Source organism: Misgurnus anguillicaudatus, chromosome 22 (assembly GCF_027580225.2).
Source record: "Misgurnus anguillicaudatus chromosome 22, ASM2758022v2, whole genome shotgun sequence".
Lineage (NCBI taxonomy): Eukaryota > Metazoa > Chordata > Actinopteri > Cypriniformes > Cobitidae > Misgurnus > Misgurnus anguillicaudatus.
The window spans coordinates 46,838,794-47,992,226 of NC_073358.2; the positions used below are offsets into that span (position 1 = coordinate 46,838,794).

A 1,153,433-nucleotide genomic window follows, 5' to 3' on the forward strand; every position below is an offset into this window, starting at 1 on the left:
GCGCAAATTTGCATGCACTTCGCAATTGTCAACGAGCCATTAACCCTCTTCTTGTCGCTCTCATGCAATGGTTAATATATAGCCCATGCTCTTGTTTTTGCACGAGTTGCACGTGCTGTCCTTTGTGTCCATGTGATCTCTCGAATGCGAAACTTTGAAAACACACACACACACGTAAGCTATACGTGTTCATGTACACAAAAGTTTATATTTAAAAAAAAGACATAGCCTATATTTATAACATTATTACATATTTATAAAATTGAACCACTGAATGATCAGGAAAATTTTAAGAAAAACGAATATGTTTACATTTGAAATAGTTTGAATTAAATCAGGTTTTAAATTTCAAATAACTTTTGCCTCAGTAAGAAGATCTTTAAAAAATAATTTTGCTTGACAAAATATTTGGGCAAAATGTAAACTTTATTAGAAAATGTATTTCGCATTTTTACAAGTTTATACAACTAAACGTTATCTCTTATTCTTTATTACACCTATCTAAATGTTGCATGTGCTTTCTTGCCGAAGAAAAAAATAGAAATAGTTTCCCAGTAAAATCTCCGCCTCTGTAGTGACCATGTGACGCTGCTCAAACGGTGTTAGCCACGCCCACAGCCAAGAAAAGGAAAAAACTCATATAAGTTTGGAAAGGGGTAATTTGCACATGTGCTTCTGTTTGTTCACACGGCTTTGAAAATGTTGTTTTAATGTTTAAATGTCTTTACCATACCACTTAGTCTTCGAAGTCTTTTTATAAAAACTATTTATGGAAAGTTATTTTAAATATGTACATAAATACTGCACATCTATAGGGCCAAAAACGTACACTCCCTATTTAAAAAAATAATAATAATTTGTTGATTAACACCTAATAATTTTCTACACATTGACAGTTGCCTGTTCAACCAAACATAGTTGAATCCTTAAAAATTTTGATTGGTTTAATTCGAAATTTAACTAAAATGCTTGTTTAAAACAAACGTAAAAATCATTTTAATCTTTTATGGTTTATGAGTATTTTGTGATTAACAATTTAGCTGTTATTTACAAAGAAATATTAACTGCACAAAGGATAAGTCATATAAGTTAAATAATTCAAACACTTTAATTTCTATATAGAGAGTGTGTGAAATCTATATTATTACATTGCTTCTTTGGCCAGCTGTTAAGAGTATAAATATAAGAAATCAGCTTAAAATTAGACACCAAAAATTTAAAGGTAAATATAAAGTGTCAAACCAGGGGAATTACATAAAAGGTAAACAAAAAGTCTTTAAACCAGGGGAATTCAACACTTTTTATAAACAAAATGATTCTTGTAGAAATGTCTAGAATATGTTTAATCTCACCATAAGTTTTAATTATTGATATCTTCATTTAAGTTTCACTTCTACCTTTTATTGAAATGCAACACAGTTAAATATTAATTTTTCATGTTAGAATTAGCATGTCTTAATTTCAATTAAATAAAAGGATATTTTATTTAACATGTCTGATTTAAATCATCATCTTAAGATATTCATGAACATGTTTTATAAAAACAGACACACAAAATAGTGAGTGGTGTCCTCAGCACTGAAATTGAATTGTAAAAATGTATTCCAAAAAACATCCCACAAACGAAACAATCACATTTTCAGTGAGCCATGAAAACATTTTTACATTTTTAGTGTGAACATTACTCTTTGCAATTTGATATAACATAAAGATGTTTAATTTCATCTTGTTTTTTTTTTGTAAAAGCTTCGTACATTCATTTCACTGCGACAGTTCTGACTTGTCAGTATTTAACGTGTTTCCCTTCCTCTTTGATTCATACATTTCCTTCTGTTTGGTAATGTAGCATGTGACTCTCCCCCCAGTCTTCCGTCCCCTCTCCCCCCCTCTGGTATCTTTCCTGGAAAGGGGGCTATTGACTGGGGACCAATTCCAACTGATGGGTATTGATGACTGTGAAGGGAAAGTAACTGTGGTTTAGCCGTGTGAGGTTGTGAGAAGGCTGTATATACGTCTCCTCACCTCGTCTGTTTTTCTGAAGGTCCCCTCCACCTCTTCCTTTATTTCCACCCCCTCTTACTGACTCTTCAGGCAGCCTACAGATCCTCGCCGTACCCCCACCCCCAGTTCCAGCCCCCGACCCAGCCCCCCAGCTCCTGCTACAATCTCTCCTAATTGCATGCATGACATTCCAGCTGGGTGGGTGGCATGGAGCCTTCTGCACACTGTATGGTGTTATAACAGGAAATAGAAGGCTTTTTAGAGTTGAGTGACATGCAAACATAGGTACATTAATGCACTTTCACCATATCTTAACCCGCAAACATCACTCGTACGGGTCACGCTGTGCATCTCTCCCTTTGATCACTTCCTTTAAATATTCAAAGTATTTATGATGCTACAGAGATCAATTCTTTCACAATTTCAGTTTAGCATCACAAAAGCTTTAGTAATGAAGTATGTTCAATTGTTTTGTGGCTAAGTGAAAAAAAGAAAAGAGTAGAGGTTGTTTTTTTTTGTAATAAGAAAACAAACATGTTGTGTCTTTACATTCAGGGCTCTCGTGTTCATCACAAAACATGTTAAAGATTTGCAGGTTTTTAAACTATAACATTTATGTAAGAAATTGATAGCATTTTTCTTTTCTCTGTAAAATAATTTCATTAATCGTTTTCTAGAACATTCTGTGAAAATATAACCTTGATATCTTTAATATTGACTGAGTAAGGTCATGTAAAAGATTGAAGGTTGAAGTGAAATCAATAATTGAAATCAAATTTTAATGCTTTAAATCTCATCATTAGATTGAGACTTTAGCTTGGTTTTCACAGACAGGCTCACAATTAAATATTTTAATGTTGTGTCAATGCTGAAAAATGTTAGCTTTATGCATTCTCTTTTTACGCCCAAATTTCAAGCACATTTTATTAGCTACATATTTTTTGATTGATAATGACAACCTTTCCCATCTGCTATGGGTTTGGTGCTGTCAAAGAGCGAACAAACGTTCTGAATCAAAACGTTATGAGCGTTCAATCACGTCCCCTCTCCGCAACCTCTCAGGAACGTACATACACTTAACACACATGGACACACACACAGATGTAAGCTCTCACAGGACGCTCAATCTCTCCTTTCACCAAGGTACAGGAAATGCTTCCTTGAATGGAAATGTAAATAATAAGAAATCCGCCATTATTGCCAGATGTGGACTGGGGCATCATCAACTTTTCTCCTTCCTCCCTTCAAACCAGTCAATAACCCTCTTATGGTCGACGTGCTCTCTCTCCCCTCTCTTTCTCTCTCTCTCGCCATCTCAAAAAGGAAACTGTTGGACTCCCAGATGACCTCTGACCCTAAGAGGTCACCATCCACAGAATTCCCAGATGTCAGAGTTCAGAGCCACTGCTCGAGGTCTCAGGTTTCGTGCATATCCATGTGGCGCCAGGCCGCGGCTCTGCTCTGTACATACCACCCAGATCCCCCTACATACCTGCTCAATATCAGTGGTGCTGCCTATCGGAGCGAAGATTTGTAGAATGAACAAAAGACGGCCATTTTGATAAAGGTTGTGACACCAACAAAAGGGTAGATGGATCATTTATTGTTCAATAAATTGATTTGATGGATTATGTGTGTGTGTGTGTGTGTGTGTGTGTGTGTGTGTGTGTGTGTTTATTAATCTTTAATCTTGAATTTACATTATTTATTCTTTTGCATTTGAGTTATAGCTTTGATTCTTTTATAACTTTCATGTTTTGTAAGTTAAAAGGCGAATGTAAGCTATATGCCAAGTGCAATTTTAATGTTAGTTTAGATAAAACAAAACAAAACTATTAGCCTACTTTACGTATATATGGTTGAAGAGCAATGTAAACTTATAAATTCATCTGTCCCTTCCTATCTGAATTGAGAATAGACATTTTTTTTCATTTGAAATCAGTTAAAACCATTTACTAATGCTTTTCATTATTGTTACTGTCTACTAAACAAAATAAGATAAATAATTTTACAAGATCTTTGACAGGTAATGAAATTATTTTATATTGATTTTACTAAATCTGTAATACTTCATTACACATACAATTGTCACATTACCACAATATTTTGCCTTGTAACAAAAACATTTAATTATTTTGCACATTAAAGTTGTATTTAATGTTACAAAATTATTTTTATGTTGTTGTCTTTGCTTGTTGTTTAAGATATTATATTAAGTTGTGGACTTAAAAACAATATAAAACAAGCTTGTGTTCTTTTTTCAAATGTGAAACTTCTTTAAATCTAGTTGTTTTCATCAACATATAAAATTTGTTATCTACCATAAAGTGTTTTATGAACAGCTTTCATTAAGTTTCTACTCTGTCTTTCTTAACAACTGCATGTGTTTATGAATGAACCCTATTGAGACGTAAAACTGACGGTTCATTCATGTAAAACTATTGGGGCTCATCTTTAAAAGCGATTAAAGGTCACAGAGATGTCTAACATTCCTCAGTGTGTGCTGTGTGTGTGTGTGTTGTGAAGGGGCGTGTCTATTTAAAGTGCTCGTTTGTTGTCACATCTTTAAAAACTCAACCGCGCTACCTTTGCTCGACATCAAATCGAAACGCAACTCATTTATTCGTTCGTTTGTAACAAGTTGTCGATTTTAAAACTGATTTCATTCGTCGATATTTAATAATAACACTTTAACAAGTACAAATATGCGTTCTTTGTGACAAAAGTTTATTTATTGCGTAAGCTGTAAACGAAATATCTTTATGTTTTAAATCGTACTTATAAAACTGCATTAACACGTTTTTCAAGTCATTTAGTAGATGGATATCTGAATTATTTTGTTTATTTGTCAATCAATCTGTTTGTTTTAACGAATATGTGATTAATTCTGAATTTAATTTGTTTATTAAATCAATAGCATAATTTCTGTGCATAAAACAAAAGTCTATTTAATCGAATTGCAAAATATCTGTCTTTTTAGAATGAAAATTAAACGAATGAAATTATTCTTATTGTTACAGATCAGTCTGTTTAGCAGTTTTGTTAGGAACTTTTTAATATGTTAATGATTTGTATTCAAACAAGTTTGTTTTTCTTCAGATTTAAGCAGTTTAAGCATTAGTTTTTTTTTAAATTCAGCTTCACTTTTTAATTCAGAACACTTAGACTGAAATTTGACATACATTTTGATATATTACTGCTCTAAGTGAATTTTATAGAATAACTAGTCAGTGTAAGATAAAAGTTATAAACATATATCATTCTTGATCACAATCATAAATAAAAGTTGTATTCTTTTCTTTATTTGCTTGGGCAAAACAATTGCAAAATGCTATTTATGATTACTTTATAACTTCAACTTTTATACATTTACTACATAAAAAACACATTTAACATATAAAGGTCTTCATGTTCTTTAAGTTTTTATTTTTAAGTCCAATTAGAACTATTATATCTACAGCTTTATGTCACAAGAAAACCTTTTTCAGTTCCACAAAGAACCTTTTGTTTTTCAGAAAAACATCTATTGGTGCTTTAAATAATCCAGAAACCAATAAAGTGATTTGAATAATCTATAGTTTGACTTAAGAATCATTGATAGTACAAATACTTTGATCTTTGTATTTAATATAAAATGCTAAAATAAAAAAGAGTGTTATTTATTAAATCACTGACACTTTAGTTAGTTGCGTTGTCATGTTTTTTAGTTTGTTAATTTTGTGACTTCATAACAGAAGTTTGTTCACTGTATGTGACGTTATATGAAACAACACTAGATGTGAGGATGATGGGAAAAACACAATGATACCAGAGAAAACCAGTAACATGTGAGTGATCAATCATTGCTCTGATTGAAGCATCTCATGATGAATGACTACTGGTCAGAGTTTGTATCAGTATGATCTCCTGTTAAACTGAGCAAACAGGTCTTCGTAACCTGATCATGTTTGTGGTGGCTTTAAAATAAGTCAACAAGAATGAAGATTTCATGCAAATGCTACAAAAAGAGTGGCCATCGTACTGTTTCTGTGTAAGGTTGAGGGTTCAGCACATAGAGGAGGACTCCTGTTTTTCTGCATGCATGTGATGAAGTTCCTGAACATGTTGTTTTCTCCAAGTTCCCGGCCCCTCGGTGGTCCTCACTGGTGTGTGTGCGTGTACCTCATTTTAGTTTGTGTGTTAGCGCTCAGGTTTGACTTCAGACGCATTCCAGCTCTTTGAGGTCTTTCTGCACATACCTATTGCAGGAGAGGTCAGAGGGCAATAGCCCCTAGCTAAAGGCATGGCCTTGATGTGAGGACCCTGTTCAAACAATCCTGGGATCGCAAAGTTCTCAGCTACAGGAGAGTGAATGGGTGGAGGAGGGAATCAGTTGGCAGTGGGGTGGGAGCTAGGGAGGTGTACATTTACAATCAAATAATCTGTTAGTATAGAGTACAACATATTTTATTGATTTGTTACAATTATTATATAATTTTGGAAAAGAAAAACAACTTTTGTGTAGCTCTAAAACACATACAAACATGGAGAAAGACTAAGCAAGTAAAAGATAAAATCCTCACATTTCATTGATATCTTTATCAATGATATCTTTATCAATTCTCTCTTTGCACATTTAGCTGAATATTAAAGTTAGGAAAGTTGCAATGTATCTACTAAAATAATCTGATCATGTACTTACTAAATTAATCTGATCTTTAATCTGATACTTTAATAAGTACATGTGGATCCTATTAGTTTGAACAGAAGTTAAGATCTATCATCTTTTAAACTAGATCACGCTTTAACTATCCTGGTTTATTTATTGCAAAAGACCAAAACATGTTTTTATTGTTTATATCTGGAACAAATCGAATTATTTATTGTTAAACTTCATAAAACTTAATTAATACTTTCTTTTTATAAGTTTTTATTTAACTGAAAACCTATTAAAAAATTGTAAACAACGAAAGAAAACATATTTTATAAGTAAGTGCAGTAGTTTGTAAAATAAATCAATCTTATTGATTTTAACAATACATAAATATAATAAACTCCTTCATTTTCAGCATACTGTAGGTTATTTCTAATTTTAGCAGAGATAAATTCTGAGAACACTTTAACCATGTAAGGTGTTCATACCATTCTTTCAGGAAAACATAAATGGTTTATGTCTGGAAAAAATTAACATGATTTATTGCAAGAACAAATACAAGTGATTTATTTCAAGCTGATGACATCATAACCTGATCATGCTGTTGTTCATGATTTTTAAGGTTTTCATTAGATAATAAACTTTATTTTTAAAAGCATCTAAATGCACCTAAAATCTATTTTTTATTATCAAAATTTTTGTTTCTTTGCTCTTGATTCATAATGTTTTATTTAGGGATAATCATTCTTCATTATAAATTCTTTTGTTCTATGTTTCTTTCTTTCTTTTTTGAATTCTTAATTAATCAGAGTCTTTTTCACAAGCATTATAAATATGCACACCACTAAGCAAAACAATCTCAGACATACAGCTACTGAACATCTACACACCGCTATCTTAAACTACTTTCTTTTTAAAATCATCCGCCCATCTTTCTCTCTACCTTATAATGTCCTTCAGATTCCTCACAGCAGAGTGCCAAAATGCTTTATACTCCCTGCATATCTCATAGATGTGTGAAGATGAAAGAGGGGGAGACTGATGACAGGAAACATAGAGAAGGAAGAGGTTTGATGATGATGATGATGATATTGATGAAGTACATGACATGGGCTGGGACAGGCATTGGTGCTCATGATTACAGTAATGGTGTATGAGGACTATAATTTTGTTGAGTGTTATTTTGCTAAAAAAAACTACTACCTATTAAACAGACAGTAAAACATGCTAATTCACTTATTTTCTTTTTATTTTCCTTCTCTAAAATAGTGACCAAGCACCTTTTACACAGCACGAGTCTTGCTTTTCCCTCCATCCCAACACACACTCTTCTAAACATGAGAAATATGTGAGGGGGTTTTAGTGTACATATATCATCAACACATTTACACAAACAAATAGAGAATGTCTGCGTTTATCTACATTTATATTATCCATAAAACCCTGATCATATCTTATTGATTTAAAACATCTACTTTGCTTTAAAAAGCTTGCATTTAATTTAGTTCAAGCGCAGTGCATACTTACAACTTTAGCATATGAATGATCTTTTTAAAAAACTCTAATCTTTACTTTATTCATAATGCAGCCGACTGTAAAGAAGAACTTTTTAATTTCTCACAGTTTGCTTTTTATATCATGCGATTATGTTTCATTTATTGATCTTTTTTTTCTAAGATGTTTCTTTTGTAATTTGGACAAATAAAAATAGATGGAAATGCAGTAAGAGTATAGAGGTGTAAAGTTTAAATAGCATAACTCATAAAATTTGGCTTGGAAAAATGTTATATGAAATTTTCATGTTGAAATCTTTTGAAAACACATCTTTTTGGGGACACATGAGAGACCTAGCTAAGATATTAAAGATATTTTTCTTTCATTGCACTTTCATTCGAGTTTGCATTACTCAGGAGATTAATTGAAGTATCAATTTTAATGTTTCTTCTGTAATTCATTTGGACAAATAAAAGTACAGCTGGAAATTGGTGTACGATTTGTATAGCTCAGATAGTTTAGGTTAGGAAAATTTGATGATAAACGTTCATGTTGAAATCTTTGATTGCAACTTTTGTTATATTAGTTAAACTGAGTACCGTTGGACAAATTGATAAGATCCCTTCTGAATCTCTGAAGAAGACATATGAGAGAAATAACTGAGATATTCAAGATATTTTCTTTGCAATAAGTGTGATGTGAAAGCACTTCCATTTTTTAAAGTTTGCATTTTTGTAGCTCAAAAGATGTAACAGAGACTCCTTTAATGTTTCATTGAAGTATCAGTTTTGATATTTTCTCTGTAATTCATTTGGACAAAGAGTTGGAAAATGCAGTAAGGGTTTAGAGGTGTTTGATGAGAAATGTTTAAATGTTAAAATCTTTTGATTTCACCTTCGTAACTGGTTGAAGACATTGATGAGATCTTTTGAAGATACAAGTGAGAGAAATAACTGAGATATTAGAGATTGTTGTCTTTGTTGAATGATCAGTTTTGATGTTTCTTCTGCACTGTAAAAAATACTTTGCTGCCTTAAATTTTGTTGAATCAACTCGGATTTACAAGTCATTTCAACTTCATATTATTTATCTTGGCTAGAGATGAGTTGTTGTAACTACAAGTGAGTTGTTACAACTCATAAATTAAGTTGACTTTTCTCAACTATATTTTTTAAGTTGTGACAACTCATCTCTGTTGACATGACTTGTAAATCTGAGTTAATTTAACAAAAAATCTTAAGATAGCAAAGTATTTTTTACAGTGTGTAATTCATTTGGACAAATAAAAATACAGCTGGAATAGGGTGTACAATTTGTATCAGATAGTTAAGGTTAGGAAAAATTTGATGATAAATGTTCATGTTGAAATGTTTGATTGCAACTTTTGTTGTATTGGTTAAACTGAGATATTCAAGATATTTTCTTTGCAAAAAGTGTGATGTGAAAGCACTTCCATACCCTAAAGTGTGCATTTTTTTAGCTCATAAGATGTAACGGAGACCCCAGTAATGTTTTATTGAATTATCAGTTTTGATGATTCGTTTGTAATTCATTTGGACAAATAAATATACAGCTGGAAAATGCAGTAAAGCAATTTGTATAGCTCAGATAGTTCAGGTTAGGAAACATTTTATGATAAATGTTCATGTTGAAATTCCTGAGGACATTTAGACACATTAAGGTCTCTTGAAATATTTGGATTTTACTTTTGTTGTCTCTTGTAAAACAACTGGTTGGACACATTGATGAGATCTCTCTTGAATCTCTAAAGGAGAAAGAGTTAGACAAAGAACTTAGATATTAGAATCTTAAAGTGTGATGTGAAAGCACTTCTACTACCAAGAGTTTGCATTTACATTAAAGTATCAGATTTAAGGTTTCGTCTGTAATTTATTTGGACAAATAAAAATACAGTTGGAATATGCAGAAGTTGCTTCATGATGCCATTGAAGAAGCATTTTTGGCTTTGTGGTTTTATAATGAAACTTTAACGTCTAAAGAAACATTTTGTTTCAAATAAGATTCTCTGTAGTGAAAAAAGGTTCCTTAGATTAAAAAAAGCTATGCACTGTTAACCCAGATATTGTCTTTACTTAAATATTAAGTGATGTACTTCATTGTTTGTTTTTTGCACATATATATGTAAATCTTAGTTCATTTAACTTTTAAGCATATAAACCCATTAAACTAAAACATTGAACATGAAAAAATTATCAAGGAATAGCCATTTTGTGCCTGAATATTTTGATTATTTAAGCTTTTTTCAGAGAATAAAAACTTTAACTACTTAAATATCTGTTAATAAAATGTAATAGAGCTCTTATATTATTATTGTTGTTTTGTTGTAAATGATCATTTTGTGAAGTCATCGTTCAGGTGATTAGTGTTTACATGAACCCTGTTCAGCACATTTTTATTGTAGTTATTTCCACAGCAGGGGCGTAGCTAGAACTTTATTTTTGGAGGGTTCCATCTTAAAATGAGGGGGCAATAGCTTAACACCTATAAATAAAACAGCTTGTACACCTGTACACATTGAAAACAGCATATTTACTTCACTGTTTCAAAAGAACATGAAGTAGACTCAGATTATGTAGATGGCACATTTTCTCCTTCTCGCTTATCGTTCCGTGCTTTTTTGAAAAAGCGTAATATTGTACTTTGCGCGCCAGCTGTCATTAGTCACCAAATATTAATGAACTCTCATGCGAAGATGACAGCGTAAGTTACGCATAATAACACATGACATGAGCTAAATGCATTTACCGTGCAGCATTTTGATTGGTCAATCTATCAATCAGACTAAGAAATCAACATTTTCTTATTTTATTTATTTTAAGCAATTGGAAATCTGAGGGGGCGGACATGTAAATGAGGGGGCCAAGGCCCACCCAGGCCCCCTCGTGGCTACGCCCCTGCTCCACAGTACTGACAATTCATTTCAAAAACGCAATTTGTGTATGTTTATGAGGAAAATCAAGTTTTTTTCAAAAGTAACTTGGTTAACTTAATGAAGATGTTGGACAGAGCAATTGATATTACAAACTATTTCAAGTTAAATCAACTTAAGATGAAGTTTACTGAACTTGCTGAATTAAGTTAAAATTACTAGAAATTAAGTGTATAGTTCACATTACTTGCAACAACTTTCCTCCATTTTTTTTTAATAAATTCAACTTGTCTGGGTTTAGATTAAGAACCTTTTTAAGAACCTTTTTTTAAGAACCTTTGACTGAACGGTTATTTGAGGAACCAAAAATGGTTCTTCTGTGGCATCGCTGTGAACCACCTTTATTTTTAAGGGTGTACGAGATGTACAACTTAAATTGCAAAAAAATTGGGCTTTTAAAACATATAAAACTTTTAATATGAAAGGTACATGTTGAAATCTCATTCTTAAAAAAATGGAGGACAGTTGGACACATTGTTGAGATTTCTTTAAAATCTCTGATGGAGACACGTGAACTGAGATATAAGTGATATTTATCTTTCATAAGTGATGTGAAAGACATCACTCCAATTCATGCTGATTTGATACGGAAAGATTATCAAAAATAAAGAGGGGTGGCAGAAAATGATAAAAATATTTGAAAAGATGTCCTCCTTGCAGCACCAATAGTAGCCTAAGCCTGAGCTCCTGTTTGAGTAATGATCACCTCAATTTAAAAAAAAACATCACCAACGGTTTTCAGTTCCAGATTTTAACCTTCATAGTGTGAAACAGCTTCAGCTCGCTGGTTACATGAGTCACCCATGTTTACTGGAAGCCATTCTAATGGGTAAGCGGTTCATTTCCCCCATCCTGCCAGTCATTTCCCTGCTATCTGTTTATGTGTCTCTCAAACTCAAACTTTCATCACAGATACACAGTATTGTGCCGATATTTATATTGTACAACTGGGATCCATCAAAACCCCTTTAAATTTAAGGAGAGAAAACGAATCAGTGGGAGAAGAAAAGAGGAGAGAGACTGTGAGAGGAAAATAAGCATGTTTGTTCATCCATGTCTGTAATTTCATCCATCCTTCGCCCTGTAATTATTCACTTGTTTCTTTTTGTCGGCTGCTCTCCTTCAAGGTGGTGCATGTTTTTATGATCTTAAACACAGCTTTTGCCTTATTTCACTTCTTTGCACTGGGTAGCATTTGTGTAGCCTGTATGCAGAATAAGAGAGAAATGTAAGAGAAGAGGGGAAGAGAAAATGATGAAAACCAACCAATTTATGACTCATTTTACACAGTCAGTGTTACACACACACATGAAAGCTTCCTGTCATTAATCATATATGTGCAACAGACCAACATCAAACAGGATCATTTCATCAGATTATTTGTGCCGTCACGTCATTTGTGTGCATATAAACGCCTGTGTGTCTATATCCATGTGCTGTGACAGTCCAGATGAGTCAATACATGGGGAGACAGGCATTGTGGGGTTGGATGGGTTTAATTGATCACTCTGCTGAAGGAGACAAACTCAGCTCCACCCTCCTCCTGCCATCTGTGGGGTCACAAACACATGCACACATAACACGCTGACTTCACCAATAAAACCTACTGATGCTTCTTTCACGTTTTTCTGTATTCTTCCCCTTTCTCACTCATATTGATGACATTTATAAAAAAAAGCAATTCATCGGATGCTTGACTAAACCAATTGGCTGAACATATTGAACTAGGTCCAATACTGGATTTATTTTTTAATTGGCAAAGATTTATGAACAGTTGCAATCAGTCATTTGAAGTCAGATGCTGCAGCAATCTGTTTGAGGAGTCGAGAGAATCCTTTGATGGGACGTCGCCATCTAGTGGTGGCTTGCGATTGGTCGCCTCATCACTACTTATTGTATGTGATGGTGTGATGGGCAGGTTTTTAAACATGTTTTTTGGAACATGTTTGTTTACACCTGGTATTATAGAGGGCATGTGATTTATTTTATCAAATTTCTAATCTAACCAGTCAGATTGCTGAATTGGGTTTAGGCTTAAAGTTAGATTTAAGATTTAAGCTTCTAACCATTTGGATTTCAGCCTCCTAGTCCAAAAAAAAAAACAGTTTTTATCTGTTGTAACTTCCCGAAAACAAATAAATACGCTTGTGAGCGCAAATACATCGTAGTACAGCAGGGACTTTTATTTTGACAGAATATAAACGCACCGGAAGTTAACCTGTTTGAGTGTGTGGTGGCTCTATGTACACCGGCGCGTATTCATATCTATTGCTTCTGTGATAAGTCAGATAATTTATTTATTTTTTTATTTCATGTGAGATTTCTAAATCGACGTGTTTTCATTTATGAGCAAGTTTGGTTGGTAAGCGCCAGATATGAGGACTGTGTTAATGGTGGCAGAGAAACCCTCTCTCGCCCAGTCCATCGCCAAAATTCTCTCTAAAGGTGAGTTTATAACATAATGCTTTAAAAAGTTAAAGTCTTCCTGAATTGTTTGTTTTTTACTATGGTGCTGTCAGGATATTCTTTAAAATAACTTTCAGTAACAATAGCTATAGCTCATCAGAGATGTAGTGAAGTACCAGGTATTACCACCATATGATGCTTTTAGTTTACTGGTTGTACAAGATTAACTTGCAGTGCTGCATTCATACTGTATTTCACTTATATTGTTATGAATTGTTGAATTTATGGACCTGACTATTAATATTAACTTTCGTATCCTATCCTATTTAAACGTAAGCAGTCAGACAGGTTGCCTCGTGTACCTTGATGTCTGGGTGATTTTTTTCCCACCAGACATTGAAAAACAAAGTCTGGAGTAAATGGGAACATTAATTTAAAAACTTTTACTTATCATTGAACACTTTTTGTAACATAATTTAAAAAATTAGTCCTAAAAAATCTCATTACCGCAACAGTCAGAAAACATCAACAATGACATATTTTCAAAATGACATGACAAACCTGAAAGAACATAATTTGGAGATTCTGCACATGCATTTAAAATCAAAGTATTATGCTTCTATTAATTAAATTAACATTTAATAAGCATCTGTTGCGGTAATGATAATCAAAATGTCGTGTAAGCATTCTGACAAGACAATATTTCAAATTAACTGTAAAAAAATGATCTTACCTGGTAGCCATCTTGAAGTAACTGGTCCATGTGCTTGGTCACTCAAAATCAAACTTTATTAAAATTCTGTATGTGTGCTTAAACTGTTCTCAAAAAGTGTTGCGGAGGATGAGAACATCAGGCATGGACACATCATTTTCCTAATTTTTCTTCATTATTATTATACATGAATATTCAGTAAATATTTTTTCTGTCATCTAAAGTAGTCTAGCAAAACATCCATTTATTTTTTTTCTTAATATTTTGTGTTAATTTGATTAAATTACAACATAACGCATGTTCAAACACAGCCGGACACATTGCGGTAATGAGAATTTGAGCAGAAAATGAGATAAAATTTACAATTATAAATTCTTATGTTGAAATCACACATTGTGCAAGGTAGAACACAGTATTGTGTTAATTCTGATGCTTTTTAATGTTACTATATTACACATTTTAAAGCTAAAATCATTAGTGCCGTGGTGTTTCAATGGTTTCGTGAGAATCACCCGTCTACATTTAATTGTTTACTGTAAAACTGTAGGAGGAAACAACACTAGTCAAGTAATTGGACAAAACAAATATTAGGGTGTATTGACCTAATATAATGGTCAGCATTTGAAGTGGATCAAAACCTTTCATAAAAGTTGTCTTAAAGGTGCAGTGTGTAAATTTTAGTGGCATCTAGTGGTGAGGTTACGAATTTCAACCAACGTTTCAGTCCACTGTTTTCCAATACGCATCAGGGTTTCCCGCAGAAAATTGTTAGTTAACCTCTTAAACCCTGAGGACCCAGTCCCGGGTACAAAATTTCGTATTTTGACTCAAATAAAATATTCTTTTAATCTTTAATGGTCCATCATGGACCCCAGTAACACATATGAGATACTGTTTGAAAGCTTAGACTCTCTACTTTCTCCAGATATGCATCACTTTGAGAAATCTTTTACTGTAAGAAAGTTATTTACACTTAATTTACACTATCACCCCCCCCATAATTTTTTATATGATTTAATATTCACATATTTCATATTTTTCAAATATGACAAACATGGGCAAGTCTTATATCAAATGAAAGCTCTCACTCTCAGGAATAAGGCTACAGCGTTATTTTTGTTCTATTATCAACACATATCCAACAATAGTTGAATGAATAATAAGGTAAAAAATCGTCTTTTGTAAACATATGGGAAAATTGAGTGTGGACTGCCTCAGATAGCACATATAGCCACAAATGATACACCATCTTTTCTCTTAGGTCCTACTCTAAAAAATGAGTCCATTCACAGCATTTTCTTTGGTTGTGTGCATGAATAATCCCTTGCTATTTATTATATGTCCAAAACAAAAAATTAATATTTATATGAAAAATGTATTTTCGGACACTTCAGTAAAATGAAAATAACTTTTGAATGCGACATGCTAAAGAGATCATTCTTTTTTTGGGTGTTTACTGTCTGCTGCTGGTAACAACCAGAACTGTCTGCAGTCTGCTAGAGCACCCAGAACCAGAGTTATACACTATCAGAGGCAGTATTTACAACATATAAAAAGAAAATTTGGTGTTTCATCATATGAAAAACAACATAAATAACACTATTTGTCACAAACAGCAGCTTTTTATGTAACTTCAAAGGGTTTTCTTTAAAATGATATAAAGCAATTGCATTTATTCCACTGTATGTGGTTATGGGAGCACTTCAAATGTTTTTAGGCAGAAATTGTATACAAAAAGGGTATTATTCCTCCCATCAGTTGGAGTAAAATAACTTTTGCATAGATTATGATAGAGAAAAAAATCTTTTTTCTTCTGTAAGCTGGCAATTGCTGGAATCAAACAAAACTGTCTGCAGGGAGCTGAGGCACTCAGGGCCAGAGTTATACACTTTTAAATAAAAACTTTAAAAAAAAAACATCAAAAAGCGCCTATTTATTTTTGTGTTTATTAGAGGACTGACATCACATACAACCATGTTTAGCACTTTCAACAGTGTTTTATGTAATTTCAAAGGGTTTCCTGTAAAATGATACCAAACATTTGTATGTAAACCTCTGCATGTGGGTATGGGAAGCTTTTGAAATTTGGTAGGCCAAATCCAGGCGAAAATCCCCAAAATAGCTTCAGGGTGGAAGAAGTTAAGGTGGTGGCGTGGCAATCAAAGGGGCGGGGCGTATGCGTCATGATGAAAATTAAAATATTTTAATAAAATAAATAAATAAAATATTTATTTTTAAAACACTCAAATAAAACTTAATTTTGAAGAAAGTATGACAAAAATGAACACATACTAGATTATTAATGAATTTAATGTTTTTACCTCTAATGGGAATAGCTGTGTGATGAAGTAAAACTAAAGGGTTAATAAACACAAACTGAAGCAGATGTTGTAGAACGTCTGCCGAACGATGATAGATAGTGCAAAGATTGTGAAAACTGATTATTTCCCACTATTAATTACATTATCTTAAAGGAGTGTAACTACTGTAGCATGTAAATAATGCACATAAATAACGTGAGCAAGAGCGCTCAACAATTATATCTAATCAACAGGCATGTGAAACAGGTTGCTAGCAGGTTGCTCAAACAACAAAATCACCAGCTAACTTACTTTTTTTGCAAGAACTATAGACTAATACAATAACAGGCTGGCTTAAATAACCCCAAAACATAAGTCCACTTACAGTTCTTGCGGACCCGCATTTTATCAACTGGCTATTCTCCAGACATGACGGACCACGTCTTATCTCATTTCGGCCGTGTGGTGCGCGTGCACGCTCGTGGTGTGAAGTGCGTCTGCGCTATTCTCCGAGATGTCTTACCAACTGGCTAGTTATCCTCCAGACAGTGACGGTCTGGACCACGTCTTTCTAATTTCGGCCGTGTGGTGCGCGTGCACGCTCGCGGTGTGAAGCGCATCTGTGCTATTCTCCGAGATGTTTTATCAACTGGCTAGTTATCCTCCAGACAGTGACGTCCTGACCACTTCTTTCTCATTTCGGCCGTGTGGCGCACGTTCTCGCTCGCGGTGTGATGCGCGTATGCGCTATTCTCCGAGATGCACTTGACGGCCTTTTGAATTTTTTTGGCCGACCTAGTTAAGGCGGTAGGGTTTCCAAGCTTAGGCGGGCCACCTTAACTGTAATATGCTGCGGGAAACCCTGCGCATAGAGAAGCTACGGTAACCGCCACCAGACAAACATGTCATCTTCGGAGACAACTTAGTAAAAAAAACGTTTTTCCATTAAGGGCTTCTGTAGAAACATGGCGGCACAAAATGGCGACTTCCATGTAAGGGGACCCTCTGTGTATGTAGATAAAAACGTCTCTTCTAAGGTAATAAAAACATAACAGTTCATAGTAAAAGGTCTTTATACACCACAGAAAATTTAGTTATGTATTTTATATTGCATTTCTGTCAAAAGATCCTTATAAAATCTGCACCTTTAAAATCAATACCTGTTCTTGTCGTAGGAGAACTTTGATTAACTTTTTTGATCAAATGTAAATATTAAGTAAATATTTCAATAATCCAATATCACATTTGCATGTTTAACTTCAAAAACTTAAACTTTAAAACATAACTTTTTTCATCAAAAAAAGTTTTTCATCAGTAGTATTTTACTTTTATTGGACCTCCATCTGGAATTTTTTTATTGGTACAAAAAATGTATCTGTCCATTTGTAGTGTTTTGTAATGGTCACATGACATGCAGATTAAACAAATAAAATAATTAATAAAAAATACATGCATACACATATATATATATATATATATATATATATTTTTTTTTTTTTATTCTAAAATTATTTATTTATGTTTTATAATCATAAAATCATTTTATGATTTATAATTTTTTAATAAACTTACGACCCCCCTGCAATTCCCTCAGTTTGGATAACCCTGCATAACAGCTTTCAACAAACCAACATTTTCTGACATTTTATGTCTCTTTTTATACTATATCCAGTAGGGATGCACCGATAGGATTTTTTTGGGCCGATACCGATTTAAACAAAAAACTTCTGGCCGATACCGATGCCGATATTAAACACTTGTATACAATACTATATAGTTGGTCTATTTGCTAGTTTATTTCTGCATCAAATTATTTTTGCTGAACATGGATTGGATCTAATTAACATTCAACTGACCAACATAATAAGAGAGGCACAAATTAAGCTAAAACAAATATAATAAGACAGCATGACAACCTTCAAAGGTCTTTTTTGCTATTCAGCATTTATTTTATTAACAACATTAACTTGTTTTTTACATATAATGGATTTCTTTATGCAGTTAATTAATAAACAATCGGTATTGGCCTTTCTCGTGCTATTGCCGATATGCCGATGGTTTCAAATTCATAAAAAATCGGCCAATAAATATCGGTGGCCGATACATCGGTGCATCACTAATAGCCAGTATACCATTGGGTTTTTTTCAGTCAAAAATCAGCAGATAAATATTGGTGGCCGATGCATTGATGCAAAGAAAAATGGCAACTTTTTTTTTTACAAATCCTGTTTATTATTTCACAGAGACAAGCATTGGGCAACTTAAGACATCCATATTTGTTCCTGTAGTATCTGCGTTGTGATTATATGTTTTTAGATAGTTTTTTTGTTGACTTCTTTGTGGTAGACATGAACTTTAACACAAACATGACATGTAATACTGATAATTAATTATGAATCTAGTAGATCTTAGGCTTGGCTCTAGTTCTGTCGGGATGTTGCACATATACAGGCTATGTTGACATCCTCAAATTCCAGTGCGTAAGTCGGGCATCTTGGGTTTTTCCGGAGAAATGGCATTCTGATTGCGATGGGGATGCTCTCCAGACTTGAAGAGTCTTCGATGCCCTTACAGAAGTGATTGTTAAGGCATTTGGCTTCATAGATAATCTGTGGCACACGATCCAGGTCAATATTCTCTCTGATGTAGAAAAAACACAATCAGTTTATGACTTTAAGTAGATTTTGCAACTACAAAAACTTTTTAAATCTAATAAATGTGACCCTGTATGTGAAATCCAGGCTAATCTCTCCTAATCTAATTATAAGATTGGGAGCATCAGGGTTTGATGTCAATCTTTGTCATGAACTTACTCATTTAATATCGAAGATTTCGAGATTGTATTTCACAGAATGTTCTTTACATTATAACAAAATAATGGCTGGGTTTTCACAGTCACAAATGGTTAAAAAGCATATAAAGATAGTGATAAATCTGGGATTGGAAAGTCTTCTAAGCATTAGTTTAACTCACACATAGCTCCATGCAGAAACACTTCTCTCATTGATTCTGCTGGGTAGGTTGATCAGTTGTGTGTGATATTCTTTCAGTGTGGATGAGCAGTAGGTGTGCTCCACACACTGAGTTGGGATTGAACTGCATTGGCTGGGATCCCACGCCAGCAGAAAAACACTTAAAAGTCCAAGAATCTGAAGAAGAGAATGAGAATTATTTAACAAATTTGGCTTAACAACAGGGCTGTCACAATGATTAAATAATCATCTCATCGCAATTGTTTGACCTCATCGCGAAGATTTCAGATCACCACAATGATTGCACATCTCTCTAAAAAACACAAGGGGAGCTGCAGCAGCTGTATAAATGAGACCGTATCTGATGGTGCTCCTTAACTGACGGTGTAATGCGATACAAAGCCATTCAATACAGTGAAAGCATTTAAAGAAATGCTGCAAAACTTTGATAAGCAGTATGAACTGCCAGGTAAAACATACATTTTCAAAACCGCAATTCCAAATTTAAGGAAGTGAAGGATGCTATTCTTAAGGATCTGTAAGGAATTGATTTTATATTTTGTATATCAGTATATTTTGATCACATTTTTATTTTCAGGTATTTTTTAGACACTTTATTGTGTTTATTCTGTTTAATTTTTGAGAAAGATATATTCATAAAGTAATTACTTTTTTAAATATGTGTTGTGTATTAAAGGATAATTCCGGTATTTAACACTTTGAGTCTCATTTCTGGTTTGTTTTGGATGAAGTAAAGTGATGGACACTGAAATTTTGACAATGGGTCGTGTCTTGACTTTTTGACTCGTTTAGAAGCGTCTCTTGACTGCTTCAGAATGGAAGTCAAGGGCCATGCACAAACATGTAGTTAAAAAAACACTTAACGTTCATTTTCAAAACTGTGCTACTCACCGAGTGGTTTGTGGTGTTCGTTGATGATTAAAAACAAGTAGTGTAGCGAAATACAGTTTCTGTCGTGTTTTATTTGGCATTTTGTAAAAGTCAAATATAGGGCCGAAGTATATACGCGGTTGTGAGGTATCTGAAAAAATAGATCCACTATAGACGGTTTCATCGGACGCACGTGATACACGTCTGGATCCGAACCTTACTTCCGGTTTCGTTTTTTTAATGGTCTGACTAGTTGCTAAACTGATCTCTTGAACAAATGCCTCGTCGAAAATAACAAATGTTTTGGTTTTCTTGGTAATCTATGGGTTTTTTTTGCTTGTTATATAAATAAACTACGTTTAAAGTACTTTGTTGTTATTTATTATTAGCGGAGTTTACCGGAAGTTACGTGCGGACCGCGACAGCTGCTTGTTTATATTGTTACTGCTGAAACCGTGTATAGCAAATAACACGGATTGAAATCATAAATTGCGCCGATATATTTGTTTTTAATAATTTAAATAAATATTGTGGAAAAAATGTTTTTTTGAAATTTAGCAATTTTGAGCATGTCTCATTTTTGACCCTGGACCACAAAAAAGTCATAAGCTGCACGGGTATATAGACAAAATTACATTGTACGAGTAAAAAATATTAAAATGTATTGCCAAATGCCAAAAATCTTTAGGATACTAAGTACTACTAAGTTTCCTACTGTAAATATATACAAATTTATTTATCATTAGCAGTATGTGTTGCTTAGCGTTGCTTTGACATCTTGGCGATTTTCTCAATATTTAAATTTTTTTTGCTTGGCCAAATATTGTCAAATCCTAATAAACCATATATTGGTGGAAAGCTTATTTATTCAGCAAGTTTGGTGGTCCATTTGTTATAGTTTAATTGCATGTTTATTATTAAGTGTATGTATCATCAGCAATATCTCAGCCATCTGCTTCACTGCTCTTCAGGTATCAGCATTAATATCTACCATCAAAAACTCATATTGTACATTGACTTGTATGTAATTGGTAAATGCTTTTATCCAAAGTATGTATGTTACCTGGGACCAAACTTTTGCGCTATTAATTGAACTATAGAAACATGCTTTTTTAATAACAAATGCCAACATCTAGAGACAAGGTTTTAAAATGCAGATATTTATGTATACAAATGTAATGTGCTCCTGGTAGAGCATTTACGTTAGTAGCACAATGTACATAATGTAATGCACTCACTTTGCAAAAAATTGCAGCATGTTAAAACAACTTGGTTGTGCAAGTCAATTTAACCTACTATTTTAAGTTATGACTTAAAAAAGTTGACATGACTTATAAAAACAAGTTGAAATTGTAAGTTAAAGTAACATAAAAATATATGTTGATTTAACAAAAGTGCTGCATTTTTACGGTGCTTTAAGTCGCTTTGAATAAAAGCATCTGCCAAGTGCATAAATGTTAATGTACACACAAACATGCAAGTGATATTATCATCTGTTGAGTTTGAGTTAGGGCTGGACGATATATCGGAGGGGATTGTCATGCGCATCTCATCAGCAAAGCCGGTTCTGTGATTATGGGTTGTAAATCGCCATCACCTGCTTTTAAATGACGCGCCATTTACTTCACTGAATAGCTAGGCAATATCGCGTTTATTATCACAGGCGATCCGCAATAACGAATGTGAAATTGCCACCATTGTCAGTGAATTACAGCTTTGTGTAGTAAATGCCGCTCCATCTACAGCAGGTGATGGCAATTTACTACTAATCGCGGGACCGGCTGAGATGCGCATGACAATCCCATCCGATATATCGCCCAGCACTCGAGTATGTGATATTCACTTAATATTTACTTATAATATTTAAAACAAAATTTTCAGTGCTATAGTCGAATAGTTATAGTCCAATTCAAATCTGAGTCAAGACCAAGACCAGAGATAAAGTGTCGAATTTGAGTACACATCCAACTTTATCTTGACTTTGACTCGACGTTTGATCTCTGGTCTTGGTCTTGACTCAGACTTGAGTTGGACTCGACTACAACAACGAAAATTTGTCTATTTTCCACTGTCTGGTACTACGTTTCTAATGTGAATAAGTCTTAGCGAGGCATGCTCAGTGTTTGGGACTCACCTGTAGCTGTTGCATGATGTATCGTGGAGATGCAGTGGCGACCGGTGCAGGCTGGAGGTTTGGCTTGTCTGGAGTGGGTAAAGCTGCTGGTCCAAATGTGTCCATCCTCTCTTCTCAGGCTTATATTTATGTACCCTCATCTCAATGGAGTTCAGCCTTGAAAATGGTGTACCATTAGCTCACGGTAACTATGAGCGTCATTCATGTTTTAGACTAGCACTTAATGGAGAGAAAGAACGAATGGAAAAGATGGACTTCATAATTAGCTTCATATTCAAGATTGCATAATTAGGATTGTTAAAATTCATATGAAGTAACTTCAATTCAAATTGATTGCATAACCCCTCCTGCAACGGTTGCGCTGCAGACATGAATGATTCTTGACGTGCAGAAGGTTAAAGGTCACATAGCACATGCTCTTTCTGCTAATCTCATGTTAATCTTAAGTACTTGAGTAGTATTGCATCCTTCATATCTCTGACGAGTCTTTAGTTTTATCAGATTTATAAAAGACAGATCAGCTGTACCGTTACGTTCTCCTGTACCGAGCTCCTGGAGGCGTACCGCAGATGGAGTGAGTCATGAGCAGGCAAAACATTACCCCACCATCCCTGGATAACTCACGATTCACTACGTTTGTGTCTTTTTTTATTTTTTATTATTTAACCTTGCTAGAAAGGTTCCCTTTGTATTAAGATAGGGCCTAATGGATGTTATGATACATCAAACAGACCATCAATGAGAAGTTTGTAGTTGTCTGTTCAAGAGATTTCCTGGCAAAGTGCGCTCTAATATTATATTTGCTTGTCTTTGACTGACAGGTAGCTGTTCGAGTCGAAAAGGCCTAAATGGAGCATGTTCGGTCCACGAATACACAGCAAACTTTATGGGCCAAAACATGAGGTTCAAAATGACATCGGTGTGCGGACACGTCATGAGTCTGGACTTCATTGGCAAGTGTCTCTCGTCTTCCACACAGAGCTGACGTTTGGGTCTTCTCAGCTCAGCCAATAAAAATATCGATTCAATTTATGAAATCCTTTTCAATTCAGTCAAATTGTTTCTTTGTATTCACAACCTCAATGTTAAACAGGAAAATATAACAACTGGGATAAAGTTGATCCAGCCGAACTGTTCAGTAAAGCACCGACTGAAAAGAAGGAAGCAAACCCCAAACTAAACATGGTCAAATTTCTTCAGGTGACTCTAGGTTTACTTTTCATTTTTTTTCTGCTATTGGTTGTTTCTGTTTTTCTATGGATAATTTAGATCTTTTTCTCTATAACTTTGGATGCTTTGAAACAGCAATTTTTTTACATACTTTATTAAAGCCGGAATATAGTTTTTTTACATGTATGCGAACGTACGCACGCGATTGAATGCACGGCCTTGCATACATGTACACCAGTGATGCGCAGGTCAATTTATAAACAACCTGTACCCTACCGACGTTTTCAACGAACCCGCCCGCAACTCGGACCGCAAAAAAATTTTACCCGGCCCGCCTCCTGGCCCAGATTTTTTAAAAGTAGTAATTGTTTAAAATAGTTAATTGGCATCTTTATTTCAAACGGCCCAACCGATCCGAAAATCATTAAAAAAATTTTTAGATCAACCCGCGCATCACTGGTGTACACAGACGTATGACGCATGTGCATTGCGATAAATGCAATTCATTCTTTTGCACGCATATGCGCGACCTAGGTTAAAAAAGTATGCATGGTTACAAAAATCTGGCGGTGCACGTACAATACTGTGTGTGGACCTTCGCTTATGCATAAAAACTGAGCTATACTTTTGGCTTTAGTGTGAGCTGAAAAGTTTAAGACCCTTTCAATGCCAAAGTGGACCAAAATCCTCTTTATAACCCTGTGAAAAATTAAGCTCCTAATATATAATAACAATTGTTGTTGTTGACAGGTTGAAGCTAAAGGTTGTGATTATGTCGTCCTATGGTTGGATTGTGATAAAGAAGGGGAAAACATTTGTTTTGAGGTGAGTCTAAACCTCAGGGTATTTACACAAATGTGTTAAGGACAAAGCCAGCAGTGGTAATTTTGGTCCATCTTTTCAAAGTATTTTTTTCTCTGTTGTACTCTGTTGTCTTATCCAGGTCTTGGATGCCATTCAGCCAGTGATGAATAAGCCGTACGGTAATGACCGTACGGTTTACCGGGCCAAGTTCAGCTCCATCACAGACACTGATATCTGCAATGCTATGAACCGGCTCGGGGAACCCAACAAGAACGAAGCTTTGTCTGTAGATGCTCGGCAAGAACTGGACCTCCGAATTGGTTGCGCTTTTACGCGGTATGAAAGTGGTCATTTGTTTACCACAGGTTTCGTTTTGACTTGAATTAAGCATTTTTTATTACTCGTATATTACTGATGCAACACATCTTTCATGGATGCACCGAAATGAAAATTCTTGGCCGAAACCGAAAACCGAAAAAAGCAAACCAAGGCCGAAAAACCCGAAACACCGAAAGAAATTATTATGCCAATTATTAGTACAATTGCATTTATGGCTATCACTGTGTACTAACTAGGGGTGTGTGACGGATCAAAAAACTCACAGTTCGGATAACATAACAGTTTTTGAGGCCCAGATCAGATTATTTTTCCGATCAGCAAAAAGCGTGTGGGAAAAATCTAATAAACAATAAATAAATTGCAAACATTTATAAAAAAGAACAAAGTTGTACATTAATAAGGTCTGAAATTAGCATTAGGTACAGAAATCAAATTAAATGAATCATAACACAATAAATTAAATATCTTATTATTTTTAGAGCTATTTGTTTCTTTGTCATGGGTGGTTTGATTATCATTAATGACACAATCTGACTGTAATCTATACATACACTTAAGACATAAACAAATGTTTTTATTAGAAAAAGAATACTGTGGAGATAATTTTGTTTATATGTGCCCTGTCAATAACAGGGAGATTTTATGTTTGCTTGTTTTTGTTTTAACGCGTCTCTCTCATATGTGCACTATTAAGGGCCCTTATACGCGCGCGCACACACAGAGAATGAGGGTGAATCTCAAACAGCGCAACAGTCGCTCCACATAAAAACGTTTAGTTGTGTTTCGTTGCTTTATTAGCCAAATGTATGTTAATAGATTACAGTATGAGACACATTTGCGCAACTTTCTCTAAAGTTTACACATCAAGACATGCTTAATCTTTGCAGACGCGTGCAAACAGCTCGACCGTGAGTGAAACCTGCTTGAGCACAAAGGGGAGGGGTGGGTGACGACTGATCACGTGAGGTAAAGCCAAGCGCTAGCGCACAGATGGGAGGGGCGCAGTTGACATTCATTTTCGGTTGACATTTTCGGCTGGATTTTTTATTTTGGCCCGAAACCGATAATGCAATTTTCGGCGACCGAAATTTCGGTGCACCCCTACATCTTTCTTTAGCTAAAGGTGTAATCCTTAACTTTTTGTGTTAATAATGAACAAAAAACTGTTTTTGTTCAAGTACATAAACAATTTCCATATCACAACAGTAAGCTTATCCATCACGTCAGATTTCATGGGAATTGTCTTAAAGCAACACTATGTAGTTTTTTTACCTTTAAATAATGTCTCTAAAATTATTTCAGTGATAGAACAACTTTTAACTGGACAATTTGTAATGTTGCTGCAACCTGAGCAGCCTCCTAGCTGCTACAAGCACACTCTGAAAGTGGCGGTGGAGGGTAGGAAACACAGCACCGCCCCTTCCCCTGCCTGCAGAGGAGTGTCTGATACCAGGCACTGTTGCGCTTTTCAACCACATGGGGGAGCTGTAAGTCATTTTTACATGAAAACTACATAGTGTTGCTTTAAGTACGTAACATAACCTGCAGTTTTATTATTCAAGCAGAGATGGCGATAGAGAGGCAAAAGTTGCAGACTGTAGCTTTAACCCCTTACAAATACATTGCAGTTTGGCGTTATTATATCAAATGATTCAAATGTTTGTCTGATGGGTCATTGGTCGAACATAATCATTGTCTCTGAATTTTAGTTTCCAGACCAAATACTTCCAGGGTAAATATGGGAATTTGGACTCTTCTTTGATTTCCTTTGGCCCCTGTCAGACTCCCACACTGGGCTTTTGTGTGGAACGTCATGATAAGATCCAGTCCTTTACACCGGAGTTGTACTGGGTTGTCCAGGCAAAGGTCAGTAATCCAGTACCACCAGTTAAACACAGTTTTTCATTACATTACAATTATTTTACATTTAGGGATAGCATGCTTACAAAAGTGAGGTCTTTATTATTCTACATTATTTAAGAAAAATCGCTGCAGATTTTCTGTATTTCTTGATATTTTGTGCACACAGGTTTTTAAAGGGAAGGACAGCCCACTCACATTGGACTGGGACCGCGTGCGAGTTTTTGATCGTGATATTGGTCAGATGTTTGTCAATATGGCAAGAACTGCTAAGGAGGCTAAGGTGTGTCTTGTGTCCCAGTTCAGATTGTTTTTAAATTGCGGTTAATGTGACTTTGAATGCGTTACAGTATTTAATTGTGTACCTACATAAGTTTTGTTGTGTGTCTCTTTCGCAGGTTGACTCTGTGACTAAGAAGGAAAAAGCCAAGCAGAGACCTCTTGCATTAAACACAGTGGAGATGTTAAGAGTCGCCAGCTCTGCTTTAGGTTTGCAGCTTATAAAATCACATATTTTTGGAGTGAATGAATAGAGAATTAAATGAAAGTACAACTTAAAAGCTTGGTAAATACAGCTTAGTTAATTCAGAAACATCAATATAGACATACAAACAACTCATACCAGTAGAGACATATTTTTGTAGGCCAACCTGGAAGTTAGCTTCACATGGGCACGCATTGAAAAAAGATGGGTATGCATTAATTCATCCAAGTTGAGGCAAGAACATAGGAAAATATTGAAAAACTGTGCTGTTTTCTTTTAAAGAAGAGCATTTATTGGAAGGCATTAAACTTTCATGAAAATCATATAAAATGCTGGCACTGACTGGCAACTTAAAAAAAAAAAATGCTGGTGGGGAAAGAGTTAACCAAAAACAGAAATGATATCATTATTTTGGGGAAATTGCTCCATTTTGAAGTGAACAACATCAGTTATGACCGAAGATAACAGTTATGGGTATCTTCCTGCTGTGTGAAGCTTAAATATGCAGATGAATAATTTGATTTAATGTGTTAATAAACAGGTTTGTATGTTTGTGTTTATCAGGAATCGGTCCCCAGCATACAATGCAGATAGCGGAGCGTCTTTACACGCAGGGTTACATCAGCTACCCTCGTACAGAGACCACACACTACCCTGAAAACTTTGACCTCAAAGGGACACTCAAACAACAGGCCAACAGCTCATTCTGGGGTGAAACGGTGAGAAGGACCTCCTTTCTTTAACCGGCAATATCTCAATAACTACCAATACATTGTTTGTGTCTGTAAGAGCTCTTGTGCTTTTTAATCAAGTCATGTTTAAAGGGCACATATTATGCCCATTTTCACAAGATGTAATATAAGTCTTAGGTGTGCCCAAAATGTGTCTATGAAGTTTCTGCTCATAGATTATTTGTTATAGCATGTCCAAAATGCCTTTATTTGGGCAGGAGCCAAAAAGTCGTTTTCATGTGTGTACCTTTAAATGCAAATGGGCTACAGCTTTTGTTAAAAATAGATCTGATTCCTGTGAATACAGTCTGGGACAATAGTATATTTAGTTGCATTAGTGCTACAACATGCTGACAAACACATTAAGAAAAGCTTTTGGGTAAAGTTAACCAATCAGTCGATGGCTGTGGGTGGAGCTTTGTTAGTGTGACATCATATTGACAAGAGAGTCAAAACAGCATGTCTAATGACACGGCTTTGGTTTAATGGGGATTAAAAAAGTGGATTTTTTTTATTGTAGGGTTGTTATGTTCACACACTGCTAACACACATTTATGTCCAATTTTGCATAATACGGGCCCTTTAAGAAAGCTTATGCATGTTTGTGTGTGTAGGTTAGAGCTTTGCTCTCAGAAGGCATTAACAGGCCGAGGAAAGGAGCAGATGCTGGAGATCACCCACCGATCACACCCATGAGAGCAGCTTCAGAGAGTGAGCTGGGTACGTGTGTCACCATTAATTATTTGTTCTTCACGTAAAATTTATATGTGGCACGTATTGGCTGGTATGGGTAGTATAGATTGCATTCTATATATCATATACTACCATTCAGAATTATTGAAACACTTCACTGAAATGTTTCTCGTTCTGAAATGGTTTCTCGATCTTAAAAATCTTTTAATTTGAAGATGCGTGCTTGAATGTTTTAAATTACTTTTGTAGAGAAAATATAATTATTTATTTTATTAGAAAACAATTATTTATTTAAATATATATGTTTTTTATATATGTTCTAAGTTTACGAAGTTTGTGGAACAGATAAGTCAGTAAGTTGGTCTGTATCATTTCTGAGGGTGTCTGATTTGTTTTGTAGGCAGTGATGGTTGGCGTCTGTACGATTACATCACACGGCACTTCATAGCGACAGTCAGCCCCGACTGTAAATATCTCCAGACCACTATATCTTTTAGCATCGCCACAGAGACCTTCACATGCACCGGGAAGACCCTTATTTCTGCCGGTATGTACTTTCACCAAAGTCAATGGTTTGGTTGTGTCAGACTGCATAAGTATTAAAATTTCACAAGAGTCATTTATTTTGTCATTTTCTTGTTCTCTGTCTCAGGATACACTGAGGTGATGCCCTGGCAGGGTATTCCACAGGAAGAAGCTTTACCGGTGTGTGAGAGAGGAGATGTATTCACAGTGGATGAGATCAAACTGCTGGAGAAACAGACCAATCCACCAGACTACCTCACTGAGGCCGAGCTTATCACATTGATGGAGAAACACGGCATTGGTGAGAAAGACCTGCTAGTTGTTTCTTCATCTTTAAAACTTGAAGATTTATATTGGCCAAATATGATACCTTCAATTTGATTTGATGTTATGTACACTATGGGGTGCTTATCCTAGTCTAGTGGCTCTCAAACTGGGGGGGTGAGATAGTACCGGCACGCCGAAAAGTTTAAGAACTGGTGTCTTGCACTGACATATCTTAACATATATCAATGCCATTCTTTTGTCTCAGGATTTGTCTCAACATCAGTTTTTTGTATGGTATGTTTGTAAAAACTACTCAAATGTTCTAATATAACTAAGATTCGTCCTGAATAAATCTAAACCCTGTCTGGAAAACCGCCATCCTAATGACGTCATAAATTTACTGTATGTTGCAATAGAATAATACTTTTCCAGGTTTATAACGAATGTAATAAAACATTTGCTTTTCAAAAGTTAAAATATTCTTAAAGGGATTTTTACCGCTTTGGAATCCATTTAGCTGATCTCTGGGTCTGGCGGTATCACTATTAGCATAGCTTAGCATAATTCATTGAATCTGATTAGACCATTAGCATCGTGCTAAAAAATAACCAAAGAGTTTCGATATTTTTCCTATTTAAAACTTGACTCTCCTGTAGTAACATCGTGTACTAAGACCGAAGGAAAATTAAAAGTTGCGATTTTCTAGGCCGATATGGCTAGGAACTATACTCTCATTCTGGCGTAGTCATCAAGGACTTTGCTGCCGTAACATGGCTGCAGCAGGCACAATGATATTACGCAGTGCCCGAAAATAGTCCCCTGCTATTGAAAGTAACCAAGGGGACTATTTTCGGGCAGTGCGTAATATCACTACGCCTGCAGCAGCCATGTTACAACTGCAAAAGTCCTTATTACGCCAGAATGATGGTATAGTTCCTAGACATATCAGCCTAGCGAATCGCAACTTTTAATTTTCAGGCGATCTAAGTACACAATGTAACTACAGGAGAGTCAAGTTTTAAATAGGAACAATATCGAAACTCTTTGGATATTTTTGAGCATGATGCTAATGGTCTAATCGGATTCAATGGATTATGCTAAGCTATGCTAAAAGTCGTACCGCCAGACCCAGAGATCGGCTTAATGGATTCCAAAACGGTAAAAATCAAATGTTTAACTGAGAGCTGGAAAATGAGCATATTTTCAAAAAAAGTGGAGTGTCCCTTTAACTCTTTTGCCGTCAGCGTTTAAAAAAAAAAAGTTGCCAGCCAGCGCCAGCGTTTTTCATGATTTTCACAAAAGTTTAACGCCTTCCAGAAAATGTTGTTCTTTAAATATATAGACATACAATATATCAAATGAAAGAAACCTCTGCTTTCAAAAAAAAAAAAACGTTTCATCCTACCTTCAGTAGTTCTTTTGTAATCAGCTTTTGAATATGGGTAGGTTTCTGCAAAAACACCACATTTTGAGCAAAAGCAAAGATAATTCCATTTTTGTGACAGACTTTTCATAGAGATCCCATTCAGAGCGATCCTTAAAACAGACATGCAGCTGCTTGCCATAGGGCAATACTTCCAGGTTTAAAAAGTTGCGGAAAGACGGAAATACTCGTCATTGGCGAGCGTTATCTCTTGATTGACGAGATATCTCGTCAATGGCGGCGAAAGAGTTAATATATTGACCACATTTGTTAAAAAAATCAAAGTAATGTAGGTTTTATATAATGACCCCTTTAGTCATGAACTTATAATATATGCAGTTGTGTAAAACTGCTCTGTTTTCAGGTACGGACGCCAGCATCCCTGTCCACATTAACAACATCTGCCAGAGGAACTATGTGACTGTTGAAAGTGGCCGTAAACTCAAACCCACCAACCTGGGAATTGTTCTGGTTCATGGTTACTATAAAATTGGTAAGAGATGGATATGCCAACAACAGTAAATAATGCACTTAAGTTAATTGGTGCCTGTGTGTATCGTCGGTTGTGGTATTTGTGAAAAGTTGTAGGTTTCAACCACACAAGGTGCAATGTGGGACTTTTAAAAGTATTTCTTGACAGAAATGCAATATAATATGCATAACTATATTATCAGTGGTGTATAAAGACCTTACATAATGAACTGTGTTGTTTTATTACCTTATAATGAGCTGTTTTTATTTACAATTACAGGGATGTTGCCTTCATGTAGCCCTAAATGGACAAACAGAGCAGGTTTCATCACTACGTTGTCTCACGATGTCATGTTTGTCCAGTGGCGGCTACCGTAGCTTTACTATGCTGAACCGTTGGTTGCAATTCACAGTCTTACCGCTAAAGATGCTGCTAAAAGTCCCACATTGCACCTTTAAAGCATCACCATTGAACCCACGGGTTACTCCAGTAGTTAACCCCAATTGAAAACTTCAATGATGATTGGCTTTTTTTCTGGACAGCGGTCATACTGATGGTTGCACTTTTCCCCATTCATAGTATTAGAACTACAGTGTCTTGTAAATATCTAGACCTTGGCTAAATAGCTATTTTGCATGTTTTCATTTGTTCATCTGTAGATGCAGATTTAGTTTTGCCAACTATCCGGAGCGCTGTGGAAAAGCAGCTGAATCTGATCTCTTTAGGGAAAGCGAACTTTCAACAGGTCTTACAGCACACACTGGACATATTCAAGAGGAAGTTTCACTACTTTGTGGACTCGATCGCTGGTAATGCCTAAACATTTGGTCAATGTTCATATTTAGAAACTCACGCCATCAAAGTATATTCAAGTCTTGTGCTAAGCTATAAATTATAAAATAAGTATTACTAATAACCACACTGTCAGAAAAAATGGCCAAAACGTGGTCCTTAGCTGTCACTGGGGCGGTACTCTTTCAAAAAGTACACCTTTGCATCTAAAGAGATCATATTAATACAAATTGGTACCAAAGGGGGCATATTAGTAGCTGAAAGGTACATATTATTACCAGATGTACACACATCTGTACCTAAATTGTACATATAAGGATCTTTTTAATGAGTACTACCACAGTGACAGCTTGGGACCATTATTTTACCTTTTTTTTTTAATACAGTGTATTATTAACTTTGTTTGAACCAGGCACAACATGAGGACAAGTTTCTTATGACAAAGCTGTTGTTTCAGATTTGCTTTGAGGCCATATATGCTGTAAATCATTATTTTTAACAGGTATGGATGAACTAATGGAGGTGTCGTTCTCTCCGATCGCTGCTACGGGGAAGCCACTTTCTCGTTGTGGCAAATGCCATCGCTTCATGAAATACATTCAGGTCTGTGAGAACTCGTATCAAACTGTCTTTCTAAATATTTGATCTCTAAACAAACTATCATAGTATTTTGTAGGGTGATTGTTTTATTTAATACAGTGTATGTTTTAGATAAGAGTAAGTGGAGAACGAAGCAGTTTTTTCATTTTAGGAGACATGCACACAAAAATAGCACTATTTCTTGCACACCCAAAAATGCAAGATTCCCACGGGTCCTTGAAATCCTTGAAAGTTTGTGAATCTGGGGGAAAATATTCAAGGCCCTGGGAAGTTTTTGAAAATATACATACATCAGCTTGAATCTATTTTATGCGAGAAGTTTTCTAGGAAAAAAAATCCATATTATTCCCTGTGTAGTGTAGGATAATATCATTAAATTTCTAGGCATTTTAAGCACACGTGCTAAACTGTTCACTTTAAATGCTTATATTTCTTTTGTATGCGAATGTTGATTCATACCAAAATGCGTTTTTGCATAGTTTTGTTTGACACATGAAAACGTTTCGGGTTACGTATGTAACTGTAGTTCCCTGAGAAGGGAAACAAGACGCTGCGTCTCCCTTGCCATACTTCATGCCTCCCTGTAACGCAGTCTTTGGCAATATTTCAGATAGCGATATACTTACTACACCCTGTCTTTGTCGTTAAGCCTCACCATTGGTTGAATTTGATGTACACATTCAGACGCACTTACCACTGGAGGCGTCCCCAAAGTGTCACCGCAGTGACGCAGCGCGAATTCCCTCGAAAAGGGAACTGTAACAATGTATCTTTAAAGGTAACACAATGTAACCTTGCGCTCACTTGAAATATGTCCCCACAGTTACCGTAGTTCTTGAATTTGAGGGTATTGGACCTGGAAGGTCCTTGAAAGGTCCTTAAATTTGAAGTTAACCAAGATGTGGAAACAGGTATTTGGACCTGAAACTACACAGGCACATTCTGGGCACACCTGAGACTAAAATCACATCTTGAAAAATTGCCATATTAGCTAACCTTTAAGTTCAGCATTGATCCCTAACCCTAAACCATTGATCTCTACTGCTGACCTTTCATTAAATTGGTCTGTTAGTTTTCATTTCTGATTGTCTTAGAAACAGGAGCTTTTAACCTGTGACCTTCCCATTGCAAGCTATTACGTGAACCATTAACCATTGGTTGCTGATGACTATTGTACTTTGTACTATTTGTACATTAGAAATTCCTCTTTTAAAGCTGTGATGTCAGGTTGAGGTCACGAGGATGTTGATTATGCGCACTGACTAACATAGGCTAATTTGACTTGGGGGCTTTTGTTGAGTCACACAATACACAAACTGATCGTGAGGTCATCTGTATAGACACATCATTCGTTCCTTAATAACATACACATGGCCACTTTCTGTCTGATCAAGTCTCTCTCTCTCTTTGTCCATCCCTGTTTATCTTAAAGTGACCTTCAACATTGAAGTTTTTTAAATAAATGTGAATATTTTAAATCCAGAATGATCTCTCACAGATTAGTCATAAATGTCACTTCACATTAAATGCGCATCCTTCATATTTAATTATTGGCTGTTGATTTAATGAACCTATAAATCATGTCTGGACCAAAGTTACTCATACTGGAGTGAGATGAAGATAGATGTACTAAATGAACTCTTTGCTAAATTTTAATCTTTGCTTATATAACTTTATATTAAATATTAATGCACTGAGTATACGTGCAATTTAAGCAAAACTTAAATATATTAATAATTAATTTTTGAATGTTTTCTTTTTAAGTAATTTCAATTGAGCACATAAACATTTCAAGTTTCAAATTATTAATGTACAGCTTAAAATCACAATGTAATAGTTGACTTTTCTATAGTAACAAATGCAAATATTTTTAACCACTCTTGTGTCTTTTCTTTGTCTCCCCAGGCTAAACCCAGTCGCCTGCATTGCTCGCATTGTGACGAGACCTACAGTTTACCCCAGAACGGAGCTATTAAACTATACAAAGAGCTGAAATGTCCTCTGGATGAGTTTGAGCTGGTGCTCTGGACCTCAGGATCTCGAGGCAAAAGTTACCCCGTGTGTCCGTACTGCTTCGGCAACCCCCCCTTTAGAGACATGAAGAAAGGTAAGACGGATCTGAAATCAACACGTTCATGCATTATTCATTTTTTTTTTTGTGCCACTTGATATCTTGAATCTTCTTTTAAACAATTTTAAAAGTGTTAAAGGGGACATATCATGAAAATCTGACTTTTTCCATGTTTAAGTGCTAAAAGGGGATCTTATTTTAATAATAAAAATAATGACAGTTTCAACAAACCACTATTATGGCGCATATTGCATGGGTAACATTCGTAAATGCATTAGATAACATAAACTAGCAATATAGTTTTTCAGCATTTATAATCTTTGTATTAATGCAAGTGCTGATTGTTCATGTTAGTTCATTCATATTTAATTTACCTTGTATTAAGTTGCTATTGTATTATATTTTCTATATATTGTCATTTTGTTAATGACACCTATTTCATCTCCATCCTCAGGAATGGGCTGTAATGAGTGCACCCACCCGTCCTGCCAACACTCCCTAAACTCTCTTGGCATCGGTCAGTGTGTCGAATGCGAGACGGGCGTCCTCGTCTTCGATCCCACCTCTGGCCCAAAGTGGCGCATGGCCTGCAACAAATGCAACGTGGTGGTGCATTTCTTTGAACACGCCCATAAAGTGCAGGTGTCCCAGGACAGCTGCGAGTCCTGCGAAGCCTCTCTGGTTATCGTAGACTTCAATAAGGCACGCTCACCATTGCCTGATGGTGAAACGCAGCACACCGGCTGTGTGTTTTGCGATTCTGTGTTTCAAGACCTCGTGGAGCTGAAACATGCGACCATGCGGCATCCTATGCACCGGGCCGGAGGGGCCCGGAGAGGGAGGGGGAAGGGACGAGGAAGGAGACCGGCTGGGAGAGGGAATGCTAAGAAACCCAAGGATAAAATGGCAGCGTTAGCAGCGTATTTTGTATAGAATGTATTTGTAGAGCATTTGCTGTGAAGTAAAACTCAAAGCCAAGTTAACAGAACAAAGGTGCGAATGGAAAATAATGGCAATAAAGTTTGTGTATCAGAATCGGTGCTGTGCTCTCATCTGTGTTATTTGTATGGCTTATAGTGGATTTAGCATATATTCAATGTGTTGTTTGAAAAATATTTTTACCATGGGGTTGTTCATACTACAAATCAGTAAAAATGACCTATGTTCATATACATATACATATGACTCTGCAAAAACTAAAGGACATTAAACATGCACTAAGAATGTAATTATTTCGCATTATGTCTTTAAAGTATTATTTTTAAGTATATAAATAAAATAATTACAATAATCAGTGGCCAAATTACATATAACGCCGCCTACACGGGCAAATCGATCCGGCAACTAAATGGATTGTCCTCATCTAAGTCTGACCAAAGACTATTTATGGAAGTCTCCGCACTCGGCCGCCATATTTGCTACGCAATCGGGCAGTTATTTCATTCAGCCAAGTCTTATCTAATTGAATATGAGAATATCCTAGTAAGTTCAAAATAAAACAACATATTTGCAATATAAAAAAGTAATTATTTTAAGCTCAATTTCGCTACAAAAACTTTCATCGTTGCTTCAGCTACTGCGCATGCGCAAAGCATTTCCTTCGCTAGGCTAGCGCATAGTGATAGCAATGCGGCGACTTGTTTATATGCAAGTCTTTGGCCTCACGCTTCTTTATCCTTATGTCATACACATCGCTTATGTTTGTGTTTCCTGTTTGACTTCCGGAGATTTGTTGGCTTTTGTGTGTTGTGTTTTCTGTCTGAAAGGGCGTGCGTTCATGCACGAGCTCTGCAAACCGCACGCACCGTTACGGAAAAAGGGAGTGTCGGTGCATAAAGCGGGACCAGACACCAGTAAAGGTATATATAGCTCGTTTACACACGTCTATGTTGTCTTTGTTTTTGTGTTGTTAGGTAATTAGGGACTGTTTATAGTTCAAGGCCTGTTGCTCGCTTTCACACGGCGATACTGTGTCAGTTTTGTCAGTGTCATGCTTTACTAACGTTATGAATCTTAAGTTAATGCAGAAAGGCATTAAACCATATACGTCTTGCATGCAGTACAATGCAGGTTGTAAAGTTTGCAAACATGGCATGGGTGTTTGTATGCAGGATGTTTGACTATTATGTACTGTGACGAATATAAGAATGTAATTAAACTAAAATTTTACATAGTAACTTAAATAGCAATACAAAAAGGCTGGATTTGAATTGAGAAAGACTATGTATCACTTGTCATTTAATAACCGCACTGTGTGTTATTGTCTGTATGTTTTGCACCCGTATATGAATTTGTTTTAAATACGATTTAACAAACGATTAGCTACGCCCCCAAACGCACATTATTGGTGAAGGTTGCAAAGGCCCGCCTTCATGTGTTATTTTTATTTTTTATTTTTTTGCATTCATGTGTTATGATTAGGCTTGTTCGACTTCACGTGGCGCTGCAAGAAACCACTGTACCGCGAGAGCGATTCCTCCGTATGGTTTTTATTCGCTCTCGCGGTATTTTGACGTCATCTGCCTGTCGGTTCTCTCGGCGCCACATAAAGTCAAACAAGCCTATTTGCTCTGATTTGTGAGCTCTACCTGCGGTTCCACATTGACTTTATCTTTTGGTTTCAAGCAGGGTTTGGAGAAGTAACTCCTATATTTTATATTTTAGGCTCCTATGTGGATATTTCATTAAAGTGTACTCTGGGTGTCCCTGAATTGCTATCGTGTTTCAACCCCGTTCCAAAATGAGTTGCACGGATCAAGGTGATGCCAAGAAGTTTCTCCATAGTTTTTTGGAGGAGTTTCCGAACCCGCTGGGCACAGAAGACCCCCTTCCGGTCAGTCCACTCAGCCGTAAAGTGACTTTGCATGAGGTGAAAGGAGAGAGTTTGGATTTTGGTCTGCGACTCCTCTCAGCCAGGTATGTTCATTTTTCATTTTTACCTGTGCTTTTCTCAGTAAGTTATGATGAATAAAGGTTTATACATGTTTTTTACATTTAAAACTCAAGCATGTCTTTATATGATAACAAGTGTGTTGGAAATGTTGCGACACACCTGTTCTCTTAAACCAGAGGAGGAGCGTGCAGACATTCCTGTCATTCTTGCCACTTTACCCCACTTTGTGTTCTCTCTCTCTCTCTCTCTCTCTCTCTCTCTCTCTCTCTCTCTCTCTCTCTCTCTCTCTCTCTCTCTCTCTCTCTCTCTCTCTCTCTCTCTCTCTCTCTCTCTCTCTCTCTCTCTCTCTCTCTCTCTGTTCGCTTTAAATGCTTATATCTTCTGTATGCACATGTTGATTCATATCAAAATGCTTTTTAGCATAGTTGTGTTTGAAACATGAAAACGTCTCGGGTTACGTATGTAACTGTTGTTCCCTGATAAGGGAACGAGACGCTGCGTCTCCCTTCCCATACTTCTTGCGTCCCTGTAACACCGTCTTTGGCAATATTTCAGATAGCGATATTCTTCCTGGCTCCCGCGTCACTCTGTCTTTAGCTAAGTTTCCATCCACTTGTCAATCGAATTATCTGAAGTTCGGTTAAAAAACTTATGCGAATAAAGCTGGTGAAAGTGTGTTTCCATCCAACGGCTTTAAAGCGAATAAAAACCTGTGCGTAATGACGTCACATGCTGGTTTGCGATCAAATTGGTATATCGAATTGATTTGAGACATTTGAAGGTGTTTCCATTCATTTTCGCACTGAATCGCACAATATTCAAGCAAACATTTGCGAACAAAGTTTTGCTAGACAAATTTGCGGCATTTCACAAGTTATAAGTGCTTATGTGCCAGCTGAGCTGATAGCGACATATCAAGCTATAATAATAAGAAAATTACGTTAACATCAAATTGCTATGATGATGCAGATGCATGTAAATGCCCAACGACAACGGAGGCATTAACGTGAAATGATAGTCCGGATCAATTCTTAACGTAAATGAGAACGAAAAAATATCTTTAGAGTTGTTAATAAGCCAATAAAGCTACGAGGGTTCTTTGGCCGAGGATCCATCTCATCAAGGTCGAATTTGCTTTTATTTTCCCTCCGGCACCGTTGCGAGATAACTCTCTTTTTTGAAACGCGTATCGCTGTTTGAGCGCCTCATTTACTCCGGAGGACGTCCCACGTCTTGTCATAACCATTGTTGGACATTTCCTTTGCGAGTTCCTGATAAATTATGGCATTTCTTAGATTTTTGCTATCTAAAATAGAGCTGTAATCGAACCCGAAAGTACATTTAGATTGACAGCTTTTTAAAAGCCCGAACCCGTTTACAGCCATACATTATTTAAATTTGCGCACGCAAACAGCTTTTATCAAGAATGAGTAATTTACACAGGTTTTAACATTATTTATTAATGACTAACTGGGCTACACGTCACTTGGAAGTTTAAAAAAATAAAAAAAATAAGTCATCACATCGTAACATCTCGTTCTAAATAGGCATATGCAAAACATTATAGGCCAACATGCCAATAAAAACAATTATTTCTTAACGAATTAAATTAAGATAATACATTCTGAATAAGATGGTTATTTGGGAATAACGAAATTAGGATAAAGGTTCTGTGGTATTTGCTTCGGCACTTTCTTTACATTAATGCCAACATTAGTCTATATCCTCTGTCTAAATTATGTATTTAAGACTAAGTAATATTTAGTTATACATTAAAAAACTTTTACTCACCAAGATTAGGCATTTTTTGTTGAGGAAATTATTAAATCCACTGTAAATGGCTTCAGCGTGGTCCTGCGCTTACTGATAGGGCATTCAGCAGCATTGAACTTGACCGCTCATTTACCGTGCAAAGGCGGAGCACGAGCCCGTGTAAAATGTTAGAAATGAAGCCCGAATCCGACCGGGTTCGGGCAAAGATCTTCAGCTCTATAAGCCGTTATTTTCTTTGCTAAATTAAATTTAAAATGAATCTCGTCTCGTCGTTTGTCCACTTACATCTGACTTTGTTGACACACGCCATTTGTGCCACCAGAGCGGAAATGACCTAAAACTTTTTCTTCTTGTTTTGTGTGTGGGTTGCAACCATAAAAGGACCTAAACCTTAATCGCAAATCATTATTTATTCGGCAAATAACGTTTCCATCAGCGTTTATCGCATAAGCCATATATCGATCAAGATAAAATCCGATGAGATCGAACGTATTTCTTTTGAGTCGATATTCATGAAATTCAATCGAATTTTACTGTTTCCATAACGCATTTTTCATTCGATATCACTTAATTCGGATTAAAACATGTGGATGGAAACATGGCTTTTGTCGTTAAGTAGGGATGTGCCCGAAGCCAAATACGTTATTCGGAAGGGCACGGATAATGGCTTCAAAACGAATAACGAATTCATCTGACTAACAGAAAAAATATTTGTCCAAACACGATCACGTTTTGCTGGAACAGCCCTAATTTATAAACCCCTTAAAGCACGAATAATGTGTGTGAAGTGAATGAGTGCAATCTATGAAATGACATGAATGAGATTTCGCTTATTTAGAAATCTAAGCTTTTTGGAATTAATTTAAAAATCTTAAAAACGCTGCTAATATCAAACTTCTTTTAACCCAACTGTAAAAAAAATTACCCTTTTCGTTTTATTTAATTACACAAGACCAGACCAGGGCTTGATAAAATGCTGCACTCTGATAACAAAATATTCGTTAATAATTACAGACTACGGAAATATGTCCCCACCTTTGGTCCTTGAATTTGAGGGTATTGGACCTAGAAAGTCCTTGAAAGGTCCTTGAATTTGAAGTTAACGAAGGTGTGGGAACCCTGAGTTTTGTGGTTCTAGTGACACACTTTACTGTTATTTAAAAGCACCAAAGTTTTACAGTTTAAATAAATATATAAATTCGTTTTTCTCATTTTCTCCCCTCTTCTCCGACACACGTCTCTGGGCAGATTTCCGGTATGTGGAATCACTATTGTTATACCCACTTCCTGACATTTAGAGTCATTTCCTCTTTGCTGGAAGTTGGGCTGGATTCACTGCAGATTTGTCACGTTTAACCCTTGTTAGTCCTAGAAATAGGTCAGATGCACATAACATCATTCAAGTAGGACAAAAGGAGGTTTCTTGGCCAACATCTTGCTGTTATGTCATAAGATTGAAATCTATTGCGTGTCAGTTTTTATTGAGAAACGCTGCAAATGCTTGCCCGCAAGCGCTTAAAAAACAAGTTGCCAGTCAGCACCAGCATTTTTAACAAAAGTTTTAATGGATTCCAGAATTATTTTTCTTTTAATGGTAGTTAACCCAAAAATTAAAACTCTCTTATCATTTACTCACTCTCATGTTGTTACAAACCTATATAAATTTGTTCTGATGAACATGAAGAAAAATATTTTGAGCAATGATTGCAACCAAACCATTCATGAGCCCCATTCACTTCCATAGTATTCTTTTTCCTACTATGGAAGTGAATGGGACTCATGATCAGTTTGAATGGAGTGTTTGCATTTGGTCACGTTATGCATTTTTACTTAAAAAAAAACTGGTTCTGCCTAAATGCATAAATTTAAATCATAGACGAGCAATTAAAGGTGCTAACTTGCGCAAACTCTCATAGACGGTTTCAGCAGCAAGAACATGTTTTATGTATGCTTACAATTTCAGTCATCATGTTGTTGCGTCTCCATTCGCTCAACACCATAGTTAAATAAGGTATGTTGCATTATATTTTTGCTATTTGTGACTTACATTATTTTATCTATGTTTAAGGAACGCCCCCTCCTGGCTAAGTGCAGCGATGTGTAAAGAAGCTGTCAATGAATTGCTTAAAGATGACCTTTCACCTCACTACTGCTGCTCAGATCCTGAACAGACACAGGAAGATGAACGACAAGAACAAGAAGTTTGTAAGCATTACTACTTCATTACATATTTTTTTGCATTTTTAAGATACTTAAAAACAACAGCGTAAGTTAAACTTTAGCCATAACTTACATGTCATTGTGTTTATGGCTTTCTTCAGTGTTACAGTCTGAGCCATTGCAGCGTGTTTTTTTAAATAAATTGAGAGAAGTGGGTGTGGCCTGGCAAAAACAGATGCCCAATCCCGGGGCTTCGTCTTCAAAGAGCCACAGCTGTTCCGTACATGCCATTCGAAACACCCGCAGGAAGATGGAGGACCGTCATGTGATCCTGAAAGAGTTTAACCAGCTTCTAGGGCTGCAGGTGAGAACCTGAACATTGACTTGTATTAGGTAGATCAGTGACAATATACCGTATTTTTCTGTCTATAAGCCGCGTTTTTTTTCATATCTTGGCTGGTGCTGCGTCTTACAGTCAGGTGTAAGTCAGTATGAATTAATTTTGACACTTATGAGGCAAGAGACAACATTACCGTCTACAGCCGCGAGAGTCCGCCATATGCTGCTTCTGTATTTATATTATTCAATGGATTCAGTAATGTCGAATGACGAGTATGCGAACTTCACGCTAGTTGGCTTGTTTGGTTAATATTGCCTATTCAAACTTCCAGGTAAGTTCTGTATGCTATGGTTTATCGTTTAAATAACTGATAATATTACTTTTAACGTACAGAGATATATTCAGCTTGCTTAAATGTCTGTTCTTCGGCTTGGATTTTGTGAAATAATTTTCTAAATAAACGCGACGTATAGTCCACTGTGACTTATATATGTTATTTCGTCTTAATGACACATTTTTGAATGATGCGGCTTATAGTCCAGAAAGTACGGTACAGGAGTATGGTTTGCACACAGCATTGTAAATTATGCATATATTGATGAGACAAAATATGATTAAAAAGAAGAATGAAATGGCATTTGTGAATGCATTTCAGTGTATTTAAGAAAAATCTAACCCTATGCATTAAAGCGACACCATGTAATTTTTCAACCTTTATAATACATTTTCAAGACCCTTGTGATAGTACATCGATTTTAAATAGGTTGAATGACATGTCTACCATAGCCTGACAGGGTCTGTATCACTTTTACTCGTATTTTAAAACTTAGGGTTTCGGGTAGTAACCAGAGCACAAAAAAAATACAAAATTCGACTGCTTTAAGGCATACGTCACTTTCTCTACAAATTTTTTTAACGTGAATTTTGCTGGAGGTTAGTTAAGGAGTGTAGAGAGCAACTTCTATTATGTGATTGGTGTCACGGACCTATGACACGGGTGACCCGGGTTCGATTCCCCTTTAAGGCAATTTTTTATATAAACTCACGATCTTGATTCATACATAAATGCGATCTTCTTTATAAATGACGGCGATTATCTTGCATATAGTTCCCTGTATTCAGATGCTGCATTCACGTGTTCACATATTTACCTTTCTTTTACTGTCTGTATTTACATTACATTCCAGGATGCTATAGCAGTCAAAATTCCTCAAACTAACACAGTGTCAAACCAAACCCTATTCATTCACCAATCAGATCCGAGCGTTTCTCTCTTCCTCATTTGCTGCGTTCCGCTGTCACTCGCGTGACGTATTACAAAGCGGCAGACCTAAACACATCGGTTTACTTGGATTTGGAGCAACAATTTTCACACACAAGAGAGGAAAAACAAGCGCCATTGCGGAAAATCCTGGTGGCGAGGGAGAGAGAGAGACGATGCAACAATATTTGTTTAGAAAAAGGCAAGGAAATACTTCTGGTCGTTTTTCAATTGGAAGGCTGCAGCCTCCGGAGGTCAAATATGCAGGCTGCATACGTCATCAAGCCTGGTTTATTAAGGTAAACTGAGCATTACATTCGCAAGTCATAAGCATACTGCAACAATTTACGATTAACTAAGTATAATAGTCAACTTTATAATTGTTAATATTCTGAAATAAGACAGTCTTGATGACGTATGCAGCTTAGAAATACGACATCCGGAGGCGGCAACCTTCAGATTGAGTAATGGCTTCTGCCACGAGTTCCTCATCAGAAAGTTGTAACATGACTGCGTTTCTCCCTGATGCCTCAAAATGTTGATCGTTTAGCGTTTTAAAGGTTTAGTTTTTAGTTTAGTTTTAAGGTTGGCCAGTTATTTTCCTTTGCGACAGTGCTGCGCCGCTTGTGGCCTCTAGGGGCGCTAGGCGTGAAAAATACATGTTTAGCGCCCCCTAGTGGGCAAAAGGTTCGGCGGCGTGCCTTTAAACATTAGCTCATTCCTGCACTACAGACACAACTGATATCTTAAATTGGTTACCGGTTTCAAGGTATACCAATGTTTTAAAGTGTCTCCAATATATGAGCTGTGTTTACACAAAATTAAATAAAACATTATGGGGGGGTTTCCCGGACAGGGATTAGACTAGTCCTAGACTAAATTAAACGTTAGAGCTGTCTAAACTGAAAACCACTTGCACTGACATATCTTAAAATACATCCGTGCCGTTTGTTTTGTTATGCTTTTTAGGAAGGCATGTTTGTTAAAACTAGTTATATATCATAATAAAACTAAGGCCTAGTCCTGGCTTAAGCTTATCCCTTTCCGGGAAACCACCCCCAAGTCATGTAATTGATTTGAGGTTTACATTTTAATATACATTACAAAATATATATTTTAAAGAATATTTTAATTTAAAGGCTTTATTTTTACCTGGCATACATGTTGTATGTTGTTTAAAAATAAAATGTAATGTGTCTAGTTAAAAAAGTTGTTGTTTAGATACACATTTTAGTGTTTGCAATGGCAACACAGTAAAACCGTGGTATTTTTCCTTAAGGTTACTGCCAAAATCTCATATCGGTCCATGCCTATTAAGGAATCTGGGTTTTATTATATACAAAAAACATAAAGCTCACAAGTAAAGGGCATACATTGACTACAATTTCATCTGTTGTTAAAGCTCACGTAACACACGCTGTTTCTGCATTTCTGATATTAATCTGGAGTACCTATGGAGTAGTATGACATCCTTTATATCTCTGAAGAGTCTTTAGTTTAATCAGATTTATAAAAGAAAGATTAGCTTTAACGAATCTTTCCGATAACGTACGAAAAAATGAAGAAGGAGGAGTTATAACACGGGAGGAGCGAGTAGGAGTCATACAACACTATACAACACTTATAACGTATGATTCACTACATGTTCGTGTGATTTATATAATATACACGCGCCTATTTCCAACATAAGACAGAAGTCTTACTTACCACGTGTAACTCGTCATGACCCGGTTCTGAAAATCCACCGCATCAAACGCACACGCAAAACTCCGCTGCTAATCCGGATAATAAACTATATCCATTGTTTCCATAAGGCTGGATGTCTTCTCCTTACATCCAAAAACACACTTCTTCTTGTGCCATTGTTGACTTTTGAAATTAAACAAGGCTGAGTGGCGTGATAAGCTGTTAGCAAGCTCTAGCGTCTCCCGCTGACTGACGGCTGGGCGGGGTTTTCCGGGGGAAGTTTTCTGGCGGAAGCCCATATAAAGAAGTGATACGTATCGAAAACCCCTGAAATGTCAGTTAGAACCGTAATCGAAAAAAATTAGCCGAAACTTGTACGAACCCTGGCGAAGTGCATTCGGCACAGAAATACTCTGAAACACGCCCAACTGCATTTTTGACACTTTGCCTACGTTTAGCATGAGGAAACAACTCTATAACTGTGTTAATAAGTCAGAATGCTTGAAATACCATTAAACCCCCCCTTTAATGTTTCTTGGTCCTCCTCTTTAGTTGTAATATTTTGTAGTCATTGTTCTGGACTCTCTTTATAAACTTTGTAATTGTTGTATGTAATTTTTTGCCAAGCCTCCTTAAATTCTTCTCAAAGCTGAGCTTAACCTCTTAAACCCTAAGGACCCAGTCCCGGGTACAAAATTTCGTATTTTGACTCAATATAAAATATTCTTTTAATCTTTAATGGTCCGTCCTGGACCCCAGTAACACATATGAGATACTGTTTGAAAGCTTAGAGTCTCTACTTTCTGCAGATATGCATCACTTTGAGAAATCTTTTACTGTAAGAAAGTTATTTACACTTAATTTACACTATCACCCCCCCCCATAATTTTGTATATGATTTAATATTCACATATTTCATATTTTTCAAATATGACAAACATGGGCAAGTCTTATATCAAATGAAAGCTCTCATTCTCAGGAATAAGGCTACAGCGTTGTTTTTGTTCTATTATCAACACATATCCAACAATCGTCGAATGAATAATAAGGTAAAAAATTGTCTTTTGTAAACATATGGGAAACTTGAGTGTGGACTGCCTCAGATAGCACATATAGCCACAAATGATACACCATCTTTCCTCTTAGGTCCTACTGTAAAAAATGAGTCCATTCACAGCATTTTCTTTGGTTATGTGCATGAATAATCCCTTGCTATTTATTATGTGTGCAAAACAAAAAATTAATATTTATATGAAAAATGTATTTTCGCACCCTTCAGTAAAATGAGAATAACTTTTGAATGCAACATGCTAAAGAAGTCATTCTTTTTTTGGGTATTTACTGTCTGCTGTTGGTAACAACCAGAACTGTTTGCAGTCTGCTAGAGCAACCAGAACCAGAGTTATACACTATCAAAGGCAGTATTTACATAATAAAAAAAGAAAATTTGGTGTTTCATCCTATGAAAAACAACATAAATAACAATATTTGTCACAAACAGCAGCTTTTTATGTAACTTCAAAGGGTTTTCTGCAAAATTATATAAAGATATTGCATTTATTCCACTCTATGTGGTTATGGGAGCACTTCAAATATTTTTAGGTGGAAATTAAATACAAAAAGGGTATTATTCCTCCCATCAGTTGGAGTAAAATAACTTTTGAATAGATAATGATAGAGAAAAAAATCCTTTTTCCTCTGTAAGCTGGCAATTGCTGGAATCAAACAAAACTGTCTGCAGGGAGCTGAGGCACTCAGGGCCAGAGTTATACACTTTCAAATAAAAATTTTAGAAAAAAAACATCAAAAAGCGCCTATTTATTTTTGTGTTTATTAGAGGACTGACAACACATACAACCATGTTTAGCACTTTCAACAGTGTTTTATGTAATTTCAAAGGCTTTCCTGTAAAATGATATCAAACATTTGTATGTAAACCTCTGCATGTGGGTATGGGAAGCTTTTGAAATTGGGTAGGCCAAATCCAGCCGAAAATCCCCAAAATAGCTTCAGGGTGGAAGAAGTTAAGTTTATACCCCAAACATACCAATGCAACATTTATATAAAAGTATTAATGCATCTTTCACGAAATGTTTGAATTAAGAGCGAATATGTCAATTATTTAAAGTTTGGACATCACTTTTGGCCACTACTAGAATGAAAATATTATTTTATTGCTACTATATTATTACCAAGAGAAACCATTAAAACAAGTTTTGCATGGCAGGCACTTTTTTCCCAGAAAGTACAGTTGCTTAATATTATTAATTAATTAATTTGTATATTAATATTATAATTTTAAAGGCTGAGAAAGGTTTATATATTATACATTTATTAGCATAAACGGTAACACTTTACAATATGGTTGTATTTGTTAACAATTAGTTAATGCATTTGCTAACATGAAATATCGATGAACAACACTTCTGCAGTCTTAGTTAATTTTAGCATTTACTAATATATAATATCAAAATGTTAACCTTAGTTAATGCACCATGAACTTAACATAACTGTATTGACATTAACAAGGATTAATAAATGCTGAAAAACGTTTGTTCATGTTACTTAATGCATTTATTAATGTTTACTAATACAACCTTATTGTAAAGTGTTACCACATAAATAAATATTTATAATAGATTATGAAAACATAATTTCAAATTGTTCTCCTTATCATTTACACACAGCCAAAATTATAAAATTAGTGAGAAGAATAAATGAGTACAGTGCATTCACAGGTGGTATATATTTTATCATTTCGTATGTGCTCTAAAAAACAAACCCATGATTTTGGTGTTGTTTACCACTTTGGTCTGCCCACTGAGTGACAGAAAAGTAAATGGGGTCAATTGTGTTTTCATGTCTTCAAGATGATTTACTTCACTTTTGTCATCTTCAGGATGGTGTTGAGCGAGAGTATTACGCTGTGTTTGATGGTCATGGAGGGATGGACGCTGCCACATATGCAGCCACTCACCTGCATGTTGTACTGAGCCAGCAGGAGGCGCTAAAAAGTGATGTTACCACTGCCTTCAAAAACTCCTTTACACAAACAGATGACATGTTCAAGTTAAAAGCCAAGAGAGAGGTAAATAAGACATAAATACATTGAAAATTATATCATCAGCATAACAATTTGAGTGTTACATTTCATATTAAAATGAATATGAAACTTCTTAGCATTCATATGTTTAAAATATTGACTGCATGCACTAATGCTGCCATGGATAATGGTTTGTGATAAACCTGGTCAGTGTGCAAATTTGCTTACATTTACATTTACGCACTGGACAGACGCCTTTATCCAAAGCGATTTACATATTTATTAATTTTCCATCAAACAATTTGTGTTTGTTTAAATGTTACATTTCCAAACTTTCTGTAAAATCATAAAAGAGTATTACCACATTTACATTTTAAAGGCTTACTGCATTTTACTTTATCAACACATCTAGTTTTGAAAACACTGTGCACAGTTAGGTTATCTTTGAGCATATTTATCAAGATGCTGCATGTGGAAATTCACAGTGGAAAGAAATATTTTCATATATGTGTCTAATCTTCCTACGCTACAACAAACACCGGCAAAAAAATGTCTGCGTTGACCTTGTGGTTAAATTCATGATATGCAAACAGTGCAGTGTTGTTGCATGGCTCTGTCTGCCTCCACAGGTACAGATATGAGTAAGCACTTTCTGTTTCTCTTATATCACAAGCAATATACAAGAATTCAGTTAACTTTCTGTAATTGAAACTTTTTGTCATCTGCAGCGTTTGCGCAGCGGCAGCACTGGCGTTGCACTTTTGCTGACTTCTGATTGGCTCACCGTTGCCTGGCTGGGTGACTCTCAAGCTATGTTGGTCAGACAGGGAGAACCGGTGACCCTAATGGACCCGCACAAACCTGAGAGAGAGGTACGACAGACGGCCAAACAGTTAGAGACTGCGGCACGCTGCTGTATCAGATTCTTATCTGTTCTCTGTAAGCAGCTGAAATGCGAGACAGAGGAACCCACTGCTGACCACAGGCCCAATCAATATTAGCGATGTATACTGCATAGTTATTACAGAAACCAAATACCATCAGAAGAGTTGTTGGAGAGGCACAGTTCACATCAGCATTCCTGACGGGACAAAATATGTTACGCTATATGCAAAACAAATTAATGTAGTGAAACAACACAGCGAGTTTGAATGTGTACAGGAAAAGTAATTCAATGCAATAAATTTTACTCTGCGTTTATAGGTATTAAAGGGACACTTCACATTTTTGAAAATATGCTCTTTTTTCAGCTCCCCTAGAGTGAAACATTTCATTTTTACCGTTTTGGAATCCAATCAGCTTATCTCCGGGTCTGGTGGTACCACTTTTAGCATAGCTTAGCATCTGATTAGACCATTAGCATCATGCTAAAAAAATAACGAAAGAGTTTCGATATTTTTCGATACTTTGCTGCTGTAACACGGCTGCAGCAAGCATAGTGATATTACGCAGTGCCCGAAAATAGTCCCCTTAGTAACTTTCAATGGCAGGGGACTGTTTTTGGGCAGTGTGTAATATCACTACGCCAGCTGCAGCCAGGTTACAGCTGCAAAGTCCTTAATTATTACGCCAGAATGAGAGTGTAGTTCCTAGACATATCTGCCTAGAAAATCCTAACTTTTAATTTTCCGTCTGTCTTAGTACACGATGTAACTACAGAAGAGTCAAGTTTTAAATAGGAAAATTATCGAAACTCTTTGGTTATTTTTAGCGCAATGCTAATGGTCTAATCAGATTCAATGGATTATGCTAAGCTATGCTAAAAGTGGTACCGCCAGATAAAAAAAGGTAAAACGGTAAAAAAAAGGTTGTGCTAAAAGGTGAAAATTTTATTATGTGTCTGTGCAGGATGAGAAGAAAAGGATTGAGGATCTGGGTGGATGCATCGCTTTCATGGGATGCTGGCGCGTGAATGGCACGTACGCAGTTTCCAGAGCAATAGGTGAATATATTGCATCATTGTAAAAAATATGACCAGACAAAGTAAGTTTGATTTATTTCTGTCAGTCAGTCCACACTAGGGCTGTGCAAAAAAATTGATTTTTTTGATTCATCGTTTTTTTCTGGGGTTGATTCAAAATCGATTCTCACAGGCCAGGAATCGATTTTTTCCTCATTTTATTTCCGCAAACATTGAACGTAAGATTAACGTTAATCTAATTACTAGTCTTCTCCACCTTTTTTTTGCCTTGCGCGATGTTACCAAGGAGTGATAGGCAAGCATGTCATTCATTCATTCAGTCTATAATGTAATATATTATAATATAATATAATATATTCTATATAATCTATATTTATTGAGTTGTATTATGTTATGCTATCTGTCGAATTTTCTTTGTTTTTCCCTGCTTCTATTAATGTAAAGCTGCTTTAAAACAATTTCAAATTGTGAAAAGCGCTATATAAATAAAATTTAATTGAATTGAGTTGAATCGAGAATTGGGTATTAAAATCAAGTCGAGAATCGGAATTGAAAATTGGATCGAGAATCGAAATCGAATCAATTTGATAGCTTGTGAATCGAAATCAAATCGATCTGGAACATCTGAATCGATACCCAGCCCTAGTCCACACTGCCCATTTCTGATTTGTTTCCCTCCTCACTCAGTTTTTACTCTCTTACCCATTTTCCTCCGGGCTGGCACCAGAGTACAAACCGGTAATCTGGAACCAAAAAAAACTGGGTCTATGCCCTGATCCTGGTTCAGACACAGCCCTAAAATCTTGCTGATCTCAAACCAGAAAACCTGTGACATCAATAGAGGAGGAGTTTCCACTTCAGACCACAGTTTGAAAGACATATGACGAGTTTGGTTCCAAAACGCAATAAATCCACTTTGACTAATTTGAGTAAAAATTTGTTTTTTTATACCAAGAAAGTGACAAGATGAAAAACACTATTTTCTGTTACAAACTTTCACATAGCATCTTTAGGTTATAAAACATAAAAAATTCAAATCAATAATTTGATTTTCAAAGATTTATTATAAAAACTGATTATTTTGTTCTGCAAAATGCAATAAATCCATTACAAGTTTTTTCAAAATGCGTTAAATCTATTGAATCAATATATAAATGTACATTCATCTTTGCCATGTTATATTCATTTAGTTGACTAGTGGTATACACTGATAAAAATAAACATTAATGGCATTAATCAAAACACTTACTTTGTCATATTAAGAACACTGTCATTGCTGCTGTCATCCTTAGGACGTCGTCGCTGAACTTATTTTGACAGAGATCAGCTGTAAAATGTTTTGGTCCTGCTCGATTTTCATTGACTTTGCGTAAAATAATGTAAAGTTTTTCATAAGATCCATGTGTTAGCATGACAGAAGCTTGATGCTGTCGGGAGAACAAGCAACAGCCGGCATTTTTCCTTTGCCCGAGTGCCTCTCCTGTAAATTATTTGATTTTGATGGCTTACGTTTCTTCCCCATCACAGAAAACCACCACAGGTTTATCAATGCCATCAAAGTATTATTTTGTATGTTTGTTAATCACGAAGTAGATGAAGAAAACTAGGATTCCCTGTGTATTCAACCCGCGCCGCCATTATTGTTTACTATGAGTGGAATGGTGTGCTGTTATTTTTTTAAGCGGATTTATTGCATTCTGCAGAAAAGGAGGAGTGCCGTTTATTGCGTTTTGGGAAAAAAGGGAGATAAAATGACAGAATAACACTGCGGATATCGGATTTTGTGTACTGAACTGAACGAGTAGCAGGTCTGGCCGAGCATTCGCTTCAGTTTCCGTGCCGACACAGAGCCAGCCCTGGTGGAAAAAGTGTTATTGAAGTTCCTATGCTCTGTGCATTTCAATGGTAAAGTGTTTAACAAGGTTTTTTTGTCCCTCAACAGGTGACTTTGATCAGAAGCCATACGTCTCTAATGATGCAGATTGCTCCTCAGTAAAGCTGAATGGCAATGAAGACTACATCCTTTTGGCTTGTGATGGTTTCTTCGACGTGATTCAGCCCGGAGACGTCCCGGGATTGGTCCTGGAGGCTCTGAGCTCCGGTGAGGATGTAGCTCAAAGTCTGGTGGCCCAAGCCAAAGCTGCCGGTTCCAGTGATAACATCACAGTTCTAGTGGTGTTCCTTAAAGAACCGGAGAAAATCTTGACCTGCAATACGAGTTCTGAATCTGCCGAGGATTTCAAAAATGTCTTAAGTTTTAAGTGTTAACTTGCCTTCATTCACCAAGACAAGTCTGTCTTTTAAAAAGTTGCCTGGTAACAGCTTATCTCATTTACTGGTGCTTAAATTATCTTACAGAATGTAATACCTTTCAGACATGTGCAAAAGAAAGGTGACCAATGCCTGTTACAGGGAAGATAATACAGGTCTTAATAATCTTTACAGATGTGGCATCGCATTTCGGACCACACTGGCATCTCGATGATCTTTCATAATAACTGATCAATATCTTAATAACTTTCCTCTAATGCTATTTTAGCATTTGTGCTAACCCAGTGTTGTAGGTTTAAGACTGTTATTTATTTCATAAAAGTATTTATAGCTTAACTGTACTGTGTAAACAAGTTCCTTCACGTGCCAAAACTGTATGTGGGTGTCTAACTTTGCCAAAACCACTTCTCTTTAGCTACTGCAAATTTTGAAAAGCAGTTTTTGAAAAGTGCTCCCATTCGGTAAACCTCAACCGACTATTTATTCATAAACGTGCTTTAGTTTTTACCACAGTGCCTTTTTTGTTATCAGTGTTAATACTGGCTTGTGCGTAGTGGGGTGTTATATTATCTTAGCTAGATATTCTGCCCAGCGAACCACACGTCCTGCATGCCGCAAGACTTCTCGTGTTACAGCCGATTAATATTTTGAAAGCCTTGTGACAAGTAGCTGATATAGTTGCACAGGGCCCAGAATAGAGCTAACCTACTGGATACTGCATGAGGACGGTGAAGACAGGACCATGATATGTCGATTTGGTTAATAAATGGGTTTGTTGGCTTAGTTTGTCCATTCTGAGTAATTGCTTCAACCCTTTATGTGCCTATTTAAAGTTTTTCATGTTGTACAGTAGAGAAAGTCTGAGATCACATTGAAAATCTGTTAGTAAAAGAGGATTTATGATATTATGAAATTCACTTCAATTGAATTGTTACACTGGAAAAGAAAAGTGCTGGGTTACTTTAAAGACCCCATGAAATCAAAACTGACTCTTCTTATATTTTAATATATTGCAGTGTTTATTATCATTCATGTGCAAACTTCAGTCAAAATCCCTCTTGTGGTGATCATTCTCTCATGATGTCAGCTGGACTGGTTGGGTGGGACTATTCTTTAACTCCGCCCCCTCCAATTGGCAGTCTGCTGCAAGTTTCATTTCTGAATCAAATGCCTACTTTTCTTTATCCAATCAAAGCACAGTGGGGAACACAAGCCACTCCCACTATTTTCCTCGTATATTTCACTTCACTTGGAATGCGTCACAACACAGAAGTAAAGTCGTCTTCCATTTAAAGGGACATTTCACTTTTTAAAAAAATATGCAAATTTTCCAGCTCTCCTAAATTTAAACATTTGATTTCTGCCGTTTTGGAGTCCATTCAGCTGATCTACGGCACTTTTGGCATGGCTTAGCATAATCCATTGAATCTGATTGGCCATTTGGCATCGCGCTAAAAATTAGCCAAAGAGTTTCGATATTTTTTTCTATTTGAGGCTTGACTCTTCTGTAGTTGCATTGTGTACTAAGACCGACGGAAAATTATAAGTTGCGATATTTATTTATTTTTTTAGGCAGTTATGGCTGGGAACTACACTGTCATTCTGGCGTGGTGATCAGGGACTTTGCTGCTGTGGCATGGCTGTTGCAGGAGTAGTGATATTGCGCACTGCCCGAAAATAGTCCCCTGCATTTAAAATTACTAAGGGGACTATTTTCGGCTGCTGCGTGGTGTCATTGCGCCCCCTGCAGCCATGTTGCAGCGGCGGGGTCCTTGATTGTTGCGGCAGAGTGGGGGTGTGGTTCCTAGTCATATCTACCTAGAAAATCGCAACTTTTACTTTCCGGTCGGTCTTAGTTGGTGCACGATGTAGCTACAGAGGAGTCAAGTTTTGGATGGGAAAAATGTCCAAACTCTTTGGTTGTTTTTTAGCGCGATGCTAATAGTCTTAAGATTCAGTGGATTGTGCTAAGCTATGCTAAAAGTGGTAGCACCAGACCCGGGGATCGGCTGAATGGTTTCCAAAACGGTAAAAATCAAATGTTTAACTCTGGAAAATGAGCATATAAAAAAAAGTGGAATATCCCTTTAACAGGACTTTAAACATTAGGGCAAAAGGGATGAACCCAACCCATTGGGTTGTAATTTGACCTATGTTGGGTTGTTTTATAATATCGTTGGTTCAAATATAAACACTTTCTGTCTGGGTTTGTCCCTTTTTGACCCAATGCTGGGTGAAAAACACATGTTGGGTTATAAATAAACCTATTATGGGATGTTTTTCACCCAACCTTGAGTTGAAACAACCCAGCATAGGTTTATTGAATAACCCCAGCACTGGGGTTAAAAATAATCCAGCAGAATTAAGAGTGATTTAATTAAAAAAAAACATAATTAATTATAAAAATGCTAAATATTATGTTTGCTCAAACTCTTTTTTTGGGTTATTTATGACCCAGCGTTGGGCCAACAAGGGATGAACCCAGCCGTTGGGTTAAAATAACCCCAAAACTTTTAATGTTTGAACCAACAATGGGTTAAAACAACCCAGCATTTTAGGTTTAATTACAACCCAACAGGTGGGCTTTGTCCATTTTTGACTCAACGCTGAGTTAAAAATAACCCAGCTTTTTTGGGTGTAGCAATTGTGCCAAACCAAATTTAATATAGGATGAAAATGTACATTCTCTACAATATAGTGTTGATTTTTTTCCCCATATGTTTTCATCTCTTAAATCTATGCATGCCATCACATACTGGCTTATTAGGAAATGTGACATGTTGACCTTTGTGACATTGGAAATGATCACCAATAATGTGTTAAATGCCTTACTTTAACTTATGTCCACAGTTGTGCCAAAAATAACTTGGCACTTTTTTTAACATGTATGTGTCAGTGTTGACTTAAATATTAAATGCATTTTTGTACTTTGTATTATAACTTTGAAAAGTGCAGCACTGAATTATGTGTGTTTGAAGCAGAGAGTAAAGCTGATGAAGTCATTAGATTTTATGCTGGTATGCATTTTTGTAGAGTAGTTTTTGTCTGCAGTATTTTCACAGGACATTTTGTAATTGTTGCTGTTTGTATTACTACTAAAGAGTGAACATAAATATCATGGGAACAGATGGCTGATGTGTAACACGCTCCCACAGTACATGATAAAGTGCCTTATCTTATTTTAATTATCTAATGTTGCATATCATTTACCTCTACTGCTGATGTTGTGTACAAGTAACATTTCGTAAAGTTTTCTACTGAATAAAATAATATAGATTTCACATTGAGTGTACTATGGTGAAACTTGTATCTTGACCAATGTTCTTGCATGTTGTAATGTTCGATGTCAGCATCTGTCTGTTAAAACATAATAGCTGCACATGTCAGTATATTTTCTTGTGGGCTTTTTATGCAGTATTAAAAACCATTCACGTGCCTCTTTTTCATGATTTGAAACAAACATTTGGCTATAATCAGACATAATGTGAATAAATTGTATTTCACTTCACATTCGGTATCTGATGTCTCTCATTATCTCTATATTAGTGGTTGTAATAAGTTGAACGAGTAAACCCATTCCCTCAATTGAGTAGCGGGTCTCCCCATTAAGTTCACTTAAAATGTACCCAGAAGCCCTTGCAGTTTATGGATTTTGTAAGTTAAGCGAACTAAGATTGTTAAGTTATGGAAAATTTTAAGTAATGTTTAGTCATGATTACTTGATCGTTTAAGTACAAACAACATAGGGCTTACAGTGTCACAAATGTACTAGACAAAAATAAAAACACAAGAGGAACTATATTATTATATACTATATTTTATTACATCCAGTATTTTATTACTTTAAGTGGGTGATGTATTAAATCCTTTCATAGTCTATCACATTATGTCAGCTAAATTTTACTCAAAATCAATCTTTATGGACAACAGTTGTCCTTATGTCATTACATTTGTACCCCATTACATGTTTCAGCATGAATCAAAGCTTTATGTAACAATTTCTAACTTAAGTGCACTTATCGTGCACTTAAAGTGCTTTACCGTTTTTTTTACAGATTTTTTTACAGTGTTAATGTAAAATTACAGAAAAACTGTATTTTTGTATCACAGAAAATTTCTGTAATTTTTTGTGCCCGTTATTTTACGGTATTTTTCCGGTACCCCGCTGCCAGATTTTTAATGTGTTTTTTTACAGATTTTTTTTACAGTGTTAATGTAAAATTACAGAAAAAAACTGTATTTTTGTATCATGGAAAATATCTGTTATTTTTTGTGCCCATTATATTACGGTATTTTTCTGGTATCCCAGCTGCCGGAATTTTACTTTTTTTGCGGATTTTTTACAGTGTTAATGTAAAATTACAGGAAAAACCTGTATTTTTGTATCACGGAAAATTTCTGTAATTTTTTGTGCCCGTTATTTTACAGTATTTTACCCCAGCTGGCAGATTTTTAGTGTTTTTTTACAGATTTTTTTACAGTGCACAGTAAAAATGTGGCAGCTGGGGTACCTGAAAAATACCGTAAAATAACTGTAAAAATTTTTCCTGTAATTTTACATGAGGATGTACCTTATGAAATATTTTTATACTTTATATAATTCATAAACGTCCTGTTTTTAAGGATCCCCCCCCCCATTTCTACTGTGTTTTTAGTGTTGTTTTTCCTTACTGTATACATTAGTATTCAGAATAGTAAACTAGTAAAATTCTTCCTGCTTCTATAGTGTTTTCGTAAAGATTATAGTAAATATTACTGTAAATGTTTATATTCATGTAGCCTACAGTATTTACAACTGTTTATCAATTCAACATTAGGGTCTCCAACTTTTTTGTGTGCTAGGGCACAATGGATAAAACAATCTGGCAGGCTACTCTTTATTTGTTTTACTTGATTTTATTTTATTTTACTTGTTTATATGTTTTATCAATGTATGTTTAAAATGGTAATATACATAAAAAAACAAACTAATATATAAAAAATATCTAATTAATAAATATTAAAAATGGAGGCTTTAGTGGGCAACTCACAAACTCTGTGCGGGCACCATATTTGAAGACCACTACATAATACTGTACCCTATACTAACAGTATATACTACAATTTACTAGTAGATACTGAAGTAACTTATTTTTTTTTTCATGTAAGTTAGGATATATGTTTGTAAAGCTGCCTTGCAATAAGGCAAAATTGTAAAAAGTACAAACAAAAAATGTATTTCAATTGAATTACTCTGAACTAACACAATATCGCTTTTTCAACAGGTTTAAGTGAAGCATCTTAAACCCCTCGAGGCGTAACTTCAATCGCCATAGCAACCACTCTCCGCTCCCGGCCACGTGACCTCCTCCGTTATTTCCTGCGGCAACGCTCTCGCGCTCCGCCGCCCGCAGTCCGTCTCAGCACGCGCACGCTACTATCACTATATATATGCCAAGCGTCAAGATTTCAGCCGCTCTTTTTGTTTCGCACCGACCACGAGACGTCTGTTCGCGTTCAACGTTGTAGTCAACCCCTGCTCTTTGGATACAAAACCGCGTTTGTTGTGCGCGAAAAGGCAGTCCGTTTTCTCAGCAATGGCGACAGCGGCGGTATCTGCCCCGAACCCCGGATCCGGTGCCGAGCTGGTCCGCGGTCAAGCTTTTGACGTCGGCCCGCGTTACAGCAACCTCTCGTACATCGGAGAGGGCGCTTACGGCATGGTTTGGTAAGACGCATTTATACTTATAACGTGCTTCCGCATTGTTGCCTTTTGTATTGTTTTTTATTGTATTTTCTGCCTGTTGTTTATGTTCATTAAATCACTGCGCAGTGTACCACTGCATTCTTTTATTTCATCTTTGACGTCTGGATTTTTTTTCTTTGACAAACCTGTGGCTCGGTTGCCAGAGCATTGCGAAGGTCGGGGGTTCGATTCCCAGGGAACGCACAGTATTAACAACGTATGTAAGTTACGTCAGTTTGGATAAAAGCGTCAGGTTAATGCGTAAATGTAGTGTAAATGAAGTGCATGCACGTATTAAACCGATTTTTGTAGTCAACTTCTCGAGTATTTTCCCATCGGCTTTAAATAGACAGTGACAGTAAGTTGGGCATTGCCAAGTTTAAGGAGAGTACGACTTTTGAGAATTGCTTTTTGATCGTGATCAGTTACTATTGAAAATGCATTATGTAACCGGTTTGTATTGCGAATTTTGTTTTTTCTTTCTGTAGCTCAGCTGGTAGACCATTGCATTAACAGTGCAAAGGTTGTGGGTTCGAATCCCATACGCACTCAAAAAAAGGTTCCTTCAAGCTATGTTGGGTTGTGTTTCCATAATGCAAAAGAAAGATTATGTGGATGATAAAATAATACACTAAATAATAAATGTTTCTTTTAGGAACCTTTGCCTTGTATGTTTAAAGTGCATACATTTTCATATCAGTACAGTCGCTTTGAATAAAAGCGTCTGGCAAATGCAAACATGTAAAATTTTGTGTTTTACAAGTTTGCTTAAGTGTCATTTTAGTGTATAATGGCATTTTTATTCAGTTCAGTATACAAATGAGATTCTTGTATTGAGTCTGCACTGCGCTGTTTGCAGGCACTTGAAAATTGCCCAATATTATAAGAATTTGGTGCATCTCGAAGCAGCTCCAGTGTGTAAACACAAAGATATCAGGCAGTTTAGTATTTAAGCCTGGATCAAAACAACTTAATAGAGGTGTAGGAGTATGTTGATGTAAAATTTGCGCAGTGCTTTTTCAGAGATGTCAAGGTGTCTGGGCTCTCCAAGCAGACATTAGTGCAGATTAGTTCCCAGTGGTTAAGAAAAGCTGGGAGAAACAAGATGCCTTCCGATGCTTTTCGCTACGTGTGCCCTTGAAATACTCAGAGTTGATCTTGATGTTACACAAATGTGAGATGCAATAGCATGCTAAATAATGCTGCATTACAGTATTTCTTGTTCTTAAAATATATGTATAGAAATCTGTAAAACCAACATATGTTTCATATTTCAGAAAAAAAAGAAAGCATTACAAAAACTTCTAAAAATGAACAGCCATGTTTTACTGTTGCATTAAACAAATCAGACATTTTAACAAATAAAATAAATATCATCACTATCATGCATATCCCAACCACATGCATGCCCATACCAGATACTATATTATCCAATTCGACCTAAAACTTTGACTTTTTTAGAATTATTAAAATTAGTTCCATATGCGTATCGCGATGCGCACATTTGCGATCATTCCTGGTTAACAAGCATAAATACAAATACAAATGTATACAGCTTTGCCAGACACTAAGATTCTCTTAAAACCATGTTTGATGTTCCTCGATTGCTATTGTGCTGTTTGTCAATCAATCAATTACAAAAATGCATACACAAAAGTGTAGAAATTGTATACCAGAGAAGAATTGTTGTGGGTCAGTTTCAAGCTAGGTCTGTGTGCACAGTTGAGAGACTCCTGGCTCGAAATTGCAGTCTGATCGCCCATCTGTTCTGGTGAGAGAAGTCCGCTGGCTAAACGAATGAGCTCATTGTTGGCAGGCCTGGTTTTGCTCTTCTCGCACGGATGAATGAATGGTTCACACCCACTCCAAAAGCTACAGAGTAGAACAAGCCACCCCGGGTTTACAGTCATATGGAGGTTTAGGCCTGTAACACGTCGTGCTGAACATGCTGTAACAGTACCAAAGCCTTTATGCAGCGCTAGTTTAAACAGACGAGAGCTTTGTTGATTTTCGCTTTAAGTGAAAGGAATTTGAGCTGAAGGAAGGATGTGGTTTAATACTTTACCAATCAAAAGAGCACATTACCTTATCTTATTGGAGGAAAAATCAGGAGGACCAGCATGCATGTGACTTTTAGCTTAAAGTAAAAAAAAGGGGTTTTACCGTACAAAATGTTTAGTAAGTTTGATCGAATGTTTATTGTCTTGGAATTTCAAAACTAGGGTGTCATGATTAATCGTGCAAATGTGCGTTTTCTCAATGAATGAATTTTAATGAATTACGGTGAAATCCCAGCACATCCCAAAGCCAGGGGGCGCTCTCGTGCAGAAACTCCCTTTGTGCCACAGAAGAAGTAGCATTACAAACGCTATTCCAGGAAATGTCAATAGAGGGTATGCATATCATGTCACCGCCGGCGAGAGGGACTGCGGATACGCCCACTGAGTGGCACAAGACAGAGCGGCAGCATTTGAGTACAACGTGACATCGGCGAAAACATGGTGAAAACGTGTCGAAATGGGAAAAGATGTTGTGCGATAGACTGTACTAACAGATTAACAAAAATTCAGAGCTATCGTTTTACAGACTGCCAAAAAACACTGAAAGGAGAAGTAAATTGATCGTTCATGCCAGCGTCCACGGACCACAAGTGGGTTGATAAGTTGCTAGGGTCACTATCAAGCAGAGGTTTTACTTTCTACTTAAAAGTATTTTTTTAAGTATTTGTATTTTATCCGTGTTTTTCTTTGGAAAACACATTCCAAAGCATATTATCATAATTTTTACTCCATTACATTTCATAAATAATATGTTTTTGTTTTACATTTAATATTTAAGTACATTAACGTACTTTTCCTCAAGAATTTTAATGTTATTAGGTATTAAATAAACTTTAATATACCGCCGAGCTTCCATTGGAAACAATTAAAAACATGCGCCGGCCGTGGGCGTGAAAGCATTGGTGTGCACGCCCCCTTAGACTTTCTAATAGATTTTGCATTCTGCATTGCACCTCTTTCACTATACTGAAACCAATTTTGACCCACTGTTGCACATTATGCAAATCAAGATATGCCGCAACCGTTGGTGGTTGTTATGTAAAGTAACACGAGTCATTTAAAATAATTTTATTTCCTCGAATCCTGGAATACAATGCTCTATTTATTACTTTGGTCATCTAGCCTTGCCAAACCTTTAACGTAAAAGCTGAAACTGATGTCAAATATGCCATCAAAACACTGATCTAGGATCCGTTTTCTCTACTCACTTGCATCTCTAACCTCCAAACTTTTCCAGTAACCACAGGTCACTTTTTTCCAATAGCATTCACCGGTACAGCGCTCGAGGCACCCTGTGATGTAATAAGTGGAGAATGTTGAATTTAGCTGTGTTACGTAGTGAACAGCCTGGGTTTCAGTTTAAAATCCGAAAGCGAGTGAATGAAGAGAGGCAGGGCACAGGGGAGGGGTGGCTAAGTGGATTTAAGACTAGAGAAATCGAAGCGTTAGCCCGTAGTCCATTTTGTTGTTCTGTCTCAGTGAAGCGTTAATTCCCGTAACTCTTTATGTACAACAGCAATTTTGTCCATTGTACAACAGGGTGTAATTACAGGAGGTGACGTCCTCTGGGATTTAGACAGCAAGTGTAATTAGGCTGTGATACTGAGATCTACATTGTGCTTTCAGTGTTTTATGTATAAATTAATGTAGGCATAGTTCACCTATTAATAACAACTCTAATCACTCCTGTTCTTTCAAACCTGTATTCATGTCTGTGAAACCGATTGTTTTTTGTGAGACATCCTAGTTGCTCGTTTCTGTATAATTAAATTGAATGGGGACTGGGACTGGGAAAAGGACATTCAGTTTATGTTTAAAGGTGCCATAAGGAATAGACGAATAATAAGAGTTCTGTACATGGTAATGACATATCGTGAGCCTCAAACACAATTTTTTAACGTAAACCTTGTGCATGCAAAAGACCGCTGGAAAACAGGCCAATCTTAACATAACACCGACTGTGACGTTAGTCAACATTAAATTACACATTACATTAATAACAATGTTGTTACAATGCTAAAAACAAAATTGTGACTGCTGAGTAAAGGGCGATGTATAGTCGTGCGTAGGTTCTACGCCGTAGCTACGGCTTAGGCTATCCATAGCCTGTGCGTAGCTCTGCGTAGCCTGACGCGCACCTCGTAAAATTTTTAACAGCGCGTCAGTTCTACGCGGACCGCAAGCGCTGTGATTGGTCCACCAGAACCCCTCCCGTCAGGTAAAAAAAACTGCGTCATAGGTATTTCCGTTTGCGACGGTGAAAACAAAGAATGGGCAAGTTAAGGAGTGATTTAACTCAAACTGCAACAAAAGTCGCTGTTTATTTACATCCATCATTGCTGGTCTTCTCAAATCATACACAACAAGTTGCTGTTTCTTCTTCGTTTGTGGCTTAACTTGCAAAGCAACTTCTTCTTTGGCGTTCGTGCTGCTACTGTGGTTACACGCCTGGTTACTGCCTACCAGCGGCCTGCGCGCGTGTTTGCACGTCGACACGGATGACAATGCAAAAGTATAAATGAAAACCGACGCGGAACCTACGCCGTAGGACCTACGCACGACTATAACGAGCCCTTTAGCGATATATGCTAGTTAAAGGGGCCATGGCATAAAAATCTCACTTTTTCCATGTTTAAGTGCTATGATTGGGTCCCCAGTGCTTCTATCAACCTAGAAAATGTGAAAAAGATCAACCCAGTAACTTAGTTTGGGTAAACCATTCTCTACAAGCACATGAAAGAACAGGTCATTGAAATTTGGCTCTCCTTATGATGTCATAGGGAGCTCTTATTATAATAATACCACCCCCCAATCACAGCACTGCCATTTAGTGCAGAGAAAAAGAGGGAGAGAAAATAATTTACAGCACAATTGAGTTTCAATTGCAGCAAACCGCTGATTTGCATTTTAAAGGACACACCCAAAACGGCACATTTTTGCACACACCTACAAAGTGGCAATTTTAAAATATTATAATAAATTATTTATATGGTATTTTGAGCTAAACTTCAAATATGTGCTCTGGGGACACCAAAGATTTATTTGACATCTTAAAAAAGTCTTGTGCCATGGCCCCTTTAATGCTATATGCTAGGCTAGCACAGTGTTTCTCAACCTTTTTTGGAGTATTGGACTCCCATAATATTTGAAACCAGCCTCATGTACCCCCTATTCCAGTTCTCACCCGCCATCCGCTGTTTTCTTTCCAATCACAATGATTTTCACAGTTATGAATGCAATATGAGTGCATGCAATTTAATTATTTTTTTTAATGACTGGCAACTAGAATTGCGTCTAGCCATTTAATTTGATTGCATTGAAGTGGCACAACACATTACACAATCAATCACAATAACATTGTCAGTTCCAGAACAACTTTCTGCTGCATCCTGTAAATTAAAACTATTTATACCACCGTTGTAATGTAAACCACCGTTTACATTAAAATCCATTAATATTTAACAACGTCCATTAGAAATGTACATTCTTTTGTAAAATTTACACTTTTAATACTACAATTTCATTCAGCTGCATTGAAATTACACAACATATGCTTCAAAAACAACCAATTCTCTGAAACAACAGTCTCTTAAATTTGGCATTAACTTTTTAACGTGTCTATCTGAATGTTATGTTACTTGAATCTTTTGTTTAACACTTACTCAAATAGGGCCATTTTGGATATGCTATAATCAGGGGGCGTCATGCACCAATTTTTTTCAAGGGGGCACAGTGTGCACAGCTCACAGACATTTGTGCAAACACAGACATCAAACGAAATATATTATAGAGCTTTCAGTCTTTTCAATGACACCTACATTTCTAACAATCTGAGCGCCCCTGCCTTCATGCAAAAACCTCCAAAATAAAAGTGTTGACTAACTTTTATATCAAATACTATTCAATCGGAATAATATCATATTGGCATCATATTTACATCTGAAACGGCATGTTTTGTTTATGTACGTTTTGTTTATGTACGTTTTGTTTATGTACGTTTTGTTTATTTACGTTTTGTTTATTTACGTTTTGTTTATTTACGTTTTGTTTATTTACGTTTTGTTTATTTACGTTTTGTTTATTTACGTTTTGTTTATTTACGTTTTGTTTATTTACGTTTTGTTTATTTACGTTTTGTTTCTTTACGTTTTGTTTTTTACGTTTTGTTTATTTACGTTTTGTTTTGTTTGTTTTGTTTATTTACGTTTTGTTTATTTATGTTTTGTTTAATTATGTTTTGTTTAATGACTTGTTTAATTGTGTCATTAATGCATTTTGCACAACAACTGTATTATCCTATGAAATTCATGTAATTTTAAATCCATAAAGTATATAAACAATGAAAATGAAATAAGCTATAGCCACGTGATTGATTTTAATGTCCAATAATGATTTTAAAAAATATGTTTAGATAAAATTATTAGAGGAACGAATTTTTTCTTTAAATTTGACCTCATATGTGAGCATGAGTGATTCCGCGCCCCCGTGAACTCTGACGAACTTTGGCGTTGTACCAAGAAGATGAATCTAGAAATCTCTACTAATATAACGTCGAGACGGTCACATTTTAAACTATACATTTTCTGCACAGAAGAGGTTAACTGCACATTACTGTACTGGGGTTTGAAAATGTTGTTAGCATTTCTTAAACGATTTAATTCCTCAGATAGCAAAATGCAGCAGCAACAGCAAAGGTCATGAGCGCGCTCAGACGCTGACGACTGAAACGCCTACCGCCAGAATAAAGCAATGTAACATGATCAAAACACTATCAAAACGGTAAAAATCTCTGAAAAGTGACAAGGATGCAGCACAAAATTGATACAACTGTGCATATTAAACAGATTAAAAGAAAGTAACAGATTAATGGACGCTTCTTTGATTTTGATGTTGCATGCAAAATCCATTTGGCTCAAAAAACCGAGGGGGCACGCGCCGCCTCAGTTTCAATGGGCATGACGCCTCTGGCTATAATAAATGATCTGGGGGTTATTTTGAACTAAAACTTCACAGATGCATTTTGGGCACACCTGAGACTTATATTACATCTTGTAAAAATGGGCATAATAAGTACCCTTTAAATTGCGGCAAAAATAAAAACACACATGAGGTCATTTATAATTTCAACATTAATTCTGGTTTTAGTAATGCTAAAAAATTCTAATACATAATAAAAAAAGTAAGATAATTAAAAATTAGGGCTGTCAAAAGATTAATCGCGATTAATCGCATCCAAAATAAAAGTTTGTGTTTACATAACATATGTGTGTGTACTGTGTGTAAATATTATGTATATATAAATACACACACATTCAGGTATATATTTAAGAAATATTTGCATTTATATACTGTATATACATTTATATAATTTATATTATATATAAATATAAATATTTTATATATAAATATATAAAAAAATTCTTAAATATATACATGATTGGGTGTGTTTTTATATATAAATAATAATTATACATGGTACACACACATATGTTATGTAAACACAAACTTTTATTTTGGATGCGATTAATCGCGATTAATCTTTTGACAGCCCTATTAAAAATATATATTTTTAAATAGTTTTACGACCCCCTTCCTTTACGCCATGGACCATTAGGGGTCCGCGTACCCCCGTTTGAGATGCACTGTGCTAGCGTTTAGGCTGAAGTTCTACTATAGAAGTTACAGTTATGTTTTGCAGGTCCATACTGAAAAAGACACAAACTTACCCCTCAGAAACTTCAATTAACAATCTCCAAGCAATTGATTATTCCTCAAATTCCGTATACAGGCTCAAACATAAGGTCTGTTTACACACACACAGAGCTACTGAACTTGGAGCTGCTTTTAGAGCCAATCAGAGCAGTGCTCCACGTTATTATTCATGACCTATTCAAATAAGGTAATAATAGCCCATTGTATTCTGAGTACAAATCCTGTAGTTGTAAAACTTTGGATAATTTTTGCACTTAATAAAGTCACATAACCTCTATGTAGATATGAGAGACCAATGTTACATATTGTATAAATGCACTTTTTTGCAAAGAATTTGCATTATGTTTTATACAAGAAATAAAAAGTCATGTAGTTGACTCTGCAGAGATGTGTTGTTGGGTTACTTGCCCGTTTTAATTTCCAGCAGTCTTGCGACACAGTGGTGTCATATTATTGCAGAAGTGGCTCAACGGCTCTCTGTATCAAGAGGAGGAATGTTGCAGGTTTGATTCCCAGTTACATTTCCTCTATTAGTGTTCACATTAGAGGGCATGACCCCATCTCTGATTCTGTTAGGTGCTGAATGCCTCAAGGGCACTAGGGCCTTAAAGCTTAAGGACAAGCAAATGCATCTTAATTGCTTTGGCTTGATGTCTAGATGTAATATCAGACAAACATCTAGTTGTGTGAAACAGCTTTGCTCATAGTATTTTGTTGTTTTCACATCTGTGGCAAACGGTCGCGAAGTTGCTCGTGACCAAACAACATTGCGTTAGGCGGCGTCAAACGGAACCTGCGCGTTTGCACATTAGGCTTCACAGATGGTGTGCTAAGGACGTCGGCAATTTGGCAATTAGATGGTAAGCTGTTTTTAACAACTTTGGTGAAGAAATGTGGATGTTAACTTCAGGTGTGCTCGACTTTTAAGCAACATGTGTGTGGAAACGTCCGTAAACAGTCTGGGGGAAACCGCGTCACCTGTATAAAAAACTTTCTGATTGGCCCGCCCGATCTGTCAGCGCGGTCTGACGTCATCTAAATGCCGGTAATGCTATATTTTTCGTTCACACACAACGCTTACCGGCAAATTACCGTTAATCTTACAACCTGTCTTACTGGTAAATTGGGAGCACTGATTTACCGGAAAGGTTCTGTTCACACATGACATGTTAACTGCAATTTACCAGTAAATTACCAGTAAAGACTGTATGTGTGAAAGGGACTATTTATGACGATTTAATTGGTTGTTTTATTGCTTTGACATTTAATTCTCATACATTTTTTGTTTATGAAAATATTTTTTTGCAAATTGTTGTGATTATTTAAATTAAATCTTTTTTGCAAGGTTTATCTGGCAGTAAATATTAATACACATAACACCTATCTGATACGGTCTCATTTATACAGGCGCTGCAGCTCCCCCTTGTGTTTTTTAGAGAGATGCGCAATCATCGCGGTGATCTGAAATCATCGTTTTTTTTTCATGAGGTCAGACAATTCCAATGAGACGATTATTTAATCATTGTGACAGCCCTACTCCCGACCGTTAATCTACAGCTGCATTAATTTAATGCCATACCCGCCCAGAAATGTTATCCGTTTTACATAAATATGGCAACCCCCGGACCACCGTGCTGATTCCTGCCCTGTCTCCGCAAATGACACGTTGATATTTATTCCACCAGTTCACCCGCCCGTGTGCGGGACTGTTCAAGGGTGCGTTTTCCAAACAACCACAAAACTCGCTGCTAGTACGATGCATAGTTGGAAAAACTAACTAGCTTGTTTCCTGAAAACATAGTTACTTTGTCGCACATCCGTTGTTTGAACCATGTTAGTTTAACAATGTATTTGACGATGTCACATGGGGGTGGAGTACTAATTAATCAGATTGATTTAATGTCAGATTATTGCTGTAAATAACGTACATTGCATCTAAAGACAGCTTTTGTTGTCGTGTTATTGTTCTCTGTTGTTTTATTTCAAGATATTTCATTAATTCACAAGTTTCCTTGTACGTCACTCATCCCAGGGATTCCCCAGAGTCTCTACACACATGTGCAGGTTTCAAATACAGCACTTTAATTTGTTTACAAACTAAAATACATGAAATGGACTAATGTCAGTTAGATGACTGCGTTTACGAGCACTTCGTTTGAGATCTTTACATTAGGGATGCATATCAATTAATCGCGATTAATCTATAGCAGAATAAAAGTTTTTGTTTACATCATATATGTGTGTGTACTGTGTATAATAATAACTTTGTATAGTTAAATGCACACACATGCATGTATATATTTAAGCAATGTTTACATGTGTATATACATTTGTATATTTATGTATAATTTATATTATATATAAATATAAATACTTAATATATAAATATATTTTTTTCTTAAAATTATACATGCATGTGTGCATATTTATATATACATGGTTATTGTGCACAGTTCACACACATGTGTGATGTAGACAGGGGCTTTTGTTCTGCTATAGATTAATCGCGATTAATTGATATGCATCCCTACTTTACATGATCTTCTTTCATTTGAAATGTATTGCAGTTTGGGTGAAAGTGCAATGTTTAATCATTTCTTTTTATAATGAAAAATGCCTATATGCTGTCAATTATAGTTCTTGGAAAGAAAATCGGAATCAGCAGATATCGCAATCGTAGCGTCTCTACTTCCAATGACACAATGCTGTGTTTTTTCCACATTATTTTTTCTTAAATCTACCTTCATTTGAAGCAGCTTTTGGTTTAGCCAAGTAGCTCATGTATTACTTTAATTTGTGAAATTACATTATTTCTTTTGTTTGATTAGCTTTCTTCCTCGTAATATTTCTGTTCTATTAAACTAAGCATCCATTAAAGCGCCTGCATATAGTTTCATGTAACTTGGTTGGTAGAGTTTTGCAGTCAGGAGTACGATTTTTGGCTGTGTAGGATACGTATTGTGATGCTGGCTTTTTCGATACGCTACAACGCTGTGAGTGAGGTGATATATTGGGGTATTTTGTGTGTGTGTGTGTGTGTGTGGGGGGGGGGGGGGGTTAGGAATAGAATATGATATAATTTTAGTAAAGCCGCATCAAGAAAAAAATTATTTAATGTTGATGTTGATGTTGGCATTTTAAGACCATTTTAAGACCACGACTTTTGTGCCTTGTCTGTAACCAAAGCTGAAATTATGCCACACTTCAGCTTTGTACATTGAAGCGGGAGCTGGAACAATAATTTTATCCTCCATTACACGCTAATTTCAGTAACGCACCCCATGCAAGTATTTTCTGTCACTTTTAAAGTCTAGAGATAAGACGACTGCTATCTAACAGATGTAAATTCAAAGCGAAACAACTGCCATGAATCTTGGAAAAATGTTATTGTGTTTTTGAGAATCGATACAGTATCTGTAAACAAAATATGCCTATACACATGTCTGTCTGTATTTTCTTACACTTCTATTCGGCTCCCTGGGAACACACATACTGATAAAATGTATAGCTTGAATGCAATAGTCGCTTTGGATGAAAGCATCTGCGCTGTGTGTAAATGTTAAATGTATACCATTTATCCTATACATATATATCCACATTGATTTGTTGTGTCTAGTCATTCGTGTGTGCACTTGTAAGGGAATTTGCTTTGATAAAGTGAATTCTTGATGGATCAACAGTTGCATAATATTTTCAATAGGCAGTTATTGCACTTTGTCTTCTTTACAAATCATAAATTTGTGCAAATGGCTGTAAAAAAAGTCTGTGTGAATTTATTACACCTACACGTAGTGCCACATTCTGACAAATGTACAAATTGATTCATTCTTGATGTATTTTATTATCAATGTTTGCCGGGGAAATGAAACTGTGTAATTTTTACATTAAATTAAATGTAAAGAGATAAGTGTTAGATATGTTCCAGATACATTGTGCTTTTCTTGCCACCACTCTTCTGCTTATTAGATAATTATACTAATTTTCTGACATTGTTTGAGTTTTCTAAAGCTAAGATCATTAAATGTGTCACTAAGATTTTGTTGAAGCTTATCTCTCTCTATGGCTGTTTGCTTTAGCTGTTTGACTCACTTGTCTTGTATGGCCTCATTTTGAACAGCACCTCTTCATTATCGCTTAGATTACATTAATAATCACTGTAATGATGACCGTTTGTTCCTTGAGTTTGGGTTTAGTAAATAGATTCAGTGTGTGCTGTTGTTTGTACAAGAGTTATCTGTACAAATGTTTTGTACACTGTCATCAAAAATGGTCAAAAAATGGTGCAGGCTGTCACTGAGGTGGTACCATTTTTTCTGACAGTGTATAGAATTTTAAATATCGCAGACTGCATTTTTTTTAAGCACTTGAGTTATAATTTGCCAACTTAAAAATCGTGCTTGTTTTAAAGAAAGCACAGAGAAAATCTTATTTATAAATAAATTCAAAGACTTCATAAAATATTTGAGTGTGCTATTTGTTAGTTTGACAAATTTTAAAGGACAAGTTCGGTATTTTACACTTAAAGCCCGGTAGGGGTGGGCAATAAACCGGTATGATAGTAATTACCGGTATTGTGTCACGCCATGATATGGATTTTGCAAAATCGTTGATACCAGGGTTACATATTTTAAATTCTATTTTTGCACTTATCAGGGTTCCCGCGGGGTGTTAAAAAAACTAACCTTCAGAAAGTTATATCTATGGCCTTAAAATGCCCAGATCTTCATCCTAGGACTTAAATGTAACTTTATGAACCCCGCGGGAGTTTACCCAAGTCTTAAGTCATACCTCCGTTCCCGAGATGCGCTGTCCACAGAAACACAAAACGAAAAGCTCCGATCGCACTTCAATCCATTTTTAATCATAATTTTTTTAAGAGGATGCACATCATAGTCCACGCAAGTAGTTGTATGGGACCACTATCTGTCAAAATTTGATTGATTTATGACCCCCTTTGACAGGGGGCGGGACAATCAATCAAAAGGTGTACAATCTGTCCAGTTTCTGGACTGTCGTATATCAAGGGCTTTAGACAGCGAGTATCCTGCGCGTGTTTTACGATGTGTCAATCAGCTCGTTGTTATTCCTGTGTGTGTGTTTTATGTCAAGCCTATGCTGTCATGTTTATTGCTGTCAAAAAATAAAGTTTATAGTTTTAGACTGCGTAGTTTCACAAGCGGTCCTGTGCTGTCAGCGATCTCTCTCTCTCTCTCTCGCCCCCACTGTGCGTCTCGCCCCAGCGCGTCTCACAGCGTGTGTGTGTGTGTTGTATAAATGGGTGTTATAAGATAGGCTTGTTTAAAACAGGTTATATTTTTTAAGTTTATGAAAAGACTTTGGTTGTGTATTAACCGTTAAAGAATGGCTGGCGCATTTAATTCCCCTCCGGCTTCTGGTATGGTGATGGATGTAGATGTGACTTTTGCGGACAAGAGGGGTGTGGGGCATCGTGTGCGTTTGACAGAGTTTTTACATGATTCGGAAGACATGGTTAAATATGAATTTCTAATGGCGGACAAGCGTTTGGGGTACTACGAGTTTGACAAGAAATTGCGCACTGTAAAGCTTTACAGTGTGGAGTCTGGTGAGAAACAAACATACGGAGATCCATGCCTTTTTCTCCCTGCTAAAGACTGGTCCTTGTTCTACAAACGTATCTGGAAAGATGTGCAAGAGTTTTGTGATCGACCGTTGTACGTTGGTGAGTGGAATGGTGTGACCCGGGGGATGCACTATCGTGTTGTCGCCAACCAGTGTAAAAAGAAACTTGATGATTGTGTCTACATTTTCACCTGTAGAGACGTATCAAAGATTTCTGAGTATACATGGCCTATCCCGGAGGATGAGCACAACAACCACTACGATCTGCAATTCATTTTCCAGTGGCGCGATGTTCGTGTGCTTGGAGATGTTTTTGCACACATTGACAAAATGTTTAGATGGTGCAAGATGCGTGACCAATACAATGCCGTAAGGGTTAAATTGTTTGACCCCCGTGGAAGCATGGCGGGGACCGGCGAGATGCCGTCTCCGCCCACTTACTACAAACATTAAAAGACCCCGGACCACAGACCCCAGACACATTGATTCAACATGTCTCAAGACTTTGAAACTCCTTACCACACCGTCATAGATACACCCGATACCATGGATGCTCCCCCGCCAAGTGCTGGAGACACCGCGGCTATTAACAGCTGGCTGGATGAGTTCTGCAGAGAACTGGGGTATCACAACCTGACTTTCCTCACTACGCGTAGCTGTAACATCGCCGCAGCCGCGCACGGAGCATCAGAGGACGGCGTGGACGGCTGTATCGGCGTCGCTGGCTTTAAGCTAATAAAGGCCATTGTTGCGTCCGTTCTGGGAAGCGCCGTCGGGGCAAAGATGAAGCGTGAATGCTACGGCTGCAAGGTGAACCACCCAAGCCAAATACAACACGGATGCCTTTACGAACCCACGCCCTATTACTTTGAATTTAATTATGAAGATTTCACCAGTACGTTGTTTAAACCGGAGTTTAAACACATCATCGTACAAGCTCTGAACCAGATCGGCCTGAAATCTCATCCCATGAGGATCCAAGGTGCTGTGGACGCTATTCTGTGTGAATTAAGGTCTGAGCCTTACGTTGTGTCTAAGCTGAAAGAAATCACAGATGATCTAGTAGATGATAAATGTGAAAAACTTGTCAACGATTGTGTGGACTCCTGGAGTAAAATCTGCTGAGTTTGAATTGACATCGCCTTTCAAATGGGGAACCTGTGCTTTACCGGACTGATTAAAAATATGTTTAAAAACCATTATAAACATGAACTGGTTAATCTCTTATGTAGCGTGATATCTCTTGAAACTGACTATGATTTCAAACCTGATGCTTGTGAAAGCAGCAAACGTGTGACCAGTCTCAAACAACAAATGTCTGATGTGCGAGATATTGCTACGTCATGGGATACCATGGTCCAGATGTGTGTTAATGCCGAAGAGCAACCTTGTATTTTTATTAAAAAAACTCTAGATTTGATGTATAAAAGTCATGATGATTTTTACATAGGAGATGTAATCACAATGTCTACATACGTAATTGATTTATGCATTGCTATGATTTTAAAGAATCCACAATTTAATGTGTGTGAAGTTGTCGCAACAGCTGCTGAATATATGATTGATAAAAAAATTGTTTCATGTATACACTTTTTATGGTATTTAGACACCCTGTAATGGCTTTCTGTATTATCGTTGTTGTGTGAAAATAAAAAAAGACTATTTACCCAAATCTCACGCATTACTTATTTGTGGTCTGATGAGACGACATCATGTCGGCAGAACTCATGAGTAAGGTTTATTACACACCCTCCAACCCGGGGTCCTTAGGTGGTAAAAATCGTTTAAAACAAGCTGTTTTAAAAGATTACGATGTACGTTTAAATGACGAGGAAGTTTCAGAATGGGTCTCCTCACAGGATGCCTACACGTTACATAGACAGGCTCCTCTTAAATTCAAAAGAAACAGAGTGATTGTTTATGGGATAGACATGCAGTTTCAAGCTGATTTGGTCGATATGTCTGCATATTCCAAGGAAAATGACGACACAAAATTTTTACTCACATGCATAGATGTGTTTAGTAAATATGCATGGACTCGGGTCTTAAAGAACAAAAGCGGCCTTGAGGTCGCTAAGGCTTTTGAGTCAATACTTGGGGAAGGCCGGGTGCCTCAAAAAATACAGACGGATCAGGGGAAAGAATTTTTTAACAAACATTTTCAAGAAGTTGTTAAAAAATATAATATTCATCATTTTGCCGTCGCATCGGATTTAAAAGCTTCTGTGGTTGAAAGGTTTAATCGTAGCCTCAAAAACTTGATGTGGCGTTTTTTAACAGCCACAAACTCCAGGAGATATATTGACGTGTTACAAGATATCACGCGGGGCTACAACACCAGTTATCACAGGAGTATTAAGATGAGACCCGTGGATGTCAACAAAGATATTGAACACGTTGTGTTTGAAAATCTGTATGGACCTGCAGGAGTGCGACGAGACAAACCCGCGTGTTTTAAATACAAGATCGGTGATGTTGTTAGAATCTCCAAAGTTAGGGGTCCATTCGCGAAAGGTTATGAACAGAATTACACAGAAGAGTATTTTACAATCGCAGAGTGTATACCCAGGGATCCGCCGGTCTACAAACTACATGATTATGACAACGATGTTATTGATGGTCGGTTTTACGAACAAGAATTACAAAAAATATCTGTGTGTGAAAACAAAGCATTTAAGGTAGAAAAAATCTTAGACAAGAAAAAACGTGGCAAAAAAATACTGGTTTTAGTGAAATGGCTCGGATGGCCTGATAAATTTAATAGTTGGGTCGAAGAAAAAGATGTGGTCGATATACAGAATCCTTAAAAAGGAGGAACTCACGTAGAATAAAGGCAGTCCAATAAAAAATAGACATGGGTGAGGGTGGCTTTTATGTTACATTACCATGCAACGCATCTTCTGGTGTCTACACCAACAATACTATCTCAAATTATAGGACCGTATTAGGCAATCCTATAAACCTGAGGGGTAAATGGGAGGTGGGGATTGTTGAAATTGAATATCCTAGAACATGGTACACATTTAGTACCGAAGACGCATTTTTTGATTTAAATACAGAAGTAGGAGCGTCCAATATTTTCAACGACAGCAAGCGACACTTTATAAAAGCTGGATATTATGAAAATGTCACATCGGTGGTTAGTGAAATAAATAAGGCTCTAAACCCTAACGGATTCATGGGGTATGATAACATAAGAAACAAGGTATTTTTAAAAGCACCGCCCGGTATCTCGTTAATGTTTACCGGCAAGTTGGCTGTCATTTTAGGGCTGCGACCTAATGTGCCTATAGGGATAGCCATGCGAGCACCTGCCCCTCCTGAGCCTATAAAGGATGTTGTGACGAGAGCGCCGTATCAGGCAGACATAAACGGTGGATTCTATACGCTCTATATCTATACTGACATTATCGAATATCAGTCAGTAGGTGATGCATATGTACCGCTCCTAGGATGTGTACATATAACTGGTGAAAACAACAACATCGTCAGTATTAGATACGACAAACCTCATTACGTACCTACAAACAAGTCCGTTATCACAGAAATTGCTATTGAAGTAAAGGACGATCAAAACAAAGACGTTGCGTTTTCTTACGGTAAAGTGTGTGTTAAACTACATTTTAGACCCGTGAAGCAGTCATCCTTTTAATATTCAGTAATGGCTTATTTTAATAATAATTATAACGCAAACCCCGAGCGCTACGTGACATATTATACAAACCAGGCTGGAAATGGACTGCCTGGGTATGCGGGTGGTGGGGTCATGTACGGCAATGGGCTGGGAGGCCTTTTCAGAGGACTGTTTAGATTCGCTATGCCCTTGTTGAAGCGTGGTTTTAACATAGCCAAACCGCATCTTAAATCTGCTGCGAAAAACATATTTAGTGATGTCGTTAGCAATACGATGTCAGGCTCTTTCAACAACCACGATCAAGACGGTTCGGGTTTGATGGTTATGTCTCGCAAACGCACGTATAGGCCGCCGGGCGCCAAAAGGAGTGGCCACAAACCAAAGAAAGCACATGGTACAGTCAAGAAATCATCAGTTGCAAAGCGTAAGCGCAAGGTACCAGCAAAAAAACCACCGGCAAAGAGAGTTAAAACAATCTTCTAGATCATGGCTCTGCTACACAATATGTCAGAAGAGTGTATTAAATCCGAACTGGATTTATTCACGGTACCTCTGACTCAGACATCTATTGAAAAAAATACATATGTAGAAATACCTCCTTTATCCGCGCTATCAGACACAGCCCCGTTGGAATTTTTTATAGCAGGAACCGGGGAGGATTAGATCGATTTAAATAACACATTGCTGTTTTTGAGGGTGAAAATTACTAATCCTAACGGTACGGACATTGCCGCCGGAGCGCCTGTTGGGTTAGTGAATTATCCTATTGGAAGTTTGTTTGCCCAAACGGACGTGTCGCTCGGGGACCGATTAATTTCGCAGAGTTCCAGCACGCATCCTTATCGTTGCATCATAGAGTGTCTGTTAAACTATGGAACAGACGCTCTCGAGACGACGTTCTCCTCTGGACTATATTATAAAGATTCTCCGGGGCATATGGATGCGACAGATCCAGCTGCCGGAAATAGAGGTCTAACAAAGAGAGCAGCCTTTACAGAGTCCAGCAATATCGTTGAGCTATTAGGACCCATTCACAGCGATATATTCTTTCAAGAAAAATTGTTGCTTAACGGAGTAGATGTTAAAATCCGTATGACTAGGGCCAAAGATGAGTTTTGTTTGATGAGAAACGATAATGTAAACTACAGAATAAACATTGTTTCAGCATCTCTGTTTGTTAAAAAAGTATCAGTGTCACCAGCTGTGAGACTGGGCCACGCTCAGGCTCTGTTATCAGCAACAGCAAAATATCCTATCGACAGAGTGTGTTTGAAAAACTTCTCCATACCCGCTGGTTCCCGCGTATGTAACCAAGAAAACTTATTTTTAGGAACCCTACCCAAATCCATCGTTCTGGCGATGGTTGATAATGACGCCTTTACAGGCGCTTATAATAAAAACCCATTTGCATTTAAAAACTACGACCTGGAATTCTTAGCGGTCTATACAGACGGCGTTCAGACACCTTCAAAGCCTTTCCAGCCTGACTTTGGCAGCGGTTCTGCTGTAAGGGAGTTTTACCAACTAGCATTGGCTTCGGGAAAACATTTGAAAAATCAAGCTCTGTCTATCGATAGAGAGGCCTTTCTGCACGGATATACACTCTACGCGTTCAACCTCACACCAGATGAAGAATGCGGGCGTCACGTGTCACTAGTCAAATCCGGCAATATCAGATTAGAACTTCGTTTTAGGCAGCCTCTCCAAAATACGATAACGCTGATAGTGTATGCGATTTATGATTCAATTCTGGAAATATCTAATCGTCGGCAGGTTATGATTGATTACTATTAATCATGAACACCTTGCAACTAACGAGCCTGATGGATAAAATTTCATGCAACACACATTTCCTAGGAGTGGTGCCGTGTGACCATTTACCAGTCGACCCTTTAAGAACATTGCCGGCCATGGTCATAATCAACACCCACCCGTCCGGACTCCCCGGGGAACACTGGTTAGCTATTTACATAAACAAATACGGTGTGGGTTGTTTTTTTGACAGTTTTGGCAACAGGCCGGATCATTACCGTTTTCCCCATCAAATCAATGACTTTTTAAATCTCAATTCTGTAACGATGCAATACTCTGCCAAGCAAGTACAAGACTTCTCAGCAGATACCTGTGGTCAGCATTGTGTTTTTTTCCTGTATCATATGTGCATGAATCGTGAATATGAAAATGTTTTAAAAAAGTATACAGATGATCTGATTAAAAACGATAATATGGTATCGTGTTTTGTGAAAAAACTAAAACCCTCTGATTGTTATAAAAATGTGTTTAAATGTGTTCAGTGTGTGCAAACGGGTGACATGTTTGTGTAATGTTTTTTGTTTAATCAATAAAAACACTATTAGTCAAGACAAGATTCTTCAGAATTTTTTTTATTTATGAATACAACCATTCAACAACAACAACAACAACAACAATGTAAAACATTAGAAACGTAACCATTTGTTATAATCTAGTTTGGGTGATTTAAACAGGGGTTCATCCGGCAGAATAACAGATGCCCGAGCCCGAGATCGGCGTTTTTTACTTTTTCCATAATGAGCCGACACACCAGGTGATGTCCCCGATTTAAAAGACTGAACAGCCTGTCTAACGGCATGGTTTGGTAGTATAGAATAAGGCAAATTCAACAACGAGATCGCCTCTAAAAACTCTGACCAACCTACAGGTCTGTGTTCGTCTCTGATCTTATGCGATGCGGTAACGCTTTTCACCAAATCAAACAAATGGGACCCATGTATAGGACTTCCCCTAAACACAAATTCCCCTGAACCTGTCCATGAAGTTACATCTTTAGCTTTAGACATTTTATCTAAAATGTACCTGATGTTTTTTAAACTTTTTTGCGGTGCGTTGTTTAACACATCAGCCACAACATCGTCTGGGGCATTATCCTTAACATCCAAAGTAGTTTGTTCCTTATCTGTGTGATCAGATGGGGGAAGGCTTAATGTTAAAGTGTTGACTTCCCGGTCTCTGTGTTTGGCGATTGTTAAAAATCTCTGTAAGGCGTTCGAGTACAACTTTGCCTTTTCATAAGCGTCCAAATCATTTCTGTGCAAAATATTTCGTATAGATTCATCCATGTCGCTCTCGACATTCTGTTGAATAGACTCGCGAGGCGATTCGGTCTTTAGTTTATCCAGTTGATGCTGTGGGACTAGATACATTTTCTCCGCAAATTCCATTCTCTGGTCTTTATCTAGAGGCAATCAGGCTTGTAATAAAAGGGATAGCGACGCTTAGGAGGGGAAGAAGGAAACCCCCCTGCTGGTTTATCAAACGTCTCTTTCTTCCGACACTAATCTTCTTGTCCGCAACGATTTTTAACTCACGTTTCTTCTTTTTCAATTTTTGGTACTGTACATGTTTTAGGGGTATATGTCCGTGTAATAAATTAAGAGCTAGTTCGCACAATGCTACGACGAGATCATCCGTAGCAGATTGTAGAATAACGCGTCTCTGTTTGGGTGTTGATTTTAATAGAAGTTTTAAAAGAGGGAGGTTTCTACAAAGTCTATCAGACATGTTCAAGTTCTCTGTTTTCTTTTCCGGACGTACACCACTGGATACGGTGAAAGCAAATCTGTTCTGAGACGATACAGCTCCGGTGTTTTGGCTTTATAGTCAATCATAAGATAACCAAAAGGCTGACTGGTGGCGTCTTTGTAAGCCTCCATAAAATATTTTGTTTCTCCGGGGTACATCTGTCTGGCTAGAACCATGACCTGATTTGTGTCTCTGGGGTTTTTAAAAAGAATTAGATAATTTGTGTTCAAAGCTATTGTCCTGCTCGACTTTCCCTGGCAAAATAAATTCTGTACAATATAAATAACGCTCAAGTTTCTGTGGTGTACATACTGAGTGAATGCCTTTTCCACTTCGATGTTTCCAGAAGCATCACGCATGACATCGTCTAGAATTAGCAGAGATGTTTTATTAACAGGAAACAAATGATCGTCATTCAGAGTCTGCGGTATCCCTTCAATGAATTTAATTTTGTACATTTTTGATATTTCTTCATACATTTTTTGCCAACATTCATATATAATTACAATATTCTCAATCTTTTCAGAAATCAAATTTACAGCATTTTCCAACAACATCTTAACAAAGATTGATTTCCCACTGTTGGATGGACCTGCTACAATTAAAGAGAAGGGATGCTGTAGCCTAAAGTCATGGCCTTTAGCATCCCGTACACCTTTATGCCCAAAAACGATATCAAAATCCAAACGGAAAGGTAGTCAATACGTTTTTGTTTATTACTCGCTTGTTGAATAAGAGCTTAAACTTCTTAACAACTGTATAGTTGTGGAGCTTGAGGTGTATTTTCTTCATCACAATGCTGTCAGCAGAGGCTAGCACGTGTCTGTCAGGATCACCCTCATTAACATAATCACGGACAAGATCAACCAGTGTGTCTAATGTGATAATTTGGGAGTTTGTATAATTTTGCACGATGCCTTTGGCCTTTAGGACCGTGCGCCCCTTTGCGGTGCGGTAGGCGTATGTTTTTGGCCCGCACGACACAAACTCGACCGCAAAATCATCATCCCCAATTTCATCAGTCAAATTACCTAGATACGGCCCCAACGGAGGATCCCAGTCGCCGTCTTTAGACGTGAAAATCACGCTGTCTGTATCGCTGTAAAGCACACGCTCATTGAGCCTGTCCATAAGATCATACAATTCTAGACGCTCGTTGGCTGTAGTAAAGGCGCCGAGAAATATGTTTATGTCACGCGTGCGCGCGCCTTTGCCGTCCGGATGGATCCATTGCACTAGAGCTACCTTGTCTGACACAAACGAAAAGTGTTTAATCTCGTACGCCATGCCAAAAATGTATCTCGTAAACTCTTCCGGATCTGAGAGCAACACAGTGTTGGGGAGATTTTCTCGCATAGAAAATCGACCCCACAAACTGTTTAGCAACAACTTATTGATAGAACGCCTCGCGGGGTTAAGGCTTATCTTATCAGGATTCATTTGTATCCCCTCTTTCTCAAAGTAATCAGCAATGTATGCCTGTTTGTCCTGATCTGTCACTACGTGTGCGGGGTACCCGCTGGCCTCTTGCTTGTATTGTAAAAATGTTTTGACATATTCACAAAACAAGGTCTCTGAGGATTGGGGAAAATGCCACACTTCATCCACTTTTGTCACGACGTAACCCTTCTCGATAGCCTTTAACAGCTCGAGACTGACCCAACACCCTGAAAGCATTCGCTTCTCATCTGTGTGATCGCAGGGGGTCGTCTGATTCTGCTCCTCACAGCAGGTTGCGCAGAGAGGGAAATTCAGTTTATTATTGGCTCTGTATGGGAGCACGGGGTGCAACAGTTTTCTTGGGGGTAACACTGATGCTTTGATAAGTCCGTAATAATTTTCAAGGGGTTCAAAATCCTTTAAAATTATCTGGGGATGCCCTATCGGGTAGCACTTCTTGGCCTGACAGAAGGGGTACAGACTTGTAAAATCGACATATCTGATTTTCTCACCTTCAGCGGCTTTATGATAGAGTTTGTACGCGTTAGTACGACCGCCAAATAGAGCGTCGCGGGGTTTCAGTCTCTCGGGGTGCGTGTAAGTGGCCATAAAGGCGATTACGTCAGGATCAGTCCGCTTAGCAGCGTTCCATTCACACTCCCACATCACCTCGACATTCAACCCATACGCCTTCTCCAAAACCTCCATTTTGGCCTCATGCTGTCTTCTGTGTACAGCGTGCGTCAATTTTGTCACAGGATGAATGTAATATTCTTTAAATTTGCAAGAGTGACTGTGCCACATACAACAAAGGAATTACAGATCGTGTCTTTCATTATTATTGTTATGAATATGATTTTGGTTTTGATTTTGGCAGTTATTGACGTAATAACCGTCCAGATGGTAGGATCCGAACGACATCTCGCCACGATTTAACGCGTGCTGGACATCGACCCCACGCGAATGGCTGACATATTCAAGCCATTCGATGGAGGCATTTGAATAGGCTTTGTTTTTAGTCAGGTAGGCGCCGTTGTGCGTCAACGCTAGTGTGTCTCTCTGCAGGTAATGGGTCTTGTACACTGCCATGCAGCACGATGCCAGAGTTGTGTATCTGAAGGGGTCAAGTGCTGTGCATTGTATAAACTCATCACGATATTTCATGCATGCCTCTCTCAACAAAACAACATCGTTCTTGCCGTAAAGAGCCAGCTCTTTTTTAAAGTCAAAGACTTCACCCTCTACGGTCTTGTACCATTCATCAAACTGTTCCCTCTCCTTCTCTGACATTGTGTCATATCCGTACATTTTTTTGTCCGGATATGGTCCTATGTAGTTTTCATTCTCCACCCGGTTAAAGTGATGTGGAAAATACCCCTTCTCTGCACAGGTCAGATTCATGGCAGATGCAGTCTTGGCTAGACGCATTGGGAGAAATGAGAAACTATCGAGAAATCTTTGCTTGTAGCTTTCGTCAAACATTAATATCAAACGACATCCTTGCATCGTGATTTTAAGAGCGAGCCCCACCTTTGTGAAATATTCCAAAAGAATAAAATTGTCAAAACCAGAAGCGTTGTGGGCTATCCACGTGTAGTTGGTGTACCTAGGGTGTCTGAATCTCTGTACGAGTTGTGCGACGCAGTCGGGGCCCTCTGCTGTGAATTCTTCACCCGCAAAAGTGATGGCGCAAACAAAGTTTGCAACATGCTTACCACCCTCGTAACGAGTCTCGAAATCATAGAAGATGTATTTCTCACTGGGTTTCTCGAGCCTTAAGGGCTGAATAAAACATTGATGATCCCCATCGGGTATCATCTCCATGCCACAATGCAGGCACTTCTCCGGCATGCATTTGTGCGGTTTTGGTTTATCACCGCTAATGTAATAGCATCGATTACATGTCGGACAGTATTTGGTCACGTCACACTGGGCAAACTGCTGACTCAGTGCTGGTTTTTTATGCATCTCATAACAGTATTCTGATTTGCAGTACCTCAAACAATCACCACAGTGTATCGTCTTCGCGGGGTGTTTGTAGCAGTCGGGGGCATTGCATATGTCACATGCGTAAATGCATCTATGATTCCTTTTATTTGAAAAGCCGTTGTAGCAATAGTCGCAGACGTATTTACACCCGATAAAACCCCTCAAATTTTTTATCATGAAATAATGACTATCGGACAGATAGAGAAACACCGTCTTGTGGTGGGGCTTGTCTTTGGTCATGTGTTTTTCCGGGGCACCCGTGCTTGATCTGTGGAGGACTACGGTTTTGATGTTTGGCAGTCTCTCAAGCGGTGCGACGTCATTGAAGCGTGTCATGTCTTGGATTGGGGGTCCAGCGGCATTTTGAGTGGAGGCGGCTATGGGCACTGGTTCGGGGTCTGTTTTTTGGGGATTCAAAAAGTGTGCCAGACAAAGTGCAAAGCATAGCTTGTCAGACATATTAGCGGGGGAAAAAAGATTCATTCTATTTCTTTTTATAACCTCGTTGTGTGCTAGATCACGGAATTTTCTGCGAGCGCCGCCGTTTTTGCTTCTGACAATAGACACCTTTAACATTAGATTGTCATCAACGCACACGTCTGCGTTGCTCTGCATGATATTTTCAAGCTGATCTGTGAACGCGGAGACGCTATAATCGTTGGCGGCGGTAAGCAACGCATTTACGTCGGATGTTAAAGTTTCTCCACTTAATAATACATGTATTACTCCCCCATCGCCCGCAAATATTCTAGATATTGAGACTATTTCATTCAGAACACCATCCAGAAATAGAACGTACGAGGCCATATCTGTAGAAGCTATTGACCTCAGATTTAAACTCCTAAGTATTTCCAGACTGTTAAATCTTGTACGAGGAACGATGGTGTAGCCATTAAATTCACCTCCGTCTCTCACAAGCCTCTCAACATCGTCGGGGGTTAGACCCATATCAGCCATTTCAGAATTATGATGGGGGTCGTCCGACCCCTCACCACCGTGTTGAACATGTAAATTCTCGGATGCCCCATCGAGAACCTGCTGATCGTTTAGATCAGAACCTGGAACCTGTGGTTCAATTTGATTATTGATAAAAGCAGTATCTGAAGTTCCAGGTTCAATCTGTTGATTTATAAAACCATCTTCTGGAATCTCAAAAACCTGATGCGTATTTAAAACATCAGGATCTAAGACCATACTCGGCTCTGGAGGGGGCTGTGAACGGGGATCGACCATACTTATCAAGTCTGCGAATCCGTCTACATTACTTTGATTTCCATTCATGGCTCTGACAGTTTCTATCAGTATTTGCATTCCCAATTCATAATCAAATATATCAAACGTGGATTGATCGCGCCTTATAATTTTATTCGCCTGGTCACAACCAGAGTCGGAATAACGTTTTTGGGCCATTTTACCACAATATTCGGAAACACTGTGAAACCCCAAAATATTCAAATAATCAAACAATGTAAACACAATAAAACTAAACCAAAAAATATAACGAGTATAAAATATCAAAAACAAACAATATATAAAACAGCGAAAAAACTCTACAAATGAGTATAAAAACGGATTATATAAACGATGAAAAATAAAACAAATAGGTATTAAGAACATAAGTTTAAAACAACAGCAAAACAATTTATAATAGTCACTTACCCATGTGATTTTAAAAAGCGACCAGCTCTGTGGACAAATCAACACAGGTATCCAGTATCCGAAATGTTTTAAATCCAATATGTCACAAAATGTTTAAAGTGTTCGAAGTCAAGTCCATAAAGTCTCTGATTTTTCTCTTTTTTAAAGACACGTCCAAAGCGTTGTGGTCTGTATCCTAGTCTGTAAACAGATAAAAACACGTTATTAGGATAAATATCTAAATAAGCCATATTTGTTTAAAACTTTTTCTAATGCAGTATAAGCGTACCGTGGAGATCCGCTATATATTTTGCAACGATATCCAAACTTTGCCTCTGATATCCAAACTGTTAACAGATAACATCTGATATTAGAAGATATTATGCAGAACTCATCCAGCCAGCTGTTAATAGCCGCGGTGTCTCCAGCACTTGGCGGGGGAGCATCCATGGTATCGGGTGTATCTATGACGGTGTGGTAAGGAGTTTCAAAGTCTTGAGACATGTTGAATCAATGTGTCTGGGGTCTGTGGTCCGGGGTCTTTTAATGTTTGTAGTAAGTGGGCGGAGACGGCATCTCGCCGGTCCCCGCCATGCTTCCACGGGGGTCAAACAATTTAACTCTTACGGCATTGTATTGGTCACGCATCTTGCACCATCTAAACATTTTGTCAATGTGTGCAAAAACATCTCCAAGCACACGAACATCGCGCCACTGGAAAATGAATTGCAGATCGTAGTGGTTGTTGTGCTCATCCTCCGGGATAGGCCATGTATACTCAGAAATCTTTGATACGTCTCTACAGGTGAAAATGTAGACACAATCATCAAGTTTCTTTTTACACTGGTTGGCGACAACACGATAGTGCATCCCCCGGGTCACACCATTCCACTCTCCAACGTACAACGGTCGATCACAAAACTCTTGCACATCTTTCCAGATACGTTTGTAGAACAAGGACCAGTCTTTAGCAGGGAGAAAAAGGCATGGATCTCCGTATGTTTGTTTCTCACCAGATTCCACACTGTAAAGCTTTACAGTGCGCAATTTCTTGTCAAACTCGTAGTACCCCAAACGTTTGTCAGCCATTAGAAATTCATATTTTACCATGTCTTCCGAATCATGTAAAAACTCGGTCAAACGCACACGATGCCCCACACCCCTCTTGGGCGCAAAAGTCACATCTTCATCCATCTCCATACCAGAAGCCGGAGGGGTATTAAATGCGCCAGCCATTGTTTAACGGTTAAGACAGAACCAAAGTCTTTTCATTCACTGAAAACCTATAACCTGTTTTAAACAAGCCTATCTTATAACACCCATTTATACAACACACACACACGCTGTGAGACGCGCTGGGGCGAGACGCGCAGTGGGGGCGAGAGAGAGAGAGAGATCGCTGACAGCACTGGACCGCTTGTGAAACTACGCAGTCTAAAACTATAAACTTTATTTTTTGACAGCAATAAACATGACAGCATAGGCTTGACATAAAACACACACACAGGAACAACAACGAGCCGATTGACACATCGCAAAACACGCGCAGGATACTCGCTGTCTAAAGCCCCCGATACACGACAGTCCAGAAACTGGACAGACTGCACAGCCCTTGACCGACTGTCCCGCCCCCTGTCAAAGGGGGTCATAAATCAATCAAATTTTGACAGATAGTGGTCCCATACAACTACTCACGCAAATCCTGCCAAAGACTATATTTCAGGTGTTGTGATCTGTACAACGAGTTTGGCGAGAAACAAACCCGTGGCTTACCTAAGCATTAAGTTACCAGGTTCAGAAACAGGACCCAGAAGCGAACAAAATCAACACTGCTTTATTGAAAATCAACTTAAACAGTCGGGCTGTCGAGTCCCAAGGCACCAACAGCGCGTCAACAGTGTTATACATTTAGGAGGCTTTTTTTTTACCTCACTGCTTCAAAGTCGTTTAACGGTGTTACTCCCTTTTCACTCAGATCTGCTCTCTGCTGCGCCCTGCACGCGCTCTCCAGGTAAGCGATTGGAGGATGGAAAGCAAGAAATTACCGTAATAAACCATAATTTGCCAAAAAGTGCAATTTATCTTCTTTTAGCAACCATTCCTTTTTTGATAGCGCAAATGGTCGAGGAGTTACGGTTAAATGAATAGCGCTTTCCGAGTCCTTTAGCGGATAACGTAAACAAAATACCAAACATATTAAAAACAGCCTTTAATGGTAAATTTCGTTTTCTTAATGCAGATTTATTAATTAGAGAGGCTATTAAACAATACAACGTATGAGTGGAGTGTTTTTGGCAATGTGAATCTGCTGGTTAATTAAATTAATTGCAATAAATACATTTATTAATATAACTAACTTGTATTAATAAACTGCATTCATTAATGCGTTCAGGGATTAATACTAATTTAAAGTGAGATGGCATCTCCCATCAGATGTTCATATTAACAACAAAAAGAAAATCTTGTTCTTTGTATATTTATAAATCAAACAGACACAAGATATACACAGCACAAAGCTTTAAAGTTGTTGGATGTAGCGTAAAACATTGTAATAAGGCACATAGCCTGCCAGCAAATGATCATACTAATTTCCATACTTTCATACTTCCCATATTAGTGACAATATGCATAAGAAGATGAGTCCACCCATCCACACAATGGCACTTTTAAAGGAAAAAATGGGAAAAGATAAAAAATCATGTCTATGTCCAATCCCTCACTTATTAGTAACATAAGGTTAAAAATACTAATTTTGTCCGTAATTTAACTAAGGTTTACTATAGTGTGACTCCAAAATGTTTTATCTCATATGGCAACATACCGTAATACCGTTATACCGGCTGAAGAGTGAAAAATACCTTGATATTAATTTTTGCTCATACCGCCCACCCCTAAAGCCCGGTTTTCAGATTGTTTATGATGAAATAGAATGATTTTGACTGAAATTTCGACATATGCGGCTGCCCCGAGAATTTTCGGGTGTTTGTTGTTTCACCTCCCACCTCTACAATGGCTGAATAGGTGCACTGGAACAATCCTTCCTAAAATGCATTAAACTTTCGTTTACAAAGACCGTAAGATGTGAAACTCACCGAGTGGTCAGGGGTGTTCACTGATATGCTCACACAAAAATCGCTGCAAAAGATGCTTTCCAACAGGTTTTTTAGCATTCGTTGTAAACTTGTGGACCCATTTTTCCAAATGCCTCACTCCCGTATATTCTTCCGTTGAGAGCTTGTAAAATAGACACTCCAGCCCAGTTGGTGGCGCTCATCTGCCTTTGCCAATTGCAAGAATACAAACAACGTTACCGGCAGTGAAGTAATACCGTACACAGCACATCTAATACAAGTCAATGGAGTAGGAAAAAAACTACGATAAAACCTGTTGGAGGGCATCTTTTGCAGCGATTTTTGTGTGAGCGTGTCGGTGAACGCCCCTGGCCACTCGGTGGGTTTCACGTCTTTGTAGACGGAAGTTTGGTGCATTTTGGGGGGGATTGTTCCAGTGCACCTATGCAGCCATTGTAGAGGTGGGAGGTGATACAACAAACACCCGAAAATTCTCGGGCCAGCATCATATGTCCAAATTTTAGTCAAAACCGTTCTATTTCATCATAAACAATCTGAAAACAGGACTTTAAGTGTAAAATACCAAACTTGTCCTTTAATGTATTTGGAGAATCTAAATTAATCAAACTGTTTTGGTTTTGAATTAGGCCAGATTAGAAATCTGTAAAGCTTTCTACAGCATCAGAGACTTCAGACAGTGGTAAAATCATAATTTGGAGTATTTTGCAGTATGGTAGCATTTTTCATACATACAAGTTGTATTTGTTAAAGTGACAGTGTGTAGGATTGTGGCCAAAACTGGTATTGCAATCACAAAACTTGTGGCTAAAACTGAGTATTCCTTTGATTTCAAATTTCTTGACTATGTTGCTTTAAGTTCAAAAAAATAAAATTTAAGCAATTAAACATACAATTTAGCAACTCCTCACTAGTCAAGAAATTAATTGTAAATAGAAACTTTGAAATTGAAGTGCAACAAGGAATTTTTTACAGTGTAATATGAATAAATGCTCTAGATTCTAGAAGTATTGTATAAACTAATGTTAACAAATACAACCTTATTGTAAAGTATAAAGTAGTTAAATCACAGTAAGTTTGTTATATATGTGGCCTTGACTATTTTAAAACCAAGCCTGATTGGTCACATTATGTGTGGATAATTGTATGTTCTTTTGTACGCCTCCATATGCATGTGCACATACACGTAAATCAGTCAATAAATATACACAAGCTCTCACATGCCTGCGCAAACGCACTTGTGGCTACTGTCTGGGTTTTGCCTCCATGCCAAATTCTGCCACAGTGCTAGTCTCCATGGCAACGCTTCTGCCAAGGATGTCAATCTATCCTCACGCAAACCAGCCGCACTGAGTGGAGTGTGAAAGAGAGAGAGCAGAAGAAAGAAAAAGAAAATAAGACTGCCTGTTTTATTTTTTTGCATGTTTTTTAATTGTTGTGGACTTTGTCAAGGCATGCCAGAAAAGAGCTGAAAGAGGGTGAAAAATAACACTGCTTTAGTCTTGTAATATAAGTAGGAATGCTTGTTGGGATTGGCAGGCTTGATGGTAGAGGAAAGATGTTGGCAAGCATCACTATTACTACTGGTCAGGTTGAAGTCCCCATGAAATCAAAATTAAATTTTTATTGTTTTTTAGTATGAACATGCCATACATGTGCATTGACAAAATACGATAAAGGCATTCAAAACTTTCAGTCTGACACTTCTCTCAATTCAGAACAATGATTTTTATGACATCATTCATGATAAGTAAATTAAAAGGGGAGGAGCTGCCCAATATGCCCTGCCCTTATTTCCTGTTTTGGTGAAAATGATGTCAGTGCATGCCATCAAACAAAGCTGTGCATTTTAAAGGAATAGTCCATTTTCTTAAAAGAAAAATCCAGATAATTTACTCACCACCATGTCATCCAAAATGTTGATTTCTTTCTTTGTTCAGTCCAGAAGAAGTTAGTTTTTTGAGGAAAACATTGCAGGATTTTTCTCACTTTAATGGACACCAACACTTAAAACTTAACTCAACACTTAACAGTTTTTTCAACGGAGTATCAAAGGACTCTAAACGATCCCAAATGAGGCCTAAGGGTCTTATATAGCGAAACGATTGTCATTTTTGACAAGAAAAATAAAAAATAGGCGCTTTTAAACTACAACTTCTTATATTCCTCCGGTCCTGAAAGCATCAGCGTGACCTCACGCAATACGTCATGACGTCAAGAGGTCACAGAGGACGAACGCGAAACTCCGCCCCAGTGTTTACAAGTGTGTTGAGAAAGAAGACCGTTCCGACGTTGTTGTATGTGGATTGATTTTGGAATGATACTATTTAATGTCTTTGTGTCGGTGTATTGTTTATAATGGTCCGCAAATGTGCGTTTTATATATGTAACACGTGACCTCCCTACGTCACTACGCATTTACGTTAGGTCGCGCTGGACCGGATCTAGACGAGAAGTTGTGCTTTAAAAGTGCATATTTTTATTTTTCTTGACAATCGTTTCGCTAGATAAGACCCTTATGCCTCGTTTGGGATCGTTCATAGTCCTTTGAAACTGTTTTACGTGTTGAGTTAAGTGTTGGTGTCCATTAAAGTCCACTAAAACGAGAAAAATCCTGGAATGTCCTCCCCAAAAAACATAACTTCCTCTCGACTGAACAAAGACATCAACACCCCGGATGGCATGGTGGTGAGCAAATTATCTGGATTTTTCTTTTAAGAAAATGGACTAATCCTTTAAGACACATAAGTGGGTCTTTAAGGATTTAACAAACTTTGTATTCAACTTTATTTAGGAGCCACCAACTGAATTTGAGGAACCAAAAATGGTTCCTGTATGGCATCGCTGAACCTTTGTAGCACCTTTATTTTTAATAGTTAAGTTCTTTTGTAAATTCTTTAGTAATGAGCCATGTCAAACACCCTAGCAACAGCTTACCAACGTTATAAAAAACCCTCAAGATCCACCCACAACACCGCAGCACCCAAAATCTAGTTTGTGAAATTAATGATCTATCGGTGAGAACATTTTGATCTCCTCCTTCAGTCTCCAAAGACTGGTGAAGGCGTTCAGTCTAGTTAACGTCCTGATGATTTTCTGGTTTGTTGAATGTGAAAAGCTTCTTACTGGCACAGCTGTAAATGTGGAGGCTTTCTGGATTCAGAACAGAAAGAAAAGGATTAGCCACACTTGTGGTGTCTCAACCTCATTTAGAGAAGTCTAAGATGCTTCCGCCCTCAAAAAGGTGAATTTATACGAAACATGTCAGGTTTATTTAGTGTGTGGACTTTAAGGAACCTTGCACAGGGTGATCTTTTATAAATGCTCACGTAAAGCACACACATAAAACATATAAATGTGGCGAAACCAATCAAGAGCTTTCCTGGACACATTTCGTTGCAAAATAAAAAAGCACCTATTTCTTGGCTAAAAACAATGTTATTTTGTGTATTTGGTATAATACAATGTGTTTGCATGTTTTATGGTTAAAAAAACACATTATTTTCCACATACTGTACATTTTTGTGGCTTCAGATTTCACTACTCTGATTGGCCAGCTAATCTGTACGCTGTGATTGGCCTGAATATTCTGAATATCAGCAGGAAATGTGACGCTCCTTACCATGTTTGAAAGATTCGTTCACAATGCAATGCTAACAGGAGTTAACTTACAGGCCGAAGCGGGGGGGATTATGATAATGTCGGTCTTGTCTTTACGTTGGAGACGATAACTCGCGTCATCGTTTACTTTGGGGATTTGTACCTTTTGCATATTGTTAACATACACATGTACACACCAAAGGAAATGTAAAATTGTGAATCGGATCATTGGTGCTCTTTAAGGTTTATTGTATTGCGACATTTAGTTGACATGCACTCCCATTCTGTTTTCTTTAATGATGTTGTTGACACAGGTTGGTTGTGCAATATCCAGTTTCATTGTGTTTTATGCAAATTCATTGTGCTTGCATAATGACAATTGAAAAAGTTCTGGATTCTTCTTTGATGGGATTTTTCATTTAGGGCTGCATAACAACTAATCGCTAAAACTTTTAGTCTTTTATTGAACTTTTATTTTTTATTTTTTATTGCTACATAAAATGTAGCTCAGTTTTATGATATAATGTACTGTTGTGGAATGGTCACATGATAGATAAATAAATTTATAAATAAATATAAATTATATATAAATAAAAGTATTAAGATATTTATTAACTCTTTTACCGCCAGCATTTTTAAAAAAGTTACCAGCCAGCGTTTTTCATGATTTTCACCAAAGTTTAATGCCTTCCAGAAAATGTTCTTCTTCAGATATATAAACAAACAATATACCAAATGAAAGAACAGGCCCTCTGCTTTCAAACAAAAAAAAAAAACGTTTCATCCTACCTTCAGTAGTTCTTTTGTAATCAGCTTTTGAATATGGGTAGGTTTCTGCAAAAACACCACATTTTGAGCAAAAAGCAGAGATAATTCCATTTTTGTGACGGACTTTTCATAGAGATCCCATTCAGAGCGATCTTTAAAACAGACACGGGCATGCAGACACAGGCGCCACCTGGTGGATAATAGCGGTATTGCGGAAAGACGGAAAATCTCGTCATTGGCGGGGAAGCGTTTTCTCTTAATTGACGAGATATCTCGTCAATAGCGGGGAAAGAGTTAAGATATAATTATTTTATTATTTAATTGTAACTCACGAATCCCCTGCACTTACCACCAGTTGTTCCCTGATGTATACTGACAATGGCCCTGTCCAAATGGCGCACTTCATGTGGACTTTCGTGGCTTTAAAGGTGCAGTGTGTTAATTAACAGCAACTAGTGGTTAGGTTGTGAATTGCATTCCACTTCTCAGTCCACTGCTCACCCCTCGCTTTTGAAACGCGCAGAGAAGCTATGGTAGCCGTCACCCGAAAACATGTCATCGTCGGAGACGCCTTAGTAAAAAAAGTTTGTCCGTTAAGGGCTTCTGAAGAAACATGGTGGCACAAAATGGCGACTTCCACGTAAAGGGACCCTCTGTGTATGTAGATAAAAACGTCTCATTCTAGGGCAGTGTTTCCCAATCCTGGTCCTCGAGGCCCCCCTCCCAGAAAGTTTTAGATGTCTCCTTATTTAACACACCTGATTTAGCTCATCAGCTTGTTAGGGAGACATGTTTACCATTTTTGAAGTAGGCTGATTAGTTGAATCAGGTGTTTTAAATAAGGAGACATCTAAAACTTTCTGGCAGGGGGGCCTCGAGGACCAGGATTGGGAAACACTGTTCTAGGGTAATAAAAACATAACGGTTCATTATAAAAAGGTCTTTATACACCCCTGATAATGTAGTTTTGTATATTATTTTGCATTTCTGTCAAGAAATCCTTCTAAAAATTACACATTGCATCTTTAAATTGCACATGCTCGCTTACCATGGGTTCACACCAGCCGAGTTTGAGGCGTCAAATTCGCATCTACCGCATCTAGTTTTCCGCTTGAACATTTGCAGTTTACTCGCTTCATTCGCGTGTGAAATTCTAGTCATCGAGACATTCATGTGGAAATTCGCTTCATGGGAGGGGCTTCTGCGACTCCGCTCGCATCTCGTAATCACGTCACTACTACAGCAAGCTCCTGATTGGTTTAACGCGGCGTGTTTTTCCGCGCTAACCGCCTTATTCGCGCCGCGAGACCTCCAGACGCACATCAACGCGTCTTCACATTGACTTAACATTGCAATCACTCGTGCTTGACGCCTCTACCGTGGCTGGTGTGAACGCGGCATTAGTCTATGAGTCCGTAGTGTGTCACATCTGGCATTTTTACGCTTTGAAGTGTGCTTATCAGCGCCCCCTTTGCACCCTTGATCCGGTCTTCAGCGAAGCCCGCACTGATGCAGGCTCCACACACTTTACCAACCCAAAAGAGCAATCAGACAACAGATCACACCACTTCTCTTCCTATTTCCGGTGTGATGCTTGAGTCCCAAAATATGACTCTGGTGTACCCTTGTGGACTTGCGTTAAGGGTCCCTAAGGTCTGCATGATGTCATTAAAGTGTGGCCTCTGAGGACGTCCACAAGTCCAGAGTGTGCCATTTGGGACAGGGCCAATTTGTGATGTTGCACCAAGGCTTCATTCTTTTCATGTAACATTTTTTTGGTAAATTTTTTAAGTAAAACATGAAAGACATGTTCCTGAAAGGTTTAGTGGGGTTAACTTAAATCATACAGCGTTTAGAGAATAATTTTGCCATTGTGCCAACCGAAAGCCATAGTTTAAACTCAGGTGATACCCTCAATTACAGGTAGTGTCTATTTTAATATAAAGGGGTCATTTAAGACACCTAAACATACTTATTTTGTGGAGAGCACATCCCTCTTGCTTTACACTGAAACCCTGTTGTGATCTTTACATTTGTTTATCTTCAGCTCCAAAATCAAGATTCACAGTTTGCATTCAGATCCGACTTATTTATAGACATCCTTATTATTTGGTGGCTTGATGGTACACCATCATCTCCCTCGCTTGCTCTCTCTCTCTTCCCTTCCCTTTTTTTCTTGTAGACCAAGGGTATCTGGCATTGTGACAGCTTTGTGTAAATTCACTACGAATGTTCTGCTTGTCTCCACCCCCTCCCCACCTTCACATTACCATGGCAACGGCCTGTTGCATAACTCTAACCGCAAAGTCTCGCCTGTCCGTCTCCGTGGAAACCATGCCTCTCTCTTTTTCTCTGTTCTGTGCTGTCTTGCGGTATCCCTCTATCTTTACCTCTTTCTCTCATTGTCTATACACGCTTCTGTCCCTTAAAGCGTGTGTGCGCATTGCAGGTGCTGTAGCCATGAGTTTAGTTCGGTTCCAGTGCAGAACGGTTTTTCAGCCGTGATGGTGTAAAACTGCTATCAAAACAAATATAGTATGTTTGGTGATGAAAGCACATTATCAGAGCCGTGGCCTAGATTAGAAAACATGATTCAGACATGTTGAGCTTTGGTGTTTATGTTGGAGACGCGGGTTCACATCAAAGTCTTTTTAAGGAAGTCGCGTCATGCAACATGCTGTCGGCAGAAACTGTCGCAAAGAACAGGCGTGTCTATACAAAGCTCCTCCCTCAGAGGATGTTATTTCGTTAACAGTTAACGATTGACTTTTTTCCGAACGCACCATTAGAATGCAGCCTTCGGAGGTCGCAGCCTTCGGAGGTCGCAGCCTTCGGAGGTCGCAGCCTTCGGAGGTCGCAGCCTTCGGAGGTCGCAGCCTTCGGAGGTCGCAGCCTTCGGAGGTCGCAGCCTTCGGAGGTCGCAGCCTTCGGAGGTCGCAGCCTTCGGAGGTCGCAGCCTTCGGAGGTCGCAGCCTTCGGAGGTCGCAGCCTTCGGAGGTCGCAGCCTTCGAATTGGGACACTGCTCTTGTCACCGTGGGGTGCCTGTCTCTTTTCATGAGGTCGTTTAGAAGGTGTTCCTAATTCTGTTTGTCCTATTAAGGATTATAAACAAATGAGTAGCCATCCTCTCAGTAAATTGAAAACTGAAAGACGAATGACGTGAACTTAATTGCTTCACTCCCATTGGCAGTCGCTCCGAAAGTCCGTCCTCATTTGCATGAAGTTGAAATTTTCTTTTCGCTTTTGACGCCGAAAGTCACCAAGCTTCCACTAATATGAACGAGATCGCATCGCTTTGCCATTACTAGTCGGTGGTGGTGTGCACTGTGCACGCAGCTTAACAGTCCGTTATGGAAATTAACCATGGTTCACCACAGTTGAAACCAAAAACTAGTTGACTATAGTACTACAGTTACAAAATAATATTTTGCTACTAAAACTAACCCAATGGTTAAACTAAGGTTACTGTATAGTAAAACTTAGTTTTTTTTATGGTAATCAATACACCAACAAACCATGGTTACTAAAAGCATGGTTAATTTTTTAAAAGGTATGTCTGCAGCCTGCAGCCGTCCTGATGCAAATTAGGGTTTGGCATTGACGTTATGTTTGTAAATGTCTTTGCATTCATGTCTAAAGAGTCACAAAGACCAAGCATGAAGAAACCGCTAAAGGTTTGGCACCTCAGTTTGTCCAGTTTTGTATTTTTGTGTTAAAACCACTGTATACACTGTTTTTAAAGGGATAGTTCACCCAAACATGAAAATTCGGTCATTATTTTAGGCCCTCCAGAAAAATGTGATTATGCGATCGCATGATTCAATGCATAATCAGCCAAAGGCCGCATTTTTTTAAATACGCAGCACGTTCGCCGCATAAATTGCAGATTTCTGCTCGCAAAATATGCAAGCTTGCTTGATTTCATAATCCCCGCATTTTCGTAGCAAAAAGTCATATATGTCTTGGCAGAAAGTTAAAAAATGTTGCATTTACTTCACACATGCGCAGCCATGTCCCCTGTTGTCATGGGAATGTTAGGAAGTGACGTAATTATGCAACGTGAACATCAATGAAAAGCTGAAAAAGCTGCAAACAGTTTTGGCAAAGTTCACGCAGTTTTCGCAAAGTTCACGCAGTTTTCGCAAAGTTCACGCAGTTTTCGCAAAGTTCACGCAGTTTTCGCAAAGTTCACGCAGTTTTCGCAAAGTTCACGCAGTTTTCGCAAAGTTCACGCAGTTTTGGCAAGTTCACGCAGTTTTGGCAAGTTCACGCAGTTTTCGCAAAGTTCACGCAGTTTTCGCAAAGTTCACGCAGTTTTCGCAAAGTTCACGCAGTTTTGGCAAGTTCACGCAGTTTTGGCAAGTTCACGCAGATTTGGCAAGTTCACGCAGATTTGGCAAGTTCACGCAGATTTGGCAAGTTCACGCAGTTTACGCAGATTTGGCAAGTTCACGCAGTTTACGCAGATTTGGCAAGTTCACGCAGTTTACGCAGATTTGGCAAGTTCACGCAGTTTACGCAGATTTGGCAAGTTCACGCAGTTTACGCAGATTTGGCAAGTTCACGCAGTTTACGCAGATTTGGCAAGTTCACGCAGTTTACGCAGATTTGGCAAGTTCACGCAGTTTACGCAGATTTGGCAAGTTCACGCAGTTTACGCAGATTTGGCAAGTTCACGCAGTTTACGCAGATTTGGCAAGTTCACGCAGTTTACGCAGATTTGGCAAGTTCACGCAGTTTACGCAGATTTGGCAAGTTCACGCAGTTTACGCAGATTTGGCAAGTTCACGCAGTTTACGCAGATTTGGCAAGTTCACGCAGTTTTGGCAAGTTTACGCAGTTTTGGCAAGTTCACGCAGTTTACGCAGTTTTGGCAAGTTCACGCAGTTTACGCAGATTTGGCAAGTTCACGCAGTTTACGCAGATTTGGCAAGTGCACGCAGTTTACGCAGATTTGGCAAGTGCACGCAGTTTACGCAAATTTGGCAAGTGCACGCAGTTTACGCAGATTTGGCAAGTTCACGCAGTTTACGCAGATTTGGCAAGTTCACGCAGTTTACGCAGATTTGGCAAGTTCACGCAGTTTACGCAGATTTGGCAAGTTCACGCAGTTTACGCAGATTTGGCAAGTTCACGCAGTTTCATCACATTTTTTTTAAGAAAACGTGCTGCAATATCAAGGATTTTTGCCCACAACAATCACAAAAAAACTCTATGAATAATCTAGAATACTATGGAACTCAATGGGGTTTTGGTCGGTTTGGTTACAAACATTCCTCAAATTATCTTCCTTCATGTTCATCGGAACAAAGAAATTAATACAGGCTTGTAACAACATGAGGATGAGTACAAAAATTATTTTTGGGTGAACTATCCCTTTAACACTTTTTTTTCTGTACTTATATTAACTTTGAAAGTTGAAAGCTCAAGCATTGGTTGAAGACCTAATGTATAAATTGTTATCTGACATCTGTACACATGACAAATTTAAACTTGAAACAAACCCTAACAATTTGGCTTTGGCTAAATGGAAGCTGAGCCAAAGTACTTTAATTGCATTTACTTTAATGTAACCAGAATAAGGATGCTTGAACTGACCGTCTGTTATTTTATCTCCTCCTTTTGCTTCTCTCCAGCTCGGCGTACAATCGGGACAATAAAGTGCGAGTGGCCATAAAGAAGATCAGCCCGTTCGAACACCAGACGTACTGTCAGCGGACACTCCGCGAGATTAAAATCCTGCTCCGCTTCAAACATGAGAACATCATCGGCATCAACGACATCATCCGCGCCCCCACCATCGACCAAATGAAAGATGTGTATCCTTTTATTCCGGCCAACAAACAGACACACGATGTATAAAAAGCTTCCAGATGCACACACTGTTGGTTCGATGCATTAGCGGTCATGTTTTGAAAGCAAGCACGCTGTACATGCCAAGCTAATGCATCTCTAGCATGATGTAATGATAATGATGTCATCAGCCTCCCGTGTCAATAGACCTAATAAGATTTCTTTCAATCAGGAGGAAATGGATCGCTAAATTGGGTTTGACCGTTTCGGAAAAAGGTTTTCTATATCTAAATGTTCATGTTAAGACTGAAAACCCTGGCTCAGACACACATTGCTCTCGTTTCCTGATGCGTAGGCAGATATGGTGCAAATTTCTGTAGTAAAGAGTTAATTTTAGGTCAGGAATCAATAGTCGGTGGGCGTGTGGAGAGTATGAGTAGTTTGCATGATCTAAGTACTGTATTGCTTTAGTCGGTTCATGCTGCTTAATAAGCTGATGTATGGGATAGTTCACGCAAAAATGAAAATTGTGTCATCATTTACTCACCCTCATGTTGTTACAAACCTGTATGAGTTTCATCATAACACATGACCATTAAGTTATTTGAGTTATTAAAATTGCAGAGTCATTTTTGATTATATTTGCAGTTTTAAAATGAATTTGGTCTTGCATAAACTGCAAAAACCGACTGCAACTCTTATTTAAAAATATCAGATGGGTAATTTCAGGCTGCATTTAAAGAAGTGTAGGATGAAAGTGAGAGTGTGGATAATGTGGAAATGTGATTTTGAAGTATTTGAGTATAGAGGTAGGAGGAAACAGACTAGCTCTTTCAAGAGCCCTAAAGAAGATTCACGGATAAAACGTAATGTGGGTTTCTTAAAATATCTGATGCTGAAATCTCGACTGTAAGCGAGTGTACTTCAACAAGGTTATGTCAGAACGCTTTCCTGAACGCAAAGCTTTGTTTAACCTTAACGCTGCCACAACACAGCTATATCGTACAGGACCTGATGGAGACAGACTTGTACAAGCTGTTAAAGACGCAGCATTTGAGCAATGACCACATCTGTTACTTCTTGTACCAGATCTTGCGCGGTCTGAAGTACATACACTCGGCGAATGTTCTCCACCGAGACCTGAAACCTTCAAACCTGTTGCTCAACACTACCTGTGACCTCAAGGTAAGGCAGAGGTTCACCTCATTACTCCATTTATGAACCACAATATCATTTTTTGGGCACATCATTCATCCGATTTGTCCGAAACTACTCTATTATTCGTTTTGTCAGGTGTGATTTTAGCTACACTACTATTATATAAATCGTCTAATAGTACTTTTTTTTACCCTATATTTTCAGATCTGTGATTTTGGGCTTGCCCGGGTGGCGGATCCAGACCACGACCACACTGGGTTCCTGACGGAGTACGTAGCCACACGTTGGTATCGAGCACCAGAGATTATGCTCAATTCAAAGGTGAGGTATTCATTTCATGAATTATTAGTCTAATGCTTCAAATACATGTTTAAGGTATATGTCCCTTACTCTGGCTAATGACATTATTGTCTATGGGGCCATTCAAGTTCGTTATTTCAAATGTGGACGTGCACGTGGTGCGACGCGCTCGTTTTTTCGAGTTAAAAAGATCTCAACTTTTCAGAATGCCGCATGCGATGTGACAGAAACCTACGCGCCTAGCATTTTTCACGCGTTTTTAGGCGCGACCCCTAAGGTCACTTTACATGACATTTTCAACCAAAAAGCTGGAAACGTTTTATGCGTTTTAAGTCTTTCCTCACTAGTGTTTTTTAAAAAATGCTAGTCAGCGGCAGCATTTTTTATGATTTTCAAGCTTTCCTGAAAATCTTTCTTTTTTAAATATATAAAATATATCAAAAATACAATATTTTGAGCAAAAAGCTGAGATAATTCCAAAAAAGAGTTAAAATGACCAGATTTTTTAAATGAAAAGGAGGAACATTTCTAAGTTCAATGGACAAAATATCATTAAAATCTTAGTTGTTATTATATCTATGAATTAAAAAACTGGTAATGTTTTCATCTTTTTCTTGTTGTGAGTTTGTGGAGAACAGAACACCAAAAAACGGGACTGGTCACCTTATATTACCGTATTTTCCGGACTATAAGTCGCACTTTTTTTCATAGTTCGGCTGGTCCTGCTACTTATAGTCAGGTGCGACTTATATGTCAAAATTAATTCATACTGACTAAAGCCCGGAATACACTGCACGATTTTTGTCCTCTTATAAGATCATTACCTTATCACACTGTGCGACATGTATAGTTTAAACTCGGGTACGAGAGGCGTGTAGACTGTACGATGATGACACGGAAGCTTCGGCGGCTGCGTCACACGTTGCGTAACGTCACCAGCATGCGCTCGTGGTAAACAAATACCGGCGCGCAGGTCGTAGCAGCAAACACACTGTGCGATGATCATGCCGAATTTCTGACACTGCCAGAAAACTATCGTAGGCTATCTTTGGACGCAAGACCGGGAAAACGGCCGTCTTTGAACCTCTCTCACTGTACGACATAGGACCACCGATGGAGAGCCACGATCACAGAAATCGCGACGATAGTTTCACGATGGCAATCTTTCATCTGGGACAGCCAATTATCGTGCAGTGTATCCCGGGCTTAACATAAACCAAAAGAAAACATTACTGTCTACAGCCACGAGAGGGCGCTATATGTTGCTCCTGTAGCCTTCCCCTGAAAAAAAAAAACTGTTAACTAAAACATTAACTTACACACAATGGAGAAAGACTTAACAAACAAAATGCCCCCCAAAAGAATAACAATTTTCTAAATAAATGCGACTTATAGTCCAGTGCGACATATATGTTTTTTACTCTTCGTGACGCATTTTTTGACTGGTGCGACTTATACTCCGGAGCGACTTATAGTCCGGAAAATACGGTACATGATGGCCATAACAATAGTGGCGGCCTACAGGACTGTGTTTGTGCTACTCAAGATACGGAGTATATTAAAGGGGACATACCATGAAAATGTGACCTTTTCATGTTTAAGTGCTATAATTGGGTCCCCAGTGCTTTTATCAACCTAGAAAATGTGTAAAAGAACAATCCTGCAACTTAATTTTGGTAAACCAATTTTCTCAAGCATGTAAAAAATAGGTCATTGAAATTTGGCTCCTCTGGTGATGTCAAAAGGGGATAATACCATCCCTTAATCTACACTATCCAACCACGGCACTGCCATTTAGTGCAGAGATCAGCTCATTTGCATTTAAAAGGACACACCCAAAAACGCCACATTTACTTGCTACAATGAATTATCTATATGATATTTTGAGCTAAAACTTCACATATGTACTCTGGGGACACCAAAGATTTATTTGACATCTTAAAGTCTTGTGAAATGTCCGCTTTCTCTTCTTCACACTTGTGTTACCACTTTTTTTTTTCGTTTTATAGTCCAGGGTCATTTGTAGTAATAAATCTACCTCATCATTCGTACAAACAAAATTGCTTGATGCTTACACCATCATAACGCTCTGTAGAAGAGTGCGTATCTGAGCTGGCTCATAGTGTTTCTTTATAAAGTAACATCGCCAACTACTGGTATGTTATGCTTAATACAGCATTTTTAGTCATTTTGCAGATAAATGTGAACAGGGATCATTTTTACTACGTTGTGGTGTGTATGTGAAATATTCCTGTACGCGTTCTTTTTTGGTACAATAGTTGTCGTGTAAATGTAGCTTAAAATATTTGTTTTAATAAAGTAGTTTGCTACTAAGTGATTACCGTATTCATATACTATGGAGCTTACATTGCACATTAAAAATGTACTCTGACATTACCATGTTGTATTTAGATTAGATATGAACATAGAAATTACAAAATGATATATTAATAAAGATTGTGTTACTGCAGCTGTTTAAAACACATTTTCTCTTTGTCTTTTTTTAGGGTTACACTAAGTCTATTGATATCTGGTCAGTTGGTTGCATTCTGGCTGAGATGCTTTCAAACAGACCCATCTTTCCTGGGAAACACTACCTGGATCAGCTAAACCACATTTTAGGTGAATTTAGGTTTTTCATTTTCTGGATTTATTTTGCTATTTCTTGCTTTCTTTATTTCGTTCTTTTTTTCTGTGTCATTTTATTTCTTTCTCTATTATTCTTTCTGTCTGATTCCTTATTTCTCGGTTTCTTTCTTGCTTTCTTCCTTTTTTTGTCTGCATAATCATTTGTTTGTTCAATCTTTGTCTTTCTTCTCTTTCTTTCTCACTCTTTTTTCTTTCTTTCTTTCTTTCTTTCTTTCTTTCTTTCTTTCATTCTTTCTTTCTTTCTTTCTTTCCCTTTGTCATTTTCATGATTTTTTTGCTTTCTTTATTTCATTCTTTAATTCTGTGTCATTCTCTTTCTTTCTCTATTATTCTCTTTGTTTGATTCTTTATTTCTCAGTTTCTTTCTTTTGTTCTTTTTTAGTTTTTATTCTTCATTTGTTCGTTCAATCTTAATTTGTCTTTCTCTTTATTTCTTTCATTCTTTTTCCATGCCTTTTCTCTCTCGCTCTTTCTCATTTATTACATTTTTTCTTTCTTTTTCTTTCTCATTTTCTTTCTTTTTTTTGCTTTCTATATTTTGTTCTTTTTTATTTTTGTTATTTCTGTGTCATTCTCTTTCTATTATTCTTTTTGTCTGTATCTTTATTTCTCTGTTTCTTTCTTGCCTTCATTCTTTGTTTGTTTGTTTGTTTGTTCGTATGTTCGTATGGTCATTTGTTTGTTCAATCGTCTTTTCCCTTCTTTCTTTCGTTCTTTCTTTCTTTCTTTCTTTCTTTCTTTCGTTTTTTCTTTCTTACGTTCTTTCTTTCGTTTTTTCTCATTTTCTTTCTTTCTTTCTCATTTTCTTGATTTATTTTTTTTGCTTTCTAGATTTCTCTGTTTTTTTCTTGCCTTCGTCCTTTGTTTGTTTGTTTGTTTGTTTGTTTGTTTGTTCGTATGTTCGTATGGTCATTTGTTTGTTCAATCGTCTTTTCCCTTCTTTCTTTCTTTCTTTCTTTCTTTCTTTCTTTTCTTTCTTTCCTTTATTCTTTCTTTCCTTCTTTCTTTCTTTCCTTCTTTCTTTCGTTTTTTCTCATTTTCTTTCTTTTTCATTTTCTTGATTTATTTTTTTGCTTACTAGATTTCTCTGTTTCTTTCTTGCCTTCGTCCTTTGTTTGTTTGTTTGTTTGTTTGTTCGTATGTTCGTATGGTCATTTGTTTGTTCAATCGTCTTTTCCCTTCTTTCTTTCTTTCGTTCTTTCTTTCTTTCGTTCTTTCTTTCTTTCTTTCGTTCTTTCTTTCGTTTTTTCTCATTTTCTTTCTTTCTTTCTCATTTTCTTGATTTATTTTTTTGCTTTCTAGATTTCTCTGTTTCTTTCTTGCCTTCGTCCTTTGTTTGTTTGTTTGTTTGTTCGTATGGTCATTTGTTTGTTCAATCGTCTTTTCCCTTTTTTCTTTCTTTCTTTCTTTCTTTCGTTCTTTCTTTCTTTCGTTCTTTCTTTCTTTCGTTCTTTCTTTCGTTTTTTCTCATTTTCTTTCTTTCTTTCTCATTTTCTTGATTTATTTTTTTGCTTTCTAGGTTTCTCTGTTTCTTTCTTGCCTTCGTCCTTTGTTTGTTTGTTTGTTTGTTTGTTTGTTCGTATGGTCATTTGTTTGTTCAATCGTCTTTTCCCTTATTCTTTCTTTCTTTCTTTCTTATTTCTTAATGTCTTTCTTTCTTTTTTCTCATTTTCTTGATTTATTTTTTTGCTTTCTAGATTTCATTCTTTAATTCTGTTTCATTCTCTTTCTTTCTCTATTATTTCTTTTTGTCTGTTTCTTCATTTCTCTGTTTCTTTCATGCTTTCGTTCTTTTTGTTTGTAAATGTAAATGGTAATTTCATTTGTTGGTTCAATCTTTGTCTTTCCCCTTATTCTTTTGTTCGTTCTTTTTGCTTATCTCTTTCTTTCTATAACATTTTTACGTTTTTTTCTTTCTTTCTTTTTCTTTATCATTTTCTGGATTTTTTTTTCTTTTATTTTTCTCTTTCTGTCTTGCTTTCGTCCTTTGTTTGTTTGTATGGTCATTTGGTTAGGGTTAGGGCTTTTTTTCTTTTTTCTCTTTCTTTCTCTCGCTTTTTTCACATTTATTTCATTTCTATTTTTCTTTTTCAGCAGCTCTATATTTAATTGGTCGATTGTAATTTGCAAATATATAACATTTGTTGTTATTATATATTATTATTACAGAGAGGTAATTATGCCATATCTTGCCTAAGGCATGCGATCACCAGCTCAACTTCAGAATTCTGTTTACAAAGGCAAACGCGTTTTTCTCTCAGCTGAATAATTGATGCATATCGAGCGCTCTTCAAAAGCTCTATAGGTGATTCATCCATGACTGAAATATGATATAGATGGTCAGTTTTGCAGTGTTAGGACTAAGAAAGATAAGCTGGATGTTATCATCTAAAAATGCTGAATCGGCATGTCCGTCGTAAGCAGAAGAACATCAGATGTTGGTTGATTTCCCTTCTCTTGGTTTACCTCACCTCTTGCTCTCTCTCTCTCTCTCCGTCTCACACTCTCTCTTCTGTTACATCAGTGTGAAAACTTAGTGTTTCCTGTCAGAGATGATGTTGATTTTGACCTAATCTAATTAGATTCATAACCTTGTGTATGTCTAAGGGTGTGAGTTTCCTAGTTGTTTCTAGGTTCAGAAAGACAAATAATCACAAGCAACAGGTTTTCCTCCACTACCACACGTCTCTTTGGCTTGTCTGGCCTGTAGAAGCAGATGTTTCCCTGTTAACTCCACTCATTTCCTTGTTCTGTGTGTGTGTGTGTGTGTGTGTGTGTGTGTGTGTGTGTGTGCGTGTGCGTGCGTGCGCGTTTGTCATTATCATGGTGTACTGAGATGTATCAAACACAAAATATAATTCACTTCAAATATAATAAAAAACATTAAAGCCCATTTAGGCAGATGGGCTACAACAGCAGAAGACCTCACCGGGTACCCATCGGTTCCACTACAAATAGGAAAATAGGCTAGAATTTGCACGAGCTCACCAAAATTGCAAAGTTGAAGACTGGAAAAATGTTGCCTGGTTTGATGAGTCTCGATTTCTTTTGAGACATTCAGATGGTAGAGTCAGAATTTGGCGTAAACAGAATGAGAACATGGATCCATCATGCCTTGTTACCACTGTGCAAGCTGCTGGTGGTGGTGTAATTGTGTGGGCAATGTTTTCTTGGCGCACTTTAGGCCCCTTAGTGCCAATTGGGCATCGTTTAAATACCACGGCCTACCTGAGCATTGTTTCTGACCATGTCCATCCCTTTATGGCCACCATGTACCCATCCTCTGATGGCTACTTCCAGCAGGATAATGCACCATGTCACAAAACTCGACTCATTTCAAATTGGTTTCTTGAACATGACAATGAGTTCACTGTACTAAAATGGCCCCCACAGTCACCAGATCTCAACCCAATAGAGCATCTTTGGGATGTGGTGGAATGGGAGTTTCGTGCCCTGAATGTGCACTATATCCTATCAATATGGGCCAACATTTCTAAAGAATGCTTTCAGCACCTTGTTGAATCAATGCCACAGAGAGATTTAGGCCGTTTTGAAGGCGAAAGGGGGTCAAACACAGTATTAGTATGGTGTTCCTAATAATCCTTTAGGTGAGTTTATGTATAAACTCACCTAAAGGATTATGCCCAATGCCCATTTTTACATGTAAATTAGCTTAATTGCTATTATTTACCAATTAAGTTATTTAAATGTGTATAGTGCTTTTGATTACTGCTGAAAGCTGCTTTACAAAAAATATTAATTAGATTTTTTTTCTGAAGTGGCCATTATTCACAATGCTTAAACATGTGTGTGTGTGTGTGTGTGTGAGTGTGTGTGTGTGTGTGTGTGTGTGTGTGTGTGTATGTGTGTGTGTGTGTGTGTGTGTATAGCATAGCTTTCTACATGTAAATGGAACGTGTCACATAAAACATCAAAGAGTTTGAAGTCATTGTGTTCTGCCAGGATGGCAAAGAGCGGAGCAACAGACACCCAACTGAAATGAGATAATGGCTCTTTTTACTTTCTTATTATGCTTTTCTTCTTTTGGTTGTCCTCACTTTTCCTTTATCCGCTTTCATTTCCTTTCTCCTTATTTCCTGCCCTCCTTCCAGTCCTCTAATCCTCTTTCTGTGTGTTTGTTTCTCCTGCAGGTATTTTGGGCTCTCCGTCTCAGGAGGATCTCAACTGCATCATCAACATCAAGGCGAGAAATTACCTGCTGTCTCTTCCTCTCCGATGCAAAGTGCCCTGGAATCGCCTCTTTCCTAACGCAGACCCTAAAGGTCAGAGTTCAACTCCATGCAGATTGAAGCATTCATATTTTAATGCTTAATCATCCTTAAGGACATCTTTCAGGGTGTGATTCACTCCATCAGATTTTTGCCTCCTTAAATTGATAATATGATTTCCAGTAGTTGTTTTATTTACTAGATAGATTCAGTACTGTTTTGTTCTTGTAGCGCTGGATCTGCTGGATAAGATGTTGACCTTTAACCCTCATAAGAGGATCGAGGTGGAGGAGGCGCTGGCTCACCCGTACCTGGAGCAGTACTATGACCCCACAGACGAGGTCAGTGTCCTTCTTCATAATGAAAAACATGAATAATCTTACACTTTTTTTATATAAAAAACATTTATTGGTTTGTTCTGAGCGCTGTTGTTACTTAAACATTTATTGTGATGTATTTGTAAACAATACTAATGAATATTATAATTTATTGACCAGCTGACTGTACATTATCCCATTTATTAAAATGCAGCTTCCCATATAAATCAGTAAATAAAAAATATTGATTTAAGTTTTTAATTATGTATGAAGAGATTGTGGAGTGATACGAGACATGTAAAGTTAGCACAGCTCTGAAGAAAATCTGTCAAGCAGTCAATTAAATAGTTTTACAGTCATCATACAAAATATATGACCAATAAACCCTGCAATTGATCAATTGGAATCACATCTTCCAGGCATCCTTAAATGAGTACATACAACCATATAATGTGGGCATGACTATCGTGCTTTTGCACACCTTTAGAGTTTATGGTGATCAAAGTTTGAGAGCATTTCCTTTGACCTACTGAGGTGTATCTATTTGAATGTGATTGGTAGTTTTAACATAAGAATGGAAGATTACTGTCACATGATTTATAGCATTTACGCAACAATTGGTTACTAGTTACAAAACTACAGACTGGTTGCATAACTAAGCATAAGCGAAGCATTCATATAACAACTCTGTACTGATTGTTATAGTAAATGCATCATTCAGGAATTCAACCTGCGCAAGCATCTTTTCTACAATAAATGTGTAGATGGAAGGAAATTGTAGTAAAATGCATCATTATTTCCTTTCTACAGCCTGTTGCTGAGGCTCCATTTAAATTCGATATGGAGCTGGATGACTTGCCCAAAGAGACTTTAAAGGAGCTGATTTTTGCAGAAACTGCACGCTTCCAGCCAGGATATAGACCATAGTCTACTGTACAGGTAAATTACAAACTATAGCTTACTGCACAGGTAAATCACAGTCTATTGTCTACTGCATAGGTAAATCACAGTCATTGGTCTACGGCACAGGTAAACCAGTCCATAATTTATTGCACAGGTAAATCACAGTCCATAGTCTACTGCACGGGTAGATCACAGTCAATAGTCTACTGCACAGGTAGATCACAGTCCATAGTCTTCTGCACAGGTAAATCATAATCCATTGTCTACTGCACATGTAAATCACAGTCCATAGGCTACTGCAAAGGTAAATCACAGTCCAAAGTCTACTGCACTGGTAAATCACAGTCCATTGTTTACTGCACATGTAAATCACAGTCCATAGGCTACTGCAAAGGTAAATCACAGTCCATAGTCTACTGCACATGTAAATTACAGTCCATAGGCTACTGCAAAGGTAAATTACAGTCCATAGGCTACTGCAAAGGTAAATCACAGGCCAGAGTCTACTGCACAGGTAAACTAGACTATAGGCTACTGCACAGGTTAATCACAGTCCATAGGCTACTGCAAAGGTAAATCACAGTCCATAGTCTACTGCACAGGTTAATCACAGTCCATAGGCTACTGCACAGGTTAATCACAGTCCATAGGCTACTGCAAAGGTAAATCACAGTCCATAGTCTACTGCACAGGTAAACAAGACAATAGTCAAGTCCACAGGTTAATCACAGTCCATAGTCTACTGCACAGGTTAATCACAGTCCATAGGCTACTGCACAGGTTAATCACAGTCCATAGGCTACTGCACAGGTTAATCACAGTCCATAGGCTACTGCACAGGTTAATCACAGTCCATAGGCTACTGCACAGGTAATTCACAGTCCATAGGCTACTGCACAGGTAATTCACAGTCCATAGGCTACTGAACAGGTAAATCACAGTCCATAGGCTACTGAACAAATAAATCACAGTCCATAGTCTACTGCACAGGTAAATCACAGTCCATAGTCTACTGCACAGGTAAATCACAGTCCACAGTCTACTGCACAGGTACATCACAGTCCATAGGCTACTGCACAGGTAAATCACAGTCCATAGGCTACTGCACAGGTAAATCGCAGTCCATAGGCTACTGCACAGGTAAATCGCAGTCCATAGGCTACTGCACAGGTAAATCGCAGCCCATAGTCTACTGCACAGGTAAATCACAGTCCACAGTCTACTGCACAGGTAAATCACAGTCCATAGTCTACTGCACAGGTAAATCACAGTCCATAGGCTACTGCAAAGGTAAATCACAGTCCATAGTCTACTGCACAGGTAAATCACAGTCCATAGTCTACTGCACAGGTAAATCACAGTCCATAGTCTACTGCACAGGTAAATCACAGTCCATAGTCTACTGCATAGGTAAATCACAGTCCATAGTCTACTGCATGGGTAGATCACAGTCAATAGTCTACTGCACAGGTAAATCACAGTCCATAGGCTACTGCAAAGGTAAATCACAGTCCATAGTCTACTGCAAAGGTAAATCAAAGTCCATAGTCTACTGCACAGGTAAATCACAGTCCATAGTCTACTGCACAGGTAAATCACAGTCCATAGGCTACTGCAAAGGTAAATCAAAGTCCATAGTCTACTGCAAAGGTAAATCAAAGTCCATAGTCTACTGCACAGGTTAATCACAGTCCATAGGCTACTGCAAAGGTAAATCACAGTCCATAGTCTACTGCACAGGTAAATCACAGTCCATAGGCTACTGCAAAGGTAAATCACAGTCCATAGTCTACTGCACAGGTAAATCAAAGTCCATAGTCTACTGCACAGGTAAATCACAGTCCATAGTCTACTGCACAGGTAAATCACAGTCCATAGGCTACTGCAAAGGTAAATCAAAGTCCATAGTCTACTGCAAAGGTAAATCAAAGTCCATAGTCTACTGCACAGGTTAATCACAGTCCATAGGCTACTGCAAAGGTAAATCACAGTCCATAGTCTACTGCACAGGTAAACTAGACTATAGTCAACTGCACAGGTTAATCACAGTCCATAGGCTACTGCACAGGTTAATCACAGTCCATAGGCTACTGCACAGGTTAATCACAGTCCATAGGCTACTGCACAGGTTAATCACAGTCCATAGGCTACTGCACAGGTAAATCACAGTCCATAGTCAACTGCACGGGTAAATCACAGTCCATAGTCTACTGCACAGGTAAATCAAAGTCCATAGTCTACTGCACAGGTAAATCACAGTCCATAGTCTACTGCACAGGTAAATCACAGTCCATAGGCTACTGCAAAGGTAAATCAAAGTCCATAGTCTACTGCAAAGGTAAATCAAAGTCCATAGTCTACTGCACAGGTTAATCACAGTCCATAGGCTACTGCAAAGGTAAATCACAGTCCATAGTCTACTGCACAGGTAAATCACAGTCCATAGGCTACTGCAAAGGTAAATCACAGTCCATAGTCTACTGCACAGGTAAATCAAAGTCCATAGTCTACTGCACAGGTAAATCACAGTCCATAGTCTACTGCACAGGTAAATCACAGTCCATAGGCTACTGCAAAGGTAAATCAAAGTCCATAGTCTACTGCAAAGGTAAATCAAAGTCCATAGTCTACTGCACAGGTTAATCACAGTCCATAGGCTACTGCAAAGGTAAATCACAGTCCATAGTCTACTGCACAGGTAAATCACAGTCCATAGGCTACTGCAAAGGTAAATCACAGTCCATAGTCTACTGCACAGGTAAATCAAAGTCCATAGTCTACTGCACAGGTAAATCACAGTCCATAGTCTACTGCACAGGTAAATCACAGTCCATAGGCTACTGCAAAGGTAAATCAAAGTCCATAGTCTACTGCAAAGGTAAATCAAAGTCCATAGTCTACTGCACAGGTTAATCACAGTCCATAGGCTACTGCAAAGGTAAATCACAGTCCATAGTCTACTGCACAGGTAAACTAGACTATAGTCAACTGCACAGGTTAATCACAGTCCATAGGCTACTGCACAGGTTAATCACAGTCCATAGGCTACTGCACAGGGAAATCACAGTCCATAGGCTACTGTACAGGTAAATCACAGTCCATAAGCTACTGCACAGGTAAATCAAAGTCCATAGTCTACTGCACAGGTAAATCACAGTCCATAGTCTACTGCACAGGTAAATCACAGTCCATAGTCTACTGCACAGGTTAATCACAGTCCATAGGCTACTGCAAAGGTAAATCAAAGTCCATAGTCTACTGCAAAGGTAAATCAAAGTCCATAGTCTACTGCACAGGTTAATCACAGTCCATAGGCTACTGCAAAGGTAAATCACAGTCCATAGTCTACTGCACAGGTAAACTAGACTATAGTCAACTGCACAGGTTAATCACAGTCCATAGGCTACTGCACAGGTTAATCACAGTCCATAGGCTACTGCACAGGTTAATCACAGTCCATAGGCTACTGCACAGGTTAATCACAGTCCATAGGCTACTGCACAGGTTAATCACAGTCCATAGGCTACTGCACAGGTTAATCACAGTCCATAGGCTACTGCACAGGTAATTCACAGTCCATAGGCTACTGCACAGGTAATTCACAGTCCATAGGCTACTGAACAGGTAAATCACAGTCCATAGGCTACTGAACAAATAAATCACAGTCCATAGTCTACTGCACAGGTAAATCACAGTCCATAATCTACTGCACAGGTAAATCAAAGTCCACAGTCTACTGCACAGGTACATCACAGTCTATAGGCTACTGCACAGGTAAATCACAGTCCATAGGCTACTGCACAGGTAAATCGCAGTCCATAGGCTACTGCACAGGTAAATCGCAGTCCATAGTCTACCGCACAGGTAAATCAAAGTCCATAGTTTACTGCACAGGTAAATCAAAGTCCATAGTCTACTGCACAGGTAAATCACAGTCCATAGTCTACTGCACAGGTAAATCACAGTCATTGGTCTACGGCACAGGTAAATCACAGTCAATAGTCTACTGCACGGGGAGATCACAGTCCATAGTCTACTGCACAGGTAGATCACAGTCCATTGTCTACTGCACAGGTAAATCACAGTCCATAGGCTACTGCAAAGGTAAATCAAAGTCCATAGTCTACTGCAAAGGTAAATCAAAGTCCATAGTCTACTGCACAGGTTAATCACAGTCCATAGGCTACTGCAAAGGTAAATCACAGTCCATAGGCTACTGCACAGGTAAACTAGACTATAGTCAACTGCACAGGTTAATCACAGTCCATAGGCTACTGCACAGGTTAATCACAGTCCATAGGCTACTGCACAGGTTAATCAAAGTCCATAGTCTACTGCACAGGTAAATCACAGTCCATAGGCTACTGCACAGGTAAACTAGACTATAGTCAACTGCACAGGTTAATCACAGTCCATAGGCTACTGCACAGGTTAATCACAGTCCATAGGCTACTGCACAGGTTAATCACAGTCCATAGGCTACTGCACAGGTTAATCACAGTCCATAGGCTACTGCACAGGTTAATCACAGTCCATAGGCTACTGCACATGTAATTCACAGTCCATAGGCTACTGCACAGGTAATTCACAGTCCATAGGCTACTGAACAGGTAAATCACAGTCCATAGGCTACTGAACAAATAAATCACAGTCCATAGTCTACTGCACAGGTAAATCACAGTCCATAATCTACTGCACAGGTAAATCAAAGTCCACAGTCTACTGCACAGGTACATCACAGTCTATAGGCTACTGCACATGTATATCACAGTACATAGGCTACTGCACAGGTAAATCAAAGTCCTTTGGCTACTGCACAGGTAAATCACAGTCCAAAGTCTACTGCACAGGTAAATCACAGTCCATAGTTTACTGCACAGGTAAATCACAGTCCATAGGCTACTGCACAGGTAAATCAAAGTCCATAGTCTACTGCACAGGTAAATCACAGTCCATAGTTTGCTGCACAGGTAAATCAAAGTCCACAGTCTACTGCACAGGTAAATCACAGTCCATAGGCTACTGCACAGGTAAATCACAGTCCATAGGCTACTGCACAGGTAAATCACAGTCCATAGGCTACTGCACAGGTAAATCACAGTACATAGGCTACTGCACAGGTAAATCACAGTCCATAGGCTACTGCACAGGTCAATCACAGTCCATAATCTACTGCACAGGTAAATCTTAGTCCATAGTTTACTGCACAAGTAAATCAAAATCCGTAGTCTACTGCACAGGTAAATCACAGTCCATAGGCTACTGCACAGGTAAATCACAGTCCATAGTTTACTGCACAGGTAAATCACAGTCAATAGTCTACTGCACGGGGAGATCACAGTCCATAGTCTACTGCACGGGTAGATCACAGTCCATTGTCTACTGCACAGGTAAATCACAGTCCATAGGCTACTGCACAGGTAATTCACAGTCCATAGGCTACTGCACAGGGAAATCACAGTCCATAGGCTACTGCACAGGTTAATCACAGTCCATAGGCTACTGCACAGGTTAATCACAGTCCATAGGCTACTGCACATGTAATTCACAGTCCATAGGCTACTGCACAGGTAATTCACAGTCCATAGGCTACTGAACAGGTAAATCACAGTCCATAGGCTACTGAACAAATAAATCACAGTCCATAGTCTACTGCACAGGTAAATCACAGTCCATAATCTACTGCACAGGTAAATCACAGTCCACAGTCTACTGCACAGGTACATCACAGTCTATAGGCTACTGCACAGGTAAATCACAGTCCATAGGCTACTGCACAGGTAAATCACAGTCCATAGTTTACTGCACAGGTAAATCAAAGTCCATAGTCTACTGCACAGGTAAATCACAGTCCATAGGCTACTGAACAGGTAAATCACAGTCCATAGGCTACTGCACAGGTAAATCACAGTCCATAATCTACTGCACAGGTAAATAACAGTCCATAGTCTACTGCACAGGGAAATCACAGTCCATAGGCTACTGCACAGGTAAATCACAGTCCATAGTCTACTGCACAGGTAAATCACAGTCCATAGGCTACTGCACAGGTAAATCACAGTCCATAGTTTACTGCACAGGTAAATCACAGTCCATAGGCTACTGCACGGGTAGATCACAGTCAATAGTCTACTGCACGGGTAGATCACAGTCCATAGGCTACTGCACAGGTAATTCACAGTCCATAGGCTACTGCACATGTAATTCACAGTCCATAGGCTACTGCACAGGTAATTCACAGTCCATAGGCTACTGAACAGGTAAATCACAGTCCATAGGCTACTGAACAAATAAATCACAGTCCATAGTCTACTGCACAGGTAAATCACAGTCCATAATCTACTGCACAGGTAAATCACAGTCCACAGTCTACTGCACAGGTACATCACAGTCTATAGGCTACTGCACAGGTAAATCACAGTCCATAGGCTACTGCACAGGTAAATCAAAGTCCATAGTCTACTGCACAGGTAAATCACAGTCCATAGTTTACTGCACAGGTAAATCAAAGTCCACAGTCTACTGCACAGGTAAATCACAGTCCATAGGCTACTGCACAGGTAAATCACAGTCCATAGGCTACTGCACAGGTAAATCACAGTCAATAGTCTACTGCACGGGTAGATCACAGTCCATAATCTACTGCACAGGTAAATCACAGTCCATAGTTTACTGCACAGGTAAATCTTAGTCCATAGTTTACTGCACAGGTAAATCAAAATCAGTAGTCTACTGCACAGGTAAATCACAGTCCATAGTCTACTGCACAGGTAAATCAAAGTCCATAATGTACTGCACAGGTAAATCAAATTCAATAGTCTACTGCACAGGTAAATCACAGTCCATAGTCTACTGCACAGGTAAATCACAGTCCATAGGCTACTGCACAGGTAAATCACAGTCCATAATCTACTGCACAGGTAATTCACAGTCCATAGGCTACTGCACAGGTTAATCACAGTCCATAGGCTACTGCACAGGTTAATCACAGTCCATAGGCTACTGCACAGGTTAATCACAGTCCATAGGCTACTGCACAGGTTAATCACAGTCCATAGGCTACTGCACATGTAATTCACAGTCCATAGGCTACTGCACAGGTAATTCACAGTCCATAGGCTACTGAACAGGTAAATCACAGTCCATAGGCTACTGAACAAATAAATCACAGTCCATAGTCTACTGCACAGGTAAATCACAGTCCATAATCTACTGCACAGGTAAATCAAAGTCCACAGTCTACTGCACAGGTACATCACAGTCTATAGGCTACTGCACAGGTAAATCACAGTCCACAGTCTACTGCACAGGTAAATCACAGTCCATAGGCTACTGCACAGGTAAATCGCAGTCCATAGTCTACTGCACAGGTAAATCACAGTCCATAATCTACTGCACAGGTAAAAACAAAGTCCATAGTCTACTGCACAGGTAAATCACAGTCCATAGTCTACTGCACAGGTAGATCACAGTCCATTGTCTACTGCACAGGTAAATCACAGTCCATAGGCTACTGCACAGGTAATTCACAGTCCATAGGCTACTGCACAGGTAAATCACAGTCCATAGGCTACTGCACAGGTAAATCACAGTCCATAGGCTACTGCACAGGTAAATCACAGTCCATAATCTACTGCACAGGTAAATCTTAGTCCATAGTTTACTGCACAGGTAAATCAAAATCTGTAGTCTACTGCACAGGTAAATCACAGTCCATAGGCTACTGCACAGGTAAATCACAGTCCATAGTTTACTGCACAGGTAAATCAAAGTCCATAGTCTACTGCACAGGTAAATCACAGTCCATAGGCTACTGCACAGGTAAATCACAGTCCATAGTCTACTGCACAGGTAAATCACAGTCCATAGTCTACTGCACAGGTAAATCACAGTTCATAGTCTACTGCACAGGTAAATCACAGTTCATAGTCTACTGCACAGGTAAATCACAGTCCATAGTTTACTGCACAGGTAAATCAAAGTTCATAGTCTACTGCACAGGTAAATCACAGTCCATAGGCTACTGCACAGGTAAATCACAGTCCACAGTCTATAGTTAATTGCACAGATAAACCAGACCAGTGTTTATTGCACAGGTAAATCACAGTACAGAGCCTCAGATCTATAGAATAATCTATTAAAAATGTACCGCAGTAGTGTAAAGACATGTCATGTTTCCTGTGCGTTTCCATGTTTAATGTTCTTTGAAGGCAGAAGCTGTTTAGTGGAAGTTCCTGTTGTACTTCCTGGATTACAAAGCAGTGCCAAGAACATTGCTATTCTTAGAAAACTAAAAATGCATAAATCTCCACATAGCTTATCATAGTATTTTACTAGCAGGACAATTTCATACTTGATGGCAATCCATTGAAATGGATTGAATGTAAAATCTTCAACAACACGAATTGGCTCTTTGCCTGTAGGTGTCTTTATAACAGCTGTGTATAATAAATGAAAGCTGCATACTACTTGAAATGGGTTGTTTAGAAAAATAAACATTTAGCAGTCAGACTGTAGACTGAGCTGTTGGTTGCAATTCATAATCTCACCACTAGATTCTGCTAAAAATCTAAACTGTGGATCTTTAATAAAGATTACAAATTTTATTTACACCGCAAAGCCGTTTTTACCTGCATTTGGCGGTTGCCAAGTGTTAGTTTTGAAAAACGTGTTTGTTTTTTGTGTTAATGTCCATGCCATGGTTTAACAGTAGCTGATTTTGTTTTATTCTTGTTTGTAGGCAGCATTCTGGATTTGATCGTGCTGATGTTTCGGTCTCCACCCCACTGTGTGCTGTGGTCCTATTTCGGACTTCATCGCCAGCATCATCTTATCTCCTCCTAAACCCCAAAACTACAAAAGCCCTCAAAGTTCATCCAAGCCTAACATCCAGTCTCCAGCAGAAAACATCCACCTCTTCTACAGTTTCAATCTCTCATTCCTTCACATCATAATGGAAGCGTAGAGCATCTCCCTCACTCTTTCTTCATCTTCTCATTCTTCTACCTACTTGCTTATCTGTGTGTCTGTGGATGTTTTGGATCTGAGATGAGCTTGTGAAGATTACAGATTAACTTTTTTTTTCTCTTGGTCTAAACTCTCTTGTACACTTATACAGTAAAAAAGTCTATGATTGTGTTATTGTTGTGCTTCTTTCTAGCCTCCTGTTAATCTTTCCAACAAGCTGCTTCTCTGAGCTGTCTGTAAGCCATTTTTTAAGTCCCACAAAGGTCGAACTAAGGACAGGGAGAAAATTAGGGCTCAGATTTTCTCTATTCGTGTATATATATATATAGATATATGCAGTGGACACTTATTACTCAACATTGTGCATCGCCAATCTCCTCAAAGTGCACAGAGATCTAAATTGCCAAGGTGCCATTTGAAACTTTTAATAAAGGTATTTTCATACATAAACATGTATTGCTAATGGCCCCTTTAACTCATCACATCTCTCAAAGATGTGCCTTTAGGCAATCAAGGGACATTTTGTATTATTAAAACAACCATAATTTACATTATTTTTACCGTTGATTCTCAATTGTAAACCCTTAATGATTCTTCATCTAAAAGATGCTTAAGCACCAAAGAAAAGACCAATTTTGACACCTTGGAAAAATGTGTACTTGTGTCCACATTATTAAACATTTAAAAGCCCTTATACCACTTGCAAAAAGAGGCGAATGCTTAAATGCATGCAGGTGAATACCACCTCTTTGCTGTGCAGGTGTACAGTATGTATATCTGTAAATCAGATCTTTTTAAATCTAATGCACACTTAAAAACTTTAGCTAGGTAGAAACTACTAAGTAGTAAGTTTTCATGAAATTGGAATATTTTGAATTATTAAGAAGACTTATTAAGAAAATGACAGTGCCTCCTCATCTGTATTCATTCTTTCCTGTTTGTATATATATATTTTTTGCTTTCTCTGCAACCCCTCCCCAACCGCCTTGTATCAATAAGACTGTGCCCTTGCATGACTGTTAAAAGCTTCTATACAAAGACAATGGAAGTGCCACACAGCTGGGGATTTTGCTATTGGTCTCTCAGGTTTTTGTTATATCTTACCTTTCGTGGTCTCGCATCTCTTCTATAACGAGTTAAAAAAGACAAAAAATCTTATTTCGCTTGCACGTGAGAAATTTGAGCTTTTTTGGAGAATTTAATAAGACCGCTCAACCAGAATGTCAAGTTTAATCCCAGGTGGAAATAAAGAGACATGTCAGGCATTCAGTTTTACTATAATTTCAACCACACAGTGGGGCAGTTTCCTGGACAGGGCTTACACTAAAATGTATGTTTGAGCCGTTTTAATTTAATACATCTTACACGTCTTAACATATATCAGTGCCATTGTTTTGTCTGAAGGTGCACACTTGGACTAATCTAAACCTTGTCCGGGAAACCACCCTAGTGAGTTTTCTGGTGGTGCTCCCAAAAAAAAAACCGGGAAAGTGAAAGTCCACCTGGCAATTTTTTTAACAATACACTTCGTATGCTAAATTGTACAGTTAAGTTATTGACACTGATATATGCATACAGTATGTGCATGGCTAAAGCGAGATGTTTTTTCCCACATTGGCCTTCGTATTTGGTTTACCGGCCCTTTATTACTTTCGCCTGGGTATGCAGCAAGACGCCACCTAGTGATTACTTGGCCTGGTAGCAAGGAGAGAATGGGTTATTCTTTAAAATAAAACGAAAAAATGACTTTGTAAGATAGCTTCTGCCGAATCAGTGTGCAGTCTGTCTGTTTCTGTGTGCCTTTATGCGTCACGAATAACAAACTTTATTGTGCAGCTTTTTGTTGGGGATCAGTTGTGACTTTTTGCGGTATACTCTTAAAATTATATATAATATATATTTAAAAATAACTACGAAAACAAAAAATCTAAATTCTTTATGTAATTTTAAGTCCTATTTGTCACAGCTTTTGTGATTTTGTGAATGTTTTGAGGAAATAAAGAATAAGCGTTTATTTCTGCCCTCCCCTGTTTGACCTGGTTGCATTTAGCCGCCTTTGGTTTTTTTGAAAGTTTTGTGCACACCTGTTTTTTATTGTAAAAAATGAATGTCTAGTGATTATATTATTAATCTTGTAAAAAATGTCTTTAATTTTGTTAGCAATGGCAAAATTTTGTTGTGAATTTTACTTGCAAGCTTCAAATACCCCAGCCTGTGACCCCTCGTTGTGTTTTTTGGGGTATCTGTAACATTGCTGGGGAAATGTATGATTACAAACATCTGAAATCTATTCAAATCCTTCGAATCTATATTGGATAAAAAGTGGCATTATGTTTCAGAGGTTTGTCTTCTTTACTACTGAAAAGACGGACAGTTTTAATTACCAGTATTGATCTCTGCATCTGCTAAGTCATGTAACCTATAAAAACAACAAAATAAAACCAATTGTATTGTTTTCGCCTCTAACTGTGTCTCTTTTATTATAATATTAGTCCTGTTAGGCTGTGCGTGGTGGACTTGTCTCCTCACCAAATGGATCAAATAGGCGTATCTTTCAAAAATCAGCCGCAACTCAAGATATGCTTTGGTATTGTCGAGTCCGGCTGTAGGGTAAAGACGCAATGCTCTGATTCTATTGTGCTGTCTTGGTTGTCAAGGCAACAGAAGTACTCGTCTTTCATTCTCCATTGAGTGAACAAGAATAGGTAAAATGCATTTATGTATTAATAGCTTGAGCATGAAGCTGATTTAGTTTATTATGATCACAGCTCCTGTTTCCTTTAGAGCCTGCCATCCATGACCATATCTGCAACTTTAAGAACGGATGATGTTTATGCATTTAATAGAAATGGAAAGATGACACTTTTTCTTGCACTGGTAAAATCCTACACAATAATAAAGATAGCCAACACAATAATGCCCTGTAAATAATGCAAATATTTTCTTCAACTTCTTGTAGCCTAACAAATAGATGGGATTGGATTGAAGGGTCACATTTTATTCCAAGGAATATTTCTTGGGAGAAGTTTATTTTAATATTTTGACATTAAGTAAAGGTAGCTCTGTTTTATAGTGCTCTTAATTATAGTTTTTACCATAGTGCATTCCATAGAGTGTGATATTATTTTCCAATATTTATTAATAAATAATCTGCCTTAATTTTGAAATCACACTGTCTTTTCAAACCTCTTATGTTTTCACAACCTTTGAAATTTTCTTTAAAGGGACAGTTCACCCAAAAATGAAAATTCTGTCATCATTTACTCACTCTCACGTTGTACAAATCTGTATAAATTTCGTTGTTCTGATGAACACAAAGGAAGATATTTTGAGAAATGCTTGTAACCAAAGCGTTTGTTGACCCCATTTACTTCCATAGTATTATTTTTTCCTACTATAGAAGTGAATGGGGTCCACGAGCGTTTTGGTTACAAACATTTCTCTTTGTGTTCATCAGAACAAAGAAATGTATACAGGTTTGTAACAACATGAGTGTGAGTAAATGATGACAGAATTTTCATTTTTGGGTGAACTGTCCCTTTAAGACTTAATACTTATTGAGAGAGTGTGTGACAAATAGCCCCACATAAATGCATTTATATATAGATTATTGTCTAAATAACACAATAGCTGCTTAAACTAAAATTGATCAGTCTAGTTAGTTGGCTTTAACCAATAAGTAAAATACCTGGAAATAGTGTGATTTTAACATGCCTGTTAGGTGTGGAGCAATTGCAATTTTAGTGCAGAAGATGGCGACAGAGTGTAACACAACACGACGTGCATCTTATTGGGCCTTATTCATAATGCACTTCTTTTCTTTTCTTTTCTTTTCTTTTCTTTCTTTCTTTCGGTAAGTGTTGAGTAGAGAAAGAAATCTAGTTGGTAGTTTTTAATCATGGGGTCGTTTGCTTATTTTACCGTTTTAACAACAGCTACTAACATAATTATTCGAATCAAGACGGTATTCACTACAATAAAAACGATTGAAACGTCGCCATAACTAATATTTCAATCGTTACAGATGACTTTGGTCTGTTGTTTTTAGAATAAAAATAGCAACAACATCCGGGCATTTACGCTGTTTACCTTAACCACGTGTTATGGCGACAAGGGTGCGCGCCGCCGCCCTGACTTTGGCACGTGTCCTGATCGGTAACGCGCATTATCAAAAACAAGCGAAATGCCGTGAGCGCGGGTTCTGCGTTTGTCTAGAGCACAAAGTCCGCTGAGATTGGCTCTTTGGGCGATCTCTCTCTGCTTCTGATTGGCTAGTCACCAATAACCTCAACCTGATTGGTTGCCATGTCTGTGGAAGGGAATGTCGTCACACTAACCCATATTTTTCTTCAACATGTTCGATGAAAACGTTGATGCGGATATCAAAACAAATCTCGGGAAGCTCAGCGAGCGTCATTGTTGAATTTAGTTGCCAAAATTTCGCTAATAATCTACTTAGTTTTACATAGCGCGGATTATTACAGTTGCTTAAATTTGAAATACATAAACTTTATAATCGTAATTTTAATTATATTAACGAGGTGTGAAAACTCTAAATTCGTTGAGCTTTTTGAAATTGCTGTTTGGAAATTGCATAAAAACATAAGTAGGCTATGATTTATGTATTTTTTGTTGATTCGTTAGAAATTCCTAATTTGGGAAAGTGACACACCATATTCTTGCGTAGACTGCAAAGTATTTGTGAATGAAAACCGGACCGATCTCAATGTTAGTGCGTGGGGCGCACGCTAATAGCGACCTCCGCCTCGACGTGACCTAATCTCAGTCTCATTCAAAAAATCCGCAGAGTAGCAGAAGAAATATGAATAGCTAAGTCTGAACAACAGCATCATCCTGTACCATCGTGAGACATGCGGGCATCACAGCAGCGCTCCTGAATGAGAAACCCTGCAGTGGGGAGAACAGTTTATCCACGTCCACCCAAAAGGTATTGCATTGTGCATAGTACAACATTTGATATGGTTTCTTTTCAGATATTATAATTCAGATATTGTAAACGCAAAACAAATGTTTGTTTTGATTGGGACATATGGTGTATTTGTCTGAGTGCTACAGCGAAGGTCACATTGGAGTGCTGTGTTTTTAAATTATACACAACCTTAACCTAAAAATCACGACGCAGTTAAGCGTAAAATCAGTTCATGTTTTTCTCTTTTTTTATTGTGTGTCCTTGGTAATAATTGACTAGTGTTAGTGCTGGTTGCCAAGGCGCGGAGAAAGTGTTATAAAATGGGACGCAGAATAAAAACATATGACATCATCAGGACAGTGGCGGAGGCGACGCGACAGACTTCCTTATTTAGCCAAAGACTTCAACATATTCAACGCCTTCGCTTCTGAAACTATTGATTATTGTTAGATCGTTTGCGTCCATCAGCAGGTAACACTTTCCTTGTTTTTAAAACGCGTAGCAGATGCTCTCTGACGCATAAAGATGAGGCCATTTCTTTAGTGGTGTCACTGATGTATTCAGCCATCCTGTGCATCATTCTGCATTGCTCTAAAACTGTCACTTTTGTGACGTTGACATGAATTACATTTGTTTGAATAGGTATTTTTATGTGTATTGTGTACTAAAATACATATTTGACATTCTGTGACATAAACTTTCATTACAGTTGGAATTCGAAAATTAGATTTGACTGCAATTAATTAATGCCAAAACTATTTAAAGATTACTCAATTTTTTAAATCTACTATAGCATCACTTTTCAAATTAAATCCATTTTAAACAGACAATATAGCCCTTTTTGTATTGGAACAAGATGAAAAATATTAAGCCTCATAATCTTGAGGTTACCTTGTATTTATTTACACATCCGGGATTGTTTTCGCTTTGCCGCTAGCCCCTCCCTCAAAGCGCACCTATTTGCTAGTTTGCACGCCCATCAATCGACGCTCCGCCCTTCTGCCGACGTCCGTGTCACAAAGCACCAAATCTATCACAAACACAAAGAGTGCAACAAAGGCTAGAGAAATGTACAGCTTAACCGATACACAAAATTGACAGTATTGAGGTCTCACGCGGAATCAACACCGAGACGAGACGACAGAAACCAAAAACAATTCACAAATCATACTTTGAAGAAAAACATTCTGCTTCCCTATATAAAATCTATGCCAAACTTCGTATTGAGATCCAGTCCAGGTGGTAAGTTGAGCTATTCTGTTGGTTATATACTCATATGTTTGATATATGAAAACATTGCTTTACAAGGCTTGTTTGTAAATTAACAACCACGATCAATACAACGTATACCGTCATCAAATAGCTGTTTATGCTGCCTATTGTGTGCAAAAAACAAAATACTGTGTTTTGGCAATGAAAATAAACACTATTTTAATGTTGACATGGATGTTTGCAGAAATCACAACTCAATTTCGTTTCTATCACTCTGCGCTTCCTGGTTTTATAACAAAGCGCGTGCAGAGTCTTTGTTTTGTATCCACGTTGGTCGCAGTTTCTTTGTTGTTCCCTCTGAAAGGTCTCGCTGACAAGAATCAGTTTGCAGCTTTTGTCACTGGTGGCTTATTGTTGTCTTACACGAACTACTAAATCCCTTCTGATAATGTCTTACTTTGTTGTTTGTCACTTTATAGAGAAGTAAAGAAAGGGAACAAATTGATGCTTATGCGGAAAAAGTTGCGTTTAACAACTGACACGATAATGTTGTTACATGACTGACCAGCAACTTTAACGTGTGTAAGGTTTTTAAAAGCAAGAATTATAAGAGTTATTGTTTGCTAAACCTTAATCCGACCACACAGTCGTCACTTTACCTCATGATTAGCTGTATCCGTTCAGGTTAACACGCGCTCGTGAACCTCTTTTGTCTGATTGGTGAACGTTTTTCACATTTATTATTTTCCTGATTTACCTTGTGATTTATACGCTTAATTTATTCCCATTTGGTTAAAGTAGCCACATAACAGATTGAACGATAACTTAATATGTTAACATGATTTTTGTAATTGAATGTTTAATATGTATACCTTTTTAAATGAATTTCCCTATTATTAAACTTTAGACTATTGAAACGCGATGTAGCTATAACTGGTTTCATTTGTATAAAACTCATATTTCATACACAATTTGTTTGCGTTCACAATACAATTCGCCTTAATGAATCTCATTGGTAACTAATTACTGGTAGATATTACTAATCTTTTGTGTTCTGAATACGAATTTGTGATATTTATATAAGGATCGTGTGCTCTTATAGCTGCAGTATTTACAGGTAAACAAGCCCTCATTTTCACCGTGACGCGGGCCACATTGCGCGTCCTGCTCGTGTGCGCGCGCGCGCCACAGCAGAGCGCGCGCTTTGTTGGCAGGTTTGCGCTTCCTGTGCTATGGCGGAAGTGTCTGTGTTTTTCTATCGCGTTGTGTTGTTGGTCTCCTCGTTAGCGCATCATATGAGTTTCCTGTTATTTGGTGATTTGTGTGCGTAAAATGATAAACGCTTAAAAGTAGGCAATGCAAAACCACACATTTGCATGTGTAAAAGTGGCTCATTACTTTACATTCTCTAAAAATGAGCTAGTAATAATGTTTGCAAAGTTTGTGTCTTCCAACTAAAGTTTGTTTTGTTAACACTGTTAGTGGGTATTGTATATTTTTAGTGCTGAACTTTTTGCCCCCTCCGCAAAAAGTACTGTGACGTAACAGAATCACGTGGTAATAGAATGGTACTTTGTTAAATACAGTGGTACTGTGTAAAATCATGCTTTTTCGATAAGTGCCAATGTAAGAATTAACCTAACACAAATAATTCAATACTTGAGAAGTGTTTTGGCCATCTAGGAATAAAAAGTCTTATCTAGTAAAATGCAAATGTTGTCTACAGTGGCATTAAAGTGAATGTAAGCATGGTCCTCTTGGTGCACAGGCCATCTAAACAACTGCCTAAACAACGATTGTTGGCTTAAAGTCAAATATGCATTTTTTAAAGGGGATATATCATGAAAATCTGACTTTTTTCATGTTTAAGTGCTATAATTCTATCAAGTGCAGTGATATAATTCTATCAACCTAGAAAATGTGAAAAAAACCGTTTTGGTAAAAAAAACTTTGCAAGCATGTGGAAAAAAATAGGTCATTGAAATTTGGCTCTGCTTATGATGTCAGAAGGGGATAATACCGCCCCTTAATCTGCACTATCCAACCACGGCACTGCCATTTATGTCATTTGGATTTTAAAGGACACACCCAAAAATGACAAATTTTTGCTCACATCTACAAAGTGGCAGTTTTAACATTTTATAATAAATTATCTATATGGTATTTTGAGCTAGAGTTTCACATATGTATTCTGGTGACACCAAATATTTATTTGACATCTTAAAAAAGTCTTGTGAAATGTCCCCTTTAACTTGAGGGAAAATTGTTTTTCACACTTCATCAGTCACACAGTGCCTCGCAGGCTGATATAAGGCTTAACCCATCAAGAATAAATAAGAAAATAATTGTTTTTGTTAATATCTGATTTCATCCCTCATTTGCTCATGCTTTGTATTTTTGCAATCTTAATGACTGTTTCTAAAGCTTTACCTTTATTTTTAAAATTAGCCGGCTACCCATGAATAAGCTCTTTGTCTCCCCCCGTCTTATTGCAGGTCGTATTTTCTCCCGTGGTGTTTGTGTGGAGCGTGCCACACACCCACTCCACAACAACGACGGCTTTTGCTTGCATCTTCCAGTGTTTCTTCTGTCAGCAAGTTCAGCGGAGCTGCAACTCGTCCAGCGCCAGCCCTGAAGAAACCAGCGAGGAGCATCACGACTGTGAGATGGTGAAGATGACAAAGTCCAAGACTTTCCAGGCTTACCTGCCCAACTGTCACAGAACCTACAGCTGCATCCACTGCCGGGCGCACCTCGCCAATCACGATGAGCTCATCTCAAAGGTCAGTAGCTAAATGGTTAAACATAACAATGCTACAAACATTCTTTTTTTTTCAAAAGTCGCTTTTACACTAACAAACTATGTTTATATCAAGTAGTGATGTTAGCTGCTAAGACCTTTGTTGCTATTTATATCTATATGCTGTAGGGCTGTGCAAATATATTGTTTTAGCATCAACACCACAATATGTACATCCACAATAATTGCAGAACATGCTATGTAGTAAGGCAAACATATATCAGTCTACAATATTCATATATTTACATAACTATTTTTCTAAAGTTGCAGAAGAGGACTTAGTTTGCAGCACTTCGATCTCCGGTGCAGTAATATTGACAGAAGTTTGAGCGAGAGGTGGAGTAGTCAGACGTGATGAAGCAAACTAAGTGCTCTTCCGCCATACAATATAGTTCTCATTTTTAATCTGCTGAAAAAATCACTACATTTTATTTTGTGCCACCATACTTACTCGTGTAAATCCTCATGTATCAGTCTTTAAATAGAGAAAACATGGAAGTGTTTGGTAGCTTCTAAATTCATCCCTGTTTGGATCCTAAGGAATGAATGGGGCTAGGCTAAATGCTAACACATTCACGACACGCTGTCAAAGATTAAGTGCACGCATTGAAAAAAATAGGTATGCATTAATTTGTCTAAGTTGAGATAAGAACATAGGAAAATATTAAAAAACGGTGGTGTTTTCCTTTAAGTATAATCGATTCTTTTCAAATAGAGCTATTCAAGACATCTGATAAACCCACCTACATCCAAATCATCGTAATATATCGCAGGAAAACGAAAATATCGCAGTGCAAGGTTTCCCACAGTACAGACACATCAATAAAGTTACCAAGCACTGGTGTTTAATCATTATTTAACGACATAGTAATGTCAAGTTTCAATAGCTTAAATGTAACAAGCAACTTTTCGGTTTGTAATATGTAGATCACAACTTAAGTGTCATTTTACTGCTTTAAATTGTGCAGCTCACCCACACACACATCTCTAACTGTGGGTTCACACCAGCCGCGTTTGAGGCGTCAAATTTATGTCTACCGCGTCTAGTTTGCCGCTCAAACATTTTGAGTTTTCTCACTTCATTCACACGTAAAAGCCATGAAATTCTAGTCATTGAGACATTCACGCAGAAATTCATTTCATGGGAGGGGCTTCTGCGACTGTAATCCTGTAATCACGTCACTACTAAAGCAAGCCTCTTATTGGTTAACATGCCGCATTTTTCCGCCAAAGTTACAACTCGCGTGTTTCCTGCTGCAATTCTCAATTTGCGGCGTTCGCGTGAACTAGACGCACAATTGAGACCAAATCGCATCTACTGCACTGCACTAAACGCCTCATTTGCGCGTAAGACGCATCTTCACATTGACTTAACATTGAAATCACTTGCGCTTGACGCCTCTACCGTGGCTGGTGTGAACGCAGCATTACAGCGTCTTTGGAAACGTTTTCACAACTAAATAAAGTTTTTTGAATATCGCCCTGTTGGCCTGCTACATGCTATCAGTCACGTCCTTGCTTAATCCTGTATTGTATCCCCTGACGGCACCCATAATAGGTTTACCAGCTTAACTGAGGTGTGCGTTCTTGTTTATGGTATACAGTGAAACCACACAAGACGCTTTGCATCTCATTCGGTGGATAGAGCAGGATGTGTTCACACAGGGCACACGTGCCTCTCGCCCAGATGGCTAAGCTGTTAACGCCACTGCAAGAGATGATCCATTTCCCAGTGTGCACAGCACCTGTCAGGATCATTCACACCCTCTTGTAGCTCAGACAGGATCTTGTGGTTAAGAACAGGTGTTTAAGTTTACCTGTTTTGGTTTCTTGTTTTTCGAGGAATTAAATCTGGATTATTTGGATTTTCATTTTCACAAAGCAGTAGCATCGCGTAGCTTATTAATGTGTCATAAATCCAATGTTGTCCTGTAAGTTTTTATTAGTTGCTAAGTGATCCAGTGATGTTTTATGGATCGCAGTGGAATGTTGGTTAACTTGTATTTCCATTATTTATTTAGTGCCTGTCTGTTGTTATTTTAAGTTCATGGATCGCCTTAATGTACAGTGATGCAATATTTAAGCCTTCTCTGATAATAGGAAGATTACATTGGCTTCCAATTGGTCATTAGTCCACCCAAACAAACAAAAAATACAAAAATCCAACCCAACACGTTTCCATGTCTTTAGAATCTACTGTACATTTTTAGAAAGCTATGACGTGCAATGATGATAGAGTATAAATACACACACAGACTAAAAAAAGATGTTTGGAGGTCAGCTAAAAGTTCCTGACTTTTTTTGCACACAGATTAATTGACTTGGCCATGCCATGTGTACTCCACTTAGACGTCCACTTTTGGACATGAAGGTAGGCCAAGGGCAAACTTAAAGGGATAGTTGACCCCAAAATGAATATTTTGTCATGGTCTACTCAAGTTATTTTCCATGGGACACGAAAGATTCGGTTTCATTTCAACTGTTTAGTCAGCTGTCACTCACTAATATTTTGAATATTATCTCCTGTTTGCGTTCCACGGAAGAAAGGTAGTCATACGGGTTTGGATCGGCATAAGGGTGGGACGAATTTTTGTGTTTCAGCTTCCCTGAAACCTTCATAAAAGTCTCCTCCGCATCGGCCATCATCCATGGATAGGATTGTTTGTGTCCGAGTAAAATCATCAATGCTCTTAGCTCTTAAAAAATACCACATGCTCCAGGGATGTGTGTCACTAAGGGTGGGAAAAGGTTTGGCTACGGCTGCACTGTCCTGTCCTGTATACTTATTTCTCTGTGTCATCACAGTGCCAAGAATTGCCTGTTAAGCTAATTATGTCATTTGGGAAGGGTGATAGTGTGGATACAGCATTTTTTCAGAGGGTACTGCAAACTAAGTGTTCCTATTATGGCACACATCTTCATTTCATTAACAAATGGGCCTACTCAATGCCAGGTCGTATATTATGAAAGACACACTGTTTCAACTGGAAATTGCATAAAGGGGTTGAATAGGCATATTTTGTAGATATCCTGACATTAAGTTGGTACCTTGTGTAAAAGGTGACCCACTTTTTTATAGAATGGGCAGCTTTGTTAGTTCTTGAAAGAGGAAAATAGTTGTGGCCTTTGGTTTTAAAAGTTAAAAAATAGGTCAATTCAATTACAACACTCTTTCATTTTTTCCAGGTTGCCATCATCATGGCTAAAAGGCATCTTTGGGTGTCTACTTGTTGTTTTTGTTGCGCACTCAAATGATTTATTAATTATGGCGAATGCCCTATTGATGAAAGAGGGTGTGTGTCAGCCTACCAATGCCTTAGCCATTTTTTATAAACATAGAGGAAAGGTATCAAGGTGTCTTGCATTATGTTTTCTGAAACGTGCCAAGAATTGGAGCAACATTTGCAGGGATTAGCACACCCAAAGCAAGCCAACGAAAGCCAGGACCCTCATGCTGAATTATTGGATCAGCTTCAGACATGACTGATGGTATGCAGACAGTATTGTGGAAAGACTAAGCTAAGGGTCTGCTGCAGTAAGTCATTGTGGGGCACCCCACTGGCTCACAGATTGATAACCCATCTGCTCCAGAGATCTGATATTGGGCTGTAACTCACTACATCCAGATCTTCAGGAACAGTCTTAAATATTTGTACGGCACAGTGAGGAAGTTTTTACATGGTTCACCTCCAAAATATATTTATTGGTGGATGACGGGCATATTTGCTCTGTTACACTTTTGACACAAGGCTGTTTCAAAAGATTGGCACCAAATCATGCTGCCTTCTGAGTTATCTTCTTTTGGCCAGATTCTAAGGCCGGTAAAGATAAGGCAATCCCAGAATGCATTGTGCCAGTTGAATGGAAAAATAAATCCATGATGTGGACAAAGTGTACCTATTTCATTGTTAAAAAAGTTATTTTGTGTATTTGGTATAATACAATGTGTTTGCGTGGTTTATGTTAAAAAACATTATTTTCCACATACCGTACATTTTTTTACTTGACGGTAGGGGGTTCTAGTAGACCAATCACAGCGCTTGCGGTCCGTGTAGAACTGACGCACTGTTAAAAATTTGGCGAATTGCACGTCAGGCTACGGATAACCTATGGCGCAGCTACGGCATAGACTATTACTATAGAGTATAAATTGGACTTTAGGTTTTGTAGCAGAGCCCTCATCTGCACCTGTTTGTTGACATGGTTTCTGTAAGTTATTTACTTCTTCTGTCTTACTAAATTGGATTAACTCACCCTTCGATCAGCTCTTAACCGCTCAGGTAATGATTGAAGAGAATTAGAACAAGCCCGGCATTGACTGTGACTTGTCTCAGAGCCAGTTGACTTTGATAAGAGCAGAAAATGACCCACTTGTTCTGTTTTAACAACAGTAATCTCAGGTTACATTAGTAGAAAAGTTCAGAGCAGCAGGAGAAACAAAATAGTTTGACTGTCAGCTGTGCCTGTCTGTAGCCAATAGATAAATGAAGAAAGACGTAGATGCATGACAGAATGGGTGGTTTTGTTTTTAATCCAGCAGACATTTTGAATAAAGGTCTTCTCTTTGATGTTCAGGGTCATGAGAGAATAATTCACTTTGAAGTGGGTCGATAATACTGGTTAATGATGCAGTAATGAACCAATACCATAAACCTCCTGACCTGTTATAAAAGGTTCACGCATTAATGCCACACTCAAATTCTTGTGACTGAGGTAAATGTAGTAATATTTGACTGGCCCTGGATTAGAGCTGGGCAAAAAATTGTCTGTGATTCTCATGCGTATCTCATCAGTCAAACCGGTCGGTGATTAGTAGTAAATCATCATCACCTGCTTTTAGATGGAGCGGCATTTACTACACAAAGCCGTATTTTACAGAGAAGATAGGAAAAATTCCTACAATTATGAACGTGATTTTGCGATCTTCTCTGTGAAATTCGTCTTTGTGTAGTAAATGGCGCTCCAGCTGAAAGCAGGTGATGGCGTTTTACTACTAATCACCAAACCGGCTTTACTGATGAGATGCTCATGAGAATCGCAGGCGATTTTTTTTCCTGGATTTTTTTAATTAATATACTTTATATATGAGATAACTGCATTTTTAAAATGTTTGTCAAAACATGTTTATTATTATGTCATCATGTTTTTATTGTGCAACTTAGCTGTATTTTTTCATTTATAAAAGGCTTAAAGGCTTAAAAAAAATCCAGATAATTTACTCACCACCATGTCATCCAAAATGTTGATGCCTTTCTTTGTTCATTCGAGAAGAAATTATGTTTTTTGAGGAAAACATTACAGGATTTTTCTCATTTTAATGGACTTTAATAGAGCCCAACACTTAATACTTAACTCAACACTTAACAGTTTTTTCAACGGAGTTTCAAAGGACTCTAAACGATCCCAAACGCGGCATAAGGGTCTTATCTAGCAAAACGATTGTCATTTTTGACAAGAAAAATAAAAAATATGCACTTTTAAACCACAACTTCTCGTCTAGGTTCGGTCCTGTGATGCGCCAGCGCGACCTCACGCAATACATCATTACGTCAAGAGGTCACAGAGGACAAACGCGAAACTCCGCCCCAGTGTTTACAAGTGTGGAGAAAGAGGACTGTTCCAACATTGTTGTATGCGGAATGTTACTAATTAATATCATTGTGTCAGTTTATTGTTTAAAATGGTCCGCAAATGTGCATTTCATATATGTAACACGTGACCTCTCTACGCATTTACGTGAGGTCGCGTTGGCGCTTTTCAGGACCGGACCTAGACGAGAAGTTGTGGTTTAAAAGTGCATTTTTTTCTTGTCAAAAATGACAATTGTTTCGCTAGATAAGACCCTTATGCCTTGTTTGGGATCGTTTAGAGTCCTTTGATACTCCGTTGAAAAAAACTGTTAAGTGTTGCGTTAAGCATTAAGTGTTGGGCTCTATTAAAGTCCATTAAAATGAGAAAAATCCCGCAATGCCCCCCCCAAAAAACACAATTTCCTCTCGACCGAACAAAGAAAGACATCAACATTTTGGATGACATGGTGGTGAGTAAATTATCTGGATTTATTTTTAAGAAAATTGACTAATCCTTTAAATCAAAACAAACCAACTTATTGTCATCTTTACATGAAATTCTTATTTTCAGTTTAATAGACGTACAATAATGGATCCATACTTCATTGCATCTGAAAGTTCACCTAAATAGCATCATCATAATGAAGAAAGTTAAAGGATCATTAATTTCTTTAAAGTGGGATGTATCCCCTGGCAAATATGAGCGAAATGCCAAATCTCAGTGTTTCCTTCATGATTCCAGTAGCTCGAGCATGCAACACTTGCCGAATTATCCTCAAGCCATGTCAAGAACCTGGAAGAAACAAATTATTCAGGACAGTAGAGATGAAATTTTGTTGCAAAAAAGGATTGAACGTTAAAATGTGCAATGTGTACGATTCACATTGTACAAAATGTATCCACGTTACAATACTTGCACATAACACGTATTAAACACAGTGCTATGCAGTTGTTATTCGACCTGAATGTTTCCCAGCACCATGGCATGCAGCTTCTGTCATTATGACATAATAACAGAGGCAGATCTGTAATTAAATCTCATTGATCTGGCTCTTATGCATTCTCTGATTCCTCTCCCCTTATTGCATTGTGCACTTACCACTATTATTGTAGCCACAGCCAGATTTACTTGTCCCACAATGTAAAACGCCACAGGGGGAGGCCTTTCATTGTGTCAGTGTGACTATAAAATTACCAGTTTGCATTCAGTCCTTGCTGGTTAAATACTGCTCGCCGAGTGCAGACAGTCACTGTGGGCTTTAACGCTCTTTATTAGGCTTGTTGTTCTGAACTCGGGTCATCACAGTGGAAAAGTAAAGCCGATTCACTCATGTCTCAGCTCTGGTGAGCAGCTGGTTAAAAGGATCGTGCATGCTGTAAACCAAATGCTTGCTTTAAAAACAAAAATGCATTTGTGCAATTCAATAAAATGCATGCAAATGTGCATATTTGGAAAACTAGCTGCCTACTTCATATGCGTCTATCAACAGCTTTTCTACTTTAATATGCTTTTGCTAAAAACAGACTGACTTTTCATGACTGAGTGCCCTAATGTATATTTTCAAAGTCTCCACTGTGTATTATTACTTTCTCTTTTTGCAAACGCAAGCTCATTGCTCATACTTGGAGATGAAATCTTAAAGTATTAAACTTGGGTACGCATCTGGTGCTAGGGCTGTCATAGATTTTTTTTGTTTGTTCATGAAATAATTTTGTTAACACGTTGTAATTATTTAAATTAAATCTTTTGCAAGATTAAAAACTTAAAATCAGTAAAAAACAGGCTCATATTAGGACTGGACCATGTCTGTAGTGACTGCAAAAAAATCTATTCCTTACAGATCTTGAAGAATAGCATCTTTCACTTCCCTAAATTTGGAATTGCTGTTTTGGAAATTTATGTTTTACCTGGCAATTCATACTGCTTATCAAAGTTTTGCTGCATTTCTTTAAATGCTGTTTTTTCACTGTATTAAATGGCTTTGCAATCAGTCAAGGAGCGCCATCAGATACGGTCTATGTTATACAGGCGCTGCAGCTCCCCCTTGTGTTTATTAGAGAGCTATGCAATCATTGCGGTGATCTGAAATCATTGTGATAAAGTCAAACAATCACAATGAAATGATTATTTAATAATTGTGACAGCCCTGGTGCCGTACCTTAAATCTGACAGCTTGTTGTGAGGTGTGATAAAACATTTACAAGCAACTAGACTTATGACCTGCAGTACTAAGTCTCATAAACTTGAAGTGAATAAAGGGGGACCTAAGGTGTATTTAAAGATCAGAATTTTTGTGACTTGGCCTGTTTTGTCTTGGGCCAGTAAGCAGCCACATAGTTGCATTGCAGAACCCTGACAACTACCCACAAAACTTCAGCACTGCGACAACAGCTTTTGCATGGACATGAACCCAAGAGGGTCTAGCTGCAGTAGTTGCACTTTAATTCTCAGACTTGCACTCTCAGACACATGCACTTATTGACAGTGATGTCACATTCTTTGATGCACTTGTTGATGTTGCAACATCAATGTATTGTTGTCAATATATGCCTTTTACATTTTGTTAAAAAATTTTAATTTCTATATTATACTGGTCTACGAATTGCAGATTTCGTGTTTAAACATTAGACTATTTAAAATAATTGTGGTATTACAGTATAACTTGCCAACCATGAAAGCATTTTGTCCATATTTTTTCTTTTTTTGCAGTGAAAGTGGAGATGATAATGCTGTTGATCTATATAGCTATGTTAATGTATTGATGTACTTAACGGAATACTCTACTTTCATAAGAAAAAAATCCCAATAATTTTCTCACCCTCATGTCATCCAATATGTTTTTGTCTTTTTTTGTTCAGTCGAGAATAAATTAAGTTTTTTGAGGAAAACATTCCAGGATTTTTCTCCATAAAGTGGACTTTAGTGGACCTCATCAGTTTACAGTTTTAATGCAGTTCAAAATTAAAATTTTCAAGGAAGCTTTAAAGGGCTCTAAATGATCCCAACTGAGGCACAAGGGTCCAATCTAGCATCATTTTTGCCAAAAAACAAAAAGCACTTCTCTTCTTGCACTAGCAGTGTAACATGCCAGTGCGACATTGTCACAGTCCTTCACGGGTCCATTTTTGAAGACACGCTTCTGCCTGTACCTGCAAATTTCAGCACCAGATCCAACCCGTCACCCGTGATGATATCAAAATTAAATCCGCATTTGCCTGGACCCGTTAATATTTGGCCCATAACCTGACCCGCACACGCAATTAAAGTGCTTTATTTTTTATCTCGTACCTCTCTCAACATCACAACAGCGCCATGAATGGGCTAATGAAACAGGCTAAAGTGTGCTTTGTTTTGCGCCATTCAAGTAGCCTACCATCGGCACCTAAATATGCTATAGAACCTGATAACTATACACAAATAGACCTATTTATGAAAAAAAACAAAAAAAAAATACAAATTGCTGTGCTCATAAGTCTCGTCTCGAAATGCTTTCTAATGCTGCGTTTACACCAGCTGCGGTAGAGGCGACAAAAACGCGCTATTGAGTTTACTCGCTTCATTTGAGCGTGAAAGCCGCGTGTGAAATTCTAGTCATTCGAGACATTCACGTGGAAATTTGCGTCATGGAAGGGGCTTCTGCGACTCTGCTGAGACTCTGCTCGCTTCCTGTAATCACGTCACTACTACAGTAAGGTCCTGATTGGTTAACACGGCGCGGAAATCCGCCGAAGTTCAGATTTTTCAACTCGTGTGTTTCCGGCAGCACTACTACCCGCCCGCATGGGTTAATTATCCGCCCGCATTTCCGCACGTAAATTTTAGGAATGTCACAATCCACTCGTTTTAGAAACTTTTATGCCCGTTGCAGGACTCTCCATTACGTAATCACGTCAAAAGGTCACGCATTACATATGTAAAACACACAATTTTAAACAATAAACTGACACAAAGACATTAATTATTATCCCTCCACATACAACAACGGCGGAACGGTCCTCTTTCTCCACACTTGTAAACACTGTAGTGGTAGTTTAGCATACGTCACCTTTTGACTTGATTACGTAATACATGAGGTCACGCTGGCGCATTACACGGCTAGTGCAAGACGAGAACTTGTGGTTTAAAAGTACTTTTTTTGGGCGAAAATTGCTAGATTGCAAATCCCTTATGCCTCGGTTGGGAACGTTTAGAGCCCTTTTAAACTGCATCGAAATGGTAAACTGTTGTGGTCCATTTAAAGTAAAAAAAAGTGGAATATTCCTTTTAAATGAAATTACCATTAAATTAAGTGTCTGTCTTTTGTCCTGTTCCTTACAGATGCACAAATCAATTTTATTACTTTCTGAAAATTCCTTTTTGAGTGTTAATAAGATTGCTTTTAAGCTGGTTATAAGATACTATTAAAAGGGAGTGTGTTGACTTGATTTGTGTGTTTGTGATTGAGTCAAATGGGAAAATTTGACTCAAGAGACTCTACAGAGACTATTCTTCTGTCAGCGTTCAGTTTAGATTCATCTCAGTTTTTATTATGAGGAACAGAAAAGCACCTCTGTTTCTTTCCACTTAGCTGCTCGGTTAAATGCTTGCAGCTTATAAAGTAGAGCCTCCACATGCACACTGAATAAAACACTGTTATTACTTTAGGAAATACTCATGTTGGCATGAAACCAAAGAGCTATGTTCTCAAAGTACACTGTGTTTTAGACAAACTTTCCATAAACGTCAGTGTACATAGATGAACACAGCGATAACCATAAAAGCATACTGAGTTTCTTTGTGTGTGTGTGGAGAGTTTGAAAATTCTTGTCTTAATTTTATTATTTATATAATATTTTGTTTCCTTCCAGTCATTCCAAGGCAGCCAGGGACGAGCCTACCTCTTTAATTCAGTGTAAGTATTAACCATTCATTCACTGTAGTACATTGACATGAACAATCTATTACATATTTAATGGGCACCTATTATGCAAAATCCACTTTTACAAGGTGTTTGGACATAAATGTGTGTTGGCTGTGTGTGAAAACAACAAACCTACAATGAAAAATATTCACCCACTCCTTTATTTAATCAGAATTAAACCAAAGCAGTCTAATTATACATGCCGTTTTGATTCTCTTGTTAATGTGACGTCACACTGATAAAGCCCCACCCACAGCCACTGATTGACAGTCCTGCATTACCATAGTTTCCACCCTCAGCGAGTTGTATGCTGTCTGCCATATCAAAACAGTGAGATACTATAGTCTAGAGCTGCAATTAACAACTATTTCTTCTGTCGACTAATCTAGCGATTATTTTTCTGATTAGTCGACTACTCTAACGACTATTTTTTATTATTAATATAGTGTTCTTTTTTTTATTAGCTATTTAATCTGTTGGATAATCTGTTTTTCTACTCTCTGTCTGATCTGACAGTCATTGTTTGTTTTATTGTATTTTAACACAACTGAATGCTATTTTCACATATTATCTGTTCTGTTGTCAGACATATAGGGGCGGTTTCCCAGACAGGGATTAGACTAGTCCTAGACGAAAATAAATATAAGAGCTCTCCAAACCGAAAACATCTTGCACTGACATATCTTAAAATACATCAGTGCCTTTAGTTTGTCCTCAAAATGCACACAAGTAATGTTTTTAGTAAGGCATGTTTGTTAAACTAATTATATTTCCTAATTAAACTAAGGTCTAGTCCTGGCTTAAGCTAATCTCTGTCCAGGAAACCGCCCCAAAGACTATTAAAATAGTGACTAAACATGACCCAATAACCTTGTGTTTAATCCAACCAGCTGTTACCTTAACTACTAAGTTACTAAAATCTTGATTTATAAACGCGACATTGCAGACAATTCGGCGCAAATAAAAAAATTGCCATTACACAGAGTTACTACAGAAGGCATGCGCGGGCATAGGAGAGAAAGAGCTCGCGCACAAGCACATAGAGAACCAGTGTGTGTGGGAAAACACTGCTAACCTTTCATGATAACCTCGAATCAGTCGTCTTCTCTGCCAGTAACATCTGACGTTTACGTGAAAATGCAAGTACACAGAGGAATCCGCATGGAAAACACATCCAACTTTTAATTCTTTCACTCAGTGTCATGTATGAGAGGCGCTGTCTAGGGGTTTCACACAGAGAGAGAGAGAGAGGGAAAGCGCGCGCACAAGAGAGGCACCACCGAGCGCTCACAACAATAAATGATGCCGTTTTAAATGAAAATAAAAATTGCGGCCATTGTTGATTTTGTGGCGCACCCAAACAAATCAATGTATGGAAAACACTGTCAGGAGCAGAAGACGCCATTACGCGAGATGAATGTAAACAGTGTGACGCGTCGACGCATTTAACGCATGTCAACGTATTTTCGTAGTCGACGTAATCGATGACGTTGACGCGTTGTTGCAGCACTACTATAGTCTCAGACTATATTGACAGGAATCAGATCGATTTTAACTAAAAGCGCTTAATGACTCTTTGTAAGGGAGTTAGGAGCTGTAGCTCATTTGCATTTACAAGTACATAGGGGCATTTAAGTCATGTTATAACAAATGATCTGTGGGTTTTTTTGAGCTAAAACTTCACAGACACATTCTGGGCACACCCAAGACTTGTATTACATCTTGTAAAAATTTGCATAATAGGTGTCCTTTAATATTTAGAATTAAAGCTTAGCCAGCATAATTTCTTTATAATTAAAGTAATAAAAAAGCAGAGAAAAAGCTAAACAGTAAAAGCATGTTTGTGATGTTTATTGGCATCTATATAGCAATGTGCCTACTTAAATAAGCAAATTGGTGACGCTTACTCATTCAAACATTATCATTTACTCAAAATTCACAAATCAGTATCACTTTGTGTTTGGATCCACTGATTTCAAGTGAAAATAAAATCAAAACAACCGTTTATAAGCTCTGTTTATTCATATCATGCAGTTAAAGGAATAGTCTACTCATTTTCAATATTAAAATATGTTATTACCTTAACTAAGAATTGTTGATACATCCCTCTATCATCTGTGTGCGTGCACGTAAGCGCTGGAGCGCGCTGCGACGCTTCGATAGCATTTAGCTTAGCCCCATTCATTCAATGGTACCATTTAGAGATAAAGTTAGAAGTGACCAAACACATCAACGTTTTTCCTATTTAAGACGAGTAGTTATACGAGCAAGTTTGGTGGTACAAAATAAAACATAGCACTTTTCTAAGCGGATTTAAAAGAGGAACTATATTTTATGGCGTAATAGCACTTTTGGGAGTAGTCTGGTCATTTGGGATTTCATTATTGAGAGAGATTAGGATCGTGATATGAGGGCTCCAGCCTAACTTTTTTCCCTAGGTGCACAGTGGCCCCCAACTGAAAATTTTAGGGGCGCAACCAAAAAATTTAGGGGCACACACCGTAAATCAACATGCTAATTAAATAATGACATTTCTACAAATTTCCACTGTATTACTAATACATACTTTGATAATAGATGCAGAACGTACAATGTGCTGTTTCAAATTCAGTGTCACATCACAAAAAAAAGGTCAAATTTACTGGTCGCACATGTGCGACTGGATGTAAAATTCAGTGGCACACTCTCAATTTTTGGTGGCAAAATGCCACCATTTGGTGGCAGTCTGGAGCCCTGGATATGTTTTTGTCATTTTTAAGCCCTCCGTGAGTGTATATTAGCATTTTTTTGATAAAGCATTTGGACCCGGAAGCGGTGCCGTGTGTCGTCAGACTTAACAAGCGTATTGGTCTGTTGTCAGAGACCATTTTAAAGTGCAATGTGACCCTAAATTAAGTGCCATCGGTTACTTCTAGCATAGGTGCGATGTCCTTCAGTTGGCATAGATTTGTTGGGTAGAGCTGCTCTTCAGTGGTCAACCAGTAAACCTTAACCACATTGACTTTCAGATTTGTCATATGACTCATGGTTGTGACCACAGATTGCCCTTTTTTCTCCTCAGTGTGAATGTGGGATGTGGTCCAGCCGAGGAGCGAGTTCTCCTTACAGGTTTACACGCTGTGGCAGACATCTACTGTGAAAACTGTAAAACCACTCTGGGCTGGAAATATGTAAGTTTGCACTTTTTATTCTTGCATAATTTTCTTAAAATTACATTAGCAATGCAAAAGTTGTAGATTAGGTACCCAGGGAACACACATACTGATAAACATTGTACACTTGGAGTGCACTATAAGTCACTTTGGATAGGTGTCTGTCAAATGCATAAATGTAAAATGATAGAGGGGTTTGCTGAAGGATAGTTGCGTGAGTGTTTGTTGTATGGTCGTTGTAGTTGCTGTGACAGCAGTTGGTTAATTTGAGCCTTGTGTGTGTTTATTTTTGTGCACTGCTATCATGTTACTTAGCTGAGGTTCAGTTGGACGGTCAGTATTAACATTATATATATTTATGTATATAAAACGTTTAGTTTCAGTCCTTGATTTTGATTGGTCAATAACTGTGTTTTTTGTTGTTGTTATAAAACAGCTATGACCACTTCACCTAACAGTTCTGCACCCTTTAGCAACGTAAACGCTTTACTTCTTGAACGTTGCATTGATACATAATCTTTGCTTTAATATTTGTATTGTGTGGTAACGGTTTTATAAAAGCAAAAAGTACGAGATGTTGTGCTGTATAAGTCACGCTGAAGGGGTTGCGTTGACTCGTGCCTAACAACGCCTCTAAACTGTGACTTATTCACGATACAGAACAGTCATACCTTATTGCTTACATTTATAGCAATAAATATAGCTTCATTGATAAGTCATTAGCAAACACTACACCATATAATGCTTTGTGAATTGTTGTTTATGTGCCTTGACTGTGTTAGTATTCACAATATTGCCAAAGCGTTTAAAATTTAAAGCAGGAGGTTAAAGATAAAATGTGGGAAAAGGTGCATTTAAAGTAATAAATCACTCATAAAAGTAATGCTTGCCCTTAATAGTATATAAATAAATAATGCATTGAATAAATTAATTATTAAATAATCTATAAATAATAAATGGACTGGTGGTGTGTGTTGACATACTGGTTTTAAGGAAGATCTGTCTATCTATTTGTGTTTGTCTGCCTGTCTATGTACATGTATGTATGTATGTCTGTCTGTCTGTCTGTCCGTCTGTCATTCTAGTTGTCTATCTACCTTTGTATCTCCTTTTCTGTCTGTCTGTCTTTCTATTTTTCTGTCTGGTTGCCTGTCTGTCTGTCTGTCTGTGTATGCATCTGTCCAATTATATGTCTGTCTATGTATCTGTTTGTCAATCTATCTGTCTGTCTGTCTATCTTTCTATTTGTCTGTCTGTCTATCTATCTGTCTGTCTGTGTATTTATCTGTCTACCTGTCTGTTTACCTGTCTGTCTGTATTATCTTTCTGTCTGTATGTGTATCTGTCTATTTATCTGTCTGCCTATCTATCTATATGTCTGTCTGTATGTGTATTTGTCTATCTATCCATCTGTCTATTTATCTGTCTGCCTATCTATATGACTGTCTGTCTATCCATCTGTCTATTTTTCTGAATATCTATCTATCTATCTGACTGTCTATCTATCTGTCTACCTGTCTGTGTATCTCTCTATCTGACTGCCTATCTATCTGTCTACCTGTCTGTCTGTGTATCTCTCTATCTGACTGTCTATCTATATGTCTACCTGTCTGTCTGTGTATCTGATTGTCTATCTATCTGTCTGTCTGTGTATCTCTCTATCTGACTGTTTATCTATCTGTCTGTCTGTCTGTCTGTGTATCTCTATATCTGACTGTCTATCTATCTATCTGTCTACCTGTCTGTCTGTGTATCTCTCTATCTGATTGTCTGTCTATCTGTGTATCTCTCTATCTGACTGTCTATCTATCTGTCTCCCTGGTGTGTATCTCTCTATCTGTCAGTCTATCTTATCTGTCTACCTGTCTGTCTGTGTATCTATCTATCTGTCTGTCTATCTATCTGTCTACCTGTCTGTCTGTGAATATCTCTATCTGATTGACATTCTATCTGTCTTACTGTCTGAGTATCTATCTATCTGACTGTCTATCTATCTGTCTACCTGTCTGTGTATCTCTCTATCTTACTGTCTATCTATCTGTCTCCCTGTCTGTCTGTGTATCTCTCTATCTGACTGTCTATCTATCTGTCTACCTGTCTGTGTATCTCTCTATCTGATTGTCTGTCTGTCTGTGTATCTCTCTATCTGACTGTCTATCTATCTGTCTCCCTGGTGTGTATCTCTCTATCTGACTGACTATCTTATCTGTCTACCTGTCTGTCTGTGTATCTATCTATCTGTCTGTCTATCTATCTGTCTACCTGCCTGCCTGTGTATCTCTCTATCTGTCTGTCTGTCTGTCTGTGTATCTCTCTATCTGACTGTCTATCTATCTGTCTCCCTGGTGTGTATCTCTCTATCTGACTGACTATCTATCTGTCTACCTGTCTGTCTGTGTATCCCTCTATCTGACTGTCTATCTATCTGTCTAGCTGTCTGTCTGTGTATCTGATTGTCCGGCTATCTGTCTGTCTGTGTATCTCTCTACCTGTCTGTCTGTCTGTCTGTCTGTCTGTCTATCTATTCATATGTCTGTGTATCTATCTGTCGGTTTATATGAATATTTATCTATCTGTCTATCTTACTGTTTGTCTGTGTATCTCTCTATCTGATTGTCTATCTATCCGTCTATCTATATTTCTGTCTACCTGTCTTTCTGTCTACTAGTCTATTTGTGTATCTATCTATAGTCTTATGTGGCTGGTTCTCTCTTCCTGCTAAACAAACACTCTAACAGCATCTTAAGAGAGATTTTGCGCCCGTGTCTTAATCTTGTTAGTTTCCAGGTCTCCTAATGCTTCATTACAGAGCCTTTAGATTGAAGTCGCTCCGGTGTGAGCACTGATCCCAAACCATTTTACTTCCGCATCTCTCGTTATAGTGATGGGTAACTCTGCTGTAGCAGGAACAGTGTTTAAGAGCAGATCCTATTTCACGCTGACCGAATGAAAGCAGGAATTGTTGCAGGCAGAGTGACACGCCGCTGCTCAAATGGACCGATCGAGGCCAGATGAGTCATGATCCGCTGTAAGAGGAGATTCACACAGTCCACAGGGCTTTAAATCACATTAGTTAAACCAACCGTACAGCAGGTATTTTTATAATGTGAAATAGTATCATGAGAGAACAGTCATAGGCTGATTTGGTTGGGGTCATTATGATTTTTAAATGCATAGTAGTTGCCATTACACGTGTCATTGCGTTGTATATTGACGTTTTTTGTTTTCGTTTCAGGAACACGCTTTCGAGAGCAGCCAGAAATACAAAGAAGGCAAGTTCATCATCGAACTGGCTCACATGATCAAAGATAACGGTTGGGAGTGACCCTCACCTGATTCCTCTCTGCTCAGTGACCTTCGGGCTACTCTGTCGTGGACTTTGCCGAGTGACACCGCACACCCACATGCACACGAACGAGAAACGCACAGACACGCAAACACGCACCGCATCGTCTACCTTGACACATCCAGACATCTCTACTGGGACATTGCGAAACTCGAAGGCAGAGCGCTGGAAAATAAACTGAGACATCTACGGTCACTAAGAGACTCTGGGACCTTTTTCACTTTGGGATTCAAACCCTCTCCCTTTACGTTGAACTGGTTTAGGTGTGCTCGGCCCTTGTGTGTAACTGTTAACGGTATCCAGATGACACGATCTCACTTTTTTCTTTACTTTATCTTTGTGAACAAGCAGGATGAGGTGTGCGTGTGTGTACTCTTCCTTTTGGTGGGAATCTCAAATCCCTACCGGTGGACTGATGTTACTGGTTAACGTTTATCTCCCCGAGTCGGTTCTCTGATTGTACTCTTTCTTGTCACATAGCATCAGACATTATCAGTTTTTAACATGTTAAAAGGGTTTAGGCTATGTAGCAGCATCTTGAATCCTATTGGCTTGGGAGGAGGAAAGGGGTTTGCGGCGGGGATGCGGCATGACATTTTGTATTTACGATATCCCCTTACGATATTTCTTCCTCGGATGACTTCACTGTGCAATTCACGGGACGCTCTGGTACAGCGGTAGCGTCTGAACCCTGCGGGAGCTTTAGTTGTCTCTGGTGCTTTTGGTGAGATTACACAAACATCCTTTTTAGGATTGAGTTGGCATTTGTGGCAGGTTCCATTTTTGCAAACATACTATAGACAAGTCGTTCGGACGCTGGGGAAAACATGCGCGTTAAGTTTTCAACCCCTTCACGCCAAATGAGTCGAGATTTTACAAAAAGAAAACATTTTATACAAAAAAACCATTCTTGTTGTTATTACAATCATGTGTTCATGTTCATTAATATGTGTAATTTATATGTTCAACCACGTTTGAACATGCGCACGCATGTTAGCTCTGTTTTTTTTCGCATTATGTTTATGGCATACTTGAATACAGTTACGTTGTTTGCACTTTGGAGAGGCCTTGATCATGGGTTTAGAGGCAAAAGTCTGTCCATTTATGGCCTTTTCGTTGCTTATCGAACGATTGTATTAAGATGCTTCGAATGAATGCTGGGTTCGGGTGATTGCTGGCTTAATCATCTCCCTCTAGTAAAAAAATAAACGAAAAAAAATCAGCTGCTCTTGACCGCGAACGCAAACGTTCGCAAAAATGGTTTCAGATTGGACACATTTTCGATGCGACATCACGCAATTCTTTTGCTGCTAATATAGACAAATGCAATCCAGACGCTTTCACTTCTGCACTTTATCGGACTGCCTGAGATCACGCAACTTGTAGTCTTTTCACAACTTTGCCTCTAAGCAGCATGAATCTTGTGCCTCTTCAAAAACAGAAAGTAACCTCCTTGTCCTCTGTTGTGCGGCGCATGACTCCGAGACCCCTTCACGTCAGCTTGAAGCGACTGAGGCTTCATATCGATCTCAAACCAACATGACCTAATGAAAACAACCTCACAGAACCTCGATCCACTCGAAATCTATAAAGAATCGTAATATAATCCAGTATTTTTCATATTTCAAAGAGGTTGTATTCTGCGAAGTATAAATAGGTGGGGCTTTTAGAGTGGGAGGGGGTGGAGCTTACTTCCTTTAGAGGAAAAAGGGTGGAGCTTGCTTCCTTTAGAGGCCATTTAACGTAGAATTTTATGGGAAAAATATATCGAACCATATTGAGGTTTGATGCGTTTAGGGGCGGGTGGGACGGCGGGTGTTATAATATATTATTATAAGGAGTGGCGAACCCTCAGTTAGCATTTATCGCCAATAAAGGTCAGTCAGGTCACATGACCTTTGAATCAGTCAAAGACAATGCAAACAATAGTTGTAGAAATATCTTACTTGAAAGAAGAGACAGCGTTACAGACAATTGTCCCTCTCACACAGTTTTGTATATAAAGTAAACATATTTAAAGTTTTATACATATTTCTACTGGGTTAGTTTCTCTACTTCCCTGACTTGAAGCACTTTTGTTCACTGTACCTCTGGCTTTATGTATATGTGTGTGTGTGAATGAGAAAAGAAAGTGTGTGTTTGTGAGCGTGTGGATGCATGCGTGTTCCCATTGTTTATTTGTAGTTGTTTTTGCTGTCGTTCACTAGTTCTTGTGTACCGTTTGCTTTCGACACTTCTTTCGCTGTCTCACGCAGCGTGTTTGACGTGCTTTCTTAGCTTGACGATAACAAGATTTGTATTTTTTCCTTTGATCTTATTAAAGTTCATTTTTGTCCCTCTGTAGTTTTCTGACGAGCGTTTAATAGCTCCTGGTTGTGTTTTTGAATCGGTGAGCTGGATTCACCTGCCGAAATTTCACATAAGAAACACAGACCAAGACTTTTTGAAGCAGATTGAGACTGGAGGCCAGTGTCACTTTTACGTGCACCAAAAAAGGATGTAAACTCAAATATTTGAGCTGGGAGCTTTGTCTTTTTTGTCTGCTGGAAACATAATGATGCGGTCAAACCAAAAAGCAAGTTTGTGGCCTCGCCGACTAGCGAGTGGGAAATTACGTTATTAAAATTGTGTTTTGATTATTATTTACAGCAACTTAATAAGGTGTTTGTTTTTGATATTGGCTATTGAAAGATTGTTTACTGGTTTCTATTGGTGACACTGGTTTAAAAAAAAATAATAGATGAGATTTGTCATTTAAAAAAAACATTTAGTTTAAGGTGACAAAGGTATGCAAAGGAAATGATTGTACATTTTCGAGAGTTATTTTTATTAGGACTGTTAAAAGATTAGGTCTAAAGCATGTTGTATTTATAATGGCGATATTAAGTCGTGCCTGGTTTTCTTTTCCTTTAAAGCAAAAAATGCTTTTATTTCTTTCTATTTGATTACATTGCTTCACATTTTGTCCTAGTAAAGAAGTCACATTTGTCTGTTTTCACTGTATTGTAAACTATCAGATATCACAATAAAGCTTCAATGGTATTTTGTTTTTGTTGCGTTTTTTTATCTAATTGGATATATGGTATTTGTTGGTTCAACAACAGAGATGAGGTCAGATTTTTGAATGTCAGGATTTACTCTGCCATGATCATCGGCTTTTTCTAAACAATCGGCCAATGTTCAATAGTAGGAAAAATCTTTTATCTGCCGATAAAAGATTATAGGCAGATATATCAGTGCATTCCCTAATGTATGTTTACATGTTTATCCAAACACTAAACAGGCATTGCATGATGCCAATTGTATCTTCTATTCATGTCACTATATATGTCTATAGGCAGACATATAGGGGTGATTCTCATGAAATCCAGATAAAGAAGGGGTCCAGCATCAGAATTTTTAAAAAGCTCTTGAAGCCATTTTTTTTGCATATATAAGATTAAGGTCTGAACTTACTATAACCATTATTTTTAGAGGATTTAAAAATATTTCCTATAGAATTATTTACATTTTTTTAGATTATCATTATCAAAAATTATCATTACCGCAACATGATATTACAATAAATATATGCATTTACAACCTTGTGTTTCGGTAATGAGAACTAAAAAGTTGTCTAGGTACTATGACAAACAAAGTTTAACTTTTGTCTGGAGAGAAAAAATAAGAACTGCTTACATGGTAGCCATCTTGAGTGGCACAGTCAATTATGTACCTTACAACAAATTTTTTTTGAAAATGGTAGTTTCTTGAGGCATTAAACAATGATTGAAAATTGTTGCGGAGGATGAGAAAATTGGTCTTGGACAGATTTATATTCCTTATTATTGTCCCTTCATTTACCAATGATCACTAAATACCACATGTTTCTTTACTGTAAATGTTTATAGTATAACATGCACTGAAGCTTTTTATTTTGTAGATTTTTAATTATAAATATGTCAAAGAACCCAAATCCAGTCATGGACACGTTGCGGTAATGAAAATTTTTACCTTAAATGTGGAAAAAACAACAAATTTTTTTTAATGATGTCATTAGAAATCATGTGCAAAATATTACGTGAAGCGATGTTTGTAACTGTATGCTTCTTATTTTGATACTCTTACTTTGCTTTTTTTAATATTTCATGACACCTCATAAGTCTAATTTCGCGAGAATCACCCATAGACAAACTCCAGTCAATGCAGGGCCGGCCCGAGGCATAAGCGAACTAAGCGGCTGCTTAGGGCCCCTTGGCCACCAAGGGGCCCCCAATCATTTTTTTTACAATTAAATAACTTATACAAGTAACATAAATTAATGAATGTATGTGTCATACTGTAGTCCATTAACATACATTTGAGGAATAGAGGACTAAAAAACAGCGTAATTTTTTTTATGCTGTGCCGTTTGTAAATCGTCCTCCGTCTGTGTGCGCACGCGCTTAAGTGCACTCAGTAGTGCACACATGTGGAGACGCGTTTCAGCAAGGCAAAAAAAAGCAAGCGGGCATAAAATCTTTCTGTTCTTGACAGGGCACATACAAACAAAATGATCTCCACAGTACTCTTTTTCCAATAAAACATTTGTTAATGTCTTAGGTTTATGTATAGATTAGGCAGAAACCAGGTCTACTCTGTGCTTCTCTTAAAGAGACAGTAACCTCAATTAACCTACTTAAGTCTTTGTCATTAATGTTAATGAAACAATCCCAGACAACAAGAAAATCACTTTTGTAGCTCTAAAAAATAATAATTGTATTTAATTCATACAATAAAGACAGTGTTATGATTCATTTGATTTGATTTGATTTCTGAACCTAATGCTAGTTTTAGACCTTACTTAATGTGCAACTTTGTTATTTTTATAAATGTTTGTAATTTCTTTATTTTTTTTTATTAAAAAATGTGGTGGGAGGGGGCCCCCAAACAAATTCTGCATAGGGCCCCTAAGAGGCTCGGGCCGGCACTGAGTCAATGCATTCGACATACGCTTTTATCCCAAGTAACTTGCAGTGCTCTGCATGATATACATTTCATCAGTATGCATGATCCCTAGGAAATCAAACCCATGACTTTTGCAGCGCTTATGCAGTACTCCACCAACTTAACTACAGGAGCATTGGCATCAAGCCCTATGTTCACCACATATTTGCTACACCCTCTCGTTTCACTTACTAAACAAGATCATTTGCAAATAATTATTTAAACTGACTCAACCTTAAACCAACCTTATCTAAAGAAAGCAGAACTTTCCTCTTTCTTTGTGTTACGTAATACTTTTATCTTTAACAGACATCTGTTCTGCAACATCGAGGTCAACTGAACATAAGATTGTAAAGTTGGGTTAGTGTTAGTGTTTATGTCTGATAAATATGTATGGCAGGAAGCCTGTTGTTTGACAATGGGTCAGGTATGTCATTGTTACTGATTCAGTTTACCTTTAACCCAACTGTATTGATCATATCCTGCCATACAGGGGGAATGCCAAAATACAATTAAAATTAAGTTTGAACTGCCTGATCTCACAGGTATTGTAGGTAATTTACAAGTTGACTCGTATTAAGTGAATCATAACAATTACTAGAAAAAAAACAATAATGAAACCTCATCCCTAACCGCAACGTCACGGGGTGACAGCATATCATACAAAAACTGAATTAAAGAATTAGCCATGTCGTAAAATACACACGAATTGCCAGGAGATTGTTGTTTTGAAACAATATGAAAGTGAGTGCAGATAACAGAGCACCATGTGTAAACCTAATTATGTAGCTCAGTTGGTAAAAGATTGCGATCTGCCAACACAAGTCATGGGTTTGATCCCAGGGTCATGCAGATGAAATGTATACCTTGTAAATCACTTTAAGAGCATCAGCCAAATGCATAAATGTAGGCCTAGATTAAAATATAGGCAAACAATAAAGGGCCCAGGAGGGCCCTATGAGGTCTTCATGTCGCCTTTGTCTCATCAACTGTTGGCCGAACGCCAGACTGGGTAACAAGGAACAGCGATTGCCGTCTGGTTAAAGCAGATAAGATTTGATTCTCTCTCCTTCACTTGTTAACCGTTGAGGACGCTCAACCTATCTCTCTTTCTCTCGCTCGCTCTTTATTTGTTCTAAGAATATTCTGTGGTTTCCTAGCGACTGCCGTTTTATTGCCGTGTGGCTTAGAGGCCATTTAAGTGTTTTTAGTTACAGACTAACACACTCGCCAGTGTTTTAATAAAGACAGGTGATGAGGTGGACCGGTAACTCGAAACAGTTCATCTAACTTGTACACTCAAGTATGAACTCATTCTGGGGGTAAAGCCAAGCGTTTTGCATCTATGTGCATTCTGGGTAAAGAAAGGTCTCTTTTCATGGCCGCTGCCTGTAATGAAATGAAGCTCTGTTCTTTGTGAGCGTGGGTCTTTGTGTACCAGGTGTGATTCAAGCTCACTGTTTCCAATTTCAGCTTTGAATGATTTATTATCAGGCCCACGTGCAAACGCTCATGCATTTACATGCATTCGGATGCAGGCTAAAGTTTTGACATCGTCAGCTATAGTGAGGGGGAGAGAGTAGCTTTAAAATAACATCTGATTTGTTCTAGCCTCCTTACTGCATTAGCAACAGAGGCTTATCATCGTAAAAGGGATCCGTTTGATGCCTTGCTACACAGTGTGGTGTTTCCATGGTAACCCTGAAAAACCAAAATAATGCAATCATGAAATAGGGTTTCTTGTTTCAAAGCTTTGGGGTAAAGCAATCATGCAAGTTTCTAATGCTAACGTAATACATAAGAGAGGTGTTTTGCTTTTTTAATATCTGTGCACATTTTTATGCAAAGTTATTTGGTTTAATCGGTTTAAATGTTTGTGTGGCTCAGTTGTGCTATGCAAACACGGTTCGATCTCAGAGAGCACACATACATGGGCTACGGATAAAAACTATTTATAGATTGAATGCACGGTAAATAGCTTTGGATAAAAGTGTTATGACATTTCATTATTAAGTTAAAATAACATGTAGGCTACAGCCAAATTGATTTTATGTAACCCCGACTGTGAAATCCAGATTGAAGTCTCATAAGCTAATTTTATGTGGAAAAAAAAGAGTAAATCACAAAAACATGATTTTAGCTGGGTTTCACAGACAGGGTCACACCATAGACTGTAAAAAAGATGGATGCGACGCTGCTTTCTTTCATTTTAATAAACTGGATGAAAATGTCCGACGATGGGCTGGTGCTGACTTGTTATGCAAAAATGTCAGTTTGGAGCCTGGGCATGCGCGGCAGGAATCGTCCGTGGAGCCGCGGTATAAAACTTCCGCCCAAATGCTAGCGTGCCCAATTCAACCACGCCCCTTAAACGTCTCATTTGACTGACTTGCTAAAATAAGGTAAGTTAAATATAGCATTTTGTTTGTGTGAAATAACACAGAAATAGAAAATTAATAGTTAGTTATATTTTCAATCTTCCCTCGAGGTCCCAGAATCCGCTCAGAGAAGCTATCAATCACAAATGTCAATCATAACGTCATGCCCTGTTTTTATAGAATCAAATTACTAGCTAAAATGAAACTTTTCACAAAAATGAACAATTGAATAGTGTTGGGGGTAACGCATTACAAGTAACGTGCATCACGTAATATTACTTTTCTGAAGTAAAGTAACGCATTACTTTATAAATGTACACATTAATATTGCTGTTTTAAAAAAGTAATGCGAGTTACTTTTTGGTTTAATTAATTTGATTTAAAAAATTCATTGAATTAAACTGAACGTAGTCACATAGAATTGCGCACTTTTGCGTGCCTGAGCAGGAACAGCTTGAGTGAGAAACAGAGATGACAGGCAAGAGCTTGACATTTTTGCGATAGAAGTATGCAATTTCTGAAGGCAGAACTGATCAGTCATAAAACACCTGCAAGGCCTGAAAGAGATCAAGCCTCAGCCAAATAACAAAAATAAACTTTAAAGTAACGTAAGCATTATTTCCCATAAAAAGTAACGCAATTAGTTACTTTTTTGGGAAGTAACTTAATATTGTAATGGATTACTTTTAAAAGTAACTTTCCGCAACACTGCAATTGAACATATAGACCTAGCAGTAACCATAGATATGTATAAAGGCTAGATGGCTCAAGGCGGAGTCCCTAACGGCATCACCTGGCGGCCATCTTAGGACAGGGCGCTCGCTCACTCGTAGCATTGAGTTTTTATGGTGCAGGTACTTTTAAATGACCATAAGTTGCTCAATTTTCTACCGATTTTCAAACGGTTTGGGTTTTTACAAACGTTATTAACGTGGCTATAATTCTGGATGCTTTAACATGTTTCATGAATTTATTTTTTATTTTTAGTATAGGTATGCAGTGTCATAGGTACAACTTTGACGTTTAAAACAAACCAAACCGTTTGAAAATCGGTAAAAAATTAAGCAAGTTGTGGTCATTTGGAAGTACCTGCATCATTGGGGCTCGGTGCTTAGAGTAAGCGAGCGCCCTGTCGTAAGATGGCCGCCAAAATGCGGACGTTGCACTCAATTGGCCAGCAGCGCGGACGAGCCATCTAGCCTTTATATACATATCTATGGCAGTAACAACATAAACAAACGGTTTTCGAGGAACAAACGTAAACTCTGCAAAGAATGAATAACAACAGATTCCTTGAAGAGTAGTTTATTTCTGATAACAGGCAAAATAAATAACAAGTAGATTACGTTAGTATATATATACACTGAAAAAAACAACTTGTAAAATTTGTAAAATCCTCGTAACAATTTGCACAAACTTTTTTTAAGTAAAATTTACTGCTTTTTATAAGTAAAACTTACCTACTAAAATCAAATAAAATTTACTTGAAATTGCATGATAAAACATATGTTAAATAATTTATTAAATGTTACTTAATTATTTTATTTAGAAGTTAGATTTATTTTAATCGTTTAGGTAAAGTCTATTAGTTTTTTTTTGAAAATTAAAGCATTGCTGTCCTAATAATATTAACAACCCTATAACTGTCACTGTCCCACAGGTGGGACGTTTGGCATTACATATTTAAAACAATAATTACATAGTCTAAACCTACACCAATCTTGACAAACTATATACCGTTGGAAAGCTCTAAGAATGTAGTTTTAATATATCAACACTATTTTGAAAAAAAAAGTATGTAGTAAGAATCATTTTCTAAAATGTCGCAGACCAACAGTTGGGCCCAAAATGTTATTACATATTTATTTGTAAATATCCCATTAACCTGAAATAACCTCGACAAACTATATATTGTTGGAAAGCTCAGGGAATGTAGTTTTCATATTTCAAGGCCATTTGATGATAGAATTTGTGTAGGGACAGTTATTTTGTTAAATGTCACTCACCCCATAGGAATACATATAAATGATTATAAATTTATAACACTAATACCCTATAAACTTGAAATAATCTTGACAAACTATATATTGTTGGAAAGCTCTAGGAATGTAGTTTTCATATTTCAAGGCCATTTGATGATGGAAATTTAGTAGGGACATTCATTTTGTTATTTGTCACTGACCCAGTAGGAGTCCATATGAATTCGTATATATTCATAATTCTAATATTCTTCAAAATGAATATATGAATCTTCAAAAATCTTGACAAACTATATATCGTTGGAAAGCTCTAAGAATGTAGTTTTCATATTTCAAAACCTTTTTGCATTAAACACAATGCAGAGACAGTAATTTATCAACTTTTGACAAGATATTGCAACTAACCGTTGACACCTAGTGGCCTTGGTTGGTAAAACCACTAAAAGTGTGACAGAAACTTCATTTTTTGTTATTTTCACCTAAAATTTGGTTCAGAACTAGTTGAGACTTGTGTCTTTATTGGTGTGGTGTTTTGAGAGTAAAACATTTTAATTTTTATATACATTTGATTAGAGAGTATATACTTTATTGCATTATTTTTATTATTGAAAATAAATTTAAACGGGTATAACTTTTTTGTCATTTAATATTTACAACTTCAAACACCACCTGTAAAACTATAAATTGTCTTCTTAAAAAAGAGACCAAGATTTTGCTTCTAAACCAAAGAATGCCAGAGTTATAGTCATTTTAACGTGCAGATCACCTTTTTACCCCCCCCACTCAAAAGAGGCAGTGACAGTTATAGGGTTAAATAAATCGTATTTTCTGTTTGTTATTTTCTTTAACATATTCCTATGGACCTAGTTATTTTTAGTGTTATAAATGGCATTATAACACAAAATTCATGACTGACAACAAGTCAGTCATTGAATAAACTTGATTCGGAACAGAAACGCACACACACTGTGTTTCTGACATGCATTATCAGCACTGTGGAGAGAATTACAATACACTGTTCTGAACAGGGTTCATGCAGAGAAACACTGATCACCTGAACGGTGACTTCACAAAAGTATTATTTACAACAAAACAACATCAATAATATAAGAGCTTAAACCTTTATGACATTTTGCTAACAAATATTTAAGTAGTTAAAGTTCTTATCAGTTCTTATTCTGTGATAAAGCTTAAAAAATAAAAATATTCAGGCGCAAAGAATTGTGGGTATTCCTTACAACATGTGCAAATAAATGTAAGTAAATTTTACTTAGATTTTTTAGTTTAATGGATTTAATATTTTTAAGTAAAATGATCTACGATTTTTTACTTGAATCTGCTAAAGTTTTTGATTAAAATTTACTTAATTATTTTAGGACTATGTGCAGTGACTATAAAACAGTTAAAAAATACAAGAAAATATCTAATAAGACTTACTATTCCCACACAGTTCATTTTTTACATAAATTAATTGTGTATTTATCATCATTTTACTAAATGAAATCATTTAATAAATATTTATTACTACACCAAAATGTTCGTTTTTTCAGTGTATGTATATATATATATATAATAGCTAAAGTGTATCAAAAACAACAGTGAGCTAACATTATTGTATAAAATGTGTACTATATAATGTATACAATAAAATCGGCTGCCAAACCTCTCTTCACATAGCGGCTATTCCATGATCGCTGTCTCCCCTCGTCTTTAGGAAACCAAAACATTTGTTATTTTTGAAGAGGTATTTGTTTTAGAGTTGAGTTTGGGCACTAGCCAGACCATTAAACAAACAGAGACCGGAAGTAAAGTTCGTCTCAGACGCGTAATAGCCGATGATAATGTGTATAGCAGTGTGATAACAACTACCTTAAATAACCAAAACGGTCTTTTGGAAATTTTTATTGTAAGTGAAATCATCTTTTTTATTTTGACCCGAGTTTCGTTTGTTTACATGGAGAGGGCGGGGTTTATGACTTGTACTGCAGCCGGCCACCATAGGGCGATCAAAGAGCCAACAGCTTCATTTTTCAAGGGTCACACATTTTAATGCAGCAACAGTTCAAATTTTGTACATGTGGTTTTAACACAACAGTGTAAACATGATTGGCGCGTGTTTTGATAACACCTCGTGTTCATCTGAATGTCCTGTGATCACACACCAGTGTCATGCTGTTTTTTGCTCTGACATCACATCTGTCCCTTCTTACTCTAACTTCTTAGTCACTGTGTCATTTTTAAGTAGATTTATTTAAAGCAAAGAAATAATAGATTTGTTTTTGTGTGTTAATTGTTAAAGACTATATGGAGATCCAGCTCTTCCTTCAACAATACATTTAATTTGAACAGACATTATAATATCATATTACAAAATTCTTATTGTTTATATGGGTTTGTATCTAATTTCAGCTTCCTCTCCGCTCTGGTGTCGCTAAACTGAAGAGGAAATTGTGAAATGTTTGGCACAAGCTCAATCCATTGTGATTCTATTCTTTTAGTGTGTTACTTATAACACAAACTTGGTAACGTGAAAACAGAAACATTGCTTGGCGTCCCAAATGATCTATCCTATATGTGACCCTGGACCACAAAACCATTCATAAGTTGCACGGGTATATTTGTAGCAATAGCCAAAATACATTGTATGAGTCAGAGTGATCTTTTTTAGGCCAAAAAGCATTATTTTTATATTAAGTAAAGATCATGTTCTATGAAGATATTTTGTAAATCTTCTATCATATATCAAAAAATATTTATCATTAGTAATACGTGAGACAGCGCTGATACTTAAAACCATTTAGAGCTCCACTAATAACATTCGTCTCTTGGTTTGTGTTTTGTTAATCAGTGTATTGAAAATTGTGTGTGTCTGTGTGTGTATTCTGTACAGCGGGCAGAGCTGAAGGTCAGAGCAAAACCGATCAATGAGACCTTGCCTGCCATCAATACAGCATTGACACTGGACATATACACTTACAACAGCAGCGTACAAACCATCACGTCCATAACTTTGCTTCAAATGTCACGGTCCTATAAACAACAGGGCTGCTTCCTGAAAAGCTATAGATTGCAGAAAAAATAACCATGCACAGGTTTCGTTTATGTCTCAGAAATATCTTTTAACACCGTAAAAAAAAAGCAGCAAAAGTTAACAACTTGGTTTTGCAATTTTAATTTTTGGCTTATGAAAAGTTGACATAACTTATAAAATCAAGTTTTTAAAGGGGACATTTTACAAGACTTTTTTTAAGATGTCAAATAAATCTTTGGTGTCCCCAGAGTATGTGTGTGAAGTTTTAGCTCAAATACCATATAGATAATTTATTATAACATGTTAAAATTGCCACTTTATAGGTGTAAGGAAACGTGGCGTTTTGGGTGTGTCCTTTAAAATGCAAATGAGTTGATCTCTGCACTAAATGGAAGTGCCGTGGTTGAATAGTGCAGATTAAGGGGCCGTATTATGCCCTTATGACATCACAAGGAGAGCCAAATTTCAGTGACCTATTTTTTCACATGCTTGCAGAGAATGGTTTACCAAGACTAAGTTACTGGGTTGATCTTATTCACAATTGCATCCAATTATAGCACTTAAACATGGAAAAAGTCAGATTTTCATAATATGTCCCTTTAAAGGTGCAGTGTGTACATTTTTGCGGCATCTAGTGGTGAGGTTGCGCATTGCAACCAACGGCTCAGTCCAATGCTCAACCCTCGCTTTTAAAACGCATAGAGGAGCTACGTCTTGAGCGCATGGTAACTTTTACGGTAAAGTGATTTCTATTAAGCCAGAATCCCGAACAATGACATTACCTTCATTTTGTACACTCCACTTTCATTGAAAATATGCTAATTTTCCAGCTACCCTCGAGTTAAAGATTTGATTTGTACCTTTTTGGAATCCATTCAGCTGATCTACACGGTCTGGCGCTAGCACTTTTAGCATAGCTTAGCATACTCCATTGAATCTGATAAGACCATTAGCATCGCGCTAAAAAAATTACCAAAGAGTTTCGATATTTTTCCTATTTAAAACTTGACTCTTCTGTAGTTACAGACAGAAAACTCTCATTCTGGCGTAATAATCAAGGACTTTGCTGCCGTAACATGGCTGCAGGAGGAGCAATGATATTGCGCAGCATCCAAAAATAGTCCCCTTAGTAACTTTCAGTGGTGGGGGACTATTTTCGGGCAGTGAGTAATATCACTACGCCTGCTGCCGCCATTTTACAGCAGCAAAGTCATTGATTATTATGCCGGAATGAGAGTACAGTTCCTAGCCATATCTGCCTAGAAAATTACAACTTAAAATTTTCCGTCGGTCTTAGTACACGATATTACTACATAAGAGTCAAGTTTTAAATATGAAAAATATTCAAACTCTTATTTTTTAGCGCAATGCTAATGGTCTAATCAGATTCAATGGATTATGCTAAGCTATGCTAAAAGTGGTACCGCCAGACCTGGAGTTCAACTGAATGGATTCCAAAACGGTGAAAATCAAATGTTTAACTCTAGGGAGCTGGAAAATTAGTATATTTAAAAAAAAGTGGAATGTCCCTTAAGGACCTATTGTGTACATTTTAAGAAACAATTAAATGTTTTGTACCCCTAATATTTAACAAAATTGGTCCTTAAAAGTATACAATAGGTAACGTCCGCGTGACAGAAAAGGAAGAGTTTTATATATTTTTCTGACAGTGTATAAGTAATGAAAATCGCATTAAAGTGAATCCTCATGTAGATTTGCTGGTGTTAAAACTCATTTTCTGTTAAATCATTAAATGTTGTGTAGCATTAATGTCAAAGAAATGGCCGTTTCTAGACCCAGGGGACCCATTATGACACATTTAGTCCATCCGAAAGACTTTTTTATTTTTATTTCTTTAAACATCACTCATGTATGTGTGTGATATCATCGTGTAGATTTGCTGGTGTTAAAACACATTTTCACTTCAGATTACATCTTAGTGCAACATCTTTAAATCTCTATGTGTGTTTTCTTGTCTTTAAGAGTGTTTTTGTAAAAAGCAGAGGTTCTGCGTGTAACGGTTATGCAGTGTAGCCGAAGAGAGACTCATTTTTAATCCTAGTAAATGTCAAAAATGATGAATGACTCTCACAGTACATGTAGACACTGAATTGCTATTCCTGACATTCACAGATCGACACGCCTCCTGGTCCATTTGTTTTCATTCATAAAATATTTCTATGTAATGAAAAAATGAAATAATTTAGATAGACTGCGTATATATTTATATTTTACATATGTATATATTTTAGAGAGCGAGAGAGAGACAGAGTGAGAGGCATAAAGAGAGAGAATGCGGAAAGCATTTATTTAACTCTAGGGGATTATAAATCCAGCCATGTTTCCCTTACCTGGAGGAAATCACAGCAATGACTCACTAGACAGAATAAAGAGATTGCTGGATTTGCCAAAGTTTGTGGGGTTTTCTGCTATGACATTTTTAAGTTGTATTTGAAACATTTAGTGATATTTATTACACATCAGCCCAACAATCGTAGCAGACTTTCGGAAACCCCCTACACATCTACCCCAGAGACTTTTTAAATGCTGCAGCTCCGACTTAGTTTAAAAACTCCGGGAATGTTTCAGTGTAGACATAAACGTTCGAAAACAAAGTTATCAGGTTCATTAAGGTCAATGAGGGTCTTCTGGATCATTGTGTATCCTTATAGCTCCCGTTCTTTCTGTGTTTTTGAAGCTTTGATTGTGTTTACAGTGCGCAATTTAACATGTGTTCATGTTTCATGTGTAAAAATACCCGCATTATGTTTCACACAATTGACTTATCTGTATAGCGCTGTTTTCACTGTCCTAAAAACAGACTAATGTCTTTCTTGTTCTATGAAGTCCCTCCTTCAGAAATACGTATCGAGTTCTGATTGTGTAGCTTGTTTAGTGTATTGTGATTCGATAGCAGCTTAGCTTGCGTTAGCTTAGTTGGCGACTGACGTATTCCTGTGGGCGGAGTTTAGTCAAAAAACTGTTCTAGTGACATCATTAAAGCAGCAAGTAGAGGGCTGTAGTCCAAACCGGCCGTTCGCTGTAGGCTTTAAAGGTGAATTCTGTTAAAGAAAATATATCACCTGGCAGTCAACTTTGAGATTTAGCATTTTACAGGTATTATTTATGCTGTTATAGCAACATTACACACTAACTAGAGTTTGAAAAATGGGATCTGGAAGAATGTGACCTTTAACTAATTCATCAAGTCTCTATCATATGACCTATCATATACCTACCCAGTCTCACGAAATTACGTACCTATAGTCACATAATTTTTTGATTATTTTTCGTGATACTGTCACGAATTTCCACGTTTTTTCGTGATTGTATCACGTATGTCATTTTATGTAAATCTAACCCTAAACCGAAGCGAAAATGGTAAGAAATTAGGACAAAACAGTTGAGTAACCAATACGTGACAATGACACATTAACAGAAATTCGTGATATGATCACGAAAAAAACGTGGAAATTCGTGACAGTATCACGAAAAATAATCAAAAAATTATGTGACTATAGGTACGTAATTTCGTGTGACTGAGCTGCATATACGCATGAGTCAAGTATTTGGCTGTTTTATATTTGTACCCCAATGCGTGCATAAATGGGTGACATGTTTTTTGTTTATTTTGGGGATATGTGGACAAAGATAACCCCAAAATAAAAAAGGATCGATTTCATTTGTAAATGCATTAAAACAAAAATGCACTAATGTAAACGTAGCCTATCGGCTTTAAGCAGTTATAATGTGGGCTGTATTTTATGCCGAAAGTCTTAGGTTTAACTAGACATCTCTTCCATTCACCATCATCTCATCTATTCATTTATTCCAAGAACTGGGAATTTCCCTGCAGTCTCCTTTCATATTCTTTCATCTCTATGCGGCTGCTTTGTATTTCCCTCTCAACATGCTGACCTATGATTTTATTTCCATGTTTTCTTTCTGGAGTGCTTGAAGAGATGACGTATCCAGAGTGTTTGGCTCTCACCAGAGTTCAGTATCACTGCTATTCTGGGTAATGACATCATAGGGAGGACCAGCAACTAGCTGCATAATGCATTGCCGTGACTCACAACCCGATACACACGCACGCACACAATTAACAAGACATCATCATCCTGATACTATCCTGGCAATTGTACACATGTTAGGTGTTGTTTTTTTAAGAAACAGTTCACATAAGTAAAAAAATATATAGCCTACCCTCCAAATGTACCATTGCAAATCTGTATGGCTGTATTTCATTACATGCTATAAGATACTGTACCCAAACCGAAAGGCAAACACTTGAAAAACATTTATTTTTGTCCTTTTGATGCTTTTACACATCACTTTGAAAAATTCTGGGTTATTTTCATACCAGCGTTGGATCAAAAAGCAACCAACCCAGTCGCTGGGTTGAAGTAACACAGAAAATGTGTGTTTATATTTGATCCAACAATGAGTTAAAGCAACCCAGCATATACTGTAGGTTACAGTAATTACAAGCCGTTACCCAACAGGTCAGGTTTATCACTTTTTGGGTTTAGCCCGAAGCCGTCTGCTGTCTGGGATACAGTAAAATATCTGTATTGCATAACTAAAAGTCAGTGTTGGGGGTAACGCATTACAAGTACACTGAAAAAAATTATTCATTCAATTTAATTAATTTTTTTAAGGGAAGTGGTTGCAATTTATTTAAGCTACATTTAAACAAAAAAGATTAGTAAAGTAAAATAAAAAAACTTTTGTTTAAATGTAGCTTAAATAAATTGATTGCAACCACTTACCTTAAAAAAATTTAGTAAATTGAATGAATAATTTTTTCAGTGTAAGGTGCATTATGTAATATTACTACTTTTCTGAAGTAACAAGTAAAGGAACCCATTACATTTTAATTGTACACATTCATATTTGAGTTACTTTTTTAGTTTAATTAATTTGATTAAAAAAGTATGTACTGAATTAAACTAAACGTATCACATTATGCACTCTATGCGCACACACCTGTGTGGGAACCGTTGAGTCAGAAACTGAGATGGCAGGCCAAAGCTGGACATTTTTGTGATGAAATATGCAATTTCTGAATGCAGAACTTTTCAGTCATAAAAACACCTGCAAGGCCTGAAAGACATCAAGCCTCAGTCACGAAAAGGTAACGGAACAGTAACTAAAATTTAACGTAACGTAAGCATGAAAAGTAACTAAGTAATGCAATTAGCTACTTTTTTTGGGAGTAACTTAATATTGTAATGCATTACTTTTAAAAGTAACTTTCCCCAACACTGCTAACAGTCATCAAATTTATGTAAATATTAACCATTACACATCCATAAAACAATATTGCTTCATCCTTAAAGAAAAGCAGCAATGATCATGTATTTCTTAAATGGTCATGATCATAGCCTCATGTGAATCTTACAGTTTATATAACTCGGTTGTTTGTGTTTTTGATTTCGACCTGTACTTGGACAGGAAGTTGTGTTCCTCTATGATGTCACTGCACTTCAGCATCCTACGCACTTCACTCAGTCCAGCACTCCACATCTATTGTTACCATGGCGACAATGCTGACACACGTACTTGTCCTGTCTCCCGCACCACACGTTTTCTGTATCATTTAATACTTGAATTAGGTTTACGCCCTCGAGCCAAGAAGCAGAGGTTATTGTTTAATAAGAAATGTCTTGCGTAGCTGTAATGTTATTGAATGAGAAGGGGATGCTGTTAAACTGTACAGGGAAAGTGAAAAATTCAGTTTGAAAGCAGCTGGTGGGTCTCTTCTCTAATTCACCCACCCAGATTACACACAATACATGTTTCCTTTCCCAAAGACAACCATTTTAAAGCTTTCATTTTTTTCTCCAATAAAAGACTACCAAAAAGTACACTGTAAAAAAAGCTTAAAAAGTAAGCTACCTGGTTGACTTAAAATTTTGAGTTTATTCAACTCAAAAATATTAGATTTTAGATGACACAACAATTTTTAATACAACTTTTTAGTTGAGTAATATTTTTAAATTGAATGAACTCAAAATGTTAAGGCAACCAGGGAACTTGTGTTTTTAAGTTGAAACAACAAATCTTTTTAACAGTGTCCTGTGGTAATATGATTTTTGGACTTGTATTGTGATATTAATAGCCATTTTGATACTACTTTAAGCATTTATTATAGTAATGCCATGTTTCTTTTGAACAATAATTATTGTATAACCATGCTGTTCTGACATGCACTTAATTTTGTATCATAGAAAATTTCTGTAATTTATTGTGCCGATTATTTTACGGTATTTTTCCGGCACCCCAGCTGCCGGAATTTTACAGTTTTTTACAGTGTATGGTAAAATGAAGGTTTGGTACTACCATATTGTTTTTGAGCATGTATCATGGTTAAAAGATGTTTTTGAACAATTAATTTTGTATTATCATGATTTTTTGCATTATTGTGCTATGCATTATTTATAAATACCTTACTGTTTTGGAGCAGTTGTCATTGTATTACGATGATTTTTGGACATGTGTTATGGTACAACTTTGCATTGTGATACTCCAATACTGTTTTTGACCATGGTTTTTGGATAAGTACAATGGTACTACTAGGCCTTTTTAGAAGTACCTTACTGGGTTTTTGGATAAGTACTATGGTACTACTAGGCCTTTTTAGAAGTACCTGACTGGGTGTTTTTGGGTAAGTACTATGGTACTAGGCCTTTTTAGAAGTACCTTACTGGGTTTTTGGATAAGTACTATGGTACTACTAGGCCTTTTTAGAAGTACCTGACTGGGTTTTTGGATAAGTACTATGGTACTACTAGGCCTTTTTAGAAGTACCTGACTGGGTTTTTGGATAAGTACTATGGTACTACTAGGCCTTTTTAGAAGTACCTTACTGGGTTTTTGGATAAGTACTATGGTACTACTAGGCCTTTTTAGAAGTACCTGACTGGGTTTTTGGATAAGTACTATGGTACTACTAGGCCTTTTTAGAAGTACCTGACTGGGTTTTTGGATAAGTACTATGGTACTACTAGGCCTTTTTAGAAGTACCTGACTGGGTGTTTTTGGGTAAGTACTATGGTACTAGGCCTTTTTAGAAGTACCTTACTGGGTTTTTGGATAAGTACTATGGTACTACTAGGCCTTTTTAGAAGTACCTGACTGGGTTTTTGGATAAGTACTATGGTACTACTAGGCCTTTTTAGAAGTACCTGACTGGGTTTTTGGATAAGTACTATGGTACTACTAGGCCTTTTTAGAAGTACCTGACTGGGTTTTTGGATAAGTACAATGGTACTACTAGGCCTTTTTAGAAGTACCTTACTGGGTTTTTGGATAAGTACTATGGTACTACTAGGCCTTTTTAGAAGTACCTGACTGGGTGTTTTTGGGTAAGTACTATGGTACTACTAGGCCTTTTTAGAAGTACCTGACTGGGTTTTTGGATAAGTACTATGGTACTACTAGGCCTTTTTAGAAGTACCTGACTGGGTTTTTGGATAAGTACTATGGTACTACTAGGCCTTTTTAGAAGTACCTGACTGGGTTTTTGGATAAGTACTATGGTACTACTAGGCCTTTTTAGAAGTACCTGACTGGGTGTTTTTGGGTAAGTACTATGGTACTAGGCCTTTTTAGAAGTACCTTACTGGGTTTTTGGATAAGTACTATGGTACTACTAGGCCTTTTTAGAAGTACCTGACTGGGTTTTTGGATAAGTACTATGGTACTACTAGGCCTTTTTAGAAGTACCTGACTGGGTTTTTGGATAAGTACTATGGTACTACTAGGCCTTTTTAGAAGTACCTGACTGGGTGTTTTTGGGTAAGTACTATGGTACTAGGCCTTTTTAGAAGTACCTTACTGGGTTTTTGGATAAGTACTATGGTACTACTAGGCCTTTTTAGAAGTACCTGACTGGGTGTTTTTGGGTAAGTACTATGGTACTAGGCCTTTTTAGAAGTACCTTACTGGGTTTTTGGATAAGTACTATGGTACTACTAGGCCTTTTTAGAAGTACCTGACTGGGTTTTTGGATAAGTACTATGGTACTACTAGGCCTTTTTAGAAGTACCTGACTGGGTTTTTGGATAAGTACTATGGTACTACTAGGCCTTTTTAGAAGTACCTGACTGGGTTTTTGGATAAGTACTATGGTACAACTAGGCCTTTTTAGAAGTACCTGACTGGGTTTTTGGATAAGTCCTATGGTACTACTAGGCCTTTTTAGAAGTACCTGACTGGGTTTTTGGATAAGTACAATGGTACTACTAGGCCTTTTTAGAAGTACCTGACTGGGTTTTTGGATAAGTACTATGGTACTACTAGGCCTTTTTAGAAGTACCTGACTGGGTTTTTGGATAAGTCCTATGGTACTACTAGGCCTTTTTAGAAGTACCTGACTGGGTTTTTGGATAAGTACTATGGTACTACTAGGCCTTTTTAGAAGTACCTGACTGGGTTTTTGGATAAGTACTATGGTACTACTTGGCCTTTTTAGAAGTACCTTACTGGGTTTTTGGATAAGTACTATGGTACTACTAGGCCTTTTTAGAAGTACCTTACTGGGTTTTTGGATAAGTACTATGGTACTACCAGGCCTTTTTAGAAGTACCTTACTGGGTTTTTGGATAAGTACTATGGTACTACCTGGCCTTTTTAGAAGTACCTTACTGGGTTTTTGGATAAGTACTATGGTACTACCAGGGCTTTTTAGAAGTACTAGGCCTTTTTAGAAGTACCTGACTGGGTTTTTGGATAAGTACTATGGTACAACTAGGCCTTTTTAGAAGTACCTGACTGGGTTTTTGGATAAGTACTATGGTACTACTAGGCCTTTTTAGAAGTACCTGACTGGGTGTTTTTGGGTAAGTACTATGGTACTAGGCCTTTTTAGAAGTACCTTACTGGGTTTTTGGATAAGTACTATGGTACTACTAGGCCTTTTTAGAAGTACCTGACTGGGTTTTTGGATAAGTACTATGGTACTACTAGGCCTTTTTAGAAGTACCTGACTGGGTTTTTGGATAAGTACTATGGTACTACTAGGCCTTTTTAGAAGTACCTGACTGGGTTTTTGGATAAGTACAATGGTACTACTAGGCCTTTTTAGAAGTACCTTACTGGGTTTTTGGATAAGTACTATGGTACTACCAGGGCTTTTTAGAAGTACTAGGCCTTTTTAGAAGTACCTGACTGGGTTTTTGGATAAGTACTATGGTACTACTAGGCCTTTTTAGAAGTACCTGACTGGGTTTTTGGATAAGTACTATGGTACTACTAGGCCTTTTTAGAAGTACCTGACTGGGTTTTTGGATAAGTACTATGGTACTACTAGGCCTTTTTAGAAGTACCTGACTGGGTTTTTGGATAAGTACAATGGTACTACTAGGCCTTTTTAGAAGTACCTTACTGGGTTTTTGGATAAGTACTATGGTACTACTAGGCCTTTTTAGAAGTACCTGACTGGGTGTTTTTGGGTAAGTACTATGGTACTAGGCCTTTTTAGAAGTACCTTACTGGGTTTTTGGATAAGTACTATGGTACTACTAGGCCTTTTTAGAAGTACCTGACTGGGTTTTTGGATAAGTACTATGGTACTACTAGGCCTTTTTAGAAGTACCTGACTGGGTTTTTGGATAAGTACTATGGTACTACTAGGCCTTTTTAGAAGTACCTGACTGGGTGTTTTTGGGTAAGTACTATGGTACTAGGCCTTTTTAGAAGTACCTTACTGGGTTTTTGGATAAGTACTATGGTACTACTAGGCCTTTTTAGAAGTACCTTACTGGGTTTTTGGATAAGTACTATGGTACTACTAGGCCTTTTTAGAAGTACCTGACTGGGTGTTTTTGGGTAAGTACTATGGTACTAGGCCTTTTTAGAAGTACCTTACTGGGTTTTTGGATAAGTACTATGGTACTACTAGGCCTTTTTAGAAGTACCTTACTGGGTTTTTGGATAAGTACTATGGTACTAGGCCTTTTTAGAAGTACCTTACTGGGTTTTTGGATAAGTACTATGGTACTACTAGGCCTTTTTAGAAGTACCTGACTGGGTTTTTGGATAAGTACTATGGTACTACTAGGCCTTTTTAGAAGTACCTGACTGGGTTTTTGGATAAGTACTATGGTACTACTAGGCCTTTTTAGAAGTACCTGACTGGGTGTTTTTGGGTAAGTACTATGGTACTAGGCCTTTTTAGAAGTACCTTACTGGGTTTTTGGATAAGTACTATGGTACTACTAGGCCTTTTTAGAAGTACCTGACTGGGTGTTTTTGGGTAAGTACTATGGTACTAGGCCTTTTTAGAAGTACCTTACTGGGTTTTTGGATAAGTACTATGGTACTACTAGGCCTTTTTAGAAGTACCTGACTGGGTTTTTGGATAAGTACTATGGTACTACTAGGCCTTTTTAGAAGTACCTGACTGGGTTTTTGGATAAGTACTATGGTACTACTAGGCCTTTTTAGAAGTACCTGACTGGGTTTTTGGATAAGTACTATGGTACTACTAGGCCTTTTTAGAAGTACCTGACTGGGTTTTTGGATAAGTCCTATGGTACTACTAGGCCTTTTTAGAAGTACCTGACTGGGTTTTTGGATAAGTACTATGGTACTACTAGGCCTTTTTAGAAGTACCTGACTGGGTTTTTGGATAAGTACTATGGTACTACTAGGCCTTTTTAGAAGTACCTGACTGGGTTTTTGGATAAGTCCTATGGTACTACTAGGCCTTTTTAGAAGTACCTGACTGGGTTTTTGGATAAGTACTATGGTACTACCAGGCCTTTTTAGAAGTACCTGACTGGGTTTTTGGATAAGTACTATGGTACTACCAGGCCTTTTTAGAAGTACCTGGCTGGGTTTTTGGATAAGTACTATGGTACTACCAGGCCTGTGTAGAAGTACCTTACTGGGTTTTTGGATAAGTACTATGGTACTACCAGGCCTTTTTAGAAGTACCTTACTGGGTTTTTGGATAAGTACTATGGTACTACCAGGCCTTTTTAGAAGTACCTTACTGGGTTTTTGGATAAGTACTATGGTACTACCAGGGCTTTTTAGAAGTACTAGGCCTTTTTAGAAGTACCTGACTGGGTTTTTGGATAAGTACTATGGTACTACTAGGCCTTTTTAGAAGTACCTGACTGGGTTTTTGGATAAGTACTATGGTACTACTAGGCCTTTTTAGAAGTACCTTACTGGGTTTTTGGATAAGTACTATGGTACTACCAGGCCTTTTTAGAAGTACTAGGCCTTTTTAGAAGTACCTTACTGGGTTTTTGGATAAGTACTATGGTACTACTAGGCCTTTTTAGAAGTACCTTACTGGGTTTTTGGATAAGCACTATGGTACTACTAGGCCTTTTTAGAAGTACCTTACTGGGTTTTTGGATAAGCACTATGGTACTACTAGGCCTTTTTAGAAGTACCTTACTGGGTGTTTTTGGATAAGTACTATGGTACTAGTAGGCCTTTCTAGAGTACCTTACTGTTTTTGCCCATTTAATATAGCTATACCATGGTTTTTGGACAAGTACTATGGTACTACTATAGACAATTTTAAAAGTACTTCACTGTTTTTGGCCATTTATCATGGTAATAACATGTTTTGGGAAAATTAGAATTGTATTACCGTTTCTGGAGAAGTACTAAAGTAGGTACTATATTGCATATTTTGGTCCTAACTTACTGTTTGTGGGCATTTATTGTGGCAAAATTATGTTTTATGGACAATTTTATCATGCCATTTATCTTGGCTTCGATGTTTTTTGGAAAGATTTCATTGTATTGTCATGGCTTTGGACCACTACTATAAAACTACTCTGTATTTTTGGTACCATCTTACTGTTTTTGGCTTTTTTTATTAATGTACTATGGATTAAAGGCGGAGTCCATGATGTTTGAAAAACGCGTTGGAAAAGGAGACGGGCTGACTACCAAAACACACTTACAGCCAATCAAATCAAATCAAATGCCGGGTTGCGTATGTGTGGAGCGAGTCTATCAACAGAAGGTCCAGATTCTATTGGGGTAGGGGCGTGTTTGTTTAGGTGATTTCAAATATCAACATTGGCTTTCAAACATCATGGACTCCGCCTTTAATTTAAGGGAATATTTGTACCATGTATATACTATATCACTAGTACCATCCAATCCACCCATTTAGACCAGAGTGAAATTCGCACAAACGCACACACCTGACACACACACACACACACACACACACACACACACACACTGTCTGTTCAGTATCAGGACAGAAGCCTGTGCTCCATTCAAGCCATGCTACTGGCATCATTCCAGCTCCACAACACAAACACACATCCCTAAACCTTCACTGTGTTAGCTGAAAGACCAAACCAAAGAAAAAAAACTGTTAGAGGAAAATAAGTGAAGCTAAACAAACATTCACTGCCTCCCTGTACAGATCTGCACCGTATGAAGTCAGACGGGCGTCTCAGCGCTGCATTAGTGATCCATTAGAAGTCACTGGCTGCCTCCGGGGTCAGTGCTAAATTTAACCCAGTGTTTATTTCTGGAGCAGCGGGTGGGCCGCACACACATAAAGAGATGTACTGATGGGGTACAGGTCTCTCCTGCGGTAAAGAAAATATATCATTTGACTTTCTAACTGTGCCTCATTCCATAACACAGAGAGCTGATGACAAGTCCATCTATATACAGTCATACAGGGGATATTTTGTCCCATTGGGCCCTCGGGGCCTGAATTCAGTCTCTGGATTTTAATCACGACCATTCAGTAAAACCTAACATAGGTTTTTAAAGAAAAATTATTTTACAACAACATAAAACAAAGGTCCATATATCTTTATATTTTCTGTGGTGGTTGCTTGGGGCAATCATTCATTCCCATCACAGTGACCCCAATTTCTCCCATGTGTTTGAATGGCACATGTGTGACAGACAGGAAAGCAGACAGACAGATAGTGACAGCAGTGGTGACTCATGGCTTCATAAAGATAACAACAGATGATGGAGGAGACGATCAAAGAACCGTACGCAAGTGACCGACACCCAGACAGGGGCTCTTTGGAACGAAATGTTCAATGTCTTTCTATCATTTCATTACAACATCACAGATTTGTGCTGGAGAATATGAGCGTGGGATTGGTCTAAACACATTAGCATTGCTGGTTTAGGATTAATATATAATAATATATAATATAATATAGGGCTATTGATATTATTTAAATGCACTTCTTTTGTACAAACAATTAGTCTTACGTTTTACTTAGAGCACCCAAAGCTGCGTGCACACTGTACACATGGAGTAGCAATGGCGGTGCCAATTTCCAGTGACACAGGCAACAGTGACCGTTGGTGACAGGAAGTGTCCGCATATGTAACACGTGACCTTTCGACGTCATTACGCAATTACGTGAGATCGCGCTGACGCGTCACACAGCCGGAGGAAGAAGAAAAGTTGTGGTTTAAAAGTGCATATTTTTTATTTTTCTTGCCAAAAATGACAATTTCGCTAGATAAGACCCTTATGCCTCATTTGAGATCGTTTAGAGTCCTTTGAAGCTGCAATGAAACTGCAATTTTAAACTGCATTAAAACTGTTAAGTGTTGGGGTCCATTAAAGTCCATTAAAATGAGAAAAAATCCTGGAATGTTTTCCTCAAAAAACATAATTTCTTCTCCACTGAACAAAGAAAGACATCAACATTTTGGATGACATGGGGGTGAGTAAATTATCTGGATTTATTCATGAAAGTGGAGTAATTATTTAAGGTAAATAAGAATTGATTTCAGCTCCGCAAACATACGTTGGAGACATACGTCAAAATCTTGGCTTGCCTTTTTTTACAACTATTAGCTGTCACTTGACACGTAATATTTGCCCAACTTTTGTGATGCTCTCCGCCACTCCCCTATTAGCACCACGTGAGTGTAGCGCTCAACTTCCATATGAATTAATTGAAAATTTTGGCTACACAACGCAACACTAATCGCCAGTGGACTGGACACGTTACGGGTAGGATTAGTAGAATAAGTTGCCATGTAGTTGCACAGAATGTCTGTTAGTGGATCATAACAATGAAGTTTTGGCAGATATTAGGAAGCAACAAGACGGTTTACTTACTCTCTAATGACTGGCGGTTGACAAGATGTTGCAAAGTTATTTAGTTAGTAAAACAAACTCTGGCTAACAAATTGACAGAGTCTAAGGATATTACTGGAACAGGTGGGACAAACTGTCAGGTATGCAGCAGCACGGGGAAGTTAGTTTGGAGACGCCCATGGTTGTTTTTGTTGAACGTTTGTTAAAAATGACTGACATGTGTCTCCAAGAAGAGCCGAGAGACACACGAGTGATATGCATGCCCACATATTGGGCCTGAGGCATTTTTTACAGCTGATACCACAAATGACAGCTGGGCTCACACAACTATATCTGTCTGTTTCCATCTCTCTCTCTCTCTCTATTAAATAAAGACACAGTTCATATGATGTGTACGTGAGCATGATCACTTGTTAGCTCAGGCTCCTCCTGATTCATGATCATTTTGTTTAACCTATACGCTGTACTGTAAAAAAAATGTGTTGGTTTAACTTAAAAAAGTACGTTTTTAAATTTTCAACTTAAAAATATTATTTGAATGAACTCAATTTTAAAGTGATAGTTCACCCCAAAATAAAAATAATGTCATTAATGACACCCTCATGTCGTTCCAAACTCATAAGACCTCCGTTCATTTTCGGAACACAGTTTAAGATTTTATTTTTATATTTAGTCCGAGCGCTTGTTGACCCTTCATTGAAAATCTACGTACGGTATACTGTCCATGTCCAGAAAGGTCATAAAAACATCATCAAAGTAGTCCATGTGACATCAGTGGGTCAGTTAGAATGTGTTGAAGCATCCAAAATACATTTTGGTCCAAAAATAAGAAAACTTACGACTTTATTCAGCATTGTCTTCTCTTCCGCATCTGTTGTGAAGTGCATGCGCGAGACTAAAGTCACGTGACTGCAGTGACACAGATGACGTGTTATCCTCAGACATGTTTGGAAAGGTTTTTTTCCAAACTTACAGCGTGCGTCTCCCTCAGATTGAAACAAAGCCCGGGCACTAAAAAAAAACAGCTGGGGCGCACCAGATAACACGTCAGCCACGTCACTGCAGTCACGTGACTTTAGTCTCGCTCATGCACTTCACAACAGACGCGGAAGAGAAGACAATGCTGAATAAAGTGGTATTTTTTAAATTTTTGGACCAAAATGCATTTTCGATGCTTCAACACATTCTAACTGACCCACTGATGTCACATGGACTACTTTGATGATGTTTTTATTACCTTTCTGGACATGGACAGTATACCGTACGTAGATTTTCAATGAAGGGTCAACAAGCTCTCGGACTAAACATAAAACATCTTAAACTGTGTTCTGAAGATGAACGGAGCTCTTTTTTTGGGTGACCTATCCCTTTAAGGCAACCAGGTAACTTTAAGCTAACCAACTTTTTTTACAGTGTGCCTACCCAGATAATGTTTAGGACATCATGAGCACATCTGAGATTTTACTGAGAACATTTAAATGTTCCAGCAATATGTTAAGTCTGTATTGATTTTTGGCATGAAAAACACGGCAAACACTGTACCTTTGTATAACCAAAGCTGTTTAAAGTATAACAATTCATAAAATATATATATCTATGCTGTATAGTCTCTCTCTCAGTGTAATGATACAAAGCTCTCGAACTTCAGGGTAATGATGCGAGTTAAATACATTACATCGCTACAGCTCTTACAGATGCAAGTAAACTGATGCAGTGCTGAAGGTTTGGTATTGGTGGTGTGGCATGACGTCAGACAGGACTGGAACGTTCCCAATTGTCAACAGCAGCTCTTGCCATTGTCACCACATCTGTCAGCAAAACAGGGTGAATACACACAAACACACAACTGAACCAGTTTCCCTGATCAGCTGATTTCAGGTTTGCCCGAGGCTCTCCAAACATTTACAAACACGAGGAACAACTGGTTCATTAGTTTTCACTGAACAGTTGTATCTATTGGATCCATCCACTGATGCAAACGATGACATCATCAAGACCGTGGTACAGCCAGTTTGCACTGCTGACACAGAGATGCTCAACATAAGAGATTTAAAGGGACTGTTTGTCCAAAAATCAGTCAACACAAAAATACACTATATGTTTAGCAGATTGTTCATAAAAGCATCATACACATACAAAAATGTATTTTTAAAGGTGCACAATAGGTCCTTAAGGTACAACATTATATTATGTTATGTATACCTGTAAATGGGTGATTCTCGCGAAATTAGACTTTTAGGTGTCATGAAACATTTTGATAAAGTAAATGCAAAGTAAGAGTATCAAAATAAGAAGCAAACATCTCTTCGTATATTATTTTGCACATGATTTAAATGACATCATACAAATAGTTTTTTCCACATTTAAGGGGAAATTTTCATTACAGCAATGTCCATGACTGGATTTAGGTTTTTTGACATGGAAATATTTATGATTAAAAAATCTAAAAAATAAAAAGCTTCAGTTCATGTTATACTATAAACATTTACAGTAAAGAAACATGTGGTATTTGGTGATCATTGGTAAATGTAGAGACAATAGTAAGGAATATAAATGTGTTTATCATCCTCCGCAACAATTTTCAATCATTGTTTAAGCCCTCAAGGAACTAACATTTAAAAAAAATATTTGTTGGAAGGGACATAATTGACTGTGACACTCAAGATGGCTACCAGGTAAGCAGTTCTTATTTTTAATATCATGTTGCGGTAATGATCATTTTTTATAATGATAATCTTAAAAATGTAAATAATTCTATAGGAAATATGTTTTAAATCCTCTAAAAATAATGGTTATAGTAAGTTCAGACCTTAATCTTATATGTGCAAAAAAAGAACATCAAGGGTTTTTAAAAATTCTGATGCTGGACACCTTCTAAATCTGGATTTCGTGAGAATCACTCAAATGTACAAAATGGAACCTTAGGGTACCCCCCGAGTGACAGAAAAGGTACAGTTTTGTACATGTTGGTCTCTCTTGTTTGAGTAACAGAAGAGTTATTATGCCATCAGATGATAAATATGAAGCTGTGTTCACTGACACTGCCTCACCAAAGAAAAGAAACACAAATTGGGCATTCTGTAGGAAATGTAATAACACTGTCATGTATCAGTCTCTCTCACTGAATGAGGTGAAAAGTACTTTTTAAATTGGTTTAGGAACATGTAACACTATTACATATATTAATAATACTATGTACAAAACATTTTAACAATTTTTGCTTTAAGAATTTCCTTGTGTTTGCTATTTGTGTAATGTGGCGTAATAAATGATGAAGCGAGGTCCTTTGCCGATCCCATACCCCTCTCTTCACCCTGTACTTTCCTGTCGTCTCTTAATTACTGTCTATCAAATAAAGGCAAAATGGCGCTCCCAAAAAAATTTAAAAAATGCAGTTCTCTATAAGCTACACAATCAGTTTGTGTGGAAAAAAAACCCATTAGGGACACATGAAGGTCAGAAGACCATCATTACAGCATAAATCCTCCAGCAAAACGGTCCTTTTGGTACGCAATGACAGATTTTTGGTGTACAGCCCTGGCAATTATTTTCTTGTTGCACTTTGACACTAAAGAGATGATGCTTGCCTAATAGCAGTGTGATGCTGTAGTCACACCATCTGTGTCATGAAAGACTGTGAGAATGATACAAATAACACATTAAACAGAGGAGAAACGATCTGTGATCACTGCAGACACAGCAGCGGGTCACACAGAAGACAGATGAGGTGTTGTGTAATCTCGGAGATGTACACATCATCTGCCTGTATCACTTACACATCTCATCAGCCACTGGACAAACTGTTCTTCATACTGATTGACCTTTTAGAAAGTTCATTTGTAGGTTGTTATTATTTGAGTTCATGGGTGATTCTCACGAAAACTTGGTTTTAAAAATGTCAAGCATGAAAATGTAAAAATTGCTTAAATTTACTTTTTTTCCCACCAGACATTGAAAAACAAAGTCTGGAGTAAATGGGAACATTAATTTAAAAACTTTTACTTATCATTTGACACTTTTTGTAACAATTTAAAAAATTAGTCCTAAAAAAAATCTCATTACAGCAACAGTCAGAAAACATCAACACTGACATATTTTCAAAATGACATGACAAACCTGAAAGAACATAATTTGGAGATTCTGCACATGCATTTAAAATCAAAGTATTATGCTTCTATTAATTAAATTAACATTTAATAAGCATCTGTTGCGGTAATGATAATCAAAATGTTGTGTAAGCATTCTGACAAGACAATATTTCAAATTAACTGTAAAAAAATGATCTTACCTGGTAGCCATCTTGAAGTAACTGGTCCATGTGCTTGGACACTCAAAATCAAACTTTATTAAAATTCTGTATGTGTGCTTAAACTGTTCTCAAAAAGTGTTGCGGAGGATGAGAACATCAGGCATGGACACATCATTTTCCACATTTTTCTTCATTATTATTATACATGAATATTCAGTAAATATTTTTTCTGTCATCTAAAGTAGTCTAGCAAAACATCCATTTATTTTTTTTCCTAATATTTTTGTGTTAATGTGATTAAATAACAACATAATGCATGTTCAAACACAGCCGGACACACCGCGGCAATGAGAACCCCAGCAGAAAACGAGACAAAACTCCCAATCACAAATTCCCATGTTGAAATCACACATTGTGCAAGGTAGAACACAGTATATGCTTTTTATTGTTACTATATTACACATTTTAAAGCCAAATTAATTAGTGCCGTGGTGTTTCAATGGTTTCGTGAGAATCACCCTCATACAGAATTAATAACACAAGACGTATACTTTAAAAGAAATGCTGGGTTGTTTTAACCAGTGGTTGCATAAAAAAGGGTAAAAAATACCCTTAAGCTATCACTGGGGCAGTATCCATTATAATGGTCCCCATTTAAGTACAGATATGTACATTGGGTACCTATATATACCTCTGAGGTACTAATATGAATTCATTAGTTTCAAAGGTGTAGGATAATGCCCCAGTGAAAGCCAGAGACCATTTTTCTGACAAAAAAATTATGCCGTTAATGAATGACACATTTCACAGCTGTGAGAGCACAGATGCCTGAACAAAAACACTGAATCATAAATTAATTTTATAACAAAATGCATTTATTACCAGAGAGATGACGTCATATCACATTGCCGAAAATGACTAGCTTTATTTACAGGGTGTAGTAATTGTTTTAAACTTAAGGAATCTCTGAAACTGAATCATCTTAAAATCTGTCATCACTCAAATACAAAAAGAAACATAGGATGGAAAAACAGACACTGCACAGTGATGTGATCTGTCCAATACCTCATATTTAACCCAGAAACCTGTGCGCCTCAAGGTTTCACCAGGAACTGAAGTCTCCAAAACTTGTTCTGCCTTTGGGTTTCTTGGCAGGTGCTTCACTGGTGGAGGGTTTTTCACTGTCTGGGTGTGAATGTTTCCTGAGGAAGGAGAATGAATGAGATGGTCAAGTTTACTGTGGTGACGTGAAAAGTTCCACATTGCACCTTTAAAGGGGAAATCTGACTTTTTCCATGTTTAAGTGCTATAATTGGGTCCCCTGTGCTTCTATCAACCTAGTAACATCACAGTAGCTTAGTTTTGACAAAGCATTCTCTGCAAGGGGATCTTATTATAATAATACTGTCCCTTAACTCTTTCCCCGCCATTGACGAGATATCTCGTCAATCAAGAGAAAACGCTTCCCCGCTAATGACGAGTATTTCCGTCTTTCCGCAATACCGCTATTATCCACTAGGTGGCTTCCGCAACTTTTTAAAACCGGAAGTATTGCCCTATGGCAAGCTGCTGCATGTCCGTGGCTGTTTTAAAGATCGCTCTGAATGGGATCTCTATGAAAATTCCGTCACAAAAACGGAATTATCTCAGCTTTTTGCTCAAAATGTGGTGTTTTTGCAGAAACCTACCCATATTCAAAAGCTGATTACAAAAGAACTACTCAAGGTAGGATAAAAACGGTTTTTTTTTTTTGTTTGAAAGCAGAGGGTCTGTTCTTTCATTTGGTATATTGTATGTTTATATATTTGAAGAAGAACATTTTCTGGAAGGCATTAAACTTTTGTGAAAATCATGCAAAAAAACGCTGGCGCTGGTTGGCAACTTTTTTTTAAAAAACGCTGGCGGCGAAAGAGTTAATCTGCATCATCCAACCACGGCACTGCCATTTAGTGCAGCGAGAGAGAGAAAAATAATTGACAGCACAATAGAGTTTTAATTTCAACCAACTACCATCATGGCGATCAGTGTGTGCATTTCATCAGCTCATTTGCATTTTAAAGGACACACCCCAAAAACCCACATTTTTGCTCACACCTATACAAAGTGGCAATTTTAACATGCTATAATAACTTATCTATGGGGAAGTTTGAGCTAAAACTTCACATACGCACTCTCGGGACACCAAAGATTTATTTTACATCTTAAGAAAGTCTTATAATATGACCCCTTTAATACTTTAAAAAAGTTTGATAAGATGGATGCAGATAGCAGAAAAACTGGCAACACAAAAACAGTGACACTTTATTTTCCAGAAAGAATGTGAAATCAAATGTATGCTGGTTATATAATTCTACGTTTAAAAAAATTATAATTTCATTTGATTTTACAAACTTAAAGGGACACTCCACTTTTTTGTAAATATGCTCATTTTCCAGCTCCCCTAGAGTTAAACATTTGATTTTTACAGTTTTGGAATCCATTCCGCCGATATCCAGGTCTGGCGGCACCACCCCCAGCATAGCTTAGCATAATCCATTGAATCTGATTAGACTATTAGTATCGCGCTAAAAAATAACAAAAGAGTTTCAATATTTTTCCTATTTAAAACTTTACTTTTCTGTAGTTACATCGTGTACTAAGACCAACGAAAAATTAAAAGTTGCGATTTTCTAGGCCGATATAGCTAGGAACTATACTTTGATGCCGTACCATGGAATGCACAATGATATTATGCAGTGCCTGAAAAAAGTCATCTGCTATTGAAAGTAACCAAGGGGACTATTTCCGGGCGCTGCGTAATATCATCGCGCCTGCTGCAGCCATGGTACGGCACCAAAGTCCTTGATTATTATGCCGGAATGAGATTCAATGGATTATGCTAAGCTATGCTAAAAGTGGTATCGCCAGACCCGGAGATCAGCTGAATGTATTCAAAAACAGTAAAAATCAAATGTTTAACTCTAGGGGAGCTGGAAAATTAGCATATTTTCAAAAAAAGTGAAGTGTCCCTTTAAAGCATTTTCATAGCGCATATCACATATATTGCATTTTCTTCAATATCGTGCAGCCCTACTGCATAGATACAAAATATCAAAACAAGCAAATAAACACTTCTAGACTACACTCATAACTTCCTAAGCCTTTCCGCAGTTACATTTAACTCTTTCTCCGCCACTGACGAGTTATCTCGTCAATTAAGAGAAAAAATTTCCCTGCCAATGACGCTTTCCTGACGAGTTTTTACTGTAATTCTGCTATTATTCACTAGATGGCCCTCATACCCAATTTCTAAAAAAAATGAAGCTAATAAAAACAAATTTTACAAATTTTAAACTACGTGTATGTTTTGATAATCGTTCTGAAATTGATCTCTAGCAAAAGCCCTTCACAAAAATGCATTTCAGCTTTTTGCACAAAATTTGGTATTTTAGAAGAAACCTACCCATATTTACGAGGTTATAAAGAGAAAACAAATGAAGATGGGATGAAACGTTTTTTCCCCAGTTTTGTTTGTTTGTTTGAAAGCGGAGTGTCTGTTCTTTTATTTGATATATTTAATATATAAATATATAGAAGAAAATTTTCCTGGAAGACATTTTGTGAAACTTTTGTGAGAATCACAAAAAATGCTGTTGGGTAACTTAAAAAAAAAGGCTGGCAGGGAATGAGTTATCAATTTACATTTTTAGTGAATACAATTTCCAGCAAGCTTACACAACCCTAAAGGTCCACTGCAGCATTTAGTGGTGAGATTGTGAATTGCAACCAACGGTTAAGGTTTACAGCTATCCCCTCCCTTTCGAAACACATAGTGAAGCTACGGTAGCCGCCACAGGACAAACATGTCAATGTCTAAGACAACGTAGTGACAAAACGCGCTCTTTAGTCCAGTTTGTCCATTTAGGGCTACTGTAAAAACATGACAGCGACTTCCATGTAAGTGTATGTAGATAAAAACGGCTCATTCTAAGTTAATAAAACAATACAGTTCATTATGTAAGATCTTTATACACCACTGATAATATAGTTATTAGGGGTGTAAAGATTAATCGATTCGTATCGATGCATCGATTATACAGGCGCCGATTCGATGCATCGATGCGTCCGCAAGAGGATCGATTATTAATGTGTTTATTTTGCCGCCTGTCTGCTCGCCTGTCTATTTTCAGCATTCGCTCAGACAGATGCGTACAACCAACTATTAAGCTGCGCGTGTCGCTCACTAACCTCATTGTTATCTTCTATGTCACACCGCTTCACACGCGTTATTTACGTTTCACAGTCTGTTGTTCACGCACATTGCTGAGTCTTTTAAAAGCGATGGAACCGTCAGCGCAACACGCAATTTCAGTTTGAGCCTTTGTCTAGCCCACAGCTGGATGAATTGAGACGCAGCAAGTGACCCGCGCTGTCTAGATGAGTAGGAGGTTTTTATAAAACTAAGAACATTAAGCTCTCATCTAGCGAATCCAATGCTCTAAATGGTCATTAAACATCTAAAATAATCCTTATCTGTACGTTTTCTGAGAAGTGTATACCATCCCAAATCCATAATCTAAAGCAAAGATGCGTCTTCATTCACTTTCGTTTTTAAAGCATGCAGAAATGACAGAAAATACATTGCTTGATGTTAAAATAATTATTAAAAGAGATAAAGTTCTGGACCTGATTGATGTTAAAAGAGTTATTAAGAGTGACTCAAAAGCTATCTTCCAGACGCTGTCACACAAACGCGGGAGTGCGTGACCCATATAGACATTTAAAATTACAGTTTTAAAAATATCTGTTTTGACAAGAATTCACGCAGGTATGACATATAATCTGTTTTATCTTAAGTGAATGTTTGGTTAACTGTTGAGGAAAAGTATCTGTTGTGTAACATTAGGCTATATTAAACCCTTGCATTAGCCTACATCTTAAAGTGGTCTGTCTTATGTCAAATTTAAACAATACAAAAAACCATAAATTTAACACATAGTAATATTGTTTTTGCTTGCGTGAACAGGTGTAGTTCTCTCATGTTTTGTCAGATTCTAACAAATCATGCATTGTTTTGAAGTTTTTTAATGTTAAATGTTTGTTAAATGTTAACTAATTTAAGAAAATTTGCTCATCCCAACTCAATTTGCAAGCACAGGTCACAAATGATGCAGCAGCAAACAAAAAAGGAGAAAGAACAAGGTCTTCTAAAAAAAAATTAAATATAAAACTATGACTGATGGTTCTGTTGAAAATGTAAACAGGCTGTTGTAAACATACATTTGCATACAGCATAAATATTTGTCCAAATCCATGTTGATTAGAGCATTAAAAACTTGAAAAGTGTTAAATTAGGGTAAATTTAGAACAGATAATTTTTTTTTATCTTTTGACAGCCCTAAAAAATATCTAGAATTGAATCGGATCGAATCGGATCACGGCGAATTCTGAAGAATTGAAAAGAATCGAATCGTTGACCTAAGAAATCAGTATCGGATTTAATCGTCATGAAGGCTCCGATTTACACCCCTAATAGTTATGTATATTAAATTACATTTCTGTCAAGAGATCTTTCTAAAAATTACACACTGCACCTTTAACCTACACTCCAGGCTCCATGAAGTTGACAATCAGAAACCTGGAGGTGTCCAGATCATTTTTAGGCTCACTACATACTGAACCCAACAACAAACAGGCAACCTCCACAAAAATGTCAATGTTTATGTGTTAAAAGGTTTGGAGTTAATATGATTAACATACCAAAATTTTAAAGGTAAAGTAGCAAGAACAGGATTTTATGAGAAAATATAAGCGGTGGTGTTTGTGTGATCTAGAACTGTTTTTGGATTTGCATGTGTATTCCTCTCTCCACCAGTCTTATAAATGTGTAGAAACAGTGGGCTTATGAGGGATAATTATAATGAACTCCTGCGGTTCTCTGTATGTGTTTCTCATATCCTGATCCCTGCTGTGCCAAGGTACAAACCTGCAACGCTGACACCCACAAACACCCGGAATTACCATGATGAGATTTCAGCCTTTAGTTTCACAACCATCCTGCCATTGAAGTTTAAAATCTAATTCACATAAGCAGTGAGAAACTCTTTTGGCTAGAAATAAACATTTTTGCAACAAAAAAATATGAATTTCACAATGCATACCACAAACATTGTGCATTCAGTATGGCGTGCAATTCACTTATGAGTTAAATGTGTTACTTCACCATTTATTAAGCATTAATTGCTTTTGCATTATTATATTATTATGCAGTTGGCAGATACTTTTATTCAAATTGACTTGTAATGCATTTAGGCTTTAGGTTGTCGTTTAAAAATGGTTTCATCGTGAATAAATGTGAGCACTCACGTGGCCGCCATGTTGACGTATTTGCCCACTCCTGATCTGAAGGTTTTCGGCGGAGCTTCTGTTTTTGCTTTGCTGGTGGAAGCGGACGCTTGTGCTTTCTCTTCTTCCTCTTTCTTTATTTCTTTCTCCCGCTCAGCTGCGATCTAAAATGCACACAGCATCAAGAACCACATGCTTTCAAAAACTAAACAAATCCACTGACTTCACTACATATGCATAAACTCACCTGAGCGTCTGCTTCTTCATAGGGATCCACGAATACTGAAGCAGTCAGCAGCTTTATCTCAGACTGAGAGAGTGAAGAAGAAACGTAAAGGAAGACTAGAAATGTAGTTTTGCATTTTGATTATATACTGATGTACATTAACAAACATGAGGTACTACATGAGTCCCAATAATACATGCACGACCCTTCTTCCAATCACATGGCAGATATCTGACGCTACATAAAGAGATAGAAACAGCTTTAGCACCTTGGGTTTGTCTGTCTTAGGATCACTTTCAACATTCTCCATTGCCGTCAGGGTCTCAAAACCACCAACCACTCTAGAAGAGAGAAAGAAAGTTGGAGATAGAGAAAGAAAGAGAGAGAGTTAAAGTCGCCCTGTAGTCAACAATTATATCACTTAAAAATCATCTTCGGCATCATTATAGCATATGGGTGATTCTCACGAAACCATTGAAACACCACGGCACTAATGATTTTAGCTTTAAAATGTGTAATATAGTAACATTAAAAAGCATCAGAATTAACACAATACTGTGTTCTACCTTGCACAATGTGTGATTTCAATATAAGAATTGATAATTGGAAATTTTATCTCATTTTCTGCTGAAATTCTCATTACCGCAATGTGTCCGGCTGTGTTTGAAGATGTGTTATGTTGTAATTTAATCAAATTAACACAAAAATATTAAGAAAAAAAATAAATGGATGTTTTGCTAGACTACTTTAGATGACAGAAAAAAATTTACTGAATATTCATGTATAATAATAATGAAGAAAAATTAGGAAAATGATGTGTCCATGCCTGATGTTCTCATCCTCCGCAACACTTTTTGAGAACAGTTTAAGCACACATACAGACTTTTAATAAAGTTTGAATTTGAGTGACCAAGCACATGGACCAGTTACTTCAAGATGGCTACCAGGTAAGATCATTTTTTTTACAGTTAATTTGAAATATTGTCTTGTCAGAATGCTTAGACGACATTTTGATTATCATTACCGCAACAGATGCTTATTAAATGTTAATTTAATTAATAGAAGCATAATACTTTGATTTTAAATGCATGTGCAGAATCTCCAAATTATGTTCTTTCAGGTTTGTCATGTCATTTTGAAAATATGTCAGTGTTGATGTTTTCTGACTGTTGCGGTAATGAGATTTTTTAGGACTAATTTTTTTAAATTATGTTACAAAAAGTGTCAAATGATAAGTAAAAGTTTTTAAATTAATGTTCCCATTTACTCCAGACTTTGTTTTTCAATGTCTGGTGGGAAAAAAAGTAAATTTAAGCAATTTTTACATTTTCATGCTTGAATTTTTAAAACCAAGTTTTCGTGAGAATCACCCAAATATAAAAAGTTTTACCCATCACAGTAATTTCTTTATGCCTTAACTCTTTCCCCACCAATGACGAGTTAACTCGTCAATTAAGAAAAAACACTTCCCTGCCAATGACGAGTGTTTCTAGAAAACCGTATTTCCGTTAATATCCACCAGGTGGCGCTTCTACCCAACTTGTAAAACCTGGAAGTATCCCCTTTGGGCAAACTCTGTGTATGTTTTGATCATTGCTCTGAATCTGATCTCTATAAAAAGTCTTTCACAAAAACACATTTCTCAGCAAAATCTCAACTTTTTGCTCAAAACTCGGTATTTTTAAGAGGTGATAAAAGAGAACAAATAAAGGTCTGTTCTTTCATTTTATATATAGCGACAGAGCGCAGCGCGTCATAACCTGAAAACCACGCCCACCGGGGGGGGGGGGCAATTCATCTGTCTCCATTGACTTTGCATTGCGAGAGGCTGCCTCCTTGTCATTTCTGGCTTATAACAAAAAACAGAATAATGTCTAAAAGCTGCTGTGTGACAGAATGTACAGCTAACAAGCCAAAAAACCCAGAAATAAGTTTGTATAAGCTGTTGACCCCAAAAAAGGAGCGTTTAAAGACACAAAAGTGGAAACAGGCAACTTTTCATAGTACTAGTATTAATAGAACTGTGCCCACTAGAGGGAAATGATCCACTTTTTTCTCCTTAAAGGCTGAGTTTTATGGCTCGACAGCTTATACAAACTTATTTCTGGGTTTTTTGGGTTGTTAGCTGTACACCTTGTCACACAGCAGCTTTTAGACATTATTTTGTTTTTGTTATAAGCCAGAAATGACAAGGCGGCGGCCTCATTCAATACAAATTCAAAGGAGACGGTTGGATTGTTTTCCCCCGGTGGGCGTGGTTTTCAAATTTGCATAACTGCACTGTGTCTCTATTGTATGTTCATATATTTAAAGAAGAACATTTTCCGAAGGCATTAAACTTGCACTGGCTGGCAACTTTTTTTTTAAACGCTGGTGGGGAAAGAGTTAAAACTTCTTTATGCTTGAATGTAACTCTACACCCTTGCCTCATTTAGCATACGCAGAACTATGAATAGGCTATTTAGTCCCCGCCTCTACTCAATCACACAGCTCGGACCATAGATATGAATATGCAAATTAGCTCCCGCCTCCACTCTTGGGCATCACCTGGGACCATAGACATATGTAAATAGATGCTGCATTCCACAATTTTAAACACATAACTGCTAGTCTGGTTTCAAACAATGCTAGGGCTGCAACTATTGATTATTTTCATCATCGATTAATCGGGCGATTATTTTGTCGATTAATCGGCTAATCAGATAAAACCTAAATATTTATTATATTAGAATTTTCACTTATTATAGCTAAATGAGGCATTAAATTAGGTTATTCATGTGTTAAAGTGTACTTTCAAAAGTGCAAAAAGTGACACACACTAACACAGAGTTTTACTAATATAATCTTTTTGACTTTGATATTTTATGCCTTATATAAAAAGTTTGTGGATCTTTTAAATAGTAAAACACTTTTAAATGTCAAAATAATAATAAACAAAACGTCTACAGGGATGTACTGGTGAATACATTTAGCCACAGATTAATTTCAATCTTTAACTTTAGACCTTGATGAGTATTAACATAATTCATTATTAACAAAATAAATAAGCCATAGGATATGAAAGTGATATAGCCTACATTGTTGCATCTTTACAGTAATAAAAACCTGGCTTTCCCCCTTACTTTAAAACGAAGGCTTAGTTTGTCATTCATTACTATTTTTATGAAAACCTCAACAACAATTAAAGAAATAAAAACTCACTTATATTAAAGGAAGAAATGAAACCTTTATTAACCAGCGTATTTTTGCCCTTTTGCTTCCATCATTATCCCTTCAGTGTTGCCAGATTCAAGTAACAAAACCAGTCCAATGGCCTCTCAAAACTAGTCCCAAAAGCATGCCAATGACTCTTCAAATACCAGCCAAATGAACCAATGAAACAAATCCTTCAAATCTCTAACCATCAGAAAAACATCAACCTGCTGAAACCGTTTAAAGAACCCAAATTCAGAACTCCACCGAAAGACGCAGGCCTGGCAACACAGATGGGCTGGCCATGCGTTACACAATACATACGTTAACCAGGCTTTTGCATGCAGCACTAAACGGAGTTAGAAAAAATGTATATTTGACCCACTAATGGGTTAAAACAACCAAGCATAAAGTGTAAGAAACAGACCAAAACGTAAGTTCATTGAAAATGTTTAGCTCCAAATATCATTTGCAATATCATAATCAAACTGCGTGTCAAGAAGTTAACCACATGAGGATGAATAAATGATTTCTGGGTGTAAACGATTTCTCTAAAACTACAATATGTAATTACAAACACTTTATCATTCACTGCCAAAATGTTGTCATATTTATAAGACTGGATCAAACGTTGTCACTACACCCAGTAGCCTTCAAACCATTTGTAACTTTGATTGACAGCACATCTATAAAAAACGATGAAGTAAATCAAGACAATTTTTCAGGTTTGTTTTGTCACATCTACATGCACACGTGTTTATTCTTCACATCATTCCCGATTTAATCGACATGTTAAATTTCCTCTTAAATAGGGTTCCTCATAGGTTGAGGATTGGGTGTGTTTGTACTGCACATGCTCAGTAAGTACACATAAATCTGCTGTGAGGTTGGTAAGGGTGAGTGTTTGGTAAAGACTTATGATGACAAGTCTCTGAATTCCACAGCTCAAGACCAAGGATTTCAACTCGATGCCAAATACACAAGACTTACCCTTAGTGTTAAAGTCTGTGTGTATTCTGGAATGATCTGAATCAACAGAAGAAATACTTTCTCTTACAAAGTGCTAGAAATCTGACCAAACAAGAAATGTACCATTGCATTAAAAACATCCATCCACCAGACTCCCCACTAAACTGTAAACTAAATCCAGGATTCCAGGTAGCATAATTCATGTCCATTTACTTACTTTTTTGGGAAGCTGTTTTAACTGTGTAATAAGACAGGTCCGGATCAGGTTTTCGAAACGAGTTTGGAATAAAAAACATAATCCCTAACATATACAAGCACATACTAATACAAACAAACGTGTTGGTTTCAATGCAAACACAAAAAACAAACCCTTAGAGAGACAGGTACAGCATTTGTGATTGTTTATCCGTTCATTGCTGTCCTTTGGTTCAGTTTAGAAACTAAATAAGCGAATAAACTCTGAATAAACCGAGCTGCACTGAGTTTGAGGGATATACAAATCATGTAGAGATGTAAAAATGTTTCAGAAAGAACTGTAAATTAAGATTTACCTTCCAAACACAGTATGTTTCCGGTCCAGGTATGTGCATGAGCGAAATGTTATGAAGCTGAAAGGAAACAGAAGGTGAAGTTTTTAGTTTTCATTTGCATTTCCTTAAGGAAATATCATCATTAGCGCTGGCAGACATACAAGGCAAACAAACTTTTCTTACAAAATATAGATTAAATAAATTACAGTTATATTTGTTTACCTGAATGTTAATAAATAAATAAAATAAATAAACACACATATAAAAATATAAATAAATAAACAAGCTTATATTTATAACAACAACAAGCATATATCAGACTGAAAATCACCTAAACGTTTAAGAGTCAGTGACAAAAGTTTGGCAAGACGAGAAATTCAAAAATAATTTTAAAAAACTTGTTTTAAAAGCATGCAGCAGGTTTATTTCAATGCACAGAGTGTATTTATGTTAATTTTATGCAATAAAAAATTACATTTGCACCATTTTTATGAAAGTTAAGACTGAATGGACCTGAAAATGTCAAATGGTGTAACTGTCAATTGTGCCAAAGAATGAGAAATTTTAAATTTTTTGATGGCAGGTAAGCGTAATCATCATCACAAAAAAATTATAATTTTAAAATATAATTTTATAAGTTATTATTAAATGTAAATTTATAAATGCGTAAATTTGTAAATGCGTTTTTGTAATATTTGTCCTGACATATGCAAAAATAGCTGTTTTCTAAATAATCTTTTACATAAAATGACATAAAAAATGTAAAATAAATAAATAAATAAATAAAAAATCATATTACACTAAACTTTTCACATTTTTTATGAATATATTTATATTTTCAATTAAAAACATACTAGTTACACCAATTGACATAGACGGTTGACATGCAGTTACACCACATTTATGCAATTATCCCCCAAAAATTCTTTCAAAATTAAATAAAACCAGAAATTTTAGACTTGATCCTCTAAAAAGAGAATGTATGCAAGCAGTCTGCATATTTATTTTGAAATTTTAACCATGAGTATCGTCCTCAGAGATAGTAGTTAAAGGAACAGTATGTAGGATTGTGGCCAAAACTGGTACTGCAATCACAAAACTTGTGGCTAAAACTGGTACTGCAATCACACAACTGGTGGCCAATACACAACATGACAACATAAACATCAGTTGAGGGCTGCAACTCCACTTTTTAAATGTCAATATCCTGGCCGGACCACTGTTGTAAGTGATATAAGTATTTGAAATGAACATGATTTCTTAATGTCTAGTGACATATCAGGGCCATTTTATGATTAATTGATATAAATTTCTTACATACTGTTCCTTTAAGTGTCATTTGTATTTTTAAGTTTTTTTTTTATTTTTTATTCACTTATTCTTATTACCCACTGTTAACCTTTCTATTGATGCGCATGAGCATAATGTATGTGGGTTGTTATGAATAGGTTGCATATGGTATGAATATGCATGGTCATACGTATGAATGTATGAATATATGGGGTGTGTAATGGTATGTAAGGCGTATGTATACATGTATGATTATGTAGGTATATGCAGTGTTTTTTAAATGTAGGAGTTAGGGCTGTCACTTTTTATTCGATATTCGAATATGCATTCGAACATGACGTGAAATATCCGTATTCGAACTATAAATAAACCATCCGGTTTTTAAAATGACATGTTTAGCGCATTTTTTACAGTAACACCTCGTAATAGGAAGGAAGAGTGAGAGTGAGACCGACGGCAACTGTGCACAAGAGAGGGAGTCAAATTGGACCAACATGAACCTAATGTGCATGTCAAGATAGAATTATAGTTTGTATATAAAATTACATTATTATAGTGTTAAATATTATAGCAGAATAAAAAGCTTGTGTTAATACGCTAGCATTATGAAATTAGCGCGTATGAAGATAATTTCATCATGTTTACAACGCAATGTAAACTTTATATTAAACTACAACAGCATTTGTCTTGTAAAGGGATTTTAAATGATCATGTGCTGACTGTCGCGTGAGTCAAGTGAGCTCTGCTTAACTCATCGGTAAGTTTTATTTCATCTCAAATATCAAATGGTTTGCGCTCTCTATCATTAAAAACGGGCAAGCAAACAGCACGCGCAGAGATAATGCACTTGTCAATGACGGCTCACAAACACGCGAGATAGTCTATATATGTGTGCTTGTTGTCAATGAGATATCTTCTCACAAACAGGCTCAAGCGTGGGATATGTGTGCTTGTCAATGAATGGCATTATATCCGCGGAATTCAGCGGAGTTTTCCGCCGAAATCTGCGGGCGCTGATTTCGTTTGGGCTTTGCTATATGCCTTACTCCTGCTGCTGTTTAAGTTGTCACCTGTTCTGAGTCGTTGTTATTCATAAGTTGATAACCTGCTGTTTCAAACATTAAGTAAAAAAAGTAATGCAGACAGCCCTGTTTATGACTGTCACTGTTAATAAATTGAATCTCCATTACGTTGTTGTTTTTTTTATACGCGCGGGTGCACCTAGATATTCGAATATATTCGGATACATTGCATGATATTCGATATCCGTTCGAATTAGATTTTTCTCAAAAGTGACAGCCCTAGTAGGAGTATATTCAGGTATGATACATAGCATTTGTATACACTATCAAAGTCATTTATATCTATATCTGTTTCCTCCTATGTTTAAATATTCATGTATTTACGCGGACAATCATACACTCATTTTTTTTTATATATATATTATATATTTTCTATTTAAATTTTTTTTTTATTCCAGATATTTATTATTTTTGACACTTATAATTGAACAGGTTGTGTTTGTTAATGTTTCCCTGTTTATGAAAAGCCAAAAAAAAAAAAAAAAAATTTTAACCCTTGAACCATACGGAAACAAACGTCACATCATTAACCCTTAAACAGTTTGCACAGCGAAAAAAGTTTGTTTATTGAACTAATCTTAAACTTGAATTAAGCTTCTTTTTCTTAACCCACTGACAGATTTTTTTTGTTTTGAACACGGTCACTTGACTTTTTAAAATGAATTTTTGAATTAAAAAAGACTTGATATCAGCGATGCACTGATATATTAGCAAAAAAGCGTGTTACAAAACATGATATTTTTTGTAATCGTATTGATGGCTCAATCGGATTGAAAAGCCTTCGTGTTAACACCTTAATCAATGCGATCGAGGTCGATCGGACGCAAATTTCAATCGTATTGATAGGGGTGGTGTAGTCTGATCTGTGATCCGATCAGCAAGAGAAAGTATGCATGTAAATGCATGAATCGTAGTATTTTCTCAATTGGATGCAAAAATATCTGGGATTTAAATATTAACAAGAATGTTTGAGGAATATTTATATAGTGCTGTCTTGCAAGTATCATAATAAGCAGATACAAACACTCACAATTGGGATTTATTTGTGTTGGGTCCCGAATTAGCCATACTCAGAATACCCCGACCTGTGTGGGACAGATTGGGTCTGAACTCATCCTTAAACGGCTTCCCCCAAAAAGATTCACCGCCTGCACAGAACAACAGAGAGATAATTGAAAGGAGGAAGACAAGTATTTGAAAACAATGAGGTGCATTTAAGATTAAGAGTGAAATCACAGCACACGGCCAATATAAAAAAGGACTGCAGTACGGATCATCACCTCTGCATTGGAAAAACAAATCAGCAATTCATCTCATGAAAATAATATTTACACAACAGCACCGCATACAGAAACACATTTAAAAAAAAGAAGAAAGTTTAAAACCAAATGGGATTACAAAAGTAAACAGATTTTTATATTTTCTTTAGAAAGCTAGGGTTTGCCCAACTGTGCAAAAGTTGACTAGTAATTAAAAGTTGAATAAATTAAAAATGTATTAAAAGTTTAACTCTTACAATGTCCACACAAACAAATGACTGACACCGAATGCTTCTTAATCAGGTAGACTAATTAACACCTCATCACATTCAATTAAAACACTGATGGATGCACCACACGTGGCGTGTATGTGCACAGATTGATGATGTAAGGCACATCTGAAAACATATCTGCAGATGGTGATGTGAGTCACCTGTGGCTACTGAATTCTCAGATTTATAACAATACGTTATAAAAAAATGCATAATACCAGTTACAGCAGTAAGGTGATATCCAACTTAGAACTGTGGCTTTACTATGTGCTTTATTAAACTCATGCACCCTCATAAACGCTCCCCGAGTGACATTTCTGCATCATTTATAATCATGCTGACATTTTCTTCCCACCCCTTCCCACCCCATGCTACTGTGTGATTAAAAGAAAAAGGTTATAATGAATAAGGATTAAAGTATTACAGTGTTTATGTGCATTTATAATTATATATAAAAATACACAAAATACACATAAATATATATATAAATATAAATAAATAAATATAAAATAAATATATATATTAAAAATGAATATATAAATATAAATAAATGTAAAATATATAAATATAAAATATATAAATATAAATATAAAATAGATTAATATAAAATATATTATTACAATATTTTAATCCTTATTCATAATATGTACTCGTTCTTTATTTATATATTTTTTCCACATTACAGAATAATAATAAACTCTTCCAAACTATTGCATAACACAAATGTAACGCAAATGTAAATGTTATATTTTATGTAGGGCTGTCAAAAGATTAAATACAAAATAAAAGTTTGTTTTGATTTAATATATGTGTGTGCACTATGTATAATTATTTTGCAAATACACACACACACGCGCATATATGTATTTGAGAAAAATGTACATGCATTTAGATTTTATATATATATATATATATATATATATATATATATATATATATATATATATATATATACATATATATATATATATATATATATATATATATATATATATATATATATATATATATATATATATATATATATATATATATACATATATATATATATATATACATATATATATATATATATATATACATATACATACATATATATATATATATACATATATATATATATATACATATACATACATATATATATATATACATACATATACATATATATATGCATACATGTACATATATATATATACATACATATACATATATATATACATACATATATATATATATATATATACATACATTTTTTTAAATTTTACTATGACTATACTAGAAAAGTGCATGCTTATAGTTAGTCACTTACTATTTTATAATACTTTTTGCTAAAAATGTGAAAATTACGAAAAAGCTGCTGTAAAATAGTGCGTTACAGGAGTTCAAAAAAGCAGTGAAAGACTCATTTAGATCCAGCCAAATTGCATGCAAATCGTCCCATGCATTACGTCTCGCACTGTTTTTCGAGCGACTGACCACAAGACAGCTTTGCACATCCCTAACATACACAAATGCAACATGGACACTATTTCTTTATTTCCCACATGCAGGTAAACAATCACATACTAAGCACATGTTTCAGACAGTTTGCATTTATGCAAATTCTCCCGCTTCAATTTGCATCTATTTTTAGGTCAGCTGTCAAGCTCGTCTCAGTGTGCATGTTAACCAAACTGTGAGAAGATTCAAGTCGCTTCTGGCCTGAAGTCTAAAACCGAATGCTTCAAATTCACTCTCTGTTCGTGAAAAACATTTTGTTTGTCTTTAACTCTCCATCAATTCTCACACCAAGGTGAAAGCCTTAGGTAAGGGTGGTGCATTTTTTATGAGATTGAATTTTAGAGATGCACACTTCTCTATTCGAGGCTCTTTAGCCGTTCGGTTCTTCAGCTAAATTTGCAGCTTTTAAAACCCATGACCACAGAGCACAGACCTCACAAAAAAACATTAAGTTTGTATTTTAGGAAATGCTTAATTTGTTTAAGCTCAAACAAACTTTCTACTTTTCAGGAGTGGACCTTAGTGAGGACAGATGCCATGTTTAAACTAACACAACTGAAGATGAGGCTGTATACACTGATGCACAAATGTAACTTGTTGTGGTTTAATGAGAAAGATTATGTAAAATATACAGTTACTATCAATCCAAACAAACTTTCCTAAACAAATCAAATGCAAAAAAGTTAATGGAGTTGGATCATAACAGTACAGACGAGTGACTGAATTTGTTATTGATAATCTAGAATTGAAGTAAAAATGATTACCTGTACCCGTGCCTGTGGGGTCTCCTCCTTGAATCTGAAACAAGTAATAACAATATAACTAATAAAATCATAAAAATAAAACACGTTATTATTATGGATTTTTTACAATTTTATGCTGCGTTCACACCAGCCGTGGTAGAGGCGTCAAGCGCGAGTGATTTCAATGTTAAGTCAATGTAAAGACGCGTTGAAATGCGCGAGTTGAAAAATTTTGCGGGAAAACGCGGTGCATTAACCAATCAGGAACTTGCTCTAGTAGTGACGTGATTACAGGAAGCAGGCAGAGTCGCAGAAGCCCCTCCCATTATGTGAATTTCCACGTCTGGTGTGAACCCAACATAAGATATTTACATTTATGCATAATGGCCATTTCACACTGTACGCGGCAAGCGAAGGAATCGACTACAACTTTTCTCGTGGAGTGGAAACGTTTTTTGCATTATTTAGTACAAATACATTTATTTTCCATATTCGTGGAAAGGGCAGGATTTTGGGTACACGAGAAAGGCGTGCGGGAACGACTCCGCTCCACTTCTGTAACCGCCCACGTTTTGCCGCTTTCCACACGTCTCCTATTGTAAATAAACTAGACACTCCCAAATGCCGCGTATTGTGTGAAACGCCCATTATGCATTTAAAAAAAATACATTTAATCAGTATGTGTGTTTCCTAGGAATCAAACCTATGACCTCTGCGCTGCTAATGTAACGCTCTACCACTTGTGCTACAGGAACAAGATATCTAGAAGTTAACCATCATGCACACATTAACAGATAAACAATAAATCATAGTGTCCTGATGGGAATTATCAGGTTAAGAAATAAAATATTAAGTGAAATAAATCTTTTTTTAAATTTACATGCTCTACTACTTGTTTTAGCAAAAATCCACGTTCTCATGAACATTCATGATTCTCCGGTTCTTGCAGAAATCCAAAAAGTGAAATGCATTTATTTGAAGGACATGTTTGTGTTGATGAATAAACTAAAGAGTACACATGATAACATCTATTAGGAGGATGGGTGATATATTTTACAAAGAAAAGGTGTGAGAAATTTGCCTGCAACCTACTGAAATATCAAGCTTCATCTAGAGCTGTTACACACAGCTGACACCCACAGTTTGGTTTTTAATATGACATGAGGGCGAGTAAATGATGACAGAATTGTCATTTTTGTGTGAACTATCGCTTTAAGCAAATATGCACATCAAATTTTCACAAGGTTTATATTAGTGATACTAACTGTAACAATAATTGTCTGCAAGTCAGCTGTAATTGAAAATTTAATATTAGTAGTGCTGTTAAGAAAATATGCGTATACATTTTTTATAAGAAGAAATTAGCCATACTAATAGCCATTTAAAAATAGTGTTAAGACTTCAATAATAATAGTTAAAGACACAACTTCAGAAACACTTGCACGAACAAACAGGAGCCATGTGTACTTTAATCAAAAGGTTAATGTTAATGAAACATTTTTAAGAGGAAATTGACAAACCATGAAATTTCGAATAGAGCGGTGGAAGACTGTGCCGTCGTAATATCCTTTCTTGCACAGTTTAATGAAGTTTTCTCCAGCCTTAGGGACCTGAAAAGAGAATAACAAATGTCAGTCTTAAATGTCACAAAATGTGATTTATTCAAACTAGTTTTCTTAACCATAACAACAAAGTTGCTGTCTACTGAAATGAAAAACAACTTTATGATCTCTCATAAAGTGCATTCACAATTGTATAAAATAAAGTACAATCTATAAAATAGACACTTCGCAACTCTCGACCCGTGCGACACTCGAACTATATTTTGTGCAAAGTGATTTACAAATGAGGTAACAATAGAAGCAATTAGAGCAACACAAGAACAGCAATACATAAGTGCACAAGAACTCATAGTCTCATCAAGTCTAACACATTATACATAGCCATGGGTACGTTTTAAGAAAGAGAATGTAAAGCTAAAGATAGAAAAAACAAGATATTAGCAGGTGAGGTGTTCGCGGAATAAATTAGTTTTTAGCTCATTCTTAAAGACTGTTACAAGGTCAGCAGATTTTGTCGCAACCGGTAGATCATTCCAAAGATGAGGAACAGAACCAGAGAAGGTACGAGATTGTGATTTTTTCCCTTTTTGAGACGGCACCACAATTCGTGGCTCTGTGGTAGAGCGCAGGGATTTAGAAGGTAAGTTTGTATAAACAATTAAAACTAGGGGGACCCAGTGGTGGTTTTAAAGGTCAGGAGCAGAGCTTTGAATTTGATGCGAGCTGCTATAGAAAGCCAGTGTAACCTGACGAAGAGAGGAGTGATGTGCACCCACTTTGGCTCATTAAGGACCACTCTTGTCGCAGCATTTTGAATCATCTGTAGGGGTTCGTTTGAGCAGGCTAAGAGTCTGGCAAATAATGCACTGCAATAGTAACAGTCTTGACCGGACGAGAGCCTGGACTTGGACTTGTGTAGCATGCTCCGATAGGAAAGGTTTAATTGTCCTAATGCTGTAGAGGATGAATCTACAAGTGCGGACGGAGCTGGCAACAGTTGTGCGTCATCTGCATAGCAGTGGTAAGAAAATCCATGTTTCTGAATGACAGATGTCATGTATATAGAAAAGAGCAATGGTCCAAGCACTGAGCCTTGAGGTACCCCATTACTGAGACATTGGGGTTAGAAGATGTCCCCTCTCCAGGATACTCAAAAGGACCTACCTGAGAGGTAAGACCTGTACCACAGTAGTGCTGTTCCAGAGACACCCATAGCCTTGAGGGTCGACAGGAGGATGTGGTTATTGACCGTGTCAAAAGCAGCAGATACATTTTTTATCGTTGCATGTGTTTGTTTGTTATTTCTCAATTCAAATAAAACCTTCATAAAATGTGCTCTCAGATATTGACTGCTGTACTCTGAGATGCAGAAGCAAATTTCACATAGATGTTTTATCCTAAAAAAAGGAGGTCAAGCATGTCAAGATTTAAAATAAATTTAGGTCTTGATGGCACAAACTCTCAGCCCAAAAGAAAAGCTGAAAATGAAGTTGATCTCAATCCGACAGCGTTACATAACTGCCAACAGTGACATTTCACTCGATTTAAATGCTATAGAGGAGAAAAAATATAACATGGCAAAAATAACAAATTTGTGATAACGGAGGGCGCTTTGATTTGATTTTGAAATTTTTGAAACACTTTGATTGTTTGCAATTGGTGTATATAATGTAAACAACACGAACATATAGCTGTGCTGTAATCGTAACTCAAGTTTATCATGTTTCTACTCCCAACAGTTTTTTTACGAAAAAAAAAAAACGGAAAAGCTGCTCTGTCTTTTATAAATTTGACAACACGAAAGATGTTTTAGACATATGAAGGATGAAATACTACTCTATAGGTAGTACCCAAGATTAACAGGAGATTGGCAGAAACTGTGTGTATTATGTGATCTTTAATATTGCAATATTTACATTATTTTTTGTGTATAAGTTATTTTGAAATATGTATACAGCTTTGTTCCCAATATGAACGTTCTTATAGTAAAAAAAATCAATTACTAATCTGTTAACCGTGAGAAACAAAATCTTTGTAAATATGGGGAGAGAGAGAGTAAGATAGAAAGCGAGAGAGACAGACAGAGATAGAGACATCTACTCCATGTAACCACTTATCTTCAACCTGATTTGACAAACACACAGCTAATAAAAAGAAACAAAAATAGCATCCGGTTGCCAAGACTGTAAAGTTCACAAAGTGCTGTTTCTATGTCCGACAGGCAGAGTTTATCTCAGTTCCCAAGTGACACAAACCCAGAGAGACATGACACAGATGTGAGGATGTGTTTGCCTTTATAATCCCTGAGAGAGAGAGACAGATGGGGGGTTGATTTGACCCTTAAAAGTGTGCATACTGCTATTAAAACATCTTTGCTGTGGTTCTTTGTTTGCAGAGAGGGGAGTGTTTAAAATCCATTACCAAAAATGATTACTTGAGATTACTGACTGAACAAATGACGATTAAAGAACAGAGCATCTATAACGGAGCAGAACAGAAGTTTCGATTACATTTCAAAAAAAGCAACACGCAAATGGTTTAAGAAATTGCTTTTGTATAGACCATTTCAAAAGATGTAAACAACACTGGTCCAGAAACACTTCCTGTTACAGTTTGTGACAGTATTTTTTTTATTTCACATATATTATTATATTTAAGATGTTTGTTTAACTTCAGTAAATTCAGTTCTATATGTTCTGTTGGTTTATTTTATCCCAACGTTTATATAGTGTTAAAAAACTGAAACAGGAAGTGCTTCTGGACCAGTGTTGTTTACATCTCTTGAAATGGTCTATAGAAGAAAGTATTTTAACATCAAAAATTAGAAGTTATATATCTTAAAATTAAAGATTATAATGGGATTGCATTATGGCCGCATTTACACAGCATGGTTCTTACACGTGCTACAGATCGGATTTAAACCACGAACGTGCAAGCAGGAAAAAGTGCATGGATTCTGATATTCTCAGATCGGTTTACACGTGGAAATAAATCGGATACGTGCAATCGCATCTGAAATGGAATCGGACTGATCGGATATTCCCGCTGCAAAACGTGCCATTCGTCATTAAAAAAAATGTAATATTCAATTTGCAGGGCTCAACGCAAATCATTTTTTATACTGGGCCGGTCGGGCCATTGGTTCAGGTTTTCACTTGCCCTGCCGAAATTTTCACTGGCCCCAATAAAAAAAAATGTCAGTGTCACATATTAAAAAAATAATAATTCAAAAGTCAAATAAAATTGTATACATATACAACAGAAATGTTCCAAAGAAAAAAGGCTTCCAACTTTTCTGCTTTACCTCTAAACTGACAGCAAATTGTGCAAAAAATTTCATATTTTTTTTCGTCGTGTTTTACCCAAGTAAATGTTTGCTTCCAAGATGTTATATAATATACATTGATGAAAATATATTTTAGTGACTGAGGGTGAAGCACTGGCCCGATCGGGCAAGTGACACTACTTTTTACTGGCCCAAACGTCTCTCACGCTTGCCCCGGACCACCGGGAAGTCCTTTATGTTGAGCCCTGAATTTGTGAAAGGAATCCACACGCATTTCACCGGGAAAGCAAGACCTAAGGATTATCCAAACAGTTAGTTAGCTAGATATGCTGTTAGTTGCTCTTTTGTAGAAAAACTTTGCTAAAGGCAGGGTTCCCACACCTTGGTTAACTTCAAATTCAAGGACTTTCAAGGCCTTTCCAATACCCTCAAATTCAAGGACTTAATGTGGGGACACATTTTAAGTGAGAGCAAAGTTACATTGTGTTACCTTGTAAGATACATTGTTACAGTTTTCATGTGTCAAATATAGCTATGCAAAAAAGCATTTTGTTACGGATCAAAATTCGCAAACAGTAACTAACAGTTTAACATGTGCGCTAAAAAGTCTAGAATTTTTATGACGTCACACTACAGAGGGAAAAATATGGATTTTTTTCCAAGAAAGATTCTTACACAAAATATATTCAAGCACTTTCAATAACCTGTATATATTTATGTTTATTTTTTAAAACTTTCCAGGGCTTTGAATTATTTTCCCAGATTCACAAACTTTTAAGGATTTCAAGTACCCGTGGGAACCCTGTAAAATGGTGTAAAAGTTGCTAAATCTAGCAATAAAGTTGCTAAGTGAAAAGAACAAAGCGAACTTGAGCATTAATAAAAGCATTTTTTACATTTGCCCTTTACTTGTAATATTGGCAGTCTTGCCTCGAGGTTGACGCGAAAATGAAATGTCAAATCATCAAATGCATTTTATTTTTCAATTTGAAAGGAAAGATGCATTATCACCTTGAAAACTAAAATAAAATTATTTAATTTAATTTTGGCACATACTTTGCGTACAGTTTGCCATAATGAAACGGAAATCTGGTTTTAATTTTAATTTTTATTATTAAATTAATTTATTCAAATTTTGCAACCTTCGATACACTTAGTGGAGTAATGGTAAAGTTTTATGTCTTAGAGAAATAAAGATGTATAATCTTGTATATAAATCTTGTTATAATTTTGTCGACGTCCATTGCATATCATGAATAATCATTGCATAACCTTCCGTCAGGGTTCCCACACCTCAGTTAACTTCAAATTCAAGGACCTTTGAAGGACTTTCCAAGTCCAATACCCTCAAATTCAAGGACTAAATGTGGAGATACATTTCAAGTGAGAGCAAGGTTACATCGTGTTATCTTTTAAGATACATTTTTACAGCTCCCTTTCAAGGGAACTCACGCTGCGTCAATGCGGTGACAATTTAAGGGTAAGTGCGTCTGAATGTGTATATCAAATTCAATGGTGAGGCTTTACGACAAAGACAGGGTGACGCGGGAGCCAGGAAGTATATCGCTATCTGAAATATTGCAAAAGATGGCGTTACAGGGACGCAGGAAGTATGGCAAGGGAGACGCAGCGTCTTGTTCCCTTCTCAGGGAACAACAGTTACATACATAACCCGAGACGTTTTCAGCTGTCAAACACACCTATGCAAAAAAGCATTTTGGTATGAATCAACATTTGTATACAGAAGATATAAGCATTTAAAGCAAACAGTTTAGCACGTGCGCTTAAAGGAACATGCCTAGATTTTGGGAATTTAGCTTACTCAACTCAATGCCCTGTATCTATGTATGTATATTTTCAAAAACTTCCCAGGGCCTTGAATTCCCCCCCAGATTCACAAACTTTCAAGGATTTTAAGGACCCTGCTTCCATTCACTGTTCCTGCTCAATAAGTCTACCTTGAATTATTTTGCCATGTGTTTAGTATAAATGCACATATCGGATACAAGTCGCTTATAAAAGATGAAGTAAGAGGGTTATAAAAAACTCAACAAATCGGAATAGGGCATCAAGACTTGCAGTGTAACTGCAGCATATGACACCAGCGAGCACCAAAAAAATGGGATAAAACAATAAATATGAAGAGATTTACATGCACATGAACTTATATATGTAATTTAAATAATTCAAAGTTCACCACACATATTAAATGGAAACACAAACATAGTGAATCAAGTGTGGTTTCATCTCTGGAGCGACTGTCAGGACACTCATAAATATCAACAGGGTCCCTGTATTCACCCAGACGAGGACAGAGAATTGTGGGTAAGGTTTAGGCCAGCTCAAGGCCATAAACAACACAATTTTCCCAGGGAAGCGTTTTATGGCAGGGATGATTTTACAAGCTCCGTAGGATACAGAGTGAGCCAAAGGAAAAAGTGCGGGGGAAAACAGTCAGAATAAAATGTGACAAAAACAACCTTTAGACAGGTACATCTACCTCCCTACAAATGCAAAACATTTTTAACAAACTGAGTTTAGGTCTCTGATCTGTCCTGTGTGCCCAACTACATTCTGTGTATATTTTTATTACCCTCCACGCCCATGTTGCAAACTGGTTTAAGCATTTCACTTTTTTACCTTATCACAATGTAACTCCAGATTCAAATCTCCTTTGTTGGTGTGCATGCGAACGTAGCCTTTCTTCTTAACATACTGGTATCGAACGGCATCATCGGCAATAGCATCTGAAAACACAAAGACAAGCATTATCACTATTTGCGCTAAGAAATGTCTGTGCTGTGGACAACATTGACATGTTAATCGTTACAGCCCTACAAAAAAAATAAAACAGGTATTTGAGACCCTTGACAGCTGCTCTGACAGCCAATTGATTTCCTGCAGTATAATGAATTTTTTCATGGCTCCAAGTCAGGGTTTCAGGTATTGGAATGATGCAACAATATGAAATGCAGGCAGCTTTCTTCATAGAATCAACAATAGGGAAAATTCTGCAATTTGTTGCGTGTCAACAGTCATACCCTGACACCAATGCTGTGTTTATTATAAGAAATAAATAACCATGTGCAGACTTTTTGCGACCACTTCAGGGTGGAAAACACAGAAGTTGATTCACATATTGGACTTAGAAATTAGGAATAAAAGGAATCAACTTAGGGACAAGTTTGTGATTTGAGTTGTTTACATGTAAACCGAAAAATCAGAAGACAGGCTAAAAAAAACTCACAATTGTATCAGATCTCGGACAGAATAAGGAGCGATGTGGAACAGACTTTACGCTGGTAATCATAACTTTGGTTATCTAGTACTGAGCAACTCTGTTACCTGCTTCATGGATGGTGGCTGGAGCCATAGCTGTGGATGTGAAAGAGGCAGAAACTCGTCCTGTGGAATAGTGAGCCTAGAGCGAGAGAGAAAAATTTTAAAAACTTTATTTACAGTGTAATGTAGCCATTGTTTCTTTTTACACATTTTTAAAACAAGGCCTAAACATGTGACCAATCACAACAGAGTGGGCCAGCTTGACCAATCAGAGCCTACAGAAAGAAGTGGCTTCAAAAAGTAATGTCAATGTGATTTTGAACAATTTAAGGTCCATGTAATGTCCGATATTAAATGTGTTTGTCGCACCACAGAAAAATTGGTATTAACCACCAGCCAATTTTAAAAAAACGTAAAAAAGGACATAAAATAAGTTTTTAAAATCAGGCAGGATTCTCTATTTCAAACGCTGGGGGCGTGTCCACTGTGTGTGCTGAAACCACGCCCACATGCGGGAAAGCTGCTGTCTCTTTAAACTTTAACTCCTTAAGTGGCGCTGTCCCGCTCACGGGACACCTAAGTTTACGTCAATATTTTCCATATAAATTTTATGTATATCACAACAAACTATATATTTTTGGAAAGGTCTAAGCCTCTAGAATACATATATCAACAGTGTTTTTTTAAAATAAATTATGTAGGGAGAGTAATTGATTCAATTTTAAAGAGAGTGCGCCTCAAAACATTTATATCCTGATAAATGTCACTGTCCCGCCAGAGGGACCCCAACATTTACTTCAGTGTTTTGCATGTGAATTCTCATTCAATCATGACAAACTATATATCATTTGAAAGCTCTAAGAGTGTAGATTTCATTTATTACCACAATTTTGGTAAAGAAATGACATAGTGAGAGCTATTTTCTAAAATGCCACGGGTATACAGGTGGGCCCACGTTGTTGTTATATATTTGTAACACTAATACCCTGTTCCAAACCTAAACAATCATGACAAACTATATATCACTGGAAAGCTCTAAGAGTGTAGTTTTCATATTGCATCACCATTTTGGGAAAATAATGATGTAGTGAGAGTCAGTTTCTAAAATGTCACACTGCCACAGTTGGACTCAATTTGTTTTTGCATATGTATAGCACTAATACCCTGTTCTAAACCTAAACAATCTTGACAAACTATATATTGTTGGAAAGCTCTAGGTGTGTAGTTTTCATATTTCAATGCCATTTTGGGAGAATTATGACGTAATGAGAGTCAGTTTCAAAAATGTCACGGGGCCACAGGTAGGCCTAATTTGATTTTACGTATTTATAAGACTAAAACCCTACTCTAAACCTAAAAAATCATGACAAACTATATATCACGGGAAGGCTCTCAGAATGTAGTTTTCATATTTCAAAGTCATTTGATGATAGAAATAATGTAGTGACAGTTTTTAGTAACATGACCCCACCCCCCATAGGAATGCATATTAATTTTATATATTCATAATTCTAATATCATAATACAAATCTTCAAAAATGTTGACAAACTATATATTGTTGGAAAGCTCTAAGAATGTAGTTTTCATATTTCAAAACATTTTTGCAGTAATAATAATGCAGTGATAGTAATTGAATAATTTGTGACAAGTGTATGCTGCAAACCGTTGACATCTAGTGGCCGTTGTTGGCAAAACCACTAAAAGTGTGACACACACCTAATTTTTTGTGATTTTAACTTGAAATTTGGATCAGAACTACTTGAGACTTATGGCTTCATGTTTGCATTATTACTTTTGTGAAACATTTACATTTTTATAATTTTATTTATAAATATAATATGTTATAGAATTATTTTTATTTATTAAAACAAATGTAAACTGCTATAACAATTCAATTATTTAATATTTTCACCTCCTTTCACCTCTGTGAAGACCCCCAAGGTGTCTTCTTTAAAACAAGACCAAAAAATGCCAGAGTTATATTAATTTGAAGACGTATATCACAATTTCACCCCCCACTCTAAAGGTATTTGCGCCACTTAAGGGGTTCAATACCGCTACATCCTGAATGGATGTTTTCGATTGTGTTACGGGGCAATGCAAAGATGCGAATAGACTCAGGTTGATGCGAATGCGGCACGATTGCTGTGAAAACGCCTGTTATTCACCTAAAACACACTTAATGCAAGTTGAAAATATTCAGTTTAAGCAAAAAAATTAGCATGACAAAGTTAAATCCAACTAGTAATCTAGAGCGAGGACACGATGCTTCGCATTTGGTGTGTACACAGCATTAAGGGCGGGGCCATGCTCGGTGGCTCCATTGCATCATCAAGCCACTTTTTTAGCCCTGCCCAAATAATCTTGATTTACAGAAATGTGGAAAAACTGTTTAAAGGGGCAGTAAGTAGGATTTTAAATGTTTTATTAATCAAAATCAATGTCTTTATTCATAAATATGTCCTCGTTGGTGTCAAATGACCTCTGCCAGTGATCTGACTTTTCTTTGTAAACTTAGAATTTCTCCTCTTTACTTACATTGAACGGGTAAGTCCAAGGAGGCATCCATATCATTCCAGCGTATTGATAAACTATAATAGCAGAGAGGGACAAAAAGCACGTTTCCACAACGCGTTTTCATTCAGAACACGTGAACCAGCTGCAACGGACAAGGAGATCAGCGATTACATAACGGCTACCGTAGTTGCAACACGCATTTGGAAAGGGGAGGCGCTAGAAAGCACTGTTCGTTTGAATGCAAAATACAATTCCACCACTAGATGGGGTAAATCCTACTTATTGCCTCTTTAACTATGTAACTCCACAATTCAGTACTATATAGTAGAGGTCTTCACGGTTCCACTTAGATCCAAAAACCCGAGGTCCGACCCAAGCGGGTTAGGGTATAAAAGTATAATAACAGTGGTATCGGGTCTTGGGTAATTTTTTAATTAATGTGTTTTTGCATCAAGTGCTTTTCCAACCCCCTTTCTGTTAGCCAAGGGCACTTGCGACATCGTGTGGTTGGCGGTAGGTTAGTTTTCATTGATACAGACCTGTCAATCAATTTTTGAATGTACATTTTAGTGGTTATCTTGGTGTCATCTTCAGGTAACAAAGTACAATAAATGGAGAAGCGGGTCAAATTGGTTTGCGAGGCCACTGGGTTTTTTTTCTGTCTGACTGGTCAGTGTGGGGCTGCAGACTGCACATACAGCGAGGAAGTATTTGACACATCAGCATTTTTATCTGTAAGGGGATTTCTAAGTGGGCTATTGACACAACATTTCCACCAGATGTAGCCATCAAGCCAAATATTGAATTCATACAAAGAAATCAGAACATTTAAGTATACAAGTTGAGTCATAATAAATAAAGTGAAATGACACAGGGAATAAGTATTGCACACACTTTATTTAATAATTTGTAGAAAAGCCTTTGTTGGTGATTACAGCTTCTAGACGCCTCTTGTATTTAGAGACCAGTCGTCAAATAGTTATTTTCCTCGCTGTATGTCAGTGCCGTTTACATTCAGGTAAAAAAAATTGCCACTTGCATGGGTTGGACTCGGGTTTGTCTCTGGTTGGGTCTTTCTTTAAAAAAAAATTATTTATGCATGTCGGGTTTGGGTAAAAAGTCAGGTACATTTCTTTGGACCAGAGAAGACCTCTACTACACAGTTCACAGTCTTTGCAACGTGTTTCAGCAATATTTCTAGCATTTATAATGCGTTTAGAAACAATTCACTGAAATGACTTTACATGGACTTCAAGCCAATTCTAGTAGACCACAAAAACATAATTTAAACATGATAATAATACGACCTGCTTTAAAAAACATTCACAATGTAGCCTCCTATGTAAACATACATATTTTCAGAAAAACCCTAACATTAGGATATTACAGTCATCTTAGCGCGATACAGAAATACCACAGCTAAATAAAAAAATGTACACTGGGTGCCAAGCTATTTCAATGTCACAATGCCAAGCTAGCACGGATAAGACTGGAATAGACTGGCATTCATGTGAAAATCAAGGCAATTAAACTCAATGCCTGCATTGAGAACGGGCTGAGCAAGCAAAGCTAATACAGCTGAAAGCACAGGGGCAGATATTCTTCAACCTGGGGTAAAAGTCGTCTTGGGACACGGCCAGAGATGCATTTAGAAGCACTGCAGAGCAATTATAGATGAAAACTCACTGTGTATAAATATGGTATTTGTATTTGTGGGGATGTTTTTTTTTTTTTAAGAAGTATGCACTAGGACTGCTATTTAAATTTATACTGTGACATGGCATTTTGAAGAATTTAGGAGAGTGCCGCTTTCGTGCGTGTATGTGAGTGGTTGAGGATCCTGCAAAGCGACTTCCCTTCTGCCCCAGTTGCTGTGTGATGGTGGTAGAGACTGAGAGGCAAATTACCACATGATGCACTGACACTTCCTCACATGCACTGAATAAAGACTTTACACTGGAAGCTAACCAAACACAATGGCGATACGCGATTTTATTGGTTTCTATTTCTGCCCACAAATAGATCTCATTCGATTAGAGTTCTGTGTAATGAACATTAACATAGATAATAGATATAACAAGATTGGGTACCAAAGATACTGAATATAACAAAATTGGGTGCCAAAAATACTGAATATAATAAGATTGAGCACTTCTATTACTATATAGACAGTTTCAGCAGTAACAACATAAAACATGCAGCTTTCGTGGTCATCACGTAATTTCCGGTAAACTATGCGAAGAATAAATAACAACAAAGTCCTTTTAAAGTAGTTTATTTATATAACAAGCAAAATAAGCAACACGTAGATTACCTAGGAAACCAAAACATTTGTTATTTTCAACGAGGTATTTGTTTAAGAGTTCAGTTTAGCAACTAGTCAGACCATTAAAAAAACTGAAACCGGAATTAAAGTTCGGACCAGACGCTTATCGCGTGACTCGTCACCGCACGTGCACCCGATGAAACGGTCTATAGGGGACAATGCAATGCTCAATATGACCGCTCAGGCAACGTTCAAGTTAAAAGAACCAATCATCAATCAATAAAGACAATGGATACGCTTTGTCAGAAAAAATATTAAAAGACTTACAGCATTGAGTTTGTCTGTTTTCTTGGTTTCTGGCTCTTTCATGGTGGAAGCCAACAGCTGATCTCCTTTATAATCCCTGTAGAGCTCTGCTAGGGTTTCTCTAGTCTCTAGATTGGTGCTTTTCAGATGGTACGCTGGGTCCTGTTTGGCTTTCTCCTCATCTATAAAGAAAGAAAACCAATAAAAGTCAATATTTTTACATATATTACTTAAATTTATTAGACCATCTTTCTATCCAGCACCATGAAATGTTTTAAAGTGGACACATCATGAAAATTTGACTTTTTCCATGTTTAAGTGCTATAATTGGGTCCCCAGTGCTTCTTTTAAACTAGAAAATGTGAAACAGATCAACCCAGTAACTTAGTTTTGGTAAACCATTCTCTGCAAGCATTTGAAAAAATAGGGCATTGAGATTTGGCTCCCCTTGTGATGTCAGAAGGGGATAATACTATTTTTGTGGACACCTACAAAGTGGCAATTTTAACATGCTATAATAAATTATCTATATGATATTTTGAGCTAGAACTTCACATACGTACTCTAGGGACACCAAAGATTTATTTGACATCTTAAAAAAGTCAGCACAGTGAAATGTCCCCTTTAATATGGGCTCGTTCTTTTTCAGAGAGTTTTTGATGTTTCACCATTTTTAACAGGAGTGATAAATGTCAAACCGAATTTACATTTTTATACCCAAATTTAACTTCTCTCAGAAGTCAAAAATTAAGTTGTTTTGGGTTTTCTGAAAACGTTTTTGAAAAAAAGTCAGCACCAGCATTTTTCATGATTTTCACAAAAGTTTAATGCCTTCCAGAAAATGTTCTTCTTAAAATATAGACCTTTTCATCGGGCGCACGTGCGGTGACGCGATAAGCGTCTGGTTCGAACTTTACTTCCGGTTTCTGTTTGTTCGATGGTCTGACTAGTTGCTGAAACGGAACTCTTAAACAAATACCTTGTTGAAAATAACAAATGTTTTGGGTTCCTATGTTGTTTATTTTGCTTGTTAAACTACTTTAAAAGGACTTTGCTGTTACTCATCCTTCGCAGAGTTTACCGGAAGTTACGTGATGACCACGAAAGCTGCGTATTACAATGATCCAGTCACTGCCAGCGCGTTCTCGTCTCCCTCCTTCATTTTACAGTTGAATGGTGACTAGAACGTTTCCAGGTTCAAAGGTCAATACGTAATGGATTAATCTGCGGTTTTTTTTACGCATTCTTTTTTCTCCGATTAATTAAGATCTTTTCTCAGATGAATGCGTTATTTTGACAGCCCTAATAAACATATAATATATCAAATGAAAGAACAGACCCTCTGCTTTAAAAAAAAACATTTCATCCTACCTTCATTTGTTCTCTATACCACCTCTCAAATATGGGTAGGTTTCTTCAAAAACACCAAATTTTGAGCAAAAGGCTGAGATAATTCATTTTTTGTGAAGGACTTTTGACAGAGATCAGATTTAGAGTGATCCTCAAAACATTTACGGACATACAGCTTTTTTCCTCTTCTGGGATTTAAAAGTCGCGGCAGATCGCCCCTTCGTGGATAATAGCGGTATTGCGGAAAGCCAGAAAAACTTGTCATTGGCAGGGAAGCATTTTTCTTAATTGACGAGTTTACTTGTTAATGGCGGAGAAAGAGTTAAGCGTCAAAAGGACCCAAAAGTGTTCAATAAATGACTCCACTCGACTTGTGTGTCATATATTTTAAGTGTCCTGAAGACATTTATTCCTCTATATTCTTGTTGTTAATATCACTGTTGTTCCAGTTGTTAAAAGTAAACATCCTAAACTGCATAAAACCAATTTAGACACACAAAACGTGCAATGAAAGAGAGGTACATGTCAATACATTTAATCAAATAATGGATCATATATAGTTTGTTTTTCATCAAAGCCTATGCCTTCAGGAAACTTTAAATATATGACGAGTCAAGTGGAGTTATCTGTTTAACAATTATGTGCCCACCATCCACTATCATAGTAACCAGAAAACCCAAAATAACACTTTTAAAAATCTGCATTTGGTTTTCTTTGAAGACATTGGGGATCAAACAAGTAAATAATGACAAATTTCTGGGTGAACTATCCCTCCAATACATCATGTACAGGACTTCAGTACCCCCCTAAATCTTGTTTATTTTGCAAAATGAGTCCTCAGTGAATCGTGCTGGTTTCTACCTCATCACCCAATTAATTTACTAAAATCATTATGGTTGGGCTAATGCATGTAATGTGATTATGTAATGACATTCAATGCGAAAACAGCACACCTGAGCCTGGAGCTGATTGACTCTCACAGGTAAAGTCTGATTGACATGTTTAATCAAATAGATGTTAAAGGGATTTCAGTAACATACTACGCATAGCATCCATACTAAATACTGCAAAAACAGTGATAATATGCCATTGCAAACACTTTCAATCTGTGTCTAAAATTAACTTCATAACTTTACTTTGAATTGTATTCAAACACAATAACTCATCAGGGTCAAGGACTTTCAGATTGTTTTTAACATGGAAAAAGTTGGAGACATTGAATTTATCCAGATTTGTCGGATCCTGGAATGTGAAGAAAGAAAACGAGACGTTACATGATATCAAACTATTTATAAACCGGTTACATACTCATTGCAGGACTTCATTAATGTTATAAAACTGCTGGCATGACATTTTTCCTAAACAGAAAGACCCTAATGGATTTGTTTTGGCAAGGTTTTATCAGTTTAGTGGGAAAGTTGCTGGCTCCAGAGTTTGGGGGATTGCCCATTGAAACATACACACAGAGACAGGAAAGTTCAGGACCTTGTTCCTCCCTCTCTCTATGCATGTTCACCAACCCACTGTAGTATCCGTTCCAAATAGGTCAGACAGTGAAACCATAGCCCAGTAGGGTAGTTCAGGTCCCTCGTCCCTTCTTTGTCAGCTAAACTTGAACTCAACCACCCCGTCATCTAAAAAATACTATTCCTATCTGAACGCTGTTTAAAACGAACCATATCGCACCCAAAATAGCATCTGTGCCTCTCTCAAAAACTCTTTAACTCTACCGCCAACAGCTGGCCTTCTCTCCAGCTTCATGGATGGATGAATCCGCACCTCCTACTCTGACCCATTCGGTTTAATCTCACCCTAAAATAACTCCAGGTCCCTTTCTCAGAACAAACTCATAACACCCATCTACAGTCTCCATGAGCTAAAATAAACCGGTCAAGGACATAACAGGGCAGATCTCTTTGTAACAACCCCATTATTTTTTAGATTACTGGATAGTGTAGGTTAAACATACACATACAGAATGCAGATTCAGTATACAGTCGCAGACATACCACATATTACTGTAGTTTATAAATAAAGCTAACTTATACATTTATTTAGAAAGAAAGAAAGATGGTGACGGCAGGAATCAATGATTTTCTATGATAATCAACCGTGACACAAGTTCAACTTGAATTGGGTTCCCAAAATCAACCCTTTTAACCTGAACCAAACTCGCTGAACCCTGAGCATTCCTGGCTGACCGGCTGTCAATCATCAGGCATCCTGAACTGATCAAGGACCAGACTGACCGTCTCTAGCTGCAATCAATCTAGTAAGTTTAAACAGTGTGTACATTCAACCTGACACTTGACAACACACTAACCTTACAGAAAGCACATTGTGGTCGGGCCCAACACACGGACATGCGGTCAAACATGCTTAACTTATAGGCTGTACCACAAAACCTGACAAATTCTGTAAATTTTTATATATAATTATTTACATTTTTCATAACAAAAAAATTAAATACACTTATAATTCCTAATGCTGGTATGCAATCAACAAGGTTTTATATGCTGCCATACAAAAATACTGTATAATAAAATAGGGATAGTTTAGTCAAAAAAGAAAAATTGCTGTTTATTTAATGCCCTTAAGTGACGATGCATGGGAAATTAATGATTATACTGAAACGCAAGCTTTCTGTCGCATAATGACGTAAGCGCGGTGGTAATAGTTCACATGTGATTTTGCTGCTGCGTATACGCCGTTATATGACAGAAACGGCATTGGTGGAATTGCATTTTATGAAACACCAAGGACCATGGTTATACTGAAGACAACAGGATGAATTAATAGCAAATTAAAATTTTGGGGTAAACTATCCCTTTAGCTACATATTCCCATTTAAAACAAGCAAACTTTATGTGAAGCACCTGCAGCGTGATGAGGTCCTGCCGTTTGAAGGGTTCATCAGTTAGCAGATCTTTATAACTCTTTGTCTTGATGTTAAGCTGTTCAACTGCCTGGACAGAAGATAAGAACAGAATATAATGATTAAGTGTGTGTTTGCTTGTTTTAATAGCTTAAAAAAAGGTGTTACAAAGATTATGCGTTTATTTTAAGTTATGGGGGTCAATAATATTATACAGATGCAAAAACTCTCTCTAAAAAACAAACAAAATGGAATTAGCATAATATTAAATCGCATATCTCATTGGAAAATGTGATAATTATTGTGTAAATACACTACTTAGCTCTAATGTATGTTATTTTTTTCCTGTTTGGAGACTGACTTTATGCTGCATGAAAAATGTTATGGCTGACATTTAGGGGTGGTTTCCTGAACAGGGATTAGTCTAGTCTTAGACTAAAACATTTTTAAGAGCTGTCCAAACTAAAAACAACTTGCACTGACATCTTAAAATACAGCAGGGCCCTTTGTTTTGCCTTAAAATGCACACAGGTAATATTTTTAGTAAGGTATGTTTGTTAAAACTAGTTATATTTCCTAATTAAAGGAAGCTAAGGATTAAGGATTAAGCTAAACCTTGTCTGGGAAAATGCCCATTAATGATGAAAGATAGTAATAGACTTAAAGGAAAACACCACCGTTTTTTAACTATTTTTCTATGTTCTTACCTCAACTTAGACAAATTAATACATCCCTATCATTTTTCAATGATGCACTTAATCCTTGTACATCATGTTGTGAATGTGTTAGCATTTATCCTAGCCCCATTTATTCCTTAGGATCCAAACAGGGATTAATTTAGAAGCCACGTTTTGTTTTATTTTATGCCACCATACTTACTCGTGTAACTACTCATGTATCAGTCTTTAAATAGAGAAAACATGGAAGTGTTTGGTAGCTTCTAAATTCATCCCTGTTTGGATCCTAAGGAATAATTGGGGATAGGCTAAATGCTAATGAAAGATTTTAACAGACATTTAAATCAGATCACCACAGATTTGGTGGGAGAAACTTTGACCAGATTAATGAGATTACATTGCAAAAACACAAACATACAAAGATGTCTGAAACATTTGGTATGTGTGGTGGTTTACCTCGTATGAGAAAACATTGCCTGTAACTTTGTTGGCAACAATGTGAGAGTTGTTTGTGAAGACGTTGTACAGCACAGGACAGTGGTACTTCCCTAAAGTACAAAAGAGAGACAGTAAACATCAACTTCAGTCCATTATTTGTATCTATTTACACATTGTCATTTAGTTAGTCCAGTTAAGAGGATCATGTATGTGCACAAACACATATTTACCATCATTGTTCTTGCTGAAGTTAAGCTTGATAAGGGACTTGGCTTCAAGTTTCTGCACAGAGAAAAAGAGTGAAAGAGGGAGAGAGAGAGAGAGAAAGAGAGAAAAAGAGTTAGTGATTGTCTAAGCTTAGTTCACAAACACATTTGTAATTACAACATAATTATACTCTGTAAATGTCTAATTGTACTAAATTATTTAGCATGACTTGGCTGAATCATATGACCTGTCTGGAAAGTGATATGACCAGACACTATTAGCACTTATTTTAAACACCAAGCAATCCCACCATGCTGTCCAGCTAGTATGTTTTTTTAAGAAATTAAAAGGTAAATTGCTATACTTAATAATGCATAGTTGAGGTCAGACCACATGCTTTAGTTTATTGGTTAAACAGCTTAAAGGAAAACACCACCGTTTTCAATATTTTATTATGTTCTTACCTCAACTTAGACAAATTAATACTATTTTTCATTTTTTTCCAATGCATACAGTTAATCTTTCTGTAGCGCGTTGTGAATGTGTTAGCATTTAGCCTAGCCCCATTCATTCCTTAGGATCCAAACAGGGATGAATTTAGAAGCCACCAAACACTTCCATGTTTTCCCTATTTAAAGACTTTTACAGGAGTGGTTACAAGAATAAGTATGGTGGCACAAAATAAAACGTGGTGATTTTAGGCGGATAAAAAATGAGAACTATAATGTATGGCAGACGAGCACTTAGTTTGCAGCACTTTGACCTCAGGTGCAGTAATATCATCACTCCTGACTACTCCCCCTATCACTCAAACTTCCCTCAATATTACTGCACGCCGAGGTCGAAGATCTGCAAAGATTAAGTGCACTCATTGAAAAAAAGATAGGTGTGTATGTATTAATTTGTCTAAGTTGAGGTAAGAATATAGTTTTCCTTTTTTTTTTTTAAATGTAGCGATGTTCTTTTATTAGAATTAAGATGGGCCATTCAAAAGAATATTGCACAAATGGTAATATAGTATTTTCACAGAATGCTCTTTACATTATGATTAAATGTAGAAATGAATAAATCACAAAAAAATGGTTTTCACAGACTGGATCACGTACAGTATAAAGAAATAGTGATGCACCGATATATCGGCCGCCGATATTTATCGGACGATTTTTTATGAATTTGAAACCATCGGCATATCGGCAATAGCACGAGAAAGGCCGATACCGATTGTTTATTATTAATCGCATAAAGGCAATGAGTTGCATGTCTGTTGTTCAATTAAAATAATTTAATGTTCCGTTGTGCACTATACTTAAGCACCGAAAGAATACCTTTTGTTGAGCTGGCTCAAATGTCTTGGACAATAAAAGAAACAAACTGCACTTTAGTGGGGGAAAAGAAGTCCAACTTTTTTTGAAGTAGCAATATTTATATGGTCAGTTGAATGTTAATGTCCAATCCATGTTCAGTAAAAATAATTTGTTGCAGAAATTAATATCTGTATCGGCCAGAAGTTGTCTGTTTAAATCGGTATCGGCCCTAAAAAATCCTATCTGTGAATCTCTATAAAGAAAATATATTACCTTGGACCACAAAACCAGTCATTTGTAGCAATAGCCACCAATACATTGTATGAATCAAACTAAGCTATTTTATACGACAAAAATCATTAGGATATTAAGTAAAGATCATGTTACATTAAGATATTTTGTACATTTCCTATAAAACTCTCTCAAAAAATTATTAGTAATATGTGTTGCAAAAGACTTTATTTGGACAACTTAAAAGGCGAATTTGGATTTTTGCACCGTCAGATTCCAGATTTTCAAATAGTTGTACTTATATCGGCCACATTTTTTCCTATCCAAACAAACCATACATCATCAAATGCAATGTAACTGGTATTAATAATATGTAAATACTGTAATTGATGTTATTAGTAAATTTCATATTTTCATAGGCCAATTAACTCATTCCCTACCATTGACGAGTTATTTCGTCAATATATTTACGAGTTATCTCGCCAATTAAGAGAAAACATTTGCATAAAAAAAACTGTTCCTGGTGAGTTTTTATGGTAATCTGTAATACCACGATTATCCACTAGATGGATCTTACCCAATTTATAAAAAACTGAACCAAAAAAAGGATTTATGAATTCACAAAAATGCAATTATTTTAGATTTTACTAAACATATTTAAGAGTTTATAAACAAAGAAAAAAATAAAGATTTTTTTTCCCCATTTTGTTTGTATATTTGAACACAGAGGGTCTGTTTTTAATTTGATATATTTGTATGTCGATATATTTCTAGAAGAAAATTTACCTGGAAGGCATTTTGTGAAAATCACAAAAAAAAAATGCTGGCGGGCAACTTTTCAAAAAAGGCTCGCGGGGCATAAGTCAAGTTTACATCAAAACAGACATTTTCTGTAAAATGAACTGCATTCATGCTTTTTTAACATTAAGACGAGCTTCATTTATTACGTAAACGTGACCCAGTCTGTGAAAATCCACCTAGATTAAGTTGGTTTTGTCATTTACAGTTTTCTACATAAAACCATATTACATAATGTGAAAATACAACTTTGATCCCTTTAATATGATGGAGTAAGGTCACACCCATGACTGAAATCAAACTTTAATGCTCCCAATCTCAGTATTAGATTATGAGACTTTGGCCTAGATTTCACAAACAGGCTTTGATTTCATGTTTTGGTGACACGAATGCAAACATTGATATCTCAAAACAGCGAATTGATAACCCATCACAACATAGATCTAACACGTGCATCTGTTTATACACACATTGAACACACATGAACAGCAGACTACATGAGAACATGCTGTCCTGACAGGAGAACAAGTCCTGACATGTCTAAAACAACCAAATAACAATCCTACTATCAAACATACTAAAATAACTAGTAAGGACAGTCCATTGGTTTTATACCAGGCTAAGGATCAGGGCATTGCTAGGGTCAGATGGGATGGGGGGGCTTAGCACCCTTAGAACATGACCCCAAAAACACAGCTAATATTTTTTGATGAAATTAATTGTAATGAGAACATAAAACTAAATAAAGCTGTAAAAAACTGTTCACAGTGCTTTAGTTGCCTGTATTTTATTTTTGGTAGTTGTCTTAATGTTATGTTAATATTTTGATGTTTTCCTCTGACTTCTGTTCATCATTTCCTCTGTCATTTCCTTGTTGATCAACTCTTCCTTTGTGTCTGTTCTTTTTTAATCCTGTTTACTCTATATCCTGCTGATTGGCTGACTATTTCAAACTGGAAAAATGTTAGCTTGTAAAAAAATGGCATTACTCTAAATGTGCATTTACAAGCTGTATTTTTCACAGGCCTTCATTTTATTGATTAAAAAATTATTTCATTTTTAAATACATACACATTGTAGCTGTAAGCTTTAAGTTATTAAGCTTTAAAGGTATTTAGAAATAAGTTGTTTATTTGGCGAAAAAGTCGTTTTATTTTTACCTGATGAAAGACGATGTTCACTGACTGACTGCGTGTTGTCAACAGTGCCACCTGCAGGCGGGAACAGATACTGCACTACTAACAACTAGACACAACGACGAGCTTTTACAGCTGCTTTAAAGAGATATTTTTTTATTTTTGGTGAACTATGTCATTATTTACTCATCCTCATGTTGTTCTAAACCTGTATGACTTTTTTATATTTTGATAAATGATGGGTAAGCACACAGCTAATTGTAACCATTGACTTCTATAGTAGGATAAATGATGAAGACATTTTCATTAACAATAGTAAGCACACAATTGACGGTACCCATTGAATTCCATCAGATTCAGTTTTTCCTACTATGGAAGTCAATGGTTACAATCAGCTGTGTGCTCACCATCATCCACCAAAATATCTTCTTTTGTGTTCATCAGAAAAAATAAATGATTCAGGTTTATAATATCATGAGGATGAGGAAATGACGACAATTTTTTTTCCCTTTAAATGGAAGAAATGACGCATAAAATAAGCACTGATCTACCGTGAAAAGACAGAATTTGTGCACTAAGAAATCACATTAGAAACAAAATCAATTAAAGGGACACCATGAAACTTTTGGCCACTAGGGGGTGCTAGACACGTATTTTTCACTTCTAGCGCCCCTAGAGCCCACAAGCGCCGCAGCACTGTCGCAAAGGAAAGGAACTGGCCAACCTTAAAACTAAACTAAAAACTAAACATTTAAAATGCTAAACGATCAACATTTTGAGACAACAGGGAGAAACGCAGTCATGTTACAACTTTCTGATGAGGAACTCGTCGTGGCAGAAGCCATTTCTCAATCTGAAGGTTGCAGCCTCCGGATGTCGTATTTCTAATACGTCATCAAGACTGTCTTATTTCACAATATTAACAATTTCAAAGTTGACTATTATACTTAGTTAATCGTAAATTGTTGCAGTATGCTTATGACTTGCGAATGTAATGCTCAGTTTACCTTAATAAACCAGGCTTGATGACGTGTGCAGCCTGCATATTTGACCTCCGGAGGCTGCAGCCTTCCAATTCAGAAACGACCAGACGTATTTCCTTGCCTTTTTCCAAACAAATATTGTTGCATCGTCTCTCTCTCCCTCGCCACCAGGAATTTCCGCAATGGCGCTCGTTATTCCTCTTTTTTGTGTGAAAATCGCTCCAAATCCAAGTAAACCGATGCGTTTAGGTCTGCCGCTTTGTAATACGTCACGCGAGTGACAGTGGAACGCAGCAAATGAGGAAGAGAGAAGAGAGAAACGCTCGGATCTGATTGGTGAATGAATAGGGTTTGGTTTTACACTGTGAGCAAGTTTGAGTGCTATAGCATCCTGGATTGTAATGTAAATATCATAGACACAGTAAAAAGAAAGGTAAATACGTGAACACAGCATCTGAATACAGGGAACTATATGCAATATAATCGCCGTAATTTATAAAGAACATCGCATTTATGTATGAATCAACAGTTATATAAAAAATTGCCTTAAAGGGGAATCGAACCCGGGTCGCCCGTGTCATAGGTCTGTGACACTAAAGACTGTGCCACAGAGTCACATAATAGAAACTGCTCTCTACACTCCTTAAGTAGCCTCCAGCAAAATTCACGTTAAAAACAAATTGTGTGGAGGAAGTGACGTATGCCGTAAAGCAGTCGAATTTTGTAGTTTTTTTTGTGCTCTGGTTACTACCACAAACCCTAAGTTTTAAAATACGAGTAAAAGTGATACAGACCCCGTCAGGCTATGGTAGACATGTCATTCAACCTATTTAAAGTCGATGTACTATCACAAGGGTCTTGAAAATGTATTATGAAGGTTGAAAAATTACATGGTGTCACTTTAAGCTTGTGAACTAAAACGTTTTCAATCCTCAAAATATCAGAGGCTTTTGCCGAAACATAAGGATATTTTCTTATGCTTAGGATATTTTTTATCATCTAAGCCTAAGCTAACCATCTGTTTTTAAATTAGTTTTTTTTAGTTAAGACAAAAAATTCAATTTTTGACAAACCTGTACACTCGCACCCACACAGAAAATTGTCCCATGTGAATCCACCACTTACACCCCTTCTGCCCATCGACTGATCTGTCAATCATCAATACTTCCAAGAACATTCAAACTATACACTGCTTGTCAAGACATGTCCTCAAGTTCACATAAACATGAAGCTTTCTGGACGAATTATGGATTGACAGCCTTGTGCTTAAGCAGACATTGAGAGTGAATGTCAAAAGCACAGAGTTAACAAATACAGCACATCCTACCTCACACATTTGAGAAATATGCTGTACTGTCACAAGCATTGCTGATGCGTCTGCAAACTGATTACGCATGCAACACGCGCACGCAGAGATCCTATAACTCTTAATCCATAAATTAAGAGTTAAGTAATGGTGCACGTGTAAAGAGAAGTGATTATTCAGCTATTTACATCCATATTCAGCACTGGCACACACTTTTAGCCACTGTCAGGTCAGCAGGCCTAGACAAAATCGTTATAGTCTCGATGTTTTAAGAATGAGTACAATATGTTTTTTGCCCAGTAAGCAACAAGCGACTGAATTTATCCAGCTTAACCACACTCATTAACATAAAATAAATCTATCGACAAAGTAAAAGATATTAAAGGCACAGCAGGCGAATGTGTGAAGCATAAGAGCATAAAATGCTTGTCCAATCATTGCATTTGGTCCCAATGCAATGATAGGATGTCCTACCTGCCTATCAAAATATATAGAGTTCAGATGCAAAACACTCTATCAGACTTTAAATGAATTTTGCCAACAAAGCAGTATTTCTGAATGGCCTCAGGTCGGGTTAAGTGGATTTGATACACACTGCGTACCCTATCTTCTTACATACATTAAGTGTGCTTTGAATTATACTTTAGAAGGTATCAAAAGATTTACACATTATAGATAGACCTACCAATAAATTGTTCTAGAAGTGAGATTGTTTGACCGACCCAGCTCCTTTATAGCTCAATGATAAAGCATTGCATTAGGAGGGCAAAACGTCATGTTTCGAACCCAATGAAAACACATATTGATAAAAAAAATAGTCGTTTGTAATGCACTGTATGTTGCTTTGGATCAAGGCATTTGCTGAATGCATAAATGCTGTGGTTTACTTGTTAACACGACAATTTAGCTTTTTATGGATTGTTGGTTATTTTCTTTTGTGGAGTTTATCGCCCTCTAGTGTTTGAATTGTGCAAGTGTTTTAAGAAAATGGAAAGAAAACACTCTCACTGTGAAATAAGAAATGCATGTGAAATGTGAAATTATTGAAATACCTCTCCAGTAATGGGGTTGGTGCCATACTTCTTAATCCAGGGCACTATGCTCCTAAAAATAAAGAGAAGATCAGTTGCTGGATTGGTTTGGTTGCTTTAAGTACAGCAACAGATACATACGAAAAAATCAAATGCCAGCTTAAATAGGACATTGTTATACTGTGGTACACTGCTGCTGGTGTAAGTAATATACTTACATTAAATCAAACACCACTCCCTCTTCTGTACACATAGGATACTCAAAGGGCTGAAGAGACAGACTGTGTATGGGATTAAAATATAACGATTAAAAGATAAACATCATTCAAACAACTGTGTCACTAGAGATAACAGATCAATAGAGTTATGAAAGCATAATGACTAAAATAATGACTATGGTTAACTTTTAACTTATTAAAAAAGTATAATTATGATCTGTTGTTTATCTTACCTGCAATGATCAAAGGGCAGTCGTCTGAAATTGCCTTGAGGTATTACTATGAACAAAATAGATGAATACATAGACATAAACATAAAAGACCGAAATGTTATTAGTCTATAAAACACAGACATTCGAATAACACTTAAAAATATGTGAATGTAATGCATTAGGTTTTAAATTGAATATAGCACGGGTTTATGTTTTGTTTAAGAGTCAGTGTGTGCAGTTGTTTAACATTCTGTTTGTAATGCTTGTAATAACACACATTTTAAAGTTTTTCATGACTTTTAAGAGTCACTATGGTTTAAAACATGTAAGTCAATGTACAGTACGTTACCTGTTTTCTTCCCTCCGTAAAACTCCGTGTACTCTGCACATGTAATGTACCTGTAACACAGCGGTATGCAGAAAACGTTGATAACGCAAATTAAACATTAAATCATAAAATGAGAATGAAAACGGCAGCACTTCATTAGTACAGAAACAAAAACAATAACTTAAACGACATAATAATGACGTGTATCATATCCACAACATGCGTGTTGTTTTTTTGAACTTACATTTTATCTTTTTGATGCTGTCTTTTACCCATTTTGAGTGCGAAGAGGTTACAAATAAGCGATTAAAATGTATACGAAACGTATAAACAAACAACACTCCAAACGCGACTGTTTAAAACACACACTTCCGGTCTGTGTTTGGTACGACAGTGAAATGTGTCCGGTGTGAAACAGCAAGCATTATCTACGTAGTTTGATTTTGTCAGCATTTTTGTGTTTAAGTACATTTGCTCTTATGTTCAACAAATGATGCGTCTACACAGTGTATTAGATATAGGAAATACGAAGTCTGTTTGTCACAGTATGTAACAAGTTATGTAGTTAATAGTATGTTTCTTTATTAATAAAGCTATATTTTAAGCGATCCACAGGATGATAAAAAAAGTTTTGCTCTTGGTTTTATTCGGAACATAGTCCATCAAATTTTAAGACGCCTTAAACCACGTGGGATTTCATTTATTTGTCCAGTATTTCATTTATTTGTTATTGATTAACGTAAAGGCTTCTCTCCATTTTAAATTAAACGTGCATAGAGTAAGCCACTAGAAGGCGCTAGATAGCCATCTCAATGCGTCATGATGGTACCCATTAACTTATATAGTAGGAAAAACAAATACTGTGGAAGTCAATGGGTACTGTGTGCTTAGAATAGAATGGAATAGAATAGAATAGAATAGAATAGAATAGAATAGAATAGAATAGAATAGAATAGAATAGAATAGAATATATTTATTGTCACTGTACAGCTGTACAGTGCACATGCATACAAAACCATAATACAAGACAAAAAACATTGTCTCTTACCATCATTTATCAAAATATCTTCTTTTGAGTTTAACAGAATAAAGAAACTCATGCAGGACAAGATGAAGGTGTGTAAATGATGACAAAATTTAAATTTTGGGTGAACTATCCATTTAACTACAAAAAAGTTTGATAGTATTGTTTGTTTCTAACATTCATACCCATACAGAAATCTTTTTTTATATATATTTAAAATATACCAAAATATATTTGCTTTTTCACCAATATATTTTTGACCATTTTTAAAATATATATTAAAAAAAACATTTGAAATCCCTTTAACTAAAAGTTTGATTGTTTTGTTTGTATCTAATATTCATACCCATATGGAATTTTTTTTTTCATTTTTAATGATATTTTTTAAATATATTAAAAAATATACCAAAAATATATTTGCTGAAATATATTTTGGAATATGTTTACAAAAATATATTTTTCATCAATACATTTTTTAACAATTTTTTAAAATATATTAAAAAAATACATTTTAAATCCCTTTAACTTCAAAAAGTTTGATTGTTTGTTTGTACCTAATATTCATACCCATATCAGTTTTTTTTTATTGTTAATTATATTTTTTAAATCTACTTAAAAATATACCAAAAATATATTTGCTGAAATATACTTTGGAATATGTTTACAAAAATATATTTTTCACCAATATATTTTTTGACCATTTTATAAATATATATATATATATATATATATATATATATATATATATATATATATAAATTAAATCCCTTTAACTACGAAAAAGTTTGATTGTTTTGACTGTTTCTAATATTCATACCCATATGGCAAAAAATCTATTTTTAATTATATTTTTTAAATATATTAAAAAATATACCAAAAATATATTTGCTGAAGTATATATTTGGAATACACTGAAAAAAATGATTCATTGAATTTAATAAAATTTTTTAAGGTAAGTGGTTGCAATCAATTTATTTAAGCAACATTTAAACAAAAAAGATTAGTAACGTAAAATAAAATATAAAACTTTTGTTTAAATGTAGCTTAAATAAATTGATTGCAACCACTTACCTTAAAAAAATTTATTAAATTCAATGAATCATTTTTTTCAGTGTATGTTTACAAAAATATAGACATTTTTAATATATATTTAAAAAAATAAACACAGTTTAAAGCAATAAAAATATATATTTTAGCCCTCCATATATTTCTTTTGCTTTTGAAAGAAAAACTTTGTCTATGTTATGAACCTGTAAACATAACAGTTAAAAATGTAAAAATTAAATGTATTTTCAACTTTAAAAATAAAATGAACTTGTATTTAGCATATATTTAAAATATTTTTTTTGGTAAAGAATACATTTTTGTCATATGTAAAATTAGAATTTTTTGCTTGCCCTTGAAATACATTTTGAAATATATGTTGATATATGAAGGTTAAAACTAAATAAAAAAATATATACATTCAATTGAGCATTAATTTCTACAAAATGTATGTAGCATATATTTAAAATATATTTTTGGACAGAGAAATTTATTTTTTTGGCAGTATGGGTTTTTACCCATTTTTTCATGAAATATTTATTATTTGTGTGTACTACTTTCATCAGCATTAATGCACATTGATATAAGACATTGATATAAGATAAAGGTGCAAAGATAATCACATATGATGATTTGGGTATAACCACACCATAATTGAGCTTTTAAAAGAGTCATATTATGAGATTTTTTAAAGATGTAAAATAACTATTTGGTGTCCCCAGAGTGCGTATGTGAAGTTTTAGCTCAGATAATTTATTATAGCATGTTAAAATTGCCACTTTGTAGGTGCGAGCAAAAATGTGCCGTTTTGTGTGTGTCCTTTAAAATGCAAAAGTTGATGAAATGCACACACTTATCGCAATGATGGTGGTTGGTTGAAATTTAAACCCAATTGGGCTGTCAATTATTTTTTTCCCTTTCTTTCTCTCTGCACTAAATGCCAGTGCCGTAGCTGGATAGTGCAGATTTAGGGGCGGTATTATTATGATAAGATCTATTTTACACAACAGGTGAAATTTGAATTACCTAAATTTCTTCGGTTGTGTTTTTTTTCACTTTTTCTATGTTGATAGAAGCACTGGGGACCCAATTATAGTACTTGGAATTTTTAATGATATGACCTTTTTAAAGAATTCATTGCTTTCTCATAATGTCAATGATTATTACGGCTACAATGCTTGTGACCATGGACTAAACCTCTTTGTTTTCCTTTTACCAAAGATTTGTCCCACCGATACTGTAAGTCTGTAATCTGAGATGGTAATTTTAAGTAACACTGGCCATTGTGCTATATTCATGCTGTTATCTTTTTGTTATGTATTTTTGCGTAGATCCATTTCTTTCATTAGACATATGAGTCAAAGAGAGGAATCATGGTGCATTATGAAACCGCACAATTGCAATTCCCCGAAGGCTTCCCAACAAGAGAGTTTATCCCGGGTCAATCCATTTAATATCACACATCCACTCTATATCTGTGACTTATATCTCTGGGAGTATGTGTGCATGTTCTCACGCAACATTGTAAAAAAATGATAGAATAAAAGAATTCATTCATGTTCGATTATGTGGGCGAAACAGGAACGAGACACGTGTACATTAAGATTTTATTTTTCAAATTCCAGGACTGGAGTGGACTGAGCTTTAGCAAGCCTTATGTCATCACATTTTAGCTTTGATGAGCACCGTTTCACTTAAGATTGTGAACAGAGTTATTCATCAGATGATAAGCTGTAACAATAACAACTGTGGGTTCCCACAGTATCAGATATAAGAAAATTATTGCTATTGCCATTGGCACCAACAATTAGAACAAAAATGAGGTCACGTAACAACAACAAGTGTGGTTGATTCATATTTTTATGATTGACTCAAGCACTCGAACACTTTGCAACAACGTATTATTTCTTTCTGACACAGAAAAGGTTTTAGGTCTGTCTGTTACTGTAAAAACGCGGCATTAAGAGCTACCAGTGAATGATTTCTCTTATGTGACCCCACAGTCTTGTTATCCACAGGTTGACGCCCATATCAGTAAGGTATTGCAACTCTGGGGTGAGCATTTTCCTACAGAGCTTTCGATGTGCTTTGTCAATGTTCTTTTTCAGATTGTACCCCAAAATCGACTTTTCACCGATGGGTTGCCACGGCTGCATGGAGGTCTCAAGAATGTTGCCTGCATCGACAGCATGGCCTCCCTCAATGCAAACGGAGGCCATTTCAGCGTTCCTGCGACGCAGCTCCGCCACATCCTTAGCCATGCGTTCGGAGCCATAAGCGTCCACTTTGCGCCAGAAAGTGGCGTTGAAATACTGGTAAAGTTTCCAATCGATAGCGTTCCACTCCAGCGCCTTGGCTCGGAGGTTTGGGGCGAGTCTAGAAACGGTCGAAACTTTCCTCGCATTGAGTTTGAAAAACAGCAAGTCGTCCATTTCCCAGCAGAGCACATCCTTAAGCAAGATGAGAGACTCTTCGAAATGCTCCACCAGCATCACCAGCTGGAAACGTTGGGCGATGGCATCGATGGCCACGTCCACCCTTGGGTCGTTAGGATCCATGTTATTATCCTCCCCAAAGTCGAAGAAAAGCAAGTTTTTCAGATAAAACGAATTAAAGCCCTCGGGATCGTAGTAAAGCTCAGGATTGTTCAGGAATTCTCCGAGCTTATCCTCCCCTGAAAGTTTCCACGTCATGGGTACCACACGTCCAAAATAGTGGAAGGAGGACTCGGCGAGGTCAGCCGGGTCACGGAGGATTGTGATGTACGAGGCGTCGGCCGGAAGCACCTTGGCCACCTCGGCAGCATTGAAACGCATGTGATTGCAGATGATATTGAAACACATTCCCGGTCTGTAGTCTTGCACCTGCGAGCGATGGAAAGGAGACGGGTAAAAGAAGTCATTGCGGCTGTTGGGGAAGGCAAATTTCAGGTTGTGCTTTTCGCCGAAACGAAAGAGTATGTTGAGAAACGTGCTGCTGGCTGTTTTATGGGTTTTCATGAACATTACGTCCACTTTGGGAGTGCAGGGTCTCTGCTCTGATGCATCATGGGATCTGTTTGAGATTGAGGAGTGGACGGGAGATGGCCGATGAGCACAGGAGTAAGGCACTGGGACCCTGTAAACAAAAATGAATATAAATATTTTATTGTAAATTTTATTTATCTATATTTGCCTTTTAAAGTGTACACTACCCCCGGGCCATCCCAAAACAGTACATGACTTACTCCTGCAGGCTGAAGTGGACCTCTGGGGCGGACAGACAGTACAGAAGAATCATGCATGTGGTCAACAGAGCGCCCAAAATCAGACCCTTACAGACGGACCTCCACTGTCTCGCCGGTTTTCCAACCATCATAACTGCCTGGTTGGAACCTGAAACAGAACCCTAATACAAAGAGAAAAAATAAAACTGTTGAATATATTTGATGCAAATCTGTGGCTCACAACTGTGTTTCTAAACAGCATTTAAATAAATCCAGTATAAATGTGCTGCGCTATGCACTCTGCCTACACATGCAGAGTCCTCTAGTGCCGTTAACTTTTGATTACCCGGCCATTTCTAAGGGATTTTCGTCACCATTTCCTCAAGTGCCCAATTATTTGGAACACCGCTGCTCACTCAATTGCTTTTCCCCTATGAGTCGTGCCATATAAACGTACCTCTGCTCACACGGTGTGTTGGGATTTGTTATGTTTCTTATTGTGACTTCAATTCATGTGTTACAAAAAGGCCAACGCAATGGGGATTATTCAGAAAACATATTGGTCAATTCAGGTCATTTTTAAAACCTTTTGCAAATTGATACCATGCAAATGGAATCTAGAATTTGGGATGAAATTAAATAGTATATATGGTATACATAACCATTTTCACCATTTTAGCTTTTATTTAATCAATACTAGTGCATTTCATGGTCATGCCATGTACGTTGTCTTCCATAAGGCCTGAAAAGTTCTTTATAAAAGTTTGATATAATAGGAAAAAAAGATATTTAAAAAAAATGGTATTAAAACCGTAAGGACACTTTGGATTAGTTATAGACTGGTATATTGCAGTGATTGATATTTCGGCAGATGCCATTAAAGGAATATTCCATTTTCTTAAAAGAAAAATCCAGATAATTTACTCACCACCATGTCATCCAAAATGTTGATGTCTTTCTTTGTTCAGTCCAGAAGAAATTATGTTTTTTGAAGAAAACATTGCAGAATTTTTCTAATTTTAATGGACTTTAATAGAGCCCAACATTTAATACTTAACTCAACACTTAACAGTTTTTTTCAACGGAGTTTCAAAGGACTATAAACAATCCCAAACGAGGCATAAGGGTCTTATCTAGCAAAACGATTGTCATTTTTGACAAGAAAAATAAAAAATATGTACTTTTAAACCACAACTTTTCGTCTAGGTCCGGTCCAGCGCGACCTAAGGTAAATGCGTGGTGACGTAGGGAGGTCACGTGTTACATATATAAAACGCACATTTGCGGACCATTTTAAACAATAAACTGCCACAAAGACATTAATTAGTATCAGTTGACATACAACAACGTAGGAACGGTCCTCTTTCAACACACTTGTAAACACTGGGGCGAAGTTTCGCATTCATCCTCTGTGACCTCTTGACGTCATGACGTATTGCGGTGACGTAGTGGGGTCAGCTGACGCATCACGACCGGATCTTCACGACGAGAAGTTGTGCTTTAAAAGTGTATATTTGTTTTTTTTATTGTCAAAAATGACAATCGTTTCGCCAGACAAGACCCCCATGCCTCATTTAGGATTGTCCACAGTCCTCTGAAACTCCGTTGAAAAAAACCGCCAAGCGTTAAGTATTAAATGCTGGGCTCCATCAAAGTCCATCAAAATCAGAAAAACTCTGCAATGTTTTCCTCAAAAAACACAATTCCCTCCGGACCGAACAAAGAAAGACATCAACATTCCGGATGACATGATGGTGAGTAAATTATCTGGATTTTTCTTTTAAGAAAATGGACTAATCCTTTAACAAAAAATCTTTTGTCTTTTATTATGCCAGAAAACGCTTGTATAAAAGTTTGATATAATAAGTAAATGTAATATCTTTAAAGCTCCCATAACACATGCTGTTTCTGCTCATCTCATGTTAATCTTGAGTATGTATAGAGTAGTATTACATCCTTCATATCTCCGAAGAGTCTTTATTTTTATCAGATTTATAAAAGACAGATCAGCCCTAGTGAATGTTTCAGGAAAAACACGACCCTCTCGAGGCTTCCAGTGGGAGGAGCGAGTCACGAGCAAGCAACACACAAAACATTGGCTGTTTCTCAATTCCAGGTACGCAAATAACAGACTTGCGTTCTCGTGGAGAACGGTCTTGGAAGAATGAACTTAGAAGGTCGCGAGAACACACAACGCACCTGTGAGAATTGAGATGTGTGCGGTCTTCCTGTTGGTCACCTGACCTCCGCCATTGTTTTGCCGCAATGACTTCTGGGGTGTACAGCGATTTCAGCGCGCAAGTCTGCACTCGATGCATCCTCGATATCAAGAACACATCCAGGTATTTTCATGAGTCCTCAGTACTTGCGTTCTTGAGAATTGGAATTGAACTTTGATGGTTAATGATGACGTAGAGCGAGAACACAAAGACGCAAGATCGCTGAAGCACGCATATTGAGAAACAGCCATTATCCCACTATCTCTGGAAAACTTATTATTCACTACATGTTCGTGTCGTTTACATTATACGACTATTATTATATGACTTTTTAACGAAATCCAGCGTTAAACAAACACACGCAAATCTCCACTGCTACAACGGATAAACAAACTATATCCATTGTTTCCATAAGGCTGGCTTACTTGGAAAGCTAAACAAGGCTTTCTTCTTCTTACATCCAAAAACACACTTCTTCTTTCGTGCCATTGTTGAGTCTTAAAGTAAAAGAAAGCTGTCGTGTGCAGTGATGCTTATGATTTCTACTCGAAGGAATAATGTTAATATGCATCCTCGTAGTTTTCGCTCTCACTCTGATTGACGTGTGGGCGTGCTTTCCCGGGGGAAGTGGCCATAAAAGGAATATGATACGTAACATTGTAGGAAAGAAGAGGCGTGAGTTTGGCCCTGAAATACTCACTTAGCATGAGGATTACAACTCTTAAACTGTGTTGTTAAGTCAAAATGCATGAAATAGCATTAACCCCCCCCCCCTTTAAAATAAGAAAAAAAGTGTTAAAAAATGGAGGACACTTTGTATTTGTGATAAACCGGTATATTGCAGTGACCGATATATCGGCCGATATTTTAACTTTTTAGTTTTGGGACAATAAATCTTTCTGTTCTCTTAAATTTGTGGACACACAGATGTAAAGCCTAGGGGGTGGTTTACATTTCGTGTCTAGAAACGCATGAAAAACGTTACCGCACCGCTTCCTCTCCTTCCTTCCAACGCGCTTTCGAAGCGGCATTCTGAAAAGTATTTAAAAACTGGCTACGGCCACACCACGCATGGAAAATAGCGACCGTGTTGCTCTCTATTTGAGCGTGCTTGCTGCGTGACTACATTCAAAATATGGTATTATGTGAATCGCCCCCAAGTCTGGAAGACAGTAAAATTACCAATTAACTCCTTCCCCGCCAGCGTTTTTAAAAAAAGTTTCCAGCCAGCACCAGCATTTTTCATAATTTTCACAAAAGTTTAATGCCTTCCAGAAAATGTTCTTCTTTAAATATATAAACAAACAATATATCAGATGAAAGAACAGACGCTCTGCTTTAAAAAAAAAAGAACGTTTCATCCTACCTTCATTAGTTCTCTTGTAATCACCTCTCAAACATGGGTAGGTTTCTTCAAAAACACCCAATTTTGAGCAAAAAGCTGAGATAATTCCATTTTTGTGAAGGACTTTTGATCAGATGCAGAGTGATCTTTACAACATACACGGAGTTCTTTCTCTTTCACGTGAGGCGCTGCTTCAGGGTTGTATAAGTTGCGGAAGTGCGCCACCTGGTGGATAATAGCGGAAAGACGGAAAATCTCGTCATTGGCGGGGAAGCGTTTTCTCTAAATTGACGAGATATCTCGTCAATGGCGGCGAAAGAGTTAATATTCACTTTTTAACGTGACAGACAATATTTTGCTATGCAGCAAGCAGTGGCGGCTCATGACTGCTCATTCGAGGGGCGCAAATTCAAAATAAGCTCAAAGTGTCATGTGTGTTGCTTGTGTTTTCAAAATATGTGTTTGTTGCGTCATGTGAACCACGTGCATCGCGTGTTTTGTCAAAATAAGTGCCTGCTCACGTTCACAAAATACACGCAAGACATACATGTTGTGACAAACTTCACATGGAGCGCCCTCGAAAAAAGAAGTCACCGGCCACCACTGGCAGCAAGGTCTTATTCAAACAGTAGCATGAGGTGTCAGATCTTCAATAGCTTTATATCTTGTAAATATGTTTCAGGTAGCTACTTAAGAGTATATTTTTTAATATTATGCGTAACAAATTTGTGTCACTTATTTACTGTAATAATTACATTTGTTATATCGGCCTTATTGCTTTCTCAATATCGCTATCGGCCATTGATAAACCCAAAGTGGTCGACCACTACTCTGCATAAATTCGCCAAAAGTTTCAAATGTGCTCGGTGCAAAGTTCATTTTGAGACCCTGGTGTCCAGTACACGAATTATGCATGCAGAAGAAAAGTGATACTGTCTGCATCTCTTCATGCCTCATAGACCAGGATCACATATCTGCATCGCAAAGCCACAGGTGTCAATCTTGGAAGCTCTGACTAGTGACTACAACAACCATATGCTGCTGAACCGTATCCCAAATACAGAGATGAACAGAGCAGCCTCTAAAAACTAGAAATCTAGAAAGGGCAGAAGTCATCTGAAGGGACCCATTGTTCTTATGTGTGGCAGTCTTACCCTGCATTTTTCAATGTCAGCCTTTGTTGACAGCAAACACTATAACAACATCATCTTTGTTATGCTGATGGTCACAAATAATGAGGATTTTTCAGAACCAAAAAGAATTACTGCTGGAACCGTCTCCGGCTTTAATTTAGGATAAAACTTGTCCATTACAAATGCAACTTAGCAATTACAGGAATTTAATTTTAAATGCTCATGAGTCCAAAAACTGGGAGCGATTACTTAGTTTGAATAATGGTCTGATGGGTCAATAAAAATTATTTACCCAGTGGAAGTGGATTTTGTGACTGTTAGGTGTAAAAGTGCATTCAATTGTAATGTGATCATACATATAAACATATAAAACCCAGCTAAAGTCATTTTTATGTTACTGTTTTCAACATAAAATCATCCTACATAACTAGCCATTAGGGTGAATTATATGAATACATTTTTATATATTTACAGTAGGAAATCTACTAAATATCTTCATGGATCATTACCTTAACTTAATATCCTAATGATTTTTGGCATAAAAGAAAATTCAATAATTAAATTTTGACCCATACAATGTATTGTTGGCTATTGCTACAAATATACCCGTGCTACTTATGACTGGTTTTGTGGTCCAGGGTCATTGAACCTTGATATCTTTTAAATTGACTGAATGTCTTGTCAAAGATGTAAAATCAGTGATTGAAATCAAACTTTGATGCCCCTAATCTTCTGGGTTTTAACAGACAGGGTCACATATCCAGAAAGCCACAGCATTTTTGTCAAATCAAAACATATTTTAATGTTACTTTAACTTAAAAAATTAAGTTAAACAATTTCAACTTGAATTTATAAGTTATGTCAACTTTTTCTAGCCAAAAGTTAAAATAGTTGAATTGACTTGCAAAACCAAGTTGTTTTATCTTTGTGCTGTATTTTTTCAGTGGGATACAAATAGTAGATTTGTATTCAAAGCTAGTATTTGTTAACTAGTGAATAGTTTTTTCTTTTGCATTTGCTATGTCCCTGTTTAGTTTCAATGACAGCATGCACTCCAGTTGGAGGGTGCAAAACCTCTCAATCTGTGTTAACCCAGCATGATCTGAGAATATTGAGAATCTTGTAAGCTGAAAAACAATAAAATTACATTTGGTTATCAGCCACACAAAAACACTGTGGTATAATTTGGCTTTACTAGTAAATTGTAGTATACAGCAATATTACAGTATTACTACACTTTATTAACGTATAAAACTATATAAAAACAGTACCCCTTGCTTAATGGATAGAGGAGAGGACCCCCAGTACATAACTAAGACTAGATTCACATTCTTTGTTATGATGGTTACGTTACTTACAAAGACATTTACATTTTTTTGGTATACACAGTAACACTGTTAACTTATTACATAACTTGTTACATTTATTATTAGCCAATTAATGCCTAATTTAATAAAAAAAAAAAATTCAAACTATATTTGGAGGAGCCACAATAATACCACCATGGACCCCGAGAGGTCCCTGACGCCTGCTAAAGACCCATGTTATACATTATTCATTATGCAGAATACTGGAATTATACAGTGAGTAAGTAAATACCAATTTACATTATACAGTGAATTGATAAACTGTAGCAGACTGTTAGTACCTAGGAGTTTTACTACACTAAATCCTAAAGTACACAAAAGTATATTTTTGGCATGGTCACACTTTGCTTAAAATTATATAGTGACCAAGACACTTCCAGATTTCTTCATTGTACTTCTTCAGGAGCCAACATCCCAGGATGAACGAAACTAAACTTTCTGGGTAACGTTATTTGTGTAAAAAACCTTGATTTTTCCTCAGAGTTAGGCTATGTAAGTTAATGAACTTTCATCATTTATACATAAACAATAAGCTGTTATAACTTACCGAGTCATGTAGACATTCTTTTTACTTGGCTGACAGAGAGACAGACGCATCTGAAGAGGAAAAATAACATTTTGTGAACATCAAAGATGCAGCGTCAAGTCTGTGAATCGTGTAACAGCGGCAGTTAACTGTCCACGCGCGCACACTAATCTAACGTTCATCTTCCGTAAAATATCCACGCGATCATTCACCTCTCTCTCTCTCTCTCTCTCTCTCTCTCTCTCTCCCTCTCTCTCTCTGTGTGTTTGTGTGTACGCGCACCTGATGGTTTTACAGCCCCTTCTCCAGTCGTTGGCTGTCTGCTGAGCTAAGCTGAGCTGACTGAACAGCATACAGACGAGGCTCGCGCTCGCCGTGACGCATGAGAGCCGGTGTCCAGGGACCCGCGTGCCTGTTTGAAAGACACAGAAGAAACAGAAAAGATAAAGAAAGGGTGATTGAAAAGTGGACAAGAGGTAGTCAGAGACATTGAGCACAAGAGAGAGGGAAAATTACAGAAGAATGGGTTAAATGGATCTTTTTGAGATGAAAAGTTGATGGTTTACATTCACAACGTTCAGTGCATTGGCTATAATTTTTTTTGACAGTATGTGTGTTCCCATGGGAATCAAACCCATGACCTTTACTTTGCTAGCACAATGATCTACCAATTAAGCTGCAGGCACAGCAGGCTTGAAGCGGGAAGTTGCTGGGAATGGTAGATGCATTAAGAAAAATTCCTGTTTAGCTGTAAATAAAATAAAAGTTGTCTTTTCTCTCTGGGTTCAAAGTGGCAAAGCTAAGGATTCATTGCTCAAGACAACCAAACCAAGATCTCTGCAGAACATCTGCACGAGGGGTCTCCAACATTTTTGTGAGCAAGGGCTACCACTACATCAGTATTTTTATATTGTCTACTCAAAACATTTTTGTTGTTTTTTTTTTATTTGTTTATATGTTTTGTCATTGTTTAAAATGTTAAAATACATACAAGAAGCCAAGCTAATATAAAAAATATGTGCTTTGGTGGGCAACTCACAGACGCCTCACAAACCATGTTTGAGACCACTGATCTACATTCACAAAATGTTGGGTTGTTTCAACCTATGGTTGGGTCAAATGTAGACATTTTCTAGATTCCTTGCTTCGGATTGTTTATTTTACCCAACCATAGATTGAAACAACCCATGTGTAAAAATCCTGATGTCCCAATGATGTCATCATTACTAGGCTATCTCCACCATCTTTTTCGGCTCACCCTCAAAGTGTTACCATCTCCCTGCCTTCTTGATGGTTGTGCAAAGACAACTAAACAATTAAGAAATTTTATTTATGGGTTTTTCTCTTTGCAGTAGTCCTGGTCCAGTATAATGAACTAGCCGATAAAGAAAATATAGTATATTTTACATCAGTAAAACAGCACATTGCATGCATGAGTTCGTTTATAATATATTTATGTATTTTTCTTGTAAAGATAGTTTAAATATAGCAACGGTAGTGATTGGTAGGCACATATCTGTGCATAATCTCCCACAGAAACCTATGAAAAGATTGAGAAAATAAAGGAGTATTCCCACTGGCCCCCAAAGTCACCAGGTACATTTCAGAGTACACACCCAGAATTGAATTCATGATGAATTAAACAATATAACACACATTATCCAGCAAGTTGTCATAGTAGGGATGCACCGATACCAAATTTCTGTGCCGATACCAAAATTTGGTAGCTTAGAATGACATCTATCTATACTGATGGATACAGAAAGTTACTGATCATCCAACCCAGTATCACGTAATTATGTTACTATAATTAGGTAAATTTGTGATTCTTTTCCGTGACACTGTCATGTTTTTCCGTGACCATCAATAACCGTGTCATTGTCACGTATTGATTACTCATGTTTTGTCCTATTTTCTTACCATTGTTGCTTCAGTTTAGAGTTAGATTTACATAAAATGACGTCCTTACCCAAACCCAACTCTAACCCTAACGCCAGGCGACAATGGTTTAAAAATCAGAAAATATAAAACAAAATCATAAAAAATAGTATAAACCAATACTTAAAGTGACATCCTAATGCAAACACCAAATCTAACCCTAAACCGAAGCGACTATGGTTTGAAAATAGGAAAAAGCAGTTGAGTAACCAATACGTGACAATGACACGTAAACAGAAATAAGTGATACGGTAATGGAAAAGATTAAACATTTAATGTCTATAGGAACGTAATTTCGTGATGCATGGTTGGATCATCGGATGTTTTAAAGAGCACCAATGGTCCGATTCATGATTTTACATTTCCTTTGATGTGTAAGTGTGTATTAGTGCATGTTAACGATATGCAAAAGGTACAAACCCCAAAGTAAACGATGACGCGAGTTATCGTCTCCAACGTAAATCTCTTTTCTTGGACACGGATTGTAGGGAACAGTTTACTTCCTGGGATTGGTGATGTAGAGAAGACCGACATTATCATAATTCCTCTTGCTTGGACTCACAGTCTGTAAGTTAACTCCTGTTAGCATTGCATTGTGCACAAATCTTTTAAACATAGTAAGGAGCGTCACATTTCCGGCTGGCGTCAGATGTAATCAGGGCAGTCACAACGTACAAGTTAGCTATAAAAGTACACATTTCTGAGAAATTGGTACCTTATATAGGGGAGGGGCTTCCATCCCATATTTCAGCCCCAGGCAGCAATGATTCCTTGATCCTGTGTAAAGCTTATCTGTTAGTCTTTGATCATTCGATAGCCGACTTAAAATTGATATAATGCAATAAGACAGTTTACGTGCCCTTATTTGCCTACGGGTTTAGCAAACTGATATTTCAAGGTGCGGTGAGCATGCCTACCATATAAGTCTTTTTAATCTTTCCAGTCCTCTTCAACCAACTCAATTCATTCTCTTTATTTTTCTCATGTTTCAATCTTCTACTGTCCAGCAAATGATGGGCTGTTCATTCTTTTCACATTTTGACCGGCCTCAACACTCGGCTCATTGTCCGAGCTACCACATACAGAAGGTCATACCAGTGCCAGGCAGCATATAAGTGACATGGGTGGAATGCAGATGGCTATGTAACACTGCATGATTGTGTGTTTGAACACGAACGAGAGTCAAGAATGGCATGAATTGCCTGGCCTGTAGCCCACTGGGGTTATGCAGCGTAAGTGAGGCCAAAAGAACCAAGTCACAACTTCCCACAATAACAAGATAAGCATGCTTACGCATACGCATACCAATGAGAAAGCTGCTACCTTGGACATGTGGGTTGGAAAAAGCAAGCCAGCATAATGATTGGCCCTCTGGCTTCGACATGTTGATATAGACACGTAACACATGCTTACAAAATAAGAAGCATTGCGGATTTACACACACACACACACACACATATGAACGTCCAACCTGCCCTCAATTGTGTACGGCAGTAAAGCACCTCATATAGTCACAAGAGACTGAAATGGACACTGGAAGCATTCAAAGCTGAATAATTCAGCCTGCCACCCTAAACCAGGAGAACTTGACCCCACAATGAGGAATTCATTGCAATCTGAAACTACGGCTCAATGAACAAGCTCTCTCCTGTTAATGGTGCTCTGTGAATTTTAGAAGCACATACAACCCAAACTACATTTAACCAACACAAATCTGAAAAATAAAGGTGCGACATGATGCCGTCAAAGAATTATTTCTGTTTTTGTCATGAAAAAGAAAAGGTTTGACTGAATGGTTCTTTCAGAAACCAAAAGGGGTTTATATGGGATCGCTGTGAAAAACCTTATAGGCATCTTTAGTTTTAAACGTGTACAGGTCTTTCCAAATAAAGAAAGACGTTGGCACTGTCAAAACAAAGTATGACATTAAAGGCGGGGTGCACGATTTATGAAAAAAGCTTTTGGGCCGAGTACAAAAACACACTTGCAGCCAATCAGCAATAAGGGGCATGTCGACTAACCGACATCGTTGCCTGGGTTGCTTATGCAGGTCTATCAAAAGAAGGTCTAGATTCGATTGGGGTAGGGGTGTGTTTGTTTAGGTGATTTCAAACATTCAACAACATTGGCTTTCAGAGATCGTGCACCCTGCCTTTAACACGAAATGCATGAAATATAAACAAGCAGCCATGATAAGTTACATGCCATATTTGCTATATAAAGTCATAAATACTTTTTAAAAAGTTTAGTTTTTAGTTCCAGTCCTTAATTTCGATTGGTCAATAGTTATGTTTTATTTGCGATAATTCGATGTATCACTGCGGAGCACCCTTACGGTACATTCACACTGGTCGAAAACGGGGCAAACAGCCAATCACAGTGGCCGCAACACATGCTCCGGTCTTCCATAAACGTAATTGGTTGGTTTTGCCTAGGTTATTTGCATAAGGCGATCTGATTGGCTGACGCACGCGTTGCTGCTTAAAAAGTTGAGAAATGTTAAACTTCTGCGAGCATTTCAGTTCGGCAACGCATGACATCACCCATTAAAAGTGAATGGGAAGCATTAAAGGCGCTCTAAGCGAATCTGCGAGACGTCAGTTTTTGTTGATGTTTGAATTGTTTTCAAACAGACGGAGCGTAGCTAACTCCTCCCCCTCCCTTACGTGCTTTCATGAACGCGCCCAACCCCCACCCCCAAATCCTTCTTGTCGTTTATTGGTTGGAACACTTTGTTTTGTTTCGTGGTGCTAGGTTTGGCCACTGTGTTTATATTGAAGTTTGTGTAGCCTGGGCTGTCTACAGAGATCACGTTTTTTTACAGTTTGATCAGCGGACAGGCAGTGAGGAGATGTTTGCTATATGTAACAAAAAATGTAATATGGTCTAAAACGCGTGAATTCGCTTAGAGCACCTTTAACGCTTTCGCCTCGTGTGAACGTACCGTTACACGGGGCAAAAGCGTTAACGCTTGATGGAAGGCTTGTCTGAAACAAGGTCAACAGCCAACCACAGTGGTCGCAACACATGCTCTTGCATAAACGTAATTGGCTGGCTCTGCACTAGGTTATTTGCATAAGGCGATCTGATTGGCTGACGTACACGCTGGCGTTTGAAAAGTTGAGAAATTTTCAACTTCTGCCACGAGCAATGGAAGTGACGGATTTACAATTCAGTTCGGCAACGCATGACATCACCTATTAAAAGTAAATGAGAAGCGTTAACGCTTTCGCCCCGTTAGCAACATAAACATGTGAAACATTCTGTTGCTGTTCAGTCGGTCAGGGACTATTTTTTCCAGCAGAAGGAAGACTTTTAGTGATTTTACTTCATGAAAGTTGCACTCATACATATTTTTGCTTCAATGTTTTATTTGTATTGTGTGATATCTATTTTATTAAAGCAATAGGGTATATGGCCATAAGTTAGGGAAGCCCTTTCTAAAAGGTTTGGAAGGCATTCCTAAATAAAACCCTGGATGTACTTGATCAGAAAGACCATTTTATGAGTAGTGCCAACATTTTCACCCATTATAAGATGTTTTGTAGACATTATGGTGTCAATAAGCCATAATTTCAGTTTGATGGGTTTAACAAACTTTGCAGGTAGTGCTGTGTTTTTAAACACTGACATTGCACCAAGCAAATACATTGTTCATCCCCATGCATACATACAATTGTGGCTCGGTCCCATTGTGTAATAGTTAACAGTCTAAACTGCACTGTATTTTACAGGACATTTGAACCCAGCAGTCTTAGATCAAATCTTGTTGCTTTTGGTGCACAACAGAGGTTTTGGAAAGCTGTTATGAATGTGAATTGGGCTCCTCCTCACAACAAAGGATGTTTTTTTGCTGTTTTTAGAAAAAAGCCTGTATTGTATTACTATAACATAATGAGGCTGAGAAAGGAGGAGAATGGTATGGTGACCCCGAAGAACATTTACTGCTAATTCCATCTGAAACAAATCTTAAACAATGCAAAACACACAGGCTAATAATACAATCTATATTTGCTTTGAACATTGGTGCCTGTTACGTAATTGTATAAATATGTAGCACGTATTAACTTTTGTCATCAGCTTCCAACATTCAGCCTTGTTACCCACATTCTTTTTTTTTTTGTAACACTTTACTTGAAGGGTTGTTCATAAGACTGACATGACACGTGTCATAAACATGAAGGAGATTTTATGCACGTTTATGACAAGTGTCATTTGTTTAATTATGTCATTTTTAATGCAAAGATGACATTGTTTGAGATGTCTTTGTTATGACAACTTGACATTAACCAATACATCATAACTTGTCATGACAACCTGACATTACCACTTTTTACCAGTGATACAAATTGAAATTGTCATTAAAATGTCATTAAGTGTTAATACTTTGTCAAATAGTTTTATAAAAGCATCATGAATATTTTTCTTGACCTCAGCTACAGTGGTACAAATATAATTTGTCATTAAAATGTCATTTATATGTTAATACGATGACTAATATTTTTATAACAGCATCATGAATATTCTTATTTTTTGTAAATTTATTTTTTGTAAATTTCCTCCTGTGAATATTAGTAATGTGTTTGTTAGGACTTCATTTGGACAACTTTAAAGGGATAGGACAAAAATAAAATTCTGTTATCATTTACTCACTGTCATGTATGTTGTTCTAAACCTGTATGAATTTCTTTTTTTCTGATGAACATAAAAGAAGATATTTTGATAAATGATGGTAAGCACCCAGGTGATTGTAACCATTGACTTCCATAGTAGGAAACACAAATATGATGGAATTTAATGTGTACCATCAACAGTGTGCTTACCATCATTTATCAAAATATCTTCTTTATCATTTATCACAATACTTCCATTATATTTGTTTTCTTACTATGGAAGTCAATGGTTGAAATAAGCTGTGTGCTTACCATCATTCATCAAAATATCTTCCTTTGTGTTCATCAAAATAAAAACACTCATACCATCAATGGTTTATTTATTCAGCTTATTCATTATTATTTAAAAAAATAACCCTTATGACTGGTTTTGTGGTCCAGCCCAGGGTCAAATATTATTAAACAAGTTTGCAACACTGACATTTCTGTATAGTTGTAAATTTATTAAAATTTTTTTTTCAGAACTTGCACATGAAAAATGCACACAAAATACATGACAAGCCATTACATTGACTATGGTTCTTTTCATTAGATGTTTATTAGAAACGTGTCAAATAACGTTACAAGCGACACAAATAAGGACAAGAAATGCAGGATGAAAACTTTTTTATGCCACAGAAAATCTGTAAAAACGAATCGCGTTCAGGGAATCACATACAATCTTAACCCTAACAAGAAAATCATGTCACACAGCCTCTTTTTATTACAAACTCATTTTTACTTTCTCATGTGGAGCACAAAACGTTATGGACAGACCGCCTCAGTTAGCATTCACGTTTATTGCATCATCTTCCCAATAAAAGAAAAAAGGGAAGTTGAGCCGCCACAGTTGCTAAAATTCTGCCTTACATCTTCATTCATGTCCATCACCTTAAACAATTATTGTGTTATGCAAAACAAAACATTTGCATTCAACACGCACTCCCATCAGTCCATCAGCACTTCTTCTTTTTCTTCTTTTTGTCTGCTTTGCTGGCCTCATCGTGGGCTTTTCTCTTAGCCGCTAGCTTGTTAGCCTGTAAGAAAGTGTGCGTTAGATTAACAAACAGTAAAGTCAATTAAGGCCACTGGAGCTTAAATAAAAAGCCGATAATGGATCAAGAACCTTAAACAGATCCTGATTCCCACTCCTATAGTACTGAATAAAGACAATGTTTACACGTTTAATCATTAACCAAAGTACACATTACCAACACCATTCTCCACTGAGACTAAACCAATACAAACCCAACTAAGAAACAATGGAGCGCATTATTCTGGTTAAACATTACTATGAAATGTAACATATATATATATATATTCAAAATTTGCAAAAAAAAAAAAAAAAAGACGAACAACAAAAGAAACACAGGCTTACCTCTCTGATGTTCCTCTTCTTGCCAAACATGATCTTGTCGTAAAGGTATTTCTCTTTTTTCTTCATCATCATGATGGCGAGCCTCTTCTCCTCAGCTTTCTCCTCTTCTTCCAGTCTCGTACGGTTCTCCGGTTTCACTTTACCAGGGGTCACCTTGACAGGCAAGCTCTGAAGAGGAACCAGCACATGACATCACTACACACAAACTCTACCCTTATTTTGTTATGCAAGATCACACATTTACAATCAACACAAACCCCTATAACGCTCTGCAAAATATTAATTAACGACACTATCCACTAAATGCCTCTAATCCCTTTGTGTGGTTAATACCTTGCTGCACTTTGTGATAAAAATGTTGCCTTTTGTATTTATTGTCCGTTTTGGTGTTTTGTCTGCAATTTGTGTCATGTGTCAACAAACAGAATTGCAAAAAATGTTTTTGGGCAGTTTTTCGGACATTTCCCAAACTGCTAACTTTTTTTCCGGGTTGCAAATGGGCGGAAAGTTTCCGGTAAATTTCCAGAAACTCTCCATGGGAGCTTCATCTGGCAAATTTTGAAAACAGTTCACAGGAATTTATAAGAATTATTTGGAAATTTAGGAAAATGTATATAAACTATATCATATACAAACACAAATAAAAATTTTTTTGGTCATAAGCAGACATGCATGCAAAGTAAAAATGACGTAAAAAAAAGAATAGAATAAAAATGTACCCCAAACTTTTAATCGATAGTGTGTATTGTTATGCAGGGTTCACACCAGACGCAGTAGAGGCGGCAAGGGCGAGTGATTTACATGTTAAGTCAATGCAAGGATGTGAATATGCATCCTGTGGCACGGAAGGGGTGGCGCGCATGGTGCGGAACGCGCGGCACGGATGGCAGGCTCCGCGCAAATTGAGCGTTGCCGCAAGAAACACGCAAGTTAAAAATCTGAACTTTGGCAGATTTCGGTGCCGCGTTAACCAATCAAGACCTTGCTGTAGTTGGACATGATTACAGAAAGCAAGCGGAGTCGCAGAAGAGTTGCAGAAGCCCCTCCCTTGACGCGAATTTCCGTGTGAATGTCTTGAATTGTAAATTCAAAATAGCGCGGTTTTGCCACGCTAAATCCCTAATTACTAATTTCCCTAGTATTTTTGTCTTGTTTTCAGTAAAAATATCTACAAATTCTTAAATCAAGATCTATTTTCTTGATGAGGAAAATAAGTATAGTTTTTAGACAAAAATATCAAATTTAAACACTGCAAAAAATGATTTTCAAGAAAACACTTCCTCAGTATTTCTGTCTTGTTTTCAGGAAAAATATCAAAATATTCTTAAAATATGATGCTTTTTCTTGATGAGCAAAACGACCCAAGAAAATATGTCTAGTTTTTAGACCAAAAATATCAAATTTAAGTAATTTTGTGCATAAAACAAGCAAAAAAATCTGCCAATGGGGTAAGCAAATTTTTCTTGTATTTAGTGTTTATTAAAAGAAATGTTCAAGATTTTTTGCTTACCCCATTGGCAGATTTTGTTGCTTGTTTTATGCACAAAATCACTTAAATTTGATATTTTTGGTCTAAAAACTAGACTTATTTTCTTGGGTCATTTTGCTCATCAAGAAAAAGCCTCCTTTTTTTGATATTTTTACTGAAAACAAGACAGAAATACTAAGAATTTTTTTCTTGAAAATCATTTTCGCACAAATTCACTTAAATTTGATATTTTGTATAAAAAATATACTTATTTCCAGAAAACACATCTTGATTTAAGAATTTTTATATATTCTTACTAAAAACAAGACAAAAATATTGAGAAATATAGTCTTTCATTTTTGCAGTGCACAGCTGGCATTGGTCGCCATCTTTTAACATAATGGAAGTGAATGCGATTGGGTCTATAAAGCACCACACCAGCATTGTTTTTGTAATTTATGGTTTTCTACATGAAGCCATCATTGATATCTTTAATATTGACTGAGAAAGATCATGTTAAGATTGAAATCAATGATTTATATCAAACTTTAATGCTCCAAATCTTATAATATGAGATTTCACAGACAGGGTCACATATTTCAAGTCATATTAGAGTTAGTTCACAACATGAGCAGTAGATCAGGGGGGAATAAATAAAAGGGACCCTTTAAAACCCATTGACCTCTGTTCAAACTGTCCTACCTTTCCTTTAGATCTCATCTCTTCCATTTTCGCTAGATTTGCTTCATCTTCAGACTCGTCTTCCTCACTCTGATCATCCTCCTCCTCCTCCTCGTCTTCTTCCTCCTCGTCATCTTCTTCTTCCTCCTCGTCATCATCTTCTGTAAAAAGTTAGTTTGTCAAGTCAACCAACAATTCAATCGTATACACATCAATACAAACTATGGTCAAATCTCTCACGTGATTTTTCTCCTCTCTGGAGAGCCAGAAGTTTGATCTTCTCAGGTGGCACATAATCTCCTTCTTTCTCCTCCACGAACGGTGACAGGTGGGGTGGCATGGTCACACCCAGGAAATAATCCTCTACAGGTAACAGGATCTTTGCATTTACTGAATCATACACCCATTGGGGCTGGATGTAGTACCTGCAGGGGTAATGAGAACATTCATACGAATAAATAAAAGGCTTCTGTAACAGCATAGTGCATAAAATGAAATTACTCTGTTGAATATGGTACAGTATGACCATATGATGTAGGATGATTTTATGTAGAAAACAGTAAATCTAAAAAATGTTTAGTGAAAAAATAACCTTGATCTCTTTAATATTGACTGAGTAAGATCATGTCAAAGATCAAAACCAATGTGAAATCAAACGAGACTTTAACCTAGATTTCACAGACAGGTGTCAGCTACTCATATAACTAACAGACCCCCGGTTACAGCCAGTATGCTTAAATAAATAGAAAAGCTTTTAAAGTGCACAGAGTGGATCTCTTCGGGTCAATAGCAAATGCAAACACAGAGTTCAGGTACCGTTTTATAATAAAGTAAACACACTATACAAACAATGACAAAAAGTGAGTTTGATTCTGACCTGTTGATGTATTGCTTGTCTATGCTGGGTCTGTCCACAATGTGATGCGTGATTGTTTCGTCTGTGACATCATACGTACTGCCGATGCACAGTGACTTATCCCAGGAAACCTGCCCACCGAAACACCTGCAAACATGGAAGACATGTACACAGTTGTAATGAAACTATACGCACAAAAAAATACCATTTGCAACACTAAAAGTTACCTGTAGAGAGTATAAACCTAAAGCCAAACATTGTAAACATAAATATATCCTTTCATAACCGGGATACAAAATAAGGCTTAAAACTTTGTACTTTAGAAAATAAATTAAATATTAAACTCCATTCTGATTAATTTTACGATAAACAATTTTTTTTTTGATACAGTACGGTATCACTCTCAAGGTCCCACACCTTAGTTAACTTCAAATTCAAAGACCTTTCAAAGACTTTCCAGGTCCAATACCCTCAAATTCAAGGACTAAATGTGGGGACACATTTCAAGTAAGAGCAAGGTTACATCGTGTTACCTTTTAAGATACATTGTTACAGTTCCCTTTCAAGGGAACTCGCGCTGGGTCACTGCGGCGACATTTTGGGGACGCCTCCAGGGGTAAGTGCGTCTGAATGTGTATATAAAATTCAACCAATGGTGAGGTTTAACGACAAAGACAGGGTGATGCGAGAGCCAGGTAGTATATCGCTATCTGAAATATTGCCAAAGACGACGTTACAGGGACGCAAGAACTATGGCAAGGGAGATGCAGCGTCTCGTTCCCTTCTCAGGGAACAACAGTTACATACGTAACCGGAGACGTTTTCATGTGTCAAACAAAACTATGCAAAAAGCATTTTGGTATAAATCAACATTCGCATACAGAAGATAAAAGCATTTCAAGCGAATAGTTAAGCACGTGTGCTTAAAGTCTAGAAATTGTATGATATTATCCTACACTACACAGGGAATAATATGGATATGGATTTAAGCACTTTCAATGACCAGTATCTATGTATGTATATTTTCAAAAACTTCCTAGGGCCTTGAATTTTTTATCCCAGATTCACAAACTTTCAAGGATCCGTGGGAACCCTGTGGGAATCAAACCCATGACCTTTGTGGTGGTGACACAATGCTACATCCATTTAGCTCCAGGAACACAAGTGAACAGATGACTTCTTATATGAAATAATTCCCCTCTAAAGATCACAGATGTGTTGACTCAACTGCTTTATATTAAAGTACGGGACACCCATATTATGTTTCATTTACCGGATCACAAAAGCCAGTGACTCTCTGGGGACCTCTCTGTTGAGAAAAATCTTCAGCCCTTCAAAGAGTTTCTTCTGTGTGTCCCTCTCCAGCTCCGCCTTTTCCCTGGCCTCCATCTTCTCCAGATCCTCCTGGAAGCACGAGTGCATATAAATTTAAAGATCACATTGATTCATAAGGACAAATGTCACCTGCATTCTGACGACCGTTTCATCATATGATGTTGTTTTAACACCTCCACTTGGTAACCATAGCAACAGCCTCCCTCAGTGAACGTGAGAGGCGAGGCCACGAGTTTGGTCCAAAACAAAAAATAATAAAAGAATGAGCTGCTCTTGGAGTTTAACGCTTCATTGACTTGCGGTTTTGCATGACTAAAATAGCTCGGTGACACTCGTGACTCTTTACGCCTGAACTGTGGAAAGTCTTTGTAAAGTCGCATATCTGCATTTATTACAGAGGCTCACATGACTTTAGTGACAGAAAAAAAAATCACATAGCACATCGCTGGGAGTTAAAATGGGAGGCTTCAGATTATTTAATTCCACTTTAATTATAAAAATTTTAATAATTGCATGATATATTCTTTATTATGTAGCATAAATACACAAATTATGCACAAAAGGTTATTTTATTAATCAATAAACTGGCAAGCTTTAAAATGCATAACATTTTTGTTTCATATCTCACACAGATGTCTAAAGTTTCACTTTTTTACCCAAAGCCCTACAACAGTATTACTATGTGAATTTGGGAATTGTCTTGTCACAAAAAAAACCAAAACAAGGTTGTACACTTTTCTGATACAATAACATCGCGGTGCACGTTATGACAAAAATCATAAGTGTCAATAGTCCCTTTCACACATACAGTCTTTACTGGTAATTTACTGGTAAATTGCAGGTAACATGTCATGTGTGAACAGAACCTTTCCGGTAAATCAGTGCTCCCAATTTACCAGTAAGACAGGTTGTAAGATTACCAGTAATTTACCGGTAAGCGCTGTGTGTGAACGAAAAATGTAGCATTACCGGCATTTAGAACGGACGACGCCAGACCGCGCTGACAGATCGGGCCAATCAGAAAGTTTTTTATACAGGTGACACGGTTTCCCCCAGACTGTTTACGGACGTTTCCACACACGTTGCTTAAAAGTCGAGCACACCTGAAGTTAATATCCACATTTCTTCACCAAAGTTGTTTAAAACAGCTTACCCTCTAATTGCCAAATTGCCGGCGTCCTTAGCACACCATCTGTGAAGCCTAATGTGCAAACGCGCAGGTTCTGTTTGACGCCGCCTAACGCAATGTTGTTTGGTCACGAGCAACTTCGCGACCGTTTGCCACAGATGTGAAAACAACAAAATACGGACTGTGGATATTAAGTCATAACCCGTTGTTTACAAACACGACACGGACGGAGCTCGCCGGCCGCGCGCCACAGGTAACTTCCGCTTTCTCTCCGAGTTTACCGGTATTTTGATACTGATGTGTGAATGATGTCTTACTGGTAAAAAGACGGAACGTCACTGCATGTGTGAACAGCACATTTTTGTATTTACTGGTAAATTCATTCTGGTAAATTCATGGTAATTTACCAGAAAAAAATTATTGGCACTTTATAAACTTTAAATTAAAGTTTTGAATATTTTATAATTTTCTGTGAAGCAGCTGCATGGTAAATTTTACACATCCAAAATTAAACAATATAGATGAAAAAACAGTGTTTGTAAAAAAATTCAAAACGAATGGCTAATGGACAAGTCAACTTTTGGGCGATTATGTTATTTTTCATCCGTAATTGTAATCCCGATTAGTTTTCCATCGCTTGTGCAGCCCTACATTCACAAACAATGCGATATAACTTTCTATCTAATGCGATTTTTCGCTATGCGATACGATAATGCTTTACGTTTGTAAATCCCATTTGAACTATAATAACTATATTTTTTTTAAACTGCAACTTATAACAAACATAAATCTTTCACATTCTTATTTTAGATGATCCTCTTCTGTACCGTATGCACAAGCACTAACATTCACAGTCCCTCTGCTATCTGCATTGACCAAAAACGTTGACTATAGGTAACTTCAGTTGAGTTATTGCAAGCGCCTCGGTGTGAATATTTATATATGAATATTGTAATATGAATCCCCCCAACTTTGGGTATGTTTTGGGGCCCATTTCATGTATTGGGCACATGTTTTTATCAAAGGCAATATATTTTAGATATACCTTAGTAGTATGAGCAAGCTTGGAAGTCAAATCCATGACCTTAGGATTACAAGTGCTATGCTTCAGGCCACACCCACTAAACCACATATTATTTTTGTAAATCACGAATGTTTCTCTTCTCACCCCTTCAACAGGAAAATGATCAAGCGCTGCTTCTTCTTCTTCTACTGTTGGAACCGTACGGGCCAGACTGGCACTCAACGCTGACAGTTTCTAAAGAACAGGTGCAAGCAGATGATCAGACACATTGACACCTACATTAACAATGCATTGATGTTAATAAAGAAGAAAGAAGATGAGAGGGGTAAATGAACAAGATGGTACCTCTGAATAGCTTTCTGAATCCAGGGCGTAATCTTCATCACACTCTGATTTGAGACCGACTTCTCCTTGGCCATCAAGCTAAAATGCCCAATCAAAGAAAAAGAGATTCGATTCTTCAGAACAAATTAAAAAGATTGACCTACACCTACGACTATGGTGTGGTACAAGAGCACATTAACAAGTTTTTAAGTGTGTGATACCTTGGGTGGGTAGAGGAGGTTGAGAGTCTGGTAAAGGCGGAAGTTGACAAAGCCGAGCAGTGTTGTGTAGAGTTCTGTAAATGTGGCCATAACTCTGTAGTCCACATCTGTAGGGTGCTGGCAAACAATATAAAAAGTTACACAAAAAATATACTTATTTACCAAAACATAATTCATTCTTTTATATGTGTAGTCAAGTGTTCTCGTGTGTACTGAACTTGCAAGTAATCTAGTAGAACAAGCCAGTGATCTAGTGTTTGCTGTGCTAGCCAGTGATCTAGTGCTGGTTGTACTAGCCAGTGATTTACTGTTTGCTAAACAAGTCAGAGTATACTAGCAACTTGATTACATATTTCCTGGTTTAGCCAGTGATCTTGTGTGTGCTGAACTAGTCAGAGATATAGTGTGCTAGCCAGTGATCTAGTGCTGGTTGTACTAGCCAGTGATTTACTGTTTGCTAAACAAGTCAGAGTATACTAGCAACTTGATTACATATTTCCTGGTTTAGCCAGTGATCTTGTGTGTGCTGAACTAGTCAGAGATATAGTGTGCTAGCCAGTGATCTAGTGCTGGTTGTACTAGCCAGTGATTTACTGTTTGCTAAACAAGTCAGAGATTACTAGCAACTTGATTACATATTTCCTGGTGTAGCCAGTGATCTTGTGTGTGCCAAACTAGTCAGAGATATAGTAGAACAAACTAGTGATCTACTGTTCGCAGAACTAGCCAGTAATCTATTATAACCAGCCAGTGATCTAGTAGAACTAGCTCGTGATTAAGAAAAGTGATCTAGTGTTCCCTAAACTAGTCAGAGATCTAGTAGAACAAACTAGTGATTGGGTGTTGGCTGAACTAGCCAGTGATCTAGTAGAACTAACCAGTAATCTAGAAAAACAAGCATGTGATCTAATATTTTTGCGAAACTAGTGTTCACGGAACTAGACAGTGATCTAGTAGAACTAGCTAATGATCTTGTGTGTGCTGAACTAGAACGTAATCTAGTAGAACAACAAGTGATCTAGTAGAACCAGCCAGTGATCTACTGTTTGCTAAACTATTTGGAGATCTAGAAGAACAAACTTGTGATCTAGTGTTTGCGGAACTAGCCAGAGATCTAGTATAACAAACTAGTAATCTAGTGTTCACCGAACTAGCCAGTGATCTATTATAACCAGCCAGTGATCTAGTAGAACTAGCTAGTGATCTTGTGTGTGATAAACTAGAAAGTAATCTAGTAGACCAAGCAAGTGATTAAGAGAACCAGCCAGTGATCTAGTGTTACCTAAACTAGTCAGAGATCTAGTAGAACAAATAGCGATTGAGTGTTCGCTGAACTAGCCAGTGATCTATCATAACCAGCCAGTGATCTAGCAGAACCAGCAAGTGATCTAGTAGAACCAGCCAGTGATCTAGTAGAACCAGCCAGTGATCTAGAACAGTGTTTCCCAACCCTGGTCCTCGGGCACCCCCTCCCAGAAAGTTTTAGATGTCTCCTTATTTAAAACACCTGATTCGACTCATCAGCCTCCTTCTAAAATGGTAAAGACGTGTCCCTAACAAGCTGATGAGTTGAATCAGGTGTGTTTAATAAGGAGACATCTAAAACTTTCTGGGAGGGGGTGCCCGAGGACCAGGGTTGGGAAACACTGATCTAGAACAACCAGCCAGTGATCTAGAACAACCAGCCAGTGATCTAGAACAACCAGCCAGTGATCTAGAACAACCAGCCAGTGATCTAGAACAACCAGCCAGTCATCTAGTAGAACCAGCCAGTGATCTAGTAGAACCAGACAGTGATCTAGTAGAACTAGCAAGTGATCTAGTAGAACCAACTTGTGATCTAGTGTTCATGGAACTAGCTAGTGATGTAGTTGAACTAGCTAGTGATCTTGTGTGCGCTGAACTAGAACGTAATTTAGTAGTACAAGCAAGTGATCTACTAGAACCAGCCAGTGATCTAGTGTTTGTTAAACTATTTAGAGATCTAGTAGAACCAACTAGTGATCTAGTGTTCGCGGAACTAGCTAGTGATGTAGTAGAACTAGCCAGTGATCTAGCAGAACTAGCCAGTGATCTAGCAGAACTAGCCAGTGATCTAGCAGAACTAGCCAGTGATCTAGCAGAACTAGCCAGTGATCTAGCAGAACTAGCCAGTGATCTAGCAGAACTAGCCAGTGATCTAGCAGAACTAGCCAGTGATCTAGCAGAACTAGCCAGTGATCTAGCAGAACTAGCCAGTGATCTAGCAGAACTAGCCAGTGATCTAGCAGAACTAGCCAGTGATCTAGCAGAACTAGCCAGTGATCTAGCAGAACTAGCCAGTGATCTAGCAGAACTAGCCAGTGATCTAGCAGAACTAGCCAGTGATCTAGCAGAACTAGCCAGTGATCTAGCAGAACTAGCCAGTGATCTAGCAGAACTAGCCAGTGATCTAGCAGAACTAGCCAGTGATCTAGCAGAACTAGCCAGTGATCTAGTAGAACTAGCCAGTGATCTAGTAGAACTAGCCAGTGATCTAGTAGAACTAGCCAGTGATCTAGCAGAACTAGCCAGTGATCTAGTAGAACTAGCCAGTGATCTAGTAGAACTAGCCAGTGATCTAGTAAAACTAGCCAGTGATCTAGTAGAACTAGCGAGTGATCTAGTAGAACTAGCTAGTGATCTAGTAGAACTAGCCAGTGATCTAGTAGAACTAGCTAGTGATCTAGTAGAACTAGCCAGTGATCTAGTAGAACTAGCGAGTGATCTAGTAGAACTAGCTAGTGATCTAGCAGAACTAGCCAGTGATCTAGTAGAACTAGCCAGTGATCTAGTAGAACTAGCCAGTGATCTAGCAGAACTAGCCAGTGATCTAGCAGAACTAGCCAGTGATCTAGTAGAACTAGCCAGTGATCTAGTAGAACTAGCCAGTGATCTAGTAAAACTAGCCAGTGATCTAGCAGAACTAGCCAGTGATCTAGTAAAACTAGCCAGTGATCTAGTAGAACTAGCCAGTGATCTAGTAAAACTAGCCAGTGATCTAGCAGAACTAGCCAGTGATCTAGTAAAACTAGCCAGTGATCTAGTAGAACTAGCCAGTGATCTAGTAGAACTAGCCAGTGATCTAGTAGAACTAGCCAGTGATCTAGCAGAACTAGCCAGTGATCTAGTAGAACTAGCCAGTGATCTAGTAGAACTAGCCAGTGATCTAGTAAAACTAGCCAGTGATCTAGTAGAACTAGCGAGTGATCTAGTAGAACTAGCTAGTGATCTAGTAGAACTAGCCAGTGATCTAGTAGAACTAGCTAGTGATCTAGTAGAACTAGCCAGTGATCTAGTAGAACTAGCGAGTGATCTAGTAGAACTAGCTAGTGATCTAGCAGAACTAGCCAGTGATCTAGTAGAACTAGCCAGTGATCTAGTAGAACTAGCCAGTGATCTAGTAGAAATAGCCAGTGATCTAGTAGAACTAGCCAGTGATCTAGTAGAACTAGCCAGTAATTTTGTTTGTGCTGAACTAGCCAGTAATCTAGCAAAACAAGCAAGTGATCTAATAGAACCAGCCAGTGATCAAGTAGTAGTCAGTGATCAAGTGTTCACAGAACTAGATGATCAAGGGCTCAAATAACACAATTTAGACTCACATCATGGGCAAACTGATATGGCACAATCCATGTGATCGTTTGTCCCAGGACCTCTGCCTGGTAATAAATCCCCTTAATTGATAGAAAAACCTATGAGGGGAAACAACATTAGTAACGCAGACAATACAGTACATCATCATCTGGAAAAACACAAAAATATATATTCGTATTTATAAGTAATTGCTCTTTTCACCAATAGGGTTTTTGATCTTCAAAATGCTGAAGACCTCTGTTCTACTTTCTAAGCATTAGATTAGATTAGTGCATGTTCACAATACCTTTCTCAATGAGCGTGAGGTGATGATGTAGTTCATCCACTCAACACTGAGTCTTCTGCACAGCTGAATAGTCTGGACGTGACATTTTCCCGTACGAGCGAATGTAGAGAACAGGAAGCACATGGACAGAGAGTCATCGACGTCTCGCAGAGCATCGATGAATGTTGGGTATCTGATAATAACAAACATATTTCAGAGACAAACACTCATACAACAATCTACAAGTGTAATGCAACTATAAAAATAAAGTAATAAAATACAATTATCTTTTTGGTAGTGTGTGACATACTGATTTGTACAATACAAACATATCTAGCACGTCTAACTAGAGCATGTTTGCGTGTTTATTATTACTACTGACAGTAGCTGTCTTTTTCACATTTAAATACAGTTTATCATAAGTCTAAGTCTCTGATAATACAGTCAAGTCAAAACACAAGAGCACCCCCGACAATTACAGTATCATATTTCCTCATGTTTTAGTTGTGAAAAGCCCTACCAGTATCATAAAAGTGTTGACACATACAAATAATTCGCTTATCATACAACACTGTCTAGACAAACAAAACAAAACAAACTTTATATAAAGTATTTACTAAGTAAAGGTAAAGAGCGCCCTCTATTGTTTGCAGACTCACCTCTCTTTGATGATGTGGTCAAGTTTATAACAGGGCTTTCTCTCTTTAAGCCTCTGCACTCCACTCCATTCAGCTTTGCCATATGCTTTACGCAGTTTACGCACAAAAATCTATATAAAACAATATACATGTAGTTCTAACATTATCACATGATCTATAAAAAAAGGACATCACATTTAAATAACGCAAACTAAAGCAGCCAGCTCTCACCTTGTACTCTCTGAATTTGCCAACGATGGGCTCGTGGAGGAGAAAGCGAATGTCTTTAAGCAGGTAGAAGGTTCTCGGTGCTGTCGAGCCCTTGTTGACCTTCTTTTTGTGCTTGGGTTCATGTGGATAGATTCCTTTCAATATGCACAACCGCCTATAAAGTGTAAGGAAAAGGTTTTTTATACTAACCTGAACCAAACAAAAAATAAACACATAGTAGAAGCTATATATAAACATCTTGGTGGTTTTAATGGGGCGTATACAACAGCTATTTACAGGCTAGTATTTTAATATTACTAGAAATATAACAGGTGGGGTCAGGTCCCCCATCTAAGGTTTGTCCCTCATAAAATTATCATACAAAAATATATGCGTAATATAAAAGATGTATACTTTAAATAAGTAAAAAATACAAATACAAACTGGGCAGAAAAAAATGCCTTTTAAGTTTAGTAACGCTGAGTCCCCCTCCCTTGCCTGACAATGGTTTGGTCCACTGCCTGCTTTAGCGATTCAAACAATACCTAGCTTAGTCATTAAGTTTAAAATTAAGTTAAATTTCATTGGTGCCTTGAAAGTAAACAACATTACAATACATAAATGGTATTTCTCTGTGTACACATTTTACAAGTACAAGTACAATTTTGGCGTTTATATTTATGTTAATTGTCCCCCCTACTGTAAGATGAAATTTACCTTACGTCCATGATAATACTATAAATTATATTATGTATACATTTAAGACTACATTTACATACTACATTTACTGTTTATATTTGAAGAATTTGGTTCCAAAACGCGATAAACGCCTTTTTTTTAAACGAGTTACCGCCAAAATCAATATCATATCAGGACAGTATTAAAAAGTAAATTCTTAATTTTAGGCAATATCCGCCGTGTTACTCTGTCATTTTTCTCAATTTTTACCCAAAACGCAATAAACGCCAGTCCTCCTTCACTCCAGAATGCAATAAAACCGCTCAACAAATCACAGCGCACCATTCCACGCATTGTAAACAATAATGGTGGCACGTTGAATACACAAAATACTAGTTTTCCTCATCTTGTACTTCGTGATTAACAAACAAACAAAAACATAATAATACTTTGATGGCATTGATAAACCTGTGGTGGTTTTCTGTGACGGGAAAGAAATGTAAGCCATCAAAATCTTACGCGAGAGGCACTCGGAAGACGAAAAAATGCCGGTTGTTTGTTCTCCCGACAGCATCAAGCTTCTGTCATGCTAACACATTGATCAGGGGATCTTATGAAAAACTTTCCATTATTTTACCCGAAGCCAACAAAAACCGAGCAGGACCAAAACATTTTACAGCTGATCGCTGTCAAAAAAGCTCAGTGACAACGTCACAAGGATGACAGCAGCAATGACAGTGTTCTTAATATGACAAAGTAAGTGTTTTGTTTAATGACATTAATGTTTTTTTAATCAGTGTATAGCACTAGTCAACTTAATGAATATTACATGGCAAAGATGAATGCACATTTATATATTGATTCAGATTTACAGCATTTTAAAAAAAACTTTTAATGGATTTATTGCATATTGTGGAAAAAATTATCAGTTTTTATAATAAATCTTTGAAAATCAATTCATTGATTTGAATTTTTTTTATGTTTTTATAACCTAAAGATGCTATGTGAAAGTTTGTAATAGAAAGGTTTTCATCTTGTCACTTTCTTGATATAAAACACATTTTTACCGAAATTTGTCAAAATGGATTTATTGCGTTTTGGAAACAACTCTTTAAAAACTGCTTTGAAGCAATGAAACATTGTAAAAAAATGCTATACAAATGTAAAATAGGGCAACAGTTCAGAACCAGTATATTACATAAAGACATTTTAATTTATAAATTAAATGCACAAAGCACGTAATACATAAATAAAGCAAAGCAGATATATATTTTTGGGAAAAGTGATGCATTTAAGTTACTCAGTGAACCAACCTGAAATCAGCCAGACTCAGACTCAGCTTCTTGCGAGCTCTGTTTCTAGTGATGTAGTTCGTGACTGCTCCACTCTCATACTACAAGATGAAAAATGACAAATTACGTATACGAAAATATTTTTACACAAAAACAACTATTTAACATTGTCCCTCACTCCCTCCTATGTTTAAGACGAATTACATTTAACAACTCCCCCTAATGACATCAATCAAACCGAGAAAATCTTTAATATTTTAAAGAGACTAGTTTACAGTAAACCGGGTTATGTAGCCATTTAAAGATATAACTACTGTTAACACCGATAACGTTGCACTTGCTTCTAAGCAATCGAGCTGACTAATAATCACGTACACGTATTTAATAACGTACATGTGTACAGTACATAAATGTCTATAATAAATGAACACATGTATGCATGGGCCCTGATCAGAAATAATATATATTATCGTTGTTATAAAACACTCCCGTACCTTCTTTTTCTGGAGACCGCCCATCACAGCGGATCGTGTCTTTTCTTAAATGACAAAGCTATAAATTAAAGAGATTAAACCCAATAACAAGCAATCTTCAAGCACACACAGCACGAACGCACTGCTTCCGAACACACGTGTTGTGTGTGACGTCAGTCAGCAGAGAACGTAGGACCCTTGTTTCGTGGTGCCCAGCGAATGCCTGCATAGAAAATATATGTATGTAACGCAGTGGACACTATTGGAAATCTCAACACACTCACAATTTAGCCTAATAAAATATTCTAGAGCTTGGTATAAGTACTGAAAGATGTATGTTTTTAATCAAAATAACAAAACACTTAAAATACCTTGATAGCTTATTTTACTGCTTGTTTTCTTTAAAAAAAAAAAAACATTACTAATGTAATCAAATCTCCAAAACACACAAAACACTTTTCTTTAATAAAACCATGGTTAACACCGCACACTGAAAAAATGTTATGTTGAATTGACTTAATTTTATTATGGCAAGAAGATAAATTAATTTATCTATTTTTTAATTTGAGTGTACTTATAATTTATCAATTGAGTGTACTTATATTTTATAAGTAACTTCAGATGTTATATATTTATAATTATTTTGAGTAGAATTTACTAAATTTTTTATGTTCAGTACACTAAAATTAATTATGTTCAACCAGATCAATTTAATCGTTTAATTTCTACATACTAAAATGAAGTTTAATCTAATCGTTATTTAATCTCTTATTCTATTTTAACTTTCCACATTTAACGGCCACATTATGTTGAGCAAGTAAGAAGAGACAGCAGGTCCCAGTACTGGCATAAACCCAGATTTTGGGTTTAAAGCACACTTTCTAATTATAAGAATTTTTTTAATATAGTCTACCGGTGACATGATTTACCTTTTAAATGGCAATTTACATTTATGCATTTGGCGGATGCTTTTATCCAAAGTGACTTACAGTGCATTACAAGGTATACATTTTCATAAATATGTGTGTTCCCTTTATCAGTATGTTCAATCCCATAACCTTTTGCACTGTTAACGCAATCCTCTACCACTGAGCTATACATGTTAATATAAACAGTACATGCATGGATCCGGAACCATCCCTGCATTAATTCACCTGTCTTAATGCATAAAGCGGCGGTTTCCCGGGCAGTACTAGGCCTTATTTATATTAGGAAACAAATTTTACAAAACAATGTTGATATATGTTACGATATGTCAGTGCAAGGTGTTTTTAAATTAAGGCAGTTCAAAAATGCATTTTAGTCTGGGACAAGGATGAGACCTGTCTGGAAAATTGGCCTTAAATGTATTAGCATTTCATAACCTTTGTATTTAAATAATTATTTTGTTTTTATTAAAATTATGTTTTATTTTTCTGTCTGTGTGGCTTTATTTTATTGAGAGCAAACATGAGAGAGAGAGAGAGAGAGAGAGAAACAGCGTGCGTGTGTGTGAGAGAGAGAGAGAGATGTAGTACAGAACTTGGTGTCAGCATACACATCAGTTCAGTGGTGAAGATAAGGACATACATTCTGCAGGAAAAACAATATTTTAATTTTAAAATGGGTTGCCTAGAATTCCTCAAAGACTTTTTCTTAGGATTTTGGGATTATGAGACTCCAAAGGTTATGGTGGTGAAGGATAGAAAACTTGGAGTCATATACCGAGCCGTACAGTTCTTAGTCATCACATATTTTATTTGGTAAGTTTTTCCAACATATTTTCTTATATCATAATAACTTAATAATATTTTTTTAAACAATCCTTTCCTTTTGTGACGTCAGTACAGGCATCCTTCAATTACAAAATAGAAAATATTTGCCATTGTGAATATACATTATTGTAAATAATCATGACTTCTGTCAGTAATATAGCTGTGGTTCTCATAGAAATGAATTTCAGAACAATACCACTGAAATATGAAACCAGTGAAGTCATTTCATAATCTCTGTCTCTGATGGTACTGCAAAAACCACAGAAATGCTTTAGCAGTAGTTTTGACAACAACAACATTTCTTTAATACGACATAAAAACTGCAGTACTCTTAAAGAAGTGATGATAGCTGATACAGCACAAAAGTATAGTATTACATTGACAAACCTGACTCAAACACTTGGGATGTTAATATAGTTATCTTTATCTGAAGCGGTTTCCTGTTTCTAATGTATGAAATCCAATCAAAACCATAATTATGACACATTTGCAACAATCTGGCTCTAGATTGATAGTGCTGACATTAATATTCTGTCTATATTTAACACTTTTCTCTCTATTGTATACTCGTATTTTATTTCTACATATACTATGCTTTTGTATAAGGGATGATAAACATCTTTGTCATCATATGCGTAGTCGTAAACCCATGAAAAAACATTTTAAATAGTAATGACCATTTTATTTATTTTTTAACTGTTCCTTTAAGTAATAGAGGTGACGGATACCTTTAAATAAGAGAGAGATGTACCAATATATCGGCCAATAATCGGTATCGATCGATAAACGGCATTTTTCATACTATCGGCAGATAGTTTAAAAACAGCCGATAGTCATGGCTGATAAATCCTGTCAATCAAAAGAGAACAGGACCAGGCAATACATTTTAATCTTCAGAATTTAGTTAATGCAAGTTAATTAAATTAATTTGTATCGGCATCGGTGGAAACATTTAACATCGGTGCATCTCTAATTTATATAGTATTTTATCTATGCAGGTATGTATTTATCATTCAAAAAGCATACCAGGAGACGGAGGACCGTCCAGATAGCTCAGTCTATACGGAGATGAGAGGTGTGGCCATGCTGGGAGACAACATTCTAGACACGACAGAATATGTCCAACCTTCTGAGGTGACACTGTATAGAAAAATCCATTAGCATCTTTCACCCGCCAAGGGTTTTCTTTAGAGTTAAATCCAAAAATACAAATCCATTTCAGCATGAATTGTTAAAAGTGGTAACAAAGTTTGTTTTTTACCACTCAGAAGCTATTTATACCTGAGCTTCACTCGATAAATGCTGGGTTATTGCTGGGTTAATAAGGGACAAACCTAGCGATTGGGCAAAATTCACCCAGAACGTGTTTATATTTGACTCAACAATGGGATAAACCAACCCAGCATGTGTTGAATTACCCAAATTACCCTTTTTGACCCAACATTGGGTTGAAATTAACCGAGCATTTTTTGAGTGCAACCTTTTCAAATGACCTTTTCGGCATGAGCAATTTGAAGCAGTAAAATGACATGTTTTACTTAAACCAGGTAGTATAGTTTTTAACGCACAAGCCCTGTTTTTAGAATGCCTGTAGGCAGTGTTGTAATACTCGAGACTCTGTCTTGGACTCGGTCTCGAGACCATATTTTAATGGTCTTGGTCTTGTCATGGACTCGTGAGCATTTTGACTCGGTCTCGACTCGTACTCAAATAGATTTGGAACCGGACTTATTCTCGAGTCCACATGAGTCCCTTTTAATATATATATATATATATTACTTTTTCTTTAAACTGATGAAAAATTTACACAAACAGTGATTGGTGATTTTTTGCGAGCATCAGACTGACGCGAGGTAAGATGGTCAGACCTGAGGAGGTTTTTGCATTGCCATGACTTTTACCTCATGGCAGTGCAATAAAACGCACCCGTTTTATTGCACTGCATTAGATAAGCCGCTGTTACCCAAAATGATAAGACGGTGGCGCCAAAACACAGAGTGGCACTACACATATTTTTCTCAGACCCAACTTTATGTGCACTCGGTCTTGACTCGGACTCAACCTTTCTGGTCTTGGTCTTGACTCGGACTCAACCCTCTCTGAACTCGATCTTGACTCGGACTCAACCCTCTCTGGACTCGGTCTTGACTCGGACTCAACCCTCTCTGGACTCGGTCTTGACTCGGACTCAACCCTCTCTGGACTCGGTCTTGACTCGGACTCAACCCTCTCTGGACTCGGTCTTGACTCGGACTCAACCCTCTCTAGACTCGGTCTTGACTCGGACTCAACCCTCTCTGGAATAGGTCTTGACTCGGACTCAACCCTCTCTTGACTCGGACTCGACCCTCTCTGGGCTCGGTCTTGACTCGGACTCAACCCTCTCTGGACTCGGTCTTGACTCGGACTCAACCCTCTCTGGACTCGGTCTTGACTCGGACTCGACCCTCTCTGGACTCAGTCTTGACTCAGACTCAACCCTCTCTGGACTCTGTGTTGACTCAGACTCAACACTCTCTGGAATCTGTGTTGACTCAGACTCAACCCTATCTGGATCTTGCTCAGACTCAACCCTCTCTGGACTCTTTGTTGACTCAGACTCAACCCTCTCTGGACTCTGTGTTGACTCAGACTCAACCCTATCTGGACTCGGTCTTGACTGGGACTCAACCCTCTCTGGACTCGTTCTTGACTCGGACTCACTCAACCCTCTCTGGACTCGTTCTTGACTCGGACTCACTCAACCCTCTCTGGACTCGTTCTTGACTCGGACTCAACCCTCTCTGGACTCGGACTCACTCAACCCTCTCTGGACTCGGTCTTGACTCGGACTCAACCCTCTCTGGACTCGGTCTTGACACGGACACAACCCACTCTGGACTCGGTCTTGACTTGGACTCACTCAACCCTCTCTGGACTCGGTCTTGACTCGGACTCAACCCTCTCTGGACTCGGTCTTGACTCGGACTCATCCCTCTCTGGACTCGGTCTTGACTCGGACTCAACCCACTCTGGCCTCGGTCTTGACTGGGACTCAACCCTATCTGGACTCGTTCTTGAATCGGACTCACTCAACCCTCTCTGGACTCGTTCTTGACTCGGACTCACTCAACCCTCTCTGGACTCGGTCTTGACTCGGACTCAACCCTCTCTGGACTCAGTCTTGACTCGGACTCAACCCTCTCTGGACTCGGTCTTGACTTGGACTCAACCCTCTCTGGACTCGGTCTTGACTCGGACTCAACCCGCTCTGGACTCGGTCTTGACTGGGACTCACTCACCCCTCTCTGGACTCGGTCTTGACTGGGACTCAACCCTCTGTGGACTTGGTCTTGACTGGGACTCAACCCTCTCTGGACTCGTTCTTGACCCGGACTCACTCAACCCTCTCTGGACTCGGTCTTGATTCGGAATCAACCCTCTCTGGACTCGGTCTTGACTCGGACTCAACCCTCTGTGGACTCGGTCTTGACTCGGACTCAACCCTCTGTGGACTCGGTCTTGACTCGGACTCAACCCTCTGTGGACTCGGTCTTGACTCGGACTCAACCCTCTGTGGACTCGGTCTTGACTGGGACTCAACCCTCTCTGGACTAGGTATTGACTCTGACTCAACCCTCTCTGGACTAGGTCTTAGGTCTTGACTCGGACTCAACCCTCTCTTGACTCGGACTCAAACCTCTCTGGACTCAGTCTCGACTCGGACTCAACCCTCTCTGGACTAGGTCTTGAATCTGACTCAACCCTCTCTGGACTAGGTCTTAGGTCTTGACTCGGACTCAACCCTCTCTTGACTCAGACTCAACCCTCTCTGGACTCTGTCTTGACTCGGACTCAAGCCTCTCTGGACTCGGTCTTGACTCGGACTCAACCCTCTGTGGACTCGGTCTTGACTGGGACTCAACCCTCTCTGGACTCGGTCTTGACTGGGACTCAACCCTCTGTGGACTCGGTCTTGACTGGGACTCAACCCTCTCTGGACTCGTTCTTGACTCGGACTCACTCAACCCTCTCTGGACTCGGTCTTGATTCGGAATCAACCCTCTCTGGACTCGGTCTTGACTCGGACTCAACCCTCTGTGGACTCGGTCTTGACTCGGACTCAACCCTCTGTGGACTCGGTCTTGACTCGGACTCAACCCTCTGTGGACTCGGTCTTGACTCGGACTCAACCCTCTGTGGACTCGGTCTTGACTGGGACTCAACCCTCTCTGGACTAGGTATTGACTCTGACTCAACCCTCTCTGGACTAGGTCTTAGGTCTTGACTCGGACTCAACCCTCTCTTGACTCGGACTCAAACCTCTCTGGACTCAGTCTCGACTCGGACTCAACCCTCTCTGGACTAGGTCTTGAATCTGACTCAACCCTCTCTGGACTAGGTCTTAGGTCTTGACTCGGACTCAACCCTCTCTTGACTCAGACTCAACCCTCTCTGGACTCAGACTCAACCCTCTCTGGACTCAGACTCAACCCTCTCTGGACTCAGACTCAACCCTCTCTGGACTCAGACTCAACCCTCTCTGGACTCTGTCTTGACTCGGACTCGACCCTCTCTGGACTCGGCCTCGACCCTCTCTGGACTCGGACTCAACCCTCTCTGGACTCGGTATTGACTCGGACTCGAATGAGCTGGTCTTGAATACCACACTGCCTGTAGGGGGCCTTTGATAGATCAGAATATGACTTTTTGCATCGTCATCAGTAGGACTGGGTATCGATTCAGATGTTCCAGATTGTTTCGATTTCGATTCACAAGCTATCAAATCGATTCGATTTTTTGGTTCCGATTGTCGGAACTATTTTTATATTCAATTCTCGATTCAACTCGATTAACATAGATTTACTACTTATATTTATAAAAAAGAACAGTAAACATAAGTTTACATGGGTAATTAATTAATAAAAAGAAATTAAGAGCCACAAACCTGTATATTAGAAGACTAGAATTAGATCAACGTTAATCTTAGGGTCAATGTTTGTGGAAATAAATATGAAAAAAAAAATCGATTCGTGGCCTTTGAGAATAAATTTTGAATCGACCACATAAAAAAAGATGAATCGAAAAATCACTTTTTTTGCACAGTCCTAGTCATCAGTGTGTGTGTTTCCTGGGTATTGAACCCATGACTAGGCATGGGCCGGTTACCTGTTTCAAAGTATACCGAGGTTTTAAACAGTCAAGGTTTCAAAACTAAAATGTTCTGTGATACCGTATGAGCTGTGTTTATACAAAATGTATGTGATTGATTTGATGTTTACATTTAATAAACATGAAAATATTATATATTTTTTGAAAGCATAGTACAATTTAAAGGCTTTACATGGCATTTGAAAATAACACATTTTAGTGTTGCAATGGCAATACCTCAACACCGTGAAACCATGTTTTTTTTGCTAAAGGTTAACATACCACCAGAATCTTATACCAGCCCATGCCTACCCATGACCTTGTGGTTCTTATGAAATGCTCTACCAATTGAGCTATACCCAGGAACACACCATAGTCACTATTGTGTGCCTACAAAACAAACTACATCCTTTTCAACCCTGTTTGGTTTTGATGTGCAGGGTGGTGATGTCATCAGCACCATACTTAGAAGAGAAGTGACACATAATCAGAGACAGGGCACGTGTGCTGAGGTGAGCACTGAATACGAAACAGCTTTATATCTTTACATAAAGACATTTACTTTGATTTGTAAAAGCTATAAGCTTACGTGTCCATTTTTTTTTTCCAGCATTATGCTGTCCCCAATGCAAAGTGCAATAAGGATTCTGACTGTGTTCGAGGGCAAATTGATTTTGGTGGTCATGGTGAGGTTTACATTTATAATGCATATGTACAGGCATGGCAAAATCACTTTTGGTTTACACAATATGGTATTATATCAACCCTGTTTTTTGGACAGGTCAGAGGACTGGACGATGTGTACCCTACTACAACTACACATTTAAGACCTGTGAGATTAAAACATGGTGTCCCATTGCGGAATATGCTGTTATTAGGTACTGGGGTTTTACTGATTGTTAAAAAACAAAAACACAAATGCACTAAAAAGTGTTTTCTGTTTCTTTAGGGAACCAGCTTTGGAACAAGCGATTAATTTCACGGTGTTCATAAAAAACGCCATCCATTTTCCCAAGTTTAAAGTTCTCAGGTTTGTTCGCAAGTCTTTGTACATTTCACATGTATAATTAATGCTGGCATGAATTAATTCTAAAATTACATTTATGGATTTGGAAAATATTTCAAGGTATCAGAACATTACAAGGCATACATTTTTGTTCCTTTGGATCAAACCCATCACCTCTTGCGCTGCTAACACAATGCCGTACTATAACTTTCGTTTTTATGTGGTTTTAATTGATATATGTGCCCCTGGACCACAAAACCATTTATTTATCATGGAAATGGATGTTTATGAGTCCAAAAACTGGGAGATTTTAAAGCGAATACTTCGTTTAAATAATGGTCTGATGGGTCTATGTAATAAAAGGTGCGGGCAAATGTGCCATTATTGGGTGTGTCCTTTAAAATGCTAATGAGCTGATTTCTGCCCTAGATGGCAGTGCCATGGTTGGATAATGCAGATTAAGGGGCGGTATTATCCCCTTCTGACATCACAAGGGGAGCCAAATTTCAATTACCTATTTTTTCCACATGCTTACAAAGAATTGTTTACCAAATCTAAGTTACTGTGTTGTTCTTTTACACATTTTCTAGGTTTAATAGAAAGGCTGTGTACAAAAATATAGCACTCTTAAAGCTTGTCCCCTTTAATATCCTAATAATTTTTGGCATAAAAAAAAATCTATAATTTTGACCCATACAATGTATTGTTAGCCATTGACAAAGATTTACCTGTGCGACTTATGACTGGTTTTGTGGTCCAGGGGCACATACAGTGCAGGCATTTTTAAATGTTTAAACATTTTTATATACAAAATTAAATGTGGTTGAGTTGATTTGTATATACAAGTGGTTCTCAAAGTTTTTTGGTGCCCCCTCTTGTGTATGGTTTACCTTGGCGCAGCCCCCCCAAAAGGAAATGTGTGACAAAAATATTATGCTATGTATCGCTGTTGGTTAGTAGCCTTATTTTTCTGAGGTTTAATTAATCAGAATTTATGAAAAATGTATATATTTTCTAAAAAATGTAATAAAACTGTGTCCCCCCGGCACCATCTGTCCCCCAGTTTGAGAACCACTGATATATACGGGTGATTCTCACGAAAACTTGGTTTTAAAAATGTCAAGCATGAAAATGTAAAAATTGCTTAAATTAACTTTTTTTCCCACCAGACATTGAAAAACAAAGTCTGGAGTAAATGGGAACATTAATTTAAAAACTTTTACTTATCATTTAACACTTTTTGTAACATAATTAAAAAAATTAGTCCTAAAAAATCTCATTACCGCAACAGTCAGAAAACATCAACACTGACATATTTTCAAAATGACATGACAAACCTAAAAGAACATAATTTGGAGATTCTGCACATGCATTTAAAATCAAAGTATTATGCTTCTATTCATTAAATTAACATTTAATAAGCATCTGTTGCGGTAATGATAATCAAAATGTCGTGTAAGCATTCTGACAAACAATATTTCAAATTAACTGTAAAAAAATTATCTTACCTGGTAGCCATCTTGAAGTAACTGGTCCATGTGCTTGGTCACTCAAAATCAAACTTTATTAAAATTCTGTATGTGTGCTTAAACTGTTCTCAAAAAGTGTTGCGGAGGATGAGAAGATCAGGCATGGACACATTATTTTCCTAATTTTTCTTCATTATTATTATACATGAATATTCAGTAAATATTTTTTCTGTCATCTAAAGTAGTCTAGCAAAACATCCATTTATTTTTTTTTCTTAATATTTTTGTGTTAATTTGTTTAAATTACAACATAACGCATGTTCAAACACAGCCGGACACATTGCGGTAATGAGAATTTCAGCAGAAAATGAGATAAAATTTACAATTATAAATTCTTATGTTGAAATCACACATTGTGCAAGGTAGAACACAGTATTGTGTTAATTCTGATGCTTTTTAATGTTACTATATTACACATTTTAAAGCTAAAATCATTAGTGCCGTGGTGTTTCAATGGTTTCGTGGGAATCCCCCATACAGTCTGCTTCTTGCCGATAAGGTGACCCCCCATATCTCCTTTGTGTTGTTTTATTCTGTTGATGACTTGATTATTATTATTATAGACGGTTTCATCGGACGCACGTGATACACGTCTGGATCCTAACTTTACTTCCGGTTTCGTTTTTTTAATGGTCTGACTAGTTGCTAAACGGATCTCTTGAACATATGCCTCGTCGAAAATAACACATGTTTTGGTGTCCTAGGTAATCTATGTGTTGTTGTTTTTTTGCTTGTTATATAAATAAACTACATTTGAAGTACCTTTGTGGTTATTTATTCTTAGCGGACAGCCGCTTCTTTATGTTGTTACTGCTGAAACCGTCTATACAATTTGCAAGAATATTACCGAATGTGCAGATGTGTTTTAAACTTTGACTGCCTGTTATGCTTCATCTAAATAGTCCATAATTTCATCCACAGGGGAAACATCAAACCAAACAAGCCAAAGAAACTGACACGGTGCCATTATCACCCAGAGACCAACCCTTATTGTCCCGTGTTCAGTCTCGGCTTTATCGCAGAGCAGGCCAGAGAGAAATTCAGTGAACTTTGCAGAACTGTACGTACAGTAAGCAAGCTTTCGTTCATTTTTAACAGCTACTTTCTGCATTCGAAGAATTAATATATGTGTTTTTAAATGTCTATATTGTCAGGGTGGAATAATCGGAGTGTTTATTAATTGGAAGTGTGATTTTGATTCGGATCCTTCTGAATGCAAACCAACATATTCGTTCAGAAGACTGGATCTGAGAAAAGACCTGCCAACCTCAGGCTACTACTACAGGTAAATGGGTTACAGCAGGGATGAATTTCCAGTAAAACTTGTCTTTTATAATGACGTTCAATTTATAAATATGCAGAACAGTCCTTCCAGCTGAGTTGTTTTGTGATTGTTGCGAGCAAAAATCCTTGATCTTGATGCATGTTTTCTTAAAAAATTAGATGGAATATGCAGGATATTTATGCAAATTTATGAGATGAAATTGCGGAAACTTGCAAAAATAATGGCGGGGAACTTGCAAAAATAATGGCGGGGAACTTGCAAAAATAATGGCGGGGAACTTGCAAAAATAATGGCGGGGAACTTGCAAAAATAATGGCGGGGAACTTGCAAAAATAATGGCGGGGAACTTGCAAAAATAATGGCGGGGAACTTGCAAAAATAATGGCGGGGAACTTGCAAAAATAATGGCGGGGAACTTGCAAAAATAATGGCGGGGAACTTGCAAAAATAATGGCGGGGAACTTGCAAAAATAATGGCGGGGAACTTGCAAAAATAATGGCGGGGAGCTTGCAAAAATAATGGCGGGGAACTTGCAAAAATAATGGCGGGGAGCTTGCAAAAATAATGGCGGGGAACTTGCAAAAAATGTCTGCAGCTTTTCAATGATTTTCACGTCACATAATCACGTCACTTCATAACGTTCCCATGGCAATGGGGGACATGGCTGCGCTTGTGTTAAGTAAATCCAAAATTTTTCAACTTTCTGCTAAGATATACATGAATTTTGCTACGAAAATGCAGGGATTATGAAATCATGCAAGCCCCACATGTTTTGCGCACGGAAAATGACCATTTATGCTGCAAAAGTACGCTGTATTTGAAAAAATGCAGCCCCCGCATAAATATGCGGCTGATTATGTGTTGAATGCGATCGCATAACCATGTTTTTCTGAGGGGACTGATTTATAGTCTAATGGACCATTTTAATATAAAAATACTGTACTGTAAGTATTTTTTGAATTTAATGCTTTTACATTAATTTCATTTTTGTTTAAATAACAATAATTTACTACTAATAATCTGAATAGATCATAATATTTATAAAAATGAACCAATTGTTTAATCATTAAAACATTAAGTCACAGCCAACCATTATTACAGAATACATTTCAATAATTTTATCACAAAAAACAAGCAAGTATTGTTTATCAGGTTTAAAAAATAGATTTTGTCATACAATGTATATTTATTATGTTTTAAAGTGACACCTAAATATGCCGTACTTTATTTTGACTCTTGAGTATCAGTCTACTGAAGGATTTATCTTTATGCTCAGGTTTGCAAAGTACTACAATAAGGATGGCGTAGAGTACAGATCACTCATTAAAGCTTTTGGGATTCGCCTGGATGTTATTGTACATGGACATGTAAGATCATACAGGAAGTACAATAATCGTCTATTGACATAATGACTCTCTCTATAAATCTTTTATTGAATCAGTACGTTCTCTTTACAGGCGGGAAGATTTAGTTTAATTCCAACCATCATCAACACGGTCACGGCTATGACATCAGTCGGAATCGTAAGTTGTAGTGTATGAATGTGTATTAAAAACATGGTTATTTTGGGTTAATGATGAAGCCATTTTAAGACTTCGATGACAGATATAGACATCTCACAAATTGCATTATGGGAGGGATCTCAGATTTCCTTGGGCAGTGCTTGATCTAACGTAACCCAGATTGAAAGAGGTATTTGAGGGCCCATAGTTCATCTTGAATCAAACGATTTTGTCCTGATTGTCACTACTAAACACATCTGAGCTATACTGTGCGACAAGAAATGGTCCTTGGTTAAAGGCAAAAGAAATGTAAAATTGACTCCATTGACTTTCGTAATACACACTTTGGGTCTTACACAAATGATTCATTGTTGAATGTTATTGTAAGAAAGATGCAATTCTCTCAAGAGTTTTGCAGAGTAAGATGTAAATCCTAAAATGTTTTTATGGAGGAGCAGAAGTGCCACTCACTTACACATAAAAATGGCTCATCAGTTGAATGCATTTTAATTATGTGGCAAATTTCCACAAATTTTTATTATAATAGCGTTGGAGGGGGGGTGTTTTAAAAAATGAGTCGAAAGTTTATTGGATGCCTCACATGTAAACAGTCCAATGGCATTTTTTTTACTCAAAAAAGTAAAGTATATGGAAAAACAAAAAAGAAACACAATTACCAAATGCTTTTAATGCAATTAAATAAAGAATAAATTTTTTTTACTACATTTTAAAACATGAATAAAAAGTTTTAAAATGTCTATTCATTTTAAAAATTGAATTATTTACATTTTTATGTTTGAATCATTACATTGATCCTTCATTTAAATTTTAACTGTCACTCCTATTTCTCGATATGTTTTGTGTTGATTTTAACTTGAATCTAACATTGTCTCCCTTTTTCTCATCTAGTGCTCAATCATCTGTGATTGGATCTTGCTGACGTTTATTGATAAAAATGAAGTTTTTAGTGAGCATAAGTTTGATGATGTGAGTAGAGCAGAATGGAAAACAATATTTGTGATTAGAAAGTTATTACTATGAGGGCCATTTGTGATTTTCGAAAGATTTTTCGCTAATATCCGTTACAACAAGGTTTAATTTTTCATTTTCAAACAGAATGTAACGTTAAAGGACAAGTTCGGTATTTTACACTTAAAGCCGTTTTCAGATTGTTTATGATGAAATAGAACGGTTTTGACTGAAATTTCGACATTTGCGGCTGCCCCGAGAATTTTTGGGTGTTTGTGTTTCAGCCTGCTTTTTGTTTTCTTTGGTCTGTTTTATGGTGAAGAAAAGGCTTAGCTTCGGAATTACAGGATTTGACCTATTTTTCCAAACGCCCCACACCCGTACATTCTTCCGCTGAGAGCTTGAATAATAGACACTCCAGCCCAGTTGGTGGCGCTAATCCGCCATTGCCAATTGCAAGAATAGAAAACAAAGTTCCCGACGCGGAGTAATACCATACCTCACAGCACATCTAATACAAGTCAATGGAGTTGGCAAAAACTACGATAAAACCTGTTGGAATGCGTATTTTGCAGTGATTTTTGTGTGAGCATATCAGTGAACACCCCTGACCACTCAGTGAGTTTCACGTCTTTGTAAACGAAAGTTTAATGCATTTTAGGAAGGATTGTTCTAGTGCACCATTAAACCCATTGGAAAGGTAGGAGCTGAAACACAAACACCCAAAAATTCTCTGGGCAGCCGCATATGTCGAAATTTCAGTCAAAACCGTTCTACTTCATCATAAACAATCTGAAAACAGGGCTTTAAGTGTGAAATACCGAACTTGTCCTTTAAAGGAACACTCCACTTTTTAGAAAATATGCTAATTTTTCAGCTTCACTAGAGTTAAACATTTGATTTTTACCGTTTTGGAATCCATTCAGCTGATCTCCGGGTCTGGCGGTAGAACTTTTAGCATAGCTTAGCATAATTCATTGAATCTGATTAGACCATTAGCATTGTGCTAAAAATAACCAAAGAGTTTGAATATTTTATCTATTTAAAACTTGACTCTTCTGTAGTTAGATTGTGTATTAAGACAGACAGAAAATTAAAAGTTGCGATTTTCTAGGCAGATATGGTTAGGAATTATACTCTCATTCTGGCGTAATAATCAGTGACTTTGCTGCCGTAACATGGCTGCAGCAGGCGTATTGATATTACGCACTGCCCGAAAATAGTCCCCTTGGTTACTTTCAATAGCAGGGGACTATTTCCTGTTTTTCCTGCAGCAAAGTCCTTGATTATTACGCCAAAATGAGACTATAGTTCCTACCCATATCTGCCTAGAAAATTGCAACTTTTAATTTTTCCGTCGGTCTTAGTACATGATGTAACTACAAAAGAGTCAAGTTTTAAATAGGAAAAATATTGAAACTCTTTGGTTATTTTTAGCACAATGCTAATGGTCTAATCAGATTCAATGAATTATGCTAAGCTATGCTAAAAGATCAGCTGAATGGATTCCAAAACGGTAAAAATCAAATGTTTGACTCTGGGGGACCTGGAAAATGAGCATATTTTCTAAAAAAAAAAGAAGTGTCCCTTTTACGCTATATTCTATTAACATTAAGTAATGCACAATGAACTTACATGAACAAACAATAAACAATTTTGTATATATATATATATATATATATATATATATATATATATATTCTTCATTGTTAGTTCATGATACCCAATACATTAAATTATGTTAAAGGAATATTCCATTTTCTCAAAAGAAAAATCCAGATAATCTACTCACCACCATGTCATCCAAAATATCGATGTCTTTCTTTGTTCAGTCCAGAAGAAATTGTGTTTTTTGAAGAAAACATTGCAGAATTTTTCTAATTTTGATGGACTTTAATAGAACCCAACATTTAATACTTGACTCAGGATGTAGCGGTTTTTTTCAACGGAGTTTCAAAGGACTATAACAATCCCAAACGAGGCATAAGGGTCTTATCTAGCGAAACGATTGTCATTTTTGACAAGAAAAATAAAAAATATATACTTTTAAACCACAATTTTTCGTCAAGGTCCGGTCCAGCCCGATCTAACGTAAATGCGTAGTGACGTAGGGAGCTCACGTGTTACATATATAAAACGCACATTTGCGGACCATTTTAAACAATAAACTGCCACAAAGATATTAATTAGTATCAGTTGACATACAACAACGTAGGAACGGTTCTCTTTCTCAACACATGTAAACACTGGGGCGGAGTTTCGCGTTCGTCCTCTGTGACCTCTTGACGTGATGACGTATTGCGGTGACGTAGTGGGGTCAGCTGGCGCATCACGACCGGATCTACACGACGAGAAGTTGTGCTTTAAAAGTGTATATTTGTTATTTTTATTGTCAAAAATGACAATCGTTTCGCTAGATAAGACCCTTATGCCTCGTTTGGGATTGTTTATAGTCCTTTGAAACTCCGTTGAAAAAAACTGTTAAGTATTGAATTAAGTATTAAATGTTGGGCTCTATTAAAGTCCATTAAAATTAGAAAAATTCTGCAATGTTTTCTTCAAAAAACATAATTTATTCTCGACTGAACAAAGAAAGACATCAACATTTTGGATGACATGGTGGTGAGTAAATTATCTGGATTTTTCTTTTAAGAAAATGGACTAATCCTTTAATGAATGAGTCTGAAAAAACATAGAAGTTTTTAAGATCACAATTGTGCATTCGGTCTTTTCACTGCTGTTGTATTAATATCATGCAAATTAAATTATTTTTTTGTGTTTTTTCAGATATCTAAACAATCCAGCCCACCAATAACAACCAGCCTGACGCTTACATCCTATGGCTCCACCCACTCTGACCTCTCAGATGGCGTGCCTTTGTAAAGCACCACCTCCCACAACCGAAACTACTTTACTGACGCCACGCAATGCCAAGATGAGTAAAACTTAAAGCGTAACTAAACCCCTGGTCAGAGGCTGACTCCACCCACTGGCAATATTTGAAAAAATGCAAGAAAAGTGGGCAGATCCCAATGGAGATAGAGGGGACGAACTAAGCTCGTACCAAGCATGTGGTGAGATCGTAACAAGGGCGTGCTGAGCTTGAACCTGCTTACGTCACGAGTTACTTTTTGGACCCAACATCCAATAGGAAAATTCAACTGCAGTAGCCACCGTTCAACCTGAAGAGGGCAGCACTCCGACGTTTTTACACCATATATTGTAGTATTGAAACACTTTATATCCAAATGTCAAAAAACTTACTAAAATCAATGAACAGCACTAATAAAGCATCATTCTTACAGATCATTAACTAAAAAAAGTTGGTTAAGGGTTTAGTTACTCTTTAAAGAATATTTTTACATAAAAGACTTGGTCTGAGGAACAAGCATGTGTGGAATAGTCATCTACAACACAAAATGTCACATTGTTCAGTTCAGCTTCAGACTCGCAACATTCAAACCACTCATCTGTTAATCAAAGCTTCAATAAATATTAAAGCAATACGTGTATTGTTTTTTTTTTACTATATGCACCTAGTTTGCTTCTCAAAGCATGTTACATCTTTAAACAAAACGGTAACACCGCTATCACAAAATACCAAGGAGAAAAATGTATTAAGGCTATTTTGAATTTTGTGGTGACAGAAAAACATTTCTGAGAAATGCTTCACGTATCACACACCATCTGAAAGAGGATGAGGCTTCTTCAAAGAGAACCACTCAACACTGCTAACCTGATAACAGCTCCTCCTCTGATATTGGTTACAGTAATGAGATTTAGGGAAAGAGAGACTGTGTCTGCCCAGCCCTAAATGTGATTAATAGAAACATATTGATTTTTGCAGCTTACACTTTTGAGGTTTATGGATCAGCCTTTAAGTAAAGATAGAGGGTGTGTATAAGACCTCATCTCCCCAGACAGGACAAGAGAGAGACTGAAATTAGATGCTAAAGAAAGTGGAGCGCTGATGCACTTTACTGCAGTACCGTGTAGCTGCTTATCTGTATAAGACAACATAGTCTTATCTAAATGCCTTTTAACACCTTTTATTTCCGTTGCAAACCATTAAGACAATGTTAACTCATAATTACGAACCAACCATTGATCTCATCTCTTAACTGATGGCTGGAGACTATGATCATTTTTAAGGAGACAGTATGGCGTCTTTGATCCCATCTTTATTTCATTGCGAGCAGATAATTATTTCATTTAGCGTCCATATATTCATCAAGCTCAACTTTCAATACCCTTTCCAGGAAATGAATCACAAATCAACCCGTAACTTATTCCCTGGGTAGATTTGATTGTTTTGATAGAGTGAATTTAGTTTATTGCTAATAACTGGGGTTTTGAACTATAATGAAACGTAAACAACGGAAACGTAAAGTTTAGCATATACTCGGGTAAACATTTTTGGTAGGTTAAGACCATTTGCTTACAAAACGGAAAACAAAACCACTTATAAGTCGCACAGGTATATTTTCAGCAATAGCTAAAAATACACTGTATGGGTCAAAATAGTTTTTTTATCCTAAAAATTATTAGGGTATTACGTGAAGTTCATGTTCCTTGAAGATATTTTGTAAATTTCCTACTGTAAATATATTAAAATGTTATTTTTTAACAAATCCAGTTACTAAGGACTTCATTTTAAAGGAATAGTCTACCCTTTTGCCATATTAAACTATGTTATTACCTCAACCTAGACGAATTAATACATACCTATCTTTTTTCAATGCGTGCACTGTACAGCGCGTTGTGAATGTGTTAGCATTTAGCCTAGCCCCATTCATTCCTATGGTACCCAAAAAAAAAAGTTTTGTTTTGTGGCACCATACTTACTGGTATAACTCCTCACGTAACAGTCTTTGAATAGGGAAAACACGGAAGTGTTTGGTGGCTTCCCTGTTTGGTACCATAGGAATAAATGGGTCTAGGCTAAATGCTAACACATTCACGACACACTTTACAGTGCACGCATTGAAAAAAAGATAGATATGTATTAATTTGTCTCAGTTGAGGTAATAACATAGTTTAATATGACAAAAGGGTAGACTATTCCTTTAACAACTTTAAATGCAATTTTCTTATCGATTAATCGCGATTAATCTATAGCAGAATAAAAGTTTTTGTTTACATTATTTATGTATGTGAACTGTGTATAATAATTATGTATATATAAATATGCACACATTATACACAGTTCACACATATATATGATGTAAACAAAAACTTTTATTCTGTTATAGATTATTCGCGATTATTCGTCATGCATCCCTAACCCACAGATTCCAGATTTTCAAGTAGTTGTATCTCAGCCAAATATTGTAATATCTTAACAAACCATAAATCAATGGAAAGTTTATTTATTAAACTATTCAAATGGTCTATAAATTTGTCTATGACTGGTTTTGTGGTCCAGGGTCACATATTATTGATCCTTTTAATTAGGGCTGTTAAAAGATTAATCACGATTTATTGCATACAAAATAAAAGTTTGTTTTTGCATAATATGGGTGTGTGTGCGCACTGTGTGTAATTATTTTGTGTGTATATAGACCAGTTCAAAAGATGTAAACAACACTGGTCCAGAAGCACTTCCTGGATGGATGGATGGATGGATGGATGGATGGACGGACGGACGGACGGATGGATGGATGATATCGTTAGGTGGGGGGTATTTACATTTTTTTTATTATTCGTTATTATATCATTATTATTCGTTATTTTACTTAAGAAAAGTTGTGCACTTTTTACTTTAATATATATCTTTACATAAATACTTTTTTGTACTTAAAAGATATAATTTCGTTCTTTTACTAACCCAACTAATGACTCTTTCCAATAGGATGCACATAAAGGGAAAAAGTAGCTTTATTCCACTTAAGAAGAGTTGTGCACTTTTTTTAAATATCTCTTTACATAATTTTTTCCCCTCTATTTAAAAGCTATAATTCGTTATTTTACTAACCAAATGACTCCTCCGCGCTTTCCAATAGGTTGCACATAAATATCTGTGCATATGTGCCGTACTCCATCAGAGCGGGGAGCAGCCAGTTATATTTTTTATTTAATTTATACACCAACTCCTGCAAAGATTTTAGGTTAACTGTAGTCTACAGAAGAGATTTAGTGTGTGTCGACTTGCAGCGGAGTGGGGCGGGGGTGTGGCATCACGATGATGTCTCTCGATGATATCGGCACAACCCTAATATAAATACACAAACATGCATGTACAGTACTGTGCAAAAGTCTTAGGCCACCATCACCAGCTTTGTTGTTTTAGCAAAGTTTTAATGTCCATCCATATTTATTTTTTCACTCTTTTTTTTAAGATACAAACAGAAAATACAGGAAATATGTATACAAAATTCAAAACAAAACAATTTTCAGAACTAATTGTCCTCTTCAGGCATCAGTCAGTATTTAGTGTGACCTCTGTTGGCACGAAACACATCTTGAGCTTTTTGAGAAGACTGAAGTCCTGAAGTCATTTGATTAAAATTAGAAATTAGGATTTATTTCATTTAGGTTTAAGAGATCCTGCAGCTGCCTGCTCTTGCTGAAGTGGAAGGGGACTTTACCCTAAATACTTAACACTTCAGCTTATACTTTTATACTGTTTTTAATACTACATACACATTTCTTGTATTTTCTGGTTGTATTCTAATAAAAAGTCTAAGAAATAATTATATATGATCACTATACAATTGCAAAAACAACCTAAAAAACAAAAAAAACATCTAATGGTAGGCATGGTGGCCAAAGACTTTTGGACAGTACTGTATGTATTTAAAAAACACAAACTTTTATTTTGTATGCGATTAATCTTTTGTCAGCCCTACTTCTAATATATCCATGCTCTTCTAATCTCAGTTAAACTGGGTAATTATTGGTTAATTCACCTTAAAATACTCCCATATGCAGTTACTTCACCTAAAGTCTATATTTTTTTAATTTAATATCATAAATGATCTAAAAAAAATCTATACTCAATTGGACTACAGCCATAAAATTAATTGCATGCCACTATGAACAACAGCTTTTACTGTAAATATCTCTCAAATCAATTAGAAACCATAAAGATAAAAATCAGCTTTTCCATTCAGTGACTGGGAATAATGACGGAAAACAATTTACAATAATGGATTCTTCATATACAGAAATATTTATTAAACACAAAAATATAAAAAGCACTTTACGGTTTTGAGAAACACAATCTCTCTCAGTTATGTTTCAAGCATTCCAAATAACCACATATTTTATCAATAACATTGCTGTACTATACACGCTTTCAAATTCGTTTTGGAATATACAAATAGTAATAAACTATTTCAGTTTATCAGGTGTCTATGTGTTCATACCAAGTACCCAGTCAATAGTTTCCAGCAGAAAGTTCATGTTATAGTGAGCGGCGATGTTCCTGAACACCTCCACCTGCTCGGAGAAGCTCTGTACACACAAAGACCAAACAAACAAAAGATTTGTAAGTTCACAATGCATTTTCAATATTTTCGGTTTGTTTTGCTGTAAGACCGTGTATCTGCTAAAGGTGAATAGCGTCAACATTTAAAAGATGGGCGTAGTGTCTGTGATGTCACCCATAGGTTTGTGACGAGCTTTTCTGAAGCCAATTGAGGGTATGCATTGACGTCACTTTTCCACGTGACCACCCGAGAGATCGCCCGGTTGAGTGGCAAAACGTGCAACAAAATGGCTGTTTTTTATAGGGGCTGCTGCGAAAATACCATTAAAACTGACTATTATCAACTTAAATTGAATTTTTTTGGACTTGATAGCAGAGGTGGACAATACTTAATTACATTAATTACATTTTTCAAGCATCTGTGCTTTATTAGGATGTTTGTATTGGGAAAAAATTTACGTCACTACATTCTAAAGCATAGAATCATACTGTGTATTCTTTTATATTGCATATTAAAATTTATTTAATACCTAATTACATTAAAATTGTGTAAATTTTACTTGAGTAAAAGTATGTTAATGTACTTACATATTAAATGTAAAACAAAAACGTGTATTTATGAAATGTAAAATAGTAAAATGATGATAATATGCTTTGGAATGTATGTTTTCCAAAGAAAAACACTGATAAAATACAAATACTTGAAAAATACTTTTAAGTAGAAATTAAAACCTCTGTTTGATAGTGACCCTAGCAACTTATCAACCCACCTGTGGTCTGTGGACTTGGCATGAACAATTTTATGCTGAACTATTTATTTCTCCTTTCGGTGTTTTTTTGGCAGTCTGTAAAACGATAGCTCTGAAATCTTGTTAAGCGGTTAAGTACAGTCTATGGCACAACAGCCGTTTCTCATTTCGACGCATTTTCGTTGATGTCACGCTGTACTTAAATGCTGCCGCTCTGTCTTTTGCCACTCAGTGGGCGTAACCGCAGTCCCTCTCGCCGACGGTAATGTCATATGCATACCCTCTATAGTTAGCGGGGGCTGCCATCGCCATCTTGGCAGCGGGTCACTGCGCATTACTAGCGAATAGCCAAAAATGGGTAAAGAGAGGGGACGTGGGTGAAGCTGAAGTGATTAGTTGCTGAAACTACGCTGCGTACCTAGACAATAGTGACAGCAGTGGCAGTTCACCCGTCACTCAAGTGGCCACACCCTTAATTATGCAGAACTTTAACTCTTTCCCCGCCATTGACGAGTTATCTTGTTAATTAAGAGAAAACGCTTTTCTGCCAATGACGAGAATTTCAGATTTTCCGCAACACCGCTATTATGCAACTTATACAACCTGGAAGTAATGCCTCACGTGAAAGAGACAGAACTCGGTGTATGTGTTAAAGATCGCTCTGCATCTGATATCATTCAAAAGTCCTTCACAAAAATATAATTATCTCAGCTTTTTGATCTAAATTTGGTGTTTTTGAAGAAATCTACCCATATTTGAGAGGTGATAAAAACAGAACTAATGAAGGTAAGATTAAACTTTTTTTTTAAAGCAGAAGGTCTGTTCTTTAATTTAATATATCGTTTGTTTATATATTTGAAGAAGAACATTTTCTGGAAAGCATTAAACTTTTGTGAAAATCATGAAAAATGCTGGCGCTGGCTGGCAACGTTTGTTAAAAACACTGGCGGGGAAAGAGTTAAGGCTTAATTTAAACAGGCATAATTTAAACGGATGACGAGTTACAAAATATTCCCCTTACAGTTGTCATGAAGGAAAAAAATTTGGACCAAAAACGCTTTTTGTACCAGGCTGTAAATATTTATTTCTGCTGTAAAGTTGGGCATTTTAACATGGGGGATCTATGAGATTCAAGGACTAAATGTGGAGACACATTTCAAGTGAGAGCAAGGTTACATTATGTTACCTTTTAAGATACATTGTTACAGTTCCCCTTCGAGGGAACTCGCCCTGCTTCACTGCGGTGACACTTTGGAGACACCTCCAGGGGTAAGTGCGTCTGAATGTCTATATCAAATTCAACCAATGGTGAGGCTTAATGACAAAGACAGGGTGATGTGGGTGCCAGAAAGTATATCGCTATCTTAAATATCGCCAAAGATGGCGTTACAGGGACGCAGGAAGTATGGCAGGGGAGACGCAGCATCTCGTTCCCTTCTCAGGGAACAACAGTTACATACGTAACCCGAGATGTTTTCATGTGCCAAACACAACTATGCAAAAAAGCATTTTGGTATGAATCAACATTTGCATACAGAAGATATAAGTATTTAAAGAGAACAGTTTAGCACGTGTGCTTAAAAAGTCTAGAATTTTTATGATATTATCCTACACTATACAGGGAATAATTTGGATTTTTTCCAGAAAACTTGCATAAAATAGATTCAAGCACTTTCAATGACCTGTATCTATGTATGCATATTTTTAAAAACTTCCCAGGGCCTTGAATTTTCTCCCCCAAATTCACAAACTTTCAAGGCCCCGTAGGAACCCTGTCTTAAAAGCAGCTCAGTTACCTTTGTGGTGAAGGTGAGAGTAAAATCCCCAGCACATCTGCAGTACAGCGTCATGTTTGCTTCTTTCACCCCTTTGCATTTGGTACATTCCTAAAAAAAAGAGAGGAGTTAAAATGAACTGTGGGTCCGTGGTCACAGCACATGTTGACATGAATAAAGAGACATGTATATAAAGTGTGTCCTTTGTGCAAGCCCAAATGGCAAAAATTATGTTTCCAAACAGTTCCTGTGATCAGCCAAACGCAGGCGGTTCGAACCAACAGAGCAATGTCCCGATTGTTTGGAGTGTCGGACTTTCAATTCACAGTACACATCAGATAGATACACATGAATGCTTTGTAATAAAAATAGTTTTTTTCCCCCCAAAACATAACATGTCATAGCCTCAGTTATTAATTAAATGCTGTTCAAGAGCATCCATTAAATAAAGACTCCTCACCAGGTCTTGTAGCGTGTAACTCATGAGTTTCTTCTGTAGCGCCTCCACCAGGGCCATTTCTATAGACTCGGTTTCATACTGGGCCTGACAATTCGAACAAAACCACTGAGGAAGAACCGAACCATCCTGCATGGAAATTGAGAGACATTATTATAAAACATATTTATTCATTGATTGTGGTTAATCACATGACAGCAAAAGCCAGAACATATGTAAAGGTTCAAATGTAACAACAACATTTCAAATTAAGAGTTGTGGACATACCTGGGCTACCGCAGGGTCTTTGCAGAGGTCGAGGTCACGGCAGAAGTTACACTGGTGGCAGATGACCTCAGGTAGGACGTAAGACTTGCAGGGATCACGAAACTGTGCGTCCTCTGAGAATTCTCCAACGTCGACCAATCGCAATAGATCACGCTTCAACTTGTTAACCTGGTTGACGATGTTAGCATCCAGAGAAAGCACCTGTGTGTGATGTAAAACAAGTGTAAGATCTTCAGACAGGGACATTTCATAAGACTTTTTTAAGATGTTAAATAAATCTTTTGGTGTCCCCCTTTACGTTTGTGAAGTTGTAGCTCAAAATACAATATAGATAATTTATTAGCATGTTAAAATTGTCACTTTGTAGATATGAGCAAAAATCTGCCGTTTTGGGTGTTTCCTTTAACATGCAAATGAGCTTATCCCTGCACTAAATAGCGTTAGTTGGATAGTGCAGATTAAGAGATAATTATCCCCTTCTGACCTCACAAGGGGAGCCAAATTTTTTCACATGCTTGCAGAGAATGGTTTTCGAAAACTAAGTTACTGGGTTGATCTTTTTCAAATTTTCTAGGTTGATAGAGGCACCGGGGACCCAATTATAGCACTTACACATGGAAAAAGTCCGATTTTCATAATATGTCCCGGTCCCCATTATGGCAACACCTGAGCGACTTGTATATGCACTCACCTGGCAGACGTATTTGATGAACTCCAGCGCGGGGTTATTAAGGAGCAGGTGGGAACCAGGAAGAACGGGAAACATCTCAGATGGGAGAGTGACACTTCGGGTGCTCGACACCTTCTTCTGAATCTTCTGCGTGATGGTGAAGAAGTTCTGTGTCAGTTCGCTTGACACGTACTCCTGGGAGAACGTAATTAAACCTGACATAGCGACAGAGACAAGAAACCAAGTATATGTTAATACAGTGTAATACAGAGATTTATAAGCTATTCAAAACAATCGTTTCAGTATAATGGCTATGTCTTTCAAATTTCTATACAACATAAAATGTATATTCAGGGCTCAAAATTAACTTTTTTATTTGGTAGCACTGGTGCTCCCAACTTTAAAGAGTTAGGAGCACCAGCAAAAATGTAGGCACATCCATCAAAAATTTAAAAGCACCACAACTACAATGTAAATGTTAATAGATTTATTTTATTAAAAATAAAACACCACCACCGGGCTTTACACGTCCTATGGCCAGCATTTAAAAGTTGGTCTTCTATTTTTTTTTTTTGCTGCATAAATTCCTAAATTAATACCCAAATGCTGTTGAAATAGTATTGCAGCAATAATAATTTAACAATTACAGGTAACATGATTAAGATTACATAGAAAATCTAGCAAACACGTAAAACACTGATTAATTGTGACATTACAAAAGTGACCCTAATATAGAAGGCTAATATATATTGGTATTGATAACTGCATTACCAGGATGCTTTTACTACTAAATAGGCAATGTTTTAAAAAATACAACAAAAACCATCAGCATTGTCGTATTCCACAGCAACATGGACCACAAGGATGTTTGTCGAATGTCCATTCACCAGCGCATGCGCACATACACCATCAAACACACTTTGACAGACAGCTCGGTGTCTCCATCAATAATAAACACATTTGTCATGACACGTCTTGTGTTTTTGGCACTTTCGCCATGTTTAAGCAAGGTACGTCTGGCGCTTAAAATGTTTTGATTCCACCATTAACGCCGTTTTACAGGATTTACAGTAAACACAGTAAGTTACATTTTCATAGCGGAGACACTCGAAATCTTTAAGCCACTCTCTCTCAAAGGTTTAACGTCAACTCGTATTTTCCGGTGGTGGAGTTACATTTGAATCAGGATCGTCGTCAAAAAATACAGTATTAAACCTTGGCTGTAATCGGCTCGCTCTCGTCATGCTCGCGACGCGTTCGTCTTTTCACATTTCCGCGCTTCACGGCAACAAGGAATGACTGACGCTCAAATTAGCCAATCTGCGGTCTTCATTAAACGCAAGAACCTAATGGTGAAATTTGATTGGTTATGTATCGTTGGAGAGAACACTGAACCTGGGACAGCGCCAGCATGCAGGATCACAATCAACTCGTGTCACAACAAAATGGGCAGTCGCACAAATGCTCCCAAATATATTTTAAGGTCGCACAGATTAAATTTCGGTCGCATATGCGACCAAAATGGTCGCAATTTCGAGCCCTGTATATTTGAACCCTATCATTAAATTATTTTATTTATCATTTATACGTTTTATGTGGTAATTTGATTTGTGTAAAAGTCAAAGCAAAATAAGTCTTTTAACGTCTTACCAGGAAGTGCACTGACATCCCCAGTGGGCTGTTGGGATACCTGGGACCCACCCCGCCTCTTTATGGGCGTGGCACCAGGGGCGTTCCTCCGAAGCTCCTGCCTCATGCTATGATAGACAGCAGCAATATAGGCTGCAAGTAAACAATTTTAACAGAGAGCAATGAACTATTGTTTCAACCGTTTTAAAGTACATGTTAACAACAACAGTGAGAAGTTGGCACAAACTTTAAGACAACAGGGTTTAGATTAAAAGGATAACACCACCGCTTTTCAATATTTTACTATGTTCTTACCTCAACTTATATGAATTAATACATACCCATCTTTTTTCAATGCGTGCATTTGTAATCTTTGTACAGTGCTTCGTGAATATGTTAGCATTTAGCCTAGCCTCATTCATTCCTATGGCTCCAAACAGGGATGAATTTAGAAGCCACCAAACACTTCCATGTTTTCCCTATTTAAAGACTGTTACATGAGTAGTTACACAAGTAAGTATTATGGCACAAAATAAAACTTTTGTTTGGAGCCATATGAATGAATGGGGCTAGGCTAAATGCTAACACATTTACGAGGCGTTGTACAAAGATGAAGTGCACAAATTTAAAAAAGATATTTATGTATTAATTCATCTAAGTTAAGGTAAGAACGTAGTAAAATATAAAAAAATGGTGGTGTTTTCCTTTAAACCAAAAGTAGTCCTTAGCTATTTTCGGCCATTTAAGTTGTTTTTACAAGCATACCTTACAAAAAGCATTACTGGTATGCATTTGAGACAAAACAATGGCCATGATGTGTTCAAAATCATCTCAGTGCAAGCTCTTTTCAATTAAAGTCAACTCAAATACGCATTTTAGTCTGGGACTAGACTTAAACACTGTCCGGAAAACCACCCCTAAATGTTTAATAGTAAAAACAACAAGCAAAACCACAAGTCATTACCCGAGATGATCATGAGGAAGTATTTCTGACAAGACGCTGTCTGAGGAAGGTACTGCATGATGTTCCAGTTACTTTCAATCAAGTCTTCGACATCTTCTCCGTCACCATCCTGTTCCTCATCTTCTCCCTTGTTTTCTTCTTCATCATCCTCATCCTCGCTTCCATCATCTTCCGCTCTAGCTTTCTTTTTGCTTGTTTCATTGCCATCCTAAATCGGGTGTAAAAGTTTCAGTGAAACAGGAATGATTCAAATGAAGCCATACGTCTAATTCCCAACAACCAGTTTCACCTCTCCGTAGTGAAGACTTGAAGGCAGTTTCCCCTTCACTCCTCCACAGTTAGCGGGATCCATCCACAGCAGAAATTCCCAACAGCGTGAGAATGTGATGGACAGAGAGTGAAAGATCTCCCGTGAGTGTATGCTACCAGACACAAGACAGACAGATTGAGAGATGAATCCTAGTAATCTAATACACAAGATCAAATATTGAATAAAGGAGCCTTCATTTGTAAAAAAAAAAAATGTAATTGCATTGACACCATACAACTGACCTGTTAGTGATGTACTCCACGTATGCAATGGCGTCATTAATGCTTCGTTTCTTGGTGCAGAGAATGAGACGATTGAAGTTTCCATAGATCACAGACGATCCCAGACGCTTGAACTCTGCCACAAGCCTGAAGGGTTTCAAACACGTTAAGGTGTAAAAATATAAAGTGTATCTTTTTTTGTCCTCTTAAAGGGATAGTTCACTGAACCGAGCAGATATGGGGCACACATTGAGTGCGTTTACATGCACAGAATAAACAGATAACTAGCAAAAACTTGCTTATTGTAGAAAACTGTTTTCATGCGTTTACATGCAAATCAATAAGCCGGCTATGCAGACAACTGCGTTTACATGGGACTTGGAGAATTGTCAGGTATCTCGCAGGCAGTGACGTCACCGCCTACAGTCGTTCAAAAAGCTGACGGCATATATGTCTAAAGCTATACTGTTGTATCTCTTCTCGTGTCTGCAGAACCTGTAAATGTAACATGAGCTTCTATTTTCCCAGTTTCTCTGCCAACTGCTTTGATCGAACGGAGACTTTTATGCGTTACATTGCGCTTACTTCGGTGTGTGACATTTATCTTTCACAATCGGAGATATGCGCACATGGACGAAACCGTGAGAAAGCCGGTTAAGATGTTAACATGCCACGCCAAATTGGGGTAATGAGCAAAAAACTACCTGTGCCGATCGTTTTTTTTGCTTACGCCGTTTATGGGCTTTCCCAGAAAAAAGAAAAAGTTTTACGTGTTTACATGACCCCACGTGCTATCAGTTTATTAAGCATAATCAGTGCAAGACTGTGAATGTAAACGCACTCATTGACTTCCATTGTAAGAAAAAATAATACTATGGAAGTGAATGGTGCCTCAGATCTGTTATGTAGATATCTTCATTTGTGTCCAGCAAAGCAATGAAATTTAGACAGGGTTAGAACAACAAAAAGGGTGAGAAAATAATGACAGAATTCTCATTTTTCTAAAAAAAAATAAATAAATTAAGCAACACATAAGAATGTATTTATAAACTTGGTTCTTATCCATGACTTGCCCAGCTCCAAATGTTTGTAGACTAAAAAACTTTCAATAAACCACTGATATGACTTGGGTTGCAATCTCATTTGAAATGAACACATTTGTTACAAGGATTATACTTTTTTTAAAGAAACACTCCACTTTAAAAAAAAAAATATGCTCATTTTTCAGCTCTCCTAGAGTTAAATATTTAATTTTTATCGTTTTGGAATCCATTCAGCTGATCTCCGGGTTTGGCGGTACCACTTTTAGCATAGCTTAGCATAATCCATTGAATCTGATTAGACCATTAGCATCGTGCTAAAAATAAATATAAGAGTTTCGATATTTTTCCTATTTAAAACTTGACTCTTCTGTAGTTACATCGTGTACTAAGACAGAGGGAATATTAAAAGTTGGGATTTTCCAGGATGATATGGCTTGGAACTATACTCTCATTCCAACGTAATAATCAAGGACTTTGCTGCCGTAACATGGCTGTAGGAGACACAGTTATATTACGTAGCTCCCAAAAAATAGTCCCCTGCTATTGAAAGTTACCAAGGGGACTACTTTCAGGCGCTACGTAATATCATTGCGCCTGCTGCAGCCATGATGTTAAGACAGCAAAGTCCTTGATTATTACACCAGAATGAGAGTATAGTTCCTAACCATATCTGCCTAGAAAATAGCAACTTTTAATTTTCTGTCTGTCTTAGTAGACCATGTAACTACAGAAGAGTCAAGTTTTAAATAGAAAAAATATCGAAACTCTTTGGTTATTTTTGAGCGCGATGCTAATGGTCTAATCCGATTCAATGGATTGTGCTAAGCTAAGCTAATAGTGGTAGCGCCAGACCTGGAGAGAAGCTAAATGGATTCCAAAACTGTAAAAATCAAATGTTTAACTCTAGGGGAGCTGGAAAATGAGCATATTTTTTAAAAAAGTGGAGTGTCCCTTTAAAGTAAGTAGTTATGTAAGCCCCACTCACTGTAAAAAGATTTTCTTCATCATGTTGAGAAGGGTGCGATGCAGCGCCGGGTCGTACAGTAGTGAACTCGGAGATCGCAGCCAGCGGTAAAAATGCATGACCTGATTATCAGCGTAGACGTTATGATACTGCGTGATCTCTCGAACCCATCCCACAACCATGCTCTTCAGAATCCTGCATGCGGATGGAGAATTCAGAGGAAACGTTTGCATTGAATGACTTTAAGTCAGTGTGCATATACCATCTTGTTTATTCTGTATACCTGAACGTGTTAGAGCAGAGCGCGGTCTCGTCATAGCTGGCCACTGCATTTGCTGTCTGATTTCCTGACATCATTTCCTCCAGTGACGCGTGCTGAATGACATCAAAGCTGACGCCCATGCTGGCCCCGCCCTCCATGTCGTTCACATGCTGGGACTGCAGAATGGTGTTGACCGCCAAACTCTGAATATCCAACTCCACACATACTGGAAAAACCAACAGGAACCAATAACTATGAAATCCAGGCGGTCTTATAATATAATAATGAATGTTCTTTACATTATGTAGGATAACTTTATATAGAAGTGTCATTAAAAGGTTTTTAAAGACTGGGTCATAAATCTTTTTGCAATAAATACAGTATTGTCGTACACAGTCTCTACATGTCTGATCTCGTACATCATTGTACTCGACTGATTTTGCTTACCTGTAGAGTAGCAGCCCTGACTGTTGATCTCCATGGACCCTCTCTCATCACTCTCCATCACCAGTCTGCTGTCGTCAGCCTCTTTCCCCCCGAGGTCCGGCCGTGCCGTAGGTGACAGCCACAGCAGGTGGTTGTGCTTTCTCAAATGACGTGCGAGAAATAGATCCGACCCAAATATAGAAACGTCCTGAGGCAGGTTTCCTACAGGTAAGTGATAATACCTGAAAACAAACACAGGCCATTTCAGGGCACAGAGGTCAAATTGATTATGCTTTAAAGCCAATCAAATCTTTGAGTGCAATCAGTGCATGCTTTCATATTATAAAACACTGATTTGTTCTTGATGTTTCAAAATGCTGAATGATGTAAAATATTTTGCAATTTTCAGATGCAACTTATACTGTATGTATACACAAAACCAGTCTTAAGCCAACAATACATTGTATGGGTCAAAACTAGGGCTGGGTATCGATTCAGATGTTCCTAATCGATTCAATTTCGATTCACAAGCTATCGAATCGATTCAATTTCGATTTTCGATTACGATTCTCGGGCCGGTTTTTATTCTCGATTCAACTCAATGAATATAGATTAAATACGAATACTATATTAATAAAAAATGACAGTGAACAGAAGTTTACAAGTGGGTAATTAATAAAAAGACATTTAAAGCCACAACACTAACGTTGTCATCTTGCTTGCGAAATCTAAAATGCTTCCATCCCTCTTACTTTTTATGTGAAGGTGGCATGAAGCACCTAAAACCGCCATTTTAAGCACTGAATGAAAGAATAACAGGCTCCTTGGTAAAATTGCGCAAGGCAAAAAGAGGGTGACATCTAGTGAAGAAGACTAGTAATTTGATTAACGTTAATCTTACGTTCAATGTTTGCAGAAAAAAATATGTAATATTCTGCTCTCGATTCTGAATTGACCACGTTTAAAAACCCGATTAATCGAAAAATAAATTTTTTTGCCCAGCTCTAGTCAAAACTATACATTTTTCTTTTATGATAAAAACTTTTGGATTTTAACCCTCATAAGCCCCCATTTTCCTGTATACTTTAAGTTCCTCAGTGGTAAAAATGACCCCAGAAATTAAAAGAGTGATTACAAAAATATATACATTTTTAATGATACAAATAATATATCATTTTTTGTTTACTTCCCATCTATACATTATCTGTGTTTTGGGAGATATGAAGTACTTTTGTACCCGTTAACCACTAAATTCATCAACTACACCATTAGCTTGCATGTAAAATATTAATTTTTTATGAAAAATTCACAAATTATGATCCAAATTTGATTTAAATTGTTTTTAGTTATACCACGGGTCTGTCGAATGCTGCATTCTGATTGGCTGAGAAATGTTCTATGGGTGTTGATTATTTTTCTGTAAACCGCACACCTAACTTTTCAAATGTCTTAAAAATAGGCACCAGAGCAATGTTTGTGGTAACCGTGGTATAAGAGGAATAATTGACTCCGGTCCCTTGAATTATTTGAAAATAATGCACACCTGCGGTGTAACGGCACTCCGCTTCGCGTCGTGCCGCATTACCACCTTGGTGTGCATTATTTTCTTATAATTCAATGGCCCGTCGTCAACCATTCCTTACATATTGATCTAGATGTTGTGTGTTGAATTCAGCTATCTGGTGTTTAGAAAAAAATATATAAAAGAATTACAGTTTAGGAAATAAATCATTTCGACCAGCAGATGCCCATAAAGACTCGTTCATTTCACTGGATGTGGCCAACTGCTCACATCACTACTTTAGTGAAACATTCTACGAATTTATGTATATATAAACATTAGAAAGGACATTAAACATAAATATTATTTCAAATAGTAGATTTTTTTGTAGTTTTTGATGCATTTTGAAATGCCCTTTTTACAAAATGCCATAGAAATTTGACTGAATGCAAGTGTGTGTGTCTGTGCACGTGTTTGTGTGTGACTGTCTTTGTGTGCGTGTCTGGCTGTTTTTTGCCAAATTCTATAAAAAAATGCAGTCATACCTTTGTGTGTTGGTGTATGCGCGTGCATGAATGTGTGTTTATTTCTTTATGTTTATTAAAATGTTTTTACACATCTACATCTTCAGTCTTTTAAATATGAATATTGACAAAGTCTAGAAAAGTCACAAAATCTTATTCCACTGAGATGAAATGTTTGTAATGTGCAATTTTACTTGAACATTTTAATTTGTACAGCACTTTGGTCAACCCTAGGTTGTTTTTAAATTTGATTTTATAAATAAATAAATGAATGAAGGGAACCATTTTTTTAACTAAAGAAAAGTGGCTTGGGGGTCAGATTAACCCCAAGGGACTTATTAGGGATAAGTAACGATTAAGTTCCATTTTTGTATCCTCAGATTCCAGATTTTAAAATAGTTGTATCTCTGCCAAATATTTTCCTATCCTAACAAGCCACACATTAATGGAAAGCTTATGTACTGTATATACTAAATCTCAATCTAAAAAAAATGTCCCTTATGACCAGGGTCACATATTAGTTTAAGTATGCATCAAAACTAAGCCGTAAAACTGCCTGTTCAAACCTCTGAAATGTTCAGACAGTTCATTTAAACATGAACAGCCACATTTTCTTGTTAATGATGCTTATTTGATGATCAAAAATGTTGCTTGCCCAGTCACAGTAAAGCTAAAAGGATAAATAATATACATTAAGATAAAACATTTCTAAACAACATAAAAGGCACAAAGAACCAGCCTAATTATTTTAGGGCTCTAAGGGCACCCAACTTTCCTGATCCAGATTAAAAGCATCTGCTAAATGCCCTTATATAATCAACTGTGGTTTACTTCCGGATCGAAAAGTAATCATATTAGGGTTAATACTCCGGTTGCAAATGGTCTTTGCTGTACCTGGCCATATCAAAAGCCTGTGAGAGGCAGCTGTCCAGATTAAGGTAGTGTTTGATCATACGACGAGCCCCGTGGCGCTGCCAGTCCAGAACATTGTAGCTTATCTCATCCATAACGTGAACCGGCACCACCGGAAACTCCTCCAGGACAGTCATACCCGCAGCCAGTCGCCGGCGATCCCAGTTAGACTGAACAGCAATCAGGGTCGGCCCACGACGTTCCTCCTGTACACAAGTTCAGAAGCCAGGCTGTTATTCATCATCTGTTGTGTTTATTGCTCATTAAACAGCATGTCAATAGTCCCTTTCACACATACAGTCTTTACTGGTAATTTACTGGTAAATTGCAGTTAACATGTCATGTGTGAACAGAACCTTTCCGGTAAATCAGTGCTCCCAATTTACCAGTAAGACAGGTTGTAAGATTAACGGTAATTTGCCGGTAAGCGCTGTGTGTGAACGAAAAATATAGCATTACCGGCATTTAGATGACGTCAGACCGCGCTGACAGATCGGGCGGGCCAATCAGAAAGTTTTTTATACAGGTGACGCGGTTTCCCCCAGACTGTTTACGGACGTTTCCACACATATGTTGCTTAAAAGTCGAGCACACCTGAAGTTAACATCCACATTTCTTCACCAAAGTTGTTTAAAACAGCTTACCATCTAATTGCCAAATTGCAGATGTCCTTAGCACACCATCTGTGAAGCCTGTTGTGCAAACGCGCATCCGTTTGACGCCGCCTAACGCAATGTTGTTTGGTCACGAGCAACTTCGCGACCGCTTGCCACAGATGTGAAAACAACAAAATACGGACCGTGGATATTAAGTCATAACCCGCCGTTTACAAATACGACACAGACGAAGCTCGCCGCCGCGCGCCACAGGTAACTTCCGCTTTCTCTCCGAGTTTACCGGTATTTTGATACTGATGTGTGAATGATGTCTTACTGGTAAAAAGACGGAACGTCACTGCATGTGTGAACAGCACATTTTTGTATTTACTGGTAAATCCATTCTGGTAAATTCATGGTAATTTACCAGAATTACTGTGTGAAAGAGGCTAATGACGTACCTTGTAGTTTAACAGAATGCGTTGCAGCGCACGGTAAATCGCTTTTATGTCGTTTTCAGCACGGACTTCAAACAGATGTTTTTCAGGAGGCAGAAGGTCTTCTGTGGTCTTCTCCAGCAATGCGGTGCGCTCCGTGCTGTACAGCGTATTCAGGTTTGGCATCTGATTACTACGCACCTACGGCCATAATGAACAACAGGATTATACAGCTGCCATTTAATCGGAAAAAAAAAACACAATTTGGCCTTGTTACTACACTTAAACTTACATTTATGGATTCGGTAGATGCTTTATCCAAAGCAACTTACAGTGCATTACAAGGTAAACATTTTTATCAGTATGTGTGTCCCCTGGGTTCAAACCCACAATCTTTTGCAGTAACACAATGCTCTACCACTGAGCAATATAGGGGGACTTAATAAAGGGTCTTGATTTAATTAAATAAACATAGATTACGTGCGCCACAGTTTTTAAAGAAATAAGCAATTCTAGTCATCTTTTGGTTCCCCTTCATTGTTGTTTAAACATCTCTGATCGGTTTAGGCCACCTCCACACGAAGCCAGAGCTTTCCCTATTCGTAAAGTTCGTAAACATGGCGTTGTCTCAAAAAACAAAAAAATTATCTGCATACACACAAAACCACTGGAACCGACTCAAATCCATGTAGTCAACATGCCAGACCCGTATGTGGTGCTGTCATTCTGCAACTGAGATACACTAAAAACAGAGAAGACTTGGAGTATGACTTGGAACATGTAGTGCAGCATTGTTGTCGCTGATGCTGTTACGCAATGTCTGACTAGGGTCGAGACGTGGGGTGATGACATCATTGTATCACAAAATATATACACACAAAACCATAAGGGTGTCATGCTCAGATTTATCCACTCTGGGACCCGCTTTCAGTCTCCCAAAATGGCAAATCTGTCTGGATGAAACACCGATACGATACAAACTTTTTACGCATACAGGGTCTCCATGTGGACGGCCTCATAGAGATGACAGATTTTTACAGTGGAGATGTCACTTACCGTGTCTAGAACAAAGATGCTGGCTTTGCGTTGGGAGGGTATGAACAGACCAAACAAAGCTTTATGACCCTGACTGTGATGGTACAAGTAGATGTGCCTTACGCTGCCTGTAACGGACAACACAACATGTTATGAACGACCATGAAACACATCCATCACTAAACAGCATTAAATCAATTCAAATTAGTTTTATAGTGCTTTTCACCATTCTATATTGTATCAAAGCAAGCGTTAGAGTAAATACAGAAAAGTACAGGGATATAAAAGAGATGTGCATGAAATATATAAAATGTATTACAAAATACAAGTACATTAGCAGTAGCAACTAGGGGTGTAAAAAAATTAAAAATTATTATTATTCTTACAACAGCTTTCCCAAAAATGAAGAGTTTGGTTCCAAAACGCAATAAATCCATTTTGACAAATTTCGGTAAAAACGTGTTTTCTATACCAAGAAAGTGACAGGATGAAAAACACAATTCTATTTCATCCCTACTGACCGCCAGAGGCGGTGCTTAAGCACTGAATGATCCATCTCGCGCATGCGCAGGTCGAGTGTTTATACCAACAAAGTCACCCGTGACCCCTGATGCCTACGGAGAGTCTATAACTTCCGGTGACATCAGAGGATCTGTTCCTTTTCATCTTCTCGCTTCGCAGGTTGTTTTTTCCGCGCTAGCAAAAAGACTAGGATATTGTGTTTCATTCGTTGCTGGTGGCCTTGTGACATTTTATTGTCGGAGCAGCGAGTTGCTCGCCCTCCAAAGGCCGCAACGAAATCCACCGACAGGTGAGTTACAAACTTTTTATATAACTGCTCGTTTGGTGCATTTGTTGGTGACGGCTGTGTTTTCGCTCCCTCTCCCGACATTTGTAATCTAACGTTAACAGTTACCTTTGTATTATTGATTCATCTGCGATTTATTGTTGTAACACGGACGCGTTTTTGGTTGATTGTTCAGCTGCGCTCGTGTAGTTACTTTGTGCCAACTCGGTTGTGCCGGTTTATTTTGTTAAACGTCTTTTTGCGCTTTAACTGCGCTTTGTGTATTTAGTACCAACTCGGTTGTGTCGGTTTTGTTAAACGTTCGGCGCTTAACTGCGCTTGTGTATTCGTGCCAACTCGGTTGTGCCAGCTTTTTGTTAATCATTCGGCGCTTAACTGCGCTTTGTGTATTTTGCAACAACTCGGTTGTGCCAGTTTTTTGTTAATCGTTTCGGCGCTTAACGGCGCTTTGTGTATTCGTGCCAACTCGGTTGTGCCGGTTTTTGTTAATAGCGCTTACCCTTAACTGGCTTCACAACGTTTGCGGTGACGGTTGTGCTTTCGCTCCCGGCACCGGTACTGCGGTTAGTGTCTTATTTTTTCGTTACCCTAAGCTGGTGAAGGCAGTGCTTTCGCTCCCGTTCCCAGCATATTTGTACCTCAGTGACTAGATTGGTGGCAGTGTTCCCGCTGAAGCTAATCTTTTTTCTTTTTTGCTACATTTGTTGGTGAAGGTTGTGCTTTCGCTCCCTCTCCCGGCATCTGTACTGCATTCTGTGTCTATTTTTTTCGTTGGGATAGTTTACCCTTAGCTGGTGAAGGCAGTGTTTTCGCTCCCGCTCCCAGCATAGGCGTGCCCCTGTGACTGACTGGTGGCAGCGTTTCCGCCGAGGCTACCTTTTTTCTCAGTTGCCAGCATGGTTGGCAACCACTCCTGCTCGGCCTGTATGGCTCCTCTGCAGCTTGAGGATGGCCATGATTTATGTCCCTCATGTCTTGGCTTCGAACATTTAAAGGAGGGTCTTTCTGACGACCCACCTGATGAGGCCTTGAGGCCGGATGCTAGGTGCCCTCGTCCCCAGTGCCGGGTTACAGATGACCTGCTCTGTAAGGCCTATGATGCAGCGGCCCGCATGGGACGCATCGGTAACTCCATGTCCCACCTGATGCTCGCTTTGTCAACTTCCCTGCAGGAAACTGAGTTGGATGCCTCTGTCCACAATTTTAGTGATGCTTCACTACAGGCATTCGCTTTGATGTCTAGGGAATTGGGGCGGTTGATGTCTACTCTTGTGCAGGCTCGCCACCAGGTATGGTTGGCACAATCTCCTCTCACTGAGGCCTGTAGGAGAACCCTCCGCAGTGTTCCGGTGAAACCAGGGGAGCTGTTTGGTTCCGCAGCTCTGGAAGCGCTTGAGCGCACGGTCCAAGCCGGACGGACTCGACAGCAGCTGTCCGGGCTTCAAAGAAGCGTTCCGCCTCCTAGCAGGCCTAGAGGTCCTCCAGCTGCCCCACAGCGCAGCCCTTGTCCACAGGCTCACCCCAGGGGCTACCTAAGGTCTCTGCGCCCACGTCCACAGCCTGCTCAGCAGCAGGCACCGACCTTTCGGGTGCCTGACCGGCTGCCCTCAGGACAACCTCAGTCCTTTCCAACCCGTCGTGCCTCTGGAACCTTTAGAGGCCGGGGACCCCGGCGCTGAAGCCCGGGGGTCGGCCGTCGGCTGTTTTTCCCAGCAGCAGCTCAGCTATTGGGCTGCCTCCACCAGGGACCCATGGGTGCTCTCAACCTTAACCCACGGGTACAAACTTCAGTTCCGACGCCGGCCCCCAGCCCATGGCCGGGTCAAGATGACCATCATAAGCGACCCGGCAAAAGCCCAAGCCCTCACCCAGGAGTTGTCCGCCCTCCTGGACAAGGGTGCCATCGAGCCAGTAGATCCCCTGTTGCACCCCGGGGGGTTCTACTCAACTTACTTTCTGGTAGCAAAGAAAGATGGCGGACTCCGTCCTATCCTCGACCTGAGGGGTCTCAACAGGTTCCTGAAGGTTCTGAGGTTCCACATGCTGACCACTGCAGAGGTTCTACGTACAATTGCCAAAGGAGAGTGGTTTACGTCAGTAGACCTGAAGGATGCCTACTTCCACATCCCTATAGCTCCACACCATCGGCAGTTTCTGCGGTTTGCCTTTCAAGGGCGCCATTTCCAGTTCCGAGTGCTCCCATTCGGTCTCTCCCTCTCCCCTCGGGTGTTCACCAGGTGTGTGACGGCAGCCCTTTCGCACTTGCAGTCGCAGGGCATGAAGATTCTCCCATATCTGGATGACTGGCTCATCTGTGCGCCATCCCAGTCTCAAGTGGCACTGGACACGTCGTGTCTTCTCTCCCATGTGGCCCGCCTGGGCCTCCGGGTGAATTTTACAAAGAGTTGCCTGGTTCCATCGCAGGGCACGGTTTTTCTCGGGATGACTCTCGACGCAATCACCATGAAGGCTCTCCCATCACCACAGCGGGTGGACGACATCCTCCGCCGCCTCCTCCTGTTTCGGGGGGGCAGGCAGTTATGCTATGTGGAGTTTTGGCGCCTCTTAGGGAAACTCACAGCTGCCGCTACCGTGAGTCCTCTAGGACTGCTGTCGCTGCGTCCCCTCCAGAGGTGGTTGCACGGCTTTCATCTAGATGTCAAGTGGCACCGGCACAGGAAACTCAAGGTGTCACGTCGTTGCCTTCTTGCTCTGGCCCCATGGAGAGTAAGGTCATTTCTCCTGCAGGGCATGCCCTTGGGTTCCATCGCATCTCGTCGGGAAATCCTCACAACAGATGCTTCCCTCTCAGGATGGGGTGCTGTGTGGCAGAATCGAACAGCTCAGGGGCTGTGGTCTGTGCAGGAGCGCTCACAGCACATCAATGTCCTGGAACTGCGGGCTGTGCACAGGGCATTGCAGGTTTTCCTTCCCTTCCTGGGAGGCCGGCATGTGCTTGTGCGATCAGACAATGTCTCGACTGTGTCTCACATAAACCACCACGGAGGCACCAAGTCTGCACCACTGCTGCAGGCATCCCAGGATCTCCTGCTGTGGGCAGGGCCACACCTGGCCAGCCTGAGGGCGATGTATTTGCCTGGGGAGCAGAATCAGGCGGCAGACTTACTCTCCCGTTGCAAGCCTCCGCCGGGGGAGTGGCGGCTTCATCCGGATGTGGTCCTCAGCATCTGGGACATCTTCGGCAGGGCAGGGGTGGATCTCTTTGCCTCAGAGGAATCGACCCATTGTCCCCTTTGGTTCTCCTGGACGGAGAAGAGCAGCCCTCTGGGCCAGGATGCTCTCGCACACGATTGGCCAGAGGTTCTCCTCTATGCCTTTCCACCAATCCCTCTGATTCTTCCAACACTGCAGAGAGTCCTCCAACACGGTCACAGGCTACTGTTGGTAGCCCCCTTCTGGCCGGGAAGAACATGGTTTCCACTGTTGTACAGTCTCTGCAACGGTTCACCGTGGCGCCTCCCAGACAGGAGGGATCTCCTGTCTCAGTTACGGGGCCAAATCTGGCATCCCGATCCTCACCGCCTGCAGCTGTGGGTCTGGTCACTGCAGGGCCCGACCCGCTGCTGACTGAGTGTTCAGATGGCGTCTGCAATACCATATTGAATGCAAGGGCGCCTTCTACCCGGGCGCAGTATGAGAACAGGTGGCGGCTGTTTACTACATGGTGCTCAGACAGGAATGTGGACCCTGTGCACTGTTCAGTTCCAAAGATTCTAGAGTTTCTCCAGTCACTCTTGGATGGCGGCCGGTCCCCGGCTACCTTGAGGGTATATGTGGCAGCCATTTCCTCTCGACATGCTCGGGTGGACAACGACACGGTGGGGTGTCACAGATTGGTGTCCCTTTTTCTGAAGGGTGCATGGCGGTTACGCCCCCCACGAGCACAACGCGCTCCAGCCTGGGATCTACACCTGGTGCTCGATTCCCTATGTTCACCTCCCTTTGAACCCCTGGCTCAGGCAGAGCTGAAGTGGGTCTCTATTAAGACTGCCTTTCTCCTTGCTATCACGTCAGCGAAACGTGTTGGGGAACTTCATGCGCTCTCTGTGAGTGACTCATGTTTGAGGTGGAACTCCAATGGCTCGGGGGTTACCCTGTGGCCGAATTCAGCTTTTCTTCCGAAGGTTTTGTCATCAACCAACCTTGACCAACCTATCCACCTGGCACAATTTGCTCCCCCAGAAGGGGAGGACAGATTACAGCTGCTGTGTCCCGTACGGGCCCTCAGAGCCTACGTTGTCGCGACTGCGAGTATAAGGCAGTCAGACCAGCTCTTCCTCTGCTATGGTGGTCCTAGGAGGGGCTGTGCTCTCTCCAAACAGCGGTTGTCTCATTGGGTGGTGGATGTAATCACCCAGGCATATAAACGAGGTGGTCACCCCCTGCCATCCGGGGTGAGGTGCCACTCTACCAGGGCAGTCTCAACTTCATGGGCGGCCCTGCGCAGCGTGCCCCTGGAGCGCATCTGTGAGGCGGCATCTTGGGCATCCCCAAGTACCTTCTCAAGGTTCTACCGGGTGAATGTCGCCACCCCCCATCCACTGGAGGTGGTCCTGTTGCCGGACTCTGCGCTCTCCTCTCAATAAGGTACGTGCTAAATTCCTCGTGACTTTTCTGGTATGTGTCATCCAGTGCTTAAGCACCGCCTCTGGCGGTCAGTAGGGATGAAATAGAACGAGAGTTACGTATGTAACTACGGTTCTATGAATCCCGGATGACCGCCAGAGCGTTCTGTCACTCAGAATTCCCGTGTACTCGCGAGAAGATTCTGTAGGAACAGATCCTCTGATGTCACCGGAAGTTATAGACTCTCCGTAGGCATCAGGGGTCACGGGTGACTTTGTTGGTATAAACACTCGACCTGCGCATGCGCGAGATGGATCATTCAGTGCTTAAGCACCGCCTCTGGCGGTCATCCGGGATTCATAGAACCGTAGTTACATACGTAACTCTCGTTTTCTGTTATAAATTCACATAACATCTTTACGTTATAAAAACATAAAAAATTCAGATCCATAACTTGATTTTCAAAGATTTATTATAAAAATGAATTATTTTTTCCACAAAATGCAATAAATCCATGACAAGTTTTTTTTCCAAAATGCTATAAATCTATTGAATCTATGTGCATTCATCTTTGTCATGATATATTTATTTAGTAAAATAATGGAAAGTTTTTCATAAGATCCCCCCTGGGGTCAATGTGTTAGAATCAAAAACAAGAAGAACATTTTCCGGAAGGCATTAAACTTTGGTGAAAATCATGAAAAACGCTGGCTGGCAACTTTTTTCAAAAATGCTGCCGGTGAAAGAGTTAAAGTATTATTTTGCTTTTGTTTATTTGTTGATCACGAAGTACAAAGTAGATGAGGAAAACTAGGATTTCGTGTACTCAACATGCCGCCATTGTTTGTTTACATTGCGTGGAATGGTGCGCTGTAATATGTGGAGCGGATTTATTGCATTCTGTAGAAGAGAAAGAGTGGCGTTTATCGCGTTTTGGGAAAAAAGGGAGAAAAGACGACAGAATAACACTGCGGATATTGGATTTTGCGTAAAATTAAGAATTTACTTTTAAATACTGACCTGATATAATACTGATTTTGGCAGTAACTCATTTAAAAAAAAAAAGGCGTTTATTGCGTTTTGGAACCAAACTCTTCAAATATCCTATTATATTCCCAAAAGACGAAATATCCCAATATCTCAACTCGCTTCACAGTATTGCAACATTCGGCACAGCAACCCCTGTATCGGGATGCGTATCGTTTCGCGAGATTCTTGCTGATTCTTACAAAGCCGTAGTAGCAACCGGGAAATCAATCCGACTGTCATATTCTAGGGGTGGCACGGTTCATAAAGTCCACGGTTTGGTTCGTATCACGGTTTTAGGGTCACAGTTTTCGGTTCTTTGTGGTTCTTGTTGTTTTTTTCTTTTAAACGTTAACACTCCAGAAATTTACTTCAGCATATGATATGTAGCTTAATTGTACACAATTTAGCATACAGTATTAACAAAATTGTTATATCATGTAATCATACACAAACTGAATTTGACTTGACTTTAAGCACATTGTTGGGACCATCTCTGAAGAAAGCTAGGTGAGATTTTGATACAGCAAGAGAGAAGAAATTGATGACATGCTTTTTATTTACTTGGCAAAAAAGGGTGAATGTGTTTAAGCCTTGTTTTATACTCGACGCGTGGTAGATGGGAGTGGGCGGTAGTACGCGTTGAGTGCGAGACACCCGATTTCGCTTGGCGGTGTGCACGTCAAATTTTGCGCGCGGCTCCACAAACCAAGATGGACAAGTTGTAGGCGAATCTAGCAGAGCGTGACGTCTCATTACGCGGGCACCCAGTCTGTGCGTCGAGTATAAACACCTACCCAAATGGAGGCTCGCGCTGTGGAGCCAGACAAAAGTATACAAGGCTTCAGGTAACATACGGGCATGAGACTACATTGCACATGCGTCTAACCGTGCGACACACACACACACACACACGCTCCGAACCGAGACAAGCAAACCGAAAGGTTCGGATGTTTTTTCATGTACCGTGCCACCCCTATCATATTCACGGCTATCAAACAAGCCACTGTATTACATTTTTTTATTAGATGTACATATTAGCAAAACTAACTGTAGAAAAGTTATTCACGTTGCATTTGTGATCATCCGTTTATTAATCACCTGGCTCAAGGTAGCTGAACTGGGCCAGAGATCTCATCTCTAGATGTTCCAGATCGAACGTATCTGCCTCTCTGCCAGCCAGGTCTCTGACCACCTGTTTGTTGACCATACACATGCAGCCAAGCTGGACCAGTGACCGGAAAAGCAGTGGAACCTACGGATCACAGACGGAGAGAAATAACATCTTGATACTTAACAGTAAGGTCATTGTAGAACAATCACCTCTCATTTATTTTGGATACAAATACATTTGGGAGTCTAACTCACCTGAGTCTCATAGACACCCTCAATATCAGGTGCAGAGAGTTCAGCGTTGATCTCATTGATGTGTTCCTGGTACATGTCCTCAGGAACCGTGTACTGGTACAGAAAATACACCACGCTTGACCGTGGAAGTATCCGGTTTACCTGGTAAACAAATAGGTGTTAATAAGAACTAAATTACATACACAACAATCATGAATGAATTGCACAATGCGCATCTTTTTATAACAAGCTGAACTGACAGGATATTTCCTTTAGAGGAAGTTGCACCAATGGGCAGCCATGTTTGCAAGACTTAAGGCGCTTTACCATTGCATAGTACCCCACGGTTTAGTTTTGTTTGGGTCGGGTCAGCTCACCTCACTTTGGCGTGGTGAGCTTTTCCATTGAGTTTAGTAACACTTCGCAGTGGGAGGGATTATAGGCGTGTCGTTATATTTGCGCTACCTACAGCTGTGACATCATACAAGTGAGCGGAGAGCATAGTTGTGCATTCCCATTCAGTCCGCCACAAAATTAAAATTGGCCACCACAAATAGATATTTGCACATCGCGTTTATCACTACCTCTGTATCACATGACAGTTTCTGTTCAAACACCCGTGGCATCAGCCGACGGCCTCCGCTGAGCCTCACTGAAGTTGCATTTAAGCATATAATGCTGACGTGCTCATCGCGAATGTTCCGCCACAAACTGCAAGTCTGGAAAAAACTGTTATGGTGTCCCTGATACTCAGCCTGTGGATGTTTTTCATCGCTAAATGGGAGTTTGGGAACTTATAGCAGAGCACAGATGACAACATGTTTGCTCGAGACAGCGCAAGCTAGCACTAAAGGTAAGCTAACATTATAGCGATGACGCTTAGTGATGTTCCTTTCAGACCAATCAGTGATCTACAGTGTTGTCGCGTCACGTTTGGTATCAGCTCGGGTCGCTTGGAACCCCAACCGAGGTGGTACAAAAAAAAGTATTGGGTACCACGTACTGCACCGAATGGAAAAGCTCCCAAAAGTAGGCTGACCCGACCCAAACTAAACCAAACCGTGACGTACTATGCAATGGAAAAGCGCCATAAAGTCCCATCTATTTGACAGATTTATGTCAATCTGGTTTTACATTGAGCGTTGCATTGTCCCCTATTCAAAGTAATAGGTGTGCTTAATCTTTTTTATATCCAATATAATTGCTTGTAGTCATGGATGTGTTTGGGAAATCACACCTTTTTGCAGGTAGCCGTCTCTTCTTGCTTGGGCACTCTTTGGTTGACATAAAACACTCGTGGGATGTTGAGTTTCATGCAGTGGAGATCACTGCCAATGACGGCCCATAACTTAAACAGGCCCGGGTGATTGGTCTCTGCAATCTAAAGTGGGAGTGGTTAGAGAAACCATATACATTGTGAAAGTAACATTATACATGTTTAATATTTAAAAAGATCGAGAATACTTAACAGGGTTCCCACACCTTAGTTAATTTCAAATTCAATGACCTTTCAAGGACTTTCCAGGTCCAATACCCATAAATTCAAGGACTAAATGTGGGGACACATTTCAAGTGAGAGCAAAGTTACATTGTGTTGCCTTTTAAAATACATTGTTACAGTTCCTTTTCGAGGGAACTCGTGCTGCGTCACTGCGGTGACACTTTGAGGACGCCTCCAAGGGTAAGTGTGTCTGAATATTTTTTATCAAATTTAACCAATGGTGAATCTTAAAGGATAATTCCGGTATTTAACACTTTGAGTCTCATTTCTGGTTTGTTTTGGATGAACTACAGTGATGGACACAGAAATTTTGACAATGGGTTGTGTCTTGAGTTTTTGACTCGTTTAGAAAGGAAGTCAATGGCCATGCACAAACATATCATTAAAACAACACTTAACGTTCATTTTCAAAACTGTGCTACTCACCGAGTGGTTCGTGGTGTTCGTTGATAATTAAAAACAAGTTGTGCAGCGAAATACAGTTTCTGACGTGTTTTATTTGGCATTTTGTAAAATTCCATTGACTTCTCTTGGAAGACTCTTTGCTCGCTGATATATCACTCTGCCGCCGGGAAACAGAAAAGGGTCTGTTTACATGTGGTTGTAGTTTTTTCGCTCGATTTCTCTCAGAAGAAATTTTTCCCATATTTGTAGGGCTGGACCAGAATATTCGAATATTCGTTCGGTGGGTTGACATTCGATTTTCAGTTTTGAGATTCGAATATATATATAAATATTTTACAGCGTTAATGCAGAGCTTTTGCCAAGCAGGAAGTGCGCTTCACCCTCCCGCTCTATAGGTGGCGCAGAAAGACCAACATCCATAGCCACAGCCACCGAAACGGCACCAGTGGAAGAGATCGCCTTGAAGCGCGCTTCCTGCTTTGGCATTTACGCTAATAGTGTTGTAAATAACGTTCAGTTTCTTGCAAAAACTGATTGATTTGCTTCACAAGACGTCAATATGTCACATGGAGTTATGGGGGATTACTGTTGTATTGGATATATATGCTTTAGCTCTTAAAGTGTGCAGATCTGTTGACTTGCATGACTGAGCACTGGGGTTTCTGCAAAATATCTTCTTTATTGTTCTGCTGATGAAAAAAAACATATTGGATGGTGTAAGTGTTATAAATAAACTTGATTTTGAAAGTATGGTACCGTTTTATTACAGTTTGTTGGACTACGTTCATTCATGCTTCAGACTCAAATATAGAGCGGAAGTATATACGCGGTTGTGAGGTATCTGAAAAAATAGTTCCACTATAGCAAATAACACGGATTGAAATCATACATTGTGCCAATATATTTGTTTTTAATCATCAACGAACACCACGAACCACTCGGTGAGTAGTACAGTTTTGAAAATGAACGTTAAGTGTTGTTTTAATGACATGTTTGTGCATGGTCATTGACTTCCATTCTGAAGCAGTCAAGAGACGCTTCTAAATGAGTCGAAAAGTCAAGACACGACCTATTGTCAAAATTTCTGTGTCCATCACTGTAGTTCATCCAAAACAAACCAGAAATGAGACTCAAAGTGTTAAATACCGGAATTATCCTTTAACTAAAAAGACAGGGTGACGCGGGAGCCAGGAAGTATATCGCTATTTGAAATACTGCCAAAGACGGCGTTACAGGGACGCAGGAAGTATGGCAAGGGAGACGCAGCTTCTCTTTCCCTTCTCAGGGAACAACAGCTACGTAACCGGAGACGTTTTCATGTGTCAAACACAACTATGCAAAAAAGCATGTATGGTATGAATGAACATTCGCATACAGAAGATATAAGCATTTAAAGCGAACAGTTTAGCATGTGTGCTTAAGAATTTTTATGATATTATTCTACACTACACAGGAAATAATATGGATTTTTTCCCCCTAGGAGCACTTTCAATGACCGGTATTTATGTATATATATTTTCAAAAACTTCCAAGGGCCTTGAATTTTTTTTAACCCAAATTCACAAACTTTCAATGATTTCAAGGACCCGTGGGAACCCTGACTTAAGCAAATAGGTTTGAAGCCAATCTCTGATTTACCTGAACAATTTGCCAGGGCATGTCTAGAATACTGCGGGCGGTTCTTCGCAAAAAGCTACCGAGCCCCGTTGTCGGTCCATCACGGATTACGCCGCCTCCTGTTGGCTGAGATTCTCCATCAACCAACCGTCGTCGCTTACGACGTTCCTTTCTCTGCCGAAGCTGCAGCTCCCATTTTTTCTTATGGTAACGGAGCCAGACAAGAATTTCCTCCTGTTCACATATACACATGTAACATCATTTAAAATAAATCCTCAACATTCTTTCATAAGTTGAAAGTTTCACGACGTTACACTTTCTGCATTACCCGACTGTTACCCATCGATGGCGGTGATCCAAGTATTTCTCTCCAAGACTGAGTGAGCTCCTGCTCTTGAGACTCGGCCTGACTGTCCCCTCCCTGAGAAATCCTCTTCCTCTTAGTGCTGATGAGTATGGCGGGCTGCAGGGGGCGCTGAGGAGCCCCAAAATCCTCCATATCAGGAGTATCACCTGCTGTAAGAGTTTGCTGAGCCACCTAAAACAGAAAGAAAAACCATCAGGTGTGTGCACAGACTCTGGAAGATGGAAAGCGAGTGTATGAATAGCTCTGATGGTACCTGTCTCTTTCCTTCGCTGGTAAAAAGCTCGCTGATCTTCTTCTGCTTGTAGATGTCATTCTTTTCCAGAAGTTTCTTATGAAGCCAGTCTGGATGGCGAACTCTGGGTACGGGGTTTTTAACCTGAACAAAAAACAACTGTGAGCTAAACACATGGTAAGATATGAAGGGCTCCCACACCTTAGTTAAATTCAAATTCAAGGACCTTTCAAGGACTTTCCAGGTCCAATACCCTTAAATTCAAAGACTAAAAGTGGGGACACATTTCAAGTGAGAGAAATCGTGTTATCTTTTAAGATCCATTGTTACAGTTCCCTTTTGAGGGAACTCGTGCTGCGTCACTGCGGTGACACTTTGGAAACGCTTCCAGGGGTAAGTGCGTCTGAATGTGTATATCAAATTCAACCAATGGTGAGGCTTAATGACAAAGACAGGGTGACGCAGGAGTCAGGAAGTATATCGCTAACTGAGTTATTGCCAAAGACGGCGTTACAGGGACGCAGGAAGTATGACAAGAGAGACGCAGCGTCTCGTTCCCTTCTCATGGAACAACAGTTACATACGTAACCCAAGACATTTCATGTGTCAAACACATCTATCGAAAAAAGCATTTTGGTATGAATCAACATTCGCATACAGAAGATATAAGCATTTAAAGTGAACAGTTTAGCACTTGTGCTTAAAGGTCTAGAATGTTTATGATATTATCCTACACTACACAGGGAATAATATGGATTTTTTCCAGAAAACGTCTTGTCTTGAATAAAATAGATTCAAGCACTTTCAATGACCTGTATCTATGTATTTATATTTTCAAAAACTTCCCAGGGCCTTGAATTATTTTCCCTAGATTCACAAACTTTCAAGGATTTCAAGAACCCGTGGGAACCCTGGTTATGACAAATCTTTGTTTGAAGGGCTATCTGGCCCTTCCCCTACCCCTCCACATAAAAGAAAACTGAGACATCTCTAGCCCTTCACGTAAATGTGCTAAACTAAGCGGTAGGGGAAAATGTACGGGTAAGGAGTAGAAATAGGATTGGGCCCAAGTGACTAACAAGTAAGTGACAAGTCTGACTGTTTGTCACTTCAACCCAACCATTGGTTTGAATGGTTGGTAAATAAAGAGACTTCAAATTACCTGTTGAAGAGCTGCAGGGATAGTGATAATCTTTTGAATGGCACTACCTAATCGCTCAATGTAGTAACTCCAGTCCAGAATCTAAAACAGTAGAGGAAGAAAAATAATAAATATGAATAAATTATATACCATTTAAACATAAAAACAAAAATAAAGCATTCCAGCTGAAAACAAGTTGGTTTATGCTTTTGGCACATGCTTTTATCCATGATTTGGAATTGATTTACAAAAAACATTCAGAGTACTCACAGATCTAATGTCCAGATCATGAAGGCTGGGCATCTTCAGCCATTTGCGAAGAAAATGCTTTTTAACACTTTCCTCAGCCTGGAAAATGGCCAAAGGGATCGCCCTGCATAAGCAAACACAGCAAGAATTGAAGTCAGAAGGGATACGGACTACTGGCACATCCGGGAACTTGACTGTAAATTTCGTCACCGCCCCTATTTGGGGGATAAAAAAGCAGCCCTTCCATTGACTTCCATTCAAAATAGCCGAACAAAGCAACGTTTTTACACAGCCGGCAGGCGTAAATAACTTATGAAATCACTCAGATTAAACATGTCGAGTATTTATCTGTCCACCCTGCCTGCCATAGAGCCCGAAAGATACATTAACACATTTAATTTGGTCAATATAAAAACATGTCCCTTTCATTCTCACAGCGTCAGACTCGATGGAAAACTGCACTCATTACTCTAAATATAAAGACATAATAAATAAATACTAAGTAACTTTCAAATACGAAGTAAAATCATTCACTGTCTTCCCTGTTGACTCGATGAGGTACGAGTAAATGTCTGGGTAAGACACCTCTGGCCAATAGGGAGCGTTGTTACACAAATTTGATGCTGGGAGAATGAAAGGGACATGTTTTTATATTGACCAAAATCAAATGTGTCAATGGATCTTTTGCGCTCTATGGCAGGCAGGGTGGACAGATAATTACTCGACATGTTTAATCTGAGTGATTTCATAAGTTATTTACGCCTGCTGGCTGTGTACGAAGGTTGCTTTGTTCCGCTATTATGAATGGAAGCCAACGGAAGGTCTAGTCTGATTTCCCCCAAAAGTGGGCGTGAACCTGTTCAGAGACATTCTATGACGTTGCGCCGGTTGTGCGTATTAAAGTATAAAAATTTTTTTACTTTCATCATTATTATTATTTTTGGACCCTGGTATAATACATGATGTCATCTGACGTCCATTCACCTCTCTGTAACAGGCGAGCCCTCTGGCTTGCGAGAGATGACATATCGACAGCTGAGGCCGGCGTCTTTAACCATCTGATCTCCGAGAAACTCTGCAAGACGCTTGGCCGTACTGATAGACGTGGATTTCTGTTCACCGTAATCTTCCAGTTTACGGGACATTGAGCGGTTTTCCGAAATGAGCTCGAACAACTCGGCATCTGGCATGTTAGCAGCCTTGGAGAGAACACACATTAGCATTTGTTAATATTCAAACTTTACGTAAAAGCACATGATTACATCCGAGGAAAGCAAGTATTGGGTTATATTTTATTATACCTTGCTGTACAGTACATCGAGCCAGTAGTCGGCCACTTTAGCCACAGACGCGTACACCTCTTCTAGCGTTGTGCCTTTCAGAAAAGCCTCAAACACAGAAGACTGAAAGATCTTGATGAGCTGAAGTTCACCTCTTCTCTTCACCTCAAAACCCTTCAGTTCAGCCAGCGATCCATCCTCATTAAACACTGCGTATCTGAGGAAAGGTAACAAATGAATGAAGCAAAGAGATAAAATGCATAAATCATTCATGAGTTATTTTGTCGATGCTGGTATCCAATGCAACATGAAGTACACTCATTGCACAGATTTCCCCAGCAAGCTTCGAAGTCGAACCAGTAATGTTTCAATTGCCAGTGCACCCCCCTACATCACATAACTGGTCAACATATGAACTGGTCCATATGATATGATGTGCTTACATACTGTATATGCAATTAATGCTTTAATAAAGGTCCTTTCAACAATGTGAATGCATAGATTGTTTCTTCTCGCACCTCTTCTTCAGCTTCTTGCCTTCTTCTTTAGAGGCAGGTAGGATCATAGCCAGGTATGGCCCATCGACCTCAAAGAAGATGCTGTTCTCAGCTCTGGTCTCATATGTTAGAGATGCTGAGTCCACCAGCTCCTGGTATTGATGATTGGTAAAGCCCTCCTAATTCAAGAAAGTTTAAAACAGGATGTTTTGTTGTTCTTGCATTTAAAACCACTTTTAACAATCTTTTCATCTATTACCTATCTTTCAAATTAAATATAAGGAAACTTGCAAATATTGGCGCTTTACCATTGCATAGTACCCCACGGTTTGGGTCAGGTCGGGTCAGCTCACCTCACTTTGGCATGGTTAATTTTTCCACCGAGTTTAGTAACACTTCGAAGTGGGAGGGATTATAGGCGTGTCATTATATTTGCGCTACCTACTGCTGCGACATCATACAAGTGAGAGCGTCGTTGTACATTTCCATACATTCATTTATTTCTCAGTCCGCCACAAATTAAAATTGACCACCACAAATAGATGTTTGCACATCTCGTTTATCACTACAGCTGTCTCACATGATGTTTTTGTACAAACACCCGTGGCGTCGGTCGAGCCGCTCCGCTGAGCCTCATTTGAGTTGCATTTAAGCAAATATGCGGACGTGCGCGTCGCAAATGTGCCACCACAAACTGCAAGTCTGGAAAAAAAATGTTGTGTGTTCCTGATTCACAACCTGTGGATGTTTTTCCATCGCTAAAAGGGAGTTTGGAAACTTACAGCAAAGCACAGATGACAACAGGTTTACTCGAGACAGCGCAAGCTAGCATGCAGGTAAAGCTAATCTTTTACATTATAGCGATGACGCTGGTAGTGACGATTCTCTCAGACCAATCAGTGATCTACAGTTTTTTTCACGTCACGTTTTGTTTTAGCTCCGGTCGCTTGGAACCCCGACTGAAGTGGTACAAAAAAAAAAAAAGTATTGATACTACAACTGAACCCAGTGAAAAAGCTCCCAAAAGTAAGCTGACCCGACCCAAACCAAACCATGGGGTACTATGCTATGGAAAAGGCCCATATGTGACCCTGGACCACAAAACCATCATAAGTTTCACGGGTATATCTCTAGCAATAGCGAACAATACATTGTATGATTCAAAATTATAATTTTTTCTTTTCTGCGAAAAATTTGGTATCAAGTAAAGATCATGTTTCGTAATATTTTGTACATTTCCTACCGTAAATATATAAAAACTGTTTTTTTGTATGCAGCAAAATCATGAGCAAAATTGTCCAGAAACTCGCCTACAAACTACTCATTGGTAGCAGCTGAGATTTCCCATTCAAGTTTGGTTTTTATGTAAAAGCTTACAAGTTCCCCATTCAGTCCACAACGTCATTACAGTGGTGAGCCAATAGAGAGCGCTAAAAATCAACCTTTTCATTAGTAATAACGCGTTGTGAAGGACATTATTTGGACTTTAAATTCAATTTTAAAAATGTAGATCAGATTCCAGATCTTTGTATCTCAGCCAAATATCTGTCCTACACCCTAGCACACATCAATGGAAAGCTTATTTATTTAGCTTACGGATGATGTACCTCAATAAAAAAAAGGATCCTTACGACTGTTTTTGTGGTCCAGGGTCACATATGGCATATACTGAAGCTGACCGCCTAAAAATAATGCACAATAATTCACCTTGACCATGATATTGAGCATGGCTCCTGGATAACTAATGGTCACTTTAGGTTTCTTCTCATTGGTAGACTTGATGACAAAATTCTCAGGAAAGGTGTTGGGAAGGACGCACCAGATACCATCAGTGTCCAGCTCCAGAGGTCTCCTAGAGAAGCAAAGGATCAGATTAACCGATAAAATACTGGAGTGTAAATAAAACAACTCTGGAATATTTTTATGGGCTTGAAAGGTAATGTATAAGTCTAACCCGATCTGCTCAATTAACTCTCTGGCCTGAGTGATAATGTTGGCTCCAGTGAAACACACGATCCCTGCCATCTCCATCGAGTACCAGCGAGCCCTGAGGAACACAGAATGAGACATCAGGTTAAACAGGAATAAGGAACCAATCAAAGACTCAAATTAGTCGAATTAGATGATAAAGTACATAAAAGGATTAAGAAGCTGATAGTTCTGTACCCTTTTCTCATGACGTATCCGTAGAAAGAGTTAAGAATGCATTTGTGTGCCAGTTGCAGAGACTCGTAGAGAATCTCCATGTTCTTACAGCGCTTCACCTCTGCTGCGTCACCGCTATCCTGAGCTGAAGACAGCTTCTTCTTCCAGACCTGCGCCAAGAAGAGAGAGACAAATGAGTTAAACTGAACTCAATTGAGTAGGGCAACCTATTAACCGTCTTACGGCATTGCCCTGAAGTCCAGTGAGAGGGGCACAATTATATTTAAGCATGGGTCTCCAACCCAGTTCCTTTAAGTCATGTTAGAAAAAAATTTATCAGAGTGAATACATAGTTGCATCATGCTTGGCATATGTTTGATTGTAAAAACTGGAAATCCTCTAGAACAGAGGTCCCCAACCACCGGGTCGCGACCCAGTACTGGGTCGTGGACAAGTTGCCACCGGGTCGCAAGAACGTCCCGAAAAAAATTTGTATAATAGCCACGTGATAGCTTAATCAGGTATTTTGTACTTTAAGAGCCGACTACAAATAACATCGATCATTTCCACTTTTGTACAGAGCCGCGCCTCTCTCTTTTTCTCCGCCTCTCTCTCTCTCTCTACCAGTGCATCAGCGATCACATTGCTGTCATTAGAGTTTGAGCATACAGTACTTCTAAAACACAATCGATCAAAGAATTGCGGAGGTATGACTTTATGAATCATTTGCAAATGTACGTCGCAATGATGTACATATGCGGAGACGTTCAACTGTGTGACAGCGCAAATGACTGAAAAGTAATTATTTTATTCTTCTTTAAAACAACTTCAGAATTATCCATCGATCGTACCACCATGATCAAAATAAACTATTAGGGTAATAATATTTTAACAGCTACACTTTAAACGTAAGTTTGAAAGGAACTTAAACTTGTCAATCATCATTAATCATGGTAAACGTGAGTCTCCGTGCCTCTGCGCCCAGCCGAAATTCTTCTGGCACTCTCCTCCTTCACTGCATTTTTCTTCTCTTCTGTTACTTGGAATTGGGTCTCGAGCCCGACCAAGATTCGAGCTGCCTTCGAGAACCGCAAGCCAAGTTCGTTTAGGTTCCATTAATTATTAAGACTAAATGGGCAGACAAACTAAAACAATGAAAGTAAAAAACAATCCGCCAAAATATGGTTTTACACATCTATAGAAAATATACTATAGCCTAAATAAAGCAATTATTAATTTTCCTAATGCATGGTTGTTATCTTTACTTCCGTTTAAAACGTACATTTCGAAAAGGAGGATTTTCAGCACGGTTGAACAGCAACTCAGCGACACCAACCCCCCACACACAATCTCACCCCCCCCCAGTCCGCGAATTTTTTTAAAAGCTGAAACCGGTCTGTGGTGAAAAAAAGGTTGGTGACCCCTGCTCTAGAAAGCCTCTGATTTTTAAGTGGAATTTAGGGCAGGGGCCAGAGCCCTAGAAAAACTCTACCAATCTTTTATTAGGGATGCATATCAATTAATCGCGATTAATCTATAGCAGAATAAAAGTTTTTGTTTACATCATCATATATGAGTGTGAATTGTGTATAATAACTTTGTATAAATAAATGCACACACATGCATGTATATACTTAAGAAATGTTTACATGTGTATATACATTTGTATATTTATGTATCATTTATATTATATTTAAATTCTTAATATATAAATATTATATATTAATAATTTTTTAAATATATACATTAATGTGTTTGCATTTATCTATACAAAGTTATTATACGCAGTTCACACACATATAGGATGATGTTAACAAAAACTTTTATTCTGCTATAGATTAATCACGAACAATTGATATGCATCCCTAGGTATAATACAATGCGTTCGCGTGGTTTATGATTCAAAAATGTGACGGCAGAAATGTGATGCTCCTTACCATGTTAGAAAGATTCGCTCACAATGCAATACTAACAGGAGTTAACTTACAAGCTGAGTCCAAAGTGAGAAGAATTATTATAATTATCGGTCTTGTCTACATCACCAATCCCAGGAAGTAAATTGTTGCCTACAATCTGTGTGTTTGTTGTAGTCCAAGAAAAGAGATTTACGTTGGAGATGATAACTTGCGTCATGGTTTACTTTGGGTGTTATACCTTTTGCATATCGTTAACATGTACTAATATACACTTATAGACCAGTTCAAAAGATGCAAACAACACTGGTCCAGAAGCACTTCCTGTTTCCGTTTTTTAACACTAGATAAACGTTGGGATAAAATAAACCAACAGAACATATAAACCTGAATTAACTGAAGTTAAACAAACATCTTAAAGATAATAATATATGTAAAATAAAAAAATAACTGTCACAAACTGTAACAGGAAGTGTTTCTGGACCACTGTTGTTTACATCATTTGAACTGGTCTATACACCAAACGAAATGTCCAAATAGCCACACATATTACTAATTATGAAATACATTTTTGATATATTTACGGTAGGAAATTCACAAAATATCTTCATGGAACATGATCTTTAATTAATATCAAAAAGTTTTTGCCATTAAAATATACCCGTGCTATGACTATGTCCAGGGTCATAAATGGCAAAAAGAAAACATACTTTAGCCAAATATGCACATTGTAAGCCCTGATGAATTAACAGCTTTACTATAAAGGGCTCCTTCTATCATACTGTACTGAATCCAGTACCTTGTGAAGTCCTTTGAACTCATATCGCCGGTCTCTGAAAGCTCGAACCGTGTCGACGTAAAATGAGTTCTCTCTTTGACAGATGGTAGTGACTCTTTCCTCCAGTCTGGTCAGATGAACTTTCTTGTACGCTTTTCTGCAGTAGTCTAGGAAAACAGACGACACAGTGAGACAAAGGCCATTCATCAAACAGCTGTCCTCTCAATTTTTGTTAAATTTATAACTATTCCTGATATACAAAAATTTCGAAGTTCAGAGTAAATCAAGACCTAGTTCCTTGCAAAAAGTTTGCTTACCTCCCAATCGCTTCTTTTCATGTCGTGCCTGTTCCTCTCGATTGAGCGCGTGGAAAGCACGGGGAGGACCGTTAGGAAAGAGAGGTGGGAATTTCTCAGACTCCAGCTGTTGCTGAATGCGATGAAACTCACTCCGACTGGCTGGCACTAATAGGAAAGTAAGTTCATTAATACACATTTCATAACTTAAAGTGCTTTACAAAACCATGTATGGTGGGTAAATAATTATCATAATTCTTATATTAAAACAGATTTAAAGGGGACATTTCACAAGACTTTAAGATGTCAAATAAATCTTCGGTGTCCCCAGAGTACGTATGTGAAGTTCTAGCTAAAAATACCATATAGATAGTTTATTATATCATGTTAAAATTGCCACTTTGTAGGTTTGAATAAAAATGTGCCGTTTTGGGGTGTGACCTTTTAAATGCAAATGAGCTGATCTCTGCACAAAATTGCAGTGCCATGGTTGGATAGTGCTTAAGGGGTGGTATTATCCCCTACTGACATCACAAGGGGAGCCAAATTTAAATGACCTATTTTTTCACATGCTTGCAGAGAATGGTTTACCAAAACTAAGTTACTGGGTTGTTCTTTTTCACATGTTTTAGGACGATTAAAGCACTGGGGACCCAATTATAGCACTTAAACTGGGAAAAAGCCAGATTTTCATGATATGTCCCCTTTAATGTTTGTTACACATGTATTAACACAACCCAAAAAAGATGACACAAAATTAAAATGACATACTTATCTCGCCTCTCCACTGCCATGTCATTCTGCGCTGACAGTTTGCACCCGGCTTATTAAAATCACAAGCAGCACACGTCGCTTCATCCACCATTGCAGAGGGCTGGACAGACAAAAGAAAACTAATTAGCATTAGCCTAACTTCATTTATTAACAGAGCTCAAGTGGAAAAACATGGCACTAGCAATATGGATTACAGTATGAACTATTTTAGAAACTAAAATGAATGTACCTGTAGCCTGTTGGTGAGGATGATATTGGGGTACATGGCCCCTACATCCAGATGGTAAATAAGAGGGCACTCGATTCTGTTGGGCACTTCCTTTAGAGATATCAGCTTCCTCTTTATCTCCTCACACACCTAAACAAATAACATTATGTCGCATAAGTGTCGCATGACACTTTATGACAACCCATCTGTGTATTCACAGAAAATTGCACATAAACATTACACAAATGACTCGGACTGACCTCATTAAAGTTGGTGACCTGCTCGAGAGGAATATTCTCCTCTTCCTCAATGGCGTGACGAAGAGTTCTCTCCACCCTCTGAAGCAAGAAGTCAAATGCAGCTGGATTCTGTCGAAAAAACATTTGGTACAAACATCATGCATAAACAACAGTTTAAACTAAATGAAACTATTTTGAGCTAGTTACCATTTTAAAACGGCAGGGAATGTCGCTGCGGAAAACTCCAGATTCCAGAGCCTCTACGTGGCCGCCAACGTACGTCTCAGAGTCGAGAACATGACCGTCCTCTGTCAGCTTGTTAAACACCTGCTCCTGTTTGTTTGGGAAGACGATGTTGACGTGGAACGCCTGAACCATCAGCAGGGCTTCACACAGGGTCCCAGAACCTTTCCGCAATACCTGGTTTGTGAACACATTTGCATGTCCACACAACGAAATACAATTTTTTGTATTATTTATTTTTCTGGTCTGGTAATAATAAACTGAACAGGATTTAGCAGTAATACAAACCTCATCAGGTTCCATAGGTATAATGGTGCAAAGGGCAAAAATGAAGGGATGAACATATTTCATGTAAAGGTAATATGTGGCCACAGCGTCAGACACAGAGTAGGTGGCCAGAGTCTGCAGAAAAAAATAATAATAAAAGTTAAAACATTTGCACAATAAAATTTCTTTAAATTCTAATGTTACATCTTTCCAGGCGCACCTATTAATATTCAGCAGGAGATACGGCAATGCAAGGTGGAATATTTATTTATTCATCAGGATTTGATTGGAGCACAAAAAAATTAACACTTTCCCCACCATTGACGAGTTAACTTGTCAATCAAGAGAAAATGATTCCCTGCCAATGACGAGTTTTTCCAGCAAACCATATTTCTGCTATTATCTACCAGATGGCGCTCTTATCCAACTTATAAAACCTTATTTAAAAAAATTGATGAACCCCTAAGGTCAAACAGTTCAAACTACGTGTATGTATCGCTCTGAATCGGATCTCTATCAAAAGACCTTTACAAAAATGCAATTATCTCAGCTTTTTTCAAAATTTGGTATTTTTAAAGAAACCTACCTATATTTGAGAGGTGATAAAAAGAGAACAAATGAAGGTAGAATTAAACTTTTTTTGTTTGAAAGCAGAGGGTCTGTTCTTTCATTTGATATATTGTATGTTTATATATTTAATTAACATTTTCTGGAAAGCATTAAACTTTTGTGAAAATCATAAAAATGCCGGTGTTGGCTGCCAACTTTTTTTAAAACGCTGGTGGGGAAAGAATTAATTATGATTTAATTGGTTTTTCCCCACTTGTTCAGACTTGGTTACACAGCAGCAATTAACATTTTTCAATGACTTATATGATACTTTTAATTCTGTTGCCAAAATCTACTTTTGAAAGAAATATGCCAAAATTATATATTGACACAGTTATTAAATATTGTTGATAAAGGGTCAGATTTACAAAACAGGATGAATTAGTTTTAAGCAATTACAAAAAACACGCCAATAGGAGTGGAAATTTATGCTGATGCAAATTAAAAAACACAGGCACAACATCTCATTTCCATAATGACCAATGTCATTTAAGACACACATTTTTGGGGGCGTTACACAATAGTGCACGTACCAGTAAATTGGCGAGCGCAAATGTTAGTAAATCATGTTGTGTAATTCATTTAAATACGCTCCTCCGATAAATTTTGCATCTGAAAGGGAAACTCCTACAAATGCACATGCAATAAGATTAGTTTCATAAATAACTGTCCGTGTTAATTTTTCCCTGCATGTCTTTAGTAAATCCTGACAATAGTTTTTAAATGGCAAAAGGCGCATGTTAGTAAATCTGTCCCAAGTGTTTGATATAAAAAGATGTCAGTAGAAAGAACTGATGAGTGTGAAAGTCACCTGCGGTTCTTCAGTAGCCATGCGGCACATCTCCTCTGGGTCCAGCTCAACGGGGTCATAACTTAACTTGGCTTTCGCTGCAGCCTTCAGATTATGACTTCCTACAGGCAGGTAACTGTCTCTTTTTACCCACCTGAGTCAGAGAGAGGATGAGACAGGAGTACGATTACTAATGTACAGATGTATAGTCATTAAAACCCATACAAAGGGCAAAGGGTCTATTTGTTTAGACACACATATTTTATTAATATAGCTGTGAATACAATCTACAAATTATAACCTTATATACATTTAAAGGTGCACTGTGTAACTTTTAGGAAGATCTCTTAACAGAAATGCAATATAACATACATAACTATATTATCAGTGGTGTATAAAGACCTTAGAAAATGAACTGTATTGTTTCTATGACCTTAGAATGAGCCGTTTTTATCTACATACACTGTTTGTCCCCTTATATGGAAGTTGCCATTTTGCACCGCTAGGTTTCTACAGTATCCCTAAATGGACAAACTGCTCTACAGTGCCATTTCGTCACTACATTGTCTCAGGTGACATCATGTTTGTCCTTTGGTGGCTACCGTAGCATCACTTTGTGTTTTGAAAGGGAGGGGTGAGCTGTGGACTGAGCCATTTGTTGTTTTTTCTTCCAGTACCTTCTGTTTTGTAATAAAATTTTTCTGTACAGCTGCTTTGCAACTTTGCAAAATCTTAAAAGCGCTATAAAAATAAATAATTGAATATATTACACACTGAATTAAATTTATTTTAGGTTTTTATGGAACATAGGGTTAATGGATATTTAATTGCCAGTGTTGACATCTACATAGCCTATAGACCCCTTCACGGTTCACGTCACAGGCTGTTCCCACTGCGCATGTCGGGGTCAGAAAAGTCATTACAGCAGATTGAGTTGCGTATTATTCGTTATCGTCAAAAATGCCTACTTACGTCGTGGGCTGTGAAAATCGCACGAGGTCTTCCGTTAAGTTTTCGCGATTCATGCAGAATCTCAAAAACAAAAAAATACAACATCTGCGTCTGCAAGCAATTAACGTGCAGACTGGGACAATGCAAAGATCAAAGAGGCTTGTGTTTGTAGTGCTCACTTCATTTGAGGTAAGTCATCATTTTTCAGCACTGTTAGATTAAATTATAAAGCCTAAATGGTATAAACAGTTCGACCCCGTGCTGCGCGCGCACCCGATTGTCATTCAATGTTTACAAACCTTGAAGGGGTCTATTGCCCATATCAGACCTGCCAACCTTGGAAATTTTTTTTGAGTAGCAACTTACCGCAGCGGCGCGGCGCGAGGTCAGGCACATTTGCTGATCAGTAGTGATTGAGTTCACATGCTTACTTATGACTTATTACTACAACTTATTACTAAGCAAATTGTTCCCACTCACCACCATATCTAGTCTTTCAACATACAAGTAGTATGAAGAACTCATTTAATGAAAAGGCAACCTCCAAAAATATGCCTATTAAACAATATGCTTATGGCATATGTCTTAAATACATGGGACATTATAAATAACAAAGAATCAACAAATAGCATGCTATGTCCTTGCTTTATATTCCAGCAGGCACGTTGACATGAACCTCTAATGGGGCACAGCAGGCCTACCACTACTTTTTCTTTAACATACCTAACATGAACAGTATTAAAAATTTTAATGCATAAATGCCATGTTCGCAAATGTGCATTCTACAGTACTGATGATAATGAGTCTTTTACACAAATTTACAATAACATTACTTAGCTGCTACTACAATAAAAAACATATGTGGATGATCCTTTTGTGTATTTTATCAGCATAGTGTTTAAACCTGCTGAAAAAACAGCATAAACCAGCATGATTCCCATGCTGGTTTAGCTGGTGGACACCAGCATACAGCACCAAAACACAACATGGTCTTGGTGGTGCTGGTATGTATGCTGATGATGACCACCAGCCAAACCAGCACCAAATCATCATGAGAATTAAGCTGGTCCATGCTGGTCACCAGCAAACCAGCAACAAAACACAACATATGCTGGTCTTGCTGGTATACTGCTTTTTTTTCAGCAGTGATGCCAACTGTTTATGTAGTGTCCTAAAGTAGATCTAGTGAACTAAACAGTAATGTCATATCTGACAATACAGAACAGTACACAAACATTGATTTTCTCAGCAATAATGCAAACCTCTATACTTGGTTTTGACTGGCTGAGCATATAGTTTGTTTTACCTCCCTCATCATCTATACTTTCTGCTTCTATTTCCCTGCTCTGCAGGAGCCAGTAACAATCGAGTAAGAATAAGATTGATATTATTTAGAAACGTACTTTTGTTTTGTCATGTTTTCTCGCGTGCCTCACATCACATGCTCTTCTGAGTGAGCGGCGGCAGAGTGCTACAAAAAGTAAACACAGAGGCTCCGCTCGCGCCAGTTTGTCTTGTGGGACTGCAACGTGTTTACAAGCGTGAATTACGGTTCATATAGCTCAGTTTTTTGGCGCTATTAACAATGTAAATGAATATACTGGCAAATAAAGTAAAAACTTAAACTTGAGGCACAACATAGGACACTGGGTACAACAGATTTACACTGGGGCACGTACAAGAGTAAAAGGCGTCTAGACGCCCCTGGTTGGCAGGCTTATTACAATGGATCCAATTCACAATTCCCATACCCTGCCCATTTACCTTTAAAAACGGTGTTTAGAACCATCCTCCCTTGTAAAACAAGTCACAGTATGAAGATGGACTGGGATGAAAAACAATTTCGTTATTTTCGTTATTCGCTTCGACGGCTCCCCGCTCTCCGCTTTGAAGAGTTTAAAACTAGCGCTATGATTGGTCGACGTCGTCTTTTACCAACAGGTTGCTGCCCAATGCGGTTACACAGATAGACGAGTTGCCTAGTGCGCAAATGCACAGACAGTTTAACTCAAAGCCACCAAAGCCTTTTCGCGTATTTTGAAGTGACAAATCGTAGCAGCGTAGTTTGATGTCTAAATGCGTATCTGTTACGCAAAATGCGTAAAGGTTGGCAGGTCTGCCATATACATAGGTCATATATTTGCCAATTATTCAGACAGGCCAAAAATGACATTTTAACTGTAAGAGCACATTTTAGCTACTGTTACCTGAGGCAGTCCATATGAATGGCCTGGCTGGCTTTATACTCCCCCTGATTGTCCTTCTGGAAGCCAATCTCTCGATACATATTCAGGCCGTGCTGGGCCGCCCGAGTCTCCACAAAAGGCCTGAGGACAATGAGTCACAAATTAACCACAGCACAAACTATTCGTAGATACATAAGGATAAAATGAAGGCTGCCAAAAAAAAAATTAATACGCCATTATTAAAGGCAATTTAACAAATCACATCCTACCAGTCAAAGAAGTCTCCATTGTAAGTGACAAAGATGGTGGGCTTGGTCTCATGGATGTGTTCAAACCATCTCTGGATGAGAGATGCCTGGAGGAAGACAGAAAGATTAGGGCTACTACAGGAACACCAATATTTACTAAACTAAAGAAGCTCGGTACCAAAAACCAAACACAGGAAAAATAAAACAAGGCAAGCTCCCTTAAACCAATAAAAGTATAGAGATTTTTTTTAAATATAACATTACACGCAAAATAAAAAGATATACATGCTTTTTGAAACTAACCTCATCAGGTTCATTAAATATAGTGAAGGGACCCTCATACTCAGGTTTTGGGGTGAACTCAAAATCTTCAATGTCCTCTGAGACAATTTCTCTGTTTGTGATGAGAAAGCCCTGGAAAAATACATAAATGTACACTATAAACCAGACTATGTATTAAACATAATAAAGCTGATGCACAAATATTGTTACAGCTATAGTATGTCATGATTAACCCTCACCAGGCAAACAAATAGCTGCATATAGTACAAAAAAAGCCATGTGCACTACCTGTCCATCTATCATGTATGAGATCATCATGATCTGGTCCGTTTCAGCATCAGGGAACTTTAGTGGAAGCTTGGTGGTCTCAATATCGAAGGCCAAAACAACAGGATCCTTAGAGATGAAGAAAACATTGTCATGTCATTATTCATAATAAATCCCATAAAAAAGTTCTTCCCTGTCTCTTTGAAGGACTCAGAAAAGCGTCTGATAATATACTTACAGGTCTTTCCACAAGATCATCCCTGCGCACAATCTCAGGAGGATAAGCACTTCCTCTGTACCGTACATTATACCAGTGAGCCTATAAATAAATAAAATACAAATCAACACAACCGATTTAATTGTAATTAAAATGTAAAAAACTTCATGATCAGTCCAGAATCCTCACCACATGAATCTTAAGGTCAATGGCTACACGAACGTGATAAGGCACATCATATTCTCGCATATCTACGATGTTGTCGAGCTGCTCAGTCATCTTCTTTGAGGAAACAACTTCATCCTCCGTCACAACACTCCCACCAACCAGAGCACTGTGATATGAAGAAGAGACGCAAAGTTGATTTTGTGATCAAATCACACACGATTTACAGCTCAATGTTCAATTACTGTACTACCGATAACGATAGATACCGATAGTTTTGCTCTTAGCGATAGATTTAAAGTATTATGTTCTTAAATCTCGCAACTGCTAAGCATACCAAAGAAGCCAATGATCGACAGTGAGAAAAATTGCTTTATCTGCCGATACCGATTTTAGACCGATATATCGGTGCATCCATCACATTACTCCGACCTACCAGAGCACTGTGATATGTAAAAGAGACCCCAAGCTGCTTTTGTGATCAAAGTACACCTGATCAACAGCTTAATATTCACTTAGAATAACATCTACTAATACCAAGTTTAGATTTTACTGCTTGTTTCAAATTATTATGTTCTGAAATCCTAGAACTACACAGCTTACAAACGATACAAGCCAATGACCGATAGAGAGAAAAATTGCTTTATCTGCCGGTACCGATTATAGGCCGATATATCAATGCATCCATCACATCACTTCCATCAACCAGAGCACTGTGATATGTAGAAGAGAACCCAAGCGGTTTTTGAGATCAAAGTACACCTGATTAACAGCTCAATATTCACTTAGAATAACATCTACTAATACCAAGTTTAGATTTTACTGCTTGTTTCAAATTATTATGTTCTGAAATCCTAGAACTACACAGCTTACAAACGATACAAGCCAATGACCGATAGAGAGAAAAATTGCTTTATCTGCCGGTACCGATTATAGGCCGATATATCGGTGCATCCATCACATCACTTCCATCAACCAGAGCACTGTGATATGTAGAAGAGAACCCAAGCGGTTTTTGAGATCAAAGTACACCTGATTAACAGCTCAATATTCACTTAGAGTAACATCTACCGATACCGATAATTTAGATTTTACTGCTTGTTTCAAATTATGATGTTCTGAAATCATAGAACTGCACAACTTACAAAGGATACCAATGTCCAATAGTGGGGATTTTTTTTTTTTTAATCTGCTGATACAGATTAAAAGGCAGATGCATCCCTAAATATAATAATAATAGTTTCACACTCAACACTAAACTTAAAAGTCGCCATGAAACGGGAGTGGCGATTGTCTTATTGTCCCTTTAGTGACGTATATCCGACTGAAGCGGCTTCTGAAATGAAAAAAGGTAGGGCTGGACTTGAATTCATGCTTCGGGAACTGATTGTATCGATTGTATCGAGTTGGGACATGTTGCTATTTGTTAATCGGTGCAATCTTTTCCCGGACACTGCTCACCTGCCATACCATATGACCGGAAGTAAAAAGAGGAGGGTAGGAGAGTTGCGTTTTTGATTAAAGATTATGAGGCCACAATTGACACAAGTCATTTGTAAAAAAAAAAATACCACAATATTCCACAACAAATGACAGTTTTTCATTTCAATTTCATTGCAACTTTAACCAGACACAGTAAATACCTGGATAACATGCTGGTATAAGCATCATTGGACTTCTCTCTTTCCCTGTTCTTACGGACAGCAGGCGAGATCTCTCGTTTCACTTTCATGAGGTCATCCAGTGTGTTGAAGGACAGTTTGATGTAGTTTCTCTTCAGTCCCACAAGATGATTTGGCTTTGAACACGCACAGAAACAAGATTGACCAAATGAAGTCATGCATGCATTGATACAGACATTGTTATAAGTCATGGTAATGAATTATTTAATAGTTTTAACACATGACAACTTTTCTTACCAAATCTAAATCTTCCTTAGGGACAATTTCGAGCTTTGCCACTTTCCCTTGGAACTTCTTTGACAGGAAGGAGATGACCTCTCTCTCACAGTTCTTTCCCAAACATATAAATAGATATTTAATCCATCTATTTGTCTATACTCAAAAATGTTTCCGTAAAAAACCTTAAAACTTACCTTTTTAGTTGCTACATAAAAATATGGCTTATAGGGTAGGGCAACCTGTGAGGACAAAAAGGTATTATATTTAAGTGGAAGAAATAAACACAATTCAATATTCTATTAAATTTGCCAAAATGATTTATTGCACAGTAAACAAATAATATGCCGTACTTTGTTTATAACCATTTTAAAAAGGGTATAATACAGCATTACACTTGCTCCTGTATCACTCAGTATTAGTGCATTGAATTAACAGTGCAAAAGGACATGGGTTTGAATACAGGGAACACACATGCTAATGAATAAACATGTATATCTTGTAATGCACTGTAAATCGCTTTGTATAAAAGCGTACACCAACTGCACAAATGTAAATGTAAGAAATTAAAGACTTGTTTTATGGCAACCTTAAATCTGTTTCCATCCTCCTGTATGAAGTAATAGTCAACAGCGCTGATCATTCTCTTGTCATCGTCCAGAATTTCAGTCTGGGAAGAAATGCAAATACTCTTATGGTCTGTGTGCCAAAAAGCACATCACATTGAAAGGAATCTGAATAGGATTAGTCTTACTGGGTGCATGTTGATCAGCCAGCCGGTCTTCTCACCGGGCTCCTTCATTCGTTCAAAGCCGAAGCGCTCGTCCATTGTATCGGTGAACTGACTGCGCTCCAGCCGCTTGACAGCGGACATGGCCGATGCATCATCCCTAAAGTTATAACAAATATAATTAAACTGACTCCCACAAGGCCTGAATTATCAACATTAAACAATAAGTTCAGCTGCAAAGACAAAAGTGATATAGTGTAGCCTAGACACCCATCTAGTTACATATCTGGGTTTAGTGCTGCCTCACGATTAGTCGTATATATGTGTACTGTGTATAATAATTATGAATACACTAGTGCTGCACAATTAATCGCATCGCAATTGCAATCGCGATGTCAGCCTGTGCAATTATATGACAGCAAAATGTTGCAATTATATTAAATAAATTGTGTGGACTTGTTAACACAAACTTACTGATAACAGTTTGATGATTTTCCTTGCTGTTTAAAAAAAGAAAGAAAAATGAACAAAAAAGGCAGTGCACGTGTGGCATGCACGTGTGTGGTGTGCGTCGTCACTTATACCAGAGCGAAGATGGATGCAGAGGAGGTTGACAGTGATCTGGTAGCTAAAAAAACCTCTATGTCTGTTGTATGGCGGTATTTTGGATTTAGGATTACTGACACTGAGCAGTTGCTACATCACATTTGCATGCATATATACACGTTTATATTTATATATAATTTATATTATATATAAATATAAATATTTATTATATAAATATATTTTTCTTAAAATTATACATGTATGTGTGTATATTTATATAGACATAATTATTATACACAGTACACACATACATTATGTAAACAAAAACTTGTATTCTGCAAACTAATTCTGACTAATCGTGATGCAGCACTATCTGGGTTTACAAAATGTCATAACCCTACGGTGTGCAATGAATATGTCTATAAAGTTTCAGCTCGGTCAGTCGTCGTGGGTGGAGCTCTATCTGTGTGACGTCATATTAACAAGAGTATATCAAAACGGAATGTCTAATGGGGCGTACACACTTAATGCGACTTCAAGTAGATTACATACAAAGTCAATGCAAAGACACGAATAGAAGCAAGTGGATTTTGCATATAAGAGGTAATATCTATTATATTATAGAAACATATAATATATTTTGCATATATTATATATATATATTATAATGCTAACATGAACTAACAAAAAGGAGCAATTTATTTTCACAACATTTATTAAACTTTGTTAATTGAAGTTCACACAACTTTCATTGTGTGTTCATGTTAGTTCATTGTGCAATAACTAACGTTAAAAGATAATCCAACATTTAACTTTAAAATTGTTTAAAAAAATTCTTTAACATGAACTAGGATTATTAAGTGATATAACAGAAGTGTTATCAAAATCAACTAACCAAAGACTGACTATTAGACAACAACATTGACAGACTTTGTTACTTCTCTGTTTAATTAACCATGAGCAAGTAAATTAAAAAAAATAGTGTTTCTGAACTTTAACATAACAAATGTACAGTATTTACTACGGTTTATCAATTAATTATAGTTAATACTTTACAACACTAGCATACATTAGCAAAATGTATTGACTGCTATAACAGTTCATCTCCTAAAGTATACTTCCATTTACTAGTTTACTATAGCAAATAAAAAAGTATACTGCAGTATATGTTACGTTGCAGACTTACTGCTGGTTGTCCTGATCTCCTCCTCCTCGGTCTGATTTATATCGTCCACTGTTTTGTAAAACCATAGCTGACAAGAATATCAAAGCTCCTCAAAACTGATGATTAGTTACAGTCAACAATGTGACCAGTCTCCACTTTTAGGCGATATTAAACCTACTCCGATAATATACCATTAAAGTACTGTCGATAAAAATAAAACAAAATTGTAGGTCCTTGCAAGTTTACACACATCCATTGACGACGTGATAGTGGATATTATTATAGTTATTTATTTCCGATGTTGATCCTTTGACAACATGAACTAGAAATTTGGCGCGTTTTGTGTCGTTGCCGCGAGCTCCAGTTCCACTTCCGGCTTTGTTCAAGCCCCGTTTGTGAGATGAAGTAATAAAATACAAGTTCTATCTTATAAAAAATATTTATTTATAATAATACATTTAATAAAACATTATTTATATTTACATTTAAAATTATAATTATGTTAAATATAAATAATATATTTATAGATAAAATGTGTATAATCGTAGATTTTCAAACATTTATAAAAAATATATAATATTTACATTAACAATCTAATAATTTATTTTACAAATTATAAAGATTTGTATGTAGATTAATGTTTTTGTTGTGTACTTTGTAAGACAAATTAAATCTTATTTAACGTTTATTTTTTATAACTTTACGTGAACATGTTTGTTGTCACTGCACTGATATGCGTCGACAAATTAAAAATAACATCAATTAAAATAAAATAAAAGCCATCAAATTCTTTTGTTACGTGACTTTTATTACGTAAACCAATGAAAACCGTGCGTGTGCGCATGTGAAGAAGTCTCGTCTCCTCCCTGGACGTGCAGATAAACAGAGGCTAGAAGAAGATTTTTCAATTGTATGATAATATTTTTATTTCCCGCATTTATTTTCACGTCGCACATATACTGCGGTTGTTAGGCCTTCTATTAAACGTTTATATGAATACAAAACATGGTAAATTATCATACACACACTTGTAGCTAGCTAGCTAGATTTCAGGTAACGTTAAGCTAACATTAGCTTTTTAAAACATGACTAACATGATCCAGATAAAACAGTCAGACAACCTGCAAACAAATTAGATTAATTTTGAGTCTTGTTTCTTCGGCTGGACAAAGCTTTGTCACGTCTAACTTGAATGTCATGGTTTCCTGGAGCCATGTCTTGTAAGTCTAAAGTGGCACCCAGTGTTGACTTTGATCACAGCTGCTCGGACAGTGTTGAGTATTTGACACTCAACTTTGGTCCTTTCGAGACTGTACACCGATGGAGGAGACTGCCACCATGTGATGAGTTCGTGGGTGCAAGGTATTGTCTCTTTTAAAAAGTTGATCTCCATCATAGCTGGATGTTTTATATAATAATGCATTTTCTTGTGTTTCCTTGCAGGCGTAGCAAACATACTGTTGTGGCATACAGGGATGCTATCTATGTCTTTGGAGGAGATAATTTGTGAGTGTTTTGTGTTTTTTTTTTTTTTTTGCAAACAAATCAAAAGATATGGATCACAATCTTGTTATGCTTTCCTTCAGGAAGAACATGCTTAATGATCTATTGCGGTTTGATGTAAAGGACTGCTCATGGTGTCGGTAAGTGTATATTTGTGAAATACATGTGGATTTTTTAAGGACTGCAAAACGATTAATCGCCATTTGCGACGAATCGTTTGCAGAATAAAAGTTTTTGTTTACTTCATATATGTATGTGTACTGTGTATAATATAATTATACATAACAATATATAAATTACATTTAAATATAAAAATATAAAACCCCTTTTATTCTGCAAACGTTTAATCACGATTAATCGCGATTAATCGTTTTGTAGCCCTTATTTTTTATGTTTACCATGGCATCTAACAATTATTAATGTTATTGAATAGGGCATTTACTACCGGTACCCCACCTGCACCAAGATATCATCATTCTGCCGTTGTGTATGGAAGCAGCATGTTTGTTTTCGGTAGGTTAACCTTACAGGTACACATGTCCTTTGATGCTGCATACTCTCTTCCTTCCTATGCACGTAATGTTTTATTTGTTAAATTATAGGTGGCTACACCGGAGACATATATTCAAACTCTAACTTGAAAAATAAAAATGATCTGTTTGAGTACAAGTTCGCCACCGGGCAGTGGACAGAATGGAAGGTGGAGGGACGGTAAATCATATTGAAGTTTCTCATCATCTCTGATATGATATATAGAGTATAATCATCTTTTTTTTTGTATCATTGTTTGTCTGAAAGATGTTTATGCTTTTTGTTTTAGCTTGGTTGCCAGATCTGCCCATGGAGCCACAGTCTATAATGACAAACTCTGGATTTTTGCTGGATATGATGGAAATGCCAGGTTAATGTTATTTCTGCCCTTTACAATGCACAACTTACCACTCAATCAATAACAAACAAATGTATTGCAAATCAAAATGTTGAGATAAAATTTTACTATTTGTTAATAGGCATAAATAATTTAATTCTTTTAAATAGGCTGAATGATATGTGGACCATAAGTCTTCAGGACCGTGAGCAGGCATACTGGGAAGAGGTGACTATGATTTATACAAAGTTGAATTATATTAGTGTTAGATTATATTTGCATTTAGGTTTTTAGAAGTTGCTTTTATTTGAAGCGAGAAAACAAGCCATTCGTCTGCATTAATATGAGAAGTGTTGTACAAAGTTACTTTCTGCTTCCGCTTTGTAACATTAACACAAACTTCTGCCAGTGAAAATATATTATACTGTGTCTTATGTATTGCTTTTTTGTCACTTAGATTGAACAAAGTGGTGAAATTCCCCCCTCCTGCTGTAACTTCCCTGTAGCCGTATGTCGGGATAAGATGTTTGTCTTTTCCGGCCAGAGTGGAGCCAAGATCACCAACAACCTCTTTCAGTTTGAATTCAAAGGCCACATGTAAGTATAGCAGTGACAGTGTTATCACATGAAATTTGGTATTGTATGCCAGCGGTTTTCAAAGTGGAACAGTATGTAGGATTGTGGCCAAAACTGGTATTGCAATCACAAAACTTGTGGCTAAAACTGGTACTGCAATCACACAACTGGTGGCCAATACACAAAATGACAACATAAACATCAGTTGAGGGCTGCAACTCCACTTTTTAAATGACAATATCCTGGCAAGAACACTGTTGTCAGTGATATAAGTATTTAAAATGAAATTGATTTCTTAATGTCTTGTGACATATCAGGGCCATTTTATGATTAATTGATATAAATTTCTTACATACGGTTCCTTTAATGCGGCGCAGCTGAAATGCACAGGTTTTGAATCACTTTCATGATACTTTGATGTCATACGCTGATCGGTCTACACAGCGCCATACGAAGTCAAACACACCTATAGTCTTCTCTGCTCAGTGAGGAAAAACGTTTAGCGGGTGGCTCCAATGTGTATGTTGTGTCAAAAGGACGGCCCACTGTCTTTGACTTTGAATACCCCTGCTGTATGTAATGTGTACATGTGTATGTGAGTAGAGGTGTAATATTTGTAGTCAGCTGATTACTGTTTTATATTTTGAAGATGGACCCGTATCCCAACTGAGCACTTGCTACGTGGATCCCCTCCACCACCCCAGAGGCGCTATGGACACACAATGGTGGCGTTTGACCGTCACCTGTATGTGTTTGGAGGGGCGGCCGACAACACATTGCCCAATGAACTTCACTGCTATGACGTGGACTCGCAGACTTGGGAGGTCATTCAGCCCAGCACAGATAGTGAGGTATAGAAGAACATTAAAGAATTACAGAAAGACACCAGACAATATGTTTATTACATACATTTCGGAGGAGTCAAGAAGGAAGAAGTCTTCCATTTTGTTTGTTTTTTTCTAATCGTCATGTCAATTACTCTCAGATGCCCAGTGGGAGGCTGTTTCATGCAGCGGCTGTTATCCACGATGCCATGTACATCTTTGGGGGGACCGTGGACAATAACGTCCGAAGTGGAGAAATGTACAGATTTCAGGTGAGATAAATTATAGAACATATAAAATTTAAAGGACAAGTTCGCTATTTTACACTTAAAGCCCTGTTTTCAGATTGTTTTTGATGAAATAGAACGGTTTTGACTGAAATTTGGACATATGATGCTGGCCCGAGAATTTTCGGGTGTTTGTTGTTTCACCTCCCACCTCTACAATGGCTGCACAGGTGCACTGGAACAATCCCTCCCAAAATGCATTAAACTTTTGTTTACAAAGACGTTAACTCACAGAGTGGTCAGGGGTGTTCACTGATATGCTCACACAAAAGTTGCTGCAAAAGATGCTTTCCAACAGGTTTTATCGTAGTTTTTGTCCAACTCCATTGACTTGTATTAGATGTGCTGTGAGGTACGGTATTACTTCGACGCCGGGAACGTTGTTTGTATTCTTGCAATTGGCAAAGGCGGATGAGTGCCACCAACTGGGCTGGAGTGTCTATTATTCAAGCTCTCAACGGAAGAATATACGGATGTGAGGCGTTTGGAAAAATACATCCACAAGTTTACAACAAATGCTAAAACACCTGTTAGAAAGCAAAAAGCGATTTTTGTGTGAGCATGTCAGTGCGCACCTGACCGCTCGGTGAGTTTTACGTCTTTGTGAACGAAGGTTTAATGCATTTTAGGAAGGATTGTTCCAGTGCACCTATACAGCCATTGTAGAGGTAGTGGGGTGATACAACAGAAACCGAAAATTCTCGGGCCGGCATCGTGTGTCCAGATTTCAGTCGGAGCCGTTCTATTTCATCATAAACAATCTGAAAACAGGGCTTTAAGTGTAAAATACCGAACTTGTCCTTTAAGTATAAAAATAATGAACAAATTGTCTAAACAGTTAAAATGACTTTATTTTTGTTTTAGTTTTCTTGCTATCCAAAGTGCACACTTCATGAGGACTATGGGAAGCTGTGGGAAAACCGTCAGTTCTGTGATGTAGAGTTTATCTTGGGGGAGGTTAGTTTTAATATATGCATTTAAATGAATCCCCTAAAATGCATTTGAAATTATTAATTTTATGTTGTTCTAAATAACTGCCTACAATATTTGTGACCCTGGACCACAAAACCAGTCATAAGTCGCACAGGTATATTTGTAGCAATAGCCAACAATACTTTCTATGGGTCAACATTATAGATTTTTATGCCAAAAATCATCAGGATATTAAGTGAAGATCATGTTTCATGAAGATATTTTGTAAATGTCCTACATAAATGTATAAAAATGTATTTAGCATTAGTAATATGTGTAGCTAAGGACTTGATCTGGACAACTTTTAAGGAGATCTTCTCAATATTTAGATTTTTTTGCACCCTCAGATTTTCAAATAGTTGTATCTCGGCCAAATATTGTCCTATACTAACAGCTTATTTATTCATCTTTGGATTATATATGAACCTTAATTTTAGGGATGCACCGATACTGGTATCGGCCTCGATACCACATTTTCTTAAGTACTCGATACCGGGGTTTATTAAGTACTCGGTATCGGCAAGTACTGAAATGCAAGTATTCGTACTCGTATTCCAAAAAGGTGGTATCGGTGCATCCTTACTTAATTTTAAAAACCCTTGTGACTGGTATTGTTGTCCAGGGCCACATGTTATTATTAAATTACTCTGACTGTCCAAAATGCCATTTGTGCTCACAGAGGGAGGAAAAGGTTCTTGGTCACATTGCCATAGTAACAGCTCGCTGTAAGTGGCTCCGAAAGAAAATCCTACAGGCGAGAGATCGACAGAAACAGGTTTATTTTCCTTTTTGAAACATGCATGTACATAATCATGTAAAATAAACCGAACACTAGTGAGAAATTTAAAAGAAATTACATTATTTAATGACATACAGTATATAAACATTTGGTATTGCTTTTTTTTTTTATAGAGTTTTGATTTGTTATTTGGCTGGTTTAACTATTTTTGTAGAGGATTAAACAGGAAGGCAACGAGGAGGGTGAGGAGTCCGTCGGTCAGAAGCAAAGCTCTGGGAGTAGGCGGTCCTCCAGAGGACCTCCTTTATTAGAAGTGTCAATCAGAGAGGCTGACGCTCAACCGTTTGAGGTTTTGATGCAGTTCCTGTACACAGACAAAATACAATATCCACGCAGAGGTGTGTTTCTTTGTTAACTGTACAATCCTTATTGATGCAGTGCGTGTCCCACATCTGCTGTACATGTCGTGTACTTGTCATGGCTCTCTGCAGGTCATGTCCAGGATGTGCTGTTGATCATGGACGTTTATAAACTTGCTCTGAGTTTTAAACTGTCCAGACTGGAACAGCTCTGTGTTCAGTACATTGAAGCATCGGTCGACCTGCAGAACGTCTTGAGTGTTTGTGAAAACGCAAACAAACTTCAGCTGGACCAGCTTAAGGTAAAGACACATGGGGCGCTTCATCCATCCATGACCTTGTATTAAGATGCGTTTTGGTCATGATAAGAGAGACTCATTCCCACTCAGTCCCTCTGCTGTCATTAAAATGGCTGTGCGCACTAATATTATGTCAGAGGACATCCCTGATCCCATTTCCCTGTTTAACTCCGTCACAGTCACACAAATCATTTTGTCACACCCCTTTTAAATAGCATCTTATAGCTTAAACCAAACATACTGTAAAACACTTAAAAGTACATCAGCGTGATAAGAAATAACAATCTTTGGGAAAAATTCACGAACAAAAAAAATCTAATTGTCTTCTGTCTCTCTTGTTTCTGTCTTTAAGGAACATTGTCTTAATTTTGTCGTGAAGGAGAGTCACTTTAACCAGGTTATCATGACTAAGGAGTTTGAACATCTGTCCACTCCACTGATTGTGGAGATAGTAAGACGCAAACAGCAGCCACCGCCGAGAATATATTCTGATCAGCCAGTGGATATAGGTATAAATAAACATGATCTCTGCCCTTTCCCTGCGAACACACATGCAGTTATGCTCAGATTGCTTTAAAAATCATTTTGGTGTTTTCTTTACGTTTTAGGCACATCTCTTGTGCAAGACATGAAGGCTTGTCTAGAGGGGGCGGGGCATGAGTTCTGTGACATCATCCTTTTGCTTGACGGTCATCCTCGCCCCGCACACAAGGCCATACTGGCTGCCCGCTCCAGGTGACTCAATACTTTGGTGTAATGACTTCAACAGCAAGTCAAAAAACCTATTTTACAATAAAAACAGTACCTTGGTTAACCAGTTGATTTTTTTCTTTTCAGTTATTTTGAGGCAATGTTCCGCTCCTTCATGCCAGAAGATGGGCAGGTGAATATTTCCATAGGAGAGATGGTTCCCAGCACGCAGGCTTTTGAATCCATGCTACGCTATATATATTATGGAGACGTGAACATGCCTCCGGAAGACTCGCTATATCTTTTCACACAATCTCTGGACTTTCCAACCTCAATTTATAATGCTGTGTTTATTTAATAAAGTATTTTGTCTGTATTTTTCTGCATGTAATCGAGCTCAAAGATCTTACATTTCGTGTCTTTTGCCTGCACAAATACGTTATTTTGAATCACAGCCAGTTGAAATACTTCAACTTTTCAGAATGCCACGTTGGAAAGAAGGAGGAAAGTGACACGGTCACGTTTTCCGTGCAGTTAGGTGTGCAATGTGAACCGCCCCTTATGCTGCGTGCACACCGCCAGTGACTTTGTTGTTATGTGTCGCCCGCCTTTTTCAAAGAGGCTATTAGGAGGTGTTCCTAATTCTGGTTGTCCAAGTTATAATGCAGGGTTCACACCAGACAAAGTAGAGGCGGCAAGTGTGAGTGATTTACATGTTAAGTCAATGCAAAGACTCAATTAGGCATCCTGCGGCGCGGAATGCACGGTAGGCGCGACGCGAATGGCGTGTTGCTGCGGGAAACGCACACATTGAAAAATCTGAACTTCGGCGGATTTCCGTGCCGCGTTAACCAATCAGGACCTTGTTGTAGTAGTGACATGATTACAGGAAGTCTCAGCAGTCACTCCCATGTGAATGGTTATGGTAAATGGACTGCATTTATATAGCGCTTTCATAGACCAATGGCCATCCAAAGCGCATTACAATTTTCCCTCACATTCACCCATTCACTCACACATTCATACACGGACGGCGGTGTCAGCCATGCAAGGTGCCATCCAGCTCATCGGGAGCATCTGGGGTTAGGTGTCTTGCTCAAGGACATCTCGGCGCTTGGTCAGGTGGAGCGGGGGATTGAACCACCAACCTTCTGATTTGTAGACTACCTACATGAACCACTGAGCCACTGCCCCCCCCCCCTTTATGTCTCGAATGACTAGAATTTCACGCGCGAATGAAACGAGTAAACTAAAAATGTTCAAGTGTCCAACTACGCGCGATTAGCACATTTTTGCCGCCTCTGCCGCGGCTGGTGTGAATGCAAAATGACTACTAACAAAATGCAACATTACTACTAACAAATAAGTAAAAGTCCTCTCAGTAACTAATGAAAGATTGATGATGTGAACTTTACTCTCATTAGCTGTGTTTCCATCACACTGATTTAATGCGCATTTTGAAGTATTGCATAAGAAACCAGTGATGGAAACGGCAAATAAAAAAAATCCCTTAAACGTTTTTATGCTCGCTTGAGGTGGTTGTTGACTCATGCGAAAAATAATAAATGCGAATAATGGGAGATGGAAACGCATTTGCCGGAAAAATTCTGACGTAGCATACATTCAACCCACGTGACTGATTGTCTAGCTGTATCAGCTGACGTTGTCTTTCCCATATATGGTGCTCTTAAAATCGTCGCAATGCCCTTGCAGCTAGTGCCTGCATCAACAATTTTGCATTTCTTTTTCTGTGCACAGCATTCAGTTTGGAAATGACAAGCTGCACTGCTAGTAAATTTATAACTTTCTAAATCGTAGCTAAATGCGGTCCTGTCTCCATTTTCTAAACTAGCCTCGTTTTATTTACTAATGGTTACTGGGTTACCTATACCACGTCCAGTGTTAGGGGTAACGCATTAAAAGTAACGTCCATTACTTTATAATATTACTTTTTTGAAGTAACGAGTAAAGAAACACATTACTTTTTAAATGTACACATTAATATTTGAGTTACTTTTTTTAAGTAATGCAAGTTACATTTCAGTTTAATTATTTTGATTAAAAAAAATAATGTACTGAATTAAACTGAACGTAGTCATATAGAATTATGCACACTATGCGTACACGCCTGTGTGGGAACAGTTTGAGTCAGAAACTGAGATGGCAGGCCAGAGCTTGACATTTTTGTGATGAAATATGCAATTTCTGAATGCAGAACTTTTCAGTCATAAAACACCTGCAAGGCCTGAAAGAGATAAAGGCCGTTTCTCAATGTCAAGGATACTTTCTTGGCAGGACTAGTCCTTACAAGTCACTTTCTTCAGAGGCTAGGGGAGGCTCCTCTTAAGCATTCGGAGAACACGTAAATGGAACAGGCTAGCAAGTGCATGTCATTACGTCAATGAAAAGGTGTGCTTTTGTCACTTTGCGCATAGGATTGTGGGTCATTTTAGTGCGTGAAGGATACACATATGCATCCTTTCCTGTATATGAGATATTTCTCGAACGAAGGACTCAGTCCTTGGTTGAAATTCCGAGGATCCTCGACATTGAAACAGTCCTTCGACAGATGTCGATGACGTAGCATCCTCGAAATTCTGGCTTCCGAGTATCCTTCCTTGACATTGAGAAACGGCTAAAGTCTCAGCCACGAAAAAGTAACTAGTAGCATTACTCTCCATGAAAAGTAACTAAGTATTGCAATAAGTTACTTTTTTGGAGTAACTTGATATTGTAATGCATTACTTTTAAAATTAACTTTCCCCAACACTGCCACCGTCATTCGCTCAAACAACTTGATGGAAATGCAGCTAATTTGCATTAGTTTGTTTTTCTTTTTTTGCGAATTTTGAAAAGATTTGCTTCACGTTTCTATCCCAGCTTTTGGTAGCTGCTCCCGAAAGTCACTTGTCATGTGCATAAAGTTGAATTTTTTCGTGTAGCTGCTGGACACGCCCTCTTCCTGTCACCAATGGTCACTGTTGGTCGCGTTGCCGGTAGTTAAGCTTTCATTGAAATTAACGATTAAAGATCGTGTCGCTCCACCGTAGCTAGTCGCTGGCTGAGTGCACGGCACGCAGCATTATTGTACAGACTCTATTCAAATTCGAATTGTAGAAGTGCTATGCATCTTCTTTGTTTATAAACTTTATACATACTTTTGTTGAAAGACCAACTGAAGTTCCCTGTGTTGATGTAAGTTCCATCGAAACAGGAAGTAAGGGCGGGTCATATTGTGTTTTTACATCACAGATGGGGATCTGATAGGAAGCTGAGGTGCAGAATGATGTCATAAAATCGTTGATCCTTATTGGTGGAAGTGAGGGACTCTCAATGCTTTTGCTTTCGAAATGCACATTTTCCAAATGTTTTGATGCACACTACTTTCTTTATAGATATCTTTAAGTCTGAGTTCATACTAAAAGCCAAAAAACTTACATTTTGATTTCAAGGGCACTTTAAATGTTCAAAATCTACTTGCCAGTGATGATATATAATATTTGTTTTCCTGAACTATAGCACAGATATCTTTTCGCAGCACCTTATTACTACGGTTTCTCCAACAACAGACTTCAGGCCTACTGCAAGCAGAACCTGGAGATGAATGTTACTGTAGAAAATGTCTTACAGGTGCGTGTGTGTGTGTGTGTGTGTGTGTGTGTGTGTGTGTGTGTGTGTTTACATCAACATTTAACCCTATAATAAAGTACAGCAGTCACATGATTTTTTTTCTTCGCTCTCAGATCTTGGAGGCCGCCGATAAGACTCAGGCTCTAGATATGAAGAAACACTGCCTGCACATAATCGTCCATCAGTTCACCAAGGTGGGTGTGCTATTGACCACAGCTTTAAGCGTGTGCTGGCTACCTCGCTAACATACGTCCTCAAGACGACCAGTGTGATGTGAAGAACCACTGCGAACTCTTGACTTTAGCATGTATAACAGACTATGGTTGTAACTACATTAAATATGTAAGGACTGTTTCACACGTAGCGAAGGTTTTGGTGTTCACACTGTCCACACGATAGGGCAGCAGTGAAAGTGGAGTTGGATTGAGTGGCACGTGATTGGCTGCTTTATAAAGCCGAATCTTTTGTCATAGCCCGAAACTATAAATGTAATGGTCAAAAATCTTTTAATTAGCAAGTTTGTACGTTTTTATTTAAATGGCCCATTTTATAACTTCGTAATTTGCTCAAGTTGACATTAAACCAATCTTCTGGTTTCGTTTTTATATTTAAAGACCTTTAACATTGAGTGAAAAGACGCCAAATCATTGTAGTATTTTATAAATGCCAGCGAGTGCCTTTCATGGAAGTTATTTACATAAAATATTTCATATTCTGGTGCTGTTAGCCTCTCAGCTTTTTTTGGCTGTTTATTTTTTGTGTTCTCTTGCATGGCCTTTGTTGTTTACCATTTATTTCCTCGGTTCTCCTTCCTTCCCTAAAGGTGTCCAAGCTTCCCAACCTGCGATCGCTCAGCCAGCCACTGCTGTTGGACATCATTGACTCCCTGGCATCCCACATATCAGACAAACAGTGCACTGAGATGAGTTCTGATATATAGTATTTCCTTCCCTCTCCCATCCCTTCCCATTAACTTGAACTCATTTAATCCTTCTCTACGTTCCGTTTTATATGTCTTATACGTCTTACCACTCCATCCAGTACATATAATTTTGCCTCATACCCCTCCATGATGAGATTGCATGTTGGATATTTTTTAACACCTTTAATGCTTTGTGCATATCAAATTAGAATCTAATTTTAGTTGTCTGTTCGAAACATTATTTAATACGCCATGCATTAAATTTTTATGTATTGTGTGTCCAGGTCACATTTTATCACAATATCAAAAGAAATTGTACTTGTTTGCATTACAGACCAAAATGGGGGATTCATTTTTTTCCGTATAAAATATTTCTTTTTTATTTATATATTGAAAATCCTCTGGACATTTTTTTTTTAGTGAGATGGAGTCTTGACTGAGGTGGTGTCTTGACTGACAGTCGTAACTTTAACATCATATAACAACAATTAGTGATGGATTGTATTAACCCTGTGAATTCTGTTTTATATGATATCCTGCACTTTATGAATATAGTAGTACAGACTTATTTATTCCTAAACCTTGTAGTAATGTTGCTATTGTTAAGCCGTGTAACGCCAGCACTCATCTTTACAGTGTAAGAGTATAATAATGTGTATCAATACAGCTGTCAACATCAAAACTCTTGTATACCATAACCATGAAAATAAATCCAAGTTATCTGTTTTCCATGTGGGAACTATGCCTTTAATAAATTGTGCAACATTTACAGGCTAGTTAATGGTCTGATTTCATGTCATATATAAGGAAAATTTTAAGGATGCATGCTTTATTGTTTTCTGAATGATCTCTCATTGTAAGTCACTTCAGCTTTTTAGGGCTTATTGTTAAGTTAGAGGACCGTACCAAATCTCTGAGCACAAGAGAAATTTCTACATGTGATGTTTAAACTGTAGAATATTCTTTGACCTTCGGTCTTACATTGACTCAAATTTAACATGCTGATCCGGTTACATTAGATAAGAGAAGCTTAGCCTGCTTAATAAAATCTTCAATGAGCAATGTCACTTAGGTTCATGAAAACACTTTGCAGAAATTCAGAATCTTGCATACGAAAAGTGTCATTTGTTGTAAAGTGTTTGCTGCTGTGTTTATTGACATGCTGTATCTACTTTAAACACAGAGCAAAACGAAACTAACAAAAAAGTAGTTTCAAATAAGACAAAAATAAACAACGATTCCTGTAACGGCTGAATATAACTGCTGGATATTTTAAAATAAACAACTAAAACCTTTGGTGGGAGCGTACATCAGGGTCCTCCGCTAGACCGTCTCATTTCAGTTCTTTTTGCGTACTTGGAAAGCTGTCACATTCAAAGAAGGCGAGTCCTTCTGAAGTCGCGTCCTTAGAAGGTCGCAGCCCTTGAATTGGGACACAGCTAATGTCAAAAAATTCTGATCTTTCATGTCTTTATTAAGAAAAACCAAAAAAATCATAATGCTTGTGGAGAAAGTATGTGAACCCCGGGCCAGCTTCTCTTGATTGTGGAGTACCTCAGGGTTCAATTCTGGGTCCTATTCTTTTTTCCTTATTTTTGTTGCCTTTAGGCCAAATTTTTAAGAAATATGGTATATTTTATCACCTATATGCCGACGACATTCAGATTTACTTACCGATTGGAGCTGGAGGATCAAGCCCTACTTTATCCCTGGTTGCTTGTTTAAAGGAGGTGACTACTTGGTTAGAGCAAAATTGCCTGCAGTTAAATGCAAGCAAGTCTGAGGTCATGGTGTATGGGATGAAGAAGGACGACATTGGTTTAACCGATTTTATAGGTATATGGGAAACATATGTTCAGCCTAAAATAAGAAATTTAGGTGTAATTTTTTACTCGGCATTTATGTTTGACCATCAGATTAAAAATGTGGTAAAATAGTTTTTTTTTCAGTTAAGGACTATTGCGAAATTAAAATCTTTTTTGTCTGTTCCTGATCTGGATACGGTGATTCACGCATTCATTTCCTCACGCTTGGATTACTGTAATGCTTTATAAGGCATCAGTCAATCTCTTATTTCAAAATTGCAGCTGGTTCAAAACGCTGCAGCGAGGCTTCTTACTGGTACTAAGAAAAGGGAGCATATTACACCAGTTCTGAAAAGGCTCCATTGGCTCCCTGTGAAATATCAGATACAGTATAAGGTTTGGTTATATGTTTACAAAGCTGGTTATGAGTTGGCCCCGGAATATATCAAGGATTTGGTGGTTAAAAACTCTGGTAGATCTCAAAGGTCTTTTAATTGCTTACTACTCTATGTTCCAAGAACTCGTCTTAAGACGAAAGGGGATCGAGCGTTTTCAGTCGTTGGCCCTAGGTTGTGGAATGCTTTGCCTCCTGATATTAGATCTGCACTGTCAGTTGATGTTTTTAAAATTCGTGTGAAAACTTATTTGTATTCTGTCTCTTTTAATTCTTGATTCTCTATTGTATATTGTATTTTTGTATGCTTTTTTTTGTTTTTAGTTGTACAGTCCTTTGGTCTACGTTGTAGTGGAAAGGGCTACATAAATAAATGAGACTTGAGACTTGAACCGTTGAGTTCATGACCTCAAAAAGCTAATTGGAGTCGTGTTTTAGCACAGTCTTGGAGGTGTGGACCAGAAAAAAACCCTCAAACTTTTGACGTTTGCTCTGCAAGAAAAGAACACGCTTATGTGAGCCATGCTTCACCAAAAAGAGCCTTCAGAGGAGCTATGATCAAGAATTGTTGCTTTACATAAAGCCTGAAAGGGTTACAAAGTTATTTCAACAACTTAAAAATTCGCCAGTCTACAGCAAACACAAATCTACAAATGGATACGCTTTGGGATTGTTGCTACTTTACCAAGAAGTGGGCATGCAGTCAAAATAACAAGAGCACAGCGAAGCCTCGTTAGTGATGTAAAGAAACAACCCCAAATGACAGCCAAAGATTTAAAGGCATCATAGGAACTTGCTAACATCTGTTTATGAGTCTACAATACATAACACACTGAACAAGCAGGGTGTCCACGGCAGGACAACACGAAGAACATTGCTGCACGCCTGAAGTTTGCAAAAGAGCACATTGACAATCCACAGCGGTATTGGCAAAATGTTTAGTGAACTGATGAAACTTAGATTGAACATTTTGGAAAAACACACAACGCTACATCTAGCATAGAAATGGCATGGCATATCACCATGAAAACATCCCAACTGTAAAGTATGGTGGAGGAAACATCATGATTTTGGCCTGCTTTGCTGCATCAGGGCCTGGCCAGCTTGTAATCATTGAGGAGAAGATGAATTTCCAAGTATATCAGACAATTCTTCAGGATAATGTGAGAATCAGCACATACTGAAACTGTGTAGAAGGTGGGTGATGCAACAGGACAACGACCCAAAACACCAGAGCAAGTCCACAACAGAATGGCTTTAGAAAAACAAAATCCACCTTTTGGAGTGGCCAAGTCAGAGCCAAGACCTCAATCCAATAGAGATGCTACGGATTGACTTGAAGAGGGCCAAACACATGAGACGTCCAAAGAATATGACAGAGCTAAAGCAGTTGAGCTGTGTTTTGGAGGAGGTGTGACTTTGGATAGTGATTAGTGCTAGTAGGCTAAAGTTAGCATTTTTCAAAATCAGATACCCTGCCTTTAAAGTAAATTAATAAAAAATTACTGAATTAAATAAAAGTTAGACTCTTTTTTTTTTAAACAAACACCAAGCATGACCTAGATGCAATTTTATACATATTTGGCGGGTTTCTGATGGTTTTTAATTTGATTGTATGGGTAAAAATGGGTTGGGATCAGTTTGGTGGGTTTTATACAGTTACAGATAAGTTAATGAGTAAAGAAAACCAAAGTGTGCATGTACTTTCAATACTGTGCAATCATGGCGCCTGCCATCCGGTAGCGTCTGCCGTGCAACCATAAGTTGTCCATATGTTCAGAATCAGAAATGCGTCTACCTGCATTATTCTTCATTTAGTGATCTCCTTAAAATTAGCCACAGGAATGTTTACTGCCTTTCCAGATTATTTGTTTTTCAAATAAATCCTTTTTTGCTTCTCACAAATGTGGGTGAAATGCTCTATCGAGCCCTGTAAAATTAAATAAATGCACTCAACTGAGTAATTTTTATGTATCTACACATGCTATGAAGTCAAAAAATCATCTAAAGAAAGAGGCCCAAAATTCTGTCTCGCATACCCCCTTAAAACCCTTCATTGCGCCCCTGACTACAACTTTATCCTTTTCAAGTAAAAAAATAGCCTGCCATCTTCAAAACTATTTTACATGAAGGTAAGGAAATCTATATCCAGTGTTCAAGGACAAATGTTGAGGTATGAATAAGCTCAGACCTGTGACAATGTGTCTATTTTCATTTCACAGGTACGCAAAAATCTGAGTAGCTAAAGTCACACGTAGCAAAGTACTGTTTATTGCTACCTGACACTTTGCAAAGTATCTAAAACTCTTTAGTATCTCTTCTGAGCTAGTGTTAGCTAAAATGAATTTTATAAAGGCGTGTTTGTCCTCTTATTAAGGATTTTACTTTGAAGTTCTCCATCTCTCTCATTTTTGTTTCATACTGTTCAGGTTTCTTTTTTCTAGACTTAAACTAGACATATCAAATTTCCTCTTTAAAAAGCAGTTATTGTCCTTGTAAAGATATTCATCAGTTGGGGAAACAGGCCCTCCGTTGTGAAGGGCTGCAGGATTATCCTGAGTGAACAGATGAGGTTTTATTAAAGAAAAGGAGGAGCCATTCCACCCCAGATCTCTTGTTGCTGAAGAAGACCGAGTTGAGAGACTCAGAAGGTCTTGCGAGGGTGAGAGAACAGTGTTAATATGGTGCTCCTCACCCCAAAGTTTGTCCAAAGAGTATCACTCTTTGTGTCTTTCGGAGGTTTGATCTCAACATTTGTCACAACCTTTCTGCCACTATGGAAGACGATGAACTCTGACCTAAATGAGATGGAGAACTGGTACGAGGGTCTTTGGCACATGTGCATCTACACCGAAGAAGTCGGGATACACTGCAAAGCCTTCGAATCTTTTTTAGCTCTACCACCAGATACTCTGGCATCACGGGTGTTCATGTGCATCTCAATCGTAACGGGATTACTCGGTGTGCTCGCTGCATTTTTCGGACTCGAGGGTGTGGAGATAGGAGCTGGACGAGAGAGGATGAAGAGAACGCTGCTCATCCTGGGTGGAGTGTTGATATGGGTTTCAGGGATAACGACTCTGGCGGCCGTTTCGTTGATGGCGTACATAATGGTGGTGAAGTTCTGGGATGAGAACCTTCCAGATGTGATGCCACGATGGGAATTTGGAGAGGCCATGTTTTCTGCCTGGTTCTGTGGACTTCTGCTGGTCGTCGGTGGGACATTTCTCTTCGTTGCGGTGTGCATGGGAGACCACGAAGCAAAACACCAAAGTCAAATCCTGGCTAGCAATCAAGAACATCGGCCGAGAACACAACATTACAGAAAAACTGAAATCCTATAGCTTTGATGCTGTCTTCAATTATAACAAATAATGCAAACAATACAGTTTTCTCAGCTTACAATAAACACACATGGAGACGTTGTTGTGTAAAAAGAACAACTGAATTTGTTTAAATCGTGGTTGTAATTGCAAGAAAGAAGTGGTTTATTTTACATGGCTACATGGATCCGGATTTGACAGTGAATGACCTTCATATTTAATTAACCATTTGAATGTGTAAGCTATCATACTAAAAAAGCAATACAAATCTCATTCTGTGTCCGAAATAGCCATTCACTTTTTCCTAAATTAGTTCCACTTGATAAGTGAATGAAAAGCTGTCATCTTTTCTTTTACAACAATGGAATTAATCTTTTTTTTTTTTTTTGGCTGATTCTGATGCAATGTTGTATAACTTGACAATTCATCAGGGTATAAGAAGTCTCTTTTCCACGTGTTTACTGGATAGAATGGTAAAACATGAAATGCTTCATGCATATATTTGAGGGAAGTGGTGGGCAATTGCAGCTGACCATACCAACGTTGGCCCAACGTTGTATTTCAGTCAGATAGGTTGGGCCAACGTAACCAACCAATATTGACGTTGGCCCAACGTCTGTTTGCTACCTGGGGAGTGCGCCGGAAGCGCTGCGGGCGCCATCTTGTGTCGAGAGGCGGGAGTTCATTTGGCACGCGCCTCACAGTGACGAGTGGGTAGCCGTTGAGCGTACATCATCGGTTGTACGCTCGTTATTGTGGAGCATTATGAGAATACAGTAAGTGCACTCGATAATGTTCACTATAATTTCGGACACCACTACAAAATGTCTGTCCCCTAAAATAGTGCACTGCTAAGGATAGAGAGCTTTTTCGGACACAGCCTCATATGTTTTGTCAGGGTGGGCAGCTGTTAAATTTGCACGGATCGGTTAGAGAATACGCACAAAACGGATTAAAGCTTTTTTATACTTCTAGTTATCATTTAAAGTGCATCAAAACCTCTCATAAAAGTTGTGAACAATACCCGTTCTTGTCAGGACAACTTTAATCAACTTTTTGGATCCACATTAAATGCTGACTAACGTTAACTGTAATTCTGAGGTAACACAAGTTACGTTTTTAACATACCATTAAACATGGCTCATGTAGTCTATAACTTAGATAACAAATGATTTAGAAGCAAATTTTCATTTTTTTAATTATATTTTATATAATCAGTATTGATAGTAGTGAAATGATTTTTGTGATGTAGCCTACCTGTTTTTACTGTCATTATATACAAAAAATAGAAATTTAATTAATTTGGGGAAATTTTTATGATTAAGAAAAAATTACATTATATTTCATATTTACATTCATGCATTTGGCAGATGCTTTTTTATCTAAACCTACTTGGATCATTGCAGGATTTGTTTAATGAGTATGTGTGTTTCCTGGGTTCAAACCCATGACCTTTTGCACTGCTAACACAATGCTTTACTGAGCTATACAGTAGCAGATTGTCAGTAGCTATTTAATGTTATTGTGTCAAAGTTTATTTCTCAAATATAGTATGAAGCATGTGACTTTGAAAAGCAAAATACAAATAATGATGATCCATAAAACTTGTGTATTTTTTATGTGTCTTATTTTACAGAAAATAAACCCACCTTCACTCTAATTAAAAGGCTATTTTTAATAATGAATAATACATAGATGAATGTGAATAAATAAATAAATGTGAAATTTGATGACAGTTTAAAAAAAATTTAATCTGATGCTTTTTTTCTAAAGTGACTTACAATCAGAGAGGCAACAAATAAGGTTAGTCTACAAAGCTATGTTTACAAGTGTCAATGTTATTATATTATGGGAATATGATATGAATATTAATAATGGCATTATTTTATATTGGGGTGATGCCGTAACATTGCATATATACACTGTCAGAAAAAGGTACAAAACTGTACCTTTTCACTGGTGGTACCCTAAGGTTTCGTTTTGTACTTTTTCTCTAAAAACAAACGGTGCTATATAGCACCAAAAGTGGTTCTTTGCTCGTAATCATAGAAGAACTGTTTTTAGTGCCATATAGCACCGTTGAAGCACCTTTATAGCACCTGTGTAGAACCATAAAGGGGCCATATAGCACCACATATGGTTCTACATAGCATTATACACAGGTGCTTCACCGGTGCTATATGGCACTAAAACAGTTCTTCTATGTTTACGAGCAAAGAACCACTTTTGTTTTTAGAGAAAAAGTACAAAACGAAACCTTAGGGTACCACCCAGTGTACAGGTATACAAAATATAATACAATGTTGTGTACATTACTGTACCTTAAGGACCTATTGTGTACATTTAAAGGTACAGTTAAATCTTTTGATCCCTAACATTGTTTAACATTTTAAAGGTACATAACAGGTCCTTAGGGTATAATATTGTACTCAAAAAGTACACCATTTCAATATGTTGTATACCCATAAAGGTACAAAAATGAACACTCGAAAGTAGCACTCCAGTGATAGAAAAGGTTCAGTTTTATACTTTGTTTTCTGGTAACTTAATACACTGTCAGAAATCAAGGTACAAAAGCTGTCACTGACACTTTGGAATGTAATATGCACCTTTGAGGAACTAATATGCACCCTATAGGTACAAAGGTGTACTTTCTAAAAGGGTAAGACATCTTGCATGGTGTGTGGCCGGTCAAATAATCAATGTCATTCATAACACTTCATGCTGTTAAACCTTTCAATATTCAGATCAAAATCTGATCGTATATTTTGTTAAAAAGGTGAATTAAAAAGATCCATTCAAGATGCATACTAGTAATCATTTATTTTTGCATCCTGTCATGTACTGTACTAACTTAAATAAGTTAATGTGTCCTTCAGCATTTAAAGCTATTGATTAGGCCATTTACTATCTCCACAGCAGTAGGTGGGACATCTCCACAGGAAGAAGACATTAATATTCATGTCAGAAAATAACACCCAATTCATAATTTACTAGACCTCTAGTTTTCTTCATAATATGTTCATATGGCACTTTGCACTGGGACAGGTAATGCAGTACAAAGACACTGGATCATTCAAAAATGATGTAATCCATTTGTCCTTGCGTCCTTGAAGTGAAGATTAACCTTCTACTCTTATCCTCATCATTGAAATCTTTTGTGACATGCAGTTCTCTTCATTGTCAGGAGAGGGCTCCATATTCTGTATATACAGTATTTTACAGTAGCTTCAAGCCATATGTTACAAATATATCAAAGATTCACTCTCTAATTCATTGGTTGTTATATGCTGCAAATGTAACTGGGATGTGTTGTGAGATCATGACTTTTCTTTTTACACATACTTACAGGTACAAGTTTGCACCAGTGGAGGATAACTTCACCAGTCCTAATGGGTTGGCATCATGTTGTCAGCAAAATGCCAAAAGATGCATTCAGGGCAAACAGACGCAGGTTTGTTTTATTGTATTAGTAAGGACATCTTAGAGACGTCTACTGTTTTCATATCAAGCTAATGATAAGTTCCTGCAGCTCTCACACAAATGCATTGACATTCAATGCATTGACATTCAATGCAAATCATAATTTGACCAATTTCTAATTGATAAACACTAAAGAAACTTTAAATGCATTTAAGCTATTCATTCTGTATAAGTGTCATCTTACAGTGTCAATATTTGGCTTTCAAACTAACAAACACACTTATTTAAAGGTGCAGTGTGTAATTTTTAGAAGGATCTCTTGACAGAAATGCAAAATAATATACAAAACTATATTATCAGTGGTGTATAAAGACCTTTCATAATGAACCGTTATGTTTTTATTATCTTAGAATGAGACATTTTTATCTACATACTCAAAGGGCCATTTTGTGCCGCCATGTTTTTTACAGAAGCTCTTTTTTACTAAGTTATCTTCAACAGTGATATGTTTGTCCTGTGGCTGCTACTGTAGCTTCTTTATGCATTTCAAAAGCGAAGGGTGAGCTGTAAACTTTGCAACCTCACCACTAAAAGTTACACACTGCACCTTTATTTAACTAGATATGGACAAAAAATCATAGCAAAACTTTTGCATGGTAGAATTATGACAATCATACAATTTTTTAAATACATTTATAATACAAAAATTGTCCCAAGCTGTCACTGGGGCAGTACCCTTTATAATAGTTCTAATATAATTTAGGTACAGATATGTATATCATTTGGTACCAATATGTACCTCTGATGTACTAACACCTGGATGAACTATTTGGGTGCAGTTTTTGAAAGGGTACCGTCCCAGTGATAGTTACCATTTTTGACCATTGAGCAATGGGATGAAAAACCAAGCTGTGTGTCAGACACATCGTTTAGTAGACAGAAGCTGAGCGAGAACATGGTAGATGAATGCAAGGGAAACAAAGAGGAACAGTGTGATTTAGACAGTGTTTAGCTAAAGGAAGGAGATTGATAGGTTAGGTTATGGCGGTGATAAATAAGGAGGTTGGGGCTTGGGGAGAGCGAAAGAGAAAGTGGAGCGCTGGGAAAATTCATGCTGTGTTAGCATCCCTGAGTAACTCCATCAATGCTGCATACAGCTGAGTTACTGGCAAGAGTCCCGCTGCTGCAACCCCAGCCTCCGCTAGAGAGGGAGAGAGAGAAAGAAAGAGAGCGAGAGAGAGAGAGAGGGTTTTGTAAAAGACTAAATAAGCACAAAAGGGGGAGAGAGCAAGAGAGAGAGAGAGGAAAAGAGTTAGCGATTCTTACAAGCACCTCTGCTTACTGCTATTGGTTTATGTGTGTGTGTGTTTTAGAGGCTTGTGGTGGGACTCTGCCTTGATCCTGGGTTACTGCAGAGGACGGACTGCTGAGCTGTGGAATTCTCTACAGGAAAGAGGAATAACGGCGATTCGGCCCTAAAGATAAGATCACACTGGATACCTGCAGTTAAACATCACCTGGATCCGGACCTCTGGCCTTATGCAGAGCACAGAGTTTGGCACACCTGATTTTCACACGGCCAGGTAAGTTCAAGAGTATTATGTAATACAGATTGTAATCTGTTAGTGGTGCTGGTTTAGTTGGGGCATGCGACTCTTATCAGATTAAATGAACTTTTGCAGCACAGATAGCAGTCAGTGTGTGAGAGGGCTCAGGTTGAATTTTGCATTTTGTTGCAGTTTGGTTAAAAAAAGGAAAAGATCAGCGCAGAATTACACAGTTTCGGAAGATCATAGTGTGGTGCATTGGGGTCTCTCTCTCTCTCTCTCTCTCTCTCTCTCTCTCTCTCTCTCTCTATCTCTCTCTTCCAAATGATTAATGAACTTGTATAAACTTTAGATTTCTTGTCTATGCCTGGATCAATTATTTAAATGGGTGATAACCCTATAGCATCTCTCTTCTTTATATTTTATAGATTTTTATTTTATTTTTATTTTATTTTTTATTTGCTAGAATTATTAGAAGTATTTACATACAGTAGGCTATGTACTAGAAACATACAGTACATATACAACAACACAAATTAATTGTTCAGACAATGTCTTGAATAGCAAAGAGAGAAAACATTGAATAAAATTGTTACTGTATCATCCAAATAAATTGGATTATCACATTTTAAAAAATTCTTGACAAACACCCTTAGCTTCTAATGTAAATGTATGTGGGAATAACAAAGCTAGAAACTTAATATAAATGAAATAAAAGCACAAAAGCTGTCACTGTGATGGTACCATTTCAAAAAGTACACGTTGTGCATATTAGTACCTCAAAGATACATATTGGTTCCCTTAAAAGTACATATCTGTATATAAAGGATTTTTTTGTGATAGCTTTAGTACCTTTATTTCTGATTTGCACCTTTTAGGTACCAATATGCACCCTTTAAGTTCAAAGGAGAATTTTTTGAAAGGGTACTGCTTTTCTAATGCTATGTACACACCAAACGCGGGGCATTGCGTTACTCGCTCTAGATTACTCGCAGGAAGACGCGTTTAAGGGGAATATTGCGTCATTTGCATCTGCCCACGCGAGGACCCGTCTGAATGCGTTTTTGCATTGTTGCGTCTTTGCTTCGTTGAACTCACGTCTGGTGTGAACCCACAGTAATGCTACGTACACACCAAACGCGGGACATCGCTCTAGATTACTCGCGGGATTTAACTTTGTGTCGTGCGGATTTTTCGCTCGAGTTGAATATTTTCAACTTGGGCAAAGACGCGTTTGAGGCGAATAGCGCGTGTTTTCGGGGCAAATGCTTTGCTCATAACGCGTCATTAGCATCGCCCCAGATGAGGATGCGTCTGATTGCATCTTTGCATTGACTTTGTATGTAATCTACTCGGGCAAATCGTTAAACTCGTCTCTGGTGTGAACCATAGACAGTAAAAGAAATGGACACAGCAACCCCATTGGATTCAACGGAGACAAGTGAGTGAAGTCAATTAGAAGCACGCACTTCCTGGGTGTCGAGCGTACTGCGCAGACTCAAACTGAGCTTAATGACGTAGATGTCACGTGAGCAACCTGTCTGACAATTGTAAGTCTTCTAATAGCCGTGCCACGGGAAATCTGAATCACCCACCAAATCTTGCAGAAACGGCAAGCGTGAACAGGAGCAAATTTTGGTTAGTATTCTGATTAATAATCTCCCTTGACTTTATGTCTTCACGTCCACCCGATGGCCTCATAGTCAGTAAAAGATTGCCTGTGAGCTTCTCTCCCAGTCCATACGGTAATTTCTCTACTGTGCGACAGAGAGTCGCAGGTTATGACGCAATCGTTAGCCTATTTTTACAAAAACTGCTTCTACTGGGCCATAACGTAAGATACATGGTAATGGAGACTTTTATACATTTTCGTGTTTCTTTAGAAATAATTAATGGACACATGGAGTCTTTAAACGCCTCAGATGTAAAGTTATTTGCTGTCAAAGTGACGCCAAAATGAATGGGAGTCAATGGGATGCTAACAGCAGATGGGTGTTCGCTAAGCAATGGCGGCGTCCAGGGAAGCTTCAATAAAATATGAAACCCTGCCCCCCTGGTGTGAACCCACAGTAATGCTACGTACACACCAAACGCAGGGCATCGCGTTACTCACTCTAGATTACTCGCGGGATTTAACTTCGTGTCATGCGGATTTATTGCTCGAGTTGAATATTTACAATTTTGGCGAAGACGCGCTTGAGGCGAATAGCGTGTGTTTTCGCGGCAAACGCTCCGCTCATATCGCGTCATTCGCATCGCCCCAGGCAAGGACGTGTCTGATCGCGTCTTTGCATTGACTTTGTTTGTAATCAACTCGCGCAAATCGTTGAATTCGCGTCTGGTTTGAACCCACAGTAAGAGTGTACAGACTATAAAAAGAAATGGTTCTCAATTGCTCTCTGGGAACCCTAAAATAGTTCTTCTATGGCATCGATTCAATGAACCCTTTATAGCACCTTTGTTTTAAAGGGATAGTTCACCGATAAATAAAATTCTTTCATAATTTACTTAAGTCCAAGTTATAGTCGTGAGTAAGGTCTATAGTCGTAGCTATGCCGTAGGTTATTCCTAGCCTTATCCGTTGCCCGACGTGCACCTCGTCAAATTTTTAACAACGCGTCAGTTCTACGCGGGCCGCAAAAGCTGTGAGAGACGCTGTCCGACGCGGACGACGACGCAGAAGTATATATAAAAACCGACGTGTATCCTACGCCGTAGGACATATGCACAACTATAATGAGCCCTTTACCCTTAAGTTGTTCCGAACTGGTATGAATTTCTTTGTTTTGCGGAACACACATTTTTTTTATTCTGAAAAATGTTAATAACAAAACAGATCTGAGGCACCTTTCAGTTCCATAGTATTATTTCTTTTTCCACTAAGGAAGTCAATGATGCCCCAGATCTGCTTGGTTACAAACATTCTACACAATATAATCCTTTGTATTTAGCAAAATAAAGAAACTTATAAAAGTGAGGGTAAGTAAATGACAGAATTTTCTTTTTTTTGTTAACTATACCTTTAAAGACTGTATAATGTGGCCCCTAAACTGTAATGTATAAAGGTTTGTGTCTGAATTCCACAACCAGATCAACATTGAACTCAAGTAAACTGTGATTATAAAAACTGAGCAGCACAGAGAGTCACACACCTGTACTTAAGCTGTACTTAAGGAGCACGCGTTAAACACTTTGTGACTTTACAACAGGGTAAATACTATAAGCACTACTGTATGTTCATGATGATCAGAGGCGGCAATGAGGAATCTGATTAAGCCAATATTTAGTGTAAGCCAATATTTGATTTCATTTGCATTGAAGAAATCCTGCGGGCGCTCTCAGTGATAAACTCTGGTCAAACAAAAGCCTCTTTCCATCCCACTACAACTCAAGCTCATTTAGTTTTGGGGATTACCAAAAGGAAAATGTTATTGCTTACACGTTGTCCCTCTATAGCCGTGTTTTGTTAAGGCATCAGACGTTTCTTCATAAATTCCCACAGGGACATAAAATTGGACATTAATGGGTAAATGATTGACCTACAGAGTGCAATGTTAAAGACACCTCAGAGTCATGGTCTAGTTCACTACAGAAATATTTATGAATCGCTGAAGATATAAGCTATCATTTATATGCACATTTTATAAATCAATATAATCAGCACATATCAGTGTGTTGTTTCCTAACACTTTAGCCTCTGAATGACAACACATTGGTGTTTGCTAAAATATCTACAATGCATCCGCCTCAAAATACAGGAATTGTTTACAGTACCAGGCCCCCCTGACCAATGGCACATGAAAATGTATGCGTTTGTTCAGGGATAAACAATCAAACAATACCCTGATGCTTTGCCTGTATTCCTCCGGTATGTTGAACAAACAGTTAAGCTGGAGTGTAACCTGTGACTGCTGTGTTGTTTAATGAAACCAGAGAGTAATAGCAGAGCTGTGGTAATGTTATCAAGCATTAAGAGCGGTTCTGCTTTGTTTTAAGTGTTCCACTCTGATTTATCAGGCTTAGATCAGGCCACGTTTTATCTACTTTAGTGCGAGCGGCCTAATGTTTAACCAGAAGCACAATCTCAGGGACTGCCGTTGGTAAGACAACATCTGTGATCTGATCATTTCTTTTTTTAGAAATCACTGTCTTTTATCTAGGTGTCAAATCTACCTTAGGGGATTTTAACTCGCCGGTCAATAAAACTTTATCTAACATCAGGGACTGCCGCTTGAGTTTACACTCTAAATATGTCAAATGACCAGAGGAAAATGTCAAAGCTCAGAGGTTAGTCTCTCGTTACTTAGGACATTTCATTAGGTTCTCAGTTGTGTTTTCTTGAAGTATCAAGACTGAAATTACTAACGAGTGAAATATAGTAGATACCAATGTGATAAATTAATGAATAAGGTAATGGATAAATGAATAGATAAATGAGGGAATGGATAAACGAATAGATACATGAATTGGTAAATGAAAAAAATTAATGAGGGAATGAATTGGTGAATGAATAAATGTATGGATGAACGAATGAACGAGGTAATGGATAAATAGATAAATGAATGAATGAATGAATGAATGAATGAATGGGGAATGAGTAAATTAATGGATGAATGAATGGGTAAATAGATGAATGAATGGATAAATGAATGGATGAATGAATGGGTTAATGAATGGATGAATTAATGGATGAATGAATGGGTAAATAGATGAATGAATGGATAAATGAATGAATTGGTAACTGGATGAATGAATGGATAAATTAATGGATGAATGACTAAGCAAGTAAATGGATGAATGAATGGATAAATTAATGGATGAATGAATGAGCGAGTAAATGGATAAATGATTGGGATTGGGAAGTGAATGGATACATGGATAAGGGAATTAGTAAATGAATGGATGGATGAATGGATAAATGAATAGATGATATAATTAGGGAATGAGTAAATGAATAGATGAATGTGAAAATTAATGAATAAGGGAAGGGCCAAATGAACAGATAAATGAATGAGGGAATGGGTAAATTATTTGATGAATAAATGAGGGAATGTGTAGATGAAAGGACAAATGAATAGGTGAATGGATAAGTGAATAAGGGAGTGGATAAATGAATAGGTGAATGGATACATGGATAAGGGAATTAGTGAATGAATGAATGAATGAATGAATTAGGGAATGAGTAAATTAATAGATGAAGGTGAAAATGAATGAATGATGGAATGGCTAAATTAACAGATAAATGAATGAGGGAATAGGTAAATTAATAGATGAATGAATAAGGGAATGTGTAGATGAATGGACAAATGAATAGGTAAATGGATAAGTGAATAAGGGAGTGGATAAATGAATAGGTGAATGGATACATGGATATGGGAATGAATGAATGAACGAACGAACGAACTAACAAATTAGGAAATGAGTAAATGAATAGATGAATGTGAAAATTAATGAATGATGGAATGGCTAAATTAACAGATAAATGAATGAGGGAATAGGTAAATTAATAGATGAATGAATGAGGGAATGTGTAGATGAATGGACAAATGAATAGGTAAATGGATAAGTGAATAAGGGAGTGGATAAATAAATAGGTGAATGGATAAGGGAATTAGTGAATGAATGAATGAATGAATGAATGAATGAATGAATGGACAAATGAATAGGTAAATGGATAAATGAATAAGGGAGTGGATAAACGAATAGGTGAATGGATACATGGATAAGGGAATGAATGAATGAATGAATGAATGAACGAACGAACGAACTAACAAATTAGGAAATGAGTAAATGAATAGAAGAATGTGAAAATTAGTGAATGATGGAATGGCTAAATTAACAGATAAATGAATGAGGGAATAGGTAAATTATTAGATGAATAAATGAGGGAATGTGTAGATGAAAGGACAAATGAATAGGTAAATGGATAAGTGAATAAGGGAGTGGATAAATGAATAGGTGAATGGATACATGGATATGGGAATGAATGAATGAATGAATGAACGAACGAACGAACTAACAAATTAGGAAATGAGTAAATGAATAGATGAATGTGAAAATTAATGAATGATGGAATGGCTAAATTAACAGATAAATGAATGAGGGAATAGGTAAATTAATAGATGAATGAATGAGGGAATGTGTAGATGAATGGACAAATGAATAGGTAAATGGATAAGTGAATAAGGGAGTGGATAAATGAATAGGTGAATGGATAAGGGAATTAGTGAATGAATGAATGAATGAATGAATGAACGAATGGACAAATGAATAGGTAAATGGATAAATGAATAAGGGAGTGGATAAATGAATAGGTGAATGGATACATGGATAAGGGAATGAATGAATGAATGAATGAATGAACGAACGAACGAACTAACAAATTAGGAAATGAGTAAATGAATAGAACAATGTGAAAATTAGTGAATGATGGAATGGCTAAATTAACAGATAAATGAATGAGGGAATAGGTAAATTATTAGATGAATAAATGAGGGAATGTGTAGATGAAAGGACAAATGAATAGGTAAATGGATAAGTGAATAAGGGAGTGGATAAATGAATAGGTGAATGGATACATGGATATGGGAATGAATGAATGAATGAATGAACGAACGAACGAACTAACAAATTAAGAAATGAGTAAATGAATAGATGAATGTGAAAATTAATGAATGATGGAATGGCTAAATTAACAGATAAATGAATGAGGGAATAGGTAAATTAATAGATGAATGAATGAGGGAATGTGTAGATGAATGGACAAATGAATAGGTAAATGGATAAGTGAATAAGGGAGTGGATAAATGAATAGGTGAATGGATAAGGGAATTAGTGAATGAATGAATGAATGAATGAATGAACGAATGGACAAATGAATAGGTAAATGGATAAATGAATAAGGGAGTGGATAAATGAATAGGTGAATGGATACATGGATAAGGGAATGAATGAATGAATGAATGAATGAACGAACGAACGAACTAACAAATTAGGAAATGAGTAAATGAATAGAAGAATGTGAAAATTAGTGAATGATGGAATGGCTAAATTAACAGATAAATGAATGAGGGAATAGGTAAATTATTAGATGAATAAATGAGGGAATGTGTAGATGAAAGGACAAATGAATAGGTAAATGGATAAGTGAATAAGGGAGTGGATAAATGAATAGGTGAATGGATACATGGATATGGGAATGAATGAATGAATGAATGAACGAACGAACGAACTAACAAATTAGGAAATGAGTAAATGAATAGATGAATGTGAAAATTAATGAATGATGGAATGGCTAAATTAACAGATAAATGAATGAGGGAATAGGTAAATTAATAGATGAATGAATGAGGGAATGTGTAGATGAATGGACAAATGAATAGGTAAATGGATAAGTGAATAAGGGAGTGGATAAATGAATAGGTGAATGGATAAGGGAATTAGTGAATGAATGAATGAATGAATGAATGAATGAATGGACAAATGAATAGGTAAATGGATAAATGAATAAGGGAGTGGATAAATGAATAGGTGAATGGATACATGGATAAGGGAATGAATGAATGAATGAATGAACGAACGAACGAACTAACAAATTAGGAAATGAGTAAATGAATAGAAGAATGTGAAAATTAGTGAATGATGGAATGGCTAAATTAACAGATAAATGAATGAGGGAATAGGTAAATTATTAGATGAATAAATGAGGGAATGTGTAGATGAAAGGACAAATGAATAGGTGAATGGATAAGTGAATAAGGGAGTGGATAAATTAATAGGTGAATGGATACATGGATAAGGGAATTAGGGAATGAATGAATGAATGAATGAATGAATGAATAGATGATAGAATTAGGGAATGAGTAAATGAATAGATGAATGTGAAAATTAATGAATGATGGAATGGCTAAATTAACAGATAAATGAATGAGGGAATAGGTAAATGAATAGATGAATGAATGAGGGAATGTGTAGATGAATGGACAAATGAATAGGTAAATGGATAAGTGAATAAGGGAGTGGATAAATGAATAGGTGAATGGATACATCAATAAGGGAATTAGTGAATGAATGAATGAATGAATGAATGAATGAATGAATGAATGAATGAATGAATGAATGAATGAATGAATGAATGAATGATAGAATTAGGGAATGAGTAAATGAATAGATGAATGTGAAAATTAATGAATGATGGAATGGCTAAATTAACAGATAAATGAATGAGGGAATAGGTAAATTAATAGATGAATGAATGAGGGAATGTGTAGATGAATGGACAAATGAATAGGTAAATGGATAAGTGAATAAGGGAGTGGATAAATGAATAGGTGAATGGATACATCGATAAGGGAATTAGTGAATGAATGAATGAATGAATGAATGAATAGATGTTAGAATTAGGGAATGAGTAAATGAATAGATGAATGTGAAAATTAATGAATGACGGAATGGTTAAATTAACAAATAAATGAATGAGGGAATAGGTAAATTAATAGATGAATGAATGAGGGAATGTGTAGATGAATGGACAAATGAATAGGTAAATGGATAAGTGAATAAGGGAGTGGATAAATGAATAGGTGAATGGATACATCGATAAGGGAATTAGTGAATGAATGAATGAATGAATGAATGAATGAATGAATGAATGAATGAATGAATGAATAGATGATAGAATTAGGAATGAGTAAATTAATAGATGAATGTGAAAATTAATGAATGATGGAATGGCTAAATTAACAGATAAATGAATGAGGGAATAGGTAAATTAATAGATGAATGAATGAGGGAATGTGTAGATTAATGGACAAATGAATAGGTAAATGGATAAGGGAATTAGTAAATGAATTGATGAATGAATAGATGATAGAATTAGGGAATGAGTAAATTAATGGATAAATGAGGGAATGGCTAAATGAACAGATAAATGATTGAGAGAATGGCCAAATGAACAGATATATGAATGAGGAAGCTAAATGAACAGATAAATGAATGAGGACGCTAAATGAACAGATACATGAATGAGGGGAAGAGTAATAAATAGATGAATTAATGTCATAAAATCAGTGTTGTAATGTCTCTACAGAGTGAATGCTGACACAGCTGTGGAATCTCACCGTACCTGAACTCATTCACTGCATGTGTCATATATTTCACTCTTATGTTACTCTTACATGTGGAGTGCTGCTTTGTACGTGCTGTATGCCAGAGTCCAGGTTATAAACTCTGTGTGTGTGTGTGTGTGTGTGTGTGTGTTGTTGGTGGGTGTGAGAAGGGGACAACCCCTGTAAGACCAGTGAAATATTTCAAAACCAAACTTGCTGGACAACATGTGAGGACAGCTTCACTGTCTGCTGGCAGCAGATGAGATGGATGGATGAGAGCGAAGCGTGCTACAGTAGGTGATTGTTTTCTGTCTGTCATATACTGTTTTCTTTATTACCATTTGCATTGCAGTATTTGTGAGTAGCCTAAAGCAGTAACTTGCAACAGTTACAACAATTTACACTGTAAAGGTGAGAGGGTTGCAGGGTGGAAAATGAAAGTCCGTAAGTTCAATAAAGATAAAAAAAACCCCGGCTCATCCTTCTTGAAGATTTACATACAGTGTATTGCTCTTGAGACGTTTCCTAAGTTATGTTTTACCAAATTATCAAATTATCTTACCCAATTGCAAACTTTTGTATTAGCAGTAGAAAGTTTTGCTTTCCTCCGCTATCAATTATATTTTGCTGTCATAAACCCATCAAGAACTATAGCCTGTAATTTATAGGCTATATTGTCTGGGGGGCTTGCACTACTAAGCCTGTTTGCATTTACAGTAGTGCTATTGAGGGTAACAATCTGCCCCCCCCCAAATAGTGTTTTCCGGCTTTAGGACAGACTGAGGAGTAAATGAGGAGACCTGTGTTGTGAAAATTTTAAGACTGAAACATTATGGATTTGGTGGGACCCAAGATCTGACAAAAATGCAAAATCAAAAATAAGAGATTATATTGCGTATGAAGAATGAACAGCAAGATGTTTTGCTAAGTGACAATTATGCTCCCCACATACATCATGGTAGGATTTATTTTACTGCTTTTTTGCTAATTAAAAACGGCACATGCTTCATTTTCTTTATGCAAAAATAATTTATTTTGGCGAGGTGAAATAATATTTTTTGTGAGTTTCACAATAGTATTGTTATTAAGTGCTATTAATATTGTTTTTCCTTTTGTGGGCGAGTGGAAGTCACTTTATTTTTCTACCGTCACATAACCCAAAATCCAATTCTTTGTGTAAAGCTTTTGTGAACAAATTCACAGTTGCTATGGAGATTTTCATAAATTCTTCAGGAATAGCAATTCTGCCAGTGGGAAGAGGGAGGTGGTGTATTTTTGCTGTTTGTTACATGCTCTTTATTTTGGTTAGATGTTTTTTGGGATTGTTACTGTAACTGAAGGTACTGTATGTTTCATACTGGTGTCTCTCTTTTCCATAAACTGCAACACTACAATAGAAATACTTAAAAATAAAGAATGAAAGGAGAAATAAGATGCAAAAAAGTAACAGAATAACAGCAGTTTTATCATGTGCATTATAACTAAAAGATGAATATGTTTAAAGTGGTGGCTCTTAATACTTGGATTTTTAAGGTTCCCAAAGTTTGGTACTTCTGTTCCTGGTTTATTCATGGAACATTTCCTTTCCTTTATTAAGGCAAACTTTTGTTTTTTACTCGCCACTTCACAGACCTTTGGGTGTGATGTGAATATCAAGTGGCTTTTGAGTTGAGACCCTGCAAAGATGCTCGATAATTTAATCTCATGTTAAATTAAACTAAAACCAGTGATGTTCATGGAGTCTGGATGATCGCACACCTAAAGAAGGCAAATTTAGTTGTAATGTAAACAGTACATCATATATTAATAAAAGTATGCCGATTAAATGAATTGAATGAAACAATAAAGCTAGCTCAGATAAGAATTTAATGAAGGTAATGGTTAACAATGGAAATTAGGACTGGAATAAGATTTAAGCAGGACACAGAAAACAACTGAAGTTATGTTTAGGATGCATGGACATGTAAAAACAATCTTGTCCTGCGTACACCCAATTTTGCCCATTTTTAAGAAGTTGGGGTGCCAATATAACATCTTAAACAAGAGCCAGTCCATTCCTGTCCTTCCGGCTGTATTCATTTCAATAAGGAAACCTTTCGTTTTGCTGTCTCCGTATGACATCATGTATCTATGTAATACGTGTAATGACCTTGATTTTTATTAGGTCAGCACAACAAATTACGTATATTAAGATATCAAGTGTGCTGTACTCAAGGCCAGTTTGCAATAAAATGATAGCAGGGTGCTATGGACTGCTTGACCTAATGTTGCATTGTGTTTCCTGGAATAGTTCCCATTATCTGTGTGTTAACAGCATTTGCATTTAATCAGCATTGACAAATAAACAAACACATATAAGGGTGTTTTCACAATAGTTGCTTCAAAGAAAAGGTATAGTAATATCTGGCAATGAATAAGCACGTTTGTATATTTCTCTGTTTAAACCTGTATGTTGGATTTTGCATAAACCCAAGTTTTGTAATGCACCATAAAATCCTGTTTTGTTTATATTAGCACCACTTGTATGGTGAAAAGTTTCAAAATTTGGTGTGATGGTTGGGTGTGGTGTGAAAACAACTTAAACCAGTTTGCATTGACATGTTGGACCAGTTCTGTTTGTCAGTGATTGTGGATGACCTAATGGTTGTGCTGGTGGCCATGTATGCTGGTATTTCAGACCCTAAAGCAATGCAGTTATCTATCATAAATCACCTCTCTATTCATCTGTTCATTTGTAAATGATAGTGAATTTAAGAGAAAAATCTCTTAGTTGCTGACAAACATAAGCACAATTTTTGTTGGTTTTGTTTCTCAGGCTGTGTATGATGTACAGTAGCTGATTCCTGAGATGGCTGTGTGGGCCCGACAGGCCCGAATTTTCCCCCTCCAGTGTTGCATTCACCTTCTTCAGGCCCGGTGGCCCACCCTGAGCGTCTGAATCTGCCCACCCTTCTACCACCCAACCTGGGCATCCCTCTCATCGGGCCACCTGGCTTCACTCCGGGCCCACCATGGGAGGATGCTTCTCCAAACCCAAAGAAGGTGACGAAAAAATACACGTATAAATAAAACCCTTGGTCCATTTAATGCTGCTGCTGTCTTTGAGGAACAGTTCACCCCAAAAATGAATTTGATCTCTATTTCACTATTTGGGCAGAAATTTCATTTTTGGGTGAACTGTCTCTGCATTAAAGCCAGTTATAATTTGGATTTGGGTCTCCAACTATATAGGTCAGTAAATGTGGACCCTGAGTGCTGTTGTGATGTGGCTTTCCTTTAGTGCTGGAGGAATTTTAATGCTCTTAATTGCTGTGTGTGTTCAAGAGGATTAGACAGCAGAATACGAGTCGAATGTTTCACAATGTGTCGCTGTTTCTCTCATATGGTGCCCGTGGAAGGGAGCACTACAGTACAACTACAAAGCTTTCATGTCAGAAGACTAACAGTTGTGAAAGTGTGACTGTAGGAGTTGGATTTCAGAGGGTATGGAGAGAGGCCAAGCGATCTGAGTTAAAGCCCAGGACCCTTGTCTTTTGAAGTCACTATGTCTGAAAAGTAATAGTATATTGTTTTTTAGCATAATGGAGACATGGCTGAATTTTTGATAAAAATATTTTGTCAAACAGATTTAATAATGTGACAACCCTGTTAGAGAATTACTCCACTTTCTAAAAAAAAATCCCACTAATTTTCCTCCCCCTATATCATCTAAGAAGTTTATGTCTTTCTTTGTTCAGTTCTCGTCTTGCACTAGCCGTGTGACGCGCCAGCGTTACCTTACATCTTACATTATCACGTCGAAAGGTCACATTTGACTTGTGCGAAACTGTAGGACTGTTGACGCGTTAATAACGCGTTAACACAAATTAATTTTAACGCCACTAATTTTATTAACACGATTAACGCAACACGCAATTTCTGTTTGACCCACTCCAGCCCATAGTTGATGCAGAAAAAATGTTACCCTGTCTATGAGTCGAAGGTTTTCATAGAAATAAGAACATTAAGCAAATCGTCTAGCAAATCCAATGCTCTAAATGCTTGTTGGACATCTGAAATGATCTTTATTTATACGTCTGAGAGGTGTAACGTTACCGTCCTCCTAATGCTTAATCTAATACAAAGATGCGTCTCAATTCATTTTGGTTTTGCTTTTAAGCATGACTTAGAAAATAGACTGCAGGACTTGCTTGATGTTAAAAGGGTTATTAAGAGAGATAAAGTTCGGTACCTGATTAATGTTAAAGAGTTATTAAGAGCGACAAGACTCAAAAGCGATCTTCCACGCTGACTGACATCTGAAGCGCACACAGACGCGCGAGTGCGCGACCCGGATATATAGACATCTACACAAAATTACAGTTTTAAAAATATCTGTTTTGATAAGAATTCAAGCAGGAAGGATCTATAATCTGTTATGTCTTAAGTAAATGTTTGGTTAACTGTTGGGTAAAAATATCTGATATGTAACATTATATTAGATCACTTAGATTTTAAGCAGTCTGTCTCAATGTCAATCAAACAATAAAAGAAAAAAGTTTAACATAATTGATGATGTTTTTGCTTTGTGTGTGCTAAATCTATTAGTTTTACCAGTGATTTTAAGGTATGGATGTGGTAATTTATTGTATGGATGTGGTCATTTTGTGGTAATTTAACTTGCTGACTCTTTCAACTTCAAACACGTGTAGTTCTGTCATATTTTGTTATATTCCAACAAATCATGCATTGTTCTATGTTTTAATAGAGAATGTCAAAATATGACTACTATTTTTTGAAAATTAGCTAATTCTGACTCAACTTGCCAGCACAGGTCACCAATGATGCAGCAGCAAACAAAAATGGAGAATGAAAAATTTTCTTAAAGGAAAATTCATATACAAAACAATTGCTTAATGGTTCTGTTAAAAATGTAAACAGGCTGTTCTTAACATACATTTGCATAAAGCATCTATATATGTATATATGATTAGAGTATTAAAAACCTGAAAAGTGTTAAATTAGGGTAAATTTAGAATGGATAAAAATGTGCGATTAATTTGCGATTAATTGCGAGTTAACTCATAAATCATGCGATTAATCTAGATTAATTTTTTTAATCTATTGACAGCCCTAGTTTAAAATAATTCGAAAGTGTTCGTTTGACAAATGTAACGTGTGACCTTTTGACGTGATTACGTAATACGTAAGGTCGGATTGGCGCTTCACACGGCTAGTGCAAGGCGAGAAGTTCACGGGTCTGTTGAATGCTGTATTCTGATTGGTTGAGAAATGTTCCATGGGTATGCATTATTTTTCGATAACCCCACACCTAACTTTTCAAATGTCTTAAAAATAGGCATCAGAGCAATGTTTGTGGTAACCGTGATATAAGTGGAATAATTGACTTCGGTCCTTTGAATTATTTAAAAGTAATAATGCACTCCGCGTCTGGCCGCATAACCACCTTGGGTGTGCATTATTTTCTTATAATTCAATGGCCCGTCGTCAATTATTCCTTACTCGATGAATACATGTTAATTACAGAAGATAAGACACTTATGCATTGGTTGGGATTGTTTAGAGTCCTTTGTAGCTGCATTGAAACTGTAAACTGTTGAGGTTCACTATAGAAATATCCTGGAATGTTTTTCTCAAAAAACTTAATTTCTTCGCGACTGAACAAAGAAAGACATAAACATCTTAGAAGACATGGGGGTGAATAAATTAAAAGATTGTTTGTATAAAGGTAAAATATGAATTTAAAGCTGCAATCTGTAACTTTTGCCTCTCTATCGCCATCTCTGTTTGAAACATAAAATTGCAGTTATTTGTGGAGTCATTTTTTGTACATACATTGTGCTTCGCTACTATATGCAAATGAATCTGATTTCTGTGATCACGGCATCAGAGCGGATCTGTCATTATCGCCCTGACACTTAAGGGGGTCGCACACCAGATGAGAAGCGCCGCATCGCACCATGAATCTAAAAACAGAACACATTATTTTCTATGAATGTACGCATAGCGGCGGCTGTCGGTGGCTGTCCGCTGTGACTGTGAACACTACTCAAATCCCTGTCGCGCCACTCACATAGTTTAACATTAAATAACATCATATTTGACCTATGGCTAAGCCACGCCCCCTCCACTCACTCGGACAAAAAATCAACATTCGGTGATAGGTGCTATGGCAGCTGTCACAGTAGGAGACATTTCACAGGAGCCAATTGATGATTTTTGGAGACAGTAAGACTATATATCATCTCGAAGTTACCAAAAGGGTCTTAAAGGATAATTCCGGTATTTAACACTTTGAGTCTCATTTCTGGTTTGTTTTGGATGAACTACAGTGATGGACACAGAAATTTTGACAATAGGTCGTGTCTTGACTTTTCGACTCATTTAGAAGCGTCTCTTGACTGCTTCAGAATGGAAGTCAATGGCCATGCACAAAATGTCATTAAAACAACACTTAACGTTCATTTTCAAAACTGTACTACTCACCGAGTGGTTCATGGTGTTCGTTGATGATTAAAAACAAATATATTGGCGCAATGTATGATTTCAATCCGTGTTATTTGCTATAGTGGAACTATTTTTTCAGATACCTCACAACCGCTTATATACTTCCGCTCTATATTTGAGTCTGAAGCATGAATGAACGTAGTCCAACAAACTGTAATAAAACGGTAGCATACTTTCAAAATCAAGTTTATTTATAACACTTACACCATCCGATATGTTTTTTTCATCAGCAGAACAATAAAGAAGATATTTTGCAGAAACCCCAGTGCTCCGTCATGCAAGTCAACCGATCCGCACCGTGTGACATATTGACGTCTTGTGAAGCAAATCAATCAGTTTTTGCAAGAAACTGAATGTTATTTACAACATTATTAGCGTGAATGTCAAAGCAGGAAGCGCGTTTTCCGTTTGAGGCGATCTCTTCCACTGGTGTGCGTTTGGTGGCTGTTGGCTATGGATGTTGGTCTCTCTGCGCCACCTATAGAGCGGGAGCGTGAAGCGCACTTCCTGCTTGGCAAAAGCTCTGCATTAACGCTGTAAAATATTTATATATATATTCGAATCCCAAAACTGAAATACGGAACGAATATTCGAATATTCTGGTCCAGCCCTACAAATATGGGAAAAATTTATTCTGAGAGAAACCGAGCTAAAAAACAACAACCACATGTAAACAGTCCCCTTTCCTTTTCCGGCGGCGGAGTGATATATCAGCGAGCAATGAGTCTTCCAGAGAAGTCAATGGAATTTTACAAAATGCCAAATAAAACACGACAGAAACTGTATTTCGCTGCACAACTTGTTTTTAATCATCAACTAACACCACGAACCACTCGGTGAGTAGCACAGTTTTGAAAATGAACGTTAAGTGTTGTTTTAATGACATGTTTGTGCATGGCCATTGACTTCCATTCTGAAGCAGTCAAGAGACGCTTCTAAACGAGTCAAAAACTCAAGACACGACCCATTGTCAAAATTTCTGTGTCCATCACTGTAGTTCATCCAAAACAAACCAGAAATGAGACTCAAAGTGTTAAATACCGGAATTATCCTTTAACTATGCATTGGAGGGTTATATTATAAATTTTATTGTTGAGAAGGTCGATGAAAAGCTTCACAGGTAAACGCGATAAACCGCATCTCGTTGCCATCATGATCAAATTGAATATGTACTATTTACATGAATCATTCAACACAACATTGCAATGCATCCTGCAATGCATTTCAATGGACGTGTAAGCAGAGAATGTCTGAGTGTATTGGGTTAGCTATGCGCACTGTGATTGGCTTATTTTGTTTGGGGGGCGTGGCTTAGCCATAGGTCAATTATGATGTTATTTAATGTTAAACTATGTGAGCGGTGCTCTGCTAACATATTTTTTGCATTTTGAAGTAGACGCTATCTGACTAAACTCGCGCTATTTAATGTGCACTTCCGGTCTACGATACCTCTGAGTTGTCCTAGACGTGAAGCGGCATTCTCGTCCGGTGAGCAACCCCCTTTAGAAGTACATCCTAAAAGCAACCTGATCTCACGAATTTCCAGGTTATAGTCACGGAATATTATAGCTCATTTTTCCGTGTACGTACCACTGACTTTCTTTTCCATGTCAGTTTTATGTATTGGTTACTCAATTGTTTTTACCTATTTTCTTACCATTGTCGCGTGGTTTTGGGGTTAGAACGACTTTCTGTTACATAAAATGACATCCCAACCCAAACCCAACTCTAACCCTAACGTCAGGCGACAATTGTTTTAAAAATCCGGAAAAAAATTGTATAAACCAACAATTAAAGTGACACCCTAAACCAAACCCCAAATCTTACCCCAAACGCACATGAAAATGGTTTAAAAATAGGAAAAACAATTAAGTAACCAATACGTGAAACTGACACGGAAAAGAAAGTCTGTGGTACGGACAATGACACAAATAAATGATTAAAATATTTTGTGACTGTACCACATAACTTTTTGAGATCATGTTGCCTAAAAGTCATAATCTGAAATATAAACAATATATTTTGCTGATGTCTAAACTGGTCAGAGGATAAAGCCATCTCTGCTCCAGTATTTAATCTCTTCAGATGTTAAAAAGTCCTCTATTAACTCTTGTCTTAGCACAAGCTCTGTCGCATTCAAAGTAAAAAAAGTTTACTTTTATAAACCATTGCGAATTATAAATCATTGCGAATCATTGTGCATCGGAGATTTTCTATGTATTTATTCCAAAACTGATTTTAGTTTATTTTAAATTTAAAAAAAGTTACAGATTGCAGCTTCAATTAAGAGTGATTCCTGCTAATTCCTGTTTGGAGACAAACCTTGCGTTTGAAACCACCTACAGTAGTTCCCTACTATATAGTATTCGTACAGTAGGTGAAAAGTACTTCATCTAATTCAGTACGTACTGCCACAGTATGCGGTTTCGACCACAGGAAAAGTTTCTTTGTCTCTTTTGTCTTTTTTGCAAAGAGACAGTGTTTCTTCATTTCAGTAGAAGTTAGACCTGGCTCTCAAATCGGGTATAAACCTTTTCTTCTATCCATAAATAAACCAGTGTCTAATAAATTTTCCTAGTTCTGCCACTAAAATCAAGGGCTTTGAAGGCAAGTTTTCTCTGTCCTCTGTTGGCTCAGTCATCTTGCATGATTTTCCATTGATTTTAATTAAGCTTCGCTCAGCAGGTGAGAATTCCTGTGTGATTAAAGGCATTAGAAATCCTCAGCACATTCTTTTAACTGGAGACCGAAGAGTAAAATCAGACCATAAGAGAAACACATTGCACAATCACCTTTTGACTAAAGGGTTATACATTTATAAAGTTCAACAAAATATGAAAATCCTCTCATAATTTTCTCACCCTCATGCCATCCCAGATGTATATGACTTCCTTTCTTCAGCAAAGATTTTTTAAAATTAAAATTGAGTCATGCTATGTTTTTATAGTATATTGGGGTCGTGCACAAACATCCATTATTAAAGTTATCTAGTGGGTTAATATGTTGAGAGAAAACAGTTATTATGTTGAGCTTATTTGGTGATTGATGCGTCATAAATGAAAACACACACAGATTAATGCAGTGCTTTAAATATGGTGGCACGTCAGTAACATCAAATTTTATTGGTTCTTGCATTTCTTGTAACTAGTTGTGATACTGTATACTTGTTTCATCATGGGACATGCAAAAACCAGTTACATTTGACATTATTGATGCGCCTCAAAGCTGTTTGAAGGTGCAATGTGTAAATTTTAACGTCATCTAGCGGTTAGGTTCAGTCCATGGCTCGCCCCTCCTTTAAAAGCACATAGAGAAGCTACAGTGGCTGACACAGGACAAACATGTCGTCGTTTGAGACAGCAGAGAGTAGCCAGTAGCAAGTTAGTTAATGTAGTGACGAAACACTCTCTGTAGAGCAGTTTAGGGCTACGGTAGAAATCGCGTAAGGGGACCCGCGGTGTATGTAAATAAAAACAACTTATTGTAAGGTAATAAAAACAATGCAGTTTATTATGTAGGGTCTTTATACACCACTGATAATATAGATCCTCCAGAAATTTACACACTGTACCTTTAATTAGCTAAAAAAATAGTTTTTTGAAAATCTTACAATAAAAATTCACTGTAAAAAAGGGACAAACCCAGCTGTTGTGTTAAATTTACCCAGAAATGTTTATATTTGACCCAACAAAGGGTTAAATCAACCCACAGTAGATTAAATGGATTTCTTCCTTTTTTGACCAAACGGCGGGTTGAAAATAACCCAGCATTTTTTAGAGCGAAACCTATATGACTTTCCAGTTGTGTACGCTTTCTGTTGTCTACAAGCTTTATATCATCTTACACTCTTTTTTTATTTCTGTACGACTTTTTTGTAGTAGAGGTCAAAGTTGAGCTCGCTCTTTTGGAGAAAGAGAAGGAAGTCGACCTGTTGTCTCCTAACGGAAAGGCCAGTCCGTTTTCAGAATGCAGACCTAACGGATCGCTGGGACATTGTTCGGACGAGGACGCCGTGACTCTGCAGCCACAGCGCAAACACAGAGACTACATAGAGGCGTCTGTTTGTCACGTCAGAGACCTTGAAAATGGGCAGTGAGTGCTTCTTACTGTCAGTTAGACAATACTGAAATACAGTGCAAAGTTTGTGGGTTTAAAGGAATATTCCACTTTCATAAAAAATTCTGATGGTTTACTCGCCCCCTTGTCATCCGGGACGTTTAAAGGAGCACTCCACTTTTTTTGAAAGTATGCTAGTTTTCCGGCTCCCCTAGAGTTGAACATTTGATTTTTGCAGTTTTTGAATCAATTCAGCAGACCTCCGGGAGTGGCACTACCACTTTTAGCATAGCTTGGCATGGTCCATTGAGTCTGATTGGACCAGTGGCATCGCGTTCAGGGGTGACCAAGGGGTTTCGATGTTTTTCCTATTTAAAACTTGACTCTTCTGTAGTTACATTGTGTACTAAGACCGACAGAAAATTAAAAGTTGCGATTTTCTAGGCAGATATGGCTAGTAACTTTTCTCTAATTCTGGCGTAATAATCAAGGACTCTGCTTCCGTACCATGGCTGCACCAGGCCAGTGGCGCCCCCAAGGGGGGGCCAGGGGGGCCGGGGCCAAACAGAATGAGATTTTTATTTTTTATGAGATGAGATTTTTATATTTAAATAATAGTAGTAATATGTATTCATTAAAATGTACATCAAAAGCACTTTGTAAAAAAATAAAATACATTTGTATAATGTGTTAAATAGAATATGATCTTAACCCTTCCCCTTTCCTTTACCGGCAAAGCCGCGATTACGCGCAGCCGCACAACCATCCATGTGACGTGCACGTGACGTCCTGTTTGCTCCTGTTCAGCATTGCATGTATTAAAGAAGTAGAAAGTTGGAGATGAAACTCACAAACTAGTAAGTAAAACTCAGTTAATTATAGGTTATATAAAGCATATTGTTTCAAGCTAAGATAATCACTGTCAGTGTTTTTAAGCCAACTGGATTTTGCATGCAACCTCAAAATCAAAGAAGCATCCATTAATCTGTTACTTGTCTATTAATCTGTTTAATATGCACAATATCATCAATTCTGTGCTGCATTCTTGTCACTTTTCTGAGATTTTGAGGTTTTGATCATGTTACATTACTTTTATTCTGGCGTCATCAGCGTCTGAACGCGCTCAGAAGCTTTGCTGTTGCTGCTGCATTTGGCTATCTGAGGAATTAAAACATCTAAGAAACACTCACAACATTACATTTCCAAACCCCAGTACGGTAATGTGCAGTTAACTTCCTCTGTGTAGAAAATATATGGTTTAAAATGTGACCGCCTCAACGTTATATTAGTAGAGATTTGTAGATTCATCTTCTTGGTCCAACGCCAAAGTTCGCCAGAGTTCACAGGGGTGTGGAATCACACATGCTCACATACGAGGTAACATTTAATGCAAAAGTCTGTTACTCTAATAATTTTATCTAAACATTTTTTTTTTAATCATTATGAACATTAAACTCAATCACGTGACTATACCTTATGTCATTTTCGTTGTTTATATACTTTATGGATTTAAAATTACATTAATTTCATAGGATAATGCAGTTGTTTTGCAAAATGCATTAATCAATTAATCAATCATCAATTAAACAAGTCATTAAACAAAACGTAAATAAACAAAACATGCCGTTTCAGATGTAAATATGCCAATATGTCATTATTCCGATTGAATAGTATTTGATATAAAAGTTAGTCTACACTTTGATTTTGGAGGTTTTTCACACTGTGCCCCCTTAAAAAAAATTGGTGCATGACGCCCCTGCCCGGCACATAGGCTGAAGGTCTCACTCTACTCTTGCCAGTGTACCCGCTGCGCTTGTGCGTGTGCACTCGCTGCCTGCTGTGGTGCGTTCACTGACGCGAAGGGAATAATGGGGCATGCTCACCAAACGATTTGCGCAAGTAGATTACATACAAAGTCAATTGCAAAGACGCAATCAGACGCGTCCTCCGCAAGGGGCGATGTGAATGACGCGCAATTGGGCTGTGCAATTGGGCGGCGCAATTGCCGAAAACACGCGCTTTTCCCTTTAAACGCGTCTTCGCGCAAGTTGAAAATATGCAGCTCAAACAAATACTCAGAACTTCAAGAGCGCGCACGCAGGATCATTTGACATTGTAGAGATTTGTGTGTGTGTGTGTGTGTGTGTGTGTGTGAGAGAGAGAGAGAGAGAGAGAGAGAGAGAGAGAGAGACTGTTGACCATTAGATTCAGGCATAATACATTTTTAAATTGTGCCACCCTAAGATTTGTACTGGCCCCTTTGTGCCCCCCCATGAAAACAATCCTGGGGGCGCCACTGCACCAGGCGCAATGATATTACGCAGCGCCTAAAAGTAGTCCCCTTGGTAACATTCAATAGCAGTAGTAGTAGTAGCAATAGTACATGATTTAATTACAGAAGACTCGAGTCAAGTTTTAAATAGGAAAGATTTTGAAACTATTTGGTCATTTTTGCGCGTGTTGCTAATGGTCTAATCAAATTCAGTGGATTATGCTAAGCTAAGTTAAAGTGGAGATCAGCTGAATGGATTCCAGAATAGTAAAAATCAAATGTTTAAATCTAGGGGAGCTGGAAAATGAGCATATTATATATATAAAAAAAGTGGAGTATCCCTTTAAAGGCGGAGTCCATGATGTTTGAAAGCCAATGTTGATATTTGAAATCACCTAAACAAACACGCCCCTACCCCAATAGAATCTGGACCTTCTGTTGATAGACCCGCCCCACACATACGCAACCCGGCATTTGATTTGATTTGATTGGCTATAAGTGTGTTTTGGTAGTCAGCCCGTCTCCTTTTCCAACGCGTTTTTTAAACATCGTGGACTCCGCCTTTAAGTCTTTCTTTGTTTAGTCGAGAAGAAATTATGTTTTTTGATAAATACATTCCAGGTTTTTTCTCTTTTTTTGCAAAAAAATGATGATTGTTTTGCTAGATAAAACCGTTTTGCCTCTGTTGCGATCGTTTAGAGCCCTTTGAAGCTGCATTGAAACTGTTGAGGTCCATTAAAGTCCACTATATGGAGAAAAATCTTAAAATATTTTCCTCAAAAAACTTCTTCTCTACTGAACAAAGAAAGACATAAACATCTTGGATTACATGGGGGTGAGTAAATTATCAGCATTTTTTTATGAAAGTGGGGTAATCCTTTAAATCGCCGGAATGAAACATACTTATAAAATGTGTATCTTCAATGCACTGTAAGTTGCTTTGGATAAAAGCATATCCAAATGCATACATTTAATCTAAGAAAAAAATAAGAACTTTTAACAATATAGTCAGTTTCATCAGAATTAAAGTGTCTGTTGAGCCGTACTGATCTGATATGTTATATTTGTCAGAATGCGTGAAGTCGATTTGGGAACAGGCCGAGCTCTGCTTATAAAGAAACACGGAGAGTATTTTGCCATGGGACATAAATGCCCACATTATGGTGCTCCACTGGTTAAAGGTAAGTTCATGCTGGTCTTATTTCATCCATATTTTGGGTTTAGCACATTCACAGCTGTCTATTAATGTCAGAGGTAAACCTTTAGGACTGATTGTGTTACAGAAAAGATCTTTTAGAAACATTGTCTATTTCAAAACAGGTGTGCTGTCGAAAGGGCGCGTGAGATGTCCATGGCACGGGGCGTGCTTTAACATCGCTACGGGTGATATTGAGGATTTTCCTGGGTTAGACAGTTTGCCCACCTTCCAGGTAACATCTTTATGAGATTTCTAGTCATGTTTCCAATTATAACATTTAGAGCAAAACATCAGATCAAGTTTCGTACAAATTTGACTGAGGTCATACAAGTTCATCCAAGGAGATCAAATGAATTTCAGTATTTGTCATCTCTAAGCAGTAAGTGAGTTTTCATAACAATTTTACTTCTCACTATTTTAGGTTAGAGTTGAAAAGGAGAAGGTGATTGTAAGAGCAAACAAGCAGGTAACGCTCTCATTGTCATTTGGTGAAGTACTGTATGTGGAAAGTTTTGAATTTAACCCCAGTTGTAAATGGTGATGTGACGATGGGACTTATTTGTTTCTTGATAGGCCCTTCAAACCCAGCGGCGGACAAAGGCCATGTCAAAGTGTTCTGCTGTCATTAATTCCAGCAGTGGATTCAGTCATGTTCTCATCATTGGATCAGGTTACAATCATAATGTTATAACAATACACTGACACACACAGAAATATAGCTCATCTGAACATTTCGTTTGATATGTAAAGTACAGTACAATGTAATGAATACACGAGGAACAGAATTTCTTCATTTGTAACAGGCTAGACGGGTCCAAAGGTTAATGCATGTCATCTCTAAACATCACACGATGTCATTAAAGGTTGTTAAAGATAGTAAGAGATAACATTGGTTAAAATCAGGCATTTATAGTCATTTTTCTATCTTGGCCATGCAGTCAATTACAGTTTGGCTAGTTTTTGATTGGGACTCATTCACAAAATCAGCAATGTTTGAGTGCTTGCTTAATTTGCATTTGATCTCCAGTATGAACAAATACTGTAGTATTCTTTAGTGTTTACTATAGTAAACTGTTGAAAAATCTTAGCCATAGTAAATAATAAAGTATATTACAGTATTTATCAGTGTTGTAGTCAACACCTAGTACTACAACACTAGTATATACTACAATTGATCAATTCTCTATAGTTAGAACCACAAAATACTGTAGTATACATTAACAAAGTGCAATAAAGTACTACAATATGCAACAATTTACTACAGTTTACTATAGTAAAGTATACTGAAGTATTTACTAAAGTTTATAAATTAACCATAGTTTATACTAAAGAATACTACAGCAAATACCAACAAAGTGTAGTAATTACTACAACATACTACAGTATACAACAATTTACTATAGTAAACACTACAGAATACTGTAGTGTTCATTAACCAAGTGTACTAATTACTATGATATACTACAGTATTAATTACAGTTTACTATAGTAAATATTGAAGTATACTCCAGCATTTACGGCAGTTTATCAATTTGCTATAATTAATAATACAGAATAATATATTGTACATAAACCAAGTGTACTAATTGCTATAATATACTACTATACACTACACTACAGTATTCTTTATTTTAATACAGTTTACTATAGTAAATAATAAAGTATAGTTCAGCAATTACTACAGATTATCATTTTGCTTTAGTTATTAATACAGAGTATTATAGTCTACATAAACCAAGTGTACTAATTACTGTAATATACAACAGTATACTCTACACTACACTACAATACAATACTATGGTATACTACAATTTACTACAGTAATACTAAAGTATACTACAATATTTACTATAGTTTATCAATTTTCTATAGTTAACAATACAGAATACTATATTGTTCTAAAACCACGTATACTAATTGCTATAATATACTACTATATTTTGTTGGAAACAATTGCTGTTATATAAACTAATTTGTTATTGTGGTAACGCCACCGTGATATATATATATATATTTTTTTTCAATCTGAGAGCACAGTAAATATGAAGCCTAAATATTAATTACAAATGGTGACGTAGGGGTGGGATTAAATAAGTTGTCTTCTTCCCACTCCCTTTCAGGCAGAATATGATTATTATATCTGTATATTTGAATATTGTATATTTGTTTGATTGTTATTTTTTCTTTTCTCGTCGTTTTTTTGCACTATATGATTTACCATATTGTCTACTGCCTGGAATAAAAAAATCTAATCTAATCTAATCTATATACAATATACACTACACTACAGTACTGTATACTTTATTTTAATACAGTTTACTATAGTAAATATTAAAGTATACTCCAGCATTTACTACAGTTTATCAGTTTGCTATAGTTATAAATACAGATTACTATAGTGTACATTAACCAAGTTTACTAATTACTATAATATACTAAAGTATACCCTACACTACAGTAATATGGTATACTAAAATTTACTACAGCTAACTGGAGTAAATACTAAAGTATACGACAGTATTTACCACCACAATTTATCAATTTGCTATAGTTAATACTACAGAATACTATAGTGTTCATTATCCAAGTGTACTAATTACTATAATATACTACAGTAAACTATAATTTACTACAGTTTACTATAGTATATATTAAAGTATACTTCAGTATTTACTAAAGTTTATCAATTTGCTATAGTTAATAATATAGAATACTATAAAGTTCATTAACCAAGTGTACTAATTACTATAATATACTACAGTATACTCTACAGTACTAGGATATACTAAAGTTTACTATAGTAAATACTAAAGTATACTACAGTATTTACTACTACAATTTACTAATTTGCTATAGTTAATACTACAGAATACTATAGTGTTCATTATCCAAGTGTACTAATTACTTTAATATACTATAGTATATTATAATTTACTACAGTTTACTATAGTATATATTAAAGTATACTTCAGTATTTACTAAACTTTATCAATTTGCTATAGTTAATAATACAGAATACTATAAAGTTAATTAACCAAATGTACTAATTACTATAATATACTACAGTATACTCTACACTACAGTATTAAGGTATACTACAGTTTACTATAGTAAATACTAAAGTATGCTACAGTATTTCTACTACAATTTATCAATTTGCTATAGTTAATACTACAGAATACTATAGTGTTCATTATCCAAGTGTACTAATTACTTTAATATACTATAGTATATTATAATTTACTACAGTTTACTATAGTAAATATTAAAGTATACTTCAGTATTTACTAAAGTTTATAAATGTTCTATAGTTAATAATATAGAATACTATAGAGTTCATTAACCAAGTTTACTAATTACTATAATATACTTCAGAATACTACAATTTATTACACACTACTAGTAAATATTATAGTATAAACAATGCTTTGATTTATCACAATAATATCCCTGACATTAAGCTGCTGGCTGCCAAAAAAATGCCCTTATATCACCCCTTATATGGCTTTAGCCAAGAAATTTGATTTATTTTGGATATTCAAACCTACCCTTCAGTGATTTTGACAAGTAGGACGAGATCAACATCCTTGTCGGTGCTGGAACAACAGTTAATATATTCACACAAGCACCTCTTAATGTCACGTAACTCTTGCTGTCTTTTCTCATGCTCTCTTTCAGGTCCTGCTGCTCTGGTGTGCGCTGAGACTCTGAGGCAGGAGGGTTTTACCGATCGTGTTGTGATTTGCACCACGGACAAACATCCACCATACGACAGGCCTAAACTGAGTAAGGTTTGTACACAGAACAGTCCACAGAACAGTTGAAGAACACCGCTTTACCATACAACAATACCAGTGCTTTTAATGTTGACCACACGTAAGTCTGTGACCATATTTTCCTCAGTCTTTGGAGAGCACAGCCGAGCAGCTACAGATGAGATCCTCTGAGTTTTTTCAGACGTATGATATTGAGCTACTGTTAGAAAAAGAGGTGAGACGTGATCTGATTTCAGTGGTATATACTGTATTTTGATCACGAAGGCCTAAATATTTGTTATAATTGTAAATAGAGCGTAAGCATGAGCTGTACTCTGGTTATTTGTAGGCTGTCTCTGTCGATGTAAAATCCAAGACTGTGTTGTTTCGGGATGGTTTTAAAATGGAGTATCGAAAACTCTTAATCGCCACAGGCAGCAGGTAACAGTCACACATATTGGTTTAAAATTCTAGTCTATTTATAACATTTAATGAAGACTATAGTCTCTTTAAATCCCATATACAGTATGAACGAAGAATTGATCCATTCTCTTTTTTTCACCTTTACAGACCAAAACCTTTAAGCTACAAAGGGAAAGATGTGGGAAATGTGTTTCATCTCAGAACACCAGAAGATGCCAACAGCATCGCTGCCCTCGCCAGCAATAAGAATGCCGTCATTGTGGGAACTTCATTTATTGGTGAGAGCGTACAGGCATTTGTTCCCTTTAAGGTACCATTTGAATTATTCTTGTGTGCCACTATAAAGTATTTGGACTCTAAGCCACATGCATAAACTGCATTAGATAAAAAACTTCAAGCAAGGCCATGGCAGGAGTGAAGACTTTTGCCGAATTATGCACATTACAGAGGATAGCAATAGATTCTGCCGCAAGGAACTAGGGAGAACCATGTAGCAGATCTAGGCAGGTGGTGCTGGGGGAGGAGATGGGCTAGAAATAATCCCAATGCGCATTGCATTGAAGCTGACATAACATAAGACGTTTTTACCAATCTAATGTTAATCTTGTTTATATATAGAGTAATATTTCATCATTCATATGTCCAAAGAGTCTTTCGTTTTGTCAGATTTATAAAAGAAAAAACAGCCTTTCCGATTTTTGCCGTAAAAGGTCGAACACTTGAAGGCGTGCGGTAGGCGGAGCTGAAGAGTTACGAGTACGCGCAGCTTCGGATACTACTTTTGGATTTACTGCCGCCATAGATGGAAATCAAACTTTAAATTTTTTTTTTTTTAAATAACCAGCCTTACATTATACATATGATCCAGAATCGGATAATTAGTCAGTAATGGACGAACAGGAACAATAGCAGCAACGATTACAACACGACGTCTCTATCAGGTAATTAATCCTTGCTTGTTTATCCGCTATTTTAATAAAAAAGCAACATAATCCAGTTTTTAAACTGCTTTTGCCCGTTTTAAAAGGTGTAAATGATGTAAATGCAGTACAAAGTGCTGTTGTTGGTGTTGTTTACATTACATGCACGTATGCGCGATTGCAAACAAAACACGTGAGATTTTGAATTACTTGCGCCTGTGGTTGTGACTCCTAAACGGGGTCTTTTAAAGTTTTGGCCGCTCCAATAGTTGTAAAAAAGTGGAAAATCCGTTGTCAAACTGAGCCTTGTTTGTAAAGCAATTCTCTCCGAAATACAGCCAGGGAACAAACAAACCCATTCGCAATTATTTTGCTGTCCGGGAAAAACGAACTGCATCCACTGTTGTCTTAATTAAGACAGGGAAAGCTAATTAAGGTTTTCTTCTCCTTACATCCAAAAACACACTTCTTTTGTCGAACCATCTTAATAAAACAAACTTGTCGCGTGCTGTGCCGACTTCTGCTCGACGGAGCAATGCTAATGCAGGCGTGCTTTTCTGGAGGCAAAGGCCCATTAAAGGAATATGGGGTCAATCAGACATAATGGATACCCCAATTTGAAAAAAACTTTCCGAAACTTGTAGGAAAAAGGAGGGGTGAGTTTGGCTCAGAAATACTCTTTTACAAGCTCAACTGCTTTTTTGACACTTTGCTTATGTTTAGCATGAGGACTACAACTCTTAAACTGTGTTTATAAGTCAGAATGCATGAAATAGCATTAAACCTCCCCTTTGAGACACAAATGAAATAGGTCACTTGGATAGGAAAGGGAAGATCGATTGGCTGTGCTGCAAGCTTTATGAGAACTAATCAGCTGCACGGAAAAGTTTCATGACTGATGTTGGTATTTGGCAGACAATTTAATCTAACTTAAAGTGCATTACAAGCTTTACATTTTATCACTACACTATGGAATGGTACAAAAGCTATTACTGCGATTATATCCTTTCATTAAAAGGTCCTAATACAGTATGTACCATTTAGGTACCACCAGTATGTATGTTAACGCAATGCTCTACCATCTCTACAGGAACAGTAATGATGTCTGTTTGTTGCATGACTATTTGTTTGTCCAGATATTTGATACTTTACTTTATTATTTTAATTATTTGGTTTGGTGAAACGCATTATTTTTGCAGTTCTGTTTTTTTATTGAGAAACTTATAGTATTATGATATGTATTTGGGTTATGTACATGACTGATATATATTTCATTTGATGCGTTCAGGTATGGAGGTGGCCGCGGCTCTGACAGATAAAGCTCATTCGGTCTCTGTCATCGGTATAGATGCGGTGCCATTCCGGAAAGCACTTGGAGAAAAAGTTGGGAAAGTCTTGATGAAGGTTAGAGGAGGACAGATATAATTTACATAATACATTACTCGTAATCACATTGTATCTTAAAGGATTAGTCCATTTTCTTAAAAGAAAAATCCAGATAATTTACTCACCAGCATGTCATCCAAAATGTTGATGTCTTTCTTTGTTCAGTCGAGAAGAAATTATGTTTTTTGAGGAAAACATTGCAGGATTTTTCTAATTTTAATGGACTTTAATAGAGCCCAACATTTAATACTTAACTCAACACTTATCAGTTTTTTTCAACGGAGTTTCAAAGGACCACAAACAATCCCAAACGAGGCACAAGGGTCCCACCCAGCAAAACGACCGTCACCCTTGACAACAAAAACAACAAACATACACTTTTAAAGCACAACTTCTCGTCATGTAGATCCGGTCGTGATGCGCCAGCTGACCCCACGCAATACGCCATGACGTCAAGAGGTCACAGACGATTAACGCGAAACTCCGCCCCAGTGTTTACAAGCGTCTTGAAAGAGGACCGTTCCTACATTGTTGTATGTCAACTGATACTAATTAATGTCTTTGTGGCAGTTTATTGTTTAAAATGGTCCGCAAATGTGCGTTTTATATATGTAACACGTGACCTCCCTACGTCACCACGCATTTACGCTAGGTCGCGCTGGACCGGACCTAGACGAAAAGTTGTGGTCCAAAAGTACACATTTCCCATTTTTCCTGTCAAAAATGACAATCGCTTCGCCAGACAAGACCCTTATGCATCGTTTGGGATTGTTTATAGTCCTTTGAAACTCCGTTGAAAAAAACTGTTAAGTGTTGAGTTAAGTGTTAGTGTTGGTGTCCATTAAAGTCCATTAAAATGAAAAAAATCCTGCAATGTTTTCCTCAAAAAACATAATTTCTTCTCTACTGAACAAAGAAAGACATCAACATTTTGGATGACATGGTGGTGAGTAAATTATCTGGATTTTTCTTTTAAGAAAATGGACTAATCCTTTAATGTTGTATCAATTTGTAACTGTTTTTGTTTGTTTCCCTCATTTTTTCAGCTGTTTGAATTAAACAGAGTGAAGTTTTACATGTTGAATGAGGTGTGGGAGATGAGAGGCCATAATGGACAGGTATCATTAAAGTGAGAGGATTTCAGTGAAATGCGGGCTGCTTCTCTTTCTTTCTCTCTCTCTCTCTCTCTCTCTCTCTCTCTTTCTCTCTCTCTGTAATAAATAACAGCTGCTCTGACTGTGACATTGCTTAGCTTTCCAAATATTTTAGCAGAGTTACTGCAGCAATGAATTGCCCCTGGGCTAAAATTCAAGAAATCAGAAAATGGGTAGAAACAGTCAAAGTAAATGTATCTTTCAGAATAAGCTAAACTGTGATGTATTATGAGATTACATGTTTCATAAATGGGTCAGTGACAAAAACGGTTTGGCAAGATCTTTTAAAAAAATCTTTAAAAAAAACTTGTTTCAAAAGCATGCATCAGGTTTATTTCAATGCACATAGTGTAATTATGTTAATTTTATGCAATAAAAAAAAATACATTTGCACCATTTTTATGAAATTTAAGACTGAATGGACCTGAAAATGTCAAATGGTGTAACCGCCAATTGTGCCAAAGAATGAGAAATATTACATATTTTATCCAACTTGATGGCATGTACGCATAATCATAAAAAAAAATTCTTCTTCTTCCTTTATTTCTTTACGCCATAAAAAATCATTTTAAAATAAATTTTACTAGTTATTTCTTAATGTAAATTTTAATGCGTTTTTGTAATTTTTGTCCGGACATATGCTAAACAGCTCTGTTTTCTAAATAGTCGTTGATAAATGATGTAAAAATGTATGTAAAAAAATCATTAAACTAAACTAGATGATTATATTTTATCCCCCAAATATTGTGTTAAAATGAAATAAAACCAAAAATGTTATGTATGCAAGTAATCTGCAAACTTATTTTGAAATTTTAACTCTTTTACTTTTAATCGAACCATACGGACACAAAATAATTCATGTCACGTTATTGACCCAAAAATGTCATTCTCAAAATACTTTTGTAAGAGAATATCAGCTAAGTTAGTGTTTCTCAACCATAGGGGCCGAGACCCATGGGAGGTGGGAGTCTCAAAATAATTCAGAATAAGCCAAACAAAAATCTAAATATTTTTATTTTATTGTTTGGTTATTTTTTAGGGCTGGGAAAAGATGAATCGCGATTAATCGCATACAAAATAAAAGTGATTTTTGGCATAATATATGAGTGTGTGCTGTGTGTAATTATAAATACACACACATTCATGTATGTATTTAAGAAACATTTACATGTATATATATATTTATGCATATTTTTATATATTCTATATTATATATACATTTAAAAAAAATTATATATAAATTTAAAAAAATCTGACATGAATATATGTATGTGTGTGTGTGGTTAAATATACACAATAATTACACACAGTACACACACATATATTATGGAAAAATAACTTTTATTTTGCATGCGATTAATCTTTTCCCAGCCCTATACTTTTTTGGTGGATATTGCGGGTAGGGGGCTTTATATATTGTTGTGGCCAATAGGGAGAACCACGGGGCAAAGTGCATAATTGTGACCCCTGCCTGTGAAACCCATTTTAAAATAATGTTTTGTGTTTTTCTGTTTTCTGCATAAAATCATCTTACATAATGTAAAGAACATTGTGTGAAAATATAACCTTGATATCTTTAATATTGACTGAGTAAGATCATATCAAAGATTGAAATCAAAGACTGAAATCAAACTTAAATGATCATTAGATTTGGCAGATGTGAAATATTCTTATTTTATTATACATATATTTTCTATATTTTAATAGTTAAAAGAAGTGGTTCTGAAAAGTGGCAAAGTCTTACGAGCAGATGTCTGTGTTATTGGTACAGGTGAGAAATTTGCTATCATTTTCATATTTCTGGCAAAAACTGCAAATTTGCAAATCCTTAAATCCTAAAATATTAAATTATTCTGTTTATTTATAGGGAATTCAAATACCCATGTTATCGTTTTGACGAATGGATTTTAATTAATTTAATAGTCATTACCCAACCCGTACGTGAATTGCGTAACCAGAGACTTGTTTGTTTTTGTGTATGCGTGTAGGCTCAAGTCCAGCCACTGCATTTCTTAAGCAAAGTGGGATTCACATGGACTCCAAGGGCTTCATCCCAGTTAATAAGGTGCAATCTATTAACAATATAATACATATAAAGTTTTATATGTACTCTACATCTGTTACAGTATCTATTATAACGTCATCTATACTGATCTGTTCAGCTAACATTTTCTGTTTGTGTTTATATGGTGTCACTGCTAAGCTTTTGTTTTACTATAGTAAGTCTTCTGGTTCATATATGTAAGCTAGGCTGCTACAAAGCATGTCATATAAATCTATAAACTGACCTTATAGCTTTAACCCTTTCAGACCATGCACACCAACATGGACGGGGTATTTGCCGCAGGCGATGTGGTAACATTTCCCCTGGCTCTACGCAGCAATAAGAAGGTGAACATTCCCCACTGGCAGATGGCACATGTACACGGTAGGAGTCTGACCCGTCTCCTATATCTGTGTCAAATATGGTATAGTACTGTATATCCACTATACATTAAAATAACTGCTTTAAAACACATTTCAATACATTTTCCTGCCTAACTCTACAGGGAGGGTGGCCGCTCTTAGCATGATGGGAAAGCCCTCAGAAATTAAAGCGGTGCCTTATTTCTGGACAGCCATGTTTGGGAAAAGCATACGATATGCAGGTAAGAAATAATCCAGTAGCAACCATATGTTCATAAAATATGCTATTGAAAAATATACATAAATGCCAACGTTGATTCCGCATTAATGTTCATCTGATGCACTTAAAACGTTGTTGTCAAGGTTACGGCGATGGCTTCGATGACGTCGTCATCCAGGGAGATTTGGATGAGCTAAAATTTGTGGCATTTTACACAAAGTGAGTGCATTAGATTCTTATGCAATTTAACTGAACTTGAAAGGCTGAGATTTGAGTTCAGGAAATGCTATTTGGAATTAATTGCATTATTCAGATTTTCCTAAAAGAGACTTAAAGGCGGGGTGCATGATCTCTGAAAGCCAATGTTGACATTTGAAATCACTCTGCCCCAATAGAATCTGGACCTTCTTTTAATAGATCCGCCCCACACATACGCAACCCAGGCAACGATGTCGGTTAGTAGACACGCCCCTTACTGCTGATTGGCCACAAGAGTTTTGGTACTGGGCACTACTCCCTTTTCCAAAGTGTTTTTTAAAAAATCATGCAGCCTGCTTTTAAGGTTTACAAGGCTCTTTTGACAGAAATGCAATATAATCTACATAACTATATTATCAGTGGTGTATAAAGACCGTAGAAAATGAACTGTATTGTTTTTATTAACTTAGAATGAGCCATTTTATTTACATACGCCATGGGTCCCCTTATATGGAAGACGCCATTTTGCCCCCCCATGTTTCTATAGTAGTCCAAAATGGATCAACTTTACTATGCTGTCTCAGACAAGGACATGTTTGTCCTGTCCTGTCCACAAATGTAGTTATGTGCTTCGAAAGGGAGCGTGGACTGAGCAATTCACAGTCTTACCTGTAGATCAGTGTTGTTTTCATCAACGATGACGATAACGAAATGATTTCGTTGACGCACCTATTTTTTATGACGCTAACGCGACGATGACTAGCTAAAAATGTCTCTAAGGTGACGAAAACATGACGAGACTCTTTTTCGAGTTTTTGTTGACGAGACGAGACGAGACGGAACGAAAATTATTATAAGTCTGACGTTAATAATGCATGTCATTTCTGCATATTTTGCGTGAAATCCGCTTCCTATCCTTGTTTTGGGTCAACACAGTCTCAGTCTCACTCACGCCCACCACCCGGCTGCCGCGTGCACCAGATTTCAAACAACAACAACAACACACCTGCGGCTGTCGTGAGTTCGAAGGACCGTAGCGGTGACGCCAATAAACGGAAACAACAAGATGATTTATGAACATACTTTCAGTATAATCCATCAGACAGAAGAACGGAATGCATATTGGGAGACGACGGTAAATGTGGCCACAAACTAGGTGGGAAGATTACCACCAACCTCAAGCGGCACCTGAAGGCTTATCACGCTAATATTTTTTTAAAGTAACTAACAAGTCACGCTGTTAACATATCATATACATTTAATTTTACTCGACATTCGGCTTGTGACACATTTCATGGTAAGCTTAAGGTTTTACAAGCTTAAGGCCCATTTCCAATACTTTTTGTGGTGTATTTAAATAACAAGGCAAGGCAGGCGTTTCTCAACTTTATAAGTGAGGTCTCAGCGTAACACAAACTGAACATGAGGGTATATCAGGCTCAACTTTTTGTTATGACATGCGCAGAAGGCACAACGACTAAAACAACGGCAAGCCCTCAGGGACAACCTTAATGCACATTTTAATAGAATTAAATACACCACACTTTTAACCTAAATTAATTTGTTAAAAAATACTTTTTACCAAAAGTGACTTAAACTTGACTAAAACCTTTTTGCGTTTTCATCGACTAAAACTTGACTAAAACCTTTTTGTGTTTTCGTCGACTAAAACTAACAATTTTATAAGTGACTAAAATGTGACTAAAACTAAAAGCATTTTCGCACAAAAGACTGACTAAAACTAAAACTAAAAGGGCTGCCAAAAACAACACTGCTGTAGATGACGCTAAAAATCTACACACTGGTCCTTTAATGACTCAGTTCTGCTGAAGTGACCATGGGTTACAGTGGTAATTCATCTTCAGCTCCTGCGGGATGTTTCTTGTACCTTCCTCAGCCAATCAGAACAGCCAGATAAGTTTAAAAAAATAATAACTTGTTTTATTTCATTATGTTTATTATTTTTAGATTTTAAAGAACACTGATTTTATGTTACGCCGGTGGCCGTATGTTTTTTAATAGTTTTTAACAAAAACGCCACTCTGCGCTTTTTCCGCACAATAGCGCTGAGCGCCGAGAGTTGAAAAATTTTCTATTTGGGTCGTCAATTACCTCGGATGTTTAATTACAGTGGAGGAGGGGCAGGGCAAATATCACAACAACTAACCGGCGCATCATTTAAAGGAACAGTATGTAGGATTGTGGCCAAAAGTGGTATTGCAATCACAAAACTTGTGGCTAAACCTGGTACTGCAATCACACAACTGGTGGCCAATACACAAAATGACAACATAAACATCAGTTGAGGGCTGCAACTCCACTTTTTAAATGACAATATCCTGGCCGGACCACTGTTGTCAGTGAGATAAGTATTTGAAATGAAAATGATTTCTTAATGTCTAGTGACATATAAGAGCCATTTTATGATTAATTGATATAAATTTCTTACATACTTTTCCTTTAACGACTGATAAACAAAGCAGAAGTATCATAGCATCCAGTGATGCGCGGGTCAATGTATAAACAACCCGCACTTGACTGACCTTTTCATCTAACTTGCCCGCAACTCTGAGCGCAAAAAACGGCCCGACCGACCGCAACCCAAATATCATAAAATATATTTTTGGATGACTCGTAACCGTCATTTTTGATCAATCCGCGCATCACTGATAGTTATTATTGTAATATTTTATAATAAAATGTGTTATTATGGGATTTATTTATTATATTGAACTGACGTTAGCTCCGTGTTGTGTGGTTTAATGGCAGGAGTGAAGAGGTGGTAGCGGTGGCCAGTATGAACTACGACCCCATTGTGTCACGGGTTGCTGAAGTCTTCGGCTCTGGAAAGACGATTAGGAAACGTGATGTGGAGTAAGTACATTTTGTAGCCTTAACCACACATGCTGTAGTACGTTTATCATGGGTAAAAGCGATAGTTCACACAAAATTTTTATTCTATTATTTACACACCCTCATTGTGTTAATTCTAAAAGAAGATATTTTATTAAATGATGGCAACACAAAGTTGACGGTACCCCGCCAGCTGTCCCATGACCTACATTATATTGTGTCCTATAGTATACATTTAGGCATTTGGTAAACACTTTTATCCAATTTGACCAAATTTTCATTATATGTGGTTCCTGGGATCACATCTCATTTAAATTTTTGTAAAAATTGATTAATGTCTCTCCATATTTAAACATACTGTTTGTTTAATCTTTGTGCAGGACAGGAGACATGTCGTGGCTGATCGAGAAAGGCCCACAGTGAAGATGGTATTCCTCCTCTGTGCCAAACCTGTGTACAAACTCCTTAAACAGACCTAGTCTTAGCATCACAGCTGGTTAAAACGGGACACTAGATAGGAGATACATGCTGTGAGCACCTGGGCCGTGCCTGGTTTATGTGCTGAAGACCTCATCCCCATGAGGTCCAACATCTCCGGACCTGGATCCGTTCACAGTGCTAACAAACGAGCCATAACTGGTATCGAACCCTCTGTCCTAGATGGGACGTCTCTCTCTCTCTCTCTTCTGTGGGTTGGTTGACCTCTGCTTTAGCATGAAGCATTTTTCTGTATGCAGTGGTCAAAGGGGAATTATCTTATTTTATTTTGTACATGATAAACCGTGTAAAGCTGTTACCCAAAGATGCATTTAAGCATCTAGACGGCACTTTTTCTACCGATTAGCCTGGCATGAGACCTCATGTATGGATCGCATCACATTATGCGGTCCCATGCGCCTTTGCCTGCGGCAGTTTATGAGAATCATGTAGGAAATTTGGTTCGTAGCTGTAGACAGCAGATGCATGATAATTCATATGCATACGTATTATTTTTCATTAAAGGAAAACACCAACGTTTTTCAATATTTTACTATTTCCTAACCTCAACTTGGATGAATTAATACATCCCTATCTTTTTTCAATTCATGCACTTTGATCTTTGTACAGCGCTTTGTACAGCGTTGGCATTTAGTCTGGCCCCATTCACTCCTATGGCTCCAAATAAAAGCTTTATTTTGTGTCACCATACTTACTCGTGTAACTACTCATGTAAGAGTCTTTAAATAGGGAAAACCATAGATATGTATAAGGGCTAGATGTGTTACGGCGGAGTCTCTAACGTCATCGCCTGCCGGTGTCATGAGCAATTGGGTCCCCACGAGCAATTCGGTCTCCCCTAGGACCCCGATTGGTACCTAGCACTAATGCCTGCTCAAAAATTTGTCATTGCGATATCTCGTCTGCGTACACGGCTAGCAAGCTAATTATGTTGTACAAAATAGAAGCATACATTTTTTTAAAAATAAAAGTTAACAAAAAAATAATATAATAAACTAATATTCACGTTGCAGACACGTCAGTACTTTTGTGTCATCATCTGCTTTACCAAAACAATACTTTTATTTTTTGTAAATTATTAACATACCTTATGGAATATATTTTTTAATAGTAAAAGTGAAGTAAGCATGGCTTATAATTATAATTTAAATGTGTGATTCAACTATGTAGTAATCATGTTTTGTATAAGTAATTAATGAGTAAGTCATTGTATAAGTAGACATTCAAAAGTGGAAATGGTACAGTATAATAATCTAAATAATAAAATGACACAAGCAATGTGTAGATATATTTATATAGCCTACTGTCTACAAACATTAATAATATTAACATTACTATACATCGTTTAAAAGGTCTACGGGTTTAGCATCAGTGTATGCTCTCTGTTTTGAGATACAGATGCTCTAGCATCATAAATGTAGTATTTTGTTACAGAAGTCCAGATGACAACATGCTAAATATAAACGGGACTCCTTGCCTTTGTGTTAATATAACGATCGCGAATCGAATCCAGTCTGTTTCAGATGTGTAAATAACTCTTTAAAATCGCCTTATAGAATACATCCAATGACCATTTTTGTCCACAAATGCGTATAATACGTGAAATATAAATATATTGCCCATTGTTTACATCAGATTTCGCATGAACGGTTTGTAATAGAATATAATCTGAGGATTATGTACATCGTAATATTGTATATGAGATTACACTTGCGTTCAAACTTTGTTTTAAAAAGTAGACGGGAGTATAATTCATATCCAAACAGAGCTGTCAAATATTTTGACTTCATCTGGCTCGCTTGTTCCTCCAATGACTTCATGGAAAATATTGATAGACACAACGTGTAGCCAATTAGATAACGAATCCAACGATCTTTGTGTGACGTTTTATTTCCTGGTGTGGAAACGGCATTTTATATGCTAACATAAGGATAAATAATAATAAGAATGAACGTGAATGCATGTAAACAAAAGACTTTTATTTTGGGTCTGACTGGCACTTAGAAAAGGCACTAGTCTTAGAAAAACCCTTGCAAGAACCTCATTTTGGGCCTATTGACTTCAAACGTGAAACATAACTTCTTCAGACTTGTGGCTAAGGCATCATTGCATTTCTGGGTTTCACACACATATTTATCATTAAGATTTTTAGTATTAAACAAGATGGTATGCATTTTTTTGATTACAATGTACTTCAGCCTCTCTAACTTTTTAAATTTTTATCTTAAAATAATTTTGAAACCTGGAAATTGAAGCTCAAAGTGACTTCGTTCTAATGATAACATAGTTATGCTTATACTCTAAACGGTTTAGTAAAGTAGGTATTTTCATGGTTTGGGCCAGAGTGGGGGTGCTTTTCAAGAGGTTAAGTATGCAGTGTCACAGGTACATCTCTGACGTTTATAACAAACCAAACAGTTTAAAAATTGGTAGAAAATTGAGCAAGCTATGATCATTTAAAAGTACATGCTCCATTAAACACAATGGTACGAGTGAGCGAGCGCCCTGTCGTAAGATGGCCGCCAAATGCGGACGTTCCACTCAATTGGCCAGCAGCGCGGGCGAGACATCTAGCCTTTATACATATCTATGGGAAACATGAAAGTGTTTGGTGGCTTCTAAATTCATCCCTGTTTGGAGCCATGGGAATGAATGGGGCTAGGCTAAATGCTGGCATTTTCATGAGGCGCTGTATGGGGCTTACAGGTGCATGCATTGAGGAGGGATGGTTATGTGTTGATTCGTCTGGGTTGAGGTGGGAACATAGTAAAATATTGAAAAAACGGTGGTGTTTTCCTTTAAGGCTTTCCCAATGGATCTTCAGAAGTGATCATTATTCAGGGAAGGTGACAGGATCCGTTATATCGTTGTCTATTGAAAATGCTGCATTACCTGTCGAATGTAACGTATGATATAGTGTGCCATGTATCACAATTAACAGGTAAATGTAGAATCAAAACCCAAAATATGAATTAGGGTGGTAGATTTGGATGCTTTTGGACATTGAGATCTACCTGAATTCACCCTAAAGAAAGTCAATTTGTAAGAAGACATTTTTATGATAATTAAGCACGTTACCCTATTCATACTGTTAAAAATCATTCATTTTAATATTTAAATTGTACAGGACTATATTTACACATCATGGTATTATGCTGTAGTACTGTCTTTATGTTTAAAGGGATAGTACACCCAAAAATTAAAATTGTAATTAATGACCCTCATGTTGTTCCAAACCCGTAAGACCTCCGTTCATCTTCGGAACACAGTTTAAGATTTTTACAGTTTATGACCCTCCATTGAAAACCTATGTACGGTATACTGTCCATGTCCAGAAAGGTAATAAAACATCATCAAAGTAGTCCATGTGACATCAGTGGGTCAGTTAAAATTTGTTGATGCATCGAAGATACATTTTGCTCCAAAAATCACCACTTGATTCAGCATTGTCTTCTCTTCCGGGTCTGTATACCGTACATAGATTTTCAATGGAGGCAATCCACTAAAATTAAAATACTGAGGTACAAAATACTGAGTCACTAGGGCGGTACCTCGTCAAAAAGTATACATTTGAACCTAAACAGTGCATATTAGTTCCTCAAAGGAACATATCTGTACCTAATGGTACATACTAGGCCCCCAGTAACAGCTGAGATTGTAGAAAATGCCAGACACATAACAAGGATTTTTGCGGGAACGTGCTTATTTGTCTCAATATATATTTTTTATTTTGGGGTTGACATGACTCAGATACATTTTGTTCAAATGCACAAAAATCCAAAATATACGCTGAATATTCCTTCTCTTCAGTATTCTTTGGTCAGATATTCATAGCAATGAAGTAACACCGATGGACATTTTGAATGTTCCCACCCCGAACGGAAGCATGACCCGTGCGCCGTCCCGAACACGCTGACCGTTGACAATATACCTCTCGCTAATGGGAACTTTGGTTGCCCTGCTAGTAAATTGCACAAAACACAAATATTTAAAGCTATAACTTTATCTATAGAAATGCTCGTACTATAAGACTCGAGGCTTGTATTTTCTGAGTAATCATAAAATGATTTATTGATAAATAATTGATTGATTGATTATTGATTGTATTTTTAGATCGAACGCAATAATGTCGAATGTCTTTCTGGTAGCTCTGACCTCCTACAGTCTTTCTTTGGTACTAACTCAGGGATTGGAGGTTTCAGTCATATGGGACACATTGTGGTGGAATAAAACAATGAATAAATTTGTTGCTATAACATTTTATTGCCTTGTTTTTTTTCTTCAAGGTTTTAATGCCAGCATACAATTTTCTTTGCTAACATATAAGACAGCTGCATGTAAAGTTTAGATTGAAGTTGAGATTTTTAAAACAACATACATTTCTCTAAAAGACAGCAGTGCTTAAAGACTTCACAGTACAAACATTTAAAAGCATTACATTGAAAATGGTTGAGAATTATTAATAATACTTGGAGCAACAAAAAAACACACCCTAAAACTATGTTGTTACAACACTGAGGTAAATCTACTTATATTTCCTAAAAGCAGAGAAGTGCTACTGTTTCTTCAAACAACATTAAATAAAGTTTCACTGACAATAAAAAAAATCAGTGCCCTGAACCCCAGTCTGTATGCATTATGAATGGACGGTACAAAAGACTGGCTCCAAAACTGTGCTTTTCCAAAATGTGTCACAGATGATGCAAGTTCAACATAATAAAACTTTAAAAGTAAAAGATTTGAAATGATCACTGCAGTCGGCATCATTTTAGATTGCTGTCACACAAAACAAACAATCTTTCTACAATCACATATCGACAACAAATACACAAACATATGAATGAAGGAAGACTTCATGATGAGTTTGATATAAAGTCACACTACAGTGCCAGCGGAAGAAAAAAATATATAGAAATGTCACTTTTAGGGCCCTATTTTAATAATCTAAGCGCATGGTCTAAAGCACACGGCGCAAGTGCACTTAAGGCGTGTCCAAATCCTCTTTTGCTAGGTTAATGATGGGAAAAATGGTTTGTGCGCCTGGCACACAGTCTAAAAGGGTTGTTCTTATTCTCGTAAGGAGTTATGGGTGTGTTCTGGGCGTAATGTGAAATAAACCAATGAGAGTCTCAGCCAGTTGCGCTCAGCCATGCCGATTTTGTATTTAAAAGGCGGAGTTTGTAAGCAGAAAAACTGTAAGCGGAGGAAGAAGAGCACCAGTTTAAGACTGATGTTAAAAATTTGCATTGTTTTATTTATTGAAATGGTTATTTGTGTAATTAAAGCTTTGGTTCTCTTTAAAGTCATTATTTCAGTCATGGAGTATTAAGTATAATAAGCTGATAAAGTATGATGCGTGATCACTGTAATCTCAAAAAGGTTTTTATAAGAATAATTTACAAAAAGGTTTGCATAAGTAAAATACTTTATATTTGTAACAAACAAGAAATAAAGAATTTACAAACGCATGGAGAGGCGTTTCAGCATTCGGACAGTGCCGTGTTTTGAAAAGCATTACTTAAAAAAAAAGGTTTTTATCTCACCATATCAAAAGTACGAAGTCATCATATACAATAAATCTGTGGGGTAGAATTTAAAAACATTTAAAAATAAATGCAATATTTTCACACAAAAAAATCAGCTTACAGGTTAAGCAGCTCTTCACGCCTTTTTAAACTCCTGTAATCTTTCCTCATTTATGTTCAAGAGACTCAATAATAATCTTTTACATTTTAATTCTTAAATTTGTCATATTTAAAAATGTTTGTGTGCTGCTGCGCGTCCATGTCTGCATATTAAACACAGTGTACGTGCGTTATCGTCCTGTTTATAGGCGCATATTACTAATGCGATCTTTAAATGACAACAAAATATTGCACCATTGAGTTTAGACCAGGTTTTAGTTGGTCAGTGGCGTAGTCTATTTTAGTTTCCTCAAAATAGCAACGCCCAACAATGCGCCTATACAAATTTCGTTTTCTGATCCGGAACGCCCATTGGCGCGCACAAATGGGCGCAAATGCATTTGCTATACAAATAACATGGCACTTTTTATTGAAAATGATAATGGCAACGAGTTAAAACTAGTAAAAAACACTTGCGTCGCACCTTCCGCCGGGTGTATGATAGGGCCCTTACATTGTAAACACTTAAACAAACCCACGTTAGAAAGTTTGTACGGTTAAGTTTGCAGGGTGTGTTTAACTTTTGGTTTGGTTTACAGTGCTACAAAATATAGATCAAAATAAGGCCACATAAATTATGTATCAGGATTAGCGATGCACTTATATATCGGCCAATAATCGGTATCGGAAGTTAATTTTCACACTATCTGCTATAAGAGTTGATAGTCATGGCCGGTATATCCTGTCAATCAAAAGAGAAAAGGAAAATGCAATGAATTGGAGCACTGTGTATAGAAAATGTAAAGAAACATGTTCAATAGTAATGGTTATTATATGAAAAAATAACAAATTTAATCTTCAGAATTTAGTTAATATAACCACCAAACTATCGGTATCGGCAGATATCAGTTTGAATAATCAGCTATTGGTAGAAAATAATATTTTAATATCATTTAATATCAGTGCATCTCTAATCAGGATCATCAAAAACTTATAAACTTAATAATAATAATAATAATAATAATAATAATAATATAGTGATAATGGAGCTTATTGACTGTAAACAGGCATATGTCTGATTATTAAAAATACTATAGATAAAAACTAGCTGGTGTGAAATAATATTGAGGTCATGTTTGTTTATCACATTTAAAATTGTTCACTTTATAAATTATTCACAAAAAAGGCACTGGCTTGTCTTATTATTCACTTCATCAATATCTGTAATGTAAGGACGTGCTTCATATAATAATTTGTACTGTTCTGATACGACAAAGAGGCGACTTGCTGGATGTCTTCAGAAATCGTATTCTGCCGCACATTGTTGAAGATACTCCTCGTAAAGTTTCCGCTAGAGAAGTAATGCCAAATATTACAAGATTAGAAGATAAACATATATGAATTTGTCATTATAAATGGTTATATTTGACATGCAAGGCTCAGGTTTTAGCTAAATGTGGCCTGCGCTGGTTAGCTAGTCTCCTAGCCAGACCTCACTAGTTAAACTGGTATGTTTTAGTGGTTTCAGAGGGGTTTTGGACACTGATTAGCTTGTCAGGCTAGGAGACCAGCTAACTGTCCAATTAAAAGCCAGACTGGGAGACCAGCAAACTGCTATAAGCATGTTTCTTTCTGTATATAAATTGCGCTGCTGTAATGCAAATCATACCTTCTTGGCTTTGACGCCATCTTGGATATAATCACTGTACTCTATCAGCTTCTTCTTCTCTTTCTTAGTCAGCGTCTTGTTGCTTTGGCTGGAAAATAACATTAAGGCGCTGTTGAACTGATGACGTGACTCTTAAACACATGCATCATTACATTTGGGGAGATTTGCTGTATCCCAGATGGTACACCAACAGATGGTATTCTGGCATATACAATTATGAATATTCTGTGTACATAATGCAAAATAAAACAAAATATACTGTACTGAGAATATAACGCAGTAAATTGAGTGACGGTGCCCTCTTGTGACTACAAAAGGAACTAAAACATGTTGCATACCGTGCAAAATACTTGGCCAGAAAGAATAAAAGGTAGCAGAAAGCACCGAAGATGATCACAAACAATATCTGCCAATCTTCCGGGATCCACTCCCACAGATACACAACTATTCCCTAAAGAAACAAGAGCAGAGCACCCGGGATTACAACATCAGCTTGCGTGAAACTGGAACAAATGTTGCGTAATTTTGCGTAATTCTTACTGTAGATAAGAAGAGTGTTTTGGCGAGTCCCTCGCCTACGAGAGTGTCCAGTTCCTCTGGAGCGAAAGTGTTGACGATGAAGCTGAGGATGAGGAGTGATGGGAGGAAGATTCCCAGAAGTCCACACAGGAAGGAATTAAAGCGATTGCTTTTATTACAGCTCGCATTTACCCTAAAAAAAAACCAACATACACAACAAACTGATAAATATTACACTATGGCCTGGTTTTATAGACAATGCTTAGCTAAAGCCAGGACTAGGCCTCTTAGTTAAATTAAGATGTTTAAGCATCTTTTATAAACATGTCTTTAGAAAAAGAAGTTACAGGTGTGTATGTTGCGACAAATCAATGGCACAGGCATATTTTAAGATCTATGAGTGCAAATTGTGTTCAGTTGAAACAGCTCAACTGAACATAAGTGTTTTAGTCTAGGCCTTAAGCCTTGTTTGTGAAACCAGGGTTATGAGTTTTACAAAATTATTATATTACCATGCATGTACATTACAAAGACACGTTCAGACTGACTGAATCGCATGCAGACAGACTGACTGACTGGTTGAGTGTACATGCGGACAGACTGATAGATTGATAGACAAAATTACTGACAGACACAAAGAAAGACAGACACGTGCGCGCACACATTGACTGACAGACAGGAAGGCAGTTTAGAATGACAGACAGACTCACAAGACTGACTGATAAATTGACACAGACATACTGATAAACTGACAGACAGAGAAACAGACTGATTGACACACACACACACACACACACACACACACACACACACACACACACACACACACACACACACACACACACACACAGATTGACAGACACACACACAGACAAATTGTAAATTCACAGACAGACAGATAGATAAATAGATTGACAGACAGCCGATTTTACAGACACAAAGACAGATTGAAATTGACAGACAAGTAGACAAACAGACTGACAAACAAATTGATTGACACACAGAAAGACAGATAAACAGACATACTAATTGACAGACACACAGAAAAACTGATAGACTGACAGACTCACAGTGAAACTCACAGACTAATACAGTGGTTCCCAAACTTTTTCAGCGTGCGGCCCCCCTTGTGTACGGTGCATTCCTTCCCGGCTCCCCAAAGAAAACTTGTGACAAAAACTGTTCTAAAACTTAACATTTTAATAAAAAAAACATTAAATTATACAAAAAAAGTAGTGCTTTTGGTTAGTAGCCTTATTTTTTTAAGGTTTAATTACACAGAATTCATGATAAATTAATGTATTTCATAAAATGTCATAAAACTGGGGCCCCCCTGGCACCATCTCGCGGCCCCCAGTTTGAAAACCACTGGACTAATAGATTGATACACAGACAGACAAAATATCGACAGAGACAGACAGACAGATAGACTGATTGACAGACACAGACTAATAAATTGACAGAGACATAGACAAACAGACAGACAGACAAACAGAATGATAGATTGACAAACAGACTGACGGATCGACAAACAGACAGACTAATAAATTGACACACACACACACACACACACACACACACACACACACACACACACACACACACACACACACACACACACACACACACACACACACACACAGAGAGAGACTGACAAACAGATTGACAGACACACAGACTAATAAATTGATAGACACATAGACAAACAGACTGACAGACAGACAGATATTCAAACAGACTGACAGACAGACAGATAGACAAACAGACTGACAGAATAATAGACAAACAGACTGACAGACAAAATGACAGACACACAGACTAATAAATTGACAGAGACGTAGACAAACAGACAGACAGACAAACAAACAGACTGACAGATCGACAAACAGACTGACAAACGGATTGACAGACACACAGACTAATAAATGGATAGAGACATAGACAAACAGACTGACAGACAGATCGACCAACAGACTGACAGACAGATAGACAAACAGACAGACAGACAGACAGACTGACAAACAGACTGACAGACAGACAGACAGATAGACAAACAGACTGACAGACAGATTGACAGACACACAGACTAATAAATTGACAGAGAAATAGACAAACAGACAGATTGACAAACAGACTGATAGACAGACAGACAGACAGATAGACAAACAGACTGACAGACAAACAGACAGACTGACAGACAGACAGACAGATAGATCGACAAACAGACAGACAGACAGACAGACAGATAGACAAACAGACAGATTGACAAACAGACTGACAGACAGATTGACAGACACACAGACTAATAAATGGATAGAGACATAGACAAACAGACTGACAGATAGACAAAAAGACTGACAGACAGACAGACACACAGACTAAAAAATTGATAGAGACATAGACAAACCGACAGACAGACAGATAGACAAACAGACAGATTGACAGACAGATTGACAAACACACAGACTAATAAATTGACAGAGACATAGACAAACAGACTGACAGACAGATCGACCAACAGACTGACAGACAGATAGACAAACAGACAGACAGACAGACAGACAGACAGACAGACAGACAGACAGATAGACAAACAGACAAACAGACTGACAGACAGATTGACAGACACACAGACTAATAAATTGACAGAGAAATAGACAAACAGACAGACAGACACACAGACTAATAAATTGACAGAGACATAGACAAACAGACTGACAGACAGACAGACAGATCGACAAACAGACAGACAGACAGATAGACAAACAAACAGACAGACAGACAGATTGACAACAGACTGACAGACAGACAGACAGACAGATAGACAAACAGACAGACAGACAGATTGACAGACACACAGACTAATAAATTGACATAGATAAACAGACTGACAGACAGACAGACAGATCGACAAACAGACTGACAGACAGACAGATAGACAAACAGACAGACAGACAGATTGACAAACAGACTGACAGACAGACAGACAGACAGATAGACAGACAGATTGACAGACACACAGACTAATAAATTGACAGAGACATAGACAAACAGACTGACAGACATGCATACATACATACATCCATTACATTTAAGACAGACAAACAGGTAGATTGAAAAACACCCAAACTGACTGATACACTAACAGACAGACAGATAGCGTACCGGTCCTGGTCCAGTGTATTATTGATGGTAGCGATAATGAGGTTACAGTCTTTCTCCAGCTGGTCCAGTGTTTTCTGCACTGCCTGGTTTATGCTCTTCTCAATGGTCTCACACACTTCATCAATCTGGTTGATACACCTGCTGGGCTGCACACAACACACATAAGAGTCACAATACAGAGCCTGGAGAAATAAACCCACCATATAAAACACATCTCTGTATTTAAAGCATCTGTAAGCTGGAACATCTGAAATAACATATTTGTACTATTATATTATTATTAATGAAAGTTCCTTAAAGGCGGGGTGCATGATCTCTGAAAGCCAATGTTGACATTTGAAATCACCTAAACAAACACGGCCCTACCCCAATAAAATCTGGCCCTTCTTTTGATAGACCTGTCCCACACATACGCAACCCAGGCAACGATGTCGGTTAGTAGAAACGCCCCTTACTGCTGAATGGCTACAAGTGTGTTTGGTACTCGGCCCGACTCCCTTTTCCAAAGTGTTTTTCAAAAATCACGCACCCCGCCTTTAACTTAAATTTGGAAGATGTGAAAACAGTAGTTTGTAGGTTTGCTAAATATTCCCACATTTGTAGTTAGTTTTTTAATTTTTTTTAGTTTGGCTTTTAAGAAAAGCGTCTCACTCCTGTAAATGAATCAATCTAAATACTACAGAGAGACATAAATCCATTTCCACTGACAGAACTGTGTGCCGGCGCACAGACCTACAATTACTCGCGTCTGATTCCAGATCAATGGAGATGAACGCTATAACTCTGCATCTGGCACATTGCTGAAAAGTCTCATTAAAATCTGTCCTTCAGGAAAGAAACCCTGAACATTTCTTCAGCAAAGCAATTTGAAACTTGTGAATGCGTTTTCTTACTTTTTGAGGGTTGGGGATGTATATGGTGGGCATTTCAAAGCCACATTTGTTGAGTCCAGGTCTTCTGCACAGCTCTTGAACGATCTGCATCATCACTCGCTGTGAGAATTAAAATGCGAGACATCAAATGATTTTAACACAGCAGATCTGTGGCACCATTGACTTTTATATAGTATGGAAAAAATTATATTATGAAAGTGAATGGTGCCCCTGATTTTTTGGTTACAATCATTATTCAAATGATCTTTCTTTGTATTCAACAGAACAAAAAAAATGTATATAGATTTGTTACAACTTATTTTTCAGTGAACTATCCTTTTAAAAGTGTCTCTGTCACCTGTCTGTCTGTTTCTCGTCCTGCCTCATCAGCTTTGCTCAAGTAAAAGCGCAGTTTGTCTCCACACTTTTCACTGAGCTTCTCAACAATGTTCAGCGTCCGCTTGCACAGCGCCTGCCCCATCGGATCGAAAAACACGAAGATGAGGTCCGCCTGCTCGCCTGAAGACAGATACGACAAATGAATGGAAAGCAAAAAGTTGTTTTATTACATTCATACAAACAGAAAGTTGCAGAAAACGATCAGATACAGTCCTACCGAAAGAAGTGATGGCATTGTTGACGTCAAACGGGTACACCATATCTCCATCCACCAAACCTGGGGTGTCGACGAACGTCACCAAGTTGAACTTCTTTTGTTTGGAGGTGGAAATCTCAGCGCTCAAGTAGTCCGTCACACCTACAATATAACTACAGGCATGTATAAAACTGCGCTGACATTAGAAATAAGAGTCATCATTAGTGTGGATTTATCATGACTAATGGGTGTACACACCAAACGTGAATTCAACGATTTGTGCATGTAAATTACATACAAATTCAATGCAAAGATGCAAAAAAAGGCAAATAAACACGAATATACGCGAATAAACGAGAATGGATGCAAACTCGCACGAGGGGGCGATGCGAATGACACAAATTGGGCGGCGCGTTTGCAGGTAAAACATGCACTATTTGCCTGAAATGCATCTTTGTGCAAGTTGAAAATATTCGACTCAAGCAAAACATTCGCATGACACAGTTAAATCCCACGAGTAATCTAGATCAAACACAAACTCGCGTAGGGCAATGCGAATAACGTGAACTGGGCGGTGAGATTGCAATGAAGACACGCACTATTAGCCTCAAATGCATTTTCGCATAAGATGAAAATATTCAACTCAAGCTAAAAATTTGCATGCCACGCAGTTAAATCTCGCGAGTAATCTAGAGCGAGAAACGCAATGCTTCGTGTTTGGTGTGTACGCAGCATAATAGGGTGCGCACACTAAATGCGAATTCAATGATTTGCGTGAGTAGATTACATACAAAGTCAATGCAAAGACGTGAATAGACCCTAATAGACGGGAAAAGAGACGCAAACTCGCACAGGGCAATGCGAATAACGTGAATTGGGTGGCAAGATTGCCATAAAGACAATCACTAATCGCCTCAAATGCATCTTTTCTGAAGATGAAAATTTTATCTCAAGCTAAAAATTTGCATGCCACGCAGTTAAATCTCGCGAGTAATCTAGAGCGAGAAACGCAATGCTTCGTGTTTGGTGTGTACGCAGCATAATAGGGCACGCACACTAAACGCAAATTCAATGATTTGCGTGAGTAGATTACATACAAAGTCAATGCAAAGACGTGAATAGACCCAAATAGACGCGAAAAGAGACACAAACTCGCACAGGGCAATGCGAATAACGTAAATTGGGTGGCAAGATTGCCATGAAGACACGCACTAATCGCCTCAAATGCATCTTTGCTGAAGATGAAAATTTTAACTCAAGCTTAAAATGCGCATGCCATGCAGTTAAATCCAGCGAGTAATCTAGAGCGAGAAACGCGATGCTTCGCGTTTGGTGTGTACGCAGCATAATAGGGCGTACACACTAAACGCAAATTCAACGATTTGCGCGAGTAAAACAATACAAAGTCAATGCAAAGATGCCAAATAGACGCGAATAGAGATGCGAACTCATACGGGGCGATGCGAATGATACGAATTGGGCGGTGCAATTTCAGCGAAAACATGCACTATTCGACTCAAACGCGTCTTTGTGCAAGTTAAAAATATTCAACTCAAGCGAAAAATTTGCATGCCACGCAGTTAAATCTCGCGAGTAATCTAGAGCGAGAAACGCAATGCTTCGTGTTTGGTGTGTACGCAGCATATAGGGCGTGCACACTAAACGCAAATTCAATGATTTGCGTGAGTAGATTACATACAAAGTCAATGCAAAGACGTGAATAGACCCAAATAGACGCGAAAAGAGACACAAACTCGCACAGGGCAATGCGAATAACGTAAATTGGGTGGCAAGATTGCCATGAAGACACGCACTAATCGCCTCAAATGCATCTTTGCTGAAGATGAAAATTTTAACTCAAGCTAAAAATTCGCATGCCACGCAGTTAAATCCAGCGAGTAATCTAGAGCGAGAAACGCGATGCTTCGCGTTTGGTGTGTACGCAGCATAATAGGGCGTACACACTAAACACAAATTCAACGATTTGCGTGAGTAAAACAATACAAAGTCAATGCAAAGATGCCAAATAGACGCGAATAGAGATGCGAACTCATACGGGCGATGCGAATGATACGAATTGGGCGGTGCAATTGCAGCGAAAACATACACTATTCGACTCAAACGCGTCTTTGTGCAAGTTAAAAATATTTAACTCAAGCGAAAAATTTGCATGCCACGCAGTTAAATCTCGCGAGTAATCTAGAGCGAGAAACGCAATGCTTCGTGTTTGGTGTGTACGCAGCATATAGGGCGTGCACACTAAACGCAAATTCAATGATTTGCGTGAGTAGATTACATACAAAGTCAATGCAAAGACGTCAATAGACCTTAATAGGCGCGAAAAGAGACGCAAACTCGCACAGGGCAATGCGAATGACGTGAATTGGGTGGCAAGATTGCCATGAAGACACGCACTAATCGCCTCAAATGCATCTTTGCTGAAGATGAAAATTTTAACTCAAGCTAAAAATTCGCATGCCATGCAGTTAAATCCAGCGAGTAATCTAGAGCGAGAAACGCGATGCTTCGCGTTTGGTGTGTACGCAGCATAATAGGGCGTACACACTAAACGCGAATTCAATGATTTGCGCGAGTAAAACAATACAAAGTCAATGCAAAGATGCCAAATAGACGCGAATAGAGATGCGAACTCATACGGGCGATGCGAATGATACGAATTGGGCGGTGCAATTGCAGCGAAAACATGCACAATTCAACTCAAACGCCTCTTTGTGCAAGTTAAAAATATTTAACTCAAGCAAAAAATTTGCATGCCACGCAGTTAAATACGGCAAATAATTTTGAGCGAGAAACTCGATGCTTCGCATTTGGTGTGTACGCAGCATAGTAGGGTGTACACACTAAACGCAAATTCAACGATTTGCGCGAGTAGATTACATACAAAGTCAATGCAAAGACACCAATAGACCCAATTAGACGCGAATAGACGCAAACTCGTGCGGGGCGATGCGAATGACACAAATTGGGTGGTGCGATTGCAGCATAAACATAGTTTAAAAAGTTAAAAATATTCAACTTTAGCGAAAAATTCGCATGACACAAAGTTAAATCTCGCGAGTAAACCAGAGCAAGAAACGCGAACTCGCACAGGGCAATGCGAATGACACGAATTGGGCGGTGAGAAAAACACGCACTATTTGTCTCAAACGCATCATCGCGGAAGTTGAAAATATTAAACTCAAGCAAAACATTTGCATTACACGCATTTAAATCCCGCGAGTAATCGAGAAACGCGATGCTTCGGGTTTGGTGTGTATGCAGCATAATAGGGCATACACACCAAACGCGAATTCAACAATTACAATTACTGTAGATTACATACAAAGTCGATGCAAAGACACAAATAAATGCAAACTCTCGCAGGGTTGATGCGAATGACACGAGTTGGGCTGTTAAGAAGTTAAAAATCACGGAAGTTGAAAATATTCAACTCAAGCTAAAAATCTGCATGACATGCAGTTAATTCCCGTGGGTAATCTAGAGCGAGAAACGCAAAGCATAATAGGGGATACACACCAAATGCGAATTCAACGATTTGCGCGAGTAGATTACATACAAAGGCAATGCAAAGACGCAAATAGACGCAAAGTCGCGCGGGGTGATGCGAATGACACGAATTGGGTGACATGATTGCAGCGAAAAGATGCACTATTTGCCTCAAACACGTCTTTGTGCAAGTTGAAAATATTCAACTCAAGTGAAAAATTAGCATGACACAAAGTTAAATCCCGCTAGTAATCTAAAGCGAGAAACTTGAGGCTTCGCATTTGGTGTGTATGCAGCATAATTGGGCATACACACCAAATGCGAAATCAACGATTTGCGTGACTAGTTTACATACGAAGGCAATGCAAAGACACAAATAGATGTAAACTCGCGCAGCGTGATACGAATGACATGAGTTGGGCTGTTAGGAAGGTAAAAATGTAACTGACTGTGTTATGACAGTAGGAGCTCACTGAATCATTTGACCAACATGAAACTAGCATAGCTGTGTAGAAAATCGGCATAGAAATCGCATCTGAAAGCTTTTAGAGTAAATCTTAGAAATATCCTTATAAAAAGATCAAATAATATTTGATCTAATATAATATACACTAATATAATGCCATGATTGATCAATCAGAATCATGTATTTCAAAGAGCAGCATTATAATCAAATATAATCTATAAAAATATTTATATAAATATATCGAAAAGAAATTAACAACATTTCCTTTAACATTTCAATGTAACAAGTATTTGACAAGTAAGTCGTCCGGCATATTGGAATGGTCCAAGGCAGTACATTAACCAGTGTTGCCAAGTATGCGGTATGCGGCTATTTAAAACTTGACTCTTCTGTAGTTACATCGTGTACCAAGATCGACGGAAAACCAAAAGTTGCGACTCCCTCAGGCAGATAAGGCCAGAAACCATACTCCCACTCTGGCGCAAGAACCAAGGACCTTGCCGCTGTAACATGGCTGCATCAGGCGCAATGACATTACGCAGCGCCTGAAAAAATAGTCCCCTGCTATTGAAAGTAACCAAGGGGAATTTTTCGGGCAGTGCGTAATATCACTACGCCTGCTGCAGCAAAGTCCTTGATTATTACGCCAGAATGAGAGTATAGTTCCTAGCCATATCTGCCTAAAAAATCACAACTTTTAATTTTCTGTCAGTCATAGTACACGATGTAACTACAGAAGAGTCAAGTTTCAAATAGGAAAAATATTGAAACTCTTTGGTTATTTTTGAGTGCGATGCTAATGGTCTAATCAGATTCAATGGATTATGCTAAGCTATGCTAAAAGTGGTACCGCCAGACACGGAGATCAGCTGAATGGATTCCAAAACGATAACGATTTTCACTCGGTTATTACAATTATTTTATGCTCTCCTGACCACACCCATCTGGTTGTCTGTTGTTATGGTTACCCACAACAGCTCTTCAACTGGCAGCTTTAAGGTAGAGCCAAATAAAGCTAGCCAGTGAAGAACGACTGTGAGGTAACGCCAGCCAGCCAATCCCCAATACTGTACCCCAGTCAAAACTAAAGTCTTGTGACAATGAAAACTGCTATGGTGTTTTAAATAGCTTTGGTGTGTTCCTATGCAGTTGCAAGAGCGTTTGGGGTGGATGCTTAAAATCAAAGTAAAAACTAAAACCCAGTCACAGATTAATACATATTTTGCAAGGTCCGATATGTCATGTTCCTTAATAAAGTCAGACGTTTCCGATCTTTCCTCGACACATCTGCAGTGGACACTAAAGCTCTTTCAGCGACTGCAAGTAGTCACAATCTCACACAGACCGCTCTTGTTCTTACTCATCAACATTCACTATAGATGCATCAACACACCCTTGAATCTCTCCATTCACATCTCTGTTCATTACACTAATTTCACAAAACTAGGTTTGCTTCTCAACAATATGTCTGCTAAATGTGTCTCAACTGGTAGAGGAATGCATCAGCATAGGGCTGGACAATAATTCAATATTAATATATTTCGTGGTATATTTTTTTTAATAATGGTGATATGGTTTCTAAACGGGTGATTCTCACGAAACCATTGAAACACCACGGCACTAATGATTTTAGCTTTAAAATGTGTAATATAGGAACATTAAAAAGCATCAGAATTAACACAATACTGTGTTCTACCTTGCACAATGTGTGATTTCAACATAAGAATTTATAATTGTAAATTTTGTCTCATTTTCTGCTGAAATTCTCATTACCGCAATGTGTCCGGCTGTGTTTGAACATGCGTTATGTTGTAATTTAATCAAATTAACACAAAAATATTAAGAAAAAAAATTAATGGATGTTTTGCTAGACTACTTTAGATGACAGAAAAAATATTTACTGAATATTCAGGTATAATAATAATGAAGAAAAATTAGGAAAATGATGTGTCCATGCCTGATGTTCTCATCCTCCGCAACACTTTTTGAGAACAGTTTAAGCACACATACAGAATTTTAATAAAGTTTGATTTTGAGTGACCAAGCACATGGACCAGTTACTTCAAGATGGCTACCAGGTAAGATCATTTTTTTACAGTTAATTTGAAATATTGTCTTGTCAGAATGCTTACACGACATTTTGATTATCATTACCGCAACAGATGCTTATTAAATGTTAATTTAATTAATAGAAGCATAATACTTTGATTTTAAATGCATGTGCAGAATCTCCAAATTATGTTCTTTCAGGTTTGTCATGTCATTTTGAAAATATGTCAGTGTTGATGTTTTCTGACTGTTGCAGTAATGAGATTTTTTAGGACTAATTTTTTAAAATTATGTTACAAAAAGGTGTTAAATGATAAGTAAAAGTTTTTAAATTAATGTTCCCATTTACTCCAGACTTTGTTTTTCAATGTCTGGTGGGTAAAAAAGTAAATTTAAGCAATTTTTACATTTTCATGCTTGACATTTTTAAAACCAAGTTTTCGTGAGAATCACCCAAACACATTTACGATATTTCGACATACACTAGCGTCCCATAGCCGTTCACATGTCATGTTTAAAAATGCATGTTAAGGCGCTTCTCCTTCCAAAGAGCGCTCCTATGACGTCTTTCGTAGTCAAGCAACCATGAACCGTGCTCTCCGGGACGGCTTGGAAATGGAATGCCTGATCATATTTAAATCGCTCATCTGTACCTCGTATCAAATCATATCAATGTCGCCATGCGATCAATTAATCTGGTTGGGACTTTGGAGTGTTTGCCCAGAGAAGAGCTGTCCCAGCTTCCGATGTTGACACCATATAGGGAGGGAAAATGCAACAAAAACTAAATTACGGATGAAAAAACGGGCTTAAGCCATCAGGTGCCCAGGTTAGAAAAGAGGAAATATGACACTAGTCTTGTTATAAGGTATAGTATGTATATAATGTAGTATGCTAGTACCTAATATATCATTAAGTTGCTTGCTTTGCAATTACAAATAGAGCTTTAATATTCATTTTTCTGTCCAACTAAAAGTTTTAGGGTCCCTTTCACTTATTTATTAATATTTTTCCACATATTACTATAATAGCAAATTGTTCAAAACTATGGAGCTATGAAAGTGAATACTGTGACTGAAGAAATCCATTTGTTTGATACCCTTGCATTACAGCATTTATCACTGACTGACGTTCAGGTGTACCTTATTAATATTAAAGGTGAGCCAAAGTCTTATGTTTATTTGACAGTGAGTTTAGATTTAATTTTGTATGAAGGCTAAATACAAATTAAAAGATGAACATCAATTTATTAATACTTTTAAAAAAAAATTTAAATATCATATTGTTTTATTGGAGGAGGCTTAATAGACTTGGTGAATTTATTCGTCATGTGAGCATTCTTTGCAGTTTATCCCAAGGCTTTTTTAAAGGGGACATATCATGAAAATCTGACTTTTTCCATGTTTAAGTGCTATAATTGGGTTCCCAGTGCTTCTATCAACCTAGAAAATATGAAAAAGATCAACCCAGTAACTTAGTTTTGGTAAACCATTCTCTTGCAAGCATGTGAACAATAGATCATTGAAATTGGTCTCCCCTTGTGATGTCAAAAGGGGATCTAATTATAATAACACCGCTCCTTAATCTGTGCTATCCAACCACGGCACTGCCATTTAGTGCAGAGAGAAAAAGAAAATAATTGACAGCACAATTGAGATTCAATTTCTACAAACCGTCATTATGGTGATCAGTGTTTGCATTACACCAGCCCATTTGCATTTAAATGGATCCAAAAACAGCACATTTTGCTCACACCTAAAAAGTGGCGATTTTAACATACTATAATAAATTATCCATATGGTATTTTGAGCTAAAACCTCACATACGTACTCTGGGGACACCAAAGATTTATTTTACATCTTAAAAAAGTCCTCTTTAACATTCATAACACCATACGTATATAATATCACCCAAAATTTAGAAGTATATCGACTATAGAAATTTTGGCCATATCGTCCAGCCCTACATTAGCAGTGCAAAAGGTCATGGGTTCAATCTCATCAAATACTAATAACTAATAAAAGAGCTAATGCACTTTAAGTCACTTGGATAAAAGCATCCGCTAAATGCATAAATGTAATTGATCAAGGGCAAGATTTGGAAATAAAAAAGACATAAATAAGACATAATCATTGAGTGAGCCCACGCTGAATGATTTGAGCCTCTTTGTATGTGAAGGTAACCGGAGAGACGCGTCTTATCTGGCTGACATTACTGCTAAAGGGTGCAAGGAGATACCGAAAGATCTGGTCCAGTGGAGAAAAGTCAAAGGTCAAGAAACCGCCGAGTCATTTTCAAACTGCAAAGCAGCATTACTGCGGAGTCATGACTATGAAGTCAAACTTCGACAAGCCACACCCAAACAATGCACCAATCTGAATATCGAAGACATAAAAGTATCTATAAATTAACATTTTTAACATCTCAAATGTTTATCCTACACAGCAACTGTGCAAATGCAAATGTACCCGTTTGAATAAGAATGTAAAAAGGGATCTCAACATCACAAACATACACGCTACCAATAATATGTCTATAATAGACTCAAGTGTATCTATGATGTACACTGAAAAAAAAATATTAATTCAATTTACTCAATTTTACTCAAGGTAAGTGGTTGCAATCAATTTGCAATCACACGTTTTTTGTTTTGTTTTGCCTTTCTAATTTTTTTTATTAAATGTAGCTTAAATAAATTGATTGCAACCACTTACCTTAAAAAAATTGAGTAAATAATTTTTTCAGTGTATGTGTACTTGTGCAGCAATTATTAATCTTACAAAATGTATAAAACATCCAAAACAAAGTTGACGCTTAAATGAGACACAAGCAAGAACTTCTTTAGGTATCCAGAGCTTCAAAAAGCAAACCTCTGAGCTATAAATTTACAAGGCGAGATGGTACGATGTTAAAACTAATGCAAGTCGAATATTAAATGACCTAAAAAACAACAACTTTCAAGATGATATGGCAAACCCGTGTCGTAAAGACAAACAAACGATTCATCGTATAATTCTGACGAAATGCTTCAAACTAAAAAATATCATGCACTTTTTCTCATTCCACTTGTGCATTTTGGGTCGCCTACATACGCTCCTGTTCAGCAGTAACGTGGGAAGATTTTTCTGTCTCCACGTATCCCATGATGCTGCACTGTTGTCAATGTGAATGACTCATGCTCACTGCACTTGCAGAACCCACGCTGCCCGTCGAACCAAACTGCACAATCAGGGTGCAGCAACGATGCCCTCCGACACGCCCAACATGCATCCACCTATACCAACGACCCCATTAAAGTTCAAGTAAAAAAGACAAGATTGTATATACTATTGTATAAACACAGTGGAAGTGAATGCGTTTCTATGCGTCTCGTACGATCGCATGACTCAAGCTCTTAGTCAGAGCCGTGGACGCACCTGTCTGGACTGCACACGCACCATCAAGAAACCATTTAGTGAAGGAAATGAAAAGATACTACAAATAACATTCAAATAGATAAGACCTTGCGTGTGTCATGTTTATTCAAACAAGTTACCTGTTACTTAAATCCTGCATACATTGACCAACCATGGTTGCATCTGTGATTTTTGTCTCTATTTTTATATATGCACACCATTTATTTATATAAAAAATATGAAAGAAGGAAAATCCAAGCACATAAATGACTGCATACACACATTGTAATATTCCACTTTAAAAATGCTGGCTAACCTTTACATATATTTAAGATATATTACATAGACAGATTAACATATCAGATAACGCAAGAGTCCTACCTTTAAACTCCAGCAATGGTCTGAAATGTGGATAAAGATGTAACGTCGCATTTCCCTGTCAGAAAAACAAGCAAAATTTTTTAAAAAATTAGACAAATAAAAGACTGTAAAAGCAGAGTATTTTATGTAAAGTCAGAAGCCAGGCCCATCTGTAGGGAGTCTCCCTGCTCTCTCTCTCTCTCTGTGTCTCTCTGTGTCTCTCTCCCTCTCTCTCTGCAGGCTTGATGCCGGTGTGAAACTGTTGGCTATGGTGCAGATCTCTTCCTGTTCTGCTCCTCGTCTCCTTCCTGTATAATCCTTTCGTATCACTCCTTCAGTATTATTACATTACGCACGTTAAGCTCTGCACAGAGATACTGAATCGGAAAGACTGAAGGAAAGCGAGCTCGAGAGAGAGCTCTATATGCTCCAAAAGGGACGCTGCATCTTTAAGACAACCCCTTTGCTTCCAGAACGAACCATTGACTAAGCTATCATATAGTCGAGTCTATCATCTCCTGTACACACATGCAATGTCCCCTCTCCCCCCTTTAAAGGTGCCAAACAAGGCATTGATAATATGTTACATTGTTCTTTGATAAATTTATTTGTGCAAAAATGATGTCCATTTACAACCCTAGGATAATAATTTGGAGATTGTTAAGAAACGTTTCTGAGTAGCAAGTTTTTTTTTTAGTATGGACCTGCAAAACATAACTGTAATGCCAATAGTAGAACTTGGCAGCTAAACGCTAGCATACAGCATTAACTAGCATATAGCGCTAACTCAGCTAAGTCACAATTTTGATTTTAGCATTGTACGTTAACAACTAGGGCTGTCGCAATGATTAAATAATTGTCTCATCGCGATTGTTTGATCTCATCACAATCACCGCAATGATTGCACATCTCTTTAAAAAACACAAGGGGGAGCTGCAGCGCCTGTATAAACGAGATTATATCAGATGGCGCTCCATAACTAAAGGGGATCGCACACCGGCCGCGCCACACAGCGCCACTCACATAGTTTAACATTAAATAACGTCATATTTGTCCCAAATCATTAACGATTAACATTAGCTGCTAACGTATATTTTGCATTTTGAAGTAGACGGTATCTGACGAAGCTCGCGCTATTTAATGTGCACTTTCGGTTTACAATACCTCCGAGTTGTCCTAGACGCGACTCGGCGCGGCACGGTGTGCGATCCCCTTAACAGTGTAACGCGATACATTGCAAAGCCATTCAATACAGTGAAAAAAAACTAATTTAAAGAAATGCTGCAAAACTTTGATAAGCAGTATGAACTGCCAAGTAAAACATTTATTTCTAAAACAGCAATTCCAAATTAAGGGAAGTAAAGGATGCTATTTTTAAGGATCTGTAAGGAATTGATTTTGTGGTTCAGTATTGGTATAGTCTGATTGCATTTTTATTTTGTTATTTTTTCAGACACTTTATGGTGTTTATTTCTTAGTTTTTAAAAAATATATTCATTAAATAATTACTTTTAAATATGTGTTATGTGTATTAATATTTACTGCCAGGTAAACCTTGCAAAAGATTTAATTAAATAATCACGACGTGTAAAAATAATTTCATGAACAAACAAAAAATGTATGAGAATTAAATATCAAAGCAAAAAAAGCAATCGTCATAATCAGCAAAGTCCTAAAATAAATGTTTCTTAAATACATACATGCATGTGTGTGTATTTATATATACAAAATAACTACACACAATATAAACACAAATATATTATGCAAACACAAACTTTTATTTTGTATGCGATTAATCGCGATTAATCTTTTGACAGGCCATCTGGGAATGCCTTTTATAGATCTTTCTTTAAATCACACTTATATAATTTTTTTGCATTTGTGATTTGAATATAAAATTGTTGGGAAATACTAAACAATGTGTCATATTATTTTTGATAATGATAATAGGGGGTGAGAGTTGAACTTTAAAAAATTTTTTTGACCTATTATAAGAACCACCCTAGTCTGCATTCGTTAAAAATGAGCAAATAAAATATTTCAAATCAATATTTAATGTTCCTTACCCTACTTTTGAGGTAAATAGATGTGTAATAACTGGGATAATGTTATCGCAGAAATAACCCCGACAGTGTGATCAGGATCAAACTTATTTCGCGATAACACCCGGCTGCCTATACATTATCCCATACTTAACACCATTCCAGCATCTAAAGCTATATTCATCGTGAGAACTAGTTTATCCATAGACAAGTTAATCCACACAAATTGGGTAAACCCAAGGTAAACCTTTGCTGACATAAGGAGAACATGCAAACTCCACACAGAAAGGCCACCTGACCTAGCTGGGTCTCGAATGTGATGCTGTGATTCAACAGTGCTACCCACTGAGCCACTGTGCCGCCCAAGCACACTGCATATGAAACAAATTACAAATGAACTTTAACCAAGTAGCATCTGCAAAAAACACAATACAGGACAATTGAACTTTTTTACCAGCCGATCCTGAGGTCATTTTAAGTCAATATATAGTTTCCTTTAGGTTTACACAGCTGTCATAGCACACACATGCAGCTCAGAACAATAATTGCAAACATATTTCACTCATGTGACCTCATCTGTGAAATCCAGGCTAAGGTTTTATTCATTATTAAATACCCAGGAATCAATGGCACGGTTTTATACTATACAGTCAGTGCACTTATGTAGTAATGACATATTTACATACATGTTTTTATGCATTGATATCAGTCATCTAGCAAATATTTTTATTCAAATCAACTTAAGTGCACATCGATGGTGGTTTATAGATAAAGTAGATCCTTCCTGGGATCAAAACTGCAACCTTGTGTTTTATCAGCCCCAAGCATCAACCATTTAGACCGACATAGTTCATACTCACGGTTAGTGACTCTCGTTTCCTGCCACTGGTAATAAATGTGAAGCCTTGTGTCTCTATGGCAACACCTGTCTTCTGTATGTGCTCCTCCACATACCTTAAAAAAAAACACGGATAACCGGACGGTTTTGCTATGTTATTGTTATATATGTAATATAACTTTATATTAAATATATATATATATATATATATATGTATATATATATATATATATATATATATATATACACACACACACACACACACACATATATATATATATATATATCATGTCATGATGTGTAGATACACAGATATACAATCCATTAACTAAAAAAAAATATTGCGATAGAGTAACAATGTTAACTTACCAGTTAATAAAGGAGCTTTTCCCAGCCGAGTGGTTTCCCATAATCATAACTATAATCTTTTTCCGAGGAGGTAAGAGATGGACTCCCAAACTCTCTGCTATTTTCACTAATCCTTTAACAAACATACAGCACAGACACACAAAAGGCTTCATTATCAAAAATAATATGACACATTGTTTACTATTTCCCAATAATTTTTTTATATAAGTGTGATTAAAAAAAATCTATAAAGGACAGTAATGACAATTCCCAGTTAGGGCTGCCAAAAGATTAATCGCGATAAAAGTTGTCTTTGCATAATATATGTGTGTGCACTGTGCGTTATTATTTGTATATATACAAATATATTTTTATATATTTATATATTTGGATATATATAGTGCTGGGCAAGGATTAATCACACATAAAAAATAGAAGTGACTTTTTGCTGGGCAAAGATTAATCGCGATTAATCGCATACAAAATAAAAGTGATTTTTGCATAATATATAAGTGTGTACTGTGTGTAATTAGTATGTATATTTAAACACACACACATACATATATTCATTTCAGAATTTTTTAATTTACATATCAATTTTTTAATTTATATATAATATAGAATATATAAATATATACATACATACACTATATATATATATATATATATATATATATATATATATATATATATATATATATATATACACACACATGTAAATGCTTCTTAAATACATATATGAATATGTGTGTGTATTAATATACATAATAATTACACATGGCACACACTCATATATTATGCAAAAATCACTTTTATTTTATATGCGATTAATTACGATGCCTAGCACTAAATCTTTTATATTATATATAAATAAATAAATAGAAATATATAGATAAATGACATTTTCTTAAATTTATACATGTATGTGTGTATTTAGATATACATAATAATTGCACACAATACACACACAAATATATTACGCAAACATAAACTTTTATTTTGTATGCGATTAATCACGATTAATCTTTTGACAGCCCTATTCCCAGTTATGTGCCATGTTGTTATGTTGCGTAAGGGTCATGGGTTTGGTTAAAAGTGTCTGCCAAATGCATAAATGTAAATTTCCATATGTAATTGTTATTGTACATACCACGAAAAGGCACCTTAGATCTGCCATGTAAGAAACCTTTCTTCTTACTTAAAATAAAACTAAATAAACTAAAATATTTTGTTTACATTTTACTGTATGGCCCACAGACTGTAAGCCGGTGACATGGAGAAACAGCTGGTCAACATGGCTGCGCCTAAAAACTGTAGTGCTCCCTATCTAGACAGCATTTTTAGGCATGACATTCATTGTGCAAAAATGATGCCTTACAAGTCAGCATCTTTAGTAAGCATAAAACGTGATATGTAGCCTATTAGGAACATAGCATGATGATGCCGTAAAGGACAGGTAGGCAGCTCCCTAAGTTTTGAAACACCGCCAGGGACTTAACTTTTGAATGAGCAACTAACGGTTAGTCTTTCTAAAAAATGAAATCAAGTAGACTGCAGCAAAACAAATAAGGGCAATGACTAAATATTTCGCAGGTTTTATGATTTAACTTTTTGAAGATTTACAAGAAGAAACAATGTCCCACAAATGTTTCAGATCATAAACTTACACTGCCTGCCGACGGCAGGTAAATGTTTACATATGATTATGTTTTTTATTTAACGTTAAGTTTTTACCGTTCTCGTTGTCGATATATAAGTTGTGGCATTCTTTTAGGATTCTTTCGCTCGGTGTTGTAATGGTCGATTCGAGTGGATTTGCCACAGATCGCGGCTTCTTAAAGCCTGACATTTTGACAGCGTGTAGGACTGATTATTATCGGAACCAATGTGTGGGGGAAACAAAATAAAGTTACACACATAGAAATGTGAAGCCTTTTGGTTCCCTCTAGCGGACTAAAGGTGAATTTGGCAAAATCTGTACATTCAAAGGCTCTAAAAACATTTAATGCTCTTAAATCTGTTATAAGGCATATTTAATTGAATTTTATATATTCTGTAAAGTGTATTGTCCGTCTATCCCCTGTTATGATGTATTGATGTACTGATGTATTTAGATTATTTGCAAAAAATAATAATAAATGAATTTGATTGTGCACTGGCATTGTCAAACAAACAAAAATATAACATTTTCTAACATTAAAAATAACTCATATCCCTATGGAAGCCCGTTTCCGCCACATAAGAAAAAAATAGGTAAATCATAATTATTAGATAAAAGTCGAAATTATGACTTTAAAAGTCAAAATTAAGATTTAAAAAAAGTCAAAATTATGACTTTAAAAATCAAAATTATGAATTATGACTTTGACAGTTTTTCCCCATAATTTTAATCTTAGAATTATGACTTTTAAAGTCATAATTTCGACTTTTATCTTAAAATTTTGACTTTAAAAGTCATAATTTCGACTACATTTTGAAGAGCTTGGTTCCAAAACGAGATATTATTGTGCATTCCAATTAATATCAATCAAACTGCAGTTGGTTTGTTTTGATTTAAGCCTTCATAACTAAAAAAATACAGCTAAGTAACACAATAAAAACATGATAACATAACAATAAACGTTTTGAGAAAATATGTAAAACTCTTCATATATTGTACTTTAGTTTTTCAACCAACCAATATGGTATTATTCCAAGTGCCATAAAGATAAAGTGCCATTGAAAAAAATATAGATAAACGTGAAGGTAGAAATGATTTATACAATTGATAAATAAAAACACCTTGGTATTACAATAAAAATCTGTCGAAACTACATAAGTGGCTACATAAAAATCTATTAACATAAGTTTTTACATAGCTCATCATAATACGCTTTTAAGTCTGGCCTTTGAATTCAGAATACGTTTTCTACGTGTTATTATTTCGCCTATAAAGTGGACTTTGAAAGACGTTTAAGAAATGTAGGTACTGTTTCTTTAAGAAGACAGGTGAAGGGTGTGGTCACGCAGCAAATTCAAAGTTTCCGGGTAAACAGGTAGAATGGGGACATAAATCGAGATTAACTCAAAAATATACAGCAGTCAAAGAGTAAGAACGAAACATTTAAAATGGACACAAATTAATCATATGATAGTTTTGATGCTTTTTTTAAATATTAGAAAAGGCGCGAAGCGTTTTTTTTGTCCGCCAACAAAAGCAAACGCGATCGAAAAGGATTACAAAAGGATTTAAATCCGTATTTTTTTTATTGGACGAACTGAAACTACACTCAGTATGAAAATAATCATACTATCTGTTTATCTACTACTTCTGTCACATCAAACAGGTGCGTTGGCCTATAACTTTATTTTGGTTTCGTTTTTAAGAGACATTATTTATAATTGAAATAATAATTATGTTATTTAATTGTCGTTGTTATGTTTTGCTCTGTATAAATGTTGTTACATATCGTCATACAAAATGATTACCATATACATCATGGTGTGTACATGCTGCCGCTTAGAATGGTAACTTACATGTGTCTTATTAAGCTGTAACTTAGTATTGACTTGGTGTTATATAAAACATACAGATATACCATGATAAAACATTTAGGAAACTCGTTATAGTATTGTGTTTAACCATTTATTTGTTCTGTGACTGCAGTGACAGAGGAACAGGTGCAACATGTTATTGGAGAGAAAGGTGAAGACACTACACTGCAATGCAGCTCGCCCCCAATTAATGTGTCTTCTCTCTATCAGTGGAAGAAAAATGGAGTTGTTGTTGCATCACAAATCCCCCCTGAGCCATCGGACCGTCTTTCCATTTTAAACGACGGATCTCTAAAGATCAGCGGACTTCAGTACATTGACGGAGGCCAATATCAATGTGAATCTCAACCAGAGGGTTTCGGCACATGGCAAGCTCATTCTAACCTTCTGCTTCAAGTCGCTGGTATAGTGCTGAATACCGTATGAATGTGAAAAGCTTTTATATGCAAAAGGTGGCTGCAGTTTCTGTAGGATAGGGAGGCTTAACTTCTAACAGGTTTTTCTGGTTAGACTTCTATGCGTGAACTTTGAAAATGTGACACCCTCCATGTGACAAAGATGTACTGTAGGAAGCTACATAACCTTGTGAAGAGAACAAATAAGCATACAGTTTAGTTTGTCAAGTGTAGAGAAACAACTGAAATAACAAAAGTTTTATTTGATAGTTTTGTCCTTGTATAATATTCAAGGAAATTATAACATGTTGTGGTAAGACTTTACAATAAAGTTGTTTTTGTTAACATTAGTTAATGCATTAGCTATCAAAGAGCAATATAGCTTTTATTAATCTTAGGTGAATTTCAGCATTTACTATAACTGTTAACATTAAACACAATAAACTAACATGAACAATTGTATTATTGGCATTAACTAACATAAACAAAGATTAATAAATGCTAAAAACTATATTGCAAATTGTGAGTTCATTAGTAAATGCATTTACTTATGCAACCTTATTTTACAATATGCTAAATAAATACATTTGCTTTTCTTTCCAAGGACGGTAGAGATGAGATATGGTTTGTTAGAGTTCTGTAAATAATTTTTGATGTTTATGCATTTCCATTTTATTTTTTACAGGTGGTCCAACTAACATAGTGCTGAACATAACTCAAGCAACTGCACTGAAGAATGGAACGCTATTTGTCAAAAAAGGCTCGGATGTCTTTTTCAATTGCTCTAGCGAGTCTGTACCTTCACAAAACCTGACGTGGAAGTTTGAAAATTCGGCGTCTACCGGAGCTGTCGATAAGGCCTTTGGGAGCAAATCGACCCTTGGGTTTTTTATAAGTGACATCCAGCCAGCCGATCAAGGGAACTATACGTGTGTATCCCAGAATACCCTCTCCATGAGAACAGAGAACAAGAGCCAGGAACTCCTAGTTTACTGTAAGAAAATATAATTTCATACACATGGTTTGGATATTTTTTTTTAAAAAGATTAAAAGTACATTCTTAAACATAAAGGGATGGATCCCCGGGGAGGGTTTTGATTAATCCATGACTAGGTCTTAGTTATTTTAGGACATTTAAGTAGTTTTTGTACAAAAAACAATACTGGTGTGCATCTTGTGACTAAACCATGATACTGATATATGTTAACTTTTTCCCCGCCAGCATTTTTAAAAAAAGTTCCCAGCCAGCGCCAGCATTTTTTATGATTTTCACAAAAGTTTAATGCTTTCTAGAAAATTAATGCTTTTTCTTAAAATATATAAACATACAATATGAAGAGTTTGGTTCCAAAACGCGATAAACGTCATTTTTGAAAGAAATGAGTTACTGCCAAAATCAGTATTATATCAGGTCAGTAGTTAAAAGTAAATTCTTAATTTTACGCAAAATCCAATACCCGCCGTGATATTCTGTCATCTTTTCTCCCTTTTTTCCCAAAATGCGACAAACGCCACTCCTCCTTTGTTACAGAACGCAATAAATCCATTTCTGATATTACAGCCCACCAGTCACGCAATGTAAACAAACAATGGCGGCGCGCTGAGTACACGGAGTCCTAGTTTTCCTCATCTACTTTGTACTTTGTGATCAACAAACAAAACAAAATTATACTTTAATTGCATTGCTAAACCTGTGATGGTTTTCTGTGACGGGAAAGAAACGTAAGCCATCAACATCTAATAATTTCCGCGAGAGGCACTCGGGAGACGGTTGCTTGTTCTCCCGACAGCATCAAGCTTCTCATGCTAAAACATTGACCCCAGGGGATCTTATGAAAACTTTACATTATTTTACTCAAAGTCAACGAAAATCGAGCGGGACCAAAACATTTTACAGCTGATCGCTGTCAAAATGTAAAGAGACGACGTCAAGTATAACCGCAGCAATGTGTTCTTAATATAACAAAGTAAGTGTTTTGGTTACTGCCATTAATGTTTATTTTTTAATCATTGTATACCACTAGTCAACTAAATAAATATAAAATGGTAAAGATGAATGCACATTTATACATTGATTTAATAGATTTATAGCATTTTGAAATAAAAAACTTTCATGGATTTATTGCATTTTGTGGAAAAAATAATTAGTTTATAATAAATCTTTGAAAATCAAGTTATGGATTTGAATTTTTTATGTTTTTATAACCTAAAGATGCTATGTGAAAGTTTGTAACAGAAAATAGTGGTTTTCATCTTGTCACTTTCTTAGTATAGAAAACACGTTTTTACCGAAATTTGTCAAAATGGATTTATTGCGTTTTGGAACCAAACTCTTCATATATCAAATGAAAGAACAGACTCTCTGCTTTCAAACAAAATAAACCGTTTCATTCTACCTTCATTAGTTTTCTTTTTATCACCTCTCAAATGGGTAGGTTTCTTCAAAAACACATAATTTTAAGCAAAATAATTCCATTTTTGTGAAGGACTTTTGATAGAGATCAGATTCAGAGCGATCCTCAAAATATACACGGACATACAGCTGTTTGCCCTAAGGTGATACTTCCGGGTTTTATAAGTTGCCAACTGGTGGATAATATTGTGGAAAGCCGAATTTACTCATCATTGGCAGGGAAGCGTTTTCTCTTAATTGATGAGTTAACTCGTCAATGGCGGCAAAAGAGTTAAAATATGTCAGTGCAAGGTGTTTTGAAATTGAAGAGAAACCAGGCAAGTCTGCGTAATATTTCTCTACGAGCTCCCCCTAGTGTCTGAAAGTAAATGCTTTATAACACACTGTCGTAAAAACGAGCTGTTGTCCCTCCCCCCTCGGAACCAAGTTTATCAGCTTATTTCCAATCCAGTTATGTTTTCCTTCCGTCAAGGGTTTTCGATGGTTCTTCCTTGGCTCTGCCATTTGCAACAATCCCTAGCCGTGTTTAGCTCGCCTGCCTCTGTGTTGTTTGCCGTAAATTGATCCTGCTTCTCGCGATATCTGAGACTTTGCGAGACTGAAGGACACCGGGTCGGATACAGCGAACTTGCAGGTGGGGTATTCTTCCTACAGACGGTAGGGGCGGGCGAGAGAGTCTTCATTCGTCCGGTAATGAGTCATTTAACCATATACTGACTTACGAAGATGATTTATTAACATAAAAATGCTGCTTTGTGTCCCTTTAAAGCAGCTCGAACATGCATTGTAGTCTGGGACTATAGGATAAGCCCTGTCTGGAGAACTGCCCCAAAGATTCTTAAAGGGATGGTGTGGCCAAGAATTACATTGAACTCATGATTTGCTCACCCCCAGGCCGTCCGAGATGCATATGTCCATCATTTTTCGGACGAACACATTTTCAGTTGTTTTGGAGGATGTCTTGGATTTTTGGGTTGATTAAATGTAGAGTTGCGGGGTCTTGTCCTTCAGGTCCGGAGGATGTGCATTTGTCCTTCCACAAAGAAATCCAAACGGCTTCATGATGATAAACAAAGGCCTTCTGAGGGTAATCCGTGCTGTGTTGTTGTAAAAATATCCATATTTAAAACTTTATAACCGAAAATTACTATCTTCCGGTAACAACACCATCTTAGTTGCATCCGCATTCAAGATGAGAGCGTACGCAGTTTACGGAGGTATCTCTGCTGCTGCTTTGTGCCCCCGCCCTCCATATTTGTCATACGCCCCTAAGAAAAGTGCGTACACTACGCTAATACTTTCTCCTGAATACAGAGAAGTTAAATATGGCGGCGTTGCCGGAAGCTAGTTATTTTTGTTTATGGGGTTTTGGATGTGGATATTTCTACAACAACACCGCACAAATTACAATCAAAAGGCCTTTGTTTATCATCCTGGAGCCGTTCGGATTTTTTTGGGAAAGGATAAATGCAAATTTTTTTGGACTTGTAGGGGTGGACCCCGTAACTTTACAAATGATTAACTGAAAGATCCAAGACATTTACTAAAGTAACCGGAAATGTGTTTGTCTGAAAAATGATGGACATATGCATCTCGAATGGCTTGGCTGTGAGTAATCATGAGTTTAATATAATTTTTGGCCGAACTATCCCTTTAAATCAGTGGTTCTCAATCCTGGTCCTGGAGGCCCACTGCTCTGCACATTTTGTATGTCTCTCTTATCTGACGGACAATGAGATCTCAGCTGTGTTAAACAAGGGAGACATACAAAAAAGTGCAGAACAGTGGGCCTCCAGGACCAGGATTGAGAACCACTGCTTTAAATGATCCTTGAGTGTCAAGTACGTCAACCAAGTTCAACCCAGCAAGCAATTTTGCATTTAAAAAATGTCTAATAGCCATCCAAAAACAGGATAGACTTCTAGTTGACCCAAAAATGTAACTTCTGTCATCTTTTATTCTTTATGAAGTTTATTTAACTAAGTTCAAGAGGAGCATGATCATGTAATCCAACCAATCAGTGTAAAGAAGAGGTGTCTATATACAGCCGTCCCTGACCTCTGACAGTTTTTGCAGCATCCCACCTCCACCCATCACCTCACTCTCAGCTAGTACATCTATCCCAGTTAAAGAGGGGGGGGGGGTACTCTGAGTTCGAGCTAAAATTCCAAATTCGGACAGCACACCAAATATGCTTTATCTCATTGCCTATTGATTGCATGTTAATGCGAACTCGTGAACTTCTGTAAAACACAAAAGAAGGTATTTCGATAAATTATGGTAACCACACACAATAGTTGACGGTACCCATTGACTTCTATAGTAGGAAAAAACAATACTACTTTTTAACACCAATTCCTCTTTCCAACTTCTCCACTTTATTTTTTGAGTTTTTAATTTGTTAGTTTTACTTTGGTGTTCATAAAGTGTACACCAAAAATTCATGATCAGCTGTCAATTGAATGAACTTGATTCTCCACAAAAAACACATACGACATCCAAAACATTTGGGTTTACAGTGTATTAAAAAAATATTTTACAGAATCATTTTCTCTCTATATAGTTTTTCTAGGCCCTCTTTTTTTGCATATACGAAGCCAGCTGTTGGGTTAAATTATTTTAGAAAAAATCAAATAAACCCATTAAATTAACCCAGACCCAACCATGAATTAAACCAACCCAGAATTTGGGGTTAAAACAACCTAGCATAGGTTAGCATAAAGGTTTTTCCCTTGAAAATAACCCAGCATTTTTTTTGTGTGTATAAGCAGGAAAACTTTTATGTAAATTGTAACTAGTGGTTTTGCAAATGATTTGCACAGGAATTTATTGTGTTTGTGTTTCATGAGCGAGGTTGCTAGATTTCATTATTTGTAGAGTTTATGAAGCTAAGCATATCATTATTATTCTTATTGGTGGTTGCTAAACCACTGTTTGTATTATAGACATGAATATAGCTTGGTGATAATACATGCTTGTCCCATTGTTACTTGTCTAAGGGGGCGTGCACACCAAAGCTTTTACGCCGGCGCATGTCTTCAATTGTTTCCAATGGAAGCTCAGCGTTTTTCACATAAGCCAGCAGCTAAAAGTTATGTGTGCATGCCCCCTTAGGGTGGGCTCTATTGACTTGGGTTACTAAGCAGTTATCCAGAACATCATACTGTAACATCAAGTCAAGCATCACTCACATTTTCCTTCAGAAATGTAAAAATGTAATTTGAGTTTGTTCTCTGAATGATCTTCAGAGTTTGCTTTCTAAGCTTAATCACAAATTTTAAATCTATTTCCAGATGCTCCGGAGAGACACCCAGAATGCAGCTGGGAAAAGGGAAACCAGGGTCCATCTGATTTTTTGTTTATATGTACCTGGCATGAAGGCTACCCGGTGCCCACTCTGGAATGGCATGAGGTTTTAAAACCGCCTGTGATAGCGAAGGGTCCCACGATCAACTCCACATCCCAGGAGACGGAGCGTTTGGAGGTGCATGTGAACAGATTTATATTGACCGATGGAGAGGAGGTGAAGTGTGTGGCCAGACACGTAACTGGGGAGCAGAACAACTGTTCTTTCACACTTAGTAAGACCATCATTCATTTGGTTATGTAGTTAATCATGTATTATTGCAGTAGGAAATGCTGACAATTATATATATATTGAGTATTGACTAATCAGTACGCCTTCTTTTTATTACTGTCATCTTCTTAAATCTACATATTTATGTCTTTTGTATTTCAGAGATCCCATATCCGACAGGAAACCCTATGGTCACCGCTCTGGAGGGCACGAGTGTCAAGCTTCAATGTAGTGAGACCAACTCTCTCCCTCCAGCTACAACCGTATGGAAGAAAAACGACACGGTCATCAATAACACGTCTAAATACGTTCTGTCTGAAAATGATCTCCAATACACGCTTACTATAGTCAATGTGACTGAAGAGGATGAGGGCATCTATAAGTGCTATAGTGAAAATCCTCTTGGTGTGAAAGAGCTGGATGTTATTCTAACTGTAAAAAGTAAGTGTGCCAAATCTTACGCATGTGTGGAATTTGCAGCAGATGATGAATGTTACTAGACGACATGTTTCAAATGTTTCTCTGTCCAACACAAAAGTGTGAAGTTTCTTCCTCTCTTAAGTGCTTGACATTTTTTTATTTTTATAGCCACATCAGGTGGAGGGGTCGTGGTTGGGATCTTTGTCTCTGTTTTAATAATCATGATCGGAATCGTCATTGGTGTGACAGCATATACGAAGCGTGACAGAATTTGCATTGGTACGTATGATTTGATACTCGCACCTACAGTACAGTAAAAAAGTTATTTTAATATCCAGGAAATGGTTTCATAACTTTAGTTTTATGCTATAATCAATAAAAAGTATTGTTAGTAAAGTACAATATTAACTGCACTGTTTTTATCTCTTTTTCCCAGGTTTAGGATTTGGGTAAGTATAAGCAGCATATTTCTGCGTATAAATGCAATATCTTCCCACATTAAGCACATGACACAATGCTGATGTGGTCTCATATGTTTTTCAGTAGCTCATCGGAGGACAGAGGGGACATTTTTAGTTTGGTGGACTCGGAAGACGAGGAGATTTTCCACGATGCCGTTCCTCGACTGCCACCGCTGACCAATGGACACGCAACCACACTCGTAGAGATTCACAGAATACCGTCCAGTAAGAGTCTAGGATTATTAATTTGATTTAATTAGGGTTTTATTGTAATAGAGATATTGGGGTCATCGAATGATTAATCGCGATAAATCGTATACAAAATAAAAGTTTGTTTTTGCATAATATATATGTGTGCACTGCAGTAGCGGCTCGTGACTGTTCTTCCGAGGGGCACAAATTCAAAATATGTGTTCGGAGTGGCATGTCTGTGGCTCGTGTTTTCAAAATATGTGTTTGTTGTGTCATGTGAACCATGTGCATCACGTGTTTTGTCAAAATAAGTGCATTTTGATAAGAGAGACACTCACGTTCAATAAATACATGCAAGACACTCCCTTAACAATAAACTCTGATTACACATGTGATTATGCGAGTATCTAGCAAATGCGAGTGTCTCTTTAATCATAAACCCTTTAGACGGGTCTGCAGTAGGCACTTATTTTGACAAGACAAGTGATGCACATATGCAATTCACTTGATGCGCTGAACACATATTTTGAAATTACAAGCCACACACATGACGGCCTACATACATGTTGTGACGAATTTCGCATTGTGCACCCCCCGAAAAATAAGTCAACGGCTGCCACTGGTGCACTGTGTGTAATTATTTTGTATATATAAATACACACACGCATGTATGTATTTAAGAAATCTATATATATTCATTTAGATTTTGATATATTTTAAATTGTATGTATAAATTCAAGAAAAAATGTATTTGTGTATTAAAGGGACACTCCACTTTTTTGAAAAATGCTAATTTTCCAGCTTCCATAGAGTTAAACATTAGATTTTTTACCATTTTGAAATCCATTCAGCTGATCTTCGGGTCTGGCGGTACCACTTTCAGCATAGCTTAGCATAATCAATTGAATCTGAAAGAGTTTTGATATTTTTTTTATTTAAAACTTGACTCTTCTGTAGTTACATTGTGTACTAAGACCGACAGAAAATTAAAAATTAAAAGGTAAAAATTAAAAATGAAACTTTTAATTTTCTGTTGCTCTTAGTACATAATGTAACTACAGAAGAGTCAGGTTTTAAATAGGAAAAATATTGATAATATTATATAATAAATAATTAAACACACTAATATATTATGTAAACACAAACTTTTATTTTGTATGCGATTAATCTTTTGACAGAAATGGACTGAAAAGTTTCTAAGCAAACTTTCTAATTTGATTTACAGATGAAGATGCTGCAGACAGTTCTGAATACACAGATCAAATACGTACGGATCAAACAGAACCAGAGCAATAGACTAAATCCAGTTTACCATCTGGTTTGTATGTACAGGAAACGCAATGGCCAACATGGACTGTGTTAAATTATTAAATTGTCTGATATTGTGCTTGTAAAATATTCCAGTTACCTGTGAAAAGTATACATAGAAAATAGGCCCTGTTTTTATTTTCAGTGTTAGGTTTTAATTTACTGCCTCAAATAGTGACATTAAACTTCAAATATTCATACTTTGTCAATGAGCTGTTTTAATGTTTTGAATGGATTGCTTTCAATAGTAATAATTGGTAAAAAAACCTGTTGTGTTTTTTTAACCCCAGATCAAAAGATATTATATGATAATAGATGATATAAAAAACAATAGATTATATAATAATTGTAATAGAAAATGAAGCAGCTACTGTATAACTGAGATTTTAATTGTGGTCTCGCTTTTTTCTCGATTATTTTATTAATGTTAGAGACTAAGCATACATACACTGAACTGTTACTGTGATAATTTACTGTATTTTACTGTAAATGTAAATAATTTACAATAAACTAGGTTCATATTGTTTTAAAATAACAGATTTACACGCAGTAAAATCACCTGACGGGGACATGAGATTGCAATGACATTCTTGGGAACAGCAAGCATTCAACACACCTTAAATATGTACTGCACACTGTAAATATTCATACCTATGCATTATACTCATACAGTACATAAAGTTAAAGGTAAGTGCTTGAGCCAATCACGTGACGCATACTGTAGACCCGCCTCTGCCGCACCTCGTTGGCCACGCCCCCAGTCAAACAACAGCGTTGTGTAGGTGAAAAGACGTTTCATCTATTTATGACTCGACAGGTAATATGTGTACCGCGTTTCGATGTTCAGCTGTTGTTAAAGGTAAGACGAATCAGATCCTTTAGATGAAATATAACAATTTGTAATAGCTATATAAGACACAATATTTTATATTATATTTCAAGTAAACGTAGCATTTCCTTATGTTCGAGTAACAGCAAAGAAAAACCAATTTAGTCTCAATAATATGAAGGGGAAAAGTGCAACGCAGTAAAAAGAGCAAATCAATCGCTAAAGTCTGACGATTACTATATATGTTGGCGGAGCTTCTTTTGGGAAGCGATTGCCAACCATCGCGCAGTAGCTGGAGCAACCTAGAAAAGGGTTCTGGCAAGATGGGATTCAGCTACGGCCAAATCTCGCGAGATGTTTGGTTTAGGGGTAGGATTAGGATGAAAAACAGCGGTTCTGGCTGGATACGATACAGCTACAGCCTATATTTCATCAAATTTTTATGGTTTTAATGGTTATTTATGGTCGCTAAAACAGCGCTTATCCGGCGAGATTATGGCCGTAGCTGTATCCCTTCTAGCCACAACCCTAGAAAAGGATGTTTCATAACGGAATTTAAATGTAAGAAATACAGTATGGTACTGTCCTTGTCAACCTTAATTGTTGGTCGAAAATTCGTTGTTTTATTTTGAGCTTAGCTAACGATTTTAGAGATTTCTGCCCTTCCCTATTCAAGTAGATAGGACTTGGTCTTGTATAACTGAAACGCTGCCTGGAGGCGTTGCAATCATGACCGCCGCGTGACGCGGCTTTCCTTTGGGACTTTTATGCGAGTGACAGGTGTGTGGCTTTAAATGCAAACAGAACCGGATGATTTGGTTATGGAGCTGAAGCCCTCTCTGCATCATGACCCGAACCGGACCGGGAGGCACTGCGAGACCTGGAGCGTCCGCTTCTCACCCGGAGGATCTTATTTCGCCTGGTCAATGGGCTTCGGCATGGTCAAGATTCTCTCCTGGCCGCTGACACCCAAAGAGTGCGTCTGTATTTACATCATTGTGTAACTATGTAACACCATTATAATTTTTTCAAGTGAATAAAACAATCACATAGCCTATTTTGTAATGGTTATAATGGGAATTGTATGCTATTTTTATGGAAACTATAACCTCCACTGTGCATTCTTGGCAGTGTTGAAGATGGAAACAGTAAGAGCAGGACACTAAACTGTAAGCAGGCCGTTTGGGCTCTGGCCTTTGGACCCTGCACGTCTACCCCAGCGGATCAGAACAGACATGAACGTGACCTTCTCCTGGCCACCGGTCTGAACAACGGTCAGATCCAAGTCTGGGTCGTCTCATCTGGTATGATTTTAAAATAAACTTCAAGAATCTTATCGAATAAATCTACATTGGTGTAATATTAACAGGACAATGTTTGTGTTGTGTTATGTCCTCAGGAAGCCTGCTATATACTCTAACTGGACATCAGGCTCTTGTCAGAGATTTGGTCTTCGCTCCAAATGGAAGTCTCACTCTTGTGTCGGCCTCTCGAGACAAAACTTTAAGGATATGGGACTTGGCAAAGAAAGGTCAAAGTATCTCGTGTGGAAGCCACATTACACATTTATTCATGGGCGCCGGAAGCCAAAAAAAAATGTGTGTGGGTCCAAAATATTTACTGGAGTAGATGCCATTTTCTCGTGTTCTGGTGCCTTTTAATTAAACAATTGCTTTTAGTCTAAAAACTTGGTTTACCAAGTTCTGTCACAGCCTAGAGTGCATGGCAGGCGAAAGTATAGTGAATTTTTTGAAAACACGTAATGGAGTTTAAATTATATGGACTCTAAATGAGGCAAGTGGAATGGATTTGAGGAAGCAGAATCGTAGAAGTCAAGGCTGTAGCTAAAACGCGGAGTTTAATTTATTAGGGCATTCCTCTAGCACAGGGGTGTCCAAAGTCGGTCCTGGAGGGCCGGTGTCCTGCAGAGTTTAGTCTGCCTAGTAAGACCTTGATTAGCTGGATCAGGTGTGTTTGATTAGGGTTGGAACTCGGAACAAAACTCTGCAGACACCAGCCCTCCAAGAGCAGGATTGGACACCAGCGGAATGGATTTGACTGACAGCGCTCTAACGTGCAACTTATGCCGTGTAAGAAAGAGTCTCTCCACGTCTGTAATTCTGATAAAGCACCTCACACCATCACATGCTGCAACACAATTAGTGGTTTCGCTTTAGTGTCCAAGTCATTAATTTAACAAATTTAATATTGGGGGCATCCAAGTTATTTGAAATATTTTAACTTTTTAAAGTAATGCAATAGTTACTTTCTCTGGTAATTAGTTACTTTTTTAATGATGTAACGCAATTACTAACTCAGTTACTATTTTTGAGAAGTAACTAGTAACTATAACTAATTACTTTTTTTAAATAACGTTGCCAACACTTGCGCTCTGGCATATGCGCTAAATTAGAGAAAAAATTAGTGGGTCCAATATCATTATAGCAAATTTTTCCCTTCATGACAACTGTAAGGGGGGTTTAATTTTTTGTAACTTATCCATTTAAATGATATTAAGCCTTATGCTGCGTTCAGACCACTGGTCTATATAAATGACTGGATTGCGCATAGAACGCTTAACGTAACAGCATGAGTTCGAGCCGCCATCTTGGTATACCCAACCGGCAGACGGCGTCATTGACTTCCATTCAAAATCATGTTTTAAATTCACCCGCTTTACAGCGTATCAGTCACGCAAGATTATTTTTAGGATATGTGTACGCAAATTAACTGTTAGTTCTGGTGTTATTGGCAATGTTTATGATTTAATCGGGCAAGAAAATGGATTTATAAAAAAAATGTTAAGGTGAGTGTGTCTGCTGCGTTCTGTTAATGACACGGGTATAAATAAAGTTTTTTTTGACATTCAGCTAAAACCAGCAAATTATTGCATGCACATACGGTACAAAGTATGATTATTTATTTAGATTTCAGAATGAGCACGTTTGTCATTAATACTAAATATGCTGCGGTCTGTCTGCTGATCTGATACTGTAATGAAGATGAATGTATAATAACTGATTAAAAACTAAAATGTACAACTTTCAGTAAATATCTATGTACATGCTTAGGACGTTTGTGTTGTAATAATGTACAGGGTAACTTCAGATATAAAAACAAAGACTAGTAAAGTGATGTTTTATCATTAAAATCTGATCGCGTCCATAGATTTAATAGAATGTTTGGGTATACCAACATTCGGCGCGGTGGCTTCACAGTTGTGACGTCATGCGCAATCCAGTCATTTATATAGATCAGTGGTTCAGACCAGCCACGGTAGAGGCGTCATGTGCGAGTGATGTGAATGTTAAGTCAATGTAAAGACACGTTGACACACGTCTGGAGGTGTCGCGGCGCAAGTGAGGGGTTTAGCGCGGCAGACGCGATTCCGCCTCATTCGCGCGTAATGAGCGTTGCCGTGAGTTGAAAAATGTGAACTTTTTGCGTTAACCAATCAGGAGCTTGCTCTAGAAGTGACGTGATTACAGGAAGCGAGCGGAGTCGTAGAAGCCCCTCCCATGACGCGAATTTCCGTTTGAATGTCACAATGACTAGAATTTCATGCGCGAATGAATCGAGTAAACTCAAAATGTTCAAGCGGCAAACTATACACGGTAGATGCGAATTTGACGCCTCAAATGCAGCTGGTGTGAACCCACGGTTAAAGTTCTGCATAATTAAGGGCATGGACACTTGAGTGAGGGATACACTGCAATTGCTATCGAGCTAGGCAGGCATGGTTTTAGCAACCACCTCAGCTTCACCCATGTACCATCTCTTTACCCATTTTTGGTTATAGACCGTTTCAGCAGTAACAACATAAACAAGCAGCTGTCACGGTCCACACATAACTTCCGGTAAACTCCGCTAATAATAAATAACAACAAAGTACTTTAAACTTAGTTTATTTACATAACAAACAAAAAAACAACACATTGATTACCTAGGACAGTGGTTTTCAAACTGGGGGCCTCGAGATGGTGCCAGTGGGGCCCCAGTTTTAAGACATTTTATGAAATACATTAATTTATCATGAATTCTGTGTAATTAAACCTAAAAAAATAAGGCTACTAACCAAAACCACTACTTTTTTGTATAATTTAATGTTTTTTTTATTAAAATGTTGAGTTTTAGAACAGTTTTTGTCACAAATTTTCTTTGAGGGCCGCGAAGGAATGCACCGTACACAAGGGGGGCCACACGCTGAAAAAGTTTGGGAACCACTGACCTAGGAAACCAAAACATTTGTTATTTTCGACGAGGCATTTGTTCAAGAGATCAGTGTAGCAACTAGTCAGACCATTATAAAAACGTAACCGGAAGTAAAGTTCGGATCCAGACGTGTATCAGGTGCGTCTGATGAAACCGTCTATACAGGAGTGATGCGCGGTGACGCCCGGCCAAGATGGCGACGGCAGGCACCGCCTACTTTAGGCTTCACAAACCTATGGGTGATGTCACGGACACTACGTCCATATTTTTTACAGTCTATGGTCGGGACCCACTAGGGGGGCCTCAGGATGACTTAAAAGTATTAAAAATTGGACAAAACAAGCATTAAAATTAGCTAAAACAAGCAAAAATCAAGATGTTTCTTATTTTTTTGGCCATTTTAGTAGCCAATATACATCTGTCTAGTCATTCCAAGTTCTATTTATTTTAATGTAGGCTACAGTAGGAAAAAGTTGAGTGATTGGGGGGCCTTTTGTGGGCAACTAGGAAGTGAAAAAGGTTGGAAACCACTGCACTAGGGGGTCACACAGTGGGATCAGGTGGGTCACTTGGTTGTTGTAGTGAATGATACATGTCCTATTAATGGCAATGGCTTTGATATCAGTTTTTTTGGGATTGTAATTAAACTTACATTTAGTCCATACAATGACAATGAAAATATAAACTACTATCTTCTAAAAGAAAACAAATTTCATTATGTTTTTTTTCTGCATATTTTGGTGGGTCCTGAAATATATTATATAAGAACTGCATGATATCATGATTTTTTTTAATGGTTACTATTTCGGTGTTGGTATTTCTGAGTTTGGTGTTGGAATGAGAAAACGTGATTACATAATCATACTTAACATACCAACATAGACTTAATCATACTAAATCTAACAATAGATAGATTACTTCATTTATTTTGTGTCTGCCCTTCTGTTGTCCTCACAAACGCTGATGTTGTGTGCTGTGCCTCAATTTACAGCGATGACATAGATGAACCATTTTTGGTTCCTTAAAGAACAATTCAGTCAACGTTCTAAGGATAACCATTTTTTATAACTTTTAACAATCTAAAAAACCTTCACTTCAATGTAAAACATAAAGGGGCGGTTTTCCAGACAGGGCTTATCAAAGTCCCAGACCAAAATGCATGCTTGAGCTGCCTTCATTTAAAAACACCTTTTACTAACATAACTTAACATATATCAGTGCCGTTGTTTTGTCTAAAAAAAAGCACACCAGTATTGTTTTTTGTAAAGTTTGTTAGTAAAATCTACTTAAATGTCCTTCCTTATATAACTAAGGCCTAGTCCTGGATTAACCTAAACCCTGGCCGGGAAACTGTCCAAATGGGTTTTTGATGTTAAAGATTTTTATGGAACCATTTAGCCAAAAATGGTTCTTAAGGCATTGTGAAGCACTTTTTTTAATGAATATCCTACGTGAATATATATTTAGTAAATTTGCACATAGTTTTCACCTATGGACTGTGTCTGTGTATATAACATATTATTAAATTGTTTATTTGTGCAGGAGGTAATCCACATGTACTGAAAGGTCCAAACCACTGGGTGTTCAGATGTTCAATATCACCTGACAGCAGTATGATCGCTTCACTGTGCAACTTTGACTCGGTAAGTTTCATTTTCCATGTAGGTGAGCGGGGCACAAACTAACGCAGGTTAAATGTAAAAGTTTTACATGGTTACACAGGGCAGAGCAATGTGCACTTTTGTTTCTTTCCTGTTATTGTCAGAAGATGATCTCCTGTAAGTTTGTAAAAAGTTTTGATGATGTTTGTTTGTTTTTGTTAAGATACTGGACAAAGAGTGTTGTGTAAATTTCTTCATCTTTTGTGTTTTTGATATCTTAGTTGGGTGTTTTCTATATTAAATCCCATAAATTATATGAAAGCTGGTCTCCAAAAGCTTGAGTCGTCGTCTTTTCAGTGCAAGAAACTATCTCACTGAGACATGCAGATAAAATCAAAACATGTTGCTTTTGATGTTGCATCATTGTTAAACCGTGCACATTGTTTGAATCTCGTCCTTCAAACAGAAGCTGTATTTGTGGAGTATGCGCTCCTACACCTTTATGAGACACCTGACCTACGACCACGAGCGCACCATGGTGTCATGTGACTTTTCTCCAGATGGAGCGTTGCTTGCTGTTGCTTCGTATAATACATCTACAGGCTGGTGGTTGGACCTGTGGGATCCTTACACAGCAGACCTTCTGACTAGAGTCGAGTATGTGGAACAAACCCAATCATTATTTATCTTATATAATTTAGTTGCCCCAAAAATAACAAATCAGATTTTTTTTTATTTCTGTAGCTTAATTTGCAGGCCCTTGCATTAGCAGCCCAAGTCATGGGTTTGATTCTCAGGGAACACACATACTGATAAAATGTATAGCTTGAATGTACTGCAAGTTGCTTTGGATAAAAGCATCTGTTAAATGCATGAATATAAAGGTATTTTTTTCTCACCCCTTGTGTTCCAAACAAGCCACTCCAAACTCAATGCTTATAAGAGAAATGTATCCAGTCTGTGATTATAAATGATTTTAAATACCTCAATTTAACTCTTACCTATCCAGAAACTGTGAGTTGTGCGGAGACAGAAGCGAATCTCTACCGACCAATCTGAGTTTCTCGCCTGTCGGCCTGCTATTGGCTTTCAAAGACTACAGGTGAGAAATTCTCATATTCTTTCCGAGATGTCTTCAGTTTTACATTATTGAATGTCATTTGACCTCACAGCCGCCCGCGTACTTTCCCTGTTGTTACCAGTGACCTTTAATGTGTTGCAGGGCATTACAAATCTGGGATGTGGAACGAGATGAGTTAGTTACAGATACAGATCACAACCGTGCCGGTGGGCTGTGCTGCGCTTTCCATCCACACGGGTGCATCATTGCTACAGGGTACAAGTCATGACATCATTGAATATTCAGTAGCTACCACCAGGTTTATTTTTTTTTAATTTAAGGATGAAATATGCGGTTAATGTGTGTTCACAGTCGTATAAAAAACGTGGGAACACTGAAAGTACCAAAATTTGACTGCTTGGCTAATAAGTCAGTTTATAGGAATAATTGACCCAAAAATGAAAATTCTGTCATCATTTACTTACCCTCATGTTGTTCTAAACCTTTACAAGTTTCTTTATTCTGTTAAAGGGACACGATTTTTACCGTTTTGGAATCCATTCAGCCGATCTCCGGGTCTGGGGGTACCACTTTTAGCATAGCTTAGCATAATCCATTAAATCTGATTAGACCATTAGCATCACGCTAAAAATAACCAAAAAGTTTCTATATTTTTAGTTACATTGTGTACTAAGACCGACGGAAAATTAAAAGTTGTGTGATTTTGTTTTTGGCCGATATGGCTAGGAACTTGCTGCCATACCATGGCTGCGGCGGGTGCAGTGATGTTACGCAGTGCCCGACAATAGTCCCTTTGGTAACTTTTAATAACAGAGGACTATTTTCGGGCACTGTGTTATATTGTTGCGCCTCCTGCAGCCATGGTACGGCAGTAAAGTCCTTGATTATTACGCCAGAATTAAAGTATAGTACCTAGCCATATCGGCCTAAAAAAAAACAACTTTTATATGTCGATTAAGTACACGATGTAACTACAGAAGAGTCAAGTTTTAAATAGGAAAAATCGAAACTCTGGTCATTTTAGAGGGCAATGCTAATGGTCTAATCAGATTCAATGGATTATGCTAAGCTATGCTAAAAGTGGTATCGCCAGACCCGGAGATCGGCTGAATGGGTTCCAAAACGGTAAAAACAAATGTTTAACTCTATGCTCATTTTCCAGCTCCCCTATTTTCAAAAAAAGTGGAGTGTCCCTTTAAACACAAAAGAAGATATTTTGATGGTTAACACACATTGATATGGAAGTGATTACCCTAATTTTTTTCAAAATATCTGCTTAGCATACAGGTTTAGAACAACACAAGAGTTAATGATGACAGAATTTATATTTTTAGGTAAACTATCCCTTTAAAGTCAGACATTTGTTTGTAGGTGCAGAAACGGACAGGTGAAATTCTGGAGAGTACCTCGCCGTGTGCCGAGCCTCAAGCATCTGTGCCGGTCTGCCCTGAGGTTCTCCGTTTCAACCTATCAGGTGGAAGCGCTTCCTCTGCCGAAGAAAATTCTGGAATTTCTCACTTACAGGGACGTTCAGAAGCAAAAGATCTTATGTTGTAAAAAGCATTGGAGCTGAGGAATATGGCTATTAGATGCAACAGATTTTTCACTTTATAAACTGTAATGTAATTTTGCCAGGATGCCTAACTTTTCTAGATTTTAAATTATGTAATGTAATTTTACCTGGATGCCTTTTACTTCTCCAGATCTTAAATTATACATTTGTAAATACACTTTAAATGATTAAGTTACACTTAAACTATTTATTAAAATACTTTATTTTTTACATGTTTTAATTTCTTTTTATTTATTATAAGATAACCATACAAATGAACATGCAAAAGGGTTCTGAGCAGATTTGTTTTTGTAGTCAAAATCGCTGTCAACAGTGACTGAGCAGTACAACACGTCCTCATTTATCCATTTCACACCTTCAAAGTGTGGATCATGAGCCTATCCATCGCTGACTACTATGTCTCGAACTGCCTGGAAAGCAGCGACCATTGAGCTGAGCTGGATCTTCTCATTGGTTCCAGAGGCCAGACGATACCTTGTAGTTAAAAACAGGTTAATTTGTACTGTAACACTAATCAACCAATCATATGCAGATTAAAATGAAAGGATTGCACTCACTCAATATCTGCAAGTTTTATAAGCAAGCCCATACGAATGGATGGTGGGAAGTCCACTAGAAAGTGAGACACAAATGAATAAAGAAAAGTCACCAATAACTCACTTTCAATTTCAACAATTTGTTGCTGTCAGTCGCTTTTTGTAAAAACAATTTGTAATTTTATACAAAATATATACTTTTTTTAAATTTTAGTACCTACAGAAAACCCTAAAATGCTTTCATATTTTTTGGTTTACCTGTGATTGGACTATAAAAATACCAAATATGCACATATGTACTTTTGTTTGAAGTGTGTGAAGCACGCTACACACTGCCATTTCGAACAGGCGTCATTTAATAATGTGAACAACCAGTTTTCATGACAACCACAAGAGGATCTCCACGGAAACAAGGGCTGGGAATACGTTTTAAATTGTGTTGGGCTGAGTGTTGGTAGGCCTCAAACAATTCTGCACCTATCCGAGACTGATTTCGTATATTATATCTGCAAGTTTTCGCCAGTGTCTTACCGCGATGAATGAGAAGATGAACCTCAGTTAAAATGTCATGGAGTGCAAGACCTTTCAGAGTTTTGAGGTGGAGAATTTCTGTTGAACCGTGCGCTAAGGACAAACATCTCGATGATATTTGGACAGACTAAACAGACACATCATTGATGACATCACAACAGCAGACCAAATCAAACTTTTCAGAATTAATATTGTTGTATATATATATATATGTTCAGTCATTTAACTTTAAAGGGACACTCCACTTTTTTTTGAACATTTTTTTTGAATATTTTCCAGCTCCCCTAGAGTTAAACACTTAATTTTTACCTTTTTGGAATCCATTCAACTGATCTCCGGGTATGGCGCTACCACTTTTAGCATAGCTTAGCATAATCCATTGAATCTGATTAGACCATTAGCATCGTGCTAAAAAATAACCAAAGAGTTTGGATAATTTTCCCATTTAAAACTTGACTCTTTTGTAGTTACATCGTGCACCAAGACCGACAGAAAACTAAAACTTGCGATTTTCTAGGCAGATATGATTAGGAACTATACTCTTAATTTTGGCGTAATAAAATCTCAACTTTGAATTTTCTGTCGGTCCCAGTACACAATGTAACTACAAAAGAGTCAAGTTTCAAATGGGAAAATTATCCAAACTCTTTGGTTATTTTTTAGCACGATGCTAATGGTCTAATCAGATTCAATGGATTATGCTAAGCTATGCTAAAAGTGCTAGCGCCAGACCTGGGGCCTCATGTATAAAACTGTGCGTAGGATCCTTACTAAAAGTCTACGTACGCACAAAAGCCAAAAATGGCATACACCAAAAATTATGAAGACTTCTAAAACAAAGCAGTGTTCCCTTTATAAATCACAGATCACCTGCAAGTGTGCGTACATGAATCATCCTAATATCCCACCCTGCAAGCCCATTCTCCCATCAAGTTTGTTTTTTAATAAATCACAACCTTTGCGTGGGAACTGGCGTACGCACGTTTCCAGCCCCATTTTGTGCGTACGCACGCTTTATACATAAGGCCCCTGGAGATCAGCTGAATGGATTCCAAAACAGTAAAAATCAAATGTTTAACACCAGGGGAGCTGGAAAATGAGCATATTTTCCAAAAAAGGGGAGTGTCGCTTTAATGCTAATTTTTCTTTCACTTTAATTCTAATGAAAACGTTAATAGTCAATAAATGAAACGCTTTGAATAAAAGCATCTCATGAATGCATAAATGTCAAATAAAATTATAATCTATTTAACATTGATGTTAAATAATAAAGCTTGGACCAAACCACTACAGTTAAATTTGTAGTCAGGATACGATTATATGCCGTAGTGAAGTCTTTATTAAGGGCCCAGTCCAGTATGTTGGCGATGTCTGATCTCAGCGGATGTCCAGTACACGTGTAGACAGTCTCCTCCGTCACCTTCCCATAGGCCATATGAGTACTCTTCATATAAAAACATTAAGGTATAGATTTGCTCATGAGTACAAATGCATGTATCTACAATAAAAAAAACGGTCAATATTACAATTAAGAATATTATTAAAACTTAATATTACAATTTATCATAAATGAAAACCATCAGTCTTATAAAACATGTATAATGGTTGCTAAATGCATGTAATTCCAAGCAAACTTTACATCTATCAGGATGTTTACAGCACACACACGATACACACCTGTAAAATGTTCAACGATCGTCTCATATCTCCTGTCGAGAGGGTCACAATGGCCTTCATGCCATCTGGAGTGATGTCAATGCTAGCAAAAAAAAGGCAGTGCACAAAACAGATTTTTAAATATTTATGAATTCATGCTCATAAAACACAGTGCTCGCTTTTATGTGCTCAAACTTGTCGATGCTGTCCTGTGCCGGAGGGGATGTTAAACGTGTTTGTGTGTGAAGGTTTTTCGTAATCAGATGGTCTGTAGGGTTGGGTCGTGTCTGTTGTGTTCAGGGTCTTGTGGGTGGACTCATTTCAGATGTGACCAAAAAATCTGGATAAAACTATAAACTGAATGGGGTGTACACACCAAACACGAATTCTACGATTAGAGAGGGTGTAGATTACATACAAAGTCAATGTAAATACACGAATAGACGTGAATTTGCGCAGTGCGTTTGGAAATTTAAAATCAATGAGTTCAGTATGAAAGCACAGTTATCTTAGCCTATACTACTGCAAAGGGCTTTATTAGCCACTCTCTTATAAAACAGTACTAACGCATGAGAAGAAACACGACAAAGATTTGCATGTGAAAAGTGCACGTCTAAAGAAGAGATACAGAGCTACTTCAAACTATAACCGTCACATTAATAATCTGATTTCTATTAAATAGTATTAAGTCTGACTGCATGTTTATAGATATATTCATAGATATAGAATAATGAGAGACAAATATAATGCCTAGAGTAAAGCACCATCTTTGTAAAACTGCTTTTAAAAAAAACATGGTTAAGTACTAACTCTGGGATTTTAAGTATTTCTATGAGTTACCCCAAAAGCTAATAAATGCATGGCAAAAACACAACTGTTACAACACTGCTTATTCAATGTACAATAAACAGATAATAATAATACTAATGTTACTAAATTCTGAACAAAAAATGTAATTCAAAATAGTCTTGTATCGTAATGCGTATCGGGATATTGTTGGCGATACACAGCCCTAGCGTACACACCAACCGCGAATTCAACGATTTGCACAAGTAGATTACATACCAAGTCAAAACAAATATGCAAATAGGCGTAGACTCACGGGGGTAATGCGAATGACACAAATTGGGTGGCGCCATTGCCGCAAAAAAAGTTATTTCGACGACTGCGTCACAGCAATGCGACTGAATCAGTAAGGCTGCCGGCTTACAATGTGACCTCATGCTGCGTTCAGACCAGCCGCGGTAGAGACGTCAAGCATGAGTGATTTCAATGTTAAGTCAATGTTAAGACGCGTTGACATGCGTCTGGAGGTCTCGTGGCGCGAATAAGGTGTTTAGCGTGGCAAATTTGAACTTTGGCGGAAAAACACACCGCGTTAACCAATCAAAAGCTTGCTCTAGTAGTGACGTGATTACAGGAAGCGAGCGGGGTCGCAGAAGCCCCTCCCATGACGCGAATTTCCGCGTTAATGTCTCGATGACTAGAATTTCACGCGCGAATGAAGCGAGTAAACTCAAAATGTTTAAGCGGCAAACTAGATGCGGTAGACTCGAACTGAACACCTCAAATGCGGCTGGTGTGAACCCACGGTCAACATGCTGGGAAGGAAATAAAACCAATGGATCCTTCACAGCGTAGGCTATCCCGAGATTTATTGCGCACCTGTTACGGCTGAGTATTAAAGGCTGAATATTTTAAAATAAACATTTAAAACCTTTGATAAATAAAAGTGAAAAAGTTTCTTGTCATTGTTTTAGTATTATGCGGTGTGTTTTGTATTAATTTTATTCTGTATATGTTGCGTATATTTCTAAGGTTGATTAATTGGATATACTATTGGTTAGTTTAATCTACATCAATGCGTTATATTTTCTAAAATAAATGAATATTTTTCTGGTTCCATATAAATTAATATTTTCTGGTTCCATTTTTTTAATTTGTCAGAAATATCTCCGCTGTGTCCCGTTGACAGGCGTGGTGGGCGCGTATAGCAGGTGACGCAACTTATAGATCCTCCAAAGGTTAGACCGTCTCATTTCAGTTCTCTTCTCGAGGCCGTGACCTTCAAAAGAACGACTCCTCGCTTTCGAGGACACAACCTTCAAAGGATCCTTCGAATTAGGTCACAGCTTTTGAAAAACATAACCAAATTATTCCATGCAATGGAGTTGCTGTGTGGTTGCTATGGAAACCTGGATATTGCTAGGCTCAGTTTAATGATCAGGAGCATTAAAGTTTCATTTCAATCATTAATTCACATTGATTTCAATCTTTGACATGACTTTAGGCAGTCAATATTAAAGATATCAGCGTTGTATTTTCACAGAATGTTCTTTACATTATGTAGGATCACATTTATGTCTGCAGCACAGATGACATTATGCCCCGAAGGTTCGTTTAAATGAATGTACGCATGGATGTATGTTTATGCCGTTTTTGCTTTAGAAAGCACCACTAATAAAATGGACGTTCTTTCAGAATGAAATCAGTTTAACCTAATTCACAAATACTCAGCAGTGCTCACACGAAAAACATCTGATTAATATCCACTTGTCCTGAAATGGGAAGGACGAGAGCTCTCACCTCTCCTGCTGTATGACGTGCTCCAGTCGGGGAATCATCTGGTTCTGAGAGAGCGGCCCGAACCGGAAGCGCGTACAGCGAGACTGCAGCGCAGGTATGATCTTAGACAGGTAGTTACCGATGAGACAGAAACGTGTGTTTTCTGTAAACTTCTCAATGACTGAGAGAGAGAGTGAGAGAGATAGAGAGAATATAAGGTGTGCATCAAGAACTGCAAATAATGAACTAACCTTAACCCTAACACTATTAAAATGATAATAATGTAACACCAATTACATTATGAAACAAAAAAAATACAAAAACTTATTAAATAAATAAAAATAAGGTTATGATAATACCCAGCCATAGTTCATACATTAGAGGGATAAAAGCTATTTAACAAACACCAAGAAAATGTGACCCTGTCTGTGAAAACCCAGCTAAAGTTATTTTTGTGATTTAGTGTTTTCTACACAAGATCATCCTACATAATGCAAAGAACACTGTGTGAAAATATAACCTTGACATCTTTAACTGTTTCTCTGCCATTGACAAGTTATCTCGTCAATTAAGAGAAAACATTTGCATAAAAAAAAAAAAAACGTGTTCCTGATGAATTTTATGTTAATCTGCAATACTGCGATTTATGAAATTTATGAAAAAACTGATGCCAAAACGTTATTTACAAATTTTAAACTCCCTGTATGTTTTTGATAATCGTTCTGATCTCTAACAAAATTCCTTCACAAAAATGCAATTATTTCAACTTTTTGCGCCTAGTTTGCCGCTTGAACAGTTTGAGTTTACTCGCTTCATTCATGCGTAAAATTCTAGTAATCTAGTCAATTCTAGTGCGAAATTCACACGGAAATTCGCACCATGGGAGGGGCTTCCACTCACTTCCTGTAATCATGTTACTACTAGAGCAAGCTCCTGATTGATTAACGCTCCACGTTTTTTCGCCAGATGTCAAATTATTCAACTTGCGCGTTTGCACTGCAATTCGCGCGACCTAGACGCTGAAATGAGGCGAAATCGTGTCTACCACGCCGCGCTAAACCCTTATGCTACGTACACACCAAACACGTAGCATCGCGTTACTCCCTGTAGATTACTCGCAGGATTTATCTTCGTGCCATGCGAATTTTTCGCTCAAGTTGAATATTTTCAACTTGGGCGAAGACGCGTTTGAGGCGAATAGCGCGTGTTTTCGCTGCAAACGTGCCGCCCATATCGCGTCATTCACATCGCCCCACGCCAGGACACATCTGATCGCGTCTTTGCATTGACTTTGTATGTAATCTACTCTCGCAAATCGTTGAACTCGAATCTGGTGTGAAGCCACAGTTATTTGCGCCATTAGACCTCCAGAGGCGCATCAACGCGTCTTCATATTGACTTAACATTGAAATCACTCGTGCTTGACGCCTCTACCGCGGCTGGTGTGAATGCAGCATAAGAGTTTATATATAGCCGTTCTTTCATTTGATATATTTGTATGATAGGGGTGTAACGGTTCAAATTACTCACTGTTCGGTTCGTATCACGGTTTAAGGGTCACGGTTCGGTGCGTTTCGTTAAACTTTGGTTACAACAGGCTTCTTTACAAAAATTTAAACCCAAGCCGTTTTTAACTATTATACTATATGTAGCCTACCGGCTTTATAGTAACTTCAAAATGCACATAAAATAGCTTAGAACACTGGGTTACTTTTTATATTTAATGCCACTATCTTCAGGTTTTTTCGCAAGAAGATCAGTTTGTTAACATTTAAACATGAAGGCAATGTGTGCTGTTTCTGTCTCACCTGTGATCGCGTGTAATCAAGAAAACCCTGCGATGACGGCGTAATAAGCGACTCTTCATATTAGATGTATTGCCTTGAGCATACGGCACTCACAAATTTTACATTTTTATCCACGTTTTCTTGAGCATCGCTGCTGCAGTAGACTTAAATGAAGCTGCCGGTGCCTCAATTAGCGTCTTTTCTCCTTGGCTTGCCGTGTTAAACGGTCCGTGCCACACACACACACAAACGCACACACCAACACGTGAGGAGGAACTGTGAGGTTGGCAACAGATTTGCATAGCATACTATGAGTTGATTGGATAGGTACTCTCACGTAAACACCACAGAGCTTATTCAGAACCATACATTAGCAGTTTTATGCGTTGTTTTTTAACCAAACTATATTAGAAATGCGTGGTCGAATCAAACACGGTGCACCGTGGTGCACGTGTGTCCCGAACCGCGAGAGGATGACGGGACGATTCGATTATTTACCGAGAACCGTTACACCCCTATTGTATGATTGTATATTTTTAGAAAAAAAATTCCTGGAAGACATTTTGTGAAACTTTTGTGAAAATCTCAAAAAATGCTGGCGGGCAACTTAAAAAAAAAAAACTGCTGGCAGCAAATGAGTTAATACTGACTGAGTAGAGCCACGCCAAAGACTGAAATCAATGCGAAGTCAATGACTGAAATCAAACTTTGATGCTCCTGATCTCATCATTAGATTATCAGACTGAATTTTACAAACAGGGTCACATATAATCACACTACTCTCATAAATGTGTTATAGTGGACATTGAAATGGCAGAACCCAGTTCTTTGCCATAGGGCCATTTGGGACCCCAGCAGGGGAACTGATGTAGGGGCAGATGGTACCTCTCCTTAAAGCGTTCTGTGCATCCTGGGTCATAGCGTCCGCCTCATCCAGGATCACCAACTTAAAGCCCTTCTTAAAGCACACATTTGGTCAATGGGAAAACATGTTAGATGAAATCATACAACATATAAGAACATAATGTGAAGAAAAAAGTGCATTGGACGAGCTGCTCTTCTTAAAAATGGTCCGCGTGCTGGCAAAGCTTAGGATCGGCCCCCTTACCACATCTATACCGCGGTCATCTGACGCATTAAGCTGATGAATTCAGATTAGTAATAAATCAAAACAAGCATATTTAACATCTTTACAAGCACAAATCCTATCTATTTATCTACAGCTGGTATGTCTCTCTGTAGCATATCAATATCGCATAATATCAGGTATCATCTTCATTACCTCCAGGACCATGGAGTTGAACTCTTTATCTTTGTAAAGCTGTTTAGCACACGCGAGTATAGTAGAGGTCTTTCCTGTTCCCGGAGGGCCGTAGAAAAGCAGATGAGGCAATCTCTCTTCACTGATAAACTTCTGAACTGTAAAGCAATGCCGTCACATCAGTACATCAGCAAAAATATATATAGTCCCAATATCTCCTGTTTGATTAAATATTATCCTACACATGTATTGGGTACCATAAATATCAGTACGTACTTGTGCTTAGTATGTCTTGGTGAGAGATCAAGTCATCCAGTGTCTGAGGTCTGTACTTTTCAACCCTGAAATAAAAACAAAACATTAGATATGGTAACAACGTTTGTGTGCTTATAATCATTTGAGTTCATTGACTACTTAGTACAGACGATCTTATTATTACATTAGCAGTCATGCCAGCTAAATGTGGTGAATAATAAGCAATATACAATTAAAGATTATCCAGAATGTTTTGCTGTGAACTGATTCCACTTCAGCCATCAGTTATAATACTGTATGTCAACTATCCTAATATAGTGCAGGCAAAAGCAACAACATGTCTGTCATATCAGATATTTTGCATGTATTGCATTGTTTACAAATATACTGCAATGCATGCTTCGTATTTTTACTAACGCTACACATTAACGTTAGCCTGCTTGTTTATAACATGGATTTGAAAGAAAACTTACAACGGTATGTAAATACAGGCTAATACAAGTGAAACACGTACATCCAATCTACAAAAAACATGTTTGCTAAAGTATGCATGCAATAATATCGCATGCTCAATGTTTTGGAAGTCTACAAACGTTTCAGAACACAAAATAAAAAGTCGTACTAGTAAATGCAACCATTACCATGGTAAATTTCTTGTCTGGTTCTGCGACTTACTCGTTGATGCCATATTTTTTATTTTTGCTACATTAACAACACGATGTGTGTTCGCGCGTTTTTCTGACTAGACGTAAAGGATTCAGTCTGTGGTTTGTTTGTGACAGCGTCTTGACCAATCAGAATGCCGTTTCTATCGTAAAGGCGGGGCTTAATGAGGAAGCGTCTTACTGTGATTTTAAAATAAGAGTTCACAACCGTTTACAAAACTCGTCCTTGCTGAAAGTACTTTTGTTTTTTTAGGCGCACTTACATATATACATATAAAATAATATAAAGCGTATACAAATTTAGCAGTGCAGTTTGCTAGTGTTAGTGTAAATCATAAAAGGAACAGTACAATTGGACCCTCAAAATCTCAAACTATTTTGTATCAGTTACAACCTTCACAAATAACCAACAGGGCAAAAAATTTGGGAAAAAAAACTAACAGAAATTCTAGTTTAAATTAATCGTAGCAACATTACAAACCTAAATTACGACTTACGCTTTTAAGCAGAAATTCAGGAATTGTTTAAACTACTAAAAAATAAACAAATAAATAACTATTACAAAGACGAACCAGAAACTTTGCAAAAAGTCTAAAATGTATAGTTAATCAATAAACAAAAGCATCACTTTTATAAAAAAGTCTTGCACCTGACCTGCAGGTTGTTTACAGCTATAAATTTTAAACAGGTGCAGCCTGATTTTGTCAATCCCACATCATTCTATAGAAATGCAGTACAACAGTCGATTTTAACACTTGATATAAAACAGTGGATTGATTTTTCAAAGGTCCTTTGAGTTCTACAGTGAGCTCACCGCATTGATGCTTATCTCGCGAGAACTCTCATCCCTGCTCGTGTCGGCGATGCGATGCTGGTGCTGTTGCTGCGAATTTGATTGACGCGAACATGTCGGTGTGGTGGGGGAGCGCCGGGATGCAGCTGATGATGGTGATCCAGGGGAGTACATGCAGTCAAATCAAACGTTATCGTTAAGAAATATCACCTGCCGTTATCTTTACGTTGTGGGTTTTCCTTTATCATCTGTGATGTCTCAATCTGTGTTGCACTTCACGAGCGCGCAATGGATCTAGCCGATGCCGCCGCAGCGAGGATCTGATTTTATTTGGTTCTTTCCTTCACAATCTGTGTATTATGTATTATCAGGATATCCAAGAAATGACAACGATGGAATCGCCGTACACGTAGTCTAGTTTTCATGACCACACACACGAGTGTCGCTTAAATGTAATTGACGCTCACCTGTTTGTGCTTTCACGAACGCACCATCAAAGTGATTTCGTATTGAGGAAAAAAGTAGTGTGCACTAGAGGGAACGACCACTGCTCACAAATTATGGACGAGGAGAACATGACCAAAAGCGACGAGCATCTTCTGAGTTTGCAGAAAGCCTTGCAGCAGTGCGAACTGGTGCAGAACATGATTGACATCAGCATCTCCAGCCTGGAGGGTTTGAGGACCAAATGTGCCACATCCAACGACTTGACACAGAAAGAAATCCGAACCCTGGAGGTAAGCCTGCATCTTTTTTGCCAGATACGTGAATGTTGCACAGACCACCCCTGCATTTCTACAAATATCACGAGAGCGTGTGCGTCTGCGTGTGTGCCTGCACAATAAACATTTCTGCGTCTTGCAGATTTGTGTAAACATAAAGGTGCATCTCGGGGAATCACAGTATTGGATTTATACGTGTTCGCGTGCGGCGTAATAGATGAAGTAGCTTGCGCTGCGGCGCGAGTTTGCGCATTCTGCAGGTGGTGAGAGGAAGGTGGCTCGTGCGCTGCTAACATGGACACCGAAAAGCGGCCTAATGTTGACATCAATTTATCCTCATCCTATTTAAATCATCCGCGCCAGGAACCTGTGGGATGTACTTTTTTCAGATGCATCGTTGTAAATTGCATAATGTAGCAGTAACAGTCCCAGATATGTAGTTGTGATGTGATGCCAGTTTGTGTTTTTATAAACTAGTGCTCTTTTTTTATATCTAGAGAGCTGGGTAACCGATGCCAGAAATAATACAATACATAATGCATTTTAATCAGAGCAGATGGGAAAACACACTGTTGCAGAAATAAACACAGTTGTTTTCCCATAATATTTACCTGAAAATATGTTTATTTTTATATTGACGCTGTACGGCAGAGTTTAGGGCTATGACAACTTTTCACGAGGAAATCACTTTTATTGGGTAATGCACGTCATCGTATACAGTATTGATGTATAAATAAACGTCCTGGCAGATATATCAATCTTTCACAGTGCAGGTCTCAACTTTTTTGACTTCAAGGCATCCCTATTGTCTACAAAAATATTTGAAGGCCCCCACAATCACAGTTTCTACCCAATAAAATGTTGTAGAGCTTACTAAAATATATTTGTTAAATAACCAAACACTAAGAAATATTCAATCCAAACGCATTACTATAAACTCAAAGCCTCAGCTAATATAATGTTTCTGATAATTCCCATAACTAACGTTAGGTTGCAAGAAGTTCACATCCAATAGCAACATTTTTGTGTTTTAGTTCTTATCGCTCGACGCTTGAAGTTTCAACATCCCTAGACCCCAGTCTTTAACTATTCCTTTTTATTGAATTGCTTTGGCAAGAAGTCCTAATGATTATGAAGTTGCTTTAGATATAAATTTTTAAAGGGGCCATGGCATCAAAATCTGACTTTTTCCAAGTTTAAGTGCTATGATTGGGTTCCCAGTGCTTCTATCAACCTAGAAAATGTGAAAAGATCAACCCAGTAACTTAGTTTTGGTAAACCATTCTCTACAAACACATGAAAAAAACAGGTCGTTGAAATTTGGCTCTCCTTATGATGTCATAAGGAGCTCTTATTATAATAATACCACCCCTTAATCTGCACTATCCAATCACAGCACTGCCATTTAGTGCAGAGAAAAGCACAATTGAGTTTTAATTTCAACAAACCACCATCATTGTGATCAGTGTTTGAATTTCATCAGCTCATTTGCATTTTAAAGGACACACCCAAAACGGCAAATTTTTGCTACAAAGTGGCAACTTTAACATGCTATAATAAATTATTTATATGGTATTTTGAGCTAAAACTTCAGATATGTGCTCTGGGGACACCAGAGATTTATTTGACATCTTAAAAAAGTGCCATGGCCCCTTTAAAATCCAGTATCTTTCAAATGTGTTCTCTTTTTATTTCTCATTTAAAAGTTTGGTTAAAAATCAGACTCAGATGGCGACGCCCATATTCATTGAATAAATTAAACAACACTTTAATATGTTTAATTTGTTATTTAAAATGTTAGAAGGAAATATATTTGAAGTCTATCCAGAATGGACTGACAGATGTGTCCTGTGCTGTCTGGTTGGACTATGTCCTCTTTGCAGAATAAACAGATGCAAGAAATCGTAAAAGCGGTCTTTGCTTAAGGGCTTATATAGATATTACCGTGTAGTGTTTTTATACTGTCCGTAAAGTGTTTTTATACAGTTATTCTTCTGATTATGATTTTATGTTGTCTCACACAATATTTCCCATGAGACTATGACATTATTGACAATATTTCCCATTCTCTATGACATTGTTTTGGCTGTGGTTTGAGTAACAACGTGTGACATAAAAGGTGATCTTGCATGCTGGCAAAGCTTCCAGTCATTTGAATTCTTCTGCCAGACCGTCTGCTTATTAAAAGCCGTGTAGTATTTCTGCACTGACGTGGGGAAGCCCGGTATCCACTGGCTGTTGTGTGCAGCCGTCACCGGGTGTCAGTATGTCACAATGAAGCACTTTGTTTGTTCATGTTGATGGAATAATAATTATAAACATTAGACATTATCTCGCTGCTTGTTTATCTGGTGATGGACGTGCATTACCATGCTGTGTTTGCTTGGTACTACAGTAGCCGTGTACTAAATGCAATGGCATTTCATTACAGTTGACTCTTCTTTAACTACTGTGCTGTTGATATCCCAAATATGATAACAATATTAGGTTTAATATAATAAAAATAACTCTGATATGGAATTTAGGATTAGGAATGTCAGAATATAATTTATGTTTTACAGTTACGATGCAAAACTGATATTTTGGGAATCGAAAATTTATTTCAATTCTGGAATCGGATTCTTAAGATCAGAAATCGGATCCTTACTATAAACCTTAAAAACGTTTCTCATATCAACTCCTTCATGTGCATGTTAATATAGCCAAGGAAGGTGTTTTATTCAGTTCATCTGTGAAGACCTGACCCATGACAGTTTACTCGAAGATCTTTACATCAATTTTTAATTTTCATGTAAGTCAAGTGAATCTCATTTAATACTTGATTGCATTAAAAAAATCTAGCACTTAATTACTTTTAAGTTTTACTTAATTATTAATAAGAAATATTTTAATGTACTTAAGTATTAAAGATAAAAAACAACTTTTATGAAATGTAGTGGAGTAAAATATACTAGTATTGTGTATCAGAATGTAGTGAAGTAAATGTTTGCCAAAGAAAAACACTTTGATAAAGTTCACACAGCAGTGAGTAAAAATACTTCAATACTTTACATCTCATAAAGCCAACATTATGCTAAGTGTTGCCAGTTTGAAAACAACAAGTTGTCTTTATAATATCACAATTATTATATATATAACAAAGTTTATATGTTATTTATTCATTAAAATAAATGTGACCCTGGACCACAAAACCTTCTTAAGTTTTAAGTAACATGGTTATATTTGTAGCAATTTCCAAAAATACATTGTATGGGTCAAAATTATAGATTTTTTTATGCCAAAACCCATTATCCTAAGTAAAGATTATGTTCCATGAAGATATTTTGTAAATTTTCTACCATAAATATAGCAAAACTTTATTTATCTTTAGTAACTTTAAAAAATGTAGCTATATTCTCAAATTTTTTATTTATTCCCCCCAGATTTTCCAATAGTTGTACAGTATCTCGGGCAAATATTGTCCTATCCTAAGAAACCTTGGCAATTTCCCCATAGCCCTTTCCAGCCTTGTGGACAATTTTGTCTCTTGTGTCTTTGGACAGCTCTTTGGTCTTGGCCATGTTAGGCCCTGGCCCAAATGGCACACTCCAGACTTGTGGTCCTCCTCAGAGTCCACACTTTGATGACATCACGTAGTCCAGACTTTAGGGACCCTTGAGTCCACGTGGGTGCACTGGAGTCATATTTTGGGACAGACTCGAGCATCACACCGGAAATAGGTAGCGAAGTTGCCCGTCAGTGTGAACTCCTCCCTTCCTTCGTCTGATTGGTCTGATTGACCTTTCGCAAGGACTTCTGGGTTGGTAAAGTGCGTGAAGCGTACTGCAGTGCGGGTTTCGCTGAAGGCCGCATCAAGGGGGCAAAGGAGGACTAAGCGAGAACGCACAATTTAAGGCCACGAGACCGAAAGTCTACATGAAGTGCGCCATTTGGGACAGGGCTTTTGTAGTTGGATTCTTACTGATTGTTTGGGGTGGACAGGTGTCTTTATGCAACTAACAACCTCAAACAGGTGCATCTAGTTTAGGATAATAGTGGAGGTGGACATTTTAAAGGCAGACTAACAGGTCTTTGAGGGTCAGAATTCTAGCTGATAGACAGGTGTTCAAATACTTATTTGCAGCTGTATCATACAAATAAATAGTAAAAAAATCATATATTGTGATTTCTGGATTTTTTTAGTTAATAATTTTATATCAACATATGATATTGGACCCACAGTTTTTCTCTAATTTAGCACATTTGTCTGTTCACTTGTCTGAGCACCATCAATAAAATCTATTCTTCTTGACTTGAGGAATTCCCTAATCAAAATAAATCAATTTCTCGTTTTAGCTACAGCCTTGATTTCCACACTACTGCTTCATCAGATCCATTCCACTTGCCTCATTCTGAGTCCATATATTTAAACTCCATTTCGTGTTTTCACTACTTTCACCCCTCTTTGTACTCCCACTATACAGCAGGCCAAGGTAAACAAAACTTTTAGGCTATAAAAGCAATTATTTAATTTGTAGGCACCAGAATACAAAAAATGGCATCTTCTCCAGTAAATGTTTGTTTTTTTGGGGGACCCGACCCACCCACATTTTTGACGCCCATTTGTGCACTGTCTGAAGCCTTTGAGGATTTCTGGGCACTGGCTTTTGACAAAAAATTGATAACCTTTTGTGACTATGCAGCACTGGCTAGATCGGTCCGTTAAAGGCGTTAAAAATGTTAACATGTTATTTTCCCTTGAATTAATTAATTTATTAATCAAATAACTGATTTTTAATTAATTAATTAGTTAACAGCCCATATATATATATATATATATATAAATATATCCATCACAAAAGGTTCATGTGACATCATATTTATGGTCTTGGCATCATAGGGGTGGTTTCCCGGACAGGGATTAGCTTAAACCAGGACTAGTTATCTAATAATTGTCTGTGTGTCTGTCTGTCTGTCTCCACACTGTTTTAGGATTCGGGTCAGTCCGGTTTCAGCTGCGAAATCATACAGTATTTAGTCCAGTGTGTGAATTGAAAATGTACATGAATTTGAAAAGCGTCCCTCGGCTTTAATCTTTGAATTTCAGGTGACCCTCAACCCCTGGAACCCACAGACAATGTGCTTTGTTTGCCCAACATTCAGGAAACAGCGTTGCCATGGGAGAACAACTCGACCCAAATGAAACAGACTGAATATAAGGATGGACACTGTTCAGTAAATTGAAAATGATGAAAAAAAAATAACTGATTTTTATTCTTAAAAAGTAACCACATTTGGGTGACATCCCATTGCTGAATAAGTTGTCTACCATCGGTTTTCTTGCTTGCTTAACGTGTAGGACGTTTCTCAAGCAGATAATCAAATTACACTGAAAAAAAGTCTCTGGGGCAATACCCTTTAAAAATTTCCTAATATATATATACAGATATACATTTACTACGTCTGAGGTACTAATAGGAACTCTTCAGGTGCAAATGTCTTGAAAGGGTCATTTTTTGACTCTTTTTTCAGTTTGACATGTTCCTGTTTGCTGCATACTGAGCTTTTATATGTCCATTTATCACATGAATATTGATGTTTTAGGATTATCTATTTAATTTACAGTGTTTTATCATAAATCCATACATTTTATACATTTTTTAATGTTGATATACATTTTTGTGTAGTACTAACAGTTTCATTAGAAATAAGGTCACTAACACATCAAACACATTCTGCATGCTGGTAGAAACATTGTGGATTTTTTGTAATATTGCTAAATCCAGGCCTGAAAACCACACAAAGACATTACTTAAAGACACAAAGAAAGAGTTTTACATTATCTGAAAGTTGAATATTTATAGTAGGAAATATATTCATGAAATATCTTCATGGAACATGATCTTTACTTAACCCATTTGTGCCTGATGCTGCGCGCCGAAAACATTACATCTACCACCGGTTACTTTTATATCATGTTTCTAAGTGCTACAGAGGCTTAAATATTAAGTTTTTGGTAGACGTTGACAATTCTTAGTATTTTTTCTGAAAACACTTAGCAGATAAGGGTATTTTTTCTAGAATAGCATAGATTTTAGGCGTTTTAGGAGTAAATGGGTATTGTTTGCTATTACTACAACCTGTGCATGACTGGTTTTTGATCCAGGTTCACATATGTGTGTGATGAAGACTGAATGATGCAGTATATGATATGTGTTACGATAATGTTTTAAGTGTGTAAAATCTATTTAAATTTAATAAAATATTTTTTCAAAATGAAAATTATATAACCAACGTACATATTACACTTTTTTTTGAGAATATAAAGCATCACTCTTCATTTCTGCTATCTAGATCGACTTAAAACTTTCATTACACATAACAATACTATTAAAATCATTCAGTTTTTGCTTCCCATCATGATATTGTAAAACTGCAATTTGCACATTTAAAATATTTCGATCATTTCTATATATCTTGCAGCAATAATGAACGGGTTACACTTTACAATAAAGTTCAATTTTTACATTGCTTAACAAATAAATGTAATGAATATTTTTCTTTTAATCAAAAGTTGTATTTGTTAAAGAAACAGTATGTAAGAAATTTATATCAATTAATCATAAAATGTCCCTGATATGTCACTAGACATTAAGAAATCATTTTCATTTGAAATACTTATAACACTGACAACAGTGGTCCGGCCAGGATATTATCATTTAAAAAGTGGAGATGCAGCCCTCAACTGATGTTTATGTTGTCATTTTGTGTATTGGCCACCAGTTGTGTAATTGCAGTACCAGTTTTAGCCACAAGTTTTGTGATTGCAATATCAGTTTTGGCCACAATCCTACATACTGTTCCTTTAACACTGGTTAATGCACAATGAGTTAACATATTGATCCATTATTCACTAACATTACTAAAAATGAATAAATGCTGTAAACTTCCTCATTGTTAGCTCATGTTAGTTAATCCATTGACATTGAAAAAGGTTCTTCACACAGCATGCAATAGAACAAAAACATTTGAGTTTTTTCAAAGAGTCTTTTAGGTTCTTAAAAGAACCATAATGAACCTTTTTAACCTTTATGCAGTGTTTTTGGAGTGGTTGCTATTTGATTCTTTGCCCAGATCAAAAGAGCTGTGTCTATGATATTCTAGACTCGTCTCTAAATGTGACTTATTAGTGTCTATAAAATAGTTTTGGACAATATATTTTATTGTTTGTTCAAACCCCTTACCATATAAAAGGTCATGGGTTTGACCCAAGGAACATACATATTGATAAAATGTATACCTTGTAATGCAATGTAAGTCTGCCTAATGCGTAAATGTAAATAAGCATGTTGTTGCTTACCCAGCCCAGTCTCCTGAAGATGCGTATAAATAGCACGAAGTGTAAAACTCGTGCAATACATACGCTAAATTCCACTTTGGCTTGCATATGATACGCCAGTCCTTCCCATTCACTTAAACGGTGCATCTTTTTTTGTCGTTTTATTTATTGGTTTCTCAATTTTTTTGCTTTTTTTTTACCATTTTCACTTGGGTTTAGGGTTCGAACAACTTTTTGTTATATAAAAATGACATCCTAACCCAAACACCAACTCTAACCCCAACTCCATGCGACCATGGCTTGAATATGGACAAAAACATGAAGAAACCTGTATATTAAATAACCTCATTAAGCAAATTTAAAATCTAAACCCAAGCGAAAATGGTTTAAAAAAAATTGAGAAACCAATAAATAAAACGACAAAAAAAGATGCACCGTTTAAGTGAATGGGAAGGACTGGCGTATCATATGCACGCCAAAGTGGAATTTGGCGTATGTATTGCACGAGTTTTACACTTCGTGCTATTTATACGCATCCTCAGGAGACTGGGTAGGCTTACCTTAGCAAACTCCACTAATTTGTACTAAAAATAAAAATGTATTGCATTTATTTGGCAGTACATTCATGTCAGTTCTTACTGTACCTATGCTCTTTATTCATTTAAATTAATTTCTTGTTTTCTCTCAGCAAACACTGCAATGACATCACTGTTTTGGAAAATTTGTCTAATTTAGAATTAGTCGTGTTTTTGCATCAAAAAGATCATTAAAAATATTGAATGACAAAAAGAACAGATATGAATGGCAAATATTGCAATATTGCATGTAAGTGCATTGCATTTACTTATGACTGCATATTAATGCATATAGAACCCATCGATCATTTCAACATGTTACCCTATGCCCAATTATGGTAACTTTATTTCACAAGTTCGCATTAACATGTAATTACCTATGACATAAAGCATATTTGACGTGCTGTCCGAGTGGAGGGCTTTGAGTTCGTAATATTAGCCCGGACCCTTAGTACACCCCCCCCCCCCTAAACTGGGATAGATACACTGTAAAAAATGTCTGTAGAAATGACAGTATTAATGGGCATTACTGGCAACTAGCTGCCAGTAACTTAATGTAGATTTTACATTTATGTTATTTACTGGCAACATTTTGTTCAAAGTTAAATGAACATGAAACGTTTTTTGACTTTATCTTCTACAGTAAGTTACTGGCAACCAGCTGCAAAATTACAGCAAATTTTTTAGAGTGTACCCATAGACATTATATACGTAGACACCTCATGACGTGCTGGAACGCATCAAGCGTCGGCGCTATATTGGATGGGTCTCCTCACTGTACGCTAGCACCAGAGTCAATGGGAGTTAACGGAAAGAAAGCCATACTATGGCCGTATTTTGTGCAGCTTACGGTTGCAATAACCGGCGCAGTATTGATTCCAGATCACATGGGATTACATTTCACAAGTAAGATTGAACAATCATTTTGGTTATTTTACGTTATTATTTATAATATTATGTCAATGTTCAGCAGGAACTGGTACTCTCTCTCATGATCTCTCGCTGTTTTTTCTTAACATTTGAAGGTTTCCCAGTGATACAGGCATGAGGAGGCAATGGGAAGTTGCTATAAAACGGGAGGGTTTTGTTGTGACAGAGTCGTCAAAGCTCTGTAGCAAACAGTATAGAAGAACAAGAGGGGAAACTCTGATTCGTTTTTATCAACAGCCACTAGATGGCGCTTCAGTAGCGCGGCCGTCATTTAGGAATGAAAATTCGCACAGGCAATTCATTCTCAATTCATTCATATTAAAATAAATTTACTACCTAATTACATAAAATACCTAATTACGTAAAAATTACATAAAAAGTACTGTAGTACACAATTTTTAAGTAAAAGTAAAAAAGTAGATGTTTAATGTACTTAAATATAAACCAAAAACTTGAAATTATGAAATGTAGTGGAGTAAAAATTATGATAATATGCTTTGGAATATAAGTTTTCCAAAGAAAAACACTGATAAAATACAGATACTTGAAAATTTACTTTTATGTAAAAAGTAAAATACTTAAGTAGTGTCTGCCTCTGTCAATATGCCATACTTAAAGAGCATAATACAAAGTATTTTAGCATGAAAGCAGTATTTTTCAATGTGTGACAGCGTCCTGTATCATAACTAAACCTCTGCCGCTTATAACAACTCAAACCGTGTGAAAATCCGGTAAAAATTAGGGGAGTTATGATTATTCCTCATTAGAAATGAATGCAAGGGAGCCCACTGGAGACCCATCCAAGATGGCGGCCGCGAGATACGTCAGCTCCAATAGGCAGCTCAGTCTATGAGGTGTCTACGTATATAATGTCTATGTAGATACCAACAGAGAGTAAGGGGATGGGGTGGAGGAGGGATTCTGCAAAAACTGTCACGGGACAAAGACGAGGGACGGCCATAAACGGTTGTATTTCAAAGATAAAATGATCATTTATGTTTCATTCGGTCAACTACAGACAGCATTTCTGCTGAATTCTTAATACAAATGATGCACTGAAAAAATTAATTAAATTTACTTAATTTTTTGGTTGCAATCAATTTATTTAAGCTACATTTATACAAAAGTTTTTTGTTTTGTTTTGATTCTCTAATTTTTATGTTTAAATGTAGTTTAAATAAATTGATTGCAACCACTTACCTTAAAAAAATTGAGTAAATTCAATGAATCATTTTTTTAGTGTGTTTTTATTTGCATCTATTTACTGAAAATGGGAAAACAAGATCAAAATAACAAATCAATTTTCAATACTGCAGAGAAAACAAGTTTAAATTCCTTTCTAAACAACAAAATACTAATGTTTTTACATGTATTTTATGGGAAGAAGTGATTTTTAGTCTTGGGTCATGCTCTCTGCCTTTTACATTTGCTGTTGGGAGACTTAAGGTCACTCCCGAGGTTTGCTTTTGATGAAATTCAACAGACACTGGACTGAAGTGGTCATAATACATCTAGAAATGATGATTAAAGTCATAACTGGAGTGTATAGAAACCTCTTCGTGCTGATTGGTTGGATTACAGGACCATGCTTCTCCTGAACTTAGTTAAATAAACTTAATGTTGAATGGTCATGAGGAATATTTTGCAAACTGCTCTGTGACTATTGCTTCCTATTTGTTCATATTATGAACATCAAGAAATTGATATCGGTGTTCAGTCATGTGGTGATTATTGCATATTAAAGCCCAACGAAGGGGGAAAGTCAATTAATAACCTGTGACAATGGTTATAGTTTAAAGGTGCATTGTGTAACTTTTAGAAGGATCTCTTGACAGAAGTGCAACATAATATACATAACAGTGATGTTAAAGATCTTAGTTACATAATGAACTGTATTGTTTTTATTACCTGGGAATGAGCCGTTTTTATCTCTGCGGGTCCCCTTACATGAAAGTCGTCATCATGTTTCTACAGTAGCCGTAAATGGACAAACTGCTCTACAGAGTGCGTTTCGTCCCTACGTTACCTCAGACAATGACATGTTTGTTTTGTGGCTGCATATGCGTTTTGCTGTTGGTTGCAATTCGCAATCTCACCACTAGATGTCGCTAAAGTTAACACACACAACCTTAAGTAGTCATTAAACAAAAAGTAGCTTTTAAAAAGGTTCTACTATTTACTTAGGTACCATTACATGTATACATTTGGTATCAGTATGTACCTCTGAGGTACTAATATGAACTTTTTAGATGCTATATGCTCGGTGTACTTTTTGAAAGGGTACTGCCTCATGACAGCTAGGGACCATAATCATGTATTTCATAGCATAATAATGAGTAATATATGTGTTATATAGTGTCCATGTTTTACTTATCCTTTTTTCGTTTTTTCTTTCTTTCTTCCTTTCAGGGTAAACTGGTGAAATATTTCAGTCGGCAGCTCTCTTACAAGCGTAAAGTGTCCTTACAGGAGAGGAATGTTGAGCTGGATGAATTCCCTCGACTTGAACACTGGTTTCGCATTGTTAACATGAGGAAAGAGGTTATTATGGTATGAAATTACGTATGTTTGTGTACATATGTTGCTCCAATGGACTCAAACTATTGACAGTATACTGTTTATTATCACAATCCTAAATTAATTATTGCTAAATGCTGAAGTGTTCAAGTAGCTTTGAGATTACTGCTGTTAGTTTTTAGTTTTTTTTTATTTTTTATAAAAAGGGATAGTTCTCCCAAAAATAAAATAAAAATAAATATTCTGTCATCATTTACTTACTCTCACTCTCAAATTTTGCTGAACACAAATGAAGATATTTTGAGGAATGTTTGTAATTGTAACCAAACTGACCATGGGCCCCATTCACTTCCATAGGAAAAAAGAATACAGTGGAAGTGAATGTGGCTCATGAACGGTTTGGTTACAAACATTCCTCAAAATATCTTCCTTCGTGTTTAACAAAACAAAGAAATTTATACAGGTTTGTAACAACACGAGAGTAAGTAAATGATGACATGATTTTTATTTTTGGGTGAACTATCCCTTTAATGCTGAAGCCTTGCTGCTGTCTGGTGTGAAGATGGAAATTACAGATATACTCAATGGCCCATATATATGTATTTAAAAACCGATATTCTACATATTTTAGTCTTAAAATATTTTTTTTTATTCTCAGATATTCTGTTGTCTTGCTTTTATGTATTTTTTATGATTAAAGCTTAGTTTTTGCACAGTAGTGAGGTTGTTGAAGTTAATCTTGTTTCCTCAGGTTGCTCCAGGCCAATTGTGTCTGAAAAAATTGCATTGCAAGTTACTTTATTTGACAATAGCAAATTATTTATTGTATGTTTTGTGTGTCTACGGCTTTGTATCAGGAAATCACCCCGGGTGAGCTGACACTGGAGGCTCTATTGGAGATGTCGGATGAACTGGTGTGTGAGACACTACAGAAATTCGGAGCAAACGACGACGAGTGTGCTCGTCTCAATGCCTCGCTCACGTGTTTACGGTCAGCCCACAAATCAGGTAAGTTCACAGTTATTTTTTAATTTGAGAAGGTTTGTGCTTCGATCCACTGTTATGATCCAATGTTGTAGTAGCAGAGAACTTCCAGCAGAGGTCACCACAACCCTGCACTTAGTTTATGTCCACCAGGAAAAAGAAGTTACCTAATGTAATTTGTACTGAATATTGACTATTTTAAAAATAAGAAGTACAACAGAAAGAATAATATGCATAATATGTATAATGGATATCACTGAATCATCTTCTTCAGCAGTTCAAAGTGTTGCATATGTTATAGCCATCATCACAATGAAGTGAAACAAGTTCTTCTGTATTGTAATTCATTACATAAACGTATTGTCTTTTATTGCTGGTTGTTATGATCTTGTTATCAGTACTATCAGCAAAGTCCCTTTAAGGAAGTCCCGCCACCTTGCAAAAAAAAAAAAAAAAAAAAAAAAAAAAAAAAAAAAAAAAAAGTCCCGCCACCTTGCGTCTATCTTTGCAATGCCTACGGACAGTTATTTCAGTAATGGAAGACTTAAGTATTAACGTGATAAAATCAAATTAAACAACATATTTTTGACCAACAATTATAACTGTACCAAAACGTTTGTTTCTTAAGCTCACATTTTGTAAAAAAAAAAAACCCAAAACATTTATTAGAAGTCGTTTCGGCTGCTGCGCCTGCGCACAGGTTGGCAAGCGCCTCACGCGACTCTTTACAAAGCCCCTCCTCCAGAGTCTTTATCGATTGATGATTGGTCCTTTAACTGGAAGGCGGGACTTCGGTCGCATGAGTGGCCATAATTAAACATTACATTTCGCCCCATTCATAGTAGTAGATATTAATAATCAGTAGTTTTAGTTGCCTTTACACTATAAAAAATTTAAAAGGGATAATGTAAGTATGTGTAAACAAAATATAAATATATACACGCATATTGTGTCTTGAATACTAATTTGCTGTGTTGCTTGTGGCCAGAGAAAGCCAAAAGCGCCTACCAATATAGTAGTATACACGTATACAGTACACAGCAGCTCATGGTTCAAAATATTATTTTTTATGCTTATTTAACGTTGCTTTTGTTTTTTGTTTGCTCAGAAAAACTAGTAGATTCAGCTGTATTACTCGGACCCTCGTCATTCAATCGTTTCGCCACTGGGGGGCACTGTAGTATCACAATTATAAATGCAGCACTGTTTGATAACAATGTTAGGTAACGTTACACTTTGAACTGTTACAAAAGCTCTTTTCAGCACTGTTTGTTCTCTGCTTTCGCAGCAGAAGATGATGGTGGCTGTAAAAGTAACTGAATTAATGTTTAATTGAATGAAATGGTGCTGTAGATGTTCAACTCTTCGCTGCTGTGTGATGAAGTTTGTCGAGGGACTGATGGTCGAATCCTTTGAAGGACTGCAGCAGCATTCTGCTTTATGGGCTCTTAATTCAATCATCAAGCTTAACCTAACAATTAAATGCATGCACACGTCGTTTAGATTTTACACCAATGCATGCAAGTTAATGTTAACACTGAATATCTTCAGCAATTTTAAAGTTTTGCATATGAGCAAATCCATGCAAATGTCAACCTTACTATAAAAAGGTTTCTACCAATAGTTTTCAACTGTACTGATATCTCAGATGTCAATATTTGGTAGCTTAAATACCCATGCAAGGTCTCCGTTTAAGTTTGCAAGGATTTTTTTTGCAGAATGACTGGTGATATACTACAATACCCATAAGCAAAGTCAACCCTTTTGTACTCTCTAAACTTTTTTTGAACAATTTTCAGAAAAAGCTTTAAAGAAAATAAATGGAAAATATATTCGCTGAATCAATTTAGCCTAAAAAACTGGACAATCAGTCACCCTTGCAGTATCGCTTTAATATTTACTTATGGCGCTTTCGTTTCATATTTGATTTATAATGTTAACAATGCCGTGAGCTCATTTAGCTATCAACAGATTTTTTTTTATTTAGATACAATCTCAATTTTGTTCAAGAAATTCCTCTTTGAGAAACGTGTCATAATAAAATTGGTCAACAGAGGGCAGCCAAGCCCCATCTGACACATATAGTATGATTTTAAAGGGACAGTTCACCCAAAAATGTAAATTCTGTCATCATTTTCTCATCCTCATGTTGTTCTAAACCTGTATGAATTTCTTTTTTTCTGATGAACACAAAAGAATATATTTTGAGAAATGATTGTAAGCACACAGCTGCCGTAACCATTGACTTCCATAGTAGGAAAACAAATATGATGGAAGTGTTATGATAAATGATAAATATATATTGATAAATAATGGTAAGCACACAATTAACAGTACCCATTGTATTACATCGTATTTGTTTTTTCTGTGTTTATCAGAAAAAAGAAATTCATACAGATTTTAAACAACACGAGGATTGGAAAACGATCACAGTATTTTCATTTTTGGGTGAACTATTCCTTTAAAGGAACACGCCGACTTTTTGGGACTTAAGCTTATTAACCGTATCCCCCAGAGATAGATAAGCCCATATACATACCATTTTCATCTCTGTGCGTCCCGTAACTCTGTCTGACGCACCCACTGCTAGCCTAGCTTAGCACAAAGACTGGAAGTAAATGGCTCCAGCTAGCATACTGCTTTCAATAAGTAACAAAATAATGGCAACCGCTACTTGGGCGAAGTGATTAGCGCAACACTTAAGGGGGTCGCACACCGGCCGCGCAGCTCAGCGTTGCGCCGCGTCGAGTCGCGTATAGGTCAACTTGGAGGTATCGTAAACCGTAAGTGCACATTAAATAGCGCGAGCTTCGTCAGTTAGCGTCTACTTCAAAATGCAAAATATACGTTAGCAGCCAATGTTAATCGTTAAAGATTTGGGACAAATATGATGTTATTTAATGCTAAACTATGTGAGTGGCACTGTGTGGCGCGACAGGTGCCACCTGGCGGCGCCGGTGTGCGTATACGCATAGAAAACAATGTGTTCGATTTGGCCGGTGTGCGATCCCCTGTAGGCAAACTCTCTGCCTCTAACTACGGGGCTTCTCAGATGCTGCGAGCAAATCGCTCCGCCCAAGTAGCAGTGCTTCGCCTTCTGAGAATATAGTTCCCAGTATGTATACGGTTAAAAGATGGCTGTGTTATATGACCTTGTTATTTGTACACGCTGTGACTATACAAATCACAACATATAAATAGGAAAATGTTGGTGGTATTTTGTCACTTATTGGAAGCGGTATGCTGGCTGGAGCCATTTGCTTCCAGTCTTTGTGCTCTGCTGGCTAGCGGTGGGTGCGACAGAGTAATGCTGCGTTTACACCAACTACGCCTAGTTTGCCGCTTGAACAGTTTAAATGCATTCGCGCGTGTAGAGCGAAGTAGACGCGCGGAAAAAGCAAGCGTTTGACGCGTGTCAGAGGCAAAATCCGCTGCTTGTGGGAGGGGCAAGTGCTATGCGGTTGTCTGTTTGCAAGATGGCTGATATTGATTGTGCATTTATCGAGAGAGTTACCGGTTTGTATTTGGTCACCTTACTATAGGGAAAAAAAAAACGCGGCGCGGGTCGATAAACGTCACATGACTCAAAAGTGAAATGTGTATTTACAACTTACCAGGTTCCCGATGTCCTCACTGACACTCTTCCAAGCGAGCTCCTTTTTATTCCTGTCTCCTCTATAGAAATAAGAACTTGTGTCGTATAGCTCCGGGTGACTGCTTACGACAATATCAAGCGTTCCTTCAGGTTGAATGAGTGACTCCGGGCGGGGCTGCCGCCACAGCAACAAGCAGGCTCCTGATTGGTTAACGCGGCGCGAAATTCCGCCAAAGTTCAAACTTTTCAACTCGGTCATCAACCGGCAATTCGCGTTAAACGCAAAATGCACAAAAAGCACCATTCGCTTTTATCGCGCGTACCGCGCCAGGCGCTCATTTCGCGGCATTCGCGCGAAGTAGATGCGCAAATGAGGCGTAATTGCGTCTTCCGAGCCAAACACCTCATCTGCGGCGCGAGACCTCCAGACGCGCGTCAACATGTCTGCACATTTACTTAACATTGAACTCACTAGCGCTTCACGTCTCTACCGAGGCTGGTGTTAAAGCAGCTTATTACATGGCTCTCTGGAATGCTTGATTCTGATTGGTCAGTTGAGACATTTGCAGGTTCGTTCTTTTCAAATAATAATCGCTCCAAAGTAATAACACATAGCCGGTACTACTTATATGTTTTAAATCCCTCCGCGCCAACAAAGATTACTGTTTGGCGCCATCTTGTGACAAACACTGGACAATCGCAATTAAGAATGAAAAATTTTGACATTAATTTTAACATGTACGGAAAAAACTAAACATTTAAACAGTGGATAGAAGAACGAACGAGAACGAGAAAATAGAGGATGACAGCTACGAAGCCAACACACAAAAAAATACAGAATGGGCATTAAAACTTCTCAAAGACTGGCTAAAAGAGAAAAAAATGGAGACAAACAAGTATGAAGCAGAGGAATAAGGTATTACGATCATTTTATGCATCCGTGCAAAGTTTCGCGGAACGATAACTACAGGCTGCCTCTACATTATCCCTTACATAACAGCACGCACAGAGATGAAAAATGTATGTATGGACTTATCTAACTTTGGGGGATATGGTGAATAAGCTAAAGTCCCAAAAAGTCAGCGTGTTCCTTTAATAACAGCCTTGAAATAAATTAATATTACCACATTTTTTGTAGCAGATGAATTATATCACATACTGAGTTTTTCCAAGTCTCATGCTTTTTTTTTTTTAAATGAAGCTTCTCGATGTTGCCTGATCTGCAAATAGAGACCACTGAAGTGATCACATGTAATGCAGTTTGGATTTTCTCAAACCCGGATCCCCCGCAGCGTTGGTCTTTAGACAGCGTGTTAACCCCTGGCTGCACGATGTAAAGTGTGATCATAGCGGATTGCTTTGTTTAAATAATGGCTTAAAGATTCTGCTCTTTCTTTTAAGATGCTTGAAGCTTGCTGGGGACCCAGCACGAGTTTATTCAGTGTCCAACAGAGAAACTTCACAGCGACTGGGGTTTCCAGTCACCGGGGAGAGCGTGGTGTATAATTTAGAAATCACACCTGTCTTTATTTTGATTTCTCTCTCTTCTCTCTGCATGTCTTTGCTGGTACATTTAAATTCACCTTTCCTAGCTCTCATTTTCCTTCACAACAGGCTGTCTCTCTCTCTCTCTCTCTCTCTCTCTCTCTCTCTCTCTCTCTTAAAGCTACTAATGGGAATCTTGGAAGCACTTTGGGGGGATACCTAAGTGAATTTGTGTTTTTAATTTTCTTTGCATATGACACCTCACACCTCACAGATCTCCAGTGCAAAGAAAATAATCCAATTAAACTGGACATCATGTAGGAAGAGCAAACCCAACACCGGGGAATCACTTATCTCTCTAATGCGACTGTGAATTCACAATCTCCTGAGCTGTCGTCTCACTGAAGATGGACGGTTTAGGTTTTAAAAATGTTCAATCGTATCATTTTTTTTTTCGTCAAACAACCTAGACTGGGGGGACTTGTTTGAGAACCACTGACTTTGTGGTTTCTTCGCCATATCTGTATGTCTTTTTAAACAGGCAGTTCATGTTTTATTATCATATGAGCTAGTGTAAGTTGTACTGTCATGTGTTCAAGCAGAATAGATGCTTGGTATAATTGGCATAAAATGTCTTTTCAAAGGGAAAAATAAATCGGAGCGCTGCTTTCAATTACATTTTAAACACAACTGCTGGCAAGACCTTGTGGAGAAATGTATTCACTTTCAGTCTCTCATAGACATTTAATCATGGATCTATGCGTGAATAGGAGAATAAATCACGTTGGGGTTTGTCCGTGTCTGTCCTCAGATATTTATCAACTTAGTTGACTAAGCTATTATTAATAGTTTCAAATAAAAAAAAGCCTAAAAAATGAATACAGAGTAAAGATCTGCATCTGCTCACATGTTGTGGGTAAAGCGGTGTAGTGTCAAGTCAATGTGGTGTTAAACACTTCCCACAGGATGGTTATTTTGTTAAAATATGCAAACTGTAAAAATTACTTACCCAAACCTTGACATTTTCATTTGTCACTGTCTGGCTTTAAGGGTAAAGTTCAGATTCTTCCGCCTATTTGTAAATAAGGTAAAAACACGGTTGAAGCAATATCTCTCAAAGGAGATAAAAAAGCTCAAGAAAATCAAGCTCAGAAGATTTGGCTACATAATAGCAGAAGGTACAGTACACAAAGTAATGGGACACTCAATTTGAAGAATGACAAAGCCAGTTTGAGGGCACCATAGATTAGAGAGGATTTTAGTAAATAGAATAAAATACATATAAACGGTTTCATCGGACGCACGTGCGGTGATGAGATACGCGTCTGATCTGGACTTTACTTCCGGTTTCAGTTTTTTTAATGGTCCGACTAGTTGCTAAACTAAACTTTTGAACAAATACTTCGTCGAAAATAACAAATATTTTGGTTTCCTAGGGAATCTATGTGTTGTTTATTTTGCTTGTTTTATAAATATACTACGTTTAAATTTCTTTGTTGTTATTTATTCTTGTTGGAGTTTACCGGAAATTACGCATTGACTACTAAAGCCGCTTGTTTATGTTGTTACTGCTGAAACCATCTATAGAATATAAAATATAGAAAATATAGAAAAGAATAGAATATAAATTAATAGATATAGAATAGAATAGATATAGAACAGAACAGAATATAATAAATATAGAACAGAATAGATATAACATCTAGAATAGTATAGATCTAGAACAGAATAGAATAAATAAAGAGTTTCGTTGGAAAACGAGATATCTCCGTTTTTATAATTTTTCTGAAATCTTGTTTTTTGGTTGTGCATTCCAATTAATATCAATTCAACTGCAGTTGGTTTGTTTTGATTTAAACCTTCATAACTTAAAAAATACAGCTAAGTAGCACCATAAAACAAAATAATAACATGATAACATAATAATAAAATTGTTTTGACAAAAATGTTAAAAACGGATTTATGTCGGTTTCATCTGACCCACGTGATACACGTCTGGATCCGAACTTTACTTCCGGTTTTAGGTTTTTTAATGGTCCGACTAGATGCTAAACTAAACTCTTGAACAAATACTTCGTCGAAAATAACAAATATTTTGGTTTCCTAGGTAAACTATGTGTTGTTTATTTTGCTTGTTTTATAAATATACTACGTTTAAATTTCTTTGTTGTTATTTATTCTTGGTGGAGTTTACCGGAAGTTACGCATTGACCATTAAAGCCGCTGGTTTATGTTGTTACCGCTGAAACCATCTATAGAATAGAAAATATATAAAATATAGAAAAGAATAGAATATAAATAAATAGATATAGTATAGAGTAGAATAGAACAGATATAGAACAGAACAGAAGAGAATATAATAAATATAGAACAGAATAGACATAGAAGATAATAGATCTAGAATAGTATAGATCTAGAACAGAACAGAATAGAATAGATAAAGAGTTTCGTTGGAAAACGAGATATCTCTGTTTTTTAACTGTTTAGAAATCTCGTTTTTTGGTTGTACATTCCAATTAATATCAATTCAACTGCAATTGGTTTGTTTTGATTTAAACCTTCATAACTTAAAAAATACAGCTAAGTAGCACCATAAAACAAAATAATAACATGAAAACATAATAATAATCATGTTTTGACAAAAATGTTTAAAACGGATTTATCTCGTTTTGCAACGAAACTCTTCAGATATAGAATAAATATTAAAAAAATATAGAATAGAATAGATATAGAATAGAATAGAAATTAATAGATATATAGAATAGAATAGAATAGAAATTAATAGATATTTAGAATAAAATAGAATAGATATAGAATAGAACAGAATAGATATAGAATAGACATAAAATAGAATAGAATGCAATAGAATACAAAATAATAGATATAGAATAGACATAAATATATATATATAAAATAGATATAAAACAGAATAGATTAGATAAAAATATATATAGAATAGATATAGCATAGATATATACACTAGATGTCGCCTTGGGGTTCTAAGCATGCGTCAAAACCGCCGCCATCTTGGAACAGGGGTCTTGTCACTAGAAGTATCTAGGTAAAGCTGTTATGTCTGCCTGTACTTTGAATTCATGGACGACGCTGGACTTTTGTGCTGCGTATGGATGTTAGGCCTACTAACACTATGCATTATAGTTAGAAAAAGTAGATTTTCATAATATCAAAACTTAAATTTTTTTTCTGGACTCAATGCTAAATACATGTCTGGCTGTTGACACGAACCAAAAGAAAACCAAGAAAATCACACTCATGATGATTTATGGTGATTTTATTTCCGTTACACCATTGCCTACAATGACGCTGATGCGGGCTCCCCTGTTTCAAGATGGCGGCTCTATTTGACGCATTCGGTCCATTGAACTGCCGTAGCCAAGGCGACATCTAGTGTACATATTTATGTAGATATAGAACAGAATAGATATAGAATACACATAGAATAAAATATATATAGACATAGAACAGATATAGAATAGATATAGAACTGAATAGAACAGGTATAGAATAAAATAATAGAATAGATATAGAACAGAATAGAATTGATACAGGACGTGATAGAATAGATATGGAATAGATATAGAATTTAATAGAATAGACATAGAACTGAATAGATATAGAACACACACACACACACACACACACACACACACACACACACACACACACACACACACACACACACACACACACACACACACACATATAGAATAGAATAGAATAGAATAGAATAGATTATAACAGATTAGAATAGAAATAGAAATAAAATAAACATAGAACAGAATAGATATAGAACATAATAGAATTGATACAGAACTGAATAAAATAGATATATAATAGATATATAATAGTTTTAAATAAGCTTTACATTGATGTATGGTTTGTTTGGATTGACAGTATTTCTGTCTCATTATGTAATGCGGTTAGAGACCGTATACTGTAAAAATAGATGACACATCTCCAAAAACATCCATTGTTAAAAAACTGAAGCCAAAATCACGCAAAAATGACTACTACTTATCTTGCGCCAATGACATCTTTTGGAGCCAGAGTTGGCAGTAGTGATCGTGAAGTGGACCCGCTGTATTAAAGTCCCGCCCATTTTCCCATTTGACCCAATCACAGACACACAAATCATGTCCTCAAACCCCTTTTTAATAGCATATTATAATATTTAAGTGTACATTTTACGTTAAATGTAGATTTGGCATGGGTGGGGTTAATGATCTATATAGCAGCCAGCCACTAGGTGGCGATCGAAATGTTCTTGCTTTTGCGAAACAAGCGATGCTCAAAACCTGCCCAACGATAGACAGTAGGCTTGGTGTGTACCTTTCTGTTAAGCTTTATGTTTGCGCGCCTCTCTAACTGTCAAAAACTCGATGAAGTGTGTTGAGTCCAGTCTTCAAAGGTTAGTTAAGTGTGTCACCAGCTTTCGAAAAATATCTCGAATATGACATTGACCCGTCTCCAAGTATCACTTGGTATCTGTCTCTCTGGACTGTGGAGAGCTCATATAATAAACACTGTCTTGACACAAGGATCACTATGAAGTCATTATCATTTGGTCACAAAGACATATATAGCTGTATCGTTTAAGCAAAATCACATTAACCACATTGCTGTATTGTTTGAGCAAAACCTCATTAACCACGTTGGGAACTTATTATTGTTGTAATTGGGTGTATGTGCATGTGCGATTCTTCTTGACACCTGTGTTGAGTTGTTTTCTGACAGTATTTTGGACGAGTGAATGATAATGGGGTCGTAATAGACAAACACATGCGACACTCTTTGTAGTGGTTGTGTAAGACACTGTTGCCAGGCAATAGCTGCGAGTGCAAATGCATTGTTTGAGAAACACTGTTTACATGTTCTTATTAGGATTTGGTAGATCATTATCGACTGCGTTTCCCTCTTAGTTTTGTTCGGTAGCTTGGACATTATATCATTAGAGCTGTACGGCATTAGCATTGCTGGACAAACCCCAAACCTGAAGTATTACAATTTGGTGTGAAACTCATCACAGGTACGAATGCCAACCCAAATTGTGGTGCTATTGCTTTGATGAGTAGTCAGTTTATTATCTGGTAGATGATAATACAGCCGATAAAATTTATTTGATTTACTAAATAATGTGTTCATTTAGAATAACTCGCTTTTTTGTGTTATTTTTACTCACATTTGGTTAAAAACAAGACTTATTTTTCTTAAATAGAATTCACTAATTTTATTTAGTTAAATTAACTAAGCCACAAAAAAAATTTTTACAGTGAAGAATCACTGTAAAAAGATTGCTTTTTCAACTTAAAAAATAAATGTTAAAATTTTTGGTAAAATCAACTTAATAATATTAGTTGAAATTTTTATTTAGTATTTTTAAGTTCTATTAACTCAAAATTTTAAGACTGCACAAAATTGTTTTTTTAAGTTGAAACAAATTTTACAGCATACTTGTTTGTAATAATAATAATAATAGTAATACATATTCCCCTCTTCAAATAAAAGGAAAAATAAAATGCACACGTATGACATCCGCTGTACTCGTTTAAAACAGATTTGGTGTTTTACGAGATCAACCACTGAGGAATTATTTACAACGGTAGCAAAACCGCAATCTATTACACATCAGACAGGTTTATTCGCACCTCTCTGCTGCAAGAAAGGTGAATCCTGGGGTCGAAAATTGATGATAGACAAGACCATCATGGGGCTGGGGAGAGGAAAATGTTAAGAAACGTACACACAACAGCCTTTTAAATCTATTTCTATTTGCAGTAAAAAAAAACTTAAATGTTTAATAATTTATATCAACATATTACTTTAAATTTGTTGTTACAAACCTTTTTACAGAAAGATATTATTAATAAAACGGGAAACAGACACATTTACATAAAATTACATCTTTACCAAAACCCAACTCTAACCTTAACGCTAGGCGACAATGATTTAAAAATCAGAAAATATAAAAAAATCACAAAAATAATATAAACCAATACTTAAAGTGACATCCTAACGCAAACACCAAATCTAACCTTAAACCGAAGCGACAATGGTTTGAAAAAAAAGGAAAAAGCTGTTGAGTAACTCATACGTGACAATGACACCTAAACAGAAATTTGTGATACGATCACGAAAAAACACGGAAATTCATGGTTTAACGAAAAAGAATTAAAAAAATGATGTGACTATAGGTACATAATTTTGTGAGACTGGGTAGGGTAAATGATGACAGAATTAAATTTTTTGGTGAGTTATACCTTTAATGTGATGTATATTTGTGTTTGACTATCTCGGAAATGTTTATTTGTATGTCAGCTTCTAAACTTGCCGCGCTCACTGAATATGAAATGTTATTTGGTGTTTGTCTGGCGCCATGCTACCGAGCCCCTAAGGTGACATTGGAGTAAAAAAATCTAAAGTTTAGTTTCATGTGCTCACGTGAAACTTTCATGTGCAGAATTTAAAAAAAAAGTTTAGTTTCGCGCACGCACGTGAAACTAAACACGATAGTTTTACGTGCGCACGCGATACTAAGCTTTATTAAATTTTTGCTCCATGTCCCCTTAGCATTCAGATGACCTAATAGTTATAGATCTCTCCATCATGTAAACAACTAGACATCACATCTCGAGTTGAGCAGGTCGAGCATGGGCCGTGTTTGAGACTTTTAAACTTTGAGTAGCTTGTTTGTCATCTCTGCTGTAATTAAAATGCTCATTTCAGCGTCTCCCATACCTTTAGAAAACCATCAGAAGTGTCCTCCAGCCATGCCCAGGGGTCTCGTCCTTAGGACTACCAAACACTTGAGGACTACCATCCTAATCAAAGAGTGAGAATGTCCCCGATAGAGTGACCGTGCATGTGTGTGTGTGTGTGTGTGTGTGTGTGTGTGTGTGTGTGTGTGTGTGTGTGTGTGTGTGTGTGTGTGTGTGTGTGTGTGTGCGTGCGTGCGTGTGTGTGCGTGTGTGTGTGTGAAGAGCTCTTGGCCTCAATTGTGCCCACAGCATCTTAGTTCAGGTTAAAACCACAGGAGGGGGAGTTAGTTTTTTATTTGTTGTGTTATGAATTCCATTTGAATGTATCATGAGATGAGGTGTTTACTTTGACTATAATGTGTAGTATTAAAATTATTTACTTTAAAATGTGTTTACTTTAACACTAACTTGTAAGTATTGAAGCATTGTTCTGTATTATGTTGCACTGTGTGGGTTCTTGTTCATGTTCCTGTCTATCAGCTGTTCTAAATAAAGACGCCATCAATCAAATGTCAACAGCCTACCTGATCTTCAAAGACTAATAGACATTTTCTACAGTTTAATTACTGGGATATTTTCAAAAGATTCTAAGATTTAGCCATGTTTTATCTGAAAAAGTTGGATCATTGTTTGCCTTGTCGTTGTTTGTGAGAGAGAGGATGAGAGGGGAAAACTGAAAGACATGTGACCCCGGACAGGGCCGGCCCGCGGGTTTGTGGGGCCCTGGGCAAGATCACGAAGATGGGCCCCAATAGTAGCACTGTATTTCTGTAATGATTATTTTCAATGAATTGTCATTTGTGGATTAATCTTATTCTAAAATTAAACCTTTGTGGGGTTTTTCTGCAGGTCTGGTCAGCCACGTGGTTACAATTTTTACATGCCCTGCAAAAAATTTTTTACTGGCTGCACCACAAAAATGAAAAATAATAAACTAGCCTAAATTTGATACATTTTATATATTGTTATATTTGACATATATGGTGAGTAAAAAAGTGTAAAAAAAATCAGTAGAAAAAATTACAGTGTAACTTGCCGGTAACTTACGGTAGATTTAAATTTATGTTATTTAAGTCTTTGTCTTTACAGATTAAAACTAAAATAACAGCCTCATGCAAAGCATTCAGGGAACCAGAAATCATCATCAACCTTTTTCTGTTTTTTGTTCAGATTTTGTTACCATTAGATATTTTTTTCTTTATTCATGTGCATTTTTTTTTAATAACAATTACTTTGTGTGTTTTTTTAGAACAACTGGAGGACGACAAGTTCCAGAGTAATGGAGGTGAGATGTTTTTATCACTCAGTCTGTTTTAGTGATCATTACATTAAGACATTTCAATTTACTTTACTCTCAATCACTCTCATCTTTCTCTATCTGTTTGACATGATAGATGGAGTCTGAGTCTCTTCACTGTTGACATCACTCATCTGGTACTTGGTACTTTTCTCATCTCGTCCCCCTTTTGTCTTCTCTTTTCATCTTGTCCCTTTTCATTATGTCTTTTCTTATCTCCCTTTACTTCTTTTTCACTTCTCTCTTCACAACTTTTTTCTCTTCTTTTTATCTCATCCCTATTTTTATGCTTCCTTTTATGTTTCTTCTTGTCTCATCTCTTGTCTTCTACCTGTCTCTTTTCTTTTCTTGTCCCTTCTTTTTTTCTTTTTTCTTTTGCATCTAATTTTCTTTTTGTCTCGTCTCTTCTTTATATTACTTTCCTCTCTCTTATTTTCTTGTCTCCCCTTTTTGTATCTATCTTTTCAATGTCTTTTTTCTTCTCTTCCCTTTATTTCCCATTTTCTCTTTATCTTTCCATCTCTCTTTATTTGTTTTTTCTGCTGTTTTCTTCACAACTCTCCTATGCCCTCCCCTCCTCCTCCTCCTCCTTCTCTTCTCCTGTCTTCTTCTGTTTCTGCTCCTCCTCTCCTCTTCCTGCTCCTACTCCTCCTCTCTTTTCTTCCTTCTCCTCTTCTTTTCCTGCTTCTACTCCTCATCTCCTTTTCCTGCTCCTACTCCGCCTCTCCTCTTCCTGCTCCTCCACTCTTTTCTTCCTGCTCCTCTTCTCTTCCTGCTCTTACTCCTCCTCTCCTCTTCCTGCTCCTACTCCTCCTCTCTTTTCTTCCTTCTCCTCTTCTTTTCCTGCTTCTACTCCTCCTCTCCTCTTCCTGCTCCTACTCCTCCTCTCTTTTCTTCCTTCTCCTCTTCTTTTCCTGCTTCTACTCCTCATCTCCTCTTCCTGCTCCTACTCCGGCTCTCCTCTTCCTGCTCCTCCACTGTTTTCTTCCTGCTCCTCTTCTCTTCCTACTCTTACTCCTCCTCTCCTCTTCCTGCTCCTCTCCTCTTCCTGCTCATCTCATCTTCTCTTCCTGCTTCTACTCATCCTCTCCTCTTCCTGCTCCTCCACTCTTTTCTTCCTGCTCATCTTCTCTTCCTGCTCTTACTCCTCCTCTCCTTTTCCTGCTCCTAATCCTCCTCTCTTTTCTTTCTTTTCCTCTTCTTTTTTCTGCTTCTACTCCTCCTCTCTTCTTCCTGCTCCTCCTCTCTTTTCTTCCTGCTCATCTTCTCTTTTCTTCCTGCTCCTCTTCTTTTCCTGCTCCTACCCCTCATCTCTTTTCTTCCTTCTCTTCTTTTTCTGCTTCTACTCCTCTTCTCCTCTTCCTGCTCATACTCCTCCTCTCCTCTTCCTGCTCATCTCCTCTTCTCTTCCTGCTCCTGCTTCTCCCCTCCTCTTCCTGCTCCTCCTCTCTTTTCTTCCTGCTCATCTCCTCTTCTCTTCCTGCTCCTGCTCCTCCTCTCCTCTTCCTGCTCCTCCTTTCTTTTCTTTCTGCTCCTCTCCTCTTCTTTTCCTGCTCCTAATCCTCTATTTTGTTCCTGCTCCTCTCCTCTTCCTGCTCCCTCTCTCTTTTCTTTCTGCTCCTCTTCTCTTCCTGCTCCTCCTCTTGCTTCTCATCCTGCTCCTACTCTTCCTGCTCCTACTCATGCTTCTCTTCCTCCTCCTACTCCTCCTCTTCCTGATCCTACTCTCCTGTTCTTGCTTCTACTCTTCCTCTTCCTGTTCCTACTCCGCCTCTTCTCTTTCTACTCCTGCTCCCGCTTCTCTTTCTGCTCCTACTCCTTCTCTTCCTCTTCTTGATCCTTCTCCTCTCATCTTCTTTTCTCTTGTCCTCTTCCTGCTCCTACTCCGCCTATTCTCTTTCTACTCCTACTCCTGCTCCTGCTTCTCTTTCTGCTCCTACTCCTTCTCTTCCTCTTCTTGATCCTTCTCCTCTCATCTTTTTTTCTCTTGTCCTCTTTCTGCTCCTAGTCCTCCTCTTCCTGCTACTACTCCTCCTTTCTTCTCTTCCTGCTTCTACTTCTACCCCTAATCCTCCTAACCTCTTCTGTCTTTTACTCCTTCTTTCAACTTTTCTCTTTTCCTTTTCCTGTTCTTACTCCTTGTCTCCTCTTCCTGCTCCTATCCTCCATTGGTCTTCTGTTTTTTTAACTTTTCTTTTCCTCTCTTTTCGCGTCCCTTTCTGGCTTCTCTTCTCACATCTCGTTCCTTATGCTGTACCCATTTATACTGCTCTTGAAGTAAACACGCACCTCCCACATTGTCTGTCCACAGGATCCAGCGGTACCCAGCCCAAGCAGGACTGGTCCATTCAATGGCCTACTTCTGAATCGGGTAAAGAAAACACCCCAGTGGGTCCAGCGGACCACAGTCAATGGGTTCGTCTACAGCTCTCCCAGAGTCCTAAACTGCACTCCCGTTATAGCCAGCACTTATGTCAGAGCCCCCAGGCGCTGGCGCCCCCCTTTTACTCTCCTCATCTACAGTCTCAGGCGGACCGGCTAACCGTGGACGCTCACTGCGGCCTGTTTCCGTCTCCTCTGGATACAGGACATCACTCTCTTCCTCCCTCCCCCAGACAGAGGCACTTTGCTCACACACCTCCGCGGACTCCTTTAGTAGTGAACACCATGACCCCTCCGGGCACTCCACAGGTCAAGCGCAGGAATAAACTAAAGGCTCCAGGAACGCCGCCGCCTGCCAACCGGAAGCTCATTCATCTTCTTCCGGGGTTCACATCTCTGCACCGCAGTAAATCTCATGAATTCCAGCTGGGAAACCGAATAGACGACGCACAGACGCCCAAGTGAGTCAAACCACATTATACACTATAATAAAAGTCTGTATTTAGTGTGACCTCTCTTGGCACTAGAAGTCCTAAAGTCATTAGATTAGAAATTAGGCTTTCATTTAATTCAGGTTTAAGAGTGTCTATATGGAAGAAAAGAGATTCAATGCATCCTCAGATCAGTAAACTGAATTCAATGGCATTAGGGTCATTATGCTGTGATATGATCCAGACCCACTTCATGTCCCTTTAATAAGAGTCTGGCCAGCAAATAGGGAAATCCAATCAGGACAAAACTGTGCTTATACCTCCACCAGACCTGATTTGGGACCTGTATTGTCCATTTGGGATTATCTAGGGCAGTTTGTGATCAGGCACTGATATGTTTAGTTTTAACAAAGAGGTCATCTGTTGTGTTATGTAGCAGTAAATGTAAGCGTGCACATGTATGGTATACCAAAAACAGCTTGTGTCTTCTTTGTAAATTTGGTACTGCATGCTCATTTGGTTGTTAAAGCCCTTAAGCGAATCAGTTATGAATCTATTTCGGCAACATTTCATGTCCGCTATGGCATCTCACCAGGGTGTTGATGTATTTGTTTGTAAATCAGCGTGTAGCAAACAGTGCTCATGTAAATCAGATATGAATCCAGTTCTGCAACATTTTGACAAGTTTCATTTACGAGAGGACCATCCACAGTCTCTTGTTTGTTTGGAGTTAATAGATTATGTTTTAATCTATGAAATGTTGTAGGTTACATACAATGCTTACTAGAGCTAAGACTTGCGTATGGCCAAAACTAATATGCAAAACTCTGTATCTGACATGTTGTTGTTGTTTTTTTGCATTTTTTTATCAGGCGCTTATATTTAGGTTCAGTATTTTTACTATAATGGCAATGAAAGGTTATTATTCAATAATTGAAATGCCTAATTTCACAAATGTCATTTTCATCATGATTTCACAAGATCTTTCGCTTCAAAACCCTTTAAGTACATGCAAGGTTTTTTGGAAAAACCCTCTTCTTCTAAAAAAAATCCACTTTTTTGGACTAAAAACATTGCAAATGAATTTGAGAATTCAAAATGTTGTCGGTGCCGATAGACCTGTGGTTAGTTCACCCAATTTCGATTTCCGTTTCAGAGGTACTTTTCTGATCCCGCTCCCCTATATCTCCACCCAACACTTTCCCATCACTTCTCTACTATTTTATAGGGGCAAAAAAGTCCTTAAAACATAAACTTTCAGAAAAAAGGTACAAAAGTTGTCACGGTACTTGAGGTACCAGTATGTATCTCTAATGGGGCTTTTCCATTGCATAGTACCCCACGGTTTGGTTTAGGTCAGCTCGCGTCACGTTTGGTATCAGCTCGGATTGCTTGGAACCCCAACCTAGGTGGTACGAAAAAAGTATCGGGTACTATGTTCTGCACCCAATGGAAAAGCTCCCAAAAGTAAGCTGACCCGACCCAAACTAAACCAAACCGTGGGGTACTATGCAATGGAAATGGCCATAAGGTACTAATGAGTACCTTTGAGGTACCAATATGCACACTTTAGGTTTAAAAGTGTATTTTTTGGAGAGGTACCACCCCCGTGGGAGCGCTGTGAAGCGAAAGTATTTGATGAATGCATAATATGTGCCGAGAACATCCGGTCGATATCATTGGGTGCTATTTAATATGCTTCCTCGCCTCCTCGCTCCAACGTCCCACATCCTATGACCTGGAAACCGTTCGAGCTTCGCCATCATGTAGGACATCTCAATTCTTTAACTCTTTACCTGCCATTGATGAGTTATCTTGCAATTAAGATAAAACATTTGCATAAAAAATGGATTTCTTAAGAATTTTTATGTTAATCTGCAATACAGCCATTTTCACTAGATTACTTACCAAATTTATGAAAAAACTGAAGCCAAAATGTTATTTACTAATTTTAAACTCTGTGTATGTTTTGATTATCATCCTGATTCTGATCTTTAACAAAATTCCTTCACAAAAATGCAATTATTTCAGCTTTTTGGTCAAAAAATTTAAATTTATAATTTATTGATGAGCAAAACGACCCAAGAAAATAAGTCTAGTTTCTAGACCAACATATCAAATTTAAGTGATTTTGTGCATAAAACAAGCAAAAAAAATCAGAATTTTTCTTGAATTTAGTGTTTAAGAAAAATGTTCAAGATTTTTTTGCTTACCCCATTGGCAGATTTTTTTGCTTGTTTTATGCACAAAATCACTTAAATTTTATATTTTGGGTCGAAAAACTAGACTTATTTTCTTGAGTCGTTTTGCTCATCAAGAAAAAAGCATCTTAATTTAAAAATATTTGGATATTTTTACTGAAAACAACAAAAATACTAAGAAATTTTTTTCTTGAAAATAATTTTTTGCAGTGTATAAGCAGAGAAAAAATATATATAGGATAAAGCGTTTCCCCCCCCCATTTTGTTTGTTTGTTTGTTTGTTTATTTTTCATTTAAAAGCAGAGGGTCTGTTCTTTCATTTGATATATTTGTATGTTTATATATTTTTAGAAGAAAAATTTTCTGAAAATTTGTGAAAATCACAAAAAAAATTCTGGGGGGCAACTTTTCAAAAAATGGCTGGTGGGGAATTAGTTAATTGTACCGCGAGGAACGAGGAGGCTTCTTGAGGAATTATGGGCAAGGATACACAAGTGTTTCTTATGTGAAAGTGTTTTATCAACTAAACCTGACGCACATATAAATCCCCTCCCCTTCATATCATCACGTCTTTAAAGACGCATAAATCTTGGTATTAATTTATTGTAAATGTAGACTCGTTTTCAGACAGTTTATTTAATATTTATGTATAGATCACCAAACTATAAATGATCAGTGGTATAGTGGTATATATGTATATATACATATATTAATTTTACAGCAATTTTCAGAATGTCTTTATTTTAGGCCAAATTTATTTAACTTGATTTTTCTTGTTAAATATTTTAATGTTTTTAATGCACTTGATAATAGAGAATAAACTACAGAGAGTGAGGAATGAGGATATGCCATTTCACTTAATGCTTCGTCTTCTCCGTCCTCGTGTCTTTCCTCGCTTGCATCCTAGGAGGGTGGAAAGGAAACAAGGATGCACAAATAAGAATTGGGAAGCACCCATCATTTCATTTTTGACCCTTTATTTGTGGCGTTTAGCGGCTTCATTATCTTCTGCCTATAACTCTCTAAAAAGCTAAAATTTCCATAATAATGACAGTTAATGGAGACTTATATTGTGCTATATTTGCGGTTAACTTGTCTGTTAAAGCTACATTGTTTCCCTGCTATTGTTAAAGTGTAAATTAAGTATAAAGCTTTAGTAAAAAGACTTCATAATGGTTTGTTTCATCAGCAGTCGCAGACGTTTTCACCATAATTGGGCCGTTACCTGATGTTTGCTTAAGCTTATTGGGAAACACCATATTTTCGGTTCTCTTCCCATTTCAGTTAATGATGAGTTGGTGCTACATGTATCTCATTAGAGCAGCTGTTTCATAATAAATCACAAAATAATGAAACATTGTGGAGAATTGCTACTCTCAGGGAAATTAATAAGTTATGCAACTAATTCATCTGAATCACAATGGGACGATTTTCTATCAATTTGACGCCGTTGAAATGTGTTCAACTCGTATGCAGCGTTTTCATGGACAGGTGAAATTATTATGATTACGAATGACAAGATCTGAATGAGAGCCGCTATTGACAAATGAATCATACATTGGAAAAAATCCGAATAGGAGGTTCAGGAAGCAATCAAGGACGTGTTAATAACACGCACTTGATTATCTACATTTACATGTATGCATTTGCCATTGTGTTCCCTGGGATTTAAACCCATGACCTTTGCATTGAGAATTATAAATTGCATGTGACTTTTACACAATTTGCTATTTAAGTTAACATTGTGTTTGACCCAAATACTGTCCTTGGTACAAAGAGTGGTCTCTTTGAGGGCCACCTGAACCAAAACCACGTGGTTCTGGATTCTTTTAGATGGTAGGCAAAAGCTTTAGATCTCGATGGGAAGAAGCGTCCAGCGCTCGCCATGTTTCTCCTTCATAATTACAGACCTATTGACAGCTCACATTAACCCGTGACCTCTCGCACACACTCAAGAATTCCTAATGAGAGATTTTTAATGAGAGAGAGCCGAGGAATTCTCCCGGCATTCATAAGCGCGTCCGGCGCGCCGTTCCGTTTGCATATTTGAAAAGAATCTTCATTACGGAGGCTGTGAGAATGCGTCTGTTTGTCTTTCAGACCTTTCACAGAGTGGCAACGTAAATGTCATTTTTCTCTGGTCGTCACTCAACGGTCGCACGAGAAGCGTAGCATTCTTTCTGTTTGCCGTGGTTTCGTTTCTGCGATGAGTGCGAGGGGAGATATTTTCGAAGGGGTCTGGCATGTGAAATGCTTGACAGCTGTTTTATCATATTTGGCAGGTTTGAAGGGGGAACTGCTGGAACGGAAAAGCAGAAGATGATGAAATTAGCGCCGTTTGATTTGCATGTCATCTGATTCTGTAACTTTACCTTCTTGATTGGATCGTAACTGGATCTGATTTTTAGACTAAACTGTTGAATATATTTGGTGATGCTTTTCTGTTTCGGTTCCCATTGCTCAACTGGAAGAGCATTACGTTAGCGCGCAAAAGGTTGTGGGTTCAATTCCCAGGGGAATTTAACATACTGATCAAAATATTTTTTTCTCTCTCTCTTAAATACGCTGCATAAAAGCAACAGCCAAATGCATAAATGTAAATTTAGGTGGAGATAAGTTACAGGGTTCCGACAGGTTCTTGAAATTCTTGAAAGTTTGTGAATCTGGGGGAAATAATTCAATTTCAATTTTTGAAAATATACATATATAGATACAGGTCATTGAAAGTGCTTGAATCTATTTTATGCAAGAAGTTTTCTGGAAAAAAATCCATATTATTCCCTGTGTAGTGTAGGATAATATCATCAAATTTCTAGCCTTTTTTACGCACACGTGCTAAACTATTTGCTTTAAATGCTTATATCTCCTGTATGCGAATGTTGATTCTTAGTTGTGTTTGACACATGAAAACGTCTCGGGTTATGTATGTAACTGTTGTTCCCCGAGAAGGGAACGAGACACTGCGTCTCTCTTGCCATACTTCCTGCGTCCCTGTAACGCCGTCTTTGGCAATATTTCGCATCACCCTGTCTTTGTCGCTAAGCCTCACCATTGGTTGAATTTGATATACGCACTTACTACTGGAAGCGTTCCCAAAGTGTCACCGCAGTGACGCAGCGCGAGTTCCCTCGAAAGGGAACTGTAACAATGTATCTTAAAAGGTAACACGATATAACCTTGCTCTCACTTGAAATGTGTCCCCACATCTAGTCTTTGGATTTAAGGGTATTGGACCTGTAAAGTCCTTGAAAGGTCCTTGAATTTGAAGTTAACTAAGGTGTGTTAACCCTGAAGTTTATGCATTCTGATATATTGCCTGATATGTGGCTGAAATGAATTGATCTCATTGGCCGATATCTGTGCAAATACACGTGACACTCGGTGGTCATCGTATTCTCTCTGGCTAATTGAAAACACGCTTTTGTCACCTCTTTTTAATGTGGAGTGGATGGCTATTCATTTTGCTTATGGTCCCGGACCACCTCTCATCGTCTCTGCCCTTCTCGAGCTAAGTGCCGTTCTTCACTGTAGAGATAATTAGCAAGGGTTATTTGCTATGCTAATGAACGGCAACATGTATCTGTATTAGGTTGGTGTCTCTCCAGGCCTTAGTGCGAGCTATCTGATCTGATCTCAAACTGTAGCATAAACAAATGTTTTAGCCATCTTGTTCACCAAAGAGTTTAAACGCACCTGAAAACGCCAGCCGGACGCCGACTAGTGGGCGCTTGCCAGCCAAGCGCTTTGGTTGCTATAATACTTTTGCTTTGTTTATCAGTTGTTGTTGAACGATACGGCGGTTCACAGCAAAACATTAATTTTTTACTTAGTATTTTTGTCTTGTTTTCAGTAAAAAATATCTAAAATTTCTTACAAATTAAGATGTATTTTCTTGATGAGCAAAATAACCTAGGAAAATAATTCTAGTTTTTAGACAAAAAATATAAAATTTAAGCGAATTTGTGCTTAAAACAAGCAAAAAATAAAATAAATCTGCCAATGGAATAAGAAAATTTTTCTTGAATTCAGTGTTTATGAAAAAAGTAAACTTATTTCAAGAAACGTTTTCTTATTCCATTGGCAGATTTTTTTTTGCTTGTTTTAAGCACTAATTTACTTTGTCTAAAAACTAGACTTATTTTCCTAGGTCATTTTGCTCTATTCAATAAAATACATCTTAATCTAAGAATTTTTAGATATTTTTACTGAAAACAAGACAAAAATACTAAGTAAGAAAGTCATTTTTTGCAGTGTTGCACTGCAAATAATTATTTTCAATAAAAAAAATTCTGCCCTGCAAAAAAATCTGCCAATGGGGGAAGCAAAAAATCTTTTAACATTTTTCTTAAAAATTCAAGAAAAATTTGCTTAACCCATTGGCAGATTTTTTGCTTGTTTTATGCACAAAATCACTTACATTTTATATTTTTGGTCTAAAAACTAGACTTATTTTCTTGGGTCATTTTGCCCTTCCTCCACTGTGATTGGACGGCTGAATGAAAAGTGACATTGACGAGCTAAGCGTTTCACACAAAGTTGAAAAATGTTCAACTCTGGGCACTCTGTGATGACTGCCAAAAAAAATGGCGAGGGCCAGCTGCTGGCATTTAGGAAAAGTGCGGCACTTCCATTTCGAAGCAGTTGAAAACATACGCCGGCTTTGAGCGTAAATGCTTTGGTGTACATGCCCCCTAAAACTCTATTATAAAATAATTGGCATTGACTAAAGCCTGAAGTATAGTACAGTTTTTTACGCGTAAGCAAGGGTCCATGTACAGTGCGTGTTACGCCGATTTTGTCATTTATTAGAATAGTATGCATGCACTTTATGCGCCAATGTCTACCAAATTTGCATCGTGCAATGTCTTCAATGAAACATTGCGGTGTAAACAATTGAAACACGATCTGTTGGTCCAACCCTAACGCGCACCACTGGATTTTTTAAACCATGTGTATTTTGTACGCATGCACATACAGGAGTATGTAGGATATAGGCCATGTACTGGCCAAAAATGTGAAAACGGTGATGTCATGCACATGCGCTTTACGCGTTCGGTCTGCAGGCATGCATGTGTACTGTTATGGAAAGCCATAACAATGGCGGCCTACATGAGGGGCAACCTTCCGATCTCTCTGATGAAGCCAATACGGAAGTGATTTAAACTGCAGTTCATCGACTGGCTCCAAAAGGGAGTTGATTCCCATAGACCTCCATGTTAAAATGGCCATCTTTAAAGCAGAAAAAAAATGTTTACAGCATGGTACAAAGATTGTTTTTGGTCTGTATAACTAATTTTGCCCTTCATGACAACTGTGAGGGGGTTGAATTTTTTTGTAACTCATCCGTTTAAATGATATTAAGCCTTAAAGTTCTGCATAATTATGGGCGTGGCCACTTGAGTGACGGTTGAACAGCCACTGCTGTCACTAGAATCGAGCTGGGCGTGGTTTCAGCAACCAGCCACCTCAGCTTCACCCACGTTCAGCTTCTTTACCAATTTTCTAAATATTCTCAAGTGATGCGCAGCCAAGATGATGACGGCACGCACCGCCTACTATTGGCTTCAAAAACGATCTTCAGAAACCTATGGGTGACGTCACGGACACTACGTCCATCTTTTTTTTTACAGTATATGGGCCTACAGGATTGTGTTTGTTCTACTCAAGATACTGAGTTTATTAACACTTCTCCAACAAAGTTGTCGTCGAGCTATATACCTCATCGTCCGTCTAGACAAAATTGCTTGATGCTTTCGCCGTCTCAATTGTTTGTATTTATTGCTTTGCAGAAGAATGTGTATGTACGCAGCCTTGCAAGTAAAATACAGCGTTGTTAGTCACTTTCAAAGATCTGTGTAAACGTTGATCGCTTTGACAATGTTGTAACTTTGTAACAGACAATTTTTACTACATTGTTTACTGCGCAGTGTAAACATAGCTTTAGGAAGAGTAAACGTTTGCAAGTACAGTGCATGCAACTTGTAGTTTCTTGTAGGGTTTCAGGGAACACTCAAACTGATAAAATGTATAGCTTGAATGCACAGTAGCAAATAAAAGCATCTGCCAAATGCATAAATGTAATGGATGCATGTGATAGTGTTTACGGTTAGGAAATCGCCCGTAAGAATGTATGTGTGCTTATGTGTTTGTGATCAGTACAGTATGAGAGTTGGTGTCAGTGTGTATTTGCGGGGGAAACGCTGCATTCATGCTAAATGTTAAGCGCTCGCTTTTTTCAACCGAAAAATGAAGTAAATTCAGCGGAGAGGACAGGGAATGGGTGGAAAACGGGGGCACATGAATCACACCGTGTAGCCTTTTTCATTTCAACTGTTTCCGGCGTGGATTGCTTGAAATTGAGAAATTTGCATCCGCTTCTGTGTTTGAATCGATTAGGTGTCTTCCTGCACCTCTCTCACTCACTTTAACCGGTAAGATGAGGAATGTTCCTGGATTTGATCGTCTCATTGAGCGTGTGGTATAGTTCAGCCCTAATGCAGCGCTGGGGATTCAATCTAAAGGATGTGGAAATAAGAGAGCGTCGCCTTGGGCACACGAAAGTCACACAAACCATTAAGCATGCTGTCATGCAACAGAATAGCACAACACATTTTGTGTATAGTTTATGTATGCATAACCATTGTATTTCTAGTGCCTATATATTCAATCATACGGCTTTCCTATTTAATGAAAAAATTTATATTATTATATAACAGTTATACATCTTTTTAAACGTCTCCAAATATTAAAGTCGTCACACAAATTGCTTTGTTTTTGCACATTGAAAAGTGATAAACAAATTACATTTTCCCAATGTTTACTTTAATCTGGCATATTAAGCCTTTAATCAACAATTTGCTCTAAAAGCAAAATTGTTTGTTTATTCTGCTTCAACGTTGCTAATGGAAAGATCTTTAGAGGCATTTATTTAAATGAAAGGTAACACAGGCACATGTTTCAAGCTAAGCATTATAGAAAAATTAGTTAAGTAAGATTTTTTAAAATACTATATACACTGTTCAAAATGAAGGACACCTTATTGATATCAGCTAGTGAAGCATACACTGCAAAAATGACTTTCTTAATTATTATTCTTGTCTTGTTTTTAGTACAAATATCTGAAAATTCTTAAATCAAAATGCATTTTCTTGATTAGCAAAATGATCAAAGAAAATAAGTCTAGTTTTTAGACAAAAGTATCATATTTAAGGGAATTTGTGTATAAAACAAGCAAAAAAATCTGCCAATGAGGTAAGCTGATTTTTCTTGAATTAAGTGTTTAAGAAAAATAAAAAAAAAATTTGCTTACCCCATTGGCAGATAATTTAGCTTGTTTCATGCACAAATTCACTTAAATTTGATTACTTTTTATCTAAAAGCTACACTTATTTTCTTAGGTCATTTTAATCAATGCATCTTGATTTTAAAATTTATAGATATTTGTACTTAACTCTTTTCCTGCCATTGATGAGTTATCTCAATTAAACTCGTCGTTTAATTTACGAATTATCTCGTCAATTAAAAGAAAACATAAAAAAGTGTTCCTGATGAATTGTTATTTTAATCTGCAATACCGCAATTATCCACTAAATGAAAAAACTGAAGCCAAAACGTTATTTAATTTTAAACTCTGTGTATGTTTTGATAATCATTCTGAATCTGATCTCTAACAAAATTACCTCACAAAAATGAAATTATTTACGCTTTTTGCTAAAAAATATTGTATTTTTAAAGGAAAATACCCATATTTAAGAGTTTACACTGCAAAAAAATTATTTTCAAGAAAAAATTTCTTAGTATTTTTGTCTTGTTTTTAGTAAAAATATCTAAAAATTCTTAAATTAAGATGCTTTTTCTTGATGAGCAAAACAACACAAGAAAATAAGTCAAATAATATCAAATTTAACTGATTTTGTGCATAAAAACAAGCAAAAAAAAAAAAATCTGCCAATGGGGTAATCAAAAAAATCTTAAATGTTTTTCTTAAACACTAAATTCAAGAAAAATTCAAGAAAAATTTGCTTTCCCCATTCGCAGAATTGTTTGCTTGTTTTATGCACAAAATCCCTTAAATTTGATATTTTTGGTCTAGAAAACTAGACTTATTTTCATCAAGCAAAAGCATCTTAATTTAAGATTTTTTATATTTTTACTGAAAACAAGACAAAAATACTAAGAAATTGTTTCTTAATTTTTTTTCAGTGTATAAGCAGAGAAAAAATATAGATGATAAAATGTTTTTTTTTCCACTTTTTGTTTGTTTGTTTATTGTTTGTTTAAAAGCAGAGGGTATGTTTTTTCATTTGATATATTTGCATGTTTATATATTTTTAGAAGAAAGTTTTCCTGGAGGACATTTTGTAAAACTTGAAAATCACAAAAAATGCTGGCGGGCAACTTTTCAAAAAATGACTGGCATGGAATGAGTTAAAACAAGACAAGTAAGAAAGTCGTTTTTTGCAGTGTATGTGATGATCTACAGCTGTTTACTCTGCCTGCATATACAATTTGTTACAGTTTGAGTTTAGCATCACTTCAAACCAAAAATGTTTTAGAAAATGTCTTGGAACCAAAAAATAAGGAATAGAGATCATATAAGTACACCCAGAATAGATGTGAATGCCATCATTTTTGTTTAAAAAGCATCTCAAGCCTCAAGAAGGTGCTTGATAAAATGACAAGAGTACATTTTTACTAGGCCTGCATAACAACTAATTGTTTGAAGAATAAAAGAATAAAAATAATGAGGTGCTATTCACCTTCCCTCATATATTTTCTTTGTGTGAGTACACATACATATGGGTCGGTCTTTTAATGCGTTTAAAGTACTGTGTGTTTGAGTTATTGGGCCGTTAAACAAAACTCATTCATGTTAATGTCGGTCTTTTCCCATTCTCCCATTAATAAGTGGTCAGGTTAAAGGCACATAAGCAGCGGTGTGGCCGCTTCGCTCTTCTCTGTCTGGCCTTCGTAATGAGCCTCCCTCCCCGCCGACCAGATTGGAATCATGATTATGAATTTAAATGAGTGTTTAAGAGTGCCTGGGCCTCCGTGGCGTCCTTGCGCATCATTGATTTATCACAGTCGCGTCCCGCTGAAAGGTATTCAAGCTGCCAGACATGGACCTGCCGGGAAAACCTGAACGAGTATCTGGAGACCATCTATGTCGGTGAATCAGGATGCACTTTCTGTGCATCTCACATCTCAGTTATATGCATGTGCTGCTGTCTTCTGACAGTGGTTTGAGTTATTAATATCACAATATCAGGTATTGCTTATTTAAAGAGTCATGTATTCATTTATTATAGTTTGTGGTAAGAAATTCCTCTTTGTATTGCTTTTCACACTTTCCTGTCATAATTAGCTTAATAAGAAAGAAGAACTTTCAGAGTTCATACAAAAATGTACCATAATAAAAAAATTCTCACCCCGTTGACCAAAAGTACTGTAGTGGTCAATCAATATGGGGATTTTAATGGCCAATCCCGATAATGAGAAAACAATGTGGCCGAATAACTCATATGAGGCCGATATAATAAATGTAATCTAAGTTAATGAAAGACCATCAGAAAATAGGTGAAACTAGGTCTGCAGGATATTAAGGAAAATGGGATATGCGATAACTTGCTAAATGATGCGATATGCTATCAATAATGCATTAGGTTTGTATAATCAATTTGAATATATAATAAAATATATAAAAAAGTTTCACCTTCTTTCTGGGAAAAGAAAGCATTACTCTCACCAGTCCCTCTGCTATCTGCATCGACCCAAAACTCCGACTATGAGTAACTTTTTGAAGTATTAAAATTAGAGATGCACAGATTGCAATTTTCTTGGCCAAATTCGATTTTTCTGTAGGTGTGAACTTACCTACAGTAAAAACTTACCTACTGTTGATTTTTGCCAATTCCAGTTTTCTTTCTAATGGTGCATTCCCACCAGCCGCGATAGAGGCAGCAAAAACGCGCTATTCACGCGTAGTTGGATGCTTGAACATTTGAGTTCACTCGCTTCATTCACACGGAAATTCGCGTCATGGGAGGGGCTTCTGCGACTCCGCAGAAACTTTCCCCATCCACTCGCTTCCTATAATCACGTCACTACTACAGCAATGTCTGATTGGTTAATGCGGCGCAGAAATCCGCAGAAGTTCAGATTTTTCAACTTGCACGTTTCCAGCGGCAATGCTAAATTCGTGCTAAACGCGCCATCCGAGCCCGAGCGTGCTTTTGTCATTAAGATGTGATTGCTTTAAAGAAAACATAAAGTAAAGTGCTCTCTTAACACTGGTGCCCATCATAATGTTAAGTCTGTGTTTTTTATTCTTAGTTGTTTGGTACGATAACACACAGCCCTCTCACATGCCATCATATTGCTTAGTTGATCTGTCTCATGTGCAGCTCAGACAATAACGTAACCCTGCTGTGCGCATCAGAAGGTTTTTATGAAGGCAGATAAAGGTGAGTGGTCGCGCAATTGACGTCTCTCCTTTTAAATCGCGCTTTGGCGCGATTTGTGATCACACTTTGCTTTCTGCGCCTGAACCAAAGTGGACCAAGCTCGAGCCCACCTCTGCAAGCCGGCCAGGATGCGATTAACCAAACTAGGACTGAAACAACGATTACGATACATCGATTACGTAATTACACCGGAATTGCCAGAGTATGTTGAAACACTATGAAGTTCTCATACTTTCTGGACTTTAAGTTATATGGTAACATGAGCCACATGAAGTTTACAGCTCTGTTGTGTATCAGTTTCTTAGTTTATACAAGGTAAGTTTGTTTCCAAATAAACTGAAAATGTCCCACTGACCTTTATTTCTATTTTGATTATATTGTTAACTTCTTAATAAACCAAAAACAAACATGTATACATTTCTTTTGTTCTCACTTTCTTTACTGTAGTTCCCTCTCACATTCCTGCCTAAAGGCTCATTATGCAGCTCAGTATGCAAGTCTTTTGTTTCCTCAGCTGTCAATCATTCCTTCTTGCATACGGCTCCTCTTAACAAAAAGTGTCTTACAAATTCTAAATCAATATATTGTTTTATGTGAATGAGTATGCAGATTGATTTTCACATCATTTTAAAGAGAAAACTCTAGACTACTAGATAGTCTTGTAAAAAACATGTTACGAATGAGTTCTGTGGACATTTTTCTCTCAAAAATACAAACATGTACATACATGTTGCTCATAAAATTTTGTAGCCCAGTTTGTGCTGAACGCAGTGTTATGAGACTTTTGCCATTATTATGTTTTAAAGCAACTGAAAAAAGACCAAATGTAAGAGCATGTCACAACCTCTGACAGTGTCCCAAAATGGTCGGACCCCAGAGGGTTAATATAAAAACAGGTTTCGCTCTTTATTTACTAAAAAGTTATAAAATAAGAAGTTACTGCCACACTGAGAGCGTGCACAGAAAGCCAGCTGGCAATGCAGAGTTCCTAACTAATGTATTTTTTGCGAATATGTGCTCAGATATTACAGAAGCTCGTCTTGTTAGGTATTCCTATTCCAAGTCAGTAAGCGAGTGGAAACTAAAGTCTAAAATGTTTAATACACAGGGGTATGTGTTTGTTTAATAAACCTAGCTATATAACTAAACTAGCTGGCATTTAATAGAAACTGTTGTTACCATGGTAATTTTTTGTCTCAGGCAGTCGCACACATACAGTTTTGTAACTGTAATAACTCCAACACACAAACACATACATACTTTGTTTGGTCTAATATTTGGCTGTGCTGTGATACTGGGGCTCTTATCTTGAGCATAAAACCTTGTTAAGTGGAGAAATGATATTAGCCGTGCTCCTCTCCTTCACCTCTGTGCCACATTCTTCTGTTGGTCCTGCAGAGCACAGCTGCAAATAATGAGCAATGTTTAATGGAGACTAAGTATACCTGTTCCTATCTATTAGTGCTGGTCTTGCTGAGGAGAGAGACAACAGCAGATGTTACGCACTCCTTTAGTGTCACATAACCCCACTGCTGACCATCAATATGCAGTCTGGTCCACATTGCTGCTTTTTCTGGCCAAGAAGTGCACTCGGATGTTCCCCTTTCATTGTTAAGGAGGTTTGATGGAGTTCTCAGTTGTGTTCGATTTAAGCCTAAACTTGGTCTCAGAAGATTCTCCTTAAATTGCTTTGGAGAAATGAAAACAGAAACAAAAGAGGAATTTGTTCAAATGCATTGTGAGAATGAAACTGCAATTAATATAGAATTTATAATTTAATTTTGTGTCATGCTAATTTTTAGCTTGATTTAAATATTTTCAACTTGCGCAAAGACGTGTTTGAGGTGAATATTGCGTGTTTTCAAGGCAATAATTCGTCTATTTCTTCTATTTGTGTCTTTGCATTGACTTTGTATGTAATCTACTTGTGCAAATTGTTGAATTTGCGTTTGGTGTGTACACCCCATTATGCTGTGTACAAACCAAACGTGAAGCATTGCGTTCCTTGCTCTAGATTACTTCTGGGATTTAACTTTGTATCATGCGATTTTTTTCGCTTGAGTTAAATATTTTAAATTTGTGCGAAGATGTGTTTGAGGCGAATATTGGCAATAATGCCGCCCATTTTGCGTCATTCGAATCGCCCCGTGCAAGTTCGCGTCGATTTGCGTTTTTACACGAGTTTTGTATGTAATCTACTTGTGCAAATCGTTGAATTTGCATCTGGTGTGTATGTCCCATTATGCTGCATACACACCAAATGCGAAGCATTGTGTTCCACGCTCTAGACTACTCACGGGATTTAACTTTGTGTCATGCAAATTTTTAGCTTGAGTTAAATATTTTCCACGAAGGCGTGTTTAAGGTGAATATTGAATTTTTTTGCGACAATCACGCCACCCATTTCGTGTCATTCGCATCGCCCCATGCAAGTTCGTGTCTATTTGCGTCTTTGCATTGACTTTGTATGTAATTTATTCGTGCAAATCGGTGAATTTGCATTTGGTGTGTTTGCCCCATTATGCTGCATACACACCAAATACGAAGCATTGCGTTCCTTACTCTAGATAACTTGTGGAATTTAGCTTTGTGTCAAACGATTTTTTTCGCTTGAGTTAAATATTTTAAACTTGTGCGAAGACGTGTTTGAGGCGAATATTGCGTGTTTTTGTGGCAATCACGCCGCCCATTTTGGGTCATTCGCATCGCCCCGGGAACGTTCGCGTCTATTTGCGTCTTTGCATTGACTTTGTATGTAGTCTACTCGTGCAAATTGTTGAATTTGGGCTTGTTGAATATGCCCAATTATGCTGCGTACACACCAAATGTGAAGCATTGCGTCCTTCACTCTAGATTACTTGCGGGATTTAATTTTGTGTCATGCAAATTTTTAGCTTGAGTTAAATATTTTAAACTTGTGCGAAGACGTGTTTGAGGCGAATATTGCGTGTTTTTGTGGCAATCACGCCGCCCATTTTGCGTCATTCGCATCGCCCCGGGAACGTTCGCGTCTATTTGCGTCTTTGCATTGACTTTGTATGTAGTCTACTCGTGCAAATCGTTGAATTTGGGCTTGTTGTATACGCCCAATTATGCTGCGTACACACCAAATGTAAAGCATTGCGTTCTTCGCTCTAGATTACTTGCGGGATTTAATTTTGTGTCATGCAAATTTTTAGCTTGAGGTAAATATTTTTAACTTGCGCAAAGACATGTTTGGCTAATATTGTGTGTTTTTGCGTCATTTTGCGCGCTCGTGTGAGGGGAAGTGACGTCTCAATTCTCAGTTTGATCGAGGGCCAAGGTGTAGGGCAGGGGTCGGCAACAGGCGGCCCGCGGGCCAAAAGTGGCCCGCCAGCAATATTTTCTGGCCCGCCGGATTAATTTGAAGTCCGTTTTAAAAAAAAAATTTAATCTGACTTTTTTATTTTACAATAACGGTTTACAAAAATGGCCCCGTGAATCATTCCTTCATTCGTTTTTTCAAATCAAAGCCAAAAAGAAAATAAAGAAAAACGACTTGTTTTTCTATTATTTATTTCCTGAACTAAAATCAAACGACTCGTTTTCTGAATGTGCGCTCAGATCAAAAATAAAAAAATTAATGAAAACGGGTTCGGACAAATTTTAATTTAACACCTTAGCAGACATATACCAATGAAATAAATTTAAACAGATCAGGTACTAACAGATTACATTTTAATAAGGGTTTTAATAAGGGTTTGAATAGCAACCATGCTTTCCTGTAAGTCTCATTCGCTTACAGTCCGACTTTTGAACTTTTTTCATTATTATTTATTCGCGTATAACACACTGACAAATAGCAAGAATGTCCTGAAAAAAATGCGTATAATAGCTATCTTAACGGGCCGCTTTTTCTCGTTCTCTTTCTCTACCAGCGCATCCGCGATCATAACTGTCATTAGAGCTTGAGCATACTTCTAAAACACAATCGATCAAATAATTGCAGAGGTATGACTTCATGAATCATTTGCAAATTTACCTCGTAAATCATGTCAATTCATCACGCGTGAAGACGTTAAACTCCGTGACATTGCAAATTACTGAAAAGTAATTGCTGGCTTTTAGAAACCACTACAAAATATGATAAAAATAAACTCTTTTACTGCAATAATATTTTAACTAATACACTTTTAAAGTAGATTTGAAAGGAATACTGTTGTTTTCTGCTACTTGAACTTGGGGCTCGAGCCCGACCTAAGGTTCGACCTGCCTTCGAAAACAGCAAGTCAAGTTCGTTTACCGTTAATTATTAAGACTAAATGGGCAGGTAAATTCGTTAAAAAAATGAAAGTAATCTGCCAAAATATGGTTTTACATGTCTATTAAAATAAAGCCATTATTAATTTTCCTAACGCATGGTTCTTTGATCTTTACCTCCGTTTAAAACGTTATAAATTTGGCAAAGGAGGATGTTCAGCAATTTGAACAGCAACTCCGCAACCAACTCGGTTTATGATGGTGAGAAATTTGAGTGAGAGGCTTTGTCCTATTTAATTTATTATTTATATTTCATTATAAATACAATGAATACAATGTTAAAATAATATTTTTATTGGCACGAACACAATTTTTGTATAACATTTAAAATTATCTGTCTCTTTTCGTTAGAGACATTTGAATGTGAGATTCTGGAAACGAAATGTGACGTTAAGTTTTGCGGACCCGTCAGGTCGGGAAATAAAGCGGGTGAACACAAAGTGTATGAATGTATGAATAGAACCTTGTCGGAGCTGGACAAAAAACAGTCCAGCGGAGACCTCCTTAAACCTTAGGTGTGTATGTGTGTGTCCCGGATAAATATTAATAAAAGGAATAGTTCAAAAGTCGGACTGTAAAAGTATTTCATGAGAGCATAAATGCCTGTAATATTACCACTATAGTACTTGATCTGTTTAAAATGATTTCATTGATATATTATGCCTATAAAGGAGTTAAATAAAAAAATGTCTAATCCAGTAATTAATTTTTTTATCTGAGCACACAACCAGAAAACCCGTGGTGGTTAATTTTTTCATTTTTGTTTTTAATTTGAAAAAAAAAAACGATCGAACGAATGATACACAGACCCATTACCATGTTTTTAGCTATTTTTAATGCCGTCTTTCGTCTTTTAAATAGGAAATAAAGACAATGTTTCTTAACAAAAGATCAGATAGCATTTACTAGGCTAATTCAAAATTAGACGTAAGTGTGCCAACAACAGTTGGCCCGCCATCTACTGGCTAAAAAAAATATTGGCCCGCGGCCAAAGTTACTTGCCGACCCCTGGTGTAGGGATACATAGCCCTTGAAACGAAGTGTGATAAGGACCACGCTTGAAAGAGAGGGGTACGTAGGAGTTTCTCAGGAGAGCAGGCATCAAGATTTTTTATGGCTGAACGTCGAACTGTCAAGAAGTCGCACAAATGAAAGTAACGTTATTTTACAATTATGCTGCTTACACACCAAATGTGAAGCATTGTGTTCCTTGCACTAGATTACTTGCGGGATTTAACTTTGTGTCATGCAATCTTTTTGCTTGAGTTAAATATTTTCAAAAAAGACATTTATACAGGTTTGTAACAACATGAGAGGGAGTAAATGATGACAATGATTTTTTAGCTCCTTAGACAAAACATCTTTCTCAAGTTTCATTTCATTTATTTATTGGTTAATTGTTTGGTCCTTGATGTACATTTTCTTCCCCTTTCACCTGCTTTGTCTTTTTTCAAAACCATCACTCACCCCTCCACACGCATGCACACTCACGCACACACACACACACACACACACACACACACACACACACACACACACACACACACACACACACACACACACACAGGCATTGATTTAAGGGGACAATTCCAGAGAATACACACACACACAAATAAACATGCTATCATATCCGCACACACTCCTGCCTTCTGTATTCGAACCCTTACATGTCACCACTGTCAGTGACAGCATTGCCACACACAAACTTTGACAGCTCTACAAAAACAGCACAATTACAGTAGCTTCTTCAGTTACCATTCAAGTAACGTTATTTTTCTCTGTTAGGAGATATGATTTATGTTATTGGTTTGCAAATGAGAGCCCCAGTGCCCGTCTTATTTCATTATATGAGATTATTCGGCAAAACGCCTACTGTTACTGTAGAGAATAATCTGACTGTGAATAGAGGATGACAGAATGTTCATTTTTGGTTTTGAGAATCCCTTAAATTTAAAGCCTCACTGAAGCTAGTTAAAGAGCACCTATTTTGTTGCCAAAAACAACGTTATTTTGTGTATTTGGTATAGGGCTGCAACGATTCATTGACGTTGTCGACAAAAATCGATAATAAAAATAGTCAACAATGAATTTCATTGTCGAAGTTGTCGCCAGACATGTTTGTTTCGACCGAGTGAGGCATCTCTCTTCATTACAATCTCTGCCGAGAGTCGCACATGCGCATTAGCTTCTCTGCTGAGCAATAACATACAGAAATGGCGGCGTCCAACACAGTAGCTGCACGTACCAAAAAATCAAAAGGAGCATTTTAGCCTGAATACGGCGAATAAAAAGATTACCTGCATTGTTTGCAAAGCAGTCCTTGCGTATCACGACAGCACCTCGGTGATGCCTGAACATTTAAAGAGAAAGCATGTCGAACAGTTGAATGAAACGGAGTTTACTCACCTTGGTAAGATTTAAATAACATGGAAGCCAATACATTTTGTTTTGGATGTACATTGTACATTTTATAAGCGTATTTTCGGTTTAAAAAAAAGGAATTAACGTTATGCCCGACTGTGCATGACAAAAGTATTTTTAATTAAATGCATGCAGTCTGAAGAAGAGAGCCACCATGGACCCCTTTCTGCAAAAGAAGCAGACGTTCTTTTGCAACAGATTGACCACTAAATGTATCTCACAAAATGCACTTAATATTTTTGTTAACTGTTTTATTGCTGCTAATGTGCCTGCCCCTGTTTTACAGGAAGAAAATGTTTACTTGATTTTAATTTATTTTTTCTTATGTGCCTTTCCTTTATAAAAATGACAGAGTTTCTTTATTTATGCATTTATGTCTATAGTGACCGAGCACTGTGCCTAATTGATTTTAGACAGGGCATTTTTATTTACTTTTAGTATGAATCGGCCTATCAGCAGCAAAGTTCAATAAAATATGCATTTTTCATTGAAGTACCCCCTTCTTTCTTGTGTTTACTATCATTTTCCACAGAATTAAAACAATCTCATGCTAAATTTGAGAAAAATGTAATAATTATTCGATTAGTCGACTAATAGTTTCAAAAGTCGGTGACTAGTCGACTATTAAAATAGTCGTTAGTTGCAGCCCTAATTTGGTATAATACAATGTGTCCGCGTGTTTCAAAAAAACATTATTTTCCACATTTTTGTTGCTCCAGATATTCCTGCCTTCCTCAATGCTCTAATTTGTTACAAAGCTCGCCTATCTGAAAAGCGCTGTGTCCCTGATTGGTCGGCTTACCAGTATTTTGTGATTTGCCTGAATACCTCTAACATTAGTAGGGCCCTACCATTTCCACGATCACGGAATTGAGGAATTGCCAAATTAACACAGAATCTAGTGTTAACGCGGAATTTTCGCAGAATTTTACATATTTTGAATAAAATTCGTTTTTTGTGGGAGAAGAACGTATGTCCAAACTCTGCTTTCGTCAGCGAAAAGATTAATAAATTCAACACCAAGCACTCAGTTCCGAGCATTTCCCATATGATTTTATGTGACCGGAGAAGTGTTATTTTGTAAGTTTTGTCAACATTTCGTTGACTGGGAGTGCAAAGACACATGCACTCTCTCATCTACGTCTCTTTCACTGCACCTGTCTAACGTGCATGCGCTCTCGCATCTGTCCGAAGTCCGAACACAAATCCTCATGTATTTGTTCAGTTTTATTTGTTTCAAGCGAGCTGAGGCAAACTATCCCTCGCGTTTAAAATATAATCATCTGCACCTTATGCTGTCCGAAGTCAGATAACTAAGTAATAATCCTGTGAATGTTTGTAAAGTTATATGCATTTTAAGCGATTGTGTTTAAAATATGGATCGCGTTCCGCTGGACTGATGTGTTTAAGGCACTTCTAAAGGCACCACTGCTTTGACACGTGTGGCCTTCTGCAACAACACTAAACAATGCATTGAATTGAGTAAAATGTTTATGTATGTGTGTGTGTGTGTGTGTGTGTGTGTGTGTGTGTGTGTATAAATGCATGTTTTTACAGTCATTAAGTAATCGTGTTATTCCGTTTTCCATAATCGAGCAGCCCTACCGCAAACAGGGAATGTAAAAAATGTTACCTCAATACATTTAAGGTCATTCCTATTGTATTTGTGTACATTGTATCATTACCATTAAAGGCACACTCTTTTAATGACTAAAATAACAGTAAATGGTAAGAAAAATAATTGCCAAAAATTTTAACGGACAAAACGGAATCTGCAAAAATTAAAATGGACAAAACGGGAAAAAAATAAAACGGAATTTGGGAAAAATAAAACGTATTTTATAGGGCCCTACATTAGTTGGAAATGTGACGCTCCTTATCATGTTTAGAAGATCAGCTCACAATGCAGTACTCACAGGAGTTAGTATCGTCTTTACTACCTTATCAATACAAACCAAATCTGATTCAGAAAATGCAGAAGACCAAGCTGATCGATCAACTTTGCCAACGCGATGCTACATCATCGACAGCCGTCAAAGGACTGTTCCAATGTCGAGGATCCTTGGATTTTGAGTCTTTCTTTCGAGAAATATCCCATATACAGGAAAGGATGCATATGTGTAGCCTTTGTGCTCTCAAATTACCCACAATCCTATGCGCGCAGCGCTGAAAGCACACCTTTTACTAACGTAATGACGCAATGACGTGCACTTGCTAGCCTGTTCCATTTACGTGTTCTCCGAATGCTAAAGAGGAGCCCCGCCTAGCCTCTGTAGAAAGCATAGACTGTAAATAAAGATGGACGACGCCCATTTGCTCTCTTTCATTGGTGAAAAGTAAAGGCATCAGTGTCCCGATACGGCGCTGACATTTTGGGTCTTGAGTCTGCGCAGTAGCGATTTCGGGACCAGTCTTGCGCAGTGGTGAGCAGGAAGTAAAGCCGCGAAAGCAAGGCCCCGCCCTCGCTCTTGCAAAATGCGCATATAACAGCTGTCAATCATGATGTAACACCACCGTTTTTATAGCATTAAATAACTAACTAAAAACAAACTTATTTTAATAACAAACACTTGAATTTACATCAGCGTGATAAAAACTAGAGTAAATGACAGAAAAAAGCTTCGGAAAAAAGATAATTGAAGAGTAAATAAATTTTTTTGTTGGTCTCAAGTCCCATTGAATAACATGGCGAGGCGGGGTTTATGACCTATACTGGGACCAGTCACTGGGGGGGCAATCGAGACATTTTTGCTTCACTTTTCAGGGCTTGTGCGGCACGCTTGATAGGAAGTGACTTGTAAAGACCAGTTCTGTCTTTATTGATTGATGATTGGTTCTTTTTACTGGAAGGTGGGGCTTCCTTCACCAGAGCGGCCATATTGAGCGTTGTATTGTACCCTATAGTAACAGCAGGACTCAATCTTGAATAATCTTTTTGCAAGATCTCGTAATCTGAACGGTCTTGGTCTTTTTAGTTGTTATACAAGTTGCTGTTTAAAGTGACCGGGGATGTTGTGATTGTTTTTTGTGAATATTGCACTTGTTTATGATAATTAATGATAATAAAATTCCACTAAGAGAGTATGCAAATGACTTCACTTTTGTTAAATGTCCCATCTGGATTTGAGTTATAATTAAATTTCCCATAAAAATAATCTTTCACCTTCATTCACCTCCAGACGGATGCTCTGCTGAGAACATGCCTGTGTGTCTATGCTAAACGAAAACATTAAAATGTCAAATTTAATATATACGTTAAAACAAACATTAACTTTTTTGCGTTTTAACATTCTTGTCAGACCATGCACAATATTTTGAGGGAATCCTTATGCTATTTGTCATTTAATTCTCTTGCCATCCACCTGTTGACTGTCTTTATTTGTGTTTTATGTTTCTTCTCTAATGTTTTCTCCTTTCTCTTTTTCCCCGTCTTTCTCATTCATACACCCTCACCATCCTGGTTATCCTTGCACAATGTGAAATGCTTTCTCTGACACACAGTGTCAGTATTTGTCATATCCGCAAACTAATGCAGTTTGGTTTGGAGAGCTACTGTATACATCACTGTTCTCAGTGCTGAAACTGCGTAGTTCATTTATATCTGCACATTTTCAATTCAATATAAATGTTTAAGTTCCATAGGAGCTTATAAACTAAAATAGTGCATCACAAATCTCACAGAAAGCTTGCCAAAGGCGACAATTGCAAAGAAAACTCATATGTTAAAGATGTCAGTGAGGAAACAACCTTGAAATAAGACTTAGTGGGTGAGATAAAGAAATGTATGCAATGTATGCAAATGTACATACAAACATAAATGTGAGCCTATGTGAAATCATCAGGATAAAGTCTTATAATCTGATTATGAGATTAGGAGCATTAAAGTTTGATTTTACATGATTATCGTACAATTACATCAGGTGCAAACGTTACAACTTACCCCATTAATTGTAACAAACAGAGAAATTTTTGTTTAAACACAAATATTTCAATAAAATTCTGTCTACTAAAGGTGGATATTGTTTATATATTTGCCTATAATAGATAGATATCCACACATTCATCCATCCATGATCCTTCATCTAACCATCCTTGTATTATGCATCAATGAATATAAATAGATTTTTTGAAAGGGCAGCACAATTAAGACAAAAAAAAAGATAATTGTGAGTTATTTCCTCTGATATTGTATTAACAGTTATCATTTTGATTAATAGTATTTTTTCATTTCATTATCATTGTATAGGCTACCTAAGGCTTTATTGTAACACTGTGTAAAAATGTTTTCAGTCCCAGCTATCAGTTTAAAGGAGTTGCTGATGTGTTTCAAAATGATGTTCTGTTTTAGGTAACAAGAAAGTGATTAAAATAATATAAGGTTGGATTTGGTGACTTACACACCCAACTCAGAAATCGAAAAAAACATAAGATGAAGAAATTTACTTTCATGCCTCCAAAACACTCTTTCTTCAATGTCTTAACCAAACCACATCAAAACTTTTCACAAATTCACAGGAGATCTTCTGACAGTACGAGAAAAAGAACAAATGCACAAATTGCTCGGCCATGTAGAAATATGTAACAATTAACCCTGCGTTAGTTTGTGCCTGCTCATCCCTTGTATTAATAGTTTATTTCACTATATTTTGTGTTAAAGTATGTATTGTATCTCAGCAGAAAAATAATTCATGTGTTGGGTTAGTTTTTCCTTTAAGCAACTAATCCTTTATATTTGCTGTTCCATTAGATCTATTTGAAGAATTTCCCCTTTCTAGATCAAAGCTTAGTAAACGTCCTCTTTCACTAGGCAGTGAAAGGCAATTTTTCAACTTTAATTCAGACTGAAATCAGTTCCAATTTGTTTTTTTTATGTAACAGTTACAAGTGGTTTCTGTGAGTGATACATAAGCGAGCAAAGATAGGTGAAGTTTTAATGCACTGTGAATTTCTTTCATGTTCTTTAAACTAATAATGAGAAGTGACGTTCCTTTGAATGTTGCTTTTAGAGTTACTGAATTATAAACCAATTCATAATTTTCTAATATTTAAAAAAAATAAGCACTAATATTACTCTGTTTATGCATAACTAATGCAGTTTTATTTTCAAAGGTTGTAAAAAATAAATCATTTTGCCAATCATTTTTAAATTCCCTTTTGTCTGTGTGCTAGAGGTCTTCACGGGTCCACTTAGATCCGAAAACCCGAGGTCCAACCTAGGTCTAAAAGTTTCACATGTGCCTCGGACACGGGTCAGGTACAATAATATCGGCATTGGGTCTCAGGTAATTTAAAATGAATGTGTTTTTGATGAACGGACCAGAGAAGTCCCGAACTCTTTCGCGTGTGTGCGTAAATGTCCTTTTCAAACCTCTCATCTGTTTGCCAAGAACGCTTGCGACATTGTGTGGCTGGCGATAGGTTCATTTTCGTTGAATTTGAATTTTAAATGTACATTTTTGCGGTTACCTTGGTGTCGTCGGTACATTTCTTTGGACCCGAGAAGACCTCTACTGTGTGCCACTGCATTGACCTCTTCATTATAAGCCTATAGTACCCGAATTCGTTTAGTTTCGTGACGCATGATATACACCTTCAAGTATGCATGTACATAAAAAAAAAATCAATTTAATTCCTTGCATTTAATTTACATTTTTGTAATGTACAAATAAAACAAAACATTTTAGAAAATGTTCAATTAGAAATACGAACATCTTTGTCAATGACGTTTATCCTTTTTCTTTATGTTACGTGGCATGACGGGCCAAATTAAAGGCCAACTTTTGGCCTAGTTTGGGCAGATCTGCTATAGACCCTTAGGGACGGATTTGATTAAAATAACAGCGCAATTTCAATAAAGCGCAGATAGGAGTAGAAATTCCCCAGGCTGATTTATTGACAAAGTGCAAGTTAAACAACACAGGTGCAAAAATATAATTTCCATAATGTCCAACAAAATCTACCGAGAGCAATTTTGCGAATGACAGGGAAACTTCTACAAATGCAAATGCAATAAAGTCAGTCGCAAAAACAACCGTGTCTGCACCTTTCCAGGACTAATATTACTGCTTGTCTTTAGTAAATCCTGAATTTTAGTTTTTTAACAGCAAAAGAGGCGTTTGTAGAAGCTGTTCGTAAATCTGGCCCATACTCCGGCTATGAATGACCCACTTCTAACCAAAATTAACTTATCAACAGTGATTGGTGTTTGGTTTTATTTATTTATTCAATTCATTTATTTTTGGGTTAGACGTCTATAAATTGTCACTGACAGCCCAGATTTTGTCTTGTTTTAGCTTAAATGTCTAGACTGTGTTGCTATTAAACGTCTTTTCAAACCAAATCACATCAACGTTTTTCTTATTTAAGACGAGTAGTTATACGAGCAAGTTTGGTGGTACAAAATAAAACGTAGCGCTTTTCTAAGCGGATTTAAAGGCACACAAGGCAAGTCTGAGTATTATTTCTCTACTAGCTCCCCCTAGTGTCTGGGAGTAAATGCGTTCTATATCTGAGACTATACGAGACTGAAGGACACCGGGTCGGATAAAGCGAACTTGCAAGTGGGGTATTCTTCCTACAGACGGTAGGGGCGGGCGGGAGAGTCTTCATTCGTCATGTAATGAGTCATTTAACCATATACCGAATTACAAAGATGATTTATTACCATAAAAATGCTGCCTTGTGTCCCTTTAAAAGAGGAACTATATTTTATGGCGTAATAGCACTTTTGGGAGTACTTCGACTCGCCTGAAAAGTCCCCTCCCCTTCTCACTCTCATTATGGGAGAGGGAGGGTGTTACTGCGCCGAGTCGAAGTACTCCCAAAAGTGCTATTACGCCATAAAATATAGTTCCTCTTTTAAATCCGCTTAGAAAAGCGCTACGTTTTATTTTGTGCCACCAAACTTGCTCATATAACTACTCGTCTTAAATAGGAAAAACGTTGATGTGTTTGGTCACTTCTAACTTTATCTCTAAATGGTACCATTGAATGAATGGGGCTAAGCTAAATGCTATCGAAGCGTCGCAGCGCGCTCCAGCGCCCACACGCACGCACACAGACGACAGAGGGACGTACCAACAACTCCCAGTCAAGGCAATAACATCATCCAATATTGAAAATGAGTAGACTATTCCTTTAAAACTTCTCAAAGACTGGCTAAAAGAGAAACAATGGAGACAGACAAGTATGAAGCAGAGGATCTTAATAAGGTATTACGATCATTTTATGCATCTGTGCAAAGTTTCGCGGAAGGATAAAAATGTTAATTTAAAACAAATATGCCAATAAAATGTTTCAAATTCATATTCATGTCCGTTTTTTCCTATGTGACAAGTAGCCGTGTAATAAGCAGGATAATGTAGAGGCAGCCGGTAGTTATCGGGAAAATAAGCCCCTTCAGTGTGATACAAGACCCTCCGCTTCGCGTCGGGTCCTGATCACACTGTCGGGGCTTATTTCCCGATAACTACCGGCTGCCTCTACATTATCCCTTACATAGTACCGAGGTTCGTTTAGTTTCGTGACGCATGCTATACACCTTCAAGTATGCATGTACATAAAAAAAAATTCACTTTAATTCCTTGCATTTAATTTAATAAAAAAATGTTGTAATGTACAAATAAAACAAAACATTTTAGAAAATGTTCAATTAGAAATATGAACATCTTTGTCAATGACGTTTATCCTTTTTCTTTGTTACGTGGCATGACGGGCCAAATTAAAGGTCATTGCGGGCCAACTTTTGGCCTAGTTTGGGCAGATCTGCTATAGACCCTTAGGGACAGATTTGATTAAAATAACAGCGCAATTTCAATAAAGCGCAGATAGGAGTAGAAATTCCCAAGGCTGATTTATTGACAAAGTGCAAATTAAACAACACAGGCGCAAAAATATAATTTCCATAATGTCCAACAAAATCAACCGAGAGCAATTTTGCGAATGACAGGGAAACTCCTACAAATGCAAATGCAATAAAGTCAGCCGCAAAAACAACCGTGTCCGCACCTTTCCAGGACTAATATTACTGCTTGTCTTTAGTAAATCCTGAATTTTAGTTTTTTAACCTCAAAAGAGGCGTTTGTCGAAGCTGTTCGTAAATCTGGCCCATACTCCAGCTATGAAAATTAACTTATCAACAGTGATTGGTGTTTGGTTTTATTTATTTATTCAATTTATTTCATTTATTTTTGGGTTAGACGTCTATAAATTGTCACTGACAGCCCAGATTTTGTCTTGTTTTAGATGTCTGGACTGTGTTTGATGGCTATTAGACATTTTTTGAAAGCAAATTCCTTGCTGTGTGCATATGTTATTTTGTGGAAGTGTAATAAAATAATGTTGTAAATAAAATAAAATTATAATAAAGAACAAGATAAGGGAAGGAACGAAGAGCAAGAAAGAAAGCAAAACCTGAGAATGACTTTTCTCTTCTTTTTTGATCATTTTCTATCTGTTACTCTGTCATCCCAACACTCATTCACACAGAGACATCATCTCCACACAATAAGAGATCCAAACACACACACAGAGAGAGAGAGAGAGAGAGAGAGAGAGAGAGAGAGAGAGAGAGAGAGAAAAGATGAATGCATCTAATTGGATTTGAATGGTTTAATGTCTTTTTTTATTGCTGACAGAGCCGTCGGAGTGAGAAGCTGATAACCTGGGCTCTGTTTATTCATTGTGTAGCTGCTCTACATCTAAATAAGCTTACCATTGACATAAGCTTCTCTACAAGTGGTATCATTTATTAACAGTTTGAGCCCATGAGTGTGTGTTTTAACGATTAATCCTCTGTGTGTATGAGAGTTTATAAGTGTCCAGTGAAGTTAAGTGAAAGTCATACTCAGTAAAAAAAAATAATCTTTTTTTAATACTAATACTATCATGCTGCAAGTGCCACACATGACGGGGCATAATGACAGTCAATCAAAATGGATGTTTAATATGCAGAAGGGTTTCGACCAATGAGATTTCAGTTAGAATAAAATACTACCTACCTGTATGAATACAGTAAACCCAAATCCTTGTGTACAGAACAAGATTATTGTAAGTGTGTATTGGAAATGTGTTCCCTACGTGTACGTACATGTATAGATTCACAACATTGTAACCAAACTTGGTAAAGTTGTACAAAAGCGATATTAAACCTGCAGGCATGCTGTTGTATTGAATATCAACAATCTGAGGTTGAATAGCAGATTTTTTGAGCTCTTATTTGTTGACTTTGACAAAAATGATTTATCTGTCTGACATCAACTTCCGGGTCCAAATTCTGCATCAGATGCCTCAAGCAAACATCAAACTGTACTAATAAACACTCACAGTACAGTATAAAACTCCCCCAAAATCGTGATCTTAACCTTTATCTGCAAACTAAAATTCCAGATGGGCAGAAAGTAATGTATCTTTTATGAATTGTTAAAGTATTGTTGTTTCAGAGCTTGGAGAATGTTTTGTACACCATGAGTTTATAAAAATATTGCCCAAATGTGTGACATGAATAAATACAGCCTATGGCTGTTTAGATTGTAATCGTATATGAAGCGAGTAAAGGATTAGGCGCGGAAATTGAAGTTTTATGTCGACTACACTTTTATAAAAAAAAAAACAACAGATAATTTTCTCACCCCCATGTCATTTAAAATGTCGATGTCTTTCTTTCTTTATTCAGTTCCAGGATTTTTCTCCATACTTTAGTGGACCTTGACAGTTTACAGTTTCAATGCAGTTTAAAATTGCAGTTTTAATGCAGCTTCAAAGATCTCTAAACAATCCAAACCGAGACATAAGGATCTTATCTAGCGAAAAAATATTCATTTTCGCTAAAAGTACAACAAGTACTTTTAAACCATAACTTCGCCCCAGCGCGACCTTACGTATTGCATAATCACATCGAAAGGTCACGCGTTACAAATGTGAAACGCACACTTGTGGACCATTTTAAACAATAAACTGACACAAAGACATTAATTTGTATCAATCCACATACAACAACGTGGTAACCAGTGGTGTAGTGCAGGGTATAAGCAGGTATACGGAGTATACCCACCTCTTTATTTGATGGCATGGGGTATACCCACTTCTACTGGGGGCATACATTAAGAGTATACCCACTTCTACTGGGGGCATAAATTAAGAGTATACCCGGGTGATTCTCACGAAAACTTGGTTTTAAAAATGTCAAGCATGAAAATGTAAAAATTGCTTAAATTTACTTTTTTTCCCACCAGACATTGAAAAACAAAGTCTGGAGTAAATGGGAACATTAATTTAAAAACTTTTACTTATCATTTAACACTTTCTGTAACATAATTTAAAAAATTAGTCCTAAAAAATCTCATTACCACAACAGTCATAAAACATCAACACTGACATATTTTCAAAATGACATGACAAACCTGAAAGAACATAATTTGGAGATTCTGCACATGCATTTAAAATCAAAGTATTATGCTTCTATTAATTAAATTAACATTTAATAAGCATCTGTTGCGGTAATGATAATCAAAATGTCGTGTAAGCATTCTGACAAGACAATATTTCAAATTAACGGTAAAAAAATGATCTTACCTGGTAGCCATCTTGAAGTAACTGGTCCATGTGCTTGGTCACTCAAAATCAAACTTTATTAAAATTCTGTATGTGTGCTTAAACTGTTCTCAAAAAGTGTTGCAGAGGATGAGAACATCAGGCATGGACACATCATTTTCCTAATTTTTCTTCATTATTATTATACATGAATATTCAGGAAATATTTTTTCTGTCATCTAAAGTAGTCTAGCAAAACATCCATTTATTTTTTTCTTAATATTTTTGTGTTCATTTTATTAAATTACAACATAACGCATGTTCAAACACAGCCGGACACATTGCGGTAATGAGAATTTCATCAGAAAATGAGATAAAATTTACAATTATAAATTCTTATGTTGAAATCACACATTGTCCAAGGTAGAACACAGTATTGTGTTAATTCTGATGCTTTTTAATGTTACTATATTACACATTTTAAAGCTAAAATCATTAGTGCCGTGGTGTTTCAATGGTTTCGTGAGAATCACCCACCCACTTCTCCAGACACCACTACACCACTGGTGGTAACGGTCCTCTTTCTCCACACTTGTAAATTTGGATACGTCATGCAAAGTACTTTTAAATCTCTTTTAAAACTTCTCATCTTGCACTAGCCGTGTGACACGCCAGCGTGAGCTTACATTTTACGTAATCACGTCGAAAGGTCACACTGGCGTGTCACAAGGCTAGTGCAAGATGAGAAGTTTTAAAAGACATTTAAAACTACTATTTTTTTATTTTTGGGTGAAAATGACAATTGTTTAATTAGATAAGACCCGTATGCCACAGTTAGAGCCCTTTGAAGCTGCATTGAAAATGCAATTTTAAACTGCATTGAAACTGCAACCTGTTGAAGTCCACTAAAGGCCACTATATGGAGAAAAATCCTGAAATGTTTTCCTCAAAGAAGTTAATTTCTTCTAGATTGAACAAAGAAAGACATAAACATCTTGGATGACATGGGCGCAAGTAAATTTTCTAAAATTTTTATGAAAGTGAAATATTTCTTTAAAGGATAGTCCATTTTCCAGATAATTTACCCACCACCATTTCATCCAAAATGTTGATGTCTTTTTTTGTTCAGTCGAGAAGAAATTATGTTTTTTGAGGAAAACATTCCAGGATTTTTCTCATTTTAATGTGCTTTAATGGACAGCATTTACAACATTTAACAGTTTTAATGCAGTTTAAAATTGCAGTTTCAGTGCACCTTCAAAGGGCTCTAAACGGTCCCAAACAAGGCATAAGAGTCTTATCTAGCAAAACGATTGTCATTTTTGGCCAAAAAAAACCCACAACTTCTCTTCTTCCATCAGCTGTGACGCGCCAGCGCTGCCTCACGTAATTGCGTAATGACGTGGAAAGATCACCTGTTACATATATGAAACGCACATTTGCGTACCATTTTAAACAATAAACTGACACAAAGACATTAATTTGTATCATTCGACATACAACAACGTAGGCACGGTCCTTTTTCTCCACACTTGTAAACACTGGGGCGTAGTTTCGCATACGTTATCTGTGACCTCTTGATGCGATGACGTATTACATGAGGTCGCGCTGGCGCATCACAGGACCGGAGGAAGACGAGAAGTTGTGGTTTAAAAGTGCTTTTTTTTCTTGCCAAAAATGACAATCGTTTCGCTAGATAAGACCCTTATGCCTCATTTGGGATCGTTTAGAGTCCTTTGAAACTGCAATTTTAAACTGCATTAAAACTGTTAAGTATTGGGGTCCATTAAAGTCCATTAAAATTAGAAACATCCTGAAATGTTTTTCTCAAAAAACATAATTTCTTCTCGACTGAACAAAGAAAGACATCAACATTTTGGATGAAATGGTTGTGAGAAAATTATCTATTATTATAATTTTTTTTAAGAAAATGGACTAATCCTTTAACAAGCGGATAGTATCGCATGGACAATACTATGCACAACTTCAAAAAAGTTATTTATAATATTAAAACAAGTTCACTACACATCAGTGCACATGAGTTTATTCAGAGAACATTTTGATCTTAAAAGTGTATTCTTCTCTTTGTATTTGTAGAGCAAAAAAGAAGACCAAGCCCTTGAACCTGAAGATCCACAACAGTGTGGCGGGAAGCTGTGAAAACCTTCCCACCCAGCGTTCTCCGCTCCACTCGGATCACTCCCTCCGTTCCTTCTTCTTCCCAAGTTTTGTCCCTTCGACGCCTCCTGTGCACTCCGAAACCCCGTCAGCAAGTGAGTAACTCATTCACCTCAGCGCAGTATAAACATCTTGTTTCTAGCCACCATTTTTCAAGATTTTGTAAGCAATCAAGTCCAATGATATTGCCCAATGTTGAGCTGTCATTTGCAAGCTGTCAATACAGTTTCTGCTCATAACAGACATTGTAACTTACGAGCAAGTTTGGTGGTACAAAATAAAACGTAGCGCTTTTCTAAGCGGATTTAAAAGAGGAACTACACTTCATGGCGCAACAGCACCCCTGGGAGCACTTCGACTCGCCTGAAAAGTCCGCTCCCCTTCTCACTCTCATAATGGGAGAGGGAGGATGTTACTGCGCCGATTCGAAGTACTCCCAAAAGTGCTACCACGCAACAAAACACAGTTCCTCTTCCAAATCCGCCCAGAAAAGCGCCACGCTTCACCCTGTACCACCAAACCTGCCCGCACAACCACTCGTCCCAAACAGGAAAAACGCTGATGTGCCCGGTCACTTCCAACTCCACCTCTAAATGGTACCATTGAATGAATGGGGCTAAGCTAAATGCTATCGAAGTGTCGCAGCGCGCTCCAGCGCTTACGTGCACGCACACAGATGATAGAGGGATGTATCAACAATTCCTAGTCAAGGCAATAACAGTTTAATATTGAAAATGAGTAGACTATTCCTTTAAGTCAGACAGAGAAAAATCCCAGACATGGAGCCTTTTCCCGTGTACCTGTTTAAAGACACCGAAAGAGTTTGCAGTTTGGTCAACATCATTTGTTCACCGCTTATGTTGACAGATGTCTGGTGACGCACTTCAGGCAATTACAGCTTTCTTTGTTGTCTCCCGTCACAATATGACTTCCTGTGTCATTACCTATTAAAGGACCACTTCCCAAACCTCTGCGCGTCCCAGGACACCTGGCGTGTTAGCGCATAACGTCCAAGCCTAATGTCTGCTGCTTCGCGGCCCTTAGCGTGAGCTATTAGAGGAATAATGGGTCGAACGGGGGCTGTGTGAATGTGACAAGACTGGGAATGACACAGGAATGACGCAAAAGTTTTGGAATGAGATTATCTTACAGATGGAGAAGAAAGTTTTGACTGAATAGTTGAATATTGTATGATAGACCCCCTCCACGCTTTGGCAATCTTGCGTATGCATTAAGCACTTTCCTGTATCATCACGGGACAATTTCTTAAAAAGAAAACGGTTCATCTAACATACTTTATAAATTGTTGTTAAAAGCTAACCACTGTCGATATATAATTTTTTTACCCAAACAGCTACATTTCTCCCGGGGTTGAGATGCGAGATCTTGTTTAGAAATCAGATGAAAGATGATTATTTAGTTGAATTTCCGATAAAGCAGTTTCAGGGGTATAATCTCATTGGGTTCGTATCAGTCTCTGTAATGGCATTACTTGCGTTCTGGATCAACCCATGGGGCTCCAGGCCGGACGCTGTGGCAGTAACCAGGCCCCGCGAGTGTCGTCAGCCTGCTTAATGCATCTGCTGTTTGTCTGCATGTGGTGACAGTATTATTGCCCGAGGTCTGTACTCCACGGTTGTTTGACACGTACACAGAATGCAAGCGCGCAATACATGTGAGCAATACCATGAAATACTTGCACGAAGCATAACTCTGGACCTAACAATTTAAAGTTGAAGACAGGGGAGACAAAGACAACAACATAAAGGAAAGATATTATTGCACGGAGGTTGTGCTTTCATAGCTCAGGTAACTTAATAGACTTATGATTCATATATTATTAAAAAAGCACACTTTAGACAGTTGTTTACAGTTGTATAAGTACAAAGCTACAAAATGTCGATAGCATAGCTCAGAAAGTTCAAATAAAATGGATAAGAATTTATAATAGGGTTGTATTTCTTAAAATTTGTTAAATAATTATTCCACTTTCATAAAGAATAAAAACCTTGATAATTTACTCACCCCATGTCATTCAAGATGTTATTGTCTTTCTTTCTTTAGTTGAAAAGAAATTACATTTTTTGAAGGAACATTCCAGGGTTTTTCGCCATTTAGTGGACTTTAGGGGACCTCAACGATTTCAATGCAGCTTCAAAGGGCCCTAAACGATCCCAACCGAGGCATAAGGGTCTTATCTAGCAAACGATCGTCATTATCGCAAAAAAAGTACTTTTAAACCACAACTTCTCGTCTTGCACTAGCCATGTGATGCGCCATTGTGACCTTACGTTTTACGTAATCACATCGAAAGATCACATTTTACATACGTGAAACGCACACTTGCGGACCATATTAAACAATAAATTGACACAAAGACATTAATTAGTATCATTCCACATAGGGTTCTGACAATCGGGCAAATGCGCGTTTTCTCAATGAATGAATTTGAATGAATTACGGTGAAATGCAGCCACATCCAAAAGCCAGGAGGCGCTCTCGCTTAGAATCGCCATTTGTGCCACAGAAGTAGTAGCATACCAAACACTATTCCAGAAATGTCTAAAGGAATATTTGAAGAGTTTGGTTCCAAAACGCAATAAACGCCATTTTTGAAAAAAATGAGTTACTGCCAAAATCAGTATTATATCAGGTCAGTAGTTAAAAGTAAATTCTTAATTTTACGCAAAATCCAATATCCGCCGTGTTATTCTGTCATCTTTTCTCCCTTTTTTCCCAAAATGCGACAAACGCCACTCCCACTTTTTTACAGGACGCAATAACTCCATTTCTGATATTACAGCCCACCGTTCACGCAATGTAAACAAGCAATGGCGGACGCGCGTAGTACACGGAGTCCTGGTTTTCCTCATCTACTTTGTACTACGTGATCAACAAACAAAACAAAATAATACTTTAATTGCATCGCTAAACCTGTGATGGTTTTCTGTGATGGGAAAGAAACGTAAGCCATCAGCATCTAACAATTTCCCTGAGAGGCACTTGGGAGACGGGTGCTTGTTCTCCCGACAGCATCAAGCTTCTCATGCTAACACATTGACCCCAGAGGATCTTATGAAAAACTTTCCATTATTTTACTCAAAGTCAACGAAAATCGAGCAGGACCAAAAACATTTTACAGTCGATCGCCGTGAAAGACGTTAAGCGAAGACGTCAAGTAACCGCAATGACAGGGTTCTTAATATGACAAAGTAAGTGTTTTGATTAATAACATTAATGTTTATATTTTTAATTAGTGTGTACAACTAGTCAACTAAATGAATATAACATGGCAAAGATGAATGCACATTTATATAGGCTATTGATTCAATAGATTTATAGCATTTTGAATAAAAACTTGTCATGGATTTATTGCATTTTGTGGAAAAAATAATCCGTTTTTATAATAAATCTTTGAAAATCAACTTATGGATTTGAATTTTTTATGTTTTTATAACCTAAAGATGCTGTGTGAAAGTTTGTAACAGAAAATAGTTGTTTTCATCTTGTCACTTTCTTGGTATAGAAAACACGTTTTTACCAAAATTTGTCAAAATGGATTTATTGCGTTTTGGAACCAAACTCTTCATTTATATCGCTGTTCTTCAGATTGTTTCAGGTATTTTCATGATAATAAAGAATATTTTAAATGATTGTGATTGACGAGTGTTGCTTTTTTAAATGCACGTTATAAACGAGTCAAACTTGTAGTGATTTTAGATTGATAAGGACTTCCTACTGATCACGGAGCCGTAGTACATGCACAAGCTGTGCATGAAACTCTGAATCGGAGCCTTACGATTCAGAATTGATTTTAGACAGGTCTTTTTAATGGGAGCGCAATGCATCGATGCACATCCTAATTCCACATACAACAACGTTGGAACAACCCTCCTTTACCACACTTGTAAACACTGGAGCCAAAGTTTTGCATACGTCAAGCATGACCTTTCAATATGATTTACGTAATACGTAAGGTCACGCTGGTGCAACACAAAGCTAGTGCAAGACAAAAAGTTGTGGTTAAAAAGTAGTTATTTTAATTTTTTTGGCAAAATGACCATTGTTTCACTAGATAAGACCCTTATGCCTCGGTTGGGATCTTTTAGAGCGCTTTAAATTTGCATTGAAACTGTAAATTGTTAAGGTCCACTAAAGTCCACTGTATAGAGAAAAATCCTGGAATGTTTTCTTAAAAAAACTCAATTTCTTTTCGACTGAACAAAGAAAGACATAAACATCTTGGATGACATGGGGGTGAGTAAATTATCAGAATTGTTTTTTATGAAAGTATAATAATGCATTACCTAACATGTAGGGGAGAGCGGGGCATAAACTAACGCTTTTTGGTTTTGGCTCAATCATTCAAAAAATATTTGAGTTTGATTAATTATTTTTTTTACACAAGCAACTCGCACATCTCTGCCACAAATGAACATTTGAAGTTTGTTTCTAGTAGTTACCATTCTTGGACAGTTACACCAAGCATGACAGAAGTGCAAACGTTACAACTTACCCCATAGATGGGGTTAATTGTAACATGTAGGGGGTTAGTTGTAACACTTGCTAAAAATGATGAAATGTACTATTTTGTCTATATACTTATTGTTTATATATTTGTGTATAATAGACAGGCATCCAGACTGGATTCATCCATCCAACCCTTTTCTAAGAATAATTAAATTTTAAATGGATACAAATGTCTAAATATGTGAGAAAAAGCAGCACAATTACAACATTTTTTTTATACGTGACCCAGTCTGTAATAATCATACTACAGTTTCAAAATCAAATTCTGACATAATGAGCATCAAAGTCTGATTTTAGACATTCATTATGATTTTAATCTTTGACGTGACCTTATTCAATCAGTATTTAAAATATGAACAAAAATAAATTTGACACATGATTTTTGTTGGCAGCCAGCAATCATTAGCGTGTAGCCTATTTAAAACAGTGGCAAGAATTACGCTTACGTTAGCGTCATATCGTTAGTGCTGAGGGGTTAGTTGTAACACAGCGTTACAATTAACCCCGCTGGGTCAAAATATTTTCAAGCCCACCAAAAAAGTTGCTAAGAGCTGCAAACATATTTCAAAACGATGCTATGTTTTAGTCAACAAGACACTGATTAATATGACATAGCATTGGATTTGGTATCTTACACACCCAACTTAGAAACCGAAAAAAACATATGATGAAAACATTTACTTACATGCAACCAAAACACTTCATCAATAACTCTCTGAAAAAACACTAAACATTTCCAATAATTTGCGGGAGATCGTCTTTTTGCAGTGTGAAATCAATGCGAAAAAAACAAATTGCTCAACCCTGCGTTAGTTTTTGCCCCACGCACCCCTACTAACAATGAATGATTCTTCTGTAGCACTTATTAACCTTAGTTTGTGTTCATTGCATAAGTTACTAAAACATTAATAAAATTAAAAGTTGTAACTGTTAACATTAGTTAACGCACAATGAAATTGTATTGTCGTTAACTAACATTAACTCATTCCCCGCCAGCCATTTTTTGAAAAGTTGCCCGCCAGCATTTTTTTTACTTTCACAAAAGTTTCACAAAATGCCTTCCAGGAACTTTTTCTTCTAAAAATATATAAACATACAAATATTTCAAATTAAAGAACAGACCCTCTGCTTTCAAACAAACAAACAAACAAACAAACAAAACGGGTAAAACCCGTTTCATCCTATCTTTATATTTTTCTGCTTATAAACTCTTAAATATGGGTATTATTTGTTAAAATAAAAATTTTTGCAAAAAGCTGAAATCATGGAATTTTTGTGAAGGAATTTTGTTAGAGATCAGATTCAGAATGATTATCTAAACATACATAGAATTAGTAAAAAAGTTTTAGCTTCAGTTTGACTATAAATTGGGTAATCTAGTGCAGTGGTTCCCAAACTTTTTCAGCGTGCGGCCCCCCTTGTGTACAGTGCATTTTTTCGCGGCCCCCCGAAAGAAGATTTATGACAAAAACAGTTTTAAAATGTAATATTTTAATTAAACAAAACATGTAAAATTATACCTAGTAGTGCTGTTGGTTAGTTGGCTTATTATTTTTTAGGTTTAATTACACAGAATTCATGATAAATGAATGTATTTTATAAAATGTCATAAAACTGGGGCCCCCGTGACACCATCTCACGGCCACCAGTTTGAAAACCACTGATATAGTGGATAATTGCGGTATTGCAGATTAAATAAACATTCTTCAGAAACACGTTTTTTATGCAGATTGTTTCTCTTAATTGACGAGATAACTTGTCAATGGCGGGGAAAGAGTTGACAAAAATAGTAAATGCTGAAAACCTATATTTCTCATTTGTTAGTTCATGTTAGCTGGCTTTTTAAAACAAATCCCCATTTATAATGTCATGTCTATATTTGATAGATGTAATAGTTCATTGCACAGTTGAATCAGTATGATGGTTTTAAATGCCGGTTTGCCTGTTTTCGAATCATAAGGATATAATAAAAAGTTTAATTGACACCTGCCTGTGGTGACTTTGTTATTCTTAGGAACATTCACGATTTAGTTTGTATCAATTAAAGTGAAATTCACCTGCTCTGTAGTGATGCTGGTGTGCGTCACAAACATGCAGATCTGTTTCAGTGCCTGCAGGTAAAAAACACACCTGCTGTGAAACTGGATGAGTTTGTCATATAAAGACTTTCTCTTTTAACTCGCATTTAATGATCTATTGCGCTCTCTCTCTCTCTCCCTCTCTCTCTTCATCATCGAAAATACTAGGTTAATATGTTATTTTTGAACAAGGTACCATGTGTCAGGTTTTGGGATGCAGAAGAACCCAAGCGCGGACGTGAATAGACAACACTAGACTTTATTGACAAAACTAGGTAAAAACAGGAAAACAAAACCCACGAGGGGGCAAACAGAACAGGGCAAACAATAATCTAACAAGACAACACTAAACACTATAAGTTAAACAAAACACTAAACATTAACTGGAACACAAGATATTCAATGTAAAAATCACTGGTAAAACTTTGACAAACAGAGTAGCAATGACGAACACGCACTGGACAACAAACACAAGGACTCTTAAATAGGGAGAAAGTAAATTACAAACACCTGGAAATAATCACAAGTAAGGGATCGGGGAAAAAGTGACGCGACCCGGGAAATGCGTGGTCAGAATAAACCAATACTAAAACCACGCATTGGGCCCTATAATTTCCGCGATCACGGAATCGCGGACGGAATCGCGGAATTGGCTAATTAACACGGAATCTAGTATTAACGCGGAATTTTGCGGAATTTTACATATTTTGAATAAAATTATGTTTTTGTGTGGGAGACGAACGTATGTCTGGAGGAAATGCAGACCGGGGGAAGTAAATCTGGGCGACACGCCCCCTCCCGTCGTTTCAGACCTCCTCCAAAACACTGAAACCATGGCGAAGCGGCTCTCCACGACTCTGCTTTCGTCAGCGAAAAAGAAATTCGACGCTAAGCACTTAGTTCCGAGCAGGTCTCACATGACTTTTATGTGACCGGAGAACTGTTATTTTGGAAGTTTAGTCAACACTCTGTTCACGGTGAGCGCAAAGATACATGCACTCTCTCATCCATGTCTGTCTCACTGTACCTCTCACGGTCACGCGCTCACGAATCTGTCCGAAGTGCGAACACAAATCCTCATGTATTTGTTCAGTTTTATGCATTTCAAGCGAGCTGAGGCAAACTAACTATCCCTCGCCTTTAAAATATAATCATCTGCATCATGGCGCCGCTCTCTGTCTCTCTTTCGCTCGCACGTGCAAAGAGCTGCGTGATCACGCTGTCCTAAGTCAGATCACTATCCTGTGTATGTTTGTAAAGTTATATGCATTTCAAGCGATTGTGTATAAAATATGGATCGCGTTCCGCTGGATTGATGTGTTTAAGGCACTTCTGAAGGCACCACTGCGTTGACACCTTGTTGTAGCCTCCTGCAACAACACTAAAAAACAATGCATTGAATTGAGTTGTGTGTGCGCGCGCGCACGCGTGTGAATGTGCGTGTGTAAATGCATCTTTTATAGTCATTAAGTAATCCTGTTATCCAGTTTTCCCCCCAAATCATTTACATTTTAATCATTAACATTACAGGCACACTCTTTTTATGACTAAAATAAAAGTAAAGGGTAAAAAATATAATTGCCAAAAATTAAAACGGATAAAACGGAATTTGCAAAAATTAAAACGGAGAAAACGGAATTTGGGAAAAAATAAAACGGAATTTGGGAAAAAATAAAGCGGATTTTAAAGGGCCCTACACGCATCTCCCACATAAAACATATGTACTGTCAGAACCCTGCCATGCTAAACTAGATCTAAATACAAACAAGGATCTGGCAGGATTCTGACACCATGTAATTTCTTAATTAATTTTAAACATTAAGGTGCATGACGTATATTAAAATGGTGTACTATTTGATACAATAAATATAACTGGTTACCATAAGAGTACTTTATTGTTTTGTTGCATTAACACAAGCTGTTATTTGTTTCATAGGTTTATTTTGTTTATATTATATATTTGCTATTATATTGGTATTATAATGAAATACTTTTCAGGTGTTGGTTACAGTTTGTTTCTCCTTTAACTTGAGGGGTTGCCATAGAAACAGGCAAGCAAGGGCTTTGTCTAAAATTATCACAGCAGTGTTATGTACTTTATATTAGCATACTGTAAATTGTATGATATCACTTATTAACATTTCATCACTTTATTGTAAATGCACATTTCTTATTGTTTAAGATTCCGATTTATAGTACAAATGCATTAAAAATAAAAAAGTGCATGCATGGACATCTTATTTTCTCCTGAAAATTTTACTACAGTAAATACATTATTTAAAGGACTATTTACCCAAACCAAACGTTTTTGTAATTGCACATCGTACTTTTAAATGTACAGGTCATATGCAATCAAGTGAAGTCTTTAGTTTAGAGGATCTGTAGCTATTCAATTCCTGTAGCATCACAAAGGTCTTGAGTTCGATTCCCAGGGAACACACATACTGACAAAAATGTTTAAAATTGAATGTACTATAAGTAGCTTTGGACAAAAGCGTCTGCCGAATGCACAACTGTAATGTAAAAATCTATTCATGGATTGCGAAACTACCAAAGAGGCCCTTTGATAAATGATCTATCAATGCTAAACTACACCATGCAAACTGTATATGCTATTCTTCTGCTAAAGATCCTTTGTGCTTCGAGAGAGCTACAGCAACCCAAAACAAAGATCACTTCAAAGGTCTGATCTAATTTGAAACGCTATGTACATCCGGATTTACCAGCCGAGCAGAATGTACAGGTCACGACAGAGACAAGCTCACATCCGTATTGTTGACTGTAGAAATCTCAAACGAATATAAATATTAAATAAGTTTTAGAGATGGGTATACTGATGTATTAAAGTGTCGATAGTCTGATTTTAAGTGGAAAAGCATGCAAGGTACTGCATATCTTTTAATATTTGACTCTTATTAAGCGGCAGTGCACTGTTTGTGTTTGTGTGTGTGCGCATGTACTGTAAGTTTGTTCTTGTATATCAGTCTTAATCATAAACCAATGCGGTACAAGTGAGCATGGACAATCTGATAAACGGTCCCTTTGAACCCACAGGACTGTGGGAAGCAAATGTGATTATTGTTTAACAGGTCTCCGTTTAGATTTTATTAGACCTCTTCTAAGTGAGTGATGGCAGCAGATGTACTGTAACAATTCAATAAACTCATCTGTTTAAGCATTCATTCAGGAGATGTATAGATTGATAAAGGACATATGAATTGGTGCAATGGAACAGTTTGGTTTTATGGAGTTTTCTTTTCTTAACTGTTCCTGTAAGTTGTCTTAAAGGTGCCAAAGAATAAAAAACTGCATTTGCCAAGGCATAGATGAATAATAGGAGCTCTGTACATAATGACATATCGTAAGCCTTAAACACGTTTGTTTCCTCATTTTTATGTTAACCTGTAAGACTGCTGGAAAACAGACCAATCTCAACATAACACCAACTGTGACGTCTCAGTTGAGATGTACGCCCCAACATTAAATTACACATTAATTTAATTACAAAGTTGTTAAAATGATAAAAACATTGTTGTGACTGTTGAGTTAGCGTTACATGCTAATTAATGCTATATAGTAGCATTTAGGCTAAAGTTGTACTACTGACTTTACAGTTATGTGTTGCAGGTCCATACTGAAAAAAACAAACACAAACTTACCACTCAGAAACTGCCATTAACAATCTCCAAACAAATCTGTATTTTCGTTTAATACAGGCTGAAATATATCTGTTTACTAATGTGAGCTACTGGCATGAGCCTCAGAGCAGAGCTCAGCATTATTATTCATGACCCTTCCAGACCATTTCATTCAAATCCTACGGTTGTAAATGGACATGTAAACACCATCTCTGGATAATTTTTGCACTTAACTCATTCCCCGCCAGCCTTTTTTGAAAAGTTGCCTGCTATCATTTTTTTTGTGATTTTCAGTTTTACAAAATGCCTTCGAGGAAAAGTTTCTTCTAAAAATATATAAACATAAAAATATATCAAATGAAAGAACAGACCCTCTGCTTTCAAACAAACAATAAACAAACAAAAAAAAACGGGGAAAAAAGTTTCATCCTATCTACACTGCAAAAAAATAATTTTTAAGAAAAAATGTTCTTAGTATTTTTGTCTCGTTTTCAGTAAAAATATCTAAAAATTCTAAAAAAATTAAGATGCTTTTTCTTGATGAGCAAAACGACCCAAGAAAATAAGTCTAGTTTATAGACCAAAAATATCAAATTTAAGTTATTTTGTGCATAAAGCCAGCAAAAAAATCTGCCGATGGGGTAAACAAAAAAATCTTGAACATTTTTCTCAAACACTAAATTCAAGAAAAAAAAGACTTATTTAAAAAATAGCCTGATTTTCTTGGGTCGTTTTGCTCATCAAGAAAAGGCATCTTAATTTAAGAATTTTTAGATATTTTTACTGAAGACAAGACAAAAATACTAAGAATTTTTTTTCTTGAAAATATTTTTTTGCAGTGTATATTTTTTCTTCAAAAATACTTTTTTTTTAGCAAAAGCTAAAAAATTCTAGCCTAGAAATCTAGACGCACCCTAGCGGCCGCAAAATATATTTGCTGCCAGGGTTTAGTCTAGGCACTCACAATACACTTAACAGCTCCAAAAACCAAAATTTGGTCAGGCCAATCACATCGTGTGTAGCGTCTGTGGGGCGGGCTTAACATGATGACGACAGAGCTGCCTGCGACGGTTCCTACTTGAAAACAAAGAATGGCTGCTGCTGCTGGCGAACAGCTTTCTTTTGAAGCGGCTTTGGCCGCGAGTCTGGAGGACTTAGACTTATGTTTTTCTTTGAGTGAAGAGCAAATAACCCTACTGAGGTCCTTTTTAAGCAAGAAAGATGTGTTTGGAGTTTTGCCGACTGGTTACGGTAAAAGTTTGATATACCAATTAGCTCCACTGGTGGGGAAACGCATGGGACTCATACGTCACCTTCTTCGTTGCTCTGATTAGTCATAGCGCTATCCTATTGCGTACAGAGGCATTTTGAGGGACAACCTTATATCCCGCCCCTTGCATTGAGCCGTTTGTGTGAAGAGTTGCCAGACCTTACATCTTGATGTAGGTCTGGCTAACCAGGCTAAAAAAATTCATTTTTGTTAAAGAATTTTGTTAGAGATCAGATTCAGAACAATTATCAAAACATACACGAAGTGTAAAAATAATAAATAATATTTTGCTTCAGTTTTTTACATATTAGTAATTACATATTACATTTAGTTTTTTAACATATTATTTCAATGCATTATTTGACACCTTTAATATAATTTACACGAATATGACTTTTTTTTTTACTTTTTTGACTAATTTCTGATAGTTTGTCCATTGTTTATTTTAAGAGGCATAATACAAATTAATTTCTCCATGGCTCCAGCAAGCACAAGCCATCATTTGACAAGGTGTTTCATTTATTTTTGGGCTATGGTTAGCTGTTTATTAAATTTTTACTGATAGCCCAGAATTTACCTTGTTTTAGCTTAGACATCTGGGTTGTGTTTGGACGGCTATTTAGAAGTCTTTTAAAAATCCTTGCTGTACTGCAAAAATGACTTTCTTAGTATTTTTGTCTTGTTTTCAGTAGAAATATCTAAAAATTCTTAAATCAATATGTATTTCCTTGATAAGCAAAACAACCTAAGTCTAGTTTTTAGACAAAAATTATACAATTTAAGTGAATTTGTGCTTAAAACAAGCAAACATATCTGCCAGTGGGATGAGATGTTTAAGAAAAAATAATATTTTTGCTTGTTTTAAGCACAAATTCACTTAAATTGCATAATTTTTGTCTATAAACTAGACTTATTTTCTTAGGTCATTTTGCTCATCAAGAAAAAGCATCTTAATTTAAGAATTTTTTTGACATTTCTACTGAAAAAAAGACAAAAATAAGTAAGAAAGTCATTTTGCAGTGCAGTACAAGTATTACAAAAATCTAAAATTAAGATGCATTTTCTTAGTGAGCAAAGAAAACAAGTCTAGTTTTTAGACCAAAAATATCAAATTTAAGTGATCTTGTGCATAAAACAAGCAAAAAAATCTGCAAATGGGGTAAGCAAAATTTTTGTTGAATTTTTCTTGAATTTAGTGTTTAAATTAGTTAGATTTTTTTGCTTGTTTTATGCACACAATCACTTAAATTTGATATTTTTGGTCTAAAAACTAGACTTATTTTCTTGGGCCGTTTTGCTCATCATGAAAAAGCATCTTAATTTAAGAATTTTTAGATATTTTTACTGAAAACAAGACAAAAATACTAAGAAAAGTTTATCTAGAAAATCATTTTTGCAGTGTGGTCCTGGCTTATACAGGCTCTATCTGAATGTTTTGACTTAAACTTTGATTACTGGCACTTCTTGTGTTGTTGTCTTCTTAAGATGAATTTGTATTCCTCAACTGCAAGACGCTTTGGATAAAAGCATCTGCTAATTGAATAAATGTAATGTAAATTTTGTTTTATGGAGCACATCTAACCATGCAACTGAGACTGGAAAAGGCCTCTTGTGGATCCTTTTACATTACATTTTTACAATCATGTTTAATAGCTGATGCTATAAAATCTCATTTTATTCCCTCTAGAAAAGTGTTTTCCTGTATTTATCCCAACCTTTTTGTTCCAGATACCCTGTCGGTTCCTCGCTGGTCCCCTCAGATACCTCGCAGAGACCTTGGCAACTCCATAAAGCACAGGTAACATCTCATACGGGTGTTTGCGCAGATGTCTTCAAATGTGCGTGAGGTAGCGGTTACAAAATGTCAAGCCAATTAACTTGCACGGTTGCGTAACTCAGTCACGCCTGCGCACCGTCTGAGAAATATTTGATTACCCCAAATGCCACAGATGCTAAAGTCAAACAAAGAGCAAGATCAAGAGACTTGCGATGAACGTTACTGTAGAAAAATGTAATGAGAGTTCGATGCGCCGAGCCGTCAAAAGACGAATGCAAAGTTCGTCTGATATCTTAACTCTGTCTCTAACCTTTTCTCTGATACGTTAGACGTGAAAATCAATATCAGAGACGGACAACTGCCAAGGTTTCGAAACGCCAACAGATAAACATATCCAAAAAATTTAAACGCTCATGTCAGCTGGAAACCGAGGCGGCTGCAGAAATGTGAGCTGCATATTAAAACCAGCCTTCACTTTTATGAGGCGGCACGGCTTCAATCTTACGAAGACACTTTGACACTGTCAGAGCTCATTATTCATATTCTATTAACTGTCAGTCTCTGTTCATATCCGAGCAATAGATTGCCAAATGCACAGTGACCCCTTCGAGCGATTCTGCCGAAAAGGAGATTTGAATGGTTCTTTTATTGTTTAAAGTACGGTAAATGTGACCAGATGTAAACAAAGAGAAAAGAAATTGAAAATTAAGCAGAGCGCCTTCCCTGTAATCCATATATTTCTTATATATCTCGCTTCATCGGCCTTGGATTTCCACATGGCCTTTGTCCTTTCATATACTTTTCAATTGGAAGTGCACAGTTCAATTTACAATGAAATTACAGTAAATTGAAAATTACTGCCAAAGTGTCTTTTTTCGGACGGGCACTCTAGGGTTACCTATGATTGGTGCTAAGGCACATTTGCTCTTTCATCACAATAGGGGTTGTCAGAAGGTCAAAACCATTTGCCGATCATCTGTGAAGCAAACTGAACCTATTTGTCCTCATGCATTTAAGTATGGATAAAATGTATGTTTTATTTTCATGGATGCACTGACGAATCGCAATGTTTTTGCAGGTTTTCCACAAAGTATTGGATGTCACAGACATGTATCGTCTGCGGAAAAGGAATGCTGTTCGGCTTAAAATGCAAAACCTGCAAGTATGTACAATTAAACTAATTTCATGCCAAATCAAAAACACTGTATGCTATGCTAACATAGATGGAATGTATAGACAATCATTAACTAACACATATGTAAATAAATGTTAAGTATATACTTGGGATGCATCAATATATGGGCCTATATTTGGAATTAGCAAAAAAAGGTATTTTCCCCACTAACGGACATCGATTGTTTAAAAACAAATGATGACCGGGGCAGATTATATCTTGGCAATCAAAAACGGCAGAAAACTCATCAGATCTCATGCTGTGTGATTATTTTGAATTGGTTTACAGTAAAAAACAGAGTAAAAACAAAACTATCGGTATCTATCAGTATCGGTAGATGCCATTCTAAGCAATCGAATATCTGTACCAGTTTGTATGTTCTGCACTTCTAGGATTTCATGACATCCTAATTTGAAAGAGAGTAAAATGCAAAACTATCGGTATCTATTAGTATCGGTAGATGTCACTTTAATTATTGAATATCGGTACCTGTTTGTACACTCTGAACTTCTTGGATTTCATGACACCATAATTTGAAACAAAGTGTAAAATGCAAAACTATCGGTATCTGTCAGTACCTGTAAATGTCATCTAAGTAATGAAATATCGGTACCGGTTTGTATCTGCTGCACCTTTAGGATTTTATGACACCATATTTTGAAACAAGGTGGAAAATGCAAAACTATCGGTATCTATCAGTATCAGTAGATGCCATTCTAAGTAATGAAATATCGGTACCGGTTTGTACATTCTGCACTTCTAGGATTCTTCTAAGTAATTGTATATTGGTACCGGCATGGAAATTTATTATCAGTGCATCCTTAATATATAACAAGGTGTAAAATGCGAAACTATCGGTATCTATTTGTATCTGTAGATGTTATTCTAAGTAATTGAATATCGGTACTGGTTTGTACACTCTGCACTTCTAGAATTTTATGGCATCACAATTTGAAACAAGGTGTAAAATGCAAAACTATTGGTATTTATCAGTAGCGGTAGATGTCATTCTAAGTGATCGAATATAGGTACCAGTTTGTTCTCTCTGCACTACTAGGATTTCATGGCATCATAATTTGAAACAGAATAAAAAGCGAAACTATCTGTATCTATCAGTATCTATAGATGTCATTCTATGTAATTGAATATCAGTACCAGTTTGTACACTCTGCACTTCTAGAATTTCATGACATCACAGTTTGAAACAAGGTGTAAAATGCGAAACTATCGGTATTCATCACTATCGGTAGATGTCATTCTAAGTAATGAAATATTGGTAGCGGTTTGTACATTCTGCACTTCAAGGATTTAATGACATTATAATTTGAAACAAGGTGTATAATGACAAAACTATCGGTATCTATCAGTATCGGTAGATGTCATTCTAAGTAATGAAATTTCGGCACCGGTTTGTACATTCTGCACTTCAAGGATTTAATGACATTATAATTTGAAACAAGGTGTATAATGACAAAACTATCGGTATCTATCAGTATCGGTAGATGTCATTCTAAGTAATGAAATATCGGTACCGGTTTGTACGCTCTGCACTTCTAGGATTTAATGACATCATAATGTGAAACAAGGTGTAAAATGCCAAACTATCGGTATCTATCAGTATCGGTAGATGTCATTCTAAGTAATGAAATATCGGTACCGGTTTGTACATTCTGCACTTCTAGGATTCTAAGTAATTGTATATCGGTACCAGCACAGAAATTTAGTATCAGTGCATTCTTAATATATAACAAGGTGTAAAATGCGAAACTATTGGTATCTATTTGTACCTGTAGATGTTATTCTAAGTAATCGAATATCGGTACCTGTTTGTACGGTCTGCACTTCTAGAATTTCATGACATCATAATTTAAAACAAGGTGCAAAATGCGAAAATATCAGATCTATAAGTACCGTTAGATGTCATTCTAAGTAGTCGATATCGGTTCCGGCACAGAAATTCGGTATCGCTGTATCCCTAATATATACAGTACTCATGCTTTTTATTTTTTATATTGTTTTGCAAGTCTTTTAAAGCTTACATTTATTTTTAGCTTGTGAACACTTAGCATATAATTTTTTATGTTTTTTGTTTGCATCAAAGCCTTTTTAGAATGCACAGCAATTTTTTATGTTGTTTTGATTTTGCAGTAGTGTCTGAACATTCAAATTGAGCGTAATTATCATTATCATTAAAAGATGATTTGAATAAATTACCTACCTAGTCATTTCCACTCTGCCACCCTAGACTTTGGCATCTTGTTACTAAGATACTTTAAGGGCTTTTGACACCCTCAAAAAACGAAAGCTGCATTTTAAGTATTTGTTTTGAATATTCATTAATTTACTTTTACGAGAGCAAACTAATAAAGCTTTCCGTCATGGTTTTACCTGACAGATTGAAGTGCCACAACAAATGCACCAAAGAAGCGCCACCCTGCCATTTACTCATTTACCACAGAGGAGGTAAGCACTTGTTCAGAGCTTTTTTTTGCTCATTAAAAGCTTACAGTAATTCTGTAAATACTGTACGCTGTTCATTATGGTACAGATATGCCTTCAAACACAGCAGTGTCCTTTATGCCCAATGCAACTTAAATTCCTTTTTGTTCAACTAAGCGAAATTAAATAATTACATACCTTATCTTATTCAGGAAACATTGAGGCTTGTACTTAAAGGAAGGAAATATAAACAATAATTGTAGTCAGAACAATGTCAATGTGTTTTTCAAAGACTTTCATTGTTGGCGGCTTCACATCTGCTTACCGCTTTGCATTAATGCACAAAACAAACAATTTGTCTTATGTCCTGTGAAGCATTATGGGTAATGTTCAACTTTTTAATTTATACCCATCTGCTTGCTCTTGTTCTCTTTGACTGTATCCTGTTTCACCGTCTCTTCTTCTCTACTTCTTGATGTTGAAGATCAAGGGACGTCTCAAAGTAAGAGTTCACTTTTGTGCTCCTCACAGTGTTTTTGTATTTCACAGCTTTATTTAACAATAAATAGGTTCTCTCACATGTTGCCTTGTAAGAAAGGGTGGGTATAACATCTGGGTGCATTAAAATTCCCAAATATGTCAAGAAGCAGTAATTTTACAAAAATTGGGGGCTTGTCCTCTAAACTTTGCTTTTAGGCACGAACCATGATGCATGATTTTGCTAGTAGTAGTGATTTCCCAAAAAGATGACTTTTTCACTAATAAATAGTATAAAATTATATACTTTAAGATTAACAGCTAAAAGTCATTTACTATAGCCTATACACTCACCTTAAGGATTAAGGAACACCATACTAATACTGTGTTTGACCCCCTTTCGCCTTCAGAACTGCCTTAATTCTGTGTGGCATTAATTCAACAAGGTGCTGAAAGCATTCTTTAGAAATGTTGGCACATATTGATAGGATAGCATCCTGCAGTTGATGGAGATTTGTGGGATGCACATTCAGGGCACGAAGCTCCCATTCCACCACATCCCAAAGATGCTATATTGGGTTGAGATCTGGTGACTGTGGGGGCCATTTTAGTACAGTGAACTCATTGTCATTTTCAGGAAACCAATTTGAAATTATTCGAGCTTTGTGACATGGTGCATTATCCTGCTGGTAGTAGACATCAGAGGATGGGTACATGGTGGTCATAAAGAGATGGACATGGTCAGAAACAATGCTCAGGTAGGCTGTGGCATTTAAACAATGCCCAATTGGCACTAAGGGGCCTAAAGTGTGCCAAGAAAACATCCCCCACACCATTACACCACCACCACCAGCCTGCACAGTGGTAACAAGGCATGATGGATCCATGTTCTCATTCTGTTTACGCCAAATTCTGACTCTACCATCTGAATGACTCAACAGAAATCGAGACTCATCAGACCAGGCAACATTTTTCCAGTCTTCAACTGTCCAATTTTGGTGAGCATGTGCAAATTGTAGCCTCTTTTTCCTATTTGTAGAGGAGATGAGTGATGCCTGGTGGGGTCTTCTGCTGTTGTAGCCCATCCGCCCTCAAGGTTGTGCGTGTTGTGGCTTCACAAATGCTTTGCTGCATACCTCGGTTGTTATTTCAGTCAAAGTTGCTCTTCTATCAGCTTGAATCAGTCAGAACATTCTCCTCTGACCTCTAGCATCAACAAGGCGTTTTTGCCCACAGGACTGCCGCATACTGGATGTTTTTCCCTTTCACACCATTCTTTGTAAACCCTAGAAATGGTTGTGCGTGAAAATTCCAGTAACTGAGCAGATTGTGAAATACTCAGATATGTCATCAACAACCATATCATGCTCAAAATTGCTTAAATCACCTTTCTTTCCCATTCTGACATTCAGTTTGGAGTTCAGGAGATTGTCTTGACCAGTACCACACCCCTAAATGCATTGAAGTAACTGGCATGTGATTGGTTGATTAGATAATTGCATTAATGAGAAATTGAACAGGTGTTCCTAATAATCCTTTAGGTGAGTGTATATGCCAGTCATTACTGTTGCCAATATATCTCAATATATGTCATGTCTGATATGCACCAGAGACTTTAGTATATATTGCATTATTAGTATACATTGCACTTTATATTGCATTTTAGTATATATTTTATGCTTTAGTGGCCTTTCCATGTAAATGTGACAAGAGTTTTTAGAGTTTTCCTGTTACCGTGACAACTGCCTACTGTTACCGTGGATACTATGCTGTTTCTTTCTCCCTCTCTCTCAGCTCGTCAACTCGTCAGGACTGAGTCGGTACCATGTGACATAAACAACCCCCTCAGGTACTCAGATCTCCACATTAGCCAGACGCTCCCTAAAACCAACAAAATCAACAAGGTAAGACTTTTTTAGTTAGTCCCTGTTGGTTCAATATTAGTTCTGGGCCATCAAACAAACACAAGTCAAGTGCTTCTTCTTCCTCTATCTAAAGCAAACACTATTACCGACAGTTTCAGGCAGACAAACAGTAAACATCCCTCCTGTCTTTTCTGACACAATTGGTTTACTACATTGGCATGATCAGAACTCCAATTGCAATATTTAGGAGATTACATCCAAGTAATGTAATGTAAATTACTGTTATGTTTATTCCAAAAATGAAAGATGTCATGTTAACACCAACCAGCATTTCGCTCAAGGATATCTTATGACTGGGACCAGTGGCAGCTCGTGACGGCTCATCCGAGGGGCGCTAATTTAAAATAAGTGTTTGTTGTGTTATGTGAACCATGTGCATCACGTGTTTTGTCAAAATAAGTGCCTGCTGCACACGCGTCAAAACCGTTTATGATAAAAGAGACACTCACGTTCACAAAATACACGCAAGACACTCCCTTAACAGTAAACTCTTTTATCATAAACCCTTTAGACGCGTCTGCAGCAGGCACTTATTTTGACAAGACACATGATGAACACAGGATCTCTTGATGCACAAAACACATATTTTGAAATTAAGAACCACACACGACGGGCTACATACATGTTGTGACGAACTTCGCATCGAGTGCCCTCGAAAAAAGAAGTCACCGGCCGCCACTGCCTGGGACACACTGGACGATTTTTACATTTTAAACGATTTTAAATCCATGGGCGACCACAGACGTAAGGACAGTTTGAGGTGATTTTTAACAACATAAACCTCAGAACACACACTCTGGATGATTCGACCAGGCCGTGAGATCACACATGTAACGACTGTAGTAATGATTTCAAAGTAACGTGAGATCTCACAGAAATGCGATATCAAACATGACTTGAGAAAAACAAATGTTGTTGTAGTTCTTACATTATAAAAGCACTTGTACTGTCGCCATAGTTGTCCAAGTCGATATTCTTTCTCAGTACTCCTCTTTCATTTAATTTTCATTTGTGGGTGTCTTGATTCAGCATTAAAGCATGCAACATTCGGTTAAAGCTTGCACACAGAGCCAGCTCGATCAAGAGCCGTTAATATCAAACTTGTTTACGATTTGGGCTATGGGATGCTCCAGAATTCAGAATCAGCACCAGATTTAAATTAGAAACTCCCATATCTCCAAAACTCCCTCCTCTAAATACAGTAGTGTGCAAAATGTATATCCAGGATAGATAATCTGTATAATATTTCCTATTATAACTCCCTCAGGTTAGATTAATCCATCAAATCATGAGGTATATGTAGGGCTGGAACGACAACTAGTCGATGACATAATTACGCTGATTTGCCGGAAATGTGTCGACGCGTCGAAGTGTTTACAATTTGAAATGATAGCGGCTTCAGCTCCGCGTAATACTGACAATCAGGCGTTATACCAAACACCCAGAACACGATCAAAAGTGTGCGAATACTTAAATAAAATGTTGGCATTAATGGCAGATGTTACATTTATTATTTGTTGGTGAATTATATATATAAAAAATCATTAGAGTATAATCAAAAAAATAATCGATAGATTAATAGGTTGAAAAAATAGTCGATAGTTGCAGTTCTAGGTATATAATACAAAAAAGACAAAACACTAAACGTTTACGGTATTTATTGGACAAAACTATTTGGTCTAGAGGCAAAACACCAGTGTATTGGAAAATCTGGGGTTTATTCAAATAAAAAAGCATAGAAAAATAAAATGCTCACAAGCATAAAAGTAAGCATTGACTACAATTTCATCTGTAATTAATATTTGTTGATCCTCTTCTGTTTATATTAGGGTGACCATACGTGCCATTCTTCTCGGACACGTCCTGGCCAGGATTTCGGTGCGTCTTCCGGAAGTTGTATTTGTTTGACCGCATATGCCATTCAGTTAAAAACATAAGACATACAATTGTAGTTTCATTCTTACCTTAAAGTGTAACGGTTGCTTTTCTGTAATAATAATAATAATAACAATCCTCTATTGTAGTTTCATTCTTACCTTAAAATGTAACGGTTGCTTTTCTGTAATAATAATAATAATAACAATCCTCTATGAGGTATGCGGTCATCGAATATGACTTTCGGAAGATGAACCCGAAATCCTGGCCAGGACGCGTCTGGGAAGAATGGCGCGTATTGGTCACCCTAGTTTATATATTATATTTATTGTCCCGGTCTATGTCCGGATCAATGTGCATTCAACAATTTTAATGCATCTTTAAAAAAGTATTTAAATAAAGAGCAAAGATGTTAATTGTTCAAAGTTGGACATAATTTTTAGCTACTACTGTGCATGCACGGCAAATCTCAAGAAAATCCTTGTAATAGTCACGAAAAATGTTATTACTTTATCGGTGTTCATGTCAAGAAATTCAGCTTTTTTGTGCCGGGAGCACGGATGTCTTTTCCGTGGCACTCCCACGGATTTCTCGTTTCATTTTATGTATTGTTTTCTTATTTCCCCCCTATTTTTCTTACCATTGTCGCTTTGGGGGGGGGGATGGGGTAGAATCACCTTCTGTTACATTTTTTGACATCCTAACCCAAACCCCAACTCTAACCCCAACCCCAAGCAACAATGATTTGAAAATAGGAAAAAAACAATGAGAAAACAATACATAAAATAAAACGAGAAATCCGTGGGAGTGACACGGAAAAGACATTCGTGCTCCCGGCATGGAAAAAAATCTGTGGCATGGATACGGATAAAGTGATTAAATTTTCCATGACTATAACACGGATTTCCATGAGATCATGTTGGTGAAAACAGAGAGTCATTTTGCATATTTGTAGACATTATGCTGTACAAAATCACTTTCAGGATCTTTAAGTATGGCTTAATTTTCTAAATACTTGTTTCTGTTTTATTCTTTATGCATGACTTTTTCATGGTTTCTATATTTCATTGTGATATATTCATTCTGTCATAATGTCATTAGAACTTTAAAATGTAGTAAAATCTTTCCTTTTCTTTGCTGTTTATAATCACATCTTTATATCATTCAATCATGCTGTATTGTATGACATCACTATTGACTATTAATGTGTTCCTCTCTGATCAGATGTTGGTCAGTTTTTGATACATACTGTACTGTAGCTGTGGTCTTTATAGTTCAGTCCAGTGGATTCATAGGAGAGATGAGGTGCATAGCCACCCCAGCCGTGTTTTTTGATATAACATTATTGTAGCGTGCGAGTGAAGTCGAGCGTATTGATGTCTGACCATACTCGTAACAAGCAGTAACTGTGCTTTTGAGTGGTTTTGTGTCTTATGAAATCTCTTTCTTTATCTTCTTCGCTCATGCAGGACCACATCCCTGTACCGTACCAGCCTGACTCCAGCAGTAACCCCTCCTCCACCACCTCATCCACCCCATCATCCCCAGCACCCCCGCTGCCACCCAGCGCGACGCCCCCCTCTCCTATGCATCCCTCACCACAGAGCGGCAGACAGCAAAAACAGTCCAACCTTATAGGTACCAATTCAAAACATACACTTGTATATTACTTCTCATTCATTCTGCGATATGGTTCAAGGAACAGTTCACCAGAAAATGAAAATTTTTTCATATTTACTCTCATGTCATCCCAAATGTATATGACTTCCTTTCTTCGACTGGACACAAATAATTAATTTTATATTAAAATGCCGTCATGTCATTTTCTTATATGGAAGCAAGCATGTTGAAGCTCCGAAAAGCACACACATCCATCATTAAAGTAATCCAAATAACTCCAGCAGGTCAATATATGTCTTTTGAAGTGAAACAATACATCTGTGGGAGAAAATGATTCATAACTTGAGCTTATTTAGCAACATTGAAATGGAAGCAAACAGATACGAGCGTTATTGTACCATATACGATGCAATGTAAAAAGTAAATGTTGGATTAACTTAAAAAATAACTTCAAGCTTTTTCAACTTAAATTTTTTTAGGTGTTACCAGTTGTATTATTATTATTTTTTTAATTCACCTTAAATTTTTTAGTTAAAATGCGAAGTAATTTTTACCAATTTAAGTGATTTTTTTAACTCACTTTTTTCATTGTAAGATAACATGACAGCATTTATTAAATATAAATGTATTTGTTTGTGTTCAGTTCTATACATCTGAGATGGCATGAGAGTAATTATAAGTGAATTTTCATTTTCCAGTGAACTGTGAATCTGTTGCCCCATTTCAGTCGAATAAAATGAAAAACTAAAATATTATTGGTTCCAAAAGTCTGAAACCTGCGTGAAAACGTTTACTACCATTCCAACTATAGACATAATTTGAATGAAGCTTCTAATTTCTAAATTGAGATGAATTTCAAAATTTCATTGGACTCATCTACAAAAATTTTATCTATGTTAATCAATTCAACACTCTTACAAAAAGCAACATGTTTGCTGTGATGGAAACAATACAATATTTTATTAAAGGGACAGTTCACCCAAAAATGAAAATGATGTCATTAATGACTCACCCTCATACCGTTCCAAACTCGTAAGACCTCCGCTCATCTTAGGAATTTAGTCCAAGAGCTTGTTGACCCTTCATTGAAAATCTACATACAATATACTGTCCATGTCCAGAAAGGTAATTAAAACATCATCAAAGTAATCCATGTGACATCAGTGGGTCAGTTAGAATGTGTTGAAGCATCGAAAATACATTTTGGTCCAAAAAAAAGACTTTATTCTTCATCGTCTTCTCTTCCACGTCTGTGGTGAGTCACATAACTGCAGTGACGCAGCTGACGTGTTATCTGGTGCGCCCCAGCTGTTTTTGTTTTTTTGTTTTGTGCGCCCGGGTTTCGTTTACAGTTTGAGGGAGACGCACGCTGTAAGTTTGAAAAAGACCCCGCAGCAAACATGTCTGAGGATAACACGTCATCCGCCTCACTGCAGTCACGTGACTTTAGTCTCGCGCATGCGCTTCACAACAGACGCGGAAGAGAAGACATTTACAATAAAGTTGTATTTTTTGTTATTTTTGGACCAAAATGTATTTTCGATGCTTCGGCACATTCTGGCTGACTCACTGATGTCACATGGGCTGCTTTGATGATGTTTTTATTACCTTTCTGGACATGGACAGTAAACCGTATGTAGATTTTCAATGAAGGGTCAACAAGCTCTCGGACTAAATCTAAAACATCTTGGACTGTGTTTTGAGGATGGACGGAGGTCTTGCGAGTTTGGAGCGACATGAGGGTGAGTCATTAATGACATTAATTTCATTTGTGGGTGAACTATCCCTTTAAAAACATATTTGTATAGTTACTTTACTAAAATGCTAAAACTTTCTGTGTTTAAATGAAACTTGAAACAGACTTTTCAGACTCCACAGTGTATCCTACCAGTCAATATGCTTTTGTCACATGCTTGTTTTTGATGAACTCTGGCAAATTTTACAGAGCAATATCACAGACCAATAATGAGGCGTTATTGAATTCTGTCTTCTTCCCTCCTGTGCCCCTCTCAGCATCTCATTACTACAAATACAGGCAGCAGTTCATCTTCCCTGGTAAGTGCGTCATAATTGGTCATTACCCCTACCCATAATGCCGTGCGACATGCCGAGGCAAACTTTTTTTGATGTCAATTTTTATGCCATGTTTTCTCGGAGGCTCAACAACCCCCCATCCTCTTCCCCTCTCTTTCTCGCTCGATCGTCTTATCTTCTCTTAACCAGCAATGCTGTGTTCCCTAATGATGGTTCTTTTAAAGGCAAGGTCGCCTGTGCCTCGCTGACAAATAAATGCTGATAAGTGCCTGTATTCTGTGGGTGGCCCTCAGCTCTCGACATGTTTTTGATGAACGGATAGAGGCAGGAAAGCCATAAAGTGTTGCTAGCCTGATAGTTTAGAATAAAGGTTGATGAAGCCAAATTTGCAGGTTCCAGAGAAAGGTTAATGCAGGTGGGCAACAAAGATCATTAGCACGACTTCGCCTTCAGGTTTTGTCCGGCAGGCCTGTGCTTTTTGAACGAAAAGTGTTTGCCGTGATGTGGGATAGTGTGGAGCTATTAAAACTCCATTAGTGTAATGAGAAATCAACTTTTCATTCATCTTTTGAAGTGAAAGAGTTTGATGTATTATGTAGGCATACGTTGGCTTTGACTCAAAACTTCTCCTAACTAACAGCTGTTTTGATTTCACATGCTGTGAAGACATTTACATAGAAATCTTAAAAGTTACATCAATTAAATTGGCTTTGCATGTGAAAGAGAGGATGAAAATGGTCACTAAGGGTATGTTTACACAACATCGTTTTCAACTAAAAAACTTTTTGTGAGTCTGTTCGTTTACACGACAATGGCATTGTGGTCGCCTGAAAATGCTAACTTTTGAAAACCTGTCTCAAAGTGCATTTTTAAAAGCAATACCGTTATCGTTTATGTGTAAATTACAAAAACGTGTATTTGTAAATGCGTATTACAAATTCTGACATCGCGTGACATAGACAAATATTGGCCTGGCGTCCATAATACAGGATTTTTAGTCATTTTTGTGGATCTGTAAATGGGAATCACTTTGACAACATTAGCCATGTTTCCATCACCATGATTTTATGCACATTTTGAAGTATTGCGTTAAAAACTAATAATGGAAACGCCAAATTCTAAATAAAAACCCCTTAATTCGCAAAAACGTTTTTACTATCGCCTGTTGTGGTTTTTGACTTTTGCGAAAAAGAGTAATTATGAATAATCGGAGATGGAAGTATATTTGCTGAATAAATTCTGACATAGCGAACATCAAATCCACGAGACTGACTGCCTAGTTGTTTCCGCTGTCGTTGTCTTTACCATATATGGGACTCGGCGACGTCTTAATGCCCTTGCTGCTAGTGCCTGCATCAAAAATGCTGCATTCCTTCTTCTGTGCACATAATTTATTTTAATTTTGTTTGGATGGAAAACAAGCTATTGTTGTTTTTAGGGAAAAACAGTGTCCTTGAAATCCTTTGTGAATCTGGGGGAAAAAAATCAAGGCCCTGGGAAGTTTATGAAAATATACATGCATAGATACAGGTCATTGAAAGTGCTTGAATCTATTTTATACAAGAAGTTTTCTGGAAAAAAATCCATATTATTTCCTGTGTAGTGTAAAATAATATCATAAAATGTCTAGCCTTTTAAGCACACATGCTAAACTGTTCGCTTTAAATGCTTATATCTTCTTTATTCAAATGTTGATTCATACCAAAATGCTTTTTTGCATAGTTGTGTTTGACACATGAAAACGTCTTGGGTAATGTATGTAACTGTTGTTCCATGAGAAGGGAACGAGACGCTGCGTCTCCCTTGCCATACTTCCTGCGTCCCTGTAACGTCGTCTTTGGCAATATTTCAGATAGCGATATAATTCCTGGCTCCCGCGTCACCCTGTCTTTGACGTTAAGCCTCACCATTGGTTGAATTTTATATACACATTCAGACGCACTTACCCCGGGAGGCGTCCCAAAAGTGTCACCGCAGTGACGCAGCGTGAGTTCCCTCAAAAGGGAACTGTAACAATGTATCTTAAAAGGTAACACGATGTAACCTTGCTCTCACTTGAAATGTGTCCCCACATTAAGTCCTTGAATTTAAGGGTATTAGATCTGAAAGGTCCTTGAATTTCAGGTTAACTAAGGTGTGGGAACCCTGGAAAAAACAAAAAGAAAACCTTTCTGTTTTTAGAACGTTGTTGTGTAAATGTATGCTAAAACAAAGTTATGACTAACAAAACATATGTGAACTAGTTAAAATACGACCCCATTAATTCATGATTCTCAATAATAGGATTTCAGTCGTTTGTGTAGTAGGCATCTTCAAATATGAAATTCAAATATGTTGTTTTTCACAGTTTAGTTAGTTTCCCTGCATATTTCCATCTATAAAAATAGACTTTTTAGAACCGAGTCATTCCCTTTGTGTTTTCTGCCCTCTTGACTTATCGTTTGGCTCTTTCTCTCTATAGATGTGGCCCCTGAGGTCCCCAGCAGGGCCCCTCAGGTCATTCTGCACCCTGTGTTGTCTGAGCCCAGGTAAGTGTGCGTCATTTCGTCTTTGTGGCTTTAATGTTTGTGTTAAATATGGCTCATCCTATGAGAATTTCGAATCTGAATCTTTACGAACCCGCTTTCAGAATTTGACCTATTTGATTTTGAACAAGCCGGATGCAGGATTTAGATTACGTAACATTTCTATGCTTTTTCGGTCGTTCAGACGGAGGTCAGATGGCGTCCACGGCGGCATTATTCTCTTTTGCATCACTTCTAAAGACATGCCAAAACCATTCAGGGTTGTTTACTGATATCACAGCATAGGCTGGCTGAAATGTTATGTTTGAAAACGGTGCCTTGCACTGTGTGACTTGTGTTTATTTAGTGGACATGAGCATTTTAGATCTTGAAATTATTGGAGCAAACACATTTGTGGTGTGCAGGCGGATGTAACTTGGCCATAGGAAGATTGGGGCTTGACTTCACGCTACAGTGATGATGTCAACTGCATCCGCGGATGTTTCGGAAAACCCAAAGACCCATAAAGAGAAATGACTTCTTTAAATAACCGATTCGAGATGTAATAACTATGGAAAATCAAAAAACATGCCGGGAAAGTCACAAAATACACAAACCTGTGTGTGTGTGTTGCATTATGAGATACCGTGTAGTTGAAACGAATTGTTTAACAGAGCTGAACGGTACATAAATGGGCTGACAGAGTCTTCCTGCGATGTCGTCACATATTTTTCAAGCGAAACAAAGGCATGTTAAAAAAAGTCTGACTTTATATATTTGTATGTATTTATATACACTGATTTTATAAGGCTTTAAGTTAGATTTTTTGTGGGTGATGATAATTACATGTTAGATCAACTGCACATCTCTTACTTCACTGGCTTTGCAACTTCATGTAATTTTTTATTCTATATTTTAAATGGCATTCATTATAAGCTTTTGTGCATGTGTGAATAGCACATTTTTGAATTTACTGCTAAAGCAATTCTGGTAAATATATGGTAATTTACCCAGCAAGGAATTTTCGTTTAAAAGACATCTAATAGACGTCCAACCCAGACGTTAAACTAAAACGAGGCAAAATTTGGGCTGTCAGTGAAAATGTAATAGCTGTCCAGCCATGGCCCAAAAATAAATAAATCAAACCAAACTCTAGGGCTGCACAATAAATTGTCATGTGATTGTCATGCGCATCTCATCAGTGAAGCCGGTTCCTTGATTAGTAATAAATCGCCATCACCTGCTTTCAAATGGAGCGGTATTTACTACACAGAGCCGTAGTTCACTAAAAAGCTAGGCAATATCCCATTCATTATCGCAGGCAATTCATCCGCGACTATGAATTCGATATTGCTCTGAGAAATGCACTTATTATTTTGCAAATTTTAAGAATTATTTGAGGAATGCTATTGTAGCATCATGCTGTCTTGAACTATAACAGACAGCTCCATTTATTATAAGACAGAAACTGTACTGAGTGAACACTGAATTTTTTTTACAAATTGTAAATGCGGAGATGAGCAAGCTCATTTATTATTAGATTCTTTTAAGATGTAAAGGTAATGTTGTATTTTAATTAATTTATTTCTCAGTGAAAATCCAACATTCATTCTGCAGTGGTTCATAACAGTTCAAACTCATTGTCTTTATCTTTACACAGTACCAAAGTAAGCCCTCTACTACAGATCGAGGTTGAGCCAACATCTGATGTGAGTCACTGTTTCTGTCTGATCTTTGATCCATGTCTGTCTATCCTATCTATTTGTCTATCTATCTGTCTGTCTGTCTGTCTGTCCGTCTGCTAATCTGTCTATCTGTCTGCTTGTCTGTCAATCTGTCTTTCTGTTCTTTCATCCATGTCCATTTATTTTTTCTGTGTATGTCTTGTCTGACTGTCCTTCTGTCCATGTCTGTAAGTCTGTCATTTTTTCTTCTTGTCTGTTTGTCCTTCCTTCCATCCATCTACCTGTCTATCTGTCTGCTTGTCTGTCCATTTGTCCGTTTGAATGTCCATCTGTCTGCGTGTTTGTCTATCTGTCTGCTGGTCTGTCTGGCTGTTCTTTTATCCATGTCTATCTGTCCATCTATCAGTGTATGTCTTGTAGTCTGATTGTCCTTCTGTCCATGTCTGTCCATTATATCTGTCTGTCTGTCTGTCTATCTGTCTGCTTGTCTGTCTGTCTGTTCTTTTATCCATGTCTATCTGTCCATCTATCTGTGTATGTCTTCTAGTCTGACTTTCCTTTTGTCCATGTCTGTCCATTATATCTGTCTGTCTGCCTGTCCGTCCATCTGTTTGCTTGTCTTTCTATCTGTCTGCTTGTCTGTTCTTTTATCCATGTTTATCTGTCCATCCATCTGTGTATGTCTTTTAGTCTGACTGTCCTTCTGTCCATGTCTGTTCATCTGTCCATTATATCTGTCTGTCTGTTTGTCTGTCTGTTTGTCTGTCTGTCTGTCTGTCTGTCTGTCTGTCTGTCTGTCTGTTCTTTTATCCATGTCTATCTGTCCATCTATCGGTGTATGTCTTCTAGTCTGACTGTCCTTCTGTCCATAGCTGTCCATTATATCTATCTATTTATCTGTCTGTCTGTCCATCTGTCTGATTATCTGTCTGTTCTTTTATCCTTGTCTATCTGTCCTTCTATCCATGTCTGTCGATCTGTCCATTATATCTGTCTGTCTGTCTGTATGTCTGCTTGTCTGTCTATTTGTCTGTCTGTCTGTCTGTTATTTTATCCATGTCTATCTGTCCATCTATCTGTGTGTGTCTTCTTGTGTGAATGTCCTTCTGTCCATAGCTGTCCATCTGTCCATTATATTTATCCGTCTGTCTTTCTGTCTGTCTGTTTGTTTGTTTGTCTGTTTGTCTGTCTGTTCTTTTATCCATGTCTATCTGTCCATCTATCGGTGTATGTCTTCTAGTCTGACTGTCCTTCTGTCCATAGCTGTCCATTATATCTATCTATGTATCTGTCTGTCTGTCTGTCCATCTGTCTGTTCTTTTATTCTTGTCTATCTGTCCTTCTATCTGTGTATGTCTTCTAGTCTTAATGTCCTTCTGTCCAGGTCTGTCCATCTGTCCATTATATCTGCCTGTCTGTCTGCTTGTCTGTCTATTTGTCTGCTTGTCTGTCTGTCTGTCTGTTATTTTATCCATGTCTATCTGTCCATCAATCTGTGTGTGTCTTCTTGTGTGTATGTCCTTCTGTCCATAGCTGTCCATCTATCCATTATATCTATCTGTCTGTCTGTTTGTTTGTTTGTTTGTCTGTCTGTCTGTCTGTCTGTCTGTTCTTTTATCCTTGTCTATCTGTCCTTCTATCTGTGTATGTCTTCTAGTCTGACTGTCCTTCTGTCCATGTCTGTCCATTATATCTGTCTGTATGTCCATCTGTCTGCTTGTCTGTCTATCTGTCTGCTTGTCTGTCGGTCTGTCCATCTGTCTGCTTGTCTGTCTGTCTGTCCATCTGTCTGCTGGTCTGTCTGTCTGTTCTTTTATCCATGTCTATCTGTCCATCTATCTGTATATGTCTTCTTGTCTGACTGTCCTTCTGTCCATGTCTGTCCATATGTCCATTATATATATATATGTATCTGTCTGTCTGTCCATCTGTCTGCCTGTCTGTCTATCTATCTGTCTGCTTGTCTGTCTGTCTGCTGTTTAATCAATGTCTATCTGTCCATCTATTTGTGTATGTCTTCTTGTCTGACTGTCCTTCTGTCATATCTATCTGTCTGTCTGTCTGCCTGCATGTCTATCTATCTACGATCTGTTCTTCCATCCATGTCTATATCTATCTATCTATCTATCTATCTATCTATCTATCTATCTATCTATCTATCTATCTATCTATCTATCTATCTATCTATCTATCTATCTATCTATCTATCTATCTATCTATCTTTTTATCCTTCCATCTACGTCTGCCTGTCCATCTATTTATGTGTCTGCATCTCTGTCTCTCTGTCTGCTTGTCTATCTGTCTGTCTTTCTTTTCTTCCATCAATCCAGTTTGTCAAAACAACAAACATTCTCCATTTTACAGAAAGCAGATATAGCTTACAACTTTAACTGCTGTTTAAAAATTTTGTAAGAATTGTTGATGATAGTTGACCAAGATCCACAAGTACAATATCAAATTTTCTTCCTCATCCAGAATGAGGAAGGCAACGATGAGGTGGAGGGCTCAGCGGACGAGTTTGAGGAGATGAATCTTTCCCTTCTATGCGCACGTAACTTCCCGCGCAAGGCCAGCCAAACCAGCATCTTCCTGCAGGAATGGGACATTCCCATGGAACAGCTGGAGATTGGCGAGTTAATCGGCAAAGGCCGGTTTGGACAGGTTTACCATGGACGCTGGCACGGAGAGGTGGCCATACGGCTAATCGACATTGAAAGAGACAACGAGGAACAGCTGAAAGCGTTTAAAAGGGAGGTGATGGCGTACAGGAACACGCGGCACGAGAACGTGGTCCTGTTCATGGGAGCGTGTATGAGACCTCCTCATCTCGCCATCATCACCAGGTAATCCTAAACATTTCCAGCACCTCACTTTAATACATTTAAATACATCAGGCATTGAGCAGATGCATTTAGGCATTTAGCTTTCATCCAAAGTGACTCATGAGGAAAACAATAAATCAATTTATCTTACAGTAAAAAATATCATATGCTGTACAAAATGACAACGCTTTAACAGATTTTAAATGATTCATTTACCCAAAAAAATGAAATTTCTGTCATAATTTATTCACTCATACATTTGGAACCTGTATGACCTTCTTACTTCAGCTGAGCATAAAAGCAGATGATTCAATGAATAGCCAGGCCGGGTGAATTCAATACAATGGCAGTACATTATGACTCACTTTACACTTAATAAAGCAACCAAGTGTAAGTAATAGTATGAATGTGGACTATCATTTTCATGTCATGCTGACAGAATTCTCATTTTTTGGACAATTTTTTCTCACAATACAGCTGAGTGCTCTTTTCCCCATTTATACTGAAGTTATAACATTGCACTGTCCTTGCAATGCAAAAATTGAATGTCTTACTTAGTTTTTTTGTCTTGGTTTCCAGTATAAATATTTAAAAAAAATGCTTAAATTGAGATACATTTACCTGAAACGCAAAATGACCAAAGATAAATCTTGTTTTCTGAAAATAATAATGAGTATATTAAGTTGATTTTTCTTATCTCACTGGCAAATAAGTTTACTTCTGTTAAATATAAACGTACTTGATTTTCCACCAAGGCGGTTAAACGCTGCTCTGCGAAAAACCTTTCCAAAGCGCTTGGTTGCTTGCGCTCCCATAGCGTCTGCCGTTGCTAAGCAACCATGTGCCGCCCTCACCATAGATAATGCGTCTTCATGCATTGTTTCTTCTATTTGTGTCAAAATAATAGTCGTTTGACAGATCGTACAGCTCTGGTTTCTTTGTACAGCTATGATCAGCTGTTCCTCCATCTTTAGGTTATATGGAATGATACAGTGTTTACATGATACAATGTTGGTAAATAAAGGATGAAGCTCTTGTCACATGACCTGCAGTGGGGCATTCTAAAAAGTAAAATTATTTTTAACTTGCTGCGGCAGCGGTGCGCCTGGAAAAAGATTGTCCACACCGATCCCTATTTGAGCATGATTTCCGCACGTTTACATTTAAAATAGCGTACTTGTGTGCGCAAACGACGTGAAATGTGAACTCAAACTCCAATTGTGGGCACTTCCCAGCGTTTTTTTAGCTGAGTGATTCGGTTGCTTTGATTATCCATCGTGGTACTATGCTCCATTTGGTTGGTGTGGTATTTGTCCTGCCCCTCCTTCACTGTCCTATTGTGATTGGACAGCTGAGTGAAAATTGACATTGGCAAGCATTATCCCCAAAGTTGAACATTTTTCAACTCGCGACGACCATTTTTTTAAACGAACAAAACAACTGAAAAATACACTGGCCTCAGGAAAAAATGCTTTGGTTGACACGGGGCATAAATCTCCTAGCTTATTTTGCTTCTCAAGTAAATATATCTTAAATTATTGTAAGAATTTTTAGATACAAGATAAAAATGCTAAGTACTACAATTTTTTAGCACAATGGAAAATAGCTATAAAGATATAGTTTTAAAAATCCTTCTAAATTTAAGAGAGTCCACATCACAACTGTAATGATATATACACAGGAACGATATCGTTGGGATTACTTTCAGAGCATTTTTTCAGCTATAAATTATTAAAGTGATAGTTTACCCAAAAATGAAAATTCTGTCATAATTTTCTCACTCTCATGTTGTTACAAACCTATATCAATTTCTTTGTTCTCATGAACACGAAGGAAAATATTTTGAGGCCCATTCACTTCCATAGCATGAAAAAGAATATGGAAGTAAATGGGGCTCGCGAATGGTTTGGTTACAAACATTCCTCAAAATATCTCATGATCATCAGAACAAAGAAATTTATACAGGTTTGTATACAGGAGCGTGAGTAAATAATGAGCACTGTTAGACTTAACTGTAATTTCTACAGTTACTTACCACAACATGCCCAGTAAAATACCATCATTTTCTTTTCCAGTTCATTCTTGTAATATGCATTGCATTATGGGCATTGACATTTAATTTACAGTGATTTATTGTATGTTTTGAATTTGCGGTAGACTGCTGTAAAACAACAGCAGTAATGCTACTGTAGTTGAATAAAACTGTGTTATAAAAGCATATAAAATGGAAAAATAAAATATATCTATGAAATGAAATACATTTTATTTGTTATGCTTTTAGCAGTGAAGCAAATTTCAAAATGTGAATTGTTTTTCAGCAGTGTAAATAATTTATTGAGAATTGTAGATAGAAACAAGAAAGCGATTATGGATAAATATTTCACCATCAGATTTAAAAGAAAAGGCTACTTGGGGAGTGTAGCGAGTAATTTTTATTAAGTGACTCTGTGGCACTGTGGTACTGTAATATATACAATAAAAAGTCTAACAGTGAGAGAATTTTCATTTTTGGGTGAACTATCCCTTTAACATCCATCAGAAACATCAAAATCCATTCCCCATCTGAAGGGCCTGCGCATTTAAAATGAAAAACTACTGTGCACAAATGTAATGTAAACATATTGTTATATAACGTTATCATCTGTTGTCATCAATAAGTAAAGTTTCTATTTGATGGTTTGAATGTTAATATAGTTATATCTTGAAAGTTATCTTTAAAGATATAGACATAGTCTTCGACTGGACTTTTATATTCAAATTCAAATACGCATGTTGGGGTACAAATTTGAGAAGGACTGTAAATCTGCTGAGTTTACTGTATGCACAAATTTCATGTGGTCCTGCCGATAAGATTAAATAAACTTCATGATGCAGTACTTTTATTATTGTATATTTTTTAGAAATTTTCAAATCAACTACATTTTGGTGTGAGTTATGTCCGAGTTGACTCTTTTCTCTGCTGCGACCTCATAGCTCGCATTAGACGCTGCTTTCAACCTAATTTGAACAATTTTGTCAGGACCGGATGTCTAAAGAATAATGTGAAGGAAAGCGATTGAATGCTTTCAGATGTCAGAGTTCTCAGACAAAAACAATCCTGGTTTGATTCAGCCCATGTCGGCTGGAAAAATATGGACAGACCTAACTACACAACCCGCTGCGTTTACATTCATATGTGCTGGGCTGTCTTAACTCAAAATGCTGGTTTGTTTCAATCTGGGACCTTTGGTAAATAAAATTGATTGGACATTATTTGGAAAGGCACACACCTCTTTATAAAAGGCCTCAGAGCTGACAATGCATATCAGAGCAAAAACCAAGTCATGAGGTCAGCCTGTATTGTTGCAAAGCACTGATCTGGAAAGGCAAAAAATAAAAATAAATTCGCTGCACTGACGGTTCACACAAGATCACAGTGGCCTTCATAATTTTCAAATGAAAGAAGTTTGGCACAGCCAGGACTCTTCCAAAATCTGGTCACCGGGCCAAACTAAGCAATCGTTGGAGAAAGGCCTTAGTAAGAGTGAGCATGAATTCGATGGTCAATCTGACTGCGCTCCAAAGATCCTGTTTTGGAGATGGGGCCAAGTTCAAGAACGCCATCGATCACTGCACCCCTCCACCCCACCCTGCAGGGAAAAACACATTAAAGCCATCTTGGAGTTCCCTAATAAGCCTGAGAGTCCTTCAGCTGTTTTTCTGCAAACTCCAAGCAGGCTGTTTAATATGTTTTGCACTGAGAAGAGACTTCCATCTAGCCACTTCGACATACAGCCAAGATCAATGGGATATATTTAAAGGATTATTCCACTTGTGTAAAAACATTCCCAGAATTTACTCATCGAAGATGTTTATGTCTTTCTTTGTTCAGTCAAGAAGATATTACATTTTTTTGAGGAAAACATTGCAGGATTTTTCTCAATATGGTGCACTTTAGTGGACCTCAACATTTTAAATGCAGCTTCCGCTAGATAAGACCCTTATGCCTCGGTTGGGATCATTTAGAGCCATTTGAAGTTGCGTTGAAACTGTAAACTGTTGACGTCCGCTAAAGTCCACTATATGGAGAAAAATCCTTAAATGTTTTCCTCAGAAAACGTATTTTCTTCTCGACTGAATAAAGAAAGACATTGGCTGTTTCTCAATATGCGTTCTTGAGCGATCTTGCGTCCTTGTCTTCTCACTCTACGTCATCATTAACAGTCGAAGTTCAGAGGAAACATGAAAATACCCGGATGTGTTTTTGATATCGAGGATGCATCGAGTGAAGACTTGCGCGCTGAAATCTGGGGAGGTCAGGTGACCAACAGGAAGCTCGCACACATCTCAATTCTCACAAGTGCGTTCTGTGTTCTCGCGACCTTCTGAATTCGTTCTTCACGAGACTTGCGTCTTCACAAGAACGCAAGTCCGTTCTTTGCATTTTTGGAATTGAGAAACAGCCATAAACATCTTGGATGACATGGGGGTGGGTAAATTATCTGGATTTCTTTATGAAAGTGGAATATTCCTTTAATAATTGGATTGGGATTCAATTGCATCTTCTAATGAGACTAAACAAAAACTATAAAATGAGTGTTAGTGTTAAAATGGCTTTTAGTTTGACAACTGTATTATATATTGATGAAATAATGTTGTAAAAGATAGTAAGAGTTTAAAAAATTATATAGTTAGACTGCTGCAAATCATAATATGCATGGAGGGCCAAAACTCTTTGATGTTTTATTCTGAAGCAAGAACAATAAACAGGTTACAGATAAGAGACTCCGTTCCAGCCACAGCCTGGCACACACAGGAGTTTCAAGGTTACTGAAAAACAGGTGGGACAAGGAATTACAAGATATTGCAGATAGTAAATACTGTATGTACAATTTAAAGATGTTTAAAAAAGCAAACAATTAAAAAGACTGTTGTAACAAAGAAAAAAATTAATTTAACAAAAGTCAAATATTGAGTAACTTAAATAATCTTATATAACATAAGCTATGCACCACAATAATGGAAATGCAGCCAATTAATACAAGTTGCATATGAGATTACATAAATGTATTAAATTATTGAAATAACTACTATATTGAAAACTGAAAAGCAATACGTTTTTTTTTACTTTTTTAAAGGAGGTTTTACATGGAATTTTAAGCAATTTAAGCGATTGCGATTTTTAAAGTAAGTTTTACATGGATTTTAAGCAATTTAAGCGATTGTGATTTTTAAAGTAAGTTTTACATGGAATTTTAAGCTATTGTGATTTTTAAAGTAAGTTTTACATGGAATTTTAAGCGATTTAAGCTATTGCGATTTTTTTTAGGTTTAAATGGAATTTTAAGCAATTTAAGCGTTTGCTTTTTTTTTTTACAAGTTTTACATGGAATTTTAAGCAATTTAAGCAAAGCGATTTTTAAAGTAAGTTTTACATGGAATTTTAAACGATTTAAGCGATTGTGATTTTTAAAGTAAGTTTTACATGGAATTTTAAGCAATTTAAGTTATTGCGATTTTTTAAGTAAGTTTTACGTGAAATTTTAAGCAATTTAAGCGATTGAGTTTTTTTTAAAAATAAGTTTTACATGGAATTTTAGGCAATTTAAGCGATTGCGATTTTTAAAGTAAGTTTTACATGGAATTTTAAGCGATTGCGATTTTTTAAAGTACGTTTTACATGGAATTTTAAGCGATTGTAGCGATTGCGATTTTTAAAGTAAGTTTTACATGGATTTTAAGCAATTTAAGCGATTGTGATTTTTAAAGTAAGTTTTACATGGAATTTTAAGCTATTGTGATTTTTAAAGTAAGTTTTACATGGAATTTTAAGCGATTTAAGCTATTGCGATTTTTTTTTAGGTTTAAATGGAATTTTAAGCAATTTAAGCGTTTGCTTTTTTTTTTATAAGTTTTACATGGAATTTTAAGCAATTTAAGCAAAGCGATTTTTAAAGTAAGTTTTACATGGAATTTTAAGCGATTTAAGCGATTGCGATTTTTAAAGTAAGTTTTACATGGAATTTTAAGCAATTTAAGTGATTGCGATTTTTTAAGTAAGTTTTACGTAAAATTTTAAGCAATTTAAGCGATTGAGTTTTTTTTAAAAATAAGTTTTACATGGAATTTTAAGCAATTTAAGCGATTGCGATTTTTAAAGTAAGTTTTACATGGAATTTTAAGCGATTGCGATTTTTTTAAGTACGTTTTACATGGAATTTTAAGCGATTGTAGCGATTGCGATTTTTAAAGTAAGTTTTACATGAAATTTTAAGCAATTTAAGCGATTGCGATTTTTTTTTAAAGTAAGTTTTACATGGAACTTTAAGCAATTTAAGCGATTGCGATTTTTTTAAAGTAAGTTTTACATGAAATTTTAAGCAATTTAAGCGATTGCGATTTTTTAGTAAGTTTTACATGGAATTTTAAGCAATTTTTAAAGTAGGTTTTACATGGAATTTTAAGCAATTTAAGCAATTGCTCAAAATTCCACTTAACATTTAATTAAAAAAGTGGATGAAAAAATGATGCACTATATTTTTAAGTAATTAGAGCCTATTATTTTTAGTCCACTGCCTATTTAGTTATATTTACTAAAATAATTCAAGTAGTTCCAACCAAAAATTATTAATTTAATTTCCTTCTTACAAATTTTACATGATAAGATATATACATTTACTAAATAATGTGTTCCTTTAGAATAACTCACTTTTTAAAATTTGGTTAAAACAAGAATACATTTTTTTAAATAGAATTTGCTCATTTTATTTAGCTAAATTTACTAAGCCACAAATTTTTTTTTACCAAATTATTTTATCCAATAAATATCCTTAAAAGTAGTGTTTTGTCCACTTTGTACCATACACCTCATAGTTGGATTGTTTATTCTAACCTAGGGGAGCATTAAATGCAAATATTGTACAAATCCCCTCATCCTGGACATAATTTTTGGCCACTACTGTATATAAAACATAAATCTTGAATTACAGTTTTAAAACAATAGTTTCGGCTCGCATTGAGTGGTGTGTTCTTGTTATGTAGAACATATTTAACAGTTCATAATCGTAAGTAAGCACACCCAACAAATCACTGAGATATAATTGCTTGAATTTAACTTTTTTCTAAAAGTAAATAAGGGAAGCAAATATTGATTGTTTCCTTTTAGCATTGTTATGGGTAATTATGCATTGATTGTTTTCCAAATAACCCTGCAGCATTAAATAAATCTGTCTTTTTCTAAAAAAAAAAGAAAAGAAAAGTAGAACAATACTGAATGTCAATGCAGAATGTCAAAGTCTAATAATCTATCCTGACATTTTTACCGTTAACAGCCTAAATTCAATGCATGCGAGAAATTTCCATACTGATGGAGTATATACTGAGCCCTACATTTGCATTCGTCAGTGCGTCATCATGCGTTTGAAGAGCCCGACACTTCAGAGGGCCAAAAGGCCAGAATGATGCTAAAAATGATCCTCGTACCCTGATGATGCTATTAATATGTATAAAGGGGCGGAGGAGGGCAGCCCGGGGAAAGACGCGGGCGTCTTCATCAGGTAGCTCAGCTGGAGATCAGGTACCGGAGAAGTGAAGCAAACTCCTTCTCCTTTATGTGGAGATAAAGTTCACCCTCATAAATATGGAAATATATACTGTATGTAAATCTAGAATGGCGTGCAGTAGAAGACAGACTTGTATCCTAAAATACACTCAGGTCAGTGTAGGTTGTAGGTTTAAACGCAAGCCCTGCACGGGTTGATTCATTGCATGCTCTTTAGCAGGTCACCCAGTGACCCATGCTCCATGCAGAAACTGAACACGGCCCCCCTGTGATCTAGTGGATGAATATTGTGTTTGACAACACTCCTAAAAATAATGGTGCTACACGATGCCACTGAAAAATGGATCCCAAGCTGTCACCGGGACAGTACCCGGTGTAAAGCATGTCCGTGCTATTCTATGAGATGCACTTGACGGCCTTTTGTGCAGCGGATTTATTTTTTTTTTGGACGGCCTAATTAAGGCGGTATGGTTTCCCTGCTTAGGTGGGCCGTCCGAACTGCAAAGTGCTGCGGGAAACCCTGGAATACAGTCTGAGACAATAGTATCTTTAGCTGTATTAGCGGTGCAATGTGGTAACAAACACATGTAGAAAGCTTTTGGGTAAAATTAACCAGTTAGTCAGTGGCCATGGGCGTGGGCGGAGCTTTATCAGTGTGACATCACATTAACAAAATGAAAAAAAAGAACAGAATCAAAATGGCCTTTCTAATTAAACTGCTTTGGTTCAATTTATAAAAAAAGAAGAGGGTGGATTTTTTTTTTATTGTAGGGTGGTTGTGTTCACACACTGTCAACATGCATTTATGTCCAAACACCTTTTAAAAGTAGATTTTCCATTATATGTGCCCTTTACCTGAATGGTTCTTTGGAGAACTAAAATTGGTTATTTTGTCAATGCATCGCTATGAAAAAAACATTTTAGCTCCTTTATTTTTGTGTATTTTGTGTATTTTTGTGGTTTGAGCCTTTGTTTCGGGTCATCCAATAAGTGTCGACTTACTAGAAATTACTTTAGAAAAACTTACTAGAAAAAACATTCCCTTTATAAACAATGCCAGCCAGAAAGATAAAACCTGTGCATCCCTCCAACAACTCCAAGAAGTTGTGTAAAATCAACCAATCAGATTTTTTTATCTTTTGCCATGCATGTGCAGTATGCCTTAAATATGCTGTGTGATACTGAAACACTGTTTTATGACAAAATCCTTTCCAAACCTACAATCCGCACATACATTACTTACCGCTAATGTCTAATACAGTTATGTGCAATTATGTTTCTTCTCTCTTGTAGTTTGTGTAAGGGCAGGACCCTGTATTCAGTGGTACGAGATGCAAAAGTCGTTCTCGATGTAAACAAGACCAGACAAATTGCACAAGAGATGGTGAAGGTAAGACAAGCCAAGGCTGTTAACTAGACCCATCCATCATTTATTACACTTATCCCTAGCGAGGCCATTGAGTCAGGCGAGGCATATCGTCTCGGACAGGTGGCTGGTCCATCAAAGGGATGTTTACCAGATTCACATAATGCTAAATATTCCTTGATGTATTGAAAACTTTCACTTAAACTTTTATCTGAATCAGATCTATGCTATTTACATCTATGGCTGTCTGATTCTGTTTATATAAAGTATTAATCCTACAGCATGCATTTACATTTGTGTTTGTTTTGTTTTGTTTTAGGGGATGGGCTATCTACATGCCAAAGGAATCCTTCACAAAGATATGAAGTCGAAGAATGTGTTTTATGACAATGGAAAAGTGGTCATCACAGATTTTGGCCTGTTCACAATATCTGGCGTTTTACAAGCGGGCAGGTACGTTAATATACACATGCTCACTTCATTTACATAATTTAATAAAAAACGAATGTCAGTTGTTTCTCAACAAATGTAAACATAAGTGCGTAAAGTAACCTGCAATTTTATGTTCAAACAGAGATGGCGATAGAGAGGCAAACGTTACAAATTTCATCTTTAAGTAGAAAATTTAAATCATTTCCCACCAGCCTTTTTTTGAAAAGTTGCCCGCCAGCATTTTTTGTGATTTGCACAAAAGTTTCACAAAATGCCTTCCAGGAAAAAATTCAAAAAATATATTAACATACAAATTTATCAAATGAAAGAACAGACCTTCTGCTTTCAATCAAACAAACAAACAAATCGGGGGGAAAAAAAATGTTTCATCATATCTTTATTTTTTCTCTGTTTAACTCTTAAATATGGGTGTTTTTCTTCAAAAATACAAAATTTTAAGTGAAAAGCTGAAATAATTGCATTTTTTAGAAGGAATTTTGTTAGCGATCAAATTCAGAACGATTATCAAAACATATAAGGAGTGTAAAATTAACAAATAATTTTTTGCTTCAGTTTTTTTATAAATTGGGTAAGAGCGCCATCAGTGGTTAATCACAGTATTACAGATTACCATAAAAATTTATTAGGAACACGTTTTTTTTAGGCAAATGTTTTCTCTTAATTGACGAGATAACTCGCAGGGAAAGAGTTAAGCAGTTTCCAGGTGCAAGTTTTACATTTTAAAATGTAGTCTTTTTTAATTATATTAAATTATTAAATTAAATTATTATTATATCAAGTATTAAATTATTTGTCAAATCATTTAAGAATGAAAATCTTTATAGGGCAATTACAGAATTGGGCTTTAACTTTGAGTTTGATAAATGTTGTTGGATTATAAAAATAAATCTTTATGAAGTAAATTACTAGTGTATTTATAATAAGCCTTCTCTTTGTCTTCCACTATCTTGGAAGGCATTGTTTCGTGAGCTCACTGCAGTGCATTGTGGGATTGCTTTCTGCACAAATGATATGCATCGTAAATATTAGCCAAATATTGACATGATGTTGCTTTCTACCTCTTAAAATCGATAATAATTTATAAGTTGAGCTGTCGGGATATGTCAGTTGTTTCTCAACAAACCTAAACATCAGTGCGTAAAAGTAACCTGCAATTTTATATCTCAAACAGAGATGGCGATAGAGAGACAAAAGTTGCAAATTGCAGCTTAAAGTAGAAAATTTAAGCAGTGCATTTCAAAGCGAAACATTTTACAATAATTGAATAATCAAAAATTTCATAAAAGTGTATTTAAAAATAAACTTTACCGAAATAAATAAATTTTTTTTTGTCGTCCACATTCTTGGATGCATTTTTCATGAAGATTTTGGGATTGCCTTCTGCACATATAACATCCACCTTAAATATTAGCCAAATATTGAGATGATGTTGCTTTCTACTGTACCCCTTAAAATTGATAATAATTTATAAGTTGAGCTGTCAGGATATGTCAGTTGTTTCTTAACAAACCTAAACATCAGTGTGTAAAGTAAACTGCAATTTCATGTCTCAAACCGAGATGGCGATCGAGTGACAAAAGTTACAAATCGCAGCTTTAAAGGTGCAGTGTGTAAATTTTAACGGCATCTAGTGGTGAGGTTGCGAATTGTAACCAACAGTTCAGTCCACTGCTCAACCCTCCTTTTTGAAACACATAGAGAAGCTACGGTAGCCGCCACCGGACAAACATGTCATCATCGGAGACAACTTAGTAAAAACACTTTGTCCGTTAAGGGCTTCTGTAGAAACATGGCGGCACAAAATGGCGACTTCCATGTGATGGGACCCTCGGTGTATGTACATAAAACATCTCATTCTAAGGTAATAAACACATAATGGTTCATTATGAAAGGTCTTTATACACCCCTGATAATATTGTTTTGAATATTATTTTGCATTTCTGTCAAGAGATCCTTTTAAAAATTTCACACTGCACCTTTAAGTAGAAAATTTAAGCAGTGCATTTCAAAGTGTAACATTTTGAAATGCATCTTTTAAATTACTTTAGACAGATATTGGCATGATGTTGCTTTCTACCCCTTAAAACCTTTCATGAGTTGGAGACATGCCTATGATGCGGTCTAGATAAACAGCTCACTAGATTTGTAACAGAGCTCAAATGTAGAGCTGCCTCATACTGTACATGATGACAGTTCAGAGCAAATGTACAAGTCATCACACAATACATTTGAACGTCCCTAAATGACTTTCATAACTGCTTATTAAAATCCAAAGCCTGTAATTACATAGTGTGAACCACTGAGCTCATTTCAGTTTCACCTTTAATACTCTCATAGTTTTTAATAAATGTCTGATTCAAGGACTGTGAAGGTAGAAGCAGATGTTATCGGCATATGAGCGCAGGAAGATCTCATTTGACAATGCAACTGTATAGTAATTCGTGGGGGACGCCCTGTAGCAAAATCATTGCAATGCAGTATGAATTTAAAGGAAGAGTTTCACATCATATACTTAAACTTGTGACTAATTCTCTGACTTTTATTTTTGAAGATGTTTATAGGAACATACAAATACGAAACGTGTGACTTTAAAGTGCGCTTTTAGGAGGCTCGCCTGTCCAAAAATAAAAATAATTTTACTCACCCTCATGTTGTTAAATGTCTCATTTTTGCTTTACAGAGAAATAAAAAATGGTTTTAAACAACATGAGGGTACTGTAAGTGAATCAATTTTGAATTCCATTTCGGGTGCACGATCTCTTTAATTGTGTGGGCTTTGCCTTTAGGGTGAGCTCTTTTCAATTTGTTAGGAACATTCAATTCATGGTGTTTTATGCTTTTTTAAGTAATGAATTTACTTCTGACTGTATATACTGTATGATGTGGAGGAGCCCTTTGAAATAAATCGATTTAGGATCAGTTTTTATAATCCTAATCTTCAGTTACATTTACCGGATCAGCCGAGTCTAGATATTACATCATGCTTGACTCATCCACACCTTCTTAACTGAACACGGTCCTTAGAGATAGGACCTCTGTTTATATATACAATACACCATGTCCTTCTAAAGACAAAGATATAAAAGATCTGCCCTTCTTTGCCACAATCCTTTAAATGTGGAAATCTATGAAAAGGGTTTGTGACGGAAAGATCTTTTGGGTCGATTTTGGAATGCAAATATCATTATTTTGGACGTTGTCAAGTGGAGTATTAAACTATACTGTTACTTTTGTACAGTATGTAATGGCCATAGATTGGTACCGAATTCCTATAATTCATATCGTCTTTCATAACAAAACCAGAAGAAAATATATTTCTGTTATAGAAAACAAGGCCTTTATAGATCCACTATGAATTGTTTTAAAGGGGCCATGACATGAAAATCTGACTTTTTCCTTGTTTAAGTGCTATGATTGGGTTCCCCAAAGTGCTTCTATCAACCTAGAAAATGTGATAAAGATCAACCCAGTAACTTAGAGGCTGTTTGCACTTGGTTTTGAGATGTGTTTTCGTCGATCGGATCACAAGTGGACGAGAGAGACACATTACGTTTACACCTGGTATTTAAATCCGTCTCTTTTGTCCACTTTCGACCGCTTCTGTGCTGAATACTATGAGGGGGTGGTCTGTGAGACGGTGGGCGAGTCTCTCTGCTGTCATTCAAACCCGAGCGGGAGTAATTATGAGTTTATATGGACGCGATCTAATATAATGTCAGTGTCCACTGCTTATTTAGCAAGTAAACATGCTGCACAGTGTTTTGTGCATGGGTGTGTGGGGGCTTTCTCTGAATTTTCGGCGCAGTTGATGATGTGGGATCGCGCGGCTTTCACACGCTTTCAAAACGAAACTACGGAGATCAGCCGCTTATTTTTTATCAATGAAAGGCTAAAAATTGCGCTGTTCACCGTATGTTCACGCCAGAAATAAAAAAGACGTAAAACTTGTGTTTAATACCTCAGATTAGATAAATGGGCGGAGAGAAGGCGGTCGCGTGTGGCTGTTCGAACGCATTCAACCACATGTGCGTTCCGCAACTCCAAAGCGATCCGATCGAAAGTGGTTTCGACCACCTCTGGATGTGGTTGAAAGTGGTCGAAAGTGGACGAGCTCAAAACGTTTTGAACACCGTTTACACCTGGCATTAACGTCGTCCACTTGTGATCCGATCGACGAAAACACATGTTAATGCCAAGTGTAAACAGCCTCTTAGTTTTGGTAAACCATTCTCTACAAGCACATGAAAAAATAGGTCGTTGAAATTTGGCTCTCCTTATGATGTCATAAGGAGCTCTTATTATAATAATACCACCCCTTAATCTGCACTATACAACCACAGCACTCCCATTTAGTGCAGAGAAAAGCACAATTGAGTTTTAATTGCAACAAACCACCATCATTGCGATCAATGTTTGAATTTGGTTAGCTCATTTGCATTTTAAAGGACACACCCCAAAATGGCACATTTTTGCACACACCTACAAAGTGGCAATTTTAAAATGCTATAATAAATTATTTATATGGTATTTTGAGCTAAAACTTCACATATGTGCTCTGGGGACACCAAAGATTTATTTGACATCTTAAAAAAGTCTTGTGCCATGGCCCCTTTAATGACAAGTTATCACATCCCACAGTACCCGCGGTCCTGGGCCAAATTGTCTAAAAAATATGTTGTAAAATAGAATTTATTTTCATTTAGAAAATTATCATTTCTTATTTCTTTTGAAATTGGTGTGCGTTGTCACATGTGATTCAATTACATCGGTTTGTCTTCAAAGTCTTCAAACAACCTTATCTTGCAACTTCAGGTGTTGTCTCATGGTGGGGCACATTAAACCTTTGGTCAGCCTCTTGGTCAGCCTCTTATTTACTTTATCTTCTTTTTTATATATTTATTTGCATACACTGTCAGAAAAAAATGGTCCCTAGCTGTCACTGGGGCAGTACCCTTTTTAAAAGGTCCTAATCAGTCCTTCCAGAAAAACGTTGAGTTTTTTTTTGTGATTGTTGCGCGCAAAAATCCTTGATCTTGCGGCATGTTTTCTTAAAAAATGCGATGAAATATGCGGGATATTTATGCAATTTTATGCGATGAAAAACTGCGGCAACTTGCAAAAACTGTTTGCAGCTTATAAATGATGTTCACATCACATAATCACAGCACTTCATAACGTTCCCATGGCAACAGGGGACATGGCTGCGCTTGTGTAAAGTAAATGCAACATTTTAAACTTTTTGCTAAGATATATGTGATTTTTGCACCGCATATTTTGTGCACGGAAATCTGCAATTTGTGCTGCAAAAGTGCGGCGTATTTGAAAAAATAACTTTGGGTGATTATGCGTTGAATCGTGCGATCGCATAATCGTGTTTTTCTGGAAGGACTGCCTAATATCTATCATTTAGGTACAGAAATGTATACATTTGCCACCAATATGTACCTTTGAGGTATTAATATGAACTCTTTAGGTGCAAAGGTGAACTTTTTGAAAGGTTACCGCCCCAGTGACAGCTAGGGACCAATTTTTTGACAGTATATAAATTCCATATAGAATAAAAGAATACACATTTATTGTCATTGTTCGGAAACAATAAAAATGACTGTTTAGCAGCTCTTCAGAATAACAATGAAAAATAGACAATTTGCATAGACAATATACTATATAAATATGAACAGTAAAACAGTCTACAGTGTAAATAAAGTAATATAAATACAGCTGAAAGGATATGTGAACATAGTGAAGAAATGTAAGCATAGTGCAAACATTTAAAGTGTGGTGGGGTATTATTATTGAACGTGTCCTGGGGGGTATAGGAGGGTTATGCATTTAAACATTTAGCATGCCTGGGGAAAGAAACTGTTTTTGTCTGTTGGTTTTAGAGTCTATTTCATAGTGAATGTACATATTGGTAGCAAACGTATATCCATACCCAAATAGTACATATTAGGACCTTTTTGAAACGGTACCACTCCAGTGACAGTTATAGGGACCAATTTTGGACCATTTTAAAAATTGTATAAATTGCATATAGAATAGAAGAATGGACTTTTATTGTTCAGAAACAATGAAATACTGTTTAGCAGCTCTTAAAACTTTATCAAAAGATTTTTCGCGATTAATTGCATACAATATAAAATTTGTTTTTGCATATTATATGTGTGTGCATGCACTCTGTATAATTAATATATTAATTAATATATAATATATATAAACTCACATGCATGCAAAGTGTGTATTTCAGAAACATACTTTCTGTTACAAACTTAACATAGCATCTTTAGGTTATAAAAACACAAAAAAATCTAATCCATAACTTGATTTGCAAAGATTTATTATAAAAACAAATTCTTTTTTCCACAAAATGCAATAAATCCATTACAAGTTTTTTTTTTCAAAATGCAATAATCTATTGAATCAATATATAAATGTGCATTCATCTTTGCCATGTTATATTCATTTAGTTGAATAGTCGTATACACTGATTAAAAATATGAACATTAATGGCATTAACCAAAACACTTACTTTGTCATATAGCCATTGCTGCAGTTATACTTGGGACGCCGTCGCGATCAGCTGTAAAATGTTTTGGTCCTGCTCGATTTTCGTTGACTTTGAGTAAAATAATGTAAAGTTTTTCACAAGATCCCCTGGGGTCAATGTGTTAGCACGAGAGAAGCTAAATGCTGTCGGGAGATCAAGCAACCGGCTCCCAAATGCCTCTCGCGTAAATTATTAGATATTGATGGCTTACATTTCTTTCCCGTCACAGAAAACCACCACTCGTTTATCAATGCCATTAAAGTATTATTTTGTTTTTGTTTCTTTGTTAATCACGAAGTATCAAGTAGATGAGGAAAACTAGGATTCCGTGTACTCAACATGCCGCCATTGTTTGTTTACAATGCGTGGAATGGTGCGCTGTAATTTGTGGAGCGGATTTTTTGCGCTCTGTAAAAAAGGAGGAGTGGGGTTTATTGCGTTTTGGGAAAAAATTGAGAAAAGATGACAGAATAACACGGCGGATATTGCATTTTGTGTAATATATATATACATATATATATACATACATACATACATACATACATACATACATACATACATACATATATAAAACGCAATAAATCCGCTCCACAAATTACAGCGCAAAATTTTCACGCATTTTACAGCTGATCGCTATTATATATATATTATCAGAGGTGGAAAGAGTGATAAAATATTGTAGTCAAGTAAAAGTAAAGTTACTTGTCTAAAAATCTACTCAAGTAAAAGTAAAAAGTAAGTCATTTTAACTTTACTCAGAGTAAAAGTTACTTTTTTTTACAGCGGGAAGAGGTGGAGGATTCTAGTATAGTTCAAAATCGACAAGGGAATATAAATCTCAAACTAGTTGTTTTTAATTGTAGGGACATCTTTACAATTAAAGTGCAATAACAAAAAGTTTATAAAATAAAAAGCTTTTTTAAAGTAAGAAACATTTATGGAATTGTTTAATGATTTTTACATGTGAGTTATGCACTTTTGAAGGTGGTCAGCAGCTAGTAAATACAATCACTATAGTAAGGTTGTAATTGATGTATTGCTGGTAACATACATAATTTTATTAAACTATATATAGTTTAAATGAGTATATAATGAGATGAGTGCCATGTCTATATACTTTTGACACATTTATTGTCTTCTAGCTTCCCTGACCTGGGTGCCTGATGTCAGACCTTTATTCTTCTCTCTCTCTCTCTCTCTCTCTCTGCAATGTCTAATGACCTGCGCATTCTCGAGGACGTTCAGAAGTTGTGTTTGACTTGACGCGAAGCTGCTAGACCTCAGAAGATAATGCGCATGGTATTAAAAATGCGTCGTGCAAATGAGTGGTAAAACAGCCATTTCGTACTTAAGAGCATGAATCCTACCTTTCATAGGAAAGAAACACTCGCTTCGCGTCAGTGGAAAGTGGTCGCTTAAATATGGCCAGGGGTTTCTTTCGTAAGATTTGAACTGAGGCGGGTCTGCATTAGCGCGCGCCTGTCTCGTCCGTCTCCACGGTTCATTTTGCGCGTTCCCCCGCCCATCAATCATCAATTGCGCGTCTTTATCACATTGCTTTTTTAAATATTTTTTTACTCAATAACGGATATGATTTAAAATGTAGAGAAGTACAATACTTTAAACAAAACATACTTAAGTAAAAGTAAAAGTACAAATTTTAAAAACTACTCAAAAAAGTAAAAGTACACAAAAAAACTACTCAATTACAGTAACGTGAGTAAATGTAATTCGTTACTTTCCACCTCTGTATATTATATATACTGCCAAAATCAGTATTATATCAGGTTAGTATTCAAAAGTAAATTCTTAATTTTACGCAAAATACAATATCCAAAATACAATATAGTATATATATATATTACAGATTATTATATACAAATGAAAAGATATATTATTACATATATTATGCAAAAACCTTTATTTTGTATGCAATCATATGCGATTAATTTTTTGACAGCCCTACTTAAAACATAAGACAATTTGGATAGACAATATACTATATAAATATGCAGTAAAACAACGTACAGTGTAAATAAAGTTACAGTCAGGTCCATAAATATTGGGAGAGAGGCACATTTTGTGTGATTTTAGCTGTTTACCAAAATGTATTCCACTTGCAGTCATATTATGACTATTGGCTTATAGTGCACACTCTCAGCTTTATTTTGAGGGTATTCACATCCAAATTGGCTGAAGGATTTAGGAATAACAGCCGTTTAATATGTAGCTCCACTTTTTAAAGTGGTCAAAAGTAATGGGACAGTTGACTTAAAAGCTGTTTTATGGACAGGTATTGTCTATTTGTTAAATAATTTCCTTATGAATGACAGATGTTAAAGGTCTGGAGTTGATTTGAAGTGTGGTAATTGCATTTGAAAGCTGTGGCTGTGAACCCAAATCATTCGGAGCAGGGACATTTTTTTCTTTATCATAGAGAGGATAATGCAATCATCCACCACTTTTATCCTATTTAGACATACAGGACTTTTATGTTGCTGAGCTCACCAGTGTGTTCTTTTTTTAATCAGGATGCACCAAATTGTTGATCTGGTCACTCTTAGGGCTCTATCTTACACCCGGCGCAATGCAGCGCAATGCGCGACGCAAGTGTCTTTCGCTAGTTTCCACCCTAATTTTCACGTTTAGCGCCGCGTTGTTTAAATAGCAAATGCATTCGCGCCCCCTTTTGCGCCCATGGGCGTTCTGGTCTGAAAACGAGGCGTGCTCAGGCGCATTGTTGGCGCGTTGCTATTTTGAGGCAACTAAAATAGACTACGCCATTGACCAACAAAAACCTGGTCTAAAGTCAATGGCGCAATGTGTTTTATGTTATTTAAAGAGCGCATTAGTAAAATGCGCCTATAAACGGGAGGACAACGCGGGTTTGCTTATCACAAAGTACATGAATGCGCAGCAGCACAAAGACGCTTTTAAAAATGAAAGAATAAAGGATTGAATGTAAAAGATTATTATTGAGTCTCTTGGACATAAATGAGGACTAATTATGAGACGTTAGAAGGCGCAAAGAGCTGCTTCACCTGCAGCCTGGTAAGTAAATAAATGCTTTGCTTTGAACAAATGCATCTGTTTTTAAATGTTTTTTTTTTTAATGCTATCTCACGGATTTAGTGTATACACTCTAAAGACAAACGGTGCTATATAGCACCAAAAGTGGTTCTTTGCTCGTAATCATGGAGGAGCCGTTTTTAGTGCCATATGGCACCGGTGAGGCACCGGTGAAGCACCTGTGTAGAACCATATAGTGCTATGTAGAACCAAATGTGGTGCTATAGTTGTGCTATATGGCACCTATATGGTTCTACACAGGTGCTTCACCGGTGCTATATGGCACTAAAAATGGTTCTTCTATGGTTACGATTCAAATCAACAGTTTTGGTGCTATATAGCACCGTTTGTTTTTTTAGAGTGTATGATGACTCTGTACCTGCGGATATGGTGAGATGAGAAACATTTTAAGTAATGCTTAAAAAAAACTCTTTGCTAAAAAAACGCTGTCCAAAGTGCTGAAACGTGAGGAGAGCCGTTTGTAAATTCTTTATCTCCTGTTTGTTACAAATAAAGTATTTTTAGAGAACAAACCTTATCTTACATACTTGTAAATTATTTTTTGATGATATTGGATAGCCATACATTAAAAGCAATTACAAGCCTGCTTTTTTACTTCCATGACTAAAAGAAAACGGGGTTTAAAGGTTTTAATAAAAAAATAACAATTTCAATACAAGTAAAAAACAACACAATTATTTAACATTAATCTTAAACTGGGGATCTTCTTCCTCCGCTTAGTTTTTCAGTTTACAAAGTTCGTCATCTAAATAGGGATTAGACATAGCGCCAGCGCAACTTGCTTTTAAAGGGGATGAAAGCTGAGACTCTCATTGGTTTACTGCACGTTACGCCCAAAATACTCCCATTACAATAGGACCTACCCTTTCTGACCATGCGCTCGGCGCACAAACCATTTTTCCCGTCGTTAAATTAGCAAAAGTGGATTCAGACACGCCCATTTAGACGTTGCGCTTTGCGCTTTAGACAATGCGCTTAGATCATTAAAATAGGGCCCTTAATGTTCCTGCTATCTCTCTGATGGATTTGTTGTGTTATTGAAACCTAAATATGGTCTGTATCACTTGCATGGAGATGTGAACCGAATGATTTGGGTTCACAGCCACAGCTTTCAAATGCTATTGCCACACTTAAAATCAACTCCAGACCTTTAACATCTGTCATTCATGAGGAAATGATTTAAAAATAGACAATATCTGTCCATAAAACAGCTTTTAAGTCAACTGTCCCATTACTTTTGAACCCTTTAAAAAGGGGGAGCTCCATATTAAACGGCTGTAATATGACTGTAACTGGAATACATTTTGGTAAACAGCTAAAATAACACAACATGTGCCTCTGTCCCAATATTTATGGACCTGACTGTATATAAATACAGGTCAACGGATATGTAAATATAGTAAAAGAATGTAAACATAGTGAAGTAGTGCAAACATATAAAGTGTGGTGGGGTATTATTAATGCACGTGTCCTGGGGTGGTGGTGTAGGAGGGTTATGTAATTAAAACATTTAGCTGCCTGGAGGAAGTGTTGGTTTAAGAGATTATTAGTCTGTATCACCTTCCAGAAGGTAGAGGAGAAAACAGGTGATGTCTGGGGTGGGTGGGATCTTTAAAAATGCCATTTGCCTCCTTTTAAAGTCGCCCAGTGTATGTGTCTTTTAGACATTGAGGAAGTACAGTCTTTGTTGGGCCTTGGTCTTGGTGATGTTTAAGTCCAGGTTATATTCTGTTAAATCTCCTAGTAAAAGTACCGTATGCTTATCATCCCTGTTGATGTTGTTTTGGCACCCGTCCCGATTCTGTTTGGTGTCTCGCCTTTTTGAAAATGCTTTGGTTGGCATTGAAAGCGGCAAAACCAACATCCCCGCCGGGGCGAAATTACAAATGTTCCTACACATCGGCTCATCTGATTATGAGGCTGATCGTGTTTACGTACATTGGCAGAAATCTCAGTGAACATCCCCGCAGTTTCAAGTTTACATTGATCAAATCTTGATCGGCCCACTCCCACACATCCAAAGCCATGTGAATTATCATCAGGAGTTATTAGGAAGACGTAGTATTTGAAACGGCATATTTCTCAGTCCGTCTGGGACTCCGGGCGTGCTTCGGCATAATTATGAATTGTTTATCTGTAAGGCGCGAGCCTGACTTTCAATAACAGCATTTTACATTAGTTATGTGTTGTGACTCTGGGTATTGTAATAAGATCTGATTATTCTGGGATTTGGTCTGGTTTGAAACACCACATCTATCTACGGCAACATTTACTGTAGCAGGTACAATGAGGATGTTGGCGCCACTCATATTGAAGCATCGTGAAATGTCAGGGATGCTTAAGAGAGCTTTTGTGTGTTATGAAAGATTAACTCATTGGACATTTTCGTTCGACAGGTTATGAGTGGTTCCAATCCTAATCCACTAATCAGAAAATGAACAGCTGTTAGCCCCATGTGAAAAAATGAATAAAGAGCTGCTTAAGATGAAGAACTAGTTAGCGTTCACACAAACAGTGCTTTTCAAATTTATTTGAGCACCTGTCTATTTGTCTCAAAGATCATCCAGCATCATGAAGTGTTTTAAAGTGGACTCTTTTCTTTTTTTGAGGTGTCTTGATGTTTGTACTCTGAAGTCTGGCTGTCTGAGAGCAGTTGCTGGCTTGCATTTAATCGGTTACATTTTTGTGACAGAACTGTCAATATGATGACCTTTTTTTCAGTATTCAAAGCATGCACATGTTGTGGCTGTTGATTCAGGTTTCTCATTCTCTTTCTTCAGTAGACGGAAGGATAAGTTGCGAATCCCAAGCGGCTGGCTGTGTCATCTCGCTCCCGAGCTCATCCGTCAGCTTTCCCCTGAGACGGCAGAAAACCAGCTTCCTTTCTCCAAACAGTCTGACGTCTTTGCGTTTGGGTGGGTACCCATCACCTAACTCACCATCAAAATATGTTTTGATATGATTTAAGTAAATAATGACAGAAATGTAATTATGTTTGGGTTACTTCAAGGTTTCAATATCAGGATCCAGTTTTTTATATGTTGTATAAAGCATTTACAGTAGTTGATATACTTTTAACATTCAGAACGCAATAAAGTGTGATTAGGAATGGCTTAAAGCTATGACATCTATATAACTATGGAGGACCACAAGAGTCATGCAAAATGTAATCAAGAACTTCAATATTTAATAACGACAATAAAAATAGCAATTAATAGATTTGTTTAAAAATTCATTAATTAATCTATACATAAATAGACAAAGTTACAAAAAAATCATTATGTGACATTTTATTAGGCAATAAAAAGTGAGATTATAAAAATAACGTATAAATGAAATATTAATCCATTAATAAATAATTCAAATTAATATAACAATTTACAAAAACAACATAAAACACTCAATAAGTTCATCATTTTAAATTGCATTTATAAATTCTTAATTAAATAATGGAATTTCAAATTGTATTTCAAAAAGCAATTTAAAAAGAGAAATAAATAACTGGATTTATAAATTGAACTACAAATACATGTTTAAATTAGGCATTTAAAAGGGCATTTCTGTTTAACATTTTTGTTTTCATTTCTCGATGGTTCTCCTTATTCTTTTCGCTATTCGATTTGCTTTTCGTTTTAGCCTCTCTATTTAGCTTTTCGTGACTCTTTGGATCCTTGCAAATGGTCAAATGAGAAATGCAAATTAGCTATGGCCAGGTGGATGTAACAAGCTCATTGATTGGCTCTGATTGTACGTCATGCGCAGATTTATAGATCTTGGATGAGGACCCAAAGAGTCACGGAAAAGCTAAATAGAGAGGCTAAAACGGAAAGCAAATCGAATAGCGAAAAAGAAAAGAAAAGAAAACAGAAAAGTTTTAAAACGGAAATGCCCTTTTAAATGCCTAATTTAAACATGTATTTGTAGTTCAATTTATAAATCCAGTTATTTATTTCTCTTTTAAAATCGCTTTTTGTAATACATTTTGAAATTCCATTATTTAATTAAGAATTTATAAATGCAATTTAAAATGATGAACTTATTGAGTGTTTTATGTTGTTTTTGTAAATTGTTATATTAATTTGAACTATTTATTAATGGATTATTATTTCATTTCTACGTTAATCTCACTTTTATTGCCTAATAAAATGTTACATAATGATTTTTTTTGTAACTTTGTTTATTTAGTTATAGATTAATTAATGAATTTTTAAACAAATCTATTAATTGCTATTTTTATTGTCCAGGTATCGAAGTTCTTTATTACATTTTGCATGACTCTTGTGGTCCTCCATATATAACTGCCATTGTTTAATGTACTGTATATTGATCAAAACACAAAAGTGGTATAGACGGTTTCAGCAGTGAAAACATAAACGGCTTTCGTTGAACAAACGTAACTTACGGTAAACATTTATTTCTGTTTTCCGTTGGAAAATAGTCATGTGACGTCAAACTGGTGCAGCAACCCTCAACTAGGAAAAATGTACAATATGCCACCTTTGGTGTGCCAGAATTAATTCACCAACTTTCATTGAGCGCTAAGCGGACTAATCAAAGTCTATTCACACGAGACTACATGCAAAACTGAACATCCATCTGTAGTTAATTCTACCTGACCTGAGCCGTTCCAGAGGCAGCGAGCGTGTGGGCCAAATGAATAACAAGATGGATAGATAGATAGATGGATGAAGAAATGAAGGAATGCTGCTCTGTTGAGTCCTAACACAATCGCGTCCTCATGTTTTATCTCCATATGGAGGCTCCGCCACACTGTCACTCTGTGGGAGCCAAATACAAAAAGACACACAAGTTGTCCAGCTGGTACCTAGAGGTCACCCCGAAGCAATTTCTTCCTGCCGTTTCCCTGTTTTTGCATCCACTGTTTTCTATGAGTAATGTATTTTAATGCAACAGACTCCTAAGTTGAGCAGTTGTTTCATATAAAGCCTGATTTATACTTCTGCGTCGGACCCTCTGCACAGTTTTATTTAGACTTCTGCGTCATTGCCCATGTTAAGATGCAGATCGCTTACTGCTGTAACATATAATATCAAGGCAAAAGCAGAAGAAGTAGCAGCTTGTTGTGTAAGTTGTTGGAGAAAAAACAGGAAAATTCACAGCAACTTCTGTTACAGCCTGATATCGCTCTATCTTTGTTTTTATTGCCGCAAGTAAAAAACACATAATGAAATGCGACACTACATAACAGGTTTTTACCTGAGGGAGGGGTTCTAACAGACCAATCACAGCGATCCGCGTAAAATGGACATGTTGTTGCATTTTTGGGGAGGTACGCGTTATGCATAGACTATGCGGTACACTCGACGCAGAAGTGCACTGCAAAAAATGACTTTCTTACTTAGTATTTTTGTGTTGTTTTCAGTAGAAATATCAAAAAATTCTTAAATTAAGATGCTTTTGCTTGTTGAGCAAAATGACCTAAGAAAATAAGTCTAGTTTTTAGACAAAAAATATACAATTTAAGTGAATTTGTGCATAAATATCAGGCAAAAATATCTGCAAATGGGGTGAGAAAGTTTTCTTTTTTCTTAAACACTTAATTCAAGCTACATTTTCTCACCCTGTTGGCAGATACATTTGCTTGTTTTAAGCACAAATGTTTGTCTAAAAATGACTTATTTAGGTCATTTTGCTCATCAAGAAAATACATCGTGATTTACGAAGTTTTAGATATTTCTACTGAAAACAACACCAAAATTCTAAGTAAGAAAGTCATTTTTTGCAGTGTATAAATAGCCTTTTGTTTGATGGACTTTGTGTAACGGGATCGTACGTACGGTTAAAACCTCTCTGAGTTTTTAAAAAAAGTTGCCAGTCATTCATTTTCACACAGGTCTCACAAAATGCCTTGCAGAAAATGTTCTTCTCAAAATATATAAACATACAATATATCAAATGAAAAAACAGACCCTCTGCTTTCAAACAAACAAATGAACTTTCATGCTATCTTCATTTGTTCTCTTTTTATAACCTCTCAAATATGGGTAGGCTTTTTCAAAAATACAAAATTTTAGGGAAAATCCTGAAATAATTGCATTTTTGTAAAACTATTTTGTAGAGATCAGATTCAGAACGATGATCAAAACATACACAGAGTTTCCTAAGTTTTTTAATTAGTTGATGCTTCAGTTTTTTATTAGGGTAATTTTGAATTCACACCAAACGTAGTTTACTCGCTTCATATGCGCGTGAAATTCTAGTCATTCGAGACATTCACGCGGAAATTTGCGTCATGGGAGGGGCTTCTACGACTTCGCTTGCTTCCTGTAATCACGTCACTACTTGAGCAAGCTCCTGATTGGTTCACACGGTGCGATTTTCCGCCAAAGTTCAGTTTTTTAACTCGCGCGTTTCCTGTGGCAACTATCAATTTGCATCATTCGCGCGTCAATTCGTGTCTACCGTGCTAAACGCCTCATTTGCGCCGTGAGACCTCCAGATGTGCGTAAATGCGTCTTTACATTGACTTACCATTGAAATCACTCGCGCTTGAACCTCTACCACGGCTGGTGTGAACGCAGCATAAGAGCGCCACCTAGTGGACAGTAACGGAAATATAGATTACTGTGAACTCGCCAGGAAAGTGTCATTGGCAGGGAAGCGTTTTCTCTTAATTGACGAGTTAATGTCTGACAGGTTATGATTATCTGCATCCTTCATAGCTGAATAGCACTGGCCTGATGATGACAAACTTAAAATTGTATTTCACTTTTTGAGGGGCATCTTTAGGGCATCACCTGATTTGCAGAATACAACAAGCAACGCAGACAGTGCGTGAATATCGAAGTATTTGCAAAAGTATTATAAAAAACAGATTTTTTACTGCAGGCCACATGTTTTACATTTGGTTTTAAATTGCCGAGCTCAGATGAGCAGATCTCTTCCCTCATTGATTTTTAATAAGCTTTTAATAAGCTCTTAAGTGTGGTTTAGTACAAATTTGCCCTTTAGAGATAAATACCATATTTTCAGCATTATCATATCAGATGACTTCTAAATAAATGAACTGGAATAAAAGAGCACATGTGAGATAGTGAAAGCAGAAGTGCTGTTGAAATGTGGTGTTGAAGTCCTTAGCATTTTTCAAATACTCTCATCATAAACTCTTATACACTTGTTTTTAGACTCACTTAGTTAAGTTTTTATTATCCTTAAATTAAAGCAAATTATAAGATTCAGTGTTCTATGTATAACATTTACAAAGAAATTATATGGGGCAGTTTCCTGGATAGTTAAATTAGGACAATTTTTTTACAAACATACCTTACAAAAAACAATACTGGTGTGCATCTTGAGATAAAACAATGGCACTGATGTATGTTAAGATATGTCTGTACAAAATTTCATTAAAAAAATCCAGATAATAGTCATCCAAGATGTTTATGTCCTTCTTTGTTCAATCAAAAATAAATTATGTTTTTTGAGGAAAACATTCCAGGATTTTTCTCCATATAGTGGACTTTAGTTTGCAGTTTCAATGCAATTTAAAATTGCAGTTTCAATGCAGCTTCAAAGGGCTATAAATGATCCCAACCGAAGCATAAGGGTCTTATCTAGTGAAAGGATTGTCATTTTCGACCAAAAAAATATGTACTTTTAAACAAAAACTTCTCGTCTTGCACTAGCTGTGTGACGCGCCAGCACGGCCTTACGTATTACGTAATCATGTCGAAAGGTCACGCGTTACATATGTGACACGCACACTTGCAGACCATTGTAAACAATAAACTGATACAAAGACATTAATTATTATTTCACATACAACAACGACAGAACGGTCCTCTTTCTCCACACTTGTAAACAATGGAGCGGTATGTATACGTCATGTGTGACCTTTCGACATGATTACATAATACGTAGGGTCACACTAGTGCATCACAAAGCTAGTGCAAAAAATCTTTTTGCTAGATTAAGTCGCGATTCACATTTCCCGTTTTTGCGCACGCAAGTTCGTTATATCAAATGTAAGCACGCAGTATGCACGCTCATAATGGAAGCGGCATGGTCGCAATGTGCACGCGCTGTGACGCACTTGTTTTTTCCAGGCGCGTCCGCACTGCATCAAGTAAAAACATTTCAACTTCTAGAAGTGCAACGCATGTCATGTTACAAGAACCAACAGACGGCTTTCCGTGCGGATATAGACGTGAAATGTGACCCGCCCCAAAGACTCTTATGCCTCAGTTGGGATCATTTAGAGCCCATTGAAGCTGCATTGAAACTGCAAACCATTGAGATCCACTAAAGTCCATTATATGGAGAAAAATCCTGGAATGTTTTCCTCAAAATAAAACTTGATTTCTTTTCAGATGAAGAAAGAAATACATAAACATCTTGAATGACATGGGTATGAGTAAATTATCAGAATTATTTTTTATGAAAGTAAAATAATCCTTTAAGGATTTTAGTCTAGGACTAGAATAATCCCTGTATGAGAAACTGTTCAAAAAAATTCTTAGTATTTTTGTCTTGTTTTCAGTAAAAATGTCTAAAAGTTCTTAAACTAAGATGGTTTATCTTAATGAGCAAAACAACCTAAAATATAAGTGTAGTTTTCTTTTTCTTGAAAATAATTTTTGCAATGCAAAAAATGATTTTCAAGAAAAAAAATCTTAGTATTTTTGTCTTGTTTTCAGTATAAATATCCAAAAATTCTCAAATCAAGATGCCTTTTCCCGATAAGCAAAACGACCCAAAAAAAATAAGTAGTTTTTAGACCAAAAATATCAAATTTAAGTGCTTTTGTGCAGAAAACAAGTAAAAAAAATCTGCCAATAGGGTTAGCAAAGTTTTCTTGAATTTTTTCTTGAATTTAGTGTTTAAGAAAAATGTTCAAGATTTTTTGCTTACCCCATTGGCAGATTTTTTTGCTTGTTTTATGCACAAAAGCACCTAAATTTGATATTTCTGTTCTAAAAACTAGACTTTTCTTGGGTCGTTTTGCGCAAGAATTTTTTGATATTTTTACTGAAAACAAGACAAAAATACTAAGAATTGTTTTTCTTGAAAATAATTTTTTGCAGTGCACTCAATGTTTTTATATTTATATTTTTAACAAAATTTTAAGTATAGTGACACAATTCTCACTGACATATGTTTCAGCACTATCTGGTACGAGCTGCATGCGCGCGAGTGGCCCTTTAAGAATCAGCCGGCTGAAGTCATAATCTGGCAGGTTGGCAGTGGAATGAAGCCCAACCTCACGCACATCGGCATGGGCAAGGAGATATCTGTGAGTATATACTCTCATACAACACATATATACGGTGCTTAACAAATGTATCGGACCACCACCAGTGGCGGCTCGGGACTGCTCATCCGAGGGGCGCTAATTCAAAAAAAGTGTTCGGAGTGTCGTGTGTGGTTCCTTTTTTCAAAATATGTGTTATGCGCTTTGAGAGATACTGTGTGCAACATGTGTTTTGTCAAAATAAGTGCCTGCTGCACACGCGTCAAAACCGTATACACGCAAGACTCCTCCCTTAACAGTAAACTCTGATTACGCATGAGATTATGCGAGTATCTGGCAAACCCAAGTGTCTCTTTTATCATAAACCCTTCAGACGTGTCTGCAGCAGGCACTTATTTCGTCATGGCACGTGATGCACACAGGATCTCTCGCCACGCAGAACATATTTGGAAAAAAGGAACCACACACATGATGGGCTACATACATTTTGTGACGAACTTCGCATCGAGCGCCCTCGAAAAAAGTCACCGGGCGCCACTGACCACCACCCAATGTAAGCGTTGTGTCACAGCTGACATTGTAGTAAAATCATTCAATTAACTTCTTATGAGGCAAATTAATTAGCGTTAAACCTGATTATGATAATTATAGTTCACACGACATGAAATTCATTTTTTTAACCTCATGCTTTTCCAAACCCCTGTGATTTCCATTTTTCTGAGGAACACAAAAGGAGAATTTAGAGCATTGAATGAAGTCCTTGTTTTTTTATTTCGAGCAGGACATTCTGCTGTTTTGTTGGGCGTACGAATCGGAAGAGCGACCCAGCTTCTCCAAGCTGGTGGATCTTCTGGAGAAACTCCCCAAACGCAACCGTCGCCTGTCACACCCCGTGCACTTCTGGAAATCAGCTGAGTATGTGAAATGAGCTAAACTACAACAACAACAAATAAACAAACAACATAAACGAGCGCTAAACTATACGATCGAGAAATATAACGTTAATATTAAAACAAAGACTCCGTCAACGTGGCTACGAAAACCTCACGAAGGGTTGCTACATGAATTGTGCATGTATTTTGCGACGTAATCATTTAGCGCAATATATTTTCTTGTGTTGTATTTGATCATAAAACAGATTTGTTTCGTTTTTTGGCTTAATCTGTTCGCATATTTCAACTGCTTGTGATTATTTCTCATTGTTATCTTTGAATGAATTACTCCACTTTTGGTGAATGTCGTTTTCTTTCGTCCGACCACATAGATGATGCATTTTTATAAACGATTAAAACTTGTTTTATTGTAAGTGAGTTTTTTGTCTGTATTGTTATATATATTTTTTTAGATTCAGTATTTATTTTCTTCTTTGAGGAAATGTATTCTTCATTTTCTTTCATTCATGGTCTATCAGTGTTTCATTGATTTCCATTCTTGTGTTGCGCATCGTTAATATTTTTACGCTGGGACGTTCAAAGCTTTACCATTAGGGAGGTGTACATGTATATATTCTAGAATGTGCGAATTTCTCTTCCTGTTGCGTTGTAGATAAGGTTGTGCTCTCATTTGTGCAGTTAGCATTGCCTATAGATGCGACGGCGCCGTATTGAAACGTGTCGCCGTCTGGCACGTATGTATATTATCGACACTTGAATTGTATCATGCCTAACTGTGACAAAACAAAGTTACCTGGGGTAAAATGCTATTCCTGAGCCTACGATGAAAGGGATAGATAGCCGACCGTATCTATCACACTTACGAACCTTTTACTTATCATTGCATACTTAAGAATGTTTAAGCATAAATTAAAGCTTTGCGTTGTTTGTACTATAGGTTACACATTCTTGTACTGTAAAGAATATATCATAAGTAACAGTGCACATTTCTTCGCACACACATTTGTATATTATTATATAGATCACGTCTCATTAATATGACTGTTGCATGTTGCAAGTTATGGATTGTGTCCATGTTGTAACACAGAACGATGATCACGTCAACACGCGTGCGAAGGTTCGATTCGATCTCTTTTAAGTTCGCTGTCGCTAGTTGGGTATGGCTTGCCGAAAAACGCTAAACCGCTTTTTCTTCATCTCAGCGCCAAGCATTTACAGACAATCCGCTCACGTGTAAAGCCATGGTTGCCAGTGTCGAAATGCTCACAAACTTCTTGCTGCTGTTATTTTTCAAAGTCTATTTTAGGATGTCGTCGGGTGGGCGTTTATATTTCTACAATGCATGTGAACCTTTTTAGGGGGTCTGATCATGTCGAGACCCTCAAGATAGGGCCACACAGTACAGTAGTTTTACAAACTACGATGAACTCCTGACGATAATGTAAGAAAGTAATACAAATAAAGTCTATATCAGGCCTAGAAAGGCACAAATTTAAACCTACTGTATAAATATATGGATGTACTCGAATGTTTATAATAGGACAATGAGGAAGTGTGTGGACAGTGTTTTCGCACTGAAAATGTAAGGAGAAATCGGATTTTGATAAGCAGCTTCCATATCAGGCCTATTTAACAGGCTGTAGACTTTGCTTAATGATCTGTTGCTGTAATTAATATTCAAATCATTGAATCCGACCTCATTGCCATCTATTATTATTATATTTCTGCGTCATTAAGAATGTATGAATTGTATTCTCTCTCTCGCTCTTTGTGTGTGTGTGTGTTTTATTTTTTACCCATCCATGCATTTATTTGGTGGTCATTATTTATTAACACTTTTCCATCGCTCTAGTTTACATTTCTTTTACTGATATTGTGTGCGCGTCTTTGCGGGTTTATTTGAGTTTTTGTATGTATTATTTGTTGTAAGTAAGTATATAAAAGCTTGTATTTACTGATGCCTTACGGCTCATGGCTTAGCGACTGGTACTCATCCCAAGCTTTCTTTACATTCATCCTTTATGAAGATGTATGAAAATAAAAAGGTGTTGATTTTGGACTTTCGTTTTTTGTTTGTCATTTCTTTTACTCCTTGTCATGAGTCATGTTTTATGTTAACAAAAAATGCACATATTAGTTTATTTAAATTATTTAATATTTTAATAAGATTGATCGTAATCAATAAAAGCTTTGACTAAAATCTTTAATTTATAAGCTAAAATAACAGTAGCCTATACATACATTCATCTAAAGGATTATTAGGAACACCATACTAGTACAGTGTTTGACCTCCTTTCACCTTCAGAACTGCCTTAATTCTACCTGGCATTGATTCAACAAGGTGCTGAAAGCATTCTTTAGAAATGTTGCCCCATATTGCTAGGATAGCATCTTGCAGTTGAGGAAGATTTGTGGGACGCACATCGTGGGCACGAAGCTCCCGTTCCACCACATCCCAAAGATGCTCTATTGGGTTGAGATCTGGTGACTGTGGGGGCCATTTTAGTACAGTGAACTCATTGTCATGTTCAAGAAACCAATTTGAAATGATTCGAGCTTTGTGACATGGTGCATTATCTTGCTGGAAGTAGCCATCAGTGGATGGGTACATGGTGGTCATAAAGGGATGGACATGGTCAGAAACAATGCTCAGGTAGGCTGTGACATTAAAACAATGCCCAATTGGCACTAAGGGGCCTAAAGTGTGCCAAGAAAACATCCCCCACACCATTACACCACCACCACCAGCCTGCACAGTGTTAACAAGGCATGATGGATCCATGTTCTCATTCTGTTTACACCAAATTCTGACCATCTGAATGTCTCAATAGAAGTCAAGACTCATCAGACCAGGCAACATTTTTCCAGTCTTCAGCTGTCCAATTTTGGTGAGCTCGTGCAAATTGTAGCCTCTTTTTCCTATTTGTATTGGAGATGAGTGATACCCGGTGGGGTCTTCTGCTGTTGTAGCCCATCCGCCTCAAGGTAGTGCGTGTTGTGACTTCACAAATGCTTTGCTGCATACCTCAGTTGTAACGAGTGCTTATTTCAGTCAAAGTTGCTCTTCTATCAGCTTGAATCAGTCGGCCCATATCTCTTCTGACCTCTAGCATCAACAAGGCATTTTCGCAAACACGACTGCCGCATACTGGATGTTTTTCCCTTTTCACAACATTCTTTGTAAACCCTAGAAATGAATGTGCATGAAAATCCCAGTAACTGAGCAGATTGGGAAATACTCAGATCTGGCACCACCAACCATGCCACGCTCAAAATTGCTTAAATCACCTTTCTTTCCCATTCTGACATTGAGTTTGGAGTTCAGGAGAGGACCACACCCCTAAATGCATTGAAGCAACTGCCATGTGATTGATTGATTAGATAATTGCATTAATGAGAAATTGAACAGGTGTTCCTAATAATCCTTTAGCTACATGTATGTGAGTTTAAGTCGATTGTTTTCTACACAAAGTTTATGTCTGTATTTATCCTGGTATAGTGATATAAATTTAAAAAAATGTTTTTCTATTAATTCAATGAAAGTCAGCGTTGTGAGTGGTCCCTGTGGATTTCTTTAGCTTGCAGTGAAACGTGTATTAAATGGTATTTTATTCTTTAATTTAAAGAAAAAATAATGCATACCCCATTTTCACCTTGTTTACCTCTTGGTTAACACCTCGGGTACATTGATTTAATCATACAAATATGTTAAACTCTAATAAAACCAGTTCAGTTAGATGTTACCGCACAAGCACATTTTACACTGTCAGAAATTAAGGTGGGACAGTACCATTTAAAAAACGGTCCTTATTTGTAACATTTAGGAACAGAACCTTTGAAGTATACCATATGTACCTTTGAGGTACTAATATGCACCCTTTAGGTACAATGTGTACTTTTTTAAAGAAATTTATGAAATGTCATAAGCTAATTTCTTCCCTTGCTTTTAATTCCTTTCTTCACAGATGAGATGATTACCAGGTCAGATCATTGTTTAAAATCCAAATGTATAGTCTTAATGCCATATTTATAAATGCATTATTAACCTTTTATTTGTTCCTGTAGCTCAGCTGGTAAAGCATTGCATTGACAATGCAGAAAGGTCATCAGTTTGATTCCCAGGAAACACACAAAAAGAATGTATGTAAGTTGTTTTGGGATAACAGGCAGCGTCTGCCAATCCATAAATGTAAAATAACACCTATATTTAACCTATTAAATAATATTGTTTAATATTATTGTTTAAAGAATTATAAAGCGTCATCCTATTCAAAACCGATGCATAAATGCCAAATGCATAAATGTAAATGCAAAATGAATAATTAACAATATAGTACTTTATTTGAAAGGTGCATTAAGTGATGTTCACCAAACATAACAACATAATAATGAATTATTTCATACACTTCAACACCACAGTCTCTCTCTCTCTTTCTCTCTCTCTCTCTCTCTCTCTCTCTCTCTCTCTCTCTCTCTCTCTCTCTCTCTCTCGTACTGACAACACACAGCAGTAGTTTCTGGGGATACCTGTGAAGCTTATACTGTATGAGTCAGAGAGTGAACAATTTTTTTATTAAAAAACAACACCTACAGCACCTTTAATAAAGATGTGAGCAAAATCACTTGAAATGACATTTTACATTTCGTCTTAAAAATACACCTTCGCTGAATAGACTGGTGTGAAGAAACACAGATAAAGGGACACCTTCATCAGATCAATGTAGTGTCATTGAGATTCTCTAATTAAAGCAAATAAACTCAATTACTTTCCTGCAGAGTCATGCGAGTGTTAGTGCTTATGTGCAAGCAAAGGCAAATGGAGTACTGTTATAAAAGACAATAAAACACGAACCCACACAAGATTATTAGTAGGGGAATTTAAATTGAATCTGGATCACTAAGTTAGAGAGAGAGAGAGAGAGAGAGAGAGAGAGAGAGAGAGAGAGAGAGAGAGAGAGAGAGAGAAAGAGAGAGCATTATAAAGCAAGTGAAGGAGGACAAAAAAAATCCAAAATTTGTAGTTCATATTAGATTTATTGCTTTGTATTGTTTCAAAACCAGGTGAGCTAATAACATTTAAAAGCATTGAGTTCCTCGACCTTTGACCAAATTCAAAGGTATTAGCAGGTATCCTATATAGTGAAGGTAAACCCAGAATGCATTGCGACAAGCTTGATGGAGAAGTATAAAATGGTGGAACAAATGAAGTAAATTATATATTTTAGAAAGAGATTATATAATTCTATCTAAAATGTAAATAAATTAAAAGTGATGTATAATATTAACTTTTACTCATTCTACTCATTATTGCATTATTAGTATAATTACATTTTTTATGTATTCATATTGTATTTGTTATTTGTTTTATTAAACTCAGTTAACTGAGTAAACACTTTATTTGAATGGGTGTTCATAAGACTGACATGACACCTTCATAATCATGACATGACATGTGCTATGAACACGAAAGAGATTTTATGCACGCTTATGACAACTGTTATTAGGTGTCATTCATTCAATTATGTCATTTTTAATGCAAAGATTACATTGTTTGAGATGTTATGACAACTTGACATTAACCAATACATCATAACTTGTCATAACAACTTGACATTACCAAGACAATATAACTGAACACTTTTTACCAGTAATATAAATTGAATTTGTCATTAAAATGTTATTAAGTGTTAATACTCTGTCATATAGTTTTATAACAGCGTCATAAATATTTTTCTTGATCTCAACTACAGTGGTACAAATATAATTTGTCATTAAAATGTTATGAAGTGTTAATACTCTGTCATATAGTTTTATAACAGCATCATTAATATTTTTCTTGACCTCAACTACAGTGGTACAAATATAATTTGTCATTAAAATGTTATTAAGTGTTAATACTCTGTCATATAGTTTTATAACAGCATCATTAATATTTTTCTTGACCTCAACTAGAGTGTTACAAATATAATTTGTCATTAAAATGTTATTAAGTGTTAATACTCTGTCATATAGTTTCATAACAGCATCATTCATATTTTTCTTGACCTCAACTACAGTGTTACAAATATAATTTGTCATTAAAATGTTATTAAGTGTTAATACTCTGTCATATAGTTTCATAACAGCATCATTAATATTTTTCTTGACCTCAACTACAGTGGTACAAATATAATTTGTCATTAAAATGTTATTAAGTGTTAATACTCTGTCATATAGTTTCATAACAGCATCATTAATATTTTTCTTGACCTCAACTACAGTGTTACAAATATAATTTGTCATTAAAATGTTATTAAGTGTTAATACTCTGTCATATAGTTTTATAACAGCATCATTAATATTTTTCTTGACCTCAACTAGAGTGGTACAAATATAATTTGTCATTAAAATGTTATTAAGTGTTAATACTCTGTCATATAGTTTCATAACAGCACCATTAATATTTTTCTTGACCTCAACTACAGTGGTACAAATATAATTTGTCATTAAAATGTTATTAAGTGTTAATACTCTGTCATATAGTTTTATAACAGCATCATTAATATTTTTCTTGACCTCAACTAGAGTGGTACAAATATAATTTGTCATTAAAATGTTATTAAGTGTTAATACTCTGTCAAATAGTTTTATAACAACATCATGAATATTTTTCGGTTCAAATTTTTTAAAAAGTTTCCTCCATGTGTTTAACAAATAAAATCAATCATTCAATAATAATAATAATAATTATTCTAATTGATAAAATTATATTTTATTGCATTTGGAGACCTATCACCTGGAATTAAATGAATCAGTACAATAATCAGTTAAGCCATGCAACGTTGGGTCATGTATATTGCTGCAAAGTTAATTACAATAAATTAAATTGATTAAATGTTTTGTTCGTTTTTTTCTTCTATGTCAGAAAATTTCAGAACCCTCTGTGTGAGAAAAAAACAAGTTTTGTTGAGTGTCAGTTTTTATGTATTGTGCTCATACATAAAGTTAAGTATAATATTTTGAAGTGTCTTTTGCATTTTGTTAAGGTATTTAAAATTATTTGACATAGTATTAGCACTTAATGACATTTAAATGACAGTTTAATGTAATGTTAACCCAAAAAGCTATGTTTTTTCTTAAGTTCGATAATTATTCTGCTATGTCATGTTTATATGACAGATTAATGACAAGTTATGATGTATTGTCATAACAAAGACAATTAAACAATGTCATTTTGCATTAAAAATGACATAATTAAACAAATGACACCTAATGACAGTTGTCATAAATGTACATAAAATCTCCTTCATGTTCATAACACGTCGTGTCATGATCATGAAGGTGTCATTTCAGTCTTATGAACACCCCTTCAAGTAAAGTATTATCATAATGTCTCCTATAGCAGGGCATTTCAAACCTTTTGTCAGCCGAATCCTAAATTATACATAAATATTTCAATAATTTAAAATGCATTTTCATTTTTAACTCCAAAAATTTTTTTCATCCATTTTAAAGTTTTTATTAGTAGTATTTTACATCATTATATTAATTGTTACCTGTTATTTGTACATATCTGTCCATCTTGCATGAGATCTCAGTTTTACAATGTATTGTAGTGTTGTGTAATGGTCACATGACATTCAGATTAAGCAAATAAAATACATATTTTTGTTAGTAAATGTTTAATTTAGATTGCATTTCATTACATTTTATGATTTCATTGTAATTGATTATTTTTAACTCACAACCCCCCTGCAATTCCTCCGCAAACCACCAGGGGTTTGCGAACCCCAGTTTGGGAAACCCTGTCCTATTGCAATACATTTCTGGAACAAATTGAGATAAATACTATAGGACGATACACACCAAACAACATTTTGTCTTCTTGTCCAGTGTCTGATGTGTTGAATTTTATCTTTTGTTGAAAAGTTTTGAATTCGTCACCGTCTCTGTTTTACCCTAACATGTGACGGCATCTCTCATCCATAATGAATGAATCGGGTCTCTCTGAATGAATCTGGAATAATAACCAAACACGAAGGTAAACAACATTTCCAAATCTCGTTTCTCTACGCTCCTCTACGGGTTTGAAGTGAATTATGGCTTCAAGCTCTTCGAGTTTCTACTGAAAATGAGCATTTTCGCTCCAATCTAAAGGGTGACCAGGCACAGGTACTCTATCAATATATGCCTTTTCAACGTGGGAGGACTTTCTGACCAATTTCATGCTTCAGATGTCTAGTTTAAAAGTCATACGCGCAGAAGAGCACAGGTTTCTCTAACCCCACAGAAGACACCCACACGCTTCACTAAGCTTTCTCAGATTAGTCACGAACTTGGGCCGACAAAACAGAAAGCAGAGAGAGACCGAAAAGGGGTTAGATTTAAAGTTGAGTGATGAAAGCGTGGTTATTTTCTATTGGGCAGCAGGTCGGTGATCCGCTAACAGTGAGCCGATGGTACCGACCAAAACGCTGACTCGGAATCGAAAGTATCTGCAAATTCAGACTCGCAACATATACATGCAAGCAACCATAATGCAGACGGCAGGGTGAATAACTAACAACCCCATTTGCAGTAAGGGGAAAACATTTTGGAAAGGATACTGTACTAGTGGCAGCAATAGAGAAAATCCAATCCATCAGAAGAAAAGGACATAGGAGTCATAATCTCTCATTCTGGTTCAACATGATCTGTTTTCCTTTTCATAGGCTGTGACAACGACGGCCTCCTGTTGTTCTTCACCAGGCTTTGCTACTGTATCTCCCATTATCCCACTTTTGGACAACAACCAATCACATCCTCAAGGTTTTTACATCATTGATCACATGGCAGGAAATCCTGATATGCTGGCTTTGGAGCGCAATGAGCAGAGTTCAGTATAGATAAACCTTTAAATGTGTTAGATGGTTAGTTGTGACTTTAAGGATGCATCTTGTTTAATATGTCTGCATACTGTACGCACAGATCTCTACCAAAATGATCTACTGCTGACATCACAACCATGCCGAGACATTCATGCTGTATGCACTTTCACTTGTCCCTGACGACTACACTCAAAAAGGTACAAAGATGGTTTAGTACCCTTTAAAAAGACCCTAATATGTACCTGTGAGGTACCAATATGTACATTTGAAGTACTAATGTGCACTCTTTGGGTACAAATGTGTACTTTTTGAAAGTGTATACTGCCCCAGTAATCTTTTTCTGAGCGTGTACATAAGTCAGTCATTCATTTTCTGAGAAATGTAACCTTGCAGCTCCGTAATTCTTATAAAACATCACTCGACTTTGTCTGAGAGATCGAACATGTAACATTTTGACTCAACTCATCACTCTTTTCATCTGAAAATATAAAAATCTTCTAATTTTTTTCATCTGACTATACTCTAAAAAGTGCTGGGTTATTTTCAAACTCGGTAAAAAAAGGAGCAAACCCAACGTGCCGGGTTGTAATTTAACCTATGTTGGGTTGTTTCAAAAATTTGGGATTAATTTAACTCAATAGCTGCACTGTAAAACCTAACAGTTAACTTAACTCAAACCATTTAAGTAAACCGGTTGCATTAGACCATTTAAGTTTTAAAACACATACATTAAAGTACTGTGAACTTGAGTCATGTGCAATTATGCACTTAAGTAGTGTGAACTTAAATATAAGTGCATAACTGCATATGATTCAATTTGTTTAAGTTCACAGTACTCAAATGTATGTGTTTTAAAACTAATAACTTAAATGGTTTGAGTTGAGTTAACTTTTAGGTTTTACAGTGTGGGTTTGACCCTTTTTGACCCAACGCTGGATTTAAAATAACCCATCATTTTTTGGATTGTGGTAAAAGTGCACACTTTATATTAACATTCATTGAATTTTTTGTTCATTTGGCTTTTTTCTTTGTGTGTACTGCTTCAATGCCCACCTGACTTATTTGTCCTTTAAAGTAAAACACACACACAACTATGGTTAAAGACAAAATCTAAAAAAAATGCTGGGTTATCTTCAACGTAGTGTTGGGTCAAAATGGGAAAAATCTGACTTTTTCCATATTTAAGTGATATAATTGGGTCCCCAGTGCCCCCCTATTAACCTAGAAAATGTGTAAAAGAACAACCGAGTAACTTAGTTTGGTAAACAAAAAAAAATTAATAATTCCCCTTGTGATGTCAGAAGGGGATAATACCTCCCCCTAATTTAAAAAATAAAATAAAATCATGTTTTGCGTTCACCCATTGGCTGATTCACTTCCTATTTTATTTTTTTGTATTTATTTTTTTTATTGAATACTAACAAGAACACAATATTGTTTACAAACCAGAGTACATAACCATGCCTGTGAGGGGCAATACAAAAACAAAAAAATAAAGCAAGGGAGAAAGAGGGAGAAAAAGAAAGACATTTTACATTAAAAAAAATTTAAAATCTATTAAACAACCGTATAGTCTTTATTGCTTTCTAGTTATTGCTTTTGGATATTGTCTCTAAATATACTTTAATACCTATTTTAAATTCTTCAAAATTTGGCATTTTTTCATTACAATTAAACTTTATGAATATAATAACTGGGAATTATAATAATTAAATCAAGTAAAAACAAAATATTTTATCATCAAATTAAAAACATTTTAGAATGCTTCCCCTTAATCTGCACTATCCATCTAAGGCACTGCTATTTAGTGCAGAGAGAGAGAGAGAGAGAGAGAGAGAGAGAGAGAGAATAATTGTCAGCACAATTGAATTTTTAATTTTAACAAGCCATCATGGTAAACAGTGTTTGCATTTCATCAGCTCATTTGCAGTTAAAAGGACACACCCAAAAACGGCACATTTGTGCTCAGACCTACAAAGTGTCAATTTTAACATGCTACAATAAATAATCTATATAGTATTTTAAGCTAAATCTTCACATACGTACTCTGGAGACACCGAATAATTATTTTTACATCTTAAAATGTCTTTAAATTAGCCCAGAAAATGTTTATATTTTACGTCAACAAAATGGGTTAAAATAACCCAGCATTTTGGTTTGAAACAACCCAGCTTGTTAAAATACAACCCAACAGGTTGTGTCTGTCACTTTTTGACCAAATGCCAGGTTGAAAATAACCCAGCATTTTTTTAGTGTGTATAAAGTCTTTGCAGATGATCCGGTGTGCGCAGGTGTTGTTGAAGTATGAAGACACACAAGAGTTGATTTAATTATAAAACCTCTTTGCAGTCAGGACAGTAAAATGATCTCACTGACATTTTCTTCCCACTGGACCGACATTGTTTATCTTAGACATTTGCTACTTGAACTTTAACTTACAGCATAATAAATGATTGTATTAGTCATACACAAAGAGCAAGAAAGGTACAAACAAGTGGCATGTGGTTAATTGTATTCATGTGTGTGGCTCTTGAGAGAGAAAATGTGTATTTGTGGTCTCTCTCTCTCAGTATGTTTGTATGTTTGTATAAAGCTTTTTCTTTTAACATTTTTAATAATTTATTTTTATATAACTCATTCAATTTTGATAAACTGACCTATAATCTCTGTATATTGTAGGGCTTTTCACAATGCCCTTTACCCTGGGTTATCTTCGTTCTAAACCCCGCTTTTAACCTATAGATGTAGGTTAAAGAGAAACGAAGCGATGTTAGGGGCCCATCACACCAAACGCATTTATGGCAGTTGCAGGCCCCTTTCTTTAATGATTTTTTTATGGGAAGTGAGCGTTATCCGCACTGAACGCCTTGCGTTTTTTGCCGCCTGCTGCAGCATGCGAATTTTAAAGGATTAGTCAATTTTCTTTAAAATATCCGGATAATTTACTCACCACCATGTCATCCAAAATGTTGATGTCTTTCTTTGTTCAGTCGAGAAGAAATTATGTTTTTTGAGGAAAACTTTCCAGGATTTTTCTAATTTTAATGGACCCCAACACTTAACACTCAAAACTTAACAGTTTTTTTTTACAGAGTTTCAAAGGACTCTAAATGATCCCAAACGAGGCATAAGGGTCTTATCTTGCGAAACGACAAGAAAAATAAAAAATATGCACTTTAAAACGTCAACTTTTCGTCTATCTCCGGTCCTGTGATGCACAAGCGCGACCTCACGTAATTGCGTAGTGACGTAGAAATGTCACGTGTTGACCTCTTGACAAAAGTCCAGCATCGTCCATGAATTCGAAGTACAGGCGGAGATAATAGCGTTACCTAGCTACTTCTTATGACAAGACCCCTGTTCCAAGATGGCGGCGGTTTTGACGCATGGTTAGAACCCCAGGGCGACATCTAGTATACATATCTATGGCATTTCCAAGCGTTTAAAATGCCTTTGAAGTGCAAGTACCTATCAAGATATGTGTAATGAAAACAACTTAATTGGACTAAAAATTACAGCTAAGAGAGATTGAACGTTGCGATCTGTTCTGGCACTCACGCGAAAGTGCGCGACAAGCAGTTATTTAAAGCGACCGCGTGGTATTTTAATGAATTCAGTTTGACATCGCTTTCCAATCATGACTGTGGACAAAGCAAATATGGAAATGAAAACGTTAACTCTGGGTTTAGGAACGCGTCAGAGTGTGAAACGTCAGATTATAAATACCCAGGGTTACCTCAAAACCCCCGGTTAAAGGCGGGGTGCATGATTTTGAAAAACACCAAAACACACTTGTAGCCAATCAGCAGTAAGGGGCATGGCTACTAACCGAAATCGTTGCCTGGGTTGCATATGTGTGGGGCGGGTCTATCAAAAAAGGTCCAGATTCTATTAGGGTAGGGGCGTGTTTGTTTAGGTGTTTTCAAATATCAACATTGGCTTTCAGAGATCATGCACCCAGCCTTTAAAGGGACACTACACTTTAAAAAAAAATATGCTCATTTTACAGCTCCCCTAGAGTTAAACATTTGATTTTTACCGTTTTGGAATCCATTCAGCTGATCTCCAGGTTTGGCGCTACCACTTTTAGCATAGCTTAGCATAATCCATTGAATCTGATTAGACCATTAGCATTGCGCTAAAAAATAACCAAAGAGTTTTGATATTTTTCCTATTTAAAATTTTACTCTTCTGTAGTTACATCATGTACTAAGACCGTCAAAAAATTTAAAGTTGCGATTTTCTATCTAGGCAGATATGGCTAGTAACTATACTCTCATTCTGGCGTAAAAATCAAGGACGTTGCTGCTGTAACATGGCTGCAGCAGGCGTAGTGATATTACGCACTGCCCGAAAATAGTCCCTTGCTATTGAAAGTAACCAAGGGAACTATTTTCGGGCAGTGCGTAATATCACTACACCTGATGCAGCCATGTTACAGCAGCCAAGTCCTTGATTATTACGCCGGAACAGGCCCGGATTGGCCATAGGGAGAACCGGGAGGATTCCCGGTGGGCCGGTCTGTTTTTTTTGGCCACGAGGGCCGGTGTTGTCATGCCACCGGGATGACGCGTATTTGCGGGTGAGAGATGTCCCCGCCGCTTTATGCACAAGTTGATTGTGTCCCGAGTCCCGACCACTTATTGGAAGAATTCTTGCATTAGGGTTCATTGACATCTTAAACACATGGGAAACGCAGGACGTGCCGCTGTCTTCTGGTTTTCAAAGCGCTTCCTTGAACACGAGTTTTGTTTCAGACGCGTCTATAATGAGTGCGCTTGCCGGCCGCGCGTCTATTTAAAATAAACTTGAGCGCGTCTTTTGAGTGCGCTTGCCGGCCGCGCGTATACATTTTAAATAAACTTGAGCGCGTCTTTTGAGTGCGCTTGCCGGCCGCGCGTCTATTATATTTTAAATAAACTTGAGCGCGTCTTTTGAGTGCGCTTGCTGGCCGTGCGTCTATTATATTTTAAATAAACTTGAGCGCGTCTTAATACAAACGGGCTGGCCTCTAAAAGGAAAATAATTTACAAAACGTATTTTTTATCCAAGTCATAGATGAATTCTCTATGAATAGTCATTATTCATTGTTTATTGCAAGAGGAACAAAAATCTATTTGATGCAAAACTCATTAGTTTATTTGAAAAAAGTAGTTTCAAAAGTATATCCATGATGTTTTCTTTTTTTTAACACAATGTAGTCCTACCTTAGCCTACGTTATTTAGCAATAGACATGATCTAAGTACTAAAATACTTTTTTCCATTTGTTTCCAATGCATACTTGATAAATCTTGCTTATCGTATATCAGGGGTTTCCAAACGTTATCAACCCAACAGTTAATCTCAAGACTCACCATTTTTTAGAAATAGAAATATAGAGGAAAACACAAACACATTTGTTTCCTTTAGTTTTTGAATAAGTTTACTTTAGTAATATTATGGTCTTATGGTTGCATGATTATGGCAAAAATTATAATTGTTTACTGCATTTGCACGGAATATGAAATTATATATTTGAAAAATACAGTGAATTGCAAGACTGCAGAGAACAGTGCTCTACTGCAGACTTATACTACTGAGGCTTTAAAGATATTATTTTAATAGTCAGTCGTGAACTAAAGTGGGCCGGTCTAAGGCATGAAACTCCAGAGCTGAAAATGAGTCCCACTCCGGCCCTGCGCCGGAATGAGAGTATAGTTCCTAGACATAAGTTTAAATTTTCTGTCGGTCTTAGTACACAATGTAACTACAGAAGAGTCATGTTTTAAAGAGAAAAGATATCGAAAATCTTTGGTTGTTTTTAAGCGCGATGCTAATGGTCTAATCAGATTCAATAGATTATGCTAAGCTATGCTAAAAGTGGAACCGCCAGACCCGGAGATCAGCTGAATGGATTAAAAAACGGTAAAAATCAAATGTTTAACTCTAGGAGAACTGGAAAATGAGCATATTCTCCTTACATGGAAGTCATCATCATGTTTCTACAGTAGCCCTAAACGAACATACTGTACAGAGGTCGTTTCGTCCCTATATGTTGTCTCAGACAAGGTCATGTTTGTTATGTGGCGGCTACCATTTGCGTTTTGAAATTGAGGGGTGAGTGTTGGTTGCAATTCGCAATCTCACAACTAGATGTCGCTAAAATTTACACACACCATCTTTAAGTATGAACAGCGTGAAACGTGAAACAGATAACCCAGGATATAAAATAACAATTGTGAAAAGCCCTTATTTGACCCTGTCTGTGAGAGTTAAAGTCTCATAATCTAATGATGAGATTTGAAGCATCAAATTTTTATTTTCGTTATTGATTTGAATCTTTGACATGATCTCACTCAGTTAATATTAAATATATCAATGTTATATTTATAAAAAAAAGTATTAATATTACAAAAAATTACTTTAGCTGGGTTTTCACAGACTGTTTTTTGTTCGTTCACCCCTTTCCTTCCTATTTCTACCTGTGTATGTCTACTTCATTAGCATTATGGGTCATGAAGGTCGTCTGATTGAGATGTTTCAGTAAATGGAAGCCCATCAGAGTAACCTGAACCCGCCCCACACTCGACATGCCTCTCAAACACATCAAATTAAAAATGCAAAGCACCTAATTATTTATGACGCAATGTGTTTACAATCAAACTGATGCATAAAAAATGTTTCCCCTTCAAACATAATGACTAATCTCATAATTCTACAAGTCCTTAACTAACGCTGAATTGTTAATTTTTCTATGCGGCCCGCTATGAGACATGTATTTATGTAATTTTCATGGTAGGCGACTGATGCGCTTCTTTGATAATTACCAAATAATTCACATTCAGGATAATTAGAGCAAACAAGCCTCTGAGCAAGAGAATTCATTACCACTCCTCTCTTCTGATGCTCTGATTAAAACACATATCACACATTCTGCCACAGAGCTCATTTGTAAGATGTTTAGCATATCATCATACTCTCATTTGTGTTTTTTTATTTCATTTCATCAAGTAATTATAATTCAAGTAAAAATTAAATCAAATCCTCTTACGGATTTCTTATCGATCATGGCATTATTTGTAAGCCATCGTTCATATAGAAGTGCGTAGACATTTCTAAATTTCTAAATTAACTAGGCTATATATAAGGGTGGTCCTTATAATGGGTCAAAAATTTTGACCCTAAATGTGTTAGGATATCAATAAAAACAAACTCTGCAAATTTTTTAATTGTTCCTACAATATCTAGTGGTTGCTCAAAGCCTTTGAATATTTCCGAAATATTTTGCAAAAAACTGTACCATTTAAAAACGCACAACACACATAAAATTTTTGATCCGAGTAACCATATAGCGGACTTGCTTCGTGTTGCTTCAGCCATTATCTCAGTGTATATTGTCTATTGTGCTTCATTCACAATGAAGCTTTCTTGCTTTGAAAGACATTTCAAAACTAAAACAGGAGTTTAAATTGCATGGAGCATGATCAAATAAGTCCATTGTTGCCATAAGTATATATTTTTAAACAATTATACATGCTAGCACAAAGAATCACATAATACGCGAATGTGTTAAACTTCAAAGGTCTTGAGCAACCTTTAAATATTCATTAATATTGAAAACATTTTGCCCAATTTTTTATTTATTTATTTATTCAAACATATTGCATGAACTTTAAAAATCGAAAAATAAAGACCACCCTACTATATATATATATTAAAAAGTGCTTTTATTGTTTAACTTATAAAGGAATGTACCTGGTTGCCTTAACATTTTTAGTTAATTCAGCTTAAAAATATTAGTTAACTCAAGAAAGTTGTTTAACCCTTTCTCTGCCAGCGTTTTTTTTTAGTTTCCTGCTAGCATTTTTTTTTTGTGATTTTCACAAAAAAAATATATATATATATAAAAAATATAAACAAACAATATATCAAATAAAAGAACAGATTTTCTGCTTTCAAACAAACAAATAAACAAAAAACTTCTGTTTTTATCACCTCTTAAATATGGGTAGGTTTTTCAAAAATAAAAATTCTAAGCCAACAGCTAAATATAATTGCATTTTTTTGTAAAGGACTTTTGTTAGAGATCAGATTCACAAAGACAGTCAAAACATATACAGAGTTTTATATGTTATTGGATTAGTTGATGCTTCAGTTTTTTTTATAAATTATGTAAGATGCGCCACCTAGTGGATAATAGCGGAATTATAGATTACTGTAAAAACTTGTCAGAGAAGCGCAGTGTTGGGGAAAGTTACTTTTAAAAGTAATGCATTACAATATTAAGTTACTCCCCAAAAAAGTAACTAATTGCATTACTTAGTTACTTTTCATGGAAAGTAATGCTTACGTTACTTTTAGTTACTTTTGCGGTACTTTTTCTTGGCTAAAGCTTGATCTCTTTCAGGCCTTGCAGGTGTTTTTATGACTGAAAAGTTCTGCATTCAGAAATTGCATATTTCATCACAAAAATGTTTAGCTCTGGCCTGCCATCTCAGTTTCTGACTCAAACTGTTTCCACACAGTCACAGAGAGTGCATACGTTTAGTTTAATTCAGTACATATTTTTTAATCAAATTAATTAAACTAAAAAAGTAACTTGAGTTACTTTTTTGAAAAAGTAACTCAGATATTAATGTGTACATTTAAAAAGTAATGCGTTACTTTACTCGTTACTTCAGAAAAGTAATATTATTACGTAACTCAAGTTACTTGTAATGCGTTACCCCCAACACTGGAGAAGCGTCATTGGCAGGGAAGTGTTTCTCTTAATTAATGAGATATCTTGTCAATGGCAGGGAAAGAGTCAAAAGATTTTGTATCAACTTATATTTTTAAGTTAAATTAAGTTAAATTATTTAAGGCAACCAGGTAACTTTAACTTTTTTATTGTAGATGTCACTGGGGTAGTACCCTTTCAAAAAGTACAACTTTGCACCTTTATATTAACACATCAGAGGTATACTGTACTGTATTGTTACCAAATGTATAAATATCTGTACTCTAAAAAATGGTGGGTTATTTTTAACCCAGCATTGGGTCAAATATAAATTTTTGGGTTAATTTTAACCCAGCTGTTGGACCTTTTTACCTGCCCCAGTGACAGCTAGGGACCACTTTTTCTGAAAGTAATTAAGAGTACAAATTTGATGAGTATAATTATGTAAAGAATAGTTGATGACGGGCCATTGAATTACAAGAAAATAATGCACACCCAAGGTGCAATGCGGCACGACGCGGCGGGTGTGCTTTTTTTTTAAATAATTCAAAGGACCGGAGTAAATTATTCCTCCTATACCACGGTTACCACAAACATTGCTCTGGTGCTTATTTTGACAAGTTAGGTGTGCGGTTATCAGAAATTAATGCATACCCACAGAACATTTCTCAGCCAATCAGAATACAGCATTCAACAGACCCGTGGTATAAATAGAAAAAATATATATGATACAACATCATAAGCAATATGGTGATGAAAAAAATCCTAATGGTCCTGAAATAGGTTATGTTTTTGTCCGCAAACTTTTATTTTCTTTATTTTGATTTCATTTTTGTGGTGAAATGTATGTTTTGGACATGCTGTCTACCCAAAGTTTGTGCTTTTACACTGTATGGGTCTGTTAACATTTTCTTGAGGTTGAAAGAACAGTAAAGATGGACAGATTGTTGCCACAGAGTCCTTCAAATATATCCCAGAATCCTTTGTGCTGTAAGAGACGACGTAGAACAGCTCATGTAAATCAACATCTACATCGGTTTGTTCATTATTGAGGTCTACAGATAAAAAATACCACTATAAATTAATAAATCAAATACTTTCATGATGTATTGTATGACATGCTTGATTTAAAAGTGTAATAAGATGTTTAAGGTTTATCAACATACTTTGATTAATAAAACCTTTAGCATTAAAAAAACTATCACAACATGAAATACCAGATAATATTATACCTAAATAACAGATTTAAGCATTGCAAAATGGTTGCACACACATATTGTCTTTACGTTTTTTTTTTATGTTTTCATCAGGTTGGTCATGCATAACTGTTGCTACACATTCATTCTGCTCGTGTATTTTACTTAAAAACTCCATGTTCTGCAAAAAATGAGGATTAATGTATGTGTAGATTTTGTACAGTGATATTTCTATCTAGTTTTTCTACTCTTGTAAACAAAACCAGTATTTATATGTCATTGAATGTCCATTCTGGAGCACCGCAGGCCTTGCTACCAAATATGTGTCTTTGTTGTGCTGCATTTGATCAGATTCTACTTTTGCCCTGAGAAATAAAGACTTATTTATAAATATCTGTGATGTGCATTCATGCTTTGGCACTTTCCAAATATGAAACATTTCCAAACATGAAGTCATTTACATTCAGAAATCTACCTTGTCAGAAGATAAGGTTACATGAACAAGAGTTCAGTACCCCAGACTATATCTGTAGTTTACATAGTTAATTAAAACCCTCAGGGAACTGCCCCAGTGACAGCTAGGTACCATTTTTGACCAACTTACAATTTATTTTTAATGATGTACACTTTACAGTCTGTAGTCATATCTGGAAAAATTTAGAAAAATGCTTTCAAATCTTGAGTTGACCACTTTCATAAAATCTGGAGGAGTGATTGAGAAAAGACAATAGATGAAAAAGGTTGCTCAGGAAGTGGTTTGAGTCATAACTTGCCTCAAGATATTATTAATCTTCCAAATTTCCGCCCTTGTTCTGATATTGAAATTAGATCATTAATGCATTATTATTCCCTTGAAAATGACCAGGCTTGCATAGCTTCGAATTAAATGAACAGGCATGGGATCTTTTGGCTTTTTTCCAAAAATATTTTTTCCCAACAGATATCTTTCTGATCCTAATACAGTATTTATGCACATATTTTAACCAATTTGCATGCTTTTTTGTACTTATATGTGCATTAAGAGAATATGCTGTGTTGCACATTTCAGAAACAATAAGTTTGTGTTTACTTTGTCCATTAAAGGCAATATTTAGTTCCAGAAACTAAGCACAAATTTTGCAGCACATTTTTAATAAACACATTTTTTTTGCATTGGAGAAAGGTTTTAGAGATCTGATAATGGTCATAATGTCACTGACTTACAACCTAACCCAAATCTTTAACCAACAGGATATACTGCCATGCATCTTCATTAATTTACATCATAATTTGAGATTATTTTAAAGACTTCATGCAACACATTTTACAAATAAAGATTGAGTGTCATTTATTTGATATTCATCAAATGCAAACCTTTTTTAGTGAATGCAAATATTAATGCAAACCATTTATAAGTCTGTGGAATGTGTGGGTTTATTTAATTTAGAATTTATATTCAAAATTATTCTAGTGCAATTATTCTAATTTTAGATTAATATACTGTATAGTAGCCTATATGTACATCACTTGTGGGTTTGGAGAAAAGAATGTTGTTAACAAAATAAAACGTGCAACATTTTAATTAGATGCTATGGTCACTCTGAGCTGTTACCATGGCAAAATACAGAATGCTGGAATTAACTTATGACTCTTTGCTCTCTTAACATTCTGATTTGATGCAAGCCTGTACCAACAGAGAGCATCAGAATTTTGAGAGACATGAGTCTGAGTTAACTTTTCTGAAGTTTATTATTAAAACCTACATTTAATCTGTAACAACTTAATCTGTGCACCTGTCATAAAACTTTTTGATCTCAATAACAAGAATTTTTTCTGGATAATGCCACTTACAGTCCCGGAAACACACAGATGCATTATTGTTCATACAGTACTTTTTGCTAAGTGTAACTGTATGTGTCATTTTGAAATGACCTTACATATTGTGCCTTTAAAGTACATTGTAGCCTATTGTACATTAAAGCATTTAAGGGACGTCATAGCGTGTAGTGTTGTACCTTCTTTAAACCAATTTCATTCAATAACTATAGATAAGTAGCATTAGGGTTGTTAAGTGGAGGATTTTTTGTCATTAATAATTTAATAGTAATTAATTATTTCGATGGTCAAATAATTTCAGCAAGAAGACGTTCAGAAAAATGCAAATGGAAAAAACTGCTATAGTCATCCAACGCTAGAGGGCGCAACTCAGCCTGCACGCTGCACGTCTTATCCACAGTCTCGTCGCCTTGTTAAATGAAACATGCTTGACTGGGATGAGGTTTCACTATAACTGTAAAAGTGTGTAAAACAAGACAACAGACACACTATTATCTTTCTTTTCACACGTTCCACAGTCACGCCAGCAGAGCTGCCAACTTCTGAGTTCAGCTTGGAGTGAGATTTTTTTTGGGGGGGGGGGGGGGTTGTGGTAATAATTTTTTATATAAGTCCTAACCATTTGCCAATTGATAATAGTGTGGATTTTAGCTATTTCTGTGTTAAATAGTTGGAAAAGACTGCGTTAAAATGTTTCAATACAAATCGAATCATATTTTAGAAATTAAATTGAAATAAAAGCTTTTACTGAGTTTAAATGCCTGAGATTAGAGTCTTTACTATTATTTTATACACTTCTATTATGCTTTCCTTCTGATAAAAGTGCCAAAAAAGTTCTTAAAATCTAATGAATACTGGTCTCTGTAAAATGTATAACTGCAGATAACAGCAGCTTTGATTCAGTTTATCCAGTGAGAAAGAGAAGCGTAAAGTGATGATTTGTGATTGGTGATAGAGGGACTGTCACAATCAAATAAACCAAATTAGTAGTTTATATTAAACTAAAGCAAGAGATAATGTGTACGTCAAGACCATATAATTATATTTCGTATATATTATTGTTTATAGATGTCAAATATAAATTGACCTTTTTCTCTTTTATTAAAACCTGTCACCGCAAACATCACGCAGGCTTGTACTGCTTGCAAACATACACACGTGACGCGAGTGATGGTTGATTAAAATTGCTGTTTTCTGAGGGTATCTGCGTGCGTGGAATCTCTGCTTTTCATCCAGACCTTGACGCTTTGTGTGTTCGACTGGTGCGGAGCTGACTGATCGGCGTATGACATCAGAGTCACGCGAGAGCAAAGGTAAAGGCGGACCCTTTTGTAACATTTCGACTTGCTCTCGCGGTACTCTGATGTCCTCGCTGCCGAACTTCCTGCGCAGCGCCACATAAAGTGAAATGCTCTTTGACTCTTTGCAGCAAAGTACCAGCACCATGAGAAGTGGTGGCACATAAGACAGTGAAGGTACGCTAAAATATAAAAGTGTCAATACTGTGAGCACTGCTTTAGCTACTTACATCGTGCGTTGCTCTTTCACCATCGCGCAGCCGCGCACTCGCTCTCTGTAGTTTGTAGCTGGCGCTTCGGCATTTGTAGACAATAACTCCACCTTCTTTGATTTGATTCGCCTTCGCATCATTTTGACTTTGACGAGCGCTTTATGCTGTTGGAGGCACGCCAGATAGAGATAGGCGTTTTACAGTATTTACAGTTAGGTATTTTTATAAAATTATTTAATGTCTTTTATTAAACTCAATGGGAATCTAAATGGTGGGCACGAGCCTGCGTGAGAAAATGAATGTGTGGCGTGAGAGCGTGAGAATGGGGTCAATTGCGTAAGTCTCACGGCGAATGCGTGAGAGTTGGCAGCTATGCGCCAGTGCGGCGGAAGTGCACGCGCACACCGGAAATGGCAAGGTAGGTCGACTTGTGAAGCGGTTGTTTGACAGAAATTTATTTGCGTTGTGAAGTAAAGTTTTTAAAATTAATTATTTAAATGGTTTAAATGGAGTCTGTATAAATATAATAAACAATATAACTGTCAGAGATTCTAGTAGATTGTATTATTAGGGTATGCATTGACGTCACTTCCACGTGACCACGCCGGTGTTATGGATCAACTGGGGATCGTGTTATCTGGGGACATGCGCGTGCACGCACGTAAATTTACCTGATATACCAGCAGATGTTAGACGGCGACAGATTCGTCCCTTTGATTATCCAAAGGAGCCCTTATGAAAACCTTTATTAGAGCACCTATAAATGTTGTTATTATTATTTGAGACTGTCTTTTTCTCGTTGTCTGTTTTCATGTATTAAATGCTGTTCATAAGCGGGTTTTAAAAAGTTTTAATGTTAAGCCCCGCCCATATTATTTTGAGACTAATCAATTTAAATTGGTTAGACGTGTGAGCGCATAAAGTCTGCAGTCTGTCACGCAATAATATACTAAGTTAGCGTTGTGGAGCCTTAGCCTCGTGGACAGTGCTCATCGCTTCAATTCAAACCACCAGAGTTCGAACCTCACTTCTGGGCATGCTGACTTGCTAGTCCTTCTTCATTCGTTTATGTTTATTTTCTCACAAGTGAAAACCCAGCGTTTATATATTTTTAAGTGATCATAACTGATTTAACAAATTAGTATTCAAAAGAAGTTCTTATATGAAACAACACCTACAGTATGAAAAATATTCTTATAATTAGTAAAAGCAAAAACAATTTGTCCTTGTGATAACTTGTAAATAAATGGGAATATACAAAATACTAATTTCATAATCAGAAACAACTGCAAAAGAAGAACAATCAATTCGATAAATATAAAAATATTTTTATATTTTTCATATTGTTTTTTTTTTTGCTAAATTACCAGTTCCCTATGCACTCAGTTACAAACTGTAACATTTTAAATTCATTTTCAAATACAATACTACCACATTATGTGTATAAGAGAGGATTATAGAGCCTGCCAATCAACCTCAGGCTGATTTGCCTAAGGACACTGAACATCTGGCAAAAGTGTTCTTTATATGTTGAGTAATCTGAATGTAAACCATATAATTTTATAACCCCAACAACAACAAAAAAAAATTAGCACCAGCCGCCAGTGTTAAAGACAACTTTGTTTCCAAATAGTAAGTTACAGTAATGAATAATGATGTGTTCTGTATTTAAGAATGTCTTAAAGCATACATGTAAGAAAAATTATTAAAAATTGTTATTAAATCAGAATTTTATGAATTATTGATATGTTCTGCTTATGTGGTTACATTGAGCACTTGTCATAAAGCTTCCATAAACAGAAGGGCAGCAGGCCTGTTGAAGCTGAGAAAATATTTTTTTAAACTTAGGATGGTAACAAAGAAATAAAATCATCATCACTGTATCATCTTTAGTAGCATTGATGGAGAAAACTGCAAGTCCCATTGTCCCCTCAATATCCTACAGCATGATGAGTTTTGAATTGTAAAGACTATAAAGACTAAGTATGTCACAGAAAAATAGAAACCAGTTATTTATTGAGAAAGTTTACAGAAAACAATGTATTCTCCACATATCCAATCACAGAAACAAGATACAATTTTAAAGAGTTTACTTTCAGTTTTACACTGAGTTACAAAACAATATCATTTTGTAAGCATATGTAACGTGTATGGATGTAATTTCAAAGATCAGTCATTTACCTTAGATAATTCCACATTTGTCACAAATTCTGATCTGCTTGAAAAATAAAAACAGATTGATGTTTGACTGTCATTTGCCTCTCTTAACTTCAGCCAAGTCCTACAATTAAAACATAAGTCCATTTAAGTCAGGCTAATATACTTTTCAAGCAAGTAATTTCAAATAATAAAACACTAAAACAAAACAAGTGCATCTATGCTGCCTTCAACTCAAATTTATATTAAATGAACTTTATACAATTAGACGTGTTGAATGCATTTAATTACTTGTTTATCAAAAGAAGAATGAACCATAGAAAATGCTTAGAAAAGCAATTACATTGCACTAAAAAAGTAAATGATGTTTCAATACATGTTTGCTTTAACTACTGGTTTATTTAATAAATATCCAAAATGTTTTCATTAGGACGGTACACTACAGATGCATATTTTCCTACGATACATTTGTGTTTCAAAGAAAATACTTACAAATGTACTTAAATCCGCTGGCAAGTTTAATGATAACATCGCATCGAAAAGGTAACAGCTGTCCCATTTTAACGTGGGCGTGGTGCAATTGGTTCAAGGAAAATAGGATAAAACTTAATTTAAACTGCGTCAAATAAACGGAAACACAAGCAGAGGAAACAAAGTGGTCGAACATTGATAACAACAATTATTAATAATTTGATATACGTTTTTAATAAGGGCTTTTGAAAATCGAATTTGACGAAACTGACGCGGTCGCTGGTATGTCAGGTAAATTTGAGTGCGTGCACGCGCATGTCCCCAGATAACACGATCCCCAGTTGATCCATAACACCGGAATGCGCCCAGGGATGCGTTCAGCACCGACAAAACGTTGCACAACGTTTATTAAACAGAAACGGTGATGTGTTGAACACCCTGTTGTGATGACGCAAAAGTTGCAACTACGGTAGCTGAGAGGCCATTCTTTGTGTTCTTTTTTAAATGTTTCTGAAGCCTGATGAAATCGTTATAAATGTGTGTTTAATTCTGTAAAATACCCTCGATGTTACAGTCACTGACCTTGCCGTCCAAAATGAAAGACAACATTCCAACTTGAACCCATTGAGCAAGCTGTCTGTTTACTACCGCGTGGTTTATATACATCTTGCTGCTGATTGGGCCGACATTTCTGACACACCCACCAAACAAGAGAAAACGCATCTAAAACCTGTTGCACACCGTTTCCAGGAAACATTGGAAAACGTTGCGCACCGATGTGAGCTTGAACGTGCCCCTTTTGAGTGGCAAACATTTAACAAAATGTCGGGTTTTCATAGCGGTTGCTGCGAAAATGCCAGTAAAACTATTATCAGCTTAAATTGAATTTAGTTGGACTTGATAGCAGAGGTGGACAATATTTAGTTACATTAGTTACATTTTTTATGCATCTGTGCTTTATTAGGGTGTTTGTGGGAAAAATGTTACTTCACTACATTCTGAAGCATAGAATCAAACTGTGTATTCTTTAATATTGCATATTAAAATTAATTTAATACCTAATTACATTCAAATAGTGTACTTTTACTTGAGTACGTAAATGCGCTTAAATATTAAATGTAAAACAAAAACTTGTATTTATGAAATGTAGTAAAATAAAAATTATGATAATATGCTTTGGAATGTATGTTTTTCAAAGAACACTGATAAAATACAAATACTTGAAAAATACTTTTAAGGAGAAAGTTAAACCTCTGCGTGATAGTGACCCTAACTTGTCAACCCACCTGTAGACGTTGGCATGAACGATCAATTTACTTCTCCTTTCAGTGTTTTTTGGCAGTTTGTAAAACGATAGCTCAGAATTCTTGTTAAATTTGTTGTACAGTCTATTGCACAACAGCTTTTTCCCATTTAGACACGTTTTCCTGTGTTTTGCTGATTTCACACTGTACTCAAATGCTGCCGCTCTGTCTTTTGCCACTCAGTGGGTGTAACTGCAGTCATTTTCGCCGAAGGTGACGTCATGTGCATACCCTCTATAATGGACACTATAATGTCTCTGTGGGAACCGAAAAATTAAATCCTACTGGAATAAGACCCAAAACACACTATATAAAGGAATTCTGTAATGTTTTTCATGGTAAACTGATGGTTATTTATAAAGAAAACCACTAGAATTTAATTTGTATTATCAGTGAATGCTTATGCTTTACAAACAGTTCTCTGTTAAGGATGAAAAAACTCCACCAGAAGAATCAGACCATTTCCTCAGCATAAATCCTAAGTTCAAGCATAAGTCCAGTTTATAAAACCTATTTTTAAAGCCCAATCCACGTATTTTTTATTTCTCAACATGTTTTACAACAAACGCCAGGTTTGCCCTTTTGAGCCGGGATAAATGACTGTTGTGGGCATTATCTGTATAGGTGCAGTAGGGACTGAACCATGAGACCCTTCAAACAGAAAGGCCACATGTCAAAGTGAAACTGTGATGTAGAGTGCTTGCCCTCTCCATATTGATACAACAAGAGGGCTTGTAACAAATTTCAATCCTTCATTTTAATCCCCCAGTACTCGTATATTAAGTTTAGATAGGAGGGAAGTTAAGCAACCCAATAGAATAACATGTTTGCACATTAATATACATTTTAAAACTTTAAGGCTTAATATATACGATTTTAGCATTAAAATATCCAATAACAAAATATTTTTTAAACGTGTACTTACATTATCTAATTCTTTCAACAATGTTATTAAGTAAAGATTGTTTCTTGAAGATTTTTGTAAATTTACCGTAAATATATATAAAAAAAAATGTGAGTGGATGCAGTGCTAAGGACTTTATTTAGACCAGTGGTTCTCAAACTTTTTCCGCGTGCGGCCCCCCTTGTGTACGGTGCATTCCTTCGCAGCCCCCCCAAAGAAAATGTATGACAATAAACTGTTCTACATTTTAACATTTTAATTAAACAAAACATATTTAGTTATACAAAGTAGTGCTGTTGGTTAGTAGTCTTATTTTTTTTAGGTTTAATTACACAGAATTCATGATAAGTTAATGTATTTTATAAAATGTCATAAAATTGGGGCCCCCCTGGCACCATCTCGCGGCCCCCCTGGGGGCCCCGGACCCCAGTTTGAGAACCACTGATGTAGACACTTTAAAGGCGATTTTCTTAGTATTTACTTTTTTTGCACTCCCAGATTCCAGATTTTTTAATGGTTGTGTCTCGGCCAAATATTGTCCTATACTAACAAACCATACATCAATGAAAGCTTATTTATTCATCTTTCATATGACGTATAAATCTCAATTAAAAAAATCACGATATTTGTTCAGCAACTCTATCAATAACCGGCATTTTATCGAGTTCCTGCTAAACGTATGCATTTTGCAAAAATTCTGGGCTTTTTACAACCATTAGAAAATATTAACATGCCTCATTTTCAGGTAAATAAAAATAGAAGAATTTGTAGAGATTATTTTGAAAATTGCATTTGTGTTGTCCACTATAAAATGTCAGAGGTCTTGCTTTGTTGCTGAAGCAAAATCACTCAGGTCTGCATTTACTTCTGGGCCTCCTCCTTCTAATTGTACAACCATAAATCTCTGTTTAAAAGCATCTGATCAATTGCAACCTGATATTTTTGTGACATTCAGACAATTTGCGACATTAGTTGTTTAGTTGATGCTTTTATCTTGCAGTAGGCTACACCAATCATCACCCATGAGCAACCTGAAGATAGATGTCTTGGTCAAAAGCTCAAACGTGATAATTCATCTCTTGACATTTGGACAAACAACCTTTTGGTAACCAGCACTACACTTACCTGCCAGTAACATGTTTTTGTAATGCACTCAAGAATATCTTTATATCTTTATATCTCAATATTAATTTAAATCTCTCAGTTTTATTTATATCTGTTGCGTATAAGAACTGATGTCTGATTTATAAACGCATTTCTCGTTTGAGTCTTTTCATGAATTGCATGACACTCTAAATCAATTTGTTATTCTGTCTGAATAATTTAGGCAGCTCATAATCCTTGCTGACAAATGATAGGCTTTAATGTATGTAACTCTGGACCACAAAATCCATCATTAGGTTACATTTTTTTATTTATACATTCTCTGAAAGTGTGAATAAATAAGCTTTCCATTGATGTATGGTTTGTAAGGATAGGACAATATTTGGCTGGAATCAGAGGGTGCAAACATTTTTTAATTCTCTTAATTATTTAGAATGAATTGCATTCACATAGAGAATGTAATGTATCTCTGGAGGTGCTTAAGGCAGTTCCGTACAGCTGGGTGTAGAGGCATTTCTCCTTCTGACTTCAAGTCAGAGGTTTATCCAAACACACTATAAAGTTGCGATTGAGTCATTATTACCTCCAATCTACAACGGGTATTAACTCCAGTCATATTTTCAGTCGAGGTTATTCCTAATCTACCCCCCTTCGGTATATTTATAAAATATAATAAAAGACTTGACAAGGTTTAAAATGAATAGATGTTAACAATTTATTTTGCCAGGGAGGTTACACTTAAATCAATAATTTGGTTATTCAAATCCATCAAAAATATATCAAAACATTCACTAAAAGATCAGCATAGAAAAATGAACATTTCACAAAATACAAAGCATAACTGGCAATTAAAGACACACAAAGTGGTCTAGGAAGATTCTTTGTTAAAGATTTCTTCCATGATGTTTTAAAACACAAAGTGTGGGAGCTCCTGGTTACAGAATGGCTCCCAGAATATTTTGCCAGGCCACCTTTTATACACAGCTTGAGAAAACTACCAAAATCTAGTTTGACCTGTACCAAGTGATACTAAAGAACACCTGGTCAAAATCCAGTTTGACCTGTACCAAGTGATACTAAAGAGGACCTGGTCAAACTAGCCAGGAGTATCTTGGCAACTGGTCAAACTAGCTAGAAATATCAAGGCAAAACCCCACCTCTACAAGAAATGCATCTTCTATCCAAAGTTCTAAAACCTTAATCCATCTAATCTTAGACTTATAGGAATGAGACCTTTTTACTCATCGCACCATGACCTTTAAAATAATACTTAATATTAATATAAAATTACAATCTTAGAACCACAAAATATGTATACATTACATCATATATTTCAGCAGAAACTCAGTGATATGAGCCTAAAGGCTAACAGTGCAAAAGCCTTTGTGATGAAGAGATTAGGAGCACCAAGAGTTTCATGTCTGTAACCAGTTCTACCTAAGAGTCAAATTTGGGTTAGCAACACCACTTGAGGTTTAATTTTTTTATAGTGTCTTTTCATAATTTAAATTAAAGTTGATTATTTAACATCCAGTATTACAGCATAAAAGAAAAAAAATATATTTTGACCAATGCAATGTATGGTTGGCTATCGCTAAAAATATACTTTGCTACTTGGTTTTGTGGTCCAGGGTCTCATATAACTTCAACACCTCAGGTTGTACTCAATTTTCAGTTCATAACCTGTACTAAAGTCCTGCCGGCTGCCCTGGTGGTCACTCAGTAAAGTAATATAGATATCAGTTAAAGAGCAACTATTGTCCGATTCACGATTTTACATTTCCTTTGGTGTGTAAGTGTGTATTAGTACATGTTAACGATATGCAAAAAGTACAAACCCCAAAGTAAATGATGACTCCAGTTATCTTTTCCAACGTAAATCTCTTTTCTTGGACTACAATAAACACAAAGATTGTAGGCAAGAGTTTACTTACTGGGCCTGTTGATGTAAACAAGACTTTGAGTCACAGCCTGTAAATTAACTCCTGTTAGCACTGCATGTGACCAAATCTTTCAAACATGGTAAGGAGCGCCACATTTCAAGCAGACGTCAGAGATAGTCAGGCCAATTACAACGTACAGATTAGCTGGCCAATCAGGGACACAGTGCTTTTCAGATATCTGGGCCCGTATTCATAAAGAATCTTAATGCAAAAATTAGCTCCTAGTGACGCAATTCTAAGAAAATTCTTATAAATTTGGGCGTTTACTCTTAAAATGAAAGAAAAAATCCTAGTAAAGAAAAAAGTAATTCAGAAAGCATCTTAACCATTAAAAGAGGTTTTAAGGTCAAAATTGTTAGGAGCACGGACGAGGACTTTTAAGAGGCTTAAGAGTTTTTTTAGCAACCGGGAAAGTGGACAAAACACGAAGAGGGAGACAAAAATGTTGCACACAATGCATGACAGTAAGTTATAACATGCAACACATTATCGTACAGGAATCATGTTTATGACCAATCTTATTAGAGACACAATAATACAATATAGCGCCATACATTAAAGTAATCACTACATTAACTACACTAACAGATTCGGTAACTATATATATATATATATATATAAAATGGGTAAAAGTATACATGTGATTTCAAATTGATGGCTAATAATAGATCCTATACTTACAAGCCCTCTTTTTCTTCCTTCTTGGACAACCAACCAATCACAGGGTCAACCTCGCCTCTTTACTAAGATAAAAGTTTTTGTCTTGCTTTTTGAGTTGCTCTCAGATCAGTCCCGAATAGCTCTTAAGCTAAGACTCCTACGTTAAAGTTTTTAAGCTAAATTAAGAGTTTTCTGAGAGGACTCCTAGAATCTTTATGAATACGGGCCTTGATCTATACATTTGCAGTCCCTAAAGGGGGTATTTCTAGTTTAATCACCCTATTATGATATTTGAGTTGTTTATCCTTAAAGGCGGAGTCTACGATGTTTGAAAAACGCTTTGGAAAAGGAGACGGGCCGACTACCAAAACACACTTATAGCCAATCAGCAGTAAGGAGCGTGTCTACTAACCGACATCCTTGCCGGGTTGCGTATGTGTGGGGCGGGTCTATCAACAGAAGGTCTAGATTCTATTGGGGTAGGGGCGTGCTTGTTTAGGTGATTTCAAATATCAACATTGGCTTTCAAACATCATGGACTCTGCCTTTAACCTGCTGTGTTATTTCAAGAAATGAGGAGCTCAGATGCAAAGGACGATAAACGCCACCTGCGTCAAAAATGAGATAATGATATTAACTGAATGCTATCTGCGCGTATTATACATTCATCACATAATTTTAAACCTGATTAATCCCGGCCTCAGAATAATCATTGTCTTCAAACTGTGTGATCATAGCAGGACTAGTATTTTCTGACTCGAGGGGTCCAGGTCCTGCACGTCAAGTAATTCTCTTGCTCCACATGCCATTGAGACCGTTATTAAAGGGAACATCTGTCACACCTATCTGAAACGTACTGTTATCTACCTGAATTCTAGCTGACCTGTCTCGGATCTCACTTGACGTCATTCGCATTTGTCATGAACCATCAGAAGAAATGCTGGAATATGCATTTAGAAATGTGTCAGCATCTTTTCACTCACATTGAAAGTTAATAAAAATTATTGTATACTTGCACACTGAAAGGGATAAAATGCTTTGTTTCTGTGCTGTTTGAGCATCACTTATGAAATATTTATGAAGTTAAATGGACCAGCTTTTCACCAAAAAATTAAATAATAAATTGCAAACAAGAAACATTGTTTTTTTTTTCAAACTAGGAATCTGCTGCATGTGTTAAAGATTGACCCTGTATGTGAAAGACCAACATTAGTAACAATGAAGTTTCCATGGCAACCAGAGGTAAAATGCATGCAGAAATAATTGTTTCTCTCATACCTGACCAATTAAAATATCACTTCGTCTGATTACCTGTAATACACAATGGCTTAAATATTATGCTAAATGAGGAAATATATGATGTGTGCATGTTCTCGTTTTATATATTTCAGCTGTATGCAGACAGGAAACGTGGCAATGTGTTGCAATGTAACACTACCCACAATCCCACGCAAACTGAAAAGATTGCTATGAAAAGAAACGCGTAAATAGAAACATTTGTAATCTTGGCTTAAATCTTGAGTTTTGGCAACTTTCAATGAAATTCTGCATGTAAGCGTTTGCTTGATTGTTGCTGAGTAAGAGTGTGTATGAGAGAGAGATGAGCAACATTGCAATGTTTTATTAAGGAAGCAGATGGCACTCAAGTCGGAAGTGACTGACATAATGGCTTAACCGTGGTGGACGAGCTGTGTGTGTCTTTGCATTTGTTCACGTCACAGATTGAAAATCTCACGAATGTTCCCATGCGTAGTCTCGGTAGAATACTCTTGGGTTTGTCTTTTAGCATACATTTTTTACGTGTAATTTTAAGTCAATACATGAGCCTTATCCAAGCTTAAAGGGACAGCTCATCCAAAGATGGCAATTTTGTCACCTTTACACAACTTCATATTTCACACCTGTTTGACTTTCTTCTGTGAAACACAAAAAAAATGTTAGAGACTGACACACTTGGTAACCATTCACTATTATTAGACACGTTTCCATTACACTTCAAATTGCACAAATTGAAATAATTGTCACATGAACATTCTTTAAGTATGTTTGATTGGAGGTCAAAACAGAAGAGGTGTGTTCGACTTCATGTGACGTTGCAAGAATCGACAAGCGCATGACATAAAAATGTCGACAGCTAAGCTATCGAATTGCTCTTGTGCTATTGTGTTTTAGTTGCATAGTAAGGATTAATTGCAGACGGACCATTAAATTATAAAAAATAATGCATACCCAAGGTTCGCGGAGCCGTTACACCACGGGTAGGGCTGTCACAATGATTAAATAATCGTCTCATCACGATTGTTTAACCTCATCCGATGATTTTAGATCACCGCAATGATTGCATATCTCTCTAAAAACACAAGGGGGAGCTGCAGCACCTGTATAAACGAGACCGTATCTGATGGCGCTTCTTAACTGACAGTCTAATGCGATACATTGCAAAGCATTCAATACAGTGGAAAAACAATATTTAAAAAATGCTGCAAAACTTTGATAAGCAGTATGAACTGCCAGGGAAAACATTTTAAAACAGCAATTCCAAATTTAGGGAAGTGAAGGATGCTATTCTTAAGGATCTGTAAGGAATTGATTTTTTGCAACCACTACAGACATGTGGTCCAGTACTAATTTAACCTTAGTAGGATTGGCTACTATTTAAGGCTATTTGTGAAAATTATTTCATGAACAAACAAAAAAATAGCAATTAAACCTCAATTAATCGTCATAACCGCCAGAGCCCTAAAACAGGCAATTAATCGCCATAATCATCACAATTTATTAGTCAATTTACTGTCAGCCAAATCCCATAATCGTGACAGCCCTAACTGCGGGTGTGCATTATTTTCAAATAATTCAAAGGACCGGAGTCAATTATTCCGCTTATACCACGGTTACCACAAACATTGCTCTGGTGCTTATTTTTAAGACATTTAACAAGTTAGGTGTGCGGTTATCGAAACATAAAGCATACCCGTGGAACATTTCTCAACCAATCAGAATACAGCATATGGGTGATTCTCACGAAAACTTGGTTTTAAAAATGTCAAGCATGAAAATGTAAAAATTGCTTAAATTTACTTTTTTCCCACCAGACATTGAAAAACAAAGTCTGGAGTAAATGGGAACATTAATTTAAAAACTTTTACTTATCATTTAACACTTTTTGTAACATAATTTTAAAAATTAGTCTTAAAAAATCTCATTACCGCAACAGTCAGAAAACATCAACACTGACATATTTTCAAAATGACAAACCTGAAAGAACATAATTTGGAGATTCTGCACATGCATTTAAAATCAAAGTATTATACTTCTATTAATTAAATTAACATTTAATAAGCAACTGTTGCGGTAATGATAATTAAAATGTCGTGTAAGCATTCTGACAAGACAATATTTTAAATTAACTGTAAAAAAAATGATCTTACCTGGTAGCCATCTTGAAGTAACTGGTCCATGTGCTTGGTCACTCAAAATCAAACTTTATTAAAATTCTGTATGTGTGCTTAAACTGTTCTCAAAAAGTGTTGCGGAGGATGAGAACATCAGGCATGGACACATCATTTTCCTAATTTTTCTTCATTATTATTATACATGAATATTAAGTAAATATTTTTTCTGTCATCTAAAGTAGTCTAGCAAAACATCCATTTATTTTTTTTCTTAATATTTCTGTGTTAATTTGATTAAATTACGCCATAACGCATGTTCAAACACAGCCGGACACATTGCGGTAATGAGAATTTCAGCAGAAAATGAGATAAAATTTACAATTATAAATTCTTATGTTGAAATCACACATTGTGCAAGGTAGAACACAGTATTGTGTTAATTCTGATGCTTTTTAATGTTACTATATTACACATTTTAAAGCTAAAATCATTAGTGCCGTGGTGTTTCAATGGTTTCATGAGAATCACCCATATAACAGACACGTGGTGTAACATTAATTAATGTTAACACTGTAATTTGTTTTTATTTAAAACAATGTTAAAGTTTTGTGCAAAACTTTAGAGTGCACCTATTTCATTGCTAAAAACAACGTTATTTTGTGTATTTGGTATAATACAATGTCTTCACATGGTTTATGGGTAAAAAACACACACTGTTTTCCTCAAATGCATTTATTTTGTATAAAACTCATCGATGTGTCCCTGATTGGCCTGAATACCTCTGACGTTAATGTGACGCTCCTTACCATGTTTGAAAGATTTGGTCACAATGCAATGCTGACAGGAGTTAACTTAAAGGCTGTGAGTCTGAAGTGGGAGGAATTATGCTAATAATGTCAGTCTTCTCTACATCAACAATCCCCGAAAGTAAACTGTTGCCTACAATCCGTGTGTTTGTTGTAGTCCAAGAAAAGAGATTTATGTTGGAGACAATAACTGGCGTCATTGTTTATTTTTGCGTATCATTAACATGTACTAATACACACAATCGTGAATCGGAACATAGGTGCTCTTTAATGGAAACCATAAGACAGATGCAATGAAAGTGAAAGGTGACTGCAGCTGTCAGTCTCTAAAATTTGTGTTTTTGTCTCGCATATGAGAGAAAAGTACTCCATCCAGCTTATTATGTATCAGTTTGCTCCCTGTGAAGATACTGACATCATGAAAAAAAACATCTAGCACTGTGTGCAAGGTTGCACCATAAGTAAAATCCTCTGCCTGGTTTTGAAGATTATATTCACTTATACTGCCTAGATAGTCTTATCTAGTGTACAAGAGCATCTCGCCAGAAGGGAAAAACAGTAAAACATGACCTAGGTTCAACTTCTTATTAAAAAAAAACTAGCCTCCAGTTTTTAATTGTGTGGTTGTTTCTAGAATTGTGTTTTTGAAGCAAAATGTGTCATGGAAACCAATGCAATCTTTGGTGGATTAAACTTGATACAGTACAATGTGTGCCGGAACTTTTACTATCACAAGGTTAAGCTCAGGGTTAAACTGAAAACGTGTTTATGCAGTTTACTGTGTATGCATTTACAGTAAAACAATCACAAACGTATTGTCTATAAAGGTTTAAAAAGATGATAAAGGCAATCCAGCTCAGAGCTATGGAATTGGTGATGTACTTTTTAAATATTTGATAAAGAATGCCTCTAATGCACATATTTTAAACCATATCTGTTTATGCCAGGTACAGTACTGTTTTTTTTAACGAATGCCAAACACCAATCCAATTTTTTTACCAATTTAATATTGTTGTTGACCAAAGAGAGAGATTTAATATAACATCAACATTAAAACTGATGGGTTTTTGCTGCATAATATAGCTTACTAATGTTTTGCATTGTTATAAATTGAAGATGATTCATTGAAAATGTGTTTTTTATTGTGTGGGATTTATTGCTTTAAGTAGTCATCCAAAACAGGTCACATTCAGCTTTGATGACTAAACTATTACATTTGTCATTTGTAGATTAATTAGTTTATTAAATGACTAATTTGGTTGCCTTTTTAACAGTAAATAATCCAGGTGAAATTTGCCAACATGGAAAAAAACATACTTTAGTAAATTGTACTGTAAACTAATTATTGCACTTTCTTAATTTATGCTACTATATTCTGTACTACAGGATACTCTAGATAAATTGTAGTAAATACTATAGTGTATTTTAATATGTATTATGCTAAGCTTCAAAACCAGCATTTTTCACTACAGTTTACTTTAGTAAATGCTAAAGTATAGTGTTTGTTCATGTGTTGGGTTCAAAAAGAAATGATTGCATGCATATGTGCATATATAGCAAATGCACAAATATTTGTGTTAAAATATTTTTCCTCCTCATAGATGCCAGTGCACAGTGTTTGTAAAGCCCACCCATCGAGGGAGGCAGTGCGTCGCGAGGGCGCGCGGAATAAATGCTCGCGCACCGGAGCCGCAGGAGCGCAGAACGGCTTCACGCGCGCTGCGTGTTTATACAGCGAGACGCGCGCGGACATGTCACGCACCTTCACAAGAAAACTCTGACTCGTGCATCGGAGTATTGACAAGAGGATAATAAAGAGGTTTTAGTCATTATTTACAGATTTCTAAAGAGAAAAGGTAAGTTGTAATTCTTTTATGACTTCTGTGAAAGTATGTTTTATTTATCGATTTCACATGAAATGCATTTATATATAGATAGTGTGATATAATGTGCATGTGCGGTTAATATAGCAAGAATGTATAAGGCGTGCCAGTTTATATCTCAGGAGCAACTGGTGTGTTACTGGATGTTGAACATTGATGATGATGATAATGAATGCATGCTGTTGCGCATACCAAGAAATTACTTACATCTTTATTTAGCAAAAATAAATGATTTAGCATAATTGATTGCATTTTTTGCACAGATGTTTATTTGAAAAAAAGTGCACATTTTCCTATTTCTTTGAGGGCTGTTTTATAAGGTTGTGGTATTTTTTGCGAGATTAAAAATATGCAAAATATACAAAAAGAGCAAATATGAGCTTTGCAAGTAAATGTTCTTGTAGGTATCTATGCATTTAGTTGCTACAGGTTTTGCTTATGTAAATATATAGAAGGCAACTTTAAGGCTTTCCCATTAAAGAACAGTTGCTTTTCATCTGTAATAATGAATTTACTTTGTCACTAAAGCATCTATGTGGTCAAAAATTGATTTGTTGTTATGTTCAGCATGTGTTTTAAGAATGCATCATTACTTCTTTATATTTAGATATTTATTGGCTGTTGTCATTGTTTATTGTGTTGGTTATTGTACGGTTTGTTTATATGTTAGTAGTCTAAAAATATACACACTGTACCGGGTGAAACTAGGCAGTAGGAGCTATTTCTGCCTGATGCAAGAAATCCCTTAAGTTAAGAAACCCCCTATTTATAAGATTATCATCTGGATTTCTTAACTGAAGGGGTTTCCTCCAACTAATGCTCCTTAAAATAATTTTGGATACTGTAACTTAGTCAGGTTGATTAAAATAAGATTTACATTTTACAATACCACTTTAAGCAGCGAATATCAACACACCATGTGCTCTTTATGAGGTTATGCATCATACATTGTGCACAAAATATAATTGCATTATTTGTTTCTTAGTTTTAATTATTATGCACAAATAACTCAAATAAGTATTTTAAGAGAAATTGCTCATAAAGGGACGAACCCAGCCAGTTGGATTGTAATTTAACCTACATGTATGCTGGGTTGCTTTACTCATTGTTGGGTCAATTATAAACATTCACTTGGTTAAATTAACCCAACGGCTGGTTTTGTCCCCTTTTGACCAAACGCTGGGTTAAAAATAACACAGTGCCCAAAGTTGCAGATCACACTGAGGCTGCCTTGCAATTGAAAGTTGTCAGTTGTTCCTTTTTCCCGTTTTTCATTACAGTACAAAACGGTCCGAGCAGTTGTAATGTCTCACTTCAGGACTCCGAAGCCGAATTAGTAATGTCGAAATTGGTCAATTATCGCTTACACGAGGCCGTATGAGTTTTGTGCTGCCAAGAAAGGCGAGGTGCAGGGTGGCTGTAAATTAGAAGCGTTTCTTTAGATGAACATTTTGTTAAGATTAAGCAAGATGATGATGCACACTGAGGAAATGTTATTGGCCTGTCAATGGAAAGGAAGGACTGAATTGAAGCTTGTATACCGTGAGTCACTGCTGAATCATTGAAATTATTTGTTAAAGAAATTATTGTGCTAAACCGAATGACGTCTCACAAATAATTTTTGGCATTTACGGGTTCTTGTTATTAAATTGTTACTTATTTCAAGTGTACGAATATTTCCTTAAATGTCAAAAATGGCATTATTGGGAAAAAAACATGTATTTAAGCCACATGTCTTTGATCCACAATCTTCTTTGTCACATTCAACTCGATTACAGATCGACGGTGACGCACAGTACGACACAATGCAGGAATCTGAGCCCAGCGTGTGTCAGCTGCAGCCCAACATCATCTCCGTCCGTCTCTTCAAGAGGCAAATCGGTGGGCTGGGCTTTCTGGTCAAACAGCGGGTGTGCAAACCTCCCATCATAATCTCTGACCTCATTAGGGGCGGGGCCGCAGAAGAATGCGGGCTGGTCCAAGTCGGCGACATCATCCTGGCCGTTAACAACAAACCCGTGGTAGATATGAGCTACGAGCTGGCACTAGAAACCCTGAAGAACGTGTCGCCAGAAACTCACGCCGTGCTGATACTCCGAGGACCCGAGGGCTTCACCACTCACCTGGAGACCACGCTCAGCGGAGACGGAAAACCCAAGACGGTTCGGGTCACCAGGCCACTCATCCCCGCTCCGTGTAGGCCCTGCGAACGATGCTCGCCCCTCACACCCAACATGACCAAAGAGCTCCGAGCTATCGAGAACCTGTCCTCCGACTCCTCTACCAAAAAACCTCTGATTCCACTGCTGGCCCAGGACTCTTTGCTCAGAGAAGGAGGCCATTCCACCCTTCTCCTTAATGGGGTGGAGGACAACGACCTGTTGAAGGAGATCGAGCCTGTTCTGAAACTCATCAAGAACAGCAAAAGAGAGATGAATGGAGAAGGTCAGAGAGTCGTAGAGAGGAAGGATGCAGAGGTGCAAGTGGAAAGGTGAGCGACAATGGACACATGTGATGTACTGTATATTGATCTGGAAAAACTGTATCTGATTGGCTAACTTTATGCAAAGAAAAACAAATTTAAAAAGTCTATAGTCATCGATAATGAAAATAGTGTTCAATGAATGTCATTATCAATATATTTGGTCTGTGACATCACTTGTCCACCTTCCCACTATAAAAGCACAAGCTGCATGGTTATGTGTTCCTATAGCTCAGTGGTACAGCACTGCGTTAGAAATGCAAAAGGTCATAAGATCGAACCCAGGGAATACACATAATGATAAAAATATGCCTTGTTATGCACTGTAAGTCACTTTGGATAAAAGCGTCTGCCAAATGCATAAATATTAATGTTCAAATCTGCTCCAAACAAAGACAAAGTCACTTATATTAAATGAGGGGATAAAACTTTTATTAACAAACATTGCTCTAAATACTCTGCAGTAGAGGTCTTCACGGGTCCACTTACATCCGAAAACCCGGGGTTCGACCTGAGACCCAAGTGGGTTTGGATCTAAAAGTTTAACTTGTGCATCGGCCTCGTGTCATTAAAAATGATTGTTGTCATTTAAAATTGCCGTCTTCTTCAGATAAATGAAAAAGTGGGACAAATTGGATGCGAGGCCATGGATCCGAGGATGCAGATTGCACACAAGTTGGTGCCGTTTACATTCTGGTCCAGTCGGGTTAAAACATTGCCACTGGTTCGGACTCGGTTCTAATTTTCCTGTGTTTGTCTCGGGTTTGGTCTTTCTTATAAAAAATTATTTATGCACGTCGGTAAAAAGTGATTTGGGTCCTTGCTTTGGTCTGCAGAGTAAAGGTCTTCTCGGGTCCAAAGACATGCAGGTTAGGAGAATTGGAGATGCCAAATTGTCCTTCCCTAACTTGTGTGTAGATAACCGTGTGCATAGATTAAAGGCGGAGTGCACAATGTTTGAAAGCCAATGTTGATATTTAAAATCACCTAAATAAACACACCCCTACCCCAATTGAATCTGGACCTTCTTTTAAAAGACCCGCCCCACAAATACGCAACCCGGCAAGGATGTCGGTTAGTAGACACGCTCCTTACTGCTGATTGGCTATAAGTGTGTTTTGGTAGTCGGCCCGTCTCCTTTTCCAAAGCGTTTTTCAAACATTGTGCACTCCGCCTTTAACTGGTTCCTAATATGAATAGCCATAGATGCTGGAATGGTGTTAAGTGCTGGGCAAAGATTCATCGCGATTAATCGCATACAAAATAAAAGTGCATTTTTGTGCTGTGTGTAATAATTATGTATCTTTAAACACATACATATATACATTTCAGAACATTTTTATTTACACTCACCTAAAGGATTATTAGGAACACCTGTTCAATTTCTCATTAATGCAATTATCTTATCAATCAATCACATGGCAGTTGCTTCAATGCATTTAGCCGTGTGGTCCTGGTCAAGACAATCTCCTGAACTCCAATCTGAATGTCAGAATGGGAAAGAAAGGTGATTTCAGCAATTTTGAGCGTGGCATGGTTGTTGGTGCCAGACGGGCCGGTCTGAGTATTTCACAATCTGCTTAGTTACTGGGATCTTCACGCACAACCATTTCTAGGCTTTACAAAGAATGGTGTGAAAAGGGAAAAACATCCAGTATGCGGCAGTCCTGAGGACGAAAATGCCTTGTTGACGCTAGAGGTCAGAGGAGAATGTGCTGACTGATTCAAGTTGAAAGAAGAGCAACTTTAACTGAAATAATCACTTGTTACAACTGCGGTATGCAGCAAAGCATTTGTGAAGCCACAACACACACAACCTTGAGGCGGATGGGCTACAACAGGAGAAGACCCCACCGGGTACCACTCATCTCCACTATAAATGGGAAAAAGAGGCTACAATTTGCACAAGCTCAAATTGAAGACTGGAAAAATGTTTCCTGGTCTGATGAGTCTCGATTTCTGTTGAGACATTCAAATGGTAGAGTCAGAATTTGGCGTAAACAGAATGAAAACATGGATCCATCATGCCTTGTTACCACTGTGCAGGCTAGTGGTGGTGGTGTAATGGTGTGGGGGATGTTTTCTTTGGCACACTTTAGGACCCTTAGTGCCAATTGGGCATCGTTTAAATGCCATTGTTTCAAACCATGTCCATCCCTTTATAACCACCATGTTCCCATCCTCTGATGGCTTCGTCCAGCAGGATAATGCACCATGTCACAAAACTCGAATCATTTTAAATTGGTTCCTTGAACATGACAATGAGTTCACTGTACTAAAATGCCCCCCACAGTCACCAGATCTCAACCCAATAGAGCATCTTTGGGATGTGGTGGAACGGGAGCTTCATGCCTTACTGAATCAATGCTACGTAGACTTAAGGCAGTTCTGAAGGTGAGGGGGTCAAACACAGTATCAGTATGGTGTTCCTAATAATCCTTTAGGTGAATGTATATATCCATTTTTTTGTTTATATATAATATAGAATATGCAAAAAAACACTTTTATCTTGTATGCGATTAATCACGATTAATCTTTGCCCTTAAACAAACAAACAATAAATCATGTATGCATTTTGGAAATGATACAGGTGTGGTTGTTGATAAATCATAATGCTACACCAGGTATGATCATGGGTTCAATTCCCAGGGAGCACAAAAACTGATGGTCACCTTCAATGGACTAGGTCTCTTTGGGTAAAGGTGTCTGCCAAATGCATAAATGTAAAAATAAAGCCACGCGGTAGTCATTTCCCATTTGTGATTATATTATCCGGTGCCTCTTGTGAGTTCAGTTAGTCTAATCATACAGTATGCTCTTCAGATAGGAATCTAATTTGGGTATTTAACTCAAAATATTCTTTTCCCTTCAGGCGAAAACCTTCAACATCGTATTCATCCTCAGAGTGTGAGTCATTGCTTTGAAAACCAGTAAACCACTTACCGCGAATACACAACGTTTGGAGCTAAACAAACCTAAACAACACGTGCATACGTGTTCGAATAAAGGTTATGAATGCGTCTTCTGTTTTGGAGTCCACTAACCTGATTTTATTTAACCTGGACTTTTGCAACCAACATCACTTATTCCCAGAATGCTCTTGCTGTAAAGCTCCAGGTGGTAGTAGATGAGTAATGAGAAATACAACAGGAAATGACATCAGCGTTATTAAATCTGAACACAAGCACGTAAAAAGTTTGCTCTTAACATTATTGGTTTAATGTTGTAAACAACACACAAATCAAATAGACATCTCAGTTCATAGACTTTATTTTAAATCATCTTCATCCCAATATAGACTTACGCTTGCTCAGTTCAAATGTGATGTTAGAAATGTTCAAAAAACACATAGGGAAGACCAGGTCTCCTTGTGACATTTTTACGTATTGTGTGTGACAACTTTCCCATACTTGACTTGGGTCTTCTTTCAGTTTTAACACGTATAGGTATGTGTGACAACTTACCCCGACTTCACTTGCTGTGTAACATTAATATTAACAAGTGTAAAATGTGTCACTGGTGTTGATATGAATTGAGGATATTGCAACGGTCAGTATGTCTGCCCTAGTCCCGCCTTCAAGTAAAAACAGCCAATTGTCAACCTTTAAAAATATTAAATAATTGCATGTGCAGTATCTGACAAGTCTTGTTCCAGCAAGGAGGTGTTGCAAATATTGTTGCACAGTGAAGCGTCTTCCTAAAAATACTTTGGTAACATTACAGTCCTGGTCTTTTACATTCATTATTCAGAATTATGATTTATGGCTCATATACTGTAAACCCCTTTCACACAGTGTGTTGATCCCAGAAAATTGCCATAAAATTTCCAGAGATCAGGGAGCTTCTCGCTATCCGTGCTAAAGCTGAAATCATTCGCCAGATTAAAGTTGCATTGTGTAACTTTAAGAAGGATCTCTTGACAGAAATGCAATATAATATACATAACTATATTATCTGTGGTGTATACATAATGAATGGTTATGTTTTTATTACCTTAGAATGAGTCGTTTTATCAACATACACCGCGGGTCCCCTTACATGGAAGTCACCGTCATGTTTCTACAGTAGCCCTCAATGAACAAACTGTACAGAGCTCGTTTCATCCCTGCGTTGTCTTAGACGAAGACTTGTTTGTCTTGTGGCGGCTACCATATGCGTTTTGAAATTGAGGGGTGAGCTGTTGGTTGCAATTCGCAATCTCACCACTAGATGCCGCTAAAATTTGCAAACACCACCTTTGAAAGAACATTACACAATTTGCTAGTTTATAATTGAATCAGAAAAAACACATGTGTGGTTTCTCACGAGACATAAAGGGACACTAAAATGTCAAACGTAACAGATTCTTCTATTCCGTCTATTCCGCGGAATGCAAATAAGTGGGCGTGGCTAACTTTGCCCTCCCGCATGTTAGACTGAGTGTAGTGGTGTCTGGAGAAGTGGGTATACTCTTAGTTTATGCCCCCAGTAGAAGTGGGTATACCCCATGCCATCAAATAAAGAGGTGGGTATACTCCGTATACCTGTGTATACCCTGCACTACACCACTGTGTGACGGAGAAACATGTAAAATAATTTACTCATAAAAAATTAACGAGTTATTTGTGTAATTTTTATAATAAGTGCCAGTGAATCCACCGCGGGTCTCGCAGCGAGACTCTCGCGCTCGCTCTCTCTCTCTCTTTCTCTCTCTCTCTCTCTCTCTCTCTCTCTCTCTCTGTGCTCAAGCAGCAGCCGGCCGGTCTCTCGTGTGCAGAGGTCTCTAGGCATACGCAAGGAGCTGCGACGGCAAATAAAGAGTTCTTCTTGCACATAATGCTAATAGTTGTAAAGTTTTCTGAACTTTAAGTAAGCTAAGACAAAACTCGCGTTTATATCAGTGACACGTGCGCTGCTGGAGCGATATAGTTTGACGCGCCATTTGCTTATAGTACACCGGAAAGACGAGAAAGAGACTCAAATGTTCAGGTCTAATAGAAAGTAAAGGGCGTTAAGACCTTAAAACAAACTTTATGATCATCACATCATAGCACCTGTCACATTTATAATATCTAGAGCTTCTTCTCTCATATACAGGTATTTATCCTGTCTGTAGGTTTTTGCATATATTTATACCTGTTAATTTTACATATTGCATATGTTTAATGTAATGTATGCATAAATACAAAATACAATGAAGCCATACTATAGCTTCAATAGTCTATAAAATTAATAACTCAATTAAAAACAAGATTCTGTCTTATCAAGACTTAATCTGTTGTCATCTTCTGGGCATTTTCACTTTAACATTATTAACTTTAAATTGCTCATATTTTAAAACTGCGGTGAGCATTAGCATTTAGTTAAAAGCTATAGTGAGTGGTGAATTTCTGTACATTTTTATAATCAAAAAACCATATAAACTGAAAAACATCTATACCGTGAAATATTCCGTTCCGTGAAATAAAATGACTCATTCCGTGAAATAGATTTTTGGCCATTCCGCCCACCCCCTACCCCTACCGTTTACTGTATTTGCGCACTTCATGGATTTTTTCCCCTAGCGTCTTAAGTTTTTTTTAAAGGGACACTCCACTTTTTTTTAAAAATGCTAATTTTCCAGCTCCTCTAGAGTTAAAATTTGATTTTTACCTTTTTGGAATCCATTCAGCCAATCTCGGGGTCTGGCGGTACCACTTTTAGCATAGCTTAGCACAATCCATTGAATCTGATTAGACCATTAGCATTGCGCTAAAATTACCAAAGAGTTTGGATATTTTTTCCTATTTAAAACTTGACTCTTTTGTAGTTACATCGTGTACTATGATGGACAGAAAATTAAAAGTTGCGATTTTCTAGTCAGATATGGCTAGGAACTATATTCTCATTCTGGCGTAATAATCAAGGACTTTGCTGCCGTAACATGGTTGCAGAAGGCGCAATGATATTACGCAGCAGCCGAAAAATGTCCCCTTAGTAACTTTCAATGGCAGGGGACTATTTTCCGGCAGTGTGTAATATCACTACGCCTTTTCCTTGATTATTACGCCAGAATGAGAGTATAGTTCCTAGCAATATCTACCTAGAAAATCACAACTTTTAATTTTCTGTCAGTCTTAGTACACGGTGTAACTACAGAAGAGTCGAGTTTTAAATAGGAAAAATATCCAAAGTCTTTGGTTATTGTTTTGCGCAATGCTAATGGTCTAATCAGATTCAATGGATTATGCTAAGCTATGCTAAAAGTGGTAGCACCAGACCCGAAGATCAGCTGAATGGATTCCAAAACTCAAATCAAATGTTTGACTGTAAAATTCGTTTTTTAAAAAAAGGGAGTCCCTTTAAAACAAACTTAAGATGCTGGGAAAAAATCCATGAAGTGCGCAAATACACTTACAGTAAATATCACGTCACGCTATTACAGGATCTTTATGGGATATGTGTAAACGCACACACAGATTCCCGAAAATCACCAGCTGTGTGAATGAACCAAAATCAAACGACCCTGAGGCAAATCCCGGACACATTATCAGTGTATTTTCCATAACCTGTGTTTGAAGGCTATAGAGATATATGCACAACATTTATCAGGTTCCCAAATGCAACTTCTCTTTGAAAGTGTGTATTTGGTGTGTGTGTGTGTGTGTGTTAGATTTCATATTTATTATATTCTGGATGAATGTCCATATTACGCTTTAGTGAACAATAAGCACAAACAGGCTGTGTGACAGTGAGAAGCTTCTAGCGACATTAAATATAGCATAAATGATAGAAGATAGACATGCATAACATTGTTTTTTGTATCACTCGAGTTTTGACAGTGAGCCGTATGGTCTCGAACCTAAATTTATTGTTATAGTAAACCAGAAGATGTTATGATATTGTTAGGATAAATTGAAAGCAGTTTTCATCTTGAAAACAATTTGATTATTTTATTGGCCACTGCTTGTGACCATTGCGGGATCAGTTGACTTAACCGAATTGTAAAGACCAAACAACTCCTCCACACTGTTTAAATCGGATTAAACAAAACTGATTACCTCAAGACCTTATGCATTCTAGACAGCAGCTGTTTGAATGTCTGTAACCAATTTTGTGTTTCCCATATAAAGCCAATCACGCTTCTCCCTCTTCTCACATATAAAGGTGTTACTATCAATCCCATCATGCATTGCAACATCACCAAGAAAAATGTGTGATGTTCCGGAGGTGTTTATAAAACATTTTGAATCTGCATATGATGATTTGTTTTATATTTTTTGTACCTTACAGTAAAGGCATAGTTTTGTTAACATTTGTTAACATGCACTAACAACAATAAGCATGACTTATAGTCTATACACACTTATAGTCTAAGTTTAACTAAATTACTGTACAAGAATAAAGAAAAAGAAAGTCATTCAATGGCTAGTTTGTGATAAAAAGACGAGAAAAGTGTTTGGAGTGGGTGCGCATGCACTTGTTTTCTTCGGGCTTATGTTAAGCTGTCAGCTAAACTGTTTGTGACTTTCAGAGACCTTGGTGTGGAAAATGGACAGAACGCCCAGCTGGCGTCGGATAACGACAGAGTGTTTGATGACCTCTGGAGAAAGGACAACATGCCTACAGTGCTAAACAACCCTTACTCTGAAAGTGACAAGGTAAAGCATGGACTAAATGACTTCGCACATGGCTGTGATGGACTGCTGAGTTGAGTCAGCAGTCTGTCGTTATTTGTTTCACAGTTTTAAAAGCGCGGTAATATGACACGTACTGTAAATATAACTTTACCTGCTGTGGGCAAATACCTAATAGTTGTAAGCCTGATGCAAGTGAAAAACCTTTTAACTTCCACGAATAACATCTTTACAAACCTGTACTGTAAAATATAAAGCGGTGGTTCTCAACTGGTGGGTTTTTAGGTCACAGGTGTGTTTTGATCAAGTCACAAAAGGCAGGAAACAATGATAATGCGAATGATAAAGTGTAGCTAAACATATAATTGTGCTAGTTCGGATAAGTGTTACAATATTCCAAGTTGAAAACTGCATCACAAGCATCTTCGACATCTGACTTATATTCATCCATGTGCCACAATTTTCATATATTCCCGTGTTTTTCATGGAAAGTTTCCAAAAAATTCACAATTTTGCAATCCCTGGTTAGGATAAGAAATTAATAGGCTGTCTGATGGCGCAGATGATTACCAGATGGCTCTTTTGTTGACGTCTTTGCATCTTATTAAAACACTATATTTTGCCAGTACTGTATTTTGTACTGTATTTTTGATTTATCTGTCATTTGGCACAAGCTATACACTCTAAAAAATTTGCTGTAATTTTGCAGCTGGTTGCCAGTAACTTACTGTAGAAGTCAAAAAATGTTTCATGTTCATTTAACTTTGAACAAAATGTTGCCAGTAAATAACATAAATGTAAAATCTACAGTAAGTTACTGGCAGCTAGTTGCCAGTAATACCCATTAAAACTGTAATTTCTACAGACATTTTTTACAGTGTAGTTGCAAGCAGAAGCCAGCATGGACAGGTGTGACATGCCCTCAACCTTTAAAATCATGAATAAGACTTAAACAAAAAATACATTAAATATGAGTTCACTTGCAGCAATGTTTAAAGTGCTTTGTGTAAAAGAGATTTATTGGTGTTTGAGATCATGAAACTAAAATTTTAGAGGCATTTAAAGTCCCCATGTAGTTGATAATTTTATCAGTTAACTCTTTCCCTCCCAGCGTTTTAAAAAAAGTTGCCAGACAGCGCCAGCATTTTTCATTATTTTCACAAAAGTTTAATGCCTTCCAGAAAATGATCTTTTTTAAATATATAAACATACAATATATTAAATGAAAAAACAGAACCTCTGCTTCATTTGTTTTCTTTTTATCACCTCTCAAATATAGGTAGGTTTCTTCAAAAACACCAAATTTTGACCAAAAAACTGAAATAATTGCATTTTTATAAAGGACTTTTGACATAGATCAGATTCAAAGCGATGATCAAAACATACACAAAGTTCTTACTATTTGCCTAAGGGGTTACTTCAGTGTTTTATAAGTTGGGTAAGAGCGCCACCTGGTGGATAATATCGGAAATACGGATTGCCGGAAAAACTCGTCATTGGCGGGGAGAGAGTTAAAAACACCACATATAAACAATGATTAAAACTAGATTTTCACCACATGGGGACTTTACAATGCCAATCTAACAACGGTTTTATGTTTACACCAACCGCGTTTCAGGCGTCAAAATCCCGTCTGCCGTGCCTAGTTTGCCGCTTGAACAGTTTAAATGCATTGAATGCAAGTGACTCCGGGCAGGGCTGCCACTACAGCAGCAAGCAGGTTCCTGATTGGTTAGCGTGGCGTGAAATTCCACCAAAGTTCAAATTTTTCAACTCGGGCGTCAGCCGCAAATTCGCGTAAACGCAAAATGCACAAGCACCATTCGTGCGTACCGCGCACAACGCTCAATTTGTGCCTTTCGTGCGAGCTTCACGTGAAGACGCGTTGACGCGCGTCAGGAGGTCCCGCGGCGCGGAAGACGCGTTTCCGCCTCATCCGCGCCGCGGGACCTCCTGACGCGCGTCAACGCGTCTTCCCATTGACTTAACATTGAAAACATTCGCGCTTCACGCCTCTACCGCGATTGGTGTAAACGCAGCATTACACTGCACGCGTAGCGCCATTGTGCTTTCACACCAGCTGCGTTCGCAGTGCGTATCGTGCAGCTTACTACCAGTTCAAATTGCTTTGTTTTACATACTTTTATGAGCAAAACCTTCAAGGTGCTTTTCTTCAACGCATTCTTCTGGCAACAGCGTGTTTTTAAATATTTAATTGCTTTCTTTTAAATTGCTGAAAGTCATTGGGACTGCAATCACATTCATGATTTTGAGGTAAAATTTCCCTTTTTTGCATCAATCCACAAGCATTAAAACCATAAACAATGCACTGTCACTTTAATTGAAGGTTAGCAGCGTAGCAAAAATGGAGCCGACCCAAAACGATTGCAGCACTGCTGCTTTAGCACCGCTCCTGCTACACGAGTACACGCTTGTGTTGTGCATGCTTTAACTTGTTAACACAGGCGCCTAAAAACATGCGCTGCTTAAGCGTGCGGTGTGAAACCGGCGTAACTCGAAATGTCTTTATACGAACAGCATATTTGTTAGACAAATTTTTAGACAATAGTAGTGACAGCTCGTGACTCATCCAGGGGTGCTAATTCAAAATAAGTGTTCGGATTGTCGTGTGTTGCTTGCGTTTTCAAAATATGTGTTTGTTGCGTCATGTAAACCATGTACATCACGTGTTTTGTAAAAATAAGTGCCTGCTGCACACACGTCAAAACCGTTTATTATAAAAGAGACGCTCACATTCACAAAATACACGCAAGACACTCCCTTAACAGTAAACTCTGATTACACATGAGATTATGTGAGTATCTGGCAAACGCAAGCATCTCTTTTATCATAAACCCTTTAGATGCATCCTCAGAAGGCACTTATTTTGACAAGACACGTGATGCACACAGGATCTCTCGATGCGCATATTTTGAAATTACAAACCACACACATGACAGGCTACATACATGTTGTGACGAACTTCGCATCGAGCGCCACTGATAGTAATTCATTTTTGCACTTGATTTTGAGTACATTTTGTTTACATTCTGTATTCTGTAGGGTCACTTCAATGATCTCCAATGATGTTAAATCTGAGTCCTGAAGTAAAACCTAGTGGGAACCACTACTTAAAATATTTAGAAACTAGTACACCCCTATAAAGAATCTGTAATATAACATCAAACTCTTTTTATTGTCCATTAAACATTATTGTCAACTTAAGAACCATTATATCTTGTTGTTTAGAGTCATTAAATATATTATGTACATATATGTGTCTGTTTCAAGATATACAGTTCTACTTAATGGTCTCACTATTGCTGTTCAATAAGCTGTCAATTATATTTTTTATTAAAAGTTTTTACAGGGTGAACGCATGTAGCCATGGGAGCACAGTAAGATAATAATATGATTTCAAGCCCTCTCTGTAGCACCTGTCAAATGATCTTCAGTCACCGCCGGCTGATGCTGGTAGCGTGTGTCTCTGTGTTCCTGGTTGTGGGGGTAGCGGTGCTTGCATTTCACTCCGGCACATGACTGTCTCATCTGGCCACTTGTGACGCACCATTCCCCTGAAAGAAACCGGATGGATGGATTCCATCCAGGAAACCGAAGGAATGAATGAGTGCAGCTGTGTCATTCCTTTTTTCTCGTAATGTAGTCTGGTGGATGATTAATCACCCGTGCGTAAGATGAGGCGGGAAGGGTTTCGAGAGAGCGAGAGAACAAAACTGTGCCCAACAATCTTGAATATAAAGGTGCTAAAAAGGGTTTGTCATAAGGAACAACATTAAGTCAAAGTCGGTTCTTAGAATGACCATTTGGTTTTTTTACTTTTTAACTACAAAGAACCTCCCTACTGAAAAGTCCATTCTGGTTTTAGCTGGTTAAGATGGTGTAGCAGGCTGGTTTTAAAGGGGTTTTGCCCATTTTTTAAGCTGGTCCGGCTGGGGGGCCAACTATCCCAGCAGCTTGACTTGGCTGGAAGACCAGCTATGCCAGGCTGGGAGGACCAGCTTAAACCAGCTACTTGCATTTGGAATCCAAAGGCTGGTTTTAGGTGGTCTTTTCAGTAGGGCTTTTGTGGACTTTAAAGGTTATTTATGAAACCATAAGGCCTGACAAACAACCTTTTAGGAAACTTTTTTAAGAGAGAAATAACATAATGCCAACCAATATCTAAATATTTGTTATATCTCGAGATATCTTTGAGATCATTTTTTTCACATCACTACACTGTAAAAAGTAAAAGTTTTACAGTGTACAGTCACATACACTGCAAAAAATGACTTTCTTACTTAGTAGTTTTGTCTTGTTTTCAGTAGAAATATCAAAAAATTCTTAAATCAAGATGTATTTTCTTGATGAGCAAAATGACCTAAGAAAATAATACTAGTTTTTAGACAAAAAATATACAATTTAAGTGAATTTGTGCTTAAAACAAGCAAAATTTTCTGCCAATGGAGTGAGAAATTTTTACTTAAATTAAGTGTTTAAGAAAAAAGAAATCTTATTTCACAATGTTTTTTCTCACCCCATTGGCAGATAATTTAGCTTGTTTTAAGGACAATTTCACTTAAATTGTATATTATTTGTCTTAAAACTAGACTTATTAACTTAGGTCATTTTGCTCATCAAGAAAAAACATCTTAATTTAAGAATTTTTACATATTTCTACTGAAAACAAGACAAAAATACTAAGTAAGAAAGTCATTTTTTGCAGTGTAAGAGTTTAACTTTATGCAAATGAGCAGAGATGCATGGTGTTAACTAACAGTGGTAACAGCAGACGGCTAAGATAACTTTATCCACCTCCAGCTGGACATAGTACTTGAGTAGGAAACTTACTAGCCTGCACTGTAAAAAAAATTTGCTGTAATTTTGCAGCTTTTTGCCAGTAACTTACTGTGGAAGATAATGTCTAAAAATGTTTCATGTTCATTTCACTTTAAACAAAATGTTGCCAGTAAATAACATAAATGTAAAATCTACTACTACCCAGTAATACTGTAATTTCTACAGAAATGTTTTACAGTTTGCCTAACAGGTTATCCAGACACCTCAATAATCTGAGATCTACAGAATATGTAACAATATAAGCTATAATTCCCACTGATACCATCAGCAGGTGTTGTTATGGGAAATCAAGTTGTTTTATCTTTCTGGGTCAAGCTGTGAATAAGACGGCTTGTGTTTTGTTTTTCGAGAAGAAGAAGAGGAAGAAAATGATCAACAGAGTGTGTGTCTCAGTGAGAGCAAAGGTGGGAAGAACCGAAATGATGTTTGTTATCACCCTGCACTCTCTCTGATAAAATTCAGGTGTTGTAAAATTGTCCAGGGCAAACAGCAGCATCCTGCATAATTTAAACCTTAATAAGGGCAAAATCACCCGTTGGAGGTGATGCGAAGCAGAACCTTCGGTGATGAGGCTGTTTTTGACGATCCACATAATGGATAAACTATTATTTAAACATCTGAAATTATAATTATGTCATGCCTCCGTTGCATCAGTGCTTAATGAAATACCAACTTTTTATGTAGCTTTTTAAAATATGTCATGTTTTGTTATACTTTGTTATGATCGTTGACAGTGATGAAATTAAACATTAAAAAGCATCTTTTTCTGCAGTTTTAAATAAATTAGGGTCAAGGTGGATTCTGCACTCTCATAAAAAATGTACAAAAGTTGTCACTGGGGCGGTACCTTTCAAAACGTACACTTTTGCACCTAAAAGGTGTATACTATTTACCAAAATGGTACATATAAGGACCTTTTAAAAGGTACAGTTCCAGTGACAATTTTTGTACCTTTTTTACTGAGAGTCTGGTGTGAAGCTGGATTCTGGTGTGAAATTGGATTTTGGTGTGAAGCTGGATTCTCCTTTAAACATAAATTCTGGTTTAATTGTGGATTCTGGTGTAAATGTGGATTTTGGTGTAAATGTAGATTCTAATGTAAAGTTGGATTCTGGGGAGAATTTGGATTCTGGTTTGAATGTAGATTCTAATGTGAAATTGGATTCTGGTGTGAAAATAGATTTTGGTGTGAAGCTGGATTCTCCTTTAAACATGGATTTTGGTTTAAAGGTGGATTTGGATTTTGGTGTAAATGTGGATTTTGGTGTGAATGTAGATTCTAATGTGAAATTAAATTCTGGTGAGAATTTGGATTCTGGTTTGAATGTAGATTGTGCTGTGAATTTGGATTTCGGTGTGAATGTAGATTCTAATGTATAGTTGGATTCTGGGAGAATTTGGATTTTGGTGTAAATGTACACTGTAAAAAATTTCCCTGTAAAAAAACGGTATTATGCTGGAAGCTGGATTCTCCTTTAAACATGGATTTTGGTTTAAAGGTGAATTTGGATTTTGGTGTAAATGTGGATTCTGCTTTGAATGCAGATTCTAATGTAAAATTGGATTCTGATGAGAATTTGGATTCTGGTTTGAATGTAGATTCTATTGTAAAGTTGGATTCTGGGGAGGATTTGGATTTTGGTGTAAATGTAGATTCTTATGTAAAGTTGGATTCCGGGGAGAATTTGGATTCTGGTTTGAATGTATATTCTAATGTGAAGTTGGATTCTGGTGTGAAACTGGATTTTGGTGTGGAGCTGGATTCTTATTTACACATAGATTCTGGTTTAAAGGTGCATTTAATTTTGATGTTAATGTGGATTTTGGTGTAAATGTGGATTCTGCTTTGAATGCAGATTCTAATGTAAAGTTAGATTCTGATGAGAGTTTGGATTCTGGTTTGAATGGAGATTCTAATGTGAAATTGGATTCTGGTGTGAAACTGGATTTTGGCGTGAAGATGTGTTCTCCTTTAAACCTAAATTCTGGTTTAATTGTGGATTTTGGTGTAAATGTGGATTTTGGTGTAAGTTTGGATTTTGGTGTAAATGTAGATTCTAATGTAAAGTTGGATTCTGGGGAGAATTTGGATTCTGGTTTGAAAATAGATTGTGCTGTGAATTTGGATTCTGGTGTGAATGTAGATTCTAATGTAAAGTTGGATTCTGGGGAGAATTTGGATTTTGGTTTAAATGTAGATTCTAATGTGAAGTTGGATTCTGGTGTGAAGCTGGATTTTGGTGTGAAGCTGGATTCTTATTTACACATAGATTTTGGTTTAAAGGTGGATTTGGATTTTGGTGAAAATGTGGATTTGGATTTTGGTGTAAATGTGGATTCTGGTGTGAATAGAGATTGTAATGTGAAATTGGATTCTGGTGTGAAACTGGATTTTGGCGTGAAGCTGTGTTCTCCTTTAAACATGAATTCTGGTTTAAAGGTGGGTTTAATTTTGATGTTAATGTGGATTTTGGTGTAAATGTGGATTCTGCTTTGAATGCAGATTCTAATGTAAAGTTAGATTCTGATGAGAATTTGGATTCTGGTTTGAATGGAGATTCTAATGTGAAATTGGATTCTGGTGTGAAACTGGATTTTGGCGTGAAGATGTGTTCTCCTTTAAACCTAAATTCTGGTTTAATTGTGGATTTTGGTGTAAATGTGGATTTTGGTGTAAGTTTGGATTTTGGTGTAAATGTAGATTCTAATGTAAAGTTGGATTCTGGGGAGAATTTGGATTCTGGTTTGAAAATAGATTGTGCTGTGAATTTGGATTCCGGTGTAAATGTAGATTCTAATGTAAAGTTGGATTCTGGGGAGAATTTGGATTTTGGTTTAAATGTAGATTCTAATGTGAAGTTGGATTCTGGTGTGAAGCTGGATTTTGGTGTGAAGCTGGATTCTTATTTACACATAGATTTTGGTTTAAAGGTGGATTTGGATTTTGGTGAAAATGTGGATTTGGATTTTGGTGTAAATGTGGATTCTGGTGTGAATAGAGATTGTAATGTGAAATTGGATTCTGGTGTGAAACTGGATTTTGGCGTGAAGCTGTGTTCTCCTTTAAACATGGATTCTGGTTTAAAGGTGGGTTTAATTTTGATGTTAATGTGGATTTTGGTGTAAATGTGGATTCTGCTTTGAATGCAGATTCTAATGTAAAGTTGGATTCTGATGAGAATTTGGATTCTGGTTTAAATATGGTTTTGGATTTTGGTGTAAATGTGGATTGTAATGTGACGTTGGATTCTGGTGAGAATTTGGATTTTGGTGTGAGGCTGGATTCTCCTTTAAACATGGATTCTGGTTTAAAGGTGGATTTGGATTTTGGTGTATATGTGGATTTTAGTGTAAATGTGGATTCTGGTGTGAATGTAGATTGTAATATAAAGTTGGAATCTGGTGAGAATTTGGATTCTGGTTTGAATATAGATTGTAATGTGAAGTTGGATTCTGATGTGGAACTGGATTCTTGCATGAAGCTGGATTCTGCTTCAAACATAGATTCTGGTTTGAAGGTGGATTTGGTTTCTTATTCTTGTCTTTCTATGCAAGTGTTGATGTTGTTGTCAATCATCATCCATGTTGCTGTATGTCTGTTGTTCTCCGGGCTGTCTTGCTGTCTAACATGGAATCCCTACAAGAGAAATTCCCTTTTTCAATTTTACACCTTTATCAACCGTGCCGCTTTCCTGTCATAATGCACACTTGTATCTTTAAGGTTGTATCATAATGGATTTTGTCCTCACATTTCACTTCTGTCAAGATTATTCTTCTCATCCGTTCTGCTTCAGATGTCTCACACGCGCCAACATTGTGTTCTTTGTGCCAATTCACTGGTGTGTTGGCTCGGAGATAATGATCATGTACATTGCAAGTGTCGCTTAGCCTGAGAGAGAGAGAGAGAGAGATAGAATGAGAGAGAGAGACACCCCTGTGGGACCGATTTATCTCTTCTGAAGACAGTAGAATCGATTGAGAAGAAGAACCCACTTGCCTTACAGGGGACAGCGAGTGTAATGGGCTAGGATTGAAATTCAAATATGTATTCAAAAACCGCAAGAATAATGTGCCTGACGTGGTGCCCAAGCCATCGGTCTGTGAACTGTGTCATCGCAAAGAAAAGCTGCGAACTGTAATGGCCCTCAAATTGATTCTCATATGAGTCAGTGCTGATAGATTATTGTATAAAGCTATTTGCAGTCATCCTTTGAATAGAGAAACCAATAGGAGAATCCCGAGCTTTCATGAATCAAAGCTCATTTACTGTAGGTCTTTGCCTGATAGTGCTGGCCATGTCTGAAGTCATCGAGTATGTAATATATTTCCTTTTCCTGTCTCACAGTGGGCAGAATAACTACAAATCTGTGCAGCCATCAGTGTTATCTTTTTGGTCTTTAAATTAAATTGCCAATGTCATTCAGCCTTTCTAGGAACTTTTCTTGGGTATTGGTCTTGGGAAAAGTGTATTGTGAATTACTTTGCTTTAGAATGAATCTCATATTTAATTGAACAAGATTTTATGTTTTATTTTATCACAGCCACAAGCCCAAGGAGTTTCCCCCACTAAGACTTTGCAGAATGGAAGTCCATCTAAGTGTCCGAGATTCATGAAGGTGAAAAATGTGGAAACCGGAGCCGTGTACAATGACACACTACATAACAACTCCAGCAAGGTGAGCAGATGATGAAATACAGTCCTAGGTCTGCAGCAATAGAATAGTACCATACTTTTCTGTCATTTAAATAATTTTCAGATCATTTCTGTATTATAAAATATTAAAAAAGAAACTCTCAGTAAGTGCTCAGTTTTTATGCTGCTTAGATACGTGTTAGTATTACTGCAATTATGAGATGATAATTCAAACACCGTACACCTGTTCACGTCTCGGATTTGTTTCTATGGCAATGCCCATATTGGCAATAAGTGGCTTGGTTTGTAGTGACTGCAAAAGAATATAACAATATTGAATTGGAATTATACGGTTGTAAGAGAATCTATCAATATGTTTAGATATTTTGGCGATCAGCGCTTTAGTTGTCCTTGCAAACATACTGTATATAAGATAGCATGACTTTAAAGGGACACCCCGCTTTTTTTAAATATGCTAATTTTTCAGCTCCCCTAGAGTTAAACATTTGATTGTTACCGTTTTGGAATCCAATCAGCTGATCTCCGGGTCTGGCGGTACCACTTTTGGCATAGCTTAGCATAATCCATTGAATCTGATTAGACCATTAGCATTGCGCTCAAAAATTAACCGAAGAGTTTCAATATTTTAATAATCAAGGACTTGGCTGCTGAAACATGGCTGCAGGAGGTGCAATGATATTACACAGTACCTGAAAATAATCCAGTGCTATTGAAAGTTACCAACGGGACTATTTTCGTGTGCTGCGTAATATTGCGCCTGCTGCAGCCATGTTACGGCAGCAAAGTCCTTGATTATTACGCCAGAATGAGAGTATAGTTCCTAGCCATATCGGCCTAGAAAAGCGCAACTTTTAATTTTCCATCAGTCTTAGTACACGATGTAACTACAGAAGAGTAAAATTTTAAATAGGAAAAATATCGAAGCTATTTGGTTATTTTTGAGCGCGATGCTAATGGTCTAATCAGATTCAATGGATTATGCTAAGCTATGCTAAAAGTGGTACCGCCATACCCGAAGATCAGCTGAATGGATTCCAAAACGGTAAGAAACAAATGTTTAACTTTAGGGGAGCTGGAAAATGAGCATATTTTCAAAAAAAGTGGAACAATATGCAAGAATTCTGCATATTAAAAAAATATCCAAATACTACTATGAGAGGAGTGTAACTGTGTAACTTTTAGGAGGATCTCTTGACAGGAATGCAATATTATATACATAACTATGTTTTCAGTGATGTATAAAGATCTTACATAATTAACTGTTATGTTTTAGAATGAGCCGTTTTTATTCAAAGCGCGTTTCGTCACTACGAAGACATGTGTGTCCTGTGGCGCGGCTACTGTAGCTTCTCTATGCGTTTCGAAAGGGAGGGGTGAGCTGTGTACTGAGCTGTTGATTGCAATTCACAATCTCACCGCTACATGCTGCTAAAATCCATACACAGCACCTTTAATAATTCGCCAAAGAGTCGAAAACCCCTAATTACGGTAATTCCAACATGATGTAAATGCAGAACTAGACCTGACTGTTGTTTATATGCATTTGCTTGGAATTTAGCTGCTCTTGCAGCATCCATATGTCATACAAACTGAGGTTTAAAATTAGCCCTTGCCTCCCACTGTAGACACAAATCTGTATGGTTACAGAGCTCTCGGCGTTCTCTCTTATTCAGATTCATGCTGGTAAGAGAGAGTTCTCTGCACTTTCACAAGTGCCTGCCTTTGCATGCTAATTGATAGTAATTACGATGCTGGTCTGATTTATAATATATCACATTCTCAAGGATTTTTGGGTTGCATCTCCAACTCTGCTGAATGTGACAGCTGCAGGACTGCATACACTCCGGCTGAATGTGAAAAAATAAATTATTAAATATCGAGTGCTGACAACCGTCAAGATAAGGGTGTTACTTCAATTTCTTTAAAGGGGTCATACTATGAAAATCTGACTTTTTTCATGTTTAAGTGCTATAATTGGGTCCTCGGTGCTTCTATCAACCTAGAAAATGTGAATAAGATCAAACCCAGTAACTTCTGGTAAACCATTCTCTGCAAGCATTTGAAAAAATAGGTCATTAAAATGTGGCTCCCCTTGTGATGTCAGAAGGGGATAATACCGCGCTCTTAATCTGCACTATCCAACCACGCCACTGCCATTTAGTGCAGAGATCAACTCATTTGCATGTTAATGGACACCCAAAAGGGCACATTTTTGCACACACTTACAAAGTGACAATTTTAACATGCTATAATAAATGATCTGTATGATATTTTGAGCTAAAACTTCACATATGTACTCTGGGGACACCAAAGATTTATTTGACATCTTAAAGTCTTCTGAAGTGTCCCGAAACTTTCATGTGCTCACGCAAAACCTTCATGTGGAGAAATTTTTTTTAAAGTTTAGTTTCGCGTGCTCACGTGAAGCTATCATGCGCGCACGTGAAAGCGAAAGTTTCACGTGCGCACGCCATAGTTTTACGTGCGTGCACGATAGTTTCACGTGAGCACGCAAAACTAAACTTTACAAAAAAATTCTGCACATGAAAGTTTCGCGTGAGCACATGAAAGTTTCGCGTGAGCACATGAAAGTTTTGCGTGAGCACATGAAAGTTTCGCGTGAGCACATGAAACTAAACTTTTGATTTTTTTAACTACAATGTCACCTTAGGGGCTCGGTAAAAAAGGGAAGAGCCCAGCCATTGGGTTAAATTAACCTCCCCCCAAAAATTATATTTGACCCATGGATTAAAACAACCCAGGATTTTGGGTTGAAACAACCCAGAATACAATAAATTGCAACCCAAGGGTCTAGGCTCGTCCCTTTTTGACCAAATGTTGGGTTGAAAATAACCTAGCATTTTTAGAGTGTAGTTAACGTGAGGTAACAATGAAGTTTACAGCATTTATTAATCTTGGTTAATGTAAACTTTATCATTTATTAATACATTTTCAAAATCAAAGGTTGTAACTGTTAACATTAGTTAATAGTGATGGGTCATTCGTGAATGAGCCGACTCTAAGAGCCGATTCGTTGAAGCGAACGAAAGAACCAACTCCCGTCAGCGAGAAAGCCTATTCTTCAGATACAGGCAGGGGCGGGACCTATTTGTATCTGGCACATGATGCATCCAATCAAATGGGAAGACTAGGATTATACCATTATGTGAAAGAATGTAGAAGGTATGTGAGGCCAGGTACACAGAGCGATAGAGAGAATTAATTAAAGTTTTATTATAATGTTATATGAAATTAACTGTGTATTTTTTCTAATGAAAAAAATCATAAAAATAAGGCTTTTATAAAAACAATTGATACAAAAATTGCATACCAGCACTAAATTGGGCTATCCCAGTGATACTAAAGCTGCGTCCTAAACCGTCTGCTAAATAGTGCTTTTCGCCTACTATATAGTATGGAAGTAGGCGGTTTCGGACGCAGCGTAAATGAAGAACCGGAGCCGTACGAGCCGGCTCTTCTAAGGGAGCCGAGCCGAAAGAGCCGACTCTATGGAAAGAGCCGGACTGCCCATCACTATTAGTTAATGCGCAATTTCCCCTGGTTATCATCATAAGATGCACAGCTTTTAAATTAAATTAACCCAGACAATGTTTATATTTAACCCAACAGTGGGTTAACTGTTAAATCACAAGGCAATGGGTCAGGTTTGTCCCTTGTTGACCCAACACGGGGTTGAAAATAATCCAGCATGGTCATTACTGTACACAAAAATCCAGTCTTTATTTAAACGAGCCGACTTGTTGTTTTCTCCCAGATTTAGTCCCTCCATCTCAACCCAGTAAACATACTGTATTAACAACTACATAAAGTGACAGTTCATTTCAAATCTAATCATATTACTCTGACCATATGAGTCTTTTCCTCGAGGCGATGGGCCATTTCCGCCTGTCCCTTTGCTTCTTTCACCAGCTTTGATGAAGCTGCCACTTCTCAACCCAGTGGATGTTTTAACGGCTGTATACATTTCATTAGTTTACAGTTGCATGATCATCGCAAACAAACACACGAGGATGAGCACTGAAGCTCGCTGTGTGATATGATGCCTTGCCTTCTGAGCGGAGAATGGGATTAGAATATGTTAACAATCACTCAGTGCCCAGTTGCGCAATCTCCGAAGCCTGTTTCACACATCTTCACACATCTTCTATCTGCGACTTTATCGTATGCACGCATGTTTTTAAGTCGTAATATATTCGTGTTGCAAAGCAAACACGTCTGCGCAACGGCAGTGCAGGTGGACTTGGAGCTGTTAAAGTCATGTTATAGTCACGCAAGAAAATTTTATTAATTTATTTGTGTCCATGGCATGAAATTCAGCTTTTTTTTGGACAAATTCGGACATTTTCGTGCCACTCGCACAAATGTTTATAAATACTTTTTTTATGTCGGTTGCATTTTATGTATTGTTTTCTCATTAGTTTTTCCTATTTTCGTCCCGTGGCACGACTTTCTTTTTTGTGTCATTTTATGTATTGTTATTTTCTTACCATTGTCGCTTGGGGTTGGTACATTTTTAGACATCCTAACCCAAACCCCAACTCTAACCTCATCTCCAGGCAGGGCCGGCATCAAGGGGGGGTATTCGCGGTCCATGCCCCCCCAAACAGGTTGTTGTGCCCCCCTACGCAGTTTTTGATTAATTTAATATATATCAAGAATAATTAAAATAAGTTAAACATTGAATGTTTCATGACATTTAATGTAATAAAATGAGAAAAATATAGTTGATATAGGTTTTCTTTAATAAAAATAGACCAGTTTCTCTGATTGGGTTGTATTGCCGGGTCTCATGCATCATTAGGCTTTAGCATATTTGTGACTTGATACTAGCAACGTGTTTTTTCGCGGCATTTTATGGATCGTGTAAAATATGGATATTAGAACATTTAGAACGAACCAGCACCGCCTGCTTCATCTGACTTCATGCAAACACTGAGGGGCGGTTTCCCGGACAGGGATTAGACTAGTCCTAGACTTAAACACTTTTAAGAGCTCTCCAAACGGAAAACAACTTGCACTTACATATCTTAAAATATATCAGTGCCCTTTGTTTTACCTCAAAATGCACACAGGCAATGTTTTAGTAAGGCATGTTGGTTAAAACTAGTTATATTTCCTAATTAAACTAAGGTCTAGTCCTGGATTAAGCTAATCCTAGTCCGGGAAACCGCCCCTGATTGGCTCAAACTCGGAGATTAGAGGTCGAGGTGGAATTTTCAAATCTACAGGACACTGTTTTAATGAAGTTTAATGTTCGTACACGCCGACTTCAGCTTTTTTAAAGGTAAGTAAGCGTTGTTTTAATATACGTAAGCTTAAAAGTGAAGTGTGGCTATAGCCCGTTAACAGCATTGCGACGTGGTTATGGTAAAGCGGCTTTCATAACGGCTTTTACTTAGGACGCGATGTGCGATGGGCTGCGCTATGAAACCCATTCATTTCAATGGCTTGCCTTGTGCTGCGCGAGGGCTGTTTGTTGTTGCGTCGAGCAAAGCGCGAGCGCAGCGACAGTCTGTAACGAGTCTGTAATGAGCTGACAGTCTGTAATAGTTGTATAAGTGTGTGCTTGCACTGTATTTGTTGTTTTAAAGCCTTGTTTTTGCAAGTTATTGTTGCTAATTGCGTGCCCCCCAAATCCAACCCCAAGCGACAATGGTTTAAAAATAGGAAAAATTAGAAAACAATACATAAAATTACACAAAAAAGAAAGTCGTGCCACGGACACGAAAAACTATTTATAGAAGTGACATGAAAAAGACATTTGTGCCCAAGGCACGAAAAAAGATGAATTTCGTGCCATGGACACCAACAAATGAATCGAATTTTTTGTGACTATAACACAACTTACCGTGAGATCATGTTGTCACAGAAAGACGAATGAAGTTTTTTTTTTATTTTAACGTTTCCTCGGGTAAACAGACCTTAAAGCTCAAATTATAAATCATTTTTATTAGCTTACCATTGTAAATTAGGGGAAGGTAATGAGACCATTTTTTTCTACATATTCAATAACTAATATTTGTTCATTTTTAACTTAATTTTTTTGCGATTGCCGCATTAATGGCAATTAAAAGGTTATTAGTAAGTACTTGAAATGTATTATTTTCACAAATATCACTTTAAACATTTCATCAACAAACAAAAACAAAAAAAATACACTTTTAAAAATCCACTTTTTTGGACAAGACATGGTTAACAGTTCCAAAATCACTAAAGATGCAACTAGAAACATTGCAAATGATCAAAGTCAGAATTAAAATCTGCAGCACACATTAGGGGGCGCTGTGATGCATGTTGCAGCCACATTCGGGTTGTATTCAGGTCCAAGTACTCACAAGGGACCCAAGTATTGTAATCCACGGACATTTACATTTATCTTCTGTGCACTTAAAGGACTTTGACGTGTCGTTTAATGGAATCTTCCACCAAACCGGCATTTCTGAATGACTTGAGGCTGGGATTAAGCAGATTTGAAGCGAAAGTATTTGATGAATGTGTAATACATGCCAAGAGCATTCGGTTATTGTCATTATCTTTTTGGCGTTTAATAACTTTTGCATTTGAGCTCTTCAATAGTTTACTTTTTTATTGTAAGTTGCTCTTGTTTACAGGTGCCGATCTGCACCGAGCGTGTTTGTATAGGGTCTATTATGGTGCCAAATCAGCAGAGCCGCAAGCCAGATGAAGTCCGAACGAAAGAGGACCTGCTTCCGCTCGCTACAGATTTCATTGACCAGTACTACACATCAATCAAAAGGCAGGCGCACGATTTAATCTTAACCTCCTGTGCTGATTGAGCTACAATTCATTTTGCTAATCTAAAATAAATGTCTTTCTCCTCTTTATGAGCAGATGTGGCTCCAAGGCCCACGTTGACCGATTGGAGGAGGTCAAAAAAGAGATCGAAATTTCAGGAACGTATCAGTTGAAGGACAACGAGCTGATCTATGGTGCCAAACACGCATGGAGAAATGCAGCTCGCTGTGTGGGACGCATCCAGTGGTCCAAACTACAGGTGCTTATATACAGTAGTTCCCCTACAGCAGTGGTTCCCAAACTGGGGGTGCCAGTGGGCCCCAGTTTTATGACATTTTATATACATCACTTTATAATAAATTCTGTGTAATCAAACCTCGGAAAAAATTAGCTAGACTACCTTGTATCATTTAACACGTTTAGTTTAATTCAGATTTTAAGTTTGAGATTTTTTTTGAGGGGGGGGGGCAAAGGGATGCACACTCCAAAAAAATTTGGGAACCACTACAGCATAATGTGATTTAGACAAATTATATGGGTTCCTGAATGCTTTGGGTGGTTGGACAGCATTTGTATCAAACCATAATAACCTGATGTTCTTGGTGTTAATGTGATTTTTCAGTGCACTTAAATGTATTAAAAAAAGTTGTATTCATATTCTTTAATCAAATTTTTTGGCTGACATATTTTAACCCTTTAATTTGTCAGCCCAATACGTCTGTTATATAGTTCAGTGATGTACTGATAGCTCAATAACAATTTCCTTTAGTGTCAAACTAAAAGATTTTAATTCCAGAAGTTGTGTTGCTACAAAAACAATATTAGTACCAGGGCTTTGAACCAGATTTTTCCCAATTGGTTTGTTCTGAACAGAAACAGTATTTTAACTCATTCACCGGCCTGCCTTTTTTAGAAAAGTTGCCCACCTGCATTTTTGTGATTTTAACAAAATTTTCACAAAATTCCTTGCAGAAAAATTATTTTCTATAAATATATAAACATACAAATTATATCAAAAAAGAACACACCCTCTGCTTTCAAACAAACAATAAACAAACAAACAAACAAACAAAAAGGGGAAAAAACGTTTCATTATATATTTACTTTTTCTACTTAATTTAACCACTGAAATATGGATATTTCTCATAAAAAATACAACATTTTGAGCAAAAAGCTTAAAAAATTGCGTTTTTGTAAAGGAATTCATGTTAGAGATCAGACTCGGAATGACTTTCAAACATAAAGGCAGTTAAAATAAATCATTAAATCTTTTTAACTTCCGTTTTTGATAAATTCGGTATTACACTTTCACTTTGAAATTCGTCCAGAAAGGCATATTTATTAGTTAAATATTAACTCATAAATGACGAGATAACTCGTCAATGGCGGTGAATGAGTTAAAGTTTCCGGTTCAACCCTAAAATAAAGTTCCCGCACCGGTTAATAACGTTCCATGTCAGCTGTGGGACATGCAAATATGTAGGCTGAATATTAGGACATTAAACTTAAATTATTAGTCTATATAATTTTCCTCTCTATCTTTATCAAACATAAAAAAATTAAACATTACATTAAAAAAGGCTATGTAAGCGGCATAACTTTAATTCTGACATACCTACATTTTTTTCAGCATTATAGAGGAATTATGAAATGGACAATTTCTGCCATGTCGTTTATTGGGAAACAACTTTAACAAATAATACTGTGGTATTTCGAGATCATTTTGTTTGTATGTGTCCTGTCAAGAACAGACAGATTGTTCGCTTGCTTTTTGAAACGCGTCTTTCCGTGTATGCACTTTTGAGTGCACTTAAACAGGCGCACATACACAGATGGAGGACGAATTCCAAATGGTGCTTTGGGAAGAAGATGCAGAATAAACGCTCCACATAAAGTGAAAATTACGTTGTTTTTCAGTGCTTTATTCACCAAATGTATTTTAATGGACTACAGTATGAGACACAGTAGCGCAGTAGCTCATTCTCAAGTTTATACATCCAGAGTTGTGATCTTTTAAGGGCATAGGGATAATCACGTTCGATTGGAGTTGGACCAGACACATTCAACCGCATATGCGTCTGTGCGTACAAAAAAATTGCTCACTTTAGTGCCTTTTTGCTGTTAAATTGTTTAAAATCACTTAAGTGTTAACATTTGCAAGCCTTTGAATCTTGTGCAAATGATCAACTTTCACCATATTTAAATTTGCGTATTAATCCGCGAATCGCAAGCGAGCCGAACCGTGGGTCGTGATATGTACGGATCACAGATCAACTGCGATCCGTTACACCACTAATTAGTTTAAAAAAAACAACATCTTGAGATACTTGGTAGCCTAAAATATTTATGATTGAGCATTAGAGACTTGGGCTTGAGTAGACTACTTGCTGGTGGCAAGCTTCTCATTTCTCAGATGAGTCAACGAAGTCATATTGCACAGAAATCTTGTCAAAGAACGAAAAAAATAACAGTATTTACAGGTTACCATTATTTTAAATAAATGATTCTCTTCCAGAACATATATTTTTGGGAAGTTTCTGGTTTCGTTTCTGTTCCTTGCAAAACATCAAAAGTTTCTGGTTTTCGTTCAGTGAACCGGTTCAAAGCCTAGATTAGTACCATAAAAATCTTAAAGACACAGCTTTTCTTCATCAAACATCTCTTACATCTATTGAAATCTAGTGTGATTAAATATAAATGCAGTGATGATGATTTGAAGAGCGTGCCCTAAAAATGACATTTCTCTGTTGAGGTTTTCGACGCCCGAGACTGCACGACCGCTCACGGGATGTTTAATTACATCTGCAACCACATCAAATACGCCACCAACAAAGGAAACCTCAGGTTAGTGTGGCCACCTTTCACCGGCTCCTGCCTTGTTTTTCCCTGCTTCTCGTTTTCTCTTTCACTGTCAAGCTGTGTGTTTCTGTGCACTTTGTGTCACCTTGTTCCCCAGCCCTCAGTGCTACACCTGCCACGGCAGAGCCGAGCAATGGCATCGCTACCACCGTGCAAAGCTAATCATATCCGACACTTATTCTCTGTTCTGTTTAATTAATGTCAGTCGAACAGAAAGATTTGAGCCTGAGAGAGAGAGAGAGGTGAAGAAAAACGTAAGAAAAACGAAAACGGTTTTATACAATTCAAACGCTCTGAACTCAAAAGCCTCCACATTTGCTTGTTTAGGAACTGCCATAAGAAACGTTAGAGGTCTCCTACACTTTTTCTGCATGTCGACAAATCATTTCTTTGCTTGCGAGGGCTCGCCTGTGACCCAAATTTCATCCAGAGCTGTAGTTTAAGACTGACGGGACTGACACTTTGCTCTTAGCACACTTTTGAAGTCGGAAAACAAGTAAAGGAGCGTAAGCACTTTTTGAATGCTGACATGTCACTGTGATGTATTTTTAGCACTGAGTTATTACTTTGTTTGTGAGATAGATGTAGTAGTTTTATTAAAAACAAAAAACACTATAAAAAGTAATTAAACTTGAACTGCATAATGAATTGAAACAGCTTTAGCTATTAAGCGTAATTTCTTTTAGATGATTCTTTTTTAAAAAGCATTTCCTATTAAAACAGTAAGGGGGACCATTCTTTCTTTTTAAATCCCGTCAGCCTGTCATTTGGGTAATTCTCACGAAATCCAGATTTAGGTGTCCAGCATCAGAATTTTTAAAAACCCATTGAAGCCAATTTTTTTGTTTTGAACATATAAGATTAAGGTCTGAACTTACTATAACCATTATTTTTAGAGGATTTAAAAAATATTTCCTATAGAATTATATACATTTTTTTAGATTTCGAGTCAAGTCAGGTCATCATTACCGCAACATGATATTACATTAAATATATGTATTTACAAACTCATGTTTTGGTAATGAGAACTAAAAAGTTGTCTTGGTAGTATGACAAACAAAATTTTAATTTTAATCTGGAGAGAAAAAATAAGAACTGCTTACCTAGTAGCCATCTTGAGTGTCACTGTCAATTATGTCCCTTCCAACATTTTTTTTAAAATGTTAGTTCCTTGAGGGCTTAAACAATTATTGAATATTGTTGCGGAGGATGAGAAAATTGGTCTTGGAGACATTTATATTCCTTATTATTGTCTCTACATTTACCAATGATCACCAAATACCACATGTTTCTTTACTGTAAATGTTTATAGTATAACATGCACTGAAGCTTTTTATTTTTTTGATTTTTAATTATAAATTTTCCATGTCAAAGAACCCAAATCCAGTCATGAACACGTTGCGGTAATGAAAATTTTACCCTTAAATGTGGAAAAAACAACAAAATTGGTTTGTATGATGTCATTTGAAATCATGTGCAAAATAGTACATGAAGAGATGTTTGTAACTGTATGCTTCTTATTTTGATAGCATTTTTGTTTTTATCAAAATGTTTCATGACACATCATAAGTCTAATTTTGCGAGAATCACCCATTTACATTACTGCTTATTTTGTTCATTTTTTTTGTTCAAGTTTTATGACTACAAAAACGGGCTGACGATGTCAAAGCTAATAGACACAAGTAGGGATGTGCCCGAAGCCGAATACGTTATTCGGAAGGGCACGTATAATAGCTTCAAAACGAATAACAAATTCATCTGAATAACAGAGAAAATATTCGGCCAGACATAATCACGTGTTTACTGGAACAGCTCTAAATTATAAACCCCTTAAAGCACGAATAATATGTGTGTGAAGTGAATGAGTGCAATCTATAAAATTACATTTTCGGCGCAACCCTTATTTAGAAACACTGTTTTGGAATTAGTTTAAAATCTTAAAAACGCTGCTAATATCAAACTTCTTTTAGCCCAACTGTAAAAAATGACCCTTTTCGTTTTTCCGTTTCATTTAATTAGACCAGAAAACCTTGATGAAATGCTGCACTCTGATAATAAAATATTTGTTAATAACTCCGTATCTCCGTGTGACTCCGGTAGATGATCTTTTAATTACTTCTAGTCTAAGCAAGCTTTATTGTCAATCTAGGTGAATATAAAATAAATAAGTAAATAGATGAAAATATGAAAATGTAACATTTTAAAAGCAAAATTTAAACTGAAGATTACTATGACATGAATTGCAATTACCATAAAAATAAAGTAAGCAAATAACAACTGAAACATTTGAATTAAATCTTTCTAATTACATTATTGTTTAAAATCATGTTGCTGGTTTTGAACTAAGTCAAAACTGATTTTTAATAGAGCATAATGTTATTTGAAAATTTAAACGAATATCTGATTATTTATTTATTTATATGAAGATTAATAAGAACGTTTTTTTTTTTAAACAATTCATTATATTCACGCAAACGCTATATGAACATAGATAAAAATGAGCTCAGCAAGTTTGTTGTATGCTTATTATGCTTTCGTAAATTTTTATCAAAACAGATGTTTTTGAACTATTCTGCGCACTTGCGTGTCTCTGCGTTGCATTTCGGATCTGCCAGTAAGCGCGAGTTTGTCGATCTTTATCTCCCTTAAACATCTCCTTTTAAACATCAAGCAAGTCCTGCATTTTATTTTCAAATTCCTGCATGTTTTTAAACCGAAACCAAGATGTCACTCATGTCAGACATGGATATACAAGTAGTATTAGGTTATATTTCACTCTTTTAGAAAACTTACAAATAACGATCATTTTAGATGTTTAATTACTATATTTGAATCGCTAGATGAGCGATTAATGTAGGCTACTTATTTTTTCTGAAAACATCGCACTCATTTAGAAAGAATGGGTCTGGCACTGTGCTGACAGGCACAATAAACATTTAAAGGTGATGTAGCCTACAGTTTTGTCAACGTGCTTTCAAGTTTGTTATTTTAATGCTACAATACAATGATGCATAGCACATAGGCACAAGCTGTATGAGCAGGCGCGGAGATTGATAGCTGGCCCGCCCAATCAGAAATGTAAAAAAATACTACTGTGTATAGTTAGACATGTATACTACTTTATGTGGTGTATTTTATCTATTGCATGTTATGTTAAAAACAGTAAAATTATAAGTAAGCCTGATAACTACTTAAAAACTATTAAAGCAGTTGAATGTTGCGTTATAATGAGAAAAATATTCCCGAGCAGCTTTCAGCCATGATCACTTTGAGACAAGCAAGTGGGAAACGTATTTTGAATAACAACACGTTATAAATATGTGCTGCGCGCTTTCCTCTCAATAACATAAACACACAACAAATATGACAGCGGGGTAAAAAATAGAAAGAAAACATCTGATCACAGTGATGTTGTTTGATATAGCGATATAGCAGCACTATAAGTCACGCCACGGAGACTGGGTAGCTTATTGCTACACTTTTTACAATATAGCCTATTGCTTTCAAGCAACAAATAGCCTATCATAACAACCTATAAGCCTACTGTGTAATTGAGACATTAATTTAAGAAATGCATTAAAAGCAGAAAGACGTGTAGGCTGCGGAAATATAGTGGGTTCACTTCAATCCACACCACAGACGTTCTTGGTTTGCTTCTTATTTATTAAATCGAAGCAATTGTTTGATCAAACATTGATTAATATTAAGATACAATTTATACAAAACGAAATTCACTTTAAAGAAAGACTTTCTACTACACAAACCTCGCAAAATCGCTTGCCCGACGTCCATTACGGGCTATGGCGAATTCCTGTCAGGCTACAAAAATGTATCTGCGCCTTGGCCGTCGGGCGGAGGAAAAAATATTGTAATGTGTTTGCATTCTCTCAGATTTAATTAGGTAATTATGTTGTATGTAATTCGGCGTCATATTGTTAGCCATTAGTATCCTCACTAACAAGTGAAACTGTCAGGAAATGAAGTGAAAGCATTAAATCCATTATTCCTTTCGTTCACGTCTGATATGCGCGCTCCTCGGCTCCGCTCTTCACGAGTAGGCTTGCTCTTGTGCTCATCAAAAAGTATATTAAATGTTTCTTTATTGGTCATTTCGTTTAACCTCAGAGTCTAACATTATTCTAGCAATTCCCTTTTTCTTTTTTTATTTAGTAAGTTAACTTAAATATGTGAGAACGAAAATATATTTTTAGTGATTTGCATGAAGAGAATATGATGTTAGAAGCTTCATTTTAAGCATTTAGTAGCCGTATTTATTTAAAAACTTTAATAGGCTATTTAAAAAAGTATAAGTTTTTTTTGGGGTTCATTTATACTTCCTGTCACTGTGTGCAGGTTTTTTTTTGTAGGCTATGACCAAAAAGGCTTAATAAATGTCACGTTGCATTACAATTTAAAGTATCAATAATGTCAAAAATGTGACGTGCAATTCGGGTGTGTGTGTATGCTGTTTAAATTAGTGTTCTGAAGTTTTGACGAATTTTATAGACTTGTTATAGTTTCTTATTCAAAAGTGACACCCATAGATTCAGGCCCACCCGGACTTAATCCATGCCCACCCATATGTCACGTTCTGCATCCGCCACTGTGTATGAGGCTTTAAAAATGAGTTGTTTGCTTTCCATGAGTATTACTAACAAGAATCAAGTTATTCGTCTTTTTGATAAAAAATTTGTATTCTTATTTTTAATAAATATTTACAGTTATTTAAGTTATAATTATAATAAAAAGCAGAAATGCATTTAAAATGCCATTTTAATGTAATATGACAAACTTCCGGGTTAAGACCCGCCCACTTCCGGTTCCATCCGAATACAAATACAGATACAAATAATTTTGAGACTGTTACAGATACAAATACAGATACAAATACTGACTCCGCTGCACACCCCTAGACACAAGTATTACCCCGTTTTGAAGATGCCCATTAGTTGCAGACCCCCCCCCCCCCCGCCAGCTGGTCTGCAGGGAGCCTAGCTTCAACAGATATAGACTAAAAGTCCAGTTTTGAGTTCATCAGGTCATTAAACCGATCTGTGTTAGAGGATGAGATGTTAAAATCCACCAGAATGATCTCAACATGATCACTTTGATCTTTGACATGCAGATCGGCAATCACCATCTTCCCCCAGAGGACTGATGGGAAACGCGATTTCCGCGTGTGGAACAGTCAGCTGATTCGGTATGCCGGCTACAAGCAGCCTGATGGATCCATACTCGGAGATCCGGCCTCAGTAGAACTAACAGAGGTGAGATCAGAGAGAAACACTGCAATAGACAACCTGGTTTTAGCTGGTGTAGCAGGCTGGTTTTAGAGGGATATGGGCCACTTTTTTGCTGGTCTTAGCTGGTGATGCTGGGAGACCAGCTGCCCAACAGCTAGAACCTGCTGACCTGCGGGCCAGGCTTTAAGACCAGCTTGACCAACTTAACCAACTATGCCAGGTTGGGGGGACCAGCTTTAACCAGCTACTTCCATCTTAAACCAGCTAAGACCAGCCAACCAGCTTAGCCAAGCTGGCCAAACCTCCAGCCTGGTCAAGCTGGTTTAGACCAAAACCCCTCTAAAACCAGCCTGCTACACCAGCTTAACTAGCTAAAATCGGGCTGGGAGACCAGCTAAAACTAGCCAACCAGCTTATTCTGGTTTTAGTTGGTCTTTTTTAGCAGGGATCATAAGGACATAAAGTTGATTTTATGCATTAAATATTAAAATAAAAAAGGCTGGATCTCTAAAAAACATCTTTTGGAGTAATCTAGTATTTCTTGAATAAAAAACATAAAGTTGCTAATTGTGGTTAAGTTTTTTTTAGGGGATAGCAGGGCAGTGGCATTGGGGTAACGTTTTCCTACAGTATGTCACATGACCAAAACTCTCAGATCTCAGTGTGCAGTTTATAATTTTCACTTAGGTTTATCGTTCTAAACATGTTTGGTTTTAACTTTGATTTTTGGTTTGTAGATCTGTATTCAGCAAGGATGGAAAGCTCCAAAAGGTCGCTTTGACGTTCTGCCGCTTCTTCTCCAAGCCAACGGACACGATCCCGAGCTCTTTGAGATTCCAGATGATCTTGTGCTTGAGGTTCCCATCGAACATCCAAAGTAAGAAGAACCAGATATTACCGGCTGTCTGAGATGTCTTAGGGGTTTAGGGTTTAGAGTTGCTGATTAACACACGTCCTCACCTACTTCATCTACCTAGAAAATGATAACAGCAAGTCGGATTCATGCCAGAGGGAAATGGTAGATCAGAGAGGCTGAACTGATCAGGTTTCTGGAGCATAGCAACGGCGATATCACGCTGGGAGCCCTGATTTCCAATTTGAATTAAAACTGTCCTTTTCCTTCAACCCTGCTTCCATTTGCTCATTTAATGCTGCCAGGTTGGCGTCTTAAATTAATATTGGTCAATACATAGAAAGATCAGTGACATGACTTTAACTCATTCCCCACTAGCCTTTTTTTAAAAGTTGCCCGCCAGCACTTTTTTTGTGATTTTCACACAAGATGCCTTCTAGGAAAATTTTTATCTATAAATATATAAACATACAAATATATCAAATGAAAGATCAGACCCTCTGCTTTTAAACAAACAAACAAAATGGAAAAAAAATCATTTGTTCTCTTTTTATAACAAATATGGGTAGGTTTCTTAAAAAATACCAGATTTTGAGCAAAATAATTGCACTTTTGTAATGGACTTTTTTTAGAGATCAGATTCACGACGATGATCAAAACATACACAGAGTTTATAATGTTGTTGAATTAGTTGATGCTTTAGTTTTTTTATGAATTGGGTAAGAGCGACACAAAGTGGATAATAGCAGAATTATAGATTACCGTAAAAATCGTCAGGGAAGCGTCATTTGTTTTTCTTAATTGACAAGATAACTCCTCAATGGTGGGGAAAGAGTTAAAGCAACACTATGTAGTTTCCATGTAAAAATGACTTACAGCTGCCCCATGTGGTTGAAAAGCGCAGCAGTGCCTGGTATCAGACACTCTTCTGCAGGCAGGGGGAGGGGCGGGGCTGTGTTTCCTACCCTCCACCGCCACTTTCAGAGTGTGCTTGTAGCAGCTAGGAGGCTGCTCAGGTTGCAGCAATAGTACAATTTGTCCAGTTGTTCTATCACTGAAATAATTTTAGAGACATTATTTAAAAGCAAAAAAATACATAGTGTTGCTTTAAGTATCACTCAGGGTTCCCACGGGTCCTTGAAATCCTTGAAAGTTTGTGAATTTGGGGGAAAAAATCAAGGCCCTGGGAAGTTTTTCAAAATATACATACATAGATACATCATTGAAAGTGCTGGAATGTATTGTATGCAAGAAGTTTTCTGGAAAAAAAATCCATATTATTGTTTCGGGTTGCGTATGTACCTGTTGTTCCCTGAGAAGGGAACGATGCGCTTCGTCTCCCTTGCTATACTTCCTGCATCCCTGTCTTTGGCAATATTTCAGATATACTTCCTGGCACCCGCGTCACCCTGTCTTTGTCGTTAAGCCTCACCATTGGTTGAATTTGATATACACATTCAGATGCACGTACCCCTGGCAGTGTCCCCAAAGTGTCACCGCAGTGATGCGGCGCGAGTTGTCTTGAAAGGGAACTGTAACAATGTATACTAAAAGATCACACAATGTAACCTTGCTCTCGCTTGAAATGTGTCCCCGCAAAGGTAATGGACCTGGAAAGTCCTTGAAAGGTCCTTGAATTTGAAGCTAACTAAGGTGTGGGAACCCTGACGACTGAATGTGTTTCCAGATGTTCAAATGTCGAACAAATGTGGTAACCAAGTCTGGTTACTTTTGCATTATAATTTATTTTGCGATTCATCCAACATCATGAATTCTGGTCCCTTTATGTGTGGAATCCTATTATGCGTTTTTAAGTCTTGCTTATGTTTTTGGAGTGCACTGCAATAGGTGTTCATGCTTTTCTCGTTTTTCAAATAAACATAATTTTGATATATTTGAACTTTATTCTACCCCGCTGTTTCCATTTTCATAAAACGGGCTATTAAGTTTCTTGTTCTGTAAAGTCCCCCCTTCAGAAATATGCAATGGGCCCTTACATTACGGGTAGTTGCATCTGCTTAGACTAACTCTGTTTATTCAAATCTAATAGATTGTGACATCACGATGTAAGGGAGAAGAGAGCTATAGTCCTTTATTAGCTGCTTGTTATAGCCTTAACCATAGATATGTATAAAGGCTACAGCGGAGTCTCTAACGTCGTCACCTGGCGGCCATCTTACCTCAGACAGCTCGCTCACTCGTAGCATTGAGTTTAATGGTGCAGGTACTTTTAAATGACCATAACTTGCTCAATTTTTTACAGATTTTCAAACGGTTTGTTTTTTTACAAACGTTATTAACGTGGCTATAATTCTGGACGATTTAACATGTTTCATGAATTTTTTATTTATTTTTAGTATAAGTATGCAGTGTCATAGGTACATCTTTGACGTTTATAACAAACCAAACCGTTCGAAAATTGGTAAAAAAAATTAAGCAAGGTCATTTAAAAGTACCTGCATCATTAAAACTCAATGCTACGAGTGAGAGAGCGCCCTGTGGTAAGATGGCCGCCAAAATGCGGACGTTCCACTCAACTGGCCAGCAGCGCGGGCGAGACATCTAGCCTTTATACATATCTATGGCCTTAACTTTGAGGTTTATAACCAAGCAGATCTTTGTCTACACAGCAACATTACGCACTAACTAAAGTTGGAAAAGTGGAATCGCATAATAGGACCTCTTTAAACACTATCATTATAGCGAGCACACCAGAGCAAATTTGCTGAAAGTTGTCAACGTTTTTAACCCCAAGACTCTTAATGTGTGCTATTATGCCTACAGTATTATTGTGTTGTTGATTCGAAACACTCAAGGAACCAAAAAGCCAAGCAAGCATCTTAATGGACGACATTTAGCATTTACGTATTCATTAGCGAAGAAATGTTTGTATAATGCTGCAGTAATTACACGCAAACTCAGCTACATTAAGCCACATAATTGTGCGAATGTTACTGCGTTGATCAGCTCTTTCACAGGAACACAGCTTCTGTGTTAACAACAGGCGCCGGGGATGTTAGCCCTTCAGCACGACACCTGAGGAGCCTGCAGGTGCAGGTTTACAGATAATGATCATTTTGGCATACCTAACTGTGTGCGCTTTTACTGAGAAATTATAATAAAAGCTGTAAACAGAAATCTAATCCAAGCTTAATGTGGTACATCTACATATGCCAAGAAATCATCATGAAGAACTTTTCATTAATATCCTTAATAACCATGAGACAAATACATCAATCTTCTTTTCAGATAACAGACAAAAGTATGTTTAAAAAAACAACAACTCATCAGCCTCAACTCACTTTGTGGTCAACTTCATAACGCCATTATTTCCTTAAAGGAATAGTCTACTCATTTTCAATATTAAAATATGTTATTACCTTAACTAAGAATTGTTGATACATCCCTCTATCATCTGTGTGCGTGCACGTAAGCGCTGGAGCGCGCTGCGACGCTTCGATAGCATTTAGCTTAGCCCCATTCATTCAATGGTACCAATCTGAGATAAAGTTAGAAGTGACCAAACACATCAACGTTTTTCCTATTTAAGACGAGTAGTTATACGAGCAAGTTTGGTGGTACAAAATAAAACGTAGCTCTTTTCTAAGCGGATTTAAAAGAGGAGCTACATTTTATGTCGTAATAGCACTTTTGGGAGTACTTCGAATCGGCGCAGTAACACCCTCCCTCTCCCATTATGAGAGGGAGAAGGGGAGCGGACTTTTCAGGCGAGTCGAAGTACTCCCAAAAGTGCTATTACGCCATATAATATAGTTACTCTTTTAAATCCGCTTAGAAAAGCGCTACGTTTTATTTTGTACCACCAAACTTGCTCGTATAACTACTCGTCTTAAATAGGAAAAACATTGATGTGTTTGGTCACTTCTAACTTTATCTCAGATTGGTACCATTGAATGAATGGGGCTAAGCTAAATGCTATCGAAGCGTCGCAGCGCGCTCCAGCGCTTACGTGCACGCACACAGATGATAGAGGGATGTATCAACAATTCTTAGTTAAGGTAATAACATATTTTAATATTGAAAATGAGTAGACTATTCCTTTAAAGCTCCAATCCGAAACTTTGCCTCTCTATCGCCATCTCTGTTTGAAACATAAAATTTCAGGTTACGTTACATACTTATCCTTATGCTTGTTTACATTGTGACGTTTCCCACAATATCCAACCTGACAGGTCAACATATAAATCATTATTATAAGCTTTGCAGTGTGAATCGTGGTAATATTCGAGTATTCGGGGTAATATTTTTAATTTCGTCTTACTCTGTCTGTGCAGGTTCGACTGGTTTAAGAAGCTGAATCTAAAGTGGTACGGTCTTCCAGCTGTGTCTAACATGCTGCTGGAGATCGGTGGGCTGGAGTTTACTGCCTGTCCCTTCAGTGGATGGTACATGGGCACTGAGATCGGCGTCAGGGACTTCTGCGACAGCTCACGTTACAACATACTGGAGGTAATGTACCAAAAATACACCACATACAATGCCTCGCTTGCATCCTTAGAGAATAAACCCATATAATAAACTTGCTTGGTAATGGACATTTTACCTTAACAAAAAATATTATATTATTGGAAATAAGCAATATCAGATTGTGGTTCATTATCTATTTTAATGGATAACATTAATTATATGATCTAATATGTAGTGATTATCACTTATTGAATGGCACCCTCATTCACACAGACAGCTTTAAATGTAAATGCACATTTCCTTTGTACCACAGTTTTAACTTTTAAAACACAGTAAGCCAATAACGGATGTCATGATGTACAGTGAGGAAAATAAGTATTTGAACACCCTGCTTTTTTGCAAGTTCTCCCACTTAGAAATCATGGAGGGGTCTGAAATTGTCATCGTAGGTGCATGTCCACTGTGAGAGACATAATCTAAACAAAAAAATCCAGAAATCACAATGTATGTTTTTTTTTACTATTTATTTGATAGTTCTATGATAACTATGATATAGCTGCAAATTAGTATTTGAACACCTGAGAAAGTCAGTGTTAATATTTGGTATAGTAGCCTCCACACAGATCTTCTCTAGATCAGTCAGGTTTCTGGCCTGTCGCTGAGAAACACGAGTTTGAGCTCCCTCCAAAGATTCTCTATTGGGTTTAGGTCTGGAGACTGGCTAGGCCACGCCAGAACCTTGATATGCTTCTTACAGAGCCACTTCTTGGTTATCCTGGCTGTGTGCTTCAGGTCATCGTCATTTTGGAAGACCCAGCCTCGACCCATCTTCAATGCTCAAACTGAGGGAAGGAGGTTGTTCCCCAAAATCTCGCAATACATGGCCCCGGTCATCCTCTCCTTAATACAGCGCAGTCGCCCTGTCCCATGTGCAGAAAAACACCCCCAAAGCATGATGCTACCACCCCCATGCTTCACAGTAGTGATGGTGTTCTTGGGATGGTACTCATCATTATTCTTCCTCTAAACACGTGTAGTGGAATTATGACCAAAAAGTTCTATTTTGGTCTCATCTGACCACATGACTTTCTCCCATGACTCCTCTGGATCATCCAAATGGTCATTGGCAACCTTAAGACGGGCCTGGACATGTGCTGGTTTAAGCAGGGGAACCTTCCGTGCCATGCATGATTTCAAACCATGACGTCTTAGTGTGTTACCAACAGTAACCTTGGAAACGGTGGTCCCAGCTCTTTTCAGGTCATTGACCAGCTTTTCCCGTGTAGTTCTGGGCTGATTTCTCACCTTTCTTCGGATCATTGAGACCCCATGAGGTGAGATCTTGCATGGAGCCCAAAGTCAGAGAGAGATCTACAGTCATGTTTAGCTTCTTCCATTTTCAAATGATTGCTCCAACAGTGGATCTTTTTTCACCAAGCTGCTTGGCAATTTCCCCGTAGCCCTTTCCAGCCTTGTGGAGGTGTACAATTATGTCTCTAGTGTCTTTGGACAGCTCTTTGGTCTTGGCCATGTTAGTAGTTGGATTCTTACTGATTGTATGGGGTGGACAGGTGTCTTTATGCAGCGACCTTAAACAGGTGCATCTAATTTAGGATAATAAATGGAGTGGAGGTGGACATTTTAAAGGTCTTTGAGGGTTAGAATTCTAGCTGATAGACAGGTGTTCAAATACTTATTTGCAGCTGTATCATACAAATAAATGATATTTTTTTAGATTATGTCTCTCACAGTGGACATGCGATGACAATTTCAGACCCCTCCATGATTCCTAAGTGGGAGAACTTGCAAAATACCTGGGTGTTCAAATACTTATGTTCCTCACTGTATATAATTATCTTTTTCAGACAAACAAAACCGGAGTTATTTTAGAAAATGTCCTGGCTGTTCCAAGCTTTATGATGGTAGCAAATGGTGCTTTTGATTTGAAGCCAAGAAAAATCCATCCATCCATCCTTCACAGAAGTAATCCACACGACTCTAGGGGGTTAAAAAAAGGCCTTCTGAGGACAATGGATGAGATTTTGAAAAAAATGTTTAAATAATGTCTCGTACGCTACGTCATACTTTGGAATACACTTTCTCATGACCATGTTTAGTTTGTAATGTTTTAATATTTTTCCTTTAAATATATGGATTTCTTCTGTAAAGGATTGACAGACTTTTTAGAGCTTTAAATCAAAAGCACCATTCGCAACAATCATAAGCTTAGAACAGCCAGGACATTTTTTTTATATAACTCTGATTGTGTTCATATGAAAAAGATAATCATATATATGGCTTGAGAGTGATCATGAGGTCATTTTCATTTTTGCGCGAACTATCCCTTTAAATGACTAAGCATCCAGATCCTGTTTTGCTTTAAATCTAATAATGTTAACAATTTTACAGTAGACATCATAAAAACCTTTGACTTTATGAGAAACTTTCAATTATATAGCTTACAGTATAAGGGGTTTTTGTTTCTGGATTCCATCTGTTGATGTCTTCTAACTACAGTTATGAACTTTTACAAAAAGTGCTTTCCTTGTCTTATTAAGATCTACAGTACAGTTGATGACTGAATGACAGTCCTATTAACCTCCGATCAGATCCTGTGAGAATAAAGTAGAAACAGAGGTCTTTGTATGATACGATTAAATCCTTTCAATTCAGGAAGTAGCCACAATGATGGGGCTGGACACGAGGAAGACATCCTCCCTGTGGAAAGACCAGGCACTGGTAGAGATCAACATCGCAGTTTTGTACAGCTTTCAGGTACAAACTCATACTTAGTGATTCACTGATGTATTAAATTTTTTTGATTTTGAGTAAATTTAAAAAACACTGGGATATCGGCAATAGCACGAGAAAGGCAGATGCCAATTGTTTATTAATTAACTGCGTAAAGGCAATAAATTTCATGTCTGTTGCATAATCCAGCATTTAAAAATAATCAAAATAATTAAATACTTAAATTAAATAATTAAATATTAATTATTAACAAAATAAAATATGTACAAATTAAAGTTTATCAGACGTGCAATAGGGGAAAAATAGTAAATCACGTAACCAGGTGAGAGATTACTCCTTCATGGAAGCTATGCGGTGCCTCTCTTATTATGTTGGTCAGTTGAATGTTAAATAGATCCGACCCATGTTCAATAAAAATAATTTGATGCAGAAATAAGCTAGCTAATAGGCCAACTGTATACTATTGTATACAAGTGTTAAATGTTGGTAGAAAGCAAGCGAACATAAAATCTTTCTGTTCTTGACAGGGCACATACAAACAAAATGATCTCCACAGTATTCTTTTTCCAATAAAAACATTTGTTTATGTCTTAGGTTTATGTATAGATAGGCAGAAACCAGGTCCGTGCTTCTCTTAAAGAGACAGGAACCTCAATTAACCTACTTAAGTCTGTGTCATTAATGTTAATCGAACAACCCAAGACAAAGAGAAAATCACTTCTGTAGCTCTAAAAAAATTATTATTATATTTAATTCATACAATAAAGACAGTGTTATAATTCATTTGATTTGATTTATGTACCTAATGCTAATTTTAGACCTTACTTTGTTCTTTTTATGAACATTTGCAATTTCTTTATTTTTTAATAAAAAATTGGTGGGGGGTGGCCCAAACAAATTCGTGTTAGTGCCCCCAAGAGGCTCGGGCCGGCACTGTGTCTGCTTCAGCAAAGACCTCATTGTTCTGTAAAATTTATTCCACCTTTTCACTTGTTCGAGCTTTTTGCTATTTTCGCCAAATAATTTTGGTTGCCGAACATTCAGTGCATCCCTACTTATTTCCCAATAGAAGGCTTTTATATGGCCGGTTTTGACACTAATAAATAAATAAGATATTGGTGAATAGCTGTGCTCATTTTACTCTTTTAATCTTCAATAAATGCAGATGTTGAATTGAACTGAATTAATTTGAAATAAAAATTCCAAATTTAGTTTAGTTTTCTTATTTATATATATATTAATCTTAAATATCATATTTAATGTTGTTTACACCTGATTTTTGCTAAAAAAAACATTTGCTATGGCATTAAAAAATTAAAATGGGTTTTATTATAAGATATAAAGGTTCTCCGTTAAGTACTACAGAATGTCCAGAATGAGTATATGAAAATAATTGTGCGCATAATTACACAATTTTGTGTTTATTGATGTTGTTCACATAAAAAGCAGAGTTTAGTATATAAAGGAAAATAATCTTGTCTTTTGTCTTTTTAAATAAAGATTCTGTTGTTGATACATTTTGACAAGTAAAAACATTTTTACAGATATCAAAGGTTACTATCGTAGACCATCACTCAGCCACCGAGTCCTTCATGAAACACATGGAGAATGAGTACAGGGTGAGAGGCGGTTGCCCGGGCGATTGGGTGTGGATAGTCCCACCCATGTCGGGAAGCATTACACCTGTATTCCATCAGGAAATGCTCAACTATCGCCTTACGCCCTCCTTTGAGTACCAGGTTTGTCTTTCTAATTCACTTTTAATGTTTTTTGGCAGCTATCAAAACCAAAAATCCTTTTAATCCTATAATAGTAAAAAAGAGTGGTACACTGTCAGAAAAACGTACAAAACTGTACCCCTTTCTGTCATTTGCATGGTACCTTAAGGTTTATTTTTGTACCTTTACAGGTATACAAAACAATACAATGTTTTACCTTTTTGGATACATTACTGTACCTGTTGTGTACCTTTAAAACTACAATTGAATGTTTTGTACCCCTAACATTAATTTGATCCTTAAAGTAGTGTCCAAAAACCATTCATCTGTTTTGCAATATTCTTTAATTCAGATTCCCATCGCCAAAAATATTTATCCAGAATTCCTTAGCATGGGGTATAGTCAGAGATGTAGCTACTTAAGCAATATGGCTCGAGTAGGAGTGTGATATAGCTCTATATCACACGACTCCGAGAGCGATATTGCTTTTATACAACAGTTCGACGGCACACGTTTGAAAAACGAAAACTAGAAAACAACAACGGAGTTATTTTAAAAGCCTCTTTGTTTGAGAACTACCATCTTCCGCCACGGATTTGAGGGCTGCCAGAATGACAGGTAAAACTTTCGGCTGCTTTGAAGCTCATAATAACTCAATGGACGGATAGGCGTTTCTTTTTATTAACGTTTCTTGGTAACAAAGTGTAGTTTAAGATTAGTTAGAATATATATTTATTATATTTAAATCTACAGTCGATTAGTAAAGATAGCGCCTGTTTGAACGTTTGCTTAGTGAGATTCGGTACGTATGAGAACCAAAGCATGAGCGGACGTCAGTGTTCACTCGGCCCGCTGACCACCGCCCTCTCTGAAAGAGATACCCTGGCTCTGATATTCGCCTTGTTTGTTTTTGATGGTCAAAATGAGATCAAATCAGCAGTATTTGGTGTCATGATAAAACTATTATTTGTTTTCTTATTCATATTTAGTGTATTTTGTGTTGTTATTGTTTTGGCGCGAGGAAAAGTTAATAAAACTATACTTATATGTTACTATTGGTTTCCCATTTCATCTTAACGCGATACGAGCACTCGATTATTATTAAACTTTGTTCTTGTCAGTACTATATAAAACTGTTTTTTATAAGTGTCAGAGAGATGTTTTTGCATGCTGCTTATAAATATACCAGTGGCGATATCTCATAACATGTTTTAATAGTCACGTCGCGATTAAATAAATGATCACTGTCCACATTTAAAAGCTGCGGTGCTTACCTGCAGTTCCACGGTGTTTTCGCGTTCTGATAAGAGATATAGCTCCAGAAAAAATTAATGTTTCCATTCCTCTTTCCAAGTGTTAATCGTCCACACGATGTGACAAGACATTTCTCCCATTAACTTTAACGTAACATCCAAGAGCGCTGATCTTTAACGGAATAATAACTTCCGATTGGGATTCACCGACTGATTTACGAGCTAGTGAACTAATGAGACAAACGGAGAGTGTTTAAAAACAGGGCGTCTGTGTTTTTCCATTCAGAGATGAGCCTGTTTAGGACCTCCATTCACTAGGTGGTGGAATGATACGAAAGGTGAAGCGGTTACTGTGCCGTTATCAGTACAATATCGCATAGCTCTTAGCCAATCAGATTCGAGAACCAGAAAGAACTGTTGTATAATGTGCAGTAGTTTTCTACCCAATGATGATTCAAACCAGCGTAAAATGCATTCAAGCTCTAAATTTTTTTCAGTATGTCTCTCTCTCTCTCTCTCTCTCTCTCTCTCTCTCCAGCCTGACCCTTGGAACACACATGTGTGGAAAGGGGTGAATGGAACGCCCACTAAAAAGAGAGCGATCGGCTTTAAGAAACTTGCCAAGTGAGTGAATGAAGGGTCGTGATCCTTCATCGTTTGTTTTGGTGTAAAGCGTACAATTCTTGACCTCAGCAGTACATTGCAATGGTTCTGAATGCCGTCTGTCTGCAGCGCCTCCACCATTTGTAAATTACAATCCATAGCACAGGAACTTCAGCAAGCAGTTTTGTTAATGGCTGTTTAAGATCGCTTTCTACCCAATTTCCCCATTATTACAGTAGAAATATAATGGCTGAAGTGAGCACAAAGCAATGTACTCCAGAGCACAAATCGCACTCCCTGAACCGCGCTCATAATCGGGTTTCTTTCAATGTCCCTTTACTGTTCAGTTTGCGAGCTATTACGGTAATTGCCCGCAGGATATTAGTAGCTACATTTATGTGATTGTGTAGTCTCGCAGATGTGGGAGAGCTTCTGTCAGCGAGTAAATCTCGCTGAGAGTCGACGGAAGAGGCAGTTTATTCATGCTGATGTTTCTGTGTGTATTTGTTCGATCTACAGGGCTGTGAAATTCTCGGCCAAACTCATGGGACAAGCCATGGCTAAAAGAGTGAAAGCGACCATCCTGTTCGCCACAGAAACCGGAAAATCGCAGGATTACGCTAAAACGCTCTGTGAGATTTTCAAGCATGCGTTCGATGCAAAGGTAAATAAAAAAGGTCTATAGTGATAAGTTGATGTCATAACTGTGACATCACTGAATGATGTCACCCAATATGTGTGTAAACAAAGATTGTGAAGTTTTGATGTCATACCTGTGACATCACCTTGGTTGTTTTGTAGTCCTTAGTTCCAAAAAATGCTCTTTAAAGTAGACAGAAATTTTTAAAGGGGACATTTCACAAGACTTTTTTAGGGTGTAAAATAAATCTTTGGTGTCCCCACCATATGTGTACATATGTGAAGTTCTAACTCAAAATACCATATAGATAATTTATTATAGCATGTTAAAAGCATGCTTTGTAGGTGTGAGCAAAAATGTGCCGTTTTGGGTGTGTCCTTTAAAATGCAAATGAGTTGATCTCTGCACTAAATGGCAGTGCTGTGGTTGAATAGTGCAGATTAAGGGGCTGTATTATTTACTTCTGACATCACAAGGGGAGACAAATTTTAATGACCTATTTTTTCACATGCTTGCAGAGAATGGTTTACCAAAACTAAGTTACCAAATTGATCTTTCATATTTTCTAGGTTTGATAGAAGCACTGGGGACCCAATTTAAACATTAAACATTTTCCATGATATGTCTTTAAAGGAATATTCCATTTTCTTAAAAGAAAAATCCAGATAATTTACTCACCACCATGTCATCCAAAATGTTGATGTCTTTCTTTGTTCAGTCGAGAAGAAATTATGTTTTTTGAGGAAAACATTGCAGGATTTTTCTCATTTTAATGGACTTTAATAGAGCCCAACATTTAATACTTAACTCAACACGTAACAGTTTTTTTTTAATGGAGTGTCAAAGGACTATAAACGATCCCAAACGAGGCATAAGGGTCTTATCTAGCGAAACGATTGTCATTTTTGACAAGAAAAATAAAAAATATCCACTTTTAAACCACAACTTCTCGTCTAGATCCGGTCCAGCGCGACCTAACGTAAATTCGTAGTGACGTAGGGAGGTCACGTGTTAGATATATAAAACGCACATTTGCGGACCATTTTAAACAATAAACTGACACAAAGACATTAATTAGTATCAGTTGACATACAACAACGTAGGAACGGTCCTCTTTCAACACATTTTTAAACACTGAGGCGGAGTTTCGCGTTCGTCCTCTGTGACCTCTTGACGTCATGACGTATTGCGTGGGGTCAGCTGGCGCATCACGACCGGATCTAGACGAGAAGTTGTGGTTTAAAAGTGGATATTTTTTATTTTTCTTATCAAAAATGACAATCGTTTTGCTAGATAAGACCCTTATGCATCGTTTGGGATTGTTTATAGGCCTTTGAAACTTTGTTGAAAAAAACTGTTAAGTATTAAATGTTGGCTTTATTAAAGTCCATTAAAATGAGAAAAATCCTGCAGTGTTTTCCTCAAAAAACATAATTTCTTCTCGGCTGAACAAAGAAAGACATCAACATTTTGGATGACATGGTGGTGAGTAAATTATCTGGATTTTTCTTTTAAGAAAATGGACTATTCCTTTAAGTTAACCTAAAAGTTACAGTGTGTTCTCAGAAATTCAAGAAAAATTTGATTTCTCATGATATAACCCTTTCTGGATCCTTTTTCCAAATTTTAGGGTCCTCAAATGGATTTGCACATAAACAGTTTCTTACAGCTCACATTGACAAAATCCAAAATTGGCATAGTTATCCACACATTCCCTTTTACATTTGAACCCCATCAGAATCCGTTTTCCAGTGCATTGCTATAGTTTGCACTTCGTGCGAGATTTATTCTCATGTCATTTTCACACGAAAAAAACTAACTGCGCGAAAGCTTGGATGTCACAAATGTGTCCTCCACGAGTGTATTTGAAATGCCAGGGGATGTGAAAATTGACTCGCCCGCGCACAGAGCTGTAGTTTAAGTTAAGATCACATAAAACTCGAAACTATGAGAGGCATTAAAAAACAGACTGTGTCACAAATGCACTCGATCAAGTCTTTAGCCTAGGGGCAGCAGTTATAATGCATAACGTTTTTTTTTATCGGCACGAATAATCAATCTTGATCGTGCATTCTCGTTGCTGCGTGATTTAAATGCAGATGATACTTTTGTCTCTCTTTTCTCTCTGCTTGTCCCGAGGGCGAGTGCCCCGACACACGCACTGCTGCATCTTTTTTGTTAATTGTATTGCGATGAATTAGTTGCTCGTTAGGCGTCGTACAATGTTTTCATTAACGTCACGCCCTTTTTGGCAATGCATCAGGATCAAGAGATAACGTGCATCCCATTCTAATGCACATTGTGTGTGTTTTTTCTTGTGCTAACAATCCCTAAAATATCTCTAAAACTTAACCAACACTTATGGTATGAACAAACATTTGCTGCCGGTTATAAATTAATTGGAATAACAATGGTATGAAATAAAGAATGTGTCCTGTATTTACAAACAACAAGAGTAACTGGAGTTTTTCTTTTTTAAAGTGTTTTTTGCATAGTTGTGTTTGACACGTGAAAACGTATCGGGTTACATATGTAACTGTTGTTCCCTGAGAATGGAACAAGACGCTGCGTTCCCCTTGCCATATTTCCTGCGTCCCTGTAACGCCGTCTTTGGCAATATTTCAGATAGCGATATACTTCCTGGTTCCCACGTCACCCTGTCTTTGTCGTTAAGCCTCATCATTAGTTAAATTTGATTTACACATTCTGACGCACTTACTCCTGGAGGTGTCCCAAAAGTGTCACCGTAGTGATGCAGCGTGCGTTCCCTTGAAAGGGAACTGTAACAATGTATCTAACCTGATGTAACCTTGCTCTCACTTGAAATATGTCCCCACATTTAGTCCTTGAATTTGAGGGTATTGGACCTGTAAAGTCCTTGAAAGGTCCTTGAATTTGAAGTTAACTAAGCTGTGGGAACCCTGAATTAAATTTATTTCTTAGCCTGGATGTTATAAGTAGCTAAAGTGCAGAATGATGTCATCTGCATTGATGGAAATAAGAGAAGTTTTGAATGCTTATACCTCGTAAATGCTAATTTTGTCAGTGTTTTGGAGCACAGTAGTTTATAAATATAGATCCTTACAATAAAAATATTCATAAGCCAAAACAAAACTTTGTTAAAGGATTAGTCCATTTTCTTAAAAGAAAAATCCAGATAATTTACTCACCACCATGTCATCCAAAATGTTGATGTCTTTCTTTGTTCAGTCGAGAAGAAATTATGTTTTTTGAGGAAAACATTGCAGGATTTTTCTAATTTTAATGGACTTTAATAGAGCCCAACATTTAATACTTAACTCAACACTTAACAGTTTTTTTCAACGGAGTTTCAAAGGACTATAGACAATCCCAAACAAAGCATAAGGGTCTTATATAGCAAAACGATTGTCATTTTTGACATTAAAAATAACAAATATCCACTTTTAAAGCACAACTTCTCGTTTAGATCCGGTCGTCATGCGCTAGCTGACCCCACGCAATACGTTATGACATCAAGAGGTCACATGACGAACGCGAAACTCCGCCCCAGTGTTTACAAGCGTCTTGAAAGAGGACCGTTCCTACGTTGTTGTATGTCGAATGATACTAATTAATGTCTTTGTGGCAGTTTATTGTTTAAAATGGTCCGCAAATGTGCGTTTTATATGTAACACGTGACCTCCCTACGTCACTACGCATTTACGTTAGGTCGCGCTGGACCGGACCTAGACGAGAAGTTGTGGTTTAAAAGCACATATTTTTTATTTTTCTTGTCAAAAATGACAATCGTTTTGCTAGATAAGACCCTGATGCCTCGTTTGGGATTGTTTATAGTCCTTTGAAACTCCGTTGAAAAAAAACTGTTAAGTGTTGAGTTAAGTATTAAATGTTGGGCTCTATTAAAGTCCATTAAAATGAGAAAAATCCTGCAATGTTTACCTCAAAAAACATAATTTCTTCTCCACTGAACAAAGAAAGACATCAACATTTTGGATGACATGGTGGTGAGTAAATTATCTGGATTTTTCTTTTAAGAAAATGGACTAATCCTTTAAACCAAAAATTGTTAAAAAAATAAATAAATCACATACAGTGCAATGTTTTGTTTTCCTCCAGGTGATGTCTATGGATGAATACGACACTGTTGATCTTGAACACGAGACCCTTGTGTTAGTGGTAACCAGTACGTTCGGCAATGGCGATCCGCCTGAAAATGGAGAGGTGAGGTGCTATTTTACTTATGTTACATATTTATGAGCATGGGTTTAAATAAATGATATTGTTTCCTCTAAAGCAGATAAGTATTGACTTTACAGCCCAAGGACTTCACACATACGATAGAGGAGCTGCATTATGCTTAAATGTCAATCCTGGATGATTTTGTGATGTTAAACTAGCGTGGGAAGGTCCACAAACTCTTTATCTCTTTCTCACTTTTGTGCTTTGCAGAAATTTGGTGCAGCGCTGATGGAAATGCGACATCCTACAACAAGTGTGGAGGACAGAAAGTGAGTGAGCGTTGAGACGCAAGCGAGTACCCTTCCTCCTACCCATCTGCTTTCCCATAATTAATTTTTTTCAGTGTCCTCTGCTGACACCTACACAAACTGACATGTATGCAACAGACACACACACAAACACTTGCATCTCTTCCCTTTTTCAATATGCTTAAATCACACACGCAACAGGTAAATTCATACATGCGTAGCCTACATACGCATACAATATATTGACCTTTTGAGCCTTTCATATATTGATGACCGACCTCTTCAGAGTTGGTATTTGATGTGTACCACATAACCATGAGGGTACATTTCTTACATTTAGATGTATACCCCATCTGAAAGCTGAATAAATAACCTTTCCATTGATGTATGGTATGTACATATACACTCACCTAAAGGACTATTAGGAACACCTGTTCAATTTCTCATTAATGCAATTCAATGCTAATCAACCAATCACATAGCAGTTGCTTTAATGCATTTAGGGGTGTGGTCCTGGTCAAGACAATCTCCTGAACTCCAAACTGAATGTCAGAATGGGAAAGAAAGGTGATTTAAGCAATTTTGAGTGTGGCATGGTTGTTGGTGCCAGACGGGCCGGTCTGAGTATTTCACAATCTGCTCAGTTACTGGGATTTTCACGCACAACCATTTCTAGGGTTTACAAAGAATGGTGTGAAAAGGTAAAAACATCCAGTATGTGGCAGTCCTGTGGGCGAAAATGCCTTGTTGATGCTAGAGGTCAGAGGAGAATGACCTGAATGACTGATTCAAGCTGATAGAAGAGCAACTTTGACTGAAATAACCACTCGATACAACCGAGGTATGCAGCAAAGCATTTGTGAAGCCACAACACGCACAACCTTGAGGCGGATGGGCTACAACAGCAGAAGACCCCACCAGGTACCACTCATCTCCACTACAAATAGGAAAAAGAGTCTACAATTTGCACGAGCTGGAAAAATGTTGCCTGGTCTGATGAGTCTCGATTTCTGTTGAGACATTCAGATGGTAGAGTCAGAATTTGGCGTAAACAGAATGAGAACATGCATCCATCATGCCTTGTTACCACTGTGCAGGCTGGTGGTGGTGGTGTAATGGTGTGGGCATGTTTTCTTGGCACACTTTAGACCCCTTAGTGCCAATTGGTCACTGTTTAAATGCCACGGCCTACCTGAGCATTGTTTCTGGCCATGTCCACCCCTTTATGGCCACCATGTACTCATCCTCTGATGGCTACTTCCAGCAGGATAATTCACCATGTCACAAAGCTCGAATCATTTCAAATTGGTTTCTTGAACATGACAATGAGTTCACTGTACTAAAATGGCCCCCACAGTCACCAGATCTCAACCCAATAGAGCATCTTTGGGATGTGGTGGAATGGGATCTTCGTGCCCTGAATGTGCATCCCACAAATCTCCATCAACTGCAAGATGCTATCCTATCAATATGGGCCAACATTTCTACAGAATGCTTTCAGCAACTTTTTGAATCAATGCCACGTAGAATTAAGCCAGTTCTGAAGGCAAAAGCGGGTCCAACACAGTATTAGTATGGTGTTCCTAATAATCCTTTAGGTGACTGTGTGTTTATATATATAAATATATCAAAAATGTATTGATCATTAGTAATATGTGTTGCCATATATATAATGGCAACACATATTACTAATGATTAATACATTTTTTATATATTTATGGTAGGACATTTACAAAAAAAACTGAATTTTAATATCTTGATTTATTGATTTTGGGCATAAATTAATTTTGACCCATACAATGTATTTTTAGCTATTGTTACAAATATACCTGTGCAGCTTATGACTTGTTTTGTGGTCCAGGGTCACATTTATAAAAAAAGTGTCCCTCAAAAAGCCCAACCTGTACACACACAAGGTAATCATAAAATATTTAAAATGTCTTTTTCTCTCTTTAGGACGTACAAGGTGCGTTTTAACAGCGTCTCTTCGTACTCCGATACTCGCAAATCTTCCAGCGATGAACCTGAACCCAAAGCTAACTTTGAGAGCACCGGACCCCTTGCCAATGTCAGGTAATATCTTTGTTCGTGTGTAAATGTGTGTTATGAGTGTATAGCTGTGTTTCAACTTAAAATTCATGAAAGTGAACAGAGAAAGGGCAGAAAACAACCATCTGTAAGTAGTTCAGTGTGAAAAGAAATCCCATCCGAAAGCAATCAAAAGAAATTTCACACTTGAAGACTCTCCTCTCCGTGTCAGATTTGACTTGTGAGCTTGGCGTTGATGACCGTGCATACCTGTTTGTCTTCAACCGTTTTCTCTGTCCTTGAATTTCATCCTGTATAGTCTTCATAGTTTTAAGATCAAAGCTCACAGCCTCTGGCCTGCGGTCCGATCCATCCCACACTTTCAATACGTTTGGTTCTGCGTGCGGTGTGCTCTTTGTTTGTGTTTGTGAGTTTCAAGTATTTTGCGCACTTGTTTTTGCAGATTCTCAGTATTTGGCCTTGGCTCACGGGCATACCCACACTTCTGTGCATTTGCCCACGCAGTGGACACGCTATTCGAAGAACTTGGTGGGGAACGAATCCTCCGCATGGGCGAAGGAGACGAACTCTGCGGCCAGGAGGAATCTTTCAGAACGTGGGCCAGAAAGGTCTTCAAGGTACCGGCCTAAGCGAGCAGCGGCATACAGTCTCTTGGTTGCGAGTCATTTACATTTGCAGATTTTTATAGACAACGTTGTTTATCATCCGAGGACTTACGCAAGTGACTGTAAAATATGAAACCTTACCTGTTCCGAAAAAATTGTTTGTTGACGTAACATTATATTGACTTTGTCATATAACATAGTTTTAATTGACAAAAATAGGGGCAGTTAAGCAATTGAGTCGTTCTTATACATTTTTTAGTCAACTGTAGTCATATATTTGAATTGTTTTGTGAAACATGAACTAGACTGTTATCAGTGCATTAAGTACACTATCTACTGCAGTTAAAGGGATAGTTCACCAAAATATAAAAATTGTCATCATTTACTCACCCTCACAAGAATGTTTGTAACCAAGCAGATCTGGGGCACCATTGTACAAAGCGGTGGAGGTTACCTTGCGAAAAAAAATTTGCGTTTGCAGAAAGTCTTTTATTTGTAATTTTTCGCAAAGGTCCCCTCCACAGCTCAGTACCATTACCTTCCAAAGTAGGAAAAAATAATACTATGGAAGTGCCCCAGGGCTGCGTTCTCCGAAACTACCTTAACGCTACGTCGTTCTTAAGTTGTACCTTAAGCTGTACCTTATCGCTAATACGTGTTTTCCGAAACGTTCTTAGTTTAGTATCACTTCTGTAAGTCGTTCGTTTGGAAGGTTGGTCTGGAGCACTCTTAGCTATACCTTATCCCACATGACTCCACTAGGGGCCATCACTTTAATAAAAGCTTACATTGTAGTCTATATAACTAAATATTTGTAAAAAAAAATGCAATACACTCCGTGTTTAAGCAAATATTTTTATATTTAAAGAATAAAACATTTACATAATTAGACATCATTACATTGATGGTTGTTAGATTTTTAATTATGTTTTCCAAAGGGACATCAACTGCTAACTATTAAATGCTACGGGATTAAGAAACTATTTAAAAAGTTGGTGAAATAAATCGGGTAAAATTACAAAAAATAATTATGATTATTAATGTTAATTCGAAGTTTTTTAATGTTTTATAACTTTGAGGCAACTGCATGCCATATTCTTTATAAACATTCAAAATAAGCTGTGCACTTGATTACCAACAAAATTTCCACATTAAAACTAATCAAAGCTAAAATATAAAGCAATCATACTATATATTTATAGGCTATTATATAATATTTGATATGTTATATTTAGACAGACAGGCTCCAGAAATGCGTCCATTAAGCTTTATCCGCATTGTTAACGCGCTGCTTGTGCATACAGTGTCCAAGCACAATAAACGCGTGAACTAATGAACAACAGCAGTTTGTTTTTATATACTTTAAGTGTAATGCACAGCCAAGTACTTGCACAACCCACTTTATTCCCCTGTGCAACGCACTTATTGGGAACCCCTAATATAAATTATCCTTTCAAGGCACAGCGGATGAATTGGAGCAGTTTAAACATGATAAGTTTGGAAATAAAGTTGCGGGTTTTGCACGGGTTTGATATAAAACATAGAAGGTTGAATTTAGTTGTTTGCAATTTGAAATATTTTTTACCAGATATTCCTAATAAATTGAACTTGAACTATTTCTAAAATGTTTATTTAATAAAGAACACCGCTATCTCATAACGCAGCAAAACCTATTACATGAAGTGAATAATTGATTGTCGAGCAATCGATATCAACCTATTCAGCACCTCCACCATGGACAGCACCCACTAAGGTCGAACTTAAGAAGGTTTACCTTAAGCAACATCCTAAGGTATAGTTCGGAGAACACACGTAGGAAAGGTATACCTGTAGTTAAGGTTTAACTTAAGAGTCTTCCTAGCGCGCTAAGAGACAACGTTATCGGAGAACGCACCCCTGATCTGTTTGGATATTAACAATTTTCAAAATATCTTTATTTGTGTTGAGCAGAACAAAGAAATTTATACAGGTTTGTGGCAACGTGAGGGTAAGTACACTGCAAAAAATGGCTTTCTTATTTAGTATTTTTGTATATAAATATATAAAAATTAAAATCTTGATCAGCAAACTATCGCTTGTGCACGTGAAACTATCGCGTGCGCACGCAAAACTAAACGCGATATTTTCACATGTGCACGCGATAGTTTCACGTGCGCACGCGATAGTTTGCTGATCAAGATTTAAATTTTTATATATTTGTACTTAAAACAAGAAAAAAATACTAAATAAGAAAGTCACTTTTTGCAGTGTACTTACCCTCACGTTGCCACAAACCTGTATAAATTTCTTTGTGAAAACTATCGCGTTTAGTTTTGCGTGCACACGTGAAACTATTGCATTTAGTTTTGCGTGCGCACGTGAACTATCGCGCTTTTCTTGATGTTTTAAGCACAAATTCTCTTAAATTTTATGTTTTTTTTTACATCTAGACTTGTTTTCTTAGACTTTGCTCATCAAGTAAATGCATCTTAATTTAAGAATTTTTAGATATTTCTACTGAAATAAAGAATACTAAGTAAGAAAGGTTTTTTGCAGTGTAAATGATCACAAAATATCGCTTTAACTTTAAAGAATATTTTTATATTTAATAGGCCTAAGTGTTTGTCTTCTGCACTTTTGGTTTATCTTATACCGTACATGCTAAAAAAGTAGTTGTATAAGTTTGGCTTTATTAAACCATTAGTTAAATTCTCACATCAACTTTTAACACAAACTTTGTTTGACCCACAGGCTGCATGTGACGTTTTCTGCGTCGGCGATGACGTTAACATCGAGAAAGCGAACGATTCCCTCATTAGCAACGATCGGAGCTGGAAGAAAAGCAAATTCCGGATGACATACACAGCGGAGGCACCGACGCTAACACAAGGTACATTTCTCATCATTTCAGAAAGCCAATAAGCTTCTATCAAATTAAGCGATTCCTAAAGACTTTCCCTGTGAACGACAAAGCGCTTTTATTTGCATCCAAATTTATGACGCATACCAATTGACTCTTAAAGGGAATTTCATTTTTGTGCCTCATTAGGTTGACACAGTTTGTCTCACCGCAGCGTTAGCATTGCCAAGAGACTTGTAAACACTTGCTTATTCAATTTATGTCAGTGCAAACAAAGCATTTAAAGTGTACGAGTCTCATTCCCTGTGTCGCAGACTTTTTGCCTTTGCATTTACCTCTCAAAATAATCTTGAAATGGGAGCTCAGCTCCATCGTCAGCTTTATAGCGAATCAAATTCATTTGGCTGCGTAATTGCATTTCAAGTGCTCCATTTTCACTAAGCACATTTTTAACCGTTTCATGTTCACATTCAGCGCTCTACAGCATCCATAAGAAGAAAGTTTACGGGGCCAAATTTCTGCAGAGACAGAACCTGCAAAGTGCCAAGTCTAAGTATGTTTCAGTTCCTATTGTCAGATGTGATATTTATTCTCTCTATAACAATGCTTTATCATGCCTTTTTATTTATTCTGTCTATCAGCCGATTGACCATATTTATTCGACTTGACGCCAACAACAACGAGAGCTTGAAATACTTGCCCGGCGACCATTTAGGCGTTTTCCCTGGCAACAATGAAGATCTGGTCACGACTCTTATTGACAAACTGGAAGACGCGCCACCTGTCAATCAAATCGTGAAGGTGGAGTTTCTAGAGGAGAGAAACACGGCATTGGGTAACACAAAATACTTATGAAAATAAACATAAAAATTATTTAAAATACAAGAAATTATTTACTACGATTGTCAGTAGACCAAGATGGTTTTGTTTAGTCACTCAACAGCTTTTTTATCGTATAAAACAACAGCATCTACATAAAAAGTATCTCTAGTGGCACACCTGTCATCCCAAACTAACCAAATCCCAATTAGTGGTCTTCAAGGTTTCAATTGGATCTGAAAACCGAGGACCGACCTGAGATTCAAGCAGGTTCGGGTCCAAAAGTGGGTCGTGTATAATATTAGCCGCATCGGATCTCGGGTAATTTAATATAAATATGTTTTTTCCGAACATACCCAACTACCCAAACTAACTTGCGTGTGTGCATCAAGTTCTTTTCCAACCCCTCCTCTGTTTACCAAGAGCGCTTGTGACATTGTGTGGCTGGCAATATATTAATTTTTTTTTAGGAAGACCTGTCAATCATTTTTTTTTATTATAATAAGTGCAAAACATACAACATACAGTTAAGCAGAACACTAAACAACAAAACAGACAACAAAAACAAAACAGCAATTGTGATGATGGTGTTGTTATGAAGCAATAATAAGAAGCCAAATAATAATAAAAACATTTAAATAATACAGATGATGAAATTGTTATGAGGCAATGATAATAAGCAAAATAATAATAAACAAAATAAAGTAAAATAATAAATTAAATGAATAATAATATATATTTTTGTAATAATAACAATTATAATATGTATATTATGTAATAATAGTAGAATGTACAATAATGGTAGTAATAGCAATGATAATTCTTAGGATTGTAATGATTACAGGAATATTATTAATTCCCATAATAATAACTTGACAATAATAATAAATAATAATAATGATTATTATTAATAGTAATAATACTAACAACAACAAATATTATATTATATAAAAGGATGGTGATGATATTAATATTTTGTAAAAATGGCAACAGTAATATCAATAATAATAATAATAAAAACAACAACAATAATAATAATAATAATAATAATAATAATAATCAATAAATAAATAATGTCAATCAATTTTAAATGCACATTTTAGCAGTGTCGTCGTCATCAGATAACACATAAAAATAAATGGAGAAGCCAAATTGGTTGCGAGGCCACCGGGGTTTCTTTCTATCTGACTGGTGCGTGCTGAGCTGCAGACTGCACACACGTTGGTGCCGCTTACATTCGGGTCCAGTCGGGTTAAAAAAAATTGCCACTGGGTCGGCTACTCGGGTCTTATTTTCTCCGGTTTGTCTCAGGTCAGGTCTTTTTGTAGAAAAATAAAAGATTGATGCATGTTGGGTTTGGGTAAAAAGTGATTTGAGTTCATTCATTTGGGGTCGGGTGCATTTCTTTGGACCCGAGAAGACCTCTAATCCCAATAGAGAGCTCGATCAAAGTGTATTTTTATTTGACCCTCATGTTTATAGATGCTGTACAGAATGCCATGTTCCTCTGAACACTGAGTTCATGTGGCGTTCAGGTGACCATGATGAATCAAGTTTCATTGTAACCTCATCCATAGAGCTATTTTAGGGTCATTGAAGTCATGTGACCTATTAGTCACCACGGTACCTATAATTTCCACCAGGATAAGTTTTAATAATTATTGTATAGCTTAAAATTTAAGAATAAAAATCTCAGATGGACATTTGGATGTTCAAAATTGATACTAATGTAATGGTAATATTTGCATACTCAGTTGTGATTGGTCTAATCTTAGGTTTGTCTTTTTAAACAGATACAGTAGTTCACCCCTCAAAAAATTATATATTTTCCCACCCTCAAATTGATTCAACCTTGTATATATTACTTTGTTCTTCTAAACACAAAAGAAGATATTTTAAACAGTGTTATAACCAAGCGGATCTGGGGCACCTTTGACTTCCATTGTATTTTTTTTCCTACTATGGATGTCAGTGGTGCCTCTGCTTCCTGCTTGATTACAGATAATTGTGATCAGCAAAACAGAAACTTTGTTTACAGGTTTGTAACAACATAACAACAAATAATTAGAGAAATTTTTGTGTGAACGATCTCTTTAACAACTGTATCCCCATTTACACACTTGGAGATTAAAGGAACAGGTCATCCAAAAAATGAAATTGATTTATTTCATTCTAACCGTGGTTTCACGCGTTTGAGGCATCAAATTCGCGTCTACCGCGTCTAGTTTGCCGCTTGAACATTTTGAGTTTACTCGCTTCATTCGCGCGTAAAATTCTAGTCATCGAGACATTCACGTGGAAATTCGCGTCATGGGAGGGGCTTCTGCGACTCTGCTTGCTTTCTGTAATCATGTCACTACTAGAGCAAGCTCCTGATTGGTTAACGTGTTGCATTTTTCCGCCAAAGTTCAAATTTTTCAACTAGCGCGTTTGCTGCGGCTAAGCTCAATTCGCGCAAACTACATGTGTGAATGAGGCAGAATCGCATCTACCGCGCCACGCTAAACGCCTCATTCATGACACGAGACCTCCAGACACGCGTCAACGCGTCTTTACTTTGACTTAACATTGAAATCACTCACGCTTGACGCCTCTACTGCGGCTGGTCTGAACGCAGCATAAGACTGAAAGCTTTTTTTATTTAAGACACTTTCAAAGCTATAGAAATAATAAATAAATCTAAATGATTTTACATCAAACTTTCAAGTGCACTTACAGTTTGTAGTCCAAAAGTATTATGAAAGTATATGCAATCGGCTTTATCATTAAAGGCTCTGAACTTGTTAGTTTGGTAACAGTCTGTTAAGTGTTAACTTTACCAATCATCAAAAGAAATTTGACATTCATCTTTTCTCTTTTTTTCTAGGTATGATCAGTAACTGGACGGATGAGAGTCGTATCCCACCCTGTACCATCCATCAGGCATTCAAATACTTTTTGGACATAACCACGCCGCCCAGTCCTGTACTGCTGCAACAGTTTGCTCCTTTAGCTACCAATGAGAAACAAAGAAAAAGACTTGAGGTGCTCAGCAAGGTAAGACAGCATGCATGCTCACTTCATACTATACATTTCCATAATCATCATGTAAGTCTTTTATTTGCATCAGCTGCCATAATGATCAGAAAGCCGCTGTCAATCGTTTCTCCCATGCGAGACGGATCGCGTCACATCGCCACACGCGTCTCTGCCTTTTCCGCCTCCGATCAGCAGTAATTTTCTCAGTTTGATAACTTATTACTGTGGAAAATCAACCCCCTTCCTTCCCTCGCTCTTTTATCCCCCCTCCCATGTCTGTTTCTCTTTCACGCAAGCCTCTCGATGTCAACACCATGAGTTGTCCTCGAAACGTGGAAATGTTTCCCTTTTATCGCCTCCTACTAAAACACTCGGTGCAATTTTTCGCAATGTTGCTAAAAATGGCCGCTAAGTTAGTGAGTCATCTTTTCTGGTTCAAATGATCGTAATGAAATTAATGAGAGGAGATGGACGTTGATATGCGAAAGTTCTTTCAGTCGAGTTCCTTGGGGCATATGAATATCCAGACCCCTGCCGCCGCCTCTTAATGTTTTTTAGATATGAAAATGTAATGTTAACTTCATTGTAATGAAATGAAAACATTAACACAGTTATTCTGCTTTAATCTCCTCAGGGTTTGCAAGAGTATGAGGAGTGGAAATGGTGCAATAATCCCACTATAGTGGAGGTGTTTGAGGAGTTTCCATCCCTTCAGATCCCCTCCACCCTTCTTCTGACGCAACTCCCCCTCCTACAGCCACGATATTACTCCATCAGCTCCTCTCCAGACCTTTATCCAGGAGAGATTCACCTCACAGTGGCTGTAGTGTCCTACCGCACCAGAGGTAAAAACCTGTAGTTGCTTTTTCATGGATTATGATGCTTGGGATCTCAGTTGACTAAATTCTCAGATGTTTCTGCTAGAATCACATTATGCATTACATTTATGCATTTTATCCAAAGCAACTTATAGTGCATTCAAGCTGTGTGTTTACTGGGTATCGAAATCATAACTTTACTTTTATGCAACTGGCAGATGCTTTTATCTTACTACTTAATAATAAACTAATTCATTTAACTAATTGGTTAAATGAGTCCTAAATGATTATGAAGATCATTGTCAAGGAATGTCATTATCGATTAGTTGATCTGCAAATGGCAAAGGGAGTGTTTAGTACAACTCCGTACTTGTTTTATGTATGCATATTTTGGAAAAAATCGTGATGATTTACTCTTTACATCTCATCCAATATGTTGATGTCTTTCTTTGTAATCACAACTTCTCATCTTGCCACACTAGCTGTGTGATGCCCCAGCGCGACCTAACGCATAACGTAATCACGTCGAAAGGTCACGCGTTACATACAATGAGAAAAATAAGTATTTGAACACCCTGCTATTTTGCAAGATCTACCACTTAGAAATCATGGAGGGGTCTGAAATTGTCATCGTAGGTGCATGTCCACTGTGAGAGACATAATCTAAAAAAAATCACAATGTATGATTTTTTAACTACTTATTTGTGTGATACAGCTGCAAAATAAGTATTTGAACACCTGTCTATCAGCTAGAATTCTGACCCTCAAAGACCTGTTAGTCTGCCATTAAAATGTCCACCTCCACTCCATTTATTATCCTAAATTAGATGCACCTGTTTGAGGTTGTTAGCTGCATAAAGACACCTGTCCACCCCATATAATCAGTAAGAATCCAACTACTAACATGGCCAAGACCAAAAAGCTGTCCAAAGACACTAGAGACAAAAATGTACCCCTCCACAAGGCTGGAAAGGGCTACAGGGAAAATTGCCAAGCACCTTGGTGAAAAAAGATCCACTGTTGGAGCAATCATTAGAAAATGGAAGAAGCTAAACATGACTGTCAGTCTCCCTCGGATTGGGGCTCCATGCAAGATCTCGCCTCATGGGGTCTCAATGATCCTAAGAAAGGTGAGAAATCAGCCCAGAACTACACGGGAGGAGCTGGTCAATAACCTGAAAAGAGCTGGGACCACCGTTTCCAAGATTACTGTTAGTAATACACCAAGACGTCATGGTTTGAAATCATGCATGGCACGGAAAGTTCCCCTGCTTAAACCAGCACATGTCCAGGCCCGTCTTAAGTTGACCATTTGGATGATCCAGAGGAGTCAAGGGAGAAAGTCATGTTGTCAGATGAGACCAAAAAAGAACTTTTTGGTCATAATTCCACTAAACGTGTTTAGAGGAAGAAGAATGATGAGTACCATCCCAAGAACACCATCCCTGCTGTGAAGCATGGGGGTGGTAGAATCATACTTTGGGGGTGTTTTTCTGCACATGGGACAGGGCGACTTCACTGTTTTAATTAGAGAATTAACGTGGCCATGTATTGAGAGATTTTGGGGAACAACCTCCTTCCCTCATTGAAGATGAGTCGAGGCTGGGTCTTCCAACATGACAATGACCCGAAACACACAGCCAGAATAACCAAGGAGTGGCTCTGTAAGAAGCATATCAAGGTTCTGGCGTGACCTAGCCAGTCTCCAGACCTAAACCCAATTGAGAATCTTTGGAGGGAGCTCAAACTCGTGTTTCTCAGCGACAGGCCAGAAACCTGACTGATCTAGAGACGATCTGTGTGGAGGAGTGGGCCAAAATCCCTCCTGCAGTGTGTGCAAACCTGGTGAAAAACTACAGGAAACGTTTGAGCTCTGTAATTTGTAAAGAAAGGCTACTGTACCAAATATTAACATTGATTTTCTCAGGTGTTCAAATACCTATTTGCAGCTGTATCATACAAATAAATTGTTAAAAAAATCATACATTTTGATTTCTTTAGATTTTTTAGATTATGTCTCTCACAGTGGACATACACCTACGATGACAATTTTAGATCCCTCCATGATTTCTAAGTATGAGAACTTGCAAAATAGCAGGGTGTTTAAAAACTTATTTTCCTTACTGTATGTGAAATGCAGACCATGTTAAAACTGGTCACACAAAGGTCACACTGGCTCATCACCATAAAAAAACACATAAATATACTGATTTTTGGTTTTATTTAGTTAAAGAAATATTCCATTTTCTTAAAAGAAAAATCCAGATAATTTACTCATCACCATGTCATCCAAATTGTTGATGTCTTTCTTTGTTTAGTCGAGAAGAAATAGTTTTTTGAGGAAAACATTGCAGGATTTTTCTCATTCTAAAGGAATTTAATAAAGCCCAACATTTAATACTTAACACGTAACAGTTTTTTCAACGGAGTTCCAAAGGACTACTATAAACAATCCCAAACGAGGCATAAGGGTCTTACCTGGCGAAACGATTGTCATTTTTGACAAGAAAAATAATAAATATACACTTTTAAAGCACAACTTCTCATCTAGATCTGGTCGTGATGCGCCACCGTGACCTCACGCAATACGTCATGACGTCAAGAGGTCACAGAGGACAAACGCGAAACTCCGCCCCAGTGTTTACAAGTGTGTTGAAAGAGGACCGTTCCTACGTTGTTGTATGTCAACTGATACTAATTAATGTCTTTGTGTCAGTTTATTGTTTACAGTGGTCCGCAAATTTGCGTTTTATATATGTAACACGTGACCTCCCTACGTCACTACGCATTTGCGTTAGGTCGTGCTGGACCGGACCTAGACGAAAAGTTGTGGTTTGGAGGAGCATATTTTTGTTTTTCTTGTCAAAAGTGACAATCGTTTCGCTGGATCCTTGTGCCTCGTTTGGGAGCGTTTGTAGTCCTTTGATACTCCGTTGAAAAAAAACTGTTACGTGTTGAGTTGGGTGTTGGGTGTTGGTGTCCATTAAAGTCCATTACAGGCATGAAAATCCCTCACCTTTCGGCGAAATTCGCCGTTTTGAATCCAAAAAAGGTGACCCACGTGAATCATGTAGATTCGATGAGAAAACATTTTTGGGGGGGAGGGGGGATATGCGCGCGTTGTTTGAAGACGCCCCCTTCGCCGTCATCCAAACATGTATCCCAGACATTAGATTTGTTTGAGTTCATGCTGCCCTGCAAAAACCGACAGGCAGGCAGGTGACGTCAAAGTATCACGAGAGTGAGTCGAGAAGCCATAAGGAAGTCTGCTTTCGAACGGCTCTCGCGCTACTGTGATGTCATCCGCATTTCTGTGTTCTTCGTCATACAAGCTTGTTGAAGATGCGTAGAGCGACTGCCTTCGGGACGTAAAGTCAACACAAAACGCTGTAAAACTATCATTGTAGAATTCTAATGCGTCAATCAATTAAAACAACATCTACATAGACTGACACTGCAAAGTGACCTAAAAGATTTTTGTTGGAATGGAATGGAACGAATTATGGACGTACTCCTCGCTTGTAAGACACATTGGTCTACTAGTCTACGGCTGTTAGTACTTAAATGTAAATATGGTGAAACTGCAAAATATTGCATGAAATGCTGTAATAAGAGCATACTGTTACTAATACAGTTTATAAGAAAGTTTACCGTTTACAGTAACATTTAAGCGATTTTAGACTATTCGAGCGACAAAGATGCTAAAGTGAACGGTTTTCAGTGTGCATACGCGCACAAACTCAAAAATCACGCAAACGCATATTTTTTTTGGCTTGACAGGAGATATACGCACAAACTATATTGTAATACCACAGTCTCTGAAAGTATTATAAGTGAGAAGTTGATCATGTGTCAGTGTATAGATCGCTTCTCCGTTGTTAAAGGGACAGTTCGTCTCATAAGAAATGCTTATGTTTGAGTCATAATGTTAATCAAACTACAAAAGACAAAAGGAAAATCACTTTTATAGCTTTAAAAAGATTAATTATATTTAATTTATAGTATGAAAACAGTGTTATGTTAATTTGATACTGTTTTTCTACCTAATCAATAATGTTAGATCTTACTTTATTTGTAACTTTGTTCTTTTCTATTTTATATGCTTGTAATGTCTTGATTTGTTCTTATTTTATTTTCCCACATCACTTTTTTGCTTATCTGAAAATTATTCAACCCATGACTCAAAAACCATAATGTAATTCATTTAACCAGTACTATATTGTAAAATTTAGTCATTTTAAATTAGATGTAGGCCTTCAGGTCCACCCTATTGCAAAACCAACTTAAAATTGTATGGCCTTGTGACTGATGGTCAGATTATGGTAAAATAAAATTATTGCAGATGTAAAATAGTAAGGGAATTCTACTTGTTACAGCTTTCCACATTTATCAACCCATTTAATTAAATATGGTTTATGTTACTAGTCAAATGTTTACATTTTAAACCTAAATTGTCCGTCAGAATTAAATAATTGAAATATAAAAAAATAAAAAAAATAATAATTGAAATAATGGTCATGTATGTTATGGTGGGAATTTTGTTTCTGCGCACGTGGAGGGATGTTAAGTTCCTTCCTTCTTTTTTGTCCTTGGCCATTCACATGCCTGAAGAATAAATAAGTTAAGTTACAGCATGTTCCCTAATGAGCCCATAATATTTATTCTGGGGGGTCCTCCCACCTCGCGGCCCCATCAGAGGCCACATCGCCCCTCGAGCGCCCTTCTCACCTTTTTCACCCCTGACCCGTTTTCATGCCTGCCATTAAAATAAGCCATTAATGAGTTATCTCGTCAATTAAGAGAAAATGTTTCCGTGCCAATGACGCTTCCCTGACGAGTTTTTACGGCAATCCATATTTCCGATATTGTCCACTAGGTGGCGCTCTTAACCAACTTATAAAACACTTAAGCACCCATTGATTCAAAAACAATAAAATTGTATGTTTTGTTCATCGTTTTGAATCTGATCTCTAACAAAAGTCCTTTACAATAATAATTTCAGCTTTTTGTTCAACATTTTGTATTTTTGAAGAAACCTACCCATATTTGATCAAAAAAGAACACATGAAGATAGGATGAAACTGTTTTTTTCCAGTTTGTTTTTGTTCGTTTGAAAGCAGAGGGTCTGTTCTTTCATTTGATATATTGTATGTTTATATATTTATAGAAGAAATTTTTTTGGAAGGCATTAAACTTCTGTGAAAATCATAAAAAAAATGCAACGCTGGCTGGCAACTTTTTATAAAAAAAACGCTGGAGGGGAAATGTAATAAAAATTGTTTAGCTTTTCGTCTAATCGGTTGAAAAAATGTATTATTCAATTAATCAAAATAATAGTTAGTGGCAGTTTTATTTAAAGCAACTTAATGTCCATTTAATCTATCAGTATGTGTGTTCATTGGGAATCAAACACATGACCGTTGTGTTCTACACAAAATGATCCTCAGAAACAGTGTAAAAATAAAGACAATTATTGCAATGCTTAAAAGCTCATATGTGTCTCATTACATTCTTCCACGATCAAATGATGTCTGTAATATAATTACATGAATCTGTGCAAACATTAAGACGTTATTGATCTTTTATTAAGTTCTTCTTCTCAGGAGACAATTCTGAGAAGCAGGAGATTAGCAAACATCTCCTTTTGCTTTCTGTTAAAGCGTTAAAAGCTGATATTATAAATGGGAGTCGCATTAAATTAAATGATCTAATTAATTCTGAATCAGTACATGCGCTGTCAGGCCTTTTTAGTTAATACACGCTAAAGATAAACTGCACTCGCATTTCACTTCCACACTTTAAATGCATTGTAAACATGTAATTATGTGCGTAATGGCGTAATTAGCAGTTGAAATATAGCAATTTCAGTCCATTTGAAGCGATGGTGATGTCAGCACCGCACTGTCATATATTGCAAGACATTAGATCGGTGTCAAAGGGGTGTAAAAGGATTATGCGTTTTATTCCGGTTAGATGGAGTGGGTCCCATCCATCATGGAGTGTGTTCATCGTGGCTCAACAGTCTGGAAACTGAAGATACTGTGCCCTGCTTTGTCAGAGGGTAAAGCTCTTACACAGTTTTTAAATTGAAGTCTGTTTTTAACCTGGACGTCAAAGGATGCGTTTTCTGTTTTAGGGCTCCCTCGTTCCGAATGCCAAAAGACAGCCAGGTTCCCTGCATTCTGATTGGCCCGGGCACAGGAATCGCTCCGTTCAGAAGCTTCTGGCAACAGAGACTGTACGATATTGAAAATAAAGGTATGATTTTTTAATCAATTTACATTTGGTGCATTTTTGTTATATATTTATTAAATCTAATAGGGTCGCAGCGAACTAACCTATCGAATTATTGCAGATGTGCATATTGCAATATATAATGCAAATGTTTGTACTATGATGTGTGGAAGATGATCAACGATCAAAACGTATGTTTGTTATATAATTTACTGTTTTTTTTACAACTATTATGATATTGCACAAGTAAGTAGCATAAGTAAGGATATATTTGTAGCAATAGCCAACAATGCATTGTATGGGTCAAAATTATAAATTTTTACTCCAAAAATCATTATGATATTAAGTAAAGATGTTCCATGTAGATATTTTGTGAAATTCCTACCGTAGATATATCCAAATTTTTTCATTAGTAATATGTGTCGCTCAAGACTTTATTTGGACAACTTTAAAGGTGCCATACACTGCAAAAAATGATTTCCAAGAAAAAAAAATTAGTATTTTTGTCTTGTTTTCAGTAAAAATATCTAAAAATTCTTAAATTAAGATGCTTTTTCTTGATGAGCAAAACGACCCAAGAAAATTAGTCCAGTTTTTACACCAAAAAAATCAATTGTGCAGTATCATTTTGTGCATAAAACAAGCAAAAAAAAATCTGCCAATGGGGTAAGCAAATTTGTATTGATTTTTTTTCTCTTGAATTTAGTGTTTAAGTTCAATGTTTTTTTTTTTTTTTGCTTGTTTTATGCACAAAATGATATTGCACAATTGATATCTTTGGTCTACAAACTAGACTTATTTTCTTGGGTTGTTTTGCTCACCAAGAAAAAGCATCTTAATTTTTTTATATTTTTGCTGAAAACAAGACAAAAATACTAAGAAAATGTTTTCTTAAAAATCATATTTTTGCAGTGTAGAATGTGAAACTATTAACCTAGGCATAGATGAATCCATAAAGACCTCAACATAACACCAATATTTCAATTTTTTGCACTCTCAGATTTCAGATTTTAAATAATTGTATCTCGGCCAAATATTGTCATATCCCAACAAACCATATACTGCAAAAAATTCTTAGTATTTTGTCTTGTTTTCAGTAAAAATATCTAAAAATTCTTAAATTAAGATGCTTTTTCTTGATGAGCAAAACGACCCAAGAAAATAAGCCTAGTTTTTAGACAAAAAATATAAAATTTAAGTGATTTTTGCATAAAACAAGCAAAAAATCTGCCAATGAGGTAAGCAAAAAAACACACTAAATTTAAGAAAAATTCAAGAAAAATTTGCTTACCCCATTGGCAGATTATTATTTTTTTGCTTGTTTTATGCACAAAAGCACTTTTGATATTTGATATTTTTGATTTTTTTTGATATTTTTTGGTCTAAAACCTAGACTTATTTTCTTAATATTTACTGAAACAAAGAACATTTTTTATTCTTGAAATCAATTTTTTGCAATGTATATTAATGTAAAGCTGCTTTGAAACAATTAACAATTGTGAAAAGCGTTACATAAATAAATTTGAATTGAATTGAATATCAATGGAAAGCTTATTTATTAAGCAGTTTTGTGATCCAGTGTGACTGTGACATATAGGGCTCTATCTTACACCCGGCGCAATGCACAACATAAGTGTCTTTCGCTAGTTTCCACCCTAATTTTCACGTTTAGTGCCGCGTTGTTTAAATAGCAAATGCATTTGCGCCCCCTTTTGCGCCCATGGTCTGGTCTGAAAAACGAGGTGTGTTCAGGCGCATTGTTGGCGCGTTGCTATTTTGAGGCAACTAAAATAGACTACGCCATTGACCAACAAAAACCTGGTCTAAAGTCTAAAGTCAATGGCGCAATATATTTTTGTTATTTAAAGAGCGCATTAGTAATATGCGCCTATAAACGGGAGGACAACGTGGGTTTGCTTATCACATAGTACATGAATGCGCAGCAGCACAAAAATGCTTTTAAATATGAAAGATTAAAGGATTGAATGTAAGAGATTATTATTGAGTCTCTTGGACATAAATGAGGACTAATTATGAGACGTTAGAAGGCGCAAAGAGCTGCTTCACCTGCAGCCTGGTAAGTAAATAAATGCTTTGCTTTAAACAAATGCATCTGTTTTTAAATGTTTTTTTTAATGCTACCTCACGGATTTATTGTATATGATGACTCTGTTCCTGTGGATATGATGAGATGAGAAACATTTTTAAGTAATGCTAAAAAGAACTCTTTGCAAAAAAAAACGCTGTCCAAAGTGCTGAAACGTGCGGAGAGCCGTTTGTAGAATCTCCTGTTTGTTACAAATAAAGTATTTTTAGAGTACAAACCTTATCTTACATACTTGTAAATTATTTTTTTTATGATATTGGATAGCCATACATTTAAAGCAATTAAAAGCCTGCTTTTTTACTTCCATGACTAAAAGAAAACGGGTTTTAAAGGTTTTAATAAAAAAATTAACAATTTCAATACAAGTGAAAACAACAATTTTTTTTTAACATTAATCTTAAACTGGGGATCTTCTTCCTCCGCTTAGTTTTTCAGTTTACAAAGTCTGTCATCTAAATAGGGATTAGACATAGCGCCAGCACAACAGGCTTTTAAAGGGAATGAGAGCTGAGACTCTCATTGGTTTATTGAACGTTACGCCCAAAATACTCCCATTACAATAGGACCAACCCTTTTCGACCATGCGCTCGGCGCACAAACCATTTTTCACGTCGTTAAATTAGCAAAAGTGTATTCGGACACGCCCATTTAGACGTTGTGCTGTGCGCTTTAGACAATGCGCTTAGATCGTTAAAATAGGGCCCTTAATGTTTTATCATGTAACAATCCTACTTGTAGGAACATGTTGTTCAAAAACAGACCAGGTTTTTGAAACTTTATTTGAAAATGTTGCCATTGTGTTAGACCTACATTTTAGCTTGTTTCTCCTAAACAGGAATCAAAGCGTGCCCTATGATCTTGGTTTTCGGATGTCGGCAGTCCCAGATTGACCACATTTACAAGGAAGAGACCATCCAGGCCAAAAACAAGGATGTGTTTAAAGAGCTTTACACGGCGTACTCCAGAGAACCTGGAAGACCAAAGGTTAGTTTCTGAAGCCTTGGCAATCATTCACATCTATGTTTCCTAAAGAGTCCTATCTACTTGAATGGGAAAAGACAAATATCTCTCATATCTCTTATGCACTGTCTCTTGTGTGCTAAAATCAACATCTTTCTGATCAACACATTAACGATGGTTTAGTGCGGGGGTCTTCAACCACTCTTCTTCGAGGGCCATATTTTAAAATTGTAAATATGATGCGGGCCAAACTTTCCCCCCTACTTTTACCTTTTATATATTTTTTACTTTAACTTACTTTGTTATTGGTCATAAATAAGAAAAACATGCATTTTCAAAAAAGATGCACACTTCTTGTATGCAGTGTTTTGTCTTTTAATTAATGAAAACTTCTTTTTTAATATTTTAAAAACAATTGCACTTTAACGTTCCATAACCAAATTTTAATAGTTCAACTTTGAACATTGCACAAAAAAGTGCAAGTATAAATAATCAACACATGTAGAGCTCTTAAACTTCTTTTTTTTATAAAAAGTTTTTTATAAATGGTTACATTTAAAGTATTCACAACATATAGTCAGTTTTCTCCTAATGACTAAAATTGCACTTCATGTTTACTTTTTTAATATTTTAAAGATATATAGGCTAAACCACCTTTTAATTGTACACTACATCCAGACCCGACAGTAGGAGTTCGCCCCCTAATGGCAGTCGTAATGAAATGTCAGTTTAATCGTAAATCCGTGTTAAGGCAAGAGCTTTTAATCTATGTATGTATGTATTTATACTTATTAATTTACTAACCAGTAGTCAATCGTTTTTAAAGGACTCATGTGTTATTTATAAAGTTAAACTTTAAAACATTGTATGCATCCAAAGCTCAAATTGGATCCGATAATTACGCATCCGCAGATGGTTCTTTCCATTTTTTCAGCCATCATTTGTCATGTACAGTGGAATGGTAAAAGTAACCACGCTGATTTTACATCAGACAAAGATAAAAATGATTGGAGGGCCATATTTGGCCTGCGGGCCGCCATTTGACTAGCCTTGGTGTAGTGGGCATGGTGCATGGCGCACTTTCTGTGACCCGAGTTCGAATCCCGACTCGAGGTCCTTTGCCGATCCCGTACCCCTCTCTCCACCCTGTACTTTCCTGTCCATTCCTTACATACTGTCTACAAAATAAAGGGCAATGACCTTTTTCGAGGTCGTTTTAGCTACAACACCATAGGCACAGATTGCCAAGCACCTTACTTATAGAAATATTCCACTTTCATAAAGAAAAATGTACTCACCCCCATGTCAACCAAGATGTTTATAGTTTTTTGTGTTCAGTCGAGAAGAAATATATAGATATAACAACATTGTGCACAGCTTTACTATCAATAGGTGACAATGCAATGCTCAATGTGGCCACACTGGCTTCTAAAGTCCCGCCTTCAAGTGAAAAGAACCAATTATCGATTGATAAAGGGAGGAGCTCTATACAGAGTTAAAGGATTACTCCACTTTCATAAAAAAAATCCTGATAATTTACTCACCCCCATGTCATTAAAGATGTTTCTGTCTTTCTTTGTTCAAATTAAGTTTTTTGAGAAAACCATTCCAGGATTTTTCTCCATATATTGGACTTTATTGGACCTCAAAAGTTTACAGTTTCAATGCAGCTTAAAATTGCCGTTTCAGTGCAGCTTCAAAGGGCTCTAAGCAATCCCAACCGAGGCATAATCATCATTTTTGGCAAAAAATAAAAAATATGTACTTTTAAAACACAACTTCTCTGCTTGCACTTGCTGTGTGACGCACCAGCGTGACCTTACGTATTACGTAATCGAGTTGAAAGGTCACGCATGACTTATGCAAAACTATCGCTCCAATGATTACAAGTGTGGAGAAAGAGGACCGTTCCGATGTTGTTGTATGTGGAATAATACTCATAAATATCTTTGTATCAGTTTATTGTTTAAAATGGTCCACAATTGTACGTTTCACAAATGTAACCCGTGACCTTTCAACGTGACCACGTAATACGTAAGGTCATGCTGGCGCGTAACACAACTAGTGCAAGAAGAGAAGTTGTGTTTTAAAAGTACATATTTTTTGCCAAAAATGACGATTATGCCTCGGTTGGGATCGCTTAGAGCCCTTTGAAGCTGCACTGAAACTGCAATTTTAAACTGCATTGAAACTGTAAACTGTTGCGGTCCACTGAAGTCCAATATATGGAGAAAAATCCTGTAATGTTTTTCTCAAAAAACGTAATTTCTTCTCAACTAAACAAAAAAGACATAATCATCTTTGATGACATGGGGGTGAGTAGATTATCAGGATGTTTTATGAAAGTGGAGTAATCCTTTAACTCTGTATAGAGCCCATCCCTTTATCAATCGATAATTGGTTCTTTTCACTTGAAGGCGGGACTTAAGTCGCCAGTGTGGCCATATTGAGCATTGCATTTTCTCCACTTCATAGTAAAAAGCGGTGCGCAATCTTGTTACATCTATTATTTTTGATCAAATAAAAAAGTGAAGAAAATCAAAACCTCAACACACAATAGACAGGAACAGCATTTTGCAATGCACCCACGAAATCCAGAAATGATGTTTCGGTCTTTGTCACAGAAATATCTCCAGGACGTTCTCCGTGAGCAGCTCTCTGAAACGGTGTACAAATATCTCCGAGAGGAAGGAGGACATATCTACGTCTGTGGGGACGTCACTATGGCTGGAGACGTACTGAAAACAGTCCAACAGATTTTTAAACTGCATGGCAACATGTCCCTGGAGGACGCTGGCTTCTATATCAGCAAACTGAGGGTTAGATACTACAACACTTTGAATTTTCGGATAAAAGTGTTGAAATTTCCTCGCTCTGTTAAACCTCAAATGTTTTTTTTCATGTGATGTTATAGTAGTTTCACATTCATTGCGAACATACACATGAAGCATCCGACATGATAGCTGTTAAATACTTTTTTAATAGAACCTTTAATGTCTTACAAACACTTCTAGTTACTTTTTCAAACTGTTTGCCTATCTTTTGTGTGTTCGAAGGATGAGAATCGATACCACGAGGACATCTTCGGTGTCACTCTGCGCACCTACGAGGTCACCAACCGCCTAAGGTCCGAATCTATCGCGTACAATGAAGAAAGCAAGAAAGATATCGATGAGTAAGTCCTGTTTCCTCTACTTTCCTTTCTTAGTCTGTCCTCCACTCGCCACAGGTTATCCTTGCTTGTAGGAGGACCTTTTGCACACTATATCACTGTAGATGCACCCTCTGGACAAGCATCTCTGAATGCCAGCGGTAACCATAGAGATGGAGGCTGAGAAGAGGCTGCGGCGTAACAGGATTAGCCAAAAGAGAGTGGATGCGCCGCGCTCTCTCACAGATAAGAGCTCGTACGTACCGCACTCGGCGTGAGAGAGCTGAGGGAGGAACCAGTGCTTTAACTGTAGCGCGGTTAACCGGCCTGTTTGCCGTACGCTTCCCGTGAGAGGGCGAAGGACGAGAGGCAGCTCGTATAGTATTCTCTCCTCATTTGTTGCCATTATATAGAGGGATATAATGGAGGGATGAAGAGGACAGAACTGAATAGAATATCATAATGTAATTTAAAATAGTTAAAGTGTTGCTGTCAACACACAGAAAGTACACAGAAACGTAAGTGTTAGTATAAAGATGTATGTTTATGTAAAATGAAAGATGCTATAAATAATGCCTTGAAGTGGAATGCAATAAAAATGTAATTGTTAAAAAAATACATAAATATAAATATAAATATAAATATAAATATACACTGTAAAAAATTTGCTGTAATTTTGCAGCTGGTTGCCAGTAACTTACTGTAGAAGATAAAGTCTAAAAATGTTTCATGTTCATTTAAATTTGAACAAAATGTTGCCAGTAAATAACATAAATGTAAAATCTACGGTAAGTTACTGGCAGCTAGTTGCCAGTAATACCCAGTAATACTGTAATTTCTACAGAATTTTTTTACAGTGTAAATATAAATAATATACATCACACTGTCAGGTAAGCAGTGCCATCAGATACTGTCTCGTTTATACAAGCGCTGCAGCTCCCCCTTGTGTTTTTAGAGAGATATGCAATCATTGTGGTGATCTGAAATCATAGCGATGAGGTCAAACAATCGCGATGAGACGATTATTTAATCATTGTGACAGCCCTAATTTATATAAATATTATATAAATTTATAAAACGGTTAGTTCCAATCCTTGATTCTGATTGGTCAATAGGTGTGCTTTATTCACGATAAAACATTGCTATGACCGCTTCACCCAACAGTTCTATTTAATATCACTGCGCCCTTAGCAACACCCTTAGCAACACATAAACATATAATGAGACAAAGTCTGAGAACAGTTTGTTGTTTTTATTTGAGCTTTCATGTTGTTGTTCGCAGTCAGGGACTATTTTTTCTAGCGGAAGGAATGCATTTATTGATTTAACTTCATGAAAGTTGCACTAATTTTTTTTACTTTAATATTGTGTGGTAACCGTTTTATAAAAGCAATAAGGTACTCGAGGCAAGTGCTGTATCGTGAATAAGTAACGGCTGAAGGGCGTTGCTGTATCGTGAATAGGTAACGGCTGAAGGGGTTGCAGGCACTCCGCTTCGCGTCATGCCTAACAACGCCCTTCAGCCGTTACTTATTCACGATACAGCACAGCCTCTCGTACCTTATTGCTTACATATATAAATTAATATACAGTATAATGAGATGTTCCCTTCTGTTTCTTTTCAGGGTGTTTTGTTCATAGTCTCATTCGCGTCCATCTTGCTGATTTTTGCTCAGATACTCCAATGAGAAGTGCGATGGGACGCCCACCACGAATTCAAAAACTGTGCCAAGTTTGTCTTTACAACCGTTTTCTCATTTTCTTTGTTGGTCTCATTTCTTTACACAGTCATCATTTATGCATTTCTTTGATCAAAGTCTGCATTATTGAGAGCTTTCACTTGAATTTCTGAATGCACTTTACGTGTTATGCCTTTGTCCTCTTTGCGGGCCTGTGTGCGTTCTGACCTGGCCTAAATTAGTTTTCGGAAGCGCAAACGTGAAGTTGAAAAAGAGCTGGGAAGTAATCTAAAAAACTAAATTATTAAAGTCTCTGTACACAAGTCCTTGTTCACACATTTACACGTGCGTTCTCACTAAAGGTGGCACGTGACATTTCTGCCAGAATTACAAATATAAGCGAACACTCAGTCTGTGTACCATTGGTCAGAGTATCTCACAGTCCCGCCTCAAACGTTACACAATCAGCTTTTGGACTTTTTCACATTTCATGTGAATGACTGAAAATCGGTCAACATGTCCCAGCATGCCTGAGTGAAACGTTTGTACAACCTCATGCTTTGTATATTATTGCTGCTAATTGCCAGCACGATGGTAACCATACATCTGAACGTGTGCTAAGATGTGGTTGGGAATCCCTTAAGGCTTGATGTAAATATATGTCTTGTGTACAACCAACCCTTAATAGGGAATAAAAATAATGGAATATAAGAAATACTAAGTTAGTGATTTTCATGATAAAGCATTTCAATCTGTCTAAATGACACAATGTCACAACACAAAACCAACATGAGCAGTCTAGAAGTGCTAAATATTTAATTTATGTATAAGTCCCCTGTAGCCCATCTTTGTATCTCTTGGTTGCTATCAAAGTGATAAAAACAGCTGTCTGTACAGTATGCAGTGTTGGGGGTAACGCATTACAAGTAACGTGCATTACGTAATAATATTACTTTTCTGAAGTAATGAGTAAAGTAACGCATTACTTTTTAAATGTACACATTTATATTTGAGTTACTTTTTCAAGTAATGCAAGTTACTTTTTTAATTTAATTAATTAGATAAAAAAATGTACTGAATTAAACTAAACGTAGTCACATTATGCACTCTATGCGTACATGCTGTGTGGGAACAGTTTGAGTCAAAAACTGAGATGGTAGCCCAGCGCTCGACATTTTTGTGATGAAATCTGCAATTTCTGAATGCAGAACTTTTCAGATATAAAAACACATGCAAGGCCTAAAAGAGATCAAGCCTCAGCCAAGAAAAAGTAACGCAAAAGTAATAAAAAGTAACGTAAGCATTACTTTCCATGAAAAGTAACTAAGTAACGCAATTAGTTACTTTTTGGGGGAGTAACTTAATATTGTAATGCATTACTTTTAAAAGTAATTTTCCTCAACACTGACAGTATGTATGGCAGCCGAAAGCTTTTAGATTACAGCTCTGGTGACTTCACGTACAAACACTAGTTGCGTTTCCATTAAAGGTTTGCGCAAAACTGTAGCGTTATTTTTTAAATGTCGACAAAAACGTTTGCGAAATGATGGACGTTTTCATTAACCGATGTTATGTGACTAAAACGTAATTTTGTGGTTTTGCTATAAGTCATTACAAAAACCTTTGCGACAGGTGTGTTCGAGTTCATATGTTACCACGCAGAACGACATGAAGATGACAAAATACAGCGAAAGCGACTCGAAAACATACAAAGCAGTTGACTCGCAAATCGCTCTCGTAGTATTTTGATGTCATGCACTTGACGGTTCTTATGATGCCACATGAAGTCAAACACAACTCTTCTGTCTCATAAGAATGATCATGTGACTGTTACGCATGTCAGGTGTACACTACATTCAGACACGACTGTCAGAGTTTGCCCCCTAGTGGCAGTCGTAAAAAAGTTTGTTTAATCGTAACATGGGAGAGAAACTCATTCCGCAAGGCTTCATTATAATATTCACCATAGTGTAATAAATAAATAAATGCAAATAATTAAAACAATAAAACGCTCAAAACGGAATACGAAAATTACGCATCCGCAGATGATCGTCACCTCACGCAGCCCCTTTGCGACTCTTCATAGGAAATAAATGACTTCTGGTTTATCAGCTGTCATTTTTCGTGTACAGTGGAAAGTTGGCTTAAATGTGGAAATGTTTCCATTGCAGTTTTGCGATATATTTTTTGCGCAATTTGTAGGTTAATGGAAACGCAGCTACTGCCATAATAACCAGAAAACACGGGGAAAAAATCTCAATTTGGGTTATCAAGAACAAGGAAAGACATTGGGGGATCAAACGATATGAGAATGAACAAATAATGACAAAGTTTCAATTTTTGGGTGAACTATCCCTTTAATAATAATAAATTACAATGCGCAAGGGGTGAATCTCACTATAGGGTAATATTTCTGTGTTCTGGAATTGATGCTATTCATCAATATGCATTTAAATTAAAATGATGTTTGGGGAATCTGTACAAGTTACAAAAATCCTTCTGGCAAGTTTTTGGGCTCCCAGGCAGCAGTCTTTCATGAATCGTCCTTGAATTGCTGAACCTCAGTATCCAGGATGAATCGACAAAACCGAAAGGTGATGCACCCAATTTTAATTCCTCTCTTTTTCCTTTTTCTCAGAGACTTCTCCGTTACTTGAGGAGTTTGTTTCTTTAAATCCAAAGTGGATGTTGGATCTATTCAGTTTTTTGTTTTTATTCCGGTTCTTACAAAGAGCAAAAAATCAATGCAACACATATATAATAGGTCATCTTTTGCATGCAATTTCTTTTTGAATGCTTTAAGATGATATGTTTATTTCTCTGAATTCTTAAAGATTTGTGCAAGTTACATTTTTTTAAACATTTTTAGTCACACGTGGCCTCTGGCATGACTTATATTACGAGGTCATTTCATTTTGAAAAATTTTCTGTTGTCTTAGTATTCTTGTTCTGTGTTTGTTGTTAACACTGAATGTTCCCCTCCCCGAATTTGGGTTTTGCACCGTTAAAACTCTGTGATACAAAAAGTGCAGCAAAAAAACACACACATGCATATATTTAAAGGTATACAGTAAATATCTAAGTCTTATATATGTATGAGAATTTTTTAAGAATGTATTTTGATTATGGGTATTGTTTTTCGTTTTGTCCGAGTTGCTTGTAATATATTACGTGGATATGGTGTCTACTCTTTGCTATTGGTTTAAGGGGGAACCGAAGCATTGATCTGAATGCATGAGGTTCAATGTTCAGTTTTTCTCTTTAACCTGCACTGTGTCGGTTTAAATGTTGTGACCGCGTCCGTCCTCCGCGATCGGAACGGAGAAGAGCTTACGAGATTATTTTTCTTTGTGTTTGTTCTTTGCTGCTGCTAACAGAAACTGTTTCAGTCCAGTCTGCGCTGTGAATCCTCTATTGTGGATCTTTCGAAACATTAAAACATTTACCATTTGAATGCATATACTGCAAAGACTTTGCATCTACTTAATAAAAAAACATTTGTATGTCGAATCTTGTGTGTGTGGAGCTCTTTTTTTAGAGTTAAGTGAAGATGTTTAAAGTGTATTTTCAAGACATTTCAGTGCACAAAAACAAATGTAAATTTTAATGTCAAGCAACAAAAGTTGGAGAGTCTTAGCACTTCATTAATGGCTCCTCCCCCTTTTAAATTAACCAATGATGTTTGTAATATTTTATGAGAAGCTGAAGCGCACTGTTAAAAATGCAGCATGAAGTTAAAACTACTTGGTTTTGCAAGTCAATTCAACCTACTATTTTGAGTTTTGACCTATAAAGTTGGCATAACTTATAAAAACAAGTTGAAATTGTTTAACTTAATTTGTTAAGTAACATAAAAATATATGTTGGTTTGACAAAAATGCTGCTTTGTTCAGTGCAGAGATACTATATATGGCGATAACAACCTTTGCTAATTTAATATTGGATTAGCGGAGATACATATTTGTGATATTAGTCAACAAAAATGTAATTGTATCTTAATTGTTGAAATCTGGATGAAATACATATTTTTATTCAAATCTTTATCATTTCTTTCATATTTATTCATAAAGTGTTATCATTGTCATCAGGCATATATCAACCGCAATGTTTTTAAGCCGTTAGTTATGAAACATTTTCAGTATTATTTTAATTGGAGAAACCTATAAGCCAGTGAAAGATTAATTGATATAAATTCTTTACTACATAATACATAATATTACACAATATATATGATTAAAACAACATTTTAATCACAATAAAACCTTACATATAATTCCCAACAAAAGTATTGTTTAGTGTACAACATTTTGAAGATGATAAAGTTTATTTAGCTTACTGAAGCCTCTCCCTAACTTTCATTAAAAATACGATCTTTTTCTCCTTTCTTGTGTAAAGGTTATGCGTTTTGTCATGGGTTTTTGTACTAACCTTGCAGGCTTGCCTTGAAGCTTTGGCTAAAGTGCAGAATGATGTAATAAATATTATTGATCTGTATTGGCAGAATTGACACTGTAAGTTTTGAAAGCACAATAACCTGTAAAAAAATAAATGCTGCATTGGTCAAATTGGTTATGCAAGTTAATTGAACATGCTATTTAAAGTTTTTGATATCTAGTTAACATAACTTATAAACAAGTTGAAAATATTTAACTTAATTTAAGTTAATGTTAATCAAAAACTTATGTTGATAATATTTTTTTAATTTTTGGAGAACAATAGTTTAAAGATATATTTAAAGCTTAAAAGTGATTTATTCTGAAAGTCAAAAACTTGGTAAATATTTCAAATAAGACAAAACAAGAATTAAAATAAGTGTTTGATATTAGTGTTTGATAGCTATATATATATATATATATATATATATATATATATATATATATATATATATATATATATATATATATATATATATATATATATATATGTATATATATAAATTTGAGCGGGGCTTCAAATTTAGTTATGTTCAATGGGGGTCGGTGAAGTAAAAAAAGGTTGAGATCCACTGGTTGTGACAAATAGTAGCTAAATATAATAGCACTTTTTAGTAAATAAATGATTATAATAAAATAATCTAAAATAAAACTCTAAAAATAAAATATGAATGTATATAAATGTGTAAGAAGTGTTTATGCTGTTTAATACAGCGAGTGTACCCTAGTTTTATGAGATACCACGGCAACCGGTAAACAAAACAAATCAGTTAAACTAAAGCCCGCCCTCGCTTCGCAGTCTCCCTGCTGATTGGACGATGTTGAAAACTGCAGCGCTGCGATTGGTCAAAGTGAATATCAATCAATTATGACCCTCACAGACCGAGCAGGTTAGTCTGGGACAGTATGAGGCACTGATTTGTTTTCTTGTAGACTTTAATTTCATTTAGAGATAACAATCCGGTCTGGCTTTGTGATTTAACTTGAATAAAACACTCTTTAGAGTCCTTTGATAACATACATGAACACAAGATGGTAATGGATAAAAACGTGACGAATGAAAGCATCCTACCATCAGTGTCTGAAGATGACGATGAAGGTCATAATTTAGGAGGAATTGCAAGGTGTCCGCCCAGCAGACCGAGAAGTCAATACAGCAGAGGAAGCGTAGATGGTCAAGTGAGTGACATTGATAACACTTTGAGGAAAAGTTATTCCCATATGGAAAAATATATATGAAGAGTTTCGTTGCAAAACGAGATATATCTGTTTTTAACATTTTTGTCAAATCATGTTTATTATTATGTTATCATCATGTTATTAATTTGTTTTAAGGTGCTACTTAGCTGTATTTTTTAACTTATGAAGGTTTAAATCAAAACAAACCAACTGCATGAATTGATATTAATTGAAATGCACAACCAAAAAACAAGATTTCTGAAAAATTAAAAAAACTGAGTTATCTCGTTTTGCAACGAAACTCTTCATATATATATATATTTCAAAATATACCAAAAAAGACCAAAAAATATATTTTTATTACAGTATATTTTTGAAGTTGAAAATATATTTAAATTAAACCTTTTCAAACTTGTTATTATTTAAAAGTTTTGTAAAACAATGCAACATGAATATATTTTCTTGGTTTGAAATGTATGGAGAGCTAAATATATATTTTAAATGATTTTAAATATATGTATTTTTACAATATATTTTTTTAAAAATTACTGAAAATATATTTTGGAATATGTTTTTTCACCAATATATTTTTTTTGTATATTTTCAAATATTTTAAAAATACATATATTTTAAATAATTTAAAATGTATATATGAAGAGTTTCGTTGCAAAACGAGATAAATCCATTTATTTTTTATTTTTGTTAAAACATGTTTATTATTATTTTATGATGTTTTTATTTTGTTTTATGGTGCTACTTAGCTGTATTTTTTAAGTTATGAAGGTTTAAATCAAAACAAACCAACTGCAGTTGAATTGAAATTAATTGTAATGCACAACCAAAAAACAAGATTTCTGAACAATTAAAAAAACGGTGGTTATCTCGTTTTGCAACGAAAGTCTTCATATATTTAGCTCTCCATATATTTTAAACCAAGAGAATATATTCATGTCACATTGGAAGAAAAACTTGTATGTTTGTGTTTCAAAACTTTTGAAAATAACAGGTTTGAATAGGTTTAAATTAAATATATTTTCAACTTAAAAAATATAGACGGTTTCATCGGACGCACGTGATACACGTCTGGATCCGTTTTTTAATGGTCTGACTAGTTGCTAATCTGATCTCTTGAACAAATGTCTCATTGAAAATAACAAATGTTTTGGTTTCCTAGGTTATCTATGTGTTGTTTTTTTGCTTGTTATATAAATAAACTACTTTTAAAGAACTTTTTTTTTTTTTTATTCTTAGCGGAGTTTACCGGAAGTTACATGCGGACCGCGGCAGCCGGTTGTTTATGTTGTTACTGCTGAAACGGTCTATACTTATAAAATAGTTTTAAGCATATATTATAAAACTTGTCTTAAGCATATAATTAAAATATATTTTGGCCAATAATACATTTCTTGCCATATGGATTGTAAAATTAGAAATGTATTTGCTTGCCCTTGAAATACATTTTGAAATATATAATATATTAAATTAGGCTTTACTTTCTCCAAAATGTATTTAGCATATTTTCAAAAATATTTTTGGCCAGATAAATTTATTTTTTTGCCATATGGGTTGTTCAGATGTTGATCTTTCCTTAAAAATAAAGGTGCTTGAAAGGTTTTTCTTAAAATGTACCATACATTTGGTGCTAATATGTACCTCTGATGTACTAATATGAACTTATTTCAAAAGGGTACTCCCCTTAACAGCAAGGGACCAAATTTTCTGACAGTTTATCAAATAAAAGGGAGAATAAGCTTTGTCTTTGAAATGCAACTTGATCAAGTATGTCTGTCAGTATAAAAGCTTTTGTTTTCTATCAGAGAGTACAGAGAGCAAGAATAAGCCATCAAGATGAAGCTGATGCAGATGAGGAAGAAGAGGTTATCCGACACACCGTTAGCTGCACAGGTGACGGAGAGCAGAAGAACGTGCAGTGTGTGTCTACTGATGAAGATGAAGATGATGACACGGACCTGGAGCTCGATGGCTTTTACAGTGAGCGTTCTTACTGAAAGTAAAAGTGTGAACGAGAGAGTGGGCTGACGGGGGGACGTGGGTGATGCACGTTTTGATAGGGGGTGTCAAAGAGCTAAGGGCCAGAGAATATGATGTTGCCACTCCACAGGGAATAAAACAGGCAAACGGCATTGAGTCATGCTTGTAATATCTCTCATTTTTCACCTGCTTGTTCCTCAGAAACCGCAACACCTACACATACATAATCAAGGCTTGATCTCTCTCTCTCTCTCTCTCTCTCTCTCTCTTTCTCTCTCTCCGGTGGCTGTTTATACATCTTATTAGAGATAGCCATCTGCTAGATTACATTTGTGTGCCTCCGCATAGCTTAATGAATGGCTTGGGAATTTTCCACGTTCGCGATAATTGCTTATCTAAATGAGAAACAACAATATATTGTTTTCATATTTGGTTACAAAGTCACACCAGTTCATTTCAACTGAGGTGTTGGGTCGCACATGTGACTAGGCTACATTGCTCACAATTGGGGATAAACTTTAATGGGCGACCCGTCCTGCTCCATTTGTGCAACCCAGACCAATAATTGCCTACATTTTGGATTACTATTAGAAAAAAAATTAGTTGTGCACGGGTACTCTGACAGATAAAATAGTCAAACAATAGTCCCTAGTCAGACTGATGGTGCTTCGACATATGGTTCACATGCACTTTTCGGTCATCCGAGTTCAGAAGCGCACATGCCGATCCCGTACCCCAGTCTCCACCCTGTACTTTTCTGTCCTCTCCTTATATACTGTCTATCAAATAAGGCAAAACTGGCCCAAATAACTAAACAAAAAAAGTCCCCTATCTGTCACTGGGGCAATACCCTTTCAAAAATACACCTTTGCACCTGAAGAGTTCATATTAATACCTTATAAGTACATACTTGTACCAAATGTATACATATTTGTACCTATGATATAAATTAGGACCTTTTTAAAGGGTACTGCGCCAGTAACACCTTGAAACCATTTTTGACCATTTTTCCTAACGTAGGAATGTAGGAATGATCAATTTAAATAATAAACTATGCTAAATGTGTGGCCTTATGTCCCTTTAAAATGTTTGTATATGCTTGAATAAACTTGGTTTTGAGGACTGTGCCAGCCCACCGCTTAACTGGGAAAAGTCCCAGCGTTCCAATGGTTGATGTGTAAATGCAGAATAAATGTGAGATGTGATATTCTGTGTTTTAGACAAAAAGCAGCCGTATGACCCCACAGGCGAATCTCACTACAAAGAAGCTTGTGAGATGCTTGGCGTAACTCCGATGTCCTGCTTTCTAAGAAATATAAACCAGAGCGAGGTCAACATGATGCATTGTGGGTTGGGTCCACAGGTAAGGCCAAACAAAGAGGTATTTTGTCCAAATAATGTACTGAATATAGAAATAAGAAAATATATAAGAGATGCAATGCACGAAGAATGTAACTAATCAAATGTTACACATTTAACAACTCTTCTCTGTAGGGTACCAAAGCCCTGGCGGTTTCCTTGGTAACTAACACCTCCATCCTGAAGCTGAATTTGCGAGATAATTGGATGGAGGGAATGGGCGGGTCTGCCGTCGCCGATATGCTCAAAGAGAATTGCTACATCACAGGTGACTTTCAACAAAGTGTGCCATCCCACATCTACTGTTATTTCACATTGATCACTTGTCTTGTCATTTTTGTAGTTTGATGAAATTCAATTCTGTCTAATATGGTTTGTGAGACAATATTGTCTAACTATGAGTGAAATTAAGGGGATAATTCTGTCATCATTACCCTCATGTTGTTCTAAAGCTGTAGAAGATATTGTGATGAATGAGCACACAGTTAACTTCCATAGTATTTGTTTTTCCTACTATAAAAGTGAATGGATACAGTTGACTGTACCCTTCAATATTTTGATTAATGATGCTAATCGCACAGTTAACAGTACCCAATGACTTTCGTAGTATTTGTTTTTCCTACTATAGAAGTGGATGGATACAGTTGACTGTACCCTTCAATATTTTAATAAATGATGCTAATTGCAACATTGATGATACCCATTGACTTTCATAGTATTTGTTTTTCCTACTATAGAAGTGGATGGGTACAGTTGACTGTACCCTTTAATATTTTGATAAATGATGCTAATTGCAACGTTGATGATACCCATTGACTTTCATAGTATTTGTTTTTCCTACTATAGAAGTGGATGGGTACAGTTGACTTCAATATTTTGATAAATGATGCTAATCACAAAGTTGATGGTATCCATTGACTTTCATAGTATTTGTTTTTTCTACTATAGAAGTGGATGGGTACCATTGACTGTACCTTTCAATATTTTGATAAATGATGCTAATCACAAAGTTGATGGTATCCATTGACTTTCATAGTATTTGTTTTTTCTACTATAGAAGTGGATGGGTACCATTGACTGTACCTTTCAATATTTTGATAAATGATGCTAATTGCAACGTTGATGGTATCCATTGACTTTCATAGTATTTGTTTTTTCTACTATAGAAGTGGATGGGTACCATTGACTGTACCTTTCAATATTTTGATAAATGATGCTAATTGCTACGTTGATGGTACCCATTGACTTTCATAGTATTTGTTTTTCCTACTATAGAAGTGGATGGGTACAGTTGACTTCAATATTTTGATAAATGATGCTAATCACAAAGTTGATGGTATCCATTGACTTTCATAGTATTTGTTTTTTCTACTATAGAAGTGGATGGGTACCATTGACTGTACCTTTCAATATTTTGATAAATGATGCTAATCACAAAGTTGATGGTATCCATTGACTTTCATAGTATTTGTTTTTTCTACTATAGAAGTGGATGGGTACCATTGACTGTACCTTTCAATATTTTGATAAATGATGCTAATCACAAAGTTGATGGTATCCATTGACTTTCATAGTATTTGTTTTTTCTACTATAGAAGTGGATGGGTATTGACTGTACCTTTCAATATTTTGATAAATGATGCTAATTGCAACGTTGATGGTATCCATTGACTTTCATAGTATTTGTTTTTTCTACTATAGAAGTGGATGGGTACCATTGACTGTACCTTTCAATATTTTGATAAATGATGCTAATTGCAACGTTGATGATACCCATTGACTTTCGTAGTATTTGTTTTTCCTACTATAGAAGTGGATGGGTACAGTTGACTGTACCCTTCAATATTTTGATAAATGATGCTAATTGCAACGTTGATAATACCCATTGACTTTCATAGTATTTGTTTTTCCTACTATAGAAGTGGATGGGTACCATTGACTGTACCTTTCAATATTTTGATAAATGATGCTAATTGGAACGTTGATGGTACCCATTGACTTTCATAGTATTTGTTTTTCCTACTATAGAAGTGGATGGGTACCATTGACTGTACCTTTCAATATTTTGATAAATGATGCTAATTGGAACGTTGATGGTACCCATTGACTTTCATAGTATTTGTTTTTCCTACTATAGAAGTGGATGGGTACCATTGACTGTACCCTTCAATATTTTGATAAATGATGCTAATTGCACAGTTGATGGTACCCATTGACTTTCATAGTATTTGTTTTTCCTACTATAGAAGTGGATGGGTACCATTGACTGTACCTTTCAATATTTTGATAAATGATGCTAATTGGAACGTTGATGGTACCCATTGACTTTCATAGTATTTGTTTTTCCTACTATAGAAGTGGATGGGTACCATTGACTGTACCCTTCAATATTTTGATAAATGATGCTAATTGCACAGTTGATGGTACCCATTGACTTTCATAGTATTTGTTTTTCCTACTATAGAAGTGGATGGGTACCATTGACTGTACCTTTCAATATTTTGATAAATGATGCTAATTGGAACGTTGATGGTACCCATTGACTTTCATAGTATTTGTTTTTCCTACTATAGAAGTGGATGGGTACCATTGACTGTACCCTTCAATATTTTGATAAATGATGCTAATTGCACAGTTGATGGTACCCATTGACTTTCATAGTATTTGTTTTTCCTACTATAGAAGTGGATGGGTACCATTGACTGTACCTTTCAATATTTTGATAAATGATGCTAATTGCAACGTTGATGGTACCCATTGACTTTCATAGTATTTGTTTTTCCTACTATAGAAGTGGATGGGTACCATTGACTGTACCCTTCAATATTTTGATAAATGATGCTAATTGCACAGTTGATGGTACCCATTGACTTTCATAGTATTTGTTTTTCCTACTATAGAAGTGGATGGGTACCATTGACTGTACCTTTCAATATTTTGATAAATGATGCTAATTGCAACGTTGATGGTACCCATTGACTTTCATAGTATTTGTTTTTCCTACTATAGAAGTGGAACTGTACCCTTCAATATTTTGATAAATGATGCTAATTGCAGCGTTGATGGTACCCATTGACTTTCATAGTATTTGTTTTTTTCTACTATAGAAGTGGATGGGTACCATTGACTGTACCCTTCAATATTTTGATAAATGATGCTAATTGCACAGTTGATGGTACCCATTGACTTTTTATAGTATTTATTTTTTCCTACTATAGAAGTGGATGGGTACCATTGACTGTACCTTTCAATATTTTGATAAATGATGCTAATTGCAACGTTGATGGTACCCATTGACTTTTATAGTATTTGTTTTTTTCTACTATAGAAGTGGATGGGTTCCATTGACTGTACCCTTCAATATTTTGATAAATGATGCTAATTGCACAGTTGATGGTACCCATTGACTTTCATAGTATTTGTTTTTCCTACTATAGAAGTGAATGGGTACCATTGACTGTACCCTTCAATATTTTGATAAATATATATATGGAAATTAATGGGTACCATTTATCAAAATATTGAAGAAACTAAAACAGGTGTAGAACAACATGTTGGTGAGTAAATGATGACAAAATTATTAATTTTCAAGTTATCCCTTTAATCCTAAAATGTGCATAAATAATGTATATTATTTTGAGGGTGGAATTTAGGGGTGCAAAACAATTTGAATATTGAAAAAAATCACATTTTAAGTTGTCCACATAAAGTCCTTAGCAACAAACATTACTACTGATAAATAAATGTTTGATATATTTACCATAAGAAATTTACAAAATATCTTCAAGGAACCTGATCTTTACTTAAAGGATTACTCCACTTTCTTAAAAAAAAATCCAATTAATTTACTCACCCCTAAAATGTCTTCTAAAATGTTGACGTATTTCTTTGTTCAGTCGAGAAGAAATTAAGTTTTTTGAGGAAAACATTTCAGGATTTTCTTCATTTAATAGACTTTATTGGACCCCAACACTTTACAGTTTTAATGCAGTTTAAAATTGCAGTTTCAATGCAGCTTCAAATGGCTCTAAACGATCCCAATCGAGACATAAGGGTCTTATCTAGCAAAACAATCGTCATTTTCGTCAAGAAAAATAAAAAATATCTACTTTTAAACTACAACTGTGTGATGCGACAGTGTGACCTCACATAATGCGTTTTTCATTTTATTCATTGTTTAAAATAGTCCACAAATGTGCGTTTCACATATGTAACGCGTGGCCTTTCCACGTCATTACACATTACGTGAGATTGTGCTGGCGCGTCACACGGATAGTGCAAGACGAGAAGTTGTCCACAAATGTGCGTTTCACATATGTAACGCGTGGCCTTTCCACGTCATTACACATTACGTGAGATTGTGCTGGCGCGTCACACGGATAGTGCAAGACGAGAAGTTGTGGTTTAAAAGTACACTTTTTTTTCTTGCCGAAAATGACAATCGTTTCGCTAGATAAGGATTGTTTAGTGCCTTTTGAAGCTGCGTTGAAATTGCAATTTAAACTGCATTGAAACTGTAAACTGTTGGGTCCAATAAAGTCTATTACCTGAAGAAAAATCCTGAACTGTTTTCTTCAAAAAAGTTAATTTCTTCTCAACTGAACAAAGGAAGACCAACATTTTGGATCCTATGGGCGTAAGTAAATTATCTGGATTTTTTTTTAAATGGAGTAACCCTTTAATACCCTAATGATTTTTGGCATAAAAAATCAATAAATTTGACCCATACAATGTATTGTTGGCTCTTACTACAAATATTCCTGTGCCACTTTTGACTGGTTTTGTGGTCCAGGGTCACATAATAAAAATAAAAGCCTTTATAGTTAACCTCCAAAAGTAATTCAATTACAAACATTCTCCTTATTTCCTCACAGAGATCGATTTGTCTGAAAACTCAGTCGGTGAACAGGGAGCCAGGGCTTTGTCTGGCATGCTGCTGAAAAACAGCACCTTAATGTCTCTCAAACTCTCTGGAAACCATCTGGACGAGCGATCGGCCAGACACCTGGCTCCAGCTCTGGTCAGCAACCAGAAACTTCAGCACCTCGACCTGAGTCACAACCAATTTGGAGACGCTGCAGGTGTGAGAAGATCTCTTACACAAATACTAGAAATTATAGTTTGACATTTGATGGAGCATGCATGAATAACAAGTTGTCTATTTATGTTAAGCAACACAATTTTTTGCATTTTATTTTGTTATTTTCGACTGATTAAAGTAAAAGCTTAATGATAAAAACTTACTCAAACTGCATATGAGAAGCTAAATGCCACCCACATCAAAAATTAGATACTGATATTAACCTAATACTCTTGGCATGTTTTATATGTTTATCAAATATTATCACTTCAAATCCATTTAATCCCGGCCCTAATGTGTGGTTCAGTTTCTTCATTTTACCTTTTGAATTCTGACTTTCATCATTTGCAATGTTTCTAGTTGAATCTTTAGTGATTTGCAAACTTTTTACTATATGTCTTGTCCATAATGGATTTTGTTTTTTAGAAGTGGAGGTTTATGCCAAAAAACTTGAATGCACTTAGAGGGTTTTGCAGTGAAAGAGAGTCAAAAAGCAATAAAATGACTAATTTATTGCCATAAAAGTGAAATTACTAAACCTTAACATAAAAGCCTGATAAAAATGCTAATTTACAAGAAAACATGGCAGATGTACATAGAGGGTTTTGAATCTGAACTCTTCATAGTAACTCATACGTTTCTGTAAGACTATATGAATAAGCAACTCTTCAAAACAGCCCCGGCTTTTTACAGCTATAAGTGCATTTCAAATTGGAAATCATTTTCAGCCAACACCAAAGCAAATGATCTTCATTTTGGCAGGCATCTGAGATATCCAGAGGGCTGAAATTTAGATCATGAGATGATTATGAGGGATATAGAAATGTAGTCCTACACCCTCCAAGCTATCTACATGAATGACAGACTGTGGCAATGGGGGGAATTGCTTTAATAATCCAAGAGGAAAATATTGCACAGAATCATCAGGCGAAACTCTTTCATGATTCATACAGCCCTAACAGATTCTATTGGCACATCTTTGTTTATATTACATATGGTGTGTCACTATTTCTATAATAATACACTGATAATGATTATTTTTGGCATTTAAACCTGGATTCAATTATGTTGCTCGATTGAAAGATCATTACATTAGCAGCTCAAACGTCATAGGTTTGATTACGGAACATAAATACCTGTAAATTGCCTGTATGTGCATTGAATGCACTTTAAGCCATTTACACCATAAAACTAAATGAATCATATAATTAGCAATAATAAATGAAGAGCTGAGATGCAAAAGCTGCTAAACGCTACCTCTGTCAAAAATTAGGTAATGATATTGCCCGACTTTCACTTTAAATCCGCTTAAAGGAAAACACCACAATTTTTCAATATTTTACTATGTTCTTACCTCAGCTTAGATGAATTAATACATACCTATCTTTTTTCACTGCGTGCATTTCATCTTTGCACAGTGCCTTTTGAATATGTTAGCATTTAGCCTAGCCCCATTTATTCCTTAGGATCCAAACAGGGATGAATTTAGAAGCCATCAAACACTTCCATGTTTTCCCTATTTAAAGACTGTAGCGATTTTACATTACCTTTGGTGTGTAAGTGTGTATTAGTACATGTTAACGATATGCAAAAGGTACATACCCCAAAGTACCAAAGTAAACTGTGACGCTAGTTATCGTTTCCAACGTAATTCTCTTTTCTTGGACTACAACAAACACACGGATTGTAGGCAACAGTTTACTTCCTGGGATTGGTGATGTAGACAAGATCGACATTATCATAATTCCTCCAACTTCGGACTTAGCCTGTAGGTTAACTCCTGTTAGCAAGCAAATCTTTCAGACATGGTAAAGAGCGTCACATTTCCGGCTGACGTCAGAGGTATTCAGACCAATCACAACGTACAGATTAGCTGGCCAATCAGGGACACAGCGCTTTTCAGATCGTTGCGCTTTGTACAAATCAGTGCGTTTACGAAAGACAGAATATCAGGAGCTACAAAAATGTACGGTATGTGGAAAATAATGTGTTTTTATACAAAATACACGAAATAACGTTGTTTTTAAGCAATGAAATAGGTGCACTTTAATCCCAGTCTCAAGGGGGTCGCACACCGGACGCGCAGCTCAGCACCGCGCAGTGCCGCGTCGAGTCGCGTCTAGAACAACTCGGAAGTATCGTAAACCAGAAGTGCACATTAAATAGCGCGAGCTTAGTCAGATAGCTTCAAAATGCAAAATATACGTTAGCAGCCAATGTTAAACGTTAATGATTTGGGACAAATATGATGTTATTTAATGTTAAACTATGTGAGTGGCGCTATGTGGTGTGACAGGAAGTTGTGCAACTTCCTGAGTCAAAGCTGGGTGCCGTGGACAGGCGCCACCTGTCGGCCCCGGTGTGCGTATACTCATAGAAAACAATGTGTTCGGTTTTTTTAGAACGGCACGGCGCTGAGCTGCATGTCCGGTGTGCGACCCCCTTCAGGCCATTCAGAAATAACTCTTTGTTGGCAGAATCCATTAAAAGCCAAAACACGTTTTTAGCAAATGGGTGAATGGCGGTGGCATATGTCAAGCTGCAGTTTTTTTTACCAGGATATTGACCGAATTTTTGAGCCTTGATTACACCAGACGCGGAAGAGCCGGCAAGCGCGAGTGATGTTAGCTCAATGCAAAGACGCGAATAGGCATCCTGCTGCATGTTACGTGCAAATGGCGCGGTGCGGATGGCACGTTCCGTGCGAATTGAGCGTTGCCGCGGGAAACGCGCAAGTTGAAAAATCTGAACTTTGGCAGATATTCGTGCCGCGTTAACCAATCGGGAGCTTGCTCTATTAGTGACATGATTACAAGAAGCGAGCAGAGTCGCAGAAGCCCCTCCCATGACGCGAATTTCCGCGTGAATGTCTCAAATGACTAGAATTTCACGCGCGGCTTTCACGAGCAAATGAAGTGAGTAAACTCATTGTCAAGCGTCCAACTACGTGCGAATAGCATGTTTTTGCCGCCTGTACCACGTCTGGTGTAAAGTGCATGCACTTGGAGGGTTTTGCATCGAAAGTATAAGTGACATTTGTGAAAATAAAGCATTTTAGTTACTGACTAATGACCTTTTCATTGGCATTTAAGTGAAATTATTGAACCTAAACATAAGAGCCTGACAAAAAAATGCTCATTTACAAAAAACATAGACGCACTTAGAGGTTTTTGCATCTGAGCTCTTCATATAGTTTTTGGCATTATAGCAAAATACAATCAGACTCTCGTCATCTCTCTTTCTCACCATCCTCAGCGGAAATTTTGGGTCCTGCTATAGCGGAGAACACAGGAATAAAGTCACTCAATCTGGCTTGGAATTCCATCCGAGGCAAGGGAGCCATTGCATTCGCTAAAGGCCTGGAGGTAAGAGAGAAATCATCTCCATCTTCTGCCATCTCCCTCGCTCATCCTGAGAACGTCCTGCAGTCTAACATCTGTCGATCGACTCATGATTTAACAGCATGCTGTGGACAACAGGGGTCACCAGAAATTCAATTTTCTTTGATCTTCTGCTCTACTGCAATGTCCTCTATTCAGATAGGTCAACAATCTGTGCTCAGAAACCCATATAAGAACTTTATTTCTGTACAGATGTTGCTTTTTGTTGATTTTTTTAAGGGGAACATCTTCTTGCGCACTCTGGATTTGTCATACAACGGCCTTGGTAAAGAGGGAGCAGTGGCTCTCGGTGAAGTACTCAAATGCAACAACACACTCGAGGACCTGAATATCAGGTACTGTCGTCATAACTGTACTGTATTTATGGGCTGCGAGATTTGTTCACTTATGAGTCAGTGTTTTAAAAGCAAAAATCATCCTCACGCCTTCTTTTGTAAGAGGACTACACAGTTTAAAGGGGTGGTTGTGACAACTGCTACAGTATGTGTTTGTTGAGGGAACATTGATTTATTGTGGCAATTATAAGGATGTACAGTATTTAAATGGGCTTTAATTGCTTTGAATGTTCATATGATTTATTTGCAACAATAAAATTACATTGAAAAAACAACTATTGTTTTTTAGCAATAACCGGATCCCACTTGAAGGCGCCATCAATTTTGCACTGAGCCTGAAAGTGAACACAACTCTACGAATTCTCAAAGTACGACGCATGAAAACATTGTAATATTAGGATAAAAATTGCATTTAATGGTATACTCTTAAGTCATTTTTATACTGTATATCTGATGTTGTGACCTTTTGGTTCTTTCTAGATGTCTCGTAATCCAATGCAGTCTGCAGGGTGCTTTGCGATTTTAAAGTCAATGCACCCAAACCCAAATTCAGCCATGGAGTTCCTGGACTTTACTGTAAGTGCCTACTTCACATTATTTTTGGATCAATCTTCACTTCAAAAAATGACTCTTATTTAGTATTTTTTGTCTTGTTTTCAGTAAAAATATAAAAAATTCTGAAATGAAGATGAAGAAGCAAAATGACCTAAGAAAATAATCTAGTTTTTAGACAAAAAATATTACATTTCAGTGGCGGCTCTTGACTCATTTGAGGGGCACTAATTCAAAATAAGTGTTGGGAGTGTCATGTGTATTGCTTGCGTTTTCAAAATATGTGTTTGTTGCATCATGTAAACCATGTGCATCACGTGTTTTGTCAAAATGAGTGCCTGCTGCACACGCGTCAAAACCGTTTATGATAAAAGAGACGCTCACGTTCACAAAATGCGCGCAAGACACTCCCTTAACAGTAAACTTTGATTACGCATGAGATTATGCGAGTATCTGGCAAACGTGAGCGTCTCTTTTATCATAAACTCTTTAGACGTGTCTGCAGCAGGCACAAGAATTTTTTTTATTCCATTGGCAGATTTTTTTGCTTGTTTTAAGCACTAATTTACTTAGGGGCGGTTTCCCGGAGAGGGTTTAGATTAATTCAGGACTAGGCCTTAGTTATTTTAAGACATTTAAGAAGTTTTTACAAACAAACCTTACAAAAATACAATACTGGTGTGCATCTTGAGACAAAACAATGGCACTGATATGTGTTAAAATATGTCGGTACAAGGTGTTTTGAAAATAAAGTAGCTGAAACATGCATTTTAGTCTGGGACTATAGGATACACTGCAAAAAATTATTTTCAAGAAAAAATTTTCTTAGTATTTTTGTCTTGTTTTCAGTAAAAATGTCTAGAAATACACAATCGGAATTATAAAATGTCCTGGCTGTTCAAAGATTTATAATGGTAGTAAATGGTGCTTATGATTTGAAGCACACAAAAGTCCATCCATCTTTCACAGAAATAACCCGAAACGGCTCCAGTAGGTTAATAAAGGCCTTCTGCGGTCAATCGATGCGATTTTGTAAAAAAATAACAATATTTAATTCCGGTGCATATTCGGCGTACACTGCAAAAAAATTACTTTCTTACATAGTATCTTTGTCTTATTTTCAATAAAAATATAAAAAAAATCATAAATTAAGATGCTTTTTCTTGATGACCAAAACAACCCAAGAAAATAAGTCTAGTTTTTAGATCAAAAATATCAAATTTAAGTGATTTTGTGCACAAAGCAAGCAAAAAAATCTGCCAATGGGGTAAGCTAATTTTTCTTGAATTTAATGTTTTTAGATTTTTTTGTCTACCCCATTGACAGATTTTTTGCTTGTTTTCTGCACAAAATCACTTAAATTTGATATTTTTGGTCTAAAAACTAGACTTATTTCTTGGGTCATTCTGCTCATCAAGAAAAAGAATCTTAATTTAAGAAGTTTTAGATTTATTTACTAAAAACAAGACAAAAATACTAAGATTTTTTTTCTTGAAAATCATTTTTTGCAGTGTAGTTATTTTAGGACATTTAACCAGTTTTTACAAACAAATCTTACAAAAAACAAATCTTAAAATATGTTAGTACAAGGTGTTTTGAAATTAAAGTAAAACATGCATTTTAGTCTGGGACTAGGATAAGCCCTGTCCAGGAAAATGTCCCTTAAAATTGTATATTTTTGTCTAAAAACTAGACTTATTTTCCAATGTCATTTTGCTCATCAAGAAAATACATCTTATTTTAAGAATTTTTAGATATTTTTTACTGAAAACAAGACATAAACACTACATAAGAAAGTCATTTTTGGATCATTCTTGCAGCTCTAACCTGAGATCTCTTGTAGGACATCTGTGTGGACCAAGAGTTTGAAGACTTGTTTGCTTCCATCAAAGAGACGTTCCCGAACCTCCAAGTGAAACACGGCAGAAAATTAAATACTGTGGTTAAAAAAGCTGAACTGAAAAAATAAAAAACATGGACAATCAGTTTGTATTCACATGAACTGTGCAATTTTAGTGTGATCCCCAGATCTTCAGCGGATCAGTTTAGCAGTTCAGGTCTTGGTTTCTGATATTAAGGGAACAATGGTTCATTTACATTTATTTATTTATTTATTCGGCAAATGTGTTTATCCAAAGTGACTTAATGCATTTTACATCTGCATTTGTTTTTACATTTAATTTACATTCATGCATTATATTTTAAAATTGAGTGAGAAGAGTTTCACATTTTTTCTAAGAAACAAATATTTCTATTATAAATGTATGTAGATATATTTGATGGCATTTGTGTGTTAAGACTTTAGAGCATATAGGCATCAAAGCATTTTACATTATTATAAGAGTTACTATGAGATTTTTACGTTTGCTGACTGGCAAAACCAGTGTTACTGTATGCCACCTGATACCAACAGATTAAGTTTAATTGCTGAACGCATGCAACTATTGCATGATGACTACAGTACTATGGTGAATTGAAATGGATCATAATGACATCAGCGGATAAATGAACAGATTAATCATCGTGATAGATGAATGAATGAATGAATGAATGGACCTCTCACAAGTCAAAGGCGCACATGCACCTAAAGTCCAACAGTTCACGCGCGTCAAACATTAACTTAAAGAAGTGCGCGTGTTGCAACACATGGAGAAAAACAACAGCAGTGAATAATGTCGGCAACACGAACTCTACACTTCATCAAGAGACAAAAACTCTGTTCAGCGTGGACTGTCAGGTAATATTCATATTTTGTCTTGACTGCCTTTACGAAAATTAATCATGTTTTTTGGGGGAGGAAAGAGTAATAACCAGTTTTTTATGTGTATTGATTACTATTAGCAAAACCATGGTTATTTCAATATATTTGGTCATGAAAGATGCATGTGTTTGCCATATTGCGCGAGATAAAATTAACTGCCAATACTACTATGAAGAAGGTAGGCACCAAGGAATGCCTTCATAAAAAGTTAATTCTTGAATTCAGTTATCGGTGAGTATAGCCCAGTTGACAAAATTGGCATATCACGTTTAATTTCAACATAAAGATTTAGATTAAATAGTTTTACCTATTTGGTTATATTACTGTAGGCTACCTTAAATGTGCCATTGAATAAAAAACAGTATTTACCGAGGCATAGATGAATAAGTAGCCTATATGGTGGCAATGACATACAGTATCATGAGCCTCAAATGCGTTTTTTCCTCATATTAATGTAAACCTCCTGCACGCAAATGACCCCTGGAGGCCAATCTCAATAACACCAACTGTGACGTCACGGTCGAGATGTACACCCCAACATTAAATAACACATTCAATTAATTACAAAGTTGTTAAAATTCTAAAAAACAAAGTTGTGACTGCTAAGTTAGCGTTACATGTTAGTTAATGCTATATGCTAGCATTTAGGCTGAAGTTCTACTGTTGACTTTACGGTTACGTTTTGCAGGTACTGAGAAAAACACAAACATACCACTCAGAAATGTCCATTAACAATCTCCAAAAATGTAGTTGTTCCTCAATATCTGTATTTTCGTCTGATACAGACTCAAACATATAAGGTCTTTTTGAGCCGCAGAGCTTAATATTATTATTCATAACCGTTCCGAATAGGGTTTCATTCAAAGGATAAATACTAGGGTTGTAAAAACATTTCTGGATTATTTTTCTTCTTAATAAAGTTACATTCCTTCTTTGTAAATATAAAAAACATTTAAAATATTATATTAATGCATTCTTTTGCACATTTAAGGACCTATTGTGTACAGGGGTGCTGTAAAGGGGGGGTAAACAATGATGATTCTCGGGGCCCACGAGTAATAGAGGGGGCCCAGAGAAGCCCCCAAAATTGTGGTGCTAAAAATATTTAATAGTAAAAATTATTAACTTTAAATTATTCTATTTGCTGTTCCTGGTATCAAAAAATGTATTTGTTTAGGAAACACAAACGTCTGTGGGCCCCTTTCCCCCCTCTCAAAAATGGTTTAGTCCGCCCAAATTGTATAATCCAGGCAACCCAGCTTGACTTCACTTATAGTGCCGGCAGAATATCAACTTGACTGACAAGGAAGTGAAAATGCTTCAAAAATCTGGAAGTCAAAAACGGAAAGAGAAAAAAGTAAGAAGTGAAAGAGGCAAAGGGTCGACATTATGTTACCCAATTTTTCACAAGAAAAGGTGGGCTTGTAAGTATTGCAATGCATACGTTTCAATGTTGCGGTTAAAATGACTACTGGTGGCCGTTCTATTGTTAAAAGTGCATGATTTTATGTACATTAATATGAAAAAAGTCTCAGCTGTGTTGGGGGCCCTGTCAAGATTCTTTTCATGGGGCCCAAAATCCTTAGCAGCGCCCCTGATTATGTATACCATTAAAGGGTACAGTTAAATGTTTTGTACACCTAACATTTAACAAAATTGATTATGTACAAAATTGATGCTTGATACACAGTACGTATAATATTGTATGCCAAAAGGTAGCCTACAACATTTCAATTGAGGGTATCTCCGCAGTGACAGAAAAGGTACAGTTCTGTATATATTTTGGTATTATAACTGCAGGGCTCAACATAAAGGACTGCCCGGTTGCCCTGGGCAAGTGTGAGAGACGTTCGGGCCAGTAAAAATTATTGTCACTTGCCCGATAGGGCCAGTGCTTCACCCTCAGTCACTAAAAAATATTTTCATCAATGTATATTATTTAACATCTTGGAAGCAGACATTTACTTAGGTAAAACATGACGAAAGAAACAATTCAATATTTTGTACAATTTGCTGTCAGTTTACAGGTAAAGCAGAAAAGTTGGGAGCCTTTTTTCGTTGGAACATGTCTGTTGTATACAATTATATTTGACTTTTGAATTATTATTATTATTATTATTTTAATTTTATAAGGGCCAGTGAAAATTTTGGCAGGGCAAGTGAAAACCTAAACCAGTGGCCCGACCGAGCCAGTATAAAAAATTATTTGCGTTGAGCCCTGAACTGGTAAAGCTTTATGCTTTTTTACATGATTTTTATAACTTGTAATGTATTTTATAATTTTTTTTCCATAATGCTATAATGTATTTTTTGCAGCTCTCTTCCATAGCCAACAGAAAAATTGTAATTAAACTATTTGATTTGATCAAACGTAAATTGATTTACAGTAAATAAAAAACAGTAGGCTGGTTATCATAATTTATGACATTGTTTTAAAACACACACTTATATTTGAAGTCATATAAAGTCACACAGTTCGTCCAAAAATAAAAATTGTCATTTTTCTCACCTTCAAGTTGTTTTAGACATTTAAATGTCTTTCTGTTTAACCAACCCTGTATCACGAAATTACGTACCTAGTCTTTTCCGTGACACTGACACGTTTTTCCTCCTTTTTTGCGTGAACATGTCACACATTTCTGTGCACGTGTCACTGTCACGTATTTGTTACTCAACTGTTTTGTCCTATTTTTTAAACCATTGACGCTTCGGTTTAGGGTTAGATTTGGTGTTTGCGTTAGGAAGTCATTTTAAGTATTGGCTTATACCTTTTTTTCATGATTTATTTTTTATATTTTATGATTTTTGAACCATTGTTGCCTGGCATTAGGGTTTGAGTTGGGTTTGGGTAAGGATGTCATTTTATGTAAATCTAACCCTATAAACCGCAGCAACAATGGTAAGAAAATAGGACAAAACAATTGAGTAACAAATACGTGACAGTGACATGTAAACAAAAATGTGTGAAATTTTGTAAGATATTTGTAATCAAGCAGTTTTGGAGCACCATTGGACTTCCATAGTAGGATAAAAACAGTATGGAATTCAATGGTGCTCTAAACTGTTTGGTTAGAGCAAACATTGCTCAAAATATCTTCCTTTGTGTTCAGTAGAAAAAAAAATGTATACAGGCCTGAGGGTAACTGTAAATGGTAGAATTTTTATTTTTAGGGTAACTATTACTTTAAGGGTCAACAGGTTCATATAACACATGCATAATAATTATACAAAAATATACCCGAATGACCAATCTTCTGTGTAATGAGTATGTTTTGTGTATTTGCATCATTTGTATATTTATTGAACACTTGCCCAAACAGTTTTGCTTGTGAATCTTCAGAGGTTTTGCGAATAAAAGTGATGAAGGCTGGTTGGGTTCCATGTTTGCACACAAAGTGGATGCCAGGAGAGATGCCCACTCCAATCTGCTCTCCAAGAAAGAAACCAGCAACCTCTACAAGATACAGTGTGAGCCAATCCATCTGAAATCTTCAACATTTAGGCCTTGAGAGAAACTATTAAAATATTATTACATGCTTTCTGACGGTTTTGCTTCAGTAAATCAGCTAAAACTGTATAATTGCTTAAATAAATCAGACTCAAATAGGTTTATTTGTAGAATTCATTCGTTGTCAGGATACCTGCATCTGTGCAATGAAAATTGGATTTAGAAAAATGAGGGTGTTTTTTGCGAAATGCCTGGTTTTTGAGTGTCTGATATTTTTTGCATAAAGTTTACCCCAGCTGCAAAGTGTAGATCAAGGTCTATTTTTAACAATGTGTGATTTTATCGCCGGCCCATTTGTCTTTCTTGACATCTTCAATTGTTTTTTTTTTCTGTTTTAGTTCATAATGTAAAGCCGGAATATTTGGATGCATACAACAAATTGTCGTAAGCACACTTTTTGTTATTATATATTTATATGATGTTTTGTGCTGTGTAGTTTCTTGTTTGTAATGTGTCTTTAAACATAGATATGTTATCAGTGTTATGTCTCCTGTTGAAGGTTGTATACACAGCACACAGTATACAACAATATTTACAAGTCATAACCAATTTGCAGTCTCATTTAGTGCTGTATGGTTAAAAGTTTGTTTTTCCATTATTGATGTAAAAGTTTTTTTACGAGTATATGGGGCGGTTTTTTGGAAAGGGATTATCTTAGTCCCAGACTAAAATGCCTGTTTGAGCTGCATTAATTTAAAAACAACTTGCACTGACCTCCTGAATATAAAAGTGCCTTTGTTTTGACTCCAGATGCACACCAGTAATGTTTTTTGTAAGGTATGTTTTAAAAAAAAAAAATACTACACTGCAAAAAATGCTTAGTATTTTTGTCTTGTTTTCAGTAAAAAATATCTACAAATTCTTAAATAAAGATGCTATTTTCAAGAAAATAAATCTAGTTTTTAGACCAAAAATATCAAATTTAAGTGATTTTGTGCATAAAACAAGCAAAAAGATCTGCCAATGGGGTATGCACATTTTTCTTTTATTTTTCTTGAATTTAGTGTTTAAAGGTGTAGCGGAGGATTTTCTCGAATTTTAGAAAAGAACCGCCTTTTCCACTTTTTAAAAAAATGCAGTTGCGCAACACTCCTGATTGACAACTAGGAGGACCAATAGTCTTGATGATCCACCCGGAAAAAAAAATCCTCCGCAATACCTTTAAGAGTTAAGTGTTTTTTGCTTACCGCATTGGCAGATTTTTTTGCTTGTTTTATGCACAAAATCACTTAAATCTGATATTTTTGGTCTAAAAACTAGATTTATTTTCTTGGGTCATTTTGCTCATCAAGAAAAAGCATCTACATTTAAGAATTTTTAGATATTTTTACTGAAAACAAGACAAAAATAATACGATTTTTTCTTGAAAATCATTTTTTGCAGTGTAAGGGGTGATTTCCTGGACAGGGTTTAGGTTAATCCAGGACTAGACCTTTTTTATAAGGTAATTTAAGACATTTTTACAAACATAACTTACAAAATTACACTACAGGTGTGCATCTTCAGTCAAACAATGTCACTGATATATGTTAAAATTAATCAGGACAAGGTGTTTTTAAATTAAAGCAACTCAAACATGCATTTTAGTCTGGGACTAGAATAAACTCTGTCCGGGAAACCACCCCTAAATGTTTTAATATAACTAAGGCCTAGTCCTGGATTAATATAAACCCTGTCTGGGAAACTTCCCTATATGTTCAAAGTACATGCATCTTTATGAGACCACTTGTATGCTGTATTTGTCTCGAAGACCATCCAGCATCATAAAGTCTTTCATGGGGACTCTTTCTTATCATAGAGTCCTCAATGTCAAACTAAATTCAAGTTTTTACCCAAATTCAAGGTGGCACAAAAATTGTGTAACATTAAAACATTAAAACGTAATAAGAACTGGTAAATAACTAATTTCTGAATAAAAACGCCTTTCTTGTAAATGAGTAAATTTATGGATATAAACAATAATTATATTTTAGCATTAGTAATACAAGAGCTTACACATACTGCTGGATTAACCATTACAGAACATAAACAATGAATTGGTGATCACCAATATTGTTAGTTAATAGCTGTGACACAAACCTTACATTTGGGATGTGGTCTAATAAATTTGTTAAGCACTGTATGCAGTGGCGGCCGGTGACTTAGCAATGCAAAGTTCGTCACATGTAGCCCATCATGTGTGTGGTTCCTTTATCAAAATATGTGTTCTGCGCGTCGAGGGATCCTATGTGCATCACCTGTCTTGTCAAAATAACTGCCTGCTGTAGATGCGTCTAAAGGGTTTATGATAAAAGAGATGCTCGCGTTTGCCAGATACTTGCATAATCTCACGCATAATCAGAGTTTTCTGTTAAGGAAGTGTCTAGTGTGTATTTTGGGAACGTGAGTGTCTCTTTTGTCGTAACGGTTTTGACGCGTGTGCAGCAGGCACTTATTTTATCAAAACACGTGATGCACATGGTTCACATGATGCAACAAACACATATTTTGAAAACACAAGCAACACACATAACACATATTGTGAATTTGCGACCCTCGGATAAGCAGTAACGACCTGCCACTGACTGTATGTGCCTCCAACTACAAACAGCAAGCAGCAAATCATAAATCATGGTTTGGAAAAAATAAAGTCCATCCCAAAAATTACACATTTCAAAATGTTTCTCTTCATTATTTAACAGGAAATATATCAAGTAAACTGCACTTGGCATATCCTTTAATATTTGAGTGAGCATATTATCTTTATTTGATTTGAACAATAACTTTATGGTGTTCATCATCTGCTGTTTAATTTTAGAGCCGAGGTTCACAGTGAGCTCCATCAGGATGTCGATTATCCATGTGAGATAGTTGGAAGCTGGAACACCTGGTATGGAGAACAAGATCAGGCAGGTGAGATGAAAGAGTAAATAAAACCTCTTCAATGGCTCAGCTAAAACCGTTTTTTTTTTAGTTAAAAGCTTCAGTAATATAATGTGTCTCTAGAGTTTTAGAAAATATCTCGATGTCCAAAACTGTGTTCAAGTTGGACAATAAACCAAAATCTGCAATTGATACCCTTTAAAAAGTAAAAAGTTGAATTAATTAAAAAAAAAGTTTTTTCAACTTTAATTTTTCACTTAAAGTGTTTTTCATTTAAACATATAAGTTGAAACAACTTAACTTTTACCCCGCCATTGATGAGTTATCTGGTCAATTAAGAGTAAACATTTGCATTAAAATAACGTGTTCCTGATCAAATTTTGCACTGTAAAAAAATACGTAGAAATTACAATGTTATTGCAGCTGGGTTGCCGGTAAATCACCGTAGATTCAAATCCATGCTACCCACTGGCAATAGTTTGCTCAAAGTCAAATAAACTCCAAACATTATCAAGTCTTAATCTCTACAGAACAAAACTATACAATAACAGCCTCATGCAAAGCACTCTGGGAACCAGAAATCATCATCAACCTTTTTCTGTTTTTTGCTTCAGATTTTGTTTACCAGAATGTTTTGCTTGATGCTGTTTTTTTTAGTTGACTCTGTAAATACAAAGACTTGAAATTGCTTAATGTTTATTTAACTTTGAACAAAATGTTGCCAGTAAATAACATAAATTTAAATCTACTGTAAGTTACTGGCAACCCAGCTGCAATAACACTGTAATTTCTACGGAATTTTTTTACAGTGTGTGTTAATCTGCAATACCACGATTATCCACTAGATTTATGAAAAAACTGAGGCCAAAACGTTATTTACTAATTTTAAACTCTGTGTATGTTTTGACAACTCAGATATTTTTGGTGTATTTTACAGCTCTTAACAATATTTTTGTCTCTCTAAGCACTTTTATGAGATGCTGAAGTTAATGCTGAAATGAAACAAGATTGCTCTCCATTTTGATCTTTAATAAATTTGTGTATACATCTCAACATGTTTACAGTATATGTGACCCTGGACCACAAAACCAGTCTTAAGTAGCACAGATATATTTAAAGCAGTAGCCAATACATTGTATCGGTCAAAATTATCAATTTTATATGCCAAAAATCATTAGGATGTTAAGTAAAGATCATTTTATCATAAGTAATATGTGTTGCTAGGACTTAATTTGTAGATTTTCTCAATATTTAGATTTTTTTTTGCACCCTCAGGTTCCAGATTTTTAAATAGTTGTATCTCCGTCAAATATTGTCCTATATCCTAACAAACCATTTATCAATGGAAAGCTTATTTATTCACACCCGTATGACTGGTTTTGCTGTCCATGGTCACATATGTTTTTTAGGGCTTTTATGATGTTATGGTACAAGAGTGACACATGCTGTTGTGTTGTGGCAGTGCATCTGTGGAGATACATCGGTGGATATCCTGCACTAACAGAGTCTTTACGCAAACTCAACCTCAGTACGGTATTGAACACAATTCATTCTCTATACAATTTGGATATAAGATGATCCATATGTCCCAAAAGTAGCTGGACACTTTTGGACACATTTTCCTAGTTTGCCACAATAATTATGGACATATATACCTTTTGAACAGTATTAAGTGCTTTCTCATTTGTAAGTGAATGTGTTTATAACCCTGCTAACAATTTTTGGTTCCCAAAACGTTTTCCTAAAGTTAGTTTTTTGTTCTAAAAACGTTCCCCTAACGTTAGTTTTTGGTTCCCCTAATATTATTTTCGAAGGTTTGTTTTTGGTTAGCCAGGAAAGTTTTCTTTACAGATATAGAATGTTATTTTTAGGTTAGTTTAGGTTTCCATAACGTTAGAATAACGTTCTCATAACATTAGAGAAACGTTATTTTAGGTTAGTTTAATAATGTTATAATAACGTTATTCTAAGGGGAACGATAAACTTCTATTTCTGTAAAGAAACTTTTCTGGCTAATCAAATACAAACCTTGGAAAATAATATTCTGGAAACCAAAAACTAATGTTATAGGAACGTTATTTTATGGTTCCAAAAAATAACCATTAAAGAACGTTCTGTATAAGTTATTTTAGGTTATATAAAAATAACCACCCTGCAACATTATGGGAACGTTATTTTATGGTTGCAAAAAAATAAAACCTAAAAACGGTCCCAAAGATAACCAAAAACTAACGTAAGGGTAACGTGGAATATAATAATGCAAAGGCATTCATAGCTTTTTATAAATATTTCTACATATTACCTATTATCTTTTTTCATACAACCTGTGCAGGCATATCTTGCATTTCGAAAAGAGAGGAGTAAAATGTTGCTCTCCCGTCGGAACCAACTTCTTCTTGAATTCAGCTTTTGGAACGAGCCTACGCCCAGAAGCGGACCCAACATTTATGAACTGAGATCATATCAGCTTAAAGTAAAGGCTGTTATATTGTTTTGTTTTAAATTATGCTACATTTACATTTTCCTTTGTATGTTAACCGGCTTTTGTTTCTTTCACACTCAAGCCTGGCACAATGATCGAATGGGGAAATAACTGGTAAGTTTGTCTGCATGCGATTTTTGCAGCTGAATGGGAATATGTTGCATGCATATCTGAGTTTTCTGTTCATGTCACAGGGCTCGAGCGATCAAATACAGACAAGAAAACAATGAGGCAGTGGGTGGTTTCTTTACACAGATTGGTGAATTGTATGTTGTTCATCATTTGTGGGGTAAGTACATCTTCATCGCAATCATAGCATATTACTAATAAACACTTTAAACATATTTTATTTATTTTGTTTTAGCTTATAAAGACCTGCAGACCAGACAAGAGACCAGAAACACTGCTTGGTTAAAAGAGGGCTGGGATGTTAATGTGCACTATACAAGTAAGAATAAATACTACATTAAAGTACACATTTTGGCAAAAATCAATTGGGTATTCTGTGCATTAAGAAAAAATATTGTACATACTGAATGGTATGCAGATTTTTCTTTGTATATGGCGCCATCTTGTGGATTTAACTGGAACTGTTCACATATATCAGAGAGAGCAATACATTCATTATATATTTTCTCTCTTTAACAGTGCCTCTTATCCAGAAAATGCAATCGAGAATTATGATTCCCATGGAGCATTCGCCATTAAAATGAAGTCAACAGGGTTTTATTTTGTGATAATCTCATGACCAGTAGATCCCAGGAACCCAACTGGAGCTAAACACTGTATAAAGAGCAAACGTGCCAATGTTAAAGCTTAAAATGAAAGCTGTGATAACAGACCAAACTGTTGAATTGTTTCAGGAAAGTTTTGTTATAATTCATGAAGTCTTGTTTTAATCATTGTTGCCTTACAATGTATTACGTAGCGCGGTAAGCCTGTTGGTGTTTTTGAGAAAACTTGGTGCCTCTCAAATGGTCTGCAATTCAAGCATTTTGTTTAACTGTATGCCATTTATTACCTGAATAGCAGAGAACATTTAATATGAATAATATGAAAATAATGACTTGCTTATATTATGAATTTCATTTGACTTCATAGTGGGGTCCAGAAATCTGTGTATGCCTGTAGAAAAAGGGTTAACATTGTCATTTTCATATATTTACTTACATTTGATTATTGGCCTAAAAAGAGTGCAGTCTATTTTTGCAATCTATTTAAAAAAGTATGCAAATGATATTGAAAATATGCAAATGTAAAGTAATGTAACATTGAAACTGTTCTGTATTATTTTTTATGTGCATGCATGCATTAACCATAACCTTAAGTGTACATGCTATAAATATTAACGTATGATTAAATTATAATTTTTGTTATTAATAGTATAAAGTTTTATATTTATTAGTACTATATTTAATTGTCGATGTTGTTAGTCATCAGATATATGAATGGAACATTCTAAAATAGGATGAACCACTTGAGCAGTAAGAGTTGGTGGTGAAGATGAGCTCAACCTAAATTCTGCGGTCACTTTAAGAGCGTGTGGGCGTGTGACACAACTGGGACGTCTTCGGCTCGAGCCACTGAATTAGATTATAATAAACACTAGAATGCCAGCTACCGTTTTTAGCTATTGAAAATGGGCAGTGAGTCCCGACAGGAAGTTTTTTCTAATTGGTCAGGTTCGATGGATCGAAATAATAAGCTTGTTCGACTTGCGTATCCGCTAGAACTGACAGGCGGATGACGTCAAAGTACCGCGAGAGCGAGACGAAATTAGATTTCTCGAATCCTTCCCGCGGTACTTTGATGTCATACGCCGCATCAAACAAGGTCAAACAAGCTTAATATTTTTTCCTTTTTCAACTCGTACTTTCCTTTTATAGTTTAATTTACTATTTTATTAGTACATTTACTCACTAAATAAATTATTATTCGGGTTTTTTCCTACTGAAGCAAAACTCAAGGGCGTTGTCACGTGACATCAGTTGTTTTTATGAGCGCTTGCCAGACTAACCAATCACAATCGAGGCGTAGACTAAATCAATCACTTTTGAAAAACAATTATATAAAGATTGCTGTATGGTATATTTGTATTTGTACGTCAGATGGTTATGCTAAAAAAATATATATTTAAACGGTTACGCTTTCAACAGCACAACTGTAACCAACAATTCAAAATGCGTCTGAAATTTAAATGCGCCTTAAATAAGGATTTGGCTTTCCGGGCCACCGCGTGCCCTCTGGCGGTAAAGAGTGGTTGTACTTTAGTAAACCGCGTTAATTCGCGCATCATCTACTGTCGTACATAGCAATTCTCGACTTGAGTTACATGTGTCCCTCTCCAAAAGCACCAGCGGTTTGTCCTGCATGCGAGTATGAAACGCGCTTCGCCGGGAAAAATAATACAGAGGTGGATGTCTCGTTGCGTTATTTAAAGTGCCCACCTTCCTCGCGAATAACACCCATCGAGCGCATTTCCCTGAGGGATTACATACGATGGACCTGCACATCCTGGACCACCGACTACGAGTGACATGTATCAGCAAAACCGGACTGGAACATTACACGCATCCACTAATCAAGCTGATATTTCTGAGGAACAGGACGAGGTAAGAACACGAGCACGCAAACAAGTCTCACACACAAGTAGCAAACGCATCTCATTCGAGTTTGGACAGTTTATTTATGTGCATCTGATGCAACTGGAGCCTCACCCTGTTAGTTAGAAGAGCTGATCAATGGCAGAGGAATGTCTGATCATGCCTGTTTTAATATATTATAATGTCACGATTGCTCGCTGTGAATGGTTGCACAAGGAAGCTGTTGCACTGCGAACAACTAGTTTGATCTTCTGATGTAAACAGTTTGAGGTAAATGGGTGTATCTCAAAATCCACTGCCACAGCATTTTTGGAAAACATAGGGGCTGGCATCATTTTTAGCACAATACATTTTGACACACATTCATTCTTTGTCCCGCTTTTCAAAGTTTAAACTTTGTTAAAGGTGCCAAAGAATGCATTGAAATAATATGTTAAATTGTTTTCTGATATCTACATAGAAGGTATGTAACTTTATTAAGTGCAAAAATTATCCAGAGACGTCCATAGGATTTGCCATTAGAGCGAAATTGTCTATTATTACCTTATTTGAAAGGGTCATGAATAATAATGTTAAGCTGTGCTCTGATTGGCTGTTTCACAGAGCAGCTCATTCAGTAGCTCTCTGTGTGTGTAAACAGCCCTTATGTTTGAGCCTGTTTTAGATGATTTTGATGATTAATCAATTGTTTGGATTTTGTTAATAGACAATTTCTGAGTGGCAAATTTGTGTGTTTTTTTTCAGTATGGACCTGCAAAACGTAACCGTAACTTAAATAAAGGGTATGTATTGACGTCACTTTTCCACGTGACCACCCTACCCAGTCTCCTGAGGATGCGTATAAATAGCACGAAGTGTAAAACTCGTGCAATACATAAGCCAAATTCCACTTTGGCGTGCATATGATACGCAAGTCCTTCCCATTCACTTAAACGGTGCATCTTTTTTGTCGTTTTATTTATTGGTTTCTCAATTTTTTAAACCATTTTCGCTTGGGTTTAGGGTTAGATTTTAGATTTGCTTAATGAGGTTATTTAATATACAGGTTTCTCCATGTTTTTGTTAATATTTAAGCCATGATTGCTTGGAGTTGGGGTTAGAGTTGGGGTTTGGGTTAGGATGTCATTTTTATATAACAAAAAGTTGTTCTAACCCTAAACCCAAGCGAAAATGGTAAAAAAAAATTGCAAAAAAAAATAAGAAACCAATAAATAAAACGACAAAAAACGATGCACCATTTAAGTGAATGGGAAGGACTTGCGTATGATATGCACGCCAAAGTGGAATTTGGCGTATGTATTGCACGAGTTTTACACTTCGTGCTATTTATACGCATCTTTAGGAGACTGGGCTCGACCACCCCGGAGCTCGCCCTGTTAAATGGCAAACGTTCAACAAAATGGCTGGTTTTCATAGCGGCTGCTGTGAAAATGCCAGTAAAACTGACTATTATCATCTTAAATTGAATTTAGTTGGATTTGATAGCAGAGGTGGACAACATTTCGTTACATTAGTTACATTTTCCAAACATCTGTGCTTTATTAGGGTGTTTGTCTTGGGAATAATTTTACTTGACTACATTCTAAAGCATAGAATCATACTGTATATTCTTTTATAATGCATATTAAAATTTGTTTAATACCTAATTACATTAAAATTGTGTACTTTTACTTGAGTAAAATACGTTAATGTACTTAAATATTAAATGTAAAACAAAAACTTGTATTTATGAAATATAATAAAGTAAAAATTATGATATGCTTTGTAATGTATGTTTTCCAAAGAAAAACACGGATAAATTACAAATACTTGAAAAATATGTTTAAGTAGAAATTAAAACCTCTGCTTGATAGTGACCCTAGCAACTTGTCAACCCACCTGGGGATACGATCAATTTACTTCTCCTTTCGGTGATTTTTGGCAGTCTGTAAAACAATAGCTCCGAATTCTTGTTAGTACAGTCTATCGCACAACAGCATTTTCCTATTTCGACACGTTTTCACAGTGTTTTCCCGATGTCACGCTGTACTCAAATGCTGCCACTCTGTCTTTTGCCACTCAGTGGGCGTAACCGCAGTCCCTCTCGCCGACGGTTACGTCACGTGCATACCCTCTATTGTAGAACTTTAACCTAAACGTTAGCATATAGAGCTAACTCAGCAGTCACAACTTTGTATTTAGCATTGTAACAACATTGTACTTAATTTAATGTGTAATTTAATGTTGGGGCATATATTGAGGCTCGCAATATGTCATTACTTTAAACAGAGCTCTTATTATTCATCTATGCCTAGGTAAATACAGTTTTCCATTCTATGGCACCTTTAAAAATATTGTAATGTATATACAGAGCCCATACAGACAGGCTTGTCCCAATAAATTGAGTTATACCAGTTCATTTTTGCTTTGAAGGGACATTGTTGGTCCCCATTAGGAAAAAACAGCTGATAAATCAAACTGAATTATGTTTATTTGAAAATGTAATTTAGTGAAAATGTGTGTATATTAGGGCTGGGCGATATATATCGGGGGATTCTCATTCATGTTTCATCAGTAAAGCCGGTTCTTTGGGGACGTATCGCCTGCGATAATTAATGCGAAATTGCCCCAATTGTCAGCGAACTACGGCTCTGTGTAGTAAATGCTAATCCTAATCAAAGAACCAGCTTTACTGATGAAACACGAACGAGAATCCCCCGATATATATCCCCCAGCCCTAGTGTATATAAAGCTATGTTTACATATTTTATATTTGGTTATGTATCAAAACAAAATATTTGGAAACATCCTTCAAACATTAGTTTGAGGTTGTCAAACATTAATGAAACATGTTCATACTTCCATGGTTAATGCGAGGACTTTCATTAAAACAATTTTGGGAGCTTAAAGATCATGGAAAAATTAATGGCAACGAAAAGAAAAGTTATTTTTTAGGACAGTTCTATACTATTTTTTGTTAACAGATGCCACATTTTTAGGTTACCTGGGAATATGAATATTTCTAAACCACTGTGTCTAAACAAATGCTTGAGTCTGATGACAGATGGTGTGTTAGTAGATTACATTTAATGCATAGATAGAGAAGGAATTTGTGACTCAGTCTGTTAAAAACTAGCTAAAGTCAATTTTTTGTGGTTTACTGTCAAAATCATCCTATTTAATGTAAAGAACACTGTGTTAAAAAATATAACCTTGATATCTTCAATATTGAAATTAAAATTTGGTGCTCCTAATTTCATTATTAGCTTATGAGACTTTAACCTGGAGACAGGGTCATATTTTATCTTTGTTTGAGAAATATGCCTTTAATTCACAAAAGATCGCAGATTCTGTTGTGTATCAAACATATTATTAAACATTTAAATGTGGTAACAGCTTGTACTTGTTTTAATGGTTTAATAGGTGGACGTGTCCCGGCATACAGTGTTGCTCAACAATAACCAGAAAGTTGACACAAAATCTTCTTCTCAAGCTGGTTTCAAAACTTTCAATGAGGTTTAAATTAGAGATGCACCAATACAAAATATCTGTGCCGATGCCCGATACCGATATTTAATTACTTAGAATGACGTAAACCGATACTGATAGTTTTGCTTTTTACTCCTTGTTTGAAATGATTGTGTGCAACGCATACAAACGTCAATTCTGTTTTTAATCGTCATGCAATTCACAATAATCGTAAATAATGCGTTTTCCCAGCACTTTTGATAGCCAGGATATAATCTGCCCAGATTTTTAAACAACACCGATCTGCCGATACAGATTATAGACGGCTTCAGCAGTAACAACATAAACACGCGGCTTTCATGGTCATCACGTAACTTCCGGTAAACTCTGTGAAGAATAAATAACAACAAAGTCTTTTTAAAGTAGTTTATTTATATAACAAGCAAAATAAGCAACATGTAGATTACATAGGAACCCAAAACATTAGTTATTTTCGACAAGGTATTTGTTTAAGGGGCTGTTTACACTTGGTATTAAAGGTGCCCTTCCTCTGGCGTTTTTATTGTTTTAGACTGTTGTCTGAGTTCTACTCATGATGTTTGCATGATTTTTACATCCAAAAACATCAAAAGCAATAAGTAATAGGCTATTTTGTACCCTGGTTTTGAGGCTGGTTAGAGAAGTGATCCGTTTTAATGGGCGGGCTGCATTGACGACTTGGAAGTAAACACCCACTGCTATTATTGGATAACCGTTTTTCGTTTAAACTAATGCTGCGTTCCAGGCAACCTGTAACCCGTGACTCACGACTTCAAAATCACGACTTACGACTCTGAACTGGGAGTACATCGATCTAGTAAGAGTTAACGGGTGGGAAGTCACGGGTTTGACTGCCGTTCCAGTGCACTTTCACCGGTAGAAGGTTGTAAAAACACGAGTTACAGGCTGCCTGGAACGCATAAGGTCGTGAGTCGTGGTTTTGAAGTCGTGACTTACGGGTTTAAAAACCTGCCTGGAACGCAGCATTACTTTCAATTTAATCTCATGTGTAATCAGTTTAATGTTAAGTGAGTGTCTTAAGACACAGTGTCTTTCTTACACACGCATATTTTATCATAAACCCTTTTGACACTCTCACACGTGTCTTTTATCGTAAACCCTTTCGATGCGCGTGTAGCAGCGCATGCACACACACACACACACACACACACACATCTTTTACACAAACCCTTTCAACACACGTGTGACGAACGCACAAACACACACATGTCTTTTATCACATTCGATGCGTGTGCATCATGAATTCGCGTGAATCGCGTCCCTCTAAAGAGAACTCATAGTGACACAAAGTACTAAAGTGTTTTACTCACACACACGCGTGCGTGTCTTTTATCATAAACCCTTTCAACGTGTGTGCAGCATGAATTCGCGTCCCTCGGAAGAGAAAACACCGGCCACTACAGTGACACATAGTACTAAAGTGCTTTACTCACATAAGCTGCACCATTCTGTCCGGATCCGCTTTTTAATCGCAGTCTCTCTTCAAATCCAGCGTTCTTCTAAACATCCAAATATGTAGCAACTGTTATGATTCCCTCGTTTAATAGGAGTGATGTCTCTCTATGAAAAACAATGGCCCAAATACGGTACGGTTGACGTTTAGCCATCCTTGCTGTAACTTGTTATGAAACTAACTCAACTACACGTAATATGTGGGCGCGGGCTCAAGTTGAAGAGCTCATGAATATTAATGACCTCGATCAGTTCCACGTCACACTGATAAGATTTTCAAACTGACCTGATTTCTCCGCTTATTTCTTTTCAGTGGCTAGAGCTGACAGAGGAGGCGGAAGTTAATTTTCACATTCACGACACAACACAAACACACATGGACCTAACACATATCAAAAAATACAAGTAAAAACGGTTTTATGTGGAAGGGCCTCTTTAAGATGTGTTTTCATCGATCGGATCACAAGTGGACGAGAGAGACACATTACGTTTACACCTGGTATTTAAATCTGTCTCTTTTGTACACTTTCGACCTCTTCTGTGCTGAATACTATGAGGGGGTGGTCTGTGAGACGGTGGGCGAGTCTCTCTGCTGTCATTCAAACCCGAGCGGGAGTAATATGAGTTTATATGGACGCAAACTAATATTATGTCGGAGTCCACTGCTTGTTTAGCAAGTAAACATGCTGCACAGTGTTTTGTACATGAGTATGTAAGAGCTTTTTTTTATTTTCAGCGCAATTGATGAAATAGGATCGCGCAACTTTCACACGCTTTCAAAACGAAACTACGGAGATCAGCCGCTTAGTTTTATCAATGAAAGGCTAAAAATAGCGCTGTTCACCGAATGTTCATGCCTGAAGTCAAAAAAAGACGTAAAACTTGTGTTTAATACCTCAGATTAGATAAATGGGCAGAGAGAAGGCGGTCGCGTGTGGCTGTTCGAACACATTCAACCACATGTGCGTTCCGCAACTCCAAAGCGATCCGATCGAAAGGGGTTTCGACCACCTCTGGATGTGGTTGAAAGTGGTCGAAAGTGGACGAGCTCAAAACTTTTTGAACACCGTTTACACCTGCCATTAACGTTGTCCACTTGTGATCCGATCGACGAAAACACATGTTAATGCCAAGTGTAAACAGCCTCTTAGAGTTCAGTTTCAGTAACTAGTCAGACCATTAAACAAACAGAAACCGGATGTAAAGTTCGGACCAGACGCTTATCGCGTCACCACACGTGCGCCCGATGAAACGGTCTATAGGCCGATATATCAGTGCAACCCTAGTTTAAATGTTTAAAAGGTCATAACTTGAATTTGCCATGAATTTAAATTACAGTATATCTCTTCTGAGAAAATGTATACACTAACAACTTGTTCTGCGCAGTGTGCACTGAGGCATATGCCGAATAAAATGCTCATCCCTCCCCCTAATCCCGACTCCCACCTTTATGTATTTATATCTATCTGGATGGGTCCATGTAATGCCAGTATGTCTCTCTCTCATTTCCAGTCATTCAGTGCATCTAATGGTGGTCCATTAACTCATGTATGTGCAATAAAATCTACTGGCTTGTAAAATCTGGCTGATTTCGGTCATTGTGTGCGCTGTGTGACTTAAATACATTTGAGTTTATGATCTTGTTGAATGGATTTTCTTTCCTCTTATAAACATTAGCGCGTCATAATGAGCAATGATAGTTTCTGCTTTGTGCTTGATGGTCTGTGAAGTTACTGCACGCAGGGTGTAATACGTGAGTTTAAATGTGAGAAAGAGTACATGGATTGACCTCCTGTTGAACAAAGGTGAGAGAGTTTATATGGCAAAGGACACACATTTAAAATACTGGCTTATATTTAGTTAGTTTAGTTCAGCCTTATCTTGAGATTCAAGAACCTTGAATCTGGATAGTTTACAATGCAATGTTCCTGATTTTCGAATGAGCACGCCTTTTCCTAAGTTTTCCTAAACACATGTGTGTTAGCTTTATGATTACATTTGAAAAGTAAAGACCTCATACAAAGCCGATGGGATCTGTTTGTTTCATATGCAAGCATTGTGCATGAAAACCATGAAGTCCTGATTTTACAAAGCAATTCAGAAGTTACTGATTGGGGCAGAAGTTCAAGTTTAGTGTATCTAAAATGATGGCAAAAGAAATAATTCACCCTAAAATTTTGCTTAACCTACACTAGCCCACCAGAAGTCTGCTTTTTGTACAATGCAGCACAACAGTTGCATTTTAAACAGTAATCGGATTCATTATAACTTTAAAACTATAAAAATGTGAATCTGTGATAACAATGGTGCCATGCTCATGTCATGTGTTAATTTCAACCTGATCTCATGAGAATCTGTACGTATTTTACGAGTTGGCTAATTCATATAAAATTGCAGAAAGTGAAACGTTCAAAAACATATGATTAGTTCAGACGTTGTTGTATGTGGATTGATACTAATAATGTCTTTGTGTCAGTTTAAAATGATCCGCCAATATGCGTTTCACATATGTGACGCGTGACCTTTCGACGTGATTATGTAATACGTAAGGTCGCGCTGGCGCATCATACGGTTAGTGCAAGACGAGAAGTTGCCTCAAGAAAAAATTTATTGCCGAAAATGATGATTGTTTCACTAGCTAAGACCCTCATGCCTCGTTTGAGAGCCCTTTGAAGTTGCGTTGAAAACTACAATTTTAAACTGCATTGAGACTGTTGGGATCCAATAAAGTCTATTAAATGAAGAAAAATCCTGTAATGTTTTCCTCCAAAAACTTATTTCTTCTCGACTAAACAAAGAAAGACATGCATAACTTTGATGACAAGGTAGTGAGTTAACTCATTCACCGCCATTGACGAGTTATCTCGTCATTTATGAGTTCATATTTAACTAATAAAAATGCCTTTCTGGACGAATTTCAATGTGAACGTGTAATACCGCATTTATCCACCAGATGGCGCCAAAACGAATTTATCAAAAACGGATGTTAAAAAGATTTTAAGATTTATTTTAAATGCCTTTATGTTTGATAGTCATTCTGAGTCTGATCTCTAACATAAATTCCTTTAAAAAAACGCAATTTTTTAAGCTTTTTGCTCAAAATGTTGTATTTTTGAAGAGAAATATCCATATTTCAGTGGTTAAATTAAGTGGAAAAAGTAAATATATAATGAAAGTTTTTTCCCCATTTTGTTTGTTTGTTTGTTTGTTTATTGTTTGTTTGAAAGCAGAGGGTGTGTTCTTTAATTTGATATAATTTGTATGTTTATATATTTATAGAAAATAATTTTTCCTGCGAGGAATTTGGTGAAAATTTTGTGAAAATCACAAAAATGCAGGTGGGCAACTTTTCTCAAAAAGGCTGGCGGTGAATGAGTTAATTATCAGGTTTTTTTTACGAAAGTAGAAGATTCCTTTAACGCTTCTTCAACAAAGTTCACAAATTGTACTGCTTTACAGTTCAAAGTCACTTGTAGTAATCAATCTCATCATTCTTCTATAAATACTACTTAGTGCCTTGGTCATCTTAATTGTTTGTATTTATCATTTTAAAGAAAAATGCGTATGTGCGCAGACATAGTATTTCTTTATAAAGTAACATCGGCATCTACTTGCCTGGCCTGCATAATTCAGAAATTTAAGTTGTTATCACAGATCTACGTGAACACAGATTATTCTTCTGATAACTTTTAAATAAAATAAAAACGCTAAGGAAACGCTAAGTGATATCGTACCCATAACCCCTTAATTGATACAGCCCCTTTTGAGTGGGGGGGTATAAAGGTGATGTACACGTTCAAATTAATATAACTCTTGCTTTTTTTGGTCTATAAGCCTGATCTTGGTCTTGTTTTAAAGAAGACACTTTAAAGTTTTTCACGAAAGTGTTTAGAGGCGAAAATATTAAATATATTTTTTATAGCAGTTTGCCTTTATTGGTATTAATAACAAAAACACAATAAAGTATATATTTTATACATCGAATTATTAAAAAAAAAATAGGTTTGTGTTACACGTTTAGTTGTTTTACCAACAACGGCCACTAGGTGTCAATGGTTTACTGCATACTCTTGTCACAAATTAATAAATTACAGTCACTGCATTATTATAACTGCTAAAATGTTTTGAAATATGAAAAAAGACATTCTTAGGCTGCAGTCACACCAAAAGCGTTTATGGCAGTTGCAGGCGCCTTTTTTGAATGATATTCTATGGGCAGCGTTTGCGCGCTGTTTATGTGCACCGAGCGCCTTGCGGTTTTTTGCCGCCTGCCGCGCACGCGTTTTTGAAGGAGCGCTGAGAGCGGAGAAGCGCCTGACGTCATTCGCGTCTTCCATTGTCCAATGGAATGAGGGGAGAGGCGGGCCTTACGTTGTGGTGAGGGAAGTTTACAGTTGCTTTGAAGAACTGGACTCCACTCGCTCACTCTCTCCTGCGTGTTTGTGCACCTCTCACCCTCAAACAAGGTCAGAGCAAGCGTTTCTTTTTAAAGTTTCTGCTAATATGACAGTTAACAGCAAAAGAGCGCTCACGCTTCAATATTTGATTGACAAGACAGCTGACTCGGTGGTTGCTTAGCAATAAGAAAAGCCGCGTCGCACTGCTCTTTTTTAAAAAAGGCAGTGCGTCGTGCCTTGCGTTTGCAAGCGTTTAAAGCGCTTTTGGTGTGACTGGCCCCTTAGTCACTCATGGCGCCAATTAAAGGGCTAAAATAAAAACATTCGAAAACTCCTGCTTAATTGTTACCAGAGCTTCAACCTTTCACAGATTTTCATGTTTTCCCCCTGCGTTTTCTCTTTCATGTATTCCCTACTGTTTCTCTCTTCCGTTCTGGAGGAAATTGGTGGATTTCTGTGTTTCTTAAGAGGGGCTGAGGAAGTAAAACTTTGGGAGCCGTAGATGTAAGGAAGTCTAAGACAGGCTCATACAATGCACACTCAAGTTGCTGAGTTAGCCTTGAGGGTGTGGATGCATTATTTCCCCTCCATTCAGGCCGGCAGTGATTAACCTTTTCTTTGGGGCACAGGATTCAGCTGCACTGGGCCGCTGTGTGAAGGAAGATCTGTTGGTTTAGTGGTGGATGGGTGCCAGTACGGTTTAACGTCGCTTTCTTCAGATCAGAGCTGACACACTGATGGTGTGCCAGTGAGCTGCAGATGGACACCAAAACTGTGATATTTGACAGGACTAAGTTGGTTTTCATTTGCATAACAAATTTTTATTGTAAAATCGTGCTCTCACTACTAAATTAATGATCACTCTGTCTTGACTAGGGCTGTGCAATTTATCATCCAACAACTACAAAAACAAGACAATCGAGGTAAAACAATTATTGTCCAATTAAAATATAAATTGCGTGCACCAGACTTTTTCACCCATGTAGCCTATACTGCAACACTTACTTCGTAAAATGGTTAAATAAATGCATGTTTTCAATGTCGCAGAGTAATCCTGTTAAATAATCGTGATTACGATTTTCCCCATAATAAAGCAGCCCTAGTCATGACATTTGTTTATCTTGGCTCAATTCAGATGACAATTTTTTAATACAGTTAGTGCTTATATAAGTTGAGAAATGTTTAGAGATTTCAAAAACTTTACACGGGTTTACTTTCCTTGTACTTTTTGGTATATTCAGTTAGGGCTGGGCGATAAAATGATATCGATATGCCCCATCAATACACCTTTATCGATAGCGAAAGAAAAAACAATATGACGCCTGTTAATGCATTGCTAAAACTACATTGGACTAAATTTCATCACCGTTTCTAGATCTTAAACAGCCTATTATATGCCCTGATAAAGGAGCGTGCCATGAGTGACAAGCAAACAGCCAATAATAAGTGTTGTTGTGGGGTTCGGTTGCGCCATCGCCATGTAACAGGAAAAGAATGAAAACATGTAAAAATTAGTGTTGTGGCCGAGTCAATAATAAAAGGAAATGTTAGCTCGCCAGTGTGGCAACATGATATTACATTAATAAATATATGCATTTGCAAACTCATGTTTCGGTAATGAGAACTAAAAAGTTGTCTAGGTACTATGACAAACAAAATTTCAACTTTTATCTGGAGAGAAAAATAAGAACTGCTTACAGGTAGCCATCTTGAGTGTCACAGTCAATTATGTCCCTTACAACATTTTTTTAATGTGAGTTCCTCGAGGGCTTAAACAGTGATTGAAATTTGTTGCGGAGGATGAGAAAATTGGTCTTGGACACATATTCCTTATTATTGTCTCTATATTTACCAATGATCACCAAATACCACGTGTTTCTTTACTGTAAATGTTTATAGTATAACATGCACTTTTTATTATAAATATTTCCATGTCAAAGAACCCAAATCCAGTCATGGGCACGTTGCGGTAATGAAAATTTTCCCCTTAAATGTGGAATAAACAACAAAATTATGTCATTTGAAATCATGTGCAAAATAATACATGAAGATATGTTTGTAACTGTATGCTTCTTATTTTGATACTCTTACTTTGCATTTACTTTTTTAAAGGAATAGTCTACTCATTTTCAATATTAAAATATGTTATTACCTTAACTAAGAATTGTTGATACATCCCTCTATCATCTGTGTGCGTGCACGTATGCGTTGGAGCGCGCTGCGACGCTTCGATAGCATTTAGCTTAGCCCCATTCATTCAATGGTACCAATCAGAGATAAAGTTAGAAGTGACCAAACACATCAACGTTTTTCCTATTTAAGACGAGTAATTATACGAGCAAGTTTGGTGGTCCAAAATAAAACGTAGCGCTTTTCTAAGCGGATTTAAAAGAGGAACTATATTTTATGGCGTAATAGCACTTTGGGAGTACTTCGACTCGGCGCAGTAACACCCTCCCTCTTCCATTATGAGAGTGAGAAGGGGAGCGGACTTTTCAGGCGAGTCGAAGTACTCCCAAAAGTGCTATTACGCCATAAAATATAGTTCCTCTTTTAAATCCGCTTAGAAAAGCGCTACGTTTTATTTTGTACCACCAAACTTGCTCGTATAACTACTCGTCTTAAATAGGAAAAACGTGGATGTGTTTGGTCACTTCTAACTTTATCTCTGATTGGTACCATTGAATGAATGGGGCTAAGCTAAATGCTATCGAAGCGTCGCAGCGCGCTCCAGCGCTTACGTGCACGCACACAGATGATAGAGGGATGTATCAACAATTCTTAGTTAAGGTAATAACATATTTTAATATTGAAAATGAGTAGACTATTCCTTTAATCAAAACCTCATAAGTCGAATTTTGCAAGAATCACCCACTTGCACTTTAGAGGTGTGCGCAAACAAAACTTTTCAAACATCGTGTGCGTAAAGTATTGAAATCTTAAATATTTAAATTGTCCAATCAGTTTTACTTTGTTGGTGTAAATGTGAACCTAACAGAAAACGTGATTTTTGTGACATCCGTCTGTGAATGTTTGGTTTGTTCTTCGCAGGATTTCATTTGTACATTTTTTTCCATTAGTCTTTGCTGTTGTTTCTCAGCTCTGTCAGTGATTCAGACCAAATAAAATGAAGCTTGTTGTTCTGGGTTCCTGGACCAGCACCTAAAGAATTTGGGTCAAACCCTGTTGTGAAGTAACCGGTTCCCACAAACACATGCTCATTTTCACATGCAAATTGACCGGTCGGCATCCTATTCAATAAAGCGGTCATGCCTCAACCACACCAAAGTGTCCAACTTTATACATTGAGTTTAGATGTTGCCTATGTGTTCACGTACATGTGGCTTTGATGTGGTCTCTCTCTCTCTCTCTCTCTCTCTCTCTCTCTCTCTCTCAAACACACACACACACACACACACACACACACACACACACAGTCTATTAAATTTCTGCCTGCTTAAACACTTTATACAGCAGTCCGGCATTGTTTTATTGTTTTTGTTTATTATGCAATGGCTCGTCGTCTCTCTATCTCCCTCTCTCTCTTTTGCTCTCTCACACAGTCTATTCAATGTCTGCCTGCTTAAACAAAACAACAGCCTGGCATTGTTTTTGTTTATTATGCAATGGCTCACTCTCTCTCTCTCTCTCTCTCTCTGACTTCACAGATGCAAATTTTTCAGTCTCACAGAGACTCCTGAAAATTACACAGTCGTCCTTGACGAGGAGGGATTTAAAGGTAACACACAAACCACTATTCAAAGGCTTTTATGTTGTCGTTGTATAAACTAATAATTATATAATCATTGTGTATATGAGGAGATGCAAAAGTGTATTGTAATTTATTTTAGCGGTCCTTGAGGCTTCAGTTATTGTATTAAAGACTAACACACATAATGATTAAAGGGGAAAATATTGAATCAGCAGGATTATTGACCTGCAGGTGGGATGGTTGAGGGATACAAGCATTCATCTGCCTCTGACCCATTCAGCTGTTTCCTCTGTTTCCACTTCTCATAATCCACAGGAAAGTTAAATCAACAATACAAAAAAGTTTTGGATGCACTTTTAAATTCGCAGGTGTCTTTAATGGGGGGGGGGGGGGGGTTCTTCTGATGTAGTCTTATTTGACATCTAACATAAATGTGAGATGTTAAAGTAATAGCTTACCAAATGTGGTGGTGTATATGAAAATTTAATGACTTTCCTTCTTCAACTGAACACAGTCTGAGCTTTATTAAAGAGTAGGGGTGTCACGATTCTCCAAATCCTCGATTCGATTACATTTTCGATTCTAAGGACACGATTCGATCCGATTCTCGATTTTTACATATTTTTTATATGGCATATAATTTAGACAAAAATTATATGCCATTATTTATTATTATTAGGGCTGTCAAAAGATTAATCGCGATTAATCGCATCCAAAATAAAAGTTTGTGTTTACATAACATATGTGTGTGTACTGTGTATAATTATTATTTATATATAAAAACACACCCAATCATGTATATATTTAAGAAAAAAATGTTATATTTATATATAAAATATTTATATTTATATATAATATAAATTATAGAAATGTATATACAGTATTTAAATGCAAATATTTCTTAAATATATACATGAATGTGTGCAGAGCCGATCCTGACCTCCCTGGGGCCCTAAGCAGAATTCTGCTAAGGGGCCCTCCTTCCTGACCCGTGAGCCATGGTACCTGGCCGTGAGCCAATGACCCGTGAGCTTTGCACAGACATAGGCACTATTTCAATTCAATGTATTTTAAATACGTATTTAATTACTTTAGTGTATTTTGTAATTTGTATTTTGCAGGTGTGGAAAAAATAAAATGCATATATATAGTATTTTAAATACTTAAGAAAAATCACCATATGCTTATCACCATAGTTAATGATTTCGGTCTGATGTTGGCAATAGCAATGTCCAGGTTAGATGTACGAAAATCACGTGACACCCTGTAGACCGGGCTCCCTCCAAGAAGTAAATGAGTTTTAAACACAGGAGAAGTGGTGGCGCTGCTTCTCTTAGAAGTGCTTTAAAGTGTTTTGTGAAAATATACAGTCTACACACACATATTGCACAGTGAACGGCATTATAGAGAAAATAATTTGGCCTTATGAGGTCAATGCATTGTGTTGATCATAAAAGGAACATATGAAACAGTGCGTCTGTCGTAACTCCGTAATCTCCATGCTAAGCAAGCTTTCACAATATATCATCCATCTGCAGTTTTTACACATTTTTAAACGTATTACATATGAGAAATATTGATATTCCGTCGGATTTTGTATAAAATAATCATCAATCCTATTGTTTTTCAATGCAGCGTGATTCTACTATGGAAAAGGCAGTACTAAGGTCAGGGCAGTAGAGTCTTGTGTGTAAAACAAACCCAAACATATTATGATTAATTAAGCACTGTCGCTCGAGTAGGAGTGCGATGTGGCTCTGTATCATCACGGCTGTGATTAGGCCAGAGGCACGAGGCCGCAGGCCGAGTGCCGGAGGCAATCACAGCCGTGATGATATAGAGCTATATCACACGACTCCGAGAGCGATATTGCTTTTATACAACAGTTCGACGGCACACGTTTGAAAAACGAAAACTAGAAAACAACAACGGAGTTATTTTAAAAGCCTCTTTGTTTGAGAACTACTTCTTCCGCCACGGATTTGAGGGCGGCCAGAATGACAGGTAAAACTTTCGGCTGCTTTGAATCTCATAACAACTCAATGGACGGAAAAGCCGTTACTTTATATTACCGTTTCTTGGTCACAAAGTGTAGTTTTAAGATTAGTTCAGTCGAGAATGTATCTGTATTATATTTAAATCTGCAGTCGATTAGTAAAGATAGCGCCTGTTTGAACGTTTGCTTAGTGAGATTGGGTACGAATGAGAACCAAAGCATGAGCGGACATCAGTGTTCACTCGCCCCGCTGACCACCGCCCTCTCTGGGCTACATTTCTGAAAGGGATTCCCTGGCTCTCATGTTGGCCTTGTTTGTTTATGATCGTCAAAATGAGATCAAATCAGCAGTATTTGGTGTCTTGATCAAACTATTACTTGTTTTTTAATTCATATTTAGTGTCTTTTGTGTTGTTATTGTTTTGGCGCGAGGTAAAAGTTAATAAAACTATTTGTATAACGTTACTATTGCTTTCTCATTTATTCTTAACGTGATACGAGCACTCGATTATTATTATTAAACTTTGTTCTTGTCAGTACTATATAAAACTGTTTTTTATAAGTGTCAGAGATATGTTTTTGCATGCTGCTTATAAATATACCAGTGGCGATATCTCATAACATGTTTTAATAGTCAGGTCACGATAAAGTAAATGATCAATGTCCACATTTAAAAGCTGCGGTGCTTACCTGCAGTTTCACGGTGTTTTCGCGTTCTGATAAGAAATATAGCTCCAGAAAAAAAACGAGTGTTTATATTCCTCTTTCCAAGTGTTAATAATCCACACGATGTGACAAGACATTTCTCCCATTAACTGTAACGTAACATCCAAGAGCGCCGATCTTTGACTAATAACTTCAGATTGGGGATTCAGACTGATTTATGAGCTAGTAAACTAATGAGATACACGGAGAGTGATTCAAACAGCGCGTCTGTGTTTTTCCATTCAGAGATGAGCCTGCTTAGGACCTCCATTCACTAGGTGGCGGAATAATACTAAAGGTGAAGCGGCTACAGTGCTGTTATCAGCACAATATCGTATGGCTCTTAGCCAATCAGATTCGAGAACCAGAAAGAACTGTTGTATAATCATATATATTATGATTACAATGGAATTTTGATTTTGTGATGAAAATTCTCGGTCTGTTATTTTTTCCCTTTGGATTAGCATATCCCCAACATTTTCTGCAGTAACGTTATAAAAAAGACTTAAGATTATTGTGGGAGTATTTTTGTATTTTCAAAATACTAATAACTTGTATTTTATTTAAATACAGTTTTCACATCAGTATTTTGTATTTTATTTTGTTACATTTCATGAGCCAGTATTTGTAGTTTGTAACAAAATAGTTTTTGATGTATTTATGCCCACCTCTGTACTACATACAAAATATGGTTACTACTATAAATCAACTCTTAATATTTATATTTTAAGTAGTGAAAACTGAATTCTTGATATTACAAATCCATATCATGTGAATGTATAAATGCTAAAATGGCTTGCCATACCGTATAATTGTTTATATTATGCATAAGAGCAATACTTGATCCCTGATGGTAATGATTTACTGAGAGATGTGCATTCATTTTAACCTTATCATTGGCATTATACCCATTCCAATGTAAATCATTGGTTTCCATATTGCATTAACGTTGTCATTTAGGAGTGTTATCACGCTATTTCTGTTATGGTCCACACACAGATGTTGCTGCTGGAAAGTGTCATTTCGTGCACGATTGCACATGTATATGAACGCAAATTCACGCGTGGTGCGGTTATTGAGCTGCCGTTTATAAACACTGTTGCCCTTGGGCGTTTATTCACGCGAATATTCACGCAATAAATTGTTGTGTAACAGACAGGCTAAGAGATGCACTGGAAACACTGACTACACAGCTAATTTAGCAAGTCAGATAGAGAGAGACAGAATCACATCACATCAACTTAACTTTACTGTTTGCTCTTGCTGACAGCCAGGACATCAAACTCGACGAGAACACAAGTTTACCTGGTTGCTGTTCTCGCGTTTAACTCTCATTTTGTTTCCTTTTTCTTTTTTCATGGCCAGATGGATAGCTCCGCTTCATATTGTCATCTCAGTAAACAGTAACACACGCTGTAAAACGAGGCAAGAGGAGGCGGGGCCTTACGTAATTTGCGGGGCCCTATGCAGTCTGCGTAGTGCGCGTATAGGGCCGATCGGCTCTGAATGTGTGTGTATTTATATATACATAATATTTATACACAGTACACACACATATGCTATGTAAACACAAACTTTTATGTTGGATGCGATTAATCGCGATTAATCTTTTGACAGCCCTAATTATTATTATTATTATAATACTTTAACATTAACATGCACATTGCACAACTCGCATGGGGGTTTGTGGGCTTCACTTAACGCGAGAGCTTGTAGAGAGAGGATTGCTTCTTGCACACACAAATCGGGCGGATGACGTGACAAATTTTTTTTTTTTATTAAATTCGGTCGACTGCTTGTTATTAGCTGTGTCCTTCTAAGCATGCGACCTCTCTGCCTTTCATAGTGGCAGCCTCAGAAGTTCAAGAAGAGAACTGAAATGAGACGGTCTAGCTTTCTGAGGACCCACAATTTGCGTCACCTGCTGCACACGCCCCCAGTAACGCCCACCGCGCCTGTCAGCAGAAAACAGCGGAGACATTTCTGACTTATTAAAATAAATATGTAATCAGAAAAATATTAATTTATTTTAGAACATATGACACATTGATGTAGATTAATCTATTCAACAGCATATCAAATAATCAACCTAGAAATATACGCAACATAAACAGAATAATATTAACACAAAACATAACTTATAATACTAAAACAGTGACAAGAAAAAGTTTTCTAATAAATACACACTTTTATTTAATAAAGCTTTTAATTGTTTGGGATATCCTCGGCTGTTAAGGATCCATTCGTTGAGGATGCATTTTGACACAGCTCTTATCAACGCCAGCGAAGGAGGAACGTGGCAAACTCAAAAAATGAGAATTAAAAACAAAGGAAATAGAATGTCAGAAAAGGGTTGCCTGGAATAAGTTTTACAAAGTGGTAAATCAGGATGACACCAGTGCAGGCTATGTAATTTGTGCGTTTAATTTAGGCTATTTATTTATTTATTTTTGTCCATGTGCGCCGATCGGAGACGGAGTTCACTGCTGATATTCCAATAGAGCTTTCTAGTCTCGCGGCTGTCATCAGCAGCGTCTTGCATCGTCCAGTCAGCGGATGGCGGGCGGGTGCGGTTTTGTAAACTGGTCAGAAACGTTGGTGCGGATGGATGGTGGACGGATGATGAGTTTTGTTATGCGGTTGCGGATGAAATAATAGTCCATCCGCGCATTTCTAACATGGACTTAATGCGCGTGTCTTGGACTCATAGCATCTGAAATAAATCCAGCATCATAAGCAGCTGCGCTTCTCTCTGTCTCACGTGTGCATGCGCTCTCGCATCTGTCCGAAGTCTGAACATAAACTAAAGTAGTAATCCTTATGTATTTGTTCAGTTTTATGCGTTTCATGCAAGCTGAGGCAAACTATCCTTTTGTTTAAAATATAACCCGCTGCATCTTTGCGCCTCCCTCACTATCGCGCACGTGCAGAGAGCTGCGCTCTGTCCAAAGTCAGATCACGTAATCCTGTTTATGATATGCATTTCAAGGAGTTGTAGCAATAACTTACATCCCTCGTGTTTAAAATATGATCGCTTTCTGCTGGACAGATGTTTTTAAAGGCATCTCTGAGAGTTTTTTTTTCCTCGCTTGCCAAGCCGACCAGACGTGAAATGGGGGCGTGGCAGCATCGACGATCCCATTTTTTATTTCGAAGTTCGGAGCTGTGACTTAATTTCGATCGATTTCGATTTAAAATCGAAATCGTGACACCCTTATTAAAGAGCCCCTATTACGTGGCTACGTGTTCTCCGATTGCCCAACATTGTGATTGGCCGAGTACCTCAGGCAAGTGACGAAAATGTGGAGCTCCTTACCATATTTGACTGAGTTTATATCATCTTTACTACTAGGGCTGTCGCGGTAACCGCATTACCGCATGACCGCGCTACTGACAAGCCCAACCGCATGGAAAAAAAGCAACCGCAACAACCGCGCCTTTCACGTTAAATTCATGAAACTATATGCCACCTTGTTTTTCACGTCATGCAGTACATGTATAATAAAGGCCAAATAGATTGTCAAGAGTTAAGAGAGTAGGCCAATTTGTTTTTCGTAAATTTCAATTAAAAATGTAATACTTCATATTTCGTTAAATCATAGTGAATGTGTGAAAAAGTAAAACTGAGATGACAGAATAACTGTGGCGTTGTCTCCCTCTAGATGCAGTTTTAAATATTAAAAGTACTTTAATATAACTGATCAACCAAAATAACGCCAAAATATAACTGGTTGCTTACCAGCATTAAAACCTCATAAAAAAGACCTTTATAGGTTTTTTCTTTGTGCATCTGCAACGTCCGCTCCGTGGATGCAGCCAATATAACGCCGCGGTTGCTTTTGTGAACTGACTGACTGCACACTTGACTTTCACATTTAGATATCCAAGTTTTTCATTAACAGTATCTGCGTGAAACATTATAAACATTGATGATCATCTACCGACTCGACTGTTTCATCACATCCTCTATACACGGAGAGTCTGCTTTATTAACGGCTTTTCCTTCGCTCCGCGTGAGCTAAACGTTTCCGCTTTTTGCTTTTTTACTCGCATATAATTCTACATATTTTCAACAAAGGAAGACACAGGATATAATGTAAGTTATTATAGATAGCATTTAAGCTTGTTCTGAAATGATGACAAATCTGTGTGACTAAATATGACCTCTCCAGCTTAATTTAGCCAAAATAATGATACATTCGTTTTCATACTTTGTACACGTTATAATATAATTTATCTACTAATATATTATTAAAAATGCCCTAAATTATTATGCATTGCTTTCTGTATTGCATTCGTTTTGTGCATTTACAGGTGCACAAATACTGGCTAATTTAAATTTCTTTAAGACACTGCTGTGTTCTGTTTTGACCGATGCTCTGTTAATTTGCGCTTGACAAGCCTAAATGATGTTCTTCAATTTATTTTTGTTTTCTCAAAAATATATTTAGCTGTAGTATAGCTTGTGTTAATCTTTTTTCATAAGGGGAAATACATGTAGCCTACCCTTCATCTATTAGTTGACCTCATTGTTCTGGATTTAAAAAATTATTTAATTTTAGTAAATAAAGACGGTAAAACCGCATACCGCGCTGGTAAGCCACGCAAAATCACCGCAAGGGAAATTCCTTCACCGCGACAGCCCTATTTACTACCTTATCACTACGAGACAGAATTTGATCCAGAAAATGCAGATGACCAAACTGTTTGATCAACTTTGCCTGCGCAGCTTGTGCAGAATATAACAAATTTCTAAAGTAGGAATTACTAAAACATTAAAGGTCACGTTCTTCCTAATGCCATTTTTCAAACTTTAGTTAGTGTGTAATGTTGCTTAGTGGTGTAACGGATCGCAGTTGATCCGTACGGATCACGACCCACGGTTCGGCTCGCATGTGATTCGCGGATTAATATGCAAATTTAAATAGGGAAAGTTTATCATTTGTAAGTGTTTCAAAGGTTTGCAAATGTTAGCATTCAACTGATTTTAAACAGTTTAACTGCAAAAAGGCGCTAAAGTGATCAGTTTACTTACTTACGCACAAACGCACGTGCGGTTGAATGCGTCCGGTCCAGCTCGAGTCAGTCGTAATCATCTTAAAGTTCAGAACTCTTGATGTTTAAACTTCAGAGAGTTGCGCTACTCTCTCTCATACTGTAGTGTCTTAAAATACATTTGGCTAATAGAGCAATGAAAAACAACGTAACGTTTTTACATGGGAGACTGTTTATGCTGCGCCGTTTGTAATTCGCCCTCTGTCTGTGTGTGTGCGCTCGTTTAAGGGGACTCAGTAGTGCACACACGGAGAGATGTGCAGTCTGTGCATATTTCTTAAAGAGACAGTAAGCTCAATTGACCTACTTAAGTCTGTGTCATTAATGTTAATCAGACAACCCAAGACAAAGACAAAATCACTTCTGAAGCTTTAAAAAAATTGTAGTTACATTTCATTAACACAATAAATACAGTGTTATTATTCTTTTGATTTCTGTACCTAATGACTTTAGACCTTACTTAATTTGCAACTTTTTTATAAATGTTTGTAATTTCTTGATTTGTTATTAGAATTTTCCCATACTCTTTTTTTTTTTTTTTTGCTGATCCGAAAAATGATCCGTGCCTCAAAAACCGTAATGTGATCCGAACCGTGAGTTTTGTGATCTGTTGCACCCCTAATGTTGCTGTTAGAGCATAAATAATACCTGTAAAATGATAAATCCCAAAGTTCACTGCCAGGAACAGAAGTCCCTTCTTAAAGCCTACTGTGAGCAGCCGGTTTGGACTACAGCCCTTTAGGACAGTGAAACCAGTGCTTTACAGATAAGTAAATTGTGTGAAAAATACAGTGGTTTTTTTTACATGTGAAACATGAACGCATCTTATATTGCGCACTGTAAACACAATCAATGCTTTAAAAACACCAAAAGAACGTGCCCTTTAAAACCATGTCTGCATTCCTGATTGTAAAAATGACAAACAACAAGCGCTGCTCTGCACTGCTCAAAACTGGCATTTTAATTATTTTATTGTTATATTTAAAAATGTTTGTGTGCTATCCATGTATCTAATAAGCAAACGCGTGTTGTCGTCTAGTTTATAGGCGCATATTACGTAAGGGATAATGTAGAGGCAGCCGGTAGTTATCGGGAAAATAAGCCCCTTCAGTGTGATACAAGACCCTCTTTGAGAAGTTTTAATGCCCATTCTGTATTTTTTGTGTGTTGTCTTCGTAGCTGTCATGCTCTATTTTGTCAAGTTCAGTCTCAGTAAGCTATCTGTGTCTTGTCGTTGTTCGTTCTTCTATCCACTGTTTAAATGTTTTGTTTTTTCCGTACATGTTAAAATTAATGTCAAAATTTTCCATTCTTAATTGTGGTTGTCCAGTGTTTGTCACAAGATGGCGCCAAACAGTAATCTTTATTGGCGCGGAGCGATTTTAATCTTACAAGTAGTACCCGCTATGCACAAATGGGCGCAAATGCATTTGCTATTTAAAGAACGTGATGCTGGATGTGAAAATGATAACTGCGCCATGCTGAAACTAGCAAAAACACTTGCATCACACATTGCGCCGGGTGTATGATAGGGCCCAATAACTCGCGTCATTGTAGACTTTGGTATTTGTAACTTTGCAGATCATTAACATGTACTAACACATACTTTCACACCAAAAGAAATGTAAAATCATGACACGGAAAAATGGGGGTTCTTTAAATAATAAACATGCAAGAACCAATGAGATTTTAACATACCATGCTGATTTGTATGTTTTCAAAAACGCAACATAATGATTGCTAAAAAAATGAATGGTTTACTCTTACAAGCGTATTGTTTCGCTTTAGAACACCTATTTTTTTACTGAGTAATTTGGATTATTTTAATGCTTTTCAGGAGCTTCAAATGTTAACAACCCTGCAATGGCATTACAAAGCGAGGACAAGCCATATTATTATTTAAAGGGGCCATGGCATGAAAATCTGACTTTTTCCATGTTTAAATGCTATGATTGGGTCCCCAGTGCTTCTATCAACCTAGAAAATGTGAAAAAGATCAACCCAGTAACTTAGTTTTGGTAAACCATTCTCTACAAGCACATGATAAAATAGGTTGTTGAAATTTGGCTCTCCTTATGATGTCATAAGGAGCTTTTATTATAATAATACCGCCCCTTAATTAGAGATCGACCGATATATCTGTTTTCCGATATTTTCCCCGATATTTGAGCATTTTCCGATGATCGGATATCGGGTTTGTGATATCGGATTGACCGATAAACGAGAGAATTGAGAATTGCGCGCTGGACGCATCTGAGGAGAGGAGCTCACAGCAGCAGCAGCGTGCACAGCAAATATGACGGCGGAGTGACGCGACTTCATTAAAAGGACTTTGAGTATACTTACTTTGCATCTGAGGCATTTATAACACATCTTATTTGTGCATTAATGTATGTTATGTTAAATAAGTTGATATATTAAAAGCAATGTATGCAGTTTGTCCAAGAATAGAGACGAACTCACAAAATCACGCGCTGTTCACTTACCGGGTTTGAAGGCTGAAGCTTTTAACAAGATTTACCCTAAGTTATATTAAAATTTACCAGATTTACTAAACATTATTTTGCTAAAATATCTATATAAATGTCTGTGGATATGAATTAATTATTTATTACCTCCGCAAGCGGTCACAGTTTGATACAGTTAATGCGTGAGTAAATGCATAGATAACAGCGCTGTCAACAGCCATTTCATAAGCTATAACAACAAAATATTTATTATTCTGACATCAAATAACATTACCAGTTAAGAAATTCAGTGATGTATAAGCCGTTTTGTTTGTTACTTTCCTGAATGAAGTATTCCAGTCAGTGATATTATTTGTAAAACCTCTTTGCTAACTACTTTTTTTACTGCTGAAGGCTACATGTTGCTGGTCAAAACAACCATATTATTCCAAAAAAGGCACTTAATCCACCTGTTTTACTCTATAAACTATGTATAACAAGCAGCCAACTCCGCTATACTTTTCTCTCTCTCCCGCTGCCAACCGCAGCGCGACCTTTGGATCAGTCCATTTCTGACGAAATGATAGGGGTGTTTGGAATGGTCCATGTATTGGGAATATAGTTTCTACATTATTCATTAAATTAATATTATTCTTCACTCTTTCAGACCCCTCTATTTATTACTTTGTATGCAAAGAGGGAGTGATTGTGATGATGATGATTATTATAAGGGTTTGTTCAGTTCAGTAGTGTTGTAGGAATTATTATGTCAAAAACAGAAGTATAACAGTAAATAAAAATCGGTGCAGCATATCGGTTATCGGGCACATAAGCATCCAAATATTTGTTATTGGCATCGGTTTAAAAAAATGAGTATCGGTTGATCTCTACCTTTAATCTGCACTATCCAACCACAGCACTGCCATTTAATGCAGAGAAAAGCACAATTGAGTTTTAGTTGCAACAAACCACCATCATGGTGATCAGTGTTTGAATTTCATCAGCTCATTTGCATTTTAAAGGACACACCCAAAACAGCACATTTTTGCACACACCTACAAAGTGGCAATTTTAACATGCTATAATAAATTATTTGTGGGGTATTTTAAGCTAAAACTTCACATATGTGCTCTGGGGACACCAAAGATTTATTTGACATCTTAAAAAAGTCTTGTGCCATGGCCCCTTTAATATAAGTCAGATTGTGTTTATTTGAATAAAGGGAGTCATATACATCTGGGATGGCATGAGGCCGAGTAAATCATGAGAATTTTTTTATTTTCAGGTGAACTTTTCCTTTAATGTGTATCATCTTTACAATTTGAACCTGTTAACCTGTAATCTCTTATGGTCTTTTAAACAGGTCAGGTTTAAACTCTAAAACACCTCCGACTTCCTGCTGTAGCTCTGTGATTAATTATAGACACAGGGTTGGTGATGGTGTAAAAAAACATCCTGTTGTGATCTTTGGGTGCCTCTCTGAATCTTATTTTATTTAATTGCCGTTTTTTCGTAATTTAAATTTGCCTGGGTGGTTAATGACAAACTGAGTACGAACATTTAATATCAGACTTTAAAGAATGATCACATGACTTTTATGCACACTAGGTGACCTGTAATCTGTTTCTAGTTTTTCGATTACTTTTTCCAAATACCTGAAAACCACCTCATGTGAGCCCAAAAAAAATCTCTGTGAGAGATTTTGTAGTTTTGGCAACATTTATGTTTCTCCATTGGGCGTATTTTTAATTCACAATCTCAATTTGTGCAATTTGAAGGGTAATGGAAGTGCCATTCTTGGAACAGTTATAAAACAGTACAGCAAGTGAACATAAATTAATTCTTCAAATGTGATTGGTTCATTTATATATTTCTTCACCAAATAACACACCTGTCTTCAACACTTCTCCATCACATCTGTGTCTTCCTCCAGAGCTTCAGCCATCAGAGCATTTACAGGTTGAGGGCTCCACCTGGCTCCCGCTCAATGTCGTCTCTAATGGAAACGCCTCCAGCAGTTCGCAGGCTGTTGGCGTCACCAAGATCGCCAAGTCTGTGATCGCTCCTTTGGCCGAGCAACACGTGTCAGTCTTTATGCTCTCCACGTACCAGACTGACTTTATTCTGGTAAGTGTTGTTTATAAGATCTTACTTTTTTCTTGACAGAAATGCAACAGTAGCTTCTCTATGCATTCCGAAAGAGAGGGATTAACATGGGATTCATGTTTTAAATGGCAAAGTTTTGAGTGTCAGATAAATACTATATGCATTGTTTTGCATGGATTGATCAACAAGATTCGTCACATGCATGCCTGCTCGGACAGAATCACCTCGAGGTCGGACATTTTCGGATGCGCGTGGTTATTAAAATTGCTGTGCACACCTCTCATGTGGACGCATCGAGTATAAACAAGTCTTGAGCTGTGGACTGAACCATTGGTTGCAATTCACAATCTCACCAATAGATGCCACTAAAAATCTACACAAAGCACCTTTAAATCTCAATTTGATCACAGGCAATATTTATAGGTTATACAACTCCAAATTCACTTTAATAAGCATTTCTACATGCATGGCAGCCATACCTGTAGAAATATATGGGATGGTAAAGCTTAGTGTTAGAGCATTGCGTTAGCAGCACTAAAGGTCATGGGTTTGAACCCAAAAATCACACTAATTCTAATAAAACAAATGCACACCTTTTTAAGTCGCTTTGGATAAAAGCATTTGCCGAATGCATAAACTATGCCTTTAATTTTATTCAGTGCTGGAAGTGACGCACATTCAGCTTAAACCAAGATGAGGTATTCGTGAGCCTGATGAAAAGTTTGTGATGAAAACTTGAATTGCATTGAAGATGCATCTGTATTAATCCATTTATTTGTTAATTTTTGGTATAATACTGTAGTTTACTAAGCAAAGAAAGCAACTATCTCATCAGTTAGATGTGTTGAGGTTGCTGATGTTTAGATAAACCACAGTGTTAATATGTGATATATTGAGGAAATGCTGATGTCGCATAAACTCACAGTTGGCATTCATGTTTGATGTCACAGCATGTTTTGTTTTTGTAAATATGTGACAAAAGTTGCGTAACGCTTGTAGGCCCTTTGTTAATTGTATTTGGCAAATGCAAACGTTTTTACTGTTTTGTTTAGTTTACATAAAATGTTGCATGTTAACTAGTTTTGCTACAGGACTCTACATTTTATACACACACAATTCCAGAGATGCTTATTATATAAAAGTAAAACATTATTTGTTAGCTGTACAAAAATGTTAACTTGTACATAATTTGTTGTTGTTTTGGTTGTAGGTGCGAGAAAAAGACCTGTCAGTGGTGGTGGAGACTCTGGAGGAAGAGTTTAATATTTTCAGAGAGGAGGGGGGTGAATCGGTGCCCGTTCACGGTCAGGATGTTTTGAACGGACTTCAGAAAAACGGCAGAGAGGGTAAGATGCAACACAAAATCACAAAGAAAGACACTGCTTTTTATTTTTTTTTGTCCTTTTTAAAATTCTGTATCAATTTTTCTACATGCATAAACAAGACTGTAATGTTGGACAGCTGCTTTAGTTCCCCTTTAAAGGTGACATAGAATGATTGAACGGAGTGTTTATCCTTCTTCTGTGATGTGACATGTACACAAAAAAAATTTGTTTGGGTCTGTAATGCCTTAGAAGCTTCCTAAAAACCTCTCTCAAATAGCTCTATTAGGGAGGGGGATTTTAAACAAGTGGTTTTGCACCTATTTGGCTCCCCCTACTGGCTTAACTTGCAATCTCATTCCTGATTGGCTGACTTTGCTGCCACTCAAAAAATGTAGCCAATTATTTTAAAGTGGAGGGGCAGTTAGATGCCTGTGATGTCATAAGCATCAGTTTTTCAGATTGGGCTGTTTTCTGGCTGACATTTCTAAAAGAGGAATTTCTATGAGACTGAGATATTTAGCATGTTTAGCACTTTTTGTATGTTTGTGAATGTGGCTACCATTATTCAACAAAGACAAGGTAAAAATGGTTTTTCATTCTCTGTCCCCTTTAAATCAGTTAAATATTAATCATTATTTTTACGGTATTGCCTTTTTTTAATAAAAAATCATTTGTATCATTTTTCTAGTATTTAATGTTTTACCTAATTGTTTGTTTATTAAATATTATTCATTACCAGGCACATTAAATTAATAGTGTTTTAATTTGACCCTTTACACTTAAAAACTTTGTCTGTGTGTGTGTTTGTTTAGTACCGCATGCAACGCTTCATCCAGTGATGATTCCAGAAAATCAGTTCTGTGTAATGAGTTTGGATCCGGATACACTGCCAGCGATCGCCACAACACTTATAGACGTTCTGTTCTACTCTAACAGGTATGAAACATACACCTGTGTGTATGCACTAATGTTGGCTGCACATTAACTGTGTGCATGCTTTGAGGTTGTCTGCACGTTACCTGTGTGTATGCACTGATGCTGTCTTTATTTACTGGACTGGTTCAAGTTCTATTAAAGGAATATGAAATTTTCTTAAAAGAAAAATCCAGATAATTTACTCACCACCATGTCATCCAAAATGTTGATGTCTTTCTTTGTTCAGTCGAGAAGAAATTATGTTTTTTGAGGAAAACATTGCAGGATTTTTTTCATTTTAATGGACTTTAATAGACACCAACAATTAACACTTAACTCAACACGTACCAGTTTTTTTCAACGGAGTTTCAAAGAACTATAAACAATCCCAAACGAGGCATAAGGTCTTATCTAGCAAAACGATTGTCATTTTTGACAAGAAAAATAACAAATATACACTTTTAAAGCACAACTTCTCGTCTAGATCCGGTCCAGCGTGACCTAACGTAAATGCGTAGTGACGTAGGGAGGTCACGTGTTAAATATATAAAACGCACATTTGCAGACCATTGTAAACAATAAACTGACACAAAGACATTAATTAGTATCAGTTGACATACAACAACGTAGGAACGGTCCTCTTTCAACACACGTGTAAACACTGGGGCGGAGTTTCGCGTTCGTCCTCTGTGACCTCTTGACGTCATGACGTATTGTGTGGGGTCACGCTGGCGCATCACGACCGGATCTTGACAAGAAGTTGTGCTTTAAAAGTGTATATTTGTTATTTTTCTTTAAAAAATGACAATCGTTTTGCTAAATAAGACCCTTATGCCTCGTTTGGGATTGTTTATAGTCCTTTGAAACTCCGTTGAAAAAAACTGTTACGTGTTGAGTTAAGTGTTAAAGGGGCCGTGAATTGGTCGATTTTATTGCTTTATGACGTTGATTGATGTCTACTTATGCATTTCGCGTTGTTTTTACATTCAAAAACATCAAAAGCAATAAGTAATACGCTATTTTGTAACATGGATTAATGGCTGTCTTGAGAAATGGTTCGTTTGAAGGGGCGGGCCGCATTGAAGACCTGAACGTAAACACCCACTGCTATGATTGGACAGCTTCATTCCCCGTCATTACATGTAGGGAAATGTTTTTAAAACATTAATGTGATAAAAATAGCAGCCGAACACAAATATGTTTGAGACACAAAAGATTCTGGGTGCTAAAGATGATACACATAAATGACAATACGTATATTAAAGTAGAAACAAAACTCGACGTGACTAAATTACCGTATAAAACACAGTAAGCGTGCATCCGAATCTAAACTGCGGCTAATAAATCCTTATCAATAACTTTGTATATTTCTATTGTGCTTGTGAGGTTGCTTTTACATTCACGTAATGTTAAATACCACAGTTATATGATAAAAAATAAGCTTTGTTGAGTGTTTGACCTTTCAAACGCAACTTGCCTAAATTACCGTATACAACACAGTAAACGGGCATCAGAATCTAAACTGCGGTTGATAAATCCTTCCTTATAACTAACTTTGTATATTTCTACCTTTAAATTACAGTCGTATTGTTAAGTGTTGTACCTTTATTAATCGTTTAATGTTTTTAGTAAATTAAAACAGTCAACAAACGTATTTAGACACGGATGTTACAACAGGACATATCAAGCAATCTCTTTTAACAAAGCAATAGTGAAACGCAGTAACTTAAATAAAGTAAAATGTCTTACTGTGAATTATACTGCTGTGTCATTGTTGTCAGATCCAATATAAGTGGTGCTTCTGAGTCTCTCTGCAAATCCAGCATCGACTTCTTTACAAATGAATCCATGTCCACAACGTTAACAAACGCTCCCCACACGAGCTGGAACTTCTTCAAAAGCAAACTTTATCCAAGCATATTGCTAATGTTAAGTTCCAAGCCTCCGAATTGAAGTATTTAGCTTCTGTGTTGTTCCCATGGTTGTTCCCACGCGTTTTTTTCAGAACCGAAAATGCGTTTCCATGGTATCATAACAGATCACCGCGTCAAAATAAAAGTCTCTCAGAAAAAAATGTATTTAAAAAGTCATTTTGGTTAAATTTGTCAATTTTTAAAGACATGTTTACTTACTGAGACACACGTGTCACGCGAAGCTGTGGGCGGGGCTACAAAAGTAGGCTTGTCCTTTTGGTTATGGGGAGGTGTTTCAATTCTACTTTGACGTCATAGATTTCCGAATTTTTCACTGGAGTGTTTAGCTGGCTTGGTGCCAAAGACGGTTATATTTCAGTAGCACGGACGTTTTCAGTTCTGAAACTTGCAGGATGTTCATTTAAGTATGATGACCTCTTATATAACAAATTATAAAGTTAAAATTGAGGTTTTGATTCACCGCTCCTTTAATTGGTGGTGTCTATTAAAGTCCATTAAAATGAGAAAAATCCTGCAATGTTTTCCTCAAAAAACATAATTTCTTCTCGACTGAACAAAGAAAGACATCAACATTTTGGATGACATGGTGATGAGTAAATTATCTGGATTTTTCTTTTAAGAAAATGGAATATTCCTTTAACATCACCCTCAGCAGACAGTTTCATTATGTTTTAGTATTTCACCCTGATTTTGGTTCAGCAAACCTCTTTGTGGAAGTTTTAGACATCTTAGCACTCTTCTGTTAAAAAGTTAAAAGTACGCTTGTGTGTTTATTTAAAGGGATAGTTCGGCCAAAAATGATATTAAACCCATGATTTACTCACCCCGAAGCCATCCGAGATGCATATGTCCATCATTTTTCAAACGATGACATTTTCAGTTATTTTAGAAAATGTTTAGATCTTTTAGTTAATCAAATGTAAAGTTACGGGGTTCCACGAACTTCAAGTCCAAAAAGTGTGCATCCATCCTTCACAAAATAAATCCAAATGGCTCCACGATGATAAACAAAGTCCTTCTGAGGGTAATCCGCGCAGTTTCGTTGTAGAAATATCCACATTTAAAACTTATAACTCCGGTAATGCCGCCATCCCAGTCGCGTCCGCATTCAAGATCAGAGCTTTACACAGCGTACGGAGGTTACTCTGCTGCTGCTCTGTGCCCCCGCCCTCCGAATTTGTTATACGTCACTAAGAAAAGTGTGTACACTATGCTGATACTCTCTCCTGAATACAGAGGGGTCTAAGATGGCGGCGCCACCGGAAGGTAGTTATTTTGGTTTATAAAGTTTTAAATATGAATATTTCTACAACAGCACCGCACGGATTACCCTCAGAAGACCTTTATTTATCATCCTGGAGCTGTTTGGATTTATTTTGTGAAGGATGGATGCACATTTTTTGGACTTGAAGGTCGTGGACCCCGTAACTACACATTTGATTAACTGAAAGATCTAAAACATTTTCTAAAATAACTGAAAATGTGTTTGTCTGAAAAATTATGGACATATGCATCTCGGACAGCTTGGGGGTGAGTAAATCATGGGTTTAATATCATTTTTGGCCGAACTATCCCTTTAAAGATAAATTGTCATATTTTATTATCGATTAATTAACTTAAGCATTGTGTTAGCAGTCCAAAGGTTGCAAGTTCGATTCCAGGGGAACATGTATATTGATTAAATGTAAAGATTTAATGCACTGTAAGTCATAAATGTTTTCACTAAGCAGTTTTTCTCATGCGACATCTCCTGCAGTCCTAAAGAGGGCGCCAGTGTGGACCAAGAGATGGAACGTATCAAATTCTTTTCTTTCTCCCTGATTGAAGGATACGTTTCCTTGGTGATGGACACAGAAGCACAGAGACAGTAAGACTCTCATAGAAACAGGGACAATGTGAAGTATAAATGTTTTATGAGTTTTCAAGTGAAAAAACACGTGTGTGTTTGTCTTTTTGTAGATTTCCAGCTGATCTTCTCTTCACCAGTTCTTCAGGTGAGCTATGGAGGATGGTGAGAATAGGAGGGCAGCCGCTCGGCTTTGATGAGCATCCTTTACTTATCACAGGATATCATGGAAGGACAGAAATTGATTAATTGTATACAAAAATTTCTCCCAATATATCTCTCTCTCTCTCTCAGATGAATGTGGGATAGTTGCTCAGATATCGCAGCCTCTTGCAGGCAGTGATATATCAGCTTATTACATTAGTACCTTCAGTTTTGATCATGCTCTGGTAAGTCTTTTGTTTTCTCGCTTTGTCACATGTTTAATTCTCTAAATGTAAAATAAAAAATGTTACCACCAAAATATTTAATTTGTGACTTTTACGGCCTATAGAGGTCATCTAGAATCTAGTTTTATTTATATTAAGTGAATCTAAATAACTTTTTCCTTTAGTGTTACATCAGACAAATTGAGTAAAGATAGACTGATTGTTTCCTACTACACAACAACAACAACCGTCCTAAATCTGATGTAAATAGAAGTGTACTTAAAATAGTATTTTGGTGTTAAGGGGGGCGCTTAACACCTCCTCTCTCTGGGATCAGTCATATAAATACAGGTCACATAGTTCGACTGTTTTTGTACTTTCCTGGAAACAGAGTGGAAACTGATGTTTTTTTTCCTAGAGAGATGGGGATTCGTCATCATGTTTTTTCGCACACAGATGCACATAAAAATTGGGCTATAAATAGTATAGTGCAGTGTTGTTGATGATGTAATACATAATACAGTGAACTCCACGTAGTCACTGCCGTGTCATCAGAATGTGTGAGGAAGTTGTGATGCAATGGGATGCTGTCCAGTTGTAACTCTCATGTTATTGTTTCCTAGAAACATGTTGCATGTTGTCAGCTGGTCACTTATCTCAACTTTAACCAGACTAGAAGACCATTTTTATATTAAATATAGATATAAAAATGCATACAGTGAGGAAGAAAGTATTTGAACACCCTGCTATTTAGCAAGTTCTCTCACTTAGAAATCATGGAGGGGTCTGAAATTGGTGCATGTTCACTGTGAGAGACATAATCTAAAAAAAATCCAAAAATCACAATGTATGTTTTTTTTAACTATCTATTTGTATGATACAGCTGCAAATAAGTACCTGAACACCTGTCTATTAGCTAGAATTCTGACCATCAAAGACCTGTTAGTCTGCCTTTAAAATGTCCACCTCCACTCCATTTATTATCCTAAATTAGATGCACCCGTTTGAGGTCTTTAGCTGCATAAAGACACCTGTCCACCCCATACAATCAGTAAGAAACCAACTACTAACATGGCCAAGACCAAAGAGCTGTCCAAAGACACTAGAGACCTGGAAAGGGCTACGGGGAAATTGCCAAGCAGCTTGGTGAAAAAAGGTCCACTGTTGGAGCAATCATTAGAAAATGGAAGAAGCTAAACATAACTGTCAATCTCCCTCGGACTGGGGCTCCATGCAAGAACTCACCTCGTGGGGTCTCAATGACCCTAAGTAAGGTGAGAAATCAGCCCCGAACTACATGGGAGGAGCTGGTCAATCACCTGAAAAGAGCTGGGACCACCATTTCCAAGGTTATTGTTGGTAATACACTAAGACGTCATGGTTTGAAATCATGCATGGCACGAAAGGTTCCCCTGCTTAAACCAGCACATGTCCAGGCCCATCTTATGTTTGCCATTGACCATTTGGATTATTTGCTTATTTGCAGCAAATAAATAGTTAAAAAATCATACATTGTGATTTCTGGATTTTTTTTTTTAGATTATGTCTCTCACAGTGGACATGCACCTACGATGACAATTTCAGACCCCTCCATGATTATTAAGTGGGAAAACTTGCAAAACAGCTGGGTGTTCAAATACATATTTTCCTCATTGTAGATGCCTCATTAGCAAATATTTCTGTGGACTGCTATACCCAAATCATCTGCCATATTAAACCAATGTTGCCAAGTATGTGGTGTTCCGGAAAATTGGAATACTTTAAAACAGTTGACGCAGATTTTATTTCCCACAGGTTAAATGTAAAAGGATTTTGTTAGTCAGCTGTCAATATTAAAGGGGTCATACGGTGTTTCTAAAAGAATGTTATTTTGTGTATTTGGTGTAATTGCAATGTGTTCACGTGGATCACATTTTTCAGTACCTTATTGTCGATCCCATATTCTGAAATGCAACGATTTTTACAAAGCTCATCGTTCTGAAAAGCGCAGTGTGCTCTGGTTGGCCAGCTATTCAGTGCCTTGTGATTGGCCGAATACCTCATGCATGTGACGAAAATGTTCCATCCCTTACCAAAGCACAGCGTCTTGACGACATTGCGCCAATACTACAGCAAGAATTAAAGTTACACCGCCTTTCTTTATGCATACATTTGGGCGATGTTGTGCAAATCTTCACACACAGTGACGTAGATATATGAGTGTGTTTGAATAAGTCGTTTTAGGTTTTTGTGCATGCATACAATATTGCATTTATTCATGCATCCATCCATCGATACTGTCTGCTAACCTCTCACACAATTTTATTATGATTATTTGCACAGTCTGCATGAACAGATTGTCACTGGAAGTAAAAGATGGGACAAGGGGTTAGTTAGGAGGACACTGTTAACCTACATCTCCCTGTTTTTCCTGTTTTTTCACAGGTGCCTGAAGAGGATATAGCAAGTGTTACGGAGATGCTACAAACTCAAAGAAAAGATGTTCCTTGTTGAGGTTTTTTTCATATTTAGCATCTTTTATTGGAGAAGAAAACAAAAACACAGTGGACGGTGAGCCACTAACGCAGTATTACTCCTGATCGTCTTACCTTCAGAATACTGGGAAATATAACTTAACGTGTCCAAAGGCATTATAGTCAGGCCATGTGACAATGCAAATTATCCTTATTTTTTTAATGCTGCAATTCATCCATTTGTTGAAAGTTTTTTTTGGACTTAAGAGTCCACATATATTGAAAAGCCAACAAAAATGTATTATAGACTATCAGGTGTTTTTGATTTGCCTTTATTTGCCTACAAACCAGTAAAGCTTCAGTGAATTCATCTCATCATCACAGTGTTTTTCCTGATAACACTTTACAGTAAGGTTATGTTTTTTGAACAGAGCACTTGCCCCAATACACTGCAAAGGATGACTTTCTTGCTCGGTGTTTTTGTCTTGTTTTCAGTAAAAATATTTAAAAAATCTTAAATTAAGATGTATTTTCATGATGAGCAAAATCAAATAAGTCTAGTTTGTAAAAAATATCATCTTTAAGCAAATTAGTGCTTATAACAAGTAAAACAAATCTGCCAATGGAATAAGAAAATTTTTCTTGAAATAAGTTTACTTTTTTATAAACACTTTTTTTGAAGAAAATTTTTCTTATTTCATTCGCTGATTTTTTGCTTGTTTGTTATTTTATATTTTTTGTCTAAAACAAGACTTATTTTCCTAGGTCATTTTGCTCATCAAGAAAATACATCTTAATTTAATTTTTGGATGTTTTTGCTGAAAACAAGACAAAAATGCTGAATAAGAAAGTCATTTTTTGCAGTGCAAGAGATTTGTAATCAAATTTGGTCGTAATCATTGAAGTCATTTCTAAATAAAAATAGTTAAAATATATTTTTTCTCTAAAATATTATGTCTTAAGATCTTTCTCATGTGAGATATTTATCTAATGAGTTATTGGGAGTAAATTATGAGTTTTGCATGCGTTTATACTGGCAGAGATGCACTGATTGAAAATATCTTGTTGGCCCAATTGACAGATTTCATATCAGGTGAATTAAAAAGATTTTTAAAGATGATTTTATTTGTTACAAAGCAAGCTTAGTGTTTTAAAAGAGCTGCTGATTTAGAAACACTACAGAATATTTGACCGATCATTTCTTTAAAGTTAACCTGATACATATTTTGTTTGTTTTTGTGTGTTTAAGCTACTTTTTCTTATCTTTAGGTAGTGTCTAATTTAGGGCACTAATGCAGCTTAAGACAGTTCTTGACTTTATTTTTAGATTATTGTAGATTTTTGTATGCAAGAAAAACATTTGTTCAAGAATATCCAGTGCCATTAAGGATTTGTCATACTTTATTTTTGTATATCCGTTCACTTCTGCAATATCAGCACTTACTAAAGTTACCGATGTGCAAACATTGGTCTGTATAGGTCAATACTAATAATTCTGAGCATTTGTGCTTTTGTAGTATAGACTTTTGGTATATTTTATACCGTGTCAAAAGTATTGCATATTGTATTTGTTACTGTGCTGCTTATTCAATAAATAACCATAAATACTATGTTTTTCTGACTTTGGCATTACACAAGACCATAACATCTTTTTTATTTAAACATATACATTCATTTATCATCTAGAGGGGGGGGGTTCGGATTGGGGTCTGGCTTGGGGACCCCCAGAAGTTCCAAGGTATCCCCAAAATATTTCAAGAGGAAAAAATAAGAAAATAAGTCTAGTTTTTAAAAAATATAATCTTTAAGCAAATTAGTGCTTAAAACAAGTAAAAAAATAGTAAATCCCCCAGAAGTTCCAAGGTGTCCCCAGAATATTCAAGAGAAAATACTGTGAAAAATTCATGTGTAGTCAAGCACTATTTATCTAAATATGAACACATTTTTTAGGAAAGGAGTCCCTTTCTAAAAATTAATCATATGTGGGGGTCCCTGCTATTAAACATGTTGAAATCCCATGCTCGGTCTAGACCATCATATCAGTGTGCACATTTATAAAACAATGATGCCTCCCAAAGCTGTAAATACAATACTTTCCTAATGTGTCATAAAAAGACTCTGTGACCAATAATAAAAAATAGCATATGAAGCATTCATTACCCCTCCCATTAAAAAACGGTAGTTTAGCTGTTTGTTAGTGATGTTTAATGGTGGAGGGAGTTTTTTTGTATGGGAAAGCATCTGTGTCACACCCTGATAAACAAAAATAGGTCACACGTCCTGCCCAGATTCTTTCGGTTTATGTCATCACTATCGAAAAACATTGTTTTTACAAATATGTAATTAATGTAATATTAAACAATTGTGCTTTTCTCATTGCATTATTAAAACAAAACTTAGTTACAGTACACTGTAAAAAAATTAGCTGTAATTATGCAGCTGGTTGCCAGTAACTTACTGTAAAAGATTAATTTAACTTTGAACAAACTGTAGCAAGTAAATAACATAAATGTAAAACCTACAGTAAGTTACTGGAAGCTAATTGCCAGTAATACTGTAATTTTTACAGAAAATTTTTACAGTGTAAGTACAAGCTACCTGTATATTAATGTTTTCCTCAAATGTCAATTCACTATTCACAAATACATTTTGTGTATACATATATGTAAAGTTAAATTACAGAAAAAAATACTTTGTATCACGGAAAATTCCTGTAATTTATTGTGCACTTTATTTTACGGTATTTTTCCGGCAACCCAGCTGCCGGAATTTTAGTTTTTTTTATGGATTTTTTTACAATGATAAATTATATATTTGTTATGCAATTATGATTATTGACTTAAAAGTTAAGGTTTATACAACAAATAGCAGTTTTGACTTTATGTTTAGTTTACCGAGACATTAAAGTTTTTATAAGAAATGTGTCTGTGCAAGTGGGAATTTTTTCTTGATTTTTGTGGTGATATTAAAAATTATATAATCAATATGTGTAAATTAAATCAAAAACAAATAAATTATGAACAGAAAAAATTCACAAACCTATGGAACTGGCTTTATGTCCAGTTTCAAGGACACTTTAAAAGTATTGAAATGCATTTTACAAGATATGGAAAGATCACCACAGTCCATGATTTGGTGAAAGTTTTGTAATGGTCAGGGAAATTACCCTTCTATACACTGTACTTTTTTTTTTAATTAAGAAAAAAATAAAAATACTACTGTAAAAAATGTTAAGTGGTTACCTCCAAAAACCTTGACCTATACTTTATAGTTAAAAACTGCAATGGATTTAACAAAACATTAACATTTAATTTTACGGTAAAATAAAGTAAAATGTACTTTTTTAAGTAAAAGTTGTGATTTACCATATATTTTATGGTACTGGATTATATGTGTACTTTTACAGTAAAATATTATTAAAATTACGTTTTCTGTAAGTAAAAAATACAAATCACCGTAAAATTTATAATGAAAAACAGTAAAAGAACACTCCCAGAATTCCCTGTGAAACTCTTCACATTTGATATTTCATTTAAATAATCATGAAATGCACGATTAAGAATTGTAAAGTTTACAAAACTTTGCTGTAATGAAAAAAAATGCCACCGTATTTTCTGGCAACCACAGCTGGTGTTTTTTACCGTAAAAACTACAGATTTTTTACTGTTATAACCGTAAAATATCACCATACACTTTTAGAATAGGTGTGATGTGATTATGGTCAGTATGAGACAATAACATCTGCCTAAAATCACTCACTTTAAAGCATCAATTATTGACAGCTTAGTGGCATTTCCCTTTGCCATCATGGGGTTGTTGATGTTGGCTCTTTTGATGTTGTATTGCAATGATGCCAATTTGTTATCACACATAAATCCTCAGATTAATAATTCAGATTGAATACTTGAGAATGATGTGTTTTCATTTTGGACTTTTTAAACAGAACTGAATGGACCTCTATTACGCAAAACACTTTGATGATGCATGGAGAAACACGTACCCACAAAGACCAAAGTCTACTAATATCATAACATCACTGATTCATGAACCTGATTAAAAAACTTAAACCACACTTACAACATTAACATTAATCCAAAGTGACACACAACGCATTACAAAATTTTTTTTATCAGTAGGTGTGCTCCCTGGGATCTACCCATGACCTTTGCCTTACTAATCTAATGCTCTACCAGGTGAGCTATGAACACAGTATAATGTATTACAATAAACATCTTTAAACAAATATCAGATCAAACACATGATAAAATATTAAAATAACAATTTAAATTAAAAACAACAATGAATGACGACAATTAAAATGATTTGGACAGTTCAGGTTGTCTGTAAAAACGAAAATGTGTTGTGAAATGTGCTCTGTGTTATTATTGCACTGGTAAAATCTTTGGGGCGGTTTCCCGGACAGGGATTAGACTAGTCCTAGACTTAAACACTATTAAGAGCTCTCCAAACTGAAAACAACTTGCACTTACATATCTTAAAATACAGCAGGGCCCTTTGTTTTACTTCAAAATGCACACAGGTAGTGTTTTTAGTAAGGCCTGTTTGTTAAAACTAGTTATATTTCCTAATTTAACTTAGGCCTAGTCCTGTATTAAGCTAATCCTGGTCCGGGAAACCGCCCCTTTATCTTTTATAGTTATTTCAACTTACTATTATTTATTTTGACAAAAGATGAGTTGCTACAACGTGTTTATTCAACGCAACTGGAAAATTTGTGGCCGGTTGCATAAACATAGCTGTGACGTTAAGACTGCGTCTTAAGTATGATTCTGACTAACTAGCAATTAGTTAGGGCTAATCAGTCTTATTATTTGGATTTAAATTAGACCAATCTACCTTTCTATGTAACATACTTAAAACAGTTATGATCAGTCTTGAAGAAAAAAATTAATGACTAACTTTTTAAGCTAGTCTTAAATTTTTATGCAACTGGCCACTGATGTTAGTTCTTAATCAGACTGCGGAGATCTTAAATTACTTTCCATTTTTTTTAACCTAGAAAAGGGAAGTGATAAAATAAACTGATTAGCAACATAGCTGTGTAATGATTTTCTACCTTGGGCGTAAACATGTACACCACTACCGGTTCATGATTTGTGGATTAAAATGTAAAATGTAAAATATTTGCAGACAAAAAACGATTTTAAAAAGTAAATAAAAGATGATAACAGTTTACAATAAAGTTGTATTTTGTTAACATTAATGAATGTATTTGCTAACATAAACAGTATTTTATTGTTTCCGGTTCGATACCAGAATTTTGTATATATCGGCCGATACCTGCCAATCCGATACTACTGCAGTGTATTTTTCTTGAACAATTGTGCACACACACAAAATGTTAAATGTGCATAGTGCTTTCTGCTACATACAGTATAGTATCATTTTAAATGTAAAAACCATTCATTTAAAATGATTTACAAGTTACAAGAACATGTGCCGTTTTTAAGTGGGTCCTTTTAAATGCAAATGAGTTGATCTCTGCACTAAATGGCAGTGCTGTGGTTGGATATAGTGCAGATTAAGGGGTGGCATTATCCCCTTCTGACATCACAAGGGGAGCCAAATTTCAGTGAGCTATTTTTTCACATGCTTGCAGAGAATGGTTTACCAAAACTGATCTTTTTCACATGTTCTAGGTTGATAAAAGCACTGGGGACCCAATTATAGCACTTAAAGTTAGATTTTCATGATATGTCCTCTTTAACCCAGTTGCGAGTTCAGTGTTTCTGTAAACTTAAATATCTTTTAATATCTATCGAGTGTGTTAAGAAGACTTTGAATATAGTGCATAAAAACGTTTATGGTGCTTTTATAATACTTTGTCCTTTTTTTAATAGCTTGTCAGTACAACCACGGGTAACGTACAGTATCGAAATTGGATCGGTCCTGTTAGTCCGATAGCTGATCCAGCTAAAAAAGCCCGGATCGACCCCGATACTCATCCAGAATATCGGATTGGTGCATCCCTAATTGAGAATTAACTAATGTTAAAAGTAACATCGACTTATTTGATGTAGTAAATGCTAAAATTAATATGAACTAAGATTAATACAGTAGTCAACATATGAAGTGGATCAAAAAAGTTAATCAAAGTTGTCCTAAAACAAGAACGGGTATTGTTAAAATTTTAAGACAACTTAAATGAAAAGTTTTGATCCACTACAAATGTTAACTGTATATTTTGGTGTACCCCCCCCCCCCAAATGTTTAAAATAAATGTTAAGATATTTTGCATTTAATTTGTAGAAAATGGTTCCACATTTTCTCAGCATTTGAGAAGTCTGACGATGGTTAAAAAAGCATCACGGGATGTCCTTCTTGAGAGTACTTGAATTTAAAATATGAGATAGCTGAGATATAATAAACATTTATGTTAACCACATAATTCCAACACTTCCACTGTGTTATGTCATGGTTAAGATGACTCTAAAATTACTCTATGTGGAAGACCGTCATCATAAAGAATGAGTAGGGGTGACAGTTTTTTCCAAAAGTGTAACATTCTCGGAAAATACGACACATGAGTACAACAACAGCACTAAAGCAAACCTGGTGCATGCACTTTTGGCTTCTTAAAGCTGCAGTCTGTAACTTTGGCATGTGCCCATCTCTGATTGAAACATAAAATTGCTGTTATTTGAAGTACCGTATTTTCTGGACTATAAGCCGCATCATTTAGACGGAATAACATATATAAGTCACGTATAATCGCAGTGGACTATACGTTGTGTGTCTTTAGAATTTTTCTTCACAAAATCCAAGCAAGTTATTCAACTAAACAATAGCAGACAGAACAGCAGGCTGAATAGATGTTAAAGTAATATTATCAGTTATTTAAAAGATAAACCATAGCATACAGAACTTACCTGGAAGGTTGAATAGGCTAAATTAACTGAACAAGCCAACTAGCGTGAAGTTCGCAGACTCGTCAATCCGCATCACTGAATCTATAGAATTACATAAATACAGGAGCAGCTCTCGCCGCTGTAGACGGTAATGTTGTCTCTTGCCTCATAAATGTCACAATTAATTCATAATGACTTACAAGGCGCACCTGACTATAAGACGCAGCACCAGCCAAGTTATGAAAAAAAAAACGCGGCTTATAGTCCAAAAAATTCGGTAATGTTCTGTGCTTTGCCCCGCTACTCTGCGCGGATGAATCTGATATATGTGAAGCACATATATCAGTCGTTGGCCATATGCCTGGGGCTCTGCAGCGCATCGTAATACGACCAAGCTAGTGCATAGATCCATGGGCGTAGATCATGCAGGGGACAATTTATTATCGACTTTGAGTTTTTATGGCGACACATCAAGCTTCAAGCGGTCCGACAGTCAGTGGAATCATTCTCATTCAACACATTGTAACAAACCATAATAAACATATTAAACTATTACATTTATTCAGTATTGTTTCCTTTTTACGCACTAGATGCATAAATGAGCTTGTGAAATTATTTGCTTATTTTAAAATTATTTGCTTTTTTATTTAAAACATAAACACATTAAGAACTATTATAAATATTAACTAATAAGCAGTTTATGTCATATTACTTCTGTCCCCAAATTGCATCTTATATAGAAGCAGCTAAATCAGCATATTTTTTATTTGTTTTTGAACAATTATTGTATGTATTGTTCACTGGCAGTTTCTATGAAAGGTTTTACTGGATGGATGTGTGGATAGAGATCATGGATGCGCGTGCACCGCATCCGCACGGATTAAAGTCAAAACTCATTTTTGTAGAGATTTACTGTGTTTGTATCAGCTATTATGGCAACCTCTTACTGCATAAATTAGGTCTTCCTAAATTTCATAATAAACACTAAAAATCCAAAAGAGTTCAAAGATGGTGGCACCCACATTTATGTCAAAAATAAGGTGCATACATACATTTCCATCTCCCCCTCATTTTGAAGGTGCCGGCTATGCCCCAGCATAGATCGGACTTTCGTGAAACAGGAAGGGTTTTCAGATGTTAAAGGTTCTTTATTGAACCATACAAATGTTTCTTCTATGGCATTGTGTCATATTAACTTTCAAGAAGTCATAGAAAATATGCCTACACAATTCTTTTACCCCCTATATTTACAGGAACTGGTTCAAACTGACATCACATTCAGATGATGACACAGTCAGTAGAAAATTCAGTAGAAAGCATGTGAGCAGGGTTGGTTATTTTTATCAGACATTTAAGGTTTGTGTCTGAGGACCCTATAAAAACCAAACCCTGCGTCATCCTATTACATTTACACGTAAAGGATTTCAGATATCAAACGATCAGAACTCATAGACCATATGAGATGTGCGGTGATTATTGCAGACATGCTTCCAACGCACATGCAACATAAATAAATGATCAGTATCGGACTTATCAACACCAAATATCTCTGAAGATGTTTTTTCCGTTCCTTAAAAAAAAAAAAGGCATTTCATGACTAAGCAGTTACAGACGTATATAAGTGAGTTTGCGTAGAAGCGATGTTGTAATACAAGAGTTTGTAAGACAAATATTGTGAATTTTCACCATGCAGCCACAAACAGGTAAGATTGTTTTGCTTAAATAATCTTGCTGATTATTCCCAGTATGAACTAATGACTTAAGTTCCTGATTTATTCTCTATGCTAAGACATTTTTGAACACCAAAAGCACTATAACTTTTTTTTATTTAGGACTTCTGTGGATTTTTATCCTGTTCGCCATGCCGCTCAAACCAACACAGGGATGCAGTTTGAATCGGATGAATTTCACAGAAGGAATCATAGAGAAACTACTGCACTTATTTGTAAGTATTTTTACTTCTCTATATTTAACTAATACTGCTACACTTAAACGTTAAAATGTTTCTCAAAAATATTATCACTTATGCAATTTAACAATAAGTGACCCTGTGTCAGGTTAAAGTCTCATAATCTAATGGTGAGATTAGGAGCATTAAAGTTTGATTTAACTCTTTGATTTCAATCTTTGACAAGACCTTACTCAGTCAATTTTAAAAATAACAAGATTATAAAAATCATTTTCTTAGACGTCAGTGTCCGAGCAGAATACCCGTATAGTTTAACTTTGGACAAGCAATGTGCAAATGCTGTTGTTTAACTGTATAGCAATCGTAGAGCGTATTTATGCCGAACAAATTAAATTATACTTGAGATAAAAATACAGTCAATTCATATTATGACTAAATCATTTTTATTGCTCTTTTTACAACATAAGTGTTATAACTGTAAGGGATTGCAAAAATGAAAATGCTGTCATCATTTACTCACAAAACAAAAAATAATTTGAAGAATGTTTGTAACAAAGCAGATCTGGGGCACCACTGACTAGGAAAAATAAATACTAATGGTGCCCCAGCAAAACAAAGAAATTCATACGGGTGAAATTTTCATTTTTGAGTGAACTATGCCTTTGATTCAAGATGCTGAAAACATTTATAAACATGTTTAGGATTTAGGAATAGATGGATAGCTGTCAAAGAAATTTCGATAAATTTAAGGGATTTGTTAACCATCTCTATTCTTTTCTCTGTAGGTTGAAGCCAATGGGGATGTAAGCTGCAAGCCAACTAAAATTCCAGAACTTCACTTTGATCCTTCTGTTCTAATTAAAGACCAAAAGCAGCGAGTTCACTGCATATTTTCTTATGCCCATGAAGCTCTTCAATTGATAAAAGAACATCAGAGCGATTTGCACGGTGAAACCGCTAACATAATACAGAAAATCAATGAAACACAGCAACAGTTAACAGTTACCATGGGCTGTGTTAAGAAGCATTGGGGGGAATGCAAAAACAAAACAACCCCTGTATTCAGTGATAAAAATACATACCATCGAAAACAATGGGGCCGCTCTGTTCTTGAGAATTTTTTGACATTTCTAAAAGAATTGTTAACTGAACATAAACGACTTTTTGAGGTGCACAAATCAAATCATACTAGACAGCAGCATGTAAAACAAAGATGGTAGATTTCATTTGTGGGTAGTTGACGCACAACAGGGGTTTTCTTATTTCTTATATAACTGTCAACTATTCTGCAGTTTTTTTTACCATATTCATTGAGACTAGATTATTTAAAATGTGTCAAATTATTTGTCAAAACTGTGAAAAACAAATTACAAATGGTTGAAATCTATACTGTATCGATAAAAAATAATGTGCATTCAATTTCAGGTACTTTTTATATTTATTTTTGGAAAAGTTTTTTAATTTGTAATGTATTTTGTATTACAATTATTGTACTGGTTTTGTACATTTTAATATTTGGTATTTTTGTATTACATTTTTATTTATATTAATAATATTGTCACTCTATTTAATAATAAAATATTTTGTTTATTGCATACAATTGTGTTACTTATTCACTTATTTTTCCTTATATTCTTGTAGAACAACAGAATTTAAGTTAAAATTCACCAGATTGTATAAGTGGGGAAGCAGGTGGTCTGCTTAATCTTATTGCTTAGTCTGCAAAGTAATACTGTAGTCTCAAGTGACTGTAATTAATCAAACTGTCATATACGGCCGTGAAAATCTTGATCTTGTTAATTTTCTAATTTCGATGCAGATGTTTTTTTCTTTTGTCATAACCAGGATGATTAATTGTTTAATAGTAGCATTGTATCCCCAAGTGAATCTTTTACTCTGGCATTGGCAAAAAGACTAAAATGGGAAAAAACAGTAAATACTGTTTACAATGTAAAACTTTTGCTGTAGCTATTTGCAGAATGTAGATTTAAATTGATGTTATTTACTGGCAACAGTTTGTTCAAAGTTAAATGAACATTAAACATTAACAAGTCTTTGCCTATACAGAATAAAACTATAAAATAACAGCCTCATGCAAAGCATTCAGGAAACCAGAAATCCTCATCAATCTTTTTTCCTTTAGATTTTGGTTCCCGGATTGCTTTGCATGAGGCTATTTTAGTTTTATTCTGTAAAAATAAAGACTTGTTAAACATATGCTCATTTTCCAGCTCCCCTAGAGTTAAACATTTGATTTTTACCGTTTTGGAATCCATTCAGCTGATCTCCGGGTCTGGCGTTAGCACTTTTAGCATAGCTTAGCATCATCCATTGAATCTGATTAGACCATTAGCATCGCGCTAAAAAAATAACGAAAGAGTTTGGATATTTTTCCTATTTACAACTTGACTCTTCTGTAGTTATATCGTGTACTACTAAGACCGAAAGAAAATTAAAAGTTGTGATTTTCCAGGCAGATATGGCTAAGAACTATATTCTCATTCTGGCGTAATAATCAAGGACTTTGCTGTCGTAAAATGGCTGCAGCAGGGGACTATTTTCGGGCACTACGTAATATCATTGCGCTCTTTTCCAGGGGCGTCGACGCCACAGCGAGTAACATAAATTTAAATATTAAGTAAGTTACTGGCAAACCGCTGCCAGTAATAGGCCTTCTGTCATTTCTACAGACATATTTAAAAGTGTATGCCTTCATTCAAATTCATTTTTTCTATTTAAAGATGTTGCGAGGATGTCAGGAAAAAACAAAACATGTCAAATATGGTAATGTTCAGATATGTCGTTCTTCTGATGCAACTTCTTTTACTAAAGTGTAACCAGGAGACCCATTCTGAGGTAATGCTAGATAAATCACTTCATTTCCTTATTTCTGTGCTCATCTTTAAAGATATCCTACCACAGACAAACAGTTTTGCAAATTCTTAGCACACGATTTCACGAGTTACAATCCCGTACATCTCTGATTTACCACTGACAAATTTCAATTACATTCATAATCTTATTTCAAAACCTAATAAGTGTTAGTTGCAGTATGAATTTAAGTAGTCTATATTAAAGAAAATGCAGATGTGACTTAAAATCAAAAGCCAAGTATTTTGATTTTATCTCATCTGCATCAATGTTTGTGATGTCAATCTCAAACTTATTACAAAACAAACAGTTACAGTATGTCGCTTAAATTTGTAAAAAAAAATGGGGCCATGCACTTTAAAGCCTTAAAAACAGAGATGTGAAGCTTAAAAGCACTGACATTAATTCCTAAATACGGTCACTTCAAGTAAAATTTTTAAATACAAATGTATCTAACTTGTATAAAACAATTAACTTTTCTTAAATTAGACATGTCTGAATATATTAAATCATTCTTAGCTGTTGAAAATCACATTGGCTTTATTACATTACATTACATATAACAGTACACATGCAGGTTTTAAAAGTAAATCTGCGCTCATATTTAATGCACAAACCGAAGATGGATGGCATTACTAAACAGTCTGAGGTGATAAGAACATATTTTTTCTGAAATCCAACCAAGATAAAATCAGCCAAGTTTCACAAACATACCCTGGCCTATCCTAATCCTAAAATGACGAGCAGAAGAAATGGACGGACTCTTCGGAATGAGGCGTTCACGTGAGGTAAAACAGAGCAGGGAAAACTTCAGTGTCCTTCGAGTCCCTTTGATTCATTTATTGTTCATTTCATGTCAACGGGAGCCCTGAGAAGACCCGCAAGAAATCTCCTTAATGATTCGAGTCGATTCACTGAAAACAGTCAAACAGGAAGCAGTTCTGGTAGATTCTCTCCATAGCAATACTTGGCTTGTGGATTTCTGTATGTGTTTTCATGTTGAACGCTCTGAAATGAGACAACAATCATTTATTTCTGTCAGCTGGAACACGATCGACACAAATACTCCTGTTCTGACAGAGCATTTCATTGTATTGACCAATCAAACGGCTCATTTATCATTAGCTTTCGTATCTGGGAATTGACCTGTGTAATGAGCTGGTTCTCTGTAATGAACCGGTGAGAAAGACTCACAAATGAGATTATGTTTGGGTTATCGGACTGAATCAGTGCAATAAATCACAGAGTTACTCAATGAAACGCATACCATAACTCAGTTTCATCATGTTAAACTCATTGTGAATCTAGAACTGTATTTACTTATTAGATTTGATCAGTGTAATACTTAAATACTGACTGGTTGCTCTTAAGATTAGTGATAGACGATAGTTGGCCGATAATTCTGTATATCGCATTGGGCGATGAATCTTTTCAATCGGGCAATAAATCTTTTTGTCGATAAAATTTGTTGTAAATCAGAAAGCCAAAGTCTGAGAGACAATAAAATGACCAATAATAGACCTTTTGCGAGTAGACGTCACAGTTACCTCACGTGCGCATGTGGTGGCAGAAAAACACGTACAACATATAACAACGCAAATACGTTATTTTCAATGTAGATCGACACGCTCTTTTTCCGGGGGCGTCGACGCCGCGAGTTGTAAATATTTTAACTTTTTAGAATTCTGCAGGTCATGTGACAAAACCTACCAATCAGTTTGCCCTAAACGGACAAACTGCTCTATAGACCGTTTCACTGGGCGCACGTGCGGTGACGCGATAAGTGTCTGGTCCGAACTTTACTTCCGGTTTCTGTTTGTTTAATGGTCTGACTAGTTGCTAAAACTGAACTCTTAAACAAATACCTTGTCGAAAATAAGAATTTTTTTTGATTCCTATGTAATCTAAATGTTGTTTATTTTGCTTGTTATATAAATAAACGACTTTAAAAGTAGGGATCTGCCGATTAACCCCCCCAGTCACATTAGCTACAAGAGACAGAGACACAGCGACAGGCTACCATTCATTTTCAATGGAAGTGGCCGTTTGCCAGCGACGAGCTCGCCGCTGCGCGAGCAAGGTTGGGCCAAAATAGACAACCAGGCTATTTTATGCAAATGCTGAGCGATGCGACAAAGCGACTGCCAATCGGATTGAAGGAGCAGCGTGACGTAGGTCTGTGGTCGAGTCGGAGAAAATAATTCAAGATGGCGTAAAATGCGTATTTCTGTATATATCTGATAAGTTTGGCGTTTTATCTCATATATTTTGTTACTTTTATCGAGAAATAAATACTTTTAAATCCACACCGTTCTTGTAACTTAACAATACCTCTAAAGTGACTTTTGATACCGCTTTTAGATACTAGCCAAGGAACGTCCATCAAGCAAGTGCGTGTCGCTCACTTTTGTAGCTAATGTGACTGTAGGGTAATCGTGCAAATGCACGTTTTCTCAATGAACGAATTTGAATGAATTACGGTGAAATGCCGCCACATCCAGAGGGCGCTCTCGTGTAGAAACGCCATTTGTGCCACAGAAGAAGTAGCATTATAAACGTTATTCCAGGAAATGTCTACGAGAATATTTATATCGCTGTTCTTCAGAATGTTTCGGGTATTTTCATGATAATAAAAATATTTTGAATGATTGTGTTTGACGAGTGTTGCTTTTTTAAATTCACATTATAAACGACTCAAACTCATAGTGATTTTAGATTGATAAAAACTTCCTACTGATCACAGAGCTGTAGTACACGCACAAGCTGTGCATAAAACACAGAATCTGAGCCTTGAGATTCAGAATCTATTTCAGGCAGGTTTTTTTATGGGGAACGCGATGTATCGGCACAGCCCTATTTAAAAGGACTTTGTTGTTATTTATTCTTTGCAGAGTTTACCGGAAGTTACGTAATGACCACGGAAGTGCGTGTTTATGTTGTTACTGCTGAAACCGTCTATAGAGCTCATTTCGTCACTACGTTGTCACACTATGTCCTGTGGCGAGTACCGTAGCTTCTCCATGCGTTTCGAAAGGGACGGGTGAGCGATGGACTGCGCGGTTGGTTGCAATTCGCAACCTCACCTTTAGATGCCGCTAAAATCTACACACAGCACCTTTAAGTAAAGATCAATGGAATTATTGTGCAACTGGATCAGTGTGTGGTGTGAAAGCCAGCAATCTACAAACTTTACCTGTGAGGAAGTGCGACATTTTGCCAGGCATAACTCAAAATGATCCTCCACCGCAGTGAAGAGGTTCTGGAAACCTTCGGCAGCTCGGTTCAGAAATCGCTCCAAAAGAGGTTGCTGATGGGACAGGAGAGAGGGATTGCTTTCTTAAATGGGAGTTTCCAAAAAAGATGGCCTAATTTGTTTAATTTCAAAGCAGTGACACACATGGGATGACCATTACTTGAGGTTTTTATTTACATATTTGTCAGAAGGATGTCATCACATAAAAATGCAACTTTTATTTTTAACAGTGTTCCTCATAGATTGTACACAAGTTCAACGTCATTCATTCAGTATCTAAAATGAACTTTCGCTTTGTAAATCCGCCCGCTTGCTCAATGGATGGGAATTATTGCATCCATTATAGTAAAATAATACACATCCTTTGTAGCAAAACGAAAGCAACAACATTTTTTTTGTGAAAAATGTCTAAATTTAGTTTGCCATTTTTATTGTCGCAACCACATAGTGACACATTCTTGCTATTGAGCTCACAATTCACAAAAGAAAAACCAGTGAGTCTCAATGTTTTGGAAAGAAGTGACTTGACAGACAAACTGGATTGTGTATGATACTGTAAGTGACCCAATGACCTGGTCTCTATTTTAAGAGTAAAAAAACCCTAGGCTATAAAAAGCAAGGATGGAAACTGTAAATATGTAAATGACACATACATAGTAGTAGTTGATTTTGGACAGGAAAGTAAATGTTGGATCATGGTTACATCATTTTACACCATCATAATTTCCTGGATGAATGTAAACGGTTTATAAAGTAATGAAAAACTATAGATATCTTGTCTGAAGTACCTTGTCAGGTTGAAGGCAACAGGAGACACAGAACTCATAGACGCTACAGCACCCATTGGCCAGACAGCTTTTACAGACATACTGACTTGAGCCGGGAGCATTTACATTACAACATCCGTTCACCAGTAAATCATTCCTCTCACACACGTAACCTGAATATAAAAAACAAATATGTGTTAAATTAAATATCGATCACTTGAAAACACACATTATACAAGTTCAGTGCTACATTAACATTTTAAAAATAAATGGGAGGGGACATCTTTTTTAAATGGGTTTCATCGTTAAAAAGTATGGCACAATAACTAATATTAATAAGAAGTATAAATTTGATATTTTTAGTAGCAATAGCCAACAATACATTGTATGGGTCAAAATTATAAATTTTTATGACAAAAATCCTTAGGATATTAAGTAAAGATCATGTTACATGAAGATATTTTGTAAATTTACTATCATAATGAATATTAAAACTTTTTTGAGATTGGATGTGGTTGTTAAGGACTACTTTAAAGGTGATTTTTTTTCCAAGACTTTGATTTGATACTTTGTCCTAACAAACCATGCATCAATGAAAAGCATATCTATTCAACTTTCAGATTATGTATAAATCGCAATTTTAAAAAATTGACCCTTGTGACACAGGTATAGTTTATAGACCAGTTCAAAAGATGTAAACAACACTGGTCCAGAAGCACTTCCTGTTTCCGTTTTTTTAACACTAGATAAACGTTGGGATAAAATAAACCAACAGAACATATAAACCTGAATTAACTGAAGTAAAACAAACATCTTAAAGATAATAATATAACAAAACAAACTGTAACAGGAAGTGTTTCTGGACCAGTGTTGTTTACATCATTTGAACTGGTCTATAACAGGGGTCTCCAACCTTTTTTGTGAGCAAGAGCTACCACAATGGATAAAACAATCTGGAGGACTACTTTTTGATATTTATCTACACAAAACGTTTTTGTTTTTTTATTTTACTTGATATGTTTTATCATTGTTTAAAATGTTAACATACATAAAAGAAGCCAAGTTAATATAAAAATATGCAATAAATAAATAATACAATTGAGACTACAGTATTAATAGAATGTGCTTTGGCGGGCACCTCACAGACACTGTGCGGGCAACCTGATGCCCACTGGCATCATGTTGGAGACCACTGTTTTATAACATTAACATATTCCAATGTTTGTTCAAATAGGTAATGCATTTTGTCTTCATTTTGAACATTATGAGGCGTTTTCTCAGACTAAAATGTATGTTTGATCTGTCTTTACTAAAAAGCAGCTTACATACATCATCAAATATATCAGTGCTATTGTTATGTCTCAAGACGCACACTAGTTATGTTTCTGTAAGGTATGTTTGTAAATCAAATGCTTAAAAAAGTCTGTTTGTGCTATCTGTGATATTATTCCAACTTTAATACAATAACACTGCATCCAAGTGTAGATATCTGACATGTAACACACCAAGATCCAGGCAATGCATGATCTCTTTAATGCATACATGAAAGGTGCCATCTATTTACCCAGTTCATCAGTAAGGAGTTTCTTTCCCTGAATGGAGTTTCTGCACTGTGATATCTGCCTGCTGCTGTTGCCCAGGTTGAACTTGACCTTCCACTGGATGTGGTGATCCGAGTCCCTCACCTCCAGGAGGGTCCGATCACGGATGGTTCGCTCCTCCTGCAGATCACATATCATGCACATTATCAAGTGTTTGTTTACATCTTATTTTATATCATTAAATCTGCCACATTTGATACATTGATCCATTCCTGACATTCCCTATAATGGTTGCTGTGATTTTGCCAAGTACGGATCAACATCATTTGTTGGTCCTGGAACTAAATATTTGCTTAAACTACAGAAAACACTGAAATAGGGAGAACATGCAAACACCATACAAAAAGGCCTAACGTTATAGCCAAAGCTGGGACTCGAACCAGGAACCTTTAAGCCGGGAGGCAACAGTCCTACCCACTATGCCACCACACATAGTGCAACATTCCATATAGGTTGACAAGAACCTAATCCTACTATCTGATTGGTTGATACCAAGGTTGTTCTAGAATCAACAATGATGTAGGAACAGACCCCCCCCCACCACAGACAGTACCTGCTTAAGGGTGCTAGTGAGGAAGTAGATGAGAGACAATCCGAATACGACCCCCAGAACCCAACGCTTGCGTAGCAACCGGCGCAACACCATGGAGGCTTTCTTCTGGATGTGCACGAGATCCAGGTAGATGTGATCAAACTAAATAATTAGCACAGGTGATCTCAGATCAAGAGATCCACTTGATCCGCTTAGCAAAACATCACGCGCACCGCTATCACTCACAGTCTGACAATTATCAATTAAAACGAGCCGTTACGGACTGCGGTAATGCACCATAGGCCGACAAAACGGATCGGTTGCGTACGATTTTCGGACAGATTGAATACGTTTTAGCAACATTTATGCATACAATGCACGATAACTGGTTATAAACAAATTTAAGACGTCTAACTGACAGATGCGGCTGCAGTAACATAAACCCGACCTGTGATTATCGACCGATTAAACCGATCGAGAAATGTGCGCGGTGTTAATTTAATACGATACTCACGCTTGCGAGATTAATGTTTAGACTGTTAAAGTGTGCAAAGTGTATTTTTTGCAGAAATAAAGAACAACAACAGCTCTCTGTACGCGGAAATGCGGGGTAACGGCGCGTCGTGATTGGTTGTCGTGCGCGTGCACTTCCGGAAACAGCCCGGGTTGCTTCCGGTCTGCGCTCAGTCAGTTTATTATCATACCGTTGCTGGTGTTTGTTGAATACATTTGAGGATAAACATCTATAAAATGTTATATTTTTGTTACGTGTTTTAGGCCATGAGGTAAGGTAAGACAATATAGCTCATTTTAAAGACATCTGAGGGGTTTTCGTGCTCGTGAAATGCTCTCTCTCAATGAAGTAGCGGTTCATTCATGTTTTATTATGATGTGCACCTCTGAGTAGATGTAAAGCATTATTTTCAAAACGTTAAACTTTAATGACATGATTCCTACTGAATTTTATTGTATTTATTTTTGGTAAAGCTTCAAGTTCATTTGTCATATGCATAAGATTGAAATGCTTGATGTCAGGCGTTAAATTATTTCAAGAAGATGTCAGCGTTTCACAAAATATTTTTTTCATTTATAAAACTTGCAATGAACAAGGACACACATGCAAGTGTTTGATCTTTGCTGACTGTCTGTTTTTTATTTACAGTTTTGGAGATAAAGTGGGTGCCATGCAAAGACGTCACAGCAGCAACACAGAGGGCATGCCTCCAGAAAGGTTTCATTTTAATTATAGATAGATAGATAGATAGATAGAAATAGATATATAGATATTATAGATATTCATATTAAAGGTTTGACATAAGAGATCATTTTAACTACCTTATCTTCCAATCTAGGCATCTTTATTGACCTCGAAGCATATCAGATCCCCTCCAAAAAAAAAAAAAACATATCAGTTGCGGTTGACCACTTATGTGCAACACTGTGGTTCTGTATGAACGGGGTTCCTGACTTCTGGGTAGAAATCTTAGGATTTCATGCCCAGCTGAAATGACCAGCATTTAAGATTTTGAATTGGCTTACTTACAAGCAAGACTCACTGTGCTAGGGTTTTCTGCTAAACAGATAGATTAACACCTAACCAGGATAAAACAGTCCAGAACAACATGGAAATTTACACTGGTCTGAGATGGTCGTCTCATTTACATGATGCGTCACTGGTATTTATATGCATAGATATGTATAATAAAGGCTAGATGTCTCACCCGCGCTGCTGGCCAATTGAGTGGAACGTCCGCATTTGGCGGCCATCTTACCACAGGGCCCTCGCTCACTCGTAGCATTGTGTTTTAATGGTGCATGTACTTTTAAATGACCATAACTTGCATCATTTTTTTACTGATTTTTATAAACATCAAAGATGTACCTAAGACACTGTATACTTATACAAAAAATTCATGAAACATGTTAAAGCATCCAGATTTATAGCCACATTAATAAGGTTTGCAAAAAACCAAATCATTTGAAAATCTATAGGAAATTGAGCAAGTTATGGTCATTTAATAGTACATGCACCTTTAAAACACAATGCTACTAGTGAGCGAGCTCCCTGTGGTAAGATGGCCGCCAGGTGATGACATTAGAGACTCCACTGTAACACATGTAGCCTTTATTATACATATCTATGTTTATATATTGCAACGGTCAATAGGGCCGCTCTAATTCCGCCTTCCAGTAAAGAGAGCCAATAGTTAACCTTTAAAGAATGACATCCTATGGCGGAGAGACTGTGGGCATGTGCAGTGTATGACAAGTCTTGTAAATATGGTGGTGCAGTGAGGTGACTTCCTAAAAAAAGACTTATATTAGCATTAATCTTGGATTAAGATGTCAGTGATTAGTTTGACAATAGCTTGACTTGATTTTTTGTGCTCTCGTTTGCTTATGCAGGAACAGGAGTCAAACTCTCGGTTCTGAGAGTAGTCTCGATGAAGGAGGGGTGTTTGACTGTTTAAAGCCAAACTCTCCAACGTCCCCTCATCAGCAGCTCTTCTCTGGACTGGTAGGAGTCTCTGCTGGAAACGTGTCTTCAACTCCCTTCCAGGCTGCTGGGATTGTTCTTGGCTCTCCCCCAGATGTCTTTATCCAGATGGCATCTTCATCCAGAGATGAAAGTTCTCACCGGACCGAAAACCCACCTTATCTTCCTAGGCCTCCTCAGCACCATCATCATCATCACCATCATCATCACTCCGGCCAGCATCGCTCATCACTCCTGCATGTGGCCACCTCTTCTGAGAGGCATGGGAGTAGAGACGATGGGGGTGAGAAGTGATTAAAATTTTTGAGTTTTTATTTTTATTTTTTTATTAACCTCAGTATATTTTGTTGATTTACAGATTTATTTTGTTTCATGTTTGCATGCCTCATTAATAACATTAACAAAAAATGGCTTTAATGCGTATCTAACTTTCTAACAGTGGCTATGAGAAACCAAATTATATGTCATGGTAATAATAACAAAAAACATTTATCTCAGTCAAACATTAAATCTAAGTTTTGAAACATCTCTCTTATAACTACTTGTTTGATGATGTCCTGTTAGGAGATGATACCTCCACCCCTGCCCCTGCTTTCTCTGAACTTAAATCTGTGGTCACGTGGCTTCAGAGAGGATTTCCATTCATCCTCATTCTCCTCACTAAAGTCTGCTTCCAGCACAAGCTTGGTAACGTCTACAAAATTGCACACTACATGACCAAAAATATGTGGACAGTCCCTTCTGATTAATGAGTTTTTGGCTATTTCAGCTACACCTTGCATAAAATCAAGCCTACAGACATGCAATCTTGCAACATTCAAAGCCGAATGGTGTTTGATTATAAGGGAGCCGGGCAAACTGATCCAATATCACTGCTAAATATTTCTATATTTTTCTAAAAAACTGGGTTATTTTCAACCCAGTGTTGGGTCAAAAAGGGATGAACTCAAGCTGTTAGGTTGTAATTTGACCTATGTTGGGTTGTTTTAACCCATTGTTGTGTCAATATAAATGTTTTCTGGGTAATTTAACCCAACGGCCGGGTTTATCCCTGGCATGAAGGTTATTATACAGCTATTACACTACAATGCTTGATTCTGATTGGCCAGTTGCGACATTCCAAGGTAGGTTATTCCTAGATGAAAACCGCCTGAAACTAACACATGGTATTCACATGCTCCAAATCATTTGGGCAGGTACAGTTTATATTTACAAATGATTAAACTAAATAGTGTGTTTGTGACATTTAAAAGTCTTGTCTTATCAAAAATAAACACGTTTTCTTTGCGGAAGGTCTGCATTCGTTAAAAATGAGCAAATAAAATATTTCAAATCAATATTTCATGTTCCTCACCTTACTTATGAGGAAAATGAGCTGTGTAATAAGCAGGATAATGTACAGACAGTAGGTTGTTATCATGAAATTAGCCCCTTCAGTGTGATAAAAGACCCACAATAGTGATCACACTGTCTGGGCTTATTTCTGCGATAACAACCTGCTGCCTTTACATTATATCTTACTTAAATAATACCATTTACACAACATAATCTTTTTAGTAGATTTTTGTCAGTAAGATGCTCTCTCATTTGTAAGTTGCTATGGATAAAAGCATCTTTTAAATGAAGAAAAGTAATGCATAAATTGCAAGGTGTGGTAAAGTGATTTTCAATGTATTTCAGGGATTGCCATTTGCATTGGAATGATCAGCACATTTGCGTTTGCTAACTCGACCCTGAAGCACCAGGTTGCGCTGCGGGTAAGAATTTGCAGTTTTACACCTAGAGGTTGTGCTTTTTTCTATCATTTGTAAATCAAGTTTTAAAGTTACCTTTTTTTTTAATAGTAGACAGTGAGAAAGACAAGTGAGTAAATTAAAGGACATTTCAGTTTATTAAATAATTTATGGAAAAATGTTTATTAAACCGAGAGGAGATACCAGATGTCACTACTGCAGTGCCTGTTGTCTTTATTGCATTGCAAAAAGAAATTCAAGAACATTGTTATAATGATCAATGTCACACTAAAATACCGGTAGCACTTCACATCAACGTTTTACTAGAGTAACTAACAATTGTGTATACTTCTACATCAATTTTAATCTTAATGTTAATTTCAACATTTATTAAAACATTTTTAAAACCATAAGTTGGATCTGTTATGGCAGTGGTTTGTAAACCCCTCGTAGTTTGCGTGGGAATTGCAGGGGTAATAAAAAAATAAAACACTTACTAACTAGGGATGCACCGATAGGATTCTTTTGGGCCGATTTAAAAAGACAACTTCTGGCCGATACCGATATTAAACACTTGTATACAATACAGTTGGTCTATTAGCTAGTTTATTTCTGCATCAAATTATTTTTACTGAACATGGATTTGATCTAATTATTAACATTCAACTGAACAACATAATAAGAGAGGCACAAATTAAGCTAAAACAAATATAATAAGACAGCATGAAAACCTTCAAAGGTGGTTTTTGCTATTCAGCATTTATTTTATTAACAACATTAACTCTTTTTTTTTTTTTACATATAATGGATTTCTTTATGCAGTTAATTAATAAACAATCTGTATCGGCCTTTCTCGTGCAATTGCCGAAATGCCGATGGACGATGGTTACAAATTTATCAAAAATCGGCCGATAAATAACAGCGGCCGATACATCGGTGCATCACTATTACTAACAAATAAAATTATATATTTTATTTGTTTAATCTGCATGTTATGTGACCATTGCCCAACACTACCAATGTATCAGAAAACTGAGAACTCGTGCAAAATGGACAGATACATTTTATGTACCAATAAAAGAAAATTACCAGATCAAGCTCCAATAACAGGTAATTGTCTATTGTCTAAGTGAAGAATACCATAGATAAGTGTTTGATACATTAATCTTGTGTCCCATTGTGTTTGGATGTGTTTTCCAGGAGGAGAGGTCTGTGTTTACAACTTTCTGGATTATGATCTTTCTTGCTGGCAACATTGCGTATCTGTACTACACTTTCAGCCCTGAACAACTTCACAAGAGGTACATTGACATTCATAAGCTCACATGCATCAAACATTCATTATTTTTATGTTATCTTAATCATACCAATGACATCTATTTTTTTCTTTATATATGTGAACCACATTCGTTTATTTACCCCATATGTTGTCATTTTCAGACTGATGTCTCATTTTTTGTTTGTGTATATCAGCATTTGTGAGTATTTAGTTCTTCATTATTTTTCATTTTTCAACTTTTAAGTTGCTTCGACTTTTATTCTAATTTTCAGTTTATTTTCTTATGATCTCTCTATATTCTGAGGAAATAATACTATATGAATGAATATTATCACTTTTCCCCTTCAGCCTTATTTTTGCCAAGCCGAACATCAACAGCTTTAATTTCTTTGACCTGATCTGGGCTGTTGGAATAACAGATTTTGTGCTGAAATATTTCACCATCGAGCTCAAATGCCTGATACTGTTTCTGCCTAAAATGATTCTCGCTTTCAAGTCAAGGGTAAGACAATTTATCATGTTGCTGCTTTGCATTACTAATCGATAATGCTCAACTATTAACCGATTAATCATCCCGGTAGCTTTATTCCACTCATTTACTAAACAGGACAAATTATCATGAAAGTGCAATTTCAAAAGAGCACCGGTGGGAGGGGACATTTTGGGAGGTTATTTAGTGACAATGCGCATGTTAAGGTAGCGTGTACACCAAAGCATATACGTATGTTTTCAATTGTTTCCAATGGACGTGCAGCACCTGGGAGGGGGGTTTGAAAACTTGAAAGCTCAGCTCTTCAATGTCACTTCTCAGTCGGGGCAGGACAAACATCACAACAACTGGTGCACCATTCAACGACTGATAAACAAAACAGAAGTATCATAGAAACCAAAGCGCTCAGCTAAAAAAAAGTGCCAAGTGCCACGGTCTCCGTCCGTCAGCTGAAAAATCTTGTGTCCATAATGACCAACACAATCTACCGAGAGCAGCGCAAATTAGCGTAGGGTTTTTAAGGCGTTAAATATTGCCGCAAATATCAATAAATTCACGGCTGCAAACCTTAGTAAATTGCGTTGCATGAATTATTTACATATTCTCCTCATAATTTTGTTTGTGAAAGGGAAACATTTACTAAAGTCTAGAGGTCTAGTGGATTTTAGAGATACGATAACTTTGTCCATTCTTGACGATAACTCATTATTACCGATGGATGCTGCATAAAAAACAAACATAACATAATTAAAGTGAAACAGTGCTGATATTTATTAAGTAATAAAAATACAGTACTAAACCAAGACAAGGTGTTCTTGCAATATACGATGATAGTGGACCCTTCTTAGCTATATTCACTCCATATAACCCCAGCAACCAATGCTATTTGAAATTGCTATTGGCATGGATTTTTGCAGATAGCCGATTGTTCCATCAACGAACTATCGATGCCGATTAATAGGGCTGGGCAAAAAAAAAATCCCTGATTAATCAGTTTTTTTTTTACATGGGCGATTCAAAAATCGATTCTTAAAGGCCACAAATAGATTTTTTTCATATTTATTTCCGCAAACATTAAACGTAAGATTAACGTTAATCTAATTACTAGTCTTCTCCACTAGATGTCACCCTCTTTTTTTGCCTTGCGCGATGTTACCAAGGAGCGAGAGGCAAGCCTGTCGTTCATTCATTCAATGCTTAAAATGGCGGTTTCAGGTGCTTCGTCGACGTTGATGCAACCTTCACATAAAAAGTCAGAGGTATGGAAGCATTTTAGATTTCGCAAGCAAGATGACGACGATAGTGTTGTGGCTTTTAATTTCTTTTTATTAATTACCCACTTGTAAACTTCTGTTGAATCGAGAATCGAGTATAAAAATCGACCTAAGAATCGAAATCGAATTGATTTGGTAGCCTGTGAATCGAAATCGAATCGATCTGGAACATCTGAATCGATACCCAGCCCTACCGATTAATCGGCAAAGCAGATGAATCGGTCAACCTCTACATCAACTTATTTCCCACCAACCTTTGTTTTTTAAGTTTCCCACCAGCATTTTTTGTGACTTTCACAAAAGTTTCACAAAATGCCTTTCAGGAAAATTCTCTTCTAAAAATATATAAACAAACAAATATATCAAATGAAAGAACAGACCCTCTGCTTTGAAACAAACAAAATGGGGAAAAATGTTTCATCCTAACAATATTTTTTCTCTGCTTATAAACTCTTAAATATGGGTATTTTTCTTAAAAAATATTTTTTTAGCAAAAAGCTGAAATAATTGTATTTTTTGTGAAGGAATTTTGATAGAGATCAGATTCAGAACAATTATCAAAACATACAGAGTTTCAAATCAGTAAATAATTTTTTGCTTCAGTTTTTTTTATAAATTAGCCATCTAGTGGATAATCGCAGTATTACAGATTAACATAAAAATACATCAGGGACATGTTTTTTCCATGCATATGATAACTCATCAATGGCGGGGAAAGAGTTAAGGTCAGTCGCAAAAACAACCGTGTCCATGCCTTTTCAGTGCTAATTTTTCACTTCATATCTATCAAATCTTACAATTAGTTTTTTTTTATCAAAAGAAGCATTTGTGCAAGCTGTTAGTAAATCTGTCCCCAAATCTGCTAATATGTTACAAAGGTGTGTGTGTGATAGTGGCCTGATGAATGTATACAGATCTCCCAGCCTTTGCTCTCTGTATTCTTTACATTTTAAAAATAAAGTGTGATAAGACACTTTACATTAATGCATTAAACATACACTATTATCCAAAGTGACTTTCAAGCTATACATTTTATCAGTTTGTGCATTCCCTTGTATTGAACCCATGACCTTTTGTGTTGCTGACGCAGTGCTGTTCCAACTGTGCTACCGAACAACAAAGGTACCAAAGCCAAGCACCAGTTTAAACTGGGTACAACTGGCAAGTAAACCTAATAATGAGCAGTGTCACCCTGCCTACATGATTGGCTGCTTGGAAGGGAGCGTGTGAGCTCATTGGCCCACTGGGACTGGAATGAGGTCATCTCTCTGTGGGACTCGCACACATACATGCACACATATACACAATCAAATTGTATTAGTTAGTGTATTACTGTAAACTGGTTTGTAAACGCATTGCACTTTTTTGATACCTGGCTGAATTAAATATGCACAGCCCGCTCCAAGCATTCGTTTAAAATCAAACGCACACTTTGTTCTCTATCTGCCAGGATATCAAAACTTGCACACGGTTTCTGTTGCTCTGAAGATCTGTTCCAGGAACTCACCGCCGTTTCTCTCCACATTACACATCCAGCTATTATCTTCAACCCCCAATCATCTCCTCACCCGCCCCACCAAAGCCAAACACGCACACAAGCGTGCACTTTCCACCTCGTGTACCGTGCCCAGGTGGCACACTCTCAGGGAATGATGTCATGGTCAATGTGTCAAGCTTTCCGCTGATTTTCCTTGCCCAGCATCACCACAACTACAGAATCACAACACATGCACGTGCGTCCGTATGTGACTGTGTAACCACTTGCATAATCGCAACAACAACAAGCCTGTGCATGTCTGTATGAAATCACACTGTCCATAACAATTCAGTGCACATACATTAAAGGACATTCAGTGGGTTGTACTAGGACCAATAGCTATGTTATAAAACCTAAAAAATAAAAATTGAGTAGAATAGTAAATTATTTATTAGATTGAGATATTATTTGGTTTTGATAAAGTGTTTTGATATACTCACAGACCTAGTTACAGTGCATTTAGGGTTTGCATTGCATTATAGTCCTCCTAAAAAGCCATAGTCGATGTGAAATATGATCAAATGATTTTTGTTCAATCGGTAGAGCATTGCATTATCTGTGCAAAGGTCATTGGGTTTGATCCCAGGTAACAGACTGATGAAAAAGGATCACTGGAATTATATATTAATATATTTTCCGGAGTATTCGCCACGTCATTAAGACGAAATAACATATGTAAGTTGCAGTGGACTATACGTTGTGTTTATTTAGAAAATTATTTCACAAAATCCAAGCTGAAGAACAGACATTTAATCTGGAAAGGCAAGTTATTCAATTAAACAATAGCAGACAAAACAGCAGGCTAAATAGATGTCTGTACGTTAAAGTAATATTATCAGTTATTTAAACGATAAATCATAGCATACAGAACTTACCTGGTAGGTTGAATAGGCTAAATTAACCGAACAAGCCAACTAGCATGAAGTTCGCAGACTCGTCATTCCGCATCACTGAATCCATTGAATTACATAAATACAGGAGCAGCATATAGCGGACTCTTGCGGCTTGTGACGGTAATGATGTCTCTTGCCTCGTAAATGTCAAAATTAATTCATACTGACTTACAAGGCACACCTGACTATAAGACGCAGCACCAGCCAAGTTATGAAAAAACGCGGCTTATAGTCTGAAAAATACGGTAGGGATCTACCAATAGACAATTTCAGTGCCGATACAGCTATTCGAACATTTAATAATTAATTACTACAGATGATACGATACCCATAATTCAGTTTCTTAACTGAACATTTCTTAACGCAATTTATGGTCCAGCATAGGTTTTACGCCGTAGTCTGGCGCGCACCTCTGCAAAAATTTGAAAGTACATCCATACGCGTCTGGACGTAACTTAACATCTGGTCTCTGTTTAATGATCTGGCTAGTTAATGGCTAAAGTGAACTCTGGAACAAATACCTTGAAAATAACAAAAGTTTCATATTCCTAAAAACCGCGGTAGAGGCGGCAAAAACGCGCTATTCGCGCGTAGTTGGTCGTTTGAACATTTAAGTTCACTCACCTCATTCGCACATGAAAGCCGCTTGTGAAATTCTAGTCATTCAAGACATTCACGAGGAAATTCGCGTCATGGGAGGGGCTTCTGCGACTCTGCTGAGACTACGCCACTCCGCTCGCTTCCTATAATTACGTCACTACTACAGCAAGGTCCTGATTGGTTAATGCGGCGCAGAATTCCGCAGAAGTTCCGATTTTTCAACTCGCGCGTTTCCTAATTGCGACTTTGCATTGACTTAACATGTAAATCACTCGCGCTTGCCGCGTCTGGTGTGAACCCTGCATACAAGTATGCTGTTGTTATTGATTCTTTGCGGAAGTTTACCAGAAGTTACCTTTGTTCTACGAAAGCCATTTGTTTATGTTGTTACTGCTGAAACCGTCTATAAAGCGTGCATATGCACAGATTTGATTGTACGTCAACGTTCATATTTCTAAAATGTTTTTTTTGACATTGAAAAGTGCATCACACCTCGTCAGGGTCTGAGAAGACGTATGCACCCTTTCTTGTCCGATTGCTGCAGGTTTTGGAAAATTAGGCATTGTTTAAAGGGACACTCCACTTTTTTTGAAAATATTCTAATTTTTCAGCAACCCTAGAGTTAAACATTTGTTTTTTTACCGTTTTGGAATCCATTCACTTAATCTCTGCGTCTGGCAGTACCAATTTTAGCATATCTTAGCATAATCCATTGATTGTGATTAGACCATTAGCATCGCGCTAAAAAATAAACAAAGAGTTTCTATATTTTTCCTATTTAAAACTTGACTCTTCTGTAGTTACATCGTGTACTAAGACTGACGTATAGTAGCTGCCCTTTAATAGTGAAGATCTGAAACTCAGATCATTTGCGATTTATAGATTTCACATCTGAAAGTGAAGCGTACGTATGTTTTTTGTGTTTGTACATTCGTTCTATGACGCGCATATGTATTCGTTTTAGAGAAATTATCATAAGATCAAATTTAGGACGTTTATACCCAACATTTTATAAACGAGGCCCCAGATTATTGTCTGTTGTTTTTATTAATTGTTTTTATCTCCAGATAGCAATTATAGACCAACACAACTGTTAGTTGCTCTGGATAAAAGCATTTACCAAACGCATAAATGTAATTTTTTTAGTTTTTGACCAAGACAAAACACTTTGTAGTGGCATCACAGTCAAATGAAGCCCCCAAGTCTAGATTTGATAAATAAATTAAGCTTAATGTATTTGATCCTTCCTGAGCTCCCACTAAAAATAATGGGAAAGTCAGACTGTAAAGAAAACTCAATTTTTCATTACTAATTGTAACAATGTGATTTGCGATAATCTTTTAAATGTCTTTGAAGGCAGCATTTAATGGACGGGAAACGATAGTAAAAATATGATCTATAAACAACAAGGGCCGATTTCAAACCAGCAAAGCAGCGCTATGCCTATAAAAACGTTTGCTAAACGCGCCAACGACAACAGTTTCACACCCGAGGACCTCCTCAAGTGTTGGATAATTATTTTCTTCATTATTTTTTCAAAGTCACTCACACAGTTGTTAGTACTAAGAGGAAATGCGCTGCTCCCCCATGATGTTGTTTTAATAGCTGGATGGATTCCAGCTCCAGTTTTCTAATGGCTAGGTGTGAGCAAGCACCAGACCGCAGGGATTCTGGCTAAGATGAATTGCTTGCGTATGGAGGTTACAGATCTCTGTCAGTCAGCTAGCAAGCTACCCAACAGGGTGATTAATCGCTGTCAGGTGGAGTCCAACAAGTCATTATGCATCTTGTGCTGTGGCCAGCATCAGGCAGTCAGCATCTGATGTGGGTGATTATAACTTTAGACTAATTTAGTTGGAGTTTCACAAGATGATTGTCTAGATGTGACCCAGTATTGACTCAGAGAGGAAGTCATTTGTAAATAATATCAATAAACTTTTACAGAGAGCACCTTTTGTACCAAAAGCAAGTACTTTATAAACAGGTGAAGAAATACCTTGACTAGCTTTTCTGACTGTATCTCACTTATGATGTTAATCAAAACTTTACGAACTTTCATACTATGATGTTACTATAATGATTATTAGCACCCACATTAAGTGTTACAGTTACAAAAATGGATGTAGATGACCTGCTTTTGCTTTACAGTTTCAATAGCGTAATCTTTTCTCCAATATCTGCAAAACTTGATGCTTTAAATAGTTGTGCTTGTCGTTGGCACGGAAAACATATATCTTGCCGGCTTTCTGATACTTCTTAAAGCGTTACATCAACATGTATACATTACATTTTGGACATTAAAACCTGCACTGCAATCAACAATAGCTAAAACAACATTCAGCAATCCAATGTATTTGGCAGTATGTTTTTTCGTTGATCAGCTGAAAAAAAATCACTCCCAACTGACCCCAACGATATCGTTCATCCATATCGTGATTAGCTGTGTTGTGAACTCCACTATTCTCCTTAATTTATACTGATTTTTAAAACGTTATCGTTAGCATCCATAATGTAAACGGCCCTTTAGTTAGTTAGCAAGCACAGGTGAGTGTATACTAACCTTAGTTGCCTTAAAGGTGCTCTAAGCGAATTCACGCGTTTTAGACTATAAAACATTTTTTGTTACATACATCAAACATCTCCTCACTATCTGCTTGCTACCTGACCGCTGATCAACCTGTAAAAAAACGCGATCTCTGTAGACAGCCCAGGCTCTACAAACGGCAATAACAACACGGTGGCCAAACCTAGCACCACGAAACATAACAAAGTGTTCCAGCCAATAAACGACAAGAAGGATTTGGGGGTTGGGGTTGGGCGCGTTCATGAAAGCACGGAAGAGAGAGGGAGGGGGAGGAGTTAGCTACACTCTGTTTGTTTGAAAACAGTTCAAACATCAACAAAAAGTGACGTCGCACAGATTCGCTTAGAGCGCCTTTAAAGGTGGGGTGCATGATCTTTTAAAGCTAATGTTGATATTCGAAATCACCAAAACAAACACGCCCCTACCCCAATAGAATCTGGACCTTCTTTTAATAGACCCGCCCCACACATAAGCAACCCAGGCAAAGATGTCGGTTAGTAGACACGCACCTTAGTGCTGATAAGCTACAATTGTGTTTTGGTACTTGGCTCGACTCCCTTTTCCAAAGTGTTTTTTTTAAAGGAGTATAGTTTTTCTTTACCATATACATGACCGTACATGCACGATCAAACGCACAGCCTTGCAAAGCATAATCTATTTGACTGGTACGTGGTGCATGTACCGTGTGCGCGTACCATTCTGATGATGATATTTGCGTCATGCGCAATGTACGCAGAACCTCAAGTATGCGTAAAAACGGAACTATACTTCTAGATAAAGCATGAGCAGTATGTTGCTGGTTGTAATTAATTTAACCGCCACTGGTGTCGCTATTTCTAAATTCTATCTATAGCCCTATGAAATATGTGCCTAAATCTGAGCAGTAACGGTGAAGGGTGAAGACGTTAACGCTTGACGGAATGCTTGTCTTAAGCGTGGCCAACAGCCAATCAAAGTGGCCGCAACACATGGTCAGGTCTTGCATAAACGTAATTCGCTGGCTCGCACTAGGTTATTTGCATAAGGCGATCTGATTGGCGCTTGAAAAGTTGAGAAATGTTCAACTTCTGCTGCGAGCAATGGCAGTGACGTGACGTTAACGGATCCACAATTCAGACTTCACCCATTAAAAGTAAATGAAAAGCGTTAACGCTTTCGCTCTGTGTGAATGTACCGTAAGTTGCTGGCTGTAGTTCACTTAACAGCCACCGGTGTCACTAATATCAAGCGTTTCTGAATTCTATGTATAGCCCATTGAATAGTTATGGCAGATATTTGAGTCAAAATGACTGAAATATGAATCTAGATTTTTTTTACATTTGTCTGGGGTATTTGCCCATGCAAAAACTGCTACCACAATGTTGTTGGTGTTTTAGTTTGTTGTAGTTAGGTAATTACTGATAGTTCGGTTCTTGATATAGCTGGGTTCTCTCCTTCAATGAATGCATGAGAGATTATGACGTTAGCACAACCTGTTTATGGCCCCAGGGCATTGGCGAGCACCATCTAACACTGTTTATATTGCAGGTGAACAGACAAAATCAATACATTTCCGCTTTACAGCTATAAGCTATGCATTTTAACATAATGGAATTGATGTAGCTTCTTTGTGTCGCACTAAAGGCTGACGTAGCTTAGAACGAAAGCTATGAAAGTTGCTCTTTGACACTGTAATCAGATGAGTTCTGCAGCCACCCGCTACTTTTATAATGTTATGATTAGCTTTTGGGTAGTTACATTTTATTTTGGTAGCAGGTGTAGCGTGTTCCTGCCAGTTTTGTTAGCTGTGCAGTGTAATTGCCAGGAGAGCACAGAGTGTTGGACCGTGGCCATTTTTCGGTAGAAAGATGTCCCCCCTTGCCACAGCATCTTTAAAGCTTGAGGGTGAGATGTTCACAGTTAATGAAACAACAGATGAGATGGAGCGGAGAATTGGTTCCAGTTCAGCTCGAGGAAGGAAATGTGGTTTGTTTCAGTGCTGTCATCCTGTGCTTCAATATCGTTCTTTTTGTACAGATATTTTTAAAAGATTGGCTGTCAGCGCTGGATTACTTACAAGAATTTTACGTAACTGAGTATTTTGACTGCCATTCGACTGCATTTTTACAACCAACGACTCAGCCCACTGCTCACCCCTCGCTTTTAAAACGCATAGAGAAGTTACAGTAGCTGCCATCGGAAAAACATCCATCGTCAGAGACAAAAATGTTTGTCCGTTAAGGGCTTCTGTAGAAACCTGGTGGCACAAAATGGCGACTTCCATGTAAGGGGACCCTTGTGCATGTACACTCTAAAAAATGATGTGCTGGATTTACTTAAAATATATATGCACCATTTTTGCATCACACTTTTTAAGTATTCCCAACTTTGATAGTTTTACTTAAAATTTACAAGAAAACTTGTATTTTATTTACTTAAATTTTTAAGTAAAGAATGATGATGAACTCAAATATTTAAGTTCATATAACACATATTTTCTTGTTCATCCCAAGTAAAATTATTCCAAGTTGGGATTACTTAAAATATATATGCACCATTTTTGCATCACACTTTTTAAGTAAATCCAACACATATTTTAGAGTGAAGTTGGAGCAATTGAGTATACACAGAAAGGTATACATAATTTAGTGTACACAGAAAGGTCTCCTGAACAAAGTCTTTGTCTGACTTAGCTCTTGCTTGAATCAGAGACCTTTTTGCTGTGAGGAAACTATGATGCGCGCTAACTCATTGTGTTGCCCTCTACACTGAGCACACACTTCTCAATCATGGTAACAATGAACAAACATAATTTTTTCAAAATAACTCTAAATACAACATATAACTAACATTAACAACATATCAACATAAATAAACCCAGCAAACATTAAATCAGTCATCTTTTTTAGTAAATATTAACCAAAGAAGTGAACATGTCGCAATGCATGCTGGGAACTATTCAGACCATTGTTTTTTTTTAAATTGCTTGTTCAGATTACTCAATTTGGCAAGTTGGGTAAACAAATTGTAAAAAAACTTAAAACTCCAGTCAACAAATTATATTTGTTAGCAGGATGATTATGCTTATTTCATTCAGTGAACACAAATTAATGAACTGATGCCCTTCAACAAGAAAAACTTTGTTTTTTTGTTAAAAGAACATTTTGAAGTTGGATTTTTTACAGGGCTTGTGCTTCACAAAATGGCTACGACAGATGTCAACATTTTTGGCTGGAAAGGCATCATGGGAAATCACGTGGCTCTATAGTTACTTAAAATGTTATGCTAGATTTACTTAATTTTGATGCAATTGTTATAGTAGTTAGCATTACTTATGTTTTTTCAATTTATTTTTGGATACATTTAAGTTCACCTGGTAACTTACATTTTTGTGTTACACATACTAAATATGGTAAGTAGAGGTTGAAAAGTTATAAATACTAAGTTTTTTGTGTTTAATCCAATTACTTTCATAAGTTATGGTTGTTCAGCCAACGAATCGTTTTTTAGAGTGTAGATAAAAACATCTCATTCTAAGGTAATGAAAACATAACGATTCATTATAAAAAGGTCTTTATACGCCCATGATAATGTAGTTTTGTATATTATATTGCATTTCTGTCAAGATATCCTTCTAAAAATTACACACTGCACCTTTAATCAACATAAATCTGTGTATTTCATAGTGACTATCATAGCGCCATTAATTTCTTCACCGAGATTGTTTTGAGTTTTTAATAAACTGCTTAAATGCAATAAACATGAATTTTAGAGCTAGTTTCTATTAGGGCTGTCACAATTATTAAATAATCGCCTCATCGCAATTGTTTGACCTCATCGTGATGATTTCAGATCACCGCAATGATTGCACATCTCTTTAAAAACACAAGGGGGAGCTGCAGCGTGTGTATAAACAAGACTGTATCAGACGGCGCTCCTTAACTAACAGTGTAACGCGTTCAGTAGAGTGGAAAAAACAGCATTTAAAGAAATGCTGCAAAACTTTGATAAGCAGTACAAACTGCCAGAATTTCCAAAACAGCAATTCCAAATTTAGGGAAGTGAAGGATGGTATTCTTATTGATCTGTAAGGAATTGTTTTTTTTATTGCAGCCAGTAAAGACATGTGGTTCAGTACTAATATGACCTAAGTAAGATTGGCTACTATATATGGCCTGTTCTGGTATAGTCAGTTTATTTTAAATGCATTTTTATTTTCAGTTATTTTTCAGACACTTTATTGTGTTTATTTCTTATGAAGAATTTCCCATTTTTGAAAGATGTATTCAATAAATAATTACTTTTAAATGTGTTATGTGTATTCATATTTACTGTCAGGTAAACCTCGCAAAAGATTTAATTTAAATAATTAAAACAATATGTGAAAATGATTTAATGAACACACAAAAAATGTATGAGAAAAAATACACAAACGTCAAAGCAATAAAACAGACAATTAATCATCATAACTGTCACAATTTAGTTTTTATTATCTGTAAACTAAAATACAGTTTATCTTACTCTACCATAAAGTACAGTCAGCAAGAAGGAAACACTTCGTGTAATTTAAACCCTTCTATGTCTTTTGATCAGTCTGTAGATGTATGATGTCTGGTGGTCATAGATTTGCATCTGTTTGTGACTCTACAGGGAAAGTTTTATCTGTTGATAGAGGAGCTAAGTCAGCTCTTCAGAGCTTTGGTCCCCATCCAGCTGTGGTACAAGTACATCATGGGCGAAGATCCTTCCAGCAGTTACTTCCTCGGGGCGATGCTGATTATCATCTATAGTTTGTGCAAGGTAGTTTATCTGATGTAGTCTCTCTTTTATCAATTTTATATTTCTTTGCTTTAAAAAACTACTTTTTTTAAAAGTTTGAGAATAATTACAGGAAGAATTTTCATCTCCTTCAGAGATGATTATGCAGATTATTTGCTTACAAAATGGTCTTAAGATATGGATGTGCATTTAAAGGTGCTGTAGAATGTAAAACTGTATTTACTTTGGCATAGATAAATAATTAGAGTTCTGTACATGGTAATGACATAACGTGAGCCTCAAATACGATTGTTTCCTCCTCGTGTAAACCTCGTGCATGCAAAAGCAGCTGGAAAACAGGCCAATCTCAACATAACGCCAACTGTGACGTTACAGGCGAGATGTACGCCCCAACATTAAATTAATTACATAGTTGTTACAATGCTAAAAACAAGATGTGACTGAAGTTACATGTGTTTACGTTTAATTTCTACTATTGATGTTTTTGCAGGTCTATACTTAAAAAAACACAAACTTACCACTCAGAAAAGTCCATTAATAATCTCCAAAAAATAGATTTTTATTCAAATTCCGTATCTTCGTCTGATACAGGCTCAAACATAAGGTCTGTTTACACACACAGAGAGCTACTGAAAGGAGCTGCTCTGAGAAACAGCCAATCAGAGAAGAGCTCAACATTATTATTCATGACCCCTCCAAAAAGGGCAAAAATAGAACATTTCATTTTAATGGCAAATCCTAGGGTTGTAAATGGACATGTAAAATATTTCTGGATAATTTTTGCACTTAATAAAGCTACATACATTCTATGTAGATATCATAGAAAATTTTAACAGATTCTTTGGCATCATCAAAATGTTAATTATTGTGTTTTGTTTCAGTCGTTTGATCTTTGTGGAAGAATATCTGGCATTCGAAAAGCATGTGTTATTCTCTGCAGCTCACAGGTGAGTAAAGTAATCTGTGTGGACATATATGAGATGTTTAGCATTATATGTAAATAAACAAAGACAAAAGACATCAAAAGTTAAGACACGACTATTCATTCTGCATTGTTATTTTCTGTATTTTAGAACAGTGGAATTTTTTATTAGAAGATATATTTTTTGCAAGAATACCTGGTTTCAGATGTAATTCCTTTATTTATTAGTAGATGTAGTTTTGTAGATATTAAAATTCACTAGTGCACTAATAATATTATTGAAAAAATAATAATGGAGAGGCAAATTCAATGTTTTGTAAATGTGACCCTGGATCACAAAACCAGTCACAAGGGTCAGTTTTTTAAATTGAGATTAATACATCATCTGAATAAATAAGCTTTCCATTGATGTATGGGTTGTTAGAATAAGGGCAATATTTGGCTGAGCTTTAACATTTGAAAATCTGGTATCTGAGGGTGCAAAAAAAATCTAAATATTGAAAAAAAGGCCTTTAAAGTGGACATATCATGAAAATCTGACTTTTCCATGTTTAAGTGCCATAATTGAGTCCCCAGTGCTTCTATCAACCTAGAAAATGTGAAAAAAGTTGCACTAGAGTGCGGATCGGGCCGCATTTTTCTGTCCGAGCCCGGCCCGCGTCCGAACGGGCAGTAACCGAACCCGACCGTAACCCGACAGGCATTAAGATATTTATGTCCGAGCCCGAAACAGTTAATAATTGCATTGTCACAGCAACATAAACACATTTCCGCACACATGAAGACGGATGGCGATAGTTCATCTTAAAATAAAACTTTTAAGTTTATCAGCTTACCCCCAGACCATCCAAGAGGTAGGTGACTATGTTTCTTCAGTAGAACACAAATGTAGATTTTTAACTCCAACCATTTCAGTCTGTCAGTTGTATAATGGAAGTGGATGGTAACAAAATCCGATAGAGAGAAAAAACATGCACAGACAAATCCAAATTAAACCCTGCGGCTCGTGACGACACATCGATATCCTAAGACACGAAAAGATCAGTTTGTGCGAAAAACCGAACATTATTTAGATCATTTTTACCTCTAATACAACATATCCACAGAGAAACGGGAGTCCCGACCCGTATACTCTCTCATGCTGTGCCACCGTTACAGTAGGCGGCAGTATGCACTTATGAAGTTGTTTCGCAAGTCGCAACCTGCTATTAAACATTAGATGAATAAGAAGGTGATGTGAACGCGCGTGTTTCGTTTTAAGATGAAATTGCTCTAAACAGGCTCATTGGCTACCTTCATATTATAATAAGCTGTTTTAAAATTCAAATGTTCAATTCCTTATTGCGCCGAGCCCGACCCGAACCCGAACATAATTTCTAAATATCTATCCGAACCCGGCCCGGCCCGTCGGGTCCCGCCGGGTCCCGTCGGGTTCGGTTCGGGTATCCATCCTCTAATCTGCACTACCCAACCACAGCACTGCCATTTAGTGCAGAGATCAGCTCATTTGCATTTAAAGCAACACCAAAGAGTTTTTTTACCTTAAAATAACGTTTCCAAAAAGTTTCAGTCGTTCATCCACTCGAAACAGGGCGGCTTGGCAGCCCTCTATCGGCCAAAACCGCACTAAAGAAGTTTCCGACCGTCGGGTCACGGTCCTGTAGATCGAGGAAACTACAAAAACTTGCTTTACGGCGGACCTACAATCCAATCAAAGCCAGCTATGCTGCAGTAGGCTAAATTATTTACGACAGTGGTAATAGACAATTCCGCTTCTAACCTGTAGGGGTAGCAAAGAGCAAAAACTCTTTAGTGTTGCTTTAAAAGGACACACCTAAAATGGCAGATTTTTGCTCACACCTCCAAAGTTTAAATTTAAACATGTTAAAATAAATTATCTATATGGTATTTTGAGCTAAACCTTCACATACGTACTCTGGGGACACCAAAGATTTATTTTACATCTTTAAAAAGTCCAAATGAAGTCCTTTGCAACACATATCTTCATGGAACATGATCTTTACTTGATCTTTCCAATATCCTAATGATTTTTGGGATAAAGCAAAATGGACAACTTTGACCCATACAATTTATTGTTGGCTATTGCTACAAATATACCCGTGCGACTTATTGACTAACTGATAACTGGTTTTGTGGTGCAGGGTCACAAATGTGATGTGCATTGAGACAGTAAGAGTCATACATTGTGTTGTGCATTTTACAGAGTTATGGTACGAGAGCCAGTGCTCAGCAGTGCAATGAGGCAGGGGATGTGTGTGCAATCTGCCAAGCCGAATTCAAAGAGCCAGTTGCCCTGCATTGTCAGGTAAGAAACTTTTAAACCAGGATTTCCGAACATTTCTGTTTTGTTTTGTAGTAGACTTGAACTCACATGCTTTTGGTTACCAGACCAATTCTTTAACCACCACCACATCATAAATGTGTGCTTTTTCTTCTGTAGCACGTGTTCTGTGAAGAGTGCTTATGTCTGTGGTTCGACCGTGAGAGAACGTGTCCACTTTGTCGGTCGGCAGTGGTGGAAACGCTTCGTAACTGGAAGGATGGGACCACATCTGCCCACTTTCAAATCTACTGACCAGTCGGATGACAAAGATGGTGTGATCTATTTTAAACATGTTAACCATGCCTAATATATTTCAATATTCCCATTAATGTTTAAGGGATAGTTCACCTTAAAATAAAAATTTCTGTCATCATTTTCTTATCCTCATGTTGTTCTGAACTTGTATGAATTTCTCTTTTATAATGAACACAAAAGAAGATATTTTTGAGAAATGATGGTAAGCACACAGTTGACAGTACCCATTGACTTCCATAGTAGGAAAACAAATATTATGAAAGTATTGTGATAAATGAAGATATTTTGATAAATGATGGTAAGCACACTGTTGATGGTACCCATTAAATTCCATAGTAGGAAAACAAATATTATGAAAGTATTGTGATAAATGATGGTAAGCACACAGTTGACAGCGCCCATTGACTTCCATAGTAGGAAAACAAATATTATGAAAGTATTGTGATAAATGAAGATATTTTGATAAAGATGGTAAACACACAGTTGACAGTAACCATTGACTTCCATAGTAGGAAAAACAAATATTATGAAAGGATTGTAATAAATGATGAAGAAATTTTGATAAATGATGATAAGCACACAGTTGACAGTAACCATTGACTTCCATAGTAGGAAAAACAAATATTATGAAAGGATTGTAATAAATGATGAAGAAATTTTGATAAATGATGATAAGCACACAGTTGACAGTAACCATTGACTTCCATAGTAGGAAAAACAAATATTATGAAAGTATTGTGATAAATGAAGATATTTTGATAAAGATGGTAAACACACAGTTGACAGTAACCATTGACTTCCATAGTAGGAAAAACAAATATTATGAAAGGATTGTAATAAATGATGAAGATATTTTGATAAATGATGGTATGCACACAGCTGCTGTACCCATTGACTTCCATAGTAGGAAAACAAATATTATGAAAGTATTGTGATAAATGAAGATATGAAGTTTCGTTGCAAAACGAGATAACTCCGTTTTTAACATTTTTTGTCAAGACATGTTTATTATTATGTTATCATGTTGTTATTTTGTTTTATGGTGCTACTTAGCTGTATTTTTTAAGTTATGAAGGTTTAAATCAAAACAAACCAACTGCAGTTGAATTGATATTAATTGGAATGCACAACCAAAACGAGATTTCTGAAAATTTTTAAAAACCGAGTTATCTCGTTTTGCAACGAAACTCTTCATATTTTGATAAAAGATGGTAAACACACAGTTGACAGTAACCATTGACTTCCATAGTAGGAAAAACAAATATTATGAAAGGATTGTGATAAATGATGATATTTTGATAATTAATACATACATATCTTTTTTCAATGCGTGCATTTTTAATCTTTGTACAGTGTGTTGTGAATGTGTTAGCATTTAGCCTAGCCTCATTCATTCCTTAGGATCCAAAAAGGGATGAATTTAGAAGCCACTGAACACTTCCATGTTTTCCCTATTTATAGACTGTTACATGAGTAGTTACATGGTCACACAAAATAAAACTTTTGTTTGGAGCCATAGGAATGAATGGGGCTAGGCTAAATGCTAACACATTTAAGACACGCTGTACAAAGATTAAAAGTGCACGGATTGAAAAAAAATAGGTATGTGTTGATTTATCTGGGTTGAGGTAAGAACATGGTAAAATATAAGAAATGGTGGTGTTTTCCTTTAAGATGTGTAGACTTGGCACATGACTATATAAGTGCCATGGCTAATATCATCTTACAATTTTTTACACCAGCTCAACTCAAGATATCAGAATATAAACTACGCACATGCATAAACTTCACATTTTCTCTGGGTGTATATATATTTAAAGCCTTTTTTATTTTCATAAGTGACAAAATTCACAATATCAAAATAGCAGAGGTAAAACATGTTTAAAACACATGATAGTAACATAAACTATAAAAGGATCGTAGCTTATGTAAACGTTAGTAGCATGCCCTTTGATTCACATTTCGCATGAAATCTCATTCGTATTAATTTTCTAGATTAACACTGTCACAAACAATCAAGCCAAAAGCCCTTTTATAAAAACGTTTAAAAAAAGGATTTGTCTTCATTTGTAAACATCCATTTCAAAATACACTTTTACAGTATAAATATGTCTTCCATTCAGAATAGTACAGTGAAATGTAAAGACGATAAGTAATAAATATCTCCATAAAACATCAAAGAAACAAAATCACAGCTCGGATATTGAATGGCATAGTTACTTACAGTAGCTTATAGCTAAATGTTACAGTGCATTTTGTAGAGAAGAGGATTTGGTAACAGTTTTGGTAGCTCTCCTCTTTTTTTAGTTTGATATTTTAATGCAAACTATTGCACACTCAAAGCACCTCTACTGATAATTCGTAACATCACAACAAACTCTCAGCTGTGGTAAAAAATCATCAAAGTTGAGTCGAGGCTCCTATTGCCGTAGTGACAAAAAACATTTCCTCGAAAATGCCAAGGGATAATGACATCAGCCTTTATTTTTAAAAGTGTCCCGAGAGACGTTGAGTTTGACTGCACTGACCTCAAGAGTTTTACCAAACAATGACATCGGCTGGTTTCAAGATCTAGATGTGGTTGCAAGAAGACTACAGGATGGAGTGATGCTTGTGTGTTATATGCGATCGGCGCTCGTAATGTACAGCACAGGCGTGTCTGGAGTTTGCACGTTTTCATTACAACACTACTGCAAAAAGATGGATGAGAAAACATCGACCCACTGATTCCATGGCAAGTTTCTACGGTGCAGACCTGATGGACACCTGTTCCACTCTGTTGAATCTGGAGCAGGTCATCCCAGGAGAATCTGAAGATTCATCTAAAGCAGGAAAAATTGGGAATTTTATAGACGTTAGTAGATGCACGTACATTTTTATGCACTGTACAGTCAGGTTGCAGTGTAAATGCACAAGTATGAATACTAGTTGGTATCTTCAAAATAAAGGTGCTTTAAGGTCATTTTTGGTTCCTCGAAGAACCAGTTAGTTATTGTTGGAGCCATACAGCTCAAAATTGTTCTTCAATGGCATCGAGAAGCATATTTATTTTTAAGAGTGCATGTGAGTCCCACTGCAGTGTAGGCATGAATTAAAATTTTGGTAACAATTTGCAACTTTACTAAACTTATAAAATAAAAGCCAATTTACCAACATTCTTTTTTTTTGTTATTCTATGGCATTGTGAAGTATCTTTATTTTTTAGATTGCATGTGAGTCCCACTACAGTCAGGCATTTATAACAATTTAAAAAAAAGTCACAATTTGCAACTTTACCAAACCTACAAAATAAAAGCCAATTTACCAACATTCTTTTTTTTGTTCTATGGCATTGTGAAGCATCTTTATTTTTAAGATTGCATGTAAGTCCTACTGCAGTACAGGCTTGAATTAAAATTTTGCAATACTTTAACAATTTGCACCTTTACCAAATTTACAAAATAAAAGCCAATTTACCAACATTCATTTTTCTGTTCTTCTATGGCATTGTGAAGTATCTTTATTTTTAAGAGTGCATGTGAGTCCCACTACAGTACAGGCATTTATTACAATTTTAAAAAAGTTACAATTTGCAACTTGACCAAACTTACAAAATAAAAGCCAATTTACCAAAATTCTTTTTTTGTTCTATGGCATTGTGAAGCATCTTTATTTTTAAGATTGCATGTGAGTCCTACTACAGTACAGGCTTGAATTAAAATTTTGCAATACTTTAACAATTTGCACCTTTACCAAATTTACAAAATAAAAGCCAATTTACCAAAATTCTTTTTTTTTGTTATTCTATGGCATTGTGAAGTATCTTTATTTTTTAAATTGCATGTGAGTCCCACTACAGTCAGGCATTTATTAAAATTTTTAAAAAGTTACAATTTGCAACTTGACCAAACGTACAAAATAAAAGCCTATTTACCAACATTCTTTTTTTGTTCTATGGCATTGTGAAGCATCTTTATTTTTAAGATTGCATGCGAGTCCTACTGCAGTACAGATTTGAATTAAAATTTTGCAATACTTTAACAATTTGCACCTTTACCAAATTTACAAAATAAAAGCCAATTTACCAAAATTCATTTTTTTGTTCTTCTATGGCATTGTGAAGTATCTTTATTTTTAAGAGTGCATGTGAGTCCCACTACAGTCAGGCATTTATTAACATTTTTAAAAAGTTACAATTTGCAACTTTACCAAACTTACAAAATAAAAGCCAATTTACCAACATTCTTTTTTTTGTTCTATGGCATTGTGAAGCATCTTTATCTTTAAGATTGCATGTGAGTCCTACTGCAGTACAGATTTGAATTAAAATTTTGCAATACTTTAACAATTTGCACCTTTACCAAATTTACAAAATTAAAGCCAATTTACCAAAAAAATTTTTTTTTTTTGTTATTCTATGGCATTGTGAAGTATCTTTATTTTTAAGAGTGCATGCGAGTCCCACTACAGTCAGGCATTTATTACAATTTTTAAAAAGTTACAATTTGCAACTTTACCAAACTTACAAAATAAAAGCCAATTTACCAACATTCATTTTTTTATTAATCTGTAGCATTGTGAAGCATCTTTATTTTTAAGAGTGCATGTGTGTCCCACTACAGTCAGGCATTTATTACAATTTAAAAAAGTCACAATTTGCAACTTTACCAAACTTACAAAATAAAAGCCAATTTACCAACATTCATTGTTTTGTTCTTCTGTAGCATTGTTAAGCATCTTTATTTTTAAGAGTGCATGTGAGTCCTTCTACAGTACAGGCATTTATTACAATTTAAAAAAAGTTTACAATTGCAACTTTACCAAACTTACAAAATAAAAGCCAATTTACTAACGTTCATTTTTTGGTTATTCTGTGGCATTGTGAAGCATCTTTATTTTAAGAGTGCATACTATTACAGTACAGGCATAAATTTTTGGAACAAATTGCACCTTTAACTTACAAAATAAAAGCCAATTTACTAACGTTCATTTTTTGATTATGCCATCCTTACATACTACATTAGTAGTTGTTGGTATCTTTCAAATGAAAAATAATTATAAAATAATTTTAAAAAATGTTATGAAGTGGCATTTTGCTTAAATGGTATATTAATAATAATATGGCTGGTAAATGCATTTTGAAAATATTATAAAACACAACAACATTTTAACAAAAAGTTGCAAATTACTAACAACTGGTTTGCTAATCACATTTAACTAAAACGTATTTTTTTTTATTGTGCATATTTAATAAAATTCAGTTTTTATTTGTCATACGTTTATATTTGGCAAATCATTATACATTTTGAAAATAAGTTTTCTATAATAATTCACCACCCTTTCATGCAATCTCTCTAATGTGATGTTATTTACCTGTCAGCTCGTTCTTACCTGTTGCAGCTTATCTTTAGATCAGGAGAGCATCGTCTCACCTACAGATGTCGCTTTTTGACTAAAAACACGAGAAGGGTCACCTGTATGACCGTGCACACTATCTGTAAGCGTCTGATGATGTTTTGCCCACCGCTTCGTTTTTCATCGTCGATGCTTTTATCGTTTGCAGTCCATCTCTTCTGCAACTGGTCTCCGATCCGGCGCAGTCGCTGCGCAAAGGGCAGCGGAGCGCATCCGTGCGCGCACACGGAGTCTCGGAGCGCGCTCAGAGTCTGCTCCACCGGCAGACAGCACATCCTCTATAATCTGCTCTTCTCTTGATGCTGAAATCTCGGTTTAGTTGCAGAGAATCGTGTTTTGTTCGCCTGTCGATGGAACAGTGTGTGTTTGTTTCTGTCGGCTGTATTATTTATTAAAGTGTCACATGGTTTAGGGTTTACATCACCATCTCCCCTAAGAGAGCGGTAATGGTTAACTCTTCAATGTCCTCTTCTCTCTGATCGAGAGCTTTTGTCTTGGTTGAGACGAGGGGTGGTCGTGCAATTCGCACACATTTCTGATATGAATTGTGTGACAGTCTTATGTAAGCATCTAGAATTTAAATGGTGTTACATTGGATGTATTAAAATAAATAAAGATTTTAATTCTATAATATTTTAATAGATGTAAGATAAACATTATAAACTTGTCTGTCTCTAAAATTAGACAAATTAATTGATATTTGGGGTATTTTGTCGTATGCATTTTTGTTTCAAACTATGTTTTCGTATATACATTTCTATGCATTTTGGGTTTACAGAACATAACAAAAGTAGAGCAGAATATAAATATTTAATAAATATAAAAGAAATAAAAAACGCCTTATGTGTAATTTGGGATATTTTGTCTTATATGCATTTGAATATATTTTTAAATGTATTCATTTGACAGACGCTTTTATCTAAAACGACTTTTACTGCATTTATAGATTATAAAAAAATATGCATTGTGTATTATAAACATATTCCGTTGTAGAAGCGTGCAGCTGTTTAAGTGCTCGTGTGGCTTAAAACGCACATATACTGTCCAAGTAAAGCTTTGTAGGTAGTTTACTAGTCTTTCTAACACAGCTATTGTCTTGTGTTTTGGATAATTGTTTATTTGGGTGGGTGAGGTGCGTTTCATGCGGAACCCAATGTGTCTCAATGTTCCAGCCGGCGCCATTTCGCTGACGGACCGCCGTTTGTTTTGACGTTAACAGCTGTAGTCCGAGAGCGTCTTACATATTTACAAACATGAATGAAAGCACAACATGACTGGCGCGTAAACCGGAATGGATGACGACGAGCTTTCGGCATTCCGAGAGAGCTGGAAACACGAGTTAGAAAAAAAGACAACCACTAAAGACGAAGGATATTTCGGGCAGCCCAGTAACGACAGGTCATCCAACCAAAACGCCAGCTTCTGGGAAAAACAGAGCAGCGCGACACAACAGACTAAATCCAGACTGAAAGAGCAGCCCCAGTACTTGTCGATCGCCGAGGGTCTGTTGGAGGGCAGAACCAGTCCGCTGTTGGACAGGATCGAGGAGGAGAGAACGCGTAGAAAGCGCGCACCCGAAAGCGAGGCGCTCCACAAAAGTGCGCCTCCGAGAAAAGTCAGCTCATGTAACAAACTGCTTGACCAGTTTCTTCAAGATTTGGTAATTGCGTTATGTAGCTATACTGTGCTTGTGATGTTTAATTACGTTTGTCTCATAAATGCTCCCTATATGTCCTGCTCTGTTGTGTTCAGAATGAAGTGAATGAAATCCCGTTCTTTGATGCGGAGTTGCCATATGAACTTGCTCTGAAGATCTTCAACTTTCTGGACAGAACAGATTTGGGCCGATGTGCTCAGGTAAATATTAAAGCATTGAATAAATGTCTGTTCTACTCAGTTCATTTCTATTTAGTTTACATTGTACATTTGACAGAATCTTTAATAAGTGACTTACATGCAATTCAATGTACATGCATTCAACATGTGAAACACATTTTATCAAAATGTGTTTTTTTTAACCTAGACCTTTGTTTTGCTAACGCAATGCTCTACCTATTGAGCCACAGAAACACTATTCTATTCAGTTCTGTTCGGTTTTATTCAGTTCTGTTTAGTTTTGTATTTTGTTCTGTTGTGTTAAATTCTATTCAGTTTTATTCTGTCCAGTTCTATTCAGTTTGTTCTGCTTTATCCAGGTCTATTCTGTTCCGTTCAGTTCTGTTCTGTTCTGTTTAGTTCTGTTATGTTCAGTTCTATTCCGTTCAGTTCTATTCCGTTCAGTTCTATTCTGTTCAGTTTTGTTATGTTCAGTTCTATTCCATTCCGTTCAGATCTATTCCGTTCAGTTATGGTAAATGGACTGCATTGATATAGCGCTTTTAACAGACCTATGGCCATCCAAAGCGCTGTACATGTTGACTCACATTCACCCATTCACTCACACATTCATACACCGACGGCGGTGTCAGCCATGCAAGGCGCCATCCAGCTCGTCGGGAGCAGCTGGGGTTAGGTGTCTTGCTCAAGGACACCTTGACACTTGGTCCGGTGGAGCCGGGGATCTGTTCAGATCAGCTCTATTCTGTTCAGTTTTGTTCAGCTCTATTCTGTTCAGCTATGTTCTGTTCAGTTTTTTTTCTGTTCAGTTCTATTCCGTTCAGTTATATTCTGTTCAGGTCTATTCTGTTCTGGTCTATTCTGTTTAGTTCTATTCTGTTCTGTTCAGCTCTATTCTGTTCAGCTCTATTCTGTTCAGTTTTGTTCAGCTCTATTCTGTTCAGTTCTATTCTGTTCAGCTCTATTCCGTTCAGTTCTATTCCGTTCAGTTCTATTCCGTTCAGTTCTATTCCGTTCAGTTCTATTCCGTTCAGTTCTATTCCGTTCAGTTCTATTCCGTTCAGTTCTATTCCGTTCAGTTCTATTCAGTTCAGTTCTGTTCTATTCTATTCAGTGCTATTCTGTGCTATTCTGTTCAGTTCTATTCTATTCTGTTCAGTTCTATTCTGTTCAGTTCTATTCCGTTCTATTCTTTTCTGTTCAGTTCTATTCTGTTCAGTTCTATTCTGCTCTGTTCTGTTTTGTTCTATTCTGTTCAGTTCCATTCTGTTCAGTTCCATTCTGTTCAGTTCCATTCTGTTAAGTTCTGTTCAGCTCTATTCTGTTCAGCTCTATTCTGTTCAGTTCTATTCTTCTCTGTTCAGTTCTTTTCTGTTCAGTTTTGTTCTGTTCAGTTCTATTCTTCTCTGTTCTGTTCAGTTCTTTTCTGTTCAGTTCTGTTCAGTTCTATTCTGTTCAGTTCTATTCTATTCTGTTCAGTTCTATTCTGTTCAGTTCTATTCTGTTCAGTTCTATTCTGTTCAGTTCTATTCTGTACAGTTCTATTCTGTACAGTTCTATTCTGTACAGTTCTATTCTGTACAGTTCTATTCTGTTCAGTTCCATTCTGTTCAGTTCCATTCTGTTAAGTTCTGTTCAGTTCTATTCTGGTCAGTTTTATTCTGTTCTGTTCAGTTCTATTCTGCTCTGTTCTGTAAAAATTTTTTCTGTTTAGCTCTATTCTGTTCAATTCTGTTCTGTTCTGTTTTGTTCTATTCTGTTCAGTTGTATTCTGCTCAGTTCAGTTCTATTAATTATGTAGTTTTATTCTGTTTAATTCAGTTCTGTTTAGTTTTGTATTCTGTTCTTTTGTATTCAGTTCTATTCAGTTTTATTATGTCCTTTTCTATTTAGTTCTGTTCTGCTTTATTCAGATCTATTCTGTTCAGTTCTGTTCAGTTATATTCTGCTCAGTTCAGTTCTATTATTTATTAAGTTTCATTTAGTTTTATTCAGTTTTGTTTAATTCTACTCTGTTCTACTTTATTCTGTTGTATTTAGTTTTGTATTCTGTTCTGTTCTGTTTTATTCTGTTCAAATCAGTTCTGTTCTGTTCTATTTGGTTTTATTCTGTTAAGTTCTAATTAGTTTTTTATTCTGTTCTTTTTTCAGTTCTATTCTGTTCTGTTCTGTTCAATTCTATTCATTTCTCTTTTGTTTAGTTCTATTCAGGTCTGCTCTTTTCTGTTTCATTCTATTAATTTTTTATTCTGTTGTCTTCACTTCAGTTTTATTTAGTTTTTTAGTTCTATTCTGTTCAGCTCTATTCTATTCTATTCAGTCTTATTCAGTTCTATACTGTTGTATTCAATTCTGTTCTATTTGGTTGTATTCTTTTCAATTCTGTTTTATTCTGTTCAGTTTTATTCATTTCAGTTCTATTTTATTTTGTTTTATTTAATTTTATTTTGTTAAATTCTATTCAGTTCTATTTTATTGTGTTTTACGTTATACATTTGTGTTTTGTTCTATTTTATTCAGCTCTATTCTATTCTATTTGGTGTTATTTTGTATAATTCTATTCTGTTCAGTTTTTTTTCTTCGTTCTGGTTCCACTCTTTTCTATTTTATTCTGTTTTAATTAATCAAACATGCATAATCAAATATCTTTATGATGTTGAATTCTCAGCTGTTTTCTTTCCTTGTTCCAGGTGAGTAAATCCTGGAAGGTGTTGGCAGAGGATGAGGTGTTGTGGCACAGGTTGTGTCTGGGGGAAGGTTATCACAGTGGTGCAAATGTCTCTGACTCTCCCTGCTGGAAGAGCATGCTCAGAGACTGTCGAAACAATGAGAACGTTGTGAAGTCTAACTGGAAGGTAAAACACTTTATAAATGTCTGCCTTCACTGATGATCTTGAGCGGATGATCTTGAATGTTTTTGCTCCAAACAGAATCGCGTTGGGTCCATTTGCAATCTGCAGTACGAGTTAGGGAAAGTCTTGTGTGATGTCAGTTCCTGTGGTGGACTTGTTATCGCTGGGTATGTGATACATACATTGGAACATACTATATGATATAAAGTAACAATTTGTAAATTGAATTTGAAGTGATAATCAGTGATATGATATGATATGCATGTACTTGAATTGTTATGCAGCTACACCTCTGGTGATGTCCGTCTGTGGGACACACTTCATTGGGACACGTCGTACCTGCGAACCACACATTCCATCAGAAACGAAAGCCCAGCGCCTCACATCAGTCACGTACGTGTCAATAAGACCATAGCTACAGCTGCTTATGAGAACGGTAAGACTACTTATTTAAAAAATAAATACATTTAAAATAAGGTTTAAATATTTGTCACCAAATAACTGATATCATGTATCATCAGGTTTTGCATTTAGAGAATTACAAATCATTTTAAATTTTCAAAATCATGTTAATTTTAGTATTTCTAGAGCAGGTACTACATTTAGGTTATTAATAAAAATTGTCATGTATGTGTTGTTATTTGTTTAGGTTGTGTTGATGTTTGGAGCACTGAAACCGGTCTTGAACCCATTCATCAGTACCAGCACCTACAGAGGGTTCATGCTCTCGATCTAAGCCCAGACTGTCCAGCATTGGCCTCCGCATCAGGACCAGAGGTCCGGTTAGACGCCCCAGATGAGCGGGGCTACTGGAAATCACAATGTCTCATTCAGTTACCCAAACCTGTAAGTTAATCTAATTCAACAAGTGTATAGGCCAACCAGTAACAGTAGTAAAAAACCTGCAAGACATTTCAAGATGCAAGATTTTTGCAACTGATGCCAAATAGTGTATAACAACTAACCAGTCAGTTGAGATTGACTGCTATTAATATTTTTTATTAAATTAAATTTATTATTTTTTAAAATGCCTCATTACATTATTTTCCACAGAGATGTAGTTATGTTGTTATGTTCAATGCAAATATAATTAAATTAAAGGTAAGGTTAATTTAATTATGATAAAGTTAACTATCAATGCATGCATACAGTGGCCAAATTATTATCAATTATCATACAATACAAATTATATATTATTATTTAAACCTCTGCTTGGTTTACAAGACATGCACATAGGCAGCAAAAAAAATATTAAAATATATATATGCATAATGCAATAGTTTAATGCTCTTAATAAAAGAAAATATGAATACAACAAAGTTTGTCTGTCAAATGCACTTTTTGGTGCTATTCCTCAGAGTCCCACCAGATGGCGCCATCAATCGGTAGACCTGAACAACCAATTAAGTAAAAATGTAAATATCGGTCAGGATAATTATCGGTTGATCTGTGTTAACGTGATATATCGTGTATATTTCAGGTAGATGGGGTGCTGGTGGTCCCCGGGAGGCGGGACTTTCATTTGGTCACCGCGTGGGCTGGTGAAAGCGTTTACTTACTGGATTCCAGATGGAAGAAAGAAGAGGAACCGAACGTTCTTCATTCTGTGTACGGCCACCCGGTGACCTGTGTGGATGTGACGGCATCCAGAGCTGCCCTGGGTGTGAAGAGCTGTGGATGGGGGATGAATGATGGGGGCAACAAGGTACGGGTACAAACACAGACACAGACGTGTGTAGGACAGTTTTATAGGTACATAATATAATGGTATCTTGTGAAAGAATTATCTGGAAAGGTTGTATCTATAAATTAATAGCAATAAAAGAATGTTTTGGGTTTTGTAGTGCATGAAATCTTTTATAATTTATTAAAGCAACATTTATATTACATTTATGCATTTGGCAGACACTTTCATCCACAGATCATTCAACAGGGTTCCCACGGGTCCTTGAAATCCTTGAAAGTTTGTGAATCTCGGAAAAATTCAAGGCCCTGAGAAGTTTTCGAAAATATACATAAATAGATACAGGTCATTGAAAGTGCTTGAATCTATTTTATGCAAGTTTTCTGGAAAAAAAATCATATTATTCCCTGTTTATTGTAGGATAATATCATAAACATTCTAGACTTTTAAGCACACGTGCTAAACTGTTTGCTTTAAATGCTTATATCTTCTGTATGCGAATGTTGATTCATACCAAAATGCTTTTTTGAATAGTTGTGTTTGACACATGAAAATGTCTCGGGTTATGCAAGTAACTGTTGTTCCCTGAGAAGGGAACGAGACGCTGCGTCTCCCTTGCCATACTTCCTGCGTCCCTGTAACGCCATCTTTGGCAATATTTCAGATAGCGATATACTTCACCCTATCTTTGACGTTAAGCCTCACCATTGGTTGAATTTGATATACACATTCAGACGCACTTACCCTTGGAGGCGTCCCCAAAGTGTCACCTCAGTGAAGCAGCGCGAGTTCCCTCAAAAGGGAATTGTAACAATGTATCTTTAAAGGTAACACAATTTAACCTTGCTCTCACTTGAAATGTGTATCCACATTTACTCCTTGAATTTGAGAGTATTGGACCTGGAAAGTCCTTGAAAGGTCCTTGAATTTGAAGTTAGCTAAGGTGTAAGAACTCTGATTCAATATGTACATTTTTGTTTATCATTATATGTGTTCTCTGGGATCGAACCCATAATCTTTGCATTGCAAATGCAGTGCTCTACCAATGGAGCTGGCTGATGCCTTTATTTGAAGTGACTTACAGTACACTTATAGGGCAACAACCTTGAAGTAACCTGAGAGTAAATGATAAATGTTAGGCACATGGGTGATATTTTATACACCATCTTTATGGGGTTTAAACCAACTAGCTTTCCCAGCAGAGATCTTTAACAACTAAGCCACAACACTATCACCCGCACGTTATGAACAACTGGGGAATGTTGATCTCGTGTGGTCAATCCCTGATGTTTGGATTATGGAGCCCACCTGTGGAGCATTGTGTAGCTGTATTCCCAAAGTTACAAGCAAAAAAGTTATTGTTTTTGATGTTGTCTTAGAGATCTGCTACCTGCTTTGGTCCCAACGCCTCTCCAAGCGGTCCCTAGTTTCTAATTCACAAAGCTCAGGAGATTGGGTTAATTTGCAACAGTGATTCCCAACAAGTGGGACATCTACCCAAGGGGAGACTTTGATTTTGCTTTGTTAAATTCACACTAATAAAAAAAATCAAGAATATAAAAGGGTTCTTCACAGCATTGCCAAAAAAGAACCATTTTTAGTTCTCCATGGAACCTTTATATCTAAACAGGCTTTTGGACTGCTTGGTTCTGGTATTGATTTACCAGAACGAGTACAGTGGCGATATCCTAAGAACTAAATATTCCCTAGTAAAATTTTCCAGTTGTATTCGCTCCGCCAGTCGGGATTTTTTGATTTTATGCACATTTTTAATTAATGCATTAAAAACGGCAAATTTCGAAAAAAAAATCCTTTAATTCGCAAAAAGTTTTTACGTTCGCTTTAAGTGGTTTTTGACTTGTAAATGCGAATAATGGGAGATGTAAACACATTTGCTGAATAAATTCGGACGTAGGGAACATTAAACCCACGGGACTTACCGTAGCTGTTTTCCCTATTGTTGTGTTGTCGTAACCTTATATCGGTCTCGACATCGTCTTAATGCCCTTGCTGCTAGTGCCTGCATCATAAATGCTGGGTTCCTTCTTCTGTGCACACCATTCAGTTTGGCAATACCGTCGTCATTAAATCGAAAAACGTGATGGAAACGCACCATTTGTTTGTTTTTATTTTTTGCAAAAAATTCGCTTCATGTTTCGATGGAAACCCAGCTATTGTTTGCAAGGCATGACGAAAAAACGGACCTACTTTTTTTACATCCAACATTACACAAAAGGAAAATTTCCATTTTATTTGCAGATTAATGAAACAACGTCAAAAAACTAGCATTTTGAAAATGAGTTATAATGGGTTTTAAAAATGACTGAATCAAATTCCATGACATTCTGTGTTAAATTTTTATGCTTTGATTCCGTGATTTCGTCAACGTTTTGCGGAAATCATAGGGCCCTACGTTCCCGGTGACATACCATTCGTAATGATGGCCAATCAGAAGTAATAAAATTAAAGTGACTTTGGATAATATTAAAGGGGACATATGATGAAATTCTGACTTTTTCCATGTTTAAGTGCTATGATTGGGTCTCCAGTGCTTCTATCAACCTAGAAAATCTGTAAAAGATCAACCCAATAACTTAGTTTTGGTAAACTGTTCTCTGCAAGTATGTGAAAAAATAAGTCATTGAAATTTGGCTCCCCTTGTGATGTCAGAAGGGGATAATACCGCCCCTTAATCTGCACTATTCAACCACGGCATTCCCATTTAGTGCAGAGATCTGCTAATTTGCATATTAGTACAAAACTACAAAATGGCAATTTTAACATGCTATCAACATGATATTTTGAGCTAAAACGTTACATATGTACTCCAGGGACACCAAAGATTTATTTGACTATCTTAAAAAAGTCTTGTGAATTTTCCCTTTAAATGAAGATGTATTTAACCCTTACCGATTAAGCTGTGGTGATCTAATGTACATAAGGTTGAGAAGCACCGCTGGGTGAAGTTTCTCCAGAGCTTTGCATTTAAACCCAAGCGATCTCCAGATCACAACATGTTCACTTTAAACCCCTTTATTCCCCGGCGTGTTTATTCAGCCGGTTAAACACACGGCGCTGGTGTCTGGGGGGGAGTTCGGCTCATGGGGGATTGTAGTAGTTTATCAGTGAAGCGACAGGCCGAGATGTTGACAGTAATCAGATGAGTGGTTGATAGATGGATGCAGATGGTCTCTTGTTGTACAATACAATGCCTTGGCTCTTCTCCACTGACATCACCCGTTTAAACGCCCTCATTAAGCCAACGGGGACCAGGGCGAACATTTAGAAGCGGTCGGGAGGGTGAATGACAGGATAGTTTGTCAAAGTCAGCATGTAGGAAAATTGTCATGGTTCACTGTTTAATGGACGGCAGTAATGGAGTGTTTCTCGCTGGTTATGTTGTTGTACATTTTTTATTTTTAAACTGATTTTGTTTTGTCTAACTAAATAGTACTAGTGGTTAAATTGGTTTATCGATGATATTAGATGATGGTGGTATTTTTGATATATGGACGGCACTGTCCGATTACCATATTCATATTAATTGAATTGTACGCTGAGTTATGTTAAAGAATACTTTTTTTCATGTATTCGTTTAGCAAAAGCTTTTCACGAAGTGACAAATGAGGGACACAACAAAGCCATTCGTCACGAGGAGGCAGAAACACAAGTGATACAAAGTTACAAGATTGTTCAGAGGAGTAACAGGCTACTGTTAAGATGAAAGTAATATAAAGAGTTTGGTTCCAAAACGTGATAAACACCATTTAAAAAAAAATCTGTATTGTAACATGTCAGTATTAAAAGTATATTCTTAATTTTACGCAAAATCCGGTATTTGCCGTGTTATTCTGTCATCTTTTTTTCTCTTTTCTTTCTAAATTCGCCTAACCAATCACAGTGCACCATTCCACGCATTGTAAACAATAAGGGCGCGCTTTGAATTCACACAAAATCTTAATTTCCTTGTCTACTTTGAACTTCGTGATCAACAAACAAACAAAAACAAAATAATACTTTTGGTGGTTTTCTGTGGCGGGGAAGAAACGTAAGCCATTAAAATCGAATAATTTACGTGACACTTGGGCGAAGGAAAAATGCCGGCTGTTGCTTGTTCTCACACGACAGCATCAAGCTTCTGTCATGCTAACACATTGACCCCAGGGGATCTTATGAAAAACTTTCCATTATTTTACGCAAAGTCCACGAAAATCGAGCAGGACCAAAACATTTTACAGCTGATCGCTGTCAAAAAGTTCAGCGACGACGTCCCAAGTATGACAGCAACAATGACAGTGTTAATGTTTATTTTTTTAATCAGTTTATACCACTGTTCAACTAAATGAATATAGCATGGCAAAGATGAATGCACATTTATATATTGATTCAATAGATTTATAGCATTTTGGAAAAAAAACTTGTCATGTATTTATTGCATTTTGCAGAAAAATTACCAGTTTTTATAATAAATGTTTGAAAATCAAATTATGGATTTTACTTTTTAATGTTACTATAACCTAAAGATAATATGTGAAAGTTTGTAACAGAAAATAGTGGTCACTTTCTTGGTATAGAAAACACATTTTTACCCAAATTAGTCATAATGGATTTATTGCGTTTTGGAACTCTTCATGTGGAGATTAAATTGCTTTAAAGCAACACCATGTAGTTTCCATGTAAAAATGACTTACAGCTCCCCCATGTGGTTGAAAAGCGCAACAGTGCCTGGTATCAGACACTCTTCTGCATGCAGGGGGAGGGGCGGGGCTGTGTGCTTTACCCTCCACCGCCACTTTCAGAGTGTGCTTGTAGCAGCTAGGAGGTTGCTCAGGTTGCAGCAACAGTACAATTTGTCCAGTTAAAAGTTGTTCTATCACTGAAATAATTGTAGAGACATTATTTAAAGATAAAAAAACTACATAGTGTTGCTTTAAATTAAAGAATTAAAAAATAATCTTTTAAAAGCCACGATATGTAAGATTTTTGTAATATAATATCCAATAACCACTTGCACAATATGGCATATTTAACGCAGTTCTGTCCTTGCATATCCCAAAAGTTACAAGGATTTGTAAATCCAGACAACTTCCTATTTTAAATAATGTCTCGCCCCTTGTAATTACCGTCCTTTTAGTGACTTAATATCGTGCTATCCTTAGTTTCAGATTGTAGAAACTATGGCAGCATGAGTGGACAAACACGGAAGTGGCGGTTATTTAGCATCTAGCACGCAGCTGTTGTGCATAGCAGCTAATTCATTATGATGGTATAAAATAATGCGATCAAACGTACAGGTAAAAAAACATGAATTTATTACCTCATCCATGAAAATGATTAGTGGTTTCCATACCACTCTGGATGGTGAAAACAACATCTCCCATTGTTTCTCTCTTCTTCCTAACGTCTTTAAAGGGATAGTTCACCCAACAATAAAAAATAAAAATAAAAACCTGTATAAATTTCTTTGTTCTGATGAACACAAAGGAAGACACTCCGAGCAATGTTTGCAACCAAACCGCTTGTGGAAAAAATAATCATATTGAAGTTAATGGGAAACGGTTTGGTTACAAACATTTCTCAAAATATCTTCCTTTGTGTTTATCAAAACAAAGAAATGTATACAGGTTTTTAACAACATGGGAGTGAGTAAATGATGACAGAATTTTCATTTTTGGGTGAAATATCCCTTTAAGCTTCGCCTTTGTTATTGTGTTGTTGTGAAATAGCGACCTCTAGTGGTTAACATCCTACATATTGTGGCTTTAATTAAAAAAAAAGAAAATATTTTACAGGTCTAATATTTTAGTTGGTTATTGGTAATCGTACTTTTTGTTTGTCATGTTTTGTCTCTTATCTATAGTAGTCTACAGCTTTCCATTCTGGCACTTCATGATTAGTGCTTTCCCATCTGTGTGATGTGTATCTGTCTGTCATGATTATTTATAATGCTAGGGTTTCAGATGTGCCAGCGCAAACAGTGCGGAATCCAAGTCAAGATGTTTGTGTGTTATGTGATGAGAAGACATATGCCTCATTAAAACTTGCCAAAAACAGTAGTTCACTTCAATTTGAGAATGAGTCGTTCTGGTGTTTTCCTCTTAATTAAGAGTGTTAAATTAAAATTTAAAATCGCCCATATTCTCCACAATTGTTGTGTTTTATGGATTTTACAGTGCACTTACAGGGGCAGTTTCTCAGACGGGGCTTATACTACACTATAATAAATGTTTTTGTGTTGCGCTTCAATTTTATAAGTCATTTCAACTTTCATTGTTTTATCTTGACTTGTGATGATTTGCTGTAACTTATAAAATAAAGTTTAATTAGCTTAAAGGAATATTCAATTTTCTTTAAAGAAAAATCCTGATAATTTGCTCACCACCATGTCATCCAAGGTGTTGATGTATTTCTTTGTTCAGTCGAGAAGAAATTATGTTTTTTGAGGATTTTTCTCATTTTAATGGACTTTAATAGAGCCCAACATTTAATACTTAACTCAACACTTAACAGTTTTTTTCCAACGGAGTTTCAAAGGACTATAAACGATCCTAAACGAGGCAAAAGGGTCTTATCTAGCGAAACGATTGTCATTTTTGACAAGAAAAATATGCTCTTTCAAACCACAACCTTTCGTCTAGGTCCGGCGCGACCTAACATAAATGCGTAGTGACGTAGGGAGGTCACGTGTTACATATATAAAACGCACATTTGCGGACCATTTTAAACAATAAACTGACACAAAGACATTAATTAGTATCATTTCACATACAACAACGTAGGAACGGTCCTCTTTCAGCACACTTGTAAACACTGAGGGGGAGTTTCGCGTTCGTCCTCTGTGACCTCTTGACGTCATGACGTATTGCGTGGGGTCACGCTGGCGCATCACGACCGGATCTAGACGAGAAGATGTGCTTTAAAAGTGGATATTTTTTATTTTTCTTGCCAAAAATGCCAATCGTTTTGCTAGATAAGACCCTTATGCCTCGTTTGGGATCGTTTATAGTCCTTTGAAACTCCGTTGAAAAAAAACTGTTAAGTGTTGAGTTAAGTGTTAAATGTTGGGCTCTATTAAAGTCCATTAAAATGAGAAAAATCCTGCAATGTTTTCCTCAAAAAACATAATTTCTTCTCGACTGAACAAAGAAAGACATCAACATTTTGGATGAGATGGTGGTGAGTAAATTATCTGGATTTTTCTTTTAAGAAAATGGAATATTCCTTTAAGTTATTTTAGCTTTATTTTATAAGTTACAGCAACTCATTACTAGTCAATATAACAAATCAAAGTTGAATAGACTTGCAAATCCAAGTTGATTATACTTAAAAATAAAAATATTTTTTTACAATGTTGTCCCAAACTAAAGTGCATGTTTGAGCTGCCTATATTTAACTCATTCATCGCCAGCTTTTTTTTTGTTGCCCACCAGCATTTTTGTCATTTTCACAAAAGTTTCCAAAAAAAAAGAAATTTTCCAGGAAAAGTTTCTTCTAAAAATATATATAAACATACAAATATATCAAATGAAGAACAAACCCTCTGCTTTCAAACAAACAATAAACAAACAAAATGAGAAAAAAGTTCATCTTATCTACATTTTTTTTCTCTGCATATAAACTCTTAAATTAGTTCTTTTTCTTCAAAAATACAATTTTTTCTGCAAAAACTCGAATAATTGCATTTTTGTAAAGGAATTTTGTTAGAGATCAGATTCAGAACAATTATCAAAACATAAATGCAGTGTAAAATTAATAAATAATTTGTTGCTTCTATTTTTTATAAATTAGAAAAATGTATAATACACATGGTATAATACACATTGTATTATACCAAATACACAAAATAACGTTGTTTAATTTTAGCAATGAAATAGGTGCACTTTAAAGCTCCAGTGTGGGTTTTTAGCGACATCTAGCCGTGAGATTGTGAATTGCAACAAACGGCTAATACACAGCTCAGCCCTCCGATTTGAAATGCATAGAGAAGCTACGGTAGCCGCCGTAGGACAAACATGCCGTCAACTGAGACAACGTAAAGAAATGCACTCGGTAGAACGGCTAGTCTGTTTAGGGCTACCCGCGGTGTATGTAGATAAAAACGGCTCATTTTAAGGTAATAAACACAATACAGTTCATTTTGTAAGGTCTAGTTATGTAAATTATATTGCATTTCTGTCAAGAGATTCTCATAAAAGTTTCACAATGCACCTTTAAAAACATCTTGCCATACATCAGTCCAATTGTTTTCAAATCTGAAGATGCACACCAGTATTGTTTTAAAAACAACTTAAATGTCCTAGTACAACTAAGGCCTAGTCCTGGATTAATCTAAACCATTGCTTGTGTACTGTAAGTCTCTTGGATGCATAAATGCATACATTTCAAATATGATGTAATAATTTTTGGTTTTAAATTGCTAGATGGGAAACTCAGGGCATATGTTGTTAAGCACCGACCCACACACCGCACACTGCAGCCGAACCCCGAGGCGTCACCATCATGTTTAACAGCCAGCTAGTCTGATAAAAACGTGACACTGTTGCACCCCCAGGTGCTGAAATTCAGAGACGTACAGCAGCTTGTGAATTTGGATTGAGGATGAATCCAATTAACATCCATGTACTCGTGATATTGCATGGCCAAGAAGACCTTAAAAGTAAGGAATTATAAGGAGCACTCTAAAAATGGCTTGGTATTTTTGACCCATAATGGGTAAATATTGGACAGAACACGTGCTGGGTTAAAAATTTACCCAATGCTGGGTTATTTTAACCCAACTGCTGGGATATTATACCCCATGGTTGCATAACAACAACCCAACATTGGGTAATTTTTAACCCAGCACGTGTTCTGTCCAATATTTACCCATTATGGGTCAAAAATAACCCAGCCATTTTTAAAGTGAGTATATTATAAATAAATAATTAAACAATTGTGAAAAGCGCTGTATAAATACATTTATATAAATGAATTTTCAAGAAAGCATTTTAAATACCCGTCAACAGCTTATTATGATTTTATGTCACCCAAGGTATAGGTCCACACGAAAAATTACATAAACTATGGTTGGCATCTTTATCCTTTAGTTTATGGTAGCTCACAAAGTCCAGATTTAGAAGGTGTCCAGCATCATCAGAACTTTTAAAAAGCCCTTAAAGCCAATTTTTTTTAAGATTAAAGTCTGAACTTACTATAACCATTATTTTTAATCCTATAGAATTATATACATTTAGATTATCATTATCAAAAATGATCATTACCGCAACATGATATTACATTAAATATATGCATTTATAAAGTCATGTTTCGGTAATGAGAACTAAAAAGTTGTCTAGGTGCTATGACAAACAAAATTTCTACTTTTATCTGGAGAGAAAAAATAAGAACTGCTTACCTGGTAGCCATCTTGAGTGTCACAGTCAATTATGTCCCTTCCAAAAAAAAATTTGTTTGAAAATGTTAGTTCATTGAGGGCTTAAACAATGATTGAAAATTGTGCGGAGGATGAGAAAATTGGTCTAGGACACATTTATATTCCTTATTATTGTCTCTACATTTACCAATGATCACCAAATACCACGTTTATTTACTGTAAATGTTTATTATAGTATAACACGCACTGAAGCTTTTTATTTTTTATTTTTTTTATTATAAATTTTCCATGTCAAAGAACCCAAATCCAGTAATGGACACATTGCGGTAATGAAAATTTTCCCCTTACATGTGGAAAAAACGACAAAATTATAAAATCGAAATAGCACATGAAGAGATGTTTGTAACTGTACACTGAAAAAAATGATTAATTGAATTTAATCCATTTTTTTAAGGTAAGTGGTTGCAATCAATTTATTTAAGCTACATTTAAACAAAAGTTTTATATTTTATTTTACTTTATTAATCTTTTTTGTTTAAATGTAGCTTAAATAAATTGATTGCAACCACTTACCTTAAAAAATGATTAAATTAAATTAATACTTTTTTTCAGTGTATGCTTCTTATTTTGATACTATTACTTTGCATTTAATTTTTATCAAAATGTTTCATGACACATCATAAGTCTAATATCGTGAGAATCACCCAGCTGTGTTGATATGTCAGTCTTCCCATATAGTAACTTATTGTACACCTGCTTTATATTTTATTATTATAATTAAAAAATGTGTTGAATCTGCATTAAATTCGCAATGCAAAAAGCTCATGGGTTCGAACCCAGTGAACACACTAATGTCATACATAAATGTAAACCTACACACACACTCATCATACACATATGTAGCTTTTACATGATTGTTACATATTGGATTATTGGAAGTATTCTCATGTCTTGATGATAAACTCCCTGACTATAATTTGGGGATTTTGGCAGGCAACACGGTGGCTCGCAATTAAGTGTGTCTGGCCCAAACTGAAGGCACAAACAGCTGGCATGAGCTCAATTCTGACATCATTCACTTCCTTTCTTTTCTCTTTTTTGGTTTAACATCCTTATCTGTTGCTTCAGTAATTCGAGTCCAATTTGGCCGCACCGTTGACTTTCCTTTACTCAATGTTTAAATGGCAGCTGATGCAATCACTTAGCCAATCTCTTTTTAGTTTAAATTACCTCACAGAAGACTTTTAATTTCATTGGGTTTAGTTACGAGCTTTAGATGTTTAAAGCACCTGGCTGGAAGAAATGCGGTATGGGTGTGGTTTATTAAACTCGCTAAGTGTACTTGAAGATAAAATTCGCACATGGTTGTCAAAAAGTAGAAATCATAGTGGCGCATGTGTCATTTCAGGAAGTTCGAAAGCTTAATGGGAACTTGTGGTCTTGTGGCATTTGCTTGTGTTTCCGTCTGCACCACAATGACTGATAGTTACAAAAGTTCAAATAATTGACGACTTTAGATAAAAGCTTCTTTAGTGATCTCAAATTTATTTGTGTTAAACATGCCACTTCTGTTGTTTTTTCATAACTGATTGTGTCTGCCCGAATTGTGTTAAAAATTCATGAGATGGCACAACATGAGAAATGTGATGGCAGATGGATGCAAGCTGTGGACGTGACACATGAACTTTAGCAGGTGCTTGCGTAAAATCCTGAGAGTTTAACAATCACACCGGGATCTTCATATCCTCCTGTCTCCTCAGATTCAGCTGTACAGCCTGGAGACCAGCCAGTCCGAATTAACCGTGGGGAACTCGGCTGGAGACTTCACCTGTGTTAACCTGAGAGACAGCCCTCCTCACCTGCTGGTGTGTGGAAACAAAGACAGGCGGTATGATACGCAGACATGTGTACCTCATCTATCTCTGTTACATGCACACACGCATATTTCTGTCATCTGTCTGGCGAATTTGAGTCTCTTGCGACTTTGTTTCTTAAACATGGAGAGTTCAGAGAGATCATAGTGCTCTCCTTTACACATACAGATGGTGTTAATTTACTTTTTAGTGAGGGGGGAACTTGTTTTACATTAGACTTTGTTTGTAATTCCCATTAATGATTCTAAGTATATTTTCTTAAATATATTTATCCTGTGCAACATTAAAAATTTAAATCAGAATTGTTGGAGCTGATGGTGGAGTGCGCGTTTGATTCCCAACTTGAGGTCCTTTGCCGGTCCCATACCCCTCTTTTAACCCTGTCCCTGTTCTTTTCTGTCCTCTCCTTAACTCCTACTGTACTCCGAAGTAAAGGCAAAAATTCCCCTAAATATAATAAAAAAAATATAGAAATTAAATCTAATACCATGATCTTTAAAGGAATATTCAATTTTCTTAAAAGAAAAATCCAGATAATTTACTCACCACCATGTCATCCAAAATGTTGATGTCTTTCTTTGTTCAGTCGAGAAGAAATTATGTTTTTTGAGGAAAACATTGCAGGATTTTTCTCATTTTAATGGACTTTAATAGAGCCCAACACTTAATACTTAACTCAACACTTAACAGTTTTTTTGGAGTTTCAAAGAACTCTAAACGATTCCAAACGAGGCATAAGGGTCTTATCTAGCGAAACGATTGTCATTTTTGACAAGAAAAATAAAAAATATGCTCCTTTAAACTACAACTTTTTGTCTAGGTCCGGTCCAGCGCGACCTAATGTAAATGCGTAGTGACGTAGGGAGGTCACGTGTTACATATATAAAACGCACATTTGCGGACTATTTTAAACAATAAACTGACACAAAGACATTAATTACTATCATTCGACATACAACAACGTAGGAACGGTCCTCTTTCAACACACTTGTAAACACTGGGGCGGAGTTTCGCGTTCGTCATCTGTGACCTCTTGACGTCATGACGTATGGCGTGGGGTCACACTGCCGCATCACGACTGGATTTAGACGAGAAATTGTGCTTTAAAAGTGTATATTTTTTATTTTTATTGTCAAAAATGACAATCATTTCGCTAGATAAGACCCTTATGCCTCGTTTGGAATCGTTTATAGTCCTTTGAAACTCAGTTGAAAAAAACTGTTAAGTGTTGAGCTAAGTATTAAATGTTGGGCCCTATTAAAGTCCATTAAAATGAGAAAAATCCTGCAATGTTTTCCTAAAAAAAACATAATTTCTTCTCGACTGAACAGAGAAAGATATCAACATTTTGGATGACATGGTGGTGAGTAAATTATCTGGATTTTTCTTTTAAGAAAATTGAATATTCCTTCAAAGCAACACTAAAGAGTTTTTGCACTTTGCTCCCCCTACAGGTTGAAAGCGGAATTGTCCATTACTACTGTCGTAAATAATTTAGCCTACTGCAGCATAGCTGGCTTTGATTGGATTGTAGGTCTGCCGTAAAGCAAGTTTTTGTAGTTTTCACTTGAACTACAGGACCGCGACCCGGTGGTTGGAAACTTCTTTAGTGGGTTTTGGCCGATAGAGGGCTGCAAGACAAATGTGAAAGTGCCGTTCACCCTGTTTCAAGTGGATGGACGACTGAAACTTTTTTGAAAACGTTATTTTAAGGTAAAAAAAGTCTTTGGTGTTGCTTTAAATAATCGCAATATATAATGTGATATATTATTGCTAGAGATATATAAAAATTTTCTATTCTATTTAGAATGATATCTGCCGATAGTTTGGTGGTTACATTAACTTGCATGTTATGCTAACTCATTCCCCGCCAGCCATGTTTTGAGGAGTTGCCCACCAGCATTTTTTGTGATTTTCACAAAATCTTCAACTTTTTTCTAAAAATATAAACATACAAATATATCAAATTAGAGAACAGACCTTCTGTTTTCAAACAAAGACTAAAAAAACAAACATACAAAATGGGAAAAAAGTTTCATCCTATCTATATTTTTTTTCTGCTTATAAACTCTTAAATATGGGTGATTTTCTTTAAAAATACTTTTTTTTAGCAAAAAGCTGAAATAATTGCATTTTTTTCAAGGAATTTTGTTAGAGATCAGTTTCAGAATGATTATCAAAACTTACACAGAGTTTAAAATTAGTAAGTTACATTTTGGCTTCAGTTTTTTCATAAATTGGGTAAGTGCACATCTAGTGGATAATGGCCGTATTGCAGATTAACATAAAAATTAATCAGGAACACATTTTTTGCGCAAATGTTTTTTCTTATTTGACGAGATAACTCTAAAATTTCTTAATTTTCTTGATGAGCAAAATTACCTAGAAAATAAGTCTAGTTTTTAGACAAAAAATTAGTGCTTAAACCAAGAAAAGTGGAATAAGAAAAATTTTCTTGAAATAAGTTAACTTTTTTATAAACACTTAATTCCAGAAATTCTTTCTTATTTCACTGTTAGATTTTTTTTGCTTGTTTTAAGCACAAATTCGCTTAAATTTTATATTTTTTGTCTAAAAAGTAGACGTATTCTCCCAGGTCATTTTTCTCATCAGGAAAATACATCTTAATTTAAGAATGTTTAGATATGTTTTTACTGAAAACAAAACAAAAATACTAAGTAAGAAAGTTTTTGCAGTGTAATTTGGAAGTTATTCAACTTAATAGTTGTTGGTTTTAACACAATTTCCTAAGTACATCTACTGTAGTTTGTTGGTTAAACTTGTCTCGACTAAAAAAAATGTATGCAAACTCTTGCAAGTCCTAACAATATTTTTTTAAGTGTGGCTCTGATAGCAACTTATGCCCTTATGGCAGTTTTGGACAGACATTAATAGATGAACAAAGCACACCAGATAACCAAGACTAAAGCACTAGAAAAATAAAACACATCTAATTATTTTCCAAAGTAGAAGAAGATTTTTTCTCACAGCTGTGGTCCTTTTAAAATTGCGACGAGCACTCGGCCTTACTCTCAGCTTTTTTTTGGCTTACCTTGAAAACCATTTTGCAGAAAGCTTCTGAAAAGCTCAGGCACTTACAGAAGAGAGAGCAGCAATGATGAAAAGCTCTCGGCTTGAAAGGATAGCGTTATTGTCGACGGGGCATCACCAAGGTCTATTGATTTAGCGGACAAAGAGATGCCGAAGACAAGAATAGACGCGGTACGTCTGCCCGGTGGACTCCATACAGCAGCGCGAGCGCTGTCCACATCCGATGCCCGTGTCTCAATTAGTCTTAGCCGAATAAAGAGCCATTTCATTGACACTTGTGACAGCAGGAGCGCTATTTTGGCAGGTGGAGAGTTGCTTGGCAGGTCTTCGTAAATAAATTCCAACTACATCTTCGCTCGGATACTATACAGAGTGCCAAGAACGAGGACGAGATGTTTCCACGGCCAGCTGCGGCCTCTTTTAAAACATCCCATCTTGTTTTTCATCTAGACACAATTTTGACAAAGCGAATATTTCACCTTTTGTCCATCTTTGATGAAGGAATAAAGGGAAATGGCCCTTCGAGAGCCATTTTGGCTGTAATGATTTGACCCCATCTGATCAGTCTGTGGGCAAAACACCAAACAACTCGGAGGAAATGGGGACTTGGGTCCTGCCATTTATTAAGGGTGGCCAAAGGCCAGGACCTAATGCATCACTTCTCCTTTCTCCAGACTTTTCAGCATCTGTGCTGTGAAAGTGAGGAAGAAGACAGCTAAGCTTTGGCTCTGTCCGTTTGTGTGTTTTGGTGCCTGATTGGATCTGGCTGTGAGGAAAAGAGAAACGTGTCTGGCCAGACATCAAGTTTACAGAGCGAGTAGGAGCCATAAGTGATTGGCATTTTAAGCTTTGTGCATATCAAGTGTTTAATACATTTACTGTTTTACAAGAAAGGCAGAAAAACACTTTATACACTATTATTAAACTCTATTTTTATACAGATACTTAATTTCTGTTTTTTACTTACAGTCCTTAAAGGATTAGTCCATTTTCTTAAAAGAAAAATCCAGATAATTTACTTACCACCATGTCGTCCGGAATGTTGGTGTCTTTCTTTGTTCAGTCCAGAAGAAATTGTGTTTTTTGGAGAGAACATTGCAGAGTTTTTCTAGTTTTGGTGGACTTTGATAGAGCCCAACATTCAATACTTAACTCAACACTTAACAGTTTTTTTCAACGGAGTTTCAAAGGACTACAAACAATCCCAAACGAGGCACAAGGGTCTTATCTAGCGAAACGATTGTCATTTTTGACAAGAAAAACAACAAACATACACTTTTAAAGCACAACTTCTCGTCATGTAGATCTGGTCGTGATGCGCCAGCTGACCCCACGCAATACGTCAAGAGGTCACAGAGGACGAACGCGAAACTCCGCCCCAGTGTTTACATGTGTTGAGAAAGAGGACCGTTCCTACATTGTTGTATGTCAACTGATACTAATTAATATCTTTGTGGCAGTTTATTGTTTAAAATGGTCCGCAAATGTGCGTTTTAGATATGTAACACGTGACCTCCCTACGTCACTACGTATTTACGTTAGGTCGCGCTGGACCGGACCTTGACGAAAAGTTGTGGTTTAAAAGTATATATTTTTTATTTTTCTTGTCAAAAATGACAATCGTTTCGCTAGATAAGACCCTTATGCCTCGTTTGGGATTGTTTATAGTCCTTTGAAACTCCGTTGAAAAAAACTGTTAAGTGTTGAATTAAGTATTAAATGTTGGGTTCTATTAAAGTCCATTAAAATTAGAAAAATTCTGCAATGTTTTCTTCAAAAAACATAATTTATTCTCGACTGAACAAAGAAAGACATCAACATTTTGGATGACATGGTGGTGAGTAAATTATCTGGATTTTTCTTTTAAGAAAATGGAATATTCCTTTAATAGAAAAATAAGTTTAAATGGTTGAATGTTACTCTTCATTTCTGACTTTGGGTATAAAAACACAAAATTTAATTTAACACTCATCACTCCTGTTCAAAATAGTGAAACCTTTGAGACAAAAAGACTAATAATAAATATTGTAAAGGAATAGTCAATGCAAAAATTGAATTGGCCCATGTTTTGCTCACCCTTAAGCCATCCTATGTGTATATAAGTTTCTTCTTTTCAGCTTTATAATGGAATTGGATAGTGCCCCATTTTTAAAGCTCACATAACACACACCGTTCTAGATTAATCTAATTTAATCTTGGTTACCTATAGAGTAGTATTTCATCCTTCATATGTCCAAAGATTATTTTGTGTTGTCAGATTATTAAAAGACAGAACAGCCATTCCGCTTTTTGATGGAAAAAGACGAACACTTGAAGGCGTACGGTGGGCGGACCTGAAGAGTTACGAGTACGTGCAGCCTTTGGATACTAATGTCACAGCTGTTAGATGGATGGAAATCAAACTTAAATAAAAACTTAATAACTATGGCTTACAGTCAGATACAGCCTTACACATATGATGCAGAATCGGATACTGAGTCAATAATTGATGATTACAGCACGACGTCTCTATCTGGTAATTAATCATTTTTTGTTTATCAGCTATTTTAATGCAAAAGCGCGACGCAAATCTTGATGTGCTTTTTCTGCATTTGCCTTTTAAAAGCTTTACTGCAAAATGCAGATTTTCTTAATAAAAAATATTTTAAAATTCTTAAATTAACTCTTTCACTGCCAGCGTTTTTAAAAAAAGTTGCCAGCCAGCGCCAGCGTTTTTCATGATTTTCACCAAAGTTTAATGCCTTCCAGAAAATGTTCTTCTTTAAATATATAAACTACAATATACCAAATGAAAGAACAGACCCTCTGCTTTCAAAAAAAAAAAAAAAAAAACGTTTCATCCTACCTTCAGTAGTTCTTTTGTAATCAGCTTTTGAATATGGGTAGGTTTCTGCAAAAACACCACATTTTGAGCAAAAAGCAAAGATAATTCCATTTTTGTGACGGACTTTTCATAGAGATCCCATTCAGAGCGATTTTTAAAACATACATGGACATGCAGCAGCTTGTCATAGGGCAATACTTCCGGTTTTAAAAAGTTGCGGCGCCACCTAGTGGATAATAGCGGTATTGCGGAACGACGGAAATACTCGTCATTGGCGGGGAAGCGTTTTCTCTTGATCGACGAGATATCTCGTCAATGGCGGGGAAAGAGTTAAGATGAATTTTCTTGCAAAAATAACCTAATAAAAAAGTCTAGTTTCTAGACAAAAAATATACAATTTAAATAAATTTGTACTTAAAACAAGCAAAAAATTGCCATTGGCAGATTTTATTTAGCTTGTTTTAAGCACAAATTCACTGAAATGTTACGTTTTTGGTCTATAAAATAAACTTATTTTCTTAGGTCATTTTGCTCATCAAGAAAATGCATCTTAATTTAGGATTTTTTTTTATTGGTACCGAAAACAAATTATTTTCAAGAAAAAAATTCTTAGTAATTTTGTCTTGTTTTCAGTAAAAATATCTAAAAATTTTTAAATTAAGATGCTTTTTCTTGATGAGCAAATGACCCAAAAAATAAGTCTAGTTTTTAGACAAAAAATATCAAAGTTAGATGATTTTGTGCATAAAACAAGCAAAACAAATCTGCCAATGGTGTAAGCAATTTTTTGCATGTTTTATACACAAAATCACTTGGATTTTATGTTTTTGGTCTGAAAACTAGACTTGTTTTCTTGGGTCGTTTTGCTCATCAAGAAAAAGCATCTTAATTTAAGAATTTTTTGATATTTTACTGAAAACAAGACAAAAATACTAATCATTTTTTTTCTTGAAAATCATTTTTGCAATGTAATTCTGTTGTATTAAAGCTCAATTACAAAATGATCCAATTATTTACTCACCCTCAAGGACATTTACTAAAATAACTGCAAATGTGTTTGTCTGAAAGATGATGGGCATATGTTTCTCTTAGATTGCTTGAGGGTGAGTAAATCATGGGGTACATTTGATATTAAGCTGGAGTATCTTCTTAGTGCAAGCTTTAAGTATCAGCACATCTGTCCTGTTCTACTAAGTTGATTTAACAATATTTTAGATGAATTGAAAGAAGTCTGTCAACTGACAGCTCAGCTTGTTTTAGCATTAGATTTATGACCAGTGCGACCAGCCAAAAAATATATTACACCCCCTTAGAAGAATAAATGCTTTGGTCAAATTAAAGAGGGGCAAGAGATAAGGACATCCACATAATTACTCACAACATTAAGTCTTGCTCGTCTATGCATTAACTATTCATTCTGACTAATATCCTTTGTGCAGTAAGTGATGTTTTGTCTCAGCGAAATTAAATTTTGTCGATTATCTTTTGGAAAGCGACGGCATGGAGTCATCTTTTGGCTGCCTTTGGTTGCATTAAAGAGAACAGATGGATTTGAGCTCCTTTGGGCCTGTAAAAGTAATTTCTTTGTACTGGCCACTAATGTCAAATCACAGCGGGGTTATGCTTGGGGAATAAAGCTGTCATATTGTCATTTCTCTAATATATTAGTCTTTAACTATTGGCATACAGTCTGGGCCACTTTACAGCTCATTCAGGCCACTGATTGCCTGACCAAAATGATAAATGTGCCGGTTTTTCCTGAAATAGCTGATACCACAAGTTTGGAAAAATAAACGCATTAATCATTTGTAATAACATTTAATCTTTCCTCTGTTTCAGAGTGAGAGTGTTTGACTTGCGTACTGGGTCCTCTGTGGTTTCTTTATACGCCCATCACATGGGCGTGACCACCGTCCAGGCAGATGATTGGAAGATTGTGAGTGGTGGTGCTGAGGGATTGGTCAGTGTGTGGGAAATGAGGATAGGAGCCAAACTCTGGGAAATGCACAACATGTAAGAAATGTATTACGTTAGGGATAATTTACTAGGCAGCAGATAACAACCTGCTGCCTGTACATTGTCCTGCTTATTACACAGCTATTTACCTCTTAAGTAAGGTGAGGAATATTTAAATATTAATTTGAAATATTTTATTTGCTAATTTTTATGAATGCAGACCTTCCGTGAGGAAAATTTTTTACATTTAGTTTTAAATGTCACAAACACAATATTTGGTTTAATCATTTGTAAATACCTGTACAGGGAACACCTGCACTGCAAAAAATTATTTTCAAGAAAAAAAATTCTTAGTAATTTTGTCTTGTTTTCAGTAAAAATATCTACAAATTTTTAAATTAAGATGTTTTTTCTTGATGAGCAAATGACCCAAAAAATAAGTCTAGTTTTTAGACAAAAAATAAAATTCTTAAAGGTGCAGTGTGTTATTTTTAGAAGGATCTCTTGACAGAAATGCAATATAATATACAAAACTACATTATCATGGGTGTATAAAGACCTTTTTATAATGAATCGTTATGTTTTTATTACCTTAGAATGAGATGTTTTTATTTACATGCATGAAGGTCCCCATACGTTGAAGTCGCCATTTTGTGTCACCACGTTTCTACAGAAGCCCTGAACAGACAAACTGTTTTGTCTCCGACGATGACATGTTTTTTTCCGGTGGTGGCTATAGCTTCTCAATGCTTTTCAAAAGCGAGGGGTGAGCAGTGGGATGAGCCGTTGGTTGCAATTCACAACCTCACCACTAGATGCTGCTAAAATTTACACACTGCAAAAAAATTATTTTTAAGAAAACATTTTCTTAGTATTTTTGTCTTGTTTTCACTAAAAATATCTAAAATTCCTTAAATTAGGATGCTTTTTCTTAATGAGCAAAACGACCCAAGAAAATTATTTTAGTTTTTAGACCAAAAATATCAAATTTAAGTAATTTTGTGCATAAAATAAGCACAAAAAAAAATCTACCAATGGGGTAAAAAAATTTGGTCTAAAAACTAGGCTTATTTTCTTGGGTTGTTTTGGTCATCAAGAAAAAGCATCTTAATTTAAGAATTTTTTGATATTTTTACTAAAAACAAGACAAAAATACTAAGAAAATGTTTTCTTGAAAATAATTTTTTGCAGTGCACAGTGCACTTTTAAATTAGATGCTTTTTCTTGATGAGCAAAATGACACAAGAAAATAAGTCTAGGTTTTAGACCAAAAATATCAAATTTAAGTGAATTTGTGCTTAAAACGAGCAAAAAAATAAATAAATCTGCCACACTGCAAAAAATGACTTTCTTACTTTGTATTTTTGTCTTGTTTAAAAATATCTAAAAATTCTTAAATTAAGATGCTTTTTCTTGATGAGCAAAATGACCTAGGAAATTAAGTCTAGTTTTTAGACCAAACATATAAAAGTTAAGCGAATTTGTGCTTAAAACGAGCAAAAAAAAAAAAAATCTGCCAATGGAATAAGAAGATTTGTGTTTATGAAAAAAGTAAAATTATTTCAAGAAAAATGTTGTTATTCCATTGGCAGATTTTTTGCTTGTTTTAAGCACTAATTTACTTAAAGTTTATATTTTATGTCTAAAAACTTATTTTTTTAGGTCATTTTGCTCATTAAGAAAATATATCTCGATTTAAGATTCTTTTTATATTTGTACTGAAAACAAGACAAAAATACTATGTTAAAAATTCATTTTTGCAGTGCATAAAATGATTAACTTTAATGTTTACTGCAAATTGCTTTGGATAAAAGGATCTACCAAATGCATAAACATAAATGTGAATCTTCAACAGCGTTACATTGTTGCTGGTAAAAAATAATTTAAAATATTTGTAACACTAATATTTCTTATAATCCTCAAATGCATGGCTCATACAAATAAAACTTTTCATATTTAGTATTAAATATAGTCTCTTTTTGGCATGATATAGTTTTTATGCATAATGCATTTCATGCATGCAAATCATTTAATGTTCATTCATTTCTAAAGAAAAACTGAGCTTAGATGTTAGACTTGCATGGATAACAGACTCATCTGTGTACTACAGGCACCCAGTCCGACACGTAAAATTTAACAGCAGTACTCTCGTGACTGCTAACATCCCAGATGAGAAGAGTCCTCGCGGGGCTTGCATCACAGACGATGACCTCACCGCTCACCGCAGGTGATTACACACGCTTCATGTGTTAACTTTGCTGGTGTTTTCCAGAACATTTATATTACACTTGTATTTTTTCTATAGACACAGGGGGCTGATCTGTCACTACGATTTCTCCATGGACTCATCTACACAAGATCACATTCTGCCCATCTGCAGATCCAACTACATCGATTCTTCTGGATACAACTATAACATTGGATTGGCCATGCCTTATGACATATTGCATAGCCCTTAGATAAGCATTTGATATGCAGATTTTTTGGGTGAGGCTGCTATATATTTTTTATTTAATTGCAATTTAAACCATAATTTGTGGGCAAAAAACACAAGACAGATACATTTAAAGTTCTCTGTATTTAGATGGCCCACTTTTATATGAACTGTATGAAGTTTTTAATTCAGGGTTATTTGCTGAATGTATACCGTAAACGTTCCTTTCAAAAAAAAATATTTTCAAGAATTCTTTTGTGTTTATTTGTTTTAGTACACCGTTATATTAACCCTTGTGGGTTGTTCAAATTCACTACCCTTTCGGGTTGTTCGTGTACAGGAGGCTACTAAATTGAACGGCTGTAAAAATGTGCTTTTGCATAAATCACCCTCAGTGCTGATCAAAACTGCCAAGTGTTTGCAAAAGTTCCATGATTTTGGCTCTTTGGTTGCCAGGTTCATGGATGATGTCACTGATTTGGGGAAAAATACACAAAATGAACCGATTTTCAATATAAAAAGTGATTGTGGACTGGATTTTTTTAAACTTCTTTAACAGTCTTGGGCATGTCAAAGATTGGTGGGAGCATTGGCTTTGATGCATTTTTGGTTTTTGTGCAGCATCAGATTGGATTTTTTTCTCCCTAATTGGTTGTTTGTGTCTTTTTTGGCCCCATTGACTTCCATTATAACGACATTTTTTGATTGCAAAGCCATGACATCAAAAAAATCATGCATTCTTGATTGTTGTGACCTCCATATACTTCATATAACTCAATGTACAAGCCAGAATTTAAGCTATTTTTGCACAGGCCTACTAAAGGGTTAATGGTGCCACGTGGTGATCAACAGTAAAAATGACAAATTTTACCTCTTTCCAAAAGGAAAAACCACAAAGAATCAAAAATGCATGATAATAAGGTGTCATGGCTCTGCAATCAAAAAACACTGTTGTGGTGGAAGTCAATGGGGCAAAAGTGGCCACGGGCAATAAATGAGGGAGAAAAGGTTAAAATCTGATGCTGCACAGGGGCTGGATGTGCATCGGGGCCAATGTTTTTTCTGGTCTTTGGCATGCCCAAGACAGTGGAAGGGGTGGAGGGTATCCAGTCCACAATCACTTTATATATTGAGAATCGTCATTTTGTGTATTTCTTTCGCCCAAATTTCTGACATCACTTGTGAGCTTGCCAATTGGAGAGTTGAAATCATGGAGATTTTGGAAACATTTGGTGGTTTTGATCAGTACTGAGGGTGATTAACAGATTTATGAAAAAAATGAATTGATACATTTTCACAGCCGTTTAATTTGGTGGCTTTTTTGTACACGATCAACTCGAAAGGGTACATTTGCCCAAGGTAAATTGTTGAGTTTTTGTCAAATTTCAAAGCATTTTCTGAAAATATGTGTCGAAATAAAATTTGTCACCAAAAATCATTCCATTTGCTGAAACGCAGAGAAAGTGGTGGCCAAATTAAGACAAAAAAATTGGCCAAAAATGGCCTCAACAACCCCATAAGGGTTAAATAAAAATATGAAATGATAATGTAGTTTATTAACAAAAGTAATCGCACACCCTTTTTCTCTATTGTATGCGCGCGCACATTATATACAAAATATTGTAACATTGCGCTGATTGATTTCAGGCACAAGAAAAAAAATTTAAAGCAAAAAAAAAACTTATATGCAACTTAAAATAATTTTTATTTTACTGTTCTCAATATAAACAAAACTTTAGTAAGGGTATTCAAATGAGAATAATATATATAAACAGCAAAATGCTACACATGTATTTTTATATAATGTTTATAGAAAATGTAATGTTTTTATTGTAATGAGAGGCCTGGTCTGGATAAAGGGAAGTTACTAAACAACAGTTTTATTACAAGTAGGAATGAGTCAGTTTCTGGTTTCAAGGTATACAGAGGTTTTAATGAGTCTAGTTTTCAAAACCACTAAAATGTTCAATTAAATTTGAGCAAACTCTTGAGTATGTTAACCCTGAAATGAGGGAAACTTTGGGTTAAAGTACATTCATTCATTGCGCACATATTTACTTTATTATGTCACTGTAAAATATTTTTTGTCTTTAAGTTATAATCAAATTGCCAATTCATGTCATTGTAACTTATTATTTTATATATTACACTAAAAATATGACTAAAAATTTTAAACAGTGAATTGGAAATTACTTGTAAAGCCAACTTGATTTACTTATTATGTACCATACAGAGACCTTCTAAGTCAGGGGTGTCAAACATGCGGCCCACGGGCCAGATACGGCCCGCAAAGGTGTCCAATCCGGCCCGCATGATGATTTATACAGTTTTATTAAATATTAAATACATATTTAAAAAAACGTTTCAGGCGGGTGTCTAGTTCGTTTTTAATATGAGAGACTTGCGGAAAGCAGCAAAACGCGGAACATAGACTAAACACGGTGCCCAAAAATCTTGCCGTTTTATTGTTACCGCTCCGCTAAAGATTCACTGATTCCGGCGATCCACTTTGTGTTTTCCCGACCGCTCCGCAGCATCCTTGTGACGGTGTTCACTCTCTGCCTGGAGAGCGAAGACGACAGTTTCCGAAGTTCGTTGCATTAACAGGTAGATTCATTACATTATATCAGTTGTTAAACCGCAGAATTAGTAATTTGTAAGTTTGTTTATGTATTTCTTCCGGTAATGATTTGCTGTCGGTGTTCTAAAAGTGCTAACAACTTAGCAAGCAAACAACAACAAAATATCCACATTCTTAGTATTAACGTTACAATGCTTGTCTAATCGATTTAATGTTCCCGATCAGATCTAAGTTAATATAAACACTAAATTTGCTGTTGTTGGCACACTTTGTAGAAAAAAAATACAAAAAACACCAATGCCTTCACAAAATAACGACAGAGAACGGAAAGAGAGGCTGCTTAAGGCAGTTCAACATTGCAAACATGGATTCAAAGCTCCATCAAGCCAGCAGGTAAATCATATTGAATGTTTAGCAGACTTTAATTCTTGTTATTATATTTCCCATTATAATCACTTGTAATCACTTGTCTAAGTTGATGCTAGTAATATAACACATCATATTTATAATACTTTATTAAAACCATAATAATAGTACCACCCCCCATAGTGCCCTTTTTGCTTTTGGGCCACTGCCACATCTAGCATTTTCATTTTCTAAATGACTGTTCTTATTACAAAGAAAAGTGAATGGTTTATAAATAATTTTGCCATTAAGGCAAAAGAAGTTAAATTAAAGCTTTAGGCCAGTGGGTTTTGTACAGATGTAAATTTGTGTGTATAATATGTACAAAATGAGTGTGACTTATGAAATGTGGTTTGTTTAGTTAATTTTAAGACAATTATCAGCACACTAAGGTTTAAAAAAATTATCCGGCCCTCACTTTGTGGCGTTATTTACCATCCGGCCCTCAGCCTAAAATGAGTTTGACACCCCTGTTCTAAGTGATTAAAATGTCTCCTTTTATAGAGAATCCTGTAGTGTAGATGATGTTGCATTCATTTTAGGGCGTTACATGTGTATTGCGAGAAGATTATGAGACCCAGAATGAATTTTGTCATATCCACGTGCATTGTTTTGGCAACTTAAAAAAAAAACGCTGGCAGGGAAAGAGTTAAAGTTATCATACCACCAAAATCTCATACTGGCCCATGTCTACTTACAAGGAACTGATAAGATATGGCTTGTTGGTTTATCTGAATGTGAAATATGTAAGCACTGCTTTGTTGAAGGAAAAAAAGATTGTTGACTTCCTCATTTTTCAAAATGAGCATTTTGCTTAGAAAGTTTCTTAACACCATTCCAGCAATAAACCCACACTGACACAGGGAGAACATACAAACTCCACACAGAGGGACCTCCTGACCCAGCCGAGGCTCGAACCGTGGACCTTCTTGCTGTGAGGCAACAGTGCTACCCACGGCTGCATAGTATCATGAGTCCTACTCAATATATACATTACATAACCAAAAATGTGTCAATAAAAATGCTTTCGTACTTGTGTAAACACATCTTGAGGTCACAAAAATAACAGGCCCCATAAAGTGGACAAGTAAGACCCCTATATATACTGTATGTTATAAAATTATGGAGAGGACTGTCTCTCTGTGCATTCATTTTTGCTCTTGAGGTCTGGTCTCACATCTTAGAGTTTAAATACTCTTCTTGAGTCTAATTTTAGATCTCCAAGTCTTAAATTCAGACCTGGCAGAAGAATCTACTTTGATTTCCCACACTGAAACGCCGTCGAATCCAAGTTCCAAAAGTTAATGTTCATCGTGGTCTCGATCTCGAGCCCTTTTAAGATCTGTGGGAGAGACATTCAAATGTAAGGTATATAGGTATAAGACTTTTTTAAGATGTAAAATTAATCTTTGGTGTCCCCAGAGTGCGTATGTGAAGCTCAAAATACCATATAGATAATTTTTTATAACATGATTAATTTGCCACTTTGTAGGTGTGAGCAAAAATATGCTGTTTTGGGTGTGTCCCTTTAAATGCAAATGAGGTATTATCCCCTTCTGACATCACAAGTGGAGCCAAATTTCAATGACCTATTTTTTCACTTTGTTACTGGGTTGATCTTAATCACATTTTCTTGGTATATAGAAGCACTGGGGACCCAATTATAGCACTTAAACATGGAAAAAGTCAGATTTTCATGATATGTCCCCTTTAATATACCCCAATAAATAAGCTCATGATTCATGAAAAGAATAAAAGCAAACCTGCATGAAATGTTCAAATGTGACTCCCTCATAAAACTCATCTGGACCCTAACAGCAACAACAGATATCAAGTACAAAATCACATTACATTGCACATTTAGTTTCAAACACATAAATCATAGATCATGGGAAACAATACCGTACCATTCGACCCACTGTTACGCTGGCAACCTCCAGCATGGCAGCATCTGCAATCGCTTTTGCCGTTTCTATCTCTATGGTTTCATTACTAGACAGCAGCTTTTCAACCACCTTCAATCAGAAAAACACACAGGTCATGTGACTAGTTGTGAATAGTACAAATATAAAGTGAGAAGTTATAAATCTTACGTGTCTATATTCGTCTAAAGTGATGAAGCCATCATTGTCAGTGTCATGCATGTTAAACAGAACTGTAGGAGAAAATGAACCATTAGTGTAATTAGCATTTTCCCCTTTATAAAACTAAAAACACAGTCTACTTTTACTTAATGGCATACTAGGCTTTATGACCAGCTGGACCACTTCCCGAACTTCAGCCACCTCCCCGCTTCCCGTCCGCCACCATTGGACAAACTGATTAATCCAGGTGTGCCTGACCTCAGTAGTCACAACAACAATAATCAGACACACCTGGATTAATCAGTTTGTCCAAAAATGGAAGACAGAAACAAGGAGCTGGCTGAAGTTCAGAAAGTAGTGCAGCTGGGCATAAAGCCAATTAAGTTAAATAAATTATTTTTCTTTGGAAAACATACATTCCGAAGCATATTTTCATAATTTTTATTTTATTACATTTCATAAACACACGTGTTTGTTTTACATTTAATATTTAAGTACATTAACATACTTTTACTCAAGTAAAAGTACACAATTTTAATGTAATTAGGTATTAAATCAATTTTAATATGCAATATTAAAGAATACACAGTATGATTATATGCTTTAGAATGTAGTAAAGTAATTTTTTTCCTAATACAAACATCCTAATAAAGCACAGCTGCTGTAAAAATGTAGAGTATTGTCCACCTCTGCTATCAAAAGTCCAACTAAATTTAACTTAAGCTGATAATAGTCAGTTTTACTGTCATTTTCACAGCAGCCCCTATGAAAACCAGCCATTTTGTTGCACGTTTTGCCACTCAACGGGGCGAGCTCTCGCGTGGTCACGTGGAAAAGTGACGTCAATGCATACCCTCTATTCATCTCGGAATCACGTGAGACTCACTTCACGCTTCACAAAAATTCCCCGCCTGAACTTGTTCAGTCGGTGAAAAGAAACAAACAAAGCTGAGAAACGTGTTTGCTGGCGTTTGTGATTTAGGCGTTACATGTCATTTGCCATTGTTACATATATCAAATTTAATAATTAAAGCAATACGCCCTTAGCATATGTGTATGCCCCACGTCATGATGTTTAACGCCCCATAGCTGTTTAAAACTACTAACTGTACACCACGTTCACTAGCATTATTATTTTAATAAAATTACTATTTGATCTGGCAAGGTTTCATAAAATAAACAGTCAACACCAAAAACATATGAAAAATATTCTTCCGCCAGTCAATGTAGTGCCTCAGAAACAAACAAAGTGCAGCGCACAGAAGCAGTGGCGTAGTATGATGTGTGCGTGATTGATACGTTTCTAGATCAGTGGATCTCAACCTTTTTGCTTTAACGACTACTATTACTACAAAGATGTATGTTTGTTATAAAAATAATATTAATAGTAGATCATATACTTCATTTAACATACTACAATTCACGAGTTTACACGTAGGCTTGCTACATGATATCAAATAAAAGTCATTCGTATATTAGTAATTTATGTATATTTAGCGTGCTGTCAGAGAACCCTAAAGACCAGCATATTAGATGGTAATCTCCCAGCTTTTGGTTTTAGCTGGTTTTACAAGCTGGTTTTTGGTCACTTATTAAGCTGGTCTAGCTGGATTTAGCTGGTCAGACTGGAAGACCAGCTGACCCACTAGCTTGACCAGCTTTGCCAGACTGGGAGGACCATCTTAAACCAGCTAAAACCAGCTACCAGCTTATGCTAGTCTCAGGGGTGCTGTAAAGGGGGGGGTAAACAATGATGATTCTCGGGGCCAACGAGTAATAGAGGGGGCCCAGAGATGCCCCCAAAATTGTGGTGCTAAAAATTTTTAATAGTAAAAATTATTAACTTTAAATTATTCTATTTGCTGTTTCCTGGTATCAAAAAATGTATTTGTTTAGGAAACACAAACGTCTGTGGGCCCCTTTCCCCCCTCTCAATTGTCATAAAATGGTTCAGTCTGCCCAAATTGTATAATCCAGGCAACACAGCTTGACTTCACTTATAGTGCCGGCAGAATATCAACTTGACTCACAAGGAAGTGAAAATGCCTCAAAAATCTGGAAGTCAAAAATGGAAAAAGAAAAAAATTAGAAGTGAAAGAGGCAAAGGGTCGACATTATGTTACCCAATTTTTCACAAGAAAAGGTGGGCTTGTAAGTAGGCCTAAATTGTTAGTGGACCGCCCGTCCGTGACAATGATCTAGAGCTTAGATCGGGCCCAACAAATCAAGCCCGACCCTACCCGAGCCCGTGCACATTGTGTCCGAGCCCAGCCCGGCCCGACACGTTCACTGTAATTATAAAGCCCGAGCCCGATTTAAACCCGACCATTTTTAAAATGTCGTTATAACCAGGGCCGGCGCCAGATTTTTTAACGCAGGAGCTGCTGATTATTTAGGCTACAGGGGAGCACCTGCTGCACAGTTTTATATATATATATATATATATATATATATATATATATATATATATAATATAATATAATATAATATAATATAATATAATATAATATAATATAATATAATATACATAAATACTATTAATAAGTGAGCAAAAACTGGTCACTCAATATTAAATATTAAATAATTTTAATTATCATAATTAAAGTTTTAATTGTATTACATTTAACAAGCACAACATTCAGCATTCAATCAAATATTCTTAAAGATTAATTATTATTAATAATGTTATTTCAACATAATATGTGTGTGGGCAACAAGCAAGATGTGCATTTGTAAATTCGGTGACAGCGTGTGTTGCGAGTTTCAAATAGTGTAATAACGCAGCGCGCCGGCGCTCATGTCATTATTATATTGTCTGCTATATTGCTTTTTATGTATTAAATCCAGGCAATTGGTTGATAAAAAATGTATTAAAATTAAGATACAATTAATACTAAACGAAATTTACTTTAAAGAAAAACTTTCTTCAAAACTTAAAACTAAATGTGCTTATTTAATGGCTTAAACACGTAGGCTATACTACAAGCTCTCTTTTTGTACAAATTGCAGAACATTAATTTAATTCTGAATTTTGCAAATGTTGAAATACATTTTTCTGTGCATAGTAAAACATATCTATAACATTTATCAAGTTTATAATTGTGCGTGCATTTATTATTATCTTGATGAATAATACGACAAGAAAGAAGCATGTAAACTGCGTTGTTTGTTTATTAAGAAACAACTGAATGGATCCTAAATGGATTGAAATTTCGAATAAAGAAACATAAAAAAATAAAATAAACCGTGAACAATGATGAACACAGAAAATAATGGCCTAAGATTATATGCCTACTACTTTAATAAATTTAAACAATGTTTTAGAACATATAATATTTTATAATATAATTTTAAACATTATAAATATTTTTAAAGCCTATTAGAAAACGTAGGCATATAGTGCAAAAACGCTGCTCCATTCTGGTAGCCTCCTGCCTGTGTATGAGCCTGTAGATTAAGAGAAATTGATTAGGCCAAGTAAGGCTGCCTGCATTTATGTAATAATTATATAATGTCATATTCATCACAAAGCTATAGCTACTTACATGGTTCTACATGTTGTCATGCAAGAACAAGATTGCGTCGACAGTTTCTGGTTTCAGAGCGGTCCTCTGCTCTATCGTTCGGCCAGCTGTGCTGAACACCCGTTCGCTGCTGCTGCTGCTTGCTGGAATGCAGAGGACGGATAGTTTTGGGTACACCAATCCGTTCACTTTCCACCATTTCAGTAGATCCCGGTCGTCATCCATGGCATGCTTTTGTGAATTGAAGCGTGAAGCCAGTACTGCTCGTTGCACCGTGAGCCACCGCAGCATCTTCCGCGCAGTTACACTGTGCAGCACGCACAGCAGGTGTGATGCGTTACGTGTTCGAGACTCCGAGTGAACGAGATGCTGCGCATGACATGTGCCCGACCCGACCCGAGGATGTGGCTGGAAATTTCGGCCCGACCCGGCCCGCGGGTCGGGTCGGGTCGAGTCCGGGTTCGGGCTCGGGCAGAGAATCTAAGCTCTGATCGTAGCTTGCGGCACTTTTCTGTGCTAACGCGCACGCTTTGTAAACGAGGCCCCAGGTCTCTACGGTAGCATTTTTCGACAAGTAAGCACGTTTATTTATGCACGTGATTTATTTAGACAAAGTTATTGACTATGCACATTTCAAACGGTCAAAATGACGCCTTGTTTGTTCTAGTGTTAAAGATAATTACCACACTGCAAAAAAATGATTTTCAAAAAAAAATTCTTAGTATTTTTGTCTTGTTTTCAGTAAAAATATCTAAAATTTCTTAAATAAAGATGCTTTTTAATGATGAGCAAAACGACCCAAGAAAATAAGTCTAGTTTTAGACCAAAAATATTACATTTAAGGGATTTCGTGCATAAAACAAGCAAAAAAAATCTGCCAATGGAATAAGCAAAAAAATCTTGAACATTTTTCTTAAACACTAAATTCAAGAAAAATTTGCTTACCCCATTGGCAGACTTTTTTGCTTGTTTTATGCACAAAATCCCTTAAATGTAATATTTTTGGTCTAAAAACTAGACTTATTTTCTTGGGTCGTTTTGCTCATCAAGAAAAAGCATCTTAATTTTTCTTACGATTTTTGTCTTGTTTTCAGTAGAAATATCTAAAAATTCTTAAATTAAGATGCTTTTTCTTGATGAGCAAAATGACCTAAGTAAATGAGTCTAGTTTTAAGACAAATTAATATACAATTTAAGTGAAATTGTCCTTAAAACGAGCAAAATGATCTGCCAATGGGGTGAGAAAAAAATTGTAAAATAAGATTTCTTTTTTCTTAAACACTTAATTCAAGTAAAATTTTCTTACCCCATTGGTAGTCAAAATACCATAAAAGCGCATGATTTTATGTACATTAATATGAAAAAAGTCTCAGCTGTGTTGGGGGCCCTGTCAAGATTCTTTTCATGGGGCCCAAAATCCTTAGCAGCGCCCCTGGCTAGTCTTAGCTGGATTTTGTAGTAGGGCTCTGAGCTTGGAATTTGGCCCGAACCCAGAGTACTACACCTCCTTAACTGTGAAAAGAAACCAGCCAAGAGTGAGGTGATGGGATGTGGATTGGATGCTGTGAAACTTGTAGCGGGATGAAGGTGAGAGATGGATTTATATACCGGCTTCCTCTTGCACTGATTGGTTGATTACATAAACGTGCACCTCCTGAATTTTGTTAAATAAAACTTAATTTTTTTGAGACGTATATGGGCATAAGGCATAGTAGATGAATTGGGATTTAAGCTTATCCTTACAACGTAATTTCTCCTTCCGTGTTTTTTGCTTGTCATCTTCACCGGTGCGCTGTTTGGATGGTGTGAAGAATGCCAGAATGGTCAGGAATTCCTCAAATCCGATCTCGTCCAGATAGCCTTCCCCCTCCTGACCCAAGTTCCTGAAGAAAAAAATCCATTACCGCATGTAGCGTCCCACCTTTTATCAAAGAAGGCCTCGATGATCTTTTTCCGGATTGGGTTCAGAGCCAAATTCTCAATATTCTCAAGATGTTCTCGTCTAAAAAGGGAAAACCGATCACTTTATTTTTAGATGAAGTATCCCTACTAATAAATTACATTAATCAATTAAGACAGTACCTTAAAGTTCCTTCATCTTGTGTCAGGTACTCAAATCTGTTGTGGAGGTTTTTAATCTGCTCTATGGAAACTAAAGTGGGGAAAAGTAAATAAGAATAGTTTAAAAACAGATTATTAGGATGATGGTTAACAGCTGAAAGAGGTCAGCAGGATTTATATTCTAGTTATGTGTGGGTTGGGTGCTAGACAAATCAATGATAATGAATTAAACTGTAAAACTGAAACTATAAGGGAAAGAGAGCAACAATAAATTCTGCAAAACATTGTTAGAGGAATGAGTACGGTAGTAGTGCTTGTAGATAAACACCAGAGATGAAAGTCTTCAAACAATTGGTCAGTCACAATATTGTGTAGGTAAACTTTGTTCCTATATAATTCATAGTTTCATAGTCATGTGACAAGCTCATTATGTAGTGTATATAAAGTATAAAGTAATATTTACAAGAATTAATACAATAAAGTAAATTTAACATGATAAATGCATTTGAGATAGATTTGTTTGTGTTATGGTCCTATACGTTTTTTGTGTATTAGGCTACTGTAAATGTGTACATTTAATGTAATGTTAATGATATAGTATTGGTAAATATTGTAACCATCAGTACGCAGTCTACTGCAAGGTTGATTTCTGTAAAAAGTATAAAGGTTACAAATATGGACATCTAAACTACCCTACGGCTATTGTGTGACCCCAAAAAAGTTAACAGCCCTGTTAAAACTGTTATAGTTTGTTGAGCAGCTAGTTTTGGGGAAAAAACTTTTGTAATGTCTATTAATAAAAATAACACATTGATTGCAAAAACTATTGCAAAAACACTTCTTGTACACAATTCGTCCGAACCCCCATGTAACGTGGGCGGCTTGTCACAACATGTATTTAGCCCGTCATGTGTGCGTGTCTCATCATGTGAAAATATGTGTACATCGCGTCTTGTAAACTTATATGCATCACGCTATATGTCAAAAGACACTTCAGAGGGGTTTATAATAAAAGAGACGCTTACGCTTGCCAGATACTCGCTTAATCTCAGAGTTTAATGTTGAGTTAGTGTCTTGCGAGTATTTTGTAAATGTGAGCGTCTCTTTTGTCAATAACCCTTTCGAAGCATGTGCAGCAGGCACGTATTTTGACAACACGCACGATGCACACGGTTCACATGATGCAACAAACACACGACGAGCAACACGCGTAACACTACAAACACATATTTTGAATTCGCGCTTCTCGGAAGAGAAGTCACTGGCCACCACTGACAGTTACGTCAAATAAAAAACGTTATATAAAAAGCAGTGATTATTAAATATTAAATAGTAACCGAATAAATACAAGGCATAAAAACTGACTAAATGTACACTGTAAAAAATACTTTGCTGCCTTACATTTTTTTTTTGAATCAACTCGATTTTTACAAGTAATTTCAACTTACTTTTATTTATCTTTACTAGAGATGAGTTGTTATAACTACAGGTGAGTTGTTATAACTTATAAAATCAAGTTGACTTTTCTCAACTATATTTTATAAGTTGTGACAACTCATCTCTGTTGACATGACTTGTAAATCTGAGTCAATTTAACAAACAATGTTAAGGCAGCAAAGTATTTTTTACAGTGTAGAGTTAAAAATAAATAGCCTTTTATTCAATTCTGTCATAATGTTTTGATAATATATGATGTTTTTTAATGTCATCAGTCAACATTAATTTAAAGATCATGCGGATGATTTAGTGTTCATGTGTAGAGCAATTGAAAACACCATCATTTTAAGCAAGGCAACTTAAAAAAAGCAGTTAGGCAATGCCAGTCTTTCCAGTGTTCTCTGGGTCAAATTTTGCATCTAAAGTGAAGTTAAAAATCAAGAAATTTGGGTAAATTGAGAACCGTATGACAGATGCAGAGTTAAACCTCTTAACTTTCATTAATGTCATTATCACCAAACATTACAGATAGAGCCAATTTAAACAAGTATGTACTATATTAAAGTACTGTATGCATGCTTACAAATCTCTTTGCATTGTTATTTAAGTATTAGCTAGCGATAACCTTAGTTAAAATCATTTATGAAAGTTTTTAAATCATTCTTCTGTAAATAAAATGCGTATAACACTTACAGCCGGTTTTGTCAGACAGATGTTGAAACTCATGAGGTTGTCCAGACTGGGAAGCCCCCATGATGAAGTCCTTCAGTGAAGAGCAGATAAGACAAACTGAGAATAAGCCAAACCTGTTCCCAACTTTCCAAAAAAGATCCTCCCCTATTGCGAAATATGTAAATTTGGTCTATCTCTGTCTCTCAGCAGCTTGTTTGAATTTTACCTCAGGGATTAAAAAATAGCTATTCATTTATTATATGTATTATATTTCATGCCAACTGTAGTGTAGAAATGTTTTGTGCAAATTTTTATCATTGGCTTTCTGACAAATTAAATATTTGGGGTATGTATATGAAATATTTATAACATGACATGATTATTTCATTTTAAATAGTATTATAGTTAAAGTTAAAATTGCATACAAATATAACACACACAAAATGCTATGACCTAAAAATAGTTTGTTTCCTGGAAAATCAAACGGTGTATATTGTAAAACACTGGTGCATGCATAACTCGTATCCCAGCATTTCTATAAGCTAATGGATTTGTTTAAAATGCCAGATGTGGGTCCACGTATTTGCATAGTAAATATTTGAGGTAGTGTATTAAAAATGTCAAACACACGTAGCCTTGTTTACAGAAGAAACTCTGCCCAGACTTCTGGTTTAACTTGGTGTATAGCAGTGTTTCTCAAACTTTTTCTGCCAGTCCCCATTTTGGAGGTGGGGAAGGGTTTCAAGCCCCACCTGTTCCAATCGCCCCAACAAAATCGTAATCAGCTAGGCTTTAAGTTACCGCGTGACATTTTCTACAGTCTGATTTATTTAAGTTTTAAGCTAGGTTTATGTTTAAATGTGCCGTTTTGAGTGTATGGTCAATAAATAATTGAATTAATAGATTTTCTCCCATTTGTCACGCCCCACTTGTAATGTTCCTATTCCCCACCAGTGGGGCCCGCCCCACACTTTGAGAAACACTGGTGTATAGCCATACATACATGCACATATAAATGATAATTTTTTCTTCATGAAGGGCTGAGAAGTTGGTTTGCACTCCCAGAAAGCAATATTCATTTCACATTGGGTCTCCAACGTTGTTCCTGGAGGGCACCTTGTCCTGCATATTTTAGTTCCAACCCTAACGTTACTCCAACGCCTGCCTCTTATTTTTAGGTAGCCCTGAACAACTTGATTAGCAGGTTCAGGTGTGTTTGACTGGGGTTGGAACTGAAATTTGTAGGACAAGTGCCCAGTTCCAGGAAAAGGGAGACCAATCCAATGGGTCTAGGTCAGGGGTAGAAAAGATCGGTCCTGCAGAGTTTAGCTCCAACCGTAATTAAACAGGATTGCGGCTCTAAAGGACCGAATTTGAAGTCCGTGTAAAGTCCGATATTAAATGTGTTCTCCGTTTGTCACACCACAGAAAATGTGTTATTAACCACCTAGCCAAATTTTAATGATTAATAAAACGCCAAATAAAAAATAAGTTATCAAAATCTTAAAAAACAGACAGGTTTGTCTGCTTTTAAAGGCTGGGGGCGTGTCCGTTGTCGGCGCGGAAGCCACGCCCACTCATAGGAAGCTTCCGTCTCTCTCAACTTTTAACCTGAATGGATGCTCGCGTTCCAAACTTGAATTTGGTTACATGTCGTTTTTGACTAAATAACTTGTGAGATGTATGATATTACATCATGTAAACAAAGTCAACAGTAATTACAAAGTGTTTTGTTTAACTTATTTATTGCATTTATTTTTTGGCCGTAGTCTAAACGAACGTCTGGGACCTTTCAACAGCTATTATACGTCTTTTAAAGGCAAAATTGCTAGCTGGGCTATGTGTTAAACATGCCTCAGAAAAATACACTCTGGTTTTTTTTAAACACAAAACACTTATAATAGTAATAAATAAACTACAATAAATAACTAGACCACCGAATTTTCAAGCAACTTCTTTTATTGTGATTCATTTTTATTCTCAATATTCTCATATTTACAACCACTATGAGCCAAGACTTTCTTGAGCCACCCATTTTTTTTTGTGGAAATAAACAATACAAAATATTTTAGACATTTTTTAATGTCATGTGAAGTGCATGTTTGTTAAAGGGGTAGTTCACCCAAAAAAATTTAAATTCTGTCATTTACTGACCCTCATGTTGTTCTAAACCTGTTTTTTTTTTTTCGATGAACACAAAAGAAGATATTTTGATAAAAATTATATAAGCACACAGTTGATGGTACCCATTGACTTCCATAGTAGGGAAACAAATATTATGGAAGTATTGTGATACTTTGATAAATGATTGTAAGCACACAGTTGACAGTACCCATTGACTTCCATAGTAGGAAAACAAATATTATGCAAATATATTGTGATAAATAATGAAGAAGATATATTGATAAATGATGGTAAGCACACAGTTGATGGTACCAATTGAATTCCATCATATTTGTTTTTTCTACTATGAAAGTAAATGGTTATCATAAGCTGTGTGCTTATTATCATTTATCAAAATATCTTCTTTTTGTGTTCATGACAAAAAAGTAATTCATACAGGTTCAGGATGAGAAAATAATAACAGAATTTTAATTTTTGGGTGAACGATCACTTAAGGAGATGTAACATTAGTAGTGCATTAATTCAGTCAGGGCATATGCAGGGCAACAGGGATGAAATGTAGTAAAGTGGACCTGAAGCACATCACACATACACATATACAGATCCTTTATCATCTATTATTTTACATAGTTTACACATTACTGAAATACATTTTTAAGCATTCACACACATACTGTTACCTTACAACATTTTTCGTGTTTGTGGTTTGAGCACCGTCTACATGTGCAGCTGTGAGTGACAGCTGCAATTATAACTGGATGTTGTACAAAGGAAATGACTACAGCTTTTGGCTTTATTAATACCAGTAAACTAGCGATTAGTCCCACGTCAGTGCTATTTAGTTAGTTCTTGTGGTGAGACTGTGTAAAAGTGGGTGAGCATTAACAGATGGGTGTTGACATTTCGTTTCTACGGATCTAATAAATCGTGTTCTTGGAAATTGGCGATGGGTTCCGGCGGCTGCCCTGAGTTCGGCGTGTGACCGTGGTAAAGCTCCTCTACAGTCCTGTGGGTCTTGCACATGTCCTCCGGGTAACGTGCATGAAGCTCCTCATTGGCGATGTAATGGGTGTCGGAGAACTCGGTGAAGTAGCGTCCGACCTCGGGGTGGGCGATCTCCAGCGGGGAGCCGTGAGGTTCGAGATTCTCTGCAGACAAAGTAATTTGCGACCATTATGATGTTGAAACAAAAGAGGTCTTCAATTAACAGCCATTTCCCCTGAAGAAACGATTCAGTGATGCTGATGAAATTCAGAGCAATCACGACAAAGTCCCAGTTTTCAGAGACGATAAATGAATCATTTAAAGAGACACTCCACTTTCCAGCTCCCCAAGAGTTAAACATTTGATTTTTACCATTTTGGAATCCATTCAGCCGATCTACGGGTCTGGCGCTAGCACTTTTAGCATAGCTTAGCATAATCCATTGAATCTGATTAGACCATTAGCATTGTGCTCAAAATTTTTTTTTCCTATTTAAAACTTGACTCTTCTGTAGTTACCCTGTGCACCAAGAGCGACCGAAAACTCAAAGTTGCGAGTTTCTAGGCAGACATGTTGCGTAAAAATCAAGGACTTTGCTGCTGCAACATGACTGCAGCAGGCGTAGTGATATTACGCAGTGCTCAAAAATAGTCCCCTGCTGTTGAAAGCTTGAAAGTTACTAATTTTCATGTATATAATTTTGTGTTACAGCAGCAAAGTCCTTGATTATTACGCCAAAATAAGAGTATAGTTCCTAGCCATATCTGCCTAGAAAATCGCAACTTTTAATTTTCTGTCAGTCTTAGTACATGATGTAACTACAGAAGAGTCAAGTTTTAAATAGGAAGAATATCGAAACTATTTGGTTATTTTTTAGCGTGATGCCAATGGTCTAATCAGATTCAATGGACCGTGCTAAGCCACGCCAAAAGTGGTAGCGCCAGACCCCTAGATCGGCTGAATGGATTCCAAAGCCGCAAAAATCAAATGTTCAACTCTAGGGGAGCTGGAAAATTAGCATATTTTTTTAAAAAAAGGGGAGTGTCCCTTTAAGATGTATTGTTTTACTTCCCTAATTTAACCACCCATAAATCAACATTTACAAGGAACATAAATAAAGGGCCGACCCACCCTGTGCAGCATATCTACAGGTCCCGTCCTGTACTAAGACATTGTAGAAGGGCTGATCAGAACCCTTAGACAGCTGATGGACCCTCATAGTGTTAATCCACTCCTGACTCATCGTGCATGTAGGATCCCATCCATATATTACACAGTTATAGCCTGACCTACGAAGGCAATCGTACAGCTTAAAAACATTCATAAACGTAATAATCATTTTTAAAACAGCAAAAGCACAATTCATTTTGCAGAAAATCATATTAAAGGCACAATATGCAATTTTCACCACTAGAGGTCGCCAAACAAAAACAACGACTAAAATAGGAGTTTTAAATGTTCTTACCTCAACTTAGACTAATTAATACATACCTATCTTTTTTCAATGCGTGCACTACATTATTGTACAGCGCGTCGTGAATGTGTTTGCATTTAGCCTAGCCCCATTCATTCCTTAGGATCCAAACAGGGATGAATTTAGAAGAACTATATTGTATGGCATAAGAGCACTTAGTTTGCAGCACTTTAACCTCGACTACCCCCCCTCGCTCAAACTTCCATCAATATTACTGCGCCCGAGGTCGAAGTGTTGCAAACTACCGTAAGTGCTCTTCCGCCATAAGATAAAGTTCTCATTTTTTATTCGCTTAAAAATCACCATGTTTTATTTTATGCCACCATACTCACTCGTGTTACTACTCATGTAACAGTCTTTAAATAGAGAAAACATGGAAGTGTTTGGTGGCTTCTAAATTCATCCCTGCTTGGATCCTAAGGAATGAATGGGGCTAGGCTAAATGCTAACACATTCACGACACGCTGTACAAAGATTAAGTGCACGCATTGAATAAAGATAGGGATATTAATTAAGTTGAGGTAAGAACGTAGTAAAATATGGTGTTTTCCTTTAATGCAAAATCTTACAAATTGTGCCTTTAACCTATAAAAACTGTGTAGTTTTCAAACAGGAAGTTCATTTGTTCCCCGCTTTTCTGAATAAATGGACGACTCTTAATGTGACTACTATTTAGGATAAAGAGAAAAATGCTTTTTTTTTGGTTCGCTTCGCTTGTACCTTTTATGCTTCATGACGAGACCTACGGAGTACTGCACGTCCTTGTTCTCCAACGCGCTATGTCTCTTAACCTCCGGTTCTGCCGGATGTCTTTTGTGCTGGATGTGCTCAAGGGTGTGTTGAACCAAATAACCCACAGCGCCATGTTGAGATGGATCCAGAGCCTGGATGTGCTGGAGGATATCCAACACCTGAGACGGATAATAAAAAGATAGCATATTAACACTGTACTAAATGTGTTGCCACATGAATTATAGGCCTACAGTGTATTTAAGTACAAAGAAAAATGACTTTGTGGATGGGGTTAATTTGAAGGAATCTTAATTATTAAGTTGGACAACACAAAGGTTGTGGGAAAATATATCAAGTTGAAGTTTTATTTTAAATGTGTTAGATCTGAAAGAGCCAAATTCGGCAAATGCCTTTATCCAAAGTGACTATAAGAGTTCACAGTATACCATCCCCCTGCTGTAACCTGAGCTTAAAATGCATTGCTTAGCAGCACAATGGTGTAATATATTGTTATATTGTCTATCTCTGCTTGCACAGCTTGAACCTGTAATGTTAACTTACCAGGCCAGTTCTTAACTTTACCACAAATAAACTATCGCTGCGTCTGCGTCTGAAACCGCTGTCTTCCAGACTATATAGTAGGCGAGTAGTATGTTCGATACAACTCGCCTCGTAGTATAAGGCAAAAAGTACCCGGATGACCTACTAGATTTACGGCTAGATTTTTATGTGTGCATTCGATGGACACTATTATTCCATAAGGGCCATGCACCACATTTCGAGTATGAATATAATAAAAATCCCAGAAATCTATGAACGGGGCGGGTCTTTAAGTGATTTAGGTACCAAAAATGTATTTCTTATGATTTCATTGTACTTGTTAAACAATGCATACATAAATTATTATTGCAGTTGTTCTGATTACATCATAGGTCAAACGGTATGTCCAAAATGTATTGAAACTGCACCCACACATACTATATAGAACGTACTGTTTTAATAATAAAGCAAATCTGTCAGTGATTTCGGACACAGTGCTTGATTTATTATTAAAGGATTAGTCCATTTTCTTAAAAAAAAAAAAAACAGATAATTTACTCGCCACCGTGTCATCCAAAATGTTGATGTTTTTTTTTGTTCAGCCAAGAAGAAATTATGTTTTTTGAGGAATACATTTTTCTCATTTTAATGGACTTTAAAGCAACACCAAAGAGTTTTTTTACCTTAAAATAACGTTTCCAAAAAAGTTTCAGTGGTTCATCAACTCAAAACGGTGAATGGCACTTTCACATTCGCTTTGCAGCCCTCTATCGACCAAAAAGAAGTTTCCTACCGTCGGGTCGTGGTCCTGTAGGTCGAGTGAAAACTACAAAAACAGCTTTACGGCAGACCTACAATCCAATCAGAGCCAGCTATGCTGCAGTATTTACGACAGAGGTAATGAACAATTATGCTTCTAACCTGTAGGGGGAGCAAAGAGCAATAAGTCTTTAGTGTTGCGTTAATAGACCCCAACACTTAACAGTTTTTAATGCATTTTAAAATTGCAGTTTCAAAGGACTCTAAACGATCCCAAACGAGGCATAAGGGTCTTAACTAGCGAAACAATCATTTTTGGCAAGAAAAATAAAAAATATGCACTTTTAAACCACAACTTTTCGTCTTCCTCCGGTCGTGAGACGTGCCAGCGTGACCTCACTTAATATGTCAAGAGGTCACGGATGACATCTGCGAAACTACGCACCAGTGTTTACATGTGTGGAGAAGGAGGACAGTTCCGACGTTTTTGTATATCGAATGATACTAATTAATGTTTTTGTGTCAGTTTATTGTTTAAAATGGTCTGCAAATGTGCGTTTCATATATGTAACACGTGACCTTTGGATGTCATTACGCAATTACATGAGGTCACGCTGGTGCGTCACAGGACCGGAGGAAGACGAGAAGTTGTGGTTTAAAAGTGCATATTTGTCGACCCTTGTGCCTCGTTTGCGATCGTTTAGAGTAATTTGAAACTGCAATTTATAACTGTTACGTGTTGGGGTCCATTAAAGTCCATTAAAATGAGAAAAATCCTGGAATGTTTTCCTCAAAAAACATAATTTCTTCTCGACTGAACAAAGAAAAACCTTCAACATTTTGGATGACATGGTGGTGAGTAAATTATCTGGATTTTTTTTAAGAAAATTGACTAATCCTTTAAAAGCGGTCAGTGATGCTCAAAGAGGCATGTGAACCTGTGAATAATTAGTGTAATATATCATAGATGCTTGCTTACTTTCTCCGGCCATATGCCCAGGTGGAAATAAAGCCGTGCCTGCAGCAGAAGATACTGAACGTTATCAGGATTAATAGTGAGGTAGAGATCCAGAGAGTCCCGCAGGAGCTGATAGGATTTCTCGTTCCCTTCCCTAGACAGAAAACAAACACAACACTGACTATTTAACTTTTAGGTTGGCTGATGAAAATCCACCAACACATTTCATTTACATAAAACACAGACTATACCTAAACGGTTTCCCGACTGGTTTACTAGTGACAACCTATGCAGCATACAAACTTAGTGTGAAAATCTGCATCGAAGAAATATTTGTTTATAAGCTACAAACGCATGCATGAAAACCCAAAAATATATAAAAGCATTGTTAAACACAAATTAAAGGTGCTGTGAGTGATCCCATCATCCATCTTGTGTCAAGACTTATTTTTTCTGATCCCACCCATTTTTATTTTTGCATTTTATGTCAAGTATAGCTACAATGCTGTCTGTAAAAATTTGTCTCACCCTCTTTTGCCGATATTAAGCAGGTTTCCCACCATCCGCAGGAGTAGTTCCCCAGTGCTTATTGCACCGTAGTAATCTGCTGTCACCTGGTGTCTGATTAGATACTCGCACTCTTTAGCAGCCAGCTGCTTGCCGTTCCCAAATGCATCAATGTAAACATAGTCGTAGATGTCGCCACTCCTGTGAAACAGCATATTAGTCATCTTAAGTCTTTGTTATATTTTAATGCTATTGTAACTTTCAAAGCATAATAAGACAAGTGATATTTTACATATTCAACAAGATAACCACCATGGTATATGAAAAAGTAACAATCGCCCCCGTTTTGGATATTAATCCTCTGTACTGACCACATGCTTTTTTGATAATGTATGAATGAATCCTGGTTCTGTTGTTGATCTGTTGCTGCTGTTTGTATCATTTTAGCCGGGTCACTGACAACCATCAAATTTATTTTTACTCAATTACAATTCAATATTAAAATCAGTAAATGTTTGGTTAACAAGTTGTAGTTGTCGGTCAGGAAAATTTACTGAAATGAACATCCCTAGTGGCAGGTTATAAAACCAGGGTTCCCACACCTTAGTTAACTTCAAATTCAAGGACCTTTCAAGCACTTTCCAGGACCAATACCCTTAAAATTCAAGGACTAAATGTGTTTCCTTTCGAGGGAACTCGTGCTGCGTCACTGAGGTGACACTTTGGGGACGCTTCAAGGGGTAAGTGCGTCTGAGTGTGTATATCAAATTCAACCAATGGTGAGGCTTAACGACAAAGACACGGTGACGCAGGAGCCAGGAAGTATATCGCTATCTAAAATATTGCCAAAGACGGCGTTACAGGGATGCAGGAAGTATGGCAAGGGAGACGCAGTGTCTCGTTCCCTTCTCAGGTTACAACAGTTACATATGTAACCCGAGACGTTTTCATGTGTCAAACACAACTATGCAAAAAAGCATTTTGGTATGAATCAACATTCGCATACAGAAGATATAAGCATTTAAAGCGAACAGTTTAGCACGTGTGCTTAAAAGTCTAAAATTTTGATGATATTATCCTAGACTACACAGGGAATAATACGGATTTTTTTCTAGAAAAAAAGCACTTTTAATGACCTGTACCTATATATGTATATTTTCAAAAACTTCCCTGGCCCTTGGATTTTTTCCGAAAACTTTTAAGGATTTCAAGGACCCGTGGGAACCCTGTGAAATGTAGCCGGAATGCAAAAAGTAAAAACCCACCTGCTTTGATTTTGGCACCAGCGGAGCAGAAAGTGGTTGGGAAAGTTGACAGGCTCGAGCGGGACTCCTAATTTCCTGGCCAGTGTCATGTAGAGCACAGAGAGGCTGATGGGAATGCCTGTCCGACGGACCAGCACCTAAACAGAACGGGATGCAGGAGAGCACACTGTTGACTGTGTAGATTTCCCTGCGGCACTTTATTATACATGAGGTGATGGTGGTCATGTGTACCTGATGTATGTATGAGTTCAGGGGATTGTAATAGTCGCGCTCATTGCCCTTGTACTGCAGCTGCTCATACAGGACGACGTTGAGAGCGCATATGACCTGCCTTTGTAATTCCAGGTCTTCCAGAACAAAGCAGTCACCTAGGAAAACAACAGCGAGGACAGATAGGGGGAGAAGACTTTACAAGGAATAACTTTATAGTTGCCAAATTAATAAAAAAAAACTGAAGTAATCTATGAGACCTTGGAGACATTTCATTTTTTAACATCAAATGTTTATCAGACAACAGAGAATTTTTTCTGTAAGCCTGGCGACACGAGAGCACTAAATGAAATTTTCCACATCTCTCGGCGTGGACCGACCTTGACTGGCTCGCAGAATCGGGTGTGTGGCGTTTTTCTCTCGTAGGTATTTCTTCACCTTGTCTGTGATGTCTTCTATTTGGGCTGATGTACTTTCAAGAGTGACATCAGCAAGGGGGTTACAATACTGATCGACCAAAACGGCCCCTGGAAAGGAGGATAAAACAGAAAGGGATGTGCTTTAACTTTTTTATCTTTTCTATACGTTTAAATACATATGTAAAGATATCAGCCAACACATCTGATTTTACACATATATAAAGTAAGGAATAATTGACGACGGGCCATTGAATTATAAGAAAATAATGCACACCAGGGTGGTGATGCGGCACGACGCAAAGCGGAGTGCCGTTGCACCGCAGGTGTGCATTATTTTCAAATAATTCAAAGGACCGGAGTCAATTATTCCGCTTATACCACGGTTACCACAAACATTGCTCTGGTGCCTATTTTTAAGACATTTGAAAAGTTAGGTGTGCGGTTTACAGAAAAATAATCAACACCTATAGAACATTTCTCAGCCAATCAGAATGCAGCATTCAACAGACCCGTGGTATAATATTTAATAATTAACATATGTTATATACTGAAGTTCTGGTTTAATTTCTGTCTAATATATATATATATATATGTATGAAGAGTTTGGTTCCAAAACGCAATAAATCCATTTTGACAAATTTCGGTAAAAACGTGTTTTCTATACCAAGAAAGTGACAAGATGAAAACCACTATTTTCTGTTACAAACTTTCATATAGCATCTTTAGGTTATAATAACAAAAAAATTCAAATCAATAATTTGACTTTCAAAGATTTATTATAAAAACTGATTATTTTTCCGCAAAATGCAAAAATGTTAAATAAAATGCAATGTTATAAATTGATTAAATCTATATATAAATTTGCATTCATCTTTGCCATGTTATATTCATTTAGTTGACTAGTGGTATACACTGATTCAATCAAAACGCTTACTTTGTCATATTAAGAACACTGTCATTGCTGCTGTTATACTTGGGACATCGTCGCTGAACGTTTTTGACAGCGATCAGCTGTAAAATGTTTTGGTCCTGCTCGATTTTCGTTGATTTAGAGTAAAACAATGGAAAGTTTTTCATAAGATCCTCTGGGGTCAATGTGTTAGCATGACAGAAGCTTGATCCTGCCGGGAGAAAAAGCAACCGGCATTTTTCCGTCTCCCGAGTGCCTCTCGCGTAAATTATTAGATTCTGATGGCTTACGTTTCTTCCCTGCCACAGAAAGCCACCAAAGGTTTATCAATACCATCAAAGTCTTATTTTGTTTTTGTTTGTTTGTTGATCACGAAGTACAAAGCAGATGAGGAAAACTAGGATTCTGTGTGTACTCAATGCACCGCCATCATTGTTTACAATGTGTGAAATGGTGTGCTGTGATTGGTTAAGCGGATTTATTTCATTCTGCAGAGAAGGAGAACCAGTGTTTGTCGCGTTTTGGCAAAAAGAGAGAAAAGATGACAGAATAACACGGCGGATATCAGATTTTGCGTAAAATTAAGAATTTACTTTTTAAAAGTTACCATATACAATACTGATTTTGGTGGTAACTAATAAAAAATGGCGTTTATCGCGTTTCGGAACCAAACTCTTCATATATAGGTTTTCACAGACAGGCTCACAAATATGTTTTGGGATTTATGTAGCCTTAAGTAGCATTATAACATCCAAAAGCAGTGCATTCTGGGAAAACATTTAAATTAATGATCTAGGGTTCAATAACAATGGCACTTTATTATCTCATTGATCCATACAAATTAAGAGAACTTTATAATATTTCCGAGATAATTTGGTCATTTTTCATCAGCAGGAAATAAAAACCTCTCGTGTCAATGTCTTTACCTTCGAGGGCTGACTGCTGTTCTGGAGGACGCTCAAGAAAAGCTTTTAGATTTCTCAAAATATTCTGCTGGCGGAGAAAGTAGAGGATTTTCTTTGCATAGTACTTAAGTGTCAAACTTTTCCTGGGAAAGGAGGGAGAAAGAGACTCATAAATCCTGTTAGATAAGCTGCAGTGAAAAAATGAGATGAAGAGAGACGTAAGCTCATCTCTAACCTTTTGTCAGAATTCAAAATGGTGAGCAGCTCATCTTCACAGAAGTGTTCTGGAGCACCGAGAGACTCTATTTCTGCAAAGCTGTCTCCAAGAACCTGGCCAACGCATGGCTGCATTACAGATCTTTGGGTTAGTTACTAAACAAACTGATTAAATCTAACTAACCTTACAAATTTATGATCATTTGAGAAAAATCTGTTAATATGTTACCAACTACTAATTGTGACCAGGTCACTTTCAAACTTACAACTTCTGTGAAGAACCTCTTGGAAATACATTCTACTGTCCTTCGTATCTGTTGACCAACCACGTGCCGTGTTTTAAATTCTTTCAGCCAATCGTATGACTCGTTCTGTCGATAAAATCTCTGAAGCCTGGGCCACCTAAAATATTAAAGACACAATGATCAATATGATATCTTTAATGTGAACTTAAACATGAGGCCAATGCCTCCAAAAAAGCTTTCAACTACAACTGCAAATGGATAGGATACCGCCGGTACCTTGCAAAAGATTTAAATATTTATTCGTAACCATACCCATATGAAATAAAACACTGTAGTACACTATAGTAAACTGTGGTAAAATATTTTGTACTTACTACAGTTGTGTACTTGCTTAGTATTTACTAAATTGTATTTACTATAACTGAACACTATAAAAAACTACAATACACAATAGTCATTATTATACAATACTATAGTATACAAAAAATTACTAGAATTAACTATAGTAAATACATTAAATATAGTAAATAGTAGATGAGAAATGCAAAAATCTTTAAAAAAATTGTTTTAAAAGCATGCATCAGGTATATTTCAATGCACATTACATTTGCACCATTTTTATGAAAGTTAAAACTGAATGGACCTGAAAATGTCAAATGGTGTAACTGCCAATTGCACCAAAGAATGAGAAATATTAAATATTTTATCCACCTTGATGGCGTGCAAGTGTAATTATAAAAAATCATTTTAAAATATAATTTTATTAGTTATTTCTAAATGTAAATTTTAATGCATTTTAAATGCTGAAAACAGCTCTGTTTGCTAAATAATTTTTGACAAATTATGTAAAAAAATCATATTACACTAGATGATTATATTTTATTCCACATTTTTTTAGGAATATATTAATATTTTTATTTAAAAAACACTAGTTACACCAATTGACACAGACCGGTTACACCACACTGACATTTTTGCAATTATCCCCAAAATATTCTTTCAAAATGAAATAAAACCAGAAATTTTAGACTTGGTTCTTAAAAAAGAGAATGTGTGCAAGTAATCTGCAATTTTAATTTTAACCCGTTTACATTTAATTGAACCATATGGACACAAAATAATTAACGTCACATTATTGACCAAGATACTAAAGTTGAAATAAAATCTTACTACATCTAACCTCCAGATCCCTGCAATTAAATATAAGATCTTAATATAGTTAAACAATACTTATTATGTATGATGATGTACTTAAATGATGATGTATTAATTTCTAATTAATTTTTGTAAGGGGACACAGGACCTCTCCAATTTTTATTGTCAAGGTCACTAAAATTATTATAATAATACGTGCATCTGTTGCTTTTACCTACATGGACTAGTCTGTGAACTAATGTAATGAATAAACATGAAACACATGTACCTTTCTACATATATGACACATGTGACAAGTGGTGCACCATTAAACTGTGCACGCGATCTAACACAGCTCTGGTTTAAGGACACATTTGTACTTTCTAACATGAATGGACCAAATTTAAGCTTATCTCTTCAAAAGCTAGCAGCTGATGGAGATTATAAATTTTGAGAAATGCGTTTAACTAATGCAACCTGAGTTTGTACTGGTGCGCCCAAACCTTCCCCCTGCCGTGGCACACGTCACGCAGTCTCTTGCACGTGCAGGAAACGCTGCAAATGTCGAAATGGTTTAGCACAGGAAAGCACAATATGTGCTCTAACATTTCCGCTGGTAAATCTGTCAGCTGTTTGACGAAACCCTCGGGAATAAGCGCGTTTGTCCCTAAAACCCGATCTCCCGTGTGTGGCGTCGCCATCTTTTCTGTTTACCACGATGACCTCATCGAAGTTCCGCCCAATTCTGTCATGAGGTCACGCCCACTACTGGTGCAGAACTACCTAGTGTGAAATGAGGTAAATTTTATCTTCTCTTTTATCATTTATCTTCTTTTAACTTGTATTTATCTTAAACATTAATATTTACACATTTATTCTGGAAACACATATTCAATGTTTTATAAATGTAATAAATTATTAATAATTTACGTTAATAATAATTAATGCTTATTTTATTTCTTAACCTTGAAGCAAATATTTTTCAGTTTTATGTTATTTCATGTTTTATAAAAGCGTTTTATAAACGTTTTCTCTGAATGTACAAGCATTTTTACAGCATTTACAACATGTTCTGTATTTTTAAATATGGAGATCTCTGTTTCACATAGTGTCTTCAATGGATTTTAAAAGTATGTTACTAAAGCTATAGTTTTACTTTATTACTATTTTTTTTTTAATTGTGCTTTCTTTATTGCTATTTAATTTGCCAATATATTTATTATTTTTATCAGTTTAAACATACGTGAGTATGCAACATGGATAATAATTAATGCACATTGTATTTCTTAACCTTGAAGCCATACGTTTTCTTTTTTCTGTTATTTTATGCTTTATAAAAGTGTTTTATAAACGTTTTCTCTCACATTATAGTGTATTCAATGGGTTTTTACAGTATGTTACTATAAAACTAATTTTACGTTATTATTTTTTTTATTTTTTTTATTGTAATTCATTGCTATTTAATTTTCGAATATATTTATAATTTTACCAGTTTTTATTATCCATTGTTATAAGTTTGTTTTAACTGGTTTTGTGCAATGTAAATATTCTCGTAAAAAAACTCTGCGGCGTGCGCTAGTACGCATGCGCGCTGCCTCCTGAGCTTGGTTAAGCAGAGTTTCGGTTTTTGGTGTGAAAACAGTCAAAGCAGCAGTGCGTGTGTGCAGGTGTGTAAGTTAAATCTCACACATCTCAGGAATTCACCTGTGTTTACAGCTTGACAGGTGAGTTAGCGAACGCTTTACAAGCTAACTGGTCGAATCCGTCAACAGCTCTCGTAACAAAACATAAACATGCGAGATAAAATCCTTAAAAGCATACATAAATGTTCGTTTGAATAATATTTTGTGAAGTAGTTAGGTTTTAAAAGCATGTACTTAGTTTGTAATAAGTTAACAGTTGTATTAGCTATGTATGCTAATAGTGGTCTAACTAGTTTGTTTGTCAATGAACTGAAGTTGTTTTTATAACATACATATAAGTTTGGCTTAAGTAACTTTCTGTTATTTGGTTTTTCTTTACAGATGGAGTTTAAGAGGAAGTAAAGGGACAGTACAGTATGTAACCAGTCACTGGTTAACAGGTGGTTTGATAACTTCCTGCCTGTGGTGATGCACCTTTCCCACAGTGTGGTTACATTTGCACACCAAAGATGACTGTCATGCTATTTTGTAGTTTTTAACCAGGAATGCCTGTTTGTTAAGCAGGGATTCAAATAGTAAATAGTAAACAGGTGTATGTTGTTTCCAGCGAAGAATACGTTTTCTCAACTTCAGTTAATATGGCAAGTGTGTTTTCATCGATTATGGGGTTCAATTCCCTCAAAAAGAAACAAGCCAAAACTTTCAACGTCAGAATTGTAACTATGGATGCCGAATTGGAGTTCAGTTGTGAGGTAAGTGGCAAGTTGTCTGTATCTGTGTGATTTCTACAAATATGCATTGCATCTTCGAATCATGAAACAATGTTGGTTCGGTCATCACCTATCTCTGTAGTTGTACATGCTGCCTTTACATTGTATTTTGAGAAGACATTTATAGTAACCAAGAGCCAAATCTGTCATGTGATGCAGTGATCAGGTCTTTATTTCGGTCACGTAAGCTTAACATTGAGAACCCACCAAGCTGTCGGTGGATTATTGTTCGTGATTCACTTTCACCTGACTGACCTCGAGCGAGCCTCAGTCTCACCAATTTCTCCAGGGGGGCTTCATTAGACATCTCCGTCTCATGTAGCAGCTTTACAGGGAACATAGACAGCTCGGTGGTCTCAAGGATGAATAATAAAAAGTTTGCAGAAGCAGTCAAAACAAGCATAAAAATCTACAAAGCAAGCAGCATCTTGTATCACAATAATCATTCCCAAGTATAAAGGTACAGTCTATAAATGACAATACCAGTGGGATGTCTGCTGACAGAAAGAGGACTGGTATGTAGACTAGACTTGCAGTACATTTCATTTGCACATCATATAGTCTCGTGGAGATAAATGGCCTATTTTTAGACAGATCTCATCGTGGGGAATATTTTTAAATTAAGGGAAAACAGATGGTGGTAAAAAAGTAGTGTGATAAACAACGACCATGAGTTAATGTCTCCTGGGGCTGTGTTGTTGTCCCAAGACCCTGTGTGCATGCCTTTCTATCTGTCTCATCGATTTTTTTCTTTCAGTTTTTACACTTATTAACAGCAATTGCTTAAGTGTTAATGAGGTTCTGGACAAATAGTAGTTCAGGGTAGGGGTGCAGTTGTCAAAATATGTTCTTTTAAAGGGACACTCCACTTTTTTGAAAATATGCTTATTTTCCAGCTCCCCTGGAGTTAAACATTTGATTCTTGCCGCTTTGGAATCCATTCACTTGATCTCCGGGTCTGGCGCTGGCACTTTTGGCGTGGCTTGGCACAGTCCATTGAGTCTGATTGGACCATTGGCATCGCGCTAAAACATAACCAAAGAGTTTCGATATTTTTCCTATTTAAAACTTGACTCTTCTATAGTTACATCGTGTACTAAGAACGACGACAAATTAAAAGTTTTCTAGGCAGATATGGCTAAGAACTATACTCTCAAAATGGCGTAATAATCAAGGACTTTGCTGATGTAACATGGCTGCAGCAGGGGTAGTGATATTACGCACTGCCCGAAAATAGTCCCCTTAGTATCTTTCAATAGAAGGGGAATATTTTCGAGCAGTGCGTAATATCACTACGCCTGCTGCAGCCATGTTACATCAGCAAAGTTCTTGATTATTATGCCAGTTTGAGAATTAGTTTTTAGCGCGATGCTAATGGTCTAATTAGAATCAATGGATTGTGCTAAGCTATGCTAAAAGTGCTAGCGGCGGACCCGGAGATCGGCTTAATGGATTCCGAAACCGTAGGAATCAAATGTTTAACTCTAGAGGAGCTGCAAAATGAGCATATTTTCAAAAAAGTGGAATGTCCCTTTAAAGTGTCATATTTTTGTGACAGTGATTGGCAGCTTCACCGGTTCACAAGAAGTTAAGCAAGTTTCTGTCAATTACCATGGCAATAAATCTGACTCTGAGCCTTTTTTAAAAGTTTGTTTTTAAAAATGTTTTTTAAGCTATTGTTGAATGCCAATCTTCATTGCTGTATATACAGAGCTGCACAATATTGGTGGGACTGACATTGCCATATTTTGTTTTTGTTGTATAGTGTAACACTGGCAGAGGCATCCAAAATAGTTTTTTTGCGATGTGATTGAAGCTGTGTTGGTGCTGAAACAATATATTGTCCAGCCCTACAAAATTAGCATTTTACAAATTGGAATTGGGTCCTGTATAGCTCAGTGGTAGAGCATTGCATAAGCAGCGCAAATGGGCGATGGGTTCGAACCCATACTGATAACAATGTGTGCTTTGTCAATGCACTTACAGTCGACTTGTTGTGTAAATGTAAATGACTGACGTCACAGATCCAGAAAAAAACTGCATAAAATCTCTAACATTTTATCACCAACTGTAATGTCTTTTAATTTTTAATGTATTGTTATTGTGAGATGAGTTTTTGCATCGTCTTTTACATTTTAGTATTTTCACCTGCACCACTTGGTGGCAGCATGGATTTAAAAAACAGAAAGTACACCAAACTCTCCATCTTTACAAAAATGTTGAGGTTGTTTTGCTCACCACTGATAGCCTGTAATATCCCAACACTGAAGTCATAGCTAAACCACAATTTATGTTATTCCAGTCCTTTCTGAGCCCTTGGCTATACAGTAATGTCATTTCAGAGAGACAGAAAATAGTCCCCAAACAGTTATGAGTAATTCAATCACGATCTAATTCATTCTGAAGGAGAAAACATAAATGCCATAATTTATTTAAAATGTTTTTTTGCAGTGCAGAGCAGATTATCTTATTTTATATGAATGATGTGTTTAATAATTACATTCTAGGGTTGAAAATATCAGTTTAGTTATGTTAACTATAGCAGTGGTTCTCAAACTGGGGGCCGCCAGATGGTGCCAGGGGGGCCCTGGTTTTATGATATTTTATTTAATTGATCATGAATTCTGTGTAATTAACAACACTAATTTGTATAACTTAATGTTTTGTTTAATTAAAATGTTAAGTTTTAGAACAGCATTTTTGTCATAAATTGTCTTTGGGGGGCCGTGAAGGAATGCACCATACGCAAGGGGGGGGGGGCATTATGAAAAAGTTTGAGAACATCTGAACTATAGTATATACATCACAAGTTCACAACTAACGTTTTTACTTAAATATTCAAAGGACTTGATCTGTGGTTTTGCCTTAGGTTAATACTTAGCGTGAGCTATGTCTCTGTTTTAAACAGAGCCAGTCGCAGTACCCTATATTGACTTTTCAAAATGACCACATCTAAACTCACGCTGTGTTACAAGAAATACCACCGTGCTGTTGTTCAGTCAATATGATCTAGTTCTGGTAAAAAGCCTGCAGCACATAAATAGTAAATTCAGAATTTGTCCTTTAGGTTACCAGTAGGGATGCACCGATAGGATTTGTTTGGGCCGATACCGATGCCGATTTAAACAGACAACTTCTGGCCAATACCGATGCCGATACAGATATTAAACACTTGTATACAATACTATACAGTTGGTCTTAGCTAGTTTATTTTTGCATCAAATTATTTTTACTGAACATGGATTGGATGTAATTAACATTCAACTGACCAACATAATATGAGAGGCACAAATTAAGCTAAAAAAAAATAAAATAAGACAGCATGACAACCTTCAAAGGTTGTTTTTACTATTCAGCATTTATTTGATAAACAACATTAACTCATTTTTTACATATAATGGATTTCTTTATGCAGTTAATTAATAAACAATCGGTATCGGCCTTTCTCGTGCTATTGCCGATATGCCGATGGTTTCAAATTCATCAAAAATCGGCCGATAAATATTGGTGGCCGATACATCGGTGCATCACTAGTTACCAGTTTTGTAGTTTATTATGCCTGCGTATAGTGAACTTTTCAATACGCTATAAATTAGTTTTTAACTAAGGTGTCATTTAACTTCTGAATATGTAGGAGAGTGAGCTCATCTAATTTCTCTGTAAATGTCTACTGTTGTCCTTGAAGACAGCCCATCGGCTTCCTGAAGGGGGAGGTATAAGCATTATTAATTGGTTGTACTCATATTAGGTGGCAGCGTATTGTGATACGTTCTCATACATAAACATTAGGCCAGGCAAGATGAATCTGCACCTTGAATAGCACCTGTGCCTGTTATGCAAATAAAGTTAGCAATATTGATGATGTTTGCAATTATCTGCGAAAGTTGTCAGTACTTGTTTGTGTCCTCTGTGTCATAAACTTTACTAATTCAGATTGACGCAAGGTAGGAATATACAGTAGTTGGCAAGACACTAACTTGTAGCACGACTGGGTCCAGATGATGATGGTTATACTTGAAGAGACTCTGTTAATGACAAGCTCAGTCGAGCACAGACGCTCACACGTGGAAATTATTCTTACAAGATGAGTTCTTATCTAATTGTTATTCCACTGACATTCCTTTGCAGATTGCAATCTTTTACGTATTTTGGTTTTCAAAGATATACAGATATTTCTAATATTTACTTTTATGCATTTGTCAGATGCTTTTATCCAAAGAGACTTACAGTTACATTTATACAGTATACATTTTATCAAAACATGTGTTCCCTGAATTTGGCCATGTTTATTGCTCCATCGGTTATAAGTAAATATAATGGTAATGGTAACAATGCAGGTATACTAAATTATATTTGATTTTCTGCAAATACTCAGTATTAGTCATTTTAATGAGAAAAGAGATGCATGAAATTCATCCTCGGCCCTTTAAATATAGTAAATTGTTTGTGTTTTTTTGATCCGATAAAGAATGAACTGATATGTCTTGAGTGAATGCCCTTTCTGATATCTGTTATGATGCTGGGATCTTCTTTTCCTTATCAACACGTCCTGTTCAAGTGGGTTTGCATGAAGATTTATTTTATTATTTATTATACTATTGCTGTCTGAATTTAAGTGTCTAGGGAATAGACTTTAGCAGAATTGAAGTTTTGGGTCTTTAAAGGGATAGTTCCCAAAAATAAAAATCATGTCATTAATGACTCACCCTCGTGTCGTTTCAAACTCGTAAGACCTCCGTTCATCTTTGGAACACAGTTTAAGATGTTTTATATTTAGTCCGAGAGCTTGTTGACCCTTTATTGAAAATTTACGTACGGTAGTGTCCATGTCCAGAAAGGTAATAAAAACATCATCAAAGTAGTCCATGTGACATCAGTGGGTCAGTTAGAATGTGTTGAAGCATCGAAAATAAATTTTGGTCCAAAAATTGCTACTTTATTCAGCCTTTGTCTTCTCTTCCGCGTAGGGCTGTAACGATTTATCGTGCAAATGCGCATTTTCTCAATGAATGAATTTGAATGAATTACGGTGAAATGCCGCCACATCCAAAAGCCAGGGGGCGCACTCGTGCAGAAATGCCACTTGTGCCACAGTAGAAGTAGCGTTACAAACCCTATTTCAGAAAATGTCTACAGGAATATGTATATCGCTGTTCTTCAAATTGTTTCAGGTATTTTTATGATAATAAAGAATATTTTGAATGACTTTGTTTAACGAGTGTTGCTTTTTTAAATGCACGTTATAAACGACCCAGACTCATAATGATTTTAGATTGATAATGGATTTCTTACTGACCAAAACGCCATAGTACACGCACAAGCTGCGCATGAAACACAGAATCGATGCAGCGATGCAGCTTTGATTTTAGACAGGTCTTTTTAATTGGACACACGATATATCGTTACAGCCCTACTTCCGCGTCTGTTGTGAAGCGCATGCGTGAGACTAAAGTCACGTAACTGCAGTGACGCGGATGACGTACGACGCGGCTGACGTGTTATCTGGTGCACCCCAGCTGTTTTTTTTTGTGCGCCCAGGCTTCGTTTACAGTCTGAGGGAGACGCATGCTGTAAGTAAAAAAAAAAATTGCAAACATGTCTGAAAATAACACGTCATTCGCTTCACTGCAGTCACAGTTTAAGATGTTTTAGATTTATCATTGAAACTGAGTACGGTATACTGTCCAGAAAGGTAATAAAAACACCATCAAAGTAGTCCATGTGACATCAGTGGGTCAGTTAAAATGTGTTGAAGCATCGAAAATACATTTTGGTACAAAAATTACTTTACTTTGTTCAGCATTGTCTTCTCTTTCATGTCTGTTGTGAAGCGAAAGCTCGAGACTAAAGTCAAGTGACTGCAGTGACGCAGATGAGGTACGACACGGCTGACGTGTTATCTGGTGCGCCCCAGCTGTTTTTTTTTTTGTGTGCGCCCAGGCTTCTTTTACAGTTTGAGGGAGACGAACACTTTAAGTTTGAAAAAAAAAATTTGCAAACATGTCTGAGGATAACACGACATCCGCGTCACTGCAGTCATGTGACTTTAGTGTCGCGCATGTGCTTCACAACATCATAATTTTTTTGTTACTTTTGGACCAAAATGTATTTTGTACTACTTTGATGATGTTTTCAATGAAGGGTCAACAAGCTCTCGGACTAAATATAAAACATCTTAAACTGTGTTCCAAAGATCAATGGAGGTCTTACGAGTTGGAAACGACATGAGGGTGATTCATTAATGACTTTATTTTAATTTTTGTGTGAACTATCCCTTTAAGGCAAGCTTTATACTATATGTGTGTGTGTGTGTGTGTGTGTGTGTGTGTGTGTGTGTGTGTGTGTGTGTGTGTGTGTGTGTGTGTGTGTGTGTGTTAAAAGTGATCTTTTATCAGATAAACACTTTCAAATGTAAGGTTTTAGTATTTCCACAGCATTTTGTGTTAACACTTGAGAGAAAATTGCTCATCATGCTATCTTAAGGGGTCTTTATAGCCTTCATGTTATTAACCTTTCTTCATTTTAATCTTGTTTGGGCAGCTGAAATGGAAAGGAAAGGACCTGTTTGAACTTGTGTGCCGGACGCTGGGACTCAGGGAGAGTTGGTTTTTTGGCCTGCAGTATGATGTAAAAGACACCATCGCATGGCTCAAGATGGACAAAAAGGTACAACACAAACTTTTTTGCTAGTTGTGTTGTGTTTCCTAAATGTTTTTAAGGAATAGTCTGACATTTTCATGTGGTGTCATTGGGTAAAAGCACAGATATTGATGTAATGGAAAATAACTATAATTGAGGCTTGACTGCACTGTACCTTCTAATTATGGAGATCCTGATGTGATGTAAACAAAGTTTTTTTCTGGTGCACACAGATGCACTTATGATATCTGATGGTATTCTTTTGGTACCATGATACAAAATAACAATTTTCATGCAGGGTTTCCCAAACTGGGGTATGAAAATTAAAAAGAGGTACTAATAAAATATTTGTTTAATCTGTATGTCATGTGACTATTACACAATACTACAATATATTGGAAAACTGAAAACAAAATGGATAGATAACCCTTTACCTGGCATAGCCCTTTTTAAGTGGGGGGTGAAAAGGTGATGTACATCTTCAAATTAATATAACTCTGGTATTTTTTGGTCTAGAAGCCTTATTTTAAAGAAGACACTATTTTTACGGAAGTGTCTGGAAGTGAAAATATTAAATAAGAAAAAATTGTTATAGAGGTTTACATTTTTTGTAGTAAATAAAAATATTTCAATACAGTATTATATTATACATAAAATGATAAAAAAAAGAGGTTTGTGTTGGTTTGCCCTTTGCCGTGAGGTTTGCTGCATACTCTTGTCACAAATTAATAAATTACAGTCACTGCATTATTATTACTGCTAAGAAGTTTTGAAATATTTATATCGAATATATTCTTGACCTTTCCAACAATATATAGTTTGTCATAATAGATTAAAATTTTTTAGTAAACTTGGGTGTCCCGACAGTGCCAGTTAATGGGTTAAGTACCAATACAACAAAAATGACCAAATAAAGGTCCAATAATGTGTAACAATAACTATGCAAAATACTTACAAATTTTAAAATGGATGAAAAATAAATGTTTTTAAAGATTAACATGCAGATGTGCTATTACATGATTAAAATAATTACTTAAAATCTCAGGGTGTACTGTAAAGTTTCTGCTTTTTATTTGTAAAAAATTATTGACAGTAAAATAAATTGAAATCCACAACACGGGAGTTTATTTCTTTAGAGGTTTTGGGATAAACAAGGGAGATGTGCACACTGTTAATCCATTTTCTTTATTTATAAGAGATGAAATAGCAATGCTTCGATCAATAAAGATTAAAAGATTTTTGCTATTGATTGAAACATTGCTATTTTATTTTTAATAAACAAAGGGAATGGATTAACAGTCTGCAGATTCACTTTCACTTGTTTATCTTTGGTGTTTTTTTCCTCTTGTGCATACTTTTCTCTTTATGTTTAGGTTTTGGACCATGATGTGCCCAAAGAGGAGCCAATAGTTTTTAGTTTCCTGGCCAAGTTTTACCCGGAGAATGCTGAAGATGAGCTGGTGCAGGATATAACCCAGCATCTCTTTTTTCTGCAGGTGAGTCACAGCTTCTTGTGGGTTTAACTGGACCTTAACTCAAAGTAATAGGAATGTGTAGCCATCTACTTTACACACTGCAACCTGTTTAGGATTGAATCGGCTTCCTGTGTGTTTTCAGCCAAACCACAATGCACGGCACAGATTCACTAAGGCAGAGAAAATGTTATCGGTGATTTGATTTTAGCATAGGTTTTGTATAATTAACTAGCTGGATTGTTAAGTATTATTTGTACACAACTGTAGGTGATGATGTGCTGTTAACCTGAACTCAAAAGCCATTTCGGTTTAATAGGGTTGGCAGCTGATCAGTGCTCTCGTATTGGGTTTCTCGACGCGGTCCTCTGTCAGAGAGGGTTTGTGGGCTGTGCTGTCTGCAGGTTCAGTGCTTTTCTCCATTGTTTGGTGTGATTGTGTTCAGTCATGTGGAAGCAGTGTGCTCTACATCGAGGCTCCTGTCTCTTATGCTTTAATCTCAGGGGAATACCTCCTGTTTCACAACTCCCTGCCAACATTCTCCAAGATCAGAAACTGGTAGCCAATAACCTCCATTATAAACACTTTTTCAATCAATCATCTCATTGAGCAGTTAGATTGGATATCATGTGGGGTAAATAAACACTTGTTTTGCAAAGAATTAACTCTTTTAGTTTAGAAAAATCCTAGTCTTGTAGATATCTAGGATTTTATTTGCATTTATTAGATTATTTTAGTGTTGGTGTTTTAAGTTGCATGCTGACAGCATGCCTTGCTTTTGGAGTTTATTCTTAGATTGTGCTTTACACTGAATTACACTTCTTCTGAAATCTCAAGGCAACTTGCTGCACAGTTTTTTTTAAGCCAAGTACCCAGTAAAAAAATTGCACTTTATTTTTCAAGTTTAATCAACTTGAATTTACAATTCATTTCAACTTTCTTCAGGAGGACTTGCTATACATTATTAAGTTAAATTAGCATAAGTTATTTCAACTTTTTTATAATTTATAACAACTTCTCACTAGTCAAGAAAGTTGTAATAATAATTATTTTTAAATTGATTTAACTTTAAAAAAATATGCAATTTTTACAATGTAGTTGATTTGGTTTAATGAGTTATGTCTCTATATTTTACTAAAAAGGTTTATCAGTTGAACCTTCTTAAAATAATCAACTTGTGTAACTACTCATGTCTTTAAATAGGGAAAACATGGAAGTGTTTGGTGGCTTCTAAATTTATCCCTGTTTGGATCCTAAGGAATGAATGGGCTAGGCTAAATGCTAACACATTCACGATGCGCTGTACAAAGATTAAAGGTGCAGTGTGTAAATTTTAGTGGCATGTAGTGGTGAGGTTGCGAATTGCAACAAATGGCTCAGTTAACTGCTCACCCATCGCATTTAAGATGCATAGAGAAGCTACAGTACCTAACACCAGACAAACACGTCATCTTCGGAGACAGCTTCGTAAAAAAGTTTGTCCATTAAGGGCTTCTGTAGAAACATGGCGGCACAAAATGGTGACTTCCATGTTAGGGGACCCTGGGTATGTAGATAAAAATGTCTCATTCTCAGGTAATAAAAACATAACTGTTCATTATAAAAAGGTCTTTATACACCCCTGATAATATAGTTTTGTATATTATTTTGCATTTCTGTCAAGAGATCCTTCTAAAAATTACACACTGCACCTTTAAGTGCACGCATTAAAAAAAAGATAGGTATGTATTAATTTGTCTAATTTGAGGTAAGAACATAGTAAAATATTGAAAAATAGTGGTGTTTTCCTTTAAGCACTTAATTGAACAATTGTTGCCGTCGCATTGCATGCAGATTCATAGGCCATTTAACGCAGCTTACGCAAGCGCTGCATTTAAATAATTTAAGAGTTTGGTTGCAAAACGAGGTAACCACCGTTTTTTAATTGTTCAGAAATCTCGTTTTTTGGTTGTGCATTCCAATTAATTTCAATTCAACTGCAGTTGGTTTGTTTTGATTTAAACCTTCATAATTTAAAACTTAAAGCTAAGTAGTACCATAAAACAAAATAATAACATGATAACATAATAATAAACATGTTTTGACAAAAATGTAAAAAAAATGGATTTATCTTGTTTTGCAACGAATCTCTTCAATTGCCTGTAATTTAAAAGTTAAAGTAAAATGGGCACGGCTGCATGCACATTTATAAGCCCCTCCCACCCGGTGATACCGGTATCCTATGATACTAGTGCTGTGTCCGAAACCGCCTACTTCCATACTATATAGTCCGCGAAAAGGAGTAGGCGAAGCGAGTATTATGTCCGAATACATAATATTCGAAAAACAGTATGCGAAAAGTACCCGGATGACCTACTACTTCCGGTTAGATTTTGCAGTGTGCATACGATGGACACTTCACTATCCCATGATGCCCCGGGAGAGAAGTTATCCAACAAAGAAGAGGCATGCGGCTGATTTCGCAATAGAATGAAATGACGTGATGACGACGTATGTCACGTGATGTAGCAACATGTTGGATGTAGTACGTCCGAATCTCATTCATACTACCTGGATTCATACTATACAGTACCTACTGTTTTAAAGGGGACTCATTTTTTGAGTGGCAGCAAAGTCAGCCAATCAGTAATGAGATTGCAAGTTAAGCCAGTAGGGGGAGCCAAATAGGTGCAAAACCAGTTGTTCAAAATCCCCCACCCTAATAGAGCTATCTGAGAGAGGTTTTTAGGAAGCTTCTAAGGCATTACAGACCCAAACAAAAAGATTGTGTCTACATGTCACATCACAGAACAAGGATAAATACTCCGTTCAATCATTCTATGTCACCTTTAACAGCAAGTAAGTAGGTACTTCATCTCATTCAGTACCTACTGTACAGTATGCGGTTTCGGACGCAGCCAAAGAATCCTGTTCAGGTGATCCAACCTAATTTTACATGACTTGCTGACAACCGATTACTTCACTTATTGCTTGTGCAACCGTCTACTTTATATAAAAATAGGCTGTTTTGAACAACTTCCTAGTTTCCACACTGCTTGACATCATTTATTATCTGACATTGTATTATGGCCATTTGCCCTTAAATTTAAAGCGCTTGTATCAATCTTACGCATTGAACGCATTGCAAAGGGCACTAGATGAAGATATGAGCATTCTGAGAAAGCGTAAGTAGCTCATCTTCACCCATAATGGGAGCTATACCCTCGGGCTGCTTGTTCAGAATGGCAATATATTCTGAAAAAGAATGTAATGAATTCTCATAAGATGCTAATGAATTCTGGGAAGAGATTGGAGGACGGTGACTCTGTTCCCCCTTAGCCTCTCTGCCCTCCGCTCATCTGTAGGCTTGGGATAGAGCTGTGCATAGATGCTGTTTAAAGCTGCTCGACTGGATGGACTCTTATCAGTAACAGCCACCCTTCCCAAACCGCCCAAACTGCTCTCCTAATGTGCTGTTACGTTTGTAAAACCGATTGAAAATCCAGCAATAATACCCAGCACCTTTTGACCAGTCACTGACACATTGCATGCTACTCAACGTTTTTATGACTGATAGTGGAATGAGAGATAAGAGCAGGTGTGATGAATTTTTTTTTTATGAAAGTATAAGATGGATCCCTAAAACGATTAGTTCACCTAAAACATGTAAATCAGGTATAAACAGAGATGCATTTATCAGTCCTTAAAGACTAGAAACAAAAACCTGCACTTACCTAAAACAAATGTTGTTTTCCTTTCTATAGTAAACCTTGGTATTACCTTTAGGAAATACAAATCTAAATTCATATTCACCTGGTCTTGTGTAGGTGATGGAGAGAATAATAAGGTTGTTACAAACAAATATGCTGTGTTTTAACCCGGTTCAAGAATCGCTGTTAGGATTCGTAGCAGGTTCATCAGTTTACTTCTGTTTTTCCTTACGGCTCTACTTGGGATTCAACTCAACAACCCTGCGGCGACTAATGTGTATCCTTAACCGCTGAGCCATCTGCTGCGTTAAGGGTTCTTCAAAATGACCCTGAAGTATTCTGCCATGGCTTTGTATCTCTTTACATAAATGATATCTGGACTCAGTCCATTTATAGCCTGAAGGAAACAAGCTTTGCTGGCTTATTAATGGATAATGGTCTAAGCGTTTAAAATGTACCTGATGAAATATCTAGTTCTCTAACATTTCTGTAGGCAATGAATGTTAGCTAGTCAGTCGTTGCGTTTCCATTAAAGATTTGCCCAAAATGTAAGCGTTAGGGCTGCGCAAATATATCAATACAGCTAACTATTGTGATAATTTTTCCACGATAGTGTATCGATATTTCAGCCTCTACTTTCTATATTTTTTAAACCCATCAAATCCATCTGTGTGCATCAAACGACCTCCTCCTCCGCCACTGCTGTAGTTGTCGCTGTCCAGATGTCTGTCATATACGGCCATTCGGCCAATGTCTCAGAAGTTAGCGGTAGTGAGAAAATACGCGCGGATTTCTTCTTACATGCACGTTGACTCAAAGCCCACGTCTTGGACTCTTGCTTGGACCTGAATGCACACGTCTTGGACTCTTGCTCGGACCTGAATGTGTGCGTCTTGGACTCTTGCTCGGATCTGAATGTGTGCGTCTTGGACTCTTGCTCGGACCTGAATGTGTGCATCTTGGACTCTTGCTCGGACCTGAATGTGTGCATCTTGGACTCTTGCTCGGACCAAAATGCACACGTCTTGGACTCTTGCTCGGACCTGAATGTGTGCATCTTGGACTCTTGCTCGGACCTGAATGCCCGCGTCTTGGACTCTTGCTCGGACCTGAATGCACGCGTCTTGGACTCTTGCTCGGACCTGAATGCACGGGTCTTGGACTCTTGCTTGAATCCGAATGGGCGCATCTTGGACTCTTGCTCGGACCTGAATGCGCTCGTCTTGGACTCTTGCTCGGACCTGAATGCGTGCGGCATGGACTCTTGCTCGGACCTGAATGTGTGCATCTTGGACTCTTGCTCGGACCGGAATGCACACGTCTTGGACTCTTGCTCGGACCTGAATGCACACGTCTTGGACTCTTGCTCGGACCTGAATCTGTGCGTCTTGGACTCTTGCTCGGACCTGAATGTGTGCGTCTTGGACTCTTGCTCGGACCTGAATGTGTGCATCTTGGACTCTTGCTCGGACCGGAATGCACACGTCTTGGACTCTTGCTCGGACCTGAATGCACACGTCTTGGACTCTTGCTCTGACCTGAATGTGTGCATCTTGGACTCTTGCTCGGACCTGAATGCACGCGTCTTGGACTCTTGCTCGGACCTGAATGCACGCGTCTTGGACTCTTGCTCGGACCTGAATGCACGCGTCTTGGACTCTTGCTCGGACCTGAATGCACGGGTCTTGGACTCTTGCTTGAATCCGAATGGGCGCATCTTGGACTCTTGCTCGGACCTGAATGCGCTCGTCTTGGACTCTTGCTCGGACCTGAATGCGTGCAGCATGGACTCATTCTAGAAGCTGAACTTGTGATATACGCGGTTCTGACATTTTCTTGCACTAGAGAGGCTGCGCAGAGGGTTAAAACCAGCGAGTTTGTTGTTTCAACTCCCTGGCACGTAGGACATTTTAGACTTAATGATGCAGATGTATTTATGGCAACAGGTTTAAGAAAGTTGCAGTTATGAGTTGTTGCACTTGCTTCTTTTTTTTCCACCAATCAAGAGACTTGTAGTAGTGGGGCAGTAGTTTAATAAATGAGTAAACCCCAATACCGCCCCCCAATACTATTGTGTATCGGAGATCTCACGGGCTGAAGATAGGACGATCTCCAAATGCGGCATATCGCCGAACACTACCGTAAAGTAACTGCGAAAAAAAGGGGTTTTCATTGTAGTTTTGCGTTCTATACCTCTTTTGAATTGCCTGAAAAAGCACCTCACACGAGCATAAACAACTTTTTTGCGAATTTATGGAAGTTTATGTGAAATTGACATGTTTCCATTGAGCGCATTTTCATTTCGCTGTTTTAATTTGCTTAATTTATAGACCGCGTCATCGGACGCACGTGCGGTGACGCGATTATGCGTCTGAGCGATACTTTACTTCCGTTCTCTGTTTGTTTAATGGTGTGACTAGTTGCTAAACTGAACTCTTGAGCAAATACCTTGTCGAAAATAACAAATGTTTTGGTTTCCTAAAGACGAGGTAAGACCGCAATCATGGATTACCGCTATTAATGGGACGTTTGGCAGCCGATCTGTTGTTAAGATTGCATACATTATATAGTACACATTTTACACATAAACATTAGCTAAGTGTAGTTTTGATACGCTTTAGCTGAACTAAGGTAATCTATTTGTTGTTTATTTAGCTTGTTATCAGAAATAAACGACTCTAAAAGGACTTTGTTGTTATTGATTCTTAGCGGATTTTACATTTGTTCCATGAAAGCCTTTGTTTATTTCATTACTGCTGAAACCGTCTATTGAGCTAGTGATCTCTTTTGCTATTGCAAAAATCTGTAGTCTGCCAAGTTGTTCCAACCAATGTGAACATTATTTTATGTATGTTGTGGGTATAAAAAATGAATCAATTAAATATGTGGATTCTGTTTTATTAATCTTGCTCTCTTTTTTTAAATCTGGCAGGTGAAAACGAAGATTCTGGAAGAGGAGATCTACTGTCCCCCTGAAGCTTCGGTGCTGTTAGCCTCATATGCCATCCAAGCTAAGGTCAGTGTTCCTCTGAACCCACTCTTTTCTTTTTAAACCCTATTCTCGTATTGACACCTGGAAAGATGCTAAACCATAAAGTCCTGTGGACGTCCCTTCAAGGTCGACATCTATCCCATTACAGTGTCACCGCGGACAGAAATGCATTTTATTAAGCAGCTGTCAGCTTGATTGACAGCTTCGGGGCAACAAGAACATGCGATTTATCCCAAAGCCTTGGCTTACTGCACACATCTCACCTTGTGCCAATTTAGAAATCTCGCTCACGTCAGAAACATCGGATGGCTCTGAAACTGGACGGGAATTGGCCAAAGCCTTTGTTTGCTTTGTTAAAGTACTTTGTAAGCCTCACATGGCTTAACACGCTTACGCATAAAGCCTTTGAAAGTTTCTTGGGGCTTAAGAGCAGTTAAATGTACTACAAACCGTTATAAATTTACTTTTGTGCCTCAAGCAATACAGTTATTTAATAAATCTAGGTGATTTTTTTTATTGTTATTTTTTTTTCTTTTTTTTTTCATTTCTGTTTTTTTGTGGTTTGTGTGTGTTTTAATGTATATGTTTATGTGTTGTGAGACACCATGTAAGCTTAACTTAATTGCCCTAAGGGGATTAATAAAGCTCTAAACTAAACTAAACTAAACTAAACTAATTTGTGGTCAAATGTTGTGGTAGATTCATGCGAACCTCATCACTTATCGATTCAGATGTTTACAATTAGATTTTAAATCAATAAGCCATGAGAGGCCAGTATTTGGCCGAGTGTTTATTCTGTGTTAGGTTTGTAAATCTCACTTCTGTTTCTGTTTATGCCTTTACAAAATATTCACTGTGTTATCTTCATCTGCTTTCCGATCTAAAATTTGGGTCATGGAAAATGAAGCATTGATGAACTGAATAGTATATATCTAACGACAGGTGTGTGAACCTTTCAACCTGGCTCATCCGATCAGATTTGTTTTAATGTGAAAAACAGCATGATTTCGGTTCATGTGCATGTTTGGATTTATTTAGAGACAGGAAGTTGAGGAGAAGCGATGAAAGAACAGAGAGGAAGAATTAAAGAAATGGGAGTATATGCATAGACATCTAAGAAATATAAAAGGGGTAGACGTAAAAGTTGATGGATGCCATATTGCATGCGGACTCAAATTTCTACCTCTGCAGTCTTTTTTGAGATAGCATGATAGAATGGACAATTAAAGCAACCATTCGTTAACACTTTCAAAAGCCTTTTTTAGTGAAACCAAATGAATTTACTCAGATTCAACATGAAAAGCCAAATTGATGCTGATTGTTATTACTTTGCCTTTTCTGATTCTGCATAAAAAGGTAAAGTTGCCATTTTTGCACTGTAGTGCTGTATCTGTAAGTTTGTTTCTTTGCTGGTCTGATATCTAATGACGTTCGTACGTCGCAGCGATGCCATAGGGTAGTGGTCTTCACTATTTTTTCATGAGAGCCACACTGATAGGACAAAGTCGAAAGGGAGCCACTTTTACCACAAAGTATGAACAGTTACGACTCAAATTTGTATCTGAGACCAGATGATTTCCCCTAATTACCAAAAAAAAAACCTTTTACCTTAATGCTAAGCATTGTTATAATGTGCGCATACAGTGCCCCCCAAACCACTAGGGGGCCCCCTTGCTCTTAATTTCATGCAGAGCTGCGCAGACCAATTGGCGTGTGACATCACTGTGCCGTGAATGCTATTCGAAACCATTACGAGCAGTCGTACAATATACACAAAAAAAAATGGGACTTTTGCAAACCAAATCTGTTACATTTCATGAATGATTTTAAATTATACAGTACCCTTTTGAAAAAGTAAAAACGAAACAGCTCTGAAAACATGCAACATTTTCACTATTTTTTTTAGCTCGTTTTTTTCTGTTAACATATGTGACTAATCCCTCTTGTTCATTTAGCATTGAGCAAAAAGTGTTTTTTTTGTATTTGATGTCATTATTCAATAAAAAGAATAACAAGTAATATGATTTTAATTAAATGACAATCGCTCTGACTCTGTGCAAGTGCTGCATGTAGTTGAACATGCTTATCGACATGCATCTTGATATAATGGGTATGGTTTTCTAACAAACAGTATGAACACTACGAAAATTTAATTAAATCAAATTAGAATTATTTATACTTTCAACATAATGCAACGGTACTATTAGCAGCAGGACAAAAGTAACAAGTGTCAGGAACTCCTGACATTTACTTTTATTTTGAAAACCTCAGATGTGTTAGAGCACTAAATAACCTGTAGATTGATCAGTACTGTAACACATTAAATGAGCAACACAATGTGTTATAAGAAAAAATGACTGCTTTAGCAATTTACTTATCATAGTCGAAAACAGCTTTCTGGACCTACACGCGTGAAATAACGCGATATTTGTTAGCTCTGTCAAGGGTTGTGTGCTAAAGATGCTGTCATATTTTGGAATGCAAATGTTGTCAGGGCTCTAAGAAAATTGCTTTGTTACTTTTGTCCCGCATTGTTTTCGTCCTGATGTTCCCCTACTTAAACTTTTTAAATAAAATAATCTAAAAAATAAATGCTTACTAACAAAAAAAATATATTTTATTTGTTTAATCTGCATGTTATACAACAGCACAATATAGGGCTGTCAAAAGATGAATCGCATACAAAAATAAATGTTTTTGCATAATGTATTTGTGTGTATATATATATATATAAATACACACATACATGTAAACATTTAAGAAAACGTAATATATCTAGGTTTTATGTAGGGATGTGCTTGAATGGTCGAATTTTCGATCTGCAATAATAATTCGAATAAAAAAATGCTATTCGAATTTTTGTTAGTTTTTTAATGTGCCACCGGAGGGTTACGACTTATTTAATGGTTTTTCACTTCATATATACTGTCTTCTACAGACTTTAATGTAAAATATACACTTTCACCGGAGCATTGTGCCTTTCTTTACAAAAACATATGCCGACTGTGCAGTCCGTTATGTCCGCTATGTTTTTTTGTTCGCTCCGGACTCTTAAGGCTGGGGTATACATTTTTTCCGCGGACGCGTGTGCGCACGGCCGACCGCGGACCCTCCTGATGACGAAAATGACGTCATGAGGACGGTGCGCATACGCGGGCGTCCCTAGTATACTTTCGGCTTAACTTGGTGTTTTGAGTTTGTTTACATGATGATAGCATACTTTGTCAAGTCCTCAAACTTTAAACTTTGCTTGGGTTTGGGTATAATATAATTTCTGTAAGATCAAACAGTACTGAATTTCATACTAACGACCAACTTGAAACTAAGGATTTGACTCAGACTTTGTTTTGTGCGGGGTTTTAACTGCATTTTTTTGTAGGCTATTTAAAAAAAAATTACGTTTTAATTAACATAATTTTAAATAAACGAGTACTCGAATATTCTTTCATTATGAGCTTAAATATTCGAATATTATATTATTGTTAGTTTCATGTAGTTTTATGTACCAATAAAAGAAAATTACCAGATTAATATTAACTATGTGAAATACTACTGACAAAAACATTAAAATGGATGAAAAATAAATGCTTTTAATAAAAGTTGAACATTTAAATGTGTTATTAAATTACAGAAAAATGTACTTAGTCTCAGGGTGTACTTCAAATAAATAATTTAGATTAAAAGGGGTTCGGCTTACAAAAACGCTTGAAAACCCCTGCCATAGGGGAATAATTTTTACCTTTGTTATTCTCACAGGGGCAGTACCTATTCAAAAATACACTTTTGTACCTAAAAGGTGCATATTGGTACCTCTGAGGTACACATTGGCACCTTAGTTAAATATCTGGTACATATTAGGACCTTTGTACCTTTTTATCTGAGAGTGATACAAAGAACCTTTCGTGAAACCTTTTGTTCAACACATTGAAAATCAAAAGCTGTTTCAGTCAATGAGTGATATTACAACCCTGTAATTTCGCATGATATTATGCGTACCTTTCTCTCTTCCTACTTATCTTACCCATAATGCCTCTCATGAAAACACAGCTGTATTTCATTCTCTTTTGATTTGAAAGAGCTTTTATGTGTAAAGCAACTATGCATTACTCAATCAGTTTAAGTGAGTACAGGTGCACATAATTGCTGTATTTTCCACTCACTGTGTGGGTCCACTTTTGCCTTAATTCATATCTCGAATATTAATTAGGCTCATTTTGAGTTTTTGTTTCGGTCCTACAGTATGGTGATTACGACCCTAATGTCCACAAGCCGGGCTTCCTGTCCCACGAGGAGCTGCTACCAAAAAGAGTGAGTGTGATTTTGGGATGGCTGTCATTCCCTACTAATTATGCATATTGTGTGAATTAGGAGAGCCCGGTAATGGAGCTGTACAGATTCAGCGGGCCTCCCGTAGGGCGTCAGATGTGTGAAAGCTCTTCTGTCAGTAAATACTGTAAAAGTGGTGTTTGTTTACTCCACAAGCTTTCAAAGTCCTCTGAAGGATTTAAATAGCCTGATTTAATTAGACAATGTCCTTCAGCTCAATTAAATATCGCCTTATGCGCTGTTTACCTGCTTTTACACTTAGTTTGATTGCTTGAGTCAGATTCCACCTCTTTTATTATTTGGCTATAAAACATGATATGATGAACTTGGGTGGCTACTCTTTTAATATATATTTACATTAATATACATTTCTATTTATATCAAATGCAAAAAAACTTTCCATCGTTATTCTGCACTTAAAATATCCCAATTTCTATACATTGCGTTGTGTTCATGTCACGCAACGTCATCAACATGACTTATCTGATCATATTTCGGTTTCTGTGTATCACTGCAGGTGTGTGTGACATCATCCATGCACATCACAAGCAGTTAAAATGTTTATAGTAGTTATGTTTGCTACAATTAGCATAATTGCATCGTTTTGATTCAAGTATTGTGTTAACATGAAGTAAAGTTTAATTGCTCATTATAATGACATTTTAGGGTGCCTGTAGAAATTGTTCTTTGCGTGCACACATTTGCTATGTTTATATGCACAAATTTTGGTCAATCTGAAAGAATTTAATCTGATTGCAAAATGTTAGTTTACATGTGCATTCAATATAATTCAAACCAAAAGTTTGTGAAGCGTACAGCCAGGGTTGCTAGGTTCGCGTATCAAAACCAACTCAATAGACATTCAAAACTAGCCCCAAAACATCCAAATGACATCCATATTCGCAGCCCAAATACTATTAACTAATAAATAACTAATAACTAATAAAAAAAATGCATGTCTGGATAATTGTACAAAGTCGAAGTTGAGTTGGAGAAAGTTGTTGTTAAAAAGTTTTCAGATATAGGCAGGAATTTAGTTTTTTTGAAAGGCTAGTTTTGAATGTCCATTGGGCTAGTTTTGTTATGCAAATCTGGCAACCCTGGCTGTGCGCTTGCGCAGACATTGCGCAGATTATATAGAATGTGAATGTAAACAAACATTTTTATCAGATCGCAATTCGGATTGACACAATTTTGTGCATGTTAACATAGCCAATGATTCAGATCGACACCACTGTGAAAGCACCCTGACACATGAGGTTACCAGAGTCGTTGGGTTAGTTTTTGTACAACTTTTATAAGATTTTTATTTGGGGTTTTTTGTGTCATGCAGGTTATTAATCTGTATCAGATGACCACTGAAATGTGGGAGGACAGAATCACGATCTGTTATGCAGAACACAGAGGCAGAACCAGGTATTGTTGACACTTGCCTCACAACCCATAGACCAATGGTTCCCAAACCGGAGGGTGCGAGATGGTGCCAGGGGGCCATTTTATGACATTTTATAAAATATATTACTAATCTATGTGATCAAACCTCAGAAAAATATAGCTACCAACCAACAGCACTACACTGTATCATTTAATATGTTTTGTTTAATTCAAATATTAAGTTTGCGATTATTTATGTCATTTTCTTTGAGGGGCCGCGATAGGATGCACCCTACACAAAGGGTGGCGCACTCCGGAAAGTTTGAGAACCACTACAGTAGACGGTTCATGGACTCTCTTATGATAATTGCATAAAAATGACCTGTGTTGGTAGGGCTGGGCGATATTGACTAGGGCTGTGCAAAAATATTGATACAGCTAACTATCGTGATACTTTTTTCCACGATAGTGTGTCGATATTTCAACCTGTGCTATCGGTATTTTAACAATTTAATAATTCCTCTGTGTGCATCAAATGACCTCCTCTTCCGCTGCTGTAGTTGTCACTGTCCAGTTGTCTGTCATATACGGCCATTCAGCCAATGTGTCAGAAAATTTAAAAACACTTGCAGCTTTCGCGTGGACGCACTTTGGCTTTAAAAAAAGAAAAAGTACAAAAAAATCAGCTCTATTTTTTACATTTTTTATAAAAAGAAAGAAAAAGCATTGCAATGTATCGCAACACGCTGCGCACAGTACCGTATCGTGATACATTGTTAACATGGGCCATATATATATATATATATATATATATATATATATATATGTATATGTATCGTATCGTGAGGCCCTTGCCAATACCCAGCCATAATATTGACCAAAATTCGGTATATGGCAGCATACTATAAATATCTCAGCATTTCCTACAAGTGGAATAAATGTTGACATGAGTCAAAGGCTCATGTGAGATGTCACAATCATCTTTATTTAAACAGTGATTGTATGATGAGGAAGATCATATCGGACCATACGAATATAAATGGTATTGTCTCATCCCGCTGGGGAAAAATACAGCTATTACCAAAACTCAATATGCCACCAAGCCCTAGTGTTGGACACGTCACCTATCAGTCTATATACTTTTACTTCTAAGTTGCAGGGTCTTGGTCAAAATAGGGTGTAAAGGGGACAAACCTTGGTCAATATTTAAACTTCAGGCTCTGCAGGACTTTATTGATGAATACTCTCTCACAGGTGTGATTTGACTTGAGCTGTGTCCCAATTTTTGTAAAATACAATAAACTTTTAGGATTAGGGTTCATGCATCCTTCAAAGGACGCGACCTTCGACGGATCCAGCCTTGAATTGGAACACAGCTTATGTGTGCATTTTGTGAGGTCAAGATGAATAACATCTTTGTGTAGAACGAGCATAAAAACAAATTGGTTTACTGTGATGATGAAACAGACTTTTTGTGTTGCTACAGCACCTATTAAGACACTTTCCTATAACTTCTATCCTATGCATGCATTAAAATCTCTCACACACACACACACACACACACACACACACACACACACACACACACACACACACACACACACACACACACACACACACACACACACACACACAGAGCTTCAGAACATTTAAGTACTTTTTCTCTTATTAACCTGGACCCCCCCTCGAAACAGAAACCCAAGAAATTACATGCCCAAACTAAGATAGATACAGTTCATAAAGCCATATCCTATCACTTGTATTGCGTTTCCCCCTGAAGTCCTTTTAAGCCAGTCAAGATTGCATCATCATTCAGATCAGATAATTCCGTTTTAAACCATTTTCCACATTCACTCACACTTTGTATGAAAACAACATTGAGTGTTAAAATTTCGAATCTATTGTATTAAGCCCGATTCAGGCGGTAATTGTTTCTCATGAGGGTGTCCGCCATAAAACTCATGCATTTGGATGAAGATAAATTTAAGTTTATAAGTCGAAACACCTGGAAATGCGCTGCATGTGTGTTTTAATTAAATGATGATTCACATGACCTGGATACTTGGTTATATGTATATGGGGAATGCTGTTGTGTAATTGAATACATTTTAAAACTGTATTTAGTGTGGCTAATAGGCATTTTAAACTTTTTTGTTATTTTCTTCTTTATTTCAGGGTGCACACGGGTCCTTAAAATCCTTAGAAGTTTGTGAATCTGGGGGGGGGGGAATTCAAGGCCCTGGGAAGTTTTTGAAAATATACATACATAGATAGCCTACAGGTCATTGAAAGTGCTTGAATCTATTTTATGCAAGAAGTTTTCTGGAAAAAAAAAATCCATATTATTCCCTGTGTAGTGTAGGATAATTATATATCTTATATCTTCTGTATGCGAATATTGATTCATACTAAAATGCTTTTTTGCATAGTTGTGTTTGACACATGAAAACGTTTCAGGCTACGTATGTAACTGTTGTTTCCTGGGAAGGGAATGAGGCGCTGCGTCTCCCTTGCCATAATTCCTGCGTCCCTGTAATGCCGTCTTTGGCAATATTTCAGATAGGGATATAATTCCTGGCTCCCACGTCACCTTGTCTTTGTCGTTAAGCCTCACCATTGGTTGAATTTGATATACACATTCAGATGCACTTACCCTTGGAGGCGTCCCCAAAGTGTCACCACAGTGACACAGCGCGAGTTCCCTTGAAAGGGAACTGTAACAATGTATCTTAAAAGGTAACTCGATGTAACCTTGCTCTCACTTGAAATGTGTCCCCACATTTAGTCCTTGAATTTGAGGGTATTGGATTTGGAAAGTCCTTGAAAGGTCCTTGAATTTGAAGTTAACTAACGTGTGGGAACCCTGTTATTTATATCAGCTCGCACTGTAGTGGAGCGATGATGAAACTTTGTTACATATACTCCATATAGACTACCTCATCATTTCACTTTTAAAGGTGTCAATTTTAAAACGCACGCAAAGAAAGGCACATCACTGATGCAGAATAAACGCGAAGCCTGTGATCATGCAGTGCCTTTCAGTGGACTGTAAGGAAGTGAAGAATGACTTTTGCATTGATCCTCTTTTATAAACTCAGAGATCTGCAATTAAATTACCACACAACCTTGGTGTTCGTCAAAAAACAGTAGGTAATTCGGCTGGGGATTTTTACGCGGGTGGTCAGAGAAAAACACTGACATTCTGGATTTAGATGGCAATAAAATTACTGACTACCCCCTGGAAATGATGAAAACACCTTTTGTCCCCACTAGAAAAAATTACCATACTAATAGGGTTATAGTCTATAATCTAGCATGTATCAATTGTTTATAGTGAGTGTTACCAGAATCAGTTATACTAAAACAATATTTGTGTGAGCTGTAATTCTTGCATTCAAAGTTAGTCGAGTCTCATTAAAGCCCTACAGAGGAATACATTTATTTTGTGTCTAATTTATTCCTGTTTTCTCTCTTCCTCCTGCCTTTCTGTTTATTATGTTTTGCAGAGATGAAGCCGAGATGGAGTATTTAAAAATAGCTCAGGACCTGGAGATGTATGGGGTCAATTACTTTTCCATTAGGGTAAGAAAAGTTTCTGCTGCTTTACTGTAGTAATGATTTGAGTCAGATCTCGCTGGGTTTGGACACCTAAGACATTACAGCCAATGCTTGAATGAATCTTTCATAATTGTTGACCTAATATCTTTAAACTTGCATAGTGAATACAGCTCTTTTTTCTGTGACTATCCTGCTTGAAAAGTAATTATTTTATCTTTTACATTTCTTCCAACTATATGATGTCTGTTTGATTCTAATAAAAGTACAATAAAGTTATGCAAGTTTAATCAAATGGACTGAATATCTCCCATGTATTTTTCTTCAAGAATAAAAAGGGAACCAACTTGCTGTTAGGTGTTGATGCTTTGGGGCTTCACATTTATGATCCGGAGAACAAACTGACACCCAAAATCTCTTTTCCTTGGAATGAGATCCGAAACATCTCTTACAGCGATAAAGAGGTAGCTATCTTCTGAACCGCGTCACTTAAACTCCTATCTAAGTAGTTTAATGTTAGTAGTTAATTTGCTAATTTCCCTTGTCTTTTCCAATTACATCTTCAGTTTGCCATTAAGCCTTTGGATAAGAAAGCAGATATCTTTAAGTTCAACTCCTCGAAACTGAGAGTCAATAAACTGGTGAGTTTTCTGCAGGGTTATTTTCTGCAGTAAATTGATAACCACAAACTCAGTGTTGTGTGACGTAGTGTTTCAAGATCTGGGCTGGTAGCCAGAAATTGTAGTTTCAGTGTGCGGCCCCCCTTGTGTACGGTGCATTCCTTCGTGGCCCCCCAAAGAAAATTTGTGACAAAAAACTGTTCTAAAACTCAACATTTTAATAAAAGAAATATTAAAAAAGTAGTGCTTTGGTTAGTAGCCTTATTTTTTTAGGTTTAATTACACAGAATTCATGATAAATTAATGTATTTCATAAAATGTCATAAAACTGGGGCCCCCCAGGCACCATCTCGCGGCCCCCAGTTTGAAAACCACTGCTCTAAAGAATTGTCATAAGCTGGTATTTAAGGTGTATTCTTTTAAATATACTATTCATTTTTGGTAAATTTTAACTAAGTGACTAGTATTTCACTTGGGGGTGGTACCCTTTTTAAAAGTACAGCTTTGCACCAGAAGAGTTTATATTAGTATCTAAGAGGTACATACTGGTACCAACTGTAAATCTGTACTTAATGATACATATGTGACCATGGACCACAAAATTTTGTTTAAAATTAGATGTATACATATGTACATAAATAAATAAGCTTTCCATTGATGTATGGTTGGTTAGGATAGGACAATATTTGGCTGAGATACAACTATTTGCATTGTTGTTTATTATTTGAAGATTCTTCAGCTGTGCATCGGGAACCACGACCTCTTCATGAGGAGACGTCGAGTGGATTCACTGGAGGTCCAGCAGATGAAGACGCAAGCTAGAGAAGAGAAAGCACGAAAACAGGTTAAAAAAGAACGTGATTGCACATTTAGCCTGAAATTCATTTTAGACGTTAACTACCCACTTAGATGATTAATCTGAAGGAAATTTATGAAAGTTGAGGGAAACTTATCCACCTTATTTTCTAACACGGAAGTAAGTGATGTGACGTGATATGGGCGGAGCGTTTGCCGTGAAAACACGTGCTATTCGCCTCAAATGCGTCTTCACCCAGGTTGAAAATATTTAACTCGAGCGAAAAATTCACATGACACGAAGTTAAATCCCGCGAGTAATCTAGAGCGATGCGATTGCTTTTAAAAATGACTTAAAGGAACAGTATGTAGGATTGTGGCCAAAACTGGTATTGCAACACAAAACTTGTGGCTAAAACCGGTACTGCAATCACACAACTGGTGGCCAATACACAAAATGACAACATAAACATCAGTTGAGGGCTGCAACTCCACTTTTTAAATGAAAATATCCTGGCCAGACCACTGTTGTCAGTGATATAAGTATTTGAAATGAAAATTATTTCTTAATGTGTAATGACATATCAGGGCCATTTTATGATTAATTGATATACATTTCTTACATACTGTTCCTTTAAATATCCTAATTTAACTAATGTCCCAAAACAGCAATTTTTAATTGACTGTTATGTTTGAGTTTCTATGACACATCAAGCTTATCACGTATCAATGTGACGCTTCCTTCTAACAGTCAGCAACAGTATCTTTCTCATTTGACAAATTGAGTTATTTAAGCAGATCATAATAAGCATATAAAATTTTTATGCAAAATATTATTATAATCGCTTCTTATGCACTAGAGGTTGACATGGGCAGGTAATTTAGGAAATTATTTACTTTTTAAAACATAAGAAAGGTATGTGCAAGCACATTAACAACTATTATATAAACATCAATCAATACGTAGTTTATGTTGTATTTAGTACTGTAATCTGTTTAGAAAAAAACAAAACATTTTTGTAGTAATATATGATAGCAGATTAAATAAACCAACTATAAATCAGCATAATATTAATTGTTTTGAGCAATTATTGTATTTATTGCAGATTAAATAAACCAGCTATAAATCAGCATAATATTAATTGTTTTGAGCAATTATTGTATTTATTGTTTACTGGCATTTTTTATGAAAGGTTTTACTAGATGGATGCGTGGATAGAGATCATGGGTGCGCATGCACCACATCCACATTCAGCTTGGGTGCGTGGATTAAGGTCAAAACAAATGTTTTGTAGAGATCTACTGCGTTTGTACCAGTTATTATGGCAACCCCTAACTGCACGCATTATGCAAATCTTTCTGGAAAGACTACCCAGTCAAAATGGCACACTCATGTCACTCACAATGCAACTACCATTAGCTTAGCGTCTCACCGGAAGTCTTACACAAAAGAGCCAAAGATGGCAGCCCCCACAACTATGTCAAAAATAAGTTGGATGGATATAAAATCCTCCCTCTATGACTTTAAGAGGAGCTTTAATGTAATGTATTTGTATAGTGTTTGTAGAATATACATTATAATCCTCATAGCTGCTTGTTTGCCAGCACAATGTGATGCAATCATACAGTATGCTTATTTATATTATTTTGGAAGTTAGTTAGGTTTACACATTAATGCAAACCATAATTGTATTAAATGTGGACAGGTTAAAGTTGTGAAAATGCATGACGATAGCTGGTAGATATGAATATATGCACGATCCTAAGAGAAAATGAAGACATTTTATTTATACAACAAATGGATATCTAGGTGCTTTGAGATCTTGATCAGGAGACAGATCAGTTTTAAAGGAATAGTCTACTCATTTTCAATATTAAAATGTTATTACCTTAACTAAGAATTGTTGATACATCCCTCTATCATCTGTGTGCGTGCACGTAAGCGCTGGAGCGCGCCGTGACGCTTCGATAGCATTTAGCTTAGCCCCATTCATTCAATGGTACCATTTAGAGATAAAGTTAGAAGTGACCAAACACATCAACGTTTTTCCTATTTAAGACGAGTAGTTATACGAGCAAGTTTGGTGGTACAAAATAAAACATAGCGCTTTTCTAAGCGGATTTAAAAGAGGAACTATATTTTATGGCGTAATAGCAATTTTGGGAGTACTTCGACTCGGCGCAGTAACACCCTCCCTCTCCCATTATGAGAGTGAGAAGGGGAGCGGACTTTTCAGGCGAGTCGAAGTACTCCCAAAAGTGCTATTACGCCATAAAATATAGTTCCTCTTTTAAATCCGCTTAGAAAAGCGCTACGTTTTATTTTGTACCACCAAACTTGCTCGTATAACTACTCGTCTTAAATAGGAAAAACGTTGATGTGTTTGGTCACTTCTAACTTTATCTCTAAATGGTACAATTGAATGAATGGGGCTAAGCTAAATGCTATCGAAGTGTCGCAGCGCGCTCCAGCGCCCACGTGCACGCACACAGACGACAGAGGGATGCACCAACTCCTCCCAGCCAAGGTAATAACATATTTCAACACTGAAAATGAGTAGACCATTCCTTTAAGCCGGTCGGTCAATCTATCTTCACTTTGTATTAGACTCAAACAAAGGCGTTACTGTATTATAAGCGAGCGGCACATAAAAACTACATTACTTCAGCGGTGTGTGCATTGATTTAAACACAATGCTGAATTTCTGGCCCTGGTGTAACAACACAGAGAAAAAAATAGTATATTTCTTTTTCCTTCCTAAGCATAGCATATTCTAAATAGAAGCAAGTTTATCTGTCATAAATTAGACTTTTACAACGCTGATGTTGGCTTTACTTTGTAATTTAAGTTACGAATGTTTACACGAGTCCCTATAAATGATTGCACTTTTGGGAAGCCATTATCTTGCTATAGAGAGCTCGAGAAGTGCCAACAAACCAGCCGGCGTCTCCAGTAAATCTAAGACTTTATGGTCACCGTGAGCACTGATTTCCTTCTGCACCCTTAGGCACCCTTAACCAGGTGCTGAATTTGTGATCCACTAAACCCATTTAGCGGTGCAGCAGTGAAATATGGATGAGTTTTTCACCTCTCTGTGTAGATGGAGCGCCAGAGGTTAGAGAGAGAGAAGCAGTTGCGTGAGGAGGCAGAGAGAGCCCGCGATGATCTGGAGAGGCGGCTGATGCAGTTACAGGACGAAGCTCAGATGGCCAATGATGCACTGGTAAGAAACTCAAACATCAGCCACACTAAATAGACTTCCCATCAAACAATCAATATTTGCTGGAGCAACTCATTCGACTTGTGAGCCTCGGATGGTCTTTTATGGCATTGTTATGGGTCTCGTTTTTTCCACAAAGAAATTAAAGGGGTACTCCAGCCAAATATCAAATTACCCAATTATTTACTCGCCCTCAAGCAATCCAAGACACATCCATCACATTTCAGACAAACACATATTGAAGTTATTTTAGTAAATGTCCTTGCTCGCCCAAGAAGAAATGGTAGAAAACGGGGATCAGGGAACAACTTCTTTCTTTAAACCCCATAAAAGTACATTCATCCTTCACAAAGGTAATCCACACGGCTCCAATGGGTTAATTAAGGCTTTCTGCTGGTAATTGATGCGATTTTGTAAAAAATTATCCATATTTTAAACTTTATAAACTGTAATTACTAGCTTCCAGTAATGGTGCCATTTTGGACTCAGTTGATACACGAGAGAGTTTTAGCATAGTAAGCGCTTCTTGCCATGGGTACAACTATTTACTGTAATGTAATTACTTTTTCCTTAAAACAATAAAGTAAGGGATTACTCTTATTTTTCCAGTAATTTAATTACAGTTACTTCTGATGTATTCTAATCTAAATACTGTGTATGGACTGTAATGCAATTATTTATAATACAATAGTGGATTTAACATCAAAATTTAAAGTCTAAGGTTAAAATGCATGTTTTTTTATGTATCCTTCTCACTATAAATACTTTGAGTTAATAAGAATATTGTTAACATACTAGTGTAGTTTCCAATTCTAACTATTAACTGGTTGGTTATTAGCATTAAAGGATTAGTCCATTTTCTTAAAAAAAATCCTGATAATTTACTCACACCACCATGTCATCCAAAATGTTGATGTCTTTCTTTGTTCAGTCGAGAAGAAATTATGTTCTTTGAGGTAAACATTTCAGGATTTTAATAGACTTTAATGGACCCCAAAACTTAACAGTTTTAATGCAGCTTAAAATTGCAGTTTCACAGAACTCAAATTAAAAATATGCACTTTTAAACCACAACTTCTCGTTAAAATTGAGTTGAAACTGCAATTTTGAACTGCATTTAAACTGTTACGTGTTGGGGTCCATTAAAGTCTATTAAAATCAGAAAAATCCTGGAATTTTTTCCTCAAAAAACATAATTTCTTCTTGACTCATCAAAGAAAGACATCAACATTTTGGATGACATTGTGGTGAGTAAATTATCTGGATTTTTTAAAGAAAATGGACTAATCCTTTAATATTACTGCGATATTGTCTGTTTATTAGTACTATAAAAGCACATATGAATGTCTGATTCTGCAAAACATTACTCTTCATCCTTAATCCTACTCAATTCCTACCAATACTTAAACTTAACTGCTTTACTTTTAATAAGCAGTAATTAGGAATATTAAAGCAAAAGTAGTTAACAGTTAATTAATAGTGAGAATTGGACCTTAAAAAGTATGATTAAAATAATTTATGTACTTTAATATTATTTATTCGAGATGTTTCAAGTCTATCTTTGTATCATTTACTAAATAGGATTTAGAAAGTAGTTAGTAATAATTAATTAAATACTTTTTGGAGAAAGCAATTTGGACAGTAATCTTATTACATGATTGATAATTAGTAATTAATTACTTTTTTTGAGTAACTTACCCAACACTGGTTACCGGAAGCTAGTCATTATAGTTTATTATTATAGAGAGTTTTAGCGTAGTAAGCGTTCGTTGCCATGACTGTCGTGAATCGTCCATGATGGGTCTTTGGGTGTAACTAGCTACTAGTAATTAGTTGCTGTAATTTAATTACTTTTTCCTTAAAAAGTAAAGTAAGTGATACCTCATATTTTCCAGTAATTTAACTCTTTCTTCGCCAGCGTTTAAAAAAAGTATATTGATGCAAAAGTAGTTAATAGTCAGTTAATAGTGAGAATAGGACCTTAACTCATTCCCCGCCAGCTATTTTTTTTTCAAGTTGCCAGCCAGCATTTTTTGTGATTTTTACAAAAGTTTCACAAAATGGCTTACAGGAAATTTTAAACTGCAAAAATATATAAACATACAAATATATCAAATAAAAGAACAGACCCTCTGCTTTCAATCAAACAAACAAACAAAATGGGGAAGAAACCGTTTTATCCTATCTATTTTATAAACTCTTTAATATAGGTCTTTTTCTTCAAAATATTTTTTTAGAAAAAAGCTGAAATAATTGCATTTTTGTGAAGGATTTTTTTAGAGATCAGATTCAGAACAATTATCAAAACATACACGGAGTTTAAAATAATTAAATAATTTTTTTGCATTGCTTTTTCTATAAATTGGTGTCGTGGTATTACAGAATAACATAAAACCTCATCAGGATTATGTTTTTCTTGCAAATATTTTCTCTTAATTGACGAGATAACTTGTCAATGGCGGGGGAAGAGTTAAAAAGTGTGACCAGAATAATTTATGTACTTTTATTTGATTTTATATGATTGTATAATTTACTAAATAGTATTTGTATTTGTACAGTAATCTAATTACATGATTGATAAATTAGTAGCTAGTAATTAATTACTTTTTTTGAGTAACTTACCCAACACTGGTCCCAGAAGCTAGTTATTATAGTTGATAAAGCTTAAAATACGGATATTTTTCTTACAATATCGCATCGACTACAAGTAAAAGACCTCTTGGAGCCGTGTGGTTTACTTCTGTAAATGCACTTTTGTCGGCTTTAAAGTCAGAAGTTCCCTGATCCCTGTTTTCTCCCATTATAAGCTTGGGAAAGCAAGGACATTTACTAAAATAACTCTATATGTGTTTGTTTGAATGATAATGGACATATGTATCTCCGATTGCTTAAGGGTGAGCACATCATGGGGTAATTTTGATACTTAGCTGGAGTATAGCTTTAAGAATAAATCTTATAAAATGTATATGAAATGTTAATTATGTTTGACATTTGCTCTGAACAACTATTCTGTTAATTTCCTCCATGTGGTGTCTTCGCTCTCAGATGCGTTCGGAGGAGACGGCAGAACTGCTGGCAGAGAAAGCACAAATCGCAGAAGAAGAGGCCAAGCTGTTGGCACAGAAAGCAGCCGAGGCCGAACAGGAGATCCAGCGTATTAAGGTCAGAGAGATGATGGACCTTCAGACACACCTTGCACGTGACAGATCCTTCATGACATGTAAGCGCTGATGAGATTCTGATTTATTTTATTGAAAGGTGACGGCAATTCGCACTAAAGAGGAGAAACGGCTGATGGAGCAGAAGATGTTAGAGGCCGAGATGCTCGCGCTGAAGATGGCAGAAGAGTCTGAGAGGAGGTACATTTACTTTACTCATACATTTTTTATGAGTATGCGTTCCCTATGCGAAGATACGGTAGGGGTAAACTAAAAGTATAAGGTTAAAAATTGCATCTTTATAAAACGAGGTCAATTTCTGACACTTGTGTAGTAGACGTCAGATCAATCATCATCTCGCTGGTTCTGTGCTAGTGGCCATTCACAAATCCATCAACTCGGAGCATCTAGTTCATACGTGACACTGTGTTGATGTCATAGGGGTCATGCTGGTATAGTTGTTAGTGAGTTTTTCATTTGTACTTCTGAGATTTCAGTACTTCAAAGGTTTCATTCACTCGAGTGAATAAATCACATATTTATTCTCCGCAGGGCAAAAGAGGCAGACCAGCTGAAACAGGACCTGCAGGAGGCGAGAGAGTCGGAACGCAGAGCCAAAAACAAACTGCTGGAGATCACCGCCAAGTCAACGTACTCGGTACTCGCATGTCCACAAACCCACTACTGAGCTCAACAGCTTATAAGCACTATGCAGGCGTTTGTCTTTGTTAATCTACCGAGATTATGATGCCGGTCCAGTTTTATCTCCAGGAAAAAAGAGTTTAAACTCTGTACGGTTATGGTTTTAACGCTAGTCTAGTTTCGCCTCTTGGTCATTCGTCGATGTCAGGATAATTTATTTAAACAAACATCACATTCAACAACCATTCCATTACTAGGAAGAAAATATTTCCTCTTTCCCAGGGAGAATTTTTCTGCTTCGCAAAAACCACCCTAATGCATTTGAGCAGAAATATTTATACTCATATTTGGCTGTCCAGCTTAAAAAATGGTTCGGTAGTCATGTAGGGCCCAAGCTGTTGGTGTGGCATCGCTGTAATACGATTACAAATAGGTTCGGTTTGTCTGACTGTCGAAAGTGAGAGACTGTAGCTTGAATACCTCCATTGAATACATACACCAAGATTGATTACACTTAATGACTGAGTGCTCTTCATAGCTGATTGAATTGCATGGCTATTCAGGCATCATTGTAAGCTTCGTATGGATAATGGATATAAATGCAGTAAAAAAATATTTTATTACCTCTTAAATGTATTTTAGCGCTATTACAGTGATGCTGTTAATTATTAGTCTAAGCATTTGGGAGCTAGATTCTTCCTTACTTTCAAAGCTTACTGGATACTCTTGAAATCCTATGGGATGCTCATTGGTACATTTGGCATGCATGGTGAGTTAAAGGATGACCGGAGGTCAGCATATTATTTCAAACATTAGCTCTCTCAATGGGTGGGTAATGTTGGATCTTTTCGAGCACTTAGAAATCAATTCAAAGCATCGCCGCTGTCTTTCTTTTTGCTTGCCCTGAAGTCTTGGTCTTTTGACAAAATCTTAATGTGGTTGGCTGCTGAAAGCCTGGGCTTGGCTTTGTTTAGATAACCTGCATTACCTGAGGCCAGTGAATGCAGTTAATGAAGCTTTTACTATTAAGCGCTGTAAGTTGACCAGTCATAGGTTATGGATGTAGATGTGTGATGTGTTAGGCTTAAAGTTAACCTGAAATTAAAGGCATAGTTCACGCAAAAATGAAATTCTGTCTTCATTTGCTCTAGAGATCGACCGATATATCTGTTTATCTATCTATTTATCTGTCTATTTTTCCCGATATTTAAGCATTTTCCCATTATCGTGAATCAGTTTTGTAATATCGGATTGTGGGCTTTTTGAGAATTGCACTGGACTTCCATTTTATAACACCGTCTGAGAGGAGAGGGGACATCAACAACCGAGTCTTGTTGTTGAGTCCTGATAGGGTGACCACCTGCTAATAAGCCCAAGGGGGGACAAGGGTTATGTTTCTGAGGGACAATGTGGGACACTCCCTGGCGCAGCAGTGCACCCAACCCATGGGCAGACTTATTTATAGTGGTTTACCCATTTCTAGCACATACCACCTTACACTGCAAAAAATAATTTTCAAGAAAAAAATGTCTTAGTATTTTTGTCTTGATTTCAGTAAAAATATAAAAAAATTCTTAAATTAAGATGCGTTTTCTTGAGTAGCAAAACGACCCAAAAATATAAGTCTAGTTTTTAGACCAAAAATATCAAATTTAAGTGATTTTGTTCATAAAACAAGCAAAAATATCTGCCAATGGGGTAAGCAAAAAATATTGCACTGCAAAAAATGTCATTCTCACTTAGTATTTTTGTCTTGTTTTCAGTAGAAATATCTAAAAATTCTTAAATTAAGATGCTTTTTCTTGATGAGCAAAATGACCTAAGAAAGTAATACTAGTTTTAAGACAAATAATATACAATTTAAGTGAAATTGTACTTAAAACAAGCAAAATTATCTGCCAATGGAGTGAGAAAAAAATTGTGAAATAAGATTTCTTTTTTCTTAAACACTTAATTAAAGTAAAATTTTCTCACTCCATTGGCAGTTATTTTTGCTTGTTTTAAGCACAAATTCACTTAAATTGTATATTTTTTTGTATAACAACTAGCATTATTTTCTTAGGTCATTTTGCTCATCAAGAAAGTACATCTTGATTTAGGAATTTTTGGATATTTCTACTGAAAACAAGACAAAAATACTAAGTAAGAAAGTCATTTTTTGCAGTGTGAACATTTTTCTTAGACACAAAATTCAAGAAAAATGTGTTTTGTGCTTGTTTTTGCACAAAAACACTTAATTTTGTGTAAACATGTTTTAATGACATGTTTGTGCATGGCCCTTGACTTCCATTCTGAAGCAGTCAAGAGACACTTTTAAACGAGTCAAAAAGTCATGACACGACCCATTGTCAAAATTTCAGTGTCCATCACTGTAGTTCATCCAAAACAAACCAGAAATGAGACTCAAAGTGTTAAATACCGGAACTATCCTTTAACATAAAAAAAAATGTTGGTTAGTGTTTCATGACGCTTTAAAGGGATAGTTCGGCCAAAAACAATATTAAACCCATGATTTACTCACCCCCAAGCTGTCCGAGTTGCATATGTCCATCGTTTTTCAGACAAACACATTTTCGGATATTTTAGAAAATATTTTAGATCTTTCGTTTGATTAAATGTAATGTTACGGGGTCCAGCAATAGTCCACGACCTTCAAGTCCAAAAAAAGTGCGTCCATCCTTCACAAATTAAATCCAAACGGCTCCAGGATGATAAACAAAGGTCTTCTGTGGGTAATCCGTGCGGTGTTGTTGTAGAAATATCCATATTTAAAATGTTATTAACGTTATAAACTACCTTCCGGTAGCGCCGCCATCTTAGAGTGATGCGCATTCAGGATGAGAGCTTACGCAGCGTACAGAGTTTCTCTGCTGCTGCTCTGTCCCCCGCCCTCCGAATGTCGTCATACGTCACTAAGAAAAGTGCGTACACTACGCTAATACTCTCTCCTGAGTCTAAAAGCGGCGCAACCGGAAGGTAGTTTATAACGTTAATAACATTTTAAATATGGATATTTCTACAACAACACCGCACGGATTACCCACAGAAGACCTTTGTTTATCATCCTGGAGCCGTTTGGATTTAATTTGTGAAGGATGGACGCACTTTTTTTGGACTTGAAGGTCGTGGACTATTGCTGGACCCCGTAACATTACATTTAATCAAACGAAAGATCTAAAATATTTTCTAAAATATCCGAAAATGTGTTGGTCTGGGAAGCGATGGACATGTGCAACTCGGACAGCTTGGGGGTGAGTGAATCATGGGTTTAGTATCGTTTTTGGCCGAACTATCCCTTTAAAGAGAAATGAGCCTAAAGAAGAAAACAAGAAAACATGTCTGACGCACTTAGAGGTTTTGTTCCTATCAAGTATTCCTGGAAATCATCCATCTTTAGCTGTTTTTTGAATATATTCATGCAACAGACCGGACAGAGCTTAAAAGACAGCAATAAATGAGTTGTGAATGATATTATAAATGAGGTGTAAATGACAAAATTAATGAATTGTGAATTGTGTTTTATAGCTTTAAATGTGGTCATCCAACCCTACACATTTTACTGTTATTCTTTTATGGAGGTGCTTATATACATTCAAAGTGACTTTGTTTGCTTTTCAAAGGTTTTAAAAAGGCTGTTTAGAAAGAAGTTTATGTTGTAATCATATTTTCAGATGTAATATTTTAATATAAATCTATGGATGTCTGATTCTTCCTAGTCTACGCCGCTGTCTGCCAACGCTCTTTCTCCTGACGGCACTAACTTCAACTACAGCACAGAGAACCTGAGTTTTGACTTCAAAGACACGGACATGAATCGACTGTCCATGGAGATCGAGAAGGAAAAGTGAGTTCAGTCGCTCTGATCTGTTTCTTTGCCCTCTTGACATGTGTCCACTCGCTCTGAACCATCTGTACTTCTACACATATTTGTTTCAAAGTGGTCTTACTTTATAAAGACGTTTCTGAAGTTGTATAGCATTTTTCTGCCAGATAATGTTAATAATAATCTAAAGAGAGAAATAACTTGAATATAATACTGAAGTTATTTGATTTTTTTAAAAACAGTTTGGAAAAGGTAGTCGGGCCTAGTACCAAAACACACTTGTAGCCAATCAGCAGTAAGGGGCAACGTCATTGCCTGGGTTGCGTATGTGTGGGGCAGGTCCATCAAAAGAAGGTCTAAAAAATCTAGACTTAGAAGGTGTCCAGCATCAGAATTTTTTAAAAGCCCTTGAAGCCAATTTTTTGGCACATATAAGATTAAAGGAATATTCCATTTTCTTAAAAGAAAAATCCAGATAATTTACTCACCACCATGTCATCCAAAATGTTGATGTCTTTCTTTGTTCAGTCCAGAAGAAACTATGCCTTTTGAGGAAAACATTGCAGGATTTTTCTCATTTTAATGGACTTTAATAGACACCAACATCCAATACTCAACTCAACACTCAACAGTTTCCCTCAACGGAGCCTCAAAGGACCACAAACAATCCCAAACGAGGCACAAGGGTCCCATCCAGCAAAACGATTGTCATCCCTGACAAGAAAAACAACAAACATACACTTCCAAAGCACAACTTCTCGTCCAGATCCGGTCGTGATGCGCCAGCGTGACCCCACGCAATACGTCATGACGTCAAGAGGTCACAGAGGACGAACGCGAAACTCCGCCCCAGTGTTTACAAGTGTGGTGAAAGAGGACCGTTCCTACATTGTTGTATGTCAACTGATACTAATTAATGTCTTTGTGTCAGTTTATTGTTTACAATGGTCCGCAAATGTGCGTTTTATATATGTAACACGTGACCCCCCTACGTCACTACGCATTTACGTTAGGTCGGCTGGACCGGATCTAGACGAGAAGTTGTGCTTTAAAAGTGTATATTTGTTATTTTTATTGTCAAAAATGACAATTGTTTTGCTAGATAAGACCCTTATGCCTCGTTTGGGATCGTTTATAGTCCTTTGAAACTACGTAATTTCTTCTTGACTGAACAAAGAAAGACATCAACATTTTGGATGACATGGTGGTGAGTAAATTATCTGGATTTTTCTTTTAAGAAAATGGAATATTCCTTTAAGGTCTGAACTTACTATAACCATTATTTTTAGAGGATTTAAAAATATTTTTTATAGAAATATTTAAATTTTTTTAGATTATCATTATCAAAAATTATCATTACCGTAACATGATATTACAATAAATATATGCATTTACAAACTCATGTTTCGGTAATGAGAACTAAAAAGTTGTCTAGGTACTATGACAAACTAAATCTCAACTTTTATCTGGAGAGAAAAAATAAGAACTGCTTACCTGGTAGCCATCTTGAGTGTCACAGTCAATTATGTCCCTTACGAATTTTTTTTTTTAAATGTTAGTTCCTTGAGGGCTTAAACATGATTGAAAATTGTTGCGGAGGATGAGAAAATTGGTCTTGGACACAATTATATTCCTTTATTATTGTTTCTACATTTACCAATGATCACCAAATACCACATGTTTCTTTACTCTTAATGTTTATAGTATAACATGCACTGAAGCTTTTTATTTTTTTAGATTTTTTAATTATAAATATTTCCATGTCAAAGAACCCAAATACAGTCATGTACACATTGCGGTAATGAAAAATTTCCCCTTAAATGTGGAAGAAACAACAAAATTGGTTTGTATGATGTCATTTTTAATCATCATGTGCAAAATAGTACATGAAGAGATGTTTGTAACTGTATGCTTCTTATTTTGATACTCTTACTTAATCTTTTTTTCCCCAAAATGTTTCATGACACCTCATAAGTCTAATTTAATTAAAAGGTACAGTGGTCCTTTAGCTCCACTGGGGAGCATTGCGTTAGCAGTGCTAAAGGTTGTAAGTTTTGATAAAAAAAAATGTATAGCTTGAACTGAAATGCATACTGAAATGTAAATGAAATATGTGACCCTGGACCACAAAAACAGTCTTAAGTCACATGTGTATATTTGTAGCAATAGCCAACAATACATTGTATGGGTCAAAATTATTGAGTTTTGTTTTATGGCAAAAAATTATTAGGATATTATATAAAGATTATGTTCCATGAAAATATTTTGTAAATTTCCTAACGTGAATATATCCAAATTTAAGTTATTTGAGTGGATGCAGTTGCTAAGGACTTCATTTGGACAACTTTAAAGGGGATTTTCTCAATATTTAGATTTTTTGCACCCTCAGATTCCAGATTTTCAAATAGTTGTGTATCGTATCCTATCAATCAAATCATACAATAGTGGAAAGCTTATTTATTCATGTTTCAGGTGCTGTATGAATCTCAATTCAGAAAATGTACCCTCATGACTGGTTTTGTGGTCAAGGTCACATATATGTTAAATATACATACATTACTTTCATTACTGTACGCATGTGGGCAGTAGACAGCAAGTTAGCTCCTTATGTGTGAACGGAGCTCAATCGTGTGTTGTGTTCGTCAGGGTGGAGTACATGGAGAAAAGCAAACATCTTCAGGAGCAGCTGAATGAACTGAAGACAGAGATTGAGTCATTAAAGCTAAAAGAGCGAGAAACGCCGCTGGATATCCTGCACAATGAGAACGTTGAGAAAGGAACCAGCAAGCAGAGCAACTTTAAAAAGCTCAGTTAAGTCATTGTAATGGGTACGGTTGCGGCATAAAACTTATGCAACAAAATCATACTGGGTGAGTACATTTTACCCAAAACCTAACGAAGTGTGTTGTGAAGTTTTAGACAGTTAAAACTAATACAGTGCCCTCTAAAAGTGTTTGGACAGTCGAGCAAACTTGGCATTAGAAAATAAAATATTAAAGCGGCAATGGCACAAGACTTTTTTAAGATTTCAAATAAATCTTTGGTGTCCCCAGAGCACATATGTGAAGTTTTAGCTCAAAATACCATATAAATAATTTATTATAACATGTTAAAATTGCCACTTTGTAGGTGTGTGCAAAAATGTGCCGTTTTGGGTGTGTCCTTTTAAATAAAAATGAGTGAATGATCTGAAAACACTGATCACAATGATGGTGGTTTGTTGCAATTGAAACTCAATTGTGCAGTGAATTATTTTCTCTCTCTCTCTTTCTCTGCACTGAATGGCTGTGCTGTGGTTGGATTGAGATGCAGATGCAGATTAAGGGGGGTTATTATTATAATAAGAGCTCCTTATGACATCATTTCAATGACCTATTTTTTCATGTGATTGTAGAGAATGTTTTACCAAAAGTTACTTTTCACATTTTCTAGGTTGATAGAAGCACTGGGGACCCAATCATAGCAGTTAAACATAGAAAAGGTCAGATTTTCATGCCATGGCCCCTTAAACGTGCGTAGCATTTGCATTGAAACGATACCAAGCCATTTATTTCTTTATTTTTTAGCTGTGCAGTTTTTGGAAATACTTTAACCTCTCAACGCGCACTAGCTCGGGTGCGGGATGACATCAGTTTTTTTTTAACGCTGCTAAAATATCTATATATAGCCTACTGTCTACAAACATTAATATTAACATTACTATACATCGTTTAAAAGGTCTACGGGTTTAGCATCAGTGTATGGTCTCTGTTTTGAGATACAGATGCTCTAGCATCATAAATGTAGTATTTGGTACAGAAGTCCAGATGACAACATGCAAAATATAAATGGGACTCCTTGCCTTTGTGTTAATATAACGATCGCGAATCGAATCCAGTCTGTTTCAGATGTGTGAATAACTCTTTAAAACCGACTTATAGAATACATCCAATGACCATTTTTGTCCACAAATGCGTATAATCCGTGAAAAATAGATATATTGTCCATTGTTTACATCAGATTTCTCATAAACGTCTAGTAATAGAATATAATATACAATCTGAGGACTATTTACATCGTAACACTTGTATATGAGATTACACTCGTGTTCAAACTCGCATTCAAACTTTGTTTTAAAAAGTAGGCGGGAGTATAATGCATAATATCCAAACAGCGCTGTCAAATATCGTGACGTCATCTGGCTCACTTGTTCCTCCAGCGACTTCATGGAAAATATTGGAAAATGGAAAATATTGATAGACAGAACGTGTAGCCAATTAGATAACGAATCCAACAACGTTTTATTTCCTGGTGTGGAAACGGCATTTTATATGCTAACATAAGGATAAATAATAATTAGAACGAACGTGTATGCATGTAAACAAAAGACTTTTATTTTGGGGCTGACTGGCACTTAGAAAAGGCACTAGTCTTAGAAAAACCCTTGCAAGAACCTCATTTTAGGCTTCAAACGTGAAACATAACTTCTTCAGACTTGTGGCTTTGGCATCATTGCATTTTTAGGTTTCACACACATATTAATCATTAAGGTTTTTAGTTTTAAAAAAGATGTTATGCAAAAAAAAAAATATTACAATGTACTTCAGCCTCTCTAACTATTTAAAATTTTATCTTGGAAAATGAAGCTCAAAGTGTCTTCTTTCTAATCATAACATAGTTATGCTTATACTCTAAATGGTTTAGTAAAAACAAGCCTTTTAGTGAAAGTAGGTCTTTTCATGGTTTGGGCCAGAGTGGGGGTGCTTTTCAAAAGGTTAAAGCGGGCGTGCCACATTTCGATCGCCAACGTGTTTCTATTCCCCTTTTGGTGGCTAGCTGCAGTGTATGTTATAAACCTGATGTAAGGGAATGTGATGTGAGCCAAACTTAAAAATCAAATTACGGTAAAATGTTTCCAACAATGGTTGGTTTTACTGTTCGTTTTTCAAACGGGGAAAGAGGCGTGGCCTCGATACCGCATCTCCACCTTACAATCACGACTGCGCAGACTCGTCAGCACAACATGACATGCCATTTTTGAGATATTTTGGCTATATTTTTATAATGGAAGTCTATGGAGACACATTGTCTATCTTGTCTTTGCTTTATAACATCCCAAGGCTTTTAAGAGATCTATAAGGAGATAAAGCCATTTGTTTTTGTCGCAGCCCCCAAAACACTGACCTGTCTGTGTCTTTACACAAGATGAGAACAGTGTATCAAACCTACTTCGTAAGTGCATTTGGAGTGTTATTTCTCCAAAGGATTTGCACCTATGAAATATGATCTTAATGACACGGTTAGTCACGCAGCCGTCCACCGATAATCCAAAATGAATTCCTTCATCTTTCTTCGGAAAGGTTCCCATCAAACGGCAGATCAAAAGCTGCATTTTAAACGTCGGATTCATTCCCGCAGTCCTGGTGTGAAATTGTCTCGTTAGCGCTACGCTAATTGATTCCCGTTTTGTGATTGGCCGTTTGGACGGATGGAGCGCCCTCCGCGTGTTCACTCAGTTTGAGTTGATGCGATTGTTTAATTGAAGTAGAGCTTGAGCAAATTAAGGCAGACACTTTGGGAACGGCTCTCAGCGGTAAGACAATCCACTTCTGTTTAGCCATCTCTGACAGCTATTGTTTTCTTCGCCGAAACCTGTATCGGGACACTCTCTGACTCATTGTAAATCAGCTTTGGTCAGGTGGGCTGAGCACTGGACCTTGGAGCAAAACGACAAGGGTCGCTGGCTTTCCGGGTCAGGCCGGTGAAATGATTAATGGCTGTGGCTTTACTTTCTTCATACCCTGGTGCGTCCTGCTGTTAGCTATCACCTGAGGGGCAGAGATGCGGTGAGAGTATCTTAATGCCCCAGCAGTGTCAACTGTTCTTTGAACAAGTTTCTGTGGTGATCTATCAAAATGTCCTTTTTTTAAGCAAGTGTCCATATGGTTTTTTGTTATGTGTACCGGATAATGGGTAACCCTTTCCCAAGCATGAATATTTGTGATGCATTACAGTTGTGAATGCATATTTTGTCCATTTCAGTAATGAATTTTGGAGGGACCTTGCAAAAGTGTTTTTTAGGGATGGAGAAACTTTAATAATGATGAATGGAGTTTGATTACACAACTTCAGCTTAGCCTTTATGAGCCTAAAACTTAGATATGTATCTCAGGGTAGCCCTCTAAAGTCTGAAATATTGCTACACATCGCTGGCTTCAGGTACTATACCTGACAATGTATATTTCAGAGGAGTTATACAGCACCAAAGACTTTTAGTAAAGGTCATTTGTCAATGGGACAACTTGCGGAAGACGTGCGCCGCTGCTGCATTGAATTTAGATAAAACAGTGGTTCCCGAACCGGCGGGGCGGACCCTTCAGGGGGCCCCAGTTTTATGAGATTTTATAAAATACATCAACTTATCATAAATTCTGTGCAAACCTCAGGAAAAATATAGCTACATACCAACAGCACTACATTGTATTACTTGAATAAAGTTTGAAATTGTTTTACGTCTACGAGTGTCACGATTCTCCAAATCCTCGATTCGATTACTTTTTTCTGATTCTAAGGTCACGATTCGATTCTCGGTTTATTACTTTTTTTTGAAAGCACAAAAAAATGCTATGCCGTTTTTAGACCAGACTTTTATGAAATATAATATCTGACCTTGAACCCGGAGATGCCCTGCCATGTTAGTCGTGCTGCCAGTGGAAAAATATGGTACACGCACATACATGATAAAACAAAACTTCCTGTCAGATGAACATTCCTGTCAGTACTTTGCACCTTAAAAACGCGCCTTTATTACCGTCAGATCATATTGTGAGACTATACACTGCAAAAAATGATTTTCAAGAAAAAAAAATCTTAGACATTTTTTCTTGTTTTCAGTAAAAATATCTAAAATTTTTTAAAACAAGCAAAAAAATCTGCCAATGGGGTAAGCAAAAAAATCTTGAACATTTTTCTTAAACACTTAATTCAAGAAAAAAAATCAAGAAAACGAAACTTCCTGTCAGATGAACATTCCTGTCAGTACTTTGGACCTTAAAAATGCGGTTTTATTACCGTCAGATGATATTGTGAGACTATACACTGCAAAAAATGATTTTCAAGAAAAAAAATCTTAGACATTTTTTCTTGTTTTCAGTAAAAATATCTAAAAAATTTTAAAACAAGCAAAAAAATATCTGCCAATGGGGTAAGCAAAAAAATCTTGAACATTTTTCTTAAACACTTAATTCAAGAAAAAATTCAAGAAAAAATTAGCATACCCCATTGGCACATTTTTTTGCTTGTTTTATGCACAAAATCACTTTTATTACCATCAGATGATATTGTGAGACTATACACTGCAAAAAATGATTTTCAAGAAAAAAAATTCTTAGAAATTTTCTTGTTTTCAGTAAAAATATCTAAAAATTCTTAAAACAAGCAAAAAAATCTGCCAATGGGGTAAGCAAAAAAATCTTGAAAATTTTTCTTAAACACCTAATTCAAGAAAAAAATCAAGAAAACGAAACTTCCTGTCAGATGAACATTCCTGTCAGTACTTTGCACTTTAAAAATGCGGTTTTATTACCGTCAGATGATATTGTGAGACTATACACTGCAAAAAAATGATTTTCAAGAAAAACAATTCTTAGAATTTTTTTCTTGTTTTCAGTAAAAATATCTAAAAATTCTTAAAACAAGCAAAAAATCTGCCAATGGGGTAAGCAAAAAAATCTTGAAAATTTTTCTTAAACACCTAATTCAAGAAAAAAAATCAAGAAAACGAAACTTCCTGTCAGATGAACATTCCTGTCAGTACTTTGCACTTTAAAAATGCGGTTTTATTACCGTCAGATGATATTGTGAGACTATACACTGCAAAAAAATGATTTTCAAGAAAAACAATTCTTAGAATTTTTTTCTTGTTTTCAGTAAAAATATCTAAAAATTCTTAAAACAAGCAAAAAATCTGCCAATGGGGTAAGCAAAAAAATCTTGAACATTTTTCTTAAACACTTAATTCAAGAAAAAAAATCAAGAAAATGAAACTTCCTGTCAGATGAACATTCCTGTCAGTACTTTGCACTTTAAAAATGCGGTTTTATTACCGTCAGATGATATTGTGAGACTATACACTGCAAAAAATTATTTTCAAGGAAAAAAATCTTAGAATTTTTTTCTTGTTTTCAGTAAAAATATATAAAAATTCTTAAAACAAGCAAAAAAAAATCTGCCAATGGGGTAAGCAAAAAAATCTTGAACATTTTTCTTAAACACTTAATTCAAGAAAAAAATCAAGAAAAAATTGTCTTACCCCATTGGCACATTTTTTGCTTGTTTTATGCACAAAATCACTTAAATTTTATATTTTTGGTCTAAAAACTAGACTAATTTTCTTGGGTTGTTTTGCGCGTCAAGAAAAAGCATATTAATTTAAGAATTTTTAGATATTTTTAAATTGAAAATAAGACAAAAATACTACGATTTTTTTTCTTGAAAATAATTTTTTGCAGTGTACCCCAATAAGTCATGTTTAAATTAATTTCATAACTCTTAAGCAACTGAAATAAGTTGTAACAGATCTCAGTTTAGAGAAACGACCGGTCCTGTCACAGACGCCGTTCTGCTTTGCACATGCGCATGCTCTGATGAGTTCAGCTGAAGGCGGTAGGCGCTTGCTGTTTTTTGTTTCCCATGTAAAAAGCAGCTCGCGTGGTGTCTCTTGCATCTGCCATGCTATTTTTTGACTGGCTGTAGCTAGATAAGTTAGATGAGGTTGACTCGCAGCACTAAACGCGTGTATTTTTTCCCGCTCGGCAAGCCGACCGGACGTGACATAGGGGCGTGGCAGCATCGACGATTCAATTTTTTATTCAAAGTTTGAGGTTGTGACTTAATTTCGATCACACCCTTATTCACGTCATAAATTTTCTTCGAGTGGGCCGCGAAGGGATGCACCCTACCCAAGAGGAGTGCACGCCTAAAAGTTTGGGAACCGCTGCTTTAAAATGTTTTTAAATATTTTATAGAGTCAAATTTTGAGCTCATGAATCTAAGGATTTCCACTTCTAATAGACATGTAGGTACATATGACATTTATTTTACCATCTCTGATTATCTGAATCTCTCACGCATCTCTTCTGGTTTGTATACATCTAGTTTGCTTCAGTTTATGTCTATAAAGTGTCGTTTAACATTAGTGTCATTGAGTACGTTCTCTCTTTCTCTTTCTTTCTGTCTTATGATCCATCATAAATTCGTAAATTTTCCAGGTAATACTTGCTTTGTTTTTTTAATGACATAACAATAAATGCGTTAAAATCAGAGGAGATTAGTGTTTAATTCAACATGTTCAATGACATGCACCCAAGGATAACATTTTGTCATTAATTACTCCCCCTCATGCTGTTCCACACCTGTAGACCTTCATTGATCTGAGGATATTTGAGGATATCACAAATAAGGATATTTTTTATAAAATGTATAACTTTTCCCCCATTTCTCAGCCATAGAGATAGTATATAACATAGATGCCTCATTTGACTGCTCCATAGATGCAAACCATTAATGGGGTATCTGTGCATATACTGTATACATATCTATGACTGTAGATTAAAACACATGTATGCTGCTTTGGTAAATACGCGTTGGAGACTTTTTGAGCACCAAAAGTATTATTGTCGCTTTGTGAAATGAAGATTGAACCACTGTAGTCACATGGACTATTTTTTTAATGTCTTTTTTCATGATATTTATGAAGTTGTGAGTTGGCTTGCTGTCTATGGGGGCTCATAAAGCTCTCGTATTCATAAAAAATATCTGCATTTGTGTTCTGAAGACGAACAAAGTTCTTCCAGGTGTGGAACGACATAATTAATGGCAAAATGTTCATTCTGAGGTAAACTACCGCTTTAATATTTATTTTAAGTTTAATTTAATAAAAATATAAATATTGATTTAACCCAGTTAATGCATTAAAGGACACCTATTATGCCCATTTTTACAAGATGTAATATAAGTCTCAGGTGTGCCCAGAATGTGTCTGTGATGTTTCAGCTTAAAATATCCCACAGATCATTTGTTATAACATGTCCAAAATGCCCCTATTTGGGGGCGAGCAAAAACCCCCCACTATTTTCATGTGTGTACCTTTAAATGCAAAGGAGCTACAGCGCCTCACTTTCTTATGAACAGACAGTAGCTACGTTTACATGGAAGGATTTTAATCCGATGGAGGCAAAATGTGTCCGATTAATAAATCCTATCATAGCGTTTACATGAACACTTAATAATGTGATCGGATTGATGTGCGTGTTTATATGACACAAGATTTAAATCAGATTTGATCATTTGACATGCGCACATTGCACAAATATAGTTTCACGCTGTTTTAAGATTTGCTTTGTGCCTCAGCTGATTATAAAGCAGCAGCAAAAACACCCATTCACGTGTGCCCAAGAAGCGTATTTTACTTCACGCAGTACTGCAGAGACCGTTCGCGAGAGCGAGTCCAAACGCACGCGTTTGTGGATCAGAGTATAAATCATGGACTGCGCGGCAGACAACGCTGTCTTGTATCACTTTATGGGGAACTGGAAGGATAATAGGAACAAGATTAACAAGACAATCACTTCTTGTGACTTCCTTCAACAAAACAAACTCGAGTTATTTGCGTCACATGTCATTACGGCAATTGTACGTCATTGCACGTGTGTATATGCTCCACACTCCCGTCCTGTAGGTGGCGGAAATGTGCCTTTCAGTGGGTTTACCAACCGCCATTAAAAAAAGAAAAGACAGCACATGCGCAGAGCGTACCAGTTTCAGTTATCCATCCGATCAAGTGTATACATGTCCTTTTGAGCGGATTACAAAAGGTATAAACCACCCCTAACAAGCGGATTAGATTTTTAATCAGATTGGCACTTTTTAATCCGATTGAGGTGTTTACATGAAGCATTTTTATTCAGATTGATCATTTAAACGGATTACAAATGTCCATGTAAACGCAGCTACTGAGTGCTTTTGGTTAAAAATAGATCAGATTCCTGTGTGTACAGTCTGGGACAATAGTATCTTTAGCCACATTAGCGTTACAACATGCTAAAACACATTTTGGGTAAAATTAACTAGTCAGTCAGTGGCCGTGGGCGGGGCTTAATCAGTGTGACATCACATTAACAAGAGACTCAAAACGGCATGTCTAAAGTGACTACTTTGGTTTAATGGGGATTAAAAAGGAGAGGTTGGATTTTTTTTCTTTGTAGGGTTGTTGTGTTTAAACACTGCCAACACATTTATGTCCAAACGCCTTGTCAAAAAGTGGATTTTGCATAATATGGGCCCTTTAATCTATATTTGACATGTATTCTGTACTGTGAACAAAACTGATTTTTTTTCTTTAATTTGTTGTACTTTTTTTCTTGAATATATATAAAGTAAAAATATTTGTAAAAATACCTATAAAATATTGTTTTTTCCCTTAATTTGCAAAACGAGATAACCACTGTTTTTTTAATTTTTCAGAAATCTCATTTTTTGGTTGTTCATTCCAATTAATTTCAATTCAACTGCAGTTGGTTTGTTTTGATTTAAACCTTTATAACTTAAAAAATACAGCTAAGTAGCACCATAAAACAAAATAATAACATGATAACATAATATTAAACATGTTTTGACAAAAATGTTAAAAAATGTATTTATCTCGTTTTGCAACAAAACTCTTCATATGTGTCTACAAAGTTAATTTTAAGACTTAAAGCTAAGCCTCTTTTAAAAAGTGTATAAAGATCATGTATCAGTTGTCACTTCCTGCCACTTATAAGTTTAAAGTTAAAAGAAAAGTCATGTGGTTTTCGTCTAATTTTCTTTCATGTGTCTTTACAGCTCACTCTTCAGAGCACCAAATCCAGAGTGGCCTTCTTTCAAGAGCTATAGCTGTCTAAACGGACCCGACTGTAACTTTTGTATGTGAATTTATGACATTCCTGACTGACTGTGAACCATTCCAGTACGCTTCTAGCACATTCCGGTGATGAAGTGATTAAAGTTTACATTTAAATAAGAGAGACAGAGACGCTGACCTTACTTTCTCTCTCTTACAAGCATACATCGTCTGAACACAAACTCTAATTATGTTATTTACTGAATTTATTCACAAATCCATTATGAGGACACTATGGTGGACTTTAAATGGACAAACGCTCCCTACATTATGTCTGTGAATGTTCTTTGACTGCATAGCATATCTGTTTGTCTCCCGTTCGATACAGTATTTGTTAAAATAATTGACCTGAAGCAGTGCTATTGCACCCTTGTGCCGTATTAGGTTGCATTTTATTTTTGCTTTTTCCTAAAGTTTGTTAGAGTTTAAAAACATTGTGAGAACAAAACACTATTATATGTGAATTATAGGGCCTTTTTAACAATAGTTGAGTTTTACTTTTCTAACAATGTTTTACAATATTAAAGAATTTAACAATATTTTTGGAAACGTGTTTTTTGAGAAGAATAAATAAGTTGAAGTTATGTGTCTGTGATTTTTTTTTTTTTTTGTCGTTGATAAATTACAGTTGTCATCTATATATGGGGGTCATTATTCACTTTTTACCGTGCATACTGATATCTCAATATGTCAAAATTTTGTGGTTTAAATATCCATGCAATGTTAACGTTTTTAAAAGTTTTTTTATTATTTTCCATACTTTTTATATTTCGATACAAATGCAAATTTCAAAACTGTTACGTCTATAACAGAGAAATGTCACTTTAAAATGTTTCTTCATAAATGCCTATACAAAATTTTAAATTAAATAAATATTAACTCTTCTTTAAAGAGCCAACCCTTCTTTATTTATTGGGCATTATTGCTTCTGGTTTAGGGCTGCATAACGATTAATCTCAACTAATCGTTTGCAGAATAAAAGTTTTTGTTTACATTATATAGGTGTGTGTACTGTGTATAATAATTATATATATAAATACACAATAAATATTTACATGTGTATATACATTTTTATATTTATATATAATTATTATTATATATAAATATAAATACCTTACATATAAATATATATTTTTCTTAAAGTTATTCATAAATGTGTTTATTTATATATACGTAATTATGTATTTCCCAGAATTCGGGCCTATTTATGTCCCCAGGGTGTAATTCTATTAAAAACTAATCAAATGTAATAAATTTGAGCACCATTAATTAGTAAAAACCAAAACAAGCCTAGACTTTTTTTATAGCTGCTCTTAATAATTGTAATATCGGTGTTTTGGTGTTGTCCTTCAATGGAGTTTTCACATGTCGTGCCATATCTCAAACATTATTAATCACAAATTAATAAAAAATATGCATATGAATTAAATGTTACTTGAACTTATAAGCTACATGCACAGATTAAGCGCATATATGCAATTTGTACTTTATTTTGCGTAATTTTTACCTGTCCCACACTGTAAAAAATACTTTACTGCCTTAAAATTTTTTGTTGAATCAACTCGGATTTACAAGTCATTATAACTTGCTATTATTTATCTTGACTAGAGATGAGTTGTTATAACTACAGGTGAGTTGTTATAACTTATAAAATTAAGTTGACTTAATCTTTGTTGACATAACTTGTAAATCTTAGTTGATTTAACAAAAAATTTTAAGGCAGTAAAGTTTTTTTTACAGTGCATGGTTTAGCTGTCATTACCAACACGCTCTGCATAAAGCGACTTTCCCACTGTTTTCATCCAAATTTTATTTGGTAGCCATGGTAACCTAATGACATAGTGGGCCATGGATTTCAAGCTGCAAGACTGATGCCTTGATGTCCAGAAAAGAAAGTAAATCTACTTTTTATTCTTTGTGTTGGGCATGTACACTCATTATGTGTCATTACCATATGTGTTGTATTTCTGTATTTTTAAACATTTTTGAAATATTTTTATCACTTAAGTAGTTAAAATGGGGACATTACATGTAGAAAGCTAGCTACACTTGCTTAGTCATCATCTTAGCTAGTAGGGCTAGTTTTTTGACAAAAATGTCATTACCAGCAGTCATTACCAGCACAATACATAATTTTGTCCATAAATTATGTATAAATAACAAAAGCATCCTACAATTATACATTTCTGACAATGTATAAGAAAAATTTGATATGGCTTTCACTTTAAATAACCTTAGATTCCAAGCCAGGGTAGATTGATGAATCAGAAATTCAGATACGTAAATGACTATTATTCATCTTGCAAGTAAAAATCTCATTAAGTTCAAGTTAAATTAGATTAAATGTGAAACCACAAAATGTTTTAAAAGCACTGATTTATAATTTAGGTTTTATTTTGTTTACATATATTCGATGATTGTAAAGACACATTTACTTGACATAGTTAAGAAAATGGCAAAAAAATAATAAGTTCCCTTATCTTAAGGTCTCAACCAAGCTCATAAAGTCGCTTCTGACTTAAGGACTGATAATTTGATGTATACCAATTAATCAAATTTGGAATTTTAATTTTCAAAATTGCAGTAACCCAATTTGGCCCTTAATCTGAGAAATACCCAATTATTATACACACACACACACACACACACACACAAAAGCAGATGAACCACACACACACACACACACACACACACACACACACACACACACACACACAAACAAACACACCCACACGCACACTCACACACACACGCACACGCACACACACACACACACGCACACACTGTGGAGGTCATCACACCACTGATCTACTGACCGTCCTTCAACGAGATGCCCAGCCGATGCCTGACCAGTGACCACCGGCGGAACCTGTTTAATTTGCTTACCAGTTGACATACCCCGATAGTTATATATGTATCTCTCTCTCAAGGGTTTTTCCCTCCTAGGAGTTTTTGCCACTGGACTAGCCAGAAGGGTTTTCCTCCTAGGGGGTTTTGTCATCCCCTGGAGAGTCCGCCACCTTTGACTTTACTTACTACTTTACTGTATACGTTACATTATTACTACACTCGCTTTTCTATGCTTTTCCTACATCTATTAATGTAAAGCTGCTTTGAAATAATTAAAAATTGTGAAAAGCGTTATATAAATAAAACTGAATTGAATTGTATGTGTTTGACAGGACATGGATTTATTGAGTGCCGGGATCGCACAGCAGTCCATCGGATTTTTATCTTCCTGCCCGGACAGAATCTTAAACATCCCTAGAGAAGCCAAAAAGTGGACTATTAATATTTGTCACACAGCAGGTACAGCGATCTGAATTACAGCCTGAATGATTCATTTCACAGTTAATGTCACTATTAATTGATTAGTTTAATGGAGGTAAATGTCAAATTCAAAGCACTTTGCAATAAATATACACTATGTTTAATATTTTGACAAATTCAGCAGATGATGATGAATCGCAGTACATTTAAAACCGAGACTTTTGTTTTGTGTTTTTCCTATGAATGACCAATCAAGACCGTAAATCTTATTTTGCTAGTTCACATATCAACCTAATTATCACCGCTTGATACACACATGTGCATCATCGCTCATCAGTTTCTGCCCTTCCTCGATACAATGTCTTCACTTCTTGACGAGTGACAGCTTGATTGACAGCTGGTTCGAAGCGTATTGACAGACTGTCAAAGTGGAGAGATGGATGTGCTTTAGGAGGCAAGCATGTCACTTTGTGTCTCATCAGCCTTTGGGATGGCAGAAGGGGACCTTGGATTAAAATGCTTCTTTAGGATTTACCAAGGTGAAGGGAATAGAAACTTCACTTTGTAAAAATCGGTGCTTGCACTGTGCCAGTGATAATCAATGGCAACTTTTTTGCCTTGGTTATTTATTGTAGTTTGATTACAACTTTGGCCTGGGGGACACACTGGGCCAATTTCCAATTTTTAAACAATTTTAAATCCAGGAAGACCACAGACATAAGGACACTTTGGAGTTATTTTTAACAACCTAATTGCGCACAATGAATAGATGATGTGACACAGGACATGATGATTTGACACGTGACACGAGATTGCACAGAATCGCCAGATCAAACATGATGTTGTGATACTCTTGCATGACACATTATTACCACATCTTGATCATTAGGCGAACCAAAAGTTCCCCCTTAATATCTACTGTGGTTACGGCCTTGATGAAAACACTTGTACTGTTGCCGTAGTTGTATGATTTAATATTCTTTCTCATCACTTCTCTCTCTGTCATGTCATGTTTTGTTTCAGCTATAAAAGCATACAACATCGTTCAAAGCATGCTCGCTTTTATTTTCTTTTGTGGCTGTCCTGTAGAAGGCAGCCCAGTCGAGTCATAAATATTAAACATGTCTGATATTGACGATCTGGGATCAGGGAGGCTCCGATGCGATCAGGAGAAACAAAATAATCACACCACACATCGTAGGATTTTTCATGGACAAAAAAAGCATTTAATCGTGTCACACTCCCATGATGGCCTGGGGTGCAAATTGTATTAATAATCACAGGCTTAAAATCTTCACGTGTGTGGCCAGCCTTATTTACATGGCATAGCTTAAAAGGATTTTGGTTGCCCACACTGTTAAAAAATGGTCAAATTATGTACCCCAGCTGTCACTGGGGCAATATCCTTTATAAAAGGTCCTAACATGTACAGATATACATTTATACATTTTGAATCTCTTTCAACTCTCGACGCTCAGCGCCGAGCACTTTAAATAAGGGGCACTTTAATAAAGGTTCTTTACCAGGCTGTATGGATCCACATATAATCTTTAACTCTTTCCCCCGCCATTGACGGGTTATCCCATCAATTAAGAGAAAACATTTGCATGAAAAAACGTGTTCCTAATGAGTTTTTATGTTACTCTGTAATACCGCGAGTATCCACTAGATCAGTGGTTCCCAAACTTTTTCAGCGTGCGGCCCCCCTTGTGTACGGTGCATTCCTTCGGGCCCCCCAAAGAAAATTTGTGACAAAAAACTGTTCTAAAACTCAACATTTTAATAAAAAAAGCATTAAACTATACAAAAAAGTAGTGCTTTTGGTTAGTAGCCTTATTTTTTTTAGGTTTAATTACACAGAATTCATGATAAATTAATGTATTTCATAAAATGTCATAAAACTGGGGCCCCCCTGGCATCATCTCGCGGCCCCCAGTTTGAAAACCACTGTACTAGATGACACTTACCCACTTTGTAAAAAATATAAGCAAAAAATGATTTACTAATTTTACACTCTGTGCATGTTTTAATAATCATTCTGAATCTGATCTCTATCAAATTCCTTAAAATGCAATTATTTCAGCTTTTTGCTAAAAAAAAAATCATATTTAAGGGTTTAAAAGCAGAGAAAAAATATAGATAGGATGAAAAAAATTCCCCCCCCCCCCGTTTGTTTGTTTATGTATTGTTTGTTTGAAGGCAGAGGGTCTGTTCTTTCATTTGATATATTTGTATGTATATTAGTTCCTCCAGAAAAACGTGATTATGCGATTGCATGATTCAACACATAATCAGCCAAAGTCTGCATATTTATGCGGGTGCCGCATTTTTTCAAATACACCACACTTTCGCATCATAAATTGCAGATTTCGGTGTGCAAAATATGCGGGGCTTGCATAATTTCATAATCCCCGCATTTTCGTAGCAAAAAGTCACATATATCTTAGCAGAAGGTTGAAAAATGTTGCTGTTGCCATGGGAACGTTATGAAGTGACGTGATTATGTGACGTGAACATCATTCAAAAGCTGCAAACAGTTTGCAAGTTCCCGCAGTTTTTGCAATTTCATCACATAAAATTGCATAAATATCCCGCCTATTCCATCGTATTTTTTAAGAAAACCTGCCGCAATATCAAAGATTTTTGCCCACAACAATCACAAAAAAATATATATTTAGAAGAATATTTTCCTGGAAGGAATTTTGTGAAACTTTTGTGAAAATCACAAAAAATGCTGGCAGGCAACTTTTCAAAAAAAGGCTGGCGGGGAATGAGTTAACATCCACAGAAATTTTTGGTTGCACAAAATTTCTTTATAGTGATAAAAGTTTCAAAACACTATTCAAATTAAGATTTTTTTCTTAATAAACATGTCACTGAAAGGTTCTTTGGGAACCCAAAATTGTTCCTCTGTGGCAGGGGATCTTGATTTACCTTCACTTAAAGGCATAGTTCACCCAAAAAAGAAACAAAAGGAAGATATTTTGATAAATGCTGGTAACCTCACAGTTTACCATACCTACACACTTCCATAGTAGGAAAAACAAATACTATGGAAGTCATCAGGTATCGTCAACTGAAATTACCATCATCTATCAAAATTTATTTTTTGTATTCAACAAAAGAAAGAAACTCATACAGGTTTAGCACAACATGAAGGGAAGTAAATAATAGAATTTTCATTTTTGGGTCAACTATCCCTATAAGAGGAAAAATTTGTAATTTTTTAAATAAAAATCCTGTCCCATTTTAATGTGGACAGTTTTACCTGAATAGCTACATTACTCTCAACAATCCAATAATGAGATTTTAAAAACAGAACTTTTCACTCAAAGTGGAAAAACCGGAGCCATGTCTAGGGGCCAAATAAGTTATGCACTTTTAGTTTTCTAAAAAAAAAAGAGAAAATATTTTTGCACTTTTATTTTGTGCTGCTAGTGGATTATACATCAGGCACATTTATTTTCATCTTTAACCAACACTAAATATATTTTACTATAAAATATACACTTCAAACAAGCCAATGACAAATAGTGCAGAAGTGTAGTAGGCTGCCTCACTTGTCAGTGCTTGTTTTCGTCGCCTTACCCGTGACGCTAATAAATGACATTGAGTTCGGTGGCTTGTTTCTCTGCTTCAATTGCTTTAATAAGTTTCAGGTGACTTACAAATACCCCTTGACAGCCAGTAAGACTGCAGTGTGTGCGCATTAATTATGCTTTGCCCTCACGTCCATACAACTCCTGCTTTATTTTGTATTTGCGTCATTGGACATAACGGTCATCTCAAAGGACTGCCTGCAGAAATCACTATGAGCCTTTCAGATGATCAATGGGGAGCATCGAGCCCGCGTGCGTGCGCTCACACAATCCACAAAGTTATGCAAATCGTATCTATGCGACAGAATGTGGCGTGTTGAAATGTCAGGTGGGTGTACTAATCATTTACCTTTTTTGTTCTCCCTCGTTCTTTGTCTCTTTCACCTTCTGTTTATTTTACCTTCATGCTACCCACCCTCTCTTTTACTCAGGGGGTCTTGGTGGTCCAGTAACTTGAGTCATCATTACTGGGGCTTTGAGTCCGGTATAGTTTTGTATTTTTTTTTGTATCTTTATTTTTATGATTGTGAAGTTCTTTGTCAGGCTGTATGGATCCATGAAGAAAATTTTTCGAAACATCTTTCGATTTAATGTGAACACGGTCTCTATCAGATTTTTTTTGACTAATGTGTTTTTCACTTTTAATGTGGAAATAAAGTCAGAATTTAATGCACCTGCTGATTGCATACAGGCCAGGACTGCTGTGTGTATCCTGCGAGAGTGCATTAGTGAACATCTAAAACTCTCACAGCATCAAATCATTGATCCGACGACTCAAGCCGAGCGTTTCATAACTCTTTGTTCCCCCTCACGTTTTATTTTCTCTCCCATCTTCATGTCCTTCCCATCAACAGTGGTGTCTCTTTGGTAGACCGGGGGGAATAATACCGGGGCAATATCAGTCTAAACTCATTAGGCTGTCCAGTCACAGCAGGGTGGCCGGTCGGAGTTTTGCTCATCTTACAGTTCTGCGTTCCAGTCCGTTAATCGCACCTGGACCCAGTCCATGCCGGCATTTTTATGGAAGTCGAGAACTTCCATGTGCACTCTTAAAAATAAAGGTTCGCAGCGAGGTCATAGAAGAACCATTTTTGGTTCCACAAGGAAGCGTTTACTTGCCCTCAAGCAATCCGAGATACACGTCCATCATCTTTCAGACGAACAAATTTGGGGTTATTTCAGTAAATGTTTTACAAGCGGATAATGGAATAAAACAAGGATCAGTAAACAACTTCTGACTTTGAAGCCCAAAAAAGTGCATCCATCCTTCAGAGGAGGTATCCACACGGCTCCAAGTGGTTAAAGGAATAGTCTACTCATTTTCAATATTAAAATATGTTATTACCTTAACTAAGAATTGTTGATACATCCCTCTATCATCTGTCTGCGTGCACGTAAGCGCTGGAGCGCGCTGCGACGCTTCGATAGCATTTAGCTTAGCCCCATTCATTCAATGGTACCATTTAGAGATAAAGTTAGAAGTGACCAAACACATCAACGTTTTTCCTATTTAAGACGAGTATACGAGCAAGTTTGGTGGTACAAAATAAAACGTAGCGCTTTTCTAAGCGGATTTAAAAGAGGAACTATATTTTATGGCGTAATAGCACTTTTGGGAGTACTTGGACTCGGCGCAGTAACACCCTCCCTCTCCCATTATGAGAGGGAGAAGGGGAGCGGACTTTTCAGGCGAGTCGAAGTACTCCCAAAAGTGCTATTACGCCATAAAATATAGTTCCTCTTTTAAATCCGCTTAGAAAAGCGCTACATTTTATTTTGTACCAGAAAAACTTGCTCGTATACCTACTCGTCTTCAATAGGAAAAACGTTGATGTGTTTGGTCACTTCTAACTTTATCTCTAAATGGTACCATTGAATGAATGGGGCTAAGCTAAATTCTATCGAAGCGCGCTTCGGCGCTTGCGTGCACGCGCACAGATGGTGGAGGGATGTGTCAACAGTTCTTGGTTGAGGTGATGACATGTTTTGGTGTTGAAAATGAGTAGACTATTCCTTTAATAAAGGTCTTTGCGGGTAATTGATGCGATATTGTAAGAAATATACCCATAGTTTAAACTTTATAAACTAAAAACTAGCTTTCAGTAATGACCCAACGGGCACTTACTACGCTAATACTGCATCCGAAACCGCCTACTTCCATACTATATAGTAAGCGAGGCGAGTAGTATGTCCGAATACATAGTATTCCAAAATCAGTATGCGAAAATTACCTGGATGACCTAATACTTTCGGTTTAAATTTTGAAGTGTGCATATGACGGACACGTAACTATCCCATGATGCCCTGGGAACGGAGCTATTCAGCAAAGAAGAAGAGGCGTCGTCATATTAGGAAATGGAGGAAAGCGGCGATGCGGCTGTATTCACGCTGGTATGACATGATGTAATGACGGCATATGTCATGTGATGTATCAACATGGCGGATGTAGTACATCCGATTCCTACAGTACCTACTGTTTTAATGATCATTAAGTAGGTACTTTATCTCATTCAGTACGTACTGTACAATATGCGATTTGGGGCGCAGCCTAAAACTCCAAGATGGCGGCGTTACGGGAAGCTAGCTAAAAAATCTAGAAAGTTTGAAATCTATTTGAAAATTATTAAATATTTTTCTTACAAAATCAAATCAGTTACCCACAGAAGACCTTTATTAACACACTGGAGCCGTGTGGATTACCTCTGTGAAGTATGGATGCATTTTTTAGGGGAAAATAGTTTCCTGATCCCTGTTTTCTACCATTATAAGCTTGGAAAAATATTTACTAAAATAACTTAAAATGTGTTCGTCTGAAAGATGATGGACATGTGTATCTCGAATTGCTTGAGGGTGAGTTAATCATGGAGTCATTTTTATTTTTGGCTGGAGTAGCCCTTTAAAAACACCATTTCTATAGCTTTTAAAGGAATATTCCAGAAAAATCCAGATAATTTACTCACCACCATGTCATCCAAAATGTTGATGTCATTCTTTGTTCAGTCCAGAATAAATTATGTTTTTTGAGGAAAACATACCAGGATTTTTTTCATTTTAATGTAATTTAATAGAGCCCAACATTTAAAGCAACACTATGTAGTTTTTCAACCTTTAAATAATGTCTCTAAAATTACTTCAGTGGTAGAACAACTCTTAACTGGACAAATTCTACTGCTGCTGCAACCTGAGCAGCCTCCTAGCTGCTACAAGCACACTCTGAAAGTCGAGGTGGAGGGTAGAGCACACAGCCCCGCCCCTCCCCCTGCCTGCAGAAGAGTGTCTGATACCAGGCACTGTTGCACTTTTCAACCACATGGGGGAGCCGTAAGTCAATTTTACATGGAAAATACATAGTGTTGCTTTAATACTTAACTCAACACTTAACAGTTTTTTTCAACGGATTTTCAAAGGACTATAAACGATCCCAAACGAGAAATAAGGGTCTTGTCTAGCGAAGCGATTGTCATTTTTGACAAGGAAAGTAAAAAATATATACTTTTAAACCACAACTTTTCGTCAAGGTCCGGTCCAGCGTGACCTAACGTAAATGCGTAGTGACGTAGGGAGGTCACGTGTTACATATATAAAATGCAGATTTGCGGACCATTTTAAACAATAAACTGACACAAAGACATTAATTAGTATCAGTTGACATACAACAACGTAGGAACGGTGCTCTTTCAAGACACTTGTAAACACTGGGGCGGAGTTTCGCGTTCGTCCTCTGTGACCTCTTGACGTCATGACGTATTGCGGTGATGTAGTGGGGTCAGCTGGCGTATCACGACAGGATCTACATGACGAGAAGTTGTGCTTTAAAAGTGTATATTTGTTATTTTTCTTTGTCAAAAATGACAATTGTTTTGCTAGAAAAGACCCTTATGCCTCGTTTGGGATTGTTTATAGTCCTTTGAAACTCTGTTGAAAAAAACTGTTAAGTGTTGAGTTAAGTATTAAATGATGGGCTCTATTAAAGTCCAATAAAATTAGAAAAATCCTGCAATGTTTTCCTCAAAAAACATAATTTCTTCTCGACTGAACAAAGAAAGACATCAACATTTTGGATGATATGGTGGTGAGTAAATTATCTGGATTTTTCTTTTAAGAAAATGGACTAATCCTTTAATAGTCTATGTAACATTTTTTAAGGACGTCACGTCAGCAATTCGACAAATAGATGGTAAGCTGTTTTATGCCCCGTTTACACGAAGGAAAGATGCAGATATTTCCCTGCAGTTTGGCCTCTCGTTTACATGAAAACCCAATTTTTATAACAGAAAACGATTCATTTTTCTAAAACATCCGGTCAAAGTGGAGATTTCTGATAACCCCGTTATGTGTTGCCGTGTCAACTGGGAGAAACAGGGTTTTACGTTCTGAAACGTCACAACGTGCGCCAGAAAATGCTTAACGTCATATTAGCGCCCTATGTTTGCTGTTTTGAAAGGAACAGGAAGTCGCTCGTGTTATTTGTTGGTGTCGATTCTGAGGATTTTGATTGGCTTGCATGGCTTTATTCTTCCCCTTACACTGCCACCCATAGGTTTGGCATAGTTATTATGGCGCTTGACGGCGTATTTATGCGGGTTGATGTTAAGTTTTTTGAAAACGATGTGTGCACGATGTTATTATTGAAAACGGAGGCGGGGAAAAATATTTGTTTGTCTAAATACCTGGCTATGTAAAAATGTGCCCTTAAACAACTTTGGTGAAGAAATATGATTGGCTTATGGTTGGTTATGATTGGCCCGAAGCTGTCAGCGTGGTCTGACGTTGTCCGTTCTAAATGCCAGTAATCTTTATTTTTCGTTCATGCATAGCGCTTACAGTAAATGACCGGTAATCTTACAACCTCTCTTACTGGTAAATTGACAGCACTTATTTACCAGAAAGGTTCTGTTCACACATGACCTGATAACTTTGATAAATTTACCAGTAAATTGCCATTAAAGACTGTATGTGTGAAAGGGACTATTCTGTCGAAGCCAACTGGTATATAACTGCTGTTTGTAGACGGTAAATGGTCTGTGAATTGTCTGTGGGCGATGAGACACCCGGCCTGTCAGAAGTAGTGTGGTTTCTACTGTTGACATTCAGCTCTTCTTTACAGGTTATGTTTAACAAACCATAGTGTTTCAGAGTCTCATTTGTGTAATGGCAGCTTTATCCCATGGTAATGTTAAAGGATAAGTCAATTTTCTTAAAAAAAATCCAGATAATTTACTCACCACCATGTCATCCAAAATGTTGATGTCTTTCTTTGTTCAGTCGAGGAGAAATTATGTTTTTTGAGGAAAACATTCCAGGATTTTTCTTATTTTAATGGACTTTAATGGACCCCAATACTTTACATTTTTAATGCAGTTTAAAATTGCAGTTTCAAAGGACTCTAAATGATCCCAAAGAGGCACAAGGGTCTTATCTAGCGAAACGATTGTCATTTTTGACAAAACAAAATAAAAATATGCACTTTTAAACCACAACTTCTCGCCTATCTTCGGTCCTTTGACGCGCCAGCGCGACCTCACGTAATACGTCATCACGTCAAGAGGTCACGGATGACGTATCAAAACTACGACCCAGTGTTTACAAGTGTGGATAAAAAGGACCGTTCCAACATTGTTGCATGTGGAATGATACTAATTAATGTATTTGTGTCAGTTTATTGTTTAAAATGGTCCACAAATGTGTGTTTCATATATGCCACACGTGACCTTTCCACGGCATTACGCAATTACGTGAGGTCGCGCTGGTAGACGAGACGAGAAGTTGTGGTTTAAAAGTGGATATTTTTTATTTTTCTTGTCAAAAATGACAATCGTTTCGCTAGATAAGACCCTTATTCCTTGTTTGGGATCGTTTACAGTCCTTTAACACTGCAATTTTAAACTGCATTAAAACTGTTACGTGTTGGGGTCCATTAAAGTCCATTAAAATGAGAAAAATCCTGGAATATTTTCCAAAAAAAAAAAAACATAAATTCTTCCCGAATGAACAAAGACAGACATCCACATTTTGGATGACATGGTGGTGATCCAATTATCTGATGTTTTTTAAGAAAATCGACTAATCCTTTAAAGTATGCTGAGTCAGCACAGTACCAGTCTAATGTCTGTTTGTTTGTGTGTTTTTCTGTCCGTATTGACTTCAAACTTCAAGGCTTTTAAGACTTGGATTGAAAAGGTTTAGACATTTAAACTTTTTATTTTGCAAACTTTTTTGCTTAATGACCTTTTTCACAATGTTAAGAGTGGCTAATAAAGAGTTAACAGTTTTATTTCAATTCCAATTCTATGGAGAAAATCCTCAGCAATAGTGTTGAATAATGAATTTGTGCATGGTTTGTCTTAAAGCATATTTAAAACACCACATAGACATATGAACAACAATAAAAGCTTGATTTTAACCTCAGGAGTACTTTAATACGTTTACAGAGACTTTCTTAGAGATTTAACATTTCATTCAAATTAACCATAGTTTAACCTGGAAAATCCTGATTTTTATAGTAGCAAGACAAATTACAACCCCAGTTTATGGATCACACTAAAGGTCAGCAAGTTATTACCATCCACGAGCCAATGTAAAGACATTTTAAGGCTTGTAAGAGAAGAAAAGTTTGTCCTTTTTTCTTGCTGGATTATTTGTTGGCATGTGCCACCTTGCATTACATTGTTGAGAGGAGATTACACAGTTTGGGTATTGTTGTTGTCCCGCAGGCTTCAAAGCAGCGTTAAACTAATGTTTCTCCTGGCAGTCTGAACAGATGCATTCTCTTAACAACTCGCTTCAGGAATTCAGTTGAAGAAACCGAGATATTGTTGCAGTGTTGTTCTCTTTCAGGAAGTGACACATTGAAATCCTTGAGGTTTGATTTCCTGTCACTTTATTGTTATCATTTTGGCTTCCAGAATTCATGCGCAGTCGGTCCCAAACCCTATGTTGCCAGATCAATGGATAAGAGCGCAGAGAGTTAATCAGCATTGGGAGAAACCAGCCCTTTCTTTCTCTCTTACTCTCTTTCATAACACCTTTAACATTTTGCTTTTGCCGTCACATATGCACTTGTCACATCAATGCAGGAAACGGGCTCACGATGTCACAGCCTGTCAGTATTTTCACCTCACTATTTTTAGAGAAATGAACGTCGAGCATAAAAGCCACAGAGAGGATGTGCTGCTTTTTTCGGTTGTCTTCTTCAAAAGAGCTCTTCTTTTTTTCCTCTCTCTCTCCCCTCCTCATCCTCATCTCACCTGCTGTTTTGTCACATTGCCTTCTTTTCGTTCTGTCTTTCTATGTTTTTCCCTCTTTGTCTGTTTGTTGATCATAACAACTTGATGTCATGTCATGTGGCAGTGTCATTTTTTTAAACTTTGTATTTTTGCAGTATTCAACATTTCATATGGGTTTCATTTTTTTCTGTCTATGTATCTCTCTGTCTGACCATGGGTCTGTCTGTCTAACTATGTGTGTCCGTCCGTCTGTCATGTGTCTCTCCGTCCGTCCTTCTAGCTGCCCTACAAAACCAAAGCGCAGTAACTACGCATTTGGTCAAAATTGAGTTAAGGGTTGAAAAAGGCTTTGTGAGATCTGTTGTGTCTTGTGACAAAGTCTCATGGTTCAATTTTTTCGCATTTCAGAGAAACGTGTGTGCCAAAATTGCAGTAACATGTTTGACTGGCTGGTGTAAAAACTTTAAGGGCATTTGTCTTGGTTTCAGTGTTTGTTAACTTTAGTAACTGCCCTTAGCCTTTGTAGGGCAGTATGTCTGTCCGTCTATGTGTCTGTCTTTCTCTCTATGTGTCTGTCCATTTATGTGTCTGTCTGTCTATGTGTTTGTCTGCCTGTCTGTCAATGAGTGTGTCTTTTTGTCTATGGGTCTGTCTGCCTATATGTCTATGAGTCTGTCTTTCTTTCTATGTGTCTGTCTGTCCGTCTATGTCTCTGTCCATCTATGTCTCTGTCTATCTATGTGTTTGTCTGCCTGTCTGTCTATGTGTCTGTCTGTCTATGTGTATGTCTGTTCATTTGTATTTCTGTCTAGCTCTTTGTCCAGTTATCTATCTGTCTATGAGTCTGTCTTTCACTGTATGTGTCTATCGTCTATGTGTCTGTCCATTTATGTGTCTGTCTGTCTATGTGTCTGTCTGTCTATGTGTTTGTCTGCCTGTCAGTCTATAAGTCTACCTTTCTGTCTATGTGTCTGTCTGTCTATGTTTTTTTCTGTTTATTTGTATTTCTGTCAAGCTTTTTGTCTGTTTATGTGTCTGTCTATGTGTCTATGAGTCTATCTTTCTGTCTATGTGTCTGTCTGTATATGTGTTTGTCTGGCTGTCTGTCTATAAGTCTGTCTATGAGTCTGTCTTTCTGTCTATTTGTCTGTCTGTCTGTCTGTCTGTCTGTCTGTCTGTCTGTCTGCCTGTCTGTCTTTCTGTCTGTGTCTTTCTGCCTGTTTGTCTATGAGTCTGTCTTTCTGTCTGTCTGTCTATGTGTTTGTTTGTCTGTCTGCCTGTCTGTCTGTCTGTCTGTCTGTCTATCAGTCTGTCTTTCTGTCTATGTGTCTTTCAGTCTATGTGTTTGTCTGCCTGTCTGTCTATGAGTCTGTCTGTCTGTGTGTCTGTCTGTCTATGTGTTTGTTTGTTTGTGTGTTTGTCTGTCTATGTGTCTGTCTGCCTGTCCGTCTATGATTATGTCTTTCTGTCTATGTGTCTGTCTGGCTGTCTGTCTATGAGTCTGTCTTTCTGTCTGTTTGTCTGTCTGTCTATGTGTTTGTTTGTCTGCTTGTCTGTCTATGTGTCTGTCTGCCTGTACGTCTATGATTATGTCTTTCTGTCTATGTGTCTGTCTGGCTGTCTGTCTATGAGTCTGTCTTTCAGTCTATGTGTTTGTCCGCCTATCTTTCTATGAGTCTGTCTTTCAGTCTATGTGTTGTCTGCCTGTCTGTCTATGAGTCTGTCTTTCTGTCTATGTGTCTGTCTGTCTATGTGTCTGTATGCCTGTCTGTTTATGATTCTGTCTTTCAGTCTATGTGTCTGTCTGTTTATGAGTCTGTCTTTCAGTCTATGAGTCTTGTTTGTTTATTTGTATTTCTGTCTAGCTCTCTGTTTATCTGTCTGTCTATGTGTCTGTCTGCCTATCTGTCTATGAGTCTGTCTTTCTGTCTAGGTGTCTGTCTGCCTGTCTGTCAGTCTATGAGTCGGTATGTCTATGAGTCTGTCTGTCTGACTATGGGGCTGTCCGTTCATGTGTGTCTGTCTGTCCTTTTATGTGTTTGTCCATCTATGAGGCTGTTTACACTTGGCATTAACATGCGTTTTCGTCGATCAGATCACAAGTGGACGACGTTAATGCCAGGTGTAGACGGTGTTCAAAACGTTTGGAGCTCGTCCACTTTCGACCACTTTCAACCACATCCAGAGGTAGTCAAAACCACTTTCGATCTGATCGCTTTGGAGTTGCGGAACGCACATGTGGTTGAATATGTTCGAACAGCCACACGTGACCACCTTCTCTCCCCCATTTATCTAATCTGAGGTATTAAACAAAAGTTTTACGTCTTTTTTTTACTCCTGGCGTGAACATACGTGAACAATGCTATTTTTAGCCATTTATTGATAAAACTAAGCGGCTGATCTCCGTAGTTTCGTTTTGAATGCGTGTGAAAGTTGTGCGATCCTATTTCATCAATTGCGCTGAAAATTCAGAGAAAGCTCTAACATATACACTAACAAAACACTGTGCAGCATGTTTACTTGCTAAACAAGCAGTGGACTCCAACATAATATTAGTTTGCGTCCATATAAACTCATAATTACTCCCGCTCGGGTTTGAATGACAGCAGATAGACTCGCCCACCATCTCACAGACCACCCCCTCACAGTATTCAGGACAGAAGCGGTCGAATGTGGACAAAAGAGACGGATTTAAATACCAGGTGTAAACGTAATGTGTCTCTCTCGTCCACTTGTGATCCGATCGATGAAAACACATCTTAATACCAAGTATAAACAGCCCCTATGTGTCTGTCTGTTTATCTGTCTGTTTGCCTGTCTGCCTATAAGTCTGTCCATGTGTCTGTATGTCTTTGTGTCTTTCTGTCTATGCGTCTGTCTGTTTATGTGTATTTCTATCTATCTGTCTGGTGGTTTGTCTGTCTATCTGAAAGTCTGTATGTCTATAAGTTTATCAGTCTGACTATGTGTCTTTCTCTCTGTGTGTCTGTCTGTCTGTGAGTCTGTCTGACTTTGTGTCTATCTGTCTATGTGTCTGTCTGTCCTGCAATCAACTAGTAATGCCAAAGCAATCACCCAGAATACCTTAGCAACAGCCTAGACCCTCTGTCTGTCTGTAAGGTCTACAGTATATAAACTTAAACCATTTAAAACTTTTAGATTTGTCAAGCAATCTTAAAGTTCAAAGTGTCTTGGCAATCAGTTCCTTTCCTGGTTCTCTTCCAGTTTTACCTTCCTCAGTTCTGTCATTTATTCCGTATTTTTCCTTCCTTCCTTGCTTTAAGATTTCCTACTTTCCTTCCTTCCCTCATTAATGTCTTTTCCTGTTTATTTCTCATTTAAATCTTTGGTCTCGGTGTGATTAGTGATGATGTTTTCCCCGGGCGAGTCATATCGCTTACTCACAGTATAAAAATCCAGAGAAGTTTAAGTTTGCCCCACTTTTCCGCGCCCGCCAGTCGGAGAACTCTGCTGTTTTTGACCTGGATTCTGTACAAGAGCCATCTGTAACACTTTCACGATTCACATTATCATCACACACAATCTCTCGCTCTCTCTCTCTCATTGTGTCTGCATGTGTCTAGGCTCTTGTTTTATTAACAGTGCTGTATCCATTGAGAAAATGAATAAAACCCCCAGCATTTAATATTGAATAAACAGATGAAAGGCAAATGATTTCATAATTCACCTACATTCTCTGCATCTTCACAGTACATCCTCCACAGAGACCAGGGATGACGAGAATATGCAGAAGAGCTTCTCATCCTCATGAACGGAGAAATAATTACTTGATCAGAAAGTCAATGCACGGCACAGGGGATTTTCTTGTTAGCCCTGATTCAGCTTGTTTATTTGCATTTTAAATAACGCAATGTGTTTATAAATCTTACCTGTTGAACTATTTCTTAATCATTACTTGATTCCCATTGAAAATTGTTGGCAAAATAATGGTAAAATGTAAACATTATTATTATAATGAATATGATGATAATGAATGGTTGCTAAGCTGTCGGTTGTTGCCCAAATAGTTATTTCATGACGTGTTTGTGTGTGAATGGTTTTTATTTGACCAAAACTCTGTTGGGAGTCATGGAGAAATCTACTCTTCCGCACCGGCTTAGTGGAAATTAGAAATATTGACTGTAATTTGCATTACTCCCATTGGTGTCTGTGCCCCGACAAGGGATACAGGCCGACATTTATTTTAAACACATGAGTGCTTTTAATTATAAAAGCGGTTCATCAGGGCCTATCAGTGGCACGGCTGTTCTGTCTAAGTTTGAAACTGGAATTATGAACACGCTTTCATAAGAAAAGTCAAACCGGGCATTTTTAGCACACCGGCAAAATGTTTAATTATCTCTTTAAACACAGCTGTATAAGTCCGTGCATTACCATGCATAACTTGTAACCAAGTTTATTTGTCCACCAAGTTTATTTGGGCACATATTATGATAAATTGATGCACAGTATGTTCAGTACAGTGGTGTATGTTTTACTGTTTTTTTTTAGATGATGTAAGATGTTCACAGTCTGTGTTTTCTGAAGTTTAATACAGCAAGTTTTTAAGAATTATGTTTATGGACTCTACATTTTTAATGTTTAAGGTATACAGTAGCAGAACAACCTACTAAACAGATGCTACATCTGTCTGCCTCTCGCAGCCGGATTTTCATTTGCATAAAATTAAACTATATCTAAATGCTAAATAAATAACCTCTGTCTTCAAAAACAATATTTAAGAAATAGCCAGATGGTCTACTGCTTCTGCAGAGATTTCCCAGTATGCATTCGATTGACATTTTTCAAAAATACCAAAACGCCACAGAACGGTGAACTGGAAGGCTCTTTTCAAATTTAAGCCATATATGTACCAAGAAATGCATTCCTCCTGTTGATTTGTATTGGCTGAATCATTTATTTTTGGGTTGTTGTATGTGAACGAACATACGGGTCAATTCAAAAATGATGAATGTAGTATACCAGCAAGCAATTTTGGATTTAAAAGATGCCTAATACCTAACCAAACACATCCAAGACTAAAGCAATGCAAAATTTGTGCTGTCGTTGGATAGATGTCTCAAACATAAGTGAAGTAAAATCAATAAATGAAACCAAACACTTTTTAAATCACAGTTGACTTTCCTTACATGATGGAAGTTATTTAGTCAAAAACGACATGTAACCAAATGTACATCATGACCGAGGGGCAACCTTCTGATCTCTCTGATGAAGCCAATAAGGAAGTGATTTAAACTGCAATTCATCAACTGGCCGCTAGAGGCTGGCTCAATTCCCATAGACCTCCATGTTAAAGGCGGAGTCCACGATGTTTGAAAAACGCTTTGGAAAAGAAGACGGGCCGACTACCAAAACACACTTATAGCATCAAATCAAATGCCGGGTTGCGTATGTGTGGGGCGGGTCTATCAACAGAAGGTCCAGATTCTATTGGGGTAGGGGCGTGTTTGTTTAGGTGATTTCAAATATCAACATTGGCTTTCAAACATCATGGACTCCGCCTTTAAAATGTCCATCTTTAGAGAAGAACATTTCAGGCTTTTTGGTCTGTATAGCTAATTTTGCCCCTCATGACAACTGTGACTTTTGTAACATCCATTTAATTTACTTTAAACCGTAAAGTTCTGCATAATTAGGGGCGTGACCACTCGAGTGACGGGTGAACAGCCATTTTCGTATATCCGCGAGTGATGCATGATGACGTGCGGCCAAGATGGCGACGACAGGCACCGCCTACTATTGGCTTCAAAAACGATCTTCAGAAACCTCTGGGTGCCATCACGGACACTACGTTCATATTGTTTTACAGTCTATGCTTATGACATGGTTATTTTATCACTGGGACCTCCCCATTTCAACAAAATCCTGCGTTAAATAAACACGCACAACACAGCTGTTACCCTGGATAAACAAACTATATCCATTGTTCCCATTATGCTGGATTTTTTGGAAAGCTGAATAAGCTTAAATTTCCCTCACGAACAACAACAACACACTTCTTTGGTGACTTTGATTTCGTCTCAGTGAAATGCCCATATAAGGACTTCCACTGTACTTTCTGCAATGCTTACACAACAGATACAGTAGTTGAAAGAAAACTTTTTGAAATTTTTACAAACACTGTGCATTCGGCACAGAAATACTCTTGTCATACGTCCAAATGGTTTTGCCATGTTTAGCATGAGGAATGCAACTCTTTAACTGTGTTAACTCTTTCCTCACCATTGATGAGTTATCTCGTCAATTAACTCTTTCCCCGCCATTGACGAGATATATCGTCAATTAAGAGAAAACGCTTCCCCGCCAGTGACGAGATTTTCCGTCTTTCCGCGATACCGCTATTATCCACCTTCCGCAACTGTTTAAACCCGGAAGTATTGCCCTGTGGCAAGCTGCTGCATGTCCGTGTCTGTTTTAAAGATCGCTCTGAATGGGATCGCTATGAAAAGTCCGTCACAAACATGGAATTATCTCTACTTTTTGCTCAAAATGTGGTGTTTTTGCAGAAACCTACCCATATTCAAAAGCTGATTACAAAAGAACTACTCAAGGTAGGATGAAACGGTGTTTTTTGTTTGAAAGCAGAGGGTCTGTTCTTTCATTTGGTATATTGTATGTTTATATATCTGAAGAAGAACATTTTCTGGAAGGCATTAAACTTTGGTGAAAATCATGAAAAATGCTGGCGCTGGCTGGCAACTTTTAAAAAAAATGCTGGCGGTGAAAGAGTTAAGAGCCAATGGTCGACTTTTTACGTCAATCCATATTTCCGCTATTAACTAGGTGGCGCTCTTACACAACTTATAAAACACAGAAGCATCCACTGATCCAAAAAGTTCTTTACAAAATGCAATTATCTCAGCTTTTTGCTCTGATTTTTGGATTTTTGAAGAAACCTACCCATATTTGAGAGGTGATAAAAAGAGAACAAATAAAGATAGGATAAAACTGTTTATTTTTTTGTTTCAAAGCAGAGTTCTTTCATTTGATATATTGTATGTTTATATATTTAAAGCAACACTAAAGAGTTTTTTTTTACCTTAAAATAACGTTTCCAAAAAAGTTTCAGTCGGTCATCCACTTGAAACAGGGTGAAAGGCACTTTCACATTCGCTTTGCAGCCCTCTTTCGGCCAAAACCGCACTAAAGAAGTTTCCAACCGTCGGGTCGCGGTCCTGTAGTTCGAGTGAAAACTACAAAAACTTGCTTTACGGCAGACCTACAATCCAATCAGAGCCAGCTATGCTGCAGTATTTACGACAGTGGTAATGGACAATTCCGCTTCTAACCTGTAGGGGGAGCAAAGAGCAAAAACTCTTTAGTGTTGCTTTAAAGAAGAACATTTTCTGGAAGGCATTAAACTTTTGAAAAAGTTTTTTTTAAAACGACCTTTCAAGGACTTCCAGGTCCAATACCCTCAAATTCAAGGACTAAATGTGGGTACACATTTCAAGGGAGAGCAAGGTTACATCGTGTTACCTTTAAAGATACATTTCAAGGGAATTTGCGCTGCGTCACTGCAGTGACACTTCTAAGTGCGTCTGAATGTGTATATCAAATTCAACCAATGGTGAGGCTTAATGACAAAGACAGGGTGACGTGGGAGCCAGGAAGTATATCGCTATCTGAAATATTGCCAAAGACAGCGTTACAGGGACGCAGGAAGTATGGCAAGGGAAACACAGTGTCTCGTTCCCTTTTCAGAGAACAACAGTTACATACGTAACCCGAGACGTTTTCATGTGTCAAACACAACTATGCAAAAAAGCATTTTGGTATGAATCAACATTTGCATACAGAAAATATAAGCATTTAAAGTGAACAGTTTACCAAGTTTGCTTAAAAGGCTAGAAATTTTATGATATTATCCTACACTACACAGGGAATGATATGGATTTTTTTTCAAATAATTTGCATAAAATAGATTCAAGCACTTCCAATGACCTGTATCTGTGTATGTGTATTTTCAAAAACTTCCAAGGGCCTTAAATTTCCCCCCAGATTCACAAACTTTCAAGGATTTCAAGGACCCATGGGAACCCTGTAATAAGTCAGTATACATGAACCCCCCCCAACCTAAACAGTGAAAGGATTTTGGATGCAGGGATGATGTCTACCCTGCACAATACTAGCGAAAGTTTAGAGATTAAAAGTTCTTGAAAGCATAGAGATGTGAGCTCCGGCAAAAAACACATTTCATGCCGTCTAGCCTTTGGCCTTCTAGGTAAAACTTCGGTGTGGTTTCCAATTATGGCTGTAATTCAATTGAAACTTAATCACGCGGCACAGAAGCGATAGAGTTTGTGCTTTAAACCTGCAATCAAACTGCTGTGATTCTGAATTACAATCCAAAGCACTGCTAGCTCTTAGATTATTACAGCTTGTCTTTCACACAGCAGCGGATGACGGGGCGTGAAGAGCTTGTTTTTGAGTTTCAGCCTATGTATTGTAGCTAAGAACCGAGAAATATTGTATTTGTGAAGCTCGTGTGGCGTAGCTGTAGAGAGAAACTTGTGGTTCTTTGAGAAAGAAAACTAATAAAACAGAATCACAAGGCATTTCAAGTTTGTGAAATACTCTGTTCCCTCCTTTACAAATCTTGTTGTGCTTCGAGTCATTCAGACTGAATATTCAGCTTTCCAAAATGCAATATTTAATTCAATAAGACTGAATGCATTGTAACATCAAGTGTTTCTCAATGAAACTGTAAATGGTTATTCAAAGCACTTCATTTATGTTCTTATCTGCAGTTTCTGTGGCTTTATTTCGTAAAAAACACACACACTCACTATATTCACAAATTTAGGCACATAACCAAATGCAAATGTAGCCTAGTTAAAGGTTCTCCCATGCTAATAGGAATATATTACCTTTAATGTTTCCAGCGCTTGTAGACAGGTTTTCCTCTGCCATTTGGTCCATAGACCTGACCTAAAGCTTATTTTTACTCTGCTCACAAAACGTATATTCTTTTATTTACTTGATATTTTTGTTGCGTAATTTTACGTGTATTCATTTTATCCAAAGCGACTTACAGTGCATTAGATTTTAACAGTACAGTATGTGTTGCTGATGCAGTGCTCTATGAATAAAGGGTGCCAGAAAAATACCGTAAAATAACGGGCACAATAAATTACAGAAATTTTCCGTAATACACAAATACATTTTTTTCTGTAATTTTACATAGAAACACTCAAGAGAAGTACAACATAAATGCATGAACTAACAATGAGCAATGCAGTTTTAATCATATATTAATATTTATTCATTTTAGTTAATGTTGATGTTAGTTCACTATACGTTAACTAATATTAAGTTACAAGGTAGTCAAGGTATACTCTAAAATCAAACGGTGCTATATAGCACCAAAAGTGGTTCTTTGCTCGTAACCATAGAAGAACCATTTTTAGTGCCATTTAGCACCGGTGAAGCACCTGTGTAGAACCATATAATGCTATGTAGAACCAAATGTGGTGCTATAGTGGTGCTATATGGCCCCTATATGGTTCTACACAGGTGCTTCACCGGTGCTAAATGGCACTAAAAATGGTTCTTCTATGGTTACGATTCAAATCAACAGTTTTGGTGCTATATAGCACCGTTTGTTTTTTTAGAGTGTATAGTCCAACATGGTATAAATTACATGAAATATTTTGCTAATTTTTCTGCGTCATTGTCACCTATTTCCGCCATTTTACGTGCCCGTGCCACGACTTTCTTTTTCGTGTCAGTTTCATGTATTGGTTACTCAACGTTTTTTCCTATTTTTAAACCATTGTTGCTTCGGTTTGGGGTTAGATTTGCTGTTTGCGTTAGGATGTCACTTTAAGTATTGGCTTATACTATTTTATTTGTATGCTTTTTAAACCATTGTCGCCTGATGTTAGGGTTAAAGTTGGGTTTGGGTAAGTATGTCATTTTATGTAACAAAAAGTCATTCTAACCTCAAACTGAAGCGACAATGGTAAGAAAATAGCAAAAACAGTCGAGTAACCAATACTTGAAACTGACACGGAAAAGAAATTTGTGGCACAGACACGTAAAATGGCAGAAATACTGACAATGACACAGAATATATTTTGTGACTATTTCATGGAATTTGTTGGATCAGGCTTGTATTGTCTATTACAGTGGTTCTCAAACTTTTTCAGCGTGTGGCCCCCCTTGTGTACGGCGCATTTCTTCGCGGCCCCCCAAAGAAAATTTATGACAAAAAACTATTCTAAAACTCAACTTTTAATTAAACAAAACAAATTGAATGATACAAAGTTGTGCTGTTGGTTAGTAGCCATATTTTTTTAGGTTTAATTCCACAGAATTTATGATAAATTAATTTATTATATAAAATGTCATAAAACTGGGGCCCCCCTGGCACCATCTCGCGGCCCCCTGGGGGCCCGGACCCCAGTTTGAGAACCGCTGGTCTATTACATTATTGCAATTTAGCGTGTAATCTGTGATGGTAACCACCAGCAATCAATAGCTGTCATTTCACCATTTAGGTTCACTATAGACCAAATTTAGTCCGGCTATGAGTAACCTACTTCTAGCCAAAGTAAGCTTGAATTTGGTTTCATGTCATTTTAGCCGAAATAACTAGAAGTAAAATGTTTGATATTCTGTTAGGTAAGCAAAAGTCAACAGGGATTACAAGGTGTTTGGTTTTATTTATTTATTTAGACGTCTGCATCTATTACTGACAGCCCAAATGTCCCCTTGTTTTAGCTTAGACATCTGGGCTGTGTTTGGAGAGCTATTAGACGTCTTTTTAGTCAAAATTGCTTTCTGGAAAGCTACAAAGGCATTGCAATGTTGTAAATGTATTACTGAGTACATTTAAGTGTTTTTCAGGTGGTTGCTTACAAGCTAAAGTCTAATATCTATGATATTATGTTGTCTCAATGCGACTCAGACTAATGTATATGAATAGTGTCAAATGTTGAATTTTAGTTTATAATGTAATCATTGTTGTAAATAAAGACAAGCCCAAACAAATGATACTTCATCCATTAAAAAAAGGTCAATCAATTCTGTAATTTTGAATGAAGAAGAGATAGTTGGAACATAATATTATGCAAATGACCAATTATGTAATGACACTGAAACAGTAAAACCACAAAATCAAGTGGGCTTTAATGGTTGAGATATGATATTATGCAAGCTGACATAAATTTGTGTTTTTAGTATCCGAAAAAAGAGGCTAATTGACACTTTATGAAAATCGATACCAGTTGATGTAATGCTATGTGGGTGATCTGTATCCTGTAGATCTGAAGCCGATCTTTGTTAAACACAGCTGGCCTGAACTGCATTAACCCCTGAATGATCCATCAACAGGAGACCTGGCGCATCCCACATGAATGTAATGAAGTCCAGGTAAGCAATACAATTTCATCTCAAGCACTCTTCAAACGCATGACCTCTTGTCCGTGACGTAACTGAGCCGTATTTCTAATTAATGCATATGTGAGGGGGAGAACAGGAAAAGATTTTGGTTAGGGTTTGGGAAAAGTTGTATATTATGTCAAGGATGGAGCCTGGTGTAAATCGTGAGTTATGTCACAGACAGGCTGTCATTTTCGGTTTGTGCGCGGCTAAATGATCCGGAACACTGGTGAATGTATTTGTCCGAGGATGTTGATGGATATGGAAGAGATGGTGAGGATATCCCTGACAGTTGCATTCAGGTCATGTTGATATATTGGCGTTCTCCTGTAAAACGCATTAATGTGTTTAGGAGTTTTAGGGTTGCCTATCAAATTCTTTAGTTTTCTCCTCCAGCATTATAAAAAGAAATTGCAACGCACAATGCAGAAAACAGTCACCTAAAGGTCAGCTCTGTAAAATCAGATGACTTTATCCCGGAGAAACATAACAGGACTGAAAGAAACGTAAGAAACAATTCATCAAAACGGTTCCTTGCATGGCCAAATATGTAAAAGCAGAGTTAACAGTACTGCACTCTTTTCAATAAAAAGCATGATCAGATTATGCCAAAATATGTAATTAAAGCTGCAATTCGTAACTTTATTCTGTTAAAAATGTATAAAAAATCTGTTTTTGAGTATCCTTTCCCTGCAGCAGTGATATTGTAATAATGATTTATAATATGCTTGGTCATACTTTATGTATGTGTTTTAAAAAACAACAGACATTTCCCGCAAAATCGGACCTGGCAGCTCAACTTGTAAATCATTATTATCGTGGTACGGTAAGGAGACAGTTTTGAACACTTTTATTCATTTATTTATGTTTATTTATTTCGAACAAATATAATAAAAAATGTACAATACAATCTGTCTACTATTATACACTGTAAAAAATGACAGTATTACTGGCAGCTGGTTACCAGTAACTTACTGTAGATTTAAATTGATGTTATTTACTGGCAACAGTTTGTTTAAAGTTAAATGAACATTAAACATTAACAAGTCTTTATCTTTAAAGAATAAAACATAAATAAAATAACAGCCTCATGCAAAGCATTCTGGGAACCAAAATCCAAGGAAAAAAAACATAAAAAGGTTGATAAGGATTTCTGGTTCCCAGAATGCTTTGCATGAGGCTGTAATTTTATAGTTTTATTCTGTAACAATCAAAAGGTCACACATGGTCAAGTCCAAGAAAGTCTCAAGTCTTAACCATCAGTCTTAAGTCACAGTTCAGATAAATCAACCAAGTCAAGTCAAGGGTTCACCCTAAGCAAGTCAAGTCGAGTCCTGATAAGTTTCAAGTCAAGTCACGGTACTGAAATAAATAGGGGTAAATTTTTTTCGATAGGTCTAAAATGAGGATTAGTTACAGAAATCGAATCAAATGAATTATAACACTGTCTTTATTGTATGAATTAAATATAATAATACATTTTTAGAGCTTCAGAAATGATTTTCTCTTTGTCTTGGGTTGTTTGATTAACATTAATGACACAGACTTAAGTAGGTTAATTGAGGTTACTGTCTCTTTAAGAGAAGCACATACTGGTTTCTGACTCTAATCTATACATCAACTTAAGACATAAACAAATGTTTTTATTAGAAAAAGAATACTATGGAGATCATTTTGTTTGTATGTGCCCTGTCAAGAACAGAAAGGTTTTATGTTCGCTTGTTTTTTGAAACGCGTCTCTCCGTGTGTGCACTATTGAGTGCTCTTAAACGTGAGTACACACAAAGACGGAGGGCGAATTCCAAATGCTGCAGTCACTCCACATAAAAACTTAGTAGTTACAGAAAGCAGCTCACTTTATCGACTTTTTGTGGTCAAATTGTTTCAATTCACTTGAATGTTAACATGTGCAAGCCTTTGAAACACGTGCAAATGATAAACTTTCCCTATTTAAATTTGCGTGTCAATTCGCGATTCGAATTGCATGCGAGCCGAACCATAGGTCGTGACTCGCGACCACAGATCACCATCAAGTGCAATGTTTTTAATTTTCCACATGCAGTCCACACAAATACTTGACATTAAATACAGACATTGTACTCTACATGTAATATAGAGCTGCCCGCTTATTTTAAGATGCCCATCAACATAAAAATTCAGGCTACGCCACTGTTATAGCCAAATTCCCCATACAGTACATCTATTTACGAGACTAATGATAATGGTCACATTTCTAATATAAAAACATAATATACAACAAACAGAAAATATTAATTTGTCGAGTCTTCCACTTCAAGTCATGTCTCAAGTAACTGGTTCTCAAATCAAAGTCAAGTCATTTTCATACTTTAATCAAGCAAGTCGCAAGTCCTGAAAATTGTGACTCGAGTCAAGTCACGTGACTCGAATCCCCCACCTCTGGTAAAGACAAAGTCTTGTTAATGTTCATTTAACTTTGAACAAACTGTTGCCAGTAAATAACATAAACTTAAGTCTACATTAAGGTGGCAATAAGCTGCTTATTATTTTCTACACCCCTTATACTGTACAATTCTAGCTCTAGCCATTACAAATTGATTTTTTTCCAACAAAATGCAGCTTTATCATACATGTATTTGGGAATTGCAGACAGATTCAGTGTAGTCCTGTTTTAAAAGCATGATTTAGCTTTAGGAGCACGTAGCTCAGTAGCTGAACATCACACATGATGTGCTTTTTGATGCTGTGGTGCACTTCAGAATTACTTCTTGATCCCTCAGATAGTGCGAATATATCCTCCAAAGTCACATACATCAAAATAACCATCAGAAGAAATCATAAGATGGGATCTGGTGGTAAATAGTTGCTGTGAAGAGGGTGTTTACATAAAGTTCTTAAAGTTAAAGTACAGTAGGTAAGCCTACATTTTCCGCATTTCCAAGGGTCAGAAAGGAGGTTAAAAAGGTCATATACAGTGCACAGCAGCTGTATATTTATTCCGCATCATAAAATGTTTTAAAGGGGGAATATTATGAAAATTTGACTTTTTCCATGTTCAAGTGCTATAATTGGGTCCTCAGTGCTTCTATCAACCTAGAAAATATGAAAAAGATCAACTCTGTAACTTAGTTTTGGTAAACACTTCTCTGCAAGCATGTAAAATATAGGTAATTAAAATTGGGCTCCCCTTGTGATGTCAGAAGGGGATAATTCCACCACTTAATCTGCACTATCCAACCACGCCACTGCCATTTAGTGCAGAGATCAACTAATTTGCATTTAAGAGGACACACCCAAAACGGCACATATTTGCTCACACCTACAAACTGGCAATTTTAACATGCTATATTAAATGATCTATGGCGTATTTTGAGCTAAAACTACACATACGTACTCTGGAGACACCAAAGATTTTTTTGACATCTTAAAAATGTCTTGCGAAATGTCCCCTTTAATGTGGACTCTTTCCTTTTCAGAGAGGTCTCGATGTTTAAACAGTAGTGATGATCAGAACTGAATTCATGTTTTATACTCAAATTTAAGGTGGCACATTCAGCTTCTCTCAGTCCCAAAGTCACAAATGAATCAAGTGTAACATTTAACCAATAACACTTATTTTTCTATTAAAGACTGTAGGCAAATAACTGTGATTGGGTATCTGAATAAAAATAATAAAGTGCTTTACTATTTTTCTGCCTTTCTTGTAAAACAGTAAATTTGAAACATGAAAAATGGCAGATATGCTTAATTAAATTTAATCAAAAACGCTTTTGGAGCTGGTGGATCTCTGGAGTTGAAATCTTCAATGATTTGATAAATACGTTGAATAAGGGGCACTTTTTTCGCTGCGCTTTCCTCCTTTACAAAGTGCTTGGGTGTTCCCGTAGCGTCTGCCGTTGCTAAAAAAAACCTAAGCATTGGGTGACGTTGTGCTGATCGGCGGAAAAAGATATCAAAATATGTCATAGCTGTGTTACATTTTTCAGCCTTTTCAGTGTAGCCTAAAATTTGTAAAAATTATGTGTTGTCATTTCATCAAGCAAAAAAACTACTGATGTGGTTCACATCTATTCTGGTCTCTATTTGCCTGCTTTTTCTTCATTATTTAGGCAGAGTAATGCATTTCAATTTTTTTTAAATATAAAATTTTAGTTTTGTAATGAAAGATATGAATTATTATGTTGATTTGATCTAATTGGGCCTTCAAACATTTTAGCAAACGCCTTTGGGTCGAACGATTTTTAGGATTACGGGGAACCAAATGTATACATATCTGTACCTTAATAGTACATATTAGGAGCTTTTTAAAGGGCACTGTCCCAGTGACAGCTTGGGACCATTTTTAACCAATTTTTTACAGTATGTTCTACTCTAGGCAAATGGACTCCATTTATATAGCGCTTTTAACAGACCTATGGCCATCCAAAGCGCTGTACATGTTTGCCTCACATTCACTCACACATTCATACACCGACGGTGGTGTCAGCCATGCAAGGCGCCATCCAGCTCGTCGAGGTTAGATGTCTTGCTCAAGGACACCTCAACACTTGGTCTTGTGGAGCCGGGGATCGAACCACCAACCTTCCGGTTTGTAGACAACCTACATGAACCACTGAGCCACAGGCCACCCTTTCAACTTTCTTTATAGAGTTATGCTTCAAACTTTGAAGTTCTTGAGTTTGTAAATTGCTTGTGATGTTTCTTTTTGGCAGTTGGTTTGGATAAAAGCATCTGTTAAATGATTGTTTTATGTAAATTTGTTATATAAGCTACTTTTATGATGTTTTAATTGCATGTTTTGTCATTTTTAAGTTTGACAGCCCCAGTCCCCATTCACATCCAGTATATGAAAAAGAGTGTCCGTTTCCTTTAAAAATCCCCGTTTTATGCTCCATCAATAAAGAAAAGTCGCAGGAGTTTAAAAACATGCACTGGTGAATAAATCATGACACTGTTTTTATTTATAAGTGAACTACACTTCAACCTAGCATTGGGTCAAAAGGTACGAACCCAACCCATTGGGTTATAATTTAACCTACCTGTATCTTGTGGTGTTAATCGATTGTTGGGTCGAATATAAACATTTTCTAAGTTAAGTTAAAGGCGGAGTCCACGATGTTTGAAAAACGCTTTGGAAAAGGAGACGGGCCGACTACCAAAACACACTTATAGCCAATCAGCAGTAAGGAGCGTGTCTACTAACCGACATCCTTGTCGGGTTGCGTATGTGTGGGGCGGGTCTATCAACAGAAGGTCCAGATTCTATTGGGGTAGGGGCGTGTTTGTTTAGGTGATTTCAAATATCAACATTGGCTTTCAAACATCGTGGACTCCGCCTTTAACTTAAAGTTTGTGTAAAGTCATTACAGAATTTTGTATATAAACACATAAATGTTATAAATGTTTTGCTGAAACACGTTTCCAAAACTGTGAACTATGTGGTACTGAATTGTGCCGTTAAACATTATTTGGGCGGGGCTAAAATGGTGCCTCGATGACACACTGGAGCCTCCTAGAATGGCCCCGCCCCTAACACAATTGCAAGCATCAATTCAGGTTGCAGCAGTATTTAAAAGTTCAAAGAGATGGCAGCTTTCCCACAAGTTGGTGTGGTTTCAGTGCTGACAACAAACACTTCCCAAGCATTTGAGACTTCCTGTTTTCCAAAATTTTGTTAACTTATTTTATTTACTTGCCGTTTTTTATCATTCAGATGTACCTGGGTGGTTAATAACACATTTTTCTGTGGTGTGACAAATTGAAAGCATATTAAATATAATTTTACATAAACTGCTGGATTTGTTCTTTTTTGACCCAACGCTGAGTTAAATATAACCCAGTGTGTACTTCTTTAAATAATAATGCTTAATCTGTCCCTGGTCCATTTGTGCAAGTATCACATCTTATTTCTATATAGAGACACAACAGTGCATGATGCTGTTTACTCTTGATTGGTTTGTGCCCAAGACTATTTAATGTGCCTGGCGGTGAACCGCAGGTCTTAGAAAGAGAGAGAAGACTCAAGATGGACAGTTTGACAAAGACATGGCGAGAAAAAAAGCAGAGCTACAGTGATAGCGCTAAAGAAATTCTCCTGTGACTGCAGCTGGCGAATTCTTGGGCTGCCCGTGGTGATGAATGTTAATGCGACTGCGGCTCCATCGCAGGGATTTTCCACTGAACCCCTGTGAGAGCCGCCTGACACGAGGGGCAACACAAACACACCCGCCGAAAAATCACTCTCAAATTACAACCAAGGGAGAACCTCGTAAACAGCAAACATAAAGGCGTAAATACATACGAGTCTATGCGGTGGCAGAATGCACAGATACAAAGCACATAAATCTGCCTGCGCAAGAGATAACAGCTCGGATGAAATGGCCGTGAGGTGAATAAACATAAACATCTTTGAACATTGATTTCATAGTCGTTGATTGACAAGCGTGTTGTGTCGTACAAAACCCAGAGGGTAAGACTTTATTTTTGTTTAGATTAAATTACATTTGTCATTCAAAACGTTTCAAGGCATAAATGACAGGTGTTATACCTGATAAAATATTCATTGTATTCTAGGGGAAGTATGTGTGTATCACCCTGTTTATGTTTGCGAATACATCCCTTGAGCAAAATCGCATCGACTGAAACGCTGAACAGTCCAATCGTGTCCAAATATTTGCAGAAGGCAGATGGAGATGAGAAGGGGACAACCTGAGATGTGACGGACGCTACGACATGGTCGTACCAAAATATGCATCAACCTGGTGTTGTTTCTAGTAATTAAACACCTGGATGAAAATAAAATCTGCAGCAAACTGAGACTAATCTATAGGTGTGTCACGTCAGCGGTGAGCCTCGCTAAAACGAATTTACAGTACTAAACTCCTTACATTCATGAATGTTATATGCTACTAAATGCATTCAGGTTGGGATCTTAGGATCTTGGGTGAGTTAGGGGGCATGTACACCAAAGCGTTTAAACACGGCTGAAAATGCCAGCTGGATGTCAACTGTAGGCGCTTGTCAGCTTTAGTGCTGCCGCGAATGGTCGACGTTGTCGACGTAATCGACGATGAAAATTTGTCGAAGCCAATTTTTTTAGTCGAGGAGTCGCATATTTATTTTTTTCCGTCTCAAACGGCCCACTGTAATTCTGTCTCATGTCTCAAATGGCTCAATGTAATTCACCTCCACACCAGTCTGTGCGCTGTGCGCGCCCTGCTGGTTAATCTGCTACGCTATCATCTTTCTTCCCTCTCCCCCTGCCATCACTGCTTTAATTTTGAAAAATTGGCGGTGGCAGGTGAGTCTATGGAATTATGAGTCGGAAAGCTTCCGAAGTATGAAAGTATTTTAAGCCAAGTTGTGATAAAAGAGTGGTCTGTTACACCGTGCCAAACGTCGCTGGCTTATCACGGGAGCACAACGACAATGCACGAGCATCTCAAACGAAAACACTCGGGAGTTATTGACGATACACCCACAGAGAATAGGACAACGTAAGTAACTGTTATATGATTATTAATGAAACGGCGAGCTAGTCAGTACTGTTTTATTAACTCTTTTGAGAAGTACAATGACTCTGTCTTTGGATGTTAAAGGCTATCAGTGTTTGATCGTGATTCCGCCACGGAATCAACACTTGACGCAACAAATAGATTTTTCATGATTCCCATTTACATTTTTATTTTACTATTTTAAACTGCTCAATTCATTGTTGAGAGTGTTCAGCGTCTCTCTCTCTCTCTCTCTCTCTCTCTCTCTCTATCACTCATGTTGCTTGCAGCGCCTCGACCGCGCGCGCCTCTCTCTTACGTGACAGTGAAAAGGTGGCAGTGTTTTTAATGTACTTTCTTTTTTGCGTAAACGTCAACATTCACAGATGTCTCTGACAAAGACGACTGATCGAGTTAACATGACTTGAAGAAAGATTAGCAGTAGTGTGAGTCTGTGTGCGAGCTTTCTCCCTCCCTATGATGCTGTATGCCGTGTTCTGTAGTCTATGTAACAACAACAGTGTATTCTCTTATATTTCTGAATTTGCACCGAATTGTCTGCGCTATATCACTCGCATTTAAAATCAAGAAATGGCTCAAAACACAACAACAATTATGAGAAGAGCAACAGCAGTAAAGCTACAATGGTGATTTTTGCATATCTAAATCAGGATTTTAGCAGCAGTTAAAGGAACAGCTGGTTGGATAAAAAACGAGGTGATGGGTCATGTTTAGTCACTATTTTATTAGTCTCGCGTAGCCAGACCTTCATACTGAAGGTCTGGTGTTTTTCGCTGCTTTTTCTGGACAAAGCCCACCCACAAGCTGTTTGACTGACATGTCAAACAACCAATCACAGTTTGTTTCGTCTAGCGTCACGTTTCGGACTCCTCACAATAACGAGCCGGCTGGCAACAAGTCAGTTATTGAAATAACCAGCCGCAATCGAATAGCATCTAAATAAACAACAATACTCACCATAGAACAACGTTGTGCACTTCATCAACAGCCACACCAATGAGACGCTCCCGTTAAATGTCTGTTTGAAGCATATCTCTCCACTTTTTAGCACATACAAGCAATTCAGGAGAACCAAACTTTTTGACTCCACTAACTGCCTCAAGCAAAACTCTTGGACGTCTTTTAGAGAGTCTATGCTGCGAACTTTGCATATTTTTGAGAGTCCAATGTTTAGCTGATCATGATAACTGGTCATTATTATCCACGTGGACATGACTGATTCTCTGCATCAATGGAACGCCAGAGCTTTGTTTTCCAGGGACCGAAACTAATCGTGACACTCGCGTCTCCTGGAAATCCGGTTTATTTCAACCAATCAAAAGACGACTTTAGACATTCTCACAGGGTTTCCAGAAAAGTGTACGAAAAACATCAGACGTTCAGCCAACAGTTTGTGGGCGTGGCGTCTGAGGCTGAGACTACTATTTTATAGGCTACAACAGAACAGATAATATGTAAAATAGCATTCAGTTGTGTTAAAATGCAATATAAGATCAAAGAGTAGAAGTGAAACATTTCATATTTTTGTTAAGCATCTACTTTGCACTGGAAGTTTTTATTATTATTTATTTTGTTTACATTGTAATTTTTTATTTGGTAACATTTAAGTTATTCATATTGTTTATGACACCTGTGGGTTCAAAATAAAATGGACACAATGAAATAACAAACACTTGAGTTTTTTTTAATTAGTCGTTTAGAATAGTCGACTATTCGAAAAATTAGTCGAAAGATTAGTCGTTAGAAAATTAGTCGTTAGTGGCAGCACTAGTCAGCTTAAGGGGCATGCACACCAAAACTTTTAAATGCGCCTGAAACGCCTGGAGGACGCCGAATCCCAGCTGTTTTTTCAGCTGAGCGCCACCTTTCTTCAGCTGAGGGCTTTGGTAGCTGTGAAACATGAGCTGTGAGCCGATTGGTTGTTGTGATATTTGTCCCGCCCTTCCTCCACAGTGATTGGACGGCCGTGTGAGAACTGACATTGACGAGCGGAGCTTTTCACTCAAAGTTGAATCTCTTTCAACTCTCGGCGTTCAGCGCGGAAAAATCACAGAGCGGCAGCTTTCAAATTCGCCAGCTGCTGGCTGTTTTGAAAAAAGCTGCGCTTCCATTGGAAAGAATTGAAAACATGCGCCGGCCGCGGGCGTAACTGTGGGTTTACACCAGATGCGAGTTCAACGATTTGCATGAGTAGATTACATACAAAGTCAATGCAAAAACGCGATCAGAGGCGTCCTCGCGTGGGGCGATGCGAATGACGCAATATGGGCGGCGCGTTTGCCGTGAAAACACGCGCTATTCGCCTCAAACGCGTCTTCGCCCAAGTTGAAAATATTCAACTCGAGCGAAAAATTTGCATGACACGAAGTTAAATCTCGCAAGTAATCTAGTGCGAGCAACGCGATGCGATTGCATGCTTTGCGTTTGGTGTAAACCCACAGTAAACGCTTTGGTGTGCACGCCACTTTACTTTCAGGTGAGCGCTTTGGTTGCTATGATACTTCTGCTTTGATAATCAAGGCGCTGGTTGGTTGTTGTGATATTTGTACCGCCCCTCCTCCACTGTGATTGGACGTGACATTAATGAGCTGAGTATTTCACCCAATGTTGAAAATTTTTCAACTCTTTGCTCTCAGTACTGGGTGCAAAAAAAGTTAAGTTCCGGCACTCAGCATGGACAAAACCCTCCAGATGCCAATTTTGAAAAGCGCGGCGCTTTCATTGGTAACAATTGAAAACATACGCTGACCGCCTTGGTGTGCACGCCCCCTAAATAATGACAGAACCCAGATGGTAAAATATATATATATATTCTCTGGTCAAAATAATGTTTTAAATATTGTAGAATGTTTGTAGAAAGTAAAGCTTAATTAAATATATTTTTGGATTTGAAAATATATTTAGTTTTAACCATCATATATTTACATCAGGGGCAACAAATACATTTATAATTTTACAAACTATATGGCAAAAATATATATTTTTCCTGTATGTGTAAATGTAAAATTATTAGGATATTTTTGCAGTTTATCCTCGCCGTTGACGAGTTAATTAATAAAGAGTCAATAATGACAAAATGCTTTCCTGCCAATGACAAGTTTTTCCGTCAATCCGTATTTTCCCTATTATCCACCAAGTGGCGCTCTTACTTGACTTATAAAACATGGAAGTATTCCCTTGGGGCAAACTCCGTGTATGTTTTGATCATCGCTCTGAATCTGATCTCTAACAAAAGTCCATTGCAATTATTTCAGCTTTTTGCTCAAAATTTTGTATTTTTTTAAAACCTACCAATATTTAAGAGGTAATAAAAAGAGATCATAAAAATGCTGGCCCTGTCTCTTTTTAGACATTTTTTAAAAACACAATAGCGGGGAAAGAGTTAATTTGAACCTTTTCAAACCTTTAAGTTTACAGCATTGTAAAAAAAGGTCCAATGTTGGAGCAATCATTAGAAAATGGAAGAAGCTAAACATGACTGTCAATCTCCCTCTGATTGGGGCTCCATGCAAGATCTTACCTCGTGGGGTCTCAATGATCCTAAGAAAGGGGAGAAATCAGCCCAGAACTACACGGGAGGAGCTGGTCAATGACCTGAAAGAGCTGGGACCACTGCAGGGTTACTGTTGATAATACACTAAGACGTCATGCTTAAATATTTTTAAAATTATATTTAAAAATATATTTTTTGCCTTCTAGGAATTTTCATATTTGGGGGAAATATCCCTCTAATTATTGATTTTTTTACACAATAACCCAAACAAAAAAAGGCCAGCAACAGATGGCATTAAAATAAAATACATCAGTCATTTGTCACTTTCACATTGTTTAAAACCTAAAAAAAAATACAATATGAATTAATCATGATAGATGGATTTTCTTCAAACGTCTATAAAGGATGAGAGTCAGAAATATGATGAGGAACGATTTCCTCCGAGACTTTAATATTTTACGAGATATTCTCAGGGTTAATGGAGGTCGTTTTCATCTTTTGCAAATTTTTACAGTACGCAGCCAAATAGAGATGCTATGGGCACAGTTCTTGTTTGGTCAGTACATCACACGATAAGATCTAAACCATAGTGATTCTTTTCACTTACTTTGGTACTGTGACTTTCACAAACAATGTGTTCAGGACCTCTGCACCACATTAAATGTGACAGTGGCTAAATTGTCTTGTGGAACAGCAGTGCAGACTGTCAAAGCGATTCAGTTCACGGATTTTGCAGGGTGGATTTGAGAAAAATCGCTATTCAAATCACATTTCCCATAGAGTCCCGATGGAGTGCGGCTACAGCCTGTGCTTTGAATTGAATTAAGAACTTCTATAGAAGTGATTTCTCTCGACATTACAGTTAGAAACTTTAAGTATCACAACGTGAATGATATTTTATATGAGGCATTTAATTCTGGATATGCATTGCATAGTGCAAAGTGGGAAGGTGAATTGCTTTAGTTAAACATTGTGACAATTTATTAAAGGCAATGTCAGACACAGTTGCATTACAGTATAACTTTATTTATTTATTATCTAGATTTGTATCTTAATAAACTTTAGTACATCTGGTACATCATGATTTCTGCTGTTATATTCTACTGTATAGTCCAAGTCTCTTGATGCTTCATCTTATATAGTGAGCCTATAGGAATGACATTTTAACTTAACTTTATCTTGAAGTCTTGTAGCAGAATGTAATCTGGCTTTAACTTTTTATGCACAATGTTTCTGCAGTAGGCTACCTTTAAAAGTTTTTGTTTGCAAAAAATGGTCCCAAGTTGTCACCGAAGCACTGCCCTTTAAAAAGATCCTAAAGGGGCAGTTTCCCGGACAGGGTTTAGATTAATCCAGGACTATGCCTTTTTATATTAGAACATTTAAGAAGTTTTCACAAACAAACCTTACAAAAAACGATACTGGTGTGCATCTTGAGACAAAACAATGGCATTGATATTTGTTAAGATATGTCAGTACAATGTGTTTTTAATTTAAGGCTGCTCAAACTTCTATTTTAGTTTTGGACTAAGAAAAATGCCCCAATATGTACTATATAGGTGCAGATATGTTTACATTTGGTATTAATGTACTTTGAGATACAAAAAAAAAAAAACGTAAACTAAAACAAACACTGATCACCATAATGATGACTTTAAATGAAACAGATACATCTAAACTTAAGAAAATAACTCTACAAGTAAGATGTAAAATGCAATTTTAGGTTTTAAACAGAGATTAAAACTTAAGATTGGACAATATACACACTCAACAGTGTTCATTTAACTCTGGGAATTTTGCTGTGTCCTTTCTCAAATTTACACCTCCTCTCACTTCTTTACTAGCTAACTCCTCAAAGTCACCCGGACATCTGCATCATATATCCCAAACACCTGTTAATGATTAGGCGCTGCACCTGTCGGACGAATCACCCCGACACCTCCATCTCATCAGGAGTGCTGCTTCTGTTGCCCTGTGAAGCATCTCATTAGCGTTGGGTCAAAATCCTGCCCGTCATTCGCCCGGCAATGTTGGCACCGAGCCACACCACCGATCCCTCTCCCCTCATACTGTTTGTTTCCTTCGGGTTAGAAATTTAAAAACAAGCTTTTGTCGGCTTAGCAGAGGATTCGGTTTTGTATCAGGCTGTTGGATATCTCACAGATCGGTGATGCACAGACCTCTGTGTAGATCTGACCGCACCTGAACGCCCCACAGCAACCCGTTGGATGAGTCTATTTGGATCAATGTGAACGGTTTAGGATGTAGTTTGGGGCTGAATGAAGTATTCTTTGCTATCTAAAAGCTCTTTGTATTCCAGCTATGTTGCAGAAAGGATAAGACGCTTTACTAATGAGGGCTTGGGACTGATACATCAGGATTCTTCACAGATTAAAGACAAAAAAGGCAGTGCTGGCTGGGCACACTTGAGAGGAAAAGAAGGCAGGTTAGGAACTGCTTATGTATTAGATATCTCCTCATTGTACCATTACGGCTATAGGATTATGAAATAGTACGGAAATATCACAGATAGTTCACACATTAAATGTAATTGAGTCTGTTTGCTTTGTACGGTATTGATTTCAGATGAAAATAAAGGTGTTACAGAGAGCAAATAATGAAATAATAATCCAGTGAACTTTTGACCGAAGAAAACTCAATTACCTTGATACCTTTTTTTTAAAGTCAGGATATTGCACACCAAACAAGTTTAGTTCAGTTTAGTTTGAGATTAAACTGTAACTCAAACTTAGAAGTTTGAAGGTGTTAATGTCCTTAAACAATCATACAATGGTGGCCAAAATTATTAGAACACCACCTGACAGATCTAAAAATATATTGACTTTTCATTTGCCTCCAAAACATGATTTCGTTTCATAATGATGGTAAGTCATACTGTTTTATCTACTTTCAGTTTTAATATTTGGTATATCCACCTTTTGCAGCAATTACAGCAGCACATCTCTCTGGCAATAGCTGTGACCCAATTTAAAGGCTGGTTCCTTCGAATGACGTGTCCCTGAAAGCAGAATTCGCAGCATTCTGAGGATCAATAAATTGCGTCACCTGCTATACGCCACCACTACGCCTGTCAGCGGGAAACAATGGAGACGTTTCTGACTTATAAGAAAAAAAAACATGGCGCTGTCCAAGTGCTAAAACGTCTCTCCGCTCGTTTGTAAATTCTATATCTCTTGTTTGTTACAAATAAAGTATTTTTAGATTACAAACCTTTTCTTGGATATTTGCAAATTATTTTATTACATTACAATGATTATGTAGGATATCAATACATTTTAAAAGGCAATTTAAAGCCTGCTATTTATACTTCCAGGACTGAAAGAAAACGGCTTTTAATGGTTTTAATAATAATAAAATAATAATAAAAATAATAATAATAATTTAAATACAAATAAAAACAAAGCAATTTTTTAAGATTAATCTTAAACTGGTCTTCTTCCTCCGCTTAGTTTTTTTGTTTACAAATTCCGCTTTCTAAATGGAAATTAGGCATGGCACCAGGCACAACTTGCTTTTAAAGGGGATGAGAGCTGAGACTCTCATTGGTTTATTGCACGTTACGCCCAAAACACTCCCATTACACATTACGAAAATAGGAACAACCCTTTTAGGCTGTGCGCTTTAGACAATGCGCTTAGATTGTTAAAATAGGGCCCAAGGTCTGTTTGCACACACACAGAGCTACTGAACTAAACTGCTCTGAGAATCAGCCAATCAGAGCAGAGCTCAACATTATTATTCACGACCCTTTCAAATAAGGTAATAATCCTAGTGTTGTAAAAAACATTTCTAGATAAATTTTGCACTTCATAAAGCCACATATACCTTCTATATAGATATCAGAGAACAATTTAACGTATATTGTATCAATGCATTATTTGGCACCTTTAATATAGCTTTGTGTGAGAAGCAGATGCAAGTCAAATAGTTTCAAAGATTTGTACCGCAAACCATTAGGGCTTTTTTAGGCCTTTTCTTTGTCTGGGACCAAAAGATTTCAGATGGAAATTGCACAGAAAAGCCACTCCACCAGAAAGCCAGCTAACTGAAAACCAAGCTTAAGTCATCTTTTGTGACTGGATACCATTTGCAGGACAGTCTCTTCTATCTTTCACATGCGGTTTACATTTACATTCCTGTTGTGTTCCTGAAGCTCAGCATTGCGTTAGCAGCAAAAGGTTGTGGGTTTAAATCACATAGAAGACACAATAAAACAAAATGTATACTTTGAATGCACCGTATGTCACATTGAAGAGTAACATCTAACAATGCAATGCAAACACTCTTATTCATAGTTACCCACACATGAAGTAGAAATGAACATGTTATCTTAGGAGCCAACGATAAACAGTTATCAGAGCCACTTTACAAAAGGGAATAGTAATAGGAGTAAACAAAGGAGAGGGATTTTAAAGATACCACAATAATAGATTAAAGGGCGGTTTCCCTGACAGGGTTTCGATTAATCCAGGACTAGACCTTAGTTATATTAGGACATTTAAGTAGTTTTTACAAACAAACCTTACAAAAAACATTACTGGGTGCATCTTGAGATAAAACAATGGCACTGATATATGTTAAGATATACGATATACAAGATGTTTGGAAGACTATTGGAAATGTCAGTAAAACAACATCAGTGCCTAATATTGCTGTGTTTGAACTAAACATGTAATAAATATTACTCCTCTCTTTAGAAATTTAAAGTAAACTAATAGAATCAATCAATATTTCACCAAACATGCACAGTTTTGAAACAAAAGCCCGAGGGATATTGTTTTGTGAAGTGCTTTCATGACGACCAGGCATTAGATTTTTCTCAGGGTCATATTTCATTTTACAGGTATGAACTCTGAAGATTTTCCTTTTCATAACTCGTGACACAAATCAAAGCATTAGTGTCACTATAAGATTTTCTAAATAAAATAAAGGTCAAATACAAATGCTGGAGCCTTACCGTGGGTTCACACCAGCCGCGTTTGAGGCTTCAATTTCGCGTCTACCGTGTCTAGTTTGCCGCTTGAACATTATGGGGGGTTTCCCAGACAGGGCGTAAACCTAGTCCTAGACTAACTTAAATTTTAGTGTTGTCTTGACAGAAAAAACTTGCTCTGTCATACCTTAAAATATATCAGTGCGAGTGTTTATCTGAAGATGCACACAAGTAATGTTTATTTATAAATTATGCTTTTAAAAATGACTTAAAAATCCTAATTTAACTAAGGTCTAGTTCTTGCTTAAGCTAATCCCTGTCTGGGAAACCACCCCTTTGGGTTTACTCGCTTCATTCGCATGCGAAATTCTAGTCATCGAGATATTCATGTGGAAATTTGCATCGTGGGAGGGGCTTCTGCGACTGTAATCACATCCACACAAGATGCAAGCTCCTGATTGGTTAACGTGGCGGGTTTTCCGTCAAAGTTCAAAATTTTCAACTCGTGCATTTGTTGCGCAATTCGAGCAAACTAGACGCGCAAATAAGGCAGAATCGCGTCTACCGCGCTGTTCTAAACGCCTCATTCGTGCCGCGAGACCTCCAGACGTGCGTCAACGCGTCTTCACATTGACTTCACACTGAAATCACTGCCGCTTGATGCCTCTATCACGGCTGGTGTGAACGCAGCATAAGACCTTTTTAATGATGTATTGTTTGTTGTGTTAAGTTAAATATTTTACATTAAATAAGTAAACAATAATGATCAGCTACATTCGCCATGATCTTTGACCTGTAATTGGTTAAATGAAGACAGCTCAAATAAAGCAATAAACCCCAAGAAGCAGTGGGTTACCAGTGTATTTTTTAACAGCTAAGGGGCGTTGTTAGGCACGACGCTTCGCGTTTTAACCAATCAGAATGAAGAACCAGAACTGCCCGTTTTATAACATGCATTTTAGTCTGGGACTAAAATAAATCTTGTCTGGGAATCCGCCCCTGTTAACCCTCTTTCCATTTTCTGAACCCCCCCACAAAAACTGTCATAGCCAAACTAAAATAGATACAGTTTATGAAGTCTTTGCACTAAAAGCATAAGTTTGGTCTCATTTAAAAGCAGACACTTGGAAGTTTATTAAGAGGTGAACATTAGTTACTGTCATAATGAAAAAAGTTGTTATAGAGAGCTTAAATTATAATTTTTTATAAACTCCACCAAACATGTATGAAATATTGTTATGAAAATCTAAATGAAAATGGCCTTGGAGCAATCTAGAAATGCTCTGCAGATAAAGCCACAGGTCTGACCATGTTCTGTTTTAAATCTGAAGATGATACCTCTAAAACTCTGTATTTTATGAAATGTTTTTTAGACACATGTCATGTAAATTTATTTAGAGAAAACAGCAAAAATGCTAAGCTAATGTTTGTTTATTTATATCTCACAACATCCTTTCAGTTTATTGTCCTATTGCTCCGTGTTTTAAACAGACTCATTAAATAAGCATCCGGATGAGTCATTAACAACTTTTAATCCTGGATATGGCTGTCTAAATGTTTATTTTATTATTATTATTAATAATTACTCATACATTTTATTTAGTGTTTTATTTCCTCCTTTTGTCTCAATTCACTTTCTTTTTATTAAAGTCCTTTCTTACAAAAAGAAACTTACCTTAAAGAAGCTTTACAAGTCGAAATTATTCCTAGAAACATATATCTCATATCTCCAGACAGCAGCTGATGTTTACAGAACAGCTAGTACGTTAGCTTAGCATACCATCAAAACACTACAAATAAAAGCATTTATAATAAAACTCACATTATAACATCAAAAGTCGAGTGCTTAAACAATCATGCGTGATCTGATGTGGCTTTGGATCATAAAATAAGACCGAAAATAAACAATTTTATGCTATTTCTGCTGTTAGCTTAGCATAGCATTATAATATATAGTACTGTTATGAAAATACCAGACATAGCGTTAAAAATACAGACAAACCATATATAATCTTAATCGTGTTTATTGTCTCCATGGTTTTAAAACATCAAAACATCTTTATTTGCATGTTATTATAAAAACAGCGATCGCTCGTTGTAGGTCACTGTTCAAGTTCACGTCTGACTGACAGCTGCTGCTGCTGAGCTTTGACGTCAATTCTTTCTCAGAAAGTTTCATATTGATACTTTCTGACTTTAGCGCCCTCCGGCTTCACGTATGAATGAGTGTGAATGACTGCACACTCAAACTTCCTCATATCGCCATGTTTGAAATAAAAATGGGTGAAATATTACCCCCCCTGCAGAAATTTGAAGTAAACATATAAAATTGAAGTAATATTTCTCCAAATATGCATACTTTGAATTAAAAGCCCAGATGGATGTTGTTTTATCGAGTGCTTTCATGACGATCACGGAGGAGTGTTTTTATCAATGAGTGCGGCTGAGGGTTATATTTCAAATTAAAGGTATGTACCGTTTTTCATTTTCATAACTCCTGACAAAAATGAAGAAATTACTGTCACTAGGATTTTCAGATTAAAATAAAGGTCAAAAACTAAATCTTAAGTCAAAACACTTTTTAATGATGTATAGTTGTTTAATGTAAGTACATTTAAACTAACAGTAATTTAAATTATATAAATAAATAGCTCTTCAGTACATCCACGTCCTCGCGCAGGTTATCAAGTTTTAAACTAAATAAATACTCAAAATATTCTAAAAAAAAACCTTGAGAAATAATAATAACTTTGTGAAAAGTATAAACTTTGTGATATATGTCAAAACAGATTATTACACAAACCAAAAACATTTCTTTCTGTGTGAATATCTACACTGTTTTGCTCGCTACAGTTCAAGGCGTCTCAAACAAACAGCTGAATATTTTTATATTCATGAGAATAGAAGCCACATTGATCTTTAAAACATAGCATTTTGCTTTCTGTTCCCGTACACTCCTGTAAGTTGTTTTTTTAACTAACATGTCTGGTGTTTTGTACACATCAATGTGTTGAAGAATGGACTGTGAACGGTTCATTGGTGGGCTGCCTAAGGATGAGACTACGAAAAATTGACTACGAAAAAGCACAAAAGCATATTCTTTGTTTATAACAGTTCTTACTATTACTTTGGGCTGAGCGTTATATCGAGTTTTGGTAATATAGCAGTATATTTTTCCCAGCGGGATATAGAAATGACCCTTATTTCCTTGCAACAAAAACTCAGAAATGTATACTGAGATCACATAAGAGCTTTCAAATCAACTTGCATGTTGTACAGATGTATACTTTAAAACAGGAAGGGAAACCCTGTCTTTGAATTTTATTTTTTATCACACACTGTGTGACTTGCATGTAAACAATTATTTCGCTTTGCAAACAAAAAATGCAGAGATATTAATTGTATATTTCTATTCATATCGAGATATGAATTTTAGTATAAACAATACTTACACCATCACATAACTGTACTCACTGTAAAGCCTTTCGATTCATTGTATTTCTATAATAGCCCTGAAAACAATATTGCATTGTATCAAATGAGCTTTACGGTAAATAGAAGGAAGAGAAGTATAGGTAAAGATGAAAAGGTACATAATTAATATATAGGATATATATGCTATTATTACAAAATACAAGTCCGACCTTTATATTCATAGTGCTATAAAATAAGTTTGTGTATCAGTTTTTTGTAAGTCTTTAAGATTGTTTACAGACGTTCCGTTTAAAACAACACCATCAATCAGGTGTCTGACTCGAATCGAATCATGCATTTAATTGGTGACAATGACTTTCTTACACTGACATTTATTGCTGCGTTGTCTGTCTTTAATTTCGATTGATTGCTTCTGCCGCAGACTTTTAGAGTCAGCTCAAGGTAACCTTTATCTTGTCAGCGTCTAATGGATTTGTTTCTGCTCTCAACAAGAGGAACTTATGTTTGTGGTTTTGCTGGAGCATTTATATCTGTCCTCAGTCTAATACATTTAAGTTCTGTTCCAAAACCTGCTCTGCGGCAAACCTACGCAGCATTTTAAGATAACATGGACACACTGCAAATGTACAAAATAAAAACGTATAAACATATGAATCGAATAAACAAAGAATTTATTGAAATTAGAAATTTATTGAAACATAAAAACTAGGTGAGCCGTAACAGAAATACAATTCTGAAGGTTAAGTTGGCAAACCCTCTCTTTTTTTTGTGAAATGAATTATTCACAAAAAGACCAGGGATGTGTATTGAGAAGTCAAAAAGGAAATCCATTTGGATTTCACGTTAAATTAAATATTGAAATTTGTCGCAATAATAGTGTTGTATTTAAGACCACTAAACTGAGACAAGACCAAGACTTTAATGGGTCGAGACAAGACAAGACTGAAACCAAAGACAGTCGAGACTGAAACAGACCAAGACTTTGAGGGGCCGAGACAAGACAAGGCAGAGACCAAAGACAGTCGAGACCGAGACGAGACCAAGACTTTGAGGGGCTGAGACCAAGACTTTGAGGGGCAGAGACCAAGACAAGACTGAGACCAAAACCAATCGAGACTAAGAAAAGATTAAGACTTTGAGGGGCCAAGACAAAGACAAGCCTGAGATCAAAGACATTCGAGACCGAGACAAGACCAAGACTTTGAGGGGCCGAGAGCAAGACAAGGCCGAGACCAAAGACAGTCGAGACTGAGACCAAAGACAGCAGAGACCAATACTTTGAGGGGCCGAGACCAAGACAAGGCCGAGACCCAAGTCATTCGAGACAGAGACAAGACCAAGACTTTGAGGGGCCGAGACCAAGACTAAAGACAGTCAAGACCAAGACAAGACCGAGACCAAGACAGTCAAGTCCGAGACAAAGACTTTGAGGGGTCATGACCAAGACAAGGCAGAGACCAAAGACAATCGAGACCGAGACGAGACCGAGACAAGACCGAGACCAAAGACAGTCAAGACCGAGACAAACAAACACTTTGAGGGGCCGAGACCAAAGACAGTCGAGACCAAGACAAGACAAAGACCTTGAGGGGCTGAGACCAAGACAAGGCCGAGACCCAAGTCAGTCAAGAAAGAGAAGACCAAGTCTTTGAGGGGCTGAGACCAAGACAAGACCAAGACCAAAGACAGCCGAGACCAAGACAAGACCAAGATCAAAGACATTCGAGACCGAGACCAAGACTTTGGGGGGCCGAGACCAAGACAAGACCAAGGACAGTCAAGACTGAGACAAGACCACGACTTTGAGGGGCCGAGACCAAAGACAGTCGAGACCGAGACAAGGCCAAGACTTTGAGGGGCCGAGACCAAGACAAGACCAAGACTAAAGAAGGTCAAGACCAAGACAAGACCGAGACCAAAGACAGTCAAGAACGAGACAAACAAAGACTTTGAGGGGCCGAGACCAAGACCAGGCTGAGACCCAAGTCAGTCAAGACAGAGAAGACCAAGTCTTTGAGGGGCTGAGACTAAGAAAAGGCAGAGACCAAAGACAGCCGAGACCAAGACAAGACCAAGATCAAAGACATTTGAGACCGAGACAAGACCAAGACTTTGAGGGGCCAAGACCAAGACAAGACCAAGGACAGTCAAGACCGAAACAAGACCACGATTTTGAGGGGCCGAGACTAAGACGAGGCCGAGACCCAAGTCAGTCAAGACAGAGAAGACCAAGTTTTTGAGGGGCTGAGACAAAGACAAGACCGAGATCAAAGACAGTCGAGACCTCACATAGCTGTGTGCTGAAAAAACATCCATTATCTTCTTGCTATTTCACTAATATCTTACTAGTTTAACACCCACGACATGATTCAAGGTAAATGGCCCCAGAGTTTGTGCCTACACTCACACAGAAATAAACGTCATTATAATTCAGTGTCATTATAATTCAATATAGCGAAGTGATTGTAGTTTTGTTGCTGAAATTCTAATGTTCGTATTACTCAAGAAGAAACTGGAAGAGAATAATCTCACATCAATTCTTACTTTAAAATGTTACATTTACCCTTGTTTACAATGTTTGCACCTTGTCAAATTTACTTAAATGAAGTTAATACAACATAATTTTTGGCTCAGCTTAATTGTATCATGTTCAATCCACTTACATTTTAAAAAATTACATTAACTTACATTAAATTATTTTATGTTGCGACAACATGAATGATTTTTGTTGATATTACTTCTTGGGCTGTGGATCTGTATTTCCCAGCATGCTCTGCATGCAACTGCCTATGGAGATTAATGTTTAAAATTAAAGTTCACCTTTTTCATTGCTATAAACAATATTATGTGTATTTAGTTTAATACAATGTGTTTGCGTAGTTTATGGTTCAAAAAACACATTATTTTCCACATACCGTACATTTTTATAGCTCCAGATATTCCTGTCTTCCTCAAACGTTTAGATTTTAACGTTAACATGTACTAATACACTTACACATCAAACGAAATGTAAAATCGTGAATCCGACGATAGGTGCTCTTTACGTGTTATTTTACGCATTTTTCGGTCAAAATTGGTATCAATGCATATAGTGGAGAGACTGGCGAGACATAGAGAGTGATGTTTTCTTATTCCCAGAAATAATGTCAAACATATATTTTGGTGATATAACTGTTTTTATAAAAATATCATATTTTTTTAATTCATATAAAAAGTTTTTGAAATTATATATATATATATCACATATCAATATTTTCAATATCGTGGAGTCCAAAGTTTCAAACCTGTATGACATTAATTCTTCTCAATATTTCCTTTTGCATACAGAAGAAACATAAAGTGATCAAGGGCTGACATGGTCTAAAAGGACAGACGAACACTATAAAGTTGTCGAAAATGCCTTTAAATAAAAGAAAGTCAAACAGAAACTAAGACAGAATTTTTATCTTAAGGTGAAAAAAATCCTTCAATTATTAAAAGACTGCACAGATCCCCAGAATATTAAAACCCAGGGGAACATAAAGAGAAATAAAGTACAATACACAATGTTACCCTTTAAAAGGGTCCTAATATAGTACCATTTAGTTATAGATATGCATACATTTCGTACTAATACAGTATGTACATTTGAGCTAATAATATCTCCTCTGTAGGTACAAAGGTGTACTTTTCGAAAGGGTACTGCTAAGGGACAGCTTTTTGACCATTCTGACAGCGTAGGATGTTTTTCACCCTAGTATCTGTTTCACACTGTCCACCAAGGTAGTAGCCTAAATGTGTATGTTTGACCCTGAGATCAGAACATACATTTCATCTTTCCCCAGGTTTCGAAGATACACGCAGTAACACCATCCTTATCTCAAAGTTTCTTGGGGAGAAACAGATTCAAAATACATCAATCGTAGTGCGCTATTATTGTTATTAAAGAGCAAAAAAGAGAGATACACAGATAGAACAAAATGGTCTGTTCATTTGTTAAAGTGTCACGATTGTGTGCATTTAAAGACAAAAAAAGCACAGAGGACCATCAGAAGAAACGCGAGTAGTCTTTGATGTGCATCTTTTCTTTCGCTCATTCTCACGCTGCACTTACAAAAGCATTATTTTCCCAGCGTCCCCTGAGATATCCGTATAACTGAAAGCTAAATCTGCTGTCACATTCAAACCCTGCAGGCCCATCTCATCCACCGCAAACCGCAGTACACCACAAACCGATTGTACCTCGAAAGATTTCAGCAGACTCTCACAAAATCTTATCATCTAGCGCAATCTCTGAATATTCCCATGTGTGTTTAACTACCTGCAGAAGAGCATTTCTTATTAGATCATTTTTTAAAGAATTCACCTCATCAAATAGCCGTAGATTAGCATTTTTATGAAGAGCACGCTTTCAAAGGGACATAGCTGACTTCCTTAAAAGTTCATCTTAAAAAGTTGTGTCACGGTTATGGCTATTTGCTTCTTTAATCTCTTTTGTTCAGCTTAGAGAAATGACCTAAATCTTAATGATTGCCACCAAATGTCTTCATTGTGCTCTTTAAACGATTTCAGCAGTAACAACATAAACAAGCGGCTTTGCTGGAAAAAAACGTAACTTTGAGTCTGCTTTAAGTGGCCCAAAAGAGGTGCCGGTACTCTATTATTTATTTATTTTATTTTTTGGCAGACTCGACTCCTCCCCTGATGTAACAACAACTATATTGAAAGGGTTTTATATACAGCAGTCAACAGACGACCTTGAAAAAAATAATAAATTATTTTATTAGTTTGTGGATTTGCTTGAGCTAGAAACAGCTACTAAACATAAATAAAATGTGCAAAAGGTAGGTATGTGAGTAAAATTTTCAACATATTTAAATGCTAAAACTAGCTTGAAAACACCAAGACCATGTCTATGGGTTCAAGAATAACAAAATACTGGCCATTTGAAACTCGAAAGTCATCACTTTATTTTGTCCCATTGTTTTCCATTATGTGTGTGGTAAACTCCCGTGCACGTCGTTCAAATTCATTAAAATTTCGTTCACTTGCAGTTTAGCAATTAAACTAAATGTATCAGTCCCTCCAGAAAAACGCGATTGTGCGATCGCGCGATATATTGCATAATCAGCCAAAGTCCGCATATTTTTGCGGGGCTGCATTTTTTCCAAATACGACGCACTTTCGCTGCATTAATTACATATTTCCACGCACAAAATATGCGGGGCTTGCATGATTTCATAATCTCCGCATTTTCGTAGCAAAAAGTCACATATATATTAGCAGAAAGTTGAAAAATGTTGCATTTACTTCCCAAAAGCGCATCCGTGTCCTCTAGTGCCATGGGAACGTTATGAAGTGACGTGATTATGTGACGTGAACATCATTGCAGCTTTTGCAAGTTTCCGCAGTTTTTGCAAGTTCCGCAATTTTCGCAAATTCCCGCAATTCCATCGCATAAATTGCATAAATATCCCGCATATTCCATCGCATTTTTTAAGAAATCGTGCCACAAAATCGAGGATGAGGACTGACAGCCGCAACAGCGGAGATTGTCACGTACCTACAAAAGGGCAAGGCCGCGTTATCCTAATGGGCAACATGGGCTGCAGCCCAGGGCCCCGAACACTAGGGGGCCTCCGAGACAATTCTATTTTGAGTTTTTAAAAACATTTTGATTGACGTAATTATGCGTAAGTGCTACCTAGAGCAGAGGCCCCCAACCACTGGGTCGCAAGAATGTTCTGAAAAAAATTGTATAATAGCTACGTACCTGTTTACGCCCTTCGGGTTTCGGGCCAATTTTAACGTCACAGCAGATACGCGGGCCAGACCTCGGGCTTATTTAGGCTTCTCCACCTTTTTATATTTTTCAATTTAATTAAATAACCTTTTGACAGACATTAATGATTGCAAAACAAACATAGGAAGACGTTTAACCTATCGCATGAGTCCGCTACGCACAGCCACACATTTACAATGCAGCTGTTGCGTATTTAACAGCAGGACCTTCATCCCACCAGGAAAAATTATAAATGGAGTACTAGATTAAAACCTTGGATACTGTACATAATCTATGCAGACAGCATTCAAGACATAATCTATTAAAGACTTCTCCCTGTATTAATTTCGTGTAAGAAGGCTGTGTCTTTATTTCTTGTTTGTGTATGGATCGACTTTTTGCTTAGTTTAACTGTTGGATGGATACATGAATAGCCATCTTCTGTGGTAAGTCCTTACATTAAAAAAATGTATATGCAAAAGCGAAGTAAGATAAGGCAACATGCATGTTTATTCTGTTTCATGTTTATTTCGTTTCGTTTTGTATAGCCCTTTTTATTTTTTTATTTCTGCAGCCGTTGCAACTGCGAGCAGCAGAGCAACCTGCCTTCGCTTTTTAAAAATAGTGTGTGTTGATAATAAACGTTTAAACTAACATTGTGATATGCTGAAAATATTTATTTGAAATAGTTGTTATTATAGGCAAGTGAAATGTTGATTTGAGAGGCTCAATTCATCATACATGTCGTCAACTTGCTGTCGGCCGCTAACCACTAGTTATCATAAAAACTTTAACAAACAAAAACTGCTCTAAAATGTAAATAAAAAATAAATATAACTATTTTGCAATTTAAAACAAAACTGAACTGCTTTAATTCCTGCAAGAGTACAGCTGTACAAGCTGTGTAAGCAGTTATATTTTGCTATTTCTGCGGATTTCTTTTGCAAAATTTATGCGGAATTTTGCAGAATGATTTAAAATGTTTTAAAACGATCCGATAGAATGTGCGCTGTGAATATTACAAAAAAATAAAATATTTTATAACATATTATACATTTTATTAAAGGATTACCCTGAATTAAACTAGACCAACATGAACCAACAGATAATGGCTAATGTGCTTTCACGACCATATAGTTTTATATAATATACATATATTACTGTCTACAGTGTAACAGTAAAAAGAAAAGGCTTCTCATAATGAATGTAGCGTATATAGCAAGATAATTTCATCAGTTTAACAACACAATGTATATATATTTATCTTGTAAACGGATTTGAAATAATAAATAATTGTCGCGTCACGTAGCAAGATGATGGAGATCTCATTAACTTCTCCGCAGTAAGTTTTATTTCAATTTCAAGTTTTACATATTAAATAGACTATTAAAAATTTGTGCTGCTCTCATAAAAACCTCACTGCAGACAGCACAGACTTCTACTCACAAACATACGCGATGCAGTAACTATATCTGCGGAAATACAGATTCCTAATGGGGAGAATTAAAAAGTTCGGACTCGGGTCGGACTCGGGCTGAGAATTCTGGGCTCTACTACTTTTGCGTCAACTTGATTTTAATAACTTAATTGAAGAATTATATTTAAAGAAAAACCGACAGAAGCACTTTTAGTTGTGAGTTGCATTTAATAAATGTTATTTTCTGGGCTGTTTCTGATTGTAAAATTATTATTACTTGATAATATTGTTTAATTTATTTAAATAATTTCAGCCTACTTTTGCGTCAACTTGATTTTAATAATTTAATTGAGGAATTATATTTAAAGAAGAACAGACAGAACCACTTTTAGTTGTGAGTTGCATTTAATAAATGTTATTTTCTGGGCTGTTTCTGGTTGTAAAATTATTACTTGATAATATTGTTTAATTTATTTAAATAATTTCAGCCTTCTTTTGCGTCAACTTGATTTTAATGATTTAATTGAAGAATTCTCTTTAAAGAAGAGCAGAAAGAAGCACTTTTTGTTGTAAGTTTTATTAAATAAATTTTATTTTCTGGGCTATTTCTGATTGTAAAATTATTTGATAATATTGTTTAATTTATTTAAATAATTTTAGCCATTTAATGTTGCACATACGTTGTAAAAAACACTGGATTTTCTAAAAAATATAGACAGTGCATCGTTTTTGCATCCCCTTTTTTTTAGTAAGTTTTACTAAAAAATGTACGCAATGGGGCACTTAGTAAATCCAGCCTTTATTTTTTTCAGTGTATATTGGGGGGGCCTCAAACCAGCATTAGCCCAGGGCCTCACAAAGGCTTAACCCGGCACTGCAAAAGGGTATTGGAAAAAGCTTGCGTCTGACCTTCTTGTCACCGTTTTAGTATTATAAGTTATATTTTGTATTAATATTATTCTGCTTATGTTGTGTGTATTTCTAAGGTTGATTAATTGGATATACTGTTGGTTGGATTAATCTACATCAAAGTGTCATACCCCCCCCCCCAAAAAAAAAAATATTTTTCTGGTTCCATGTTTATTTTAAAGCATTTCTTATACATGTTTCTCATCTCCCCTACTGAAAAATCCAGCTAAGACCAGCATAAGCTGGTGAGCTGGTTTTAGCTGGTCCCCAGCTTGGTTTTAGCGGTTTTGCTGGTGCAGGAAGCTGGTTTTGCTGGTGTAGCAAGCTGGTCCAGGTGTGTTTTGGTCACATTTTAAGCTGGTCTAGCTGGACTTAGCTGGTCATGCCGGAATACCAGCTGGCCCACCAGCATGACCAGCTTTGTCAGGCTGGGAGGACCAGCATAAACCACCTTAAACCATCTAAAACCAGCTAAAACCAGCTACCAGCTTATGCTGGTTTTAGCTGGATTTTTCAGTAGGGTCACCATATCCACACAGGTACAAAGTCATCATATACAATAAATCTGTGTGGTATTTCAAAAAACATTTAAAAATAGATGCATTTGTTTAAAGCATTTATTTACTTACTAGGCTACAGTTGAAGCAGCGCCTTCTAACTTTTCATAATCGGTGCCAGGGGCGTCAGTTTGTGTTGAAAAGTGGTGGGGACAAAAGATCAGATGAAAAAAACATAACAGCAGGACGAGAAAAACATTGAATAACGGCGCATCAAAAATGGGCATAGCATAGGCCATTCAACAACACGAAAAATACCCAGCATAAAACCCTCAACAATGTCGACTGCACATGTAACAGTCCCTGCAGCTCAACCGAACAATGCCAAAGCACCATACTGTAGAAAACAGCAGCACGTTAAGTCAATGATTACAATGAAATTCATTATATATGTAAAATATATAACACACTAAAAGCACACAACGCAACATATGTGACCCTGGACCACAAAACCAGTCGTACACTGTAAAAAATTATTTGCAAGAAAAAAAATTATTTGTATTTTTGTCTTGTTTTCAGTAAAAATATCTAAAAATTCTTAAATTAAGATGCTTTTTCTTGATGAGCAAAATGACCTAAGAAAATAAGTGTAGTTTTTAGACCAAAAATACCAAATGTAAGTGATTTTGTGCATAAAACAAGCAAAAAAATCTGCCAATGGGGTAAGCAAAAAAATCTTGAACATTTTTCTTAAACACTAAATTCAAGAAAAAATTGCTTACCCAATTGGCAGATTTTTTTGCTTGTTTTATGCACAAAATCACTTAAATTTGATATTTTTTGTCTAAAAACTAGATTTTTGCTCATCCAGAAAAAGCATCTTAATTTAATAATTTTTTGATATTTTTACAGAAAACAAGACAAAAATACTAAGAATGTTTTCCTTGAAAATCTGACGTTCTTAGTATTTTTGTCTTGTTTTCAGTAGAAAATCTAAAAATTCTTAAATCAAGATGTATTTTCTTGATGAGCAAAATGACCTAAGAAAATAAGTCTAGATTTTAGACCAAAAATACCAAATGTAAGTGACTTTGTACATAAAACAAGCAAAAAAATCTGCCAATGGGGTAAGCAAAAAAAATCTTGAACATTTTTCTTAAACACTAAATTCAAGAAAAATTCAAGTAAAAATTGCTTACCCAATTGGCAGATTTTTTTTGCTTGTTTTATGCACAAAATCACTTAAATTTGATATTTTTTGTCTAAAAACTAGATTTTTGCTCATCCAGAAAAAGCATCTTAATTTAATAATTTTTTGATATTTTTACAGAAAACAAGACAAAAATACTAAGAATGTTTTTCTTGAAAATCTGACGTTCTTAGTATTTTTGTCTTGTTTTCAGTAGAAAATCTAAAAATTCTTAAATCAAGATGTATTTTCTTGATGAGCAAAATGACCTAAGAAAATAAGTCTAGATTTTAGACCAAAAATACCAAATGTAAGTGATTTTGTGCATAAAACAAGCAAAAAAATCTGCCAATGGGGTAAGCAAAAAAATCTTGAACATTTTTCTTAAACACTAAATTCAAGAAAAATTCAAGTAAAAATTGCTTACCCAATTGGCAGATTTTTTTTTGCTTGTTTTATGCACAAAATCACTTAAATTTGATATTTTTTGTCTAAAAACTAGATTTTTGCTCACCCAGAAAAAGCATCTTAATTTAATAATTTTTTGATATTTTTACAGAAAACAAGACAAAAATACTAAGAATGTTTTTCTTGAAAATCTGACGTTCTTAGTATTTTTGTCTTGTTTTCAGTAGAAAATCTAAAAATTCTTAAATCAAGATGTATTTTCTTGATGAGCAAAATGACCTAAGAAAATAAGTCTAGATTTTAGACCAAAAATACCAAATGTAAGTGATTTTGTGCATAAAACAAGCAAAAAAAATCTGCCAATGGGGTAAGCAAAAAAATCTTGAACATTTTTCTTAAACACTAAATTCAAGAAAAATTCAAGTAAAAATTGCTTACCCAATTGGCAGATTTTTTTTGCTTGTTTTATGCACAAAATCACTTAAATTTGATATTTTTTGTCTAAAAACTAGATTTTTGCTCATCCAGAAAAAGCATCTTAATTTAATATTTTTTTATATTTTTACTGAAAACAAGACAAAAATACTAATAATTTTTTTCTTGAAAATCTGACTTTCTTTCTTAGTATTTTTGTCTTGTTTTCAGTAGAAAATCTAAAAATTCTTAAATCAAGATGTATTTTCTTGATGAGCAAAATGATGTAAGAAAAAATTTGTTTTTCGACAAAAAATATACAATTTAAGTGAATTTATGATTAAAACAAGCAAAAATATCTGCCAATGGGGTGAGAAAATTTTGATTAAATTAAGTGTTTAAGAAAAAAGAAATCTTATTTTTAGATTTGTTTTCTCACCCCATTGGCAGATATTTTTGCATGTTTTAATCACAAATTCGCTTAAATTGTATATTTTTTGTCTCATCAAGAAAATGATCTTGATTTAAGAATTTTTAGATATTTCTACTGAAAACAAGACAAAAATACTAAGTAAGAAAGTCATTTTTGCAGTGTATATCGCACAGGTATTGTTTGATTTTTCAGAACATTTTAACCAAATGCTTTCAAAAAGTGGTGGGGACAAAAAAGGCCATTTCAAAAAGTGGTGGGGACATGTCCCCAGCGTCCCCAGTGTAAATGACACCTATGATCGGTGCTCATTTATGTCCAAGAGACTCAATAATAATCTTTTACATTTTAATCCTTTAATTTCTCGTATTTAAAAGTGTTTTTGTGCTGCTGCGCATCCAAGTGTAATAAGCAAACCCGTGTTGTTGTCCCGTTTATAGGCGCATATTTGTAACACGCTCGTTAAATAACAAAAACAATATTGCGGCAGTGACTTTAGACCAGGTTTTTGTTGGTCAATAGCGTAGTCTATTTTAGTTGCGCCTGAACACACCTTGTTTTCAGACCAGAACACCCATGGGCGCAAAATTGGGCACAAATGCATTTGCTATTTAAACAACGTGGAGCTAAACGTGAAAATGATAATTTCGCCGAGTTGAAACTAGCAAAAGACACTTGCGTTGCACATTTCGCTGCATTGCGCCGGGTTTCAATCAACTATTCAGAGACTGTTAATAGACAGGTTTGTTTATGGACCTGCAAAAGTCAATAGTAGAACTTCAGCCTAAACGTTAGCATATAGCATTAACTAGCATATAGTGCTAACTCAGCAGTCACAATTTTGTTTTTAGCATTGTAAGAACATTGTAATTTAATGTGTAATTTAACGTTGGGGCGTACATCTTGACTGTGACGTTATGTTGAGATTAGTCTGTCCAGCAGTCTTTTGCATGGGTGAGGTTTAAATAAGAAGTAGGAAACAAATGTTTTTGAGGCTCACGTTATATCATTACCATGAACAGAGCTCTTATTATTTATCTATGCCTAGGTAAATACAGTTTTCCAATCTATGGCACCTTTAAAGATTTAGAAGCACATTAGTTCTCTAGACTACTTTAAAGGAGTGTTAATTCAGATTTTACGGCTTTAAGGGTTTTCCGATATCATCTGTGCAGCACACAGTAATTTCACTGTAAATTCATCTGGTGACCCTCATCCAGAAGTGCTGTATCTGACTCTCCATTGTCAGAATGAAATGTCTTGTATATCTTCGCTAATAGAAAAGAATCCCCCCAAACTTTCTACTACATCAAGCTTAATGGTGGTGCCACCTTAACTTCCTGCATGCATTACCCAAAACCTAGAGTTTATTTCCACAATTCACAGCTCATTAAATGTTTAAAGCTTAAAGGAATCATCAGCATCATTACAGCATCATTACCATAAACAACAATACAGCAGTGGTCTTGAACTTCTGCATTTTGGGTTTAAATAGAGTTAATTAGCTGAGCATTGATGAGGTCAGGATAGTCGGAAGTTAATGAGATGGATTGCTGTTTGGTTTGGCTCATCACCAGGCGTGCGGCGAGCTCCAGGCTTCGCTTTAGGATGTCACTGCTCTTGAATTTGTGATTTTTAGCCAGTGACTTCTGTCAGGAGATGATTCTTGTTTCTTTAGTCAATATTTTACTTTATGATTCATCCCTGGTTGTTTTCTTCAGAGGCCGAAAAGACGTCCTTTTGTAACAGGGCAAACGTGACAAAAATATGAAACAAATTTTTTTTTTTTGAAATAAAGGTTAAATGTCTTTTTAAACATTTCGATACACACTGTCTGTATATTATATAGAGTTTCGTTGCAAAACGAGATAAATCCATTTTTTAACATTTTTGTCAAAACATGTTTATTATTATGTTATCATGTTATTATTTTGTTTTATGGTGCTACTTAGCTGTATTTTTTAAGTTATGAAGGTTTAAATCAAAACAAACCAACTGCAGTTGCATTGAAATTAACTGGAATGCACAACCAAAAAACGAGATTTCTGAACAATTAAAAAAACGGTGGTTATCTCGTTTTGCAACGAAACTCTTATATATATATATATATATATATATATATATATATATATATATATATATATATATATATATATATATATATATATATATATATATATATATATATATATATATATATATATATATATATATATATATATATCAGTCCTTCCAGAAAAACGCAGAGTTTTTTTGTGATTGTTGCGGGCAAAAATCCTCGATTTTGCGGCACGTTTTCTTAAAAAATGCGATGGAATATGCGGGATATTTATGCAATTTATGCGATGGAATTGCGGGAATTTGCGAAAATTGCGGAACTTGCAAAAACTGCGGAAACTTGCAAAAGCTGCAATGATGTTCACGTCACATAATCACGTCACTTCATAACGTTCCCATGGCAATAAAGGACACGGCTGCGCTTTTGGGAAGTAAATGCAACATTTTTCAAATTTCTGCTAATATATATGTGACTTTTTGCTACGAAAATGCGGAGATTATGAAATCATGCAAGCCCCGCATATTTTGTGCACGTAAATATATAATTAATGCAGCGAAAGTGCGTCGTATTTGGAAAAATGCAGCCCCGCATAAATATGCAGACTTTGGCTGATTATGCAATATATTGCGCGATCGCACAATCACGTTTTTCTGGAGGGACTGATATATATATATATATATATATAACATATAGTTTAGTTTAGTACTGCAGCTTTTTAAAATTGTCATTATTTACTGGCAAACATATTAGATGTTTTTTATTCTGTCGACCTGATCTCACAGGAATTCGTATGTATTTTACGAGTCGGCTAAGTTCATCGTACGAAAAAACATATGATTGTTAGTATAAAAACCATAATGATAACCCACCCCTAACCCTGCCTCCAAAGCCAACGTGGGCGAAGGCAAATCGCACAAAACTTACAAATTTAATCATATGAATTCATTCAAATTAGCCACCCAGATTGGTTTTAGCTGGTCTCCCAGGCTGGTTTTAGCTGGTATAGCATGCTGGTTTAGCTGGTCTCCAGGCTGGTTTTAGCAGGGTTCCCAGACTGGTTTTAGCTCATATAGCAGGCTGGTTTAGCTAGTCTCCAGGCTGGTTAAAGCTGGTCTCCAGGCTGGTTTTAGCAGGTCTCCAGGCTGGTTTTAGCAGGTCTCCGGAACTGGTTTTAGCTCAGCCCGGTTTTAGCTTATATAGCAGGCTGGTTTTAACTGGTAAAGCAGGCCGGTTTTAGCTTGTGTAGCAGGCTGATTTTAGCTTGCATAGCAGGCTGGTTTTAGCTGGTATAGCAGGCTGGTTTTAGGTGGTATAGCAGGCTGGTTTTAACAGGTCTCCCAGACTGGTTTTTGCTGGTCTCCCAGAGGTTTTAGCTCGTATAGCATGCCAGTTTAAGCTTGTATAGCAGGCTGGTTTTAACTGGGACAGCAGGCCGGTTTTAGCTTGTATAGCAGGCTGGTTTTAGCAGGTCTCCCAGGGTAGTTTTGCTGGTCTCCCAGACTGGTTTTTGCTGGTCTCACAGACTGGTTTTAGCTGGTCTCCCAGACTGGTTTTAGCTTGTATAGCATGTTGGTTTAAGCTTGTATAGCAGACTGGTTTTAACTGGTATAGCAGGCCAGTTTTAGCTTGTATAGCAGGCTGGTTTTAGCTGGTATAGCAGGCTGGTTTTAGCTGGTATAGCAGGCTGGTTTTAGCTGGTGTCCCAGACTTGTTTTTGCTGGTCTCCTAGACTGGTTTTAACTTATATAGCAGGCCGGTTTAAGATTGTATAGGAGGCTGGTTTTAACTGGTATAGCAGGCCGGTTTTAGCTTGTGTAGCAGGCTGGTTTTAGCTTGTATAGCAGGCTGGTTTTAGCAGGTCACCCAGGGTGGTTTTGCTGGTCTCCCAGACTGGTTTTTGCTGGTCTCCCAGACTGGTTGTAGCTGGTCTCCCAGATTGGTTTTAGCTGGTCTCCCAGATTGGTTTTAGCTGGTCTCCCAGATTGGTTTTAGCTGGTCTCCCAGACTGGTTTTGCTGGTCTCCCAGATTGGTTTTAGCTGGTCTCCCAGACTGGTTTTAGCTTGTATAGCAGGCTGTTTTTAGTTGGTCTCCCAGGCTGGTTTTAGCTCAAATAGCAAGCTGGTTTTAGCTGGTCTCCCAGGCTGGTTTTAGCTTGTATAGCAGGCTGTTTTTAGTTGGTCTCCCAGGCTGGTTTTAGCTGGTCTCTCTGACTGGTTTTAGCTCGTATAGCAGGCCGACCTGATTTCACAGAAATGTGTACGTATTTTTTGAGTGGGCTAAGTGCATCGTACAAAAACATATGATTGTTGTATAAAACAATGATGATAACCCACCCTTAACCCCAGGCCCGGATTGGACATAGGGAGGACCGGGAGAATTCCCGGTGGGCCGGTATGTTTTTTTTGACCACGAGGGGCGGTGTTATCATGCCACCAGGTTGAAAGTTGCAGGCCCATTTGTGTAATTTGCGGGTGGTATGTCCCCACTGCTTTATGCCCAAGTTCATTGTGCCCCGAGTCCCGACCACAGAGTAATTATTGTGTTAGGGTCCATAAACATCTAAAACGCATGGACAACGCACGACGCTCTGTTTTCTTCTGCTTTTTAAAGCGCTCGTCTGTGAACACGAGTTTTGTTTTGGACGCGCCTATATTTTAGCGCGCTTGGCGGCGGCGCGTTTAGATTTAAAATAAACTTGTGCGCGACGTGATACAAACAACCTCTAAAAGGAAAGGATCTATGAATCATATTTTTTTAAGTCATAGATGTAACAATGAATTCATCATCTATTTCAAGAGTAACAAATCTATTTGATGCAAAACTCAGCCGTTTATTTGGGGGAAAAACTATGTTTCATATCAACATGATGTTTTATTTTTCCATCTGTTTTCCCTGCATACTTTATAAATCTTGCTTGTATATTGTTTATCAGGAGTTTTCAAACTTTTTTAACTCAACAGGGTTAAAAAAAGCAAATCGCACAAAATCTTACAAATTTGATCATATGAATTCATTCAAATAAGTCATTAAACATCGAATGTACATCTTAAATCAAATTTGTGTTTATTGCAAGTCTGCCATCATGTGAGTTATACTTCACTGATGTCTCATCTGCAAAATGAATGCTTCATTTAATTTGAGAGCTACTACACAAAACTTTCACGTACAGTTTGACTTTGATAAGTTAAAGGGCCAGATTTACTAAACAGGGCAAGGAAGCGTAAGTGCACTATTTTAAAGTGCCAATGTGAGTGAAAAAATTCTGCGTGTGATTTACTGATAAGGCGCACGTTAAAAAACACGGGTGGAAAAATGTAATTTCCGCAACAACAATGCAATTTACTGTACAGAGAGCAGCGCATATTAGCATAATTTTGAAGATTTGCCTTATAAAGCTGTAAAAAATGGCATAAATTGACTTGAAGCGCTAACCTTAGTAAATCATGTTGCATGAATCATTTAGATAGTCTCCTCTCATAAATTTTGCGTCTAAAAGGAAAAGTACAAATGCATAATCCAATAAGGTCAATCGTAAAAACAACTATGTCCACTGCTCTTTTTTCACTGCGTGTCTTTAGTAAATCTTGAAAAAGTAGTTTTTATAACGACAAAAGAGAAGCTGTTGGTAAATCTGACCCATACAGCAGATGAAAACCAGCGATTGAGCCCATGGCATAAAAATCCACTTTCTTCTTTTATCTTCATTGTCATTATCGCAATATTATACACCATTAATGATCACAATTGAATTTTCTGTTATATAAAGTAATGAATGGAAATGAGTTACTGTAGGCGTCCCAGCGGAATGCAGTGATTTCATAAAAAACACCAATTATTTCCCAGATTAAACCCAAGCGTGTTAATGCCTTCATCAGATACGCCTAGAACTGTCCATCATTTTGTAACCTTGCTTGTATCTGTATCTCAGCTGTCTTCCTCTTATCTGTTAGGCCGAAGCAAAGCAGACAGAGATAAGGCTTGGACTACAAGGACAACTTAACCCTACACCCACATCTGAGACGGAGCAACAGTGAGTCACTGACAGACGGTGTTTCAATCTGTCACCGAGATCAACAGAGAAGATGAACACAAGAGGCTTTGAAAAGGAAGTTTGAAGGTTGGATTGCATTTATTTTCCAGTTCGCTGTGTTTTAGATTTATTCACTCTGCACTGTATAAGCACCTCTGGTATTGATTGTGTATCTGATCATGTTTGATTTTTTGGGGGATTTTTTGTCATTTTATAGGAAACAAAAAAACAGGAAATTATGGGATGAAATTAAAAGAACCATACTGAAAAACAGCTAAAACCAGACTAAGATGGTTGGTTGATTTGAGCTGGTAAAGCAGGATGGTTTTAGGCTGTCTCCCAGACTTGTTTCAGCTGGTCTCCCAGGCTGTTTTTAGCTGGTCTCCCAGGCTGGTTTTAACTGGTCTCCCAGACTGGTTTTAACACATATAGCAGGCTGGTTTTAGTTGGTCTCCCAGGCTGGTTTTAGCTCGTATAGCCGGCTGGTTTTAACTGGTCTCCCAGACTGGTTTTAACAGATATAGCAGGCTGGTTTTAGCTGGTCTCCCAGGCTGGTTTTAACTGGTCTCCCAGACTGGTTTTAACACATATAGCAGGCTGGTTTTAGTTGGTCTCCCAGGCTGGTTTTAGCTGGTGTCCCAGGCTGGTTTTAGCTGGTCTCCCAGACTGGTTTTAGCTAGTCTCCCAGACTGGTTATAGCTCATATATCAGGCTGGTTTTAGCTCGTATAGCAGGCTGGTTTTAGCTGGTCTCCCAGACTGGCTTTAGCTGGTCTCCCAGACTTGTTTTAGCTCATATAGCAGGTTTTAGCTGGTCTCCCAGACTGGTTTTAGCTGGTATCCCAGGCTGGTTTTAGCTGGTCTCTCAGACTGGCTTTAGCTGGTCTCCTAGACTTGTTTTAGCTCATATAGCAGGTTTTAGCTGGTCTCCCAGACTGGTTTTAGCTGGTCTCCCAGACTGGTTTAGCTCATATACCAGGCTGTTTTTAGCCGGTCTCCCAGGCTGGTTTTAGTTCGTATAGCAGGCTGGTTTTAGCTGGTCTCCCAGACTGGCTTTAGCTGGTCTCCCAGACTTGTTTTAGCTCATATAGCAGGTTTTAGCTGGTCTCCCAGGCTGGTTTTAGCTGGTATCCCAGGCTGGTTTTAACTGGTCTCCTAGACTGGTTTTAGCTGGTATCCCAGGCTGGTTTTAGCTGCTATCTCAGGCTGGTTTTAACTGGTCTCCCAGGCTGGTTTTGGCTGGTATCCCAGGCGGGTTTTAACTGGTCTCCCAGGCTGGTTTTAACTGGTCTCCTAGACTGGTTTTAGCTGGTATCCCAGGCTGGTTTTAGCTGCTATCTCAGGCTGGTTTTAACTGGTCTCCCAGGCTGGTTTTGGCTGGTATCCCAGGCTGGTTTTAACTGGTCTCCCAGGCTGGTTTTAGCTCGTATAGCAGGCTGGTTTAAGCTGGTCTCCCAGACTGGTTTTTGATGGTATCCAAGGCTGGTTTTAACTGGTCTCCCACACTGGTTTTGGCTTGCATAACAGGCTGGTTTAAACTGGTCTCCTAGACTGGTTTTAGCTCATATAGCAGGCTGGTTTAAGCTGGTATTCCAGGCGGGTTTTAGCTGGTATAGCATGCTGGTATTAGCTGGTATAACAGGCTGGATTTAGTTGGTCTCCTAGACTGGTTTTAGCTCGTATAGCAGGCTGGTTTTAGCTGGTCTCCCAGACTGATTTTAGCTCATATAGCAAGCTGGTTTAAGCTGGTCTCCCAGGCTGGCTTTAACTGGTCTCCCAGGCTGGTTTTAGCTGGTCTCCCAGACTGGTTTTAGCTCGTATAGCAGGCTGGTTTTACCCGGTCTCCCAGGCTGGTTTTAGCTCATATAGCAGGCTGGTTTCAGCTGGTCTCCCAGACTGGCTTTAGTTGGTCTGCCAGACTGGTTTTAGCTCATATAGCAGGTGGTTTTAGCTGGTATCCCAGGCTGGTTTTAACTGGTCTCCCAGGCTGGTTTTAGCTTGTATAACAAACTGGTTTTAACTGTTTTCCTAGACTGGTTTTAGCTCATACAGCAGGCTTGTTTGGTATCCCAGGCTGGTTTTAACTGGTCTCCCAGGCTGGTTTTAGCTTGTATAAGAGGTTGGTTTTAGCTGGTCTCCTAGACTGATTTTAGGTCATACAGCAGGCTGGTTTTAGCCTTTAAAACAGGCTGAATTTAGCTGGTCTCCCAGACTGGTTTTAGCTGGTCTCCCAGACTGGTTTTAGCTCATATAGTAGGCTTGTTTTAGCTGGTGTCCCTGGCTGGTTTTAGCTGGTCTCCCAGACTGGATTTAGTAGGTCTCCCAGACTGGTTTAGCTGGTATCCCAGGTTGGTTTTTGCTTTGCTCCTAGGATGGTTTTACTTTTTATAGCAGGCTGGTTTAAGCTGGTCCACAAGGCTGATTTTAGCTTGTACAGCAGGCTGGTTTTAGAGGGGTTTTGGCCACCTTTTTAGCTGGCCTGGTCTTCATACAAAATCAGCAACATGTAAAATAGGTAAATTTTTCTATGATATAAGGTATAAGTGCCTCACAAAATTCTCTCAAATAGTACAAACTTACCAAGTTTTTTTTTAATTGTGTATTGATGAACAACAATAAAGAAGTGTATCCTTATAACACACAAACCTCTACAGTTGGTTTTTAGACCCACAGCCTCATTCAATTTATGTACAAATGTTAGGTCAAATTAAGGTAAAAGATACAACCTCCAAAGCCTCATTGAAATCTGCTGTTTTCCTGTTTTCATCTTCTGTGTACTTTCATTACCAAACCACCGTAATTCCTAGAAAAAGCATTTTCATTTCGCATACCGTCTGTAATTCCCTCGTGAGCTCTGTGGGCTTAAGTGGCACCTATTGTACCTGCAATTTGCTCATCCAGCCTGAAAAATGGCCAGCTACATTGACCTGACTCTTGAAATCAAACCCGAGTTCCTAAAAGCAGAACGATGTATTTGTCCGCTCTGTTCTCCCCGAAGGCTTATAACTGATCCCGACTCCAACCCAAACTTCAGAGATCGCTGGCAGGCGGTTAGTTCAATAGATTAAGATCAAGACAGAAACAGGAAGATCGTAGCTCGTATTAATTAGTGGACTTGTATCTGAGAAACAGGAACCTAGAAAAACAATGTGGATGGAGGGTCGTACAGTATTGGCTTCGAATCTGTCTGTCTGACATTGGCAGAATTGCGGTGGGCTTACGACACCTGGGTGCCCTTCAACACACACACACAAATCCACTTTCCTCTAACATGACTTCCATCAAAGTGAATCTGTGATTAAGTTGTGTTCTTTTTATCCGTTTACTTTAGACAGCTCATTTGTCCCGGTCAGAGAAATGAGCCGTGTACTGGTACACCTTCATTTAACCTACAGCAGTACGTTATGCTACTTTCACATTGACTGCGTTTATTTGTCCCCATAAATCTCTTTACTTTTCGAGGAGCTGAAAACCCTTCAGTCTTTTTCAAAAACATTTAAAGGTTATTCTTAGTCAATTTTATAATTATACTGCGCTTCATTTCACTGGGAAAGTCCCAAGTACAATACAAGAGCATTTGATGTCTGAGTGTTATTGTTGCTTTTTATAGTTTTATGTTTTTTCTTTATTGCTGTTCTTTATTGACAGGTCATACAAAGTGAGTCAATATTTATAATTATCTACTTAACTTAATTACTACCAATAGCAGTTAAAGCCACAAGATTTTTTTAATATCCTCACTGAGCCTAAGCTGGCTTTAAGCTAATCTCCCAGCCTGGTTTTAGCTGGTTAAGTTGGTGAGGCATGCTTGCTAAGGGGTTTTGGATAGTTTTTAGCTGGTCTGCTGGTCAGGCTGGGTAGCTTGGCCAACTTGGCTAAGCTGGTTGGCTGGTTTAATATGGAAGCAGCTGGGCAAGCTAGTCTTCCAACCTGGTCAAGCTGGTGGGTCAGCTGGTCTCCAACCTGCTTGACCAGCTAAAAAGTGCTACACCATCTTAACCAGTTTAAACCAGGCCGGGAGACCAACTAAAACCAGCCTAACAGCTTAGACTAGTTTTAGCTGGTCTTTTCAATAGGGAGAATGTCCAAAAACCATTTGCACAATGTGACATATTTTATGCAGTTATTATTTACATTATCCCAAAAGTCTCCAAAGACTTAAAAATCCTGGGAATCCAGGGAAAGTCCATTTAAATAATGTCTTGTCCTTGTCATTGTTGCCTATCAATGACGTAATGTCTGTGCTATCCTCAGTTTTCTCTTGGACTTCAAAACCCAACGTTGACTTGACGTCAAAACCCAATATCATAATGACAACAAAATCCAACGTCGATCTGACGTCAAAATCCAACATGAATCCAGAGAAAGTCCATTTAAATAATGGCTCATCCTAGTCATTGTTGCCTATCAATGATGTAATATCTGTGCTATCCACAGTTTTCTCTTGGACTTCAAAACCCAACAACGACCTGATATCAAAATCTAACGTGAATCCAGAGAAAGTCCATTTAAATAATGGCTCGTCCATGTCATTGTTGCCTTTCATTGACGTAATATCTGTGATATCCTCAGTTTTTTCTTAGACTTTAAAACCCAAAGTCGACCTTACGTCAAAACCCAATATCATAATGACAACAAAACCCAAAGTCGACCTGACGTCAAAACCCAATATCATAATGACAACAAAACCCAACATCAATCTGACGTCAAAATCCAACGCGAATCCAGAGAAAGTCCATTTAAAAAAATGGCTCGTCCTTGTCATTGTTGCATATCAGTGACATAATATCTGTGCTATCCTCAGTTTTCTCTTGGACTCCAAAACCCAACGTTGACTTGACGTCAAAACCCAATATCATAATGACAACAAAACCCAACGTTGATCTGACTTCAAAATCCAACGTGAATCCAGAGAAAGTCCATTTAAATAATGGCTTGTCCTTGTCAATGTGGCCTATCAATGATGTAATATCTGTGATATGTCAGGGTGTGGTGGTGGATAGAACCCAATCGCAGACAGCTCTTAACTGAAAGATGTTTATTAAACATAAATACCCTCGAGGGGGGCAAACAATGACAATGACTAGAAAATAATCTTAACAGGACAGACAAAGCACACGCAAGCAGTATCATACGATACACAATGAACCGGCACAGGACAGCAAACACAAGGGCTTTAAATAGGGAAAACTAAACTAGGGAACAATGACAAACAGGTGGAGGGAATTAACTAATCAAGAGTAAACAAGGAAACAGGAGGGTAAGGTTAAGACTAAAGACAGGAGAGCATGCGGTACACCAAACATAAACACAGACCACATGACTCTCCACACAGACACAGAACACGTATACGGGGGTGTCAGGATCCCGGCACCAGAAACAAGACAAAATACACTTAATAACATTCGGGATCCTGACATGATATCCTCAGTTTTCTCTTGGACTTCAAACCCAACGTCGACCTGACGTCAAAACCCAATATCATAATGACAACAAAACCCAACGTCGATCTGATGTCAAAATCCAATGTGAATCCAGAGAAAGTCCATTTAAATAATGGCTTGTCCTTGTCAATGTGGCCTATCGATGTAATATCTGTGCTATAAGTTTTTTCTTGAACTTCAAAACCCGAGAAAAACCTGTTTACTTTCGGGTTTAAGATAAGACAAGCCGTTCGAGATGGTCAAAACCGTTTGAGATGGTTTTATCTCGGAATAACAAACTTGCAAATGTCGCTGACCAATCAGAATCGAGCATTCCAACGAGCCGTGAAATAATGTGCTTATAACCTCTCCTGTGATTTCTGTGTGCAAGTCGAACTCAAGTAAAATTCAGAGCATCCCACAATGTTTCTGCATTCATCTCATAAACACGTCGTTCTGACATGACCTGGAGGCAGAATTAGTTTAACAGGAAAAAATCTGTTTCTTTCAACCTTTCGGAAATCATTCATCCTAGTTCATCTCATAATTTCATCGGCCGCCTCCCATCTGCTGGGGAATAACAATAAATCATGTTAAGTGTTATCCACCCCTTTACCTAATGTACATCTCCATCCTCCTGTCGTAATTCAGCTCCTGAAAGATTAGCACCATTGACTGCCGATCTCACCCGGACACCATTAGTTGTGCGTATTGAGAGAGATGTTGACAGCCACCTGTGCACTTGTGTGTTGATGTGAATGTACTATAGATTTGATTTATCGACGGAAATGAAAATGCTTTGGCAGATGCGGTGATTCAGAAATGTGGAGCAGGTTGTGTAGAAGAAGAGTTCGATGTTGACAGAATGTAATGAGCATATTAAAATATCACCAACCTGATTTACAAATACAGCATTGTGCAGCTTGGCCCATCGGTAACAATGACAGTTTCAGCCACGCCTCTATGCTGTAATTAGCCAATCATAACGAAAGTTATTTACATATACAAATCTTAAGTGAGCAACAACAGCCTGTTTAATTCTAATGATCATGCAGAGAAAAGAGGGAAAATTAAATGTAAAATTAAATCATGACTGCTAATCTCTGGTGCAACAGACCTTGCCTATAATTTTACTGTAAGTGGACGTTAGGGAGAAACAATATAACAAATTGAACAATGTTGGCCCTGTAAGGCATTTACAATTGTTTTTAGTGACACAATTCATATTTTATTTTTCAGCATGCAGTCTGGGGCACCATGGATCATATTTCATTATTTAATACGATTGTATTTTCAATATATTTATACGTTTAACCCACAGCTGAGATTGAAATACTTGATCAGGAGGTCAATTTGTACAGACAGTGATCTCATGATTAAGGCCGTCTACACCGCAGACAGATTTCAAATGGAGCTCTTCAATCTCAAAGCAATTGAATTGTGTTTGTGGCATTTGTATTCAGAAAGCTTTCACAGACTTTTCATTGTTGCGTGTGTGTGTGTGTGTGTGTGTGTGTGTGTGTGTGTGCGTGCGTGTGTACATACAAATATATTGTTGTACACACTACTGATGGAAGAGTGTACGGACACAACTGTGAGATTCTCTCTCTTTATCTCTGCCTCATCCTTGCTTTACCACTTCTCTCTCTCTTTTCTTGCTTCACTGAGTTTAATTTAAGCTAAACTTCAACCAAAGTGCAGCCACATCCTCTCATAGGCTGAAGTATGTGACAGACAGATAATAACAAAGATAAGTGAGTGAATAAATCAAAAAAAATATTTATTTATGATTTTTATGGCTGTTAAATCATCGTTTTCTGATAGAAAAATCAAAATATCTCCAAAACAAAATGTAATGGTTAAAGGTACAATTTGTAAGATATTTGCAGTAAAATATCCAAAAACCACTAGTCCGTTATTATATATTTTGTTCAGCTGATTACTAACAATATCTATAATGTTTTCAACTACTTGTAAATTATGAGAAACTTGCTTCCCTAAACAGTGACACGGGGCAGTGCAGTCGCCTGTAAATGACGTTAATATCTACGTTACCCTTTGTTACCGCCTTTACTGACGTAAAAACCACATGACAACAGTGTCGTGGAAAAAAGTGGAAGTTTGAGCGTTTCAGCGTTATCAGCGTTTGAGTTAAAGACAACAAATCCCATCAGTCCACGCTGCTTCAGAGCGTCATAAATCTACGTCATTGTTATTGATTTGATCTGGCGCCCTCTAGCGGCGCAGATTATACAAATTGCATCTTTAATCAAAATTGCATAAAATAATAATACAGTAGAAATATTTTCTGAGAATACAAATTTTAGTAAGTTACTTTTTTGGTAAATACTTTTCCTTTTGCAAACCTTCGCTCAATATATGCTCGTAGTTAGTTTGTTACAGTTGATTTATGCAATAGTTAAAATATGCTAGTTAATTTATGCAATACTTCTTTCTAAAGTAAATATACTTTTTTCAAACTGTAGTCGATTATTGTCTTTGACAGCACTGGGATTCTGTAAGACAATATGACGAGTTTGGTTCCAAAACGCAATAAATCCGTTTTGACTAATTTTGGTTAGAACGTGTTTTCTATACCAAGAAAGTGACAAGATGAAAACCATTACTTTCTGTTACAAACTTTTACATAGCACCTTTAGGTTATAATAACATTAAAAATTTAAATCCATAATTTGGTTTTCAAAGATTTTTTTATAAAAATGTATTATTTTTTTCCGCAAAATGCAATAAATCCATGACGTGAAGTTTTTTTTCCAAAATGTTATAAATCTATTGAATCAATATATAAATTTGCATTCATTATTGCCATGTTATATTCATTTAGTTGACTAGTGGTATACACTGATTAAAAAATAAACATTAATGACATTAATCTAAACACGAGCTTACTGTATATTGCTGCTGTTATCCTTGGGATATCATCGCTGAAGTTTTTTGACAGCGATTAACTGTGAAATGTTTTGGTCCTGCGCGATTTTTGTTGACTTCGAGTAAATAATGGAAAGCTTTTCATTCGATCCCCTGGGGTCAATGTGTTAGCATGACAAAAGCTTGATGCGTCGTGTGAGAACAAGCAACAGCCGGCATTTTTCCGTCTCCCGAGTTTTTCTCACATAAATTATTTGAATTTAATGGCTTACGTTTCTTCCCCATCACAGAAAACCACCACGGGTTTATCAATGCTATCAAAATATTATTTTGTTTTTGTTTGTTTGTTGATCACGAAGTACAAAGTAGATGAGGAAAACTAGGATTCTGTGTGTATTCAACTCACGGCCATTATTGTTTACAATGCGTGGAATGGTGCGCTGTAATTGGTCGAGCGGACAGACTTGCGTTTGTCGCGGTTTGGAAAAAAAGGAAGATAAGATGGCAGAATAACACTGCGGATATAGGATTTTGCATAAAATGAAGAATTGACTTTTTAATATTGACCAGATAAAATACTGATTTTGACGGTAACTATTTTTTCTTAAATGGCGTTTATCGCGTTTTGGAAGCAAACTCTTCATATAGACTCTTATTTTTTAACCCAGCTTTGGGGGCAGAAAGGGACGAACCCAGCTTTTGGGTTAAATGAACCTAGAAAATGCTTATATTTGACCCAACAATGGGCTAAAACAACCCAGGATTATAGGTTGAAACAACCCTGCACTTGTAACATTACAACCCGAAAGTTTAGGTTTGTGCCTTTTTGACCCAACTCTGGGTTAAAAATGACCCAGATTTAACTTTGATTAAAATTCAGAATTTTATTGCAATTTTGGAAGTGTAAATACATCTACCATTAGATTTTACTTATAAGTAGTAATAAATGTGTGTGCAAATATCATGACTTCTTTTGCTATTGTTTGGTAACACTTTACAATAAGGTTGCATTTGTTGACATACGTTAATGCATTAGCTAACACGAGCTAACAATGAGCAATCTATTTTTTCAGCATTGATTAATTTTTATTTATTGTTTGTTAATGCCAGTACATGGAAGTTAACAAAATACAACCTCATTGTAAAGTGTTGCATATATTTTAAATTATTCTACTAATAATAGCATAATATTAATCAAACACAAATACAGACCTATGCATAAGGTTAAGCAAACCTTTTAACATGGCATAGAAACAAATAAAACTGAGCTTCTTACAGTAAGCGACTCAGTGAACAGGAAAGATTAGATGGCGGTTTCTCTCCAGCTGGCTCATCACAGATCATTGCTCGAGGTCAATCCCCGATGGTGTTGATCCGCTAACACAAACAGATGCATCGATTAGACAAACATCAGCAAGTCTCATCACATCTACAGAACATGACTACCATGGCTAATTGAATATGTGTATTCAAACTCAAAACCAGTATCTGTCTGTTCCCCCATTAAAGTGCTGAAAGTGCCATTTGGGACCTTGTAGCTTAGTGAAATTTTGAGGCATCCGGTGTGCTTCTGATATGAAGGATTGGGAGTGCAATTATGCACCCTCACGTGATCCCTCATTTAATTTATTTTGTAAGTCAGATGTATGCTTCACGACAGCAATCCCATGATGCATTGCAACAAGCTTAGTCAAAAATTAAAGATGGCAGACATAGGGAGCTAGGTTGTTCTTAAGTTTGATAATTATTCGCTATGTCATGTTTATGACAGATTTATGACAAGTTATGATGTATTGGTTTATGTCAAGTTATCATAACAAATGTCATCTTTGCATCAAAAATTGCCTTGTAATTGAACATATGACACTTAATGACTGTTGTCATAAAATCTCTTTACTGTTCAAGACAAGTGTCATGTCATGATTATGAAGGTGTCATGTCAGTCTTATGAACACCCCTTCAAGTAAGGTGTTACCTAATAAAGCTACCTTTATAACATTAAGTTACCAAACTTAACCGAAGTTTGATTTAAGTTGAACTGGACAACTTTTAAGAACATTACTTTCTCTGAAATCTTTGCTCTGAGCAGAGGTGATGATTGTTCATTTTAAGTGCCAAACTAGGGCTGTCAAAAGATTAATCGCGATTAATCGCATCCAAAATAAAAGTTTGTGTTTACATAACATATGTGTGTGTACTGTGTGTAAATTTTATGTATATATAAATACACACACATTTATGTATAAATTTAGGAAATATTTGCCTTTAAATACGGTATATACATTTATATAATTTATATTATATATAAATATAAATATTTTATATATAAATATAACAAAATTTTCTTAAATATATACATGATTGGGTGTGTTTTTATATATAAATAATAATTATACACAGCACACACACATATGTTATGTAAACACAAACTTTTATTATGGATGCGATTAATCGCGATTAATCTTTTGACAGCCCTATGCCAAACACAACAAAACCCAGATGGATCTTGACCAGCAGATCCTATTATATTTCTTGCTGGTTCCTGTAGTACATCTTGTCCTTATTATCTTCACATACTGCACTGTAATGACACCACACGCTCCTGTCTGTGTTCTTCACAAATAATAAGCTCTTTTGTACTGGATGTTGCACAATACTTCTCAATCACATTTTGTCATTGGCAGTGATTTGATAATTGATGAGTTCTGATGACTAAATGATCTGGCTAACCTAAAGAAACCTTTTGGCTTATAAACCTTATCTGAGGCAACTTGACTAAATCTATAAAGTCAAAAATGTACATCTATTAAAGGCGGAGTGCACAATGTTTGAAAGCCAATGTTGATATTTGAAATCACCTAAACAAACAGGCACCTACCCAAATAGAATCTGGACCTTCTTTTAAAAGACCCGCCCCACACATACGCAAGCCCGGCAAGGATGTCGGTTAGTAGACACGCCCCTTACTGCTGATTGGCTACAAGTGTGTTTTGGTAGTCAGCTTTTGAATATGGGTAGGTTTCTGCAAAAACACCACCTTTTGAGCAAAAAGCAGAGATAATTCCATTTTTGTTACGGACTTTTCATAGAGATCCAATTCAGAGCGATCTTTAAAACAGACACGAACATGCAGCAGCTTGCCAGAGGGCAATACTTCCGGGTTTAAAAAGTTGTGGAAGGGCGGTGTTGCGGAAAGACGAAAATACTCGTCATTGGCGGGGAAGCGTTTTCTCTTGATTGACGAGATATCTCGTCAATGGCAGGGAAAGAGTTAATGCAATGGTGTAATGGTGTGGGGGATGTTTTCTTGGCACACTTTAGGCCCCTTAGTGCCAATTGGGTATCGTTTAAATGCCACGGCCTACTTGAGCAATGTTTCTGACCATGTCTATCCCTTTATGACCACCATGTACCCATCCTCTGATGGCTCCTTCCAGCAGGATAATGCACCATGTCAAAAGCTCGAATCTCAAATCATTTCAAATTGGTTTCTTGAATATGACAATGAGTTCACTGTACTAAAATGGCCCCCACAGTTACCAGATCTCCAATTGACTAGCCCTGGTGTAAAGACTGGGCCACACTAAATTTTTTTTTTAAATCTTATCAGATTTAAAAAATGTAAGGGACCACAAATATGACAATAAAAAATCAATATAGTGTGTGGAGTGTGTGTGTTTCTATAGTGGGTGGAGTGTCGCTATATGATCATGACAGCACACCACACATCAAAAGATTTCCTTCACAAACAACCCAAGTCTTGCAGGAAATCTTGCAAAGTCTCTCGCGGTCATACGTGATTTCACAGTAACGCCTCGTTCAGAGACGGGTGACGTGAACTCCAATGCTTCGCTCTCATTGGTAGTCGCTTCTGAAAATCATTCATCATTTGCATAAAGTGAAACTTTTCTTAACTTTCTCGCGTCGCTGGACCAGAGTCCTGCAACGGTCGGGTACCCGCATAAAAGTGTCTAAAATGGGTGGATTGTGACATTTCTAAAATTCACGGGCAGGGATGCGGGCGGATAATTAACTTTTAATTAATTTAAATAATTAACTGCGGGCGGGTAGTAGCGCGAATGAAAATATTAGCAAAATTTGTATGTCTGGGTTATGCACACCAAAACTTTTAAACGTGGCTAAAAACGCCTGGAGGACACCGAATGCCAGCTGTTTTTTCAGCCAAGCGCTGAGCATTGTTTTAGCTGTGATACTTGAGCTGTGAGCCGGTTGGTTGTTATGATACTTGTCCCGCCCCTCCTCCACTGTGATTGGACGGCCATGTCAGAACTGACATTGACGAGCGGAGCTTTTCACCCAAAGTTGAATCACTCTCAACGCTCAGCGCAGAGTGTAGAAAAAACGCTGAGTGCCGGCTTATTTAAAAAACACAGAGTTTCCATTGGAATCAATTGAAAACATGCGCCGCCCGCGGACGTAAAAGCTTTGGTGTGCCCGCCCCCTTACCATTACACGCGCAACATATGGCATTTGACCCATCACGTCACCACCACTGCGACACTGCGTGACCTTTGTTGATTCTTCTCGTAGCCTAGACCTGCGTTCCAGTTCGTGTTTTATGACCTTCCCTCGCTAACTTCCCTCGGATGTACGTCATTGCTTACGTTGTACGAGTGCCCACTACTGCTGAAACACTTGAAGTAGGTTTAAATGGATCGCCCTAAGCCCTTGATCACATGGAAAGTGGAGACCGCCTCCTCCATGTGCAAAGCGCGAGTTGCTGAAGTGACGTCACAATCGTGATGCATTGTGGGATATTGAGCTGCCTGAAGTGTACATATGAAAATCGAGGGAGCGAGAGTCTGTCCATACAAACTTCCCTCGTCCACTTGACAAAACTGGAGTGGAACGCACCCTGATTGGAGTGAGCGTTGCAGAAATTGCATACAGTTTTGCAGTTGATAGCCGGAAGCTGAACGTCTTCTCTTAGAAAGCATTTCGAGACGAGACTTAGGAGCACAGCAGGGGTTGTGTAGGTAGGTTGTTTTTTATTGATAGGTCTATTTGTGTGTAGTTATCAGGTTCCATTTGTGCCGATGGTAGGCTACTTGAATGGGGCAAAACTAAGCGCACTTTAGCCTGTTTCATTAGCCCAATCATGATGCTGTTCTGATGTTGAGAGAGGTACGAGATAAAAAATAAAGCACTTTATTTGGAATGATTTTAGCATGTGTGATTGATGCATGTGCGGGTCGGGTAACGGCCAAATAGTAACGGGTCTGGGTGGGGGCGGATTTAATTTTGATATTATCACGGTTTACTGGTCGGTTCTGGTGCAGAACTTTGTGGGTACGGGCGGGGGCGGGTCTCCAAAAATGGACCCTTGCAGGACTCTGCGTTGAACACACCCATCCGGTCGCCAACGGTCACATTCACGCGTGTTGCCGGAAGTCGCCAAGTTACCAATAAAATTAATGAGATCATGTCGCTCTGTTACTGCTATTCGTAAACAAACATGGCGGAGTATGGGCATAAAGAAATGGCATTAATACTACGGGTATATGATTGCACTCTGTTGTCCATTTAATTTTAGACTGTGACATAACTGCCATGCTTTTGGCTTTCATTAACTTTGGGTATCGTTTTGTTACACATGACAATCTAGAAGAGCATGCATGCACGTTTTTCAAATGTTGAATATTTATGATTTGCAATCCCTGATGTGCCTCCAATTAGATTCAATCACTCTTAACACACCACAGAATAATGTAATAAGATAATCGGCACAACCAAGACGATCAGGACTTTAGGATTGTTGTAAGGCTTAAATTAGGACATCCTTTCTAAATTTTCGAGTCATATTTTCTCAACAGTTGCATGCTTCCAGAGTACTGTATGTAGTTTTGCATATAGAGAGAGAGATTGAGAGAGAATATGTGCATGACATACAGGATTCATATCTTTTTATTTCCTTTCTCACTTTGATGTGAAGGATTTTTTTCTTGCTTTATTAATATTCTGTAGTGAACACATCTCACTGCTCCCGATGCCAGGAAGTCAGATATACAGGTTATATTTACAAACACACATTGCACTGTGTTCCACTTTTAAGCTTTTTTTGTTGTCTCTTCTGTATCTGAATGACAGCAAAGCACTTGGATCTTCTATCGTAAAAGAAATGTTAAAAAGTGTTTTCAACAAACTGGATACAAAATACATTGTTGGGTCAAAAAGAGGCCAGGCGTTGGGTTACATCAACCCAGAAATGTTTATATTTGACCCAACAATGGGTTGAAACAACCCACCCAACTGTCTGGGCTCATCCCTTTTTGACATAACCCTTGGTTAAAAATAACCCAGCATTTTAAAGAGTAAATTATTTATTTTTAATAAACAATAAATAAATAATTTGATCGTTGAGGATTTTTGCAGCACTCTTACTATTTCTAAAGTATAGTTTGAAGTCTGTGCAATTTTCTGGCAATAAAAATAAACCTGAAATAGAAATGCCAGAATGGGTAACAGGGTTGCAATTTAAAGCTCTTACTCGGTTGGCTTGGGACTAAATGTTGCTTTTAATGCAAGATTACATTTAGATTTCTTGTGTTCAAGTAACAGCTTTTATTTAATTTGTTTATTCCAAGTCACCCTTCTCATATTTTATGCATCGTGCACTTGCGAAATTAAGAAAATGGGTTTGTTATCCCGAGGCAACCTTGCGCTATAGCGCGATAAGCAACCTGGCTCTCCATCTGAGCCTTGAGAGCCAGCTGCCGGAGTAATGGTCATTCTGGTGTTCCCTACCGAAGGGGGGATCCCCGGGACAGATGGTAATATAGTTTTAAAAGCGCACAGCTTGTCTTCATAATTACGCGGCGAGGGCGCGCAGAAACAAAGAAGCGCTACTGTTGTGGAGCGCGTCACATCTCAACGGTGTACTGATAGATACAGAGGCGAGTCTGGGAATGGCCTGCAGGTGAAAGGGGACACTGACTGCATTCCAAATGTGGAAGGATGAGCATTAATGAGCTGTGGGAAGAGAGAGCGAGATTGATCTCCAGTATCAGAATCCCATTAGAGCCGCGAAGCCTTGATTTTACACTCAATTATTGGTCATTGGCTGGATGACAGGTTTATGGGTTCATATACTGTGCATAGATTTATGATGAGAATAAAACCGCTTGTACCTAATGAGAGCTCTGCATGGCATCCATCCTGATTATTTTGCTGGAAGTATTTGTAGTTTCAACTAGTGAAGTAAAAGTTTGGCTATGATTTAAAACTTTAGAAAACCGATTATGTTTTCTGTTTGCTTAACATGCACTTTATAAAGTTATAAAACATTTTAATGATGAATAAATGAGCCTCTCGATAAACAATATAGATGCCAGAGCTATAAATTATAAAACTTGAAATGAGCATCAATTCTCTTTACACTGTAAAAAGTGAAGGCTGCTCTATTTAATAAAACTTACTTTAATTGGTAACACCTTAAAAAAGTTAAGCTTTAAATGAAAATTTTCTCACTTAAAGGGAAAATTTTAAGGTAATAAAAAATAGTAAATTAATTGGTAACACCTAAAAAATTTAAACATGTTCAACTTAAAGTGAGAAAATTTAAGTTAATTCTTTCCCCGCCGTTAACCTATCAATTTAGAGAAAACGCTTCCCTGCCAATAACGAGTATTTCCGGCAATCCATAATACCACTATTATCCACCAGGTCCACAACTTATACAACCCGGAAGCAACGCTTCACGTGAAAGAGTAAGAACTCTGTGTATGTTTTGAGGATCTTCTGAATCTGATCTCTATCAAAGTCCTTTACAAAAACGCAATTATCCCAGCTTTTTTCTCAAAGTTTGTGTTTTTGAAGAAAGCTACCCATATTTGAGAGGAGAAGAGAACTTATCAAGGTAGGATAAAACTTTTTTTTTTGAAAGCAGAGGGTCTGTTTTTTCATTTGATATATTGTATGTTTATATATTTAAAAAAGAACATTTCCTGGTAGGCATTAAACTTTTGTGAAAATCATGAAAAATGCTGGCGCTAGCTGGCAACTTTTTTTTAAAATGCTGGCGGGGAAAGAGTTAAAAAACTTTTTACCAATTTTGAAACGTTACCTATTGAAGTAATTCTTTTAAGTTGATGTAACTTTTACCTTTTACAGTATAAATGCATTGAGTATCATCAACTAACAATGGACAATTTTTTCCAGCATTTATTAATTTTGATTAATAATTTACCAAATACTGTAATTTAATGTTTGTTTATACAACTTCAAATGTGAAAAATTTATTGTATGGATTAAGGTGGAATTATACTTCTGCATCTACACCTACTGCATAGTCTCTACACATCAGTTTTAATTTTTACTTGTGTGTCAATTAGGCCTCTCAAGAAACTGTTTCCAAAGATGAATGGAGGTCTTACGTGTTTGTAACAACATGAAGGTGAGTCATTAATGACATTATTTTCATTTTTGGGTGAACTATCTTTTTAACCGACTTATGAAAAGGACACTGTAAAAAACACTTTGGTGCTTTAAAAATTTTTGTTGATTGAACTCAGATTTACAAGTCATTTCAACATACTATTATTTATCTTGACTAGAGATGAGTTGTTATAACTGCAGGTGAGCTGGAATAACTTTAAAGTTAAGTTTAAAAAATTAAGTTGACTTTTCTCAACTTTTCTCTGTTGACATGACTTGTAAATCTGAGTTGATTTAACAAAAAATTTGAAGGCAGCAAAGTATTTTTACAGTGCACTGAAAAAACTTCTGGAGATCGGTTGCACATGATAAAATTACGTTTTCTTAAAATAAAATTAAGAAATTAAGAAAACTTGATTCAATCATGTTGAACTGGTGTACATAATTAAATTACGTACATCCAACAATAAAAAAAAATCATTTTAAGAAAACTTAATTCAATCATGTGCAACCAGAGATTTTTTTTCATGTCCATGTCCAGAAAGGTAATAAAAACATCATCAAAGTAGTCCATGTGACATCAGTGGGTCAGTTTGAATGTGTTGAAGCATCGAAAATACATTTTGGTCCAAAAATAACAAAAAGTACGACTTTATTCAGCATGATCTTCTTTTCCGGGTCTGTTGTGAACCGTATGTACAAGACTGCAGTGTTGCTGCTGACATTCGACATTGCTGACGTGTTATCTGGTGCGCCCCAGCTTTTCTTCGTTTGAGTCATTAATGACATTATTTTCATTTTTTGGTGAAGTATCTCTTTAATTGCCCCATGGAGTGTAATGGCGGTGTATATGGACAATATTATTGTCTTTTTAAGACCATTTTTTGTCACTGATTATATAATGACATTAAAATTGCATAATAATGCAAATACATCCTTTCTAATAACAAAACTTCATTCAGATGAAAGATATGAAATATTAATATGGAATATTAGTATTGAAATATACAAAAGATAATTCTAAATATTTCAAACATAAATAAATGTTATAAAATATGCATTTAAATTTTGAACAGCTAACAGTCATTGTTCAGTGTAAATTCCAGCTTCACAAGGTTTATTGTTTTAGACGAGTGTCAGTCTGATTGCATCTATGAGTAATAGCTACTGTAGAACACCACACGTTAGATGTTATGGTTATGTTTCAGATTACTTTTAATTTTGAATAGCTTTTTTCATTGTGCACTTATCGGTGTTAAAGTCGATAAAGCAATTATGTCAACAGGCCTAGCGAGTTGGCAGTGTTACTGGTGTAACAAACCGTATCAAAGCAAAAAAAAGAAGCAGCAGCTTGTTGTAAACGTTGTTGGAGAAACATCACTAGAAGTCAGTAAATAAACAGCACATTTTTTGTTAAATATTGCTTGTCAACTTTCTCCTGTTTTTGTTTTTACTGTTGCAAGCAATAATGTGGTTGACCTAGGGATGGGTTCTAGCGGACCAATCACAGAATTGATGCATTGTTATGCTTACAGCCTATGGTGTAGCTACGACGCAGAAGTATAAATCAGGCTTTAGTTGAACCAATGCTTTTAAAGTATTATTCAGTGTTATGTCAGCTGTCAGTTGCATTAGCTGATGTTACCGTGCCATATATTATAGTTTTACAAAGAAATGTGCAATAGATTTTACAGTGTCAGTGTTAATGACTGAGACACGAAAAGAGCCCGAGTTCATCTCATTGTGAAGTCTAAGTCGCTTTAAAGAACAAAAAAGAAGCACAGCTTCATCATAGATCGACAGATCGATTCATCTTCACACGGGACTTTCCTTGTGATCGTTGCCTTTTCTGCTCTTTTACAACGATCTTAGGCTTCTTTTCTTCCCTACCAGGCTGAAATTATTTGGTTTTTCTGTCCGTTTTAATCTTCCTTCCTTTTCTTCCCTCTTTTACTTCCGCTGTGGAGGTCTCACGACAGCCAAGCTACACTTCAAAAATGCCAGCCGACAGCACCCTGTTTCTCTCAGGAAGGGGGGCTAAGACCATGTTCAGATAAAGAGGAAGTTTGGAAGGGATCTGTGGGGGTATGTTGGGTCTCAGCCCGGTTGAGAATCCCTTGGCAGCTCTGCGTGTCTTCTTCGGCCACATTTTCATGCGTTTCATCTCTCCGCATCTGCCCGTGCCGGCTCACGGCGAGGCCTGGATGTAGGAAGTGCAGACAAGAGATTTTTACGGTCTGCTTAAAAATCTTAAGCTTAGCTGTTTTCTTAAAGTTTTGTAAAAGAAGCCTCAAGGACACAACCTTGTCCCTTGTGCTTTGTTCTACTGTCTATTGATCTCAGACGATAAGTTATCTCTCTCTTTGTTTCAAAAACACACAAAGGTTATTTCAGCTTCTGTAAACTTTATCTTCGACCTTTAGTTCACATCTGAGTGGTTTGGCAGCTTAATCTAAATCTTGTTGAGTAGGTCACTGCGTTTAAACCTCTGTCCAGTTAACCCTCATAAGCCCCGATTTTTCTGTATACGTTAAGGGTTCCGCGGGGATAAAAATGACCCCAGAAATTAAAAGAGTGATTACAAAAATATATACATTTTTAATGACACAAATAATATATTTTTTTGTTTACTTCCCATCTATACATTAATGCTGTGTTTTGGGAGATATGAAGTACTTTTGTACCTGTTTACCATTCAATTCCTCAAGTACTACACCATTAGCTTGCCTGTAAAATATCAAAAAATTCAAATAAATTATGATCTAAATTTGATTTAAATTGTTTTTAGATATTGATCTAGATGTTATGTGTTGAATTTGGCCATCACGTGTTTAGAAAAAAACATAAAAGAATTACAGTTTAGGAAATAAATAATTTTGACCAGGAGATGCCCATAGAGACCCATTCATTTTACTGGATGTGACCAACTGCTCACATCACTACTTTAGTGATACATTTTGTGAATTTGTGTTTATATAAACATAAGAAATGACATTAAAAATACATATTTTTTCAAATAGTAGATTTTTTTGTAGTTTTTGATGCATTTTGAAATTGTTTTTATAAAATGCCACAGAAATTTGACTGAATGTAAGTGTGGGTGTATCCATGTGTGTGTGTGCGTGTTTGTGTGTGACTGTGTCTTTCTGTGTGTGTCTGTGTCTTTATGTGTGTGTAAGTTTTACTGTGTCTTTGTGTGTGTGTGTGTGAGTCTGTGTTTGTGCAAGTGTGTGTATGTGCGCGCATGTGTGTGTGTGTACCTGTGTGAGTATTTTACATCTTTGTTTTGCATCTGTGGCTGTTTTTTGCCAAATTCTATAAAAAATGTCGTACCTTTGTGTGTTTGTGTGATTGCTCTAGTACCAGGCCTACCTTTTTGTGTTAAAATATTTCGATTTATTCTGGATGCATTAATTTTTTTGACAAATAAAAATATATATATTTTTTTTGCATTTTCCTTTTTCAATTGGGGTCATTTTTATCCCCAAGGGACTATTTAAGTAACATTTTACACCTCTTTAGAACGACCGAATCAAGCCCAGTTTTTTTATATCAATCTTGACAGATAATCTGGAAAGTCACAAAATCTTATTCCACTGAGATAAAGGGAACCATGTTTAAGATTGACCCCAAGGGTCTTATTAGGGTTAACAACAGTTGCACTACCAACACAACAGGTTTGGTTGTTTTTTATGCAATATTATTGATGAACATTATGAATTAATAATTTATGTATTAATTAAGCAATATCGCTCGAGTAGGAGTGCGATATAGCTCCATATCATCACGGCTGTGATTAGGCCAGAGGCACGAGGCCGTAGGCCGAGTGCCGGAGGCAATCACAGCCGTGATGATATAGAGCTACACCACACGACTCCGAGAGCGATATTGCTTTTATACAACAGTTCGACGGCACACGTTTGAAAAACGAAAACTAGAAAACAACAACGGAGTTATTTTAAAAGCCTCTTTGTTTGAGAACTACTTCTTCCGCCACGGATTTGAGGGCGGCCAGAATGACAGGTAAAACTTTCGGCTGCTTTGAAGCTCATAACAACTCAATGGACGGAAAAGCCGTTACTTTATATTACCGTTTCGTGGTCACAAAGTGTAGTTTTAAGATTAGTTCAGTCGAGAATGTATATGTATTATATTTAAATCTGCAGTCGATTAGTAAAGATAGCGCCTGTTTGAACGTTTGCTTAGTGAGATTCAGTACGAATGAGGACCAAAGCATGAGCGGACGTCAGTGTTCACTCGCCCCGCTGACCACCGCCCTCTCTGGGCTACATCTCTGAAAGAGATACCCTGGCTCTCATGTTGGCCTTGCTTGTTTATGATCGTCAAAATGAGATCAAATCAGCAGTATTTGGTGTCATGATCAAACTATTACTTGTTTTTTAATTCATATTTAGTGTCTTTTGTGTTGTTATTGTTTTGGCGCGAGGTAAAAGTTAATAAAACTATACGTGTATAAAGTTACTATTGCTTTCTCATTTATTCTTAACGTGATACGAGCACTCGATTATTATTATTAAACTTTGTTCTTGTCAGTACTATATAAAACGGTTTTTTATAAGTGTCAGAGAGATGTTTTTGCATGCTGCTTATAAATATACCAGTGGCGATATCTCATAACATGTTTTAATAGTCAGGTCACGATAAAGTAAATGATCAATGTCCACATTTAAAAGCTGCGGTGCTTACCTGCAGTTCCACGGTGTTTTCGCGTTCTGATGAGAAATATAGCTGCAGAAAAAAAAAGAGTGTTTATATTCCTCTTTCCAAGTGTTAATCGTCCACACGATGTGACAAGCCATTTCTCCCATTAACTTTAACGTAACATCCAAGAGCGCTGATCTTTGACAGACTGATTTATGAGCTAGTAAACTAATGAGACACACGGAGAGTGAGAGTCTGTGTTTTTCCATTCAGAGATGAGCCTGCTTAGGACCTCCATTCACTAGGTGGCGGAATGATACGAAAGGTGAAGCGGTTACAGTGCCGATATCAGCACAATATCGCATACCTCTTAGCCAATCAGATTCGAGAACCAGAAAGAACTGTTGTATAATTAATAATATTACTATCATGCTGAAATTACATATTGCTTTTAAACACCTAAGCAGGCCGCACAGGGTTTGTCTCCATTCTTACCATAAATAATCTTGTAAATGCCAAATAAATAACTAATATAATCTTCAAGGGTTTTAAGCATAAAACCCGAGACTAAAACACGAGGTGATGAATAAAATATGTGAACGGACACTTCATGCTGTGTTCTGATTTGTTTCGGCATTCGAAAGAAGCCAGTACTCAATGTCTACCTCTGCAGGGGACCTCCAATGGGACCACTGACACCCGACGTTGCCCTCTAGAGACGGACATATGAACTAACAGTAGGATGAGCTGGACACTTTCCCAGACAGACCCTCAGGAAAGCTGTTTCAGTCTATACAATACACATGAATGAAACATATTCTCTGAACCACAGACAGATCAGTATGTGTCCCAATAAACTGCAGCGGAAACCATCGAGTGACCTTTCGGATGCCCCCACACTGACTTTTGTACAATGCCTAAATGGAAGGGAAGTTTACTAAGAAGTGTTGTTTGCTTTGTGTTATTTTCCTAGTGTGCACCGCAGCCAATACAGAGATCAATACGGACGGAAGTGAAAGGGAACCCATGCGGTCGCAAACCCGCCTCTCCCTGAAGGTATTGTGACCTTACTCGAACAAACATTATTAAGTCAAGATCAACTCACAAATATCACGAATCCTCATAAGACTATGCCTGCATCATATAGCACAGTGGTTATCAAACTTTTTTGGCTTGCACCCTCCTTGTCTATACGGTGTGTCCCTTCACACACATCCCCCAAAGAAAAAAATATATGACATGAAACATTCTAACACTTACTTTTTTTAATTAAACAAAACATATTAATTATTACTTTGTAGTGCTGTTGGTTACTAGCCTTATTTTACAATCTTACATTGCATTACCTTTTAAGATACATTGTTACAGTTCCCTTTCATGGGAACTTCCGCTGCGTCACTGCGATGACACTTTGGGGACGCCTCCAGGGGTAAGTGTGTCTGAATGTGTAAATCAAATTCAACCAATGGTGAGGCTTAACGACAAAGACAGGGTGATACAGGAGCCAGGAGGTATATTGCTATCTGAAATATTGACAAAGACGGCATTACAGGGACGCAGGAAGTATGGCAAAGGAGACGCAGCGTCTCATTCCCTTCTCAGGGAACAACAGTTACATACGTAACCTGAGACGTTTTCATGTCTCAAACACAACAATGCAAAAAAGCATTTTGGTATGAATCATATTCTCATACAGAAGATATAAGCATTTTAAGTGAACAGTTTAGCACGTGTGCTTAAAAAGTCTAGAAATTTTATGATATTATCCTACAGTACACAGGGAATAATATGTTTTTTTCCAGAAAACTTCTTGCATGAAATAGATTCAAGCACTTTCAATGACCTGTATCCATGTATGTATATTTTCTAAAACTTTCCAGGGCCTTGAATTTTTCCCCCTAGATTCACAAACCTTCAAGGATTTCAACGACCTGTGGGAACCCTGGAGGTTTAACAAATTAAATATTTGTTAATTTTGTGAGATAATAGTAAGTGAACCTGTAGCAATGCAAGACTTTATCTGACAATAAAGTTATATCATCATCCCGATCATCATGAATCTCACGATAACATAACATGCAAGTCTATATTTATGTAGATGCATCCACTCCACTGTAAATCCAGTCAGCTGTAGTATTTACTTAAGCATGCAAAAAAGAGATAACCAGATCTGTTTGTGTACCGGAGTGAACAAGATGTTATTAGGGTTTCAGACCCAAGCTTTAAATTCTCAAGATAAGGCAATACATCATGTATACCAATCTTATCAGCAGAAATCACGCATAAGAAAGAGCGATGCATCATGGGTAATACCTTAACTTCTGACATTAAGCCTCAAGCTGGTGTCTTCAATCTACAGGCCTGATCTAAAATATTATGCAAACCTCTTGAAAGAGTTTTTCACTGTCAAAGAGCTCGACGGACCCGAGAGAGCCCGAAAAGCAGTGAAGAGAGAACACCCACTGTTGACGAGGAGAGATTGAGGAACCCCTTTCTCTGCTTGTCACTCAATGTTGACGTTGTGGAATGACACTGTGAAGTTTATGGTTTCCTGTTGAGAGTGTGCATGCATCAACACAGGACACCTGTCTCTACTTTACCTGTATGTGGAGAAATGGATGACGTAGAAAATGTATTTTCTGAGAGTCTGGGTATAGAAGTGTCATAGTCTCTGGTATCATAATAGGCCATCAGGTCGGGATGTGTGCACCTGGGTCCTCTGTCAGGAGCTCCGGTTCACAGCTGGAAGAAACAATAGTGTCATTAAACCTCCCAAATCCATCACGGCACCATATAAACCATAATAAGACAGCTCAAAATGTGTATGTTTTGACTAAGGGTGCTTTAAGAATAAATCCAACACCTGCTTGCAAACATGTCACAAATATGGAAATTAAAATAAGAAAATAAGCCGGCTACACCGAAATAGATTATTGTGCAATGGATGACATCTGTGTGTGCAACGACAAGTACCTTTTAATAAAGTGGCTTTATCTTAAAAATAGCTGGGCTATCGCACACTATGCATTCAATCTCTCTTTTTGGACAAACCAATGTGATGTTGAGTTTAAGTACAGCATATACTCTGTTACCAAACTCTGTGGTTTTTCGAAAATACATGTTTCCATTAAGGAAATGCCAAAGGGGAAAAGATCTGTCCCTACCCAGAAAAGCATTAATCAAATCTCCTCTGGTTTCAGTGGGGGCCTGGAACCACGTCTATCACTGTAGCCTGAGGACAAAGATGAGCATTGAAATTAATGAAAATGACCAGAGTATGAGAGAGAGAGAGAGAGAGAGAGAGAGAGAGAGAGAGAGAGAGAGACAGAGAGAGAGAGACAGAGAGAGAGAGAGAGAGAACGAGCTGGCGCACATGAGGGGGGCATTTAAACAAGATGTGTTATTTTGAATTAGACGGATGTGTCTCAAACCATAAGTTCTTATAAACATTTATTTGGTAGGCACTAGTGATTTTATCAAAAAAACTTAAAACTTGGAAAGACACATATTGGACAGTCAGGACTTATGTCATGTTTAGTCTCGGTGTTTCTAGTATGACCCACTACTTGCATACTATTTTGCCACACACAGTATACGTTCCCAACAGTACATACTTTTAGGACATGTAGGGGAACTGAAAAAGAATCAAAGTTTATGTCACCTTTACCTTTTAGCTTTACCTTCTGTAGAGACTTTGAGGTATTGTTGCACTCTCATCTTTTACGTTACGCCATATTTTGCGGTTTTAAAGAGGCATTCAAACGAGACACGTTCATGTGTGCAGGCTGCGTTTTAGTTACGCGTCAGATGCGCGTTAAAAACAAGCGCGTCAGTTTAAACACCTAAGTTTTTTTTAAAATAAACGAACTCTGTATTTTCAAAGTTTAAGTTCATTATGCACCGTCAAACAATTCTGAATGCTATAAAACGCGTCGTGTGTTAACGCCCCCAACACCTGCAAAGCGCGCGCGGACGCGGCATTCTGTGGGAAATACCGCGTGTGGAGAGCAGCTCAGACTAAATATAGATCAATCTCAAGGGAATCCGGACGTTCCTCACATCCTTATTTTCGTGTGAAGTTGGATAGCTTTATTCTTTTGCATATTTTTCGGTTTAATTTTTAAGAGGGAGAGAAACAGTCCTCTCCACGTGGAAAACGCACTGTTTTAACGAATTTGTCTATTCTTCTGTATGTTCCCATTTAATTTCAAGATAAATATATGGTAATATCAAACCTCTACTTGCGCATTTTGAAAACGCATGGTTCCTACATAGGAATTACCAGTGGCGGGCACTGTGGAAAACGCGCAGTTTTAACGAATTTTTCTATTCTTCTGTATGTTCCCATTTAATTTCAAGAGAAACATATGGTAATATCAAACCTCTACACGCGCATTTCGAAAACGCACGGTTCCTACATAGGAATTAGCCTACCAGTGGCGGGCACTGGATCCAACAAGTGCATACGCGGAGCTCGACTGCGTCTCAAGAAGCGTTTTACGCAGCAAACAATCAGATGGAGACGTCTGCCTAACGAACTGGGGTTCGAATCGATCGACTCACTAAACGGATCGCTCACCAACGCGCACATACTTAGTTTGTCGCAGTAATAAAACGCGCGTTTGTACGATGCGTGCGCGTCTGCTTGTTGGATGGAGCCGCCGCAGTTGTTTTCCCCCGCTGGCTTACATATAGCTTCAAACAACCTATAGAGACTTCTTCTTTGCTCGAATTTAAGCTCTGAAATCTAGAACAGCCGAATACTTGTACATTATCACACCTGGTCTCTTGGAGAGCGCTGCGCAATAGCGCACGCTGAGAGAGTACCATCGGACCTTTCCATGGATTTCTCTCTCTCTTTTAGGATCACAGTCTTTTCTCTACGCGTCTTCGGTGAGGGTTTAGTCTGATCTGATGAACGAAGGCTTCCAAAAAGTGAAAAAGTTCTGCTGTACTGCAAATCATATATGAGGATCGATACACGAGTGCTGTCCAACACAGACCGCAGAAATGCCTATGCATCCGGTGACTTCCACTTTGATGTACCGGGGAATCTGCACCATTCCAGATATCCTTTCATATCGGGCACCGGTCAACCTTCCTGAGGATGAGGTTGAAGGTGAGTGAAAGAGTCCTGGTGGTATTTGAACACATATTGGTTTTCAGATAGATGTGTACGTCAAGTAAATGAACACTGAATTCGTGGGTCTGTTCCGAAATAGACGGTAGATGTTTTGCGCACCTGTTTGATGTCTGAATGACCCAGATGTTAGGAGCAAGATATGTTAAACTTGATAGAAAGGTTTTGTTTTATTGATTTGTAGATGTTCTTTTCCTAAAACAGGATTTGGCAGTATGAAAAGAAAAGTCTACTTTAAACGCGTGGAAGTCTCGTGTTATGCGTCTCCGTATCACTCAATATGATGTATCAATGCATACGTTAGACATGTGGTTTTTGGAAAGTGGGTTTATTATATATCAGAATGAAAATATTTTCATAGTATGCAGCAATTTAGACCCTAATTTTGATTAGTGATCCAACTTTATCCTTGATGTACTGTAAAAATTCTTTGCCATACAGTTTTACCTTTTTACATCTTAAAACATTACTGTACGTGCACATGCAATGCAATGCAATGCATGTGCAATGCATAGATGATCTTGTATCACACAATTTACCTTGATAAACTGTCATATAAATATCATTTGTGGTCCTAGTCACAATTTCATACAGTGTGGATCTGTATTGTAAATGCCAAACTTTAGAAGGGAACATTTACGTTTGATATGATTCATTAAAGTTACTTTCTATTACATTTGGACTGATTGTGATCAAAGGGGCAGTTTTAAGTGTCTCAGAATTTAGTCCTTTAAGGTTCAGGTTTTTTAGATGGGATGTTTTCTATCTGAAGTCACTGTAAATGTGCCCTTAACCATATAAAACCCTTAGCTTGATGCTCAGTCTTAATAAACTTTAAAAAATTAAAAATTAAAAAAATAAGGATTGAATGGTCACACTTAGGTGTGTATTTGGCTACACATCCAAAAAGAAATCATTGTACTGTATGTGTGACATACCACCCTCACCGAGAGGATACGATATGATGCGGCAAAGCTACTGTAAAACATCAGGCATCAGGTTTTATCCCTGCACCATTTCTGCCTTTGCGCATATTTGCTTAAAAAGTACACCAGATTAAATACTTCACCCATTAAATTGCTCTTATTAGACAGAGGAACAATACAGTTGCCTCACGCTGATAAAATAGGCCAAGTTTATTCTCGTCCTAGGGATGTTTAGTTGTTTATTAATGAATCTTGAATCATAGCCGGATTTCACTTTGATCTTGCTGATGTGTGTAACACGCCGGGGGCAGAAACCGAGACGCAATTTGGGATCTGGATTCATGCGTCCTTATTTCAGTTGGCAATTTTTAGTTAATCATAAGTTCAACCGTATTAAAAATGAAGACCGTGGATTACAGCCCAAGCAAAGATCAAGGAATTCATTATCAGGCTCAAGTTCAAGAACACTTGAGGTCTGGTTAATCTGAAGACATTATCTCATGATCGCATGCTCAGACACTCAACATCTTAACCTGCTGTTAATGTCCCTTCACCAAAGTTTAATTCCATTTAATAAGTACTTAGTTATTACCCATCATGCATCACAAATCAAACTCTAGAGTTGGACTTTTTGTTTCCACTATCAATCAGTGATCCATATTTACAGTACACTGTTCATTTACATTACATGTATGCATTTGGCAGATGCTTTTGTCCTTTTAGTGACTTAAAGGGATAGTTCACCCAAAAATGGAAATTTTGTCATCATTTTCTCACTTGCAGGTTGTTACATACCTGTATAAATTTCTTTGTTCCGATGAACACAAAGGAAGATATTTTGAAAAATCTTTGTATCCAAACTAAAGCTTTGTTTATAGTCGTGCTTTGGTCTGCAACGCGAGCCTCCTCTGATCGCACGCTCGTTTCAACAAACGGACAAGCAGTTTATAGTTGACGCACTTGCTGTTGCACTATTCATTGAACCACCAGGGGGCGACAAAAACAAACACAAAGAAGAGGATAGAAGTCGTCGTCCGCTGGTACAACCCTGATGCTTCTAACATCAGAAGTTGATATATAAATATGAGTAAATGAATAAAACATCACTCTCTTAAATATGTTTTTATTAAATATTATCATTTCATTAACGTTTTTACTAAACAGGCAGTACAGACATCTTAAAGGTGCAGTGTGTAATTTTTAGAAGGATCTCTTGACAGAAATGCAAAATAATATACAAAACTATATTATCAGGGGTGTATAAAGACCTTTCATAATGAACTGTTATGTGTTTATTACCTTAGAACAAGACCTTGTTATCTACATACACTGAAGGTCCCCTTACATGAAAGTCGCCATTTTGTGCCGCCATTTTTCTACAGAAGCCCTTAAGGGACAATTGTTTTTACTAAGTTGTCTCCGACGATGACATGTTTGTCCAGTGGCAGCTACCGTAGCTTCTTTATGTGTTTCAAAAGCGAGGGGTGAGAAGTGGACCAAGCCGTTGGCTGCAATTCACAACCTCACCACTAGATGCCGCTAAAATTTACACACTGCACCTTTAAGGTTTGTATTTTATTCCTCATCCAGTGTTCATTTAATACAAATATAAGCCAAAATTCTGATTCATATGTAAAATAATTTGTGTATTAAACTACTTTACTTCCAGAGTGTCAAATAAATAGTATATGCATTGTTTTGCATGGATTGATCAAAGAGATACGTCACAGGCTTGTATGCTCGGACAAAATCGCCTCGAGTTCAGTCATTTTCGGATGCGGAGCCGTGCGTGCAGTTACAAAAATTGCCTTGCACACCTCCAACGCGCACGACTCCCCACTCCGCGTTGATGGCATTTTTGCCACGTGCACCAACGCACCTGTGTGGATGCGTTGAGTATAAACATTCATTTATCATGAGCCCCATTCACTTCCATAGGAAAAAAGAATACTATGGAAGTGAATGGGGCTCACGAAGGGTTTGGTTACGGACATTCCTCAAAATATCTTCCTTCGTGTTGATCAGAAAAAGATATTTACACAGGTTTGTAACAACATGCGAGACGGGCGCGACCCCGACCGAGCCGCCCGGCCTACCCCGGCGAGGGGGGCGACCGGACGGACGAGAGGGGAAGGCGGATGCGAGGGCCGCGCACCGCCCGGACGGGGGACTCGACGAGGGCGCCGCGGGACGGCCGCTCCCCCAGCCGCGGCTCGGGCCCAGGCCCGCTTCGGACTCCAGCCCGACCGACCCGGCCCTTAGAGCCAATCCTTTTCCCGAAGTTACGGATCCAATTTGCCGACTTCCCTTACCTACATTGTTCCATCGACTAGAGGCTGTTCACCTTGGAGACCTGCTGCGGATATGGGTACGGTCCGGCACGAAAATTACACTGTCTCCACGGGATTTTCAAGGGTCGACGCAGAGCTCACCGGACACTGCCGGAACCGTGGCGCTTTCCAGGGCGCAGGCCCCTATCTCGGGGCGAACCCATTCCAGGGCGCCTTGCCCTTCACAAAGAAAAGAGAACTCTTCCCGGGGCCCCCGCCGACGTCTCCCGTTTCGGTTGCGTTACCGCACTGGACGCCTCGCGGCGCCTGTCTCCGCCGCTCCGGGTTCGGGGATCTGAACCCGACTCCCTTTCGATCGGCCGGGGGCGACGGAGGCCATCGCCCCGCGCTTCCAAACGGTGTTCGCCAACTGCTGTTCACATAACCCTTCTCCACTTCCGCGCCCGCCCGGGGCAACCCCCCTTTTATTTTCACACCTCCGCGCTCCCCCTATCGAGAAAATTATGACAGAATTTTCATGTTTGGGTGTACTATACCTTTAATTTAAATACATTACGCAATGTTCTGCCAATTGAGCTACTGTTTAGCATTCACACTGTATCCGTATTACTAATAAACATCCATGATGTTTTTTTTGTACAAGATGCATTCAATAAAACCTTTAATGCTCAAATGAAATTTAGTTATTAATTCAACTGGCAGGTATACATTGTATCAGTACGTGTATTTCCTGGAATCGAACCCACAACCGTATGCACTGCTATTGCCATGCTTTATCGACTTGGCTACAGAAGCATCACGCAGAGGGAATTATCCAGATGCCAACTGCCCTCGAGACCACGCGCCACACGATCTGTGCCACTGCTTGACATTCAAACGCCAGGCTTGTTTGGTTCATCATTAAAACGGGTTGGCAGGAGGAAATAAGGCAGTGATTAGATTTGGTGCTGTGGATGGATTTCATCAGTGAGCTCATTGTCACGGGGAAAGTATGGGTGATATTTGCTGTCTGCGAGAGCACGACGGCTCCTCTTGATCAAGGGCGCTCCGACAGCCCATCCTGGACCGATGTACTGATGGTTTACTAAAGGCTGTACAGCATTTCTCATGTAGATGAAATTATTATTAAATACAAACAAGCAAAGTTGTGTTGACTGCCAGAAAACAATGGTAAATAGGTCCCTAGCTGTCACTGGGGCACTACCATTTTAAAAAGTACACCTTTGCACTGGAAGTTTTCATATTAGGAGCTCAGAGGTTCATATTGATACCAAAGAGTGCATATTGTGATATGTATTAGGACAAAATATGATTGTATATTTATGTTTTTTTTTAAAAGGATACTGACCCAGTAACAGCTTGGGATGATTTGTTTTCCATATTTCAAGATAACATGTGTATGCAGGGTTTTGAAAGTGCATTTCTTTTGTGGTATGTGTACAAATTATTATTTGTTTAATGTTTAAGATAATTATTTACAGCAGTTTTTCTCATTCAGAAAGCCATGCTCAAATTTCCCTTCATTGCCTTTTGCAAATTCGTTTATTACCTTGTAAAATGTTACAGGCTGGGTTTTCCTGATAAATGTTTCAAATTATGCTTATAAGAATGCTATTTGTTATTTTATGATACAGTGCCTGTTTTCCAAACCAGCATGTATATCATTATGATGAATGGCTTATGCATAGTTTAAAAAAAAGACCCAGCGTTGTATCGAAAATAGACAAACCCAACTTGTTGAGCTGTAATTTTACCTATGGAACATGATCTTTACTTAATATACTAATTATTTTTGCATAAACATTCATAATTTTGACCCATACAATGTATTGTTGGCTATGGCTACAAATGAAGAGTTTGGTTCCAAAACGCGATAAACGCCATAAAAAAAAGAGTTACCGCCAAAATCAGTATTGTATCTGGTCAGTATTTAAAAGTAAATTTTACGCAAAATCTGATATCCGCCGTGTTATTCTGTCATCTTTTCTCCCTTGTTTTCCAAAACGCCACTCCTCCTTTCCTGCAGAATGCAATAAATCTGCTTAACAAATCACATTCGACGCATTGTAAACAACAATGGCGGCGCGCTGAATACACACAGAATCCTAGTTTAATCCAAACTCTACAAATATACACGTGTGACTTATGACTGATTATGTGGTCCAGGGTTACAATTGTCATTCACTAATAATTTTTTCCACTAGTTAGCACACATTTCCATATCCTTCAAATTGCGCAAATTGAAAATACGGCCAGTGGAAAACGCCAAAACTCATATATCGCAAAAAAAGGTATATATCGCAAAACTGCAACAGAAATAAGGTGTGTTCAACTTCATACGGCGCTGCGCAGACCGATTGGTTGTTGGCTTGAAGCAGTGCATGCCGGTTAGAAATTTTGTCTGACTTGAGCTGGCAACGACGGCATGTGGTGTATGGCATTAAAGGGGACATTTCACTTTTTTAAGATGTCAAATAAATCTTTGGTGTCCGCAGAGTACATATGTGAAGTTTTAGCTCAAAATACCATATAAATAATTTATTACAACACGTTAAAATTGCTACTTTGTAGGTGTGAGCAAAAATGGGGAGCCAAATTTCAATAACCTATTTTTTCACATGCTTGCAGAGAATGGTTTACCAAAATAAGTTACTGGGTTGATCTTTTCACGTTTTCTATGTTGAAAGAAGCACTGGGGACCCAATTATAGCAAAAAGTCAGATTTTCATGATATGTCCCCTTTAACTCTTTTCCCGCCAGCGTTTTTTTTTTAAAAGTTGCCAGCCACCTTTATTAGTTCTCTTTTTATCACCCAAATATGGGTAGGTTTCTTCAAAAACACCAAATTTTGATAATTCCATTTTTGTGAAGGACTTTGATAGAGATCAGATGCAGAGCGATCTTTAAAAACATACACAGAGTTATTTCTCTTTCACGTCAGGCGTTACTTCAGGTTGTAAAAGTTGCAGCACCTAGTGGATAATAGCGGTATTGCGGAAAGCCGGAAATTCTCGTCATTGGCAGAGAAGCGTTTTCTCTTAATTGATGATATAACTGGTCAATGACGGGAAAAGAGTTAAAGTACCACGAAAGCGATTTGTGATTGGTCGCCTCACAGATAAAAACGATAATTTGCGTTTCATGTTTAATCCGATCTTCAGTTCCACTAATACGCATTATAAATTCATGTTTTTATAACAGGTACAACTCCTTCATATAACCGTAATATGTTATATTGTGCCGTGTAAAAAAATAAAAATGAAAATAAGAGAAACTAGTAAACTTTTATTATCAGACTCCAGGTCCATTAGAATACAACAATATATAAACCACAAAAGATCAATTAAAATGTTTTCCGTTATGTTTTCCGTTATTTTCAGGCATACAGTATAAGCAGCAACTAAACTATTCAATATTCAATTTTCTGGTTGCAACTTTGTATCAAAATTTTCAAATTCACTCTATTTTGCTTAATGCGTGATTAAAAACAGGAAACACGGGGCACACGTCACTACGGCAAGTCACCTGATGTGTGTAAAAGTCACATGATCCTTCTTTAAAGATGCTTGTACGTGGCTGCTCCCAGATAAAATGATCATTCCTTGCCATTGTCGTTTGGATAACACGCCTGCATTTCCTTCCATTGAACAGTGATATATGTAATCTTCCCAATCAGTTGTCATGAATTGTGGAATGACTGATTGTGGGAGGAAAAATTATATTTTATTCCTATAACACAGGGTAACGGAAACACCATAATTTTCGTAATAATTTTATTGACATTTGAAAATTTTGCCAAAGCAGATTTGTAATGGAAACCAGGCTATGGACTTATTTTTGAAAACTTCAAATTTGAAATCTAGTTCATGAGTAACAAACCAATTTTATGAAGTGAATCAAATGATTCATTTAGAAATATAGACATCACCACTACTTTGTTAAAGAACTTTCATTGTGTCAATAAGAGCCAGTGGATGTCACGATTTTGACTTCACAAGACTGTAAACATGGTTATATATGGTGCTTCAGTGTCCTTTTTAGGATTTATGAAAGCTTCAGTTCTGTTCATTACACTGCATAGAAATTCATGAACTTTCCATTTTTGTTCCTTTGAATAAAGGCGGTCATAAAGGTTTGGAGTAAATACAGTGTGAGTAAATAGTTTTCGGATGAGCTGTTCCTTTCAGTCACGATGATGAATGGTCTGACTGAAATAAAACACGTTTATTCTGTTGTTTACCTGCAAGAGCAGCATCACGGTTTGGTTAAATTCTGCATTTAGTGAAATGTTTTCCTCTCTGTGTGTTGGTAAAGAGAGATCAAACATCTGTTTGGCATGCAGAGGGGTTTAGAAATAGACACACAAACAGAAGAGTGATTCACTCGAAGGTGTCTCACTGACAGACAAACAGCACAGCAAACAAACATTCAACCAGCCGACTTCAGCTTTCTTTTTTCTTTTCCTCCATCATATTTTCCTTCCCACAAACTCGCTGGTTCAGAAACGAGTGGAGATGGAGTCGAGAGCTGTATTGATGTTTCGCAGAACAACTTTTATCTTTCATCATTGATATTTTTCATATCATATCTTAGTTTTGTGAACAGGTTGTTTCAAGTAGGTTCATGTGAGTCAGCGTGAAGACTTTGAAAGTTTAGTACATGTTGTACTTTATGCTGTGTGTGGTATCGTCTACAAATTAAAGTGGATAGTCTCCATTTCATAGTGTGCATATAAGCAGTACATTTCTATGTGTTTGTTAATAACAACACATGTTGAATCCTTTATGATCAGATGAAGCTGAGAAAAGCAAAAATCAACAAAGGTAGACTTATTATTTTGTCATGTCATCTCTATATGTCTCTTGGCTGGTAAGTTAACAGGCTTTTCAAGTAAGATAAAATCTGATGAGAGAAAGAAATCATCAAAATATTGAATCTAACATCTCACGACAATGTGTACATTTTACAAGTTGGCTAAATCGTATGAATACATACAAAGTTAATCATGCAAAAACGTATGATTATCATAAACAAAAGCAATAACGAAACTCCACCCCTAATCCCAGCGTCACAGAAAAATCGTACAAAAATGCACGAATGCGGTCGTACAAATTAATACGAATGAGCCACCTTGTAAATACATATGAATTGCCATGAGATAGCGTTGTAACATAATTTATATAATTAAAAAACTGCCATGCTTTGTTGTTCTTTTCCTTTTCTGTTTTTTTTTTGTTTCTATTTCATGTGAAGCTGCGTTGGTACTATAGGCACTATAGAAGTAAAATTGAATTAAATAATAGATAAAGCACACAGTAATAAAGCGTAAGACATATGTTGAGAAATTTAAGCAATAACAAATGAGACCCTGAACCACAAACCAGTCATAAGTAGCATGGGTATATGTGTAGCAAAAGTCACACTGTAAAAAAACTTTGCTGCCTTACATTTTTTTGTTGAATTAACTTAGATTTACAAGTCATGTCAACTTACTATTCTTTATCTTGACAAGAGATTAGTTGCTACAACTTATAAAATGAAATTGACTTTTTAAAACTATATTTTACTCACCTGTAGTTAAAACAACTAATCTCTAGCCATGTAAATAATAGTAAGTTGAAAAGACTCGTTGATTCAACAAAAAATTTAAGGCAGCAAATACTTTTTTTAAAGTGCAACAATAAATTGTATGGGTCAAAATGATTAGGATATTAAGCTAGGATCATGTTCCATGAAGATATTTGGTAAATTTCTATCCGTAAATATACCAAAAATGTATCATTAATAATATGTGTGGCTAAAAACTTCATTTGGACAACTTTGGACAAAGGGGATTTACCCAATATTTAGATTTTTTTGTACCCTAAGATTCCAGATTTTCATATAGTTGTATCTCGACCAAATGAAGAGTTTGGTTCCAAAATGCAATAAATCCATTTTGACAAATTTGGGTAAAAACGTGTTTTATATACCAAGAAAGTGACAAGATGAAAACCACTATTTTCTGTAACAAACTTTCACATAGCATCTTTAAGTTATGAAAACATAAAAAAATTAAATCCATAACTTGATTTTCAAAGATATATTATAAAAACGGATTATTTTTTTCCACAAAATGCAATAAATCCATGACAAGTTTTTTTCAAAATGATATAAATCTATTAAATCAATATAAATGTGCATTCATCTTTACCATGACATATTCAGTTAGTTGACTAGTTGTACACACTGATTAAAAATATAAACATTAATGTCATTAATCAAAACACTTACTTTGTGATATTAAGAACACTGTCATTGCTGCGGTTAAAGTAGACGTCGTCGCTTAACGTTTTTTACAGCGATCCGCTGTAAAATGTTTTGGTACTGCTTGATTTTCGTTGACTTGATATTTAAAATATGGAAAGTTTTTCATAAGATCCCCTGGGGGTCAATGTCTTATCATGACAGAAACTTGATGCTGTCGGCCCGGGCAAACAAGCACCCGTCTCCCGAGTGCCTCTTGCGCAAATTATTACATGTTGATGGCTTACGTATAATTTCCGTCACAAAAAACATCACAGGTTTATCAATGTTATTAAAGTATTATTATGTTTTTGTTTGTTTGTTGATTACGAAGTACAGAGAAGATGAGGATAACTAGGATTCTGTGTACTCAGCGCGCTGCCATTGTTTGTTTACATTGCGTGGAATGGTGCGCTGTAATCTGTGGAGCGGATTTATGGCATTCTGTAGAAAAGGGGGAGTGGCGTTTATTGCATTTTGGGAAAAAAGATGGCAGAATAACACGGCGGATATTGGATTTTGCGTAGAATTAAGTATTTACCTTTAAATACTGACCTGATATAATACTGATTCTGGCAGTAACTCATTTTTTTTTCAAAAATGGCGTTTATCGCGTTTTGGAACCAAACTCTTTAAAGATTGTCCTATTCTAACAAACCATACATCAACCTTATTTATTCAGCTTTGAGATAATGTATATATCCTTATGACTGGTTTTGTGGTCCAGGATCACATATATGACCATCTCTTTGGCCTTGTACTGTACATACATAAATCGTATATGAATCTGATACATGCATTCGCGTCTGCAATGTAAGCCGAAACGTCTGATATTCCTATGTCAGGATGCGTCATACGTCATCGACAAAATACGTTGGCAAATGACCAACTAAGATTGACACCACATACAGTCACATGACCTTTTTGAGCAGAGCAATGGAGGACGGCAGCTCCACTTACTTGGAGTAATGCTGAAGTTTTATGTCTTGTTATAGACATAAAATTGTATAGTCTAGTTTTTAAACATTGGATAATCATTTCATTTGCGTGCATTGCGTATTGCGCCATTTTACTTCCTCTGTGGCTGGATCAATATGAGTCGCTTTGAAAAAATGATAGTCAAATGAAGAGTTTGGTTCCAAAACGCGATAAAAGCCATTTTTGAAAAAAATGAGTTACTGCCAAAATCAGTATTATATCAGGTCAGTAGTTAAAAGTAAATTCTTAATTTTACGCAAAATCCAATATCCGCCGTGTTATTCTTAATATAACAAAGTAAGTGTTTTGGTTAATGCCATTAATGTTTATTTTTAATCATTGTATACCACTAGTCAACTAAATAAATATAAAATGGTAAAGATGAATGCACATTTATACATTGATTTAATAGATTTATAGCATTTTGAAATAAAAAACTGTCATGGATTTATTGCATTTTGTGGAAAAAAGAATTAGTTTTTATAATAAATCTTTGAAAATCAAGTTATGGATTTGAATTTTTTATGTTTTTATAACCTAAAGATGCTATGTGAAAGTTTGTAACAGAAAATAGTGGTTTTCATCTTGTCACTTTCTTGGTATAGAAAACACGTTTTTACCGAAATTTGTCAAAATGGATTTATTGCGTTTTGGAACCAAACTCTTCAAATATAGTCAACAAATCAGAATTATTCATCAAGACATCCATCTAATTAATGAGATTGGGAGTAGTGTTGGGCGATATGCCCTATTTTCAGATCGTCCTATCGTCAGCCTGTGAGATCGACGATACACAATATTATCGGGGGGGCGTGGCAGTAGTTTACTCTTTTTTTATTTGTTAATTTTTACTCATTATAACAAGTCACTTGATGGAAAAAAAAACAAGACCGTAACACCGTCATGACCGCAACCTTCTTAAAACTGATACCATTAAAGCGAGTGCGTCATTAAAACCCTATCATGATTACTTAATAACTGTAAAAACATGTATCTGCGCACGCACACACACGTGCGTGCACATACAAACAATTCAATGCATTGGTTTAGTGCTGTTGCAGAAGACTACACGTGTCAAGCAGTGGTGCTCTCATGAGGTGCCTTTTTAAACGCATCGGTCCAGCGGAACGCGATCATATTTTAAACACAATCATATATTAAACACGAGGGACGTGTTGCTACAACTCATTGAAATGCATATCATAAACAGGATTAATACCTAGTGATCTGACTTCGGACAGAGCGCAGCTTTCTGCACGTACGCGAGAGTGAGAGAGAGGCGCTAATATGCAGCGGGTCATATTTTAAACAAAAAGTAAAGTTTGCCTCAGCTCGCATGAAACGCATTAAACTGAACAAAAACATGAGGATTACTACTTTAGTTTATGTTTAGACTTCGGACACACGCGAGAGCGCGTGCACGCGAGACAGAGAGAAGCGCAGCTGCTCATGACACGGCGCGCTGGATTTAGTGGTAGAAGGAGACCAAGACGCGCGCATTAAGTGCAGGTACGTGCAAGAAGGAATTCTCTCTTTACAAGCTCTCCACGTAAAGTGAAGCCCACAAACCCTCATGTGAGGAAAAGCATGCATTGTGTTAATATAAAACTATGATGATGATAATAATAATAATAATAACCATTCGCCAACTATCGTCATGACTATCCCCATGAAAGCCTGCCATTGGCGATATGTCTGAAGATCGTCGATACACGATACTCTCGTCTATCGGCACAACCCTAATTGGGAGCATCAACTTCATAGATTTTAATCTTTGACATGACCTTACTTAGGCAATATTAAAGAGCACCTATTGTCCAATTCACGATTTTTACATTTCCTTTGGTGTCTAAGTGTGTATTAGTGCATGTTAACGATATGCAAAAGGTACAAACCCCAAAATAAACGATGATGCGAGTTACCGTCTTCAACATAAATTTCTTTTCTTGGATTACAAAAAACACGAATTGTAGGCAACAGTTTCCTGTGATTGGTGATGTAGACCAGGCCGACATTATTATAATTCATCCCGCTTCGGACTGTAAGTTGACTCCTATTAGCATTGCTTTGTGAGCAAATCTTTCAAACATGGTAAGGAGCGTCACATTTCCGGCTGACATCAGAGGCATTCAGGCCAATCACAACGTACAGATTAGCTGGCCAATCAGGGACACAGCACTTTTCAGATCGATGAGTTTTTTACAAAATGTGCATTTCAGGAAGACCGAGATCTGGAGCTACAAAAATGTACGGTATGTGGAAAATAATGTGTTTGTTGAACCATAAACCATGCAAACACATTGTATTACACACAAAATAACGCTGTTTTTTAGCAATAATTGGTAGGTTGGTTTTGTGTAGACAAAAATGACATGAGCTGGGTTTTCACAGACTGTGTCACGTTTTTCAAAAATAAGATTTATTCATTCAGAGAGTTGCAATAAATTTGCCAAATTACAGTACTTCTTTTGTCTTTACCCTACTATTTTTCTAGTCATTTTTTCACATTCTTTTGTAGTAAACTCGTGTGTGTGCGCATGATGTTGTAATACTAAAATAAAAATAAAATAAAAAAACAAGCCCATAATATTTGTTGAAACTCTCAATGCATTAAAGACAGAGATGCTTAATGTACAAAGTTGCTAATGCATTGCTCTGTAAGGGCAAGTTGTTTCATGGAGTAATGTATGTGTAGTACAGGAGGGGCATTTTACACACACACACACACACACACACACACACACACACACACACACACACACACACACACACACACACACACACACACACACACACACACACACACAGAGTCTGATTTTCAATTATCCTCATACCCACTGGTGAGGAGTAGAGGAGGTTCTGCTCCAACGCTTTTCCAAAATGGTCTTCCAGACCCCCATTTTTCAAACAGAATACCATTTTATTAAAAGCATTTGTAGCGTGGAGATCAAAACAATATGTTTGGACTTCAACAGACAGGATCATTTGAATAGACTCTTATTGGACAGTGTGATCGCATTAGTATTCATAGCTATCAGTTCATGAAGTGCTGTTCTACCACACTGCCTTTTAATATTTGGATGAACTCTTATATGTACAACATCAGTTTTAGCTTGTGCATACAGTACGTGAAAGTAAAAAAATATACATCTGCAGTTTTGCCTTTAATAATCATTTATACTGTAATGTGGCTAATTCACTCCAGTGTTTGTTGAATTTCAACAAAAGCAAACCTCAGGAGTGACATAAAGTTGCCAAAAAATCAGGGGTATTTCATAATTGTTGCTAAAATACATGTAAAACATTATTAATGTGTTGTTTAAAGGGGACACATCACTAAAAACTGAGTTAAAGTGCTATAACTGGGTCCCCAGTGCTTCTATCAACCTAGGAAATGTAATAAAGAACAACCCAGTAACTTAATTTGGGAAACCATTCTCTGCAAGCATGTGAAAAAAATAGGTAATTGAAATTTGGCTCCCCATGTGATGTCAGAAGGGGATCTTATTATAATAATACCGCCCCTTAATCTGCACTATCCAAGTGCAGAGATCAACTCAATCAATTTTTCGATCAATTTTTGCTTACACCTACAAAGTGGCAATTTTAACATGCTATAATAAATGATCTGTATGGTATTTTGAGCTAGAACTTCACATACGTACTCTAAGGACACCAAAAACTTATTTGGCATTTTTAAAAAGTCTTGTGAAATGTCCACTTTAAAAAGTATATAAACTTGTTTTCTATGGAAAGAAATCAGACTCAATATTATTAACAAATACATGCACAGTTATCTGTGAACTGGATGCATGTTACAAATGTATTTACTATCCACGAACAAATGTCTTTAGATTTGAATATGTGAAATTCAGAATTTGAATGAACGTGTATCGATTTGTACAAATGTACAAATACACATGTTTTATTGTGTATTCAAATATCATAATTCGCGCGTGCAAAAAGGGAGATGTGCATTTGTGGATCAGGTGACACGCGTGCATTAATCCCGTTCTGTTCATTTGTATATTGAGACTTTCATTTCGCTGTTTAAAGCATTTTATGAGCCAAATACAAACAACTATCAATGAATGAACTAAAATATGTCTTTGATTTTGTGTCTGCGAATTTTAATATTTACGTGAATGTGCATCGATTTGTACAAACAGAGACATATTTGTGAATTCAGTTGGCATATTTCGTATCATTATTTCACAATTTGTGCACGCAAAAAAGAGGATGCGCATTTGTGGATCAGGCGACGCGCGTGCATTAATCCTGTTCTGTTCATACGAGTTTTGAGACTTAAGTTGCGTGGTTTGCATTGAAAGATCCACGAGCACAGATGTGCTATGAAAACAGTCACCACTAGGTGTCAGTCTAACAGGGTTTCACACATGGCGGTGAATTCTGTTTTCTGTGTTTCCCTTTAGTCTGGTGTTTTTATAGCATTACGTTTATTATCTATATATATATTAAATGTTTTAATGGCTTGGCTACTGAGATGTGTTTGTGTGTGCATGTATGTAATGTATCTTTATTGTCCTTTAATGGTAAGTCAATTATTTTTACAGTATAATTCACTTCATTTTAAAAAGTAATACTTTCATGTATTAAACTATACCATTTATTAAATATTTCATAATTTTCCTATTTTCTATTATTTCTTTTTACCTTATATATATAGCCTACGTGTTTGTTCTACAATTATTGTGTTACATGCATAAAAATTAATATGCCCCAGCCTGTTTATATATAAATAACACTTCACATCATGGGTTTGTGCTATATTTATTAAGAATGTCCACATAATAATTATTAAAACAATTTTATTAAAACAGGTTATAAATAATACCAAAATAGAAAACTGGGGAAAGTATGAAATATTTAATAAACTGTATTATATAATACGTTAAATTATTGGTTTTTTTTTTAGTATAAACCATTCAAATCTTTAGTCTTTATAAATATATAAAAACATACCGTGATAAAAACGCTACACTAAAGGGAAGGGAACAGACTTTGACAGAACACCTGAAATCAGTTGCTTTGGACCTACTACTTAACGCAATCCTGTATTACCGCACTGACAAGCCAACCGCATGAATGCAACCACGGCGCTTTTTACATTGAATTAATGAAACTAGCTATGACCTTCTTGTTTTTCACATCATACATGTATAATGAAGGCCAAATAAATTGGTAAGAGGTCATTTCGTTAAATCACAGGCTACAGCCAGGGCTGGATTGTCAATATTGGGCGAGTAAGGGGGTCACCAAGGTCTCCAGACTGCGGCCAAAACGTTTTTACAAGTACTCGAGCATGTGCGGGCACTACGGAATGCACGATCGGGTTTTAACCGCTCAATTGCATGACGCGTAATCGCGTATATCGTTTTATGTCACCATGCGCTCGGTTGATTTTACCGATGGATCTACGCAGCCCTGGTACAGTTAACACATCGCACTCAGAACCGCGCCGGTTAAACATTACAGCGATGAGAGATAAAGAGAGCCGGACAACTTTTAGCCTACATTAACACTAAAAACATTATAGACGAGAATAAAGGTCTACATCAGTGCCCAAGGAAAACTAGATAAAAGATGAGAAACGTGTAAAGGATACAAGCATGTAAACTGCTGCCCTGCCACTCATCTCATTAAAGTATGCTATAGATATAACTTATTGTAGCCTATATGTAGCCTATCTTATGCCTAGTTAAGGGGGTTGTATGAATCTTTGATTCATAACTTCCTATTCTGAAAGTTTCATTAATTGTGCATAATGATGACATGTGCAGCAACTGCATAGTTAAGTCTATTTAGTATTTTTCAGTAATGCAGTTATTTTGGGAAAAAGTCAAAATATTGCATTGTAGGCTAATTTAAGGTGTGCCCTAAATTTTTTGCTAGCGCTCCTAAAATTTTCAGTCAGGGGCTACATTGCTCCTAATAACAAAAACGTTAGTCTGGAGCCCTGAATGACTAGTTTAAAATAATAAATAAATAAATAAAATATATTGGGGGGGGGGCACTTCACTGTGTTAATCCGGGCCTGGCTACAGTGAATGCGTGAGAAAGTGAAACTGAGATAATAGAATGATAGCGTCGTCTGCAGATTGACTGCAGATGCAGTATTAAAGATTAAAATAACTTTAACTGATCAACACAAATATAAAATGCCATAATATAATTGACGTTTTTTACCAGCATTTAAACCTTTATAGTTTTTTCTTTGTGTATCTGCAACATCCGCCCGTGGATGAGGAAGCTGCAGCCAATGTCGTTGGCTTTTTTCTTTATAGTGAACTGACTCAACACTTGACTCTTACCTGGGCATTTAGATATTCAAGTTTTCATTTTTAATTTCTGGGTGAAACATTTTAAGCATGATGATCATCTGTCGACTCGACAGTTTCAGCACGTCCTTGCGGAGAGACTTTAACGTCTTTTTGTTCACTCCCCATGAGCTGAACGATTTTATTTTGTACTTTTTTATATATATTTTCAACATATATTCAAGAAACACACATGATATAATGTAAGTTGTTATAGATAGAATAAGCTTGTTCTGAAATGATGACAAAATCTAAATGACTGAAAATGATCTTGAAATGATCCATCTTAATTTAGCCAAAATACTGATTCATTCGTTTTCATACTTTATAGATAAACATTAATTTATCTAATCAACCTATTATCATCAAATGCGTATGAATAGCAATCAGTGTGATTATCGTGCAATACATAGCCTACGCCAAATTCCATTTTGCGTGCATATATGCTAGTCCTTCCCGTTCACTTAAATGGCGCATCGTTTGGTGTAGTTGTTTTTTTGTCTGTTTTTTAAACCATTGCCGATTGGGTTTGGATATCATTTTATTTTACAAAAACTTACTCTAACCCCAAACCCAAGAGACAATGGTAAAAAACAAATGAGAAACCAATTATTAAAAAACACGAATAGATGAGCCACAAGGGAACAGGAAGGACTTGCGTAACATATTCACTCAAAATTGTAATTTTATGTAGCCTATGTATTGCACGATAATCAAACTGCGTGTTATTTGTACGCATTTCATGAGAATACTAATATATTATTGAAAATGGCCTAATTTAATATACAGTGCTTGTGTATTGCATTCGTTTTGTACATTTACAGCGCAGTGTTCTGTATACCGATGCTCTGAAAATTTGCACTTAACAAGCCTAAACAATGTTCTTTAATTTATTTATGTATTTTTGTTTAAATGTAGCTGTAGTAGCTTGTGTTGATGATGTTTCTTCTCATAAGGGTTAAGGCATAGCACCCAACTTCTAGTGTACCTCGTTGTTCTGGATTTAAATTATATTTTTAGTAAATAAAGGCCGTAAAATTGCATACAGCGCCACGCAAAATCACCGCAAGGGAAAGTCCGACACCGCTACAAAACTAGTTCAGTGACATTATTTGTAATTTAATCAGTAATTTGATTTAGGAGCTTAATAAAAAAACGTTACCGTGTGTGTAATGTACTGTCACTCAGATCAGGATCCTTAAGTATTACTGCCTTTCCTGATCTGGGTGACAGTACATTACATTTTTATTAGAGTATACATACAATAATCCAATAAACAGTCGGGATATATAAATCCAAGTAAAGATAGGCAAAGAAACACTCAGCAACGTATGGCAAAGCAAGACTTCGCACCGAACAGGTTTGGTGAGATCTAAATGAAGATCTAAATGAAATAAATAAAGTCCACCAAATGAAGAACAGGCGATGCGCGCAATCAGTCTCAGGTACGGGCCGATGGGAAATTTAGTAAATGTTAATATTCGGGCGAGTAATCCCTCTGACGACCCAAAGACGAAGCCTGAGGAGCGCTTTTAACAACAGGCAACAGACTTTTTACAATTTATATCATACTACGTTTATAAATCATGTTTTCGTTCATAATTTATGAACCGATCAGCAGTTCAGCACTTCAAAGTGTGTATAAGTACTTTGTTAATACAATATTCTATAAGTGCTTAAATATAGGCTATTATTCACATAACCTTAAATAACGTATAATCTGATTTAGGATCTTAATTAAATTTAGACTCCTATATCAGATTATACATTGTTTGGCGTTGGGGATAACAGCATACTGTAGGTCCTAAGCAAAGCAACTGATTTCTGGTGTTCTGTCAAAGTCTGTTCCCTTCCCTTTAGTGTAGCGTTTTTATCACGGTATGTTTTTATATATTTATAAAGACTAAAGATTTGAATGGTTTATACAAAAAAAAAAAAATTTAACGTATTATATAATACAGTTTATTAAATATTTCATACTTTCCCCAGTTTTCTATTTTGGTATTATTTATAACCTGTTTTAATAAAATTGTTTTAATAATTATTATGTGGACATTCTTAATAAATATAGCACAAACCCATGATGTGAAGTGTTATTTATATATAAACAGGCTGGGGCATATTAATTTTTATGCATGTAACACAATAATTGTAGAACAAACACGTAGGCTATATATATAAGGTAAAAAGAAATAATAGAAAATAGGAAAATTATGAAATATTTAATAAATGGTATAGTTTAATACATGAAAGTATTACTTTTTAAAATGAAGTGAATTATACTGTAAAAATAATTGACTTACCATTAAAGGACAATAAAGATACATTACATACATGCACACACAAACACATCTCAGTAGCCAAGCCATTAAAACATTTAATATATATATAGATAATAAACGTAATGCTATAAAAACACCAGACTAAAGGGAAACACAGAAAACAGAATTCACCGCCATGTGTGAAACCCTGTTAGACTGACACCTAGTGGTGACTGTTTTCATAGCACATCTGTGCTCGTGGATCTTTCAATGCAAACCACGCAACTTAAGTCTCAAAACTCGTATGAACAGAACAGGATTAATGCACGCGCGTCGCCTGATCCACGGGTGCGCATCCTCTTTTTTGCGTGCACAGATTGTGAAATAATGATACGAAATATGCCAACTGAATTCACAAATATGTCTCTGTTTGTACAAATCGATGCACATTCACGTAGGTATTGGAATTCGCGGACACAGAGTCAAGGACATATTTTGGTTCGTTCATTGATGGTTGTTTGTATTTGGCTCATAAAATGCTTTAAACAGCGAAATGAAAGTCTCAATATACAAATGAACAGAACGGGATTAATGCACGCGTGTCACCTGATCCACAAATGCACATCTCCCTTTTTGCACGCGCGAATTATGATATTTGAATACACAATAAAACATGTGTATTTGTACATTTGTACAAATCGATACACGTTCATTCAAATTCTGAATTTCACATATTCAAATCTAAAGACATTTGTTCGTGGATAGTAAATACATTTGTAACATGCATCCAGTTCACAGATAACTGTGCATGTATTTGTTAATAATATTGAGTCTGATTTCTTTCCATAGTTTTCTTTGCAGTATTCAAGATCTGAAAAGATCCGGTTTCAGTATTCAAATAAATGCAAATAAAAACATTACATTTATTAGGAATTTGGCAGAAATGACATCGGTATAGTTGACAGAATGAAAATTTTTTTTTACTTAAACACATACCTTTAAAATACAGTATTACATTTAGAAAAACTGAAAATAATCTTGAAGTTAGTTTTTTCCATGGCATAATACAATTAAAATGTTTTGGGGTACATACTCTACTGTAGCAATTTCGGATTTGGGATCTTAAAGGGATAGTTCGGCCAAAAATTATATTAAATAGGGCTGTGTTGAAAAAATCGATTTACCGATTCTGAATCGATTTTCATGTTTATTTCTAAAGATCGATCTGTAAGTTTAATAACTTAAACTTGCCGTGTCATTGAATTCACGCATGCGCGCGAGGTGGAAGGACATTAAAACAACGAACATAGCGGTCAGTAACTTTAAGCAAGCGGTTGTTTTGAAAACTCTAGAAACGCTCAAAGCTGCGATCTATATGTAAAATAATCCACTCATAACAAATGAACAAATTATTTGTGTAATTGTTATAATAAGCGCCATGCAGTGAATCCACCGCGGGTCTCCAGCGAAACTCTCCCTCTCTCTGTGCTCATGCAGCCGGTCTCTGACGGGCAGAGGTTTCTTAAGGCGCACGCAACGGGTCGCCAAATAAAGAGTTCTTCTCGCACATAATGCTAATAGTTGTAAAGTTTTCTGAACTTTAAGCAAGCTAAGACAAAACTCGTGTTTATACTACGTGCGCTGCTCGAGCGATGTAGTTTGACGCCTAATTCGCTTATAGTACAAACATCTTTGATCAGAAAGACGAGAAAGAGACGCAAATGTTAATGTGTAATAGAAAGTAAAGAGCGTCAAGACCTTAAAACAGACTTCATCACATCATAGCACCCGTCATAATATCTATATAGAGCTCTGTCTCTCATATACAGGTATTTATCCTGTCTGTAGGTTTGTGCATATATTTATACCTGTTCATTTTACATACTGCCTATTTTTAATGTAATGTATGCATAAATACAAAATATAATACATACTATAGCTTCAATAGTCTATAAAATTAATAACTCAATTAAAAACAAAATTCTGTCTATCAAGACTTAATCTTATGTTATCCTCTGGGCATTTTCACTTTAACATTATTTACTTTAAATTGTCCATATTTTAAAACTGTGGTGAGCAGTTAAAAGCTATAGTGAGTGGCAAATAACTGCAGATTTTTATAATCCAAAAACAATATAAACTGAAAAACATGTATACCATGAAATATAACGTTACCATGAAATAAAATGACTCATTCCGTGAAATAGATTTTTGGTCAATCCGCCCACCCCTATCTGGGACCATTTCTGGCTTTTTTTTAAAAACACTTATCTAAATCTCGAAGATCGGATCGAATCGAATCGAACAATGATAATCGATTCAAGATCTTGAGAATCCGAATCAAATCGATTCTTGAAATTTGAATCGAAACCCAGCCCTAATATTAAACCCATGATTTACTCACCCCGAAGCCGTCCAAGATGCATATGTCCATCAGTTATTTTAGAAAATGCTCTAGATCCTTCAGCCAATCAAATGCGAAGCCATGGGGTCCACGACCTTCAAGTCCAAAAAGTGCGCATCCATCCTTCACAAAACAAATCCAAACAGCTCCACGATGACAAACAAAGTCCCTCTGAGGGCAATCCGCACAGCTTCGCCGTAGAAATATTTACATTTAAAACTAAAATAACTCGCACCCGGTAATGCCGCCATCCCAGTCGCGTCCACATTCAAGATCAAAGCTTTATGCAGTGTACGGAGGTTTCTCTGCTGCTGCTCTGTGCCCCCGCCCTCCGAATTTATCATACGTCACTAAGAAAAGTGCGTACATGTACACTACGCTAATACTCTCTCCTGAATACAGAGGAGTCTAAGATGGCGGCACTACCGGATGCGAGTTATTTTGGTTTATAAAGTTTTAAATATGGATACTTCTACAACAGCACCGCGCGGACCACCCTCAGAAGACCCCTATTCACCATCCTGGAGCCGTTTGGATTTATTTTGTGAAGGATGGATGCACATTTTTTGGACTTGAGGTCGTGGACCCCGTAACTTCACATTTAATTAACTGGAAGATCCAAAACATTTTCCAAAACAACTGAAAATGTGTCCGTCCGAAAAACGATGGACATATGCATCTCGGACAGCCTGGGGGGTGAGCAAATCATGTGTCCAATATCATTTTTGGCCGAACTATCCCTTTAATTGTTTATGTTATATTACATTATAAATAAAATTAGTTTAATGTCATTACATTGTAATGCAGTTGAAGGCATGGAAAGTTTTTTTCCATAAACTATTTTTGTTATGCTGGTTGAAAATCTCTTCAAGTAAATTCGTCTAAATGTATTTATGTAAATATTTATCTTTTCTGTCAAACAATGTATTTGCATACCTCCGTGCCGAGGCAGACAATCTCCCGTTTTGGCATACAGATATGGGATATATACAAAAGTAAAGAATACCTATGAAAGATAATGAGATCACACGGGGTGTGATCCTGATTCCCCCTTCATGACAGAATGTAAGTTCAAAACTTGTTCAACAAAAAATCAACCATCATCCTCAAACACCAAAACAAGAGGCTTGACATTTTTGTGCAGAGAGCGCACTTGTAGCATTTTTGCCACAGATTAATTTTTAAGTTGAAGGTAGAGTGCTTAGACAGACAGTAGACTATTGTTAATAGATGAAGGGCATCCTATTTAGGTTGTTTTAACTCTATTGGGACGAGTGAAATATGGATTACAGTCTACATGTCCAGACAGTCTCGACGGTTGTGATCAAGATTAAACTTGCTATTTTAATTTGAGGTTCGAAAGCTATTTACGCATTCATGAAATTGCTAATGAGACACTGACAACATCAGCACAATTGCTTGCTTGTTTTTAGATAACATCACAAATACATCAGTGGTTTGTTAATGTGTTCAAGACCAAAATGAGAATGAGCATTTCACACAATGTAAAAGTAAACATAAGGCAAAAAGTTATATATATATATATATATACACATATTAAACCGAAGCGAAAATGGTAAGAAAATAGGACAAAACAGTTGAGTAACCAATCCGTGAGAATGCCACGGAAAAAGACAGTCCGAAGCAGGGCCACGGAAAAATGCGGAGATCCGTGAGAATGCCACGGAAAAGTGAGCACAAAATTCTGTGACTATGCCACGGAAATTCGTGAGATCAGGTTGCCGTGAGGGTTTTGAAAGCATAAAGGTTCTCATCTCACCATATCCACAGGTACAAAGTCTTCTTATACAATTAATCCATGGGGTAACACATTTAAAACTAGATGCTAAAAGGAAAACATGTTACTTACCAGGCTACAGGTGAAGCTGCTCTTTACGCTTTCTAACGTCTCATAATTGGTCCTCATTTATGTCCAAGAGACTCTGTAATAATCTTTTACATTTGAATCCTTTAATTTTTCATATTTAAAAACATTTGTGTGCTGCTACGCATCCATGTATGTGATAAGCAAACACGCGCTGTCGTCCTGTTTGGAGCCAATTACTATCATCTCCTTAAATAACAAAAACAATATTGCGCCAATGACTTTAGACCAGGTTTTAGTTGGTCAATAGCGTAGTCTATTTTAGTTGCCTCAAAATACAACCTGCCAACAATGCGCCTGAACACACCTCGTTTTCAGACCAGAACGCGCATGGGTGCAAATTAGGCGCAAATGAATTTGATATGGTTGAAACTGGCAAAATACACTTTTTTTGGTGTATGAGAGCCCTAAGAAGCAATGTTGCTGTAAAATATGAACAACGAATGAAAAAAAAACAATACAGCATCCATGCTCCTGAATGGCAGAAAGAAAAACGTGATGCAGGCATAAACGAGACTTCCTATTGAAAAACATTACATTGAAAGTCATAAATACGTGTCCATAAAGATGAAATAATACATTGTAAATTTTGTGACTCTAGCACAAACAGCTGTGTGACTGAAATATACATTACAACATACCGTACATGTGATATTACCATATGGAAAGCTTAAAAAACACGGCAGTCCTGTGTGTTTGATCCACCTTTAGCTTCTCTTTAGAAACTGTACAACTTTACCGCCTCTCGTATATATGACGTATGTTCATTTTTTTGCAAGAGCTTTATCGAAAAGCATCCTGCTTAATTATTTAATGTGAATGATTTATACATTATAATATTTTTGTTAAGAGGACTTTTATAGATGCCACCCAAAGCCATAAGCAAGAGCGTCCACATTGCTGTCCATATTGTTGTGTGGCATGTCAAGTTGTAATGTTTATGTTTATAAGGATTAGGCAGAACAGCAGTCGAAATCCTGACTGACAGCCCAATTGGTGCTTGAGGGACTTATTCGGAGGAAAGCTTCGTCTGCATGCGCTTGTGAATCACGTTTGGTTTTGTAAGGTAGGGCTTAACGCTGACGGTGGGCGTTATGAGGGCGTAAGTTCATACAGGTCACAAACAGCTCGATCAAATCACGTTTCGGTTAAAACAGCGAGGAATGTGAGGTTTAACAATGTAGGACGTTTGGGGGCTGGCGGTACATGGAAGCTGTAGATGTCAAAAAAGCAGGAGAGTCTTGAAACTTTTATCTCTCCTCTCTCGAATCCCATGACAGATTTTAGGAGCAATTTCTTCGACAGCAGCTCAGCAATCCTTTGTGAATGTTTGACAATGACTGCTGACATCTGCTTTCCACCACTAGTCAAACTTCCATCATACTGCAGTTATCAGGGCAAGAACGAACAAATGCGATCGTGTTTCATTTAACTGATTCAGTGTCACATTTTTCATGTTCCTATAAACACATTCAGCTGAATGTGTGGTGATCTCAATGAGAATGAATCAGTTTTAATAATATGACTTATTTCTTACTGTATACAGTATTTATGATGTGATGAGAGGCAGTGCTATATTGTGCATATAGTTACACTTACAGTATACACACATTTTCAACCCACTATTGGGTCAAAAATGGACATACCCAACCGTTAGGGTAAATTAACCCTGAAAATGTTTTATATTTGTTATAGTTGAATGTTAATTTGGGTTAAAACAAGTGCAACCTAGTGGGTTGGGTTCGTCTCTTTTTGACCCATTTCTTAGAGTATAGTAAACAGTCACATAGTAAATATGTCAAATATGGCAAAATGAGTCGGAATATAAATAATATTTTTGACATTCTTTATTCATAAAAACTTCAAAACAATGTATGATTTATATGATTGCTAGACGATTAGAGATCTTTCTGTGTTTTTGAATCTCTGATTGTGTTTACAGTGTGCGATATAACGTGTTCATGTTTCACGTGTAAAAAACGCAGTATTTTTCACACAATTTACTTATCTCTACACCGCTGTTTTCACTGTTTTCACAGGCTGATGTCTTCCTTGTTCTATGAAGCCCCTTCTTCAGAAATACGTAACGAGTTCTGATTGTGAAGTTTGTTTAGTGTGTTGTGATTCGATAGCAGCTTAGCTTGCCTTTAGCTTAGCTGGTGATTGATGTATTCCTGTGGGCGGAGTTTAGTCAAAAAACTGTACTACTGGCGTCATTAAAGCAGGAAGTAGAGGGCTGTAGTCCCATAGATATGTATAAAGGCTAGATGTGTGGCGGCCATCTTGTTTCAGTCAACTCGCTCACTCGTAGCATTGTGTTTAATGGTGCAGGTACTTTTAAATGGCCATAACTTGCTCAATTTTCGACCGATTTTCAAACGGTTTGGTTTCTTACAAACGTTATTAACGTGGCTATAATTATAGATGCTTTAATATGATTCATAAAAATTATTGGTAACGCTTTAGATTACAGCCCCGAAAGTACTGTGTAAGTACAGTGAATTTACAGCGTATGTCTCTGCAACTATAGTATACCCACGAAGCACGCACGTGTGATCATAAGGGAACAATCTACAATATTTGGGGAATAAAGGGGTAACAACCAGGAAAAATACAAATAATGCAGTAAAGTACTGTGTAAGTACAGCGAATTTACAGCGTATGCTTCTAGTATACTTATGAAGTACGTGCGTGTAATTATAAGGGAACAATTTATAATATTTGGGGAACAAAGGGGCAACAACCAGGAAAAAATACAAATAATATATGCAGTAAATATTTTATAACTAAGGGCTAACTATTTTAATATTACATGATATGTATGACTTATATGCTAAAAACGTGGGAAATTACAAATTATTAATACAGTAAGTAATTCATAACTTCAGACTAACAATTCAAATACAGTCTAAATCAATTTTTTTACCCCTTTGTTTCACATAGTTACAGAGTAAGTATAGCATCTGCGGGCTGTAAATTAAAGTGGCACTTGTTACCCCATTGTTTTTACGTAGTTACAGAGTAAATACAACATCTGCGGGCTGTAAATTAAAGTGCCACTTGTTACCCCCTTGTTTCACGTAGATAAAGAGTAAATACAACATCTGCAGGCTTTAAATTAAAGTGGCACTTGTTACCCCCTTGTTTCATGTAGTTAAAGAGTAAATACAACATCTGCGGGCTGCAAATTAAAGTGGCACTAGTAACCCCTTTGTTCCCAAAATATTATAAATTGTTTCCTTAAAAATACACGTATGTACTTTATAAGTACACTATAATTACAGAAATGTATGCTGTAAATTCGCTGTACTTATGCAGTACTTTACTGCATATAGTATAAGTATTTTTCCTGTTTATTACCCCTTTATTACCCAAATATTACAAATTGTTCCCTTATAATTACACGTACGTACTTCATAAGTAAACTATAATTACAGAAACATACGCTGTACATTCGCTGTACTTACGCAGTACTTTCCGGGCTGTAATCTAAAGCGTAACCAAATTATTAATTAAGTATGCAGTGTCATAGGTACATCTCTGACGTTTATAACAAACCAAAGCGTTTGAAAATCGGTAGAAAATTGAGCAAGTTATGATCATTTAAAAGCACATGCTCCATTAAACGCAATGCTAAGAGTAAGCGAGCGCCCTGTGGTAAGATGGCCGCCACATGCGGACGTTCCACTCAATTGGCCAGCACGCAGGCGAGATATCTAGCCTTTATACATATCTATGTGTAGTCCAAACCGGCCGTTCGCTGTAGGCTTTAAAAGGCGAATTCTGGTCAAGAAAACATATCACCTGGCAGTGAACTTTGAGCTTTATCATTTTACAGGTATTATTTATGCTATTATGACAACATAACACACTATCTAGCGTTAAAAAAATGGGATCAGAAAGAACGAGACCACTAGTTTTGCCTTTAATCATAATTTCTACATTTGGTGAACATTTCAGTTCAGTTTCTGTTGAATTCGTGTATAGTGCACTAATGTTAATGATCTCATACTACAAATACTCCGACGATACTGCAATTCTGGCTCTTCTCAATGATCATACCACCATTGCTGCTTACCACGATACAATATCACACTTCACACACTGGTGCACAGACAACTTTCTCCATCTCAATGTTGAGAAAACAAAAGAACTGGTCTTCAACACACCCAGTCTCAGTCAGATCTCCATTCATGGCAATATCATAGAACAGGTGGAGAAATTCAAATACCTTGGACTCACCCTGGACAATAAGCTCACCTTTGACCATCACATAACAGACATCCAAAAACGCTCACAACAACGTCTGCATGTTTTACGAAAACTCAGCTCACTTTGCATTGCCCCTCGTCTTCTGTTACTTCTGTATATGAACATCATCCAGCCCATTTTGTTATACTGCTCCACTAGTTTTTACACTATGCTGTCAGTCACTAACAAAAACAAACTCAGTAAAATCACACACATAGCTTCAAAAGTAATACATTCCTCTACACCTAACATTTCAGAACTTAATGACAGAGCAAGCCCGCCTTGCTCACTCCATAACAACAGACCCAGAGCACCCCCTCAACTTCACTCTCTTGCCCTCAGGCCGCAGGTATAGGACCCTGACATGGAGAAGGGCTCGTTTCAAAAAGAGCTTTGTACCATCAGCAATCTCAATCCTCAATAAGTTACAAAGCTGAACTTTCACCATCTTGTGTTTTGTTGTTGTTGTTTTTGTGTATATATGTTTGTACTAGCTGCGTGTACTGTATGACAGTTTGTGAAAACAAATTTCCTGTTCACAGGACAATAAACTATCTATCTATCTATCTATCTATAGGCAGGGGCACAGCAAGATGTTTTAGGTTGGGGAGCTGTGTGTATGGCCGTAAGCAGCTATGGCTTCACTGAGGTCTTGACCACTGTAAATATTTAAAGGGACATTCCACTTTTTTAAAAAAAAATATGCTCATTTTCCAGCTCTCCTAGAGTTAAATAGAGATTTTTACCATTTTGGAATCCATTCAGCCGATCTCCAGGTCTGGCGCTACCACGTTTAGCATAGCTTAGCACAATCCATTGAATCTGATTAGACCATTAGCATCACGCTAAAAAATAACCAAAGAGATTCAATATATTTCCTATTTAAAACTTGACTCTTCTGTAGTTACATTGTGTACTAATACCGACAAAAAATTAAAAGTTGTGATTTTCTAGGCAGATATGGTTAGGACTATACTCTCATTCTGGCGTAATAATTAAGGACTTTGCTGCTGTAACACGGCTGCAGCAGGTGTAGTGATATTACGCACTGCCTGAAAATAGTCCCCTTTACTGTTAGACTTAACTGTAATTTCTACAGTTACTTACCACAAAATGCCCTGTAAAATACCATTATTTTCGTTTCCAGTTTATTACTGTGATATGCATTGCATTATGGGTATTAACATTTAATTAACAGTGATTTACTGTATGTTTTGAATTTGCGGTTGACTGCTGTAAAACAACAGCAGTAGTGCTACTGTAGTTGAATAAAATAGTGTTATAAAAACATATAAAATGGAAAAATATAATATATCTATTATGCTTTTAGCAGTGAAGCAAATTTAAAAAATAATGTGAATTGTTTTTCAGCAGTGTAAATAATTTATTGAGAATTGTAGATAGAAACAAGAAAGTGATTATGGATAAATGCTTGACCGTCAGATTTGAATTTGACCTCAAGACTTCAAAACACGCCGTGACGCCAAGATTTCGCTCCTCAGAGTGTCGGGAGAGTGACAGAAGAGGCTACTTGGGGAGTGTAACGAGTAACTTTCATCAAGTGACTCTTTTTTTTTAAACTAGGTTACAGTAAGGGTATTATACTGTAAAATGGAACTGCGGTAAATGCATCATACTGTAAAAAACATGTACAGTTATGGTACTGTAATGGGGCAGTTACAGTAGAGTTACCGCATATATACAATAAAAAGTCTAACAGTATTGGTTAGTTTCAATAGCAGGGTACTATTTTCAGGCGCTGCATTTAAGTTCTGTTATAGACGGTTTCATTGGAAGCACGTGATACACGTCTGGATCCGAACCTTACTTCCGGTTTCGTTATTTTAATGCTCTGACTAGTTGCTAAACTGATCTCTTGAGCAAATGCCTCGTCGAAAATAACAAATGTTTAGGTTTCCTATGTAATCTATGTGTTGTTTTTTTGCTTGTTATATAAACAAACTACGTTTAAAGAACTTTGTTGTTATTTATTCTTAGCGGAGTTTACCGGAAGCTACGTGCAGCCGCTTGTTTATGTTGTTACTGCTGAAACGGTCTATAGGCAACTCTGCAATTTTTTTCAAATTTCCAGTTTATTCACATTAATTGCTATATATTCCCGTTAATTAATTCCCATATATTCCCATGGAAAATTTCCAGCCTTACATGTGATATAATAGCCAGGACCTCTTCTTTCTGTTTACGAAGTAACATAATCATGCAAAAAGGTTCAATTATAAGCATACCGTTGTGAATCAGGGTAACGCAAGGAGGCAGTTTTGAACACAAATATTTGATGTATTTACTCAACTCATTTTCATGTATTTTTAACTTACAAAAGTTTTGGATTGTATCTTGATGAAAAGCAAACAAAAATACAATATTAAGTTAACTATGAAGACGCTAATTTTTGCTTAACCACAAGCCTTAATTCAGGTGATTAAAAGGCAATTGCTTCCACTTTTGCTCAACTTTTAAAACCTGTGTGATTTATCCTCCTCTTGAGGTTTGTAGCATGAGAATGTTAAGCGAGTACAACACAGCAGTCTGGTCATGTATTAAACGCTTGCGTGAATACTCCAGAGTCTTGTTAAAATATGGTTACTGTAATATTCAGATCTACTGGGTCTTCTTACCACACAAGATGGATTAGCCTGCCATAGATGTTTAAAAATAGTCCATAGCACACAGACACAAACACACGAAGATAGACTTTCATTGTCAATGCACAAAGTTTGAGACTGTCTCTATAGAAATTGATTTTAAAAAAAAATGTGTTTGATGGAAAGCCTGTTTTGGACGGGGCTGCACGTGTCTGACAGATCCATGAAATGAAAGATTATGAGATAGAGCTGACATGAATGAGTGAGAGAAGTCATTAAAAGCCTTGCTGGGAATGAATACATTCATATTGTTTTCTTAAGAACTCCATATTAAATTTGATAATGAAATTATTTATTATCTATCTGTCTTTCAGCGTCTTTGTTTCTTTTATCCGTCTGTCTGCCTCATCATACATTCAAACACATGCATTATATTAAGGCTGTCATTTGTTCGTTTTTTAAGTACATTAATAAAAGCAAGAAAGTTGTTTGTGTTGAAGGGTAACAGCAGTTCTTTAACCTCACACATGCACTTTCATGTCTTCCTCTCTCGATAGCGTGTCCATGAGAACTGTGAACCACATTACAGCTTTGAAGTGCAACTGCACCTTCATACATCAAACAGGCTTCAGTGTGTATTAGAAGCACCCGGGCTTCAGATGATAGAGATCCTGCAAGCGCTTTCAAGCTCTCAGGACTTTTAAAGGGACACCGGGATTAAACGCAGAGCTTCCGTATCGGTCCCACAACAACAAAGAGACAGCAGAGGGGATTTGAGAAGGATTGCAAAACTCGATTCGAGCACTTTGTGATGTCATAATAATTACCGGTAGATTGAGGGAGTATGAATTTATTAATTTTTTTGTTAACATTAGTTAAAGGAACAGTATGTAAGAAATTTATATCAATTAATCATAAAATGGCCCTGATATGTCATCACTGAGAACAGTGGTCCGGCCAGGATATTGTAATTTAAAAAGTGGAGTTGCAGCCCTCAACTGATGGTTATTTTGTCATGTTTGTGATTGCAGTACCAGTTTTGGCCACAATCCTACATGCTGCACCCTTAAAGCATTAGCTAACAATGAGCGATACTTCTACAGCATTTATTCATCTTAGGTCATGTTACTTTTAGCATTTACTAATACATTTTCAAAAAAAAATTGTAACTGATAATATGATGTAATGCACACTGCAAAAATATTTTCAAGAAAAAAAATTCTTAGTATTTTTGTCTTGTTTTCAGTAAAAATATCTAAAAATTCTTAAATTAAGATGCTTTTCCTTGATGAGCAAAATGACCCAAGAAAATAAGTCTAGTTTTCAGACCAAAAATATAAAATTTAAGTAATTTTGTGCATAAAACAAGCAAAAAAATCTGCCAATGGGTTAAGCAAATTTTTCTTGAATTTTTCTTGAATTTAGTGTTTAAAGGTCACATATTTTTAGGCTTTCTAGAGTTTTATTTTATGATGTCCTTAAGAATATATATTTGCTGTTTAAGTACCAAAAACAATCTCTATATATTTTTTACAGCTCCTCTTTCAGGAGCTCTGCTAAAAACAGGTCGTTTTGGCATGTAATAAGTAATATTCATGAGCCTCTCTTCTGATTGGCCTGTTGTTTTATGAGTGAAATACGCAGTTGAAATAAAGTTACCCATGGAATTACACTAAGTGTTAGTTTCTGGACACTAAGGGGCAGTTTCCTGGACCAGGATTAGCTTAATCCAGGACTAGGCCTTAGTTTAATTAGGAAATATAACTAGTTTTAACAAACATGCCTTACTAAAAACATTACCTGTGTGCATTTTGAGGTAAAACAAAGGGCACTGATGTATTTTAAGATATGTAAGTGCAAGTTGTTTTCAGTTTGGAGAGATCTTTAAAGTGTTTAAGTCTAGGACTAGTCTAATCCATGTCCGGGAAACCGCCCCTAAATGTTAGGTTAGTAAACCAATAGACAAAGAGACTAAGAGATTTTAACCTTACCAACTCAATAAACAAACAGACACCAAAAGGGCTTGTGTCTGTAACTTAAGAATACAAGCAACGTCTGATTTCCAACAGATATTCTATCAAAACCAGTGGCTACCAAAGACTTCAACGTTACAAAACAACACTTTAGCATCTACCCAGATAGCAAAAAATATCCGCAGGACTTCTTTTTGCCGCCAGCCCTAAGCTGTCGGCTATAGGTGCGTCCCGCTGGCGGGGATGAAACGTTTGCCGCCGAATACGTCACTCCCCTCTCTTGCGATTTGCCGCCGGCATGCAGCCGGCGGCCCGACTGCTTAATTTTCTCTGGCGGTTGCCTCCGTCTAATAGACCGCGGCAGGCTGGCGGCAAGCCGCTTTGAAATCTTCTCAAAATCAACATTGGCCATTGGAGTTAAAGTACTGACAGCATTTTAACTTTCACATTTGAACGGTTATAAAATCATAATAGCCTATATATGTGAATTATACCAAATAGGATAGTTGTTTTGCTCCAAAGCAAAGATATGTAAGTTATGTTTATACGAATGTGTTTTAAGTTAGTTTCCTTTTTTACACCCTGAGTTCAAGCATGTTTCACATGCATCTAAAGCCAGTAGGGTTTATAACAGATTCTTGAAGTTTTAGGAAATTACATTTAAATTACGTTTAAACTCTGAAGCGATTATACAGTAATATATGTGAAATATATCGAATTATTTTATCACTTAGGTGAACATTTGTACATGTCTTTGATTTATGCACTTGACTGGAAATTTCCTTTATGTCTTTCATTATTTTTCAACATCGATTTAATTTTTTTTACCTTTTACGTGTACAAGGATTATTTTGCGATTGCGACCTGTACAAATTAATTGAGACAAAAAAAGAAAGTGTTAAAGCACAAACAGTGAAGTACCGCCACCGGTCGACAGGGGCAGCACTTAAAAAAGACGGAAGAATTGTAAACCGGAAGATAACGTGTCCTCCCAGAGAGCACTCGGCGTCACACATTTCAGTGTTTGAAGAGAGGATCAAGATACAGATTCAAGACAAAAGTCATCAATTACGATCGTTTAAGTAAGTACATGTTTCATTTTTGTGTAACGCAATTATGTTCATGTATAGAAGTTGTTTAAATTACTTCGTTTGTCTGAACAAGTATGCTCCCCTAGCTAAAGTGGCTAGCAAGTAAGCGAACACATGCTGTTTTGCCTTTGTTATAGTACACACGGAGGTTAAGCAAAGTTCTAGTTCTTTTATTTTTTATTTAAAAGTTGTTAGTAAGACTATGTTTGCTCTATGCTGCTTATCCAGTAACTGAAGTTGTATTAACAATGTAGTTTTATTCATATTTTCTTGCAGATAGCTTGCCCAGAGCACAGCATCTCGTGCACAGCATGAAGTTTTCAGCTATCAAGGTATATTAGGCATGTGTCTTAGTGTGCAGTGTTTTAACAATATTTAAAATAGTGCTTTTAGTTGTTGTTTTTTTTATATAATGTAGATTTCTAGAGGCTCCAGAATGAAAACCAAGCCCTGCACTGCAAAAAATGAAAGTCTTGCTTGGTTTTCTTTTGTCTTGTTTTCTAGTGTTGGTATCTGAAAATTCTTAAATTGACACACTGACTTTGTGGGCAAGTGGCTTGGGATATTGGGTTTTGTTTATTGAAATAAATGATGAAAATCGGGAGTTTTTTGTTACTTAAAACAAGTAAAAAATTGCCTGTGCAGTAAGAAAAATAAACTAAATTCCAGTTTTTAACTTAATCAACTTAAATTGAGTTTATTTTTCTTACTGCATTGGCAGATATTTTGACTTGTTTTAAGTAAAAAGAAAGGCTCTTGATTTTTATCATTTATTTCAATAACGGGACTTGGTATCTTGGGCCACTTGCTTACCAAGTCAGTGTATCTCAATTTGAGAATTTTTAGATATTTATATTAGAAAACAAGACAAAAAACTAGGTAAGACAATCATTTTTTGCAGTGTGAGGGAGAAGAACCAAGCCCCGAGGGAACGTAGTGAACGAGGAGGTAAGAACATGCACTCTTTCTTAAATTTTACTTTTTTTGTCTGTGATGTAGGTCCAAAATTACCATATGCCTTTTATTTTGTAGCTTCGGATGACAGCGGCTTACTTTTAATGTTGCTTGACAACACTTTGAGGCAGGATAAAATGCTCCAGGAACAATTTGTAAGTGTGCTAATTTTGCCGTAGGGTAAAAAGTAAAATTAAGTTTGTACACTGCATATACAGTCTGAATCCACAGCCTGTCTCACATTTATGTATGAGAAAATTCTGAGAAATGTAATTTGTAACACTTTTTTTGAATTTTCAGCTTTAGAGTATCTTCTCTAATCACCTTTCAATTAATACAACCTGGATTGGTGTAGGGAATCAAGCATGTTTTAGAGACCTGTTTCTGAAGACCATTGTTCAAAGTAAGTTAGATTTTTATATTTAAGTAGATGTGTATGGCCTTATGTTATTCAAATGGAATGACAGTTCTGTATTTTCTACAGGAGCCATCCGAAAGAACCCGGCAACCCAGGATGCCACTGATGGGGCTGTCCAGGTTAATGTTACGCTTAACCTGAAAGGAGCATCTCACCGTGAAGGCGGATAAAGGCGGCACACAGCTGAGAGGGACCCACAGCTGACCCCTTAAACCGAGGCTGACTACTGACACCCCAGCATCACTGACAACTGGAACCCTTTCTTTATCCTGCAGTCAGTAACATCAAGAAGTGTGACCGTACACTCAACCAATCCACACTTCACTGTGAAAATTACTTTTCTTTTTTTCCAAATTCCCTGGGACCCTGCCTTGATGGCAGCTCCTCGGAAAGATATGGAATGGCGAGAAGGTTTGTCCTTTATACAGGTGCACGAGATAAAGTACTGATCATAAGCGCCTCATGCTTATACATTACATTCATGTGGATCTTTTTTAATGTCTTTAGTGTCTTTTACTGTTTTTTTTTTAGTCATGTGGATTTGTTTTTTTTAATCATTCTGTTTATGTTGATGTGTGTTGTGTTATAAGCTACTGGGACCTTGAATTTCCCATTGAGGATCAATAAAGTATCTGTTCATTTTTCATTCACAAGAGACAGATCATATTGCAGCAAAGTAAAAATATTGTGTCCCAGGTCAGCAATGCCATTATAATAGTCTATTCTAGTCCAGAGCTTTACTCTAAATGATTAACACTTATCCTATTGTTAGAAATGACTATTATTTGGTATGCTGGCCATTCTTTGGTACCAAATATCCTCATTACTTAATATAATGTTTACTGGTAGCCTAATTATTTTCATCTTAGAGCTGACCTCTAAATTATTAACAATTGTTGTAAATGTTCTAATTTGCTTGTAATGTTTTTTTTTAAACTAGAATTTATTTGAAAACCTGTATGTTCTTTAGTACTTTTTTATTTTTCAGTTATTTATATTTTAGTGCTCTTACACATCTTAGTTCAATGACTGTTAATGTACTTTGAAATGTGGAATAAAAACTCCAAATGAGAATTTGTCTGATTTGATCAATCATTATTTTTGATAAACTGCATACTAGAAATAGCCTATATAAATATTATATATATATACAATAAGCGGCGGCAAATCGCTCGAAAATAGCGTTTGCCTCCGACGGGCCGCGAAAGAGCCGCCTTCAATATAAAGGCGGCCGAACGGCGGTTGGCCAGCGGGCCAGCCGCGGATTGAAGGCGGTAGACAGCCGGCTGCCGCTTTCAAAAAGCGGCTGCCGCCGGCGGACCGCCGTCAGACGTGTTTGCGATTACGCCTTTATGACGCTTCTACTGTCGCCAGAGAACCGCCGGTGGTCCGCCGACTCATTGTTATCTTTTGCTATCTGGGTAGTTAGCAAACACGTTAGCGTTGCATAACTGTTTACAATATATCATTTCAGTTTTCTCTGGCTCCATAATGTAATTTAAAAGTTAGGACTGCTGACAATTCTCATGCGATTGTCTTGTGCATCTCTTCAGTAAAGCCGGTTCACTAGTAGTGGGTCACCATCAGCTGCTTTCAGAAGCGGCAACCGGCAGCCGGTTCTGAGAGCAGGTGATGCCGCTTTACTACTAACGACGAGATTCGCGTGACAATCGCGTGCAAGTTATCGTGCAGCCCTGCTTAATATGTGTTTACTTAAGCCGGGTACACACCAAAAGATAATCGGGCTGATTTTGGGCCAATTTCCCCCCTTCCGACAATCCTAGCTATGTCCCGAGTATCGCGAAGGTTTCACAGATTATTTTATCAGATTGTCCCTTCATGTGAGGTGTGTTAAGAGTGTCCGAACCTGCTCGGAAGAACGTCGGAGCCGCGCCGATCGCGAATCGTAAATATTCAACATGTTGATCAGAAATCCTGATGTGTGTGGGGAAACCAGAGGACAAACGCGAGCACGCTATTGAGATTATCACATGAAACGAAACCATATCCAATCAGAAAGCGAGATGAGGGAAGACGGAAGCAGTCATGGTGCAGCACAAAGGCCGCTTCTCAATCCGTAGGTCGCATTTCCAGGCTGTATATACGTCATCAAGACTATATAAAATATATAAATATGTAAAATTGGCTATTATTCGTTGTTCATCGTATATTGTTTTAATAAACGTATGACTTGTGAATGTAATGCTCAGTTAACTTGAATAAACAAGGTTTAATGACGTATGTAGCCTGCATATGCGACCTCCGCAGGCTACAGCCTTCGGATTGAGAAACGGCCAAAGTGAAGTTGATGTGGACAGCAGAGATGGAGGATCAGCTTGTTGATTTGTGGCAACAGTACGAATGTTTATACAACGTGTCTTGTAAAAATTATTCCAATCACTCTCATTGAAATGTCTTCCTGCATATCGTCCGCCATGCTTGTTTTGAAGTCTTGCAAGATTTTGTGGGATTTCCTGTGTTCACAGTCGAGACTCTGATTAAAAATCTGTTTGTGTGTGGTATGCTGTCTTTAACACATAATGGCACACCACACACTATAGGAGCAAAACGGATAAATCTAGGATTTTTTATCCTCAAGTTTGTGGTCCATCACATTTGATGTAAAAAATCTTCTGGTGTGTACCCAGCATTACGGGTTGTGGATTTAAGGTCGGATCCAACAAAGGACTGCAACATCTTTGAGTAGATTCCTGGACAAACCAGCATTGAACTGCCACACCGAAGCAGTCACTTGTGAAATGTTTAGATCAGACGGCTAAAGTTGAACTAATTGTTGAGGAATATCTAATTAAATGAATATTAGTCATTGTTCTCGTATATTAATGTTTTCAGAAGCCTTTGCAATGATTTAGTTTCCTGACATCCATCAATTGAACAGCATTTTCTCACGTGGTGTGATATTACTTCGGAGTTTGTTTAGCAACAAGGGGGTGGGGCAGTGGACGGTGGACAGTGCTCGGGGTGGAGACTGAAGGCGGCGACTGTCTCACGGTGACGTAGCAAATTCACGGAAGTACAAACGAACTGTTTTAACTCACAGCTACTTTAAGCAGGCTGTGTGAATTTGACTCTTAAATGACTGTTTTGAAACTTATATGGTACTTACATAGCCCCTAGACCTCAGTTATCATGAAAAAAGCCACAAAATTTCTGTTTTTACCATACGTGACCTTTAAGAAAAATTTTCAAGTTTTTTTTGCTTACCCCATTGGCAGATTTTTTTGCTTGTTTTATCCACAAAAGCACTTAAATTTGATATTTTGGTCTAAAAACTAGACTTATTTTCTTGGGTCGTGTTGCACAACAAGAAAAAGCATCTCAATCTATGAATTTTTAGATATTTTTTACTGAAAACAAGACAACAATACTAATTTTTTTTTTCTTGAAAATCATTTTTTGCAGTGCACAAACATAAACAATTTTATCGGCATGAACAAAGCGTAATAAATGCTGATAAACTATATTGCTCATTCATGTTAGCTAATACATTTACTAAAGTTAATAAATACAACTTTACTGTAAATTTGCTGACATTTTAGGATACTATTTTTTAGGAATATTACTCTGATTTGTTACCTTTACAGTATTTCATATTGCAAAAATAACATAAAATGCTTATGAAGTCAGGTGACCAGGTGTTAGGGTTATTGCGCACTCAAGAAGCTTTACAACACATTTTACACAGTGATATCAAAGCTCATTGGCTCTTGTCTGGTACGTCACAGATTTGCGACACTGCCGTCTTTCAGTCGATGTACATTTGAAACGCGCGCCTTGACAGAGAGATGCTGGACTAACGTTCTCGTGGATTAATAACTTTAATACTTCTCTGTACAACACCTTGCCAACACATCACTTACTAATTTAGAGCTTAATATCTTTTTTTATTTTACACCTTTTTCTTTATCTGTACATTTTCTGTAAAAAAATACTAACTAACCCCTGGCTATGTGTTAGACTTGATGAGACTAGTTCTAGTGCACTTATGTATAAGTCGCTTTGCACAAAAGAGTTTGCTAAATGACTCTGTAAATTTAATGTAAATTTCTGTACTTCATATACTCCAGAGAGGGCCGCCGCTGCAGCACATCGACTTTTTAACTACTTTTGCTACTGCTTTTGAAATCGCAATAAATAAGTTATTGTAATTACGCTTGTCTGTCTGTTATGCTTTTTAATTCTAACAGTACACGATTTTAGAAAACTGTTTGGGGTACGTTTAGGGGTTGGACTGTATTATATATTGTACTATATCAAAATTTTACTACACATTTCTGTCCATTATGTTGCAGAATATAAAAATGATACATTATGCATCTAAACATTTTGTATAAAATGAGTTTGTGTTAAGGATGAGGTTTGGAGAAGGGTTAGGGTGGTTACATTATTGATAAAATGGTTAAAGGAAATTATACAGCAGTCTTTATGGTATTAAAGATTTGTAAATGTTTTACATTTGTAGCTGTAAAAATGTAATAATGCTACGATTAAATGTTGCAAATACATCTACACATCTAATACGATCACAATGACGATTATTTAATGATTGTGACAGCCCTAGAGACCAGGGTGGTTTTTTGGGGCTCTGTCCTCCATAAAGCCACAACAATAAAGACAGTTTATAGTTTTTTAATTCATAACAAATAAGATTTCAATGATATTTTGACCATCGAACTAGGAAATGTCCCCGTTTTTCATTTAAAAAACCTGGTCACCCTATTCTGAAGGCTTTTGAAGCCACACTAAAATATGGATACAAAAGCTGTCACTGAGGCAGTTCCCTTTAAAAAGGTCCTAGTATGTACAATTTAGGGACAGATATGCAGGGGCGTCGGACTGGGGGTAAAACCAGTACTGATTACCAGGGCCCCAAGGAGAGAGAGGGTCCTTTAAAAGTCTGGAATATATTTTATTTTACCTAGATATTTTCATTTCCTAATTAAATTTCATAATGAATGTCAAATTAAATGTAAAGTTAGTGTATTGGCTGAATAACTGTTTGACTGACTACACTTTGTATAAGTAAAAACTATCTAAACTCTAATGGTCCCACCCCTTGCTAATGCGCCAAATGGCTTAGTCAATCTGCACGTGCATTTTGTTTATGTTACTTGAGCTTCTGGTAGAGCGTAAACTTCTGCGATGCGGTTGAAATGTCTTTCTCAGAGGAAAAATGGGGGGGGGGCATCAGGACTGCCTATGCATAGGGCCCGGGACCTTGTTCTACGCCCCTGCAGATATGAATACATTTGGTACCAATATGTACCTTTGATGTACTAATATGACCTCTCGGGGTGCAAAGGTGTACTTTTTGAAAGGATACTGGCCCAGTGACAGCTTTTGTAGCTTTATTTCTGAAAGTGTATTCTTTCTTTTATAGATTAAAGGAAAACACCACCGTTTTTCAATATTTTACTTTGTTCTTACCTTAACTTAGATGAATTAATACATACCTATCTTTTTTCAATGCGTGCACTTTTATTCTTTGTACAGCGTTTTATGAACGTGTTAGCATTTAGACTAGCCCCATTCATTCCTTTGGCTCCAAACAAAAGTTTTATTTTGTGCCACCATAGTTACTCGTGCATCTACTCATGTAACATGAAAGTGTTTGGTGGCTTCTAAATTCATCCCTGTTTGGAGCCATACATGTAGGAATGAATGGTGCTAGGCTAAATGCTAACACATTCAATCTGTACAAAGATTAAAAGTGCACGAATTGAGAAAAGATAGGTTTGTATTAATTCGTCTAAGTTCAGGTAAGAACATAGTAAAATATTGAAAAATTGTGTTTTCCTTTAAATTGCTAAAATGGCTTGAATGGTTTAGAAATGTTTAGAAACACATAAGATAAACTTTCTATATAAATCGTAATTTATTTCTGAACGATAGGTATTTGAGCAATTATTATTTAAGATATTATAATTTATGCGTAATTTCTTTTGTTTTCCACAAAAATATTTGTGTCTCTTCTGACTGGGTGGGCCAGCTGTCAATCTGAGTGGGCCAGTGCCACCCTGGCCCTTATGTAACCTCGCCACAGGTACAGGTGCTTGTTGATATTTCTCAAGATTGGCAGCATCTGTCGTGTTTGAATAAGCAGAATGAATATTTTTCTATACAGATCGTATACGTCTACTTTTGTGTTCCCCAGTCAAAGGAAAATCATGTGGATAGTAAAAACGAATGCTGGTGAAATATTCACAACTATAGGATCTGTAATAATAAAGCGCTAAAATTAAACTCTAGAATTACAATGTAATCATGTCTAATGTAATAACAGTTACTGTAATAGCAAACCCGGGGGCATATGGTCATCAGATATGAAGCTCGAGACAGACAAGTGAGAGGCATCTCTCTCTCTCTCTCGCTCGCTCTCTCTCTCTCTTGCTCGATCGCTCTCTCTCCCTGCTTAATCTCACAAAAAGAAAGTTAATGGTGAAAAAGGATTAATTAGCTCTCTTTGAAAACTTTTAATTCATCCCTGTCTTTGTAGTTCTTTGTCGTCTTAGACTGTGATATATGCATCTGTTACTCTCTGTGAAAACTGTGTTTTGACTGTTATATCAGAACATTTTATTTATTTAATAATTTGCAAAAAACTAACTCTAAAGCACATTCAGAGGCAAACTACATCAAAAGCTGTCACACTCAAACAGCGAGCAAGACCTTTTTCTGGAGGTCCTTAGAGAGTCCCAATAAATGTGTGTGTGGTTTAAGATTTTTTCTAAATTGCTAAAACACATTTCTCAAAACCAGCACTATTTTTTTTCATAAAATGTGTTTATTATAGACAGATATATAAACAATATCCACTTCAAGTATATAGACAAAATAGTATTAAAATATTGGTCTGCAAACTTCATTTTAAGCAAGTGTTACAACTAACCCCCTGCCTGTTACAATTAACCCAACCTATGGGGTAAGTTGTAACGTTTGCACTTCTATCATGTTTGATGTAATTGTCCAAGAATGGTAACTAACTTCAAATGGTCATTTGATGTGTGTGCTGCTTGTGTAAAAATATAATTAATCAATATTTTTTAATGATTGAGCCAAAACTAAAAAGCGTAAGGATGTGCCCCGCTGTCCCCTACTGCAAGTATTTTTTCAGCAGTTTTTTCTCATACTCCTCCTCTCAGACTTTTTCCTTATTTGATGATATCTGTGTTGTAGTTGTGTTCAACTGCCTATATGTTTAGCATTTTGCAAAGCAAACGCATTGCAGTGTGAAATGTGTTTTAGTGAGAAGTTTGTGTTTAGAGCTTTGCAAAAAGAGTGCATGAGTTTTACAAACAGCGTCTAACTACCTATACTCCTTTAAGGTTTTTCCAAAAGAATGAATTATTTGACAAATGGGTTTAGGCTACTGGGAATTTAGTTCAGAGAACTGGGTTTAGTGTTTTAGCACATCAGAAAAACTGTAAAATAAATATGCTTGGCTGCATTTTAATCTATAACTTATAAAAATAAGTTTGCAGTAAAAAAACAAACTCACAAACCTCAAAATAACCTGGCAAAGAATTTTACTCAAATTTTACTGTTACTCATTTACTAAAACGTCTATGGTTGTGTTTTTAACTTCCTAAAACGTCTTGCAATTGCTTTAACAGTAAACTCAATTCCTTAAATCTGTTTCCACACTCTCAAGGGGATCGCACATCGGCCGCTCAGCTCAGCGCCGCGGCGTTCTAAAAAAAATCGAACACATTGTTTTCTATGAGTATACACACCCAGCTGTGACTCAGGAAGTTTCTCAAATCCCTGTCACGCCACAGAGCGCCACTTATATAGTTTAACATTAAATAACATCATATTTGTCCCAAAATCATTAACGATTAACATTGGCTGCTAACGTATATTTTGCATTTCGAAGTAGACACTATCTGACGAAGCTTGCGCTATTTAATGTGCACTTCCGGTTTACAATACCTCCGAGTTGTCATAGTCGCGACTCGACGTAGCGCGACGCTGAGCTGTGTGGCCGGTGTGCGATCCCCTTCAGAAAAAGTGGTACAAGAAGGTACAAAAGTTGTCATGTACCTAAAAGGTGCATATTGGTACCTCGCATGTACACATTGGTACCAAAATGGTACATATTACGACCTTTTAAAAGGTACCATCCAAGTGACAACTTGTGTACCTTTTAGAGTAGAGGTGGTAGAGGCGTCAAGCGCGAGTGATTTCAATGTTAAGCCAATGCGTTGACGTGCGTCTGGAGGTCTCGCAGCGTGAATGAGGCGTTTAGCGCGGTGTGGCACACGCCATTCCGCCTCATTCGCGCGTCTAGAGCATCGCCATGGGAAACGCGCAAGTTGAAAAATCTGAACTTTGGCGGAAAAATGCGCCGCGTCAAATTTATCAAGTACTGTTTGAGTCATTTATGTGATGATCAACCGATACCAATAGCATCCCTAGTAGGAAGGAACCAACACCATCTCGTTGCAATTCATATAAATTTTACAAGGTGGTTAATTCGTAGTCATCTGTACAACCTTATCGTTTTTGTACGATTTGCTTTTGCCCGTGACGTTATAGAGTTAAGGGTGGGATTTAATTACTTGTACACGTACGAATTCCCATGAGATCAGACTGGAAAGAACAAATAAAACAAAAACAGTATACAGGCAACTTCTTTCACGTTAACCAATTAGGACTTTGCTCTAGTAGTGACGTGATAACAGGAAGCGAGCGGAGTTGCAGAAGCCCCTCCCATAACGCAAATTTCCGCGTGAATGTCCGATGAGTACAATTTCACGCGCGGCCTTCACGCTCGAATGAAGCGAATACACTTAAAGGTGCTCTAAGCGAATTCACCCGTTTTAGACCATAAAACATTTTTTGTTACATACAGCAAACATCTCCTCACTATCTGCTTGCTTCCTGTCCGCTGATCAAATGTAAAAAAAACGCGATCTCTGTAGACAGCCCAGGCTCCACAAACTGCAATAATAACAAACTGGCCAAACCTACACCAGAAACCATAACAAAGTATTCTAACCAAAAAACGCCAAGAAGTATTTGGGGGTTGGGTTTGGGCGCGTTCATGAAAGCACGGAAGGGAGGGGGAGGAGTTAACTACGCTCAGTTTGTTTGAAAACACATTTCAAAAATCAACACACAGATTCGCTTAGAACGCCTTTAACATTTTCAAGCGTACAACTACGCGCGGTAGACGCAAATTTGACGCCTCAAACACGTCTGGTGTGAACCCACAGTAAGAGTGCATTATTATAAGTACATTATACATCAATATATATATATATATATTAAATAAACATAAGCTTTATTTAAACTCTTTATTGTTTTGTTGTCTCATACCACTAACTTGACAAAGGCAGAAAGTAGGGATGCTCTGATCAGGATTTTTGCAGGTGCCGACTACCGATTTGTTGTCTTCGTGATCAGCCAATACCAATGCCCAATACCAATTCTTCAAGCTGACATGCAAGCTCTTAACATTTTTAACCATGTCAACATTTTTTCTAAATAAAGTAATATCACAGATGACGTCTTTGTTATATTACTTGCAGTAATTAAGTGGCCTAAATTATTGTTTTTTAATAGAGAATCAAATAAATAAGCACAACAAAAATTCCTTCTATTAAGAGAAATTTAATATGCCTTTAAAAAGGCTTATGTTTTTGAAAAGTAATGAAAGTAAAGTCTTCAGTGTATGAATTAAATAAACACACATTCGTATAAACTACAACAGTTCTTCAGTCAAAAGCAAAGAGTAATTTTATTGAGAGAATTAGGTTACTGTAGCTTTAAGACGTAGCTGTAGCCTTACTGTCTGTGTGCGTTTGCGTCAAGTAAAAGGAAACTTTTAAAACGCATGCAAACAATAAACTTTCGGCATGAAGATTGATATGTGTTGTATACGCTGTTTGATTGGGATGTGAAGACGCGTTGCGCTGTTAGGACCGGAGCGTGTCCTCATAGAAAATACACAATGTTATCTCTCTAAAGGCAGAAAACGATTACAAAAGTAAACAGAAGGATAGCATTATGAGATCGGCAAATTTAGCCAGTACTGTTTGAGTCATTTAATTCGATGATCAACCGATACCGATCTGCGGCCGATCGATAAGAACATCGCAAGTAGGAAGGAACCAACACCATCTCATTGCAATTCGTAGTAATCCGTACAACCACATTAGTTTTTGTATGATTTGTTTTTGCCCCTCTTATAGAGTTAAGGGTGGGATTTAATTACTCGAATTCCCATGAGATCAGACAAATAAAACAAAATCAGTTTACAGGCAACATCTTTCACGTCATTTCAAAGACAAAAGAAAGCATAATTGCATTTTTATGAACATTTTATGAGCTTTGGGCTGAAAGTCATAATTATGTAAATTATACCGCAGGTGGGTCAAGGCATGTTGCTGTTCAGCTCAATGTGAACAAAACACTAAATAAAACATCCACTGTTCAGAATTACCTGGTTGACGGAGTTGAATAATGAATATTTTTTAATCTTTTATAGTCTTTTCAAATCAGACTCACAAATACACAGTTGCTTAATAATTTTGAAAACTATAAAACATTTGTTTAAATGAATAATTTATAGTAGTCCTGTCAATTATATTTGAGAAGACATGTTTTTTTTTGAACGGGTCATAACTTTTTTAAATATAGTGAATAGCAAATGCTCTCGCGCAGGATGGGCTGTAGTCTAATCGCATCCCATACAATACAGGGCTGGAACAGTTGTTCAGTTGCCTAGCAACAGGCAAAGGTGGTTTCCCCAATGCAGAGACACAACGAACATTGCCGTAGTAGTTTCCCTCATTTCTCATCATTATTATTCATTTTCATCCTGTTCTATAACTGACCTGAGAAATGTTTTAGTGTTTGACTGACAGCCACAAAATAACTTATGCATGCACGGTGCCTGTACCAAACAAGACCTTGATGCATCATTTATTCATGTAGTTACACTAAAGTGATTTTGAAATTCTCACATTAAGCTCAATGTATTATACGTTTAATCTGTATGCCAAACATCAGTGTGAATAATGTTTTTCCATCTTTTTATATTTGTAACACATGCTGGTGGTCAGTAAGGATTTGTAGGTCTTGTATCTGAATAGTAGGAGGCCACAGAAATTGACAAATGATCACCTTTGTATTGCAGTAATTAGCAGGGTTGTCAATCAATACAGGATATATTTAGACAGGAGGATTGTTTGACTATTTTTGTAGTCCGGCAGTACCTGCTAGACATTGTTATTAGATTAAAACCGACAAGCTTCATTTTCTTTTCAATCAAATAGATTTTTGCCAGACAGATGAACCACAATATTCAAACTTTGATTACATTTTTCATTCTTCATAATGTATCGATGCACTTACAGATATTCAAAATATTAAATTTTTATCAAATGTTTTACAATACTTTACAATTACAAGTTGTAAAATATTTATTCCAAATTTGTTACACGGGTTCAAACCAGGCGTGTCACACATCAAGACAAAACATTTCGATCGCCCCCTCGTAACTGTATGCAGTATATGTCATAAACTATTACATCTCGAATACATTTTAGTTAAAGTTAATTATCAGATGCTATTAAAAAGATTTCTGACTTAAATTGTATGTTTGTGGTTGAGTCAAACATCACGATCACTACTGCGCAGAAATTACATCATCGATTATAGGCCGATATATCAGTGCATCCATATTATATATTAGGGCTGTCAAAATGAATGTGTTAATAACGCATTAATGTAAATTCCTTCTAACCACACTAATTTAATTAAGGTATCAATTTCTGTGTGACCCTTGGCCTATAGCCCATTGTTGGATCAATTAAGACGCAGCCTTAAGCCGAAAGTATACTAGGGACGTCCGCGTATGCGCGCCGTCCGCATGACGTCATTTTCGTCATCAAGAGGGTCCGTTGCCGGCCGCGCGGACCGTCCGCGTGCAGCCCAAAATTTGAGACCGCGCGGACAGTGCGCGTACAGTCCGCGTACAACAGCGCATGCGCGTTAAAATATTTAGACAGGACACTCCACTATAAACAATTATACAAAGGAAATAGACAACATTTTGCACACACACTATCGTTTTTCTTCTTTAACTTTTACTTCTTCCAAGAAGAGAAAGCACTGGAGCATGTTTGTTTGATTCCTGTTCTTTGTTGTCTTGTTGTTTGTTCTAAACTGTGTTTGCAATGGTGGATCTGTTACTTTTCTTCACCTATCCTAATGTTTTAATGTACTGTAAACGTCGCCAAATCAGTGCTGTCCTGACAGCCTGTTAGACTAATAATTTGAATAAGAAATCATTTGTATTGCGTATAGTGTCGAACGCGGCCATCCGCGTGTGGCCGCGCGGAGTATACTCGGAAAGCTTCGCGGACGCGTGCGCGCACGAGCCGGACGCGGACGCGGAAAAAAAGTATACCCGGGCCTTTAGACAGTAGATAATCATCAAACATCTACAATGATCTTTATTTATTCGTTTTCTGAGAGGTGTACCATCCTAAATGCTTAACTAATACAAAGGATGCGTGTCCATCCAGTTGCACATCGTAGATTTTGTTTTTAAAAAGCATGTTTTAGAATTAGAAAATAAAGTGCAGGACTTGCTTGATGTTAAAAGAGTTATTAAGGGGGCGTGCACACCAAAGCTTTTATGCCCGCAGCCGGTGCATGTTTTCTATTGTTTCCAATGGAAGCTCTGCGTTTTTCAAATAAGTCAGCAGCTAGTGTTTTTTGTCCGCGCTGAAACCCGGCGCTCTGTGTTTTTTCCACGCTCAGCGCTGAGCATTGAGAGTTAGGGGGCGTGCACACCAAAGGTTTTACGCCCCCGGCCGGCGCATGTTTTCAATTGTTTCCAATGGAAGCTCTGCGTTTTTCAAATAAGCCAGCAGCTAGCGTTTTTTTCCGCGCTGAAACCCGGCGCTCGGCGTTTTTTCCGCGCTCTGCGCTGAGCGTGGAGAGTTAGGGGTTGTGCACACCAAAACTTTTAAACGCAGCTGAAAACGTTTTTTCAGCTAAGCGCCAGCTTTCTTCAGCCGAGCGCTTTGGTAGTTCTGATACGTCAGTTGTGAGACGGTTGGTTGTTGTGATACTTGTCCTGCCCCTCCTCCACTGTGATTGGACGGCTGTGTGAGAACTGACATTGACGAGCGGTGCTTTTCACCTAAAGTTGAATCTAGGGCTGGGTGGTATGACGGTAATATTCCGTTACCGCGGAATAAAATGTCAGACGTAACAGATTTTTCTATTCCGTCGATTCCGCGGAATGCAAATAAGTGGGCGTGGCTAACTCTGCCCTCCAGCATGTTAGACTGAGTGTGACGGAGAAACACGCAAAATAGTTCACTTATAAAAAATGAACGAGTTATTTGTGTCATTTTTATAATAAGTGCCAGTGAATCCACCGCGGGTCACGCAGCGAGACTCTTGTCTTGATCGCTCTCGCGCTCTCTCGCGCTCTCTCTCTCTCCTCATGCAGCAGCCGGCCGGTCTCTCGCATGCAGAGGGCTCTCTAGGCAAGTGCAAGGAGCTGCGACGCCAAATAAAGAGTTCTTCTCGCACATAATGCTAATAGTTGTAAAGTTTTCTGAATTTTAAGCAAGCTAAGACAAAACTCGCGTTTATATCAGTGACACGTGCGCTGCTGGAGCGATGTAGTTTGACGCGCCATTTGCTTATACAAACATATTTGATCGGAAAGACGAGAAAGAGATGCAAATGTTAAGGTCTAAGTTAATAGAAAGTAAAGGGCGTCAAGACCTTAAAACAAACTTTATGATCATCACATCATAGCATCTGTCATATTTATAATATCTAGAGCTTCTTCTCTCATATACAGGTATTTATCCTGTCTGTAGGTTTTTGCATATATTTATTCCTGTTCATTTTACATATTGCATATGTTTAATGTAATATATGCATAAATACAAAATACAATGAAGCCATACTATAGCTTCAATAGTCTAAAAAAGTTAATAACTCAATTAAAAACAAGATTCTGTTTAATCAAGACTTATCTGTTGTTATCTTCTGGGCATTTTCACACTAACTTTAACTTGCCCCTATTTTAAAACTGTGGTGACCATTTAGTTAAAAGCTATAGTGAGTGGTGTATTTCTGTACATTTTTATCATCAAAAAACAATATAAACTGAAAAACATGTATACCGTGAAATATTCCTTTCCGTGAAATAAAATGACTCATTCCGTGAAATAGATTTTTGGTCATTCCGCCCACCCCTAGTTGAATCTCTTTCAACTCTCGACACTCAGCGTCGAGCACGGAAAAAACGGCGAGCGCTGGTTTTCAGCGGGGGAAAAAACGCTAGCTGCTGGCTTATTGAAAAACGCTGAGCTTCCTTTGGAAACAATTAAAAACATACGCTGGCCGCGGACGTAAAAGCTTTGGTGTGCACGCCCCCTTAGGGCGTTTTTCAAATAAGCCAACAGCTAATGTTTTTTTCCGCGTTGAAAGCCGAGAGTTGAAAGAGATTCAACTTTGGGTGAAAAGCTCCGATCGTCAATGTCAGTTCTCACATGGTCGTCCATTCACAGTGGAGGAGGGGCGGGACAAGTATCACAACAACCAACCGGCTCACAGCTCAAGTATCACAGATACCAAAGAACTCAGCTGGGGCTCAGCTGAAAAAACTGCTGGCATTCGGCATCCTCCAGGCGTTTTCAGACACGTTAAAAGCTTTGGTGTGTCCCGCCCCTAAGAGAGATAAAGATCGAGACCTGATTGATGTTTAAAGAGTAATTCTTTAAAGAGTGACTCGAAAATCTTCCTCGCGCTGACTGACACATCTTAAGCATGCACACAGGCGCGCGACCCAGATATATGCACACATAGAAAAAATTTCAGTTGTAAAATATCTGTTTTGACAAGAATTCACACAGATATAATCTGTTATGTCTCAAGTAAATGTTTGATCAACTGCTGGGAAAAAAATATCTGTTGTGTAACATTATATTAGATCCTTGCATTACAGTAGATGATCTTAAAAGTGTCAGTCTCAATGTCAATCAATAACAAGAAAAGAAAAAAATTAATGTAACATATATAGATATTGTTTTTGACTTTGTGTGTGCCAAATCTATTAGTTTTACCTGTGAGGTATGGATGCTGTTGTTTTTGAACGTTAAAAAATCAGGATTTTTCTCAAAATTAACTTTGGTGACTCTTTCACTAATAATAAATATACATTTGCATAAATTATCCATATTTGTCCACGCCCATGTTGATTCGAGTATTAAAAACTGGAAAAGTGTTAAATTAAATTAGCTTAAATACCTGAATTCTCTCTTTTTTTGTGGAAAATATGCCCCTTAACATCCACATACTGTCAGAGAGTCTCTGTATCATCTTACCTTTCTTTAAAACTCAGTTTTATTTCAAAATGTGCTGTGAGCAGCTAAATGGTTTGACTTGGAAATGAGCAAATTAGACAACACACCATATTTTCACTTGAAACCTGCTTACTTCCTTTGTAGCACAGACAATAAAGTCACTTTTACCATCTGTTGTCGTTGGCATATTTGGACAGTAGAGCCGTCATTTCTTGTATTTTTCTCACATTATCTCACTCATTTCCTTTACTCGGGGGAGCAATAGATCCAATGTGTTGTTTTTGTTTGGTCTCTACGTCCAAATAGCCATTCATCAAACCTACAGCACAGTTAGCGAGGCACAAATACTTCTGTTCATACGCAGTGCTGAATATATTATCTGGATTTATAGGAATATCTGGCAACCAAGAGCGCTCATATTTCATAATTATGAATATGACATTATGGCATGACAAGTGGAAAATTGCAAATGACACGATAATGATGTATAGTGTCTATATGGTAATATGAGATTTTTAACCAGCCATATACTGTACAGGATTTGAAGGTCTTGTAACAAGACTTTATGTGTATGCTTGCAAAAATCTTCACTTTAAATCAGTAGTCAAATGAGGCTGCGGTGCAAAGTATTTAAGAAGCAAATTACTGTGGAAAAAATCTATATACACTTGAATGATTTTAACACCTGCCTCTTACAACGTTTCACAGTTATCATTTCTTACAAAGTTTTAATATTACAAAGTTTTATACTTAATAGGTTACATCGCCAAAATGTGCCGTTTTCACTAAATGTGATTTTCTTCCTCAGAAATTCGGGAGGCGTTTAAGGTGTTTGACAGAGATGGAAACGGATTCATCTCAAAGCAGGAGCTTGGCATGGCCATGCGTTCCTTAGGGTACATGCCCAATGAGGTCGAGCTAGAGGTCATCATTCAAAGACTCGACATGGACGGTGAGAAAGCAAAACACAAGCAAACATACCAGTGGCTCTGTCTTATTTCACCATTAACAAGTTAAAATGGTTGCAATCTGTTACCATAATAAATGTGTTCAAATGCATAAAATAAGCAATATCTGTCAAAATCAGCATTATTGAAACTTGCTTTCATGCGTTTACATGCAAATCAATAAAGCGGCTATACATAGATTTGTCAGGTTACTCGCAGTAATGTCACCACCTTTGGACTGCATAGTCATAAAAAAGGCTAAGGGAAATCTTTAAAAAAATTGTCTCGGTTGTCTCTGTTCATGTCTGCACACTGCAAAAAGTGACTTTCTCAAGTAGTATTTTTGTCTTGTTTTTAGTACAAACAAGCAAAATGACCTAAGAAAAGAGTTTCTAGGCAAAAAATATACAATTTAAGTGAATTAGTGATAATAACAAGCAACAAAAATCTGCCAATGGAGTGAGAAAATATTTCTTGAATTAAGTGTTTAAGAATAAAGTAAACTTATTTCAAGATTTTTTTTCTTATTCCATTGGCAGATTGTTTGGCTTGTTTTAAGCACTAATTTACTTAAAGTTTATATTTTTGGTCTAAAAACTAGACTTATTTTCTTAGGTCATTTTGCTCATCAAAAAATACATCTATAATTTAAAGATTTTTAGATATTTTTACTGAAAACAAGACAAAAATACTAAGTAAGAAAGTCATTTTTGCAGTGCAGAATCCATGCCACACTGCAAAAAATTATTTTCAAAAAATAAATCTTAGTATTTTTGTCTTGTTTTCAGTAAAATTATCTAAAAATTATTAAATTAAGATGCTTTTTCTTGATGGGCAAAACGACCCAGGAAAGTAGGTCTGGTTTTTGGACCAAACATATCTGATTTGAGTGATTTTGTGCATAGAAAGGCAAAGAAATCTGCCAGTGGGGTAAGCATTTTTTTCTTGAATTTAGTGTTTAAGAAAACTTGTCAAGATTTTTTGCTTACCACATTGGCAGATTTTTTTTGCTTGTTTTATGCACAAAATCACTTAAATCTGATATTTTTGGTCTAAAAACTAGACTTATTTTCTTGGGTTGTTTTGCTCATCAAGAAAAAGCTTCTTAATTTAAGATTTTTAGATATTTTTACTGAAAAAAGACAAAAATACTAAGAAAACTTTTTCTTGAAAATCATTTATTGCAGTGCATGCCAGTTTTAAATTTCACATTTTCTCAATCAGCTGCATGAATCCAGAGCAGACTTTCATTACAATAAGCTTACTTACGTTTGTGACGTTTATGTTTTACGTATTAAAGGAATAGTCCATTTTCTTAAAAGAAAAATCCAGATAATTTACTCACCACCATGTCATCCAAAATGTTGATGTCGAAACGATTGTCATTTTTGATAGGAAAAATAACAAATATGTACTTTTAAAGCACAACTTTTCGTCTAGGTCCGGTCCAGCGCGACCTAACGTAAATGCATAGTGACGTAGGGAGGTCACGTGTTACATATATAAAACGCACATTTGCGAACCATTTTAAACAATAAACTGCCACAAAGACATTAATTAATATCAGTTGACATACAACAACGTAGGAACGTGCCTCTTTCTCAACATTTGTAAACACTGGGACGGAGTTTCGCGTTCGTCCTCTGTGACCTCTTGACGTCATGACGTATTGCGTGGGGTCAGCTGGCACATCACGACCGGATGACGAGAAGTTGTGCTTTAAAAGTGTATATTTGTTATTTTTCTTGTCAAAAATGACAATCGTTTTGCTAGATAAGACACTTATGCTTTGTTTGGGATTGTTTATAGTCCTTTGAAACTCCGTTGAAAAAAAACTGTTAAGTGTTGAGTTAAGTATTAAATGTTGGGCTCTATTAAAGTCCATTAAAATGAGAAAAATCCTCAAAAAACATAATTTCTTCTCGACCGAACAAAGAAATACATCAACACCCTGGATGACATGGTGGTGAGCAAATTATCTGGATTTTTCTTTTAAGAAAATGGACTAATCCTTTAAGAAAACTGAAAAAGCCGGTTATGGTGTTTACATGAACACAAAATCAGGGTAATGGGCAGAATACCTGTGCTGAGCAAATTTAGCCGAAGGCGTTTGTGAGATTTTTCAGATTAAAGAAAACTTTTTTATGCATTTACATTTGTGTTTACATGACCTTAAACGTTATCAGCAGTGGCGGCTCGTGACTGCTCGTCCGAGGGGCGCAAATTCAAAGTATGTGTCCGGAGTATCATGTGTGTTGCTCGTGTTTTTTAAAATATGTGTTTGTTGCGTCATGTGAACCATCAGGGTTCCCACAAGTCCTTGAAATCCTTGAAAGTTTGTGAATCTGGAGAAAAATTTAAGGCCCTAGGAAGTTTTTGAAAATATACATACATATACTGTATATACAGGTCATTGAAAGTGCTTGAATCTATTTTATGCAAAAAGTTTTCTGAAAAAATATCCATATTATTTCCTGTGTAGTGTACTGTATGATACTTTCATAAAAAAATTGACTTTTTAAGCACACATGCTAAACTGTTCGCTTTAAATGCTTATATCTTCTGTATGTGAATGTTGATTCATACCAAAATGCTTTTTTGGCATAGTTGTGTTTGACACTTGAAAACGTCTCAGGTTACATATATAACTGTTGTTCCCTGAGAAGGGAACGAGAAGCTGCGTACCCCTCGCCATACTTCCTACCTCGCTGTAACGCCGTCTTTGGCAATATTTCAGATAGCAATATACTTCCTGGCTCCTGCATCCCCCTGTCTTTGTCGTTAAGCCTCACCATTGGTTGAATTTGATATACACATTCAGACACACTTACCCTTGGAGGCGTCCCCAAAGTGTCACCACAGTGACGCAGCACGAGTTCCCTCAAAAGGGAACTGTAACAATATATCTATGTAACCTTGCTCTCACTCGAAATGTGTCCCCACATTTAGTCCTTTAATTTGCACCTGGAAAGTCCTTGAAAGGTCCTTGAATTTGAAGTTAACTAAGGTGTGGGAACCCTGGAATCCATCCATTGGAAACAATTAAAACATGCGCCGGCCGCGGGCGTAAAAGCTTTGGTGTACACGCCCCCTTACTGTAGTAAGCTGAAAGTAACTTTGTATAGCACCACCTTCTTATCCTATTACGTCCCTACATTTTTAAAAAATCTCTGTAGAAATGACAGTATTACTGCCAGCTGTTTGCCAGTAACTTACTGTAGATCTAAATTTATGTTATTTACTGGCAACAGTTTTTAACTTTACAGACCAAAACAAAAAGAACAGCCTCATGCAAAGCATTCTGGGAACCAAAATTTGAAGGAAATAAATTTTGGTTCCCAGATTGCTTTGCATGAGGCTGTCATTTTTTGTTTTATTCTGTGAAGATGAAGACTTGTTAATGTTTAATGTTCATTAAACTTTGAACAAACTGTTGCCAGTAAATAACATCAATTTAAATCTACAGTAAGTTACTACAGCAAAAAATTTTACATTGTAAGATGAATCGCTTTTTCCTCACTTTTGTAAGTTGCTTTGGATAAAATCGCTCGATAAATGCCTAAATGAAAATAGACCATAAACTTTTAGTTAAAATGGAACACTTTGTTGATATTTAATGCATTTTTGGTATTGCGGACTTTAAAGCGCACTTCCACCGTTGTGCATAAAGTTGATTAAAGGTAAAGCCCTGCACGGGCCTGAAATCTAGGCCCTGACCCTGCCCGATATGCTTAAGCCCTAGCCCGGCCCTTGTCCGACAGCTTATCAGAATTCTCAGCCCGAGTCCGACCCGAGTCCGAACTTTTTAATTCTCCCCATTAGGAATCTGTGTCCGCAGATATAGTCACTGCATCGCGTGTGTTTGTGAGTAGAAGTCTGTGCTGTCTGCTGTAAGTTTTTTTTGAGAGAAGCACAAACTTTTTAATAGCCTATTTAATTTGTAAACTTGAATTTGAAATAAAACTTACTGCGGAGAAGTTAATGAGATCTCTATCATCTCTCTTGCTACGTGACGCGACAGTAATTTATTTCAAATCCGTTTACAAGATAAATATATATACATTGTGTTGTTAAACTGATGAAATTATCTTGCTATATACGCTACATTCATTATGAGAAGCCTTTTCTTTTTACTGTTACACTGTAGACAGTAATATATGTATATTATATAAAACTCTATGGTCGTGAAAGCACATTATCCATTATCTGTTGGTTCATGTTGGTCCAGTTTAATTCAGGGTGATCCTTTAATAAAATGTATAATATAGTTATAAAATATTTTATTGTTTTGTAATATTCACAGCGCACATTCTCTCGGATCGTTTTAAAACATTTTAAATCATTCTGCAAAATTCTGCATAGATTTTGCAAAAGAAATCCAAAGAAATAGCAAAAAATAACTCCTTACACAGCTTGTACAGCTGTACTCTTGCAGCAATTAAAGCAGTTCAGTTTTGTTTTAAATGGCAAAATAGACATATTTCTTTTTTTATTTACATTTTAGAGCATTTTTTGTTTGTTAAAGTTTTTTATGATAACCAACAAGCGGTTAGTGGCCGACAGCAAGTTGACGACATGTTTGATGAATTGAGCCTCTCAAATCAACACTTCACTTGCCTATAATAACAACTATATAAAATATATATTTTCAGCATATCACAATGTTGGTTTAAACGTTTATTATCAACACACACTATTTTTAAAAAGCAAAGGCAGGTTGCTCTGCTGCTCGCAGTTGCAACAGGTGCAGAAATAAAAAAATAAAAAGGGCTATACAAAACAAAACGAAATAAACATGAAACAGAATAAACATGCATGTTGCCTTATCTTACAACTTCGTTATGCATATACATTTTTTTTAAAAATGTAAGTATTTACCACAGAACATGGCTATTTATGTATCTTTCCAACAGTTAAACTAAGAAAAAAGTCGATCCATACACAAACAAGAAATAAAGACACAGCCTTCTTACACAAAATGAATACAGGGAGAAGTCTTTAATAGATTATGTCTTGGATGCTGTCTGCATAGATTATGTACAGTATCCAAGGTTTTAATCTAATACTCCATTTATAATTTTTCCTGGTGCGCTGAAGGTCCTGCTATTAAATACGCAACAGCTACATTGTAAATGTGTGGCTGTGCGGGTTCTTTTAATTAAATTGAAAAATATAGAAAGATGGAGAAGCCTAAATAAGCCCGAGATCCAGCCCGCGTATCTGCTGTGACGTTAAAATTGGCCCGAAACCCGACCCGAAGGGCGTAAACAGGTCGGGCCCCGTCGGGCTCAGGCTGAAATGCAGGGCTCTAATTAAAGGTACAGTGTGTAATTTTTAGAAGGATCTCTTGACAGAAATGCAAAATAATATATACAAAACTTTTTTTTAGGGGTGTATAAAGACCTTTCATAATGAACCGTTATGTGTTTATTAACTTAGAACAAGACCTTTTTATCTACATACACCGATGGAAGTCGCCACTTTGTGCCGCCATTTTTCTACAGAAGCCCTTAATGGACAATTTTTTACTAAGTTGTCTCCAACGATGACATGTTTGTCCGGTGGTGGCTACCGTAGCTTCTCTATGTGCTTCAAAAGCAAGGGGTGAGCAGTGGACTCAACCGTTGGTTGCAATTCGCAACATCACCACTAGATGCCGCTAAAATGTACACACTGCAACTTTAAATATAACTTTCACCGTTGTGCATAAAGTTGGTTAAATACAATTAAGCTGGTTAAATCAGGGTGTCCGCGGATCCTTAAAAAGTCTTAAAACGTCTTAAATTCCATAGTATGAAAATAAGGCCTTAATAAGCATTAAAATGTCTTAAATCCGCATATCAAAGGTCTTAAAATGTTGCCCAACCAACAACGCCAAGAACATTGTAACTGTTTTATACATGTTCGTCTCATGTGTCAGGAAAAACTGAATAGGTGGAATCTACTAAAGCACAAATTTGCGGGGAGTTTGCTAAAGTGCGTGGACCGGGTATAAGCAAATGGAGAAAAGTGTGAGTTTTAGCTATGGGGAAGTGCACATTTAATTAAAACTGGTTACTTAACCCTGGTTTTGCTCCGTGGTAAAGACCAGTTAGCGTACAGTGTCCGTTGTTTATTTTGCAAGAAAGTTTTAAAACTTGGAACAATGGGCTTCAAAGCTTTAGTGTCACAAATGCAATGTAAGAAACATAAAGCCGCTGCAGAAACCTGTCGAAGACACCCAGCATTTCTCCGTTCTTTGGTGCATACATCAGTAGCCCTAAAGAGCACCACGGCATGTGAATCTGCATCAGCAGTTTTAAGCACCGCGGCTTCTGCTCTATCAGACATCCGATCAACGTTTGGGTCCATTGCCAACGAAGCCTGTCTTCTTTATCTTTTTTAATGGCGGTTGGCATCTAGCTTGTAGGTGCATTAGCGCCCCCTCTGCTCCGGAGGGTGGATCTATACACTCTTTCCCTTACTCCTGGTCTCATCAATTTAATTACTGTATTTTTATTTTTGCCATAAAATATTTCACTGCCACTGTTATGTCTCAAGATGCACACCAGTAATGTATTTTGTAAGTTATATTTAAAAAAAAACTCCATAAATGTCCTAATATAAATAAGACCTAGTCCTGGATTAATCTAAATTCTATCTGGGTAAACACACCTAATATTTTAACATTGTTGTTTCATAAAGCCATGTGTTTATTTTATGCACATTATACATTATTTGAACCAATTATTATTGTCTCATTATTATTGTCATCGTAAATGCTTTGGCCCATTTAGCTCTATTTTTATTACCAAAAAATATCAGATTACTTGATCGTCATCCTTACCAAAATAACTGTTAGTGAAACCCCTAGATTGGTTAAAACATTTTAAAATTATGTGATTTTAAGTTAATTATAATGCTATTTTTCTTCATATATTTTATCATTGGGGATTTCTTAAAACTTCTTATGACGTTTAAGGTGAAAAACTTGTAATATCAGCAAAGATAAAAAATCTTGTCTGATCTTATTCTCGTGAACCCAGTCTCGTTTCATCTTACGGATGTTTCGTCTTTTCACACCCCTAGAAAATACATCTTGTTTTTGTCATGAAAGATAAAAGGTTCTAAAAAACACATGGATGCATTCACACTGGACTATAAAATTGGACTTCATTGTCGTGATATAGGTCTTAAATTTAATTCATTATGGTCTTAAAAAGGTCTTAAAAAGTCTTAAATTAGACTTGGTGAAACCTGCAGAAACCCTGTAAATACTGCATGTATAATAAAAACAAACAAAACTTTATTTTAAACTTTGATTTAAAATAATAATTTAATCAAATGCTTTTGAAATTCCCCCATATGATAGCATGTTGGCGTAATTCATACTAAAAATATTTTTTTTATTCAAACCTTACACACTAAGATCATTGTTTTGTATTTTTATTAAATTTCAATTCATATTCATGGAAAATACACAGTATTATGGGTGTATTTTAATAATTTGGCTAACATTTCTTCTGAAACCATTATACTGGGAATGGATGCATAATATTTTATATACCAAAGCCAATTTAGAGAATTGAGAATCTTAAATGCAAAAGCCGCTACATGCGCATGTATTATTCGTTCATCAAATACTTTTGCTTCCAATTCACTTAACCCTGACCTCAGGTCATTCAGAAATACCGATTTGTTTACATAATCCATTAAAAGTCTGCTAAGGGTTTTGCATCTGCACTCTTCAATTAAAATGATGCCAGAATTCCTCTAATACTTCACTGTGTTTTTTTAGGAGACGGCCTGGTGGATTTCGAGGAATTCGTCACCCTCTTGGGACCCAAACTCACCGCTGCCGGAATGCCTGACAAATTCAACGGAACGGATTTTGACTCCGTGTTCTGGAAGGTGATTATTAACCACTTCTGTCTTATTCCAAGTGACAAGAGGTGCAGCATCTGTCGATTCTGTCTGTCCCTGTGGCGCACAAAGACTAAATCTGGATTAGAAGCAGATATTCATTACCAGAAAACCGCGGAAACGCCTTAAGGAGCTCCTTTTATATCCTCAGCAGGATCTCCATTGTCTCTTCTGAATTAGGGTTGACAATAAATAAAGATTTAATCCAAATATACTTCACTGATATTTGAAGAGAAAGTAGATTAATTCAGGCATCATTGTGGCAGATGAATAAAGCATTGAATAGACGTAGTGGATTTTGAGGTCAATACATTTTGTTTGGTTTATTGAACATAACTGTGTTTAAGTCTTAGCAATCCATTCATTTGAGCTTGTGAGGTTGTCACAGATTATTGATCTGTATGCAATACACACGGTAGCAGAATTTAATGTGTTCATGCTATTTTGTAATCGCACTAAATGTTAAATTGAAAGCAATAATGCGAATTGTTTTTAGATGCAAGCTTCATTAATAGATATTTATGAGTCAGGTCTCTGAACTGAATATCATTTGTAAGAGCCATATGGTGATTTCCCAAAAGGGTCTGCTTCTCTAATCACAACTCACTGCTGGTGCGAGGCTTTGAGTCGTACACTTGACCCCAAACAGCCACAGGGATCTCTATCTTAAACGACTCTCCGTGCAATTACTCTATCACCTCAAAGTCACCGATATTTGTGCAATCGTGTGTTTATTTAATGTCGACATGACATCAAAGTTGACCCCGTTTACTTTCTTAACAAGCTTGATTCGTTGGTGCACGTTATGCGTGTGTTCGTCTGAAGCATTTCTAAAAGCTTAAATACATATCTGTATGCTTTCTTTAGTGTGACATGCAGAAACTGACGGTCGAAGAGCTGAAGAGGCTTTTATACGACACTTTCTGTGACCATCTGTCTATGAAAGACATCGAGAATATTATTATGACTGAGGAGAACCATATCGAAAATCCTGAGGACTGCCAAGTTGACATCGACAGTACGTAAATGCTCACTTTTGTTTCACAAGTTGAAATAAAGCACATGCAGTATTGTATGACACAGTTGAAACAACACAAGATTTGATGCCTGCTTGGCCATTAAAGCCGCAATTTGTAACGTGTGCCTCTCTGACGCCATCTTTGTTTGAAACATAAAATTTCATCTGTTTAAAATAATCATCGCATTAGCAAGATTACTTTCATGCATACAAATAGTTTTGCAGCTCGCTATGGTGTTTTTATATCGCTAAAATTCTTTATAAATGTCTCATTTGTGCATATGTATTATGCGCTCTACATCTTAATTTTTTTTTTACCAAAATCTCTTGAAGTACATTTAACGTTCAAACACAGTTTTCATTTTAACTGCTCCACCTAAAGGATTATTAGGAACACCATACTAATACTGTGTTCGACCCCCTTTCGCCTTCAGAACTGCCTTAATTCGACGTGGCATTGATTCAACAAGGTGCTTTAGAAATGTTGGCCCATATTGATAGAATAACATCATGCAGTTGATGGAGATTTGTGGGATGCACATCCAGTGCACAAAGATCCCGTTCCACCACATCCCAAAGATGCTCTATTGGGTTGAGATCTGGTGACTGTGGGGGCCATTTTAGTACAGTGAACTTATTGTCATGTTCAAGAAACCAGTTTGAAATGATTCGAGCTTTGTGACATGGTGCACTATCCTGCTGGAAGTAGCCATCAGAGGATGGGTACATGGTGGTCATAAAGGGATGGACATGGTCAGAAACAATGCTCTGGTAGGCTGTGGCATTTAAACGATGCCCAATTGGCACTAAGGGGCCTAAAGTGTGCCAAGAAAATCATCCACCACACCATTACACCACCACCACCAGCCTGCACAGTGGTAACAAGGCATGATGGATCCATGTTCTCATTCTGTTTACGACAAATTCCATCAGAATGTCTCAACAGAAATCGAGACTCATCACACCAGGCAACATTTTTCCAGTCTTCAACTGTCCAATTTTGGTGAGCTCGTCCAAATTGTAGCCTCTTTTTCCTATTTGTAGTGGAGATGAGTGGTACCCGGTGGGGTCTTCTGCTGTTGTAGCCCATCCGCCTCAAGGTTGTGCGTGTTGTGGCTTCACAAATGCTTTGCTGCATACCTCGGTTGTAACGAGTGGTTATTTCAGTCAAAGTTGCTCTTCTATCAGCTTGAATCAGTCAGTCGGCTCATTCTCCTTTGACCTCTAACATCAACAAGGCATTTTCGCCCACAGGACTGCCGCATACTGGATGTTTTTCCCTTTTCACACCATTCTTTGTAAACCCTAGAAATGGTTGTGCATGAAAATCCCAGTAACTGAGCAGATTGTGAAATACTCAGACCGGCCCGTCTGGCACCAACAACCATGCCACGCTCAAAATTGCTTAAATCACCTTTCTTTCCCATTCTGACATTCAGTTTGGAGTTCAGGAGATTGTCTTGACCAGGACCACACCCTAAATGCATTGAAGCAACTGCCATGTGATTGGTTGATTAGATAATTGCATTAATGAGAAATTGAACAGGTGTTCTTAATTATCCTTTAGGTGAGTGTATAAATAAATAAATAAATATATATTCTGATGTACTCACTTCTTTATCTCTGTTGTTTCAGCTGAGAGTCCGACCCAGCAGGTGAAGCAGACGTGCGTACGGAAAAGTCTGATCTGCGCCTTTGCAATTGCGTTTATCATCAGCGTCATGCTCATCGCAGCCAATCAGGTGCTTCGCAGTGGGATGAAGTAATCGAATGGACCAATCACACACATAGATTGCTATAAGCATACACAGGAAATTGGCAGCATTTACAGAAATGGCAAAAAGGGTAAAAAATAAGAACAAGAGACATGCACACATAAACTGTAACAGTGGAACAGTTCATTTTTATTGACATGAAATCCAAGCGATGAGACTTGGACATTTTGGAGATGGGATACAGCTTCCACGGGAATAAACTTTTTTTTAAGACTCCAGCTTTAAAATGTAAAGCGCACGGATACGCACATACATCACTTACTTACTCTTACTGACCAAAAAAAAGAAAAAAGGGAAAAGGAGAGAAGTTTCAAGTCATTGCAACACTTGACCTGGAAAAATATTAATGTCCCCTTCAAGCTTTGAGCGAATTTAGACGCATGGACTTCTCCAGCCCAGGATTCTGCTCTTCAGTGCATGACGATGCATGGGTTGTCTGAACGCGCCGGGTTCACCTATATAGTATATTAAAACCAAACACATATGAAGAGTTGGATGAGAACAGGAGGCGTCTTTTAATCCGGGATATATCGACCCCTTTGCATGAGATTAAGGGCTGTTTAGAGCATGCTCATGTCACGTTGTCTTGTGTTGTCGAGTTATCGTGGGTTTTTACATGTTGCAAATGCCTGAATAAATTCTAGTTGTACTCCATGCGACCAAACGGGGCATGAAGCAACCCAAAATGATGTTTGACCACTAGTGAAATATAGAGGTTTTTATGTGAATTAAAATGATACTGTTCACCTGAAATACACTATGCATTTTCAGGCTGACTCTCCAATGATGCTCGCCAGTGCAACCGTACAGTAACTGTTTCGCAAACATTTGCACTGTAGTTATCATATGGAGATGATATTTAGCAGCTTTTCAATTTAAACGACATGAATGGCATAAAAATATACCAATTTATTACGTAACTTCATGCGAATATTTGATTTCTGACTTATTGGGAAATTATTTAAAGCTAAAGGGCCAGATTTACTAACAGCTTGCACCAGCAAAACTGCTATCAGGATTTACAACACTGTAAAAAAAGGTTTAACTTAAAAAAGTACAATTTTGAGTTCAACTTATAAATAAAGTGTTTGGTTCCAAAACGCAATAAATCCATTTGGACTAATTTGGGTAAAAATGTGTTTTCTATATCAAGAAGATGAAAACCACTATTTTCTATTACAAACTTTCATATAGCATCTTTAGGTTATTATAACAAAAAAATTCAAATACGTAATTAGATTTTCAAAGATTTATTATAAAAACTGTTTATTTTTTCCCGCAAAATGCAATAAATCCATGAAAAATGTTTTTTTTTTTCAAAATAAAATCTTTTTGATCAATATATAAATGTACATTGATCTTTGCCATGTAATGTTCATTTAGTTGACTAGTGTTACACTGATAAAAAATAAACATTAATGGCATTAATCAAAACACTTACTTTATCATATTAAGAACACTGTCATTGCTGCTGTCGTCCTTGGGACGTCGTCGGTGAAATTTTTTGACAGTGATTAGATTGTAAAATGTTTTGGTTCTGCATGATTTTCGTTGACTTTGTGTAAAATAATGGAAAGTTTTTCATAAGATCTTCTGGGGTCAATGAGCATGACAAAAGCTTGATGCTGTCGGGAGAACAAACAACAGCCGGCATTTTACCTTTGCTCGAGTGCCTCTCACATAAATTATTAGATTTTGATGGCTTACGTTTCTTCCCCACCACAGAAAACCACCGCAGGTTGATCAATTCCATCAAAATTATTGTTTTGTTTTTGTTTGTTTGTTGATCATGAAGTACAAAGTTGATGAGGAAAACTAGGATTCTGTGTTCAAAGCGCCGCCCTTATTGTTTTTCAATGCGTGGAATGGTGCGGTGTGATTGGTTAAGTGGATTTATTGCATTCTGCATTTATTGTGTTTTGAAAAAAATGGAGAAAATGACAAAATAACACGTGGATATCGGATTTTGCGTAAAATTAAGAATTGACTTTTTAAATAGGTAACAATTTTATTTTTAAATGGAGTTTAACTCGTTTTGGAACTAAACTCTTCAAATATTAGTTGACACAAAAAGTTGAATTAACTCAAAAATTTAAGGCAACCAGGTAACTTACTTTTTAAAATTAAACCAACAAATAATTAATTACATATTTCATATGGAATTTCATATAAATCAAGCTCGAATTTGCCCTGTTTAGTACATCTGGCCCAAAGTGCGTAATTTCGACACCACTGCTTTTACCGAAGAAAATTAAATTAGCGACAAAAATAGCCCCACCCTAAACTTAATGTTGTCCTGTTGCGATGTGCAATGTTTTGATTGTCGCAATTTTCGCAGATGTACCCCTTTTGAACACTGTACATGTATATTAATCTGGGATGGAACGAAATGATTTCAAACCAAATCGATGTTCGTTTACGCTTATCGCCAAACATAAAAAGATGTTAATTATGTTTCAGGAATCATGTTTAAGTGAACATGCGTATTTATATAACATGCAAGCAAACACTGTGCTACATCAATGTTACACTACTGTTTAAAATAATATTTTCATAACAAATGTTTCATTTGTGAGAATGTTTAGTGATTTTTCTGGGGAAACATAACTATAAGATGGCAGTGGGTCACTTCTAGAAATTCACACCCCCTCGCATTTTTGGGTAAATAATCAGCAAATTTTATAAAAGGTTTGTACCGAGCCCCTAAGGTGTAAGGTGACATTGGAGTAAAAAAAATCAAAAGTTTTTTTTAGACGTGAAACTACCGCGCACGCATGTGACAGCAAAAGTTTCACGTGCACACGAAACTTAAAAAAAAATTCGGCACATGAAACTTTCGCGTGCTCACGTGAAACTTTCGCGTGCTCACGTGAAACTTTCGCGTGCTCACGTGAAACTTTCGCTCCGCTGAATTCAGGCAGCAGACACATTCAGTTCTTAGTGTTTTTGCTCTCTCTAACGAAACTAAATGATTAAATTACACGAAAAAATCAAAACTGCGGTGAAAAACGGTGTCGCGGTGGGCAAGTGTTCTAACCGGTGAGAGGCTGAAGCACTGGTTATCACCGTTTCACCGACTATCGCGGCAAGCCTAGTGTGCACACGGCTGTTTTCCGATTGACCCTATTGCGTTCAGATGCAAAATTTATGGCAGGAGGAGAGTATATAAATGCTCACGTGAAACTTTCGCGTGCTCACGTGAAACTTTCGCGTGCTCACGTGAAACTTTCGCGTGCTCACGTGAAACTTTCGCGTGCTCACGTTAAACTTTCGCGTGCTCACATTAAACTTTCGCGTGCTCACGTTAAACTTTCGCGTGCTCACGTTAAACCTTCATGTGCAGAAATTTTTTAAAAAGTTTCGTTTCACGTATCATCGTCTCGTGTGCATGTGAAATTTTCGCTTTCACGTGCGTGCGCGATAGTTTCACGTGTGAGCACGCGACAGTTTCACGTGTCACAGTTTTACATGCACACGCAAAACTAAACTTTATTTAATTTTTGTTCCATGTCCCCCTTAGGGGCTCTGTAGGTTTGGACACTGTGCGAAGAAAAAATTTGCATCTTTAAATCATAAATTAACAATGTTAATACCAAGCAGATGCCAATGCAATTCATTCACTCCTTCAATGAACTGAGTTAAGTAGTTTACTGTAGTACCAATTTACCTGCTTTTCAGCAAAGATTACTGCACGAATTTTAAATTACCTAATTAATATTCATGAGCTCAAAAGGTCTACTGTATATGTCCATCCCAATTTTCAGATTGTTCCTACTCCCGGATAAACATGTAGTTTGACTTGATGATTACAGACAGAGCATAAAACTGTGAATAATATTAAAAAAATAATAATTTTGAATATGTAACAGGTGTGTCTTTCTGTTAAACGTTGTATACCAGGATATCATCCATTTTAAACTTTGCCCAATTGATTTAGCTGTTGGTTACGACACTATTAAACTCTTATGTATTTGTAACTCTAGGTTATAAATAAAATATGCAATGGATGGAAACAGCACCTGTCTCATACACTATGATCAATGGATCGGTCCAAGAGGACAACAGTGTACAGGTTTCCCCCATTGCACAGGCATAATTCCTTATTAATATAAATGGGAAATTGAATAATGCATTCCCAAAGCACTGGAAGGTCAAAGAGTTAAACACCAAACAGGAAAAACGTAGCACATTATCTTTAAACACAAAGTATAGTTTTATACGTGTAATTCATCCACTTATATGTAAAGATATAAATAAATAAAACTGTAACGGAGCATTGGTACAGTTTTTGGTTTGGAGTGTTTTTGCATAAACACTTCAAAACGTTTTGGACAATACTGGTTTCTTTTAAGGCGCTGGTAAACGAAACAAGACAATAAATGCAAACAGTGATGCCTTCTTGATGTTGCCTTGCATGATGTCACCAGAGCATGTATATATTTTATTTCATTAAATGAAAATGTGAATAATGTGTACGCATAAATGCTTGTTACTTGGGGACACCAATATATGAATGTAAAGCCCCGTTTTTAATTGAAACATACGGTTCATATAAATTAAAGATGTTTGAATGTCTATTCGGCAACATGAAAAGGGGTTTCTGAACAAAAACATACATTTTGTATAAGGGTTTGTTGTTTGCATCACCTTTCTTATGGAGGTAATATTGCGTATACATTAAAGCAATACACGAACGCAAATGGAAAATCCAAGTTGTTGACAAATGCTAAGTATACAGTATATAACTGTGGATTTTATTGAAAATGCTGGTTTGTACCAGATTGTAATTTCTCATTTTTCATAGAGACAGTAGTTTATTATTCGTAGAGCACTTTAAAATACTATCAGAGTTTTTTAATAATTTCACATTCAAATCATTTTTATTATAGCCAGATTTTTTTTGTACGACATGAATTATTAAGATGTTTATGTTTAAGACTTAACATGTAGAGCATTATTATTTTTGTTAAAGAGATGGCAATATATATCATATTACAGATGTGAGCTGCATTTTTGTGTATTTCCGTAAAGACGTGCACACAATGTTTGCTCGCACTTCGGCCTGTTTGAACACTGTATGTTTGTTGAATGTTGTCCTGTGACATTTATTACTTTGCCTTACGGTTTTTTTTAAACAATCATAATACTATTGTTTACAGTGCTGACATTTTTATGATAATACGATCCAGGTCTGAATATAAACTTCTGTTTGGGATCAACTATTTTTGAATGTGAATAATCAATGTGCCATACATATGTTTATCACAATACTACCTGAGGAGAGTAAATGGAAGGTTACACATTCGTTTCATTTCTTGTAAACTGTGTTTTACCGAGTGCACAAAATGTATGTATGTATGTATGTATCCTCCAGTGACATTGTACTGTGTTTCAGATGAATAAAGATAATACCAAACTACTTATGAAGAATAATTTAAAGAATCTGAATTAAAGATTTTAGACTTCAACAATCCCTTGAGATCTATTACTGTGAATGAGGAAAAGTGCACCGCCATATAGGTGGGTGATTCTTGTGAAATTAGACTTATGAGGTGTCATGAAACATTTTGATAAAAAACAGTGAATGCAATGTAAGAGTATCAAAATAATAAGCATTCAGTTACAAACATCTCTTTATGTACTATTTTGCACATGATTTCAAATGACATCATACAAACCAATTTTTTTTTTCCACATTTAGGGGGGAAATTTTCATTACCGTAATGTGTTCATGACTGGATTTGGGTTCTTTGACATGGAAATATTTATAGTTAAAAAATCTAAAAAAATAAAAAGCTTCAGTGCATGTTATACTATAAACATTTACAGTAAAGAAACATGTGGTATTTGGTGATCATGGTAAATGTCGAGACAATAATAAGGAATATAAATATGTCAAAGACCAATTTTCTCATCCTCCGCAACAATTTTCAATCATTGTTTAAGCCCTCAAGGAACCAACATCTTCAAAAAAAAAAAAAAATTGTTGGAAGGGACATAATTCCAGGTAAGCAGTTCTTATTTTTTCTCTCCAGATAAAAGTTGAAATTTTGTTTGTTATAGTATCTAGACAACCTTTTAGTTCTCATTACCGAAACATGAGTTTGTAAATGCATATATTTTATGTAATACCATGTTGCGGTAATGATACATTTTTATAATGATATAAAAATGTAAATAATTCTATAGGAAATATTTTTAAATCCTCTAAAAATAATGGTTATAGTAAGTTCAGACCTTAATCTTATATGTGCAAAAAAATAAGAAATTTGGCTTCAAGGGCTTGTTAAAAAATCTGATGCTGGGCACAAGTCTGGATTTCGTGAAAATCGCCCATGTATGTCCCGCCTTCAAGGTAAAACAGCCAATCATCAATCATATTTATGGTACAGTTAATGTCAGGTTTATTTGTTGGTCGAAAATATGTTGCTTTATTGGGACCTTAGTGAGCAATTTGAAAGATATCAGTCTTTCCGCACCAAGAAAGAAGCCCATGCAATACATACATTATATTGATAAGATCATGTTGTCATGTCTTACTGCAGTGACAACATGAATTATTGAATAGAAATTTAAAGTGTAAGGTATCTATTTTTTCTATGGAAATCCCTTTATCTCTGGGAAAAACCTGTCAGTATACCGATATAGAAAGAAAGAGAAAGAGCCCAGATATATAAAACTGTTAGTGTCGTAATTCTAGTGATATACTTCAAACCAGGAGCCATAAACTCTATATCATTTTTATTTCAATCTCTCCCTCCATCTTTCAGAAAAAACATTACTACTCAAATGTTTCTCTTAAAGCTCTGGAGATCTGGAGCATCAACCATCCCCTTAAATTGTTTAGAGGAAATAAAATAAAAAAGAAACAAACTCTTTTCCCGCCATTGACAAGTTATCTTATTAATCAAGAGAAAACATTTGCATACAAAAAAATGTGTCCCTGAGTTTTTATGTTATTCTGTAATACAGGGATCATCCACAAGATGGCACTCTTACCCAATTTATAAAGAACTGAAGCAAAAAATGTATTTACTAATTTTTAACTCTCTGTATGTTTTGAAAATCGTTCTGAATCTGGGGCCCGTTTCAGAAAGGTGGTTGAGTGCAAACTCTGAGTTTGTTAACACTGAAATAAGGGAAACTCTTGAGTTTTCCGTTTCAAAGGGTTAAACCTAAGACAGCGGGGTAAGTCAAGCCTGTTTCAGAAGGAGAGGTAACTTATACTCAGAGTCTGTTTCCGGAGTAACTTTGTGAACCTAACCTGGTTGGGAGCAGGTTTTATCCTGTAAACTCTGAATTTCTGTCAGTCTCCTCCCCATTTTTAAAGGAGGAGCTGTGTTTAATCTTGTTAGTTGCGGTAGTACATTCATTCATTGCGCACATTTTTATTACGTACACTGTAAAATATGTTTTTAGCTGTCTTGAAGTTATAATCAAATTGTCAGTGGAAATCATTTTACCTTAGTGCTTTATATATTCTATAAATTACACTTAAATTTGAACAAAATAAATTAAACAGTATATTGAGATGACTAGTAAAGCCAATTTGATATACTTAGGTGCAGAGACGTCTAAGTGACTAAAATTTTAAGTGCTTTTATAGAGGATCCTGTAGATGATGATGCTGCATTCATTTGTAGGAATTTACATTTATGTTGCAAGAGGATTTTGAGACCCCAAGTGGATTTATGTCATATCCACTTGCATTTATGTGTGAATCACAAATTTGTGAAATATCTGAGACACCGGAGACTTCAACAAATGTTTCAGTTTTTTTGGATTTAATCTCATTGAGGTTTGTGTGAAATAGTTAAGATATTAACTCATTCACCGCCAGCCTTTTTGAGAAAAGTTGCCCACCTGCATTTTTGTGATTTTAACAAAAGTTTCACAAAATTCCTTGCAGGAAAAATTATCTTCTATAAATATATAAACATACAAATTATATCAAATTAAAGAACACACCCTCTGCTTTCAAACAAACAACAAACAAACAAACAAACAAACAAAATGGGGAAAAAACTTTCATTATATATTTACTTTTTCCACTTAATTTGACCACTGAAATATGGATATTTCTCTTCAAAAATACAACATTTTGAGCAAAAAGCTTAAAAAAAAATGCGTTTTTGTAAAGGAATTTATGTTAGAGATCAGACTCAGAATGACTATCAAACATAAAGGCAGTTCAAATAAATCGTCAAATCATTTTAAATTCCGTTTTTGATAAATTGGCGGTTTGGCCAATGAAATTCGTCCAGAAAGGCACATTTGTTAGTTAAATATTAACTCATAATTGACGAGATAACTCGTCAATGGCGGTGAATGAGTTAAAGATCTCATTGGTGATGTTTCTTTCTCTCTCTACTTTTCTATGTAAGTGACCATATTTGACAGACTGGTCAAATTATGCTGTAGTTTAAGCTGTAATTAAAGCAAACATCAAGAGAGGCTTTGATGTCGCAGGAGTAAAGATGTAGTGAAGGTAAAGAGCAGAACTCCATTAACATACAGTAATGATTCACCAGAACAGATAGCAGATTATGTGTGACATATGTGACATTAGCTGCGTTTCCATTACCCTTTAAACTGCGAAATACGGACAATGGAAGCACGTCAATTTTGCGAAAACTCCCATATGTCATGTTTACGCTTGGATCAGGCGGTTTTTCAGGCAATTCGGAAAAAGGTGAATTTCGTAAAACTGCAATGGAAACAGTTTATTCGCATTTTCAGGTCACCTGATGCAAGTAAGTCACATTATTATTATTTGACGATGTCGCGGTATGTACTAAAACCTCCCAGAAACACCTCAATACGTGTCTGCTTCCAAGTATAAGAAGCTTTGCTATTAATGTTTGGATAACACTCCTAAATCTCTTTTGATTTAAAATAATGTACTATTATCTTCAAGAAACACTGAAAAAAGATTCATTCAATTTACTCAATTTTTTAAGGTAAGTGGTTGCAATCAATTTATTTAAGCTACATTTAAACAAAAGTTTTCTGTTTTGTATTTCAAATTTTTTTGTTTAAATGTAGCTTAAATAAATTGATTGCGACCACTTACCTTAAAAAAATAGAGTAAATTGAATGAATCATTCTTTTCAGTGACACGTTGCCGCTCCTAAGTAGGAGCTTTCCTTGGCATTAATGTTTTGATACTTTTACGTCTCCTGTTAAAAATAATGCCTTTCGAACAATCAATCGATGTGATGTTTGAAATGACTTATCGCGAGAAAGGAAAACTATGTTTCAGTCGCATATCATCGGTTAACACATCATTTCGCAATAGTCTTTTGTCAACATTTAGAAAATAACACTTAAGTTTTGCACAAATCTGCAATGGAAATGCAGCTAGTGTCTGTCTGTGGTATTACAATGGTATATCGAGTTGGTTTGCTATTTACTCAAACAAATTTTAGTCAGATCAGAATAGTTTGTTTTGTTATGTATTGTTATACAGTATGTGACTGTGGACCACAAAACCAGTCATACGTCACATGGGTATAATTGTAGCAAGAGCCAACAATACATTGTATGGGTTCATAATTGTTTATTTCAAAAAATCATTAGGATATTAAATAAAGATCATGATCAATGAAGATATTGTAAATATTTTAAAAAGGTATCATATGATATGTGTTGCTGGACAACTTTAAAGGCAATTTTTTTCAACATTTAGATTTTTGCACCCTCAGATTTCAGTTCTCCAAATAGTTGCATCTCTGCTAAATATTGTCCTATCCTAAAAAACCATACATCAATGGAAAATTTGTTTATTCAGCTTTGAGATGACGTATAATAGGGTCCAGGGTCAAATATGCAATCTTTTTTATTGATAAATGCTTTTGGCTGACATAACATAGTGTATTTTAACGGCAACACTGCAGCATCACGCAAACTGATTAAATAAAGCAATCATGCAAATCAGTGCAATTTGCACAACATAATTCCCCTTGCTAGTGGTGAAGGATCAAACAATTTGGCATATTTTACTGTGACTCTACATTACAGCATCCCTTCACCATTATGATCCACGCGCCTGAATTGGCACTAAAAACGTTCAGCTGTATTTTATGCAAGAAATGTTTCTGCTGCAATGATTCCTAGAAATGATACATTTATAGACTATTATACATAATTATACATTATATCATTTCAAAGAAACAAATTTCTTTACCGCCGGCTTTACTGCTTTGAAAGACCTCTGGTGTTTTTTGAGTTTGTTTCCCTTCTTGTAAGAATAAAGGAGATTTCCGATGTAAACTACAGACAACAGACAATGAAAAGAAAGGACTGACAAATTAAGCTGCCAATGACTTTACACGTTAGGTTTACATCCAACAAGTGAGTTGTTTAGTGGACCATCTACAATTAACATGCTTCATTTAAATAGATCTTTAGTGCTTTATTGCAGCTCCTGGATCAATCTCGCTGTCTATTGTGATAAACAGCGAATGAATAAAAGCATCAATATAAAAAACAGTTCAAAGAGTAAAACTTAGGCCATTATACTAAAGGGGTAGAATAGCATGATCTGTTCAAATGAGGATGTGGGCGATTTTACCAGACGTGGCCAGGATCATGAGGAGATGACTTATGAAAAAAAAAAAAACATTTTTGTCAAATGGCAATTAGTTTAGGAAGCTGACAATATGTCAAAAATCCTTGTTGCACTTACATTTTTAAGTTAAATCAATTTGAAATTACAGTTCATTTCAATTTTCAACTTTTGCTATAAATGTTAACTCTTTCCCCGCCAGCATTTTTTAAAATAAATTGCCAGCCCGCGCCAGCATTTTTTATGATTTTCACAAAAGTTTAAAGGACAAGTTCGGTATTTTACACTTAAAGCCCTGTTTTCAGATTGTTTTTGAAGAAATAGAACGGTTTTGACTGAAATTTGGACATATGATGCTGGCCCAAGAATTTTCGGGTGTTTCTTGTATCACCTCCCACCTCTACAATGGCTGTATAGGTGCACTGGAATAATCCTTCTTAAAATGCATTAAACTTTCGTTTACAAAGACGTGAAACTCACCGAGTGGTCAGGGGTGTTCACTGATATGCTCACACAAAAATCACTGCAAAAGACGCACTCCAACAGGTTTTATCATAGTTTTTGTCCAACTCCATTGACTTGTATTAGATGTGCTGTGAGGTACGGTATTACTCCGCGCTGAGAACCTTGTTTTTGTATCCTTGCAATTGGCAAAGGTGGATTATCGCCACCAACTGGGCTGGAGTGTCTATTATAGACACAGGCCCTGTCCCAAATGGCGCACTTCATGTGGACTTTCGGTCTCGTGGCCTTAAATTGCGCGTGCTCGCTTAGTCCACGAGTCCGTAGGGTGTCCCATCTGTCATTTTTAAGTGTGCTCATCAGCGCCTCCTTTGCCCCCTTGATGCGGTCTTCAGCGAAGCCCGCACTGCAGCAGGCTTCGCGCACTTTACCAACCCAGAAGTCCTTGCGAAAGAGCAATCAGACCAATCAGACGACGGAAGGGAGGAGCTTACACTGACGGGCAGCTTCTCTACCTATTTCCGGTGTGACGCTCGAGTCTGTCCCAAAATACGGCTCCGTTGCACCCACGTGGACTCGCTTTAAGGGTCCCTAAAGTCTGGACTACGTGATGTCATCAAAGTGTGGACTCTGAGGAGGACCACAAGTCCGGAGTGTACCATTTGGGACAGGACCATAATCTGAAGTGTAAAATACCGAACTTGTCCATTAATGCCTTCCAGAAAATTTTCTTCTTTAAATATATAAGCATACAGACCCTCTGCTTTCAAACCAAAAAAGCTTTTATCCTACCTTCATTTGTTCTCTTTTTATACACTCTCAAATATGGGTAGGTTTCTTCAAGAACACAAAATTTTAAGGAAAAAGCTGAGATAATTGCATTTTTGTAAAGGACTTTTGACAGAAATCAGATTCAGAGGGATGATCAAACATACACAGAGTTTGAACTGTTTGCCATAAGGGGTTGTTTTATAAGTTGGGAAAGCCTGGTGGATAATAGCGGAAATACAGATTGCCGGAAAAACTCGTCATTGGCAGGGAAGCGTTTTCTCTTAATTGACGAATTAACTCGTCTATGGCGGGGAAAGAGTTAAAAAGCAAGTTGGAATAACTTAAGCTAATTTAACTTTATTTTTAGAATTTATAGCAATTCCTGACTAGTCAAGAAAGGTGAAATTAATTGTAAATTCAAGTTGATTAAACTTAAAAAAGTGCAACAAGGATTTTTTTTACAGTGTAGAGTGTTGTGGGTAGATTTGACGCTGAAACAGCAACATTACAGACAACATAAAGTAGCACTCCTTTAAAGGGACACTCCACTTTTTTGAAAATATGCCAATTCTCCAACTCCCCTAGAGTTAAACATTCGATTTTTACCATTTTGGAATCCATTCAGTCGATCTCCGGGTCTGGCGGTATCACTTTTAGCATAGCTTAGCATAATCCATTGAATCTGATTAGACCATTAGCATCACACTCAAAAATAACCAAAGAGTTACATCGTGTACTAAGACCGACAGAGAATTAAAAGTTGAAAATTACCGCCTGAAAATAGTCTCCTTGGTAACTTTCAATAGCAGAGGACTATTTTGGGGCACTGTGAAATATCACTGCGACCCCTGCAGCCATGTCACGGCAGCAAAGTCCTTGATTTTTATGCCAGAATGAGAGTATAGTTCCTAGCCATAACTGCCTAGAAAATTGCAACTTGTAATTTTCCGTCGGTCTTAGTACACGATGTAACTACAGAAGAGTCAAATAGAAAAAATATCCAAAATTATTTGTTATTTTTTAGCTTGATGCTAATGGTCCAATCAGATTCAATGGACTATGCCAAGCCATGCCAAAAGTGGTAGTGCCAGACCCAGAGATCGGCTGAATAGATTCCAAAACGGTAAAACTCAAATGTTTAACTTAAGAGGAGCTGGAAAATTAACATATTTTCAAAAAACTGCAGTGTCCCCTTTAACCTGTACTTACTAAACACCACAAAATGAATATATTTTTGTTCATGTGTTTGTTGGATTTCTTTGTTGATAGACATATTGTACTGTGTCATACGAATGCGTACGATCTTGCAGTTTAACAAATGAGTGAAAAATACAATAATACAATACCAGAGAGATTCAGTAGAGATTTCAGTGCAATAGCTATAATATGGATTGGTGTGTTCTGACCCCAAGAACTGGGTTGTACTTTCAGTGCAGACAGAATTTTAATACGGCTCCCATTTCTGCCTGTGATGAGATAGCTTGGGATTACAACTATACGTTTTTAAAAATCAATACCGATGGAAACACACTCACCACTGTCCAAGTTTCTGATGATAAAATCATCCCGGTGCTAACATTATATCTTTGTTAGACCATTGTGCACATTATAAGTAAAAGAAACTGGGAAATATCTCAATATGCAATATTCTCTGCAAACCAGAACAGCCCTGTTGCATTCTGGGTAAAAATCTTTCTATACAGTTGCCTTGTAGGTGCTAACTAGAGCATCATTCACTCAGGGTATTCGTTCATTCTTACTGAGAGCAAACCGTCACCTCCACCATGAGCTATTGAATCTGTACAATACTGTAAATAAATAACCCTGATGGGATTTAATATCATGGGTGCCTGCTTTTATTACTGTAGGCTAGCGAGAATCCATTCATGTCTGGTGCTTTTTCCACCCACTGTTAGATTCCAGATTAGAGACTGGGGCAGACTAGTGTAAAAATGATATTAATCCTCCACGGAGTCTCCTTTCTTGTCTCATTTCTCTTCTGCAGGCTATAGAAAGCACATATTTTCTACTCTGTAACATAAATCAATGTTATCTTGAAGGGTTTGGGGGCTAAATAGTAATCAAAAGCCCCCGTGATGCTCATAATCCATCTTGTGATTAGACACAATGCCTAACCTGAAAACAATGTATGGTACAGTATATATGACGAGTTCAGATGCAAAACCCTCTAAGTGCAATAAGGTTATTAGTCAGTAAATGAAATGCTTTTTTTCACAATTGTCACTTAAGTCATTTCATTGGTAGTAGAGAACTGGGGCAAAAGTAACAGCGATTTTCTCAGAGCCCTGACTACATTTGCATTCCAAACTATGACAGCATCTTTAGCACATAACCCTTGACAGATCTGAAAAATATTGCATTATTTTGTCACCGTTTCATGCATGTAGGTCCAGAAAGCTGTTTTCGACCATGGTAAATTTGTTTCTTATAACGAGTTGTGTTTCTTGTTTCATGTGTTACAGTACTGATCCATCTACAGGTTATTTAGTGCTCTAGCACATCCTGAAGTTTGCCTTCTCAGAGTTTTTCAAAATAAAAGTAAATCAGGTTTAAATGTCTGGAGTTCCTGTCGGGACGAAAGTAACACTTGTTACTTTTGTCCTGCTGCTAATACTGTTGCATTATGTTGAGAATTTATATTATTCTAATTTAATTTAATTTACATATTTTTTTTCACAAGAATTCCCGCTTGTACTGTCGGTTGATTTTAAAAATTTAAAATGTAATTTTATTATTTTTTGCAAAGATAAGGACAAAATATGTTTTCAGTTACATATTAAAGGAAAACACCACCGTTTTTCAATATTTTACTCTTCTTACCTCAACTTAAACAAATAAATACATACCTATCTTTATTCAATGCGCACACTTAATTTTTGTACAGCGCGTCGCAAATGGGTTAGCATTTAGATTAGCCCCATTCATTCCTTAGGATCCAAATAGGGATGAATTTAGAAGCCACCAAATACTTCCATGTTTTCCCTATTTAAAGACTGTTACATAAGTAGTTACACGAGTAAGTATAGTGGCACAAAATAAAATGTGGCGATTTTTTAAGCGGATAAAAAATGAGAACTATATTGTATCGCGGAAGAGCATTTAGTTTGCAGCACTTCGACCTCGGGTGCAGTAATATTGACGGAAGTTTGAGCGAGAGGGGGAGTAGTCAGGAGCGATGATGTTATTGCGTGCCGAGATGTGATGATGTTAAGCCACCATACTTACTTGTGTCACTACTCATGTAAAAGTCTTTAAATAGAGAAATCATGGAAGTGTTTGGTGGCTTCTAAATTCATCCCTGTTTGGAGCCATAGGAATGGGGCTAGGCTAAATGCTAACACATTCACATGGCGCTGTACAAAGATCAAGTGCACGCATTGAATAAAGCTAGGTATTAATTTATCTAAGTTGAGGTAAGAACATTGTAAAATATTGAAAACTGTGATGTTTTCTGTAAACAAGGTCATAGTAATTTATATTTACTAAAAAACAAGTGCAACACAAAAATCTATATTGTTTTGTTGTGTTACTTGTGTCACCCTGCAGGTGCGGTTGAAAGAAACAGTTCACTACTTATGTTCAAAATAAAATTATACCGAAGTTGTTTTACATTTATTTAAAATTCCACCTGGTATTGAAAGACCATCCTTGTGTGTTATTGACAACAGCAAAAATATATTTCTGTCTAAAACATTATTTTGTAAAATTAAGTTTTTCTGAAAAAAAAAGGTACTTCCCAACTTAACAAACTTGACTGTCGCTGCAAAACCTTTTGCATTTTTTTGCAAAAACTCCACTTCTAAAAGTCTTCAATCACTCTTAACTGTCCTTTCTGAATAAAGGTAAAAGGCTCAAAAATCCGGTCAATGTCCTACTATATTCTGCAAACTTCCTTAACCGGGTAAAAAAAAACCTCTTGCAACTAGACAATTGAAATCCGGTGTATCTCGTCAATCAAAAGAAAATATTTGAAAAAAAACAAAGAACGTGTTCCTGATGAGTTTTTATGGTTATCTGTAATATCTCGATTATCCACTAGAAGGCGCACTTACCCAATTTATAAACAAACTGAAGCAAATTTTTTTTATTAATTTTACACTCCGTGTATGTTTTGATAATCGTTCTGAATCTGATCTCTAACAAAATAATTCACTAAAATGCAATTATTTCAGCTTTTTGCTAAAAAAATATTTTTTAAGAAAAATTCCCATATTTAAGACTTTATAAGCAGAGAAAAAATATAGATTGGATGAAACATTTTTTCCCCGTTATGTTTGTTTATTGTTTGTTTAAAAGCACAGGGTCTGTTCTTTAATTTGATATATTTTTATGTTTATATATTTTTAGAAGAAAATTTTCCTGAAAGGCATTTTGTGAAATGTTTGTAGAAATCACCTAAAATGCTGGCGGCCAACTTTAAAAAAAGGCTGGCAGGAAATGAGGTAAGCAAGTGTTTATGGTAAAAACAATGCATGAAATCAGATTTTTACAAATATATTCAAGCTACATTCATTTGTGGTTTAAAATCCTTTTTGCATTTCTGGAAACACTTTGACCAGATTTGGCGTAGCTTTTTACTTATTTTACACTTTTTTGGAATTAACTCGAAGTAAGTTCATACTATTAAATGTATGTTTTTAAAGGTGTAGCGGAGGATTTTATCGAAATTTTAGAAAAGAACCGCCTTCTTTACTTTTTAAAAAATGCAATTGCGCAACACTCCTGATTGACAACTGGGAGGACCAATAGTCTTGATGATCCATCCGAAAAAAGAAAATCCTCAGCAATACCTTTAAGTAATCTCAACATGAATGGATTAGGTCAAATTGGCAAAAGTGAAAGTTCATTTTTTTGAGTGAAGTGTGTTCAACTCTATAAGAAGACTTTTATAAGACGTTTTTGGTGTTTCATAAGTTGATTTACTGTTTCAATTTTGCTTTATCTAGTTTTAAAAAAGAGAAATGCCAAATGTAAGGTATGTGCTTATTCAGAAATTGACTTTTCTTGAAACACTAAACAGCAGAGGTTCCCCGAAATATTACTGCCAATGCTTTTGTAATAATAGACAGATATACACAAGACACCACCCATTATGGGATAAACAGCAGGTGAGCGTTGCTCAAACTGTATCGTGATGTATCACGTCTTATTGAATATAGGTTTGATTGTTTGTTTTCTGGCAGTTCCAGGTGTTCTTCCAACAAAGCACCTGAGCTGCCAGTTTATTTTTACAGCATATGAGAGACAAAATCATCATGAGAAATCAAATCATGCAGCTTCAGGGCAAATCTGGAAGACTTTACATAATCTTATTTACTGGTAGATGTTGTTTTGTTTTGATATATCTGGGTTTTATCAACTTAAAAGTTAGAGACAGGAGAGTTTTAATCCCTCAGTGTGATTCGGAAACAGTGCAGAGTTTAGGTTTCCAAATTTAATCAGGTGAGAAACCCAAGAGCGTTTGCCAGATTATCATGGAGGGATTTAGAAAAGTTTAAAAATCAAGCCAAGAACACTTTAAACATTAACAATACTGCCGAAGCTTACAGTACTAAAAGAGCGAAACTAGTGAAAATTAATAAGGTAAGGTTAAAAAGAAATAGAATGGTAATGAATTGGGTTGCTATATACATTGTTGGAGTAATGAATCATTCATTAAAGTAGGATAGGATCATCTCCAGTGGTTCTGCTTATTGACATGCTGGTGTTGTGTTGTGTTACACATTGTCCCTCAGGCTATGGTGGGCTTACACAGGACTATCTGCTAAGGTGGGCATGTTGCCATCTCCCACAATGATTTTTGGCATCTGTCAGTGAAATAAAAATCTGTTTTAACCTCACCTATAAATAAAGGTTCTGTGACATCTATCTTTACTTTTAAGAGCAAATGTTGTATTTGTGTCTTGTCTTTTGTGTCTTTATATATGATTTTATTGTGAATGAACCTGCAGACCTGTACTGTCAGAAGAAATGGTAAAAAAATGGTCACAAGCTGTCACAGTATCCTTTAAAGTCCATGTAAAGTGAGCTATTAAATGTGTTCTGAGAAAAATGTGTCATTAACCACCCAACCAAATTTGAATGATGGAGGAACGGCAAGTAAATAAAATAAGTTTTTAAATCTTGAAAAAGTAGGCAGCATTATCTGCTCTCAAGCGTTGGGGGCGTGTCCGCTGTCTGCACTGAAACCACGCCCACTCGCGGGAAAACTGCCACCTCTCTCAACTTTCAAATACAACCTTAATGGATGCTCTATAGGGGTGGTCCAGTGCGTCATTGAGACACCGTTTTAGCCCCACCCAAATAATCAGAAATGGTGAAAACCGTTTTAAAGATCTAACTCTGCAATCCAGTACCACATACAGTAGTTCAAAGTCTTGTTGGAGTGTTTCAGCAATAGATTTCTAACATTTACAATATGTTCAGAATTTTTTTTTAAGATTGACAAGGACTTTGAAAAGGTCCTAATTTGTACCATATAGGTACAGAAATACATGAATTTGGTATCAATATGTACCTACGAGATACCAATTTCTAATTTTGAGGTGCTACTATTTACTTTTAAATGTCCATTGTATAACTTTCAAAATGATATATTGACAGAAATACAATATAATATACATAACTATAATATCAGTGGTGTATAAAGACCTTACATAATGAACTGTATTGTTTTTATTACCTTATGGTGCATTCACACCAGCCGCGATAGAGGCGACAAAAACTAGCTAATTACGTGTAGTTGGACGCTTGAACATTTGTGTTTACTCTCTTCAAGACACACTATGCAGTTACTTTACCTTAATATAACAGCTTCAAAGTTATTTCGGTGGTAAACAAAGTCATAGTAGGGTGAATCATCCTCCTGTTGAAGCTCGGGGAGGACGCCGCTAGCAAAACCAGCAATGCAAGCTTGAGAGAAGCGCCCTTGACAAATCTCGCGAGAATCACGGTTTGCTTTACGGCAACGACGTCACACACGTTAGGCTTGTTCGACTTCGTGTGGCGCTGCAAGAACCGACCGCCGGATGACGTCAAAGTACCGCGAGAATGATCCAAGACGGCACTTTGACGTCATCCGGCTGTCGGTTCTTGCAGCGCCGCATGAAGTCGATCAAGCCTATTACAACAACTGCATGCGCGAATTTGAGACGTGATGCTAAACGATTTAAAAGTTAAGAAAGCGCGTTCGGAAGAGAGTAGGAAAAGGAAAAGAGAATCTGACCGCATTAGGAACCGGACAAGAGTCCTACTCGGTCAGGTTTTTACTTGTTGACGTGAGCTAAAAGACAGCACTGGATGCAACAGGGATGCTGCTCATCTGGCGATCTTGTTGATAAACTAGTAAACTTCTTATTTGTAAACTTGTTTGCTGTCTATGTTGTATGTTGATGCGCTTGCTTGTAGTATGTCATGCGATATCATGACAACAGTTGTCAATATCACACATAATTATCAGGACATAAATAAGCCTAGAGGTTGTAAATAGTGTAAACTATTATGATAAATAGCAATAATCATGTATAGTGACATTATAACGACCAATGTTATGAAATAATGCAACATACACAATTAACTTTGTCATGGCATTTTGTAATGTTTACATTACAATAAAATAATACAAAGAAATGATACAGTAGACATAGACTATAGACTGTTTACTTGTGATTAAGCTGCAATCGTGTAACAACGTTATAAGCCAGCAAACGCGGTAGGCTACTTTATTATTATATGCACTCTACACTTGGAATAAACTTCTTATTATCCTATTACCATCATCTGTAATTTAGTAGACTATGCAGTAGCCTAATATTTGTATGAAATTGTGAAACATAACCTGGTCATTATCTTCGGAGGTGTACTAGAGTGGGAAATTACGACAGTTGCAAGTATTCTCCAGCGACTCTAGGGGTCGCTGTTTGACAAAAACTCAGAAAATGCATAAAGCGCCTTTTATTCCCGCGGCTTTTTACTCGCTTCATCCGCATGACACTCTAGTCATTCGAGACATTTACGCGAAAATTTGTGTCAAGGGAGGGGCTTCTGCTAGGGTTTAATCCCGAGAAACGGGATTCCCGGGAAATCTTATCAAGACTATTTCCCGATTCCCGGGAAAAGTTATGACGGGAAACGGGAAATTTATATATATATTTTTATATAAACGTGCGCTAGATTAGATTTGCAGCTGGCTTTTTCAATGACCACTAAGCCAGCCTCAGAGAAAATGAAAGACGTCACTTCATGAGCATTCCAGTGTTTCCCACAGGATTTTGAGGAGACCGTGGTGGTGATGACGTCACCCGCTAATTAGCATATATGTGATGTCATCATGTCGTGTTTGCGTTTGATCTAGTGTTGGCACCTGAAATATGTTTCACTTCTACTCTTTGATCTGTATCTGTATTTGATCTGTATTATGTATCAAATTATATTTTAAGCCGAATTAAGCTGTTTTAAATAGTGAAATAAAAATGTAAATGGGAATCATGAAAATTCTATTTGTGGGGGCCAGTATTGATTCTGTGGTGGGCCACCACAAATAAATCAATGTATGGGAAACACTGCATTCTAAACAAAGAGTTTTCCCTCTTCGAAGCCACCAAAAGGAGACCACCCCACCTGCAACAGCTGTTTGATGCTCATAGCACTATATCTGTGGAGGCGGAGAGAGCGTTCTCTATTTGCGGCCAATTTGTTACAAAAATACGAAACCGCCTGAGTCCATCAACGCTCTCTGCTTTTTAAAAGCACATTTCCAAAAAAATAAAATAAATGAAGGGCAAGGTGAGAAATAAAAATGGTTTGAAATGCAATGCTGATGTTGTGAGTGACACTTTCGCTTGTAATTGCCCTATTGCAGCAGTGTTACTGTTTATGCGTTTGTTTTAGTTTTTAAATTATTATTTCAATTCTGTTTTACCGTAGGCATGGCTCTGTCTTTAATCTTTCCATGCACATTTACACATTTCTGAGGGTCGTTTGCTTTTATTCAGTTAAAATTGTTTTATGTTTAAAAGAAAAATATACCTGCCCTAATAAAGAAATTGTTGCTTAACTTGTAAGTGGCAGTTTTGCGCGAAATTGCCCTATTGCGGCAGTGTTACTGTTTGTGTTTATGCTTTTGTTTTAGTTTAATATTGCACAGTTGCATTTTTCTGTGGGTCGTTTGCTTTTATTTAGGGTAGTCAAAACTTGTAGCCTATATTTATTTAAAAGAGAAATATACCTGCCCTAATAAAGAAATTGTTGCTTAACTTCGAGTGATTATTCCTCAGTTATTCTAAATTATAGTTTTATAATTTTAAAGATTTTCAGAAGTCACAGACAATCCACCTGGCATTTCGCTACGGCAGGCTGTCACGCACGCAGCTCACTTGATCCGCAGCAGAATTGATCATTGCAAAAAACTTTGATATGGACATAAACTGTGTTTCTTGCGCTAATAATGATACAAATAATAAAAAAGGTTGGGAACGCATATTTGAATGATATTGATACATTACTTGTGCAAAAAAACAGCTTCCCGGGAAATGGGTCGTCTTTTCCCGGGATTTGATTTGATCTAATTTTCGGGAAAAATATTAAACCCTAGCTTCTGCGATTCCACTGAGACTCCGCTCGCTTCCTGTAATCACGTCACTACTACAGCAAGGTCCTGATTGGTTAATCACCACGCGTACCCCACCGCAGGATCCCTAATCGCATCTTTGCATTGACTTAACATGTAAATCACTCACGCTTGCCGCCTCTACCACACCTGGTGTGAACCCCGCATTAGAATGAGCCACTTTTATCTACATACACGGCGGGTTCCTTTACTCATTCCCGCTAGACTTTTTTTTTAAAGTTGCCAGGCAGCATTTTTTGTGATTTTCACAAAAGTTTCACAAAATGCCTTCCAGGAAAGTTTTCTTCTATAAATATATCAAATGAAATAAGAGACCCTCTGCTTTCAAACAAACAAAATAAATGGGAAACAAAGTTTCATCTTACCTTCATTTGTTCTCTTTTATAACCTTTAAAAAATGGGTAGGTTTGTTAAAAAAAACCAAATTTTGTGCACAAAGATGAGATAATTTCATTTTTTAATGGAATTTTGTTAGAGATCAGATTCAGAATGAAGATCAAAACATAAGCGGAGTTTAAAATTGATTAAATTTGTTTATGCTTGGGAATTACCATAAATATCATAAGGGAAGCGTCATTGGAAGGGAAGCAATTTTCTCTTAATTGACAAGATATCTCTTCAATGGCGGGTAAAGAGTTAAGGTACTAATTACACTTTTTGGTACCAATATGTACCTCTGAGCTACTAATATGAACTGATTAGGTGCAGATGTGTACTTTTCGAAAGGGTACTACCCAAGTGGCAGTTAGGGACCATTTCTTTCTGATAGTGTGTAGCCTATAAGCTCACATTTAAAGGTCAGAGAGAGGGTGAAAATGGTTAGGAAAATCAAAATTTTTGGTGCAAGACATCTTGACTAGCATTATAAACTCACCTAAAGGATTATTAGGAACACCATCCTAATACTGTGTTTGACCCCCTTTCTCCTTCAGAACTGCCTTAATTCTATGTGGCATTAATTCAACAAGGTGCTGAGAGCACTCTTTAGAAATGTTGGCCCATATTGATAGGATAGCATCTTGCAGTTGATGGAGATTTGTGGATGCACATCCAGGGCACGAAGCTACCATTCCACCACATCCCAAAGATGCTCTATTGGGTTGAGATCTGGTGACTGTGGGGGCCATTTTAGTACAGGGAACTTATTGTCATGTTCAAGAAACCAATTTGAAATGATTCGAGCTTTGTGACATGGTGCATTATCCTGCTGGAAGTAGCCATCAGGGTACATGGTGGTCATAAAGGGATGGACATGGTCAGAAACAATGCTCAGGTAGGCTGTGGCATTTATAAGCTGTGGCATTTAAATGATGCCCAATTGGCACTAAGGGGCTTAAACTGTGCCAAAAAAACATCCCCCACACCATTACACACCACCACCAGCCTGCACAGTGGTAACAAGGCATGATGGGTCCATGTTCTCATTCTATTTACGCCAAATTCTGACTCTACAATCTGAATGTCTCAACAGAAATCGAGACTCATCAGACCAGGCAACATTTTTCCAGTCTTCAACTGTCCAATTTTGGTGAGCTTGTGCAAATTGTAGCCTCTTTTTCCTATATGTAGTAGGAATGAGTGGTACCCGGTGGTGTCTTCCGCTGTTGTAGCCCATCCGCCTCAAGGTTGTGTGTGTTGTGGCTTCACAAATGCTTTGCTGCATACCTCGGTTGTAACAAGCTTGAATCAGCTTGAATCAGTCGGCCCATTCTCCTCTGACCTCTAGCATCAACAAGGCATTTTCGCCCACAGGACTGCCGCATACTGGATGTTTTTCCCTTTTCACACCATTCTTTGTAAACCCCAGAAATGGATGTGCGTGAAAATCCGAGTAACTGAGCAGATTGTGAAATACTCAGACCGGCCCGTCTGGCACCAACAACCATGCCACGCTGCAAATTGCTTAAATCACCTTTCTTTCCCATTCTGACATTCAGTTTGGAGTTCAGGAGATTGTCTTGACCAGGACCACACCCCTTAATGCATTGAAGCAACTACCATGTGATTGGTTGATTATATAATTGCATTAATGAGAAAATGAACCGGTGTTCCTAAAATAAAATTACAAATTGTTGATATGGCCCCTTAAATGCATTTTCAAATACTGAAGTTGAACTAAGTTGAACTTAAAGGTCAGAAGTTGCAACACTGTAAACAGATGTCAATTGAATGTATTTCATATAGTTTGTTTGTTTACAGCTCCTAAGCCAAGATTCCCCAGACAAATAATAAAAACGACACAATAAAAACGACTAGTTCAAAATCATTAAAATGGAAATAAATGAAAAGGGAGCCGAGTTAGCGTGAAGAATAAAAATGAGCTTTGCGATGCTCTCTGCGGTGTGAAAATCAGTGTGTGACAGGAGAAGAATGAATCTAACAAGAGGGGCTTATTGTTTACTGTATATTAATACTTTATATCACATCAATCAATAAGAGATGTGGCTGTCTACAGGACAGTAAAGTAATGGAAAGAAACAGTGGAAACAGTCTGTGACTTGAATCCTTCACCAAAATAATCTAGAGAGAGACTGTATGCATTAAAAATTAGTTGAAAGTAGATACTAGAAAATGTATTTTGTCTAAGAAGATAGATCAACAGCAAGCGGATCCGCTGCAAGGTGAAGTAGTGGCCAGGTCACAGCGACATATTTGGATGCATTAATGGAGAATAAGCAGAATAACAGATAATTTTCATTTCTTAATACTCAAGAGATACAGAATTGTTTCCTCTACCCAAACACCAGGAGAGGTAAACAAACTTAATGTCAGGAACACCAAAGCGGGAATACTTCAGTTTCGGTAGGACACGTGTGTAAAAGCTGGAGAGAAAGGTAAAAACAAGCAGCAAATCCACGTTCTCATGAGGAACACTTGGCAAACGAAAAAAGATGGAGAAATGGTAGCATGTAATGAATGGAAAATAAGACGGGAATAAACCGGAAACAGAGAAAGACAACAGCTCAAAAGAAATATTACAGGATCACAAGGGGTGTAACGTGTCAAGGACAAAAACACCAAAGTATGTATAGAAACCGATATTTATAATATTATTTAATGTTACGTAGCTTCTGGAAAAAAACAAGGTTAAAGGGATAGTTCACCCAAAAATGAAAATTCTGTCATCATTTACTCATCCTCATGTTTTTTTAAACCTGTATGAATTTCTTTTTTCTGATGAACACAAAGGAGGATATTTTGAGAAATGATGGTAAACACACAGCACAAATATGATGGAATTTAATGGGTACTGTCAACTGTGTGTTTACCATCATTTATCAAAATATGTTATTCATTATTTATCACATTCTTCCAAAATATTGTTTTCCTACTATGGAAGTCAATGGTCACTATCTCCTGTGTGTTTACCATCATTTCTCAAAATATTTTTTCCTACTATGCAGTGTTTCCCATACATTGATTTATTTGTGGTGGACCACCACGGAATCAACACTGGCCCCCACAAATAGAATTTTCATGATTCCCATTTACATTTTTATTTCACTATTTAAAACAGCTTAATTCGGCTTAAAATATAATTTGATATATAATACAGATCAAATACAGATACAGATCAAAGAGTAGAAGTGAAACATATTTCAGGTGCCAACACTAGATCAAACGCAAACACGACATGATGACGTCACATATATGCTAATTAGCGGGTGACATCATCACCACCACAGTCTCTCAAAATCCTGTGGGAAACACTCCTATGGAAGTACATACTTCCCATGAGATCAGGCTGGTTAAATACATAAGATACACAACCTTTTAAAAGTTTAGGGTTACTTGACCACACTGTAAAAGTGAAAGTTAGATCTACTTGAAAATATAACTTAAATTGGCAAAACTTAAAACTTAAGTGGTGAAAAGTAATGATTTTTTTCACTTAAAGTTGCCATGAAACCGAAGTAGCGATTGCCTTATTTTCTCCGTGGTGACGTATATCCGAGTAAAACCGGTTTGTGAAATTAAATAAGGTAGGGCTGGATTTGAATTTGTCCATCGAGATCTGACTGGATCGTTTGAAGTTGGGTCATGTTGCTAATTGCTAATCGCATTGATCTTTTCCTGGGTCCCCCCACCTGCCATACTACATGACTGGAAGTAAAGAGAAATCGTTTTGAGGAGGGGAGGAGATTTGCGTATTTGATTAAAGATTATGAGGGCACATGAATAAAAAAAAAATATTGAGGCCCTGTTTACACGTACATGGTTATTTTTAAAAACTGAGAGATTTACCTTCGTTTGTGCCCCTCGTTTACACGCAAACGGAGAACTCGCCTCTGAAACCGATTGTTTCTAAAAACTCCAGCCAGAGTGGAGATTTTGAAAATCTTCGGTTGCACGGTTGCATGTAAACTGAGACAAACGGATGTTTAAGCAGGCAACGTCACAGAGTATCCCAGCTAACACACGACGTACTAGTTACGTAATTTATTTGTCATTTTTGGTAATTTCATGACTTACCAGCTGGCAACGTAACTGTTACGTCCTATGGAGGTAATTCCATTACCATTACAGTACCAAATCACCACGTCGCCAGTACGGACTCCTTACGTCGCAAGATAACCAAGTACGTCCCAGTTACGTAATAAATTCGTACTATTTTGGTGATTGGTTTACGTGGGCTTGAGCTTTTCTTGACGGCATATATGCACGGGTACGTGTAAATAAACACTTTTCTGAAAACTGACATGTGTGCATAATATTATTTTTGAAACCGGAAAGGTTGAAATGTCCGTTTATGAAAATAGCCGCCCACGTGTAAACATAGCCTGAAACTCACAGATAAGTAATTTGTAAAAAAAATACCACAAAACAAATTAGTTTTTCCATTTCATTTTCATGGCGACTTTAAAGTGAGAAAATTAAAGTTATATATATATATTTTTTTAAGTTTATCCAACTTTCACTTTACCCCTTTATGATTTCAAAAACCTTTTGATAAGAATAATGTGTTAATATTTGTCTTTATTTTTTAAATCAGCTATTTGGAATTTTGGAAAAACATACAGTATATACAGTATGCACCATGAATTGTCTTTCATTATATTACAAAACAACATATTAAAAGAATAAAAAATTAATTACTCGAACCAAATAATTGACTTTAATATTCTTTTAATATAAAAAATAAATATTTAGATGCGTTTCCACTATGCCTTTTTAATTCACACATAGGTTAAAGATACAATTTGTAGAATCAAAATAATAACAATGATGTAGATTAATGACGCTCTGAAGAAGCGTAGTCGTGGAATGATGGGAATTGTTGTCTTTAACTCAACTGCTGATGGCCATCAATCAGACTGGAATGAGAAATCATGCTATCGGATGAGTTAACAAGTTTTATAAATGTTGCGTTTGATGACATACTTTTATTTCATAATGTAAAGTTTCACGTAATGTTCAAACCGCAATTGTTAGTCATAGATGTTATACAGTAGTATTAGTCCAATTTGATGGTGTGTTAAGACAGCACAGAATGAAGTGTTCAGATCAACAAACTTACCATGAACAAGCAGTAGCCCGACAAACGCTATACACTAATGCATACTTTCGCATTTCTCCATGACACTGTTGTCATGTGGTTTCTACATTAATAAAGGCATGGATATTGACTAGCTAAGTGGTTTTTGGATATTTTACTGCAAATATCTAACAAATTGTACCTTTAAGGGCATACAAGCCCCGCACGCCATCCATCATCAGATTTCAAGCTTGCAATGAATGAAAATTTATGAGCACAATCAACAAATCATTACAGAACATCATTGACAATAGCGTGCAGTGTCCGCAGTTTATTGGCTGTGCATGATGCTCCATTAAGTTTTATGGATTAGCTAAATACCTCATAGAGAAGAAAAAAATCTTAAAAGAGCAGATCTGCAACAGGGTGACTTTTAAAAAATAAAATTCACCGTTGAATATTACAGTATGCTTAAATTGTAACAAAAGCATGTTGGCAAATGTGACCCAAAGGTCTGTGTGGAAATAAAATCAAAAAGCCAAGTAGCACGGATTTAATGAACGGCATATGTTCATCAATGAACTAACAAGCCTCATTGGGCACAATTAGGAAAAAATCCCAAAATACACATACAGTGCCCTCCACAAGTATTGGGACAAAATTGCTCGGTTTGCTGTGAAAACAAAAAACTTGTAAGGTGGGGCGAAAGTACAGGGTGTTAAATTTTATTAACAAATAAATGTATATACACAAATAAACATTTCTTAAATACATACATGAATGTGTGTGTGTGTGTGTGTGTGTGTATTTATATATACATAATAATTACACACAGCACACACACACACATATATTATGCAAACATTGCAAACTTTTATTTTGTATTCGATTAGTCACGATTAATCATTTGACAGCCCTAAAATACAAACATGTTAATCCACTGAGAAAAACTTGTGAAAAATAAAATGTGTCATTCTGTACTTTTGTCCCATATTCAACTTAAAATGTTTTAAAATGTTGCCTCCTAAGCTAGAGATCTGAAGCTGAAATAAAAACCCTTGAGAGGATTTCAGGATACTCATTCATGCAGTTCCTAACGCTTGGAAGAAAAGTTGTTGGGCGTGTTGCTCATGTCAAGATGAACAAGCCTTTAGGTTTAAGGGCCTGATGCTCAGGACTTAACTGGTTCACTGGTGTCTATAAATGGTTATTTGCTCTTACTAACATGGGTGAAGAGAATCATCTGGGGTTAACATCTGATCTCTCATGGAATAAAATACTTTATTTTCGTGTACTCTTTGTGTGAGCTAGTACATCTGAGACCGGCTCATCCTGAGGCACGGAAAAGCATCATTTTTTATCCATGCACACCGCTTGTGTGATGATAATTTTATGACAATAGGAATCCTGTTCTTTGTTTTCCTTTCACACCTAAAGCAAAGACATTTTTCACAGATGCAGCTTGAGCTGTTAAATATAGCTCCTAAACATGGTCCATCTTTGTTTATACCGTCGCAAGCGGAAATGCGGCACAGATTTTTTTACCTGATGGGAGGGTTCTAGCAAACCAATCTTAAAAATTGACGCATTGTTATGTTTTAAGTGTTTTTGGCGTGTAACATATACAAAAATATACATACTGTATACATATACAAAAAATTGTCAAAAAATATATATTTGCTGAAATATATTTTGGAATACGTTTACAAAAATATATATTTTTCACTGATATACTTTTTGGCCATTTTTTGTAGATTTTGAAATATATTTAAAAAATAAAAAGAATATTAAAAATATATTTAGCACTCCATATAATTAAATCCAAAGAAATATATTTATGTTGCATTGGAAGAAAACTTTGTTTATGTTATGAACCTTTAAACATTTTAAAAAGGTTAAAATTAAATATATTTTCAACTTCAGGAATATATCTTATAAAATTGTATTTAAAATATATTTGACAAAGAATACATTTTTGCCATATGGGATGCAAAATTAGAAATGTATTTGCTTGCCCTTGAAATACATTTTAAAATATATGAAGGTTAAAATTAAATATATATCCCAATTTAAAAAATATATTCAATTGAGCATTACTCCAGACACGTATTTTGACATGACACGTGATGCACATAGGTTCACATGAAGCGCCGAACACATATTTTGACATGACGAGCCACACAAATGATGGGCTAAATACATGTTGTGACATGTTGTGTTTCGCATCGTGCGCCCTCAAAAAAGAACTGGCCGCCACTGGCCTGAAGTATAAATCGGGCTTAAAATGTATGCATTTGGCAAATGCTTTTAAGTGACTTACAGTGAATTCAAGGTATCCAACTCTTTCCCGCCTTGCCGAGTTATCTCGTCAATTAGGAGAAAACATTTCCCTGCCAATGATGCTTTCCTGATGAGTTTATACGGTAATCTGTAATTCCGCTATTATCCTCTAGATGGCTTTTACCTTATTTATAACTGATGCAACTTTATTAAAACTGAAGCAAAAGCTATTTTAATTAATTTTAAACTCCGTGTATGTTTTAAATTATTGCTCTGAATTTGATCTCCAATAACATTCCTTTACAAAAATGCAAGTATTTCAACTTTTTGCTCAAAATTTGGTATTTTTGAAGAAACCAACCCGTATTTAATAGGTTTAAAAAAGAGAACGAATGAAGATAGGATGAAACGTTTAGCTTTTTTGAAAGCCAGGTCTGTTCTTTCATTTCATCAAGGTGACATTGGAGTAAAAAAATCGAACGTTTAGTTTCATGTGCTCACGCGAAACCTTCATGTGCAGATTTTTTTTTTAAAAGTGAAACTATCGAGTTTAGTTTCGCGTGCGCAAAGAAAGTTTCACGTGAGCACGCAAAACTAAACTTTATTTAATTTTTGCTCCATGTCCCCTTAGGGGCTCCGTAGTATGTTTATACATTTATGGAAGAAAATTTTCCTGAAAGGCATTTTGTGAAACTTGTGAAAATAACAAAAAATGCTGGCGGCCATTTTTTTTTAAAGGCTGGCGGGGAATGAGTTAAAAAAGAAAGAGGGATTCAACCAACATCAGTTAACCAAATGCAAGTGTTGGTTAAAACAATGTCTTGGAAATTCATGTTTTAACTCGGACCCCAACAGCTTCATGCAAACACTTTGTTCATTCCTTGCAGGACAGTTCAAAAGCTTTGGTTTGACATCTCTATAATTAGACTTCAGATAAAGAGAAAGGTTGAGCTATAGAATTATAACAACGTCTATCAGATCATAATGTCAATGAATTCTCGCTTCTGACTGTCTCAATTAATCCCAATGATAACCTTAAACCGCCCCGTATTGAATGTCTCTATACAGTTTCATACATTTGAATTCAATCTCTTCAATGACAGTTCGATTAACTGGGCTTCTGACTGCTTACTAATTTGTGTCCATTTTTCCAACACTAACCCTCCTCTTTCAACACTTTTCTACAAGTTTTTCATGTTATGAATAAGACAGGGGACATTGTGACATTGTCTCCGAAAGCAGCAATCAGCGACTCGTCCCAAGCGTGTTGTAAATGATGAACAGATTATCATCCGCAGTCCAACGTTCCTCCAGTAAGTTCATCTGATTTGAATGTAGATAACAATCGACAACGAGATGCCAAGATTTGATTAATATTTGATAATGCACTGAGGTGTAATTATGCAGTCTTCCCTGGCGTTGATGTTTCAGAGGATGCTTTTGCTATAGAAGATGTTTCCCATTTTAAACAGGCTACATGTCTCTCTCTCTCTCTCGGTGTGTGAATCAAGTCTAACTGGCTCCAAAAGGCCCCTAGAGCATTGAACAATTTCATTTCTCATACTCCAAATTACATCTAGATTACATTTTAACTCCCCGAGCCCCTAAGAGGCTCACCTGGCCACAATAAAATAGACCCATAGCACCATCTGGACTCCACAAAAGGAAGGACTGATGATTTATCTACCGTAAACAAAAATCAATGATCACTTGCACAATGCGCCTTCTCCAAATGTCACATGTAGGGAGGTCAGCATGATTACAGCAACTTTGTTTTAATATTTTTGAAAGTGGGGCTCGGGTGGTTGCCAGGGTTGATAAATATATAATCCCACGTGTGTCCCTTTAAACATATTTGGGTGATTTTCGAGAAATGAGACTTATGAGGTGTCATTTTGATAAAAAAAGTAAATGCTATCAAAATAAGAAGCATGCAGTTACAAACATCTCTTCATGTACTATTTTGCACATGATTTCAAATCATACAAACCAATTTTGTTGTTTTTTCCACATTTAAGGGAAAATTTTTCATTACCGCAACGCGTCCATGACTGGATTTGGGTTCTTTGACATGGAAATTTTTATAATTAAAAAATCTAAAAAACAAAAAGCTTCAGTGCATGTTATACTATAAACATTTACAGTAAAGAAACATGTGGTATTTGGTGATCATTGGTAAATGTAGAGACGATAATAAGGAATATAAAAGTGTCCAAAACCAATTTTCTCATCCTCCGCAACAATTTTCAATCATTGGTTAAGCCCTTAAGGAACTAACATTTAAAAAAAATAGTTGGAAGGGACATAATTGACTGTGATACTCAAGATGACTACCAGGTAAGCAGTTCATATTTTTTCTCTCCAGATAAAAGTTGAAATTTTGTTTGTCATAGTACCTAGACAACTTTGTAGTTCTCATTACCGAAACATGAGTTTGCAAATGCATATATTTTATGTAATATCATGTTGCGGTAATGATGATTTTTGATAATGATAAAAAAGTGTAAATAATTCTATAAGAAATATTTTTTAAATCCTCTAAAAATAAAGGTTTTAGTTAGTTCAGACCTTAATCTTATATGTGCAAAAAAAATGGCTTCAAAGGCATTTTAAAAATTCTGATGCTGAACACCTCCTAAATCTGGATTTTGTGAGAATCACCCACTTGAATACTTGAGTTGTAGTGGTTAAGTATGGCGATGAAGTAGTCCTTAACCATAAACAGTTATACCAGCACCATGAGATTGATTTACAGGGAATGATCAAATGCATCATAAATTGCCTCGGATGCCAAATTGCATAAATGCAAACATGTTGACTTTAAGTACCTTGCTCAGCAGTGGTATTAGTTTTCTCTGTGGGTCAGATGTTAATAGACACATTTATACTCGCTGTGATTTTAAAAGTGCGTTTTTCTCAATTTCAGGAGAAATGCATGAGCCTCACATCTGCATTGATAATAAGTCGACCGTATGGCAAGCAATCCGACTCAGGCCTCATTAATTATTCATACCGGACCTCTTCAGTTTTTACCATGACTCAATTAGTTTTTCGAGAGCCTTCTGCTGGGCCAGGCAACAGGCTTTGATAATTAAGTCTGCTCAGCGTATCCATGATGTGACTTATTTGAGTTATTATGGTGGGAGAAGAACACATCCGGATGATTATGGTTTAAAATATACACACTTGGGAGACGTTGACATTTAATATAAGCTATGCTGTAATGTTTTGCGCATGCTTGCATCGGTTAAATGTTTTTAAATGTTAAATAAAATTGACACTATATTAACTTTCTTCCTTTGTTTTGAATGCTGGTATGAATCTACAAGATTAAAAATCAAATTGTATAACACACCACAAGATATTAAGATTATCGTGCCAGAGGGAGCACTTCACATCACCTTATGGGGAGGCGGATCGAAATTAATGGGGATTGTGACTTATTGAGGTAACACTTACGGGGCGTTCATAAGACTGACATGACACCTTCATAATCATGACATGAGATTTTATGCACGTTTATGACTACTGTCATTAAAGGTGGAAAAGAGGATGTTTGTTTAATACATTTTTGCAATATAACTGTCTTTACTAAATGATAAAAGACTATTTATTAGGTGCACTGAAAATAATAATATTAATGTGTGTCATCTGTGCATAGGGTAGGGCCTTAACTCTTTCGCTGCAATTGACGAAGAGAAAACGCTTCCCCGCCAATGACAAGATTTTCCGTCTTTCCGCAATACCGCTATTATCCACCAGGTAATAATTCCGCAACTTATACAACCCGGAAGTAGCGCCTCACGTGAAAGAGAAAGAACTCCGTGTATGTTTTAAAGATCGCTCTGCATCTGATCTCTATCAAAATCCTTTGCAAAAATGAAATTATCTCAGCTTTTTGCTCAAAATTGGGTGTTTTTGAAGAAACCTACCCATGTTTGAGAGGTGATTACAAGAGAAATAATGAAGGTAGGATGAAACGTTTTTTTTTTTTTTTTTGAAGTGTCTGTTCTTTCATCTGATATATTGCTTGTTCATATATTTAAAGAATTACATTTTCTGGAAGGCATTAAACTTTTGTGAACATCATGAAAAATGCTGGGTTGGCTGGCAACTTTTTTTTAAACGCTGGCGGGGAAAGAGTTAAAAACATCAGCCAATCGTTGACGCAATCATCGCATCAACAATTGGCCCTCTGGCTTGTCAATCACTGCCATTACGGTCCTTGTGAGAGACATGCATGCTCCAGTAACTTTACACGAGTGACGCATGCGCATAGCGCATGAAACTCCGTCTTTAGTTTCGGTTTGTTTTCATTGTCGCTCCTGCTTTCCTCCTCGAATTTGCACCATGGAAGAGAAAAAACCCGAAGGAGGACGTAAAAGAAAGACTTTTTAAGTCGCTGAGAAGAGAGGAAAATGTCAGAATAACGTAATCTAACCAGAGTCATTATTGGAGAAACATTTCAACGTTGGAGAGCAATGAAGGAACAGAGAGGTGTCAAGACAGACGCGCAGTTCGCAAAAATTCTCCTCGACAGGTAACAGTGATTATTCTTTCTTTGTGGAATAATTATTGTTGTACTGTTATTCAGGTATATCGACGTTGTTCTTGTACTGTAGTTGTAAGGCAGTGACCAGTCTGCTACATGCTAGTTGAAATGGGAGTAGCGTCGACTGATCTAACTTTACGTCTTATGTGTGTATTATCATTTTACATAATGAATCCACTGACGCGACACAGCATATGCCAGTGGTAAACAAACACTCGTGTTCAAATACTCGTGCACGAGTTTTGGAAGGTGTCCCCTAGAAATGAGCTGTGAAGGAGGGAGGCTGTTCTTATTTCAAAAACTCAGTAACGGTCTTTGGATTTTCAGTCGGCAGAAACATCCTCTTTTGCGCCTTTAAGTGTCATTCGCTCAATTATGTAATTTTTAATGCGATGACATTGTTTGAAATATCTTTGTTATGAAAACTGGACATAAACCAATACATCATAACTTGTCATGACAACTTGACATTACCAAGACATAAACCTGTCATAAACATGACATAGCAGATTAGCTATCAAACTTAAAAACTAACTAGCTTATTGGTTTAACGTTACATTAAACTGTCATGTGGTTGGTTTGGACATTGGCTGTCATGGGGCCATTATACTGTATTTGTGTCTGGCCACTTTTTACCAGTGATACAAATTGAACTTGTCATTAAAATATCATTAAGTGTTAATAGTTAAAAACTGTTTTATAACAGCGTCATGAATATTTTTCTTGACCTCAACACTGAAAAAAATGATTCATTGAATTTAATAAAATTTTTTAAGGTAAGTGGTTGCAATCAATTTATTTCAGCTGCATTTAAACAAAAAAGATTAGTAAAGTAACATAAAATATAAAACTTTTGTTTAAATGTAGCTTAAATAAATTGATTGCAACCACTTACCTTAAAAAATGTATTAAATGCAATGAATCATTTTTTTCAGTGAACTACAGGCGTACATATTTGTCATTAAAATGTCATTATGTGATAATACTCTGTCAAATAGATTTATAACAGCATCATCAATATTCTTCATTGTTTTAGAGAAATCAAATCAATTATCCAATAATAATAATAATAAAATTGATAAAATTATATTTTATTGCATTTGGAGACCGATTCACCTATAATTGAATGAAAACAGTACAATGGTGAGTTAAGCCATTCAGGGTTTGGTCCATCTCGCTGCAAAAACAGTTAATTACATTAAATAAATTAATTAACAAAGCAATAAGCCCCAAGAAGCAGTGGGTTACCAGTGCATTTTATAACAGTTAAGGGGCGTTGTTAGGTACAACACGAAGCAGAGTGCCTAAAACCCCCTTAGCTGTTATAAAATGCACGTTAACACCACTGCTTCGCGGAGCTTATTGCATTTTTAAAACGTTACTTCATATGCATAGCATGATTTCATAAAATTAAAATGAAACACAAATAAGTTGTAATTATATTCGTACAAATATTACTCTTCCGCCAAACAAAGTAGTTCCTCAGAATCAAGTGTGGCAGAAACCGTGGGTTTACCAGGGTATTTTATCACGGCTTAGAACACGTTTCAACCAATCAGAATGAAGAACCAGAACTGCCGTTTTATAAATTAAATTTTATTAACAAAATTTGTTCATTCTTTCTTCTATGTCAGGAAATTTCAGAACCCTCTGTGTGAGGAAGAATAAGTTCTGTTGTAAATGAGATAAAAAATATTCATGATGCTGTTATAAAACTATTTGACAGAGTAATAAACAGCAACTATGGTCCGATTCACGATTTTACATTTCCTTTGGTGTGTAAGTGTGTATTAGTACATGTTAACGATATGCACAAGGTACAAACCCCAAAGTAAACGATGACGCGAGTTATCATCTCCATGTAAATCTCTTTTCTTGAACTACAACAAACACACGGATTGTAGGCAACGGTTTATTTTCTGGTATTGGTGATGTAGACAAGACCGACATTATCATAATTCATCCCGCATGGACTCACAGCTTGTAAGTTAACTCCTGTTAGCATTGCATTGTGAGCGAATCTTTTAAACATGGTAAGGAGCGTCACATTTCCGGCTGAAGCCAGAGGTATTCAGGCCAATCACAATGTACAGATTAGCTGGCCAATCAGGGACAGAGCGCTTATCAAATCAACGAGTTTTGTACAAAATCAGTGTGTTTCAGGAAGACAGGGAACTCTGGAGCTACAAAAATGTACGGTATGTGGAAAATAATGTGATCAGGGCAGCCTTTGTTTGCTTGTGAGCAGATAGGGAGGTGTAAGATTTGATCTGTAAACATGATTTCTGTCTGATTCTTGGAAGGAGAAAAACAGGGTAAATTCAGGCCCAAAAATCCTATCTTAAAAAGTTCACTTTTAAATGGTACCTATTATGCAATATCTACATTAACAAGGTGTTTGGACATAAATGTATGTTGACAGTGTGTGAACACAACCACCTTTAAACCAAAGCAGTCTCATTAGACATGCTGTTTTGATTCTCTTGTTAATGTGATGTCACAATGATAAAGCCCCGCCCACAGCCACTGAATGACAGGGTTGCATTACCATATTTTCCACCCTCAGCAAGTTGTACGCTGTCGCCACATCTAAAAAGTGACATACTATTGTCTCAAACTGTATTCGAAGGATTCAGATCTATTTTAACTGAAAGCGTTCACTGTCTTAACTGGTAAGGGAGTGAGGAGCTGTAGCTCATTGAGCTGAAACTTCATAAACACATTCTCGGCACACCTGAGATTTACATTTTGTAAAAATGGGCATAATATGTGCTCTTTAAAAATTATGGTGCTACAAAATGTTGCCATAAACTATATTTGGTTTCCCAAAAAAACATTTCTTTCCTACTGTTGAACCTTTTCTCAACAAAAAGAAACTTTTGGTTAAAGAGAAGAGAGTAAAAGAAGTGTGTGTGAGAGGGAAAGACATATATAGACGTCAGGAATGTAATGATTTCCTACTTGATTTCCCTGTTCGGCCGACCTCTGAACTTTTGTCACAGTTCTCTGAGCGCTCCCACACGGACAACGAGCTACTTAGAAAATGAACTCCTTAGTGTGTCAAGAATTCGACTCAGTCTGGCCTACATGTCAGGAGTCCGCAGGTGCCGTAAGGAACTAGAAAGGTTTAATTACATCTGATGCCACGTCGTCATTACAGCAACTCTGACCTCAATTACATCACTTCCTTTATGTGTCCAAACGAAAAGCACATAAGGGGAATGTTTGGACCAATCAGGTTTGAAATCACTGAGCGTTCTGTGTGTTTTAGAAAATCTTGCGAGAGCGTGACAATCAAAGGGGTGGGGCGTACACGTCATGATGAAAATGAAAATATTTTTATTAAAAGCACTCAAATAAAACTTAATTTTAAAGAAACTATGACAGAAAATGAACACATTGTAGATTATTAATGAATTAAATGTTTTTAACAGATACCTCTAACGGGAATAGCTGCGTGATGAAGTGAAACTAAAGGGTTAATAAACACAAACTGAAGCAGATGTTGTAGAACGTCTGGCGAACAATGATAGCTATTAATTACATTATCTTAAAGGAGTGTAACTACTGAGGCATGTAAATAATGTACATAAATAACGTGAGCAAGAGTCCTCAACAATTATATCGAATGAACAGGCACGTGCAACCTGCTAGCTAGGTTGCTCTTACAACAAAATCACCAGCTAACTTACTTTAAATTTGCAAGAACTATAGACTAATACAATAACAGGCTTAATTAAACCCAAAACATAAGTCCACTTATGCTGCATTCACACCAGCCGCGGTAGAGGCGTCAAGCACGAGTGATTTCAATGTTAAGTTAATGTGAAGATGCGTTGACACGCGTCTGGAGGTCTCACGGCGCAAATGAGGCGTTTAGCGCAGCGCCGTACACGCGATTCCGCCTCATTCGCGCGTCTAGTCTAGTAGAGTCGAGTTGAAAATTTTGAAATTTGGCGGAAAAACGCGTTAACCAATCAGGAGCTTGCTCTTGTAGTGACGTGATTAAAGGAAGCGAGCGGAGTCGCAGAAGCCCCTACCATGACGCGAATTTCCGCGTGAATGTCTTGATGACTAGAATTTCACTCTTGAATGAAGCAAGTAAACTCAAAATGTTCAAGCGGCAAACTAGATGAGGTAAATGCGAATTTGAAGCCTCAAACGCGACTGGTGTGAACCCACAGTTACAGTTCTTACGGACACGCGTTTTATCAACTGGCTATCTTCCAGACAGTGACAGACCACGTCTTTCTCTCATTTCGGCCTTGTGGCTCGCGTGCACGCTCGTAGTGTGAAGAGCACGTCTGCGCTATTCTCCGAGATGCACTTGATGACCTTTTGTGCAGCAAAATTATTATTATTTTTTGGACGACCTAGTTAAATCGGTAGGGTTTCCCAGCTTAGGCGGGCCGCCTGAACTGCAAAGTGCTGCGGGAACCCTGGATCTGTACCTAAATGGTAGATTTAGATTTTTCTGTATCCATGGCATTGCTTGCACCATCCCTTACCAGTTAATCTAGTAGTGTCAAAAATATTCAATTTGTATTCTACTTCCATCATTCTGTCGGGTCTTTATGTTTATCTGAATTGTGTTGACTATTCGGGAATGCACAGATGTAACAACTCAATTGTAGTAATTCTTGGAAACACTCTTTGACAAATATGGACCCAAGCAAACAGATTTAATGTGTTGTTTGTGTACAAATGTTGGTATTTGCTTCTTTGAACACTTGACATGTTTTTGCACGGTGAAGCAACAGGCCCTGCCGTACGTGCATTCAAAAGGTTTGTATTCCCCGGCAATCAAATGATCAAGATTATCTCACTTGTATTTTTAGTATCTAGGGCATAGAAGCTTAAAACAACAACAACCCTGATATGATGCATACTTAAAACTCATTTGTGTGCAATACATATAGTGTATATTGTCTCGGGAGTGTGTCTGTGTGAGCTAAGATAAGTATTGTGCAGTTTTGGTTGGTGGAGCATGAGACATTAAAATAATAGCCTGTTGGCAAAGCATGTGTAAAATTTCGCTAATTAAGAAACAGCCTGAAATGTGATGGCAGTAAATTTGGCCATTGTTTAACATTTGTTTAAAGGCTTTTACTGTGCGCAATGACCCGCGGTCGGGTGTCTCACAGAGACCATTAATGTCAAATTTTGTGTCATGCAAATGAGCTGGTTTAGAAAAAAACGAACCCACAATAGCACGTCCAAAGTAGGAAAACCTACTTTCTCGTGAAAATATCTGTAGCTGTTAAACATGAATAAATCACTTAAAGGATTATTAGGAACACCATACTAATACTGTGTTTGACCCCCTTTCCCCTTCAGAACTGCCTTAATTCTAAGTGGCATTGATTCAACAAGGTGCTGAAAGCATTCTTTAGAAATGTTGGCCAATATTGATAGGATGGTGCACATCCAGGGCACGAAGCTCACGTTCCACCACATACCAAAGATGCTCTATTGTGTTGAGATCTGGTGACTGTGGGGGCCATTTTAGTGACCTCATTGTCATGTTCAAGAAACCAATTGAAATTATTCAAGCTTTGTGATATGGTGCATTATCCTGCTGGAAGTAACCATCAGAGGATGAGTACATATTGGTCATAAAGGGATGGACATGGTCAGAAACAATGCTCAGGTAGTCCGTGGCATTTAAACGATGCCCAATTGGCACTAAGGGGCCTAAAGTGTGCCAAGAAAACATCCCCCATACCATTACACCACCACCAGCAGCCTGCACAGTGGTAACAAGGCATGATGGATCCATGTTCTCATTCTGTTTACGCCAAATTCTGACTCTACCATCTGAATGTCTCAACAGAAATCGAGACTCATCAGACCAGGCAAAATTTTTCCAGTCTTCAACTGCCCAATTTTGGTGAGCTTGTGCAAATTGTAGCCTCTATTTCCTATTTATAGTGGAGATGAGTGGTACCCAGTGGGGTCTTCTGCTGTTGTAGCCCATCCGCTTCAAGGTTGTGCGTGTTGTGGCTTCACAAATGCTTTGTTGCATACCTCGGTTGTAACGAGTGGTTATTTCAGTCAAAGTTGCTTTTCTATCAGCTTGAATCAGTCGGCCGATTCTCCTCTGACCTCTAGCATCAACAAGGCATTTTGGACCACATGGACGTTTTTCCCTTTTCGCACCATTCTTTGTACCCTAGAAATGGTTGTGCGTGAAAATCCCAGTAACTTAGCAGAATGTGAAATACTCGCACCGGCTCATCTTGCACCAACAACCATGCCACGCTCAAAATCGCTTAAATCACCTTTCTTTCCCATTCTTTCTTTCCCATTTTTTCTTTCCATCAGGAGATTGTCTTGACCAGGACCACACCCCTAAATGCATTGACGCAACTGGCATGTGATTGATTGATTAGATAATTGCATTAATGAAAAATTGAACAGGTGTTTTAATAATCCTTTAGGTGAGTGTATGCATACACTGTAAAAAATGCTGGGTTATTTTCAACCCAGTGTTGGGTCAAAAAGGGTCAATCCCAGCCATTGGGTTAAAATAACCCTAAAAAATATATATATATTTGAACCAGCAATGGGTTAAAACAACCCAGCATTTTGGATTAAAACAACCCAGCACAGGTTAAATTACAACCCAACGGGCTGGGCTTGTCCCTTTTTTGACCCAACGCTGGGTTGAAAATAACCCAGCATTTTATATAGAGTGTATAATTATGTGCATTAACATTTTATGTCCTTCATTTCCATCCCAATAATTTTCTGATTGGGCCCTGGATGTTTCCTGAACATTTCTCGTCCTGTAGCGAACGTCAAGCGTACTCTTTTATTCAGCTGCTTGTCAACACAGAGGCTGAAGCCCATTAACCGAGGCGCTAGTTCACTAACAGGCCCGGCGCTCATGGCTGTCACAAAATCTCGAGATTAAACACAAACCCCGGGTAAGCCAAATTCATCAACGTCCAGAACAGCCGCTTATACCACCTGTAGGGCCCAGTTATTTCTCGATTGCCTCCGACACAAATCACCAGACAAATTGAAAATGTGATTTTCTCAATTGGTGTCTGGGCGGACAGGCTGTGTGGATGCAGCTATAGCAAATGAGACTCAATTCTAATGCCAGAGATGAGCTCTCTGTTCGCCTTTGGAGAGAAACAACACTGCTTTACTTTGCGGTGACAATAGCCAGTTGAAATTGATTCGCTTTATTTGCAGATGTTGTTGTTATTCTGTTACTATAGTTCCCTTTCAGTCGGTCACTACGACGTCACGTCGTGACCGACGAATTGGGAACCGCTTCGCGGGTGACCTATCTGCTTCGAGAAACCTTTAAAACGCCAATGAACTTGGCATGCAGATAATTGCATCTGCCGGCGCCGCCCCGCCGCATAGCTATTTAATGAGCGGCAGGTGCAGTTATCAAATCAGCTTTTTAGCTTCGAAAGCTGGCAGACTGACTGCTCACGAGAAGCTACTCTCTGCTCTTTGGAGAACTCTGCGTGTTCGATTTGGTTGGGCAAAGGCATTTCAGGGGAGGCTCGCGGGTGTTCCACCTCTCTTTTTAATTTTTTGACTTTTTTCTCATTCTTAGTTGAGTGTGTGCGTAGCCGTTCCCCTGTGTGCTTCATCAACATCAGCACATTAAAAGAGTATTTCCTCTAAAAGAGTATTGCGGTGTTCTGCGTCTTTTTAAAGACAGCAATTCACTTGCACTGAGACGGGAGCGTCTTTTTAAAGATGTCTTTCCGTCCGTGTTTCTGGATGCTGCAAATGTATGGGTCCCCGGGTGGCCACGATCATTTTCTCTCGTGCGCAAGAGTGCATGCTGAGGCTGCGATCGTGGAGGGTTCATACTCCTAAGAGAGCATGAACCTCTTGGATGGCGGAGACGGGTTTCGTACCTCCGGGAACGTTACCCCTGTTTTTCCGTTGCGGAGCCCCGTTAAAGGTGCGGTGGCAAAACTCCGGAAATCTTATCTCCGTATAAACGGTGCTGAATCGGTTAGCTGGTTCGTCCAGTGACTCTCAGCACCCCCATCCACAGCCAGAGGTGCCGTAAGAGACGGGTGGCGCGTGTTCTACGCGCTCTCATCCTCTTTCAGTCCTCACGAGGATTCTATGTCTGTCACAGCATCGGAGAGGGGGTCGTCTATTCGGTTGCCGACTCGGACCCACTCCCGCCTTCGGGTTGGGTAGGGGCTTCCGTGCTCGACCCCGAGTGGCGGTCATGTACGCTCGGGAGCGCGGAGACGGTCTGCGTGGAGCGGAGAGCTCCTCCCCCACTGCACTGTCCCGCCTAGATGATTGGCACTTCAGGACTGCAAGAACAGCCCCGACCTTCTGTGCCTTTCTTCCCGGGGTGCATGTTGGTTGACACGGTCGTGGAAAACTCGTTTTCCTCCCGGAACCGATCGTTCAGCCATCACCTCTCACCTCTCCTGACGGCGGGGCCGCTAAGGTTGCTGCTCCAAGAGACCAGCCTCCCTCCCCTCACAGACCCACGGGCTTGTTGTGAGAGGCGGCCTCTGCCGTGCGCGCCATGGCGTGATGCAGGTCCGCCAGGCTAAGGCACTGAAGGATCTGCACAGGTGAGGTCACGGTCCGGCAACTAAAAAATCCTGTGTGGCTCTGACCTGGCGCTACGTGCGACTGGGTTCACCCCACAGGCCGCCGGACGTGCTATGCCCACCCCCGGTGGTCCAGGAACGCCATCTCTGGTTGTGTCTTGCGGGCATTAAGTAGGTCTTTAATAATCGTCCTAAATGTTCAATTTTAGACCAGCCATTTCGGCGACGCGGCTGAGAGTGTCCAACAGTGATCGGCCGCTTTAGAGCAGACTGAGGCATCATGCCACGTCGGAGCCTAGCTGCCCCCTCCGTTACGTCAGTATATTGGTCTGCTTTTCGCCGAGGGCGTCCTGCTACGGCTTTTTTTGTTCCTTCATCCCGGCAGCTCTGAGGAACCTGTCGTAAGCAGTACACCCGCCCACTCAGCCCGCTACAGAGGTGGAAAATGAAACTTAGCGGCTCTGAGTCGGGCGATCTGAAGATGGAGAGGATCGCTCTTCAGGAGATGGTGAAAGCATCATTCTCCCCCCCACCCCGGAGGAGGGCCGGGTGGGGAATCCTTGGTTTCGTTTTGTGTTCCGCCGACTTCAATCGGCATCCACTAACCTCAAAGAGCGAATTCCTCTTCTTTCTCCAGATCACCGGAGGCATATAGGAGTTTCGGACGGGCTCAAAACCCTGAGTTCTCCTCTTCCTCTTTCGCCAGCGGATGTATCGAGCGGGACATCTACAAAGGAGCCTTTGCTCAGCATCCATCAGCGGTTTCGGGTGAGTGTTTCATTACACACAACATCTCACAATGCGGCCAAAGAGCACGCGTCGTTGAGCTCCCCGTCTCCGCTCGCCACGGGTACACACATCGTGCCGGTAATTTCCTCTCGCTCGGTATCTGGGGGCCTGGGAAGAGCTTCCCAGCCCGTCGCGTTGGCTTTTACGCACGATCCGTCTCGGTTACGCATTCAATTTGCCCGGCTACCTTACAAATATTCAGGCATTCGCTTCACCACGGTGAAGGCTGTCGATGCGCACGTACTGCGTGCGGAGATTGCTGTCCTATTGGCGAAAGGACGCGATCCAGCCGGTCCCTCCAGCCGAGATTAATTCGGGGCTTTACAGCCCTTCATTGTACCCAAGAAGAGTGGCGAGTTGCGTCCGATCCTATATCTGCGCGTACTGAATCGAGAATTCACAGAATTCACATTCACAGAATGCTGTTCAAAATGTTTACGCAGAGGAGCATATTTTAATGCATCCGCCCATAGGATTGGTTCGCAGCCTTCAACCTGAATGACGCGTACTTTCATGTCTCCATACTCCCCCAACACAGGCCGTTTCTCCGCTTTGTGTTCGAGGGGAGGGCATATCAGTACAAAGTTTCACCGTTCGGGCTTTCTCTCTCTCTCTCTTTTCCTGTGTCTTCATGAAAGTTGCGGATGGCGCACTGCAGCCCCTGAGAGAGAGAGTGGTGTTTGCGTTTTGGCGTATTGGCTCATAATAGCTCAGTTTCGTCAGATGCTGTGCACACACATAGATCGTGTACTTAAACACCTCGCTCGTCTCGGTCTTCAGGCCAACTGGGGAAAGAGTAAACTTTGCCCCGTGCAGAGAATCTCTTTTCTCGGAAAGTAACGGGATTTGGTCGTTTTAGCAACACGTCTCATAGAAGCGCGTGTTCAGTCAATTCTGGCTTGCCTCAACATTTAAAGGCAGGGTTGCGGTTCCACTGAAATAATTTTAGAAACTTCTGGGGCATATGACAGCAGCCGCGGCCGTGACACCGCTCGGGCTGCTCCATATGAGACCGCTTCAGTGTTGGCTTTATGACCGAGTCCCGAGGAGAGCGTGGCTCACCGGCTTTCACAGTATTATAATTACATCGAGATGCCGTCACACTTTCACCCCGTGGTCAGACCCAGCGTTTCTCAGGGTGCGGGTGCCACTGAGAGGTCTCCAGGCATGCTATTGTTGGCAAAGATGCCTCTACCACGGGGTGGGCAGCCACGTACGGCGGGCTCGTCGCTTCGGGGGTCTGTTCGACATTCCAGCGACATTAGCATAAATTGCCTCGAGCTGTGCACTGTATATCTTGCGCTCGTCCGTTTCGTCAACGTGATTTGATGCTTAAGATGTAGTGCGCACCGACAACACTGCGGCTGTAGCGCATATCTATCGCCAAGGCGATTTGCGCTCTCGTCACCTGTCGCATCTCGCCCGTCTCTCCTCCTCTGGAGTCAGAAGTATCTGAGGTCTCTTCGTGCCATTCACATGTCGGGGTCGCTGAACACAGCGGCAGTCGCGCTCTCACGAGCAGCGCGCTCCGGCGAGTGGCGGCTCCACCCCCGGTCGGTTCAGCTGATTTGGAAATGTTTCGGCAGAGCGCAGTTAGATCTGTTTGCTTCTTCAGAGACAACCCATTGTCGCCTGTTTTATTCATTATCCGAAGGAACACTCGGCGTGGATGCACTGGCACACAGCTGGCCGCGGGGTTTTCCCCAGTAAGCTTTATTGCGCAGACACTGTGCAAAGTCAGGGAGGACGAGGAGCGCATTCTATTAGTTGCGCCGTACCGGACAACTAGGAATTGGGTTTACAGAGTTCACTCTCCTCGCGACAGTCCCTCCCTGGCTGACTCCTTGGCACATTATGGCACCCTCGCCCCGATCTGTGGAACCCCCATGTGTGGTCTTTGGACGGGGCGCGGAGGTTTTAGGTGGGTTACCCCAGGCGGTATCTAACACCATCGCTGCAGCGCGAGCACCGTCTATGAGACAGGCGTATACGCTGAAATGGAACCTGTTTGTTGTTTGGTGTACCTCTCAGCGAGAGGACCCCCGAGAATGCTTGATCAGTATTGTGCTTTCATATCTCCAGCACCGCTTGGAGAAGAGGCTGTCACCATCTACTATTAAAGTAGATATCGCGGCAATATCCGCGCATCACGCACCTATAGACGGTAGATCTGTGGGTCAGCACGATCTGGTCATTAGGTTTTTAACAGGGGCACGGAGGCTGAATCCTTCGCGCCTCCCTCTATTCATCCTTGGGACTTGTCCATGGTGCTGAAAGTTCAGCACTGCCCTTTCGAGCCTCTGCTGACGGTGAGCGTCAAGTTTCTCACTATGAAAACTTTGACGCTCCTCGCATTGGCTTCTATTAAAAGGATAGGGGATTTTTATGCATTTTCGGTCAACGATTCGTGCCTTCAGTTCGGGCCGGCTGAATCCAGCGTTAAACTGAGACCCCGGCCGGGCTACGTGCCTAAAGTTCCCACCACTCCCTTTAGGGATCAAGTGGTGAACTTACAAGCACTGCCTTTGGAAGAGGCAGACCCAGCTATGGCTTTGTTATGTCCTGTACGTGCACTACGTGTGTATGTGAATCGCACTCAAAGCTTTCGGACCTCAGAGCAGCTCTGTGTCTGTTACGGTGGTCAGCAGAAAGGGAAAGCTGCCACTAAACAGAGGATGTCTCATTGGATTGTAGACACAATCGCCCTGAAATATGAGAAACAGGGCATTCCTTGCCCTTTTTGTTTGAGAGCCCATTCAACCAGAAGCGTGGCTTCATCTTGGGCTTTGGCTCGTGGTTCCTCGCTTTCAGATATTTGTAGAGCTGCTGGCTGGGTGACACCTAATACGTTCACTAGATTCTACAGTGTTCGTGTTGAGCCGGTATCCTCTCGAGTTCTCTCGTCAGATCAGTGAGAACATCGAGGAACGGCTCCTGTGTCGGCTTGGAGCCTTTCTTTTTGGCTGCGCAGAAACCGCACCATTATGGAAGGCCATTAAGGCAAAAACGTTACAAAAAACGTTTTTTGTCTTTTCCACCGCTTGGTGACCGATGTTGCGGAGCATCGGCTGCCAGCCTCTCACTAGATGTATTCTTGACTATCTGGGTGAGGCTAGCGCCCACATTGCGCCCCCTAGTGGTTTCTTTGTGAGTATTTCCGTGGAAAGTTTATGATTTACCACGTTTCCCTTAGCGGAGTTCGTTCCGCGCCTCTCTAGTGTTGCTAAGAGAGTGTATTTTTATAGACCTCGTGTCTTTTTATCCATCACCTTAGTGGTAGACCCCTAGAGGGTTTTTCTTCCGCAGCGATCTTAGTCCCGCCTGACGAGTTCGCTTCCCAGTTCGCCTAGTCACTATCGTGGGTTAAGGAACAAGTAGTGACCGGCCTCTGCTTCAACCCCATTTCCGTTCCCTTAAAGAGGAGAGTCGGAGGGTTTATGCAGGCACTGGAAGGGTCAGCTTCAGTGGCGCTTTGGTAGGGATTCCCAATTCGTCGGTCACGACGTGACGTCGTAGTGACCGACTGAAAGGGAACGTCTCGGTTACATATGTAACCCTCGTTCCCTGAAGGAAGGGAACGGAGACGTCACGTCCCGTCGCCACAGTTTGCTGTTCCACTGCTGATATTGGCCGGACCCTTTCCTTCTGTCCAGCTTTCTCAGCAAAAAATAGCTGATTTGATAACTGCACCTGCCGCTCATTAAATAGCTATGCGGCGGGGCGGCGCCGGCAGATGCAATTATCTGCATGCCAAGTTCATTGGCGTTTTAAAGGTTTCTCGAAGCAGATAGGTCACCCGCGAAGCGGTTCCCAATTCGTCGGTCACGACGTGACGTCTCCGTTCCCTTCCTTCAGGGAACGAGGGTTACATATGTAACCGAGACGATTTATGTGCATGTAAAAATGACCTACTGCATTATTATCCTACTGTGTATTTTCTCACATGACTTCACTTTAATTAAGTGTTTGGTATCCAGTTATCATCACAGCAGGATGATATCGTAATATGGTCAGATGGCCATTATCGTAAAACAAACCCCAACATGCTGGTCAAGATCTGAAGAGATCTCTCTCTGAAGGGGTTATTTTTCAGTAAATAACTGGCTGACTGAATATCATCCCACTCATTACATGGCTACTTACCAAATGAATAAATGGACATGAAATATTGATTTGAGTTACAATTTTATGATGTGAAAAGAATGTGATGGGAGAGACTGGACATATTTTTGTAACCTATTATGTAATATAATGATTTGCGGTGCAATAAAACAACAGATATTTAAAAACTGAGGTGGCTTTTGGGTCATTGGACACGAGACATGGAAGACCAAATCGGGTTGATTGCATTGCGGAAACTCCACTGTGCTTTGTTTGTTTAAATTGTGCACATTTTGGGAAATGTAGCTTTATCAACAAATTTGAATATGGTGTACAAATATACTCAAGAGTAGGAGTGTCACAAATTTTCAAATCCTTGATTCGATTACATTTCGATTCTAAGGTCACGATTCAATTAGATTCTCGATTTTTACTTTTTTTTAAAGCACAAATGCTATGCCATTTTTAGACTAGACTTTTATGAAATATAATATCTGTCCTTAAACCCGGAGATGCCCTGCCATCAGGGCCTGAAGTTAACTTTTTTGACCACCTGGCACAGTGACTTTTTACCAGCCAGTTTTTTTAAGTAAGAAAAAGAAAAATCCAGATAATTTACTCACCACCATGTCATCCAAAATGTTGTTGTCTTTCTTTGTTCAGTCGAGAAGAAATTATGTTTTTTGAGGAAAACATTGCAGGAATTTTCTAATTTTAATGGACTTTAATAGAGCCCAACATTTAATACTTAACTCAACACATAACAGTTTTTTTCAACGGAGTTTCAAAGGACTATAAACAATCATAAGGGTTTCACAAGAGGCATAAGGGTCTTATCTAGCAAAACGATTGTCATTTTTGACAAGAAAAATAACAAATATACACTTTTAAAGCACAACTTCTCGTCTAGATCCGGTCGTGATGCGCTAGCGTGACCTGACGCAATAAGTCATGACATCAAGAGGTCACAGAGGACGAACGCGAAACTCCGCCCCAGTGTTTACAAGTGTGTTGAGAAAGAGGACCGTTCCTACGTTGTTGTGTGTCAACTGATACTAATTAATGTCTTCGTGTCAGTTTATTGTAGACAATGGTCTGCAAATGTGCGTTTTATATATGTAACACGTGACCTCCCTACGTCACTGCGCATTTACGCTAGGTCGCGCTGGACCGGACCTAGACGAAAAGTTGTGCCCCAAAAGTGCACATTTTCTATCTTTCCTGTCAAAAATGACAATCGCTTCGCTAGACAAGACCCTTATGCCTCGTTTGGGATTGTTTATAGTCCTTTGAAGCTCAGTTGAAAAAAACTGTTAACTCTTTCCGCGCCATTGACGAGATATCTCGTCAATCAAGAGAAAACGTTTCCCCGCCAATGACGAGTATTTCCGTCTTTCCGCAATACCACTATTATGCACTAGGTGGCGCCCTTCTGCAACTTTTTGAAACCGTTAGTATTGCCCTATGGCAAGCTGCTGCATGTCCGTGTCTGTTTTAAAGATCGCTCTGAATGGGATCTCTATGAATAGTCCGTCACAAAAATGGAATTATCTCTGCTTTTTGCTCAAAATGTGGTGTTTTTGCAGAAACCTACCCATATTCAAAAGCTGATTACAAAAGAACTACTAAAGTTTTTTTTTTTTTTTTGAAAGCAAGAGGGTCTGTTCTTTCATTTGATACATTGTATGTTTATATATTTGAAGAAGAACATTTTCTGGAAGGCATTAAACTTTTGTGAAAATCATGAAAAATGCTGGCGCTGACTGGCAACTTTTTAAAAAACGGCTGGCGGGGAAAGAGTTAAGTGTTGAGTTAAGTATTAAATGTTGGGCTCTATTAAAGTCCATTAAAATTAGAAAAATGCTGCAATGTTTTCCTCAAAAAACATAATTTCTTCTCGACTGAACAAAGAAAGACATCAACATTTTGGATGACATGGTGGTGAGTAAATTATCTGGATTTTTCTTTTAAGAAAATGGACGAATCCTTTAAGAAATCATTTTCATTTCAAATACTTATATCACTGACAACAGCCCTCAACTAATGTTTATGTTGTCATGTTGTGTATTGGCCACCAGTTGTGATATTGCAGTACCAGTTTTAGCCACAAGTTTTGTGATTGCAATACCAGTTTTGGCCACAATCCTACATACTGTTCCTTTAAAGTTAAAATATGACCGTACTGCATTTGAAGAGATGGAAAAGACACAACTCCTTAATGAGCAAGTCCAAAGTTCATCTGTCTCCACTTCTCAGAGCTTTTCAGAGAAAAATGCTAGTGGATGCCCAACCAACACCCGCAGGCAAACCAAGTTTAGCCCTGACAGCTTCACAGGGAAAAACATGAAACCTACTATACACGCTTGCACCACAGAAACAAACACTTGTGACCCATGAACGCCTCTTTCCACTACTATGTGGAATTACAGGGTGAAGTGTCAGGAACACACCACAGGCTACTGTTTGATAAGAACACAAAGTCGACCGCAACAATGTATCACGATTGCAACAGCACAACCTGTGATGTTGATGCAATGCAGATTTTAAAAAATAGCATAGGAAGCTCAAAAAAATTTACGATTTTAGATACCAAAAATGGTTCTTGTGCACCTTTATTTTTAAAAGTGTGCTTACTATCAGGTTCACTTTTCCCAAGTTATGTGCTGCTCTAAATGATATACCCACTGTTATTAAAATCTATCAATCATGCACACTACAGGCCAAACACAGTCCACATATCATATTCTATCTGGAAGTGCAAACATGTAATGAAGGCATCCACCCAATGGCATCCATCACTTTCATATTATTACTTTTATTTCACATGTGTCGTATAGCTGCGGATGGGGATAATGTGTAACATTCCCTGCAGACAAGCGAATAGATGAAATTCCCAGTTGCCGAAATTTCTCATGCAGTTGGGTTTCACCTGTCATACAGAAATGCTAATACGTACAGTACTGCCGCTGCAGCGCAAGTTTATCTTAATTTTAAATATGTATGATACAATATTGAGATTAGGATGGCGTTTAAACAGTAGGAAACTTTTGTCATGCAGCTGATCGCCAGAATCTTTAAGATCTTTTAGAAAACTCATCGTTCAATCTCTCCCGGCAGCCTGATGTAGGGATGTATCTAGCCAGACTTAAAAACCTCAATGGTAACCTGCTGCACAACACAAAGAGCTCATGGGAAGCGAACGCACGGATTTATGCTATAAATACCACACTACTGTCACTGCCTCATACTACATTACCTCTTAAAAACCCTGTTGCAGGAGTACGCAAGCTAGCTAATGAGGTATATGAGTTGGTAGTTAACTTTCAAGTCAAAAATATTTTCATTACAATATTTTTTATGGATATTTTTATATCAACAAGAAATGGGCAATTCTGCAGTATAACATTAACAATCATCTAGATGCACACAAATGTAATAATAATAGTTGCATTGTTCCTGAATCAATATGCTTTGTTTAAACTAAACAACATACTTATTCTTAAATAATTGTTTTTTGACATTTGGGTTGATATTGTGGTTAGTTAAGTTGAATTTTATTTAAATCTATACTTGCATAAAACATGCAGGGAAAGTGGTGTAGGGTGGAAGACAAGTAAAGTTTTCATTATATACCGGTATCATTTAACATATTTTTCTGGTTATTAGCTTCCCATGTGCCGAATTGTTATGGGAACCACTGTGACCAGTAGAAAGAAAGCTGGTTGAATGTAACACAGGCAATAATACTAGAGTTAGGCTTATATCACTACACTATATAAAAAAAATGCTATGGGAGAAACAATACTATAACTGTGCATTCACACCAGACACGTCATAGGAGGGGCTTCTTCTATCTCGCTCGCTTCCTGTAATTACGTAACTACTAGAGCAAGCTCCTGATTGGTTAACGCGGCACTAACATCCGCCAAAGTTCAGATTTTTCAACGCGGATCATGATGGGATGCTCAAACCCCACGGAATGCGTCATCCATGCTACATTCATGCTTACTGCACCGCAGGATGCCTATTCGCGTCTTTGCGTTGACTTAAAGCAACACTATGTAGTTTTTTACCTTTAAATAATGTCTCTAAAATTATTTCAGTGATAGAACAACTTTTAACTGGACAAAATTGTAGTGTTGTGCAACCTGAGCAGCCTCCTAGCTGCTACAAGCACACTCTGAAAGTGGTGGTGGAGGGTAGAGCCCACAGCCCCGCCCCTCCCCCTGCCTGCAGAAGAGTGTCTGATACCAGGCACTGTTGCGATTTTCAACCACATGGGGGAGCTGTAAGTCATTTTTACATGGAAACTACATACACTGTAAAAAATAAATTGTTGGCTCAATTAATTATTTTTTAGTAACTAGTTCCACAGAAATTTTACGTTCACTCAATTTCTGACTCCAAAGTGTTACCTGGATTGATGTTTTTTAGTTGGCCCAAACTTGACTCAAATATAAAAAAGTATGTTTGCTCAACTAGCTTTATAGTTCATTCAACTAAAATGTTTTAATCAGTTGAATCTTTAAAAACTTACAGCAAAGACTCTGTCAATTAAAATTTAAGTATTTACTCAATGTTGTATGTGTTATTTCAATTAATATTTATTATTTGGGAATTTTTAAGAAACTTTTTTAAATTATTTATCAAATAATTTATGCTGGTATTGTTAACAAATAATTAACTTCAGTCACATAAAAACGAAAGCTTTATTCACTTATCATACAGGCTGAACATACAGAATTAAGTCTTCTCTAAATAGAGGGCATAAAACAGTCCAAAAGGCACTCCAAAGTCCGTCAGAACATCTGCAGGGCCATTTAGGAGACTTTCTTCAGCCCTCTGGTCTGCCTCTTCCACATCATCACCGCTCTGGTTTAATAAACAGAGGAATATAAACACACACACATACATAAATAACATGTTTAATATAATAAAGCTTGACGGTGAAAGATTTTATACCCTAAAATTGCCAAATTTCCCTCAGACATCAAACGTAATTGAATTAAACACTATTGGGCGGTTTTCTCGGACAGGACTTATCACTGACTAAAATACTGACATCTCTTAACATATGAGTGCTATTGTTTTGTCTCAAATTCCACGCCCGTATTGTATTTTATAAGGTTTGTTTGTAAAAATGTCCCAATTATAATTAAGACGGAGTCCTAAACCCTGTCCGGTATTATCTTAACTAAAATAGCTCCACTTTAACTCGGACACATAACATAACACACACTTTAACTCGGACACATAACATAACACACCTTTATATAACTTATATGCTTACAAAAACGTCGAGTATTTGCGTCTTTGCCAATTAATATAGTCTAAAATTAACATTTATTTACAAACACTTACCTGACGTGACCTTGAGGAAACGGCTGATGACTTGTGTCGTCGTGGGAAACAGTGAGTGATTCCAGCTGTTACATGCGGAAGGATCTCAGATGAAATGACCTGTGATTCAGATCCTTCCGAGTTAAGTTAAGACATTTTAAATTAAAAACTCACGCACATACTGTACATACACACGCGCGCACGAGCGGGTCGCGCGCACGTGCGCGCGCACACGGGTACACACACGGGTATATTTAGAAGTTTTATTTAAGATTGTTATGATATTGGGACTATTTCTCCACCCGCTCCTTCAGCTCTGAAGTTCAAATTCGCATGCAGTCCGGTTATAACAAATGTAAAAGATATGAAACATCACTCAACAGCGATATCAATTAAGTGCAATCCTAAAATATGATTTAAACATAACCCTTTCATTGTTAAGTATGAGAAATTAAAATGAATTCAATCACGTTTAAACGCCACAGAGATACCAGAGCCAGCAGTCGATTTCTGATGCGCTTGCCGAGGCAAGGCTGCGCTGGGCGGGGTGTCAGCGCTTAAGTGTCTGTGATTTTCTGGAGCTCATATGGAGCTCATCTACGTCCGAAAGTGTCCGAGCACATTTTTAAATAGACGCTATCTTTATTAACCGACCGCATATTTAAACTTTAAGCACATACATTCACGCCTGAACAACTCTTAAAATTACATTTTGTGACCAAATAACAGTAATATTATGAGCATTTTGTTATCAGGAAACATAGCTGTCATAAGTCCACATATTTACCTGATTTGTCTTAATTAGTTCAGTCAACACTAGCCATTCTGAATGTTGACTGAATTTGAAAATAACCATTCATTTAATATTTTAAACACAGATTTATCTAGACTTAAAATAATATGTCTTCTCAACTAGCTCAAACAAAAAACTTGGTTTAACTTATATATTTTTGCCCATCCAACATTTCATTAGTTGGATTTTTTACAGTGTAGTGTTGCTTTAACATGTAAATCACTCACCCTTGCCGCCTCTTTTGCGGCTGGTGTGAACGTTACATAAGGGGTCGTTGTGAGTAGAGGTCTTCACGGGTCCACTTAGATCCGGAAACCCAACGTCCGACTCGAGACCTAAGCAAATTTCATGTGTCGGGACTATATTAGTCTATAAAAGACCTTGAGTCTTGGGTAATTTAAAATGAATGTTTTTAACGAATGGACCCCAGAAGACCCGAACTATCTTGTGTGTGTGCATCGAGTCCTTTTCAACCCTCCCTCTGTTTGCAAAGAGAGCTTCTGACATTTTGTGCCTCGCGGTATGTTAATTTTCGTTGAGCCAGACCGGTCAATCAATTTTAAATACACGGTTACTTTGGTGTCATCATCAGACAACAAAGGAAAATAAATAGAGCAGCGAACCAAATTGGTTGCAAGGCCACCGGGGTATCTTTCAGTCTGACTGGTGCATGTGGGGCTGCAGACATCGGTGCCATTTACATTCTGGTTCAAAAAATTGCCACAGACCCGGCAAATTGCACGTCGGGTTCGGGTAAAAAGTGACCGGGTCATTTTGGGTCAGGTACATTTCTTTGGACCCGAGAAGACCTCTAGTTGTGAGGACACACAAGAAGTTATCGTTTAGTTTTTTGAAACAAGGCTTTTTATATGCAGATAATTCACTAGCTTAACAGAACGGCACATCATGCACTAGTTTATAATCAAATTGGAAAATAAATGCATGTGTGTTGTTTCTCAAGAGAGAAATTACGGATAATAAACAAACTTAAAGGAACAGTATGTAGGATTGTGGCCAAAACTGGTATTGCAATCACAAAACTTGTGGCTAAAACTGGTACTGCAATCACCCAACTGTGGCCAATACACAAAATGACAACATAACCATCAGTTTAGGGCTGCAACTCCACTTTTTAAATGACAATATCCTGGCCAGACCACTGTTGTCAGTGATATAAGTATTTGAAATGAAAATGATTTCTTAATGTCTAGTGACATATCAGGGCCATTTTATGATTAATTGATATAAATTTCTTACATACTGTTCCTTTAATATGTTGAAAAAATCCACCAAGTGCACGATTAAAAATACAATACACTACATGTATCTTTATGGGATCTTTACAGGATGTGTGTGAATGCGCGCACAGAATCACTGTGTAAATGAACCAAAATCAAACGATCCTCATACAATTCCTGAACACATTTTCCGTCATTTGTGTGTGAAAAGGCTTCAAGTATAGTGTGGTGTGCTGTCTACGGTTGCTTTCACACTGACAGTTTAGTTTGAAATGGGGCATGGTTCGCATGAAAAGTGGTAATGTGAATTTCCATCCAGACTCTGCCAGCGTTTCAACCCTCATAAAGGAGTCGTTCGTAAATGCTGCAGACCTTGTTTTAGTTTGAGAAATGCAGTGTAGACGATCTGCAGTGTAGACGGACGTAGACGTAAAGTCTTATGTAAACAAACAGCTGGCTTTAACGTGACAGCGCATCATTTTTAAAGTAAAAGTGATTTTATTCAGGTAAATGCAACAAAGACTACCTGTTGTTGTTTACCTTGGGACTGTTACTCGATTTGCATAAAGGTGAAAGCAGCTCACATTTTGGTGTGCACACGTCCAGAAAGTAATCTGCGATTTTGCCGATGATGACATCATCCGTTTTCACAATGTTCAATTTCCATGAGTGGCAATACCAGACAGAAATGCGTACAAATATTATGGATGTCAGCAATAACGCCCCCGGTACTTAACCCCTTACATTCACCCGATTACTAATTTGTATTGTATCTCATTTATGATTATTATCTGTCTTCCTCGACCCTGGACTGTACAATCGTTTATGATTTATTGCTACATTGCCCTCCCCATTATCTGTGTGTTGTGCATCTCTTTCAATAAAGTATTGCATATGGATCCTAATCTGTCCAACTCTTCACACCAAATAATATGCAGTGTGATTATCGTGCAATATATACGACAAATTCCAATTTTGCGTGCATATGATACGCCAGTCTTTCTCGTTTACTTATACGGCGCATCTTTTCGTGTAATTTTATTTATTGGTTTCTCATTTGTTTTCTGTTTGGGGTTAGAGCAAGTTTTGTAACATAAGTGACATCCTAACCCAAACCCCAATTCTAACCCCAACTCCAAGTGACCATGGTTTAAAAATAGACAAAACGTGGAAAAACCAAATGACATCCTAAAAAAACCCAAATCTAACCTCAAACGCAAGTGACAATGGTTTAAAGCTATGGTCTACGATTTCAAAGATTGTTCATTATTAATAACCTCGTTTAGATGCTGGTTATGGTTCTACAGTAACATCCTAACAATATGAAGAGAAAAAAGAATTTAAAAAATCCATTCAGTCTATTGGGTGTATGGTAGCAGATAAGTTGACCAATGTAAACTGTCCGGCCGGATAGCTGACATTGGTTAACTGCTCTCATCCAATCCCTGCTACATTTGAAAATCCACCTCGTGCTCGCGTCTCCACCCCATCGCACACCACCCCGCCCCTCTCCTGCCTGCGACATGAAATTTGTGTCAGTGTATGGTAGCTAGCGAAGCAGCAACATCTCACTAATGGAAAAAAAACTAAACGACAGCAGCAAGCAGCCCCTGCTTGTCCCTACAGTAAAGGTTGGAAGAAAAAGGAAGTCTGTTGAAGAAAGAGCAGAGGTTAAAAAAATTTGAAAAACGCTGGAGGAAGCTTCAGGGAGATTTGGGGCTGAAAACCGACGCCGACACGGCAGACTTTTTGTTGAACAGGTACGCACTTATTTATACTTTTATTGTGTGAGGTGTTACATAAATATCTTTTTATGAGTACATGCTGTCGTTCGGCATCGGAATGTTAGCCGTTTAGCATCGCGTATCACGGGTCAAAGTAATTATATTTACTAAGATTCTGTGAGGTGTTATATAGTATTATCAATCTGACTACATGCTGATGCTGCCGGTCGGCATCGGAATGTTAGCCGTTTAGCATCGCGTATCACGGGTCAAAATAATTATATTTACAAAGATTGTGTGAGGTGTTACATAAATATGATATTATCAGTCTGACAACATGCCCATGTTGCCGGTCGGCATTGGAATGTTAGCCGTTTAGCATCGCGTATCACGGGTCAAAGTAATTATATTTATAAAGTCATTTCTTGAAGCTCATGAGGGGAAACGTATGCCAAACGTTGTTGTGAAAGTAAATAACGTCAATTACAATCATAATTGTAATTGTTCATTCCTTCAAGCCTTTATGTGTTTACTGCTCGGTAAATCTCTGTTCTGATGTTTACTACCAGTGATCACAGCTTGAATGACTGACGTTGTTCAGGTCGTTTCCCCGTGGGAGGGATCAGGTAGCACAGAGGGGCGGGATGAGTTTTTTAAAACTTACTAACCGTCTCAGGCTTTCTAGACCGATTTTCAACATCGTAGACTACAGCTTTAAAAAACAGAAAACAAATGAGAAACCAATAAATAAAACAACACGAAACGATATTAGTAAATGGAAAGGACTGACGTATCATATGCATTTGTTTGTAACCAAACCAATGATGAGCCACATTCACACCCATAGTAAATAGGGCTCATGAAAGGAACATTCCTCAAAATATCTTCCTTTGTGTGCATCAAAACCAAGAAATTAATACAAGTTTGAAACAACATAAGATAAAATGATGACAGAATTTTCATTTTTGGGTGAACTATCCCTTTAAATTCTCCTTACTGAAAATCAAACGTATACCAACCAGAGTTGCTGACAAAGCAATAGGAAGATTGAGCAATTTCAACCAAAATTTGCTCTATTGGAAAAGCACTGCAATGCGTTACAAATAGGGCTGTCAAAAGATTAATCGCGATTAATCGCATCCAAAATAAAAGTCTGTGTTTACATAACATATGTGTGTTTACTGTGTGTAAATATTATGTATATATAAATACACACACATTCATGTATATATTTAAGAAATATTTGCATTTATATACTGTATATAAATGTATATAATTTATGTTATATAGAAACATAAATATTTTATATATAAATATAACCAATTTTTCTTAAATATATACATGACTGTGTGTGTTTTTATATATAAATAATAATTATAAACACTACACACACATATGTTATGTAAACACAAACTTTTATTTGGGATGCGATTAATCGCGATTAATCTTTTGACAGCCCTAGTTACAAAACAATGAAAAGTCATCATCTTCTCTCCTTCTAAGCCTAAAATCTCTGTTTTGTATCTTTTGTTCATTTAATAGTTTTCTGTCCCTTCACCTCCTCCCATCTGGCCAGCCCTGCAAGGGTCCTACACGGTCTCACACTCTTAAAAAGAAAGGATGTAAAATGGTTTGTCGCAGGGATGCAACCATTTTTGTTTGTTCAACTAACGTTTTAACCCCTTCAGACCCTGCGTCCACTGGAATGGACATGTTTTGTGGTTCAAACTAATAAAAATGCTGATCAACCAATCAAAACCAGGCGCACTGATTGAACACCTGAAAAATCAGGTCTGAAGGGGTTAATTCAAATGTTCTTATATGAAACAACAGAAAGCCAAAATAGGACTTCTATGGCATTTTGTTTTTAAAAGTGTAAAGCCACATGCTTCAGTACACCTAGTCTCTGAGACGTCAGTGCATTGCTTTACATTTATCTCTAGCTGTATAATATACCGCCTGAATAAACATGGTACATTAGCTTTTACCTCATCAAACTCTTTTCATTTACGTGTTTGGCAGACGCTTTTATCTAAAGTGACTTTACGGCGCAGTCAAGCTATACATTTTATGGTATGTGTGTTCCCTGTGCAACCAATACAATGTGTTGTTTTGTCCTCATGTTGGCAATGTTGCCCTCTAATATTGTTGCATTATTGGGTAACACTTTACTTGAAGGGATGTGCATAAGACTGACATGACATCTTCATAATCATGACATAACACGTGCCATAAACATGAAGGAGGTTTTATGCACGTTTATGAAAACTGTCATTAAGTGTCATTCGTTTAATTACAGTTGTGTTCAAAATTATTCAACCCCCCAATGCTGTTAAGGGTTTTAGGGAATTTAGTGTACATTTGTAATTGTATTCAGAATGAAATCCTACAATGACTTCTTAAAGAAACATATGCAACTACAATGACATCAATTGGTTTTGTAATATAGTAGTAAATGTTTCTTTTGTGAATTCTTCATTGACACAATTATTCAACCCCTTAAAGAACTACCACTCTGAAGAACAGAGGTTCATTGAAGTGTTTTTAATCAGGTATTGAAAACACCTGTGGATGTCAGGGAACAGCAATAAAGCCTAATAAGCACCAATTAGGCAGCTTTAAAATGACTGTGATACTCAACTCCTTCTAAACATTTACTGGTGTGGTTACAAACATGGTGAAGTCAAAAGAATGGTCCAGGAAGACAAGAGAAGAGGTGATTAATCTTCACAGGAAGGGCAATGGCTATAAGAAGATTGCAAAGATGTTAAACATACCAAGAGACACCATAGGAACCATCATTCGCAAATTCAAGGCAAAGGGCACTGTTGAAACGCTTCCTGGTCGTGGCAGAAAAAAAAATGCTAACTGCGACTGCTGTGCGCTATTTGAAGCGTAGAGTGGAAAAAAGTCCCCGTGTGACTGCTGAGGAACTGAGAAAAGATTTGTCAGATGTGGGTACTGAAGTTTCTGCTCAGACAATACGGCGCACCCTGCGTACTGAAGGCCTCCATGCCAGAACTCCCAGGCGCACCCCCTTGCTGTCTCCAAAGAATAAAAAGAGTCGACTGCAGTATGCCAAAAGTCATGTGGACAAACCACAGAAGTTTTGGGATAGTGTTCTGTGGAAAATTAGAACTGTTTGGGCCCATGGATCAACGCTATGTTTGGAGGAGGAAAAACAAGGCCTATGAAGAAAAGAACAGCTTGCCTACTGTGAAGCATGGTGGGGGGTCAATCATGCTTTGGGGCTGTTTTGCTTCTGCAGGTACAGGGAAACTTCAGCGGGTGCAAGGTACCATGAATTCTCTTCAGTACCAGGAGATATTGGATGACAATGTGTTGCAGTCCGTCACAAACCTGAGGCTGGGGCGACGTTGGACCTTGCAACAGGACAATGATCCCAAGCATACCTCCAAATCCACTAGAGCATGGTTGCAGAAAAAAGGCTGGAACATTTTGAAGTGGCCATCGCAGTCACCAGACTTAAATCCGATTGAGAACCTCTGGTGGGACTTAAAGAAAGCAGTTGCAGTGCGCAAGCCTAAGAATGTGACTGAACTGGAGGCTTTTGCCCATGATGAATGGGCGAACATACCCGTAGATCGCTGCAAGACACTTGTGTCAAGCTATGCTTCACGTTTAAAAGCTGTTTTAACTGTAAAAGGATGTTGTACTAAGTACTAAGATTGAATGTCACTTGGGGGTTGAATAAAACTGATAATGATGAGAGCACAGAAAAGACATTTGTGTTTATTTCATTATAAATGTTATGTTATATTTGTCTTACCTACACATGCCTCTTTGATGTAATTGTAAGCAGGATGACTGAATGATCAAAATCAATGTCAAACCGGCCAAAACAATCAATTTCAGTTGGGGTTGAATAATTTTGAACACAACTGTATGTCATTTTTAATGCAAAGATGACTTTGTTTGAATTGTCTTTGTTATGAAAACTTGACATTAAAGGGATAGTTCACCCAAAAATGAAAATAATGTCATTTTCATTGCGTTCCAAACTCGTAAGACCTCCGTTCATCTTCGGAACACAGTTTAAGATGTTTTATATTTAGTCCGAGAGCTTGTTGACCCTTCATTGAAAATCTACGACGGTTTACTGTCCATGTCCAGAAAGGTAATAAAGACATCATCAAAGTAGTCCATGTGACATCAGTGGGTCAGTTAGAATGTGTTGAAGCATCGAAAATAAATTTTGGTCCAAAAATAAAAAAATTACAACTTTATTCAGCATTGTCTTCTCTTCCGCGCCTGTTGTGAAGCACTTGCACGAGACTAAAGTCATGTGACTGCAGTGACGCGGCTGACGTGTTATGTGGTGCCCCCCAGCTGTTTTTTGTGGGGGGGGTTTTGCGCCCGGGCTTTGTTTACAGTCCGAGGGAGACGCACGCTGTAAGTTTAAAAAAAACATTTGCAAACATGTCTGAGGATAACACGTCATCTGCGTCACTGCAGTCACATGACTTTAGTCTCACGCATGCGCTTCACAACAAACGCAGAAGAGAAGACAATGCTGGATAAAGTCGTAATTGTTGCTATTTTTGGACCAAAATGTATTTTCAATGCATTCTAACTGACCCACTGATGATGTTTTTATTACCTTTCTGGACATGGACAGTATTCCGTACGTAGATTTTCAATGAAGGGTCAACAAGCTTTTGGACTAGATATAAAACATCTTAAACTGCGGTCTAAAGATGAATGGAGGTCTTACGAGTTTGGAACAACATGAGGGTGAGTCATTAATGACATTATGTCATTTTTGGGTGAACTATCCCTTTAACCAATACATCATAACTTGTCATGGCAACTTGACATTACCAAGACAACATAACTGACCACTTTTTACCAGTGACACAAAATAATTTGTCATTTAAATGTCATTAAGTGTTAATACTCTGTCAAATAGTTTTATAACAGCGTCATAAATATTTTTTTTTGACCTCAACTAGAGTGATACAAATATCATTTGTTATTTAAATGTCATTAAGTGTTAATACTCTGTCATATAGTTTTATAACAGTGTCATAAATATTTTTCTTGACCTCAACTAGAGTGATACAAATATCATTTGTCATCAAAATGTCATTAAGTGTTAATACTCTGTTAGATAGTTTTATAACAACGTCATGAATATTCTTCAGTTTTTTTAGTTTCCTCCATGTGTTTAACAAATAAAATCAATAATTCAATAATAATAATAATTAATATTGATAAAATTATATTTTATTGCATTTGGAGCCCGATTCATCTAAAATTAAATGAAAAGAGTACAATAATGGTTTAAGCCATGCAGCATTGGGTCAATATTGCTTGAGAAACTAATTGAATTAATTAAATGTTTTGTTAGTTTTTTCTTCTATGTCACAAAATGTCAAAACCCTATGTGTGAGGAAAAACAAGTTCTGTTAGTTGTCAGTTGTTTTTATGTATTGTGCACATAAAGTTAAATTTAATCTTTTGACGTGTCTGTTGCATTTTGTTAAGGTATTTAAAATTATTATTTTACAGAGTATTAACATTTAATGGCATTTAAATGACAGTTAAATGTAATGTTAACCTACAAAGCTATAGGTATTTTCTTAAGTCATGTTTATAACAGATTTATGACAAGTTATAATGTATTGGTTTATGTCAAGTTGTCATAACAAAGACATTTTAAACAGTGTTTTGAACGTGTCATGTCATTCTTATAAACACCCCTTCAAGTAAAGTGTTATCATGGTTTATAATATTGTATTCTACCTGTTTTCTGGCACAGTCCTCGAATCAGTGAGTCCTCAAAAATGTGTTTTTAAACATGCTCATTTCATTTGACTGCTTTATCTTGCCCTTCTCTGTGTGGCATGAAATGTGAAGTCTGTATTTTGGTAAACTTTTCTTTACTCTGAACAAACCCAGTCCTGTGGGATAGTAAACAATCCAAAGTGCTTTTCACATTGCAGTTAACCCGTGGGTTATCTTCTCTCCAGACACGCTTTTAGAGCAATGTTTCACACTTGAAATTTTGAAGGGGGGTTAACACTGTTTTAATGGGTTATTGGTTAAAGCACTACTTTTAACCCCGGGTTACGAAACCCTGTGGAGAGGATTATCTCTGCTTTTGCGGAGCATGCACTGTGGTGCCAAAGGTTTGCAGTGTGAAATGATGCATTGATGAATGTAACTGCCAGTTGTTTAGCGACCAGACTCCCCCAAAAACTAATTCTCATAGTGCTCGCCTTTAAATATTCATGAGTTTTCTAAAGCCCAAAACTTAGCATCACAGATTCACTGCAAGCTAAGTTTGTCATTGATAGTGATGCAAATAACAACAATAAAACCATGTTTACAAAAAATAATGAAACCTAAATATCCAGGAAATATTGTTATCCCAGATTCAAATACATTCATATTGTGGGGTTAATCATGAACCTAGATTCACTATTTTAAGTGGGGAGTGCCCTCTCTTAAAGATGCATTGTGTAACTTCTATGAGGATCTCTTGACAAAAATGCAATATAATATACATAACTATAATTCAGTGTATTATCAACTATATTATACAAAATTAAATTTATTGTTTTTATTATTTTAGAATGAACCATTTTTATCTACATACACCGCAGGTCCCCTGACATAGAAGTCGCCGTCATGTTTCAGTTTTCCTGTACAGCTCAGTTGTAGAGCATTGCGTCAGGCTACGCAGAGGCTACTCATAACCTACGGCATAGACTTTACGCACGGCTATAAATTGGACTTAAGCCATTGGTTGCGATTCATAATCTCACAGCTAGATGCTGCTAAAAATCTACACACCGGAACTTTAATTCATTTCGATTTTTAAATCAATTTTACACTCTTGGGAACAATTTCTAATAGATGTTAGGATAGATGTTAATAGATGTTAATTATAGGAATTTTCACCCCTTCAGACACGAACGTGACAGTGGATCAGGCTTGATTTGCAGTTCTTGGTTTAGTTTATCCTAGAGTACATTAGGTTTCATGTCTGAGCTTTGTGCAGACCAGGGAAGTTTGTCACACCAGGCTCAGTAAAGCATTACTTTATGGACCTGGCGCTGTGCACAGAGACATTATGCAGTGCTTTGCTCTGCCTGAAACTTCAAATGTTTGCTTGAAAGGTTTATGGCTTTTACAGACACTACTATAGTGGTGTTAGCATGAATGAAGTAAAGGTCTTGCTCTAGTGAAGGAAGCCCTGCCATCCAGTTAAAGGGGGCATATCATGAAAATCTGACTTTTTTCATGTTAAAGTGGTATAATTTGGTCCCCAGTGCTTTTATAAACCTAGAAAATGTGAAAAAGATCAACCCTGTAACTTAGTTTTAGTAAACCATTCTCTGCAAGAAAAAATAGGTCATTCAAATTTGGCTCCCCTTGTGATGTCAGAAGGGGATTATACCGTCTCTAAATCTGCATTATCCAACCACAGCACTGCTATTTAGTGCAGAGATCAGCTCATTTGCATTTAAAAGGACACACCCAAAACGACACATTTTTGCTCACACCTACAAAGTGGCAATATTAACATGCTATAATAAATTATCTATATTTCGAGCTAAAACTTCACATACGTTCTTGGGACATCAAGGATTTCTTTGACATCTTAAAAAAGTCTTGTGAAATGTCCCCTTTAAAACAGACAACTGTTATTTGTCAAAGTTTAATTGTTGATATTCTGAACGAAAGGTAATTTTAAAGATATCTGTCTTCCATTCAGTCAGATAGCTGCCCGAAGATTCTGCAAATATGGCCGCCGAGTGGTGTAGAATTTTTTTTTTTTAGGGATTTTTGTCTATGTTGAAATTCATGCAATGTGGGTAATAGGTGTTATGATCTTACTTACTCCATATTAAAAATATCAAGGTTATATTTTCATGGGATGTTCTTTATATTATGTAGAAAACAATAAATCACAAAAAATGACGTTGTCACAAATGGGTCACAAATAGAGACAGACCCGGCGCCAGACACAAATTCACGGACGGGCATTTCATTTTTCAGGGGGGGGGGCACAAATGAGAGCAACGTCACTGCAATGCATAATATCATTAACTTAATTATGCATTAAGTGGACAAAAAAGCGAGGAAGAACTAACATACCTCTCCATTAATGCAATACAACGGAGAAGTCGTAAAGATTGGACCTATCTTACTGAAGCAATCTAAACGCAAATAAAACGCGTCGCAGGGCTCGACATCAACGCTTGTCCGGTTAATATCAGAGACAAGTGGATTTTTTAAAAGGCCAAGTGAAAGAGAATTTTACTTGCTCGACCGAACAAGTAGCCTAGTCTGATTAAAAACGCCAATAACAATCACCAAAACAGGATAATGATTCTGCATCCTTTATCAATGACGACCGAAAGTGCATAATGTAAAAACGCAAAGTTAAACAAATAAGCACAGCAAACACAAAGTGTGTTAACAAAGTGGGTTAAACATACTGCGGTAAAAATTTGGATTTTTTAATAACATGATACAGTTAACCAGCATCACATCGCGGTTGAAAATGTGACAGATTTAATGACAGTTCACTACAAATAATTAATATTAAGCCACTTACATTTTAGACGCAACGCAATGTTGACTGTTTTTGTTGTTTCAGCAGCGAAAATAGTGAAAGATAACAGCAGAACCATAACGTGTCAGTCTCACTGCAGCACTCAATCGTGTCTTAACATTAAGCGGTGGCGCGCTTAGCAAACAACCAAACATTTCCGCGCTCACTACTGACAAACCAATCAAATTCGTTTAAAATATATATATTTTTAAATCATACCAAACACATTTTTATTTTTATTCATGAGTTATATATGTACAAAACAATAACTTTTAATTAATAACAGTGGCCTATTGATAAAAACATGGAGCTGGTGAACAGGTGAAGGGAGACCGCAGGTTCGTCCAGGGCGGGCACTAGTGACTCACAGGGCGGCCCCGACCCCCTAAAGCCCGCCCATGGCGCCGGGACTGAATAGAGAGAACTCTTTTTAAAAAAATCTCATATTGTTTATATTTTTAAATATAAACAACGTGAGAGAAAATAAAATGCTGTAAGGCAATTTCCAGAAAACACTGTCAGCTCATCTGTGCGACTCAATCTTCTTAATTGACTGCATTGCACATTGAGATGCTATTTAATGCAAATGAAAAACAACACCTGAAGCAACGGCCCACCAGACCGTCTCTGACTACGGGAAATAGATGTAGTTTCAAAAGCAGATCAGTAAGAAACGATCTGAACAATCTCTTATTACTGCGAATAAACAGAAGTGCTGACAGAAATCGTTAGAAATTTAATCAGAGGCGAATGCATCATCTTGCCGGTAATTTTTTGTTTGCAATAAGTTCTCCTGTGCAAATGTTGTTACGGCATATGTTGACAGGTCGCCCCATCTGTTATAGCAATAATTACAGTAACAGAGGGAGCCTTGACTGGGAAAAGAGGAAATCTCTCTCTTTCTCTCTCTCTCTCTCTCTCCAGGAACTGCCAAATTACTGCTCAAATATACAGCACACAAGTTACTTTTATCTTCTCGCTCATATGAAGCCCTCATATCTCAAGAGCTATTTGAGAAGGGAACATATGTGTGTGGGACACCTCCCAGCTGGCAGAAATCTTAAAAACATATAAATTATTTGACTAATGATCTGTACGAATGAATCATTTGGTAGGTTTTAGTAACATGTTTTTTTAAAGCTGTGTATATAAAGCATTATAAAGGTGCATTCATATTCATTTTTAACACACATATTAAAACGTATGATCATGTTACTGTATAAAAAGGGATACAGTATCATGCATTAGAATACACTTTATAATACGTTGTATTTGTTATAACATTGGTAAATGCATTAGCCCAGTGGTTTTCAAACTAGGGGCCGGGGCCCCCAGGGGGGGCCGCGAGATGGTGCCAGGGGGCCCCAGTTTTATGACATTTTATAAAATACATTAATTTATCATGAATTCTGTGTAATTAAACCTAAAAAAATAATAAGCCAACTAACCAACAGCACTACTAGGTATAATTTAATATGTTTTGTTTAATTAAAATATTACATTTTTAAACTGTTTTTATCATACATTTTCTTTTGGGGGGCCGCAGAAAAATGCACTGTACATAAGGGGGGCCGCACGCTGAAAAAGTTTGGGAACCACTGCATTAGCCAACATGAACTAACAATGAACAATATAATATAGCATTTTTTAATCTTTGTTAACATTTTAGTTGTTTATTTTAGTTTACTGTGCATTAACTCATGCTAATTTTTTGACAACTTTTGAGGTAGATGCGAGGGATAGAAATAGATGGGAATAACTTGAATTTGGATGTACTGTAGTTGTGCTATATTTCAGAGGAGAGTGATGCTCAGTATAAGTATAATTTCTGTATCCTCCTCCTGATGAGTCATTCTCACTGTTGGTTTGCAGTAGTAATAACTGATGAAGGCAACAGTATCAGAGCGCCACCATGTGGTCAAAAGACTAAATACACTGTTTAATATAAATGTATATTTGATATTTTTCCTATCATTTGGCACCATTTCTTTAAGAAATCTTTAGTTTATTTTATATTTGACCTACCTACATTCTATTCTATTCTATTCTATTCTATTCTATTCTATTCTATTCTACTCTATGTCTATTCTGTTCTATTCTATTTTATTCTACTCTATGTCTATTCTATGCTATGCTATGCTATGCTATATATTCTATATCTATTCTACTCTATTCTATTACATTCCATGCTATATCTTATCTATTCTATATATATATGTCTATATCTATGTCTATGCATACGTCTGTTGTATTGTATTATATATTCTATTCTATTCTATTCTATTCTCTATAGACCCTTTTACAGCCCACGTGATCAAACAGCCTGCACTCGCATTTCGGCAACAGAACTGGGTTTGTTCCCCAGTGGTTCTAACGTGTAAACAGAAAGTTTATTAAAACGGTTTCCCAGCATCAAAATGTCTAGTTGTTGTGTTTGGTTGCACTAATATAATATACTAATATACGTATATGTATCTGGCCACTTTATATTTGGCCATCTGCTAACGTCTTCTATCCACTTCACTATAGTACACGGATCTGATAGTTGTGTTGAAAAAGTTGATAAGTCAACTTAAAATTAAAATAAAAAGTTAAAATAACTTTGTCTGTCTGTTTTGCTTCACTGCTGATTCTTGCCATACGATCTGTTGCCAAAATGCGCGCACATACGCTGCCACGACATCATTGTATACAAACAGTAAAAGGGTGTTTCTATATCAATTCTATTCTATTCCACTCCATGCTATATCTTATCTATTATATATATATATATATATATATATATTTATATATTTATATATATATATATATATATATATATATATACTTACGCCTATTTTATTCTATTATATATCTATTCTATTTTATTCTATTCTATGCTATATCTTATCTTTTATATTCTATATATAAAACAGACAAGCAAAACTGTTGCTATATCCATTGTTTTCACAAGGCTGGCTTTCTTCTCCTTACATCCAAAAACACACTTTTTCATTCGTGCCATTGTTGAGTTTTGAAATTAAACAAAGCTGTGTCGCGTGATATGATGTTTGCAAGTTCTAACGTCTCCCGCTGATTGACGGGTGGGCGGGGTTTTCCGGGGAAGTGCCCATAAAAAGATGTGATATGCATAGAAACCCCTGAAATGTCAGCTGGACCTGTAATCGAAAAAACTTTCCGAAACTTGTACGAACCCTGGCGAAGTGCATTCGACACATACTCTGTAACACGCCCAACTGCTTTTTTGACAATTTGCCTACGTTTAGCATGAGGAAACAACTCTTAAACAGTCTTAAAGGACAAGTTCGGTATTTTACACTTAAAGCCCTGTTTTCAGATTGTTTATGATGAAATAGAACGGTTTTGACTGGAATTTGGACATATGCTGCTGGCCCGAGAATTTTCGGGTGTTTGTTGTTTCACCTCCCACCTCTACAATAGCTGCATAGGTGCACTGGAACAATCCTTCCTAAAATGCATTAAACTTTTGTTTACAAAGACATGAAACTCACCAAGTTGTCAGGGGTGTTCACTGATATGCTCACACAAAAATCGCTGCAAAAGATGCATTCCAACAGGTTTTATCGTAGTTTTTGTCCAACTCCATTGACTTGTATTGGATGTGCTGTGAGGTACGGTGTTACTCCGCACCGGGAACGTTGTTTCTATTCTTGCAATTGGCAAAGGTGGATTATCGCCACCAACTGGGCTGGAGTGTCTTTTATTCAAGCTCTCAACGGAGGAGTGTACGGGTGTGAGGCGTTTGGAAAAACAGGTCCACAAGTTTACAACGAATGGTAAAACACCTGTTGGAAACCTTTTGCAGCGATTTTTGTGTGAGCATATCAGTGAACACCCCTGACCACTCGGTGAGTTTCGTGTCTTTGTAAACAAAAGTTTAATGCATTTTAGGAAGGATAGTTCCAGTGCACCTATACAGCCATTGGGGAGGTGGTGGGGTGATGCAACGGAAAACGAAAGTTCTCGGGCCGGCATCATATGTCCAAATTTCAGTCAAAACCGTTCGATTTCATCATAAACAATCTGAAAACAGGGGTTTAAGTATAAAATACCGAACTTGTCCTTTAATAAGTCAGAATGCATGAACTGACCACCCCTTTAAACTTTAAGTATAACTGTATTTAGTATACATTTGTGCACTGAAGTAGAAATAAGTATATTTGTAGTGTACAACTTTACACTATTATTTAGCACAAAAATGTACTTACTGGTACTGTAATTCAAGTTTACTTTATTTTTACCTGCGTTCTTTGAACACTCGAGAGCGACATTTTGAATACTCAGTTAATATTTTAGGTTTGGTCTCTAGCAATTGTTAAAACTTAAGATGAATCACTTCATTGCTCATTTTTGTGAGTTGCTTTGGGTGATCTGCCAAATGCCTAGTATTAACATAAAATAATAATTTATTTAAGAAATGTTCTGCAGGAGACTGGAGAATTCTGTTACACTGTAGAGATGCATAAATATTTAAAAGCTTCGTACAAAATTTAAGTTTCCCCAACCATGTAACAACTTGGTTGATGTGATTGCCAAGTAAGATGAACACCTGAATCAACATCCTATGTTGGTCCTGGAACAACATTCCTGACAAAAAACAAAAAGTCCCTACATAAACTCAACCCATAACCTAAATCCCATAAAATCACAGGGAAATAAATAATAAGCCCCTAATCCAGTCTTAAACCTAACCTTGCCCCTAATCCTGCAATCTGATTGGTAGATACACAGAAACAGATCCGTGACCTAATGCAGTGCTTCTCAATTATTTTCTGTCACGCCCCCCCTAGGAAGAGGTAAACATTTTGCGCCCCCCCCAACTCCGCCGCGACTGTAAATAGTATAATTTGTCTATAAAATTACACATCTGCAAAACATTGTATCCTTATTAAAATTGAGAAAACATAAAAAAGAAAACACCAAAAAAAATCGATTAACTTACAACAAAGAATAACTTTATTAACATTGTTTTTTAGTCTGTAACAGAAAAGACTTAAAATGCATCAATTTGCCTGAAATAAAAAAATCAATCCTTATTTAAAGTATAATATTTTTTGACCATTTGATACTGAAAAATTAAATATAATCAATAAATAATAATAAAAACACAAGCGGCTTATCAGCGTGATTGGGGTGTAATGTCTTTAAAAATCACTTCCTGAAAAAGTATTTTCCCTGGGGTCTCTCGCGCCCCCCCTGGTGTCGCTTCGAGCCCCCCCTGGGGGTCCCGCCCCACTATTTGAGAAGCACTGACCTAATGGGTGAAATTGTGACACCCTGTATGTATAGTCACAGAAATAATTATATTTTTGAATAATTATATATTTTTTTCTATTTGTGTATTTGATTTGTTCTGTTGTATTGATGACATCGTTTCAATTGCTATTATTATGCTGGACTTGTGATGCATAATACCCTCAGTGGACAATAGGGGGAGACTATGTGCTGAACAGAGTCTGTGTGGGTAACTAGTGCTGCGTCCGAAACCGCCTACTACATACTATATAGTACGCGAAAAGCAGTAGGCGAGGCGAGTAGTATGTCCGAATACATAGTATTCGAAAAACAGTATGCGAAAAGTACCCGGATGACCTACTACTTCCGGTTAGATTTTGCAGTGTGCATACGATGGACGCTTCACTATCCCATGATGCCCCGGACGAGGAGTTATCCAACGAAGAAGAGGCACGCTGCTGTTTTCGCGTGAGAAATGACATGACGTGATGACGACGTATGTCACGTGATGTAGCAACATGGCGGATGTAGTACGTCCGAATCTCATTCATACAACCAGGATTCATACTATACAGTACCTACTGTTTTAACGCCAAGTAAGTAGGTACTTCATCTAATTCAGTACCTACTATACAGTATGCGGTTTCGGACGCAGCCTATGAGTCGCGGAGAAGAAGCCGCCATTACATGAGCGACTCGTGAGTGACAACAGCACAACTTTGTCTCTCTCATTGTTTTATTAAACAGGTGGGTGAAATCAATCACTATGGACATAAAACATGAAACAATATGTTGATGGCATGTGTATACTGTTGTAGGAGGATAATATACATTTTCAGAGTATATTTGAGATGTTTTAATAGAGATGATGTTGTGTTTATGAAAATGACGTTTCATTTGCCACGTGCAGCGTTAGTTCTGGTATAGATATAATAAAATCTGAATGATTAAAGGCTCCAGCACACTGAATACCCATATTAGTGTGATGCTTTGCTTTATAATTGTGTTAATAGTATAAAGAGTGATGTTTTAAGTAATCACTTTGTGTTTCAAGGTTGAAGTATATATATATAAATATGTATATATAGTTGTTACATTTATTCAATATATAATATCTTGATCTCTCTACACTATATTGAATACTGTTGATATTTAAGCTTTATACATGTTTTAATGATCTTGTGATTATTGTATATAGTAATTCCATTTAAATGCTTATATTGTCTGATCTATGGTTCGCTCAACTAACTTAGTCAGTTATTTACGAGGACACATTTGCACAGACAACAGAAACCGTAATACATTGTTATGTATGTTTACTGGAAAAGTATTGAGTTATTTAAGGAAAATACTAATTGTACTTGAGTATTAGAAAAAAGGTTTACAAGAGTAATACAACATGTTTATTGATGTTTAATTTGAATGAGTCACATGTAAGGTGATACAAGATATTGTGATTTAAGTTTAAAAGGAGAAAAAAAGATATAAATAATCTTTGAATTATTGTAATAAACATTACATGAGCGACTCGTGAGTGACAACAGCACAACTTTGTCTCTCTCATTGTTTTATTAAACAGAATTTACTGCAGTACTGCCAGCTGGAAGGCGGGCGTGCTACAGATTTTGGGGGCTCGTCCGGGATCTAGCGCCACCTGCTGGCCCGCGGATCCAATGTAAATGAACCACAGAACGGCATAGTGACGGGTAAACAACACCAGGACCATGAAGGGCAGCTCGACAGCAGCAGGAGAACCAAGGCACGGCAGTGAAAGAGTTCCCTGGCTGAGGAGGAGTAGTGCAGCGTGGTGCAGGCCGAGTGTGAACCCATCAGCAACAGGAACGTCGTAAAGATGGCTTCTAGCGAAAGAAAAGCAACAATCTGGGAAATCAAGAAAGCACTTCATCAGCTCACGTGTGATGAACTGGTCAGCCTGCTGGATTGTTTGGAGCCATCTGCAGACCCAGGAAAGCACAGGTTGGATATAACTGATGAGGAGGGTTGCTTTGAATACTTTGTTGCTTACATGAACAGTGACTCCCTGCTGGAGTTAGAAGATGAAGGGTTGTCTCAATTGTTACTGTTGAAAGACAATGTTGATGTGATAATTCAGAAACGTAATGTAAAAACTGTTTTGCATGATACTGAGCCACATACACCCCCACAACAACTTACACACACCACAAACACACAGATACAGCCAATGGAGTATAATTGTTTGGTAGACTGCTATGAAGAGTTAGGGAGAAAATTAGCACAATACAAGATTGATGTTAACCCAAGTAGAGCAGAATCTCCCAAAAGTAGTGGTAGCTTACCTGTGAATGTAACCTGTGAAGCCAGTGGTGGAAAACGGGAAAGTATGATCTCCCTCCGTGATCTTCAGCTACTGCCATTCCAGCATAGAGAGTTCAAAATTCAAGGGGGGCAGATTAGTGATAGTACTTCTGATATAAGCTACACAAGTGTAACCAAACAAATAGATGAGGGACTGGCAGCTAACCACAGTGAAAATGACATCATCAGAGGGGTCTTGAGAGTCATTAAGCCAGGAAACTTTAAGGACATGTTAATAAACAAAGAGGCACTGACTATCTCAGAATTAAAGAGTTTCCTTCAGTCGCATCTAAATGAGAGGAGTAGCTCTGAGCTCTTTCAAGAGTTAATGTGTGGGAAACAAAATGACAATGAAACCCCCCAACAATTCCTGTATAGACTGATCGGACTGAAACAGAAACTAATTTTTCTGTCCAAACAAGCTGTTACAGACCTGGAGTATGACGAACAAACAATCCAAAATGTCTTTTTGAGGACGATTTATCAGGGCATGGGTGCAAAGTACAACCAGTTCCGCGCTGAATTGAAGCCACTTCTCACAAACCGCCTGGTAACAGATGAGGCACTTCTACGCCAAGTAACCCAGATAGCCAGTGACGAGAGTGAAAGACAACGTCGGTTGGGACAAGCTGCACGTCAGAAAGTGTCGAATGCCCTCAGTGCACAGTGTGAGTCCAGCCGAGGTAAAGACACAGATAACAGTAAACAAGACGACCAAACTGAAACGATACGTCGGTTGAGTGCACAAATTGAAGCTCTTACAAAGACTGTTGAATCACTTGCAAAGGCGAGGATGACAGAAGGCCAGTGCAAAGCCATCGATAGCCAGCCACAGCAAAGGCAACGTCGAAGAATGTGTCCCAAATGTAGTGGCAAGGATGTTACCTCTTGCAATCATTGCTTCGTGTGCGGTGAGGAAGGACATCGTGCAGTGGGCTGTCTAAGAAGGGAAAAGAGGTCGGGAAACGACCAACGGCCACTGATGAGGGGCGACCAGTGACCAAGCAAACCCAGTCCCAGCTTAAGGAGAAAGAGGCTCGGAGCAGTAGAACACCTGATTCGCCAAATCAAAGACAAAGTCCCTGTGATCGAGTAGCCCAGCTCATTGGAAAGAAAGCTATCATCAAATGCCACATTCATGGTTTCACAGTAACTGCTCTACTGGACACAGGAGCACAAGTTAGTATGATTGACTGCAACTGGAAGAGTAAATACTTACCAGATCAAACTCTGCGACCACTTTCAGAGATAATCGATGGGAGTGATTTCAATGTCTCAGCTGTTAATGGAGAACCATTGCCATTCGAGGGATGGGTAGAGTTGACAGTGAACCTCCCCGGGAATGATGACCCAAGTCTGGCGATTCAAGTTCCTTTCCTCGTGGGGAAGATGCCACTAGAGCGGCCATTGCTGGGGTTTAATGTTGTCGAGGAAATAATAAGAGGAAAGAAGGACACTGAGTCTGGTCTATGGACATTTGCAGAACTCCTAAGGATGGCCCTGGACATCAAAGGTGAACAAGCCAATGCAATAGTGAGCTTCATTCAGGAACCACCCTTTGTGAACCCTACGGCTATTGTCACAGTGGGCCCTAGAGATGTTGTTGTACCACCCGGTCAGGTGACTCATATTAAGTGTGAAATTCCAGTTAGCTTGAAATGCTCAGAGCCAGTAGTACTGTTCGAGTCCAGTGAGGAGAGTGCATCACTAACTCAACTGGATGTTGGAGATGGTCTAATGGAACTAGAGGGGACTGACCGGCCCTATGTTAGGATTCCCCTGGGAAACCCTTCTGCTTGCAAAGTTACCATCAGACGACGTACACCTCTCGGAAGTATTCAACCCATATCAAGCATTATCGAAACGGAGCAGCAAGACTTTGTAGACAGAGTTGACTTACCAGTGAGCCGTGGAGAAGAACCAGGTTTCCAAGGTCATGAGGACGTCCGCAGGGTAGACAGCTTGTGGCATCCGCCTGTTGATGTAAGCCATCTGGAAGAAGAACAGCAGAAATTAGTCAAAGACATGCTCTATGAAGAATCCAATGTGTTTGTTCATGGAGATGATGATATTGGGTGTATCCCGAGTTTACAAATGACGATTAACCTGAAGGATGACATTCCTGTTCAGCGAGCTTATGCCTCCATCCCCAAACCCCTATATAAGGAGGTGAAGGAATACGTTCAGGACTTACTTGCTCGAGGTTGGGTGGTCAAGTCGAAGTCTCCATACGCAGCCCCAGTGGTGTGCGTGCGGAAGAAGGATGGCACACTGAGACTGTGTATAGATTACCGGCTGTTAAACCAAAAGACAGTCCCAGACCGACATCCACTTCCCCGGATCCAGGACCTCATTGACACCTTGGGAGGCTACTGGATCAATCTCAATCCTGGATCAGGGAAAGGCCTACCACCAGGGGTTTATGGCGGAGGGATCTCAGCACCTTACGGCTTTTACAACCCCCTGGGGGCTATATGAGTGGGTCCGCATACCCTTTGGATTAGCTAATGCACCAGCAGCATTCCAGAGGAGTATGGAGGGGATGCTGGACTCACTGAGGGATGAATTATGTATTCCATATCTTGACGACATACTCTGCTTTGGCAAAACATTCAGTGACCATGTTCAGGGGTTAAGGAGAGTCCTCAGAGTACTGCGCCAGCATGGAGTTAAGTTGAGGCCTGAAAAATGCGAACTCTTCAAGAGAGAGGTCAGGTATGTGGGGAGACTAGTTTCGGAGGATGGTGTCCGCATCGACCCAAAAGACCTAGAAGCAGTCCTCTCCCTGAAAGATCAAAAACCCACTACTGTCGGCGAGCTGCGGCGATTGTTGGGGTTCCTCAGTTACTATCGCACCTTCGTCCAGGATTTTTCACGGATTGCTAAGCCACTGTACGAACTCCTCCAGTCTCCGAGCTCAGTAGCTTCTGGGGAGCAGAATAAGTCGGGAAAAACTGAGAAAAGAAAGAACCAGTTATCATCCCGTGCAAAAGTAGAGTGGACGACTGTGCACCAAGGTGTGTTGGAGAGACTCATTGGAGCTTTAACAAACCCCCCAGTACTCGCTTACCCGAACTTTGAACTTCCATTTGTGCTCCATACAGACGCGTCCGAACAGGGACTCGGGGCTGTGCTGTACCAACAGCAGGAGGGCAAGCTCAGGGTCATTGGCTATGGCTCCCGAACGTTGACTCCTGCCGAGAAAGGGTATAGACTCCACTCTGGAAAACTGGAGTTCCTTGCGCTTAAATGGGCAGTCTGCGAGAAGTTCCGCGATTACCTGTTTTATGCGCCTCACTTTACCATTTACACCAACAACAACCCTTTGACGTATGTCCTCAGGACAGCCAAACTCAATGCTGTTGGACATAGGTGGGTGGGAGAATTGGCAGACTTCAGATTCGACATTCGCTACAGACCAGGCAAAGTGAACGCAGACGCCGACATGCTCTCTCGTTGTCCAGTCGATATCACTAAGTTGATGGCCACATGTACAGAAGTGCTGACTGAGGAGGTGGTCCGGGCTACCTGGGAAGGAAGTCAGGCAGACCAAGAGAATGAAGTTGCCTGGGTTGCGGCCCTTAACGCACGTCAAGAGAATACAGAGTGCCAGTTTGAAAACAACTCCATGACACTTGACCGCTCTGAGTTGAGAGCTGCACAGAGGGAAGATCCTGTGGTCAGTAAGGTCATAGAATTAAAGGAGAGTGGTGGAGAAGTGACTCCGGAAATGACAAAAACTGCTAAAGGAGGCCTCAAGAGACTGTTGTATGAGTGGAGAAAACTGGATTTTGAAGAGGGACTACTCTATCGTAAGACCAATCATAGATCTCAACTTGTTCTCCCTGCTAAATTTAAGCAGTCGGTCTTGAAACAGCTACACAACGACATGGGCCATGTAGGGACAGAACGAGTTCTGGACTTAGCAAGGAACAGATTTTACTGGCCTTTTATGAAAAAGGAGATCGAGCACTATGTCACCCAGCAGTGCCAATGCGTGAAGCAGAAGAAACCCGTTGTGAAGATCAGAGCTCCAATGGGGAGTCTTACCTCAAGTTGTCCACTGGACCTTGTGTCCATCGATTATCTGCACCTGGAGCGGAGCCGGGGCGGATATGAATATATTCTGGTGCTGGTGGACCATTTTACTAGATTTGCACAAGCATACCCGACGAAAGACAAGTCTGGAAGGACGGCAGCAGAGAGGATATTTAACGATTATATCCCACGGTTTGGATATCCGTGTCGACTCCATCATGACCAAGGCCGTGAATTCGAGAACCATCTCTTCGCGACTTTGCAAAGGATGACAGGTGTCAGTAACTCCAGAACAACACCTTACCACCCCCAAGCAAACCCAGCAGAATGTTTTAATCGGACTCTTTTACAAATGTTGACGACGCTGGAGGAGAAGGAGAAGGAAAGATGGAAAGATCACCTTCCAAAGGTAGTGCATGCTTACAATTGCACAAAACATGAGGCGACAGGATTTTCTCCATTCTTCCTCTTGTATGGACGTCATCCTCGCTTGCCTGTAGACTTAGTATTTGGCCTAAGATCAAAAGAGGACCAATACTCACCTCGAGACTATGCAGAGAAGTGGGCACAACGGATGGCTGATGCATACCAACTAGCCTCAGACAACAGTAAGCAAGCGAGTGCACGGAACAAGATATACTATGACCAGCTTCTTCGAGGGGTTGTGTTGCAACCTGGTGACCGTGTTCTGGTTCGGAAATTGAGTGAGCGGGGGGGACCTGGAAAGCTTAGATCGTACTGGGAGAAAACTGTGCACGTGGTCAAAGAAAGGATAGAAGATGGACCAGTCTATCAAGTGTACCCTGAGTCCAGTGGAGGCCAAGATCCAGGAATGATACATACCTTGCACCGGAACCTGCTTCACTTGGTTAATGACCTACCTGTAGAACCGTCACCCTTGGGAGCTGATGAGTCATGTAGACCTAAGGGAAAGAGACAAAGATTGTTAAAACCAGCTAGAGAACCTGAAGAAGCAAACTCAAGTGATTCATGTTCGGATGACAGTGGTGCTCCGAGAGCTTACTACTGGTTACGCTCCTCTGGGCAGCAGAGATCTAAGGAGAGAAGGACTAAACCTGACACTTACCAAAGAGGAGATTGGAGACGGAGAAATAATGAGGATGGGCCTGTAAGACAGGAAGAGATTATGCTAGAAGTAGAGGAAGGATACTTACCTGAGCCAGTGGCAAACCACTCATTGATTGACTTACCGGCTGCATTGGAATCTGAGAGGATGGATGATGAGTTGGGAGACATGGTACCTGTGGAGGAAGGAAAACAAATGATTAGCCCAGTGAGAAATGATTCAGGAGATGGATATGTGAGGAGATCCAACAGAGAAAGGAAACCCACACGAGTCTTCACTTACCCCTCCTTGGGTCAGCCCAATTATGAACTGCCTACTGAGATAGGAGCTGCTCAATTGATGCAGACACAACAGTTACCATATTACTCTAATGGGGTACAGGGGCCTGTATATGTGACTTGTGCTCACGTCCCTACTACATTTCCTTATCAGATAGGGTCTTATCCTACCTTACCACCTTATGCTGCATTTAGTGTATACTAAAGAATTAGTACCTAAAAGTAAACACACACACACATGTGAATGTGAATAAGGAACACACTGATATTATACACTCTGACACAGAAATTTTGGAATTGGTTACAATGTGAGAGAAATGTTTGTGTTTGGAGTAAACTGTTTATAAGGGTTAAAGGGTCAGTGTTGTTTGGAGCCATTTCTTTTGTCAGGGAGAGTGTGACACCCTGTATGTATAGTCACAGAAATAATTATATTTTTGAATAATTATATATTTTTTTCTATTCGTGTATTTGATTTGTTCTGTTGTATTGATGACATCGTTTCAATTGCTATTATTATGCTGGACTTGTGATGCATAATACCCTCAGTGGACAATAGGGGGAGACTATGTGCTGAACAGAGTCTGTGTGGGTAACTATGAGTCGCGGAGAAGAAGCCGCCATTACATGAGCGACTCGTGAGTGACAACAGCACAACTTTGTCTCTCTCATTGTTTTATTAAACAGGTGGGTGAAATCAATCACTATGGACATAAAACATGAAACAATATGTTGATGACATGTGTATACTGTTGTAGGAGGATAATATACATTTTCAGAGTATATTTGAGATGTTTTAATAGAGATGATGTTGTGTTTATGAAAATGACGTTTCATTTGCCACGTGCAGCGTTAGTTCTGGTATAGATATAATAAAATCTGAATGATTAAAGGCTCCAGCACACTGAATACCCATATTAGTGTGATGCTTTGCTTTATAATTGTGTTAATAGTATAAAGAGTGATGTTTTAAGTAATCACTTTGTGTTTCAAGGTTGAAGTATATATATATAAATATGTATATATAGTTGTTACATTTATTCAATATATAATATCTTGATCTCTCTACACTATATTGAATACTGTTGATATTTAAGCTTTATACATGTTTTAATGATCTTGTGATTATTGTATATAGTAATTCCATTTAAATGGTTATATTGATCTATGGTTCGCTCAACTAGTTATTTACGAGGACACTTTTGCACAGACAACAGAAACTGTAATACATTGTGATGTATGTTTACTGGAAAAGTATTGAGTTATTTAAGGAAAATACTAATTGTACTTGAGTATTAGAAAAAAGGTTTACAAGAGTAATACAACATGTTTATTGATGTTTAATTTGAATGAGTCACATGTAAGGTGATACAAGATATTGTGATTTAAGTTTAAAAGGAGAAAAAAGATATAAATAATCTTTGAATTATTGTAATAAACATTACATGAGCGACTCGTGAGTGACAACAGCACAACTTTGTCTCTCTCATTGTTTTATTAAACAGAATTTACTGCAGTACTGCCAGCTGGAAGGTGGGCGTGCTACAAAATCACGTTCACCGTAGCAACCCAGTCTCTCCTACTTTCTACTCCAAGATCAGAATGATGTCATGGAAGACTTCCTGCTTGGTTACCAGCCCATGCATTATCTTCCATAGTACATAAACTCTCAGCCGGGCTGGATGTCCCTCACAGGCAACACACTTCTGTTTCCATATGACACTCCAACCATAGGCAGGGTGTCTACTGTATGAAGACTCTGTACAGGACCAAACTGCCTCATGTGAAACTGCAGGGCGAGTTTACGAGTCATGACGCGCAGAGCGAAAAATGAGGCCAGGACCTCGGCCAGAAGAAAGGCCAGGTAGAGAGAGTGAACGGCTCGCTCCAGAGGCAGAATGATGATATTTTCATCTGTGATGAAGAAGAGGAGAATAGGCAGCTGAAAGAGGAAGGACAGCAGCCAGAATCCAGCTAACTCTGGAACCTGATAAAGAGAGAGACAGTCGAAGAGGGAAAAAGAGCAAGAAAGATGGGGTACCATTTCTATAGAGACAGAGCGCAGCGCGTCATAACCTGAAAACCACGCCCACCGGGGGGGAAAGCAATCCAACCGTCTCCATTGACTTTGTATTGCAAGAGGCCGCCTCCTTGTCATTTCTGGCTTATAACAAAAAACTGAATAATGCCTAAAAGCTGCTTTGTGACAATATGTACAGCCAACAAGCCAAAGAACCCAGAAACAAGTCTTCACAAGCTGTCGAGCCGCAAAACCCAGTCTCCAAGGAGAACAAAGTGGATCGCCGACCACGCCTCCCCCACTGGACGCAGTTTTACTAATAAGAGTACTATGAAAAGCCTGTTTCCATTTATGTGTCTAAACGCTCGTTTTTTGAAGTCGACAGCTTATAAAAACGTTTTTTTTTTTTTTTTTTTTTGACGTGTTAATGTACACCTTGTCACACAGCAGCTTTTAGGTATTATTCTGTTTTTAAGTTTAATCTGTAAATAAGTTTTTATAAGCTGTTGACCCCAAAAAACGAGCGTTTAAAGACACAGAAATGGAAACAGGCAACTTTTCATAGTACTTCTATTAGCAGAACTGCATCCAGTAGGGGGAAACGTAGTCGGCGATCCACTTTATTCTCCTTACAGGCTGGGTTTTACGGCTCGACAGCTTATAAAAACTTATTTCTGGGTTCTTTGGCTTGTTAGCTGTACATATTGTCACACAGCAGCTTTTAGGCATTATTCTGATTTTTGTTATAAGCCAGAAATGACAAGGAGGCGGCTTCTCGCAATACAAAGTCAATGGAGACGGTTGGATTGCTTTCCCCCCGGTGGGCGTGGTTTTCAAATTTGCATAACTGCGCTCTGTCTCTATTTAGGTTAAATTTTATTAATGTATACACTGTAAAAATTAAAAGTTGGATCTACTTGAAAAAAATAACACTTAGTAACACTTCATTTAATATAAATTTATTTAAAGAAATTATGTTTTATCAACTTAAATCTTCCCAGTTTAAGTGAAAATTTTGAGGGGAAAAAACTTTAAAAAATTGGTACAACCAAATTTACCTTTTATCTAAATTAAGCTTTATTAACTTACATTTTTTAGCTAAAGTGAGAAAATTTAAGTTGAAAAAAAATTTTTTTTAAGCATTACCAATTGAAGTAATTTTTTAGGTTAATCCAACTTAAAAAAATTTACAGTGTATATGCAAAGATGTGAAAGCATCAACTTTGCTAGAATTTAAATTAACCCTTGTGCATTGTTCAAATTCACTACACTTTCTGGTTGTTCAGGGCCAAAAAAGCCACTAAATAAAATGGCTGTAAAAATGTATCTAATTAATTTTTTTCCATTTTGTTTTTGCATAAATCTGTTAATCACCCTCAGTACTGATCAAAAGTACCAAATGTTTACAAAAATTCCATGATTTTAACTCTTTAATTGCCAAGTTCATAAGTGATGTCACTAATTTGGGGGGGAAATACACAAAATGTAAGATTTTCAATATATCTGGCAATTAAAGAGTTAAAATCATGGATTTTTTTATCAGTGATTAATGCATATTTATTAACAGATAACAGATTTATGTACCAAGCCCTGAAGGTGACGTTGGAGTAAAAAATCTAAAGTTTAGTTTCATGTGCTTACGTGAAACTTTTATGTGCTCACGCGAAACCTACATGTGCAGAATTTTTTTTTAAGTTTAGTTTCGCATGCTCACGTGAAACCCTCGCGCGCACACGTGAAAGTTCTGCACGCGCACGTAAAAGTTTCACTCGAGCACGCAACAGTTTCACGCAAGCACGCAAACTAAACTTTATTTAATTTTTGCTCCATGTCCCCTTAGGGGCTCCATATTTATGCAAAAAGAAATGTAAAAAAAAAATCATTCGATAAATTTTTACAGATGTATATTGTAGTGGGGTTTTTTGGCCATGAAAATTTGCCCACAGTATACTGTTGAGTTTTATCAAATATGTGTCATTTGTCACCAAAAATCATTCCATTTGCTGAAACACAGAGAAAGTTGTGGCCAAATTAAGACAAAAAAAGGCCAAAAATGGCCTCAACAACCCATAAGGGTTAATATTAATGTAGGGCTAACTATCTACATTAATATAAAATTACAAATCTTTTTAGTGTCTTTTTTATTTATACAAAAAAACCTTTATTACTATACAGTAAAATAGGCTTTCCCAGGTAAAAATAAAGTATACTTGAATGTACTTAACATAGCTATATTTAAATGCCAGCAAGTGCATAACATAGTACATTGCTTTTTTGTGCTAAATAAAATTATTAAAGTTATACACTAAATATACTAATTTGAAGTATAGTTTGACTATAGTTATACTTCAGTGCACTAGTATACTAATGCCATTAATGCTTAAATGTATTATACAGTATTACTGTAATTGATAATACAGTATTTGTTTTTTAGTGTATTGAAATTAACGGTGTCTCAAAATACCAAAGTTGAGTACACTTACATGTTCTGAAATTAATCTTAAGAAGTACTAAAGAGTTTTTTTTGTATATTAAGTACATGAAAATATTACAATTTAATTGTAAAATGTACTTTAATAAAGTGTATGTTATTGCACTACTCAACATTTATACTCAACTTTTCACCTGGGTTGTTGAGAATGAGAATATAATAGATAAGATAATTACCAGTATTTAAAGTGCGTGTTTTTGAAGGTTCTTAATAGTCATTATGTGAACCAATATGGCATTGGTGTGAAGAACCCTTCACAGAAAATTAACTTTTAAATGTGTACTCTGTTTTATTTTGTTACTTTGTATTACACATACAGCACAGACACTATGAGTTCATAACTAGTTTTAATAATTTATAAAGTTTTTGTATGTACCTTTTCTTTGAGGTTCCCGATGTAACCCAGATACACACGCAATACTTCAAATATGCTAATCAGCACCAATCCCGTCACCAACAAGCACTGGTAATACACCGGCAATAAAGAGAACTAAAAAAAAATTAAGAGAAATGACTTGCATTTAAATAACGTTTAAAGAACATAACTTTAGTTTGACTCTGAAAATATCTTCTTTGCAAATTTTAGGTGCACTTTAAGAAGGTGCTTCACGATGCCATTGAAGAAGAATTTTTAGCATACATGTAGGTTAAATTACAACCCAACGGTTGGGTTTGTCTTTTTTTGACCCAACAGTGGGCTGCAAATAACCCAGCATTTTTTGTGTGTACTGTAAAGTATAATAAATACAATAATAGCAGCACTTGAGCTTCAGCTTTCATTTGGAAATAGCAGGTCATCGCTAGTAATACAGCCATGATTTTAATGTTTGAACCCACTTTCTGCTAATGGCCTGCCAGCTGCTGCGATTATGGGTTTGATATTCACACTTGTATATAATTATCACTTGAAATCACTGAAACAGACAATTTCCAAAAATATACAGAGATAAAATAATGGGTGACCTTATTTAAAAGCATTTACAGTTCAAAGCTTCTCATTTATCATAAACTGCCTCACCACATTTGCCAGTTCATTAAATGTATCAAATTCTATCTCAGAAAACTCCCCAAAATCACGGGAAATAAGACATGAAAGCTGCCTAAAGGAAATTAGACCTATTTTTAGCACCATTTTTTGATTCATGACCTTATTTTGGACGACATGCTAATTTTTGTAATGCAAAACATAATGATTTAATGTAAAAAAAAGTAATATTTGAATGTACAATTACTAGTACAACATTAAAACGGTTTCAAATAATACATACTTTTATTTTACAATTATTTTTTTGAGATTTGGATTATATACACTGCAAAAATGACTTTCTTGCTTGGTATTTTGTCTTGTTTTCAGTACATATATCAAAAATTCTTAAATCAAGATGAATTTTCTTGATGAGCAAAATGACCTTAGAAAATTGTTCTAGTTTTTAGACAAAAAATAAATAAATAAATAAATAAAATTTAAGTGAATTTGTGCTTAAAACAAGCAAAAATATCTGCCTATGAGGTAGGAATTTTTTTCTTGAAATAAGCATTTAAGAAACGTAAACTTATTTTTAGATTTTTTTCTTACCCCATTGGCAGATATTTTTGCTTGTTTTAAACACAAATTCACTTAAATTTTATATATTTTATCTAAAAACTAGCCTTATTTTCTTAAGTAATTTTGCTTATCAAGAAAATGCAAGAATTTTTAAATATTTTTACTGAAATCAAGACAAAAATACTAAATAAGAAAGTAATTTTTTTAGAAGAAAAAACATTTTTCTTAAACAGTAAATGCAAGAAAAATTCAAGAAAAAATTGTTTACGCTATTGGCAGATTTTTGTTGCTTGTTTTATGCACAAAATCACTTAAATTTGATATTTTTGGTCTCAAATCTAGACTTATTTTCTTGGGTCATTTTGCTCATCAAGAAAAAGCATCTTAATTTAAGAATTTTTAGATATTTTACTAGTGCTGGGCAAAGATTAATCGCGATTAATCGCATACAAAATAAAAGTGATTTTTTGCATAATATATGTGCGTGTACTGTGTCTAATTATTGTGTATATTTAACCACACACACATTCATATATTTATTTCAGAATTGTTTTACTTATATATATATATTTTTTAATTTATTTTTAATATAGAATATATAAAAATATAAATTAATATATATATAAACATGTTAATGTTTCTTAAAAACATATATGAATGTGTGTGTATTTATTTATACATAATAATTACACACAGCACATACTCATATATTATGACAAAAATCACTTTTATTTTGTATGCGATTAATCGCGATTAATCTTTGCCCAGCACTATATTTTACTGAAAACAAGACAAAAATACTAAGAATTTTTTTACTGAAAATAATTTTTTTGCAGTGTAATAAAATGGTTTGGGCATGATTGCAGTGAATGATTCCACACACCTTTAAATCCAACATGACAACCTCAGAAATCCACCAAAAAGGAAAGAAGAAGCTGTTGAAATACAGCAGCATCTGCAGTGGAAGATGAGAGGAAATCTCACTGCACGCTGAAAAACACAAAAACATCAACTGACTTCAGTATGTATAAAGATGACTTAACGGTATATTTATTCAGTCCTGATGTTTAATCAAACCCAAATGCTTGTAAAATTATGTATTTTATTTTGATAGGTTAAAATGTTTTGTGTAGACCCAGAGACTTCTTAACATACACTGGATGCACCGGCATAGGGGACACCCCCGCAGTCCACGCAGTGCATGGGGGCCCCGCTACATTGATAGGCCCGATGTACATTAAATTAATATTTATTTGAATTATAACTGAACTTCAATTGTTAATCTTTGCAGTGAGGGAAATTCTCAGTTAATTAATATATAAACAAAATGTAACCCCCCCCCATGCACTTACCCATGTGTGCTGCTGTCCAATCAAACAAATGTACTTTTATCATAACTTTTTAAGGCGTTAGGCATTCATTCTTCATTTACTCACATGCACGCAAGGCGCATTAAGACGCATTTTGATGAACTATGCGAGATCAACATCTGCAAAATCCCAAGGATTATTTTAGGGTTTCCGTTTTCTGTCAACACATGTACAGGACAACAAAAACGCAGATTCTGAAGTGGCAAAGCGCCTTGGTCCTCTGCTGCGCTTTTCTGACAACGACCTGTTTGAAACTGCAAGCGCTTTAGCGACTTGACCAATCACCAGACTTTGGCATGCAATGTTTATTTTCCTTTAATTTATTTCCTCAAGTTTGTCTGCATGTTCATAAAACAAAAATGCTTTCTTGGCGTTTTTTTTTTTACTAAAAAGCATTACACAGCCTATCATTATTTGACCTGTATAATGTTAATATTAATGACATCAAATGCATTAACAAAGAGATAATTTAACAGGCATTTATACCTTTAAATGAATTATGTAAATGGAGAGATTGACTCTGTTATTGTAGCAGGCGCTGGAAATGACATCACTGTTGGTGGGAGGGGCCCCATCTCCTGCTTTGCAGGGGTGGCTCACAGATGTGCGCTTTGTTTACATACACACTAAAAAATACTAGGTTCTTTTGAACCCAGCATTAGGTCAAAAAGACATTTGAGAAATCCTGAAAAGTGAAGCTACTGGCTCTTTAATCGCCCCCTGGTGGCTGCAGTACAAGTCATAAACCTCCCCCCTCTCCATGCAAACGAACGGGACTCGGGTCAAAATAAAAAAAAATCATTACACTTCCAATAACATTTTCCGAAAGGTGGTTTTGGTCCTTAAAGGTTGTTGTTATCACGCTGATATGTCAATTGTTGATTTGTGTGACAGTTTTCATTTTAGCTAGTAATCTGATGCTAAACAGGGCATTTGTGATTGACAGCTTCTCTGAGCGGACTGTCGGAGCTTCGAGGGAAGATTGAAGATATAACTAACTTTTAATTTTCGATTTCTGTGTTATTTCCCACAGACTAAATGAGCTGTATTTAACTTACCTTATTTTAGCAAGCCAGTCAAGTAAGTGAGACGTTCAAGGGGCGTGGTTGAATTGGGCGCGCGAGCGTTTGGGCGGAAGTTTGCCTCTGGGCTCCATGAGATGGGTATAAACGGAGGTCGGAGCCAGCTGCAAATGGGTGGGGAAGCAGCAAGTGGGTGGAGCTTTACCCGCAAGTGGGCTGTACAAACTTCCAGAGGATTTTGATTGGTTTATTTATATCACCTGTAGCAGCTATTGGTTTATGCTCCTCAGTTGGTGGCGCTAATGCGTAAGTTTTGTCGCGATCGATCAGAAAACAAAGAAGAAAACCGCTTTCACATGTCAGCGTGTTGTTGAAATGAAGGGGTAAGCTTGCTGTACAGTTTTTAGTTTTGTAAAAAAGCATTATAAGTTCTATGAATTATGAAGCATTATGAAGAAGACCATTTTATAATGCCGTTTGTACGCTGTTTTTAGTCTTGATGTATTAAAAAAGATAAGGGTAAAGTGCATCCAGATACATTTCTGTAGTTTTTTATTAGCACACAAATTACAAAATCTGTAACGTGGATGACAAAATCTTTTCTGCATTCCATTTCTACAATTTGCTCTCCAGATTATGGATTCTGAAGACCATAATAATAAGGTATTGTGGCTGTGTAATTTTTGTACGTTTTAGGTCTGCATTGATTTTCAAATTGTAAATGTCTTAAACGTTTTATAAATGGATTTGATATTACAGTAACGTTACAACTCCTAATTTAATTGTACAATGCATGCAATTATTTTAAAACTTTTCATTTTTAAAAGTTTTCATTGTAGTTAATGCCTTTTTCTGCGTAATCCATAATGTAATGTAATGTAATGTAATTGAAACATTTGTTTTTTTTAATATCATAATTATTTTATAAAATGTATTACTCATAACAATCAGTGAAATAAATGTGAAACGCATGTTATTGTGTTTTAGGTTCACTTATCAGTGAAAGATATTTTTTGATGTTCCACATGACTATGATCACAGCTTCTGCTGTAATGTATAAAGTTCTTAATTTACAAGTTGTTGTGTGTTTATCACATCAATTAATAATTTATGGTGTGTTTGATTTCATTGCTAGGACAATGCAGGACAAAGGCTGTCAAATAACTGGAGTGTTTGTCTTGATGGCAAGTACGTACTGTAAATGAGGAACATCGAGATGAAATCAATTGCTGTTACCCATTTAACTTTTTTTGGTGTGTCTTTGCATATTATAGTATGCACTGTATGTTATTCTGGGACAGAAGTTTGACTTCACTGAAGTAAGTATTTATTTTTGTAGCTATATTCATTTTAATATAATTGAAAATTGTACTCATTCATTACTTTATGTACACAGGTAAACATGAAGAACATAGGAAAATGGTGGTGTGCCATCTTGCTTGAAAATTAAGTAAGTGTGAAAAAATTAGCTGTACTTTTAACGTGGTGTTTTAAGAAACTCTTAAAGAAGTGAAGAAATCTTGTTCAGTCTGTAAACTGTTTTGGGAAGACATGGAACGGAATGATTTAGTGACTCGCTCATAACACTATTTCAGTAAAAATATATTCTGCAGACCCTTTGAGTAAAAAGAAGTAGCAAAGTGTTTCAGTGATGATAAAAATCAGCAGGTGTAAACACTACTTGCTCTATCAAACTCCTTTAATAGCTGTTCTTAATACTATTAGGGGTTGGCAAGATTTTGAAATGTTTTTGTATTCAAATGTTGTTGTATTCATTGGTGAATAATTTAAAATTGGACCATTAATTAGATTTTTTTCTATATTTACAAAAGTCTTTACTGTAATTTGTAATCAATGTAATGCATCCTTGCATTTAATTAATTTTGATATTGAACTTGTTCTATTTCTTACTTTATTTGTTTTTGTTGCATGATAATCAAATTGTGCAAGACATGGGAGAAAGAGAAAATGAGCTGTTGTAGCTGGTATTGTCAGCTTTTTATATTTTGCTGATATTTTTTGTCAAATAAAAAATTAATGGATAATTTTATCACGTTTTAATTCTAATTCTCTTTCAGAAGAAGAAGAAGAATGCTCTGCACTCCCTGAAACCTAGGGGAAGAAAAAAACCGAACTTGCATATGAAAGTAAGAACTTTGCTATAAAACAAAATACATATACTTTGCTGGGTTTCAAATTATGTAACTATAATATTGGTCATCTAATTTTAATTTACTTCATTTCAGCAGACCAAACCGCAGTTGTGCCCTTTGTTTTTAGCAAGGTATGCACAATCAATTGCAATGATGATTTAAAATGTGTATCATAGAACAATTTTAATACACTTATATTTTTCTTTAAGGATGAGCTGTTAAAAGATGATGACCCTCCATCAAGCTTTATCTTCAAGGTAGTTGAATGTTATATAATGTGCTTTTTTTAAAAATTTAACGGCCTGTGCTAACTTTTCAGTTATCAGGAGCGTTGCTGAAGAACATAGTTGTTCTTCAAGAAGAAGATGCTGCCTACACGACCCTGTCATTGGCTTGCTCAAGGTTCAGGGACATAGCTGGTGATGACAAGTTCAAGAATCAGGCACACTTCTTATGGCTAGAAAGTAAATATTGACATTAAAAAATAAAATGCATAACAAGAACATCATTGATAATGTTATGTGATTTTTTCACCTCGGGTGTTACATGCTGGACAAAAGACATCTCACTACAAACAGCTCTTCTGGAAGATGTACTCATTCTCCACTTGTTTGGAGTGTGGGTTTGAGTACAAATGCTGCACACCTGGTACTTTTTGTGTAAATTGGTGATGAATAAACTAGTTGTTAGTCTAGAGGAAAACTAAATATCTAATTTACTTATGTCAGCCCTTGGAGTTTAAAAGTTCTGGACACCATTCAATTGACCTACAGAACTGAGAAATTATTCCTAATGTTTGTAAATGTTCACTGTCAACTATAAACCCTAGTTCTTATTGTGCTTCTTGTGTATCCATCAGGTTATGCTGGGAAGGGAAAGCGAGGTGAACTCCAGGGCATTTATTCAAAAACCTTCCACCCTGGATTTTGCAGATTTGACTGCATGCAGATCAGTTCTAATGAGCTGATATAGTTTCCTTACAAAGACTAAAAATAATAAAATAAAACAAACACTTTTGCAATCAATTCTGAGTGACTTGTACATGATTTTGTTCATTGAAAAAATAATTTAAATGTAATATATGTGTAACACATTCAGAAAAACATTAGTCTGCTATTTAAAAAAAATGCAGTAAAGATGGATGGTAACTTTATTTTACATTAGCCACATGTTTTTCATGTATTTACACATTCACTTAACTAAGTCCAGTTGCATCACATTTTAATATGTTCATTTACTTGATATTGTAGAATATGGAGCTTCAGAAATGTGTTTGAATAAGGCCTACAGCCTGATGAATTTAAACCGCCATCACTTTAAGTGTAAAAAAGGTGTAAAAACGTGACCTCATCATTGACAGTGAGTGGTATTGGACACACACAATAATAACAAAGCTGTAAGAAATCAGACCATGATGAGGAACGTGATATTTGATCGTTTATTTTCATTACTGTCGCTATTTCCTGCCATTCTCATTCACCGCCGTCCCATTTGCGGCGTAAACTCCTCCTACTTGCACATTTCTGAAATTCCTCCTACTTGCGGCATAAGCTCCTCCCACTTGCGGCGTAAGCTCCTCCCACTTGCAGTCTCCGGGCTGCAGCGATACATACATGGGCTCCATGGACGATTCCTTCTGCGCATGCCCATTCTCCAAACTGATTTTAGCGCCCATCATCGTACATTTTACGTTTAATTTATTACAATGGAAGGAAGCGTCCTCCATCTTTATATTTAAAGTATGTGGTTTGAGAAACACAGACAACGACGTGTTTGTCCTATATGGCATATACTGTAGTCTCTCATTGGTTGCATTTCGCAATCTCACCACTAGATGTCGCTAAAACACATTAACCCTTATCCCCATTTTTTATCCTATTCATACAATCTAAAAATGCATGGTTGTTTTAACCCATTGTTGGGTCAAATATAAACATTTTCTGCATTATTTTAACTCGTTCCTTTCTGATCCACTGCTGTGTTTAAAAGTATGCATGAATAACAGCAATAGTGCAATTGAAAACCAACAATACGACTTTAACTTCTACAGAAAGACTGTAAATCATTTGACACTGACTGCGGCTGACTTCTCACCTTCATTATCTTGATAAAAGTCTCTGAGGTCTTCACTGTCTCTCGTCCTGTTATTTAAAAACACAGAGCCGCTTACATTAGCCAGACCCACTCTCAGATTTCGAGGTATAGGTGTGTAAAACACAGGCATGGTAAACCACAGTAAACAGCATGCAGACAGTCACGCATTCTTCTCCCATTTGCTTCGTGCGTTGTGAGATTAATTGGTGCCATCCAAGAGCTAACCAGATTAAATCCGTGGAAACAGATGGAGTCTGACAGCAGATTAGAGCTGTCATCCTCAATAAGAATTTACCACGGTAATCACAGTTACCAAAATACCATATTGTTACTTACTTCAAAAACCGTTTTGAAGTAATCTGCTCTTTTTTCAGTGGGTTTGTGATCTTTTTGCACAACTGCATTTCTTTGTAACAGAACAATGTCACACGCACCAAAGATTTCATATGAAACTTTATTGTAAAATCTGTATACAGTGAGATTTATGACAGTGGTACAACAAACCGCCTCATGCCGTGTGTGTGTGTCAGTCCAGAGTCTGGCTGTGTTCAGCCTTGAGATGCTGGACGTCATTGGTAGCAGTGGCAGCTTTAACCAGCAGGTGTCACAATTCATCCCGAGGTGCTTTTAAAGGGAAATGTTTAAACTCCTCTGGGACCTCCTCACCTTTCTGTGACCTCCTATAGAAACCAAGAGAATCTAGCAAGCTGCTGATCTCATCTGCTGTCATCTTTTTCACAGGAATAACCTTTGGAAAGCACAGATGAGTGAAAAAACAGTTAAGGAGGTGAAAATGATTGATACAATCTCATAATCATTGTAAAACATTCGTAAAACAGACAGTTCTTTCAATTAAGTCACCGTGGTGGCCCATAATATGCTTTGCTATTTAGTAATAGTATATATATATATATATATATATATATATGAAAATATAATATACTTTATTGTTTACTATAGTAAACCATGGTAAATTTAATAATTTATCATGCAAACTAAAGTAAACTATAGTAAAATGACACTTTGTTAATGTATACTATATGATTCTTTTATATAAACTACAAAGAGTTGATAAACTGTAGTATATACTGTAGTATTATTTATTATTTACTATAGTAAACTGTTCTAAATTGTAATATACTGTAGTATATTATAGTAATTACTACAGTTCATTAATGTATACTATACTACTCTATACTATTAACTACAATGAGTTGATAAACTGAAGTAAAAACTGTAGTATACTTTAGTGTTTACCATAGTCAACTTTAGTATATTGTAGTACCACACTTTGTCAATGTATAGTATACTATGGTATTCTGTAGTAATACCTATACAGTAATATGGTACAAAGTGTAGTATATACTGTAGTATACTTTATTATTTTGTATGGTAAACTGCAGTAAATAGTTGTACACTATAGTATATTATAGTATTTACTACACTTTGTTAATGTATACTATAGTTTCTGTAGTAATAACCATAATACGTTGATAAACTGTACTACTGTAGTATCATTTATTATTTACTATAAAAAACTTTAGTAAATAGTAGTATACAATAGTATATTATAGTATTTTTTACACTTTTTTAATGTATACTATAGTATTCTGTAGTAATAAATATAATACATCAATTAACTGTAGTATACACTATAGTATACACTTTATTATTTAGTATAGTAAACTGTAGTATAGATAAACTGTAGTACTGTAGTATCATTTATTATTTACTATAGTAAACTGTTCTAAATTGTAATATACTGTAGTATATTATATTAATTACTACACTTCGTTAATGTATAATATACTACTTTATAGTATTAACTACAATAAGTTGATAAACTGAAGTAAAAACTGTAGTATATTTTAGGGTTTACCATAGTCAACTTTAGTATATTGTAGTACCACACTTTGTTAATGTACAGTATACTATGGTATTCTGTAGTAATAACTATACAGTAATATGGTACAAACTGTGGTATATACTGTAGTATACTTTATTATTTAGTATGGTAAACTGCAGTAAATAGTTGTACACTATAGTATATTATAGTATTTACTACACTTTGTTAATGTATACTATAGTTTCTGTAGTAATAACCATAATACGTTGATAAACTGTACTACTGTAGTATCATTTATTATTTATTATAATAAACTTTAGTAAATAGTAGTATACAATAGTATATTATAGTATTTACTACACTTTTTTAATGTATACTATAGTATTCTGTAGTAATAAATATAATTCATCAATAAACTGTAGTATACACTATAGTATACACTTTATTATTTAGTATAGTAAACTGTAGTATAGATAAACTGTAGTATATACTGTAGTATCATTTATTATTTACTAAACTGTTCTAAATTGTAATATACTGTAGTATATTATAGTGATTACTACACTTCGTTAATGTATAATATACTACTTTATAGTATTAACTACAATAACTTGATAAACTGAAGTAAAAACTGTAGTATACTTTAGTGTTTACCATAGTCAACTTTAGTATATTGTAGTACCAGACTTTGTTAATGTACAGTATACTATGGTATTCTGTAGTAATAACTATACAATAATATGGTACAAACTGTAGTATATACTGTAGTATACTTTATTATTTAGTATGGTAAACTGCAGTAAATAGTTGTACACTATAGTATATTATAGTATTTACTACACTTTGTTAATGTATACTATAGTTTCTGTAGTAATAACATAATATGTTGATAAACTGTACTACTGTAGTATCATTTATTATTTACTATAATAAACTTTAGTAAATAGTAGTATACAATAGTATATTATAGTATTTACTACATTTTTTAATGTATACTATAGTATTCTGTAGTAATAAATATAATACATCAATAAACTGTAGTATACACTATAGTATACACTTTATTATTTAGTATAGTAAACTGTAGTATAGATAAACTGTAGTATATACTGTAGTATCATTTATTATTTACTATAGTAAACTGTACTAAATTTTAATATACTGTAGTATATTATAGTAATTACTACACTTCGTTAATGTATACTATCCTACTTTATAGTATTAACTACAATGAGTTGATAAACTGAAGTAAAAACTGTAGTATACTTTAGTGTTTACCATAGTCAACTTTAGTATATTGTAGTACCAGACTTTGTTAATGTACAGTATACTATGGTATTCTGTAGAAATAACTATACAGTAATATGGTACAAACTGTAGTATATACTGTAGTATCATTTATTATTTAGTATGGTAAACTGCAGTAAATAGTTGTACACTATAGTTTATTATAGTATTCAGGGGCGCTGCTAAGGATTTTGGGCCCCATGAAAAGAATCTTGACAGGGCCCCCAACACAGCTGCGACTTTTTTGGTATTTTTATGGTATTTTGACTACCAATGGGGTGAGAAAATTTTAATGTAATTTTGAATTAAGTGTTTAAGAAAAAAGAAATCTTATTTTACAATTTTTTCTCACCCCATTGGCAGATCATTTTTCTCTTTTTAAGGACAATTTCACTTAAATTGTATTAATTTGTCTTAAAACTAGACTCATTTACTTAGGTCATTTTGCTAAACAAGAAAAAGCATCTTAATTTAAGAATTTTTAGATTTTCTACTGAAAACAAGACAAAAATACTAAGAGTCATTTTTCTGCAGTGTTGAATGTTTAACTAAAACTGTGTATTGTTATTTTTTCCAGCGTTTTCTTGACCTAACATGAGGAGAAAATGTAGTTCCCTTATCATGCACTTTTAACACTAGAACGGCCACCAGTAGTCATTTTAACCGCAACATTTAAACTTATGCATTGCAAAAAATGATTTTCAAGAAAAAATTCTTAGTATTTTCAGTAAAAATATCTAAAAATTCTTAAATTAAGATGCTTTTTCTTGATGAGCAAAACGACCCAAGAAAACAAGTCTAGTTCTGAGACCAAAAATATTACACTCAAGGGACCTCGTGCACAAAACAAGCAAAAAAATCTGCCAATGGGGTAAGCAAATTTTTCTTGAATTTAGTGTTTAAGAAAAATGTTCAAGATTTTTTTGCTTGCTCCATTGGCGGATTTTTTTGCTTGTTTTGTGCACAGAGTCCCTTGGGTGTAGTGTTTTTGGTCTAAAAACTGGACTTGTTTTCTTGGGTCGTTTTGCTCATCATGAAAAAGCATCTTTATTTGGGCAATTTTGGATATTTTTACTGAAAGCGGGACAAAAATGCTAGGAATTTTTTCTTGAAATTAATTTTTTGCAGTGTGGTAATTATCTTTAACACTAGAATGAACAAGGCGTCATTTTGACAGTTTGAAATTTGCAATAACTTTGTCTAAATAAATCACGTGCATAAATAAACGTGCTTACTTGTCGAAAAATGCTACCGTAGAGACCTGGGGCCTTGTGTACAAAGCGTGCGCGTTAGCACAGAAAAGTGCCGTAGGCTACGATCATTGTCACGGACGGGCGGTCCACTAACAATTGATGCCTACTTACAAACCCACCTTGGTAACATAATGTCGACCCTTTGCCTCTTTCATTTCTTATTTTTTTCTCTTTCCGTTTTTGACTTCCAGATTTTTTAGGCATTTTCACTTCCTTGTCAGTCAAGTTGATATTCTGCCGGCACTATAAGTGAAGTCAAGCTGTGTTGCCTGGATTATACAATTTGGGCGGACTAAACCATTTTATGACAATTGAGAGGGGGGAAAGGGGCCCACAGACATTTGTGTTTCCTAAACAAAAAATTTTTTTGATACCAGGAAACAGCAAATAGAATAATTTAAAGTTAATAATTTTTACTATTAAATATTTTTTAGCACCACAATTTTGGGGGCTTCTCTGGGCCCCCTCTTACTCGTGGGCCCCGAGAATCGTCATTGTTTACCCCCCCTATACAGCACCCCTGATAGTATTTACTACACTTTGTTAATGTATACTATAGTTTCTGTAGTAATAACCATAATACGTTGATAAACTGTACTACTGTAGTATCATTTATTATTTACTATAATAAACTTTAGTAAATAGTAGTATACAATAGTATATTATAGTATTTACTACACTTTTTAATGTATACTATAGTATTCTATAGTAATAAATATAATACATCAATAAACTGTAGTATACACTATAGTATACACTTTATTATTTAGTATAGTAAACTGTAGTATAGATAAACTGTAGTATATACTGTAGTATCATTTATTATTTACTATAGTAAACTGTAATAAATTGTAATATACTGTAGTATATTATAGTAATTACTACACTTCATTAATGTATACTATACTACTCTATACTATTAACTACAATGAGTTAATAAACTGAAGTAAAAACAGTAGTATACTTTAGTGTTTACCATAGTCAACTTTAGTATATTGTAGTACCACACTTTGTTAATGTATAGTATACTATGGTATTCTGTAGTAATAACTATACAGTAATATGGTACAAACTGTAGTATATACTATAGTATACACTTTATTATTAAGTATAGTAAACTGTAGTATAGATAAACTGTAGTATATACTGTAGTATCATTTATTATTTACTATAGTAAACTGTTCTAAATTGTAATATACTGTAGTATATTATAGTAATTACTACACTTTGTTAATGTATAATATACTACTTTATAGTATTAACTACAATAAGTTGATAAACTGAAGTAAAAACTGTAGTATACTTTAGTGTTTACCATAGTCAACTTTAGGATATTGTAGTACCACACTTTGTTAATGTACAGTATACTATGGTATTCTGTAGTAATAACTAAACAGTAATATGGTACAAACTGTAGTAAACTTTATTATTTAGTATGGTAAACTGCAGTAAATAGTTGTATGCTATAGTATATTATAGTATTTACTACACTTTGTTAATGTATACTATAGTTTTTGTAGTAATAACCATAATACGTTGATAAAGTGTATTACTGTAGTATCATTTATTATTTACTTAATAAACTTAAGTTTAGTAAAGTAAGTAAATAGTACTATTAGTAAATAGTATTAATACTATTAGTAAATAGTAGTATACTATAGTATATTATAGTATTTACTACACTTTTTAATGTATACTATAGTATTCTGTATTATTAACTATAATACATTGATAAACTGTAGTATACACTCTAGTATACACTCTAGTATACTTTATTATTTAGTATAGTAAACTGTAGTAAATAGTTGTATACTATAGTGTATTATAATATTTACTACACTTTGTTAATGTATACTAGTTTCTGTAGTAATAACCATACTATGTTGATAAACTGTAGTATATACAGTAGTATCATTTATTATTTACTATAATAAACTGTAGTAAATAGTAGTATACTATAGTATATTATATAATTTACTACACTTTGTTAATGTATACTATACTATTTTACAGTTTGTATACTGTAGTATATTATTGTAATTACTACACCTTGGTAATGACACTGTAGTAAATACCATAGTAAACTTTAGTTTTTACTATCATACCTGTAATAAATTGTAATATGCTGTAGTATAATATAGTAAATACTACCCTTTGTTAATGTTTACTATAGTATTATGTAGTATAAACTACAATGAATTGATAAGCTGCAGTACTGTATTATTTACTATAGTAAACTGTAATAAGTTGTGGTATGCTGTATTATATTATAGTAATGATCACACTTGTTTAATATACAGTATGTAACTATACTATTCTGTAGAAATAACTATTACGTATTTACTATGGTAAATACCAAGGTTTACTATATCATTTTTAATTTGAGGATATATAAATATATAAATTAACTTTATTAATTAAACATAAAATATACATTTATATAAAACAAGTGGATTTATATCATTTATAAAGTATAATGTTAAAAATGTAATAATTTCTTTGACCTTTTAGGACAGAGACTTGATGAGAAAATTTATAATGATCACATGCATGTGCCTGTCTGTCCTACCTTCACCTCCTCATCTTTATCATTGTAGAAGATCAGCCGTGGTTTTTTCTCCTCTGTTGACACATACTCCAGGTTATGACTTTAACCAGCAGGTTAAGGTTAACACCAACAAACCAGAAATGACCTTTGGCTCTGGTCTTTAAATGTTTAAACATATGGCAGAGCTCTGGGCCTTTAAAATTTTCATTAATGTTCACGTGTCAGCCAAATGCTGTCCTACCAAAGCAACTTTACAGCAATATGCTCATTGAACTATTTCACAGACATGTTTGTTATATATTGTGTCATTTATGATGTACTCTCTCTCTCATTTTTTTGCAAATCCAGTGTAAAAACATAAAAAATACAGTCAGGAATTTCAAACCAGGATTTATAGGATACTACAATGCCCATCGCTCCATGAGGAATTTATAGAGCTCCGGCATTTTCTTTATGGATCATCCGACAACACTGGGAGCCTATCATCCCAAAAAACAAAAAAAGATGATTGTTTCTATACAATACATGATTCTCTTCCGGAAAAAACTCTTCAGGTTTATACTCACCAGCAGTTTTCCTCTGGCTATGATGAGCTCTTCATTCTCAGCTTTGCTTTCTGAAACATTTTCAGCACTTCTCCCTGTGGCACAAAGGATCACAAGAGTCACCAATGTGAGCCACATCCTGAGCTTACAGTATCAGACCCGCACGGATCTTAAAAAGATTGAGGTCTTCTGGTGGAATGAGGGTCAATGCAGAAGATATGGGATTTCTGACGGCATGTGGCGAAGTTTCATTGGCTGAGTCGTGGGATTTTAGTTCAATGAAATCAGATAAAATTAAACAATGAACTGAAAGACGTGAGTTGGTTAGAGAACAATTTTAATTAATTTAAGAATTGAAAGAAAAAAAAGTGCATTGTTTATTAAAGTCAAATGTATTTTGGGTATTTTTAAACATAAGGATTTTTTACTAAACAGACGTTTGGGCAGCTGCACTTGTGTCACATTCTCCCACAAACCCATGGATGAATAACCAGCAGAACAGCACACAACAGCTGCTGGGTAAACAACACTGACGCACAGTTAAAAGTTTATCAGTTTCTTAAAGTACATTTTTAGCCTATAGCCACATAAAGAGCATGTGGCAAACATGATGTAAAAAGCGCCACACTGTAAAAAATTCTGTAAAAAAATTACAATGTTATTGCAGCTGGGTTGCCGGTAATTTACCGTAGATTTAAATTTATGTTATTTACTGGCAAGAGTTTGTTCAAAGTTAAATAAATTTTAAATAGTAACAAGTCTTTATCTTTACAGAATAAAACTATACAATAACAGCCTCATGCTCATTCTGTGAACCAGAAATCATCATCAACCTTTTTCTGTTTTTTCAGATTTTGTTTCCCAGAATGTTTTGCTTGATGCTGTTTTTTTAGTTTAACTCTGTAAAGACAAAGACTTGTAAATGTTAAATGTTCATTTAACTTTGAACAAAATGTTGCCAGTAAATAACATAAATTTAAATCTACGGTAAGATACCGGCAACCCAGCTGCAATAACACTGTAATTTCTACGGAATTTTTTTACAGTGCAGACAAGAGACATTTTCAAGAAAAAAATTCTTAGTATTTCTGTCTTGTTTTCAGTAAAAATATCTAAAAATTCTTATATTAAGTTGCTTTTTCTTGATGAGCAAAACGACCCAAGAAAATAAGTCTAGTTTTTAGACCAAAAGTAACAAATTTAAGTGAATTTGTGCATAAAACAAGCAAAAAAATCTGCCAATGGGTAAGCAAATTTTTCTTGAATTTTCTTGAATTTAGTGTTTAAGAAAATTGTTCAATATTTTTTTGCTTACTCTATTGGCAGATTTTTTTGCTAGATTTTTTTTGGTCTAAAAACTAGACTTATTTTCTTAGGTTGTTTTGCTCAGCAAGAAAAAGCATCTTAATTTAAAATTTTTTAGATATTTTTACTGAAAACAAGACAAAAATACTAAGATTTTTCTTGAAAATTCTTTTTTGCCGTGCACAGCAAAAAAATGACTTTCTTACTTAGTATTTTTGTCTTGTTTTCAGTACAAATATTAAAAAAATCTTAAATTAAGATGTATTTTCTTGATGAGGAAAATGACCTAGGAAAATAAGTCTAGTTTTTAGACAAAAATATAACATTTAAGCGAACTTGTGCTCAAAACAAGAAAAAAATCTGCCAATGGAATAAGAAAAATTTTCTTGAAATAAATTTACTTTTTCATAAACACTTAATTCAAGATTTTTTTTCTTATTCCATTAGCAGATTTTTTGCTTGTTTTAAGCACAAGTTTGCTTAAATATTATATATTTTTTCTATACTACACTTATTTTCCTATGTCATTTTGCTCATCAAGAAACTACATCTTAATTTACGAATTTAGAAAGTCATATTTATGCAGTGCATCAATACAATACACTATAGTATGCATAAAAATAAATTATTATATTATATAAAATAATATATAAAAAATGTATTTGTGTATAGTGATTTAGTATTGTGTACTTGTTGTTTGTGTCCTAATTTTCATATTTTAGGCTGCTAGAGGATTCACATACAGTATAAGTATAAGAATTTCATTGCATAGTGGAATATAGTGTTTTATGTACATGACAAAAAAATCTTAAATTTTTTGTCTCCTGAGATGCCTTCATTTGATCGATTTTTGAAGTCAGCATAGAAAGCCTTAAAATGGACATTCCACTTTTTTGAAAATATGCTCATTTTCCAGCTCTCCTTGAGTTAGCATCACGCTAAAAATAACCAAAGAGTTTTGATATTTTTCCTATTTAAAACTTGACTCTTCTGTAGTTACATTATGTACTAAGACCGACGGAAAAAAGTTGTGATTTTCTAGGCAGATATGACTAGGAACTATACTCTCATTCTGGTGTAATAATCAAGGACTTTGCTGATGTAACATGGCTGTAGCAGGCGTAGTGATATTACGCACTGCCCAAAAATAGTCCCCTTGGTTACTTTTCAATAGGTTATTTTTTAGTGCGATGCTAATGGTCTAATCAGATTAAATGGATTGTGCTAAGCTATGCTAAAAGTGCTAGCGCCAGACCCGGAGATCAGAATGGATTCCAAAACGGTAAAAATCAAATGTTTAGGGGAGCTGAAAAATAAGCATATTTTTTAAAAAAAAGTGGAATGTCCCATTAATATCCCAATCCTGTGTGCGTACAGTATGTGTCGGTGGGGGAGGTGATTGGTTGAAGAGGATTGAACTCGAATACTAAGAATTGCCATTTGAAATTATGATCAGAGCATGATTTCTATTTCTATTTCAAATATAATTTTGTTACCATGTCTTTGAAGCCTGATACAGTATGCCATCTTGTGCAGATGTTGACGGCAAAGTAATTTCCTGATAGGACGAAGCCTTTAAGTTAGTGTTTTATGGTACTTATGAAAAACTATGCAACACCATACACCATAAATATGTGACCTACATAAAAAAAATTAAAACAAGAGTGCTTATGGTTTCATAAAAAGAGCTGAACAATTTCCTCTTGTAATACATTATTGCAACATGATCTCACGGCAAGTCGTGTTATAGTCACAAACATTTTTATTAATTTATTTTTGTCCATGGCACGAAATTCAGCTTTTTTCGTGCCTTGAGCACAAATGTCTTTTTCATGTCAGTCACACAAATTTCTATGTATTTTTCATGTCCATGGCACGACTTTCTTTTTCGCGGCATTTTATGTATTGTTTTCTCATTTTTTTATCCTATTTTTAAATCATTGTCGCTTGGGGTTGGGGTTAAAGTTGGGGTTTGGGTTTGGGTTAGGATGCCTAAAAATGTAACAGAAAGTGATTCTAACCCTAACCCCAAGCAACAAGGGTAAGAAAATAGGAAAAAACTATGAGAAAACAAAACATAAAATGACACAAAAAGAAAGTCGTGCCACGGACATGAAAAACGATAGAAATTTGTGCGAGTGACACGAAAAAGACAGTCATGCTCAAGGCACGAAAGAAAGCAAAATTTCGTGCCATGGACATGAAAAAATGTAATGACCTAAGCCCTAAATACACTGCAGGATCTTTGCACGCCTATAAGATCTCACTGTGCGACATGGATCGTTTAAACTTTACTACTACAAGCATGTAGTCTGTACGATGATGACATGGAGGCTTTGACGATTGCGTCACACGTTAGCGCAACATCATCATCATGCGCTAGTGGTAAACAAATACCAGCAGCAAACACACTCTGCATTGATCATGCTGAATTTTTGACACTGTCAGAAAACAATCGTAGGCTATCTTTGGACGCAAGACCAGAAAAACGACATAGGACCACTGATGAAGAGCCACAATCACAGAAATCCCCACAATTGTTTCAAGATGGCAATCTGGGACAGCCAAAAATCTTGCAGTGTAACCCCGGCTTTAAAGGGATAGTTCACCCAAAAATGAAAATTCTGCCATCATCCACTCACTCCTATGTCATTACAAACCTTTATAAATTTCTTTGTTCTGATAAACACGAAGGAAGATATTTTAAGGAATGTTTGTAACCGAACATTCGTGAGCCCCATTCACTTCCATAGTGGGAAAAAATAATTTTGATTACCACAAATTACTCAAAATATCTTCATCAGAACAAAGAAACTTATACAGGCCTATGGGTGATTCTCACGAAACCATTGAAACACCACGACACTAATGATTTTAGCTTTAAAATGTGTAATATAGTAACATTTAAAAGCATCAGAATTAACACAATACTTTGTTCTACCTTGAACAATGTGTGATTTCAACATAAGAATTTATAATTGTAAATTTTATCCAATTTTCTGCTGAAATTCTCATTACCGCAATGTGTCCGGCTGTGTTTGAACATGCGTTATGTTGTAATTTAATCAAATTAACACAAAAATATTAAGAAAAAATATGTTTTGCTAGACTACTTTAGATGACAGAAAAAATATTTACTGAATATTCATGTATAATAATAATGAAGAAAAATTAGGAAAATGATGTGTCCATGCCTGATGTTCTCATCCTCCGCAACACTTTTTGAGAACAGTTTAAGCACACATACAGAATTTTAATAAAGTTTGATTTTGAGTGACCAAGCACATGGACCAGTTACTTCAAGATGGCTACCAGGTAAGATCATTTTTTTTACAGTTAATTTGAAATATTGTCTTGTAAGACTGCTTACACGACATTTTGATTATCATTACCGCAACAGATGCTTATTAAATGTTAATTTAATTAATAGAAGCATAATACTTTGATTTTAAATGCATGTGCAGAATCTCCAAATTATGTTCTTTCAGGTTTGTCATGTCATTTTGAAAATATGTCAGTGTTGATGTTTTCTGACTGTTGCGGTAATGAGATTTTTAGGACAAATTTTTTAAATTATGTTACAAAAAGTGTTAAATGATAAGTAAAAGTTTTTAAATTAACTCCAGACTTTGTTTTTCAATGTCTGGTGGGAATAAAAGTAAGTTTAAGCAATTTTTACATTTTCATGCTTGACATTTTTAAAACCAAGTTTTCGTGAGAATCACCCTTATAACAACACGAGAGTAAGTGAATGATGTTTTCATTTTTGGGTGACCTATCCCTTTAAAAGTGTCTACTTTTCCATTATACTTCCTGAAGGAAGTGAGTGCATCGACTGTAAGTCACCTACAGAGGGCGGCAATGATTCAGAATGGACTTTTGGCATCGTTTTTGAGTAAAAGTGCTTGCCACAGACAGTTATGTTTCCACTGAAAATAAACCATTCTCAGTAAGAATGCCACAGTGAAACCATCATCCTCTATCATCTACGGGCCTCATTTCTGTCTGTCCATCTCTCTCTCTCTCTACAGCTGTGGCCAAGCGCTGATGTGTCAGATGACACAATGTCTATCTCTAAAAAGACCCAGATTTCCCCCTTGGACCCAGGAATTATAATACCTGCAGGCTAGACATTAAGTCCAATGTAGCCTAATTCTGTGAAGATGTAGGTGATATATCAAACGGCCTGTTGAAACTTGGTAAGCCTAAACCTAACATTTATCCCAGAGGAACATTTTATTGCTCTTTCATAGCTTAGGAGCTCTTACTCGTGTTTAACTTAAGGTCGACTCAAATTTCGTAGAAAATTCCTAGGAACGATCAACATGAATAAGATGTGAAATACAATTAAATGTGGATAAAATAGCACGTTCGCTATGAAATCGGAGGGCATGCTGACAGTCTAGAGGAGACATCTGAGATTTACTGGGTGTTTTTCTCAAGAGAAAAATCGCCAAACCTCTCCATTTCCCCACTGAAGAGAATAACTTTTATTGAATACACTGAAAAAAATATTAATTCATTATCAATTTATTTAAGCTACATTTAAATAAAAGTTTTTTATTTTATTTTTAATTTTATTTTTTTGTTTAAATGTAGCTTAAATAAATTGATTGCAACCAACATTAAAAAATTGAGTAAATTGAATGAATAATTTTTGTAGTGTAGTTTAACCAGCAATACCTTCCCTTGGTTAACCAGCTTACCAGAAAAACCCTACTGGTTGACCAGTTGACCACTGCTTGCTGTCTAGGAGTAAACATTGAGAAATTATATTGTTTATAATCTTTCTGTAGCTTACAGCATTATGTTGCAAAGCAAATGTCATGGGTTTGATTCCTAGAGATTTCCATGTTGATACAAATTGAATGCACTTTACTGTAAGTTGCTTTGGATAAAAACATTGCCAAATCCATAAATGCATCTTACAGTTTATTTTTTTGTCATAGTGTAAACATTTCTCAAAACATTTCTTTTAAATCAATGCCACTTTATTTAAAGGGGACATATCATGAAAATCAAATTTTTCCATGTTTAAGTGCTATATAATTGGGTCCCCAGTGCTTTTATCAACCTAGAAAATGTAAAAAATATCAACCCAGTAACTTAGTTTTGGTAAACCATTTTCTGCAAGCATGTGAAAAATAGGTAATTGAAATTAGGTACCCCTTGTGATGTCAGAAGGGGATAATACCACCCCTTAATCTGCACTGTTCAACCATGGCACTGCCAGTGCAGAGATCAGCTCATTTGCATTTTAAAGGACACGCCCCAAAACGGCAAATTTTTGCTCACACCTATAAAGTGGCAATTTTAACATCTTATAATAAATTATCTGTGGGGTATTTTGAGCTAAAACTTCACATACGTACTCTGGGGACACCAAAGATTTATTTGACATCTTAAAAAAAGTTTTGTGAAATGCCCCCTTTAAAGGTGCAGTCTGAAACTTTTTGCCTCTATATCGGCATTTTGGTTTGAAACAGAAAATTGCAGGTTACTTCACATGCTTATCTTTACGTTTGTTAAAAATATAATTTGACGCTAATAGACGATAATGAAAAAAAAAACATTATTATAAGTGTACCGTGAATCGTGGTGAGGTAAGGAGAGTTGTTTATTTTTTAACCCCCAAAAGTGATGGATTGCACCCTTAAAGGTGCAGTGTGTAAATTTTAGCGGCATCTAGTGGTGAGGTTGTGAATTGCAACTAACGGCTTAGTCCACGGCTCACCCCTGGCTTTTGAAACATAGAGAAGCTACGGTAGCCATCACCGGACAAACATGTCATCGTCGGAGACAACTTAGTAAAAAAATTGTCCGTTAAGGGCTTCTGCAGAAAAATGGCAGCAATGACGACTTTCATGTAAGGGTACCCTCGGTGTATGTAGATAAAAAGGTCTCGTTCTAAGGTAGTAAACACATAACAGTTCATTATGAAAGGTCTTTATACACCCCTGATAATATAGTTTTGTATATTATTTTGCATTTCTGTTAAAAGATCTTTCTGAAAATTACACACTGCACCTTTAAATGTGTAGTTGTATAATGCAAAGATATTCAGACTTTCTGTTTTTTGGGGTCACAGTATACAAACTCTTACAAAAGTTCACTTGGCAGCAGTTTGCATTTAAGTATAGACACACACACACACACACACACACACACACACACACACACACACACATGTTGTCCTGTAGTCACGGCTCCGACTAAACATCAAAAACACATTTACGACCACTTCCATCCTTTCTCTCCCATACATCGCGTCATCACCCCTGTACACACGTAAACAGGCACTTATGATCTCCAAAATCTACACATACACACATATTACTGCCGCTTTTTCCCAGCATGCCGTTCTCCAGCAGCACACATAATGAGCAGAAGCCATTTCCTCCACCAGAACCCCGGGCTCTCATCCTCTCGTTTTTTCCCTCTCCCTTGGCATTCCCCCATCCCTCTGTTGTTTTTCTCCACACTCAGCATTTAAGGTAGTTCTTCCCCCCGTTTCCAAAACAAGCACCGTTTGATCCCGGACGTCTGGATCCTTAGGGCACGAACACACACTTACTCGTCCACACACGTCCAACTTTTGTCACCGAACACGGTGCCGATCGTTTATTTTCGGCTATACGGATTGGTTAACCCATGATTTTGGGTTGCTATATTCACATCTCTGATTAAAAGAAGATTATGGGAATTTCAGGTCAGGAGTATACATTATATTTAGATTCCAGGGTAGATTGACAGCAGCGGTGGTGACATCACCGGACTGGAGGTCGATCATCGAAATATGAGATAATGCAGGAAAAGCAGAAAAAGAGAAAAGTGTGGATCTCCACAATTGCTGATCTACCCTGAGCTTGAATCCAAGTCTCCTAATGAAAACCACATGCTCTGTGAAATGACTGGGGCCCGGAGAGAAAGAAAGAGAGACAGCGAGAGCAGGAGAGAGAGAGAGAGAGAGAGAGAGAGAGAGAGAGAGAGAGAAGGTTTGAAGGATGGAGCACCAGGATGTAGAGCTTTAAAGGATACTGACACTTATTTAATGAATCCAGACTGTGGTTCTCTTATATACTGGGAATACTGGGAGATTACAAGTATAGGTTACACTTCGATAGTTTAATGTAGACTTTTAACTATAGTAATGTAGTTTATATACTAACTATAAAGGGATGGTTTCCAGGACAGGGATTAGTTTAAGACAGGACTAGGCTAGGGAAGAGGTTAGGGTTAGCAGACGTAGTTGCAAAGTTTCTTAAAGTTAGGAAAATGTCTGAAGTGTACTATATGGGTGATTCTCACGAAAACTTGGTTTTAAAAATGTCAAGCATGAAAATGTAAAAATTGCTTAAATTTATTTTTTCCCACCAGACATTGAAAAACAAAGTCTGGAGTAAATGGGAACATTAATTTAAAAACTTTTACTTATCATTTAACACTTTTTGTAACATAATTTAAAAAATTAGTCCTAAAAAATCTCCGCAACAGTCAGAAAACATCAACACTGACATATTTTCAAAATGACATGACAAACCTGAAAGAACATAATTTGGAGATTCTGCACATGCATTTAAAATCAAAGTATTATGCTTCTATTAATTAAATTAACATTTAATAAGCATCTGTTGCGGTAATGATAATCAAAATGTCGTGTAAGCATTCTGATAAGACAATATTTCAAATTAACTGTAAAAAAATGATCTTACCTGGTAGCCATCTTGAAGTAACTGGTCCATGTACTTGGTCACTCGAAATCAAACTTTATTAAAATTCTGTATGTGTGCTTAAACTGTTCTCAAAAAGTGTTGCGGAGGATGAGAACATCAGGCATGGACACATCATTTTCCTATTTTTTCTTCATTATTATTATACATGAATATTCAGTAAATATTTTTTCTGTCATCTAAAGTAGTCTAGCAAAACATCCATTTATTTTTTTGTCATAATATTTTTGTGTTAATTTGATTAAATTACAACATAATGCATGTTCAAACACAGCCGGACACATTGCGGTAATGAGAATTTCCAATTATAAATTCTTATGTTGAAATCACACATTGTGCAAAGTAGAACACAGTATTGTGTTAATTCTAATGCTTTTTAATGTTACTATATTACACATTTTAAAGCTAACATCATTAGTGCCGTGGTGTTTCAATGGTTTCGTGAGAATCACCCATATATCCAAGTGTGTTCATTGGGAGATTTATTTTTAAGATAATTGCAATCTCAACTAATGTGGGTGTCTATCTTTGTTTTGTAGATTTTGCATTTGAAGTCACTTGTTTCATAATGTATAAACTGTCACTGTCCCATAGGTCGGACGTTTGGCATTACATATTTAAAACAATAATTTCATAGTCTAAACACCAATTTTGACAAACTATATACCGTTGGAAAGCTCTAAGAATGAAGTTTTTATATTTCAACACCATTTTGAAAAAAATAATATGTAGTAAGACTAATTTTCTAAAATGTCGCAGGCCAACAGGTGGGCCCAAAGTGTTATTGCATATTTATTTGTAAATATCCTATTAACCTGAAATAACCTTGACAAACCATGTATCATTGGAAAGCTCAGGGAATGTAGTTTTCATATGTCAAGGCCATTTGATGATAGAAATTTAGTAGTGACAGTCATTTTGTTTATTGTCATTGACCCCGTAGGAGTACATACAGTATGTATTCGTATATATTCATACTTCTAATATTCTTCTAAATGAATCTATGAATCTTCAAAAATCGGACAACATATATGAGTCATTCTACAGAAAAGGTGTAATTCGGGTGATGGAAATCTGCTTAAATGAACTTCTTTCAAAACACCCAAAACTTCTATAATAGCATTAATTAACTTTTCAAATCTATGAATCCGCAAAACGGGGAGCTTAATCTATGTTTAATTTTTAATACATTTTAATAAAGAATCCATGACGTTATCTTCAATACCTGACAAAATGAGAATATAATAATAGATAATGAATATGATAAAACTTGTAAACATAAACATTTTTCCATTTTGTTTTGTTTGTATGCTTTTATGTTGGTCACTTAAAGGAATAGTGCTTAGGAAGTACTCATTAGAGAAGACGGTAACACCAATGACGGTAGCACTATGACAATTTACAGAAAAAACAAACATTTTAACAAAATGGCTGCCATTAGCCATGTGCTATTTCATCAGTAACAATCACATACTTATTCAGTATAATGTAGTTTTATGTAAAGATCTTAACACTCCCAGCTATAAAAAAAAGAGTAACTATAATGACATCCAAAAAATCTTATCTCAAAATTCTTAGATATATCATGATATTTTAGACAAATAAGGCAAGACATCTCACAAACCTTTTGCCTTCCTCCACTGCACTTCTTCCACTGACCTCTTGCCCCAAGAAAAACTTCAAAGAGCTGATGCATTGTTTCAAAATAAAGGTGCTTTGGGTAGGGTAACACCAATGACATACATTTGGGGGACAAATATTTATTTGATATTATTTATATTAATAGTGTATTTTTACCATTTCAGTGTTGTAGTAAATTCATACAGGGTTAAAGGTAAATGTAAATTAGATTTGTTTTATAAAAAACATGGTTTTAAATAATAAGTACACAATTCAACTTCCATGTATGATCAAAGGGACAGGGCAATTTTCAAGACCAGACATTTAAAAAAAAAGTTTAAAAAAGGAAAAAAAAAGAAAATTACACAAATAAACTCTCTCATCATGTTAAGGACAGCCTATATTTATTAAATATATATATCATTATGTGATTATTGGGTCAAATTAAATGATTAAGGGGTCTGCAAAAGCAAGGGACAAGCATTTCCACCTTTTTTGTAGAATGACCCATATATCATTGGAAAGCTCTCATAATGTAGTTTTCATATTTCAAAACCTTTTTGCAATAAAAACAATGCAGAGACAGTAATTTATGAACTTGTGACAAGATAATGCCGCTAACCGTTGACACCTAGTGGCCTTGGTTGGTAAATCCACTAAAAGTGTGACAGAAACTTCATTTTTTGCTATTTTAAAATTTGGTTCAGAACTAGTTGAGACTTGTGTCTTTATATTCGTCGTGTTTTGAGAGTTTAAGTTTTATATACATTTGATTAGAGAGTATATACTTTATTGCATTATTTTATTATTAGGCTTGTTTTAGCTGGTCTTTACAGTAAGGATGGCAGAGCAACGCAATTTTGTTCATTTCAATGAAAGCTTATCAACTTCCGACAGTGACAGTTGGCAACAGTTGGCAACGTGTCCAGAAAAGTTACATTTATACAAATGATGAGAGCGACTATCAGTGGAAGTGAAGCAATGGAGTTCATGCCATCAGTCTTTTGTCAGTTTCCGCAATAGACGCTTTCTCATTTGTTTATAACTGTTTTGAGGACAACCAGAACGCCCACATCGAAAGAGACGGGCAACGTGGGCATGCAGCTTTACTAATACTCTAATACTATAATGAGAGTTTGTTATGTAGGTGCAGCGTTATGTAAAGTCAAGACTGTAGGGACTATCGAAAAAAAATCATAAAATCAACCCTCTTTACTTTGCTAATACACAATTCTGGTATCATTGTGAATGATTCAGTAATGCATGTCATTTTAAAGAAATGTGTTTAAGTAATCTCATCAGAATGCAGTCATTTCAATAATTTAATTTCCTCTGTTTATAGACAATACTTTAAACTAATACATTGATCAGAAGAATCTGCTTTATTCAGTATCGGGCCAAACAGTTGCATTGGAACTTTAGCATGGTTTGGACTGTAGACAGACTTCAATTGGTTTTTTTCATAGTATTGAATAAGTTTGATTTTTGATTTTGACTTTAACACGTTTTTTTTTTTTTTTAACAAGGTCTCGGTCTTTGGACTTATGTGCACTTATTGATGTTTGGGCATCAACAAAACCATACAGTAAATGTGCCAACTACTCCAGATCTGCACAGTTTTGCAACAAGAACAGGAAAAGTCAAGTTATTATGTGCTAGTGGATTTGCATGATCTGAATGAATAAATGCAAAAGTTCTTTTTCTTTATAAAATGGTCCAAGACTGTGGTCGAATCTTCATCAGTTTCCTTTCCTGTGATGTTCTCTCTCTCTCTCTCTCTCTCTCTCTCTCTCTCTCTCTCTCTCTCTCTCTCTCTCTCTCTCTCTCTCTCTCTCTCCAGCAAGAAAAAAATGTGTCTGCTCTGAGAATCTGAAACCTGAGCCATGAATAAACCATCCTACTTCCTCCTCTCAGTTTGAGAGAGAAAGAGAGTAAAGAGGGAGAAGGGGGAGGGATGTGCGGAGAGAGAAAGAGGGAGTTTGGGAAAAGTTTTCCGTTAGACGTAGATCCTCTAGAATAAAGTTGACATAAAAAACTGCTGATAAAAGAGGAAAAGTAGGGAGGTGCGGGCAGCTGTTTGCTGACCACGTGCATCTCGCACGCTAAGAGGAAGGTTTGATCTGTTTAGAAAGACTTTGCGTGTATGTCACAATGTTAAACTAAACATGAAAATGGGTCAATGCTACAGTAAATAACTCTATCTCATGCTGGTTTTAGCTGTTAATTTCAGTAGGGCTTTGCTACCAATTTCTATCTAAATGACTGGAGCTACAATTTACATTTTTATGGACCATACATCGTGTGAAGAAAGATTTACATCGAAGGGTTAAAAAGAGGCTAATATATAATAGTTGGGGCTCATTTTCAGTACAGTACATGGGCCAATAGGAAATGCATAAGTTACTGCATAGCAATTGATTAAAATAATCTAGTGATGAATTTGAACATGCAGGCATTTAAAAAAAGTAAAAATGTAGAGTTATTACTGTATAATAAAATAAACTTTGATGACAAGGTTGAAACATTAGGAAAGATGCTAATAATATGCTAAGATGATAGATGAGATAATAAGAGAATCACTCGCTTTCAACTCATTCCCACCCAGCCAAAAGTTTCACCAAATGCCTTCCAGGAAAATGTTCTTCTAAATATATAAACATACAAAATATCAAATGAAAGAACTAGCTAAAACTGGTTGTTCTAGCTGTTTCTCTTCTTTCAAACAAACAAAGCTGGGGAAAAAACTTTTTCTATCCTATCTTCCTTTTATAACCTCTTAAATATGGGTAGGTATCTTTAAAAATACCACATTTTGAGCAAAAAGCTGAAATAATTTCTATTTGTGAAAAAGAATTTTGTTAGAGATCAAATTCAGAACAATGATCAAAACATAAACAGAGTTTAAAATGTTGTTAAATTATTTTTTGCTTTAGTTTTTTATACATTGGGTAAGAGTGCCACCTAGTGGATAATAGCGGAATTACAGACTACCGTAAAAACTCGTCAGAAAAGCATCATTGGCAGGGAAATGTTTTCTCTTAAAGCTCCACTGTGTAGGATCTACTCCCATTTCGCGGTGAAATTCTATATGACAACCAACTGAATATTACTTTCCAGCCCCCGCCACCATTCGGAGCGCGTTTTAACTCGTACGGTGGCCGTATCATGCCAAGGTTTGCAATGTCCTTTGCCTGTGATCCGTCACATTAAGATGTATTTTCGTCGATCGGATCACAAGTGGATGAGAGAGACGCATTACGTTTACACCTGGTATTTAAATCCGTCTCGTTTTGTCAATTTTCGACAGCTTCTCTCCAGATTACTGAGGGGATGGTCTGTGGACGAGTCCCTCTCCTGTCATTTAAACATGAACGGGAGTAATGACGGGTTTAAATTGACGCGAACTAATATTATGTCAGAGTCCAATGCTTATATTTTAAGTAAACATGTTACACAATGTTTTGTCCGTGTATATGTAAGAGCTTTCTCTGATATTGCTGAAATAAGATTGCACAACTTTCACACGTTGTAAAATGAAAGTAACAAAAGACGCGCAGATCAGCCGCTTTAGTTTTTTAATGAAAGGCTTAAAATAGCGCTGTCACCGTGTGTTCAGAAAAGAGGTCAGAAAAGATGTAAAACATTGATCTCAGTACCTCAGATTACATAAATGGGGGGAGAGACGGCGTGTGGCTGTTCGAACACATTAAACCACATGCCTGTTACACTAACAAGTGTTATGCATAACCATGCTTTAGTTAGCCAAGCAACTATGAAACTTCGAGTTTACAACATAAACTGTATAGATTTAAACGAATATACTGAATTACCTGTGGAGAAGATAGAAAGTAGGCAACTTTGGCATCCCTTGAGCCTCATGATCTTGGTAAACTAACATTACTCCAATATTGACTTTGGTCTTGTTGTTTTTCCTGTTGCATTGACGTTTTAAATATCTTTTTCGTTTCCTTGGCGACTTGTTTTATTGTCCTCGAGAATAGGTCTTCAAAAGGCTTTCAAATCTGCCTCAAATTAAAGCATTAGATCATCACGGTATGCAACTGTTGTTGAATCCGAAGGATTTCAGTCTACGCAGGTCGCAAATACGTCATCAAGCCTGGTTTAATTAAATTAACTGAGCATTACATTCGCAAGTCATAAGCATATTACATCAATTTACAATTAACTAAGAATAATTGTTAGTTTTATAATTGTTAATATTCTGAAATATGACGTATCTTGATGACGTATACCGCCTACACATGCAACCTCAGGAGGATTCAGCTAGCGGCCAGCGTGAGTGTAGTCTGAAAGCGCTAAAGGCGGAGCTTGAATTTCAGGAATGTCCCTCGTCGGCGTATGTATTTCAAAGATGGAGGCACAACATGGATTCAGCCAGTCGAGCGACTCGACCGTATGTATTTTAAATAGCAGATTCTACACTTACGAGAATACTTTGATTAGTGGGTGGAAGTAATTACACATGAATGGGTTTTTGCTAAGAATTAACTCAAAAACTACACAGTGGAGCTTTAATTGACGAGATAACTCGTCAAATGGCAGGGAAAGAGTTAAAGTGTGTGTTTTTGAAGAAACACAAATAAAAGTTTGAAAAATTAATTTATTTTATAAAATGTCATAAAACTAGGGCCCCCCTGGCACCATCTCAGGGCCTCCAGTTTGAGAACCACTGCTTTATGGAACCATACAGCCAAAAATGGTTCTTCTATGGCCTCATGTAGCACTAGAATGTACAGTATATTGTTTAATGTTAAACACATTTAGTTGGCCTTTACTTCTCACAGGACAATGTTCCCACTTGCATACTGTTAAACAGTGGGTAAATAGCCTCCTGAACAAACAGAATGTTTTATTGAGCATAGAAAATTGTTTATTTTTAGCCCGAAATCTTATAACTGCATGATTGAGTAGCATGTTATCGCCTCAGATTGGCCAGACCTATATCACAGCATGAGTACGGTAGATTTAGCCTGTAATAATATATTACATACACACACATGATCTCAGCACTGCAGTGAAGCGCTGAGCTCAGCACCCAGCGGTTAGAAGCAGCGAGACGCGCCAAACGTCCTTCCAGTAATAACCCACACATGGCAAAAACACAGACACGTATGCTGTTGAGTCATCGACCTCCAAAAATGCACAAAAACACAATCGCATACAGTATAATTGAGTGAAATACAGCTACTGTTAAAACAAGTACTTCAGTATTTTTGCATGGCGTCTTGTAACATTACACATGTTATTGCATGTGTTAATGCAGTTACAAACCTAGCGGCATCTTTAGCAAGCATGTGAACCATGTGCATCACGTGTTTTGTCAAAATAAGTGCCTGCTGCACAGGCATCAAAACTGTTTATGATCAAAGAGACGCTCACGTTCACAAAATACACGCAAGACACTCCCTTAACAGTAAACTCTGATTACACATGAGAGTATCTGGAAAACGCGAGCGTCTCTTTTATCATAAACCCTTTAGACACGCGTCTGCAGCAGGCACTTATTTTGACAAGACACGTGATGCACATAGGATCTCTCTTCTCGACGCGCACAACACATATTTTAAAAACAGGAACCACACACATGATGGGCTACATACATGTTGTGACGAACTTCGCATCGAGCGCCCTTAAAAAACAGAAGTCAGCGGCCGCCACTGCTCTGAGTTTTCTTTGACATTTTGTTAATTTGCCAACTAGTACCAAGTTGACTTAGTTATATGAAGTCAGTTACAGATATAGTTTATCACATTACCTATAGACATGTTTGACAACCAGAAGGTCTCCAAATACTTTTTCTTTCCATTTGAACCATGTATTTTACAGCTGAAAGCCTAGCATATGTTTTTTGTAGCTTTCTTCGTTTTAAAGGAACGACAAATTTTTCTCAAGGCAAGTCGTGTTATTTTCACAGAATATTTGATTCATTTATCTGTGTTATTGACACAAATGTTCGCTGTTTTCGTGACACTGGAGGACGAATGTCTTTTTCGTGTCACTCAGCACAAATTTCTATAAATAGTTTTTTGTGTATGTGGCATGACTTTCTTCACTGCAAAAAATGACTTTCTTACTTGGTATTTTTGTCTTGTTTTCAGTAGAATTATCTGAACATTCTTAAATCAAGATGTATTTTCTTGATGAGCAAAATGATCTAAGAAAATAATACTAGTTTTTAGACAAAAAAATATACAATTTACATGAATTTGTGCTTAAAACAAGCAAAAATATCTGCCAATGGAGTGAGAACATTTTACTTGAATTAAGTGTTTAAGAAAAAATAAATCTTATTTCACAAATTTTTTTCTCACCCCATTGGCAGATAATTTTGCTTGTTTTAAGGACAATTTCACTTAAATTGTATATTATTTGTTTTAAAATTAGAATTATTTACTTGGGTCGTTTTGCTGATCAAGTAAAAGCATCTTAATTTAAGAATTTTTAGATATTTCTACTGAAAACAAGACAAAAATACTAAGTAAGAAAGTAATTTTTTGCAGTGTTTATCGTGCCATTTTATTTTTTCCTCATTGTTTTTCCTATTTTTAAATCATTGTCGCTCGGGCTTAGGGCTTAGATTTGGGGTTCGCGTTAGAATGCAATTTTATGCATTGGTTTCTACTCGTTTTTCTTCCGCTTTTAAAAATATTCTCGCTTTGAGTTGAGGTTAGAATGAAAATAATGAAAACAAAATATATAAAATGACACAAAAATGTATATAAATTTGTGCTGAGTGACATGAAAAAACATTCGTGCTTCAGTGGCACGAAAACAGCGTAAATTTGTGTCAATAACACGAATACACTAATTAAATATTTCGTGACTATAACATAAATTTCCATGAGATTTGGTTGGCATTTTACAAGATGTAATCTCAGGTGTGCCCCAAATCTCAGGTGTGTCGATGATGTTTCAGCTCAAAATATCCCACAGATTATTTATCATAGCATGTCTAAAATGCCCCATTTGAGTAACAGCAAAAATGCGCTGTTTACGTGTCTGTACCTTTAAATGCAAATGAGCTCCAGCTCCTCACTCCTTTATCAACAGAGACAGTGAAAATTTAATTAGATATCTGATTTCTGTGAATACAGTCTGAGACAACACTATCTGTCTATTGAGTTTTGGTGGACAGCCTACAAATCGCTTAGAAACTATGGTAATGCAAGCTCCTTATCAGTGTGACATCACATTAACAAGAGAATCAAAACAGCATGTCTAATGAGACTGCTTTGGTTTAATGGGGATTAAAAAAGGTGTGGGTGGATTTTTGTCATTGTTGGGTGGTTGTGTTTCCACACTGCCAACACCAGCCTGATCTCACGAATTTCCGTGGGATAGTCACGAAATTTTTTGCTAATTTTTCCGTGGCATTCTCATGGATCTCCGCATTTTTCCGTGGCCCTGCTATGGACTGTCTTTTTCCGTGGCATTCTCACGGATTGGTTACTCAACTGTTTTGTCCTATTTTCTTACCATTTCGCTTCGTTTTAGGGTAGATTTACATGAAATGATATCCCTATCCAAACCCAACTCTAACCCCAACACCAGGTGACAATTGTTTAAAGTTTAGAAAATATAAAAGAATAAAGCAGAAAAAATATTATTAACCAATACATCAAGTGACAAACTAACGCAAACACCAAATCTAACCCTAAACCGAAGCGAAAATGGTTTGAAAATAGGAAAAAGCAGTTGAGTAACCAATCCGTGAGAATGCCACGGAAAAAGACAGTTCGTAGCAGGGCCACGGAAAAATCCGGAGATCCGTGAGAATGTCACGGAAAAATGTGCGAAAAATTCTGTGACTATCCCACGGAACTTTGTGAGATCAGGTTGACATCTATGTCCAAACACCTTCTGAAGTCTAAATATTGAAGGTACCGTATACATGTAGCTCTGCACATTATATAACATGATTATTATACAGCGATATATATATTGTATATAGTAACAGTTGGGTCACCATAGTACCATTTTTAAATAAAGATATTTAGTGTAATATATAGGTACTAGTTCTACTGATCACTTTTGCAGCCTATCGTCCACTGAAAAGCCCGTTTTCAAAAGAAATCTGCTAAAACTGACAATGCATTGAATTATCATAACTTATAGTACCACAAAAGTTCATTTTCATTCCGTTTGAAAAAACAAAACAAACAAAACGCATTTTTAAGCGTAACTCAATACCCTCTGCTTCTCCTTGCTTTGCATTGCAGAAAATATTTGCCTTTTTCCGCCTTAACTCATAAATTTCTTTCTTTCCCTTTCACATGAGCTTAAATCACTTCCAGATGTGCATGCAATCTGTTCCGGTTGCCATAGCGACCGCAGGCTTGTTCTGAAAAGCCTTGTAGTTGTGGGTCAACTGGCTGACGTTCAGTGGCTGCGCGGACGCTCCTGTTGTTTCGAAGGAGCTGCCACCTGATTAAGGTCCAAGTCTTTGAGAGATCTGTTTAAACTGGCGTTCGATTTGTTATATAATCACCTCCAAAATGTCTTTTTACTCGCAGATGACTGCCATAAAGCATATCTTGGGAGTTATTGTGAGAAGGCCTAGTGTTTGCTTCTGAGATGGTTGTTTTGTGAATGCAGTCATATCTTTTGGTATAAACCTTCTTTCTTGGAAGAGCACGAACGGATGACTTTTCAAGCAATTCAACTCATTTCACTGAAGTGCTGTTGTGATGGCAATAAGGACTTTGTTTCCTAAACTCTTTCCAGTATCGGCATGGAAAATGTTGGCTGATATGTCAGTGGAATGTAAAGACGGCAGAAGAGATTGAGAGAAAAAAATGCCTGTTTTTAAATCCAATTAGGTATTTTTTCAATATGATATTTATGTAATTAAACACAATGAGGGTAAACATTAAATACTCATTGTACAGTAATACATTGTGAAATACCAAACTGATCTCCATGAATTTGTAGGTATTTTACAAGTTGCTAATTCGTATGAATTTATACGCAGCTAATTGTGCAAAAACGTATGATTCTCATAAAAAAAAACAATGACGAAACCTAACCCCGCTCCTAACCCCAACGTCACAGGGGTCACGGAAAATCATACAAATATCAACGAATGTGGTTGTATGAATTAATACGGATTAGCCAACTTGTAAAATGTACAAATAGCGCTGCCGGATCTCACAAGAATTTGTACGGATTTCATAGCTTGGCTAATTCATATAAATTCGTATTAAGTGAATTGTACAAAAACGTACAACAATAATGTCATACCACCCCTAAAATCAATGTAAAAAGTGTGAAAGCTAATCGCACAAAAGCGTATGATTATTTAAAAAAAAACTTATAGTGATAGCCTACACCACCCCTAAACTCAATGTCGAAAGTGAGAACGCTAATCGCAAAAAAGTGTACAATTATGAAAAAAAAATAATGATGGCCTACACCATCCCTAAACTCAACATCGAAAGTGCGAATGCTAATTGCACAAAAGCGTACAATTATTAAAAAACTAATGATGATAGCCTACACCCCCTTTAAACTCAACGTCGAATATGCGAACGCTAATCACAAAAAAGCGTACAATTATTAAAAAAAAACTAATAATGATAGCCTACACCACCCCTAAACTCAACGTCGAATGTGCGAACGCTAATTGCACAAAAGCGTACAATTATATAAAAAAACTAATAATGATAGCCGACACCATCCCTAAACTCAATGTCGAATGTGCGAACGCTAATTGCACAAAGCGTACAATTATAAAAAAAAACGAATAATGATAGCCTACACCACCCCTAAACTCAAAGTCGAATGTGCGAACGCTAATCGCACAAAAGCGTACATTTATATAAAAAAAACGAATAATGATAGCCGACACCACCCCTAAACTCAACGTCGAATGTGCGAACGCTAATCGCACAAAAGCGTACAATTATATAAAACACTAATAATGATAGCCTACACCACCCCTAAACTCAACGTCGTAAGTGCGAAGGCTAATCGCACAAAAGCGTACAATTATTTAAAAAAAACTAATAATGATACCCGACACCACCCCTAAACTCAACGTCGAATGTGCGAACGATAATCGCACAAAAGCGTACAATTATAAAAAAACTAATAATGATAGCCTACACTACCCCTAAACTCAACGTCGAATGTGCGAACGCTAATCGCACAAAAGCGTACATTTATATAAAAAAATAATAATGATAGCCTACACCACCCCTAAACTCAACGTCGTAAGTGCGAACGCTAATCACACAAAAGCCTACAATTATTTTAAAAAAACTAATAATGATAGCCGACACCACCCCTAAACTCAACGTTGAATGTGCGAACGCTAATCGCACAAAGCGTACAATTATAAAAAAAACTAATAATGATAGCCTACACCACTCCTAAACGTAACATAGAAGATGTGAATGCTAATCGCACAAAAGCGTACAATTATTTAAAAAAAACTAATAATGATAGCCTACACCACCCCTAAACTCAATGTCGAAAGTGAGAACGCTAATCGCACAAAAGTGTATAATTATAAAAAAAACTACTTATGATAGCCTACACCACCCCTAAACTTAACGTCGAAAGTGCGAACGCTTATCGCACAAAAGTGTACAACTATTTAAAAAAAATTATGATAGCCTACACCACCCCTAAACTCAACGTCAAATGTGCGAACGCTAAACGTACAAAAACATGCAAAATTCTACGCAGACCCTTGCCGCAACCGGATATGATAATAAGTGCAAAATTGTTGTTGTTTTTTAATTACACATCATGGATTCTGACGTGCACGGTTGCTTTTATTATTGTTGTGCGATACAGTATTTTCAGTTTTGCCTCCACCTGAAAAGGTCATGCATTGACGCATTAATCATCTATTGGTTACACGCCGTCACGTGATACGAATTTGCAGGTCAAAGTTCACCAAACTTAAACTATAAAACTAGGGAGTCAGCTGACATTGGGTTAACTTGGCACCTTCTTCTATACTTTACATTATTACTACGCTCGCCAGAACAGTTTAATCTTACCTTAAAAATTGAGTAAATTGAATGAATTTTTGACATATCGTTCACATATCTCCACGTGATATGAATTTGCAGCTTAAAGTTCCCTAAACTTAAACTACAGAATACAGTGAAATGCAAAACTTTAGCATTTTCGGGTCTGATGCATGTGCATAAGAATGTATGGAAGTCAAATGAACGAAAAGTCTAGTGTCACCGTTTATAATTAGAAGTTTATTGTATTGTAATGTTTATTGTAATTGATCATTATTGGTTTGAACTCTTTCCCGCCATTGATGAGTTATCTCGTCAATTCAGAGAAAACATCTGCATGAAAAAAAATGTGTTCCTGATTAATTAATACTGTGATTATCCTTAACCAAATTATAAAAAACTGAAGCAAAAACATCATTTACTAATTTTAAACTCTGTGTATGTTTTGATAATCGTTCTGAATCTGATCTCTAACTAGATTCCTTCACAAAAATGCAATTATTTCAGCTT

At 36.8% G+C, this 1,153,433-nt stretch overlaps 31 protein-coding genes, 5 long non-coding RNA genes and 1 other non-coding gene across 64 annotated transcripts; 22 read left to right on the plus strand and 15 right to left on the minus strand.

The window, feature by feature from the left end:
• The first annotated feature begins 13,260 nt into the window (after positions 1–13,260).
• Positions 13,261–35,763, plus strand: top3b (DNA topoisomerase III beta). The gene is made up of 17 exons (XM_073861093.1): positions 13,261–13,523; positions 23,315–23,446; positions 23,587–23,693; positions 24,414–24,488; positions 24,607–24,803; positions 26,516–26,672; positions 26,836–26,949; positions 27,065–27,155; positions 27,715–27,869; positions 28,496–28,601; positions 28,975–29,121; positions 29,227–29,400; positions 31,154–31,282; positions 31,921–32,070; positions 32,556–32,656; positions 34,559–34,760; positions 35,179–35,763. Exons 1-17 carry the CDS (start codon positions 13,454–13,456, stop codon positions 35,655–35,657), a joined length of 2,586 nt encoding a protein of 861 aa, XP_073717194.1. The 5' UTR covers positions 13,261–13,453; the 3' UTR covers positions 35,658–35,763.
• Positions 18,223–22,712, minus strand: LOC129439704 (interleukin-25). Its single transcript, XM_055198455.2, has 3 exons — positions 22,494–22,712; positions 19,470–19,645; positions 18,223–19,136 (listed from the first exon to the last, which is right to left on the minus strand). The coding sequence occupies exons 1-3, from the start codon at positions 22,596–22,598 to the stop codon at positions 18,917–18,919; spliced, it is 501 nt and encodes a 166-aa protein (XP_055054430.1). The 5' UTR covers positions 22,599–22,712; the 3' UTR covers positions 18,223–18,916.
• Positions 35,764–36,386: 623 nt separating the features above from the next.
• On the plus strand, positions 36,387–52,120 carry ppm1f (protein phosphatase, Mg2+/Mn2+ dependent, 1F). The gene is made up of 8 exons (XM_073861094.1): positions 36,387–36,583; positions 37,389–37,640; positions 41,459–41,595; positions 41,712–41,914; positions 47,737–47,925; positions 48,609–48,752; positions 49,729–49,822; positions 51,744–52,120. Exons 2-8 carry the CDS (start codon positions 37,465–37,467, stop codon positions 52,067–52,069), a joined length of 1,269 nt encoding a protein of 422 aa, XP_073717195.1. The 5' UTR covers positions 36,387–36,583; positions 37,389–37,464; the 3' UTR covers positions 52,070–52,120.
• A 970-nt stretch (positions 52,121–53,090) lies between these two features.
• Positions 53,091–53,504, minus strand: LOC141358978 (uncharacterized). The gene is made up of 2 exons (XR_012365573.1): positions 53,331–53,504; positions 53,091–53,243 (listed from the first exon to the last, which is right to left on the minus strand). It is a non-coding gene; the product is annotated as an uncharacterized lncRNA (long non-coding RNA).
• A 3,911-nt stretch (positions 53,505–57,415) lies between these two features.
• On the plus strand, positions 57,416–117,672 carry mapk1 (mitogen-activated protein kinase 1). Of its 2 annotated transcripts, XM_073861113.1 has the most exons (10): positions 57,416–57,779; positions 96,527–96,709; positions 97,679–97,868; positions 98,046–98,162; positions 100,649–100,763; positions 104,942–105,073; positions 105,251–105,360; positions 106,147–106,174; positions 106,285–106,305; positions 114,980–117,672. In XM_073861113.1, the coding sequence occupies exons 1-10, from the start codon at positions 57,649–57,651 to the stop codon at positions 115,081–115,083; spliced, it is 1,131 nt and encodes a 376-aa protein (XP_073717214.1). In that variant the 5' UTR covers positions 57,416–57,648; the 3' UTR covers positions 115,084–117,672. The 2 variants fall into 2 exon arrangements, with proteins under 2 accessions (XP_073717214.1, XP_073717213.1); XM_073861112.1 differs by lacking the exon at positions 106,285–106,305 and having other exon boundaries at positions 57,419–57,779; positions 106,147–106,275.
• A 1,873-nt stretch (positions 117,673–119,545) lies between these two features.
• ypel1 (yippee-like 1) lies at positions 119,546–142,336 on the plus strand. Of its 3 annotated transcripts, none has more exons than XM_055198481.2 (5): positions 119,546–120,154; positions 123,844–124,131; positions 134,567–134,610; positions 137,681–137,789; positions 141,007–142,336. In XM_055198481.2, exons 2-5 carry the CDS (start codon positions 124,015–124,017, stop codon positions 141,094–141,096), a joined length of 360 nt encoding a protein of 119 aa, XP_055054456.1. In that variant the 5' UTR covers positions 119,546–120,154; positions 123,844–124,014; the 3' UTR covers positions 141,097–142,336. The 3 variants fall into 3 exon arrangements, with proteins under 3 accessions (XP_055054456.1, XP_055054458.1, XP_055054457.1); XM_055198483.2 differs by lacking the exon at positions 119,546–120,154 and adding an exon at positions 120,451–120,607; XM_055198482.2 differs by lacking the exon at positions 119,546–120,154 and adding an exon at positions 121,120–121,378.
• Positions 142,337–172,646: 30,310 nt separating this feature from the next.
• On the minus strand, positions 172,647–215,898 carry ppil2 (peptidylprolyl isomerase (cyclophilin)-like 2). Its single transcript, XM_073860422.1, has 20 exons — positions 215,742–215,898; positions 215,519–215,568; positions 215,191–215,236; positions 214,958–215,020; positions 214,761–214,812; positions 207,974–208,025; positions 207,762–207,853; positions 206,630–206,719; positions 204,915–204,995; positions 202,425–202,580; positions 197,377–197,452; positions 196,672–196,778; positions 190,704–190,793; positions 189,205–189,238; positions 186,437–186,554; positions 183,056–183,112; positions 178,612–178,684; positions 178,365–178,427; positions 178,139–178,281; positions 172,647–172,995 (listed from the first exon to the last, which is right to left on the minus strand). Exons 1-20 carry the CDS (start codon positions 215,771–215,773, stop codon positions 172,896–172,898), a joined length of 1,575 nt encoding a protein of 524 aa, XP_073716523.1. The 5' UTR covers positions 215,774–215,898; the 3' UTR covers positions 172,647–172,895.
• A 3,509-nt stretch (positions 215,899–219,407) lies between these two features.
• On the minus strand, positions 219,408–227,769 carry gal3st1a (galactose-3-O-sulfotransferase 1a). Its single transcript, XM_055198451.2, has 4 exons — positions 227,643–227,769; positions 227,382–227,431; positions 220,792–220,952; positions 219,408–220,682 (listed from the first exon to the last, which is right to left on the minus strand). Exons 3-4 carry the CDS (start codon positions 220,920–220,922, stop codon positions 219,533–219,535), a joined length of 1,281 nt encoding a protein of 426 aa, XP_055054426.2. The 5' UTR covers positions 220,923–220,952; positions 227,382–227,431; positions 227,643–227,769; the 3' UTR covers positions 219,408–219,532.
• Positions 227,770–234,485: 6,716 nt separating this feature from the next.
• On the minus strand, positions 234,486–249,726 carry pes (pescadillo). Its single transcript, XM_055198450.2, has 15 exons — positions 249,559–249,726; positions 249,086–249,165; positions 247,116–247,269; positions 246,906–247,015; positions 246,268–246,439; positions 245,990–246,079; positions 242,367–242,483; positions 242,167–242,244; positions 241,966–242,055; positions 239,607–239,737; positions 238,355–238,480; positions 237,718–237,902; positions 237,499–237,638; positions 235,329–235,496; positions 234,486–234,987 (listed from the first exon to the last, which is right to left on the minus strand). The coding sequence occupies exons 1-15, from the start codon at positions 249,580–249,582 to the stop codon at positions 234,907–234,909; spliced, it is 1,746 nt and encodes a 581-aa protein (XP_055054425.2). The 5' UTR covers positions 249,583–249,726; the 3' UTR covers positions 234,486–234,906.
• Positions 249,727–251,031: 1,305 nt separating this feature from the next.
• Positions 251,032–266,323, plus strand: p2rx2 (purinergic receptor P2X, ligand-gated ion channel, 2). The gene is made up of 12 exons (XM_055198449.2): positions 251,032–251,279; positions 252,290–252,425; positions 256,862–256,933; positions 257,032–257,107; positions 257,203–257,299; positions 257,371–257,451; positions 259,878–260,016; positions 260,111–260,241; positions 261,519–261,609; positions 261,700–261,765; positions 262,654–262,731; positions 265,501–266,323. Exons 1-12 carry the CDS (start codon positions 251,140–251,142, stop codon positions 265,594–265,596), a joined length of 1,203 nt encoding a protein of 400 aa, XP_055054424.1. The 5' UTR covers positions 251,032–251,139; the 3' UTR covers positions 265,597–266,323.
• Positions 266,324–269,851: 3,528 nt separating this feature from the next.
• Positions 269,852–317,241, minus strand: pole (polymerase (DNA directed), epsilon). Its single transcript, XM_055198448.2, has 49 exons — positions 316,880–317,241; positions 315,172–315,307; positions 315,007–315,087; positions 314,615–314,659; positions 314,439–314,531; positions 314,163–314,317; positions 312,544–312,688; positions 312,376–312,456; positions 312,159–312,266; positions 311,892–312,002; positions 311,610–311,695; positions 311,362–311,481; positions 308,225–308,357; positions 306,826–306,939; positions 306,502–306,714; positions 306,316–306,423; positions 306,077–306,205; positions 305,845–305,947; positions 305,095–305,241; positions 304,799–304,944; positions 302,108–302,256; positions 301,896–301,988; positions 301,649–301,793; positions 299,963–300,120; positions 299,466–299,661; positions 299,149–299,363; positions 298,186–298,288; positions 297,937–298,017; positions 296,796–296,918; positions 296,504–296,713; positions 296,197–296,409; positions 293,890–294,033; positions 292,674–292,814; positions 292,407–292,560; positions 284,906–285,012; positions 283,874–284,050; positions 282,799–283,022; positions 279,901–280,121; positions 279,475–279,679; positions 279,213–279,386; positions 277,206–277,331; positions 276,943–277,075; positions 276,654–276,861; positions 275,711–275,842; positions 274,082–274,275; positions 273,391–273,591; positions 273,127–273,252; positions 272,688–272,777; positions 269,852–270,168 (listed from the first exon to the last, which is right to left on the minus strand). Exons 1-49 carry the CDS (start codon positions 316,942–316,944, stop codon positions 270,067–270,069), a joined length of 6,864 nt encoding a protein of 2,287 aa, XP_055054423.2. The 5' UTR covers positions 316,945–317,241; the 3' UTR covers positions 269,852–270,066.
• Positions 317,242–317,685: 444 nt separating this feature from the next.
• On the plus strand, positions 317,686–329,296 carry lztr1 (leucine zipper like post translational regulator 1). Its single transcript, XM_073860322.1, has 20 exons — positions 317,686–318,220; positions 318,302–318,364; positions 318,445–318,501; positions 318,795–318,874; positions 318,964–319,072; positions 319,182–319,262; positions 319,400–319,457; positions 319,687–319,826; positions 320,455–320,656; positions 320,791–320,901; positions 321,781–321,873; positions 322,568–322,663; positions 322,842–323,025; positions 323,119–323,288; positions 323,638–323,794; positions 323,894–324,020; positions 324,123–324,270; positions 327,498–327,605; positions 327,719–327,799; positions 328,429–329,296. Exons 1-20 carry the CDS (start codon positions 318,051–318,053, stop codon positions 328,543–328,545), a joined length of 2,352 nt encoding a protein of 783 aa, XP_073716423.1. The 5' UTR covers positions 317,686–318,050; the 3' UTR covers positions 328,546–329,296.
• Positions 329,297–333,388: 4,092 nt separating this feature from the next.
• cldn26 (claudin 26) lies at positions 333,389–334,380 on the plus strand. Its single transcript, XM_055198446.2, has one exon. It carries the CDS (start codon positions 333,408–333,410, stop codon positions 334,068–334,070), a length of 663 nt encoding a protein of 220 aa, XP_055054421.2. The 5' UTR covers positions 333,389–333,407; the 3' UTR covers positions 334,071–334,380.
• Positions 334,381–334,726: 346 nt separating this feature from the next.
• Positions 334,727–378,648, plus strand: aifm3 (AIF family member 3). Of its 5 annotated transcripts, none has more exons than XM_073860552.1 (22): positions 334,729–334,825; positions 337,401–337,503; positions 338,846–339,055; positions 350,942–351,168; positions 358,512–358,725; positions 362,033–362,142; positions 362,282–362,391; positions 362,581–362,625; positions 362,733–362,829; positions 365,838–365,950; positions 366,063–366,149; positions 366,264–366,355; positions 366,485–366,615; positions 368,546–368,661; positions 369,690–369,761; positions 371,505–371,568; positions 371,786–371,862; positions 372,108–372,225; positions 372,347–372,445; positions 372,567–372,642; positions 375,391–375,495; positions 375,855–378,648. In XM_073860552.1, exons 4-22 carry the CDS (start codon positions 351,138–351,140, stop codon positions 375,895–375,897), a joined length of 1,800 nt encoding a protein of 599 aa, XP_073716653.1. In that variant the 5' UTR covers positions 334,729–334,825; positions 337,401–337,503; positions 338,846–339,055; positions 350,942–351,137; the 3' UTR covers positions 375,898–378,648. The 5 variants fall into 5 exon arrangements, 4 of the variants coding, with proteins under 4 accessions (XP_073716653.1, XP_055054419.1, XP_073716654.1 ...); XM_055198444.2 differs by having other exon boundaries at positions 358,515–358,725; XR_012365256.1 differs by lacking the exons at positions 375,391–375,495; positions 375,855–378,648 and having other exon boundaries at positions 334,727–334,825; positions 372,108–372,265.
• Positions 378,649–382,177: 3,529 nt separating this feature from the next.
• LOC129439692 (uncharacterized) lies at positions 382,178–403,313 on the minus strand. 2 transcript variants are annotated; one of them, XM_055198445.2, is made up of 12 exons: positions 403,156–403,313; positions 401,443–401,554; positions 401,096–401,189; positions 398,215–398,269; positions 388,438–388,578; positions 388,180–388,340; positions 387,843–387,941; positions 386,950–387,095; positions 383,806–383,977; positions 383,604–383,716; positions 383,266–383,353; positions 382,178–382,947 (listed from the first exon to the last, which is right to left on the minus strand). In XM_055198445.2, exons 1-12 carry the CDS (start codon positions 403,268–403,270, stop codon positions 382,894–382,896), a joined length of 1,350 nt encoding a protein of 449 aa, XP_055054420.2. In that variant the 5' UTR covers positions 403,271–403,313; the 3' UTR covers positions 382,178–382,893. The 2 variants fall into 2 exon arrangements, 1 of the variants encoding a protein (XP_055054420.2); XR_008642887.2 differs by lacking the exon at positions 383,604–383,716.
• Positions 403,314–404,410: 1,097 nt separating this feature from the next.
• vsig10 (V-set and immunoglobulin domain containing 10) lies at positions 404,411–413,921 on the plus strand. The gene is made up of 9 exons (XM_055198439.2): positions 404,411–404,747; positions 405,068–405,358; positions 406,036–406,344; positions 411,057–411,344; positions 411,503–411,781; positions 411,929–412,039; positions 412,197–412,209; positions 412,304–412,446; positions 413,639–413,921. The coding sequence occupies exons 1-9, from the start codon at positions 404,696–404,698 to the stop codon at positions 413,707–413,709; spliced, it is 1,557 nt and encodes a 518-aa protein (XP_055054414.2). The 5' UTR covers positions 404,411–404,695; the 3' UTR covers positions 413,710–413,921.
• Positions 413,922–414,428: 507 nt separating this feature from the next.
• On the plus strand, positions 414,429–423,578 carry wsb2 (WD repeat and SOCS box containing 2). Of its 2 annotated transcripts, none has more exons than XM_055198440.2 (9): positions 414,429–414,580; positions 415,355–415,526; positions 415,682–415,854; positions 415,950–416,081; positions 420,305–420,405; positions 420,830–421,020; positions 421,373–421,465; positions 421,586–421,699; positions 422,816–423,578. In XM_055198440.2, exons 1-9 carry the CDS (start codon positions 414,544–414,546, stop codon positions 423,015–423,017), a joined length of 1,215 nt encoding a protein of 404 aa, XP_055054415.2. In that variant the 5' UTR covers positions 414,429–414,543; the 3' UTR covers positions 423,018–423,578. The 2 variants fall into 2 exon arrangements, with proteins under 2 accessions (XP_055054415.2, XP_055054416.2); XM_055198441.2 differs by having other exon boundaries at positions 414,525–414,580; positions 415,331–415,526.
• On the minus strand, positions 423,202–432,405 carry rfc5 (replication factor C (activator 1) 5). Its single transcript, XM_073860717.1, has 11 exons — positions 432,250–432,405; positions 431,630–431,694; positions 431,375–431,511; positions 431,150–431,233; positions 430,978–431,047; positions 428,327–428,486; positions 425,762–425,843; positions 425,399–425,528; positions 424,085–424,162; positions 423,575–423,629; positions 423,202–423,491 (listed from the first exon to the last, which is right to left on the minus strand). The coding sequence occupies exons 1-11, from the start codon at positions 432,294–432,296 to the stop codon at positions 423,395–423,397; spliced, it is 1,005 nt and encodes a 334-aa protein (XP_073716818.1). The 5' UTR covers positions 432,297–432,405; the 3' UTR covers positions 423,202–423,394.
• A 1,034-nt stretch (positions 432,406–433,439) lies between these two features.
• ksr2 (kinase suppressor of ras 2) lies at positions 433,440–564,629 on the plus strand. Of its 2 annotated transcripts, XM_055198438.2 has the most exons (22): positions 433,440–433,803; positions 445,021–445,161; positions 445,986–446,136; positions 459,218–459,253; positions 461,577–462,108; positions 494,072–494,247; positions 507,397–507,466; positions 508,524–508,607; positions 511,015–511,082; positions 511,543–511,560; positions 513,330–513,439; positions 516,805–516,973; positions 518,969–519,010; positions 521,451–521,517; positions 523,154–523,202; positions 525,654–526,021; positions 534,834–534,930; positions 535,226–535,359; positions 547,777–547,911; positions 554,120–554,249; positions 554,989–555,122; positions 563,791–564,629. In XM_055198438.2, exons 1-22 carry the CDS (start codon positions 433,627–433,629, stop codon positions 563,795–563,797), a joined length of 2,895 nt encoding a protein of 964 aa, XP_055054413.1. In that variant the 5' UTR covers positions 433,440–433,626; the 3' UTR covers positions 563,798–564,629. The 2 variants fall into 2 exon arrangements, with proteins under 2 accessions (XP_055054413.1, XP_055054412.1); XM_055198437.2 differs by lacking the exon at positions 563,791–564,629 and having other exon boundaries at positions 554,989–557,164.
• A 12,938-nt stretch (positions 564,630–577,567) lies between these two features.
• nos1 (nitric oxide synthase 1 (neuronal)) lies at positions 577,568–670,764 on the plus strand. Of its 2 annotated transcripts, none has more exons than XM_055198433.2 (31): positions 577,568–577,584; positions 583,003–583,107; positions 591,509–591,763; positions 593,569–594,281; positions 601,765–601,891; positions 611,269–611,403; positions 618,014–618,159; positions 618,255–618,417; positions 620,911–621,002; positions 626,143–626,284; positions 626,998–627,137; positions 631,409–631,583; positions 634,215–634,316; positions 635,837–636,031; positions 637,802–637,887; positions 638,386–638,530; positions 642,605–642,709; positions 642,938–642,996; positions 644,932–645,048; positions 645,467–645,641; positions 648,360–648,498; positions 648,943–649,021; positions 649,110–649,303; positions 652,154–652,323; positions 652,940–653,150; positions 659,097–659,184; positions 659,260–659,381; positions 662,300–662,448; positions 665,049–665,243; positions 665,481–665,599; positions 667,201–670,764. In XM_055198433.2, the coding sequence occupies exons 4-31, from the start codon at positions 593,596–593,598 to the stop codon at positions 667,214–667,216; spliced, it is 4,272 nt and encodes a 1,423-aa protein (XP_055054408.1). In that variant the 5' UTR covers positions 577,568–577,584; positions 583,003–583,107; positions 591,509–591,763; positions 593,569–593,595; the 3' UTR covers positions 667,217–670,764. The 2 variants fall into 2 exon arrangements, with proteins under 2 accessions (XP_055054408.1, XP_073717235.1); XM_073861134.1 differs by lacking the exon at positions 577,568–577,584 and adding an exon at positions 586,870–586,951 and having other exon boundaries at positions 583,008–583,107.
• Positions 579,153–580,149, minus strand: LOC129436633 (uncharacterized). The gene is made up of 2 exons (XR_008641881.2): positions 579,816–580,149; positions 579,153–579,447 (listed from the first exon to the last, which is right to left on the minus strand). It is a non-coding gene; the product is annotated as an uncharacterized lncRNA (long non-coding RNA).
• A 1,769-nt stretch (positions 670,765–672,533) lies between the features above and the next one.
• lrrc74b (leucine rich repeat containing 74B) lies at positions 672,534–687,570 on the plus strand. The gene is made up of 10 exons (XM_073860660.1): positions 672,534–672,866; positions 674,684–674,858; positions 676,079–676,221; positions 676,353–676,485; positions 681,092–681,298; positions 684,553–684,662; positions 684,918–685,033; positions 685,323–685,401; positions 685,514–685,609; positions 687,429–687,570. Exons 1-10 carry the CDS (start codon positions 672,720–672,722, stop codon positions 687,552–687,554), a joined length of 1,332 nt encoding a protein of 443 aa, XP_073716761.1. The 5' UTR covers positions 672,534–672,719; the 3' UTR covers positions 687,555–687,570.
• A 607-nt stretch (positions 687,571–688,177) lies between these two features.
• On the plus strand, positions 688,178–698,393 carry nipsnap1 (nipsnap homolog 1 (C. elegans)). Its single transcript, XM_055198436.2, has 10 exons — positions 688,178–688,322; positions 691,687–691,814; positions 692,193–692,238; positions 694,652–694,746; positions 696,179–696,249; positions 697,049–697,189; positions 697,281–697,312; positions 697,393–697,487; positions 697,563–697,646; positions 697,847–698,393. The coding sequence occupies exons 1-10, from the start codon at positions 688,258–688,260 to the stop codon at positions 697,909–697,911; spliced, it is 822 nt and encodes a 273-aa protein (XP_055054411.2). The 5' UTR covers positions 688,178–688,257; the 3' UTR covers positions 697,912–698,393.
• An 862-nt stretch (positions 698,394–699,255) lies between these two features.
• castor1 (cytosolic arginine sensor for mTORC1 subunit 1) lies at positions 699,256–735,629 on the plus strand. The gene is made up of 9 exons (XM_073860661.1): positions 699,256–699,810; positions 712,826–712,896; positions 725,006–725,199; positions 726,389–726,524; positions 727,316–727,439; positions 731,109–731,219; positions 731,312–731,393; positions 731,492–731,587; positions 733,991–735,629. Exons 1-9 carry the CDS (start codon positions 699,698–699,700, stop codon positions 734,057–734,059), a joined length of 996 nt encoding a protein of 331 aa, XP_073716762.1. The 5' UTR covers positions 699,256–699,697; the 3' UTR covers positions 734,060–735,629.
• A 6,425-nt stretch (positions 735,630–742,054) lies between these two features.
• LOC129439679 (uncharacterized) lies at positions 742,055–744,462 on the plus strand. The gene is made up of 3 exons (XR_012365346.1): positions 742,055–742,591; positions 742,721–742,833; positions 743,583–744,462. It is a non-coding gene; the product is annotated as an uncharacterized protein (transcript).
• A 2,130-nt stretch (positions 744,463–746,592) lies between these two features.
• Positions 746,593–751,433, minus strand: spring1 (SREBF pathway regulator in golgi 1). The gene is made up of 4 exons (XM_073860799.1): positions 751,253–751,433; positions 749,710–749,861; positions 748,862–748,975; positions 746,593–746,676 (listed from the first exon to the last, which is right to left on the minus strand). The coding sequence occupies exons 1-4, from the start codon at positions 751,431–751,433 to the stop codon at positions 746,593–746,595; spliced, it is 531 nt and encodes a 176-aa protein (XP_073716900.1).
• A 241-nt stretch (positions 751,434–751,674) lies between these two features.
• Positions 751,675–775,795, plus strand: rnft2 (ring finger protein, transmembrane 2). 6 transcript variants are annotated; one of them, XR_012365345.1, is made up of 12 exons: positions 751,675–751,968; positions 752,984–753,052; positions 754,228–754,601; positions 754,883–755,005; positions 755,999–756,075; positions 757,252–757,352; positions 757,679–757,832; positions 769,338–769,487; positions 770,348–770,413; positions 772,613–772,714; positions 772,850–773,363; positions 773,837–774,288. XR_012365345.1 is itself a non-coding variant. In XM_073860663.1 (12 exons), exons 1-11 carry the CDS (start codon positions 751,871–751,873, stop codon positions 772,982–772,984), a joined length of 1,449 nt encoding a protein of 482 aa, XP_073716764.1. In that variant the 5' UTR covers positions 751,675–751,870; the 3' UTR covers positions 772,985–773,004; positions 775,482–775,795. The 6 variants fall into 6 exon arrangements, 5 of the variants coding, with proteins under 5 accessions (XP_073716764.1, XP_073716763.1, XP_073716766.1 ...); XM_073860663.1 differs by lacking the exon at positions 773,837–774,288 and adding an exon at positions 775,482–775,795 and having other exon boundaries at positions 772,850–773,004; XM_073860662.1 differs by having other exon boundaries at positions 772,850–774,288.
• Positions 774,797–779,258, minus strand: LOC129439678 (uncharacterized). The gene is made up of 2 exons (XR_008642882.2): positions 778,358–779,258; positions 774,797–775,809 (listed from the first exon to the last, which is right to left on the minus strand). It is a non-coding gene; the product is annotated as an uncharacterized lncRNA (long non-coding RNA).
• Positions 779,259–779,531: 273 nt separating this feature from the next.
• fbxw8 (F-box and WD repeat domain containing 8) lies at positions 779,532–807,018 on the plus strand. The gene is made up of 11 exons (XM_055198425.2): positions 779,532–780,041; positions 780,134–780,238; positions 782,908–783,072; positions 783,148–783,236; positions 783,354–783,505; positions 783,719–783,915; positions 784,550–784,774; positions 795,887–796,014; positions 803,715–803,888; positions 805,942–806,058; positions 806,137–807,018. Exons 1-11 carry the CDS (start codon positions 779,673–779,675, stop codon positions 806,288–806,290), a joined length of 1,875 nt encoding a protein of 624 aa, XP_055054400.2. The 5' UTR covers positions 779,532–779,672; the 3' UTR covers positions 806,291–807,018.
• A 2,858-nt stretch (positions 807,019–809,876) lies between these two features.
• On the minus strand, positions 809,877–819,160 carry tesca (tescalcin a). The gene is made up of 8 exons (XM_055198424.2): positions 819,051–819,160; positions 816,942–817,011; positions 816,781–816,861; positions 816,603–816,742; positions 811,345–811,406; positions 811,159–811,266; positions 811,015–811,062; positions 809,877–810,593 (listed from the first exon to the last, which is right to left on the minus strand). Exons 1-8 carry the CDS (start codon positions 819,109–819,111, stop codon positions 810,504–810,506), a joined length of 660 nt encoding a protein of 219 aa, XP_055054399.1. The 5' UTR covers positions 819,112–819,160; the 3' UTR covers positions 809,877–810,503.
• A 2,432-nt stretch (positions 819,161–821,592) lies between these two features.
• Positions 821,593–833,152, minus strand: fbxo21 (F-box protein 21). Its single transcript, XM_055198423.2, has 12 exons — positions 832,889–833,152; positions 831,299–831,434; positions 831,052–831,161; positions 830,838–830,959; positions 828,963–829,109; positions 828,604–828,740; positions 828,373–828,509; positions 827,129–827,308; positions 826,622–826,754; positions 824,332–824,522; positions 823,269–823,426; positions 821,593–822,301 (listed from the first exon to the last, which is right to left on the minus strand). The coding sequence occupies exons 1-12, from the start codon at positions 833,110–833,112 to the stop codon at positions 822,063–822,065; spliced, it is 1,914 nt and encodes a 637-aa protein (XP_055054398.2). The 5' UTR covers positions 833,113–833,152; the 3' UTR covers positions 821,593–822,062.
• Positions 833,153–833,979: 827 nt separating this feature from the next.
• nf2a (NF2, moesin-ezrin-radixin like (MERLIN) tumor suppressor a) lies at positions 833,980–883,589 on the plus strand. 2 transcript variants are annotated; one of them, XM_073861239.1, is made up of 18 exons: positions 833,980–834,078; positions 834,436–834,806; positions 841,365–841,490; positions 842,837–842,959; positions 849,557–849,640; positions 853,856–853,924; positions 855,276–855,358; positions 858,823–858,898; positions 859,201–859,335; positions 859,438–859,512; positions 860,222–860,335; positions 863,388–863,510; positions 866,553–866,669; positions 866,766–866,866; positions 867,218–867,323; positions 871,024–871,151; positions 873,777–873,934; positions 882,991–883,589. In XM_073861239.1, exons 2-18 carry the CDS (start codon positions 834,693–834,695, stop codon positions 883,041–883,043), a joined length of 1,785 nt encoding a protein of 594 aa, XP_073717340.1. In that variant the 5' UTR covers positions 833,980–834,078; positions 834,436–834,692; the 3' UTR covers positions 883,044–883,589. The 2 variants fall into 2 exon arrangements, with proteins under 2 accessions (XP_073717340.1, XP_073717339.1); XM_073861238.1 differs by having other exon boundaries at positions 833,988–834,135.
• Positions 883,590–967,356: 83,767 nt separating this feature from the next.
• On the plus strand, positions 967,357–1,036,012 carry cabp7a (calcium binding protein 7a). Its single transcript, XM_055198421.2, has 6 exons — positions 967,357–967,464; positions 971,273–971,527; positions 1,022,380–1,022,523; positions 1,030,296–1,030,408; positions 1,031,288–1,031,438; positions 1,033,074–1,036,012. The coding sequence occupies exons 2-6, from the start codon at positions 971,419–971,421 to the stop codon at positions 1,033,202–1,033,204; spliced, it is 648 nt and encodes a 215-aa protein (XP_055054396.1). The 5' UTR covers positions 967,357–967,464; positions 971,273–971,418; the 3' UTR covers positions 1,033,205–1,036,012.
• On the plus strand, positions 1,004,602–1,007,280 carry LOC129420425 (uncharacterized). Its single transcript, XR_012365267.1, has 6 exons — positions 1,004,602–1,004,825; positions 1,005,111–1,005,166; positions 1,005,253–1,005,782; positions 1,005,867–1,005,943; positions 1,006,089–1,006,191; positions 1,006,273–1,007,280. It is a non-coding gene; the product is annotated as an uncharacterized lncRNA (long non-coding RNA).
• A 76,634-nt stretch (positions 1,036,013–1,112,646) lies between the features above and the next one.
• LOC129439670 (transmembrane protein 17A) lies at positions 1,112,647–1,124,090 on the minus strand. 2 transcript variants are annotated; one of them, XM_055198418.2, is made up of 4 exons: positions 1,123,790–1,124,063; positions 1,118,034–1,118,140; positions 1,115,981–1,116,094; positions 1,112,647–1,113,080 (listed from the first exon to the last, which is right to left on the minus strand). In XM_055198418.2, exons 1-4 carry the CDS (start codon positions 1,123,917–1,123,919, stop codon positions 1,112,763–1,112,765), a joined length of 669 nt encoding a protein of 222 aa, XP_055054393.2. In that variant the 5' UTR covers positions 1,123,920–1,124,063; the 3' UTR covers positions 1,112,647–1,112,762. The 2 variants fall into 2 exon arrangements, with proteins under 2 accessions (XP_055054393.2, XP_055054394.2); XM_055198419.2 differs by lacking the exon at positions 1,115,981–1,116,094 and having other exon boundaries at positions 1,123,790–1,124,090.
• Positions 1,119,683–1,122,720, plus strand: LOC141358970 (uncharacterized). Of its 10 annotated transcripts, none has more exons than XR_012365552.1 (9): positions 1,119,683–1,120,205; positions 1,120,678–1,120,730; positions 1,120,817–1,120,861; positions 1,120,939–1,120,992; positions 1,121,493–1,121,527; positions 1,121,621–1,121,689; positions 1,121,789–1,121,826; positions 1,121,905–1,121,952; positions 1,122,015–1,122,720. It is a non-coding gene; the product is annotated as an uncharacterized lncRNA (long non-coding RNA). The 10 variants fall into 10 exon arrangements; XR_012365555.1 differs by having other exon boundaries at positions 1,121,792–1,121,826; XR_012365557.1 differs by having other exon boundaries at positions 1,119,689–1,119,925; positions 1,120,176–1,120,205; positions 1,120,939–1,121,527.
• Positions 1,124,091–1,124,225: 135 nt separating the features above from the next.
• selenoe (selenoprotein e) lies at positions 1,124,226–1,131,474 on the minus strand. Its single transcript, XM_055198417.2, has 4 exons — positions 1,131,290–1,131,474; positions 1,131,126–1,131,202; positions 1,130,745–1,130,823; positions 1,124,226–1,124,537 (listed from the first exon to the last, which is right to left on the minus strand). Exons 1-4 carry the CDS (start codon positions 1,131,404–1,131,406, stop codon positions 1,124,394–1,124,396), a joined length of 417 nt encoding a protein of 138 aa, XP_055054392.1. The 5' UTR covers positions 1,131,407–1,131,474; the 3' UTR covers positions 1,124,226–1,124,393.
• Positions 1,131,475–1,153,433: the final 21,959 nt, after the last annotated feature.

What these genes read in the sequence shown, in the direction of transcription:
- ypel1 (XM_055198481.2), top strand. Translation starts at nt 124,015, where the DNA reads ATGGTGAAGATGACAAAGTCCAAGACTTTCCAGGCTTACCTGCCCAAC. An exon ending in ACGATGAGCTCATCTCAAAG is followed by an intron (nt 124,132 to 134,566) that starts GTCAGTAGCTAA and finishes GTTTCCTTCCAG; the next exon opens with TCATTCCAAGGCAGCCAGGG. An exon ending in GCCTACCTCTTTAATTCAGT is followed by an intron (nt 134,611 to 137,680) that starts GTAAGTATTAAC and finishes TTTTCTCCTCAG; the next exon opens with TGTGAATGTGGGATGTGGTC.
- pole (XM_055198448.2), bottom strand. Translation starts at nt 316,944, where the DNA reads ATGGTTTTACAAAACAGTGGACGATATAAATCAGACCGAGGAGGAGGA. An exon ending in AGGATGGAAACAGATTTAAG is followed by an intron (nt 314,660 to 315,006) that starts GTTGCCATAAAA and finishes TTGTCCTCACAG; the next exon opens with GTTGCCCTACCCTATAAGCC. An exon ending in ATTCATATGGACTGCCTCAG is followed by an intron (nt 308,358 to 311,361) that starts GTAACAGTAGCT and finishes TCTCTGACTCAG; the next exon opens with GTGGGTAAAAAGAGACAGTT.
- nos1 (XM_055198433.2), top strand. Translation starts at nt 593,596, where the DNA reads ATGCAGGAATCTGAGCCCAGCGTGTGTCAGCTGCAGCCCAACATCATC. An exon ending in CTTACTCTGAAAGTGACAAG is followed by an intron (nt 601,892 to 611,268) that starts GTAAAGCATGGA and finishes ATTTTATCACAG; the next exon opens with CCACAAGCCCAAGGAGTTTC. An exon ending in GTACGATATTGAAAATAAAG is followed by an intron (nt 659,382 to 662,299) that starts GTATGATTTTTT and finishes TCTCCTAAACAG; the next exon opens with GAATCAAAGCGTGCCCTATG.
- ppm1f (XM_073861094.1), top strand. Translation starts at nt 37,465, where the DNA reads ATGAGTTGCACGGATCAAGGTGATGCCAAGAAGTTTCTCCATAGTTTT. An exon ending in ACGACAAGAACAAGAAGTTT is followed by an intron (nt 41,596 to 41,711) that starts GTAAGCATTACT and finishes GGCTTTCTTCAG; the next exon opens with TGTTACAGTCTGAGCCATTG. An exon ending in AGTTAAAAGCCAAGAGAGAG is followed by an intron (nt 47,926 to 48,608) that starts GTAAATAAGACA and finishes TGTCATCTGCAG; the next exon opens with CGTTTGCGCAGCGGCAGCAC.
- LOC129439692 (XM_055198445.2), bottom strand. Translation starts at nt 403,270, where the DNA reads ATGTCAGGCTTTAAGAAGCCGCGATCTGTGGCAAATCCACTCGAATCG. An exon ending in AAAAGCTCCTTTATTAACTG is followed by an intron (nt 401,190 to 401,442) that starts GTAAGTTAACAT and finishes TTTTTTTTTAAG; the next exon opens with GTATGTGGAGGAGCACATAC. An exon ending in AAACACTCTTCTTATCTACA is followed by an intron (nt 383,717 to 383,805) that starts GTAAGAATTACG and finishes TTGTTTCTTTAG; the next exon opens with GGAATAGTTGTGTATCTGTG.
- lrrc74b (XM_073860660.1), top strand. Translation starts at nt 672,720, where the DNA reads ATGGTAATGGATAAAAACGTGACGAATGAAAGCATCCTACCATCAGTG. An exon ending in GGAGCTCGATGGCTTTTACA is followed by an intron (nt 674,859 to 676,078) that starts GTGAGCGTTCTT and finishes TCTGTGTTTTAG; the next exon opens with ACAAAAAGCAGCCGTATGAC. An exon ending in CAACTCTACGAATTCTCAAA is followed by an intron (nt 685,402 to 685,513) that starts GTACGACGCATG and finishes GGTTCTTTCTAG; the next exon opens with ATGTCTCGTAATCCAATGCA.
- spring1 (XM_073860799.1), bottom strand. Translation starts at nt 751,433, where the DNA reads ATGTGCATGATATGTGATCTGCAGGAGGAGCGAACCATCCGTGATCGG. An exon ending in ACTCCTTACTGATGAACTGG is followed by an intron (nt 749,862 to 751,252) that starts GTAAATAGATGG and finishes TTTTATATTCAG; the next exon opens with GTTACGTGTGTGAGAGGAAT. An exon ending in GTTGCCTTCAACCTGACAAG is followed by an intron (nt 748,976 to 749,709) that starts GTACTTCAGACA and finishes CTGTCCCATCAG; the next exon opens with CAACCTCTTTTGGAGCGATT.
- nf2a (XM_073861239.1), top strand. Translation starts at nt 834,693, where the DNA reads ATGGCAAGTGTGTTTTCATCGATTATGGGGTTCAATTCCCTCAAAAAG. An exon ending in AGGAGCTGCTACCAAAAAGA is followed by an intron (nt 853,925 to 855,275) that starts GTGAGTGTGATT and finishes TGTGTCATGCAG; the next exon opens with GTTATTAATCTGTATCAGAT. An exon ending in TCAATTACTTTTCCATTAGG is followed by an intron (nt 858,899 to 859,200) that starts GTAAGAAAAGTT and finishes TTTTTCTTCAAG; the next exon opens with AATAAAAAGGGAACCAACTT.
- mapk1 (XM_073861113.1), top strand. Translation starts at nt 57,649, where the DNA reads ATGGCGACAGCGGCGGTATCTGCCCCGAACCCCGGATCCGGTGCCGAG. An exon ending in GGCGCTTACGGCATGGTTTG is followed by an intron (nt 57,780 to 96,526) that starts GTAAGACGCATT and finishes GCTTCTCTCCAG; the next exon opens with CTCGGCGTACAATCGGGACA. An exon ending in ACTATGACCCCACAGACGAG is followed by an intron (nt 105,361 to 106,146) that starts GTCAGTGTCCTT and finishes TCCTTTCTACAG; the next exon opens with CCTGTTGCTGAGGCTCCATT.
- pes (XM_055198450.2), bottom strand. Translation starts at nt 249,582, where the DNA reads ATGGGCGGTCTCCAGAAAAAGAAG. An exon ending in ACCTCCTCTACCCACCCAAG is followed by an intron (nt 242,245 to 242,366) that starts GTATCACACACT and finishes TGGGCATTTTAG; the next exon opens with CTTGATGGCCAAGGAGAAGT. An exon ending in CCAGAGAGGAGAAAAATCAC is followed by an intron (nt 237,639 to 237,717) that starts GTGAGAGATTTG and finishes AACTTTTTACAG; the next exon opens with AAGATGATGACGAGGAGGAA.
- ppil2 (XM_073860422.1), bottom strand. Translation starts at nt 215,773, where the DNA reads ATGGGTAAAAGACAGCATCAAAAAGATAAAAT. An exon ending in CCAACCCCATTACTGGAGAG is followed by an intron (nt 208,026 to 214,760) that starts GTATTTCAATAA and finishes TTCTCTGTGCAG; the next exon opens with AAACTTGAAGCCAAGTCCCT. An exon ending in AAACAGACAAACTCAATGCT is followed by an intron (nt 197,453 to 202,424) that starts GTAAGTCTTTTA and finishes CTCTCGCTCTAG; the next exon opens with GCTCACTATTCCACAGGACG.
- aifm3 (XM_073860552.1), top strand. Translation starts at nt 351,138, where the DNA reads ATGGGAGGATGCTTCTCCAAACCCAAAGAAG. An exon ending in TTGGGAAAGTCTTGATGAAG is followed by an intron (nt 368,662 to 369,689) that starts GTTAGAGGAGGA and finishes TCATTTTTTCAG; the next exon opens with CTGTTTGAATTAAACAGAGT. An exon ending in GCAGATGGCACATGTACACG is followed by an intron (nt 372,226 to 372,346) that starts GTAGGAGTCTGA and finishes CTAACTCTACAG; the next exon opens with GGAGGGTGGCCGCTCTTAGC.
- LOC129439704 (XM_055198455.2), bottom strand. Translation starts at nt 22,598, where the DNA reads ATGGACACATTTGGACCAGCAGCTTTACCCACTCCAGACAAGCCAAAC. An exon ending in ACATCATGCAACAGCTACAG is followed by an intron (nt 19,646 to 22,493) that starts GTGAGTCCCAAA and finishes TCTCTTCTTCAG; the next exon opens with ATTCTTGGACTTTTAAGTGT. An exon ending in GTTTCTGCATGGAGCTATGT is followed by an intron (nt 19,137 to 19,469) that starts GTGAGTTAAACT and finishes TTTCTACATCAG; the next exon opens with AGAGAATATTGACCTGGATC.
- ksr2 (XM_055198437.2), top strand. Translation starts at nt 433,627, where the DNA reads ATGGACGAGGAGAACATGACCAAAAGCGACGAGCATCTTCTGAGTTTG. An exon ending in CTCCGAAACCCCGTCAGCAA is followed by an intron (nt 494,248 to 507,396) that starts GTGAGTAACTCA and finishes TTTTTGTTCCAG; the next exon opens with ATACCCTGTCGGTTCCTCGC. An exon ending in CCTGTGTTGTCTGAGCCCAG is followed by an intron (nt 521,518 to 523,153) that starts GTAAGTGTGCGT and finishes ATCTTTACACAG; the next exon opens with TACCAAAGTAAGCCCTCTAC.
- top3b (XM_073861093.1), top strand. Translation starts at nt 13,454, where the DNA reads ATGAGGACTGTGTTAATGGTGGCAGAGAAACCCTCTCTCGCCCAGTCC. An exon ending in ATTGGTTGCGCTTTTACGCG is followed by an intron (nt 24,804 to 26,515) that starts GTATGAAAGTGG and finishes TCTGAATTTTAG; the next exon opens with TTTCCAGACCAAATACTTCC. An exon ending in GCTCATTCTGGGGTGAAACG is followed by an intron (nt 27,870 to 28,495) that starts GTGAGAAGGACC and finishes TTGTGTGTGTAG; the next exon opens with GTTAGAGCTTTGCTCTCAGA.
- gal3st1a (XM_055198451.2), bottom strand. Translation starts at nt 220,922, where the DNA reads ATGATGGTTGGAAAACCGGCGAGACAGTGGAGGTCCGTCTGTAAGGGT. An exon ending in GTCCACTTCAGCCTGCAGGA is followed by an intron (nt 220,683 to 220,791) that starts GTAAGTCATGTA and finishes TTTTGTTTACAG; the next exon opens with GGTCCCAGTGCCTTACTCCT.
- cabp7a (XM_055198421.2), top strand. Translation starts at nt 971,419, where the DNA reads ATGCCTATGCATCCGGTGACTTCCACTTTGATGTACCGGGGAATCTGC. An exon ending in TTGACTCCGTGTTCTGGAAG is followed by an intron (nt 1,030,409 to 1,031,287) that starts GTGATTATTAAC and finishes TGCTTTCTTTAG; the next exon opens with TGTGACATGCAGAAACTGAC. An exon ending in CTGCCAAGTTGACATCGACA is followed by an intron (nt 1,031,439 to 1,033,073) that starts GTACGTAAATGC and finishes CTGTTGTTTCAG; the next exon opens with CTGAGAGTCCGACCCAGCAG.
- rfc5 (XM_073860717.1), bottom strand. Translation starts at nt 432,296, where the DNA reads ATGGCATCAACGAGTAAGTCGCAGAACCAGACAAGAAATTTACCATG. An exon ending in GATCGTTGAACATTTTACAG is followed by an intron (nt 425,529 to 425,761) that starts GTGTGTATCGTG and finishes TTTTATATGAAG; the next exon opens with AGTACTCATATGGCCTATGG. An exon ending in TCATCTTCTCATTCATCGCG is followed by an intron (nt 423,630 to 424,084) that starts GTAAGACACTGG and finishes CTCACTTTCTAG; the next exon opens with TGGACTTCCCACCATCCATT.
- nipsnap1 (XM_055198436.2), top strand. Translation starts at nt 688,258, where the DNA reads ATGTCGGCAACACGAACTCTACACTTCATCAAGAGACAAAAACTCTGT. An exon ending in CAACCTCTACAAGATACAGT is followed by an intron (nt 691,815 to 692,192) that starts GTGAGCCAATCC and finishes TTTCTGTTTTAG; the next exon opens with TTCATAATGTAAAGCCGGAA. An exon ending in TGGAGAACAAGATCAGGCAG is followed by an intron (nt 694,747 to 696,178) that starts GTGAGATGAAAG and finishes GTGTTGTGGCAG; the next exon opens with TGCATCTGTGGAGATACATC.
- wsb2 (XM_055198440.2), top strand. Translation starts at nt 414,544, where the DNA reads ATGTGTACCGCGTTTCGATGTTCAGCTGTTGTTAAAG. An exon ending in TGGCCGCTGACACCCAAAGA is followed by an intron (nt 415,527 to 415,681) that starts GTGCGTCTGTAT and finishes CATTCTTGGCAG; the next exon opens with TGTTGAAGATGGAAACAGTA. An exon ending in GACCTTCTGACTAGAGTCGA is followed by an intron (nt 421,021 to 421,372) that starts GTATGTGGAACA and finishes TTACCTATCCAG; the next exon opens with AAACTGTGAGTTGTGCGGAG.
- lztr1 (XM_073860322.1), top strand. Translation starts at nt 318,051, where the DNA reads ATGTCATGGTTTCCTGGAGCCATGTCTTGTAAGTCTAAAGTGGCACCC. An exon ending in GTCTTTGGAGGAGATAATTT is followed by an intron (nt 318,365 to 318,444) that starts GTGAGTGTTTTG and finishes GCTTTCCTTCAG; the next exon opens with GAAGAACATGCTTAATGATC. An exon ending in AATACAATATCCACGCAGAG is followed by an intron (nt 323,026 to 323,118) that starts GTGTGTTTCTTT and finishes GGCTCTCTGCAG; the next exon opens with GTCATGTCCAGGATGTGCTG.
- rnft2 (XM_073860663.1), top strand. Translation starts at nt 751,871, where the DNA reads ATGAGAGACAATCCGAATACGACCCCCAGAACCCAACGCTTGCGTAGC. An exon ending in TTCTCGCTTTCAAGTCAAGG is followed by an intron (nt 757,833 to 769,337) that starts GTAAGACAATTT and finishes GTGACTCTACAG; the next exon opens with GGAAAGTTTTATCTGTTGAT. An exon ending in TCATCTATAGTTTGTGCAAG is followed by an intron (nt 769,488 to 770,347) that starts GTAGTTTATCTG and finishes GTTTTGTTTCAG; the next exon opens with TCGTTTGATCTTTGTGGAAG.
- vsig10 (XM_055198439.2), top strand. Translation starts at nt 404,696, where the DNA reads ATGAAAATAATCATACTATCTGTTTATCTACTACTTCTGTCACATCAA. An exon ending in CAACTGTTCTTTCACACTTA is followed by an intron (nt 411,345 to 411,502) that starts GTAAGACCATCA and finishes TTTGTATTTCAG; the next exon opens with AGATCCCATATCCGACAGGA. An exon ending in GATTCACAGAATACCGTCCA is followed by an intron (nt 412,447 to 413,638) that starts GTAAGAGTCTAG and finishes TTTGATTTACAG; the next exon opens with ATGAAGATGCTGCAGACAGT.
- cldn26 (XM_055198446.2), top strand. Translation starts at nt 333,408, where the DNA reads ATGGTGCTCCTCACCCCAAAGTTTGTCCAAAGAGTATCACTCTTTGTG.
- fbxo21 (XM_055198423.2), bottom strand. Translation starts at nt 833,112, where the DNA reads ATGGCGACGCCACACACGGGAGATCGGGTTTTAGGGACAAACGCGCTT. An exon ending in TGAACTCATACATACATCAG is followed by an intron (nt 828,510 to 828,603) that starts GTACACATGACC and finishes CGTTCTGTTTAG; the next exon opens with GTGCTGGTCCGTCGGACAGG. An exon ending in CTTAATATCGGCAAAAGAGG is followed by an intron (nt 826,755 to 827,128) that starts GTGAGACAAATT and finishes TTTTCTGTCTAG; the next exon opens with GGAAGGGAACGAGAAATCCT.
- castor1 (XM_073860661.1), top strand. Translation starts at nt 699,698, where the DNA reads ATGGACCTGCACATCCTGGACCACCGACTACGAGTGACATGTATCAGC. An exon ending in TGACGAGGAGGGATTTAAAG is followed by an intron (nt 712,897 to 725,005) that starts GTAACACACAAA and finishes GTCTTCCTCCAG; the next exon opens with AGCTTCAGCCATCAGAGCAT. An exon ending in ACCAGACTGACTTTATTCTG is followed by an intron (nt 725,200 to 726,388) that starts GTAAGTGTTGTT and finishes TTTTGGTTGTAG; the next exon opens with GTGCGAGAAAAAGACCTGTC.
- tesca (XM_055198424.2), bottom strand. Translation starts at nt 819,111, where the DNA reads ATGGGGGCTTCCCAGTCTGGACAACCTCATGAGTTTCAACATCTGTCT. An exon ending in GAGGCCTTCTTTGATAAAAG is followed by an intron (nt 816,743 to 816,780) that starts GTGGGACGCTAC and finishes TTTTTTCTTCAG; the next exon opens with GAACTTGGGTCAGGAGGGGG. An exon ending in CATTTGAACATTTCATGCAG is followed by an intron (nt 810,594 to 811,014) that starts GTTTGCTTTTAT and finishes TCTCTCCCACAG; the next exon opens with ATCTTAAAAGGGCTCGAGAT.
- p2rx2 (XM_055198449.2), top strand. Translation starts at nt 251,140, where the DNA reads ATGGGTTGCCTAGAATTCCTCAAAGACTTTTTCTTAGGATTTTGGGAT. An exon ending in GTCATCACATATTTTATTTG is followed by an intron (nt 251,280 to 252,289) that starts GTAAGTTTTTCC and finishes TTATCTATGCAG; the next exon opens with GTATGTATTTATCATTCAAA. An exon ending in ATGTTATTGTACATGGACAT is followed by an intron (nt 261,610 to 261,699) that starts GTAAGATCATAC and finishes TTCTCTTTACAG; the next exon opens with GCGGGAAGATTTAGTTTAAT.
- fbxw8 (XM_055198425.2), top strand. Translation starts at nt 779,673, where the DNA reads ATGGATGACGACGAGCTTTCGGCATTCCGAGAGAGCTGGAAACACGAG. An exon ending in ACCAGTTTCTTCAAGATTTG is followed by an intron (nt 780,042 to 780,133) that starts GTAATTGCGTTA and finishes TGTTGTGTTCAG; the next exon opens with AATGAAGTGAATGAAATCCC. An exon ending in TTGTGAAGTCTAACTGGAAG is followed by an intron (nt 783,073 to 783,147) that starts GTAAAACACTTT and finishes TGCTCCAAACAG; the next exon opens with AATCGCGTTGGGTCCATTTG.
- LOC129439670 (XM_055198418.2), bottom strand. Translation starts at nt 1,123,919, where the DNA reads ATGCCTGTGTTTTACACACCTATACCTCGAAATCTGAGAGTGGGTCTG. An exon ending in CTTTTATCAAGATAATGAAG is followed by an intron (nt 1,118,141 to 1,123,789) that starts GTGAGAAGTCAG and finishes TGTGTTTTTCAG; the next exon opens with CGTGCAGTGAGATTTCCTCT. An exon ending in TTGTCATGTTGGATTTAAAG is followed by an intron (nt 1,116,095 to 1,118,033) that starts GTGTGTGGAATC and finishes ATTTTTTTTTAG; the next exon opens with TTCTCTTTATTGCCGGTGTA.